Source organism: Sciurus carolinensis, chromosome 1, assembly GCF_902686445.1.
Source record: "Sciurus carolinensis chromosome 1, mSciCar1.2, whole genome shotgun sequence".
In the NCBI taxonomy this organism is placed as follows: domain Eukaryota; kingdom Metazoa; phylum Chordata; class Mammalia; order Rodentia; family Sciuridae; genus Sciurus; species Sciurus carolinensis.
The window spans coordinates 83167143-84320575 of NC_062213.1; the positions used below are offsets into that span (position 1 = coordinate 83167143).

General features: G+C 34.2%; 1 protein-coding gene, 1 non-coding gene and 2 pseudogenes across 2 annotated transcripts; all 4 read right to left on the bottom strand.

Moving 5' to 3' along the window:
- Positions 1–58433: 58433 nt before the first annotated feature.
- Positions 58434–921864, bottom strand: Sntg1 (syntrophin gamma 1). Its single transcript, XM_047561867.1, is given in 20 exon segments — positions 58434–58967; positions 58970–58979; positions 102293–102403; positions 141404–141496; positions 145888–146040; positions 178142–178213; positions 179800–179916; positions 266777–266815; positions 296203–296332; positions 306879–307009; positions 312904–312986; positions 315739–315841; positions 358609–358650; positions 358744–358787; positions 359504–359561; positions 370104–370160; positions 406928–407062; positions 419654–419707; positions 647624–647697; positions 921637–921864. Coding segments are annotated over 18 exon segments (1551 nt in total). The 5' UTR covers positions 419681–419707; positions 647624–647697; positions 921637–921864; the 3' UTR covers positions 58434–58821.
- Positions 93052–93159, bottom strand: LOC124968389 (U6 spliceosomal RNA). The gene has a single exon (XR_007105700.1). It is a non-coding gene; the product is annotated as a U6 spliceosomal RNA (small nuclear RNA).
- Positions 695477–695795, bottom strand: LOC124984749 (type III endosome membrane protein TEMP-like; annotated as a pseudogene).
- A 159835-nt stretch (positions 921865–1081699) lies between the features above and the next one.
- On the bottom strand, positions 1081700–1082175 carry LOC124967033 (60S ribosomal protein L21-like; annotated as a pseudogene).
- Between the last annotated feature and the right edge of the window lie 71258 nt (positions 1082176–1153433).

The window sequence follows — 1153433 nt, forward strand, 5'->3', positions numbered from 1 at the left end:
TTGCAATATTAAGATAGTGTTGTTCTTATACCTGATTGTTATTGTTTTGATGTGCGGTATCCCTCAAAAGCTCATGTGGGAGACAATGAAAAAACCCTTGGAGGTGAAATTATTAGATTATCAAAACTTTAACCTTGTTAGTAGATTAATCCACTGAGATGGTTAACTGGGTGGTAACTGTAGTCAGGTGGGTTGTTCCTGGAGGTGATGAATCACTGGGGGTGTGACTTTGGCGTTTATATTTTGTTTCTAGTTAGCAGAACTCTTTGCTTCCTTGTTGTCATAGCCTGAGCTGCTTTCTTGTCATACCTTTCTGCCATGATGTACTGACTCACCTTGGGCCTAGAAATATAGGCTGAGACCTCTGAAACTGTAAACCAAAAGGAACTTTTCCTCCTCTACATTTTTTTGGGGGGTGGGGGATGATCAGGTCTTTCAGTCACAGTGATACAATCTGGCTAAAACAATGACACTGCACAATAGACAAAAGTTTTCCTACACCAATTTATTTCCATTAGAAAAAAAAGTATTTTGAACCATATCAAGGGATGGATGTAAGGAAATTTTAATGATACACAAAGTGTCAAATAATGAAAAGATAATTATGTATTTTGACCAAAATCTAGGAATGGAAGTGAACAAGTTGAATATTATACAGAATTTAATTATCCTTGAATTACATAATTTAATAACTATTTTTTTCTATGGAAAATTTCATGAGTTCCAAAAGTTAAAACTAGTCTATGAATCAGAGTGCGTTAAAAAGATGGATATTATGTTTATGTACAATCATTAGAATGCTAAGGGTAATAATTTCTCAGCAACAGTGTTGAGAGTAGTTTCTTTTTCCATTGATAACACTAAAAGTGGTTATTTTGAGCACTCTATTCACTACTAATTCAAGATTACTCTCCTAGACTGAACAATTTCATAACAGTTTACTTAGGGGTTCCATTCCCACTATTCAATGGATTTTATGTATTCCTGACAGGCTCTTTACTCATTAGTTTACCTAGCTTTGAAGGATTATTTACTGTCACCTTGGTTAGCCAACATTTCATTACATGATTTGTTGACAAGACCTGGATTTTCTGCAAGTGCTTCATTAATTTTAGTTACTTTTTCTGAGAAAGGAGAATAGAATTCACTGGCAGCTTTCAAACTAGGTGTTAGGAAAAGAGGAAATACCTGGAGCTTACATAAAAGTGAAGAGAGGTCATATCAAGAGACCAGAGAGAAGTTTGTCAAACACAGCAGTGAGTGACAGTTACTCCTTTCAAGTAGATGGTGGCACTCATTCTTAAAAAAACTAAAATCAGTAAAACAAAGGCAAAGACTACAAGTATGATAATTATATGGAATCAATAAAATAATATGAAATATCTTTGGAGAAAAAACACAATTTTTTTCTTTTTCATTTAAAAGGAAGAAATGCCCTTCTTGTTTTGAAGGTAATCCTATAAAACAACTTTATATGAATTGATATTTATAACTTTGTATGGCTCAATCTCTTTTCAAAGTCTGGAAAGTAGTGAGGAGGTAATTTTATCATTCCAACCATGAAATCAAAGTGGAAGAAACGGATCTTTCTTTTCTTGCTCTTACAGTGATTCTCTCTCTTTCAATACTTTTCGTTGTCCATTCTTTTTTTTTTTTTTTCTCTTTACTTTCCCCAGAAGGATAAAACTTAATGATTAAGGAAGGATTTTCAGAGTATCAGAGTAATGACCTCTGACAATCCAATCCTCTGTAAAAATAAAGAAAGTACTGGCAAAAGTTATCAAAATAAACTTCTTTAGAGCATTGGAAGCTAAGTGGTTTTCAAGGAAAAAAATGAAAGAATCATGGTGAAAACAGCCCTGAGAATTTGATGTTATTATATACTCATTTCTATAGTAGACATGAAAACCAACAGCCTTTTAACTTTGGTAAATAGAAAAACCAGCAGCCTCAGAGGTACTTGAATGGGGAAATGAGCTTAGAATGCCACAAATGACAGCTTCTATCTGCAGAGAATTGTAACTATTTGACCTGTCTAGCTGCTCACTGATACAGTCTATCATTTATTGGCGCTGCCAGAGCTCACTACTTTAGAATAGTCATATGCCAATGATTTTTTAAAGTATAATTAATGGTAATACTTTTTAAATGTTGTGGCTGCCAGAGGTGATATTAGTCTTATCTGGAGCTAACAAAAGACTGGCCCAAAACATGTAAGAGAAAAATCTGGGGATTAAGATATCCATAGGAAGCTTTAAAACTCCTAAATAAGACTTGGAATCTAGAAACTGAACAGCATGAACAGAGCAGTTGACATGACCATGAGAGAGTAGAGAGGTCACTAATAGCTCAGGTCTGGATAAACTAGAAGCTCTTTAAAAGAAGAAAGTGAAACCTGAGGCAGAATCATAAACTCTAGAAAAGAGAAGGCATACCACGACTCGCACAGAAACCCTCACAGAGGTCTTTAAGAAATCTCTTCACCATATGCTGTCCAGTAAGCCAAGCAAGGTCAGCATCAGTGGCTGGTGTCATAACAGAAAATACGAACTTCACAGCATTATATAGAGAAGCCACTAAACAAATGAAAATGACAGAATTAACAATAACAGACAGAATAAGGAACACTAGGGAAGGAATAACTGATTTTCCAAGTTGCCTCATCATTAATTTAAAAAGTCCTGTGAAGAAAAATTATAATAAACATAACTCAAGAAAATATGTTGAATGCACAGGAAGAAAAATATGAAATAAAAATCCCGAAGGAAGCCTAGCTGCTGTTCGGAGAGACAATAACTTTAAGAAGGCCATCTAAGAATATTCAAAAAATTAAACAAAACCCTATCTAAATTTGTTAAAGTATGGCAGTATTTCCTTAAGTAATGAATATTAATAAAGATATAAAATATGATAAAAACCAAACAGATATTCCAACCGATATTGTACTTACTTGAAAGTACAATAAGTTAAATAAATAAAAATTCTTGGAAAGTTTAACATTAAATTTGAGCTTTAAGAAGAATCAGTGAACTTGAAGATGGGACAATTGAGATATTCTTGTCTGAGAAGTGGATAAAAAGAATAAAGTTAATTGAACAGAAACTCAAAGAGTTGTAAAACAACATTAAACATTCCATAATAGGAATACCAAGAGGAGAGGGTGGAGAGAGAAAACATACTTGAGGAAATGATCCCTTGTGATACCCAGAATTTAATTAAAACTCTAATTTACAAGCTCAACAAACTTGATATAGGATAAACTCAGAGATCTGTATCCAAATATATCATAGTCAACATCTGAAAGCCATAGACAGAATAGAAGTAGAGTGCAGAAAACATGACTTACCATATACAAGAAATTCTCAGCAAAGAGTCTGTTGACATTAGAAACTATGGAGACTAGGAACAGTCAGATAACCTATTCTAAATCTATCAGCCAATAATTCAGTATTCAGAAAATTTATCCGTAAAACATTAAGGAAAAATTAAGATTTCTCACATAATAAAAACCAGAAACTTCATTGCTAGTAGACATGGCTACCTTATAGAAAATATGAAATGGAGTTTTTCAGCTGAAATTCTCAAAATCTTAGCCTCTTGAGTAAATGAATACACTGTGGTGACCCATAATGGTTTTTGAATGATCTCTTTAAAAGATGTAGGTTATCGGTAACAGTACTTCATATGACTACAGTTATAAAGCACACAATCACTAATCACAATGATAATGCATATACATATTTTGCTTTTTGCCTATTTTTTAATGAATATGAGCTGTCATCTCATTAACTCTTATACCCATGCAATTGTCGTTAGTATACCAGAGGGATTATGCTTATAAAATAAGTTTATTTATTATTGCCTATTTTATTGTGTAAAGTAAAAAGGATTGTCATATTAAAAATGCAAATAAATGACTTACTTTTTTTCCAGAAATAGACTCAGGAGTTTGATTTTTATGGAATCTAGACTTTAAGGATTTTGATCATTTACCTTCTCAACATTCAGGTTTATTGCATTTGGAGTTGCATATTTTGAAATTAAGGCCCAAAACCCAATACAGTATCAAAAACACAGGCAACAAAAGATACCTATCAGACAACTTCAAAAGGCAACATATGGGAGCAAAGCTTTGTAGAAAGTGGAATCTTCATGTTGCTGGTAAGGAACATACAATGGCTCAGACACAATAGAACATAATCTAGTACTCACTAAAAAGTTAAAAAATAAAGTTACTGTCTGATCCAGCAATTGTATTCCTAGGTATCTACCCAAGAGATCTGCAAACATACACACAAGCATTTTATGTGAATATTCTTAGTGTTATTATTTACAAAAGTCAAAAAGAGGAAACAACTCAGATGTCCATCAATTGATGAATAGATAATATTATATACACATAATGCATAAATTTTACAGTAGAAAAAATGAACAACTATTACATGCATAGTATTTTAATCATACTGCACCAAGTCTGTTGTAAAAAGAAGAAAGAAATCTTAATGATATTTAAATAGTATATACGTGTGCAAAATTATGTTAACAATTGCTTAACTAATAGAAACATGACATAACTCCCAGGATGTTGCATCCTTTTATTGGCAATACTGTTTATTGCTTGCCACTAGAAAGTCTGTGCTCCAACATTTATGTTGGTAAGTTAAGAGAACTGTCATATTTTTGTGACACTTTATACACATATAATAAACAGAGATGAAAAATGTACAGAAATGTTGTGTTCAGTTTATGGCAAAATAAAAATAAGTAATACCACTGGATATAGATGTTAAGTTTATTACAAAACTCATAAAATTAGCCCACTACATTCTTGCTTCTTTCACTGGATGGTGTGTGCATGCTGGATATAGTCCCCTTCACACACATATTCATGGGGCACCTGAGCTGGGGGTCTATAGCAACAGAACTGATTTCTTCAAAATTTGAATTATGTTTGGAATTGAAGATGTGATTTTCAAATTTTACATCCAAACCTATTTTATGTCTTATATTAGAATTTTCAGTGATAATGCCAAACAGGACTTTTTCTTTTTACATTGAATTATTTTAGAAAAATTCATGTAGACATTGTCTTTGTGTTTTATGTTTTAAAACAAATTTAAATAACATATTCCATTTCGAGTGCAAAGTTAAATTACATGGAAAATTTATTTAATATCATTTCATAAGTCTTTTAAATGACTATTGAAACAATGAAGTTTTAGGTATATGCTAGCATGATCTTCATAAGTTTGATTTATATAGGAGACTTTCTGTGGTGAAGAAAAGAATCTGTTAACAGTGCACATTTCTGACTTCTTATTGTGCTTCTCTGCCACCTTCAATATATTTACATTTTTCTGGAGTAAATTTTATTCTGGATCTGAAAATTGTTATAGGTAGAATTTAAGTTGTAGTGTAAGTCCTATATGTGCAGAGTCTGTGCCTACCAGCACTGGCATAGCATCAAGTTTGCTCAATAAATATTTATTGGCTAATTAAACAAAATCATAATTGAATGACTTCTGGGTGTCTTGAATGTTACTTTAAAAACTGCATTAGTGTCACAGTACCTACTAGGATCCATGCATTGTACTACTGCTGGTATTTAATCATTGTAAGCAATCTTGTCAGGAAGATTTTACCCTTCTGGTTTTGAAGGTGAAAAGTCAAGGCCAAAGGCATGACCCTGCCCTGTGCCTAGTGTGGGACAGAGCCATGTTGTGAACCCAAGTCATATTGTATTGTCAGCCTGGTTCCTAATGTTGACAATATTAACTGCCTAAAATCAGACAGCTGTACAATTAGAGCTTCTGTTTGTTTTATTTCAAATTTTTGGTTCCTTCTTGAAAAATTCAAATATAATAAACAGAGAGATGTTTTTCTGTTCCACTTAGAGCAGATTTTCTTGCTTTCTAGAGTAATAAGGAGAATGTCTCTCTTTGGAGGAGACCATGGACAGGATATCCAGCCTCCATCATATAAGATGAGTTCCCTGACATTAAGATTTCTCCCATGCATCCCACTCTCATACAACAGTGCAGACAAACAGGCAATCAACTCCAAGAGAGCAAGACCTATTCTCATGCCATGTTAACTAGACTCTTCAGGTTGAAGGAGAAAAGAACAATAAAAGAATAGAATCACACATCGAAATCTACATATATGTGGAAATTAATGTATGATGGAGATAGCAGAATGACATCCAGGGACTTGATAGCCTATTAAAAAATGATGGAAAGACAAGTGGTTATGTTTCCATAAGAAGGTAAATTATCTCAAAGTCATAAATATTAGTCTCCCAAGGTCTTAAAAACAAAGCAAAAAATATATGACATTTTAGAAGAATATGTGCCATAATATCTTTATGATATTAGTGTAAGGTTGAAATTTTAAAAACCAAAATGCATAAAACCTACAAGTAGATATTGATAACTATCTTTACATAAATACAAAAACAAATGTTGTTTAAACAAATATAAAGTTAGAAGTAGCCACAGATAACAAAATCATTTGCATCACACATATGCAACAAGAAATGAATGTCCTCAATATTAAAAACATTCCAATTACAATAAACACAGGTTACTCAAAGACACTTGAAAAAGTCAAAAGAATATAAAAGACTCTTAAAGACAGATGAAAATTAAACAGTTAACAGCATTTAAGCAAAATCATGGATATTCCAATGAAAACCAAATGATTTACCACCACCATCAATCAATCTAGACAAATTTTATAATGACTTTGCGTACTCCACACATACACAGGGATGCATAAAAATGCATGCACAGGTATATCTTAGTGGCATTATAAAAATAGTAAATACTTCGAAACATGAATGTTAATCATTGGGGGATAAAATAACAATCTCATGGAAAAAGGTTTAAGTTGATTAATATGTCTTCTCTGTAAAATTTTGTTCCATTGTAAATTAGACAGGCAAAGGGAGATGTTAACATTTTATTGTCTTAGATAAGTGGAGATTAAATTAATTAATACAAATGAAGTGTTCCACATTGTATCTGGTCATGTGTTAATGACTCATTTGCTTATGTGCATATATACATATATTTTAATAATTCATTTGTGAATAAAAACAGAACCTGCAAGAATCAACATGGGTAAATTTCGAATAATTTAAACATAAATATAAGGTGCAAAATGATATGTACAGTATGATTATACAAAGATGTAAAATGTGTAAATCTATAAAATAGCTTGAGCAAGGGTATTTTTTGTATGAAAAAAAAGAACAGTAAAAGAATTACAAAAATAAATACCAAACTCTGGTTAGTAGTCATCTCAGATAAGGGGGATGCAAGATATGGGGAAAAGTGCAAAACTTTATTGTGGTAAAAATTTATATTTTAGCAGAATAATGGATATGTGGGCATTTGGAATGACTTTATTATATGTTGAACTCTTAAATAATATGTAATTTAGATTAATATTTATGTTTTGGATTGTAGATATTATCTATTATGTCTGAATATTAAAAATAACATTAAAAGCAAAATAATGACAGCACCATGAGGAACAGCAGCAACAGAAATTAGGAAGATCAGTAATTACCAAAACAGAAACTTCAAATGACTCTGATGGGAGGGCATTTACACAATGAAGTATTATTCAGCCATAAAGAAAGGCGAAATAGCTGTCTGAATATTAAAGATTATTCATTTGGAAAAATCTTGCTTTATCCAGGACTTTTCCCTTTTGCACTGCAAGACAGAGGCAGTGCCTTGAATTCAAGATCAGGATTTTGTTGGCTATGCATCTTTTTAAAATTCTTATAAGATGCAATCAGCATTACACCCAGCTTGGATGAATGTTTTTGTGCTCTGCACTTACTGAGCAGCATACCACATCTGCTATCCAGTTATCTGACAAAAGCAAAATCCTCTAGTCACTGCATTTTCTGACTTGTCAACAGCTATGTGTGCTTAAACGGTATAAGGTGGAAATAATAACATTCTACAATATTCCATGGGATAAAGACACAGCTTCAGAAAGATCTGCAGATAAACAATATTACACTGCCACTTTATTTCCTCCTCAGTTCTTCCTTGTCTACACTGAGTTATCTTTCTGAATGAACTCACCTCTTTTTTTAAAAAAAAAAAAATTGTTGCTTCTAGAAGCATGTTTTATTTGCTTGTTTGTCAGTGTCTTTTCTGGGAGAAAGCTGGAATAAATTTTTCTCTCATCTAACTTCTAAAAACAGTAGCAAATTAAAAAAAAAAAAAAAACAATCTGTAGACACTCTCAATAATATTTCCTTTCAGTAACAACTACAATGTTTCCTTACAGTAAAGACTACAAAGTTCATTGCTAATTTCATGAAATAAGAATATGTGAGCATATACTTACATTAAAAATAAACATGGAAAGTCATTTTTTCTTAATGATATAAAAAATGTAATTATTGTGGTTTAGGTATAGAATGTCTCATGAGGAAGCTCATGTGCAACAATAAAATGCAACAATGTTTAGAGGTAAACAGATTGGATCATGAGCATTCTGACCTCTTGTGGATTAAGAACTTGAATGGAATAATGTGTGGTAAATGTAGGCAGATGGGATGTGGCTGGAGGAAGTAGTTCAAGGAGGGCATGGTCTTGAGCATTGTATCTGTCCCCAATCCCTTCCTCTCTTTCGCTCTGTTTCCTGGCTGCCATGAGGTTAACTGCTTTTCTCCACTGTGATCTGCTTCACTCAGTCCCCAAAAAATGAATTTGCTCAACCATGGACTGAGACCTCTGAAATTTTAAGCTAAAATAAACTTTTCCTTCTCTAAATTGTTCTTTTCAGGTGTTTTGGTTATAAGGACAAAAAACTGAGTAACATAGTAGCCTAATTTATAATACATCTTATACTAAATAATTAATGAAACAAAAGAAAAATAAGTAATAAAAGAGTTTTTTTTTAATTCATTGGAGAAGATGAACTATTTTATATATATATATGTTATAGATCTTGTATTTACATATATATGTTATGTATATACATATATATAATATATAACAAGACTAACTTAATGTGAGTAGCTGTACCAATTTTCCCAAAAGAATAGTCTTCTAAAGTAGACATAAAAAATTTCAAAAAGATTTTTCAATTTGTATTCAGTATAATTTTATGAATCAAAATAAACTGACTAGGTTAGGTGAAAAAAGTGAGTTCTAATATTCAGATTGCTAGGTTAGAAGAAATTAAATATTAAACTATCTTCACCAAGAGAAGATATGAGCTAAATCTAAATTATGAAAAGAAATGAAAAGAAGCAATAATTTTACACATATACAAAATAACTCACACCCACAGAATTAAATGGAAATTCTCAAAGTCTTTCACTTATTTTATTTTCATAATAATTTTTAGCAATTCTAAAAAGTTAGATTTGAACTAATAACATGCTTTACAAGTCAATGTCTGAGTAAATGTAGCTATGTGTTCAATCAGTCATTAAAATGAAATATGCATAAATGTGCACTTTTCAAAGTAAAAGCTGGAGTGCTTAATTCATGTAAATGTGCTCTATGGCAGGTGCACCTTTCCTTAGAGAAAAAAAAATGACTGGCATTCACACAGGCAGATTGCATATATCATACAAGAATTACTTTCTTGGCTATGTTCCCAAGAATCACTGGATCCCTAACACAGTACTTAGAAAAGGCATCATGATATACTTCACTGGAATTTTGCTCTCCACGGAAACAAGGAAACATCTGTAAAATTAATAGGCCAGAGGAAACATGTTGCTTAAGTAGAGTTGAACCATGTCCCATATCTTTATAAACTTTTTACATCTTAAAATGCACTCTGGTAGATATGAAGCGTATATCATAAGTTGTTGTCAGTTACTTTTAGCTTGGCTTTCTCTCAGGGCTGATGAAATCAAGTGAGTATGTGAGTGTGAAATATAATTTGTATATTTCATCAATCAAAGCAATCTCAAAGAATGTTCACACTTGCTTGAGGTGATACTGTCTCATTAAATATTTGTTTTCCTTGATAATATTTGATGAATTGCCTGCAGCAGACATTTATGAAGCTTGACATATTTTTAAAAATGTTACTGAGAATTCTTTCTCTGTAGTTTTTATATTTATAATTAAATTGCACTTGGTGATATTTTGATAGCATGTCTAGTCTTAATGAAATCAAGTAATTATTCTTTTTTTCTACATTTTTAAAAATTTTATGATACAAAGGAATTGCAAGTAAAAGTTTCATCATAAATAAATTTTAAAAAGTATTTAAAGAAGAACAATTATCATTCAAGAACCATTATAATGGACAAAGCAATATGAAAGATCCCATATTCTTCTCTCAACCTTTCATTCTCAATATGTAGTTATCATACAGTACTTATTAAAATAGCACGATGCACAGATCATTGTTCTTATGTAGAGGATACACTGATGATAATGAAATAACTCCAGAATCCAAACAACTCATGTATTAGAGTTCTCTAGAGGAACAAAATCAATAGGAAATATGATTATAAAATGGGAATTAATTAGATTAACCTACACAACCAGAAGTTTGCTAGTTCACAATGACCATCTGCAGGCTGGAGAGCTGGAGGTACCAGTCCAAGAGGCTAAAGTCCAAGAGGCTGAACCTCAGAACAAGAGGGATCAATGATGCTACCCCAGTTGAGACTGAGGACTTCTGGAAACTCAGGGAGAATCACCAGGAGAGTCTGCTTTGGGAGAGTAAAGGGATGAAAGTCTGATATCCTCTAGTGATCACAGCAGCAATCAAGAACATGTTCAAGAAGAATCAAGCTTGCATCTGCCATTGCTTCCTTGTTAATGTAGCTTTTATTTTATCCAAGCCACCATCTTCTTGGACTGTGCTGCTCATGTTTAGGGAGAGTCTCCACTTCAGTTCGCTACTGACTGCCATGATGACTCCAGCATGACGTGCCAGTCATTTCCTAGACACACCCATAAACCTCAATCTTTGGTATCTCTTAATCCAATCAAGTTGACAATTCAAATTAACCATTACAGTTCATAATCCCTTTTGTAGATGCTGTATATTCTACCAGCTTCTGCATGCCATTACAGAAATTATTATGGAAATACAAAAGCATGACAAATAAAGGATCTTTTGACAGGTGTAAAACGGTGGGCAGGGTCAAGTTCTAAAGGTACAGAGGAGGACATTCCAGGTAAAGAGAGGCAGGTGAAAACTCAGTATGAAACAGAATATGATAGTGTTTAATAGTTTAGTATCATCAAAATATACACTGTAAAGGGGATGGGAGGATACACTTGGTAACCAGGTCATACATTGTTTTCTGACTGATAAGTAATTGGGCTCAAGACATTGTCTCTGTCTTGCAGTGCAAAAGGGAAAAGTCCACCAGAAAACTTCTAGAATTCAGAAATGAATTCAGTAAAGTAGCAGGATATAAAATCAATGCTCATAAATCTAATGCATTTTTATTCATAAGTGACGAATCCATTCACAATAGCCTCAAAAAAATAAAATAATTGTGAATCAATCTAACAAAAGAGGTGAAAGACCTCTACAATGAGACCCACAGAATACTAAAGAAAGAAATTAAAGAAAACCTTAGAAGATGGAAAGATCTCCCATATTCTTGGATAGACAGAATTAATATTGTCAAAATGGCCATACTATTGTGGAACCAACCTAGATGTCCTTCAATTAATGAATGGATAAAGAAATTGTGGTATATATATACAATGGAATATTACTCAGCCATAAAGAATGATAAAATCATGGCATTTGCAGGCAAATTGATGAAATTGGAGAATATCATGCTAAGTGAGATAAGCCAATCTCAAAAAACCAAAGGACGAATGATATCGCTAATAAGTGGATGATGACACATAATGGGGGGTGGGAGGGGTTAGTGTTAGGGTTAGAGTTAGGGTTAGGGAGGGGAGCAAGAATGGAGGAAGGAAGGACTGTATAGAGGGAAAAGAGGGGTGGGAGGGGTGGGGGGAAGGGAAAAATAACAGAATGAATCAAACAACATTACCCTTCGTAAATGTATGATTATACAAATGGTATGCCTTTACGCCATGTACAAACAGAGAAACAACATGTATCCCATTTGTTTACAATAAAAAAAAATGGCCATACTACCTAAAGTGCTATACAGATTCAATGCAATTCCAATTAAAATCCCAATAAGGTAACTCATAGAAATAAAGCAAGCAATCATGAAATCATTTGGAAGGCTAAGAGACCCAGATTAGCTAAAGCAATTCTTTTACTGTCTTTAACCAACCACAATCGACAAGTGGATGTATCTGAAATCATTCAATATGTAGCCCTTTGACGCTGGCTTCATTCATTTGGCCCTGTGCATCTGAAGTCCTTCCATGTCATTGTGGAGATTGGTTACTTTATTCCTTTCTTCTTTCCTCCCTTTCTTCCTCCACTCCTTCCCTCCTTCCTTCCTTCCTTCCTTCCTTCCTTCTTCCCTGCCTCCCCCAATTTCATCCTTTTTTTTCTTTCATTACATCATTGTATTAATATATCACAGCTTTTCCCAATCTATTCACTTATTTAATGCCATTCTTTGTCACTTTATTGACCATACTTTCTAGGCAACAATATGTAAAAAAGAAATAAACATTTTCATGATGATTTGTTTGTGACATAAATTTTCAAATAATTTGGTAAGTGTCCAGGAGGATGATTATGGAATTGTATGGTAAGGCTTATGTTTAAATCTGTAAGAAATGGACAAACAGTTATCCAAAGTGGCCACACTATTGTCATCCCCATGAACAATTAAAGAGAATTACTTTTGGTTCACACAGATCCTCACCACCATTTGTGCTTGTTGGTATTTCAAATTACAGACATTCTAATGGGCATTTAGTAATATGTCATTGTTGTTTTAATTTGCAATCCCCTGATGACATATTTAGCATCTCTTCTTATGCTGAATTTCCATCTCATCATCTCTTTACTGGTGAGGTATTTCTTCAGATCTTTTGTCCAATTTTTTATTTATTTATTTACTTTTTTGTGGTGCTGGGGATTGAACCCAGGACTTGTGCTTGTGAGACAAGCACTCTAGTAACTAAGCTACATTCCCAACCCTCTTTTGTCCAATTTTAATTGGGTTGATTGTTTTGTTATTTGTTGAGTAAGAATTTTGCAAAGATTTTCCTCTAAACTGTGTCTTGCTTTTTCTTTAAGATTTTTCACAAATCAGAAGTTTTTATTTTCATAAAGTCTAACAGTTTTTTTCTTCCAAGGATTAAATTTTTGTTTTGTTAACAAAAAACAACTTACTGCCAAATTGTTTTTTGTTTTTTTTTTAATTTTTGTAGATTTGCATTGTACATTTGAATGTATGATCCTCTTATAGTATTAGAAAGATGTAATTTCTGTTGTGTGTATCTTTACACCATTTAATTGAATTTGTTTTGTTTATCAAAGATCAACTGACTATATATCTGTGCAGGTCTAATTCTGAGCTCTGCATTTTGCTTCATTAATATCTCTATTCTTTTTCATGCTATATTGATCACTGTGATTTCATATTAAGTATTAAACTTGGTTAATGTGAATCATCTCTCTTTGTGATTCTTTAGTATTGCTTTGATTCTTCTGACATTTTGTCTTTGAAATAAACTGTAGAATTAATCTATAGATATTGCAAAATGTTCAGCTGAGATTTTGATTGAAACTGCTCTGACTTTATAGATCAAGTGTAGATAAATATAAATTTTAACAATATTACCTCTTCCAATTCTTAAACACAGATCATCTCAAATTTTAATAAATTTTTTTAAAGTTAGAGTTTTAAGGTCTTTCACATATAAACTTGGATATATTTTGTTAGATTTATAACAAAGCTTTTCATCTACTTTGTGATATAATAAATACTATTGTCATTTTAATTTCAATTTGCAATTGTTTGTTGATGGCAATGAAATTGACTTTTCAATATTAATTTTTTATTCTGCAATCTTGGTATAACTGTTAGTTCCAGGGGTTTTTGTTAGATTTTGGGATCATGCTGTCTGTGAACCAAGACACAAAGTCTTATCTCCAACTCCATCTGCTTTTTTTTTTTTTAATTTCCCATTTTTTTCTGTCAGGGACTGGGGATTGAACTTAGGGGCACTTTCCCACTGAGCTACATTCCCACCCAGTTTATATTTTATTTTGAAAAGAATCTTGCTAAGTTGCCGAACCTGGCCTTGTACTTGGTATTCTCTTATCAGAACTTTGCTCAGGCATGCACAACTGAGCTTGATATCCAATCTATGTACCTTTAATTTACTTTTCTTATCTCTTTATACAATCTGGAATTTCACTATTATGCTGAATAGACATAAAGAGGGGAGGCATCCTTTTCTTATTCCTGGTTGTAGTTGGAAAATATATTGAGTTTTCACTATTAACTCTGTTGACTGTAGGTTTTTTGCAAATGTTCTTTATCAATTTGAGAAAGTTCCCTTTTAACCCTAACTTTTATTGAGAGTTTTTGTCATGAATGGTGCTCAATTTTTGTCAAATGCTTTTCCTGCTTTTATTGATATGATCATGATTATTCTTTATCCTAGTGATATTGTAGAAGCATTAAACCATCTGCAATAAAGCATGTATCTGCAATAAATCTCACTTTGTGTGGTGTATACTTTTGTTGTTCATTGCTGAATATGATTTGACAGCACTTTATTGAGGATGTATATTTATGAGAAATATTGGTTTTCTTTTCTTCCAACCTCTTATCTCTTTTTAAATTTGTTCCTTTTAGATATAAATGACAATAGAGTATATTTTGACATATTATGCATACACAGAGTGTATCTATTTCAAATTAGGTTCCCATTCTTGTGGTTGCACATGATGTGGAGATTCACTCTGGTGTATTCATATATGAACATAGGAAAATTTGTTTTGCTATTAGAGTGATGATGGTAGACAGAGTGTGTTAGACAATATCCCCTGTTTCCATTACATGGAAAAGAGTGCCAACAATTTAAATTTCTTCCATAAATATTTGATACAATTCACTAGGGAAATCAACTGGCCATGTAATTTTCTTTCTGGATTAATATCTACCAAGTCTTTAAGGTTTTTCCAACATATGTATTATTATATACTTAAATTTCATTTTGCCACCTCCTCCTCTTTGGTTTTAATGAGAGGCTTCTCATGAACTTTTCAGCCTGAACTTTTCAGTATTTTTTAAACTTTTAAGAGTTTGTACTATACATTTATAACTCATCTAATTTTATTTCAGAAAACACTTCACAGCCTCACAGAAAAAGCAGAGTATTCCCAATTTCTTCCTCCCTTGCCTGGCACTTTTATCATTCCCTCCTTCATACATATGCTATAACTCAAACTTTTATTACTCTGATGAAGTTTTCTGGTATATTAAGAACAAGGAAGAAGAACATGAGGCATTAATTTTTCTTTCACTGAAATGCTTTCTTTCCTTGTACCTATCTAGATCTAAATTTCTGGCATACATAAGACCAAAGTGTCATTTTTCACAGGTATTTATATTTCAAGAAGAATAGAACTAAGAACTTGTTAACATTCCTAGGTAGTAAAAACTAAGACTCAGGAGAAGGTACATCTTCAAGAGAGATTTGACTTACATAGCATAGTGCAGAATAAGAAGAGACCCTTTCAGTAGGAAATACCATTTTTCTCTTCCTTTAATAGAAGGGACTGAATAGCCACACAGGACAGGACACCAGCTCTCATCCATCTTCCAAGTGGAAAGAAATAGGGTAACAAGGATAGCCATACTTTGTATTGATGGTAAGGTACATAAAGGGAATTCTGTCTGTGGCCCATAATCAACTAATGTGCATTTAGGATAAAATCAATAAAGATGAATATTAAGACCTGATATTTTCATATGTAATAATATGTCACTGCCAACACAGGTTAAAATATAATATTGTTTCAAATATTGTATAAGTATAGATGATTTTAATCTTGGATATTCATACATTATGAATATGAAAAAAAAAACCTCAAAAGCATGCCTCAGTTTTGCTCTCATAATTATGTCAATAGAGAAAAGAATGAAGTGTTTCTATTGTGTACATAGCATATTTTGAAGTTTAATTATGTGTCAGCAATATGTGAAGAGCAAAACTTGTGTCTCCTTGACAAGACATTTTGTCCCTTGATACCTTATTTTGTTGTGGAAGCGACAAGATGGCACTCGGAAAGTAGGAGAAACCAAGCTTTACTTTACGCTGGTGGGCCCAGAGAAGATTAGCACTCCAAAATTCTGGGCCCTGATCCACCGTTTCTCACAATATTTATAGGTTATTTGATGTCATCTTAGAACCATCCTTTCATTGGGGCTTTTTCCTCTTATTTAAAAAAAAAAAAATCCTCATCTATGTGACTGAAGGCCTTGTGCAAGGTCTCTAATATAAAACATGCTCAAGAACAGATGAGATGAAATGGCGCTTTTCACAGACATCTATTACATTTCAGGAGGGATCAGTCAGACTCTGAAGGCAGTTATTGACAATGCAAAAGTTAGGGATCCATGGTTAATTAGGCTTCCTGGAGAAAGGCTAAGAGAGGGGAGGGGAACTGACCCCTTCCCCAGGCATTGGACTCTTACCAAAACGTTTTTGTAATTTCATTTTATAACCAAGTCTGGTTTTGCCATAACAATTTAACTTATTTATAAAATGGGAATGATAAAACTGTGTGTTAAACAATATTGTGATAATTTTAAAAATTCACATAAAGGGAGTAATTCTTAGTACATTACGTGTTATAAAATCATGACACATAAATAGATATCATGAATGATGATCACCATCAACAAATAAAATATTAAATAAGTATCTCATGAATTATTTTCTACTATTAGAAGTCAACATAAACAGTGAAAAATCAAGTAAAAATTAATATTTTTTATAACTTGAGAGCTTACTAAAGGCATTAATGTGCTACATAGAGACACTACAGTGAAGTCAACCAAGATTCTGCATTACTATTGTTTATGCTTAATCTCAGTAAATGTAAAGCACATGAGTAACACAATTAAAATAAATTATTCATCCCTTAAAAAATCATGATAAAAATAGCTTAGATAATAAAAGACAGCACAAGGTACACATGTTCTCACATACATCTTAACTTCAAACAAAACTGAGCAACATAATGCATTCAGAGACATAAATGTGGTAGAGTGGGGATACTAGGGACTATTCAAATATTTCAAAAATCTAACTAGGATAACAATCTCAGAATTTGCTGATATCCGTATTCAAACAAATGATGCAAAAATGTTTTATTAGGTATAAATGTTCTCTTAAGTGTCACTCAGAAACCAGTGTTCACAAATACTTATGGTGGCACTCCCCATTATGGCTATGATTATTTGGCCATAGCCACACATACGGTAAGGTTATTTCATGGAAATTCAATAACCAGACTAAGGAGTTTTTAAGAAGTTTATAAAAATCCCATAATGTACTGATTATCTTCTAGGTTATTTTCTTGATTCCAGAATTTTTTAAGTATAACAGTTGTAACAGGTTTATCTAGAGAAATAGAACCAATAGAGTGTGTGTGTGTGTGTGTATTTGTGTAAAGGAGAAGATTTATTTTAAGAGATTTATTTTAATTAGGGAAACTAACAGGTCAAAAATCTACAGGATAGGGAAGCAGATTGGCAACTCAGAGAAGACCCAAGATTGCAGTTCAAGTTAAAAAATGGGCAGTTGTCCAAGAATTCCCTCTTTCTTAGTGTGGTGAAAGGGGGTCAGTCTTCAAATGATTGGATTAGATTCATCTACATTATAAAGGAGACTCTACTTTACTCAAAGTCCACTAATCTGTTGTTCTCATCAAAAAACAACCTCAAAGAAACATTCAGAACAATGTTTGACTAAGTAATTGCTTGACCAGTGAAATTGAGCTATAAAATTAACCATTGTACCAGATAAAACAAACTTATTCAAATTACCATAATGTTTTATTAACTATATCCATTATAGAATTTAATTTTATGACTCTTTTTATGTTTTGATGTGTATGATTTGATTGAAAGATCTATACAGATTGTTTGAATCTGAGAGATTTATTCTTTTCAAGTTTGTGTGTAGGCATGGAAAAAAGATTCTTGGGAAAATGGATTTTCTTTGAAATGATGCTTGTTTTAATATAAATATGACTGGGCATGGGGCAAACACCTATAATCCCAGTGATTTAAGAGACCGAAGCAGAAGAATTGCAAGGGGAAGTTCAGCCTCAGCAACTTAGGACAAACGTGTCTCAAAATTAAAAAGGAAAAGAGGGGTTGGAATTGTAATTCCGTGGTAGAGCACCTTGAGTCCATTCCCTAGTACAATAAATAAATAAGTAAACAACAAATAAATAAATACTTATTTGTTTTTAATTCTTAAAAATGGGCATGAATGTATGTAATTAGCAGCAGCAAACAATAAGAAAATAATCACAATAAAAAACAGAAACAACAATAATTGAGAAACAGCTTGTACAATGTATTATTTAAAATGTCTGACTTATTAAAAAAAAATCCTACAAGTCATGCAAAGAAACAAGAAAATATGGCCCACAAACAGTGAAATTGCACTCAATTGAAACATTTTCTGAGGAAATGGAACCACTGGAATTATGCAAAGATTTAAAATCAGGTACTTTCGATATGTTCAAGGAAGTAAAAAAAAAATCATCTCTAAAAAATAGAAAGTATCAGAACATATTGAAACAAATATATTAATAAAAGGATAGAGATTATGAACTGAAAATCGGAAGTTGAAAAATACTACTGTGATGGCAAAACCAGACCTGGTTGTGAAATGAAATTACAAAAACATTATGGTAAGAGTTCAACGCTTGGGAAGGGGTCACCTCCCCTTCCCTCTCTTAATCTTTCTCCAGGAAACCTAATTAACCATGGGTCCCTACCTTTTTCACTGTCAATAACTGTCCCAAGATTCTGACTAATCCCTCCTGAAATGTAATAGATGTCTGTGAAAAGAGCTGTTTCTTCTTATCTTTTCTGTGAGCGTGCTTTATGTTAGAGACCCTGCACAGGCCTTTAACCACATAGATTAGAATTTTTTTAAAAAAAAAAGAGGAAAAAAACCCTAATGATAGGATGGGTCTATGATGATGTCAAATAACTTATAAATATTGTGAGAAACTGTGGATCAGGGCTCAGAATTTTGGAGTGCTAATCTCCTCTAGGCCTGTGGTGTAAAATAGAACTTGATTTCTCCTGCTTTCTGAGTGATATATTGTCGTTTCCAAAATGCTAAAATTAAAAATTTGAAAATGACTAGAGGCACTTTTGAGTGTCTTCTAGGTAGAATTTATATGGCATAAGAGTCAGTGTACTTGCTGACAAGTAAATTGTTTGACTAACTTGAGGAATAGAAGGGGAATTAACTTAAGAAATCAAATCTTGTGATTCGTGTACCATTATCTATACCAAAATATGAGCAATGGAACTTTCAAAAAGATGTGAAAAAAGAAAAGCTTCAGTGTTGCTTCCAGCCCAACTGTTTACTCAGTTTCCCAGAATTGAGCTGAAGAGGGGATTGGAAAAAAGATGAACAAACAGAAATACTGAAAGCTGGACCCGTAGTCCAAGTGACCTCTGATGGAGAACTGACAATGAGTAGGCGCCACACCTTTATTTTAAAGGGTTTTTACATCAAAGGGATTCATTCATTGTGAGAAAGTTACATTAAAACACAACTGAGGTCAAAAGTTTAAAGAGCCCAATTATAGTCATCAGTTATTACTCACAATTCTCCACCCCAGGCAACCGGCACCTGAACCTTAGGTCATGAACTGATAAACTCCATGACAACCACTAAATTTCCCTTTAAACTGGGTATCATGAGACAGCTGGGCAGACTTCTTGGTGCCTTTGCATGGAGAAATTAACAAGGAAAGTGGGCAGTTCAAAGCAATGATTCATTCACTGGTTCTGACAGTTGAGAAAGAACATATGAAGAAAATAGTTAAGAATCTTCCTTGATATGATGAATGATGTTAATATGCACATCTACTTTCCTGTGAAGAACAGTGACTTGGATCACGGATTCTGACTGCCTCATGACTGTGTTTGTGCTAGGAACTTCCTGTGCAAACACGCAGGTCAGGATTGCCCAGTTGCTGTGGTGACACCTGACCTAAAGAGGCTCTATGCAAAGACATGGAGCTATATCATTCTGAACCTTGAGTTCAGGCACCAGCTGCCCAGGATAAAGATTTCTGGGCATAGTAAGATAATCACAATATCTTGCAAGTGACCACGACCTTTAAGTTTGTCTGCTTTATGGAAACTTTTCCACAAATAACATTTGGATGATAAAAACTATGTAATAAAATGTGCTGCACTAGCTCTGGGCCACCTTTCCTCCATCAGAGGATGGTGTCTCATCTCATCCCAGCTTTCTCTCTCTCTATATATATGTTTGTTTCTCTTTCCTAATCCCCCACTGCCCCTCGCTGCTTTCTGAATTAACAGACTTGCAGTTCATGGCACTTTCCAATTTTGAAACCAGAATCAGGTAAAAAATATCTAAAGAAGCAAGAGAGAAAGTATTCATCAAATACAAAAAAAAAAAAAAAATCCACAATAAAATGAATACCTGACATCTCATCAGAAGCTATGGAGGCCAGTAGTGTCATATATTTAAATTTTGGAAAGAGAAAAGAATATTGGCCAAGAATTCTGTATCCATCAAAAACTATCCTTTTAAAAAATTAGGACAACATTAAACTATTTCAAGATAAACAAAAATTGAGAATCTGTCACTAGCAGAACTGCCCTAGAATAAATGTATAGAGATCTTCAGGCTGAGAAGAAAGAACGTTAGACAGGAATTGGAATCCTTATGAAGAGGGCACCACAAAAATGAATACCAGTTACATTTCCTGGAAATGTATATACAAAAAAAAAATCAGTGTTTTGTTTGTAACACATTTTATCTCTTATTTGATTTAAAAAACAAATATACACCACCAAGCACCACAGGGACAAAACCCAATTCCATGGGGGTGGGGGCAAAAGAAGCAGGAATGAGGGGATACCCATGTTACAGACTTTACTAGAATGTCCATGGGAAGGACTAGGCTGTTTAAGATGAGATACTCTGAATGGTTTCAGTGTCCTCTAGGCTATTGGAGTCATTTGTACTTGTTTAGTACGTGGCCCTGGAATGATCAAAGCAGAAGAATATTGTATGTTAGAGTGCAGGGGACTGATAGAGCTGGTCCTACTCTGTATTGGTCACTTGGTACACTGAAGGCATGCTCCTGGCTGAGTCCTTTGCTGTTGCTCAGAAATGGCTTGGCCTGTGAAAGGCAGTTTTTCCCCAGTCAGAGAAGCTTCATTTTAGGAAGTTAAAACATCACAATTCACACACACACCCACACACACACAAAATCTTTCACTTATTCTTGAGTTCATTATATTCTGATACCAAAATCCATATGAAGACTTCAAAATAAAATGAAATCTCATAAACATTTTTGCCTTATGAATATGTTGTAAAAACCATCAACAAAACATAAGCAAATTGAGTCAGCAGAATATTGTTAAAAGGAAAATTTCTAAAACTAATTAAATTTAGTAAAATTCATTTAAGAAAAGCAAAACAAACCTATTCCCCAAATGGCAGCTCCCAGAACCAGCACACATTTAGAGAACTTCAGTTAACATAATGACAGGTTATATAAAAAAGGAAGTGAGGTATAGGGACTACTTAATTGGTTACAATTTAATAAGTTAGCTGTGTTCATTGGTAACAGCATATAAATCGGTTTTTCAGCATAACAAAATACCTAAGAACAATTTAAAGGGAGGAAGAATTGATTTGGGCTCATGATTTCGGATTACACAGGATGTTAGCAAGAGGCAGTCCATGACTGGTTGCTCCATTGTTTCAGCCATTTCATGACAGAATGGTTGTGGCAGAGTGAGTGGTTCACCTCATGGCAAACAGAAAATAGAGAAAAAGAGGAAGAGGTCAAGACAACATTAACCCTTTCAGGGTTAATCTTGTGACTCCAGTGACCCACTTCCTCCAACTAGGCCCCACCTCCCATAGTTTTCCTTACTTTCAAATAATGCCATCAAATTATAAATCTATCAGTGGATTAATTCACTGATGAGGTTAGTGACTGTAGTGAGCATCTTAGAAATAGTAAGTGTTAGACCAGCCTGGTGCTTGACCAGAGCATTCTTACTATCTGCTCCTATGCTGGATACCACGGGTGTGGTTGAATGGGCAGGTCAAAGCTAAGCCCAGCTTATTGTACACACCTAGGACACAAGATGGGTATAACCACAGGATGGAAACTCACACCCAGAACTTATAAGCTGCACTAAAGCCCCAAGCCTTTTGAAGAGGCAGAACCAGAACAGGTCTGGAGGACATCAGAGAGAACAACTGATTCTGAGCTCCCCTGTGATCCCTGCCATGGCCAAAGAGGAACCCAACTACAGCTCTTCCACAAAGACTCATTGTGGTATGTGTTCTCTGGGTTCAGCACTAGAAGAAATAGTTTAGGCTTAGAATAGGTTTGAAGTGATGTGTGCTATCTTCTGTGATGCATAATAAAATGAGTTAAACTTGCCATCCAACTCCTAGTCAACAAGATGCTCATTAGAAATCATCATCTTGAAGGCCCCATCTCTAGAATACTGCAGCATTAGGGACCAAGCCTTCAATACATGAGCCTTTGGGGAACATTCTAGAGCCAAACTATAGCACAGAGCTTCCTGCAGTTGACTAACTATGCAAAGTTAAGAGAACTTGTCATTAGATGTACACTGAAGAAATACAAGATGGGAGCTGAATATGTTGTAGAAAATATGATGTGTACATATTTCTATTTGTACCTTATTTAAAATATAACTGACTACCAAAAATGCAAATAATAAAACTCTTTGAGGGGTTTATGACAAATCTAGAAATATTAACATATTACAATGTAATGGGGTCTTGCAGGAAACAGAACCATAAAGATGTTTGCACAGGATGTTATAGAGAGATTTTTTTTTACAGAATTGTATCTTATGATTTTGGAAGCTGAGGAAAGCACCCAGAAAACACTTTAAAGAGATTTTATTAAGCAGACAGGCAGAGTGTCTGCCCACAGGGTATGTGTGTGTGTGTGTGTGAGAGAGAGAGAGAGAGAGAGAGAGAGAAGGAAAATGAATGGCGGGGGAGCTATTCTTAAGAAGTGGAATTTTGTGGGCTACTACTAACAATCTGAACCAATGACTGACCAGGAAGTTTGTGGGCTAACAATTGAACCCATGAGTGATTAGGAAGTTCGCAGGCTAGCAATCTAGGTCGTAAAATGGTATGGGGGAGGCAGAAAAATGACAGCAGCAAATAGCAGGGGAGAAATGACTGCAACCTCTTTAACCCGTTGTTCCTTCAGCTGACAAGTCCAAAAGTTGAAGGGAAGGCTTGCAAGGAGAATGAGGAAAAAGTGTTAGTCTGAGTCCCAAGGAAAAAATGCAGACAGAATTCCTTCTTGCTTGGGGGAGATCAATCTTTATTGTGTTTGGACAAGACATACACATGTTATGGGGCACAATATACATACTCAAAATATACATGTATAAATGTTAACTTCGTCAAAAAATTCCTTCACAGAAAAATTCAGAATAATGATAGATAAGGTGTTTGTGCACCCATGACACAAAAAAATTAATCATTATGGTATTACTACAAAAGAGAGTATATATGTGTTTATATTATAAAAGTTAAAGAACCACAAGTTTTTAAATGAATGGTTAGTATAGCAAAAGAATGATAGAATGGTATTATTAAAATACTAAATAAAATTAAATGATAAGTTATCAAAAATTTAAATAAGTTCAGAAAGCCAAAAAATAGAAAAAGAAAAGGAAAATTGATATGTAGAAAAGAAATAACTACATGAATCTATTGTTATAATGAATATTTGAAATAGTAAACATACAAAGAGCAGCCCATTTAATTTTGGTACACAACTTAAAGGTTTTTTTCCATAATCAGTCATAATTGTTTTGGCCTATAGGAGTGTGATGAGAAAACTAAAAATACACTTCACTTCATGATCAAAAGGGGGGAAAAAAAGGAAAGGAAAATACGAAGATCACATAATTCCTTTTTAGATCTCCATCTCCATAGAACTGAACACTTCACACCAGACCCTATCTCTTAAAATGTTCTACCACCTTCAAATAATATGAAGTTAGAAGCCAAACCTATAAAAAATGATCCTTTGGGGGCCATTTCAGATCCCCAACTACAGCATTTTTTCCCAATCTCAAACATCCATCTCACAATGAGAAATGACTTTACTCTCTCCCTAAGCAGTCTTACCTATTCCAGTGTTGCTGAACAGTCTAAGTCCTAAGTTTCCTGTGAGACCCAAGGCAATTTCAAGCCCCAGGAAAAATCAAAAGACCAAGTCACATGCTTCCAAGATATAAAAGTGGGGAAAGCACAGGGTAAACATTTCATATTCAAAAGGGAGTAACAGGGGAATAGAAAGGAGGGACTGGTCCAAAACCACACCAAACATAAAATCTTAATGCGTCATGTTAGGCATCTGAGATATACTGTGGTAGAATGTGGGCTCCCAAAGATTTAGGTAGCTCCACCCCTATCGCCTTCCACATGACCTCTCTCTTGGTATTTAAAAACGCCTGAGTTTTTCTCAGTAGGTTGCATGAAACTGACATTTCTACAATCCTGGGTTTTCCACTGTAGCTTCTGCCTCTTTCTCTCAGCTCCACATGTTAACCCGCCAAGGGATTCTTGCAGGGACCCCATGACATGCTCCTAGACTTTCGTTTGAACTCTATAACTATTGCATTCTTTATGCTTGCAAACCAGCACCACTTGCAGAATGCCAAAATCTGCCACCAGCTTAAGCCAAGCCTGCTTGTGTAATAGCTATAGTGGCCTCTGAGTACCTTGCCAGCTGAACATGGAAAAATGATTCCCCAGTCTGTTCTGGGCAGGCAGTGTACCCATGGGCCCTTTACTCAAAAGAATCTGCCGTGGAAGGTCTTTGAAATGAATTTCCATTTTTACATCTCTGAGCTTGTGATGGCTGCAGCCTTGCCATAGATTTCCGAAATGCCTTCCAGGTATCTTTTCTAATGTGCCAGTGCAAAGAACTTTTTTTTTTTTTTAATAGTGGCACTAATCTCTGCATCTTCAATGATTACAACTTTACACATACTCCTTTTCTGGTCAAGTGAAAAATTTCTCAGATCTCTTCACTCTGCAAATTTTTTCATCCCAATTCTGACTGTAAACTTGGCTAAAAGCAGTTGGTAATACTAAGTTGTTACCTGAATGCTGTGCAGCATTGAAATTTTCTCTACCTGATTTAAAATTAGTACATCACCTTTAAGTTCAGCCTAACACAATATCTCAGAGCATAGACAAAATATTACAAACAATATCCAAGAAAATTCTCATTATCATATGTAACTCGTCAGCATAACCTTTTGATTTTTGTCAGTGTTCTAACCTTCTGAATTTCCACCATAATTACATAATTACTTTATTAAGATCTGCTTAGGTTTTTTCTAGATTGCTTCTTCCATAAACCTATTCCAAACACTGTTCACCATTTTCAGTATGGGTAAATATTAAAGACTGCTCCAATTCTGTTACCAATTTTCTGTGTTAATTAGCTTTGTCATACCATAATAAATACCTGAGATTATCAACTTATAAGGAGAAGCAGTTTCTTTTGGCTCACAGTTTTAAAGGTTTTAGTTCTCAGTTTGCCTCACTGCTCTTGGAGTATGGTAGTGCATCATGGTGAGACACTTTGGGAAGAAAATCATTAATGTAGGTCCACAAAGTAAAGAAAAATGAAAGACCACAATTTCCTCTGATGGTATGCTCCTAGTAATCTAAATTCATCCCACGAGGCCCCACCTCTTAAATTTTCCACCTACGTTTCAATAGTACCAAACTGGGGACCAAGCCTTTAACACATAGACCTTTAGGGAATATTCCAGATCCAAACAACAGTAAAAGACACTATCATTTTTGTAAATATAAATAGTCTAAATGGCATAGATCATCCACTTGGATTTTATATATATATATATATACATACAAATATATACATCTTTATATGTATATTTACATATGTATCAGGACAAAATATGTGCTGTCAAAAAAAACTTGATTCAGAAAATATTAGCAACATAAAAACAGGGGAAGCATGTGCATGAAAATATGAATTAAGTGGAAACCTCAAAATCAAAGTAGATATATAGTTGTCTTATGAACTATGAGAGATGACAGATGCATAATCTATCATACTGACAGTCAAATTAATTTCATAACTTGACTGTGGTCAAATTATCCTTTTTTATGTTTTAAATTTATAAAATCCTATGAGTCAATTATGTATCAATAAAGCTAAAGAAAAGAGTGAGCATAATAGTGAAGGAGGAAAAGAAATATACATGAAGAAAACAACTACTAAGCCCATTTTACACTTATTTACATCTGTGAATAATAAAAAAATGAATAATTGAATAATCTATAAAGAGAATAAATCATTTTATCACACAAAACTTTTGCATTATTATAAAGAAGTTAACTTATCAAAAATTTGAATACTAAGTGTACATGCACAAATGAAACTTCAAAATATGCATAGAAAAATGAAAATAAATTAGAAAAAACTATAAATATATTTGGAGACTTTATTACTCTCTGTAACTAATGGGACACAAGAAATCATATGTACACAAGAGAATACAAGTAACATTTTTTACCCCCATGACCTAATTTACTTAAAATGGAGCATTCCACTCACTGGTAGCATAAAAAAACATTTTTCTCAAAAATTTTAAAATTAATCCTGTCCATATGTAAACATGACCTATTCTTTAGAATCTGTGAGCTGAGGATCATCATTATTATTATTTTTATTATTTATTTTAAAGTATCTTAAAAACCAATGAACCAATCAATAAACAAAAACAAAAAAATATGATGCAAAAACTGTTATTGGTCCTCAAACTCTAAAATCTTTACTTCCTCTGGACAAAACAGAAATAGTTTGTTCACCTCTTTTACTATAGTAGATCACAGTTCCAATCTAAATGAATTTGTAAGTTTCAAGATGGTGTGAAATGTGTTATGGTTACAAGATAAACGAATGAGAAATCCACTAAGGGAGATGTATAGAACATGTGCAAGTGTTTAAAAATTAACACACTTCTCACAACTCAGGGGTCAATGGGTAGTACTGCAAGGAAATCACTTGAGAAATGAAAAAAAATGAATGAGAATGAACACATGACAGCAAAATTCATGAGATTTAGTAAAGGAATATGTAGAAGGAAATTTACAGAATTAAAGACTTGGAAATGAAATCATACTTTAATTTCTATTTCTAAAGCAAGGCTAACTAGCTTTTCTGTAAAGAAAAAGACAGTAAAGGGTTTCACCTTCAAGGACCACCTGTTATTCCTATTGTATATTCTTTTTCTTTTGCTTTTATCTTTATATTTAAACATGTAGAAAACATTCTTATATTGAGAAAAATGTTTTTCTGCTACCAGTGTGTGGAATGTTTTCTATGTAAATTAATTCATGTGGATAAAAAATGTTCCTCCTGTGTTCTGTGTACATATGATTTCTTGTGCCCCACCAGTTAAAAGAGTAAATTAAAGACTCCAACTATAATTTCAGGTTTTTCTAATTTTCTTTTTATTTTTCTTTTCATACTTTGAAGTTTTATTTGTGCATATACGTCTTATAAAAACTACCCAAGACGATAGTTTAAATATTCCATTCAATCAATAGTCATATGAAAAATTAAAAGAAAAAAAAAAGATTTAACAGGTGGAAGTCATTCATGAGTTTCTTTTTAATGACTTGACATTTGGGATTAAAGACTTTGTGTCATTTTGTGTCCCTCAAAAAAAGGAAAAGAAAAGAAAAAAAAAGAAAAAAAGAATCATTACTTACATGAAGGCCATGAATTTTTTTCCTGTTTTTTCTAAAAATGTTATTGCTTTAGTTTTTCCAATTTATGTTCATAATCAATTTTGACAATGTTTATATATATTGTGAATTGCTTATCAAGATTAATTTCAAGTTGTTCTATCATCACTTGTTTAAAAAGTTCATCCATCCCTGTTTAAAATACAAAGACAACGCTCCAACATATCAGCTCAGGAAATGACTTCCTTAAAAAGATTCTGAAAGTGCAAGAAGTAAAATTAAAAATTCCATGCTAGTATAATTATATCAAAATAGATTCTGCCGTCATGTATAACTAAAAAGAACCAATAAATAAAATACATCAATAAATGGAAAGGCATCAAATTAGCAAGCTTCTTCATAACAAAGGAAACAATCAAGAAAGTGAAGAGAGTCTACAGAATTGGAGAAAATCTTTACCACCTGCACCTCAGATAGGGTATCGATTTCCGGGATATACAAAGAACTCAAAGAATAATGTAAAGACAAATAACCCAATCAATTAGTGGGTAAAGAAACTAAAGCAACACTTCTTGAAAGAAGCAATACGAACAATCAACAAATATATAAAAGTTCAACATCTCCAGTAATTAGAGCAATGCAAAAATCAAACTACACTGAGATTTCATCTCAATCCAGTCAGAATGGTAATTATCAAGAATACTAGTAACAATAAATGTTGTCGAGGATATGGGGAAAAAGACACACCTGTACATTGTTGGTGGGACTTCAAACTCTTGTATCCACTCTGGTATGGAGATTCCTCAAAAAACTAGGAATGGAAGCATTTTACCTAGTCATCCCACTCCTGTATTTAGCCAAAGGAGTTAAAATCAGCATACTACAGTGACACAGTCACATCAATGTTTAAAGTAGCTCAATTAATCATATCTAAGCTATGCAACCAACCTAGGTTCAAAAGCTGAATGGATAAAGAAAAAATTGTGATATACATATACACAATGGAGTATTATTCAACCATAAAGAAGAATGACTTTATGACAATTGCCAGTAAATTGTTGGATCTGGAGACTATCATGCTCAGTAAAATAAACCAATTCCCCCAAAACAAAGATGGAATGATTTTTTCAGATATGTGGATGGTAACACACAGTAAGGGGGAGGAGGGCAAAAAATTAAAGTTCAGTGGATTAGACAAAAGGGAATGAAGGGAAGGGAGGGGAGATAGAAAAAAGGAAAGACAGTCCAATGAATCTGACATAACTTTCCTATGTACATATATGAATGTATCACAGTAAATCTTACCATTGTGCACATCCACAAGACTGTGGTCCTAATTAGATAAGATAAATTCTATACCTGTGCAATTATATCAAATTGGATTCTACTGTCATGTACAACTAGAAAGAACAAATTAAATAAATGAATAAATAAGATAAATTACAAAGAATCTATATTGGTCAATCCAATATAGATGGACTACAATTACACTGATGGCATATTAGTTTGCAAGGACTGTTACAATAAAGTAGCACATACAGGGTATTTATGCAGCAGACATTTACATTCTTACAATTCTGGAACCTAGTTGTTCAAACTCAAGTTCTCAGCAACTATAGTTTTCCCTGAGGTCTCTCTCTCTCTCTTTATTGCAATATATAAAAGTATTATAATATATATTACCATATTGTATTATGCTACATATTTTGTTATGCAATATACCAAGCATATGTTGAATTTTGTTACTTATAGCATAATTACATAACAGGATGCACTACAAGTAAACTGGGAAACTGCTAATTAGGATGTGAGTATTTTATTTTTCCTAGAAACATATTTTTGGGCATTTGTAGATGCGTTATGCTAGCATTGAAGCATTCCAACGTCACTTAAGAGTTTTAAATCCTTTTCTCAAAAAAAGAGCATGCTTTTCTCTCCAGATGCAGTGACAAGCTGTGCTGACTCAGCTGACATGTCTGGGCTATCCTGTCTCAATCACCGACTTTGATGAATGTACATTCAACTCCATTTTTTCATGTCATTCATAATGGTATTTACTTCTATGATTTGAAGATGTAACTGTGCTTTGTTTTGGAATGCAAATCATACGTTTAGATGCTAGACACATTCCTATTCAAACAAGAATTCAATTTATCATTTATCACAATTACACTGAATCTTATACACTATGTGATCCTTATGTTCATATTTTTTTTTCTTTTATGCATGTATCTTTCAGCCCAAGGATTGGAAAAGGAACTGATAATAAATAAATGGGTAACTTCAATCAAAGAGTTTCATCAAGTTAATTTACTTAATCTCAAAGCAACACTTTGGAGAAAACATTATTATTTCTTTTATACAAACAATGAGAGCAAGGTTTGGAGGAGTTAGATAAATTACACAAACTCAGAATTTTAATATATAGAGAAGCTCACATTTGGATTTAGAATGATGAGAATCACAATTGTTTTTTGGTTTTCCTAATCTTAAAAATATACAAAACCAAGAAATAGAAAGAAATAAATGTGTGTAAAAAGAATACACACTCAAGCTGGACATCTTCTGGCCCTTCATTACTATAGTTGTACATTAAATATTTACTATTTCACATTAACACATGAACATGTATGAATATCTATACATACATATATATGTAATATATTATGATTTTGTGAAAATGGGTTCATATCATGTACACTTTGTTACATATTGAATTGCTTGGTTAAAGATACTTTTGGAAAGTACTCCAATTGGTTGATGCAAAACTAAACTCATCTATATTTTTAACACTGAATAATGTGTCATAATATTAACAAACCTTAGTCTTCCCATTCTTTCTATGTGATTGTGATGGTTAATTGTATGTGTCACCTTGACTCAGCAATGGGATACTAATATACCTGGTTAAACATTATTTCTGGGTGTGTCTGGGGTGGTATTTCTTGGAAGAAATTAGTATAAGAATCAGTGGACTATGTGAGCCAATTGCTTTCCCCACCATAAACAGGCATCTGGAAACCATCAAAGTCCCTAACAGAGGATGAAAGTGTGGAGGAAGGACAAATTTTCTTTGTATATGTCTGCTTGAGTTAAAACCTTTGTTTTTTCCCTTGAACTGAAACTTAAACTAGAGTCGTTCTTGGTTCTCAGACCTTCAAATTTGAACAAGATTGGGCACCACTAGCTCTCCTCTGTCTCCCACTTTCAGGTAATAGGACATGTGGATTCTTTTTTATTTATTTTTAATTGATTTATTTTTTAATTTTTTAGACTGCATTTTGATTCCTTTTACACAAATGGGGTACATCATTTTGTTTCTATGGTCGCACATGATGTAGATTCATACCATTTGTGTAATCATACATGTACATAGGGTAATGATTCCTGTCTCATTCCACCATTTTTCATAACCCCCCTCCCTCTCATTTCCTTCTACATAATATAAAGTTCTCCCATTCTTCTCTCACTCCCCACCCCCCACCCCCATTATAGATCATCATCCACTTATGAGGGAAAACATTCCGGCCTTTGGTTTTTGGGGATTGGCTTATTTCACTTAGCATGATATTCTCCAATTCCATCCATTTATCTGCAAATGCCATAACATTATCCTTCTTTATAACTGAATAATATTCCATTGTGTATATGTACCACAGTTTCTTTATCCATTTATCTATTGAAGGGTATCTAGGTTGGTTCCACAATCTAGCTATTGTGAATTGAGTTGCTATAAACATTGATGTGACTGTGTTACTGTAGTATGCTGATTTTAAGTTCTTTGGGTATAAACCGAGGAGTAGGATAACTGGATCAAAAGGTGGGTTCATTCCAAGTTTTCTGACGCTTCTCCACACTGCTTTCCAGAGTGGCCACACCAATTTGCAACTCCATCAGCGATATAAAAGTGTGCCTTTTTCTCCACATTCACAACAACATCTATTATTGTTTGTGTTCTTGATAGTAGCCATTCTAATTGGAGTAAGATGAAACCTTAGAGTTGTTTTAATTTGCATTTCTCCAATTACTAGAGATGTTGAACACTTTTTCATATATTTATTAATTGCCTGTATGTCTTCTTCTGTAAAGTGTCTGTCAAGTTTCTTGGCCCATTAATCCATTAATTGATTGGGTTCTTTGTATTTTTGTTGTAATGTTTTGTAAGTTCTTTATAAATAAGTGAGTGCTAAATAAATGAGTGCTCTATCTGAAGCACGTGAGGAAAAGATTTTCTCCCACTCTGTAGCATCTCTCTTCACATTCTTGATTGTATCCTTTGCTGAGAAAAAGCTTTTTAGTTTGAGTCCATTCCATTTATTGATTCATGCTTTGATTTCTTGTGCTTTGGGAGTCTTGTTGAGGAGGTCGAATCCAAAGCCAACATGATGATTTGGGCCTACTTTGTCTTCTATTAGGTGCAGAATCTCTGGTCTAATTCCTTCGTCCTTGATCCATTTTGAGTTGAGTTTTGTGCAGGGTGAGAGATAGAGGTTTAATTTCATTTTACTGCATATGCATTTCCAGTTTTACTGGCACCATTTGTTGAAGAGGCTATCTTTTCTGTATGTTTTTGGCTCCTTTGTCTAGTATGAGGTGACTGTATTTATGTGGGTTTGTCTCTGTGTTTTCTATTCTGTACCATTGGTCTGCCTGTCTATTTTGGTGCCAATACCATGCCATTTTTGTTACTATTACTCTGTAGTATATTTTAAGGTCTGGTATTGTGATACCTCCTGCTTCACTTTTTCTACTCAGGATTGTTTTGGCTATTCAAGGTCTCTTGTTCTTCCAGATGAATTTCATGATTGTTTTCTCTATTTTTATGAGGAATGTCATTGGGACTTTTAATTGGAATTGCATTGAATCTTCATAGCACCTTTGGTAGAATGGCCATTTTGACAATGTTAATTCTGCCTATCCAAGAACATGGGAGATCTTTCCATCTTCTAAAGTTTTCTGCAATTTCTTTAATGTTCTGTAGTTTTCATTGTAGAGGTCTTTCACCTCTTTTGTTAGATTAATTCCCAAGTACTTTATTTATTTATTTATTTATTTTTTGAGGCTATTGTGAATGGAGTGGTTTTCCTAATTTCTCTTTCAGAGGATTCATCACTTATGAATAGAAAGGACAGTTGGATTTTTAAATCCCATAAACATGTGAAGCAAATCATACAAAAAACCTCATTCTAAAGTAGATAAATAGATGTGGACAATAGATAGATCGATGTTTGTGTCTTATTTGTTACGTTTCTATGGATTACTCAGAACAAGATGATAATCTTTCATATTTGATTTTTTCGCTTTAGTACTTTTGTGTGATATGGTCATGGTATGTAATATGCTGGTCTTGATTATAGTGTTTATTTTATTAAATGGCCTGGAAAACTAAGTTTTAGGAAAAATGATGTACTATTTAAAAGTTAGATAATATTTCCTAATTATTCTTGGGATCATCATTGTCATTCGTATATTTTTATAGATCATCTATTATCTCTAGATTTATTTTTCATAGTTAATTTTTACACTCATAAGAACTATAATTATGACTTTTTAAATATTTAATCCTGTCTTTCATTTTTTCCTCCTAGATAGGCCCCTGGAGAACCACTGCATCTGGTTGTGTACATTCCTAGATATGCTCAGCTGTCTTGGCTCTTTGGACACTTAGTTACTTGCACAGTGGAAAATATGAGTCATATTCACATTTTGCCTCATCTCCAGACACCTTGGCTATCTTGGAATCACCTGGGTAAATAAAAATCTTAATCATGGCCTCCACTGACACAAGAATGGCTAGAGAAATTTATACTGAGAATAATACTTGAAACCCTAATTCAAATTTTTTTCTTGAAGATTTTTCCTTCCCTGCCATCGGAAAAGTTGAATTCTTTCTGTCATGTAATCAGAATTTGCATATCTTTCTTGCTAAAATTTAATTTGTCATCTTTCCATCAAACTCCAATTTTTATGAAGGCATAAACTTTGTCTATTTTGCCTCCCTTTGTGTACCTACCTCCCGGCATGGTATCAGGAACACAATAGGTGCTCACGGAATGTTGTATTGTTGAATGATTGTAACAAAATGATAACAAAAGGTAGCATTTGTTTAGAATTAAGTAAGTAGGCATTGTTCATGGATTACTCATCTTGTTCTGAGTAATCCATAGAAACATAACCAATAAGACACAAAAGTGACTTTCTATTTTGGTGGCATTATTTCTTCATTTTCCAAAATATTGCTTAGGGGAGTTTCATCTTACATGGAATTGCTAATCATATAAACATAGACTGACAAAATTTAAAAATAAGAGTTAATATTCTTTAAGTTTCTTCTGGTTTTCTTGGGTCTGATACTTCTTGTCTCACTCTATCATTTTGTGTTCTAGAAACTAAATTATCTATTTAGACTGACTTTTCCCAAAAGTGAACATAAAAAACAATAACATCAAAGATAAAAGCATTATAAATTAAGTACTGAAAACATTTAGATATAGAGATACACATAAGATTGAACTTCCTATTCAGAGAAAAACATTCTAAAAGATTAAAATAATCAGAATGACAGCCAGAGGGTAAGGATCTCTACTATCTAGCTATAACCAGCTTTCTTAAGGTTATTCAGAATAAAGAAACTATTTCAATTCTTCTATTTTTGAGTTCATGATTTTATTCAACAAATAAGATAAGATACCAAAGAATGAGAGTCAAATAACCCTGAATATGCTATACCAAAATTTCTAATTGACTTTGAAAGTATGTTAATGGTATTCACAGATCTGATTTGCAATCATTTCCACAAAATTATTGTGTGAAACAAAATTGTATCATTCTTGAAATTAATTGTGTTGCTATAGTCACCTTTGCCAGCATCATCCTAACTAATCTTTTCTTATCTTTGATTGGTATTTCCTTTATAGTCTTTTTTAGTTCTGTGATTGAGTTGCATTCTAAAATTATTGTATATATAACTCATTTTACACCTTTCCATAGAAAGTATTATAAATGATAATCTAGTGTTCTAAGAAAAAAATGTTTTAATATGAAATTCACATGACTATTTTAAAGTGAACAATTCAGGGGTATTTAATGTATTTCGAGGCATTTGGAGTCACCAACTCTATGTAACTCAAAAACATTTGTATCATTTCAATTCACACATCCCTCCCCAGCTCCTGACATATATCAATGTGTATTCTTCCTCTCAGTGGATTTATCAATCAGAAGACTTTCTATAAATGGAACACTTCTATATGTGACTTTTGTGCCTGGCTTCTTTCACTTAGAACAGTGTTTTCAGGGCAGATTGGTGCTGTGGTGTTCTTTATTCCTTTTTATGAAATATGTAGCTGAATAATATTCAACTACATTTGGTTGCACACAAAACACAGTTAATAATTCTGCCAATGAGTTCATAGTGCTGGTGTCATGGGCTCCCAAAAAGTTGAGTGCAGAGAAAACAAACAAGAATTCTAGACCCATGATTGAATTCAAAATAGCCACTAGAAAAGAATTTAAATGATCCAATTTGTCTTCAAAAGCATGTTACCTTTGTTCATGCTCATTGCTATAACCTGCATGCCTTCCATATAGTTTAATGATTTTAGCAGTGTTCAGATGAACTCTTTCAAACCTTCCTCACTTACTGTCTCCTGATATGTGCCAAAATTATATCACCATCTGTTTCATCAAAATGCTTATTCTTTAATTTCCAATAAGTGAAGTGGAAGTGAATAAAGATTAGAAAACTGAGTAAAGTTTTTATTTATTATTTTTTATTTATAATCATACACTGGAGTAGAAGTCAAAAATGTTTGGAGGGATTGGGAATTTGTCCATGTAGATTTCCCTGAGTTCTACTTGGTTGGATTCATAGCATGTCTGGTTATGTCAGAAGTCTCAAACTCATTGAATCACCCCCAGTACATTCACAGTGAAACACGTCAATGTCCATGAGGAGCAGGACCATTGCTTTGGGGGTAGATGCTCTTTATGAGTGGCAAATATAACACCCAGAGGTGTCTTGTTGTGAAAATGTTTAATAATCAAATAACAATAGGCTTTGCAGTGGGCAGGTGCATGACCACAGGCACTCCCAGTGATACTAGTACTGTATCTATGGTCTGTTCCGTGTTCCTGTGTGCCATGTCTCTGTGTCTACTTTGTTCAATCTCTACAGACTTACTTTAGTTCTCAATCGGTATATTCTACTTGCTGCTCAGAACCATTGAACACAAGATGGCCTCCACCTATAAACGTATCCACCAGTCCACATAGGTAGCTTGTGACCACTCTTTGAACTTTTATTTTACTTTTATCAGTGAATTTTTCATTGGTGCATTGTAATTATACATGATAATGGGATTCCTTGGGACATAATCATATATGAACATAACATAATTTGGTCAATATTATTTTCTAGCATCTCTTTTTTCCCTTGAATCCTCCCTCCTTCTGGCTCCCATTTTCTATTCTACTGATCTCCCTTCTAATTTAATGATGTCCCTTAAAGCCTTGTTTTCCTTTTTTCTCTCTCTAGTTTCCACTTATGAAGGAAAATATATAACCCTTGTCTTTCTGAATATGGCTTATTATTAACATATTGCTTTCAAGTTGCATTCATTTTTTTGCTAATGACATTTTTTCCTTCTTTATGACTGAAAAAAATTCCATTGTATATCTACCACCTTATTTTATTAATTCATCCATTGATGAACACTTAGACTGGTTCTCCAACCTGGATGCTGTGAGTTTCACTGCAATATATATGAGTATACATGTATTACAATAATATGCAACTTTCATTCCTTTAGATAAATACCAAGAAGTGGTATTGGCTGGGTCAATTAGTGGTTCTATTCTTAGACATTTAAGGAATCTTTACACATATTTCTATGGCTAGTGTAATAATGTATAATCCCACCAACAGTGTATAAGAGTTTTTTGTTTCCCCACACACTTGCCAGCATTTATTATTATTTGTACTTTGGGTTATTGTTCAGGCTTCATTTCAATTGCCTTCATGCTACTCTTTTCTAACATCATCACTAGGATCTGTGAGTTACAGCTTACTATTTCCTTTTTATATAAAGAAACTTAAAAATGCATACTTTTTTGCATGCAGTTAAATGAAGAGTGAGAAGAATAGAGTTTTCTTATTCACCTCTGTCTTGAGTGAATTGCATCATTAAGGAGGACCACATTTGTGTCTACCACTACACCGCTTTTAGTGGTGGCATTTCACTGAATACTTGCAAGTCACCCAATAGTCATAAATTGGGCAGACCCAAGTTCTTTTATTTCAACCTATATTTCTAATATCTAAGTTATTCAAGTAAAAAAATCACACTTTACAAAATATATACAATAGAAAAACATTAAAAAATAAAAGCAAAGTAAATAAAAATAAAAGTAAGCAATATTATACATATATGCAATATATATTTATATATATTTGTTTTATATAAATAAATATATATACATATATACATTGAACTTTTATTTTATGTATTTATATATATTTGTTTCAGAAAGGCTAAGGAGTTAAAAGGAGTTAAAGTGGCCTCATTGTTATGGGATGTTGAGCCAGGCAAACAGGCAGAAAGAGATATGAAAGCAAAGAAACACCGTAGGTGGTCAGACAAGACTATAAACCAAAGAACTTGTTCAGGGTACAGAGCTATTAGAAGTTATTCTAGATCAAGGTCTGGAGGGATGACAGTTTCATAGTGTCAACTTGAAGTGTCAGCTTGAGATATCAGCTCTGAGTGCGCTGTGTATGATCATCATGGCTAGGAGAAACCATGGTCTTCTAAAGCCCTTGAACATAGATTTGGAAGTTCATCACTGTGATAGTTCTTTTTGGATAAGAGTCTTGAAAAGTGAGCACATGATGGGTTTAGGTTGCTGCCATGTCCAGTCTTGTAATGATCCTTCTTTTCTGGTCCTTGAAATAGAGGGTTGCTTCATTCAGTGGTCTGGTATGTTCAATAAACTCACTGGTGTGGATTTTGATATTTTCATACATTCACGTGTTTCAGATTATTTCAGTAAGTTCAGAAGTGGTCCTTTATATTAGCATGATTAATTTATTTATTAGTTTGTGCCTTATGGTTTTTCCAGACTGATGGTGGCTATTTAGTTTTACAAGCAAGGTATAGAGTCATTTTACCTTAGCTCTTAAACTTAAATGAAGTAGCATATGCCAAACTACTGCTTTATAAAGTGGAATAACAAAGGTTTAGGGCTAACCTGAGAACTACTGTTCTATACCTCATGAGTAATTCAGAGATGAGCACAACCTGCTCTCTACAACTTAATATACCTCAGACCACATAATGAAAATCTCCATGCTAGAAAATCAATGAGCACAAACAAGCAGTAATGAGATATACATCCTGATAGACCATATTATGGGCCATAAAAATCTTCAACAAAATTAGAAGAATTAAGATCATACAGAGAGTGCTTTTTAATTGCATGGGATCAAATAAAAAAATAAGCAATGAAAATAACAAGAAGTGTAAACACTTGGAAACAAAATACATCTACATAATACACAATATTATGTTGCATGAAGGTATTATAATACAATATTATATCCAAAAACACTGATAAAGAAAGAGAGGACCCAAAATGCCACTATGAAGAGTAAAACAAGGGATATCACCGCAGCTCCTATATACATCAAAAGGACAATATGCGATGATTTAACAACTCTAAATACGTATTCTAAGAACTGTTCTGACAAATACTGCTCTTCACTCTATTGAAAATTCTAGCCCTGGGATAAAACAAAAGAGAAGAAATTGAGGCAGAAACATTGCAAAGGAAGAATTAAAATTGTCCCTATTTTCAAATGTCATAATTGTCTACATAGACAATCCATAGAATGTTTAGGGGAAAAAAAACACCTCATAACTAAAAGTGAATTTTTCAAGGTCATAGGATATCAATGAAATTTAAAACACAATACAATTTAAAAATCACCAAAATAAAATATTTAATTATAATACAGCAAAACATGTACAAATGTGTGTTGGCAACCCCAAATTTCTATTGTAACATATCATCTCCATTAATGGAGAATCCCACAGCGTTTTTGAATAGGAAAGCTCGGTAAAGTAAAGTTGTCAATTCATACCATATTAATACATAGCTGCATTAGTCTGCCTGGGTTACTATAATAAACTACCACAGTATGTGAAAGAAAATAATATTTAACTCTTGCCATGTGAAAGAGACACAGAAAAAATGAAATAGACTGTGAGAATATATTTGAAAACCACATAACTGGTGAAGGATTTCAATACAAAATGTAAAAGTAATTTTCTAAACAACAGTAGAAAATCAGTGCAATAAGAAGATGTGTGAAATACTTGAATAGACACAAAGAACATAAGTGGATAGAGACTTTGCACACAAGTAGATGTTTAATATCACAAGCCTTCAGGTGAAGGGGAAAGGGAAAGGTAGAGTACATGTAGCAGCTGAGATGGAATTCTGAAAAGGAATCAAAAGGAAATGTTTAATTTAAGAATACTATAACAGAAATAAAGAATGCCTTGATGGACTCATCTATGTATTGGACACAGACAAGGAATTATCAGTGATAATTCTTAAATGAAACATAAAAGTAGAATGATAAATTAAAACAGACTATCTTGGAACAGTGGAGCCAGAAGTTGTGACATATATATATCATTGGAATTCCCACAGGAGAAGAAAGATAAAACAGCAGAAAAACTATCTGAAGTAAGAATGGAAGGGATTTTCCAAAATTAATGACAGAGCCTAAGCCATGGATCCAGAAAGCTCAGAGAACACCATGCAGGATACATATTCATAAAACTACACTGAGGCATTTCATATTCAAACTGAAAGAAATCAAAGACAAAAATTCTTGACAGTAGCCACAGAGAGAAAATATATTACCTGTAGAGGAATAAGGTAAGAATCCCACTGGACTTCTCTTCAGAAACCATGTAAAAAAAGACTGGAGAAAATCAAATATTGAAATAAAAAGTCTCCCACCAATCTATAGAGATTTAGATTGGTTGTTTTTTTTTTTTTTATATTTTAGAAAGTTAGTGTTGCCCTAGAAACTCACCATACTTTTTAAAATTAATATTAATAAACCTTTAAGTAATATTATACCTCTTTACATGTACCTCTTTTGAGGTACTGTATACCTGTTAAATTATCTTCCAATATAAAGGAAAAATAAATATTTCTTCAGGCAAACAAACAAGTGAAATGATAGAATTTACTGCTGACAGATCTTACTTTGGAAGAAAAGTAGTTTTTCGGGCATAAATAAAATGATATGTCAGAAACTCAGATCTAATGAAGAAACAAAAGGTATAAGAGAAAGAAAAACTGAAGATAAAATAAAATTTTCATATATCCTATTTTTAAATAGTCTAAAATAAAAGTATTTAAAGTAATAATAGCAATGATATACAGGCTGATTATATCATATTTGTGGTTAAAACTAGTGATATAAATCCCATGAGACCTGAGAGAGAAATATTAGAATGTTCTCCTATGAGGCACTTATATTACATGTAAAGAGGTATGGTGTTATTTGAAAATGACCTAAGAAAAATTAAAAATATATATCTGTGCTTCTAGGAAAACCACTAATTTTTAAAGTAAATTATATTTGATATATGCTGTGGTTTGTATCTGAAATATCCTCCAAAGGTCATGAATTAAAGATTGGAAGGTCAGCCTGTGGTGCGACTGGGAGGTGGTGCAACCTTGAGAAGGTTGAACCTAGTGAAAAGAGGTTGTGTCATTGGAGGTGTGTCCCTGAAAGGGTATATTCGACCCCAGCTCCTTCTTATCACACTTTTCTTTCTGGTTGCCTTGAATAAGCAGCTTTGTTCCACTATGCACTGCCTGCCATTACATTCTGCCTCAGCATAGGCCCAAAGCAATGGGTTCAATGGACCATGGACTGATAACTCTGAAACTGTGAACCAATATAAACATTTCTTCCTTATAAGTTGTTTATTGTATTTCATTGCAATGACATAAATATGACTGACATAGCATGCTAAGAATGGAGGTAAAATAGAATCAATAAAATGTTGGTTGGAAATAAGAAAGCAGAAAAACAAGGGAAAATAGATACAAAAAATGCAGTAAGTGGAAAAGTTACAAACATGGTAATATTAATCCAATTCTATCAATAATAACTTTCAATGTAAATGATCTAAATATAATAATTAAATGAACAATTGCCAGAGAGTTCTCAAAACACTGAAATTTTCAGAATGGATTAAAAATATAAAAGCGGACCCAACTCTACTTTTCTACGAAGATACAATTTTAAATAAAATAATAACACAGGTCAAAAATAGATTATACCTAGCATGCAAGACCTCATACCATTCTCTAATAGAAGGAACCAGAACTTTTTGGAAAATGGCAAAATCTAGGATTCAGACAGGAGATATTGAAGATATGTCTGGAGAATTTTATAAAGCCAGAAGGAAACAAAACCTCATGATGAAGGGAATATGTTAAAAAGACACAGGCACCCACTTAATGAACTCCCAGTAGCCCAAACTTGAACCATTTGAATAAAAAAATAAACAATAATTTTGGATTATTATATAAAATATAAAAATAGCTATTTATGCATCCATACTAACATCAATAAATTATTGAATAAACAAATAAATGTAGGAGAAGAGACAAAGTTTCCATGCAAAATAATTCCATATAGTATATGGAATCTGCACTTAAAGAGGTGGAACATAGTCCCACTACTTAGAACTGAGTTGTGAACAGCAACTTCCAAAGAAGAGAATATGGAGAAAGTCGGAGGCATGGGAAGACGGGGAACCTACTAATAGAGACAAACGGCAAGCACTAGCTAGGTAACTAGTGCATTACTTGACATGACTTGATGGAATAGAATTGAACCATAGCTCTCAAAATTGTCAAAAATAACAAGTGTGAGGAACTGTCACAGCCAAGGCATCATAGGAAACATGAAGAGTAAAGCTAATGTTGTACTTAAGGAGGAACTGTGAAACTGAAAACAGATATTAAACAAAAGCTAAGGAAATTGGAATATACTTTGATCTTTGGTTATTAATATTGCTTTAAATTTGTTTTATTAATTATAACAAGAAGCTGCAATAGGATAATTTGGGAGCAGGGTATATGAGAGTACACTGTAGTAAGTTTACATATTTCTATAAATCTAAAACTGTCCTAAAATAAACACCTTACTATAAGTTATATGTTGTATAATTCCATTTATATAGCTTCTTCAAATGGTGAAATTTAAGAGATTTGTGGTGATATGTACAGTATAGAGAAGGGCAGTAGTTTTGACAATACAGGGGATAGCTTTAGGTAGCTCCTCATGGGGCTAATTCTGTATCTTGTTTGCAATAGAGTTTAAACTAATAGACATGATAAAATTTCTTAGAACTAGAGACACTCTCTGTGCCAATATCAATTTGCTAGTTATGAAGTCAAACTATAATTATGTAAGATGTAATAATGGTGGAAGCTTGATGACATTCTGGATAACTCTATATATTATCTTTTTAACTTCCTGCAAAGCTGTCATATATAAAACATCAAAATTAAATCTATATTGAAAGATCATTAAATTAGACTTTATCAAATAAAACCTTATAGTGTATATAAGACCTTTTCAAAAGTATGAAAAGACAATTCCCAGACTGGGAGAATATGCTTAGAAATCACACATCTGACAAAGGATTTCTTTTTTCAGCATATGCAAAGCATTCTTCAAATTCAACAAGTATCAAAACCTCAACAAGAAAATAAGAAAAGACCTTAAACATCTACTCTTACAAAGAAGATGCATGCATGGCCAACAAGCACTTGTTAATATTTTCAACACCATTATCAGTTCCGGAAATGCAATCCAATGTCATGATGAATAAAGGACTGCCTACCCAGTAAAATAATACAATGATAGCATATTGGTACCAGGAAAATAATACCAATGCCAGTAAAATAATACCAATGGTAGAGCAATTGAACAATTCATATGTTGTTAGGGGGAACACACAATGTTATGGCATCTTTGGAAAATACCTTTGCAGCTTCTTAAAGTTAAATTTATCATAAATACAGCATCTGCACAGTTTCTTTGTATTTTGGGGAACCAGAATGGCATTTCTGCACACCTTGCAGCAACAGCTATCTCCTCAAAGCTTCATGCACGTCTTCATGCAAGCAGTTTGAAGCTGGAGTCACACTTATCGCCACGGTAGAAAAGACTAAGAACTTTCCTAGCCCACAGAATTCTAGAATAGTAAAGACAATGACCACTTCCTCCACTCCCAGTGAAATCCAACTGTCCCCCTCTTCACAGGGAACAATGGCTGGGCTGGAAAGCAGTTTTCTCATGACAGTTTGCTAATTTCTAAGCTCCTCAGTCTAACACATACCTCCTGTGTGATCAATACTTAACTCAATCTTCTTTTGCTCCTGTGGGTCTTGAGAGGCAACAGAAAACATGAAATTATGCTATATACTATGCCACAAGAAATACACTTTATAAACCAATTTGGACTCCTTATCTCCTTACCAGACAAATCAATAGAAGTATTGTAAGCAAATCTAGCAGCTGTCATCTACTGATTTTTTGAAACTGTTCAATTCATTGTCATTTATCATATAAATGTTTCTAAAAGTGTTTGCATTATCTTTATTTGTACTAGCCCCAAAGGAGAGACAACTCAAATATCTTAAATGGATGAGGAATAAACTTTAGTATACCATTTAATAAGATATTACTTTGCAATAAAAAGTTACAAATAATTGATTCCATGCAATGACTTGACAAGATCTCAAGGGTGTTATGCTTAGTGAAAAGAGAGTTAAAAACTGAGGCCTATTGCAAGATTCTATGTATCTAAGTAACAATCTGACAAACTGTAAGTGATGGGAAAAGATGATAAGAAACATTGTGGTTCCTAGGGGTTAACATTGGTGAGAGTACGAATCTATAAAGAGGTAACGAGAGGGAATTATTTAGTAATGATGGAAACTTTCTGTATCCTGACTGTGACTGCATGAAATCTCTTCATTTCATAGTATTTCATGGAACCCCACACCCTAATATACATGTGTGCAGAAACTGATGATATCTGAATGAGATTTATACTTTAGTTAACAACTCTACAATAACATCCATGTATTGTTTTTGATAATATAGTTATGTAAGATGTTGTCATTTAGATAAACTGGAGGAAGAATACATGGGAATTCCTCATATATTTTTTTGTAAATTCTTATACATATAATATTTCAAAATAAAAATGGTTTGTTCTATTTTCATTGTTTCATATTTTTGAAGTTTGATGCTGAAAAATGAATAATTCAAAAAACTAATAAAGAGAAATAAAATAATCATTTTAGTGAGAGGAAAAAGAAAATGAATAAAAATTAGATATGTAGGGCTGGGGAGATAGCTCAGTTGGTAGAGTGTTTGTCTCGCAAGCACAAGGCCCTGGGTTCAATCCCCAGCACCACAAAAAAAAAACAAAAAAAATTAGATATGTAGCTGTAATATAATGATGTTAAGAGGTAATCTGTGGGTTAAAAGACAAATTCTAAAGTAAAAACAGGCAATTTTATTTTTTTTTTCCTTTGAAGGAAAAACATTCTAAAATTTCTAGGCACTCTAGACAGAGAATATCTTCAAAAAATTTCCCAAATACTATTTTTAATTGTATATGTGCAATTGAATGTGGTTCTTTCCAGCTAATTGGTTTTAAAAGATTATAGATTTTCTAGCAATTTTGAATGCATTCTTTTTTTTTTTAAATGACCCCAGCGGCACTTAACCACTGAGCCATATCTCCAGCCCTTTTTTTGTTTGTTTTTTTTTAAAGACAGAGTTTTACAGAATTGCTTAGAGCCTTGCTAAGTTGTTGAGGCTGACTTTTAACTCACAATTCTCCTGCTTCAGCCTTCAGAGCTGTTGTGATTATGGGTGTGCGCCACCACACCTGTCATGAATTCATACTTTTAACAGTACAATTTCAAAGTTGAAAGCTGATCTTAGAAAAATATTCATTTTATCTAATGAATTAACTATATTTAAAAATACAGATTCTTTACAAATTATATTATCTTGGGTAAATTAACTAACATAAAATAACATAAACATAAACCACTAAATGTGGTTTGTTATCTGCGGAAGCGATGGTGAAGTAATAGCAGTTTTAAGCTTGCTGAAATATACTCCACATTTTCAGACTAGTTCTCTGATACCTCATCAGGATGCTCTTTAGGTTTGTGTTTTTATCATACTCCAATTTGCATCTACTACTTGTGCATCCAAGTTGTATGATACTGCACAAAAAGTGATTCTTCATTTCTTTTTCCTTTTTGTCAAATTCAATGGGATGATCCTTAAATTTCTTTGCAGCATTAACTTTCTGATTAATTATAAATTCTAATTGGTTTCACCCTGACAGAATTCTTTCAACCATCAAGAATTTAATACTCAGGGAATTCAACAATCAATAAGGTTAATTTGATGCCTTCCACAAGTGTGAAATGCATCAGTATAAATAGGTTGTGCTTCTTTAGACTAAAATTAGTGATTCAAAATTCAAAGTCATTTATTAAGATTCTGATAATCCATATTTTCATAAATACATTTCAGAAGTACCAAACAAGATTTGAACACTATAACAGCACCACCAGGAAAGAACCATCTACATCTGAATATATAAAAAAAATTATTAGAATAAATTGACTTTAATCAGATTTGAAAGCCGGTTAAATAGCTTCTGCAAGTCTATTGTCTGCAACTGGTGCAGAGCAGACAATGAGGAGGGGAAGATGGATGTCAAGTAGAGAACAGGACCGATAAAGTAGAACACCAATGTAGGAGCTAATGTGCTGGGATCCATGAAGATGTCTTAAAAGCAATGTCACCTCACATCTTTCACTTTAATGACATGGTTATTCTTTAGATAAGACAGCCTAAGTGTTCACCTGCCACATGTAAGAAAAGCTGAGGGAGAATTCAGTGTGAAAGTGGCTGTGTTGCAACCTGGCTGCTGCTTCATGACAGTGGGTGAGCCCAAAGACACACAGACAACAACCTGAGTCACAAAAATGACTGGTGTACCTATATTTACCTACCAAGCACAAAAGCAGTACATTTACTGTTCTACAACTGCTTTTCAAATATTGTGCAAAATGTCTCTGGTGAGGACCCTAAGCGAAAGCCATGAGAAAGGGAAATCTGAGAAATTTAAATCAGCACTACACATTGAATACTTAAAAAAGCACTTGAGAGGACAATTATGAGATTATAGAAGGAGGGATATGATTCTTCAAATATTAATTAGTTTACAAAAAATTTTAATAACTGACTCATGTAAAATTTTATTTTAATAATGCAAATGAATATATATTTTTACTCATCAAAATCTATTATACCTGTGTAAGAGTTTCAGGTCATTAAGTACTAGAATGGAACTGGAAATCTACAGGGATTATTTTGATTATGCAAAAATAAATCAATGAGCAATTTGAAGATATAAAAAATATGGGAGATCCAAGATGGTGATCTTGGAGGACATACACAATTTAAACAGATCAATATCAAGCAAAGAAATAGAAGAAGCCATTAAAAATCTACCATCCAAGAAAAGCCCAGGACCAGACGGATTCTCAGCCGAGTTCTACAAGACCTTCAAAGAAAAACTCATTCCAATACTTCTCAATGTATTCCAGGAAATAGAAAAGGAGGGTACCCTACCAAACTCATTCTATGAAGCTAATATCACCCTCATACCCAAACCAGGCAAAGACATATCAAGGAAATAAAATGTTAGACCAATATCCTTGATGAATATAGATGCAAAGACCCTTAACAAAATATTGGCAAACCATATCCAAAAACATATTAAGAAAATTGTGCACCACGATCAAGTGGGATTCATTCCTGGAATGCAAGGATGGTTCAACATTCATAAATCAATAAACGTAATCCATCATGTCAATAGACTTAAGGATAAAAATCATATGGTTATTTCAATTGACACAGAAGAAGCGTTCAACAAAATACAACACCCTTTCATGCTCAAAGCACTAGAAAAAATAGGGATAGTAGGAACATACCTGAACTTTGTAAAGGCTATTTATGCTAAGCCCATGTCCAACATCATTCTTAATGGAGAAAAACTGAAAGCATTCCCTTTAAAAACAGGAACAAGACAGAGATGTCCTCTTTCACCACTTCTATTCAACATTGTCCTCAAAACTCTAGCCAGAGCAATTAGGCAGACTAAAGAAATTAAAAAAATACAAATAGGAAAAGAGGAACTTAAGCTGTCACTATTTCTGGATGACATGATTCTATATGTAGAGGATCCAAAAACCTACTCCAGAAAACTTCTAGACCTCATCAATGAATTCAGCAAAATAGCAGGCTATAAAATTAACACAAATAAATCTAAAGCATTTTTTATACGCAAGCGATGAAACAGCTGAAAGAGAAATGAGGAAAACAACTCCATTTGCAATAGCCTCAAAAAAAAAAAATAAAATACTTGGGAATCAATCTAACCAAAGAGGTAAAAGGTCTCTACAATGAAAACTACAAAACATTGAAGAAAGAAATTAAGGAAGACCTTAGAAGATGGAAAGATCTCCCATGTTCTTGGATAAGCTGAATTAATATTGTTAAAATGGCCATACTACCAAAAGTGCTATACAGATTCAATGCAATTCCAATTAAAATCCCAATGACGTACCTTACAGAAATAGAGCAAGCAATCATGAAATTCATCTGGAAGAATAAGAAACCCAGAATAGCTAAAGCAATCCTTAGCAGGAAGAATGAAACAGGGGGTATTGCAATACCAGAACTTCAACTATACTACAAAGCAATAGTAACAAAAACGGCATGGTATTGGCACCAAAATAGACGGGTAGATCAATGGTACAGAACAGAGGACATGGACACAAACCCAAATAAATATAATTTTCTCATACTAGACAAAGGGGCCAAAAATATGCAATGGAGAAAAGATAGCCTCTTCAACAAATGGTGCTGGGAAAACTGGAAATCCATATGCAACAGAATGAAACTAAACCCCTGTCTCTCACCCTGCACAAAACTCAACTCACAATGGATCAAGGACCTTGAAATAAGACCAGAGACCCTGCATCTTATAGAGGAAAAAGTAGGTCCAAATCTTCAACTTGTTGACTTAGGATCAGAACTTCCTTAACAGGACTCCCATAGCACAAGAAATAAAAGCAAGAATCAACAACTGGGATAGATTCAAACTAAATAGCATTCTCTCAGCAAAGGAAACTATCAGCAATGCGAAGAGAGAGCCTACAGAGTGGGAAGAATATCTTTGCCACTCATACTTCAGATAGAGCACTAATTTCCAGAATATATAAAGAACTCAAAAAACTCTACACCAAGAATACAAATAACCCAATCAACAAATGGGCTAAGGATATGAACTGACACTTCACAGAAGAAGATCTACAAGCAATCAACAAACATATGAAAAAATGTTCACCATCTTTAGTAATAAGAGAAATGCAAATCAAAACTACACTAAGATTCCATCTCACTCCAATTAGAATGTCAATTATCAAGAATACAAGCAACAATAGGTGTTGGAGAGGATGTGGGGAAAAAGGTACACTCATACATTGCTGGTGGGACTGCAAATTAGTGCAGCCACTCTGAAAAGCAGGGTGGAGATTCCTTAGAAAACTTGGAATGGACCTACCATTTGACCCAGCTATCCCACTCCTCAGCCTATACCCAAAGGACTTAAAATCAGCATACTACAGAGATACAGTCACATCAATGTTCATAGGTGTTCAATTCACAATAGCCAGACTATGGAACCAACCTAGATGTCCTTCAATTGATGAATGGATAAAGAAACTGTGGTATACATATATAATGGAATATTACTCAGCTATAAATAATAATAAAATTATGGCATTTTCAGGCAAATGGATGAAATTGGAGAATATCATGTTAAGTGAGATAAGCCAATCTCAAAAATGCAAAAGATGAATGATCTCACTGATAAGCGGATGATGACACGTAATGGGGGGTGGGAGGAGGGCAAGAATGGAGGAAGGAGGGACTGTATAGAGTGAAAAGAGAGGTGGGAGGGGTGGGGGAGAAGGAAAAAAATAATGGAATGAAGCAAACATCATTACTCTATGTAAATGTATGAATATGCAAATGATATGCTGTTACTCCATGTACAAACAGAAACAACACGTATCCCATTTGTTTACAATAAAAATAAATTTTAAAAAATAATATAAAAAATAAAAAATAATAAAATTCTGACAAAACAAAAAAATATGGTTCAAATAGTGACAATGAATTTTCACTTTTAGGTAATATTTTCACCTTTTATACCATCAGATGAGCCATTTGAAGTGATTATCTGCTGTGGTAGTATTTGCCATCTCACCCAATCTACTTGTTAAGTCACACGACACAAACATAATGTGCTTCAAAAGCAGAGTTGTATCTTTGTAGTATCTTATAATTATCTTAGGGATGCATCATTATAAAAGTTGTGATCAATTTAATAGTTCCATCAACATCAGATCTGCTCTTCTATTTTTAAATAGCACAATTTTTTAATTTATTTGTTCAGTGTTGGCAAACAAATCCAAGACCTCACACGTGCTACGCAAGAGCTCTGACAGTGAACTATACCCACAGTCCAATACATTTGCTGTTATTGATATGATTTCCTACATTAAGAAGTTTTTTGATTTTTTCATAGTTATTGATTAATTATATTCTATCAACAGCTATCTCTTACTCATGAAGCATTTCCTTTCCTGTAGGTTGGTTCCCATTATTTTTATTATTAACCTTTTTGAAATTCCATTCATAAGGTACTCTTGTGCATATAGCTTTTTCCATAACATTGAGAATGAACATAAAAGAATATGAATTATGAACATGCACCTTACTTGGCAGTATAGCCAGCTGATCATACACATTTCAACTTCACTAATTTAGGTTCTATGCGAGGATAACATATTTGTGAAAATATTTAGACTATGGTGTGATCTCATTTGGAATTTATTTCCAACTGGACCACACAGTATTACTTTGGAGTCTTCCTTTTTATTCTTTCTAATTAGTTTAGCTTATGAGAGATTAGTTATCATTAGAATATGAACAACAATGGAAAGTTGATTTATTTCTACTTCACCTCAAGTTACAATCTTTCTCCTTTATTTCGATTATATCCTTCATATCCCTGATGAAGATAACTGTTAAAGTAAAACATTATCAATTTTCTTGGCTAAATATTCATTTATCTTCCAAAATACAGTAGACCAAACTTCAAACTCTTTATCACAGTTTAAGTTATTTTCATAACATGTGGTCAAGGTACACTTTCACTTTTGGTTTTAATCACAAGAATACAAGGCAGTTATGTTCTTAGGGGTCCTTATGTGTCTTTATGCTACATATTTACTCAATGCATATCCCTGTTCAATGTAATTTTAAAGAGTTAACTATTCCTATTGTTCTCCTATACTTTTTGCAAAAACAAATCATATTTAATTTTTTTATCTTTGCTTTATCTTAAGTACATTTCAGAAATCCTAAAAAAAAGTCAGGAAAAATAAAATTAAATCAGCAATGAGAAACCCCTACATACCTATAGAAAAAGCTAAAACTTAGGGCAGGTAAGGATATGGATCAACATGAACTAATATTCATAGTCAGTGAGAATGTGAAATGGCACAGCCACTCTGAAAGATGGATTCAGCAATTTCTTATAAAACCAAACAATGCTACTGAATGTCTGTGAATTTCACTCCTTGGTATTTACCCATATATGTTAAATATTTGTGTCTACACAAAACTCAAACAATCCCTTAAATCACCCCAAAGATATTTACTGTAGCATTTTACTTAAATGGAGCTCATATTTTTAGCGTATGTCTCCTTCCTTCTCTCTGTGCTTTGCCATGTTAAATTTCCAGCATAGTGGAAACTGTAGAGGTCTAAGACTTTCATGGTGGATCTTCATTCCTGCTCAACATGGCAGTTGGATGTAGCTCCCATCAGTAAACCATTGGGGAAGGATCAGAAAATCACAAAATGCTTGATTGGTAAGTGATCCTTAGAGTATGTGGGACTTAAACAATATTATCTAATTCATGTCAAAAAAACCTCTTAAACTGTTTGGAGCTATCTCTGTCAGAGGAAGTTGGGCTCCAGGAGACATAGCAAAGATGGCTATAGAACATTTTTGAACACACATCAGGAAGATATTTTGAGAAGTGATCACAAAGAGAAAGGAGAGAATAAATCATAAAGAATTCAAAAGCATGTAAGGTGAATAACATATCATGACCAAGTGAATTTAAACCAATATTAAAAATATGATTCAATATTACAAAATGAACGTGTTATTGAATATGGAAATCATAATATCATTTTAACAATGTAGGAATGATCTATAATAGCATTCACTATTCGTTCATTATAAAGATTCTCCACAAACTTGGAATTAATGGGAACTTGCTTAATCCAATTATAGGGATATAGCAAAAACTCTTAACAATGAAACACTGGAGATAGACTGAATGAAGAGAAGGATGTTTATTCTCACCAATGCTCTTTGGTGTTAAATTAGAATTTCTAACTTTTTTAATATATAAGAAGGTGAAATTAAAATCTCAGAATAGAAATGAAGAAAAACCTGCATTGCAGATGACATAATTGTCTACACAGAAAATATTGAATCTAAAAACCAAATATTAAAATTAATAAATGAATAAAGGAAGTCTTCCGGATACAAGTTCATTCATATTGTATATGTAAGAAACCATTAGCATTTGAAATATTAAGATTACTATCCACAAATCACCAAAATATAATATCAAACCAAAAAATTTTATGTTGTATGTTGAAATTCAAAACACAAATGAAGGCAATGAAAGAAGAGCTAAATTAATGTAGGGATATCCTGTGCTCTTGGATAGGAATATGCAGCATTACTAAAATGTGAATTTACTCCATGCTAATCTGTACTTCAACATAATTATAATCTAAGTCACAAGAAATCTTTGTTGAATTTGACCAGTTGTTTCTAAAGTATATTTTGAAATTCAGAGGAACTAGATTAATCAAAAGAATTTTGAAAAGTAGAGTCAAAGAGAGAGGACTAATTAACGAAACTATGAAGCTTCATTAATTGAGAAAGGTAGCATTTGAGAAAGGTAGACAGATATCAGCCGAGAAGAAAATAGTTGAGAAATAGCCCCATGCATATAAAATCATTACATTTTTGCAAAGGATACAAAGATAATTCATTAGTGAGAAGATACTTTTCACAAACATTGCTGTCATAATCGAATGTCCATCTGCAAAAGATAAAAATTAGATATATAAAAATAATTTAAAGTTGTTAATAAAAATGTATGTAAAAGTGAAGCCTAAAATATAAAACTTGCAGAAATAAGTGTAAGATAAGCATTTGTGGTTAAGAAAATATTTCTAAAATATAAATTTTGTTTGACAACAAAATCAATGCGAGAGAAGTTATAAATTACATTTTATTAAGAGTATCTGTTCTTGAAAGACCTTTCTAAGTTAAACAAGGGTAGAAAATATTTGAGAGAAAATATTTGCAAACCTCCTCTTTCATATAAAGGACTTATACCCAGATTATGAAATTTCTAAATACTCATTTAAAAAAACAATGTAATTCAAGAAAAAAATTGAATGTTTTTCAATGAGTTGAAGAGGTACTAGACTATAAAAAACAATCATTGTGTGACAAATTAGAATGTAAAAAATGCTTTACTGCTGGGATCAGTGGTGCACATCTGTAATCCCAGTGACTTGAGAGGTTGAGGAAAGAAAATCACAGTCTCAAAGCCAGCCTCAATAACTTAGGAAGACCCTGTCTCTAAATAAAATATTTTTAAAAAGGGCTGTGGATGTGACTCTGTTTAATTTCCCCTGGGTTCAATCCTTGGTACAAAAAAAAAAAGGATGCTCAACCTTCAAACTTATTAGTCATAGGGAGATGTAAGTTTATACTACATTGGGATACATACCTCTACTCACATCTAGAATGACTTAAAAGCTGACAATACTAAATGGTGACGAGGATCTGAAGCAATCTATACTTTCCCACATTGCTTCAAGAATATTTTAACAATGGGAAATGGTACAGCTACCTTAGCAGTTTAGTGGATTCTTATAAAGTTAAACAAATACCATAAGGCACAGTAATTCCCTTTCTATTAATTTAGCAATGCAAAATAAACCTCTGAGTTCACAGAAGATCTTGTATGTTATGTAGTATGTAGGGATATCCTGTGCTCTTGGATAGGAATATGCAGTATTACTAAAATGTGAAGATCTTGTATGTATGTTGAAGTCATGTTTCCGATGACTTATTTGTAGTCACCAAAACCTGGAAACAAACCTCAAGCAAAGTACTCCTCAACCAGAGAAAGAAAGGACAAAGTGAAGTACATTCATATAATTCAGTGCTTCCCAGAAATGTAGTGGGAAAAACAGAGGCACAAACACTGTGCCTCCAAAACTTCCATGAAGTGAAACATGCCAATCTCAAAAGATGACAACTGTGTGTACAACTTGGAAAGGGAAAAAGGAAACTATGGGGGAAATGAATGGATCTGTAGTCAACAGTGATTGCTGTAAGAACAGGTATTACCTACAAAGTAACACTGTGTTATTTATTGGTGAGGGTTAACTTTCTAACCTTGGTGGTGAATCACAATCATCCATTGATCAAAATTCACTGAATTGCATTCTAAAGCAGGTGATTTCTTTTATATCCAAAATTTAACTTTTTTACTTACTTTTTTCAAATATTCAGAATATTATCCATATTTTAAATACATATTTTGCTTGTAAGTAGCTATCCTTCAAATAGTATAAATTCTGTTAGCAATATTTTGTAGTCATTACTCAATTAAAATTATATCAAATTTTGTTAATATTGTTGACATATTTTCCTGTTATTTATTTTGAATTATATTTTTATTAGAGTACTTCTTTTTAATTTTTGTGTCCAGCTGGAATTTGAATCTATGGTCTCACACTGGGTTCACTTGTTTGGCAACTGCTCTATACTGGTGGTGAAACGGAATATAATATCTCTCTTTTCTTTTTTCTGTTATTTTTTTTTCTCTCTCTCTCTCCTTTTTTTTTTTTTTTTTTTTTTTGTTGTTGTTATTGTTTTGTTGGTACCAGGGATTGAACACCCAGGGGTGCTTAAGCACTTAGCTACATCCCAGTCCTCTTTAATTTTTATTTTGAGACAGGGTCTTGCTAAGTTGCTTATGGCCCTGCTAAGTTGCTGAGGCTGACCTTGAACTTGCAATCCAGCTGCCTCAGGCTCCTGAGCTCCTAGAATGAAAACTCTCATTTTTAAATTATTTTTAATCATTTACATTATCTAAGATGGACATGTATTCTTTTTTTCAGTGAAGTTTGTTTTTGTTTTTTTTTTTAAAACAAAATACTTAAAATTGAGAGAAGGTTAAAATGTTCATTTAGTAAGAATGATATAGATATCAGAATTGTTCTAAAATGCTTTCTAAGAGCACTATGACACTGCAATGACCTGAAAGACAATTGTGGTCTTGTAGGGTATAAAGTGATGAACTACTTCTCAATTACTAATGACAAGATAATAATGTCCTCTCAGCTCAGTCCCCGAAATATAGATTCAGCTTTTAATGGACCATTATATGGATATCAAAGTTGTCATGCTTTCAAAATTGTTACTCTTAGGTTGTTTAAGTAATTTGGCAAATAGCATCTTTCTTCAATCTTTAGTGTCTTTTAAAGGTCAGATATCAAACCTTCATAAATATTGATGAACCAGAACAGATTATGTTCAAATGGTCTGCATTCTTTGGTAGACAGGTCATCTCTTTTCTCTTTTATTGCAGTTAAACCTCTCAGGATCAGGTGTTAAACATATATCAACTTAACAAACCCAAAGAAGTAAAAGCACAAAAATGTAGTAAAAAATTTGTTTTTTATTTTCTCATATGCTTCATTAAAAAAGGTACAGTTTTATTAGTACATTAATGAACTGAAAGAACCAAGTGACAAGTTTTTGTCACACATATTAATTTACATTTTACAAACATCCACCAAAACAATTAAAAATGAAATAAATATATTTACATTTCATATTTCTGATATTTCCATCACATTTTAATATGTATAAAATATATAACATTTATAATATTTTATTTATCTTTAAAAGTAAATTATAATGTGCAAAGAAGTGACTATGATTTTAAAGTAGTAGGTAATAAGAACAAATCATAAACATCAATTTTAGAGGTATGAATAAAGCGATTCCTTAAGGAGAGCTCTCATGAATACAGCATTATTAATAGTAGCAAAACATTTGTTCTTAATATTGGAACATCAACACTTACCTTAAAAAGTTAAGCACAGGATTGTCCTTGTGCTTTTAAAGCTTCTCCACACTGCTGATTTCTAGCAGTAATTCTAAATTATTATTAGGATTATTACTTTTCCTCAGTAATAAATCAAGCTTCCTTTAAATCCAGCATTCAACATAGGCAAAGTTTATGAACAAGCTTTGTCACTGTAAATGAGGGAAATGTGGATCTCTCAACTGATATACCCAAAAGAAGATTGCTCTGCTTGTATGAAAATGCTCTCTTTGCTTGGTAATATGGACCTGGCATTTATTTCCAAGTAATTGAGTTTTTGTCTTGCTGAATGACAGTTTTATGAATGAAGGTTTTAAAACATTATGTTGGTACATGCCTGAAATTTGGAGAAGAAATAACTAGCTGATTGTTCTCCCTTTAAACTAAGGTTGGATGGAAACAACACTGTGGTAAGTGTTGGGGAATACTTTATATTATCTGTTAAAGTATTTTTGAAATAAATATCTATTGCAATATAACAAATTTAAAATGTACCTGCTTTAATATATTTCAGCTTTAATGATTTGATTTGTTATTTTTCATTAAGCATAAGATATTATTATTTCAGTCAGTAACTTTCAAATTATTTTGAACTCCCTTCTCTGACCTATGCACCTGTAATATTCCCCTTTAAGCTTCACTACATACACTACAAGGAGCCATTTAACGATTATACACGTGTACCACAGGCACACGCCCACACATACATCCATACACATGCGCACACACAAACATACATACATATACCAAGGCACTGGAGGGGTTAACACATAATTAAGCATTCTATTGTTAATATTTGCCCAATGTACAAACCAGGATGTGATGAATGAATCTTGTGCATCTAAGCCTAAATTTCATGAGAAATAGAAATTTGTCTTTTTGTGCAGCTTTCTTATTTAGGTTGTCCAAGTCATAACAAATTATAATAGTCAATCTCACTGTAAAGAAAACATGAAATAATAATTGCCAAATTAATAAAAATCAGAATAGTATCTTCCTATCAGTGGCTATATCACTAATCACATAAATGGCAATTTATATGACAATTTAGGCCTGTTGATTTTCTTATTAATAGTATCAAAACTAACAATAGTGATGTGATAAATTTTAACTCAAATATAAAGTAATTTAAATTATAGTAAGTGAATGTATACTAAACATATTCTTTTAATTTAATTTGTGGTCAACATTTTATCTCATATGCACACATATATGAATATATGTGTGCATGTGTTGTGAATGGTGGACAAAGACAAAACTCTTATGTATTTCATTGTGTACCTTGGCTATCATCATATATATGATCATGGGCTAGAGTTTTATAACACAACAAAAGGATATTTAATTATTTTTGCATTTTAAAATGGAATGTTTTAAAATTTGAAAAGATTTTTACTTATTCTATAAATCATGTAAAGTTTTTCAATTAACTTTTCTTATTTTTCTTTTTAGATGACTAGCCCATTTCCTATGGCATGAATACCTGATCTTCCTGCTGTGGGCACACTGGTGTCACCTCATTATGAGGCATACTGCAATTCTAGTTAGTACCTGAAGTTCTATAAAGAGCCATCTGCCACTGTGTAGAATCTGAAGTTAGACACTTCCCTCTACTTTTCCCAGGCTTCAAATTTTATCATGACTATTGCATTTGATCAATACATGAGCAGAAAATCCAAAGCACTATTCTCATTATGAATATTAATTCAGTTTTATGGTCAAAATAAATTATATTAAAACTTTATTATTATACTTGTCACAATTCTTTTGATAAAGTATCTTATATCTAACTTAATATTTTCTCAGGTTCAATTATTCACCTTCACTTTTTCTTTTCAGTTTATTATATTTAAGAACTATCTGATACAAAGTTAATTAATAAATTTCTAATGACACTGCAAATAGGTTGATGCCTTTTTTTAATTCAATGGATGTTTGTTCTTTAAACGAATAAATTCATCTCTTTCCTGAGTGACATATTTTATCCTATTATAAAAAATAAAATTAAATAATTTTGTTAGATACTTGATCATTGTTTGTCAGGGTGCAGGTGTGTCAATTAAAATGTAGTTTTTAACTATCTAATAAGAAGCTGGTTATTTAAAAGCAGGTGTTAATAAAGCTACAGTGAAGCACAGAGAATGCTTTCCACTTTCCACAACTATGTAAATGATACTGGACTCTGAGTTGTGGGTGTATACCTCCAATGCTTTCAAATTTCCAGCTCTGTACTTTTAACATTCTAAAATAGCCTGTGTAGTTTCATGACATAGTGAGATATGTATTTTAACCTTAATTTTCAAATTTCACCTTATTTTCTCATAAATATTTTCTTGCTCAAATGGAAAAAAAACTACTGTGTAGCTAACATAGGTAATAGCTTTGAGACTGCTTTGTAAGGATATTTCAGTTCATGATTGTAGAGTTAGGGTTATAAATAATTTCTTTTACATTATATTTGTTATTATTAATTTTTCTACAAAAGTCTTAGGGTCACTGAAAATTTATGAAACTTTAATTTGATAATAAATTTCATTAAGTAAAATATAAATCTGTTTAAAATGAAGGAAGGAACAAGAGATTCATGAATGTTTCCACCATACATAATCAAATTAATACATTTGTCATATTTGGCAGACACTGGCAGTTTATAAAACATTTTAATAACAGTGATCCGAGGGAGAAACAGTTCATTTCACATTGTGCCTGTCATAGGTCAATGTAATTATCTTTATGCAGTTCTTGAGAATATTTTACAATAAGATAAACAAAATTGGAGTGCCAGTGCAGAATCATGGAATGAGAATACAAGGATAAATTTACATTAGCAAATTAAAGTGCTTCTTTCTTTGATGATTTTTTTTTTGCATGCTCCTTGCTGTCGTTTTTTTTTTTTTTTTTTTGCCTCCTTACACTCATAGTACAATGATAGGGCATTGGTTCATGATCTAGCCCAATATGTATTTGTCATACAAAATAATCTAAAATACAGAAATAACCATTTAATTGTTATTTTTTTATTTATAGGTAGCTTACAACTTTTTATATTATTTACATATATCTTCATACCATTCATTTCTTTATCTTCACATTTGGTGAAAGCAGTATATGGATACAAATCAACCAAGTGAACACAGGCTGTCCTGTTAATCTAGGATTATTTACAGATGCCTTCCAGAAATGAAATGCATTTAAGATGCCTCATGATCATTTTTTTTTTCTGCTGAAACTTCAATCTGATTCCATTGTTGACTTGGTGATATCATAGTTTCTCCAGGGAGTAAAATGATGAATATGTTTAGTCTGTTTATCTAGTCATGGTAACTGTCAATGCAGAACTAGTATGTCAAGTTGTGTACTTCGCTTTGCTTGTAGAAGCAGAGCTGGCAGCAGCAGAAGCAGTTGCCTGATTGCCTAAAAATAGAGGGTCCAAACAAGCTACTTTGGCAGCAAAGAATGAATGAATGCAGTGAAGAACAGCAAATAGATTGAAAATTCCAGCTCCTGAAAGGGAAAGAGAAATAAAGAGCTTAAAATAAAAATAAAATTCATTAAAAAATGAGACTAATTAGACATTTTTCAATTGTGGTAAACTTCCTAGAATCAATAATATCTAATGCATGAAAGATAATTCCTAATGTAGATACTTTTGGTCAATATGTAAATATCCTGATGTATTCAAAACATTGTGGATAAACATTAGGAAGATTAAGTATTATCACCAGTGTATGTAATTTCAGGATTGATAAATACTGAATAGAAATATACTTCACAAGATTGGGTTTTACTCTTCATAATGTATAAATTAAGAGATTCTTGGGAATATCTTAAAAGTATTAAATGCTATTTTTATTTCTTTTAACACACTTTAAATGATAAACATGTATTAAAATAAGTCAGTAATATCACTCATTGTTCTCTAGAATGAGTTACTTCTTGCCATGGAAAGTTAAATATAAAATGCTGAAAGCAAGGGGATATGAATGTTTATGACATTAGGACTCAAGTGGTTCACTGGCAAAAAATTAATGTATTAATTATGATTGTTATAATTAGGTGTTTAATGGTATATATGTCATATTTACAAAGAAAATAAAAATCAACCACAGACCACTAATTCACTTTGGAACTTTTAGAAATATGTTTCCCATTTAGATACTGAGGGAGATTTGGAGTCCACCTACCAATGGCAACAAAAGTATATCTATCCACATCTACATAGCAATGGAACTCTAAATCAATTAATATATATGTGTGTTATGTATATATAATAAATATGCATATGTAGCAATGAATCTATCCATAACTGAATGAGAGAGCAATGAATATAGAAAAGAGTCCCCTCAAACCATAAAAGATATCCAAGTGTTTGTGAAATCCCAGTATAGATTTTAAAAGATGATATTATATTTTTGTGACAGACCAATATTAATCTCATAAATATATTTTAATTCCAAGAGAATTGAGAGAAAACTAGTACATTTGTATGCTTAATAAAGTTAATATGAAGTACTTATCACAATGAGGATAACTAATGGATAATAAACCAGGAAATTACAGATAAATTTGCTGTTCTTTCATTGTATACTTTTAATAAAGGATGCACAATTACAATCCATTCACCCACACTTAACGTGTTTGTAATTTATAGTACATGGCAGTAGAAAATAATACAAAGTACACAGTCAATTAGGAAACATAATATCTGTTATGTACTATGAATTTATTTAAATAAAACAATTCACCCTGGGAATATTTTTTCAGGTCAAGCAATAGAAGTTCAGTAAAGCATAATATATATTCATAGACCAGCACAACACAGCAGATAGAACTATGCTGTCTTAGTAATTCCCTTCAAACCTTCAGGATTTCTTAGCTATTGCTCTATAGAAAATAATGATTTATTTTAGAAAATAGTCAAGACTACTTATTTAACTATTTAATTGCCTAAAACTCTTCCATCAAAAATCATTTTAGTAAATCCATCATAATTTAGAGCTTTACTTTCAGTAATTCCTCAGGAATACCAATGGCATGTTGTTTGTAACCCATAAGGCTTCCTCTTGCTTTAATCACCCTGAGATCCCTGTACTTACTTGCTCTGTCATTCTTTGTGCAGCCAGATTAACTCCCATACAGATAAATTTTGTCTGTGTCAACCCATTCTAAGTTTACCTTATATGAAAGTGATTGGAAAGTCTTGGGAAGTATAAAATTTTCTTGTGTGTTATTTAAAAAAAAAAATAACAAGAAGAACATGCAATTTGCTCTTGGTGAGGAGGAGAATGTGGTTAAATGTTACAAGTAGGCAAAAGCACTGCAACAAATAACATTTTCTCAAAAGTCATTCTACCCCATCTTTATAAACTGGGAGAATGTACTTTGTTTACCAAAAATCCCAAATATCCAAATGTCAAGGCATTTTTTAAATAAAAATTAAGGTTTCTAATTTTTCTTACCTCTTCAATTATTTATCAATAACTTGGTGTTCATTGAGAATTTAATTTTTTACACCATTTTTTTTTGGGGGGGGATGGTAGGCAAAAACAAGTAATTAGAAGAAAAAGCAGGAGATTTAAATTTGACCTTGGATTCCAGTGTCAACTCATTTTTCCTCTGCCTCAGTGGCCAGCTTTGGCAAGCAAACCCTTACCTAGAACTGCAATGATCACTTCCAGACAAACTCATAAGAGTTAGTTGCTGCTCTTTAACTCATTTCTAATGAGTTTTAGAGCTACATTTCTATCCATCTATGAAACATCCATAGATGGTTTCCACGAAGTTATACACTATAAATTTCGAATTAAGTTTCTCTAATCTTGATCAACTCTATGAATCTCAGTAAAAATCAGCTACAAATTTTAAGTATTCATTCATTCATTCAATACATATTTACAGAGAGCTTCTTATATATTCATTACTTTCTTTTGGTTAAAAAATATACATATATATATGTTACATTCAGTTACATTCAGTGACAGGAGACAAAACATAAGGAAACAAATAAATATAATATAATAATGGATAGATCTGGAGACTATCAGGCCAAGTGAAAATAAGCCAATACCCAAACCCCAAAAGTCAAATGTTTCCAATGATACGTGGAAGCTGAACCACAATAAAGGGGGTGGGAAGGAGAGAAGAAAACAATTTCATTATATTAGAAAAAGGGTAATGGAGGGAAAGGCATTGGGATAGGAATAGGCAAGACAGGAGAATGAATATGATATAATCTTCATAGGAAATATGAAATACCTAAGTGAATTCCACCATGGAGACCACCCACAAGATGGGGTCCTAATTAGAATAAGATATATTCCATGCCTGTATAAATTTTATATTGTCATGTATAACTAAAAAAATAAAATAAATAAATATATCAGAATGTGCTATGTTCTGTCAAGAAAATAAGGCAGGAGACCAAGTAACTATTATGTTAGGGGTGTGGGACAAGAAAATCACAATATCATGTGGGCAAAACTTGAAGGGTAAAGAAAGAATGAAATATTTTGATATTTCTAGGATAATATTCTAGACAGGAGAAGTATGATTTCAAAGACCCTGAGGTAGAGGTATTCTATTCTAGGAGAGTTTGAGGGAAAGGAAGGATTACTATAGGTAGAATGGAGTAGTTAGGGAATAATTTATAGGAATAAAATCAAAGGAAGAAGAAAAGAGAGGAGGAAGAGAAGAATATTTTGACTTGATAATGGATTTATCACAGTATTAAAGAATTTTTGACTTAAAGTGTTTTACTTAATGATGGGTTATTAATTCCAGCATAAACTGGGAAGTATCTATCAGTTTCAATGCTTCTATGGTTTTAGAATATATCTCTCAAGAATAAAGGTAGACTACTGTATACTAATTTCCCAAATCTTTGAGGAACATTCTTGATTCTGCTCTATTTAAGGAAAAAGACTTCTTGAAAGGGATGGCTTCTAACCTCTAGTTCCTTTCCATTCAATCTGTTAAGAACTCATTTGTATGAATATTTCACTTCTACTTCTGCACAAAATTTATATCATAAAGTATAACTTTAAAAAAATTCTGTTAGGAGTTACAACAGGTAAGGCAGGGGATATGTGTGTGATATCTGGAAGATGAATTAATTTGTGATGTGTAAATTTGCTTAAATCTGTTTTCTAAGTAATGTAATAAAAAAGAACATTGGTTGCTAGTGTCTAAATCAGGAAATCCTGAAAATTTGATCAAAATTCTGAATAATTTCTAGTTATTGTTTTAGGCATAATATCTGTAACTTGCTTATTCCTCAGAAACTTCTAATGACTTTCAGAATCTACTGTATACACAACCAACAGTGTCAGTCAATATAACCAATAATTTTGTCACCATCCACATTTTCATACCTTCTTCCCAGTTTCACAGTCATAAAATATTCAGAGGATAATTAAAATATAAATTAATTAAGTCTTCTATAGTGTAAAAACATTAAAATAATTTAAAAATTGGAAGAATACATTTTATCAATTCCTTGTCTAATAACACTATTATTATATTTCCCTTCTGACTATTGGTTCCAAGATTTTATTTTCCCTATCACAAGCTTCTCTTTCATTTCCATTATGATCCTCATTCCTCGTTTGAGGTCTGATTTAACTCCAATATTCTTCATTACCTCACATACACAGACAAAAAAAAAAATTCCATCAACCCCACCCACCACACACAGACACACACAGACACACACACACACATACACACACACACACACACACACACACACACACTGTTTCTTTCTTCTGTATGCCATAAGTCACTGTCAGATTACCTATGCCATTAATGTGTAAGTTAATATGATCCCTATCTTAACAACCCCTTTATGTACCATTTTTTTCCTACAATACCATATGAAGATAAAATTCACATGCTATAAAAGTCACCTATTTGAAACAAAATTCTGTGGGTTTCAGTATATTCACACATTTGCATAAACATCACCATTATCAAATTTTAGAATGTGTATATTGCTGCAAAAATATCTCATTATAAATTATACCCATTTTACCCTGTATCCAGCTCCTCCTGATAACCATACATACTTTTATTTATAGATTGGCCTATTCTGGACATAAGTAATTTCATCCAAATAAGATCTTTGTGATTGCCCAGATTTATTTAACATATTTTTTCCAGGTTCATCTATGTGGTAACAGATATTATTACTTTAATTTTCTTTATTGCTGAACAATATACCCTTATGTAACATAGTTCATTTCCTTCTCCTATTCATCATTTTTTGAATATTTGGCTTGTTTCTAATTTTTGTGTGTTTTAATTTTTCTCAATTATGTTTCTATTCTCTATTTACTTACTATCTAATAGTTATCATTTCTTCTTCCTATTTTATTTTGCCATTAACTTGTTTATTTGTATATTTTAGTTTTCTATTGATAAGGAGAGGTTATTTGAGATTTTCTTTTTGTGGGGAATAGCATTGGCAACTATAAATTGTGCTCTAAGCAAACGATAATTTCATACCATAAGTTTTGGTATTATATGATTTTATTTTCTTTATTCTCTGGTTTTGTAATATTCCTTGTGACCCTTGGTTATTTAGAAATATGTTGTGTCATTGCCTCACATTTGTATATTTTTTAAATAGTCTTTGGTTATCCATTTCTATTGCCTTCCACCATGGTCATATAACACAATTTTAATTCTGCTTACTTTACATTTACTGAGGCTTTTTTATTAACTGAAATACACTTGTTCTGTCCTGAATAATGTTTCATGGATATTTGAGAAAAGTATGATTTCTAATTTAGTTGGGTGAAGAGTTCTAAAATATCTGAACATCTGGTTACTTTATCATGTTTATAGTCTTACCCATGTTTTTAATCTTCTGCCTACTTGTTGAAATAGGGTATTGAAGTCTACAACTCTTCAGTTGTATTTTCTATTTTTTTCTTTCAATTCCATCAGTTTCTTTGTATATTTGGATGCTCTGTTGTTATCACATATGTTATATTTGATACACATCCCTGAAGAATTGCTGAACTTTTCATCATAAAATACCTTTCCTTGTATCTTAATATAATTTCTGTCTTAAAGTCTTTGGTGTGAAATTAGTGTAGCTACTTTGGCAATTTTTTATTGATTTTTGCAAGATATATGGTTTTATACTCTTTCACTTTCAAACTAAATGTTTAATTGGAAAGATGGACTAGACATATTTCCCCTATTTCTCCAACTTAATACTGCTAAAATCTCTGCATTTCTATCTGTAAAACAAATACAAGAGAATTGGAGGTAAACACTAATGAGGCAATCCAATCTCATCCAGTAACAGAGGTTTCAGTGGCAGCTTCCTGGGGTCTGGAACTCCTACTCTTGCATATAGCCATGAGAATTCCACTACTCAACTGTTACTAAAGGGTTGAGTGAGGAGCCTGGAATTCTGCTCCTACCTGGAAAGAACAATGTGGCATCCTCCCTAATGTGATAAAGTACTGCTAATGGAAACTAGACAAAACAGAAGGTTTAAATAAAATACAGAGTCTCTTGACAAAATAATCAAAATTTCTCATTGCAATGGAACATTACTCATTTTACCAAAGACCAGCAAAATCTTAACTGCATAGGAAAACACAATTAATATTTGCCAACATTAAGATGACACTTATTTTGGAATTACATGACTAATATTTAAGAATAGTCATAAAATTTTTCTACTGTGTATTGTCTTCATGCTTAAAATAAATATAAACATAGAAAGTCTGAGAAAGGAAATAGAAATCCTAGAAAAGTAGATAACATAATGAAGAATAAAATGAAAATTTGGGGACTGGAAAAATACAGTAGTGCATTAAATGGAAGGGTCAACAACAACAACAAAAAAATGGAACAGAGGAAAGAATTAATGCCTAAATGATAGACATGAAAATTAGCTACATGAAACAAAGGTCATAAACATATTGAAAAATGAAAAGACCTTCAGTGAACACTGTGAGACTATAACAGGAAATGTGAGATTTATGCCATCTGAGTTCAAAAGAGGCAGAAAAACATTGAACTGAAAAAATATTCAAAGAAAAAAAGGGAGGAATGTGCAGAATTGGCAGAGGACCATCTTTAGATCGAAGAGACTGAGTGAAGAGCTGCAAGAATAAAGTCAAAGAAATCCTTGCCAAGACATGTTAGTCAATGTTCTGAATGATAAAGACAGTTAAACATTTTGAGAGCAGCAAGAGAAAAACAAAACCTTACCTATAGGAGAACACAATGAAATGACAGAGAATTTCTCATCAGAAATCACACAGCCAGAAAGAAGTGGCACAAGATTTTTCAACTGCTGAAAGGAAAGGACTGTCAATCTCGAATCCTATGTCCAGCTAAAATGCTTCAGAAATCAAAGGAAAATCAAGACAGTCTCAGATAAAGGAAGAGGAAGTAAATATATCACCAGAAGACTTAAACTAAAATCATGGCTTGAAGATAATTCAAATAGAAAAAAATAGTAATATAAGATAGCTGGGAACATTGGGAAGAAAAAGGAATACTGCAAGCAGAAATATGCATGTACTTCTGTTCTTGAGTTTTCTGAATTATGCTTGAACACTGAAACAAAAATTATAACGTCTGATATAGTTCTCAATATATGTAAAGAAATTATTTAAATAAAATATCCATATGGTATTTTAAATTATGGTAAAGGAATAGTACATTAATATCTTCCTATACATTTAACTGTGTAGTTACCTTTAATAGTATTCTTGTTTTGAATTGTGGATTTAAGTTATTAATGTCCTTTCATTTTATGTTGAAGGAATCTTTCTTGTAGTACATGTTTAGTAATGGAAAATTTTTCTAAAAAAGAAATGGATTACTTTCTCTTCATTTTTAAAGAAGTTGAATAAAGGACCCTGCTCTCTCTCTCTCCTTTAAGTTTCAGCACTGAAATATGTCATTTTTCCTTCATTACCTTCTGACTTCCATGGTTTTATTGTGAGAAATCAGCTGTTACTCTTATAAATGATCCTTTATGATTTGTTTGCTCTTGCTGTTTTCAAGATTTTATGAGTAGGACTTTTGAAGTTTACTCACGTTTATACCTTTTTGTGCTTACCCTATGTGGAGTTCACTGAAGCCTTTGAATGTGTGGACAAAAAAAAAAAAAAAAAAAAGTTTTTTTTTAATCAAATCTAAGACATTTCCAGCCATTATTTCTTCAAGTATCTTCCTGCCCCTTTCTCTCCCTATTCTCTTGGTACTGCCACTTTCTGTATACTTGCTGGTACATTTGATGTTGTCATACAAATTTGAGTCTGAATTTTCTTCGTTTATTTTACATTATTTTGGTTCACTGGAAAGTCTTAGTTACTCTATTGAGATTGAACTCTGAAAGCTGTTATTATTCTTCCTTCTTAAACTAAGTTGTCCTGTTTCTCTAAAGATCTTTTTCCTTTTTCTTTCTTTCTTTCTTTCTTTTTTTTTTTTTTTTGGTTACAGGGATTGAACACAGGGGCACTTGACCACTGAGCCACATCCCCAGCCCTATTTTGTATATTATTTAAGACAGAGTCTCACTAAGTTGCTTAGCGCCTTGCTTTTTCTGAGCCTGGTTTTGAACTCCAAATCCTCCTGCCTCAACCTCCCAAGCTGCTGGGATTCCAGGAGTGCACCACCATGCCCAGCAAAACATTTCTTTTATAAAAATTCAGCTGTGGCTCTTTTCATTTGCTAACATACTTTGGAAAATAGATTCTCATCCTTCCTGAGTCTATTGTAGTTTGTTATCGTTGTTCTTGCTTGTTTTGTTAGTGATTCCTAGAGTTATCCTATAAAGCCTACAAATCTTTTATGATTTAGCTTAGTATTCTCCCAAATATTTGATGAATAGTTCTGTTAACAACTTGTAGTAAAGTCTTCTAACCTTGAGTTCTTTGTGTGTGTTGTGACACTCCTTCTGTGCTCTGGCAATTTACAACTCTGTGCAATTCTTTGATTCCTTCTTCCAGAGTCTGAAAATGATTCAGATGGGATCCCCTAGTCATGCACACATAGTTGGCCAATCATATGTCTTCTTAGGATCTCGGGCACATATGAGGAATTTTTAAAGTTCATTGTGACATCTCATTTCATAGATCTTCTTACATTATTTACTACTTTCTTGATTGCCTCAAGCGGTTCTGCCAATTCAGGTAGCTGTACTCTTCAACGTTGCTGAGGATTATTTTCAGTAAATATTCAGAATTAAGACCTTTTCCACAGCGCATGCTCTAAGTCATGTCAAATGATGATGAGTCCTATAAAGGGAAATTTCTGAGGAGCTTCAGAAAAAATGAATATGGTTTTCTTTGAATAAGACTTTGTGAGGAACTCCAAGCCTAGTCTGCAACCCTCAGTGCTGAACTTCAGACCTACTATGTATTTTAGAATGTGTTAAGGCAACAGTGGAGAACCTTAGGGAGAGTAATAGGAATAAGTAAGTTAAAATGTTTCAAAACTCTGGGTTCTTATAGAAATTTGCCCATTTGTTTTGTCTTTAATAAATGGTTTACAGTTATTGAAAAACATTGGGCTAATTTACAGAATTCTCACAAAAGTCAATTCTGGTAATTTTGACGATTTTCTTTTTATACTCCCAAAAGAGTAAAATTCCTAAGTCTTCATTGTGCCATTCTGGAACAATTACTAGTGCTAACCCTCATTTACTTCTAATTTCTTAGAAAAGCTTTAAGAGACAGTGATTTACAAATGAATTTGATCAATAAATAATTTTCATTTCACTACAGGTTCCCAAGGATGATAACTGTACCTCCCGGTGATTTGGATTTATAGTTATTATTTGTCTATAGCACCTGACCTCTATTATTTAGGTAGAAAATGACAATAAAAATCTATTAAATTGCCTGTTTATACTAAAATCTTTGCTTCCAATGTGTTTTAGATAATTCTAAGGTCTTGCTATTATAGATTCATATTTCATAATATTTTTCCTAATTACTTTTAAATTAATGTAAGGAAAATAGAGATAGTTCTCTCATCCTGTTTATACATTATTCTCATATTAAATTGTTCAGCAAATGTTAGCCAATGTCTTGAAAACTGGGACCATAAGTTTGAAGGAGAAATTACTGAGGCAGTTAGAAAATTCATCTGGGGCATTGAGAAGCCTAAATTTAAACAGTTAATATTACCACATTGGGCAATGACTCCAAACCAATAATGTTCAGCTTCACTATAAGTCTATCATACATGTTTAATTAATCAAATAATTAATTTTTCAGGTTGAAATTCTCTTTACTTTTTTTCCATTTTAAAATGTTTTCATGATTATTGTAATCTTTGCTAGTATCTCCTTAGTGGCAGAAAATAAACAGTATTTTTTTACTTTGCTCTGTACTTTATTATTTTACCTCTTAGGAAAGTGCTTTCAGGAGTGTCTTCAATCTCAAAATGCTTTGGTTCCAGAAAGAGTCAGAAACTGTGAATAGCAGGATGAACAAGAACCTGATCCTTAATTTATGATGAATAGAGGTCAAAATACCTCCTTTTTGAATATTAAACTGCCTCATTTATAAGATCCAGAGGGTCCAACAAGGATTCATTTAGATTACCAGTCACCCTCTTCTAAAATGCAAACTTCAACACACCATTAATTCTTTAGCAAGGATCTTTGGTACTCATTATAATCATCCAAAAAGTTCCATTCATTGGGTTGTAAATTCAGTGCTTATGTTCAAGTCACAGAATACTTCTTCTCTAGAGGAAACTTTAAGATAGGCACTTTCAAAATTAAAATGAGAAAATGAAGATTAAGTACAGAGATTAGCCAGAAAGCAGAATTACTGGGAGTCAAGCCTCTACTAATACTCTCTATATATGAAAAGCCTCTTAGAGCAACTTAGATTCCCTGAGACCATGTGACTTGGGGCATGAAATCTTTGAAAGGAAGCCTCCAATGATCACCTTCATTTATAAATGGGTCCAAACTCCATGCTTTTCCACTGAATACAAAGTCGATTTGATTTCCTTTTCTTATTGTACTGTTTAAAAGGCACCATTCTGGCTTCCAGCGATCCAATCCAGTACTTTAGGATTAATATGCTCTGTAACCTAGTTTATGAAATATTTTAACAATATTTCCATGGAGGAAATTTCTATGAATAAAGCTAAGTCGATGCTGTTAGAACATAGCCTGTTTTGAAATCAAAGGATTATCTGACCATGTTATATTCAAATATAATTTAAGAAAAAAATACATGTACATACATATCTATGTATGTATGTACATATGTGCATATATTACTAAACTAGTAAACATTGTCTACCTAGAAAATTTACTTATAAAGAACTATGAGAATATATTAATAATCCTAGGTTTGTTGTCTATGTAGACATCAAATATGAATCATCATATTTAAATATCATATATAGAGAACACTCTTTGAGTTCCTAATGACAATAAAATATTTTTTTGTAAACTGTCAAAAAACTATATTTTTCATACTTTCTGTGGGAACCATTACTTTGTATACTAGGAAAGTTCTGAGAAGTTTAATGAAGCTTTAGATAACAGATGGGAAATTTATTAAGCTTCTGAGTAATGAAGTGAGAATTTACGAATTTCTGTTTTCAAAGAAAAAAATTGCATTGTGACATTTGTCTGATATAGCCTCAAAACAACAACAAAAAAACAAAAGAAAAAACAACTTCCCCCAACCTCCTATGTAAAACTTCATAGCTTTCTTATTTCTTAATTCTTATTTTTCACAACCAGAGTTGAACACTAAATATTTAGAATTTTTTTATTCTATAATATATATGGGCAAATAAATAATTGATATCCCTCAAACAAAACACATTCCTTATAAAGTAAGCTCTGATTTTAAAGTATTTACCTTGGGAAAGTATATAAATATAATACATACATATATATATATATATATATATTATACAAAACATGTTTTATTGAATTACCTTCTTAATATCACATGAGGCAAGACCTGAATTTCCTCATTTTCAAAAGGAAAAAACCCATTATGACGAACTTCACTATTAACCAACTTTTTGGCCCATAATTCACTTTGGCTTACCTTTTCTTTTAAACTTTGAGGAGAAAATTTCTTTCAACTTATGACTAATTTATTTCCATGGGGTTTTATCTTCTTACTTAAACAACCACAACCTCAGAAATATAACATAATGTTATGGTTTGTATGTCTCCTCCAGTACATATGTTGAAATTAAATTGCCTCTGTAATGACATTGGGAAGAAGAACACTAAGGAGGTGTTTGGGTCATGAGGGATATACTCTCATGAATGAATTAATGCAGTTACTTCAGTACTAGCTGTGATCTCTTTTTCTGACTTCTCTGTTTTCTATGTGCTCCCTTGCCTTTTCCTGTTTATGACATGGTAAACCATAATGAAAATTCCTCACAGATTTCCAGTGTCATGATTTTGGTTTTCTCAGATTTCAGAACCCTAAGTCAGTATTTTTTTTCGTTATAAATTACTCAGTCTCAGGCATTCTGTTATAACAAGATGAAACAGACTGATACACATACCAAGACTAGTGATTTTAAAAGTTAGCCCTTTATTGTATACATTATGTTCCAAATTTGTTCAAAGATTTGCAAACCATTTCTTGAATTATTGGAAATCTTAAAGGTATAGAGAACATATTGGTGACAGTAAGTATACCCTCTTGATGATCTTCCATTATCAAATTTGGCTATTGTGATATTACTTAAAAGTATTCACTTGCCTCAATACATTTGCAATGATACACATTAAGAACAAGTGGTAATTTACTTGTTTTAGCTAAAATATTGTTTAAAATATATGTAAACATAATTTTACATCCCTTTTTAAATAAATTTAGACTTTGTAATTGGGTCTTAAGTATTCTAATATTCCATATAATACTTTCTGGTGAAAAATTTACATATAAATAATTACTGACATTTTTTATGTACTTTATTTACATTTCTTTGTGTTTACATTTCATATTTATAACTAGATGCAATTTTAAATATTTTTATATGATAGAACGTAAGAATTCAATTCCATTACTTCCTGTAAGTAGGCCAACTATCTTCACAGATCTTATTGCAACCCTGGATAAGGAAGTCTACGATGCTGGAAATCTTACAGATTTGCATTGCTGATTTAGGATTCAGCATATATATTTTTTTCAATATTTTATTCATTTTAGCAGTTTCGTATCTTTCTGAAGTTTTGTGTTCATAATACCATATCCTATTAAGTAATGAAAAATGACTTTTTCTTTTCCAAGTTTCATACTTCATTGGCCACTTTCTTGTGTTATTGCTTTGCCCAGGACCAATGTCCCTCCCTTGCCTGAGACTCAAAGGGGTTCAGAACATGGGACTTCAGTTTTAAAATTTGCTTTTCTAGACCATTCACCTGACTTTCCTGGGATTGGGGAGTTGGCCAAGATATAAGACTTTCAGAGCTAAACTCAGGAAATAAACCTAAGTTGATTTCTCCACCTGTACAAATCACTTGAATAATAGCAGGAAGAATAAGGATCCCTCTTTGTTTGGTGCATTAAAGGTAATGTGGTTAATGTTTTGCATTAAAAAGGTTGTTAACTCTAGTGATCTTTTACTGTTTTTTTCTTAATTTATTTTTATTGTAAACAAATGGAATACATCTTGTTTCTCTGTACATGAAGTAGAGGCATACCATTTGTGTAATCACACATTTACATAGGGTAATAGTTTTTGATTCATTCTGTTACTTTTTTTCCTTCCCCCATCCCTCCCACCCCTCTTTTCCCTCTTTACAGTCCCTCCTTCCTCCACTCATAAGTAAGATAAAACTAAGTAAAATTGGTAGTTTTCACCTATTATTCCCAACCAGTAACAAGAAGCACAAATAATTGATTTCATAAACTACTTAGTAAAACTTCAAAATAGTATGAGAACTGTCTTAGTAACAGTAGTTTTAGATTTTACTCATAGCTACCTATTTTGTTACCTGTATTAAACTTATTGAAGAGGATCAGAGAAAAAAAGTAAATAAAATTGACTTTGATAAATGGATGTTGTTTACTATTTTCAGGATGAAAAATGTTCTATTGGATGGTGACTAATGGAATAAGAGAGGTGGAGACAAACAGTTTCTTATTATACACTTAGTGGCCTCCATCCGAACAAGCTGTTCTGGCTGAATAGTCTCTTTCTCAATAGAATTCATTGCCACTTATAATCCATAAACAATTCAAATGTATTTTATGTTTAACATTTGAGTCTGGAAACATAAGCTGTAAATAGTTAAATAGGGTTAAGTTATTTCAAATCATGCCGGTTTCTCAGCATTATTAATGACATGAAATCTATTCTTAAATGAATCAGACTCAAACTAAACTAAATTGAAACCTAGGAGGTATATTTCATTCTACTTATTGTTTTACAAAATGAAGCTACCTAACTAAGTTCCTACATTGTAAATATTCTTCCTATTAGACACTGGCAATTATAGCAAGGATTTTGCCCATAATTAAATTTTCATTGACCATTTTTATGCTTCCCTCACTGTTTCATTGGGACAATGGAGAGTGAGAAAGCAGGAAACAGACTTATCCAAATAAGTATGTCATGTTTTAGAAGCAGCATTAATGGCAGTTTAAAAGGAAATATTGTTGTGTTTCTGTGATGACATAGTAATGTATTTTTTTTCCTATTCCTCCCTGTGAGTATAATTTAAAACACTATGTAGCATAGGCACATCAAACTTAGTGACATTATGAAAGGGAGAACAAAACAGATGACCAAGGAACTTAGGAACATGATGACGACAAGTCCATTCTCAACTTCTCTTGTTGTGTTGGCTATCCCAAACAAGACAGTAGAGAGACTGGGAACCCAGATTGAATGCAGACAAAAACCCAAGGTAAACCCTATGCTTTCCAGTCACATGAATTAAAATGGAAAGTCTGTCAAGGAAGAAAACTGTTATAAAATATTTGTTCTTTATTAAAATGGTAAAATTCAATCAATCAATCATCACCCTCTATATACCCACTCACACCAGCAAAAATCTAGTAAAATTCCAGGCATCGTTTTTTTCTTACTTTAATGCTTACCATTTGTTTCTCTTGTCTAACTGAAATATTGTATCCTTGACCAATTATTCCCCTCACTTCCTAAACTCTGAAAACCACCAAATTGCTCTCTGCTGGTATTTTAGATTCCATGTATGAATAGATTTTGCAGCATTGAAAATTCTGTGCCAGATATATTTTACTTGGCACCATGAACTCCTAATTCATTACTGTTATCACAATTTACACAATATATTATTTTAAGACTGAATAGCATCTCATTATGAATATGTAAGTTTTCTTTTTATATCCTTTGGTTTATATATACAGGTTGATTCCATGTCTTGGCTAATTTGAATAATATGCAATAAATATGATAATACAGATATCTCTTCAATAGAGTTATTCAAAACCCTTTAATAAATAGCCAGAAGTGGGAAAGACTGGATCATATGATTGTTCTCACTTCAATTTTAAAAGCAGTCTCCATAATGGCTATATTAATTTACACTCCAACCAACAGTATACAAGTTTTCCCTTTTCTCTGCATCCTTGCCAATACTAATCTTTGTTTTGATAACAGACATTCTGACAGTTGTAAAGTGATATTTTGTGGTTTTCATTTTCATTCCATAGTGATTAATGGTGTTGAGTATCATTTTATATAACTGTTAGCCATTTATATGTCACCTCTTAAGAAATATCTATTCCTATCCTTCATCCACTTTTAATGATTATATACTTTTGTGCTATTGAGTTCTTGGTCTTTGATATTTTGAATATTACCCCTTTATCTCATGTGACACTTGCAAATATGTTCTCCCACTATGTAGGTTGCCTTTTCATTCTGTTACTTTCTGCATTATACAGAATTTTATTAGTTTGATGTAATCCCACTTGACTATTTTTACTTTTTGTTGCCTGATTTTGGCCGTCAAAATCCATAACATCATTGCCCAGATGAATGTTCTATAGTTTTCCTCCTATATTTTCTTCAAATAGTTTTATAGTTTCTGGTCTTAATTTTTAATCTTTAATCTACATTGAGTTGATTTTTTTTGTTTGGTGTGAAACAAAGGTGAATTTCATTCTTCTGCAGGTGGATACACAGTTTTTCCAACACTCTTTTTTGAAGAGCCTGCGTTTTTCCCACTACTTAATCTCCGTACCTTTGTGAAAATCAATTGACTATAAATATGTGGGTTCTATCTTGGTTTCTCTACTGCATTGATAAATGGGTCCATTTTTATTCCAGTACCATGCTATTTTAATATATTTACCACAACATATAGTTACATGATTAACCCCTTGATAACACTTTTTTACATAGGTTGCAGGTAAGCTGGTGGGGTACCTCTAGTCTTAATTTGCCTCAAGGTTACCTTAGCTATTTGCTGGTATATCTTGGGGAGATGGGGGTGGGGTTGTATATGTAAGTTTTAGGATGTTTTTATATTCTGTGAATAATATAATTCAAATTTTTATAGAAATTGCATTGCTTGTGAATTTCTTTGGTTATGTGGACATCTTATTATTATTTGTTTCAATCTATGAACATGAACTATATGTCATTTGTTTCTTCAATTTCTCTCCTCAAATTTTGAAATTTTAATGTAAAGAGCTTTCACACCTTGGTTAAATTTATTTCTAAGTGTTTTATTTTATAGTTTTTGTAGATGATTTTTTTGAATTTTGGTAATTTCCTGTTACAAATACAAATATTATTGTTTTTTGTCTGATGAGTTTGTATCCTGCAATTCTACTGTATTTGTTGATTAGTTCTAAGTTATTTTTGTGGATTCTTTAGCATCTTCTTAATATAAGATTATATCATCAGCAAACAGCAACAATTTCATTTCTACCTCTAGTATTTGAATATATTGTATTTCTTTCTCTTGACTAATTGCTGTGGTAAGAATGCCCACCTCAGTATTCAACAGAAGTGGTGGGCATGGGTATCCTTATCTTATTCCTGATTGCAGAAGAAAAGCTGTGAACTTGACACCATTAAATAAGATGTTAGTTGTTGTTTTGTCATAAATGGGTTTGTATTGTGTTGAGGTATATTCCTTCTCTACTTTACCTGTTGAGAGTTTTTGTAATGAAAGGGTGTTGAATTTTGTTAAATACTTTTTCTGCATGTATTGAGATGATCATATGAATTTATTTTTCATTCTGTTATTGTGATGTTTCACATTTATAGATTTACATATGTTGAAGCATCCTTGTATCCCTGAGATAAATCCCACTTCATAACAGTGAATGATTAATTCACACGAATCTGGTTTCCTATCATTTTCTTGAAGATTTGTGCAACTATGTTCATCAGAAATATTGACGTGCAATTTTTTTTCTTGTAATGTCCTTGTATGACTTTAGTATTGAAACAAAAAACCTAGAATCCATATTACTCTTTTCAAGCTATACTAAAGTCATATCTTGAGCCACAAAGGAAATGTCATCAATTTATAAAAATGAAGTCACACAGAGAATGGAAAACTGAATTATATTGAATATATTATCTGACCACACAGGAATCAGATTAAAAATGAATTATAAAAAGTTAAATTCCCAAGGAGGTTGAGGCAGGAGGATCATGGGTTCAAAGTCAGCTCAGCAATATTAAGGACTATACAACTCAGTGAGACCTTGTTTCTAAATAACATACAAAAATATAGGGCTGAGGACGTGGTTCAGTGGTGGAGGGCCACTGAATTCACCCCCAGTAACCCCATAAAATGAAATTCCAAAATAAGTAATTATAAATTAAACATCACATTTCTAAAAATAAATCTGTCAGAGAATTCTCATTGCTACTTTTTTATACATGAACCTGAAATAAAATGTTGGAAAAACTGAGACTATAACAACACTTCTGTCAGAGACATGAAGTCACAAAGCCAAACTCTGTCCCCACAAATTGAATTCAAATAAGAAAAGGGTGACTTCTTGGAGAGAAACCCAAGCACAAGAACCCACAGGACAGTTTATGCTAAAATATGGCATCACACTCTTCTTCACAAGGCTTGACTTCAGGAAAAACTACTGAACCAGAGTCTCACCTGCTACAGGTTTATCAGAGTCTTAGTGACCTGAGAGAAGAGAACTCTCAACCTCAACCCATGGTAGACATCCTGCCCACCAAAGTGGAGAGAACCAAGAAGCATATGTGAAATCACAATAAGAAGCAGAGACTTGCTAAATAAATGAAACTCACTTTCAGAACTACAGAATGTGTTCCTTCCTCTACACTTTCCACTATATTTCTAAATGCCTACTTATAGTTCTTCCTTTCATGCAACACATCACACCTATCTTGAAGAAAAGATTAGAAATCATGATAAAGCAACAACAACACCAACAACACAAAACCCCACACTTTGTAGAGATAAAGCAAGCACAGAACTAGATGCAAATATGGCAGAAATGATGGAATTACCTAATCAGAAGTTTAAATCCACATGATTAATGTGCTAAGAACTTAAGCATATCAAGTACACCAATATAAGAAATGATGTACAATGTTAATCAGAGAGGTAAATTTTTAAAAAACAAACAACAAGTTGGGCATGGTGATATAGACCTGTAATCCCCACAGTTCAGGAGGCTGAAGCAGGATGATCATAAGTTCAAAGTCAACCTCCCCAAAATTGAGACATTAAGCAACTCGGTGAGACCCTGGCTCTAAATAAAATACAAAATAGGGCTAGGTATATGGCTACAGTGCCCCTCAGGTCAATCCCTGATACTCCCCCCAAGAATAAAAATTAAAAATAAATAAACAACAGGAAATGTTAGTAATTTAAAAAGTAACAGAAATGAGGAATTGATGAGCTCTTTGATGAGCTATTTGATACAATGAGTAAAAAAATATAATTCAGGTAGAAATCTCTAAGTTTCCAGAGATCTCAGTAGAACTTCCAAAATTAAAAAGAAAGGAAAAGAAAAAGATTTAAAAAACAAAAGCAGAATAGAATAGCCAAGAATAGGGGAACAACTACCAAAATTAAACTGAGTAAACAATGGGAAACTCAGAACATATACAATGGGAAGGTATAAAATGGGAAGGTATACAACTGGAATACCAAAAGGTAAAATGAAAAACAAAACAAAAGGCACCAAAAAAAATGAGTGTATTAGAAGAAATATTTGAAATGATATTGAAACAATATTGAATTAATACACACACACACACACACACACACACACACACACATTAGGCTTGGTTGAGCTGGTACAGGCAGGCTGCACTGAGCAGCCCAAAGGTAAAAAGTACCAACACCAGAACCAGAACCAGGCTGGGGATGTACCCTGTTGCTGAAGATGGATTTAGCAGTTTCTGGTTCCTGAGGCTCCCTGTAATTACTTACTAAAAGTTTATACATGAATTCAAGAAACTGCAGAACAATATCAACAAGTTTTTCATTTTTCATAAGGTGGAATAGTATACGGATTGGTTCTGAATTGATTGTAGTAATTAGAATTCAGCATCATTTCCCAAAGTGGAACTGATACTGGAATCAACAAAAAAGCAGAAAATGAGTGATTCTATCAATAACTGAATATTCACCCAATCCAGGGCTTATAAGAGAAAGAAGCTCATGAAATGCTTAATAGAAGAAATAATAACCATCCAGGTAGATGGGTAGATATAAAAGCAATATAAAAAGCAAGAGAACAAACTGGTTTAAACAGCCTATAACACTTCAAAAACTGACTCCTTTGACAAAACAGTGGAAGAAATGCCAGAGAAATAATTTAGAAAATTCAGAGTTAAAATACCCAATGAGCTAAAACAAGACATAAGAAGTGAAATTAGAAAGAAAATACAGGAATTCAAAGGTCACTTCCATAAAGAGATAGGTATTCTGAAAAAGAACCAAACAGAAATTCTAGAAATGAAGACTTAACAACAACAAAAAAATCCAATAAAAGTTTTACCAAAAGATTAGACTACTTTGAAGATAGATTTAAGGACTCAAAGACAAATTATATAATCTTGAAAATTAAGTTTACCAGAAAGAAAAGAAGAAACCATGACCAGAATATCCAAGAAATGTAGGATAACATCAAAGACCAATTTTAAGATTATTGGGGTACATAAAGGCTCTGAAACACAATCTAAATGGATGCACACTCTTTTCAATGAAATAATATTAGAAAAATTTCAAAACCTTAGGAATGAGATGGTAATTCAAATAAGAGATATATAGGACTCCAAATATATAAATGTTCAATACTTCTACTCCAAGATACGTTATAATGAAATTGCCTAATACACAGAATAAGAATAGAATTCTAAAATCAGTAAGAGAAAAGTGGTTGGTTACATGTATAGGTAAACCAATATGATTTTAACTGATTTCTCAACCTCTACCACAAAATCCAGGAGGACTTGGAATAATATATTTCAAGCTCTGAAAGAAAAGAGTGCTATCCAAGATACTATACCCCCCAAAAATTAAACTTCAGAATTGTAAATGAAATAAACACCTTCCATGATAAGCAGAAACTAAAATAATTAATAACCACAAAGTCTCTGCTAAAATAAACACACCTACTGAATATTTCATGAAAAGAAATAAAAAATAAAAATGGAAGCCAGCATAGGGATACATTATAGAGGAAGAATAGTTAATTAAAAAAAGAACCAAGTCTAAATTAAACATCAAAAATAAATGAAAACTGGCAGAATGGATTAAAAAGAAAGACCCAACAATATGCTGCCTGCAAATGACTCATCTCATAGAAAAAGACATCCACAGACTAAAGATGAAAGGATGGGAAAAAACCTACCACGCACATGGACTCAGGAAAAAAGCGGGGGTTTCCATCCTTATATCAGATAAAGTGGACTTCAAGCCAAAGGTAGTCAGAAGGGATAAAGAAGGACATTTCATACTGCTTAAGGGAACCATAAATCAGGAAGACATAACAGTAGAAAATATTTATGCCCCAAACAATGGTGCATCCCTGTACATCAAACAAATCCTTCTCAATTATAGGAATCAAATAGACCACAACACAATAATTCTGGGTGACTTTAACACACTGCTGTCACCACTAGATAGATCTTCCAAACTAAATCCAAACAAAGAGACCATAGAACTCAATAACACAATAAATAACCTAGACTTAACAGACATATATAGAATATTCCATTCATCGAGTGAATTCACTTTCTTCTCAGTAGCACATGGAACCTTCTCATAAATAGACCATATGTTATGTCACAAAGCAGCCCTTAGGAAATGCAAAAAAAATAGAGATACTGCTTTGTGCCCTATCAGATCATAACAGACTGAGAGTAGAAATCAATGACAAAATAAAAAACAGAAATTACTCCAACACCTGGAGACTAAATAATATGCTATTGAATGAAACATGGATAACAGAAAACATCAGGGAGGAGATAAAAAAAATTCTTAGAGATCAACGAGAACAATGATACAACATATCAAAATCTCTGGGACACTATGAGAGCAGTACTAAGAGGAAAATTCATCACTTGGAGCACATTCCACAAAGGAATGAAAAGTCAACAACTAAATGACTTAACATTACAGTTCAAAGCCCTAGAAAAAGAAAAACAGAATAACAGCAAAAGTAGTAGAAGACAGGAAATAATTAAAATCACAGCTGAAATCAATGAAATTCAAACAAAAGAAACAATTCATTAAATTGACAAAACAAAAAGTTGGTTCTTTGAGAAAGTAAACAAAATAGACAAATCCTTAGCCACATTGACAAAGACAAGAATAGAGAAAATTCAAATTACTAAAATTCGTGATGAAAAAGGAAATATCATGACAGACAATACTGAGACACAGAACATAATGAGAAGCTACTTTGAAAATCTGTATTCCAACAAATTACAAACTACTGAAGACATTGACAAATTCCTAAAGACATATGCTCCTCCCAAACTAAACCAGGAGGACATACACAATTTGAACAGATCAATATCAAGCAATGAAATAGAAGAAGCCATTAAAAACCTACCATCCAAGAAAAGCCCAGGACCAGACGGATTCTCAGCCGAGTTCTACAAGACCTTCAAAGAAGAACTCATTCCAATACTTCTCAAAGTATTCCAGGAAATAGAAAAGGAGGGTACCCTACAAAACTCATTCTATGAAGCTAATATCATCCTGATACCCAAACCAGGCAAAGACACATCAAAGAAAGAAAATTTTAGACCAATATCCTTGATGAATATAGATGCAAAGATCCTTAACAAAATATTGGCAAACCGTATCCAAAGCATATTAAGAAAATCATGCACCACGATCAAGTGGGGTTCATTCTTGGAATGCAAGGATGGTTTAACATCTGTAAATCAATAAACATAAACCATCATGTCAATAGACTTAAGGATAAGAATCATATGGTTATTTTAATTGACACAGAAAAAGCATTCGACAAAATATAACATCCCTTCATGCTCAAAACACTAGAAAAAAGAGGGATAGTAGGAACATACTACTATAAATATAAAAAATACATAAAATATATTTTATAAAATATATAAAAATATATTTTTATATTTATATTTTTTATATTTTTTTATATACATGAACATTGTAAAGGCTATTTATGCTAAGCCCATCGCCAACATCATTCTTAATGGAGAAAAATTGAAAGTATTGCCTTTAAAAACAGGAACAAGACAGGGATGTCCTCTTTCACCACTTCTATTCAACACTGTTCTCGAAACTCTAGCCAGAGCAATTAGACAGACTAAAGAAATTAAAGGGATACGAATAGGAAAAGAGGAACTCAAACTATCCCTATTTGCTGATGACATGATTCCATATTTAGAGAATCCAAAAACCTCCTCCAGAAAACTTCTTGACCTCATCAATGAATTCAGCAAAATAGCAGGCTATAAAATTAACACAAATAAATCTAAAGCATTTTTATATACAAGCGACGAAACATCTGAAAGGGAAATGAGGAAAAAGACTCCATTTGCAATAGCCTCAAAAAAAAAATAAAATACTTGAGAATCAATCTAAACAAAGAGGTAAAAGATCTCTACAATGAAAAGTACACAACATTGAAGAAAGAAATTAAGGAAGACCTTAGAAGATGGAAAGATCTCCCATGTTCTTGGATAGGCAGAATTAATATTGTCAAAATGACCATACTACCAAAAGTGCTATACAGATTCAGTGCAATTCCAATTAAAATCCCAATGATATACCTTACAGAAATAGAGCAAACAATCATGAAATTCATCTGGAAGAATAAGAAACTCAGAATAGCTAAAGCAATCCTTAGCAGGAAGAATGAAACAAGGGGTATTGCAATACCAGAACTTCAACTATACTACAAAGCAATAGTAACAAAAACGGCATGGTATTGGCACCAAAATAGACCGGTAGATCAATGGTATAGAATAGAGGACACAGACACAAACCCAAATAAATACAAGTTTCTCATACTAGACAAAGGGGCCAAAAATATGCAATGGAGAAAAGAAAGCCTCTTCAACAAATGGTGCTGGGGAAATTGGAAATCCATATGCAACAGAATGAAACTAAACCCCTATCTCTCACCCTACACAAAAATCAACTCACAATAGATCAAGGACCTTGAAATCAGACCAGAGACCCTATATCTTATAGAAGAAAGAGTAGGTCCTAATTTTCAACTTGTTGGCTTAGGATCAGACTTCCTTAACAGGACTCCCATAGCACAAGAAATAAAAGCAAGAATCAATAACTGGGACAGATTCAAACTAAATAGCTTTCTCTCAGCAAAGGAAACTATCAATAATGTGAAGAGAGAGCCTACAGAGTGGGAGAATATCTTTGCCACTCATACTTCAGATAGAGCACTAATTTCCAGAATATATAAAGAATTCAAAAAACTCTACACCAAGAATACAAATAACCCAATCAACAAATGGGCTAAGGATATGAACTGACACTTCACAGAAGAAAATCTACAAGCAATCAACAAACATATGAAAAAATGTTCACCATCTTTAGTAATAAGAGAAATGCAAATCAAAACTACCCTAAGATTCCATCTGACCCCAATTAGAATGTTGATTATCAAGAATACAAGCAACAATGGGTGTTGGAGAGGATGTGGGGGAAAAAGGTACACTCATACATTGCTGGTGGGGTTGCAGATTAGTGCAGCCACTCTGGAAAGTAGTGTGGAGATTCCTTAGAAAGCTTGGAATGAACCCACCATTTGACCCAGCTATCCCACTCCTTGGCCTATACCCATAGGACTTAAATCAGCATACTACAGAGATACAGCCACAACAATGTTCATAGCTGCTCAATTCACAATAGCCAGATTGTGGAATCAACCTAGATGCCCCTCAATTGATGAGTGGATAAAGAAACTATGATATATATATATATATATATATATATATATATATATATATCCCATGGAATATTACTGAGCCATAAAGAATAATAAAATTATGGCATTTGCAGGCAAATGGATGCAGTTGGAGAATATCATGCCGAGTGAGATAAGCCAATCTCAAAAAACCAAAGGACAAATGATCTCACTGATAAGCGGATGATGACACATAATGGGGGGTGAGAGGGGGGCAAGAATGGAGGAAGGAGGGACTGTATAGAGGGAAAAGAAGGGTGGGAGTGGTGGGGGAAAGAAAAAATAACAGAATGAATCAAACACCATTACCCTATGTAAATGTATGATTACACAAATGGTATGCCTTTACTTCATGTACAGAAAAACAACATCTATCCCATTTGTTTACAATAAAAATAAATTAAAAAAATAAATGAAAATGGCAGGAAATAAAAATCATCTGTCTACAATAGCATCTAATGTAAATGGTATAAACTCTTCAGTCATCATATATTGGCAATGTGGATTAAAAAAGAAGACTCAACAAAATATTGCTTGCAACAACCTCACCTCATAGGCAAAGATATCCACAGATTGAAGGTAAAAGGTTGGGAAAAGATATGCCATACAAATGCTACCAGTAAACAAGCAAGGTTAGCTATTCTCATATCAGACAAAGTGACCATCAAGCCAAAATTAATCGGAAGAGTCAAAGAAGGTCACTTCTTATTGGTTCAGTGGATTAACCAACAACAGGATAAAATGATTGTAAATATTTATACCCCAAATAATGGTGCATCTACATACATAAGACAAACTCTTCTCAATATTAAGAATTAAATAGAGCACAATACAATAACATTGAATAACTTCAACACATCTGTCTCATACTAGATAAATCAACTAGATATAAACCAAGTAAACATTTCTTAGATCTAAAAAATGATACCAAATGGACCTAACAGACATCTATAGATTATTTTATCCATCAATGAATAAATTCACTTTTTGTTTAGTAGTAAAGGAAACATTTTCTAAAATAGATAATATTTTAGGTCCCAAAGAAAATCTTAAGAATATGAAAAAATACAGATAATTTCTTAAATTGTATAAGATCATAATGGAGTAAGTTAGAAATCAATGACATGATAAAAAATAGAAAACACTCCAAAACCTAAGACTAAATTTTAATGATGAATACATAACAGAAAAAAACATGGAAGAAAAATATTCTTATAAAACAACTGAGAATAGTGATACAACATATCAAAATCTCTGGAACAGTGTGAAGGCAATTTTAAGAGAAAAATTTATAGCACTGAGTTAATACATTAAAACATGAGAAGGCTATCAAATAACCTAACATTACACTTCAAGGTGCTAGAAAAGAACAAACTAATACTAAAGTCAGTAGAAAACAGAACATAATTATAATCAGAATGAAACAGATAATAAACAAAAAAGTAAAAGATCAGTGAAGCAATAAATTATTTTTACAGTGAAAGGATGAACAAGATCTGATAAATCACTAGCCAACTTGACCAAAATGAAAATAGAGAAGACTCACATAAACAAAATCAGAGATACTAGACCTTTAAAGAAAAATTAAGACCGGCGGGCCAAGATGGCGGACTAGAGAGCGGCTGCATTTCACGCTGCTCCAGGACGCAAGATTCAAAAGAGGAGATAGTGAGAGACTTGGGACCAACTCAAAGCTGCCGGGTGAGTCTCTCCTGTTGGGGAGGCATCCCGGATGGGGCGGTAGCCCCGGAACGCAGGGAATTTGTGAAGTGGAGTTGCTCGGCGAGACGCCCCTCCCCCCACTGAAGCGGTAAACACGGACAACAGGGATCATCGTAGAGGAGGCGGCTCAGCATAGCGCTTGGACTCGAGCAGCCGCTGGGGCTCCGGGCGGCTGCCTGGGGAGGAGCTGCGTGGTGAGCTGTTTGGACCCAGAGTGACCGCTTCCGAACACCGGGGGGTTACCCGGAGGAGGAGGAGAGGCCCGGCGGGTCGCTTGGGTCTAGGAGTGACTGCATCAGAGCCACGGGCGGTTGCCAGAGGAGGAGCTGCGTGGTGAGCTGTTTGAACTCAGAGTGGGCGCTCCTGAGCGCCGGGGGACTGCCCGGAGGAAGAGGAGGAGCGCGGCGGGACACTTGGTCTGGGAATGACTGCATCAGAACCACAGGCGGTTGCCAGAGGAGGAGTTGTGTGGTGAACTGTTTGAACTCAGAGCCAGCGCTCCTGAGTGCCGGGAGGTTGCCCGGAGGAGGAGGAGGAGCGTGGCTTGTTGTTTGACCTGGGAGTGACTGCATCAGAGCTGCGGGCGGTTGCTGAAGGAGGAGCTGCGTGACGAGCTGTTTGAACTCGGAGCAGCTGCTCCAGAACACTGGTGGCCTGCCTGGAGGAGGAGAGCGGTGGGACGCTTAGTCTGTGAGTGACTGCATCAGAACCACAGGCGTTTGCCAGAGGAGGAGGCGAGTGGTGAGTTGATTGGACTAAAAGCAACCGCTCCGGAACACCGGTGGCCTGCCTGGAGAAGGAGCGTGGTGAGTCACCTGGTCTCGGAGCCACCGCTCCTGAACACCCGGGCGGCTACCCCAAGGAGGAGGAGGAGGAACAGGGCGGGTCACTTGGACTTGGAGTGACTGCCTAGGGCTACAGGTGGTTGGTGGGAGGAGGAGACCCAAAGTGAGTTGTTTGGATTCCTAGTGACTGCGTCGGAAACCGGGCGGCTGTCCGGAGGAGGAGGTGTGTGGCGGGTCTCTGTGTCTCGGAGCTATTGTACGGGGCTCCAGGTGGTGGCTCAGGGGAGGGGCTGCATAGCCAGGCGATTGGTGCAGAGCAGGGTCCCAGGAGCTAGGTGGCTTCTTGCTGGAAGAGCCGCACAGAGACACGCCTAGGGGCGGAGCGAAGTTTCCAGGGCGGCGGGCAGACTCTCTGGGAGAGGCAGCCTAAGGAGACTCGCCTGCGAAGGGTGAGGCTCCCAGGCCCAGGACGTAGGTCCGGGCCCCTGGGATCGTTGCAGAAGAAGACAGCCCAGCCCAGGGGGTAGTTGTAGATTGAGGGGAACCTCTAGGAGGGCAACTGACTAGCAAGACGTCCCCACCGAGTGACTCTTCCCGGCCAGGGGAGGTTTTCCCACAGGGACAGTAAAGTCAGAGACATAGGCACAAACAGGCCTTGCCCCAGCCCGCAGCCTACTTCCCCGTTGGATGACCATTGGTCAACAAGTGGAGACACCTCTGCCCACTAGCAGGGAATATACGCCACCTGAGGGTCACCACCCTAGAGAGGCAGCTTCTTCGTGGAGCTCTGCATTATCAACCTCCTCCAAGACTTCAGGCTACTGAAGGATAAGAGGGGATATACTAGCAATCTTCAGGGACATTATAAGTTGATAGAGGAAATCTGCAATATCTTAATGACCCACTGATCCCTGAACAATATGAGAAAACAAGGGAAGAAAATGCCCCAAACAAATCTAGGTGTTACATCAATAAAATCCAACGACAGCATGGCAGAAGAAATGACAGAAAGGGAGTTCAGAATGTACATAATTAAAATGATTAGGGAAGCAAACGATGAGATGAAAGAGCAAATGCAGGCATTGAACGATCGCACCAATCGACAGTTAACAGAGCAAATTCAGGAAGCAAAAGATCATTTCAATAAAGAGTTAGAGATATTGAAAAAAAACCAAACAGAAATCCTTGAAATGAAGGAAACAATAAACCAAATTAAGAACTCCATAGAAAGCACAACCAATAGGATAGAACAGCTGGAAGACAGAACTTCAGATATTGAAGACAAAATATTTAACCTCGAATACAAAGTTGAACAAACAGAGAAGATGGTGAGAAATCATGAACAGAATCTCCAAGAACTATGGGATATCATGAAAAGGCCAAATTTGAGAATTATTGGGATTGAGGAAGGCTTAGAGAAACAAACCAAAGGAATGAACAATCTATTTGAAGAAATAATATCAGAAAATTTCCCAAATCTGAAGAATGAAATGGAAAATCAAGTCCAAGAGGCTTATAGGACTCCAAATACACAAAATTACAACAGACCCACACCAAGGCACATTATAATGAAAATACCGAACATACAAAATAAAGACAGAATTTTAAAGGCTGTGAGAGAAAAGAACCAAATTACATTCAGGGGGAAGCCAATACGAATATCAGCAGATTTTTCAATCCAGACCCTAAAAGCTAGAAGGGCCTGGAACAACATTTTTCAAGCTCTGAAAGAAAATGGATGCCAACCAAGAATCTTATACCCAGCAAAACTTACCTTCAAATTTGACGATGAAATAAGATCATTCCATGATAAACAAAAGCTAAAAGAATTTACAAAAAGAAAGCCAGCATTACAGAACATTCTCAGCAAAATATTCCATGAGGAAGAGATAAAAAACAAAGAAGCAAATCAGCAAAGGGAGGAATTATCCTAAAGGAACTGTCAAATAAAGGAGGAACCAAGATGTGTCAAAAATTTTAAATATGAACCAAATGACTGGGAATACAAATCATATCTCAATAATAACCCTGAATGTTAATGGCCTGAATTCATCAATCAAAAGACATAGACTGGCAGATTGGATTAAAAAGAAAGATCCAACAATATGTTGCCTGCAAGAGACTCACCTCATAGAAAGAGATACCCATAGACTAAAGGTGAAAGGATGGGGAAAAACATACCATGCACATGGGCTCAGCAAAAAAGCTGGAGTATCCATCCTCATTTCAGATAAAGTGGACTTCAAGCCAATGTTAGTTAGAAGGGATAAAGAAGGACATTTCATACTGCTTAAGGGAAGCATAAATCAGCAAGATATAACAATCATAAACATCTATGCCCCAAACAGTGGCTCATCCATATATGTTAAACAAATCCTTCTCAATTTTAGAAACCAAATAGACCATAACACAATAATACTAGGTGATTTTAACACGCCTCTTTCACCACTGGACAGATCTTCCAAACAAAAATTGAACAAAGAAACCATAGATCTCAATAACACAATCAATAATTTAGACTTAACAGACATTTATAGAATATACCATCCAACCAAGAGCGAATACACTTTCTTCTCAGCAGCACATGGATCCTTCTCTAAAATAGACCATATATTATGCCACAAAGCTAATGTCAGCAAATACAAGAAGATAGAGACACTACCTTGTATTCTATCAGATCATAATGGATTGAAGTTACAAATTAATGAAAGAGTAAAAAACAGAAACTACTCCAACACCTGGAGATTAAACAATATGCTACTATATGATGAATGGATAACAGAAGATATTAGGAAGGAAATTAAAAAATTCTTAGAGGTAAACGAGAACAAAGAAACAACATATCAAAATCTCTGGGACACTATGAAAGCGGTACTTAGAGGAAGATTTATTTCATGGAGCGCATTTAATAAAAGAAGTAAAACTCAAAAAATAAATGACCTAACACTACAGCTCAAAGCCCTAGAAAAAGAAGAACAGACCAACACCAAAAGTAGTAGAAGACAGGAAATAGTTAAACTGAGAGCTGAAATCAACGAAATTGAAACAAAAGAAACAATACAAAAAATTGACAAAATAAATAGTTGGTTCTTCGAAAAAATAAACAAAATTGATAAACCTTTAGCCACACTAACAAAGAGAAGACGAGAGAAAACCCAAATCACTAAAATTCGGAATGAACAAGGAAATATCACAACAGACACGACCGAAATACAAAACATAATTAGAAGCTATTTTGAAAATCTATACTCCAACAAAATAGAAAATTTCGAAGAAATCAACAGGTTTCTAGAGACATATGAATTGCCTAAACTGAACGAGGAGGACATACACAATTTAAATAGACCAATTTCAAGTAATGAAATAGAAGAAGTCATCAAAAGCCTTCCAACAAAGAAAAGTCCAGGACCAGATGGGTTCTCAGCCGAGTTCTACAAAACTTTTAAAGAAGAACTCATTCCAATACTTCTCAAAGTATTCCATAAAATAGAAGAGGAGGGAACTCTCCCAAACTCATTCTATGAAGCCAATATTACCCTGATTCCTAAACCAGACAGAGACACATCGAGGAAAGAAAATTTCAGACCAATATCCTTAATGAACATCGACGCAAAAATTCTCAACAAAATTTTAGCAAATCGCATACAAAAACATATTAAAAAGATAGTGCACCATGATCAAGTGGGTTTCATCCCAGGGATGCAAGGTTGGTTCAACATCAGGAAATCAATAAATGTCATTCACCATATCAATAGACTTAAAGTCAAGAACCACATGATTATTTCGATAGATGCAGAAAAAGCATTTGATAAAATACAGCACCCCTTCATGCTCAAAACACTAGAAAAAATAGGGATAGTGGGAACATTCCTTAACATTGTAAAGGCCATCTATGCTAAACCCATGGCTAATATCATTCTTAATGGTGAAAAACTGAAAGCATTCCCTCTAAAAACTGGAACAAGGCAGGGATGCCCTCTTTCACCACTTCTATTCAATATCGTCCTTGAAACTCTAGCCAGAGCAATTAGACAGACCAAAGAAATTAAAGGGATACGAATAGGAAAAGAAGAACTCAAACTATCCCTATTTGCTGATGATATGATTGTATACTTAGAGGAACCAGGAAATTCCACCAGAAAACTTTTAGATCTCATAAGTGAATTCAGTAAAGTAGCGGGATATAAGATCAATGCACATAAATCGAAGGCATTTTTATATATAAGCGATGAATCTTCAGAAAGAGAAATTAGGAAAACTACCCCATTCACAATAGCTTCGAAAAAAATAAAGTATTTGGGAATCAATCTCACAAAAGAGGTGAAAGACCTCTACAATGAGAACTACAGAACACTAAAGAAAGAAATTCAAGAAAACCTTAGAAGATGGAAAGATCTCCCATGTTCTTGGATAGGAAGAATTAATATTGTCAAAATGGCCATACTACCAAAAGTGCTATACAGATTCAATGCAATTCCAATTAAAATCCCAATGATGTACCTTACAGAAATAGAGCAAGCAATTATGAAATTCATCTGGAAGAATAAAAAACCCAGAATAGCTAAAGCAATCCTTGGCAGAAAGAGTGAAGCAGGGGGTATCGCAATACCAGATCTTCAACTCTACTACAAAGCAATAGTAACAAAAACGGCATGGTATTGGTACCAAAATAGAAAGGTGGATCAATGGTACAGAATAGAGGACACGGACACAAACCCAAATAAATACAATTTTCTCATACTAGACAAAGGGGCCAAAAATATGCAATGGAGAAAAGATAGCCTCTTCAACAAATGGTGCTGGGACAATTGGAAATCCATATGCAACAGAATGAAACTAAACCCATATCTCTCACCATGCACAAAACTAAACTCAAAATGGATTAAGGATCTCGGAATCAGACCAGAGACCTTGCATCTTATAGAAGAAAAAGTAGGTCCAGAGCTTCAACATGTCGGCTTAGGACCAGACTTCCTCAACAGGACTCCCATAGCACAAGAAATAAAAGCAAGAATTAATAACTGGGATAGATTCAAACTAAAAAGCTTTCTCTCAGCAAAGGAAACTATCAGCAATGCAAAGAAAGAGCCTACAGAGTGGGAGAAAATCTTTGCCAATCATACTTCAGATAGAGCGCTAATCTCCAGAATCTATAAAGAACTCAAAAAACTCTACACCAAGAATGTAAATAATCCAATTGACAAATGGGCTAAGGAAATGAACAGACACTTCACAGAAGAAGATGTACAAGCAATCAACAAACATATGGAAAAATGTTCAACATCTCTAGTAATAAGAGAAATGCAAATCAAAACCACCCTAAGATTCCATCTCACCCCAATTAGAATGGCAATTATCAAGAATACAACCAACAACAGGTGTTGGCGAGGATGTGGGGAGAAAGGTACACTCTTACATTGCTGGTGGGGCTGCAAATTAGTGCAGCCACTCTGGAAAGCAGTGTGGAGATTCCTTAGAAAACTTGGAATGGAAACACCATTTGACCCAGCTATCCCACTCCTTGGTCTATACCCAAAGGACTTAAAATCAGCATATTACAGAGATACAGCCACATCAATGTTCATAGCTGCTCAGTTCACAATAGCCAGATTGTGGAACCAACCTAGATGTCCTTCAATTGATGAATGGATAAAGAAAATGTGGTATATATATACAATGGAATATTACTCAGCCATAAAGAATGATAAAATTATGGCATTTGCAGGCAAATGGATGAAACTGGAGAATATCATGCTAAGTGAGATAAGCCAATCTCAAAAAACTAAAGGAAGAATGATATCGCTAATAAGTGGATGATGACACATAATGGGGGTGGGAAGGGTTAGTGTTGGGGTTGGAGTTGGGTTTAGGGAGGGGGGCAGGAATGGAGGAAGGAAGGACTGTATAGATGGAGGGGAAGGGTGGGAGGGGAGGGGGGGAAGGGAAAAAATGGCAGAATGAATCAAACAACATTACCCTATGTAAATTTATGATTACACAAATGGTATGCCTTTACGCCATGTACAGACAGAGAAACAACATGTATCCCATTTGTTTACAATAAAAAGAAAAAAAAAAAATAAAAAGCAAAAAAAAAAAAAAAAAAAAAAAGAAAAATTAATACTAATTCTTCTCAAATTATTTCATGAAATATAAAAGGAGGATTACTGCTAAATTCATTCTATGAAACCAGTATCACCTTGATATGAAAATTGGACAAATACACATCAAGGAAAGAAAACTTTAGACCTATATCTTGATGAATATATATGTGAAAATTGTTAATAAAATATTGACAAATGTCATAAAAAACACATTAAAAAGATAGTGTACCACAATCAATGGATTTGATTCCAGGGATTTGAGGATGGTCCAACATACACTAATTGATACATGTAATTCACCACATAAATAGACTTGATGACTAGAATCACATGATTCTCTCAATAGATGAAAAAAAAATATTTGGTAAAGTGCAGCACTCATTCATGTTTAAAACACTAGAGAAACTAGCTGGGTTCAATTATGTACAATTGTAATTCCAGTTGCTTGGGAGTCTGAGACAGGAGGATTGCAAGTTTAAGGCCAGCCTCAGCACCTTGGCAAGGCCCTAAGCAACTTTGTGAAACCCCATCTCAAAATTTACAAAAAAAATTAAAAGAGCAGGCCACTAAGCTCAGTTTTTAAGCACCCTAGTACTACTTCCCCACAAAAATCTAGAGAAACTAGGGATAGATGCAACTTATCTCTTCAACATTGTAAAGGGCATACATGGCAAACCCAAGGCCAACATCATATTGAATAGAGAAAAACTGAAAGCATTGCCTCTAAAATCTGCAATAAAAGAAAAGCTTAACAACTCTCACCACTCCTTTTCAACATAGTCCTCAAAATTCTAGCCGGAGAAATCAGGCAAGAGAAGGATATTAAAGTGATTCAAATAGAAAAAGAAAAGCTCATATCTGTTTGCTGATTACATGATCCTATATTTATGATTCAAAAACCTCCACTAGAAGACACTACAGTTGATAAATGAATTCATCAAAGTAGCAGCATACAAGATCAATATATATAGATCACTTTATTACTTAAATAATCAGCCTACTGAAAAATAAATCAGGAAAACTATTCCATTAATAGTAGTCTCAAAAAATAAAATACTTGTGAATAAATCTTATGAAGGATGCCAAGAATCTTTATAATGAAAATTATAGAACATTGAAGAAAGAAATTGAAGAACACCTTAGAAGATGAAAAGACCTCCCATGTTCTTGGACAGGCAAAATTAATATCAAATGGCCATACTACCAATAGCACTGTACAGATTCAATGAAATTCCCATCAAATTACCAATGATATTATTTTTTCTTTTTGTTATTTGTTCTTTTAGATATACATGACAGTAAAATGTATTTTGACATATTATACATACATGGAATATTACTTATTTTAATTAGGATCCCATTCTTATGGTTGAACATGATGTGGAATTACATTGACCATGTATCTATATTTGAACATAGAAAAGTTATGTACAATTCATCTACTCTCTTTCCTATCCCCATCCCCCACTTTCCTTCATTTCCCTATGTCTAATCTAATGAACTTTTATTCTCCCTCATCATTCCCATTGTGTGTTAGCCTGTGTATATCAGAAAGAACAAAAGTATGGAATGATTCACAAATTTGCATGTCATCCCTGCACAAGGGTCAAGCTCATCTTCTCTGTTATCACTCCAATATTAGTATTTGTGCTGCCAAAGTGAGCACCCAAGGACATTCTTCATAGAAGTAGGAAAAGCAATTCTAAAATTAATTTGGAAAAATAAGATATCCAGAATAACCAAAGTAATTCTAAGCAAAAATAGTAATACTGGAGGCATCACGATAGCAGACCTCAAAATATACTACCGAGTTATAGTAACAAAACAGCATGGTTCTGGCACCAATACAGACATGATAAGCAGTGAAATAAAAGACACAAAGACAAACGCACATAAAAACAATTATCTGATATTAGGCAAAGATGCCAAAAATATTTCTTGGAGAGAATATAGCCTTTGCAAAAAAATGATCCTGGGGAACTGGAAATCCATATGTAGAAAAATAAAACTTGACTTCTATTTCCCTCTGTACAAAAAAGAATCAACTCAAAGTGGATACAAGACCAGAAACTGTGAAACTGCTAGAAGAAAATGTAGGCCCAACACTCCAACATGTTGACACAGGAACTGACTTCCTTAACAAGAATCCTAAAGTGCAAGAAATAAAACCAAAAATGAATAAATGGGATTAAGTCAAATTCAAAAACTTCTGAACCACAAAGAAAGCAATTAAGAGCATGAAGAGAGAACTTTGTGTTGGAAGAAGATCTTAGCAACCTGCTCCTCAGATACAGTATTAATATTCAGAATATACAAAGCACTCAAAAATCAAAAGAACACCTAATGTTATGTATAACTACAAAGAATCAATAAAAATGTCATAAAATATATGTGTGTGTGTGTGTGTATAAGTACATACATATTTTTTTCTGAAACTAGGTAGAGAAAAAGAACCTTAACTCTAATGCAGCAAAGATAAAAATTATATCCATATTATCTGAAACCATCAAGCAATAAAGAAAATATTTCAAGGAAAAATTTCAAATGTTAGAAGGAAAAAAAAGTTACTACATAGAATTCTGCACCCTGTGAAGTCATTCTTCACAACTGAAGGAGAAATAAAGTTTTTTTTCAGACAAGCAAAAATTGAAAGAATTTACTGTCAGTAGACCTGCCTTGTAAGAAATTTTAAAATAAATTATTTGGAAATAAGGAAAATGAAACAGGTCAGATTGGATCAATAGGAAAAATAAAATGAATAACATCAAAAAAGGAATAAATGAAGGTAAATAAGACCTTATATTTCTTTTACTTAATTTATTAAACAGTTAATAGTCATTCAACATTTATCTAAACAATAATAATTGATTCATAATAATACAACTATGTATTACTATTAGTTTATGTACGCTGGTGTGTGTGTGTGTATATATGTATATATATAGTAAGTAAGAAAGAAACAGACAGAAACAAGTATAACTGATATTCTAATAAGGAGAGAAAGTTGAATTGTAAACTGTGTTAAATATGTAAAATGATAAAGAATAAGGGAAAGACTTAAAAGAATAACCCATTAGATATTGTTATCTAATATCTAATTTTCTCCTAATTATATTCATATTCAGTTTGAATATCAGTGGACTAAACGTATCAAATAAAAAATGGAAATTATCATAGTCTATCAAGAAGTCAGAAATAAATTATATCATCTGTAAAAAAATCAACTTTAAATATAAAAATACATGTAGATTAAATGTAAAAGTAGGGAGAAACATATACCATGCTAACAATAATCAAAAGAAAGTGGTAATAGCTTTATTAATTCCAAACAAAACAGACATTTCCAAGAAGTTATTAGGGATAAAGAGGGGTATTACTTGATGATAAATTGGTCAACTCTATCAGATTACACAATAATTCTCAATATTTGTCTTTTTAATAAAAGAATATCAAAGTGTGTTTGCAAAACTGATATAAATGAAAGGAGGATTAGGTGAATCTGATATTATGGTGATAATAAGACTTGTTCATCATTGGAAAGTTAGTTGTTATATTCCATCACATCAACAATCTAAAAAAATATAATCATACCATTAATGTGGAAAAAGTAGATAACATTTGTTCATGACTAATAACTCTCTGTAAACTAAGAATAAAGGGGAATATTTGAATTTGATTAAAAAAGATAATCCACTATAATGCTGCTACCATCATATTTAATGTTGGGAGATTCAAATGTTTCCCATTAAGAGTAGAAAAAGGGCAACAATATTCATTCGCAAGACAGTGTAGTTGTATAAACAAAACTAAGTATGGATAAGTTATATGTGAGTAAAACTATGAAATCTGATGAAATAAATTAAAGAAAAATTAAATAAATGGAGAGAGTCCATGTTTATGCATAGGAAGGCTCTTTATTGTCAAGGTATGATATTTTACCATTTTGACTTATAGGTTAAAAAATTTTAATCAAAATTCCAGAAAATTACTTTGTTGATATAAACAAATTAATTCTAAAGTTTATATGGGAAAGAGAAGGAGGACAGGAGGGAAAAGGCTGAGAGAAAAGGGGAGACCATGAACCAATATTGAATTCCATTCATGTGTGAGTTTGATGGGATGAACTCAACTGCTATGTATAACTATAATGCTCTAATTAAAAAAAAAAGGAAAAGAAAAAAATAAAGTTTGTATGAAGAAGCAAGAGACTCAGAATACCCAACATGATATCAAAAAACAAGAGCGAATTTAGAGGCTTGACAGTTCTCAACTTTAACACATACTCTACAGCTGTAGTACAAGACAGTGTAATATTGTGAAAATAATAGAGAGATAAATTGGTCAGAATAGACAACTCAGAAATGGACTCAAAAAATATAGTGAACACACCTTTGACTAAGGAGCAAAAGCAATACAATGGATAAAATAAAGAATTTTCAACAAATGATACCAGAACACTGTACATCTACTACTAAGGTAAAACAGAACAATAAATCCAGACACAGATCTCACATTACAAAAATTAATTTAAAATGAATCAGAGCCCCAAATATAAAATGCAGTACTATAAAACTGATGGAAATTAGCAAAGGGGAAATTACAGATTAGGTTTGGTAATGAGTTTATATATGCACAAAAGGCACAATCAGTTAAAGAACTGACAAGCAACCTTTCTTCTCTATGAAAAACATGGTAAAGAGAATGAAAAAGCAAGTCACAGACAAGGATAAAATATTTTTAGAAGACAGAAAAGAGACTGCTTCAGATGAAAAAATATTAATCAAAATATACAAAGAACTGTAAAACTCAACAATATATGAAATCAGATGCTGTTTTAAAGTGTTTTGGGGTTGGGGATATGACTCAGAGGCAAAGTACTTGTATAGCATGTGACAGACCCTGGAATCTTTCTGCAGCACTTGGGAAAAGTCATGTCCAAAACATTAACAGAACATCAGCTATACAGAGCAGAATATACAGATGAAAAATAAGCTCATGAAAACATGCTTCACATCATATGTCCTCAGTGAAAAGAGAATCAAACCAATGATATACCATGAAACATCTATTAGATAGATGTTTAAAATTCAAAAAACTGACAAAACCAAATGATGACAAGGTTGTGGAGCAACAGGAACCCTCATTCATTGCTGGTGGGAATGAAAAATTTTCACTTTGGAAGACAAGGTGACAGTTTCTTAAACCAGTCTTACTGTAAGATCTAGCAATAATTGGTATTTATCCAAAATAATAGAAATTTCCTGTACACACAAAAACATAAAAATTGATACTTGGAACAACTTTATTCATACCTCATTGCCAAAACTCAGAAGTAACTAAAACGTCCTTCACTAAGTGAATGGATAAAATAAATGTCATCCATCTAGAAAATAGAATACTGTACTATTCAGCACTGAAAATAAATGTCATTAAAAGACATTTTACCAAGTGAAAACTGTTAACTTGAAAAGACTATCAATTTTTTTTTTTTTTTTTTTTGCGGTGCTGGGGATTGAACCCCGGGCCTTGTGCATGCGAGGCAAAGGGATACAAATTGGAAAAGAAGAACTCAAACTATCCCTGTTCGCTGATGACATGATTATATATTTAGAGGATCCTGGAAATTCCACCAGAAAACTTTTAGAACTCATAAGTGAATTCAGTAAAGTAGCAGGTTACAAGATCAATGCTCATAAATCCAATGCATTTTTATACATTAGTGATGAATCTTCAGAAAGAGAAATTAGGAAAACTACCCCATTCACAATAGCTTCGAAAAAAATAAAATACTTGGGAATCAATCTCACAAAAGAGGTGAAAGACCTCTACAATGAGAACTACAGAATACTAAAGATAGAAATTAAAGAAAACCTTAGAAGATGGAAAGATATCCCATGTTCTTGGATAGGCAGAATTAATATTGTCAAAATGGCCATACTACCTAAAATGCTATACAGATTCAATGCAATTCCAATTAAAATCCCAATGATGTACCTCGCAGAAATAGAGCAAGCAATTATGAAATTCATCTGGAAGAATAAAAAACCCAGAATAGCTAAAGCAATCCTCAGTAGAAAGAGCGAAGCAGGGGGTATCGCAATACCAGATCTTCAACTCTACTACAAAGCAATAGTAACAAAAATGGCATGGTATTGGTACCAAAATAGACAGGTAGATCAATGGTACAGAATAGAGGTCATGGACACAAACCCAAATAAATACAATTTTCTCATACTAGACAAAGGGACCAAAAATATGCAATGGAGAAAAGATAGCCTCTTCAACAAATGGTGCTGGGAAAACTGGAAATCCACATGCAACAGAATGAAATTAAACTCCTATCTCTTACCCTACACAAAAATCAACTCAAAATGGATGAAGGACCTCAGAATCAGACCAGAGACCCTGCATCTTATAGAAGAAAAAAGTAGGTCCAAACCTTCAACTTGTTTGCTTAGGATCAGACTTCCTTAACAGGACTCCCATAGCACAAGAAATAAAAGCAAGAATCAGCAAATGGGATAGATTCAAACTAAAAAGCTTTCTCTCAGCAAAGAAAACTATCAGTAATGTGAAGAGAGAGCCTATGGAGTGGGAGAATATCTTTGCCACTCATACTTCAGATAGAGTGCTAATTTCCAGAATCTATAAAGAACTCAAAAAACTCTACACCAAGAATACAAATAATCCAATCAACGAATGGGCTAAGGAAATGAACAGACACTTCACAGAAGAAGATGTACAAGCAATCAACAGATATATGAAAAAATGTTCAACATCTCTAGTAATAAGAGAAATGCAAATCAAAACTACCCTGAGATTTCATCTCACCCCAATTAGAATGGCGATTATCAAGAACACAAGCAACAATAGGTGTTGGGGAGGATGTGGGGAGAAATGTACACTCATACATTGCTGGTGGGGCTGCAAATTAGTGCAGTCACTCTGGAAAGCGGTATGGAGATTCCTCAGAAAGCTTGGAATGGACCCACCATTTGACCCAGCTATCCCACTCCTTGGCCTATACCCAAAGGACTTAAAATCAGCATACTACAGAGATACAGTCACATCAATGTTCATTGCTGCTCAATTCACCATAGCCAGATTGTGGAACCAACCTAGATGCCCTTCAGTTGATGAATGGATAAAGAAACTGTGGCATATATATATACAATGGAATATTACTCCACAATGAAGAATGATAAAATTATGGCATTTGCAGGCAAATGGATGAAATTGGAGAATATCATGCTAAGTGAGATAAGCCAATCTCAAAAAACTAAAGGACGAATGATCTCACTGATAAGCGGATAAGGACATATAATGGGGGGTGGGAGGGGTTAGTGTTAGGGTTAGGGTTAGGTTTAGGGTTAGGGATAAGGAGGGTGGTAAGAATGGAGGAAGGAAGGACTGTGTAGAGGGAAAAGAAGGGTGGGAGGGGTGGGGGTAAGGGAAAAAAATAATGAATCAAACATCATTGCCCTATGTAAATTTATGATTACACAAATGATATGCCTTGACTCCTTGTACAAATAGAGAAAAACATGTATCCCATTTGTACACAATAATAATAAAAAAAAAGAATATAAAAAAAAGACTATCTACTGTATGATCCAAATATACAAAATTTTTAAAATTTTAAACTAGGGAGACTGTGAAAGATCAGTGGTTGTATGGTTACTGGGAGGTAGGAATGACCCAACAGGGCACAGAGGATCTTCAGACCAGTGACTCTACTTTGTATGTGACATTTGCATTAACTCTTGGTGTTGCACATACTGTAATTTAACCATAAAACAAACAATGGACTGGGAGATATGGATGCATCAATGAAGCATCAATGATTGTAACAAACGTGCTACACCATTGTAGGATGCTGATAGTGGAGGAGGCCCTGCCTGTGTTGGGGAGAGGAGCGAAAGGGAAATTGCTGTACTTCCACTTAATTTTGCTGTATACCTAAAACAGCCTTGGAAGATAGTACTTTAATATTTTTTTTTAATGAAAAAAAGTCCAATTCATTCAAATCCTATATCAAAAGGTAAGATAAAGAAGAGCCATATAAAGCCAAATTAACAGCAGCAGTAAAAAAGCAAGTGAGAAAGCAGAATTCAATAAATTGATTACAGAAAAAAATACAGAAAATATAAAATAATGCTAGTAATTTAAAAAGTCTTTCACATGATTAACAGAAAAATAGCACAAAAATAATCAAACAATACAATTAGAAAATAGACAAAAAATAAAGAGAACAATTTAACAAAGAAAATATTGGATTAGAAAATACATCAAATTGTTTATAATTCGTAGCCATCATCTTAAGACTATGATTAGAAAATCTAAAATTAAAAGGTAGTGACAAAATGCATTACTGGCAGGAATGCAGAGAAACTGATCTCTCATACATTGTTGGTGGGCATATAAAATGGTATAGCCATTCTGGAATATAATTGGACTATTTTGTTTAAAACTAAACAAATGTTGCCCAGCAATTTGCAATTCTGTGCATTTATCCTATATAGTGAAAAGTTATATCCATGCAAAACCATCTACACTACTACTTTTTCTTCTTTTAGGACATTAGTTTCTACTTACAAGTTGCAGTTACACAGGATATAAAAAAGTTAGCAGATGTTTTCATTTTAATTCTTACACAATTTCTCTTATATCAGCAGAGGTGATAATCCGGTGGTCATTGCAAGTATGGCTCAAAAATTCTCTACAACTGACCAGCTTTCTGATTTGTCAGTGCCCTCAGTTGCTAAATGATCTCAATTTTTAATTTGGTATTTTTTTGTGTAACCCATGGGAGTTATATTGCTTATTTTATGGATAGAGATGCTGACTTTAAAGAACTTCATTATCTCACAAAATATTGTAGTCTCTCATTATTTTTAAGACTATTCCACAATTGCTGCCTATAAATTTGAGAATCATATTTAACCAAATATTTTTAAAATTTGAATATAATGAATGAAATTAAAAATAATCCTTATAAATACAAGAATAATGAGATGATTCGTGACTGTCAGGTAACTAGTAAGTAACTAATAAAGTAAGTATAATTAGCTGCATAGCTGCATTATATAATAAACATTATGTTAAAGTAAAATGTAAATAGTGGCCATTTGAATTTGTAGCTTTTTCTTCATGTGCTAAGGGTTTATGAGCTCATTAAAATGTTAGAAATGTAATAAACAAAAATCAAATAAATACTGTACTGCTGTCAGCAACTCAGTCGAAGTTTCCCATTAGCTCGAAGAATACAGAAGTGATATTAACATGAATTCATTGGTATTAGCATATGTACTGTACTTTGAAATATTGAAAACTCTACAAAGAGCTAAAGTAGAAAAAGTGTTTAGAGTTGTAATATAATACAATTTTTGATAGAAGCACTAAGAACTAATTTAAAGAGTGGTAAATTGACCGGTACAAAGTGAATGATCTATATCTGTGTCTGAGGAAGACAAGGGTGGAGGAGTAACAAGAGATAGAAAGATGGCACAGATGGGTCCCTGTTCAGGGAGATGGCCATTTTGGGAACATAGATTTGAATGTTATGAGACAAGTTAAATAAAAGGAGTGGATTAAGTTATCATGGCATTTGTCTAGCCTGATGTGGTACCAATATAAGGCAAGGTCATGGAAACATCAATGCTTTAGAGAAACACAATAGGAAATAATCCAGCTTAAGGGAGTGCATCTACCATTTCCTCTAATCTATGGTCTAGAAAGAAATAGTATAGACAAGTACAAAGACTGATATCAAACAAGAATGAATATTCCCAGAGGGACTCAAAGAAAAGGCTGAGGAGAAAAGTTAAGAGGAAAACATTAGAAGATATATGAAGCAAAGAAGGGGTCATCTTGATAAAAAAAGGAGTGTGTCTGAACTAAATACAGAGCAGACATGCAAAAGACTTTGTCTAGACTATCACATAGGCCAGAACTTGGAAGACTTTGAATGTCAGGCTAAGACTTTACCCTGAATTTAGTAAGTAAAGGAATATAACAGAATTATAGTAATTTAATTCATTGTTGAAAATTATATTGGGCTATCACAACCATAGGTTTAATTTTTCACTTTGGTATTTGTTACTTGTCCATTTTTAGACAAGAGATAATGAGATAATGATTTTATAATTTATTGTAACCAAAACATTGTCATTGTGAATTTCATAGTAGGATAATGCAAATAGTTCAGATATTGAATATTTGAAAATATACATACTCATAAAAATAAAAGTAATAAATCTTTCTAAAGAGTTAAAAGCAGAATAGTTAATATATTCCAGAATAATAAAAATGTGCATGGGGCAAAGGAAAAAGTCATTCATTTAACTCATCTTGCTTAGCACATAAATAACTGGGGAAAGTGCATCTATTTAATAAATCAGTTTCTGTAGGACTTTGTATTCTTGTTTAGGGAGAAAATAAATAATGATAAAATAGAATTCAAATTTTTGTTTTTTAAATTACTTATTTGGAATGTGAAACCACCAAGTGATATATTTAGTTTCCAAAATGTTATTTTAGTGTAACACAAATGCAGTGCATCAGGAATTAAAACTAAGAAATGCAATTAGTTGTGTGTAATTTATTTTAAGCGATGCCTTTCAGTGAACGTTTGTCATTAAAATCTTAAAGTGATTTTATTCTATTGGCCATGAGGGATGTTTCAATGTAAGTGGAGAATGTGTTTTTGCCCCTTTGGTTCTCCTAAATTTTCTCCTGTTTGCTTCTTAATGGCATTAGTATAATTAGTGTTGTGTATGTGATAAATTTATTATGTTTACCTTTGCTTCAATCTGTTTAGTATCTGGATTCTGAAACAAAAATTTGATTTTGCTCTTGCCATCATCTGAAGAACCTTTAAGCTGAGAAAATTTATACCTCCAAAGTACAGCCTAAAAGAAAAAAAGAGAAACATATGCAAGTCATCATAATTAATATCCACATTCAGCCAAGAAATAATTATTTTAAATGGTAAAAAGCACATAAAGTCACTACTATATACTGTTATTCAAATGTAAATTAAAATGCATTTATCAAAGGTTATAATTTAATATTCAATATATTCTTTAATTTTCAAAAATAACTTCTATACCCATAAATAATTACTGCAAAAATAATATAAATTAACTATTTTCAGTATCATGTCATCTTTGAGCAGGAAACAATTTTGACTTTGTTTTATAGCAGTGTAAGTCATGAAGTAATTATGAATTGATGATTCTGGAGCTTTCACTTGACGCTCACAGCAATGATTTATTGCTTCTTCAAAAGGACATATCAGTTTGAATAAATAATTATTATAAAAACTTACATGATGAGCTCATGAGACAAAATAAGAATAAGAATTTTGTAAAGCCTCTCATTGAGTCTATAATGTCTTTAAAAATAAAGCTTCTTTCTGAATTACAGTAATCTACAAATGCAGTTCTCTGTAGCTAAAAGCAAGAAAAATCTGTATCCTTTGCAAGTAGCAAAATGGAGATACATGAAAGTTAAATTGGAAATAAGTGAAAACTGTCCATTGTTATTTCTGATATATTCTACATTATAAATCTTGTTGTCTGAAAATAAATGAAGCATTTGGTTCTTTGTTGTGTACTGCAATTTAAGATACACATGCATGCCCAATGTAAAATACCAATGGTATAAATCACTAAATCGGAAAACCACACAGGTGTGTTAAAACACATCACACACCTGGTAGGCTAAAATTATCTTACCACCTTTGTCTCATTAGTATATGATGCAAAGAAATAATTCAACAAAATATGCTTTTATTAAAAATGATTTCTTGTGGTTTCTAAATAATTCAAAAAAACACATCTATTGTGGTTCGATGATTGAATGTTTTCTTAGGGTAGTTTTGTTATTGCTTTTGATAAAATTGTAAAGAAACAAGATACACTGTACAGAAAAAAAAGCACAAAATATGCATATATGCACACATTAACACATTAATGTTGTAAAAAGTAAGTTACAATTAAGTATATTATGAAAATGCATTTTAGCATACCTTGACCATTTAAACCCATCTTACTCAAAGGCTTAAACTTTTTCAGCAGATTCTCCAATGAGAAAATACTATTTCCTCTACTAGCAAAATTTAAAAAATGATCCCTGTACATGGTCTGTTGTCTAAAATTATCTCACACTGGCAAGGACAAAATAAGATTAATTGCAGTCACAATGGATACATTTAAGGGCAAATGAAAATGGATGAGCAAACATTATCTCCAACCAACAGTTGTACAGTAAATTCATACATGTGAATTTTCTTGATGTTAATATTTTCAGTTAGGCTATTTCAGATTTCTAATCCTGGTCTTCATTTAGAAATATGTCTATAAGTGAAAGGAAGTAACAATGATTGATATTCAGATTATACATTGTCATATTCAATTCAAAAAAGGTGATTGCTTTTTTCTTTTCATTTTGTTACAGGGAATCAATGAAACTTGCTTAATACTTATTTTGTCTCAAGTAATTATATATCTTTGACATTATTAATCAAAGGAGTAATATTGGAATTGGATTAAAATAAAAAATAACAGTGATGATAAGAGTAAAATGATATTCTGCAATTATATAAAGATATGATATAAAATACAGAATTTATGTGATGCATAGTATATAACCAAGTTCATGAGTTCATTCATTTTTATTGAATAAATAAAAAATCACATGAGCTTATAATAATATAGAACCCTAGTCCACATTTACTCTTAAATATCAATAACCATAATTAATATTCTTCACTTTTCTGCATGTGAGTATTCCATTATTTCAGGACTGATTATAAAAAAGACTTACATTCAATTGCATTGCCTTTGGCCCATTTCAAAGATCATTTGACTATATTTATGGGTCTATATCTGTGTTTTCTAATCTATTCCATTGATCTATTTATAATATTTTCACTAGTATCACACTCTATAGATAACTCTACTCTGGCTATGATTTTCTTGGAATGTTTTTTCATCATTATTTCTCTTTCAAACATCTGTGCAGATTTATAGTAAGTCTTGAAGTCATGCCAGTTCTCCAATTTTATTCAAGTTCTTTAATTCCATCAGAATCTTCTGCCTTTTCATGTGTACTTTAGAATCAGTTTGTTGACATTAACAAAATAACTTATTTAGATTGGTCTGTTTGTTTATTCAGTTATTTATGTGGAGGTATCAAACATTGCAACTATTATTATAGAATTTTTTTCTCCCTTCAATTCTGTCACTTTATTCATGCATTTTGGGGATCTAGTACTTAGGGCATGGATGCTATGTTTATTATTGTTGTAACTCGTTGTAAAGATAACCCTTTTTTTCTTTCTATTGTACTAATGAAAATCATTTGTTTTCCAAACATCTGTTTCTTTATATTTAATGTTAGTCTCTTGTGGACAGCATACATAATTTTTAGAAAACTAATATGTGAGATAGGAGGAATGGGCATTTATAGCTTTGTGGTTTCAGAGTTTCTGTATGGGGTGATGAAGATTTTTGGAACAGATTGTGGTGATGGTTGGACAACAATGTGAATCAATTAAGGACAATGAACTGTGCATACAAGAACAGTTGAAATAATAAACACTATAGTATATATATATCTTAGCGAATTAAAAAATAACTGAAAAATTATTCTAGAAACAACATATTTCCAGAACCCATTCTGTGCTTTCTGTTTTATGCTATCATGACTACACATGAAATGGCATTTCAAATTTACTTATAATCTGAGAGATTTAAAACCCTGCAAAGCCAAACTAGAAAGACTAATTAAAATATTTAATCTTAAAAACAGCAAAATCAGAGATCCAAGATGGCAGACTAGAGGGAGGCTGCGTTCCTTGTCGCTCCATAACTCCAGTTTCAAGCAGAGGATATCTGTTTCTTGGTGAGGCAGTTTTTGCTGCTTATCGATCCCCTGCTGTTTACCCCATTTGTCTGCTGTGACGACCTGCAGTCTGCCAGAATATCGACGTGTTTTTTGAGTGCAGATTGCTCACTGTCAGGCGCCTATCATCCGCCATTTGCCTGCCTCTCGCCTGTCCATCGCCTGCCTTATACCTGTCCAACACCCAACGCACAAAGTTCACCTCCCGATTCCCCAACAACAGTCTGCAAACTGATCGCTGACTGCCAGTGGAGCACCAGCTGTCTGCTGTTGCCTGGAAGTTCACTGTTACAGTACCTGCAGGTTTGATTACACATGGCTGCTACCATTTTGAGACAACAGCCAGGCCCCGTAGGACCCCTGACCAGACTGACTGAGCCCCGTCTCCAGGATCCCTCAGCCCTACTGATCACTCCCTGCCTCTGGGGCCCTCACATCGACTGACTACTCCCTGCCGCCAGGATCCACAGACCAACTGACTGCGCCCTGTCACCTGGACCCCAGACCAACTGATTGCAACCAGACTCCAGGATCCCACAACCACACCAAACACACCCAACCTCCAGGACCCCTACCTGACCAACCGCATCCCACCTCCAGGACCTCCTGCTGACCACTACCACACCCTGAGCTGCAGCTCCCCATTTGCCAACACATTTTGAAGCCAGAGCAGCATTCGAGGATAATCCTGGAAGCCATAACTCCAATCTTTAGGTGGGGCAAATCCCATCCTGAGATGCCTGCTGGAAGCTTGAAGCTCATTGTCAGGGCCACTATAAGCCTATAGGGGGAAATCTGCAATACCCCAGATCTGCACTGCTAGAGGGGAAGATACATGAATAACATGAAAAAACAAGGGAAGAAAATGATCCAAACAAATCTACATTCTATATTAATAGAATCCAAAGACAGTATGTTAGAAGAAATGTCAGAAAAGGACTTCAGATTATACATGATTAAGATGACTTGTGAAGCAAGGATGAGATAAGAGAGCAAATGCAGACAATGAATGATAATACCAATAAGCTGAAAGAGCAAGTGCAGGAAGCAAAAGACCATTTCAATAAAGAGATAGAGATTCTCAAAAAAAAAAAAAAAAAAAACAGAAATTCTTGAAATGAAGGAAATAATAAACCAAATAAAAAAACTCAATGGAAAGCATCACCAAAAGACTAGACCACTTGGGAGACTAAACCTCAGACAATGAAGACAAAATATTTAATCTTGAAAATAAAGTTGCCCAAACTGAGAAGATGGCAAGAAATCATGAACAGAATCTCCAAGAACTATGGGACATCATGAAAAGACCAAATTTAAGAATTATTGGAATTGAGGAAGGCACAGAGATACAAACCAAAGGAATGAACAACCTATTCAATGAAATAATATCAGAAAATTTCCCAAACCTGAAGAATGAGATGGAAAATAAAATACAAGAGGCTTACAGAACTCCAAATGCACAAAATCACAACATGTCCACACCAAGGCACATTATAATGAAAATGCCTAACATTCAAAATAAAGATAGGATTTTGAAGGCCGGGAGAAAAGCATCAGATTACATATAGGGGGAGACCAATAGGGATAGCAGCCAACTTCTCAATCAAGACTCTAAAAGGTAGAAGGGCCTGGAACAACATATTTCAAGCTCTGAAAGAACATGGTTGCCAACCAAGAATCCTATGCCCAGCAAAACTAAACTTCAGATTTGAAGATGAAATAAAATCCTTCCATGATAAACAAAAGTTAAAAGAATTTACAAATAGAAAACCTGTGCTACAGAATGTTCTCAACAAAATATTCCATGAGGAGGAAATGAAAAACAACAATGTAGGTGAGCAAAGTGGGGAACTACCTTAGAGGAAAACCATTCAAAGGAGAAACCAAGCCAACTAAAAAACTGAAAATAAGCCAAATGACTGGGAATATAAATCATATCTCAATAATAAACCTGAACATTAATGGCCTAAAGTCATCAATCAAAAGACATAGACTGGCAGAATGGATTAAAAAGAAAGACCCAACTATATGCTGCCTGCAAGAGACTCATCTCATAGAAAAAGACATCCACAGACTAAAGGTGAAAGGATGGGAAAAAACCTACCACGTACATGGACTCAGTAATAAGTGGAGGTTTCCATCCTTATATAAGATAAAATGGACTTCCAGTCCAAGTTAATCAGAAGGGATAAAGAAGGACATTTCATACTGCTTAAGGGAACCATAAATCAGGAAGACATAACGATAGTAAATATTTATGCCCCAAACAATGGTGCATCCCTGTACATCAAACAAATCCTTCTCAATTTGAGGAATCACATAGACCACAACACAATAATTCTGGGTGACTTTAATGCACCGCTGTCACCACTAGATAGATCTTCCCAAAAAAAATCAACCAAAAAAACCCATAGAACTCAATAACACAATAAATAACCTAGATTTAATAGACATATATAGAATACTCCATCTGTCAACGAGTGGATTCACTGTCTTCTCAGCAGCACATGGAACCTTCTCGAAAATAGACCATATGTTATGCCACAATGCAGCCCTTAGGAAATGTAAAAAAATAGAGATACTGCCTTGTGTTCTATCAGATCATAATGTACTGAGAATAGAAATCAATGAAAAATAAAAAACAGAAATTACTCCAACACCTGTACACTAAATAATATGCTATTGAATAAAACATGGATAACAGAAAACATCAGGGAGGAGATAAAAAAATTCTTAGAGGTCAATGAGAATGACAATACAACATATCAAAATTTCTGGGACACTATGAAAGCGGTACTAAGAGGAAAATTCATTGCATGGAGCACATTCCAGAAAAGAATGAAAAGTCAACAACTAAATGACCTAACATTACAGCTCAAAGCACTGGAAAAAGAAGAACAGAATAACAGCAAAAGTAGTAGAAGACAGGACATAATTAAAATCAGAGCTGAAATCAATGAAATTCAAACAAAAGAAACAATTCATAAAATTGACAAAACAAAAAGTTGGTTCTTTGAGAAAGTAAACAAAATAGACAAACCCTTAGCCACACTAACAAAGACAAGGAGGGAGAAAACTCAAATTACTAAAACTCGTGATGAAAAAGAAAATATCACGACAGACACCACTGAGATACAGAACATAATGAGAAGCTACTTTGAAAATCTGTATTCCAACAAAATAGAAACTACCAAAGATGTTGACAAATTTCTAGAGACGTATGCTCCTCCCAAACTGAACCAGGAGGACATACACATTTTAAACAGATCAATATCAAGCAATTAAATAGAAGAAGCCATTAAAAACCTACCATCCAAGAAAAGTCCAGGACCAGACGGATTCGAGTTCTACAAGATCTTCAAAGAAGAACTCATTCCAATACTTCTCAAAGTATTCCAGGAAATAGAAAAGGAGGGTACCCTACAAAACTCATTCTAAGAAGCTAATATCACCCTGATACCCAAACCAGGCAAAGACGCATCAAGGAAAGAAAATTTTAGACCAATATCCTTGATGAATATAGATGCAAAGATCCTTAACAAAATATTGGCAAACCGTATCCAAAAACATATTAAGAAAATCATGCACCACGATCAAGTGGGGTTCATCCTTAGAATGCAAGGATGGTTTAACATCTGTAAATCAATAAACATAAACCATCATGTCAATAGACTTAAGGATAAGAATCATATGGTTATTTTAATTGATGCAGAAAAAGTGTTTGACAAAATGCAACACCCTTCATGCTCAAAACACTAGAAAAAATAGGGATAGTAGGAACATACCTGAACATTGTAAAGGCTATTTATGCTAAGCCCATGGCTAACATCATTCTTAATGGAGAAAAACTGAAAGCATTCCCTTTAAAAACAGGAACAAGACAGGGATGTCCTCTTTCACCACTTCTATTCAACATTGTCCTCAAAACTCTAGCCAGAGCAATTAGACACACTAAAGAAATTAAAGGGATAGGAATAGGAAAAGAGGAACTTAAGTTGTCACTATTTGCTGATGACATGATTCTATATTTAGAGGATCCAAAAACCTTCTCCAGAAAACTTCTAGACCTCATGAATGAATTCAGCAAAATAGCAGGCTATAAAATTAACACGAATAAATCTAAAGCATTTTTAATACACAAGCGACGAAACAGCTGCAAGGGAAATGAGGAAAACAACTCCATTTGCAATAGCCTCAAAAAAAATAAAATAAAATACTTGGGATTCAATCTAACTAAAGGGGTAAAATATCTCTACAATGAAAACTACAAAACATTGAAGAAAGAAATTGAGGAAGACCTTAGAAGATGGAAAGATTTTCCATGTTCTTGGATAGGCAGAATATTGTCAAAATGGCCATACTACCAAAAGTGCTATACAGATTCAATGCAATTCCAATTAAAATCCCAATGATATGCCTTACAGAAATAGAGCAAACAATCATGAAATTCATCTGGAAGAATAAAAAACCCAGAATAGCTAAAGCAGTCCTTAGCTGGAAGAATGAAACAAGGGGTATTGCAATACCAGAACTTCAACTATACTACAAAGCAATAGTAACAAAAATGGCAAGGAATTGGCACCAAAATAGACAGGTAGATCAATGGTATAGAATAGAGGACACGGACACAAACCCAAATAAATACAATTTTCTCATACTAGACAAAGGGGCCAAAAATATGCAATGGAGAAAAGATAGCCTCTTCAACAAATGGTGCTGGGGAAACTGGAAATCCCTATGCAACAGAATGAAACTAAACCCCTATCTCTCACCCTGCACAAAAATCAACTCACAGTGGATCAAGGACCTTGAAATCAGACCAGAGATCCTGCATCTTATTGAAGAAAAAGGAGGTCCTAATCTTCAACTTTTTGCCTTAGGATCAGACATCCTTAACATGACTCCCATAGCACAAGAAATAAAAGCAAGAATCAACAACTGGGATAGATTGAAACTAAACAGCTTTCTCTCAGCAAAGAAAACTATCAGCAATGCGAAGAGAGAGCCTACAGAGTGGGAGAATATCTTTGCCACTTATACTTCAGATAGAGTGCTAATTTCCAGAATATATAAAGAACTCAAAAAACTCTACACCAAGAATACAAATAACCCAATCAACAAATGGGCTAAGGATATGAACAGACACTTCACAGAAGAAGATCTACAAGCAATCAACGAACATATGAAAAAATGTTCACCATCTTTAGTAAGAAGGAAAATGCAAATCAAAACTACCCTAAGATTCCATCTCACCCCAATTAGAATTGCAATTATCAAGAATACAAGCAACAATAGATGATGGAGAGCATGTGGGGAGAAAGTTACACTCATACATTGCTGGTGGGGCTGCAAATTAGTGCAGCCACTCTGGAAAGCAGTGTGAAGTTTCCTTAGAAAACTTGGAATGGAAACACCATTTGACCCAGCTATCCCACTCCTTGGCCTATACCCAAAGGACTTAAAATCAGCATACTACAGAGATACAGCCACAATAATGTTCATAACTGCTCAATTCGCAATAGCCAGACTGAGGAACCAACCTAGATGCCCTTCAATTGATGAATGGTTAAAGAAACTGTGATATATATATATATATATATATATATATATATATATATATACACAATGGAATATTACTCAATTATAAAGAATAATAAAATTATGGAATTTGCAGGCTAATGGATGAAATTGGAGAATATCATGCTAAGTTAGATAAGCCCATCTCAAAAAAACCAAAGGATGAATGATCTCACTTATAAGTGGATGTTGGCACATAATGGGGGGGGGTGGGAAGGGAGCAAGAATGGAGGAAGGAGGGAATGTAGAGGGAAAAGAGGGGCGGGATGTGTGGGGGGGAAGGAAATAATAACAGAATGAATCAGACATCATTACCCTATGTAAAATTATGATTATGCAAATGGTATGCTGTTACTCCATGTACAAATAGAAACAACATGTATCCCATTTATTTACAATAAAAATAAATTAAAAAAACAGCAAAATCATAAAATGTTAAGAGGAATGGGAAAATTATCAAATAATAAATAATTATATTGAAGCAAAAGCAAATTAAATTTATACCAAATATCACTTACTATTTTTTTTTGAGGGAGGGTCGGGACCAGGGATTGAACCTGATGTACTTACTGAACCACATCCCCAGTCCATTTTTAATTTTTATTCTGAGACATGGTCTCACTAAGTTACTTAGGGTCTCACTAAATTGCTGAGACTGGCTTTGAACTTCTGATCCTCCTGCCTCAGCTGCCTGAGCTATTGGGATTACAGGCATGCACCACCACACCTGACTCACTCACTATTTTATTTATAATATTTACATAGTGACTTCTATATACTGAGTATTTTGTTATTTAGACAAGAATTGTCACTATCATGAAGATATTAGTTTCTATTAAATATATTAACTTCTATTAAATATACATTGTTCCTTACTATATGAGACTATGCAATTTATTGTAAAACAATATCCAATGACTGAAATTTATTTTAAATGTTTTCTTTAAATCCACTATTTTACAACACTCCTAAATAATAACATTATCTGTACAATTACCTTTCTGAGAAAAACATTAAAATAGTTAAATTTTCTATCTCAACATCTTCTAAATCAGTAATTTTGTTTTAAAAAGTGGAATAAACATTTCAACTATAGAAAAATTACAAGTGACTATATCAGTTAGTAATTTTTGAGAAGAGGATTCTAGGTTTAGGAGTAATAAATTGCAAACACATTTATATAAATTAATATACGTTAAGGAAAATTAAACAGTAAAGAAATATTCTTATTGCCAGTAGCAGGAAATATTCTAAGGTAGAACAAAAACCTTAAATAACTAATAAAGAAAAACAGTAGAACAGAGCAAAACCAGAGAAATAGAAAACCAATTATTCTTATTAATAATGTTTATTAACTTCCTTAGAAATTTAGATTATGTTAATTTAAAAATATCTGTATTTATACGATCATTAAATTAGTGATGATCATTAAGAATTATATTAACTAAAGCAATCAAAGTTAGGTCAACATAAATATTTCCATAATATTGCTGGTGATAGGATGAAATTTTAGGTACATAATTTAAAACATGCATTTCAATTTCACACTTTAAAATGTTAGTATTATTTGATCCAGAAATATCATTTCTAGAAACTAACTGAAAAGAATCATAATATATGAAAAAATAAAAGAATATGTTAAAGACATTGTTAAATTTTTTTTAAATAATGAAATTTCTAAACATTTTGCATTAAAATAATATTTATGAGAATCATGTAAGTTTATAAAAAATGCAAGTACAATAGTCTCCCGTGCACACCCTGACATTAATCTGGGTAGTGTTGGATAAGAAACTTATTTACTAGTTTGGCTTTGCAGTAAAATTAAGGATTTTAAAACTCTCAGATTATAAGTAAATTTGAAATGCTAGTCCGTGTGTAGTCATGGTAGCATAAAACAGGAATTTGCTATGTCAACTAGATGAATTTTCAGGAATGGACAGATATTAAGTTCTATAATTTTCAATAAAGTGCAACACAGATCCTCTGACAGTAATAATGCATAATAAAAATATGGAAGAGGTTGGGGAATTTTTTTGAATATAGAATATGAATCCATGCCTATGAGTAGGACACCTCAAGGATGAATGGATAATGAATATAATGATTGACAGAAAGATAATGTAATAAGTTAGAAAAAGTTATAAGATCAACATGACACTCAGAAATTCACTAGGGCAAATTTGGATTAACCTGAGTTAAAATTATTGTAAAGGAAAGTAATAAAGATCTGAAAACTATCTTAATTCAAAAACTCTTTGATAACTTTATTATGCCAAAATTTTGTTCTTTGATTCTGATAAGCTTTTTTAAAACCTTTTATCAATATGTTAAGAAAATTTTTGATGAAATAAAATGAATGGACAACACTATATTTTTAATAAAGAGGAATTTATATTGCTCTGAGTGAGCACAAGGTAGATTCCTGGTGGCTGACTCTGAAGTAGACCCAAATAGAATTGTGTTAAGTAAACTGTTAGATATAATGCTGAATGTAATTGTTGCTATTTATACACTTTGATATGTTTGGAAACAAGAGGCTGGTGAAGAAAGACAAGAACAAGTATGTCTTGCCTCAAAACCTTTCTGAATACAAAGTAATCCACCATGTAGTAATAACACATAATCCTGTTATGGCAAAATTTTGTTCTTAAGATTCTGACAAACTTTTTTAAAACCTTGTAGCAAATATGGGAGCCTATGTGAGGCAATGTTTTTGCTCTTTTTTTTTGTAGTATTTTTTTTTCTCTTTTTTTTTTATTGTAAACAAATGGGATACATGTTGTTTCTCTGTTTGTACATGGAATGTTTTTGCTCTTTAACTAGATTTATCTATTTCTCAATTTCATATACTTCAAAACTTCAAGTTATATTTGATGAATACATACACTTTCATCGTACATTTAAAACAAATTATTTAATTAATCAATTTTTAAAAATGAAATAATAAATCTGTCATAAAATGCATGTACAATTTTGTTAGAAAAATTAGTTTTTATGTTGCCATACTGTAACATAGAATTCATAATTGAATTTATCTCTATTTTTCCACCTACTAGAATTCATTTATGCTGATAGAGTCATGAGTTGCCCACATAGAATGAGAACAGAGGATTATAAAGATCACCTACTTTTGTGCCCTCCCTTCCACAGACTGTCCTAAATTCCATTACCAGGAATTTAAGATGTTTTCCCCATTACAATGTATATATCCTAGGATCTTATGCATTTCGGCTGAATATTGAAATAAAACATAAATGCTGATCGTAGAGCCACAAGTTCTGAAATATAACCCAAATTTTATATTCTACTTATAAGTCACATGACTTTCAGAAAAATGCTTAATTCATTATAACCCTAGTATATTCTGCTGTAAATTAGAAGTAATAATACTGGACTATTCTACCTTAAAGGTTACTGTGAAAATGGATGAGGTAATAATGCTCATGAAATTGCTTTGCAGATTGCAAAGATATTTTCCCTCTATTAGTTTAAACTAGTAGAGTTTTTCTGAATAGTAAGCTGATGGTAAATTTGAATGTGAGAAGGCAGTTAGACACAGGTAGTAATGGTGGTGCTTCTGGGATGATAAAGAAATGGAGGCGAGAAGACAAAAATTACCTCCTTCATAATTTAAAGTGGTGGATCATTCTGTAATCTTCTATGAACACAAGTTCTTTGTTTTTGGTTATGAAACTGAAATTTCATTTGATCTTAAATGTAAGTCATCAAACACAATTTGTAAGAAAATATGTCCCAATTAATATCTAAAATGAGCTTAATTATCAAATATATACATATGTGTATGCTTACACAGACAGACTTCAAATATTAACTTCATTGGGTCTGCAAAATATCTTCCCTTGATATTGCTCCTCCCATCTCCTTGTCTTTTCTTTCTTTTCTTTACTACAAAAACCTTTGGGTATATAGTGCCTCTTTTTAAAAAGGGGGAAAGAGGAAGCAGTAGAAATATAGAATAGAAATAGTGGAAACAGGTGGAATTATTTTACAATAAATGACTGTTAGACCCTTTTAAGAGACATGTGCATTCAATAATATATTGGCTTCTTTGAAAGTCTTTTAAATAGCATTATTCTTTTCCATGATCTTGTTCAACTCTGCCCCTCTTGATAAGTATTGCTGTTCTCTCTACAAGTCACACTTGATAGAAAACTGAATGTGTCTTTCCACTGTCCTTCTGTTCTTCCAGATATATGTTTATCTTTAGCCACTTAAATTACCTTTGTCTCAGAAAAATTAGAAGAATGAATCTTTTCCTTTTGAAATTGTAGCTGTACTATGTTCTTAATTGCATTGTTTTTCCTTTCAGTTTCCTCTGAATCAAATCTACACAGCTCACATTTTTAAATTCCAATCATGTCATAGCATCACAGCCTATGTAGTGAGTATAGCAGTGTTCCATCCAGATAAGGGCCAGCACACCCACCTCCCAGATGCTGCAGTATCCCCTGCTTGTGACCCACCTCTGAGCCCAGCACATTGAATTCCTTAGCCAGAGAAACAGTCTTGCAGTGCTGAAATCCTGACTGACGTACACCAATAGAAGGCTCTGGCCCTGCTGCTGCCCTCATGATGTCTGTCGGGCAATTCAAGCTCCAGAGTTTCCCTTAGGTGTGACTAGCTCTAAGGTACATCGCCTGGGAGCAGTTTATTCATTTTCCCCGACCTGTCATTCTCTTTTCATACAGGGGGATCTCCTAAAAGCACCGTGCAACAAACCTATTTTTCTATCTTAGATATTACTCTGTAGAATTCAACCTAAGATAGTTCCTTCAGACATCATCTTCAATTCAGAGCAGAGATGGGATTTTGGAGATGCTTTTAAGCTTTCTGACAACAGAGAACTCATCACTGGTAACCAGTAGAACAGATGACAGCTTGATTATGTTAATTACAATTAACCATTCCCTAGATATTTAAAATGACTGTTCTTAGATTTAAAAAAAAAAAAAAAAAAAAACCCCAAAACCTGTGTGGAATTTATGGCAAATTCTCACAGGAGAATCACAATATAGACCTCCCTAGGTTCTGGACTTAAGCAATACCTTCTCACAAATTTGTATAGCATGTGAGGGGCATCCATTAGCATGATAATAGGTGTGGAGAGTGCTGAAAATTTACATGATGACAGAAGCAAATATTATATTTGAATTCTTTTCACCCCAATAAGTTATGAGTTAGGACAGGCACAATTAAAAAAAAAAAGTTACAGGATATAATGTGTTCATCTATAATCAGGTCAGAGCAGATTCAGAGGGCGTAAGCAAGCTGCCTCAGCTGGTAAGTTAGAGCCCCATCTCATCACCACTGTTGGTCATCCACACTCCATAAATTTGCAAATATACCACATGGGGTACAGTTATTTATGATAGAAGAAAAAGGTCTAAGATTTGTTTACAGTAGACAGACTTAGTATGTTCATACAAGCTAACTATTGAGTGCAGCTTTATAACAATTTCTTTATTAGAGTAGGATCCTAGACTGTGACAGAGAGGAGAAAATACTTCCCACTGCATTGAGCTGAGAATAGTATATCCAGGTATCTATTTTGTTCAAAAGAAGTGACCTGAGATGAAAATATACATGGACTTCTTGTATAGAGGCAAAAGACTTAAACTGTTAGTGAGGGATCTGGAAGGAAACAAACCAGGAAAAATTAGGATGGAGAAGTCACAGACCTGAACAAATCCACATTAACATTTCAGCAGTTTGGTATAAGTCAGTTTCCAGTACTGGCATGTGGACACAAGAACAAATGGGAGCCAGTTATGAACTTAATAAATGGTCTCCATTCCCCAGGATGTTTTCAGTTTCTACTACAGCTTAGTGCCCAGTCTGTCAGTAATGGAAACAATAATGAACACTCAGTATGGCTCCAGAATTCCTTGGTTAAACCAACCAGATATTTGGTGGTGGACTGATGACCTTGGTCTCCAGAAAGACGATGATACAGACAGGAATATACACAGTGTAGGTATGGGTTTGCTTTTCCTACCCATGAGACCTCAACAGTTTAGGACTAACAGTGTTTACAGGAGTTTTCATAATGCATGTCAATGTACTCATTTGACAACAAAGGAATTGCTGGAGTGGGAACAGAGTCACAGGATCTAGTGGTTTTTTGCATTGGTAAAAGTTGTGAGCAGGAGAGAAAAGTTATAATTCCTATAGCTAATGTGTCACCTGGTAAACATACTATGAGAAAAGACAGGAGAGAATGTATACCCTGAATCTCTGACCAGAATATAATTCTGCTTCCCCAGTAAGTGAATCACACAGGTTGGAAAATGAAGAGATTAATTTAGAACTGGTCCAGTTAGCCATAAGGGAAATTTGAGCATCCTGGACTCTTAGCTCTGAACTGTGCAGGTGGAGATTCGAAGCACTGGATGCTTCTGTTCATTTTGTTCACTTTGTGACAGGAAATCATCAGTCAAGGAAAGGAGTTATCATCTGTCAGGGGAAAACTGATCCTACACACAACAGGAGATCTGAGGATGTTGGAGATGTATTTGATCTTTTGTAACTCCATTGAGTATCTCTTTATGCTGTCTTTGCCAGATTTAATGGTAAATGGTCAAAAGCAGCATTCGTGATCAGCAGAAAAGCTACTGGGGATGAGAATCAGGTTACATAAGTGTCTGTTATGGTTTGGTTATGTATTGGTTCATCTTATATGAGACAATGCAGGAGTGTCCAGGGGTGAGATGATTAGACTGTGGGAGCTACAACCTAGTCAGTATGTTAAATCTATTTGATGGATTAATGATTTGAAAGGACAACTGTACTGGGTAGTAGCCAGGTTGGGTGTGGGTATAGGAAGTAGGAATCTGGGGCATGTCCTTGGAGATTAAAAATTGTTCCCTTGACTCTTCCTTCTCTCTATCTTTCTCTCTACTTCCTGGATAACATGAGCTGTGCAACTATTAGAATATTTACATGAATTGAAAATGAAGATAATTATTCAGTGAAAAATAAACAAGTGAATTTTAGTATCCCAAAATGTTGATAATAAATGTGTGATTATACAAACTTTTTCAATGCTTGCCCCTTCACTGTGAGAACCACAATATAACTCATTATGTAAAAGCCCCAAGGCTCAAATTATTAGATGCTTGAACTATTTGTAGTTACTTAAAAAGAAAAATACTGTCTGCCCAAATTGTTTCAATGTATTTAGAGAAGGTATATTTCAAGTCATCCTTTATGTATAACTTTTTACTTAGATCAACTAGTTCTCTTCTGTCATAATGCTCTAACTCATCATGGGCCCAGAAAGCTGGAGTCAGCAGACCATGGACAGAACCAATGAAACCGTGAACTCTTTCTTCTTAATAAGTTTCCCTCATCAGGTAACAGAAATGAAAACCTGACTAACACACTGCCTTAGCCCACTGAGGTGAGGGCCACTGACGGGCCTGCAGGGAAAATCTAGAATGGTGAGTAGAGGAATGGATGATGCTTCTTAGTTAATCCTTCTCTTGTTTCTTACAACGCTAGACAGCAAGCATCCCAAAAAAGCTGTACCTATTACCATAAGAAACAATTAGGATTGAGTGATGTTTGGGGTGGACCTCAGTGGATATTATGACTCCATTCACATCTTTTCAGAGCTGTTATACTTCTAGCTGCTACGAATGACATCTACTAAAGGAACTCTCTAAGAAAACTTTTTCAAGGAATCTAATCTAAGACAGATTTTATGTTTCATAGATATTTTTAAATTAATATATTTGAGGTAAATGTTCATCTTACCCCTTAGCCACCCTCATTTCAGTTCATCTTATGTATTATTAGCCTTTACTTCATCTTCTAAGCAGTAAATCTGGAAATAATAGGTTTTCCATGAGATCCTGTCTCTAATTCTATTAATTCTAATTCCTGCATACCTCATAAATCTCTTATTTCATTACTAATGTCACATACCACTAAATATAGTTTATACCCCAGTTTCTGTCTTGGATAGTCACAGTAACTTCCAATTAAATTTCTTCCCTCTATTCTTGATATCCCACATCCTATATGGCAAGTTCTGTCCCATGTCTTGCTAAAACAATAATTTTATAACTCAAATCATATTTCTGCTGTGTAACACCTTCTAATAGTACAATCACAATCATTAAACTCCTGTCAAGAAGCAAAAAATCCTTGAATATTGTGCTCTTCCTTAAATATCCTATCTCATCTTTTGCTGCTGTCCTTCAAAAATACTCTGCTACAGCTGTACTGTTGTGAGTTATATACTAATCACAGTGCTCTTTATCTTCATTTCCATGTTGTCTGATGTCCATTTTGCCTTAGGGTCTTACTAAGAGTTCATTCCACTTTGGTTGGTTAGTTTCAGCTTCACCCAAATCAAACAGGAAGTCTTTTTAGAAATGAATTACAGGTTGGAATAAGGGCCCTTACTAACTGTTCTATAGCACTTTGTATAATAGAATGATAATATACCACTTTTATAAGAAGTTAATGATAATGAAATTAATTATGTCTTTAGTAAGAGTGATTCAGTGCAATGTAGTGTTTATGGTTAGCAATGATAGTCAGGGTTTAGGAAATTACTTCTTCAAATGTGAATTCACACACAAACATATATACACACATATAATCAGACCTTGAACAAGGATAGAGTGTGAAGACATATTATTGTGTTAAACATGGAGAGGAAAGAGGCTAAGTAGAAGTTTATTTCTGTTTCAAGTGCAGCAGATGGACGAATCCGTCCTGTTAATCCTACAGTCATGTTAATGAAGCACGAATAGACAAGACATACTGTTGTGTTTAAGCATCATCATGCTCTGGGCTTTGTTTTTGGTGGTAGACATTTACATCATGAGAACACTCTCCTGGTCAGCACAAATGGAACATAGGAGGTGCTTGCTGATAAAATTAAGTTCACTTGGATGTACAATGCTACAGACAGTTGGTGTCTGCAGGTCTCTCGTGATGACAGTTGAAGTATTCAACACTTCTGTGTCCCTGAGCCAGTTAGCAGGTCAACCTGCTTGTTGCAACCCATCCCCTGGCATAAATCTATCAGAAAGGGAAGTGGAAATGGGAGGAAATTTGAAATGACATGCATGAAATATGCACATGTACAGGAAGCAGATGGTAAATGGTCATCCTGTAGGGCTTATAGGAATAAATCTAATACACTCCATAGAGATTGTGTTGTGCACTATGGGGTTTCAATAAAAAAATTTTACAGTTTAATAATTAAAAACTTACATTAGAATATTTACATGAATTGAAAATGAAGATAATTATTCAGTGAAAAATAAACAAGTGAATTTTAGTATCCCAAAATGTTGATAATAAATGTGTGATTATACAAACTTTTTCAATGCTTGCCCCTTCACTGTGAGAACCACAATATAACTCATTATGTAAAAGCCCCAAGGCTCAAATTATTAGATGCTTGAACTATTTGTAGTTACTTAAAAAGAAAAATACTGTCTGCCCAAATTGTTTCAATGTATTTAGAGAAGGTATATTTCAAGTCATCCTTTATGTATAACTTTTTACTTAGATCAAATAAATCTCTATCCAAATAAAATTTGTCTATTTTTAATTTCAAGTTTTCATGTTCATGTATCAAAGTGAGTCAATTGACATCTATCTTCATTAGCAGAATTTCAAAAATAATAAATGATGTCAGTTGTCTGTCAATGTTTCAAACAGAAAATCACTTAACTCTAATAACTAGTTTTTCATTCAGTTTATGAAATTAAAGATAGAAATTTAATTCTGTCAATATTAAAAATTTCTATTATTTCCAATGCTATCACAAATTCAGTTAAAACTTCAACATTAACTATGATATTATTTAGCAATAGTAATATGAGTATGTACTATTAATACAACACAGTGCTGTTGCAAAATCAAATTTTCTCCAACTAAGAAACATATGTTGCTAAAATATACTTGATTTTGATGAGTACATTTACAATGCATCTGTGGTACTCTGCTAAAAATTATTAACAAAAAATAATCATCCTTCTAATTAATGATCAATCAATAGAAATGTCTATAAAATGTTTCTCAATGTGCCTACTGTATTTTTATATTTTATCGATAATAGTATTGTTGAAATAACTTTTGACAGAGTTAGTTTACAGAACAACTAATATCAGAAAACCAATTTGTTAACTAATCAATAATTATTTGTCTTCACTTGTGGGATAGTAAACTGCTTGGTGACCTACTTATTAGCCCCAAGGACACCTGATAGTCCCCTTGAACTGTAGGGAACTCAGATGAAAGTAAAACGTTTGAATATGCCTGTGACTTGAATTCCTTTCTGAAACAGAGATCTTATTCTCTCTACTTTGTTATCAAAGACCATAAAAGCACAGTAGCTTTCAATTGGTGCCTCTGTCAGGGTGTAATTATTCCCAGTATATCTGTGTTATCTTTCAAGAAAATAACTCACTCTACTTCTGACATCTAATATAAAATTACAAATTCAAAAATACTAACTGAAATTGTTCAAAGCAAAAAGCAAATGTTAAATATTAAATGCAAATAATACTATAGAACAAGACATTAGATGATGTAAACATGAATCTATTTTCTATCCGTCAATCAGCATTATATTTTTATTTTCTCTCTCTCCCTGGAAAATACATAGTCCTTTCATGCCTCTGGCTTAACACTTCCTGTTCCCCTACTTAGAAAATTCTTCCCTCAAGTGATTTAATAACTGCCCTATTCTTGCTGTCCAAGTCTAAGTGCAAATATCACTGTTTTAGACTGTCTTTTCCAAAAGTCCTTCTCAAATTCTCTCTCTGGACCTCACTCATTTCCTTCACAGATCAAATCATTACCTGTGCTCTTTTTGCTCTGCTTCCTTCACCTTAAGGTGAGGCTTCAGGTTGGTCTGACTGACTTATTGCTGCATCTCTAGATCCTAGTAGAGTAGCTGGTATACAACAGAAATGTGATGAATTTAACCTTTGTTAAAGAAATATATTAAAGCATTAAAAAAAAGAAAAAAAAAGTTGATCCCTTTCCCTTTTATGTGTGGGTGTCATGTTATTGGAGGCAGGTAATTGGGAGAAGTAAGGAAAACATACTGAAATGAGAATTTGTAAATTACTCTGAAATTTCCAACTGTAGAATTCCATGGCATAAAGTAGTTATCTCCTGGATTGCTCAAGCCCAGTAGTCTGTCTTCTCTAGGGAACTTGGACCCAGGAACCCTGGTTTTGGATTGGCCAATTCCTGTCACTAGTTAGAATCTTAATTTGTTAAACTTTGTGGATATTGGATTAAAAGAAGAAAGAAAAAAGAATAATCACAATACATAAAAATTAAGAGCAATATATGGAGAAATTTCTGAATATTTTCAAAATTTGGAATTTGGTCCAAGATTGTCATAAGAGATCATAGACCAGATTTTTATTTCATAGACCTCTGATCCTGTTTACAACTCCAGAATAAGGAAGTCATCTTGTTCAAGTTCATTTGGGCATCTTTCTTAGCACAATGAAATCTGAGAATATTTTCATAAAATAAATTTAATTAATGTTGCTTAACTGGATAATTTTTTCCATGGAATATATTTTGAGAAATTATAAAATATACAGTGTAGAATCAAAATGTTTGATGAATTTATATATGATGATAATGTGTCGGAACATTTTATTGACAGTAAAACTTCTTTGTTTTTTAAAATAAACGTATATTCTTTGAGTAATTATATGGAATGATATATATATATATATATATACACATATATATATATACTTAGGCACTTAGACACATGATTAAAAATTTTATGAGCTTAAAAACTGCAAGTAAAGATGAAAAAAACAATACATGGAATCAGCACTTTCCATATTATAGTTGTAAGAGATTCTTCAAAGACTGCTAAGGGGAAAGCAATGTATATAATAAAAGAAATGTATATAATAAAAGATAATAATTCCCACAACCAAACATCAGAGAACTATATTTTGAGCACAATTATAAATGATCTTTTCCTGAAAATGCCTGCTTCTTTCTGAAAATACAGGAGAGAATCAGAAACTCATTTAGAACAAGACACTAAGCCAAGGAAAGCAATTTACAGATTATTCAAAAAAACCAGTGTGTTTCTGAGTCATCGTCTCTTCTTCATAACAATGCAGCTACTATTTTAAGTCTTTTCTATAAGTAAAAATTATCCCCTTAACCTATTCATTTGAGGAAGATCCACTTTTAGAATTGGCTAAATATTTGAAAATCCCAATGGACTAGATTGCATTAGTATGAAGAGAAAAGGAAAAATTCTGCTCTCTTTATTTTTGCCACTGTAAGACAGATTTGCAAAGCTGGCCACTTCTACGAGCAGAAAAAAAAAAGGGATGCAAAGCTGGCTACAATGAAGGGACTCAGGTTATGGAACAAATTCACTTTTGTATAGCATCAAACATCAAGTATTCTTTACATGCTGACTACTCAATAATACAATCCATTAATAATATATAAAACTGAAGTTGCATGAATATAAATGAAAAACTCATATGTTGAACAAAAACAGACAAAACAGTCTCCAATGCCTTCTTATTGATTTCCCTGATTTCAAGTCTCAGCTTTTCCATGATCCAAAGAAAAAAATCCTCTTGTGGAAAATGGAAAGAACACTCACATATGAAGGTAAATTAAACAAAATGTCAATTCTTTTATGATCAATAAAATAGGATATTTTGCTACACAGGGTAAAAAACTCTTGAAAGAATAATATATGTAGTTTATAGTTTATTGCATAGAACACATTAAAAATTACAATAAAAATGCTTTTAAGGCAGGATCCATGTAAATATCTCCCATATGATGAATCACTGTATTTGACACTTGACTAATGTGTGCCCAGCAATAACCACAAGCATACATCTCCCCCCTTGTTTTGATGGATCTTCTATTTAAACAGTCATACAAACCTTACCATAAAGTCCTATTTCTATTTTACATCATCCTTCTACTTTGACAAGAAGCCAAAGTACACATATCATCTCTTGTTGCTATTTGCCCCTCCCCACAAAATTAACTTATAGCAAATGCTAATATTCTAAATATTGAATCTGTTTCTCTTTTCTTTGTGATGGAGTGAGCTGAAGAGTCACATTTGGTAGAAAGTCATTAGGAAATCATTTTTAAAAGCCATTGTTTTGTATTTATTTTTATGTTTCTCATTTGTTCTCCATTCATAAGAAATTGATCATGATTAAAGCTAGCTTTCTATATCCATGAATCTCACATCAGTAGATTCAACCAATTAAATTGAAAGTATTTTTAAAAATTGCATCTGTACAAACCTTTTTTTCTTATCATTATTTCCTGAGCAATAAAGCATACAAATGATTTACACAGCATCTACATTATAATAATTATTATATGTAATGTAGGAAAGATTTAAAGTATATAGGAAGGTATGTGTATGTGTGTGCAAACTTTGCACCATTTCATACAAGGAACTTAAGTATCTACAGATATGGTAACTGCAGGGATCTGAGATCTAATTCCCTACCAGATACCATGGTACAACTATAGGCCTTTAGATTTACTTAATTATATTTTCACTAAAACAAATGTCCCCTTTGGGAGATACTGCAGCAATCCAAATGAGAAGAGACTGATGTTAGCAACAGTAGGAACCAGAATAAGGAAACACCGTCCATAATTATTTAGGAGTTTCTTTTGAAGATGGAACGGTAAAGTTGAGATGAGGCAAGAGTACAGAACTAAAATCAAAATATTTTCATAAATAAGAGAAATACAAAAGGAGTCAGCTGTACACAATATACTAATAGAAACCATGTTAATTTTATAACTATAAATTTGAATGGTGATAGAAAAATAAAATATCAAAAGATCACAGAACTAGATGAAAGTTTATGTTGTTCAGTCCCTTAGATGATGTTATACTTATCCATATATTTATGACTACTTAACTTGAACTGTACTTGAGTCTGGATCAAGAGGTTAGAGTTCATATCATCAACAGACTAGATTACAATATGTTGTACTTTGCTGGAGGTAGGCCTACCATTCTCTGCACAAAACAAAACAAATCTAAATCAGAATGGTGAGGTGATTCTGCATAAAATTTTGAGACTGAATTCGAGATGGGCACAAGCCATGCATAAAGACATGGAGTGTGGCAAAGCCACCAAATGCTGGGGCAAAGCAGAAGATAATGTTAGACTTCAAACAGAGATCAGAACATTAAGAAACTTCTATCTTAAAGGGATATTGTCTTCCAGGAAGTTGGTCACCATGAATTAGCATAACAAGTTGACTGATGAAAAGACACTATTCACATTTTAGAAGCATCATGATCTGGTGATGATGTGGAAGACAGAACACACAAGTATATTTTCATATACGTTTTCATAATTCTCTGCTTTCTATGACACTGGAAAAAGTACCCAATTCTAGATTTGGAAGATACTTTGGTAATCCAAATGAGAAGAATTGCTCACGTTAGTAATTGTGGGAATCAAAAAGAAGAAACACCCTCCAGAATTATTTAAGAGAAGCTTTTAGAAGACTGAATGGTAAGTTGAGAATGAGGCAAGAATATAGAGCAAAATTTAGTTTCACTAAATAAGATAAATATAAAATGAGTCAGACTGAAATGGACATCAAGCTCTGCACTGAATACTCTCCATTTAAGGCATGGTTATAATGTATCTGTACAGATCAATGTGTATGTCTGGGCTGTAGTTCATAGAACAAAGAAATATTATCATTAGACTGTTTGTATAAATTAAAGTTTTCAGTACTGGGTATCCAATTCTAGTTCTCAAATTTATTTTGAGAAATTTTACAAGTCATCTGAATAATGCAAAAGTAGATAAAATTTATATTGTTGGTATAGTTTTCTTGGAATAAGGTGTTTTTGTCAGGGCCTGGTGCTATAACAAAATACCTGACACTGGATAATTTACCAACAATAGAGATTTATCTCTCAAAATCTAGAAGTTGGGAAGTTAAGACCATGGCACTAGCAGACACTAATTTCTTCCAGAAGTTCACTATCTGCTTTCAGAATGACACCTTTATTGCTGCATCCTCACATGGCAGAAGACAAAAAAGCAACTGAGAAAAGGATGCTCCCCTGAACCTCTTTTATAAGTGTACTTGTCCCTTTCCTAAGAGTGGAGTGCTCATGACTATATCACTCTGCAAAGCCCTCACTTCTTACTATCACACTGAGTGTGAGGTTCCCAATAGTTAAGTGGTTCTGTGTGTGTGTGTGTGTGTGTGTGTGTGTGTGTACTTGAGAATGAACCCAGGGTCATGCAAGTGCTATACCATTGAGTGACATCCCCAGTCCCTAGTATGAAAATTTTGAAGAGACACATGCATTCAAATCATACAAAAGTGTTTTTTATATTTTGTTTTATATACTACTGCTGTTTTTGCAACATAATATAATTCAGTCACACTTATTAATATTATCAGTTCTCTAAAGAAATCAACTCTAGTTATTTCCTTTTAACATTCAAACACAAAATTACTACCTCAATGGATAGTTAGTACTCTCACAGAAAAATAAATGATTTACTGAGATAGCCACATAAGTAGATAGATGTTTGTTCAATCTAAAAAGCAAACATTATATCCATTCTCCTGCAGGTGAGCTGAAGACTGGCCCAACAGAGGAAAAGTATTTATTAAATAACTGACAAAGGAATACATAAGTATGTGAATATCTTCATTTTTGAGGTAGCATTATCCCTTTACATCAAATACAATTTCTAAAATTTAATTATGAACTTATTAGTGTGAATCAATCATATATTGTTTTTATTTCCTTTGAGCATAATTTTAAAATTCAAACAATTTACATTTTTAAAATCGATGGCTTACATTTGACTCAGAGGTAAAAGACATCCTTTGGAAAATGATTGTGCTCATGAAATTACCAACCTATAATGAATTGCCTTGAGATGCATACTTTCTTTGTTGAATTATCTTGATTTAGTTAAAATTTTCATACAATAGTATTATAAGCATTTGAAAAAGAGAGTCTGAATTGCTCAGCGAGGGAATGTGTATGTCTAATGCTTGAACAAATCTATATAGAATGCCTTACATGTGGGAGATCCCAGCTGGAACCTGAATTGTGTTTACCCAAATAATTTGGGGTAATTTCATATCTCACTTGTCCTGGTGAAGAAACATGCCTACCACAAATTTGTTTATAGTAGAAATCAAGTGTGCTGGGACAGAACTCATCCTGATATGAATAGACAATTACATAACCTTGCATACAACAGGGAGAAGCTGTTGGAAGCACACCTCGGTGTTTTATGTCCTTAATATTCCTTGTCTATCTATACTATTTAAATCCTATTGCATATGACATTAAGATGGGGTGTGTTTTTCCAGGAAACTTGTAAAAAAGTAACTAATATAAGATACATAGCATTTATTTCACATTGCAATTAACATGAGAAAACAAACTCATTTTTTACATTGAACATAACAACTATTCAATGACCTCTACACGGTTGCTTTTATGAGAATAATTAAATAGATATGCTGTACATCCACTCCTTCTCTGGTGTATATCTTTTTCTTACACAGTTGCTCAGTTTAGAAACAGCAATATTGTACTTAATCCCATCCTCTATTCTAAGTTCTGTTGTCTGCAAATCCCTATTATTACTCAATTCCTCACTGCTCTGATCTCAAAGCACCTAATGTCGGCCACAAGTCTCCCAATAATCCTTTCCCTAAAGGATGCCAAAGTGATCATAAAGTGGATCATATTACTTTGCATAAAATCTGTTAATGACTTTTAATGGCCTCAGCACTGTGGCTATGTCAGTCACAATTCATTATTGCCTGTCTTCAGTCCCATTGCAATGTGACTCTGAAGTACTCACTCCCAGGGACTGGATGTTCTACCCTTTTGCTTGGCTGTGACCTCTGAACCATGACATGTTTTGATCAGTGAGACTCCACAGTTGTTCCCAAACACAGAAGCCAAAATACAATTGCACATTTGGACTTTTTTGGTTCTGCCTTTGCAATCTACAAAAAATCAAAGAATATGCCTGGGCTAACCTGGTTCTTACAGAAGAACAAGGAGGGAGTGGAGCAGAGCCAACTCCCAGACACTTGAGTGAATCCTCTAAACTTCTGACATACAAATAAGTGCTTCTTGATCAAACATCTGAAAACCACAGAAGTGTGAGATAATGTTAGCACTTATAAAGCAGCAATGTGTTGTTAGCATGTATTACATGGCAAATTTGTTGCCTCAACTAACTGATACTTAGTATTGAATCTAACATGAAGTACAAGACTCCTCATTTTTCTTGCATGATGACTTTACTTCCGTATACACGTCTCTTGCTCTGAAACTCTGTCATGTTTCAGGGCTTTCACATTACAGCTTAAGATTGCTCCACTGTGTGCCTAATTAGCCACTCAGGACATACATATTCCCTGGTGAAATGTAAATTTCTCCAAGCATCACCCAGAACCCCTTAATCTAATTTATGTACTTCTGTGCCATCCTGAATCCCTTTGCTGAGCACCATTAAATTTATCACTTCTTGTTCAGTGTCAATCTTTTCCACTATATGCCAGGAGGACAAAGACCTCTATGAAAACAGAGACCAATAAGGACTATCATGCAGCGGACAATAAATGTACTGATTGATTGATCATGAATTCAAGAGAACACAGTGCCACTTTGACATCGTGAGGACGGTAGTACAGTGCAGGGTGTTGTTAGGGCTCATGACCCACAGTGGTCAGAACAAGCCAGCAGTGTAAGAATGATGTGACTAAAGTACCAAGCTGTTATGAAGGGTTCATCATGTGAAACATGCTGCATGTAAGTTTTATTGTTTAAACTTTCTACAATCCCTTAAGAAAGGTATCATTCACCTATGTACTTAGAGATGAAGAAAATGGAGTTACAGTGTTTTGGGAACTTTCAAAGTTTCTGCAGATATTAAATTTAGGAGGGAAGAAAGAGTTTAGTGTCGTATTCAGGGAAATTTAAAATAGAAAGGGGAAAGCATGACAGATTTTGCTATAGTTTGCAAAAGTCTTTCCCAAAGGCCTCTGGGTTCAAGTCTTGATCTGTAGCCCATGGCAATACTGGGAGATAGTTGAACTTTGAAGAGGGATGTCCAAGTGGGAGGTTGCAGGTCTGGGGAGTCATGTCCTCAAAGCAGATGGTGGCACTCCAAACCCTTCCCATTCTGTTTACTTCCTAGATGTCAGACGCTGAGCAGCTTGCTCTACTACCTACTCCTGCCATGATGTGTTGCCTCAAAACAGATCCAAAGTAATGGGGTCAACAGGCCATGGAATAAAACTTCTTAATCTGTGAGTGAAAATAAACCCTTTCTTTAAAAAGTTCATTATCTCAGGTATTCAGTAACAGCTAGTCAACAGAGATTCTCAAGATAGGTGAAAAGACAAATTTGTCTTTTCAACAACAATTTATAGTGAAATATGACCTGCTTGGTCATATGCTTAAGTATTTCAAAATCTCTATATATTGAATTTTATAGTTTACTATTTTTTTCAATAAGCTATTTTAATATAGAATAATATTTTAAACAGCTATTACTATTCCATTTAATATGTGAAAGATTCACATATTAATACTTTTAATTAATGAAAATAGTCATGAAAACCAAAATCAAAATAATTTGAGGGAAGACAAACTAAAAAAATACAATCAAAAAAGATTTGAGACAGATATAATAATAAAAAATTAACCATGAAAAATTAAAGTGTACCAAAAGTCACAAAATGAAAGTAGAATTGAAAATTTTAAGTAATTAAGGAAGAGAAAATAATATAGAAAGTATATATTAGCAAAGATATTTTTGAGTCTGTGATTTTTTTTTATGTACTTTGAATTGCAATTGCAAATATAGGCAATAAAATGTGGTAATTCTCACATTGCTTTATAATATTATTGTATTACAAGAAATGAATAAAAGCAGGAAATTTTATTATATCTACATAATATACTGCATGAAAACTTGGCTTAACACTTTTGTTGTGGAATGTTTACTTGAGGGCTATATTGAAATGCTCAAGGATTTTTAAATATTACCTGATGGATAGTTTCCCTAAATGCCTGAGTTTGTTTTGCAATAAATGCAATGTTCTTCATTCTCCTAAAAGCAAAAAAAAGAAATTATTTATCTAAAAAAGAATATAAAATTTCGTAGAATAACTGTCTGTTTCTTAACTGTGTATCACCCAATTTGAGAAGAAAAAAGATTAAAAGGTCTCATAAAAAATGCTAATATTTATATAAGTATTGTTATAAGTACATCACAGCATATGCACTATTTTTTCTACTTCTGTGGAAGAGCTGTTCAGAAGGTATTCACTAATATTTTCAAAATGTACTTTTTGATTTTTAATAACTTTTTGATGTGAAATAGTTGAACAAATACAGAATAAATAGCATAAAAAGAATAAACATTTAATTCTTTTTTGAGAGGTTTGATCTATAAAATTTATATTATAACTATGTTATAATTATATACATATGCTAGGAAAAAAATCAAATAAAACCGTAATGAAGTGTGCATGCATGTATGCATGTACATGAGCGAAAGCACACATACAATGAAGGTCATGTACCACTGGGAGAAATAGTAGCTCAGAGGTCCTTAAAATGTCCCATCCATATCAAAGACTATTATAAGTGTATATAATGGCCATAATAATTTCCTTTCAACCTTCACCTTTGAAACATTCTAAAACTCAATGTCAGCTTAAAAATTGAAAGGATTATGTAGATTAAGTTATTTTGTAAATTATGTCTTAACAATTAGTTTAATTCTGAATCACAATTAATTTGCAATAGGATTAAGTCCTCTAATGTTTTAGAAAAGATCTGGAAAATCAGAAGGAATGATTTTAGTTAGGGTTATATTGTCCCTTACTGCACAGAATTCAAGTTGCTAAATCAAAGGTTACCATATGTGTGCATGAGTGCTCCAAATTTCCCCCAGGTAACACATTCAATTTACATTCACTGAAAATCAGTAATGGAAATAAGAAAGGTACTTTTTTAACTTCAAATTTACTATCTTCATACATTTGTTAGTCGATTATAATTTTTTTATTGTAAACAAATGGGATACATGTTGCTTCTCTGTTTGTACATGGAGTAAGGGCATACCATTTGTGTAATCATAAATTTACATATGGTAATGTTGTTTGATTCATTCTGTAATTTTTTTCCTTCCCCGCACCCCTCCCACCTCTCTTTTCCCTCTATACAGTCCTTCCTTCCTCCATGCTTGCCACCCTCCTTAACCCTAACCCTAAACCTAACCCTAACCCTAACTCTAACCCCTCACACCCTCCATTATATGTCATCATCCGCTTATCAGCGAGATCATTCGTCTTTGGTCTTTTGAGATTGGCTTATATCACTTAGCATGATATTCTCCAATTTCATACATTTGCCTATAAATGCCATAATTTTATCATTCTTCATTGTGGAGTAATATTCCATTGTATATATATGCCACGGTTTCTTTATCCATTCATCAATTGAAGGGCATCTAGGTTGGTTCCACAATCTGGCTATGGTGAATTGAGCAGCAATGAACATTGATGTGGCTGTATCTCTGTAGTATGCTGATTTTAAGTCCTTTGGGTATAGGCCAAGGAGTGGGATAGCTGGGTCAAATGGTGGTTCCATTCGAAGCTTTCTGAGGAATCTCCATACTACTTTCAGAGTGGCTGCACTAATTTGCAACCCCACCAGCAATGTATGAGTGTACCTTTTTCCCCACATCCTCACCAACATCAGTTGTTGCTTGTGTTCTTGATAATCGCCATTCTAATTGGGGTGAGATGGAATCTCAGGGTAGTTTTGATTTGCATTTCTCTTATTACTAGATATGTTGAACATTTTTGCATATATCTGTCGATTGCTTGTAAATCTTCTTCTGTGAAGTGTCTGTTCATTTCCTTAGCCCATTTGTTGATTGGATTATTTGTATTCTTGGTGTAGAGTTTTTTGAGTTCTTTATAGATTCTGGAAATTAGCACTCTATCTGAAGTATGAGTGGCAAAGATATTCTGCCACTCTGTAGGCTCTCTCTTCACATTTCTGATAGTTTCCTTTACTGAGAGAAAGCTTTTTAGTTTGAATCTATCCCATTTGTTGATTCTTGCTTTTAATTCTTGTGCTATGGGAGTCCTGTTAAGGAAGTCTGATCCTAAGCCAACAAGTTGAAGATTTGGAACTACTTTTTCTTCTATAAGATGAAGGGTCTCTGGTCTGATTCCGAGGTCCTTGATCCATTTTGAGTTTAGTTTTGTGCAGGGTGAGAGATAGGGGTTTAATTTTATTCTGTTGCATATGGTTTTCCAGTTTTCCCAGCACCATTTGTTGAAGAGGCTATCTTTTCTCCATTGCATATTTTTGGCCCCTTTGTCTAGTATGAGAAAATTGTATTTATTTGAGTTTGTGTCCATGACCTCTATTCTGTACCATTGATCTACCTGTCTATTTTGGTGCCAATACAATGCTGTTTTTGTTACTATTGCTTTGCAGTAGAGTTGAAGATCTGGTATTGCGATATCCCCTGCTTCGCTCTTTCTGCTAAGGATTGCTTTAGATATTCTGGGTTTCTTATTATTCCAGATGAATTTCATAATTGCTTGCTCTATTTCTGTAAGGTATGTCATTGGGATTTTAATTGGAATTGCATTGAATCTGTATAGCCCTTTTGGTAGTATGGCCATTTTGACAATATTAATTCTGCCTATCCAAGAACATGGGAGATCTTTCCATCTTCTAAGGTTTCCTTTAAATTTTTTCTTTAGTGTCCTGTAGTTCTCATTGTAGTCTTTCACCCCTTTTGTGAGATTGATTCCCAAGTATTTTATTTTTTTCGAGGCTATTGTGAATGGGGTAGTTTTCCTAACTTCTCTTTCTGAAGATTCATCACTTATGTATAAAAATGCATTGAATTTATGAGCATTGATCTTGTAACCTGCTACTTTACTGAATTCACTTATGAGTTCTAAAAGTTTTCTGGTAGAATTTCCAGGTTCCTCTAAATATATAATCATGTCATCAGCCAACAGGGATAGTTTGAGTTCTTCTTTTCCAATTCGTATCCCTTTAATTTCTTTGATTTGTCTAATTGCTCTGGCTAGATTTTCAAGGACAATGTTGAATAGAAGTGGTGAAAGAGAGCATCCCTGCCTTGTTCCAGTTTTTAGGAGGAATGCTTTCAGTTTTTTCACCATTTAGAATGATATTGGCCATGGGCTTAGTGTAGATGGCCTGTACAATGTTAAGGAATGTTCCCACTATCCCTATATTTTCTAGTGTTTTGAGCATGAAGAGAAGCTGTATTTCATCGAATACTTTTTCTGCATCTATTGAAATAATCATGTGATTCTTGATTTTCAATCTGTTGATATGGTGAATGACATTTTTTGATTTCTGGATGTTGAAGCAACCTTGCATCCCTGGGATAAAACCCACTTGATCGTGGTGCACTATCTTTTTAATATATTTTTGTAAGCGATTTGCTAAAATTTTGTTGAGAATTTTTGTGTTGATGTTCATTAAGGATATTGGTCTGACATTTTTTTTCCCCCATATGTCTCTGTCTGGTTTAGGTATCAGGGTGATATTGGCTTCATAGAATGAGTTTGGGAAGGTTCCCTCCTCTTCTATTTCATGGAATACTTTGAGGAGTATTGGAATGAGCTCTTCTCTAAAGGTTTTGTAGAACTTGGCTGAGAACCCAGCTGGTCCCGGACTTTTCTTTGTTGGTAGGCTTTTCATGACCTCTTCTATTTCATTGCTTGAAATTGATTTATTTAAGTTGTGTTTGTCCTCCTCGTTCAGTTTAGGTAATTCATATGTCTCTAGAAACTTGTTGATGTCTTCAATGTTTTCTGTTATGTTGGAATATAGATTTTCAAAATAGCTTCTAATTATGTTTTGTATTTGACTCGTGTCTGTTGTGATATTTCCTTGTTCATTTCGAATTTTAGTAATTTGAGTTTTCTCCCTCTTTCTCTTTGTTAGTGTGGCTAAGGGTTTATCAATTTTGCTTATTTTTTCAAAGAATCAACTATTTATTTTGTTATTTTTTCTGATTGTTTCTTTTGTTTCACTTTCTTTTCTTTGAGCTCTGATTTTAACTTTTTCCTGTCTTCTACTACTTGTGATGTTGGTCTGCTCTTCTTTTTCTAGGTCTTTGAGCTGTAGTGTTAAGTCGTTTATTTGTTGATTTTTACTTCTTTTATTGAATGTGCCTCATGAAATAAATCTTCCTCTAAGTACTGCTTTCATAGTGTCCCAGAGATTTTGATATGATGTGTCATTGTTCTCGTTTACTTCTAAGAATTTTTTTATTTCCCTCCTGATGTCTCTGTCATCCATTCATCATATAATAGCATATTATTTAATCTCCAGGTATTGGAGAAGTTTCTGTTTTTTATTCTGTCATTTGTTTTTAATTTCAATCCATTATGATCTGATAGAGTACAAGGTAGTACCTCTATCTTCTTGTATTTGGTAACAGTAGCTTTGTGGCATAAAATATGATCTATTTTAGAGAAGGATCCATGTGCTGCTGAGAAGAAAGTGTATTCACTCTTTGTTGGATGGTATATTGTATAAATGTCTGTTAAGTCTAAATTATTGATTGTGTTATTGAGTTCTATGGTTTCTTTGTTCAATTTTTGTTTTGAAGATCTGTCCAGTGGTGAGAGAGGTGTGTTAAAATCGCCTAGTATTATTGTGTTGTGGTCTATTTGATTTCTGGAATTGAGAAGGATTTGTTTGACGTACGTGGATGAGCCAATGTTCGGGGCATAGATATTTATGATTGTTATGTCTTGCTGATTTATGCTTCCCTTAAGCAGTATGTAATGTCCTTCTTTATCCCTTCTGACTAGTTTTGGGTTGAAGTTCACATTGTCTTAAATGAGGATGGATACTCCAGCTTTTTTGCTGTGTCCATGTGCATGGTATGTTTTTTCCCATCCTTTCACCTTTAGTCCATGGGTATCTCTTTCTATGAGATGAGTCTCTTGCAGGCAGTATATTTTTGGATTTTAATCCAATCTGCCAGTCTGTGTCTTTTGATTGATGAGTTCAGGCCATTAACACTCAGGGTTATTATTGTGATATGATTTGTATTCCCAGTCATTTGACTCATTTTTGTTTTTTGACATGATTTGGTTTCTCCTTTATTTGGCTATTCCTTGAGGCTAGTTCCTTCCATTGCTTATTTGCATTGTTGTTTTTCATCTCTTCCTCATGGAATATTTTGCTGAGAATGTTCTGTAATTTTGGCTTTCCTTTTGTAAATTGTTTTAGCTTTTGTTTATCATGGAAGGATTTTATTTCATGGTCAAATCTGAAAGTAAGTTTTGCTGGGTATAAGATTCTTGGTTGGCATCCATTTTCTTTCAGGGCTAAGTAAATGTTGTTCCAGGCCCTTCTAGCTTTTAGGGTCTGTATTGAAAAATCTGCTGATATTCTTATTGGTTTCCCCCTGAATGTAATTTGATTCTTTTCTCTCGCAGCCTTTAAAATTCTATCTTTATTTTGTATGTCAGTTATTTTCATAATAATGTGCCTTGGTGTGGGTCTGTTGTAATTTTTTATATTTGGAGTCCTATAAGCCTCTTGTACCTGGTTTTCCATTTCATTCTTCAGATCTGGGAAATTTTCTGATATTATTTCATTGAATAGATTGTTCATTCCTTTGGTGTATTTCTCTAAGCCTTCCTCAATCCCTATAATTCTTAAATTTGGCCTTTTCATGATATCCCATAATTCTTATAGATTCTGTTCATGATTTCTTATCATCTTCTCTGTTTGGTCAACTTTGTTTTCAAGATTAAATATTTTGTATTCAATGTCTGAGGTTCTGTCTTCCAGGTGTTCTATCCTATTGGTTATGCTTTCTATGGAGTTCTTAATTTGGTTTATTGTTTCCTTCATTTCAAGGATTTCTGTTTGTTTGTTTTTTTTTCAGTATCTCTAACTCTTTATTGAAATGATCTCTTGCTTCCCATATTTGCTCTTTTAACTGTTGATTGGTGCGATCATTTAATGCCTGCATTTGCTCCTCATCTCCTCCTTTGATGCCTGCATTTGCTCTTTCATCTCCTTGTTTGCTTACCTGATTGTTTTAATTATGTACATTCTGAATTCCCTTTCTGACATTTCTTCTGCTGTGCTGTCATTGGGTTTTATTGATATAGTATCTAGGTTTGTTTGGGACATTTTCTTCCCTTGTTTTCTCATATTGGTCAGATATCAGTGGGACTCTGAGATATTGCAGATTTCCTCTTTGGCTTATAGTGTACCTATAGATTTCCAGTATATCACCTCCCAGCCTTCAGTAGCCTGAAGTCTTGGAGAACTTGATAATGCAGTGCTTCAGAAGAAAGCCGCCCCTAGCCCATTACTATTTCCAGGGCTGGGGACTGGCTCTGTGTGGAAAAACTTTTACTGGTCGGGTCTGCTCCAAGGAGCTGGCTGTAGTTCGCACCTGCTGCTGGAGGGAGCAGGGATGCTTGGGGAAGACTCTAGCTGCCCTGCCCTGCTCCAAGAAGTTGCCCCTGTCCGGGCCTGCTGCCCAGGCCATGCTTCACCTGGTGAGAGAGACTTACACCACGGCTGTGTGTTAGTCCGAGTCTCTCAATGCCTCCCCTTCTTGAATCCTGGGTTCTGGTGCGACTGGAGATGCAGTCTCCCTCTAGTCCGCCATCTTGGATCCGCCTCCAATTATAATTTTTTAAAAAGTATTTTTAATCTGCTATATGTTTGCCCTGGCTCTTAGATATGCTGCAGTAATTAAAAAGGACATTTTAGTTATCGTATCCTAGTATTTCATAATTTCAACTATCAAAACAAAAAACAGCCCTATCAGACTAATTTTGAGCAACCAATGCTCCCAGAAACTACTAGGGATGCAACAATAATATGGGAAAACTGACTTTTATGCAGGATTATGGTATCCTATCCTCATAATGAACATTTGCAGAGAATGAATATTCCTTCTGCTCCAATTACAGCCAATCAAGCCTTTCAGATCTGCAGCAGAAGTGTGACCTATAGTGGGATAGGGGTGAGTGGCAAACTTCAGGTGTGAGATTCTTTGATGCCTTCATCCTCATTTCAATCTGTGGAGTCCAGAGATTATCTGACATAGATAAAATGTTTGGGCCTCTTTTTTGTGTGTAAAGTATATAGTCTGGAAAAAGTCTGGGTCTGTGTATCTAACTCAGTGGTAGATTGCTTGTTTAGCAAACCTGGGTTTGATTCTGGCATCACACACACGGACACACACATACAAACTTCAAAAGTTTTTCCTTCTAAATCACTGAGAGGAAAAATAAATGTCAATTACTTCAGGGTTAGTCCCACCCCATCAATGAAATCTGTTCTTTGGCTAGAGTAACCTTTCACATTATAAATTAGATTTATAGGTCAAACATCTTGATCTTGTAATCCTAATCATTTCTCCAACTTTGTCCTCCTTGAAACTAAACATTTAGTTATACTGAACATTTTATAGTCCTGTGAACCCATTACAATTATTTGTCACTCTCATTTTGTAACAATGCTTTGCTTTGTCATTTTCTTCCATCCACACAGTTTTCTGAAGAACCTCATAGAGCAGAGATACCCACTGGAGGAAAGATTTTTGAGAATTTAGCATCTGAGTTTTACCCAATCATATATTATGCTACTAGTTTTGTGCTTCCAGACACATCTGACATTTTCTTCTCTATGTCTCAAACTTTTCTAGTTGTTTCTCTGTTAAGATCAAATCCAAATTCTTTAGTAAGACCTCTTTCTTAAACTGGCTCTTAGTTATCCACAAATTTGACTTCTCATCTCCTATGCCCTCAAAACTCCATCCTTTGTTTGCAAATATTTTCTGAATAGTTTTACCTTCCTCTTATCATTGAAAAGTGATTTTTTGAAGCCTTGTTTGATCTGCCAAGACTGACATATGTGGTCCTTCTGTTTCTCTTTATAGATAGAAGGTAATCACTAAGTATTAATTTACAAATCATATGAATATTTTGTAGATGTTGAATATTTTGAACACAATAAATTTATCCCTAGATATAAATAATTAATATACAAATACTTATTTAAAAGTATATGATGGCAACTTTTAGCTATGCATCTTATATAAACACTACAACTTTTATTTTTACACAGTAGTATGAAGACCCTTATCTAACACAGAACAGTACACATTTTAACAAGGATGAAGAATACGGAGAGCATTCTGAGCTTCCCAATCAACTTTGTGTGAGGGAATCACTCAGAAACACTAAGGGAAACACAAAAACACACAGTCTTTGATGGGGTGGAAATGTCAACAGAAGTAGAGGTGGCTCTCCTATATTTGGGATGTGTCTGCAGACTCAAGTGGCCATGGGTAGAAAACACATGGGGAAAAAGTACTTGAGTAAAGAATGAGAACAGACTGTTCTTTCTTGTCATTTTCCCCTAAACAATCAGTATAACAACTATTTACAAAAAAATTACATTGTACTGGTCCTAGAACCATTTCCCTGAGGCTGCTCAGAAACCACACTATGAGAGGGTTTTTTAATGCCTCCTGTTACCCTAGGAAATCAAAGAAAGTAATTTTCCCTGAGAACTTTCAAGCACAGTTGGCAAGTAATGAGAATGAGCTTGACATTCCCATGTAGCACTACACCTCCAAACGTTTAGATTTCTAGTGTAATCAAAAATTAGGCAGTTCTCACTCCTACCATAAAAGTCTCTAACTTCATCTTTTTAGTTTTTTTTTAATTATCATTTCTATTTCTTATTTATTTTTAAAAACTTTGTAAGAAATGAAAAATACAGTTGCTATGTAAAAGAAAAAATTAATGCAGCTATTACCCTTTCATTGATGTATTAACAAGGCAGTATCTGCTTTAGATGAAACTGCATTAATGATTCATAAGACAGCCAGTCCTCCCTTTCGTGGACTATATACTTTACTATAGGACCTTTGGTTTGCTTCCTCAGTAAGTTCAGGTTGGAGAAGCAGGTCAAGGTGAAGTGCAGGATAAAACACTCAGCTCAGCAAAGGGGTACGCACAGGACTGTTGCAGTGACTTTAATTCAAATGTTTGGGAAAATCTGCCTATCATAGGCTTAAGGACCTTTTCCATACATGACTATCAAGTAAATAAAATAGCTGTATGTTATTTACTTCATAAACTTTAGAAGAAAATATTTTTAATGTCTACATACCAATTACCTTCTTTTTTGGATTTGAAAATAGCTTCTAGGCTCATTTCATAGAGTGGGGAAACTTCTTGCAGCAAATCTACTAGATGGTTCACTTGCGCAGGACTGAATGCAGTACTGACTTAACTATCAATAATTCTAACTCTCTATGTGCCACAGTCTGAGTGATGAGCACTATTGCCACCTTCATGGTAGTGTTTATGGATTCTTTCTTTTCCTTATCAATTCTCAGATTGCCTTGAGGATCCAGGCTTCCAATGATAGGATTAGAAAATGAAGGCCAGTGATTCTTATTCCTTGTGCATTCTTCCTGCATTTCAGACTTATACTGACCAGATTCACAATTCCTGATAGAAGGTTTCCCTTGGATGACTTCCTAACAATTTGCTTTGTTTCTCTTTACTAATTGCTCATCCCTAGAACACTCTCCACAGAAGTGGATGGGTACATTGGAGAGCATGTTGGTATCATGATTCCCTCCCTTGTTACACAAAGAGCCAACATAACACAGGAAAGGATTTGGATTGTATTAGGCTCAAAAGTAAATTCAAGAAAGTCAGATACCAGAACTGTGTTCAGATGACTTTCGCTTCTCTCTCATTTACCAGTGTTGTTGAGGTTCTTCCACATTAACCTGATAGAGTTTGATGACAATTCTTGTGATAGTATTTCCTTTCTAAAATTAGACCTTACCTTTTGTATAATGTTAAATTTATTATTAGAGTTATTAATTAAATTAATTTAATACTCAAATTGATTAATCATTGAAGTATTTAATTTATAGAATTAACACTTATGGTTCTATCCTGATTTGATGGCAATCTCATTAAGAATCAATCAAATGAGCCCCTTGCATCTGAAATTCCTCTTTTACAGAGGCATTCTTTTGGGCATCATACAAAAGTAACACACTAGATGGCAAAATCTGACCTGTAGAACTGAGCTACTTAATTCCACAGTGTTAAAAAAAATAACTTAGGTAATATAAAGTTGTACCCGGCAATGTCAATTGCTGGATCATGAAACATCACAATTTCTCTGAGCCCTAGATGACATCTTATTTGCTTATGACACACTAGTCCCCACCATTAGACTTCCATCAACCCCAGGATTAGAATACTGCCCACTCGCTCACATCTTTGAGTCACTCTCTTGTTTTGTGGGCAATAGCTTTTGAAAATCGTGTACATATCTTAATTTCTAGATAAAATATATATATGTGTGTTTCCCAGTAACAGATCACTTATTAATCCTTAAAATTGGTTAGAAGAAATGTTTCTATTTATATCTTAAGCCACACTGGGCAAAAGGAGAAAGTGAATTGGATCTTGGGATCAGATGTCCTGATGGCAAGGAAGAGAATGGAAGTCTTCTCTGGGGAAGAGAGTCCCAGTCCAAAACTGTAGCAATGACTGGAAGAGATCAGCAGCTGGATGGGGTCTGTAGAACTCAATGATCACTCCTAATTAAATAATAATGTATAATGCTTTGACTTTGTCATGTATCATTACATAGTCACTATGGTTCATTATTTTTCACACATGAATAGTTGAGAAAGTTTGTCTCTCAACTCAATGTACATTTCTCCCAGATATGCATATTTAGTGAAACAGGCAATTTATCAGATTGCACAAAATCATTATTGAATCAAGTGTTTACAAAGGATATGATCCCATGTTAAAAACTTCAAATCTCAAATTCCACCACTAAAACTCTAACATCACTTATAAAGACTAAAACATGTTTTCCTTAGTTTCATCTTATAGGTATTCATACAGAAAAAAATTTCTTTTTGGGGGAATGAAAACATTCCCTCAGGTATGAAGCCATAGCTTTAGGAACAAAGAAAAAATAATAGGTGTATATCTATTTTTTGTTTATAGTTATATTGAAAGATAGGTTGTCATAGGTTTATTTTAGAACAGACATGTTTATACCACATTTGTTCAACTGCAAACATTTAAATTATTTTTCTGTAAAGAGATGAAAATATAATTTATCTTTTATTAACACAAATGATCTTTAATTTAACATTTATAAACCAATTAAACTGCTGAAAGGACTTAAAAGGTATTTTATTTGTTCTCAAATTAAAATGTAGGCAACATATCTTTTAAAGTCCATCTGAACACATTACCTTTGTTGCAGCATCAAAGCAGATAAATCCTGTGCTAAAGTCAATCGTGAGGCCCATTAGATGACTTTCTAGCACACAGGCATACGTCTTGCACTAGACATAGACAGAATAGATACTGTTAGTTTTCACACAATTGATGGGATATTAAGATGAAGGTATATGTGACAGTTTCCACACCAGGCAGTTTATACAACACTTTAAATCAACAATAATTGCATAAGGAAAAGAGATTTGTCAATATTTCTCAATAAAACAAAAGCAAAGAGTGTTTCTGTGATTTTTCCAGGGGTTCTCAAGGCCAAGTTTCCAATCCTGCTTATCATCATGTCTTTATGTTGTGCAAAATTGTCACTCCTTATTATACTGACAATAAAACTGTGTAAAATTTTAAGTGTACATAAGATCATGTTAAGTCGTTAAATCCTGTAGCCAAATATCACCACATTTTTAAAGATTAAGCTCTTACTTAAATTCTCATTTCATGGACATTATTGAAAAAGAACTCTCAGGCACAAAACACAGATTCAGTAATCAAGGCAAAATAATATTTCTTGACCTTGAAAGTCTCTGTGTGTTGTTCCATATGTTACAAGTTATTACCCAAAGTTCAAAACATTTACTACTTGCCTCTATTTGTTTCTTTGAAAATCAACAATTTTGGGTTGTGGGTGTAGCTCAGTGGTAGAGCTCTTGGCCCAGATAAGACCCTGGGTTTAATACCTGGCATTGAAAATATGTATGAATACACAATTAATGCCTTTTCACACTGAAATCAGAGGATAGTCTAACTTATGTAAATATTTTGGCAGGACAAAGAAATATAAATACAGAAATCTATAAATTATTATACAAATAAAATATGAAATAACTTAGACCTTATGTACAACATGATTCATTGTTGTATCAATTGGCCAATTTTATTTGCATTTAATTTCAAATTATCATGGGATATTCAAATGATGAATTCACATGTAATTCATATATAAGGTGTGTATGAGAGAAACAGAAAACTACCTCAAGTAAATATTCACTATCAATTTATACATCACATTTATTTTTATATTATATCTAAAATATACTAATGATTCACATTGTGAGTGTAATCATGACTAAATACATCAAATTTCCTTTACCGAAAAGGCATATTCCTGTTTTTAAGCCTAATTTGCATAGGAAAATTAAACCTTAGCAAATTATTCATTTGGAGTTAAATTTTTCAGAAAAGTAGATTAGAGGATATAATGAACCTGAAAAGTCCATTTATGGGTATAATTATATTTGCTTAATATAGGGATATCTTGCCTGCTTGCCTCCATCCATTAGTATATTTTATTAAAAGTACTATCAACGTTAAGGAATGTTCAATGCTATATCAGTTCCTACTAATTTAGACTCAATTGTTCGCTATTTTCAAGTAATGTCATTTAAAAAAAAAAAAGAATATTCCAGGTGAAAACACATTTAGTATAATGCATTTAATTTCTCTCATTATGTTTAGTATTACACATTAAATTGCATTGTCTCAATAATCACTAAATTGAAACAAATAGATATGCTTCAATGAGACCCATTGAAATTGAATTCTCTAATGTATAATGTTAATTAAAACATATATCATGATTGTACTTAATATTTTTAATTTAGAAATATTGTGTAATTTTTATGTTTATGTTATGAAAATTGAATTATAAAGAGAAGAGCATTACTAAATAGAATTATTCTTTTCAGGGAAGTTTAAGCAAGAAATATGTTGAGAGAAGTTTTTAGAATTGAATATAGATCACACACATTATAAACTTTGTTTATATATATTTATATGATATATATGCCCTTTTGGATGACAGTTGTCTATAGTCAAGCAAAAAACATACAAGATTAATTTAAATTAATGTCAATTAAGTGAAATAATTTTTAAAGTAATATATTTTCTTTATGTCATAATTTAAAGAGATATATTAATTCAAATTTAATTAGTGTAAAGTTATAGAAATTTCTGCCCTTCACCAGTATTATTTATTTATTCTAGAAAATTATAAAAGCACTGAAAATACTATAAATGAGTTAGGCCTCATACTACTATTTCAACACAAGAGAAATGTAAGATTTTATCTATAGAAATTGCTATCTTCCTGTTCCAATATTCACTGTTTTTCAGATTTTCAAGTATTAATCTAATTGACAATGTGGAAAGTTTTAGAAATATGTGCTTTTCAATGATCAGTTCTTCAAATACATATGTAGATATTTATATCAGTATTAAATACATTAAAGATTAGAAACAGTATGAAAATTGGTAAAGCAATAGAAGACAGAAAATGTTAGTTTGTATTCTTATTAATAAAAATCATTAAAAGGTATAAATGACCTTATTTATTAATTCTTAACCATTAGTAAACATTATTTTTTTCTTTCTACCTATTTTGCAACAAAATATGTTACCTCATTATTTTATTTACCTAATTTTAATGATAGTGAAATATTGGAAAGACAAAAGAAAAACACAGTTCTTCATGTAAATATATTCACACTTTTGAATATTGAAAACGGTACTGCCAACGTGTTCACCCAATCATTACTAACAAAGAGATATGGTAAAATCTCCAGAAAAGTTCGAAGCTTAAAAGATATTAAATATTTGGCTTTTCACTTTTGATATATATCTTAATTTGGCTTTGTGAGCAACAAAAGAAATAGTTCAAAATATTTCAGGCAACATCAGATAAGAGAATATAAAACCCAGAATCAAAACACAGTGTTAAAATACAAAACAAAAGCATATTTTAACCTCTATCTCATTTTTAAACAGCAGGAAATTTATAATGAAATCTTAACTTCAGACTTATGTTCAAAAATTGGCATACAGTTGTTTCCTAGTGAAGTGTACTATTCAAGAGAAATGGTAACTAAAATTTGCCAATTCCTGTTCAACTAAATTATATTTTAATGTTTCAAAATGTCCTTAGATGTTAACACCTAGAATATTAGTCACACACAGTGGAACGTGCTTATAATCCCAGAGACGAGGGCAGCTGAGACAGGGGCATCACACGTTTGAGACCTGCCTTGGCAAATTAACAAGACTCTGTGTCAAAATAAATAAATAAATAAAAAAGGCCTGTGAGATAGCTCAATGGTAGTGTGCCCCTCAGTTCAATCTCCAGTACTGAAAAAGAATTAAATACTGTTTAACATATTTTCATTCTTTCTGATTTTGACATTGAAATATCTATTTTACTGAATTGAGATCTTGTACAGTTAATTACATAACTACTACTTTCAGCTAACTTATCACTGTTTATATATATATATATATGTATATATATATAAAGAAAAAAGCAGAATTATTACAAGATGTCAAATGAACAATTAACTGAAATTTGAGTTTTCTCTTTGTCTTCTCTGAGATTGAAATGTCATGCTGGTGAGACTTGAGGTGGTGATTTAGTCATCAGAGAAATCAGTTTAATGTGTTTAAAAATATTCATACTTATCTCTTACTATGGGTTAATATTCTGGTATATGCAATGTTAAATTGTTATCATTTTTGTTTCCAAAATTAAGTGTTTATATATGTATTTAGGTCCTTGATTTAGGAATCTATTTGCATGGTATAAATACTTTGTAATATTTTTATTTCGCTGCAGATCTGTTAGAGGTCTGGGAACCCATCCTGTTTCATGAGTTCATGAATTGTAGAGGCTGAGAGCTCCTTAAGGTTTAATCTAGATATGACTACACACTGAAGAACTAAAATTTCAGTAAATATCTATTAGATTCGTGAGATGTGCAAAATGCATTAGACTTCAAGGGGCTAGGTGAATAAAATAATCTCAAGTCACTTACAGTTTAGTGTGCGGAACAGCCCTTGTGTCACTCTAATCCAAGACTTAAGAAAGTGATATTGATTTCAAAAGTGGGAAGAAGGAAAGTGGGTAGAAGGAAGAGTTTGCACAAGAGTTGTGGAAGGACTCATGATAAAGAGTGGGCAGGACACACTGGAAGTCAGAGAAATGCTAGTGGGCAATAGGAACTTTGAAAAAAGGTTTTAAGTGCCATGGTATGGTTTTGAAGGGTATAGCAAGGCAAGGCTTTCTAGAAGAGTACCATGTGTGAATGAAGACAACAGGCTGTAATTTAGGTGGTCAGGGTTGGAGAATAGGACATGACCTTGTAAACAATGAACGAAAACCAAAACATTTTCTATATAAGATCCAAAGTAGAACAATGTCTGAATAAATTAGGAATGTGTTTTTCAGGAGTTATAGCAAATAACCTAGAAAGTTAAAGTTGTGGGAAAATTAAAATATTATTCAGAGATGCTTTATTCTTCATTTAACAATAATGGCTAAATATTGAATGTATTTGAGAAGGAGTTCAATACTCACTCAACTATCTTTTTATACTACTGTGAGTTTATATGAGAACACTAGAGTAGTGGTGGTGCAACCCTGGTTATCACGGTCCTACCTTCCACAGACTCTCACCTGTATCCGTTCTACTTCTAGAAAGGTGGCTGTTTGGAAGGCTCTTTCCCACTGGGCAAGGTCACACTCTAACTCCACAGAGAAGTACAGGTCTTCCCCAGACTCAGACTGCACGGTGAAGCAATGTTTCCGCCGGTCCAGCAGGTCACTGTCCTGATGAAAACCTGGAGTTACACAGGCTGGCATCCATCAATTCATACTGCTAACATGGCCATACCTTGCATCAGCCTTGAACGCAAGGTGCAGATGCCACAGTCAAAAAGATAACATTCTGCTGTCACTAAGTCTTCACTAAAATGGTTAAAATTACCGAAACTCTAGGCTTAACGTCTACCAAACACATTATTCCTCTCTGTTTACACTGATGCATGTCCATAAAATGGAAGTTGGGATTTCTTCCTTTAACTCTAACTATAACATAACTACCAAATTATTTAAAACATAAAACTCAATTTATGACTATAGGAAAGGGTGACATATAATCCCATTTCTAACAGAACTGTAAAGACATTGAAATTTAAAAAAATGCTTATGATTGTGAAACACAGATTTTAATGAACTTTACAAGCATGTTAGGTTTTCATTGAGTTGATTTTTAAAACCTTTAAAGGATTATGAAAATATTCTTCTCTATGAGAAGTGAAAGAGAAAATAAATCTAATTTGTGTACAGCAATTATATTGAATTTTTCTTTAAAAAAAACCACATTTTTCTTACTTATGTAACTATATTTCATTGAGTCAAAAAGACTTTGAAATTGACAATTTCTTGGTCTTACCAGAGTTTTCAAATGAAGTGTACACATTTATGTGCATTCCAATTTCAGAGATGTTAAAATGTGAAAAAGATACGGCTAAAAATTTATGAAATAGGCTAACCTAATGCAATTTGTCAGATATAGCATTTGAAATATGTAGACAGTGTACTGAAAATTGCCAAAATGTTAATTATTCATGTCTTTAATCATTCTCTTAGATGGAAGTGTGCAAGTAAATGTATCATCATAAAACACTAAAAATGTTAAAAAGTCTCTGCTTTGACAGTGATTTAAAAATAATAACTATTTTCTTTTCATCTCAGTTGTATTCTTATAATTGCTGGAAGAGAGATAATAAAAGGCAGTTACTTCCAGTGTTGCAGAATTTAGCTCTGACACTTACTGCCAGTAGATTCTCAAAAACTAAAAAAAAAAAAATGTGTTCTTTTTATTTTTATGATATTTCTACTTTGTCTAAATGGAGAAAAAGTGAAAAAATAATGTTCCTTGAGTCCAAAGATAAGCAAATTGTGAAGTACTTTTTAATTTATATCTTTTGTCTAGGGAGTGTGTCACTAACATACTAAATTAAAAAACAAACTAATAAATATGCTAGTACAAATTAATATGTGTCATTATAAAAATAAGAATATTATATTAAATCAGTATAGATTGGTAAACCAGAGAATTTTCCTTTAGGAAGTAAATTTTAAATAGTGGCTCAAATGGCTTGGAAGGCTGAGGCAAGAGGACCACAGGTTCAAAGCCAACCTCAGCAAATTAGTGAGGACCTAAGCAACTTAGCGAGACCCTGTCTCAAAATAAAAATGGAAAGGGCTGATGATGTGACTCGGTAGTTAAGTGTTCCTGGGTTCAATATCTGGTTAAAAACAAAAAAGTGGCTAACAAATGTGTAGGAGATTAATGTTATAAATGGAGAGCAACTGGAAATGTTCCTTTCAGAGAGAAAGGATGGAAGTGGCAGAAGCCTACAGCAAGAGTTAATGGTGCATTCCAGAAATTTGACTAAGTTCACACAAAAGGTGGGAGAGATATTAAGAGTTGAAACAGAGGTGAGAGATGAGAAGATGGGTAAAGTTACGAATTTTGCAGTTGAACATAACTTTAATGATGAGTCATTGCATCAAAATTTTAGTATATCCTCTGTACTGCACATAATTTAACATTTACATTAACTTTTTAAATTAATAATACTGGCACAAAATTATAGCTAAACATTGCAGAATTTTTGCCAATTTTATGGGTTATTATATTGACTTTAAGTTCCCTTGTAATATAAAATGTTAATCAATGTCATTACTAGCCAGACAATTTTGCTATCTTCATTCTCATAAACTATATGTTGCAATAAAGTCTCAAAATGACCTTCATGTATAATTTTTCTATTCTCTTGGCCAAACTAAACTTCATTACTCTTTTCAAACTTGATGTAGCATCTTCTATATATTACTCAAGCACTAAAGCTGTCACAGACAAAGGGTTTTCTCATAGACTCACACTATGTACTGTCTCACAGACAAAGGGTTTTCTCATAGACTCACACTATGCACTGTATGGGCATCAGAGTATTAGGCCTTCATATAGTGAAGAAGAAAACATACAAGAGTGCTATAAAGTTAAAGTGATAAGGAGCAGTACATCATTTTTGAGAAAAAGCAGGAAGGGGAACATTTTTTCCTAGGAGGAGACTGTAGCATCATTAAGGACTTCAAGACTAACGCAAGAACAGTCACAAGCCTAACTGATGCTCGGATGCTGCTGAGTTCACAGGGATGCATTGCTAGAAAAGTCACAAGAGCATTTCAGTTAAGAATCACAGAACCAGCAGCTTGAGACAGAAAGAGGAGGGTGGGAAGTAGGTGAATGTGAGAAGGGAGAAGGCACAAACTGAACAAAAGGCTGAAAATGTGGAATTCTTTTTCAGAAGTTTAGTGAAAAGTGACTATGGCCCAAACTTCACAAAGACTTGCTTTAAAAGTGATCACCTAAAATAAATAGACCCTGAATTCACCCCATTGGAATTTCCTCCTTTATTGTCTGTACCATTTCCAAGAGTTGTGTTGACTTTTCTTGTCCTCAAGTAGCTGCATCCATTTTCAAGTTAATATAAGCAATAGATATTGTTAAGAGAGCAATTAAATAATAACATTTACTAATTAGAGATAGGTGTTGGCTAGAAGAATTCATGGCATAATGAATATTTATGTGCATTTATCTCTAACATTATTAATGAGAGTGCATCTATACTTGTGTGTGTGCATGTGTTTTTATATACATATATATTCATATATTCCTCTCTCCCCCTCTTTCTCTTGCTCTCATGCATTTGCATGTTATAATGAGATGATCACAAATCAGGCTAGCTTCACGTGTCTGGATTCAAACCTTGTCTCTCCCATTTTTTAGTAGGTAATTCTGGGCAAATTGATTATCATATCTAAAGCCTTCTTCACTCATCTGTAAAATGAAAATAATTAATTGATTTGATAAAGATGATTAAATAAGAAATTACATATAATCTTTGCTTAACTTTGTATACATAGTAATTAATGTCAGGTATTTCTGATATCTGAATTGATGTGCAGTATAATGAATATGTCATTCTACTCTCTTTTGACTTGCTGTCTGTATACATCTTTCCCTTGTCAGAGTGTGACTTTTCTCCCAATATAAAAAATCTCCTTAGGAATACTTTTTATGCCTGGTGGAAAGTATAATTTAATAATGGTAATTATTCTAAGAACTAAAAATATTTTGAGCATCATTAGTGCATTTTTCTCACTTGTGTTTCTCCATCAGAGTATTCTCTTATTTATGAAATTTGATCAAAGTTCCATAAATTCTTTCTGCAGTTAATCATCAGCCATGTACCGTACTTCTCAGATCCATGAAGGAATACTAAAAAGAAGTAACGTATTACAAATGTTTGCCCATAATACATATTTTTCTGAAGTATTCAACAACAATGGAATGAATGTAGTTAAAGTTTAGTTTTAACTGAAAGTAAATAAGCAAACAATGTGTTTTAAATTATTATTGAGTTTGTAAATATAACCAACAATAAATTTGCTTTGCTTAAAGCATGTAATCCAAAAATTAGAAAAACCTGCCACATCATCATCACAAAGGTGGAGTTTCTGTGTATGTAGTGTCTTCCACCCTTTGCAGAACAATGGTTCACCCAGTATTTTCCAGTAAGTCAGTACCTCGTTTTAGACTTTTCCAGGTCCATTTATCATTGCCCTATAATAATGATTTTTTTTTTCATTTCCTTCAGATTAATGGCATCTATGAAAGTAAGAATGAACATGAAGAGGGAATGGAATCCCACCCAGAGGAAGAATAAACATATTTGCATTATTGTGTTAAATGTAAATTTCTTCATATACCAAACCATATCACCTAACCAATATGTTTATGAATATTAAACTTGTTACTGCTCTTTTGTATGAACTTGTAGTAAGTTAGGAAATCACTCAGTCATTAAGTGTGAAGTTATTTAAGCCAAAAAATATTGTGATTTTTTTAATGAAAAAAGAGGGACAGACCTAGAAGGATTTTCTAGTTATAAATTCTGATTTTCATTCTTTTACAGCTATATGGTCATCATAAGAGTTGATCAAATCTATCTCAGGTCCAGTAAAGAAAATGGTAATTTTAATGATATAATTAGCACTTTTTTTCCCCATTTTTTCTGAAAACAGAATTCTTGACATTACTGTGTATAATCAAAAATTTTCTATAAATCAAAATATCCTCAGAAATATATGGTATTCCAGAGTCATGGCTAGAAGCAGTCCTACTTGTTGCCCTAAATGTGACCCTTGGAGTGTCACAGACAGTAGAAACAGTGCTGGTTACTTAGTTCTGCCTTGAAGAAATAATCCAAACAGTGCCACGCTTCAGTGTCTTCAAAGAATGGAATTCTAATTCTTTCCTTTTAACATTTGGTATGTAGAGTCTGTTTTTCAATGATCTAGTATTCCTTTTTGAAAACCGTGTCCCTCACATAGCAGTTTATATTATTTTCTTACTCTTTCTTCAGATGTAATTTTTAATAGTACCTTTTTTTTTAACAGAGTTCTTTTATACTCTTGAGAAAATTATCAAATTACCTTTCAGTTTTCTCTTTATAAAATCAGTGAAGTATATTATTGTACCTTTCCTCATAGGTGCTATGTCTTAGCTATTTAATTATCTTTCGATCACACTGCAGCCTATCCAACTTGTTTGAGTCTCCAAAGTTACTGTAAACATAAACTCACAGAATGGACTCACATGGGTCTGACCAACATCACACATAAAGGAAATACTGTCTCTTCTAAAGTTGTACTGCTATTTATATACCTTAGCACACTGTATTGGTGCCCTGCCTGGGGAGATTGTAAAAAATGCTGATCATCGTGGGAAGTGGTATCTGGCAGTAAAGTCTCTCATAAAATTTGTTCAATTAATCCCACACACTTTGTCAGATGAAGGGAGATGTGGGGGCCAACCTATTCAATTAGTACTCATTAATATAGATGATACAATCTTTGGCCTGACTTCAAAATTTTCTTCTAAAATAAGACTCAGGATTAAAGAACACAATTTTTCATCCTAGACCCATGAGATAAAATCTTCACCCTCATTTTCACTTCCTTAAACAATTACAAATAATTTTGAAAACATTTTCAAGCAAAGCTTAAGATTGCATATAGCCATTATTATCTCAGAATTTATATATCCTGGGTGTATCACAATATCTATAGTATTGAATGTAGTTGATATTCAATAGAAAATGTATTGCAGGTCTGCTGTGTGCCAGGCACTGTTCTGGTGCATAGACATATCATTGAGCAAGACGGATGACATCTGTGACTTTTGGAGCTTTGGTTTGAGGGAAAAAGACAAACCACTAAACAAAAACAAAAACAAAATGCTTAATTATAATGTCAGTGACAAAGCTAGTTAAGAGCTTTCGGAAAGTGCTAACCTCAGGAGGCATTGCCATTTATGCAGCATAAGATGCAACATTTGGAGAGAAGCATGAATTAAAAAAAAAAAAAAGTCTAAGATATTTGGGGAAGGAGGTAAGAAGTCCAACAAACCTGAAGCTGGGTGTAATTAAACATGATAGCAGAATTGGGATGAATTTTTGTGCAGGTGGCAGGAGACAAGAACAGACAGAGGAAGGTTGAGGGGCATGCTGTGGTAGAGATATCATACAACATCCAGAAAACTTTGGGTTTTACTTTGAGTCAAATTGGATGCTGGTAAGACTTAGGTCAGGATAGAGGGTAAGAAAGGATTAGATGCAAGTCTGGAGAGAACCCCAGCAGTGATGTGGGATGTATTTTGCTGATGTGCCAGATAAGGAGCATATTAAAAAGAAACTTCTGGGGTGACTCCAAGGATTTAGACATGAGCAACTGAAAAGTTGGAATGGGTGTTAGTTGAGGTGGGTGGTTAGGGTGAGCACATAATTGAGTTTGAAATTTTTATTAGACATCAACTTGAGGACATTCAGAAGGCAATAAATGCATTTGTTTGGAATGCAAGGTAAAGTTCTGAATAAACTCAGAATCATTGGCAGATAAATGGCATTTAATGAAATGAAATTGGAAATATGTTGGGAATATCAAAGGAGAAATTTCCACAAAGTACTATGAGGACAATTCTTAGTAAGTTTGGTTCTCCTCTTTCATTTTCTACAAAACATACAAATATCAAACCTTATTTCAAAACTGAATTATTGTTTACATGCCTAAAATAACATTACTGTCAGTTTTTTTTTCTTTTTGATTAAAAAAATCAGGTTATGTGTTGTATACAAGTGCAGACAAAAATAACTAACCTAAAACTATATAAAATGCTTATGTACATATATCCACCAAGGAAATATGTTTTAATTTGTATAATGTTGTAGGAAAAGTAGAAATTATAAGAATAACTGAGCATAATATAATTTAGGACTATAATTTATACTGAAGTAAAATACTCCCTCCTCTCCTTTTGCATGTAATTCTTTTCCATTCCTGACATCTCAAAAACTATGTGCTAAAATGAACATTGTATTAGTTTATGTTTTAAAATAAATAAAATATGAGCATATACCTTTCTAAATACAAAACATATGGTATTCTTTTGCCAAATAGGTTTATGTCTGCACTCAAATCGATAAACTCTTAAAGTCTGTAATTGATGCAGCATTTATTTTATTAGCACCAAGATTTTCAATTAATAAATATTTGCTATGTCAATTTATCTTTTGTTGTGATGGTTATTACTGTTTATTTGAAAAAAAAAAAAGCATTTATCCAAAAGCAGATATATATATATATATATATATATATATATATATATATATGTATAGACAGGGCAGGAGACAAATCAAACAAAATGAAGTTTAATTAGACTTTACATTTTATTTAAATTGTGTTTATAGGTATTGCCCTCTAATGAGGAAACACCTATTCTGAAGGTCATTCTAATGGAGTGTCAGTGCAACAGAAATTTGTCCTCCCAGGTCTTTTACTGTCTTTTACAATAATTTGTAAGCTGAGCTGAAGCTGTGAACTTGCCTGACTCTGGTATCACCTTTGTTCTTATTTCTATTCTGCAGCTCAGTGTTTCCATGTCGCCAGAACCCTAGCATGCTGCACTTAATGACTGTGGTTCAAATTGGAGCTGATGAACAAAGAGCAACAAAAGAGAGAGGGTGGTTGGGAAGGGCTTTGGCAGAACTGGTTGAAGAGCGATGTCAACTCTGTCCTAGTTTGTAGCACTTGTTCCTTTTATATTACAGTGTGTGCAAGCTTATTGCTCCTCCAGGCAAAAAGAGAATCTAAAAATGATACTTCTTTATCTTATTCAGAGTCCAGTGCAAAAAAAAAAAAAAAAAAAAAAAAAAAAAACTGCATGTATTATTTTTAGTATATTTTGATGATATTCACATCATTTTATACTGAATGAATTGACCAACAGCAGCTTCATTAGTCTCTAAGTCAAGATACTGAAACACATGAAGAGTATTTTGTACAAAGTTTCCTGATGTGTTTTGTAAATTCTGTGTGAGACTATGAAGGGGAGAGAACATTATTTATGAAATTATTTACTGGTAGATAAAAAACTAAAAGTTGTAGATATTAGCAGGTTCTATGAGATTCATTCTTTTTGAATTGTTATGTGAAGCAATTTTTTAAGTGGAATTCACTTCCACTTACAATGCTCTATATTAAGAAGCAATCTGCACTGCATATCTGGTTTCCTCCTCCACTGGTATGCAGGTTCAGCAGATGGACCAGCAATTCTCAGAATGGCAAATGATGGGGTCATTACAATCCTCCAAAGACTTAGAGTTCAGAGTGGTGGACAAAGAGTAGAATAGAGGGAGTGAAGAGCCCATGGTTATAGTCCTGTTTCTATCTACTCTTGACTCCATGCAACAGAAGGTCCAGGGGATGCCTCCTAAGTTCCCCTCTGCTCAAATAGAGACATCCACACATGACGTCCATGTAGTATATAAATCTGACAAAGACCTACAATCTCTGAAAAAGACTTCTCTCTAATCAATAATATACTCTCAATTTCTCTTTCTACACTGTGTGAGGTTGTAATGGAACATACCACAACCAGATAAAAGTGACCTTCAAGAGTTGCAAAGAAAATCAAATGCTAGCTCACCACTAAAGGCATGAAGTTATTCCCTTAATATTGAGCACTGGCTCAAATGACTGTCTTCTGATTCCAAAGATGGAAGAAAAAATTCACTCAAATACTTACTGGCAAAAAGCTAGAACAAATCCAGGTTTTAAGATTTGCTAGAAAGTTATATCACTCAGAAAATGATTGTGATGACTACATTGGATGAAAATAAAGATATTCCTTTGTTGCACGTGATTGATGCTACTTCAAGCCAAACATACATCTCAAGAGTAATTTAGAGTTTGAAATCACTAACATGTATTCGATACTTATTAAGTTTCCCATTTAAGCACGCTTATTATACTTATTAATAGTGCTAGTACTATAATGCAGCTATAATTATGATTCTTGATTTAAAAGTGAGAATACTAAAGTAAAGATAATTAATACCAATAAAATATTGTTGGTAATTATTAAGACCATAAATCAAGCCCAGGCAACTTAATGTTGTTGCATACTATTAACATGCCATTGCTTTTTTTCTCAACTAAATGATCTAGCAATCTGTGTTGATCAAACAAATAAAAATGAAATAATACTGAATACATAATGAATGAATGAAATATAAATACATTCATGGAAATTAAAATTTTATAAAATCATTTCTAGAAATAAAATAATAACCATAAATAAATCTATTTCTAAGAGTTTTGGTTTATACCAAGTCCATTGTTTGTTATTCAGAGGAAACAATACATGATAGGAAGTTAATAGGTTTCCAGTAATGAAGAAGCAATGTTTAATATTATTCCATGTTTTGATAAAAAAATGTTTCAAATTTAGTATTACTTACACAGCAGTACAATTAGTAACTTCATCACACTTATCACACACACACACACACACACACACACACACACACACTTGATCACAACAAATTAGAATTCTATAGTTTTGTCAATTTTGGTTCTTTTTTAAAAAAGTTGTAAACAAAATTAATTTTGATAAGAGCCAACTATGGATGGAAATAATTTTAAAGGTAAAATTCAAATTTCCCTAGCTTCATTATTTAGAAACATGTATGTCAACTGAAAATATTTTAGATCTTTGAGAGCTTGATCAAAGACCCATTTCTACCTATATATGTATAATCTTAAATTTGCCAAGATTAAAAGAGGAAAAATAAACAAACAATGAAACCTAATCAATATTTAAATTTAGTAAATCAGGTTCATGTATTATTTTATAAATCAAACAAAAGATGACTTTCCAAAACACACTTCAAATGGTATAATTAATGTAATTATTTAATTTAATGTAAACATTATGGGCCTGTAAAACCACACATTATGAGTATAACCTGGTAAGGATGGAGCAACATAGTCCAGAAAGTCAGGTCCTTAGTATTCTCCATTCACAGTAGTTACTTTGTGACCATTAATCCCTATCACATCTCAGATCTTCACTTTTTCTTCTTTCGTAAAGAAGTATTTTGAGTTATAGAACTGTTCATTTAGTTCTTTAAAGTACACAAAGAAGTATCAAGAAGTAGGAAATGTTTGATTTATATTGCAGAAATTCTATAAGAAAAGAATGCAATCATATAAGTCAATATCATTCTAAAGAAAATAACAGCAAAAAATAGTAAGCTATACTAATAAAAGGGGAAGTTGGTGGATTGGAGCAAAGGTGCACAATCCAATTGCTCCTCAACTTAAGATTCAAGGAGTAGGAAGATTGCCTCTTAGCAAGGTGGGTAACTGTTATGGTTTGAATGTGTGTGTGTCCCCCAAAAGCTCATGCTTGTGAGACAATGTAAGGAGGTTCAGAGAAGAAATGATTGGGTTATAAGAGTCTTAACCCAATCAGTGCGTTAATCCCTGATGGGATTATTTAAAGTGGTAGTGTGTGGCTGGAAGAGGTGGGGATTGGATCATGTCTATGAGGTATATATTTTGTATCTGGAGAGTGGAGTCTCTCTGGTTCCTGATGATGTGAGCTGCTTCTCTCTGTCATAATCTTCGGCCTTGATGTTCTGTCTCACCTTGAGCCCCAAGGAATGGAGCCAGCCTTCTACGGACTAAAACCTCTGAAACCATGAGTCCTCAAATAAACCTTTTCTCCCCTCCAATTGTGCTGGTCAAATCCTTTTAGTCACAGTGGTGAAAAAGCCGACTAAAACAGTGACTAAGGGAATTCAACTGAAATTCAAAACTGGAACGTCAAATAACCATAGAGACAGTCAGAAACTTTGAGCTCACAATAAAAACTTATAGAGACTCGCCAACTTGGCTGGTGACAGTGGTGGCAGCACTACCAGCCCACTGCAGAGGGAAAAGAGAACCTGTGCAGAGAAAGAAGAAAAGGCACTAAATAAAATTGGCTTGGGGAATAGACCCAGAGACAGTGGGGGAAGTTGATGAATGAAAAGGGATCAAAATATTTCAGCCAATGGTAGAGAGTTGCAATGGGAACCACTTTCAAATGGTCATCCTATGGTACCAAGCAATGTCAGGATACCAAAAGCTCATAAAGGAAATTGCCTGCCTGACCCAGTAGTCATTTATTGTGAACTTTAGCATATGCCTCTTCCAGCATGATAGAAACAAGTGCAGAAAGGACTATGCCTAGGGTGATCAGGCTAGGGAAGCCTAAGTAGAGTCCCCCTTTTGTGCTGGTGAACCATTTGAGAATCTGGGAAGATACCAGTAACTCGTTAGACAGGCATATCTGCACTCTGGGTCTAATTCTTGCTAATTCACATCACTGGAAGTGGAATATGAGAGACCTGCAGTGGTGGAGACCCTTTACTTAAGAGTGGGTTTTTCAGGAGGTCCTGAGACCCAGACATTTAGCAGAGATTGGCATCTGCCTAGGAACAGGGGCTGTGTATCTAATCTCAAATACCCTCCCATAGAGTTCCAAAGAACAGCCAAGACTAAATCACAGTTGTTGAACTTCCAATTTAGAACTCTGCTACAGTGCCACACTGGGAGTTATCATTTGTTTGTACTCCCCAGTCTTTCAAATACCATACTGTGAGATGGGAAGCAGAGAGCTACTTCAAAAAATTTTAGCTCCAGGTCACAAAATTTGGAACTTGGTAAGAAACAAAAAGAAGACAGATTTAACAACCCCTAGCCATTGACCCAAGTGTTACAGAGCCCAAAAATGGCACAATGGCACAGGCATTGAACATCTATTCTTGCCGAAAGTTTTAAACACCTTAGGAAAAATAAGCCCTTTATTTCTCATTAAGAATTTTTTCCTGTTCCTCTGACATGTTTTAAATTTAAATTTAATTTTTCTTTAGTTATTTTATTCTTTGTCTTTAATTTTTCCATTCAACTTGGTTGTGTGTGTATGTGCGTGTGTGAGGGAGAGAGGGAGAGAAAAAGAGAGAGAGAGAGATCTTGCTGCATTGGTATGTTTGAGAATGCATTACTGTATATTAATATATATATTCATATAATTTTTCTTTTATTTAATTGCTTTTTACTTCACCTATTTATAATTTAGTCTTTTTTTCAGTTTGATGGGGTAAACTTTATGTGGGTTTGTTTTGTTTTGCTTGTTATTTATTTTTTTATTCCTTTTTCACTTTCTTCCCCAATAATAGCCCACTTTTCAGGTTTCTTCTTCCTTTATTTTATTTTTATTCCTCCCTTATAACTTTCATGTACTTCCTCTCTCCTGTTTTACCTCCTGTTTATTTTTTTAAATATCTCAAACTTTCTCTTGCCTTTCTACATTATTTTCTCCTCATATAAGTAACTATAATTCACTATCTGATAGAAATATATGACTATGCAATTCCTACCCCATTTATGTTACAATTATTAATTTTTTGGAAAACAGAGTTGACACCTGCTGTTTAATATCTGATCTAGTTTGTGATTGTTTATTCTTAGTGCTAATAATAATGCTGACCCTACCATTGCTCTTCAGGTGGTAATTAGTGTTATAGATGTCAAAGCAGACAATGGATATTTATGTTAAGGTTTTACATTGGTTGCAATAGTATTGATATTATTTGCTGCCCCTTTCTCTTATAGGGGCTGTGACTTAATTGGGAGTGTGCCAAGTTCACAGGGTAGAGATCTTGCTGCTGAACAACACTGAAAACTCAGTCATGTAACAGTAAGACTCACTCCACACACAAAAGAGTCAGCTTGAGCCTCAGCAATACTTCAATATAGAGAATAGGGGAGAGAAAAAACCCAAACCAACAACCAGTCCCCAAGTAGGAACAGGTAGATAGGGACCTCAAGTTCCACTCCTAGACATCTATCATACAGAAAAAACAAAGAAGTCACTACAACAAAAAGAATTGCACACTAAAGGACATACATATAAGAGAAGAAGAAGAATTCATCTCAACAGATGTTCAAGTCCACGATTTCAAAAAACATAAGAAAACAGGTCAAAAAATCTTCCCCTGAAATTCATAATCCCTCAACAAAGGATTTCACAAACATGGAAATTGAGGAAATACCAGAGATAGACTATAAAAACAGATTGTTAAAATATTTGGTTAACTAAACTAAGATCTAAAGAACAAATTAAAAGAGAACATAAATTCAAGAGATAAAAGATCATTTCAGTAAAGAAATAGAGAACAATCATGAAATTCATTTGGAAGAATGAGAGACTGAGAATAGCCAAAGCAATCCTTAGCAGTTAAGGGTGAAGCAGGAGGTATTACAATAACAGACCCTAAACCATACTACAAAACAGTAGCAACAAAAATGGCAAGATATTGGCATCAAAATAGACAAGTAGACCAATGGTACAGAATAGAAGACACAGAGAAAAACAAAAATAAATACAGTTATCTCATACTCATATCTCGAAGGTGTCAAAAACACAATGGGGAAAACAGGAAATCCATATATAGTAAAATGAAATTAAACTTCTATCTCTCACCCTGCAGAAAACTCAACTCAAAATGGATGAAGGACCTAGGAATTAGACCAGAGACCCTGCACCTAATAGAAGAAAAGTAGACCCAAATCTCCATCATGTCAGCTTAGGACATGACTTCTTTAACAAAATTTCCAAAGTGTAAGAAATAAAAGCAAGAATCAATAAAAGGAGTAGATTCAAACTAAAAAGATTTTTCTCAGCAAAGGAAACAATCAATAGTGTGAAGAGAGAACCTACAGAGTGGGAGAAAATCTTTACCACACACACTTCAGATAGAGCACTAATCTCCAGAATTTATAAAGAACTCAAAAGGCTTAACATCAAAAATACAAATAACCCAATCAATAAATGGGCTAAGGAACTGAGCACAGACTTTAAAGAAGAATAAATACAATTGATCAAAAAATATATGAAAAAACGTTCAACATCTCTAGTAATTAGAAAAATGCAAATCAAAACAATCCTAAGGTTTCATCTCACCCCAATTAGAATGGCTATTATCAAGAATAAAAACAGCATTAGATGTTGGCAAGGATGTGGCGAAAAAGGTACACTCATACATTGATGATGGGTTTGAAAATTGATGCAGTCACTCTGCAAAGCAGTATGGAGATTCCTCAGAAAACTTGGAATGGACCCACCTTTTGACCCAGCTATCCCATTCCTTGGTTTATACCCAAAGGACTTAAAATTATCATACTACAGTAATGCAGCCACATCAATGTTTATAGCAGCTTGATTCACAATAGATAGATTGTAGAACCAACTTAGATACCCTTCAATAGACGAATGGATAAAGAAACTGTGGTATATATACACAATGGAATACAGAAGAATAAAAAGTCATAAAGAAGAATAAAATTATGGCATGTGAAGGTAAATAGATGAAGTTAGAGAATATCATGCTAAGTAAAATAAGCCAATCCCAAAAAACAAAAACAGAATGTTTTCTCTGATAAACGGATGCTGATACATAACAGAGAGAAGTGGGGTAAGGGAAGAATGGAGGAATGCTCAATGTTGTAGAGTGAAATGAGGGAAGGGGAAGGGACAGGGAGAAGGATAGATGGTGGAATGAGACAAACATCTTTGTCCTGTGTACACGTATGATTACATGAATGGTGTGACTCTACATAGTGTACAACCAAAGAGATGAAAAGTTGTACTCTATTTGTGTACAATAAATCAAAATGCATTCTCCTGTCACGTATAACTAAATAGAAAAAAAAATTATAAATAAATAAAAAGAAAAAGAATAAAAAGAAATAGAGATACTGAAAAAAATTCATAAGTTTGCAATGAAGAAACAATGAATAAAATTAAAAATTCATTTGAAAGCATTAGCAACATATTAGATTGCAGAGAAAATAGAACTTGTGTCCTTGAAGAGAGAAATTTGGACCTTGAAGATTGGGAATATGAACTTAAATACTCATTATGCAAAAAAGGAGAAAAAGTAAAAGACCACATTCAGACTTCCTGTACATCAAGAAATCAAACTTAAGAGTCATTGAGATAGAAGAGAACATAAAGATAAAGGCTACAGGTATTAAGTAATTCTTCAGTGAGATAATAAGAGAAAAGTTTCCTAACATTGGAAATGACATGGACATCCACATACCCACATACAGGTTTCATGTATAACCCCAAATAGACAAAATCAAAGAGGAACCTCTCCAAAACACATCATAACAAAAATGCCTAACACAGAAAATAATGAAAGATTATTAAAAACTACAAATAAATGTCAAGTCCTATTTATAGGGAAACCAATAAGGCTCATTTCTGACATCTATTTCAATGAAGACTTGGAATGAGCTATTCCAAGCTCTAAAAAAAGAATACTTGCCAAAAAGATTGCTGTATCCAGCAATGCTATCTTTCAGAATTGATGACTAAATAAAAACTTCACATGATAAAGATAAACTGAACTACATAAAATCAAACAAAAAAGAATACTTAAAGATACACTGAACACAGAAGAATTCACTGACACACCCCAAAGTTTCCAGGCAGATGAAGCACTCTACTAGAGCAAATAACTAAATGAAAATCAAAATTGAATTAAATATAGGAGACAAATCAAAATGTCAGGAAATTTCAAACATCTATCCATACCAGCACAAAATGTATTTAGACTCAATCTCTAAACTTAAAGACATAGATCTATAGAATGGATTAGAAAACAACATGCAACACTATACTTTTTGCAAGGGACTTATCTCATAGGCAAAGATACCCATCAGCTGAAAATAAGAGGATGTAAAAATATTCCATGCAAATGGAGTTTAAAAACAATTAGGAATGGCTATTCTCATGTGTTACTAATTAGATTTCAAGAAAAATGAATCAGAAGAGACAATGAAGGCCACTTAGAATAAATATTTATGCCCCAGATGCTGGTGCACTGAATTACATAAAAAATACTTCTTGACATTAAATACCAGAGAGATTCCAATATGATAATATTGGGTGATTTCAACACACCCCTTGAACAATTGGTCATGCATACACGAAATCACTATAGATATTTCTGACCTAAATAATACTATTAATCAAATGGACCTAAGAGACATCTGCAGAATATTTCACTTCAAAATACCTGAATTCACTTTTTTCTCAGCAATTCATTGAATAGTTTCCAAAACAGACCATATTCAAAGTCACAATACTTAAAATTTAGTTTTAGCAAATATGAAAATAAATCAGTATAATCCCATGTATAAGATCATAAAGAACTAAAACTAGAAATCAGCAGGAAGAAAAATTATAGAAATCACACAAACACATGGAGATTGATAAATAGTCTTTTAAATGATGAATGAATTATAGAAGGAATGAAAAAAAATCAAGAAATCTCTGGAAACAAATGAGAAGTGAGATACAATATATGAAAAACAAATAACCCAATCAATAAACGGGCAAATCAGACATTTCTCAAAAGAATAAATACAAATGACCAACAAATATAAACATCTCTGGCAATCAGGGACATTCATAGAAAAACTACATTGAGATTTCATCTAACAAACAGAATAGTATTTGGGTCCTGTTTCAAACTGAAGGGTAATAGATTTCTGAAACATTGAAGTTTTGTAATTATTCATGAACATATTGCCACTGACAGTCACTTAGATGGGGGAAGAATGGACAACAAATAATCACATTTTGGAAAAATCAGATAGGATTTTGGATTATTTTGCATATGTGTGGCTTTCATTCCAAGTATTGAAAAGCATTATTATATACGTTCTTCATATTAACTTCTTACGAAGGTTTAGAGACTGAATCCTTGTATTACCACATCCCATTCCTGAAGATATGCACTTGGCTCACATAAGGACCTTCAGTTGCTTTAGAAGCTTTATTAAAATATTATAATGATAGCAATTTTATAATATAAAGGCCAAACTAACCTTTTGGGAATGATTAGAGAGGTTACAGAAACCATATATAATAAAAAATTCATGTTTTGTTCACACTTGACATAAAAATGCAATGTAAAGAAAAAATAATGATGTGTGAAAGAATATGAACTGTCACTATTTAAGGATATCCTGAAAAGATCATAAATCTCCAATTGGAAGAGAAATTAAAGCAGGAAAAGGGTATTCAACTATGATTCCTTTGAGCTTTCCAGAGCAGAAATAGGCTAAAGAAACCAATTTTGAAAAATGAGATTTAATTAATTAATACCCTGGGGCTTGAAAGATGTCTTTGAAAAATAGAAAGAAGTGCTCTGTAAAACACAGGATAAATTTATGGAACTCATTGTCACAAGACAGTATATGCTAAAATATGAATAAATGGAAGAAACGTTACAAAAATAAAAAATGAAACCGTGTTATTATCAATGACGATTATTTTACTTTCCCAAGACAGGAGGCTGGATTTGAAGTTATTGGAATTGATATTATGGACAGCAGTAATGTCCTCTGTGATGTGTTCTTTCTGGTCTTCAGCAGGCCTCAGAATGACTGAAACCCTCTTTTCACCCAGAGCAACAGCACTACAACTTCATGTTACAGGCTGAATGACCTCTTGTAAATCACCATGGAAAGAGAAGTCATTTATCAGAGGAAAAATAAACATTTTTGAGAAACATGGATTTCATGAAGATGTGAAATATTTTATGGCAGTTTAATTTCAAATTGTTGAATTAAAAAAACTATAAGACACAATTGTTTTAAATGACATTAAAATGTAAAGCATCATTTAAAAAATGGCATCTAATACAAAAATGTGCACAAATGCAGATGCATCCTTTTGACTAGCATCTCTTTTGACTAATTTGTTCTCTTTAAAGATTTACCTTTTTTTCAAAAGTAGTAACTTCAGAATCAAGTCGTCATCTTTCTAATAGTTGTCATTTACACAAAGTTTCACTGTACATAATTCATATATATTAAAATGTTTGGAAAGCATTGTTGTCTATGGTTAACCTTTAGTACATGCCAAATAATATCAATATACTTTGATACCATATATCATCTTTTATCTTGTTTTTGTTATATTGGTATTTATGACTATGTGGTATATTTTTGCATTATTGTATATGGATTATAAAACATTTGCCCTCATTTTGTAGAATCTCTTTTCTTTCAGAATTCCAACAGTGGTGGCAAAGTGAATACTATCAGGTTTCACTCTTCATGCACTAGCACAATTCATAAATTATATAAGAAAAGATATTTGATATCAAAATATGATCATAAAGTTTACTATATTTATGCTTTTAAAATGTGACTATTGCATTATATTTTAATTATATAAACAAAAGTATTTATTTCCATTTATCCTTTTCCTCATTCCACTCTGTGTGCGCTTGGGTGTGTGATGCTGAGGTGGAACCCAGGACCTTGAACCTGCTTGGTAAGCACCCTGCCACTGAGCTATGCCCCCAGCCACTTGCGCTCATTGCTCATAGCCTTCCTTTTTAGCTATTCTTCATTTGAGCAAAGTTTTAATCAACATTGTCCTGGAATGTTTATTACTAGGCTGGTTGCCTTTTAGGAGCATCTATCATGATTTACTATATTGACTCTATACTAAAGGTTTGTTTTTTCTTATGTTTGTTTTGCAGTTCTCGTCATCAACTCCTGTCACGCATTGCTTTTAAACTACACTTTGGCTTACAGAACATTTACACGTGAATTAGAAGATTAATTCCCTGAATGATTTAATAATCATCAATATGATACCTTACCAGCCTCCATTTCCCTACTTCAGCATGCATTTTCCACAAATGAGAACTTTAGGACATTCACCCATATAACTACAATACAACCATCAAAACGAGCAATTTAATTTTATATATTTCCATCTCATCTTTGGCCTTCATCCATACCCACCACTTCAGAATAATCTGTGAGCATGTGGTTTCTCTCTTTGGTTACCTTCAAGGGGGACAGGACCTTGGTCTTTTTCTGCCTTTATGAAGTTGACGCCTTTAAAGACTAAAGGAGATGTTGCAGAATGTGCCTTACCTGATTTTCTCAGACATTTCCTTGTGACTAGCCTAGATTTGGTTGAAACATTTAATTTTTTAGATTACATTAGATTTCCCTTCATTGCATTATATTGGAAGTTTCTTCCTGGATAGATTCAGTCAACACGATTTTAGCAGGTTTGTCACAATCTGCTATTCTTCTAACTGTGATATTCTACTATCACACTACCAGAAAAGCATGATTTGTATTTGTCACATAAATGGTCATAATCTTCTGTTTACTTCAGTGGTACTATCCTCTTTGTCGCCTTTTGTAATAGGTAATTTGTAAGGAGTTTCTTTGAAACTACACAAGAATCCTGCCCCTTACCATGTTTTCCACTTATTTATTTATTTGTATGAGGATAGATTCATGGTTCCTATTTTATTAACAGAATTACAAACCATTGCTACCACAATTATTTAATCCTAGATTTGTTCAGTTGGTCCCAGATTTACCCATAAGTGCCCTCTGAAATTGGTTTCTGTGTCATTTGACATGTCTTCACAATTCTTTGAACACTTCTTTATCTTCTACTACAATAAGAGGGTTTAGCCTCATCTTTTACTTTCTATGCCAGTCACCAAAAACTTCTCTACCAAGTTCTTGTTCTTTGTAGAAACTTAGAATTGGGTGCTTACTCTGTTCCTTGCTGTTGAGTACTCTCTGTTCCCAGGTACTTTTAGGGTACAGAATAAGGTATAGATTGCACATATACAGGCACACATCCATATGTACATGTATTATTCTAGCCAATTGTGTGTGTGTGTGTGTGTGTGTGTGTGTGTGCATAGATGTAAATATGTTGGAAACTGTTGACATGCCAACATTTCTTATTTTAATTCAACACCACAGGGTTTGTTCTAGCATTTTATATTTTATTTTACTATTTTATTTTATTTTATTTTATTTTCAATATTGAAGACACAACCCAGGGACTTATGCATGCTAGGCAAGAGCTTTTACGGGCTATGTCCCGAGTCTGCTAGTCTTTCTTTTGGTATTTATGACTCTCATTGCTGATAGTCAGAAATCAGAATCTTCTTTCACCTTCCTGTAACATCATTTACTTAGTTGAGCAATCCTTCTCTCTTGCTCCCATCTCTCATCAACCCATATCCAAAAGACTTCTTTACTCAGCTTGATAGTTTCCTTCCTGAAGATGATTTAGAGAGCTGGGGTTGTGGTCCAGTGGTAGAGTGCTTGCCTAGCATGTGTGAGGCCCTGGGTCTGATTCTCAGCACCACATATAAATAAAAAATATAAAGGTCCATCAACATCTAAAAAAAGTCTTTTTTTTAAAACAAAAAGATGATTTAGAATATTAATGTGACTACGCTTGTTCACTCTATTTTATCAAATAATTTAAGTAAGAACATGTAATGTGAGTCCAAAAATCAATGTCTTAAAATTTAAAAAAATAATCTTTATAGTCTAAGAGCTTTCTCTAATATGTAATGATAGCTCTGAAAAGATTAGGTTTTAAATATCCACAAACAAAATGGTCTTCCACTTTTGCAGATTTTGCTGTCCACATAATATTAGAAAGTGTATTTCTGTAACAGTAGTGTGCAATTCAGCTACCCTGAATACAGACATTCCATACTCCCCTTCTGTGTTTCTCATTTATGACAGGTTAACAGGAAGTCATATATCCTGGCTTCACCTCATGAAACTAGGACCGTATTCCTCTCACTTGGAGCAACCTGCAATTGGACATATGAATTTAACTACAGAAAAAGGTCAAGATGATACAGGGTTGAAGTAAGCTAAGGACCTTGAGACCCAGTTCTATAGGAGGGAGGTAACCTTGGTCTCCTGACAAAACAGGATACACCTCCATCCTGTAGGCAATGATAGTGCAAAATTATTTACGCAGGAAGAAGTGATTAAGGAATATGTAGGCTCTAAAACATGTATTTTAAAAATAAAATAGACTTTTCATATGTTTTAAATATTTGTGGTTTTTGTAAACTTAGCTCTGATTTTTTTTTCTCACTCTAAATAGAAACTTAACTGAATACCATATTCTTAGTTTAGATTCTTTTAGTTAGGCCCTAAATTTTAGGCCCTAAATTGAATAAGTGACACTTCCTGTAATGGATGGATGCATTGCTCTTGATAGTTACCAGTGAGTCTCTAATGCTGAAGTATACCCAATGCTGTGACTTAAATCATATCTGTGAATTGCCACACATAGTAGATTTGGCACTTTATATATAATATCTGTTGACCATTCTCTCCCTCTTCTCCTAGTTTCTAAAAAATGACCAAGTTCCACTTTTTCTTTTTTCTTTTTTATGTTATCTTCATACTGTTTCAGAATTCTCTCCATTTGCCCATTTCAAGACACACAACATTAGGCATTTGCATTAAACATATCATTAGGCAGACACATACTCATTGGAACACTTTAATTTTAGGGATAAGGTCTGGAAGGACTATGAAGTTAGGAATCCTCAGGAAAGCATTGCTGGTCTCTCTAGGTTGATCAGAGTAGATAGGATGTATTACACAGTGATAGAAGTTGGCCTTAGATAAGAGCAAGAATAGTAAGTTATTAGGACAGGATTGCCAGAAGGTATTTGTAATGCTAAGATATTTTGTAATAGTAAATACAAACCTCCCATAATGGTAAGGAAAAGAAGTAATTCAGCCCTCTAAATACATATTCTTGGGTTCCACATCGGTGGATCCAATCAATCATAGATGGAAAGTATTCAGAAAAAAATTGAATTTGTACACAATATGTGCAGAATTTTTATTGTTATTATTCCCTAAACAACATAGTATATAGTAAATATCTATGTAGTATTTATACTTTAGAAGGCATTATACCTAATTTGAAGATGATTTAAAGTATACAGGAGATGCCTATAAATTAAATACAAATATTATACCAGTTTATATAAAATACTTGAACATCCCTGAATTTGGGTATCTGTGGAGGGTCCTGAAACCAGTCCTCCATAGATATCAAATGTATGAATTTTGAGGAAAAGAAATTTCTGAAATTATAATCTGGATTCTGGTAGATCAGGTGAGTGAAAGGGGTAAGAGAATACAGCAGGACTGCGAAGCAAAATGAAAGATTTTCTTGATGACTTACTAGATCTAAAAGTGTGAAGTGTCTTTCTGCAGCTGTTTTCTGATACACTACTGTGTGGGAGTGAGAACTCAGGGGAACATCTTGCCAAAGGAGTCAGATAAACCATAGTCAAGAACTGGTCTATGCAGGTGTGTGATTGTCATGAACCAATGGGCCATGTGCTGTGATATGATCCTCTGCTTAGTTTCTCTCTTCCTGTTCACTCCTCTCTGACCTTCATGTGGAACTTGTGGTCTATGACCAGAAGAAATCCCCTGAGCCCTCCCACTCATCTCTTCATCTCACATTAGAGTTAGAAGTTAGAAGACTTTATATATAAAGTTTTGTCCCTGGTGTTGGTGATTGAACCCATGGCCCCTTATACTCAGTGCAAGTGCTCTGGTGCTCTATGACCAAGTTCCTTCATCAGACTGAAGACATCAGTCTAAAGACGATTTTTTTTTTTAAAAAAAACAAACTCTGTCCCTGGTTGTGCTGGGAATCCTTCAGTGACTGTACTTTTATTCTTCAAATAAAGTTAATTTGCCTACTGTCTTTTAACAGTTCCCCCATCTAAACATCAGCACAAACCACATACCCAAGCAAATGACAGCTTTGAACTACCATGAACGTTTTTATGTTTAAGTGACACACATCTCTTAGTACTACAGTTGGGCAAGTTTGCATCTTGTCCAGGATGCTACCTCCTCCTTATTCTCATTAAACCCAACTAGATAAAACCCCATCTTGTGAGCCCTTTAGCAACCATTTAGAGTTTAGTTATGGCATTCTCCAAAATGCCTATTCCAAACTCTTTAATCAGATACTATTTTTGTAATCTCAACCCCTCTACAGTTGTATTGATCCCTGATTCCTAAGGGAGTGCTTGGCACATAGATGATATTCAATAAATATTCAGAATATGAATTAATAAGTAAATGTTCACTCACAAATCAATTAAGAAATGACCATTCTTCACAACAGCTCTTGCATGATTTATTAGTCAAAGAAATTTGTTTATAGTGCCCAATATATTTATAAAGGATAATTAGTGTATTTAGCAACAGAATAAACATTTGCTACCCAGGTTTTTTTTTTTTTTTTTTTTTAATTCTGAAACTTTTGCTTTCTCATCATTACCAGGCTAGCTCTCCCTAGCTCTCCTTTTTCTTCCAATTTATCAATGTTTATATGGACAGAGAAAGAGGCAGTGTACTACAGTGTGCAACAGCACAGAATATTGAGACAGTATAAAATTTACATCTTTAGATCTGATGTTTACTAACTCTGAGTTCTTGAATTATTTATTTGATTTTTTCTTTTCCTCAGTTTTCATATCTGAAAAAATGAGAATAATAATTAACTGGTAATGATATTGTAAATATTAAGCTAATTAATATACAAGCACTTGGGCCAATACATGGCACATACTTGTAAGCTTTATATTTGTTATTATTGCTGTAGCTTCATTATCGATACATCTGAAGATGCAGGATTTCCCTGATTAGTAGATCTAGGACAGATGTTCATGTTCAGTGTTTCAGATATTTAAATTCACCTTTAAATTTGCCCCATCTAAGAGATCTGTTTCTGGGTTCAGAAATCTACAATTTATGCCATTACTTTAGCACGGTAACCTCATGGTGATAGATGGTGGGATTACAGCAGATGTCCCTTCTGTATTGATCAAAAGACCCAACTATTTGATTCTGTCCTCCTTTTCAATCTTATCATCCCCCAACCAATGATCCTGACAGAAAAGGAAACTTCAGAATGTGATCTGGTGATTTAGGAAAATAATCCAGTTAGTACTGAGTGTAATGTCCACTCCCCTGATCAAATAGTACATGAAATTTCCCTTTGAGAAGATGAATCCTGAGAGGAGTATTTTGTAATGTTCAATGTAAAACCACAAAATACAGAGCACCAGTGTGGTGCTCATTCATGGTGGAAGAACATTTTTATATATTACAGTGAAGATTAGATTTATATTTTATTTGATACCTGAGGACATTTATCTCCAGTCCTCAATTACCCATGTAAAGATTTTCTCAAAGCAACTAATAGGCCTTAATGATTTGGATCTTTGATATCCCTCGTATACTCATGTCTTAGTGAAGCAATATTCAGAGGTGAAAATACTGGATTTTGAGAACTGTAACCTCATCAGTAGATTAATCCTTTCCAAGCATTAATAATTTGAATGAACTACTAGGAGATAATTATAGAAAAGTGAACATGGTTGTTGGCGGTAGGTCACATTTGGTTATATGTAAATATTCCAGGATTTTCTATATGAATGTGTGCTTAGGAAGCAGATAAATATCTAGCATAGAACACAGGAGACTCAATTCTCCCTGATTACAGAAACAAGAGCAATGATAAGGAATGATTTTATTAAGCATCTTTGTTACACTTCTAGGCCACAGGAAGATATCCAACCAGAAGCTCCTATTTTTTTTTCCATCCCCCCTTCAAAAAACACCAAACAAGAAATGAACACCTATATTTCAACCAAATTACCAAAGGAGAATGAAACAGATGCAGCTGGAATTCTGTAGAGGACAGAGGCAAAGGAATGGCAAAGGAAGAAAGGAAATTCCTCGTCCTTCCACCTCATTGTTTTTCTTGGGGTCAACTTGAAACCACAAGGGTCTTTTCCCTGACAAAGGTAAGCAAGAGGATGCAGACACCCTCTTTTATCTCGGAAGACATTGAAGTCTTCACTACCAGAGACTCATACAGTTCTTATAGGCTCTGAATGTAGTTCAGGTGTTTCCCCAGAGTTCACAGGCCGAGCCACCATTAGAGAAGTTGAAATGTTACCTTCTACCTGGGCCTATACTGCTATTGTGCTGAGCCATTTTGGAATCAGAGCTAGTACTGGAGCATATTCTGCTTCTGGGGCAGGTAGTCACTGTCAACCACCATCCTGAGTGCCAATTCTCCATGATACCCACCCAGTAGCAAACCCCTTCTCAAGCAGACCTGCTGCTATACCTTACACTCTAGGGCAGGACCATCACAAAGCAGATCCATCCCTCATTCCAATTACTGATTGCCCTCCTCTTAGGGTAAAACAGAAGTGGTGCCTTTCCACCTGGGAACCCAGAAATTTAATCACCTGGAGCACTCATATCTCCTGCACCACAGTTGAGGGAGCACTATGCTCCAGGTTACCTTGGACCTCCAGCACAGGGAACACGTGTACTCCAGAGCACATGTAATGTCTCACCTCCTCCCCCAAGGACCTTATGCCTCAGATACAATGGAGATGTTGCTCTTTCATTCCAACCACGTCACTGTCAAGGAAGAACCCCAATTTCTAGTGGCTCTAAGTCTCTGGCACAGAAGTACTTCCACCTCCTAGTACACAAAGCTCCATCCCCAACTATCCAGGTAGTTCCACCTTCTAAGGCTAAACAGATACAAGGAGGCTTGTTTCCCTGGGAATCACAGCTGTGGCTAAGCTGAAACACCACATCCTCCAGGCCACAAATGCATGGCACCAGCCTACCTGGTACTGGACTGGGCACCCACAGTCCAATCTGCTGAGGCACTCCACTCTGGAGAATGTAGTCACTTCTTTCTAAGCTATTGTGGTACTTTGCTATTCCTGGAATTTTGCTGATACCTTACCGAACCTCACAGAGCCTAGTCTACCCTCATGTCCCATCATCCCAAGTTCCAGAATCACCACTGCATGAAACCCTATGTCTTTTTAGTTCTAGGCTCTGAATTACATCTGTAGCCTGTTCCCTGGTTCTGAGCCTCCAGAGGATCCCTTTCTCTCCATACTGTGTCATTGTTATGCCCTGAATCCTAGGGTCAGAACCACAACTTCATACCAGACTCTGGATCTGAGTTGCTGGGTGTGCCTCATAGCAAGACTGTCTTAGTAGGAAAACTGCATTCATTTGTGCTGTGGAGAACAAATATGCACCTCAATCGCAGGTGCTATAATAGTTTTGAAAGTCTCTGAGCCTAACAACCTATTTTCATAACTGTTACAAACACCTGAGTCCTGGATCGCAATGTTGTTATGGATGCCTGTGAGCCCTGTCACACTGAACACCAACACAGTATTCCCCATTGTATTGAATACGAGGATAGAAGGACTACCTAAACCATTACCCTAATAACTTATGCAACCACTGTCACTGCTACCAATTCCTGTAGCCCAGAAGACAGAGGTACCCATGGTAATTACTAACAATGATCAAATGAAGAAGCTCACGGAGATCACATCACTACATTCACATGGAAACCAGGACATCACACTCTGCCCCACCAGCACCATCAAGTGTCAGGTGAAGACATGTAGGTGAAAATCTTCCTCTACAAAGAGCCTCTTTGTAAAATTTGGAATCAGACTCACAGACATCAATTCAGGGACACAAGAAACATGAAAAAGTGATGAAACATGACTCCATCAAAGGAGCACAATAATTCTTCAGTAACAGACACCAAAGAAATGGAAAATTTATGAATTATTTGAAAAGGAATATAAAATAATAAATATGAGGCAACTCAGTGAGATATGAGAAAATGCCCAATTCAATGAAATCAAGAAAACAATTTATGATCTGAATTAGACACTCAACAAAGAGAGAAATACAAAAAATAATTAGGCAGAAATCTTGAGTTGAAGAATTCAGTTAGTGAAATAAAAACACAATTTACGATTTCAATGTCAGAATAGATCAAGCAGAAGAAAGAATCTGCAAACTGTAAGAGTCATTTGAAATGCCTCAATGAGAGGAAATAAGAAAAAGAATTAAAAAGAATGAAGACAGTGTATAGGACACATGGGACATTGCTCAGTGGAAAAGTATTTGCATTCTGGTATTTCTAGAAATGTCAGAATAAAGGATAAAAAGTTCTTTTAATAAAATACTTGCTGAAACATCTCTGGATACTTGATGCTCAAATGTTCCCCAACTGAGATCCTCTCTGAGACACATAGGATCAAGCAGTCAAAATTCAGAGACAAAGTTGATTTTTTTAAAAGAAAAATGTGTCAAGTCATATATAAGAGTCTCCTAGGCCATCAGATTTCTCAGCAGAAAGTTTGCTGGCTCATAGAAAATGGAATGATATATATAAAGAGCTGAAAGAAAAAAAACCCTGCTAGTCAAAAATAATAGATGTAGCAAAGTGGTCCTTCAAAAATGAAGGAGAAATAAAATCTTTTATAGACAAGAAAAATCTGAGGGAATTCATCAATGCCTTTCAATAAATGCTTACAGGATTTCTTCAAGTAGAAATGAAAAGATGATAATTACTATTACAAATGCATATGAAAGTATAAAACTTACTGATAGAAATAAATATACAAATACAGAACAATCCAATAGTGTAATTGAGGTGTGTAAATCATACATTCTCTAGTTTGCAGATTAAAAAGAAGAGTAAAAAAAAGGCTACAATTAGTTATGAAATTCACAATATAAAAATAAAAATTGTGTGTATGGAGTAAGAGTTCAGAGTTTTTATATGCAACAAGTTGTTGTTTTCAGCTTAAAATTGTAGAGTATAACTGAAAGATGTTTTTCATAAGCCTCATGGTAACCACAAAGCAAAAAATAGCACAAAGACACAAATTATAAAGAAAGGGGAATCAATGCTTAGAGATGATGAAAATCATCACCATGACACACAAGAGAGGAAGAAAGAAAAAAGCAGATGCAAAACAAATGGAAAACAAATGACAACATAGCAATAGTAAGTTCTTACCTATAAATAATAATCATAAATGCAAATAAATCTTGTAATTTAAAATGATCTGACTGAATGGATAAAAAATATAAATACAATTATATACAACTATAAAAGACTCAATCTGTAAAGGAATACATAAACTCAAAGTGAAGAAAGTAGAAAATATTTAATGCAAATAGTAACCTAAAGAGAGCAGAAGTAGCTATACATTTATATATGATAAAATGAACTCCAAATTAGAAATTATAAGGAGACAAAGAAGTTCACTATATGTGTGTGTGTGTGTGTGTGTGTGTGTGTGTGTGTGTGCATGTGTGTGTGTGTGCATGCATATAAAGTTTTCAATTCATCAAGTGGACATAGCGATTATTAATGCACCAAATATTGGAGCTTGTGAATACATAAAGCAAATATCTATGGACATGAAGAAAGAGATGGTAATATAATAATACCAGGGATATCCATACCACTTTCAACAATAGACAGATCAACTAGATGGAAAATTAATAAGGAAATACAGTACTCAAATTGTACTTTTGATCAAATGAACTTGATATTTACAGAAGTGTTCATCTAATAGCAACAGAGCACACCTTTTTCTCCCATTCACATGGAATATTCCCCAAGACAAATCATGTCAGTTCATGAAATATGACTTAACAAATTTAAAAGGATTAAAATCATATCTGCAATCATTTCAGATCAAAAGGTTATAAAACCAGATATACTAACAGGACAAATCATGGAAAATTATCCAATATTTGGAAGATACATAACATACGCTAGAACATCCAATTTGCCAAAGAATAAATAAAAATAAAAATATAAAATGATTATTTAGTCATAAACATAAAGAATAATAATATTATGGCATTTGCAGATAAATGGATGGAATTAGAGAATATCATGCTAAGTGAAATAATTCAATCCCATAAAACCAAAGGTCAAATGTTTTCCCTGATAAGTGGATGATGAAACATAACGGGGGTAGCGGGGTAGGGAGTGAGAGAAGAATAGAGGAACTTTAGATTATGTGGAGGGGAATGAGAGTGGGGAGCGGTTGGGGACATGAAAGATGGTGGAATGAGACAGACATCATTACCCTATGTGCATGTATGATTACACAAATGGTATGAATCTACATTATGCACATCCATAGAAATGAAAAGTTGTACCTCATTTATGTACAATGAATCAAAATGCAATCTATAAAAATAAAATAAATAAATAAAATAGAACCAAAAAAGTAGGATGGATTTGGAGAATATCATGCTAAGTGAAATAAGCCAATCCCAAAAAAAACAAAGACCAAATGATTTCTCTGAGAAGTGGATGATGACATATAATGGGAGGGGATGGGGAAGGAGGTAAGGAAAGAATGGAAGAAGGACAGATTTTGTAGAGGGAATTGAGGGGTAGGGAGGGGGTGGGGGGAAGGAAAGATAATAGAATGAGACAAATATCATTATCCTATATACATGTATGATTATGCAAATGATATGAGGACAATAGAGGACAGAAGACCCATAGGAAGAATCAAAACAATTAAGAGTTTTTTTTTTAATTATCAAACTCTCAACTCCTTAATTAGTCTAACTATGAAAAAAGAGAAGATTCAAATAAGTAAACAAAAAAAATGAAAGTAAAGAAATAGACTCCACAAAAATTAAATACATTGAAGAAGGATAAATTAGTGGGAACATGCCCTATACTCATCAATGAGAATTAATATTGTTAAAATGTCCATACTACGCAAGACAACATACAGATACAATGCAATCCTTATCAATTTCCAGTAGCATTCTTCACAGAAAAAGGAAATATAATCTTAACTTCCATATGTAATAATAAAAAACTCCAAATGATCCGAATAATTCCGATAAAGAAAAACCAAGTTAGAGACACAAAACTCCCTGATTTAAAATTACATTACGAAGTTACTGTCATTAAACAGTATGGTACTGGCATGAAAAAACCAATTAGACCAGTGAAACAGCAGTAAGACCAAACACACATTGTCAACTAATTTTTGACAAGGGCACCAAAAGACAAAATGGAAAAAGGATGATTTCCCCAGCAAATGGTGCTAGGAAAATTGGATTCTCACATCAAAATAAATAAATAAATAAATAAATCCTAAATAAAATTGGATGATTTCTTATATCATGCACAGTGCTCAACACAAAAATGGATACAAGATTTAAATATAAGACCAGAAACTCTCACATCTGTAAAAGAGAACATAAGGGGAAGACTTCTGGACATTGACTATGATGATTTTTAAAGATAGCACATCAAAAAATGCAAAGTATAAAAATAAAAATAGATAAAGTGGTCTACATAAACCTTCTCTACAGTAAAGGAAACAACCAACAAAATTAAATGACAAGTGACAGATTGGGAAGGAATATTTATATACCAGATATCTGAGAAGGGGTTAATATGAGACATGTAAAGAAATCATACAAATCAAGTTTACAAAACAAAAGTGAAAATGGGTTAAAGAAGCCACGGTAGATTGCTATATTAAGTGAAATTAGCCAGACACAGGAAGACAAATATCACATATTCTCTCTCACTCATGGAAAATAAAACATCTACCTTAGAGTGAAATGGAACAGTGGTCACTAGAGACTAAGAAGCAAAAACAGAGAGGAATGGAAAATTTTTAATCACGAGGCAGCAAAACACAGTGCTAGAGGAAGAATTACTTTTGGTTTTCTTGCTGCACAGTAGGGCAACTATTAGTTGTAATGGTCTATGATGTATCTCATAAAAATAGTAAAAGCCCCAACATATAAAAACAAATAATGTTTGAAGACATGGAAACGCTTAATACCCTAATTTTACTATTACACATTGTGTACATGCATTGGACTACCATTATGTACCCCATAAAGATGTACAAATAGTATGCATCAATAAAGAAAAATAAAATAGACAAAATGGGCAAAAGACCTGAATAGGTATTTCTACAAAGAGACATAAAGGTAGCTAAAAGTATATTAAATAATGCTCAACATCATTAATGACCAGAGAAATGCAAATCAAAACCACCATGAAAGTCCACTTCATACCTATTAAGATGGCTATCATCAAATAGCCAAAAGATAACAAATAGTGAGGTGTGGAAGAAAGGGAACTCTGTTACACAGCTGGTGGCAACTGAGATAGGTACCAACATTAGGTAAAATAGAATGGGTATCTCAAAAAACAAAAGTAAATATAGAACTACTTCATGACCCCATTAATCCCTACTTTGAGCAAATACCTAAAAGAAATGTAACCACGACCTGATAAAGATACCATCAATCCTATTCTTATTACAGCAATATTCACAGTAGTCAAGATGTGGAAACAAATGGATAAAGAAACTGCCTCATATTTACACTGGAATATTATTCACCCCTGAAAATAATATTCTATATAGTACAACATCAATGAGTTTAAAGGACATTATGCTAAGTGAAAGATGCTCAAAAAGAAAAAAAAAGTTTCATAACCTCACTTTTATGTGAAATTTCAAATAAAAATTCCCAAAACAATAATTTAAATATACAGAAATAGATAACAAGACAGTGTTCACCAGGGGTAGGTAGTGGGCATAAATGGGGTGATACAGGCCAGAGGATTCAAAGTAGCAAATATGTAGAGTGGTCTTGCCACAAAAAAACAAAAATTGGTAATTATGCCACATTAAGGATATAAATTATTTACCTATTTGCATCTCATATTGTCATGTTATAGACTTTAAATAACCCAATAAAATAATTATTAAAAATAAATCAAAATATATTATTCTTCAGTTTATTCCTATTTTAACTTTTTACAAAAGGTTACAGAAACCATTTGGAATTTCATAGAATTTGTAGAGACTTGCTATTGCAATAACCTTGTATATCACATAGAAACTTAATTGACTTATGATAATTGTATTTTTTTTTCAGATTCCCAGAGAGTTAGTGAGATACCAGCATAAAAAATACAAACAAGCTGTGCCTAATGGTTCACACCTATAATCCCAGCTACACGGGAGGGAGCTTAATGTAGCAGAATTGAAAGTTCAAGACCAAACTGGGTAGTTTTCAAGACCCTTTCTCAAAATAAATTTATAAATGAACTAGGAGTGTAGTTCCAGGGGAGAGCACTGGCCTAGCATGTGCAAAGCCCTGGGTTTGATCTCAGCATGTCACACACACACACGCACACACACACACATTTTTTTTCCTATATTTGCTTCATGTTTTCTATATTTTTCTAATTTCAGGTCTTACCTAAATTTTCTCTTGTGTTTTTTTCCCAGGAGAAACAATTACTAACAATTTTTAATTTTTAATTCGACTTTCTACCTTTACCACATGGACGCCTACAAAGCATCCCCCTGTTCCCTCTCCAACTGAGGAAGTACATCTGATTGTGAGTTATTTAAGCCTCTATCTGAATGCCTGTGTGTTTCTCTGCATTCTATATTTTCTTTTACTTTATATAGATACTTTATTTTCTTTGTCTTAATATTGTCTTTCTTTTATATCTATGGATTGCTCATTTTCAGAAAGTAATTATGAGCCCAGAACCACCATTTTCTGAGGAAGCACCATTAAAATAACTACTACTTATTGCTCATACCTTGAGAATCTTGCACATAATCTCATAAACTGAGAATGTTTTCTCTGCTCGAGTCCAGTCCCAGGTAGTCACCTTTAAAATATGAGAAAAAAATGTCATTTATTTTAGAAAGATAGCTCCTATTCCCTCTTATTTGATTTGCATAAAATGGTCTATGATAAGTGAAACTTTCACAGATCTTCCAGTCTACTTGGGAAGTTATTTTCATAACGTTTCCTTGTATAAGTTTGATTTATCACTATTCTCTTCCTTCTTTGGCAAATAATTTATGCTATATGCAACAACTTCCATTTATCCAAAGTTTTTATTTTATAAATACTGTGTATATTCTCTATGTAAAGTATTTATATTACACATATATGATTTCTTCTTGGTTTACCATTAGTCAGACATAGAGGATATGAGATATTAACACCAACTTCGATTTTTAAGACATGATTTATGTTAGGATATTATTCCAAGATGACTCAGGATGCTATGAAAACATCAACACTATAAAGAAATTGATTTGCTTATTTATGTTTGAAATAGATTTGTCTGTCTAAACATAAGATTACTCAGGATTACAGCAAAAGTATAAATCTTTGTGTGTGTACTTCTGCACTTTGAATTTCATGTAGAAACATTCAAAATAGTTGTATGTCAGATTAAAAGCTTACAGATACTCTGTATTATTTGATCTGCAAGTGATTGGACTGGCATTTAGTATTTATATTCAATAAATATTTATTGAATGTCTCTTTTTCTATAAAGTACATGTTTCGAAAAGCAAGACTTTCCATGCAATATGTATTCAAACATATTTAGTACAAATCCCAGAGTATAGAATATAGATTATCAAAAATGCCATATATTTGATTTAGAAATATCAACATGAACAAACTTTGACAGTCATATCTGATAGCTCGCCAGAATGCATTTTGATTTTTACCAAGGATAAAACACTTATTTAAACCTTTAACACTATGGAAGTTTCACTAAGTGGAGATAGACTAAGCGCTGACTAGTAAAATGTGATCATTCTGAGGTTTGCTCACTTTTACTTGTTACTAATAAATTAAATATAAATTGAAGACTTGTTATTAGTAAAAACCTGACTTACCTGCAAAAGAGAGTATTTTCTTCCTAGATGACTTTAACAATGTTTATCTTTTCATTTAACAGGTGCTTATTTGTTTATACCAAGTATATTAAATGGGCTCTTAAAAGTCTCTTTGGGAATATGAGATTAATAATATGAGGGTTGGTTAATATGTAAAGAATCTTTAAAATCACTCCACTTTTATTCATTTTAATACATTAATTTTTAAATCTGTATTTAATAAACAAAATATAGTGAAATCACTTGGAAATATATCTTGAAATCTCCTTTGTGATGTCTTCATAGGATTTTTATTAGTATTAGAATTTAATCCATTATCTATCACATTCAATATCTAAACAAACATCTTTCAAATTTTTCAAGGTTTAGAAAACAAATATTTAAGGCAAGAATACATATACTTAGCAAGCTATTTTGGGAACTTTTGGGTTGGTTTGTATTCTTTTCTTTATCTTATTTTCAAAATATACCAACAGTATTTTACTTGATATCATTCATCATTCGAATGATGTCAACCTGTTGTGACAAGATTGGATTGTTGAATAAAGACACGTACCGGAGGTGCTGGAAACTTATAAAGACATGAGCCCCTCAGGGCTAGAAAAGTTGGAGAGTATACACGGTCTTGGAGGGGATCCTGCTCCCGTGCTTCACACCAGCCCATGTAGACTATCTATAAGGAAATTAAATACAATTGATTGTCCAAAGAGCTCTTTGTGCATTTTATGTACATGTTACATATTTTGTACTATTATAATCTCCTATAAAATTATCAAGTTAATTGATGCAAAATAGTACACTGAAGCAGACTTACCTTCAAAAAGGTGAACCTTTGGTGAGTTTATAATATCATCCCTTATCAAGTGCTTATTTATGTAAGCAAACCTGGCATGAATTTTATTTCCCACTTTTATACCAGTTCCTACTATAAAAAAATATTTATTTGTAAGAGTCCATTGACTCATCCATTAGTTTTGCAATTAGTGTCATTTTATTATACGTGAATGAGTTAACAATACAAAGTAAGTGAGTCAAGGAGAAAAGTCAGGGCTATCACTTGTTAGAATACTGCTAGAAAGAGGCATCACATTTGCCCTGTGGATGGGATTTTAACTTTCTCATTCTATTCTTTGAGTTTAGACAAATATAAAATATGTTAGCATTGTTCTCAAATGGCACTGATATCAAACTTCACCTCTAACTCTTAGACATAGGTAGATCAATTTCCAAGAGAATGTGGTGTGATATGAATCGTTCTTATCTTTCCATTATTTGTCATTAAGATCAAACGCATACCTATGTATTTATTAAATAAATATTACATTACTAACAATACGTTCACATGATATTTTGTCAATCTTACCACAACTCTATGTGGGAAGATATACTTCCCAGCTCATGTTAAATTATATGAGCTTTACTTTGATTTTATCTTGGTAGAGTTCTTCCTTCTTACTAGAATTTCATTTTATGTTATGATACCTGTTATAATCAATGGAATATTATTTGAGAAATGAACAGTTGAACTTAGTGTGGTGTGCTTCTGTCATTAGAATAAAAAAATGCATCCAAAAGATAGAAAACAGTCAATAAGAACAGATCCTAACATGCAGTGTGGAAACATGCCCAGCCAACTCCAGTCTAGATGCTAACATCAAACTATCAGGTATTGTATCCTGCCAAGTTTTAGGGCAGTATGTTATGCAGTATTACTAGTGATAACTGACTTTAAAAAAAAAAGCTGAAATAAAACCTTTGTTTATTCATAGATTGCATCTTCTTTCCATTATATTGTATTTACTCTAAAATGATTGGTTTTTCCAGTTACCTTAGTTTGCATTATAATGAACCTCTGAAGTATAAAATCCCTTACTTTACAAATTAAGGAATTATGATATAAACCAAATAGTTTAACAAAGAAATTAAACTTGTGACAGTTACAATAGGAATTTAATCAAAGTATCTTGCCTTTTAAATGATATTATGGGTTATAATAATGCAAATGCATGCTCTGAAATTTATTTCATAGTGGAGCTATTCATGTGGTTAGTAATAATATAATAAGAACCAGGTATAATATTTATTATGTGTTATTTATACAGTATTTTTCATTACTTGCATAATGTATATTTATCAAATAACATCAAACTTTTTAAAAAGCAAACTTACTAGCTGGACTTCCAATAAAGAATCGCTAAATTAATTAATTAACTAAATTTATATTTAATATGTCAAAGTAACAACGCTAACAAAAGATATGAATAGTTTCCACTTCTGGTAATCGTGCATTAAGCAATTCAGACAACTCACTAGCTAAAATTGCTTTGGAAAATTGGGAAAAATACTTTGCTCAAAATACTAGATATTTTGTAATGCATTAAATAAGGAGGAAAATCCACAGTCATCTGGAAATTGAGAAAGATTGATTAATCATGAATCCACACATGAGGTCAATTTTAGGCACTTTCAATATGGAAATGTCACATGTGAGATGGATCTGCTTTGGTCAACCTCACAAGCTGAAGAAAATGTTAAAATCTATGGTTCTAAAACTTTGCAGGCCTAAGCAAACATACTCTGCTTTAATTTAATATCTAAATACTAGCACTTTTACAAGAATACCAAAGTAGAAGTCATAAACCATTGCAAAGACTAGGGCCCAGGTTCAGGGCATTCAGATAACCTACAATATGTCAAACTTGAATAGGTTTGTGATGATCAGAGTTCCATCCTCCTAACTCCCAAGTAAAGAATTTGAACTCCTCTCAGAATGTTGATAATATATTATGTTTCAATATATTTTCATAAAAACATTCCTGGAATATAACCCCCAAAAAGTCAAGAAAATAAAGAAATAAAATATCACAAAAGTCAGGAGAATATATGAAATAAAAAACCTATCACAGAACTCAACAATTTCAGATATTGGAATTTTCGATCATATACATTAAACTTAATTATGCTTGCTATGTGCAAGAAGATAAGATAGAAATGTGATATTACACAAGAGAATGTAGGAGATAAGAGGTTATAAATGTTATAAATAGAAATCAGGAAAATGTATTATATATTTGGGGGAAAACCAGACAAGATTAACAACAGATTAGAAGCAGTTAAAGAAAGAATTAGTGCATTGAATTATAGTAAAACATTTTTAAAACAATGACATGGAGAGACAAAATTTTGGGGAAAAGACAAGAAAGTAACAGGCAAAAAGTGTTATAGTGAGAAATATGAAATCCTTGTAATTTGAGTCCCAAGAAGACTCAATGGATAGAAGCTATTAGAGATGATGAGTGTTATTAGTTTAAATATTAGTGTCTCCCCAAAGCTCATCTGGGTTGTAATTGTAGTCAGGTAGGTTATGACTTGGGGAGGTGGGGCAATGGAGGCATGTCTTTGGGGTTTATATTTTGTCCTTGCTGAGAAGAGCTCTTCTTATGCTTCTTGTTGACCATCTCCAAACCTGCTTTCCTCCACCACACACTTCCACCATGATGTTTTGCCTTTTCTAGAACCCCAAGGAATGGAGCTGACTGTCTATAGACTGAGACCTCCGAAGTTATGAGTCCCAAAATAAGCTTTTCTTCCTCTGATTTTTCTTGTTTGGTCTTTTGATAACAGCAATGTAAAATCTCACTAAAACAATGAGTAACACATTTCCTAAATATATGAAATAGAGTCAATCCAGTGATAATGTAAACTTGCCCAAGCTCTTCATCATGAATCTTCAGAAAACCAGAAGCAAAGAACACATAAAATGTAACTAGAAGTCAATTCAAAATATTATCTTTAAAGGAGTAACAAATAGATGGATAACTAATTTCTAAAAAAAAAAAAAAAAAAAAAAAAAAAGAATATTACGGAACATAAACTTCAATACATAGAATGAAAATGACAGCTGATTTAGAGTTCTACAAACATCAAAATTATCTTTTAAAATAAAATTCAGACATTTATACTACGCAGACTTAAAGTAATGAAAATCATCATTGAAAGAACAGTATAGTAGTTTCTTTAAAGAGATAAGAAGTTTTAAAATGTAGGAGAGAAGGAAGGACTTAAAGGATTAAAACTTTTGCACAGATTTATTATTGATTTAACAATATCAATTAGGATGAAAATAAAAATAATCAAAGAAGAAGTTTTAGTGAAGCTCATCTTAGTTCCTTATTCTATGTTGGAAGATGATTGAAATATTTAACATTTTAAAGTCAAGGATTCATTTTAAAATCTCTAAAGAAAGTATTTCAATAAAAAGGGTAATTGTTAAAGTAATTTCTTTGTGAAAAATATAAAGAATAAGTCATAGTACTGAAAGATTTTGGCATAAGCACCCCTTAACATTCTTAAAATTTGTGGGGAACTTAAAAAAATTTTAAAACAAAGTGGATGTTTTTAGTGTTTCCCCTATTAAAAAATAAAACTAGTATTTAAATCATATGTTATTCAGTTTTAAAAACAATAAACCCAATTTCTAAATATAGATGAGTTTATAAGAAAAATTCTCAGAATAATTAGGAAGTTACGTGGCATTCTTTACATTAATATTTGCTTCAATAGAAAACAAATAATCTCCAATGTATGTTTGCATGTTAATTGCTGGTGAAAACAAATATCATTAAGGCTCTAGGAAAAAAAAAACACTATACTTCTAAGACAATTCATATGAAAAATGCACACATCATCTGTTTCATGAAAATAATTTTGACATTTCATGGTTCCTAGAAATATCCAAGAACCTCCAATGGTCCCTAAAATACATGCTGGGAATCACTATAAAGTAAAAACTTCAGCCAATATTGTATCTCTAACATAGCTGCTTATTAAACATTATAAAAAGGGAAGTATTTTTGTGAAAAGTATAAGACTTCCAAATGAACAGAGGAAAAACGACCACAAATATTAAACAATAGTAGTCAATCTTAAAGAAAGCCAGGAAGAGGTAAAGAGAAACAGAAATGTTGAAAAAGTAGAAAATGCATACTAGGGTTATAGAATGCAACCTATGTAAAATATTTCTTATATTATAGGAAAATGGAATAAATTTTAAATATTTATTAAAAATAAATAAGTAAATAAAGTACAGCAAAAACATCATGACAAACCTTTATCCTGTCTGTATAAGGAATACCTAAATCATAATAGTACAGAAAGTTGGTAAAAAGAAGAATGGACAAACTCACATCAAAAGAATATAAGCCCCAAATAAACTGGTCTAACAACACTAGCATTAGAATATAGAATTAAGGCAAGAATCATTTCCAGGATAATGGAGAATATTTCTTAAGTATCAAATCTATGAAAAAATAGCAATACTTAGATTTCATGGATCTGACAACATCCATTCATTTTAAACATATAAATTGAAAGTCAACAGAACAACAAAAGAAATAGACAAATGCACAATCATAGAGGGAGTTGAGCACAATTCACTGAATAAGAAAAGTAAAACATACACTGAAGCATGGAAGTGTTTAATGATATAATTAATTAATTCTACCTAGTTTCTTATGCCTAAAACACCAACTGTTCAACAAAAATTGAGTATAAATTATTTTTCAGTACACCGGAAACTATAAGAAAAGATTACAGGTATATAGTCATATTATTATATTTGGATGATAAAGCATATATTGGATAAGTTTTAGCATTCATATGATTTGTGTTCTAAGTAGAATTACTAGTCAACAGTGAAAATCCTAACTAGAAAGCCTCCCCTGCCCAAACAGTTAAAAATTTCAACAACATACATATGATATATAAGTGTTATACAAATATTTATGATGTCACAGGGGAAATCGCAAATGATGTTATAAAATGGTCTTTTAACCAAAAAGATCATGAAATGTGATATCTCGAACTTGAGGGATTCAACAAATTTTTAAAAAAAAATTTTAGCCTATATGCATTCATTCAATATGTCTAAAAAAATTCATAACTTAATGGATCCAAATCAAGAAGTTAAGAGTTGAGGAACAGAGAATGAGGGATAGAAGGAGAACCCAAAACAAAGTTAAAAATAAAAAGAAAGTAAATGAGTAAATAGAAAAGATATACATAATAGGTATTGTACAAAAGCAAAAATAATTATTTAAAGAGACTAATATTACAAATAGTCATGGCAAGAGAGACTGAATTGTTAATATCAAATCTTAAGGATATTTTTAAAATATTTAAATACTATCATAGCATTTTGTGAATTATTTTAAAATTTTTAATAAAGTACATTGTCATAAGAATATCAGAATGCATGGAGGAAGAAAATTTTAAGCAATGAATAGTCTTATAACAAAGTAATTTTGTCTGTAAAACATTAAAAAAGGAGAGTGAAAAGTCAGTGAATCCAACTTCAGTTTTCACTAATTAAAACAATGAGTGTTCAGTCCTCAACTTCATTGTGAGATGAACATAACCTTAACAGCAAAGTTGACAAGGTTCTTCATTATTAAAAGGAAATTTTGCATTTTAATCACTCTTTAAATGAAAAAAGTTCTCAATGTCTTAATAGAATAAATGCAGTGCTCTAAGAATATTTAAAAGTATCTCTATCATTCACAGAGATAAGATATTGAAAAATTATAAACATTATCAAAAGAATTGAAGACAAAGTCTTTGATAAAATTCAGTGTATTTTTTCATAAGGTATTTTGTTATTTTGGAATATAAGAAAACTTATTCTAAGTAGTATTATTTGTATTTTCTAAAAAAATAGACCAACCTACTTACTAAATTGTCGAGTAGTTCTTTCAGTTCAGTAACCATATAGGTACACATACTATCATCACTAGTGATCAATCATAATCTCATTTTCTATCCAACATGGTACAAAGATAAAAGAAAAGTATTAGGTGTAGAAGAAATACAAAATTATTATTTTTTGTTGATAATGAACCTGGCTATAGAAAATATATCAAATAATTAATATTTAGATTAATGCTTTTTGTGTACATTTTTTCAAGAGAAATTATATTACTGAATATCCTAAAAAATAGTAAAATAATAAAAAATTAAAATGAGATAATTAACAATAGTATGACCTATGACAAAGAATCACAAACTAGTAGAAATATGAGTAATAGTATTAAGGAGGCTTATCTTAAAAGTGGTTTGACTATTGGATTTCTAGAAAATATTCATCAAAGTGCTCATCAGTGAGAAGCAATTTGAAAACATCATGCATATTCTTCTTATATCTTTCAATGTTACTACAATTAAAAAGACAGAAACCACCAAGTTCTAGTTAGGAATTGTGGAAATGTAGAAGCTCTTGCACAGATGGTGAGAATTGAAGACTTGGTCTGCAATGTAAACTGAACACGATTGTGTACCCAAGTGCATCAGGGCACACATACAAGAATGTTCTTAGCATCTTTCTGAGTAGTCCCAACTATGCAGTAGTATTTGAAAATAGCAATAAATTGTCTACCCACCAATATATATTCTACGGAGATATATATATAAAATGAACTATGATATAAAAGTATACAAGTGAAATTGTGGAACAACATGCATAACTCCAAAAGAACATCATATTAATTGAAAGAAGCAGACCTGTAATAATACATATTTATGACTTAATTAAAGTGAGCTATGATGATTTTAAATGCATTCTTGGTTGGGAAAAGAAAAAGAAATATAGAAAAGCAAGGCAATTATTTCTTAAATTTTCAGTGTATTGGTTACTTTAGAAGAGAGTAAGACAATTGTACCTGGGGAAAAATGAATGGGGAGAGGACACCTCAGTTAGCAATCTGCTTTGCCTGACCAGGTTGGTAGTGACTAGGGGTTTGGCTATCTAATAATTAAATTGTAGGTCTGTGTTTTAGGAACTTTCTGTACACGTGCACATGTGGATGTTGTTTTTCTCCCAGAAATTTATGTACTGGAAGCTTGGTCCCCAAGGTAGTCACACATATTGAGAGGTGGGGCCTAGTGGGAGATATTTGGTCATGGAGACGCCACCCTCAGAAGGAATCAAGGCACATATTGTGGGAGTGTCTTAAGTTTTATGAAAATGGATTTAAACCTCAGAATTGGGTTATTTAAAAGCAAGTTCTGTCTGGCTTGGTGGTGCATGCCTGTAATCCCAGGGGCTCAGGCAGCTGAGGCAGGAGAATCACAAGTTCAGAGCCAGGCTCAGCAAAAGCGAGGCACTAAGCAACTCAGTGAGACCCTTTCTCTAAATAAAATACAAAATAGGGCTGGGGAAGTGGCTCAGTGGAGTGCCCCTGAGTTCAATCCCTGGTACCCCCACCCCCCACAAAAAAAGCAAGTTTAACTTTCTCAGCTATTCTTTTCTTTCCTCTACTATGATATCATCTGCCATGAGAAGACAGAGAATGAGGCTCTAAACAGAAGCAGTCTCCTGATATTGAACTTCTCACCTGCCAGAACTGGAAGCTAAGTAGACCTCCTTCCTTTGTACATTTCCCAGCCTGGAACATTGTTACAGCAACAAAACATGAACTAAGGCAATATTTATTCTATTTTATAAAATTTTATGTTTAAAATAGCTTATGGCATGTATCACTAATAAATATTTTATAATAGCATTTCCTTAAAATAACACAGTTCTGAGTACGGGAAGAGAACATTCTGACAAATAGTTAGATTGCCCTGACATTCTGGGGTCATTGCAATGGAATGAAATTAGTTATTATGAAATAAATCACATTCATCATAACTTCTCAATTAAGTCACATCTAATTTTAATTCAATTTGATGAAATTTGCAGATTCTCTTGTTATGACTACTCAGTAATGGCAAAAAAAGAAAGAAAGAAAGAAAGAAAAGGTTTGTGTGGTACATAATCTAAGATTTAAGACTCTTAAGAATGACATTTGAATTGTTGTCTTTCAGTCTCTATAATTTGCTATAATTTGCTTCAAGAAGAACTATTAAGGCTCTTGCACAGTTATTATTTAAGAAATATTATCATGAGATATAATTTTGTTATTTTGAGCTGACGGTAGCTTTTTGGAATGAGTTAAAGATATAACTAATAAAAATAGGATTATCAAATCTATAAGGGTCATTTTGTAATACACTCTGAGCCAAAGACTCATTTTTCTATTTACCATTTCCATTTTCATTTCTATGCCAAACAAGAGATAGGGGCTTTTCTCAATTGTGCAGAGATGTCAAAGGTACTTTTCATTTTTCATATTTTTCAAGACCCCGGATGAAATATTTATATTGTTAAAGAGACATAAGACCCTTTAATAAATTCCTCCTAAATTTGTCATAGAATATAACAGTTCTAAAGAAAAAACATATCATATCTTAATGTATAAAAATGATAAATATAGGCATACTAGAAAAGAGATACTTCATGAACAATTTGAATTAAAAGGAAATCATTGGTTAATATTTTTTTAGATAAATACTTGGAAAGTTTGCCTACTTTAATGTATTATATCTTAAAACACACCTGATATGTGAAAACTGTAAAACACAGCAGCAATTTTTTCAATTTCACTTTTTTTTTCCTTTATGTTATTTTTTTTTTTTTTTATAGTGCTAGGGATCTAACCAAGGGCCTGACACATGCTAGGAAAACTCTAACTTTTGAGCTACAACTGTAGCCACAATTTTTAAAATTTAAAAATAGACTTTAGTTTTTAGAGAACTTTTAGACTCACAGTAAAATTGAGTAAATAGTACATTCCCCACATACCTCCTTCTTCCACAAATGTGCAACCTGACCACATTCCCATCTCTTCAAAGAGTGCCATTCTGTCTATTTCCTTTGGTGAGGTGTCTATTCAGGTATTTTGTTAGGACATTTTGTTTTTAGTCAGGATATTTTTTCTTATTATTTCATACCGGTTCTTTGTATTTTTGGACGATAGTCCTTTATCTGATATGTCTTTTGCAAATGTTTTCTCCCAATCTGTAGCATATATTCTCATTCTCCTGACAATGTCTCTCAGAAAAATGAGGTTTTTCTCTCTCCCAGAAGTCCAGTTCATCAATGTATTTCCTTCACGGATCAAGCTTTTGTGTTTTAAGTTATCACCATACCCAGATTCATCTAAATTTGCTACTCTGTTTTCATTTAGGAGCTTTTCAGTTTTGTAATTTACTTTTTAGGTCAATTATACATTTAGAATTACTTTTCGTAAAGGGTATGAGATGTGTGCATAGGTTTGTTTTTTCATGTGAGTGTTTAGTTTTTGTGGTACCATTTGTTAAATAGACTATTTTCTATTGTGTTGCCTTTTTCTTTTCCTTTTTCAAGATTAGTTAACCATATTTGTGTGGATCTTTGGATCTTTGGATCTTTGGAGCTTTCCATTCTTTTCCATCAATCTATTTATCTGTTGCATCACTGATAATGTACTGACTTGATTACCGAGATTAATAGTAACCCTTGAAGTTCGATAGTGTGAGTGTTCCAATTTTGTTCTTTGATATTTTGTTTGCTATTCTGAGTCTCTATACCCTTTCATATGAACTTAGAATAAGTTATCAATATGTACAACATAATTTGCTAGGATTTTGATTGGGATTGGCAACATTTTATAATGATCATTCGTGTATATTTAGTCTCAGTTTTTTGAGGACAAAAGGAAGAAAGGGAGCATGTGAGATGATTTACAAAATAAAATCAATATAGTATGTAACATCATATTCAGAATAAATAACAAAACTGGAATAAATGTAAAGCAAATATTGATTGTGGCAACAAAATTTTTATGACTCACTATGGCCTTTGGTTTTATTAAAACATGTTCAAAAATTTGTCTGTAATTTCTTTTCAGTCAAGGTGAAGACAGACAGTATATTCATTTGATCTTCTTGAGAAAGTGGGACTTCAGTAGCAGCAACCAGTAACTTGCTAGAAATGCAAATTCACAGCTTCTGTCTCAAACCTACTGAATCTCCAAAAGTCCTTTGTGGGGAGGGGTGCTAACTCATAATACTAAACACACTCTCCATATGATGCTGACACTGTCTCTAGATTGGACTGATATTTATCCCCATGAAATTACGTTATATTCCTAGCAGTTGATAAATCTGGGTGTAAATGAAAAGAGTGTTTGTTGCTTAAGACAGAGAAAACCATAATGAGACTCTTCCAGGACTTAAAAAATTATTGATGTGCTCTTCATAACCAGGCTATTTCCAGGTAGAACAATGATGGACCAACTTCTTGTTGATGATAAAAACTTCTAGAGAGTATTACAATGTTACCAAGGCAACAAAAACTTAAGCACCATTCTCTCACTGCAAAGAAAAGCTCAGAGATGAGTCAACTTCACTGTCAAGTTCTTCTGCATTCCTTCATTTTAGGATACATGCTATGAGGCTGAAACACTTAATCCCAGCAGTTTTAAGGGTTAAGAAGAACTTGTCAGATTTCAGAGTTCTCCAAGAAAAACCTCAGAAGAATACATTGTGTAAATATAAGTGAGTTGGTACCAACATGTCATGCCTCATAAAGACTGGAGTCTAGTTCAAAAGCACTCAATCCTGATTGGGATAAGATCAATTGTAATTATGATTTAATTTTTCCAGGAATAAAAGTAAATTCTGGAGGAAGATAACATTATTGAAACACACAAATCATGTCCATATATTTATATACAATATCTATTCATTAACCAGCATTTAAGAACCAAATAAGGAGACAAAAAAACAATTTAGAAAACCAATAAATGAAAAAAACAGTATGGAAAAGTAGCACATGTACATAAGGGATTCAGATTTTGGATGTAAAAGGTATAGACTTAAAAAATATTATTTTTTTAAATTAATTTTTCATTATTGACACAAAATTTATACATTCTTTGGTGTATGCTTAATATATTCAAACATTAGGTGACTAAGTACTACACTTGATAACTGAAAATTACAAAATAATAAAATGAATATCTACAACTGTAAATAGAATAACAAATTATGGGCTCAATTTATGAATTTTTTCAGATAGTTCTACATATTTCGGTGAAGAGTAGGGAAAAGTAGTGAATTTAAGAGTCACTATTTACAAAATTCAAGCAACATACAGTTCGATTTTGATATTGAAATCCAATTTTTTGCTCCTTTTTCACAGAAGGTTAAACTTTAAAACTAAAAGCAGCTGCAAGTAACAGATGTTTTTCCGGGCCACAGTCATTTCAAACGCCTACAGAAAGCAAGAGGATAATAATGTCAGAATCATTTGCCAAGGAGTCCTAATTTGGTGGCACCCTCAATCCACTCTCTACAGAGTCCAAAATTAATCTGAATCCCTGTGAAAAGAAAGGGCAGGTCTGTATCTGAAGTTACTGTCCGCCTTGTTTCACCTGACCTCTTATTTTTCTATGCAGCAACCTCAATCACACAAATTCAGTTGTATATTTTTGATATTGTTTTCAGGAGACTCTTGAAAAAATTGTGCCTATACTGCTAACACTGCATGCCCATTACAACCATTACTGGTGACATCTCTCTGCATCCACTGCAGCTATTCCTGGGCTAGGAGCCCTCGGAGGAGCTCTAGAGTTGAGCCAAGGATTGACTCACCCCAATTTTGTTGTTGTTTGTTTTGCATGCTTCTTTCCTTGTTCACACTCCTAGTTATTGAATTCATTCAGCTCACATATCATGCCAAGACATGTCTTATCACATCTTTTGATGGTATTTGTCATCCAAGTTCACCCTCTGGACCATGAGTTAGCCTACTCTCATCTCTCCAGGGTAAAAATCAAACCCATTACCTCATTCCCTTCCAAGAAATGCCCTCTGTCCCCAACTTCATTTTTATGTTCTGTCAATCACTTTTTCATAGCTATGTTGTCAATTTTATTTTTGCTCATTCCTAAGACTTTTTCTTATATTAATATTTCTTTAAGATGAATATTAATAAAATGAATTTCAAAAAGAGGTTCAAATGGAAAAGAAGTGAGAAAATAAACTAAATATACTCTGAGTGCCCTGGTACACTCAGAACGAAGTAATCTTCACTTTTGGTAGAAGGGCACATGGTTGATTGTGAGTTTACAAATGAACCTATTGTCATTTTTATATCAGCTGTGGAAAACCATCTCCTTTCCCTCCTGCCAGCTGCTTCCCTGAATACCACTGCTGAGCCAGCAATTACTGTAGCAGCACAAAGCCCCTCAAATGGGAGACCATGGCAATTACTCTGATTTGTCACCATAAAGGGTTGGCTATAAAGGCTTCTTTCAAGACACTGAAATTAAGCAGTTTGGGATGATGCCAGGGCTTTTGGAGAGTAGCAATCAGGAAAGGAAGAAGAAAAAAAAAAAGGATTACACCAGTGTCAGCACAAGAAAGCAGGTAGACTTGGCAGCAGGGACGCTGTGTGCTAATAGGAAATAGGATGGCCACTTTCTGGCACCATGTGTCGTTGTCGTTGTTATCTGAAATATATTATTTCTCTCAGGTAGATTTTTCTTTGAGAATTAAAATATTCCTAGCCAGCTTGATTTTGATTCATGATTTAAGTTTGTTTGCTTGGATTTTTCCAAGAGAAATAATAAATATAATAATATCCATGGCTTTTGCATGTAAAAGTAACATTTTCAGATAATTATAACCTGAACAACAACAAGGTGAAGCTGTTCATGCAAGTCTCTGTCATAAACATTGAGGATATAGAAGTGAACTAAATAGGAAATGTCACTGAGATTCCATGTTGAGAGACTGAGAGTGAAAAGAAAAAAGAATCAAGTGCATATTATGTTAAAAAAAATATGAACTCCTAAAGAAAAAAAATGTAAGTAAATCATGGAAGAAAAGATAGAAAGTACTAGAAAGTGGGTGAAATTTTAGTTGAGATTGCTATAAGGCCTCACCAAGCAGACATTAAACACAAACTTTAAAAAATCAAATTACCCAGATGGGTAAGAAGAATGTCATCACAGGGAAGACAAAAAAGGCAAAGGAAGAATGCAAGGAACTCTTTGGGAGATGGTAAGGCCACATGGACTGAGAAAAATGATTTTAATAAGAGAATAGTTGATAAGATAAAATGGAATGTGACTTTGGATATGCACAAACTTGTAGGCTTCTGTAAGAGCTTTGGCTTCTAAAGTGAGTCATTCGGCAAGACACTGAAGGGTATGAACAGAGCAGGGATGGAATTTTGTGTTTGGGAAGGACAACACTACTGAGGAGAAAAGAAGCAAAGAAGCAAAGAGGCCCATTGAAAATGCTCTTGTAGGGCTGGGGAAATAACTCAGCTGGTAGAGTGCTTCCCTCACAAGCACAAGGCTCTGAGTTTGATCCCCAGTACCTCAAAAATAAAAAAAAAAGTGCTCTTGCAGCAAATAAGTTAAGATGTGATCTAGGCTTGACAGATTAGTAGTGAGGGAGTGTTTAGGAAGGCGTTGAACTATGGATATATTTTGAAAACAGAATTTTGACGTGTGGTGAAAGAAAAAAATAGAAGAAAATATAAGTAAAGATTTTGACTTTTGTAACCAGAAGAATGTAGGATATCATTATGAGGCACGAAAGTATGAGTACATCAACTTTGGAAGGAAAATCAGGAATTTACTTTTAGACATTTTAAGATGATGGTGAATTTAGAAACAAAGTGTAAATATAAATAAATTTGAATGACTATTCTACAGTTCAAGGCAGTGATCAAATCTTGTCATGCAGAATCCTAAGTCATTGGTTTAAATACCTGAAACTGGATGAATATGTAAAAAGAGGAAACTGAAAAAGGTCCTGGTAGGTCAAATGTTTGGGGATAGGTGAGAACATAAGAAAACAACAATGCTGCAGGAGGAAACCCAAGCAGTTCTGATGTCCTGAAAAGAAAGTGGTAAAAAAAAAAAAAAAAAGGCGATCAACTGCATTGAATGCCATGGACAGTTAAATACTCTTGAGAACTGAGACCTTGATCACTGGAATAAGCAAAACTGTGCTAGTTCATGTGTGACCTTGGTAAAGGAAATCGCCATAGAGTGCTGAGAGTAAACCATTATTGAATTTGGTTCTAGGGAGAATAAGAGGAAGCTAATCAGAGACAATGAATATAGTCTCTTCCTTTAGTGAGGTTTGCTGTAAAAGAAGTAAAAGAGAGGGGTGGTCATGACAAAGATCAGCAGAAAGGGAAAGGATGAGGGTAATGCAAGGAGGGGGAAGGGAGGGGGCTGAGCAGTCTGCCTGAGTGATTGCACTGGCTCTGAGCACACACAGTTCATTTCCACCCACAGCAGAAACAGAGAGCTGGGCAGATGTGTTCAGTTCTCCCCTTGGTTGCTTCAATTTTCTCAGTGACGCAGGAGGTTAAAATTGTCTTTTGAGACTGGAGATGAGGGCAATGCTATTGAAGGCTTAAGGAAACAGCATAAATACTTTAAAAGAAAGGGAGAAAACAGAGTAGGGGAAGATAGAAAAAGTTACTAGGCTACTTTAGGAGACTAATTGAGTTCTGTGATTATGAATTTAATATGAGACAGGCCACCATGTCTGTCTTTTTAAAGTCATATTTAGATAAATAATGATAGGTAAATAGGAGAAGGAAATTTAGATTTAGTCTGCATTATTTTTCCCAAAGGGAGAACAGGAAGCCAGAGAGCGGAGGATATATGCCAGGGAATGATTATGATTATGGAATTTAAGCTGGGTATGTAGTATACGATGAATGAGATAAAATTAAAAGGATGGACCAAAAGTTGAAGATTCCATGAGAGTAGAGTATTGCAGAGTTTGGGATGCTAGAGGAGATGCTCTGAAGGTATGTTAGTTTCCATTTTCCTGTGACAAACCACCTGAAATATCAACTTCAAGAAGAAATCTATTTTATTTTTGGTTTTATTTTTGCCATTACTTCAGAAGTTTCACTCCATGGTGGCTTGGTTCCATTTCTTTAAGGTCCATGACAAGACCAAATAGCATACTGAGAATACATTTGGGACCAGTTGTTCACCCTATTGTGGCCCAGAAGCAAAGAGAGAAAAGAACTAGACCTGGGTCCAATATTTTCTTCAAAGGCATGCTCATAAAGGCCAGAATTTCTTCCATTAGGCCCAAATGTTTTCCACTAGGCCCCACCTACCTAAAGGTCCCAACACCTCCCAATAGTGCCCAAGTCCAGTGACCAAGACTTTAGCATATAGGCCTTTGTGGTACATTCTGGATTCAAATTATGACAGAATGTTTGAAAGTATCACTCTAGGGCAGAATATTTGAGATTGGGATCACAGTCATATTGTATTTAATCATCATGACAAGGGAAAGATATGACCACAGTAATATGTTGTTAAGGAAAAGTGAAAATAGAGGTGATTAGATAGAAGGAGGTCAAGAAACTGAAAAGTCAGGACACTTCCATATATATTTGCATAAATAAATATATATATGTGAATGTATATATATTACATATATATGTATATATACATGAAATATATCAAAGTTAGAGATATTTATGATTCAGGGACTAAATTTTTATCTGTTGAAAATATATCTGTAGATTTCTAGGACAGTGGATGGTGGAGTTAGATTGCATATATGTGTTTTCATGTATGTATGTGTGTATGTGTGTGTGCGTAATGGATGGATGAGTAAATGACTAAGGAATGGAAATATTTATCCATCTTCAAGTTCAGTAAAAAGAAAACTTAAGGAACAAAATTAGATACCACTTTAGAGATCTGTAGGACAAAACAATTCTCCACAGGAGAGCCAGGTTTCAATTAGTGCAGGAAAGTGGAAAGAAAACAGATTAAAGAACTAAAGGAAAGAAAGGTTTTTCAGATGACTGACCTTGTCTTTATAAATATTTTCACCTCTACTATGTTCAGAACACAAGAGTAGGAAAGAAAAAATGACATCAAACATAAATAGAATTAAGCAAGAAAAACTATCCCTCTTTATAGATAAATGCACAATAAAAGAATTTCTTTTCCCCCTATATTTAAGATTACTTTTCACAGAGTTAAATTTTTCATTAAGAAAATTAATTATTTCGTACTAATTCAATTTTCCTTTTGCATTGCTAAATCAACTTCTCAAGCAGTTTGCCAAATTCATTTTTTGACAGTGGAATTAAAATGTGTTTGAATCAATTAAAATGTGTTTGAATCCACAATAATAGTACCTAAGGAATTCCATGACCAAATAAGGCCTAGAAGCAATGGACATATGGAGATCATGAAGAAACAAGACCAACTATGTCTATTCATTTATAAAGATAAAATTCAGATGGGAAAATCTTTGTCAATATCTATGGAGAAACTCAGAATGATTTGTTAAAAGACCAAAAATCTTACACTGTCATAAAGCAGTGCAAGACATGATTTGTTTATTATCACAGAGTTCAGTTATGTGGTATGGGCATTAACTTGAAACATTATGAGAATACTAAAGTATGTTTTCAAATACATATTACTATAGCAGAAGTGTAATTGAATTTTTCCCTGTTAATAATCTTCCAGTTGGACATTGTAAGCATGATTACAGTTCTTTTGGGAAGAATAATACATGTTTTAGTACCTTAAACAAATAAATGTTTGAAATTTATATGGAAGCAATAAAGTTAAGTCACATTTCTAGCAATTAATTTTAATGTCATTGCTACGTTGGCATTATAGATTTCTTCTGCATAGTTTCAGAGAAGAACAAAAAAAGATGATGTTATATATAAAACATTTCAGAAACCTGTATTAAATAATATGAAGCATAAACAAGGAACCAAATTATTAAAATATGAGCTTAGTGAGGCATTAGACATAATTTCCTATTCTGGTAAAGGGCAATGACTGAAGAAACACTGAAAATGAACAAGTCATTGAAATAGAGCAGTCGGCTTTTTTTTCTAAAAAGTGTTTCTTTCACTAACAGATTATTTTGTAACAAAATAATTAGCTTCCTTTCTACAGAATTTTAAACTTGAATTTCCATTTAATGTATTCTACTTTTGCATGAATAATACATTCTCCTTAATATAAGACTGTAGTTAGCATAAATTCTTAAACAATTAAAATATAAACAGCAATAATTGAATAATTTAAAAGATTAAAACAATAAACAGGATCAGCAATCATGTTTCAGCTTTCTGAGCATACAATTTTTTGATGATTTCATTTAAATAAATTGATGATAAAATTTAGGTCTAGAGAGATGTAATCTACACATGTAGTGACATTCATGTCTTCAAAGACATCTGATATTATTTTGTTGGTGTAGACAAGCTGTTACTATTTTACCTCACTCTATTCTAAACTCCAATATTAATTTTCAAACAAATTTTCAATAAGACAAAGTAGAGTCTAACTTGAGAGGATTTTCTTCTGCTGGAAAGAATGTCTACTGAGACACAAGATGGTTTCCTCCTCTTCTGTTGCATGGGTGTGTACTTATAAAATCTCAAGAATAGCACAAGATCCCAAGAGTAGCTGCTTTTCTTCCTCACATGAATATATCAGCACTTTGAAGGGCATTTTCTCTTAGATCAGTGTGCAATTTTCTCCATCCCAGTCTTATTCCATTTGAGTACTCAGACTTTTAAAAAACTTTCTTGGAACTCCTTGATTTTTCATAAAAAAACAGCAGAAGACCGTGAGGGAAATCAGTATCACTATATAACAGCTTCACTTGTGTGTGTGTGTGTGTGTGTATGTGTGTGTGTGTGTGTGTGTGTGTTGCTAGGGATTAATCGCAGGGACTCACACAAGATAGGCAAGTGCTCTATCATTAAGCCACTTCCATGGCCTCACACAATAGATTAAAATCTACTCTAATTTATAAATAATTACAGATTTTTGTAACTTAAAGTGGTACCTCCCTTCCAGATACCAAAATCTGTATGAGTTTTCTGTTGAGGCTATAAAAGTTTTACCATAACCTTAGTGGTTTAACACAGCACAAATTTATAATATTACAGTTCTGTTGGTCATAAGTCATAAGTCTGAAATAAGCCCTACTGGACTAATATTTAAACATTAGAAGGCTGCATTATTTTCTGGGAACTACAGAGAAGAGTCCATTGTCCATTTCCAGTTTCCTGAGTCTACTTTTGCTCCTTACCTCAAGACCTCTTCCTCCATCTTCAAAGCCAGCAGCATAGCATCTGTGTCCTGTTCTGATTCCTTGGTCACTTTGTGAGTCTCTCTCTCTCTCCCTCTCTCTCTCTCTCTCTCTCCCACTACTCACCACTGCCTTTTTGTCTATCTCTCTTACACACCTTCTCTAACCTCAGTCTAGAAATATTCTCTACCTTTAAGACTTCATGTGATACAACTGAAAAATCGAGGATAATGTCCCCATCTCCTCAACATCCCAATATCCTCAACTATAATTAATCTGTAAATCCCTTTTTCCCTTTTTCCATATAAGTTAAGATTCCTAAGGACAAAGGATTAGGATGTGTATATATATGTCTCTGGGAATCTTTAATCTGCCCATTATAATACTAACAGTCCATTTGTTGAAAAAAACATTGGAAGAGTCAGTATTTTGAGAAAATGTGCTTGAGAAATTTAATTTTAAATGTATCAGTGAGGTTTAAAGGAATGACATGGTTTTATTTTTAATTAATTCTCATATCTTAAACTATTTTGACAACAAAATAATATTTATATAGATAAATTTGAATAATTTTTTGAAAAACTAAATAGAAATATTGATAGGACTAATTTAAATACATTGAGAAAATGTAAATAGATTATTTATATTTATATTGCATATCTTTCCTTCATCCATAAGGCCAGGCATTCAAAAAAAGATAAGGCATCTAACTGTGTTTTGCTTGGATTAATGATAAAATAAGCACAAGCATTTGCTAAATTTTGCATTACAAATTCAAATAAGTACCACTCATTTACCACAGGTTGCACTAAAAGCTCTGGTGTAATAAGATTTAAGACAACGGGATCCTAAGCCTGTTTCTAGAATTTGCTTGCTTTATGAGTCTGTGTAAGCCATTTAATCATGACTATATGTTACACTGCTTACGAATAAAGACTGTTTATTCCTATTTGTCTTAATTAGAAATTAAAGAAGTTATCACACAAAGATAACAGAAATAGATGTTATTGAATTAAATTGATCTTTTGGTTTTTTTTTTTTTCTCTCTAAATGATAAGTGTAAACTCAGGTGTTCCCAAAGTTAAATTTAAAAGTTCATAATTTTAATGAATATAATTGCATAACAAAAAAAAATTTAATGGTCATAATACATCTGAGCCTCTAGTTAGGCAAGGAAAAATACACTAAGATTTGAGATTGTTTTAGAAAATAAAGGTAACAAATATATTTAGATGTTTTAAGGGGCTGCATTTTCCATGGTTCTTTGCAGATAAAGTATGACCATGTGAATAGTTCGTACCAATGGGATGTGAGCTGAAATAATTAGTGCACTTTCAGGCTAGGCTTCTCTATCTTATTCTTAGAATCAGAAGCATTCAGTACCAATACTGTGCCAAATATACACTTATGAGATATATTTCTAAGCCCTAATGTGGCGGGAAGATAGCTAACAATCAGCAACACCCATCTTGGATTGTTAGGTAAGAAAAGAATTAACTTATAAAATGCTGGAGACATTCTACGCCTTGTAGTCTATTTGTTATGACAGTTTTTCCACTTTAATTAATACAATAATTAGATAAATCAGTATTGCTATAATCTATTTTTCTCAGAAGATGAAAGAATTATTATAAATCTTTAAAACTACTTGTATGTTATAATTATGTCCTGGCCTACTTCAGGAATCAACATGAAATATCACTTAAAAGCTTATTGCCTTATTTATGTAAGTAGAGGATATTTATACTAATTTTTACTTAACTTGTTACATCAGCTCTTAATGGGCTGCCTAAACTTGCCAGGAACTGTGCAGTCTGTTGGAAATAAAGTGATTAATTCAGGCAAGGAGAACGCATTGGTCTTGTATATTTTATTAGTACATTATTTAAGTTTATTTTTATTTATACATAGAATATTCATATCCTCCTAAAATCAATATCTTACATTCCATTCCCCAATATGAGAGTAAGTGGTACCTTGGAAGGTGATTAGGTCATGAAGATGGAGCAATTACAAAAGGGATTAGTGCATTGAGAAGAGACCTCAGACAGTTCCCTCATTCCTTCCACACTTAAAATAATCATATGGTCACCTATAACCCAAGATGTGGGACCTTGACAAACACTGAATCTCTAGTTCCCTTAATCCTAGACTTCTCAGTTCCTAGAACTGAAACAAAAGAAATTTGTTATTTATAAGTAATTTGGTGCATAATTGGTTGATAAAGCAATATATTCTTCATGAAGTTTTGACAGAATCCACCAGAATTATTAAGAATTTTTGAAGCATTAATAAGTCTAAGAGGGGGAATAAAAAAGCTGAAATTTTCTAACTTGATGTGTCCATCCTTTGCATAATTCACTCTTCCTCAATGAGTAGTATTATGGTTTGACTATGAGGTGTCCCCGAAAGCTCACGGGTGAGACAGTGCAAGAAGGTTAAAAGGAGAAATGACTGGGTTGTGAGTATTTTAACCCAATCAGTGAATTAATCTCCTGATAGGGATTAACTGATTGGTAACGGAAGTGGTAGGGTATGGCTGGAGGAGATGGGAATTAGGTTGTGTCTTTAGAGTATATATTTGTATCTGGCAAGTGGAGACCTTTCTCTCTGCTTTCTTATCAGCGTGTGAGCTGCTTCCCACTGCCACACTCTTTGGTCATGAGTTCTGCCTCACCTTGAGCCCTGAGGAATGAAACTGACCTTCTGTGGACTAAGACCTCTGAAACTTTGAGTCCCTAAATAAACTTTTCTTCCCTAAAATTGCTCTGGTCAGATCTTTTAGTCACAGCAGCAAAAAAAAAAATTGACCAAAATAAGTAGGAACCAAGGATAGGGAAGATGTCACTTTTGTGAGTATGCAACTTCACAACACTAAGATGAAGATATAAGGCATCTACAATTAAAGTTCCTAAATGGATGACTTCAATTTAATCAAAAAGAATATCATCCTAGAGGAGCTTAATCAGATAAACAATTTAGAGGAGACTGGCAACAACAGGGACATATGCCTAAGGATTGTAAAGAACCAAAATCACATTGTGAAGAGGGCCATGTGTTAGGGAATTGCAGGCAGTCTCTAGGAGCTGAGGGTCTCAGTTCCACAACTTGAGTTGAATCCTTGAAGAAGGATCTAGTCATCAAATGAGATTATAATACTCGCCAAAATTCTGACTGAAGCTTTGTGAGACCCTGAGCTGAATGCCCAGTTGAGCCAGGCCCATAATCTTCATCAATAATCCCTGTGAAAAAATAAATGGTAACTAGTTATGTTGAATTTTGTATTATAAAGGTAATACAGGTATTCATACTGAAAGTAAAATGCCATTTTCACAAATACCTCAAATGTGGGAGCAACTTTGGAAGTGGCATGTGTATGGAGGGTGTAATGACTTTAAAGAGCATAATAAATAAATCCTAAATCCCCTCAGAAATAGATTTAATCAACTTCAACTATTAGGAGAAATCTGAACTACAAGAATCTTATTATGTTGTATAATTTAAATCTGGAATATTCCCCCAGAAGCTCATGTGTTAGGCAATACAGCACTGAATTACAAGGGCTGTAACCTCATCACTGGGCTAATATACTTAATAGATTAATAATGTGAATGAACTATAGGGTGGTAACTATAAGTAGGCAGAGTGTGATTGGAGAAAATAGGTCACTGGTAACACGACTTGAGGACTATATCTGCCCTGACCCCTTCCTGTCTTTCTGTCTTGCTCTCTGTCTTCTTCCTGACTTCCCTGCGGTGAGTAATTTTCTGTTGCCATGCCCTACCACCATGACGTTTGTCCGTTGGAGTCAGCTGATGAAGGACTGAAACCTCTGAAGCCTTGAGTTCAAAATAACCTCTTTCCTCTAAGTTGTTCTTGTCAGGTATTTTGCTGATAACAACAAAAATACTAATATTCTGATATAATTCTTTTATAAAGTATCCCCTCAAGTCTCCCATGTTAATGCCAGAATGTTCAGAAGTGAAATTATTAGACTATGAGAGCTATAATCTAATCAGTTCATCCTAATTTCAGTGAACTAACTGGGCGGTAACTGTAGGCAGGTGGGGTGTGATTGGAGGAAGTGGGTCACTGGGGTGTACCCTGGAAGTGTTCATCTTCCCGGTGGTCCCATCTCCCACTTTCTCTCTCACGGCTTCCTGGCCACAATGAGTAGAATAGTGAACCTCCACCATATCTTTTCACCATGATGTTCTGCCTCAACTTGGGCCAATAGGAATGTAGTTGGACCACCATCAACGAAACCACCAAAACTATGAGCCTGAATACATTTTTCTTCCCTTATTTTGTTCTAGTGGTGTATCTTTGGTCACAGCAACATAAAGCTGGTGATTATACACACTATGAGTGTTCAGAAAGACATTAGAAACATTACTGAAAATTGGAAGAATGTTGGTCTTTAATATAGTGACAGTAAACTTGACAAAATTGTACTCTTTGGATATTTGGGCAACAAAATATTACAAGAATGAACCAGGTTATCCATCTGTGAAGATTCCCAAGCAATATATTGAAGGTGCAACCTGGTTTCTTCTTACTGAAAACAGTAAAATGCAAGAGAAGAGGAAAAGAGAAAGACTTCTAAAGACACTACTAAACACAAGTGACACAGAGCTGGATGACTTTTTGTATTCTTGCTTGTTTAGAAAGCAAAATACACCAAAAGTTGAATGGGTTCTGGATTTAAGCATAGAAAACACCCTGGGTGTGTGACTACAATCTTTTGCTAAAATCTCATAAATATGAAATTTTCTCATGGAGGATACTTTGGCAGAGATTGAGGATATGCTTGAGGAATATTTTAATAAAATTAGAGGGTATCTGAAGATGTTAAAGATATTACCCTTCATTCATGTCAGCAGTACTCCAAGATAGGGAACTAGCTCAAGAATACCCATGACTTCTGTCTAATGGAGTAAATGCTCTTGAAATCAATGACAGATTCATAATTAATTAAGAAACTTGTTTCTACAGAAACTGGCAACTTGAACTATGAGAGGAACATACATAATACAAAATGAGAGGAAACTAATTCTAAATTCTGTTGACAAAAAGCAATCTACTACATCTACATAGCCACAAATACTTGCTACATTTATGAAAAAGGAAAGGGCAATTTAACAATGCGGAATCGAGACCAAGAGGTATAGTCAAATTGAGAATATTATAACCAAGTCTTGAAACCCAAAGAAATCTACTGTTTACTGAATTTCAGAACTGTTATGGACCAGTGAAAACTTTTTCTCTTACATTGCCCACTTTTTGGATCAGAATTTCTATAATTGTCATAATATGGGATGTTTCGCATTGTTGTTTGTGTAGTACTAAAATGCCATTTTAGTTTCAGATGTCCAAAGATGAACAGGACATGAGTCCCAAGTTGTGTTTAATATATTGAGAAGTCTCATCTGTGCATGATATTTTGAACTGTGAAACAATAAGATTTAGAAGAGACTTTGAAGTTTCAGCTGATGGAATGGGATGAGAGTCTTGGAAAAGCATTGAAGGGTTCAATGTATTTTGCATTTGACCTCCCATCAGTCACTGGGGGCTGGAGTACAGATCACGGGAGTTCAACCCTGATAGGTGGAGACTGTGATAGCCAATCTCCGAAGATTGCATAATATATCATTGCATTCTTATAGCACATTTGAAATAATAAAATTTTAGAAATGGAAAACTTTATTGGCTTGGGGGTTTATGGTAGAGTATGGGGATGGAGGTGTATGGCAAAAGGATAATGGAAGAGACCATTGAGGGGATGAATTTCCTAGTATCTTGACTGCTTATTATATGTAGGCTTATATTTTAAAATTGTATGGAACTAATTACATTAACAAGCTTATATAAAATAAAGTAAAACTCAAGAATCTAAACATTATGTGTGGATTGAATGAATGTCAATATCACTTTTATAATATTATGCTACAGTTTTGCAAAATTATGCCATTTGGGGAAACAGGTAAAGGTACACAGGTTTTCTCTTTATTATGTTTGAAAACTTTATGTGAATCAATAATTGTGTCAATAAAAATTTCAGTAAAAACTTGCTTAAAAAGATGAAAAGCTTAGTTAAAAAGCTTGCTTGAAAAGCCTAAAATGAGTTCAAAGACCTACTGCACAAGACAGGGATCAGGGGCCAGCAGAGCCCTGACTTCCAAATGAGTGGCCTAGCCACTGTGATCATAAGCAGTGGTTTCTTCCACAGTTAGTGAAGCCCAAAAGGGATCTTTAATCTTCCAGTTGTAGTTTTCCAAAAGACATATCAAAGAGCTAGGCTACTGGTAAAAGACTGTCAGTATAAAATATAGCATGGTTTATTAAGGGGAGTATTGGGAAGAGCTAGGAGAGCAATCTGAGTCTGCTCACTGAGGGCGATGGTCATGTCTGTGTTGGATTAGCATAGCTGCTTCTGAGACTGAACAGCTGTGGAACCCAGTGGGCACCTTCAGCCAAGGTCAGATACTTAGAGCAACCTCTGTGAATATAGGCCTCCACTAAGCTGGTAGCTTTGTTTCAGGTGATATAACAGAAAATAATGTTTATCCCAAAATGGAAGCTGTCACTATTTCTGGAGCCAGATAGCTTGTATTCTTAAATCTCATTTCCATTTGACAAGTTCAGTCTATTGAATCCTTCCCACCTTGTTAGTCATGGAGTCTAGCTGACCTGCTCCAAAATGGAACTATCAAATCACAGAGTCATAAAATCTACGTGGGTCAGTTCAACAGCAGTGGGCAAAAAGCCACTTTCAAGAGGGTGTGTACCTGGTGCTTGGGTCAGGCAGGCAAAGAGTCCATAACCTCAAAGAGTGCCTCTGAGTAAAGGCAGCCTCTCTTTGTTAGAGATCCTAATCAGAAAAATCAGTTACAGGGACCATAACTCAAAAGGGGTCATGCAGGTTGTGCAGCTACAAAGGCATGGACTCTTCACTACATGTGGCTATTCTCAGTTGAGAGTATCCCCTCTGACACTTATGAGACCCATGAGTGAAAGCTTATAATACATCAATTCCTACTATATATACAGATATAGAAGTAGCAACAAAAGTACACTGAACTGGCCCAAAGGGCTTAAACATTGAAGACTGCAAATGCTTTCTAAATGCTATTCGTTGAATGCAGTCACATCATCTCCCCACAGGAACAGGTATGATGATAGCATGAGTACCTGTATCAATAAAACACTACAATTGTCAGTCCCTTCCCTTTCCAAAGCTCAAAGCACATTTGGATGGTTATGTATTAGCTCCTTGGGAACAAAAAACCTCAGAAATATCCATAGTCATAATATTTCCCATTGGGGAAACTGGGATCTAGGGAGAGAGCTGAAGAGAACTTAGAGCACAAGAAAGAAAGATGTTCTATGCTAGAAATAAGGGACATTTACTTTCCTTTCTGAGCACAGTTCTTGCCATTTCATGCCATTCTGTTATCCCTCAAGTGAGTCAGGTAATTTCTTACTTTTCTTTACTGTCTTTGTCCAAGGTAGGCATGAATTTATCTTGTGTAATGTCCATTGCTGGGGCATATCATAACTGTTATTTGAAAAGAGTCAGAAATGTCTGCCATACCAGAATAAAATTTGAATTTTATTCAGAATTTGAGGGTGATGGACTAATAGTTTGTTCAGGCATCCCCTTCAAAAGCAATCAGAAACATGCAGTGAAACATGAAGGAAGATGTTTTTGAACTTAACTCCCAGTATTTTGTCTGTGACTTCTTCTCGAACTAGTCCTCATTGGCAGGCAATAAGAGAGGAGAACTTTATAGCCTGGGTGATCAATTTCAAGCAATTTCATCAATATATTTGCTATTGATACCCATGGACTTCTCTCAAATATAATTAATCATTCACAAAATGTTCATCCTCCTTCTAAGGGCCACATCTTTGTTATTGTCTCAGTTTCCCTGTCAAAGTATTATGGATCAGGAAGTGTCACAGATTTAACACAAGAATAAGTTAACTTATCACAGAATTTGTATATTGGAAGGAGATGTGAATATTCTGGAATGAGAGACAAAGGACTTTATTAATCAAGACATGGTAAACAACTTGAACATCAGCATGTTGTGTTTGACATGTCTGCATACAGTGGGTTGCATTGAAGGAAAGGAGGATTGATGAGCTTAGGAGACCCAAATAGTTTTGAAGAGGCTATAAGCATGCTTCCTCACTGCTCTTGTGTAAGGAATTATCTCTGTCTATGAAAGAAAACACTCTATTTTCCAATGGTATTTTCTACGCAAACATTATTGTAGATAATCTGGAGCAAAGAGTTTCTGCTAATAAAAAATTTAGATATGCAAAAGAGCACTAAAATGTTTTCTAGCTATTGATTTTCATTTAAAAAATGAAGTCTGTGTTGCTTCCATTAGAGCAAAATTTCTTGTCTTTACTAATTTATCCAACCACATGCAGATGTTCTTACTTCCAATGTCTTTTGGAAGACATTTGTAGATTTAAAGCAGCGCACACCACAGTTTGACCTTATAACTGTCTTCTTTAATATCCCCTTACTTGATTTACTCCACTAAGACCTTGCTGATTATCTTAGCCTGTTTTCTGTCATTATGACAGAAATACCCAAGACTTAGTAATTTGTAAAGCAAAGATGGGCATTTTGGCTGTGCTTCTGAAAGCAGGCACATCTAAAAGCATGTCACTGGCCTCTGCTCCACTTCTGAGTAGGGTCTTATGTTTCTCAACTCATTGCAGAAAGTAAAAATGTAAGCCATGCTTTGCAAAGAGCCAAAACACAAGGGGATGACTCACTTTTACAACAACCCCTCTTAAGTAACTAATCCATTTTAATGAGAGTGAGAATTCACTCCCACAAAGTGACATTAGTCCCTTTGAGGATCCTCATGACTCAACATTCTCTTAAGATTCCGTCATGCCACAATACCCTCATATTGGGGACCAATTCCCTTCATGAGGTTTTGGGAGATAAGTCATATTCAAACTATAGTACAGTCCCAAATGGAATTAACAATCCTCACTTTACTTTTTGCATTTATTTTCCAGCATTATTTCTCACTACAGAGTTTTCCCTTTCTTAGTTCTGATATCCCAGGTAAATGCCCACCTGGTTCTAATGCGCTCATATCCCTTCCATTTAGGGGCTGTGCTTAGTAAGAATATACTGACCAACCACATTCTGGATCTACAAATGAAAACTAATAGCCTTAACCTTCCCTTTCCATATACCCACATGTTCTTTATGAATATGCACATATGACAGTCTTTTTCAGATTTCTGTAGGTGAGTTTACTTATATTTTGCTGGTTTCATAATTTTTAACTCACAGTCATATATGATTTAGCATTTTTGATTATTTATATTTTTCCATAATAGAAATAACACACAATATATAATACTCTTATGCATATAAAAGTAAAAATAAACCATATAATTTGATATTTATTTTATCATTCCTCCAGTTCCTGACCTTATACTGAACTTTAACTGAGTTTAACTATAAGCAAAGTTTATCAGTACTTGTATTTTTTGATTTGCTTTATTCTTCAGCTAAAACAGCATATTTCAAATTTGCAGAAAATTAGTCAATGTGGAAAAATATGCTTCCTAAACTACATGGAATGTCTATTTCAAGTGACTTGAGTTTAAAATATTTCTTAATGGTAAATCACTTAACATATTAGTTCATAGTTAGTCTGAGTTATATATTAATGCTTCAAATAACAGCAAAAATCCTAGACTAGTGAAATATAGAGGATATGAAAATTGTTTTATTGTCTGGATCATCAAAAACTGGCAGAAAGATAATTGTGACAGTAAAAAGATTCTACACTGTAGGCAATATGGTGTCTATCCATTAAACCCCAAATGAAATGAACTGGTCTCTTAGGCCAACGTCCCTACTATGCTTTTCTCTAGTACTAATCACTTACATTTCCCTTTATGTATCAAGGGAGATGGATTACACAATTTGGCCAATTAAATCTCACTTAAAAAGTGATAAAGGAAGCAGAATATAGCAGTTGTCTTATCTGCACATTACTTTAAAACATAAATGTTTTCACCGGTGGGGCTGTCTTCCCCTTTTCTAATTTGCCTGTATAAATGTAATTATTCCCTTGAATAAACCTTTCAGTTATGGGACTCAGAGTTCCACATTGTTAATTTGCTGAGGTCAATGAAATGTTATAAACTGTTGCAAAGTGTGGAAAGAATGTTGCTCAGGCAAGCATACACAATGAGTTCTGGTTAAACTAGATTCATATCCCTACAGTGAAACACAGTCAGGATCACTGCTGATGCTTATGAAGAAACACTGTTCAAGAAAATGTCGTTATTTGCCCTTTGAATACTTGTGCCTATTTGCAGTACTGTGAAGAAATAAAACTTCTCTCCATTCCTGAGTGCTCTCATATAAAACTCCAGTCTCGTGAGACAGAAAAAGGTAAGAATGTTTGCTTTTAACTTCTATAGAAATAGGTTTCTTTTCATATACCATGAGAATGAAATATGTAGCTATTTTTTTTATTAGCAACTCTGAACTGGGAAGAAGAGATTATAAAACTCCCCTTAACTCCATGGGAGGGTCAGACAGTTACAGCCCAAACTAAGTCTCCAGACTTAGTCCTGAAGGTGCTTGGAAAACTAGGGTGCCTTTTCCCTGGATATACGTTTTTTTTTTAAAGAAAGAAAAGTGCGTGTGAGCTCAACTGTGGAGGTTCAATCCACAGTTGTTCATCCCCATAGCTCTGGGCCCCAGGTGAGACAGAAACATCATGGTGGAAGGGTATAACAGAAATACACAGCTCAGGACATGATAGCAGGAAGCAGAGAGTGACTTCTGCTCACCAGGGACAAAAAATATACTCCAAAGGCATGCCCAGTGACCCACCTTCCCCAGACACATCCTACTACCTAGTTAATCCATATCAATTCACTGAGTAGGTTTCATCTTTTATGATCTAATCATTTCATCTATGAACATTCTTGCATTGTCTCACACATGAACACTTGGTGGACACATCATATCTAAACCATAACAAGGTTGGATATACAATTTAAGCAGGAGAAACCCCAGAGCTTGAAGACATCTTGAGGACATAAACCAGAGATATCTGGGGTTTATCAGTCTCTTGGAAAGACATTTATTTAACAAAAGTTTAGGCAGAGTGTCAGAATACTTTCCATCCTGTCTCCAAATGACCACCTGTCTATATCTCCTTTAAGGAACATAGTGTGATAGTTATCTTTTGTCTGTATATAAGCAAAGGAAATTTAGGTTGTTCTTCTGACTCTCAAATAGATAAATTCCTTGAACTCTCATACTAGCTGAAGATCTAGGGGTGAGTGACTTGTTGACTGGTATTGATGTTACTTTGACCACAGATCTGGTTGTCTCAACAAAGAACTTCTTTCCATGACCCAGATGCCTCATGTTTCTTCACTATCTGTCTCAAGATCTTGTAAATAATTAACATCTAGACATTTGCAATTTCTTGACAACACTGATATATTTATTATGTGTGAAACAATTCTGTGCTACCTATATTTATTGAATCTCATTCTGCTTTAAAACAATCCCTTTTATAGGTAAGCCAACCCGTGATAAGTGAAAGGAAGAGAAACTCGTTTAGCATAACTCCCAAATGCTCAGTGCAACTAATATGCGGCCTTTATCATGCAGGGTATTGGTGAGCATTTAGGAGTTCAGAGCAAATAATTTCTGCATTCTATTCTCTTAAAAATTCAAACTAAGGTAACCTTAACACACTCTCTGTTTTCTTCAAGCAAAATTATTATATGATATTTTTCCTTAAAACTCAACAATAGTTAAATTAAGATTTAGGCATACATTAATATATTCAGTTTCATCCTATACTTCAATCATCTTGTAAAATATGCAGATTAAAATAAATGTTAAACCTGTCACAAATCTCTGCTTAGCTTTTGTCACCTTCATGTGACATCAACAACATGCCTAATAGAAATTAAAACTGAGAAGTAATTGTACAATTTTTAGATAGTAAAGAAAATCAACTGATTGGTCAATTGCAACCAATATCAAATACCTACTAGGCATAGGCTCTGGGAGACTGGAGAATATTAGTACAATTATTACAATTAGTACAATCTGGAGAATATTAGTACAATATTAGTACAAAATGTTTGTTTGTTTGACAGAATAGCTAATTCCATCAGGCAGTGTATCTTCGCTTCCCTATATTTTTGAATTGTGAGTGGTAGCAGTTAAAGTAAGTAGAGCATTTTACAAAGCAGAGAAAATAAGGATGTATGATATACATGAGCAGAAATAGTGCCCAACCAACATGGCTCTGAACTTGCCAAAATAAAGTGCTCTGTATAAACCTTACACAAGTATCAGCAGAGTGGAGATGTGCTTTGTAGACAGACTCTACATATAATGTCAAGGATATGAGCATTCTCTCAGCTTCCAACAATGGTCAATATCATTGGGGATATGTTTAAATAACTTCCAGTTGAAATATGCTAACATCTGGACATAAATTCCTTAAATAGAAAGGTGCTTATCTTGTGCTCAAAAGGTGTCTTCTGAATCCAGGCAAGGAGAGTTTGAATCTGACTTTTCAAGAATGCCCACGAGTAGGAGAAGCCACTCTTTTAGGTATGAACAATTGAGATTACATGTTCAAACTCTACTTGGAGAACATGATTGCTCTCCATTCCAGAAATGAAACCTGAAACCTTAGAACTGTGTATACCTTCAGAAAAGACACCAAAAATTCCCCATCTCTCTAATCAATAAGAATTTTTTCCCAACAGCCTTTTCTTATACATTTCCACAACACCAACAATTCTGGGAGGCAGATTTGAGCTTTTATTTATTTATTTATTTATTTATTTATTTATTTGGTGCAGGGGATCGAACCCAGGGCCTTGTGCTTACAAGGCAAGTACTCTACCGACAGAGCTATCTCCCCAGCCCCAATTTGAACTTTTAAAAAAAGAAAATCTCAAATCAAATATCCTTGACAGTCTTCAATCCATAAAAAGTTTTTTCCTTAAAAAACAAAACAAAACAAAACAAAAACCCCACAGCCATAGTATGGATTCCTATGTGTTTTGGTAATGAGTCTTTGCACTGTATCTGTCATATAAACATATAATATTGGCAAAAATTATTTATCTTACCTCAGTTTTCTTAATTATCTCAGTATGATTGGTAAGGATTTATTAGACACAACAATTCATTAAACTATTTCAGGAAATTTATCACAATCTAACTAGAGTTGACTCCTCCTTTACAGCTTTGACCAAGAAAATCTGTTTGAGGAAACAAGTATAGTGATATTTCTGTAAACACACTATAACACAAAGGATAGGATTACCAGAAAATGTTACCTTGAAACAATGAATACCCAACAAACAATATTGCAATAAAATTTAAATTATAAAAATTATATGACTTAAAAAATTAGGGAAAATCCCTCTCCCCTAGAGAATAAGAAATCAGAATAGATCTAGAGACCCCCAAATACATAAGGTGGTATTTATAAACTATATCCCAAAGCTGTACATTAAACCTCAGAATTTACCCATCTTATAACTGAAAAGTGTGTACTATTTGACCAAGATCTCTCCATTTTTTCCATCCCTCCCTGACTCCTAATAACCACGATTCTACTCTCCGCTTCTAAGATTTTGACTGTTTTAGATTCTACATACAAATAAGATCATGCTTATTTGTCATTCTGTAGGGGAACAAATCAGATCAGAGATTACTACTAAGTGTGGGAAGATTTGAAGCCATCTAATGGGATAAATTGCCCTTTGCAAACTTGCTTTTTGTTCTCTTTACTGAACATTTTAAACTTTAAAGAAAAGCTGCACCTAAACGATTCACTTCCAGTGTCAGTTATTCCAGGAAAAAGGAACAAAAGAAACAATGGTTATACGATCTCCTAATTAGTAATCTTACTTTGAATTCATAAAAACAGTAATCTGGTAACCTATAAATAACATCAGAATGTACATTCAAAAAATGAACCATTGCAGAATTAATGATTACTCTGGTGCTCACCTATTTGTGGTAAAAATACACTTCTTACATTTCCTGTATAATAACTTTGCTTCTGATTGTAGGCTAAGATCGTCTTTAGGATGTCAGTTCAACCATTTTTTGATCAACTGGTGCTCTGCTATAAAGCTCATCCTTTGCCATTGCCTTGCTTCTTGACTAATTGGCTTCCTTCATGAAGGGAGCAGACAAAGGTTTTACAGGGCAAAAGATTGATTAGGAAAGGATGAGGAAGAAACTTTCTGGGGAACTGGTAATATTCTATATCTTGATAGAGGTTTTTTTTTTTTTGTTTTTTGTTTTTTTGTTTTTTTTCAGTGCTGGGGTTTGAACCCAGGGACCTTATGTCTGCAAGGCAAGCACTCTACCCACTGAGCTATATCCCCAGCCCCTTGATAGAGTTTTGTGTTCCACAAACACATGGATTTGCCAAAACTCAGAAAACACACTCTAAATTAAAGCATTTATTTGTAACTTTTACTTCCAATTCAAACTCCATAAACAAAAGGAACATATATGGTCCCATGCTATGCTTGGGTTAATACTACCATTTAATTAGTAACACTTACAAGACAGGTATGCCTCTTAGATATTCAGATTTGTGTTTGTTAGTTATCTTTAGTTAATGCTTGATACTGAGAATTGCTAAGGATTTGCAGCCAACCCTAAAAATCTCACAGGTTGAGGAAAAGTATAAGGGAATGCCTTAGGAGAGAAGAAGGGGGTCAGGGGACAGGAGGAGAAGAGGGCAAAGGCATATACTGGAGAGTGAAATTAATCAAAGTACATTATATGCATGTTTGAGTGTCCCACAATGAAACTCACTATTACATATAATTAATTTGCACAAATAAAAATTATATAGAAAGAAACATACCAGTTAAGTGAACATATCTTCTTCCAGGAATAATTGAACAAGAATAGCCAATCTTAAGACCTGAATCAATCTTAATATCAGTAAAAAAAAAAAAAAAATAAAGTAGTAAAGAATTTTTTTATCAGAAAAGCCAATAGAGAAAATCTATATAAGCAAATTTTAAAATATCAATGTAACCAGTTACCTATATTGCAAAATTTGACATGAGAAGATAGTAATGTTCTGAAAGAATGTATGAACTTTATTGCAATATTTCACAATAATATTGTGAAATGTGAACTTGAACTTTGTTATACTTTTCAGCAAAATTTTTTCTTAACATCCTAGGAATCTTGGAGGATAAAAGTGTCTTTTATGCACTAATGAGATGACAAGTGACTGGGAGCCCTAGATAGTTTCCTAATGGGAACTGTTTCCCTGAAAGAGGAAGTCATGATTACAGGGTTGGGACTTTGAGGTTTCTCTAGGAATAAAGTGAGGTTAATGGGCTTATTTATTATCAATGTCCTATAATGTAATGAAACTCCTATAAAAGTCCAAAATGACAGATTTGGATTAGCTTCTCATAGTCGAACACATTGAAAGTTGCATAGCCAGAAATGACATTCAAGCTCCCAAACCTTCTCTCAAACTTACCACTGACCCTCTGTCATCTGGATGTTCATGTGTGTCCTTTTTAATATCTTTAATAATGAACTGGAAAATATAAGTAAAGTGTTTCCCTGAATTCTCTGAGCCTTTCTAGAAAATTAAGTGAAACTGGGTGTGGTGGCACATGCCTATAATCCCCGCAGTTTGGTAGGCTGAGGCAGGAGGATCCAGAGTTTAAAGGTAGTCTCAGCGATTTAGTGAACCCTTAAGCAACTCAGTGAGACTCAGTCTCTAAATAAAATACAAAAATGGCAGGGGATGTGACTCAGTGGTTAAGCGCCCCTGGGTTCAATTCCCAGTACCAGAAAGAAAGAAAGAAAGAGAGAGAGAGAGAGAGAGAGAGAGAGAGAGAGAGAGAGAGAGGAAGGAAGGAAGGAAAGAAGGAAAGAAAGAAAGAGAGAAAGGGAGAGAGAGAGAAAGAAGGAAAGAAAATTAAGTGAAACTGGAAAAGTCAGGGGAAAACCAGTATTTTACTCAGCTTCTTGTTGTTGTGACCAAACAACTTGACAAGAGCGACTTAGAGGAGTGTTATGGTTTAGTTATGAAGTGTCCCAAAAAACCCTCATGTGTGAGAGAATGCAAGAAGATAATAGGTTAATTGATTTGGTTGTGAGAGTCTTGACTCAATCAGTGAATTAATTCCTTAATAGACATTAACTGAGTAATAACTGAAAGCAAGTAAGGTGTGGCTGAAGGAGATAGGTCATTGGGAGCATGCCTTTGGGGTTTGTATTTTGTCATGCTGAGGAGAGCTTTCTCTTTCTGCTTTCCAGTGCAATGCTTCCAGATGCTTTCTTCTGTCACACTTTCACCATGAGGTTTGCCTCACCTTGGGCCCCCCAAAATAGCGTCAGCCATCTGTTGACTGTGAGCCTTCAATTAAGCTTTTTGTCCTATGGTAGTTATTTTCGGGTCCTTTGGTCACAGCAGCAAAAATGCTGAATAAAACAAGGAGGAAACATTTATTTTAGGTCACAGTTACAGAAGACTAGTCTATTGGCAGATGACTCCACAGCTTGGGGCACAAGGTGAGGCAGAACATCAAGGCAGAAGGGCATGTTGGAGGAAAACTGCTCAGTTCATGATTACCAGAAAGCAGAGAGAGCTCTGTTCATCAGGGACAAAATAAAAATCTTAAAGGCATGCTACAAGTGACCTATCTACTCCAGTCATGCCCTACCTGCCTACAATCACCGCCTGAATTTTATACTGCCTTAAAATTTCTTCCACTGGATTAATTAGACCATCACTTTTAAATTCAACCTTATAGAAAGTCTCAGGACATAGGCAAATGTAGGCCACTTCTTTGCCATAATTTAACATGAATCTCCTATAAAAGAGATTCCAAAAGAGTCCCAATTTCTCTCTGGTACATCAGTCTTTACTATTTTCAGTCCTGTTGGCATTCTGAGCTTCCACAAAAAGTCATCTATTAAGTTCTTCTTACAACATTCTAAGGCTTCTCCATTCTTCATCTAAACTTTTCCAACTCTTCCTGCAAACCAGTTCTAAGTACCTCTGAACAACATGGTCAGGTTAGTCACAGAAATCACATTAACACCTAGTATCAATTTCTGTTTCATTGAACTTCTTGTCACTGTGTCCAAATAATCTGACAAGAGAACTTAGAAAAGAATAAGTTTATTTAAGATCACAATTTCAGAGGTTCAGTCCATGATCAATTGACTCCACAACTAAGGTCTGAGGGAAGGCCAGATAACATGATGGAAAAGCATGGTGGAGGAAATCTACTCAGTTTATGACAGGCAGAAAGCAGAGAGAGCTGTGCTAACAGGGAGAATATATAAACACCAAAACCATGCCCTCAATGATCTATCTCCTTCAGTCATGCTATACCTACCTATAGTTACTACCTATTAATTCATTCAAATCATTAATTGATCAAATGAATTAATCCATGGGTTAGATTAGAGTTCTCATATTCTAATCAGTGTACCTCTGAACAGTCCTGCACTGTACCACACATGAACTTCTAGGAGATACATTATATAAAAACCATAACAACACAGTTGATAACTAGTTAGTGAGAAGTATAGATATACCTCTTTATTAGACCTCGCTTTATTGCATTTTTGCATGTAATGCAATTTTACAGATTGAGGATTTGTGGAAACCCTGTCTCAAGCAAAATAATTAATACCATTTTTCCAACAGCATATGCTCACCTTTTCTCTCTATCTCTATGTCATAGTTTAGAAATTCTAATAAGATTTCAAACTTTTTCTCTACATTTGTTCTTTTTTGTTTGGTTGGTTGGTTTGTTTTGGTTCGGTTCTAGAGATTGAATCCCAGGACACTCTACCACTGAGAGATATCCCGAGCCTCTTCATTTTTAATTTTGAGACATGGTTTCACTAGGTTACTAAGGGTCTTGCTAATTTGCTGAGACTGGCCTCAAACCTGCCATTCTCCTGCCTCAGCCTCCCACGTTGGGAACAAATACATGTGCTACTCTGCCCAGCTCATTATTATATTTCTATTTTGTTAGTCTGTGATAGATGATTTTTTATGTTACTATTACAATTGTTTTAAGGTGTCCTCAGCAATACCAATGTCAGAATGCAGAGTTAATCAATAAATAGGTATGTTATGACTGATTCATTGACCAGGTGTTCTTCTGTCTCTTTTCCTCTCCTTGGATTTCTCTTTCCTTGTGACACAACAATATTGATTAGGACAAATAAAACCCTATAGTGACCTCTTTGTTTCCAAATAAAAGGAACGTTTAATGTCTCTCACATTCAATAAAAAACTAGAAATAATCATCATAGCGAGCTTGTGGAAAGCTGACATAGGTCAAAAGTTAGTTCAAGTTTCCCAAACACTGAGTCAAGTTGTGAATATAAAGCCAACATTCTTGAAGGAAATTAAAAGTGCTACTCTTGTGAACACATAAATGATAAAAGAGTAATAAATATGTTGCTAATATGGAGAAAGTTTTAGTGATCTGGATGTATCAAACTAGCTACAATATTCATTTAAAGTAAAGCCCAATCCAGAGTAGGGCTTTGTGATTAATTCTATAAAGGTTGAATGAATTAAGGAAGCTACAGAATAAATCTTTGAAGCTATAAGTGTTTGACTTACATGTCTTAAGGAAAGACACCATCAACATAACATGAAAGTTCAAGGTGAAGCAGCAAGTGATGTTGTAGAAGCTCTATCAAGTTGTCCACAAGATCAGCTTAAATCATTGATGAAGATGTCTACATTAGGTGCTATATTTTCAACACTCTTCCTCTGTAAGAAGATGTAATCTTGGACTTCCATAGCTGGAGAGAAGTCAATGCCTGCCTTCAAAGTTCTGAAGGATAAGTTGACTTTCCTTTTAGATGCTAATGCAGCTATGACTAAATTGAAGCCAATACCAATTTACTATTCCAAAAATCCTATCACCCTTAAGAGTTATAAAAAGTACAGTTTTTATGGTGCTCTATAAATGGAAACAACATGGCCTGAATGATAACACATTTGTTTACCATATGATTTACTGAATATTTTATCCAATTATTGAGATGTACTGCTCAGAAAACAAGATTATCTCCAAATATTATTGTTCATTAACAATGTAGTTGGTAACACACAAGCTCTGATGGAGATGTACAATAAAATTAATGTTGTTATCATTCCTTGCAACACAGCGTTAATTCTGTGAACAAATATGTAATTTCAACTTTCAGGTCATGTTATTTAAGACATATATTTCAGAATAATATTGATGCTTAGTAAGTATTCTGAAGGATCTTTGAAAAGTCAATTGAAAACTTTTTGTATGTATTCACCATTCTAGATGTCAGTAAGACGTAAGTCATAGGAGAAAGTCAACACTCTTCTCCTGTAAGAAGAACATTAATAGGAGTTTGGAAGAAGTTGAATATAAAATTCAAAGATAAATGGGAAGGTTCAAGACCTCATTGGAGGACGTAACTTAATATATGGTAAAAATAGGAAGAAAGCTATAACTAGAAGCGGAGCCCACTGATATGACCAAATTACTGCACTACCATTATGAAATTTTAATGGATGAAGAGTTGCTTCTTATGGATTAGCAAAACAGAGAAAGTGGTTTATTGAGATGAAGTCTATTCCTGCTAATGAGGAAGTGTACATTGTTGAAAAGATAACAAATGATTTAGAATATTATGTAAACTTAGTTAATAAAGAAGCAGGAAGTTTTGGCAGGATTGACTCTGATTTGAAAGAAGTTTGGCTATGGTTAAAGGACTATCAAATAGCATTATATGCCATCAAAGAAATCCTTCATGAAAGCATGAGTCAATAGAAGTAGTAAACCTATTGTCTTATTTTAAGATAGTGCAACAGCAATCCCAGCCTTCATCAACTACCTTGATCCATCTCCTTTGAAGCAGGATGGTTACAACTCACTGAATTTCAAATAATCATCAGCATTGTTAGCAATAAACATTCTTAGTTACCTCACTTTTTGGACAAAATTCTACTGCACATGTTCTAACAGACTGTAGAATAGTGTAAGCCTAACTTTTGTACATGTGGAATCCGCATATTGTTGTGACTCACATTATTGGAATATTCACATTAATATATTGGTCTGGAACCCAACCACAAAACCCTGAGGTATACATGTGTAGATGATGTCTTAGTTCATTTTGTGCAACTAGAACTGAACAGTTTATTAAAAACAGAAATGTATTGCCTCACAGTTTTGATATCTGGTAAGTCTCAGAGCAGGGCACCAGTAGATAAAGGCCTCTGTTTCCAAGATGGTGCCTTGAGATTGGATCATTCAGAGGGTTGGAAATATTGAATCCTCACACAGCAGAAGAAAATTAGGAAAAAAAAAAAAAAAGCAGAAAGAGAGAGAATTTACTCCTTCAAGTACTCTTTTTGGGGGATGGGGATTGAACCCAGGGCCTTGCACTTATTAGGCATGCACTTTACTACTGAGCTACATCTCCAGCTTTCCAGTCATTTTTATAGTGGCAATAAATCTGTTCAAGAGGTCAAAGCTCTCTTGACCTAAACATTAGTACCTATTTCTGAACACTGTTGCTTTGGAGATAAAGTTTCCAACAGTTGAGTTTTGGAAGGAATAAAAATGTTCAAACCGTAGTGATAATTTACTATCTGCAATTGGAACCTAAAGTGGGAGAGGCAGTCTTATGTTATGCCTTAATTATCTACAGGTAGATAGAGTCTGCTTTGATTTTAATTAGAGGACATCTAGCTGTATCTACTTGAAAACTCTTTTCATAAAACCCACAAGTGTTTCCTCAGTGGAGGGTAGAGGCCATAAAACACTTTGTCATTTATTTTTCTAATGTCTTATAAACATTAATGTACAATTAAATTGTAAAATACACAGTTTAAAATTATATGCAAGTAAATATAAATACAAAATTGTTTTCATGAGTGCTTAAAAAATGCAGGTGGCTAAAGTTTTGTCCACCAGAGAAAAAAGAGAAGGACAATTCCAGAGGTTTGGTCCATGATCAGCTGACTCCACAACTAAGGTCTGAGGGGAGGCCAAATAACATGATGGAAGATGGAGAAGATACTTTATTCTTTTTGTTACCCTTTTGTTTTGAAACTGACAAAATAATTAGATGTATTCATATTGTACAATATGATGTTTTGATATACACATGGAAAGATACATGACTAAATCAAACTAATTAACATGTCCATTACCTTAGTTTAATATCACCCTAAGAAGTGGTTATGGTACCTTTAACAATCATCATTAAATATATATTTACAAAAAAGAGTGTAACACACCCTTTGTAATCTATATTCGTCTGATACATTAGGAGAAATGCATGTAACGTTGTTGAAGACACATTGTTTAGGGTCCAGAATCTAATCCTGTCAGTAACTAGTTATGTGGTTCAGCTCTTATTTCACCTTCTTGTGCTGTAGGATTCCCGTTTATAATGTGGAATGGCATGGGATAATATGGTTAATGAATTTAGGAAAGGCATGTGGTTATTATGATTATACTGGAGAAATTTATAATTTTTAACAGAGAAATTGTCCGATTAATGTATGAATAGTGACAAGAAACAAAAGTGTTGAACAATCTATAAAGTAAATGCCAAAGAACATAAGTAAAGTAATTGAGTCACAAAAGAGAATTATACACAGTGAGAAGAATTTCTTTGATTCCCTGAATGAGAGAAAAACGTTTCTTTTGAATTTCTCACTGAACACCACAGCACCATTGGATAGATATTGCCAGGAAAATGATGTTATGTCATTTTAAGAGTGTTTTTAAACAATAATTGTTCTCATAAATTGAAAGAACTGACTTAAAAATATTTAGTTTCTATAAAAATGTAATGAATAAACTAAGTACTGTCAGTTTAAAAGATGGTGATGTTTGGCAATGGAAGCTAGGTAACAAAGCACTCATAGAATGTGACAAGATTAGAACCTTGTAGTACAATGAAGAGGTATCTGTCTCAAAAGAGTCCTGTTTTCTAATAGTAATACTACCATGGTAATTTTTTAAGCTAGCCCTTGTTTCATTCTTTGTGATGATTTCAAGAATCACATTCCATCTTTGCTTCCTCTGACTTAAAATGACCTCCAGGGCCATTTTGGTCATCCTTGAAATGTTGAACACAGCTGATAAATGCCCAGACAATAAACAGAAGTTCTTGATATTTGAGAAGATAAAACACTCCTTTAGAACTGCCAGATAAAGTTATAAAAGTTACTTTCTGTTATTGGTCAACAAAAGTGTCTTTTCTACCAGAGGTCAACAGCTAAATCATCTCACAAAAGGAGATTAAATACTTGAATTCTAGAGTGAGGAACTGGAATGAAAATGGCTTTAGTGGTTACTCTAACATGGCTTTAAAAAGAAATTTTTTACAGCATTAGTTTAAGGCATCTTGGTGGTACATGCGTTTCTTTATTAGCATAGCCAAGAAAATCATTTCAGACTCAGTAATTCTTAGGGATATTTCTAGGGAAAGTATCAGAAATTCATATAAATAAATATAGACAAGGCTATTCATTGAGTTAGTATTTGTGTGGAAGAATACTACACAAAAAGTTAATTTACATTAATAAAAGATTTGTTGTATATAGCTTTACAAACAACTACAAATTAAGTTTCAAAAGAATAGAGGAAAAACTCCCAATGGAATAACCAAGTCTAATTTGAAAAATCTTTATAGTAAAAGTAGGATATCAAGTAAAAAATTACATAGCATTGACAAAGAAAAAATTCAAGGATTAAAATTTTATGAATTTAAAAATTATTCTGTCTGTACATTATGATTATGAGACTCATGTTTCTTTTTTCTCTTTGGATCCATTTTTCAATATTTCATAGTAAATAAACTTACTTTAAAATCAGTATGTTAAAATAAAATTGCTTAAAATATTTCATTATTTATTTATTTATTTATTTATTTATTTATTTATTTATTTATTTTGCAGTGCTGGGGATTGAACCCAGGGCCTTGTGCTTACAAGGCAATTATTCTACCAACTGAGCTATATCCCCAGCCCTTATTTCATTTATTTTAAAGGAAAAAATATTTGAAAATCCATGATATATTTGTGTTAAATGTGGTATGAGGAATGACTATGAAAATTTTAAAAATATTTGTGTGAAGTGGAAAATAATTAAACAGGAAACTGTAATTTGGAAATTACATTTCTCAATCATTGAATTTTTTTCTTTCTAATCTATAATTTAAGCTTAGGAATGAAAATGTATTTTTGCTTGTGCAAATCTGAATTACCAGATAACTTCATTAAATTAGCCAAGAACCAACAAAAACCTTTAAATGTTAAATTTAACAATTCCAAGGATTATTGAAATGTAAATTTGTATTATAAATGTTTTTAGAATAAATTATATCTTTGAGAATTTTTAAATTTGTTGTAGAAAAGTTTTGTTTCACTTAGAATTGCATATGCAACTTACAATTTATTTAGTGCCTTCTTAAATCTCATACACTGACTACAACCTCAGTGTTTAATTTTATGGAATTCATAAAGTAAGAATTACACTAAAATTGCTTTTAAAATTATGAATATAATTAAATGAACTGCATCTTAGAAAAACCCATATTCTACAACATATATTAAAACTTAAACTTTTCTCTAATTCCAGCAAAAGTTAATTGAAACTCACAACATTTAGTGCAGCTAGGGAGGAAGATACCTAGTTTTCATTTCCTTACCTGGAGTATAAAGAAAAGTTAGAAATTGATTTCAATATTCTGGCAATATCCCCTAGAACTGGTTTCTGTCTTGTTGTGGGAATTATGGCATAGTTTGGATTTCAGGTTGGAAATTGCTGAAGGCTTAGGCAGAAGCCATGCATGTTGACTATAGAATTGTGGTTCTTAAGATCAAGGAATTACAATCAGAGCAATATAATAGGAAATCTAAGACTTGAGAAGAAGCAGGAAGCAAGTGTGAAACTTACAGGAATTAAGATATTTAGAAGAAACCATGAATAGGCGGAATTAAGGAAAAATCACATGCACAGGCCTAGGGAAGAAGCACCCCTAAAATATCCTTAAGTCTTCATGCCAAGGTGATTAAGTAAAGACTTTCCCCTACTTTCCCCTAGAGAAGTCTAATATACGAAGACTCAGATGGGTGTTTTTGTTGTTTTTGCTTTTTTTTTTTCTATTCTAATGTCTAAAATTTAACAGTTCATAAGACATAAAAACAAAGAAGGAAATGTGCTCCATTAAGAGGAAAAATAATCTCCGAGAGGAGACTTACAGAAATTCAAGCTCCAGATTTAATAGAGAAAAACTTTAAAAGTAACTATCTTACATAAAACCAAAGACTTAAGGAAAAACATAAAAAACTTAAAAAATCATAACACAAAATAATATATGAACATAAATCATAATATCAAAAGTGAGTAATTATTAAAAAATGAATTATGGAGCTTAAAATTTAAATCAATGAACTGAAAAAATCACAAGAAGGTTTTCAACAGTAACCATTAGTAGGAATAATAAAAACTATAATCAAGACAAAATATTTAAAATTTTTGAATCTGAGAAGAAAAAGAAAAGAATAGTGAGAAATAAACAGATACTAATGAATTATGGGATAATATCAATCATACTAGCGTACATTATAGATGCTGTAAAAGGAAGAGAGAGGCATGAATTAGAGTTGACTTAAAGAAATAATGAATGAAAACTTCTCCAAATTGAGGATATACTTGCATAAACAAATAATGAGTAAAACCATATGTCTGCATTAAAACATTATAATCAAATTGTCTAAGATTAAAATAAATAAAGGCAATCTTGAAGGTAGCAAGAGAAATTCCATTAGGTACAAGTGATCCTCAATAAGAGTATCAGCAAGTTTTGCAGCAACAATAGAAAATTTCAACTATTTGGGCCTGAAAGACATAACAGAACATTCTACCCTCAAATATAAAATATAAAATTTTCTCAAATACACATGGAAAAATCTTATGGATAGATCATGTATGGTCAAAAACAAGTCAATACATATAAAATGATTGAAATCATGAAAGTATCTTTTCTGATCACAATAAAATACAATTCAAAACAAATATGAGGGGATTTAAAAACCTACAAATATGTTGGAATTGAACAACACACGCTTAAATAATCAATGAGTAAAAGAAGAAATTGCAAGGAAAATTAGGACATATATTGAGGCATTTTGAAAATTAAAACAGGCTATCAAAACTTAGTAGATGCAGCAAACATGAGAAAATATATAGTTGTAAATGCTGACATTAAAATTAAGAAAGAAAAAGAAGGCAGAGTAGAAAAAGGATGAAATTTCCTATTGTTTCCTGGGCTATGATTCAAGCAGTAGAGATACTGCTTTCTAGTGAGGTAGGTGATACAGAGAATACACCGAAAGTCAAAATCAGTATCATAGAGATTCAGAAACTCAGGAGCATTGAACATAGTACAGGAAAAAAAAATACCACAGGCATCCAACTAATACTGCCATTATTCTGGTTCATCATGAGGTGGGTAGCAATTCAGGCAAAAAAAAAACAAAAAACAAAAAACAAAAAACAACAACAAAAAAAAAAAAAAAAAAAAAAAAACGTATCTCTAAAAAAATAAGTTGACCCAGGGGAACCTGTGGAACAGAGAGGCAGCCTGTACTTGAGTGTCCTAGTGGATGCTTGGCAAGCTGGCATGTGAGGGGTATTCAGTGCTACTAGGCTGGAAAGCAAACAGCTAATTCAGGACACCATTTTGGGGTGGCTGTATGGATGTTTTCTATTGTGGTCTTCTGCTGCAGTTTCTGCTGTGGGGGCCCAGGAGAAGCATTAACTAACTGCCCCTGCATCTACCTACCATGAGATCTAGAATGTGTCAGGCAAAATTATACACAGAAGGTATTACACTTGAGAGTACTCAGGCCAGGGTTATGAAACAGAGTACCATTCACTTTGTACCATTTCCAGTTTGTTTTGACAGCTTGTGGGATTAGTCAAAGAGAACCCAAAAGCTGCATAGGTGGGCAGATTGACACTCAGGGTCTGATCCTGGGAAGACCGCATTTATGGGTGGTGGAGTTCAAGACCAGTGAAGAGTTAATTGACTTACCCTTAGACTAGAGTTCTTGGGAGACCCTGAAAGTCAGATCCCCAGCAAAGATTAGCATTCGCCTGGCAATGGAGTAGGTGGAGCTATTCTCCAGAATGTAGATATCTCATAGCAGAGTGTAAATTGTTGATCAGAACTAAATGTCAGCTACCTGAATTCCGCATTCGAAACATTGCATCTGTCCTGACCTCGAAGGAAGTTCATATATACCTAGGTTGCATGGGAAAACTTCAGTTTTTACTACTTCCCATTCTATCCTAACTTAAACTGGTGAGAAGCAAAGCTGGGACCTACTATAACCAACTCAGGTTGCAGGCTATTTCAGTTGACAGCTTAGTGAGCAACTCAAAGAAAGCAGGATGAGCAACCTCCAGCCCTTGCTATCTTAAAGATCAAGGTATAAAAGATGTACACAACACTACACAAGAAAAACACATAGAAGATAGAGTCTCAACTTTCCAGTTAAAAGATGTGGACTGGCAGAACAGATTAAAAAATGAAACTGAAATATTTGCTGTTGGGACTCATCTTAAGGGAAAAGATATTCACAGGACGAAAGTCAAAGGATGGGAAAAATACTCCATGTGAATGGTGCCCAAGAATAAGAAGTAGTTATTTTCTTAGTTAACAAAGTAGATTTCAAGAAAAAATTAATCAGGAGAAAGAAGAATTTCAACTACATACTATTAAAGGGAATCATACTACAGGAAAATAAAATGATAATACATATTTATATTTCAAATAGTAGCACCCCTAATTACATAAAACAAACACTTCTTATCTTTAAGTTACAAATAGGTCCCAGTGCAGTAATACTTGATGATTTAAATATATCCCTCTTAACAACAGACAGGTCATACAGTCATAAAATGAATAAACATAATTCTGACTTAAATGATGCTATAAATCAAATGTACCTAACAGACAACCAATACAGATGAATACACTTTTTTCTCAACAACTCTTAAATTTTTTTTCAAAATAGACCATGTTTTAGGACATGAAACAAGTCTTAGCAAAAAAAAAAAAAAAAAAAAATTACCCTGTGCATTTTATCAGATACTATTGGATTGAAGCTAGAAATAAATACCAAGTAAACAAACAGAAACCGTACAAACACGTGGAGATTGAACAATATTTTCTTAATGAAGAATTGATTATAGAAAAAATAAGAGGAGATTTTTTTTTTAATTCCTAGAATAAAATAAGAACAGTGATAAAATATACTAAAATCTCTGGAACACTGAAGATTTTGGTTCTGAAGAGGAAGTTTTATAGCATTTAAGAGGAAGGTTTATAGCATTAAGTACTCACATTAAAACAACAGAAAAATTTCAGATAAGCAGTCTAAAGCCACATTGCAAGGTACTAGTAAAACAGGAAAAATTAATTTTAAAACCAGTATAAGACAAAAAAGGATTAAGATCGAAGCTGAAATTAATAAAATAGAGAATAAAAGTGCAATACAACTGTATTGGTCAGGGTTCTTTAGAGGAAAAGAATCAAGAGGAGGTATCATTATAAAAAGGGGATTTTATTAGATTGGTTTGCCCAACAAGAATCTGGATAGTTCACAATGGTGGTCTGCAGGTTGAAGAGTTGGAGAAACCAGTAGCTGAGGAGTAGAAGATGCTGAAGCCTCAGAACAAGAGGGATCAATGATGCTACCCCAGTTCAAGACCTAAGAGTTCATGAAACTCCCTGGAGTATCTCTGGCAGAGTCTACTTCAGAAGAGTGAAGGAGTTAGAGTCCTCTGGCAATTGCAGCAGCAATCAAGAATCCATTCAATGGAGGAACTTGGAATGGGCAGGAGAGAGTGAGGGGAGGGGGTTGGGGGTGGGAAGGATGGTGCAATGAGACAAACATTATTACCCTATGTACGTGTACCATTGTACGACTGGTATAACTGCATCATGTCCAATCAGAGGAATGAGAAGATGTGCTTCACTAGGGTACAATGTTTCAAAATGCATTCTACTGTCATGTATAATTAATTATAACAGATAAAACAAATAATAAAAATAGTTTCTTCCTCAAAAAAAAAAAAAGAAGCCCATTCAAGAAGAATCAAGCTTTCATCTGCTGATGCTTCCTTGCTCTTCCAACTTCTATTCCATCCAAGACTCCAGAGAGATGAAATATATGTTGTATAGCATGAAAAATATGACATGATCACACTTTATTGTCTATATCTATTTAGTCCTAACATTAAATTTTAAAGGTCAAATTTTGACAAAAAACTAAGAAAATTCCATATTATATTCATAAGATATATTAAATCTACAAAGAAATCCCACTGTATACCTACTAGTTTAGCAAAACTCCAGAACATTGATAATGCCAAATGCTAGTGAGGATGTGGAACAGGGGCAAATTTCAATCCCATTGTGAGAGTGTAAAATGATACAGCCATTTTTGAAGACAGTTTGGCAATTTCTTTTACTCTTACCATACATTCCAGTAATCATGCTCTTTGTAATTTTTCCAAGGGATTGAAAAAGCATGTTTGCATGAAAACCTGCCCACAAATATTTAAAGCAGCTTTATTCATAATTGACAAGTCTTGGAAGCAACTAAGATATCCTTCAACAGGCTAATGTATAGATTATGGTACATTCAAAAAATGGAATATTATTCCATGCCAAAAACTACTAAACCACAAAAGATAAAGTTTAAACGCATTTAGTCAAGTAAAAGAAAATAATATGCAATTTACATAGTCTATGATTCAAACTATATGACATTTTAGAACAGGATAAACTACAAAGATGATAAAACATCCAGTCATTTTCAGAGATTGGGGTGTATCAGAGGAAGAGGTATCTAGGGGGAACACAGAGAATCTTCAAGGCAGTGAAACTAGACTGTGTGATACTATAATGGTGAATTAATGTCATTATACATTTTTTTTTCAAACTGGTGAAATATACAAAATCAAGATTGAATGCTAATGGGATCTATGGAGTTTGGGTAGTAATGATGTTTCAATGTAGGTTCATCCATTGGAACAAAAGTTCCACTCTTACGGAGGGTATTTGTGATGGGGCAGATTGTGCATGTGTTTAGGTAAAATATATGTGAATTATTGCTACATTTCTCTCAATTTTGTCCTAACTCTAGAATTTATTTTAAAATGTTTAATAATTTTTAAAAGAAGAAATATATGAACAACCTAAGTAAATTGAAAGCCAGTTGGAGGAATGACATAAAAATTAGAGAAATTAAAGCACAGAACAGAAAAATAATAATAAATAAACCAAAAGTCATTTCTTTAAAAAAGATCAATCACAATGGGCATTTTTCAGGTAAAAATAAGAAAAGTTTTGTATAACTAAAATCAGAATTTAAAGATGGTTCATTAATTGATTATACATAAATTAAAAGAATTGTAAAAGAATGCCATAAGCAATTATATACCAAAACATTGGCATAAAACTAGGTAAAATGGGCAAATTCCTAGAAATATGCAACCTACCTCTTCTGATCATGATGGAATAAAAATTTCAACTAGTAAGGAAATTAAAGCTATAATTAAAAATGTCCCAATTGAGAAAAATCCAGGACCAAATGACTGCAGTGGTGAATTCTTCAAACTAAAGAGTTAAGATGAATACTACTCAAATTGTTCCAAAAGAGTGAAATGAAGGGAACTTGCAAACCATTATACCAAAACCAGAGTCCTTCCAAGAAAATAAAACCAAAAATCAATATCCATGATGAATATAGGTTCAAAAAGCAATTAAATACTGGTAAACAGATTCAACAGTGCATTAAAAGATTGTGCACAATATCTGTCATATTTATTATATAATTTAAGGATGATTCAAATATATAAATTAATAAAAATTAAATGTATTAACAGAATGAAGGTATAATTATATCAATGGATGCAGGGGGGAAAAATTCAGCCAAATTGTTCTATTTCCTGATAAAAACACTCAACAAACTGGCAATAGAAAAAGAAAAAAAAAAAGAGGAAATTTTCTCAACAACAGAAGGCCATTTATAAAAGGTCATATATAAAAATCTGACAGCTAAAATCCATTCACTGGTGAAAAACTGAAAACCTTTCCTCTCAGATCAGCAACAAGACCAAAAGTGCCCATTTTCATCACCTCTATTCAACATCTGACTGTTAATTTTTATCAGAATAATTAATCAATGGAAAGAAACAAAGTGCCTTCAAACTATAAAGGATGGAGGAAAACAGCATTATCCTGTGTGCAGAAAACTCTGAATATTCTACATAGAAATGATGATAATAAGATTAGTGTGACAGACTGACAGATATGGCTCCATGGAAATGTTACAGGCCAGGCTATGTGGACAATGACTAAACAGACTCCATTTTGCTCTGAGACTCCATGTTATGTAGGAAATGCTTCTCCTACGGGAATGCCCTGCCTGTGTACCCATCAACAATTGCTTAGCTTTTCCCATGGGAACACCCCACCTCTGTTGCCATCATCAGTTACTTAGCATGACATGTTTAGCAATATAAAATGACAATTCTTATGTGATGAAAAATTGTTCTCTTTTAATTTCTATTTCTCCTAAACAATGCACCATGTGAATGGTGATGTCAACAATGATTGTGTGGATGTTAGTAACCATTCTTTAGTGTGTACCTAGGTAAGGCTCATTTTGATCCACTGCCCCCTCTGCTGATGATCTCATGATGTTAGTTTGTAATTTCGAATCATAGCAACAGACACTTATGATTGATGTGATTTTTGGTCTAAGAACCCCTGCAACCATATGGTGGGGGCTGTTCTCCCAATAGCCATTTTTTGGAGCATTATGTGAGACAGTAAGCCGGACGGCTCAATAAATACTCTCAAATTTGTACTTCTCAATGGTGATAGGTCTGTTCTTAAGTTGTGCCCCAGAACAGTTAGAACTAATAAATGAATTTAGTGCCAGTTCAGAATAACAAAATTAACATGCAAAAATCAGTTTCACTTTTATATAACAAGGAACAATCCAGAAAGAAAAAAAATCCCCACTTAAAAGTAGAATTTCAGAAAACACTTTCATAAATATCATTTCTAGTTGATTTTGAATAATTAATTCTGAGGAGGCATATTTAGTTATAAGTAATTCTAGGATCAGAATTACTATCATGTTTTTAAGAAATTAATTTTAGTCTACTTCAAAAGTTTTCAAAATAACAAGAAAGCAATAATTCTACCACAATTTTTTCTATTATTTTGGTCTCATTTATAATAAATTATTATCAATTTTTTTGTAATTATTCATAATATGATATTTGCTGATATATTTTATTGATTATAGTTAGAATCACAATTTTAATAGGAATATGTTATTGATAAAGTATAATTTTTAAGTATAAAGTGATAATTATATAAATAATAAAAATTTCTGGCCAGTCATGGTGGCACATTCCTGTAATCCCAGTGGCCTAGGTGAGGCAGGAGGGTCTCAAGTTCAAGTCCAGCCTAAGTAGCTTAGTAAGACTCTGTTGTAAAAATAAAAATAAAATAAAAAATAAAAAGAGCAGGTGATGCAGTTCAGTGGTTAAGCACCACTGGATTCCATCCCTGGTACAAAAACAAAACAAAACAAAAACTAATTCATTCTCAAATAACTAAATGAAAGCATAAACTATGATGGTGAGATTGTGAAGAAACAAAGTACAAATCATGTATACAAATACTAAAGCACACTTTTTTCTAAATTATCTGTAACAATAAATTAAGGAAAAAAATCAGAAAATCAGATAATTCCCCAGATATGCTATTAAAACTTCATTAACTCTTCCTATACAAGTTGTGGTTTTTGGATGGAAACAATATAAAGGTCAACATAATTTAAGGATGATGATTTTTTAATTTATCAAATCTTTACTAACTGCTGATTATTTTTGAAGCACTATTTTATCTACCTAAGATTCACTGGTAAAACAAATTGCCAAACATTCTTCCATTGGCAGTTTCTAATATTCTAGAGGAAGGATGAAGTAGACAGTACATAAGAAAAGGTGGCTGCAGGTAAATTAAGCAGAGAAATCGGGGTTGGCAAAATTACAAGACCATATATGAGCATACACCTGAGGCAGAGTAGAGAATTAAAATGAAGATATCAAACAGAAAAACATTGCCAGCATTCAACAGATCATGCAAAGACTCAGAAAATGAGAGCCTTCTGCACATTTGAGGGACAGCCAACATTTCAGCAATGCTGGAACAGAGGGAAGCAAGCCAGAAAGCATCTGGTTATGAGATCAGAGAGATGTAATTCTTCATTTAATGCAAATTTGTTTTTTTTTCCTCTCATTATCCCTAAGAATTTTACATAATTGAAATAAATTTCATAATCATAAATTTAAATAATATTAAAATTCTTGTCCAATGTTGTACATGTATACTCATTTACTTACTATTTAGTCACCTATAGTTGTGTCAGGATAATTAATTACATTAAATTTTAAAGTTTTTCTTTTTCTATATCAGGTTGCATAATTTCAAAACAATGGTTTTTGTGATCAATTCTTAGGTTTATATTGGTGCATAATTATACTGTTTATATCATCTATTATCTAAATATTGGAAAGCAATCAATAGAACATTTTGCTTTTTTGTTTTTTGTGCTAAATAAGTTATTTATTTTCTTTTAATATACTAAATAATTGTATGCATTAAATGAGATTTAGTGTAATATTTTTATATATGCAAACATCATGCATTGATAATATCCAACCACTCTTCTTCCATTCCCACCTCCTCACCTGCAACCTTTCCGTGCCTTAATAATCGCTACTCTAAGGCCAATATATTTTTGGTTTCTGCATATAAGAATCTGTATTTTATGATACTTGGCACTTGATATGATACTTTCCTTACTGTATCTAGTTCCATTGAGAGAGAGACAGAGAGAGAGAAAGAGGGAATGTGTGTGTATGTGTGTGTATGTGTGTTTGTGTGTGTGTGCTTGTGCATGTGTGTGCACATATTTTCTTTATCCAGTCATCTTTTGATGGGCACCTAGGCTTCTTCCATATCAACTACTGTGGAATAGTGCCCCAATAAACATGGGTATGTAGGTATCAGTTTTGTAAGCTGATGATATTTCCTTGGATATATGCACAGTTTTTTTGAGGAAACGACATTGAATGGGTTCATTAATTTCTTACCACTAACAGAATGTGAGATTCTTTTCTCCATATCCTCACTGGAGTTTGTCATTTATTGTTGTTTGCTTGTTTGTTTTCTGATAATAGTTTTTTCTAACTGGGATAAGAAAGTATCTCACAATAGTTGTGGTGTGCATTTCCATGATGGTTAATGATATTGAGCATCTTTTCATATGTGTGATTGACATTTGTGGTTCTCCTTCTGAGAAGTATCTATGGATATCATTTGCCCATTTTTCAGTTGGATTACTATTTTGTTAAGATTTTTGAGTTCTCTGTATATCCTGGATATTAACCCTCTGTAAATATTTTTTCCCAGACTCTAGGTTGTCTCTTCATTCTGTTGGTTAATTCCTTTGCTGTACAGAATCTTTTCAGTTTGATGCAATTATTTTTCTTCCAGTAGTTTCACAGTTTCAGATTTTATATTAAGGTCTTTGATCCATTTGAGGTTGGTTTTTGTACAGGGTGAGAGAGAAGGACAAGTTTCAATTTCTTATTTAAGGATTTCACTGTTCCCAGCATCAGTTGCTGGTGAGATGCCCCTTTCTCAAATGTATGTTGTAAGCCCTTTGACAAAATCAGATAACTATAAATGTTGGTATCACATCTTCTATTTTGCTGCTTCCATTATTCTGCCTCCCCCAAACCACTCTACAACCCAAATTGTTAACCCTCGAACGTCCTAGCCACTAATTGGTCCAGTTTGTTAGCCCAAGAACCTCCTCACCAACCATTGGTCTGTTGTTACTAGCCCACAAAATTCCACTACTTAATAGATCCCCTGCCATTTTTTCACTCTCTCCTCCTGGTTTTCACTCTCCCTCTCGTTCTCTCTCTCTTTCTCACCATGCAGGTAGACACTCTGCCTGTCCGCTTAATAAAATCTCTTGCATGAATTCCCATGTCTGGAGTGGTTTCTGGGTGCTTTCATTGGTGCCCTGACTCGGACGGGCTCTTCTACCACCACTTAGGCGAGTGGAATCCCATCTGTCACCCCAGACCCCGAGACGCTGGCCTCACCTTCCATTCACCTGGACACTCGGTTTCACTTCCACCACCGGCTTCAGATTGGTGAGTTTCCCCTAGGTCGACTTAAACATTCCTCTGCTGACCTGAGACTTGACAGTTCATCATCCGGTGACCTCAAGGCACTTGAGGAGTGGGGTTCCCCCAGCCATGACTTTTACAGTTATGGCTGGCCCCCTTAGTTGACCTTATCTGATGGGTGGGTCCCTGATCTTTATGGTGGAGATTCTCTCTCAGGGTTGAGGCTTCTCTTTAATTGCTCTCAGAAGTCCTGACGTCATGTCCTCAACTTTCTTGGCTGATGTTTGGGTGATGACCCATCACTGGGCTGCCTTCTCAGCTCCAGCCAACTAGTCTATGACCTCAGGATGCCCTGGACACAGGCTCAGCTATATCAGTCTCCACCATGGGATCTTAGTCCTCATTCTGGCAGATTCACCTCTGGGGTGTCTACTAGACAATCTTACCTGATCCCCAGCCTAGATAATCAACCAAAAATGGTCACATAATGGCACACAACTTCTGTGAGTGAGCAGGTAGATGGAAAGGGATTCCTTATCTTCAAGTCTTTTCTTTCTTTCACTTCGTTGCTTTTCCTGCAAATTTGAACACCTCTTTTTGGCTTCTTCTCCCCCTCTTAATCCCTCCTCCTCCAACTTTGACTCAGCAAACAAACCACCCCCATACCAGTCCACTGCAGCAGAGGCCCCACCTGTCCCTTCTCCTCCATCTCCTTTGCCCCATTCTGTTTCTGCTTCCATTCCCCTGCCCAGCCCGCCCAGTCCTCCTGCCACGAGGTCCTGTGCAGACATTCTAGCCCTCTATGAGAGGTGACCGGTGTGGAGGAAGTAACCCTAACCAGCCCAACAGCCAGTGGCGTGTAGCAGTAAGGAGTGTGATATAGCAGCCCCATTCCTCAAAAGTAGTGGGAGATAATGTTTCATAATTTTCTGCATCCAAACCTGACCTGATTACCAACCAGGAAAAAGGGTTAAAAAGTCCTAGGCAATTTCCCCTGCCTAACCTTGCTGAAGCCTGCATTGAAATGTAGACTGCAGCAGGCTCAGCGAGCGACCAACCTGAGACTGAAGAAAAAAAAGTGTCCATTTAAAACTTCTCCTGGGCTGCAACACCGAACTCTCTCTCTCTTTCTCTCTCTCTCTCTTTCTCTCTCTCTCTCACCCCCTCTCCCTGCCTTTCTCCCTAATGTTACAATTAATGACCATTATCACTTTTTCTTCTAGAAATCTTGTTTTGTTTTTCTTAAATGCTATATTTTTCAAGTTCACAATTTTGATCCTACATACCTAGGTTAATAATTTTTGATCAGTTCTATTTTTATTCAACTCTAGAATTATTTTTGAACATCTGTTTTACTGTAGTGAGATAAAAGCTACAAGGCCTTTGCTTTTGTGTTATGTGTACATCCTGTTGTCTGATATCATGTTATCTGTCTATTTATGTACATCCAAATATAAAGCTCATAAAATTAAAATTTAAAAAATGGATCCAGATAACTTTAATTCACATTATTTAAAAAAGATTCAATTTAAATTGGGTAAACTAATGAAAGTAAAATGTCTTTAAAATTAACTCACAAGTCTCTAGGTAGTCAAATTAATAAAATGTTGCTGTTTATAAAATGCCTAATATCAATTGTTTCTAGGACATTTCTTCAATAGGAAAGAGACAGCAAATACTGTTCAGTACCCTTGTCTAATGTCTTGTTTTTTATAGAAGAATAAGTGAATTACATTTGACATGATGGAATTACTCAAATGTGTTTGTTAGAGGCATCTGATTAATTTACAAAGTTGAAATGCTTACTGTTAAATAACATTAAATACTCTCAACTCTTTAAATTCCATGCTTAACATTAAGCTTAACATGCTTAAACATTATTGGTGTTTTCATAAATTGGTGAATAAAAAGAGTTTAAAATAGCTTTGTGTCATCACTAAAAATAAGGTAACTAAAAGTTAAGTTCTAACAGGTACAATTCTGTACACAAAGGATTCCAAAAATTTCAACTATGTTTCAATTAGAGTACTGCACATAACATAAAGTATTTCATATTATTAAAATTGATTAATTTATCTAAATTCAGAAATTTTGTATAAGAGTTGTTTCAAAATGTGAACAAAAGGGGTCAACAGATAAGAAAGAGAAAATGTTCTAGGTATGGAAATATATTTAGTAGAAGGGAAAAGAAAATGTTTCTAGGTAAGAAAGTGCATGTGTGATGAAATACATGAGGGTCTAAGTAAATGCTAAGAAAGTCTGTGTGTAAGTAAAGGGCAATTTCAACAAGTTTGCATGTAACTAAGTTGGTTATATGTATGTGAGACAATCAGTTAAAGCTCATTAAGGTTTTTACCTAAGGTCAAATATTAATGGGCTGATAGAAACCAAAGTTTAATCTATATGTTAAAATGACAAGGATTTCTTTAAAAACACTAGTTTACTCTTAACATTGTGTCTGTTAAGTTTTATTTTTTAGAGCAATTAGTCTTAAAAATTGGGGTTTATACAATTATGGTTAAACAACAACTGTTAGAGTATTATACTACATTGCAGAGACTAAATTTTTCTTTAGAAACTAAAGTTGTTTAATATAAAGGTGTCAAGGTAATTGTGGAATGGTCATTCTTTATATATTAAATGTGTTCATACTTTCCAGGCATACAAGCCTTTAAAGCAGAAAATTTATTAAGCTGCTATTCTTCAAACTAAACTTGTCTGTAATAGTAATTTTAAACTTACAAGAAGAGTAATTTTATTGGGGGTTTATTTCTATCATTTAAGATTCTATTATAGGACCTGTTATCAATAGGGCATATATAAAGTTTGTTACTTTTTACACTGAGATAAAAAATTTTAAATGTAACTGTATTTGTAAAAGTTAGTGAGAGCTTGATTTGTTTAAAGGTCAATATTGTGAAGCACAACAACAATTAGCCACTTTGTTACATGAAAGGAAAGTTAAAAGTTCTCTCAGCCTTTCTTTGATTCATGTTTTAGATATAATGTTAAATTCTGTTTAACATTAAATGTTCACATAGACTCAGGGAATTTAAATATATGTAAACTTCTTAAAATGACATTTAAGAAAGAGGCAAAGATCAGCATCAGAATTTGAACACTTTACCAAAGATTTGTGAAGAGTCCTTCCTTTCCTGAGATAAGGCTCTTCCTCTTACCCTGCTGCATGTCAGAATGGCTCCAAGATAAGCCAGACTTCAGCTTATTTAAAATTATATTCAAAAGATTGTTTTATGTTGTAAAATTACTGTGATCTCAAACAGGAAATATAATGTATAGCTCAGCAAAAATTCAAGACAGCTGTTACACAAACTAAATATTTTACTGTTGTTAATTCCATTTTGTATTTTCCTTGTAAACTCCAATAAAGCACAGTACTCTTACTTTATGACTGGTGAGACTGGCTTGCTGGATGTTTAAGATCAAACTTAGATTAAAATACAGGGGCCAAGAAAACCATTATTTGACTCTTGCCCTCTATGTCAGAAGAACCCAGGGAATGGGAGAGTTTCTCTAAAGAGCTTTGCAACTCTGGGCCACATGACCTCCCGATCAGGGAGATTAATGAGACCACTAGAGGATGAAAAGCCAACCAGTGCGCCTGCTGCAAAAAGGAGGGTCATTGAAAAAGGGAGACATCCCTGATGCTTCCAAAGGAAGTCACCTCATCAAGGAGCAAATAGCACTAAAGGAGCTAAGAAGCTGCTCTCAATTCTCCACCAGTAATCCATGTGGGCATTCAGCTGACTGTTAACAACAGATTAAGAACAAGATCAATTTGACAAGCTTGATCTTGAACGCTTAGCAAAACATTTGAAACCAAAACATAGCCATTCCTGAGCATTTAAAAGAAGAAACAATAGTTAAACATAGCTTAAGATGTAAACTTATGTTAGCTTCAAGAATAAGTAAGACTGGAGGCTACTAAAGAGATTCTTAGGCAGGAGTGCCTAAAAACCATCAAGAGAAACTGTCAGAGTCAGAAATTTTTGTCATTTTAACATCTACAGATCTTCCTAAACAGGACCATGCCTGCTAAATTGCCTACAGAAGTTCCTACAAGATCAGATACACAAGTTCCAGAGCTGGAGGACACACACAACTTCACCAACCACCCACTTCTCCAAGACTACCATCCCCTGACACCCAAAACCGAGACCTGTGATTCACTAGTGACACCTCTGGCTCCAAAAATTCTGCTCCCACCTAAAGCCCTCCCTAATCCTCTTTTTTACAGGAATGCGACTTTTCACCCCTAACCAGCAGGAAGAAACTACAGAAGAAAGACCATCATCCCATCTCCAGTATCTATAAAAACAAACAGGGAGGAATGTTGGCATCACATCTGCTATTTTGCTGCTGCCATTATTTTGCCTCCCCCACACCACTTTACAACCCAAATTGTTAGCCCACAAACTTCCTAGCCAGTAATTGGTCTAGATTGTTAGCCCGAGAACCTCCTCACCAACCATTGGTCCATTGGTCCATTGTTATTAGCCTGCAAAATTCCACTACTTAATAGCTCTCCCGCCATTTTTTCACTCTCTCCTCCTGGCTTACACTCTCTCTCTTGTACGAGCTCTCTCTCTCTCTTACCCTGCAGGTAGACACTCTGCCTGTCCGCTTAATAAAATCTGTTGCATGAGTTCCCATGTCCAGAGTGGTTTCTGGGTGCTCTCAATAAAAGCATGGGTTTTGTTCTGAGTTCATGGTTCAGTTCCATTGATCATTTTATCTGCTTACATGCTGATAGCATGCTGCATTGGTTCTAGTGTTAAAATCAGGTATTGTGACACTTCTGGATTTGCTCTTTTGCTCAAAATGGCTTTGGATATTCAGGGAACTTTGAAATTTCATATGAATTTTAGAAATATTTTCTAGTTCTGTGAGGAACTATATTGGTATGCTGATTTTAATTGCAGTGAACATGTAGGCTGCATTGATAGTGTGAACATTTTAGCAATGTGGATTCTAACAATCCATGAACAGGGAGGTCTTTTCATTTTTTATGTCTTCTTCAATTTCTTTCACCAGTGTTTTGTAATTTTCATTGTAGCAAATCTTTCAATTCTTTCATTGTAGCAAAAATATTCCTAGGTTATTTTCTGTGGCAATTGTAAACGGGTTTAGTTTCATGATTTCTTTGTTGGCAAATTTGTTTCTGCTATATGAAAAAGCTAATGATTGTTGTATGTTGATTTTGTATCCTGCGAATTTACTGCATCTGTTTATCAGTTCTAATAGTCTTTTGATGGTATGTGTAGGTTTTACTATGTATTATATCATATCATCTGCAAACAGGGGTAATTTTTCTTCCTCTAGTCCCATTAGTATGTCTTTTATTTTCTTCTTTTGCTTAATGACTCTGGTAAAAACTCATAGTGCTATGCTTAATTAGATTAATGAGAGTGGATACCTTTGTCTTATTCTTGATATTAGACTTGATGATTTCAATTTTTCCTACTCATTACAAAGGCTATGGGTTTGTCACATGTTGTCTTTATTATTTGAATTATTATCCTTTGGTACCTAATTTTTACAGGGCATTTATGATGAAGGAATGTTTACTTTTATCAAATGATTTTTTTCTGCATTTATTGAGATCATCATGTTATTCTTATCCTTTTTTGTTTATGTTATATATTATGCTTATTGATTTGTGTATTTTGAAACATCTTTGAATACCTGGAATAAAACCAAATTGATTATGGTGTATTATGTTTTTGATGTATTGTTGAACTTAATTTGCAATTATTTTGTTGAGGAAGTTTGCATCTATGTTTTATGTTTGTTTGTTTTGATAGAAGGATAATGCTGGATTCAAAGAATGAATTTTGAAGGGTCCCTATCCTTTAAATGCCACAGAATAGTTTAATAAGAATTAACATTTGTTTTTTTTAAGAAGTTTGGTAAAATTCAGCAAAAAAGTTATCCAGTTTTGTTCTTTACTTTTTGTTAGTCTTTTCACTACTGATTTAATCTTATCAGATGATATTAGTTTACTCAGATTTTTATATCCTCTTGCCTCCTTATTTTTTTTAATAGGTCATATTTGTTGAGAAATTTCTTCTAGATTTTCCAATCTGTTAACATTTATTTTTTCAAGATAATCCCCAATGATCTTTTGTATTTCTATGGTATCAGTTATAATGTGTCCTTTTTCATCTCTTATTTTATTGATTATAATTTTCCTTTTATCTTGGTTAATCTAGGCAATGATGTCGATTGTGTTATCTTTTCAAAGAACAATGTATTTTTCTTTGATCTTTTGTATTGTTTTCAAATCTCCATTTCATTTATTTCTGCTGTAACATTATTTTTTTCCTTCTACAAATGTTATGTGCCATTCTTTTCGAAGTCCTTAAGATGCAACATTAAACTGTTTATTTGAAATCCTACTCCTTCTCCTTCTCCTTCTCCTCCTTTTTTAATGTACTCATTTTGATACATTTCAATAAAGTACTGCTTTTGCTGCATTCTACAGGATATGGTATGTTGTAATTCCATTTAATTGCCTTTCAAGAGATTTTAAAAATTCCCTCTGACTTCCTCAATGACCAAATCTTCTTTCTAAAGTATGCCATTTTACCTCCATATATTTGTATAATTTCTAAACATTCTCTTGTCAACTTCTAATTTCATTCTATTGTTATCAGAAAAGTCACAGGACATGATTTTTTTGTTTTTAAAAAATTGCTAAGAATTGTTTTGTGTTTTATAATATATAGTCTATTCTAGAAACAGTTTTGTGTGCTCATGAAAAAAATGTATATTATGTGACTGTTGTATAGAGTGTTCTAAATGTCTTTTAAATCCACTTGATCTCTAGTATTGTTTAAATCTGATTTTTCTTTATTTGGATTTTATTTTTTGGTCTGGATGATCTAGTTTTCTGCTGTTATTTTATTGAGTATGTTTTCTATGCCCTTAACCTTTATCTCCCCACCTTCAGTGATGCAATGGTATGAATATTGTTTGTTTAATGTGGCAAAGATTATAATGCTCTCTTGATTATTTAGTTTTTTTAAATTTATTTTTGGTTGAATAAGATATTTCAAAAAAACCCTGCCCACAAATTCAGATGTTCTTTATTTGCTCGATATAAATTCCTCATTGGGTATTAGACCAAATATTTTATTTGATTCAGTATGCATTTTGTTTAAAATATTTCTGTTTCATTCTTTTTCAAAACCTCCATCTCTTTGTTAAATTTCTTTTTCATACCTTGCATAGTCTCCCAAATTTCATTTAACCATGTGTATTCTCTTAGATCTCTTGAGCTTTCTAAGTCTTTCTTCTGGATTCTGGTTTATTCATTTTGTCCATTTTGAATTGTTATAATCTGTTACCAGAGAGTTTGAATCTTTTGAAGGTGTAATTTTCCCTTGTTTCTTAAATATTTCTTGTTTTACTACATTGGGATCACACATTTGGTTCATCACAAATCTGTGTCACTTCTATCAGATGGCCTTCTTAGTCATCAACTCCTGAACACGTGTCCTGGGCGATTAGCTTGCTAAGCGATGTTGCCTTTATTTTCAGCCGGGCATACATTATCCCCGAAGTTTCTGCCACTATATTAATAAGTCTGGGCACCAGGTATACCTCGTCAAAGTCAGAGACACCCACGTTTTTTCTAGATAATGTAATAGTGAAAATATTCTAGCAATTCAGGCAGACATGATATAAACAACAGAGTGTGGGGGTTCACACTGCATCCACTCCTACAATGGGAGGGGTGAGCCCTATTGGTAGATGGAGGTTTCCTTAGGCACAGATGGTGTTGCTTCTGTTAAGTGTAAGGATCCTATTACTGAGTGTGTCAGTGGTGATGAGGAGTCTGATGTACTTTTCCTATGATCAAACAGTGGTATGAACCCAGGTACTTCACACAGGGAGAACCAGTGGCAAGAATCACCTCTGAGGCACTCACACCCAATCCTGACAATGGTGCAGGGATGGTTGTTGGTGGAAACCCACAGATGCAGTGGCAGCTGGTAGTGTTCCTCTTAACTGCTACTGTGTGAGTGAGACTTCAGGAGCCCCTGTCCATGCACACCTGGAACTGAAGTGATGACAGGGCTTTTCTTCTCCCGATTTTTCAGCTGTAGTGCCTAACAGAATGAAGAAGAGTGGTTTATGTTCAAAGTCAGGAAAAGTTTCTCTTTGAACCTCCTGAAGCAACGCATCCTGGGTGAAGGGATGCTCAAACCTCTTTAGCGTGTCCTTGTGGGTAGGTCAGTAGTGGAATCACAGAGCTCTTTCCCAACCTTCAGTGACAGGCACCAGTGCATGCACTCAGAGAAGGACTGGCAGGAACCATATATGTGTCTGCCTTTGTTTGCTAGTTTTGAATCTGCATGTGATTTACCATACTTCCAGAGTCAACACCTGATCAATTGTTTCTTGAGAGCACTGTTCTATGTTCCCCTCAATTTTGTTACACTCATCGCCTACAGTTCAAGGAACTCAGAGGGTTTGAGTTAGAATCACTTTGCTGGATCAAGTTTGGCTCACAAAGCAACAGTTGCACTGGAATGTCTGTGAATTCCGAGAGGTGGAAATGTGCACAGGTTTCTGACCCCTGGCCTAGTCCAAATTCAGAGAATAGGTTCCTTCTTAAGATGGCTTCTGGTTATGTCAACCTGAGTGTTGACTGGGCATTTTCTTTCAAAGGAAGGCTGTTGTGAAGATTTCAGGTTACTTATCCAAGTAGAGTATAAGCTGTGAGGATTGTAAAACTTTCCAGTAGTTATGATTGCCAGCGTTAATATTGAGTTTGCTGGAACTCTTTTTCACCTTTACCCATGCAGAGGGGAAATTTCTCCTGTTATAGTTGTGGAACTGGAACAGCAATTGCTAGAATACTGTTTTTTTGTTTTGTTTTGTTTTGTTTTTGTTTTTGTTTTTTTTTTTTTTGTACTTATGTCCCAGGTCTCTGAGTGGCACAAGGTTTGAGTTTCTATTTTGCTCAGTTCTGATCATTGATTTTGTTTTCACTTCAAAATGCAGCTATATATATGCTGCTTTGGTTCTTCTCTGTGGAGCAGTAGGTGAGGGCCAGGTGACTCTGTTTAGATATGTTGAAATTCCTCTTGTTTTAATCATAGCTAAGAGTGGCTAAAGTTACATTAGCAAAGTCTGTTTAAATTTGTTGGAACTGAATGTTTAAAGTGAAAAAAAATCAACAAAATACATGAATTTAAACAAAATGTTAGACCAAATGAACTCAACAGATGTTTCCAGAACATTCCATCCAATAGCTAAGAATACTCATTCTTCTCAACTACATATAGAACTTTTTTTTATGACAGAGCAAATGTTAGCACACAAAATGTTTTTAAAAAATCAAAATACCAAAATAATATCAAGTACCTATTCTGATAATAGTGTAATGAAACTTGAAATCAACAAAATTAGGAACTAAGGAAAGAGAAGAAATAAGTGGAAATTAAACAATATACTACAGAAAAAGTAGATCATTGAAGATATTCAAAGACAAATTAAAATGTTTCTTGAGATAAATTAAAATAGACAAAGAACATGCCAAGATTTGTAGGATATAGCAAAAGCAATTTTAAAATATAAGCTCATAGCAATAAATGCCTACATCATAAAATAGAAAGTTCTCAAGTAGGTAATTTTAAAACACATCTTAAGGAACTAAAGAAGTGAGAAACAAGTTAATTCTAAAATAAGTAGGAAAAATAAATAATAAATATCAGAGTAGAAATAAATAAGACCAGAAACATTAAAAGTCAATAAAGTTTTACAAAATAATAAACCATTAGTTAGACTAAGAGAGAAAGACAAAATAAAATAAAATCAGATGAAAAAGGAGACATTACAACAAATACCACAGAAACACAAAGGATCATTAGAAATTATTATTAACAATTATGTGCCAACAGATTATAAACCATAGAGATGAATAAATTATTGTACATATACATGCTACCAACATTCAGTCATGAAGAAATACAAATCCTGAACAAATAAGTAACAAATGATGAGTTTGAATCAGCAAAAAATCTTTAATCAGAAAACAAACAAACAAGCCAAAGGAGAAGCAGCAGCCCACGATCTGATGACTTCACAAAATAACTTAAAAATGAGTACGAATTCTTTTAAAACTATTGAAAAATATGGAAGAGGAGGGAATCCTTAAAAGCTCCTTCTATGAAGCCTGCATTTTCCTGACACTAAAACCATATGTATATACAACATAAAAAATACTACAGACCATTATCCCTGATGAATATAAATGCAAAAATCCTCAATAAAATAGCATTATGATTTCAACAGCATATTACAAAGATCATTCACTATGGTCTAGTGGGAATCACCCTAGAGATACAAGAATAATTGTTCAATATTTACAACAAAATAAACATGACAAACCGTATGAAAAGAATCAAGCATAAAAATCATTATAATCATTTCAATAGATGCTGAAAAAGCAATTGATAAAATTCAACCTCCCTTCATGATAAATACTCTTGACAAACTAGTTGTAGAAGAAATATATCTCAATAAAGTCCATGTATGACAAACACATCACTAATATCATACCACATGGGGAAAACTTAATCTTTTTTCTAAGATCTGGAACAAGATAAGGACATTCACATTACTTTTCTTTCTTTTTTTCTTTCTTTTTCTTTTTTCTTGCTTTTTTTTTTTTTTTTTTAACCCCAGGACTGGAGATCAAACGCAGGACCTTACATATGCTAGGCAAATGCTCAACCACTTAACTACATTCCCAACCCCTAAAGTTGCTTGATTTATAACTTTTATTTAGCCTAGCATTGAAAGTCCTAGCCAGTCTAATTAAGCAGGATAAATAAATAAAGCTATGGAACTGATCTAGGTGCCCTTCAACAAATGAATAGATAAGGAAAACATATGTGAACACAATGGCATATTACTCAGTCTTGAAGAAGAATGACCTTATGACATTTTCCAGGAAATGTGTGGATCTGGAGACTATCATGCTAAGTGAACTAAGCCAGTTCCCCCAAAACCAAAGATCAAATGTTTTTTCTGATATGTGGAAGCTAACCCACAATAAGGGGGCAGGGGAGGGGAAGAATAGAAGTGCAGTAGATTAAAAATGGGGAATGGAGGAAAGGGAGGGGGGATAGGAAAAGTAAAGATGGTGGAATGTATTTGTCATCATTTTCCCATGTACATATAGAAAAACAACTCAGTGAATCCCACCATCATTCACATCCATAGGAATAATATTCTAACTAGAGTAAGTCATGTATATCTGAAAATAACCAATAAAGAAAAAAAGGAAAGACATCTAATTTGAAAAGAGAGAGGTCAAAGTGATTTTGTTTGCAGATGATATGAGCTTGTATATAGAAAAATCCTAAAGACTCCATTAAAACCTGTTAAAAACAATAATCAAATTCAGTAAAATAGCTGGATACAAACAAAACACATAATTCAGTACTATTTCTATATTTTAATTATGAGCTACCTGAATAGAAGTCAAGAGAACAATTCCACTGACTACAAATGGGCACATATGTATATACACACACACACACACACACACACACACACACACACACACACACATAAACATGCACCCATAGGAATAATTTAACCAAAAAGGTGAATATCTACAGAGAAAACTGAAAGATATTGAGAAAGGAAATATAATAGGATGGAAGTTAATGGAGAAATATCCAGTGTTCACAGATGGGATGTATTAATATTGTAAAAAGTGTCTATAGTACTCAAAGCAATCTACAGGTACAATGCAATTCCATCAAAATACTAATGTCACTCCTCACAGAATTAGAAAAAAAAAAAGCACTCAAAATGTGTATGGAAGTACAAATGAGCTTATGTAACAGAGGTCATCCTGAAGATAAAGGAGACAGGCATGGAATATAATTAGCCTCTATAGTACTGGAATTTCCCTCAGCTGAATACCAGCAAGGCAATGGGGACCTCAGTCCTATAACCACTGGAGCAACATTCTGCCTAGCTCCTGAATGAACATGGAAGCAAATTCTCCTTTATGACCTCCTAAAGGGAGCACATCTCTGATGACACCTTATTGTAGTCTGATGAGCCCATACGAGACTTCTAATCTACAGAAAGTTAAGATGATAAATATGTTCTGTTTAAGCTACTAGGTTTGGGCAAATTTGTTATACCTACAATAGAAACCTAATGAAAATATGTTACCACAAACATGTCTGAAAGAGAAGATGGAGATTAAAAGCCACTGCATTTCAAGTATAAAAGGTTAAATTAGAACATCATAAAGAGAAAAATCAAAGTATTAATAGAATGGGAAAGAGGCTCAAATGGATCAAATCCTATGAACCATGGCATTTATACTGACCCACAGTTAATGAACATTTGGAACAAATATCTGAAAATAAAACAAATAACACAATACTGACTAAAAACAGATTAATGGATATGTGCTGTATGTGCTCTGTAAACTAGTGTAAATGTTCTTTCTGGAATCAAATTTTTCTATTTATATCAAAAAATTTAATATAGTAATTGTATTTTAAATAAAATCCACTTCTAGAATGAATCTCAATTTAATATCTGAAATATTGAACATTAACATGTGTTAATATTAACATATTCAGCAAAAAGACTCTGAAGCTTCATCATAGAGTCAAACACTCACAAAATATAAAGTTTAAATTAATATGATAAAACATTGCTATAAATAATGGTTAACAAAAACAAACAAACAAAGGTAATAGCCATTTGTATAGAATATATTGGGGAAAATCTACCAACATGTTTTTACTGTTTGTCCTTGGGAAGCGATATCATTTTGATCACTTACATATAAACATGTGTGTGTGTGTGTGTGTGTGTGTGTGTGTGTGTATGTTTCTATCCTGCTAAGATGTTCTAAAATGAATATCCTGCTGACCTTAAAGAGGCAAAAGTTCATGTAGTCAATTCCCTATAAAGAGAACCCATGACAAAGAATTATGGGTGGTCTTTAGGTTTTGAGATCTCCACTAAGAAGCTGGGTCAGTAGAATAAGTTATGCATCCACAAGGAACTGAATTCTGCCAACAATATAATAAACAAAGAAGTGAATTTTTCAAACTTTGTATGAGAACATAGCGTGACCAAACTTTTGATTGCAGCCTCATGAGATCATGAGCATAGGAACAACAAGTTAAACTAAAGAGTAGTACGGAGCTACAAAACTGTGAGCTTATGCATTATCTGCTGCCTTGTGGTAGTTTAGTATCACAGTACAGTAAGAGAAGACTAATAAAGGATTCTAGCTAGATAATTTTTAAAAAATAGACAATTTACCATAGGAAAAAATATTGTAGGAATATTATATAAAATTCATGTAGATATTAAAATAGAAATCATGAATATAAAGTAAAAAATGCCTAAGAGATGAAATGAATACAAAGAAAGTAAAATTTTTGGTGTAATAAAATATACTGGAAAAAAGAAAAGTATTAGGAGAGAACAAAGCACCCACTGCAGACGTAATTAGGTGTTTAACTATTGTCATTGCTGTTGTGTCATGGTAATTTTTTCTCTTTTGATTATTTTCCATTCTTTCATAGTTTTTATAATTTTATAATAGCAACCACAAATTATATACAGTTTAATATAAACACCATAAAAACTTAGGCACAGGTAAATATAGATTTTAATATTCACTTATCTTAATTCAATTAATTACTGATTAAGAAATTGTTGTCTGCCAGACTTTCTTCCAGGTACTAGGAGTACAGTGATAAAGAAGCTACATAATTCTGGTTTTTACCAAAAAAAAAAAAAAAAAAAAAAAAAAGTAGTGTATCTTAATTTGTTCAGTAGAGCACATTTTCATTCTTTTTTGTTTCTGTCTTTTGTGTGAAATTCTTACTTTATTTTACTAGTGCAATCACAATGACACTTTCATGAAGGGAAAGATTAAATTGATTGTTGAACATATTAATGGAGATTTCAAAAAAATTCCAAGTGCCATTCTAGATGTAGGATAAAGATCCATGAATATAGGAGAAAAAGTCCCTACCCTTTCATACTTGCTTTCCTGCCATCAAAGTAATAAAGAAGTAAATAAATGTATGGTGTGGCTTCCAGTGATACGTGCTCTGCAGAAAAATTAAGTAGGATGAGTGTGGAATCGAAAATCACAAGACAAAAGAGACACTATAATAGATTCAACATTCTAGAAAGTTATAGAATAATGATATTTGTTGAGACCCAAATGATGAGTAATTTGAATGCTTATCTGATAGAAAAGATCTATAAGCACAGGCAACAACAACCACCAAGTTCACGAGTTGGAAATGTACTTGGAATTTTAGATGAGTAGCAAGTAGACCAGTGTAACTGGAGTTGGAGTTGCATGAATGAGGAAAAAATAGTTATGGGTTAATTTTGTGTGGTATCGAAAAGGCAGACTGTATAAACCTTATGGATTAAACCAGAAATCTGCTTGTTCTGGTGTGGATAAGAAATGTCTCTCAAAGATTCAGGAATATTTGGAAGTGAAATGATTGGATGGTGAGAGCTGTAATATAATTAGTTCATCCTGTTTGAATGGACTAAATGGGTGATCATTGTAGGCAGGCAGGCACGGCTGGAGGAGGTGGGTCAGTAGGAGCATGCCCTGAACGAATGCATCTTCCCTACTGTCCCTTACCACTCTATCTCTTCTTCCCAACACCACCATGAACTGAATATTTTTCCTCCACTGGTCCCTTTCCCCATTATGTGCTGCCTCACCTTGGGTCCAATGCCATGAAGTTGGTGTCTGAGGCTTCGGAAACCATGAGCCCCAAATAAACTTTTTTCCCCTCTAGTTCCTATCAGGTTCTTTGGTCACTATGATACAAAAGCTGACTAAATCACCTGCCTCAGGGAAATGTCAATTGTGGTCGATAGGCAGCAGGTCCATCCTGACATTCTACACCGGAAACACTGGTCCACTGCACGAACACCTTGATTTGTTCTGGTTTGTGCAAGGGAGCGACTCAGGAGGAATGTTGTAAAGGAACAGATCACACTTTCTTATTTGTTTCCTTCCACATTCCTCTTTGCTGACCCTGGACTTCCTGCCAGCTTGTGCTTCCTGTGAATGTTACCTCAGACTTTTTCAACTTAGCAGCAGAAACTGAGTACAGTTCAGTTTTTTTTTTTTTTCCTTCTTCAACATTTTCAGGACATGATTCATGGTGTACCTTCCTCAGAGGGATTCATCAATGTCTTTTTCCATAGGTCTATGGTACCATTTCCTAAGACTCCTTTCCTGAGCTCAAAGACTTCAACAGGAACCAAAGATTGGTTTCTCCTCTTCAGAATTCTTGATCTCATTTCTTTTTGATATCTCACTTAAGTTTTTATTCTTTCTTATTTTATTTTTTATTCTTTTCTTATCTGTGATGGTTATTCTTATGTGTCAACTGAGCTAGGCCATGGTGTCCAGTGGTTTGTCTAATACCAACCTAGATGTTTCCGTGAAGTTATTTTGTATATGCGATTAACACTTAAAATAAGTTAACCTAAAGTAAAACAAGGTACCTACATAATACAAGCATAAAGAATAAAACTCGGACTTCCAAGAAATTTTATCTCAAGACTAACATAGAAATTTTGCTTCTGTTTCTTGTCCACTGTCTTCTCCTACAAATTTTAGACTTGCCATCTTAGTATTCACATGAGTCAATTCCTTAAAGTCTCTCTAGATAGATAGAGACATAGATAAGATATATATATATATATATATATATATATATATATATATGACAAATAAGTACCTAAAAAGGTAAAAAAAAAATTGCTAGGGTTTCATAAAAATAGTAGCTACAGGAAGAGCAATCACACTTAACACTCAAGGAAGAAGGGAAAGAAGCAATCTATCAGTCAGGGCTCCTAGAGATATATCCTAAAATTCTTTATACTAAATTTTTGCTGTTCAAATAAGTGATTCTCTCTCTCTCTCTCTCTCTCTCTCTCTCTCTCTCTCTCTCTCTCTCTCTTTCTCTCTCTCCCTTTCTCTCCCACCTAAATATCCATCAACAGAAAAATGGATAAGAAAAATGTGGTATATATGCACAATGTCATATTATTATTCATAAAATTCATGAAATGCTATGAATTTTGAGAACATGGATGGACCTGAAAACCATTAAATGAAATATTAAGCAAAGAAAGACAAACACTTAGTGATCTCACTTGTACTTGGAATATAAAAAAATAATGAACCTCAAAGAAATTGAGAGTAAAAGAGTAGTTATCAGAGTCTGTAGAGATGTGGGAGAAGTGGAGATTGGAGGGATCAATGGAAAAATATCACAGGAGGAATAAGTACTGATGTTCTATGGTATGGCAGGGTGAATATAATTCCAACAAATGCAATATGTATCTCAAAATATTTAGAAGAGAGAATTTTGAATTATGCACTGTATACAAATGTACAAACTGATAAATTGCAAGGTAATGGGTATGCTAATTAACCTGAGTTGATAATTACCCAATTATGCATGAATGAAAACATTATATTAAACTTCATAAATATATAAAATAATATATATCAATAAAAAATAATATTAAAGTTGGATGTAGTGACATATCTGAATCCCAATGACTCAGGAGGAAGATCATAAATTTGAAGCCAGCCTGGGAAGCTTAATGAGAACTTCTCTCAAAATAAAATTCAAAAAAATGAAGGGACTGAGGACGTAGTTCAGTGTTTGAGCACCCCTGAGTTCAGTTTCCAGTAGTTAAAAAAAAACAAAATTATAAAATAATTTAATTATTTCTGTCTCTTGACTGGACAGTGATACTTTCTATAGTGTTTATAGATATTATTCACGTGAAAACTTTGAAGAGGTCTTGCACAATGACAATCTCTCTTCACCCTACCTCTAACAAGCAGTCTAGTACCAGTAAGAACACAGTGTCTGTTGTCCATGCCCTTTGGTAGGATTCCTCCTCCATCTTTTTTTTTTTTTTTTAATGGCCTCTATAAAATATTTGTCAGAATAGTTTTCTTCACAGGGAAAGCCTCAGATGCTTTAATTGAATTAAACATCAAAATTAGCTGACAACAAGAAGATGACTTACTCCTGTTTTTCATTCTTCCAGTCATGGTTCCATTCTGCTATTTTTTAAAATTATCATTATCAAATATTGAATATTCAATATTCAGTAACTTCTAAATATATCATTTTTTCTAGAGGAAAAACTGCTCTTTAATAGATTATCTATTTATTTTGTTTGTTTTGTTGTTTTGTTTTGTTTTTTGGTGCTGGGGATGGAACCCAGGGCCTGTGCTTGACAGGTAAGCATTCTACCAACTGAGTTATGCCCCCAGCCCAACAGATTATCTTTAAACAAGTTTTCAGATGTAGATAAGCTCACTTATTAAGTAAAAATGCAATTTTATTATATTTTACATATTATTTGGCATTCATGATTTGTTCATGGAATAAAATACACTTTTAGTGTTAGAAATTCAAATAAATTTTATTTTTAAAATTTCAGTTTCTATCATTAAAACAAATACATTTTAAGCATATTCAGTTTAGTAATTTTCCTAAAGCTGCCTGTTGTTCAAACTGTGATTAAAATTCACTTATGCCTCAGTGGATAGGATTATATAATTAAAATGCAAATTTCCACAGAGATCATTGCTCATTGAATTGTTAAAAATAACTACAAATGTTATCATGACATCTATATATCAATTTGTCAAAATATATTTTGAGCCTTGAAAATTTAATTCTTCCACTAGATATCTGATTTCCTTTTGGAGAATAAAGTAAAAATTATAAAAATAACTTGAATCTCTTCACATTTAATGAAAGAAAATAAGCTATTGATTCATTAGAGCTATAAAATACATGATTTTTCTGCACTCTAACCTAACAGCAGGTATTCTAAACTAGAAAGAAGTAATCTGTTACCAGTTCAATATATAAATGGAGTTTCTCTATATTTCAGAAATATGTTCATATGTTTAAAATATAATTACGAGTTAAATTTTACTTGAAACTTTGATAATTATAATATCCCCAAAAACCATATATTGCATCTAGATTTTTTTTATTTCTGTCTAATAAATCATATGTAATACATTATTGTTTGTCTCATTTTCCATTGTTGTTATTACATAACACGTAAGTGAACATTTATTTAAAAATAAGTCAAACAAAGCAAAAGTATATCAAATAAAATATAGAAGTTTGATCCTCACTATCCCCCAGCACTGGTGTCTCATAGATATCATCCTAAAATGTGAAAAGATATCTATGCATATAGGCCTAAGAAAACTTAACAATTCGAATCATTTCTTGTAAGTTAAGAACTTAATTTAGAAATTAATTTTTCCAATTACAGATCTATTCAAGCATGGTGATTTTATAATCCATGTGCTGACTGTAACAAATTTATGTAACCAGTCAAATATTGATATGCTAATTATGTGGTATTTACTTATCTGTTATATACCTTCATTATTAACTATTTTTTTAAAAAAGAATATCAGGTATGCAATGTAAATTTTGATACTTAATATAAAATTGCCATGATGATTAATCTGGATTGTCAACCTGATTAGATTAATAGATGTCCTGAAAATGACTAGGATATTTCTATGAGGGTGTTTCCAGAGATGATTGGCATGTGGAACAGCAAATTGAGGAAGAATTGTACTGAAAGTGGGTGGCACTGTCCCACATGCTGAGGGCCCAGATGGAACAAAAGTAGAAGAAGGAAGAAGCCACAGAAAATGCAAACTCATTTCTTCCTGAACAGGTTCATCTTTTTTTATGGCCAGGGCCCAAAGACACCAGACTTGATCTCTTCAGTCTTCCAGTAAGAACTCTTGCAAGTCTCCGGGGAGCTTCCTAGTTTCAGTGTAGGACTAAGACTATATCACTGGTCCTTTCTGTCTTTAATTTCCAGCTTCTTTGAGCATCTACTGATTCCCGTAGCTCTCCAGTTTGTAGATGGCTGTTATGGGGACTATCCAGCTTCTGACCATGTAAACCAATCTAATAAATCCCCTTGTATAATTACACATATATAAGATCCTGTCTATTTTCTTCCTTTAGACAATGCTGGCTAATATAGAAAACTGATACCCAAAAATGAGTTCATTGCTTGTGACTAGAGCTACATGGATCAGAAGCCTTTGTAACTTATTTGTGGAAAGAATTTTTGAAAAGTTTGGAGATAGAAGCAAGAGAAGCCCTAGACTATTATAAGCAGATCTTAATGTAAATTTCTGGTTTGAGTTTAGGAAGAAGACAAAGATACTGATAAAAATGTGTGCAACAAAGACTGTATTCATGAGGTTTCATGTGGGAATGATCACTCTACTGGGAATTGGAGTAGAGGCCATTCATGTTACATTTTGGCAAAGAACTTGTCTACATTTTGTCGATGTCATGAAATCTTGTGTGAGACTGAACTAAAAGTTGACAGACTAATCTGGCAGAGAAAATTATAAGGCAATGCATCAAAGAATGGCATGAATAATGCTATTGACTTTTAGACTAGTGTACAGTGAGAATTGACAGCAGGAAGCAGGGCAGAAAGATTTGAATAATTGCAATTTAGTCAGAAAATTGCATGAAAATCAGTGCCATGTAAGGTGTTGCTGCTGATGAGACCATTGCCATTAAAAAGAAACAAACTAATTTGTGGGGAGATAATAAGAAAGATAACTTGAGGGCACCTCAGGAATCAGAAATATCCCATCAATCTCAGACTCAATGGTATAAAAGGGTGTAAAAATGAAAACTCCATCTGAAAAACTTTGCTTTGAGTAGAGTTTCTGGGTACCCTGCTCCTACAGGGAGTTGCTTCCCCAGGATTTGTTTCACTGTACTTAGCTACCCAAACCCCAAGGTTACTATAGCCTGGTATAAGTAGGCCCTGCCAGTACTCTCACTGGCAATAGACTTAATATCATCCACATGGTGCCTGTTTGGCATTCATGAAAATAAAAGTGATGCAGTTATAGAGGTTAACACTATGGTTTTAAAGAAAGATTTTGGAGGCTTGACTTTATATAATAGTCCCTGAAAGGAAAGTGAAGCTTATGCTGCAATTGAGACCCCAGGAAATTAGATTCTGGGAACTTGAATTATCTTTAAGGAAACACCATATGCAGCAAACAAATCCAACCCAAGAGAGAGGCCATCTGGGCTGCAACTGGGAAGACTGTTAAGATGGAACTGCCTACACCCTTTAGAGCTCAAAGCTTACCACCATGTGTGCTGTAATCTGGACATGGAGTCATGGGATTTAATGATTGCCTTGCTAGGTTTCAGTCTTTCTTTGGTCTCATTTCTCCTTTCAGTGACACCATTCTTCCCTTCTGGAATGGAAATATGTACCCTATAACTATCCCTCCATTGTGTGTTCTAAGTATCGAATTGTTTGCTTGTTGTTGTTATTTTTATATTTTTGGTTTATTTTGTTTGGTTTTGCTTTTACTTTTATAGGAACTCACACTAAAAGTTTGCTTTGCATCTCAGAGTGAGACTTTGGACTTGGACTGTTAAGAAATGCTGAAAAGTTAGGAATTTAGAGATACTTGGATGTAGACTAAATGCATTTTAAATTGTGAAATGGTCATGAGTCTTTGAGAGCTAGGCACAAAAAAATTAAGGCTTGTTTCTTCAATGTACCAAGAAAGCTTGTGTTTTGAAGACTTTGTTCCCAAGTGCAGCAGTGTTCACAGGTGGAACTTTTGGTAAGTAATTGGATTATGAGGGCTCTGACCTAATCAGTGGATTAATCCATTGATGGATTAGTAGTTTGATGGCATTATAGGGAGGTGATGGGAACTGTAAATGACAGGGCCTACTTGAAGTAGTATGTCCCTGGAGCCATGTCCTGGAAGGGCATATATTGTTATGGCCTCTTTCTCTCTCTCTTTCTCTCTCTCTCTCTTTCCACTTCCCCAGTTGCCATGAGAGAAATAGTGTTTCTTCTCCACATCCTTCTGCTGATGTCCATCCTCACCTTGGTCCAAAGCAATGCAATCAGTCAACTATGGACTGAATCTCTGAAACTATGAGCCACAACAAAATTCTCCTCATCTAAGTTGTTTATGTCATGTATTTTTCTCACAGTGATGAAAAACTGGCTAACACAGCTGTCTTCCCCAAATTGTATAAGTCGGACTCACCATTAATTGATAATATATTTGCTCAAAAATATCTGTATTTATCAATTCTTTGAAGTATAAGTAAATGTAGGAAAATGCATGTAGTCTTCTTACTTCTTTCATTTGACCACAATACAATCCTAATTCATAGCACTTCTTTTGTATTTGAAAATACATTATTCAAACATATTTCTCACTATAAGGTACACATTATTGGAATACATGAGTTCCAGATGACATTCATTAGATTGCAAAAGAGACCACTTCCACATGTCCCAAATCTCAAAGTAAAAGAATTTTAAACTCAGAAATTTGTGAGACAATTCTAGTCTTACCACAACAGGCTTTAACTTCACCCACATCTTTGATGTGCAGTCAGTATATAGAAAGTGTGGATTTGAATTGCAACTTAAGAAAAATAAAGTTCATCATAAATTTTGTAATTTCTCTAAAATGGGATTCTAATCTTCAAGTTGGGTTTTAGCAAATTCTTTTCTCTTCTATTCCAGATTTATAAGTAGAGTTCTCTCATTTTACATGCTTAAGGAGAGACTTGCTAACATTAGAAATTGTGCCTACTGTTTTCTTCCTCTATACTAAGCTTTTACCATAGTGTCAGTTGCTTTACCCTCCCTAAGAACTGAATTCTGAACCTAAATTGTTGCTCCCATTTCTATACCAGATCTGCTCCAGATATTCACATCTTCCTGAGCAACTGCTAGTGAGTGAGACAAATCTTGCACGCATACATGAGAAGCCAGATACTAAATGTGTGCTTGGAATTGTTCTTCATGACTATGCTGCTCTGATATTATGGAAAATTTGCTCATTTTTTACATTCTTCTAATGATAGATTATAAATCTTGACTTTGTTCCCAAGTTAATGTAAAAGACAGGTCATATTTACATAATAAAGTCTATATACTAAAACATGTTCAATATCATAAGCATAGAGCATGACCATGATTCTGATTTGGATTTTGTAACTTCTTATCCTCTGTATACTTCCTTTATTATATTAGTTTCATATACAGAACTGAAGACAGATCAGTGTTTTCTAATACATATTCTAACATAGTACAGAATTAAAGGAAAATGATAAGAAAATACCTAAATTTTCCTTATCAGTTGAAATTTAATGTCTTCTAAAAATAAATTGAGTTTTAATAAATTATATATTTCATAATACACAAGATAGTGTATAATTGAGAAATAATATGTTATTCAAATAGTTTAGTAAATCTACAGACCTGTTTAAACTAAATATTTGTCCATGAGGTAAGAATGCATAATATATAGCTTACTATGTGGAAATGATCTATCAACTTCTATTAAGAGATAACATTTATTAAGAGATAAATGTTCTCAGAAATAATTAAAAGATATAAAGGTTTACATAATGGCATGAAAACACATTAGTTAATTATTTTCATTGAAAATTTACCACAATGTGCATTATGCCATCATTTTTCACTTAAGATTTTGAAGGTGGCTATTTACTATAAAGTAAATTTTAATACTGCATGATATACAATAAATATAATAGCTATTTAATTTGTGCTTTTCTTCTGAAGCAAATTCCAACAAAATATTATGCGACAGGGTAACCAAACTTCCAGAGGGTGCTGTAACTCTACAGTACTCGCCCACACACTTGCTAGATGTAATTTTTATCCTCTGTTTTGTTTGAGGGATACCAATTTGCACGTACTTGATGAAACAAATCCTTTGAATTTTTGCTTCCTGGTGGTCACTCTATAAAAAACTAGTCAGGGAAAAGCATAAGAAGAGAGTGAGATGATGATATTTATTTTGTAACTCTGTCTCTGATAGGTTTATAGAGGTTAAATGACACCTGTTGTAAAATGATACATTTTCTGTTGAACTTCTTTGTGCTCCAAATTATTCTTAAGTAATATTATAATAGTTCCTTCATTTTTCCCCTTTAGGACTACAGATTGCCTCTCCAGTGATTTTATAATCTTTATGTATTTACAACAACATTCCTCTGGTTTTTAAATAGTTTTTACTCTTTATATATGAGGAAAATATGAGAGAATATTGTGCATAAATGCAGGGCAACAATTTAGATAAGTGAAATTATTCATATGAATTCCTAGAAAGACACAATTACTGAAGTTTACTTGAAGATTAACTAGATGACCTGAATTGTACAGGAATTTTAGGAGAATATAAATTTTAGTTGAAAATTTGTATGTAAAACTCCAATTTTACATAGATTTACTGGAATATTTTTAACGAATACTTAATGAATAAATGACAACAATGCTACATGAACTCTTCCAGAAAATTTAAAAAGGGAGAATACTTCCCAACTCAATCTATAAAGCCATAATTAGTCTAATATTGCACCATATGAATCTTCATTTTATTTGGAAATTAAATAACATTTCTTTTTTTTTATTGTAAACAAATGGGATACATGTTGTTTCTCTGTCTGTACATGGCGTAAAGGCATACCATTTGTGTAATCATAAATTTACATACAGTAATGTTGTTTGATTCATTCTTCCATTTTTCCCTTTCCCCCCACCCCTCCAACCCCTCCCCTCCATCTATACAGTCCTTCCTTCCTCCATTCCTGCCCCCCTCCCTAAACCCAGCTCCAACCCCAACACTAACCCTTCCCACCCCCCATTATGTGTCATCATCCACTTATTAGCAATATCATTATTCCTTTGGTTTTTTGAGATTGGCTTATCTCACTTAGCATGATATTCTCCAGTTTCATCCATTTGCCTGCAAATGCCATAATTTTATCATTCTTTATGGCTGAGTAATATTCCATTGTATATATATACCACAGTTTCTTTATCCATTCATCAATTGAAGGACATCTAGGTTGGTTCCACAATCTGGCTATTGTGAACTGAGCAGCTATGAACATTGATGTGGCTGTATCTCTGTAATATGCTGATTTTAAGTCCTTTGGGTATAGGCCAAGGAGTGGGATAGCTGGGTCAAATGGTGGTTCCATTCCAAGTTTTCTAAGGAATCTCCACACTGCTTTCCAGAGTGGCTGCACTAATTTGCAGCCCCACCAGCAATGTAAGAGTGTACCTTTCTCCCGACATCCTCTCCAACACCTATTGTTGCTTGTATTCTTGATAATCGCCATTCTAATTGGGGTGAGATGGAATCTTAGGGTGGTTTTGATTTGCATTTCTCTTATTACTAGAGATGTTGAACATTTTTCCATATGTTTGTTGATTGCTTGTAGATCTTCTTCTGTGAAGTGTCTATTCATTTCTTTAGCCCATTTGTCGATTGGATTATTTACATTCTTGGTGTAGAGTTTTTTGAGTTCTTTATAGATTCTGGAGATTAGTGCTCTATCTGAAGTATGATTGGCAAAGATTTTCTCCCACTCTGTAGGCTCTTTCTTCGCATTGCTGATAATTTCCTTTGCTGAGAGAAAGCTTTTTAGTTTGAATCTATCCCAGTTATTAATTCTTGCTTTTATTTCTTGTGCTATGGGAGTCCTGTTGAGGAAGTCTGGTCCTAAGCCGACATGTTGAAGCTCTGGACCTACTTTTTCTTCTATAAGATGCAAGGTCTCTGGTCTGATTCCGAGATCCTTAATCCATTTTGAGTTTAGTTTCGTGCATGGTGAGAGATATGGGTTTAGTTTCATTCTGTTGCATATGGATTTCCAATTCTCCCAGCACCATTTGTTGAAGAGGCTATCTTTTCTCCATTGCATATTTTTGGCACCTTTTTCTAGTATGAGAAAATTGTATTTATTTGGGTTTGTGTCCGTGTCCTCTATTCTGTACCATTGATCCACCTTTCTATTTTGGTACCAATACCATGCCGTTTTTGTTACTATTGCTTTGTAGTAGAGTTGAAGATCTGGTATTGCGATACCCCCTGCTTCACTCTTTCTGCCAAGGATTGCTTTAGCTATTCTGGGTTTTTTATTCTTCCAGATGAATTTCATAATTGCTTGCTCTATTTCTGTAAGGTACATCATTGGGATTTTAATTGGAATTGCATTGAATCTGTATAGCACTTTTGGTAGTATGGCCATTTTGACAATATTAATTCTTCCTATCCAAGAACATGGGAGATCTTTCCATCTTCTAAGGTTTTCTTTAATTTCTTTCTTTAGTGTTCTGTAGTTCTAATTGTAGAGGTCTTTCACCTCTTTTGTGAGATTGATTCCCAAATACTTTATTTTTTTCGAAGCTATTGTGAATGGGGTAGTTTTCCTAATTTCTTTTTCTGAAGATTCATCGCTTATGTATAAAAATGCCTTAGATTTATGTGCATTGATCTTATATCCTGCTACTTTACTGAATTCACTTATGAGATCTAAAAGTTTTCTGGTGGAATTTCCTGGTTCCTCTAAGTATACGATCATATCATCAGCAAATAGGGATAGTTTGAGTTCTTCTTTTCCTATTCGTATCCCTTTAATTTCTTTGGTCTGTCTAATTGCTCTGGCTAGAGTTTCAAGGACGATATTGAATAGAAGTGGTGAAAGAGGGCATCCCTGCCTTGTTCCAGTATTTAGAGGGAATGCTTTCAGTTTTTCACCATTTAGAATGATATTAGCCATGGGTCTAAATACTCATGTGTAAAATTTAAACATCCCAAATAAGTTAAAAATTATCTCAAAGAGAATGCTAATGAAAATGCACTGTATAAATTTTAATAAAAGACTTAAAAGTGCGTGCTTTCATCTTTCAGAAACAGAGAAGAAAAAATTATCAGCAATATTTTAGTAAGCTGAATTCAACAATAAATAAAAAGATCAAGATATGATCAACTGCAGTATATTCTAAAGAAATACAAGTTTGGTTTAACATTTGAAGGTAAATTAATAAATATTTGTATTGATAGAATAAATGCTGAAACAAAAATTATTTTGATAGAAACAAAAAATATTTTGTAAAGTTTAGTTTTTAATAAAAATTATCTCAACAACTAAAAATAGAGAGAAGCTTTTCAACATGATAAAGGGCACCTGTGAAAACATCCATTTAATATCATGTTTTATATTGAAACAGTACTCTCCCCCTAAGTTCTGAAACAAGGTATGAATGTACATTTTCACCAACTAGATTCTATATTGTACTAGATGATGTCATTATGACATAAACTATTTAAAAGAAAAATATGTGTCCATAATGGAAGCAAGAATTAAAATAAAATTACTCTTATTCTATTAATAACATAATCATATGTAGTTCCTAGGACTTGGAAGTGATTTCTAAGGATGCAGTTCACAAAAGCAATACATGAAAATCATTTATTTTTTCTATATCCTATAATGAGTGCAAATTTAAGAAACATCATTCATATTAGCATCAAGAAAATATAAATTACTAAGTTATATTTGTTATAAAAGATGCACAATATTTACACCCTCAATGCTGCAAACAATTTCTGAGAGAATTTAAGGGAAGCTTAAAATCCTTGGAGAGATATAACATGTTCATGGATGTGAAGACTCAAATATGATCACATTAACTTTTTCCAGAGTTAGTCATAGATTCAATGTGATCCCAATAATAATCTGATATTTCTTAAAAATTTATAAATTATTGATTTGGATTTAAATTTCATGTAGAAATACCAAGGTACCAGAGTATTAGTTTGAATAAGAATTACAAAGCTACAGTATTCAACACTGTGCAGTATTTATGTCAAGATATACAAACAGACCAACACAACAACATTGAGAATCCAAAAACAGACCCACACATCCATGATAAATGTATTTTTTGATGAGTATTGATAATTCAGTAGACAAAGAATATCATTTTTAATAAATGTGCTAGAACAACTGGCTATCCCTTTAACATATCTTTGATTTTTCTCACTCTTAAAATAAGTATTAATTCAAAAATGTATCATGGGTGTATTATGAAAGTAGTACTATTAAAAATCCAGGAAATAAAATTGTGCTACTCTGAACATGTATAAGTATGTAACCACATATTCCACTATTAAGTATAATTATTCTGCACCAAAAAAATTGTCATGTACTTGGCACAGATTTCTTAAATGCAAAGCAGGGTGTTTCTTTAAATATGATAAATTCGACTTCATAAAAATTAAAAAAATTTTACTCTTGGACAACATATTCAATCATGCACTTCACAAAAGAAGATATATATATATATATATATATATATATATATATATATATATAATATGCCCATAAAATGATGCTCAACGTTGTTAGTCATTGGGGAATATACAAATTAAAATTATAAGGGGTGATAACAAAATATCTATTAGAATGTATGAAACATAAAAGGCTGTCCAAATTAAGAATGCTCTTTGCATTGCTGGTATGAATGTGGCTATATTTTAGGTAACATAATTCGGAAAATTGTTTTGTAATTTCTTAAAACATTTACTACACTTATCCATATTATCCAACTCTTTCACCACAGGATATTACCCAAAAGAAATAAAATCATATGTCAATACAAAGACTTGCTCATAAATATTTATGGCAGTTTATATGTAAGGCACAGAAACTTATAATAAATGTACATTAATCGTGTATTGATTAACAAATGATGGTGTAATATCAATGAGTTACTACTCAGCAGTAAAAGGGAATGATGCCCACAATCTCTTGAACCAAACAAAAAATAGTTACACAGTCTACAAGAAGTCAGGAAAAATCTTACATGCTATATGATTCCATTTTTATGAAATTCTGGAAAATGCAAACTGATCTTTAGTAACTTGGGGAAAGGGGTAAGGAAGTGACAGAGGGAGAATAAAGATTCTGTAACTGCTTTGTACAGCCCATCTGATCTCAGACGAGGTTTCACACCTCTCATATTGGAATATGCAAGGACTTAAATATCATTACATGCCTGGAGAGGTCATGTCTGAAAGTAAGTACTAATGAGATTTCTTTGTGATCATTTCCTCATAAGGCAAGTACTGCAGGGGAAGTGGCTGCTTTTGCTGGCAAGAAATTTCATTGGAAATTTGATCTTTAATTTTCAGCCTTAGCTGTATCTGCATGAATATTCCCATTACATATAGCAATATTTCATTTCTTCCTTTTACTTTAATATTGAAGATCCTGCACTATATTGATAATTTTTTAAACTGTCCATTTAAACTTTCTCTATAGCCTGTCTATTCTTCCACCATTTATCTGTTTATCTCTCTACTAATTAAAAAATTAGTGTATCAATCTTTATGTCTGTCTGTCTTTGCATAGTAGTAAAGAAGACAGTTTTATTGAAGATGTTTCTCCTACTCTCAGAATTTAAAAATTTTACTATTTAGTAAAAAAGGCAAATAAGAACTAAGACAGTTTTTCTAACAACATATATATGTATTATATTCACAAATATATATTATGTATTATATATATTATATGCATAAATACATAAATGTATTTATATACATAAATACAAAACACACACCTCATCCAGTCACATACACAGCTTTCCATCATTTAAATAACCTTCTTCCAAGTCTTCTAAAATGTAGTACATTTTATGTTGATTGTAATAAATAGTTTTTGCCATTAATTGTGACCTTTAGTTCAATTGTAAAATAATATTTATATCTCTTTTCCTATTAAATTTCTGCCACTATTTTTATCAATGATGTATAAGCAATTTGCTTTTCCAAGAGTTTATTTATATTGAAAAATTGCTTTAATGAAGATCCCCTTTTAAATCATAAAATGTCAACATATTTTATCACCAAGCATTACAAAATAGACCTGAATAAGAGGGGTATTATCCATCAATTATGTAACTTTATGACTTATTGTTAACATTTATACCTTCATTGTATGAAGAAGTAAAAAAGTTTTTTTTTTCCTCAAGTTAAAAAAATTTGTCTCAGTAATAGGGTATGTTGCATAAACACACATGTATGCATATGCAAATTTTTGATAAAACTAAAATTAAATGAAGCATATAAGTATCTATTAGCTTTATTAGATATTTATTATTACATAATATCTGGTATAAGAGCTCTTTAGATTGATATTTAATGATTAATTACTTAGAAGTTAATTATAAAATTCAATTTTTGAAAGGTAGATTTCAGGCTAAAGGGACTTTAATGATAATGAGTGAAAAGGATAAATGAAATAAAATATGATAAATTATGGTTCATACCATATATGATACAAATCTGATTGTCTAGACCAAATATGCATTGATCTCTGAAGCTTTGAGAAAACTATCATATATAATTTTATGGTCATGGACTATCACTGCTTAATTTAACAGCAAGATCACTATCTCCCCTTGCATTCTTTTCAATAAACAGTTATCAGTGGAAGCTGAATTTCTGTGTGTTCACTGTGTAAATGAACTTGATCAAAATCTTAATAGAGAAAACAGATGATATATCCCAGATGCAGAAAGGAACTTTTTAAAATGCCAAAAAAGTGAACTGGGAGATACACTACAGGGATTTCAAGTGGACATGTAATTAAACTTATTCAATTGGTTAATGGATATTAAATTTTTTATTACTTTTTATTTATCTTTTAATTTTTACAGACTACATTTTGATTCATTGTACACAAATGGGGTACATCATTTTGTTTCCATGGTTGTACAACAATGTAGATTCATACCTTCAATGGATATTAATTTAAATGACTTTTTTTCATTTTTGAACTTTTTCATGGTTCTTTCGCATGGTTCTTTTGGAACCCATGTTCTATTCTACTCTTAAAGTTTGTTTTCCTTTATTTAAGAAACATAATAGCAAAAAATTTTTTTTACCTCTCTGATATGTAGACGTTAACACACAACTACTGGGGAGGGAAGAACAGAAGTTCAGTAGATTGGACAAAGGGGAATGAAGGGAAAGGAATGGGGACAGAAAATATGAAATAAAATGGAATGAATCTGGCTTAACTTTCCTATGTACATAAATATCCCACAGTGAATCTCCACATAATGTACCATCACAAGACTGTGATCCTAATTAGAATAAGATATACTCCAGGTATGTATAAATATGTCAAAATATACTCAACTGTCATGTATAACTAAAAAAAAGGAATAAAAATTTTTTGGATTGTTCTTTAATCTCTACATGGCACCTTTCCTTGTCATGAATTATTTCCTCAGATGATTTATAAATTTGGATACAGACTTGTTGTTCCATGAGAGTAGTTTCACAGGAAGCTCATGTATTCTGGCCTGGGGGAGAGTCCGCACAGACCTGGTCCTCAGCCCTAGTGTTTAAAAATGGACAGCAGTGACTTTGTTTAGTTCCTCTTATGTTTTGTTTTTATTTTAACTTCTCAGGTTTGAGTAAAGATCACCTGCAGAGCATATATTCAAATCAAATCTCATAAAAATCACACATCTTACATTATTTTTTCCTTATTTTGTATTAGAATCTCAGGAATGTAAAGGGGCTTTTCTTTGCATATCTTTCTATATAACAATTGTTTTAACATTTTGTATTATTTAATCAAAAGCTTATATATAGGCATATACACATGTTGTGGTTTGGATGCAAAATGTCCCGAAGAGTTCACTAGTGAGACAATGCAGGAAGGTTCAGACAAAAAATGATTAGATTGTAAGTCTTAACCCAATCAGTGACTTAATTCCCTGATAGGGATTAATTGAGTGGTAAATGAAGTGGTAGGGTGTGAATGAAGGAGGTGGGAACTGGTGTGTGGCTTTGGGAATATACTTGTATCTGGCAAGAGGAGTCTCTCACTCTGCTTCCTGATCACCATGTAAGCTACTTTCCTCTGCCACATTTTAGCACCATGATGTTCTGCCTCACCTCAAGCCCTGAGGAATGGAGCCAGCCTTCTATTGACTAAGACCTCTGAAACTGTGAGCCCTAAAATAAATGTTTCCTCCTCGAAAATTGTTCTGATCAGATCCTTTAGTCACAGCAGGGAAAAAGCTGAATAAAACATACACACATATATGCATATTTACATATACTCTAACTTTCAGAAATTCATGTGAAAATTGTTAGGAAAAAGTTTGTGATGAAAGCAACTCAACATGGTTAATTCCAAGGCCAAGGTTATGTTCAAAGACTAAATCTGGATCAGAAATAAAGTTTATATACTTTTTAACCCAATTCTTTAAAACAGTTCACATTTTATTAAGCAAGGAATATACCCCACTCTCCTAATGCATTGTTATCATATTTTGTAGGTGAATTTTTCCTATCTTGCATATATATGAATGTTGAACTATAAACTAGTTCTATTTCCTGAAATTCTTCATTTATATAGTGGAAAGTAGTGAAGGAAAAATCCGCTTAACTATTCTTTGGGTTTTTTGAAATGTTAGGAAGAATTCATTATGATTTTCAAAATTGTGAGATGCTAAGGTTAAACAAAATTTCTCTATAATTAATAATATCAAAATAAAAATAAACCTCATTAATTCTACTCTGACTTAGATATAAGTATGTCCATAAAGGGTTCATCAATGGAGAACTTAATTCTCAGTGCGGTGATTCTGGAAGATGATTTGGATCTTTTAAGAAGTGGGACCTAGGGGAACTGCTGTCTTCTGAAGGAATTAATATAGTACCTTTTGGACTCTGGTTAATTCTCATAAGAATATCATAAGCAAGCTGACCCCTGAATCTTTCTCTGGCTTCACGTCTTGCCATGGGCTCTCTCTCCCCCAGAACTTTTTCCTCCTGTGATATCATCTACCATAGTGTCATGTGACCAAGGACCTCAGAACTGACTGAAATCAATGGAGTTATAGTCATGGACTTTCAGCTCTCAAGCTGTGAGCTAACTGAAACTAAAATCTTAGGTATTTTGTTACAGTAATGGAAAATAAACTAATACACATACTAATACACATCTGTGATTATTATATATAAATATTTGTTAGAATATTATATATGTATATGGGTGTTAGAATATTAAACAGCTTTTGTTATTTATTCTATAAACAGTTTGCATTCAGATTCTCATTCAGATTTTCATTTAGTTCACTCAGTATTATGCTAAATCTGATTAAAATCTGAAATAGCAGGAATTGTTACCAGACAGTGAGTTAACTATACAGTGTTGAAATAAAATGACTAGTAACTGAATAATCCCTCAGTAGAAGAGCACTCAGGTCTCTTAAGTGACCTCAACCTTGCTTGATGTGCAAACATAAATCAAACAATTTGATCCGTTTCTTATAAATGTCAATACTGAAGAAAAAATAAATTTAAGTTCAACCAATTTTAACTAGCCTTAAAGACTCACGTAACTAGCAACTTTCCAAAACAATAGATCTAATAAGGCAGTGTTATCACTGTAACCAATCAAATCATTTATTTTCCTACTGCATTTTTGGTCATAAAGACTTGCTCCTGAAACTTCGTCATGACAACACTAAACGTCTTTCAATTTAATATTTCCCAATTCATGAATTGCTTCTTAGTCAAATAAACCCTTTAAAAATTTTATTGTGCCTTAGTAAGAAGTGTTAAAATGTGGTTGTCATTGTACATGAAGAATAGCTGTGGGTTTACCAGAGCTATAAAACACTCACAGTAAAATAAATCACACCCATTATTAATATTTCACATGTCAAGGTTAAAAAGAGCAAAGAAAGGTGATAGCATAGATCTTAGAGTCATTCTTAAATCAAAGAAACATCCATCATTTCTATTTTTTGCAAGAATTCACTAAACCCACAGATTTTCATTTTTATATATCTGACTATAAAACAGTTGTGTCATCTGATGTGCATTACAATCTTTTCCCATGGCTGATGCTTCCTTTTATTTGAATAATTTTGCTTTAGTGGTATTGGCCCTCTATTGGAGTCCTGTGACATCATTAGACTGTGGTTCTCAAGATGTCACTTGTGCACCACCTGCATCAGAGTGACCTGGAACATGACCATAGCTACACAGAGGGTTTTCTGGGTATCTTCACTGATAAGTCAGAAGCTCTGACTAGAGCTTTGGTTTCTACACTGTAAATAAGCTCCTTGAATACAATCAGAGTTGGTATTCAGTGATGAGATATATATCCCTCCAACATTGCACCTATCCAAAATACTAACTAAGCTCAGGTATTGGATCCCCAAAATTGGAAGTATAGAATATCCCAGATGAAAAACTGAAGTTTGGAGTCCTGGAGACACAATCCTTTTTCCAAAGCTAAGCTGATCTCATAGCATTTCAGTTACACAAGTTTTGGGACCTAGCCTAAGCTAGCTAGCAATAGTAATAGTAGCATAATTTTATAAGGCATAAATTCTGTATACCAAAGAGCAAATTTAGAAATTAGAAAACACTAATGATAATAGTAGCATGTATCGATAACTTAAATGTGTTTATCATTTAATCCTTAAAATAAATTTGAAAGATTACCCATGCAAATATCACAGAGAATGGAACTGAAATTTAGATAAGAACTTTACTTTTTAGAAATTGAAGAATATTTAAAAATTTCACCATTAAAATTGATTCGTGATTGATAAATTACAAATGGACATTAATTAATCTTACCATGTTAGAATAGCTATCTTGGATATTGTCAAATCAAAGTTGATGTCAAGAATAAGTTTGTAAAGCTTTGATCAATCAGACATTATTTTAAATTGAATTAATTTTTATTCATTTGAAATACTGTCAACAATTTGTGAAAATCCTTTGAACTTTGAGATCAAGTATGTTTTCCAAAAATAAAGATGTTCTAAAACTATTTTTTGGAAACAGTACTCCAGTTTTCTCAACAATGTAGATAGATAAATATCATTATTTTTCTAAAAAATAATTTTCCTTAGTTTATGTACATATAAGTTTTTAAACATACTTGTTAATGTGATTAGAGAAACACATATGTATTTCATCAAATAAGTGTTCTAAGTTTACATATTTCCCTGAAAATAGAAATTATGTTACTAATTATTTTGTCTAAAAATCAAATGGCATTAAGGTTATCTTGCATGAATGATACAATTAAAGAAATATATGATTTAATTTTCCAAATATTGCTCCATCTTACCTGCTGGTTTACAGGAAAATTTCTGTTGATTTTTTTAATCTGAAATGATAAATAAATAAATAAATAAATAAATAAAACAAAGGTAATGTAAGATCCCCAAATTTTATGAGGATTTATATTTAGTACATTAATTATACTAATATTCTATCTAAATGTACTTAAATTGTTGCATATGAAACACCAATTTTAATTGGCTATCGTAATTACCCCAAATTTCATCCATAAGTATGTTGAAAAATATTTCTATTTAATAGTGCTTTTTATCTAAGAGAAATCAAAAGCCTGTTTCCAAACCATGTTAAATGATTGTCTATCAAAGATGTAGAGAAATTTTCAGCATTATATATTTCCTGCTTTAAAATCATATACTATTCAATTTGCTTTAGTAGTGAAGAGAATAGAAAAAATGGAATATTCAACACTGAACAATAAAGTATATTGTGAAATATTTCCAAACAGGATCTTAACTACAGCACAACATTTACTTTAAGACAATTTAATGAATGATGTTTTATAAGAAGTTAAAATAAATCTTCAGAGGAAGCATTTCTTCTTGTGCTATCTATTGGAAATAAACTGAAAACAAAATAAAATGAACATCACATTTGGTTAAATGAAGATTATGACACAAAGTCTTTGTTCAAACATGCTTTTGCTGATTGAAACCAATTGTCACTTTCCATTGGATTTACAGAGAAACAAGTCTAAATCTAAAGGGTCTATACTCACATTGAACCAAGTACAGACTATTTTCATTTACTTTTTTGTTGTTATTGACTACTTTCCCCTGCCTTTTTATTTCCCTTTTGTCTTCCTGAGGCAATTTAGTAGAAATAGAACACAAATTGGGCAATCATCAAATGTCCTATCTATAATTACAGGCCAATTGGCAAGATATTTATTATTTAAAATGTTTAAAAAACCAAAGATTGAAAATGTCCTAGTTTTATGTAGGATTATGTACAGAAGCCCTTTTTTGCTACATTGCGATCATCGTTTCAAAGTCCCTACCCCTCTTCCCATGATGAATGTGCTAAAAATCTCTAAGACTTCTATCACCTTGAGCTAAAATCAGGAGTTTGGAAATATAAACGAAAGAACTGACTTAAAATAGATTATAGGGAATGCTAGTGGAACCATATTTTTTGCTAGTTCTTATAGCTTATTATAAAGATTTATAAAGTTCAATTAATATTTTATGTGAACCCTTGAGTGTACTGTTCTGCTTTTAAATTTTGATTTTTTTAAACCTGAAAAATAGTCTGAATAATCGTTTTTGGAGTTGGGCAGAGTGGTGCACACCTGCAATCCCAGCAACTCCAAAGGCTGAGGTAAGAGGATCACATGTTCAAAGCCAGCCTCAGCAACTTATCAAGGCCCTAAGCAATGTAACAAACCCTAAGGAAGACCCTGTCTAAAAAAATAAAAATAAAAATGTACCAGGAATGTGATTCAGTGGTTAAGCGCCCCTGAGTTCAATCCCTGGCACCATAAAAATAGTCATCCTTTTAGGAAATTTGAAAATTGGTAACATAGGCATTGCTTGGCAGATGGCATGGGTAAATGAAATTTGTTGACTACAGGAGTCTCATTCTACTAGGTCACCCTCAGCAGAGTTCCTGCTATTGAGATGTATTCCCCAGCAGTGGTCTCTGCCTCTTCCCCACAGAGTAGGTCCTAAACCATTTATTTACCTGTATAGAGCAGTTATTTTGTACTTGTTATTGCTGCTTTTGTTTTTGTTGTTTTTCTTTAGCATAGGAGATTGTAACATAGGAACCTTACTATCTTTATCCTTACATAGTTTACTGCATTGGTATTGTATACCATCACTATTACTAAGAAAATAAAATATATATTTTCTAACACTTTTTGCATATGAGCCAAATATGTAGGAGTAATTGAGATGGACGAAATGCAAAATACAAGGAATGTTAAAAGAAAGAACATACTAACGGCTAGATAGGTAGAATGAATAAACAGTGAAATATGCCAACAACTAGAATAGTCTCAAAAATAACAATAACTAATACATAAAATATGTTTGGAAAAATAACATAATAATTAAATAACATAATAATAACATAATAATTAAAATAATTTCGCAAGAAATTATTGCTAGATTTTTTCTAATATGTTGAAAGTATAATGAGGTAAAAATGTAACAAAGCATTAATGATAGTCAATTAAAGAGCTGACATGATTAAAATTGAAAATACTAATAAATTGTATTCCTCTTATTCAAATGATAACATCATAACCTTTCAGCTTCACATACTGTTTCATTTTACTCATTTGCTTGTTTACTTATTTTAAGATGAGTTCTTTTTGTGTTGCCTGTGGTGCCCATTCTGGCCTCAAACTCTTGAATCTCCTGCCTCTGCCTCTTGAGTAGCTGAGATTAAAGGCCTGCACCACTGCACCCACTTGTGGACAACCTCTTTATAACTGCTTAATGTCACAATTTATAGTATACCAGGAATCTGAGTAAGTAAAAAGATATTCAGAGATAATGAGGTAATACTTTTAAACTATTACCTGTGTATTAATAAATGTAATTGAAATGGAAGGATTTTGCTTTAAATTTTTTTTCCAGTTTTAAGTATATATTGGAATAAAATAATCTATTCATCCTTACTCATGTATTAATGAAAATATAAATTTAAATAACAAACTCTCAGAGAAATGGAAGATGGTAATGACATTATGGTTCATGATACCATGGCACAGGGCAGTTTTTCCTGTGGCCCTCATTTTGGCAGCAAGAAAAATGAATACATTCTATTCTGAATTTTCTTGTAGAATAGTAGATACAAAAATAACTATTTGATAAGATTTTAAATCCATACACAACCAAATAAATTTTAAAGATAATTCTAGTTTTTTTCTATAGCAAGTGGAGTGAAATTGTATAAAATATTCTATTTTCTAGTTCCTACTAACATTTTAAAATAAAAGTGCAATTAAATATAAGAAAAGATTGAAAATCTCACATCTCAAAAGTTTTAAGAGCTGGTTTTCAATGTTCTTTTTTATTTTTATTTTTTCTTTATAGATATTAATGGCAGTAGAGTGTATTTTAACATATTACACATACATGGAGTATAACTGATTTTAACAGAATGAATCAGACATAAATTTCCTGTGTTCATATGTGAAGATACCACCAGTGTAACTCCACATCATTTGCAACCACAAGAATAAGATCCCAATTAGTTTTCAACATCCTAACATTTTTATATACACACTCATTAAAAATTGGGTAATGATTACATAGAGTTTAGTTATTAAAATTACTGTATTACATATAGTGAAATATACTAAATAATAATATGTACAAAATAGAATACTGTGTGTTCATTACAGATGTTTATGGTGTTATTTATTAGTAAGAAATGATGCTTAAAATGTTCTCATATTAAAATAGGATTTACTTTTAAAATTGTGTGTGCATTTATACATATGTGTGTGCATACACACTGATATGTTATATATATTCCTACTTTATACATTTAGATTAACTTCTGTGTGAACAAAAATTTATTTTTGTATGTGAAATACACATATGTAAACAAATTTGTATATAAAACAAAGGTTTTGAGAGATTTTTGATTGTTGTGCTGAGGATTGAACCGGAGACCTACACAGACTAGGAAAGTAGTCTAACACTACGCTACATCTACGACGCTTTTTGAAATTTGATTATAAAACAGGGTCTCACTCAATTACCCAGACTGTACTCAAACTTGCAATTCTTCTGTCTCAGACTCCCAAATTGCTGAGATTTCAGGCATGTACCACTGCACCTGGCTATTTGATAGTTTAAAAAAAAATTGACACTCTTAGTTTTGATTTGGGGATTACAGTATTTTTCTTCTTTTGCAGCTTTGCATTTCCTAATTTAAAAAATACACATACTGCATGTATATTTTTAAGAAATAATAAAACAAGCATTATTCTTATTTTCTAAAAAGAGCTGTGCCAGCATATAACATTTTGAAGATCAAAAAGGTCATCAGAACAAACCATTTTTCACAGAAATATTTTGTTTTTCTTCTCTCTACTTGAATTTCTAAATCATTCATGACATTTTAAATCTTGTAATAACTTCAAGCTTCAGTAGTGTGTGTGTGCATGCATCACAGATGCTTCTCCAATTGCAATGGGATTATATCCCTATGAATTCACTGTAAACCAAAAATGCATTTGATATACCTAACCTGCTGATCATGACAACTCAGCCAAATAGTACACTGCAGATTATCACACCCATATTATTAGCTCAGGAAAATATCAAAAATCAAAATTTGAAGGTATTTTCTACTAAATGCATATTACCATGTGCCTGTGAAAAGTTGAAAATCCTAAATCAAATAATTGTAAGTGGTGACATATACCTAATGTTCATTGACTGAATGATATACCTTCTTTTACATTTATAATCCCAAATTATAGATGAACTCAATATAGAAAATACTAGCAATAAGTTTTTAAAAAACACCTATTATTATAATCATAACAATTAATATCAATAGTACAACTTAATCAATAAAATAATAATATTGAAAATATTTGATTTCAATTTCATTTTTAAAATATCATTATTCATATTATTGAGATAGTATTGAATTAATTACATAGTAAAATATATACATAATAGATTCTTAAAATAAAATTAATTCATAAAACAAAGTTTTAAAATTACTATTTTTGGAAACAACTTAGTCTAAATCATGGAATTTCTAAATCATCTGCATCATTTTAAGATTGCTCTTCAAATATGAAAAATGAAAGTTTTCTCAACATTTTTCATATTAAATTTCTTGGCAACTCATGGTAATTATGAGTTATCTAGAACTAAAAAGTATGTTACGAATCATTAAAAATTTAACATAATCTCAAGTAAAATAAAGATAGTGTCTGAATATGAACATTTGTAGAAAAGAAAGGACAAAATTACGGTTCATACCATAAAACCAACTGCTTATAGAACATGATTATTTAAGCTATTAATTTCAAGCTTTAAAAGCTGCAAAATGGTTTATACTGAGATTACCTAACATGTCATTCTATACAAAAGAAAGCAATATAAACTTCTACTCAGTTCAATGCATTTAGATGAACGAAAACCATGTTAATTCAGAGTGTTAGTCCAAAACAGAAGCCAATAAATTGCATATTCACCTCTTCTTGATTTCTTGGATGACCAACCTCACTTACTACCAGTTTATACACATTTTTTTGTCACAGATAGTAGACAAAGACTCCGTCTATGCAAATTCCATATCTGTGACCTTAAATTCACGCCTGCCTAATGAAACTCTTCTTTCCCAAACACAAGTTTCACAGTTTGCACTGGGTGAGAACATTTCCATTTCCAAGCACACTAGGATATCTAGAAAGGTCAGAGGTGGGCTCATAGGTGGACTAGCACCCATTAAGGTAATGTCTGTCTAGCACAACACAATAGAGGACCACCCTAAGGGGACAATCACATCACTTTAGACTTCAGAACTGAGGTAGGTTCCAGTTCACAATAAAAATAATGTGTTCTTTAACATGCATTCTAATGCATTAGCTTTCTATTACCAAAACCTATCACAGCAATTTCCTAACAATGTCTACACTAAATCCTACAGGGCCATCATTGTTCAATTGTGTGCTGGGGCATTGCTGGGACAGCAATGTTTTTCTGTTTTCTTCTCTCAACAGTCACCTTGAGTAAGAGGGTCATATCTCAGAACTTTTATTTTGAGGCATACACATTTCAATGGTTACTATCGAATTTTACTCTGGAGATTGTCTCTTTCTTCTCTCTTTAGTTTATTATTTATAGCAATAGTAATTACTTTGACATTTCCATGGCTTTTTTATGTAAACTCATTGAAGATGGAGCCTATCTTCTTGTTACTCAGAATTTCTTATTTCCTTGGTGTCCACAATTCCTTTGTAAACACAGTTACATGAAGTAATAATTTATGTATCATGAATTTATATATTATTTGTGAATAATTTATATATTATGCACTACTTTGGGAAATTTTTCTCATATATGGATCATTCCCTTAAAAGAAGAAAATTCCCTCTTTTTACTACATATACAGATTTTAATTATATGTTATCAAAACATACTGGATACTCTGAATAGTGCTGATTTAAGCTAAAACTATAGGACACAATTAATGCCCATGTAGAGATATAAGAAAACATAATTTATATTTCTTAATTTTTCAGGAAGACGTCTCCACCTTTTAATAAAAAATAATAAAATATCCTTGAATCCATACTAATGAGTAAAGAATTAAATACAGAAGTCAGTAAGGGAAAATAGACAAATAATTCAGCCATATAGACATTCCACCCACAATCAGGAGTTTAGAATTAGAATTTCTTTTGTTACTTTAACCGAACACATTTATTTCAAAAACAAAGACATGTTTAACTTCTTTAAATTATAGACCTCTTCACAAATCTATGGAAACTTCTCTGACCTCTGAGCAGGAAAAAAAAAAAAAAAAAAATGCTCAGCATTTTGCTTTTAGTTCCAAGGGATTTTTAGACACTTTAAAACATTATAGAGACTTTCAGAAAGAAGAAAGGTAATACCGTGGCACAAGAAACAAATCTAATTTGATCTTCTTGCATCAGGAAGTAAAATAAGTGGTGACAATCCTCCTTGGATAGAGTATGGCAGCATAAAAGAACTGAGGCTGAGAGGGTGTGTCCACAGCCAGAGTGCTCTCCATCTCCAAGAAGTTTTAATGCCAGCATTATGTACAAACCTCAGGAATGAGTTCCATGACTTATGTACACTTTGAAAGAAGATACCTAGATTCAGGATGGTGTGACTTACATAAAAGAAACACAATCTAAGTATTGATAAGTTCTAATTTTATTGAGTTATTATTCTATTTATATATACATATGTACTGAAAATAAAATATCTTAAAAGCAAATATGAACTTATTTAGTTTTATGTTCCTATTGTGCTAAGTCAACGCTTTACTCATTGGACATTCTCAGAATTATCTATGATTCCTTAGGACACCATAGGTCCTTTGACACTGGAAATTCTGTTGCTTCTATCTTTTAATCCTAAAACACACATTTTATTTCTGTGAAAAACATCAAACATCAAGAATAAAGTTTAAAAGGACACCTTTGTGTAATATTTGCTTAAATGACATTCATTAAAAAATCTCCCTACAAAATATTAATTTTATTTCATAATATTTACTTAATAAGGCCTCCAGACTTGTTGAAAGTAAAAATATAAAATGCTTTAATTTTTTCTTTTTCAATAATAGTGAAACATTTCCTTCTAAATGGGAAATGGCTGTACCTCTGGTATATTGGACAAGCAGATACTTTCAAATATATAAAACACAGTACACATTCACACAGACCCCCACCTACCCCCATGAAACATTATATTATGTATTTACAATGCTAACAATTTATGGATATCCGCAAAGATTCCATGATCAATTTAGACTTATTTATTCTCATATGGAAAAAAAAATTGAGTTATTTTACATTAAAATTAACCCAAACAGAGTAATTTTAGCAAAATAGGATAAACAAAAGAAAACAAATTCATCCTTTAAACATCACAGTATAAAAAAGGAACTTAGAAAGAAAATTGATAGTTCTTCTCAACAACCTAGACTTTGAGGAAGTATGATGAAACTGAATTAGTGCTCCACTGGTCTTTCCCTGAGATTTTCCTCTAGATCACTTAGCATCATCTAACACTGTTTATTTTAATTTTTCCTTTTGCAATTTATTTACTTAAACATATATACATGAGGTCACAGATTTCTATTTGTTTCATTCAATTTATCACCATTTGCACCAAGAAAAGTGCCTATGTCTCAGTGAATGCACAATCAATATTTGTTGAACAAATTAAAAGGGAGAACAATTCAGTTAGAACAAACTCTGCAATTAAGATCTAACTTTGTCTCGAAAAAGTCACTTAAAAAGAAAAATAAATAAAATTTTAGGTTTGAATGTCTTCAGAACTTCTGATAGTTTCAAAACTTAGAGGTTATATCTCTAAGAACTGACTGGAATGCCTCATGATTACAAGCAAATTCTCATCTCACAAGACTTGTTTCTAGACAGAGACAAAAAGTGAAGACAGACAGAGATATTTGTGTTTCAACTACCTGGCAAGTAGAACAACTCCTGAATGAGAAGAAATAAAACCCACCGAATTTGAGAGAGATTAGGTGATGGGACCTTGAATTTTCTTTCTCTGGTGCTCATGAAATTCTCATGCCAAGTATGGTTTCAAAATGATAGAACAGATATAACTAGGCAAAAGGTTTCAGCAAAAATGTGAGCATCCAAAAGTTTTCATGCCTTCAGAAACAGTGAGTAAATGGCCAGGAGTGAAGGAAGACAAGCTCCATGAAATCTGAACTGGAGATACTGATGGGATTATATGCATCAGCAAGTGCTCACCACAGTCAAATGCTGGCACTCAGATCAGGTGGAAAGAACGTCACTGAAGAGTTCACAAAGACCCTTGATGCTTGATGTATGCAGGGAGAAAGAAAGAAAAAGAGGAAGAAAAGTAGAATTTTGTTTTTACTCCACACAGCTGAATTTAAAATGAGAAATGATTGAAGCATTGAGCATTACTAATATTTCAGTATTAGTAGAAATGCCAAGTTAAATGCAAAAGAATTTAATTGTGTTTTTGTTTTAAAAGAGACATTCTTTTGAAACACTAGCATAGGGTTCATGCAGTAAAAGATTAAATATAACTTTCTTGGTAGGATATCTTTTTATCTGCCCTTCATGATTTCTGTGAATGACCTACATCACCCAATTACAGATGAGATTTGGGGAATTTAGTTATCCCACTATAGTTTAACATAAAAGTACATCATAAATAAAGTTATACATTCCTGTGACTTTATGTGCTCTTAATAAATTGTACCTACATTTTACAAATAGTATTTCAGGTTAGTCTGTACACCTGCACATCTTGCTTCTAGGCTAACATTTTTAAAAAGAAAAATCTGAAATCAATCAACCCACATTAACAGAATGAGGGGGAAATAAACACATGTCAATTGAGGAAGTAAGGAATTTGACAAGACTTAACATCCTAAAACCACTCAGCAAACTAGGAATAAAAGGACATAACCTCAATATAAGGAAAATCATTATGGGATAAACCCTTAATGTGCACCATACTCAATGGTAGAAGACTGAACACTTTTCCTATATAAACAGGGACAAGACAAGGATGCTTGCTTTCACAACTACTATTCAACATGGTACCGAAGGGCTGGGGATACAGCTCAGTCAATAGAGTGCTTACCTTGCAAGCACAAGGCCCTGGATTCGATCCCCAGCACCGCAAAAAAAAAAAAAACAAAAAAAAACATGCTACCGAGAGTCCTAACAAAAACAATTAGGTAAGAAAAAAAAAAATTCAAGTTGGAATAAAAAACTAAAATTATGAATGTTCACAGATAGTAAAAATCCTGTGTGCAGAAAATTTTAAAGTTTCCATCGAAAACTACTGTTAGACTTGTTTACTAATATAAAACTGGATCCAAAGTCAAAACATAAAATAAATTGCATTTCTATACACTAAGATTGAATAATCTGAAAAAAAAATTACCAATTTCATGTATAATATCAAAATAAGTAAAATACTTAGAGTAACTTAAACCTAAAGGTGAAAAATTTTTACAATGTAGAAAATAAAATGTCACCAAATGAAATTAAGAGACAAATAAATGGGAAACCATTACATGTTCATTCATTGTAAGACTTAATATTATTAAGATATTAAAACCTCTCAAAGCAATGTATTTGAATATTCAATGAGATATCTATAAAAATCTCAATGAGGGGCTGGGGAAATAGCTCAGCTGGTAGAGTGCTTGCCTCACAAGCACAAGGCCCTGAGTTCGATCCCCAGTACCTCAAAAAAAAAAATCTCAATGAGTATTCTTACAGAAAGAGATCAACCCGTCCTAAAATTTATATGGAATCTCTAGTAACTCTCAGGTTGCCAAATAATCTCAAAAGAGAAGAACAATACTGGAGGACTCATATTTTTTTTTAATTTCAAATTTACTACTCTAGTTAATCAAACCATCTGGTATGGGTCTAAAGATAGGCATATAGTCCTATATAATAGTAGCCAATAAACAACCCTCACTTATATAGTAAAATGGTTTTCAGCAAGTGTATTGAGATCATTCAGTTGGAAAAAGCATTTTCAGTAATGGTTCTGAGAAACTGGATATAAACATACCAAAAAATAAATTTGAGCCCTTTTCTCACACTATATACAAAAACTAACCCAAGATAATTTCATGTCCTAAAAACAAACCCTAAACTAACAGGGTTTTAGGATACTTGTAATTGATATCTTATGAAAAATCAGAGAAGAAATGGAATAACATGAAATTGCTGATAATTTCCCGAATAGATGAAGTTGTCTACCTAGAGATTCAATACTTTTACATTTGGTGTTCTCCTTATAAAACCACAAAAACTAAAAGCACAAGGACTTAAAAAAATAAGATTGAAAGATGACTCATGGAAGAAAATATACATGAAAATTTATGAATAAAGACATACATAAATTTATGTGGAGCCTTATTTAGAAATATTTTACACAAGTTTTAAAAATGAACAATCTAGGTTCAGAGCTGAAGGACTGGTTCATGTTTGAGGAAGGTAGAAAAGGAGATCGAGACTCTCTTTCGGTTTGTTTCATGATGGTTCACATTATTCCATTGCCAACCCTACTTACTGGAAATACAGAACATGTGCATATGACCAAGGATACAGGAATAGACGCAGCAGTCTCACAGAAAAGCATCCAAACTTCAATCTTCAGACACCTGCAAGGTATGAGCACCCCACATGCATAACAGCCAAGTAAGAAACTTGAGCTTGCCACATTTATATGGTAGACTTTGGGCTATGGAGGAGGGTTGGAGTATGATTTGGTATGCAAGTGTTATCATTCAAGTGCCCACCCACAGATGTCTGGTGTATGAAGGCTCTTGTAGGAAGGCTATGTCAATTCTTATCCTCACATTGTATTATCTTCTTCATCAAGAGGCATGTTTTAGAAATAGGTGCATTTGACCTCGTCACGGACTAATCAAATGTAAAGAAGAACATGTCAACAGAAACATTAATACATATGCTATATAAAAATAAACATGAAAAAGTGGAATATTAAAGGAGCCCCAACAAAGGAGTTTTTAATGAGAGAAATATTTTAAGTGGGTTAATATTTTCACTATATAGTAAGCTTTTAAAAAAATATTTGCTTTCTTGCAGATGCCTTGCTGCAGTATTGTGCATTCTGATCCGACATAATTATAGAGCCAAACTCAGTTCCTGGGGCACAGGGCACCAAACAAAACAAAACAGCAGAGGTACTTAAAATAAAATTCATAAAAATGTGCAAATGTGAACTTTCACTATTATGTTACATATTATATATGATTGAAGATGAGTACATTAAAATGATAATGTGATACCAATCATAGAACAGTATATTAAATATCTAATTAAGCACATTAATACATTTAACATTTTTATCACTTAAGAAATTAATCTAGCTTTATAAGAATAAAGAATTGTTCATATTCTTGATTTTTTAGATACTTTGAGTAAGAAGTAGTTGTCAATGCTTCCACTTATTAATAGACCAAAAAATCTGTAGTTATCATTATATAAATGACAAATTTTAAATGACTTATATGTTTAATATTAATCCCAAAATAAATTATATACAAACAGCAAAGCATCTATTAATCCATTAAAATTGGGTAATCTCAATTGCTGCTGTAAGGAAAGGTCTACGATTAAATGTTAACTGAACAAAGAATAATTCCACATGCACATGACGATAGTAATTTTGTTCTAGATTTGTGAACAAAAATATGTATTTTAAATGTATGTGTAATGTATATGTTCATAAATGTACTAGCAAGGAACATAACACTATTATTGCTACATATTTCGTTTTTATATTCTTCTGTACTTTATTACATTTCTAAAAAGAGTACAAGGGAGGTATATATTTAAAAATCTTTCCCTATGGAGGAAGTCAACAGGGGACAAGATGGGGAGGGATTCTGAGATCTCAGGTTTGAGCAGTGGTCTGGGACCTGGGAGTGTTCTGTGGGAAACTGCAGTTGTACAGGAGCATCTTACTTAACCTAAGCATGATGGAAGTGTGGGGACCCCGCTTGATGGACGGGGACAGGTTTCACAGAAATCTCAGTGCCATTCAGAATGGCCTACCCAACAGGAGGAGTCCTCCATTCTGATGAGGATAGGAGCCTCTCAAAGAGGGCTGATTGCCTGAGTGGCGGAGTTCCTAAAGAAAACAGGCTTGGGGGAAAGGGTTCCTAGTTTTCTGTTTCTACATTTGAAAGCAGGAGTTCATTGGGCCTACACATAATTCAGCTTTAATAAATAAAGTGTGTTTAAAGAAAATATTTCACTAACTACCATTAAATGGGGTTTCATGTTTTACTTTCTACAAAACAATATGCTCAAAGGATATAAAAGTCCAATAAGGACATATAGATAAATTCTTACAAAAAGTGAAGTTTAAGTAATATTTTAAGGGAAAGAATAAACCAAATACCCAACATGATATGAATATTCATATTTTGGATGAAAATGGAATTTATAGAAATTAATTTTTAAGGTTTTATACTGTGTTATTGAAAATAGTACTACTGCACATGATGGAGATATTAGTTAGGAGTAATATTATCCTATTTTATTAAGCATTTTCACTATTCTTGCTTTTAATTTTATTCTATTACATTAGTGATATTTTAATAGGAATTGCTGATACGGGTGGAAGTTTTGTATATATGAAACATTTAAAAACTATTAGATTCAAGAGATATATTTCTATATTGTTAAAATTTTAAGTTAAATTCAATAGGAACTTTTCCATTACAGAAATTTCACTGCAACTTTGAATTTAAATTTCAAGTAATCTGGCTGAACACAATTGTGCACACCTGTAATCCCAGCCTCTTGGGAGGCTGAGGGAAGAGGATCCCAAATTCAAGACCAGCCTCAGCAACTCAGTGAGGCCCTAAGCAGCTTTGTGAGATCCTGTCTTAAAATTAAAATAATAATAATAATGATAATAATAATAATAATCATAATAATGACTGGGAATGTGCTTAAACGCCTCTGGGTTCAACCCCAGTACAAAAAAAAAAAAAAAAAAAAAGAATCGAATAGTCTGTTTCAAAAGCATGGGGACAGATACAAAGTTATGGAAAATTTACATTACAAAAAACTTTTAATAAATCTTTCAGTTAAGAACTGAACATATGATAAGTTTACTGTTTTGCAAATTACTCATTATTCACATATTATATTGATGCCAAAATTAAACATCTGCTTAGATATTCTAAATAATATTCGCTTTGGCAATATCTGGGGGGAAAGATAAACATTTGTCCTATTTTGTCTCTTAAACTCATTTCATTAAATGTTAGTAAGGAAAACCTCTTAAAGAAAGTTTAATTATTATAGATCCATGAAATTAGGATAATTGTACTACTAGATCTAATAAAAATTTGTTTCAAATTAATTTATTAAAAACACATTTTGGAAAGTGATGTCTATGTTTATTTAAATATTGCCCTATATCTTTAAATCCTGATTATTTTGGTATTTTAACACTTAGTAGCATCAATTTTATTCAGAAACTTAAACATGATCTAGATCTCTTTAGATTCTCAGAGAAGTACATTAGGATATTCAAATATTTCTTTTAAAAATTGCCCTTTTTCTAATTTAAATTCCTTTAGGGATTTTTTTTTTTTCTCAATTAACTGTTGCAATTCTAGGTCTGGTGGTACAAGCTATAATCCCAGCAGCAGTTTAAAAGACTGAGATAGGAAGATCACAAGTTCAGTGCCAGCCTTAGCAACTTGGCAAGGACCTAAGTAACTTAGTAAGACTGTCTCAAAATGAAAAGTAAAAAGGGCTGGAGATGTGGCTCAGTGTAAAATTGTCCCTGTGTTAAATCCTCAGTCAGTACTCAAAAAAAAAAAAAAAATATTGGCAGTTAAGTGGAGATCTTATATATTAAAAATTTATTTTAACTCTGTTAACCTTTTAATTTAAAATTTTATATACAAGTCAATTTGATGACTAGAGTCATATGCTCTCCAAATGGATGACATTGACCCTGAATAACAAAGCATATTTTCCCATGAAAATCAATTTTGAAGATTCAACCAAGAAAATCATTCTTAGAGAAGCAAGAAGCATGCCTGCAATTTCTGTAGAGATGTATGGCCACTACTTTTTAACAGATATGTGAGGACCTGGAGAGATCAATACTCTACAGACATAAATTTATCCAATGATGAATGATATCAGTGTGTGGGCACATCATGACAATATATCCATCCTGCAGCTTCTGATAACACTCAGCATTTCCACTTAAAGGGAAGACTCAAAATTGTTTTTTGCTTCAAGAACTCCCATATCAACTCATATTTTTCATCCATTCCTTTCTTAACACCCTTTACCCTTGTTATTTTCTATGACTGGATGCAAAAATGTAAAAGTATGCCACATTTATTATAAAAACACATCCACTAACAATAAATCAGTTTTTCAAGATTATTATATATCTGAATGAACTTTCTTAAATTTTATTTTTCCTAGCACAATCATTTTTCAATTGTAAGTCATCATTAAGATTAGTACACACATATACACAAATACACACACTATTGTAAGCAGTTTGCAACCATGCACAAATATCTAAGTTTATATGTTCAGTACTGAATTACTCATCTGTTATGAATTCTCCACACATCAGAAGCTGTTATAAGCTGGACATGTACTCTCTATCCTCAAGAAGACTTTGGTAACATTGGTAAAACAAAATACAACAAATAGTGTTAAGTCTTTATGATGAGTCTTATAGTAGTACACTATAGAATTGAAAAAGAAAAAAAATTAACTGCAGGATTGGGTGTAGTTGCAGAGAACCATTACCATGGGTCTCAGAAAATGATAAAAATAGCTTAAATCTGTCAGTATTAGTCAGTCAAAGGTGAAGAAAATAGTTCTATCATTGCTAAGTTATTATTCCGTATTCTAAATAAAGCAAATTCAGTCCTTTTAGATAAAAACACAGGATAGACCTTCAGGTGCAATGTGTGTGACCACCTTACTCCCTGCTCAGGTATTTAGATTTGAAGCTCCATTATATAATTAAAGGGATCTAAAATTCCCTCAATTCAGCAACTGCAGTCTCAAAATTATTTCCTGCTTAAGTTCCTTGCAGCTCTTCATCTGTCTTAGTGCCATTCATTTACACTTCCTCTTAAATACTATGCCACAAAAAAAAAAAAAAAAATACTATGCCACATAGTGAGAATCTCCCAACTATGGAACACTCAGTATCCTGTAATGAACATATAGAAGTAAATGGTACTTCCCTAGTTTTACTTCCTTACAGTGAAATATCAGGGAAAGTCACATATGTTAAAAATGTATTGAGGGAAGGTGTTCAGTCCCAAGGAAGAAAAAGTAAAAGGTAAAGAGAAGCAAGGCAGGCCAATAAGAAGCAAACAAGTTCAAGAGAGAACTGAGTCACCAAGCTGGCCTCAGCTGCTCCATAAGACACTTGGTTGTTCAGTCAAGTGTGACATGTCTACAGGGTTCAGGTCACTGCTGCATTTCCAAATCAAGAGTTTTGCTGTTGAGCAAAACTGAACAATGTGCTATCTGGCTTCTTCTCACTCACTTTTGGTCTTTAATTGGACAGTATTTATTTTCTGGGGATTCTCCCACATCTTGCTGCATTATTTTGAGAATGGGGCAGTGGTAGGTCCAGTGAGGTCGGCTCCTGGCACTGTGGCATGATGAAGGCCATGATGAAGTCTAGCCTCAGATGCTGGGGAAAGCAGGTGGGGTGGCATGTTTGGGTGAGGTCCCTGTGCAGTACCCATAGCTGTGAGAATACTGGAATATGAAGAACTTGGGATGCTATGGCCAGGAAGAAAGGCAAAGGAATGAGGAAGATGATACTATGTCTGCATTTTTCAGTTAACATCAAAGCAGATGGTTTGAGCTGGAGCAAATATAAATTGCCTGATAATATTCCTTATCAAAATTTGTTAAAAATATTTATCTTCTACCAAGTACGTTTCCAAGAGACAAACTCATCTATTCTATTAAAATTCTCTTGATATAATTTGCCAGAATAACCTCTAATCATAAGAAAGTAAAAATATGATTGTCAAAAATCTTCATAAAATACTATACCTAACTCTTCTTTGCTTTTGTTCTGATTTAAGTGACTGTCTCCACAGTTCTTTAATTTCACTCACTGTAACCCATTTTTTGATGACACTTGCGTGTCACATTTTGTACAAAGAAAAATGATGCAGAGAACAACAACACACTACTGCTAAAAAGTACATCTAAGGATTCAGACATGTCAGTGGCAATAAAAAGTAAAAAAGGGTCTACTTAAGTGACACCCATGCCTGTCAGAACCGTACTCCACAACCTCTGATCACAGCTTTTATTTCATTTTCAGTAAATCTCCTTTCTGCTAGTCTTTATTCTGTCATGACTTTCAGTTCACCTACAAGCTTTGTTGAGTCTTTTCAATGTGGCAGATGCAATAGAAGTTTTTTATTTTTTTATCCCCGTTAGCTTTTCATAACCAACATCTTTATGAAAAACATATTTGATTTTTTCAACTTGTGTTTGCTATCTAATATAGTAGATCTCTATGGATTAATGATTAGGTAAGTGCATAAAGTATTGGAAGATGAGTAAAATACCTGTTGAGTAAATTCAAATATCTGATTAAATTCCTCCTCTCTCATCCTGTGTGTGTGTGTGTGTGTGTGTTTAAGAGAGAGAGAGAAAGAATCCTAAAGGGTTGTGCTCATCTCACAGAGAATACTGATTATTGATGAATTTTCTTTAGGACTTATACATTTTCAGTATTAAGCAATGTGGTAGGTATTTTGATTGATCTGAAGCTATTTATAATCTTCTCTATCACATCCCACATTAGGGTAGCTGTGTACAAAACAATCTCACCCCTCTTTCCCTAATCATCAAAGGTTGCCATGGAACTGAATTCAGGGGAAAGGAATGTGAGCAACAGTCCAATGAACGGTTCATGGGAAATTTTCTCTTACCTTGGTAACAGGGGACAAATATGCCTGGCTCCACTCACTCCTTTTCAATTTCTTTCTTGTCCTGAACACTAAAGTGATGTTTGGAACTGTTGTAGCACTAGCATGACCATGAAGTTATAAACATAAGGCAAAATCCAACACCATAAAGATGGTGGAGGGAAATAATGTGGATAGACAGGAGATGGGTTCCTGGTGGCATCTTCGAACCTCTGAAACAGAGCATATTCTGCTGTCTCCAGAATTCTTGCCAGGTGGGAAAAAAGAACAATAAATATTTTCTCAATCAATATACAAGGTTCCTCTTGTTTAAGAATAGTATCATTTAATACATTCATTTCACATATGCACATATATATGTATATTTATATATACACACATACACATACATATACACGCTTCATCTATTTAAAAGTGACACATTTTATTAGCATAAATATGGTACACATGGAAGAATCCAGACTAAAAGAGGAGATTCTCTTACTTTTTCTAGCAGGCGAGTTAATAAAAATTTCAGGTGAAATTCTTCCTATTTATGAAAAGAGGTCAATTTTACTATTATAGAAGGAAAACAATGAGTGGGAGACATTCATTGAAGAATTTTCAGGTGAAGGACAGATTTTCATTTATTTGCTTCTTCTCTCTTTTGCATTTGAGGGAATTGAGGAGGAGAGTTTGGACCACTTAATGGTTTAATCACTGCTGGATATTTATTTTAAATCATTATGTCCAGTTTTGTCCTTGTACTGCAAACTAGAAAACTATCTTTCAGAATCTCAAATGACTGTTCCACAAAAAAAGACATGTAAACTCACAAGAAGCAGACACTATAATTTATTGATGTCTCATGAATTAAATAATTTAACTTAGAATGCACTGGAAAGAAGGAAAATTACAGATGTTTTAGCACTATTTAAGAGGCAGAATATTGAAAGAATTTTTAAATATTTAATCTTCACAGTAACATAAGATTACTTAACACCTATTTATGAGAAAATTGAAGAGTAAGCACATGACTACTAAGTGGAGAAGTTGCAAGTTTATACCAAGTTTGATGATGCCAAAGTTCAAGCTTTGTCCACAACACAGAAATAATTAAAAAGCAGCAACCTCAGTTTGCTTTGACTAATAAAGAATGTTTTGAAATTACATTTCTTTCTACTTTCAGTTTTAGCCGGTTTGCATACACTTTAATGCTAGTTGATTATAGTACTTAATGCAATTACATAGATCTCAGTCTTTTCTACTGTCTGAACTTTTAATAAATACTTCTTTGTATAGTTTTATTATTTGATCAATGAATATCAAATATATTTTATAGTTATAGGAAATCAGTCTTGGATGAACTTTTGGAGTTGATCTTTAGTGATTTTCTGAATTCTGACCTATTCTTAATGTTTTTTATTCTGTCAATGACATTATAATTTCTTCCCACTTTGATATTCAGTTGCCTGGCTTTAACAATCTCAGTTTTCATTTATTTTATGTATAATTCATACCTTCACAATTCTTTCCAATCCTATTTGGAAAGGTTATATTTCAATTATTTGAAGATGTACATTTCTTGGAGCACTAAAACTTTAATAGTAATGGCATAAGGCAAAATTTATTTTATTAACTTAGAATAGTAACTAAAACAAAATTTACCTATGATTACTATTATTTCATAAGATATTTAACATTACAATTAAGGCAAAACCTACATCATATAAAAGATCTGCCTTTAAAGAATAAATTGAATTTATGAAAAAACACACTTATGTTAACCAAAACATTTCACTTTATCTCAGACCAGTGAAAATTTTGCATATTTAATGATATTCATTGCTATAATTCAGTTTTTTCTTTTCTGTGAATCCAGGCCTTTACTTGTCTTAAAATTCCTTCACCTATAAAATCACTTATTTTACTCTTATGCATGATTCATTCAACTTTAGGAAAATTTAAACTGCATCTCTTCAAAACAGATTCCATCTCTCTCAGCACATCTTCATGTTATCTATGGAAGATGAAATTTCACATTTACTTTAAACTTATTTGAATACCATTTACCTTTCCCATTGCACTGTTTATTTCTTGAAGGTAGAGCTGTCCATTTCTGCTCAATACTATAGTCACTGTCTAATAAATCATGTGATGGGTCTTCAAAAAATATTGTTGAATGAATAAATGGATGAATAAAATCAGGGAACTGACAATCATGTCAAATGTTAACATCTGGAATTTGTATATATGTATTTATTTAAATGAACATTTATTTTAGAATAGTTTCAGATTTACAAAAAAATTACAAGTATAAATTAGAATTTCTATATACCACATAACCATCTTAGCATAGCTAAGATGTTGCTACAAAAGTTCCTATATACCACATAGTTATCATTACCATCTTGTATTCATTACTATAGTCCATTTGTTAGAATTAATGAATCAATATTAATACATGATTTTTAAACAAAGTCCAAGATTTATTTATATTTTTGTAGATTTTACCAAATATCCTTTTTCTGTTCCAGGATCTCAACCATGTAATATGTTGTATCATGTCGCCTTAATCTCTCTTGGTTAGGTCAGTTTTTTAAACTTTCCTTGTTTTCAAAGTTTTGGTCATTAGGAGTTGCTGGTTCAGTATTTTGTAGAATATTCAGCACTTGTGATTTGTCTGATGTTTTTCTCATATTGAGACTGGGGTTGTAGATTAGGAGAAAAGACCACAGAAGCACAATACCATATTTTCATCACACTGTATTGGGGGTATATCTTTCAACATAACTGAAATTGCTTTGTTGTTTCTTCACTACAAAGTCATACATTTTCCTCTTTATACTCTGCACACTAAAAAATGATTCCTATGCTCATTAAGAAACGAAAGTATAAAAGAAAATATATTTTGACATTTGTATATTTTTATTAGATATATTAACATCCACAAAAATATATTTGGATTCCTCATTATATATCATTCTTCCCACAGATGTAGGACAAATATTAGCTTTCTATTAATGATTAATAGATTGTTGATGTATAAAAGTAATACTTTATAGCCTATGATATTGAGCAATTGCATAAAATATCTTATTTTAATTTATTTTAACCTACCAAAGTAGGCAAAAATGATAAAATCTCACTCTTGAAACTAAAGACAATGAGGATCTAATATTTTGTTCAAGCTCTTTATTATGGTTGGTTTGTATTTCTTTGAATATTTTATAATTGGTTCAATCAGTACAAGAACCAGGTTTTTAAACTTATAGTCTTGTTTGCATATAAAATACATACTTAAAATTCAAATCTTATTCACTGATGCTTCTATGACATATAATATGAGTTATTTTGAAAACATGACCCTTGATTAATCATCATAATAAAATATAATATTATTGAGAATTTTTAGCATATGATTTTATGGGGAAAATACAAAATCAGTAAACATGTATCAAGACAATAATGAATCTTAAAGCTAATTGACCTCATGGTAATACCAATAGCAGAAACTCAAACATTTTATTAATATCATTTTTATTCTAAAGAGTTTCTATATCCAGAAACAGTGAGCAGAACTGGAAAAGTCTCAAACGATATGACAAAGTGGAGTAGGAAGGAGCGAGTGATATTTCTATCAAAAAAAAAAAAGCAAAATGCAGCATATGATACTTGCCTCTATATATTTGAGTAACTGCCAAGTGTAAGAGGAAGTTAAATTATAGTGTCTTTCCCAAGGCAGAACTAGTACAAATGGATGAAAGATACAAGACAGAGATTTTTATTCACTATAAGGAAGTATTGCCTAATATTGAGCTGTCAAAGATTCAATTGCTGCATTGTGAAGCAGTGGTTTCCTTGTCATTGAAAGATTTCCAGCAGAGAGCTATCTGAAAGGATCTTTGCTGGAGGTATTTCTTAATTGGGTGGGAGATGACGTAGATAATCTCCTCAACCCTCTCCAACAAAAAGGTTTTAAGAAGTATTCATATGTTCTTGACATAATGAAAGTTGGGTACATTATTAATGTGCTCAAAAGTATTTGCTATCAGATAGATGTATCACAATCCATTTATTTCTGATCTCTCTGGCAGATTGTATTTTTCTATCCTTGTCCCTTAACTCAGTGAATTATATGAAGAAGGTTTATTTCAAAAACAGACTTGTTTTTCAGACACTTCATTATGAGAGGTAGATTATGAGGGACCAAATCAAATACACCCGGATAATACCAGGGACATCTACCATGGACAGCACTTCCACTTTATCCTGTCCATAGATGCTCTAAAATGAGATGCCAACTCACAGGTTGTAACAACTTAATAGGTGATATCTATGAACTGCAGTGTGTATGGGAGCTCCATGAATCTTTCTCTCACTCCTCTTTTTTACCTTCACTTTCAGCAATTTTTCCTTCAGCTGTTGATTGAGAGACTGACTCATTCATTCAATTCATTGCTTGTTCAATATGAACTGCTAAGTATCAAAAATACAAGGACATAGGACATACTTGGTGGCCAAGTGTGATCAGAGTCAAGCCACATGTGACCCACTGCTCCTAGATCTAGCGACTGCTGCTCTCACTCCCCAAGCCAACAAGCAGTTCCAGCATCATATCTGTATAGCAGCTTTTCTCAGTGGTGATCTCCTGACAACTCGGCCAGTCAGCCTGAGTTTTAGATGGCAGCATTTCTTCCTGGGCCTCTTATAGCACTTCTTCTTCATCATTTTCTGTGGAAGCTTCTATCCATACTTACAATCCAAGCACTGAGAATAACAGATATTTTTTTTCCAACCAATATGAGTGAACTGGACAATAAAATATTTTTTCTTGTAATGTCAGTTAGTTACTTACAAAAGATCTAGGAACTCTAGTGATTATTATAAACTATTTTACACTTGATTAATCAATTAATCAATGTAGATTACTTTGTAATTTAAATAAATGAATTGAATCATAGTTGCCATGGAAGCAGAGACAACATAGATCAATGTTAGATTTGGATATAAGATGTCCCCCCAAAGCTCTTGTATTAATACAGGGATGTTTGAAGGTGGAATTGATTCCAGTGTGAGAGCCATAACCTAATCAGTCTGTCTTAGTTTGAATGGACTCAGTCTATCTTAGTTTGAATGGACTGACTGGGTGGTAACTGTAGGCAGGTAGGATGAGGCTAAGGATGGAATCGTCTTCCATGTAGCTCTTTCTCTCTCTCTCTCTGTCCCCCTCCTGGCTGCCATAAATGAAGGAACACTCCTTCACCATGCTTTTCCTCTATGATATTTGCCTCTCTTTGAGTCCAGAGCAGTGGAGTCAGTCATTTATGGACAGAAACCATGAACCAAAATAAACTTTCCCTCTTCCAAGTTCTTCTTTTTGGGTATTTCATCACAGCAATGCAAAGCTGACTCACAGAAATTAGTACTAAACAGAGAGGTCATTGCTATTGCTACCTTGACCATGTGGTTTAGAGGCTTTTATAAATGGTTTATGGGATGAATTTGGAAAAGTGTCAAGAAGTAGGTTGTAGAAGACAAAATCCTGTAGTAAAACTTAATGGGTAATTCTAGTGGAAGCTCAGAAGACCATATGCTGCTAAGAATGTGGACTGTGCCCATGAGGTTTCAGGGGGAAATTAGAACTCTACTGGGAATTTGAGGAGAGGCCCCTCATGTTATATTCTGGCAAAGAACTTGTCTACATTTTGCTCATATCCTTGAGACTTTGTTTAGGGTTGAACTTAAAGGTGATGTGCTAATTAATCTGGTGGAGGAAATTTTAAGGCGACATAGCATTCAGTCAGTGCCGTGGATATTGATGGCAGCTTTCAGCTGAGTTTACTCTTAAGAATCAGAAGCAAAAAGCAGGGTTGAAAGATTTTATAAACTTTGATTGGATTGTGAGAGTTGTGACCTAATCAGTTCATCTGACTTTGAATGGACTAACTGACTGGTAAATATAGACAGCTGGGATATGGCTGGAGGAAGTAGGTCACTGGGAGGCATGCCCTGGAAAGGTTCATCTTTCCTGCTGGTCCATTTCCCCTTCTCCCTTTCTCTGCTTCCTGACTGTCATTAATAGAGCAGTGCTCCTCTATTACATCTTTCCCCCTGTTGCGCTACCTCATCTTGGGCTTAGAGCAATGCAGTCAGACCATAGGTACTGAAATCTCTGAACCTATGAGCCAAAATAAAACCTTCCTCCAGTAAGTTGTCTTGCCAAGTGTTTTGGTCACAGCAATTAAAATTTGACTAACACAGGAAGCTAGAAGCTATGAGAAAAAATCTACCCCTCGCTTCATGAAAAGGAACTTGAAAATAGGTCCTTATTGCATGAAGGATCCCGATTAATTTCTTTCACGCTTTTTTTTGTTGTTGTTGCTTTGGTCTGAACAGGGGCCCAGTTATGAGGAAATATCCAACTACACAGTAGGCTAAAGTGAGAGATAAACCCTATGTTTCTGGAAAGACGATGAAAAACAGCAATGTGGGGATCCAGAGAATACAAGGGAATCCCCCCAAGAGGGAGAGCATAAAGGGGATACTCCAGTTCTATGTGTGAACTGAGAAAAATTCTGCACTCGCCTCAAGCAGAACACATGCGGGAAACTCCAAAAAGAGCAAATGCTTTGAAAACTGAACAAATATTGGAAATACCCCATGGAAAATGAGACAAAATTTAAAGACTTGAATCTAGTTATGTTTGCTCATTTGCTTCCATGGTAAGTCAAAAGTGACCTTTCCAAAAGATATCTAGGTGAAATACCTGGAACTTGTGAATGTTTTCTTATTTGATTAAAAAAAAAAAAATTGAGGGATTCTTGCAGACACATTTAAGTAAAGGCTCTTGAGGTGAGAGGTCACACCAGATTATCTGGGTAAGCCCTAAGACCTAGTACGATTGGTCACATAAGAGACATCCACAGGAGAAGGCAATGTGACCACAGAAGCAAAGACTGAAATAATGTGACTAAGAGTCAAGAAGTGCTGAGAGTCATCTGAAGCAAGAAGCATTCTCCACTCGAGTGTCCAGAGATGAGGTAGCTGGCTGAAACCTTGATTTCAGAATTGAGAGTGAGTTTCCATTATTTCAAACCATTAAGTTTGTGGTAATTAGTTATAGCAGATGAAGGAAACAAATACCACTCCAAAATACTATGTAACATAACTATTCAAAACTTAGTGACTTAGCAAAACTTTATTATCCCACAGTTCCTGTGTCTCAGGAGTCCAGATATGGCTTATCTGAGTTTTCTTTTCCTAGGTGTTTCAGAAGATTGTAAACAAGATTCAACTGAAATCCGAAGTCTTGACCAGTGAGGTATCCAGACTTACCATGCATCTCACATCTAAGGGAAGGGGATTATTTAAGGGTGGGAATACCAGGATCATTGAGGATCATCTTATGAGTCTGCCTATCAAAAATTGCCATCTTCCCCCATTTATTCAAATCCCTTCAACATGAAAAATGGATTTACTCCTTTCCAAGGTTCCTGAAAGTTTAATGTCCTTACAATTTTGGCAAATTGTAAAATTATTTAACGTGAGATGACCTCAGAAATAAAATTAATAGCTTTCTATCTGGCTAAATAATGAAAAGCAGAAAAAAATTTAAAAAATAATTAACTTGAAGCAAGGAGGTACTGTTTCAAATACTGTTCCTTTACCTTTCTTTCTTTCTTTTTTTTTTTTTTTTGATATTAGGAATAGAACCCACGGTCTGGCATATTTCAGGCAATCACTCTGCCACTGATATACACCTCAGCCTCTTTTTAAAATTTTATTTGGAGATACAGTCTTGCTAAATTGCCCATGCTGTCCTCTAACTAATGATTGTCCTGCCTCAGTCATCTGAGTAGTTGAGATTATTATAATCATGCACTAGCATGCCCACAAGTACTCTAAGAGTTATGAATTTTATCTTTAAGAATCAATTTGAGTCTACTTTAGTCCAAGTAATATGAAATGCCTAGTGGTAGCTGGTGGAGACATTAGTTATACTCCACAACACCACAGCCTCTGCTGTTCTTCCCCTTCTAATGTATAAGCTTTTAAATTGAGTTGGTATATGTGCAGCACAGCTTCAAGACAAGTCTCTGAGGGATCTTTTTCTACTACATACTGTTTACTAAACATATTGTGAATACTTTGGAGCCACCCTGATTAATGTTAAATTTTAATTTTCAATTATATTTACTAAATATTTTGCCATTATATTCAAGGATCTTCTAGAAAACGAATTTATTCAGAGAGCAACTGTAATTACATGGAATTTCCACATAAATTTAGCATAAAAATCCCCATTTAAAAATCATCACTGCTAGAAATTAGTGAACAAAAGGGGAAGAAAATAATTAGACTATTATTCCAATCATTCTAACACAGGGTTTGTTTGTTGGTCTGTTTTCGTTCTTTTATTCTTCTCCTCTGTCTATACTCCAACTGCCTTTATACAAAAATATAATCATTAAAAATTTCTGTAATGTTATGGTTTTAACATTTCTTCCTTCAAATCATTATATGTTTAATTATTTATTCATTCTGATGGCACAGGGGATTGAATACAGGGTCACTCTATTACTGAGTTACATATCTCCAGTTCTTTATATTTCTTATTTTGAGACAGGGTCTTACTAAGTTGCTGAGGCTAGACTTAAACTTGGGACTCTCTAGCTCTAGCCTCCCAAGTCACTAGAATTATAGTCATGTGTCTCCATGCCCAGCTTGTAAGCATATTTTATATCTTTTCAAAAGTGTGTTTTGCTAATACTTTCAAACTTATTATTTTATATGCATTTTCATTTCTCAAATGTATTGGTGTTTGATAATCTCATTGGTGGACTTTCTCAGATATTTACCCCAAATTTACCCTTTGTTGCACTGATTAATAGCAGATACACCATTCATGCATAAATTATATAAGCCTTCACTATTTCATAATATTGGCAAGGATAGAAAAAAATTAGTTCGTCAAGGTAGTGGTTCTAGTATCATTTTAGTATAAAAATTAAGAGAACTCAAACTGTCATCTTAATCAGAACTTTTCTAAATAGTCTCAGTCTAACTTCTTTCTTCCTACTATATATCAATCATTTCATCAATGTTATCATTATGCCTCTTCTGTAGCTATTGTGATTTTCACATTGTTTTCTCTTATGCCTAATATCTTTTCAACACATATAACGAACTTTGCATACTGGAGTGCATTGTAATCAAAAGTACTTTTTAACTGAAAACTGAGTAAAGAACAAAAAGACATTTATTAGAATGTAATGAAGGAGAGGTGAAAGAGCAAATAGATAGCATATAAATAAGCATATGGATCTCCCAGGAGTTAAAACAGTGTTGGGTAAGGGTGTTATCCGCTTTTCTAAGTTTCATGGCAAGCATTTGTTGCAAGGATGGAAAATAAACAGTAAAATTTGGCTTATCTTTCTTTAGACTTATAGAGCTTAATAATATTTACATCTTTGTTCTTTGTTTTTTTAACTCAAGCATTTGCGATTTCAAATGCTTGTCAGTTGGTTCACGTCATTCTAAGTGAGCATACATTCCAAAGAAGCTGTTTTTATGAGAGTTTCCTAGGATTTTAGACCAATGAAAATTTGGAGCTAGGTGAGAAGGGTTAAGAAGAAAAAAATTTCAATTTATTTCTTAACATTCTGTTCTTTTTAAAGTATTTTTTCTCATGTACCCTATAGGACATGGGCTATTTTTAAGGCATTATAACCAGTGCTATAATGAAATACAGAGTTAATACTCACCCAAGGTAGTTTTACTTGTCTTTATCCCTAAAAACATCTACATAATACAAGGGGGAGAGGAACACAATCCTCAGAGAAATACTGTACTTCTTTTCTTTTTACTTTCTTTCTTTGGTCAGTACCTTAACTTTAATATGACATCATCAGATAGCAAAGACTGGGTTAGAAGTTGGGCATCAGTCTTTTTGTTCATATATATATATATATATATGAACAAATATATATATATATATATATATATATATATATATATATATATTTTGATACTATGAATTGAACCCAGGGGTGCTTTACCACTGAGCCACAACTTCTCCAGCTCTTTTTAAATTTTTTAAATTTTATTTAGGGAGGGTCTCACTGAGCTGCCTAGGGTCTCACTAAGTTGCTGATGCTGGCTTTGAACTCTTTATCCTCCTGTCTCAGTCCCTCAAGGTGCTGAAATCACAAGTGTGCACCATGGCACCCAGTTGGTTGGCATCGGTCTTACCCAAGTCTGACATGCCCAAGTCAGGCCTCCTCATGAGTTCATGCCTATAAGCAGGGTTCAGTGTATTTATACCTATTCAGCTACCTCAAAAAAATCCATCTATCTTTATTCACAGCTCAGTGAGACACAACTTCACATCTACCAAATAAACGAATTATAAAGGCAATACAACACCAAGGATTGAGAAGGTTCTACAAAGACATGTCACCCACTGAAACTAAAAAGGTAAATTGTTAGCCATTTAAAATAATTGGCATTACCTGGAAAATGTACATATACAATGACTATCAATACCAATCACAGAGCATCCCATTGCCATGTGCATGAGCATTGTGATGGCATTGCTTGAATTAGCCACAACTGAAAACAAGACAGTTGGCTTTAATGACTGCTGGTCCCTTTATTTTTAAGAAAGACATATTTGCCAGAATACTTTCCCATATTTCAAAGCAAAATATGTACAGTGTTACTGAGGTACAGAAGGTCGCTTTCATAAGAAAATCTTTGTATGATCTTGAGTTGGTGGAGGTACATATTTCTTCTTAACCATTTATATATTAGACTTCTGAATTTTCCTTAGGAAATCTTAAGTGCTTCAACATGGCATGGGATAGTTTTGGACAGAGGAGAAAAGTAACACAAGAGCATGGATAATGTCAAGTACTTGATTATCTAAAACAAATAACTGTAATGATAAAACATCAATATTCAAGGAAGTTTATAGTTTTGTTTATTTTGTTTAGACTACACACATCTCCTGAAAATACGCACACGCGCAAAAGACAGAGAGAGAGAGAGAGAGAGAGAGAGAGAGAGAGAGAGAAATGAGAAGAAGAAGATAGTCCCAGCTATCCAACTCCTTGGCCTATACCCAAAGGACTTAAAATCAGCATACTACAGTGGCGCAGCCACATTAATGTTTATCGCAGCCCAAATCACAATAGCTACATTGTGGAACCAACCTAGATGCCTTTCAGTAGATAAATGGATAAAGAAACTGTGGTGTATATATATATATACACCATTGTAGTATATATACAGTCATAAAGAAGAATAAAATTAAGGCATTCACAGATAAATGGATGGAGTTGGAGAATATCATGCTAAGTGAAATAAGTCAATCCCAGAAAACCAAAGGCTAAATGATTTCTCTGATAAGTGGATGATGATACATAACAGGGCAGGGGGAGAGGGGGTAAGGAAAGAATGGAGGAAGGATGGATTGTGCAGAGGAAAATGAGGGGTCGGGAGGGGACAGGGGGAAGGAAAGAGAATGAGACAAACATCATTACCCTTTGTGTACAACCAGAGAAATTAAAGTTGTATCCCATTTGTGTACAAAGAATCAAAAAATTAAAAAAAAAAATAGTGACAATAAACAGACATAGAATGGGAAGAGAGGAAATGTTTGAAGTAGAAAGATAAATAAAGTGAAGAGAAGCTAATTCCTATCAATCTAGACCTGACTCTGATGAGCAAGTTTCTAGATCCCACAGTGATATTTTCTTACTATTCTTGTGCCAGAAGAGTTCCACACAAGACTTCAGTCTCCATGTTAGCTCTTCTCACTGTATTATCCTATTCCTTTAAAAAATTCCTAGTTGCAGTCCCAAGATCACTGAAAGTAAATTAATAGACTTTGTTGAAATTCAGTAATATATTAGCCCAGAAAGTTTTTACTTAAACATATTTAATTTTTAATGCAAAATACAAATTTTGGTTTACTGAATGAAAACAGATCCTTTTGATTTTTGCAATGGAACCCTATGTACATGACCATTCTTGAACTGATAAATTGTACTAGGACTCTCAGGGTAAAGTGATTTTCTTCTAATAAGTGTTTCAGAAGAGTTTTCACCCTGAATATGAAGTGACTCATTCTTGGAAAGACACCAAGCAGTTGATGCAAAGTCAAATATATATTGAAGAATTTTATGAAGGCTGAGAAACTCCCTGAACAATGTCTCTTGGATCACTACTTACATTGTGCTTTGTGAGGTTTGAAATATTCATTGCTATTGCTTGTAGCCAGTCAACAGATTCCTCGGCAGAGAGGCACTGAATGATTCCACTGCAGACCCCATCCACAGCAATGACTTGAAAGGCATTCTGCCTGCAAATATGTTAGAACAAATCAGATCAAGGATGCAAAACGTATAACATGTAAATACGAAGGTATCTAAGAAATTTCAAAAGCATTTTTTTCTGAGTTGGCAATAAAATTATGCACTCTTATTATTTTAGCTGCTATCATCTCCTCTTGATATTTATAGTGTGTTTTCTTACAAATAGAGCACAAATGCAAATAAATATCATACAAAACATAAAAATCACTTGACTTTCCTAAGCTGCAGTACTTAGTCATTTGTTCTTCACACTTGATCTCTGTTTATCTATCTTCTCAAATGTGGTTGGAAACACAAGGTCACATCTCCTTTCTGGTTCTAAATGCTTACATTCTTCATTTGTGTTGGTGTTGAGAATTTCTGTAACATCAAACTTTTTCATAAAATGCAGTGACCTGTCTTACTATCTGTATGGTCTTTTATTGATTTTTGTTGTTGCTAAAGAAAAGTCAATGATGGCTTCCTGAAAATTGTTTACAAAGTACTATAGAACTTAAAGCTGCCCCCTAAAACTTCAATATTCAAAGATTTTTCTTTCTTTCTTTCTTTTTTTTTTTTGTTCCACATCTAGTTCTTCAAATGCTTAGACATAAGCTTAACAGACAGGAAGAGACAGAATCCTGAAATGAATGGAAGCTAGCCAAATACCTTAGCCTTCAAAATTACCCTGTTGTATAATACAATACACTTTAGAAAAAGTACAAACTATATTTAAATCCTCGTCAATTGTGAAGTGATAGGAAACTTTTGCAACTCATTCTTTGAAATGCTAAGTGAATTTCAATAAATTACATATTTTCTTTAAAATTATATATTCCTTGCCCTTTTAGGTTTTACACTGTAATTGTGTGTATAAAACATTATTTACTTCCACAATGGAAAATCCAGAGAACATATATCTGGCTCACAATTAATTCATGTCCCTCTCTTTTCTTTTTAGAACATTTCGTGTCTTAGAACTGAACACATGATTAAGCCTTTGACATCCAAAGAACTCTGCGTTCAAATTATTAATATTTTTATAGAAAGTAGTCCTCATATACTTGACACAGCATTTTTTACTGAAAACAGGGACATGTTCAAATATCTTTTTTTTCTTTTAAAAAATACAAAATCCCTGTAGGAATACAACTGTTATCTGTTTTTTTGAAATAAAGTTCTTTTAAATTTTTGGCAAGAAAAAAAATGCATAGCAAGAAAAGAATATTAAAAATGGTACACGTACATTTTTAGCTTTAATACTAATGTTCAACAGTGAGTAAGACATTTACAATATTCAGACAGAAGCTCAACCATCCATGGAAAATGAGAACTAATTTGAGTTTAGTAATATGCATTTCTTTCTGCTCTCTAATTAGCATAACTGTTGCTTCGTGTGCTGCAAATTAAAGCATGCCTTGAAAATATTCATCCTCTTCTTTAAGTGAATCATGGTAGCTAGATATTTTTAGTTGATTAAAGTCAACACACTCATATTAAATCATATATGTGACATAGTTGCTAGGTAGAGTAATTCTGAGGGACTAATCTTTTATAAACCTAGACCCATACATTGACATAAAACAGCCTTTACATCCTGTGTCAACTCTTTTAAATAAATGGAAACTAATCCCTTCCTGAAGCACTTGAACAGATTCTTTGATTATGTATCACCTCTTAAAAAAATAGTCTGATCATAAAGACTGGAACAATAATCTACTTTACTTCTGTCTAACACTGAATAAAGGAGAGTACAGGCATATTATCCACCTAGTTGAGTTTCAATTTTCCCAAATTAAAGACAAGAGAGATACACGTTACAGATTTAACCTGCATTTGCTGAGAAATTGGTAGGATCCAAATATTTCACATATCATTGAAGTTCTATGAATAATGTCCCTTTGAATAATCCATTAACATGTGTTGCTTGGTGACAATGTCACCATATAGACTTGTCATTTCATTTAACTCTTAGTAACAATAGCAGTGCTTTTGTTTTTTTATTTGTAGCTTTAGAAGACATAATTCTTTGACATGATATAAACAATAAGAGTCAATCTTTTATGCTTCATCTTATTTATTGGTACACTTTCTGAAATCAAAGGATTTCATTACTCATTAATTTAGTATTGTGATACATTAAAATTTAGAAATGGTAATCGTAGACTTGAGTATACCCAGACCAAATTATGATTCTTAGTTTAATGTATGTATGCTAATAAAATGTTGCTTAACTAAAGAGGTGAATCATCTGAAGTCTTGAGTTCAGATTGATTTTTCCACTCAACATTTTTAAGGATTCTAACGATTCTTGATCATTGCTCTGACATTAAAAATTATTCTCCAATGTTGCTGAATTACAAATTAGTTTTATTCATTTAAAATACAAATTTGGTCTTCCTTGTATGAAAAATACACCACTTCCAAAAGGAATCCATAAGTATATTTCAATCTATCATATGCATATATATGAATATGCAAACACTTCTAATTAATGCAATTAATTCATGTTTTGATTCATTCTTGATTTTATACAATTGAAGGCATATGTAGGAAGATATTAATTTTATGGGAGTGGTGAATAGGAAATAACTGAGAGAAGGGCTTTCGTGCACCAGGAAAAAGCGTTGCAGGGATGAAAATACACTAGTTGAAGAGGCTGGTTTGCCACATCCTTGAATGAGTATCCTGGGAGATTAATGTAGAAAAGCCAGCTCAGAGTGAGGAGGGCTTCATACATCATTCAGGAAGGTATACAATGTACAAAGGGCATGGCTGAATTATCAAGGAGGGTTGGATTTGTGTGGTGTAGGGGTCCTGTTAGACAAGTGAGGAGATTGTTTTAACTGGTAAAATATGAGATGATATGGAATTGAAATGATGTATTAGACTAAAAAGAAAACAATTAGTTCAAGGGATTTTTAAGGATATTGAAAATTATTTGATTGAATATTTTTTAATGGATTATAAAGGAGAGGACAGGCTCAAAATTACTCCAGGATTTTAGACCTAAACTGTGAAACAGCTGAACTGGGTTAAGCAAGGGAAAGCATAAACTCTAAACAGGGGATAATTAATCCAAAGACAAATATCAGAAGTCTGAGAAACATATTGAGAGATACATATTGCTTAATGTATCTCAATGTGTATATGATGTTGGTGATAAAGCAAGAGCTTTCCAAATTATGCTAGGACATTTCTACCACTCCCTGAAAGTGAGAGAGAGCTGGTGTAATGGTCAAGCATTGGAATGAAAAGGTAGCTTCTTTAGAAAGATTTCTCTGACTTTCTAGGTCGAGACAAGTGAGAAGGGTATTCTTGCAATATGCACATGAACAATGATAATAATCTCTCTCAAGAGAGTGACTTTATGCATGTCAAAGAGAGGATTGACCCAAATGTACTCAAAATATGTCATTTTCTTTATTTTTATAATTACTTAGTTGTGAGGTATGTTGAAGGAAAGAGAAAAAGAAAAAGATGATTCTTTGGTTAGTGATTTCAGCAGTGCACTCTATTCTTCCTGAGTTCCATTCACATGCAGCAGGCCCAGAGTTTTTTTTGCTTTGTATATGCTACCTTGGTTCACTGTCTCAGCATTTCTTCTGTGTTTTAAGGGTCAAATATAAAGCTGTTTAGTGAAGTCCAACATTCCTTCCAAACTAGTTTTGCTACCTATTTCACAAAACTTAAATCCACCAATCCCTTTCATGATTTGAAACTAGATAAATTATCATTCCCTAAATACACCCAGCACTCTTCTGCAACTGTATAGTTTCCTGCAGTATTCCACTTGAAATGCCCTTCTTTCCCACCACTCCACTGATGATCTGTGAGTCACTGCTAGTCAATTAACATTCTCTAACTATGAGTCTGCAAAACCCATTAGTTTTTAAGGTGTAAATTGAAGAAGGCAACACGTATCCTGCTTAACTCATATTTTGAATACTTGGGACTGGGTTTCTTAAAACCTGATAATCTGCTAAAAATGTGAATTATATTATATCTACCAGTCATACCAATCAAAATCTAATTCACCTTTTAAGAATTTAACTAAGATACAACCTATATATATATATATATATATATATATATATATATATACACACACACACATATATGTATAATATATGTATATGTGGTTTATATATATGTATATATTCCTTTTTCTTTTGACTTGTGGGGATTGAACTTTGGGCTTTGCACATGCTAGTACTGCACTCTACCACTGAGCTACATTCCAGCCCTTTTAATATTTTTCTTAAATTGATTCAGAATCTCAACAAGTTGCCAGGTTTGGCCTCAAACTTGCAATCCTTCTACCCTGGCCTCCCCAGTAGCTATGATTATAGGTATGCACCACCTCACCTGGTTTCCTTGATGTTTTTTATAACTCTTCTGTTTGTAATTAATCTCTCCCACTTGAATGCTCCTAGATGTCCCAGTTTTTTGATTGCAGTAATTGTCCTTCCTGGCATTCAACCTATTTGTTTACCTCTACATACCATTCTTTCTTACTAGGCTATAAGCTCCTTGAAGAAGGGCCACTTACATGACTTCACATTGCTCACAGTGTTAGCATAGTGATCATAGTCTTTAAACTGTAACTGCACAAAATTCCATTTTCAGTTTATTTTAGCAATGCCCTTTAGCTAACTTGTGTACTGGTGCCACTCCAGGCAGTTCCACTATCAAGTTTGCATTCTGATGCTTCTGTTTTTTAACTACAACCTCTTCCTTTCCATCACAACCAACTTAACCTATTCTTTCCCCTTTCTAATTTCTGTAGTCCATACATCTGTTCAGGATATGTCTGTATTCTTCCCCTAAACTGGGTTTCCTGTTCATCCACATAAGTTACGAGGGGTTTCTTTTCCACTCCAGTATTTTGTGTCACTTTGACCTTTAGCTTTCCCTATCTGAATGATTTGCAGCTCGGAATAACACAAATTTAATTACATTTTCCTCCTAATGTCCAATGTGCCTTGTAAAAATTAACAAATTGTGCAAAAAATGTTCCAATACAATTGGTGCCTGGGAATCCTCAATCCTTCTTATCTACTCTAACTTTCTATCCTGACAGAGGTCAGCATTACATGTAGTGGAGTGATTTTATTCATTCTTGCTGGATAACTTTATTTCCCATAATAGTTTTTCTATGGTATCTATCCTGATTCAAATTGTGGATCCTGCCTACCTCTAACTCATTCTGAGCAAAGAGCCTTGCTTTCCAAATTTTGAATGTCTAGTATTCAGTCAGAGGAAGCACACAGCACTGCACATCTTTATCCTATTTATTTTGTATAAATTATCAGTTTTAGAAATATATGTCCTAATACTTGATCAACCAGAATTATTTTATCTTAGTGTAAAGCTTTCTGGAATATACTTCTTCAAAAGTAATTTTTTAAAATTCCTTTTTGTTTTTCAGTTTTCCATGGATTCTCAAGTTCCTTAGTACACTCTTCTTCTCTGGCTTTGGAAAATATAAATGTAGATGACAAATTTTTACTCTTAAATAGGTGTCTTACAAACTTAAGAAATACAACAAATATGAAAACTTTGACACAATAATTTCTCCATTTCGAAAGAACTGAACTAAGTTGGTATAGAGTTGTCTAAAGTATGATTTTTCCAGAGACAGACACTGATTCAGTCAGGCTTCCATCTGTGGGTTTACCTCCAGAAGTCAACCAAACAGGGATGGTAAGTACTGGGGAAAAAATTGGTGTCTGTAATAAACAGACACAGACATCTTTTTCTTGTCAATATTCCCTGAATAATGCAGTATAATAACTGTCTACAGAGCATTTACATTGCATTAGGTATTATAAGCATCCTAGAAATTATTTAATGTGTAAGGGAGAATAAAAGTAGTTTACATAAAAATATTACATCATTTTGCAGAAGGAAAAGTTTGGTGTCCATGGTCATTCTTGGGATCAATGCCCCAGAGATACCTACAGACAAGTGTATTTATATCAAAGAGGTGCTGGTTGGTGCTTCTTTCATTAACCACATAGAGCAATGTTTAATAACAAGTGAAAAGGTGGAGTGTACATGAAGATTGTGCTTCACAAAGGGATACAGGAATGGCTCGTGGCGTATATGAACTCATGTAAAATCTTAATGTTATTTACTTGAATATTTTTGAAAACTATTGACTATCCCTTACTACATAAAGCCTAGTTCTTCTCCTGCTGGCTGATCTGTGAAAATGGAGCATGATTGGTTCTGGATCACCTTGTGCAGGACCACATGAACCACTAGTGATGAAAACCTACAGGTGGCCCCACACAGGAACATGGTGCCATATCTCACTGTTAGCAACTTTCCAACTGATGTCTTCTTCTCAATAAATAACCATGAATGCTCTGAAATTTCCTTTTATTTCCTTCACCACATTTTTTTAATCCAACTTGCTCCTATGATTATTCTCTCCATCATCACAAAAATTAATTGGTTTCTCAAACCTCCCAATGTATCTTAAGATAATCAATCACTTTTTGCTATTTCGAGTTCCAATTGCAATAGCTTCTATGTATTACAGTATCATAGAGCGTTCTTTCTTTTTCTATTTACTTCTTTTCTGCTTTATGTACTCACTGATTCTGTATCCTTCTTAGAGCCCCCAAAGTCCACCCCTAAAATCAATGAATTGAGTACGTTTTATGAACCTGCCTTATATCTTGGTTCCATTAGTAGCCTCAATTCTTGGATTATGGAAAAACACATTCTCATAGGCACCATAATTGCCAACTGTTCAGATACTAAACTTCATCCATGGGTCCCCAGTATGGCACCACCTCAAATACCCTCTCCTCAGGATAATCAAGGTATATTCATGGAAGGAAGTAGAAATTTTGTTGTCACGTGGAATTTTCTAAATGTCTGAATACAAAGCATCGGGCTTCATTTCAAGATTTTTGTTTTTCATAATGTTGAAGAGACACACAGTAGGTGGTGCTTCAGCCAAAGAACAAAGAGATGGAATTCTTTGTCATTAGATGGTAGAATGAGACAGACATCATTACCCTATGTACATGTATGATTACACGAATGGTGTGAATCTACATCATGTACAACCATAGAAACAAAAAGTTGTTCCCCATTTGTGCACAATGAATCAAAAAAAGAAAAAAATTTATTCAATAAATATTTAGTGAGTTCTTTTGAGGAGTAAAGTATGCTAAATAAAGAAACAAATACTATGTTTTCCAAATTAAAATGTACTCACACACACACACACACACACACACACACATAAACATTTTTATGTACTCATTTTTCACATAAAGAAAATAAAGCCCAAAGACAGTAAAACCTACCAATGTTCCCATAAGGTCTACTTTCTATTTTAATACCTTTGACATTGCAATATTATGCAATATTATGACCTGCTTTAACATTTATTTATGAATCAGGGCCACTGATATGAAATAAATATAAAATTTTCATCACTGATAAACTAACACAATATTGACACAATATTCTATGACAGTAGCCTAACTTAGATGCAAGTAATTATGAGAGATATTACATCATCTACGTCAAAATTATAGCCTTTGGCAAAAATCAACAAGGAAATAATACCTTAAATTTTGAGGGTAAATAATTTGCTATATTTGTCATCATGGGCTTGTATTTGTCCTCCCCACCCCAACACACACAGGATGAATCCTCTGCCATTAGTCTATGTGCATCTTCAAAGAAAGGACCAAACACAATTCCTCCCACTTACAAACATTAAATCAATCTTTATAGAGTAAGTAAGTGAATAATAAAGTAGCTCTTGAATTTGAATTACTGTGGAAGCCATTCTGAATAGTACTATGTCTGTAACTGCTTATGACTGTAATATTTATTAAGTGTAATTATGTAAGTTGCTAAAAACTGTTGCTGTGTTGAAGCATCACAAAAATAAAAATGTAAACAGTCATCTGGACTCATCCAAATAATTCCTTTTTTCCTGGAAATTAATTTAACTAAATTCCTTTACATAATGTTACTGGACATTCTTTTTAAAGTAAAAACTAAAGAAAAATACACACAATAAAAACAGCATTAGTGTAAATACTAAGAGAATTCTTAAAGCAGAATCTAAATAGAACCAAAATGAGGGAATGAAGAAAAGCAGAAAGATTAATAGCAGGATATATTTGAATAAATAAGTATGGACAAGAATAATATATTTTGAACCATCTAAAACATATGTATCAATGAAACATTCTCAAATATAGGAAAAGGATGAATAGAACAAAGTGTTCTAAATTTCTAGAATTTTCTGAGAAAAAAGAAAAATTAATAAATTATACTAAACTAATAAGTCACGGTTTAGTATATAACATACATGGTTTAATATTTAGGCTAAATTAAAACAACAATATTTTGAGACAAAGAACTTTATCCGTAAATATATATAAGATTGTCACAGATTACTAAGAATAAACTATTTCTTACAAAACTTGCAAAAGACATTAACAGATATTCAACAAAGGGGATACACTCAAGATAAGTATATGGACAAAAATATTAGGAATGTTGAAATCAGGGTCACAATGACATATCACTGCACATGTATCAGACAGGTAAAATAAAGATGGTGACAACACCAAATGCTGGCAGAGACGTTGAGAGGCTGGATCACTCATACATTTCTGGTGGCAATGTAAAATTATGTAATCACCCTAGAAAACAATTTGTTTTTTTAAAGACTAAACATGCTTTATAATACGACTCGGTAACCATACTCTTGAGTGTTTAACACAAGAAATGAAACTGTATATCCATACAAAAATGTCTACACCAGTATTCACAACATCTTGATTTGGAACAACCCCAAACCTGATATCTTTCAAATTGTCAATATTTAAAATGTGGTGTGTCTACACCATGAAATACTACTATGAAGAACAAAAGGAATGAAAAGTTGAAAAATGCAAATACTTGGAAGAATCTCAAGGGAATTTTGCTGAGAAAAAATACAATCCAACCAAGTTACATAGTATTCTTTAAAGTACAAAATAGAGATAAGGAATAAAAGAGAAGTCACAGCTAGGAACATGGAAAGGCAGATGCCAGCATAGTCTGAGAAGGACTAGAGGTAGATTCTTATGGTAATAGAGCTGGTTTTTAGCTGAGTGTTGGTAAATATGGGAACATACATCTGTGATGAACTTTTGTAGAACTGAACACACACATTAATTCATGCACACTCAGAGGTAAAATCTTAACAATCTGTGGGTTTTATCAATGCCAACTTCCTACCATGATGTTGTACTATGCTTTTGCAAGATGTTACCACTCGGAAAAATAGACAAAGTTATATAGAATATATATGTAGTAGTTCTTATAACTGCATGCGAACCCACAATTATATCAAAATAAAACATTCAATTACAACAAGCTAGGGTTTTAACTAGAAAATATTTTAGGATGGTAGATGCAATCCCAAATAGATCAGTAAATTACATTTAAAAGCAACTGAACTAAGTAATCTAATTAAAAACTACGATTGTTATTTTGGATTAAAAATGAAAAGGAAGGGGAAAATCCAAATATATACAGATCTCAAGAGACATTTTTAAAAGAATTGAGTTGAAAAAAATTTATAAATTTATAAATTGTATAGATCAATACATAATATGATTAGTATTTATTATAATACAGATAAAACATATTTGAAGGCAAAGATGTTTTCAGAGACATAGGATGTTTCATAAAGATAAAGGGTTACATATCAGGAACTTTATAATAATTCTAAATCTTCTTGTATACACTAATATAAAATTAAATATATACACTGAACACTGACACCCTAAAAGGAGAAATACACAAATCTATCATACAAACGGGAGACTTTAATATATCCCTCTCGACACTGTACCATAAAAGACAAAAATATCATTAATAACACTGAAGCTCAGAATGACTCAAAACCTCTTATGACTTAGTTGAAATATGTGTGACATTGTACTAAAAATGACAATATTCATCCTTTCTAAAGGCATATGGAAATTTCTTCCCAATTCTTCATCTGTTGGGTAAAATCAAGCCTCAACAAATATCAAAGGATTGAAATCATCCAGCATGAAATTATACTAGGAAGCAATAACAAAAGTGATAATTAGAAAAATCCCAAATTCATTTAAAAATGTGCAATACACTTTAAATAGTCCAGGGGTCAAAGAGGTAACAAGAAGTAGTAGATATCATTAAATAAATAAAAAGAAGACAAAAATATCCATACTAGTGGAATTTCCAGTACTGGTCACTCTAAGGAGGTGCTTCCTAAGCATTTAAAGGATCTTGAACCGCAACAAATCGTAGAGAAGACCCTATTAAGTGAGTAGTAAGGTCGGTTTCCTAGGAACCTTGGGCTTGAGGAGTGACCAGATGGACCAGTCCCCTGGATTTTCTTATTGCCCTTATATATCCTAGCCTGGGCCCTCTAGAAACATGCTAAAAAATTAGAATGAGAAGGCATACTATGTTAAACTTGATTACAGGTCTTTTCTTTTCAATCAAGAAGATACAGAGCCCATATTGACTCACCGACTCAAATCTGTGCCGGGAACATATTGGGACAAGCGTGAATGAAGCAGGGGGATCAGTCTGAGGTCACACCATCGCTTCTCCCATCTTAAGCCTGGAGATGTTGGCCATGAGGAACATGATAAGGTGTCCTGAAAAGAAAACAAACATTCTAACACTCATATCTTTTTTCTTCCATGCTTTGGGTTTCTGTGCCACAAACCCATTTCATTTGTAGCTTACTGTTTTGTTTTGTTTTTTTCCTTCATAATGTTCAAATATTTTTAAAGACTTATTTCTTCATGAGAAGAAATTCAAACTGATTTACACTAAAATTGTATTTGTAAACCTTGCTATTGATGAAATTCTACATGAAGGTGTGGAAGGATTCATTAGGATGAAAAATGCTAGCGAAAATACATGGGAATAATGGAGTGGGATTGAGGAAAGAAAGAACCAAACTGTGGCAGAACTGAATTCATTGAGAAATGGGAGAGATGAAGTGAAGCTGTAACTGCAGTGAAGCAAAATGTGGCAAAAATAAAAATAAGCAGTGATTCATTCAATTAGACAAGATATTCTGAGTACCTGCTAAGTGCTAAGCAAGCATCATTGTAAGTGCATATAATTTATCATTTACTTGCAAATATTTTTTAATAAATAAGTTCCTTCTATAAAACAGCTTTTAAAACATTGCTCATGGAAGTTTTTGCTCATTGTTTGAACGTCATGTTTATAAAAGCCTTATATTTTCTTACATTGTTTTAATGTCATACCAAGGCAATTATTGCTGATTTGAAATTATGTGCAATATAATTCTTACTGGGAAATATTTTTTTCTCTTTAATTTTTAAGAAGACATCAAAACATTTGAGAATTTCCACTTTGTTTTATTCCAGAGTCACTGTTAATTTTTTTCTTTAAACCAGCAGTTGACAAAGACTTTAAATGTGTCATGGTTCAGTTTGACCGGGAACTGCTAACTTGTCATGTGTATTTGCTAATTTTTGAGTGATGGTGTTAGAAGATTTTATTTTAGTCTAGATTCAAAATCGTATTAACTAAATATTTTTGAGCATTACCTTCAAGAATTAACTTCTTTAAATGAATTTGAAAAGAATAACATTATGTTCAGAATGTACTATCTTTGGAGTAGCTTAAAATACTCAGAAAGTTGAACTAAGTTCACCCAATGAGAGAAAGGGCTCCTGTTGGTGACTCACTGAACTACTCAGCCTCTAAAACACATGTCTGTTGGTTAAAACAAAATTGCTTATAATGATTAACTGTTGATTGTGAAGACAAAATCCAAAGTTTCATATTATGTCAGGAGAGATCAGCACATGATATGTGGTCAGTTCTTCATGACGGATATGATAGATGGTCAGCATGGGCCATGGGGTCAGTTAGAGACAATTCAACAAGGGTGGTGAGGGCTCAATTGCCAAATCAGAACCAGACCACCCAGGTTTTAATACCAATTTTCCAACTGATTAGTGCATTAGTCTAAGGTCAAGTTATTTAAAGTCTCTGTGTCTTACTGTGCCTATTTTCAAAGTAGGGATAATAAGAGTAACAACTGGTAAGATTATAGTCAGGAATAAATGAGGAAGTGCTTAGACTATAACCCAGCACTGAACTTCATGCTAATTTCAGTATCTTTAAGAGGCTAATGGAATTTTGACCTTCACTGATAACAACAGGCTGATTAGAGGCATCATTCAGTGGCAGTTAGTAAATAATGGAAAGTGAGTGTTTTCAAAAGAAATGATCTTGGATAATGGACAGACCTATTTCTATACATGAGGTTTCCTGAAGACATCATTGCTAGTTCTAATAATAGTATTACTACTGTTGTTTATAATCTTTATAAGTGTTTTTTTAACTTCTTGAATACTTTGGAACATCTTTGCAAGATAAAGATATTACAATGCTCATCTTGCAGAGGAAAAACCAGAGGCTATTTATTTTAGAAGCAATGAGTTACTACTTGTCACCTTTTCTAGGAGAGAGTACATGGGGAAGCAATAATGCTATGAGCCAGACTTGGGCAAATAGACTAGTTTCTGTGGTTAGTCCAGTACTGTCCAGGGTTTTAAATCAGTCTTTCTACTGGTCTCCCATCATATGTAATGAGTGTCAGTCCATACAGTAGGTCGGTTCTTCACGTAAGGTGTTATGGGTGGTCAGCATGGGATGTGGAGTATTTTTGTTAATTTGGTTGTTATAAGGTGGTCAGCACGTGACAAGTCCTATAGCACAGTCTAGGTCAGCCCACAGGTGAAACCCACTCCCAGGCCCCTGTACACATGACTGAGAAATTCTACAGCAAACAATTCACCAGGGCATCCAGCCAGTCAATAACGGCTCCAGGATTCACTCAAACCCAAACCTCTCTAATTTTAAAGAGAAATTACAGCACAGCATTTACATTCATAATCAGAGGGGCAAATGGAAAGAATAATTCAGATTTTTCAGTTAGTTACTTTATATTTTCTTACATAATTTAGGCAACTGTTATGGTTTGAATGTGAGGTGTCCCCCAAAAGCTCACATATGAGACAATGCCGGAAGGTTCAGAGAAGTGATTGGGTTATAAGAATCTTAACCCAATCAGTGAATTAATCCCAAATGGGATTAATTGAAGTGGTAGGGAGTAACTGGAGGAGGTTGGAATTGGGTGTGACTTTGGGGTATATATTTTGTATCTGGACAGTTAGAGACTCTCTCTCTCTCTCTCTGCTTCCTGATAATGGGAGCTGCTTCCCTCTGTCATGTTGTTCCACCATGATGTTCTACCTCACCTTTTGCCACAAGGAATGAAACCAGCCTTCTATGGACTAAGACCTCTAAAACTGTGAGCCCTCAAATAAACCTTTCCTCCTCTATAATTGTGCTGGTCAGACAATTAAGTCACAGCAGCGAAAAAGATGACTAAAACAGAAATTTATTTAAAAATGAATTAAGTTATGAATAAATAAGATAGAAAATATAAAAGAACATAAAAATATAGGCAATGAAACATGGAGGACAATAATAATCATGGAAAGATGAGCATGAGGTTTTAGAAAAAAATATTGATAGGTACCACAAATTGGCAGATATGAAAATGCATGTGTTCTTTGGTACTCCTTTAGAATATTGATTTCATATTTTACATATTAATGATTTAAATAAGTCACTTTCTGTTAGTCTTGCTAAATTGAATGTTCCTGTGTGAACAACAGAGCATACATTTGGTTTGTAATCTGTAAACATCTTAAATTCAACTAAGCCAGGTGTTCAAAATCTCCTTAGCTCTTGCCTGCTATTACAACACTAATAAATATTGTTCTTTAGCTGCTTATGATAAAGTTATTTCATGGATTTGTCTGTAGCTGTGATTTTTATAATTTTGGGATAAGGAGTCATAATTAATAGCTTCCCTAAATACCTAGAAAAGTGTTTCCACAAGTAGATTCTCAGTAAGATTTTTAAAATCTTACACATTGAGATTATCTTCTTTGAGTGTTATTTATCTGAATTTACTTGTGTCTTGATTCATATCCTCTAAAACATTATAAGCACCTTTAAATTCCTTATAATGAAACTTCCTTGGCATTGTCAAAGGACAGTTCAATTGTAATGCTAAAAATGAAAATAAAATATGCCTCTTCGAAATGGGAAGAAATAGCTCCAATTTGAAAAAAAATGTGGCTGGCAAATGATATTTTGAATTTTATACAAGTGGATTTGTTCGTAATATCCATGCTATAGAATTACTGAGTAATTTTCTTCCTATAATTATAACTTTCTAAATCATGACATTATTCCATGGTTGTTTTTGTGTACAACAATAAAATGAGTTAAAAACAAACCAGAATAATTCCTTCCCTTAGACCTTTTGTTCTGACTTCTCTGTTTCTCATTATCATAGAGGAGTTAAAGGACATCAGACAAGAGTAAGAGCCACCTTACAAACAGCTTTCTCCTATTTTGAAGTAAATCACTCATTTTAAATTTATACACACATATAAAATCTTAGGAATTATATATATGTATATATAAAATCTTAGGAATAGAGCTGACATGGAGAGGGAGAGCCTTGTGAGAATGACACAGGGAAAATTCTCAGAAGAAACCCGTGAGGACTGAAGGAAGCAAGGATGAAGTGGTAACACTCTGGTCAGAGATGAGGCTCCCTGAAGGAGGAGCATCACCTCATCTGCTGAGGATCTGAAGGTCACCTGCATTTGTCTTCCCAACACCGGGGTCCTCTGACTCAGGCACAGGGCCTACTTATGAGCCGAGTAAGCTGTGGAAAGGGGCAGCCCACACTGCAGCTCGGGGCAGGTGCACCAGCATGTAGGAGGAAGTGGAAGGACCCTGAAAGTATCAAAGGAATCTCACTGGAGGGGGAAAAAAGTGAGTGAGCAAAGAAGTTCTGAAAGTTAAAAGGATAAAAGAACTGAGGCTAGGGTTGTAGCTCAATGGTGGAGCACTTGTCTACCATGTACATGGTTCAACTCCAGCACCCCAGAAAAACAGGAAAAACAAATAAAGAAAAAACTGTGGTTGGAGAATTTTTTAAAAAATCCATAGACTTGAGAAAGGAACTGAAGGGAACACAGAAAAAAAAATGTATAGTTTGCATATTAGGACACCAAATTTTTAAATCACTCAGATCTTTCTGTTCTCAGATTAGCAGTGCTTTAAATATTATCAACTATGAGAACTTTTCTGACAAAATATCAGATAAATATAACCATATATGGTTGGTTTTATAAAATATCTTTCCAATTATAGCAATAAACATTTGTCTTGCCAAATAATCCTTTCTATAAAGAAAAAGAAAAATGAAAAATTGGTGACCTAAGACACTCAGTTAAGGAATAATTATGGTGTAATAGGGTACAATTAAGGCCTTTGGATTTGAACATACAAAAGCTGAAAACAAAAAAATTTGAAATAAAATGCCACAATTTAGTAAATTGAGGATGAATCATGCAAGTCAGAAGGGGAAGCTAGAGGCTTTGTATATTTTAACGCAGGGAACAGAAAATTAAAATTCTACTTAAGATCGACTTGCTATTCTTCATAAATGTGAACACAGGGGATATTTGTTAGACCTACATATAACCAGAGAGAATTGTTTTATCTTTGAAATATGTTTTGAAAGTTGAAATACAAGAAATTTCAAAATATACTTGAGAAATGAAAAAGTACAAGTGGAAATAAACACTAAAAATCTATTTTTTAAAGATTAGTAATGTTTATTATATATCTATTTTTTCAAGATATCACAACTTAGTAATGATTAGAGTCAGATTACAATACTTATTTCTTGACTTCTGATTTTTTGTTTTTTCTAAAACATTATTTTGTGGTTCCTAATATTTAAAAATATGATCTATTAATGTCAATCACTCCTAATCATTATTTGAAATATATTCAAATATCACACATCATAGGTAGGTAGCATCTCTATCATAATCCATGAAACAATTATGTTAATTTTATATGCATTTTAACGTAATGTGTAGGTTGGATTTTTGTCACTTTGCTATAATTCTCTGATATACATAAAGATTTATAAGACATTGAACACTTGATAAATAATTACTTTTAGCTAAATAATTAAAAGAGAAAATGATAAAATTATGTCAAATAATATATAGCATGGACTTACATATAATATAAAATGTTCCATAATGATTGCATGATGTTATTTGTGATCTCCCCAAATTAAAAGCTTCCATAACAGGATACTTAATACATACAAATCTGAGACGAGAAAAATCTTAAAGAAAAATAAATAAATAGCTGAACTATTTATTTTTCTTCCTGGCTTATATTACATAAGTGATGAGGGAAGAAAGAATTTAATATCTATGAAATAAATGATATTTAGTAATCATTTGTCTATGAAAATATGTGTAAGCATATATATGTATGTGTATATATGGGTGTGGATATGTTTGTGTGTGTGTTTATGTACACATATTCTTAGGGACTGTGCATGTGTGTTATCTCTTTATCAGTATAAACTATGCCTAGGACATCTTACTGTATTATTTGGATGGTAGTTGAGATGCAAGCCACTGTCACAAAGAGGAGAGGAGGTACCACTGCTCTGGTCACTTGGAGCACCTGCAAGAGAAAAAATTGTAATATCCTGCTAGTTAGGATGCCATGCTGTTCTGGTTACTGAAGTCCACATTAAACTTTGATTAATTCTCAATAATGACAAGTAAATCAGGTTCTTAAATAAAATCACATGTTCTTTATACCCAAGAGTTTTGCAAGGTATTGGAGTACTAACAGAGACCTCAAATAATTATATTTCATTTTAGAACCATTTAAACTTTATTAAGGAAAATACATCACCTTACAAGATGAATTATTTTGTTTTGTTACCTGAAGTAGACTATACTTTAAGTCATACTTACAATAGTGCAAGATTTTGTTTCCCTACAAAGTTTCATTTTATGTTATGTTTCAACCTACTAGCAAATTTTATCCTTAGAAACTATTTTTCCAAGTTGCAAATATTTTTATATGTACTATGTCTTTAAAGGTGCCCTTGGTGTGTATTCTAATACCTTCACTGAACCTGTCTAATTTTGTGAAATTTTAATGAAAAACTTTATATTAGATCCTCATAAGGAAATTGATAATATCTATTTTTTAAAGATTAGTAATGTTTATCTTAAAGATTTCTATTTTTTCAAGATATCACACCTTAGTAATGATTAGAGTCAGATTACAATACTTATTTTTTGACTTCTGATTTTTTGTTTTTTCTAAAACATTATTTTGTGGTTGCTAATACTTAAAAATATGACCTATTAATGTCAATCACTCCTAATCATTATTTGAAATATATTCAAATGTCACACATCATAGGTAGGTAACATCTCTATCATAATCCATTTGTTTAAAATATAGAAGATTTTTTTATTTATTACTATATAATGGTCTTTTTTACTATTACATTGAAAATAGTCCCTGAATAAAGATACAGAATTATCAACCGTGATCTCAACACAATTGTTATGTTATTGTTATGTGTGTGTATCACAAATACTTTCTTCCATTCTTTGGAAAACTTGTAGAAACATAGCTGAAAGTGATGCTGCACACCTGTAGTCTCAGGAACTCTGCAGGCTGAAGCAGGAGAGTCACAAGTTTGAGGCTAGCCTCAGCAACTTAGTAAGACCCTCAGCAACTGTTAACAAGATGCTGTCCCAAAGTTTAAAATATAAAAAGATCTTGGGATATAACTCATTGGTAAAGTGCCCAGATTCAACCCCAATACTGAAAGGGAAGGGAAGGGAAAGGAAGGAAAGGCAAAGAAATGATATATGTAACCCACTCATACTGAATAATGAAGAAATAAAAATTCTGAATAGACTTAAAATCAGTATGGAGATCAAATCATAAATTTAAAACTACTTTAAAAAAGCAACCCAGGATCAGATTATTTCACTGGAGAACTCTACCAAACATTTAAAGAAGAATTAACAATAAAAAACAAAATGAAGAGGACAGACTGTTTCCAAACTTAAGGCAAGCATTATTCTGATACCAAAATCAGATAAAGATACTATAAAAATGAAAACCATAGGCCTATCAGGGGTTGAGGTGGGGGAAATGAGAGGCTGCTGTTTAAGGTATACAAAGTTTCAGTTTTGCAAGAAATTTCTGGAGATTTACTGCATAACAGTGTGCATATACTTAACACTACTGTACTGTACATTTAAAATGCTTACACAATCATAAGTCTTATGTATATTTAGTACAATGAAGATATACCCACTTTGGATATATATTTGGCAATTTATTAACAAGTTAATTATTCATTCATCCTGTCACTCAACGATTACTAGGTATTTATTGTAATAAGATAAAATCATGAAGTTGCCCAAACCTTATAAAAAATCATTTATAGTAGTTTTATTTATAATAGCAAAGTATTGAAAAAAGATGTGGTATTTTCAACAGAAGACTACGTTAATAAACCTAAAAGTATTCATGCAATGGGATATTACACAGCAATCTGAATGAACAAACTACTGAAATGTATAGCTTAGGTGAATCTAAAATAAATTATTCATAATAAAAGAATCCAGAAATTAAAAATAAAAACTAAACACGGTATGATTCCATTCCAAAATGTTCTAGAAAGGCAAAACGGTGGTGAGAAATTATTTCAGTGCTTGTTTCTGTGACTTGTGCTTATTGGGAAGAGTTATTGAGGATGTGTAATGTGATTGAAAGGAATGTGAATTAAGCAGAAGTTTTCTCTTTTAGAACTGAATCAACTGTGCATTTACAATCTTTGAATTTCATTGAATGTAGATTATTACTCAGGTAAAAAATATTTATCAATTTTGAGAAAAAGAAGATATGCATTTCGTTTCAGCAAAAAAAACGAGAAAAGAAACTGATAGGAACTTTTTAAAGTAACTCTTGTTTAAATTATTACATTTCCACAAAGGGAAATTCTTCCTTCAAACTTTCTACTTTTCTCAGGACAAACAAGTGTAAATTCCTGTTTAACCAAGAATATCATTTTCCAGCTAAAGAAAATATATTTACCAAATACTATGAACAAAATTCAATAGAAATACAAAATGCAAAATGATGTGTATTATGATTTTGAAACAAATCATGTTTGTCCAATTACAGATTGGAAAAGAACTGTAATGTGGTAAATACATTCTAAAATAAAATAACATGCTCTTAGTAAGCCTTAGTAGAACACCTAGTGATATAAAATGTCAATATTCAGGTAGTCATCCTAATATTCAAGAAACTGCCAATTACTGGTCAGAAAATAATGTTTTATAAAATGAATACAATGAAATGAATATCTTATCCATTCTTTATAAATGCTTACATGCACAGTCTTCATTCAATGGAAGTTTAAGGAAGGCAGGTGCTCTTTTTAAAAATGAAACAGTTAGAGTCACTTCTTCTCCAGCATTTCGAAGAACCTGAACCTAAAAATAAAAAGAGTTAAAACTAATTTATCATTATTTTTATAATTTTATATGATAACAAAACATTGAAATTATCGATCATCTATTCTACCTCCTACCTCTCTTTAGTGGTCAGAAACATTTATTTGAAATGAGAGGGAGTAAATGAATTTACATTGTAATAATAAAACCATTGATGTTCATCCTCATTTTTTTCCCCTGTGGTCTCCTTTTAATATATAATGTGCCCTTTCTATTCATATTTATTGAGACCTTCTTGGGTTTCTGGTCTAAATTAGGCAATATGAGATGTTATGAAGTCTACAGAAAGACAGATAAAATGTTTAAGCCACTGTTTATTAATTTAGTAAATATTTATTGGGCACTGATTATGCAACTGAAAATCAGCTAAGTTTTGCAAATATAATTTAAAAAATGATGCTGAATATATTGACCAAAGCACTAATTCAAATTAAATAAAATTGCACCAATTCAGTTAAACTGTTTTGAAAAAAGTAAATAGGTATTACATCATTAAACCTGTTCTTTTCCCGTAAACCTGGAGAATTTTTTAAATTGTAAAATGAAAAGTTCTGGTTATACCAGTTAAAAGAATGCCAATTTCTCCCAATATGAAAGCACATAAAATGTTATTAATGTAAAATTTAAAATTCAAAGAACAATAAGACACTGGGGAGTTATTTGTAGCAACATACCTAAAAATATATATAATTGTAATTTTAAATGCTCACGTAAACTAAGGGGAGGATTAAGAATCATGAGTGAAGGCTGGACAAAGGTGACAGACACCTGTAGTCCAAGGGACTCAGGAGGTTGAGGCAGGAGGATTATGAGTTCAAAGCCAGCCTCCGCAAAAGTGAGTCAAGCAACTCAGTGAGACACTGTCTCTAAATAAAATACAAAATAAGGCTGGGGATGTGACTCAGTGGTTGAGTGCCCCTGATTTCAATCCCCATCCCCCCCAAAAAAAAATAATTAGTGAAGAGTCAGTTAATAAACATGTAAATATAGCTTGTTATGAAACATTCAGAAAACTCCTTCCTACTTGGAACTTCCTACTTGGTCAGAAAATACTTCCCTACTCAGAGGCATTGCCAGGAATACTGGCAAGTTTCTTAACACAGTGTGCAGTGAGGGAAACTACATTTTCCCCCTCACATAGGGATCCCATATTGGTGGAGAGAGTCTAGGAGAGAAACCACCAGTTAATGCCCCTGCCCCTCTACCTCACTGGCAAGGGGTAACCCACCACAATAGGCACTGACATAGAAATGTTCTTGATCACCACTAAGAAAGCATCCCTTTGCCTAATTAGTGGTACCAAGGCACCCAATCTGGAAAACTCTTTCCACCTCCTTGGATAACACCAATAGGGAACTTCAGTCATAGAAGTAGCATTGACCATGTTTTAGAATACTTATTGTAGGTCTGGGAGTGTGACTTGGTGGTAGAGCACTTGCCTAGTATGTGCAAGACTCTGGGTTCAATACCCAGCACCACAAAAACAAAATATACATTGGAAATGGAACCACAGAGCGCAAAGCTCTGTGTGAAGCAGTGAATTCTTACTCAAAAAGAAAACCATTAAGACAGAGTTGGCTATCATAATAAACAAATTGGCAAAGATGCAATAAAATCATGTATCAGGAATATCACTCTGAAAATGTCAATTTGAAAGAGAAAAGATAATCAACTAACAACAATGAGATAAATCACATGTTGGAATTTTCTGATGAAAAAAATTTTTTCATTATGACTGTTATGTGAATTTAATTTATTTAACATTAATAACTGCTGTATCAGAAATACTAAAATGGGAGACTTTTTCTTTTAAGTACTACAAAATAATCTGCGATATCTAATTCTAGATTTTTTTCTTGGCAATTTTGACATGAAAACTGTTTATATAACTAAGACTTTCTTCTACTTCAAAGACAGTAATTCAGATGAAAACTTACCACAATCAAACCCAAATATATACACAATATATGGAGCAGTTGGATATTTGTTTAAAAATACAAATGATATGATCTTCATATGAAGTTTGGGAATGAACGGTAATTCTAAGAAGTGAGAGAAAATTGAAAAACCTGTGGAAATACCATTTGTTTCTCCAACTGCAAGTGAGATTGAAATTCAATGGATGCCTACATACACTGTAGAATTTAAAGTTGATGAAAGACTTATCTTCTAAATTGCAATGACAGCAGAGTATTCAAAATTCTCTGTATCTTTAGTCTTAGTCACATTTTGAGACTAGTTTCCTAGTTAAGAGAGAATGGCAGGTGTAGTCTCACCTGCATGCCCACCTTAATGAATTGGGGCAAAGGAACATATGTTATAAATACCCAGGGAGACCAAAATGTAAATCTCACGTACACTTCTGACAAAGATTGTAATGCAATCCTAATAAAAATGTTTCGAAGACATCAACAGGTTTCTAGAGACATATGAATTGCCTAAACTGAACGAGGAGGACATACACAATTTAAATAGACCAATTTCAAGTAATGAAATAGAAGAAGTCATCAAAAGCCTTCCAACAAAGAAAAGTCCAGGACCAGATGGGTTCTCAGCCGAGTTTTACAAACTTTTAAAGAAGAACTCATTCCAATACTTCTCAAAGTATTCCAGAAAATAGAAGAGGAGGGAACTCTCCCAAACTCATTCTATGAAGCCAATATTACCCTGATTCCTAAACCAGACAGAGACACATCGAGGAAAGAAAATTTCAGACCAATATCCTTAATGAACATCGACGCAAAAATTCTCAACAAAATTTTAGCAAATCGCATACAAAAACATATTAAAAAGATAGTGCACCATGATCAAGTGGGTTTCATCCCAGGGATGCAAGGTTGGTTCAACATCAGGAAATCAATAAATGTCATTCACCATATCAATAGACTTAAAGTCAAGAATCACATGATTATTTCGATAGATGCAGAAAAAGCATTTGATAAAATACAGCATCCCTTCATGCTCAAAACACTAGAAAAAATAGGGATAGTGGGAACATTCCTTAACATTGTAAAGGCCATCTATGCTAAACCCATGGCTAATATCATTCTTAATGGTGAAAAACTGAAAGCATTCCCTCTAAAAACTGGAACAAGGCAGGGATGCCCTCTTTCACCACTTCTATTCAATATCGTCCTTGAAACTCTAGCCAGAGCAATTAGACAGACCAAAGAAATTAAAGGGATACGAATAGGAAAAGAAGAACTCAAACTATCCCTATTTGCTGATGATATGATTGTATACTTAGAGGAACCAGGAAATTCCACCAGAAAACTTTTAGATCTCATAAGTGAATTCAGTAAAGTAGCGGGATATAAGATCAATGCACATAAATCGAAGGCATTTTTATATATAAGCGATGAATCTTCAGAAAGAGAAATTAGGAAAACTACCCCATTCACAATAGCTTCGAAAAAAATAAAGTATTTGGGAATCAATCTCACAAAAGAGGTGAAAGACCTCTACAATGAGAACTACAGAACACTAAAGAAAGAAATTCAAGAAAACCTTAGAAGATGGAAAGATCTCCCATGTTCTTGGATAGGAAGAATTAATATTGTCAAAATGGCCATACTACCAAAAGTGCTATACAGATTCAATGCAATTCCAATTAAAATCCCAATGATGTACCTTACAGAAATAGAGCAAGCAATTATGAAATTCATCTGGAAGAATAAAAAACCCAGAATAGCTAAAGCAATCCTTGGCAGAAAGAGTGAAGCAGGGGGTATCGCAATACCAGATCTTCAACTCTACTACAAAGCAATAGTAACAAAAACGGCATGGTATTGGTACCAAAATAGAAAGGTGGATCAATGGTACAGAATAGAGGACACGGACACAAACCCAAATAAATACAATTTTCTCATACTAGACAAAGGGGCCAAAAATATGCAATGGAGAAAAGATAGCCTCTTCAACAAATGGTGCTGGGACAATTGGAAATCCATATGCAACAGAATGAAACTAAACCCATATCTCTCACCATGCACAAAACTAAACTCAAAATGGATTAAGGATCTCGGAATCAGACCAGAGACCTTGCATCTTATAGAAGAAAAAGTAGGTCCAGAGCTTCAACATGTCGGCTTAGGACCAGACTTCCTCAACAGGACTCCCATAGCACAAGAAATAAAAGCAAGAATTAATAACTGGGATAGATTCAAACTAAAAAGCTTTCTCTCAGCAAAGGAAACTATCAGCAATGCAAAGAAAGAGCCTACAGAGTGGGAGAAAATCTTTGCCAATCATACTTCAGATAGAGCGCTAATCTCCAGAATCTATAAAGAACTCAAAAAACTCTACACCAAGAATGTAAATAATCCAATTGACAAATGGGCTAAGGAAATGAACAGACACTTCACAGAAGAAGATGTACAAGCAATCAACAAACATATGGAAAAATGTTCAACATCTCTAGTAATAAGAGAAATGCAAATCAAAACCACCCTAAGATTCCATCTCAGCCCAATTAGAATGGCAATTATCAAGAATACAAGCAACAACAGGTGTTGGCGAGGATGTGGGGAGAAAGGTCCACTCATACATTGCTGGTGGGGCTGCAAATTAGTGCAGCCACTCTGGAAAGCAGTGTGGAGATTCCTTAGAAAACTTGGAATGGAACTACCATTTGACCCAGCTATCCCACTCCTTGGCCTATACCCAAAGGACTTAAAATCAGCATATTACAGAGATACAGCCACATCAATGTTCATAGCTGCTCAGTTCACAATAGCCAGATTGTGGAACCAACCTAGATGTCCTTCAATTGATGAATGGATAAAGAAAATGTGGTATATATATACAATGGAATATTACTCAGCCATAAAGAATGATAAAATTATGGCATTTGCAGGCAAATGGATGAAACTGGAGAATATCATGCTAAGTGAGATAAGCCAATCTCAAAAAACCAAAGGAAGAATGAAATCGCTAATAAGTGGATGATGACACATAATGGGGATGGGAAGGGTTAGTGTTGGGGTTGGAGTTGGGTTTAGGGAGGGGGGCAGGAATGGAGGAAGGAAGGACTGTATAGATGGAGGGGAAGGGTGGGAGGGGAGGGGGGGAAGGGAAAAAATGGCAGAATGAATCAAACAACATTACCCTATGTAAATTTATGATTACACAAATGGTATGCCTTTACGCCATGTACAAATAGAGAAACAACATGTATCCCATTTGTTTACAATAAAAAGAAAAAAAAATAAAATAAAATAAAATAAAATTAACACCCATAAAAAAAAAAATGTTTCAAGGAGGAAATACAAATCTTTTGAATGATTTTTGAATGAAAAATTACAAAATCCTCAGCAAAGAAATTTCAAGTTATAAAAAAGATCAAAATGCAAATTATAGAACTGAAACAGAAAAACAAAATAAACATGGCATAATGAAACAATTTCTGTATTAGCTAGAAGAAAAGAGAGTATAGATGAGGAAAGATGGATTTTATGAAGATGAGGATAGAACAATAAGAACTCACCCAAACTGAACAGCAGAGATGATATAGATAAGGAACAATAGATTCAGTAACCCACACAATAACAGCAAAATATATAATGTTTATATCGAAAGGGAGATGAGAAAGAAGAGTAAGACTGTAAAAAAATGTAAACAATGACTAGAAAAATTATCAAATTTGGTCATAAACATGAGGTGACAGCTTTAAGAAGTTTAAGTTATCCAAAAGTATATAGCTAAAGAAATCAACACCAAGACACATTATTATTAAAACTCTTCAAACTAAATAAGGATACATAAATACTCTTAAAACAGACCAAGGATAAGTGACATATGAAAACATTCTTAATATTTTTAACAAATCATATCTACAAATATATTAAAATATAGTGTCTTGATCAAATAAAATTTAATCCAGGAATACAAGGTTGATTTAGCATTAGAAAATAAATCACTGTAATTAACCATACAGAAAAATTAAGCTAAGAAAAAATTTGATAAAATCTGAAATCAATTTCTAATAAACACTTTGAAAAAATGATACTAGAAAACTTTCTCAAATTGACAAAGGGAATCTATATTAAAAAAAAAAAAAACAGATAATATCATCCTACATCATGAAAGACTGAAAACCTTAAAGTCCCAGGTTAAGATAAAATAAAAGAATATTCATTGTAATCACAATTAGTCTAAATTTTAATTGATTGCTATTCTGGGATAAGGAGGGGGGACAAGCATCCAGATTCAAAAATAAGAAACAAAAATGTTTATCTCCAGATGATATGATAATTTATATTGACAATTCAGGAAGTAATAGTACTAGAAATAGTAAGTGATAGTAGTTATTTTTAGCAATACTGCAGGGTATGGGCTAAATATATGAATAATATTTCTCTGGGTACTAGCTATCAGAATTTCTTACTTAAAAATAGTATCATTTACAAAAGGAACAAAACATGAAATATTTATGTATTAATATAGCAAAAGTTATGAGGTTCTGTACATGTAAATATCTAAAACATTTCTAAGAGAAATTTTAAAATTTGCAAATAAGTGCATCAGAGAAATTAATACTGGTGAGATGAGGGCAATTCCAATGGTAATGCAGAATTTCATATAGAAATTGACAAACACATTGTAAAATTCATGTAAATATTCAAGAAATATAGAATGTACCATCTCTGAAAAGTTTTGTTCCTAACAAAATCATTAACATTACTTGATTTCAGAGATTATACAAAGTATTAAGTCATGTGGAATTGTCAAAAAGGAGAGACAGATGAGATTTAAAGAGTGTCCAGAAACAGATACAAACAGAAATGAAAATCAATTATCAACAAAGATCAAAGAACAATCTTTCCAATAAATAGTGCTGGGATGATTGGATGTCCTCTTTAAAAAAAAAAAAAAAAAGAAAGAAAGAAAAAAAATATTTCAATCTATACCTCAAAACTACATACCCACTGCATTAAAGTGAATGAGAGATGTAAATGTAAAACCTAAAATGATAGAATTTCTAGAAGTAAACTTTGAAGAAAATCTTTGTGACAGTGCAGTAGGAAAAGATTTCTTAGTTATTACACATAAACAAGAACCACAAAAGAAGAAATGGTTAAGCTGGAAGTCATAAAATCTTAACCATTCTGTTGTATGCAAGACACTCTCAAGAGTGCTATAAGCTGTGAGGAAATAGAACAGACCTTTATCTGATAAATTATATAAAGAATTCTCAAAAATCAATAATAAAGCAAATGATCCAATAAGACATGGGCAAAATTCTTAAGCATAATGGTCCCTAAGGAATTTATATTGATAGCAAATCATTACATAAAATATGATTGACACAATTAGAAATTAGGAGATTGCAAATTGAAACAATTGATACCACTGTAATTCTTCTGAAATGTCTAAATTGTAAGTACCTAAGATACTAGGCTGGGCAAGGTTGTAGAGGAACTGGAACTCTCAGATGTTGCTCATGGAAGTATAAAATGCTCAACTTTACAAAAGACCTTGGCAGTTTCAAAACCTTGAAATGTAAACCTACCATAGGATTCAGTACATTTATTTTCAGAAATTTGCCAAGTAAAATGAAGGCTTAAATCTTTGCAAATACTTTTTCATTAATTTTCACTAATGCTCATAGTAGCTGCATTTGCAAACCTCAGAAAATGGAGACATCACAAATTTCCATCAAAAAGTTAATGGGTAAACAAACTGAGGCGTATTTTTACAACATAATATGATTCAACAATAAGAAGAAATGAAGGATATATTACTGAGACATCTACAAACTGAAAGAATAAGAAAGAGTACAAAATAATATACTGAGTAAAAGGAGCCAGGCAAAATATTCCCTGTAATGTGATTTTATTTATATAAAATGGTAGAAAATGCACACTAACTTATAGTGTTACAAAGCATATTAGTTATCTCTGGAAAGGGAAGAAGGGAAGAGGTGGAAGGATTATAAAATGGCAAAATAAAATGGTAGGGTAAATGAAAATTGGTCTGTACTCTACCGTTGACTTTTACCTAATGAACTAAGAAAAAAATCCTAGTAAATCTTTATATGTAAGTGATAATGCACACACATATGAAGCACACATATATACACATACATATGTATATAACCACATATATGTACATGTATACCAAAATATATCAAACTGTACACTTTAAGTATATACAGTTTATTGATTGTAAATTACATCCCAATATAAGTGGTTATTACAAACAAAATATATATATATATATCTATATATTTATATATATATATTTTTGTCATTGTCGTTTTGGGCACTGGGGCATTGAACCCAGGGGCGCTCTACCACTGAGCTATATCCCCAGCCCTATTTTGTATTTTATTTAGAGACAGGGTCTCACTGAATTGCTTAGCACCTCACTTTTGCTATGTTTGGCTTTGAACTCATAATCCTCCTGCCTCAGTCTCCTGAGCTGCTAGGATTACAGGCATGCACCACCATGCCCAGCTAACACAAAATATTTTTAAATAATGCAAAAAATAAAAGAATTTAACCATATTAAAAGTAGAAATAAAATGTAGAAAATGATGCGATAATTCTCATAGGTGTAAAAGAAAATTGATAAAACCTACTAGAAAACTCAGTATACACACTGTTGTCCATCATATTAAAAGGATATGTACAAAAAAACTTAAATCATTGTTAATAGTGAATTATTAAATTATTTCTGAGATCACAAATGAGGTAAAAATGTCCATTATCCCTTCTTTTCCTACTACTATCTCGATTTTCTAGTCTTCATGCAATAAAAAAGAAAGGAAATAATATGTAATAGAATTGGAATAAAAAGGAAATTGTAATGATGCTAAGATAACAGTATTTTAATATTTGAGAACTTATAGACATTATTATATGGATATAATTAAGTGGGTCACTAAGGGAGCTCAGTGTAGAATAGCATATACAAAATCGATATGCAAAATCATAGAATTTTGTTTAATATTAATAAACAAATTTAACATGCATAGTTAAATCAGTAGAGGGATATTTTATTTCATGGATTGGTATATACAATAACAATATTAATTTTTCTCTATTTTTATAGAGATTCAAAACAATCCCCACTGAAAGTTCAATTCTGATTTTGTTTTTGGCTGAGTCTGGCCTTTTTAATTTGCTTTATGGATTAGCACTGACATTACAGTATAAACACAGTATTGATATCAATATTATGTAACTGACTAGATAATTTGTGATGAAGTGAAATATCAAGGCAGTGAAATGAAGCAGCTGAATGCTCATATTCAAAGTGCACAATAAATAATATGTAGGGTTAAAAATAAATGCAAATGTAACATGTTTAAGTTCATGTGGGTACCTAAGAAATAGATAATGGACAACTGTTCTAAGTCTTTACATTTGTGCTTCAACCTTGAAGTTCTGTTCAAGTATAACTGAGAAACTTAACTTTAAAAATCTATAAAATCTCACTATGAACAGATTTTGCTTTGAAATAAAAGGCCACATACATACAGGTATTTGTTTCCAGCCTTTGATGTTTAGGCATTTCTTAATTAATGTAGTGATATTAATCTTTTCAGCAAAGAGAAGATAGTGGGTATTAAATTTTTTCAGGTATCCACCTATGCTTTGAAGGCACTTTTAATCAGTCTGACACTGTTGGTTTGGAAAATGCAGGTTCTATAACATAAATTCATCCTTCAGTAGATGAATGGAAAAAGAAAGTGTGGTATATACACACACACACATACACACAATGGAATATTACTCAGCTTTCAAGAAGAATGAAATTATGAATTTGCTGGTAAATGAATGGGGTTGGAAAATATCATGTTAAACGAAATAAGTCAAACCCAAAAAACCAAAGGTCAGATGTTTTCTCTGATACTCAGATGCTAATTCACAATGACTGGGGTGGGGTTGGGGGGTGCTAGGGAAGAATAGAATTACTTTGGATTAGGCAGAGGAGAGTTAATAGAGGGGAAGTGAATAGACATATTGTGACACACATCAGTACACACACACATCTTCTGAGTCAGTAAGGTAGTGAGACAGGGTAGGAAAGATAGAGTGAAACAGACATTATTACCTCATGTACATATATAGTGCATGACTGATGTCATCCTACAATATGTACAATCAGAAAAATTAGAAATTATACTCCATTTATGTATGATTTATCAAAATGCATTCTAATATCATGTATAACTAATTAGAACAAATAAAACATTTTAAAAAGAATAGATATTTCCTGTAAAATCAGAACTCTGTACCAACAAATCCAGTTATCTTTTTTGTCTTTATTCACATTTTATGATTCCAATTAAATGTGAATTTTAATCAGATTAATATAAGCATAGTTATGCTCTTAAATTGCCTGAGGTTTCGTACCTGAGCAAAGAAATAAAGGTTGGTAAATGATAGCTGTCAATTAAAATGGAAAAGGGAAGTGGAATTAAGTGATATTTATGGTTTTAATCTTAAATTCATTACAAATCTATAATGACTCCGTTCATGAACTAGGTGCTCTTATGCTCTATTTGCTGGTTAAAAGGAACATTTCAAAAAACCTTTTGTTGTTCTTCACTCTCTTTTCTCTTTCCTTGGAGGCCATTCCATTTCTATAAGCTTTCAGAGAGGAATTTTGATACCAGTCACTGTTCATGGGTATGATGACAAGGGGGCCAGAGCTAGGATTGCTTGTACTTGTTGAAAAGAGAGTACCACTGCTTTGCTTGGATGTATTGTGAGCACACATCAGGACATACACATCTTCTGAGATGGTAGGGTAGTGAGACAGGGTTGTAAGGATGTTCATTACACCTCACATGATATCAGGACAAATAAGAGAAGAATATTAAGTATTGCTTTTCACTGATGACATTAAGGGAAATGGTCAACTAACATTTTGCCTTAACATGGGGCTCAGTTCATTATTTTCTTAAAATCATGGATTCTGGCTGAAAATGATATTAAACATGACATTGAGGACTGACTTTGACAGGTTGTTTTACACACATACTAAATAGGGTAGCCTAGAAACTATAACATCCTTTATTTATTTATTTACCTCAAAATAACCATCACATGTGTACATCAAGTAAATGGATCATTTTTATGCATTGCTTTATAAATAGGTGGAAAGTAATGATGTTTTATAAATGTGTGTGTACATATATATACATATGCACATATACACACACATATATTATAAAAACAGTATAAGTATTTACGGTCCAGCAAATGAAAAAAGACATTGTGTTATGATTAAGTCATTTTATTTTTAAACAGGAAACATAAAAAAAATCAGAAAATTATTGTCAATATAATTTCAAAAATTATCATCAGTATTTCATCAACAAATTAAATGCATATATTTCCACTAGCTATTTAAAATACTTTTGAAGGACATTTTGTCAAATTGAGCAATAATTTCTAATAAAACTGCTAAGGAAATAAGAATATAAGAAACCCACTGGCGCACTCCCCACTTAGGGCTGTCCCTGAGCTCAGCACACTCTTTAAGTACCTGAATGGATATTGTTCTCAACTTCCTCTATTCTTTGCTCAGAAATCCCAACAGTAAGTTCTATCCTCACTATCCTAATTAATATAGCTCTCCATACACCTCTTTCTTTGCTTGCCTGCTTTATCTGTCATTTTCCTTGTGGGTAAGCATCTCCCAACCTACCCCATCCTGTGCTTACATACAATTTGCTTACATGCTAACATAACCTCTACTCTGTTTTTGTCTATCCTGCCCTTGAAATATGTGCTATACAATGGCAGTAAGCTCTATCTAGTCCAGAGATATATTTAAATAGCCTAGCATGGCACCTGGTTCATACAGAGTCCTTGTTACATAAGTTTAATAAGGTTGATTTCAAATAAAAACTGCCCTGGATGTTAAAATGATAAAACCATGCTGACTAAAATCAGATATTAGATAAAGATGCCCTCTATCCCCATGATTTTTCAACAATCTTTGATGAGTTCTGAACAAAAAAAAGGCAGTGAAATAAAAACAAAAAATCACTTTTATAGCCATTGAGAATTTAACATAATCTCTTTATTAAAAATACCACTGAATGACTTTAAAAAAAAAACCCAATACTCTCCACTAAATAATAGTTGAATTAAGTAGGTACTGTGTTGAGATTGCTTCATTCAATACTGAACCGGGGTTGTGGCTCAGTGGTACAGTGTTCATCCTGCTTGTCAGTGCCCTGATATCAAACCCCAAAATAGCAAAAACAAACAACACTACCTTTCCCTTCGCCAACAATAAATAGTAGAAGAAATATGAAAAAATCTAGAAAATAAACCCTACAAAATCCTTAGGGATTTAACTAATAGGCATAGATTGCTTTGAAGTAAATTTAAAATTATTATTAAAGAACAGAAAACAAAATTTCTTCCTTACCCAGATAGGCCACATGCTTAGTGACATTTTCTATAAAGACAAATTAAGTGAATAAAGAAGTTTTAAAACATTTCTCCCCAAACACAAGAAAAATTTGAAAAAAAGAACAGAAGTAGGGGCTGGAAGGAGTTGAACTGTCAATATCTGAGCATGCTATGAAGTCACATAATGAAATCAAAACCCTATTGATAATGGAGAAGACAAATAACTGGTAATGAGCAAAACTCCAATAAATCTTAACGTTCTTGAAATACTTGAAAATACATGATAGGAGTTTGTTTGTTTTTTTAATTTTAAATCTAGTGTTTAAAGGACTGATTATAATAGTGCCAGCATATCTGATTATTCTTACAAGAGAAAATAAAGCAGCACACTATTTTATGCAATGTGCTTACAATAAATCCCAGTACATTCAAGTTTTGTAAGTAAGTAATACCACAGGAATAATCTTGTAAATAACTATAGAGGATAACTCAAAGAGAGAAGTATTAAACTGAACTACAAACCCAGAACCTAGAAGAGAGATCTACATCATTGTTACATTTGTAAAGCTACATAGGTAAATGGAAATGTTATAAGTTTTGCTTGTTTACCTTCCACTGAGCTACTGACTTCTTTCTAAGAGATGAATAAAATGGTTTTCTGTTTGTGTTTAGGTCTCAATTTTCTTCTTTCTTTTGGCTGGGGGAGCCGGTATTAGGGATTGAACCCAAAGATTTTTTATCATTGAACTACATCTCCAACCCTTTTTATTTTGAAACAGGGTCTCACTATGTTGTTTAGGGTCTTGCCAAATAACTCAGGTGGACCTAGAACTTGTGATTCTCCTGACTCAGCCTCTGGAGCAGCTGGGATTATGGGCATGTGCCACTAGGCCCACTTTCTATAGGCAAATCCTATCTAGTCACTGTTAACTCTTGACCTGTTTTTTTTTTTTTTTTTTTTTTTTTTTTCTTTTATGAACTTTTAGTTGAAGATGGACACAATATGTTTATTTTACTTGCTTATATGGTGTCACTGAGCCACAACCCTGGTCCCACCTCATGCTTTTGAATGATATCAAAAGAAAATTTTTGTGGTTTGAAGATCTCCTGAAGTTTAAAAAAAAAACAAACAAGGAAGAAGATCATATTTACTATGTTACTCTTGCCTGGACAAAAACAATGAAAAATCAGCTTGATTCTTGAATTACTTTTTTTGGGGTGGCAGGGTGGAGGATACTGGAGATTGAAGTCAGGGACACTCAATCACTGAGCCACATCCCCGGCCTTGTTTTATATTTAATTTAGAGACAGGGTCTCACTGAGTTGCTTACTACCTGGCATTGCTGAGGCTGGCTTTGACCTTATGATCCTCCTGCCTCAGCCTCCTAAACCACTGGGATTACAGTCATGCACCACCATGCCCAGCTCTTGCATCACTTTTGATAAAGTTTATAGAAACCAAACTATACCAACATGCAAATTGTATGTTTCATGATAGCAAAACTCCAATTCATCTCTCTTGCACATTGCTGTCATCTTTAATGAACTGAAATATGCATCAGTGGGTTCCTAAATAGTACATTTTCAGAGATGATAATGACTCATATGCAACATTGTTGAAATATTCAAGACTTTGTATTGAGTTATGCTTGATAATTTAATACAACAATATTTTCTCTACTGATAATTGGACCATACTATCTAACTAATAAGTTCTTTTGATTTGTTAATTTGTTTTAATGAAAAGTCTTATGATCAATTGAATGGTTGATCATTCACATTTGTTCAAATGAATAAGAGCACAATGTACTAATTATCATAAAAAATAAGAGCTTGTAGAGTCACTATAAGTGCTCAAATACAATAAAGCCTTAGTTTTATAAAATAAAGCCAGTGAAGCAAATTAAAATTATATTTCATTTTACAAATGAGTACTTGAAAACACTGTAAAGCTAAGTGACTTGTTCCAGTATAGCAGATAATGCATGATAGAGTAGACAAAACATACATGTGCAAGTTAGTTCTCCCCTCCTACTTTGAAGAAAGATCAATGAGACATCTGTGTTCCTACCTAACTGTAACTTAGTACTCATTGATCAATGCTTTCCCATTGCCCTCCTCCATTTCCCACTGCCCTCCTTCCCTCCCCTCCCCAGCTTCTGGAAATCACCATCCCACTCTCAATTTCTATAAAATCAACTTTTGATAGTATAGGAGTGAGATTATGCTGCACCTATCTTCCTGTGCCTGGTTTGTTTCACTTAACAGGGTTCTATAGGAATAAGAGGGTCTAGTGGGTTATAGTCCTGTAGAACGACTACAGATAACAAATATGTACTATGTATTTTTAAAAGCAAAAGGAAAGGGTAATGGTATTACTATGAATGACACCATAGTGATTCAAAGGGAATGTTTTCATTATGAAGAAATGATAGATGTTTCAGAAGATAAACATGCTCAGCATGATTTTAAATGTATTTATATACATTACAAGGTATGCAGGAACTTTAGATTACATAGAGGGAAATGAGAAGGAGGAGGGGGTGGGGTATGAAAAGTGGTGGAATGAGACAGACATCATTACCCTATGTACATGTAGGATTACATGAATGGTATGAATCTACATCGTGCACAACCATAGAAATGAAAAGATGTACCCCATTTGTGTATAGTGAATTAAAATGCAGTCTGTAAAAATAAAAAATAATTTTAAAAAAGGTATACATATATCAAAACATTAAGTGATACCCTGTTAATATAGACAAGTTTATGTTTCTATATCAGTTAAATTTTTAAATAAAATTCATTTAATTAAGTCAGAAGAAAATCTCACATAGTTTCTTAAAAAACATAGTTTATTCTAATAGCAATTTCAAGATTATAATCAGTACATATCAACATCCACATTTCCTTATCTATACAGAATAAAGAAAACCAGGAGAACATCTCCATAAGAAATCCAGTGTGTTGAAATAAACTCATACAATTGATGCTATTTGATACAACTGTATCAAATGCAAATAACTTAGCACATATTTATCCTGAATTCAAAATAGTAAATCCATAGCTATATAAATGCCTATTTTGTAGTTTGGGTACCAGAGTTAAGTAGAATTGTTGAAGGAAGAGAGAAATCAACAGTTTTCCTTATTTATTAAAATTCTGTATAAGATTATCTCAAGCATAATGAATTGTCAAGATGTGAAAAACAAAGCTAAACACTATCATACCCACATTTGATTTGCAGTTGCAGAATATGGTTGTTAAATATTTGTTTATGCATATTATCACAAAATGTTTACACAACATAGAACTAAGAAGTAAATATTTTAGAACTGCTTGCATTGCTCCCTGTCATATAATGTCATTTCAGTCTATTGCATGAGTCATTTAAATATGTTATTCTGAATTTTAAATGCCATCCCCTGTGATGCACATTGAGAAAGTATAAATAATCTGATACCATTAGCAGCATTGTGGGGACACCGTGGAGTGGGCTGTGCCAGCACTTCCTATTAAAGTGAAATCTTCCCAGGGAAACACAGCTGTACCACCATGGGAAAGCAGTGTTTTATTGGGAACTCCATAATTTAAAAACATTTAAAAATATCTGCATATGTCCTCAATATATTGTGTTAAATAAAAAGCAAAAAAATAGTCTGTCTTATATGTTGCTAAATACATAAAGAAAAAAATCCATTCTATTAATGATTAAATTTCAGTCTTCCAAATCTGTCATGCACAAAAATGTCAAACATATAATAATTATAAAATCCATTAAGACATTTATCAAGTTGTACAAGATGCATGGACTTCATGTGATTCTTCAAAATTTAATATGTATTTGGAAGTCAGGTATGCCTCCCTCTTTATTTGGAAATTAGTGAGGATAGTTAAGGGTGACCTTTAGCAAATTAAAAATTTTTTGCCTTTCTATGTTGTAACTTCAGATTTTTTTTTAGTTCGCTTTTCTACTTTAAGCCCTACTTTTTTATCCAACAGAGTCGAATAAGACACTTCCATCATTAGTACCTAAATGACAAAAATAAACAAACCCTTTAGGAACTCTCACATTTAATACTTTGGGTTTTAGGTTCAGATTTCATGCTCATTCCCATTCCTCTTCAAACCAAATCAATCATCATCTCATTCCAAGGAATTTCCAAAAGCAGAGTACACATATCAATGACACTATGTTAAACATAGTTTGTTGCAAGTAATATGAGACTGTTCAAGTCTTATGATTACATTGTATCAGAGGCCTCTGCAATTTACACATCTTGTGTGATGTCCCAGCAATGGTGTAGTAACAAGGAATTTAAGTTACATCTCATTAACTGAATTGAAGTAAATGATTACCAATTTCAGAAGACTTGAAGTTATGCATTTGAGACATAAGATTGAGACAGTTTACATACAGCTAGACATTTTAGAAGAAGGAGTGTTGAGAATGTATGAATTCACAAGTAATACTTTCAAATAAAACAGCATTTCAAGAAACAACTGTTTGCAATTCTCACAAACATTGCCTTTAAAAAGCAGGTGGTAAGTAGGTGGAAGTAGGGGGAGCTGGGTTCCCAGTCCATATGGAGTACTGAAGACCCGAGACTCACATGTCTTCAAAATTCCCTTATTCTTACTCCACCTGCCTTAGTTATATCTGAAGTCTTGACTAGGATTAGGGTTCAGTTTGTTACTAATAAGAGAAGGAAAAGGAGCTGCTTTTACTTCTATATCTATTATTACTCTGGTCTCCATAGCAACATGGGGCAGCAAGAGCCCCCAGACAGAGCTATTTCACAAACACAACCTGGTGAGAGGAAAGAGGAAATATGAGAAAGACATCTTGACAGCTTGATTGGGGCAACAATTTGTCAGATCACTGGACTGGGAAATCACTACAACTCTGCTGACTCTGTTCCTATCTCAGCTTCATAAACCAGGGACTGAATAAATACATCCATAACACGTTACATGCAGGGTTGAAAATCTAGGACCTACACTGTTTCCATTCACTGCTGGCATTGACTGTCTCACTTCCATTTCTGTGCAGAAACTACAAAACCAATTAATAGCAACAAATATTGCATTTTACAGGAAACAATTAAGAGCAACAAAGCATGCCTTCTCTTTGATACTGTTTTGTGAAAGAACCAGGAATGCAATTCTTAGACATTTTCAACACTACTCCTTGAAACTTTCCTTGATGTAAGCAGGAGGTACATACATAATCCTGTTCCAGCAACTGATGTGGAAAAATCTCAGATCAATATAGTGATTTCTTTCATTTATTCAAGAGTAATACAAAACCATTCATCTGTTGAAGGTTACCTAGGTTGGTTCCATAACTTTAGCTATTGTGAATTGAGCTGCTATAAACATTGATGTGGTGGCATCACTGTAGTATGCTGAATTTAAGTCCTTTGGGTATATTACTGAGTAGTGGGATTACTAGTTTTTTGAGGAATTTCCATACTGCTTTCCAGAGTGGTTGCACCAATTTTTAGTCTCACCAACAATGAATGAGTGTACACTTTCCCCACATCCTCATCAACATTTATTGTTACTTGTATTCTTAATAATTGCCATTCTGACTAGAGTGAGGCCATGGAGAGATATCCTACAGAATGGGAGAAAATCTTTGCCACCTGCACCTCAGATAAGGGGATTGATTTCCAGGATATACAAAGAATTCAAAAAACTTAACACACACACACACACATACACACACACAAAACAACAACAATAAAAAAACAAATAGCCCAATCAACAAATGGGCAAAGCAACTGAACAGACACTTCTCAAAAGAAAAACTATGAATGATCAAGAAGTATATGAAAAAATGTTCAACATCTCTAGCAATTAGAGAAATGTAAATTAAAACAACATTGAGATTTCAAAACATAATTTTGTAAAGAATATAAAGCTGTGTTTGACAAATCTTTGCCACCAGGCCAATGTGAGAGGAAAACTTTAAAGATCATTAATGTTGTACATTCTTTTTGTTGTTAACATATTCATGCCAGGAGATTGTATCTTACCTAATTATTTTAATGCTAACTGCTAATTCGTTTCCATATATTTTCTTGATTCATGTATGGTGTTACATGTTAGAAATTTGTTAAATTGTCCCAGCTTATGTCACACTCAATAAATGGTAAATAAATTTCAGTAGGCCAATCACTACAGCTCCAACTGTTGCAATGGGTTTTGACAATTATCTCCCTTGTATATTTTTGTGGTATATCAGTCAATGAACTTAAAGTGGCCCCACCCATTACAAAGTTGACTGCACATCTGATCATAGGCCAACCCTCAAATTAAATTTTCTCATGTTGGAACATTCTTCAGGAGGAAAAAGATGATAGCACCTCCCAAAGCTTACATTTAGCTGTTAAAATCAGAATAAACATAAAATCATGTGGACTGAAGGAGATCAGGGGTGGGAGTGAATTACTAAACAATGCTATATCAAAGGATGTACAATGTCTTATAAGTTAAAAAATAAAATATAAGTATTATATTTCAAGAGATTTAATATGTGATTCTACCCAGTAGTGCTTTATCATCAGGTAAGGTCTTTCTATTGCATAAACTCTACATTTAATAATGGGTATATTTTTATATTGTTTCCTCATCTAATTTATTTTCCTAATCAACTAACACTTGCTAAACATTGAAAAATGCAGTAGCAATCATTAAGAGCCCAGGAAAACTTGAAATACAGGTAAATATTTGTAATTGTCTGAATCTACTCAATAGAAACCAGTTCAGGAATTTGAAATGATATAATTTTATCCAGCTGTCTTAAACAGGGGAATGTGAGGCAATATGTAGATTTGCAACAGCAGAAACCCACCACCAGCTGATATGGAGGATAGTTGAGGAATGGGATGTTCACTGGGCCCAGGATGTATACTGGTGCTGGATCCAGGACAGGAGTCTCTCACTGGAGAAGTGTGGAAGTGTGAATGAGAGGGAAAAAAGAAGCCAAGAATTTCCCCACAGTGGGAAAAAGGCAAAAGACAGGCACCGAGAAAACCCATTCTAAATTCAGCAGGAGAGAAAGCATTTTTCTATTAACACAAAACACACTGCATGTTTGGAACACTTAAAACTACTGTCAGACACTTGCATTAGAAAGGATTCACATTCAGGGCAGGAAACCAGATGATCACAAGAGTCCCTCAGCAGCCAGGCTCTATTACATCCTGAAGAAAAATATAAAAGCCAAGAACTTTATCTCCCATTATATTTTCAATAGAAAGATTATTTTAACAAAATCATCCCCAATCTATTAACTGTAAATGGCATGTACTTGTTAAAATTTGGACTCTGAAGCTAAATTTCATTAGTTTGAATTCTATTTCCACAATTTGCCATCTGTATCACCCTGAGCAATTGATTTAATGTCTCTGAAATACATTTTCTCAGCACTGAAATAATAGTAATTGTAAAATCTACCTAACAGGTTTATAAAAGCTTGGTGCTTGATTACTATCAAAATACTTAAAGAGCTTGATATTTTATATTTACTTAATAAATGTTAGCTCCCATTACTCAAAAAGAATTAGTTTCATCAAAATAAGAGGATTTTCATACAAAGTATTTTGTAATGAAGTGTCTGTCTTCCTACAATGAAAATATTTTATTCACTGGAGCTATTCAGTAAATACATATAACCCCAATGAAATAAACATGGAAATATCTGATCCATATATGCACCCATTCAATTTCTCATTATAAAAACTACCAAACACCAGGAAGTTCTCAATATTTAAATAGCATAGCTGTTTGAAATTGTAGGCATTCCTAAAAGGGGTTGGGAGAAAGCAGTCTCAGTCATACAGGCATACTAAGAAACTCAGAGAAAAAGAAGGGAGGCAAAATTTGAGAATATACTCTCAATGGGATAGAGTTTACAATTAGAAGGAAAGATGAGTTTCTCCAGAAATCCTCAAATTCAAGATAGGAAAAGGAGCTGGGCACAATTACGCACGCCTAGAATCCCAGTGGCTCAGGAGGCAGAGACAGGAGGATCAAAAGTTCAAAGTCAGCCTCCACAATTTAGAGAGGCTCTAAGCCACTTAGTGAGAACTTGTCTCTAAATAAAATACAAAAAGGGCCTGGGAATGTGGCTCAATGGTTAAGTGCCCCTGGATTCAATCCCTGTTATCAAAAAAAAAAAAAAAAAAAATTGGAAAGACAGTGGAAAGAATTTGACATAGTTTTCCCATGTACACATATGAAAACAATAGTGAATCCCACCATCATGTACATCCATAGGAATATGATCTTTAACTAGAATAATATATATTCCATACGTGTATGATTATATCAAAATGAATTTTGCTATTATGTATAACTAAAAAGAACCAATAAAATAAATTTAAAACAAGAAAATCAAAACTGGTGTTAGGAAGTTGCTTCAGTGGTTAGAAGAGTAAATTGGCTGACAACCGGGGAATTTTAGGAACAGAGAACTTTAAATTTCATCTTACTAAATTTTATATCTCATTCAGAAATCTACCATTGGAAAGAAATAAATATATAAGCAAGAATCCCAAATCTGTACTTAAAAAATGACATGAGATTAATCCTAAAGCAATTAAGTATAGAAATATATTAAGAATAACACATAATGTGAAGAATTTCTCAAATGGGGGCAGTTTTGAGTGAGATGTAGAAATCCAGATACTGTTGATCCTTCTGAAATCTCATGCCTCTTTGTGGAAAAAGCAAATTTGTTTTCTAAAATCTATAGACTGAAGTCTGATGTGTGTAGACTCCTAAAATGATGGAAGAGCTATTTTGTCAGTTGAATGTAAAAAATGTGGGAATGATTTGGGAACAGTGAGAAAAGAAGAAAAATAGGAGAGGAGGAAAACTATTTCTTAGACTAACAGGTCTGTGTAGATGGAAGTGGAGAGGGAGTTTCAATATTTCATTCACTGTATATTTATTGATCAGTAGTATTGTGTAAATCTACAATGCTTTGAAAAAGGGAATGACTTTTCAGTCTCCAAGGGGCTGACATTCTGTAGAAAGAGAAAAATAGAAGTAAACAACAAAAAAAAAATTATAGTAAGTGCCCATTTTTTCAGTTTGTAAAAAATAGAAATTTTAATGCTAGAACAGTTTAAGACATACAGAACATTGAAAAGATAATATACAGAGACCCCATATATTCCACATCCACTTTCACGTATTATTAACATCTTACACATTATAGTATATTGGGGCAAATTTGCCACAGTTATGAATGTGTTAGCCAGCTTTCCACCACTGGAAAAAATACCTGAGGAAATTAGTTTAAAAGGAGGAAAGTTTTGTTTGGACTCACACTTTTAGAGGTTTCAGTTTGTGATTGGTTGACCCATTGCTTTTGGTCCTATGATGGTACATACTATATATCAGAACAGGAGAACATAGAAGAGGAGCCTGTATACCTTTTGGCACTGGGGAAACAAACAGTGAAAAGAAGGGGTTGGGGTCCCAATATCTGTTTCTAGGACATGTCCCAAATCACCTATCTTCCTTTCACTAGGTCCTACATCTTAAAGGTTCCACCAGACCGGGCGTGGTGGCACACACCTGTAATCCCAGCAGCTCAGGAGGCCTACCTAGGCAGGTGGATCACAAGTTCAAAGCCAGCCTCAGCAAAAGTGAGGCACTAAACAAATCAGGGAGACCCTGTCTCTAAATAAAATACAAAATAGGGCCGGGGATGTGGTTCAGTGGTCCAGTTTCCCTGAGTTTAATCCCTGGTACCCCCTGCCCAAAATAAATAAATAAATAAAAGGTTCCACCATCTCCCAGTTGCACCACAGGCTGATAATCAAGATTTTAGACATGAGTCACTGGGGGACACCTCAGATTCAAGCTATAGCAATGAACCAGTATTGATGTTTCTTATTAACTTGAATTTGTAGTCAGTTCAGATTGCCTTGATTTTCTCCTAATGTCTTTTTCAGTTCCAGAATCTCATCCAGGATATCCTATAACATTTATTAGGTTCCTCTTGGCTTTGCCAGAGTGTACAAATTTTCTGGTTTTCTGTTATCTTAACAGTTTTGAGGAGTACTGGTCAGTTATTTTTACTTTCCTGAATTAGAATTTTTCTGGTCTTTTTCTCAGAATTAAAATTGTTTTGTTTGATTTTAGAAATAAGACCGAGAAGTAAAGTGTCATTTTGCTCATGTCATATCAAGGGTGCATATGATTGCCATGACTCTTACTGTTGTTATTGACTTTGATCAGGTGGCTAACGTACCATTTTAAGGTTTCTATGCTCTAAAGTTGTCCCTGCCACCACATGTTCATACTATATTCTTTGGGAAACAGTTGTATATAGGCTAAAACAGCCCAGATTTAAGCAGTGCCAAGTCATACTTCACCTAATTGAGTACAGTTTTTCTAAATAAATTGTTTGAAATTGTTTTTCATAGATTGGTCTATTCCTCCCCATTTAGATATTCAGACATTTATATCAGTGAGGATTCATGGATACGAAAATGTATTTTATACACAGAATTAAAATCCATTATTATTCTATTCCTTTATATAAATGGTCCTAGATTTGGCCCTTGGAGTCTCCTTTATTTAGCTTATTTTTCCCCTTGATATGTTTACATCATTGGTGTATTTTTGTGGCACATGTGTTTGTGTGTATTTGACAGTATAAAATGATCCAGGCTCATCTTGAACATGTCCTGCTCAAATCCTTAAAGCAACAAAATTTCCAAGCAGTACTATTTTCATGTATTAGAGAATAGTACTAGAAACAAGTGACTGCGGGGCACAGGGGTGCACAACTGTAATCCCAGCAGCTTGGGATGCTGAGGCAAGAGGATCATAGGTTCACAACTTGGTGAGGTCCTGAGCAACCTAGAGAGACTCTGCCTCAAAATAAAATTTAAAAAATAAGTAAATAAAAAGGGCTGGGAATGTTGTTCAGGTAAGAAGGGCCCTTGGGTTCAATTGCTGGTACCAAACAAAAAACAAAAAAACAAAAAAATAAGAATTGACTACTAGATATGCCCATGCCCATTGCAAATGGAGTGACATTTGCAGTTGGCAGAGCAAGAAAAGTTACATATTTTAATGAATTTCTCTTTACAGTAATCTTTCCTTCATGTTTCACTTTTCATTGTTTCTGTTACCCACAATCAACCATGGTCCAAAAATATTAAATAGAAATTCCCATATTATTCAACCACAAACACCAATGAGATACTGCCATTTGCAGTAAAATGAATGGAAATGGATCACATAATGTCAAATGAAATAAGCCAGATACAGTTTTTTAGTCAGCTTTTTGCTGCTGTTACTAAAACACCTGACAAGAACAACTTGAAGAGGAGAAGTTTATTTAGGGGCTCACAATTTAAGAAGTCTCAGTTCACAGATAGCCATCTCCATTTCTCAGGGCTAAAGGTGAGGCAGAACAACTTGGCAGAAGGGTGTGATGGAGGGAAGTGATTCACATGATGATCAGTAAGCAGAGAGAGACTCCACTTACTAGACACAGAATATATACTCTAAAGGCGACCCCCTACGCCCACCTCCTGCAGTCACAATCTACATGGTTTTGGTTACCAAATAATCCCCATCGAGGGATTAGTTCACTGATTGGGTTAAGGATCTTATAACTCAATCATTTCACTTTCTGAATGTTCTTGCATTATCTCACACATGAGCTTTTGGGGGACACATCACATCCAAACCATAACACACAGAAAGATAAGTAACATGTGTTCACTTTCATATGTGGACCTGAATGTAGAATAGTGATTACTAAAGGTCAGGAAAGGTGTGTGTGATAGAGGAAGGATAGGTAAAGGGAGGGTGAAAGATTTGACAAGGCATACTGTATGCATGTATGCAAATATCACAATTGAATTCATTAATTTGTACATTAGTACATGTTAATAAAAATAAAATAAAAAACTGATAAATGAACAACCTTGTTTTAAATAACTTTTTATATGGTATCTATTCTGTTCTATTAATTATTGTTAATCTCTTACCTAATTTATTTATTTATTTATTTTTGTTTTTATAGACTGCATTTTGATTCATTGTACACAAATGGGGTACAACTTTTTGTTTCTGTGGTTGTGTGTGATGTAGATTCATTCTATTCGTGTAATCATACATGTATATAGGTTAATGATATCTGTCTCATTCTATCATCTTTCATACCCCTGCCTCTCCCCACCTCATTTCCCTCTACATAAACCAAAGTTCCTCCATTCTTCTCTTACCCCCCATTCTCCTCATTATGTATCATCATCCACTTATCAGAGAAAACATTCGGTCTTTGGTTTTTGGGGATTGGCTTATTTCACTTAGCATGATATTCTGCAATTCCATCCATTTACCTGTAAATGCCATAATTTTTTATTCTTTATGACTGAATAATATTCCATTGTGTTTACATACCACAGTTTCCTTATCCATTCATCTACTTACCTAATTTATAAATTAAACTTTATCATAGGCATATTTGTGTAGAAAATATAATTAGATTTTTACTTGCAGTTTCAATCACCTCCTGGGTGTCTTTGAAAGTATTTCCATGAATAAACAGAGGTCTTCTCTATTCATATCTATATAAATGCTAATGATGCTATGAACCATATCTGTATTAGCTAAATAGGAGTTCTTACTGATGTCTTCAAATGTTATCCAATACCACATGAACCATTCAGAACTCTTTCCCTCACTTATCTTTAACCTTCTACACCAACAGTGAAAAACCTGACTCTGCCATTCACCAACTTTTACTTAATATTCAATTATGCTATATGTGTATGTAGTTTCAGATCTTTTAACTCATACTCCATGGAAAACATTTTTATTAAAATGAAAATGGTGCTTATGTTGAATTTCTTTGTCTTTAGTCTTACAGACTTTACTCACTTCCAAAGAAAGTCAGCACATTTTGACTAATCTGACTCAAATGCATTTAGAATATGAGGTCATATTTTTATTTCATTATGAGATGTCCCAGAATACTAAAATGATTTTTAAAGTTCTTTTTATTAAAGAAACACTTTAGCTACCATTTTTTACCAGTATTTTTTTCTGGGAAGGTGGGTTACAAGGTATAAAAGATAGTATTTTTGTCAATATGTTTTCACAGATTAATTTGGAGGTGGGTAATCAGATATCAATAGTATGGTTAAAGACTGAGCATGGTGGCACCTGCCTGTAATCCCAGCAGCTCTGGAGGCTGAGGCAGGAAGATCACAAGTTCAAAGCCAGCCTAAGAATTAGGAAGGCCCAGAGTAACTCAGTGAGACCTTGTCTCTAAATAAAATACAAAAGGAGGGTGGGAGTAGGAATGTGGTTCAGTGGTTAAGTGCCCCTGGATTCATTCTCCAGTACAAAAACAAAACAAACCACAACAACAACAACAACAAAATGGTATGTTTGAAGTTTCCTACGTTCTATCATAGGATTTAAATGTGCACAAAGAAGTGCTTCTCTCGGGTTTTTTTACATTCCAGGGTTGCTATTCAAGTGTGTACTGAAGCCTAACGGGTAAATGGGCAAAGGAAGGTATCTGAAAACCATACAAAGGAAGAATATATAAGCCTACAGTTGCCAGAATTACTGAATTTTTTTGGTACATATCTGAACTTTTATGGGATCTGTCATAATATTTTAAATTTATTTGTATTAAAATAAACAATATAAAATTTATCATCTGAACCATTTTTAAGGATGCACTTCAAAAGAGTTAAACAGAATAAAATTAATTTGCAACAGGTTGCCACAACATTTTATGTTTCAAAATGTAAACTCTATTTACCTGTAAAAAAAAAAAATTATATTTAACTATTCCCCCAGTCTGTCTTAAACACCAACCTACTTTCTAGTTTTTTCTTTTTTTGTTAATGTTAATACTATAGATGTCTCATGTAAGTAGAATCATATGATTTATATTTTAATAAATTCTTTCACTTCGTAAAATATCTTCATTGTTTATTCATATGGTAGCATGATAACGGATTACCTTTATGAGACTGAATATATGTATATACATATACATATATATATACATGTATATATACATATATATTCACACTCACACACATATACACACACACATTTACATATAAAGGGATGTATGTAATTTCACATATTCATCCTCTTAAGGAATATTTGAATTCCTTCTTCTTGGCTATTTTGAATAACAATACAGTGAACATGGACATGTAAATAGCTCAGTGGTAGGGTATGTGCTTAGCATGTGCAGGGCCCTCAGGTTAATCTCCAGCAGTAAGGTAAGTAAAAAAGGAAATAAAAATGAAGTAAAGGTAAATATCAAATTATTTTTAAAATTATATAAAACCGAACAACATTGTGTAAGGATAAAAATCACCTGAGAAAATGAATGTAAAATTTAGAATAATGGTTTCATTTGGAGGTCAATGATTAAGGTAGATATCAGAGTGGGGCTGCTGGATAGTATGTCAAATTCTGTTTTCTGGTATGGTAATGATTGAAAAGTTATTTGCCTTACCATAATTTATCAAGCTATAGATATATTTTTAAAAGATTCATGTATTTTCCTTTTATTTTATCACAAAAATTTGAATGGAATTAAATCAAAATAACATTTGAAACATACTCAAAGAATTCAAGGATTTGCTACTTTTTACATTGCATCTTTATTGATAAAGCCTTCATAAACCATGCACTTCACCTATGTAAGGTATACAACTTAGTATTTCGTTTGTATATTCAGAGTTGTGTACTTACTATTGTCTAGTTTAGAACTACATTATAATCCCTCAAAAAATCCATAAACCATTAAGTCAGTTTCTATATCCCCCTTCCCTCTGTCTTTGGTAACCATTTCTGGACCTCAATAAATTTTCCTTGTTTAATATTTTGTATAAATGCAGTAATGCAATACGTGGTCTTTTATTATTGGCTTCTTTTACTTAATACCATGGTTGAATATAATATTCTGAAGCAAACACTAATTATTGTTGAAGCATAATTGATACCACAAAATAAGAAACATAGTAGACTTAATAAAATGCTTATAAGCCTAGGATGTTTAAAAAAAAAAGCATGGAGAAAAAGAAAATAAAGAACAGATACAAGAAAGAGAAAAATATAAATATGGTTTATGTTAACTTAGCTGTATCAATAATCATATTTCAATCGTCAAAAATCAATTAAAGTCAAATATTGTCAAGGGTACATAATTCTAAACTATAATAAACACATTTTAAATGAAGACTTTAGTAGGTTTAAGTTAAGGGACAGTGAAACATATACATTGCAAAAACTAATCAAAGCTGCTGCAAGAGATGTTAGTTATAGACAAATAAGATCAGGGAAGGAGAATTATCAGAATTTCCATTAAATAATGCTTAAGTGGAGAATTAAATAATGAAGGGGTAGAATTTTTAAGAAGACATAGCAATATTAAACAGTTAAGAAACAGAATACCAAAATACATGTGTAAATACTATTGGAACTGAAAGAATAAATAAGCATATCTATTATAATTGCAGCCTTTAGCAGCACTCTCAAAAATTGATAGTTCAACCAGGCAGCAATTCAACAAAGATATTATCGAACTGAGCAACACTATTATTAAATTGTTATACTTTCATAGAATACTCGTTCTAAACATGGCAAATTTTCCCAAACTTATGTAGAAAAATTCACAAAGATACTTTGTAAAAAACAAATTTTGACAAATTTAAAGAAAGAGTAACATACAAAGTATGTTTCCAGTCAATAAGAATTTTAAACCAAAAATTGATTATAGAAAGGTATCTGGAAAACCCCCAAATATTTGAAAATTAAATAAAGCCCTGCTTTAACATACTACTCTAAATTTAGAAGAAAAATTTCAAAATATTTTGAGATAAGTAAAAATTAAAGAAAAATTCATCAAAATATGTGGAATGCAAAGAAAGCAGTGCTGAGGTACAAATACCACTAAGTATATATATTAGCAATGAAGACTAAAAATTGATCACTATAGGAAATTAGAAAAAGCAGAGTAATTGAACCTAAAGGAAAAGTTAAACAGATAATGAAAATTGCAGAGGAAATCAATAAAATGGGAAAAATATATCTAAATGTTTGTTTTTTTTAAGTGATCAGTAAAATTGATAAAACTCTGGGGTACTCAAAAGAAATAAAGAAGGTATATATAACAAATATCAAAAATGAAAGAGGGATTATTCTTAATGATTTTGTGAACATGAAAATGTTAATAAAGGAATTCTGTGTACAACTCTATGCCCACAATTTTGATAAATTACTTGATATAGGTCAATTCCCAAAACTCACATGAGAAACAGAAGTTTTGAAATGGTCTATTAAAAAATTGAACCAATAAATAATAACATTAAAATAAGAAAGCACTAAGCCAAGCAGTTTTTCCTGGGGAATTCTGTCACACATTTAATAAAGAAGTGATAATTCTCCATAGTTTTGTCTGGAAAAGAGAAGCAGAAGTAGCACTTTTTATCTCATTCTAGAATAGCATTAATCGAATATCCAAAAATACTTTTTAAATGGATTAAAGAAAATAATTAAGACCAATAGTTTTCATGAACATAGGTACAAGAATTATCAAAAATATACTACAAAATCAAACTCCAGAATATATGAAATACCATATCAAATGAAATTTATTACAGTTTGGCAAGGATGACTCACCATTTTTAATTTAACCAGTATAATCAATCACATCAAAAAGCTATAGAAGAAAAAGCATATGGTCATATCAATCAACACAAAAAAGATATTTGAAAGAATTTAATGCACAGCCATATAAAAAGGTGTACAAACTAGTGATAAAAGTTTGATTTCCTAACCTGATAAAGAACATTCACAAAGAAACTTTAACTTCATGGCCAATGGTGTCAAACTAGACACCTGCCCATTAGCAGCAGGAAAAAGGTAGGGACCTTGCTCACTATGCCATTCAAAGTTTACTAGAAGTCCTGGTTAATTCAGTACAACAACAAAAATAAGTGCAAATAAGTTATATAGATGTAACAAGTAAACAAAAGCTATCCTTTTCAAAGATGACATGATTAGAAAAATCCCACTGAATCTCCCAAAACAAAAACAAAAGCAAAATCTTGCAAGACTATAGGACAGACAATTAATATAAAAAAGTGTCTTTTATTCTTACAAACAACAATTGGAATTGAATTTAGGAAATAATACCTTTCACAATAACACCGAAGAATTGAAATATGTAGATCTACATCCAACAAAATATTTACAAAAGTATAAGTGAAACCTACCCAGTCCATAGAGATAGCACACAATTTAAATGAACAGATGCTATGTGTCTCTGAACTGAGAGTACAATGTTGTTTGGCTGTTGCCTTTCCTAAATTGACCAATCAATTGAATGAAATTTCCATCAAAATCCCAACAATTATTTTGTAAATATTTAAAAGCAATTCTAAAGTTTATATGGGAAGGCAAAAAATTTAAAATAGCCCACAGAATGCTGAGAATGAAGAATAGATGAGGACATATTCTTCCAGATTTGAGAATTTACAGTAAAACTATAATAATAAAGGTAGCACAGTATTGTCAAAAAAAAAAAAAAAAAAGACACAATGATTAATAGAAAGAAGGAAAAAGACCAGAAAGTGTCTCACAAAAATATAGTCAACTGATCTTCAAAGGAGCAATGGCAATCAATGGAAAATAACCTTTTTTGAGAAAATTGCGAAAACTATTGTAAAGTTACATGCAAGAAAAAAAAAAAAAACTTAGAAACAGGTCTTACCTGATTCACAAAAATTAATTCAGAATTATTCATAGAACTACATTTAAAATGTAAACTATAAAAAAAATTTTAAAAATTAGAGGATCCAATGAAAACAAGTTTTTAAATGAAACAGCAAAAGATAATTGATAAAAGTTGATGATCTAGAATTTATTAAAATTAAATATTTTGTTCTACAAAAGATACTTTTAAGAGAACAAATATAATAAGGTATGGTGTTGCAGACCTGTAATTCTAGCTACTAGGGAGGAACCAGATGGAACAAAAATCCAAGGACAGCTTGGGCAACTTAACAAGACATGACTCAGTAAAAAAAAGGGTAGAGGATGTAGCTCAGTGGTTGATATCCACGTGCTCACTCCCCAGTACTTTAAAAATATGAATAAATAAAATAAAATAAAAACAGTGAAAAAGAAGCACACATGCAACAGATAAAATATTTATAAAGCGTATTTCTGATAAAGTAATTATATTCACTATATACAAAAAATTCAACATTCTCAACTAAAAGAAAGCAAACAATCCAATTAAAAATGGGCCAAATAACTAAACAGACATATAAGAAAAGATGCTGAACATCCTCTGTCATTAAGGAATTGTAAGTTAAAACAAATGAGGTACCACTGCACACTTACTAACATGGCTCAAATCTAACAAGGATGTGGAGCAAACATGGATTCTCACTCCTTGTTGGTAGTATGCACTGCTACTTCTGAAGACAATCTGGTAAGTGTCTTACAAAGGTAAAAATAGTCTTACCATATAATGAAGCAATTGACCTCCTAGGTTATATCCAATTGATTTCAAAACACACATCCACACAAAACCTGAATGTAAATATTTACAGCAGCTTCATGATCATCAAATACTGGAAGCAATTTGATGTCCTTCAATAGGTGAATAGGCACTCAAACTACAATTCACTCATAAAATGAAATATTGTTTTTTGTTTTTTGAATCAGCTTTTTAAGTCAGGAAAAAACAGTCACAAATTTGAAATGCACTTTACTAAGTGAAAGAAGTCATTCCAAAAAGCTACCTTCTCTAAAATACAATTATATGGCATTCTGGTAAAGGCAATGTTATAGAGACAACAAAATAGTCAACGACTTTCAGAAGATCATTGATTGGGAGGCTGGATAAAACAGACAAATTTTTAAGATAGTGAAACTATTCAGTTTGATATTGTAAAGATGGATTTGTGATATTGATATGTAGCAGACAGACATGAGCAATGGGTTCATTAGTTAAAGGGTTAATTCTATAGACAGATCCCACTGTGCTGACCCCCACATGCTTTCTTTTAAAAAGCAATTTATCTAAGGCTACTCTGGTCCTTTCCTGCCTTATGTCAACAGGACATGCTACATTCCTCCCCAACACTTTGTTATTTGCAGGAGAAATGCAGGCCCTAAGGCTCAGTCACCCTGTTGATAAGACTACAGTCACCCTGAAGTGGGTGGGATAATTTTGTGACTTTTATATAGTCCAGATTCCAGGACTCAGGAAGATAGGATAATTAAAAGCAAAGAACCTCCCCCACCCCCATCCTTGCAACCATAAAATCTTTAGGAACAAGTTCCAAAAAGAATTGTCAGTGAGGTCCGAGGAAGTCAGAGTTACCTTAAATCTTCAGCATGTTGTAATAGTAAAATCTCTCTTTTATGGGGTAAAATCATTCACAATGGGAAACTTGAAAGTCTGATGCAATCCTGCTGTCAATCAAAAGCCCAAAGGTGAACCTCCTCAGGACCCTCTGCAAATTCTTTTGAACTTCTGATAAGATTGGAGGACAGGAGGGGTGCATGGTCCCTCTGCTCTGAGAGGACCCACTCTCCCTTTCTCTCTTGCAAGTGTACTTTTTCCTTTCCCTTCTAATAAACTCCTGCCTGCAAATATGTGCAACTGAATTGAAATTCTTCAGGTAAGATTTTAAGAACATGTAGTCACAGATCCCCATAGTAATTTCAGCTCTGTAGGCAGATCTTACCCTGTAACAGTGCTATGCCATTTTCAAATTCTATTGAATTTAACCTGAAGTTAAAATGTGCAAATCTTTTAAAAAATAAAAACTTTTATATGATTGAGAGATATCATTAGGAAATGCAGAATGTGACAAGAGAACCTAAGTGTATCTTAGAAGCAGCCTTTCTTTGGGGAGGAGGAATAGCAGCACTAACCTGGGAATGTAACGCTGGGAATGGTGTATGATAATGGATTGGGTTGGAGAATCAGTATAACTCCTGTTTAACTTAAATTAGAAACAATTACCTATAAAAATGTGTACAAAGAGATATGTGCATACGAATAGCTTTGTATACACATGAATATTTTCTTATTCTGTCACCCAAGAGAGTACAGAAGGCATTGCCATTCCAATTGCAATGGATATAACTAGTACACAGAATTTTTTAGTTTTATGATATGATAAAATACATATTTGGTCTTTATCCCTATTTCCTGACAGGATTTTTAAAATCCTTGGAATCTCTGAAGTGATCCTATCTTTTTATAGGCTAATGAGTTACCTGATGGTTGGCAGCCCCAAGGTAGTTTTAGGGTGGGGACTAATTACCAGAAAGACCTAGATAGCATAGGTGGATTAGGACTTTCAGAACAACCCCCAGTTCCTGAGAGGGAAAAGAGGATAAAGGTTAAGTTGGTCACTAATGGTCAATGATGTGGTCAACCAGGCTTTTGCAAAGAAGTTTGGATAACTGGACTTGTAGAGATTCCTTGAGGGTGGTCCACCTGGAGAGGTCATGAACCCCTTTCCTTATTCCTTGCCCTATTCATCTTTTTAAATTGTATCTTTTTTCAAATTTTTAAAAATTTATTCTAATTAATTATACATGACAGTAGAGTGCATTTATACATTTTGATAAATCATATATAAATGAAGTATAATTTCTCATATTTCTGATTGTACATATTGTAGGATCACAATAGTCATGCAGTCATATATGTACATGAGGTAATAATATCTCTTTCCCTCTACTATCCTTCTTACCCCCATACACCTTCCTCTCCATTCATTCCCCTCTACCTAATCTAGAGTAACTTTATTCTTTCCTAGCACTTCCCACACCATTGTGAATTAGCATCCACATATCAGAGAAACATTTAGCCTTTGGTTTTCTGGGTTTGGTTTATTTTGCTTAACATCATATTCTTCAACTCCATCCATTCATCAGAAAATGCCATAATTTCATTCTTCTTTAAAGCTGAGTAATATTCCATCTTATACATATACTACATTTTCTTTATCTGTTCATCTGTTGAAGGACACTTGGGTTGGTTCCATAGGTTAGCTATTGTGAGTTGAGCTGCTATAAACCCTGATGTGGCTGCTTCACTGTATAGTATGGCTGGTTTTAAATCCTTTGGATATAAACAAAAGAATGGGATATCTGGGTCAATTAAAAGAATGGGATATCTGGGTCAATTGGTGGTTTTCTGAGGAATGTCCATACTGCTTTCCATAATGGTTACACCAATTTACATTCCCACCAACAATGTATGAGTGTACCTTTTTCCCCACATCCTCACCAACATTTATTGTTGCTTGTATTCTTGATGTTTGCCATTCTGATTGGACTGAGATGAAATCTTAGAGTAGTTTTGATTTGCATTTCTCTAATTGCTAGAGATTTTGAATACATTTTTATATATTTATTGATAGACTGTGTATCTTCTTCTGTGAAGTGTCTGTTCAGTTCCTTAACCAATTTATTGATAGGGTAATTTGTTTTTTTGGTGTTAAGTTTTTTGAGTTCTTTATATATCCTAGAGATTAACACTTTATCTGAGGTGCATGTGGTAAAGATTTTCTCCTGCTCTGTAGACTTTCTCTTCATATTGCTTCTTTTGCTGAGAAGAAGCTTTTTAGTTTGGATCCATCCCATTTATTGAGTCTTAATTTTACTTCTTGTGCTTTAGGGGTCTTATTAAGGAAGACAGATCCTAGGCCAGCATGGTGAGGATTTGGGCCTACTTTTTCTTCTAGTAGTCACAGGGTCTCTGTTCTACCTGTCTTTGATCCACTCTGAGTTGAGTTTTGTGCAGGGTGAGAGATAAATGTTTAATTTCATTTTGTTACATGTGACTTTCCATTTTTCCCAGCACCATTTGTTGAATAGACTATCTTTTCTCCAGTGAAAGTTTTTGGCACCTTTGTCTACATGAGATAACTGTATTTATGTGGATTTGTCTCTGTGTCTTCTATTCTGTACCATTGGTCCACATGTCTGTTTTGGTGCCAATACCATGCTGTTTTTATTACTATAGCTATGTTGTATAGTTTGAGGTCTTTTGAGGTATCCTTTATAATAAACCAGTAAATGTTTTTCCCTGAGAACCATGAGCTACCATTGCAAATTAATTAAGCCTGAGGAGAGGGTTGTAGGAATCCCAATTTATCTGCATTTGGTCAGAAGAACAGATAAAACAACCTGGGGCTTGCTGGTCTCTAAGGGGTAGGGGACCATCTTGGGAACTGAACCCTTAACCTGTGGGATCTGATGCAGTCTTTAGTGGGTACCATCAGAGCTGAATTCCAATTGAGGACACCCATCTGGTGTCTGCAACTGAACTGCAGGCTTGTTTGCTGGTGGAGAGAAAACCCAACACCTTCCGAAGTCACAGAAATTTTCTGTGTGGATCTTAGAATAAAATATAGCAGGACATTTTCATGGTCTGAGATTAAGAAAAGATATATGAAATAAGATACCACAGACAATAAAACTAAAATATTAAAAACTTGAACTTCATGACAATGGAAAACTTTGAGTTTCAAATGACACTATAAAGGAATTGAAAAGACAATTCCCAGGCTGGGAAAATGTATTTACAAACAGTATATTTGACTTATAGTCAGGCTATATAACAAACTCTTTAAACCAATAAGAACTTAACCCATTTAATAATAATAATAAAAAACCAGGAATATCTCATAAATACAAGAAAGGATATTTTCTCTTATTAGGGAAATACAAATTAAACTCAAACTGTGATACAACCTCATAGGAGGCATTGATAGGTAGACTTGCTTTTTTAATATTTTCATTTTATTTGCTTTTTGTCTATATTTGAATGTATATATGTTAATTCTGGATACTTTTCTTGTATCATTTCTTTGAAAATTGTAGCTCCCTTTGTTTCATTTTCTTTTCTTAATTCTACTGATCTGATATAAAAATTACTTAATTAAATATCCTTTTTTATATTGTCTATTTATTTGGCATTTTATTTCATTTTGGAGGATTGTCAGTTCGTTTTATAATATTTTCACATTTTACATTTCTTTCAATATTGCTGTCAAGGTTTTAATATTCCAGAGTTCTTTTTTCTCTAGATGTTCCTTTTATATATAATGTTGGAATTATTTCACTTACAAAATAATTTCTGCCATCTCTCTAAATTAATTATGATATAACTCCTTTTTTGATGAATCTTATTTTCTCAATTACTGGGCTCTTCTCTGGTATTATTAGTGAGAATCAAACTTGCATTTAGAAAGCCTGAATGGATTACTGTTGGTTATTTCTCATAGGTCAATTATACTCAAGAAGAATCTTCCAATATCTTCTCTTAGTGAAAAAAAAGAAAGGATAGAAATGTGGTTGCCAGAGTTCTGAAGTTCAATGAAGGCAGAGGCAGGACAACTCACTGTCCAAAATGTACATCTCACTTTAGTTTAGTGCCGAGTCTCAGCCATGCCCTCTGCGGTGCCTCAGGGACTCCCCCTGAATTCCATCCAATATCCTGCTCTTGCTAATCCCTTCTCAACTCTCCCTTTTAATGAGCCTGCTATCTCAAATCCTATTGAGTACTATCTGATTGAGTACTGTAGTGAGAATTGCTGATTCTGACAATTCCCACTAATCTACTAACTTTCTATTTTCAAAAACAAAATTAAAAACCCGTGCCTACTGCATTCTTTTCTTTTTGCTCTCTTATCTTTACTATTATTACCTTAAAAGGATCACTTATTGCCGTGTTAATATTTTAGGAGGGAAAAGACATAAAAACATTTCATTTAACCCCAAATCTCTGCACTGAGTTTCTTAAAGATTGTACATTTATAACTTGAGAAGGCCTTAAAATTGTCCTTTTGACATACAATTCTGAAAGGATTAGGTATGTTTTTTCTATACTAAAATTATATCCAAAACCAGGAATTCAAGAGATATTTTTTCCAAGCTTATTTCCATGCACATTGTCACATACACATAACTGGTATTATTACTTCCACATCACATTATATATACATTCTTACATACAGAGATGTGGTCATTTCTATCACACACTTCCCTGAAGACTCCCACACATTCTCAAAATAAGAACATAGGATGTATAACAGATATCTTTCTGCCTGAAGCCATCCAAAATTCCATGTACTATGTGGGTGACCACAGATGTATGGGTATTTAACATCTTGGGCTTTTTTTCTCCTTTCTGATTCTCTATCTCCAATCCAGAAATCATCTGTTACCCAAATAATCTTCAGTAGTAATTTAGACCACCCCAAGATACCTCAGAACTACTTCAGAACATACAATCTAAAAGCCTCTTAGTAAAACTTCTGATAGAGTCTAGGGTTAGATGTAAATTCTAGAAGTCTTCACACCACCTTGGGTCCATAGTGAAGTTCCTATAATGTGGAGGAGTCATGATATTTTCTTTCATTCATAGAGTCTCAAAGACAGTCTCTGAGAGTGAAAGATGAATGCATAACCCTCTTCTGATTTACTTTTTCCACATTCACTAAAATCGCATGGTCTCAACCTGCAAAAAAGTCATCTTTCTGCCAGTGTTTCTGGATGCGTTCATGTGCTTAGCAACCAGGCTTGCTGTTCATCTGCTGCTTTTTCTTCTCTGAATTTTCTTGTTGTGGCTGTTTTTGACCAGCATTACTACTCCCTTTGGGCATTGTGGCTGCTTTTGTTGGGTTTCACTTATTTCACTCTGTACCACAGTGGCAATAAAATGGTTCTGAATGGAGTTTTCTTGAGGGTAGCAATGTGTTACTCATTGCATCATGATACTTTAAAGATTTATTTCCTCCTAAAACATTTTTTCTACAGTTTTATAATTGTTTTTGTTTTTTTCCTAATGAGCTCTCTCCTAGAGACCCAAACATAAATCCATAGAATTCAGGTGCCTGAAAGTAGAAAAACTAATATAAGCAATTATGACAGTTCTCCATATCACTTCTACAATTTCATGACTTTTGAATACACTTTTTGTTTGTTAAGTACCATCGTTTTGGTATATTCAGAGTTTTTTCTCTTTTTAATATATTGCATTACTGTGGTATATTTGTTATAACTGAAGGAATTTTATTGACACATCACTATTAATTTTGCTCTATAATTAAGTCTATAAGAGTTGTCATGTTGTACAGGTTCATGGGCTTTTTGCAAATTTTCATGTTCTTTTAAAATAAAAGAATTGAGCATTGTGGCTATAAATTCATTAGGCATTAATCTACTTTAAATTCTCCATCTTTTGGATGAGAAGATGAAGGCCAGAGAGATTTAGGTTCTTTGTCAATATGACATAGCTGGAAGGCATCTGACAGTTTTAACTTTAGACTTTAAGTTCTTTTTTCTTGCTTTTCAGATTGATCTCAAGATCATTTAAACTGTGTAAAAATTATATAATTTTATAACACACATTCCCCCTCCTTGTTCCAATCTCTGGAGCAGGGGAGTGACTAAGAGAGTTTGCTGAAAGTAAGATTAGAAAATACTATGGTGGTATCTACCTAGGAGTCTCTGTCTTCTCAGTATGACATGGTCTGGATGGGCCTGTGCTCTGGATTCCTCTGGGCAGAAATTGGCTGAGGTCCTACCAAGTCAAAGGTTATAAGAACTGATTTTGTCCCTTTCTTGGGGGGCGGGCAGCAAGATCATGTCTTTGAACTATGCTATCTTTGTTCAAAACAGTAAAACTATGAATAAGGATTTGATGATCAGCAGCAGTCAAGAGATTAACGCACCCATGTCATTAAAGAGTAATCTGGGCCTTCTTGACTCATAACCTAATTTGGGTACAGACATAAATCCAAAGAAATGCAACTGTTAAGGATACCACTGCAAATCTAAGGATTTAAATAGGGCACGTTCTGGACATTTCTTTTCAAAATCAGACACAAGTATGGACAGTATTTCAGATTTTTTTTTGTCTTTGCACTTAACATTTCCCAAATCACTAGGAAATATTAAAAGTTAAATGATTTCATAGTTGACTTTCCTTTTTGGGAGTTAATTCAAAGAAAAAAGAGTCAAATAAATTTTGAATTGTCAATAAAGTATTAATCAACGAGAGATCAAAATCATTTTCTGTATCATGAACAATGTAGTTAGCAGTTAGATAAAGCACAATATGTAACTCAATCACCTTTTAATCTTTTCTCCAAGGTCTAAAATGATTTGTGTGCTGAAATCACATCCTAAGTATATTCCTCACTGATGCATAAAACCACCTAAACTGTTTCTATATATAAATGAGAGCCTCATTTTCAGATGATTTGCCATAACCCTTATAATGTTTTTTTTTTTTCTGATTGAAACTGAAAAAGAACATGTTCTTTCTATTCCAATGGGAAAGTCTGCATTAAGTAAAGCATATATTGTGATAGTTACAATGCTATGCATCAGCATTTTACATTGGTTTTTGTCAGCATTTATCTCATTTTATGAATGTGTCATTTCAATTTATATAATTTTAACTACTTATTCTGTTCTTGGACAATGAAGCCTTTTTAGAGTATCATTCAAAATCATGAATTCAGGATTGGGATGTTAATTATTTACATTTCAAATTACCTAATATTTTCTAATTGTGAGAACCATAGAAACAAAAAAGGAAATGTACCTCTTTTGTGGGGACCCATAAATCTTCAACCTGACACCAGAAAAGTTTCTTTAAAAGGAAACTTCTGGAATCATCTATCCATTCATCTTGCTTTGCCTAATGATGATCTACTCTATTTTAAAAATCTCATTACATAGAAACGTGTTATATTGATTTTTTTTTTTAAATCTCGGTGCTTTTAATTCAACAAACACTTTTATGCAATGGCTAACTCTTATTTCCTATCACCTTTAGTGTTTATAAGTAGATCACCATTTTTGCATTTTACACTTCATTGTAAATCAATAGTTTTCATATTGTTCTCTCCTAATAATTTCCCCCAAGTTTTATGCTTTTATAATTATCAAATTCTAAAAACCCATGGTCTATATTCCAATAAGGTTAGAACTGCTATAAATTTAGTTTATAGTCTTATTATACAAAAGATTCAGTTGCAGTGTGTTTCACATAGTGTCACTCAGAAGTCTTCTTATATGTGATCAGTTTTTGTTAATCAAATGAAGAATATGCAGTGCTTGATATAGATTGCAATCAGTTTAATATGTTCAGGGTATGGGGGTAAGGAAAGTGGTATCAATTTTAAACAACGAGGGGAAGTAGATCCATTTCTCCTTAAAAAAACATTGGTAGAGTAGGGACTTTTCATGTCTTAGATGTAACTCATTCATGGACTACATAACATGTTCACATCAAACTTAAAAAAGAAAGAAAAAAGAAAAGAAATGCCCTATTTGGTGAAAGCTGGACCCTCATTTTCCAAAGGACTGTACACTCTCTCCTGGATGCCTACTTTAGTTCCTGCCTAAAATTGGTGGATAGTGTTCGGGATGTTGAGCAGCAGCTTCAGTAGCTCTGTGGCTGTAGAGACCTCCCATGGATCAGTATGGGTGATATTATGGTTTGGACATGAGGTGTCCACCAAAAGCTCACATGTGAGTTAATGCAAGAAGGTTCAGAGAAGAAAAGATTGGGTTATCAGTGAATTAATTCCATGATGGATAAGTGAAGGAATTTGGGTGTGCCTGGAAGATGTGGGACATTGGGGGTGTGGCTTTGGTGTATGTATTTGCATCTGGTGAGTGGAGACCTCTCTGTTTCCTGACCACCATCTTAAGCTATTTCCTTAGCCACACTCTTCTGCCAGGTTGTTGTGCCTCACCTCAAGAAGAAATGGATCCTGCTGTCTATGGACTGAGACCTCTGAAACCATGATCTCTCAAATAAACTCATCCTCCTTTACAATTGTGATGGTTAGGTCCTTTAGTCACAGTAGTGCAAAAGCTGACTAAAACAGGTGGTACAGAGACACTGAAACAGCAGTGCCCATCAAGAAATGTACCATGTGACTGGCATGATGGCACATGCCTGTAATCCCAGTGGCTCAGGAGGCTGAGGCAGGAGGATCACGAGTTCAAAACCAGCCTCAGCAATAGTGAGGCACTAAGCAACTCAGTGAGACCCTGTCTCTCAATAAAAATACAAAATAGGGCTGGGGATGTGGCTCAGTGGTTGAGTGCCTCTGAGTTCAATCCCTGGTACCCCTCTCCACAAAAAAAGAAATCTGCCATGTGATCCTAGTGAACAATGTGGGATCCCCCTTCCATATAGATCAGAGTTTATAACTTCTATCTAGAAGTGAAAGCGAAACTATTGAAGTCTTCTTAAAAGCGAAACTAATCCGGGCTGAATGTAGAATTTCTAACAGTGTCAATAAATAGAGTAAATGAGTGAAAGAAAATCAACATGTCATATCTGCCCAATTTGTTTTGGAATTTGAAACTCTATAAGGAATATGGTACAACAGCATGCTGTTTCAAAACTACTTACCTCTGTTGAGCTTCTGTGCTTTTTAAAGCCCATATCAGTTAATCTTTAAACATTTAATTAATACATTGATCCCACTGAGATATAGGTTCATTCACTTAGGTAATAAGCAGTGAAGACAAAGGCATCTATTCATTTGCTCTTGGAAAGTCAAAGATTAGAAACAAGTAAGAACATTAGTACCTATATCCCAGAGCTTGAAGGGTTAAGGTTCTAAAAAATTAATTTATTATAAAGAACTATATAAAATTTGCAATACAATCTTGTATTTTCTTTCTTTGAATCGAAATGAACATCATCTGAAGTGGCACCTAATGCATTCTAATCTCTCATTCCACACTAATCTATTTAATCAAAGTTCTATCACAGTTTGTTTAAGCACACTGCCTGCCTCTGAAGAGCAAATTGCAAGCTTGATTCCAACTAACAGTATGTGGTTTTCAAAGGGAATGCACTTTGTGTTTATTTCTTCGAAAATGAGTTTAAAATCATTTTGTACTTAAAATTAAAAACTAAAGTTGGAAGTATCTTTGCTTCAATGGCTATATTTAAAAATTACCTGGGATGCTTCAGAACAGAGAGCTCTGAGCTATGCTGTTCTCTCATTTGTTCAAAAATTTCTTCTACAATGCTTCTTTCCTCTGTGCATATTTGTAGAAAATTTGGGGCTTGAAATACATGTTTTACATTATTTTCAGCACACAGCGGCAATCAGATGGCCCAAATAAGCTTTTGAGAAGACGAAGTCAGGTGGTGAATAGTAACAAAAATTCAGTTACTTATGCCATGTGCTCATAATCAAGAAGCCTTCATAATATCACTACTTGTGAAACTATGGTTTTCTCAGGCACTTGAGTCTGCCACTCTGACATTTGATATATGTTAATATGGGAGAATGGTTTCCTCCAAATAACTTTTAACAGAGGAGCAATGTATCCAAAACCCAAACACACTAGAGCTGTGAGAAGAAAAAGGAATATAGTGTTTTTTTATTTTGTTTGATCCTGTAGTATAAACTTTTAATTATAATTTCTCCTCTACACCTTCCCAGATGAGCTGAAACCCCAATTCAGTGAAGGATCTATGAATACTAATTAACCATGACATACATTCTCCAAATGCCTGATGGTCCTTTCTTTTCCTTTCAGTATCATTTTTTTAAAGTCATTTCACTAGACCCAACAGAAGTTCTTCAACCTCTCTGTCAAAGTAAGTTTAAAAGTCACCTACAATGGACCCAAATCCAATTTCCTGGACCCATCCAAACTTGCTAAATTAGAATATCTAAATCTAGGACCTCAGAATTGCATAATCAGAAACATTCAAGAAAATGCCACAGTAAAAATGAATGTCAACTCAATGCTAAACCGGTCCACCTTGAGATTAAATCTCTCTCTTCTCCACTCCTTGCACTAGAATGCCAATGGGTACACACACACACACACACACACACACACACACACAGTCTTTATATGCTCTTCAATGTGTCCCTACTTACTACACTGTACAAAATTTTACAGAAATAAATTCATTGTTTATAAACTTTTAAATATTTGCAAGGATTGAGAAATATATTTCATCTATAGATAAACTGGATGGACAGCTACTGGAAAAGATTCATGGAAAAACAGGGGAAACATAGCAAATGACCATCCTAAAATATTTTTTTGAAATACATTTCACCCTGGATAGTACTCAGTGATTCATTTCCAGGAAGAAAACATATTAAGTAGAAGAGCACTTGAAAGTTTGATAGCACACTGGATGAATTTTATATCTTCCTAATAAATGAAATGAGAGTTTTTACCACTGCACTAAATTCTCATTTGCACATGCAGAAAAAATATGACATCAGGAAAATGTAAACTTACCACTTCTTCATGTCTGCATTTTCTTACGTTAATTCCATTTATCTGCAATGAAAAGAAAGCATAGCTTCACATAGCATATTGTAAACTGGCTTAATTTTTTGGTTGCACATAAAGTAATAATGATAAAATATATACCTGTAGAATCGCATCCCCAATAAAGAGTAGTCCTGAAAGTTCCGCTATGAATGAAAAAAAAAATTGATTATATACTGACTATTTTCATCTGAAAAATAAGTTGTTTTATTACCATTAATGTAGATTAATGAAACAAAAACTATATGCTTTATGTTACTATCATCTTAAAAGATCCACAAAAATGGAAATTGAAAATAATAATATGATTCAACTCATTTTAATTACTGAAACACAAGCAGAGATATTTCTATATAGTTCCATCATTTCAGATCTTACAGTTGCAAAATACCAATGACTCATCTGGAAGGGTGGCCTAATTTTTTCATGCACTTATACTCATGATGTCTCTGTGAAAAATGTTTGAGAAAAAAATGGAAATAGCTCCAAGTTTATTCATAAACACTACATTGTTTAACTAGTTTCAGTCAATACCACATTTGCTTTATATCTTCTTGTTTTTCCTAGATGCAGTTTCAGAGAAACTAAAAGAAATTATCTGGAATTGACTTTGTTACATATGACTTATCATTCGTTTTATTTGTGGTTTAATGAGATGATTGAAAAACTATACCTAATACAAACATGACTATGTGATTTATTAATGCTCATCCTTGTTCCCATTCTGTGAAGGTATCCCCCAAATCCACTACTTACTGCCTGATCATTGGTATTGTAGATCTCACCAGTCATATACCAATTGTTGAATCACTCTCAACAGCAGTTACAAAGAAATGGCTGCTAGAAAATTATGAAAACTTACCTCTTTGCTCCTTGGAGATTTTTGAAATGACAACTGGAATGTTATGCTCTGCTCCTCCCTAGAAATAGAAAATCATATACTGTATTTTTTAATGTCAAAAGAAAAAAAGAAAGAAACAGAAAAAGAAATCTAGCTAGCTTTCAGTCAAGAAACTACAGGCTTTGATGAGCATGTTCTGTGGACACCAGGCAGAAGTAGGTAGCATTTCCATGTAACTTTAGTAGTTTGGAATTATGCTCATATATCCAATAATTCATAGCAATTAACTTGGGAAGTATTTTTATTTCTCAAACAAGACTAATAATATCATTAAATGCACATGGACTTTGATGTCTTTTGTAGGAATACTATCCATTATAGGAATTATCATTTATGATTCCAAAAATTGGATGATTACATATTTTCATTCTCTGGCTAAGTTATTCTATGCTGGTAACCAAGCATTCTTAGTAGTGCAGAAACCTTCTTGAGTATGAAGTGACCAGAGAGACCTTACTTGCATAAATGTATAACCAAAGTCAGGATGTGCATATGCACAATGGAAACAGACTTATCTGCATTTTCTTAATTTGTATTAGATTCCTGTTTGTGTGAAAACACATATTAAACAAATTACACAATAAAATATACTGCCAAGAATTCTGCAGTAGTGTTTTGTTGTCTGATCAAATGAGATAGGAAAAAGATAATTAAATTCATATAAAGAAAAAGAAAATAAATGCTTAAAATAACTGCATAAATATCCTGTTTCATCATTGTGATAAGGTTGAAAGAAACACCTGAAATATCAAATAAATATAAAAGTATACAGAATAAAATGTTGTATAGAAAGTAAACCTATCACTTTAACAAAAGGCAGTTGAAAAAACAATCTAAATTCCATTAGGGTTGTTCTATTTTTAGAATATGTAACCCTCCTGAGCATTTCTTTTCAGGGACAAAAAAATTATTTTAGGACATGTTTTTTCCCCATGAAAGTTCATTTTTAACACTGAGTATACTTAAATAGAAGACAATTATTTTTGGAAAAAGCAGTAGTGTTCAACTTTTTCTTGACAAGTAAAATCCTTTCCACTGCTGAACTATTAAAAACAAACATGAGATGATATAAATTGTCATGCTCAGTTTGAAATTAGAGCTCCCTGCTCAACACTAATTTTTTTTCTCTCTCTCTTACTATTTCCCACCAACCCAATATGAATTCACCCTAACCTCACTGTGAAGAAAGTCACTAGCATAGGTTATAATGGTTTCTAATTCTAGTCCTACCTTTTGGTCAGTATGGCTTTATAAGCTCTAATCCTATCTCAGATGATCCTAAAATGGACCTGTCTCTCATCGGCCCAGAGTGAGAATGATTTGTGGCTGACAGTATGATAGAAATGAAATTTTTTTTAAGTATACAGTAAACACGAACTAAAGGGTAGCTCCGGCTTAAAGGCAGACTTATTAAGATTTATTAGTGAAATCACATGCATTAAAATGAGATTAGAATAATCCATTTTAAGACCTTTAATATTTATTAGTCAGAGCTGCATTTCGAATCCTCTGTACTCATTTTATTTTTTCCCATTATATGTATCAACTTCTAACTTGCTATAATTTTAATCCATTTCCTACATTTATTACTTATCTTCTTTCTCCTTCCCCTACCTCTAACAAGAAGTTAGCTGCACAAAGGCATTAAAGTTTTTTGGTACTTTGTTTTGTGCATTGATACAATCCCAATGCATAAAATAATGTCTATTAAAAAATCCTGGAAATAAATATTTTCTAACTCACAAGAATGGGTCCTAATTAGAACAAGATAAATAGAATATATATCTTATTCTATACTTACATAATTTTATCAGAATGGATTCTACTACTGTCATGTATAACTAAGAAGAACCAATTAAAATGAGAGAGAAAGAGAGAGAGAGAGAGAGAAAGAGGAAAAAATGCTTTCCCAGTCCTAGTCTATAGTTACTGGTAATTTCTAGAGATACTTGGAAATTGAAAAGAACACGTAAGATGCTCTGCAAGTTCTTAGAAGAAAAATCTGATTAATTCAAATTAATCACCAACTTACTTAAGTTTTAGATAGTAGGATAAGATAAAATAATCAACCAATGGCTGATTAAATAGGTTAAATATATTTGGGGACAGAAACAACATTGTTAATGCCAGTTTTGTCTGTATGGCCTCTTCCCTTAATCTGTTTTTACATTTTGCACTTTTCTCTCAATTCACTATCAAATCAAGAATTTTCTTAATGGTTAGATTTTTTTTTTAAAGAAGTTACAATGGAAGGACAGAAGGATGCTGATTCTTGAGGTCCTTCTAGGGACCAGGCAGCAGGGATAGTGATTTCTGAGGTTTACTCAATACCAACTGTCCCTCAACATTCAGGTTTATAGCTATCTTTTGATGACAAGATGTAACTAATCCCTATTTTGTCAGCATTTCTCTATTCTATGCAAACTTTCTCCTGAAATTAGAGTGGCTTGAGTCCAAGCATGGTTTTGTTCTTTTGTTTTGTTTTGTTTTGTGCTTTTAAATCAGGCATTTGGAGCTCTGAAAGAATTCTTAAACTAATCTCAGAAAATGACTATTGATTAGATAGCAAATTTTAAAACAAAACTCAGAAGATAGAATTCAAACTTTAAATGACTGTGCCTTCATTCATTGGATGAAATGTGAAGGGCAGCCCAGCTCTATTAAAGTTAATTAGATTTAGTTCAGGAGCTAAATGGGGAAATTTAAGGTTTTCCAGGTAAGAGTCAAATAATGTGGCTTGCACTCTTTAAAATAGGTAATAAGCTTCCCATTGCACTTAGAATAAAAATCAAAAGGCTTAACGGCCCTTTGTTGTGTGGCCTCAGCCTTCCTACAGCACAAATCTACACCTCTATCATTCTGAACACTAAAAGATGCCAATATTTACTGTCCTCTCTGCTTGGCATGTTTTTTTCTTCCTTATTTAACCTGGTAAAGTCCTGACCATATTTAAAATTAGGCTAAAAATGTTCCCTCCTCCAGTGTTTCTTTGCCTAAAATAAATTCACTTAGGTAGCATTGAATCATGACTGTGATTTTCATTTATTTACATAATAATTTGATCAGTCTCCTTTCCCACTGGAAAGTAAATGACCCAAGATGAAGACAGGGCTCCCTTTACCCTCTTTTTCCCAAGACATTCCTGGCCCAGGGCTTATAACATGGTTTAGAGAAAGTCTGAATAACCTAAGTACTATTATTCCCAAGTGTAGTAGGATCCAAGACTGGGGAAAGTGATGTAATGTTCCAAACTGCAACCCAGATAACAAAAAATGCATATTTCAATTTTGTAATGTTATTTTTACAAAGCATAACTGATGCTACAGTTGTCTCTATATGAACACTATACAGATTTTGTCTAAAACATTTGAAGGACTCTACGATATGATTTTGCCAACAGAACTGTGAAATACCACCAAATCAAACTTTGAATATGTTTAGAGGATTGAGAATCTTGTCAAATAAGTCTTTTCAGGTCAATATTTTCATTATTCTGATCTATAAGTTAAACAAGCAAGCAAACATATTCTGGGCTCTGGTAAAAAAAGGATGTGTAGACCCACCACTATTCTTCCATTAAGAATAAAGAGAATTCTTGTAAGTGTACAGCAATAGGATAATTAGAGTTAAGAGATGAAGTGAATAGGTATGGGAAAGGCATCTAAAAATATCCTCTGAAAGAATATGGGCAGTACCATTTATCCATTCGGATGCCACCATTGTCTGCCAAATAAATTTGTTTTGGTAAAAATTAATGACCTTTCCAACGTGTAGTATGTTTTCCTTCATATGAAAATCCAAAATAGGAAAATCCGTGGCGACATAAAATGGATTAGTGGTTGCTCAGGGCTGAGGTGGGGTGTGGGGGACTCAAGGATTCATAGCTAAATGATATGGGGTTTCTTCTTAAGGTGATGAAATGTTTTGAAATTGAATGTACTGATGGTTGCTTATATCCACAAGTACACTAAGAATGATTGAATTGCATACTTTAAATCAGTAAATTTATGGTATGTTAATTTTATCTGAGTAAGGCTGTTTAATAAAAAAATATGGTTTTTCAAGTGAAGTGTTCCTATGGTTTTAACTGACTTTTGGGACTAGTCCTTCATCCTGTATTAAAATTGGTTATGTGAATGTTATTTCCCTATTTTTATGTTGCAAAGATACATATTCACTTTGTCTATCATAGAAACTAGTGATCTCTTACTCAAGTAAGAGAACTGGGGGACGGAATATGTATGTCTACTTATATCAACAATTGTTATTTATAGATTTGCTCAGAAATCACTTATGAGTTAAAAACCATAAATTTATTATATCTAGCATGAAGGTACATTTTCATTTGTTAAATTTGATGCTATTAATGGCTAACTGTCAATATAGGAAATTACTTGCTTAATCTTGGTTACTTTTATCCATTTAATTCAGTTTTTAAAAATCCATAATGTGAAAAACATAGAGGAAACATGACTTGTGTCCCCAAGTGTAGAGTTTAGGGATAATTTAGTCCAGGTTTTACAAATATAGGGCATACTTTTTAAGAGTAAGGACTTTGTTAAGAGACTGAATCCCAGGTTTGCTACTTATAAGGATGGATAAATTACTGAACCTCTTAATTTTCAATCTCATTGTCTCTAGAAGGGATAATAATAGAAATATACTTTGCTGAATAATAAAAGTCACATTAAGCAGAATATAAAATATTCAGCTCAGAATCTGACTCAATGAATAGGTCATAAATATCAGCAATTGTTTATAAATAATAAAATGATTAATGGTAATAATTTTTGGTACCGGGATTGAACGCAGAGGCATTCTACCATTCAACCATATGCCCAGCCCATTTATTTATTTATTTATTTACTTATTTATTTATTTATTTATTTATTTATTTATTTATTTATTTATTTATTTGAGACTGGATCTCACTAAGTTGCTTAGGGCCTTGCTAAACTGTTGAGGCTGACCTTGAACTTGAGATCCTCATACTTTAGCCTCCTGTGTTGCTGGAATGGAAGGTATGTACCACCACTAATTATATTTTGGATGCTGCAGAATTAATGTTTCCAAATAGAAATCATTTCTGAGCACATACACTTAGTGGATATAAATCACTTATTGTTTACTTAGGAAAAGTTATATTTGTTGGAAAATACTGTATAAAATATTTCCTAGTAATATTTAAACTATTCTTTCCCTGGAAATAACCAGAGGTATAATTTGCAGATAAGTGGTGCTGTATTTTAAAAAAAATGGGAAATAAATAGCTCTCAAAAGGGCAAGAGAATGACTTGTTTACAATGACTGTCCTCACTGTAATTCTGCTAAGACTGAGCAAAAAGGCCAGGTATTGAATCCTGTATATGATGAAAAATCTTGGGGGTATCTTTGGATGTAGCTGTGAAGACTGATGAGCTATTTATAGAAATTATAATTCCCATGGTCCAGACAAGAGAGATGAACACTAAAGGAAGAGTCAGAAGGACCACAAAGATAGGAGACAAGCCCACCTCTCTGGGAAGAATCAGACAATACCAGTAGGAATTCTGCTGCAGTCATGGAAAACTGGTCAGGTCCAGAGCCCATATGCAAGACCAGCAGGATGCAGAAGGCTTGTAGGAAAATGTAGATGATACCCTAGTTAGTTTGATTAATCTGATATGTTCAAAGGAAGTATTTTCATTCTGAGAACAAAGAGAAAAATATGCAATTAGGAGGACAAGTTTAGTGGGTTTTTTGCCCAGTTATTGCAGAAATTCAGGTATGGATTTTGTGGAAATTGGGAAATATGTAAATAGAAAAGCTTGATCTTCTACTGAGATGCAAATAAAAACAAAACCTCATACAAGGGGTGAGAAAAAAGTCCCACAGGTTGTTGAATTGTGAGAGAGATTTTAAACAAGGAAGAATGAATAATGAAAATGGTCAGGAGTTCATAGTCAAAGGTGAACCTAGGTTATAACAGGTATGAGAATGTCTCCAAAAAGCAACACCACAGTAAAAATAGCAAAAATCAATAAAACTTCCTGGAGAACTGGGAGCAGAAGTTAGAATGTGCAAAAAGCACTTGGAGGGGAAGGAAAACAACTCCACATTGAGGTTTTGGAGTAGGGACCTGCAGATAAAAGATGGTCATTAAAGATACTTAAAGGTCACTTAAAAATAGTAATGGGCCAGGTATTAATATGTAAGACATACTTTCAAACTTCATCTCCTTACATTTAGTTTTCTAATAGATATTTTGTTTGTTTATTTTTTTGGTACGGGATTGAACTCAAGGGTGCTTTACCACTGAGCTATAGTTCTTCAGCACTTTTTTATCTTGAGATGGAATCTCACTAAGTTGCTGAGACGTTTTGCAAAGTTGGTGAGACTGGCCTGGAAATTGTGATCCTCCTGTCTAAACTTCCTGAATGACCGGGATTATAGGCATGCACCAATGCACCTAGCTAAAAACTTATAAGACTTCTTAAATAGCAATGACAAAATAACTATAATAAGGAACAAGAAGGCAGAGAAAAGAACATGATTCTGGTGTAGGCATACCTCTCACAGACAAGAGAATTCCTTTATTTAGAAACTGAGGACGAACTTTACGCCAGGCACTGGGAAGACAGGAGGGAGGGCCAGTCTCATGTGGAACCTCCTAGGTCAAGATATCCTCCACTAACTGCATCAGGGGTGCAAGTCTTCCTTTGAGCTCAAGTCACTGTTTGTGGTTGTTTTGCCTTTATTTTCAATGGACATGGATACATAGATAATTTTGGTCTTTCCTTTTCTTTTTTTATACTAAGGATTGAAGAAGTAGTGCTTAACCACTGAGCCACATCCCCAGCCCTTTATATCTATTTATTTTATTTTGAGACAGGGCTTCACTAAGTTGCTTAGGGCCTTCCTAAGTTGCTGAGGCTGGCATTGAACTTGTGATCCTCCTGCCTCAGCCTCTTGAGCCACTGGGATCACAGGCATGCACCAGCACACCCAGCAGTCTTTACATTTTCATGGTAAAACAAATTTATTACCAAATGTTGAGATGTTATGTATCTAAGGAATAAATTTATCTATGAAGATAAATGAGTGATTACAACATTAACCTCAATGAAATTGATGCTCCAACTGCTTCTGGATGGCTGTGTTCCTCAATGAGTATCTAACACTTTTGAACATTATTTAATAAGTATTTTAAAATAATTTGACAATTATAATTTATAAATAATAATACTTATGACTTTCAAAGAAAAGTCTCATATTTTGTAAGAAATTCTTAAAATGTAAAACAAAAAGTTTCTCAAAGTTAAAAATAATATGAAGAAGGGCAGTATATAATAATTTAAAAGAAAATGATTCGAAACTTACTTAAAATCATATTTTAAAAATTAATGATTTTAAAGATTTAAATTCAATACAGATTCATTTTTTCTGAACTTATTTTTCTTTGTATTCCTTGGGATTTCAGGAAGTTTTGAGAAGACAGCTATCCTCCATATGTTCTGGGTCTCATTCTGACGTTAGCCTTCAAGGAAAGATGTCAAAGTTCTGTAATTAAACTGAATCGACAAACAATGGTCTCAACATTAAACCACCTGCACATTTTTTTTTTTTTGAGAAGTTTCAAAATTGTCTTATACAAAGTGGAGATAAAGGCTGATTTATATCATCTCCAACTACACCCATACAGTGGATTCTGACTGGAGTGGAGACTTAGGAGAGAATAGTCCCATGGGCAGGGATATCAAGAATTTATGGACAGAAGCTTCAGGAATGGCATGTTACCTAAAACCTAAAGACACTGAGGCATGTCTATTAAAAAAAAAAAAAAAAAAAAAAAAAAGGCATATGAGAAAAAAAAAACTGTCACATGAGAATCTTCTTTGCACAGTTGCCTATTGACTTTTTAAGCTCTGATTGCAATGCGGGAGAGATGAGGGATTATCGTCAGGAACAGTGGAAACTGTCAAAGAAAGTCCCAGGAGCTGAGATTTGTCAGGAGCACGGAGCACGGCCAGCTGACCGCTCTAACAGTGTGTGTTAGAGAACCTTAGTGCTTTTGACCAAAAAGAATATTTTGTTACTCCTCAGTCAAGTTTTTTTATTTTTTATTTTTTATTTTATTTATTTATTTTTTAATTGTAAACAAATGGGGTACAACTTGTTTCTCTGGTTATACATGAAGTGAGGCATATCATTTGTGTAATCATACATTTACATAGGGTAATGATGTTTGATTCATTCTGTTATCTTTTTTGGTACCAGGAATCAAACCCAGGGACACTTTACAACTGAGTCATACCCAGCCCTATTTTATATTTTATTTAGAGACAGGGTCTCACTGAGTTGCTCAGGATCTTGTTAAGTTTCTGGGGAGGCTGACTAGTGATCCTCCTACTTTGGCCTCTTGAGTCACTGGGATTATAGGTATGTGATATCATGCCCAGTTTGAAAAAACTTTTTGAAAGGTAAAAACCAAGGTACTCTGTGTTCTGAGTTAAGTGCAATTTTTTTGAAGACCAGTAGGAATCAGAACTATTTTTGTAAATGCCCTTTCAATTATCCACACTATCTTCCTTTGGCTAACTGTAGTGGAGACATTAAAACTTTAATTAATAATTCTCACTATAAAATCTCCAGTGTGAGCTAGCCAACAGTGATTCCTAAGCTGAAGAAAATAAAGACAAAATAATGTATATACATAATTACATTATTGGCTCAGAATTACTCCTGACAGCCATAAATGATTCAACATAAATTCTGCTTCCATTTAGAATGTTTTGTAAAGTTTGTTACATGAAATTTTTAAATTCTTAGATCTAAAGAAAATAGTGTTAATAAATAAGCACAGTAGTTCATCCAATTCACATATAACAAAGAAGATATTTATATCATAGTCTTGCTATTTAAAGTAAAAAAATCATATTTTGATATGCATTAATATAATGAAACATATTTACAAAAAGAAAAAAGAGAAACTCAAACAAGAAATTCAAAATGAAAAGCCATAAAAGCAATCTCATTGGGATGAATGAATACCATTCTAAATAAAATTATTAATGTTTGTTTTCTTTGTTAATGTGTATATAAGAAGTTTGAAATAATTTCCTTTTTTTGTTAAGTGTCCTAGTTATATGACACTGCTCATAGTTCAGTTTTTATTTTTGTGGCTACTATTTTTAATGATAAATTCACACATTTACTTCAGAAAATTATTGTATTATGTGATTGGGTTGAATTAATGAGTATATACACTGAAAAGTTTTATTTAGGAAAATTATTGATGCTAAAAACTGTCTAAGTTAAAGTTTGTTATTTTAGTCAAAATAAAGAGCATTGTGTTATTGGGTTCAAAACTAAATAGCAAAGAGTTTCTGAGTGCACGGCTAAAATAAAGTTAGTGACAAGATCAGGAAAAATGTGTAACTCAAATGAAATCAGCTTCCACTATTGGATTTTGTTCATGGAATTTCTAGTATCTTCAGTGGTACCTATAAATTCTTCATAGTAATCTAAATAAACGTCTTGGCAGGAAAAAAAATCAAAACCAAAAAGTTCTTATCTGTTGATTATGGAATCCCCACAGCAGAGTTTCCACATCCTGCAATTTGTTCTGCATGCTTCCCTGGTCTTGACTGGAATATGAAATAGGCTTTAAAACTAACATTTTATATAGCAATGTTCTCATCACTGACACTATCATGCTTTTGCAAATTGATCTTTTCTCTTGGTTATTTTCACAAAATTGACCAGAACTTATATTCACAAAGTTCAGAGTCCTACTTTCCAGGCATATATAACTTGAACTATGTTAAAATTTCATGAAAGGTGTACCTGAGAATTATAAATGATTTTCAACTCACATAAGTAAATATCTAAGTCAAAAATCAATATAAACTTAAATTTTATTTATCTATGCAGAAGGTAGTATTGGTAGAGGCATTTAAGTTGTTGAATTGACCTCAATATTTACATAATCTTCATTCCTTTCATAATTTCTCTTTTGCTTAAATGATGTTAAATTGCAGATGTGGTACAGCTCTAATAGTCAATAATATCCAGGAATAAAGACCCTAAAAACTTTATAATAAAAAATTGGGGTGCATTATTAAATGAGATACAGTGATTTCTTTAATAAAATTTCCAGTTGAAGGAAAAGAGAACAGAATACAACTAATCCTTCGTATGCTATCAGGTCTTTTATTAGTATGAAATTTATACTTGCTCCATTCACTGCAGTTCAGTATTCCCTACTCTGGAGGGTTAGAGGAAGACATGTATATGTAGCATCATATTTAATGTACAAGAAGAAACCAGATAAGAAAGTTAATACGTTATATTCCATGTCAGCTAAAGTAAAATTCCCAAGACTTTTTCTCAAATGTCTAAATCAAAAGATAATGAGTGGACAAAGTTCAATGAGAACCTACTTAATTGACACTCCAATCTAAATCTTAAGAAGCTTGCTATAGCTAATATTTTCTAATTATTAACTGGCAAACATTAAAATACACAAAAGTTCAGTCCTTACACTTGACCTGTGTAAGGATAGACTGGAAAGATGGGCTACCTTTATGCTTAATCCAAATCCTCCCACTGTTTGTCTTCTGATGGTCACCGTCCTTTCCTGAAAGACAGGATTTTTAAGACTGGTTAGTGCTTCCTAATATTAGACTTTCATACATTTTACTCCTCTGGGTTTTGTTTTTGCTTTAAAAGTATTTTTCAACATCATAGAAACTCCAAATCTGTACCTAATAGAGCATTTTGTGATTTTTAAATTGCAGGTCAATAACTTGTCAAAATAATATTGTTATTAAACTATGGGAAAATTATGTTATTTTCCATGATATTTTAGGTCATAGTCTGAATCTTAATTTTTAGACTTCTTAGTTTTGCACTCTATATTCTTGTCTAAGAAATGGCAAGCTTTTGATATGTAACAGTAACTCAATTTCAGTGGTAAATATTCATTAGCCAAGGCCTTATCTCTGCCACCATCAAGTCATAATGTTTGATTTGAGAGCCGAGCAGAGAAGCTGCCATGCCCCAGCACATGAATGATTTATGTGATGTCTAAGATTAAATCTGTGAATAAGCAAGGTTCAAAATCATTAATTGCCTGTTTGGAAAAAGAATGAATTGCATGCCTAAGTAATAATGATAATGAAATTATCAATTTTTGAAATCAGTTTCCCTTATCCTTTTACAATGGAAACAATAATTCCATCACTAGCTTATGAAATTTAAAGAAAAAAAATCACAGGAACAATAATATGAGCACAGTGTCATATTTGAACAAATTCTGTAATTTTCAATTAAAAAATCAATACTGCTCTGTTTCAAGGCTATCATCTCTACGTAATGCATGCTCTGGAGGAATGCTGAAAGGTGAAATCTTTTAACCTGATCTATTCACATCAGTCTTCTTGAACCTGCCCCACTGCATAGCCATTTCATGAATCTATCCTTCTCCTTCAGCATTTAGGATAGATTTTTTTTTTTTTTAATCTGAACCCTATATTTCCACAAATGCCCAGTTTACTTGGCTACATTTTATATTTCAAATATAAACTTTGTTTTCTTTCTTATGGATGAATTCTTTCCCTCACTCTCTTATTCTGTGGGGGCTATGCAAACCACATATTATTGAAAAAGAATTAAAAGAAAATTTTTGAAAATAGTGTGCTTCCAGTGGTTCTTGCTAAACATTTTTAGATAGGATGAAAACTCATCATTGGGGTGCAAAGCTACTTTCTTTATTTTTTTCAAATATTTAGTTTTTATAAATAAAACATAAGCACACTTAAAGAACAAGATCACTATATCATAAATTAAGAAATATTATCATATTATTTATTTTGAATTAAAAATGGAATCTTTTAGTGGAGATTAGTATAAATTTATTAAAAATTATAAGTGCACATGAGTAGCACTCAGTAATATAAATTTTATTCCTTTGGGCAAAGTGCTAAGTAATTTAATTAATTTTTAAAATATTTATTTTACTCAATTTTACGACTCTTGTAAGGACATTAAAATTTTTCAAATGAACATTAAAATTTTATGCATACTGATAAGTTACATGTGTATTACAATTTATGTGAACTTGAAATAAAAAATATAGTATTCATATTAAATGATACTACAGACTCTATTTTTTTAAATTTAAAAGCCTGCTGCTACATTACTCACCACCAGTGTCACCTCATATATGAGAAACTGAAGTGTTTTAGAATTTACATTGCAAAGCCTATGTATATAAAGATGTCTGCATGTACCAATGCAAAACAGAAGTAATTACATGTAACATACATACATAAAACCTAATTTGAACTGAGAATTTATTAGTAATGTGTGCCCTTTAGTTGAGCAGGAAAAATCTGTTAAAATTGATTAATTTTTTATTATTTTCCATTAAAAGATTTATTAAAGGGATATTGAACAAAGCAAACAACATTAAAATTGAAATCAGAACCTATTAATGACTCACATATCCACAATTTAACATGTTTAGCAAATTACTTCAGTTCTGTGAGCCATTGTTTCCAAATCTGCAAACTGCTAATAAATAAAGAATAACAACTTTAAGGATTAATATTTGTGATGTAACATTGTAGCTAGTAGAAATTTAATGAATATTAAGATGTACACACCAAATCTGTTATTCTAAACAGGAATAGTCACTTAAATATAAAATTAATATTTATTCACCTTACAGCATAGAATAGCTCAAACACTGGAGGACTCAGATAAAAATAGGTAATTAAACAGTGATATTTATACTTATAAAACAAGCAAACTGCCTTCACAAAACTGCCCATCAAGCCGAACTAAAGTTCATGATGTCACAAACAATATCCTTAATCATTTTCTAAACTTAATTCTTATCTATACTTGATTCCCTAAAATATTTGCAAAACCAACTGAGGCAGTCAGAGGGGACAACCTATGTCAATTGTCTTAAAACTGCTGTCAGATAAAAGATATTTTAATCAGCAAACTCCATCAACTAAAATTTCTAGGAATCTTGCAAAGTAGTCTCAGCCACGAGAGCAACTTGGACAGTAATCTTGGTTCAGTTGCTCAGTGTGCATCGAAATGCTCTTTTCCTTTGGTAGAAGCAACAAACACATTGCGATTTTCAAAGGTCTCTGGAATGTCTTTACTCATTCTCTCCAAGTCTGCCTTCCAATCTTTGGTGGTGAATATTTAGAACAAGTTCCAAATCAAATACAAAATTGCTGATGTGGAGAGGAGTTCCCACAGTCAGCAGAAACTGCCCAAAAACCTCAGTAACAGCATTATTTTCATGATGTTAAACACCCGCATACACGCGCACGTGCACTCCAGTCTGCACTGCTGAGGGTTGCTTCAGCAGCTATTTTTAAGAAATTTGGATACATTGGACCAAACACATTACCTTCTGTGGGTTGTTTTGTTTTGTTTGGTACAGGAGATCCAACCCAGGGGCGCTTAACCACCAAATTACATCCTTGGCTCATTTTTTTTTTTTAAGATAGGACCTCCCTAAATTTCTGAGGCTGGCTTTGAACTGGTGATCCCTCTGCCTCAGCCACCCCAGCCACTGGGATTACAGGCGTGCACTAGGGCACCTGGCCAAATTACCTTGTGTTTTAAAAGCAAATTTTTAAATTGGTCACTGCAGGCAGCAGGAAGCATCAGAAGGGAAATAACTCCTCAATTTGGCTCCTTGCTGATATTGCCAGTTGTTTATATTTGTGTCAGCCCTGTCACTCTCTTTCCACCTCTCCATATGGGGTTCTTCCCTCCTGTCCCCCAAAAGATTTAAAAACAGAAATAGGCAATGTTAATGAATTGTGTCAACAATACATTCATGATTTATTCTCATGAATCAGAGAATACCAGAAACTGGCATGAAGTGTTTTTAGTCACATCTTGAGTGTCCTAAATATCATTGCCTGGTGAGAAAGAACTGATACTGTTATTTTATTTTATTTTATTTTTTAAAACACAAAAATCCAAACTGGTGCTCCTATGAAATCACATACATAAAATACCTTCTTAAATTTATCTTCCTATTCCTTACAAGGAAGTAAAGAATAATAATATGGGGTTTTAAGACTTACTGCATACACAATTAATTAGCATCAGTGTGCTAAGAAAGTTTGTTTTAAATACATAATGTGCTTTATAGAGAAAATTATCACACCTGCTTTAAGGAATATTATGTTTCACACAACATAATACATGTGCACACACAAATAGACTGTATGAACCATCTGAAATGAAAAATATACATTCTACAAAACAAATGCCATCAAATATCACAGGTTCAGAAATCCTTGAGATAAGGATTTGAGAAGGTTAGGAAGAAGTGGAAATGCAATACTAGCAAGAATATCAATTAGAAAATTGTATTGATGTTGTGTGAAAGAAACAAGGAAGTTATAGCTTAAGAGATAGGAAATGCTTTTAGCTCCCTTGACAACAAAGGAAGAATGGATAAATTTGTAAAAGAAAAAGCAATAAAGACAATAGTTTCTAATTAGTAAATACCTACACATGTAACTATAGCTCTCATAGCACTCGCAATTATTTATTTTAAAAGATATATATTTATATATGTATATAAATTTTTTTCCACTGTAGGTTTCTTTTTTTCCCATATTTTTTATTGGTGCATTATAGTTATATATAATGATGGGATTTGTCATAACATACAAGTACATGCACACACTATAACAATAGAATTTGGCCAATATCACTCCCCAGCACTTCCTTCCTCCCACTCTCTGGTCACTTTCCTCTACTAATCTCCTTTTAATTTTCTTGAGATCTGTCCCCACCTTTCTTTTCCTTTTCCCTCTCTAATTTCCACATGAGTGAAAACATGACTCTTGACCTGAGTTTGACTTAACATATATTATGTTTCACTTAACATAATGGTCTCTATTTCCATCCATTTATGTGCAAATTACATAATTTTATTTTTCTTTATGACTGAATAAAACATTGTGTTTATCCATTCAACTGTTGATGGAAACCTAGGCTGGTTCCACAGTTTGGCTACTGTGAATTGTATTGTTATAAACATAGGTATGCATGCATCACTGGAGTATGATGGCTTTAATTCTTAAGGATAAATACCGAGGAGTGGTGTAACTGGGTTATAAGTGGTTCCATGCCTAGTCTTTCGAAGAACCTCCATACTGATTCCCATAGTGGTTATACTAATTTACAATCCCACCAACCATGTTAAAGTATTCCTTTTTCTCCACATCCTCTCCAGCATCCACTACAGGTTTCTAAGGGAGGAATCTGTGTCCTTCTTAACTTTCTATCCAGAGCCTTTACCACAGGGTCTAAATCAAAGTTAAATAATCTTATATTAAATGAAAAAAGAGATAGCCAAACATTTTTCCAGAGTTCGAGAGTTTCTTCCAGAGCCAAACCTAGTTTTATATGATCCAAGAATTGTAGTCTTACTTACCCAACTGACTTGAAAATGTGTTTACAATAAAAATCCCTGCAAATATTTATAGCAGTTGTATTCATTATAGACAAAAGTCATGAGTGACCAACTAAGATGTTCTTCGATAGTGAATGGACAAATAAACTGTGGAATAACTGTATAATGAAATATTATACAACAGTTTGTTTTATTAACACAGAAATGCCTTTTATATTGGTAGCTGCTAAAAAGCATGGATATAATGTGTCAATGTAGGTTTGTAAATTGTAAAAAATGTATCACTCTAATGAGGAATGGTGGTTATTGGAGTCTGCTCTGGAAGCTGTGAAAAGAGAAAGAAACCTCAAATGCATATGGCTCAGAGAAAGAAGACAGTTTGAAAAGACCACGTACTCAGATTCCTTTTATGTGATATTCTGAAAACTGGAGACTATGAAAGGACAGGTGGTTCAGGGGAAGGAGGAAAGGTTGAGTAGGTGAGACATAGGAGATATGTACAGCAATGGAACTGTTCTATGTGATACCATGATATAGGCACCTGAATTTGTTAAAAGCTATAGAACTTTAGAGCACAAAGAGTAAATCTTAATGTATTTTTTAAATCATTTAGGAAGTTGAGGGATCCAAACAAGGAATGTAGACTGCAACTAAATTATCTAAATGCATTACAAATATTTATTTCTATTATGCATTACAAATATTTATTTCTATTTTCATGGAACTCTAAGTACATGATACTATGTTTAAGGTGATAAAGGTGTGTCACATCAAGGTTTTGGTTAGTCATTTTAATATTACTGTACATGTGTAATGAAATGAGTCAATTTGGTAAATGAATGATGTGAGGGAAATTGTATTTCTCAGTGATGGAATGAGTTTATTGATAAGCAAGGATAGGAAGCTAGATGGGGTAAAGGAAGATAGAGACATCTATATAAACTCATGTTTTACTTAATATAAATATGGATGGTTACTTACAGAAATGTTTATACATATGTGAATATATACAGCTTTTTTTCTTTCCTAAAACTGCTTTTTTGAGATATAATGTGCATGTCATGAAATTTGTCGTTTAAAGTGTATAATACAATGGCTTCTAGTATAGTTACAGAAATACACATTCATCACAAGTAATTTGAAGATTTTGTATCATTCCTCTACAAATAGCCAGATACCCCTCAATTCCCATTCCTTATCCCAGACTTAGGCATCAACTAATTAAATTTCTATCTCTCTAGATTTGCATACTGTGGACATTTACATAAATGGAATCATACAATTTGTGGTCCTTATTGTCTGACTTTTTATCACAATGTTTTAAAGATCATCCATATGGTAGCCTGTGTAAATACTTCATTGTTTTTCAATTGCAAAATAACACTCAACTGCATAGGTAAATCATAGTTTATATATCCATTACTCCAATGATACACAGTTTAGTTGTGTATTTGGTTATTATAAACAATGCTGCTGTAAACATCTATGTGCAAGTTTTTGTATGAAGATATGTGTTGGTTTCTCTTTGACATTTAACAAGTAGGATTGGAAACTGCCAGCCTGTTTTCCAAAGCAGTGACGCCATTACTATTTCCTACCAGCAAAATGGGAACCGATTTGAACACAACCTCAGTAATGCATGTTATTATCTGGCTTTTTGATTATAGCCATTTTAATGGTGATAAAATAAAATCTCATTGTGGTTTTGACTTGCATTTCATTTCCTTGGTGGCATTTTTCATTTGCTCACTGGATATATATATTTTCTTAAAGAACTTTCTATTCATTTGGCCATTTTTTTTTGACCCATTTTATTACTGAGTTGCAAGAGTTTGTTACATATACTAGGTAACCATTTTGTTTCCCATATTTTCACTTTATTGAGTATCCTTTGAAGATAAAGAGTTTTTTATTCCCGGGGAGAAGTATAGTTCAAATAATTTTTCTTTCTTGCACTTTTGGTGTAACATTTGTAAAACAATCATCTAATCCATTGTCATGGTGTTTTATATCTGTGTTTTCTTCAAAGACTTTTGTAGTTTTAGCTTTTATGTTTAAATAGTTATTTCAGTTTGAATTGATTTCTGTATATGGTATGAAGAAGATATTTGAATTCATTATTTTGCATGTGGATATCCAGTTGTCCCAGCACCATTTTCTAAGAAGATTATTTCCCTTTTGGTCTTGGCAGTCTTGCTAAACTCAACTTACTGTAAATAAGAGTTTATTTCTGGACTCTCAAATCTATTTCATAAACCTATATGCCTATTCTTTTGTCCATAGTTATGTCTAGATTACTGTATATTCATAAAGTTTTGAAATCAGAAAGTGTTAACCCTCCAATCTTTTCTACTTTTTAAAGATCGTTTTGGCTATTAAAAAATTCCTTGCATTTCCATATGAATCTTAGGATCAGGTTTTCTATTCCTCTGAACAAGTTTGCACTCTATTCTCTTTTGTTTCCTTCCTTCCTTCTTTTTTCAGTACTAGGGATTGAACTGAGTAGTGATTTACCAATGAGCTACATCCCAGTTGAAGGACACAGTTACCTACCTGTCTTCCCACCCCAACCTAAATGATCCTGCCACCAAAACTCTCGCATGATCTGGCCCTGCCTCCTGCCCACCAAAAGGGTTCACCAAAAGTCACTAACTGCACCCATGGCCTGGCTCTGCAAAAACTGTAAATAAAGTCCAGAAACTCCTGGTCAGCAGCCATTTTACCCCCAAAATGAGCCATATCAGGTGTTTGTCCAACTGACCCTGCTACCGAATAAAGAAAAACTTGCTGATCCCAGATCTGTCCCTACCTCTGTCATTTGTGTGCTCATGTGCTTACATTTTTGGTTCCCTGACTGGGAAATGGGATGTTTTGGGGGTTCCTTTTACCCCTCTTGGTTACAATGAACTGCCAGTATATTTTCTCTTTCTCCATGAGACCTCTGAATCAGAGGCCACCTTCTGCCTACAGATGCCACAGGGAAATAGGTCTTCTCCAACCTTCACCTCCTTCCTCCTCAGCTTGCCTCCTCCCCAAAAGGCCCTGGTTACAACCACAGTCACATAGCTCAGGCTGCTCTGATCATCTCCACCACCCACACACAAGCCCACCTCAAAGGGATAGGGCTCATACCATGGGAAGAAGCACATACACAAGACTGCACCCCAGGATTCATACCATCATTGTGACTCATGAGGCAATACAGCATCATCCGCCATCTTGCATCAAAAAAGGTGGATCAGATTCCTGCTTCACCCAGGTGTTGGGAATGTCTGCCCTGACTTGCTGTCATTTCTTTTCTGTGGGAGAACTCTGGCAATTTATTTTATATTAATCTCATTTCAGTACTCATGTCTTTTTGTTTCTCTCAGGAGCACCCACCCCCAGATGACTTTACAACCTGTTTTCTCCCAACTAGGCTTCTGCTCAAAGCAGCAGGCGAATGTTTCCCTTCTGAAAAAAAACTTTTAAAGGCACAATTAGCCGGAAAAATTCAGTTTAACTTCTCCCTGGCTGCAACACAGGGAGAAAAATGATTTCGGGGCTCTCTTTCTTTCTCACTCTCTCATGCTGCTTTAGTGAAATGATTATCGACCATATCATTTTTCCTAGGACTTTTTTTTTTTTTTTTAATTCTCTCTCTCTTTTTTTTAACTCATGATTTTGAACTGGCTCACCTAGGTTAATATGTTTTCCTGATCAGACCTATTTTATACAACTGTAGTTGTTTTACACTCTGCTTGTTAGCTCTCAATCTAATAGGTTTTAAATGTTATAAGGTTTTCCTTTCTTTGTTCTCTGTATATGGAGACTGGTGTATTGTCCTATCTACATGTGTGTGTGTATCAAAATTGTCATATAAATGAATGAGCTCATAAATTAAAACTTCAAAAATATGGATCCAAGTACCTTTAATTCACATGGTTTAAAAGGTTCAGTTTACATGGCATACACAAATGAAAATGTAAATGTATATATACATTGTTTCTAGGATTTTTCCTCAACAAGGAAGAGGTAAATACTGTTTAATATCCTTGTCTGATATGGAATTAATCATAAATGTATTTGTTAGAGACATCTGATTGGTTTACACAGTTTCTGTCTCCCCACAAAGTTAAATGACTCATGAGGCCTGGAAATGACTGTTGAACATCTGGAACTTCCATTGCTTTCTGAAAGTTGGGGGTCCCCCCAGCCACCAAATGAGCTCCAACTGAATCCCCAAACTGACTGTTTCCCCACCCTGTAGAACTGTAGGTCCTTCATGCCCTCTGCTGTCCACTTTAGCTAAGATGTCATGTGGACCCTTAAAGGATTTGTACCGAACCCCTTGTTGGCATTGAAGGAGTCCTATTTCTACTTCCTCTCCTCCCAACCTTCCCTTCCCCAACACACCCAGGAAAACTTCATGGATCAGGGACTTCCTTGCCATTTTGTTTCTGCACCCACTACTGGCCTCATCTCTGGAGAGGTAAGACTCCATTCGTCCATCTGGTCTCCAGCGGAACCCACCCTTTAGTCAGTCAGGAACCCCGGAGTCCCCCATCACTGAGATTGGGGTAAAGACGTTTCCCCAATCCCCAGTGGGAAATGTCTAGTCCACTGATTGGCACACTTGTGGTGAGTGAGCCTACAAGATGCTCTGTTCTCAAATCGTCACTTCCGTCTCCGTCTGTCTGGTCTCCAGCAGATAGGTACCTATCCATCCCTCTGGTCTCTAGAAGACAGGTACCTGCCTTTGACTAGCTGGGACCCAGGGTCCCCAACCATTGAGATTGGGGTAAAGACATTTCCCTAGTACTCTGTGGGAAAAGTTTAGTCCAGTGACTGGCATACCTGTAACTTAAGAGTGCAGAGGACACTTTGCTCTCAGCTGTCATTTCCATCAAGCCTGAGCCTCTTCAAATATGGGAGTTACCCAGTCAGAATCCAGAGACATCCCCTTGGGCTGTCTCTTTACCAATTTTAAGACCCTCTACTCCCCAATTGACTTCAAAATTAAATGCCTCATTAGGCTCAGCACTCAAATTTGGCCACAATATAATTAGATAGCTAGCACCCATGGTCCAAATATGGAACTCTTGGTAAAGAAATTATCCAGACTTTGGAAAAATACCTAACACAAAATGGCAAGTGGTTGGAACTTCACTAACTCCAGGCCTTCTTTTTTCTTTGTTCAAACCCTTCTCAATGCCAACATTGTTCCGCTTTGCAATTACTAATTATGAACTCACAACTTTCTTCCTCATTTACAGTCCCAGAAATGGCAAATGAACCCCTCCTTACAAATCCCAGGATCCCAAGGCCCCATATCAGACCCCCTCTCCCCAGAATTATACTGCTCCCCCATCCAGTTTCCTTCCACATAATCTCACTGCTCCCATACCTGACTCCTCCCCACAGAGTCCACTGCCCCCCTACCAGATCCCCCTCCTCAGATCCCACACACGAGTTCCCCCTCTCCCCTTCTATCCCTTCCACACAAACAGTCAAAAACACTGCCAGTAAAATATGTGTTTCCTCTCAGCGAGGTGGCAGGAGCTGAAGGGAACCTCTGAGTTCATATCCATTTCTCCATGACATATGTCCCAAATAGAAGACAGACAAGGCTCATTTTTTTTAAAATCCTGCCAAATATAGGAAGGAGTTTACTCATCTGACTCAGGTGTATCACCTCACTTGGGCAAACAGATATTATACACTAACTTCCACCCTAATGATGAACCTACCCAGGTACCTGATGAAAATCCCACCCTATTTTTGGCCTGACTTATTGAGGCCATCACCTTACAAATTCAGATGTCAACAGTCCTGATGGCAATCACTTTCTTCATTTTAACTTCAGTGGGTCTGCACCTGACATCCACAAGAAACTCAGACAGTTAAAGAAGGGTCTTAAGTCTCCTCAGCAGTTATTTTTAGATACAGCTTTCAAAGTTTTTAACAACTGGGAAGATGAGACCACAAAGGAGAAAGAGCAATACCTTAAAGTTAAATATCAGCTCCTGGCCTTTGCCATCCAAAGCCCAAGGAAATCACCCAGGACTCATGTCCCCACCCGACCCTGTAATGTAACTCCTGGGTCCTGCTTCCAATGAGGGCAAAATGGACACTGGGTAAAAGACTGCCCTACTCTGAGGTCCCCCTTCAAGCCTTGTCCCAACTGCGAACAATGGGGACACTGGAAGACGAATTGTCCCCAGGAAAAGACACCCCTCTCCCCAGTAAAGCCACCCAATTCCTAAGTCCCATTCACCCAGATGTTGGAATGAGGGGGCCCAGGCTCCATTACCCTACCACCTCTGGTGGCACATCCAAGGAGCCCCTGGTTATAGGGATGGATGGTGGACAGTCAAGCAGTTTCATTTGTGGTCGACAGAGGAACAGTTCTTTCGCTTTTGACTAAATGGCATGTATATACTTTTAAATCAAATACCCCAATTATGGGAGTCTTGGGGGCCGCAACATATCCACTGCAGATACCCGCCCCTTTTGGCACATTTGGATCCCTTTCATTATCCCATTTCTTTATAGTTATACCAAAATGCCCCATCCCCTTATTGGGGCAAGATCTCCACAAATTAAAAGGTTCCATTATCATTTCCCCTTCAAAGTCCACTACCATATTTTTAATTCATTCTAGTCTGGACTTGGTTCCATATCCCTTAAGCCTCCTGATTATCCTTTGCTTGCTAGGATTAACCCCACAGTCTGGGATACTTCTCAACTTAAAATAGCAAGACACCATTCCCCGGTTCATATTCAACTAAGAGACCCCCATCCGGTATGCAACCCTTCCCCAATATCCTTTAACCCTCTTAACCCTCAAAGGTTTAAAGCCCATTAAGTCCCATTTATTAGAGGCCCAACTCCTCATACCAACCCACTTGCCTCAACTCCCCCATTCTCTGAGTAAAGAAATTCAATGGCCGATTCAGACCAGTACAGGACCTCAGAAAACTCAACGAGGCAGTTGTTTCCACACACCCTATATCTTGTATCCCAGCCTCTACCACACATTTCTCAGCTATAGGCCTGAAAGACACCTTCTTTTCTATTCCTCCTGCCTCTCATCCACTTTTTGCCTTTACCTGGACGGACCCAGACACTAACTACTCACAGCAGTTCATCTGGACTGTTCTCCACAAGGCTTTCCAGGTAGCACCCACTACTTTAGCCAGACTCTCCAAAGCAACCTGGCTACCCTAAATTTATCCCCTAGTCACCTTATACAGTATGTAGATGACCTCCTACTCTATAGCCCTTTACCAGGATATCCCACATGTCTCACTACCACCCTCCTTAACTCCCTGGCCTTCTCAATCAAAGGCCCACCTCTGCTACCCTCAGGTATAATATTTAGGTATCCTGTTAACCCCCACTTCCCATGCCATCCTCCCAGAGAGACTCTAGTCTTTAAAGGACATTCCCCTAACATCCACCAAAAGGGACATGCTGTCCCTCTTAGGCCTTTTTAACTATTTTTGTATCTGGATACCAAAATTCTCCCTCATGGCCAAATCTCTCTATGAGGCCTCCAAAAGGAATCTTTTTCAAATTCCCTTCCATCTCCCCATTCCTTTTCCTCTACCATTTCTACCCTTCAGAATTATCTCCTAAAATCTTCAACTCTTTGTTTATCAATCCCTAATAAGTCCTTTTTTCCTGTCACTCCACTCAGATCATGGACAAGCCTTGGGAGTTCTTTCCCAGAAGTCAGGGGATACCCCCACCCCATTGCATTCCTATCTAAACAATTAGACTTAATTTATCAAGGCTGGCCCCAATGCCTCAAAGTTTTAGTGTCAGCAGCACTCCTTATTCCCTGAAGCCAGAAAATCTGCACTATATCAGCCCATTACCCCCATTACCATTCTTATAACACACTCTCTCTCTCAGATCTTCTCAATCATTCATTTCTCTCCCTTCCCCCAACCAGAGTCTAATTATTGCATCCATAACTCCTGAATTCCCTAACTACCTTCCAGCAAGACTCTTCATTAAACCCTGTAACTCTTCTCCCAACAAAAACAACAAAAAAATGTCCTCTGCCCCTGTAATTTCTCACTCTTGTCCTGACATCCTGACATCCTGGACTTTTTGATGACTCCATTTTCTCAACAGATCAGCAATTACCTGACTCCCCTGACTCCATAGATGGGAGTTCCCAGAAACAGTCCCCTTACCTTGCAGGTTATGCTATAATTCAAGGAAAAGCTACAGCAGATTCTCCTTTCATCCTTACCCAGATAATAGAGTAATCCCCCTTCACCTTTCTCCTCCTCAAACACTAGACCTAGATTGGAATTTCTAGCTTCAAGGGACATTCATTGAACAGACCCACACCCAAATATCTTTCTTCTCTATGTTTCCTACATATCATCTTTAACAGCAACACTGGACCTGAAAACAAGAAGGCAAGAACCGCCTGATTCCTGGTGGTCCTCCTGGTTATTCCCCTTTAATATTCATCCTTCACACAATTGTTTTTCTTCCCTGTATTTTTAATATTATTTAGTATTATTTATCTTCTTAGTAAAGTGACCCAGTTAGCCCAAACCCACTCCCAGGAACATCTCAAAGCCATTCTCCTGCATTCACAGAGTTGCTGAAACCACGATGAGGAAAGATTGCCTGTGGTTACCCCGAAGCTCCTTCCATATATACCCCTCTTCAGTTCCAACCACCGAAATCCCTGTGTCCTCTCCCAGAATTCTCAAAGGGGGTTCCCCTACTTTGTCCCTTCTCAGCATTAAACAACCAGATGTGATATTGATCCAATTCATTATAACCCTTTTAGAGTCTGGAATAAAGGGACGTGGCTACCTACATGTCTTCCTGCCCCACCCTAAATGATCCTGCCACCAAAATTCTCCCATGACCTTGCCCTGCCCCCTGCCCACCAAAAGTAACTAACTCCACCCATGACCTGACTCTGTAAAAGCTGTGTATAAAACCCAGAATCTCCTGGTCAGAGCCATTTTACCTCTGAAAATGAACCACATCAGGTGTTTGTTCAGTTGATCCTGCAGCTAAATAAAGAGAAACTTGATGATCTGCTCCCTGCCTCCATCATTTTTGCACTCATGTGCTTACACCAGTACTTTTTATTTTTTATTTTGAGACAATGTCTTGAAAAGTAATAAGACTGACCTCAAACTTATATATAGGTTCTCTTAGAGATCATATTTAGAGTACTTCTAATGTATCTTGCATCACTTCCTTTGGGCTTTTCCTTGGTAGGCTTATTGTGGTCTTTCTTTTCTTCTACAGTTATAGTAAAAAGAAATGGCACCAAAATTTCTTAAAAGCTCCAGGAAAGTATAGTTTGTAGCAGATCCTTTGCATCAGATTTAAAGGTGATTGACAGTGAGAACTGTTTCAAACATAAAAATTGTCTGTCTAGCTTTGTAGAGAATTGGAAATTGTATAATTTCATTTTTATTTTCCCTGCCATTAGAAAAAAAAATACTAAAGTCTTTATAGTTTTATTCTTGCAAATGAGCATCCATAAAGTAAACAGAGTCACAGTGATAAAAAAATAACCTAACCAAGGTCAATTCGTAGCAAATTCTCTGGTTTGAAACCTAGACAAGGGAGCAACGTTAGACCTAGTTGTTTCCTAATTTTTGACACTAAGATAGTAATGGTACTATCATTTCTTTTTGTTTAATCTATCTTTTGACTAACCGAAAACTCTGCCAGGGGACTTCTAATTGATTCAGAAAACAGCTATCCCAAAGGCTGTGTGAAACAAAAACTCAATAAATTTGATTATCTAATCAATCATGTTTGAAAATGTTGTCTCAACAAGGCCTCGTGGCATATTATAGAAAGAACATTTGAGTAAATTTTTTTGTCTTAGAATATTGTTCAAATTAGGGGGTAAAATATATTTGAATATTTTTATTAGTGTCTATTATTTCCTTTACTAATGTCACCATAATTTTCAAAAAAGATTAATATCACAGATCAATATTAATATTAATAATAAAACAAAATTATCTTTGCATTTCTGAAATCACTAATATTTTATTTACTGAAATTACTAAATGTTCACCTTTGTTATAATGCTGATTTACAGGAGAATTATTGTAATATTAATCATTAAATTCCTTTTTATTGAAATTGTTATTATAGGTAGGAGATATGCATATATATACATATATACACATACATATATAAATACATATATATATATATATATACATACACACACACATTTTAGGTATGAGAATATATATATATATATATATATATATATATATATATATATATGGAAAGCCATTCATATCTAGCAGAATCGGATTCGGTTGAGCCATGGGATACAGAGATCTGACACCCAGGAACTGGCAGCCATAATAGACTGCTCCAGATAGTCTAGGAAGTAGTTGACCCTGTGTGGGAGTGACCTAGGTTCTGATTGATATGCTACTTCCCTAAACAAATGGCTTCCCTAACTCCACCCCATCCTGTTCCTCATGAACAGAAGTCCCTCCTGGTCTGGGCTCCTTTACCTGTGTGACTATAAATAAAGGAGACATGGGCTACTCCTTGTTGTTAGAGGCCAGATCTGGTACAGCTCAATCCGTCACATCTCCCCCCACCCATTTGAAAAGAGTATTGACTCTTGTGTGTTATTAATTAGATAAGTTTATTGCCAATTAATTGATTGATTGCCATCTTCCAGCAATTAACCCTTCCCCCATCCACGCAGGACATGGCTGAAACCCCCACATATGTGTGTGTGTGTGTGTGTGTGTGTGTATACTGTTTCAACTGAGTGATACTAAAAATTTGATACCCATAACATAGGTGATTAAATTAAATACCCTCTTGATGTCATGGCTAGAGGCTGGTCAATTCCCTTTCTTGACAATTGATTAAATCCACAACCCAACCACCTAGCTTACATTCTAGGATGCTAGTCATCTGCTCTAATCACTTCAGGGCCAGGCATTAGGCAACCACAGAAAGTCTCTATACCATGGAGTTACACAGTAATAATTCACACTAGCTAATCCTATTTGGCTTGCCTATTCCATTCCTTCCCATGGAAATAAGAATAAAAGCTCTTGGTCACAGGTTCCCCTCTGCCTCCACCTGGTAGCTGGCTCTGGTGCTTCCTCTGAGTGGTCTTGCTGTATAAAATGATGCAAGCACATCACAGGTAATACTCAGCTCACAAACACCAGAGTTCTTGATTTCTAATATAACTTTACAATCAAATGAATTAGAGCTCCCAGGAAAAGCAGCTGATGTTAGAACTAGGAAAGAAAATGTACTAGATAAGTCTGAAGCATTTTTTAGGGATCAAGATGTGAGGAAGAAATTAAAAAAAAAAAAATAGAGGTCAATGTCAAAGGGTCACAGAAGCTAACTGAAATAGCAACCACTGGCAATTGAAAAACATAATTAGTAAAGTTGTATTCAATTTTAATTCCATGTATAAATATCTGTGAGTTCTCATTGATGTACAGAATGGTTTGGATAAATAAGTGACAGAAAATAGAAACTCCTGTGGCAGAAGAATTCCAAATAGTTCTGCAGATACTCTGTCTTAAGGAGGTGAGGTGTCACTCCCAGTCCTTAAATGTGGTCTGTACACAGTGGTTTCTCTCCAGAACACAGTGTACATAGGGTAGGGCAAGGCAAGAAGAAAGACTTCACAGAGGAGAAGCCTCACAAACTGTCTGAGCCAGATGATCAAGGGCAGTGTCAACAGTCTCACAGATCATAGTTAACCTGGAACTACTATCAAAATATACAAAACTACCCTATGTTTCTGTGGGATATTGTTTTCATATACTCTGAATACAAGTGAATACTTTGGCAATTATATGACCCTGCTGCCCCAAATATATATTCTCTCTTATATTGAAAAAAAATCAGAAAAACAACTCAACAGGGAAATGGCCTACAAATACTTGACCAACACTTCTCAAAACTGTTAATATCATAAAAAAGAAATATTTTTAAAACTGTCACAACTAAGATGTTTATAATTAAAAATTTTTAGTGAGTTAAAATTTTATATTTACACAATTATTACTTTGAAATATTATTCACCCATGAAATAATGACTATAATTACATCTCCATCTTGTACAATCTTTAGCATTTCCTATAGTTTTACAAATACATTTTAAAATTTTCCCAATATTCTATATACATATCATGAAATTCATTCCCTACATTGGCAAAGCTAATAAGACTCATTTAAATTAAACACTGAATAATGTTTTTAATATGATTACACGATCTTTCATTTTCTTTTTGATCTGACAATATCCCTCCTGAATTCAAGCATCCTCCTGTTTCAATATGAATTAACTGAGATTTAACATGTTACTCAGTTATCACCCTGCAATTTTTATACTTCCCTTTCCTAGGAATTTGTATGACATCTTTGCTGTTTAGATTCTGTTTCCTTGCTTCATAGTTGCTGTTTCTTAATCGTTCCTTCCCTTTGTTTACTAGTGATTTTTCCTTCATCATTTATGTGTGGCAAAAAAATGAAGTGTGCTGAGATGAGCTTGACCAAGCTCTTGGTTCTGATGAAGGGTGAAGGGGGATTAGAAAAATAAAGACTCACAAACACAGATTTTGAAAATTAAGTTGGGATCAGGTGGGGCTCTGCTTTGTGATGGAGATGCAGATCTGAAGAGTTATACCAGTGATCTTTATTTATATATGTCTCATTATCAGGTTAAAGACTATGCAAGCATTATTCTTTGTATTTAGGAAAGTTACAGAAACTAGGACTTCTATGTAGCTTTACTGTACTTGCAATCCACAGTTGCAAAGTGCAATGATAAGAGCTTTGTGTAGCTCTCAGGAAAGTCCATTGTTAAAAGTTACTGTAAAGCAGGTAGGAACAGAAGAGGAGCTGGTAAACATTGTGGTTGTCTAGCATAAGAATTCCTCTATTCTCAGGAGTCCTGTGCCTGAGACCAAGGTCAGAGCAGATAGGACTCTTGTACAGAGCCTCCTTATTCAGGACATTGCCACAACAGCTAAGCTTGTGTAACCTTGCACGGACACATTTCCAGGCACCAGACATGCCAACGCAATGAGGTCATCAGAGACCCCCCAATCTCAGTCACTGCTCTCCCGTCCTCTGTCACTGCCTGTCACCGCTCTCCACAAACGAATCTATGTATACATAATCAGACTTCAATTGGTAACACTGTAATGATGTGACTGAGTGGTCTGAGGAACTTCCAAATTTTGGTATCTATAGGGATTTTCGGTTGAGATTATTATTATTTTTTTATTTCCAAAGGAATCTTTCATTGAAGTCCTGGATATTCTGGGAGGAAAATGAACATCAGGGAGGTTAATGTTCACTCAACATTTTAATGCCTTGATTTTCTGTACAATGTATCACAACAACCTGAACTGGGCCTCTGATTCACTCATTCCAAAAGCAAATATCATGAATATTTTCTGTTAAGATTGAAATCTGTGAAAGGAGATGTGGGCTGTAGCAGGATATCCAGTTAGAGGTTTCAGAATAAGTTCCTAATTTTCGTGAGTGTCTAGTTCTTGAACATTTTCAACCACTGAAATTAAGGACTTGATCATTTCAAGTTGGTTCCCCCGCCAACCCTTCTTTAGGCATTGCAATTTTAATTTTCTCTGACTGCTATGTTGAAAATCTCATTTCATCATTTGTTTTTATTTCCACGGGTTTTTTTGTATCTCTTGATTTTTTTCCTCCCTAGTGGAAAATTTTATTCAACTTATAATTTTCCACCCAACTAAACCATAAATTTGAAGGAATATGCAGGTTTTTTCATAAGTCCTATTTGCTATATGCTTTTCTTAGACTTTATGTATAAATTTTTCTGAAACTATGATGCTTCACTTGATGTACTGAGTCTTAATTAACAGATTTCTATGAAGGACACTTTCTTCAGCTAGCTGGAATTATTGCCTAAGTGTATACATTTATCCTATCTTTCTTTGAGAAAGTATTTTTCTGCTCTGGTCCTCAGATGGATAGTTTTCAACACCCTTTAGCAAGAACTTGAGGGAAAAGAATATACATGTGAATTCAAAATTAAAATTAAAGATTTTATAGTTTTGTTAAGGACAAAATAATTGAGTGAGTTAAGGAGAATTGGAGAAGAGACAATTGAAGAATAACAGTTAATAGAGCTTAAATACAGAAATCAAAGCCAGAAGAAATGAGCGATTGCTTTTTCATTCTACTTTTGAAATGTTAACTGTTTTAGATAGTTGTAAAGTGGTTCCTATATTCTACATGCTGTTTTATTAGAGTAGATAAAATGGAACAAAACAGGTAGAAAGGAAAAATATGTGCCTGCTAGGTGTTCACAGTCTAGTAGGAGAGTATAATAGCAGAAACTATCTAAACAAAAGTAATGCCAGAGAGAAGAACTGGGTAGCAAAAAAATGGGGATAAAAGAAGGCATTTTGAAATAGCATTTGAGCACAATCTGAATTGTGAGGAGAAATAGTAATCTCTGTGTACAGCTGGATAAACAGTATTAAAGGAGATAGTACCATTATGTGCAAAGGCCTGAGGTGAAATTTGCTTAAGATGCTCAGGAACTGAGAAAGTCACTCTTGCTCAAACCCAATAAGGATGGAAAAATTGGTAGGTGAGGTCACAGAGGGAAGAACAAAACCAGTGCCAAACTATGTCTTGACAGCAAGTTCTTAGGTATTCTGTGGGACATAGAACACCGGGACATAATTTTGGACACATAATTATCTTGGTTTAAAATGGCTAATTTGATCTCCATGTGGAGAGGAGACTTTTGGAAATCAGTGGGAGGTGGCAGTGCTGAGATTGGAGGAATCAATTTGGAGGTTATGTTATTCACCAAAGTAAGAGGTGATGGTGGCTTGGGGAAGGAAATTAGCAGTGGAAATGAAGAGAGATGGTTAGATATGGAGGTGTGTTAAAGTAGACAATTACATTGTACATTTTAATTTTTTGTCTTCAGCTCTTTATGCCTTTTTATTTCCATAACTTATTTATTTCACTGGCTAATACCCCCAAAATCATGTAGAATAACAGGGGAAGGAAAAGACCTCCTTGCTTGAATTTAGGGGGCAAACATTCAGTCCTTCAGTAGTAAGTACTTTTTGAGCTGTAGATAATATCAGGGCTCTATAAAAATAGGTAGAAGTTTTTATTACTAGTTTTCTGAAAGTTTTTTAGTTTTTCATTATGAACTAATTTCATTGATTTAAATAAAAATCATACTTATATCTTTGGAATAAAATAAAAACACTCATGGTGTACAATTATTTTTATGTTTTGCTGAATTCTGTTTTCTAATATTTCATTAAGAATTTTTTTGCCTATATTTATTATTGGTATCGGGTTGTAGTTTTCACTATTTTAAAAAATTTGTTCTTTATAGTTATACATGGCAGTATATTTTGACATGTTTATACAAACAGGGAGTATATCTTATTCTAATTAGGATTCCAATATTGTAGTTGTACATTATGTACAGATTCACTGTGGTGTATTCACACATGTAAATAGGAAAGTTATGTTAGATTCATTCCACCCTCTTTCCTATTTCTGTCCCCCTCCCTTCCCTTTCTTTCCCTCTGTCTAATCCACTGAACCTCTATTCTTCCCCTCCCTCACTTTGTGTGTTAGCATCCACATATCTTTGTCTGGTTTTAGTATTAGAATAATATAAAGTTGAAAACTGAAATATGATATGCTCCTTTTGCATCAATTTTCTGGAAAAGAATCTACAGGATTGACATCTAGTGAAGCCACATGGGTCTGGAAATTTTCTTTCTTTTTTCAAAGTTCTTTCATTACAAATTCAGTTTCCTTAACAGTTATAGGGGAAATCAAAGAACTGATTTTACACTGGGTGAGTTGTATTTGTTTGTGCTAAGGAATTAGTTTATTTTAAACAATTTGTTAAACCTATCTAAGAAGCACTGCTCACAGTATTTATTTTCTTTTAGATGTTTATAGGTCCTATAGTGATATCTTTTGTTTCATTTCTAATATTAGTGATATAGTCTTTTTTATTTTTCATTCTTAATAGAGTCTCATCAACTTTTTTCATTTTAACAAAAAAATGGGATTTTCCCCCTTGATTTTATCTACCTTTTTTCTCTTTTCATTTTACCAAGGTATATTTGTACTCATTATTTTCATCATTCTTTTTACTTTGTGTTTGTTAGTTCTTTTTATTTAATTCCTTCAGGTGAAATTTTAGATTATTTGAGATGTCTCTTTTTATTTTCTCATATATCCATCTAATATTACTTCTCTCTGAATCCTACTTTACCTGCATCCCACAAATATTGATGTTAGAGTTATCATTCTCCCTTAGTTCAGTGTATAATTTGTTTGTAGAGTTTAAGCACCAGTTCTCACTCAAAAGATCAATAAATCCTTAAAGATAAAAGAACCAAATTGAGTTTAAAACTCTTTATTTGTGCAATAAAGGTAATGATACACACACACTTCCAAAATATTGATATAATGTAAAACTAAAATAATTCATGTAGGTTATCCCATAAATTATGTAGTGCTAAGCATAAATAAATGTAAGATACCATAACATTTGAATTCCACCAAACTTAGATAACCTCAAATTCATATATTAGTAATGGTATTGAAAGTCATAAAGGAAGTTAAATAAATCATTCATTTTGCTTAAGCCACACATCACAGTTCATATCCTTAAGAATACTAAGAAACTCTCCCTCAGAATCTTTCTTATTCACCCAGAACTTGAACATGTTGAATCCAAACCTACTACATATTGGCCACAGAAAAGTAATGGAATTGCCAGCATTTTAGAATGGGATGAAGCATAGGAAGCAATAAACCCCTCCACACACGCACACACACACACACTCACACACATGCACAGCAATATACCACATCTCAATGGCACTTCAGGAATATTCAGTATGAGAGCAAACTACCTCACAAAATACAGATTACCACTGAATCAATGTGCAGGGCAAAAGCAATGTCCATTACAATCACTGCAAGAAGTATTAAATGTATTTGAGTATCACAATTGTGGAAGCACAGTTCAATCTGAAATAAATAAACATTTAAAAAGATTACCATCATAGATAGAGGTGGAAATATTAATCTGCCAAGAGAAGTTGATGATATTATGTGCCTCACTATTTAAGCTCTGAAGACAGCTAGCACTTTACTCTCCTTATAAGCAATATACTTATCAGTTAATATTAAGCACAATCACATGGACTGAATACAGAAATGGTTTAAGTTTTGTTATATACCAACTTGGAAAGGAAAAAATGTACTGTTTTGTAATTAAAATTTTCTATCTCTGGTCCAAGACAAATGATGAAGTTGCTCCATGAAAAGAAATCAGATAAATGTGATTAGCAAAAATGAGTAATTTTGACCAAATGTTTTACTCATTGGTCTACTTACATGTTTCCATAATTTATTTACATAAATTACATTGACCTTATTTTCACATTCTCTATTACTATTTCATTTCCCTTTGTAGAGTGAATTGATCACTTCTAGAAAATACGTGTTATAACCTATCAATTCCTATTTAGTATCATTTAAATATAATGAATTCAATTAAAATGATATTCTACAAATACAATGTAAAACTTCCCTAAGTTTTATTACACCACTATCATATTTAGAAAACTTTCATTCATATGTGATGAACTATCTCCTTTGCATACAAAAAGCACTTATTCAGTCATGGAAGATTACTTAGAGGCAAGAAGTTTTGTTTTCTAATTTTATACAGAAGGATTATTTAACCAGCTCAAATTGTACATCCAGGATAATCCTTCAAATATTTAGGCAAAATGATATAGAATGAGGAACAAATGTCCAGATCAGTTCATTCATTTGTTTCCTCAGCAGACATTTATGACCTTAGATGAGGTTGTGGAACCAAAAGACACACACAATCATTTTTAAAAAGCAGAAAAGAAGAGATGAAACTTTTTTGTTTCCCTTTAGGAATTACCTAAGCAATACAATCTCATTTAATTTTGTCATAGTGAATTATGTAAAATAGGGACTGTTCTTCACTCACAAGAACCAGAGAAGGCAATTAACTCACATAGGGTCACAAAGCTAGCAAGTAGAGGGCTAAGAGTAGAAACCAGGCCAGCCTCACTTCAGAATTGATCATTTTTCCTTCCAACAAACAGAAAAACAAAGCAAACAGTCAAACAAAATACCCCAGCATTCACCCACAAATTAACCTTGGGTCTGATATGATTTTCAATAATAAAATAGATAAAATATACTTTCTAAGACAGTATGCAATAAAATGAAGGATAAAATAAATAAACAAGAATAAAGTAAAATGTGTAGCTAGCATAATAAGAAGAAAAATGTCTCCATTGTCAGGAATGATGACGAAGTACAAAATCTACAGGCAAGTAGTGTTCACATACCAAGCAGCTTGTGTTGACCCACCCAGGGCCACCACTCAAAGGACTCACTCCAGGTAAGGAGCTACATTGTAGTTACCTGCATATACATGCATACTTTATTCAGTATGTATGAAAAATTAGTCCTTCTGATCAAATTCTTATTGTAGAAAAATTGCTCATTTCAAACTCAACTCTGCATGAAAAACTTAAAAACCAGTTTACCCAAGAGTTTGTAAACATAAATTGGCTCACAGGTGGTTTGGGGATGTAATTGATTCTACTTGTTTCCTGAAATCCTCAATGGAGAATTTAGTGTAAAAACTATCTGGGTTGCTCGCATCCCCAGGCACCTGGTAGAAACAAATGCAAATTTCCTTATAAAACATTTAGAGAGTCAAATTGCCAAAGAATTTCCCCAGAGAGAGCTGAGAAACATAAGTTCACAATGAAACATCACAGGAGGAAATAGAACCCAATGAGTGAGGCAGCAGAAAAACAAAAAGGGACAAATGACAGATCTACAAAACTGGCAGATCCTGGAACCCAGATATACCAAATAAATGGGATTGTTTAATATGGCTGATAGGAAAAGATATCAAGTACATGACAGTGAAATAAAATGTGATGAGACAAATAGATAGATTAGAACTTCTAGAACTGTAAAATATAATGGTCAAAAGGAGAAATTCATTAAACACTTCAAATAATAGGTTCAGTTCAACCAAAGAGAGCTAAAGGGGACCTGAAGGAGTTTCCTTTAGTATTCCATAAAGAGAACAACATGCGCAACCTCTGAGAAAAAAGTAAGAGAATGAAGAATCAACAAAGCTGACCCACGAAATGGCATTGAGGAAAGGAATAGAGAGAATGCAAGATAGGCAGGATTTTAGTATATGGCTGAGAATTCCCTAAAATTGAAGAAATACTTAAACCCTGACATTCAAGTCATATGACCCCTAAGCAGCAAAAAACCTTATTATAGATGCATCAGTGTGAAAATGCAGATCACCACAGAGCAGGGTGGGGTGGACAGAGGAGGAGCATGGATTCTTAAATCCCCAAAGAACTCAGCAGGAAAAGACATCCCCTGCAAAAAAAAAAAAAAAAAAAAAAAAATAGCTACATGGCCAACTTTCCCAAATTCCAAAATTCAACATAGGGAATGAGTGATCAAAACATAATAAAATAAAGTACATTTTCAAACTTTTGTAAAGTGAAGGGGGAAAAAAACAACTAAAAAAACAACTATCACCTATCTATTATCCATTTTCATCTACCTATCTATCTATACATTTCTATCTGTTTATTTACAGTAAACACACATGCATGTCGGTAGTGAGTATATCGCTTGGGAACAAACATGTAATTTATATGTAATGAACAGACAAAGGTAATTAACTACAAACTTAAATGAAAACCAGCTTCTCTTTGTGGAAGCAAGATAAATAATGAGGGATTTCTGAGGACCTACCTGGAATGTAGGGATATGGTTGATTGTATCCTTCTTGATTTTTATACTCAAATTGTATAGTATGAAAATTCATTTGTGTAAATACAATGTAGATTTGTATGTACAACTTAGCTATAAAATTGTAAAACTAAGAAATATAACTCATAAGTAAATGTAACCCAAGATTGTCTATTTAAAAAAAAAACTTCAGTTCTTATTGATGCCCAGACCATGACAAAAAATTTCTGGTGTGTAATGAAGGAAAAATAATTTTAAAAAATATTCTAAGCTTTTTGGGGAGTAGATTTGAAGATCTATCATTATTAGTTTAATTTTGAAAGTTCCAAACTCTACTTTTATAGGTTAAAATGATACTAGATAGTTATTTTTCCAGTTTGTATTTTGAAAAAATTAAAAATATAAGAATGGTTAAATGTGCAACCTTATAATCTTAATTTAAAATTAACAAAACGCTTGTATTTGCTACACTCATTTTTTTTCTGTCCCTCTGTCCAGATATCAATGGATTGTTTTTACCAAGCCATTTCTGAGACAAAGATCATTACACTTGACCCCTAAACAGTCCAGTCTATTTCTTTTAAGACAAAGTGCTTTTCCAATGCTATTATTTCCCATCATCACTCTAAATTATTTTGATTGCCATAATAATCTAACGTGTAGTGCATATTCATGCATCTGCAATTGATTAATGATATCCTCTATAAGTACTCTTCCCAATGTGAAATCAAATAGATATACAGTTAGCTCTCCATATCCACAGGTTCTGCATCAAAAAATTCAACCAACCATGGATAGAAAATATCTGAAAAGAAGTTACATTTCTACTGAACATATATATTCTTTTTGTCATTATTCTTTAAACAATGATGAATTATAACAATTTACATATCCCTTATAGTGCATTTGGTATGATAAATAAAATAGAGATTATTCAAGCATATAGAAGAATGTTTTATTCAACTTTGTAGGGCTGTAATCAAAAGACTGACGAGAAAAATTTTGGAGGAAAGGTTTGTTTTGGCTCACAATTTCAGAGGCTTAGCACAGGATTGGCTGCTTGCCTCCATAGCTATGACTCCCGGGTGAGACTGAACATCGTATCAGAAGAATGTGGAGGAGGAAAGCAGCCTGGCACCTGAGTAGACAGGAAGAAGAGAGCTCCACTTACTGGGAACAAAATATAACCCCCAGAGGAATACCCCTAGCTAGCCATGCTCTATCTTCTTAGAGTTACTGACAATTCAAGTGGACCAATCTACTGATTAGGTTATGGCTCTCATAATCTGTTTCACCCCTGAATACTCTTGCATTGTCTCACACATGAGCTTTTGGTGAAACACCTAAACCATAAGAGAAGATGAGTGTAGGTACGTGCAAATACAGAATCTCCTAGAGCCTAATGGGAGTTATGTTCTGACAAACCCACAATTAATTTGAAAGTACACAATATACATGACCTGGTTTAATAGCACAGTACATTGCAGGGTATTGCACTTAATATACATAGCATAGTTTAACCAGCACAGTACATTGTAGGGTATCAGACATTGACCCTGGTAATTACTTGACTAATGGAAGCTATGGCTCACTGCTGCTACCCAGCAATAAGACAGATCATCCAGTAGCATTTTGCTTATCAGTGAAGGATCCAAATTCAAAACTACAGTTTCTAGTAAATTCAAATTTTGGAGAATGGTTTCTACTTAATGCTTATTACTTCAGGTCTGTCTGTACTGTGCCATTTAATATAAGGAACTTTAGCATATGCAGATTTTGATATTCATGGGAGTCCTGGAATCTACTCCTTTGCAGACACTCAGGGATGACTACGTTATATACTTCCTATGTTCCTAGTGTTCTTCATCTTGAAATTTGATGCTGCTTCACCTAAAGCCCTGAGATGAATTCTACATATTATTGTTGCCGTACAATGCTCAGAGAAGGGGTGTTCTCCTGCTAGAATAAGAAGTTGTAATTTTTGTGTAATTATTCCTAAGTTTAATTAATTCTTAAATGAAGCTTTGTTCTATTGTACCATTTATCTTCACAGGCCTTCTTCCACTGGTTGCTTCTTGGTCAACTTATATGCTCAATGACAGTGAAAAAACTACAGAAAAAAAGGGAAAAAATAAAAGCTTCTTCAGGCTTCTTTATGTTTTCTCTATATGCACACCTTTGTATCATTCTCCTTATCTTGATGAGCTACTATCAACATTTCTTCATGTTTCCTGTACTGTTCAAACTAGTCTGATCTGGCTTCAGGCTGTTCTACACCCCTGAATCAGTCATAAATGGAATGAGCTGAGACCAGATTACAGTAGTGGGAACACAATGGTTCCTCTATAGTTCACCCCCTTCAATCAATTAGCTTTCTCTCTTTCCAGTTTAAAACCTTCCCCTCACTATAAATTCCATCACATGCTATTCAAAGGTACGTGCTATGTAAGTACAGAGGCTACTGCAATGATTAATGCACAACCACACTCTCCAGAGTCTCATGGTCTTTTGGAGGAAGGAAACATGTCAACAGAGAAGAGCAATAAATGCTATCATAGGCTTAGAGAGAAAAATGTGAACAGGTTCAGTGGAAACTCCAATTACCTCCAAGTCTGTGAAGCCAATACTGGTTTGCTCATTTATTTTGAGTTCCATATCCATCTATCATTCTCTAAGGTTTGTCCTGATGGAGTTCTTATGAGCACCACTAGCTGAACATGTCTCAATTCAACTTTTAACTTACTGTGCACTGAAATCTCATCTTCCTTCTCAGATTCTTGCTTTAATCAATTACACCACAGTCCACCAATCCACTTTGTTCCCTACTGACATCCTAACCCACTGTATCATATAACCAATTTGTCCCTTAACTCACAATCCTTAATTACCATATGTACTTTCATCACTTGGTAATTGCATACACGATTTCCCATCTGAATAGTATGTCTGCTACCCTCAAGTATCCTACCAATTTTACCTATTTAAGAAATGGTACCTAAATAACCCGTCCTTTGGAAGCAGCCCCTGATATTGACCTTTCTATTCTGTGTCATTAACATGTGTATACATACCCATCGTGTTTCATGTGAATAAAGATATTTGTTGAACTCTTACTATTTGCTTGTTTTACATGCATTAACTCATTTAATCTTTATAATTACCCAATGAGTTAGACTATAATGTGGTTTACCAGTAAAGAAACAAAGAAAATATCACTTTCATTTACTTAGAAGGAAGCTGGGAAACTAGGAATGTCATCATTCCTAGTAGTGATTGTTGACTCTTAACAATGAAACAGCACTTAAGGTATGTGAGAGAGTTTTCCAGCATTGTTTTGTAAACTTAGCAATCTCTGTAATGATAAAAGGAAAAGACAGTCCAGGTTTCAAGATTAGTTCAAGATTAAATTTCTATATTTAGGACTGATCAAATTTTATAGAATGTAGTCCAAGGGTCTACAAATGGATGCATAGATAGATAAACAAGTGTGATATATATATATATATCCACAACAGAATATTATTCAGCCATAAATGAAGGAAATTCTGCCATTTTTGACAGCACAGATAGACATAGGGAATATTATAAGTGAAATAAGTCAAGCATTCTGCATGATCTCATTTACATGTGAATTCAAAAAATGAACATTTCATAGAAACAGAGAGTAGAAGAGTGGTTTCCATGAACGGGAAAATGGAGGAAATGGGAAAAGGCCAATCAAAAAGTACAGATGAACTTTTCAGCTATAAAATGAACAAGATCTTGAGATTTAATGTACAGCCTGGGTACAAGTCATTACACAATGCATTATGCATCAATCATCAGAGTGTACATCTTGAATACAGTCATGTGCCATGTAATGTTTCAGTCAGTGCCAGATTGTATACACAGAGGTCCCATAAGATTATATAGCTCAGTGAAGAAGTACAGAACAAATCTTGTTCTTGTGTGATGTGCCCACAAGAACATTACCTAGAATAGTTCCTAATGTTAAGCAGCATGATTTTATATATGACCTTTATTGTCAATTAAATTTTTTAAGTCTCAAAACATTTTAAAAGTCAATCATTGTCACAAGAGCACTTTTTAACAGTTTGCAAATACATAAATTATATATATATATATATATAGGCATTTGATTAGTTGACATTTGTATGTCATGCATATGTGCATGCACGAATTTTGATCTGTGGATGAACTCCAGTGAATGACTCTATGATGTGGGAAAAAAGAAAAAAATCATTCTGTGGGGGAGCTAGCATGACTCCCAGGTTAAATGACAGTATGCTCTTCTAAATTTACCTTCAAGGAAATTGTGTTCTCACTAGTGGGATTACTAATTATGTGTATTCTCCCACAAGAAAAACCGGAGGGAGTTGTCATGTTGATTTGTAAGTCTAACCATGCCAGTGAGAATGCTGTTGAGGATTAACTATACAGATGCTGTGTACCTGGCAATTCTGCCATATTTGTAATTTAATCTCCAAGATATTCTTATCTTTTATTAGCGACACCTTTAAAACTGGTATCACTGTGGTGAAATACTCAGTAATCTTGAATTGATATTACTTCTATTGTCCTTCTAAAACTATTCTTGTTAATATTTAAAACTAACAAAGTTTAAATTTAATCATTTTTCAGAGCACATCGAAGGGGATAATAACATGAGGGCAGTCAGTGACATCTCTGATTAAGCATAGTAAATGGTTCACAAGGACAATAGGAGTTGGATGTTTGATTTCTGAGCATTGGGGAGATGATGGACTTCTTTTATGTTTAGCTGATGCTTTAACATATCTATCTGACAACTGCTATGTATCGTTCTGATCATCAGTCACTGTACTCTTTGTACCTAAAGATTTTGAATCATTGCTGTCTACATTCTGTTACTGCTTTCTAATTATCACAGATGGTACAGATTTTATCTGATGTGGACTCAAGGCTAAAACATCAATCATATAATCTCTGAACAAATCACAGAATCTTCTTGTAACAGCTAATGGAAATCATGGAGGTAAAAGCAGAACCTTTCTTTGCTGACAGAAGTCAAAGTAAATTCATGAGATCACTCAGTTTTAACTCTCTGGCTAACTCTGGTAAATGAAAATGTTTACATGTTTTTCTCAATGATCAGTAGTTTACAGAATTTTCTGCATATAATTTTCTGCAATAAAAGTGTCAGATATGTTAAATGTTCTAGGTTATCTATCCTCTACCCCATCTCTGCATGCCCCTTGCACTGTCTCTGCGAGCTACAGCAAACTCCCAGATGCCCCATGGAGGGAGTGACAAGCAGGGTTCATCTCCTGTCTGAGGCAGGTTAATGTTAAGTCACCTTCATTATGAACTCACTCTTATGGAGTCCCCAGAGTTCAGTTCCACATCATTTGCTAATACAGTTCATCAGGCTGCAGTGTTTCTGTGCTGCTCCCTGCACTCATCACAGTCCTATGTGATGAGACTCAGAACCCAGTTCATGAGGTATATTCTCTTCCCAGAGATCCCTTCACCCTCTCCTCCCTTTCCATAAATCCTTGTTCATACATCTATCATGAATTTTCTATCTGAATTCCTGCAACTGTGCTCAGTCCTTGCAGATGTCAAGGATTTCAGAGCAATGAGTCAACAGGATCACTCAGCCTGGATGCCTGGGGGTTGTCCAGTCTCTAGTAACGATTGAACTACAGACACTAACATTTTGCCTGATTATAATCCTCCAGTTTCTCAGTTTTGTGCATTGCCCTCTAAAAACCTTTTGCCTAGGCTCCTATGTCAGTGTTTATCTTCGATGGTCTTTAGGTCATTGTCAGGAGTATACTGCCATCTCTGGTTCTGATGTGGACATTTTGTCTGGTCTACCACTTCACAGCCCAGTAATGTCCCACTGCCACACATGAATCTTAATGTCTAGGGACTTTGTCTTAGCCTGAGTTGGGCATACTAGAAGTTTCAGGTAATAAGAAATCTATAAGCAGCCTTCAGATCATGAAATGGATCTGGAAACATAAATATCTACTTCCTCCATATTGTAGAAGAATAGGAAAACTGAGGGACCTTCTATTTCTTTAGGTGGTTTCAGCATGATGAAGCCTAATTTTCTCTCTAACAAACTCCTAATGACAGTCTTATCATTGCCCTCCAGACCATTCCTGCCTTATTTTCCCATTCTCCAGCTAGAGCTTCCTAACATTGCTCCCAAATGATATACTAGCATTATTTCCTGACATCTCCAACCTACCATCTACCTTATACTTAGAACTGTCTCCTAACCTTTCCAGTGCCTTGAACAGAAAATATCAAGACTATATTTTGTCACTATGTTCAATATGATTTTCTGCTCTAAGAAACTGAATGATTATCACTGCCTTAATTCCCTACCCTCTCAAACTCTTACAATTTAATGACAAGTGAAGCCATCTATGTAGAAAGAGCATATTGAAAATGCATTGTGGAAATACAAGAATACATATGGTCAAATTCAAATGAATTTTCAACGTGGAGGTGTCTGAAATTTTAAAAATCACATGCAGAGTACTCCCAGAAAACACCTGGCAAGCCAGGAATGCAGTGTCTTCCATTCCCTTTTATAAGTTGGTTCCCCTCAGCAAAGACACAGAAGGTAGAATTTGTATGGTAGGAGGTCCTGTGAAGCACTTGCAGTTAAGAAATTGTGAATGGTTGTAGAAATAGAAAAGGCACACATGAATATCTCCATTGATAGAGAAAAAGCATCTGACAAAGTTTAACACCCACTGATTATAAAATTCAACACCACGTCAATGCTTAATGATCTAGAATAGAATGAAACACCTTACCATAATAAAGACCATAAATGAAAAATATAATATTCAAAGCTGAAAGACTGAAATATGAATATAAATATTTTCATAGACAATGAGATCAGTAATAAAGTAAGAATGCCCATATTAATTGTTTCTGTTCACCATATTACTGAAAGACCAAGCCAGAATAATTATGCTAGAAAAAGAAATAAAAGGCATTCATATTGGAAGAGAGAAAGTAAATTTATCTCTATTTAGAGATGACAAGATCTTGCACATAGGAAACCCTAAATATTCTGCAAAAACTAATAAAACTTATTAACAAATTTAGTAAAATATCATGATAGAAAAATTACCATGCAAAAATCAAATTTCTAAAAATGAACAATCTATAAAGAAATTTAAGAACACAATTTTCTAACAATATAATCGAACAGACCAAAAGACTAAACAAAAAGTGAAAGACTTGCACACCAAAAACAGCAAAACAGTACTACAAACACATAACTAAGTGAAAGATGTTCCATACTCATGGATCAGAAAGTTAAAAATGTTTTAAACATTTGTAATATTCAAAGTAATCTACAGATTCAATACAATTCCTACCAAAATTGCATTTTATTTTCTCTATTTATAGAAAAATCTACTCTGAATTTCAGATGAACTGCAAATATTCAAATGATTTGGAAAATGAACAAAGTTGGATGCAACATACTTTTTAATTTTAAATTTCTTTTTTTTAAACTTTGATTCATTGTATATAAATGGGGTACAACTATCATTTCTTTGGTTGTACATGAAGTAGAGACACACCATTTGTGTAATTATATATGGACATAGGGTAATGATGTTTGTCTCATTCTATTATTTTTCCTTCCCCCCATCTCTCCCCATCCCTCATTTTCCTCTATACAATCCATCCTTCTCCCATTCTTGTCTCACTCCCACCCCCCATTATATATCGTCATCCACTTATCAGAGATGGTTTTTTGAGATTGACTTATTTCACTTAGCATGATATTTCTCAACTCCATCCATTTACTTGCAAATGCCATAATTTTATTCTTGTTATGACTGAATAGTATTCCATTGTGTATATATACCAGTTTCTTTATCCATTCATCTATTGAAGGGCATCCTGGTTGGTTCCACAACCTAGCTATTGTGAATTGAACTGGTATAAACATTGTAGCTGTGTCACTGTAGTATGCTGATTTTAAGTCCTTTGGGTATAGGCCAAGTAGGATAGCTGGGTCAAATGGTGGTTCCATTCCAAGTTTTCTAAGGAATCTCCACACTGCTTTCCAGAGTGGCTGCACTAATTTGCACCACCAGCAATGTAGGACTGTACCTTTTCCCCCACATCCTCACCAACACCTATTGTTGCTTGTATTCTTGATAATAGCCATTCTAATTGGGGTGAGATGGAATCTTAGGGTAATGTTGATTTTCATTTCTCTTATTACTAGAGATGTTGAACATTTTTTCATACATCTGTTGATTGCTTATAGATCTTATTCTGTGACGTCTGTGCATTACCTTAGCCCATTTGTTGATTGGGTTATTTGTATTCTTGGTGTAAAGATTTTGAGATCTTTATAGATTCTGGAGATTAGTACTCTATCTGAGTGTGTGTGGAAAAGATTTCTCCCATTCTGTATGCACTCTCTTCACATTGTTGATGGTTTTCTTTTCTGAGGAGAAGTTTTTAAGTTTGAATCTATCCCAATTATTGATTCCTGCTTTTATTTCTTATGCTTTTTGAGTCATGTTAAGGAAGTCTGGTCCTAAGCTGACATGATGAAGATTTGGACCTAATTTTTCTTCTATAGGTGCAGGGTTCCTAGGTCCTTGATTCATTTTGAATTGAATTTTGTGCAGAATGAGAGATAGGTATTTAGTTTCATTTTGCTACATATGGATTTCCAGTTTTCCCAGTACCATTTGTTGAAGAGACTATCTTTTCTCCATTGTATGTTTTTGGCACCTTTGTCTAGTATGAGATAACTATATTTATGTGGGATTGTCTCTGTCCTCTATTCTGTACCATTGGTCTACCTGTCTATTTTGGTGCCAATACCATGCTATTTTTGTTGCTATTGCTCTGTAGTATAGTTGAAGTTATGGTATTGTGATACCACTTGCTTCATTTTTCCTGCTAAGGATTGCTCTAGCTATTCTGAGTCTCTTATTCTTCCAGATGAATTTCATGATTCCTTTCTATTTCTATGAGGTATGACATTGGGATTTTAATTGAAATTACACTTGAATAAAAATAATAAAGATATAGTAAAAAGTGACAGTTTGGAGTAGAATGTGGAGAAATTAGAAGCCTTATGTATTTCTTGTTGGAACAGAAAAGAGTGCAGTTACTATGGAAAATAGTGTGGTGGTTCCTGAAGAAATTAAACAAAGAACTACTGTTTTATCTAACTATTCACTTTTAGATATATACACAAAATAATTGTGTATTGGGACTCAAAGAGTTATTTGCATATCTGTGCAGAATTTTAAGAAATATCCAAAAGGTCAAAGCAACCTAGTAGTCCATTGTTGAATGAATAAACATAAAGCAGTATATAAATACAATAAAAATTGATGTCTTAAAAGGAAGTAAAATTGAAAACATTATGATGAATTATTTGGGATATATGAATGTTAAAAACATTATACTAAGTGAGATAAGAAAGATGCAGAGGGTCAAATATTGCATGATTTTGCTTATTTGAATTACCTAGAATATCAATAGATGGAGGGACAAAAACTATTACAGAGATTACTAGGAATAAAGCAACTAATTAGTAGGTACAGAGTTTCAGTATGGTGTGACAAATATTTTGGAAATTGATAGTGTGGTGCTTGTGACAACAATGAAAATATACTCTGTCACCAATCTGCACATCTTAAAATTGCTAAAATGATAAATTTTATATTATGTGTATTTTTATTATGTGTATTTATCATAACATTTTAAAATTTCAGCTGATCAGATACATGTGGTTCTATTTCTGAACTATACATAATGTCCCACAAATTCATGTGCCTGTATTTATGACAATATCACATTGTGCTTATTTTAAAAATTTTACAGTAAGTTCTGAGATCAGGATATCTAAGTATTCCACCATTTTTCTCCTTATCCAAAATTATTTTGACTATTAAAAGTCTTGTATTTCTATGAAAATTTTATAATCAACATGTAGAGTTACAAAAATATGTTGGCGTTTTTATCTAGTTTTGGATATTTAAGAAGGTATGCTTGTCAATATTTAGTCTTCAATTCACGATCATGGTTTATTTATCCATTTACTTCCTCATTTCATTTAAATTTCTTTATTATGGTTTTGTAGTTTCAGGGTACACCCCACATACATCTGTGGCTGAATTTATTTCCAAATATATTATAATTTGACATGTCATAAATTGCATTTTTTATTTTTTCCATTGCCTGTTACAAGCTATAGATGCACAATTAACTTGAATTATTGTCATTATTTCTAACAACCTTGCCAAATTTTTGTTATTCTACTTTTTGTAGATTTCTTTGGAATTTCTCTGTTTTACATTATGAAATTAACAAATAACACAATTTTACCTCTTTCCTTAAAATTATTATTCTGTATATCTATTTTCTTACTTTCTGTACCAGCTAGAACATACAGCATATTGGGTAGAAGTCAGGCAAGCATCAATCCCCAGCTTGTTTCAGCCTTGCAGATAAAACTCTGTGTTAACTATAAAGTTAGTGAAAAATGTACATTACATGCCCATTAGCTGATAAACATTATTCATATTTTCCTGAAAGTCCTTCTTATAAATAGGTGCTGAATTTCATCACTTTTTTTATATTTGTTGACATTAGGATTAAAAGTTTCCCCTTAATTGTATTTGAATTCTTCCCAGAATTCTAAGCTTTATTTATATGCACAATTTATCTTCAAAAAGGAGAACAGGTCTATGTGTATTAGCTTCTTGACTACAAAATTAAAATCAATACATTATTTCAGTGAAAATACTGAGTTTTACCCATTGCATTTAACTGATCCAGGAACTGTGTGATTTATTTATTCCAGAGAGTTATGTGAATATACCTCTTCTCATAAAAAAAAAAAGAAGAAGAAAGAAAAAAATCGACCACTCTTCTGTTATTAACCAAGAGGAGGAAAGGGCATCCCCATGGGAACAGTTTAATCAGCCTTGACATCCAAGTCCATGATTCAGGATGATTTAAATGGTCTGTGACAAAAGAATAGTTAACAGTCTGCAAAATGTCCATTATCTTTAGTTAGCAAAGGCCTATTGATTTAGGACCTTGTGTGACTCCCATCGGGTGTGAGTAAGAAGTGATGTGAAAACTCCAATTCAGCATTATTCACCACCAGCAAAACACTTGAAGGTAAGTCTGTTAGTAAGGTACAAATTAAATCTTCATGCTAAATAGTTGCAGATGTCTCGGGAAATCAGGGAGCAGAGTATTTGATACTTTCTATAATTTTCTTCTGAGATCACATATGACAACCCTGTTAAAATAATGTTTTTAATGATGTTACACAATGAATGATAAACTCTAGAAGTTGTCCTGTTTTATGATGAAATCTTTTTAGTAAATAAAATCTAATCTCACCTAAGGATGTCTTTCACAGTTGTACCTCCTTGCTAGAAAATACACCTATCTATTTTGTGTAGTAATTTATGACTCTTTCTGAAGCACAGCTTGATACATCAATAAGGTAGAGAAATGGAGAGAACTGCCTAACCCTTAGGCATAATTCTATCATGGAGGTTCACAGAATCCCTTGGGTAAAATCTGAGGGTCAAGCATTCACCATTAGCTCAATGACTGCTACCTAAGCCTCCTGCTTCACTGATCCTAGGAGAAGGGCTCTACCTTAGCATCACCTCCAACAATTCAAAGTGGTTCAAGATAAAACAAATGCATGGGATACAGTCTTGCATGGTTCTCAATTAGTCCTTGAGTGAGAAAGTAGGATATACTCTCCATGATCAGAAAATGCAAGTGCAAGTCACTCAAATGAAAACTGAAAGTCCTTATGATGACAACCAGGAACCCATAGTCACCAAGCTGCAGATGGTGTTTGTGGATCCAGCAAGCTCCTCAGACAGGGGCATGGTTTATCTAGCCTTATGAACAACAATTGCATATAAGACAATTGACTAGGCTCTGAATGTACAAGAAGAATATACATAGAGTTTTCTATAAATAAATATTTTTTAACAAAAGAAAAAATTAAAAACTTAACAAAAGGAAGAGCTACTTACACCAGAATAGAAAGGCTCACCAGACACACAAATCACATCCTGCTCCTGGATGATCAGAATATCTTTGGCTAGGTGCAGCCGAACTTTGAAAGGCTCTTGATTACCATCCTGCAGCAAACAAATCCCTGTCTTTGTCTTCAGAGAAAAGAAAAGAAGAGAAAAGAAAAGAAAAAAGTTTAGTTGGTTTATAGGTTAAATTTTATGACCTATTTACACAAAACACATTAAATAATATTTCAGAGCTGGGGAATATGTACTCTGATGAGTCTGATATTTATTACTTAATATATGTGCAAAGAAATGGAATAATAATTTCAAACAAATTAGATCCATGGATTAAGGATCTTATGTCAGAAATTCCACATAAAGTTTTGGAAACTAAGATTATAGCAAAAGTACTGTACTACATTTGAAAAATAATAAAAGTTTGTATGAATACTTATAATTTGAATATAAAAAATAATGGTTTTATTGAGATATAATTAACATTTCATAAACCTTAATCTTTTTAAAGTACACAATTCATTTTTTTGTAATATTCAGATGTACAACCATCAAAATGAACAATTTTAGGACATTTTTATCATTCCTGAAAAATTACTGCATACCCCTGTCTCTCCTTCCCTAAGCCTCAAAAAACATTAATCTACTTTCTGTATTCATTAAAAATTTGACAGCTAGAGACATACCTAGTTAACACTTACTGTAACTATACTAGCAATCCTAGTTGTCACACAATTTGTACTTTAGATGGAACAAGAAAAAGAGGTAAGTGAATTATCTAAATTAACGATCTAAAACAAATCCTAATTTAAATTTCCAAAATTTTTATTCCTAAGCTAATGATTTTGCTTCACATATTTCTGGAAATTGTGAAAAAGACTGTGAGGACTTCTGAATTTTGTACTACAGAGCTCTAAATCAGAACTTTCATAATCACTGAAGAAGATTGTGAATCTTGTCAGCCTCGAAAATCTTTGATTTTATAATATTCACCCAGATCAATATATTCTCCCTAGCAAGTGCATTTAACATTTCTATTTGTCACTGATACGAACAAAAATTCTTGTCAAATAAAATATAATCTCTGATTCTATTTATGAACTAGAAAGTCAACAGGAGCAATGACTACTTTAGAAATGACATTTCTGTTCAATCAATTACTGAATCATTCTTGACTGAATGGATAATACGTAAGGAAGCATATTCATCCTTAGTATTTCAGAAGTGTATTACCCCAGATAAACAATACCAGGTTTTCTTGGATAATATAATTTTTCCATCGGGATTCTTGGGAGTTCTTTCTTTGGAAGAATTTCCCAGAATGTGGACAGGAATATTTTTAGATACTGCAGCTTCCAAAGTTAGCACTTTCTGCAAACTGATTTATCACATGTACTGAGGTATACATTTTTACCCCCATAACATACAATCGTACACAAGCCTGTAAGAATTTTAAAGAATGTATGCCTTTTTTAGGAAGTACAAAACCTTTTTTAAGAACAAGGGTGACATTCTTTTCTCATTTCTGGCAGCAGCACTCAGCAGATGCTCACTAAAGCATGCCGATTAATCTTTTCTCCAGTGTCTTTCAAATGGATATGTCCAGAGGACAAAAAAATTTCAGAACAAGCATATTATACTTTCTTTAGTATAAAACAGTTTTTCAGCATTTTCTCATGAACAAGTCTTTCATGCTTCCAGTGTGATCTTGACCAGGGACCAACCTGGAGACACTCTAAGGGACACAGGGAGAAGTGAGGGTATAAAATAATACATCAAAGTCAAGTGATCATAATTGAGCAACTTTGGACAATTTTTCAATGTGTGGTAGACTCTGGGTCAATTTTTTCCCCAGACAAATAATGGAATAGCTGGTAATCACAAATAATGCTGTTTCAACTTCAGAATGAGAAAGAGAATTTTCCCTAAGAGCTCAGAAAAACCTTATTGTTACACATCAAAGAAATGTAAAAGATCATCAGGGGAAAGACTGGGGAACTCCAACACAGGCAGGAGGGTTCTTTCATCTCATTTCTGATGTGGCCAAAGTTAGCATTGCTCAAGGAATGTGACAAATGTCCCCTAATTATTAAATAACTTTCTGGAAAGCAGAATATAGACTTTGAGTTCACTATTTTGTCCTCAGGCAGTTTTTCATTAGAAGAAACCCCCCCCAACATAAAAAGTGTGTTCTGCTTATTCTCAGAAAGCTAAGGACAAATTGACATTAAAATATGTAATCTATGAAAATTCAGATGGTACATGTGAAAACACACTTAAAATCTAACATATGCATTACTTTTGCAAATATTGAATTACATTTGCAGAGAATCAGACATGAATTAGACATAGTCTTTGATTTCAGCATATTCTTACTTATTACAGTAGTATATTGTTGGGTGTGGTAGTGTACAACTGTTATCCCAGCTACTTGGGAGACTGAGGCGGGGGGACCAAGAGTTCAAGGCTATCATGCTAACTGAAGTAAGCCAATACTAAAAATCTGAAGGCCGAATGTTCTTTCTGATATGTGGATGCTAACATACAATAAGGATAGTGGAGACTAGAAGTTCACTGGAGAAGACAGAGGAGAAGGAAGGGAAAGGAAAAAGGATAGGAATAGGCAAGACAGTAGAGTGAATCAGACAGAACTTTCCTGTGTGCACATATGGGATCCTAATTACAGTAAGTTGTACTCCATGTATGTACAATATGTTAAAATATAATGTCATATATTTGTAAAAAAGACCAATTTTTTAAAAAGTGAAGTTTAAGGACTGCCTGTCTTAAAATAGACAAACAAACAAATAAATAAATAAAAAGAACCAGGGATGTGTGGGAATGTAGTTCAGTGGTAGGGCAGCACTGGGTTCAATCCACAGTACCAAAAAAATATGTATATAAATATGACGAGACATGATACATGAGATGGCAGCACTGTAGAGAGAAGAGTGAGATATTTTTGATTGAAGGAGGTTTCAAGGAGGACTAATAGAAAACATGTGTAGTTTGAAAACTAAATTGAGGAAGCAATTATTAAGAGTCAAAGGTATTTCAATCAATGGGAAAATTGAGTATGCATAACTCATGTGATGCAAGAAGAAGGAAGCAAAAGGCAGTTTCAGTGTTGGTCCCGTGAGAAGTGGGAGAAGTACAAGTCCAGGTCTCTGGGAGTTTGAAGGTAATGGAGATACCCTACTAAAATGCCAGTGGTAAAATAATATGTTCATATTTATGTGTTCTAACTAATGTCTTGCAGCAGTGTAGAAGATGGAGAGGAAATGGGAAACTGAAAATACATAACGGTTATATGAAGCATACACTTTGGGCAGGGGTGTTAGGGACTGGTAAACAGCTGCACTTAGAGTTCCTTTAGAACATTAAAATAGTAGGGGAAATCAATTGCCCAGCACTCTCCTAAGGAAGAGCAGAGTAGTTTCACTGAGATCCTCACTAAAGAAATATGGTCACATATTTCATTTATTTTTTGTTAATAAGTACTTAGATATGTTTATTATATGCAAAGAAATAGTTATTTGCTTTGCTTTTCAACAACACAGGGCAATTGCTGTCCCAGACAGGACAGGACCAGAGATGAAGCCATAGGGCAGGATTAAAGACAGGCTGCTGAAACCAGGTTCTGTGTTCTATACTGATTGCTTTGGAGAGATTATTTAGGGATATCTCCCCATATGATATGCATATGATAGTATGTTCCTTTGCATCTTTCACAGGATAGAATGTTGGTTATTAAAATCTCCCAATGGAGCTGAGGTTGTAGCTCAGTGGTAGAGCATTTATGGGGCATGCTTGAGGTCCTGAATTCTAAACCCAGCACAAAACAAAACAAACAAAAATAAAATTAAAAAAGAATAACAAATGAAAAATTCAAACAACAAAAATAACAAAAACAGAAACTTATCTTTACATGCAGTGTAAATAATTCTGAAAAGGACAATATTATCTTATACTAGCTGTTCATCATGTGTCAAAGCCATGACCATTGGAGATAAAAGACCGCTTGGGAGATAATAGATAATTATTCTCTAAAGCCATGCTACTGGGGGCATAGGACACTATCTGAAGTGAGGAAAGGTTTTATCTCCACTGCACTATGATTTCTTCAGAGGATAAGCATTAGAGACAAGAAAGTGAGAGTGACTGCTAGTACTGTCCAACCTAAAACAAATCACAGCTGCAAACTCTTCAGAGATCCAATGACACAAACTGTTTAAAAATTAGAATTCAAGCCCACAGCTGCTGACCAAGACTTCCCCACCAGGGAGGTAGGCCCGACCAGCCCACAGCTGCCAGGGCAAGACTTCCCTCCTGGGGAAGTAGGCCCAGAGACCTGGGACCAGACCAGCCAGGCCCCAGCCCACAGGCTAGTGCCCCTGCAGCTGACCATCTGTCAACACGTGGAGGTGCCTCTGCCCACTAGCAGGGAATATACCCCACCTGGAGTCCACCATCCCTAGAAGGGTAGCATACTTTCTGGGTCACTGCATTATCAAGTTCCTCCAAGACTTCAGGCTACTGAAGACTAGGAGAGGGGAAGATACATGAACAATATGAGAAAACAAGGGAAAAAAGTGTCCCAAACAAACCTAGATGCTACATCAATAAAATCTAATGACAGCATGCAGAAGAACTGTCTGAAAGGGAGTTCAGAGTGTACATAATTAAAATGATCAGAGAAGCAAATGATGAGATAACAAAGCAAATGCAGGCATTGAATGATCGCACCAATCAACAGTTAAAAGAGCAAATGCAGGAAGCAAAGGATCATTTCAATAAAGAGAGATTCTGAAAATAAATAAACAAACAAACAAAAATTCTTGAAAGGAAGGAAACAATAAACCAAATTAAAAACTCCATAGAAAGCATAACCAATAGGATAGAACACCTGGAAGACAGAACCTCAGACATTGAAGATAAAATATTTAATCTTGAAAACAAAGTTGACCAAACAGAGAAGATGGTAAGAAATCATGAACAGAATCTACAATAATTATGGGATATCATGAAAAGACCAAATTTAAGAATTATTGGGATTAAGGAAGGCACAGAGAAACAAACCAAAGGAATGAACAATCTATTCAATGAAATAATATCAGAAAATTTCCCAAATCTAAAGAATGAAATGGAAAATCAAATACAGGAGCCTTATAGGACACCAAATATACAAAATTACAACAGACCCACAACAAGTCATATTATAATGAAAATACCTAACATACATAATAAAGACAGAATTTTAAAGGCTGAGAGAGAAAAAAAATCAAATTACATTCAGGGGGAAACCAATATGGATATGAACAGATTTCCCAACTCAGATCCTAAAAGCTAGAAGGGCCTGAAACAACATATTTCAAGCTCTGAAAGAAAATGGATGCCAACCAAGAATCTTATACCCAGTCAAACTTACATTCAGATTTGATGACAAAATAAAATCCTTCTATGATAAACAAAAGCTAAAAGAATTCACAAATAGAAAGCTGGCACTACAGAACATTCTCAGCAAAATATTCCATGAGAAAGAAATGAAAAACAATGATGTAAGTCAGCAAAGAGAGAAACTACCCTAAAGGAATAACCAAAAAAAGAGAAATCAAGTCAAGTTAAAAACCAAAATTAAGCCAAAATGACCAGGAATACAAATCACATCTCGATAATAACCTTAAATATTAATAGCCTGAACTCATCAATCAAAAGACACAGACTGGTAGATAGGATTAAAAAGAAAGACACAACAATATGTTGCCTTTAAGAGACTCAACTTATAGAAAGAGATACCCACAGACTAAAGGTGAAAGAATGGGAAAAATATACCATGCACATGGACTCAGCAAAAAAGCAGGGGTTTTCATCCTCATTTCAGATAATGTGGACTTCGAACCAAAGGTAGTCAGAAGGGATAAAGAAGGATCTTTCATACTGCTTAAGGGAAACATAAATCAGCAAGACATAACAATCATAAATATTTATGCCCCAAGCAATGGCTCATTCATGTACATCAAACAAATCCTTCTGAATTCTGGGAACCGAATAGATCACAACACAATAATACTAGGTGACTTTAACTACCTCTCTCACCACTGGACAGATCTTTCAAACAAAAATTGAACAAGGAAACCATAGATCTCAATAACATAATCGATAATTTAAACTTAACAGACATATATAGAATATTCCATCCATCAATAAGCAAATACACTTTCTTCTCAGCAGCACATGGATCCTTCTCTAAAATAGACCATATGTTATGCCACAAAGTTACTCTTAGCAAATACAAAAAGATAGAGATACTACCTTGTATTCTATCAGATCTTAATGGAATAAAATTAGAAATCAATGACAAAATAAAAAACAGTAACTACTCCAACACCTAGAGATTAAATAATATGCTATTGAATGATGCATGGATAATAGAAGACATCAGGGGAAATTAAAAAGTTCTTAGAGGTAAACAAGAACAAAGATACAACATATCAAAATCTCTGGGACACTATGAAAGTAGTACTAAGAGGAAAATTAATTTCACAGAGCACAATCAATAAAAGAAGAAAAAGTCAACAAATAAACAACCTAACACTACATACAGCTCAAAGCCCTAGAAAAAAGAAAAGATCAACACCAAAAGTAGTAGAAGACAGGAAATAGTTAAAATCAGAGCCAAAATCAATAAAATTGAAACAAAAGAAACAATAAAAAAATCGACAAAATAAAAAGTTGGTTCTTTGAAAAACATAAACAAAATTGATAAACCCTTATCCACACTAACAAAGAGAAGGAGAGAGAAAACTCAAATTACTAAAATTTGGGATGAAAAAGAAAATATCACAACAGACACGATTGAAATACAAAACATAATTAGAAACTATTTTGAAAATCTATACTCCAACAAAATAGAATATCTCAAAGACATCAACAGGTTTCTAGAGACATATGATCTACCCAAACTGAATCAGGAGAACATACACAATTTAAATAGATCAATTTCAAGCAATGAAATAGAAAAAGTCATCAAAACCCTACCAACAAAGAAAACCCTGGGACCAGATGGGTTCTCAGCCAAGTTCTACAAGACCTTCAGAGAAGAGCTCATTATAATACTCCTCAAAGTATTCCATGAAATAGAAGAGGAAGGAACCCTTCCAAACTCATTTTATGAAGCTAATATCACCCTGATATCAAAACCAGACAGAGACACATTGAGGAAAGAAAATGTCAGACCAATAACCCTAATGAACATAGATACAAAAATTCTCAACAAAATCTTAGCAAATCACATACAAAAACATATTAAAAAGATAGTACATCACGATCAAGTGGGTTTTATCCCAGGGATGCAAGTTTGGTTCAACATCCAGAAATCAATAAATGTAATTCACCATATCAACAGACTTAAAGTTAAGAATCACATGATTATTTTGATAGATGCAGAAAAAGCATTTGATAAAATACAGCACCCCTTCATGCTCAAAACACTAGGAAAAATAGGGATGGTAGGAACATTCCTCAACACTGTAAAGGCTATCTATGCTAAGCCTATGGTCAATATCCTTCTAAATGGAAAAAAACTGGAACAAGGCAGGGATGCCCCCTTTCACCACTTCTATTCAAACATCATCCTTGAAATTCTAGCCAGAGCAATTAGACGGACCAAAGAAATTAAAGGGATATGAATAGGAAAAGAAGAACTCAAACTCTCCCTATTTGCCAATGACATGATTCTATATTTAAAGGAGACGAATAATTCCACCAGAAAACTTCGAGAACTCATAAATGAATTCAGTAAAGTAGCAGGATATAAAATCAATGCTCATAAATCTAATGCATTTTTATTCATAAGTGATGAATCCTCTGAAAGAGACTTTAGGAAAACTACTCCATTCACAATAGCCTCAAAAAAATAATTGGGAATTAATCTAACAAAGAGGTGAAAGACCTCTACAATAAGAACTACAGAACACTAAAGAAAGAAATTAAAGTAAACCTCAGAAGATGGAAAAACCTCCCATGCTCTTGGTAAGCAGAATTAATATTGTCAAAATGACCATACTACCAAAAGTTCTATACAAATTCAATGCAATTCCAATTAAAATCCCAATGACATACCTCACAGAAATAGAGCAAGCAATCATAAAATTAATCTGCAAGAATAAGAAACCTAGAATAGATAAAGCAATCTTTAGCAGGAAGAGTGAAGCAGGTGGTATCACAATACCAGAACTCCAACTATACTACAGAGGAATAGTAACGAAAATGACATGGTATTGGCATCAAAATAGACAGGTAGAACAATTGTACAGAGTGGAGAACACAGAGACAAACCCATGTAAAAACAGTTTTCTCATACTAGACAAAGGGGCCAAAAACATACAATGGAGAAAAGATAGTCTTTTAACAAATGTTGCTGGAAAACTGGAAATCCATATGTAGCAGAATTAAACTAAGCCACTATCTCTCACACTGCACAAAACTCAACTCAAAATGGATCAATGACCTTGGAGTCAGACCAGAGACCCTGCATCTTATAGAAGAAAAAGTAGTTCCAAATCTTCATCATGTCGGCTTAGGATCAGATTTCCTCAACATGACTCCCAAAGCACAAGAAATAAAAGCAGGAATCAGTAATTGGGATAGATTCAAACTAAAAAGTTTTCTCTCAGCAAAGGAAACTATCAGCAATGTGAAGAGAGAGCCTACAGAGTGGGAAAAAAATCTTTGCCACACATACTTCAGATAGAGCACTAATCTCCAGAATCTATAAAGAACTCAAAAAACTTTACACCAAGAATACAAATAACCCAATCAACAAATGGGTTAGGGAAATGAACGGACACTTCACAGATTGATTGTAGAAGCAATCAGCAGATATATGAAAAAATGTTCAACATCTCTAGCAATAAGATAATTGCAAATCAAAACTATCCTAAGATTCCATCTCACCCCAATTAGAATGGATGGCGATTATTAAGAATACAAGCAACAATAGGTGTTGGCGAACATGTGGGGAAAAAGGTCCCCTCATACGTTGCTCGTAGGGTTGCAAATTAGTGCAGTCACTCTGGAAAGCAGTATGGAGATTCCTTAAAAAACTTAGAATGGAACCACCATTTGACCCAGCTATCCCACTCCTTGGCCTATACCCAAAGGACATAAAATCAGCATATTACAGTGACGCAGCCCTATCAATGTTAATACAGCTCAATTCACAATAGCTAGATTGTGGAACCAACCTAGATGCCCTTCGATAGATGAATGGATAAAGAAACTGTGGTATATAGACACAATAGAATATTACTCAGCCATAAAGAAGAATAAAATTATGGCATTTGTAGGCAAATGGGATGAAGTTCGAGAATATCATGCTAAGTGAAATAAGCCAATCCCAAAACACCAGAGGCCAAATGATCTCTCTGATAAGCAGATGATGATACATAATGGGGGGTGGGAGGGAGGCAAGAATGGAGGAAGGATGAATTGTATAGAGGAAAGAGGGGTGTGAGGGGTGGACGGAAAGGAAAAATAATAGATTGAGACAAAAACATTACCTTATGTACATGTATGATTACACAAATGGTATGACTCTTCTTCATGTACAATCAGAGAAATAAGTTTTACCCCATTTGTTTACAATGAATCAAAATAAATAAATTAAAAAAAATTAGAAATCATCTAAGTAATTATTGGTCTTCATTATTAGTATACTTAAAACATAAATCATCTTCCTTTTTCCTCATTAACATGAAATTAACAATATCTCCAATATTAGTATCAATTTAAGACACACACCATCTTCCTTTTTCTTTGTTATCATGTTAATTGCTTCATGTTAATAAAGGAAAAGGAAGATGGTATATGTCTTAAGTTGATACTAATATTGGAGTTGATTATGAAGACACTAGTTGAAATAGTCTTTTGTCAGAGAGTAAAATGCCATTATTCAGTGCAAGACTATATATGTTAAAATAAATATGTACTTTCACAATCATAATCAATATAAAGGTGTAGATCATATTTTAATAAAGCTAAATGTGAAAAATGAAACATGAGGAAAAAAAAACATTGACTTGAACACATGCACTTATTCTGATGAAAGTTTTTAAAAACTTTTTTAAAAGCAGAAATAACCATAATCAGTTTCTGGCTATATATATATATATATATATATATATATATATATATATATATATAAACACTTAACTACTGTCTGGTTATATGTATATTTTTCTTCTAATTTGTATATTTTATATTTTTCCATAAAGCATTTTCTGAAAGCTTCTACCTTCATTTTTGCTTCTCACTAGACTTCTAAATTCCATTTTTTTAAAAGATATTGCAACATTTTGTTTTCAAGAGCAGAAATTTCTTAATAAATAAATCATTTTTAGGAGGATTTATATTAGATACTTAACGTACTTTTAAAAGGAAATCATGTGGTCAGACTTCTTTATTTCTTTATGAAAGGAAACCTCCTGGCATCCACATTGCAATAGTTTGCCTTGATCTAATGGGCATTGATATCAAATTTTCATTTTTATTCCTTATTAATAGTCAAGAGGAAACAAAGGTATATATACCCCATTTGTTTACAATGAATCAAAATAAATAAATTTTAAAAAATTAGAAATCATCTAAGTAATTATTGGTCTTCATTATTAGTATCAACTTAAAACATAAATCATCTTCCTTTTTCCTCATTAACATGAAACAATATCTCCAATATTAGTATCAATTTAAGACACACACCATCTTCCTTTTTCTTTGTTAACATGTTAATTGATTCATGTTAATAAAGGAAAAGGAAGATGGTATATGTCTTAAGTTGATACTAATATTGGAGTTGATTATGAAGATACATATATATCATGTATCTTGGACTCTAACATAATTTCCAGCAATGAATTACCCTAAAGAGAGCTTTAAACTTATTATTAGGAGTTCCAAGCTACACATTAATAGCTTCAATATTAATCAATTAATTATATAGAACTTTATATTTCATAGAATGTCTAGATTTCCTCATAGGCAAAGTGACATTTACATCCAGAGCATCCTTGTTCCTGCCAATCTTGCCTGTATGCAGAAGACACGTAGATACTGTACTGAGCAGTTTAGGAACTCTACTCCCAAAGGGGGACAGAGTCTAAAGCAGTAGAGATTCACCGAGAGCTCATTGCAAGAGAAAGAGAACCTACCGCCATGGAAACAAGGGTACAATGTTCACAAAAGGATCTGATATGTGTCCCAAATCAATATATCAAAGCAATGTTATTTAAAAGGAGATCCAGGAAATCTTATGTCAGTCTCTGAAGCACAACATATATAATTTGTCATAACAGTATTATCTACTATCCATCTCTACCTTATAAATTTTGTATGGGTCCCACGTGTGTCTTATTCACACAAATATCCATTCAGATTAAATGAGGGCTTTGCTACTCAAAAGGAGATACTATTGATGAAAATAGAATATTTTCTACATTAAAAAATTGAGTATGCAATTAAAATTTAAGCTTATATTACCCACAAAACCTCTAAAATATTAATTAAATAAGAAAAATTTGTGAACTGATAGGTGCTGAGTTTAAGACACCAATAAGTTATTATATATTTTGATCTTAATAGTATTTGGTGTAGCACATGAAAGATTTGTAAACAAATAACTATAATTTAATTTAAAAAGTGCTAGCATAGACATATTTAAAAAGCATACTTAAATGTTTAAAAATGAAAGAAGCATAAAAAGTGAAAGATAAAAGTAATTTACTTCTTCTCTAAAATTTGTACTTACATTCTAAAATCAGCATGAATCCTGACAAATTTTTAAATAGATTTTTCACAAATACTTTAGGAATTGTTTATCTCAAATTCATGAGAGAAATTTAAATACGTGACATTTCACTAAAATGAAAATCTTCACAAATGTTAAGAACTGAAGTTTGAGATTTCTTTGGTTTGATTTTAAAACTGTAATATGTAATCTAGTTACGGCTGTTTTTTGTTGAGTTACACACAAAAAATTTTTAAATTTGAAAGCAAAACACAATAATTTTTCTTATGATTATTTTAATTTTTTCTGAAGACTGAAAATACAAACAACCAACAAACAATTCTTTGACTCATGCTTAGTGAAAAAAGATAGCCTTTCTTCCTAAGACAGAAGGGTTATGTTCCCTGGGGCTGCCATCCAAACACTACTGAACTGTACACTTCAGTGGTCTTTAATAGCCTTGAAAGAGTAATGCATCACTTTAACTTATACCAGAGTGTGATGACAGCTTTGCAGAGAAACTGAATTATTATACACTAATACTTCAATAATACTGAAATACTTAAATAACATGAGAATCAACACTTGTAGAACTTTGGTGCCCCCCCCCCCAAATAAATCCCTTATGTCTTCCAATTTATAACCATGCATGTGAAAAAAATTTCTTCTGGTAGTTCCTCTCACCATATAGTATTTAGTTAATGGAAAGGAGCAATTCAATTATATGCTCCAATCTTCTTAAAGAGTTAAAATCCAGGGCTTCCCCGGGCATACTTGGGTTTTCTAACTTTACAGAAAAAAAATGTACTCTGGAAGTGAAAGGAGCCTATCACTCATCCTCTGACGAAAGCAGTGTTCCACCCACAAAAAGTGGGGCCAAGTGTGTCCTGCTTATGTAATGTGTTTTCCTTATGCAAAAGACAGAATGCTATTTTACCTACCTCCTCACAGGCGGTTCTGAAATCCATGTGCTATGGCACCGCAAAGGATGTGGTCTGAAAAGAGAAAAATTGTAAGCCATTAAGCACATCATTTAGTGTAAGAGAGGAGAATATTGGTAAAGTGTAAGAAATGGTGAAGCAGATCCCATGGGAAAACTGCATTTGCAAACACCTATAAGGAATAAGTACTGCAAGAATGTACAGTAGAGAGGGAAAGAAGGTGTTGAAAAAAGTCTTAATGCCCAGCTTTTGTGAAGTATGAATACCCTGAAACTGTTTATGTGATGGAGAATGTGTATTCCCATGCATCTCTACACCCTGCCAGGCATTTTGACATGATCTACTATGGGACTAACCTCTTTTCTCAGGGATTAACTCATTTTCTCCATTCATTTTGAAACCTGAGTTTGCAGGTGGGAAAGAACCTTCAAAAAGGAGTAATTAAGAGTTGCTTTTCATCTGGTTATCTCTCAAAAAAAGGTTGACTGATCTTTCTCTTTTTAATTAAAAAACTACATGCATGAATAATTCTCTCAGGAACTTAAAATTTTATTCATAAACAGTATGATTCAAGGAAGCTCTGCATCAGGGTGAATAATATTAAGATAAATCCATGTATGAAATATACAATACAGATTTTCATTAAGGGTTAATGTAATACCTAAATAATGGATGTAGATTTAAATCTTATGAGGGTTTTTTAAAAGTTCTTTTAAAGAGTTTTGTTTCATTTGATGATATAAAAAAGAAAAAAGTAAGAGATGTCATGCAACATTGATAACCACCTACTATAAAATGAAATAATGCAGAGTCAAACTCTATTCATTAAGAGTAAGTAAATGAGACTTCAAAGTACAACCTATGGCTAATTTCAAGATACCACCCAAAATTACTCTCAGTCTTTGAAACAGTAAACCATTTTATCTTTCTTCATTATTTTTTGTTGTTTTTGGATAAGTTTGATGAATGTCAATTGAGTTAGTTGGGGTAAAATAGGGAACTGTCACCCACTCTGGCACTGAACTAATGGATAATTGTCTTTGAAAGAAAAGATTGGCCATATTCAGAAGAAACCAAACATGTCATTTAATTAATGAAGTATTTTCCCTGGATAAATCTTGTGGATTGTGAGACTGACTTTATTTTACAGAAATGTAAAAGGTGACTGATTAAAACAAAGTTAGATAACAACAAATCACTTGCAAATAAAAAGGCAATTTTATGACAAAATTAATCATTTGATGATACAAATTACTTAATATTTTAGTATTCATATGTATTTTGTTATTATTTAACATTCTTCAAATGCATTCTTGAAGACTGCTTTTGATGCACCCATAAGTATCTTCCTATTTATAACCTAGACAAAAAGTTATCTTTACTATAAAACCAGAAAAACATTAGTATTTATTCATTATATAGAATTAGGAAGTGTTTACAATCAATTTCCTGATACCACAATCAACCACAGAAATAGATTTAAGAATATTAGCCAATTACCTAAACTTGACCTCATAATTATTTTCATATGCCAAATTTTATTTAAGTACATACATTTTTAAGATGTCATTAATTCTTAATAATATGACATATTTAAGCAGAGGATGTTATCTTTCCCTTTAGCCTATTTTCCTATTTTTAAATTCTAATTTCCCATCCTCTTTCAACAAAACATTAGATAATATCAGTTGTTTATTCAGAAAAGGGGTTAATAAGGAATTTAAAATATTTTAATTACTGGGTAACAACATTTTATAGCACTTACAAAACTATTTCTAGCAAATATAAATTTTAAAATGAGTATAATATGTTGAAGCATGCATAAAAATTTGCATATCTTTTTGCATAAACATTTATGCTACAATGGTTTTAGATTTACCAAAAAAAAAAAAAAAAAAAAAATGTGAAAGTAACAAGGTCCTGTAAGGCCCACAACCATTTTTCTCTAGTGTTGATATTTATAATATTATGACTTATGCTTTGCAATCAATGAAACATTATTGATACATTATTACTGTCTAAAGGCTAAAGTTCCTTCATAGTTCTTTTTCTGCCCCAATGTTCTTTTTCTGCTCTTAGGTCCCACATAAGGAATCAGGTTGTATATAGTTAACCTGTCTTCTTAGGATCCTCTTGGCATATGGAGCAAAAGTTCTTTAGATTTCCCACAAGAATTCAGGGTAGAACAGAACCACCCTTGCATCCCTAACTTGAACAGAGATGCCATAGTCAAACTGCAGTTCCCTGGATAAAAGATGCTTAATATTTGTGGTGATTACCTTTCTATGCCAACTTGGCTGGGCTATGGTGTCCAGTGATTTAATCAAGCACTGATCTAGTTGGTACTGTGAGAATACTTTAGACATTACAGTCTTCATTAAGCTTACCTTATTTAAAGGAGATTATTCTCAATAAGGTGGATAGGCCTTATTGAATTCATTAAAAAGACTTAGTAGTAAACAGAGGTTTCTCTCAGAAGAAATTCTGTCTCAAGACTTCACCATCATCTTCTGCCTAAGAATTTCCAGCTTTCTGATTTGATGAGAGATTTTGAAATTGCTAGCTCTGATAATCATGTTATCCACATACACACTAGTTCAGTTTCTCTGAAGACCTCTAGAGAAATAGATAAAGACTGATACAGATTTTGCTACCAAGAGTGGTTTTAAAGAAACAGAATCCTAAGGATTATGAATTGGTTTGGGGGGTTTCCAGAATTGATTCTCTAATCTGATTAGATTTAAAGGCACTAAAGTATCTAATTCCAAATTAATGAGAACATCGGCAGTTCATGACATGAAGAGACAACAGAGATGCTCAGCATATCACTACTGGATGCTCTTAATCAAACACCTAAACATGCAAGGCAAGGTTCTTGGTGACCATAACTCAGAACATTTTTGTCAGACAGGATAATGAGTTTGGCTGCCTACTCTTAATTATCCTTACGAGAGGAACAAGGGTGAGCTAGGGATTTAAAATCCAAACTTAAACTCTGCATCTATAACATGAACATTTCTATGCCTGTTCTAAATAAACCCTATCTCCTGGAGCTACCAGACTGGGATTTCTGAACATTAAACACAGACTGTCATCCTTCTAGGCTATATTGCATCACAAATAAATCCTCAAACTCATAGGGTGTCTTCTGTTAGAGTAAGTCATTAATTAGGAACAAACAGATGCAAAACATCAGAATGGAGACATGTGAAGACTGTGATAAACTTAGGACCAGGGAACCTGTAAATTCCTCTGGGTCTTCCTTGTCAGTAGAGTTAAGGCCTCCATTGAGGTAGTTATTCACAAAGACAATGCTCATTGTCGTAAAGATCCAACCACACCATCCGTCTTTGTTTCTATACCTGAAAATAGAGTCAAGTCCCAACAGGTCTCAAAAGGTTAAGTATGAAGTGTGCCCCACAAGAAAGTGTACTAAACTCCGAAAGAATTGCATAATTTTTTAATATGTATAGATAAAATTCTAGGGAGTATGCATGAGAATGAATGTCAATGATGTAGGAAAATGGAGGAAGGAAAACACATTTGGATCAGGTCATATTTTTAGATATAGTTCCACTAAGTAGAAATTCAGGATTTAATATTGTGGTATTAGAAAGAGATTTCATGGTTCACTTAGTTGTTTGGCTTAAAAATAGACCAAAAAATGACCTCTACTAAATGATACAAAAATGTCAAAATTGTCTTGAAATGATACAGAAGAAGAAATACAAAGACTAAAGAGTACTGAAATATGAGGACATAAATCTGTTCACTTATTTCGAAAAGGTACAGAAAATTCACCTCCTAATATGACTGTGAGGAATGAATTGATAAAGGGAGCCCAGCACTGTTGAGGACCTCTGTGGTCACTCTTTGTAGGGCAGAAATGAGTGGGAATCGGTGCCACCAAAGTGGGATCTTTAAAGAAAATGGTTAGTAATTGAACCCTGGAATGCCAGGGACCAAGTGGCAAAACTTAGTCACCAAAGAAAAAGAAGGTAGGGTTATAATTATGCATGGCAGGGATAGAGCAGTAATCACAATAGTCTGTTTCTGGGAGAACTAAAGTTTTGATAGGCTGATCATTTGTCTTTAGGCATGAACTACTTGATCTTCATTTAAAAAAAAAAATAAAAGTTCTAGGTCAAGTGAACGCAGTTCTAATATGAATCATTAGAGAGTCTCAGTCCTTCGACAAATTCCAGACTTGAACAAGTTTATAGTCTAGGACCCTCTTAAGTAATGGGCAACCTGGGTCCCTTTAAAGGAGGACACAGGTAATCTGCCCAAAGTTTACACTGTTAATCTTTCTCCCATCTTTCCCCAAGGGGACCTATGATCTTTGACCAGGATAAAAGTACATGGGAGAAAATTAAACCAGACCTTTTGATAAATTCTGGACACTGGCTCTGAAGTCAAAATTATTCTAGTAAACACAAAATGTCACTATGGCCCACTAATCAGAATAAGGGCTTTTAGAGGTCATATGACCATTTCAATTTTAGCTCAAGTTCAATTCACAGTAGGAATAGTGGGTTCCTGAATCTATCCTGTGGTTATTTCCCCAGTTTCCTAATGCCTAATTGGAACAGAGATGCTCAGGAAATGACTGAATCCCTATGCTGGTTCCCTGACTTCTGGAATGAGAAATATTATGGTAGAAAATGCCAACTGGAGGGTATTAGAGCTGCCCTTACCTAGAAAAAATATGACTGTGTTAGTCAGCTTTTCATTGTTTTGACAAAAATGCCTGACAAGAGAAACATAGAGAAGGAAAAGTGGGGGTTTTGGTTTGGTTGGTTTTTTTGTTTGTTTGTTTTTGTTTTTGCTTGTGGTTCTGGAAGTTTAGTCCCTAGTTGACTGAGTCCATTGTTCAAGGTGAGGCAGAACATCATGGCAGAAAGGAGTAGTGAAGGAGTTTTGCTCAGCTCATGGCAGTCAGAGAGAAGAGAGGAAGGGAATAAGTTGCCTCAGGGAAGATGAACCCTTCTGGCACATGCCCCTAGTGACCTTCCTACTCCAGTCTTACTCTACCTGCGTAGTTACTGCCCAGTTTGTCTGTTCAAACTATGATGGACAAATTAGGTGATTAGGCTACAGCTCTCACAAGTCAATCATTTCAACTCTGAACATTTCTGCATTAACACAGAAGCTTTTGGAAAACACCTCATATTCAAATCATAACAACAACCAAAAGCAATTCTTCATTCTGGGAGTGATTGAAGAGATTATTGCTACTATTAAGGACATGAAAACTCTAGGAGTGGTAATTCCTATCACATCCCCATTTAACTCATCTATGTGGGCTGCACAGAAGGCAAATGAATCTTGTTCAATGACAGTGGATTACTATAAACTTAACGAAATAATGACTGTAGTTTGGACACCTTATGTACCATATGGTTTTATTGATTGAGAAAATTAACAGTGAAATTTCTAGGAGTTCAATGATTTGAGGCTGGTCAAGATATTCCTTCTAAGATCCTATGAAGAATCAGTTACTGCAGCTGGCCCCTTATACAACTAAAAATGAAGGATAAAATCTGCAGGGTCTGTTGGGATTTTGCTGGTAATAGCACACTCATTTAGGTGTGTGACTCCAAAAGCAGCTGGTTTTCCCAGGTGTCCAGAACAAGAGAAGGGTTTGCAACAAGACTTAGTCTGTTGTATAAGCTCTTTTGCTTCTTAAAGCATGTGATTGAGCAGATTCAAGAATAACTGAGGTGGCAATGGGGACCTGTAATGGAGTCCTAGCTCAAGATTTAGAATGTTGGAGCACAGTCTTGCTGTACTATGTTAAACTATTTATTTTTTGAACAAAATTATTGGTTGGCTAGTGGGCATTAGTGCAGACTGAGTGCTTGACCATGACCCACAAGTTATATGACCTAAGATTTCCATAATGACTGGGTATTATCTAGTCCACCTGGCTATAAAGTTGTGGATGCCTGAAGTTCTCCATCATCAAATGGGAAGTGGCATATGTGAGACTGCACTCAAGCAAGCTTGAAGACATGAATACTTTACATGAGAAAGGTTCAGGTGCTCATGGTCTCCATTCTTGTTACTTTAAATTTTCCATCTCAGTTTAACCCTATAGTCTCAGGAAGATTTATCTAAAATCAGATGAGTGAGAAAAAGTTGACTCCAGTTTACAGAAGCACAGCATGTAGACATGATATAAACATGGCTGTTGCTAATACTACATCCTTTTCTGGGCATTCCTGAAGTGTAGTGGTGAAGGGAACCTTCCTCTAAATTGGGAAGTCTTTCAAATACTTCACTTGGTTGTTCACTTTACTTAGGAGAAGAAACAGTATTTGTCTTATTTAACCCACATAGCTCGTCCCCTTTAACTACTGTTTTATATTGTGTCTCTGTATATTTGATTTTTAATTTTTTTAGATTCCACACAGCATATGAGTCTGCAATATTTTTGTTCCATGCCTTGCTTATTTCACATAACATATTGTCCCTGAGGTTCATTACTATTACAACAAATGGTAAGAGCCCCTCCTTTTTAAGGCACAATAATATTCTATTGTGTGTATTGTATTTTGCATATATGTATACATAGTTAATTCATTCATACCTTGATAGATGCTCAGATCAATTCCATATTTTGGTCATTGTGAATAATACTTCAATGAATGTGAACATGTTTATCATCTACATGTGTGTTATAATATCATGTTATGTCCCCTAGATTTACACAGCTTTAATTTTTAAAAATTACAGGTTTCTGGTCTTTAAAAAAAAGGAGGAAGAAGACAGAAATGGACAGAGCTACTACTGTATATGTATTCATGAGCTGTGGCCCATAATTTAGCTAGATGGTTAGGAACTTTGAAGAAACATGCTAACTGGCGGCAGGTTGACTATATTAAACCACTTTATGCAAAGGCCCAAAATATTTTGCCTCCAATAATAGACATTTTATCTGGGTATGAATTTTTCTTCCTTGTGCACAATAATGTTGCTAAAACACCATTACAGAATGCCTGCTCACCCTCGTGGTATTCCACACAGCATTATTTCTGATCATGGAACTCACTCCACAGAAAAAAAAGTGCAGATATGGGCCAAAAACTAATGGAATTTATTGGTCTTACCATGTCACCCTCTATTCTGAAGCAGTTGTCTTGATAATTGTGGGAAGGCTTTTTGAAGATGTAGTTACCTCACAATTATGTGGTTTCTCCAGAAACTGTGTATTCTAAATCCACATTCAATACATGGTGCTCTTCTTACCAGAGCCAGGAGGTATAGGTAGAGGAAATGGGGGTGGTGTCACTCATTATCACTCCAAGACACTCACTGGCGAACAAGAATTTGATCTTCATCCAAAGAGAAGAATGCTTCCATCAAGAAACACAATGATTCTATTGAACTGGAAACTAAAATATTACCCAACCACTTTGAGCTCCATATATCTCTGAATCAATGTACAAAGAAAATATTCACACTACTGGTTGAGATGATTTATATTAACTTTGCTTATATATGTATTTATATTTACATATACATATAATATCCTTGATTTCTTCCTTATTTAATCTTTACCATCTAACATAAGATTTATTAATGAGTTGACTTTACGACATCATAGTTATAAGTTATGGGATTTTTGTAAAAATAAACATTGTCCAAGGAATTTGCATTCCCTTGTAGGGAAAGTTTTTGTGTGTTTTTGATTGTATGAAGGATACATGTACTATATTAATTCAAGGTATGACTTTGTTGTTTTTCATTTAAAAGTCAAATAGAGTTAAGGATATATGCATTGTATATAAGATGTCATGCTGACAAAAGATGGACTTGGCATGTAAAAGATGGTTACTTTTACATGTCAACTTGTCTAGGCTGAAGTATCCAGTTATTCACTAAAATACTAATTGAAAACAGACATGGTAGTACATGCCTGTAGTCCCAGCTACTCAACAGTTTGAGACAGGAAGATTCCTTGAATCCAGAAAGTCCAGTCTGGATAACATAGTGAGATTCCATTTCGGAAACAAAACAAATGAACAAACAAACAAAACCATTATTCACAGTGTTGCTGTGGAGGAATTTTGTAAATATCATTTATAAAAAAAGAAATTCTGCCTTAAGGCTGCAGCACCAACTCCTACCCAAGAGAATCCAGATTGCCAGCCTACCTGGTATATATTAGAAAGTTTCCACATTTGCTTCAACCAGTTTATTGAAATGAATCTCTAAAAATATACATGCATCTATACAGATATTCTATTGGTTCTGTTTATGTGGAGAATCTTGACTTACACAGTTATGCATGCCACTGAGATACTTTTAGGTTTGATTATACAACATGATTGTAATAATAACTGAAAATACTTTAAACAAGGTAAACAAGCACCAGCAATTCCAATAACATCATAAGCTTCAAGATATATTATACAGTCAGTGTAGTCATGCACCAAATAATGACCATGATGGACTGTGTGTATGATAATGGCACCACAAAAGTAAGTCACCTAGTGATGTCATGGCAGTCTTAGCTCACATAAGTATATTCTATGATGTTTGCATAATGGTGATATCACCTAATGATGCATTTTAGGCTGTATTCCTATTGTTAAGCAGCACACAACTGTATTTCTAAATTTTATAACAAAAACTATAAGGAAAACACTTCATTTTGCTGCTGGTTCCATTAGCAACATGATTTAACTAGTACCTTCTGCGTAGTTTGGATCTTGAATGGCCCCCAAAGCCCATGTGAAGTACTGGAGTTTGTCTCCAGTCTGAAGTACTCCTGGGATGTGGTGAAACCTTCAGGAGGTGAGATCCATTGAGAAGAAGTTAGTCCTTTGAAGATGTGCCCTTGAAGGGGACATGTGGGCCCAACCCTTCCCCTTCTATGTCTCTCTCTGCTTCCCAGACTCTATAAGGTGAGCAGTTTTGTTCTACCATGTGCTCCCTGCCATGATATGTTGCTTTGGCACAGGCCCAAAAAACAACAGCACCAACTGACAATCAACTGAAATTGCAGAAACCAAGATCCAAAATAACCCTTGTCCACCTTTTAATTTTTTTTATATCAGGTATTTTACCACTGTGACAGAAAGCTGATTAACACATCATTGAAAATTTGAATTTTAACTTGTTCCCATAAAACAAAAGCATTCTTCTTATCCTTTGCTTACCTGCCCCCTAGAGGCACATTCTTCTACATATTATCTTTTTCCTATTCACATCTGAAATTGTTGCAGATACCTCTCTGTGACTATTTTTAAGTGTTTGGTCTATTTTAAAATATGCAGCAGAAATACAGAATTCTCACTTTTGTCTATATTCAAAGATAAAGAACAAAAACAGATTATGGTTGGTGGGGTGGCAGGATAGAGCACTTGTCTAGCATGAATGAGGTCCAGTACTGCAAAAACAAAAAGGAAGAAACAACAAAAATACCTTTTCCAAACTTCCAGTCCACATTTTAAAGAAGAAAAGTTTATTGTTTTCTTGTTATGTACTATTCTCTAGCATAAATTTTACTAGGGGAAAAGATAAAGCCCTTATGGAAATATTATTTTTTATTTTTACTGGAAAAGATCATCACTTAAAATATGGAGATGAGAATAGCAATACATAAGCATCTTTGGTGAATAATATAATAAAATTATCTTTAATGCTTACAGAATCACAATGTGAATCTAAAAGTGTGACCTTCTTCATCCTTGATCCAGTTAGAACCCCTGTGGCTAGCTTAGGGAAAAGCCACACAGCATGGAAAAGCAGTAGTCTCAGGAAACCTGTTTCTCTTCCTATTATATAAGTGACCCAGCAAAGAGTGGTGACAGCTTGGTTCCTGCCCAAGAAAAGTGAACTTAGAGCTGAACATTTTTTGAGTGCTGAGTGCTCTGTTTATAAGGCCTGGATCATCAGACCTGGTCTCTGTCCAGAGGTCTTGCCTCTTGTGATTAAATCTAATACTCGGAAATTAGCAAGAACTATTGTCATCAATTATACTGAGAAAAGCACCAATTGCTGTTGATTAAACCTCATCTTTGTAACCAAAATACAGTAAACAAAATTAGACAAACACAGCCAAATTCATACATGCTGAATACAAAATACTACAATGTCCTCTCAAATGTTTAATTTACCAGGCAGCTGATAAAATAATAATATACCTCTACAACTGCACAAATGTAAAAAAAAAATGTTTGTGAACTGATTCAGTAACTATATAAGGCAAAGTAGAAAGTTTTGGAACATTACTCCAATTTAAATGAAAATGAGTATGAAAAAAAACAAGAAGAAATTATTGATGCAAAAACTTTTGGATTAAAATGATTTAGGTAATTTCTAGAATGCTTTACATGCTGAGTGCCAAAAAAAGTCTCTAAAATACTCAGCTGACTCTGACAGTTAGCTTTATTGAAAAAAAAAAAATTCTTATCTATTTATAGAATTTTCCCTAGGCAAAATTATAAAGTATGCAAAATTTATCTTGTATCTCTTTGTGTATCCTAAAACCAAATAAAGTATGTACCCTCTTCAATCTGAAGATGCATTCCTATCTTCATATTGGGGCTTGACCACTTGAAAAGAGATAAATTGAACTCCCCCTTGCCCTCCCCCCAAAATTGGTTAAAATACTAGGATTCAAAATTATAGTTAAAATCACGTGGGTTTGTGTGTGTGTGTGTGTGTGTGTGTGTGAACTTTCTGTTCATTTTGTAATGTGTACCTTGGAAAGAGCTATTTATACATCTTTAGTCTTTCTATACTGACTAGGATACTTACCAGTTTCTTTTTTGCAAATGTCAACGAAAGAGTACTTTAAACAAAATAGAAGTTTGTTTCTCTGTCCTATAGGAGACCACACTTAACAGTTAAGAAGTGGTTTCAAAGTGTTTAGAAACATCTCCTTCCACTTCACTTCTCTACCATGCTCTGCAAATTTCTGTATTCAAGTCCAAACTCCTGGCAGGGCAGAAAATGGGTGTTGGACATATCCAGTCCATCCATAGTCCATCTTTTCATTTGCTCTAAGAACAAATCTAGCCACAGTGAAACTGAGAAATGTCGTGGGGGCAGTCCCACTGAAATGCATGCCACAGAGAAGAGGACTGATCACCAGTCCTGGTCATGGGGATGTGCTTTTCTAACTCTTGCCACTTTAGACTTTTGCCTTTGTTCTTTAAGAAACAGGGGCAGCTCTTGGTTTTCTAAGTGTACCTTATTTCACTTAATATGTTCTTAAGTTCTATCCACTTTCCTGTAAATAATATAATTTTGTTTTTTTTCATGGCTTATATTTGTTTTTAACCAATCAAGAGATTCGTGACACAGTTGAGTAAATATTTTTAATTGTGCAATTTTGTTAATTCACTATGAAAAAGAAGGTTCTTTATTTTAATTTGATGCATCAATTAGAAGCAAAGAAATTCTGGAAATTCATGAATATATTGCCTGTCTAAAAGCACTTTAGGCTTACCAAATTAGAAGTAAAACAAAATAGATGTTGAATGAGACCTATGTGTTTAAAGGAGCCTCTGCCAAAAGATGAAGAATGCTTTATTTTCCAAAAACGATCTCCTCCAAATATAGAAGATGGATGCAATATCTGAAATATATATATATAGTTTTAAAACTTTTGTGTATCAAGAAACAAGCCAACAATAGGCATGCAAATCAGTAGGCATATTCATGTTGCTATGCAATTTTTTTCCTTTTACTTCCCCCAAAGTTTTATTGATGAAGGTCAGAGTTACTCATTGACTAGATTTTAGCATTTAAACATCTCAGCCAAGCTACTCACACCAAATTACCATCTCATTGCTCCTCAGCCTCCCAAAATAAACACCTCCCAAATTCAAAAGATCTAGCTCCTTTTGTTCAGATAACTCAGGAGGTTAGCTAGCTGTTTGAGGCACTTGCCTTGGTGTGATCTTGAGTTTGTGGTTGTCAGCAGAATGGGAGCCTTCAGTGTCCCTTACTAGTTATTTTGTTGAAAAAGTAGCTAGCTCATGTCTGCAGGGAGGATTAGGGCATCCTGCTCTCTCCAGGCTCAAGATCTTAACACCAGCATGGCATTTCTGATGGTGAGAATTTCAAGGTACCATGTTATATCCATTTTAAAGTCATTTATTTTGTTACTTGAAATACTTTCTTCTGCCTGCAGACATTTGGCCAATACACCCTGTGACAAACTTTATTCTCCTTTTCAGCAATTCTGGAGAGAAGTTTTGGCTTTCAGGCATGAAGTTAAAGAAAGTAAATTGCAAATGCAGTACAAATAAAGAGAACAGGACAAATGATCAATGTGTGTAACTTACAAGAAAAGGGAAAGTTGGGGCTGGGGATATAGTTCAATTGGTAGAGTGCCTGCCTTGCAAGCACAAGGTGCTGGGTTCAATCCCCAGCAACACAAAGAAAAAAGAAAAAAAAAAAAAAAAAAAAAAAAAAGAAAGAAAGAAAAGGGGAAGATAAAAGAGAGTTGTAGAGGGAAAGGTAATAATATTTTCAAACCCTTTGGAAAACATTATTTTCATCAAGTATTTGTGAAGTCAATTAAAATGAAGCTCTGGGATTGGTAGAGGTGTGGACAAACACATGTAGGACTGATGAAGACTCAGCCAGAACACAGGTATAACATAGAAAATGCTGAGCTGCAAGTCTGGAAGCTGTCCTGTCTTGGCCAGGTTGTTTATGTGCTGAATTGTATACTGGAATCAGCCTCAGTGCCTTTTCTATCCAATAAGGACAATTGTTACTGACCTTTCTCTCAAAGAGATATGAGGTTCAAATGGGGTACAACGTGAAAAAGTATTTCAAAAGGACATATAAATTGTTATAAATATGGAAGCGAAGAATGTCATTACTGCAAGGAAAACTCGATACAGGGATTTAGAGAAATATTTTATCCATTCCGGGACATATAAACCCTCAATTCTCAAGAACAAGAATGAGGCTCAATTTTTAGCAATTTTCAATTTTGTCATAAATATCAAGTGGATGATGTGTATGACCTATGTAGTTACAGTTGAGGGAGACCAGAATATGCTTCCACAGAATATGAAAGATGGTTGAGCTAAAGGCAATTAAAAAGCAGTAGATGTAGGAAAGCTCTCTGCCTTACCTTTTTTTCTTTTGTTATTTTTTCCTAAAAGCAGGACGTACATTCACAAAAGGCATCCTGTCTCTTTCTCTTTCTATCAGGGAGAATGGAGGTTAACCACTGCAGAAGACTTTATAGACTCATCACCCTGAAGATTATTATTATTTTTTTTTTTTGGTACTGGAGATTGAATCCAGAGGCACTCAACCACTGAGCCACATCTCCAGCCCTTTAAAAAATATTTTATTTAGAGACAGTATCTCTCGAAGTTGCTTAGAGCCTCACTAAGCTGCTGAGGCTGACTTTGAACTCATGATCTGGAATTACAGGCATACACCACCATGTCCAGCCTGAAGATACTTCTTGAAGAAACTACATGAACAATCTTTAACCACTCTATAACTATCATTTGTGTGCCTCCCCTCTAACTCAGTGAATCAAAGCCCTTTCCCTTTGTCTTGCCACTTCTCTGAAGAGATACTGTTCTTTGTTGAAGATGTCATATAAACTAGAACTCAAAGCCATCTCTTTGAGATCTACTTATTGCCTGCATAGTTTCCCTGTATATATGAAATACACATGTTAATGAACTTCACTATATTTTTCTTTTGTAAATCTGTCTTTTATTACTGGGGTCCATTTCAACTAAGAAACTATGGGAGGAACTGTTTATCCCAGACCACAGTAATCTAAAATTTCCGATTGTTGATTGCACTGGGAGAGGATTATTATTATTATTATTATTATTATTATTATTATTATTTTGGTATCTGGGGACTGAACCCAGGGGTGCTTAACTACTGAGCAACATCCCCAGCCCTTTTTATATTTTTATTTTGCGACAGGGTCTCACTCGGGTGCTTAAGGTCTCGCTAAGTTACTGAGGCCGACTTTGAACTTGTGTCTTTCTGTCTTAACCTCCCAAGTCACTGGTATTACACATGTGTGCCACCATGCACAACACTGGGAGGGAATTTTGAAGACACATTTTAACTTGGCCCTTTTTAAAAGGGAATGTTACTCTAAAATTAGCAGATAAGATTGATTGTACAGACGACATCATTCCTGGTGATGAAGTGATTCAACCCAAACATCTCCCATTGCCTTGATTACCTGCTATCAAAGTTTATCATGATCATGATTACAATTATTCAGCACCCCTTCCATATAAGCTGCCTTCCATGTTGTTCTCTGCCTTAGTCTCTATTAAGCATTTTTCCCTCTACTTGGCTCCCCTACACATTGTAATTGTGTTTCACACAAATGCTTGATAATCTCTAAAGTTCTGAGGTTCATCACCAGAACTTCCTGTCACTTTACCACGGCCAGAGCACAGGAGATACCTGCCTTTTGGTCCATTTCATCCATCTATGCCTGCCTGAACAGTTCTGTCAACATTAGGGTAAAGAGTCAAAGGTCTTAATCCACAGAAGTACATCATAGCACAAGCACACATTTCAGAAATGATCTTCGTTCACAATACATCATTTTCATGTTTTAATAAGAGATCCCCAGTAACAAACCCAGAGCCAACTCTGGCCTGCTGATAATTGTTTTCATGTTAAATTTTCATTCTGGTGGAGGATTCACTTTTTTTTTTTTTAATTTTATTTTTGGTGTTGAAGATTGTTCTACCAATGAGAACTCAAAGTTCTACCACTGAGCTACATTCCCAACCCTTCTAATCTTTTATTTATTTATTTTTTTCTTTTTTGAGGTAGGGTCTCACTAAGTTGCCAAGTCTGACCTCAAATTTGCTGTCTTCCTGCCTCAGTCTCCTGAGTAACTGCGATTGTAGGCATGTACCACCACACTCAGTGGATAGCCAGTCTTCAATGAGTTTATCACAAGTTTTTCTATCCAGGTATCACTACACCTTTGTTTATTTTCCTTTCAATGTTTAAGGCCTCTGACCTTTGTTCTTTACCATGAAAACATTTGCATTCACGTGAACACTAATTTCCAATCTAAAAACAATACTTCATCCATTTTCTTTATGAAAGATCAAATCATCTAGAAAATTTTATTTTTTTAGGCACGGAAATACTTTGTTTCATCTAAAGACTGTATAGAAGTTCGATATGAAAAACAAATGTCTGTCCATAGATATATATGCCACTTTTTTTTTCATCCATTCATCTGTTGAAACCAAAGCCTGAATGTTGTCTTTGATATGTAGATGCTAACACACAATAAGGAAGAGGGAGGGAAGAATAGAAGTTCATTGGATTAGACAAAGAGGAATGAAGGAAAGGGAGGGGTGATGTGAATAGGAAAGACAGTAGAATGAATTGGTCATAACTTTCCAGTGTTCATGTATGAATACACAACCAGTATAACTCCATGTCATGTATAATCACAAGAATGAGAAGTTATGCTCCATGTATGTATAATATGTCCTAATATACTCTACTGTCATATATAACTAAAAAGAACAAATTAAAAAAAGAAAAATACATTAACCTTGAATAATTTCTATTGACATGGCATGAAAGAAGGCTCAGGTTGCTTTGTCTTGCCTTTTGTCCCACTGCAAATTAACCCATTCTTCTTAAAAATTGAAGTTCTGCAAAACAGAGTATAAAGACCACTATTCTAAATAATCACTATGTCCCAATCACATCTGTAACCTGGGTCCCTGACCTGGGGTGAAATTTTGACATAAAGAGACAAAAAAGTTGGGACCCATTCCACTCTTAATCACTGTTTGTATGATTGTGACCAATATAATTGACAACAACGACTCAAAGGAGTAAATTTTTTTAAAAAACAGTTTCAAAGATTCAGTCCATATTTGGCCAACTCATACCCCTGGACTCAATCTGAGGCAGAACATCATGGTGGAAGGTCATAGCAGAGAAAAACAGCTCAGAACATGACAATCAGGGTGCAGAAAGAAAGCTCACTGATGAGGGGTTTAAAATATAAATCACAAAGACATGCCCCCAGCATCCTACTTCCTCCAGCTATATCCCACCTTCCTATAGTTACCACACAATCTATAAGTGGATAAATTCATAGACTAGGTTAAAGCTCTCATCATCACTTATTTCACTTCTGAACATTCTTGCATTGTGGGAGATACCTCACATCTAAAGCACAGAACTTACTGTAGTTGAACTATCTATATAGAAATGTACCATATTTGACAATCTAGATGAAAGATAATTCAGTGTACTGCATAAAATAGTGTCAATACTGATGTCCATGAAAAATAGTGATTAAATTTGAAAATGTTGATATGATTTTCTTAGAAAGAATTTACTTATGAGCTTTTTTCCATGTTCCAAAAGAAATAACAATACTGATATTTTAACTAATTGAATGTTTATATATTATAGAAACAAAAACTGATTTCACTATTTCCAAAATATTACCAAATTCTTCTATGGTATGAATGATAGTTTTTTATCATGGTGCTTACACCCAACCTTTTGGTTTAAAATAGTGACTTTTAAAAAATAGGTATTTGATTTATATTTTCTCTTTTATTGAAAAAATTTTCAATTATGAATTTAAAGAAGAAAATGCATTAGAGAAATGTAATAATATGAGTGGGTTTCATGGAAAAGCCATGGGATGACATTAATTGGAAAAATGTTCTATGATTAAAAAAAATGGAAAAACTTTCAAAGAAATAAGATCTTCATCCATAAAGTGATTTCACTCATTTTAATCAACTCTTTTCCTTATAGTATTGGAGAAAGGCCAGAAAAGTATATAATTTTCTAAAACGTTCTCAGTAATATGTCCAAATTTAAAACAAAAATTAGTATTTTTAAAACTGAGGTGAACTATTCTGCTCATTGTAGTTAAGATGTTTATTGAGAAGATGTTTTGCTAAAAGCACAGTGCTAGATGTGGTGTAAAACAGGAAAAGAGAGATTATAGTACCAACTGGGAAGACAAAGTATAAACTTAATACTAGAAAGGAAATTCTATCCAGGATGAAAGCTAGACCTCTGTTACTATCCATAAGTAACTGGAAAATCTAGCATTAGTTTTCTTACCTATAATCTCAGGGTAACCATTTGTACCTCCAAAGGTAAATGGCGGCATTTCTGTTCGACAGTACATATAAAGAGCTGCCTGTATGTGTAGACATTCCATGGTAGTTGTGAGAAGGATATATGTTTTATATAGTAATAAACTCAAATAAAAATATGTTGTACTTCTGCACAACATTAACTCTAAAATGACATAAAATAGAAAATATCACTGTGGATTGGAGTGTCCTGAGGGAATTTGTGAAATAAAGTCAGGTTACTGTACTTTGAATATAAAAAAAAGTTTTAGCCACGGTCCTTTAAGTCTTACCACAAAAAAACAGAGACTGATTCAAGAGCTCAAATGAAGGGAGTTTATTTTGGGAGGTTGTGCCAGGGAAAAAATTATGGGAAAAGGGATGGAAAGGAAAGAAGGAGATGGAAAAAAAAGATTGGCAGGAGGTGAGAATATATGCCCACCACTGAGGTCAGCTGTGCTCTGCCTCAGGACCAGTAAAGAGGCAGTTAAAGGTTTAACAGGGGAGGCCAAGGTTATCCATTATCTGGTTATCACGAACCAGATCCGTGATCTGGTCTATTGAGCAAGAGCTCATGACTGATGTGGTAAATCCTTGACCTCTGAATAGAGAGCTGATGTCATTGAACCAGTATTTCCTCTTCAGAAACCATTTCCTCCAAGATTGTTGGAGTAAAAGGTAAACTGAAAGAATGTGAGGCCAAGAGAGGGGTCTGATACAAATACCACTACCATTACTGCTATTCTTATTACTACGCCATCACTCTAATACCAGTGGTAACTACTAGTAAGTAGTCTTGCTGTATATTAGCTATCTGTCATTTACAAACAGTCTTTTGTTCAGTGCTCACACCAGCTTCATGGATTAGACACCACTGACGTCTTCAATATGTGATGAGCACTCTAAATCACAGAGGAGCTCAACTATATAACTGAGTTCAAACAGTTAGGACTTAAGCCCAAGTTCTTTGATAATACAACTGTATTCACTGTATTAATGACTTAAATGTAGTAAAAGTTAGAAAGGGAAGAGAGTATCCTCTGAGAAAGAAGTGAAGTGAGTTAAGGTATGAGTAGAATGAAGGGGCTATTGAATTAGCAAGTTGTTGGAGAGAGAAAGAGGCTGCAAGAGAAAATCACATTATTAAGGCAGACAGGAACCACATTTGGAGAAGTTTAGAGGTTTTTATTTGTTGCTCAGAATAGAATTTAACAATACTACACAGGGATGATTCGTGATAAGCATATGCAAAATTTTTTAAAACATTGGCCATTTTGCCTCGCTTTGTTCTTGGTAGAGACAATAATAAAACTCATTTATGAGAAGAACATGCAAATGTTGAGTTTCTTTCTTCAGTGAGTAAAATGCACTAATATACATGCTGATGGTTAAATGTTTATATTTAAATATACTGCCTGGATAGATGGAGAGACATAGAGTCTTTTCCAATGCAACACTGATAACTTATAAACCAGTTGCATTGTTTACCAACTGTCTTTTAAGAACTCTTCATGTTCGTCATATATTTTTCATACTATCCTATTGATATAGTAAGAGATATATCTGACAGTATGTCAGATATATTTTGGAATACCCAGAGTTTTTCATTGAACTTGTCACATAGTGGACATTTGATAAAAGTGCACACAGTTGAATTATGACCATCTCTGGCTTTGTGACACATTCATAATAGGAAATAATAATTTAAAGAAAAAACATTTTTCATAAAAATGAGGCAAAGGAGTGACATCAGCAAGCTGGAAGAACTGAAAACCTTGGACCTCCCTCTGACACAGAAAACTTAATAATAAATGATACATAAGTGCAGAGGACAGGAAGAAGAGACATAAAGGGGTCCTTCCTTCCTTCCTTTCTTCCTTTCTTTTTTGGTACCGAGGATTGAATCCAGGGATACTTTCCCACTGAGTTATATCCTCAGTGCTTTTTTTTTTCTTTTGGGGGTATGAGGGATTGAACTCAGGGACACTGAGCCCCAGACCAGCCCTATTTTATATTTTATTTAGAGACAAGGTCTCACTGGGTTGCTTAGTGCCTGGCTTTTGCTGAGGCTGGCTTTGAACTCACTATCCTCTTGCCTCAACCTCCAGAGCTGTTGGGATTACAGGTGTGTGCCATGTGCCTAGTACATCCTCAGTTTTTTAATCTTTTATTTTGAGACAGGGTCTCACTAAGTTTCCCAGGCTGGCCTCTGATTTGGGATCCTCCTACCTCACTCTTCAGAGTAGCTGGCATGTACACCCATCTTTGTGTAATACAAAGCTGCCCCCATCCCTTTCTGTTGCATCACAACCTAGCTTGTCAGTCTGAAAGCTGCTCTCCCCGCCCTTTCCGCTGCATCCATTTCCCCACCTCCCAACTACTTGTCAGTCTATGAACATCCTAGCTAGCTATTGTTTCATCAGTGAGCTTGCAAGTATCCTTCTCTGTTATTGGTCCCCTATTGCACAGCAGAATTCAACTGCTTAGGGATAACACCCCCGCCATCTTTTCTCTTGCTTTCTCTCTCCTCTTCGCTTTTCCACTCTCTCTAACGTGCCCTTTCTCTTTTCCTCTCATTTTCTCTCTTACCCTGCAGGGAGATACTTTGTTTGCTTAATAAACTCCCTTATGTGATTTCCCATGTCCGTCGTGGTTTTCATGGGTTTTCTTACACTTCGTAGTTTGGGGGATGAGAAAATACCCAATTTATAATGGGCAACTTAGGTCACATGATAAGTTTGTGGTTGAAGCACCTAGTCTCTACTAAGATTCAACAGGAAGTCAAGACCTATTTCTGAGAAGGAAATTGGTTATCCATTGTGGACAACTGAACTTTGCTCCTAAGTCCTGAGGTCCTTATGGTGTGATTCATCTACAGAAGCCTGCCAAAGGCAGGTTCAGTATTTTTAATTTTGTTAGAAACTTTGGGTTTCTTTTTGGTTCAGATGCTAGTCAACTTTCTTAGCACTCTAGAAGGATCTTTGCTCGGTGAGCATTTATCAGTAAGTTCAGTAATATTGGATCTGACATTACATTCCTTCCAAATTTAACAGATCATTAGTATCCTTCCCCACCCATATTCCTTGAAATTATCTTTGTATAAATTAAAAACACAAGTACTGAAGCCAGAATTAAGGACAGGTAGTTAGTGTAGAAATAGGAAATCGGGTCAATTCGAGGAAACGAAGCCATGAAGCCATCTGCCTTTGGAAGTTGGAGACTGCCCCTGGAAGAATGGAATGTCAAGGATCTCCAGAGCCCATTGATTACCAAATTTACCTGCCTTTATCAAGGACTGCAAGCAAGGAGCTGCTAATTAATGCCCCCTGGGCCCTTACCTGCCTGAATCACCTTGGCCCTCCCCCTGCCCATGGTTTCTCAGTAATGCAAAACCAGGCCTAGTCACATAGGCAGGAAGGAGAGAGATAAGGGGGGAGAGAACTGGAGAACAAAAGAGACTTTAACCTATAAAAGATGTAGAGTGCACTCACTTCTTGGGACTTTAGAACATCAGCCATGGCCCCCTTCTTCCTGCCGGGAGAAGTCTGTATTATTACCTTTAAATAAAACCCGCTTAATATGCTTGCCTTGGCGTGCTTCTCTAGTGTTCAATCTTCAACATTAGAAGGAGCAGAACTCGTCACCGGTAAACGGCGGTTTCAGTACTTCTCATTTGTCATTATCTCACCTTTTGGGATCTCCTGGGACTTAAGTCTACTTTCAGGTATAGAAGCAAAAAGGGGTGATAGAGTTGAATTGTAAGAAGAAATAGTAGCCTTGCATAGTAGGTATCTCAAGGCAGGCTACTAATTAAAGTTAATACCCTCAGACAGACATTTAGAAGATAGATAGACCACTACTAGTTTTACAGGCGAAGCCAGAATTGGGGACAGGCAGTTAGTGTAGAATAGGGGATTGGATCAGGTCAAGGAAATGGAGGCCATGAAAGCCATCTGCCTCTGGAAGTTGGAGACCACCCTGGGAGAATGGGATGTCAAGGACCTGCAGAGCCCATTGATAACCAAATTTATCTGCTCTTGTCAGGGGCTACAGGCAAGGAGTTGCTAATTAATGCCCCCTGGGCCCTTACCTGCTTGAATCACCTTGGTCCTCTCTCTGTCCATGCTTCTCACTTTATGCAAAACCAGGCCTAGTCACTTAGGAAGGAAGGAAAGATAAGGGGAGAGAACTGGAGAACAAGAGACCATAACCTATAAAAGATGCAGTGTGCGCTCACTTCTTGGGACTTTAGAACATCAGCCATGGCCTCCTTCTCCCTCTCAGGAGAAATCTGTATTATTACTTCTTTTAAATAAAACCTGCTTAATATGCTTGCCTTGGTGTGCTTCTCTAGTGTTCAAACTTCAACATTAGAGGGAGCAGAGCTTGTCACCATAAACGGCGGTATCACTGGTATGAGGATAGTTTCATGGTAGGTGGAGAGAACTTTCCACTGAGGGGGGGGGGGGGAATCCAAAGAACAAAACAAAACAAAAAAATCCAGATTCATCAAAATTTAGTTGTTCAATGTTCCCAGCTGCAACAGAGTCCAACCACAGGGTCTTTTACACTCCAACTTTCAGAATCACATTTCTTACTAATTAATGCCCTTATTTTAACAGGTAGATACCCTGAAAGGCTGGCAGTTCAGTTGGTATTCTAATTCAGCCAGTTGCAGGATCTTATTCTGCCTTTCTTTTTTAGCAATCCTAACCTGTAATGAGATAAGCATCTCTCTCATAGCACATCCAGAAACTTTCAGGTATATTTTAAAGCACTTGAACGGGGAATTTGAATCCCTGAGCTTATTCTTTTCTTTCTTCACTAAGCACTGAGCCAATGTCTTTATATTCATTAGTTTGCAAATAATGTTCAAAAGTTACATATAGAAAGTACTTAGATCCTTGCTTCTTTTAAGTAGTTGAATCAGAATATGCAGTGGTTGTATTTTACATATCTGTATTTGTAGTTCACACGATAGGCTAAAAATACTACTGGAAATAGAGTCATCAACATCTTTAAATCAGATCAGATTAGATATTAAATTCCAGAAAAAAAATTCTGAAAATTCATATTTAAAATTATCTTTCTGTAGAATGACTCTTGGCATTACAGTCAGTTTTAATCTCCTTTGATAACTTAATGGGTAATACAGATTGGATGAATGCAACAATAGAGATGCATTTCTCACAGTTCTGGAGTCTGAAACCCCAGGGTTGAAGTGCAGTTTTGATTTCTCACAAGATCTCTCTTCCTGGGTTGCAGATGGCTTCCTTCTTACTGTGCTTCACATGGTAGAAAAGGAAATAGCACTGATTAATCTTCCTCTTCTTATAAGATACTCTTATTATCATACTAAGGTGCCACTCTTATGACCTCATTTCATCTAAAGACCTACAGAATATCCTATTGTTAGATATAGTCATATTTGAGAGTTTCAAATTCAACACATGAATTTTAGATATACATAATAGAGTCTTTATCATTTTTCCCTGGGCCCCCAAGTTTAAATTCTTATCACATGGAAAATATGTTTATCCCATCCAAATAGCCTCCAAATTTCTAACTTATTCCAGAATCAACTCTAAAGTTCAATGTGCATGAGAATCAAGGTGTTTGTCATGAGGCAAAATTTTTCTGTGTGAACCTATGAAACCAGACAAATTATGTGCTTCTGAAATATAAGGGTGCAACAGGTCTCAGGTAGACAATCCCATTCTTAAGGAAAGAAACAGGAAAGAAGGAAGGTAAATGGTTCCAAGCAAGCAGAAAACCTAGGAGGGAAATTTTCATATCTTTCTAAAATTTTTAAATTTATTCTAATTAGTTATACACGACAGTAGAGTGCATTTATGCATTTTATAAATCATACATAAATGGTGTATAACATCTCATTTTTCTGATTGTATATTTGGTAGGATCATATCAGTCATGCAGTCATTGATGTACATGAGGTAATAATGTCTGTTTCACTCTACTATCCTTCCTACCTCCATGCCCCTTTCCCTCCTTTCACTCCCCTCTACCTAAAGTAAATCTTAAAGCTTGAGTATCATCTTCTTTGGCAAGGTGTGCTGCCAGAGAGGGTGACTACGCCACCCACAGTTCTCTGTGAGGTGCTTGCCTTCCGCAGCCAAAGGAGAAATGAACAGCATTGCTCCTGGGCCTGTGGTAGGAATGGCAGCATTGATGACCTCTGAATCATATTTGAGGTTGTCCTTCCCTTTCCTTGAAGAAAAATGCAGTCAAATCACTCTCTGGCCCTTCAGAATCTAAGAAGTCTGAAAGATTTCCTTCATTCTTTCCATTTTTGCTATTTTCTTTAGTTAAAGCTGGCAGTATCTTTTCCAGTATATTCCATTTCTCATTTCTGACTTCTGTTGAGTTGTCTGGTCAAGCCCGATTATCATACCCATTATTTCTTTATCGAAATGTTATTCAGCCAAACCTCAATGTTCTCTTCAGAACAAATTTACTTCCTCAGTTATTACAAGATGAACAGATGGAGAATTTTTCAAATTCCAAATTCTGGGTGCTTTTTGTTTAATAATTGTATCTTTTATTCGTCTCTCTTCCCTTGCAATTTGCTGTAAGGAGAAAGAAAGACCCAAACCACATGTTCAATGCTTTGCTTAGAAATTGCCTCTGCTATATATCCAATTTCATCACTTCCAAGTACTTCCTTCCCCATAGCAGTAGAATATGATTCCCCCATGTATTTTACCACTTTATAACAAAGATCATGTTTTCTCCAGTTTCCAGTAATGTTTCTCATTTTCACCTGAGATGACACTAGAATATCATTTACCATTCACATTTTTGTTTTAAAAAACCTTCTGTTTGTGATTATTTTGGAGAAGAGGCAAGCTCCTCTTCTTCTGGTTCCCACAAGAATTGCCTTTAGTGTCCACTTTTCCATCAACAGTCCCTCAGTCCCTTCACAGCATTTCAGACTTTTTCTAGTGTGCCTTTCAAAACTCATCCAACCTTTACCAATTACCCAATTCCCATGCTCCCTCCATATTTTAGGTATCGTTATGACAGTACCTCACTTCTGGATAAAGAAATGTGTATTGATCAGGGTTTTCTAGAAAAACAGAACCAATAGAAGCAATAGCATACACACACACACATATATGTTCACATATACACATATATATATATATTCAATAGTATATATATATATATTTATACATGCACAAACACATGTTTGACTAACATGGGCTCTTCATGGACATAGTGTTGATATTTTAAATTAATGATCACAGGTGTTTACTATATAGTATCTCTCACTACAGTTTCATGTTGGAATCCATTAATATTTTTAGCAAACTCTGATAGATAACAATTACTAAATGACGCTATCTTAATACAGATCATTTTTTAAATGTGTAAACTTTTCTGTGCTTTTAATTGAGTCATTATCAAAAGCTGTAATATTTTGAAAGCCCAAACAAGTAAACACATATTTCTTTCATTGGTACAAACAAGATAATAAAAATAAATTTTATATTCAGGGATAATATACAATTTATTATATCTAACTATTAGCTACAACTCAACATTTTAATATAATGGTAAATAAAATTAATAAATTAATAACTATGAGAATTTAATGAATTTCATAGTTGTGTCCATTCTAACATGGTTAACTAGAAAACATCATAGACGTTGGTAGACTTCCTAGTGGTCAAGAGAGTAAAACCAAAGTCTCAACTTTGTATCTTTTTAAAAAATATTCCTAGGAAATCACCAGGTACAGTGGCACATGCCCATAATCCCAACAGCTAGGGAGTCTGAGGTAGGAGGATTTTGAGTTGAAAGCCAGCCTCAGCAACTTAGCAGGGCCCTACGCAACTTAGCAAGATCCCATCTTTAAATTAAAAAAAAAAAAGAACTATTGTTTAAAAAAATTTCCCTAATACACTATGTAAATAAAAAGGCACCCTGTCCAAAAAGGAATGTTTTCCAAATACGACAGTCTGTCAGAATCACTTGTGCTCACCCCAGAATAAATGACATCATTTTACTGTTATTGAAAATCTTTCTAAGTTATTTTGATGTAATTAGTCTTACCAACAATGTAGACAAAAGCTGTCAATTGTTAAAATCTATATGTTACTCCATACTATTCTGTTTCCTCCAGGCTTGTATTATTATTGTGATCATCATTTTAAATCAATATGCAGATGAATCAAATATATTAGTCTTGTTAATATTTTAGATCCCTAACACCCATTCCCAGATCTTCCACTGATTTAGTGGATTTAGAGAAAGGACTATGAATTTTCAACAAGCATTCAAATCATTTCTGGTGTCTGTGGTTAAGTACGACACTTTAAAAAGTACTGAATTAAACATAAATGTATCATGTGACAGGAAAGTTGTTGGGTCAGTATAATACTGATCCACTCTGTGATCTTGGGCACAATCAGGTAGAATCTCTTGATCTTGGTTTGATCATCTCCAAGTACAAATATTGAGGTAGGTCCTATAGACATGAGTAGCATTGTTAAAGTTGTGTATGATCCTCATCATATCTCAACTCATGAGGCTTCATGAAAGTAGAAATACATTTCAGAATGTTCTCATCCATGAATGGGCTCTAATTCTCCTTCTCTAATTGTTCACCGGAAATTCTTAACATGCAGTAACAAAAGTTCTATATTCCTCAAATGCGCTGGTTATAAATGGTCTGTAACCAACCAATAGCCCTACCAATTAATTTAGCTGTTTGAAATATAGTCGATTGGTTAGTTATTTTAGCAAAGGAGGAAATACTCAGGAAATAGCTTTCATGTCAGTTACCCAGAATCATATTTGGATTTAAACTGTTTTCCAATAAAGGAAGAAAAAATAAATTCAAAGGAATTTTTGTTAGCAATTAGAAACTAATAAACTTTTGAAATATTTTATTCAATTTAAAATGAATAAACAATAACCAATTGTGTTTTACCATTCATAATTCATTACTGTAAGAGTTCCTAATCAAGTCATAATAAGGTACCATAAAACAATCAGGTTATTGAAATAAATAATAATATAATGAACTATTAAAGGAATTGGTCAAAATTACTGAGTTTCAATTTTCTGTATCTGTTCTTCTACATCCAAAGCCTTTATGTGTTTAAATCAAAAGTTTTTATTCACTTATCTCTGAAAGATTTTTTTCTTTATATCAGATTTGGCAGAAGTTTTCCTATTGTTTAGATAGCAAATCTCAAAAAAATTCATTAGCATGTATATTCAATGTAAATATATCCAAATTTAAAAGATATATGTGTGTAATATAATGCTTAAAAGTATAAAATAACAAATATAAAAGTAAATTTATCTAAAGCATCTATTCTCTCTACATTTGGTTCTGTTAGGCCTTAGAGTTCTCTCTAAATAATTTTCTCACCATGTTTATTTGTAAAAACTATAATTAACAACATTAAAAGTTTCAAAGAATGTACAAAAACTAAGTCAATGGATAAAATTTAGAAATATAGTTACAAAGATATTTTGATCTCCAGTTTTTCTACTTGGACATTTTCCTGACCATCATGCAAATGCAAAAAGTATCAATGAAAATTAACTGACCCTTATTTGAAGTCCAAGTTCTTAACCATATAGGTTTATAGTAATTGTAAAGTACTTAGCACAAGGCCTAGGAAAAATAAGTACTTAATAATTAGAAATTATGAGAATGGATAGTGGTAGCAATTATAACAGTAGTCATCATAAAAAGAAACTATGTAATGATTTTATAAAATGTGTTCAATGGCTGGGTGCAGGTGGTGCATGTCTATAATCCCAGAGTCTGAGGCAGGAGGATCACCTGTTCAAAGCCAGTATCAGCAAAAGTGAGACAGTAAGCAACTCAGTGAGGCCTTGTCTCTAAATAAAGTACAAAATAGGGCTGAGGATGTGGCTCAGTAATTGAGTGTCCTGTAGTTCAATCCCATAGTATCCCCACAAAGAAAAACCTCCAATGATTTTTTTACTATTTAAAAAATTATTCATTATTTCGAACTCAGTTTTCTCTAAAATGCTTTTTTTGTGTGATTTGCAAAATTCAGCAAACTAACTTTGATGCTAACTCTAAGCTAAAATGAATAAATATTGGTGTGCTGACCTACAAATACTGAGTATGATGGAAATGAATATATGTATTTTTAACTGTCTTCATCAAAGTTCAATGAACATGGGAAAGGGAATATAGGTATAGGTCCTGAATTTGAATGAATCACTCATTATTAACCTTTTTGCAGCCAATATAATAATGAGAGGTACAGTAATGAATGCAGTGGCATTGTGTGTTGAAGAAAATGCATTAATGAACCTGTGATAGATGTGTGAAATAAAGTTCTCTGTAGAAGCTGCATCAGTATTAAAAGTTCTGCAGAATGACTGTCATTGGCTGATTAGAACATAAAATTGTGGAGAGTTGAACCGTCCTAATCAAAAGTCAAACTATCTTAGACCCTTTATTTTTTATTTTTTTTTATTTTTTAAAAATATTTTTATTTGTAGATGAACATAATACCTTTATTTTACTTATTTATTTTTATGTGGTGCTGAGGCTCAAACCCAGTGCTTCACAAGTGCTAGGCAAGCATCCAACTATTGAACTACAACCCCAACCCTCTTAGGCCCTTTAATAGCTATGTTCCTCAACTTTTGCATCTGGTCTAACATTCTCATGATAGAAGTATCACTGAGCTTAGTGAACCTCTAGCCTCCACCAGCCTTAAAGTTTGAAACGCACAACATCTGAAGTCTATAGGACAGATTTCCCTGCCTTGCTGTAACCCCCTGCCTTATGCTCCCACCAATAGAATTTGTAAACATATTGATTTATGTCTTTGTTTATCTTTCTTTTTTTCTGTGATGATTAAAGTTAATGTAACCTCTCCCAACATAGGAACATCATTCAGGACAACTTGAATCCATGTTTGCAGGCCATGATCAAGCATATTTAGCTCAAAACAAACAATTTTCTTATTTTCTTTGAAGCAGAGTCATTGTTTGATATCAACCGATATGCAATCATATAGAAAAACACTTATTAGCCTAAAGTTGATTTTGTCAGCTTTTCTGGTTACTTTCAAAACATGTATGCATCATCATTAAAAAAAAAGATAAAAAGAAATGACTACAACAAAACTAAGATTTTGTGATATAAAAATATATACATTTTGCCTTGGTATCAAGTTCCTGAGTTGAGTGCCTAAAGCACTTGTAATTTTCTAAGTGATAAGAGTGATAAAGATGTAACAAACATTTTTTTGTTATTCATAGCAAGCTTTTTTCCATTACTCCTGCATTTATGATGATGTAGTGGTTTTAGAAAGCCTCTACGCTTGGGGATTTGTTACCAGAGGAATTAACAACATGATTAGAAGGCTGAAATTTTCAATCCTATCTCTTTTACTAACACGAGGAAATAATTATAGGGGATTTAAATGGTTACCAGTGGCCTCTGATTTCATCAATCGTGCCTATGTAATGGAGACTCCAACAAAACAAAACAAAACAAAACAAAACAAAACAAAACAAAACAAAACCTGAACAAGGGGATTGAGAGGGCTTCCTGAGCTAACCCACAATATATGTGAAAATGGGAATAATAGATATTCAGTAGATTAGACAAAGGAGAATGAAAGGAAGGGAGGGGAAATAGGAAAAAGAAAGACAATGGAATAAATTTGACATAATTTTCCTATATACATATATGAATATACCATAGTGAATTCCACTGTCATGTACATCCACAAGAATGGGATCCTAATTAGAATAAGACATAATCCTTGCTTGTATAATTCTATCAGAATGAATTCTATTGTCATGTATAACTAAATGAACCAATTACAAAAAAAGAAAGGATAAAAAAGGGACTTCCTGGATAGTGATCATGTGAAGTTGATGGCAGAGTAGCAGGGAACTCTACTCTCCTTTCCCCCACTCCTTGCCCTATGCATCTCTTCCATCTGGCTATTTCTGGTTATATCCCTTTATAATAAACCAGAAACCTGGCAAGTTAAGTGCTTTCCTGAGTTCTGTGAGCTGTTCTAACAAATTATCAAATACAAGGAAGGATTTGTGGAAACCTCTGATTTATAGCCAGGTGATTAGAAGCACAAGTGAGAACCTGGATTTCTACACAGTGTGTGAAGTAGGTGTATATGTGTGTATATGGGTGGTGGGTTTTGTGAAACTGAGCCCTTAATTTGTGCAGTTAAAAACTAACCCAAAGTAGTATCAGATTGAATTGAATTACAGGACCCCCACCTGTGTTCACAGAGATTTAGAGAATTACTTGACATGGAAAAGGCATCCACATATCTAACAGCAGAAGAGAAATATTGAGAATAGCAAGAAAGAGGAAGTGGTATTTGAGAGGTAACAGATACTATCAAGTATGTGGTAATTTGTTTTACTCTACAATCAGTTTCGAATTATGGCATGACACCATCGGTATCTTAAGACAAGGATTTCAGAGAGATCTTGGTCCTTGGGTTAAAACACCTATGAGAGTCTCCCCAGGTCCCTCTTTCAAATGAAACTGTGTCTAGAAATTGTCAAGTTCTTTCATACCTGCAAAAGTTATTCTTGAACACCTACATCTCTTTGGATTTTTAATATCATGTGACTTGGAGATCATCTTATAGAAAAAACAAATGTGTTTGATTCAATCTAATAAAAATAAATGTTACGTGCTTAATATTTTTTCAAAAAAATAACAAACTAGCCTGGCTTATAGTTTCCTGAATTTCTTATTTCTTCACCAGTCAAATCCTGAATATCTAGAGAGTTATTTACTATATATATATATACACACACAAACACACAACAAAATGGTTTTCCTTAGGCACATGCTTCAGGGATAAAGTCTGTTTTTGAAAGTCTACTATTTGATGGCAACTACAAGCAATCACATAGATCCTTCTGTGGGCTCAAAATGCTTACACTCCACCTCCTGCACACTGACCACCACCCTCAACTCCCAGGAGGACCAGGTGTGCAAACAGAAACACAGAAAATTGTGTAAATTCAGATAGGATAGGCGCCACACCTATTTATTTTTCAGCTCCTAGAATAAGGAATTAAGCATCTCTGTCTCCTGCTTTATAGAAGGACCATTATCTTTCTTATACTGGACATTAAGTGTGCTTACTCTTTGCACTGGAGGGAGAGGCTGTATTTTTCTTTTAAGGCTATTTTCTATTCAACTATCCTTGAAAAGAAATCTCAAACAAGGAAGAGCAGTACGCACAATTGGGGTGTATATAAAACAAAAGTTATTATATAAATGTATTAGAAGAAAAAAATTGATGCTAAGCCATTAACATTTTTGGGCTCTCGCATGAATACCACAATGCAAGATTAATACGTATATATCTCTAAGACATAAAAATGCTAAAAACAAAAGAAAACAAAGGCAAACAAACAGAAAAGAAAACTTGGTCTGCCAGATGTTGATAGAAAACTGGATTATCAAATAGATGCTGATCACTCCATGTGAATAAAAGTATTAGATTACGGATATTTTAGAACTAACAATGGGTTGCCTAGTGTATGTTTATCACTGCTAAATTGGTTGTTCAATTTAGTTTGGTTAGAGGACATACTCCAAGTGATTTGAAGAAATAACCATCCATTTGATCTTGCTTGGGTATGGGTATGATATTTGTTTTAATAGTTATATGAGTTAAGAATTTTTGAATATTATCTGCTTTAAAATAAAAAAAATGAGTCAGTCGTTAATTCATACAAACTCATCTATGAAAAGGTTTAAATTTCTAGGAAAATTATCTTCTTTTGAACATTACTATTTCAGGGAGTTAATTGGTATTAATGGAGTCAGAAAAAACCTATAATAGAGGAAAGAAAGGTGTCATCATAGAAAGGACAAAATAAGACAATGAAAAGTTAGAGGTTTAAATTTAGAATGAGGGTTGGAAGACGTAATAGGAAGGAAAGAAAGAGCTGAAAGTTACTTTGAAGAGTATTTTTTAATCTTTAATCTTAAAGCTTTCTACTTTAGAATATACTTAAATCCAGCTGAAAGATGTTTTTTAAAAAACTGAGGTGGGAGAAGTTGATAGACCACTAGAATTTCTTTCACACATTTAATTTAGCATTCATTTATTTTTACTAGCAAGACAGTAGCATATTCTAGACAGATTTGCAAAATCATTTTGAGATGGAAAAACATTAGTGCTATCATCTCTGCAAGACTAGCTCAAAGCAAAAATTTTTTAACAAGATTATCACATTGGGAACAACAAGGAAAACAGAGATGCAAAAATTGGAGATAAGCCAGGGTTATATTGTGCTATAAAGTGCAAAGCAAGCAAATTCATGATCACTTAAATGCTAGCAGTTTACAAGGTGCAGACCCAGAAGGTGGATTACACAGAGCGATGCACAATCTAGCCTCAGTCCACATGTCAAATATATCCTGGCGAATGAAGCAGGGTGCAGAGTGGAGCCTGTGACCTGAGGAGTGTGGAGAGTATAACTGTTGGAAAATGAGATCTTGTTGAGTGAGAAGAAATTTCATGGATGAAAGCAGTGAACTCATATGAAGACTGAGCATAGGGCAAAATAAAAGGCATGCCTATTTTAAGAAATTTTGATGTTCATGTACCCAAGGAAAGAACTGGCTGACAACTTTGACTATGACAGAGAAGGCAAAGTGAAAACAGAAGGACAGTCTGCAAATGGAAGGCAGAAAAGTTCCTGTTCACCTGCGACTGCAGCACAGTTTGGTGATGTGTCTATAGACCTCAGCAGGGCCATTCCTGAGGTCACAGAAAGCTATTATGCATAACTCTAAGAATACTGAGTGATAAGAATAGCAAACGGAGTGTGAACTTAATCAACAAGAAGAAATACATATGTCAGGCAAGAAAGTGCTTATTGTCACTCTTTATGACTTGAACCTGAATAGTTTATCAAGGTTTGAAAAACATCTTCATATCTGAATAGAAGGCAGTCATTTTCATTAGTGCAAGATTCTAATTTATCAATAGAATTTGAAATCTGTGAAAAAAAATAATTCTAATGCTGCTAATTTATTTCAAAATTTTCATAAAAATAATTTGGAGATTTATAGTTATGTAAATTATTCAAATAATTATTATGGAATAACTTCTTAAGAGAACAAAGTTGTTATGAAAGTTGAACAAAGTGTTACTGAGTCAAGGTTATCTAAGGTCTAAATCATTGCAAACTTTATCAGAAATCTTGAAATATGAATTGGGTTCCTAAAACTAATGATCTTCAAGATAGTCTGTCCTTATTTATTTGATTCACCTTTTCAGAGTATCACTGGCAGACAGGGAAATGTTCCTTCATGCTGTCCTTCAGTATTTCTTGAGGATACATGTGACTACATGGTCCTGGCCTTTGCTTTTATCCTCCATTAGATAATTAAATTGACAAAGAAAAAAAAAAAAAAAACTTACTGTAATGAACTGAGCCAATAAGAGTTTGAAAATTATTCTGAACAAATTGGAATAACTTCAGAATATAATTTGTATGAAAAAACAATTTACTGTTTCTTTTATTGTCCCATACTCCTATAAATTTCAAGATGATCATGAAAATAATTCATGGGCTCCCCTAAAATTTTCTCCCGGCTGAACATAGCATTCCTACCATCAGCTTGGAGCCTGACAACCAGTAGAACACAATAAATATTTGAAAGATATCTCACATTTTGTAAAAGTTGTTGGAAAGGCTTTTATGGATAATCTATGGCTCAGATTTTCAAAGAGTAAAAGGAAAGTGCTAAAAATTTAAAAGTGAAAACACAACATCTAATTCTCAATGCAGAACCAACCACGTTGTCTGGGTATTGAAGGGTAATGGTAGCTATGGTATTCCAGGAATTGTTGAAGTTGTGGAGTTCAACATATGATTTTTTTTTCTTATAAATCCTATTTCATCATTTTAAAGTAAATTAAGATAAAAACTTCTCTGTATTCCTTAAACATAGAACACTAAGTAGTTATCAACGTACTAGAAAATATTTTAGGACACAAGAGAGAAAATCAGTCTAGGAATACAAATAAGAATGAATATATTGACAAGAATAATCAAGAAATGACAACATTAAATCTGTCTCAATACCAAAGCTAGTCGATTTCCTTTCAAGTCCAGTCTCATTGCCCAGAAAATGATGTTAACATATTATAAAATCTATTCATCTTGGTCATGAGAAGAGTAGTAATAATTCCTAAATGCCAAGGACATTGATATTGATTTTAGAATGTAATTCTGAACTTACTTTGGAACATGACTGTGCCTGATGCTCTGAGAATTCTTACTACTTCAAGGTAATAATAAAGTCAAAATACAAAGCATGTCTCAGAAACAATGTGTATACTTACTCATTCCTTTCAATTCAGTTTAACTGGGCATTTGATGACTGACTTCTACTGTCAGGATCCTACCCAGCATGGGACTACAGAGATTTAGGGGATTAGATTGCTGCCCTCCAAGAACTCTGGCTGAGGAGAACAAAGAGCTAAGCATAGTCACTGAAACCTGGAGGCTGAAGGGAGGGAGCAGCTTATTGGCTGGAGAGTATGGATAACATGGAAATGGGTATGAGAAAGTCACATTGAGAAGGTGACACCAAATTTTGATGGGAGCCCAAATGTCCAGGCAGACTGCAGAGGAAAGCTGTACAAAGGAGAAAGAGCATATGCCAGAGTCCACAGGGTGATTTTAGATATGACACAGAATGAAGCTCATCCAGTGATTTTTCATTATGATTGGGAAAGTCAAACCTGGGACGAGCTCACAGGAGACTATAAGTTATGCTGCAATCATTGGATTTTGGGGGACCCACAAAGAGTCCATCAAGGTACAAACACTATCTTAATGAATTACACTGAATCATGTTTACATTAGCAAGACAAGGAAAGAGATTCAGAGTGTTGTGGTTTGAATGTGTCCCCTCCAAAATTTGGATTTTGAAAAGTTATGGCCAATGAAGAGGTAAGGTCCTTAAAAGGTGATGAGGTGATAAGGTCCCCTCCCTCGTGAATGAGATTAGGTACCCCTAGAAAAGGGCTCTAGTAGAGGAAGTTCTTTCCTTTTTGCCCTTTCACCTTCAACCATATGACGACACAGCAAGGCCTTCACTCAACAGTGGATGCCAGTGTCTTATTCTTGGGCTTCCTAGCCTCCAGAACTGTGAGAAATACATTTCTGTTATTTATAAGTTACACAGTCTCAGATATTTTATTACAGCAACACAAATAGACTGAATAGAATAGAACATTTGCCCAATATAATAATACCATTTAATTATTTAATTTTATGGTGAAATTGAACATTTCCTTTAACCTTGGTCCTATTCATGATAGCATTGTGATACCACTCAAATTCTTCCCCATTAGCAAAGCCTCAGACAAACACAGACCTGTATTTCTGTGCTTTTCATACTTTTCCTGGGAAACCCAATGAGAAGTTTGTATTAAAATAGTTTGAGGAAGTTCCTGTCAAGATGGTCAACTGTGCAAGCATTTGACTTCTACCCTCTATGGAACCCCCTAACACACATTTATGGAAGAAATAAACCCACGAATGAAGGTAGTGTGTGAATGAACAATCAGCAAAACAAGAGTCATTCCAAATCTCCTGGAAGATGAAAAAAAAAAAAAAAAGGAAGAGGAAGAAGGATTTGGGGGGCAGCAGAACAAGCCAGAGCTCAATATAAACTATGAAAAGTTTGCATGGAGTGTTGTGAATTGAATCCCCTCCAAATGGAAAGGTCTCAGAGCTCAGAACAAATCATTATACCCAATGTCTAGAAGGCAGTCAGTCTAAATGCCATGGTAAACTCCAGGCAAATTATCAAACATTTATTCAATGAACAGATCATATTTACTTGGGATACTTGAGGCTAAAACTGAGGCTGTTGCCATTCTATAATAAATCTTTTTTTAATTTTTATAGCAAAAGAGTCCCACAGACTTAAATCAGACCTCAAAATTGATTCTTTTTTAAAATTTTCTTTCTGTGTGTGTGTGTACGTGTGTGTGTGTGTGTGTGAGGGATTGAATCCAGGTGCACTTAACCACTGAACCACATCCCACCTGATTTTATTTTTTTATTTTGAGACAGGATCTCAATAAGTTGCTCAGGACCTTGTTAAGTTGCTGAGGCTGGCTTTGAACTTGCAATTCTCCTGTCTCAGCCTCTGCAGCCACTGGGATTATAGACATGCTCCACCATTCCCGGCCCACAATTGATTTTTACATGAAACATTTGGGCACCAAATTTCTCATCAGCAGTAATTGATGCTAAAAGATATTGAAGCAACATTTTCCAAGTTCTGGGAACAAATGTTTCTCAGCCAGTTATTCAAACAGTAAGGCAGAAATAAAACATTTGTGGGGAGGCTGAAAAGATTCACAGGTTTTACCATTCATGTACCTTTTCTATAATAAAGCAAGTGTGTATGTAAATAAGTCTAAAACTTAAGAGGAATCATTTAATACAAAATACACTGCTATAATTATCAAATTTGGACCGAGGTGGTAGGGCAGCACAAGGAGATAATATAAATGAGCTCAAATATCTTCTTCCAGTGTATGAGATTTAATCATTATCCATCATGAATTAGAGATGCGAGCTCTCACTTAGGTTGGAGTTGGTAATCTCATTAGTAAGAAAATCAGTAAATAACTCTGAGAAGATCTAAGTTCTTCAATTCCCAAATCTTCTACTACATAGTTCGTTGGCTTAAATTGTTACCAATTTCTTCATTTATCAAATGAAATATTTGAGCTGAATTTCTCTATAAAGCACATGATTTAAGGCAAATAAGAAGGCGTTGAGAGTAAACAGCTTTGCATTTATCATCTCCTTTTACAACTTAAGAATCTCAAGTGTACAGGTTTGAAATAATGTACTTTCAAGAATGGCAGGCTTTTTGTTGTTGTTAAAAGACATTTGAATTTCATGTCTGAGTATATTTTCCTATGTCCTGTAGTCTTCAGGAAGCTTACTTAGTAGCATCGAAGTTGCATTCCTGTTTTAGACAAGATGACAGACATTTCTGCATGCCTACTTCACATTTAATTTTATTACTTTACATCAGCAAGAAAATGAGACACCTCAGTCGCACAAGTGAAAGAAACTGAATTCTTCCTGGAGTCAAGTGAGATTTGATGAAGTCCCTGATCTCAGCCTTAAGAGACCCAGCTGAGCTGTCCCTTGATTCCTGATAAACATGAATTATGGATAATAATTCAGGCTTTTTTAAGCCATTGGGTTTGTGATTATCTATTATACAACAATAGAAAACTGGTATGTAAGAAAAGATAGTAGTGTCAACTCTCAGATACAAGATTTTCCTACAGTAACCAGGGCAAGGTAAAATAATATATATGTATGGTTAATTCCTTTTTTTAACTATCACTTGCAAGACTCAGTATTGACACATAAAGAAAGCAAGATAGTATTGACAAAGAAATATGATCATGGAGCAAAATCAAGTCAAAAATCTATATAAAATCTATATAAAATAAGAGAAAAAATGTTACTAATGTTCTATAGAGTATTTCAGACAAGATGTGTTGCTATTATAAAGATTTTCAATGGAATTTAATTTAAAGGGAGCTTGGCCACTCTTTAGTTTGCAGTGAGTCGATAACTCCTTTTAATAAAAAAGTAGATCTTTGACTGTTTTGCGCCAGACACAAAGAATGATCTGTAACTTTTAAACCTTTGTGGGGGAAAGTCAAGTCTTTCTTTAGTAATAGCTAATAATGGACAACTGGGGTTTGCATCAGCAGGAATGCAGAGAGAGCTGGCAGACTGAGTTTTCTGGATCCACACCAGAAGGCACACAGCTCTCTCAAATGGAGAGCCTTGCTTTGGCAAAAATCCAGTGAATAGTTCTCCTTCACTCTGCCCTTTTTGGATAGTCACACTCCCTGCTGAGGCTCTCAGACTTCCTCACCTGGAAGCCAGGAACACACTATCAATTAGTTCTTCTGAAGCTCCATAGTTTTCTTTTGAGACCAGTTCAAATACTGAACACTAGAAGCTCGTGATTTGGAGTTGAACAAAAGTCCTTCAGTCTTGCCTTCCCGAATGGCACCCAGTCTTCATTTACCAATTCTCTACCTGGTCACATTTCTATTAAAGCATCATTCCTGTTACTATTCTTAGTGTAGCTTTTGTGGTTGAACTTGACCTTGTACGATTAAAGAGTAATAGTTTGTGACCAGAATACATTATTAAGCCAAAGGATAAAAGGACATAAGATATCTGTGAGGGCACACACACACACACATACACACACACGTGATTATACATTTAAAATAGATTTTTATTCTTCATGTGACTTGTGAATCATACCATGCAAAACCCAAACTAGCTCGTCATAACTTATGAAAATGGAGTAATGAGTTGAATTACTTTGACAAGTAACACTCTAGTTTTCATGACATGGGTGAATTCTGCTTTCCTGAAATACTAAAACAAAACAAAACAAACAGAAAACAAACAAACAATAAACCCTGAAATTTTTCTGCCTATTTGTATGTTACTACTTACGTGAGGAGGGTAATACTAAATGGACACTTTACCAAATGTATTTGAGAACTCTAAATATTATGAGACTAGACAGGAGAATTTCAACTCCTGAAAAATCTGTTTAATAGCTGTCTTAATTTGTAGAAAGGCTGTTTGCCTGACTAGAAAGGATACAAGCAATTGGAAGAATTAGACTGTTTTAATATCTGTGATCCAGGCCAGGTGCCTCTGTGGGGGTCCTGAGAGTACAAAGAATGCAGTAAAAGTTCCCTACCTGGGGATTCAATTAAACAGGGACACATTAGTCCAAATAAGTTTTCAAAATTACTTTCCAGTCTTAATCCATTTATCTAATTTTATTTACTCTTAATGATTCATTTGGATAAGTTTATCTTTCAGAGTCTCAGTTTTGCAATATCTAAGATGATATGGTTAGAAATAAGATCTTTAAAATCTAATGCAGATAAAAATTCTCTGTGTACTGATTCAATCCTACTTATAAAAGCAATGGGAGAGAAAGTCAACTGCTTTCAACAGTGAGAACAGGGAAAATACAACAATAAGAAAAGTTGTCATGTCTCTCTTTGTCTTTCTTGTTGAAAACACATCAAATGAGAACAGAATTCATAGAAAGGCTTAGAAAAATGTCCAATGTCTTCCTTACTTTGTACCAAAAAACAGAAAGAGGCAAATAAAAATCACTAGAGGATGTAAGTTTTCCACAGGATAAGTAATATCTTAGCAAGAAACCAAATCTTAAAATGGTTTCAACATAAAGTGAAAAAGAACCCTTAGAAACTCAGTAGTATAGACAGAACTCTGAATCCACAGGTTCTGTATGTCTGAATTCACCAATGGTAGATCAAAAAACAAAATAACTTTACCTGTTTTAAACATGTGTGCACTTTTTCCTTGTCATTATTCCCTTAAAAAATGCAGTACATAAAATAACAATGTACATCTCATTTATATTTTATTAAGTATTGTCAGTTATCTAGAGATGATTTAAAGTACACAATTATATGTGCAAAGTTAAATGCAAATAGTATATCATTTTGTATAAGGGACTTGAGCTTTCACAGATTTTGGCATTTGTAGGGCCAGCAGGGTCCTAGAACCAGTGCCTCTTGGACTTCAAGGAATAATGGTGTATAAGTACCATGAGAAAAACAGGCTTTAGGGAAGTGTGAATATCCTAAATTTGGCTACTATGATGTACCAAAGGTTATAGTCACATATTTTGAGAAGTTTAATTATTAGTCTTTTGAAGGTTACAAAGTGCAATGATTACAATTAGAACAGCGACCCAATTATAGGATATAAGACTTTGTATTGGGTGTTCCATTCGAAGTAATGCTTCAGAGGTGAACACTTTGTTTACCCATTGAGAAAACAGAAAATCCTACAGATATTTGGACTTAACCATACATTTATCATTCAACTGTATAATAAATGACTTTGTTCTGAAGTGCTAAGATATGCTCTTTCTAATAGCCATCCAAATTGTAAGCACTAAAATTTGCTCAGTTTAGGGACACATTCTTTCTCTCTCCTGCAGGGACATGAACATTCTCAGTATTTATTTTTAACACGTAGAAAGCATTTTTTTTTTCAAGTTCACCAGGGATTCAGTGGCATTTCCTCATGACCAAAGATCAGTAAGCAACTACCTGCCCACTTCAGCAGATACAACCATAGCTACTAATTTTTAAGAAAACTCATTAATCAGTCAATCATGTCATAGTTTATTTCCTAGTTTTATTCAGGTCAGGGATATCCTGATATTAAAAAAAAGAACTTCCAGGTCTTTTCAACCCTTCATATCTTTTAAAATTAGATGGTAATTTAGTTTTGACACTATTGAATTTTTTTTTCATTTGCTTTCACTATTTCCCCTCACTTTTCTACTCCAGTGTCGGTGTTTCACTATGCTATTTCTAGGTTTAGACCTTTGAATATCAAGGAGAGTTCATTGAATGCTTTTGAATTAGACCTCTATTAAATAATATCTGAACAAAGGCCTTATTTTCACCAGTTCCCCATTATTAGTGGTAGATATGTTCTAAGACCCTCAGTTGATACCTGAAATTGTGGATAGTAGAAAACCATATGTTGTATTACACATTTAAGTAATCTAGAGATTATTTAAAGTGTACAATCATTTGTGCAAATTTAAATGCAAATACTGTTCTATTTTATATATGGGACTTGCACATCTACAGATTTTGGATCATTTATGTATATATATATATTCTGTTATATAATACATATAAATGTTATATATAATATATATAAATTTATTATATACATATATAATGGAGTTGAATTCATAAATTAGATACATTAAGAGATTAACAGCAATAAAATAAAATAGTTGCAACAATATACTCTAATGAAAGATATCTGAATGTGGTATGTCTGTCTGCCTTTCTGAAAATATTTTATTTTTATCTTTTCACATAAAGGAAGCACTTTACAGATTCTCTTCATCATATTCAAATTGACAGCATAACTACTCTTGTGCTTTAGGACCACTATTAAGTAAAATAAGGGTTACTTAAGCACAAGACTTGTGATATGCATATGATCTGATAACTGATAACAATTGAGATGGCTAGTGACTAATAGGAAAGTAATACATACAGCATGGATACTCTGGAGTAAGAGACAACTCATGTCCTGGTAGGAACAGAGCAGAATGGTGTGAGATTTCATCACCATACTCAGAATAGAACGCAATTGAAAATTTGTGAATTGTTTATTTCTGGAACTTTCTATTTAATATATTTGGAATGGAATTGACCATGGGTAACTAAATCCATGAAAAGTGAACTCATAGATTGGGCAGGACTAGAATAAAAATGAATGGAAAGCATATTAGTCAACTAAGATAAACATAAAGTTTTTAAAGTTTAATTCTTGAGAAACATTGAAGTGTAGCATTCCTCTTTTATATAAAAAAAGTTTGTCTTTTCTGTCTCTGTAAAAACTGTATTTCTATCTAGCAAAGTGATGAGAGGAAGAACATTCTTTATGCAGAAGTTTGTCTCTAAGTAACACATTTGTCCCAGTTTCCTGGGACTTTGTCAATTTTGCATTGAATGTGCACACCTTGGGAAGGTCAGAAATCCTAATTGTAGCTAATATAAGAAAACGACTGACAAAGAGCAGAATATATGTCAGAAAGTTAAAATAGCATCATCCAAAATGAGCAATGAACCTATGTAAACATCACAAAAAGGCACAAGGGAACATGATGTTCCTTCTGAAAGACTCTTTGTGTGACATCTTAACATAAAACCAAGAGCCCACTAAACCTGAATCTCACTAAGCTCTAAAGCTAAACACCCCACTACAAGATGTATAAAGGTACATGAACATGTAAAGGAATAGCATAGAGCTGTAATTAAAAAAAATACAGATGAAGAAACACCAGAAGAGGTTTGTTTTTATCAACAAATTAATTTAACAATGTATAAATAGAGATAGGGGAAGAAAAACTACAAATTAAAATATTATATTTTGAAAATTTGTCACAGTAGACTATGGAATCAACTTCATTAAAATTTACTAGATAAGCAAGGCATGATGGAGCATGCCTATAATTCCAGTGGCTCAGGAGGCTGAGACCCAGTCTTCAAATAAAACATAAAAATGGCTGGGGATGTGGTTCAGTGGCTAAGTACCCCTGGGTTCAATCCCTGACCAAAAACTAACAAACAAACAAAACAACCAAATAAAACACAAGAGAGGTTGAGAATATCCAAAATGATAAACGAAACATCATTATTTTGGACCAAGAAAATTTAGACTTGCTTAGATAAAATTGTACAGCAGTCTAACACTGAAATTCTGAAAAGTAAATTTGCATGAAACAACAACAAAGTCATTGCAGATTTTGACTTTTTTCTGACCTTGATAAGTCAATTAGAAAATAAAAACAATATAGTAGAACTGGACCTAATTAAAGCAGTTGATTTAATATACACACAATACACCGATTCTCTATAAATCAAGAATATATGTGTTAGCTATTTAGGTAAAACACATTGGAAATTTGAATCAGAGTGCAAAGCCAATAATTCAGAGGTTATGAGTGTGTAAGACAAAGCCAGGGTCCTAGAGGGCAGAGGGGAGCGTCATGGAAGCATAATACAGAACCATGTATTTAGAGGGCAGAGTCAGGGGCAATGTAGTTCACACCCACTCACTGGAACTGTGTTCTAATCAAAGATAAGACATGTACCTTGCCGGATCTCATAAGTTTCATGGATCAGTTACTGCTGTATATTTCTAGCATACCCTCCTCCAGAACAGAAGAGTTTATGTGATTATTGGATTCCTTTCCCACCAACATATAATGGGTGTGGAGGAGAAGAAGCCAATATCTCTTTAACTTGAGTCTGCATCAATATGGTAGGGTATTATAATAAATCAGCATAAACCAGGAGGCTTAAGGAACAGACATTTATCATACTAGAATTCTGGAGGCTGGAAGTCTGATTCCAAGGCATCAGTAGGTCTAGTTTCTTTGGAGGTCTCTCTCTTGGCCTTGCAGATGACTGTCTTCTTCCTGTGACTTCACTTGTCCTTTCCTATGTGTTTGTGTGTGTGTGTGTATGTGCACACACACAAACATGGGCTTGATATTGCTCTGTGTGCCCAAATCTCTTTCTCAAGAGGATATTAGTCAGGCTGAGTCATGGCCCATTCTAATGGCCTCTTTAAACTTAATAACCTATTTTCAAGACCTGTCTCCAAATAGTCACATTCTGAGGAACTAGGGGTTAGGGATTCTCTGTATGTCTTTTGGTGGAACATGATTCAGTCCCTTACCATCTTTGAGAATGACAGTGGCTATACTAAAGGAGTCAAATGTGAAAAGACTTACCCATACCTGGACTTGAGCTATATGATTAAATTTTGACCATGAGCAATAATGAGATAAAGTTTGGAGAAGGAGCAAATATGTTTTACATGTAAACAAGATACTGTGAATGATATCAGCCTGAGGGCAGAATGTAATAAATTCCATTATCTTCAAATGCACAATAATATTGTTCTTCCCACATATTCTTCCAGCACTTTTCATTCCCATCAAGAGGTAGAATCTATTTCTGTATATATCCTTAATACTGGTGTATGTGACATTCTTAAATTACACTGTATTTCAACACATAATCAGCCCAGATTTTATGCCACTTTTTTTTTTTTGCAAAAAAGTGGGGTGCAATAATTATGTAAAGTTTTTAAAAAGTAAAATTTCTGGTATTAACTAAAAATTGTTTATTACTATACTATCTTTGGTGCAAACTAGGATGCACAAAATACTTAATATACACTGAACATGAAGAGTGCTAATTGTCACACATTTCTTCAAGACAGTGGAGTGAATACTTTTCTGGTCTGAAAAAAAGTTATCACTTTGTTATTGACTTGTTCATTATGGTCGAATAAGAGAAAATTTACTTGAGAAAATTTACTAGTGTTGTGAAGTATAGATTTGTAACATTGAATTTGTGTATGAAGATTCTGAGTTGCTGTCACAGGTTTCCTCATTTGAACTGCATTCCTCAGCCCCACCCATATAAGATGTGTTTACTGTTGGTACTACAGCATTCTGAACAGACCACCAAGGTGGCTTCAGAAATGTACAAAGTGCACATTTGGAGAATCCTAAGTAGCAGTGAAGGAGAACACAAAAACACATCCACCTTCCTCTGGTGAGTACATTATTGCTCTTTGTAATTTTTCAGTGGCATGAAGAACAAAATTTTATCATACAATAATTATACCATGAAAGGTTATAAACCAATTTTTGGACTGAGAAAACAGGATGTGACAATTATTCAGTGGTGAAAAGGAAGTGGCGAAATAAGATAGAATGAGGCAGAAGTGATGCTGAGCACATTCCACCACCAGACACCATTTGAGCGTGCTCTTGCCTCCTAGGTAAGCACTTGTTGGTATTCCAGTCAATAGCCTGAGGTGGTTCTCAGACGGACCCATGAGGGAGGCAACCTTCGCCAGTCTCAGTTAAGTTCAGGCTCTGGTCTTCAATCTACACCAATGAACTAGAAATTAACTATTCTCAGTGAGCCCTGCTCAAGTTGATGATCTCTGAGAAAATACGTTTTGTGACTGTTTTAAGTCACTACTTTTTGTGTAATTATTCACAGAATTGTGGTAAATGGAACATTCAGTTTGTTTTGTTCTGTTTTAGAAATAATATATGTAAGTATCATAGATAAGAACAAAATAAACTGAGTGTAATGCAATCTAATAATACACTCTTAATGAATGATATCCCTAAAGAGGAGCCTCTGAGAGAGAAAGTGAAGTGTTTGCCACGTTCATCTCCACACTGTTTTTCAGAGGATTGTCATTGGAGGCTTTCACATTCTTTCAGAAAAAGGAAAAATAAATGCAGGACTGAGTTACCATCTCTTCAGGTTGCTAACACCAGTCACTCTTATCTATTTTTTTTTTTTGATTGATATCTTATTTCTGATCTTGATACCCTGGGAAGTATGTACATTAATCAATTCTGTGCTAGTCTTAAGAGCCAACATTTCAATTCTATTAAACCAGGAACATAACCTGCAAAAAATGTCAGTCTCATATATACTGAGTTGTTGCTATTTATTTAAAGAAATCAATAGATCATTGCTTTGATTTTCTGTCTGATAATCTCACTGTTAGATGATCCTTGATAATCAATCACATAAGAATCACCAATATATAACCAATGATAAAAGTAATTCTGAAACTACATATAAAATTCAATGCAAGAAATACATTTAGAAAATCTTATAGTTTGCTATTTAAATTTCATTTTAAGAATTCAGTGCATCATTAGTAATATTAAACATAACTTGCTTAACTTTGTTTTGTTTGCACTTTGTGATACTTTAAAGTTTGTTTTATAATTAAAATAAATGAAGAGTTAAGTACTCTCAAGCATGCTAATATTTATTCTAAGGGATTTTTAAAATTTAAGTTTTATGGTTATGCATAATAGTTGGTTTCACCCCAACAAACTCAGACATTCATGGAAATTGATTTCAGTTTGTGATCCCCACATTTTCTCCCCCTTTTCTCTTCCTGCCCTCCTCTCCCTATTTACTTCTTCTTCCTCTATTCTACTTGACTTCTTTTCACTTGTATATTAATTTATATTTGATTGGTTCTTTATGTAATCTTATCCTTTCCTCCTCTTTTCTTTATTTTACTCTAGCTTCTGCATATGAGAGAAAACATTTGACCTTTGAGTTTCTGAGTTTGGCTTATTTCACTTAGCCTGATTTTCTCCGTTTCCACCCGTTTACCAGCAAATGCCATAATTTCATTCTATTTAATGGCTGAGTAGAACTCCGTTGTATATATGTATATATATACACACCAAAATTTCTTAATCCTCTCATCTATTGCTGGGCATCTGGGTTGATTTCATAATTTAGTTATTGTGAATTGTGCCACTATAAACATTGAGGTGCTGTGACTCTATAGTATGCCAATTTTATATCTTTGGGGAAAATACCCAGGAGTGGAAAGCTGGGCAATAAGGTGATTTCATCCCTAGTTTTTGCAGGATTCTCCAATATCCTTTTCAGAGTGGTTGTACTAGTCTTCAGTTCCACAATGTACAAATGTTCATTTTTCCCCACTGGACACTGGAATGAAATGAAATCTTAGTTTAGTTGTGATTTGCATTTTCCTGATTGCTAGAGTTGTTGAACATTTTTCATATATTTATTGACCATTTGTATTTCTGCTATTAAGAAGTTTCTGTTTAGTTCTTTTGTCCATTTATTAATTTTTTATGCTAAGGTTGTTATCTCACTTTACTAGTTCAGTCTCAAAAGAGTTTCACAAACTCAGGTGAAGGCTTTGTCATAGATATCACTAGAAAATATAAATATCTTCCATTTAGTATTTAGCTCATAAACTACTTTCTAGTTAATGCCATGTAATTTGTTTAATGAGTGCTGATGATCAACCTTATCTATCTTTGCCACTTTCTATTGTAAATTTGAAAGATATTTACTCACTGGGAAGTTAAGGCTTTTTAAGTTTGACAGAATGCAATTGCTGCTGATGGAAATTAGTAGAAATTAGTGTTGAATAAACAACAAGGAAGCAAACAATTCAATGACAAAATTTTATTTTATTGTTTGTTTGTTTCCTGATTTTGATTTAAGATTTGTTTTTTGAAAATAAAATTCTAGATAGTTTTCCTTATGAGCAGTTATCTGAGTTATTATATTGGTGCATTTGTCAGAGAGCTCCAGGCAGATTGCTCCACTTCTCTGGAACTCACTTGCTTCAGCTATGAAAATGAAGAATTAGACCAAATGATAGCTCTTTTCTTTTTCAATTTCAAAAGACTAGGGCTCCTAAATGTCCAGATTCTCAGGACACACATTTGGATTTGTGAACAAGGTTGGCAAAGCAAATCAAAATAATTAAATTTAAATTTATAAACACTATTTTTTTCTTTCAAACTTACTTTTATCTTTTATGTGGAGTAGTTTCTAAGTTTCTATCCTAACCACCCTGGCTTCAATTTTGTTTGGGCAGTGTGGGGGACAGACAACCTCAAATATAGTGTGACTGTGCCACTATAGGCTAAAACAATAGATGTAATTTAAATATATGGTGCCAAAACTTATCATTCGGAATATATTTCTGTTTTTGTTAAGCATTTCTATTTAGCCAGGCATTTTTTTCCTATTGATTTATGTGTAGAGAACTATTTCTAAAATGCATAGAATATAATTAGCCTGAGGTTAACAATGAAAATATCTTGTATTTAAATAGTAGCACAGAAATAAATAGTCAATTTATTGTTCAAATAGAAAGCATATCGATTTCTTCTGTTGAATTTGCATACATCTGTGTACATTCAGAGTTGGAAAGTGCCTGTTTTCTCCTTAGGTGTTTATTAGATCCTCCAGGAGGTGGCAGTCTATAATGTTAAAAGGGTACATGGTGTTATTTTGGAAGCTTTTAAACCATGTCATTCAGAAGGAAAATGAAGAAAAAATTACCCTCTATAGCTATCTATTTATTCTTTGGAGCAAAAACAAGTTATGTATTTATTGTTGTTCTGCAAGTAATGACAAAAATCACTACTATACAAATAGTGATTATACCATTTTTATAGTTATCCAGACTATAAGAGTTGTTTGGATAAAGTGAGGTGGAAAAGCACAATATTTGGAATAGTAAATTGATTCTGAGGCTATGGAAATAGGAAATCTTGCCAAAATTAGTTTTTGAAAATGGTTGACTATTTTCTAATACAGATGAAAATAAATAAGAAAGATAATTTCACTTGCATTTAACTGTTTTTTTCCAAGGATAGTTATCTTGTCATGTACCAAGGTTTATTCAGACTTTCCATTTCAACAACCTTAATAAGGCAAAGATAACTATTGTCAACTCCAAACTGGCACCATTCATGATTCCTCTTAAACCTACTAGTGTTAGTCGTCCTGCTGAAATTCCATTTCCTCTGGGACATAGAATTCAATGATTAAGTTGCTTTGCTACAATGTTTTCTCTCCAGTAAGACAATTTCTTCTTTCCTTCTAGTCAAGATTTATTCTTAGCTGCATCTCTTATTTCTCATGACAATCCTCACCTAGTTTCTTTTCCTGAATCTATTATCCTGAAGGATTCCAAGGTAGTAGTCCAAGCAAACAGTACCATACTGTTCTAAGTATTTGTTGGATAGGTTTATAGAAACGTTTGTTGAATAAATTATATGTTGGGTTGGTTCAATAATACTCACAGAAATGACTATGGCAAAGATTCATTGAGTGTGAAATTTGGTTATACACACAAAAAAAGTTCTATTTATGCAACAGAGAAAAATATTAAAAATTATCCCTCCAACACTTATTTGTCCCTTGTTTGAACTCTTGTACATTAACTGCCTTATAGGCCTTCTTTGAACTCTTGTACATTAACTGCCTTATAGTATTGATCACATCTCAGTGTTCCAAGTGGAGCCCTTAAATATTTCTATAGTTAAAAATAATACAGAGGATAATCTTTCTGCAAAGGTTTAGGACTAAATCTCTATTTAATGCTGCATTGTATAGTTAGCCAAACTGTTACATAGCCAGAAAAATACAAACAACCAATAAAAGCAGCTGAAGTAACAAAATTCAAACAATCTTAATCTTCTTGCTCTCTTATGTAACTGTCTCATATTTGAAAGTTGATTTTAGATTTGAAAGTTGAAAAATATTCCTTTATGAACTGTAATTTCTGCCTTATGTTGAATTCTGTACTCTAAATAATCAAATTATTCAAAAACCTGATCACCTGTTTTGAAGGGGAAAGGTTTGTCATTGTTGTTATTTTAACATTTTAGAAATAATGTAGAAATAAAAACAAAGTCCTGGACTTACATAGTATATCATGGTAATATTCTTTTAAGCAATGGATTACTGAGGTATATCAACTCAATCAATGGCAAAATTCTTGGTAAAATCTTTTTTTTTAAATTTAATACAGAAAAGAGAGGGTGATTTGGCTCTAAGTCACAAGCTATGATTTATAACAAGCAAATTTGTTCTAATATGTTTCACATAAATAATATTTTAATTGTGAAATCTAAAACAATCAAAGGTGACCTCTCACACTGAGGGCAGAATACTGCACTCACTTAACACTAAACGCAAAAGCAATAAAAGAGACACAAAAGTAAGTGCTGCTTGAAAATACTCAGATATTTTGTAAAAATACAATTTTTTTTTTTTTTCTGACCTGGGGATTGAATCCAGGTCCTTGTGCTTGCAAGGCAAGCACTCTACCAACTGAGCTATATCCCCAGCCCAAAATACAGTATTTTAAAGTACCATTGTTCATAAATGTTTCATTAGTATTTTCCTTGTGTGCTAGATAGTAACAATAAAGCAATCACAATCTTTAATACATGACTTAGTGTCATTCTACAAGAATTTTTAACTTTTTTAAGGTAAAATAATTTGAGTCAGAAAGATCTGGTTGAAAATTATTATAAATGTATGCATCTTCTCTTTAAAAAATGACTTCATTTTGTATAGAATTTTTAGGTTTACAGAAAAATTAAGCAGACAGCACAGACTGATCCTAGGTACACCCTGATATACACCCCCTCCAACATACACAGTTTTCCCTATATTTAATGTCCAGTGTAGTGTAATATAATTTTCCCAATTGATGAAGTGATTTTTATACATAATTATTAACTAAAGTCCTGAATTTACATGAAGCTTTTATGTTCATATAATATATATCAATAAGTTTTAACAACCCCATTATGCCATGTATTCATCATTAGGATATGAATGCTTGTTCAAAGCTCTAGAGTATTGTAGTTTTCCTGTACAGATCCTCTACCTATCTTCATACATTTGTACCAAAATATCTCTTTTGTCTTAGCTCCTTTTATTTTCAATCTATTTATGTCTCTGTGTCCTAATGTTTAACGTTAGGTTTCTTATACAGAACATGCAGTTGAGTCTTATTTATTTTTATCTATTCTCTTTCTTTTAATTGGTTTATTTAAATTATTCAAATTTGAAGTTGTTGATGCAGTTGGTTTCATAAGTATCATAGGAGAACTCATTTCCCACTGGTTGAACTTCTTTATTATTTTCTCCTCCCTTTCTCTCTTCTCAATTTTAGTTGAACTTTTTTTTATTCCTTTATTTCTTATCTCTTACCATATCAGCTTAGTTTATTTAGAATTTTATTTTAGTTGGTGATTTCCCTAGTGTTTACAGTATACTTTTATAACTAATGTAAGTGTACTTTCAAATAAAACTATATCAGCTCATGGATATTGCAGCTATCTTCTGATAGATTAGCCATAACTCCTCATTCCTACCCTTTGTAACATGCTATCCCTCAATTCATGCATCTATCATCCATAATCCCAAATTATATCATAGTTATTATTATTTTTATACAAAGAGTATTTAGGTAAATTAAATATAAATATAATAAATGATCTATGTTACTTTCATCTATTCCTGATTTAACACTCATTCTGTACTTATGTACATACAAGTTCCTGATATATATTGATGTTCTCTCTGAAAAGCTTCTCCTACATTTCCAGTAAGGTAAGCTTAGTGGCATCAAATTCCCTTAATCTTTGCTTGACCAAGAAAGTCTTTATTTATTCTTAACTTTGGTAGGATAATTCCACTACATTCAAATTCAAGTTTGGTGATTTTAGTTTCTTAAAAACAATTGGGACACTTCAAATATTTCACTCCACTTTCTACTTGTTTGCATGATTTCTGAAAAAAAGTCTAATGTAATTCTTATAATTGTTCCTTCATAAGGTAATGTTTTAGTTCTAATTCTAAATTTCCTCTTTAATTTTCTGCAGTTTATAGATAAAAGGTCTTAGGTGTGTTTTATTTTATTTTGTTTAATGTTCTCTGAAATTATCAGATCTGTAGTTTGATGTTTGTCATTAGTTTTAGAAAATACTTAGCCATTGTCAATTCAGATCTTTCTTTTTTTCCCCTTCCCTGCTTCTTCTTCTTTTGGTATTCCCATTCCATTTATGCTATATCTTTTGAAATTGTATCATAGTTCTTTGATATATGGTCCCAAATTTTTTCATAATTTTTTTCTCTAAATGATTTCATTTTGCAAAGTATCTATTGATATAATTTTAAGCTTGGATATATGTAGTTTGATGATAGGCCATAAATAGGAATTTTTAAAAAATTTACACTATAATATTTTTTCACTTTTAGCTCGTGTGTGTGTGTGTGTGTGTGTGCGTGTGTGTGTGTACTGCTGGGGATAGACTTCAGGGTCTTGTTCATGCTAGGCAAACACTCTGCCTCTGAACTATACCCCTAACCCTGGCAATTTCTTTTGATTCTTTCTTCTAGTTTCCATCTCTCTGCTTATATTACTTATCTGTACTTGCATATTATCATTTTTTCATCACATTTCTTAGTATATTATAGTTAATCTACAGTGCCAATCTGATAATTTCCAAATCCCTGACATATCTGATTCTGATTATATCACTTCTACCTCTTCACACTGTATTAGTGACATTCTACCATTCTTTCTGGGTTTTTGTTGAGAGTCATACATGACATACTGGGCAAAAGGAACTGAGATAGTGTCTACTTTGTTTTATTTGAATTTACCTGGAAATTCCTTCTGAAATAGAGTTTGCCTCTTGCGATTTTTCTCAGCTATATTTCACTGTGACTACACTGAAGAGCTATTGATATGGTTGTACGATGTGAGGAAAGAAATATACAATTTTCTGATTAAGTCTGTCTTTTAGTAAGCTTATGTCCTTGGGCTAAGAATTTCACAGGTTCATGTTAGCTTTCCTTTTTTTCCTTTTTCCTTTTCCTTCTAGATCAGACAGGAAAGTATATGGGATCTAGTGGTGCTTGTTTTCATCTTGATTAGGCTCTAATAAATTAATTTTTCTTGAGGAGGAGATATTTGTGAAATAGAACAGAATGTTATAGGCATATTTTGAAAGGGTTGCCTTTCTCTTTCCACTGCAAGAAGCAGGTAGAACATTCCTCTGATGATTATTCTGATAACTTGAGTCTAATGGAGGTTAAACTCCTGAAAGATTAAGTATATCCCTCCAGACTTGATCTCCATAAGGTCTATCTCCCAAGATAGTGTACATTGCACATCTAGCAATTTGTCCTTTGCAGTGATGCTTCCAGTTTTGGGGAGCAGTAGTTCCATCTGTGTCTTAGTTTGTCAGTATCAACTGGTTTGTCAGTATCAACTGTGACTCTAGTTTTGGGGTGGCAGTTTGTTCCACGACCACACTATTCTATTAGGTCTAACATGACTTGTTGATTTGCATTTTTTTCACTTTTTCTTGCTATGAGGAAGGGAGTGATAACTGCCAAACCCTTTTCATGTCAGAGCAGCAATAGTACCATGAATACTTAATTTTCTAATCTGAGGAAATTCAGGGAAACAAAGTACCAGCAATAATTTTTACCTAGTAAACTTGTAAAGTTTAAAAAGAGCTAGCATTCCTAAAGCAATATTATAATTTCTTATGTATAATATATACACATAAAATAGTATTTTGTTTAATCATGATGATATTGAGATATTAAGCAGTGAAAATTACAAACCCATTAGCCAGAATATATGAGTTCAAAGACACCTCATCTCTCCTTAAATCATGATGTTAAGGAGTTATGTTACTGGTTAGTGCCTTAGTTTTCTTCCATCAGAATAATTATGCCTGGCATATTTTAAGGTTAAGATAAACATGAACAATCATGATTATGAAATATAAATCCAATACACTTACCTAATATTTATTAAGTCATTTACTTATGTATTTTTCCTTCATTCAAACAATCAAATATAGTGTGGGTTTACAACATGCATGGAAATTTGTTAAGGCTGGGTGTCCATATTTATGATCTCTTTACTGAGGAATCTTCCACATTCTGAGGATGCACAGTATAACCATGGTTCTTTTGATACATAATAATTTGAAACAGTAAATAATTTACAGTGAAAATGTGAGAAAGAAAATGACTACTTTTGGCTTAGGCAATCTAGAAGAACCTCCAAAGCTTCCACCAATGATGTAAAAGGGCTGACAATGATCAATGAATGACAGCTTTCCATGCACATAAATGAGAATAGAACATTCAGGGAAGAGGAAACAGTGGGTAATGCACAGAATCACTGAGAATGGGATAATATATTGAAGGAAAATCTCTGAATACAGCTCAGATTATGGTGGGTGCTGTAGATTGAATATGGTTTAATTTTGCCCATTCAAAGGTTCATATATTAAATGTCAGGAGGATGGCAGTGTTGGAAGGTGAAGATAGTAGTTTAAGGGTGGAGTCTTGTGTGAGATCATTAGGTCATTTGGGTGTAAGACAGTTCTTTTGTGATAACTCAGTAAGTCTTGAGAAACAGTTGGTAGTTCTCAGGAGAGGGAGGTTATAAAAGGAGCAGGTGTGGCCCCTCCAGCCTCTCTACTCCCAGTTCTAGATAGGCTTGCTCCCGTTTGCATTCCTGGCATTGCTATGAGCACCATGAACTAATACAGCTAAGTGGTGCTTCCCACCACAGACCCCATACTATGCCATTTTGACTTTGAACCTCCAAAATTGGGAGTTAAATAAACCTTTTCTTCTTCATAAGTAGTTGATGTCAGGTATTTCATTACAATGATAGAAAAGCTGACTAATAGTGTGAGGAATGTCTCAGAAAACTTTACAACTAGGAAGGAAATACAGTGAAAACAATGCTTTGTGTTCAACAAATCCTTTTAATTTTTCTCTGAAACATTGAGGAAGATTATATTGCCTAGCCCACTCTGCAGTTTGCTTCAGAACATGGCCTCACTTTTTTCCATTGGAATGTAGGCAAAACTGATGTTCCCAATGCTATACCCAACACATAAAATCCTTAAGCAATTCTTCATTCATCCTTTCCATTCTGAAAGTTTGAGAACACAGTGAAGATGATGATTTCAAAAGACAAAGACTAGCATATTTTGTTATTTGTCATCTTATCATCACTTAGTTTGATTCATACAGAAATGTTTTCCCAGAAGTATTGTAATATCATAAGAAAAAAATAAAATAAAATGTAGAAATGTAGTATTGGCATGGCAGTTTGGCAGTTATGTTGGAAGTTAGAAAGATAGTGACTTGGTATGCAGTGGTGGAGACTGTGGTGGAGATTATCCTGGATCAATCTAATCAGCCAAATCAAATCAGAGGAGCCCTTAAAAACAGGAACTGTCTCCACCCGGAGTTAGAGGGATAAGATAAAATAGAAGTTTGAACAGTTTCCAAGTGTGAGAAGGATCGGATACAACCATACTGGTTTTGAGATGTAGGGTCCATGAACACAAAACAAAAGAGATGTCCAAGAAACCAGCCAGGCAGCCTGGTCAACAGCCAGCAGGAAACAAAGACCGCAGTCCCACCGGCACACACAACTGAATCTGCCAACAACTTGATTGAACTTGGAAGCAGTTACTTCTTGAGAGCTTCCAAAAGAGAGCACAGACTTGCTGACACATGATTTTGATCTTGTGAGACACAAAACACAAAAACTCTGTTGAACCACGTTGCAGAACCAAAATTCTGACCAATAGAGCCATGAGATGGTAAGTGGGTGTTTTCAAGTCACCAGGTGTGTGATAATTTGTTGTGACTGTAATAGGAAAAGAACATGAAGGGTAACCGTGTGGAATTAGAAGGAACAAAGAAGAACTCAAAATGGGGCCCTCTGAAACTGAGATGCAGTGTCAAGTACAGAACAAAATTAGCATGTTTTGAACATTGCATTCACTCATTTAACAGCTCTCTTAGCACCACTTAATATTTTCTAGGCACTGCACTGTGCACTAGGGTATTACAGTGAGAGAAATGGTTTCCTTTATGTCAGTTACAACCCATCAAAAGACTCAATTCTCACAATTAACTGCTTATTCACAAGCTAAATGCAAGGAAGAGAGGTTCATGGAGGAGCACGGCCTAGAAGATGTTGATGTCAGAAAGACACCCTTGAATCAGTGACACTGAAGATATTTTGAAGGATATTTTTGAGTTTATTATTTCATTGAATCCACCTAATCTTACGAGGAAAGCTCACTTTTCTTTATTGTTTTACAACAAAACAATTAAATTTTTCCATGTAACATAGCAATTGGCATTTCTGGATTTTGAACATGAATTTTTCTTCCTACATATTCTCCCTGGGTAATCTTCAAGCACTGCAGAAATCAGATAAGATAAACAATGAAAAACCATCATTTTCTGTGTTTTTCAGCAATGAGGGTAAGCATTTTTCACTGTAAGCTGGGTAGAAATGAAAAGCAAATCTCAGAGAATGAGGGATTGGACAATGGAACAGAAAAAGATTAATCAGAGAGGTAAAGGAAATAAGCTGTTTTTTGTCATATTTTGTATTAGTTTTGCATTACTGTCATAACAAATCACCACATGCTCAGTGGCTTAGGACAACTGCACTTTATTAGTTTATAATGCCCAAAGTAAGAACTCCAGCACAGAATTGGTGGGTTCTTGGCTCAGAGTCTCAGAGGCAAATGCTTCCAGGTGCATTTTTGTCTTAAGAATAAACTAAGGAAAAATCTGCTTATACCTCACACAAGATGGTAGCATCCATTTACTTGTGACTGGAGTCTCTGTCTCTTGGCTGCCTCTCAGGCAGAACCCCTCCCCTGTATTTGGTTGTCTCTTGCCATTGTCCTCACATGGTGTTCACAGCAGGGCAGTGCTGGGGTCCTGCAAGGTTCATGACAGAATCTCTCTCACAGGACTCCCCTATAATTTCAAGTTTTCCTAACTTCTTTGATAGAGCTAATGTGATTTGATCAAACTTATCTGAATAATCTTTTTTCCATGTAATGTAGCATATCATGGGAAGATGTTCGATCATACTCTCGAATTCATCCAAATTCTCAACCAGGAGGCCATCAGGCAAGAAGGAGGGTTCTAGAATTTAGTCTTAAAATTCTGACTGCCATAGGGTTGATTACAGTGTTTATTTTAATGATGAGATAGGATGTGGAACATCTGCAGTATAAAATGAAATTGCCCATGGGAAGACACTGAGGACACAGAGGAAAGGTTAAAATCACTATAAAAAAAATGGGTCACAGTCTCTAGAACTGTCATTTTAGGTGTCATTTCCTAAGACATAAATCCTGGCCTTCAGAATATCAAGTATTCAATATATTATTCTTTTTGACAAAGATATAAATTATGTACATTATCTAAACAGATTATATGCATTCATGTGACACCTTTAATAAAGATGAGAGCTTACTTGATATCTAGTTGCCCCAATAATTATGTTTCCTTTCTTAATTCTTCTTTAATTTTATTTGATTCTCTTATATTTGATTCCTTGGTTGGTTATCTTGATCCATCAAGGGAAAGTTAAGAAACATGTAGAAGCTATGTTGGTCTCATAAACATTTTATTTCTGTACATGTCTAACAATATCATGACAAGAATACAGCATGATTTTGGAGCTACCATCTCAACAATAGTATGTTTGCTCCCTTTACATGGAAAATGTTTTCCTATTGTCTACAATGTTGTTTTCAATCATAATAAATGGTAATATGTATTCAGAAAAAATGGCAAGAGCTAGTTTCTACAAGAAAGGTTAAGGTGAAGTATTGTACAGATCATAGCAATTATTCAGCTAGTAATGCAGACCATCAAATTATAAATAATAAATAAGATAAGCAGATATACAAAAGTTTGGGGGTCATGTGAAATACAGCATGTTAAGAAATATGTCAGGAAAATACTTACAAAGCAAACATTTTAAATAGCATTTAATATGTATCAGACACTATTATGTAGACTTGAGAAATGTTAATTCATTTAATCTCCATGGCAACATTATGAGGTAGGCACTTTTACAGTCCCCACTTTATAATTTATGAAGCATTGGCACTCAGAGGTTAAGTTGTTGCACTTATGTCCCAGGGCTGTGAGTTGGTAGTGCTGGGACCCAAGTCTTCTAGTCTGACTCTAGAGCTTACCCCTTAACCATTATTTAAAATGTACCTAGAAGTACAGAGCATTAGCCATTATTTAAAATATACCATACACCCAAACTAAATAATTAAGCACTAAGTCCTGGGAAAATTTTGTTCCTGTAAACTGCAAATTATGAATTAGCAAAAAGGTTGGAAGATTCTCTACAGCATTAAAAATACATTAAGTTTTCACAAAGGTAGCAGTGACTTTCATAAAAGGGTTTTATTTTTTGTCTTTCTTTTTCTGTTGTTCTTTTTCTTCTCAATATTTTCTTATTCGTAAGCTTACATTCCCTTACCAATATTTTAGTTTATTTAAGAGATGATATCCTTATGATATATGAAGGCACATCAAACTACTGTTAGTTGATTCCAAATTATTAGATTTTGTCACATTTGTATTAGGTTACACATTGATACACATTTACAACCTGCAGACAGAGAAGAAATGGACTTGCTCAAATGATTACATTGGTTCTGAGAACAAAGTAATTATACTTCAGAAGAAAGCAGCTGCTCCAACTGAGCTATTCTGTGACTGAGCTCTTTCCTCGTGACATTGTAATCATTTAGCACTGAGTGCCTCAAACGCTCTGACATGAAAGGAGCTACTGCTAACTTCCTTGCACTCAAGGGACTGGTGTATAATCTATTCCAATGACAGTGGATATGAACTGCTGGCAAAGCTTTCATTTTAATGATTTTAGAGACAGACAACCACCTCAGTGGCCAGGTCTTAATAACAGATGACATGGGGTCTTGATATAATAACTGATTCCTTCAAGGGAATTGTGACAATGTTATGCAACTTTGTACATACTTGTTTATATATTTTAACATTGTATTTGTGAAATAAGCTTGAATCATGTCTCACTGAAATTTACTGTATGATTAATTTTTAAGAGAGTGTATGCACTTCATTCTAAACCAAGTCTTAGAGTCTTATTTTCTTCTGCAGATTTCATTCTTTCTAACCTGGTGAGGGTCATGGAAGGGCTACAGAGGAGTTTGCAGAAAAAGATTATAGGAACAAGGACTTCACTCTGTTTTTAATTCTCTGGAACACAGTTTTCTCTTCTGAGACTAATCATAACAACCATCTGCAAGATTTGGGTAAGAATTAGAAATAGAGTGTGTATAATAAACAGATTACATGTTACTTATAACATGGTAGCGCATTAGAATGGATTTGATGATTAAGAGAATTTTTCGGATTTCATAAAACCATGTGCCTGTCTGGTTCCACAGTTCAAATTAAGGATATATATTTGGGAGTCAAAAAAGCCTAGGATTAAATCATAGATCTACAACTATTTATCAGTGTGGCCTCAAAATTCCATATTTTCCACTTCCTCCTCTGTAATTTCATTTGCTGCTGATATGTGTGTGTGTGTGTGTGTGTGTACATGTATTTTAAGTTAATCATCTATTTCAGCCTCTTCAGCTCAGCCATGACTTAATTCTGACAGAATTTAAATTTAAAACATTTTCACTGAATTTGCTTTCTATCGTCTTTACTTCAGATTATGGTACCTCTATCTACTTAACACAGTTCTCACCATTAGCTTCTACATGAAGAAACTGAGAAATCATCCCTATTACCTACCACATGGAATTTACCAGCGAGTCTAACAATCGTACTTTTAAACTATATCTTGAACCAGTCTTCTCTCTCTTAGTAGGCACCATGGGATTCACACCTCTGCTATGTCTCACTTGGTTCTCCTTTTAACCATGCCTTCAATCAATTCTCAACCAAGAACTCACATAATGCGTTGAAGTGCACAAGCCTGTACTGTTCAGATGCTGCCGTTGGCTTTCCTATAAATTTAGAATGCAGTGGGAAAATGCTTTCCAGGAATTCTGCATCATCTAATTCCAGATTATAGCATTCCTCTCTTTATTTTCTCATGCTGTCTTCACTGGCCTTTAATTTCATAAAGTGTCACAGTCTCCCCTCATGTAAAAGCTACTTATTCAGCTTAGAGCAGGTATAAGGGATTCTTTTGATCTCAAGTTAATGCAAGTTTATCAGAAACTCCTCCTCTGACTCCCTTAAACAAAATCAGACTCCCTGTCACCCTTCACTTTGCTGTGGACTCCACAAGGCTTAGTGCCACAGTCACCTGCTTACTCAGCATTCACAGAGCAGTTATTAAAGAAAGAAGAAGAAGAAAGATGTATGAATGGATGAACTTGGGAATAGTACTTTCTCAGGGCCTCAGTCTTTTCTGTAAAATGGGATAGATAATATGTACTTGACAGAAAAATCTTAAAGATTGTTAAATAGTGTATGTAAATCACTTAAAAATAATTAACATGCGGTACCTTTTACATTTATTTTTCTTATCTAGAATTTCTCATGAACCTATTCAGTTCTAGAAAAGATTGGGAAAAAAATGTTGTTGAAATATGTGAATCAGATCAGTTCAAATTCTTTTTCATAAACTGTTAAGAAATCATCCAAAAACTGTGTAAAACACATTTATAGCAATACACTTAGAGTAAATATAGATACATGATATATTATACAATAATACAAATAATATAAATGAAGTAAATATACATATATGTATTTATGAATTCTTTTTTTTAGTGTTCAAAGAGAAAAAATATTTGATAAAAGATGTAGTTTCCTGGGAATTTGTACTAGTCATGAAAATTAGTGCATTTATGAATTCTTATGCAATTGATGAAAATATTCTTCATTGAACAAATGGATTATCATAATGTGATAGTTTTATAATTCTACAAGTCTAAAACTTATTAAGACATACATTTCAAGTTCAGCCTCTTGCTAACATATTTCATTAAATTAAATTTATAATAAAAATTTAATTTAGTGTAAGAAAAGTAGTATTATTCCAGATGTGTGTGTGTGTGTGTGTGTGTGTGTGTGTGTGTGTGTGTGTACATATATATACATATTTTTTTTTCCTTAGTACCTAGAATTGAACCCAGGGTGCTTAAGCACTGAGCCATATCCCCAGTTCCTTTTATTTTATTTTAAAACAAGGTCTTGCTATGTTGCTTTGGGCCTCCTTAAATTATTGAGGTTGGCTTTGAGCTTGCCATCCTTCAACCTCAGCCCCCTGAGCTGCTGAGATTATAGTCATTGTCACTGTACCTGGCTTGATTTATATATATTAAAATTTTGTCTTACAAATACATAGAAATATTATGGAATTTCAATTGTATATATCATCTTAAAGTAAAATTTAGTACCCAAAGGATAGACATATGATTACTATAGAAAATTTTCAATAAATTTTTATCTTAACTTGATACTTGAATCCTAATAAATATATATGTATATGTCCATATGTATGTGTGCATATATAATGTCTATGTAATATGTATACATACATATATATACAGAGAAAAACTATATATGTGTCTTTTTATGTCTATCCATCTATTATTTTTATGCTTGGATACTTGTAAACATATTTTTCAGAAATATTTTCAGGGTAAATATGTATTCTATATCTTCTACTCTTGACATTATAATCACCTTTTGCAAAAAGAAGAAAACAAAGTGAAAAATGTGTCCCTTCAGAATATGAAATTACATTATAAGAGGTTTCATTTCATTATTTCTGATTCCATATTAAAACAGTTAATCTTCCTGCAACATATACTTTGGGTTTTCTTGTTTTTCTTCTTAAACCTGGGAAAAGATGAACCAAGAAGTAGTTTAACGTTTCCCTTTTCTTTGAATTCCCATGAAATAGTCATTTAGTAAGACTAAATATACAGGAAGTGTGTTCAGTTCATGGAAAAAAAAAAAAAAAAACCTTTTCACCGTTACACAAATCATGAGTTTATGTGAAGCTTTATTTTTGATGGAAGTGGGAGAGGGCCAGGCAAATGCTCGCACTGTGCTGGCTCTAAAATATCTCACACTCTGTCCAACAGTCGTGGCCCAATGTAACTTGCCAGTATTTGCACATGATAGTCATGTTTGACTCTAATGTTTTCTCTTATCTCAACAAGATACTTGACAGTCTTCTCCTGAGAAATGGAGCAACAGAAATGTGAAATTGTTAAACGAGGTCTTCAAGAGATTTGGGTGTCATCTAAGAATGATCAGATGAATACTCAGCAAAAGATAATATTTATGGAACAGGCTAACAAAGAGATAGTTTTCTTTCTCTTAATTTATGGAAATATGTATTAGAGGGTCTATATTGATTTTTATCAATGAAATTAATGTCTTATTCTTTTTAGAAGTAATAGTTTTGAGTTTCATCAATAAAATGTGAGACATTAATATGTGTAATTAAAATGTCAATTGGCCCTTACAACGAAATGAGAAATCAATAGATAAAATTTATTCCATATTATGTATTTCATTACATGGTTCTGGACATTAAAATAAATAAGTAAATAGATAAAATGCCCCTCTTCACCTAGTGATTATACTTCTGTGAATACATGTATTTTAAAATAATTGCATAGTTCAATATACATACTTTCTATTTATATATAAATTTTTTTTTTCATATAAATCTTGTACAGACTTTTTGCTAAATGATTTAGATACTACATTTGGTACTACAAAGAATTCTACCAACCGGGTATGGTGGCATAAGCCTGTAATCTCAGCAGTTTGGGAGACTGAGGAAAGAGGACTGTGAGTTCAATGCCAGCCTCAGCAACTTAGCAAACCCTAAGCAACTTAGCACGACCATTTTCAAAATCTCAAAATAAATAATAAAAAATAAAAATGGTTGGGGATGTGTTTCAGTGGTTAAGAGCTTCCAGGTTCAATCACACACACACACACACACACAAAATTTAGCAACTTTCCTTTTTTTTTTTTCCCAGCAAAAGTGCAATGTGTTTAAAAGTGTATTACATACTTGTTTCTAACTATTCACACATTATAGTACAAAGTCATTATAAAGACTCTGTATCATGCTGGGATAAGATGTTATTATCATACTGTACACTTAAAAGTAACATAAAAATTTCTTCTCTATATTTGAAAATAAGTCTCTTAAAATATTCTACCTTTCTACTCTTAAGTTTTTACATGGATCAAAAGTATTTTCTATAACAATTTCCAAGTAGAAATTATAAAATATCACAAAGATTATCAAGTAATATTTATGACAAAATACTGAAATAGATCATTAATACATAAAATAAGTGTTTTTAGAATGAAATTAACATCCATACTCATGGTGTTATGAATCATAAGATAAAGGAGAGAATTCATTCACAGGTTTGGCAGTTAGTAGGGTGAATACCAAGGGTTAAGGCATCAGAATACTGTCTATGCCTACAGAATTTACTATGGTAAAAGGCCTTTGTAAGACATGTGAAAGAAAACAAAGCAATAAACAATTAGCATAAATAATAAGCTAATAAATGTAACTCAAAACTCAAAATGCAGTTTTTATCACATTTTGCTTACAGAGATTCCTTCCACATTTTACTTCAAAACCCACCTATGTTTACATTGTTTATAGAATAAAACAAGAATCACTCTACGAGTCTGCCAACTTTCTGCTGATATTTTCATTTATACCAGACAATGATTTCCTTGAAAATTATGTAGCATGTGCACATGTCATGCACACTCACACACACATCCACAGATTTTTCTTCAAGTTTTTCCAGTTGGATAAATGATTATTTGAAAGAAATTCTGATAAACTATTTGTAATGGTGAAAATTGTCACAGTCACTTCGTAACATAAGTGGAAATATATATTCTGTGACCCAAAAGTGGCAGTACTTACTAAGCTATATGGCTTAAAGATAGTTCCACCCATGTGTCAAAATGACATGCATAAGAGTGTTTAGAGCATACAAATAACCCAGATGTCCAACAAACAGATAATATACAAATTTCACTACCTATAAAGAATTTTGATATAACAGCTAAGATGATTGAACTAGATTTTATCTATCAATAAGGAGAAATCTCAGAAGCATAAAATTGAGTAAGAATAACAATAATGAGTTTACTTCATAAAAGCTGATATATCATGTAACATTTATCTAACAAATACTGAATAATTAATGCACATATGCAGTAGAGAAACAACTGACCAGACCATACTGAAAATTAATCTGAAAGAAATGAATTCATATCTTTATTTTTCCACACTTAATAGTGCATTATAGTTGTACTTAATGATGAGATTTATTGTTAACATATTCACATATGCACACTATATAACAATATATTTTGGCCAATATCTCTCCCAAGCACTTCCCCTCCCTCTCTACCCCTCACCCCTGGTCCCTCTACTGATTTCACTTTAATTTTCATGAGATCCTTGTCCCCACCTTTCTTCTCTTTTTCCTCACTAGCTTCACCTATGAGAGAAAACATTTGACCCTTGACCTTCTGAGTTTTGCTTTTTTCACTTAACATAATGGTCTCAGGGTCCATCTATTTTCCTGCAAATTACATAATTTCATTTTTCTTCATAACTGAATGAAACTGCATTGTACATGTATACCACATTTTCTTTATCCATTCATCTATTTATGGACACCTAAGTTGATTTCATAGTATGGCTATTGTGAATTGTGCTGCTATAAACATGGGTATGCATGTATTACTGTAGTATTATGACTTTTAATTCCTCAAGATAAATACTGAGGAGTGGTATAGCTGGGTTCTATTGTGGTTACCTTCCTAGTCTTTTGAGGAACCTCTATACTGATTTCAATAGTAGTTGTACTAAATTACAATTAGCAACCCTACTAACAGTGTAAAAGTAGTCCTTTGCCTCCACATTCTCTCCAGCATCAACTTCAGGTTTCTAAGAGTTGAACCCCGTGTCTTTCTCAAAGTTTATTGGCTATTTTTATTTCTTCTTTTGAGAATTTTCTGTTTGATTCATTTGCTCATTTACTTAATTTTTTGGTGTGAAATTTTGAGCTGTATATATTCTAGACATTAATCCTCTGTCAGAAGAGTAGGTAGCAAAGATTTTTATACCACTACGTGGGTTCTTTCTTCACATTCTTAATTGTTTCCTTTGCTGTGAAGAGGTTTTTTTAAATTTGATTCCATCCCATTTATTAACTCTTGGCATTATTTCCTGAGTCATAAGATTTTGGATTCATAACTTTAGAACAACAGTGACTGCCATCATTATATTTGATGAAAAAGGCTCTATAAACCATTAAATATAGATATATATATGCACACTCATATATACATACATACAAATATATGTGTAATTTTGAGTTCAATTATATCACAAGCCATATAATTTATACTGGTATTTACAAATGTCTGAATGAATCATTTCTTTCATGGATGAAACAAAAACATACTAAATGAAAAATTTTGAGATCTTATGGTTAGCTTACTTTGTGTATACAAAGAAAGATAAATGTTGTTTTTTAAAACACTTTCCTGTACTCTAGCTTTCTTAGCTATTGCATAAATAGGACTAAAAATAAAAAGAATTCTCCACACCCACCTACATCTGCAAGAGCAATCTGTTCAACCCCATGCATTATCAGTGAATCAAAATTTATGCAAAAGTTTTGACTTTTAAGATCTAACATTTTCTTAAAAAGACAATGGATAGAAAAGAGTTAACAAGCATGGTAGATCCAAATGTATTAATAACTACTACATACACAAAGAGTCTAAACACATCAAATAAAAGACAGTCTATCCAAGTAGATTTTAAAAAGCAACACCAAAGCATATGCTTTAGTTGAGGAAACTCAATTAAAGAAAAAGACAAAAATATTTAAAGTAAAGGATAGTGAAAGATATACCATGCTAACAATAATCAAAAGAAATTGAAATGATTTTCAGTTTTTGCTCTTCCATGTAAATAGCTTGGAAGTCTGCACCGTTCCTAAACAAAAAGTAAAAAATCTGAATACACTAAAAAATAAGCATTTCTTTATAGATCTGTCAGTGAATTGAGGTTACAGGCAAACTGATGACACCCTCCAACTGCCCTGCAAATTAGATACAGTTAAGCATATACAAACAATTACAATTTATCAAAAACCGAAATAATTTACCCCAGGTAGAAACCTCCATAAAAATAAGTGCCAGAGTAGGTAGGAAATCTTGAACTGTAATTGACAAGTTTCTGGAGGCTCAGTGTGGTCATGTCTGAGAGTAAAAATCTTCACTTGGTGCCAGTTATATGAGAGTCACAGTACTTTTTGAATTTTACCTCTGGGAATCACAGAAGGTTCTCCTAATCAAAAATTGAAGAAAAATCCCTCCATGTTTCTGGTTGGAAGAGAAAGAATCTATCCATTTAAGGTTATATCAGAATGTTTTCCTTTCCTTAACAAGGTCTGACCTTTCAAGAGACTATTTAACCAGTTTAAACTTTGGGTTTTTTTTTTGAAGTTCCAACAACTGAAGTGAAAGGGTTTATCATCCAGTTCCAGGCCCCTTTAAGCATCTTCTTCCAACTAAGGGGGCAGGGGCTGGGAAGCACGGTGGAGTTTATCGTCCAGGGACAGAGTTTCACGAAAAGACTATGATGAAATCATAAACTATGTAATTTTCTGCTCTTCCATACCTAGCCAACACACTGATATACACCTATTCACTACAGTTCCCTTTGGTCAATACATCGTGTCCAACTTACACCAAAAAAATAACTAAATGTTTAAATAGACTGATAACATAGTTTAAAAAGATAGAGAAAGCATCAAAACTAGTCATATATTATGAAAGAAATATTAGAATGATCAGATTAAGAATATGAAATATTAATTGACACTCTAAAGTTTCTAATGAATAAAGTAGACAGCAAGTAGGAACACATGCGTAGTGAAGAAATGGAAATTATAAGAATGAAAGCAAAGATATAAATTTTTAAAAACACAACAACAGAAATGAAAATGCCTTAGTTAGGTTCATTATTAGACTGTACTCAGCTTAGGAAAGAAATTAAATAAATAAATAAATAAATAAATAAATAAGTAATCAAATAAATAAATAAAAAGACCAGTCTTAGCAATTTCGGGAGGCCCTAAGCAACTTAGCAAGACCCTGTCTCAAAATCATGTAATAAAAAGGGTTAGGGATGCTGCTGAGTGGTTAAGCATTCCTAGGTTTGATCACCAGCCAAAAAAAAAAAAAAAGGAATTTTACTCAAGAGTTTCTACGATAAATTCTCAAAGACTATTTACTAAAACAGTATCATTTTTATGTTTTCTTCTTACAGGAAAATAATACATATTCATCATAGGAAATATGGCAGATACAGGTAGTCACAAGGATTGTGATAAAATTTTGGTGTACACCTTTCAAATTTTTCTTTAATATGTATAACTATAATAAGAATGTACACTTTATTTTAAAATGAAGTCCCATTTAAAATATGTTTTATTAAACAGATTTTCCCACTCAAAAAATAAAAAAAACTGAATGGTAAATAAAGGTCATCTCAGTCAATTAGAAATTGAGAGACTGCATTGGAAAAGGTTTGTCTTGTAAGAAATGTAAATAGAAGATCTGAAATAGAAGGAAAATTATATAGGCCAGTCCTCAAATCTACATTAACAAGGGAAAAACATTAGAGAAGGAATAAGTAATAGTACAATAAAACTTTTATTTTTATTATTACTAAATGCTTTGACTTTTATTCAGAATAACATTTTTTTGTATTAATAAATGGTGATAAATACATGAGGAATGAGATGAAGTAATTAGAAATATTTTGTTATTATGATACTTGCACAATATGTGAAGAGAAATAGAGTTATTTGGAGTATACCAAAATTAAACTTCTAGGACAAAAATTGAAATAAGTGAAAAAGAAGTAACTGATATCTAATATAGAGAAAATTAAAACATAAAATGTACAACTGAAAATGAAAATTCAGAAAGGGATCGGAACACAGAGATGAAACAAAAATCAAAACAATGAATAGAAATAAAAACAATTATGGTAGAATTTAGTCCAAATAATAAATGACTAATAAAATGTCAGTGACAGAAATATACCCATTAACAGGCAGAGATAGAGTGGATCAAAGTGTAAGAATTAATTATATGTTGACTATAAGAAGCTCACTTCAAATACGAAAGACACAATTAATACCAAAGGAATGAAGAAAGACATATGATGCTAGGACAATTTTTAAAAAAGCTGGATTAGATAGACCAATTTTAAACAAGGAACACTTGAGAGTATGTGAAATTCTGAGAAAAACATACTACTCAATAATCATGTCATTCTTTCTTAGAAGACACAATAATCTTTAATATGCATCTTACAACAAAATATCAGATTATTATGAGACAACACTAGATAGATATGTAGGGAGAAATGGATAAATACATTATGGTAGTTAAAACATCAACACCCCTCTATCAGAAAGGGACAGATCCATCAGGCAAAAAAGCAGTAAGGATATAATTGAACTCATCAACACGATCATCAGTAGGATCTAATTGACATTTACAGAACACTTCACCCAAATACAGCAGAATACATATTCTTTTCAAGCTCATATGTGATATTCACCAAAATAGACCACACCATAGACCATGAAAAAACACCTTAAGAAATGTAAAATGAATGAAAATAAAACAAAGTATTTTCTTAGAATATTTAGAATTATTTCTTAATTCTAAGAAATATTTTTATTAATTATTAATTCTAAATAATTCTTAGAATTAAGTGGAAATCAGTAATATAATGATAGTTGGATATTCTAAAATGTTTGAAAATTAAACAATGCATTTCTAAATGATACATGTGTAAAAGAAGAAATTTCAACAGATATTTAAAATATTTAAAAGGAAATGGAAATGAAAATGCAACTTTTCAAAATTTGTTGAATGTAGAAAAAGCAGTGCTTAGGGGAAAATTTATTGCATACATATAAAGAAAGCTCAAAATCTTCAATCTAAGCTTACACCTAAGGGAATCAGAGAAACAAGAGTAAATAAAATCTAACATATGCCATAAAAAGAAATAAAATTAAAGCATAAACTTATAAAAATAGAAGCAAAATATTTATAGAGAAATCAAACAAAACCAAAATCAGTTCTGTGAAAAGAGCATTGAAATTAGTAAACAGAAAGGAGATACCGCTACAGAGCCCAGGACAATAAAGGAATAATAAATTAATGCTGTGAAAAATTGTATTCAGAGAATTGACAGGATAACTTCTAGAGTTAATAAACATCAAAATTGTATTATATAAGGTTAATATACAGAAGTCATATGCTTTCTATTATACTGACAACAAACAAGGATAAATTGAAATTAAAAGTATACTACCATTAAGAGCAGCATCATCCATACTTAAATATGTAGGTCTAAATCTGAAAAAAAATATACAAGTATATATTATGAAAACTATAAAATTCTGAAGAAGAAAAATTAAAAATAATTAAATAATGGAGTATATAAATATCCATTGATAGGTAGACTCTAGATTGTCAAGATATAATTCTTCACAATTTTATTTGTAAATTTAACATCATGACAATCAATATCCCAGATTATAGACATCAATGCACTGATTCTTAAGCTGAGATGAGAGAAGCAAAAAACATAATAGTTAACTATATAGTGAAAAATAAAACAATATTGGGAGACTGGTACTTCTTGACTGCAAGACTTACTAGAAAATTATAGTAATCAAGACACTGTCATTGGAGACAGCAAAGAAAGAGAAGAAGAAGAAAGAGGAGGAGGAGGAAAGGGAGGAGGGGGGAGGGAGAGGAAAGGAGAGGAAGATCAACTGAATGGAACAGAGAGCTCAGAAATAGTCTCCCAAAATTATCAACTTGTCTGTGAATAAGAAGCAAAGACATTCCATGAAGAAAAGGTCGTCTTTTTAATAAATGGGACTAGAAAAATTGGACATTCATATGAGGTAGAAACCAAACATACAAATAAAGAGGTGAAGAATCTAGACAAAGGTTTTACTTCTTTCATGAAAATTGACTTAGAATGAATCAAATACCAAGCTGTAAGACATAAGAAAATAAATCTCCTAAAATAACACAGAAGAAAATCTGGGTTACTTTGAATTTGGTGATGAGTTTTTAGACACATCACCAAACACATGATTCCTGAAAGAAATAATCCATAACCTGGATTGCAGTTAATTTTAAACTTCTGTTTTGTGATAGGCATGCTTAAGGAAATGAGAAGAAAAGCCATAGACTGCAGGAAAATATTTACAAAAAACATAAATTTAAATCAGTATTATTCAACATATACAAAGAACTTAATGCCACATATTAATAGGGAATTGACAATAAAACAATGAGATGCCACTATACAGCTATCAGAATGGTAAAATTCTTGATGTTGACAAAATATGCAGGCAAGAATGTGCAGCTTCAGGGACTCCCATTCATTGCAGTGCAAATGCAAAATGGTGCAGCCACTTTGGAAAATGTTTTGGCAGTTTCTTACAAAGCTAAGCATACTTTTACCATATGATCCAGCAAGCATATTTCTAGGTATTTACCCAAATGAACAAAAATGTATGTCCACACAAAAACCTGCACATGAATGTTTATAGCAGCTGTAGTTTTAATTGCCAAAACTGGGAAGAAACCAATATGTCTTTCAATAGGGGAAAGAATAAACAAATGGCAGTACATTTATTCAGCAATAAATAAAAATGAGCTATCGTGACAGTTAAGGAAGACTAGCATGGTGGCAAATGTCTATAATCCCAGCTATTCAAGAGGATGAGGCAGGAGAATCAAAAGTTTGAGGACAGCCTGAGAAACTTAGTGAGACCCTGTCTCAAAGTAAGGAATAAATAGGGGTAGGGATATTGCTCAGTGGTAGAGTCCTTCTGGATTCAATTCCTACTACAGAAAAGATAAAACAAAGCAAAACAAAACAAAGACATTTAAGGAGAAACTCAAATGCATACAATCACATGAATGAAACCAGTGTGAAATGGCTACATAGTATAAAATTCTAAATATATTACATTCTGGGAAGGCAAAACTCCACAGTCTGGTAGCAAGATCCCTGATGCCAGTGGTTCGGGGAGACTAGCAATGGTTAAGCAGACAAAGTATACAGAATTTCTAGGACAATGAAATTATTTTATGTGATATTGTAATTGTTGATATATGACATCATACTGTTATTACCAATTAACTGTGCAACCCAGAATCAAACTTAAAGTAAATTATGGAATGTACCTAATAAAAAAATTAGTATTTGTAATGCATTATCCTCCAAAGTCTCATGTATGAAGCAATGCAAAAAAATTCAGATGTAAAATGATTGGGTTATGAAAGCCTTGATCTAATTAGTTAATTTGTTAATATGGATTAACTGAGTGGTGAGGTATAGGCAGATAGGGTGTGGGTGGAGGAGTTGGGTCACTGTGAGTGTAACTTTGGGGTTTATATTTTGTCCCTGGTGAGGGGCATCACTCTGCTTTCTGATTGTTATGTTCTGAGCTACTTTCCTCTGTCACACCCTTCTGCCTTGATGTCCTGCCTCACCTTGGGCCAGAGCAATATGAGTCCCAAATAAACTTTTCCTCCTCTAAAATTGTTTTGTAAGATCTTTTGGTCACAGCAGCAAAAAAGTTGATTAAAACAGCATGATAACAATTTTAATAAAAATACCACACTAATGAATACTAGAAACAAAATGCCTATATTGATTGGAGGTAATAGGAGGTATCTGAAATTCAATGCACTTTTTCTTCAATCATTCTGCCAACCTAAAACTGCTCTAAGAATTAAACTTTATAAACTAAAAAAAATCGGTTTTTCAAAACAAAAATATGCAAACAATGTAGATAATTTTGTATTTAATGCATTAAATATGACCTACAATTTATAAGTATCTGTAAGATTTATTCTTTTCTTGGTCAAAATAGGAACAGGGTAAGTAAAAGCATGAGAGCCACTGTGGTTAGCTTGCTTTCTCCATGTGAGAAAAATACATGTTTTTAAACTGATTTTTTACAGTCCAAATTTCTAAGCTATTGCACAAATATCCTAGATTAAATATAAAGAAGATTCCCAACCCACCTAGGTCTGTAGGAATAATCTGTTTGCAGTCACTGAATTACCTATGATTCAGGATTTATACCAAATTTTGTTTTGTGGGAATTTGTCATGATTGAAAATATTTCCTTAAGTTTTATTAAGTATATAAAATATGTATTTGAAACTATAAATACCCTATTCAGAAGACAGGAAAGGAAATAGCATTTTAGAGAGAGTTACTTCAGGCCATTTTGTTAGCATGGTAGTAAGTGGATATTTGATACTATTTCCTGTACTGTTTCTCATGCATGAAATTGTAATATAACAACAGATAAGAAGAGGTAAAAATCTATAATCTATAACTAAAAGCAAAATAAACTCAGTAAATATAAAATAATTTTCAAAACTATGGTTAATATACTCTAATGTATAATACATCTATAAGACAAATCCACAAAAATGCAAAGTTAAAGTGAAAACAAAATAAAAACAAATTTTAAAAGGAAAAAATGCTGTTCTCAAAATAGAAGATAGCTGGGTACGCCAGCACACGCCTCTAATTCCATCAACTCCAGAGCCTGAGGTAGGAGGATTGTAAGTTCAAGGTCAGTCCGGGCAATTTAGCACATCACTAAGCAACTTACTGAAATCCTGTCTCAAAATATTAAAATTTTTTTAAATTTTTAAAAAGGTGTGAGGCTGTAGCTCAGTGGCAAAGTTCTCCTGGGTTCAGTCCCCAGTATGAAAATAATAAACTAAAAGGAGAAGAAAATGTTCTCTAGGATCCAAGAGGAAAAAAATCATCATTTACATAAAAAGATAGTAAGACTAAAATCCCATTTCTAAATAATGACTTTCAGGCTAAAGCAGTTGTGTGACATATTTAACATAGTCAAATTTTTTTTCTAAATTAAGTTGCTCAGGAATAGTTCTTATTGCATGGTGGTAACTACTAGTGCCCATAATTTGTGAAACTTCACACACGCACACACACAAAAAAAAGAAAAAAGAATTCTTCGGATTACACAGGACTAGAGATACTTTGTTATAAGAACTTAAAATAAGTAATAATCAAAGAATTATTGATAGTGTTATAGTTTGGATGTGAGGTGTCTCCCAAAAGTTCACATGTGAGACAATGAAAGAAGGTTCAAAGGAGAAATGATTGGGTTTTAAGTCTTAACCCAACAGTGAATTAATCCAAGATGGGATTAATTTAAGTGGTAGGGTGTGGTTAGAGGAGGTGGGAATTGGGGCATGACTGTGAAGTACATATTTTGTATCTGGAGATGGGAGTCTCTCTCTGTCTCCTCCCTCTCTGCTTCTTGATCACCATGATGTAAACTGCTTCCCTCGGCCACCTCTCCTGCCATGATGTTCATCCATATCTAGAGCCCTGAGGAATAGAGCTGGCCTCCTATGGACTAAGACCTCTGAAACCATAAGCCCTCAAATAAACCTTTCCTCCTTTACAGTTGTGCTGGTCAAGTCATTTAGTCACAGCAACATAAAAGCTAACTAAAACAGATAGTAATAAAGGAAAACTTTTCATGATTACAGACTCTGAAAATAGAGATATATTGTAATTATCAAAAAAGTAATAGTCAAAATGTATGTCTAAAAAGATATGTCTAAAAAGGACAAATTGAATGTGGTATAAATGTAAAATGGAATAAAGTCATAGAAAAGAATGTACTGAAGCGTGTAATGTGGATGAAACTGAAAATTATTATGCCAAGTATAAGTAACTCACACAAGTCACATAAAACCTGATTCCTTTTATCTGAAATGTCCATAATGATTACATCCCTAGACACAGAAAACAGTTTATGATTGCCAGAAAGGAAGAGGGAGTACTGACTACTCCACGGGCACAGGTGTTTTGGAGTGATGAAGTTGGTTTAGAATTACATTGAACCAGTGGTCGCACAACACTGTGAATGTGCTCATTGTTACTGAGTTGTCCACCTTTAAGGAATTCATTTTATATTGTATGAATGAAACAAAAAGTCAAGAAAACTGGAGAGTATGGAAAAGAATAAAGAACAGTATTTATCTTACATAGGATAAGATAAAAGGAAATAAGATTACAAGCCGATTTCACTGTTGTTGAATTATTATTGAATTAATAAGAAAAATCTAATACAAACCAAACCAAATCAAAAGTATAGGTCACTGGCAATAATATATAAAGTTATCAATGTAAAGGTAAACATTTGAAGCAAAATATAAGTCATTCTAAATAAAAAAAAAATGTGTGAGAAAAAAGGAACATCTTATATAAAACAGATTTCAAAGCAAAATGTTTTAAATGGAAGGATAAATCACAAAATTAAAATCTAAACATTAGAGGAGATAGAATAGTGAGAAATTGGCAGTGATAGAAGTATACTCTTAATTAGACTATGCTTTGTACATTTGCTTTGGAATCTTGTATTTATTATGCAATAAGAAAGAAAAAGTCTGAAATTTTGAATTCCTAGAATTGAAAATTAAATGGACAAAAATAAATGTCACATATAATATAGTTGTGGCATAATCACTCAGAAAAATCATGTAACATAAAATTTAACCCTGCATATGTGGAAGGATATACCATAAAATTTAAAAAGGATAAAAAATACAAATTGTTTCAGTTATTATATAGTTAATGCTGTTAATGTTACTATTCAAATACTGTTGTTTGTATTGCAGTATGAAATTACTAATAGCTGGGAAATACTCCAAATTTGCCATCTTAGGTATCCTATAGAAAAAGGATTCTTTCATAGAGAACAAGTCAATAAAATAGAGGAGTTTAAATAAAAGTCCTTCATACTAACTGTAAAGTACTAATATGAACTAATTCTGGATTTTATGTATTAAATTATAGCATTTTAAAAATTATTTCAATGAATTCAAGTTTGAAAATATTTTAGGCTTAAAAGATGAACAAAAGAATAGAAATTAGATGTCCTAGATTACAAACTGGTGTCCCACATATCACAACTTCTCTCTCAAGGATGTTATTTGGAGAAATGGCTGATTTTGGATTGTGGCAAGAACTACTTGTTATGTCTGAAACATTGGGCTAACTATTGAACAAGTTGTGAAGTACCGCTAAGTGTAATAATTACAAAGGAGCTACATAACCAAACAAGTAAAATGTTAAGTCACAATAATTTAATAACAGATTAATTAATAGAAATGATGCAGGAGCAATATAAACAGGTCCTCAGAAAAGACTATTCGAGCTGGGAGCAATGGCACATGCTTGTAATCTCAGGGATTTGAGAGATTGAGGCAGGTGGATAGTAAGTTCAAGGCCAGCCTTTAACAAGTTAAGAAGGCCCTAAGCAGCTTAGTGAGACCCTGCTTCAAAATAAAAAATAAAAAGGGCTGGGGTTGTGGTCCAGTGGTAAAACACCTCAGGGTTCAATCCCTAGTACTAGAAGAAATGAAAAGACAAATTGAGTATCACTATGAATAATAACTCTTGCTACCAAATCACGTAGAAGATAATTGTACTCATGTGGTGTGTGTGTATGTGTGTCTGTACGTGTATGGAGAGATGTATGTGAATCACTCTCTCTCTCTCTCTCTCTCTCTCTCTCTCTCGTGTGTGTGTGTGTGTGTGTGTGTGTGTGTGTGTTTATGTGGGTATATGGATATGTTGGCACATCTATGTGTACCCATGAGTGCATGTGTGTACACACATTTGTGCCTGTTTGCATGATTAGCCACCACTATATGATGCTAGAGAATGAAATCACTTTTAAAAATTACATTATAATTTGTACTATAGAAGTCCTCAGAGAATAGCTTGCTTTATTTTAGCATGTTCATGTATCTGTGCAGCAATACCTATATGGGAAAACAGAAATCTTCCTACACTCTTGAGATTCCTTCAGCCACTTCTACCAATGTCTGTCCTAATAGTGGCTACTAATTTCACTTGTATTACGAGGGATTCGTTTTACCTCTTATTAACTTAACTAAAATTGAACAACAAAATGAATACCATAGTCTGACTCCCTTAACTCAACATTATGTATGTGAGTTTTTTCCATACTACTGTGTGTATTGCTAGTTAAGGCACTTGAATTACTTGTAATACTTCATTGCATGGATATAGCAAAATTCATTTAATTATTCTATTGACAAGCATTTGACTTTTTTCTAGTTCTTGGCTATTGTGAGCCAGACTACTATGACAATTTTTTAATAGACATAAGAATGTATTTCTACTGGAAATATGAAAATTATTTAACAAAGGAAAGAATCAAGCTGTAATACTAGGTAAACAAATAGTAGAAGACAGGAAGGTTTTTTTTGTAATTTGATATATAAGTATTCTAGCTCATAAACCAGGTAGCAGTGATAGAATTAGAATAGGAAATATATGCAATAGATTTTTTTTAAAGACCTAAGATATAAGTGGGTTAAAATTAAAAGCTGATGACTGGATGCTGGCATGCATATGAGTTTTCATATAAATACATTATTGTGGTGCATATATATATATATATGCATAGAACATATATTTTGGTATTTGGGAACTTAAATTCATAACTAAATTACTATGGCCAGCACAATTGAAGTATTGACAAGAAAGGATTAACGTTTCTTAAATCTACTTAAGAACATTTTCCCAACAGTATTGGGAGCAGAGCTCTCAGCCCCCAGTTCAGATCTTTTTGAAATAAATGGTACAGAGTATTATTGTGGGAGTCACAAGGTGCCATTTATATTATGTGTAATTGAGAGATTAGTTTTTGCTGCAAAATGATGGAGGGCAACGAATCAGGCATTCTTTTCCTTTCTATAGGGAAAATGAGTAAAAAGATTGAACAGATGGAGCTCCAGGGAGGCGAACAAGATCTAGGCCACAAGGAGTGTACCAGTATGTGTTCTCAAGTTAAAGAAAGACTGATGCCCTTCATGCAGATAAGCATTGTATCCAGTGGCTTCACAATAGCATAATTATATACTTACCCTCAAACATGCCTTTATCTGTACTCATAAGTTGCCCAACATACACCGAGAACAATTCTAAGAAGGAAATAAATAAAAGGGAAAAGGGATGATGCCAGCCTTCAAGGCCAGGAAGGAGGGCAAACAAGCCCATCCTAATTACAACTGAGGCAGTTATGGACTTGATCTAAGTAAACAAAGAATATCACAGGGACACAAGCAGAAAAGCAAAGGAAAGCAAGTGTCCGAGCTTTTTTTCTGGAGGAGGCATGCAAGAGGCGAACTTCTTTCTATGGGAAGCACATCTTTTAATTCCAAGCCTCATTTCTGCTTATGTTGATCCCATTTCCTCCACATCTGTCTCAACATTCCTGTTTCCTTCCTGACAGTATTACACATAGTTGCCATTATCTTTAAGGAAAGGTAAGTGAATTACTCTCTCACTTGACGACTTCTGCTGCCTTCCCATTGCTAATAGGCTAATATGCAAAGTTCTTTTTCATTATCTAACCTTTTCTGTATAGAGAATATTCTTGCACTTTATCTTCAAACCAGGGCAACTTAATCATGACTCCATAAATAGGCCTAAATCAGGACTATTCTATACAAACTATGTCACATGGTCACCAAGGGAATCTTCTACAAATCACCATCAACAACTTTTCCTTCTCTTTGCCACATATCATCTGTTTTAGTGACAGTTACCCACTATTTTCTAAATCTCAATGAGGCTTAGATCTTCATAATCACTGCTTCTTCAACAAAGAGTATCTTTATTGTCTCTCCATTTAGCAATTACATTTTGCTTTCATAATGTTGCTTAAGTACTATCTCCATGCAATATTTTTTAATGTATGCTACCAGCAAGAATACCCTGTTATTAGTGAAAATTTAGAATAAGGGATTTTCAGCACAATGCTTAGATACATTGCTTATGGACTCTCTGTTTTATTTACATTTCTTTGCTTACTGTTTTTGGTGCTGGTGATCCAACCCAGAACCTCGAGCATGCTAGGTTTATGCTCTACTACCAAGCAACAGCCCAGCTGTTTACACTTCTTTTTTTAATCATTGATGCATATTTTTAAAAAATCAACTATACACTTCTCCAGGTTAGAAGAATTCTGTCCTAATATGTTGATTCCTACTTAATACTAACAAGACTGTCTTCAACATATTTGTTTCAAAATATCTACTGGGTAAGTGAAAATATTCTTTGCCATAATGCCTGCCCATCATACTTTGCTATCTGCAGAAGGTAAAATATTTAAAAATCCCTTTATAAATTCTATCATTTTCAAAGATTTGCTGTACAAGATAATGACCAATAAAGAAGTGATATGAAAAACATTTCAATAGCTTCCGTTGTTTTAAATTATGTTTTGTGATTTTCTAAATAGTAACATTAGTAAAGGCACTAAATCCTCCTTTGACAAAATGATTTAAAGTATAACTGAACATGCAAAATGAATCCAAAATTAATTCAATATACATGGTCATGGTTACATGGTACATTCATTACAGGAAACAGGGCTTTATACATAATTTCCAATGCTCAGAAGTTACATTTTCTAACCTTAGTAAGTATATTCTGACATCATCATATATTCCACCATGTTTAGCAAATTCTACAAGCTAGGAGAATCTGTATACATTTATTATGTTTTATTTAGAGAAGTTAAACCTCTCAAATTGATCACTGCAGTGATAGGACTCAGATTAAACATAATGAAAAGAACAATAACAAGCTAAGGTAAGGTAAACTCTGGCACCTAAAGTCAAAGGAAAATGTAGGATTTAAAACTATTTCTTTCCAATCAACTCCATAAATGGAAAAATTGAGGAAAACATTTAAGTAACTTTTTTTGAATGTTATCTTCTCACATTTAGTTTCCTCTTTCTGAATTTCCAAGTAGTATTTACTCAATGAAAATTAAAAAGTAGAAATGTGCTTGTCATCAGCACATTTTTTTCAGCTCACACCTGTGAGTTGTTGAGCTTAATTGCAGTGCAGATGCTCATGGTGGGAACAAAGTAGAGGAGAGCTTGTATGATTTGCACCTTTAGTATTATTGTTCTTTTTCTTTCTTTTCATTGGTTTTGAATGAAAGATAGTTAAGAAGACATAACTATGTTCACTGTGAGTCCAGGAGGAAAAAAAAAATCTTGGAATGATACATATCACAGTTTTAACTATTCCACATTTTAGTTCAACACTACAGGTTTTCTGCTTTGTTTCCTGAAGTAGTCTGCAGTCTGTAATTTTCCATTCAGTATTCAATAACTGTGAAATAATTTTTACTAGCTGAAATGTTATTTTATTTTATCTTTCATGTTATTTTTATCTTCCTTTAAATACTTCTCAATAATGTCACATAATATAATCATTTCATTTTTTTTCAATTTACCATGTACTATCAATTTGTGGAAAATGTCAATAAAATACATACAGAGTTTGAACTCTGGAGATTTTATAAAGTGAATTTAGAAATAATTATTCATTTTGACATCTAATTTATCTCCTATTAGCTCCAGGGAAGCAATGATACTGTTCTTTTTCTATAGGTCACCCATGGAAAATGGTATTGAGTTGCAATGAACACTGCATCACAGAAAAAACAGACCAAAGTAAAAATGACATTACTCAGAGACTACCAGAGCCCTATTCTTTGATCTTGCATTTTAGAAATTGTAAATAATGTACACAAAAGAGCTTTAAAATAAGGTTAAACTTGAATCTCTTAAATTCATTTTTTAAAATAAGGTAAACCATTTAAAACTCTTAATGACTTTTAATTAATGAATCATTTAATAAAACTGCATAATTGATAAGTTCATATCTATCTGTCAAAAGTTGTGGGTAGAATTGTTACCATCAGGGGTACAAAAATATAATGCACCATCTTGTTTTCCAACTAATGACCTCTAGGAAACAGAAAAGTTCACCAGTATTTAAATAGAATATAAGTTAAAAGTACTCAGGAAAAGTGTAAGCCAGATGCAGAGTCAAAGGAGATCATATTTAATTGGAGAGATTACAACAATCTTTGTGTAACAAGTGACACTTAAAATTGTCCTGTAATTATCATTTCTCTTTTGACGTGGGGTGAGGGAAGAGGTGATAAAAATCATTCCAGTTTTATGAAATAGTATAGGAAAAATCATGACTTTAGAAATTATGAATCATTTTGAGGAAATGGCAAGATGTTTGAAACTTTTTCATGAGATTCAGGTCTCCACCTGTACCTCCCTTCCTTCAAGTAGACAATGGTTTGTCACTTGATATGCACATGACTAATAAGACTGTTAATGTCTTCTCCTTCTGGCATTGCAGTCTTTTGATACTCACCAGTGTCATTTCACCGTCTCTTGATATAATCTTCTAAAACCAAAGGAAATTGAGTTACACGGAACCTAAATCCCAATTACACTTGTGTTGATTCTTTCATTTTCATAACAATTATGCCATCTTAACTTAAGAAATTGCATGATAAACATGATTAATTGACATGGTGGGTAATCCAGAGGGAGATTTGCAGACTCTCTGACATAGGAGGCAGAACTAAGTCTGGAAAGACTCCAAAACTCAAGTTTGCAGTTTGATGTACTGAGGAAGGAAAGTCTGCACAAGGAGAGAACACAAGGAGTTTGTAACAGGTCTCCTGGAAGGTTCAGCTGATTACCAATCCTATGGCTATGAGAGAAAATTATCCAAGAACAGAAAAAGGAACATTAAAAAACATTACATGAAATAGTAGCCTGTCCTCACCCAGACCAAAAACAATGCCTGTGCCCTCAGCCAGAGTAATAGTTGGAGCCCTGAGGAAACTCCTTCAAAAATTTCCTGGCTCAGTGACCTACAATTACCTTGAATTGAACACTGCTGTACTCCAGTCTAAAATCCTTAAAGAAATATCTTTCAGGATCAATTCTAAGTAACCTAACTATATGCTATAACAAAGTTGAGTAACATCTACAGGAAAACAAGCATTATATAGAATAAAATATGGTAGAGTACATAATTTTTGACATTTGATTTGAAAAATGACTAGGGATACAAAGAATCAGGGTAGTACAACCTCTTATAGTTAGGAAATTAATCAAAATTGACTCAGAACTAACACAGATTTAGAGTAAACACAGAAGTACATTAGAAAAGAATTATAACTAGATTCCACATACTCAAAGTGCTAAATAGAGATATGAAGACAGGAAAGATCCCAAATCTGATGTCTATATTGATAGTGAAATATAAGATGTTACACACACAAAGTGATTGACAGCAATTGAATATTAGAGAAAAAATAGTAAACATGAAGACATAGTAATAGAAATAACAAAATGGGACATAGAGAAAAAAGAATCATTAAAGAATAAACATCATTACAGTTGGCCAAATAAATAAAGAAACAGGAAATATTTTCAATTAAAATTGTTCAAGGTGATGAAAATATAATCCCACACATCTAGCAATCTCAGCAGAAACCAAGCACAATAAATATAAGGAAAACTACACCAAAGCATGTCACAATGAAGATATTGAAAACAAATGAAAGAGGACAATTTTAAATGGTACTAAGAGTAAAAGGGCCAAGATTTTCAATGTTAGGAAATAAAGATGAAAGTGTCTTCTCATAAAATTAAGAAACACAACTACCACATTTGAATGAGAATGCTTACTTCAGTTTTAACAAATAACTCTATCCACTGAAGAGGTTTAGAAGTAATTTCCAGATGATCTAGTAGTAATCAACATCCCTGACAATGTAAATGCCCATTTGTCCTAAATTAGAGAAATTAGCGTTCAATGAAAGAACATAGGGAAACTTAAAAATACATAAAAATTGATTGCTTTCTAAAATACTGATAAATGTTTTCTCAATCATTTTTTCAAGTGTAGTAATAGAAAGCTAGTTATGTAGAAAAAGAAAGTCTTTGAATCTTAGCAATGAATATTGAAGTATTTAAGGTGGAAATGAGAACAACTCAACATTTAAATGTTTTGGAAAAAAGTTATAGTCAAGAGAAATGAAAAAAGCTATTGATCACTGTTCATTACACTGTACTTTCATGTCTGTTCACTTATGTTTTTTTCCATAATAAAAATATTTTGAAGCAGCTATGAGCTAAAGATATGTTTTTAAATCACCAGGTATTTTTTAAACATGTTCTATATAATTTTGGCATCATAAAATAAGTTCAAAATGTATATTTTGACAATTTTAATTTATTGTTCTAAATAATATGTTCCTCCACTTAACAAAATAGCTAGTGAGCCACATGCAAAAAAAAAAAAAAATGCTTTCTGTTAATGAAAACTTCTTACAGAGAAACCAATGTAACAGAGAATGTAGCAATTCAAACAAGGAAATTGCATCTGATGTTAAAAGGCAGGTTTTAAATTTTCATGTGCCTTTCCACTGTTCTAAATGATTCTATTCATGTAGGACAAAATTGTGAAAGAAATGAGTTTTTCCATAATCAAAAACAGCATGTAACTAAGACTATCTGCTGTAGAGGATATATCAATTAAGAGACCTTTCAACTGAAATACCTGCAAGTAGACTGCAGTTTTAAACATTGATTTTTAGATGCATGTACATATCTTGGTGAATAGGATGAAGCTTTCTGAAGTGGTTGTTCCAGCAATTTCTAACTGAATAGGCTCTCACTGAGACATCTCTACTAATGTAGGTACTGGAATCCATATTGATAAACATCAGATAAACTGCATATGTTATGTCAGTTTAGAAAACCATTTTGGAAATTGAGAGCATCATTTCTGCCACCTTACTGCAGCTTCAGCATCATTGTATTCTAAAATAAATTGGTTAGTGCTATTCCATTAATGTCTCAACACTTAGAAGTAATGATGCATAACCAAACTGTATTATAGAAGGTTGAATCTCTGCAGATCTGAATTTGAACATTATGCAGCATTGTTTGGTCCAAAATACCCTTATTTTCACCAGTCTATGATTAGCTAGGTGTACTGACAATATTCAGAAAATCCCTGAAATTCTTGTTTAATGTTTAACCCCATAGACCAAGAGGAAGAAATCAAAATGCACAAGGACAAACACATAGGCGCAAACATGCAGACACATGCATGTACAAGAGTACAATAATGATACTTTTGAATTTGAAAGGTGATAATGTGAAAATTTCCATTAAATAAAGAAAATGTCAAGCATTAAGGGAATGTTCTTAGAAGAAAAGATAGCACAATGAATGAGAACAAACGATCAATGACAGGAAGTAAACATAAACATGATAAACTATTATATAATTTCACTTTTTTCTTTCTTATGGAGCAAGGGAAGAAATGCCTTCACAACTGAGAAAGATCATAAATGAAGGAAAGAATAAGTTAATGTGCTAAAATAAAGTATACTACACACAGGTAAAATATACTGCAAAAATTTGAGCTTCATCAACAAAGTGGAGAATATGACCATTGACCCAGGAGAGAACAGGGAAAGACGAAAAAAAGATAAACCAGATTTCTATTAATTTATGTGAAAAAATATATGACAGAATGCAAAAGTGTGCAGTCCTCTAGTTTTCACATAATCAAATCAATGGTTGAACCAAATGTCATTGCATCAATACAGATTAAGTAGGAAGCAGAATAGAAATTAATATGTGACAGAAATGGCCTATACTAGAGAAGAAATACCTAAGCACAACAAATAAGAATTTACAATATTATTATTATTCATAATCCAAGTGCTTTTTAACCCAAACACTTAGCAAGTAAAAGTTTCCTTCTATTTCCACATTCTCTTCCCTCTATGAGTTAGTTGAAATGTTGGTCTCTAGCTATGGCTCTATTTCCAATAATACTTTGGCATTCATCTTACTTATTTAAAATGTTTTCCTTGAAATGAAATGGCATCACATTTAATACAGAATATTTAGACATATAATAAACATTTTATATTTTTAGATTATTTAATTTTTTACCTGCATAAACAACAGCAGAAAGAATTTAATCAAAATTATTGGAGAAATAAACCATGTAGGTTAGTTAGACTACCTACTGAAATTGTATCAAGACAATCACTGAATTACCCTTTGGGGAAAAGGACTAGGGAAGAATTAATCGGAAAAAATAGAAGAGAACTGAAAAGAATTTGTTTGCTTAACTGTGTACAATATTTCTTAAATCCAAGATTGTCTTCACCCTAATAACTTTGAAATTTATGCTGAATCACAGTTCTACATTTTTTAAGGTAAGAATAACAAAGCCTGATTTAAACCAAAACAGAATTGAGTAACTTTTCCATTCTTGTGCAATTAGATTATTGTCTATTTTAAAGATTTAGAAAGATAGACTTTTTTTAAAAAACTATGCTCCAAAAGCAATGTTATTATGAGGAATTTATTCTTTTAGTTGTCACCTTTAGTGTGGATAATTAAGACTTCATGGTGATCCCAGGAGGACAGATAATGCACACGTCAAAACTAAGAACTAGAGAAATCAAGTTCAATGACTAGTACTTGGTTACCCTGGCAACTTATTTAATTGAACAAATTACTCTAGGGTGAGTCCAAAACTATTCAAAATGGTTTCCATGTATTTTCTACTGAATAATTAAAAGAATAATCTCAAGCTACATTATTTTCCAATTCTTATCTACCTTTTAAAGTGTTTTCGTTTTAGGGTCCATTAGAAATAGACACATAGAAATAATCAACCCCTTTGTATATGTAAGAGATTAAGATTGTGCAATGCATTGTTAGAATTTCAAGGTACCTGAACCTGAATTTCCAGTCACATTTTGCATATCAAAAAGATATGTTTTAGAAACAAGACATTAATGCATAAAAGGTTATTTGTTATTCTAGACTCACAACCTACTCAATATAATCACTTCAAGACCCCCTGTTAATAAAAGGTTAATTTTGCTTTTAGTCAAACACTGCATGTATACATATACCCTATCAAAATGTAATTATAAAAGCACTTGGCCTTTGCATTTGGAATGTGAAGCTGGAGGTTAATCAACACACATATTGCTGTCGACAGTGGAGCATAACCTTTACTAAGTGATTCAGCTTACAGGTTTCTGCAGTCCTGATAATAAATGCTGATGGTGGGAATCAGTTGCCAAGATATTCTGCAGTCATAGGCCCCTTAACTATGTAAAGACAGAGCAGAACATTCAAACCTTAGTAATCCATTTACAAAATCAGAGAAGCACATTTTCAAAAATAAAATTTAAATGGCAATAATTGTGAGTTCATGGAAAGTTTCATTTAGAAAATAATTATTACATATTTACATAAATAATGAATCAGAAGTTAGAATATAATTTTGGCTCTGGCATTAAGTAACTATGATATTAGGGAAAATAGTTTCATTTTTGTCTAAAAGCAGGAAATGGCAAATGAGAGGTAAAGTAAATGATCTATAGCACCCTATTTTGGTGGGACATTCCCTGATTCAATTATCACACACACACATACACACACACACACACACACACACACACACACATACACATTGAATACTTGCAATGGTCTAGGCAAAACTCCCTCCCAGGACACAGTCCTAAAATGAGGAAAATCCTCTACAAACTTATTCTTTAGTAAAAGGATGAGGAAAATCATGAAAAGGAAGAGTAAAGTGGAGAGCAGAGCAGATCTAGATATCTAAGAACATAGGACACAAACCTTTTAAACAATTCATAATACAACAGAAGGAGCTCTGGTATCACAGAGCAGAAAAAGTAATCCTGAGACATTCTCCTTTCTAAAAGTTCAGACTAAATATGCAAGAATGAAGAACAGAAAAAATTATACCTGAATGACATAAACAGCTTTTACAAGAAAGACAATGAGAAACAGAATGATGTACTTTCAGACAGTTGTAGCATAAAACATACCCTAAATAGAAAATGAAAATTATGACCTAATAATCCTGAATGAGCTCAAATAAATTAAGAACATGATGAGAGAGAAAATAAAGTCATAAATCAGATTCAGAAATTCAGAATTTGAGTGATATAATACAGAAAAATTTTACAAAAAATACTGTATGTCTTCCCAGAAATAAAGATTAACTGCAAAGAAACTCACAAAATTCCTTAAGAGAAATTAGAAGACAAAAGGGAGGAAAATTCTTTAAAATGAAAAATAAATGGAGAATATACAAATTTAAACTGTAATGCAGAACCACTACATAAATTCCAGAAGATCTAAATATGAATTTTTTAAAAATATATATAATCACAATCATTTGTGTTGAATAATGATTAAGTATCTCATGTACATAGTGGGTACAATCACTTTGGAAAGCTGTCAGTCCCAAACATTGAGCATATTCATACACCGACATCTTGGAGTTCATTCTTAGCTACATGTACAAGAGACAGGCATGTTAACAGTCTTAGTAAAACTATTAGTATACCTGAAAGCTACAAAAAGCCCAAATTTCAATTAGCAGTACAATAAATATTGAAATCATGATATATTAATTCAATAGAATACCATATGTAAATGAAAATGAATGAACAAATAAAAGAACAACATGAATGATCAAGAATATGATATTTTCTGAATGAGGTTGGTCTCAAAAGTGTATGCATTCTAAATATACCTCTGACAAAACTTACAACCTTTCACAATATGATTGCAAAAGTCATGCTATCTTTTAATGGCATTAGTGATTGAATAGATGGATGGATGGATGGATGGATGGATGGATGGATGGATGGATGGATGAATGGACAGATGGATGGGTGGATGGAGCATCTACTAGAGTTCTAAAACTCTAATTCTTAATCTAGATAGTTTTTATTTGCATACGTTCAATATTGAACTACAAATTTTTTATGCAATTTTATATGTTATACTTCAAAAATATTTTAATCAGATAAAACAAATAGGAAGATATTAGAAAGAATGTGACGGATATCAAAAACAAACAAAAACTCTACACAGTGTTTGATTCTACACAGGAGAAAATCAAAGCAATGGAATGGAACAAATACACACTTACATGTTCACATACAACCAAACACAAACAAAAACTGTACATTGAGAGTACTCTCCAAGAGTTAAAAATAAATAAAACTTGAAATAGTATATTTAAATAACACATAAAACAGAGAAAATCAAATCCCAATGACCAACATAAAGATATATTCTAATAAAAATACTAGACTTTAAAGAAAAGAAAGTTTAAAAATCATTTCAGTGCTCAATGAAGAAATGAGACGGTAAATCATAAGCAAAAGAAAATAAGATTGTCCTTAGAGTTTTTTCAATAGCTACATTTTGTGCCAAAAGGAAATGTAATAATATATTCATGGTACTCTTGAAAAGATGTTAGCTAAGAAATTGACTTCAAAGTACAAAAGCCATGACTGACTTCCATCAACATAGTCTTCTTGAAGAATCTATTAGAAAAATGCTCTTCAGATAACAAAAACAACAGGGACAAAGACATAAGAAATGGAGGTTGACACACATGTTAGCTACTGAAGGATCAAAAAGAATCAATGGCTAAAAGGGCCAGAGTGTGATATGAAATAGCTATATTCTCAAAGGACCAAGAGATGGGTCAACTATAATAAATGTGTGCGAGCAAATTAATACAACTGTTATTATTCTTTTCCTAAATACTTTTTTGCTCTGAAATATATCATGTGAAGTATTGAGTTTTGACCTGTTTGCCCTCTCTTTGTATTTGTCTGACATGTTGTTTCTATATTTTTAACTTTTTTGTCTTAATGTTGCAAAGCAAGTTGATTTCACTGTATTGAAAATCAATTGATACAATGTACAGCATTGTAGCTAATTCAAAGAATTATCTCATTCAAAAGAAGTTGTAATGTCATGGCAGAGATGGGACCAATTTGAGTTTTTAAAGCAAAAAGCCAGCATATCTGTTTTGGTATAATTATGGTATGACTCATAATACCCTACTAAATGTAACTAAATTGGAGGAAGGCAACTTGGACATTTAAAATGATTATTTTTAAAAGTAAAAGAATAGGAAAAATATCAAATTGAGTTTTTACTTTTGAAATTGCAACTTTTGTCTCTGAATGACTCTATTTACTATGCCCATTAAACAGATGAACATGTTCTAGGGCCTGCAGTCAGACACCAAACAAATTGTACAAGTCAAAACTATTAGTTATTACAAGTATTTTATATGTTTAATAATAAATACAAATGAAAAGACACTTTAGAGGACCAAAACATGTAGATTCTAAATATACTTATTATTTTAATATACCATAAACACATATTTATCATTTCTAGGAGACTTATTCTATGCAGTTCATAGAGGTTAAGCACTCTGATATTTCTATGAATCTTTATTTTTTTATATTTTGGTACTGGAGATTGAACCCAGAGGCACTTAATCACTAAGTCACTCCCCAGCACTTTTTATTTTTTATTTTGGGGTAGGTCCTTGCTAAATTGCTGAGGTCCTCACCAAGTTGCTGAGGCTGATTTGGAACTTGAGATCCTCTCACCTCAGCTCCTGAGACATTGGGATTACAGGCATGTGACACCACATCCAGCTTCTATGAATCTTAATACAAAATAATTTTAGGCCTAGCCTTAAATTCCATATTATTTTTAAGCATAAATCATTATATATGTATTAACTATTCCTGAATATGTCACAAATATTATATTTTGTCTGGTATATAACATTGAAACATATCTTAATAAATCGAGAGATTTTTACATATAAATTTTGTTAAGTGTGCTGGGAACATGCCAAAGTTGTAATTTAGAAAGCCCCTCACCCTCAGAAAGTAATTTAACTTTATATTTAAAAGTAAGTACTTGGAATGTAATTTTTATAAATTCAAGGGCTATTTGGGTTAAGGGTGTTAATCTCTAAAGTAACTAACTCAAGTATTTGAGAATTCACCTTGATTAAAATAATAATTTCTCATTGTGAAGAGCATAGAAATACTACTAAAATAATTTGATTTTAAGAGTAGTAAAATAAATGTGTTTAGTTGTTCATCATAAAATTATTTTAATTTAAACACTCTTTGAATGAGGCATTTTAAAACATAAGGTGTGATATAAGTGCATTTAATAATCATTTTATTTGTCAAAAATTTATTCATTATTTTGCAAATGCTAAGTGAGGATCTCAGCAAATATTTTCCAAAAGAGCAATGATAAAACTGAACAAAATTATCAAATGTAATTATATTGACAAAGAGTGTCCCATCAATTCAAAGGCATTTATTCAAGAATATGTTGTGAACCTCATTAAATACATGGAATTCATCGTCCTTTGCTGTAGTTTCCAACCAAGTCCTATGACAGGGAAGTTCTACTGGGGCAGGTTGTAAGCACTGAAGACTCACTACAGGAGTGGTGGTCTGAATCAAATATTGAATTCTGAATCAAGTATTGTAAAATCAAAATAAAAGCCCTATGACTAGAGGTATTGTCAAAAACTATAGTGATTCTGGTGGCCATTAAGGAAGGACAAAATAAAAACTAGTATGAGGTCATAATATTGACCAATGGAAAAGTGCATATGGAGATCTGGGTAATGAACCAACCACAGTGGACCCTAGGTTTGATCCCCAGCACTGCAAATTATGGAGAGAGAGAGAGAGAGAGAGAGAGAGAGAGAGAGAGAGAGAGAGAGAGAGAGAGAGAGAGAGAGAGAAGAGGAGGGAAAGAAAGGAGAAAGCAGTAAGTAACTGAGAGTTCTTGGCAGATCAGGATGGCTCGTACATGCAGAAATAAAAATTAGTAAGCTACCCCTACATTTAGGGTGCTCTGCAACTCACTCATGGTTCAGTGGTAAGGAGCCACTCAATATATGATTAAAAACAACCTCTGATAAATCAGTGGTTGACTCCTAAGCAAAGATGACCTACAGGTAATACCTACAGAACCAGGCTAAAAACCTAAAATTTGAATAAGACAGCAGAGGCATCAATGAACACATGCTTCAGTGGAGCTAAACTCTACCAGATTAGTATAGGTAAGTCATTAAAAAGAAATATCCATAAAGAAAAAGAAAGAATGATGAAACTAAAACACAGTAATTCCAGAGGACATGGGAATACAAAGTTTTGATAATATATTATATAAAATGGTTTATGAAATGTCCATGATGACAGGTTCCTATAGCACAGCTACTTGGGAAACTAAGACAAGAGGACCTCCTGAACCTGGGAGTCCAAAAGAGAAATACACTGTTTCAAAAACAAAACAAAACCCCCAAGCACATTGTCTACAAAGAAAAAGAGATAAAATATGCATTAAAGTACGTGTGAAAATTTTTTAAAAAGGAAATTAAATCAGTTAATATACAAAGTTCCTGAGAATTTACAGCTGTTGGACTTACTAGACAAAGACTTCAAGTCATCTATTTGTTTACAAGAACTAAAGGAAATCACTTTGAGGAATTAAATCAAACTCTGATGAAAATGACTTATCAAATGCAGAAAATCAATAATGAGACATTATTTTAAAAAGAACCAAGTCATAATGCTGGAGTATTAATAATAATAATTTTTAATAATATAAGTATTTAATAATACTTATATTAAAAATAACCTGAAATTATATTTAAGATTTATTGAGTTAAATTATAACTACTATTAAAATTAATTTCTTCTATGTCTTTTACTTTTTCAGTGTGACTAATAGAAAATTTAATATCTATAGTTCACATATTTCTATGTGACACTAAGCCGTTTTCGTGTTAGCCTATGATGTCTTTTAATCTGTCCACCAAAATATTTGAAAACTTTTTAAGATTTCAAAGAGACTATTTAAATGCATATCTCATGACACGTGGCCAATAAAAGATAAGTATCTCCTTTTTAAATAAAATAACAACAAAAACAATCATAAGGAAAAAATGAATTCCCTATTTTTAATGTTAAACCATATGCCCTAAGCCTAGAGAAACCAATGCTACCAACCTATGGGAACCAACATAAAAACTTAAGAAAGTTGTTAATCTCACTTAGAAAAAAAAAAAAATTAGCTGTATCCCAAAAATACTTGGGCTTTATAATTACAAATAAGGAATTTGGAAAACTTTTAATATTTCTCTCTACCATAATACCTTTAAATCTTATACCTTTGTATTAAAACTGTCAGAATGAGAAGTGGTGTGTCAGGGAAGAGATAACTTAATTTTCATATTAGCAATTACTTTGGTATTACTTCTTTGTCTCCATACGAATTTTGAGTATTCAATTTCTGGGTATATGCTATTTTACTTTCAAAAAATGTAACTAAAACAAGCAGGACTCCATTATTTTCTTACAAAATAAAATTTTCCTATCAGTTCTTTTGGTTTACACTGATGTTATAAGATCAACTTTTTTTAAACACAAAAATACTAAGCAAAGAATAAAGACTTTGTGGGGAAATAAAACTCCACTGGAATTCTCAGAGCTTATGTAACTCCTAGTCTTCTGAGACCCAGAAATCTATATAGCATCAAAAGAGGAAATATTTACCTTCGCTTTCCCTGGAAATATTTTACTCTTCAACTATCATGAAAATTAGATCTATAGCCATTTGTCCAGCTTATTTCTCTGATGCAAGAGTATAGTCAAACTTTTTAACTCTCAGAGAAGAAGAAAAGTTCACAGTTCAGACTAGGCTCCAGGTTATGCCCAAACCACCAGGAAAACTAGAGTGACTGTTTTCCTAGGTATTGCCACTCCAGGGAGGAATATCTAGAAATCTGGAAACATCTCTAGATTAGAAAGGTTCAAATACATGGGGCCTGAAGAGGTGCTATTTATATTCCAAATGAGTTAAAGTTAGAACTAAGGTCCATTATGTTTTCCAGGAGACTCTTTCCTGAGGGGAGGCAGCAGCTGCCTAATTCCCCTGTACAAGCAGAGAAATCTCATTTTCTTCTTCAAACTTTGCCTCTGCTGTGTCCAGCTACTCATGCTGGAAAATTTCCCTTCGGCTCTCATGGCTTGAGATAAGGCTTAAGGCATAGTGGGCTGACATGCTTATTATTTACTTTGAAATACAGTGACCTCTTCTTATCAGTGGGATTGCTTTCTGTGGCTTCAGTTCAACCACAGTCCAAAAATATTAAATGGAAAAATCCAGAATTAATTCAGAAGTTTTAAATATTTTCATTACAGTATACTATTATAATAGTTTTATTTTATTATTAGGTATCATTTGTCTTTCAATTTATAAATTAAACATTATCATTAATATGTATGATAGTCGAAAACAACTGCTATGTGTATTTCTCAGTACAGTCTGGGATTTAATCATCACTAGGGACTTGGAGTGTATCTCTCATAGATAAGGGGTGACAATGCTTCATGTATACAGTTAAGACAAATTTAACAAAAATTAAAATTAGAAGCCCAAGAATCTTCAAATCATTTTTCTTCAGTCTCAGCAAATTCTGTCAATCAATTGACATCAGACTCACAATTCTATTTGTTTGTTTATTCATTATTGCAACACTGGGGAATGAACTCAGGACCTTCAGTATGCTATGCAAGCACTTCTATCACTGAGTTGCATCCTCAGCCCTCTGCTGATTTTTATTGGCCATGTAATCCTTTAGTTAGGTAAACTGACATATTTTTGTATATTTTATGAATTATTGACTACTCAACTTCATTAAACAATTATTAAAAGTGATTGCATGCTAAATGAAACATAAAAACACAAAGGAGAAACATGAAAATCCACACTGTTAAAGCTGGCAAGCTGTTCCTACAGTTCTGTTTCTTTTCCATTGTTTTATTGAATTATTTCATTTAGAGCTTTCCAAAGTCATGTGCTATTATAAATCTTGGTCTTTCAAGTCTTCATCTTCATGCTTTTGTTCATGAAGATTTATTTGAACTACCTTCCTACTCCATTGTTCAGTCTTATAATGGATTCTCATAAGTTCATTACTCACATCTACATGAAGACATGACTCAGAGCAACTCAGTGCAGGAACTATATTATCTCCATTTTACAGACAAAGAAACTGAAATTTATAAAGTTTTCTTGCAAATGTTGCTCAGTGAAATGACAAACCTAGTCAATGAAATTCTGGAGACAAATTTTCAAACTACTATCTCATTAAGGAAGACTTGATAAGGCTTAGTCTCCTCTAGAGAGCCTTTCCTAACCTCCCAACCCAATGGAAATGCCTTTCTTTTGCATTTTCAGTTCCATCTCCATCCTACCCTCCTTGTCACATGTTCTGATGGTGGTCTAGGCATAGCAATCATGTAGGAAGGAACAAAACTAAGTTGATCTCTTATTTTCCAGAATTTATGATTCAATAGTTATATAATACTTATTTACTGAATGACTTAAGGTTTTAAGGTTGATCTGACAGGAGTCAACATGATAAGAACCACCTGGGGAAGGAGCTTCAGAGGCCAAATGGGTTAGCATGGTACTTACAAGAAGCACTTGGAGGGGGAAATATCTTCTTTTAGAAGCATCCTAAGGAATATAATTTTAGATGAGACATGAAAAAAAAGAAAACCTTTGCACAGAAACCATAGATGTGTCCCACTAAGGAGGGATGAGGGATTCATGTGGAGAATGCTTTAGACAGAAAGAACATAAAGAAAAACCTGAGACAAAAGAAAAAAAATGGCCAAGGTATCAGGAGCACATTTAGTAAGGAACGAAGATACAGGGACAGCCAGAAGGCTGGTTAATGATGCATTCATCTCTTGCTATGTATTTTTTAGGTTCTGCACATTATAGAAGCTTAAAAACTTGTGTCTTCTTGCCTCCCTACTGCTTTAGATCACAAATGTGATACTTTTGGTTTTTTTTTTTTTTTTTTTTTTTTTCCTCTTTGCCTAGTAGAGTGTCCTTGCCTAATAGGCACAAACTGTTATTTAATTGAGTGTTGTCAAAAAAGTCATATATTTTAAGCAAATCTTCCTATCACACATCAGTCTTCTTGCTACCAAAGTACTGTCATGTGCAATAAACACATTAACCAAAAGTTTTCTTTTCTAAAAATTCTCTATAGTTAATTTAACAAAATATTTGCAAACATGAAATTTAAGTCCATAAACATGTATGTATTAGGACTTCCATATGTTCTAAAGTGTGCCCAGCACTAACAATTTAGGAATGGAAAAAAGTTGGACACTGTTCTTCAGGAATCTAGAGTCTGGCTGATGAATGATAACCTCCAAATGGATCTATGAGATACACGGGACACATAGGGAGTGTCTCTTGCGTTCACTACTTAATATACAGGATTGCTTGCTGAGAAAATATGGCATAAAAAACTATGGAATGAAGATTTGAGGTTTTTTTTCTTTTTTCATTTGTGGGTTGTAACCTATCTTTTCCAATGCTACTATTTTCTCCTTTAGTTAAGATATAGAGCATAGTGTTTTGTTTGGGAAGCAGATCAAAAAAACGGAATCTTAACTCCAAATCTTAAAGTCATCTTAAACACTTTAACATATTCTCCCAGTCTAGGATCTATCTATAAAAAAGTCAAAGATGGAATTTCACTCAATAGGGAAGTATTTTTTCCAAAGATATCTTTGACTTTTTGTTGTTGTTTTTTTTAACATAGGGTATGTAGGGACTTGTAATTTCTAAAGTTTCTTTAAATTGTCACTTATGTGGGCAAGTACTGCTGGTGGTAGCAGTTAAAAATAATTTACAATAATGAGAATAACTGACCTTCTGAAATATTGTTTGTACCAATGTTCATTGGTCATAATGGCTTTCTCCTTTTGACCTATCATATAAAAGAAGAAATTATGACTTGACAATTTAGGTGACTCAGATCAATATATCTTGACAGCAGTGGAAAGTCACTTAAAACAACCACAAATACATTCACTGACACACTAGTTTATTCAGAATTTTTTATTTCAAATTTCAAATGACTCATTCACCTATTCTATTAAAAGTAAAACCTCTTTCAGGTAAACTACAAAAATTATCAATGATGTATATTGAGTTTTTTCCTGAAATAATTTGCATTACAGAAATTTAATGAGTGTTTGAAATGAAGGGTGGCTTCCCAAATCATTTACTCTACTCAACTATTTATTAATGTTGGCATTATTGGTACTTTTATGTATTTACAGTGGGCTGAATTATCAGTATTAGGAAATGTGTTTATTTCTTTGTATTTAAAATGATGTCTTTAAAAATGCATTCTATTCCTCATTTATTTTTTTCTGGGGGTATACCAGGGATTGGACTCAGTGGCAATTGACCACTGAGCCATATACCCCAGCCCTATTTTGTATTTTATTTAGAGACAAGGTCTCACTGAGTTGCTTACCGCCTCGCTTTTGCTAAGGCTGGCTTTAAACTTGCAATCCTTCTGTCTCAGCCTCCCAAACTGCTGGCATTACACCAGCAGTGTGCTCTACCACACCCAGCCTCAGTTTTATTTTAATGACCATATTTTTCCCCTCTAAATTTTCAAAATGCCATGGGGGTAGGAGTTCTCTGTTTCTTTTTCAGACTGCTTCATCCATGGGCATATGCCACATACAAAATTATTTGTATGAGCAATAGTTGACTATTATCTGGTGATAGGGGAGAGATGTTATACTTTATTGGCAAAGTGATTTAGTGCTGTTTGTCCACATCTAAGGGACTCTTGATAGGACAGTATCTCCCTACCCCCACTGACCTTCTGATTGATTCATGCTGCTGAATAATAATAATCTACCCAATAAGCAAGGTAGATTGCTATAATGATTAATTTGGTGTGTCAATTTGACTTACCATGATACCCATATTTTCAGTGTAATTTCAGATGTTTTTGTGATGATAGTATTTGTTTGATATTAATATGAAATTGATGGGCTTTGAATAAAGCAGATTGCCCTCCGTATAATGGATGGGTCTCATCCAGTTGGTTGAAAGTCTGAATAGAACTAGAGTCCTAACACCCCACCCCACACACATATCAAAAAGTTATTTTCCTAACATCAAGCATGTGGACTTGAACTACAATACAACTTTTTCCTGGGTCTCTAGTCTGATGAACTTTGAATTTAAACTGCAGATTGGAGGTTTATTGGACATTTTAACTACATGAACAAATTCCCTAAAATTCATCTCTCTATATATAACACATATCCTATTGGTTCTGTTTCTTTGCTGTAGGCTGCCCCACTGGAATAATGAGATCACGTCTGAGCACTTTTGGTTTCTTAGAGCTATTGAGTATGGATTAGTATTACACATCTCAGATTAAGTTATTGCAAAGGCTCTCAGTCATTTACCTAATATCTTCACCTATTTCAGGAATTACTCAATTTTAATTGAAATAATGTTCTATTGACTTGACTTTTTATTCTATTGATTCATCTCACTATTTTTTTGTTACCATTTGGATAAGAACTATTTCCCAAAGATTCATATCTTGAAGGTCTGGTCTCCAATGCAGCAGCATTCAGAGGTAGGGATTGGGAAGCTATTGGGTCATAAGGACTCTAATATCATCAGTTGATTAATCTACTGACAGCTAAAATACACAGAGGAATTAAAACTATAGGTAGGTGGGGCATGGTTGAAGAAAGTGGGTCACTAGGGACCTCATCCCACCCCTACTTCTTGGCTGCCATGAGCTGAGAATCTTTCCTCTACCACACCCTTCTGCTATGATTTTCTGCCTCACTCAATCACAAAGCAATGGATCCACTTGACCATGGACTGAAATTTCTGAAAGAGTGAGACAAAACAAATCATTCATTGTTTAAGTAGTTTATATCAGGTATTTTGGTCACTTCGATGAAAAACTGACCAACACATTTTTCTTATGTTATTTGATACATTTTTTAATCAAAGAGAGAGTAGATACACATCTATTCAGAGAACTGGATCCAAGCTGGATGTGGTAGTTGATGCCTATAATTCTAAAATCTGGGTAACCTGAGGCAGGAGGATCACAAGTGTGAGGTCAGCCTCAGCAACTTAGAGAGTCCCTCAGTATCCTAGTTTGACTCTTTCTCAAAATAAAGAACTGTGGATATAGCTCAGTGGTAAAGTACCCCTGAGTTCAATCCTCAGTGCCAAAAGATGAACTGGACCCAGTCTTCCATACTTCTAGTAATAGATTTGTGTGCTGTTTGCAGGAGGTGTTAATATTGGTTGACACCACAAAAATAATCAATATCGTTTAGTGACATAAATTTTCTTGATCTGATATCCTTTTCAATAATTTGAAGTCATACAACTTTGCTATTTTTAAGAAAAAATAATTTATACAAATTATTTTCAAACTATTATATTTTCAAATTATATATTCAAATTATTATACAAATTTGTATGAATTATTTTTCTTAAAAATAGCAAAGTTGTATGATTTCCAAAATTTTCTTGCTTTAAAGTCATATTTTCTGCAAATGTAGGATTTAGGTCATCTGACTATTGTGGGTTGAATTTTGTTTCCCCCAAATTTATGTGCTGAAATTGTAACCCCCTGTACCACAAAAGAGTACAAGATTCTCAAATTCTTAAAAATCCATTTAAGATATGATGAATTATGTCTTGTGTCTTTATAAGAAGAGAAAATTAGGACACAGGTACATATATTGGGAAGTCCATGTGAAGATGTGGGGAGAAGATGGTCATCTATAAACCAAGAAGAGAAGTATAAGGGCTAACCACTTTGTGAAAACATTGGTCTTAGACATCTAGCCTCCAGAATCAAGAGAAAAATAACCTTATTTTATATAAACCACTCTGTCCCTGTTACTTAGCTACAATAGTCCTAGAAAATTAACATACTGAGAAAACAACCTGATTGTCCCGACTGTACAATCCATTTCAAAGGTTGTAGAATAAGTGCACATACAAGAAGTTTTAAGAAGCCTGTTCATATGGGAAAAATTCTGAGACTTTATTAGAGGCCCTGCATGGGTTCCTTGTGCTCGGCCTTTCCCTTGGTCAGAATCCCCTGGGTTTTGTCTCAGGTCCCTAGCTGCTCTTACTCCATCTCCTTTGCTCTGATCTCTCTTAAACCTGATAAATACTGTTTTTCCTCACATTCTTTCTGGGTCTCCTCATCTTATGCATGTGCAGAGTGAGCTCATTCACTCCTTTGGCTTTAATTGACTTCTGTAGGCTGGCGATGACTAAAAAAATCAAAATATACATCCCAGTTCTGCCCCCACATATCAAAACACCCATTTGATAAAGAGTACATCAAAGTCATGAAGCCTTTTCCATCTGTTGCTATTCTCTGTCTCAATCGATATTAGCACCTCCTCCAAGCACACAAGCTAGAATCTTGATCTGTGACTTCTAATTTTGAATGACTTATCTAGTCCTTTTTCACAATTGACTTCAAGGCACAAGATGTGATATTCTCTTTACAACATTCCTGGAAGCCTCTTTTCTTTCAATCTCTGAACCAATCTTCACACTTCAATTAGAGGTGTTTTTGAAAGAGTAATTGTGCATGTTACTAATTTTACAGTTGAAAATTCTTCATTCCCCAGTACCCTTAACATGACTTGGCCAGCCCCACCCTAATTTAGCACCTGCTCTCTCCTCTGCTCATGTCATGTCATACACCATAATCCTTCTTTCACCCAGAGGAGTCTGTCCTAGGTTCAAATAGATCATTCTCTCAGCTTCAACTGCAGTATATTAGGCAAATATAGAATGCTTCCTGCACCTCTCTAATCTGCAACCACTCACCCGGATCCTCCATTCTACTTCTGCCATCATAACTCTGGGGTGAAGTCAGCCAGCCCCTCAATTTTAAATGCTGTCTATCTACGTGGATGGCCATAGCATTTGTATCCCTAGGATAAGTACTCTTTTGAGGGTCATACTCCAACCTACTGCCTATTTCATGTCACATAGATGTGTCTTAAGCATTTCTAAGAGAAAATTAAAAAAACAAAACCAAAAACAAGAACTTCCTTTTTCTACACTGTACCATAAACTTTTCTCCATTTCTATAAATGTATCTGCCATTGGCCAGAAGACAAAGGGGTGTCTTTTTTTAAAAAAAATTTTAAATGTTTTTTTAAATGTTTAGTTATATATGACAGTAGAATGTATTTTGACATATTATACATACATGGAATATAATTTCCCAGTTTTGGAGTTGTACATGATGTGAAGTTACACTGGTCACATGTTCATATAAGAACATAAGAAAGCTATGTCCAATTCATTCTACTGTCTTTCCTAATCTCATCCTCCCTTCCCTCCCTTCATTCCCCTTTGTCTAATCTAGTGAACTTCTACTCTTCCCTACTTCACCCCCTGCTTATTTTAAGTTAGAATTTGCATATCAGATTGAGAAAATTTGACCTTTGGTTTTTGAGGATTGGCTTATTTCACTTAGCATGATAATCTCCAATTCCATTCATTTACTGGCAAATACCATAATTTCAGTCTTCTTTATGGATGACTAACATTTCATTGTGTATATGTATCACATTTTCTTTATCTACTCATCTGTCGAAGGGCACATAGGTTGGTTCCAAAGCTCAGCTATTGTGAATTGAGCTGCTATAAACACTGATGTGGCTGTTTCACTGTAGTATGCTGATTTTAAGTCCTTTCGGTATATGCCAAGAAGTGAGGTAACTGAGTCAAATAGTGGTTCCATTCCAGGTATTCTGAGAAATTTCCAAACTGTTTTCCAGAATGGTTGCACCAACTTGCAGTTCACCAGCAATGTACGAGCGTACTTTTTTATCCATACTCTCACCAACAATTTTTGTTCTTTGTATTCTTGATAATTGTCATTCTCACTGGAGGGAAATAAAATGTCAGTGTAGTTTTAATTTGAGTTTCTCTAATTGCTAGAGATGTTGAACCTTTTTTCATATATTTGTTGACTGGTTGTATTTCATCTTCTGTGAAGTGTCTATTCAGTGCCTTTGCTCATTTATTGATTGGGTTATTTGTTATTTTGATGTTAAGTGTTTTGAGTTATTTTTATATCCTGGATATTAATACTTTTCTGAGGTACAGGTAGCAAAGATTTTCTCCCATTCTTTAGGCTATCTCTTCACATTCTTGATTATTTCTTTTGCTGTGAAGAAGCTTTTTAGCTTGATACCATACCATTCATTGATTCTTGTTTTTACTGCTTATGCTTTAGGAGTCTTGTTGAGGAATTCGGTTCCTAAGCCAACATGATGGAGATTTGGGACTACTTTTATTCTGTGAGATACAGGGTCTCTGGTCTAATATCTAGGTCCTGATTCACTTTGAGTTGAGTTTTGTGCAAGATGAGAGGTAGAGTTTAATTTCATTTTTGCTACATATGAATTTCCAGGTTTCCCAGCACCATTTGTTAAGGAGTTTATCTTATCTCCAATTTATGTTTATGTCATGCTTATCTACTATGAGATAACTGTATTTATGTGGGTTTTTCTCTGTGTCTCCTATTTTGAACCATTGGTCTTCATGTCTGCTTTGGTGCCAATACCATGCTATTTTTGTTACTATAGCTCTGTAGTATAATTCAAGGTCTGGTATTGTGATGCCTCCTGCTTCACTTTTCTTGCTGAAGATTGCTTTGGCTATTCTGGGACTCTTATTTTTCCAAGTGAATTTCATGACTGCTTTTTATATTTCTATGCAGAATGCCATTGGGATTTTAATAGGAATTTCATTAAATCTATATAGCATTTTGGTAGTATGACCATTTTGATAATATTAATTCTGCCTATCCAAGAACATGAGAGTTCTTTCCATCTTCTGAGGTCTTCAATTTCTTTCTTTAGTGTTCTGTAGTTTTCACTGTAGAGGTCTTTCATCTCATTTGTTAGATTGATTCACTAGGGGACATCTTGATACCTCTCTTGTGCTTACATCTCAGATGAAATCTATCAGCATATCCTCTCTTCTTTATGTTCAAAACGTATTGTTGTCTTCTACTTAGCTTTAGTACTGGTACCTGTTCAGTACATAAGCAATCTCACCTGGATTATTCTCATTCCTCTAACTGATCTCTCTGTTTCTATTGTTACTTTCTTAGAAGCATATTCACCACTCAGCAGACACAGTAATATCATTTTACACACACACACACACACAGTAATATCATGTTACTACTTTTTCAAAACATGCATTGGCTTGCCATTACACAAATAATGAATTCTCAAATCTTTGCACATCAGAAATAGACTTCCACAGCCTATCCCTGCATCTTCTTCAATGATACTTTCTGCCACTGTCTTTCATTTTTCCTCTGTTTAGTCCTCAGCATACTACACAAGTTCCCATTACATGACACAGGCACAACTTTTTCATTCACCTAGAAATGTTTATTTCTTTTCGCAATAGTGACGTGATTTTTTTCCCTTTATGGTTTAGCTCTCTGCTTAAATAATACTCTTCAGAGAAGTCCTCCCTGACCAACATTTTGAAACTACCACCCCAGATTCTACCCCTCTATTCTTGTTTCTCTGAAATAGTCTTTTTCATTACCTTTTTCATTTTCTGGCAACTTACTCTGCATTTCTATTTCTCTCTCTAAGAGGATAAACATATAAGAAAAGACTTTGTGGGTTGGGGATATAGCTCAGTTGATAGAGTATTTGCCTTGCATGCACAAGGCCCTGGGTTCAATCTCCAGCACTGCCAAAAAAAAAAAAAAAAAAAAGTAGAGAGACTTTGTACTTCTGTTCTCTGCTAAAGCTTCAGGCCCAAGAAAACTGTGTTGCAAACGCCTAATAATTATGATTTGGATGAAATGCACAAATTCAAGAATGAAAGAATGAACAAATGGATTTATAAATATGAATGACTAATGGTATTATTCATTCCTCAAGAAGAATGAATAAGAAAAAGCAAATGTGAGACATGAGGGAGTTAGTTTAGTGGCAAAGTACTTGCCTCAAGGACCTGGGTTTGCTCTCCAGCACCAAAATAAATTTTAAAAAGTTTTAAGTAAATGTTTAAGAAAAAATGAGCACTAAGATAATAAATGTGCTATAGTATGGCTTTGTCTAGGAATTCTAGATATTAGAATTTCAATAAACTCTACAAATTTTTGGAAACTGCCTTCTGAAAGGTTTTAGATTTTTATAAATGATTCCATTTTCCTAAAGTCCCAGAAATCCAAAAAATGACATTTATCTGCAAAGACCCCCACTACAGAGAAGATAAAGCACTGGAAAATGGTATAATTAACTACATAGTTCTTGATATTAAAACAAAGAATTCTCTTTCAAGAACGTTTTGGGCATTTCAGACAGTATTCTAAAATCAGAGGGCATTTTCAATAGAATTGTGTCATAGCTCTTATCAAAGATAAATAATGTAATAATTTTCATAGATGGTTTATTAGAGTAGCTCCTAATACCTAAATTAAGTAGGAGATGGAGAAACCTTGGAGCGGGAGAGGTGTGAGGAACACAGGTTTGACAGAATGTGTCTGCAGTCCTTGCTCCTATGTGAATAGCTGCCCTTTAGGCAGGTTGAGGTATGTATCAGGCATTCAGGGATCTTGTTAAACCTGAGAAACTAAAGAATCCTTCAGGTTGGAAGGGAACCAATTTTCCTGAATACACTCTGCAGGAATTCCCCATATTTTCTGGATAGATCATCACCACAATCTGTGACTGTGTTCTGAAAACTCCAAAACTTCCTCTGTGGATGTATTATGTATTCCGTTGTCTATAAGGGACTAAATGTAAATATCCTAAAAGGAGATATAGGACCTTCAACCAACTCCATCAGTTTCTCCTGTTACCAATCCAGACGGTAACCTCCAGTCAACAGCTGATTTGTCTTCTCATTCATTATTCAATCAACATTCATGTTGAGCATAAATGGAAACATCATTATTTATTTATCTAATTTTAGTCAATCTCTATTCTAGATACCAGAAATACAATAAAGAATATAGTTTCTTGTTCAGTGTAGTTTAGATTCTGGGTTCTATACACATACGAATATCTCAGAATTTTGTTTTTTCTTTAGATTCTAAGAATTAAATATTTAAGAAATTTGATGGTGTCAGTGAATGATGCATACATTAGTTTCAATAGTGTTTGGGAACTATTTAATGGCACTTAGTAATGCTTCAATATGTCTAAAGTACATGCAAGAGAAAATACATCACTCCGTGTGGTGGTGCAGGCCTATAATCCCAGTCACTTGAGAGGCTGGGGCAGGAGGATCTCAAGTTTGAGGCCAGCCTGAGCAACTTAGTGAGACCTGTCTCAAAACAAAAAAGATAAATAAAAATGAAAACGACTAAGGATGTAGGTCTGTGGATGTAGGTCTGTGGTAAAGCACACCTGAGTTCAATCATAAGCACTGAAAAAAAAAAAAAAAGAAAGAAAAGAAGAAACACTCTAAACCCACATGTGCAGTTTCTGAGGATGTTGTATTTCATTGTACTATAGAAAAATCATGGTAGTCATGAATTGGAGATTTCTAACATATCTATGCATCCTATCCCATGATAACTTAGTAGATTATGTCATAAGATTTTGCAAACTATTTCTGTTATCCAGCTAAGACACAATTTTATCTGGATTCCCATAAATACATCAGATAACACACGAGTGGATTTTATGTTGCTTTATTTTCCACATCACACAGAACAAAGAATTGTGATATTTATATAATAATTTTCTAGCTAGGCTTATAGTATTCTAATTATCATGAAAGCATGATAATTAGAAATTATCATTTTATTCTTCTAAAAAGAACCTTCAAAGAAAAATTTAAAACAGTTCCAGAATCAGATTCCACTTGGTCAAATTGTTCATACTTTAGAATTATATGTTATATTTTTTTCTAATAATATTTTTAATCTTAGGACACAGCCCTGCTCTGTCAACAAGAAAAAGATAAGTTTGTTGTGTTTAATTTAAAGAAAAGAAACATTGTAAATTAATGTTAGCAACATACAATATATAATACTTGGACAACAATTAAAAGGTAAATCACCCACTTTGGAGTAAGAATAAAGTATTAAATATTAAGAATAAAATGTAATTATCTGAAATGACAAAAATAGTCTCATATTTCAATGTTACTTAATTGTAAACCTAGAAATCTTTTGGATTATCTTAAAAATCTTACTCCTTATCTTTTGGCTGATTTTAAATACCACATTTCATAACTCTAGACACAAAACTGATCCTTTGAAATTTTCAGTGTTTCTGGGTCTGCAAATACCCAGAATGTTAAGTTGTGATGAAATGAGCAGTTTAATCCATTGACCATGTAATGTGGGCAAAAGAAAGTGTCAGTTTTGTTAGTAGATTAAGAAATGACAAGCAAGGACTGTCTCCACTTTCAAAAGCAGTATAAAAAAATAGTTTCCTAATATAGGGAATTTCTTGAACTTACGGGAAAATAAATGATTTATATTATTTATTCTCTAAAATAAATAAATTACACCAAAAAAATCAATGACCCAGTAATTAAAAACATTGGAAATATTTTTGGTATGTGAATAAGTTAGAGTTCTCTTTTTTTCTCTTTTTCTGAACAAATGAAAAATATGGTGGAAATATGCAAAATATGGTTAGAATTCAAAGTTATTACACATCTAAGTGTGCATATTCATAATCCTTTTGAGAATCCCAAATTGTTATTCATTGAAAAACACTATTTAATTAGAACTAATATTTACTTCATCCATCAATATCATCCTACCTTACTTATGGTATGACCAGCACTTCTAGATACTAGAAATAAAATAAGAAGAAATGAGTACATTCTGTTATCTTCCTAAACAAACTTATAGTTCTTGCAGTTTCACAATACAAGTGCCATAACTAGAGAAATGCAAAGGAGAACATAGTGAATGATAGTGAAAGTATTCATAGATATGATACCTGGAAAATAAAAAAAGGATACCCGGATGGACACAGAGTGATCAAAAGAGCACAGTAGACCGACTTCCATTATCACAAGGAACTTGTATGAAATATATGCATTTTTTAATTTGGTGTAGAATGTTGTCACTAGAAACCAGCACCAGGAGATTAAGGTGGAAGAGAAGAAATAAGGCTAGGTTAAAAGGAGACAAACAGGGAAGGAATGAGCAACTATGGCTTAAAGCTAAAACTCCATGAATGCCCTCAACTTCATCCCTAGGCCTGTTCTCCTCCAGGCCTGCATTCTGAAAAGTTCCAATAAATCACAGAGTCCAGTAAATTGTTGAAAGTCTAGTTAATTAGTTTCTATATCAATTGCTAGTTCACAGGATGTATTTTTAGTTTAATTAAAAGAAGTCTAGAAATAAATATTTTTAAAGACCCATGATATGTATCAGATATGGAAAATGAAAAGCCCCCAAGATAATGTGGACTGGGAAAAGGGAGTGAAAAAGAAGTCCATGCACTGACAGCCTTCATCTCCCGAGACAAAGATTAAAGTGACAGTCTCTAAAAAGCAGTAATACCCTTCAAAAAGAGATCCTCTCAGATGCTATCTACAGACTCTCGACCCAGAAGGTTAAATTCCTAAGCCCTCAAACTGACACTTTCACTGATTAACAGAACAGACCCCCAAATCCTGAGTGCTCAAGAAAAACTGATATGTTCACTATACCATCCCCCAAAATAATCTATATAAACCCAGATCCTTTCTTTGTTCAGTGGATCATTTTCCACCAGGAAAGTGGGTCCACCAGCTCTATTTAATCCCTGCATCCCCTGTTCTGGTGCAAAATTTATTCCTGAGTAAATAGCTAAAATGATTTGTGAGGTTTGCATCCTGCCCAATCTTTTTGTGCTAATAATGTGGGCATAGTCTGAGTGTTACCTATTAACTGGATAATGTCAACCTGAAGATTTTGATAAGAACCGGACCACTTTGACCTACTCTGCGCTCCAGAATCAAAGGAATTGAGCTCATTAGCCTGATGCCATCCCTTGCGCTTCTTCCATTTACCATTTACAAGTTTTTCTTTAAAGAAAAGCAGCCTGAGGCCTCCAGTGCAAGTTTCACTCTTGATTCTTTGTACTCCTTCTTCATTTGAGTGCATGTCCTGCTCTATTGTTTGCTCACCTGAATAAATCTTGCTTTCAAACATCAATCTCTACTTGCTCCTTCTTTGATGCATCCTGAAATTAATTTCTGTGATGTAAGTCAAGATCCTGCCAGGCCTGAACTGAGATCCACTTCTCCCTCTGGGGACCGATTGAGCCTCATCTGGTAACAAGATGAGGAATGAATTAATTTGGGGCTCTACATGGACTGATGGGAAGTTTATAACTTATGTTACAGTGGTGGGATGGTAGTTAATGCTCAGGCAGGTAAAAAAAATGTTTTTAGTAATATATATTGAAAAACTTGTGCAGAAAACATGGGAGATGTATCACAAAATAGTAATTCTGAAAGCAGAAAGACAACGGGGGTGTAAAAGAGCTCCTAAACTATAACTGAGACTGAAAGGAGGTAAAGACCACAGGCCTGTAATCAATGTTATTGTAAATGATTTGTGCATTGTTTTGTATGTGAAGAATTTGTGCATTGATTTGGATATGCTGCTAGACCTTAGGATATCTCTGTGCTTGTTAGGATGAGTGAACTTGGGCCAGTCCCCTGACCTGGTGTTCTTTTGAGTCAGTGACTTGCATATGTGTACATGGGGCTGAAGGCAAGATGGCAATGAGCTTGACCTTCAAAGTATTCTGCTCATGAAGACCAGGAAAAGAGCAAAGTAATGCTAGTAGGAAAAAAATACAATAACTGTAACTTTGGATATTGTTTTAGTAAGCTTTATCACTGCTTCATCCTGATAAGAACAATTAGAAGGGAAAAAGTTCATTTGGGGGCTCACAGTTTCAGAGGTCTCAGGCCATAGATGCTGACTTTTATCAATCTGGACCTGAGGTAAGGTAGTACATCATGATGAAGGAGCTGATATAAGAAAGCTGCTCAGAACATTGCACCAGGAAGCAGAGAGAAAGCCTCTATAAACAAGGACAAACTACATGCCTCAAAGGTATACTCCCAATGACCCATCTCTTCCAGGTGCAACCTACTTACCAATAGTTACCATCCAGTTAATCCTTATCAGGGGATGAACATAATGATTAGATTAAGGTTCTCTTAATGCACTCATTTCACCTCCAAGCTTTCCTGAATTTTCTTACACATGAGTTTATTGGGGATACCTAATATCTAAACCACGACAGACATAGATAGTGTCTCATGAGAATGTGCTCAGTGGGTCTAAACTTTGAGAGAGAGCTTAACCAGACATGTGTTTGGGGTAGTAAGTAGAAAGGTTAATATCGGAAACATGCAAATCAGGGTGATTACTTAGGGAGGGAAAGAGAATCAGGAAAAGAGTGGGACTCCAGGGGAAAATCAGTATTCTTTAGGAGTCAGAGGAAGAAACAGTCTGAAATAGTCAAGTGAGGTCACCACATAGTAAAGAGAGAATAAGCAGTTGAAGAGAAAAGAGATTTTTAGACAGAAAAGGGAATTAATCTTGTTAGATGTTAGAGCACAGTAAGTAAAAACTGGGTTTCCAACAGCTCTCAATCAGAGCTGTTTCAATTGAGAGATTATGAAAAAGCTAAAATGTATAGCTTAAAAATATACCACATTCTCCCTATTAAAATAAAGGGTTAAAACTGTGTTGCAAAACATCTTCAATTATGTAATTAAAAATAAATTACAAACAGAGCAACAATTCTCAACCTCCACTCAGACACCAGAATTTTAATGGTGCAAATAGCATCTTAAACTAACTGGCAAGTTGGATGTGGGGCAATATTTTGGGAACTTCCATCTTTCTCCAAAATTCTGAAGTTAAAGAAATTGTTGCTACATTGCCTTATATTACAAAGTTCAAGAAAAGCACATTGGTGGTTGTGATCAAATTCTCCTATTTTGATGAGATAAGAGGGGGTGACTGGTGGAGAGAAATGGGTGTGTCACTAATACTAAATAGCACAAATAACTGTAGAATTGAACACTCTAACAACATTCAGTGATTTCAGGCAGAGAAAAACAACTTAAAACACAAGTGTTTTGTCACATTGGAAGAGACATCCACCCCATGTGAATTGAAAAGGACAGTCATAGAGAGAACCTTAAATATACAAAATTATAAGGAAAGTAGATGTCTAGGAAAGAAGATATGATTTTCCTTGGACTCCTCAGATTATCTCCTACCACTATTCTCTGCACTCTACTGCTCTCCACCCCAAACATCTATTGAAGGCACATAAAAATAGAAAGGAAATAAAACAAAATAGATATATGAGGGAAAAGTTATATGTCTGAAATATTAAAAGACCCAAGAAATCCTTCATACTAGGTTCGAAAAAAGGAAGTCATTCAATAATTGAGTTGAAGCACGAGTTAAAGACAATGATGGAAGGAAGAAAGCATAATATTAAAGAAGAAAAAGAGGTAAAACAAATATTATTGATGGGACAAATGAATGCAAACACTATAACTCAAGGTACTGAGGGAAATCTTTTATACTTGTTTATGTTGTCATAATTATTTTATTCATTATCAGGTTAATAAGCACTGTAACTCAATAAATATAATAAGAACAAAAAGTAAGAAAATAACAAGGTAGAATGAAATAAAAAGAGAATTTTCCAGTCTAAAAGAAGGCATTGAGGTTCAAAAATCTCATCTCAAAGCAAACAAATAAAATTAAAAAGTCAAAAACATAATAAACACAAAGAAAATATTCATATATTTTATAAAAGAAAGTCTAGAGAAAATAGAAGTGAAGGTAGTATGAAAATATGAAGCACTTAGTTCAGGAAAGAAAAATAAAAATTTTAATATGAAGATAATTATGACTGAGCAAAGAACTCCCAAATTGAGAGATACTGAAGTATATAAGAAAATGGTCCTGTGAGATATATACAGGCATGTTTAATACATTTATAATCATGTAAAAAAAGATAACATATAATTTCACAGAAAATTATAATAAAGGAAATCAACAGTGGGAAGTAATAGGCAACTGAATTGAAAGAATAAAGGATTTTGCAATGCAAACTGTTGTCAGTCATGTACATAATCAAAAACAACACCCAAAGACAATGGAGAATGAGTTGTAGAATTCTGAGTTAAAAAACCACATAGCAAAAAAAATAGCAAATCAAATTCAACAATTCTGTTAAATAATAATAAACCATCACTCACTTAACCAAGTGAGATCTAGTCCAGGTATAAAGGTTTGTTTCAATACTGAAAATGAATTGGTCGTATCAATAGGCTAAAGAAAAATATATGATCATACCAAAAAATTTTCAGAAATAAACAATGGACAAATATAGCACTCATTTATGGCAAAAATTCTCAGCTAACTAGGAATAAATAAGAAATTCATGAACATGATTTTTAAAAATCTGTAAAAATCCAAGATTTCCAGAATCATTTGTTAAACATTCCACCTTTCTCTGTTGAATTGTTTTCACTCCTTTTCAACAATCTATTGACGATTTATGTGGGTCTGTTTCTGGATTCTCTTTTCTGCTCCATTGACCCAGGTAGATATTCTCTCAACGTCACACAGTCCTCATAACTGGCACTCATAGAAGTCCTAAAGTCAAGTAATTTAAATTCTCCAACTTGGTTCTTTAGTATTACTTTGGCTATTTTGGGTCATTTTCTTTCTGTATACTCTTCAGGACCAGTTTATCAATGTCCTTAAAATTGCTTTTGGGAAATTTGGGATTCCATTGAAACAAAAGATCATGTTGATGGGACATGGTATCTTAATAATACTGTTTTCTTTTTCATAAATGTAATTTAAGTTTCTAAAAACATATTTCTTCAGATTTTTGCATTTTCCATCATGTTGATCATGTACTTATTTTGTTGGATTCCTACCTAAGTATTTCTTTGTGTGTGTGTACTGATGTAAATGATATTGCAGTTTTAATACCAAAATCTTTTTATATTTTTCTACTATATTACAAAGTAACTGCATTTTCATTTTAACCTTATATCCCATGACTGTGCTATTATTTATTAATTCTAAGAAATTATATTATTATTTGTAATTGTTGGATCAGTGGAAATTTCTACAAACATTCATGCTATCTACAAACAGGTACTTTTATTCATTTCATGCAAACAAACAAACAAAAAAGGAATTAGAGACAGGCTTTACACTTCACAGAAATTACCTCAAATGAATTATAGAGCTAAACATAAAATGCAAAGCTTTATAACTTTTAAAAGAAAATGTTGGAGATTATCTAACTCATCTTGAATTTAACAATGTGTTAAAGCAAAAATCCAAAAGCAAAAATCCATTAACAAATAAACGGATGAGTTGAGCATTTTTAAAACTCAAAAAAAGGAAAAATTTCTGACGAATAAAATACACTGTTAAGGGAATGAAATGATAAGTCATTTATTGGGAGAGAAATTGATAAAAAAACATATGCAATAAGAGAATTGTATCCAAAATACATATATCTCTTCTATTTTAACAATGAGAAAATTAACAACCAAATTGCAGTTTAGGCAAAAGATCTGAACACACTTTACTGAAAATGAATTATTGATGGAAAATATGTACATGCAAATGTGTTCAACATTTGCCATTATGTAATTACAAATTAAAATAATATATATAATAATACATACCACTACACATCTATTAGAATGACAAAAATACATTTTATAAAAGGCTGACAGGACAATTTACAATCATTTTACTACGACTAATATAGTATTAATACATGGTCCAACATTTACATAATTGAGTTGCAAACAAACACACACATAAGTATGTATAAGAGCTTTCTTCATAATTGTCAAAGCCTGAAAATAACAAGTAACCCTTCAATAGGAAATTAGATAAAAAATGCGATATGTTCTTAGGATGGAACATCATACAACAATGAAAAAAAACTTTATCTGATTAAACACAGAAAGACATGGAGGAAACTTAAAAGCATATTGCCAAGTGAAGGAACCATTCTGGAAAGCATACACACTGTATAATTCAACTTTATGACATTCTAGAAAGAAAAATTCATCTGCAGAAAGAACAAGATAATCAGAGATTTCCAGAGATCTACTAATAGAAGCAAATAATCAATAGGTGTATCATAGGGACATTTTAGGGCAATAAAATTATTCAGAATGACACTTTGATGGATACATGACAGTATATATCCACCAAGACTCATAGAAGTGTGTTCACAATTCTGAGCAGTACAGACTGTAAGGTTCATAGCCCAGGTTTACAGCCTGCTAAATCTGCCCAGGTCTTTTGACTACCAACCACAAGGCACAATTATTTTGCGATTTTTATAAATATTCAATAATTAGGAATTAGTTCATTGAATGAAGATTCTTTTAAATCATACCTGATACACAGGTAACTAAAGTGCAGAGTTTGTATGGAGAAACTTCATCCTCTTTTTCTGGAAAAATGAACATGAATGGCAAATTTCTAGATTTCTCCATGTGCCAGAGGGATATACTTCTGGAAGCCCACTGCATGGATGTGCTGCTGAATGCTGATGGTGCAAGATGGGCTCATTGCTTCTTCTTGCCACCCTTCTTCATGGGAGCCATTCTACAGCTCAAGTTAGAAAGGAAGAGCACAAATGGGATTTTCGACTCTTACTTCTGACATCTATTACAGGTTTGGGGGTTTCCAAAGCACATGTAATTTAGGAAATTGCTAGGAAAATTTACATAACTCATTACAGCCTATTATACTCATGACTATGTTTATTATAGGAGGAAGGTAGATTAAATTAATTGAAGACAAGAGTCTCATAGGGCACAGTCATGGAATGTTCCATACATAAAGCATGCATTGTCTTTGGGACATGTTCCCAATTTTTATGGGTAGCATACAGTGTGAAGTACTGCTACCCAAGGTATCTCTCCCATGATTTAGTGTCCAGGGGTTTCGTTACATGGTGGATAGATTAATTGTCCATAAGGTTGAACTAGGTTTCCAGACTGATACCATCTTACCCAAAGCCTCACACTAGAACATACTATTGGTCTTTCATTTATGTCTATCTCCCACCTAAGACCATTAAGTATTGCATCTTAACCTGAGTCATCTCATTAGTATAAACTATCACATATGGTCATGAGGGTCCAACATGACAGAGAAAGACATTTCTATCACTCAGGAAAACCAAAGGAACCTGAACCAAGGCCACACCTCTCTTTGGATGTAGCTTTGTTACACAAGCCCAAAAAGCAGGTCTTGATGCATGAAAATGTGGTTTAATATCATTTAAGAAATTAGAAGAAACATAATGGAATATAAAATGTGACAATAACCTTACTGAAGGTGGTGAAGGAGCAGCTGCTGACCTCAAGGAACTTTAGAAGTGAGTATAGTTCTGTAGACTAAAAGTTTAAGAGGAAAAAGAACCCATATGATAAACACTGCCATTTACTTGTTCATGGACACATGGAATACTGTTTAACAATTCTGAAAATGCTGTAAATGTGTAGAAATTGAGTAGTTGTGAAAATGGATGGACAATGGTTGTTGTCAGATCTCACTTACCGTGTGGGAATTTACATATAAGCAGGAAAGTATGCAGTAATAGAATATTGTTGAACTATCAGTGAGACATCTTGTTTAGCTCACATACACATGCTGGTTGTATGTATGACCATACATGAGTTATACCATATATACATAGGTTAGTACAGACACTGTTTCAACTGAGAGGATCAAAATGAAATGGCACCTAGCAGCAAATAATCAGCAACCTCAATCTTGTTTTCTTATATAATTTTTCTAATAAAATAAGCTAGGGTTTCTTGGAGAAAAGACTGATTCCAGACTAGAAGACAAAATATACAAGATATTGGAGCACCCTGTAGATCCAGAAAGCACAGATGTGCTCAAAAAAAACAATAATAACAATAGTGACAATAAATATAAAACCCCAAATCTTTAACAGGGAGTGAAAGGACATAGTATGCATCTGAAATCTCTCAAGTGCCTAAACCTGAGCAACTTGAATGAAAAAATAACAACGTAGTAATGAATAGCACCTCTAAACAGTCATGCTGATATTATGTGATAGTATTAGACTTCAAGGTTTTTTTAGAAAGGGGAGTGAGGGCAAGTGTTGAGGTTTTGCACAGCTAGAGGTTTTTTTCTCAAAACAGGTGATATGGATCAGTTATCTCTCTGTTATCATCTCAGGTCAGGTGGAGTAGTTTGGGATAAGAAAGCTGCTGTTGCCTGTAGGGTATCTTTAGACTCATAGCAAGATCAGTCAGACCTTGTTCCTAGAATCCAATATGACTCAGAGCAAAGGAAACGGATGCAAAATAGAAGCAAAGATGCTAATCCCGTTTTTAGCCACCAATGGAACATTTGCAGGCAAGAGTCTTAAGTTCTTGTTACAGCAGAAATGATGTAATGAAAAGAGAAATATTTTTAAATAATTTTCTCAAAGTCATTTCCATATGTTTTATTATTTTTTTGAGTTTTTTGTTTGACTTTATTTATATTCTCACTACTTTTATCAAATACCTATGCATCATAAATAAAATCAACTAATCTTCTCAATTCCATTGTAAGGCATGATTGCTTTTACCAGTAAACTTTAAATAAAGTATGTCAATAGATTGCATAAAGAATAGATCTGAGAAAGCATTTGAAAGTATTCTCGCATATCCTGAACTCTCTTTGAATTATAAAGAGATGTTAGACTTTTTTGTTTTTAACTTTGTAACAATGACAAGAATGATCATTAAAAGAACTTCAATGATATTGCAAATATTCCTGAAACTTGTACATCAGAACATGATAGTTAATAACTTTAAACTATGTCAGAGATTAAAAACATTTTTAAAAATCAGTTTAAGAGTACAAATTTACTTTATCAGAAATACAGTGGCTAGTGGAGAAGTGCTTGATTTTTGTTCTCCTAGATATGAAACTTTATATTTTAATTTAATTACAGGTTTAAAAAATTTTACATTTTCAACTCATTGTTTTTCTTCATTATTTTTTCCTATAGACTCTTTTATCTCATGTAGGAAATTTTTGATTTAGAGTCCATTACTATTTTCTCAGAACATTTATATAATTGAAAGAATACTAAAAGGGGGCAGTTTATTTGACAAATAACCAACCCACAATAGTCTAAGCATTTAAGTATGAATCAATATGCAAAGTTTGGTATATCTAAAGGAGTTGTTGTTTATGATTCACACTAAATTAAATCACAGGGTGTTCTGAAGAGATTTCCATTTCAATTAGACAGGCTTCATTATCATACTTTTAGTGAGGCATAAAGAACACTACAAGGTTAAAGCCAACAGAAAGATATATAACTGCAAAACCAGTAGAAAAAATTCTCTACAGTTTCAAGGAGTGAAAAGTTAGAAATAATGAAGTAGCTCCTTGTCTTTGGGAAATAGTGTATTCATTGATGAGAAAAAAACCTCACTTTTTTTCTTTAAACTTAGGAAAAATTAATTTATAGGGTAAATTTTTATTAATCGATGTATATTCTGATTAGGCATGTTCCATAATCATTAATCAGATTATAATAAGATAATAGTCAATGAATAAAAATAATAAAATGTTATTTTGTACAGATTCAGCTTTGCATCTTCCAAGATTTGAAACTTCCTTTAGTCTGTTTTTTTTTCCTTCCCCCATTCTTGTCCCCCTCCCTAACCCTCACTCTAACCCTAAAACTAACCCCTCCCACGCCCCATTATGTATCATCATCCACTTATCAGTGAGATCATTCTTCCTTTGGTTTTTTGAGATTGGCTTATCTCACTTAGCATGATATTCTCCAATTTTGTCCATTTGCCTGCAAATGCCATTATTTTATCATTCTTTATGGCTGAGTAATATTCCATTGTATATATATGCCACAGTTTCTTTATCCATTCATCAACTGAAGGGCATCTAGGTTGGTTCCACAATCTGACGATGGTGAATTGAGCAGCAATGAACATTGATGTGGCTGTATCTCTGTAATATGCTGATTTTAAGTCCTTTGGGTATAGGCCAAGGAGTGGGATAGCTGGGTCAAATGGTAGTTCCATTCCAAGCTTTCTAAGGAATCTCCACACTGCCTTCCAGAGTGGCTGCACTAATTTGCAACCCCACCAGCAATGTATGAGTGTACCTTTTTCCCCACATCCTCGCCAACACCTGTTGTTGCTTGTATTCTTGATAATCGCAATTCTGATTGGGGTGAGATGGAATCTTAGGGTGGTTTTGATTTGCATTTCTCTTATTACTAGAGATGTTGAACATTTTTCCATATGTTTGTTGATTGTTTGAGGTCTTCTTCTGTGAAGTGTCTGTTCATTTCCTTAGCCCATTTGTCGATTGGGTTTCTTGTAATCTTGGTGTTGAGTTTTTTGAGTTCTTTATAGATTCTGGAGATTAGTGCTCTATCTGAAGTATGATTGGCAAAGATTTTCTCCCACTCTGTAGGCTCTTTCTTCGCATTGCTGATAGTTTCCTTTGCTGAGAGAAAGCTTTTTAGTTTGAATCTATCCCAGTTGTTGATTCTTGCTTTTATTTCTTGTGCTATGGGAGTCCTGTTGAGGAAGTCTGGTCCTAAGCTGACATGTTGAAGATCTGGACCTACTTTTTCTTCTATAAGATGCAAGGTCTCTGGTCTGATTCCTGTCAGGAGCGGGTTCTGAGGGCCCCAGAGCCGCACCGTGGCCTGATCTCTAAGATGGCACCTGGCAGCTTGCCAGACATAGCTGCACTCATATACAAGTTTTAGGAAGTAACTCTGGTTGGCTGTTGTACATGAGGCAATCCTGGTATCTGCCTGGAGACTGTTCCTTGATAGGCTGACTTTCCTGGTAGTCTACTCTCTGATAGGCTAATGTTCTCAATATAAGTCTGAGACTTGCAGAATAAACCCCTTTTTTGGTTCCTGTGATCAAGAAGAGTGTACGCGTTGTGATTGTCCCCGCGGGCGGTGGGCGATCATAGATTCCGAGGTCCTTAATCCATTTTGAGTTTAGTTTTGTGCACGGTGAGAGATATGGGTTTAGTTTCATTTTGTTGCATATGGTTTTCCAGTTTTCCCAGCACCACTTGTTGAAGAGGCTATCTTTTCTCCATTGCATATTTTGGCCCCTTTGTCTAGTATGAGAAAATTATATTTATTTGGGTTTGTGTCTGTGTCCTCTATTCTGTACCATTGATCTACCTGTCTATTTTGGTACCAATACCATGCCGTTTTTGTTACTATTGCTTTGTAGTACAGTTGAAGTTCAGGTATTGCAATACCCCCTGCTTCATTTTTCCTGCGAAGGATTGCTTTAGCAATTCTGGGTTTCTTATTCTTCCAGATGAATTTCATGATTGCTTGTTCTACTTCTGTAAGGTACATCGTTGGGATTTTAATTAGAATTGCATTGAATCTGTATAGCACTTTTGGTAGTATGGCCATTTTGACAATATTAATTCTGCCTATCCAGGAACATGGGAGATCTTTCCATCTTCTAAGGTGTTCTTTAATTTCTTTCTTTAGTGTTCTGTAGTTTTCATTGTACAGGTCTTTCACCTCTTTTGTGAGATTGATTCCCAAGTATTTTATTTTTTTCGAGGTTATTGTGAATGGGGTAGTTTTCCTAATTTCTCTTTCTGAAGATTCATCACTTATGTATAAAAATGCATTAGATTTATGAGCATTGATCTTATATCCCGCTACTTTACTAAATTCATTTATGAGTTCTAAGAGTTTTCTGGTGGAATTTCCTGGTTCCTCTAAGTATATAATCATATCATCAGCAAATAGGGATAATTTGAGTTCTTCTTTTCCAATTCGTATCCCTTTAATTTCTTTGGTTTGTCTAATTGCTCTGGCTAGAGTTTTAAGGACGATATTGAATAGGAGTGGTGAGAGAGGGCATCCCTGCCTTGTTCCAGATTTTAGGGGGAATGCTTTCAGTTTTTCACCATTAAGAATGATATTAGCCATGGGCTTAGCATAGATGGCCTTTACAATGTTAAGGAACGTTCTCACTATCCCTATTTTTTCTAGTGTTTTGAGCATGAAGGGGTGCTGTATTTTATCAAATGCTTTTTCTGCATCTATTGAAATAATCATGTTATTCTTGACTTTAAGTCTGTTGATATGGTGAATTACATTTATTGATTTCCTGATGTTGAACCAACCTTGCATCCCTGGGATGAAACCCACTTGATCGTGGTGCACTCTCTTTTTAATATGTTTTTGTATGCGATTTGCTAAAATTTTGTTGAGAATTTTTGCGTCGATGTTCATTAAGGATATTGGTCTGAAATTTTCTTTCCTCGATGTGTCTCTGTCTGGTTTAGGTATCAGGGTGATATTGGCTTCATAGAATGAGTTTAAGAGGGTTCCCTCCTCTTCTATTTCATGGAATACTTTGAAAAGTATTGGAATGAGCTCTTCTTTAAAGGTTTTGTAGAACTCGGCTGAGAAACCATCAGGTCCTGGACTTTTCTTTGTTGGTAGGCTTTTGAGGACTTCTTCTATTTCATTACTTGAAATTGGTCTATTTAAATTGTGTATGTCCTCCTCGTTTAGTTTAGGCAATTCATAGGTCTCTAGAAACTTGTTGATATCTTCGAAATTTTCTATTTTGTTGGAGTATAGATGTTCAAAATAGCTTCTAATTATGTTTTGTATTTCAATCGTGTCTGTTGTGATATTTCCTTGTTCATTCCGAATTTTGGTGATTTGGGTTTTCTCTCGTCTTCTCTTTGTTAGTGTGGCTAAACGTTTATCAATTTTGTTTATTTTTTCGAAGAACCAACTATTTATTTTGTCGATTTTTTGTATTGTTTCTTTTGTTTCAATTTCGTTGATTTCAGCTCTGAGTTTAACTATTTCCTCTCTTCTACTACTTTTGGTGTTGGTCTGTTCTTCTTTTTCTAGGGCTTTGAGCTGTAGTGTTAGGTTGTTTATTTGTTGAGTTTTGCTTCTTTTATTGAATGCGCTCCATGAAATAAATTTTCCTCTAAGTACTGTTTTCATAGTGTCCCAGAGATTTTGATATGATGTTTCTTTGTTCTCATTTACCTCTAAGAATTTTTTAATTTCCTTCCTAATATCTTCTGTTATCCATTCATCATATAATAGCATATTGTTTAATCTCCAGGTGTTGGAGTAATTTCTGTTTTTTACTCTTTCATTTATTTCTCATTTCAATCCATTATGATCTGATAAAATACAAGGAAGTGTCTCTATCTTCTTGTATTTGCTAACATTAGCTTTGTGGCATAATATATGGTTTATTTTAGAGAAGGATCCATGTGCTGCTGAGAAGAAAGTGTATTCACTCTTCATTGGATGGTATATTCTATAAATGTCTGTTAAGTCTAAATTATTGATTGTGTTATTGAGATCTATGGTTTCTTTGTTCAATTTTTGTTTGGAAGATCTGTCCAGTGGTGAGAGAGGCGTGTTAAAATCACCTAGTATTATTGTATTGTGGTCTATTTGGTTTCTGAGATTGAGAAGGATTTGTTTGACATACATGGGTGAGCCACTGTTTGGGGCATAGATATTTATGATTGTTATGTCTTGCTGATTTATGGTTCCCTTAAGCAGTATGAAGTGTCCTTCTTTATCCCTTCTGATTAACTTTAGTTGAAGTCCACTTTATCTGAAATGAGGATGGATACCCCAGCTTTTTTGCTGGGTCCATGTGCATGGTAAGTTTTTTCCCATCCTTTCACCTTTAGTCTTTGGATATCTCTTTCTAAGAGATGAGTCTCTTGCAGGCAACCTATTGTTGGATCTTTCTTTTTTATCCAATCTGCCAGTCTATGTCTTTTGATTGATGAATTCAGGCCATTAATATTCAGGGTTATTATTGAGATATGATTTGTATTCCCGGACATTTGACTCATTTTATTCATTTATTTGTTTATTTTTGACACGACTTGGTTCTTCTTTATTTGAGAGTTCCTTTAGGATATCTCCTCCCTTTGCTGATTTTCTTCTTTGTTTTTCATCTCTTCCTCATGGAATATTTTGCTGAGAATGTTCTGTAATGCTGGCTTTCTTTTTGTATATTCTTTTAGCTTTTGTTTATCATGGAAGGATTTTATTTCGTCATCAAATCTGAAGGTAAGTTTTGCTGGGCAAAGATTCTTGGTTGGCACCCATATTCTTTCAGGGCTTGAAAAATGTTATTTCAGGCCCTTCTAGCTTTTAAGGTCTGGATTGAAAAATCTGCTGATATCCATCTTGGTTTCCCCCTGAATGTAATTTGGTTCTTTTCTCTCACAGCCTTTAAGATTCTGTCTTTATTTTGTATGTTAGGTATTTTCATTATAATGTGCCTTGGTGTGGGTCTGTTGTAATTTTGTGTATTTGGAGTCCTATAAGCCTCTTGAACTTGATTTTCCATTTCATTCTTCAGATTTGGGAAATTTTCTGAAATTATCTCATTGAATAGGTTGTTCATTCCTTTGGTTTGTTTCTCTAAGCCTTCCTCAATCCCAATAATTCTCAAATTTGGCCTTTTCATGATATCCCATAGTTCTTGGAGATTCTGTTCATGATTTCTTACCATCTTCTCTGTTTGTTCGACTTTGTTTTCAAGGTTAAATATTTTGTCTTCAATATCTGAGGTTCTGTCTTCCAGGTGTTCTATCCTATTGGTTGTGCTTTCTATGGAGTTCTTAATTTGGTTTATTGTTTCCTTCATTTCAAGGATTTCTGTTTGGTTTTTTTTCAATATCTCTAACTCTTTATTGAAATGGTCTTTTGCTTCCTGTATTTGCTCTTTTAACTGTCGATTGGTGCGTTCATTCAATGCCTGCATTTGCTCTTTCGTTTCATCGTTTGCTTCCCTTATCATGTTGATTATGTACATTCTGAACTCCCTTTCTGACATTTCTTCTGCCATGCTGTCGTTGGATTTTATTGATATAACATCCAGATTTGTTTGAGGCATTTTCTTCCCTTGTTTTCTCATGTCGTTCAGGTATCAGTGGACTGCAGAGATGTTGCAGATTTCCTCTATTGACTTATAATGTCCCTGAAGATTGCTAGTGTATCCCCTCTTATCCTTCAGTAGCCTGAAGTCTTAGAGGAAGTTGATACTGCGGTGCTCCCCAAGGAAGCTGCCTCTCTAGGGGTGGTGGTCTTCAGGTGGGGTATATTCCCTGCTAGTGGGCAGAGGTGCCTCTACTTGTTGACCAATGGTCATCCAAAGGGGAACTAGACTGCGGGCTGAGGCAAGGCCTGTTTGGGCCTGTGTCTCTGGTTTTACCGTCCTTGTGGGAAAACCTCACCTGGCAGGGAAGACTCACCCGGTGGGGAGGTCTCGCTGGTCAGTTCCCCTCCTAGAGGTTCCCCTCAGTCCACAACTACTGCCTGGGCAGGGCAGCCTTCCCAGGCAACGTTCCCAGGGGCCTGGACCTACCTCCTGGGCCTGGGAGCCCTGCCCTTCGCAGACGAGTCTCTTTAGGTAGCCCCTCCTCAGAGAAGCTGCCCGCAGTCCTGGAACCTTCACTCTGCCCCTCAGCTTGTCTCTGTGTAGCTCTTTCAAGAAAAGGTGTCTAGGTCCCCAGACCGGACCGTGCTTTGCACCTAGTCGCCTGGCTATGCGACCCCTCCTCTGGGCAGTCACTTGGAGCCTCGTACATATGCTCCAAGCCCCAGTGACCCGCCGCTCGTCTCTTCCTCCAGGCAGCCACCCGGTGTTCTGTGTGGGCGCTTGGAGACCAAGCAACTCACTGCGCACCTCCACCTCCTCAGGACAGCCCCCTCCCCGTTGTTCAGGTGGTTGCTGAGTCCAAATAGCTCGCCGCCCAACTCTTTCTCTGGCAGCCGCCGGAGCCCCAGCAGATTGCTCCAAAACCAAGTGCTGTGCTGCGCGGCCTCCTCTGCAAAGTTCCCAGCTTTCCGAGTTCACTGCTCCAGCGGGGGGAGGGGTGTCTTGCCGCCTGGGCAAGGCAGCCTTCCCAGGCAACGTTCCCAGGGGCCCGGACCTACCTCCTGGGCCTGGGAGCCTCACCCTTCGCAGACGAGTCTTCTTAGGTTGTCCCTCCTTAGAGAAGCTGCCCGCAGTCCTGGAACCTTCGTTCCACCGTTTTTTCGCTCGGTTTTTTCGCTCCGCTTCGCTGTCCGTGTTTACTACTCCAGCGGGGGGAGGGGTGTCTCGCCAAGCCACTCTACTTCACAAAGTTCTCTGCATTCCGGGGCTACCGCCCCATCCGGGACGCCTCCCCAATGGGAGAAACTCACCCGGCGGCTTTGAGTTGGTCCCAAGTCACTCACTATCTCCTCTTTTGAATCTTGAGTCCTGGAGCAACATGAAATGCAGCCGCCCTCTAGTCCGCCATCTTGAAAAAACCCCTTTAGTCTTATAAATAAGACTTAGAAGAGGATCACATATCAGAAACCGTTAGGATTTTCTTGTTGTATTGAATAATACCACTTGGAAATAGGACTTGGGAGAAGTTTTTAGAGTACCTAAATCCCAGACACAAGGAAAAAAAAATGTTTATACCAGTATACGATCATATCGTATCATTTTTAAATGGTATTTTGTATTCCATTTTGTTACATCTCTAAGCTCCATAGTCTTATTTGCAATTCTGCTCAAAACAGATTGAAATCAACTGCATCTGACATCTTTAGATAATTAATTCATTTAGTGATTTACCTCAGAAGTTTAAAATATACAATTCTTCTGTGTATAAAAAAATGTCTACGATGAAATGGAACCACAGCAATTTATTGAGTATAAAAGAATATTAGACCCAAATTTAATTTACTCATTATAGTAATATAATTTATTTCTAACTTAGATATCCTACGAAAGTCCTCTTTCTATCAAAGACAAGTGTTTTCTTATTTACAATTTGCACATCGTAAAGCTTTGTGTGCAAAATATTATTATTGATATTGGGTAATTCCTTCATATAGGGAAGAAGCTTAATATACAAATGTGTGACACGCTGTTTTCCATTACACTAAAATATAAAATCTCAGTTTAGAATTCAGATTTATATATTAGATCAGTGTTTCATTTGATTTTTCCTGGCACTTTTAATTATGAAAAATGAAGAAGAAAAGCAAATGCCAGTTTTCTTGCAGAATGTTTAAATCATTGCCTTCTTCGTAAAGTATACAAGGAAATGTTAATTGAGTTTTAAGTCATGTAAGACTAAATGAATTAAATGAAGATTTTGCTTAGTTAATTAACATACCATATCACACATACATATGCAAAAATCTATGTTGAACCATACTTATGAATCAGAATAAGTCACAACATAATTTTTTCATTCATTTGAATTCATTCTCTCTCCTACTCAAGGAGCTACCTCACCAACGTGAAAACCAATGCTTTTTATTGAAGTAGGAATTGTGGTCACAATGGGCAACCTGTCACCAATAAACCTGAAGAGAGCCAAGGGCATTACACCTAAGAGCAGTTTATCAAAATAGTAATCACTGGAGTCAACTTTATCAATGACTGAGGGCTGAAAGTGGTGACACTTAGTGTTAAAATGCTTGGGACCCAATGAGGGATCCACAATTTCTTGGGTTCTACCACCAAGACATCTACTCAGACCTAATGTTGAAGAATAGAGAAAAATCACCACATGTTTGGATCATAAGAGGTAGGAAAGTACTATTTTGAAATATGTACAAAGTAAAAATAATTGGTTTTCAACATTCCCCGATTATTCTGCATGAAAAGGACTTGTCCTTCAAGGGACACTATCTTATCAGAATTAGGGACCTTACAGAAAGGTAATTAGCCAAGTCTGACCTCCTCTAGCCTTCATGTTCCAAAAGAGAAAAGCAAGGTTAAAAATATTGTTTCTAAAGGTCAAAGTCATGCACTCAGGCCCATTAAAACCATATTTAACCATGTGATTTTAGAGCATCTCCCTCCCAGATGCGTTATGACCACATCAACAAGGATTTCATGTAGTGTCAGTGGGTTGCTGCTGAAGAGCTGCAAGGCACAACCTCTATTTAAGGAGAGAGAGAGAGAGAGAGAGAGAGAGACAGAGAGACAGAGAGACAGAGAGACAGAGAAAGAGAGAGAGTTTTCAGGGAAATTCAGAAATAAAAGGGTGGGGTTTGGGGAGATACACACAAAAAGGAGGTTAAGGGAAACTGAAGCCTCTAAGACCTGTTCAGTTAATAATATACATTTCAACTCCTGGTCAGAAAAGCAGAAACAGACTACAAACCTTCAATGCATCAGTTCCTATTTCCCCATATATAATATTTGATTTTCAACAACAAAAAATACTATATGGGGTTGTTAAGCATCAAGAAAAGAAAAAGTCAAGAGAGAAAAAGCAAACATGAGAACTAAACAGCTATGACAGATATGACATGGATTTTGGAGTTTAAGATACTGTGATTAAGATGAAATCTTAGAGTTGCTTTAATTTGCATTTCTTTAATTACTAGAGATGTTGAACACTTTTTCATATATTTATTAATACCCTGTGTGTCTTCTTCTGTAAAGTGTCTGTCCAGTTCCTTGGTCATTTATTGATTGGGTTCTTTATATTTTTGGCATAAAATTGTGTTAGTTCTTTATAAAATTTGGAGATAAGTGCTCTATCTGAAGTGAGTGTGGAAAAGATTTTCTCCCACTCAGTAGGCTCTCTTTTCACATTATTGATTGTATCCTTTGCTAGAAAAAGCTTTCTTGTTTGAATCCATCCCATTTATTGATTCTTGCTTTGCTTTCTTGTGCTTTGGGAGTCTTGTTAAGTCTTCTATTTCATGCAGGGTTTCTGGTCTAATTCCTAAGTTCTTGATTCATATTGAGTTGAGTTTTGTGCAGGGTGAGAGATAGAGGTTTAATTTCATTTTACTGTACATGTATTTCCAGTTTTCCCAGCACCATTTGTTGAAGAGGCTATCTTTTCTCCATTGTAGGTTTTTGGCTCCTTTGTCTAGTATGAGGTGACCGTATTTATGTGGGTTCATCTCTGTGTCTTCTATTCTGTACCATTGGTCTATCTGTCTATTTTGGTGCCAATACCATGCTGTTTTTGTTACTATTGCTCTGTAGAACACAAACAATAACAGATGTTGGCATGGATGTGGGGAAAAAGGCACACTTTTACATTGCTGGTGGAGTTGCAAATCCGTGCAGCCACTCTGGAAAGCAGTGTGGAGAATCCTCAGAAAAGTTGGAATGGACCCACCTCTTTGGTTTATACCCAAAGAACTTAAACTTAACATACTACAGTAATGCAGCCACATTAATGTTTATAGCAGCTCAATTCAAATCAATAGCTAGATTGTGGAACCAACCTAGATGCCCTTCAACAGAGGAATGGATAAAGAAACTGTGGTATATATACACAATGGAATATTATTCAGCCATAAAGAAGAATAATGTTATGGCATTTGCAGGGAAATAAATGGAGTTGGAGAATATCATACTAAGTGAAAAAAGCCAATCCCCAAAAACCAAAGGCTAAATATTTTCTGTGATAAGTAGATGATGATATATAATGGAGGGAGGGTGGGGAGTGAGAGAAGAATGGAACATCTTTATGTAGAAGGAAATGAGAGGGAGGTAGGGTATGAAAAATCATGGAATGAGACAGATATTATTACCCTATGTGCAAGTATGATTACAGGAATGGTATGAATCTACATCATGTACAACCATATAAATGAAATTATGTACCCCATTGGTGTACAATGAATCAAATTGCAGCATGTAAAAAATTTTAAAAATTAAAAAATAATTTTAAAAAATACTGTGATTAATATGTTAAGGATACTAATAAACATTTAGCATGAAAGAATGAGTAAGTAATATAAGCAGAGAGATGAAAAGAATGAAAACTATCAAATCAAATCTGAGCAAGAATAGAAGGTAGCACTGTAACTGCAAGGTGGAATGTCCTTAATGGTCTCAGAAGGTCAAACACGACTCAGAACAAAAGAAAATAAAAATCAGACAGTTGTAGATACAACATTGAAAACAGAGAAAAAAACATGAAAAAACAAAATAACAAATAAAAAATCCACACTGAAAGATCTAAAAATTGCAGAAACAGTAAAACTGGTGTTGTGTACAATTTAAATATGAGAAGTAAAATAGAGGACAGAGCAAAAAATTATTTGAAATAATAAAGTTTGAGAATTTTTAAGTTGCAAATACCAAATCAAATGCAATAAGCACAAAGCAAGATAAATAGTAGAGTCCACATCTATCGTGTCATATTCAAAGTGCTGACAATCATTAACAGATAATCTTTTAAATGACATGGGGAAAAAGAGACCTCACTGAAAGAGAAATGAGCTTATGAATTATATTGGACATACACAATGAAGAAAAAGATAAATGGAGTGAAATTGTTAAAGAGTTTTAAAAAACAATAGGAACACACGACACATCAGTGAAACTGTCCTTCAAAAGTTAAGGAGGAATAAGGATGTTCTGATAGAGATGAATATAACTGGGGGAATTTGTCTCTAGTAGACTTTTTCTGCAAGAAATACTAAAAGAAATCCTCCAGAGACAGGAAGGATATTTTAATTAAAACTTTGATCTATATAAAATAATAACATCAGAGAGATAAAAAGATAAGATAAAGTATATCATTTTTCATGCTCCTAATCAATGTAATAGATAACCTTTTGTGCAAAGTAATAATAGCAACAATGTATTAGGTGGTTATGGCATGGTCATAAGTGAAATGAAGGAAAGTGATATCCTAATGAAGGACTAGGAACTGTGAATACTTCTAGGTGGGGTATAAGGTGCCCGCAGTAAAAGTGTTAGTTTAAAGTGGACTTAGATTACTTGTCAATGTTTATTGATCTGGGACAACCACTAAATTTATTTTTAAGATTTTAGTTAATATCCTAGGAGAGGAGGAGAAATGAAATGGGCTAAAACTTAAAAGCAGAAAAGTCAGAAATACAAAGGAAGATTTGAAAAATAATGAATAAAGTATAAACAAATAGGAAAAGTATTATGTTAAGTAATTTTTAGACATGAGTGCACTAAATACATATTAAAAGACAAGTATTATTAAAGTAGACAGAGACAAATTATATGTTGTCCACAAAAAGTTCACTTTAAATATGAAACAGAAATATTAAAAGGATGGAAAAATATACTTTGCTAACATTAATCAAAACAAAGTGGGAGCAACTATAATAATTTCAGATAAAGTTGACTTTGGACTAGAAAATATCCTCAGTGATAAAGATGAGAACTACACAATGATAAAGTAATTGATTTTTTCCAAAAAGGCATAGCAAACTTTGATGTATATGCACATAACAACAGAGCATTAAAATAGGTAAGGCCAAAAACTGATAGAATCACAAGGAAATACAGATAAATCTATGACAACATTTGAAAACTTCAACATCCCTGTCACAAAGAGGCCTGATAAGCAGAAAAATCACAAGAAGATGAACTGAACAGACCTAAATCAAATAGATCTAATAGCATTTAGACTTATCTACCTATAGATAATTGAACACATATTCTTAAGCTCACATGGAACATTCTTCCCAATAGACCACATTCTGAGTCACAGAACACAATTTAAAAAATTTTGAAGGATAGGAATCATATAATGTATATTCAATAAAATCAAAATTGCAATCAAAAAGAGAAAGATAGCCTATAAATTCTAAAATAATTGAGATTCAATGACATACTTCTAAACAATATATGAGTCAAAAAATAAGCCTCAAGGGAAACTTAAACACATTCTCAACTAAATGAAGTTGAAGATTCAAGTGACTGGAATTTATTAGATAGAGTAAAATCATTGTTCATATCAAAATTTGTAACATATAAAGCATGTCATAAAAGAAGAAAGATCTAAAATCAATAATCTGACATCCAATTTTAAGAAACTAGAGAAAGAAGCCAATGAACATTGTGCAAGCTGAATAAAATAAAACATAAATAATCAGAGCAAAATTCAGTGGAATTGTAAATAGGAAATCAGTAGAGAAAATCAAAACCAAAAAAATGGGGGCTTTAAAAAAAACATCATTAGCTGAGGGCAGTGGTCTATGCCCGTAATCCCATTGACTTGGGAGGCTGAGGCAGGAGGATCACAAGTTCAAAGTCAGCCTCAGCAAAACAAGACACTAAGGAACTCAGTGAAAACTTGTCTTTAAATAAAATACAAAATAGGGCTAGGGATGTGACTCAGTGATTGAGTGCCTCTAGGCCGATCCCTGGTACCAAAAAAAGAAAGAAGAAAAAAAAGTCATTAAAATTTCAAAATGTACATTTGTGAAAAAAGTAAAATAAAAGAGAATAAAATAGAACAAAAACTAAACAGAGAAACACAACAAAAACTAACATCAGAAAAAAAAAAAAAAGGGTCACCACTACTGATCCCATGGTGTTAAAAGAATAACAAAAAATCCTATGAAAAATTCTATGTTCACAAATTTCATAAGTTAATTTAAAAGAACCAATTACTAAAGACAAAAACTACAAAAACTCATACAAAAAAATTAGATGATGTGAGTAAAACATATATCTACTTAAGAAAAAGAACAAATAAGAAATAACCTTCAAAAATAAAAACAGTCCTAGGATCAAATGGGATGAGAATTATACTTCACTAATGTTTTAGGAAGAAATCTCACTAATTCTATATAATCCCTTCCAAATGTTGAAGGATAATGAATTCTAGAATACTAGTATTCTCTTAATATCAAAAATAGATAAAGAATTAAAAGAAGGGAAAACCACAACCTAATATCTTTTAGGAAAATAGATTAAAAACCCTCAAAAAATATTAGAAAATCAAATCAACCATAAATCAAAAAAATTACACAGTGCAATCAAGTGGAATTTATTCTACGTATGCAGTGCTGGTTCAAAGTTGGAAAATCAGTCACACAATCCATTACATCAATACATTTAAGATAAAAATCATATGTCAATATACGCAGAAAGGTTATTGACAAAATAAATACCCATTTATGAGAAATCTGTCAGCAAATTAGAGCAGAAATTTCCTCAACTTTCTAAAGAACATTAAAAAAAATGTTACCTGCTGTTAACACACTTAATGGTGGGACCTGAAAAACTTTTCGCCTAAAATGAAGAAAAGCAAGAATGCTTTTTTTTCTCTACTCCTATTCTTGTTTATACTGAAAATCTGATCTAATGCAAGAAGGCAAGAATTGGAAATTAGATATACATAGATTGGTAAAAAATGTAAAAATTGCTTATTTTCTTTACAGACAACATGAACTTATCTGCAAAAAAAATTTTTAAAAAACACAGAAAACTTCTAATAATTAATTATAAGAAGGTTTTGGGATACAAGGTTGATGAACACAATTGAAATTGCATTCCTAAGTACCAATGGTGAACAATAAGGAATCTGAAAAATTAAAACACAGTACCAACCAAACACTGAAATGATGAGGTAAACTCTAACAAAGTAAGAGTGCAGTCTATGTGTAGATAGCTATAAAATTTTAAGGTAAAGAATCAAAATATCTAAATAAAGGGTGAGATTTTCCATGTTCATGGATTTAAATACTCAAACCTTTTAAATTCTAAATAAATTGAAAGATACTCCATTTTCATGGATTTAAATACTCAAACCTGATCTGTACACTGAATAAATCAAAATTTTTAAAAAGTCACAGAATGTGTAGCTATTGACACATGAATTCTGGTACACAGGAGTACAAAAGACAGATTAGTCAAAGTGATATTGGAAAACAATGAAGTTGGACAGAATAAACTACCTTAATTCATGACTTACTGTAAAGCTTTGCTATTATATAAGAACAAGACAGATAGATTAGTGGACTAGAATAAAGGATGAAGAAATGGGGGAATGTAAATTAAAAGTCCAATGAGATTCTATTACATTGCTGGTGGGAATGCATAATGGTATAGTCACTTTGGAAGACAATTTGACAGTTTCTTACTAATAAAAAAATAACATATGATCCTGCCATTGTGATACCTTTTGCCCAATAAATTTTAAAACATATGTATATACAAAACATGTATAGCAACGTTTATTGCAGCTTCATTCATAATCACCACAAACTGGAAACATCCAAGATGTCTTTCATATAAATTGTGGTATATTCATATAATGGAGTATTATTCAATGATACAATGAAATGAGCTATCAAGTTATAAAAAGACATGGAAGAACATTATGTGCATATTATATGAGAAAATAGCCAGTCTTAAAACACCATATACCCCAGCCCCATTGCCTACTATATTATTTTACAACAAGCATCATAGTATATTTTACTTCCACCTTATGTGTTTATTATCCATCTCTTCCCACTGGAACCTAACCTCCCAACCACAGAGTCTTTTCCTATCAATGTTGATTTATGAGTGAAAGAAAATTTCCTGGATAAATTTTTGTTTAGGAGGAGAGTAGAGAGAGAATGATAGAAAGATACTAAGAAGTCTGATCCCATGAGATAGATGTGTACTAAGAAAGCATTACTATAATGCATAGAGATACCTTCCCACTTGTAATAAATATGTTCTTGAAGAATTATGTTTAATCAACTAAAACACCTGATATGTTAGGACTTTTGAATTCCTCAAATTGCACTTTCAAATATATGATGCCTCACCACTGATTTGTAAATCTAGATATTCCTGTTTTTACTTGGCTTATCATGTCAGTTACCAACAGTTACTATATTGTTCCATGGAACAATGATTTAATGAATTACTAACCACTGTTACTTGCATATTTTAAGAACTATTTACTCAAAAAATTAAAGACTTTCCGGATTAAGGAATATATATATCAAGGAGTTCTCAGAGTCTCTATGTACTCTCATTTTCTAAGAAGGAGCTATATATGCAGAATTTTACAACTTATTAATAACCTTTAATATTCTATCCTACTGTTATTGGAATGTAATTAGAATATCTAATAGAATTTCTATTTGAACCTATCAAAATAAGCACCTGAGTTCACTCCTTATGTTGGGAGACAGCAACTTTATCCTTCTGATTCTCAAGGCTAATGCTCTGAATTATTCACAACTTCTCAATCAACTTCACATCTAATCTGTCAAGAAATGCTACTATTTCTACTTTTAAAATACATCTATAGACTAATTGCTTCTTCCCACCACCTCCTCTGCTACACTGATGGTTAGAAGTTATCACCACGTGTCGGGGTTTCCGGGACCCCCAGCCTTGGGCATGGTCAAGATGGCGCCTGACGCTGAGCCAAAAGCGGCCAGCTATACAGTAAACAACCAGCGAATTCCAATGATTGGCTAGTTAACGATGTGATTAGAGCATGCCCCCCTCGTGTACCTATCCTATGCTTGCAGCTGTCCGCGTTTACCTCGTGTACTCTCCCCTGATTGGTTGAAGTGTATATAAGCCTGGTGGGTGGGAAAGTAGAGGGGCGAAGGCTGAAGCTGAGCTGGAAGCTGGAAGTGCATGGAAGCTGGGAGTAAGAAGAAGCCGAGAGAAGAGAAGCTGGAAGTGCGCGGAAGCTGGGAGTAAGAAGAAGCTGAGAGAAGAGAAGCTGGGAGTGCGCGGAAGCTGGGAGTAAGAGAAGTGTAGGAGAGGGACTGTGCATAATAAACTCCCAAAGCTTCAGACATTTGTCGTGTCTCTCTCTGCGGCCAGAGGGAGCGCGATAACCATGCTCATTTGGTTCTTTTAATGAGTAGGCTTTACCCCACTAAAATCAGTTCCTCGTGTAGCAGCCAGAATGAACTTCTGAAAATGTTTTTGTCTGAACATTTCAGTGTTCTATTGAAACCCAGCAATGGCTTCCAACCCATTCTAATAAAATCCAAAGCTCAGTGAGAAGATGCCCACATCCCTAAGATGATCTCCAGGTCCTTGTGCCTTTTCAGAACCTTCCCCATTGAATTCTGACTTCCTCTCTCATTCTTCCTTTCTGGTTTCCAACCATACTGGCTTCCTTGCATGATTCAAATGTTATAGTCATGAATACATTTTAGGGCCTTGGAATGACTGTACCTGGAATAGAAGATATGCTTCACCAGTGTTGTTATGATTTGGATATGTGGTCTCTCACACACTCACATGTTAATGTAGGAATGTTCAGAGGTGCCATGGTTGTCTTATAAGAACTGTAACCTAATCAGTGGATTAATGCATTTGACAGATTAATAATTTCAGTGGACTAACTGGGTGATAACATGTAGGCATGGCAGGAGGAATTAGGTCACTGGAGATGTCTTTGGGACCTATATTTTGTCCCTTGCTCTGTATTCTCTTTATGCCTCCTGGCTACCTGAACTGAGCAATTTTTTCTACTATGCCTTTCTCTCATGACTATCTACCTCATCTTGGTTCCCAAGCAATGGAGCCAACTGATCACAAATTGAACCTTTGAAATTGTGATCTGAAATGAACTTTTCCTCTTCTATGTTGTTCTTGTCAGGTATTTTAACCACAGCAATAAAAAACTGACTAACACAAGCATTATTTATTTTCTTATCATTCCCTTTAAATCCTGAGATGCCTATGCTGAATCATTTGTGTGAAATTATACCATGCACATGCTCCATTCTGTACTTCCAATCCTTCCAATCTCCACAGTGCCAATCAACTTCCAATTTTAAGTATAAAACTAAACATTATTTGACATAGCATACACAATTTTATTTTTATTATTTGTTTTCTGTCTTCTCTAAGAATTAGTTCAAAAGGGAAGAAGTTTTTTTTTTATTTAATTGGGGCATTAATATAACTTATTTCCTAACTCTGTATATGGCAAAATGTAAATTAAGATAAGATCTGGTGTTTTGTAAAACTTCTATTAGAACTTGTACACTTCAGAAACCATTTTCACTATGTTAAATTCAGTATTTGCATCTTTCTCTCAGTATGAAACTATACAATTGTATTCTGAAAGCTTATTTCTCTAGAAATCCTTATAATATGACCACCTAAGTATTATTCTTTTTAAATGACCTAAAACCATTCTTATCTTTATCACACTACCTTCAATGTTGATTCAAATTCTTCATTCTAAGAGGAATTTGAGATAATAATGTCTTATTTTACAGTATGAGAAAATTCAAATAACCCTCACATTTAAATACATAGAAATATTAGTTATGTGATATAAATGACAAATGGTAAATATAATCTCTGCACCCATCAATATTCAAGGCTTTTGTCATTGCATCTGATACTGGAGCTTAATCTGCATAGGTCAGGCAGTTGGGGTGTGGGGTGATGTGGCAGAAAGCAAGGGAGATCAAAGATTTGCAATCCATAAGAAGAACTGATACCAGTATCAATTCTTGTTATATTTGAGGCGGATGGTATGGAGTCTTACAGAGCCTTTTTGTTTTATGGGTTTTTTTTTTTTTTTTTTTCTTTTTCTTTTCTTTTTTTTTTTTTTTTTTTTTTTTTTTTTTTTTTTTTTTTTGTTGTTGTTGTTTTGTTATTGATCTAAATATATTCACCTAACCTGGGAATCAAAGAAGTTGGTAAGAGTTCAGAGAGACATGGGCAGTTACAGGCTCAAAAGCAAATATGTGTCTGAGTTACTTCTCTCCTACTCTTCAAATCTCCCACAATAATAGCTCTTGTGCTCATCGGCAACACATAGAAGGGAGAATTTGGAGATATAAAATACATCTTGTCAAATGAACATTTAGGAAAGCCTCATTAGTTTGCAATTATGGTATTATAATTATCTGTTTGTTTGCACTACTATAACAAAATAGTAGACTCAGAGTGCATAGCTTATAAACAAGAGAAACATATCTCACAGTCCTGGATGCTGGAAGTTGAAGTTCAAGGTCCCAGCAGATTCTGTGTCTTGTGAAGTTAGCTTTCTGGTTCATGGATGGTGCCTCTAGTTGTATCTTCACCTGGTGGAAGAAGCAAGAGAGCTCCCTGTGGTCTCTTTTATGAGGGAACTCATCCTGCTCATGATGACTCTGTCACCATGAGCTAATCACCTCCTCAAAGGCCCCATCTCCTTATACCTTAATCTTTGGGGTTAGGATATCAAAACAAATGTTGGTGGAACACAAACATACAGACACTAAGCATGACACTTATATATTAACTTAAACACAGAAAGTTCCCCAAGGAATCTTATTTACAGAATTCCAGGAGTCAAAATGTTTAGGAAGTAACCCATCATGTAAATATATTGGCTAACCCCCAAGGTACTCCAGTGGAATAATCCTGATGAAAGAAGACTGAACTATGTCTTATATTTAAGTCTGCTTAGTTCTTAGAAAGCAAATTGTTTTAAGACATCTGTTCAGTTATAGCAATCCTTGTGAACCTGATCCGCAATAAAAACAGCTCAAAAATCTAGCCTGATTAAGATTGTTATTGCCAATTTATTGTCAAAAAGTCTTATAAACCACCGATTTTATGCAGATGCCAAAAGAAAATATTCTTTCATTATTTCACAAAGAAATAGGAAGAAAACCACTTGAATTTGAATATAAACATAAGACCTTTCCGAGTTCTGGATAAACATGAGAAATATAGAATATTAAAATGGAAAGTTATACTGTGTGTAGTTCCTCAGTAAATGTCACTATCATTATTCTTACAGTGTTTGTTGGCATAATAATGGATCTTCAGAAAGGGTTAGGGATGAAATACCAAAAGCTGACATATTTTTAATAATACTTTCCATTTCTCAGACGCTTCTATAATCTTTTTTCTTAATCATGTTTGCCAGGGATGTTGTTATTCCATTTAATCATCCAACCTCAAAGCACTGGTTGTTGATTTGAATTTGGTACATAGTATCTCATGTTCTCCCTCAGAAAAAATTACCAGGTTCATCTATTTCTCTGACTCTGACTGAGTGTTTCTAAATGGCAATAACAGAGGCAGCAAGAGCATATTTAGAGTAACTTTCATCATATTCTAAATACACCCAAAGGCACCACAAACAGCTGAGCAGTGATTGGCTCATAACTCACCCGGCATGGCTATGACTGCCCTGATTCTTTTATTCATTTCTTCCCTCACCAGACACCAGGGATTGAACAGTTCTGTTTTAGGTCTTCTCTTTCTCCTTAGCACCCCAACTCAACATTTGCTAAGTCTACTGATTCTGTCTCATATATGTATGTATTCATAACTCATTCAAAATATATATCCATCTGTCATGTTCCAAATGTCATGCAAAATACTGAGGATAGAGGCCTGGACAGAAAAGTATGGTTCCTTCCTTCTACAGCTGAGCTTGCAAAATGAAAGAGTTCTCGAAATCTTCTCTTCAACCCAGTTCTTTCAAAGATCACACAGATCTCTACTCCTCTGTCCTGGAATATTGACAGTCTAATTATGGAACACCTCTCTAGACCCCAATCAGGACAGGCTTTTATTATTTATGCAATTATTTATTAATTTTGTACTGGGGATCGAACCCAGAGGTGCCACTGAGTTACATCCCCAATCCTTTTCATCTTGAGACAGGGTGGTAAGAGTCTTCCTAAATTGCCCAGTCAGGATTCAAATTTATAATCCTTCTGCCTCAGTCACCTGAGTTTCTGGCATTACAACTTTCATCACAGAACACTGTGCTTTGTGGGTTTTTTTTTTTTTTTAATTCATAAACTTTTGGAAGATTCATCATGAATGATGAATTATTTGTAATTATTTGCTCTAGTTAGAAAACTGCCTCCGTTGTAGCTTTCTCTTTCCCTGTCTTCCTCTTTCTCTTTTTTAAAAATCTAGAATAAAACTAAGAGTTCTACATGGACATTTTCATTGATTTGAAGATTTAGTTTCTGTGTGGCCCCACTAAAGCATGTTTAATAACTTTTTACAACCTATAGGGAAAATATAAAATTCTTAACCTGCCATTCAGAGACTTATTTTTCTTTGTGGTGTTGATTCTTGTGCTTGGTAGATAAACGTTCTACCAGAGAGCTGGTTTAGCACTTCAAACCTTCTAAATATGGCTTTTACTCATGTTTGACAACACATCACATATTGATCTCATTTAAGAAGAAGTGTGTTGATTGTATTTTGCCATCTCAAGTTTTCTACTTTGATATTCTTGTTCATCCTGTTTGTGTCACCCTGAATTTATCACTACTACTACTTTATATAGATATACTATATACTACTACTATATATAGATATAAAAAAAAGGTCCTTAAAGATTCCCACAAAAGACATGTGTTTCATCAACTTTTCTAAAAAAAATTATCTCTCTCTCCTAAGTTTATATAGTAAATATGTATATGTTCTTATAATTTTACACTTACAGCCTTGTACTATAAGCATTTGCAGGTCTTATTTTCTCACTACATTAAGAGAATCCTTGAAGCAAAAGTTGTGCTTTTTTTTCTTTTTTCCTCTTTGCAATTATGTTTTGCTGTATGCATGTTGTTACACATGGTCAAGAATTAAACATTTTCACATACATATTACATACTTAGAGTATAAGGTTGTGAGCATAAAAATGATCAGTTTCATGTTTTAATATCACCATGGAGATGTTCAAGTGTAATTCTCCCTGTATACTCTACAATTTCCCCTAATGGTAAGACCTTGAAAAGTAGTATAATATCATGAATGGAATTTTGATATTAATAAAATCCACCAATTTTGTTCAAATTTCCTTGACTATTACCACACCAATTCTACTCACCGCATCTGTGGGCTACATGTTTAGTAATAAACAACATTATCTCATGTGTACATTCATGTTAAAGATACAAAGGAGGTCCACTGTTGCTTCCTGTTGCCCTTCCCTAACCACACCAATCTCCCTTACACCTACCTACTACCCTTAGCTCACAGTTGACAAGTGTTAATATTCTCCATTTCTATCATTTGTCAATTCAAGGAGGTTATCTAAAGGTTACAAGCAGTATGTGACTTTTTGAGATAGACTTGTCACTCAACATAATTCTCTTGAGATTTATCCATTTCATCGTGAGCTTCCTTTCTTTTCTTTCTTACAGTATAGAGGAGTGAGCCCAGACATGCCCTACTACTTACTTTGTTTCATTCCCAGTCCTTTTAAATGTTTATTTTGGGGCAGGGTCTTGCTAAGATACCCAGGCTGACTTCAGACTTGTAATCCTCCTGCCTCAGCCTCTGGATGAGCTGGGATAACAGGCCTTTGCCACCTGGCTCATTGTGAGCTTCCTATTGCTAACCAGGATTCCACCATCTGGAGGCAATATGCTTCACACCTTCACTCTTTGAAGGATATCTAGGTTGTTTCCAGTTTGGAGGTGTTACAAATAAAGAGAGCTGCTATGTATGTTTTTGTATAGCTTTTTGTAGGACCATAAGTTTTCATTTCTCTGGGATAAATTTCTAAGTGTGTGAATTTTAGTTTCTATGATTGTATTTAAAAGTTTAGCTTTATAATTTTGCAACAATGAATATATAATTTTACATTGAAATGTATGAATAATCTGCCTTCTTCTGCATCTCCACCAGCATTTGATATTTTACTGTTTTTATCCTTGCCTTTCTGAAAGGTAGGTAGAGATATGTCATAGTATCAATTTGCATACCTCTAAAGGCTAATTACATTGAAGATCTTTACATGTTCTGGCCTATCGTCTGTAAACTCCCTTTGATGAAGTGTCTTTTCATATTTTTACCCATTTTGCAATTGTGTTTAATTTTAAGCTTAAAATTTCTTAATATATATTCTAGCTATCATATTACTTTTTTTGCAAATATTAGTTTCCACCATATAGTTTATCCTTTCAGGCCTCTCTTCTTTTTTGAGGTGGACTTTCACTGTGTTTTCCAGGCTGACCTCAAGTTTACGAGCTCAAGCAAATCCCACCTTTAATCTCCCCAGTGCTATTTAACAGGTGCACGTAACTTCTTTTCAAACATTTATTTTTCATGGTAAATATTTTTAATTTGAAAACGGTCCAACTCATTGCTTTTTCCTTTTAGGGATCAGATTTTAAAATTAGGAATTCCTAGCCCAATTCTAGATCCCAAAAACATTCCTCTTTCTTTTAAGTTTAATAGATTTACATGTTTTTGTTTGTTTGTTTAAATCTGTGATTCATTTTGAGTTCATTTTTGCTGAAGTCTGAAGTTTAGATCAATGTTTGCTTTTTCCTACGGATGTGCAATTACTAAAATATCATTTAATAATCTGGTTATCCTAATTCCTATATATGGCTTTTGAAACTTTAAATTTAGGTGAGCATATTTTTGTGTATTTATTAATGGGTTCTCTATTGTACTATGTTCCATTGGTTTGTGAATCTCTCCTTCCATTAATACCACATTGCCTGGTTTACTGTTTTCATGTATTAAGCTTCAATTGTGGGTAGAGTAATTCTTTCCCCTTCACTCTTTTTTTTATTTTAAATTCAAGATTGTTTTTTATTATTCTGGGGCCAGGACCATAATACATACATTTTATAATAATATCTTTAATATTTATTTAGAATACTTGATGAATATGGACAGATTTTTACATTAAACATATAGATTAATTTCGAAGACAATCCGCATCTTTACTATGTTGAGTCTGTCATGACTCAAGGATCTCTGAATTCATGAACATATCTATTTAAAAATATTATTTGCTTTTATTTCAGCATCCTTTTGTGGTTTTTGACATACAGAAACTTTACATGTTTTGTTAAATTTTTATCAAAGTATTTTCTTATCTTTGGAGAGATTTTAAATGATATTATGCTCTAATTTTTGTTTCCTTGTATTTGCAAATTGGAATGAAATTCCATATATATATCTTGTATCTTGTAACCTTGCTGAACTCACATATATATCAAGGAGTTTCCAGCAATATTTTGTTAGTATTTGCAAATTGGAATGAAATTCCATATATATCTTGTATCTTGTAACCTTGCTGAACTCACATATATATCAAGGAGTTTCCAGCAGATTTATCAGGATCCTCTAGGCAATCATGACATTAATGAATATGGATAATTTTATTTCTTTTTTCCACTATGTATGGTTTACCTTCTAGTACGTTGTTGAATAAAAAGTGAAACTGGAACCCTTACCTTGTTCAGCACTTCTGGGAAAAGCATTCACTTAATCACTGAATATGTCGGCAGTATGTTTTTTGAAGGTGCCATCAACTTTTAAATTGTTGAGTGGTGTATCATGAATGACTGTTGAATTTCACTAAATAAGTTTTCTGCACCAAATAATTTGACTATTTTTTCTTTAGCTTATTAGTATGAAATGGTATCATAAATTAATTTTCAAATGTTAAATAAGTTGATGTTTTCATGTGAGAACTTGATGTTAGCATTTTGAAGAACTGTAAAATTGTTTTTCCATAAAAAGCAGAAAATGGCTGCAGTATTTTACCTTCCTAAGAGTAGTATATGAGTATTCCAATTTCTTCACAGTTTCACCAAACCTAACTATTTTCTGTTATTTGATTATAGCCATACTGAGGAGTGTGAAGTATATCTCATTGTGGTTTGACTTGAATTTCTCTAATTCTCTGTGATTTTCAACACCTTTAAATATGCTTATTTTTTGGATGTATACCATCTTTGGGAAGATATCTTTTCAAATGCTTCACTCATTTTTTAATTCAGTTATTTATCTTTCCTTATTGAGACATATTTTTTTATGCATTCTGAATACAAGCCCCTTATGGGACAAATGGTTTGAAGTATTTTCTCTCACTCTGTGTGTTTTGTCTTTCACTTTTAACATTTACCACCAACATTATTAGTTCCTTATTTAATCTATTTTCAAAACACTTATCACACATATTCCTGTTTTCATATCATAAGAAACCATTTCCTGGTCAAATTTCTGGAATATTCATAGTTATTGTCTCTTAAGATTTTTCTAGTTTTCACATGGTTTCACTTTTTGCCATTTGAGTTAGTCACATTTAACTTTGGTCTAAAAATATTAAATGAAAAATTATGCTAATAAACTATTTCCATATTTTAATTGCACACTCTTCTGAGTTGCATCATTAAATCTCATGCTGTCACACTTGGTCCCATCCAAAATGTGAACGATCTCTTTGTCCAGCATATCCACACTGGATATACTACCTGTGCATTAGTCACTAGTAGCTGCTTTATTTATCAGATTGACCATTGCTGCATCTCAGTGGTTGTGTTCATTAAGCCTTATTTTATATAGAAGAATTTACTAGTAATTTTATTTGATACTGGGACTTTTAATTCAAAAGATTTTGAATTCTTAATTGAACTCATTATTATTTATGTATCTAGTTCAATCTCACAACTATCAATGAGTTTGGTATTTTTTTCCTTTCTAGGAATTTGTTCACTTCATCTAAGTTATTATGTACTTCATCTAATTTTTATGTACTATATAAATATGTATATGTATGTGTGTTACATAAAATGAAAAACTACATAGAGGATATATATACATATGCATATATATTGCATTTCTGACATCTCCCTTAATTTCTAAGTTGAATCATTTTAGTCTTTTCTCATTTTTACATAATTTTGTAGATCTTAATATTATCAACTTTTAATTTTAATTGCTTTTAAAATCATTTTTGTCTTTTGTACTCTTAGTTATTTCCATTTTATGATTTCCTTCCTTCCTTTTGCTTTAGGTTTAGTTTGCTTTCTTTTGCTGATTTCTTCAAGTGGAAGTCAGGCTATTAATTTGAGATATTTCTTTTTTTTAAATATAGACATTTATAATTATAATTTTCTTATAAACACTACTTTACCCAGATCTCTTAAGTTTTGCTGTATTTTCTTTTAATTTAATTCATCCCCATATATTTTCTAATTTCTGTTGTGATTTCTATTTTGATATCTTGCTTATTATGGAATGTGGAACATACAATTTTCACATATTTGATATATGCAAATTTTCTTTGTTATTGATTTGCAATTTTTTTCATTATGTTCAGAGAAATTAATTTACATTATTTCAATCTTCCTAAATTTATTGAAACTTGCTTTATAGCATAATGTATGATCTGTCCTGCAGATGCTCCATATGTGCTTCAGCGTGTATTCTGCAATCACTGAGTGGCATTTTATACAAACATCTGTTAGTGTTAGTTGATTTGTAGTGTTCAAGTGTTCTATATCTTTGTGTTATGCAGTACTGAAAATGGATTAAAACTTCAACTATGTTTGTTGAGCTATATATTTATCTCATTCAAACTTGTCAGTAAATTTTGCTTCATGTTTTTCATGAAATGTCTATATATATCTTAATTATTATTCTTTCTTAATTACTTATAAGTTCATTAAAAATGACTTTTGTTTATAATTAAATATTTTAACTATGAAATTTATTTTGTATTATATCACTATAGCCATTCCAGGTATCTTAAGATTCTATGATATGTCTTTTTCTGGCTTTTGTTTTCAACTTACATGTGTCTTTTCAATTTACATGAATCTAAGATGTGTCTTTTGTAGATTGAATATGTTCAATCTTACATTAAAATCCAATCTCACTGCCTCCTCTTTTTGATTATATTAATCTGTTCTCGTTAAGTATTACCAATATGGTTAGATTTACATCTGCTATGCTATTTTGCTTTTCTCTACATATGCCTCAGTTTCTCTATATGCCTCCATTTCTTATCAACAGGATATATTCTGAGAAATATGCTGTTTCCCTGTTTTATTGTGTAAACATTATGAAATGTACTTGCACACACTTAGATAGTGTGGCCTGCTAAATGCCTGGGCTTTGTGGGCTACACACACACACACACACACACACACACACACACATACACACACACACACACACACATATATATATATATTAGGGATTATATATATAATATATATAATATAATATAATTATATATATAATATATATATATTAATATATATATATATATATATATATATATATTAGGGATTATTGCTCCTGGGGGCATGATGAATTAAAGAACATGAGGCTAAATCAAACAGCAGAAAATGATGTAATCAAGAGACATAGTAAACATGGTATGCATGAGGCTACTGCTAACATAACACAGCACAATATTTAATAAAAAATTATAAGTATGAATATACTCTAAAATAATAATAAAAGCATATAAACCATTAGCACAGGCATGTATTTTCATTATCAAGTATTACATATTGCACACAGCTGTATGTGATATGCTTTTACATGACTGAAGGCACCGTGGGATTGTTAACACCAACATCACTGCAAGTGTGAGTAACACACTGCACTCTGATTTCATGATGCCTTCAGAGTTACTAGGTGATAGCAATGTATTATAATCTTATGGGCCCACATTCTATGTGTGGTCACTTGTTGACAAAAATATCAGTATATGGGATGTAATTGTGGTCCATCATTTTTGTCATCTCTTGTTTTATTACATTTCTTTATATTAAACTCATATTTTAAAGGTACTTGAAATATTTGAGCAATTTTGGTTCATAGAAAAATTCAGAGGAAGATATAGAGATATTCCAGACCCCAACACATACATTGCCTCCTTCATTATTAATATCACCCACCAAACTTACACCTTTGTTACCATCAATTAATGTATGCTAACACATTGTTATCATCCAATGTCATATTTTACATCAGAGTTTACTTCTACTACTATTAGTTGTGCATATTATGAGTTTGGAAAAATGTGTAGTGATGTGAATCCCCTATTTCAGTATCAGAGTACTTTCACTGCACTAAAAATTTCCTGTACTTACCTATTCATTGCTCTCTTTTTCTTATCCAGCGAAACCTATGACTGTTTTATTATCCTCATGGTTTTGTTTTCTTCCAGAATTTTATATAGCACTATCCAGTTTTTTTTAGGTTACCTTCTTTGATTTAGTAATGTTTATTTAAGATTCTATCCCATCAATTTAGGGTTTGATGGCTCATTTACTGTTAGTGATAAATAATATTCCATCATCCAGATGCGTCATAGTTTATCTATCCACTCAAAAAACATCTTGATTATTTCCAAATTTGACAATATATATAAAATTTCCAAAAAAAAATCTGTGTGATTTTTGTGAGAATATAAATTTTTGGTTCTTTTGGATAAATGCCACATTAGAAAGTACTAGTACTATGACAATATTGAGGCTTCTTTCATAAATACAGGACATCTCTCTATTTATTTATTTTTTACAACAGAATTTTGGAGTTTTCCCATAGAGATCTTGTACATGTATTATTAGATTTAGAATTTTTATTTCATTTGAGTGGGTATTCTAATTTGTGTGTGTGTGTGTGTGTGTGAATTTATTTGATATTTATTAGTTATACATGACAGTAGAATCCATTCTGACATAATTATGCAAGCATGTAATATATTTTATTCTAATTCAGACTCTCCTTCCCTTCCTTTTCCTTTCCCCCTGATCTCTTCCCTCTATTGATCTTTATACTAATGTTGATGGTATTACTTTTAAATTTTAAATTGCAATTGAGTATTTTATATAGGAAATTGATTGTTATATTCACCTTGTATCCTATAAACTTGTTATAATTTTTCATTAATTCCAGGAAGTTTTTTTTCTTACTATTTTTCAAAATTTCCTTATTTTCTCCATAATCTGTCATATTTAAATACATTTTGTTTCATTTCTTTCTTGCCAATCAGTATACCTTTTTATTTTTTAAATTTTACTGATTTTCTTTCTTTCTTTCTCTTTCTCTTTCCTTCTTTCTCCCTCTCTTCCTTCCTTCCTTCCTTCTTTCCTTCCTTCCTTCCTTCCTTCCTTCCTTCTTTTCTTCCTTCCCTTCCCTTCCCTTCCCTTTAAGAGTGAATGTATGTTATCACTCTGCTTAGTAGTCCTAGTACTATGTTAAAAAAAAGTGATGAAGGAACATCTTTGCTATGTTCCTGGTCACAGCAGAAAAGTTTCTAGCTTCTTACCATTAAGTAGAACACTAGAAGCAAGTTGTCATGAATGTACCTAAGCTCAGAAAGTTTCTTTCTATTCCTAATATACTGAAAATATTATGAAAAATGTTAAACTTTGTCAAGGGGTTTTTGTACATTTACTGATGTGATCACATATCTTACTTCATCATGATTCATAATTATTTGTATTCATTTTGGATTTGATTTTGCTAATGTTGTGTAAAGATTTTTTTCTGCATCCATATTCACAAAAGTTATTGGTTTGTAGTTTTCTTTTCTTGCTATGGTTTCATCTGGTTTTTGTATTAGGACAATGTTGACCTGAGGTAATTAGTTAGGAAGTGTTCACTTTGTTTCTATATTTTAAAAGAGATTGTAGAGAATGTTGATGTTAATAATTTTTATCTTTTCTCTTTTTTATTAAATTGAGTAGAATTTTACAAATTTTGATGATCTTTTCAAAAAGAGATTTTGGTTTGCCAATTTCCTCTATTGGTTCACCATTTATAATATTATTGACTACTGTTACAACTTTTGCGACTTATTTTCTTCTCCTTACTTTGAAATTAATTTTCTCTTTTAAAAATTTTTTTAGTTGTCAATGGATATATTATTTTATTTTATTTAGTTATATGTGGTGCTGAGTATCAAACCCAGGGTCTTACACATGCCAGGCAAGCACTCTACTACTGAGTCATATCTCCAGCCTAAAAATTAATTTGCTTTTATTTTTATATTTATCTATGGGGGAAGCTTAGATTGTGGATTTGATTTTTCTTTTGATCTAATATGTGAATTCCGTGGTACAGTTATCTAAGCAATGTTTTGGGTGCATTCCATGAAATTTGATATGCTATATTTTTATTTTTAACTTACTTCAAAATACTTTTAATAACTCTTGAGATTTTTTTCTTTGACTTATGCTTTACATAGAAGTAAATTGTTTAATTTTCCAGTATTTAGGAATTTTCTATCCTTCCTTTTTATTTTTATCAGCATATATTAATTGTACCTGTTAATGAGAGTTAGTGTATTTCCTCCATACATGATAGCAGTGAGCATAATATCGTATCTAATAAACTCTTCTTCTACCCTCAACCCATTCAACTCTTGCACCTTCCCAATCCACAGAATCACTATTCTAATTTCAAGTCAATTATTTTAGTTTCCACATACAAGGGATAACATGCAGTACTTGTCTTTCTGTGTCTGTATTATTTTCCTTAAAACATGATGTTCTCCATTTTCACCCACTTTACTGTAAATGAAAAGATTTCATTTTTTTCTTTATGCTGAATAATACCCCATTGTGTATGAAAAACACACCTTCTTTATCCATTTGTCTGTTGATAGACACTCAGTTGGTTTCCCATCTTAGCTATTGTGAATAGTTCCACAATAAATATGGGCATGCAGTTATCTCTTTTGTATTCTGATTTTATTTCCTTTAGACATAAACCCAGTAGTGCACAGCTATCTTTCTGTTATTGCAGTTTTTCAGTTTAACTGTTTTGAGTCCAAATTTGCACAATGTATGATTTTGATTCTTGTACATGGTTTAAATCATGCTGTGGGGTCCAGGATATGAATTATTTGATGAACTTCTGTGCAAGTTTAAGAATACTATTTTTGATGGAGGTGTTCTATAATGTCAATTATAAATAATTGATTGATGATGCTTTTGAGTTTAACTCTGTTCCTAATGATTTTCTGCCTGATGGATATGTCCATTACTGATAGATGGATGTTGAAGTTTCCAGCTATAATAGTGAATTTGTCTAAGTCTACTTGTGATTTTGTCAGTTTTTGTTTCACATATTTTCACATCTTCTGTTAGGCTGCATATTATGAATTATATGTCTACGATAATGGGCCTGGATATAAGTAAGAATCCTTTCTTTTTTGTTGTTTTTATTCCCCTTATTTGGAGTTTGCTGAGTTTCTTCGATGTATAGATTAATGATTTTAATCAGATTTAGAACAATTTCAGGTATTATTTGTTTAAATAATACTTTGCTTCATTCTCCTCTCTTTCTGGAATTTTATTCACATTGTTTGAGCATGTTCTCAACCCAGCAGGGCTCTTACTAGCTATGTCTTTCCTGTATGTCTCTCTTAAAATATATATTTGGGTCTACCATCTTAGCCCCTCTTAATTGCTCATTAATGAAATCTATAATGTTTACAAAAGGCTTAAAAATTAGTTCCAAACAAAACCAGTCCTCTTAGGGAAAGCTGGAAAGTTATTTGCTCTTTTATCCTACCTTTCATACTTGGCAGCAATTCTACAGTACAGCACCAGGAATGAAGATATGGACCATGTCCTGTTTTTCCTAGAAGAACTCCCCTAGTCTGTGAGCAGTTAACTGCTGGTCTTTTCTGTGTTTTCTTTCTGTTATGGAAACTATACTCCATAAGTTGGATGGATTGGGGGCAATAGGGCCTGGTATTCTCTGTTTGCCTTGTCTTGGATACAGTTTCTTTTAACTGATGTGTATTAGGATAATGTTATATTAGGATACTGAAGTTTCTTGAGAGAAAGAGAGCGAAATTCAGCCTTTCAAGTCCCAAATAGAATCCCTGCTACAAAGCTGCCTTTGCAGAGGATTGGAGGGGCATTGATTAGAGATGCTAGTGAGCATACCCTGGTTGAACTTAAACTGTTTCCCAACTAGGAAGCTGGGGAGAAAGGAAGGCCTGTGTTTTTAGCATCATTCACCCACACTAGGCCATCTAATACACAGTTGGAAGAGGGAAGGAGAGCTGGTGTGGCTCACCTGCCATGGACCTTTGCTGTTGAGACTTATTTTTCACTTTTTCATGAGATAAAATTTCTTCACTTGGTCACTTGGTGTATACTCTTGGGAGAATTTTTAGGAATCACACACAAAGATATACATGCATATGCAGCTAAATTTCTACCATGTAAATAGTTGAATAAAGTCTCACTATTGATCTCTCCACGGTGCCATTCAGCAAGTCAGAATGATACTATTTTTTTTTTAAGTTTTAAAATTTTCTCTTTTTTTTTCTCAGAATGTTTATTGAAAACACATTAAAGGAGAGATTTAGAGAAGAAAAAAATAAAAATAAAATAAAAGCACGAAACTCAACTCAAAATGGATCAAAGACTTAGACGATAGAACAGAGAGAGACTCTGCAACTCATAGAAGAAAAAGTAAGCCCAAATCTTCACCATGTCAGCCTAGGATCTAACTTCCTTAACAAGACCCCTAGAGCACAAGAAGTAAAATCAAGAATCAATAAATGAGATGAATTCAAATGAAAATCTTCTCAGCAAAAAAAATATAAATAAATAAAAAAAATAATGTGAAGAGAGAGCCCACAGACTGGGAGAAAATCTTTACCATATGCACCTCAGATAAAGCATTAACCTCTGGGATATATATAAAGAACTCAAAGAACTTAACACCAAGTAAACAAATAACCCAATCAATAAATGAGTGAAGGAACTGAACAGACACTTCACAGAAGAGGATATACGATTGATCAACAAATATATGAAAAAATGTTCAACATCTCCAGCAATTGGAGAAATGCAAATCAAAACTACTCTAAGTTTTCATCTCACTCCAGTCAGAATGGTAAATATCAAGAATACAAGCAATAATAAAAGTTGGTGAGGATTTGGGGAACAAGGTCCACTCATACATTGCTGGTAGGAAAACAAATTGGTGTAACCATTATGGAAAGCAATATGGAGATACCTCATAAAACTTGGAATGAAGTCACCATTTGACCCAGCTATCCCACTCCTCAATCTAAACTCAAAGGCTTAAAATAAGTATTCTACAGTGACAGAGCCACATCAATGTTTATAGCAGCTCAATTCACAATAGCTAAACTATGGAACAAACCTAGGTGTCCTTCAACAGATGAATGGATAAAAAATATATGTATATATATATGTATATATGATTCAATATTACTCAGCTTTAAAGAAGAATGAAATGGCATGAGCAGGTAAATTCATGGAGTTGGAGAATATCATGCTAAGTGAAATATATGCACATAAATGACTGCATGACCAATATAATTCCTACAACATGTGCAATCAGAAAATGAGAAATTATACTCTGTTTATGTATGATTTATCAAAATGCATAAATGCATTCTATCATGTATAATTAATTAGAACAAATTTAAAGATTAAAAAAAGAAAACACATTAAACATGATTTTTTTTGCAAACAAAATATGTTGTAGGAATTTATTTTCCTTTAACCTATTGAAGGAGTTAAGGATATGCCAATTTGATAATTGATTATTTCAAGATGAAAACATTGGAGAAATTAATGGCAGAAAGGGCTATCAGATCTGCATTCTCATTCATGTAGCAGAACATAAGTTTCCTTGGGAAGGGTTACTTTCCCTGTATCAGGGTGAGAGAATAATCCTTATCTTCAAAGACTGAGGGTTAATTCTGCAGACGTGAATAAATAAGTTCACCAAAGTAACCCTTATTTTTCATGAGCTTGATACCCCTCATTTACCCTCCTGTTGCTTCCTATTGATTTCTGTGGAATTCGCCCTCTCATATTCTCACAGGTTTATTATTCATTGTCCACAGAGTAAAAAAGCACTTTGATTTGGCCATTTTTTGGCATTCTCTTCTAAGTGTCCCTACATACATATAAAAAATTAGTAAAACTTTCAGGTTTTATTCTTTTTAATCTGTCTTATGTGAATTGTTTCCTTAATCTGATCAAAGTCCCTGCATGCAGACCAAGCAAGGGGCGTGGGTAGAGGTGATCTCTGCCTATCCTACACTATTTCCTTATATTTTGGTTATCTCCTTTGCAAACATTTTAAAGATATAGTCTATTCATATATTCTATTCATAGATTCTGGTGCATATTTGTTGAAAAATAACTAAATAAATGAGTGATATGGTCAATAAAACATTAGACTTAAAATATCTTAACTCTTTTAATACTGAATATCTTAAAATTTTAAATTTACTTTTAATTTTTAAACAAATATTTTATTTCAGATCACAAACCTCATTGATTAATCAATAAAATGATTAGTGTTTCACTTATTCATTAATAATTTATTATTCTTCTTTAAACCAAAACAGTGTACTTTTTCCTATTACATTGTAAACATCTTATTGCAACCAGTGGATGCTTCGTATATTCATAATTTAATAGAATAGATGGGAGCATGTAAACAAAGAAAGAAAAGACACATGGACCATATACTGAAACAGTTTTGTGATCAAGCAACTGTACAGATTATTGAAGGAAAAGTCATGATTCTAACAACCAGCAGAGAAAATGAACAGCCACAGGGAAGTGGTAGAATGGAGGTAGCAGTGAATAGATCAGTCCCTGGAAGCAGTGGAAGCAGTAGTTCACAATACTGTTTAGAGGGATATTGTGACAGGTCTTAAAGTCAAGGTACTGTTTACTTTGTCCTGTAGGGTAATGGGAGAACATTAATGGCTTTGTGATTAATACTATGATATAATATTATTTTCTCTTATGTATTAGTATTATGATATAATATTATGAGTTGTATTGCATCCCCCTGAAATTCATATGTTGAAGTTCTTGCTTCAAACATTTCAGCTGTGACTGTTTTGAGGAAAAGAGTCTTTGCAGATCTAATTATTTAAGTTGAGTTCTTGCAGAAGTAAGACTGGCCAATGATCCAATATGACTGAAGTCTTAAAAAAGGAAAAATTTAAACAGAGACAGGGAGAACTGAAGAGAAAAGCGGAGATCAGAGCAATGCTTTTCTTGGTCAGGAACACCAGAGTTTACCAGCAAGCCAACAGAAGCTGCGGGAGAGGCATGGAACAAAATTTTCCTCATGACCTCAGCAGGAACTAAGGCTAACAACTTGATTTCTAGCTTCTAGTCTCCAGAAATGTGGGGAAATAATTGTGTGTTGTTCAAACCACCCAATCTGTGCCACTTTGTTATGGTAGCCCTAGAAATCTAGTGAGCTAATACATAGGATGACCCTGAAAGCTGGAAAGTGTAATGCCATTCTTTAGAATTCAGTTTAAAACATTAAAAATATGACAAAAATTATAAAAGAAATTAGAAGAGAACTGGACATAAAGAAATCTGTTAAGTGATAAAAATAATAATCATGACCAAACATGCCAAATGCTTATGCTGTATTCTAAAAGTCTGACATTATAATTAAAATGACCCCAATAAGAAAGAAAAATAGGAGTTTCTGAAGAGTAATTTGGGATGCAGAGATGGCTCTCTGCTCTATGATGAGCTCAGATCTAAAAAGGTCAATTAAAAATGACAGAAGGTACATTGAATAAGCTAATGCAAATAAAATAATAAAGATGAATAATATTAAAAAGGCTACAATTCAAACTGAAGTGGGTTTAATGAAAATTACTAGAGGGTGAAAAAAATAATATTTGAAGAAAAAAAAAAAAAAAGGATGGGAATGAAAGAGATTACTAAACTGCCAGCAGTCAAAGTCTTGCAGTATAGAAACAATCAGCTCGTCCTTTGTTCTCCAACAGTTCTTTTTAGTCTTGTCATCACTAAGAGGACCCTAAGATTCAGGTAAGAGAAGAAATGCTAAGAGGTTACCTAGGAGTTTCTAGGTTCCAAAGGAAACTTGAGGATGGAATTTCACAGCTCCTTAAAGCAATCTTTGAATTTCCAGGAAAGGTATGAAGATGAAGGCAAGTTCTACAAAATAATTTCACCATCTGACACAAACATATTGCATGGATTATATGTTTTGCAAGTTAGAATTTTGTGTTGGTTGAGAATATAATCTTTTATGTTCATTTTTATCATTTCAATCGTCATACCCTTTCAATAAACAGATAATTGAACAGCTTTTTAACCAAACAATGCCATAATTTATTTGTAAAGTGAAAATAGAATTTGTAAAACAATTAACACATACCTGATATATGGTAAGTTCCAATAAACATTAAGTATTACTAATATCACAATCAGATTTATTACCACATTCTTGTCCATCTTCTTTATTCTTTTATTCTTTTCTTTTTTGCTTTGTTAATCTCTATTGAGTGGTTACAGTATTTTGTGTACCTTCAACAGGGTATTTGGATACAGAGACAGATAAATGTCAATGGTGATGTGAAGACACAAGGAAACAATGGATATTCATAAGCCAGAGAGACTGGTCTGAAACAAATCTTGCCCTCACAATCCTCAGAAGTAATCAGCTATGTAGGCACCTTGATCTCACATTTCTAGGCTCCCAAAATGTGAGATAGCGAATATCTGCTCTCTAAACAAATTTGTGATACACTGTTACTCCAGACCTAACAAAGGAATACCTAGAACGAAGGATAAGAATGTTGTATTTCTGTCTTAACTTTAAATTAGATAATACCTCCTTATGCATTATTAATAGTTTCATATTGAAATCACCCAATGGCAGGTCTATGTTGTTTCTAGGCATGAATGATTTTAATGTATTTTAATAAGGAATATTTAGAGATTTTTCACTATCTTTATTTAATTACACAATTGTAAGGAATTCAACAGGCTACCTTTAGAGACAGCCAGTTTTAATGTTTCCCTCATTCTGAGGAAAAATAACAGCCACTGATCTAATATTTATTATTTACACTTTTTGCAGTTTGAAAAGTTCATGCACTTATATATCATTGCACATAATGCTGATCACAAAGCAGGTGGTATGCTTATCTCTGTAGTATTGCTCCTTCTGACATAAGGAACCTCAGTTCTTAGGAACCTCTGAACAACCCAAGGTCACAGTGAGGAATGAGGAATTTACCTATATTCTTGTCTCTATACCAGATTACCTCCATTAACTTAACTATGAAGTTTAATAGAGCAACAGTAGAGTTAGCCAATCAGGGATGTAGCTTAGTAGCAGAGCACTTACCTAGCAGTGCAAGTCCTTGGGTTTGGTTCTTAGCTCTTGAAAAATGAGAGAGAGGTGGGGACTAGAGAGTCTAGTGTCTGACTGTTTTATCCAAAAATCATACAATTGTGAGTCAGTGCAAACTGCAGATCTGTGTGTACTTAGGAATATGAGAAACCCCAGGCAGGATTCTCAAGTCATTCCTTTGCAATATTTACTACTTAAGCCATTTAGGAGAAGGAGAACTATCTGATTAACACAAGGAATGAAACATATTTATTGCTCCATATGTATGCACTGAAACTATTCCTATACACTTTGTGAGTTGTAATTGCTCTGATCCAACCAAAAAGACAAAATAAAACCTTGGTTAGAAAGATGATAATGGCAAAGAAATGGAAAAGCATTACTTGTTCATATTAACCTAAACCATATTTTCCATATTGCAGAATCAATTTCTTTCCAAAGGAAAATAAGTCCTAGCCTTGGAAAATGTCCATTTTTATCCTTTTCTCTCAGTAGATTAGGCTTATGTTTAAATACAGTAGAAATAACTCTCCACTGTTTATTCTATGATCTCAGAGCACATCCGAGACTGCAAACTTTTCTTAACCAACATGTCAAGACTGAGCCCGCCACTTTGTAATACTGGATTGGCAAAAGGTTTGTCAATGTTCATTTTTGTGGATGGTGTAGATGTACAGGATATAGCTCGAGAATATCTATTAGGCTAATAGAGATCTTAATGTTCACAGAGTTTGAATTTCATATTGAAATTGAAAGTTCTTGTAAATAGTCCTGAAGAAAACAGAAGGTTAAACATGTTCAATCTAAATTTTTTTTTTTTTTTTGTGGTGCTGGGGATTGAATCCAGGGCCTTGTGCTTGCAAGGCAAGTGCTCTACCAACTGAGCTATATCCCCAGTCTGATCTAAAATTTTCAAAAACTATACTTGAAAGGGGTACATTCACAGATGTTTGAAATTAGATGAACCTAGTTTTTAAAGTCTATGACTATAATATTTTAATGTAAGAATATCATGGAACACTAATGATAATTACAAGGGTTTCAAAGGGTACATTTTCATAGTCCTGTCTCAACACCAAGTAATCTGTTTACACAGTGAAAAAGAATAGAATGTGGATATGAGTTAACTGCATCAGAACAAGAATCCTCCCACTTGCCAAAAGGCTTTCTGTTTCACCAAACACCATGCCATTTTCTCTGTTTTCTGAGGTCCCTTCAAGTTTATCTCAGTGTGGAAAAAGGAGGAATCAGAGAACACATACATTTCTTATGTCCTCTATTATGTGTAAATTTTTACATGCTATACTTGTTTTTCATAAAGTAAAAATGGAAACCCACCAGAGTTTCAGTACCTAATGTTCTAAAAGTTGTAATCTGAGCTATGTCCATGGTATATTAGAAAGAAACCTAGAGAGGGGGATCTTAGATCTAGGACAAAGATAATTGTCATAAAATGTCTTGCCTTTGCTCCTAGAGTAGGTCTGAGCAGCATCATATTTAAAATGGTGAAGGCTCAGTCCCTGAAGATGGTCAATGGTGGCAAATCAGAGATGTAATAGAAAGAGCATTTTGTACTGGTTTCCAAAATGGTTGTGCAATTCTGCATTTCTGTGAGTGATGAATGTCAGCTCCAGGTGCTCCACATTTTCAATAACACTTTGCATTGTGTGTTTTAAATGTTGGTCATTTTAATGGGTACATACAAGTAGCCTATTATGATTTTAATTTGTATTTACTGATGACTAATGATGGTGTCTAAGTTCTCAGGTACTTACTGGTCATTCAAACATTTTTTTCATGAAGAATCTGTCAAAAATTTTGCCCATTATTAAAAGTAAGTTGTCTAACATTTTGTTTGAAGCATCAGATGAACATTTACATTTTAAATCCCTTTAAATCCTGAGAGACTTGATTTTTAAGAAGAGTGCAGTAGAGGTAGAAAAAAAGTTATTGATAGGAGAGTATAAAAAGAAAACTCAAATCAAGTTAAGTATATTATACTAAAATGTGGAGCAGTTAAACCATAAGTAAAGAACTCAAAAAATTATCAGTAAAAACTCACGAAAACTGTATGTATTTGGGGGGCTCATATCAATACACTTATTGATAGAAAAAGATTACAGAACAAATAGGATACATTTACCTAGAATATCAGAGTAAATATTTAGAAAAGACATTTTATTTTATTGTTTTTAATTTTTTATTTTTACAGACTGTGTTTGATTCATTGTACACAAATGAGGTATAACTTTTCGTTTCTATGGTTGTGCACAATGTAGATTCATACCATTCAAGGAATCATACATGTACATAGGGTAATGATGTCTGTCTCATTCTACCCTCTTTCATGCCCCCATTCCCTCCCCCTCTTATTTCCCTCTATGTGATCCAGTGTTCCTCCATTCTTCTCCTATGCCCCACACCTATCATCATCCACGTATCAGGGAAAACATTTGGCCTTTGATTTTTTTATTGTAAACAAACAGGATACATGTTGTTTCTCTGTTTGTACATGGAGTAAAGGCATACCATTTGTGTAATCATAAATTTACATAGGGTAATGTTGTTTGATTCATTCTGTTATTTTTTCCCTTCCCCCACCCCTCCCACCCCTCTTTTCCCTCTATACAGTCCTTCCTTCCTCCATTCTTGCCCGCCTCCCTAACCCTAAACCTAACCCTAACCCTAACACTAACCCCTTCCAACCCCCATTATGTGTCATCATCACTTATCAGTGAGATCATTTGTCCTTTGATTTTTTGTGATTGGTTTTTCACTTAGAATGATATTCTCCATTTACCTGCACATGCCATAATTTTATTCGTCTTTATGACTGAATAATATTCCATTATGTATATATATCACAGATTCTTTATCCATTCATCAATTGAAGGGCATCTCGGTTGGTTCCACAATCTATCTATTATGAATTGAGCTGCTATAAATATTAACATGGCTGCATTACTGTAGTATGCTGATTTTAAGTCCTTTGGGTATAAACTGAGGAGTGGGATAGCTAGGTCAAATAGAGGTTCCATTCCAACTTTTCTGAGGAATATCCAAAGTGCTTTCCAGAGTGGCTGCACCAATTTGCAACTCCATCAGCAATGTATAAGTGTACCTTTTCCCCCACATCCTTCGCCAACACCTATTATTGTTTGTGTTCTTGATAATAGCCATTCTAACTGGAGAAAGATGAAATCTTAGGGTCGTTTATTTTGCGTTTCTCTTATTACCAGAGATGTTGAACACTTTTTCATATGTTTGTTAATTGCCTATATATCTTCTGTAAAGTGTCTATCCAGTTCCTTGACCCATTTATTGATTGGATTCTTTGTATTTTTGGTGTAAAGTTTTTTAAGTTTTTATGAATTTTGAAGATTAGTGCTCTATCTGAAATGGGTGTGGAAAAGATTTTCTCCCACTCTGTAGGCTCTCTCTTCACATTATTGATTATATCCTTTGCTGAGAAAAATCTTTTTAGTTTGAATCCATCCTATTTATTGATCTTTGCTTTTATTTCTTGAGCTTTAGAAGTCTTGTTAAGGAAGTCTGGTCCTAAGCCCACATGATGAAAATTTAGGCCTACTTTTTCTTCTATTAGATGCAGGGTCTCTGGTCTAATTCCTAGGTCCTTGATCCATTTTGAGTTAAGTTTTGTGCAGGGTGAGGGATAGAGATTTAATTTCATTTTACTATGTATGGATTTCCAGTTTTCCAGCACTATTTGTTGAACAGGCTACATTTTCTGCATTGTATGTTTTTGGCTCCTTTGTCTAGTATGAGGTGACTGTATTTATGTGGGTCTGTCTCTGTGTCTTCTATTCTGTACCATTAGTCTACCTATTTGGCACCAATACTATGCTGTTTTGTTACTATTGCTCTGTAGTATAGTTTAAGTTCTGGTATTGTGATACCTCCTGCTTCACTTTTACTGCTCAGGATTGTTTTGGCTATTTGAGGTCTCTTATTCTTCCAGATGAATTTCATGATTGCTTTTTCCATTTCTATAAGGAACATCATTGGGATTTTAATTGGAATTGCATTGAATTTGTATAGCACCTTTGGTAGTATGGCCATTTTGACAATATTAATTCTGCCTATCCAAGAACATGGGAGATCTTTCCATCTTCTAAGATTTTCTTTAATTTCTTTCTTTAGTTTTCTGTAGTTCCCATTGTAGAGGTCTTTCACCATTTTTGTTAGATTAATTCCCACATAGTTTTTTTTGAGACTCTTGTGTACAGAGTGATTTTCCTAATTTCTCTTTCAGAGTATTCATCACTTATGAATTGAAATGCATTAGATTTATGTGTATTAATTTTGTATCTTGCTACTTTATGAATTCATTTATTAGTTCTAGAAGTTTTCTGGTGGAGTTTTTTGGATCCTCTAAATATAGAATCATGTTGTTGGCAAATAGTGATAGAGTTCTTTTCCTATTCATATCCTTTTAATTTCTTTGGTCTGTCTGATTGCTCTGGCATATGATTTTCCAAAACTGAATCAGGAAGACATACACAATTTAAACAGATCAATTTGAAGAACTGAAATATAAGATGCCATCAAACATCTACCAATCGATAAAACCCAGGGACCAGATGGATCCTCAGTCAAGTTCTACAAGACCTTTAGGGAAGAACTAATACCAATACTCCTCAAAGTATTCCATGAAATAGAAAAGGAGGGAACTTTTCCAAACTCATAGTGTAGCTAGTTTCACCCTGATATCAAAACCAGATAAAGATGCATCAAGGAAAGAAAACTTTAGACCAATATTGCTTATGAACATAGACAAAAATCCTTTTAAAAATTCCAGTAAATTGCATACAAAAACATTTTAAAAAGGTAGTACACCTTGATCCAGTGGGGTTTATCCCAGGGATATCAGGTTGGTTCAACATCCGGAAATCAATAAACGTAATTCATCACATCAAAAGACTTAAAGTTAAGAGTCATGAGTATTTCAATAGATGCTGAGAAAGCATTTGATCAAATATATCATCCCTTCATGCTTAAAACCCTAGAAAAAGTAAGGATAGTAGGAATATACCTCAACATTGTAATGGCTATTTATGTTAAGCCCACAGCCAACATCATTCTAAATGGAGAAAAACTGAAAGCATTCCCTCTAAAAACTGGAACAAGGCAGGGATGCCCTCTTTCACCACTTTCATTCAACATTGTCCTTGAAAGACATTTTATTTATGACAAAGCAAATATACATATTAATAAAACAGAACATGCAAAAGCATCACATTTTAAACTAACTTCTAAGCCAGGTATCATGGTGCATGCCTGAAATCCAGCTACTCAGGAGACTGAGGCAAGAAGATCTCAAGTTCAAGATCACCCTAGGCAATATTGTGAGACCCTAACTCAACAATAAAAATGAAAATGAAAAGGACTAGGATGTGACTCAGTGGCAGAGTGTCCATCAGTTCAAGTCCCAGTGCCATAAGAAAAAAAAAAAGATAGAAAGAAAAACCAAATTAAAAAATAGATATTTCCAGATGCATCTTTAAATAACTCAGAGTATATTCATTCACTTTATTCTTACTTTAAGGTTATTTCTGTGGAAAATCTAAAAAAAACTACCTTACAATTTCACTTTGCAAACTCAGCAACTTTAGCTTCTAATTCTCAAACTCAAATTCTCTTTGTCTCTGTAAGTTTTATTAAATTAAGGATGTGAACTGACTCGTATGTTATACTTTATTTAACTGTAACATTTCTTTTAAGAGAGAAGAACTTAGGTTAGAAAATTAATGTGTCCTTCTACATAGTAAATATGGTAGCTTTACTTCTACCGAGTGTGAATTCTCTGGGGATTTATCAAGCAACCTATACACAGTCAATGACATTTAAATCTCCAGATTTACAAATTTGCAGACATTACACTAAGAAAATTGTGTATTTTCTCCTTAACTTTATCCTAAAATAGAATTTTTAACAACCAGAGGATGGAATATTTCTTGGTTTTAAGTCTCTCTCTCTCTCTCTCTCTCTCTCTCTGACACACACACACACACACACACACACACACACACACACACACAAACTCAACTCTTTGGATGTTTCCTCTTCAAAATCCAGGCATTTCTGATGTAATGGTATTGGTATTAAGGCGATGGGAACTTTAAGAGTGAATTTGTCTGTGAAGGCTCCTCCCTTATGGATGGGACAGCTTTTGACAGCTTGTCCTTCCACTTGATACCATGTGAGATTACAGTGTTCCTCCCCTCTGGAAGATTCAGCTCTATCCCAATAGTTGAACCTGCTGGTGCTTCAATCTTGGACCTGCCACAACTGTGAGAAAATAAATTTCTGTTCTTTGTGAATTACCCAGACTCAGGTATTTTGTTATAGGTGACCAAAACAGATTCAGACAATATATACACAGGAAAAAATGGAAGTGTGCATCATATCAGACTTTTCAGTATTCTTCTTTCTTTAGAAAGATTGGTATTGTGATTCTTAAATAGTTGCCTGCACTGTGAGATAAAGTAAATTATTATCTGTATGTAAGGAGCCAGGATTTTTCAGTGTGGAAGGAAGAAGATATGAATGAAAAGTCAAATTGTTTAAGTAATGGCTCCACAGTTTCAATCAAAATTACAAATATGATCTCATTATGTGTCTCCTCTTGAAAAAAAGTTGTGTTTTTCTCCTAAAAGGTTCAGAAATCATGACTGTCTGAATATCAATGAGTAACTATAGTGCTCAGAATTCCATCTCTATCATTTTTTGAAAGAAATAGCTAATTTTAGGGCAGGTAATATATGACCCTAAAAATCATATTATAACCAGGGACAAAATTCCATCACATGCTATTAATATATAATGTGTGGACTCAGGAGACAATTTGAAGAATTTCCTATTGGTCAAAATTGGAATTATTTCAGCTTCAATAAGAATATTTACAGGCATAGGTTAAATATGCTTAAACTATAATTTTATAGAGACACAAAACAGTTCCCTTTTTCCCCTATAATGAAGAATGAAATAGGAGGAAAAATAGTTATTTTAAAAAACAGCAAGTAACGAAAAATAATGACGCGTTTGTCCTGTTTTTCTATATTGGCTATTCCTTTACTTCCCTAAATAGTTCATAAAAAGAAATTTTAAAACATTAAACATATTTTAGGTGATAAATGAAGACTATTTTCAAATGCAAATGAAATAACGCATCATGTCAATAATTAATAGTGATGGCTAACTTCATAAAGAGAGAGAAAATTAGAAAATTAGTTTCTGATGGATGTACATAACATCACCAATGAAATAATCTTGCCAAAAATAATGGGACCAGAATGGATCCACCCCAGAGCTCTAATAATGAGAAATAGAGAAGGAAGAGGAGGGACGTGTTATATTACTTGGTAGTGAAGCAACTGGGAAAAAAATCCTGAATCTGAGAAACACTGTTGGACAAAGATCCTGGTCCTTTCAAGAAATAAACTGGAAAGAAACAAAGGAAGGAAGGAAGGAAGGAAGGAAGGAAGGAAGGAAGGAAGGAAGGAAGGAAGGAAGGAAGGGAGGGAGGGAGAGAGAAAGAAAGAGAGAAAGAAAGAGAGAGAGAGAAAGAGAAAGAAAGAAAGAAAGAAAGAAAGAAAGACAGAAAGAAAGAAAAAAAGGAAGAAAGAAAGAAAAAAAGGAAGAAAGAAAGAAAGAAAGAAAGAGAAAGAAAGAAAGGAAGGAAGGAAGAGGGGGAAGGAGGGAGGGAGGGAGGAAGAAATAAAATAAGGGAGAAAATTGAGATTTAATGTATGATCCTTAATTTATGATTTTTATTATTAAAAAGTATTTAAATCAGCTCCTGATTTAAATAAAGTATTATAAAATATTATGAAACAGTTGGGATATCAAAATGCTAAATTTTTATATTCAAGCATTATTTATGCAAATGCTATTAAGATGCAAATCATGAAAGTTTTCTTTCTTTTTCCTGTTTTTTTTTTTTTTTGATACATACACTGAACTATCTATAAAGGAAGTTTTCTGATTTCCAGAACTTGCTTTAAAATAATCAGAGTGGAAGGAAGTACAGAGTATAGAATAAACAAAATAAATATATTGACATTTGTAGCTGTGCAAGGTTTACCACTCAATTCATTATGTTACTATCTGTATATATTTGATAATTTCCAAAGTTTTATGCATAAAATTCTGAACATATAGAGTTTTATTCCCTATAAAATTAAAACACATAAAAGGCTAACACACCTGAATATTATGCATGGGAAAGAGAAAGCTCATGAAGGACTGTTATGTTTTAGATGTAAGGTGTTCTCCCAAAGTTCACATGTGAGATAATTCAAGAAAGTTTGGAAGAGAAAAGATTGAGTTACATCCTTAACTTAATCAGCAAAGTAATCCCTGATGGAATAAACTGAGTTAACTGGAAGCAATTGGGGTGTGGCTGGAGGAAGTGGTTCATTGGGGGCATTGCTATGGGGTATATATTTTGTATATGGAGAATGGAGTCTCTGCTTTCTGATCAACTTGTGAGTTGCTTCCTGCTGCCGCACTCTTCTGCCATGAGCCCTAAGGAATGGAGTCTGTTGTCTATGGATGGAGACTTCTGAAACCTTGTGCCTCCTAATAAACTTTTCTACCATCTAGTTGTTCTGATCGGGTCCTTTAGTTGTAGTGGTGAAAAAGTTGACCATACAAGGACTTAGTCACAAGTTACAAAGAAATAATCTGGAATGTCTATGTATAAATACTCTATCATATGATTTTTTTTTTTCTTTTTAACTTCTGGCTTCAATATACCTGAGCTATGTAGCATGTGATAATAAAGGACAGTGGCTGTCTTTGTTAGAATAGACAAAGGACATTTGTGTGATTGAAAACACCATCCAGGTATGATTTTCTTTCCTCAAAATGACATCCTCTCCTTACCACTCACAATGCCCTTCAAAAGTCTCTCACATAAAGAGACAGAGACAGGGACTCAGCTCTTTTAGAGGTAAAGGCCTTTAGACTTCTTCCAGCATTGTTTATAAATTTTTCAGGAATGGATTATTTGCTTTGCATTTCTTTCTGGTAGGATACGATCTACTTTACATTAGAATCCCATTGGTTCATTTTCTTGCTAAGAATTGGTTTGGCTATTCTGGGTCTCTTATATTTCCAAATGAATTTCATAATTGCTTTATCTATTTCTGTGAGGAAAGATGTTGGGATTTTAATTGGATTTTCAATGAATCTGTATAATGCTTTTGGTAGTATGGTCATTGTGACAATATTAATTCTGCCTATCCAAGAACATGGGAGATCTTTCCATCTTCTAAGATCTTCTTTAATGTCTTTCTTTAGTGTTCTGTAGTTTTCATTGTAGAAGTCTTTAATCAGAGTAGACAAAATAATTCTTAGCAAGAAAAGTTAAGCAGGAGGCATCACAATACCAGACCTGAAACTATATTACAGAGCTATAGCAACAAAAAAATGTATGGTATTGGCACCAAAATAGACAGGTAGACTAATACTACAGAATAGAAGACACAGAGACAAACTCACATAAATACTGTTATTTCATACTAGACAAGGTACCAAAAACATACATTGGAGAAAAGAGAGCCTCTTCATCAAATTGTGCTGGGAAAACTGGAACTCCATATTCAGCAAAATGAAATTAAACTCCTATCTTTCACCCTACACAAAACTCAACATAAAGTGGATCAAGGCCTAGGAATTAGACTAGAGACCTTCTGCCTGACAGAAGGAAAAGTAGGCCCAAATCATTTATCATGTCAGCTTAGGACTTCCTTAACAAGACTTCTAAAACACAAGAAATAAAATCAAGAATCAATAGATGGGATGAATTCAAACTAAAAACCTTCTTTTCAGCAAAGAAAACAATAAATAACATGAAAAGGGAGCCTACAGAGTGGGAGAAAATCTTACCACATGCACATCAGATAGTGTACTCATCTCCAGGATATATAAGGAACTCAAAAAACTTAAAACCAAATAAGCAAATAACCCTATCAATAAATGAACTAAGGAGCTGCATAGACACTTTACAGAAGAGGAAATACAATCAATTAACAAATATGTGAAAAAAATGTTCAACATTTTTAGTAATTAGAGAAATGCAAATCAGAACTACTCCAAGATTTCATCTCACTCCAGTCAGAATGGCAAGTATCAAGAACACAAGCAATAATAAATGTTGGAAAGGATGTGGGGAAAAATATACACTCATATTTTGCTGGTGGGACTGCAAATTGGTACAACCACTCTGGAAAGCAATATGGATATTCCTTAGAAAACTTGGAATGGAGCCACCATCTGACCCAGCTACCCCTCTCTTTAGTCTACACCCAAAGGACTTAAAATCAGCATACTACAGTGACATAGCTACATTGATGTTTATAGCAGTTCAATTCACAATAGCTAAACTATGGAACCAACCTAGAGGCCCTTCAATAGATGAATGGATAAAGAAACCATGACATATACCAACGGAATATTACTCAGATTAAAGGAGAATAAAATCATGGCTTGTACAGGTAAAGGGATGGAGTTAGAGAATATCATGCTAAGGAAAATAAGCCAATTCCAAAAAATCAAAGGCCAAATGTTTTCTCTGATATGTGGAAAGTGATCCTAAAGTGGGGTGGGCCAGGGAAGAATGGAGGAACTTTGAATTGGGCAGAGGGAATGGAGAGTAAGGGAGGGGCTTGGGGGTGGGAAAGAGGTGGAATGAGATGGACATCATTACCCTAGGTACATATATGATCCCACAAATGGAATGATCATACATCATTTCCATTCATGTTCAATGAATCAAAATGCATTTTGCTATCATGTACAACTAATTAGAACAATTTTTTTTTTTTTTTTTTTTTTAGGAAAAGAATCTCACTGGAAACCATTTTTTTTAAAAATTGTCTTAGGGAAAGAATGTCAGACATTTGACTCAGAGAAAAATGAGAAAACTGAAGTAAATTTATTTTAAACACTTTTGCAGGGATGTTCTCCCATACATTTAAAGAAAGAAAAATCTGTGTAGTATATCAGGGATGAAAAAAAATGGCTGTTAATCTTTGTGATCCCCTACCTTCTTCTTGCCTAATGAACTGTTTCTCCACTCATAACCCACTAGCCATTACATTTCCCATAAAGCACCAGTTTGCATAGAAGTAGAAGTATCACTGTCCTTAATATTTATTATTTCTCTTTGATACAATTTTTTTTCTACTCAGTAGCTGAACATTCTATATCCTCATATTATTCACAAAAATGTTATTTAATTACTATAATCAATCAAACCTTGATTCTCTTTTAACTTTTTGCTGAAATTCAAATGCACTTGTAACTTACATTACTTTTATTTTTAATTTCCTAGGTCAATTTGAGACAATCCTATCAGTCTTCTACACTTAATAATAATAGCTTATACCTTGTAACTATTTTCTTCCTTTTCTTATTGTAGCCCAAAGGTGCAGGTGTGAGCCACCAGAAAAATACACCCAGAGTAGCATTTTAAAAATTGGAGTGATTGTCCTTTCTACTTGCTTTGTGATTTAATAATCTGAAGTTGCCTCCATTTGTTTTTGTGCTATTTAGGAATATGCTATATTAGTAATATTTAGGCTATGGCTTTAGAAATTAAATGTAATTTTTAGTTTCTATTTTGAAATTTTTATAGATTTGTAGGAAGTTTCAAAGACAATACAGAGAGAAAGCTTGAACCCATCAGCCAATCTCCCACTGATTATAACTTAAAGTAACTATATTAAAATATCAATGCAGGAGTGTGTGTAATGCAATATCATTGCATCACATTTTTAAGATTCTGGTAACCCACACCCAAATTAAGACAGAGAACTATTCCAAAGAACTATTCTACTGCCCCATTTCCTATTACCCCTTTATAAGCAAACATATCCTTAGCCCTTGCAATCCACTAACATGCTTTGGATTTTTATAATTTTGTAATTTCAATAATTTTACATAAGTGGAATCACACAGTATGGAACATTTTAATGCTGCCTTTTTTCATAAGCATAATGTTTTTCAGACCCATTTGAGTTATTATGTATATTACCAGTTCATTCTTTTTAATTGCTGAGTAGTGTACCATGTTATGAATGTGTGAGCATTTGTTTGATCACTCACCTATTTAGGGACATTTCATTGTTTCCAATCTATTCTTTACTATTACAAGTAAAATTGGTGAGAATATGAATGCCTAGAAGTGAAATTAATGGGTCATATGGTCAGTTTGTTTTTAGTTTAATAAGACATTTCCAAATATTTTCCACAAAGATGTACCATTTTATATTCTTACCAGAAATGCACAAGAGATCTGATTTCTCTTCCTCCTCAAAGCATTTGGACTTGTCCATAATTTTAATTTTAGCAGTCCTAATAGTGTTAGATATAATATTTTGGCAATTATTTTCATTTTCCAACAGTTTAGAAATGTCAAACATGCCTTCATATGCTTATGTGCCAACCATTTATCCTCATCACTAAGTTGTCTTCACTTTTTTTCTATTTTTTGTTATTAGTAGAGTTTTGAAAATTCTTCATGCATTCTATATATGAACCCTTTGCAGGATGTGTGATTTGCAAATTTTTTCCAGTCTGTGATTTGTCTTTTCATCTCATTAAAAAGAAATTTCACAGATCGATTGTTTTAATTTTGATGAAGTCTAACTTGACTTAATGTAACATTCTTTTTTGGGTGTCATTTGTAAGAAGTCATCAAGCCCTCGGTCCTAATATTTTCTTCTAAAAGTTTTATTAATTTACAGTTTCCACAAATCTATAATACATGTTGGGTCATTATTGTCTTTAAATAAGAAGTAATGTTTAAATCAACATTTACTCTTACCTGTGGGTAGCCAGTTATTACAAAACCAGTTTTTAAAAACCCTATACTTCCTCCATTCAATGGTCACTGCACATTTGTCAAACATCACTTGATATTATTTTTGTTTTTTTCACTTATGGAGAATGTATTCTGATCATTGATCTATGTGTATATCCCTCACTAATTCCACCTAGTTTGATTATCGTAGTCCTATAATAAATATTGAAATTGTGTCCAGTGATTCATTCCAATTTTTTCTTTCTTTACCAAATTATTTTTGCTGTTAGAATTTTTTGGCTTATCTATATAAATTCTAGAATAATCATGTCTATATCCCCAAAATATTTTGTTGAAAGTTTGACAAGAATTTCCTCAATAAAGACTTTTTAATACATGGTACCCAAATCAGGATCTATTCTATAATTCAAGAAAAATTATCAACAAGTTAGATTTCATCAAAATTAAAAGCTGATCTAGGAAATTTCTTTTTAACAAGATCAAAAGACAAGCCTATTTAATACTTTAAGGATTGGTATCTTCTCTGTTTTGAGTGTTGTATAAATATAATATGTCTCCCAACTTACTTAGCTCTTCCTTGACTTCTTTAACCAGAATTTTTGAGTTTTTACTATAGAAGTTCTGCAGATTATTTATTTTGTATTTTATCACTTTTGTACAATTGTAAATTGTACCATATTTTAATGTTCAGGCACCATGTGTTTGTTGATAGTCTATAGAAATGCAAAGTGATTCTTGCTGAGCTCACTTTTTTTGAGTGTGATGGACTTTCTTTACAGATAATCATGCCATCTACAAATAGGAACAATATTATTTCTTCCCTTAGGTTAGATGCAATTTCCCTCATCTTAATGCACTGACTAAGAATACCAGAACTATGTTCAGTAATAATGGGGGGAGCAAACATCTTGCTTTTTGTTCTGACACTTAATGAAATTGATTAAGACCTCCACCACTCTAGGCTGGCTGAATTTTTCCCTAAATGCTGTTTATCAAGTTGAGGAAGTTTCTTTCTACTCTGAACTTTTGGAAAGGATCTATCATGAATGTATATTGAATCTTCTCACATACTTCTTTGAGTGATTTTTCTTTTTATCTTATTAATATATGTATTGTATTGATTGTTTTTAACATGTATCATCCTGAATGAAATTTGTTAGTCACAGTGTATTATTGTTAAATATGTTACTGAATTCTACTTCCTACTATTTCTACAAAACAGTCTTGCATCCAGGGATTTGCTCTTTCTTTCCTTGCTTTCTTCAACCCTCTCTCCTTCCCTACCCTATCCTCCCTTCTTTCTCTCCTCCCTTCTTTTAATTCCTTTATTTATTTTTGATTCTCTCTTTGTATATATTAGAATGGGATGTTTGTACCTTCATTAAAGAATTGGGAAGTGTTTTCTTCTATCCTATTTTCTGGCAATGATTGTGTGAAATTGGTATTCTTTTTTTTTTAATGTTTGATAGATTCAAAAGTGTAATGACTTAACCTGTAGATTTCATTTTGGGGCTATGTTACGACTTTTATTCTCTTAGTAGTTATAAAGCAACTAAAATTATCTCTTTGTTACTGGACAAGTTGCAACACTTTGTTCTTTTTAAGGAATTGATCTATATTATCTTATTTGTTAATTTATATGTAGTTATATGTTATTCCTTTAATACACATTAGATTCTGCTTATTACTTATTATTTGATAATGCTGTAAATAACCCTCTAAGCATTGTTGTTGTTTTTTTTTTTTGCAATAGCTCACATTTTGTTAAGATACATTTTCACTTTAAATTAACTGAAAACCTTGTTTTTTAAATTACTTTTAGGGACTCTTGGACACATGGGTTATTTAGCAGGCATGTACCTTTGGAAGACATTTCAGATCCAAACAATAACAACCTATTACAAAATTCATTATATCTTTAAGGAATTTGCATTACAAAATTTTGCCTAATCTAAGTCCATATTTAAATTAAAATATACCATTTCCCTTGCTGTGTAGGTACTTAGAAAATTCCTAAATCCCTCTCCCTATCTCTTATGACATTGATATCATTTTCTTATATATATATATATATATATATGTGTGATAAAATCACCTTATGAATTTTTACAGTTAACAAATAATAATATTTTAACCAATGAAGAATAAAAAAAATAAAATGAATCCTCATTATTTCTTCTTCTGTGATCTTCCTTTGCATATGTGGATCTGAGTTTCTGAGTTATATTATTTTTCATTCTACCTAAAGAATTTCTTTTTGCAATATGTGTCTATTAATGATGAGTTTCCTCAGTTCTTATTAATCTGAGAAAAATCTTTATTTTTTTTTTCACTTTTGAGAATAGTTTATTGTGTATAGAATGCTAAGTCACTGGAAATTTTCTCCTTAAAAATTTAAAATGTTTTATTTCATTCACTTCACAGTTGTAGTTTTTCTGATGAGAAATCTGTAATTCTTATCCTTAATCCTCTATGTGTAAGATGCTTATTCCTCTGGCTTATTTTGATATTTCTCTTTGCCTTTGACTTTGTACAGTTTAAATATCATATTCCTAGCAGTAGGTAGTATTTGTCATGGTTGGTATTTTCTGTTCATCCTGGATCTATTATTTGGTGCCTTTCATTAATTTTGGAAGGACCTCATCTATTAGTATGTCAAATCTTCCTACATCCTTCTTCTCTTTCCTTCCTTCCTTTTGAACTTCTAGCACCTTCTTGGATATTTTGCTGCTTTTTAAAATTCTGTTTTCTTTGTGCATTTAAGTTTTACAATATTTTTTCTTTAACTTTATTAAATCTACTGATTAAACAGCAAAGGGATACCTTTTTTTTTTTTTTTTTAGTGTTATAATTCTCTACATTTTTCTTTGAATTCTTAGTGATTCCCTCTGCTTTAATCACACATCTGGTCTATGTTGTCTAACTTTTATTTTATACAACTTTATTTATTAAAGAGTTTTTTTTTTTTTTTTTTTTAATTCTGCCTCTGACAAATCTCTAATCTTCATTGCATCTGATTCTTGTTGTAATGCCTGGCTTATCTCTTCAGAGTGTTTTGCTTGTAATGATGACCCCTCACTATCATTCTACCCTTGCTTTAAGTAGTTAAATCAATTTAGGTAGACTTGATATATTTTCTATTAATGAGACACATCACTCGGTTTAGTTTTTATGTAGTACACTTTATTCAACTTATATTTTCACATGGAGGTCTGATAGATATTATTGTTATGAGTATCACATTTATATACTTTGAAGATTTTTTAAAATTAATTTTTATTTAGATAATCACTACAGTAATTTGATTTATATCTGGCAATTTTCTAAAGACTCATTGATTCTAATAATTTGGGATTGATTAAGGTATCTCTTGAAAACAATTACATACAAAGAATGACATAATAAAAGAAGAAAAGTTAAAAAAAAAGACAGTATTTTATTCTTTCCATTCATTTTTCTTTGTTTTTGATTACTACTTTTTGTTTGCTTAATATATCAGGGCTATATTCAAAAGAAGTGTTGAAATTACATATTTTTGTTGTTTCTATTTCTGAACTTACAGAAATCCCTTTTTATTATTATTTTTCTCTCCATTGAGTATACTATCTGCTGTAGCTCTTTGGAAAACATTCTTTTTCAAAAAATTTTGATTCATTGCATACAAATGGGGTACAACTGTTGTTTCTCTGGTTGTACATGAAGTAGAGTTGCATCATTTGTGTAATCATATGTGTACATTGAGTAATGATGTTTGTCTTATTCTGCTATTTTTTCTTTCCCCTACCCACTCCTACCCCTCTTTTTCTTCCATACAATCCATCCTTCCTCCATTCTTGCCTCTTTCCCATTCCCCAATATGTATCGTTATCCACTTGTCAGAGAAATCATTTGGTCTTTGGTGTTTTGGGATTGACTTATTTCACTTAGTATGATATTCTCCAATTCCATCCTTTTATCTGCAAATGTCATAATTTTATTCTTCTTTACGGCTGAATAACATTCCATTGTGTATATGTGCTATGGTTTCTTTATTCATTCATCTGTTGAAGGGCCTCAAGGTTGGTTCCACAATCTAGCTATTATGAATTGAGCAGCTATGAACATTGATGTGGCTGTATCTCTGTAATATGCTGATTTTAAGTCCTTTGGGTATAGGCCAAGGAGTGGGAGAGCTGGGTCAAATGGTGGTTCCATTCCAAATTTTCTCAGGAATCTCCACACTGCCTTCCAGAGTGGCTGCGCTAATTTGCAACCTCACCAGCAATGTATGAGTGTACCTTTTTCCCCACATCCTCGCCAACACCTATTGTTGCTTGTATTCTTGATAATTGCCATGAATCTTGGGGTAGTTTTGATTTGCATTTCTCTTATTACTGGAGATGTTGAACATTTTTTTAAATGTATCTGTTGATTGCTTGTATATCTTCTTCTGTGAAGTGTCTATTCATTTCCTTAGCCCATCTGTTGATTGGGTTATTTTGTATTCTATGTATAAAGTTTCTCCAGTTCTTTATAGATTCTGGAGATTAGTGCTCTATCTGAAGTGTGTTTGGAAAAGATCATCTCCCACTCTGTAGGCTCTCTCTTCACATTGTTGATTGTTTCCTTTGCAGAGAGAAAGCTTTTTAGTCTATCCCAATTACTGATTTCTGCTTTTATTTCTTGTGCTTTGGGAGTCATGTTAAGGAAGTCTTGTCCTAAGCTGACATGATGAAGATTTGGAACTACTTTTTCTTCTATAAGGTGCAGGGTCTCTGGTCTAATTCCTAGGTGCTTGATCCATTTTGAGTTGAATTTTGGGCAGGGTGAGAGATAGGGGTTTAGTTTAATTTTGCTTCATATGGATTTCCAATTTTCCCAGCATCATTTGTTGAACAGGTTACCTTTTCTCCATTGTATATTTTTGGCACCTTTATCTACTATGAGAAAACTATATTTATGTGGGTTTGTCTCTGTGTCCTCTATTCTGTACCATTGATCTACCTGTCTATTTTGGTGCCATTATCATGCCAATACTATTGCTCTGTAGTATAGTTGAAGGTCTGGTATCGTGATACCCACTACTTCACTCTTCCTGCTAAAGATTGCTCTAGTTATTCTGGGTTTCATATTCTTCCAAATGAATTTCATGATTACTTGCTCTATTTCTATGAGGTGCATCATTGGGATTTTAATTAGAATTGCATTGAATTTGTATAGCATTTTGGTAGTATGACCGTTTTGACCATATTAATTCTGCCTATCCAAGAACATGGGAGATCTTTCCATCTTCTCAGGTTTCCTTTAATTTCTTCCTTTAGTGTTCTGTGGTTCCCATTGTAGAGGTCTTTCACCTCTTTGGTTAGATTGATTCCCAAATATTTTAATTTTTTTTGATGCTATTGTGAATGGGGTAGCTTCCCTAATTTCTCTTTCAGAAGATTCATCACTTATTTAAAAAAATGCATTATATTTATGAGCATTGATTTTATATCCTGCTACCTTACTGAATTCATTTATGAGTTCTAGAAGTTTTTTAGTGGAGTTTTTCAGATCCTCTAAATATAGAATCATGTTATTGGCAAATAGGAATAATTTAAGTTCTTCTTTTTCTATTCATATTCCTTTAATTACTTTGGTCTAATTGCTAGAGTTTCAAGGATGATATTGAATAGAAGTAGTAAAAGAGGGCATCCCTGCCTTACTCTAGTTTTTATGGGGAATGCTTTCAGTTTTTCTCTATTTAGATCAGATGGTGGAAGTTCCCTTTCATGTACAGACTAAATTCTGAAAAATTGTTTTATGTATTTGACTTTTTTATTTTTTCATCTTTTACATAAATAGCAATTGCATTTCATTAGATTTTTATCTTTTTCATTTGAAATCATAGTTATTCTCCTTAAATTTCCCAGGAGGTAAATTTTTTTTAAATAGATTGTCTGATGTTGAACATACCTTCCTTTTCTATAACAAACCCACTAAGGTCATTATTATTTTTACCCATCTCTGGATTCCATTTACTAATTTTTATTTAATTCTTTCACATCTGTGTGAGTAAAACTGCTTATTTATATTCTTTTTGACAGGCTCCTCTTTTGGTTTTCCTATCAATTATACTGGCCTAAAGAATAAATATACTGAATTAAACAGTCATCTCTCCTTTTTGTTTCCTGTACACTTCAGGGTAAAATAGAAATTATCTTTTTCCTCAGTACTTAACAGAACTTACATGCTAAATCATTCTTCCTATGCAGAAATGTTTAATATTTCTTTGCTTATAAAATAAACAATTGAGTGTTTTAAATGTATTCATTAGGTGCCAGTATCTAATTATAGGAAATTTTTGTCACCTCAAAAAAGACCCATATCTATCAGCAGTCATTTCTTTTCCTCCACCAATATCTCCTTTAACATTTTAATATTTAGGTTATGTGTGTTATATTCAGTTGGCCCCAAAAATAGGTCCTAAGGATATTTTTAAAATTTTATTTAATTTAAAAAATGTATTGCTATTGAATTTTTCCAGGTTTTTCTGATAACTTCAATTTTGGCAGCTCCTACTGGCTTATTTCTATAGAATATTTATTGTTTTTACTTATTTCCATGCATGCTTTCCTGTCCTCTGCTCCCAGGAGTGATTCATTTTATTGTAGGTGGAACATTGTATTTGAAAAGAATGTTGCAGACATAATTTAAAGTCTAGTATGATGTTATCTCCTCCAGAGAGGATTCACATTTGCTCCTGTCTGCACCTGCAGCCACTAGCACTCCAGGACCACTTAAACTAATTTAGACCATTTGAGACCATTTGAGGATGTGCAGTATTCCCTGGGGGTGGGGGTGGGTCTGTCTACAGCAGGTTTATTCTTACTCTTAGTATGTGGCTTTTCAGGGTCCTAGTACTTGGCAAGCCCTAGCTGCAAATTACTGCCCCCAAAGTGCCACAAAACTGTCAGATTCCTCCCAAATTAGAAAATACAGAGGAAAATGGGCCAAGCATACAGTCTACATTGCTGTACTGAATTCTGAGAACCCCCACCTGATTTTCCAGTATTATTAGCTCTCCCTTCATGCCTTGCAGTGTTTGTACAATTGGTTGGTCTTTTCTATAGTGACTGTGGGTGTGCACATGAGTTTGCATATAAAGACGTAGTTGAAGTGGGAGTCTTTGTTTTAAGCTATTCATACTTTTTCCACAATTTTATTAATGTTTTGCTTTTGTGAACTTTTTTTAACACTTTAGCTTTGATGAAACCCTATTGTGCATGTAATTGCCATTGTAATGATCATTTTTATTTCCCCCTCCATTGTACATTTTTTAACACTCCAATTAAGTTTTAATCTTTATGTTTCCCCAAGTTCATCAAAGGTTCTATATTCCTCTGTCTTCATTTTGATATTTAATATTTTCTATATTACCATATTATACAATATACAATAAATTCATATACAATTCCATTATGATGTCTTTGTTGAATTTTGAGTTACTTAGAAGATTTACTTTATTTTGTAAATGTCTGGGATTTTCATAATGTTCTTTGTTGCTGACTCTTATTTGCTTTGTAGTGGGAAAATATAACCTAAGTACTAAAAGCACATTTTTATCAACTGGATTGAAAAGGAAGAAATTCTCTCTGATTGCCCAGTGCAGTTTCTATACAGAGTTGTTCCTCAACTTAACTATGTGTTTACATTCGTGTGAGTGGAAAATGCTCTGAATCTGCCTAACTACCAAACCTCACAGCTTAGCAACACAGAGCACTGTATAGGGCTCATTGTCTACCTCATGATCATGTGCTAGACTAGGAGTAGTGGGTGACTGTCAATGCCCAGGAGCACAGGAAGAGGGTCTTATCAAAATTCAACATTCAAAATTTGAAGTATGATTTGAAACCAAGGCAAAACTTAAATAAACCCTCTAGTTTCACTTGCTTTTAGTTACTTGCTTTTAGCACACTTTAAAAATCATTGATTTTGGAGGTCTTGCTGCTGAGGCACACACTATTAGTTTCTGATGGGTTTTCTGTAGATAACACTTCAGTGGGCTCTGATGATAATAGTTGCCTAGGTTAATTTTCAAGGACTCGAAGGTCAATTTTGTCCAAAACACCAACTGTTCATTTGCACCTGCAAAGTGTCTGATGGGTGACCTTGGAATGTCAGGAAGCTGAAAATTCTACCTTCAGATCATTCTCATGCTATCGTTTTAAGAACACGTCCCATGAAGAGCCATACGGATTGATTACCACTGATTACATTTCACCACATCTGAAATTACCCTGCTACTCTATCCCATGAATGCCTCTAAGTCTTATCCTCAGGAAGGTAGCTTTGAGACTTGGATCTCTCCTGCCTGGCAAATAACTAATAATAATAATGATAATGATAAATAATAATAAATAATAATAATAATAATTCTTCCTCTTCTTCTTCTTTTGTAAAGCTCATTGGTTCAGTGATTGACATACATTGTGATGGGCAAATGGGGTGTGGTTCAGTAACATACCAAGTATGTTGTGTTCACACTACCATAAAGCATAAAGTTAGAAGTCTTATGATAACCCACTATTGAGAACTGTGTTTACAGACTATTCTGCTACATCATGTTTTCCTGTCTAGCAAATTCATTCGCATGTAATTTCTTGGTAGAGGACTTCATTTAGAATAGAGTCAAAATAGTATTGGTCCCTCAACAATATGTCCTAGACAAGAGGATCACAGTACAAAATTACAATCTTCATTGGGTAACGGCAGACTTCAGTATTGACGCTGTTCCAGCAGGAAAAACATTGAATTAAAAGCAGGAACAAGTACACAGGGTTCCATCCCAGAGAGGCAGGCACAACCTGTGGTCACCTGTTGTGGTGGGTGGGCGGGTCCTCCTTCATTGTTCAGCCTCCAATGACCACCTAAGAGGAGCATACTGACTCATGGTCCCTCCCATCTGCCTGGCTCAGTACCTACCAAAAAGCACTCCAAAACAAGTTGGTCATTGTTTTCCCTCCATTGTTTCCATACATTTTTAGTAAGTAATGTGACAGCATCTGTTCTCACTGACTGCTCTGCCAGGGTAACAAATTATCCCCTGGAGTCTCAATTACTCTTCTCTGATGCTCTTTTACAAAGCACCATACTTTTGTATTATCCTCCTCAACTCTTAATTACTACTACCTTCATCCATATCTTTAAGGGTGAACAGAGTGGTTTAGAAGAGAAATTTCTGTATGTTCTTCAGTTTTTCTTATAATTTGTGTCTAATTTTCCATACACTTACAAAGGCAGGTTCATCAAAATCTCCCAAAACACCTGTAGATATGTCAATTTCTCTTTGAAGACTTTTCATTTTTATTTTAAATATTTAAATGTATGTTACTAGTAATGTTTAGGTAAATTCAGATTTGTTGGGGCTGGCAAGGTAGCCCAGTGGTAGAGCACTGGCCTAGTATTCATAAGACCCTGAGTTTGATCCCCAGCAACCTCCACCAAACAATTAGAATAGCTTTTTCTTCCTGGTGAATTGAACTTCGATGATTAATCTCTAGAAACACTCTTGGTCTTAAGGTTATTTTGTCTTATTTAATATAATCCACTACAGTTCTACCACCTACTTTCCTAATCTGATTAGTCTGTCTGGGAATCTTGACTATCTTCTTACTAGTGTTTGTTGATTCTTCTTAAAATGCTCAAGATTCTTGAACCTTCCTGTTTTAGGTGATTTTGATGATTACAATGCTTTCTCAGTACAGTTCTATCTATGACTTTTTTTGTGGTTTTGATTTAGGGTGGATTCTTTTTATTCTTTCCCCCAAGTACCTAGGAAGAGTCACCAACGAGAGCTTATTAAATTCCGGACTTAGGTTTTTGGGGGACTTTAGTGTAAAAGAAACATTATAGTAAGCATGTAACTGGAAATTCTTTGTTATAGCCATTTTCCTCCTTCCATATAAGGGCCCAAACATAATTGCTTCCCTGCTTTATTCTTTGGGTATTTCCTTCTTTTTAGTTTGTCCTTTCCTTGAGAAAATCTCCTTTTGGAGTTCTTGTGAGATTCTCCTAATGATTTCTCACACTGTCAAGACCTATGGACTTTCTCCTTTATTAAAACGGGTAGATTCTGGCCATGGGGGCGATCACAAATGCCCCTGTGGCAACCCTCAACTCTCTACTGTAGCGCCCTTTTGATTTGTTGTTTCTGCAGCTCAGGATTTTTGTCATATTCTTACCCGCTCATCTCTGCACATAAAGAGAATATTTATATCTAATTTTTAAAAATGTGTTGTATTACAAAAGTTACTCAGACAATTGGTCCATCATCTTGATGGAATGTGAGGTCTAATTGTAGCTACTCTTTGCACTTTTCTGTGTCCTTATAGTTTTTGAAATGTACAAAAATGAGACACATTATTATCACAAGAAAGCATTATTTTAAATATCATAGCACTTGCTTAATACAAACTTTCACTCCTAAGCCCATAAACTGAAATAAAAATATAGACACAATGTATTCATGATTGTTGAGTATTTTATGAGTTTTAATGCTTGTAAGACAAATAACTCTTTTTATTCTTCTGGAAATGTAGAATGCAAGTGCTTATGTGTTAAATATGAATATACAACACTCACATAATGAGTATTTTTATACACTGGACTCTAACACAGTTGAATGTGAATGAATCCTTTCTCTGTGAATTTTTATATATGATTTGTCTTTAAATAACAGGAATAGTTGAAGGGTGGTTAGAAGCAAAGCATAACCACAACACTAAATGTCCCTTCAAGTCTGTAATCTTATAATTTTCTACAAACATCCTTAATCTCTTTATATTCCATAGGGAGGGTTGGTTAGTCTATTTCTGATGTTGGTGAACAGAAACTTTTGCTTTTATTTTTTAAAAGACCATTTACATTAGGAATATGGATTTTAACTGAAATTATGAGTATCAAGGAAAGGTATATGAACCCCAAACTTCATGGAAGAGAATCAGTGTGTGCTGAAATAATGTTGTAGCACTTTCAAACATGTAAAAATTCCCATGTCAGTATCAGAAGTGATTTGGAGATTTTGTTGTATTCACTGTTATTCATAGAGCAACAGTTAATGAGAACAAGATAATAACATTAGCTGAAAGAACCAAAGACCCCCAAACTGATTTGAGGAATCTTTATTATTATTATTACTATTATTATTATTATGAAAAACTGAGAATGAATTCAATCTTGTCATTTCCCTATCATCCTCACATCCACTGGCTCATATTTTTGCTTAATGGCATAGTCACAACTCAAAGTTGGAGATCAGGGTTTGGATAGCATCTCCTTTACTCTCTGAGTCACTGAAAAATCAAGTAAATTTATTACTCTTGGAATTTCTGGAGCTCTCATAATAAGTATATTTTTACTAAATGTGAAAGCAGTGTTGTATAGAATAGAAAGGTACATTTAATGCAAGTAATGCTTTAATAGCATGTCTATTTTATATCCTGTAATTCAATCATAAATAAAGTTGGTCTTATATACAGTCACTCTATTTTTTTCTACTAAGTCTACATTTCTCCTGTATTCAATATATGGACTTGAGATGAGCACATCATTACATAGTCACCACCTGTTGGGAAGGTGCTGAATAGCTGTACAATTGAGTAATAGGATTTTATTGCAAAGATAAGGAAGTAGCATTTTTAAAATCCATTCTGACATATATTAGACATAAAATCTCTCATCCCTTTGAGTCACATTCGTACTGATTGAAAATAATACTTCATTTATAAATACTACTCTCATCACAGGTTGATAGGATTTCATTAGTCTTTTCCTATATGTGATTTTATATCAACAATATGAAACAAGTGATAGTATACGTCAATATGCCAATCATACTTGAATTAATATTTAAATATGCAAACACTTATATCATGATATGGTTTTACTTTTATTAAATAAATATATCTGTGCTCAATTCAATCACAGCCTGAAAATACAACTTCCTTTTGGTGTCAGCACATTTATTCCATTAATGTTCAGTACTAGTAAATGTTGAATGCTAGGTAAATGATAAAAAAGTAATAGGCTTGTATTTAATAAGACAAAATAACCTTTACATCAGTGTGTGTGCATGTGTGTTTATTTCCAACATTTTTCCCTGCATTGTTTTTCCCCAAAACTCAAAAAATAAGTTTTCTTCTACTATTAAATATGAACATGTGACCATTTAGTGTGTTGACCAATCTGACCCAACAAACCTTGTAGTTATGACTCTCCAAATGCTATACTGGCAGGTATTTGGGAGTAAATATATGAAATATTCTCTAAAGTTACTCACTAATGCATTTTTGGTCAATGTTTGATATACAATTTTAGCAACTTTTCTTAGCATATTAAAAAGAATCTTATGAAATTAGGAGTTTTATTTTCTAATTTGACACTCCAATATCATGACACATGCATGGACAAATTTTCTTAATTGTCAAAAGGAAAAGTTTCATTTATCACATTTTAAACCTAGAGAAAACATGGACCATCTGGTCTAGTACCCCCTACTTTACATACAGTGTGAAGCAAGTTGGTCGAAGTAATTTAAAACTAACAGATGTGATGGATTGTGGCAATCACTGTATTCCATTGTCCAGTACTATGCTTAATATTGTGAATTATTAATTTTATGGTTTTTTTGTTTTCACCAGGTTTTTATCAGAAGCCAGTATATTATTATTGACAAAAGAAATGGCAAAAAACTTTACTTCAGTAATGTATTATCTTCGGAAAGATAAGGGGTCCATATCTGAAAATATGTTGAGAAAAAAGTAATATGTAAACAAAGAGCTAATAAATATTGAACTCAACATAGCAGCTGCTGAGAAAGGTTAAAATAAAAAGTACAAAAAATCAATAATTTCTAAGGTGGTAGTTTCAAATTGTTCTTGTACCTTTGCCGATGTGCAAATCACTTAATGTAGGAAGAGAGAAGACCATCAATTGAGCTAACCAAATCAACCATTTCAGGAGTCAGTAAGATAACAGGTGTCTTGGCTATTGATTGGTTAGCTAAGGACCACTTATGGAAAAGGAAGACATAGCTTAGTTATGTTCTCGAATGAGATGAAACTCTCCCATTTAATATGGAAAAAAATCATTGATTTTCAAATTAGTAGAAATCAATGTGTGCTGCAACATATTTTTGGTATCAAAAACCTATCCTTTAAAAAAAAAAACTCAGCAGCAATACAACTTTGCAATTAAACAGGATATTAACTCATAGCATTTTTTTCCCACTGATACTTATTACTCATATGGCAAACATCATGTGAACAGTTGCCTTGGATCAGATTTAATTAAACTCATGATCTCATTTCAAATATTTTCTAGAACTTTTGAACAATACTAGGCTATAAGCCTTAGAAGATATGTCTCTGCCTATCAACTCTAGAATGAAGAGAACTTGGATTCAATCAATTATGTAGATTTCAGAATTATTCTGGATTGATAATACTTTTTCAACATTTTTAAAAATAAGCTACAGTCAAGCCCAGGCCCCCTCTCTGATGTTCATGAGGATCAGATTTCTTGGTCATTCAGGAGCTGGAAGATCTATAGGGAGAAGGCTTGGCATCATGAAAGTCAGAAAATGAAATGAGGAAGTAAGACCAGGAAAGATGGTAAATTAGAGGAAGGGTGCACTCCCCAGCAGTTCCTCAGCTCAAGATTTAAAAAGCAGGATGACTGTTCCTCTGTGAGGTGGGTGACTATGGAAATTCATTGAAATTCAACATTGGAGAGCAAAATGATCATAGAAACAGAGAAAGTTGGAAACTTTGAACATAATTTAGGAAAAAAAAAACATGATAGAGATGTGCCAGCTTGGCTGGCAGTAGCATCATCACCACCAGCTTGCTGATGAGGGGAGGTTTAGCAGAGGCAGGGAGAGTGGAGAACATGATGAATAAAATTGACTTGTGAGAACTGGTGGAAGGGAGAGGGAGGCTGATCTTAGCTACCCCAGAGAAAATAGGGGAAGATGTTGAGTGAAAAGCAATTAAAATCACTGCTCTGTGGGATGAAAATCTGGCAGGAATCAAAGTTGAGATGGCAGAAAACATTTTTGAATGGTAGCATGGAAGTGAGAAGAGGGTCGAGATCGGGGACTCAGAAAGGAAGTTACCAGCCTGACCCATCAGTCACCTATTTTGGGGTGCCAGGACCAGTGTGATTGAAGCACATACAGAAAGGATTGTGCCTAGGATGATATGGGCTCGTCATCCTGAAGAGATAGAGCCCCCTTTGGTGCTGGCATCCCATATGAGCATCTGGAAAGATGCCAGTAACAGTTCAGAGAGGTGCTTCTGCACTCCAGTTCTGATCCTGTGTTACTCACATTCATGGAGGTAGAATATGTCAAGGTTTAGACTCCTTACACTAACACGGAAATTTTCAGGAGGCCCAAGAGACCCAGATACCCAAGAGAGATTGATATGTCCCAAGTAAGAGGGAATGTGGATCAAACCTCAAATATCCACCAGCAGAGTTCTAAAGTTCCTAAAGATTAACCAAGTTCAAAACCCAGTAACTGGAACTTTCAACTTAGAATTACACACCAGCCCTATTATGGGAGTATACCACTCGTCACTCCCCCGTCTGTCCCATTCTATACTGGGAGATGGGAAGCTGAGAGCTAATATAACCAGCTTTAATGCTACATTAGCTGGCCACGATAGCTGGCAGCTTGATGAGGAACACAGAGATATGGGTCATAACAAACCTTGGCCCTTGATCCAATAGTAACTTAGCCCAAAAATAAAAAGAATGCCACTAGAATATGAGCAATGAACACCCATCCTTGCCAAAAATTTTGACCACCTCATTAGAAACAATGATCATTTTTCCTATTTCCTTCTTTTTCCTCTTTTTATTTCAATTTTATTATTTTTAAATTTTCTTCTATTTTTAATTTTTTAAAGTTTTGTTACTTTTACTTTTTTCTGCTCTGTATAACTGAGTACATGTGTGACTCTGTATGTGTGTGTTTACTCTCATTGCCTAGAGATCTATATATAACTTTTCTTTAATTTTAATTTTTGTTCACCCTTTTATTATTTAACCTTAGTTTGACTTGGGTGGGGTAAAATTTACAGTTTTTATTTATTCTAATTCTAATTTGTTTGGACCTTCATTTCTGTTCCTCTTATTATCCTTCTTCACTCTTTTCCTCCACTAGTAGTCAATTTTTTTTTTGTTTCCTCTTCCCTTCTTTCTTTCTCATATTACTTTCAGTTATTTTTATTACTACTCCATCTTTATAGCCATCATCTGCTACCTATTTTCTGCTTTTTCTATATTACTTATTAAATATTTAAACTTTTTCTTGGTTTCTTACCATATTTTCTCTTCACATGAGGAACTGTAATTAACTCTCTGATAGAATTAGATGGTTTATGTAATTCCTGCCCAAATCATGTTGTTGTGATTATTAATACAGTGAATGATGTAACAGATACCTGCTGTTTAATGTTTAAGGTGAGCTAGTTCACTGCTGCATATTGTTGGTGCTGATATTAAATGCCGACCCCCACCATTCCTCAACAGGAGATAGTTAGTGCTATAGATGTCAAAGTAGACAATGGACATTTATTTCACTGGTTACTAATGCTATTACTATTTTTTGCTCCCCCTTTCTCTAAAAGGGACTGGGAATAATTGGGGCTCTTCAAGTTCACAGAGATTCTACTGCTGAGAAACACAATTCAACCAAGTAATGGCAAAACAAACTCTGCACATGAACCAGCCTCACTCATGCCTTAACAGTACTTCAACACATAGTAGAGAGAAGACAAAAATCCTAAGCCAATAATCAAGTCCCAAGTAGGAGCAACTACAGGGGGGTGCCTCAGGTCTCACTCCTGGACATTTACTCATGTGGCAGAAACAGAGAAGTCTCTAGAACAAAAAAGATAACTACAAACAAGGGTACACATTTAAAGATGAACAATTCATCTCAACTGATGTGCAAGAAGAAAACCTTTGAAAACATGAGGAAACAGGCAAACAAATCCCACCTGCAAATGCACAATACCCTAACAAAGGAACTCACAGATATGAAAGTGGGTAAAATTCCAGAGGAAAACTGTAAAAAACTTAGTATTAAAATGTTCAGTGAACTAAAAGAGGATCTAAGAAATAAGTTAGGAGAGCAAATACAAGAGGTAAAAGACCATGTCAATAAAGAAATAAAGATAATGAAAAGAAACCAATCAGAAGTTTTGGAAATGAAAGACACAATGGCAGTTTAAAAACTTGCTTGAATGTATCAGTGACAGAATAGATTGCATAGGCAATAGAACTTCAGGCCTTGAAGACAAGGTTTATTATCTTAATATGTTGTATAAAATAAAGGAAAACAAAAAACCTTCAACAGGAAGAGATTCAAGGTGATGAATTAGAGGAAGGCTGCATTCCTAGTTGCTCTATGGCTCAGGATTCAAGCAGTGGGAGGAGTGCTTCTCAGAGAAATGGATGAAAGAGGGATTTTACTAAAATTTACTATTTGACAGTCAGAGTGTCTTAGAGTTGTAGAAATTTGGATGTACTAAACAAAGAAGAAAAAAAGAAAGAGTACTTTAGAACCAAGCGGCTTGTGGCAGTGGTAGTGGCACTAGATCACACAAGAGTGAAGAACAACAGACAAATTTAGTATGGCAAAATCTGTAGATTATAAAAGCAGCCTGAACTTAACTGATCCAGAGACTGCACTGCAATATGGTGTTTAAAAGTGCTCTGTATTTTTCAGCTGGTATATGGAGAGCTTAGGTGGGAGCCATCTTGAGGAGGTCACACTAGAGCTTGCTGCTGTGGGAACCTGGGAGATCATAGCGAACATTGTCATACTGCCCTGGCAAGCACCTACCATGTGGCCTAAAGTTTTTCTAGCAGAACATGAGAGAAGATTGTGCTCAGAGACTTTGAAGTCAGAAAAACTAACTTGCTTTTTCTTTGCCTCTGGGAGCCCATATGACCAGTTGAAGACAGTGGGGAATCTGAATAGGTAGGTGGGAGCAAGATTGGGAAGTTTATGACTGTGATGGACTGACAGATCTGGCTCCATGAGAATGTTATAGGCCAGACTCTAAGGAAAATGACTAAACAGACTCCATTTTGCTCTGAGACTCCATGTTATGTAGGAAATAAGTTTCTCCCATGGGAACACCCTGCCTCTGTGCTCATCATCAGTTACTTAGTGTGACATGTTTAATAATATGCAATGGCAACTCCTATGTAGTGAAGAATTGCTCTCTTTTGATTCCAATTGCTCCTAAACAATGTACCATGTGAACAGTGATTGTGTGGATGTTAGTAACCATTCTTTAGTTTGTACCTAGGTAAGGGTCATTTTGACCCACTTCCCCCTCTGTCGATGATCTCATGATGTTAATGTGTAATTTGGAATCATAGCAACAGACACTTATGATTAATGTGATTTTTGGTATAAGAACCCCTATAACCCTGTGGTCAGGGCTGTTCTCCCAATAGCTATTTTTTGGGGCATTGTGTGAGACAGTCAACTGGCCAGCTTAATAAAGACTCTCAAATTTGGACTTCTCAGTGGTGATCTGTCTGTTCTTAAGTTGCACCCCATAACAATGACTATGGGCAATAAAGTGTGTGGAGAATTGGTCTAACTGCCTCATGAGTAGAATTCTTGAGAGACTGGATTTCCAGCAGAAATCAGCATCTGCTAGGTAAAGGGTATGCTAAGCCAATCTCTCCAAAGCAAATACCATCCCAGAAAGTCTCTAAAATTTGATTAGACCAACCCCAGCAGCTGAAATTCCCTTCATAGAATTCTGCAGCAGCTCCAACCTGGAAGTGCATTGATCTGGTCTGTGCAGACAAAACTACAGTCCACAGTACTTTCCATTCCATCCTACCTTATACTGGTAAGAAGGGAAGCTAAGAACTATTTCAACTAGCTTCAGTCTCAGGCTGTTCCAACAGGCAACTAGGTGAAAAACACAAAAAGAAGAAGTTAACAACTTTCAGTCCTTGCTCTCTCTCTTTCTTTCAGTACTTAGCCAGAGAAGAAATGGAAAGAAGGACAGTTGGGCACAGACAGTGACCAACCATTCTCTTCACTATTTTGACAACTTCAGTGGAGACAATTCTTTCATTTTTCATTAAGAATATTTTTTCTATTTTTTTTGGTGTTATTTCTGTCCTGATTGGTTCACATATACATATACATGGTTATTTCTTTTTTCTTCTTTTTAGCATTTTTAATATAGTTATTTTTTCTTGCCTTATCTTTCAAGGTTTAGGGTTTTGGGCTTGTTCATTTTGATTTGGTTTTGTTTTCTTTTGTTTGTTTCTCTTTTTTTTCTTTATTTCCTTTCTTCTAACATTAATAACCAAATACTCCTATTCTCCTTCTCCCTTAACTTTCTTTTTCCTGATTTTTTCCTTTTTCCTTATAACCACCACTCTTCTACAATCTCTTTGTCCACATTTTGAACATTGTAAATTTTCTTCTATATTTCTATCACATTTCATTTATTCCTATTGAATTATACTTGCACCATCTTTTAAAACTGATTGGCTGATATAACTCTTCCATTCAACATTCATGTTGTTGCAATTGTTACTGGTATGGATGACACACTTGATACCTGCTGTTTATTTTAATGCCAGATTTAATTCATAGCTATTTATTATTTTGTGTTGTAGGTGTCATAGTAGGAACCACATATTTATTTTAATTGTGGATGTTGATTGCATCAGTTGTTGTTATTGTTTCCCCTCTTTCTATGAGGTGTTGGGAACCTATAGGGACACTACAAACTGATAGAATATAGACTGCAGCTGAACTAAACTCAGCCACAAGAAAATGTACCTTGCTCCACTAACAAATAAATGACACTCAAATTTCAACAGTATTTTAATACAAAGAAGGGACAAAAACACAAATTGATGAACAGGACCCAAATAGGAAAGTCTAGGGTTGGTCCCTCAGGTTCCATTTACAGACATTTACTGCTACAGCAAAAACAGAAAGAATTAACACAAAGGTTATGGGTACCATACTTATGAGGGCATCTCAATCTAGATTACTCTAGGACACTTTAGCAAGAGAAGGCTGTGCATTAAAGAGGCCCAAAGGAAAGACTGGAATAAAACTCAATCCCAACTGACACATAAACCCCAACACAAATTTTTTTTTTTTAAATGTGAGAAAACAAGATAATACGATGCATTCTAAAGTTCATAATTGACCAGAAACTGACCCCAAAGATATTGAAGTGGATAAAATATCAGATAAAGAATTCAATAGAAAAATCATAAAAGTGATCAATAAATTCCAACAAAACACAGAAGAATCACTGAATAAATTAAGGAAGTCAGTACAGAAAATGAATAGGAATTCAATAAGGAGATAGAGATACTAAAAAGGAACCAAACAGAATTCCTGAAAATAAAAGACATAATAAATCAAATAAAGTATTCGGCTGAAAGTTCCTCTAATAGAGTAGACCATACTTAAGACAGTTTCTCAGAGCTGGAAGACAAAGTGACCAACTTTGAGCATTCAGACTTTATTAAGGAAGACAAAAGAAAGAACCATGATCAGAATGTGTAAGAGCTATTGGATAACATTAAGAGATCAAATTTAAGAATCAGTGGAATTCAGGAGGGTTGTAAAATTCTTCAGGGAAATTAGAGAAAAATTTCCATAACTTGAGAATGAGATAGACATCCAGATACAGGAAACATTCAGAACTCCAAAGAGATAAGATCAAAAAAGAAGCTCTCCGTGACACATTATAATTAAAATGCATAATACAAAACAAGAATAGAATTTTATAAGCCTTGAGAGGAAACTATCAGGAAATATTTAGAGGTAAGTCAGTCAGAATTACATCCAATTTCTCAGCAGTAACACTAAAAGCCAGGTAATAACCGACAAGCAAGATTGTTATATCCAGAAAAGCAATCCTTCAAAACCTAAGGGAAAATAAAAATGTTCCAAAATATGCAGAAATTAAAATGATTCTTTTAATTTCATGTGAGTGGAGCCTGACAACAAGAAGAAGTAGCTACTCTCTTATCTAACAAGGCAGACTTCAAGTGAAAATCAATCAGAAGAGGAAAAGAAGGTGACTTCATACTGATAAAGGGAATACTCCAACAAGAATATATAATTATAGTATGTATTTTTAGCCCAAATGTGGGTGAAATTAATTACATAATCAGACTCCTCGAATCAAATCCTCAGACTTCAGTACAATAATTTTGTGTGATTTCAACACACCTCTCTCACCAAAAGATAGATCATTCAGAAAAAAACTGAGTAAAGACTCTTTGGGCCCAAAAGAAATATTATAAATAAAATGGAATTAATAGATGTCTATAGAATAAATATTTTGACAGCAGCTGAATACACTTTCTTTTCAGCAGTTTATGGAACCATCTCCAAAATAGACTATATTTTAGGCCACAGAACAACTCTTAGCAAATCAAAAAAAAAAAAAAAATGGATATACTTTTTTTGCATCTTATTGGATCATAATGGAATGAAATTAGATGTCAACACCAAAAAATCCTATAGAAATTATATAAACTCATGAATAATGCATATCTGAATAATGAACGAGTGATAGAAAAAAATCAGGGGAGAAATTTTTTAAAATTAGACATGAAAATATTGATACAACATACTAGAACCTCTGGGACTCTGTGAAAACACTGGAAAGAAGAAAGTTTATAAGTATGTACCTACATAAGAAAATTTAAAAGATTCCAAACAAATAACCTAATGATGCATCTCAAGACTCCTGATATCTTAGCCAGCTATTTTTCTGCTGAAACTAAAGTACCCAACAAGAACAATTGTAGGGGAGGAAAAGTTTATTTTAGAGCTCTTGGTTTCAGCTCATAGAAGTCTGGCTCCATTCCTTGGGGCTTGAGATGAGGCAGAACATCATGGTAGAGTGTGGCAGAGGGATGCAATTTACATGATAAGCAGGAAGCAGAGAGAGACTCCAGTCACCAGGTACAAATCTATGCCCAAAGTCACACCCCAGTTACCACCTCCTCCAGCCACACTCTACACTTCAGTTACCACTCAGTTAATCCCTCTCAAGGGATTAAATCACTTACTGGGTTAAGACTCTTATAACCCAATTGTTTCTCTTCTGAAACTTCTTGCATTATTTCATACATGAGCTTTTGGGAGGACACTTTGCATTCAAACCATAACTAGAAGAACAAATTAATTCTAAAACTAGACAGAAGGAAATAATTAAGATCAGAATTTAAATCAATGAAATCAAGAATAAAAAAATTAAAAAGAATCAATGAAACAAAGAGTTGATTCTTTAAAAAGATAAAACAGATTGATAAGCCATTAGTCAAATGAACCAAAAGAAAAACAGAGGACCCAAATTAATAAAATTAGAGATGAAAAAGGATAAATCACCATAGACATAACAGAAATCCAGAGAATCAATAGACTATTTTGAAAATTCATATTCCAATTAGCTTAAAAAAACCTAGAAAAAATGAATACATTTCTAGACACATATGACCTACCAAAGTTGAGTCAAGATGACATAGAAAATCTAAACAGATCAATAACTTGTAATGATATAGAAGCAGTAATAAAAAGCCTTTCAACAAAGAAAAGCTCAGGATCAGATGACTTCTCTACAAAATTCTACTAGACATTTAAAGAAAAAACTATTTCTAATGCTACTCAAATTATTCCATGAAATAGGAAGGGATGGAACATTTCCAAATCCATTCTATGAAGTCAGTATTATACCAAAACCATATTAGGACACATAAAGGAAAGAAAAATTATAAACCTATAGCCTGATGAACTTAGATAAAAATCCTTAAAAAAATTAACAAATCATATTTAACAGCATATTAAGAAGGTTGTACATAATGATCAAGAGGATTTTATCCCACAGATGCAAGGTTAGATTAACATACATAAAGCAATAAATGTAATCATCATATAACTAGAATTAAGAACAAAAATTACTTATTCATCAATATATGCAGAAAAGGCCTTCATTAAAATTCAGCACTCAGTTATGATAAAAAAAAACACTGAATAAATTAGGAGTAGAAGGAACCTACTTCAATATTGTAAAGGTTATATACAAAATAAGCAAAGATAACTTCATAGAGAATGGGGAAATATGAAGGCATTTTCTTTAAAATTTAGAAAAAGAGAAGAATGTTAACTCTCATCACTACCATTTAACATAGTACTAGAAATTCTAGCTAGGGATGTTGGGCAAGAGAAGGGGAAAAGGGGTATAAAAATAGGAAAGAAAGAAATCAGATTATTATTGTGTGAAGAGGATATGATCCTATTCTTAGAAGTTCAAAATATTCTACTGAAATACTGCTAGAGTTACTCAACAAATTCATCAAGGTAGCAGATTACAAAATCAAGATATAACAATCATTAGCTATCCTATATACCCCAAATGAATTCACCAAGAAAAAAAGAAGGAAAACAATTCCTTTCACAATAGCATTAATAAAAACACCTCAGAATAAATCTAACCAAGGACACAGTGAAAACTATGGAATATGGAAGACAGGAATTGAGGATCTCAGAAGATGTAAAGAACTCTGGTATTCACGGATAAGCAGAATTAATACTGATAAAATAGCCATCCTATAAAAAGCAATATATATAGTCAATGCAATCTTCATCAGAATATCAATGGCATTCTTCATAGAACAAAACAAAAGAGTCCTAAAACTCACTTGGGAGAATAAAAGTTTCAGAATAGCTGAAGAAATTTTTAACCAAAAAAACAATGCAGGAGGCATCAGAATACCTGACTTCAAGTCATATTACAGAATTATAAGGACAAAAACTGCATGATTCTCGAATACCAACAGACACATTAGACCAATGGTACAGAATAGAAAACAGAAACAAAAGCACTCAGATATAGTCATCTGATCCTTGTCAAACTTGCCAAAAACATACATTGTGAAAAAACAGTCTTTATTAAGAAATGATGCTGGGAAAAGTTGTTATCCATATGTAGAAGAAAGATACTATATTTTTATCTGTCATAATGAACAAAAATAAACTACAAATTGTTCAAAGACTTAGGAGTTAGAACAGAAACTCTGCCAACCCTAGAAGAAAATGTAGGGTCAATACTCCAGCACACAGGCACAGGCAATGACTTTCTCAATAGGACCTCTAAAATTCAGGAAATAATGCCAAGAGTTAATATATGTGATGAAATAAAATTTAAAAATCATCATAACAAAAGAAACAAGAATGTGAAGAATGAATACACAAAATGGGAGAAACTCTTTGCTATCTACTCTTCTGACACAGGATTAGTATTTAGAATATACAAATAACTAAAAAGCTTAATACCAAAAACCAAATAGCCTAATCAATAAATGAGCACAAAAAAATGAATAAATAGACACTTCTCAAAGAAGAAACAGAATGAGTCAACGAATACTTGAAAAAATGTTCAATCTCTCTAGCAATCAGAATCAAAACTATACTGAGATTGCATCTCACTCCAGTTCAAATAGAGGTTATCAAGAATACAAATAATGCTAAATGATGGTGAAGATGTGGGAGAAAAGGTACACTCATACATTATGGGACTGCAAATTCATATAACCACTCTGGAAAGGAATATGGAGATTATTCAAATGTCTAAAAATGAAACTACTATATCACCCAGTTATTCCACTCCTTATGCAAATGAATTAAAGTCTGCATACTATATTGATATAGCCACACCAATGTTTATAGCAGCATAACTCAGAATAGCCAAGATACAGAACCAGTCCAGGTGCCTTCCAATAGATGAATGGATCAAGAAAATGTGTATAAACACATTGAAGTTTTACTGAGCCATAAGGGAGAATGAAATTATGGCATTTGCCAGTAAATGAATGAAAGTGGTGAACATCATGTCAAGTGATAGAACATTTTCTCTCCTAAGGAGAAACTAGAACAAACAAAGGGAAAGAAAATGTGGTGTGTGTCAGATATCATAAATATTAGAGGGAAGGTCAGTGAAGTAAAAGAAACAGATTAAAGGGGGAAAGGGGAGGAAAAGCAGAATGAATTTGACATTCTGCTATGTGCACATATGAATTATGTTATGTGCACATATAAATATATCACAGTGTATTACACCTTTATATATCTATAAAGCATCTATTAAAAATAAATAAATAAATAAGTGGAAAACAGGCAAGTAGAATAGAAGGAGGGGAATATGAAGAGGGAGAAGGTGAGGGAATAGGGAGCACTGAGAACTGAATTGGAGTAAATGAAATTACATGTATGTATGATTATTTTAAAATAAATCCAACTATTATATGCATCTAAACAATAATGCACTAATAAAAGCAAAAATAAAAAATGTTCCACAGCTTATTCCATTTATTATGATCCTTGTCATTTCTACTTTAAGTATTAATTCTAATAAAGTTTTGAAATGTTGTCTTATTATAGCAATAAATTCAGGAAGTAATATAATTGTAACAACCCTATATAGGTATCATAATAAGACAATGAATTTCCACAAATAAAATTCTTCATTCTTATTATTTTTTAGATTTTGAATTTAATTATTTTTGTTCTAAAGCATTAATAAAGGCAAACAAACAGTAAAAACTTGTTCAATTCAAAGGCAACACAGCATTTATTTAGTGGTATAGCTATCACTGGCAGCATTTAGCCAGGTTTACTGGAGAGAGAAAAAAAAGGAGAGAAAAGCAGAGCTGATTTTAAAAACTTCGAGTTTGGCCAGAAATGTGACTGTAAAACTGGAACCATGAAAGGTGTGTTTTATGAAGTCATCATAACTCCTAAAGAAATGTGAAGTACTTTACACAGAGGCAATAGGAAAGATGCCCCAAGCCCATCTCAGGAATTTGCAAGTCCACAACCATTGCAGGCTTCAGGGTATAGAAGAGAAAATGCCTTTCAGAAGAGATCATGGCTGCTTCCTGCTTGCCCAGGGTGACCTAGGAAATTGTTTCATTATGTTTAGTATCACAGGTCACTGCAGGCATTTCAGGAAACCCAGTCATTGAACAAGCTGGCAGAAAATTGTGGTATCATGCATATGGTTCTTGTTCAGCAACAATAGAGAAAATTAAATGGTAGGATGCATGGAGGTTTCTATTGAGATTCCAAAGGAAGGTCCATGTCACCAGGCCAAATGTAGCAGGGTTAGAGTCCTTATGGGCTGCCTCTGAGAGAGCTATATATAAAGTTGTGAGGGTATAACCAAAGGTGGAATGGAGATCCCAGGAATTAAAGATGCCATTAATGTTAACTGTCTGCTGAGAGAAGCTGCTGGCTGTGGAGAGAACCAGGCTAAAAGAGTCCACATGCATGGCAACTAATAAGGATAAAGTGGTGGGAGTGCCCAAGTTCTTTAAAAATAACATCTGGCTGCCAAGTGTCCTAAATGCTTTACCAGGATTTATGAGTTAAGTAATGGGACCTGATTGACCAGCTGGGTTTTAGTTGTGTTTTATTATCACCCCTTCTTTCTATCTTCCTATTCCCCCCATTTAGTATGGTAAAGTTGATTCTGTGACATTTTGATTTTGACAACTTGCTTTTGATTCTTGTATGGGCTTGCAGTAATGAGTTTGCCTTGAATCTCAAGTGAGACTTTGAACTTGGACTTTTGGGCAATGCTGGAACTATTAAAACTATGGGACTCTTAGAGATAAACCGAATTACATTTTTCATTGTAGATGGACTTGAACTTTTGGGGATCAGGAGAAAATGTTATGGTTTGGATATGACATATCCCCAGAATCTCCTGAGTTAATCCTGGTAGGTTCTGAGGTAAAATTATTGATTTGTGAATGCTGTAAATTAATCAGTCCATCCTAGTTTGAAAATACTAACTGGGTAGTGATTATTGGCAGGTAAGGCATGGCTGGAAAAGATGGATCACTGGGGGTGAATCCAGGAAGGGTTCACCTACCCTACTACCCATTCCCCATCCCCTCTGCTTCCTGACCCCATTATGAGCTGAGCAAATTTTATCCACTGGGCCATTCCCTCATCATATGCTGCCTCCTATCAAGCCCACAGCAATGGAGTTGGCTATGTATGAACTGAGAACTCTATAACTATGAGCCCCAATAAACCCTTCCTCCTCTAAGTTATTCTGGTCATAAAACAGGTAACATACTTTGATATAGTGAATTTGCTAGGTTTCTATTTTACTCGTAGCTGTGAAAAAAAACATATAAAGAAAAGAAAAATTTATTTTTCTTCATGGCACTTAATGATCTTCATTGTGAAGTATTAAATAGTAAAATGTTTGATGTGTCCTTCCACAAACAACTTTCCCCATATTGATACACATAAAATATGTGTAATATAAGTAAATATGGTTTTATCTTTTACAGATCTTTTTAAAGTATCCTGTACTATTTCTTTGTTCATTTTAATAAAAGATTAAAATGTTGATTTATTTGTACTATGAATTAATATTTGAAAAGTGTATAAACAGAATAATTTACAAAATGTATTTATCAAGAAAGAGCAACATGCATTATCAAGTGCCATACCTATTAATTGTTTTTAAGCAAAAAAGTGGATAAATACTTTAATTTTTACATTAAAAGAAGAGTATTATCTTCCTAAATTCCCATCTTATTTCATTTTTCTATTCGTATTACTTATATTTTAATTAGGAGAAATCCATGTGCCCTGAAGTATATGCACCCATGCACACCAGGCAATGACCATCTAGGAATTGGTGCATATGGAGATATTTGGTTCTCAGCCTTACTCAGAGAGATGAGGAGTTACCTCTGCCTATAGACATATCAGAACAAACCAAGTACCTCTTTCTGATTTCCATAACTGGAAGATGGACCCAGATATTTTTTTCCTTGTAGCTTCAAAGCCGTCAAAATGCCACTAGTAAACAAAATCTGAGACAAGGAGGTGGACGTGTGGGCAAAGACAGATTCATTGTCTTCCAGGGTCTCATATTTCTATTACTTCCTATGTTAATCTACTGTTACTATCACAAAAAAATATGAGATAATCAACTTAGAAAAAAATACAAGTTTATTTCGGTTCAGTGTAGAGGTTTCAATCCATGGTTGGTTGGCTTTCTTGCGTTTGCCCTCGTGGTGAGACAATATATCATGGCTGGAGTGCTTAGTGGAGAAAAGTGCTCAAATCATTGCAGCCAGAAATCAAAAAGAAGTGATGAAGGGACCTGATTCCAATATCCCCTCATGTTCACACTCAAATGATCTAACTTCCCTCCACTACACCTCACCTCTTAAAGATTCTGCTGCATGCCAGTGACTCCATGCATTTGGGACCAAGGCTGTTACATAGGGCCTTTAGAGACATTTATTGTCAAAACCATAGCACTTACTCAGTTCTTTCAGGGCACTAGGGATGAGCCCACCTATCTCATAATTTGTTTACTTAGTTATGATCTATTTGCCAGGTCTGTCTCACTTTTTATTTTTAGTGTCAAAGAATAGGGCAGAAAAATGAAGGGACTTTGCCAGATGGTAATTGAATATATTATTAGATACATAGGGTTAGTATTGAGTTAAGTCAGAACAATTTTATTTTCCAAGTAATGCTGAGAAAATTTTCAAGAACGGAAAATAGGAAATGGTAGAACAGTGCAAAAAGGATACTCTCTGGACTTGGAATTCCTAGTATCTAAAATACACAAAAACCATGTGTCCTTATATTCATGAATTGTGTAGCAGTCCAAAATAATTTCTTGTTTATAGATCCATATGAAAATAAATAAAACATAGAAATTGTATTTTTCTAATGTTATAATTGAAAATAAGTTGTGCAGTTTATTTTTTTGAAGTTTGATGACAAAATACTTGAAGTTATTTCTAAAACAACTCATAGAAACTTGTATGTTATGGAAAAAAATCCCCCCCCCAAAATTAGCATGTGATATGCTCTGGCCTACCTTTTGAAAGATTGTTTCAATACTATTATCATTCCCTTTGTGTTTGCTTTTACCATTCAATAATTAATCATAAGAACATAACTCTTACTGATAAGACCTTTGGAAAGAAATTCTGGAATAGAATAGGTCATTAAGAAGTTGATGTTAAATGTTAAGATATTACAATCTACACACATACATGAGGGTTTATTTTCTTCTTGAAATGTCTACTGAATGACTACTCCACACTTAGTGCTATTGAAGATGTATAGATGTGTATACTTTGGCCAAGAAGGTGATGTATATGTGTAAAACAAAAACACAAAGGAATGTCTGACAGGTGCCACATAATCAGTACAGGCAATGAATTACATGTAGTTTGGAGGCAGAAGAAAAGTTTTCAAAAGGTTATCAGGAGAAGCATCATTAAAATGCTGTTCACCATAACAAAGGCAGACCCAAATTGCTCTATAGCTACATCCACACATCCTGACAGACAATTCTGAGAACATTCCAGCCAAAACTTCTATTCAAATTGGTCAGTCTGATCTTACAACACAGCTGCTCAAAGGGAGTGAATGGTGCTTTTGAATTCCTGCCAGTCGTGCTGCCTCATGGACAAACTGTAAGATCTGTTCCATGCAACAACACTTTCGGAATTCGAATTTTTCTGCCACAGAGTATATATAGAGACGTAGTCTTGGTGAATAGACTAGAGATGTGAATTAACTATCTCATACCATTATGATCTGTTGAAATAGATAAACACAATACTTATGATTTTCTTATAAGGAAGTAATATCAGCTATTTTTTTCTCCTCATTTCTCTTATTAAACCATGAATTCTTGGAGAGCATGGGGTTGTTTGTATGTATTTCTCTGAGCTTTCCACATTGTCTGAGTACTCAGAGAATACTTGCCAAAGGAATGCTCAGTAAGGATGGAGTGATTATCTTACTCTGCTCACATATTCCCATATCTCAACACTGTCCTACGTTATTCTATGGAGAGAGATTTCTACTATAGGGATTTTCAATACTCAAATTTGACAGAATCCCTATCATTCATTAGGGAATATAATCTACAAGTCTTTTTAAGTGGATAAAATGGGCCCCTATCTGTAACTGTATGAATATAGCAAAGAAATGTGTTACCCAGGCAACAGAGCAGCTTGGTTTGAATGACTTTCCTGATTATCACAGTGGAAGTTAAAATGGAAAATGTTCAGAAAAGTGCTGAGTTTGTACTAAGTCTGTTGATCAATAGGGGAACAACTATGACTTTTGAGTGAAAGAGGTAAAGTTACTGAATTGTTTTTAATGTCAGACTATGTATAGAAGACATATTCATTAAAATTTGTTTAAATTTCTGAAGAAATATTGGGGTTTACTGCAGAGCACAAGAGCATTTTGTCATTTGTTTTTATTTGTTTCTTATCTATTTGTTTTTAGAAAACATAAAAATCTTAAGAAGCTTATTGATTGTGTTCCAGGTTGCATATTAAGATACCAGAAATTCAAAAGACAGAAAATAATGGGAAAGTATGTGGCAGGCGAGACCCGGGGCCCAGGGTTACGCCACATGCATCCAAGATGGCGACTGGCAGAGAGCCAAAGGGTGTGCTGCATGCGCCTTGAGAAAAATAGGAAGCATTTACCATTGACTGTATGATAATTAGTTCAGCCGCCTAGCGTGGACAGATATATCTTACATGTATGCTTGAGCTCGTGATTGCTCAACCTTTAATAGGATTGGATGGACATATCTGATTACAATTGCTTATGCATGAGACTGCTTATATATTGAGGGTGTTATCTGAATAAAGCGGAAGCTGCTTCATGAACTTCTGAAGAATACGTGTTGTTTGTCCCGCTGGTGGGTGGCAAGCGGCAAAAGTACATTCGAAATGGGTTATCAGATATTCTTGTGTATAAATGATTTTATCTCTTTCAAACAAAATTATCTTGTTTGTAATTTTAACATTTCTCATGAAAATAAAGTACTTTATAAATATGTGGTATTCCTTCTTTTAAAAGAATAAGAGGCAGCATGTTATAGCTAATTTCATTGATAATTCTTCCATTTTTCTTAGAAATATCTTAACTAAGACACAGCAATACATTGCAATTCTTACTCGAGTTTAGAGGCGTGGGATGTCCACTCTGTCACTAATAGCTTTGTCATCCTATTGATGAAAAGGAGGTAAAGATCTTTACCATACATTCTTGCTATCCGAAGTAAAAGAGATAATACTTTATAAGAGTGAGCACAACACATGGCAGAAGCTAAGCATGTAATGTTGGTCATTATTATTAACTGAAGATAATTATATGGGGAAAACAAAACATAATTTTTTTCTGAAAACAAAGATCTTATCAAAATCATTTCCAATGCCAGTAAACAACTTTTGTTTTCCTAGGTAGAGTAAAAATGCATTCTCTGAACATTTTCTTATTAAGACACACAGATCTCTCACACCCTCTCCATGGGGCAAATAATAAATACCCAGTTTCTTTACAGTAAGTATTGAATTTGTTCTGAATATCACCTTGTCTTAATAAAATAATCCAATTTGATAAACATCAATGTATTTCGTTATGATTACGTAACATTACATATTTTTGTTCAGATTTTTACAATGCCATGTTTTCTCACTATTTTAAACACTGATTCTAAAATAATTAGATTTAAAAGGAGTGCTTGCAAAGTATCAACCATGAATCGCTTCATGGCAGGATTGTTTTACTAATAATATCTAGAAAGGTACATGACTTAGCTAAGAGCAAACTTAATTGACTACTGTGTACAATTGAGCTTACCATCTAATCTGGTTCCTTTTTCACCCTGTTATTTCTAATAATTAAAATACCATAAAAAATCTAGTTTTTAAAGTGTGTTGATAATACTGCAATACTCCTTTGAAATATTTAAAGAAATCCTTCAGTTTCACAAACTCAGTGATGGGAAACTTTCTATTATTTGATCATAGTCTAATACTCATTCTAATGTTACCATTAAAATACTTCTATTTGACTTTAGGATGGTGTAATTTATTTTCACCAGATTTATTTTTACATTTATGCAATTCCTAGGTTAATATTTTATAGAAATGCAATTGCAGTTTTCCTTGGATAGTATCTAGTCCAGGCACACTTATCTGGTAAGGAACAGACAGACTGGCAAGGGAGAGACAGAAAGATGCTGCCGGATAATTCATCCTGAGCAAAGTTCACTTGTAGTGTTGACTTTAATTCATTTCAGTGCTTCATTCATTGGACAACAAGAGCTAACATTATATATCAAGTACAGACTTTGGTAGTGTGGAGATAACATGAAATAGAAAAATAATTAAAGTATTTTCACTTGAAACAAATAAACCTCATATCCAGATATATGTACAAGATGGGAAGACAGCTGCCCTGATTTAAGAGAATCAAACATTCCTCTTCCCTGTTTTAATGCATTTGTAAATTGCTAAATTTAGATTAAATCCTATGACTGTACAAAAAAAAGGTATCAACTACATTTTTTCCAGGGAATAATATTATGTATTTTCCATAACCTTTTAAAACTGAAAGGTCATGAAGGCAGGGCTGCCCTTTAGAAAGCTCATCAATAACAACAAAATTATTAGGTTGAAAAATTATAAATTTTCTACAAAAATCACCCTGACACTGTCTAGTTCTTTGTAGTCATATCACATACCTTCTATAACTTATTTTTTAAACTAAAAGTGTTACATTACTTTTGTATGCAATATAACAATATTCTATTACATATATGTATATACATAATATAATATATATGTTTGCAACAAATAAAAGTGTGTATATGTATGTGTTCTGTTTAAATCTACCAAATAGCATAGCAAGCAAAGAACAATGATCGAACTTTTGTATTAGTTCTATGCTGAGCCTCCATCTCTTGTTCCAAGAATCCTTAAAAATAAACAGTTAAAACATACACATTTCAGATTTGAACCACTTGGTTTCCTTCACAGAGAGTAAAACCCTAAAACTAACTAACAAACAAAAAGGACCTCCCTCCAATGCTACCTGCTGTGTTTTAAAACACACACACACACACACACACACACACACACACACCACACACCACACAGAATAGGTTTCTTGTTTTAGTTATGATGTACAAAAACTTAGAAATAGTTATTTCCATTCATACAACAAAAAAATAATTTAACAGTCAAAGTCAGTGACTTCTATCATACCCATCAGAGAACTAAGATCTCAGGGTTAACTGCCTCCCTGAAATCTGGAAAGACTGGTAAATGTAGAGAAAAGCTGAGATCAGCTCACTTGGAGGAGAGGCAGCTGAATCATAAGTTGGTCTTTTCTGGAGAAAGTGGACAGCATAGAAGAACAGATGGATAATGTAAATACAGAAATAGAAACTTTGAGGAAGTATCAATGAAAATGCTAGCACCAAAAACACTGTGTCAGAAATATGCCTGTGATGGACTAAGGAACCTAGAAATAGGAAGCCAGAGAATAAGTGAGTTTGAAAATACATTGATAGAAAGTTTTTTAACTCCAACATAAGATTAAAAAATATATAGGGAGGAGGAGAAGGAAAACTACTCAAAAACTACAGGATAATTTCAAAGGTGTAATGTATGTGTAATGGAAATACTCAAAGAAAAGGGAGAAAGGATTGAGAAGTGTTTAAAGTAATAGTGGTTAGGAATTTTCCAAAATTAAAGATACAGTAAACTATGAACACAGATCCACAAAAGACACAGAGCAAAAATATTTTATTTAAGCATATAGTTTTCAAACTTCAGGAAGGCAAAACTAAGATTAAATCTTGAAAGAAATCATGAATGGAAAGTAGGGGAATACCTTTGCTGTATAAAAAAGACAGTAAAGAATTACATTGATTTTCTCATTGAAGACCATGAAAGCAAAAGGGCATAGGGTAAAATAGTTTGTAAAGGAAAACATATTCAAAAACTTATAATTGCATATCAAGCAAAATTGTACTTTAAAACTAAGATGTGTTTCCAGAAAAGGAAAAAAATGAATTCAACGCTAGCATATCTTAAGACTAAAGTAAGCAAAAGAAAATAAATAATAAAAATTAGAACAAAAATCAATGAATCATTTAAAAGGAAAATAATAGATAAAATCACCAACATGAATATTGGATTCTTTGAAAGATAAAGAAACTAATGATCCTTTAGCCAAGCTAACCAAGTGAAAAGAAGAAATTACAATATCAGTAATAAAAAAGATATGCCATTTCTGATCCCAGGGACAAAGGGGATAGTAAGTAAATACTAAGAATGATCATGTACCCACAGAGTTGAAAATTTAGATGAGATTGATTAATTATTTAAAAAATTCCCATATAAAATTTCCATCAATAAAATATCTACCATGAAGATGACAGAAACATAGACACAACATAGACAAAAATAGAATTGTAAAAGTAATAACCTTCCAAAACAAGAAATATCAGGCCCAGATGGTTTCACTGGGGAATTCTAATAAATGATAAGAAAACAAGGAGAGATCCAAGATGGCAGAATAGAGGGAGGCTGCGTTCCTTGTCGCTCTGTAACTCTGGTTTCAAGCACAGGATATCTGTTTCTTGTTAAGGCAGTTTTGCTACTTATCGATTCCCTGCTGTTTACCCCATGTGTCTACTGTGATCACCTGCAGTCTGCCAGCATATCGACGCCTTTTTTGAGTGCAGATTGCTCACGGTCAGGCACCTGTCATCCACCATTTGCCTGCCTCTCGCCTGTCCATCGCCTACCTTACACCTATCCATCACCCAGTGCATGAGGTTCACCTCCCGATCGTTCAACACCAGTCAGCAAACTGATTGCCGACCACCAGTGGAGCATCAGCTGCCTGCTGTTGCCTGGAAGTTCACTGTTACAGTACCTGCAGGTTTGATTACACGTGGCTGCCACCATTTTGAGACAACAACCAGGCCCCGTAGGACCCCTGGCCAGACTGACTGAGCACCATCTCCAAGATCCCTCAGCCCTACTGATCACTCCCTGCCTCTGGGACCCTCACATCGACTGACTGCTCCCTGCCCCCAGGACCCCCAGACCAACTGACTGCGCCCTATCACTGGGACCCCAGACAAACTGATTGTAACCGGCCTCCAGGATCCCACAACCACACCAAACACACTCGACCTCCAGGACTCCTACCTGACCAATCGCATACCACCTCCAGGACCTCCTGCTGACAACTGCCACACCCTGAGCTGCAGCTCCCATTTGTCAACACACTTGGAAGCCAGAGCAGCCATCTTAAATAATCCTGGAAGCAATAGCTCTGATCTTTAGGTGGGGCAAATCCCATCCTGAGACGCTTGCTGGAGGCTTGAAGCTCATTGTCAGATACCTCTCATACATCAGGCTACTGAATTCTGGGCGGTTTCATTACTATATGACTGTTATACTGTAGATTTTCTTTTTTCTCCTTATTGAAAAAATTTAAGTTTTTATTTCTTTACTTTTCTTGCTCTCTTTTCCTTTTGTTTACCTGTTCCCTCAGAGTCTTTTTCTCCCTTTTTTTGCATGCTAACATCTAATTTCTTTTGATTACACTCTCACCCTTTCTATTATCTAGAACTTCTGTATATTCGTTTCTTATCCCATTAACAGCCACATTCTACATCCCTCTGCATCCTCTTGGTCCTCCATTAGAATCTGCAGACCTTATTGCAAATCTGTTTGTTTTACTGAAGATAATATTTGAACTCATTCTGTTTATTATGACAATTTTGTTATTGTCCTCATAGGGGCTATTTGGTGTAGGATTGCATAGTGTCTGAATTGGGCACTGCTAATATTGATCTCCCCTTAAAGAAAGGGTTTTGGAAACCTATAGGGTCACTATAAGCTAATAGGGGAAAATCTGCAATATCCTAGATCTGCACTGCTAGAGGGGAAGATACATGAACAACATGAAAAAACAAGGGAAGAAAATGATCCAAACAAATCTATGTTCTATAGTAATAGAATCCAATGACAGTATGGTAGAAGAAATGTCAGAAAAGGACTTCAGATTATACATGATTAAGATGATTCGCAAAACAAAGGATGAGATAAGAGAGCAAATGCAGGCAATGAATGATAATACCAATAAGCTGAAAGAGCACCTGCAGGAAGCAAAAGATCATTTCAACAAAGAGATAGAGATTCTCAAAAAAAAAAAAAAAAAAAAAAAAAAAAAAAAAACAAATGGAAATCCTTGAAATGAAGGAAACAATAAACCAAATTAAAAACTCAATGGAAAGCATCACCAAAAGACTAGACCACTTGGAAGACAGAACCTCAGACAATGAAGACAAAATATTTAATCTTGAAAATAAAGTTGCCCAAACAGAGAAAATGGTAAGAAATCATGAACAGAATCTCCAAGAACTATGGGACATCATGAAAAGACCAAATTTAAGAATTATTGGAATTGAGGAAGGCACAGAGATACAAACCAAAGGAATGAACAACCTATTCAATGAAATAATATCAGAAAATTTCCCAAACCTGAAAAATGAAATGGAAAATCAAATACAAGAGGCTTACAGAACACCAAGTGCGCAAAATCACAACAGATCCACACCAAGGCACATTATAATGAAAATGCCTAACATTCAAAATAAAGATAGGATTTTGAAGGCCGTGAGAGAAAAGCATCAGATTACATATAGAGGGAGACCAATACAGATAGCAGCTGACTTCTCAACCCAGACTCTAAAAGCTAGAAGGGCCTGGAACAACTTATTTCAAGCTCTGAAAGAACATGGTTGCCAACCAAGAATCCTATACCCAGCAAAACTAACCTTCAGATTTGAAGATGAAATAAAATCTTTCCATGATAAACAAAAGTTAAAAGAATTTACAAATAGAAAGCCTACACTACAGAATGTTCTCAACAAAATATTCCATGAGGAGGAAATGAAAAACAACAATGGAGGTCAGCAAAGGGAGGAACTACCTTAGAGAAAAACCACTCAAAGGAGAAACCAAGCCAACTTAAAAACCAAAAATAAGCCAAATGACTGGGAATACAAATCATATCTCAATAATAACCCTGAACATTAATGGCCTAAACTCATCAATCAAAAGACATAGAGTGGCAGAATGGATTAAAAAGAAAGACCCAACAGTACGCTGCCTGCAAGAGACTCATCTCATAGAAAAAGGCATCCTCAGACTAAAGGTAAAAGGATGGGAAAAACTCTACCACGCACATGGACTCAGTAAAAAAGCGGGGGTTTCCATCCTTATATCAGATAAAGTGGACTTCAAGCCAAAGTTAGTCAGAAGGGATAAAGAAGGACATTTCATACTGCTTAAGGGAACCATAAATCAGGAAGACATAACGATAGTAAATATTTATGCCCCATACAATGGTGCATCCCTGTACATCAAACAAATCCTTCTCAATTTCAGGAATCACATAGACCACAGCACAATAATTCTGGGTGACTTTAATGCACCGTTGTCACCACTAGATAGATCTTCAAAACAAAAACCAACCAAAGAAACCATAGAACTCTATAACACAATCAATAACCTAGACTTAACAGACATATATAGAATATTCCATCCACCAACGAGTGGATTCATTTTCTTCTCAGCAGCACATGGAACCATCTCAAAAATAGACCATATGTTATGCCACAAAGCAGCTCTTAGGAAATGCAAAAAAATAGACATACTGCCTTGTGTTCTATCAGATCATAATGGACTGAGGATAGAAATCAATGACAAAATAAAAAACAGAAATTACTCCAACACCTGGAGACTAAATAATATGCTATTTTTTTTCCATAAAAAAATTAAAATATTTTTAATCTTCATAGGGTTTTAAAAGGCACTATTTTCCAATATGTGGCATGTCAACTTTGCTAGCGATTCCCCAGGTAGCATTGTAGCAGTTAATTACAGTCAAATTACAGTCAAGGGTAAAAGCCACTTCTTTCTTTTAATCACCAAGGTTCAGTCCCTGGTACCAAAAAAATGTATATAACCTGTGACCTAGTACTTCCACTTCCAAATTTATGCATTAAGAAGCCCCTACTTGTGCGTACAAAGATACACATACACACATACAGATGTTTATTGCACCATTTTTCGTGATAGGGAGAAATGAAAAAAATTCAAAGTTCATAAATAGAATGCATAAATAAAATTAGGTGTATTTCTATACTGCAACATCATATACGAGTTAAATTGACTTAAATCTCTAGATATCAATAAAATTATATCTTTTAAAGTTGATTGAGAAAAAAAATTGTAAAATAATATGATATAATACCACTTGAGTAAATTTTCAAATCACAATGCTGTTTTACATATGAAGTAAAAATGACAGAAATGTTAATGCACATAATTATGTGATCTATTATTTCTTGAACTTTTTCTGTATTTTGAAAACATATTTTTTTTTTTTGCAGTGCTGGGGATTGAACCCAGGGCCCTGTGCTTGTAAGGCAAGCACTTTACCAACTGAGCTATCTCCCCAGCCCCTTGAAAACATTTTTGAAGTGAATGAGAGAGAAGAGATTCAGGTCCACCAAGAAGGTTAGTGATTTGCTTAAAATCATACTTCCTATTACTGGTACAGTTATGAACACATTTTAAAACCCCCTCTTACTTTCAAATTATTTTTAACAATGTATTTCTTCCACTTCTTGGGAGGGCAGACAGCTTTGTTAAGATAGGAAAGAGCTTTGCTTTGTCAAACTCTACCTGAGTCTGTCAAACAACCTAGAAGTGCAAAGGACCCATGGGTAGAAAGAGGGATTCAACTGAAACACAAGGCCTGAAAAAAGAGCAGGAGAAGGTGAGCCTCAGCTGATGGTCCACAGCAACACTGGCAGTTTTGCCAAAACTGATCTTTCAGTAAAAACTAGAAATCTTGACTTAAAAAAAAAAAGAAAAGAAAAGAAAACTAGAAGAGTTATTTGATAAGTCATATTCTATTCCCTGAGAATTCCTGCACCTTAATAAATATTTCAAAGTAGACATTCCTTGGTATTAATGGTGATTTGGGTCCAGAATCCCACTGCATGGATACCAAAACCTAAGGATGCTCAAGTCTCTTATAAAAAAGTTGATTAAAAAGAAGCTAGAATTCCCAAAACAGTTGTAGTATTTGCATGTGACATACACATAATTTCCTATGTAATTTAAATCATCTCTAAATTGTTTATACTTAATACAATATCAACACTGTTACATAGTTAGATTACATTGTTTAGGGAATAATGACAAGAAAAAGTCTGTATGTATTCAATATGGACATAATTTTTTTTCTTTTTTGCATTGCTGGGGATTGAACCCAGGGCCTTGTGCTTCCAAGGGCTGGAGATATAGCTCAGTTGGTAGAGTGCTTGCCTTGGAAGCACAAGGCCCTGGGTTCAATAATATGCTATTGAATGAAACATGGATAACAAAAAACATCAGGGAGGAGATAAAGAAATTCTTAAGAGGTCAATGAGAATGAGGATACAACATATCAAAATCTCTGGGACACTCTGAAAGCGGTACTAAGAGGAAAATTCATTGCAAGGAGCACATTCCAGAAAAGAATGAAAAGTCAACAACTAAATGACCTAACATTACAGCTCAAAGCCCTAGAAAAAGAAGAACAGAATAACAGCAAAAGTAGTAGAAGACAGGAAATAATTAAAATCAGAGCTGAAATCAATGAAATTGAAACAAAAGAAACAATTCAAAAAATTGACAAAACAAAAAGTTGGCTCTTTGAGGAAGTGAACAAAATAGACAAACCCTTAGCCACACTAACAAAGAGAAGGAGAGAGAAGACTCAAATTACTAAAATTCGTGATGAAAAAGAAGTCATTCTTGATAACAGTAACTTGCATTTTAGTATGTAGCATACAAGAGCCAGTATTATCTCACTTGATCCTTACAACCTCCCTGTGAGGAAAACTAAGAAGTATTATCCCCATATTACAGATGGGAATCAAGATTCAAGGCTATACAACAAAGGATAAAATGCAGATCCTCTGATCATAGTCCCTTGTTCCTCTCATTAAATCATACTACCTAATCAAATTCTACACAAACTTCTCCCCAAAGACACAGAAAGTTACAGAACGCATGAGAAATTATTTAGGGATTCATCAGAGAGAACACATGGAAAAAGCTTCCTTTCATCTACATGAGACCACAGCAGGATTATGGAGTTTAGTGATTCAAGAACAAATGTGCCCTTCAGAACAAGCCATGGTAAAGCTGACCCACCTGACTGTAAGTTCTAGTGACCTCAACACACAAAAAAGGAAATTCCATGTCACTTCAATAGCATATATCTGAACTTAAAACTGCAACTTAACCTTCAAACACAGCCTCTTTAACCTTCAAAAATAGATTCTTAACTCATCCAACAAAGTCCTTTATGCATTCTCTTACAATTCTTAAGAAACTTAGGAGATAATCATCAAGAAAGGCTTTTGGGAATAACTCTCTTTTATTTTTGTGTGTTCTCCATTTTCTTTTACACTTCTTTCAAGAGAATGCAATAAAGTGAATAATGAACTTAGCATGACCAGAATAATGGGTCTGTAGGAAACAAACATATCTGCTAAGTTTGCATATAACCAAATATTATAGGTATAAAAGTTTGGATACAAAATATTAGAAAACACACAGTAAATAATTTTTATTGAATCAGCAGAGACTTTATCATAGTTTATAACCCCTTTAAAGAGTTCTTTTGGATGTTTACTGAAGCAATATCTATGCCAAAATTTGTCTCTCATGGTGTTTACATAGTAGCAATATCTTGCCAATGAGGAGCTTTGAAATGCTGAGAGTACAAACTTACCTCACACCCAAATATATTTGAACAACTATTTAATGATAATACATGAGGGAGTTCATATTATATACAGGTATATGCTTATTATGTATTTTAAAAGCAATAAATCTTAAAACAATTTTGTATTTTATGAAAACAAAAAAAAAGAAGACAAAAAATACCAATTATCTACTGACTCTGGAAATGATTTTTTTAAATACCAAATATTTCAGGAAAAGAAAACCAGAGATCAATAGAACATATAGATGCACACATACTACACATGTCAATAAATAGAATTCACATATATAAAATAAATTATATACCACAACAAAATAGAAATTATTCACTACACAATGAAAAAGTGATATAATATTCAAAAACAAATTAATAAAACCCACTACGTCATCAGACTAAAATTAGAAAAAATCATTTGCTCATAACAATAAATGGATAGAAAGAAAGTGACAAAATTTAACACCTGTTGATTATGAAAGTTCTCTGAAACTGGTACTAGAGGGGGAATTTCTCATTTGCTAAAGAATATCTACAAGAAATATGAGAAATTGGACCTTCTCCAATCAGATCGGGAACAAAGTAACACTGTTCTCTTCTACTACCACTTTTTAACGACCTAATGGAAGTGTTAGGTAAGTAAGACGAGAAAATCAAATGTATAGAACAAAACATAAATAAAATTGTTTTTGCTTGCTTTTGATGTGATTATATAGCAACATCCAAGGAAATTATTAAAAACAACAACAACATCAAAATCATACATAATCAAAAAGTGGGTAGGGCAAAATCTCAGAACACAAGGTTAACATACAAAATTCAATTGCTTTTTTAGGTAATAGAAATTGTCAAATGAAACTTGAAATGTATCATTTAAAAGAGTGCTGAAAAATAAATAGATGATGAAGTATATGTCAATCTGAATACAAGAAACTAAAACACTGTGATGGAATTAAAATGTACCTAAATAAAGTGAGAGAGATTTTTTCTTCATGTATTGGAAGTCTCAATATTGCTAAGATGCCAGTTTTTCTACAGAGTCAACACAATCCTATTGAAAAATCTCAGCTGCTATTGTGTAAATAGTTACAAACTGATTCTAAAGTTTGTGTGGAAAGGTGAAAGATCTATGATAACTACCAAAATACAGAGAAGTGGTGGAAAATGAAGAGGAAGATTTACACTTGGAAATATGAACTCAATACTAAGCCCCAGTGATAGGGAAAACATTGCATTGGCAAAAAAGACTCATAGGTGGATGGAACAAAAAAGAGTGCACAGAAATAGATTCACACAAATGTAGTTGACTGACCTCTAAAAAAGGATGAAGGGTAAGTCCATGGAGAAAGCACAGTACTTCCTACAATTGACACTGACCTGAAACTAGTATATATTGCACAGAAATTAACTAAAAGTGAACATAAACCTATATGTACAATGCAAAAGTATGCAATTACAACCAGAAGATGTATGAAACAATCTGTACCACCTGGGATTTGGTGATAAGGTTTTAGAGGTAACACCAAAACACAAACATAAAATTTCAAAAAAAATTGATAAGTTGAACTTTTATATTCAAATCAATACTTTTGTACTAAACAAGACACTATTAATAAATGAAAACTTGAGCTATAATCTGGGCAAAAAATTGAAAGTCCCTATGTAATGAAGGACTTGGTTTACAATAAAAAAAAAAAAAAGACTGGTTAAAATGAAACAATGAGTAAATAAACAACCTAAATTAAAAAAAAAAAAATGGGCAAAGAATCTATACAGGCACCTCATAAAGGAAACTGTACAGATGGCTAATAAGCATATTAAAAGTTGCTCAACATAATTTGTCAGTAAGGAATTATAAATTAAAACAACATTGAGATATCATTCCACACCTATTAGGATGGATCAGTTCCCAAAAACTCACAATGCCAATTGTTGGCAAGGATGCAGAGCAATAAAAAAACTATTTGTATTTCTGATATGAATGCAATAGATACAGACACTTCAGAAGATAGTTTGGCAGTTTCTTCTAAAGCTAGAGATAGCTTCCCTTTGTGACCTACCTATTGTACTCCCACATATTTACCCATTTAATTTGAAAACTTATTTCCACAGATAATGCTGCACAAAGATGTTTGTATCAAAATATTTGTTGTTGCCAAGAAGTGGAATCAATCAAGATGTCCTTCAATATAATGAATGAAACTTTTCAGTTCATTTGTACAATAAAATAGCATAGCATTCAGTGATAAAAAGAAATGTGTTCTTATTACAAATGCCTTGGAAAATCATGGTATTTTGCTAAGTGAAAGAAGCCAGTCTGAAAAGGCTGCACACTGTCCACTTCCCTTTATGTCACATACTGGAAAAGCAAAGATATAGAGGTGATGGAAAGATCAGTAATTTAGATGATGGAAAGATCAGTAATTTTTGGGAAAGAGAGGAAGACAGAGGGAAGAAGGGAGAGAAGAAGGGAAGAAGCAATGAAGCCTAAGAGATCATTTAGATTATTCAAACTTTTCTGTGAAGTATTGTAATCGTAGATCCATGACTCTACCCGTGTGCCAAAAAACACCGAACTTACAGAACACAGAGCAAAGCAATGCATAGACATCTTTGTGTGTGTGTGTATATATATATATATATATATATATATATATATATAAAAATACTATACATTATACAATATTACATGCTATAGAATATGTATAATATATGTGTTCTTTGGAGTAAAATAAGTATATATAAATATATATTTAATATAATATTTCATACTGTATATACATATATTACATATATACATGTATATGTAATATACTATGTATAATATAATATATAAGTTGATGAAGTAGCAGGAGAGTGGTATTATGGTTTGGATGTGATGTATTCCCCAAAAGTTCACTGTGAGACACTGCAAGAAGGTTTGAAGGGGAAATGTTCGGGTCATAGCTTTAACATAGTGAGTGAATTAAACCCTGATGGGATTAACTGAGTGGTAACTGGAGGCAGGTGGGATGTGACTGGAGGAAGTGGTTCATTGGGGGGCATGGCTATGGAGTATACATTTTATATCTGGAGAGTGCAGTCTCCGCTTCTGATCATCATGTGAGCTGCATCCCCTGCCATACTCTTCTGCCATGTTGTTCTGCCTCACTTTGAGCCCCAAGGAATGGAGCTTGCTGTCCATGAACTGAGATCTCTGAAACTGTGAGACCCCCAAATAAATTTTTCCTCCTCTATAATTGTTCTGGTTGGATCTTTAAGTCACAGCAGGAAAAAAGTTGACTATACAGGTGGGGAAACTTAGGAAGGAAGTTAGACTGAAAGGAGAATCACACTGTATTAGAAATGTGTGAAACAGCTTCCTGATAGACTTGTAGAGAAGTCTGATGATGTTTCCAAAGTTAGGAAATGAGCAGAACCTATGAGACTAACAGCAAAAGGATCTCAGGTAAGGACTATACTCTACCTGATAAAGTTTTCTATGGCATACAGGTTAACAATCCTGATGTAACCAATGATGTTCTAGAACAGAATATTTCAGTCAATGGATGCCTCATGGTAGGAGCCAAGTTTCCGACTACAGGAGTGAAAATTTACAGAAAACAATCTGGTAATAGATGAGAGTTGGAGTCCTTAGTATCAACTTTGACTTAGTTGACTTTAAATCCAAATGGATACACAAAGAAGCATTTATAGATATTTGCTTAAAAGCAGGTCAGTATATACATATTTTTCTTTTTCTGTCATATGAAAGAACCTAAAAGAAAAGATACCCAGAGTACCAAGGGAACAGGGCACTAATACCATTATTTAAAAGGTGGAACTGGTTCCTTGGAGAGATGACTGATTTAGTCAGCAAAAGTTCAAGAAAATCCTGAAGTATCTGGAAATGCTAGAAAGAGTGTGCTTCAAAAATTATTAAATAAATTTTAAGAATTTACTGTGATAGGGGTGTGTCAAAGAAGTAGAGGAGTTATTTGAACAGAGCTGCCAATGGGCAAAGTAGAACTATTTGAGCTACAGTGATATTGGATTAAAGCCTAAAGTATAAAATAAATACTTATAAGTCTATACAAATGTAAAGCAATGATTGAATAAATTAACGAGTAGGAGTGACAGATCTGTAGTTCATCATAATTCCAAAATTTTTAAATTACTCTATCTTAAATAAAACAGCATAACTGCCCTCTCCTTAAACATGGGCTGCATGTAGCAATTTCCTTCTGAAGAGCATAATATCAAATAAGTTAGGGAACGCCTTCACTGTGGAGAAACAACTTTTGCCAGGAAATCGTTCCAATAACAAGCATAAGTCACGTGTAAGGTATGTGCTCTTCGTCTGATTTGATGAGTTAACATTTGTTATCTTCCTTCCAACATCCTAGTCTAACTGTGAAACATCATAGAAATAATCCAAATAGAGGGGCATTCTATAACATAATGAATTTGTGCCCCTCAAAAATATCCATGCCGTCAATAAACAAGGAAAATTTGAAAACTATCATAGTTCGGAGTAGACGACAGATACATAACAAGTAAAATAAGTGCCCTTGTGGAGATCATGGAATATAGAAAGGGCACCAGATATAAACTATGAAATTCTGAATAAACTATAGGCTTTAATTATTAATAATGAATTCATATTGGTTTGCTAATTGCAACAAATGTACCATATTATTATATGATTTTAATAATACAGGAAACTTTGTTGGGGGCAGGTAGAACATGGAAACTCCTTGTACTATCTTCCAAATTCTTCTGAAAATCTAAAACTGTAGTAAATATCAAATTATTTAAAAACTACAGAAAAAGGGATGAGGTAGACGTGGACCTGTTTTCCTGTTTTCTTTTGAACAGTGGTACCTTTCTTATGTGCACGAATGAAAATGAATTCAGATATTAACCTCAATTCTTTAGATGTTCTTTAGAGTCCTTTGGAGCTGGAGTAAATTATTTGATCCAATTACTCAAAATTCTAGTATTAGAAAATGTACAAAAAAATACCATAACATGAGCAGTACTCAATTTTTCCTCTAATCCACACACATAAATTTAAAGCAATCAAAGTTCAATTTCCTAGTACAATTCAATGTATTTTCAATTTTCTTGGGAGAAAGAGAAAGTTCCACCTAGTTAATGTAAAAAAAATTACATACATTCCTAGGACAGACACAGAAATGTGCGAACTTTAAACTCCATTATTTATTGTCTGATACTGGACATGGAGCCTTAAGGCATGTGTTAACCGTTTTATCCTCTAGTTACTTGAGAAGGAGTTCCTAAATCATGGTTTTTCTAAAAACATAATGACTAAAGATTTGAGAAAGGTGTCCCTGGTTTAGAGAACATATCATTCAAGTGACAGCTGAGTATTACAGCTACATCTCCCTCTGTTAGAAGGAGAATTTCTCCTTGCTACATTTTCCAAGTGTTAGCCCAAGTATGTAGACTGAGTTTCATCATTATTGTCATAATTAAAGGAGTCAAAGTGCATTTCTCTGATCATAGGTTTTCTCTATACTACAATTCATTATGGCCTCTGATTTTCTGGTGTCATAATCTTCAGGCATTTTCATTGGTTTAGCGACAATTTACCAATGTAGTGGTTAACTGAAGAGACTTCAATACTAAAGTGAGTCAAAAATCTGTTTCTTAACACTAATTCAATCTTGTTTTCCTTGGATAAATTATTTTCATTTTGGTGACTTGGTTCTTTTGTTATAAGTGGAGATACAAATGAAATTTAATTCACAAGTTTTATGAAATACTTGGAGAACCAATGTAGGTTATGATCTTAGTACAATATCTGAAATACAGTAAGTATGATGAAAAGATTTGTTATTTTGTCCCACACACTTTCCTAATAAAACAATGGAAGCAAGTGAAGGTAAGTATTTGAAATTCTCAGATTCAGAGAAGAAAAATAATTATTTGATGGAAGAGTAGTAAACCACCACAAAAGGTAGTTGTATTAATTACCCCTTAACCTATCCATAGCCAAATACCTCTTACTAAAACCCACATCAACAGTACAGATTCCCTAGCCTTTAATTCAGTTCTGAATCCATCATTATTTCCACAAATGCAAGTCTCTCATGAGATTTAAATCACATGTAATCAGTGTGGGGACTCTAGCTTTATGCCCTGTTCTGTAAAAGAAGGTACACTGGGAGAGAGCTGGACTGGATGCTGATGGAGCAGCTTCCATATCCATCCCAGTTTCTAGAACAGTTTATAAGAATACCTGCTCTCCAGCAGAGCATCCGGGGCATGCATTCAGCACTGAACAGCTTCCCACAATCTGTAGAACAAATGAGTCTAGTCATATTGGACTCATATCTCCCAAGGCTGCTCCATTGGAATTTTGGGCTCCGCTCCTCATTGGTGAACTTGCTTTCCTATGAGCATTAAGAAGTTGGATTCTAATATGCTGTGGTTCAACAGTTTTATCTACCTAAATAAAGCAAAGAAATCTTCTTTTAACCACTAAAAAGGGGAAAAAACCCTTCACTGAATAGATGGAAGTGTCTTCTACCTTATTTATACAAAAGACTGTATTTCAAACCTAAGCATGATTACACTTCTTTTGATCCAGAAATCTTAGGTGAGATTATCCTAGCAATGTTCAATAAGAAATCTTTCTATTAGCACATTATATGTAATTTCCATCAAAAATGAAAATAATTTATTCAGAGTCACATTGAATGAGTGCTAGAAATAAGAATCTAACTTAGACTTTTTAGCTTTGAAGTCCCTTTTGTTAATCTTAATATTATATCTGATCCTATTATAAGATTTGAGCCTCCTTATAATATATCACCAAAAAAATCCTAGATCATAATTGCTTGACTGTAGAGAAAATAAATTATTTCGGGGGAAAAAACAATCTTGGATTTCTTGAATTGCAGCATTTACTGTCTTTTGGGTACCTAAAGTAAAGTTCTACAGGCATCGAAAGTTAGTTAAAAGTAAATATGGCACATAAAAGAAGTGAGCATTCTCCTGTGTTTTGTTGATGCTGATAGTGAGTGGCTATAAATCTGCCTTCTTTTCTATCACAAACACTTCATTGATGTATGACATTGTCATACATGTCCTGCAGGACCTCTATAGAGTCAAGGTGCAGATATCTCAAGACTGCATTAAGGATGGAAAAAATCTAATTCAGGTTTTCCTTGCCCTGTGTTGTAACAATCTTGCCCATCTGATATACAGAGAAATAATCAACAGCAGCTTAGATAAAGGATGTGGTGAAAAACCAAGGTATAAAAATCAACTGCTGGCAGAAGGAGTTGCCAAAGTGCATTTACTTATACCCCACCTCTAGAGGATTAAAGTAGGAGTCTACTTTCTTCCCACTGTCTCCTTCTGAGAGTAAAGTGAGTTTCTCTGCTCTGGGACTTGCCTGCTGGAAGGATGCTGTTTACCACCTCTGTTGTGTGACATGTATTGCTCTCTGATGTAGAATGCAATCTAGAAAAAGAGTGAATATGCAGATACTGAAATACATAGAAATAAATATAATTATATTGATAAGAAAGTAGAAACCTACGGAGTGCAACAGATATTTAATACAGGCTAATTCACAAGTGGCAACTGAAAATACATAAGCATGCCACTAAAATAAATCTACTTTAAAAAAAGAAGTATATATATATATATATCTTTTATATATATATATGTATACATATATATATATCTATATATATGTATAAATATATATATCTTTTATATAAGATATATATCTTTTATATGATATATATCTTTTATATATATCTTTTATATAAGATATATATCTTTTATATATATTTGTATACATATATATATAAAAGATATATATAAGATATATATATCTTAGCAGATAGTATTAGGAAATATTTTAATATTAGGGAAAATATTAAGATGTATCCAGACGTAACACCATGTTCAAAGTTTGAAATCAGATACATCAGATGTGGAAAGTAAAACAATAAATACAATAGAAGATAATGAACAATACCTTTATTGTTCACAGTGAAAGTTTAAGTCACCATTCTTGGGGGTAATCTGGCAATACAAAAATGGAGTAAGTATGTGCAAAGCTTAGGAAGCAGGATCACAGATAAATATTTTAAAGGCATTCTCAAACAAGGAAAAAGTATGTAAGTATATCCATCCTAAGTCTTATCCTGTAATGACAAAATGCTAAAGTGTTGGAACTTCAATCTCTGGAGAGTAACATAGAGAAATTTATAAATATAGAAAGTTTTGTTATGGTTCAAATGTGTTCCCCAAATTTTATGTGTTGGAAACTTAGTGCCCAAATTTATATGTTGATGGGAACCTGTGAGAGGTGATTAAGAGGAAACAAAGTCATGAGAGTGTGGCCTCAATGAGGGCATAAGTGGCTTCATAAGAAAAGAAGAGAGACTGGAGCTCTAACACTGGCTTGGTCTTTCCAACTAGTGCCCTGCACCATGTGATGATCCAGCAAGAGGGCCCTCACCAGATGCCAATGCCAGGCTCTTGAGTTCATCAGCATCCAAAGTCAAGAAATAGATTTCTTTTCCTCATAAATTATTCAATATCAGGTATTCAGATATAGCAACTGAAAACAGATTTTGATAGCATACATATTAATAAGATAATCTTAAAAAGTATATGACAGAGTAAAAATACAAATAATCTGAGCATAATATTTAATCTAAAATATATGCAAACAACAAACAAAATATTTCTTACAAGAGTACTTTTGTGCTAGTCAGGTTTCTATAACAAACACCTGAGATAATCAACTTACAAAAATTAAAAGTTTACTTTGGCTCTCAGTTTTGAAGGTTTCAGTCCATGAGTGGTTGACCCTGTTGTTTTGGGCCTCTGGTGACAGCACATCACAGATGAAGGACGTGGCAAGGGAAAGTCATTCACCTCATGTCCAGGGAGCAAGAGTGGAAAGGAAGCCAGGTTCCCCTATTTCTTTCAAGGGTACACTCACGTGACCTGAACATGTCCCAGCATGCCCCACCTCTTCAGGCTTCCACCACTTCCCTGTGGTGCCCCACACTGCCACCAAGTCTTTAGAACATGGACCATTTGAGGATACTAAAGATTCAAACCATCGCAGCATGTGGATATGTACCTTTGTGCAAGTATTTCATATACATACATACATACATACATATAAATGCTTAATCAAGGGGTAATTGATTAGACCAATGATGATTTGCTTCACAGACCAAGTAATATAATTAATCCAAATGTTTACAATGAAGAATATTAAGAAAAAAATAGATATTTTAATAAATAATGATCCTTTTGCTGAAGTAGACTCTGCCAATTTCTAGTGTTCAACAAAAGTAGTAGTACCATAATTTTGTCTTAGAAGAAACACTCCCATTCCCACTTTTGTTTCTCCCCTATTTATTCATGCATCATATATCTACCTGCCAGTTTTCACTAAAAAACGGAAAAACTTTCCTCCTTTCTGTTTGCTCTCATTTACATAAGTATGAAATTTAAAACTAAATCAGAAATCAGAAGGCATTTTTATCCAAATAATCTAAAACAGATAAGGGTTAGATTCCTTAACCTGCCAGACATGAAGTAAAAAAAAAAAGGAAAAGATAGATTGAAGGTAGTGTCTAGAATGTCCTTAATAATCACAATGATTCATTCTTTAACATTTGTGCTTTTCAGTTCTTATATGTTGTATCATTAGAGTTTCATAGAATCTCATGTCCACCTTGATTCTAAGACAGTTGCCTAGATAACCTGATACCAATTGTTAGCTCTAAAATGTCAATCAAGGTGTTCTGACTATGTTGACACTAACTAGGTCTAAACTAGGTCTAAAACTCTTGAAGATATTGGTCATCCCAGGTAAGAAGTCTTGAGATGTTATACAACTGTGGTTTCCTGAACAAATCCATCTGTAGCAATGTGGAATGCTAAGGACATTATTAAAAAGGAGAACATTCATATTGAGTTCCAGGAACTCCTGAAATCAACTCCAGTTGTACCTTCCTATACTCAGATAGAAAGATCTGCAAGCAAATTGTTGATATTAAAATCTCATCTCTAGATGTAAGTGGATTAATTTTTCCATTAAAATTAATGTTTTAATAAGTATTTTTGTTGGTGAATCCTGAGTATTCATGAAAAATCTACTCACATTTCCTCTACATATGCTTTTGGCTAAACTTATGTTTATTTTCTGATTTACATCTTTTCATTACACCTTCACTATTATGAGGTCCTAAAATTTAATAAGGGACTAATTTAAAATCTTCAGGAAGGTTGTAGATAACAGCTCTTTATTCAGTGGAACCATGAGAGGCAAATGGGAGCTATAAGAGGTATTTTTTTTTTTGTCCAAGCACCAGTTTGACATCATACATTTTTTTTTCTTTTGAGAAATGCAAATCGCTTTACTAAATTACTTTTCTGTCTCTTAAAATATCATGAGAAAAATGTGGCTGGTAGATACTATCATTCAATGTATTTCAAATTGAGATTCAGAGGGTTTCCATCATTTAGAAAAGTGTAGATGTTTGTTCAATAATACATATGCATAGAACCTGTAATGTGACTCACAGACCAAGTTAAAAAAATTCTCAAATTCCAAAAGTTTTTATCCCTTTCTTTGTGTTTCATTTGTATTCTTTTTAGTTTATTCATGTTCCCATTGCAATATACTGATGTGCTGAGAGGACAAACATTGAATGACAATCAGTTTCATTGGTCTCATATCAAACCAAGAGTTAGTTTCCCTTTATAATTCTGTATCAAAGTATGTGCTTCTAACATAATTTACAGTTGATTAACCAAAGACAGCAGGGTAGATGATTTGCCTAACTACTTCAAATTGTGCTCTTGTGAATGAGTGAGATAATAGTCATTCACCTGGCATATTGGTATGACCTATGCAAATAACCCAGTGTTTTAAAATTAGTATTCATTTGCCAAGCATTGTTCTCTTTTGTCCTACAATGTTGCTTCTGATGAACCAAAATGAGAATACAGATTACCTTTTAAATAAAATCTGAGTTCCCTCGCCATTTCTAAATGAATGCATATAGTGCATAGAGTTTGAGGTCAGGGAGATTTTTGTCCCTGGAAAAAGCTCAGCCAATACACCTATGAACTTTAAAGAAATGAATGTTTATGATATATGGCAAGACAGATGAAAACAGAAAAATACTGAAATAGTAAAATGTAAAGAGAAGAGCAGCAAAAGAAAAAAATAACTAAGTGCTCATCCAGAAAATACTCTAACCCAGCATTGCTTATTGGCAATGAAAGGCAAGCTGTTGGTAGTGTAATTGCACCATTGCATCTAAGCCCAATTTGCTCTTATTATCTTGTCATTTCCACTCTTTCCTTCCTGTTCTCTAGACACTTTGCTTCATGTCCAAAGAGTGAACAGGTGGTTGCTTCTTCTCTGGAAGCCAGTTGTACTACTTGCTCCAAATGACTAAGCAGGCTACTTTTGTGATGTGTATAGGATCATGCTGTGTTTGTCAACAGGAAGTGGTAAAATGGCTCACAGACCCTCTGCAGAAGTGTGTCAGAAGCTTTATTGAAAGAATTTACTTCTGGAACTCACCAGCTAATGTTTTAAGGAAAAAAAATAAAGAGCACTTTCTGCTACTATTCTGTTCTTAGGTTTTAGAGCGAAAAATAACACTAGAGTGATTATAACATGCTAATTAGTTGTTGCTAATTCATTTCTTCCTCTTCTTCTTTCCCCGCCCCCTCTCTTCCAAAGAGAAACAATTTGAATAAAGTGGAGCTATGAATTTCTAATTGATTGCATCCAGGTGCAGTGGCACTTGCCTATAATCTCAGTGACTCTGGAGGAAGGGAGATAGCAAGTTCTAGACTAGTTTGAGCAATTTAATGACATTCTGCCTCAAAATAAAATTAAAAATGTAGCTTTGTGGTAGACCTACAAAAAATAATTGATTGTAGAGTCATACAATTACTGATGTTACTGATGTTATCAATATCAAGAGCAGACTTAAACACACACACAGAGAAAAAGCATAAATCTAAAATGTAATTGTGAGAGAAGGAAAGAGGGAATTTATATTTTACTACATTTTATTTTAACTAACCCCCTTGATCAAGGTTGCTAATGATTATAAGGTTGGGTTAATGGATGATTTTTGTACTAGATATAACATTTTATTAAAATAAATATAGAATTATTCTAGGAAGAATGAAAATCAGAGAACTGACCTTCTTCTCTGAAGACAATTCTAAACATGTGAGCTTCTTAAAGACATTCAATTATTAAGTATTCATTTTTTGAACCCAGCGGCTAATAGAGTAGATATGCAGTAGATATTTAGCAATAATTGTTGAATAAATTAATGAATAAATGCCAAGTAACTGTTAATGGTAATTTAATTTTCAATGGAAAAATAAGAATTATCTACAACATAAATACCTTCTCCTTGTTCACAAAATAACCTTCACTGAAACATGCTTTGGAGTGGATTTAACTTAGGAAAACAGAATCTAACTTATTTAGCACAAAGTTTCGAAGAAATTTAATTTTTAAATCTGCTACTGAAAGCAATCTTTTAATTCATGCTTTTTTTTGGAAAGGTACTATTTTGGTGTTTAAAATATTCAGTATTCATGTTTTAATAAAATTTTCACCTCTTCTCCAATACAATAAATGTTCTGCTCTGCTGTGTAAATGCCACACAGTCTTAAATGCAAGGAAGAATTGACAGAAGTTCTGGTGTGGTCCTACTATATTCCTGGGTCCCTGGAGTTTGAATATTGTTGACTTCCTTTGGCTCAGGTGGCAATCCCTTAACCACAAAACAAATTCAGAAACAAAACAGAAGTGATCAACCACACTGTAGTCCACATATCACTTGCTTTCTGATATAAACCATTCATTTCAGTCCCTACCTAATGTGTTCTCACAGTGTGTCCCCAGGTTCAGCAGCACAAAGGAGTTTACTAGAATTGCAATGTCTTGAGCTCCATTTCACACCTACTGAATCAGACACTCTGGACTTAAGGCCCTGAAATCTGGGTTTCAACAAGATCTCTAGGTAATTCAGTTGTGTGCTCAATTTTGAGAACTACTGGTCTATGATATCTAAGAATACTCAAACAGCATAATAAAGATATGAGGATAGGAGTGCATGGTTCTAGTGACTTGGGAGGCTGAGGTGAGAGGATCACAAGTTCAAAGGCATCCTCATCAAATAGTGAGGTCTGGAAAAAAACCAAGGGAGACCCCGTCTTTAAGTAAAATACAAAAAAAGAAAAAAAGAAAAAAAAAAAAAGGGCTGAAGATGTAGGCCAGTGATTAAGTGTCCCTGGGTTCAATCCCTAGTACAAAAAAAAAAAAAAAAAAAAAAAAAAAAAAATTAGTACATGGGTATTTCCATTTTGTTAATTTCATCCACAAAGTCATACTATCTCTGTTGACTTACTTGTTTCTCCTAAATTTTCTCTGAGTAGTGGTCTAGAGATTGTGAAAATATCCTTCTAAGGTAAAACATAGCTGCTTCTGGATATTCGTCCTGCTCCTATTGGGTCTCTTTGATTTTGGAAGAAGCATATACCTCATTGGGGTGTGCTACTTGAGCTCATTTTCCAAGTGATACATTTTCCAAAAATTTATGAATCTCAGCTGAGGCCTAGAATGTACGAAGACACTGCACCAGGTCCAGGCTTCTGTGTAGGCTTCTCTGCTTCTTGGGTTACAGGCCCCAACAGATCTAAGGGTGCTTAAAGTGTCAGTGGCAAATAAGGATGCTCTTTGGAGCTCTGAAAGCCCCCTAAATGTAAGTCATAGAAAAGGCGTCAATGAATATTCACTCTCTTTTTGAGAAACATATTTTGGCCTGCTGTAGAGGCACAGTAGAGATGAAATATTTGACCCAGGCCACCTAGTTGCTCTGTAACTTGAGTACCCATTATGAATTCTGCATTCCAAAGCCGTAAAGTTGGGCCAGCACAACAGCATTCCCTTGTCAAATGGGAGCAGTGTATATCAGTTGAACTCAAGCAGACCTTGAAAACACAAACTAAGTTACATGAAGAAGTAATTCAAATGCCCAAGATCACCAGTGCTGCTTCACTGCCTTCTCCCTCCCAGTCGGTTCTTTTAGTCTTATGAATATTTCTTTATAACCAAGTGAGGATAAAAACTCATTCTTATTTTGTTGGTGGAACTGCATGACATATAAGTAACATCAAAGAGAGAACAGCTGCAATGCTGTAATGCCAGACCCAGATAGTCCTGAATATAATTATGAAGAAAAAGTCTCCTAGTGGACAGAACTCCATGTGCATTTTTTCCAAGAAGGACAGATGACCGAAAGTGGAAGACTGTATAATTCTCAAGTTGAGGCTGACGATTTGGCTTTATGGTTAAGAATCTGAAGGAACATACCTGGTATCAAGGAGGTCTAAGAGAAAGATACATGGATGGACCTCTCTGAATGAGCATAGAACATAAGGATATTTGTGTCCTATGTGAAGAATTGCCAACAAGTGCCAATGTCAGCATAGAAATATGCTTATAATGAGCATTGGACAGCTTATTCTGTTAATATCAGCCATTCTCTTCCCCACCCACTAGTATCACATTCCATGGCCTGGTCCAATGTAGCAAACCAGATGGCAGCAGAAAAGAAGGCTATCTATAGTCGGAGCAATATAGACTTCCACTCACTCAGGCTTATCTGGATGTAGGCACTGCTAACATGATAGCATTTCCTGGGTGGATTTGCCTGGTTAATTACATTGAACCACTTCCATGATGAAAGGGGCAGCACTATGTTTTTAGTGGAATGAGATACTATAACACATATAGATACTGATCTGCCTTCCCTGATTACAGTGTTTCTGTCAAAATGGTCATCCATATGTTTCTAAAATGTCCTGTCAAACATGATGGCATTATATAAAGGATTGCATCCAAACACTGAGCTCATTTCTTAGTAAAACAAGTGTAACCATCAGTCCATGCTCATGAATTCTCTGAAATAATCATATACTGATTTTATAGACCTTTTTACAATCTGATATAACTTATTTTTAAAATTATATCAGCTACAAAATGAGTCTAAGAATGTCATCTACTTAACAAAACTACTCAAAAATTGAAAAACACTTTACGTATGTTTTTCAAAAATCTTTATGAACTTCAATGTAAAAATTGACAGTTTTTGTAAATCCATTCACAAATATTATTTACTTATTATTTGATAATCATTACATTAAAGCACTTTGTACAGTCCATTTATTCTTTCCATTGCATTATGATTTATGTAGAACTTAAGACTCAGAGAGTTTAAGAAACTGTCAAATGGACTGGGGATATAGCTCTTTGGTAGTTTACTTGCCTAGCAAGCACAAAGCCCTGGATTTGATCCCAGCATTGCCAAAAGTAAAAAAAAAAAAAAAAGTAAAAAAGTCACAAGTAGTGAACAGTAGCATGAGGTTTTTGCCTCAACAGTGTATTGTTAAAGTCATAGCTTGTAACCTACATATATTTTCTGAACATACTATAGAATTTCATCACCTTATGAAGCACTTCTCATTCTTAAAGAGATCAGCGTCACAAAGTGTCACCCCATTCTTTATTTTGCTAAAGATGAACATGTATGATTTCAAAATGTCACAAAACAGAAATTTTATGGAAATCAGTAATTGTAATTTGAAAAGTCACTCATACCTAAATTTTACAAAAAGAATATTAAAATCTGAACTGAAGACAATTATATACATTTTATGCTGAAAAGATACATCATTACATTTTAACATTTGGAGCTCCAATGTATAGTGCTAAAACAACAATATGAATGATATCAAATGAAAGGAGCACAAAACAGAAGGTACTGTAATTTAGGAGTAAAGTGTTTGAGACATTAGATTTCCACTGATTACCTTAGTAATAATGATTACTGAAGAGTGGTAGGTGAAAATACATTTGTAACAATTTTGAGAAGAAATGAAAGGTGAAGATCTGGAAATGTGGAGTATTTACAAGCACACTGAAGAACTTGATGTTGCAGAAAACTGAAAATTCAGGTTGAAGCTAGTGAGATGAGTAAGTAATATATTTTATTTTAATTTTAAGACATAACTATGTGTTGTGATAGAACTAAAGTAGAACAAGACAAATTAGTAATGATAGGAAAACTAAGATATAATTTCAGGAGCAAGGTGCTCAGGTTACTGAAGGAACATGGAATCAAGTTCACAAGTGAAGAATATTTGATTAAGATGGGAGCATACACATTTCATTCACAGCACCTGAAGGAAAACAGTATACATGCAAGTAGTTGGGCAGATTTTTTGATTAATAGATAAGGAATATTCTTTTTATTGTTTCAATTGTTTAAGTAAAGTAAAACAGGATAACCAGATGTGACAATAAGGGAGGAGATTTAGTGAAAGTTTGGGGACAATGCAGATAGAAATAGTCAAATCGGGCAAATATAATTACTGACAAGTAAGTTAGGACTGCTTTGGAGCCATAAATTAGAGGTGCTGTCATCAATTTGTTGCTTTCCTGTAGACAAATTCTGCCATGGGGGTAAACTGATATAAATATGACTTAACCTTGTTAAGTTTATTCTAGGTAAGTGGCAAGGAGATAAAGTCACAAACATTGAAAATGTGTATAAACTAGTCATTATGTTGATGTATGATGAAATCTAAGTTAGAAAAGGATAGTATGAAGGATTGATGGTTTATAAATCCTTAACAAACTCTGGAGTAACAATTAAAGTAAATGAATTATAAAGACACAGAGTTACAAAACTGAGATTCTGGAAGTGATAGTTATAGACAATAATAGAACTTAGGAATGACTGTGGGAATGAGAGCCTGGGAACAAATGGAGAAAGAGCTAAAAGGAAAGTAGTGAAGAACTGGAAATCGCCATGTGAAACTACTGAAGCATAGGAACTACCAACCAGTGTAGGGACACATGGTTAGTTACGTGCTAAATTCTTTAGTCAAGGAGCAAGAATGAACAGATGTTCAGCAGATGATGTCAAATATGTCAATGAACAAAAATAAATCTGAAGAAATGCAAAGCAAAGGAGGAGTAGTTTATGAGGAAAGAAAAAGATTAGACTTCACACAGAAAAGCAAGGTAAATACATGTTGACCCTCAGGTCTAGAGGTTCCTGATCTACAAAAGAGACAATCATCATTTGAGAAGACTCAAGATGAAACATTGTTTCTAATGGATGTCTGGGGGTGAATTAGGGTGAGACAGTAAAGGAACTTTAGGGAACGGAGATGATTTTGATTGATGTCAAAATATAAGTCAGAATAGTTTGAGGGGTTAGAAGATTAGGAAATGGTTGGAGGATGAGTCAGATTGGGGTTATAGTCATCTGGGGTAACCAATGCAAAGTTGTAACTGGTCACATTTAGTATTAAGCACCGTGATAGTTCAGTTTCAGGAACATTCAGGAACATTCTTCTGAGGAAACAGAAGAATTCATCTATTTGCTCTAGTTTCCCAGTTGACAGACATTTACCCTAGAGAACATTAATTTCATAGAGTTTCTGGTTTCCTTTGTCACTTCAATTGAAAATTTCCAGGGAGGAGAAAAATGATGACCGATATGGGATGCAGGTATACACTGAGGGAGAAGTGGTTTGTGCAACATGCATTATTTTGAAGTCTAGGTGGATTTGACAATGCAGAAGTAACTGAAACTGGAAGAAATGGGAGAAATGGGAGAAACCAAGAAAATCAGAGCACTTTTAAAGAAGTGTTTAGTATTCAAATATGCATGTATGTACACATACATGACCACACACATAACAAAGTTTTTCCTTTTTCTTGAAAATACTCCTTGCTAATGTTAGAACAACTTTTATTATTAAAATGTTGGGCTATTCCCATACAAAAATAAAATGAATTTGATTTAATGATATCAACACATGTTTTATATATTTCTCTCTTCTCATTCATTAATAATGAAAGATTCATTTTTTGTAGTCTTCTAAGTCTACAATATTAAAATTGTTTAGTATCATGCAATGAAAATGTTTGGGATTAGTTGACCAAGATCCAAGGAGACAGATCTGCCAGCATCTCAGCATATAACCTTGGAAAATGAAATTGGCAATTATAGAAACAGCCATATATTTATCATTACTGAATGTTCACTAAGATGAAGAGAAGGAGGAAGAGCAATAGGAGGAGGAGAAAACATAAACTAGTATTTGCAATCCTCTGTGTCTTCAGCACATAAGAATTTAGTCTGGGATTCTCACTTTGTAAATGACACCTCTAAAACACAAGTTTCTTCTTTTTGATTTCATTTTAATAAATAGTTCCATATTATCATTCAGATACCACCACTTGCTCCATTGAATTCTGACATTATATACTGAAATACACAAGTATGTAGAATAATTTTGAAATTCTGGGTTGACTTTGTAATAGTATAACAATTCTTACATTGTGTTATCACATTCATTTCAAGGGAACAATGTCCATTTGATCAAACTGGCTTCTTTTCAAAATTATTGATTTTCCTCCAGTGAAAGAAATATGTAGGAAAGATATGTAGAACATTTTAATATCTAAAAGATAAAATTACATTTTAAAAGTATATTACTTTTATATGTTACTACCACTGAGTAATCTAATGGATGACATTTTGTATCATTTTCTCATATTCAATCATTTTATATAAACACAACCATCAATAGTTAAAAATCAAAATGAATATCCGTTAGTTACTATTCATTGTATTAGAGTTATTTTCTTCCTCAAAAATTCCAAATGATAACTTGTTGAAACAATGGATATTCTACATACCATTTTAATACAATTAAGTTTTAAAAATAATAAGGATATACAGCATTCAGATGGCATTTCACAAAATCTGCTGATCCCCTTTTCCACCTATCTGTGGAGGTAGGAACAATGAAAATACCAGCCAAAACTTTTTCCAGGGAATTTAATTTATGCAAAGGAAGGAGGTTGAATGAGATCAATAATATTAAGTGAGTTCAAGATCAAGTTTATGTAAAAGTCCTTCAGGAAAAGTCAAACACAACATCAAGTCCAAAAAACCAGATGCGGTATCTGAAAACAAGGTACAGAGACATAAGTTTGAAAATGGGGGATATGTAAGGACAAGAATCTGAACCAGGATGAATTATTTAAAAACGATGAGCAGTATAATCAACAATAATGGCATTAGCCTGAAGAACACAGTTCTGACAGGCTGGATTAATGATAAGTTTACACAAGTGTGAATAGTTACAGAATTAACAGTAAATTCAAGCCCTTTTCTTCCAGAGTTCACCATCTGTAGGGAAAAGTTTATGGTTTGAATCTTCACTCTCCTCTAAAGTTCCATGTGTTAAAGGCGGCTTTGTCTCCAAGATGGCAGTCTTGGAAGATGCTTTTCTCCTTTTGCTTCCTTGCCATGAGGTGAGTACTCCTGCCATGATCGACTGTTTCACCACAGGCCCAAAGCAACAGGTCAATCAATCATGGGCTGAAACCTCCCAAACTCTGAGCCAAAACAATATTTTTATCTTTATAAGTTAATTATATCAGGTAGTTTGTTATAGTAACTAAAAGTTGATGAATACAGCAAACAAACAAAATAATTTAAAATGCTATCATGTAAGAGTATAGAATTGAGACTCTCAAAAAATTTGACAAAGGTGATAGAATTTATGTTTGAGTGTTGTACAGTAGGTAGTCTGCTCCTGCCTTTTCATATATAATTATATATTATTTAATGGGGTAAAATTCACATGGCCATCTTTAAAGGATATAATTTAATGGTACTTAGTAAATTCATATTATTCTAAATACCACCTCAGTTAGTTGCAAGTTATCTTCTTACATTTTTGTGTGATAAGAGCAGATAAAATCTATCAGCAAAGTTTCAGTCACTAAAGTAATCTTACATAACTGCAAGCTTATACCATCTTTCCATTACCTCCCTTTCCTCACACCTGACAGTCATTTCTCTATTTCTATATATTTGACTTTTTAATACCCTGCATATAAATTAGATCAGACAATATTTGTCTTTGTGTCTATTTCATTTAATATAATGTCCACCAGGTTTGTTACAACTGTTGCAAATATCAAAATATCCTTATTTTTTAATGCTAAATAATATTCCATTGTCTATACATAGTACATTTTTTATCCATTCATCCATCAAAGGATACTTTCCCTATCTTGGCTATTGTAAATAATACTGCAATGAATGTGGAAGCAGTGATATCTCTACATGTTACTGATTTTATTTCCTTTGGATATGTATGTACCAGAGGACTTTTCAATTATGTGGTAGTGCTATTCTTAAATTTTGGAGATGCCTCATACTCTTTTATCAGTAGCAATTTCCATTCCCAATAGCATTACACAAGGGTTTTTGTCTCTATACCCTTGTTGACATTTGTTATCTCTTGTCTTTGAGAAAATATCCATTCTAACAATTGTAAGGTGATATTTCATTGTGTATGTTGCTCATTTTTACAGGGGACCTATATGCAGAACAAAGGGTCACATAGGTTGCATGATCTGGGGGAGCCAGGTGTGCTCTCACTCTAGTGACATACACACTTCTGGGGTTCACTTTTCCTTCTGGTTCCTTACTTCTGCCTGAAGAATGCCCTGGTCATGCCTTCAAGGAATATATCCTGAAAACTCTCCTCTTTTTTCTCTTGAGAATGTCTTTGTTTTCACGTTCCTGAATGGTCTTCACAAAGACAGACTTCGGAGGGTTTCTCCAACTTTGCAATAATTTCTTAAATGTTTTTCTTTCTGACATGGAGTGTTATTATACAAGGTGTTAGAGTCGGTATCTGATAACTCCAGAGTGTGGGTTGTCTTCAGGTTGACCTCTGTTCCTTTCTTTTTTTTTTTTTTTCAGCATAAAATCAGCAGTTTTTTTTTTTTATTGTAAACAAATGGGATACATGTTGTTTCTCTGTCTGTACATGGCATAAAGGCATACCATTTGTGTAATCATAAATTTACATAGGGTAATGTTGTTTGATTCATTCTGTTATCTGTTATTTTTTCCCTTCCCCCCCACCCCTCCCACCCCTCTTTTCCCTCTTTTCCTTCCTTCCTCCATTCTTGCCCCCCTCCCTCACCCTAACTCTAACCCTAACACTAACCCCTCCCTCCCCCCATTATGTGTCATCATCCACTTATTAGCGATATCATTCGTCCTTTGGTTTTTTGAGATTGGCTTATCTCACTTAGCATGATAGTCTCCAATTTCATCCATTTGCCTGCAAATGCCATAATTTTATCATTCTTTATGGCTGAGTAATATTCCATTGTGTATATATATATATATATATATATATATATATATATACATACCACAGTTTCTTTATCCATTCATCAGTTGAAGGACATCTAGGTTGGTTCCACAATCTGGTTATTGTGAATTGAGCAGCTATGAACATTGCTGTGACTGTATCTCTGTAATATGCTGATTTTAAGTCCTTTGGGTATAGGCCAAGGAGTGGGATAGCTGGGTCAAATGCTGGTTCCATTCCAAGTTTTCTAAGGAGTCTCCACACTGCTTTCCAGAGTGGCTGCACTAATTTGCAGCCCCACCATGGCATTTTTTCACAGAAGTAGAAATAGAAATTCTCAATTTCATATGAAATCACAAAAGACCTGATGAGCCAAAGTAATCTCAAGAAGAAAAGGGTGAAGGCATCACATTTCCTGAATACGAATAATATTACCAAGTTATAAGATTAAAAACAATATGGAACTGGCATGAAAATAGACATATAGATCAAGACATAAACCCAAGCATGTATGGTCAAATAATTTATGACAAGGAAACTAAGTCATAATGAGGGAGGGATAGTTTCTTCAATAAATGGTATTGGGAAAACTGAATGAAAATAAAAAAAAAAAAAACTGAACTCTTATCTTTTACCACATGCAGAAATCTGTTCCACATGAATTATAAACCTAATGTGAGACTTAAAACAATATAATTTCTAGAAGAAATTCTAGGAGGAAGCTCATCGACATTAGTTTTAACAATGATTTTTTGGATGTCATGCCAGAAGCTCATGGAACAAAAGCAAAAATAGATAAGTGGAAAAACATAAATATAAGAAGTCTTTTAATGAGGGAAAGAGACACTTTGAAAGATTGTCACAGAATGACAACAGTATGGAGGAAAAATGATATTTAAGGATGAAACGAAGATACAGCTAGATGTGATGAAAACAAGAATAATGATCTGAAATTGGATGGGAATGCTGAAAGAGTAGATACTTGCAGAGTTTAAGGACAATTAAAGTTTCAAGAAGAAAGGACTGGTCATCCATGAGATTGCATTTTACATAAAAAGGGAAGATGATAATGAAGTCATCAGTCCCTACTAACCTCTCTCAGCAAACAGGGGCCTCTGTGTATGACTGGGTGGACCCAGTGCTCTAGGGGCTCTGATTCCTCCTCAGTGGGAATGCCTGAGGCTGTGCTGAAGAATGGCATCTGTATCCAGTGAGGGGCAGTAAGGGATATTTGGAAATGGGACCCTGGCTGCAGCTGAAGCTTTATAATCACGAGGTTAGTTTGCACCATCAGCAGGAATATTCCAACTGAATGCTAGGGAAGCATCTAGGGAAAAGTGGTTGAGAAAAGTCATATGATCTCAGTCCACACTCTCAGGGAAGGACTGTATTCTTCTATCAGTTTGGATGCTATACTTCAGGATTCCTCTAACTCTGTTCTACAGGTTTGTTATAGTAATCACCATTCAACATGAAGATATTTATAAAAATACTTTTCAAGAACTTGTTGTTGTTTTCTTCTATAGCCAAAGATGGTGACCTATATATTTTCTTGTGAATCTTCTTCACGGTTAGACACAAATTCAGGGTTGAATTTTTAGTCCTAAGAGGTTTCCAATGGTCTTTACTTGGGCAAATTATTCAACTTTCTCTTGACTGAAATAACAAGCACAAGCCTAAGTCAATCTGCTCTAAAAGAAAAGCAATAGCAAAAGCTTCCAGAAAGTCCACTTCTGCTAATGAGGAGATAGAAAGGAGAACTATCAGAGGGATTTTTCTTTTAAGTAAAGCCACTCTTTGCTCAACTGTGGAAGAAAGTCTATGAAAGACACAGAATGCAACTACAGAAATGTTCTCATCAGTTGATCAATTTATTTGAAATGTTTATGAGGGACCCTATATATTTTTTCATAATAGTAAATCCTGGGGTCAAAATGAGAAACTATAGTTTACTTTCTCAAACTTGCATAGAAATGGAAAATAAAGAACCCAAACACAAGTCAGCAACTTTGATTTTAGTCCCAGGGAATACATCACTATTGGCACCCTGACCAGGAGCTGCACCTGCTTTCCCTATAGAAAGCTGATTTGGTCTCAACCGGTAATCAAGGAAGATGGGCAGTAGTTCAGTCAAACAGATTATGACAGGTGTCTAGAATATGAAGTCAGTGCAGGGCTCAAGGCTGAGCTTGGTCACATTTAATCATTGCTTTATTTTATTCATGGTGAACAACACCATCAGCAAAACTAGGAAAGGAAATGTTTTACCAGGGAAGTCAATGATTCTATAAAATCACAAACATGCCTGATATGACTGGGAATTTGAACAACAATTCTGATGATAAGTGGGCCAATAGAAACTGTACCCTATGAATAATTATAGTCACGCACACAAAAGGAGACAGACCAGAGAAAGGCCCATTAAAGTACAACAGAGATGCCTCAAAGGTCCCTGAAGCACACACAAAATTAGCAAGAGCATAAATATCTACCCACTAAAATATTAAGTATTTAAATGACACTAATCTTGCTTTAGTCATAAGAAAATGCTCAAGAAGTCTGAGATCTCCTCTAGCAAAGCAGAGAAGGCAGAAAGTGCACAGCAAGGGCAGGCAGTCCAGCTGAGATGGCTGCTGACACCCTGGTCACACAGGCTGCTTATATTCATAAGGACTACTTTCTTGGTAAGGATAAAAAAAATCTAGATTTTAATGTGAGCAAATATGAACAGGAATACAACATGGGGAGGCAAAGATATGTTTTCAAGAGAAAGATGGTTAAATGCACTTGGAGCTATTAATAAAATAATAAAATAACTAATTTTTGTGATTGTCACAAGAAGGTATTTTTGGATGGTAAAAGTCACTTTCAAGTGACTGTTCCTTACTGCCCTTATAACTGACCTTATCCTTTGCTTCATGTATAACATGTTCAGTTGTCCTCTCTTATCCTTGGGGAATATGTTGTAAGACACTTAGTGGATTCCTAAAACTATGGCTAGTATGAAATCCTATAAATACTATTTTTCTTACACATACATACCTATGGTAAAGTTGAATTTATGAATTAGCTATAGTAAGAGATTAACAATAACTAATGATAGAAAAATTATAACAATGCTCTGTAACAAATTTAACAGCAGTATCACTACTCTTATGCTTTGTGGACATTAGTAAATGAAATAGGGTTAAACACAAGCACTGTGATATTGCAACAGTCAGCCTGATAATCAAGACGGCTAAGTTGCTAAAGGGCTGTAATGTTTACAAAGTGGTATTCTGGACAAAGGATGATTAATGCCCCAGGTGGGACCATGAGGGATGGTTCAAAATTTCACCATGCTATTCAGAACAGCATGCAATTTATAACGTAAGCATTGTTAATTTCTGGAAATTTCTATTTAATATTTTTGAACCACAGTTGATTACAGGCACCTAAAACTATGGAAAGTAAAATATGAAACATGAAAATACAGATAAGGGACAGCTACTCTACTTTATTGGGATTCATTTGGAATTTAAAATGTATGAGGCTTTGAGTCTAGGTAGAGTAGGATTTGCCTGGGAATAAGGTGCAAGCAAATAGAGCAATATCTGATGCTGGGAAATTCCTCAGTGATTACAGAGCAATAACTTTGCTACTAATGTCTAGCACAACATAATTTTGGAAGTCCCACTTCTATCATTTGCTCTCCATATTCTTCAGTTAATTTTTCTACATGGGTCCCCATATGGCCTGAGAAACCAAGTAAAAAACAGGGATCAAAGAAATAATACTGTGCATTTAGCCTGGTTGCTTTGGAAGATTAAGGAATGGAATTTGGCAAGGAGGCCAAGTTCTAGATCACTCACTCCTATTTCAACGAAAATGTTTTGTTTTGTTTGTCCTCTTTTATCTATTGGGATCTCTATGAAATTTCATTCAAAGAAAATATCTAAATATAGAAAAAGGTCTAGGTATGAAAAATCATTTGGAAACTTTGGATATAATCTAACATTTACGTACACTAGAAATGATTCTTTCTGTTTCCTAGGAAACTCTCTCAGAAATTATTGAATTAACTTGATGAAAACATAATGTTTAAGAATGAAGAAAAGTATATCTGAGATTCAGTTAATTAGGGATCACATATGAATGGAAAAAAAGAAGAATCAATCTATTAGCTTCCCATCTCAGTCTGGATTTTACTATGAGAAGTACAGCATAGTAGAGCTTCCATGTCTAACAGAATACTCAGTTGGCAGAATAACCCTGAGGCCTGATTGAGTGTATAACTCCAAGTGCCTCTAAACTTTGCCATGGTTCTTGGGAACCCACTCTGAGGGCTCCTTTGAAGAGAATTTTGTCAGGATGCAACCAGTAGTAAACTCTATGTTTTTTCAATAACACAGAGACATCTACTTAAGGATTCTTGGTATTTTTATATTACATCGAAATGTCATTGGCTACATCAATGTATATGTAAATAATACAGCTTTCAGTATTAATTTTCCTTGAAATATAACAGAATGAGTTTTCTGATTCTCACCAAAGCACCACTGTAAGTCATTATGCTGCCAGGATATAAGAACTCAAAAACACCGTGACAATGTATTAACAAAATATTCCAGCTTTGGAAGTCACATTCTGTCTCTTTAACAAATATCATGTGATTCCTCCCCAAAGTGACACTTGTCCTTGGCACAATGTCAGGGATTACACTGATCTTCCACCTGCTTCAACTGTGCTGACTCATATGCCCTTTCGGAAGATATATTTGGTTCACTTTTCTAATATCAAACTTATTCACCCATTGTTCTTAACAAACAAAAGAGAATGTGACAGTTCCCTGGTCTCTGGTGCTGTGAAGCGTTTTAGGAAACACCTCTGCCAAGCCCTCCCTTGAACTGTCATGTATCTCCCTTTCTCCAGGATGCCACAGCTCACTGCAGCATCTTACTCCAGCTTCCAACTTAATGTGGAGTCTCTGACCCTGTCCCTAAAAAAGTAGGCTTTTAAGAAAGTAATTGATATTTCTCATTCCTTTGAATGATGCTTCTTAAAGGAACAGTATGCATTCAAATCAGTTCTTAAAATGCACATTGTGAAAAATTCATTCACATAGAGTCTTAGCATGAATAAAGGTCAGGTTATGTTCTGTGTTGCTATCCTTTTCATACTGGAATATTGAAAGAGAAAATTGCTATTTTTCCAAAAGAGAAATTGAGGCTTCAAAATGCTTAATACCAAAGAAAAGAATTATTTTATAGAAATATAGAAAAACTGTTAATTTATCAATAATTCACCCAATATACTTTATTGTAAAGTAAGTAATGGTCTTACCTGAATTTATGGAGATCAATATTTTCCTTTGTTGTGGTCACTTCTTTGGCAATCTCAACATTCTGGAGAACAGTCTAGAGGCAGAAATAATAAAAGAAAAAGAGAAAATCCTATGAGCATTCCAAATAGAAGAAATGAAATTTATTCACTTCACCCATGAGGCAGACATGCATTACATTTACACTTACTAGGATCATGCTGAATTTTCCCACATCTCCTTGTCAATTTCTAGGAATAGCTTAAATCCCTATGAATCATCAAGATCAGAAATAAGATAATATTTTCCAAATAGCTAATGTCATGGATTAATTTCTTTTGAACACACTGTAGGAAATTGGCTTTCAGGGAAATACAAGAGAATATTTGGTAATTTGCCCAAAATTTCATTTGCCAATAGTTGGCACTTGGATCTAAACTGCCAATACTGAGGTCTTTAGAATGAGACTCCAAGTTTAAATTAGCAATAATATTTAAAAGCTTTTAATGTGCAGAATAGTCTACTGATTCGAGGCCAAGTTGTGATGACTTTTTTATGAGACTTAGCTATTAACTCAGTTCTATGTTGGGAGAGAGAGTTGACCCTTTCAGAGGTAATGAAGTTCAAGGCCTGAGCAGCAGATTGCTCATTCTAGGGGCTAGGATGATGTTTCTGACTTTGTCACTTAATTTTTAATGATCCCATTTATGTTACATGTCTTTTCATGGACTTAATTTTAGTGTTGAAAAAACTCTAATACTTTCATAAAATGTTAGCTAGATGACATATCTGTCTTTAATAGAACAATGGTTAGCAGAAATTCCAGTGCTGTGGGGTTGGATGCACAGAAGTCACTTTTGCAACTTACTTGAAAACTATACAAAAGGTTGGGGAGATGATTCTGAGTTTAAATCTGATTCAGATTCACAGATTCCTATGCAAATACATTTTTTAAAAGATCCCCAGAAAAATCTGAAGCATAGCCCAGTTGAGAACCCTAAATTAGGAGGAACAGCATATTCTAAGGTGTGGTAGAAATGATTCTGGGATAACTGCTGAGGATCCTATACCCTGGTATAGTCCTTGATTCTGGACTACGTTTGTGACAATGATGAACTTCCCTTCTGTGATGAGGTTCCATTAGATGGCAAAGGTGAGGGGATTTTGCAACTGTAATATTCCAAAATACGAATTTTCATTTAACCAATTTGAAAGAAGATTATCCTGGGTGAACTCACTTGATCAAATGGGAATTCTTACATTGGGTAAGAGAATCAGATTGGGACAGATTCTCCTGCTGGCTTGGAAGAAGTAAGCAGCAAGTGCTGGGACAAGGCTACATGCTTATGTTTTCTACAAGGTGGCTGCTAGGATCTCAGAGCAACCCTGGACTGGCACATCACAAGAAAGGAGAGACTTCAGTCCTTCAAATACAGAGAACTAGATTCTGTTGAAAAACAAGTTCAGGAAAAGACCTTGGGATCCAGATAAGAACAAAAACCTACTTTGCAGTCTTGTGAGATCCTGAGCAAGGAATCCAGTTGTGTTTGCTCTTCTGATCCATGGAGACTGTGAGATAACAAATGAGTGCTGTTTTAACTACTAAGGTTGCAGCTTCTTATGTGGAAGTAGATAATCAATGTACAAGTTTTAGGCCTCACTCTCTTATTCATGTGTCCCTATCTCTTAGCACATCCATATATGAAGGCATGCACCATGAGTGTGATTCAGTATTTTTTTTAATTTACAAGTTGAGGAATTCAGAATTATATAATATGTGAAAATATAAATTACACTACAGTTATCATTATCATAACTTCTAATATAAGTTTTTTGTCCTTTTCCATACTTATTTTTACATGAACTAATATCTTTAATTGCATCCCTTTTTCTTCATTTATATTTTCTATATGATTATGGGTTTTATTTCTGAAATAGTAAACATACACCAAACTTCTTTGATAAAAAAATAAATAAAAACAAACTGTGTCCCTGCATCTCAGACCAAGGTTGAAATGTAAATGTTGTTCCCTAAAAAATAGCATGTTACTCTAAGGCATGTTCACATGTGGTTTCTATGGGTACACAGGAATATAGATATCAAAACTGGTTATAAGATGGCCAAAGTGAGCATTCTCACATATCCAGATAGAAAGACTACCAAGTGTGAAAAGACCAACACGGAGGAAATCTCAGTGCCTGGATGTCTCAGCTTATGTCTTCTGTTCACATATTTCCCTGCCTCAATTCCATAATTATCCACTTATTTTCATTTAAGCAAGTAATGGGAGCTCTGCAAAGGCTTGAATTTAACTCTGAATAAAATGAGGAAACCCAATATAACTACAAACCAAAGTCACAGATAGTATAAAGAAATGTTCATTTTAGCTAAAGAAATATTTTTTTAAAAAAACCTAAGAAAGCAGATTTATTGATTTATAGAAAATAGAAGAAAGGACAAATTCAAAGTTTCTATCTAATCAGAATACATGAAGCCAAAAAGAAATCCCAGAGCTCACCACCATGTCCTTCCTCATGTCTGAGTTCCCCGAGGTTCAGCTGTCTTTATCTATGCTTTTCTGGGCCTCTTATTATTATTATTACTTTATTTATTATTTTACTATATTTTATACTGGAGATTGAACAACTGGGTGCTCCACCACTAAGCTACATTACCAGCCCTTATTATTTTATTTCATTTTTCTTTGGTACCAGGGATTGAATTCAGGGAAGTTAAGCCACTGAGCCACATCCCCAGCCTTTTTTTTTTTTTTTTTTTTGAGACAGGGTCTCACTAAGTTGCTTCAGGCCTCACTAAGTTGCCGAGGTTGACTTGGAACTTGTGATCCTCTTGCCTCAGTTTCCTGAGTTACTGGGTTATAGGTATATCCCACTGCACCCTGTCCTTGTTATTTTGAAATATAAGACAGGATCTTGCTAAATTGCTAAGACTGCCTGTCCAGGTATTTATATGTTTTTCTGTATATGCTATCCAGAATTTTAAGTTGTACATAAGTAGGAGAAGGAGGTAGAATGATTTCTACTACAGTTTGCTCAGCACCAAAAGTTGGTTTCCATATGTGATCTAAATACTTAACTAGAAAAAGTAAATGTACAATTTAAGAGCATATATGTGATTTTTAAAATACATTGCTAATTTCAGTTATTCAAGGTGTGATGTCAATACAGCATACATTCAGTACATCCATACTATCTGTGTACCCTATAATTTTTTTAGAATATAAACTTTTGTTATTTTAATCACTGAAAACTTAAAATATAAATATCACTAAAAAAAAAAAAAAAAAAAACCAAATTCAGCCATAAGTGACAAACACAAAAGTTAAGAGAAAATAAAATCAATGATATTTAGAGTATTTTGGAATGCTTATTATGTGCATGAAAATTTAAGAGTCACTTTGTTGGTGTATTATTTAATGAGGTTAGCCTTTATCAAAATACTACTTGTGATTTAAAATAGTGTTTCATCATAGACTTTATAAAACAAAATCACCACTCTTCAACTACAGAGGGAATTTTGATATATTTTCAAAGCTAATTTTTTCTATGTTATGAACAATAAGAATTTCACAAATTTGGACTCTTTTTAAATAGAATGTCACTCTTTGAAAAACCATCATTAGTTTCAACATTACAAAAACAACAAGATACAATCACAAGAACTACAATGCTTTCTTCCCTAAACTCACTTCAGCACTCTGGTGTAGTAAAAAAAAAAAAAAAAAAAGTGTATACATACACACACACACTCACACACACATATATACTTGTATATATTTTTATATCCTACGATTATCAGTCTTTTTGTTACAAGATGAAATGTCTTGTAACTGGTGACAACCTCAAATTAAATTTCTCATTAATGACTATAAACATGTATAGCAGAGTGTGATGTACACACATGAGTCAGGATTTGTGAGAAGGGGGGGTTGTATACTAAAAAAACATTTCTTACTAAGGATGATTTATAAATATTATTCATGTTTTTTTAAGACATTTTCTTAAAAAGTATAACAATGATTTTATATTATTCATAAAATAGTAATGAGCTGTTCAGTGATATTTTATTGACTTTCTTTTATGTATTTTGTAAGATTATTTTGTCATGGCAATGAACTGACTTGTCAGAATCAACTTAGAATGACATTTAGATAGGGAGAAATCACATATTTCAAAACCACTGAAGAGATTATAAGAGCAGTCATAAACACATGCCTTCACTTCATCCAGATCCCGTTGTAATGTTATCTCTTACAAATATGGTCCAGCTGCACATCACTTACGTCAGTGCTGGGCTTGGTCAGCGTAGCAGCAGTGAAGGTATGACAATATTGCAATTGGGACTCAAGAAGCTTTGCAAATATCCAAGACCTCTTTGAGCCTTTCCAGGGGTCATTTAAGAACCCTGTAGTAAGTTACTCTGACAAAAGACCACCAGTTGACCCATGGGCATTTGAGTCCCCAGTTAAGGCCACCAAAGATGCTTACCTGACTCACAGCCAACCACTGAGGTAAGCCAGAGTAAAGACAAGAATTTCTCACTGACCCACAGGCATGAGCAATAATAAGTGACTGAAACTTGGGGGACCTTGTCATGCAGTGAACATTAAATGATGCAGACATAGAACTAAAATAATTATGTATGCAATTATATAATTAAAAGACAAGTTCGTGAATCTCATACTTATCTAAGTCACTTATATTAAAATCCTTAAGCAATGATTATGTATTTATACATCCCCTTATTATGTTCAGAGAACATCATTTGCAGACTTCTACAGAGAATCAGTCTATGAAGGTTTGGATATCCTTCTGCCTTGTGCGTCTATCAGTGTCATGACAAAATATACTCGAACACAGTTAGTACAAAAACCAAAAGCCACAGTTGATGTCCTTCAGTACAGCCATATTAATTCATTTCCTATTCGCTGAATTTAATGCAGCAATTTGGAAAAGAGTTTGGTAGTTCATCAAAATGTGAAATGAGGGTTTAAGAGGCATAAAGGTTTTCACCTGAGAACAATGCTGCACAAAAGGAGCTTGTTTCAGTCTTCAAAATAAAATATTAAATAGAGATTGATTCCCTAAAAATGCTGTATTTTGTAATACCATTTTTATAAGGTTAAAGTGCAAGTGTAAGAACAATATGGATATGATGAGTATCATTTTATTAAGACATTAATCATTTTCAAAAATCAAAAGAAGGGGTTGATAATTTTAAGCTACATAGGGTAGACTTTTCCTTGATTCTTCTCTTTACATAAAATTAAATAACTCAAAAAATAATCATAACATGATCCTAGAAGATAAAAAATACATTGTTAAATTCTTAGGAATCTAAGATTTTAGGAATAACGTTACAGTGAGTCACCTGAAATTTTTTTTTTCCTTCCAACATATCCCAACTGAGTCCTAAACAGCCCTGTAACACATGACTGCCAACAAGTGAAAGATAAAACAATAATAGCAAATTTACAAATGGATCACACTAAAAACTGTTATTGCCTTGGGGACCAAAAAAGGGTTGGTGCAGCAAAGATCTCACAGACAGATACACCCCATTCTATATGTGTGGAAGCACCATGGTTTCCTGCTCTTCATACAAATCAGTAATGACCTGGTCTCTGGCAATGACATCAATGTGATCCTGAACCAGTCCCTGCCAAGCAATAGCTACATTCATAAAAGCCATAGAATCAGTGAGGCCTGACAAATGATCCATTTCCTATTGCACACCTGAAACTGCAGTGGTCTGATCTACCACTATAATCAGAGGTGTCCCCGCCTGGCACTTGGAACAGTAGTATTCTGGTTTGCAGTATTAGAACCACCAGGGTCTAGCCAATATACTATGCACTGCCAAATCTATGGAGCAGCAGTAACACAATCTGCTGTTCTAGCAGCTTTAATAGGGTATCTATTCAGAAATAAGGACAGCAGCAGATCCAGTCTGCTGCAAGGACAGGGTGGGTGAGACAAATTGACCTGCTAAAGCACCCCCATGCAGGCAACTGAGGCAGTGGCAGACACAATTCACTACAGTGCTAGTGATCATGATCACCCTATCCTGAAACTCTCAACCAAAAGCTACCAGTAGCCCAGGCAGCATGCACAGGGCTCTAAGTGCTCTGAAGAGAGTCCAATTGAGCAAGGAGAATCAAAAAAACGTAAGTTTTCAGGGCCCTGGAAATGAAATTATCATTGACTCCACAACTCACAAATATGGACCAGGTATTACATACTAAAGTTGAGTAGGAGGATTACATGATGAAAAGGAAGATATAAGCAGCATCAACACTCCCCTAACATAATATATAAAATGTTTACCATATAAATTAAAATAACTCATCATGACAATAATCCTTATGAAATGGAATTCAAATTAGCAAAGACAAGCAATTGACACTGCACAGATTGATCAAATGGTAAAATAATGAAATGTATTTTAAAAGTTTCAATATTTATAAATTCTCTTGAAAACAATTTACAAATGAAAATGTTAGCAAAAAAAAAAAAAGAAGGTATAAAATAGAACTAACTGGAAATTATGCAATTTAAAATAGAACTAAAACTAAAAATGAAAAGCAGATGAGCTTAATATTAGATAGGAAATAAGAGAATATAATGAGTAAACTTTAAGACAGAGGAATAGAACTTAATCTGAACAACATAAATAAAATAGACTGACAAAAAACAAGTCACAGACTTACAGGACAAAAACAAAAGAACTAAATTGGGTATCATTTTAAGTTCCATATGGGGAGGAAAGAGTATGAAACTGAAAAGGAAATTAAAGAAATAATGTTTGAATACTTCCTATAATTGGAAAAAGACATTAGCTTACCAAATTCAATAAGTTTTAGCAAACCAAAGAGGATGTCAAAAGAAATCCACATAAAAATTTACTAAAATTAAAATTTTCAAACAAAAGACAAAAAAAATTTCAGAAGAGCATGAGAGAGGGAGCATTATCTCCAGAGTAACATACAATCAAATAACATGAGATTTCTCATCTGATACCATGGAAGCCAGACAAGAAGCACACATTTTAAATGACACAAAGAAAAAGGGAGTCACATGCCAAATCTATATCTGCAGAAGTTCTCCTTCAGAGATGAAGGAGAAATAATAACAATTTTAAGTTAAGAAAAGCTAAGGAAAAAAATGAGAAAAATACAAGGAAAACTGGGATAATTTATTGATAGTTGAATGACTATTAAAGAAAGGCTACAGCAGGTTCTGCAAACAGAAGGGAACTAGAAAGAGAAAAAAATGCATGTATGTGTGCATGTGTATATATATAAACTTAAATTTATATATATATATATGTACAGACATATATACACATATATACACACATATAAATTTAAATAGGTAAATGAAATATAAATTAAATTTAAACAGGTAAATGACAATAGGATTTTAATACTTTACTAGAAGTGATAATATCAGTAGTTATATTAAAATAAATATAAACATTGTAGTACTAGAATAACCACTAACAAACACTAAAGAGCAACATATTTAAAGATTACAAATAAAATGGAATTCTTAAAAGTTAAGAATGAAGGCAAGACTAAAATAAACACAAAAGTGGAAAATAGGAAGAAAACAATAAAACAAAAAATGTCAGACTTGAGGGCTAACTTATCAAAAGTCACTTTCAATGTAAATTATCAGAAAATGCCAATGCAGAGACAGGTGTTAGCAGAATGGACTTAAAATGCAACCCAAAATCACCTCAAATATAAACAGGGTCTTGCTGAGTTTCTTAGGATCTCACTAAGTTGCTGACTGGCTTTGAACTTGTAATCTTCTTGACTCAGCCTCCTGAGATGCTGGGATTACAAAGTGTGCATTACCTAGCCTGGCCTGGTTGAAATTAATGCTGACAGAAAGATATAATGTAAATAATTAAAGGACAGGAGCAGTTATATTATCAGATGAAGTAGACTTCAGAGCAAAAAATATATCCTATATATAAACCATATATATAATATATATAGTATATATAACTTTATATAATAATAAGTGGATTGATTGGTGAAGAATATATAGCAATCCTAAAGTGTTTATGCTTCAAACAACAATGCAAATGCCAATAGAGTTAATAGGAGAAATAAACTAAAGTTTTAGTTCAGGACGTAAGCACCTCACTCTCAACAATTAATGTCAGATAAAATTTTGCAAGGTACAGAATTGAATAACACCATCAATCAAAAATATCTAGTAGACTTTCAATTACACATCATCAAAATCAGAGTACATAATAATACACATGTATTGCAAATATCCATGGAACAAGTACTAAGGTAGCCCATATCTTGGATCATTAAAGAAACAGTAACAAATTTAAAATAACTGAAATGATAGAGGAGATGTTTCCCAGCCACAGTAGAATTCCACGTAATAAACAAGAGGGAAATCTTCAAAATACAGAAATTAAACAAAAGCCATGGTGCCAAGAAGAAGTGTCAAGGGAAATTTTAGAAAAACTTTAAAACTGAATGAAAAGGAAAACACAAATCAAAATATACTGATGTATCCAAAATAGCCCTGAGAGAGAAAATTCAGCACTAAATGCTTATGTTAGAAAAAAATTAAACATCTCAAATCAAAACCTATGTTCCCACCTCAAGAAACTGGAAAAATCAACATAAATTTAGAGCAAGCAAAAGTAAGCAAAAGATATGAACATATAGATGTCAATGAATCTGAAAAGTCATAACTCTATTGAGAAAAATCAATGACAAAATACTCAATAATTGAAAAACATTTAGGAAGACTAACAAATATACAAAAATAAGAGTACACACATCAAAATTGTATAGTACAAAATAAAAAATACCATGGCAGGTCCTGCAGTCACTAAAGGGGCATATAAAAATACTATGAAAAACTACTTATATATTTAACAAATTTTAAAAAGTGGAATAACTTTTTAAAACCTTAAGGCACCAAATTTAGCTAAGTAGATAAATCAACTGGTTTGGCAACCATTAAATGTTTTGTTTGCAATTTAAAATTAAAAATTAATTTCTAGCCCTATATGTTTTTTTCTTCAGTCTTGCCAAATATTTTTTAAATTACCATAAATTTTATATAACCATCTTGAAGAAATTGCAATAAATCATTTTTAAACTTATTTTATGAAGCTATTACCTTAATGCCCAAACCAGACAAAAACAACACATAAAAACACAGAAAAGACTAAAAAACAATCATTCTTATATATTTAAAGGGAATAAAACCCCTCAAAAATAAATTAAGTAAATAAGTCTAATAATCTATAAAAACAATTACATGAGTCACTGGTCCCAGCATGACCAATCTGGTATACAAGAGTAAATCAATATTAAGTGAAATTAACCAAATTATATTGTTCTATTGTGTGTATGTACAAATATGTAACAACAAATCCCACTATTAGGTATAATTATGATGCAGCAATAAAAGTAAAGCAAAGTAAACAAAATAAACAACAATATAAAGAAAACTAAATTAAAAAAGAAAAAATTCTACATTTTCTGCATATTAACAAGCTAAAGAAGAAAAATCACATGATCATATCAATAGATACAGAAAATTATTTGACAAAATTTAATACTTATTCAAGATAAAATCACTTAACAACTAGGAATAGAGAGGAACTTAGAAAAAAATTCCAAATCTGAAATAAATTAAAAATACATATATATAGCTTACCTCACACAATATTGAACAAGAATACTTTCCCTGCAATATCAAGAAGGCAATAAACTCTACTCTCAGTGCCCTAATTTGACACAGTAGTTTTAAATTCTAGCCAGTGCAATAAGGGAAAGAGAAGGAAAAAGACATGTAAGGATTGGAAAGGAAGAAAAAAAAACTAGTTGTTCATGTCACATAATTTTCTACATAGGAAATCTCAAATTTAACAAAAACTCTCCTATAACAAAAAACTACATGTAGTAAACTCACAGGACACAGGCTAAACATACAAAAATAAATCACATTCATATATAATAACATCAAACAAACAGAAACCAAAATAATGATGTAGTATTATTTAATATAACCCAAAGAAAAAGAAATGTTTGAATAGGAACAGAACAAACACAAGCAGGACCTGCATAATGAGAATTATAAAATGCTAATGAAATAATTTAAAGAGGTCCTAAATAAGTGGAGGTCATAGGTTGATAGATTCATGATAGTAAACATGTCAACTCTCTCCAAATTAATCTATAGGTATAATGAAATGCCAGTCAAAATCTTAGCAAGCTATTTTGCAGACATAACTAAGTTTGTTAAAAATTTATTTGGAAAATGGTTGCCCTATACTGGCAAGATTAGGAAGTAAAGAAATTCTCCTTTAGTTGATGGTATACTACATAGCTCTAGTAATCAAGACAGTGTAGTACTGACAGAGAAATGAATACAGATTGAAGAACCCAGAAAGAAAACTGTACAAATACAGTCAATTCTTGGGTAAAAAATCTAAAGTCATTCAGGAGGAAAGAATAGCTTTTTCAACAAATGTTCTATTCATTGGACATCCATAATCCTACATCTAGGAAAACAATGATTAGACTTAACTCTAAAAGCATGATCCACAAGGTAAAAAACCTAATGAACTAGATCTAATCAAAATAAAGGACTTTTCCTCTGTCAAAAGCTCTATTAAAAGAATGACAAAACAAATTACATATTTTGAGAAAATATTTGCAAATCACATATCCTAAAATTTACTTGTATCTATAATACATAAAGAATTCTCAAGACTCAACATTATGAAAAAAAAAACCTAATAATAAAATTAGAAAATGACTCAAATACACAGATATTTCACTGAAGAGAATATACAAATGGTAAATAAACATATGGAAATATTTTCAAAATTGTTAGCTATTACAGTACTGTTACTTATAATCTCAGCGTGATGCTACTGCACACCTGTTAGAACGGCCAGGGAAAAAAGTAAAATAAATGCCGGTGAGGATTTAGATAAACTGGATACTCATATTGCTGACATGCAAAATTGATACAACCACTCTGAAAAATGGTCTGGCAGTTTCTTTTAAAACTAAAAATAATCTTTCAATATGACCTAGCAGTTGCACTCCTGGGCATTCATCCCACAGAAAGGAAAACTTATTTTCAGTCAGAAACTTGTGCATGAATGTTTATAGCAGCTTTATTTTTGATACTCAAAACTGCAAACAACCAAAGTTCCCTTCAAAGGGTGAATGATTAAACAAACTGTGATACGTACATACTATGGAATAGTACCAAGAATAAAAAGGAACAAATGATTGATACACAGAGCAACTTGGAAAAAACTCAAAAGAATTAAGCTGAGTGAAAATGTTAATCTTAAAGCACACACACAATATGATTTAATTTACATGACATTCATGGAGTGAGGCAATTATAGAAAGGGAGAACAGGTTAGTAGTTGCAAGATGGCAGAGTTGCGGTGGAAACATGGGTGCGACCAAAAATGGATAGAAAGATGGGAACTCGGATACAGCACAGTTAAAAATTGTGGTTTTGGTGAAAACAACAGAAATATATCCATGTGATAAAATGACACATATACATAGATAAATATGTGCATGTATAACTGAATAAGTGTTGTGGATTGTACCAGTGTCAATCTCTTCGGTTTTCTATCAATATAGTTATAAAGATATTGAATTTGGTGAAACTGACTGAAGAGTATATAGGATTTCCTTGTAAATTTCTTTACATCTTTCTGGAAATACATAGCTATTTTGAAATTTTAATTAATGAAGAAAGAACAATGAACCGAAGCTTCAGTTATTGTTACTACTTGAAGGGAAATAGAATATGTTATGCTATAGTTTGTATCTTAATTGTCCCCAAATGCCCACATGTTGAAGGCTTGTTCCCCAGTGGCATCATTGAGAGGTGGTGGCACCTGTAAGAGGTGGGACCTTGTAAGAGATATCCTACTCATTGGGATGTGCCTTGAAGGGGATAGTGGGATCCTGGCCCTTTCCCTTCTCTTTTTCTGCACCTGCCATAATGTAAACAGGCTTCCTCTGGCACAGGATCTCATGACCTGCTGTGACAGGCCCTTTAAAGCAATAGGGCCAACAATCCCAGACTGATTTCTCCAAAACCATGAGCCAAAATAAATTTTATCTCTTTCTAAGTTAATTATCTCAGGTAATTGTTATTGTAATAGAAAGCTAATGCAGTTTACAAGAGTGGCAAAATGTTATGTATAGGATTACTTTTAGTTTTTCAGTTGTTACACTGAGTAAGCAGACTCACAGACACTTATGTGTGAACCTATAAACCATTAATATACTATATAATAAATACATATATATACATATGCATATATGTATATATATGCACACATGGATGCTATTTAAGCTTTTGTCTATGTCAGATTTTATAGTGAAATAATTAAAACACAAGCCAAATATGTGCTTTATACTGTGTGTCTGTATTTGCATTTCCTCAAATTGGGATGCAAATGTTCTGTCCTTTACTATTAGAGAAAGGACTAAGTTGTCTTTTAAAGTGCAGCAATTTTTCTGGACATGGTGGCGCACACCTGTAATCTCAGAAGCTCAGGAAGCTAAGGCAAGAAGATCACAAGATCAAAGCCAGCCTTAGTAATTTAGTGAGGTCCTAAGTATCTTAGTGAGACCCTGTCTAAAAAAAAAATAATAATAATTAAAAAGGGCTTGGCGTGTGGCTCAGTGGCTAAGCCCTCCTGAATTCAATCCCTGGTAGCATAAAATAAAATAAAATGAAATAAATGACAGCAACTTAAAGGATGAAATGAATTTACTTTTTAACTCTAAATCTATAATTTTGTGTTCTTATCTATATTTAATTTTATATTCACAATGTAAAAAATGTTTTTTGCTTGTGTAAATTACTAATATAATTAATAGGTGGGGATTTCATATGTTACATACAAATATTATATATATACATATATATATATTTAAAAATCTAGTCCTTTCTAAAAGGTTTTCAATTTGAGAAACTGAGAAATATTAACCATTCTAGGAAAGATTGATAAATGTTTTAACTTTTCTAAATTTTATGATTATTGATTTAAAATGTATCCATTTGTGGTTTACGTAAAATCCTAACTACTTTTAAATGTTTTGATTTCATAGAACTAAACTATAATATCAGTGAAGTACCAAAGAAGTATTTAAGAAAAAAAATAAGTGTTTACATTTCAATAAGTATAAGAAATAAAGAACAAAAATTAGCCCCAGAGTATCAAATTATAACTTAAATAATCTGTTCTTTTATTAAGCACTCCACTTTTTTATATTTATTCTAAAGTGTTTTTTGTGAATTACTGGGTTAAACCATAATTGATATGAAAATAATTAATGGCTTTTTTCAATCCTTTAAACTAAAATAATAACTGAAATATCAGGACTATTACATATGCTCACTATTCAACAAATGCTGTGTTTAGAAAAAATTTGATATCAAAGTTCTATGTACACAGGATTGGATATCTGACTGGCATATAGAAGAAGTTCAGAATCAAACTTTTATTACTGAATTTCAAAGATATTTTATTTAGCATAACTGAATGACTTCAAATTACAATGTGTCTTTCACTTCAACTAACAGTGTTTATTGCTTATATGACAAATATACATTTGGCCACACATGTTGGTAGTTTTGGAATTCCTGCTACAATCTTAAAATCATAGCTGTAAGCAACTGAAGAAGGAACAGAAAAATGGCACAGAGATAATGGAAGCAATTTCCAAGCAGATAATATGCAAAGCATGGTGGATGAGTGTCCCTGACTGGGGATGAAAACTATCCTGTAAGCTTATGGCTTCCCATTGTTAAATTAAGCAATACTAAGTCAAAGTGACCCATTTCCAGAATTAAAATCTAACTGGTACAAGGTCTCAACCTTACATCTTGGTACAAGGTAACTCAATAGTGAACCTCAGTAGAGAAAGCACAGAAAGTCTTCGTATGCATTTTTATAAACATCCTTTCCTGGTCCTTGTTTGAATAATCACCACCTGCAGAATTGTTTTCTGTACTTCAGCACATCAATTTGCCAAAGCCTCAGTCCTGTCATTGACCACACTATCATATAGAAAGCTATTGTTCCCATGTAGACAGTTTGCTAGCATGAGGCAAATGGGATTCCTTGGCTGGGGACAAAAACTAATCTTTAAGTTAAATCAGCTCTACTTAATTAAATTGAGCAATATTAAGCCAATTATACTGGTCTCATAAACAAAGCTATATGTGTGAAGCTCTCCATTGAAGCAGAACATAACACTGGTCATTGCTAAACATTATAAACCACTGACAATGAAGTTCAAGACATTTTTAAAAATGAGAAAAATATTATTTCTCCTGGTGGGAGGAGAGAAGAATAGAGTCTATGGGTAAGAAAGTCACTATTTTCTTAATTAATAATACATATGAGATTTACTAAAGGCAAATTTTAAAATCTGTATATAAGAGATGACTCATTATTTGCCCAGAATTTTAAAGTAATATTCAGAAGAATGAACTTTTCCCCTAATGTTGTATAGCCATATATTTAATTTAGCTAAGAAACCAAGTATGAAGAAGTTAGCCATACATTTAATAGTTGAAGATTATATTTTTTTTCCAGTTTCTAAGTCATTGACCTAAGAGATACACACTTTGAAGAGCTATTTCTACTTATACATTTACCACATTTGAATGCCTACTAAGAACCTAGTACTGCTCTAAAGACTGTAAATGCAGGACAAAAAGAAAACAGACAACAAACAAATTAAAAAATGAAATGCATATTAAAGTATGCAATATGTTATATTCACTAAAGAAAATTGGAGTCAAAAATTTCCTGGTAAATTAAAATGGGTCCATTTGTGGTTTGCTAATCCTATTGACCCTTCAATGTCTCTTGATTTCGGAGACCTTAACTATGTCTCAGTGAGAATGTATGATGATTATGACCTTAACCTGACAATTACCAGTAAAAGGGGTTTGCTATGTCATCTATGGTGCACACCTGTCATTTGAGACTTATGTGCTCTCTGCTAAAAAGCAATCTTAGAATTGGATACTTGGATAGGCATGCTCATGACCAAGTGTTTCATAACTCTACATCTCGTATCATTTATGGCAAAGTATCTGAATAGCAGTAGGGTGATATTTTATTCTCCTAACCCTTTTAGGCACGAATGTGCAAAAGCAGCTTTCTGTACATTTTTACTTATGACCATTTTTTAAAACCTAGTCAGCAAGTCCATGGTGATATATGGCACAAAAAACAATCTGTATCTTTCTATCAAGGTCTCAGAGAGATCAATGGGAACATAAAAATAGAAGGGAAAAAGGAGAAAAACAAGCATAAGAGGCAGATCAAACCCACAGATTTAAATCTGTCAGTTCAATAATTTGTAGTGCTAAATGCTGCAATTGTAAAAATATGGTAATCATCTTGACAAGGTGGAATCCAACAAATTGATATTTTTGAATTGTTAAATTTGTCATTTTCTACCTTTGATTTTAAAATACAATTACAATAACTCACTATTATAAAAGCTAATTTTATTTTTAAAATCTCTGAAGAGAAACATGCAATACTTATTTTTTCTGTAAGAAACTTGTAGTTTTAACAGGAAAACCCAAATTTCTGAAAGAAATTTTTATTTCATAATACTGATTAGCAACCGTGAAAGGGACACAGAGACAGTCCTGTAATCAATATACTATAATTCATGGTTGCGTATACATTTGTCAAAAGTTAAAAATAGCCCACTGGGCAAGGCTCCTAGGCCCAGGCAGCAGGACTGGACCGCAGGCAGCTTCTCGGAGGAGGGCCACCCAGCGACATACTCACTCGGAGGGCGAGGCTACCCAGTCCAGGAGGTAGGTCCGGACCACAAGGAACATCGCAGAGGAGGGCTGCCCAGCGAGAGACTTCCTCCAAGGGCAAGGCTCCCCAGCCCAGGCGGTAGTTCTGGACTAAAGGGAACTTCTTGGAGGAGAGCTGCCCAAGGAGACTTCCCCACCAGGTGAGTCATCCCACCAGGTGAGGCTTTCCCACGGGGGCAGAAGAACCAGAGACCCAGGCCCAGACCAGCCATGCCCCAGATGGCAGTCTAGTCCCCCTTTGGCTGACCATTGGACAACAAGTGGAGGCACCTCTATCCACTAGTAGGGAATATACCCCACCTGAAGTCCACCACCCCTAGAGGGTCAGATTCCTTGTGAATCACTGCATTATCAAGTTCCTCCAAGACTTCAGATTACTGAAGACTAGGAGGTGAGTTATTGGAAATCTACAGGGACACCATAAGTCAATAGGGGACATCTGCAATTGCAGATTTTCACTACTAGAGTGGAAGATACCTGAGCATTATGAGAAAACAAGGGAAGAAAATGTCCCAATGAAACCTAGATGCTACATCAATAAAATCCAATGACAGCATGGCAGAAGAAATGTCAGAAAGGGAGATCAGAATGTACATAATTAAAATGATCAGAGAAGCAAATGATGAGATGAAAGAGCAAATGCAGGCTTTGAATGATCACACCAATCAACATTTAAAAGATCAAATGTGGGAAGCAAAAGATCATTTCAATAAAGAGTTAGAGATACTGAAAAAAAAAAAACAAACAAATCCTTGAAATGAAGGAAACAATAAACCAAATTAAAAAATCCATAGAAAGCATAACCAATAGGATAGAACACCTGGAAGACAGAACCTCAGACAGTGAAGAAGAAATATTTAATCTTGAAAACAAAGTTGAACAAACAGAGAAGATGGTAAGAAATCATGAACAGAATCTCCAAGAATTATGGGATATCATGAAAAGGCCAAATTTAAGAATTTTTGGGATTGAGGAAGGCCCAGAGAAACAAACCAAAGGAATGAATAATATATTCAATGAAATGATATCAGAAAATGTCCCAAATCTGAAGAATGAAATGGAAAATCAAGTACAAGAGGCTTATAGGACTCCAAATGTACAAAATTACAACAGACCCACAACAAGGCACATTATAATGAAAATACCTAACATACAAAATAAAGACAGAATTTTAAAGACTGTGAGAGAAAAAAATCAAATTATATTCAGGGGGAAACCAATATGGATATCAGCAGATTTTTCAACCCAGACCCGAAAAGCTAGAAGAGTCTGGAACAACATATTTCAAGCTCTGAAAGAAAACGGATGCCAACCAAGAATCTTATACCCAGCAAAACTTACTTTCAGATTTGATGATGAAATAAAATCCTTCCATTATAAACAAAAGCTAAAAGAAAGCCGGCACTACAGAACATTCTCAGCAAAATATTCCACAAGGAAGAGATGAAATACAACAATGTAAATCAGCAAAGAGAGGAACTACTCTAAAGGAATAGCCAAATAAAGGAGAAACCAAGTCGTGTCAAAAAACAAAAATGAGCCAAATGACCAGGAATACAAATCATATCTCAATAAAAACCCTGAATGTTAATGGCCTGAACTCATCAATCAAAAGACATAGACTGGCAGATTGGATTAAAAAGAAAGATCCAACAATATGCTGCCTGCAAGAGACTCATCTCATAGAAAGAGATACCCACAGACTAAAGGTGAAAGAGTGGGAAAAAAACCTACCATGCACATGGACTCTACAAAAAAGCTGGAGTATCCATCCTCAGATAAGATAATGTGTACTTCAAGCCAAAGGTAGTCAGAAGGGATAAAGGACATTTCATACTGCTTAAGGGAAGCATCAATCAGACATAACAATCATAAATATCTATGCTCCAAACAGTGGCTCATCCATGTACATCGAACAAATCCTTCTCAATTCCAGGAATCAAATAGACCACAACACAATAATACTAGGTGACTTTAACACACCTCTCTTACCACTGGACAGATCTTCCAAACAAAAATTGAAGAAAGAAACCATAGATCTTGGTAACACAATCAATAATTTAGACTTAATGGACATATATAGAATATAACATCCAACAAAGAGCGAATACACATTCTTCTCAGCAGCACATGGATCCCTCTCTAAAGTAGACCATATATTATGCCACAAAGCTGCTGTTAGCAAATGCAAGAAGATGGAGATACTACCTTGTATTTTGTCAGATCATAATGGATTGAAATTAGAAATAAATGACAGAATAAAAAACAGAAACTACTCCAACACCTGGAGATTAAAAAATACACTATTGAATGATGAATGGATAACAGAAGACATCAGGGGGGAAAATAAAAGATTCTTAGAGGTAAACATAAACAAAGACACATCATATCAAAATCTCTGGGATACTATTAAAGCAGTTCTTAGAGGAAGATTTATTTTATGGAGTGCATTCAATAAAATAAGAAAAAATTCAGCAATTAAATGACCTAACACTACAGCTCAAAGCCCTAGAAAAAAAAGAACAGAGCAACACCAAAAGTAGTAGAAGACAGGAAATAGTTAAAAATCAGAGCTGAAATCAATGAAATTGAAATAAAAGAAACAATTGGAAAAAATTGACAAAATAAATAGTTGGTTCTTTGAAAAAATAAACAAAATTGATAAACTCTTAGCCACACTAACAAAGAGAAGGAGAGAGAAACTCAAATTACTAAAATTCAGAATGAACAAGGAAATATCACAACAGACACAATTGAAATACAAAACATAATTAGAAGCTATTTTAAAAATCTATACACCAACAAAATAGAAAATATCAAAGACATCAACATGTTTCTAGAGACATATGAATTACCTAAACTGAACCAGGAGGACATACACAATTTAAATAGATCTATTTCAAGTAATGAAATAGAAGAAGTCATCAAAAGCCCTACTAACAAAAAAAAGTTCAGGACCAGATGGGTACTCAGTTGAGTTCTACAAAACCTTTAAAGAAGAGCTCATTTCAATACTCCTCAAAGTATTCCATGAAGTAGAAGAGGAGGGAACCCTTCCAAACTTATTCTATGAAGCCAATATCACACTGATACCTATACCAGACAGAGACACATCGAGGAAAGAAAATTTCAGACCAATATCCTTAATGAACATCGATGCAAAAATTCTCAACAAAATTTTAGCAAATTGCATACAAAAATATATTAAAAAGATAGTGCACCACAATCAAGTGGGTTTTATCCCAGGGATGCGAGGTTGGTTCAACATCCGGAAATCAATAAATGTAATTCACCATATCAACAGAATTAAGTCAAGAATCACATGATTATTTTGATAGATGCAGAAAAAGCATTTGATAAAATATAGCATCCCTTCATGCTCAAAACACTAGAAAAAATAGGAATAGTGGGAACATTCCTTAACATTCTAAAAGCCATCTATGCTAAGCCCATGGCCAATATCATTCTAAATGGTGAAAAACTGAAAGCATTCCCCCTAAAAACTGGAACAAGGCAGGGATGCCCTCTTTCACCACTTCTGTTCAACATCGTCCTTGAGACTCTAGCCAGAGCAATTAGACAGACCAAAGAAATTAAAGGGATAGGAATAGGAAAAGAGGAACTTAAGCTGTCACTATTTGCTGTTGACATGATTATATATTTAGAGGAACCTGGAAATTCCACCAGAAAACTTTTAGAACTCATAAGTGAATTCAGTAAAGTAGCAGGATATAGGATCAATGCTCATAAATCTACTGCATTTTTATACATAAGCAAAGAACCCTCAGAAAGAGAATTTAGGAAAACTACTCCATTCATAATAGCCTTGAAAAAAATAAAATACTTGGGAATCAATCTAACAAAACAGGTGAAAGACCTCTATGATGAGAACTACAGAACACTAAAGAAAGAAATTAAAGAAAACCTTAGAAGATGGAAAGATCTCCCATGTTCTAGGATAGGTAGAATTAATATTGTCAAAATGGTCATACTACCAAAAGTGCTATACAGATTCAATGCAATTCCATGTAAAATCCCAATGAGGTACCTTACAAAAATAGAGCAAGCGATCATGAAATTCATCTGGAAGAATAAGAAACCCAGAATAGCTAAACCAATCCTTAGCAGGAAGAGTGAAGAAGGGGTATCTCAATACCAGAACTTCAACTATACTATAAAGAAATAGTAACAAAAACAGCATTTTATTGGCACCAAAATAGACAGGTGACCAATGTTACAGAATAGAGGACACGAACATAAACCCAAATAAATACAATTTTCTTATACTAGAGAAAGGTGCCAAAAATATGCAATGGAGAAATGATAGCCTCTTCAAGAAATGGTGCTGAGAAAACTGGAAATCCATATGCAACAGAATGAAACTAAACCCCTATCTCTCACCCTGCACAAAACTCAAATCAAAATGGATCAAGGACCTTGGAATTAGAACAGAGACCCTGCATCTTATAGAAGAAAAATTAGGTCCAAATCTTCAACATGTCAGCTTAGGAGCAGACTTTCTTAACAGGACTCCCACAGCACAAGAAATAAAACAAAAATCAATAACTGGGATAGATTCAAAGTAAAAATCTTTCTCTCAGCAAAGGAAACTATCAGGAATGTGAAGAGAGAGCCTACAGAGTGGGAGAAAATCTTTGCCACTCATACTTCAGATAGAGCACTAATTTCCAGAATCTATAAAGAACTCAAAAAACTTTACACCAAGAATACAAATAACCCAATCAACAAAGGGGCTAAGGAAATGAACAGACACTTCACAGAAGATCTACAAGCATTCAACAGATATATGAAAAAATGTTCAACATCTCCGGTAATAAGAGAAATGCAAATCAAAACTACCCTAAGATTCCATATCATCCCAATAATAATGGCGATTATCAAGAATATAAGCAACAACAGGTGTTGGCGAGGATGTGGGGGAAAAGGTACACTCTTACATTGCTGATGGGGTTGCCAATTAGTGCAGTCACTCTGGAAAGCAGTGTAGAGTTCCTTAGAAAAATTGGAATGGAACCACCATTTGTCCCAGCTATCCCACTCCTTGGCCTATACCCAAAGGACCTAAAATCAGCATGCTACAGTGATGCAACCACATCAGTGTTCATAGCTGCTCAATTCACTATAGTCATATTGTGGAACCAACTTAGATGCCTGTCAATTGTTGAATGGATAAAGAAACTGTGATATATATATACAATGGAATATTACTGAGCCATAAAGAATGATAAAATTATGGCATTTGCAGGCAAATGGATGAGATTGGAGAATATCATGCTAAGTGAGATACACCAATCTCAAAATACCATAGGATGAATGATCTCGCTGATAAGTGGATGATGACACATAATGGGGGGTGGGAGGGAGGCAAGAATGGAGGAAGGAGGGACTGTATAGAGGGAAAAGAGTGATGGGAGGGGTTGGGGTGAGGAAAAATTAACATAATGAATCAAACACCATTACCCTGTGTAAATGTATGATTACACAAATGGTATCCCTCTACTGCATGTACAACCAGAGCAACAAATTGCACTCCATTTTTTTACAATAAAAAATAAATAAATAAAAATAAAAATTTAAATACCTGAAAAAAAAGTTAAAAATAGGTCCTAATGCTTATAGATACTGTGTCTCTTTAATGAAAGGGAGGTGAAATAACTGGTTGAGTTGAAGATAGATGCTTTCTTCCCTGTTGGCATGGCCTGCAAAGAATTTAAAAATGAGGAAGGGCTTTACTGGGTCCAGACGGAAGAGGGGTCTCTTCTGAAAAGGCCCACAGACCTGGGCAGTGGGGAATCTGGGCAGGTGAATCTGGGAGCAGGTGGTTAGTAACATCATGAAGATACACTAAAACGATGAAATCTAAAATCAGACAAGTTACACTCATGTAACCCCCTTCTATGTAACCTCAGCTATGGGAAATATCAACCCACAAGTTTCAAGGTGTTCTTAGCTATGCTTGCAATCCGTGTGAGACAAAGTATCTCTGTCCAAGCTCTCAACAGGCAATAAAAGCAGCATCAACTAAAGCTGGCATGTGGGGAATCTCTGGGGTAGTTGGAAAATTAGTGGGCAATGTTGGCAGGAACACAATAATGAGGCAGTGAATGGTCCTAGCTAATTTACATCAGATCAGAATGATTTGGCTTCACCTCTGTGCCATAAATGCCCCTTCCTATCCTAGGTTCCTAGATAAGATAGAGTCTTGAGGGAAGTTTGGAAGCCTGAGGAGTGGTTGGTGATGGGAGATGAAGTCCTACCAGCAGTTACGTGGTTCTGATAGCCAGCAACTTCAGGGTCAACTTTTGTACACCACTGTTTTCCCACTGGTTATCTTGACCTCAGGTTTTTCGCAGAGCTACACAGACCAGAACTAAGCTGACTAGTTCTCTGAATAAATACAACACCCCTCAAAACACTGTTTCGTCCTCCCAAATAAGCTGTGGACAAGCCAAGCTCTTTACCTCCATCTACTACTGCAGTGATTCATTTCAATAACCACAGCAGTCTTTTGCTCTCTCACTTTTCCTCTTCCCTCTCTTCTCTCACTCCTTCCATTCATTTTCATCCCTCTTTCCTTTATTCTTGTAAAAGCAGGCTAGATGAAGGAGGAATTTGAGTGCTGGCTAAGATGATATGCTTTAAAATGCACATGGGTTTTGTAAAAGATGATTCCCTCTTGATCTGATTTGTGATCTTTCCTCCTGCCCCTTAAATATTATTGCTACCCAGGCTCTTTATAGTGATTCAGTTTTTCTGATCCTTCTATACTATTCCTCCGAGAACTCTCCCCTTACTATACTAGTATTTCAGTTCTATAGTCTGTCTTACCTCATCCACTCAAGGATCAATCACTGGTTTATATCTCGAGGTCAGAGCTTTCTTTCAACTCCAGATACAGATATAAAACATGCTACCAAACACAGTCTCTGAAAAGTCCTCGGAATCAAGACATCAAGACTGGAAGTTGAGATTTCTCCATCCAAAATGTGGGTCATTCCATATACCCTGTTTCTGTCAATGGTAACATCATATGCCCATAGTCCAAGTCATGAACCGAGCTTTACAATTGATCTATTCCTTCATATGTCCTCATATACAGTGGGACATCAAGTTCTATTAAAATGTCCTCAATAACCTCTCATGTTTATATATTCTGTATGCCATTCTACCTTCTTTGGTCACTATTTGAACTTGTTCTATTTTCATTTCTTGCATAGATTTCCAAAATCACAGAATACTGATCACATCTCTCAGTCATCCTATACTTTTTGAGTTACAAACATATAAACTTTCAAAATACAAATGTCATGTGATTATATGACTCTCCAGCTTCAAGTCCTTGTATGGATCCCCATCATTTTCAGAACACAGTCTTAGAATAGCGTTCATTGCCCCTAGTCATCTATATCTATAAACCCTAACTCTATAATTTCATCTTCTGAAGTCAATGCCTTTCTCAAAATGAGATATCTTCCACATCAGTTTTCCTCTTCATTGGTTGTTACCAGAGGGAGTTCTTTTTAATTTTTTTTTTTTTTAGTTGTTGCTGGACATGTACCTTTATTTTATTTATTCATTTGTTTGTTTATTTTTATGTGGTGCTGAGGATTGAACCCAGTGCCTCACGTGGGCTAGGCAAGTGCTCTACCACTGAGCCACAAACCCAGCTCCTGAAGGGAGTCTGAACTCCCCTTTCCTTGTACCTCTCAGACTCCTATGCTTTTGGCAGGCTTATTCTCCTTCTTTTACTTTTCCAGAAACTATTCACTGTTATTGCTCATGCCCAAATCCTAGATTCCTAAAGTACTAGAGCCAGTCTGGGTTTCTACAAGTACCAAGTAAGTAAACACAGTGTGTTCTCAAATTTAGAATGCATAAGACAATTTTCCAGTTACCTTTTCATCTCTCTGACCAAAACACCTGACAAGAACAACTTAGAGAAAAAATTTTTTGGCTCACTGTATCAGAGTTCTCAGAAGCTGACTCCATCTGGGCCCAACATGAAGCAGAACATCATCGGAAATGGTGTGGTAGAGGGAATTTGCTCCCCTCATGGCTTCACGGAAGTAGAGGCAGGAGAAAAGGAACCTCAGAGTAGATGCTCCTTCCAGGGCACACCCTCAGTGAGGGTACCTTACAAGCCCCACCCCATCTGCTACTGTTACCACCCATTTAGTTCACTCAAACTAGGATGGACTGATTAGGTTATGGCTCCACCATTTTACCCACAGACATTTCTGCATTAACACAGGAGCTTTTGGGGGATACCTCATATCCAAACCATAACAGATAACTTATAATTATAAACTACACATATTGGTCCTCAGGAAGATTTTGTACTCAGGCTGTTTATCACAGAAATCTCATGCCATTTTATTTTTCAGGAAAATTTGATAAGATACTGTATTATTTTATTTATACTTCTCTCACAGGAAATATAAAATTTAACATTCTTCTTTGAGATTAAACAAAGTACAACAAGGGAAAAACAGCTGAGCTTTCAAGTGACAAGGCTAATCTTGGATAATCCTTATGACCCTTTAGGAAAACTGGAAGATTTGCTTCTTGGAAAGAGGTAATTATTTCAGAGTAATAGCATTTTCTCTGAAATTCACCTCAGAAATCAACAAGAGGTTACCAGGTCCTATTAGAGTAGATATTGTTTATATCAGTATTTCACACAAAATTTTCAGATATTATTAAAAGTCAATTTGCTGAAACTGTGCTCATGTGTCAGAAATTCAGTCCCATGAGGCTCCAGGTGAATATTATCTAGAAACAATTCTCCCAACCCTAAAGATTAATAATTTTTCTTGAAAGACCTGGAGCAAACTGCATAGAAAATTAAGTGCAATGCCCAAGAGCATGTCTTCCTTTTATTAGAAAAACCAGCAAACACATTGCTCAATATGTTGTGCTGCATAAATGTCAAACATGCAGTTTTCTACTTTTTTTTGTTCTGAACTAAAATTGCTCCCAGCTGACTTCTCATTTAAAGTCTATCAGGTAAGTTCTTATTTGAGGAAAATTGTGCACACATTTCAGTAAGAGAGGAAGCTGCAGGTGGATTCTGAAGAACTTGGTCTAATTCCTTAGTCTACCTGACTAGCAGTACCACAGGTCAAGATAATTAAGATGTCTGCACTGTGGTCTCCTCTCTTATATCATGGGACTAGTAACACTGATGAGGAGGATGAGTTTGAATGAAGGATGGGAGAATGTCTTTGAGAGGCACCAGTATCAGCTACTCAGTAAAACTGGCCAATGAAATCAGATCCTCACCTGTACAATGACTTTTAGTTTTGTTAAAGCTTCAAAAATAATAACAAATATTTTATTTGCTTTCTTGACCCACATGCCAAATAATAAAAATCTGAAAATCAATAAGAAAAAATCAAGTAAACCAATAGAAAAAAATGGGCCCATCACTTGAACAGGTATTTGAGGGAAGCAGAAAACAAGTAGGTAGTATTCATATCAAAGACTCATATGCTCACAGGTAATCAGGCAAAGAAAAATCATCTACACAGCACAAAATGATTCACAACCATCAAACTGGAAAAGATTCAGATTATAAATGTTTGTGACTAAGAGCCAGCAACTTATTTTTACACTATAGAAGGAATATAAAATGACAAAATCCCTTTGGAAAAATTTTGACATTATTTATTAAAGTTAAAAATGTCAATATCTGACGTTCAGTAATTCGATTGCCAGATATGTGCCCTTTAAAAAAGGAAATAACAAAAAACCCTTCAGCACCTCTTCTCTAGAGAGATAATTTAATGCTGATTTATCAAAGATTTTTTTAATAATAGTAAAGAACTGAAGAATGAAAAAGTTGTGTCTATGGAATAGAAAATAGAAAAAAAAGTGTTGTGTGATATTACTGTGAAGGGAAGTTGGTCACTAGTGAAAATGAATGAACTCAGCTATGCAAATCAGGAAAATTTAATAAGGCACTGTATTATTTTATTTACACTTCACTCACAGGAAATGTAAAATTTAACGCTCTTCTTTGAGATAAACAAAGTACAACAAGGAAAAAAACAGCTGAGCCTGTTTTTGGAATAATTTGGAAAATGTCCTCAGGTATTCAATTTCAGGGTTGAAAAATTAGCATTAACCAGCACTTAGCAAATTACTAGAATGTTAGAAATGTAATATAGGTCAAAAGTTGGCTAATTTTTGATAAATCAGTATTAGCATAGTATCATTCGTTTATTCATTCACTTGTTCATCAGAATTCTTTGTGACTTTCAATTTTGACTATGATGCAAAAATCTGCTGTGAGCATTGTTCTAGTCTTTTCATGAATATTTGCTTTTATTTCTTTTGGAAAGGTACTATTTGCACCCTTCAAACTACATTAGAGTTCAGTTGCTGTACATCTTTGATAAGATTTGGTATTGTGAGAATTTTCCATTTTAAAAAGTCATTCTCATGGGTAAGAAGTACATCTCAAGATGGTTCAGTTTCCATTTACTGAATTCACAAGAATAATCAGTATCTTTTCATGTACTTATTTACAATTTATACATCTCATTTAGTGACATGCCCAAAGTGCTTGATCAGCACTCTTGTCAATTTTTCATTGGGTTGTTTTTTTCTACTAATGATTTTTATTATTCTGATGCATGTATTACATATATATAACAATGCATATACATAACCATATACATGCATGTTTACATATATGAATATATATGTATGTATATATATAAGAATATGTTGATGTTTTATGTTGAAGCAACCTCAGATTTCTGAACCAAGTCTATTTGGTCATGGAGTGTCATTATATTTTGTACTGCTGGATAAGGTCTGACAGTATTTTATAAAATCTTTTAGCATGCATGCTCATAAGTAATATACATCAATAATTTTAATACTTTTTCGCTGTGCTCTTGTGCTTATAAAGTGTGGGATTCAGGACTATTCTGGTCTCATAAACAAATTGGGACTGTTCCCTCTCCATCTATTTTCTGAAAGAGTTTATGTGAGTTTTGTATAATTGCTTTCTTATTTTTAAATAGACTTGACCAATAAAGAATACTGGACCCAGGGATATTTTTTTGTAGAGGGCATAGAGAGAAGTTTTGAATCTCAATTTCATTTATTTAAGAAATATAGTCGTATTATGATTTTCTCTGCTTGTATTATTTTAACAGGCAGTGTTTCTCAATAAAACTTGCATTTCATGTGATTTGTCATTTTTTTGTTTTCTTCCTTTTCTCCTTTTGCTTTTTTTAAATTTATTTTTATTGTAAACAAATGGAATACATCTTGTTTCTCTGTTTGTACATGAAGTAGATGACATGATTATATATTTAGAGGAACCGAAAAATTCCACCAGAAAACTTTTAGATCCTTTTGCTTTTGTCTGTTACTTCATCTCTTCCTCCCTCCCTTCCTTTTTTCCTTCCTTCCTTTTTTTCTTCCTTCCTCCCTTCCTTCCTTCCTTCTTTCTTTCCTTTTTGGCTTACTGGTATTTACATTATTCCTATATTGTGCTTTGATATCTCCAGATTATATAGAGATCCTTCTTCTATTATTAATATCATTCACATGATTAACTTGTGTTTTTTCCATTTTCATTCACAATTCTAGCTAGAGATTTATTGAATTTATTACTCTTTTCAAGGGTTCAAATTTAATCTTTATTATTTCTGTCTTTTATCTGTTTTCTGTCACTGATATTTTTCCTCCAACTTTCTTTGAATGTTATTAAATCTTCTTCCATATAGCTTTATAAGGTGAAAACTGAGATCTTTATGAAAAATCTTTCCTTTTTCCTCATATAAAAATTAAAGACTAGGCACTTTCTTCAAGCAGCTATATCTCACATATTTTCATTATTTTAAAATTATCTTTAGTTTGCAATTTTTCTTATGATTTCTTGTGCATGATAATTTATAAATACTTGAGGAAATTCTATATATCAGCATTATTTATTACTATTTGAATTCTATGGTTCCATTGCTTACAATTTTTTTGCCTAACTCAAAGTCACAAATATTTTATCCTATATTTTGTTCTATAAATATTTTGGTTTTAGATGTCTGATATATTTTGAATTAATTTTTGGATATGATTAGTTGTGTAGACTGAGGTTCATTCTGTTTATTTGAGAAATCTAATTGTGCCATTATCATTTGTTAAAACGATAACACTTTCCTCATTGAACAGCCTTTGAAACTTTGAAAGCAAAGTTCACAAGAGTGTGGGTCTAATTTTTATGCAAATCTGTTCCACTGATCTATTTGTGAATCTTTCCACCAGTACCACACTGCCTTCATTACCACAGCTTTATTTTAAGCATCAAAATGGGGCAGTACCATGACTTTTTTTCAAATGGAATGATAAATCTGGTTTCAGATAATTCATCTTGCCTGAAAGGAAAATCTAGCTCCCTTTACAAAACACTTTCAAATTATTTTTAACTGTTTTGTTTTGGAAAAATTTTAGATCTCAAGAAACGTTTCAAAAATTCCTCTATAATCTGTGCCCAGTTTTCCTTCAGATTAACACACTATGAAATAACATAAGAAGTCAACCTCACTACATTATTATAAACTAAACCACACACTGTATTCAAACCTCACCTTTAGTTTTCCAAGATCCCTTCCAGAACACTTCTTGTCTCCTGAGCCTCCTCCAATCTGTGGTATTTTTTCAGGCTACTTTCCTTTCATGACCTTGACAGTTTTGATCAATATAGGTCAGGTAGTTCTATCCTGCCACATTCTACAATGTTTCTTGATTTGAGTTAGAAATCATGCTTCCTCATGATTATATTGGGTTTATGGATTTTTGTGAAAAATACTATAGAGGTGAACACATTTCTGATTTCATTATATCAGGAGGTGTACTATTATCAACATGACTTATTTTTGGTCATATTCATCAAGATCACTTGGTTAAGGTGGTATCCACAAGACTTCTGTATTTAAGTTACTATGTCTCCTTTGATATACTTTATTTTTTTGAAAGTGAATCTCCAAGAACAGTCCAAACATAAAAGAAGGGAAAGCAGGCTCCACTTCCAAAAGGAAATTTATCTATACATATTTGAAATTCTCCTGCCAGAAAGATTTCCCCTCCTTGTTATATATTTATTTTCTCATTTATTTTTGTACCAGTATGAATTCATGTCTGTTTACTTTATACTTTAGGTTATAATACAGTTTTGTGTATTTTCTTTCTTAACTTGTTCCAGCAACCCCAATATCCCCTAACATCCTGCTTGATTTTTCTCTTAATGGCCTATTTTCTAGTTCACTACTTATATAGTTTTATAGATTTTTGGCATGCAGAGTGATGTATGTATTATCCAAATACTACACAGAACAATTCTGTCATCTTATATTTGTGTTCAACCACGTCTCACTTTGGGTTTAGATAGAACATTGACAATGTATGCAAATGAGAAAAGGAAAAACTGGACTTAAAAAAATAGAAACCATTTTTTTCTGTGAAATATGCTGGTAAGAGAATAAGAAAACAACCTATGTTAAGAGACAATATTTGAAAATTACCTATCTTGTTAAACAAACAAGTAAATTCATATCCACAATGTCTAAAGCAACCTTTAACTCAACAAAGAAAATAAAGAAAAACACCCTGAAAAGATCTGAAAAGGCATTTAATATAGAACACATATGGATGGTGAGACAGATATCATTACCCTATGTATATGTATGATTATACAAATGGTATGAATCTACATAGTGCACAACCATAGAAATGAAAAGATATACCCCATTTGTGTACAATGAATCAAAATGCAGTCTGTAAAAATAAAAAAAAAATTAAAAAATAAAATAAGAAAAAAGTAAGCCTTCCCTCCTTTAAAAAAAAAAAAAAAAAGAATATAGGGGACTCTAAATTTAGGCCACACTGAAAAGCCACTATACAATTTTAGAAAATCTAAAATTAAAACAAAATTCTTACACTATCAAATGTTGGTGAGAATGGGAACACTAACACTTTGACAGTGAGGTGCAAAATGTACAGTAGTTTTGGATGGCAGTTTGGCAGTTTCTTGTATCAGCAAACGTGCTTCACCATATAACTCAGCAGTCTTATTCTTAAACATTTACACAAGCAAGTTGAAAATTTATGTTCTCATACCCCAAAAAAGAATTCTTTGATTAGAAGTGTTTTTTCTTCTCATATATAAAATAAATTTGTATTCATTTTCTTTTCATTCCAAAGTGGTTTAGTAAGTTCAACTAAATCGTATGTGTGTGTGTGTGTGTGTGTGTGTGTGTGTGTGTGTGTGTTATGGCTATGTTTCTTCAAATTTCCCATAACATTTTATATAAATATATAAAGTTCTTTATCTATATATTTTATTACAATTTAAATAAGCATATTTTAATTTATCCTTTAAATACATTTACATTTTATTATTCATATAAATATATACCATTGTTCAAAAGTGAAAGTAGATTATTAAATTATTTACATGACTAAACTTCTTTGCAACTTTAAAAAATATATAAAAATATAAAGTGAATTTGATAATGAGGAGATGTGTTATTCTGAAGCAGTCAGTTCTGTTTACCTTTGACTAAATTTCACTAGATATGTGATAATAATATTTCAGTTTATATTTCCATACCTTAAAGTAGATTTATATTAGCATTGCCTTCTCAACACAGTCCTACAGCTGTGCTTTCTCTATTTTTTAAGCAATCCAACATTCTGGATCCATTCCTAGGTATTCAATTTCAGTAAATCTGTAACCTGGCCCCACAATTTACATGGGTTTCTTGTTTGACTTTAATCAACCACCAGAATTAAGAAACAACCCCATAGTGTCAGTGTCTACTTATTTGCATAATAAATGACTATGTTTGAATTATTTTCAAGGTAAAATTTTAAAACATTAACAATATAGAGAGTTCTTTTCTACACAGACAAAAGAACAATAAATAGAACTAAAATTAAAAATTTCACCTAAGCTGATGTGTATGTTCCATGTTTATCAGCTTAATGGAGATTTGCCTACACCATTTTCACGTGCTCTTCCTGAAGTCTCTCTTCAGTGCATCCTAGTAAGTTTTCTGGTATATCTCATTGTCCCCTAACTCTACTCCTTTGTAGGCTACCAGGGTTCTTCATGTTATGATACCTGAATGCACACATGAATGGCCCTCATGAAGGCTGATGTCCTCTTCATTCCTGGAAAATGTCTATTCTCTCAGCTGTGGGTAACCATGATAGGTTTTCTTCCTGCCTCACTTGATTCTTCTCTTCCTTTCCTTCTGTTCCTGCCAGCAGGATCTCTAAAACCTAGATCACTGGGTGTTTCTGGCACAAATCCTCTAATTGCTGTCTAGATTCTTCATGCATTCTCCTGCAGTCTCATGGTTTTCAGCACGACTTGGATGTTAATAACTCCCAAGTCTATTCTCATTCCTGAGCTCTGTGTAAGATCACCAGGGTTGCCAAACTGACAACACTATTCGAGTATTTCACAATTACCTCAAATCTAGAAAAATAGAAATATCCATTCTTTCCCTTTAAAAAATCACAAAATAAATCTCTTCTTGCTCCTAGTAGGAGATATATATATATATATATATATATATATATACACACACACACATACACATACCACCCTCCACCCAGTATACCACCCTACCCCCAGTTACTCAAGTCCCAGCCTACAATCTTTTTTCCTATCACACCTTAACCACAATCTACTCATTCTTAGTTTGGCTTCTATAGTATAACTTGGAAATCCATGATTCCTTCCTTCACCATTACTTCCACTACATTGCTTCCATACAACTCTCTATCATTTCTCAAAATTTCTGAAATCCAGGGGCATGATCTCCCTGATTTATTTTTGACCTCTCAAGTTCATCCAATAAAACATAAGTCATGTGTTGACACTTCCAACCTTAAAATTCTCCAATGCCATCTTATGGAATTAGCGATAAAGTTTTTACCTTCTACATAAATGCCCAAAAAGACCTTTAGCCACTATGCTTAAACCATTGGTCTTTATCTCTTTATACCCTCTGCTTTACTAAGTGCTATCTTTTTCTAAATGCTATTAGTTTGTTCTTACTTCAGAGTGTTTTATTAACTGCTTCCTATTGCATAAAATATTCTTAAAAATGCATGCATAATGGACTCCTTGTCATACCTCAGCTCAAATACCTCCTGCTCAGAGAACCACTGCCCTCGCTGACCTAACCTTTGCATTCCTGACCTCTCAGTGCTGTCATTTCTCTCAATTTTATTTTTTCCTTATAAAAATTGCTAATATCTGGAATTATTGTCTTCATTTATACATTTCCGAATTCCTTGATTTCTCCCTTTGCTTTCACTCTGTACTTCCAATATACAATAAATCCTAAACATTTTTTTAAAATGAGTAATTTCATCAGTGACTGACTAGCATTTTAAATTAAAAATTATACATGGCTTGCACAGCATACCTTGAGGTATTTTTGAAAGTTATGTTCAAAGTAACATTTTATTCAATTTGTCAAAGTTTTCTAGACTAATATTTCTAGACAGTTAGAAATTGTCAAGTATGACCATGTCTCTTGCTTGCCAATGCTGCTCATTAGTTGGTTTTCTGAGGTTTACTGGTTCGAATCCACACAGAGGAGAAAGAGCAGTTTTCAGTGCCATGTTCCTGTTAGATGTCTAAGTTCCCTCATGCAAAAGAAATTTCAGTTTTAATACTGGTAAAGGTATTCACTGACAATTAGCAGCATAGAATAGCTGTATCCCAAGTCTTACTTTAAGACTTCAGTCTTGAACCTTACTCCCCAATTTCAACAAAACAAAAACTTTTTAAAATTTTGTATTCATTCTGATTAGTTGTACATGACAGTAGAATGTGTTTATACATTTTGATAGATCATACATAAATGGAGTATAATCTCTCATTTTTCTGATTGTACTTGTAGGATCACATAGGTCATGTAGTCATATATGTACATGAGGTAATAATGTGTTTCACTCTACTCTCCTTCCTACCCCCATATCCCTTCCCCTTCCTTCACTTCCCTCTACCAAATATAAGGTAATTATATTCTTCCCTAGCCACCCCCTCCATTGTGAATTAGCATCTGCATATCAGAGAAAACTTTTGACCTTTGTTTTATGGGATTTGGCTTATTTCACTTAGCATAATATTCTTCAACTCCATCCATTTACCAACAAATGCCACAATTTCATTCTTCTAAAGTTGAGTAATATTCCATATATATATATATATATATATATATATATATATATATATCACACTTTTTTTTTTCCTTTATCCATTCATCTGTTGAAGGGTACCCAGGTTGGTTCCATAGTTTAGCTATTGTGAGTTGAGCTGCTATAAACATTAATGTGACTGTGTCACTGTAGTATGCTGATTTTAAGTCCTGTGGGTATAAACCAAGGAGTGGGATAGCTGGGTCAAATGGAAGTGCCATTCTAACTTTTCTTAGGAATCTCCATACTGGTTGCACCATTTTGCATTCCCACCAGCAATGAATTACCTTTTGCCCCACATCATCGCCAACTTTATTGTTGCTTGTATTCTTGACCATTGCCATTCTGATTGGAGTGAAATGAAATCTTAGTTTTGACATCTCTAACAATTAGAGAAATGCAAATCAAAACTATTTTTAATGCAGGTTTTACTCAGGATTATGTTACAGAGTTACTCCTTTAGCTGTACTAATATATACACTGAAAGTAAACCAAGTGTTGAGCATCCAAATCCTTTGGTTTTCCCTAGATCACTTTTACGTATTGTCTACTAAATAATTTGTATCTCCTTGTATTTAAGCAAATGTATACATATGAATGTTTAAAAATAGGAGAATATCTAATACAATATGGTGAAATAAAGTGTCCATAAACATGTTTTTAAAGTGCTATTTCTAATGTGAATAAATTTTTGGTGCATAGAATCATTTTCTGCTATATCACCAACTGGTTATCACCTTGCTTGGTAACTGGTCTCTACAGTCACCAATTCCATTTCTAAAATTTTCTGTTTCTCTAGTCAGCATGTAAGTGTAAAAGGAAGAAAATTAATAATCACAACTTCTTTTTTAATAAATAATGAAATAGCAAGGTCAAATCAGAGAACTAGTCAGGAAATTTTGCCTCTGACAGAATACAATGTTATAATTAAGGGTATTGGATGTCAGAAGCACATAAACAATTTTCCTATCAAATGAAATATTCTCCCAGGTAGAAGGAACATGGTTATGATGATATTGGTCTAGGTAATGGAAGGCACCATGATTTAATTTTTAGCATGTCTTATTTTTTAAAATATTCAGTGAAAAATTTTGTGAAGATAAAATAATACCTTTTTAGCCTGTATTTATATATTTATCACACTTTTGTGAAATAAAAGTGCAAGCCCTTAAATATTTTACTTCATTTACCATCAACTTCATTAACAAAACATAGTTTTTCTCAAGTAAATATAAACACAATATTATAGACCTTCATTTTTTTCTGTTAAGTGAAACTTCTTTTACTTAACAAATCAATTAACTCATTCAACTTAAATATTCAAAGAAGTGGCAGGTTGATATTTATAAAAAAGAAAATTTTTGTTTTGCTGTGACCATTGTGAATCTTTTGTATTATAAATCATATTTTATCCTTCATCTTCACTATGGCCTGGGTTTCTGTAGAAGAGAAACAGTAAATTTCATTATTGTAATACCTTTTCCAGATAAATAAATTTTAAAATGCTTAAATGATAGTATTACAGTCACACTATGGCATATTATAAAGTTATAAAACAAAAACATAAATATACAATCATTACTATGGTGACCCACAGAAAAGTTATAACATGTAAAATGAAACAAGTTAAGTTATAGAACAATAAATGTAGTTTGAGGTAATTTTGCAATACTAAGTTTTAATATAAAAAATGTATGTGTAAGTATAATATATATATCATTATATAAGACCAGATATAATAAAATATAGGACTTTATGTTTTATTTTCAATATAACTTAATTATAAAAATAGATAATTATGCACTATAAAAACTTAACAGAATCTTACTAGTCAGATATGTTTCTAGCTCCTTGTGCTCCCCTGATCTACTATCAAGTTTAACTTTAATGTAACATGTAATTCATTTGTTTATCATACATTTCACCCTCTATTAAGCTATGAATTCTCTTAGGGAATATTTTATGACATTTGCTTTTGTTGTTGTATACCTTAATGATCACACAATCCATGATATTTTATGTACCCAAAATGTTCAGCTTTAAATGGATAAATCATCACATTCAAATGACCAACCTTCCTAATACATGCTTCATTCTGCATATTTCCCTATCTCATACGGAGAGCATTCAGTAGGTTTGATCCATTGGCAGACAAAATTTTAGTTCATTAATCACTGGAAGAATTCAGATTAAAACCAGATGTGATACTACTACATTCTTTCTGAAATTGCTACAATTGAAAACAAAAACAAATGAAAAAAATCACGAAATAAGTACACAGAAGTTGAGTTGAAACTTAGTTGTTGCTAATAGAGATGCAGAAGTATCTTACAAAGTTAAATGTACCCTTATCATAAAAGCCAGCAATTCCAGTCTTCTGTAGTTAAATATGAAAAATAAAATATATATCCTGTGAAAGATATATAGCAAGTTAATTCATAATCCCCTGACTAGTGGCATTTCAACTGCCATGTAGGTCTCCATTGCAGCTACAACTTCACTCTCACAGCTTCATGCATCACCCACTCAAGGACAAACTGAGGGATTTTGACACTACTACATTTTGTTTCGCCTTCTAGATCTTCCTTTGAATTCTCTGTAGAAACCTTCATAACTCCAGAATCTGCAGTCCTACAGAATCAGCATCTTGTAGACAACTCCGGGTTCTGCTGCCAGTTCAAGTACTATTCAACTTTCTGGGATCATGACTCTAGCAATCTCTGAGTTCCTGGGTGCCTGGGCACAGTGAAACAAATCCTGGGGAAACAATTTTATAGGTACCTTATGTGAGCAGGTACCTCCATGATTTATTCTCAAACAAGTTTTCACTTTTACACCCTTGAGCTTTTGATGGGTATGAATTTGCTGATTCTTGCAAAGTCATCTTCTCTATTGTCTTGGTGCAGAGTACTACCTTTTTCAAATTTTTTCTTGAGTTGAGGAAGAGTATCATGGAAAAAGGGCATGACATAGTAAAGCCACTCAACTATGGCAACCAGGAAGCTGGGACAGAAAGAGAAAGAGAGAGAAAGAGAGAGAGAGAGAGAGAGAGAGAGAGAGAGAGAGAATAGCCATAGACATATTTAGTCCAAAGCAACACTCCCAGTGACCCACCTCCTCTACTCTTACCTTACCTGCCTACAGTTACTTCTCAGGTAGTCTGTTCAGCTGTGAATGGATCAGTTCCAAAAATGAATTAACCCACTGTTGATTCCAGAGTCTTAATCTCTGAACAAAAACCTCATCTTGTAACCTTCTAGCATTAAGGATCATTCTTTAACACATGAGCTTTTGGGAGGACAGTTACAGACCAAAACCATAATAACTAGTCAACAGAGAAAGCATTTTCATACATCTAAATATAGTTTATGTTTCTGTGGGGCTGGAGTAGACCCCATCAGTAGAATTCTAACAAATCCTTAGGTGATGTTAAAAGTGCTTATTTGGAAAAGAGACACTGAATATTACTGATTTAAAATATAATTAGCAAAAAGCTTAAGTGATCACTCTCCTGACCTGTTTTTTGACAATGTCACTTGTGTGTACAGTATCCTAAAATGATGTTTAAGATAAAAGCAATATCCCTGCTTTCAACACAACAATGTTTTGAGGATGAAATAAATATAAAGAAGGGGTTATGATGGAGGTATTAAAATATAAACTTAATTCTTTCAATATTTAACATGAAAGATGAGTACGGTTTTCTCAGACTAAGATGGTATTTTTATTACATGTGTAAGTGCAAATAACTTATACACATTCAAACATAACACACACATACCATATGCTCATATATCCACACAATGTCAGATATATGAACATAAATACATATAATACATATTTATACACACTCACATCCACACATACACAAATGCTTACAAATGTACACATGAAGCACACAAAGACACACACTCACACACATGTCTAAGATGAACAGGCAAACCAGAGAAGGAAATCTAACTGAGGAAAGGAAAATAATGTGTCCTATTTTTTAGTCAGAACACTGTGAGCATGGATACAACTGGGAATAATGCAAACCTGTGTGTGAAAATTTTAGGTCCCTGCAAGTTCCCTTTTTCCAAACTGCCATAGCCCCAGTTGAATTAGCTAGGGCATCTTTCTTAAAAGGTTGGAGACCTGATTCTCACTTCCTTAGGACTCCCAGCACTGCAAAGACAAAGATTTGCCTCACTAAGGCTTATTAGTTGGTTGGTGATTTCTGATTAAGTGCACTGGGAACTTACAGAACACTATATTAATGACATCATGAATTATGTGACATTTTACTCTGTGACTATCGGAATTTTTGAATTGCTTCCTTCACAATATTAAATAAAAACATAAAGCTTTCCTGTGACATGTTTGAAGATTCAGGCAACAACTGAATCAAGGGACTCTCATCCAAATCAAAGTATATTACTGAACTATTTGAGTTTACTCATCACTAAGAATCACTGATTTTTCTGCAAAATGTTTCATCCCCTTTAAATTCTAGTGACTCACTCTTGATTTGGGGGCTTTTCGGTTTTGCCAGGTATTTGGGGAATGTACACAGTGGGCACATCAAGGATAATTAGCTGTTTCTTCAAATAGCACCATTGTGGCATCCATTAAGATAATTCCAGAATCCTGTAAATGGAGAGGGCTTGTTCTTCTTTCCCTTGCTGGACTCTTCAAGAGCAGTCTATACCATGACACAGCTAATGAATCTGTTCTAGTCTATTAGGTTGTCACTAATGGACTACTAAGAAAATAGCTGGAGCCATTTTAGCATATATTTGGGGAATTTACGGAGTCACACATAGGCAGATGTGACAGAGGCACTCTGTTTTCCACACTGAAGACATCTTCTCACATATTGTAACCTTTCTGGGACAGTTATTCAACATGTGTTAAAGTCTAAAATGTTTAAACCCTTTTATTAAGTCAGTCCTCATTTAGGAGTTACTTCAAGGTGATAAGTCATATATAGATATTGGGCATATAAATGACCACAGCAATGTTTTAGTAAAAATTAAAAACAAATTACACATACACATAAAATGATTTGTTAAATAAATTGTAATATAAATATTCACTGTACTATTTTTCTCTGCTTCTGGGTATATATATGCAAAAGAATTAAAATCAGTATGTTAAAGAAACATCTGCTCTGATGTCTGTTACAGAACTATTCACAACAGTCAAGACATGGAATCAGTTGAGGTATCCAACAATGAATGCATGGATATAAAAAATGTGGCATATACATATACAATAGAATTCTATTCAGTCATAAAAGAGTGAAATTATGTCATTTGCACCAACATGGATGGAACTAGAGGATATCATACAAGGGAAATACATCAGGCACAGGAAAACAAATACCACATGTTTACTTTCTAATGTGGAAGCTACAAAGTTGATCTAAAAGAATTATAGATAGAATAGTATTCCCAGAGTCTGGGAAGGATGTGGGGAAGGAGGAATCGAGACAGAATTATGAACAAGTGCAGATGTAGAGTTGGGTAAAAGGATTTAGTCTTAATGTTCTATAGCACACTAAGATAACAATGATTGATGACAATAGAAGATGTCAAAATAGATAGTAGAGAGTTTCAGGGTTCCCAACACAAAGAAATAATACATGTTGAAGGTAATAGGTAAACCAAGGACCCCCCATCTTGTATATATATTATATATATGATTTGAAATATCAGACTGTATCATAAATATGTGAAATTTTTGTGTCAGTGAAAATATTTTGCTGCCAACATAAACTGTTTACATTTTTATGACATAATTGTCCCATGATTTTTGTCCAAAGTAGTTTACAAAATAAAATGTTTATTATCACTACAATTTTGTCACCTCAAAATAGGAATGTAAATGCCCACAGATCAATGCAAATATACACAATCATATAGAAATTTTCTAGAATGTATACTTCCAAATAGCAACAATCTGTATGCATAGCATTTTTACAAGTGACATTTATTTTATTTTTCACTATTTTTCTGTCATTTCTATTTTTTCCTTTATATTTTGCTTCAATAATAATATTATGGGCATAATTTTTAAAATTTAAAAAGTCAGTATTATACATTATCATTATGTATCAGTCAAACATAGTGCACAATTTAATTGTTTGTTGTTCTTCAATAACACTACTCATTTGTGAATCCCAACAACTTAAATCATGAATAGTTACAATCAGTACCCACTGGCAAACATTCAGTATGTGAACTCCAAAGCAAAAATGGTGTGGGACAGTCAAGGCTAGTATACTTTTATTGGCATCATGTTAATTTACTTCAACAATAGGCTATCGGAATAATTTCAATGCTTTCTTCATCAGCGGTGAGATATATATGAAAATTATGTGTGTGTGCACACACATAGGTGATTATTCCAAGAATGTCTTGTGCCCTGAAAGTTCATAAGGTAGTTGTTATATCAATGCCATTTTCAAGGTTAGTAAAAAGTCACAGAGTGTGTGTGTGTGGCACATATATATAATAATATAATAATAATAATATAATAATATTATAATATATATTTTATATATTAATATATATTATATATTAATTATTCCTCCATTAGTTAACATTATTTAGATTTAGACAATAGAAGAAAACTTAAACAGAAAAATGTATTGATTAGGAGAATTATTGGCTTGATCTCATAAACAAGAGTCGGACAATCAGACTCAGAAAATAGACTATAGCTGGGCCCAGTGGTGCATGCCTGTAATTCCAGAGGTTTGGGTGGCTGACGCAGGTAGATTGTGGGTTCAAAGCCTACCTCAGCAACCTAGTGAGCCCCTAAACAACTCAGTGAGACCCTGTCTCTAAATAAAATACAAAAAAGGACTGGGGATGTGGCTCAGTGGTTAAATGACCTTGGGTTCAATCTCTAGTATAAAAGACAAACAAACAATAAAGCAAAAACAAAATCAGAAAATACACTATAGCCTAAGAAGTGACATGTGGTTGATATGTTAGCACAAGAGCACTGTCTTGAAGAGGCATCCTTCAGTGGGATCACTATTAGCCCCTTGTAGCCCAGGCTGCTAAGTACACCAGCACTCCTGGTTATTGGGTGTTGTGTAGCCACACATCTCTGCCTTAGTATTATTCTCATCTCTGCCTTAGTATTATTTAACAATGTTGCCTCTGGTGGCACTTTTTTCATTTATTCCAGATGTAAGATCCTAGGAAAAACTATCTGCTGCGTAGAACTTAGGACATGTTGGGATGCTGTGGCACTCCCTCCAGCAGCTCCAGCAGAGGGAGAGGGAGACCTTTGTGCACTTCTTGAGTTCTGTAACTGGAGAGAGTACCCTGGCTCCCCTCTGCCACAGATTCCCCCAGAGAAGAGTTTGAATGGTAGAAAGTTGGATGGCAGAGGTCAGTCACATCACAAGTGGAATTAGGAAAAAAACAAAAACTAATTACAAAGAAATTTGCTAAGATTATCTCCTTTTTTTCAGTCTTTTGTAATTAAAGACAGATGTGTCAAGTTTTCTAAAACAATGTTAGGAAAAAAAAATTTTTACATATTGTACATATTCATAACCTTGATTAAATATATCTTTGAAACATGATATATTAAAAACTTCAAATTTGATCAATTCAAATAAAGAAGAGTGGTAACTACAAAATTATGTAAATGAATATGTATGGTTATAGTATGTAATATAAAATATATTTTTATATTTACATATAAAGGATAAAATTTTATGAAATAAATAATTTGGAGCTTTCACTTAAAGGGTGTTCTTCATGAAAAGAAATATTAATGTACTATACTCTAATCAATGAATATTCAATTAAGAGCCCATTTGCTGTCAACATTTGTGATTAGTTTTAATAATTTACAAATATCTGTTAGAAAAGGTTTCTATCAAATGGAGCCTGCACTATTTAGACATACTAAAAAATCATTAAGAGCCACTGAGGAATGTGATATAAGTGTTTTATTTAGATATAATAATATGTACTCCAACATAAAAGGTGCATGTCTTTTTACTATGTATTATGAATAGATTGTTAAAACCTTTCAAATATTTTTGAATCAATGAAAAAATTTACCTAAGCATGGCATACAACAGGAATAAACACAAATGAGTAGTGTTGCCTATGTGAACACTGGCAGGTTTCATCAAGAAAGTGATATTTAAACTGAACACTGAGAGATTAAATAGTAAATTTCCAAGAAGAAAGAAAGAAAAGAGAACTAGGGGGAAAAGCAAAAGCAGGTAGATGCAGAGGCACTAGGTACATTCATGGAATGGTGAGGGGTCACTCCTGCCTGGCAAATAGGACATCACATAATGAATTGTGAAGGGAAGAGAGAGAGAGACTGAAAGGGAGAATGCTGCATCTGTAAGAAAATGGAGGGTGTCAGAAAAGCTTCTATGAAGTCCAAGCTAACCTTTATTCAAATAGCCCCCAACTGAACAGCAACATGTGTCTTCTGGCATGTAATCAGATAAAGAAATTTTAGTAGATCATCCAATGAAATACTGCTTAGTACCAAGGAGGGGAAACTTATTGATAACACTAAGATACAAAAATCAAAAATACTGTGCTAAGTAAAAGAATCCAGACACTAAAGATCATCTGTTGCATAGATTCCATTTACATGAAATGCCCAAGAAAGGTGATTCAGTAGAAATAGAGAACTCACTGGCTGCCGTGGGTGGGCAATGAGAGTGGAGAGCAAATGAAAACAAATAAGAAGGAATATTTAGGGTAATCCAACTGGAATGTGGTGATGGTCATGCAACACTATAATTATGCAAAAAAAATTATCAAATTGTATACATATGACTTTCTTAGATGTAAATTATACTTTAATAAAGTTTCTTTTGGAATACATTTTAAAAGAATTAGATCATTGTTCTCATGGAAATGGGTAGATTTTAAAGGTGTTAAAGCAAAGACAAGATGATCAGATTTTTGTTGTTTTGTGCAATAATTCTTATTCTCCTCCTTCTCCTCTTCCTCCTCCTCCTCCTCCTGCTCCTCCTCCTCCTCCTGCTCCTCCTCCTCTTACTCCTCCTCCTCCTTCTTCTTCTTTTTTAACAGAGAATGGAACCCATGAGCACTTAATCACTGAGCTACATTCCCAGCCCTTTTTAATATTTTATTTAGAAATAGGGTCTCACTGAGTTACTTAGTGCCTTACTGAATTTCTGTGGCTGGCTTTGAACTTGCGATCCAGGCATGTGCCACTGCTTTGGCTGCAATACTTCTTATCCATTCTCTTTTGAACAACGGTTCTAATTTGTGAAACAGTCTAACTCATGTCAATATAACTTCTTCATTGATAAATTCAAACATCCATTCTCAATCTTCATATTATCTGTCCCATCAGTAGTGTTAGACATATTTGTTGAACAGCCTAGCAGGTGATCTCCCCTGATACCCACCTTCTGGCATTAAGGTCTTTGTGCGATTACCTCCTTCAAGAGCTGGTGGGATTTATGAGTTTCTTCTAAGCAACATAACTTCACAGATGTGGTGCTCTATCCATGACTGTGTTGCCTTTTATAAGTAGTTTTAAAATTCCAGCCTCACAACTCGGCAACATTTAGCCTGTGCCCAGACTGCTGACTCAGATACGGAGATAGTAAATATAAACTGTATAAAGCACGAAGTTCTGATAATTCCACTGGCAGCATTGGAAAAACTATTACAGCGTAATGGATCATTCCCTGTCTCTCTCTTTTTAAAATCGTTTTTATCATATTTTCAACAAAAATGAATATCTTAAAAGAAACCTTCAATATAATGGCCAAAATGGTGTCTTCCTAATTTTTGTGTTAATATTCATTTGTTTACTCAGTAGAGATTAGGTGTTTTCATTCCCTTTCTCTTTGGGAAATATGGTCTGTGCCTGACTGTCAAGAACACACATTTCTCTTTCCCCACTTCTGATAAGTTTTGGTTCTTATTTTAGTTTTCGTTCATCACTTCAATCTATAAGTTTCAGAAGGCACAGAGGGTTAGTCCTCAGAACACTTGTTTTCATTTCCAGAGTAACTTGTCCAACCTGAGTGTTGAATGCAATTTTTTAGGTTGGGGATAACTCCATACAGGAATATGATTTATATTTAGGGTTTTCCTGAGACCTTTTTCAACAGACCCTCATGGTTTGCTTATTGCCATTCTCTCCGTGTCATGATCAGCTCTGATGTTCACATGATGGCCTCTCTGATCATTCCTTATAAAAGAGCACACTGTCACTCTTTATTGTCCTCATATATCCATTCTCAACAACACTAATTGCCTCCTAACACAGTATCTATTTACATGCTTACTAAATTTGTGACTGCCCTCCTCAACTGGGAGATAAATTCCTGAAGCATGGAGTTTTTGTTTTACATAATACCACGTTACCACACCTACACCAGGGCCTAGAACACAGCACACACAATGTAAATAATTGTTGAATGAATGTGGCAGATGTAATTATAGGGAGCCAGAGTTGTAAGGCTGTGACATCAATCCAATGATCATAAAGACTCAGACCTGAAACCTGTCATTGCAAGAGAATGAAGACAAATGGGCAGATTTAAAAGTTTTATGTTAGGTACCCCTCTTTAATTTCTTCATTGTTCTTATTATTTTGTTTGAAACAAAATAATTATATTTGTAGGGTATGATGTGATGTTCTGACACATGTATACATGGTAGACCTTGAGGCAAACACTATGCTAAAATTGATATCATTCTGTGTCAATCAACTTTTTTGTTACTGTAACAAGACACCTGAGATGCTCAACTTAAAATAGGAGAGGTTTATTTTGGCTCAGACTTTATAAGGCCCATGATTGGTTGACTCCATTGTTTTGGGGCCTCTGATAAGGCAGCACATCATGGTCAGGAGTGTGAGGTGTAGTCATTCACCTCATGGCCTTGTGAAAAGGGGAAAGAGAAAAAGAATAGCATCCCACATCTCTTTTCAGATCATACCCCCAAAGGCTTAGAGCCTCCCACTAGGCTCCACCTCTTAAAGGATCCCCCACGTCCTAAAAGCACCACATTGGAGACCAAGTCTTAACACATAGGTGTTTGAGGATATTCCAGATCCAAACTATGGAATGCCCTAAAGCAGTTTCCCACTCCCCAAATGTTTTTAGTTTTTAGAGTGCTCTCTACATATCCCTTTCCAAAGAGCAGTGTTGAGTCCCTAATGCTTTGTCTTTTGCTGCTTGGAAAACCTACTGTCATTCAATACAGAGTTAAAATGTGGTTTGTTCTAAAGGTTTTCCCTATCTCCTCTTTTTTTGGTAGCACTTCCTTGTGCCCCAACCTTGCACCTTGTATGTTCCCCTGTCAGAGGCCTAAGTAGTCACCATGGCCCTACTGCCTTGAAGGTCTATTCAACACAATATTCTTGGGCACAGGGTAAGCCATAGTTTTCTCTGTACCACTGGCAACTCAGATCTAATAACATTTGGCACATATAAAACCAGTGATCCAGGAAGGAAGTGAAATTTTGGGATGGGTTATAAAAGAGATAGGTAGGAGAAAGAGGGAAATAAGAAAAAAAGGAGGGAGATTAGTTGAAATTATGAAATAATTGTGGAATAATCTTCCCAGAAAATATAAATCATAAGGAAGGAGTTTCAAGTACCTTCAAGGAGTAGTTCTGACCATGTCAATATAGGTAAAGAAAGAGTTGCTGCATGTGTGTGATTAAGAAAAATAAATTAGAAACTTAGGAAAGAAAGATTGATCAATGTGGTAGAATCTATGGTAAGGGATTAGTTTTTAAAGAAAGACTTGAAATAAAAATCTATTTCTATAATTGAAAAATCTGGAAATAAGGTCTTGAAATTTGTAATTTAAAGGTAATTAGTGATATTGTTATAGTTTCACTTTTAAAAGAGAATTTACAAATGTTCTACATTATTTTATATTTTTATTTTGTCTGAGCAAACAATAAAGAAAGAAATTAAAAAAGAATTCTGAAATATTGTGGAAAATTTATCTAATGGGATTAAACATCATTTTCCCATAAATGACTATTACTAATAACAAAATATTTCTTGATCCCCATTTACCATCTGCTATATCTTAATGGTAGCTTTAAATAAATTTTTCTGTTGATAAATACACAAAACTAAATGTGACTTAAATAATGGCAAAAGTCTATAAACCATAGTTCAGTTACATTCTTTTGTGTGATGCTACATTTTTTACTCATTTACTGAGGAACACATGATGGAATGCTATTTAAAACATTTTAGGATTTTGATTTAGAATCAGATTCAAATATTGATGTATATAGGACAGAATGGAACACAACTTCATTCAGAACACTTTGAGAACTGAGTCGTGGCAAGGGGATGAATAACCATGAATAGATCAAGTCACTTTTGATCTTTTTTCCTTGTTGACAGGGATAAGACTTTGAAAGAGCTCAGCTCTTCTCATCCTGCACATGCAGCAGACAGGAGAAAGCTGAGCCTCACAGAAATGTTCATTACCAGGATGACTCCTGGGGTGACGTAATTGAACCTGTGGAGCTATTTCTCACTGAGATCACAGAAAACAACCAATTCAGGATGAGATCTATGCTTTTTTTTCTTTTCATTGTAAATAACTTGAAAGAGGACTGAAAATTACTCTTTAAACCATTGAAATAATATCATCAAAGCCGTACCTTTTTTCATAAGGATCATTCTAATCTGTCCCCAGCAAATCCTTCCATCTGTGCTCTAAGTCCTGAATTCTTCCAGGAACCACATTACATCAGTTATTCAAGCATGTCCCCTCTTCTGTTACCTTTAACATTTCCACTGCTTTTTTTTTTACCTTAAATATGTACTCATACCTCATTGTCTCACATTAAAAAAATAAATAAACTTCATCAGTCATACATTTCGCCTATCATTCTCTCTCTGCTTTTACCCATAGCAAAGATTATTAAAATTGTTACTTACACTTGCTGATTACATTCCCCACAAATTCCATGAAACAGATTTTTGCTTAGTTAGGAAAGCCCACTTACGGAACCTAATGAAAATCCTTCATTAGAATGTTCTTCCCTAAAATAATACACTTGACATCACAATCCACTATCATTAGCGTTTCTTCTTCAAATTTGTGTTTTTGGTTTTTTCTGTTCGGTGTTATTGCACAAAATTTTGACTTCCAATTTAATTTTTTTAAATATATTTACTGTTTGTGTTTGATATTCTATTTGTGTTTGATATTTTATATGTGATCATTCAAACATCTGAAATTCTTGGTAGACAGTATTACTTTGTATTTAAGTTTTATTCTGATTTCACTAAGAGCAATTTCTTTCCTGCTCTATTTATCATTGCTGGTTTTGAGCTATGAAATCATGCTTGGTTGTTCTTAACCATAAGTATCCCAAATATGTGGGTTGAGGATGGTTTCTTTACAAAATAATAGCAGAAACTTCTAAGCCTTAACCATTTCTCCTCAGAGTATTATAGATGTAGGCCTAAGTACCCTATAAGGGCAAGTCCATGGGTAAAATTATGGCAAGCAGTGTCTTATGCCCCACTCAGAGCCTTGGCCAGGAAAGTCAGAACTCCATGTTCCCAATTTTTCAGAAAAGATATATATATATATATATTTTTTTTTTAAACCATATATATATGGTTTAAATATATATTTTGCTCTTTTGAATCTTGACTTTAGACTAGTTTTGATTAAATTTTTATGATCTAGCCTTCTGCCTTCAAATAGGACAATTAAAGAGCCAGGGTTTCCATAAAGAAGAATGAAATCACATATTTGCAGAAAGATGGATGGAACTGGAGACCATCACATTAAGAAAAATAGGCCAGACACAGAAGATAAGCATCGGATGATTTCTTGAACATGTATAAACTTTAAAAAAAAAATGAAAGTAGAAGAAGAACTATTACTCTTCTTAAGGGAAGGATTCCTGGGGAAAGAAGGAGAGAGATAAGGAAAAGCATATGGATATGTTTGCAATTGTGGAGAAGATGATATGATTAAAATATAATATAGGACATGTCACAATTTGGTGCTAAGATATACCAAAGAACAAAAACAAAAAACAAACAAAAAAAGAAAAAGAAAAAACAAGGCCAGTCTTTCTTCTTTTTTAAAAGATTAATTTGAAATGAAAATAGAAAAGAAAATAAAAAAATAGAAAAGAAAATAGATTTAATTCCTGTGGAAAACTAATATATTACAAACAGCTCACCTACTTTATTGAAAAGAAAGATATTCACTAAGAAACTGTTTTCACTGGCTTGAATGCACTTTTCAGGGTTTGAAATGCTGACAGGTAGGTAGGCAGGCCACAGGGGGCCTTCACAGGATTTTCATCATTGTCAGAGGGGAGTTAGAGAAGGGTAGAGCAGCCTAAGCTGAGAACAACCTAAGCAAAAAGGGCATCTAATTAAGTAGGCAGTAGGGGAAGGCAAAAGAAGAAACCAAGAGGTCCATGGAGGCCAGTCACAGAGGGCCTTTTCTCTATACTTACATGGTTGTTAGACTTTTCCACAAACAGCAGGGAACCATTTAGAGTTATTGAGCAAGAGAAGGTCATTGTCACTTGGTGCTAGTGTTAGGAGGAGGAGGATTGCACTACTTCTGGTCAGCTTTTAAGTCCTTGCCCGCCCTGTCCTGAGGCTTGAGGCTCCCATTTAGCATCTACTCTCTTTAAAACAGGCATGGAGGGAAGAGAGAGTATCCAAAGATCATGGCTCAAAGGGAAAAGTGTTCCCTGCTCCACTCAGTCTCCAGTTCAACAGCCCCAGGTTGCATGTAATTATCTGTCATCCTCATCTTCACCACCTCTGGGTGGTTCCTATTTCCTGTTTTGGGTAGTGGGCAGCAGAGTTGGAATTTGGCAGCAAGTGCAAGGAGCTCAGAGAAGACCACAGCCCCCAGCGCAACCCCTACCAGCATAGGCCATGCCTGGCCCCCAAGTGCCTGGTCCAGGAGTCATGGCTGATACTGTAGGGAATTCTGAGGGCCCCACCTGGGTTTAGTTTGCCTTATTTATGAAAGGGACTGATGACATCAGTGAGCCTGAACCTCTGCCAGAGGCCTACACCTCTGTCCACACCACTTGTCCACAGAAGGGAACAACCTGAGTACACTGAAACTGGAGGTATATTCCTAAGGGCATAAACATTCTATATAAGTAGAAAAGGTTGCTGAGATCCAGAAACTAACTTAATTAAAGCTCTAGGATTTGAATCCTGGTGTCTCACACTATAGTTCAGTCTGCTATACTGTTTAGCTAAGGATGAGACATGGAGGCAGAAGCTGGTCCTGACTCAAAGTTGGACAAGAGCAGAAGTTTGGGCTACCTAGACAGAGGGCAAACCATATGAGAAGGATGCAAGTGTCCCTCCAGGTTAGGGGCCCCAGACACAGCCAGGGAAACCCTGCATCTCTACTGTGGAATTGGGAGCCACTGCTACAACATCACTACCCTCCCCAGACTTTCTTCTGCTGTTATGGAGATCCTTGAAACAGGAATAATCTCTCTTTTACCTTACAGTGCAATGTTTCGTGCTCTGAATGGTCTAGCATCCTATATTTTAAATAAATTATATTAAGTGTAAGTAGTAAGGTAGTGCATTAGTCAGGTTTTGTTGCTTTGATCAAAATACCTGACAAGAAAAAAAAATACCTGACAAGAAAATTTAGAGAAGAAAAGATTTATTTTGGCTCACAGTCTCAAAGGATTCAGTCCACAGTTCAGCTCCAAGTCAGAAACCTCACTGCAGAAATCATGGCAGTATGGCATGGCAAAGGAAAGCTGTGCAGCTCCTGGCAGATGGGAAGGAGAGAGAAGAAGAAGAGGAAGAGGAAGAAGAGGATGGAAAAGGAGGGAAGGAAGGAAGGAAAGGAGGGAGGGGGAAAGAAAGGAAGGGAAGAAGAAAGGGAAGGAAGCCAGGGACAGACAGTCTTCAAGACCATACTCTCATTGACCTACTTCCTCCAGCCATGCCCCACTGGTCTGTAAATTTTACCATTTCCCTGTAAGTCCATTCTCAAATGAATTAATCCAATGAGATGTCAGAGCCCTCATGATGCAATAATTTCACTTTTGAACATTCCTGCATGAAGGACCATGCTTTCAACACAAGAGTTTTTTGCAGGACATTCTAGATGCAAACCATAACCCAAGGGATTTTTTGTTTATTCATTTTGTGTCCTTATTTCTTAGTGGAGAATTTGGTACAGAGTAGGTGTTGATAAATAGTTATTGCATAAATAAATCTAATGTAATAAGATATATGAGATTTCAGAGAATTAAGTTGTCATCAATTTTACCTCTATCATATTAATTATCAAGTGATATTTTGACTTCTAATACTGTTCATGCCAATTCTTAGTCACATTGTATCTCTAAGTAATTTCATTATCTTTCTGACTGAGGTAATGATGCATGAGAATTAAATAGTTGCAATTTATTAAAATGACTTGAATGCAACAAGCATTTGCAAATTATGAGTGTATAATGATTTAATGATAAAATAATTCAGAAATGAACATATAGGTAGTTTGGAAAAAATTCTATTTAAATATGTTAGTAATTATGATTAAAACTTTCTTATATTGGACTAACTACAAGCTGAGCATTGCACTAAGAATTTACTCTTCAGCATGCCTTGAGGTCAGTTCAATTATTTCCTCCTCTGTATTGAAGCAGTAACAAAAAACTTGTCAGGAGCTATATACCTCCATTAAGTCAAAATAAATTCTTAGGATCAAGAACTGAGAACAATATGCATTTGATTTATTTCTATGGACATTTGGACATCTTTGAAAGAATAAAAGTTCTTATTATTGCTTTTACATTCTGTGAACTTCTGATACCTTTGTCACAGGCATGAATGTCTTCACAAGTGTTTTTATTGTATAAAGTAAAATTGCATTTAAATTTCTACCACCTCTTTCTACAGTCTGATATCTAAAGACAATATATCTTGTTACTAAGAATACATTAAAAAACAGCAAGGAGTTTTCTTGATATCCCTCAGTCAAAAGCATCATTTAATCTGTTTTGTGGTGGGTGCATATCAGTGTCTCCATTCCCTTTCACTGTCAGTGGTGGAAAGAGACAAAACTAAAGTATGTGTACGGATTCTGAGATAATCAAGTAGTTTCTCTTTGCAGAAAACACACACACACACACATACACACACACATGGATATTGATTTCTCAATAGAGAGTAATTAGAGTTCCACATTAAAAACTTAATATGCAGTGCTATCCAGTTTAAATGATTTAAAATTTGATTTCTCCCATTTGTTTGCAATATAAGACATTTTTGTTAGGTCCTTTTCCCAATCTAATGACTAGTTTAGCATGGTAATGATGCATATAAATTTAAAAGCTACCTATTCAGGACAGAAGCTGTATTAGAATGTGTGTTTAGATGCAATGGTGTGTGGCCATACTTGGGAAGTTGTAGTCAGAAAAGCAAAACAATTGGACTTACAGAACATATTTAAAGGTAATCCAATAAAAATAAATGAAGATAACATTTGCTTTACTGAAGAGAAGATGTCCTAATGGTTATTAGGTTTGGGTATTCTGGGATGAAGTGTTATTCAAACTAACCAAAATACCATTAACAGTGATAAAAACTCATTTTTTGGTATTGAATTTTTACAATTGTGCAAACCCAGGTCTAGACCAAGGCTTCTCTGCACACATCAGAGGAAAATTGCCAGACCCTGAGATAGTTAGTTGCTTGGATTTGTGCAGATTTAATCACAGGGCATTTTCAGAACTTAAAACCACTGCTTTCTTTATGGAATAATGTAGGTAAGTGCTCTCGCTGAATATTCCTGCTTTCTATTACTGCTCTTTCACAACCCTTTCTTTGGTGTATGGCCAGTCAGGTGAAATGACCCAACCAGGTTGCTGCAGACCAGCACATTGTTCACAAAACAATATTCAAATATGGCAGCAAAGAGTCATGTGAATAGCCAGCAACAGCTTTTTTTTTTTATGATTCTTTATTCTTTATCAATGTTTTGTTGACTGGAATTGAACTGCATGATTTTTTTGATGACCAATTATTAGTACAGATAATTATATCATATGTTAAAGGTTGGTCACTAGACCAGGCACTGTTGGGAGCCAGTAGAACCTTGAAGAGGTAGGGTATAGTTGGAGGTGCTGAGGTCTCTGGGAGTAGTCTATCAGAGGGGCAGCTGGATCTTAGCCTCTTTCTCCTCCTCTCTTCACTTCCTGGCCATAAGGTGAGTGGTTTTGCTCCACCATGATTGCTGCCTTACAGCAATGGGTTCTAACAAACATTGACTTAAAGCTCTAAAACTGTAAACTAAAACAAACCTTTTCTTTTTAGAAGTTAGTTATTTCATGTATTTATTATAATAAAGGAAAGCTGACTAAAACACTTTCCAATTCTCTCCTATGCCCTCTGCATGCTAAAAATTAACATTAGAAATAGTGTCAAAATATTCCATGCCCTTCCATGACATTATTTTGTCCTCTACCTGTCTACCTTCATATAAAGATATAACTCAGAGATATTCCAGGTTTTCTTCCAGACAAAGAAAATATCACAATAAAGTGAGTCACATAATGTTTTTGGTTTCCTAGTGCCGATAAAAGTTATGTTTATACTATACTATAGACTACTCAGTGTGCAATAGTATGATCTCTTTAAACATCTCTATTAAAATCTTTATTAATACCCTAATTAAAACATACTTCACTGCTAGTAATACTAATAACTTTAAAAACAATTTTTAGTTGTATGTGGACACAATTTCTTTCTTTATTTAATTTTATATGGTGCTGAGGATCAAATCCAGTGCTTCACACATGCGAGGCAAGCACTCTACCACTGAGCTATATAGCCCCAACCCCACTAATAACCTTTCGAGCCTTTAGTGAGTTATCATTGTCTTGCCTGGATGTTGATGGCTGCTGACTGATCAGGGTGATGTTACTGAAGGGTAGAGTGGCAGCACTAGTTTCTTAAAATAAATGATGATTAAGTTTTCCACATCTATTGGTTGTTCATTACATGGAATATTTTCCTAGCCTGAGAGACTGTCTGATAGCATTTTACTAATGGTGCAATTTCATTCAAAATTGGAATTAATCCTCTCAAAACTTGACACGACTTTATCAAACGAATTTATGTAGTACTCTCAATTCTTTGTTTTCATTTTAGTATTGTTCACAGCATCTTCACCAGGAGCAGATCACATATCAGGAAACCACTTTCTTTGCTCATCCATAAGCAGTAACCCTTCACACTTTAAAGTTAAGAAGATTGCAGGCAATTCAGTCACATCTTCAGGCTTCACTTCTAACTCTTGTTCTCTTGCTGTTTCTACCACATCTCCAGTTATTTTTCTCCACTCAAATCCTGAAGACCTCAAAGTCATCCACATAAATTAGAATCAATTCTTTTCCAAAGTTGTATTAATGCTATTTTGAACACAAGCCATGCACATTCATGGAGACATGTAGAATGGTGACACTTTCCATGAGCATTTGATTAACTTTGCCCAGATTAATCAGAGGAATCCCTATCTATGGCAGAAAATCCTTATAAAATGCATTTCCTAAATAAATCAAAATTACTCCCTCTTGATTGATGGGGTACAGAATTAATGTTGTGTTAGCAGGCATAAAACAGTCCTAATCTCCCTGTACATCTCCATCAGAGGTCTGGGGTGATGGGGTACATTGTCAATGAGCAGTAATATTTTAAAAAGAATCTTGTTTTCTGAGCATTATGTGTCAACAGTGGACTTAAAATATTCAATAAACTATTGTAAACTGATGTGCTGCCATTCAGAATTTGTTGTTTCATTTATAAATCATAGACAAGAGTAGATTTTGTCTGATTCTTAACATCTCTAGGATTTTCAGAATGGCAAATAAGCACAGACTGTATGCAACTTGAAGTCACCAGTTACATTAATCCCTAATAAGTAAGGAAGTCAGCAAATCCTTTGATACCTTGGTGAGTCATTGACTATTCTTATCTATTTATGAAAGTCCTGTATGGCCTCTTCTAACAGAAGGCTGTTTCATGTTTCATCTACTTTGAAATTCTCTTGTTTGGTGTGGACACCTTCCTCAATAATATTAGTTTGATCTTCTGTATAATTTGCTGAAGCTTCTGTATAAACACTTACTGCTTCCTCTTGCACTTTTAAATTAGGATTCTTAAGCCTCATGAAATAATCTCTGCTAACTGTAGAGTTTCCTTCCCCTGCTTCCTCCCTTCTCTTAGCCTTTATAGAATTGAAGAGTTAGGGTCTTTCTCTGGAATAGCTTTTACCTTAAGGGAATGATGTAGTTGATTTGATCTTCTAGCCAGTTCACTGAAACTTTCTCCACACTGGCAATAAGGCTGTTTCATTTCCTTATCTTCAGAGTGTTCACTGGAATAGCAATTCTAATTTACTTCAAGAACTTTTCCTTTGCATTTACAACTTATCTAACAGTTCGAAGCCAGATTTCTAACATTTGGCTTACCTCACTATGCTTATTTATTTCTACCTTTTTGTTTTGTAGTTCTTGTTTTAAATTGAGAGACACGTAACTTTTCCTTTCACTTAAACACTTGTACGTCACTGAAAGATCATTAGTAGACCTAATTTTATATTATTCTATGTCTGAGAACATAGAGGTCTGAGGAAAGGGAGAGAGATGTGGGAATAGTTGGTTGGTGGAGCAGAATGCCTACAACAAATTTATCTATTATGTTTCCTACAGTTTTATATGGGCATGATTCTTGACACTGCAAACAAGTATATTAGCAACATCAAGAGCATCAAGAACACTAATTACACATCACCATAACAGACAGAATCATAATGAAAACATTTGAAATGTTCTGAGAATTGAGTCAAGATGGTCACAAACCTTCAATGTGTAAAAAAGATGCAATGTCTGCAAAATGCAACAAAGTGAAGCACAATAAAACAAGGCATACCTGTGTTTCCAAATATTTCTGGAAGAAAAAATAAGGGTGATGTCTTTTTATTGTTGACCATGGACATTTACTATAAATCAAAAGTAACAAATACAAACATATATTGATGTAATATGTGAATAATGTTACAGGCATTTTTACATTAATGGACTCATTTAATATAAACTCTAAGAATTTAAACTGCTGTATTTCAAGTATGCATAGGAAATTGCTCTGTACGCAGATTTGCAAAATCTGTCCAAGGTTGCGTTGTAGGTAGTAGATTTGTGTTAAAAAAATCACTAACACTAGAATTATACTTTGAGTATTTCACATATGGCATCTCATTTCATTCTTAAAACTGGAAATTTGGTAGTATAACACTCATTTTTAAATCACAAAATGGTGGTTTAGAGTTATTAAATAATTAACCAACTTTAGAGCTGTTAAATTAGCTGAGATTCAACCTAGGTGTGTCTGACATGACAGCCTATGCCTCTAATTTATTGTTTAATGGACCGCTAAAATATTACTGCTTTTGAAACATTTCTTAAGTCTCATGACAGTAATGTGCCTCTTACCCTCTGTTGACCCCTATACATAGTACTACATACAAGGGCCCACAGCAGAGTACAGGGTGGATGCTGAGCACACCATAGGACGAGTACTTAGGATACTATTAGACCAGCACTTACACAATATCTGATCATTTGGAATAGTGTATATGAACATTTAGCACATCATATGGTAGGCCATATGCCATAAATAGCCTACCATATGATGGACGCTTAATGCACCATACTAAAGTACTTAGCATGCCATATGATTAGCATCTTGTGCAACATAATGGCACTCAGTACATCTTATCATAAGCATGTAATACATCATTCAATGAGCCCTAAGCATACAGTACACCAAACAATTAGTAGACCTGACTTGAGCTCTGTGACAGCAAGTTTGCAACATATCTTTCTAACCATAGAGATTACATATTTCTTAATATAGTGAATTCAATAGTAGAGTACTTATTACTACAGTTGTCTTAATAAAGTTAAATTGATATTTAAATACTTTTCACTGAAAATGCATGTTCTAATGCTGCATATTTAAACTTACTAGTCATTAATTAAGTACATATTTGAGTGATTACTATGTAACACACTCACAAGCAAAGAAAATCTGATGCTATTTTTAAAAAAATCAGCAAACATTGTCTAGGACCAAATTAACCTTCTTCTTGAATTTAAATAATGCATTTTGAAACTAATGATTATTAAGTGATCCTGAAACTGCAGGATGGATAAAACAAGATGTGGTCATACCTATATTTAGAATTTCACAGGTAATATCTTTAAATGATGGCTTGTATTCTCAGCCAGGACTTAATTTTCCATTTAGAGGAAGAAATTGATTACTGAGTTCCTGACGCTAAAAATATGTTCACTCCCTAGTCCACCTACCATCAAGTGAAACCTTACAATTTGCTTTTTATCCTCATGAACTCTTTTAGGAACTCTAAGCCAAAAATGATATATACCCTTCAAGAATAACAGATGGACTCCTTAATTGAATAGTAACTGCAGCAATCTGAGTACTTTCAGGTATGACTGTGTCTGTAGATAAATAATTGTCCTATAGTATCACTGATGAGATAGTATGCCACAAAAATAAGATTTGTATTTAATATTCAGTGAAAGCAACTACGCACCAGAAGAAGAATTTGCAATCCATTTACAAACCCTTTAACAAAGATAGTACTTGGAAAACTCCATGGGGTATTTTATCCTGTTCTCATACATTCTCCAATTTTAGCAGTCAGCTAGGATGACTGGGGCCAATTTCTTTGGAAATTTGGCAACAATTTTCTTCATTATTGTCTAGCACAAATGGAAAGAAGGAAAGCCTTTCGGAGGTAATTTGGCAAGTTAATACGACAATTTTCTGCTTTATTCACCAATAATCTGAAACTATATCAATAATTTATAATCAGATGATTAAAAATACAGTTTTAGTGTCTATTTCAGTGCTATAGTTAGGGCTATATTACTTTCAACATCTTATGTTTAGATGTCAGTTCTATTAATACAGACAATTTTTAAAATAATTCATGTTAGAAGCACCAGACAAATGCTATTTTACACAGTGTATAAAAAATTTCCCAACTATTATTTGTCACGTCCATGTTTAGGCAGAAATGATATTCACAAAGTAAGATGTTATTTTAGTTTATGATAGATGCCATAGCAAACTAGCACAGATGAGTTGGCATAAACAATAGAAATTTCCTTTTTCACAATTCTGAAAACTAGAACTATAAGCAAAATGTCAGTAGGGTTGCTTTCTCTTGAAATCATTCTCTTCTTTCCTTGGTTTATAGACAGCTACCTCTTCCTCTGTCTTAATATGGTCTTCCCTCTGCATGTGTCTCTCCTGATCCCTTCTTCTAATAAATACAAGTCATACTGTATGAGTATGGCATTAGTGCCATACTCATTTTAGTTTAGTTTCCTTTTCAGAGAACCTGTCTCCAAGTGTATTAACATTCTTGGACACTGAGAATTAGAGTTTCAACACATAAATGTGAGGTAATAATTCAGTTTATTTTAAAGTTTTGTCACTGTTGTTTTAATACTAAGAGAAAGACATTGAAAACACTGCACTATATCTATTCATATTCAATTGTGTTTATAAGAAAATGGCTTTTGGAATTGGGATATCTCTGTTTGAATCCAGGCTGTGGTATTTACTCTCAGTGTGACCTTGAACATATCACTTATGAAAAAAATGATTCTGTGACCCTTGAGCATTATTAACAGTTACTTATGGATTATGTAGCCTTTTGTGATATAGGATTTCTTATGAGTCATTACTTCATAAAAGGCTGTACTTCCCAGCCACAGTGATTCAAGTTGTGCAGGATGTTAACCCCAGATTCCTTCCTCAGGTCCCTTCCCAGAGGATTTTTACTTCAACAGTCTCAGAAAGACCTGGGAAATGGAGTCTAAAACATGTGCTTGTGTTTCTGAACAGGAAAGCCAAAAATACCAAACATACCCCTCCAGGCATTGTTGTTAATTAGCTTTCCAAAGTGTCCCATTTCCTGTTTTTTTAAGTGTGATGCAATAAGGGTCAGTAAATGTTAAAAACAACTATTATGATCAATGTTATGAATCTTAAATAATTGACAGTATTTCCTTGAAAGAGACTTTTCCTTTGGTTTCCACAATACTAACATTTCCCAGTAGGAAAAAACAAAAAAATAACTAGCGCTTTGGACTTACAGGCTAATTGTATTCTGGCAGGAAGCTTTTGTTTAAAAGTTATGAGAATATATGAATTAATGAGAGATTATAATAGGAATCCCTTAGCGATCTGAAATTACATCATTTTTAAAACGCAAAAAAACATTAAACTTTTGCTTTCTTAATATAGATATTCTTAAATACCTGCTTACTTTCTATGTCTTGCAGCAGTGAATAAAACTAGAGACTTTGCTCAGTTGAACTATATCATCTTCTTGCTATTGTACAAATGGTTTCTCTGCTTATCATTAAGAATTCTTATAAGACCTGTCCAAAAATCTCATAGTTCCTACTTTTATGAACACTGAAGTCAGAAAACATATTTATTTACTCACATTAACTGTATGGACACTGAAATATCTGTGCTTCTATAGAGCAAGGCAGTTATGGTTGAAGCACTGAGCAATGTGATGATTACCCTCAGCTAACATTCTTTATTCATATAAACCTCTCCAATGTCTAGATAAAAAATGGCGGGGCCCCGCCCACACAGCCAGCTTCTCCAGGTTCTCGGAACGGAACTGGCCCGCTAGTGAGAGCCTTTCTGAACAGAGCAGGCTCCGAGTCCCGGAGCCGCTGCAGCGCAGTGTACTCCTGCAAAGAACCAGCGGAGAGCCTCGATCTGCAAGCAGCCTCAGGGATAAGGGCAGGGCAGCCGGAGACCTCTTCAGGCGGCTCTGCCCACTCCGGCTGCGGGCTCTCTTCACGGAGCGATCCAAGATGGCGGCCTAGAGGGAGACTGCACCCCCAGTCGCTCCAGAACCCAGGAGTTAAGAAGAGGAGGCATTGAGAGACTCGGACTGAAGTGGAGCCATGGGTGAGTCTGCCCACTGGGTAAAGCTCGGCCCGGGTGGCAGGCCCAGATAGAGGTGGCTTAGCGGAGCCAGGCAGGGCAGCTAGAGTCATCCACAGGCAGCCCTGCGCACTCCGACGGTGGGCCCTGCCCACACAGCCAGCTTCTCCAGGTTCTCAGAACGGAACTGGCCCGCTAGTGAGAGCCTTTCTGAACAGAGCAGGCTCCGAGTCCCGGAGCCGCTGCAGCGCAGTGTACTCCTGCAAAGAACCAGCGGAGAGCCTCGATCTGCAAGCAGCCTCAGGGATAAGGGCAGGGCAGCCGGAGACCTCTTCAGGCGGCTCTGCCCACTCCGGCTGCGGGCTCTCTTCACGGGGAGATCCAAGATGGCGGCCTAGAGGGAGACTGCACCCCCGTTCGCTCCAGAACCCAGGAGCTAAGAGGGGGAGGCATAGAGAGACTCGGACTGAAGTGGAGCCACGGGTGAGTCTGCCCACTGGGTAAAGCTCAGCCCGGGTGGCAGGCCCAGATAGAGGTGGCTTAGCGGAGCCAGGCAGGGCAGCTAGAGTCTTCCCAAGGTAGTCTTCCACACTCCGGCAGTGGGCTCTTCCCACACGGCCAGCTGCACAGTGCAGGCCCACAGTGAGACCATTTCAGCACAGAGCCAGTTCCAAAACGTGGAACCAGTAGGGGGCTAGGGGCAGTATTCTTTGAATGAGCTGCTTTATCAGATTCCTCCAAGACATCAGGCTACTGAAGGCTGGGAGGTGATACACTGGAAATCTACTGGGACACTATAAGCCAATAGTGGAAAACTGCAATATCTCAGGGTCCCACTGACAACTGACCATTATGAGAAAACAAGGGAAGAAAATGTCCCAAACAAACCTAGATACTACATCAATAAAACCCAATGACAGCAGAGCAGAAGAAATGTCAGAAAGGGAGTTCAGAATGTACGTAATTAAAACGATCAGGGAAGCTAATGAGGAGATGAAAGAGCAAATGCAGGCATTGAAGGAGGAGATGAAAGAGCAAATGCAGGCATTAAATGATCGCACCAATCAACAGTTAAAAGACCAAATACGGGAAGCAAGAGATCATTTCAATAAAGAGTTAGAGATACTGAAAAAAAACCAAACTGAAATCCTTGAAATGAAGGAAACAATAAACCAAGTTAAAAACTCCATAGAAAGCATAACCAATAGGATAGAACACCTGGAAGACAGAACCTCAGACATTGAAGACAAAATATTTAACCTTGAAAACAAAGTTGAACAAACAGAGAAGATGGTAAGAAATCATGAACAGAATCTCCAAGAACTATGGGATATCATGAAAAGGCCAAATTGGAGAATTATTGGGATTGAGGAAGGCTTAGAGAAACAAACCAAAGGAATGAACAATCTATTCAATGAAATAATAACAGAAAATTTCCCAAATCTGAAGAATGAAATGGAAAACCAAGTACAAGAGGCTTATAAAACTCCAAACATACAAAATTACAACAGACCCACACCAAGGCACATTATTATGAAAATACCTAACATACAAAATAAAGACAGAATTTTAAAGGCCGCAAGAGAAAAGAATCAAATTACATTCAGAGGGAAACCAATAAGAATATCAGCAGATTTTTCAATCCAGACCCTAAAAGCTAGAAGGGCCTGGAACAACATATACCAAGCCCTGAAAGAAAATGGATGCCAACCAAGAATCTTATACCCAGCAAAACTTACCTTCAAATTGGACGATGAAATAAGATCCTTCCATGATAAACAAAAGCTAAAGGAATTTACAAAAAGAAAGCCAGCATTACAGAACATTCTCAGCAAAATATTCCATGAGGAAGAGATGAAAAACAACGATGCAAATCAGCAACAGGAGGCGCTAGCCTAAAGGAATAGCCAAATAAAGGAGAAACCAAATCATGTCAAAAACAAATATGAGTCAATTGACTGGGAATACAAATCATATCACAATAATAACCCTGAATGTTAATGGCCTGAACTCATCAATCAAAAGACATAGGCTGGCAGATTGGATTAAAAAGAAAAATCCAACAATATGCTGCCTGCAAGAGACTCATCTCATAGAAAGAGACATCCATAGACTAAAGGTGAAAGGATGGGGAAAAACATACCATGCACACGGACACAGCAAAAAAGCTGGAGTATCCATCCTCATCTCAGATAATGTGGACTTCAAACCAAAACTAGTCAGAAGGGATAAAGAAGGACATTACATGCTGCTTAAGGGAAGCAAAAATCAGTAAGACATAACAATCATAAATATCTATGCCCCGAACATTGGCTCATCCACGTACGTCAAACAAATCCTTCTCAATTCCAGAAATCAAATAGACCACAACACAATAATACTAGGCGATTTTAACACACCTCTCTCACCACTGGATAGATCGTCCAAACAAAAATTGAATAAAGAAACTATAGATCTCAACAACACAATCGACGATTTAGACTTAACGGACATATATAGAATATACCATCCAACAAAGAATGAATACACTTTCTTCTCAGCAGCACATGGATCCTTCTCTAAAATAGACCATATTTTATGCCACAAAGCTACTGTTAGTAAATACAAGAAGATAGAGATACTACCTTGTACTCTATCAGATCATAATGGATTGAAATTAGAAATAAATGACAGAATAAAAAACAGAAAATTCTCCAATACCTGGAGACTAAATAATACACTATTATATGATGAATGGATAACAGAAGACATCAGGAGGGAAATAAAAAAATTCTTAGAAGTAAACGAGAACAAAGACACATCATATCAAAATCTCTGGGACACTATGAAAGCAGTACTTAGAGGAAGATTTATTTCATGGGGTGCATTCAAAAAAAGAAGTAGAAATCAACAAATAAACGACTTAACACTACAGCTCAAAGCACTAGAAAAAGAAGAGCAGACCAATACCAAATGTAGTAGAAGACAGGAAATAGTTAAAATCAGAGCCGAAATCAACGAAATCGAAACAAAAGAAACAATCGGAAAAATTAACAAAATAAATAGTTGGATCTTTGAAAAAATAAATAAAATTGATAAACCCTTAGCCACACTAACAAAGAGAAAGAGGGAGAAAACTCAAATTACTAAAATTCGGAATGAACAAGGAAACATCACAACAGACACGAGTGAAATACAAAACATAATTAGAAGCTATTTCGAAAATCTATACTCCAACAAAACAGAAAACCTCGAAGACATCAACAAATTTCTAGAGACATATGAACTACCTAAACTGAACGAGGAGGACATACACAACTTAAATAAACCAATTTCAAGCAATGAAATAGAAGAGGTCATCAAAAGCCTACCAACAAAGAAAACTCCAGGACCAGATGGGTTCTCAGCCGATTTCTACAAAACCTTTAAAGAAGAGCTCATTCCAATACTCCTCAAACTATTCCATGAAATAGAAGAGGAGGGAACACTACCAAACTCGTTCTATGAAGCCAATATCACCCTGATACCTAAACCAGACAGAGACACATCAAGGAAAGAAAATTTCAGACCAATATCCTTAATGAACATCGATGCAAAAATTCTCAACAAAATTTTAGCAAATCGCATACAAATATATATTAAAAAGATAGTGCACCACAATCAAGTGGGTTTTATCCCAGGGATGCAAGGTTGGTTCAACATTCGGAAATCAATAAATGTCATTCACCATATCAACAGACTTAAAGTTAAGAATCACATGATTATTTCAATAGATGCAGAAAAAGCATTTGATAAAATACAGCATCCCTTCATGCTCAAAACACTAGAAAAAATTGGGGTAGTGGGAACATTCCTAAACATTATAAAGGCCATCTACGCTAAGCCCATGGCTAATATCATTCTAAATGGTGAAAAACTGAAAGCGTTCCCCCTAAAAACTGGAACAAGGCAGGGATGCCCTCTTTCACCGCTTCTATTCAACATCGTCCTTGAGACTCTAGCCAGAGCAATCAGACAAACCAAAGAAATTAAAGGGATACGAATAGGAAAAGAAGAACTCAAACTATCCCTGTTCGCTGATGACATGATTATATATTTAGAGGAACCTGGAAATTCCACCAGAAAACTTTTAGAACTCATATGTGAATTCAGTAAAGTAGCTGGTTACAAGATCAATGCTCATAAATCCAATGCATTTTTATACATAAGTGATGAATCTTCAGAAAGAGAAATTAGGAAAACTACCCCATTCACAATAGCATCGAAAAAAATAAAATACTTGGGAATCAATCTCACAAAAGAGGTGAAAGACCTCTACAATGAGAACTACAGAACACTAAAGAAAGAAATTCAAGAAAACCTTAGAAGATGGAAAGATCTCCCATGTTCCTGGATAGGCAGAATTAATATCGTCAAAATGGCTATACTACCTAAAGTGCTATACAGATTCAATGCAATTCCAATTAAAATCCCAATGATGTACCTTGCAGAAATAGAGCAAGTAATTATGAAATTCATCTGGAAGAATAAAAAACCTAGAATAGCTAAAGCAATCCTCAGTAGCAAGAGCGAAGCAGGGGGTATTGCAATACCAGATCTTCAACTCTACTACAAAGCAATAGTAACAAAAACGGCATGGTATTGGCACCAAAATATGCAGGAAGATCAATGGTACAGAATAGAGGACATGGACACAAACCCAAATAAATACAATTTTCTCATACTAGACAAAGGTTCCAACAATATGCAATGGAGAAAAGATAGCCTCTTCAACAAATGGTGCTGGGAAAACTGGAAAACTATATGCAATAGAATGAAATTAAACCCCTATCTCTCACCCTACACAAAACTCAACTCAAAATGGATCAAGGACCTCGGAATCAGACCAGAGACCCTGCATCTTATAGAAGAAAAAGTAGGTCCAAATCTTCAACTTGTTGGCTTAGGATCAGATTTCCTTAACAGGACTCCCATAGCACAAGAAATAAAAGCAAGAATCAACAACTGGGATAGATTCAAACTAAAAAGCTTTCTCTCAGCAAAGGAAACTATCAGAAATGTGAAGAGAGAGCCTACAGAGTGGGAGAATATCTTTGCCAACCATACCTCAGATAGAGCGCTAATTTCCAGAATCTATAAAGAACTCAAAAAACTCTACACGAAGAATACAAATAATCCAATCAACAAATGGGCTAAGGAAATGAACAGACACTTCACAGAAGAAGATGTACAAGTAATCACCAGATATATGAAAAAATGTTCAACATCCCTAGTAATAAGGGAAATGCAAATCAAAACTACCCTAAGATTTCATCTCACCCCAATTAGAATGGCGATTATCAAGAATACAAGCAACAATAGGTGTTGGCGAGGATGTGGTGAAAAAGGAACACTCATACATTGCTGGTGGGGTTGCAAATTAGTGCAGCCACTCTGGAAAGCAGTGTGGAGATTCCTCAGAAAGCTTGGAATGGAAACACCATTTGACCCAGCTATCCCACTCCTTGGCCTATACCCAAAGGACTTAAAATCAGCATACTACAGAGATACAGCCACATCAATGTTCATTGCTGCTCAATTCACCATAGCCAGATTGTGGAACCAACCTAGATGCCCTTCAGTTGATGAATGGATAAAGAAACTGTGGCATATTTATACAATGGAATATTACTCCGCAATGAAGAATGATAAAATTATGGCATTTGTAGGCAAATGGTCGAAATTGGAGAATATCATGCTAAGTGAGATAAGCCAATCTCAAAAAACTAAAGGACGAATGATCTCGCTGATAAGCGGATGAGGACATATAATGGGGGGTGGGACGGGCTAGCATTAGGTTTAGGGTTAGGTTTAGAGTTAGGCTAAGGAGAGCGGTAAGAATGAAGGAAAGAAGGACTGTGTAGAGGGAAAAGAGGGGTGGGAGGGGTGGGAGGGGTTGGAGGGGTGGGAGGGGTGGGGGGGAGGGGAAAAATAAAATAAACATCATTACCCTATGTAAACGTAAAAAAATAAAAAAATAAAAAAAAATGGCAAGTCAGGATTTAAAGAGTCACATGACTTCTTAGAGGATGAAGCTACCATCCAAATGCATCTAAGGTTTTCACTAGTGACCTAACTTTTACATGCAATATTGATGACCCTATCTTGCTACATGCTTCCATTTAGCTTTTCCATTTTTGCAATTCTGGAAGTTATAAGCCCCATGTATTCATCAATATTTCTGTTTGGTATATAATAGATAATAAATATCTGTTTAAATCAATGCACAGCTATCCCCATGTTTTAAACAAATAATACAGACTCTATTCTCTATCCATTCTTCATGAGGGATCTTGTACTATTCAATTTCCTGAGAACTTATATTTTCCTGATATTATATTTTACTGATATTATATTTTCCTGATATTATATTTTACCTGATATATCTCTCTGGAATTTATTCTCTTTACTACTTCTACCTCAACTTGACAGCAATTCTTTCAAAAGCATCTTTTTGTCACCATTAACAAAGCCCCCCTCCACCCCCCACCCCCGACCCAGACCACTGTGCCCTTGACTGTCAACACTGTCAGCATTTATCGTGAGTTTCATCCAAAAACCCCACCTTATTTAGTTCTTGACATTGTAGCCCAAATGATCTCTCTAAAATATAAATCTAAAGAGTCACCCATCCTTTTCTCAAAAGCCTTCAAGCTCTGCTGGTTGTCTTGAGGATGAAGTACAGACAGCTTAGCACTGTTACAAAGTGTTTGCATCTACTCCTGCAGGGCCCAGTCTGGCTCTCTGCACATCCAACTATTCACCTGACCTTACAGACCTGCTTTAACTCCTCTTTCTTTACCTCTTCCATCCCTACCCTTCTCCAAATGTGCAGGCATACTGAAATTTCTGTCTGGAGAAAAACCAGAAAATGTTTACCCATCTTACTATTTCATTTGCAAAATGAGTAAAAATCAAGGGTATGTAGGATGCACATTAGCAAGGTATCTTGAATATTTTACAATTCTCTAAAAGAAGCATGAGTTAAAGAGATTTGGAAACACTTGCCTACATCTGCATGGACAAAATCTGCAGGGGTGTGTGTCTGAGTGGCAGATGAGTAAGTCAGATTTTCATTGCTATGACCAAAATACCCAGCAACAACAACTTAGAGGAGGAAAAGTTTATTTTGACTCACAGTTTCAGAGGTTTAGTGCATAATAGGATTATTCCATTGCCCTAGGCCCAAGATGAGGCAGAACATCATGGCAGAAGGGTGTAGTGATGAAGCACTTCTCTACACAGGGAAGACAGGAAGCAGAGAGAGAAAGGGGGAGAGTCCACAGGAAAGATGAAACCTTCCAGAACACATTGCTCTTGACCCACCTTCTCCAGTCATTCTATACTTGCCTACAGTTACCACCCAGGTATTTTATTCAAACTAGGATGGGCTGATTAGGTTACAGCTCTCACAATCCAAACATTTCACTTCTGAACACTCCAGCATTAACACAGGAAATTTTTGGATATGCCTCATATCCAATGCATAACAATAGAGCATCCCTAAGGAAGGGCAATATGCACTGAAAGCTCCATGTTATCATGGAGGTGAAGCCAACATAGACATATCAGCCTTCCTAACGACTTCACTGAGGCTTAGTCCCTATTTCAAGATTTTGACCACCTAAATGCATAATTATTACCAGGCTTCCATTTAAGGCTTAACTTAAATGTTAAGTTCCTTGAACTTAACATTTAGATTTAAGATACACATTCTTACCTTATTACATTTGTTCTCTTCTCCTATTTAATTCTAAGCTCAAACACTGCATTACTTTCATGATTTAAAATTAATTCTTTTTTTTTTTTTTTGGTCTAGTCATAATGTCTCAATTTAAATTCTGGACAAATTTGTACATTCACATTACTTGTTTTTCAACTTATAATTGTTCAAACAAACTCTTCACAATACAAGTAAATAATTTATGTCATTTAATTTGGTTGTATCATGTTATTCCTCTCGCCTACCTAAGAGCCTCATTACTCTCTGAAGCACATAAACATAATAACTATCAGGTAATTCTTATCTCTTTTCGTATGTAAAATATTTTGTATGGGCTGAAAAGCAAAGCTACATATTGTAGATGGTATTTGGTTTCTGGGTATTAACATATGAAGAACTTTGAACATCAGAACTTCAGGGGGCCTTAGAACTATACAGATAAAATATTTCATTGTATAAATAAGTAGAACAAGACTCAGAGTTTGTAATCTAAGTTCACAAAAGCAATAATTGACATTCAAGTTAGAAGCATTGGGCTTCAAATACCCAGGATAATGCATTTTTACTCTAATAAAATGCTATTATATTCAAATGAAAAATAATAGTACTAGAAGGCTATTTTTATGCTTGCTGTAAATGTGTGTTCTTTGACAAAAGAACTGGAAGACATTCTAATATTCTTACATAACAATAAGCCTAACATGTAAATATTTTCCTCTCATTATCTAGTAGTCTGATGGATTCATGGAATGCAGGCAGAAAGAAAATGACATAATGGGGAACAAAAGAGCATCTCAGTATTTCCTGGTGGTCAAATCCTCCGCACTGTTTCCATAGTCACAACCAGCTGCCCTGTATGTACAGCCAGTTGTCAGCTGCACACATTCCTGACTACATTTTTGTTCCTCTAATGTAGTCAACACCAATTCTTTATCAGTTTAGTACAGTCTAAGACATTGATATGCAACTTGTAGATGAAAGGAAATGCAGGGAAGAAAAATTAAAAATATGGACATGAAATGGTGATTAATAGAGTGGGTTCTGAAGAGAATTCCTTAATTAGTGGTGATGGTGGTGGTAATAGTTGCTGCAACTATTGCTATAAGGTGGTAGAGTAAGTGGTAATAGCAATGATAGATGCAGTGATAATAGTAGTACTAGTAGTGGTAGTGATAGTCACAGTACGAACAGTTGTGGTAGTGGTAGTAATCATGGTAGGACCATGGTGATGTTAGTAGCAATGGTGTCAGTAGTGGAGATGGTACTAGTAGTGGCAGGGGTAATGGCAATAGTGGTGATGGTAGTTGTAATGATCTGAGTAGTGTTAGTAGTGGTAGAAGTAGTGGTATGGTAGTCATTAATATCCCACTTTCAGATGAGAAACTGTGCCATGGAAAAATTAAACAAAAGTTCTAATCTAATAAATTTGGCAGCCAGAATATTTACATGCTCAAAAATATTGATCCTTTAATAATATGAGCTCAAAATATAATAATCTTGAATAAACAACATTAAATCATACTGCATCAGTGGTGTAGTAGACATACCAGTGGTGGTAATGGTAGTGGTGATGGTAATTATCATGGTCACAGTAGTAGTGGTGTCAATAATGATACCATAAGGAACAGTGGTGGCAGTTCTTTCCTGAGAATTTACTAAGGGTCAGACTCATTCAAATACTTGCAAGTACTGATAAATTTGTTTTCCCTCAAAATAACCCTGAAAGGTAGGTACTGATACAATTACTTTTTGACAAGAAAGTAAAGCACAACACCCAATTCTGAGCAGCATGTCCAAGGCTTCACATTTGGTATATGGCAAAGCCACAACCTGAACCCAGTAGTATGGATGCAGAGTCCATGCTCCTTGCTATTGTGTCTCTCAAGGCAAAGTACTGATCATCCACAAGAGTGACGATGAGTAATTGTTAATGAAGAAAGAAGAGTATTTTCATAATCATAGGAATTCTGAATCCTATTTGTAGAAGTATATAATATGTATCCTATCCAAGCATGTTTTTAATAATATTAAATTTTTAGCTCATATTATTAAAAGATCAGTATTTTTGAGCATACAAATATTCTAGCTGCTAAACTTATTGGAGTTGGATTTTTATGCAGTTTGTTTAACTTCCCCATGCCTCAGTTTCTTATCTGAATGGGAGATATTATCTGTACTCACATCATAAGCTTGTTTTATGAACTGATTTGATTCAAGGGCTTTGATTTAAAAAAAAAATTAGGGCTATTTATCCAAGTGGCAGCTATTAGTATGTGTTCACATGTTAATTTATTTTACAACATTTATGATGAATCAATAAATGTGAAGGGGATTCAGTAAGTAAATTGATAAAGTCACTCATGTAGTAATTAGTGGAACAGGGATTTGAATCACTATTTCTTTAGCTCTTAAATTCCATGTTCTTGCCATGGCATGACATTCTTTCTTATTGGATTACTACAAAGCTTTCCTCAGGTCTAATATGTCCCATGCCATCCCACTCACCAATAGGATCCCTGGGAGCCAGCCTCATCTCTAGGGCTCCTCTGAGCACAACAGGGTGTCTGACAAAACTTGATTAATCCAGGGAGGACATTCCCCAGCAATGTCAAACTGAGAGCCTTCCTGAAATTTTTCAAATTGCAGCAGAAAAAAGAGAATCAGTCTTCTCTGTGTGGTGGCAGTGAGAAAATATAAAATTGGATACTTTCACTAGCTATATTTTTACAACAAGTAGAAAAAAATCAGTGAAGGGGGGGCGTGGAAAAGCCAATTCAGAAAGAAAATCAGGAATCAGGAATGAAAAATGACTTCTGGAAGGTTCGTTTTTTTCCATTCATTTTTCTGAGACTCAGCTGTGTGCTTCCACTCTCAGCAGTTTGAGAGTTTAACCTTTCATTAGTTTCTGTGAGTCATTATACACAACACTATTTTCATGAGCCAACTAGAGGTTGAATTCTGTTACTCAGGCAGAACACAGAAATCTCTAATTCAACACACAGTTCTAGATTGCATTGTTCCTCCTCCAAATCTTTTAATTTAAAGAGATTAATTTTTGTTAATTGATCTAAAAACAAAATGAGCATAGTTTTAATATTAACCTATTTTTGATGCTTAGAATGATAATATAAAGTTGATATATTTTGTCATTTGAAGTACAAGCAACAGTAAAATTTAAAACTGAATATCAATTTTTTGAACTGAAAAGAAAAAAATGAAAGAAAGCAACATTTGTTTTTAAATCACTGACTTTTGATTTTTCATTCAAGCCTCCCAGGGTTCTCTGGAGACCAAATGTGAACAGGAGGAGGATCAGAGTACCTCAGTCAACTTCTAGCATTCACACTTTAATAATTCATTAGCTGTGTGGATATGAGTAAATAACTGAATTCCTTTTTGCTTCTACTTCATTATAAACAGGGTGCAAATAATGATATTATCTACCTCATTCTGATATTGTATTGATTATATGAATCTATGCATAGAAAATATATTAAAACACTGAGTATAGCATTCGACGCAATAAATCTTTACTCATGTATTATCATTTCCTAAGTATACTTGAAATAATATATTGATGTAATTTCTAAAACCCCAAAGAAATAGACACTTGTTTCCTGGAATTGTATTAATTTCTGGTGTCACTGAAGCAGGTTTCTATGTTTTAGGTCAGAGTGAATTGGACTCCCAGTGGTTCAAACACCTCAAATGAGAAGTAGGAAATCCTAACTTGATCAACTAATCATACAAAGTTGTGGATATGCAGTCTTACTCTGTATTAGCAGTTGGATAAGTTGGTTTTGTTGTTGTTGTTGTTTTGCTGTGCTGGGGTTTGGATCCAAGGCCTCCTATGCTAGGCAAGTGCATTACCATTGAACCACACTTCAGTTCTCAAATGGATAGTTCTTAAATCATAAATTTGCTACACAAAGAAGCTAGGAGTTGTTTCCTGCAGAATGTGAACTTTAATGCAGTGTGTTCAATCTTCTGGAGTAGCCAGGTCTTTCCCTTCTCTAACTAGTACCCACATTCACTGGCTCTTACCAAGGCACAGCATATTTTATGCCCCAGCTTTGCTAGTTATACATCTAACCAGTACTAATCAGACGGTGAAAAGAAACCAAAACAACCTGATTTCAGTCCTGATACTAAAATAGAGGATAAAATTCAGTTATTGGTAAATGTTCACTCTTGTGGGCTACCAGAACAGGAGAGAAAAAACATCTAAACCTCATGACCTAGGAGAACAATTATAATACTCACTATAAATTCAATGAGAACTAATTCTATGATGCTAATTAAAATTTTGGGGAAAATTATTCTAAAATAAATAAATTTTATGATTCATACAGAATTCCAAGGAAGAAGGTTTTGCTGAGAGGTATGAGTACTGCAGTATGACCTACTCTCCCCATCTGTATCCATTTGCCAGGTTGCCCTAAGACATTACTGTCTTCATCTATGTGAGTTAAATACCTTACATTTTATATTCTCTGTAAAATAGTAGAAAATTATATGATATACTCATGTAATGAGTTGGCCTTAAAAGAGAATTAATCCTTCCTGTTTTATCCTTTCAGAGGGTCCTGTAAATACTAAAGAATCACACACACACTTTGATCCTATAGTATAAGTAAGCTTAGCCTGTTTATCATGTGCTAGAATATAATGTTAGACTCAAAAGTTATAATAAAAATTTACATCTGCTCTTAGGTTAAACTTTGTTATACTATGACAAACCCAAGTTGTTTGCATACCCTTTGGAAATAATGTCCTAAGAGGTATTTGAATGTTTACGTGCATATGTGAAACTGAGAAACAATTTATTCATCTGAGTGAATTAGAAAGACGAGAATATGTTGGTTCCAGCATTTATGAAAATTGTTTTACAATACAAACCTTGATGATAAAATGGTTAAATATAACCATTCATAGTGTTCCATGCCTAATTTTCCACTGGGAAAATGACTCCAAGCAAAAAAACAAACAAACAAAAAAAAACTTTGCAAATATTCAGAAGCTCCAGTCTTCTGTAAGTGAAATATAAACTTTTATATTCAATAGGAAATAAAATTTTATCTAACAAAGCTAAAATAGTTGATAAGTCCATCTTTCATGGTTTTGTAGGTTATTCCACTAAGAGTATCAACTAAAGTCATATTTAAAGTTTCAGAAAAAACAGATTAGAATTCAGAAAGTTATTGAAATATGACTTCTTCATCAGGAGAGAAATTGGAGCAGCAATCACAGTAAGCCTCTGACTAAATGTTCATAGAAAGGGGGTTTAAAATAAAACATTTCTGGTGTAATAAGAACCTGTATAACCAACAAGATAAAGGGAGAGACCACAATTTAAATAGAAAGCTTCACATAGGCATGCATCCAACAGGCATGCTATCTACATACAATGAGATTACACATTCAAAATTCTTACCATTTTTCAAATTTGAATTAAATGGGTAAAGACTGAGAATGGAGATGTGATTAAGAATTTCATCCTGTGGGAATATAAAGTTCTTTCCAATATAAAGTCATTAATTTGTAACGACTTCAGGCAAAGTAAACCAAAGGACAAATAAGTATAACAGAAATACAAGAAATATAAGGACCAAGAGTGGAGGTGGGGAAAAGGCAGAACCAATGAGAAGAGAGGAAGAAAGATTGATTTTATGCTAAAAGTGATTTTGGAATAAAATCCTATTCCACAGAGTCATGGGAAGATTACATTTTTAAAAAGTCACTTGCAAAGTGTAAAATGCTAGATGGTGTTGTTTATAATGGTTCAGAATATAGGACCTGGAAGCTGATATTCTGAATTTGACCAGTTTAACTATTGGAAGTCACTGTTGTCCACCTGCATTCTATTTCCTGTAATGTGAAATAGGGATAAAATAGAAAGATATAAAAGCAATTAAAAGACTGCCATGTACATACTATATAGACTCAGTTACCTATTCTGTTTTTGAATGCTGCCCTATGACTGTTTTACATCATCTCAAGATTGGGCTAGAATGATTGACACTTGATTCTCTGTGGTATCAAAATTCTTCCCCATGGAGGGAAAAGAGATGTTTTTTTTTAATGAATAGTGCTGATCAGCTGAATATTGATAGGCAATAAAACCAAATAAAATAAGTCTTGATCTAATTTTCATACTTTGCAAAATATTTCTCTACATGGCAATGGACTGAAGTATAAAATATAAAACCATAAAAAAATTTTTTATAGGAGTAAATATCTAAGATAAAGGAGAGGCAGAATTCTTAGAATTATAGTCCACAGAAGAAAAATTAAAACTTTTGCTTTGCAAAGAGGGTGAAAAAGAAGCTACAAACTGAGAAAAAAAGTCTCTTATTTACACACACACACACACACACACACACTTTTGATTCTCTCAATTCTCATGGGTTATAACTTCTTAACTGTTATTTGCTGTGATAATTTTCCTGAAAAGGCCTTTAAGATTTCTTGCTCAACTTGTAAAACCACACCCTTGGAAGAATCAACTAGGATTTCCTCAAAATTATATCTGACCACCTCAGTTTAATAAGAAAATATCAGATATTAACAGACTGATTTCACTTCCAACACAAGTGCTCAAACACAAACTTCTGTTATAGGTCCAATACATTTCCAGTAGTATTTATAACTATTCTTTCATGTTAGACTATTTTTTTTTTTAATTTTAAAGTGTGTATTTGACAAAATGTATATTTTTTAAATTCATTTTTATTGTAAACAAATGGGATATATCTTGTTTCTCTGTACATGAAGTGGAGGCATACCATTTGTGTAATCATATATTTACCTAGGATAATAGTTTTTGATTCATTCTGTTATCTTCCCCCCCCCCCCACCTCTCCCACCCCTCTTATCCTTCTATACAGTCTTGGGAATCAATCTAACAAAAGAGGTGAAAGACCTCTACAATGAGAACTACAGAACACTAAAGAAATTAAAGAAAACCTTAGAAGATTGAAAGATCTCCCATGTTCTTGGATAGGCAGAATTAATATTGTCAAAATGATCATACTACCAAAAGTGCTATACAGATTCAGTGCAATTCTGATTAAAATCCCAATGATGTATCTCACAGAAATAGAGCAAGCAATCATGAAATTCGTTTGGAAGAATAAGAAACCCAGAACAGCTAAAGCAATCCTTAGCAGGAAGAGTGAAGCAGGGGGTATCGCAATACCAGACTTTCAACTATACTACAAAGAAATAGTAACAAAAACTTCATAGTATTGGCACCAAAATAGAAAGGTAGATCAATGGTGCAGAATAGAGGACATGGACACAAACCCAAATAAATACAATTTTCTGATACTAGACAAAGGGGCCAACAATATGCAATGGAGAAATGATAGCCTCTTCAACAAATGGTGCTGGGAAAACTGGAAATCCATATGTAACAGAGTGAAACTAAACCCCTATCTCTCACCCTGCACAAAACTCAACTCACAATGGATCAAGGACCTTGGAATCAGACCAGAGACCCTGCATCTTCTAGAAGAAAGAGTAGGTCCAAATCTTCAAAATGTATATATTGAAGCTGTGTAACTTGATGATTGTAAGTATTGCCTAATGATTATCACATTCAAATTAACACAACTCTCTACACACCAGCTATACATTAGATATGCAAATACTTTTCTCCTCAGAACTGAAACTTTGAACCTTTTGACCAACATTTCCCCATTTCTTCTTCCTCCCATCTCCTGGCAACCACTGTTATTACTCTTTCTAGGAGTTCAGTTTCTTCAGATTCTATGCATAAGTGAAATTATGTAGCATTTGTCTTTTTGTGTCCTGTTTATTTTACTTAGCATAACGTCCTCCAGGTTTCAATGTTGTCACAAAAGCCAGGAGTGCCTCCCTTTTAACTAGTTTTAGCATGTTTGTCACTTGTGAGAATGACACACTTTCTTTTGTTTTACTTAATGTAAAGATCTAATAGTTTTCACTATTTTTTTAGATATTTATATTATCAAATTATCTATATCATCAAAATAAAGTTCTTGATTTTCTAGGTGTTCAGTAATGTAAAAGAAAATAAGTAATCACATCTCTTATCCAAGGTGGTATTGTTTGAATTTTTCATGAGTATTACTGTTAAATGTCCTTCAGAAGCTCATGTTGAAGGCTTCGTTGAAGGGGACAGTGCTCAGAAGTGTGGCTTTAGGGATGTGATTGAATCGTGAGAGATCTGACCTGACTAATGGATTAATCCATTCACAGATTCATTCAATAATGGATTTGGGGAAAGGGCCTTTGTTACAAAAGCAATCTCAATCTTTCTGTCACTCTCTGTATCTATCTCTGTCTCTACTTCTTACCTGCCATGAGTTGAACAGCTTTGCTCTACAGCATTCACATGCTCCCCACCATGATGCAGACAAGTGGTGAGGCCAAGTGACCTTGAACAGAAAACTTGGAAACTGAAATAAAATAAATCTTTCCTCTTTTAAGCTGATTGATCTCAAGTATTTTGTCATAACAATGGAAAGATAACTAAAACAAAGGATGACCATTATACTCTCCAAACTAATTCATCTGGAACACTTTAATATATAGCATGTTTGTTATTCATTTAGAAAAATGATAATTATAATGTCTAAGTACTCTCAATCTATTCCAAATTTGTCTTTAAAAGAAATGATTGCATAATGTCAAATGCAATTTTGTTAGATGTTTATGATAAGTTATGTAAAGTTGAACCATGCATGATTACTTAGAATTAAATATTTGACCTCACTGCATGGTTATTTTAGTAAATCTTTTGATTTTACTGATTAGCTTTTTTAATTAAGATTTTTACACTTGCATTCTTAGATCCAACTGGTCTGGTCTACTACTTCATTTTATGCTATCTTACTAGATTTCCAGTTTGGGATTTATAGTAACTCTTTTGCCTCTATTTTAACATGTTAACAGTTAAATAATCTACATATGCTTCAAAACAGACTTTCTTGGTTAACTATGTTATTCTTCTGATGTAACTTCACATTTAATTTACTAACATTACAATTATAATGATTACATATATATGTGCATGTGTATATATATATATATATATATATATATATTCCTATATCAAGTTTAATTTTAGTTATATCTTTATAATGTCCTGGCATGACATATGTGCCAACTGTCTTTTCTGCAATTTCAGATTCTTTGGACATTGACCTAATCATGTGTTCTTTAAAGGTTAATACTTGTGTGTTATATTTGACCTTTTCCCAATATTATTGAATTACTCAGATTTTCTGCCTCTTTTGCAACATAATTTGATAAATGACAATTTTCTTAAATAATCCATCTTCCTTCTCAAATTTGTTGCTATAGGGTTTCTTATATTTGGACTATATTGCTTTGTTCTAAGGAATTTTTTTTTTATGTCTTATGTGAGGTCTTTCCTAAGCACTGAATTTTTTTTCCTTTTTCTTTTTCCTTTTTTACTTTCTATTTTTATTGCTATTGCTATTATTTCATTGTGGAGCTATCCCTATGTCCTACTTGTCATTCACAATTTCCAGTTACTGGGAACTTTGCTTAAAACTCTGAATTATATCCTCTACCATACCCTACTAATGCAGTTTCACCTGTGTTTTTTTTTTTTTTTTCCTCTCTTTATTAAAAATTCAATGGGCCAAATGTGTCAACCTGCTTGGGTTTCTAATATCAAAATAGCAAGGGCAGTGTAGCTTAAACAACAAAAAATGATTTTTCCATAGTTCTGGATGATGGAAGTCCAAAATCAGGTACCAGGAGGAATGATTTCTGATGATCTCATCTTGGCTTTGGCTTATGACTTATGAACTGCTACTTTCTCAATGTGACTATATATATATATATATATATATATATATACACACACACACACACACACACACAGGCTGTGATCATATAAATATATATATATTATATATATTCATATTATATGTATTGTTTCTTTTGAAGATAAAGGAGAAAGAGAAATAGAAGTATGAGATGGAAAGACAAAAGAGAGAGACAGAGACCTGTAAAGCCTCTTATAAAAAGATACTATTTGTATTTCATTGGATCCCCATTCCTAATACCACATTTAATCTTAAGTTCACATTCTCTGTGACCCCATCTCCAAATTCAGTTATGTTGGGCATTAGTACTTTAATATATGAGTTTTAGGGAGAGACATTTCAGTCTATACCAGGAAGGTGCAATAGTTTACTTGGTAAGTGATACTAAGGAGCAAATGTCAGGGAGAATAAGACACAAAAAATACACATATGCATTTAATGCATTTATTGGCATGGGTGATATAAATAATAGAGGTATAATTTCTATGAGTCCAGAGAATCATCCTTTCCTCCCAAAAAATTCTTTCTAAAAGAAGAAGTTTTCAAGCTACATCCTGCAGGTAGGGTTAACGGCTAAAATACAAGATGCCTAGTTATGTTTGGATTTTATAAAAACGACAAGTACTTGTTTAAGACATACTTATATTTAAAATTTTCATCACTTATGGAGAATTGGAATTTGAGTATGTATCCTGCATTTTTATAGTACAAATTTGAAGACAAATCATTTTTGTTGGTGATTTATTTAAGCATAAGTCTATGTTTTGTGGGTTCTTTTCCTTCATAGACCTTTCAATAGAAATGGATCTTGTGTTTTATATCATGTTTATAGCATTGAAAATCCTTTTTTCACATTTTCCTTCAATACTGTTCTTTACATAATATCAAATTCCATCCCATGTTCTGTGTGAAATTATTACATACAATAGTAAATATTATTCTTCCTACTATATCATTTTTAGACCTGTGCTCTGAAATACCACAACATAACCTGTACTATATTTTATGGAACTTTTTATTCTCCTGAAGCAATCTGATTTTCCTTAGTATGTCAACTCAATTAGATAATAGTGCCCTGTACATTGGTTTTTTGTTTTGCTGTTTTGAAAAAAATTTTAAATGCTGTAGTTTTCTTCAGTGCTTCTTTAGGGGAGTTCAATTGAGTTAGGAAATGCCCACTCATTTGGGGACAGAAAACTATCTAAGGCAGAATTTGGGAATGCTGTTAGAAGCTAGCTTCACTATCTGCAATCCTACCTGTTTATGACCTTAGCAGTTAGGATTTGATCCATGGAATGGACAGTGACTCACCATTTGTAGTATGACTTTGGGGAGTGCCCATGGAAACAAATATTTATCACTGGAAATTATTTACAGGATGACAATACTATATGTTGATCATATATAAATATAAATTTTCATGTTTCTTGTAACAATGATTTATTCTTATGAAAATCATGATTCCTAATTTATGTTACATTAGCTTTATTTAAAAATAAAAATTTCATATTTCTGTTACTTTCTACTTTTTTATTTTTAAAATAATCTTTGAGATGACTTACTCCTAAACTTTAAAGTGTGTACCTTAATTGTAGAGATGTTAAAGATGACACAACCAATAAGAAGTATATAGAAATATTTTATGTTATAAAAATTGGCCTTTAACTAACCTCTGTATGTGACTCAATCTATAAATCAATTAGCTCTCTATGGTGCAAATATTCCATCTAGAATCCTAATAAAGAATATGGGTAGGGTGGGTCTATCTTTCCCTTTTATTTGGTCATTATACTTTTCTTTTAGCAACTTATGGTAGTCTTAATAATTTAATACATGGTGATAGATAGCCTCTTCAACAAGTGGTACTGGGAAAACTGGAAATTTATATGCAGCAAAATGAAATTAAATCCCTCTCTCTCTCACTGCACAAAACTCAATTCAAAGTTGATCAAGAACTTAAGCATTAAAACAGAGATCCTGTGCCTAACAAGAAAAATTAGGCCCAAATCAACATCACGTTGACTTAGGAACTGGCTTCTTTAACAAGACTCCTAAAGAGCAAGAACTAAAATCAACAATCAACAAATTGAATGGAATCAAACTAAAAAACTTCTTTACAGCAAAGGAAAAAATCAAGAACATAAAAAGAGAGCCTAAAGAATGGGAGAAAATCTTTGCTATCTGTACCTCAGATAGAGCATTAATATTCAAGATACATAAAGAACTCAAAAAACTTATCACCAAAAACCTAAATAACCCAATCAATAAATGGGCAAAGGAACTGACCAGATACTTCACAGAAGAAATACAATCATTCAACAAATATATATAAAAAAATGTTTACCATCTCTAGAAGTTAGAGAAATGCAAATTAAAACTACACTGATATGTCATCTCACTCTAATCAGAATGGCAATTATCAAGAACACAGGTAAGAATAAATGTGGGCCAGGATGTGGGGGAAAAGGCACAACCATACATTGCTGCTGGGACTGCAAATTGGTTCAACTACTCTGGAAAGCAATATAGAGAGTCCTCAGAAAACTTGGAGTGGAACCACCATTTGACTGAGGAGTTATTTTACTCCTCAGTTTATACCCAAAGGACTTAAAATCAGCATACTATAATGACACAGTCCCATCAATGTTTATAGCAGCTCAATTCACATTAGCTAAACTATGGAACCAACCTAGGTGCCCTTCAACAGATGAATAGAAAACAAATATGTGGTGTATAAAGAATATGTGGTGTATATGGAATACTACTCATCCATAAAGAAGAATGAAAATATGGCATTTGCTGAAAATATGGATGGAACTGGAGAATATCATACTAATTGAAATAAATCAATCCCAAAAAACAAAGGCCAGATATTTTCTCTGATATTCAGAGGCTAACTGACAATAAAGGGGTGTAGGAAAGAGTAGAAGTTCTGTGGATTAGACAAAGTGGAATGAAGGGAAGAAAAGGGGAATGGAATGAATTGGACATTACTATCCTATGTGCCTGTATGATTACATGACCAATGTTATTCTACATCATGTTCAAACAGAATAATGAGAAGTCGTACTCCATGTATGCATATGTCAAAATACATTCTTCTATCATGTAAAAATAAATAAATAATATATGTTGACAATATTTAGAAGATGAAAATGTACAATTCATCTAAGGAAATTTATTTCAATGGACATTAATAACATTATTTTCACATAGTAAAATTTTAAGTTTTAAAGTTGCCTAATTTTATTGAAAGCCACCTTTGGAGTCCTGAGTGCTTTCTGTCAGGAGTTTACAAAAAACTTATGCACTTTGGCTCCTGTCAGTCACAAAACTTTCATTTAGATGCCCAGAAATAATCAGCCGTGTTTGTCTCCACATTTGTTTGAGCAATAACTTGTTATTGTGATTACACAGTGTAATATTTTAGAAACATACATAATTTGTTTAAATAACCATAGGAAAATGTAGAATTGGGTTTACATATTTTATGAATATTTATATAACTGAGGTGAATTGTCAAGCAAAGATGTTGTCTGTTATGGTTTAGATGTGATGTCCCCCCAAAGCTTACATGTAAGACAATGCAAGAAGGTTTGAAGGAGAAACGACTAAGCTATAGCCTTAACCTAATCAGTGGATTGATCTCTGATGGGATTAACTGAGTGGTAACTGGAAGCAAATGGAGTATGGCTGGAAGAAGTGATTAATTGGGGGTGTGACTATGGGGTATATATTTGTATCTGTCCAGAGGAGTTTCTCTATCTCTGCTTTCTGATCACCATGTGAGCTGCTTCCCTTTGCCACACTCTTCCACCATGATATCCTGCCTCACCTGGACCCCTGAGGAATGAAGCCAGCCTTCTATGGACTAAGACCACTGAAACCATAAGCCCTTAAGTAAACATTTCCTCCCCATACAATTATGCTGGTTAGGTCCTTTAGTCACAGCAGCAAAACATTATCAAAATAAAATAAGAAAATAAGTTAGAGAAATGCAAATTAAAACAACTCTAAGATTTCATCTTACTTCAATTAGAATGGCTTTTATCAAGAACACAAACAATAATAGATGTTGTTGTGGATGTGGGGAAAAAGGCACACGTTTACATTGCTGGTGGAATTGCAAATTGGTACAGCCACTCTGGAAAGTAGTGTAGAGAATCCTAAGAAAACTTGGAATGGACCCACCTTTTGACCCAGTTATCCCACTCCTCGGTTTATACCCAAAGGACCTAAAATCAGCAAACTACAGTAACACAACCACATCAATGTTTCTAGCAGCTCAGTTCACAATAGCTAGATTGTGGAACCAACCTAGATGCCCTTCAACAGATGAATGGATAAAGAAACTCTGATATATATATGCTATGGAATACTATTCAGTCATAAAGAAGAATAATATTATGGCATTTGCAAATAAATGGATGGAATTGAATAATATCATGCTAAGTGAAATAAGCCAAACCCAAAAAACCAAGGGTCGAATGTTTTCCCTGATAAGTGGAGGATGATATATAATGGGGGTGGGGGTGAGGAATGGGAGAATAATAGGGGAACTTTAGAATATGTAGAAGAAAATGAGAGGGAAGGGGGTATGAAAAAATGGTGGAATGAGACAGACATAATTGCCCTATGTACATGTATGATTACATGATGGTATGAATCTTCACTGTGTACAACCATAGGAACGAAATTATGTACCCCATTTGTGTACAATGAATCAAAATTCAGTCTGTAAAAAATTAAAAGCTAAATAAAAATAAAAGAAGAAATCCATGAAAATGTATTCAGATTGCTTTTTAAGAACCTAAGTATCATTGTACTTAACAACCCCCAAAATGGAAATATTATATTGTAAATGCAAACAGCTACAACTTTTTGGAAAAAAAATCAAGACTAATCATCAAGGTTGTTAAAAGAAAAAAAAAACAACTTATCCTTACTTAAGAAAATTGGCAGGTATTTACAGTTTGTGTCATTTTCAAAGATTCTCCCTTCAACCAATGATCTGAGTTATTTAGCAATTTTGTTTCCTGTGTTATATTTTGTGTGTGTGTGTGTGTGTGTGTGTGTGTTTAAGAAAAAACAGTATTTAAAATTTAAAGAGTGTCTGGGTTTCATTTAGAAAATAAGAAAAATACTTAAATTCTCAAAGAACAGCAGAAGAAAAATCTACTCATATAGTGAAGAATATCATTTAGAATAGGAATCTACCTGTTCCTAAACATCTCCCCTATGAAGGTAACAGAGTCTGAAATTCTACCATTAGAGACATATTACTTTTATACGTTTTAACTCAGTATAACATGTCTCCAGTCCCAGAGCACCTTCTATAACCTCAGAAGGTTGTGGCCCCTCATTCCACAGGTAAATGGTACACTGTGCATTCCTTGAAGAACACTAGGGTGATTTGTACACTATTTTATGTCAAGCTATAGTACATACCCACATACATTGTTAGATCATGAATCCTGTGTGAAATGAACTTTTGTTCCACAGAAGTTCCAAAACCTAGTGCATGGTTTAGGAATGTAAATGTGTATATTCGTGTTAATGTTAATGCCTTCCCCAAATTGTATAACTATAAATAAGAACTTGTGCATTATCATATATTAAGTAGATTTCATGATAAATGAGCTTATCTAAGTCTAAATCCCACACTTTCTCAGGGTATCACATAGGATTATAGTACTCACTCTTGAAATGCAATACTTATGGGAAGAATATTTTGTTCACTAAATGATCTGATGTAAATTCGTTGGGCAGATGGCCTCTTTTTGACCAGGAGTAATATTCTGACCTCATCATCAGAAAGAGGCTGAAACCATTTAATAAACATTATTGGCAGATAATGAAAGTCAACCTACCTGCATCCCATTTGCTTGGTATAAAAGCTCTATTTTAATCTGAAATTCTTACTCCTGTGGTGTTAATGACAATAATTGTTGGAGAAGTAGGAAAAAAAAAAGAATCCAGTATCTTTTCATACAGCAAAAGTAAATATTTACAAATTTCCAAATATTCACATCCAAAAAGTTGTATACAAGTTTAAGTATGCCAAGTATAATAATTGAAAAAAAAAACTGAGGCTTATAAAAGTCTGAACCTCAGACAGTATATTTAATAACAAACATCTTTCATAAAATTTCTTTTGACTCTGCTAACTGCAAAAATTATGACAAGTACAAATTCTAATATTTTTTATTTCAATCAGAATTAACAAATGTATTGTTTTCCTTATATTCTGAAAAGTATGTGCAAATATACACTCTATTTCTAACTCTCCCTGGCTTCACAATCAGCTGAGGAAAGAAAGGGTATTCCAACTCATTAAGTCATAGTTTCTGTTTGGAACTAAAAAGTCCTAGAAAGAAGAAATTTTGTGAGTATGGCACACATTTCACTAAAGACAATCAGAAAGTTTTGCTCTTTAAATTTCCATAATGCCAGATCCATCTAAGGCTATTAGGTCCTAGCAGAAAATAATTCTTCAACATGCAATATAGCAAATTTATAATTATCTCTATATGTAATTTTAGTTGAATATTATATAAATAATTCAGGTAAGTTCCAGTAAGAATTCCTTATTTCATATTTTACAGAAGTGATTTGCTTGCCACTCTTTTTAGCAGCACTACTATTATTTCTTTCATATTCTACCTAAGTACATGGAGAATTTTTTCATTCATTTATAGCCTGAATGGCTACTTGAATACAGTTATAGGCCCTGGCATAAAAGTCAATATGAGCTATTCATAACATTTGTGGACCATCTTGCCAAACATTCTTCCATTCCTCATGTACTGTTCTACTAAAAAACAAAAACAAAAAAACTTAAAGTTGGCTTTATATTTGGAAAGAAAAATTTCCATATAAAAATAAACATCTTATATTCTAGTTCATAAATGATATCATGCCTTGCTGTATTTCTGTACATATTTTGTGATTTTTCACAGTGAGAAATAATATATATAGAGAAATACAAACTATTTATTCACTAGAAACATGTCATTTATAATTCAGTTTTTAGTAAGATTTCAACAAGGATTTTAGAAACTCAGGGAAAGCCTTTATTTAAGGCTGGAATCATTGAGGTCTTAATATCTACAATGACAAATCCCCACATCACCTCCTTCACAATTGTACTCACCTCCTCTATTCTATAAATTTCTTCTGTTTTGCAGAAGCTCAATGATTTCCAGAATTACACATTGGTAAAAATATTCAATGGAACAAACCTGAACTATTAAAATTTTAAAACTTTGCTGAAATCTTTCATGATTGTTACTTTTTCTGTTCCATTTAATCTAACCCTCAGATTCAATATTTTAGAGGTGTTGTCAGTAAAAATGTGTATTGACATAGACAGTTGGGTTCTGTTCATTTCCAGTCATCTGATTTTGGAGAGGAAGCACAATTAAATTATATTTCAGTGTTAAGATTTAAAATGATAAAAGAAATTACAGTGAAATTTCCATGTTTAACACTTACTTTACTGGGTTTTTTTAATCTTGTTTTTGTCATTAAAAAATGCCTATGCACCCCCATCTGGAGCTGTGCCTGAGGGACTCCTTTGGAAACCTGAATAAAGAGTGGCGGTTTCACTTTGCTGGCATCAGGTCCAGGCACATGCTGACCATGCTGTCAAGAAGAACAGTTTTTTCTGAGAACTACCTTAGCATCAGTCCTGGAAATTTCACTGGAGCAACTGTTAATTTGGTTGCTATTAGAGATTTAGTGTTTTCCCCTTCTTATCAGAGACTTCAGTGTTGACTTCCAGGGGAAACCACTGGGTCTCACCAGGGCTTCCTGCTTTAAAAACATCACATGCCCCTGACTGCCTCTCCTTCACCTGACTTTTAGTCACCGTGACCACCTTTGCATTTCTGTTCTGTACATCATTTTATATGGTTTTTGTTGTATCTTTGTCACATAGAAACGAGGTATCGATTTTACAGTTTAAACACTGTGGGTACATTTTTTTTTTTTTTTTTGCACAATTTTAAAATTGATAACTCCCAAAGAGAATGTTGAGGTTCATTTAGTAAGAGGTAAAATGTTCCACATTTTTCTTGACTTGTGTGCTGTTCATAGATGTCTGAGTCACCACCGTTTTTATGATCAAAATCCTATTTAGAAAATAAAACTGTTTCTTAACTGTTTATCTCTGTTCTTAGCATTAAATAAAAAAAAATCTGTGTTCTTAGAATTAAATGAACAACTTGTTTGACTGCTTAAAAATAATGCCTGTCATGCATGGAATTATTACTTCAATTTAGGTAATTGTAATTATAATAACAATTTGCTGTGCTATATTAATTTTTACATTTTAAAATAACTTACATATATTATACCTTTTTATCATCACAAGTCTGAGATAAGCTCATGCTAATTTTGTAGAGATTGAAAAATAGTACCAATTAAGAAAAACTGACCAACAGAGGAAAGATACTAAAAAACAAAATATGTGATATAAATCTCCATTCAGAGATTTTTCTGCTTTTTCTTTACCTTTATTTAAAGACACCTGATAGAAATAAATAAAACCAACAAGAAAAAAAAAAACTTATATCCAACTACATCATATCAGATCATCTTCTGGTTTTTCTTTTTCTTTTGTTTGTGGGTAGACACTGGGGATTGAACTCAGGTATACTTTACCACTGAGCTGAATCTTTTTATTATCTTTTGTTTTTTTAGGCAGGATCTTTCTAAGTAGCTGAGGGTCTCTCTAAGTTTCTGAGGTTTTCCTAGAAGTTGGGTTCTCCTGCTTCAGTCTCCGTAGTTGCTTGTTATCACACAACATGGAACTTTGTATGTGTGCATTTACTTTACTTCGCTGCCGTAGGTTAAAACCATTTTTTACCTAATCCCTGATTTGTGAACCAACTTCATCTCTGTCCACAATGACTTCTTCCGATCATATCCATGAAAAAGCTTTCAGTTCTTACATTACTAAAGTTCTATGCAACATTTATACCGAGTAATCCCTCCTCTTAACCCCTTTTTTTCCTCTAACCTAATCTGACGGTTCAGTTCCATGATCATTTTCCCTAGTTCACTAATCTTTCATTTTAAATTTCCCTTATACACTTTTCTGTCTCTGATCCTGCTTAGATGTTGATGTGACTTCAGTGCTGCTGTGTTGTTTATCTCCTATTTTACCACCTCTGCAATATCAAACCCACTCGTGATTTCAGCAAACATCTAGACAAGACTTGGAAATAAGTATATTCAAACCATCTCTTTCACTAAACTTTGACTCCATATAAAATATATAAATAAATTAAAATAAAGCACATACCCAGAAAGTGTTTCTTTTCCTTGATCCTCTCCAAAGTAAAATATACATTATCCTCCTAAGACATGCAAGCTATAATCTTGAATTTTATTTAAGGTTTTTATTTCTCCTACATCTTTCATCTTAATCCTCACAAAATTATATTCATTTTTTATCTGCTTTTCTTCTAACTTTTCTACCTAAGTGTAAATGAACTATTTGGAGCCTTAACAATTATTGATTGATTAATGAAAACCCCTCTGATTGGTCCGCTTATAATCATTCTGAAATGATGTGGCTGTTCTACGATGGCTACTAATCATACCTCCCTGCAGCTCCACTTTGTTTGATGGCCCTCTGCCACCCTCAGGTAAAAGTCCAAACCCTTAAACATGGCACAGGTTTTCCAAGATTTGTTCACTGTCTACTTCTTCATCAGCACTTCTACACTTTTCTCCAGAATTGTGTTAAATATCTGATAGATTCTTTGAGGGAATATATTCTTTCACGTCTGTTTTATTTTAGATCTGAAATATTTCCAAAAAGCTCATGTGTTGAAAACTGGGTCCCCAGTGCAATAGCATTCAGAGGTGAGGCTTTGGGAAGTGATTGGATCATAAGGGTTCTGACCACATCAGTGGTTTAATCGATGATTAGGTAAATGGACTACTGTGAGGTTGTGGAAACTATAGCCAGATGGGTTATGGCTAGAGGAAGTATGTCACTGGAGACATTCTCCTGGGGACTATATCTTGTCCTGGACCTTACTCTGTCTCTCTATATCTGCTGCCTGGCTGCCATGATGTGCAAAGCTCTCCTCCACCATGAGCTTCTACTGTGAGGTGCTGCCTCACCTCAGCTCCACAACAGAGCCCTCAGATCATAGACCAAAACTTCTGCAACCATATGCCCAAATAAATCTTTCCTTCTCTAATTTGTTCCTGTCAGATATTTTGTTTGCAGTGACGAAAAGCTAACACAACATCATAACAGTTCCAGGGGTTTATAATCAAATCCTGGAGATTTCTTCTCATTCTTCATGACTCAATCCATTTCACCTCCTATAAACGAACTTCCCTAGGCTTCTTGTGTATCATCTTCTTCTTCATTCACCTACCTCTCAGTGAAGTTTAAATGAAAGGATCTCAGGCAAAACTGAAGTTCTACTCCTGCCATGAAGTCAGATCCATGTGGAACTTTGGTTATTACTTCACTGACCTCACAGAAACCCCCTCAAGAGTGAACTGCTGTTCTTTGCCCAGTTACTGGTAAGGCTTCCACACCATTGCCACCTTGATATTAAAAATATTAAAAACATGACTTGTTTGATAAATATTTTCTAACATTAGACAAAGCTGATGATTGTGGAAAAGTGAATGTTCTAAAAACACAGAATTGTAAAGTTTAAAGAGTGCATTTTCTACTATGTCAACTATAGCTCAGCAAAATTGTTATTGAAAAAATATATGATGGCAGGCTTTATCCCAAAACTACTGATCTTTTAATGAGAATTCCAGGTTTTTGTATAATATTAAAGTTTGGGAAGAACTATATAAAGGGTGGTAGAGATTTGCAAGTCTCTTACTTATGTGGACTATTACTTAAGTGGACTGTCTACCCATATATGACCCCAGGAAAATACCTGTGTGAGAAAATGAAGAGGAGGCCCAAGATAGCTGGAAGACCTTTAAGCCAGTGAAGAAGAGAATGAAGATAGGGTGCAAGTGTCCTGAATAACCATGTGAGTTGAAGAAGTTCATCAATGATTTCAGGGAATCCTCAAACCAAAGTCAGCTCTGAGAAAAATCCCATGTTTTCCAGAGCTGAATCTTCCCACTAACACTCCTTCAACACTTAGTCAATGCCTGGGAGTAGCCTTTGGGATCCAGACCACAGCAGATGGGGCCTTACATTAATTATGCTCCTTAAGTAGGAGATCTGAAAAGCATTTCCATAGTTGTCACAGAGATTTTGGTAGGATGTTTCATAATACTACCAAGTACTAATCATTTAGATTTATTATAACATGCTCATGGACTTCAGTCGGCATCTTGTTTATGTCCTTATGTTTCTCTTCACTGACGTAGATTCCCAAGCATTATTGAAGTGCCTGCCTGTTCCCATGCCAGGGACAGTGCTGAGCTAGGTCCGCAGGGTCTCTGTCATTGAAGTTTAAAGGACATAGAACAACTAACTCATGCAAGCTATTTGCCAATTAAAATTTCACTGAGTGTCACAATAAAAGAAACCATTTTGTGATATTTTCTTCAGAGTAGGAAAGGGAGATAGAAAAGTCATTGAGGTTTTCCATTTGCTTAATTTTTCTTTTAGACTAGGAGTTCCTAGGTGACATTTTATGTTTTGTTATTGCTCTTTGACACTAAGTAGAAGTCCTATAATACTGTGTATTTTATTAAAGTTGAACTTTGCATTTTAATTAAATTTTAAGAGAGACTTCCAGAGACTCAAATAGCAGAAACAATTTTAATTTAAAAAGGAAGTCAGTTGTTGGTTTGTTATCCTGCTAATGGATTGCCTACAGCTTGACTTCCCTTCAACCATTATTGAGGGATACCATCAGCCAGAGTAACTTCAAACAGATAGACACATTACCTTAAGTGAAACATACTCAATAAGAACATAGCGGCAATATGTATATACACAGATGATCTACAAAATCAAGCCATAGAATATTAGTTATTCTTTAAAAAAAGAAATCCTGTCTTTTGGGACAACATGGGTGGAACTGGAAGACATTTTGATTATGCTGAGTGAAATAAGTCAGACACAGAAAGACAAATTCTTCATGATCCTATTTATATATCCATTCACTGCTAGCTGGAAACAAAATAGTATAATGGTTGTTACCAGAGACATGAAGATACAGAAAACAAAGAACAGATGCACAAAGGGTACAAAGATGTAAATAAATCCAAAGATCCAATGCACAGCCTGACGACTATAGTTAGTAATACCATATTGTGTGTTGTATATTGGAAATTTGCTAGAAGAGTAGATTTCAGGTCTCTCACCACAAAACAAGAAAGAAGAAATTTAAAGAGTAAGATAAATTACCTGAGTAGAGAGCTATGATAATTTTCTTGAGTTGTAATATATGCCTATGTACACCAAAACACCATATTGCACACCTCAAATATATACAGTTAAAATAAGAAATATATATGTTCTACTTATTTTCTACCTCCATATTAAGAAAAAAATATTTTTATTATCAAATCTTCATTATCTATGCCACTATCCTCATTCATCTCATGAAATCTCAATTATTTTGTGAACATATTTGAAATAATTATACTAATCTGAATATTTCTTCTTGAATAGCCTTGAGGGTACTTTTTAAAATTAATCCTTCAAATAAAAATTTTAAGGAGGGATTCATGTGTGATCTTAACTGCATGGAAGTTATTTTCTATTCTTTCATTTCCTTCCCTGTATTCAATGTACTTCATTCATGTATTTTTGCATCATTGCACTTGAGGGTCTAACCAATGCAATGAGTGCAGTGATAAAATAGTTCTTCTTAATTATTGTTAATTACTGCCACAATATCCATCTGCTCTTCTTTGTAATTCTATTCAATATAATCTGAAAGGAAAGGGAGCAATGGATTCAAAGTTGGTGCACAGGATGGAATTTGTTCATTATCTTTCTCTGTCCATGTTAATAATTTAAAGAGGAAGAACGTGTCCCAGGCTGGTGATTGCAAATTGAAAGTCAGAATTTCTTTTCTTACTCTGAAAGTAGCAGCTTGGATAAGGGTCTATATTTTCAAATGATTAGAAAGAACAGGGAAACACAATGAATTATTATGAGCTGGGGACATAGCTCAGTAGTAGAGCATTTACCTAGTACGCAAAGGTTCTGGGTTCAATCCCAAGCACTGAAAAAAAAAAAAAAAAAATGAAACTTTCTGGAAATGATTCTTTCTAAACCTGCTCTTAGATTTGTGAGAAAGTAGTACAGAAGACATCTGATCCCCATAAGGGGCCTGTCTCAAATGCAAGTCAATCCAGAAAGAAGATGAGAAACAAAGAAAAATGGACTGGATCCAGTGATGTCTTTTGAGGACCCCATGTAAAATGAGTCTGCAGTCAATGCCATCCTTATATCCGTCCTTAAAAGTTACAAGCCAATTAGTTTTTCTTTTGTTTAAGCCCATTTATTTCTATGTTTATTTTTTGCATTAGTAAGCTTTTTGTATAATCTAATTTTTAAAATAAACCTTTTGCTTTTAATGAGAACATCATAATTGTACATATTTATGGGGCACAACATGACATCCAATACATGTATACAATGTATAATGCTCTCATCAGGATAACTTGGCATGTCTATTACCTCAGATATCCCTCTTCATGTTCAAAAGATTCAATATCCTATTACCCATTTTGAAATATTCAGTTAATTGTTGTCAACCATAGTTATTGCATTGTACTACAGATTTAGGAGTTATTCCTCTTATCCAACTTTCAATCATCCTGTCTTCATCTCCTCCCCCAACATCTTCCCCAGGCTCTGGTAACCACTGTTCTATTCACTACTTCTATGAGATCAATTTGTGTGGGTATGTGTGAAAGTCAATTTAGAACTGGTTTTTATCAATTTCAACTGAAACAGTCTGAGTAATAGGCATGGTTAATGAAATTAAAATCCTGGCTCAAAAATCTTACAATATGAGCATAGGAAAGTTATGTCCAATTCATTCTACACAACTCTCCTATGCTCATATATGAATACATGGTCAGTATAACTCCACATCATGTTCAACCACAAAAATGGTATCAAAATTGTAATGGGCTGCACCCCGGGTATGTATGTCAAAATACACCCTATTGTCATGTATATCTAAAAACAAGAAAAAAATTTAAAAAGATCTTACAATATTTGTCAAGAAACAGTAATTTTCACTATTGGCAAAGAACTGTTAGAGGAGTCACAGAATGGTCTGGTAAGCAACATAAGGAACAAGCAGTAGATGCATTCTGGAAGACTAGTAATACTTCTCAAAGGAAATGGCATTTCTGTTGGCTTTTACAATATGAATAAGAATTTCATTGGGAGGAAATCTGAATGAAGCCATTATTGGTAGTGGAAGACATGCTAAATATAGAGCAAAAATGACATTCTGTTCCTATTCCTTTATTTCACAGATTGTAGAAAATGATGTCCTGTGTGATAATTTTAAGCATATTTTTATGAGTTTGCTGACTAAACTTCCTATCAATTACTATTCACCAGTCATGCAGAGGAAGCAGAGAAATGCAAATAATTAGTCAATGTTTATCCAATTTATTTGGCACTAGAATTCTGTGTTTAATTTTCACTTATTACCTGAAAAACAATATCTAATGGTTCTGGGAATAATGTTATAGAATTTCTCTCTCTGAAAAGACCTTCTAATTATCTTTTAAGTCAACTAAATTTTCCATGATTGTCTTTTGATCATTTGGATTTAAAACAATGAATATTATTCTTGAGAATTTTCAATAGGGAAAACTTACCAAGTTTATACTTTGATCAAATATAATCACAAACTTAATTAGAATATACTCATAGACTATTCTTTCCCACAAAATGACTTAAAATATTTTAGAGGCAAGAAACAGGAAATGATAGGCAAGAAAAGGTAGAATTTTTATATTATTTTGATACCATGTAAACATGTTGGAGGTTTATTGAAGCAAAAAAACTACATATGATAGTAAAAAGCTAAATGTCATGACTAAGAATTTCAGACCATCTGCAACAGTGAAAATGCTCATTTAAGACACCTAAGCTCAAGGATACTCAAGCAGCACTCTTGTTTCAATCAAAGACCAATTTGACCCTTTCAGAGGAAGCTCTAATCCCCAGGAGATCACAACTGAGAGAAATATTAAATCTACAAAAGAAGTATCTGAAAATGAGCCAAGTATTTTTGAGTCTTTCTAATACATGTCTTGTTCACAGAAGTTCAATCACAAAGGGCATTAAAAAAAAATGTCAATTTCTCACTTCACAAAAACTACCCAGAACACAATGGTATAGTAACACAAGCTAAGGTTACTCTTAATCTTGACAAGACCTTAAAGAGCTAACTGTGCAGAACAAATAAAAGAACAATGACCCTGCCTTAGAATTGTGAACAAACAGAGCATACCTGTTAAAGGGAAAGTCCTAAATCCATTGCCCATTTTTGACCTTATGGTGTCATCATTCCACTGAAACATTACCTAAAAGGCTATCATCATTGCTTTTTAAACCTGTGTCACCTTCCCTGACTCTTCATACAACATGTACTATTCCTGTTTTCCTATAGGCTTATATTTAATGAAGTGGAATCATTTGTATGTTTGTTTTTTTCCATTGCTTTCAACTAGTACCAGAATTTCAACCACATCTACAAACATCACAGAGATCCTTCTTTATTTTCTCGAACACCCTCAGTTTATGTTCAAGATTGCCAACCACTTGGATCTGGGCCTTGTCCCCTAGAATAACTTGAGTACTATAAATACAACCTTTAACAATGTCTTCCAATCTGGTCCTTCTGCTGGTATTTCCTATCTCCACAAATGACACAGATATTCTTCTGACCTTTGAAGCAGAAAACTGACTCCCACACTATGAATTTTCTCTTCATCATGCACAACACTAATTATGTCATCTGACAGTTTTCCTACCTTTCCCTTCAACTATAGTCTTGCTCCAAATCTTTTTCAAGTCAATGATTTCAGTGCATAATTTTCCTAACAAAAACTACACATATCCTCCCAATGGTATCCCTGCCTCAGTTCCTTCCCCACATCCATGACTGTCTCCATGCTGACAACAGAGGGAAGGATTGTCACTCAAGGTCTGATCATGCCACACATTTACCTGGAAAGTTTCTATCAATTCTTTAAGACTCAGCTCAAACATCAGAGGTAGTGGTCAAGGGTCTCTCCCTCTGCAATGTCATACATGTCATTTTCTTAATCCTCAAGAAAATTTTGAAGAATTGTCTAGACATGATTGTTTGATATTCAACTCAATCCTTCCTTTTGCAGGGAATCACAATAATTGATATATTCACCCAGAATTATATTTTAAAAAGGTGTATCCTCATTATACTATTCCAGAAGATGTCGGGTCTTTTTAAATATAGAGGTTTTAAAAATATAATTTCCAAGGTCCTAGCATCAGAGGTTCTGATTTCTTTGGCCCTGGATGGGACTTGAACATCAGTGTGTTTTATATGCTTTTCCAAATTCTCTCATGAATGAGAAACTGTGTGAATCAATGGGCATGTGGGATTCCCCATACATTTATTTTTCCTGGAGAGTGCATGACTGAATAAGCAACTCAGAAGAAAAGGAATGATTGATATTCCCAAGCTCAGGGTCAGGTTTGCTTCATTCCCTGCTGAATATAAGCAGGAGGCATGTAGTACACACAGCAGCACAACCTGTGACAGTGAGGAGACCAGCCAAAGAATGCATTAAACACCAAAAGAGGTAGAGAAGAAGAATGGAATGAAACCAAGGATTTGAGGCTATTATTGAGATACTGATTATGCTGTGCACAAAACCTTGTCACTGATGTTTCTTCTCTTGACTGTCCCAGAGGAATGTCATCTAAATGAGAACGATATTTTGCTTGAATTCTTCAGCATTCCTTTCCATGCCCATAGGAGTGATCAGTATTTTGGTACCCAATGTAGAATATGGAAGGAAGGAAAAAGGGAAGGAGTTCAGTCTTGTGAATTGTTAAATTTAAAAAAGATGTGGCAGCTATTGAGTTGTTCTGTCACTAATAATCTTCCATAAAGGAGTGTTCAGCAGGGTGTAGTGGCACACATCTGTAGTCAAACGAAGTCGAAAACCTGAGGCAAGACAGGTGTAGTGGCTCAGGCCTGTAATTCCAGCTGTTCAGGAGGCTGAGGCAGGAGGATCAAAGCCAGCTTAAGCAAAAGCCTGGTGCTAAGCAACTCAGTGAGACCCTGTCTCTAAATAAAATACAAAAAAGGGTTGGGAATGTGGCTCAGTTGTGGAGTGCCTCTGAGTTCAATCCCTGGGAACCAAAACAATAAAAAGAAAAAAGAAAATTCAGAGCCTAGAAATTTGAAACCGGTTTAAGCAACATAGCAGGACTTCATCTGAAAGAACACAAAAACACACAAAAGGAAATGAAGGTATGGGGACATAGACCCTGGCTTTAATACCCAGCACTGACAAAGGAAAAAATAAAAAAGAAAAAAGTAAAAATAAAGAAAATGGAGTACTCTAGTATATGTTCTTAATATTTTAAAGTTCTCATATGTAATTTTAATAATGGAATAACAACTTATTTTTAAAACAAATAAAATTTTTTGTACTTTCTTCCATAATTTCTAACATGGACAGTGGGATTTCCAGAAGATGATCTTAACTAATAAATTCCTGCTCTCACTTCATATAATTTGAGTGTTTACTTCTCCTGAAATATTACAATTACAAACATGTTCACAATTAGAGTGTCAAACATGTAATATATTACAATTATAAATATTCATAATTAATATTTTTAAGTATTAATTATAGCATAATAGCTCACTTTCATTTGTCTAAAATAATTGAAATAAGGAGTTAAAAATGACTTATTTAAGGTCATGCAGATTTTGATCATCCAGATTTGACAAAAACAATTTAAACAGTTTACTTAATGATTTTGTACTACTACACGATATTTTGAACATCATTTTGTTCAAATAGGCCATTTAGTACCAGGGTTACATTTGAGAGGTGATCAGAGTATATATTCAACTTAGAATGGGTATATCAATAAAATAACATGTGTGGTTAAGGTTACAGGAATGAGATGCTTGGAGTTTAAAAAAGTTCTGGATAAAAATCACAATACCAAATTAAGAATGGCTAAGAAAGCATTAAATTAGCATAGTACATTTTTTCTAATTATTGTAGAATAAGAAAATCATACAATATTATTTGTACCACTGAAGATTCATAACCCTGAATAATAATCAGATATTACCAAATTACTGACTGGGCAGTTAGACTGCAAATGAATTGAGCAAATGAGAACAAGTTAATGTTTTCTGAAAAACAAATATTTTCTGACACAGATTTATATCTGTTAGGACAACTAAATATTAATATGCCAATAAAATGAATTATTGTAGTAGTTGTTTAAATAATATGATAGCTTACCTGTTTTATGCATTATTTTTGATGAGGAGAATCTGTTAGTAAAAGGATTATTGATTTATATTAAATTTACAACTTTAAGGTGCAAATGTGTACATTGACAATAAAGTCAGCTCAGGTTTCCAGGTGCCTTATTCTACCTTTATTATCAGTCCTTCCTCTCATTAAAAGGTTTGAATTATGTTTCTTGTAGCCATCACAAGATAATTAGTGAGTACAAAACTGACTTCAATTATTGAACAATGAATTTAAAAAGAAAAAGTGTCTAAATGACTTTAACATTTTGTATAAGCACTTGATATTAACATGTTGTTTTGACTTTAGGCATAAAGAATTTTAACATATCATCCTCTTAAAAACCAATGCAAAAACTGGTAAGGATCAAAATCAGCTATTTTAGAGTCCTAAAGTTTGACTAAAGTTGTACAACCAATAACAGTGAGAATCTTGCCCAACATTCTGTGACAGTTTTGTCCCTGGTCGTCCCAAAGCACCCTCAGCGCTGTTTGTTGGTTGTATGGTTTTCCCTGCATGGGGAAGCCACCCAAACCAGCAAGCAGCTTCACAGCTATTTTGGGAAAGAAGTCACTGCATGCTAATCATTGTCAGTCAGTTTGGCAATGTTGGTGTCACCTAAAAAGAGAGCTCAATAACTCTGCCAGCCTGTGTTGAGGTTCTATTTAAAACAATCTCTAGACTGCAGGGGTCTCACAGATTTAACAAAGAACTAGAGAAGTTGAGAAAGTCACAGACTTAGAGGACTTGATAGGCTATCCAAACAAACCTGGTGCACGCACAGTGAAGATTAGAAGGACTGAAACACCCAAAAATTCTTGTCAAAGAGATCCTGAGTACACATGCCTGAAATGTCCATGGGAAGTAAAAGCCGCAGAAGCTTTAAGGAGAACTGACATTTGAAATCTCTTGCCAGGCCCTAGATTCAGGAACAGAAAAAAACAAACAAACAAACAAACAAAAAAAAAACCTTCCTGGCTTAAGATCTTTAAGCAAATCCTTAGGCCACTCTTAATATGAATCGTAAGCTATTCAAACACAGTAGATTGCCAGACCAAAGGGGAAAAAAAAAAAAAAAGGCAAGGGGAGGAAGAAAAGTGGATGAGGGCAGAAATATCCAGGTGCATATTACAGAAAAGAGAGTCTTTATGCATTTTATCCAGGCAGGCCATGAAGCAAACAAAAAACAAACAAAACAACTCTCAGTGGAGAAAGTCAGAACATAGAATTCATTAATTAGAATCAATCAGTGGACTCCATGAATATATGCAAGTCATTCAAATCTTCATTGTTATCCAAAAATAAAAAGAAATGGTAAATTTGGGCCAACATTTAAGGAAAAAGTTCTAGATCCTATTGCTTCAGGTTTCATGAGAGCTTTTATAAATATTTTCAAACAACCAAAAGAAATCATGTCTAAAACACTAAATGATATGTAATGACTTTGACTCAGGGAATAGTGAATCTCAATAAGCACAGAGACTTTTTTTTTTTAAGGAAATGAATAAAATTTTTGAAGTTAAAAATAGAGTGGCAAAAAATCTCATGTCTCAGAAGGAAGAAGACAAAGGAAAGGAAAAGCACATTAAAAATAATAATTAAAAACATTTTAAATATTATGGAAAAATTCAATGTGTAAATGTGGGGCTCAGTAGGTCCCAAGTAGATGAAAGACAAAGAAGTAACAAGAAGTAACATATCTATACACAATAGTATAAGTGCTGAAAGCCAAAGAACAAAAGAAACACCTCATCGAAGAGATAGATGACCAATCATACACAACTTGATTAATGCCTGACTCCTCAGAAATAACAAGCCAAAAAGTAATGTGTTGCTGCATTCAAATTTACAGCAGAAATGATTTGTCAGTCAAGAATTTTATAACCAACAAAAGTAGTCACCGAAGATAAAGGGTAAGTAAAGGCAATTCTCAAAAGAAGACTGCGAGACTGTCGTGCCCTGACTTACAAGAAATGATAAGGAAAATTCTCAGACTGAAAGATTCTACTTCAAATTGAAAGAAATTAAAAGTGGTATAAATGATAAATATGTGGATATACATAAAAATTGTATGATATAGTTTCTTTTGTTTAATTATTTAAGACAGAAATTAATGTAAATTAATAATTGTGATACCATATTTTTGAGTTTAAAAATTTATATATAATAAATATAGCTTAAACTCAAACCTATATATAAAACAATATAATATATTTATATATAAACAATATTAACAATATTTATATATATAACAATATTAGCCAAAAAGAGATGGCAGATAAAAGAAGATATGTTGAAATATAATTTGTATGTTTTATCAGAATTAAACTATTGTAATTCTGCAATAGATTGTGACAGTTTAGTATATACAACATAATCCCTAGAACTTGAGTAGACAAGATGTGGTCCTTAGAAAAACCAGAACTTTCAACTATTTCTTTTTAATTTTAGGGAGGGATTATGATGAAATATCAAGAAATAATATTAACAAAAGAAATCAAAACCTGTACACAAAAATCTACAAAACATTATAAGATGTATTATAGAAGACCAAAATAAATAAGGCAATAGAATATAGTCAAGGAATATTGTTAATACAGCAATTCCCTACAAAGGTGTCTATATATTCAACATAGTTTCCATCCAAATCCTAGAAAGCAATTATAGAAACTGACAAGATGACAAGATGAACTTAAAACTCATGTGAAAATACAACAAATGAGAGTACCTAAAGAAATTTTGAAAAGAACAAAGGTGGAAGATGTACACTTCCTAGATTTTAAACTAACTGTAATGGTATAGAAACCAAGATAGTGGTATCATGTAAAGAAATCATAAATCAAAAGAATTGTTTATTCAGCAGTGTCTTTACATTTATTTTCAAATGGATTTTGACAAATAAGTTATGACAATTCAATGGGGAAAAGAAATTCCCCTTAACAATTAGATATTCATATACACATATTTACAAATAAATATTAATATTTATGTAAGCATATATTTAGAAATATGCAAGAATTGCATAATTAAATAAAAATCATTTATAACCTTTTTTCATACTATGAAAAATAATCCAAAATAGATCAATGACAAAGGCAAAACACATACACACATACACACAGAAGAAAATTGTGACATTTAATTAAACAAAGATTCTTGTACATACATGGAAAGGTCTGATTTTGAGCATATTTATCTAAAATTTCACTGTAATTATGATTACACAGCAATATAAATTTACTAAAATTTCTGAATTGTCCATTACAATGAGTGAATTTGATCTTATATCAATTATAGCCTGAAAGTGTTAAAATTGGTTGTTAGAATGAATGTTGAAAATATGCATCTCATAATGTTCTATGGAATAATGCCTAACAACCATAATATGAGCAATCATGTTCTAGAAAACAAAGCTGATTAGAAATGATTATTGTCTTCAAAGAGAGAAATGGGTAAAATGAATATTCAGTGTTACTTTCAACAAGATAGTGGATTGGACTTTTATCAGCATTGTGTATAGCAGTACTAGAAAATTATGAAGAAGTAATATGATCTATTAACCTGTGTGCTAGCACATTTTAGTTCTGAAATCCAGCCCTATGGTCAAAATATATGTCAATCAGCTCTGGGATGAATAATGAGAAAATGTAAGAATAATTCTACACAGAGTTGTCAAACTGATTATTAGATTAATTATTTCTGTGCTTTACATTTTTGAAGCCAAAATATGTGGTTGGATGTTTTGCTGTGCATTTGCAATCTGTCAATCAGTAAAGCCAGCAACACATGAGGAGGCAAGTTACAGAAGGTGAAGCCAGATTGAGAAGAAATGGTCACTTCATTTTGGTTAAATTTCATTACTTGGACAAATGATACCAGTGTACTGAAATTCAAAAGTTTGTGTCACTGAAACCAAATTACCTAATTCACACTTTCCTGTTTAAAACTTCCTTAAATAGTCATAATTTTAATTTAAATATACTTAAATATTTTAACAAAAACAGGGAACATTTAGTTCCAGAGATCTCCTGAGTTATCAGTAATTTAAATTTTAAATAAAGTATATATTATAAGTGATGGAGCTGAATAATTTATGGTGATTATTGCAAGAAACCCTAAATATGACAGCCAGGTCCCCTGTAGGACCCATGGCCGGACTGACTGAGCCCTGTATCCAGGATCCCTCAGCCCGACCGATCACTCCCTGCCTCTGGGGCCCTCACATCGACTGACTGCTCCCTGCCCCCAGGACCCCCAGACCAACTGACTGCGCCCTATCACCGGGACCCCAAACAGACTGCAACCGGCCTCCAGGATCCCGCAACCACACCAAACACCCAAACTCCAGGACCCTTGCCTGACAAACCACATCCCACCTCCAGGACCTCCAGTCGACGACGTCCACACCCTGAGCAGCGGATCCCCATTTGCCAACACATTTGGAAGCCAGAGCAGCCATCTTGGATAATCCTGGAAGCCATAGCTCTGATCTTTAGGTGGGGCAAATCCCATCCTGAGATGCCTGCTAGAGACTTGAAGCTCATTGTCAGGTACCTCTCATGCATCAGGCTACTGAACTCTGGGAGGTTTCATTACTATATGACTGTTATACTGTAAATTTTCTTTTTTCTCCTTATTGAAAAAATTTAAGTTTTTATTTCTTTACTTTTCTTGCTCTCTTTTCCTTTTGTTTACCTATTCCCTCAGAGTCTCTTTCTCCCTTTTTTTGCATGCTAGCATCCAATTTCTTTTCACTACACTCTCACACTTTCTATTATCTAGAACTTCTGTATATTCTTTTCTTATCCCATTAACAGCCCATTAACATTCTACATCCCTCTGCATCCTCTTGGTCCTCCATTAGAAACTGCAGACCTTATTGCAAATCTGTTTGTTTTACTGAAGATAATATTTGAACTCATTCTGTTTATTATGACAATTTTGTTATTGTCCTCATAGGGGCTATTTGATCTAGGATTGCATAGTGTCTGAATTGGGCACTGCTAATATTGATCTCCCCTTAAAGAAAGGGTTTTGGAAACCTATAGGGCCACTATAAGCCGATAGGGGGAAATCTGCAAACCCCAGATCTGCACTGCTAGAGGGGAAGATACATGAACAACATGAAAAAAACAAGGGAAGAAAATGATCCAAACAAATCTAGATTCTATATTAATAGAATCCAATGACAGTATGGTAGAAGAAATGTCAGAAAAGGACTTCAGATTATACATGATTAAGATGATTCACGAAGCAAAGGATGAGATAAGAGAGCAAATGCAGGCAATAAATGATAATACCAATAAGCTGAAAGAGCACCTGCAGGAAGCAAAAGATCGTTTCAACAAAGAGATAGAGATTCTCAAAAAAAACCAAATGGAAATCCTTGAAATGAAGGAAACAATAAACCAAATAAAAAACTCAATGGAAAGCATCACCAAAAGACTAGACCACTTGGAAGACAGACCCTCAGACAATGAAGACAAAATATTTAATCTTGAAAATAAAGTTGCCCAAACAGAGAAGATGGTAAGAAATCATGAACAGAATCTCCAAGAACTATGGGACATCATGAAGAGACCAAATTTAAGAATTATTGGGATTGAGGAAGGCACAGAGATACAAACCAAAGGAATGAACAACCTATTCAATGAAATAATATCAGAAAATTTCCCAAACCTGAAAAATGAAATGGAAAATCAAATACAAGAGGTTTACAGAACACCAAATGCATAAAATCACAACAGGTCCACACCAAGGCACATTATAATGAAAATGCCTAACATTCAAAATAAAGATAGGATTTTGAAGGTGGAGAGAGAAAAGTATCAGATTACATATAGGGGGAGACCAATACAGATAGCAGCTGACTTCTCCACCCAGATTCTAAAAGCTGGAAAGGCCTGGAACAACATATTTCAAGCTCTGAAAGAACATGGTTGCCAACCAAGAAACCTATACCCAGCAAAACTAACCTTCAGATTTGAAGATGAAATAAAATCTTTCCATGATAAACAAAAGTTAAAAGAATTTACAAATAGAAAGCCTGTGCTACAGAATGTTCTCAACAAAATATTCCATGAGGAGGAAATGAAAAACAACAATGGAGGTCAGCAAAGGGAGGAACTACCTTAGAGAAAAACCACTCAAAGGAGAAACCAAGCCAACTTAAAAACCAAAAATAAGCCAAATGACTGGGAATACAAATCATATCTCAATATGAACCCTGAACATTAATGGCCTAAACTCATCAATCAAAAGACATAGAGTGGCAGAATGGATTAAAAAGAAAGACCCAACAGTACACTGCCTGCAAGAGACTCATCTCATAGAAAAAGACATCCACAGACTAAAGGTAAAAGGATGGGAAAAACCCTACCACACACATGGACTCGGTTAAAAAAGCGGGGGTTTCCATCCTTATATCAGATAAAGTGGACTTCAAGCCAAAGTTAGTCAGAAGGGATAAAGAAGGATATTTCATACCGCTTAAGGGAACCATAAATCAGGAAGATATAATGATAATAAATATTTATGCCCCATACAATGGTGCATCCCTGTACATCAAAAAATCCTTTTCAATTTCAGGAATCACATAGACCACAACACAATAATTCTGGGTGACTTTAACACACCGCTGTCACTACTACATAGATATTCCAAACAAAAACCAACCAAAGAAACTATAGAACTCAATAACACAATCAATACCTAGACTTAATAGCCATATATAGAATATTCCATCCATCAATGAGCGTATTCACTTTCTTCTCAGCAGCACATGGAACCTTCTCGAAAACAGACCATATGTTATGCCACAAAGCAGCCCTTAGGAAATGCAAAAAAATAGAGATAATGCCTTGTGTTCTATCAGATAATAATGTACTGAGAGTACAAATCAATTACAAAATAAAAAAACACAAATTACTCCAACACCTGGAGACTAAATAATGTGCTATTGAATGAAACATGGATAACAAAAAACATCAGGGAGGAGATAAAAAAATTCTTAGAGGTCAATGAGAATGAGGATACAACATATCAAAATCTCTTGGACACTATGAAAAGTGGTTCTAAGAGGAAAATTCATTGCATGGAGCACATTCCAGTAAAGAATGAAAAGTCAACAACTAAATGACCTAACATTACAGCTCAAAGCCCTAGAAAAAGAAGAACAGAATAACAGCAAAAGTAGTAGAAGACAGGAAATAATTAAAATCAGAGCTGAAATCAACAAAATTGAAACAAAGGAAACAATTCAAAAAATTGACAAAACAAGAAGTTGGTTCTTTGAGAAAGTGAACAAAATAGACAAACCTTTAGCCACACTAACAAAGAGAAGGAGAGAGAAAACTCAAATTACTAAAATTTGTGAAGAAAAAGGAAATATCACAACAGACACCACTGAGATACAGAACATAATGAAAGCTACTTTGAAAATCTGTATTCCAACTAAATAGAAAAACTACCGAAGACATTGACAAATTTCTAGAGACATATACTCCTCACAAACTGAACCAGGAGGACATACACAATTTAAAAAGATCAATATCAAGCAATGAAATAGAAGAAGCCATTAAAAATCTACCATCCAAGAAAAACCCAGGAGCAGATGGATTCTTAGCCGAGATCTACAAACCTTCAAAGAAGAACTCATTCTAATACTTCTCAAAGTATTCTAGGAAATAGAAAAGGAGGGTACCCTACCAAACTCATTCTATGAAGCCAATATCACCCTCATACCCAAACCAGGAAAAGACACATCAAGGAAAGAAAATTTTAGACCAATATCCTTGATGAATATAGATGCAAAGATCCTTAACAAAATATTGGCAAACCGTATCCAAAAACATATTAAGAAAATTGTGCACCATGATCAAGTGGGGTTCATCCCTGGAATTCAAGGATGGTTTAATATTTGTAAATCAATAAATGTAATCCATCATGTCAATAGACTTAAGGATAAGAATCATATGGTTATTTCAATTGACACAGAAAAAGCGTTTAACAAAATACAACACCCCTTCATGCTCAAAACACTAGAAAAAATAGAGATAGTAGGAACATACCTGAACATTGTAAAGGCTATTTATGCTAAGCCCATGAGCAACATCATTCTCAATGGAGAAAAACTGAAACCATTCCCTTTAAAAACAGGAACAAGACAGGAATGTCCTCTTTCACCACTTCTATTCAACATTGTCCTCAAAACTAGCCAGAGCAATTAGGCAGACTAAAGAAATTAAAGTGATATGAATAGGAAAAGAGGAACTTAAGCTGTCACTATATGCTGATGACATGATTCTATGTTTAGAGGACCCAAAAACCTCCTCCAGAAAACTTCTAGATCGCATTAATGAATTCAGCAAAATAGCAGGCTATAAAATCAACACTCATAAATCTAAAGCATTTTTATACGCAAGTGGTGAAACAGCTGAAAGGGAAATGAAAAAACAACTCCACTTGCAATAGCCTCAAAAAATATAAAATACTTGGGAATCCATCTAACCAAAGAGGTAAAAGATCTCTACAATGAAAACTACACAACATTGAAGAAAGAAATTGAGGAAGACCTTAGAGATGGAAAGCTCTCCCATGTTCTTGGACAGGCAGAATTAATATTGTCAAAATGGCCATATTACCAAAAGTGCTATACAGATTCAATGCAATTCCAATTAAAATTCTAATGATGTACCTTACTGTAATAGAGCAAGCAATCATGAAATTCATCTGGAAGAATAAGAAACCCAGAATAGCTAAAGCAATCCTTAGCAGGAAGAGTGAAACAGGGGGCATCGCAATACCAGAACTTCAACTATACTACAAAGCAATAGTAACAAAAACGGCATGGTATTGGCACCAAAATATGCAGGAAGATCAATGGTACAGAATAGAGGACATGGACACAAACCCAAATAAATACAATTTTCTCATACTACACAAAGGTTCCAAAAATATGCAATGGAGAAAAATAGCCTCTTCAACAAATGGTGTTGGGAAAACTGGAAATCCATATGCAACAGAATGAAACTAAACCCCTATCTCTCACCCTGCACAAAAATCAACTCACAATGGATCAAGGTCCTTGAAATCAGACCAGAGACCCTGCATCTTATAGAAGAAAAAGTAGGTCCAAATCTTCAACTTGTTGGCTTAGGATCAGACTTCCTTAACAGAACTCCCATAGCACAAGAAATAAAAGTAAGAATCAATAACTGGGATAGATTCAAACTAAATAGCTTTCTTTCAGCAAAGGAAATATCAGCAATGGGAAGAGAGAGCCTACAGAGTGGGAGAATATGTTTGCCACTCATACTTCAGATACAGCACTAATTTCCAGAATATATAAAGATCTCAAAAAACTCTACACCAAGAATACAAATAACCCAATCAACAAATGGGCTAAGGATATGAACAGACACTTCACAGAAGAAGAACTACAAGCAATCAACAAACATATGAAAAAATGTTCACCATCTTTAGTAATAAGAGAAATGCAAACCAAAACTACACTAAGATTCCATCTCACCCCAATTAGAATGGTGATTATCAAGAATACAAGCAACAATAGGTGTTGGCAAGGATGTGGGGAAAAAGGTACACTCATACATTGCTGGTGGGGTTGCAAATTAGCGCAGCCACTCTGGAAAGCAGTGTGGAGATTCCTTAGAAAACTTGGAATGGATTCACCATTCGACCCAGCTCTCCCACTCCTTGGCCTATACCCAGAGGACTTAAAATCAGCATACTACAGAGATACAGCTACATCAATGTTCATAGCTGCTCAATTCACAATAGCCAGATTGTGGAACCAAACTAGATGTCCTTCAGTTGATGAATGGATAAAGAAACTGTGGCATATATATACAATGGAATATTACTCAGCTATAAAGAATAATAAAATTATGGCATTTGCGGCAAATGGATCAAATTGGAGAATATCATGCTAAGTGAGATAAGCCAATCTCAAAAAACCAAAGGACAAATGATCTCGGTGATAAGCAGATGATGACACATAATGGGGGGTTGGAGAGGGGCAAGAATGGAGGAAGGAGGGACTGTATAGAGGGAAAAGAGGGTGGAAGCAGTGGGTGTGAAGGAAAAAATAATAGAATGAATCAAACATCGTTACCCTATGTAAATGTATGATTACACAAATGTTATGCTGTTACTCCATGTACAAACAGAAAAACCATGTATCCCATTTGTTTACAATAAAAATAAATTAAAATAAAAATATATATATATATATATAAATGACTTTGAAATGTCAAAAAAGAAAAGAAACCCTAAATATGCCTCAGTAGTAAATGAAAATGAATTAGTGTAATTTTGTTAAGATAATTAAGCCTATAAATACAGATTAAAAACTCAGAGAATAACCTGAAAGGTTTATGGTTACTTACAAAACACCTAAGAATTTTAACGTTTTATGTCATATAATATCTAAGTCTAAATATATGTCAACTTTTATTCCTGATTTTTATTTACCTGTGGTAATTTTTCATTTTGGTTTAATGGCATTCAATATGTTTGTGGATCCATTTTATAATCCATTCAAAGTTATTATGAAAAAAATAGCTTTATTCCTGACCTTTCCATAGCATTGGCAGTCAATGTTTTTGTTGATTCCACTTTTCAAAATTGAACGCTAATTATATATTGATGTATTATTAATATTTGCAAATCAACTTTCAAAATAATTCTGGAATTTTGTTTTTTCTTTTAGTTATGTTACTTAAGGCATAATCATTATCAGATGATATAACTGATAAAAAAGCTTTTCCCTCCCCTGAATTGACCTATGGTGCTTGCCAGCGCATGTTTACTTTGGTTATAGCTTCTTCACCTGCTAGAAAAATTTCTGTTTCATTCATCACATTTACAGGGTCCTAGAAGCCCTTACAGATCATTATTTATTGAGTAGATAGGCAGTTAGCTGGACAATTTTAGCATTTTAAAGTTTCTTTAACAGTGTGCAGAAGAGAGACCCTTTTTTAAACAGTACTCTCCAAGTACCTAGCCAATTAAAGTAGAGAATTTAAGGCTTTGATATTCAGCCTATTTGGATGTAGTCTGTAAAGGAAAATCCAGAAAAAGCTATATTGAAGTCCTAATCATTAGTATTTATAAACTTCTTGGAAATAGTGTCTTGTAGATGGAATCAAATTCAGATGAGAAACATGTCCTAATGCAATATGACTAAGTGTCCCTTTGAGAAGATCAAAATGCCATATGAAGATAGAGACACATGGGAGAACACTCTGTAATCACAGTCACAGACACTAGAGTATTGCAAATGCAAGCCAAGGAACACTTGGGCATCCAGAGACTAGAAAAAAAAACATCAAAAATTATTGCTTAGATGACTTGGATGGAGTATAACCCAGTAAACTCCTTGACTTGAGGTTTCTAGATTAAGAACTTTTGAGATTCAGTTTCTGTTGTTTGTAAGCCCAAGGTTGTGGGTAGTTTGTATTGGCAGCCCTGGAAGATAAATATATACTAAGATGTCAGCAGGTGGGTATTCCTACAATAAATACCTACAGATATGGAGACTTGTTTTTCTTTTCTCCTTATACTAAATGCAAGAAAAAGTGATAAATTGAGGAAGGAACCACTAAAAAGAAATCACCATTGATGAATTGGAAAATTCTCAGCATAGCCAGAAATTCTCAGCATGCCCTGAAACTGTTCCAAGTCTGCAGCAGGAACATTACTTTTTAAAGAAATTAGATGTGTTTTTCTTGACTCTAACTGACTATCTTATCAGAAGTCAGGACATAGATACAATTTTCTATAGAAGACTCACTCTTGTTTGATGGTTCCCCATCATGAATTGCTCAGTTCACCCCATTTATGTGTGATCTATCAAAATGTAAAAATGCATTCTACTGTCATATACAGCAATTTAGAACAAATTAAAAATTTTTTAAAAAAGGTTTAATCAACTTATTTATTGATTGATAAGCAAAAGCATTGACCTGGATTAGAATTTATGGAGATGGCAAGAAATGAAGGAAAAATAATTGTATTTGAAATTACCTGGGTCAACAAGACCTCCTTGTGGTCAAGAAGGCAGGGCCACCCATGCAATGGGCCAAGAGGATGGAGTGCTGCCCCTGTGGGCCAAGGGGATAGGGCTGTTGCACCAGTAGGCATAAATGACAAAGATTTAAAACAGGGATAACTTTTCTTAGGTCTTAAAATTTAATGAAATTTTCCCTTCTAGATCTTAGACTTGTTTGGGATTCATGACTTGTTTTGTTCTTCTAATTTCTTCCTTACAGAATTGAAATGTCTAGCATGTGCCAGTTATACTATACCATTTTAGAAGCAGATACCTTCTCCAGTTTCACAAGTTCACTTGATAGAAGGGAGTTTTTCCAGGCTAAATCATATTTCAAGTATTACTCATAATTAATTCAGTGATGATTTAGAAAATAAGATTTTATACTTTTGAATTGATTATATTTAGGTGAGATCTCAGAATTAATACTGGATTTGGCTAAGTCTTTGGGGAATATCGGGATGGGGTGGATATGTTTTGTAAAAAATGAATATTGAAGAACAAGAGGGTGGACTCTTATGGGTTGTTCTTGAATACTATAGGTTAAAATTCTGAACCCCAGAATGTGTGAATGCAACCTTATTTTTAAATAAGATAGTACAGATAAAGTAATTTTTTGATAATATCTTTAGGTATGCACTGTGAGAAATAGAAAATCTGGTGATCCATTTTCAGAATATAATATTCACTCTTAATTGTATCCAATTATGGTCACTATAGCCCTTCCATTTGCCCACCCTAATTTTAAAATTAGCCAATTACACAGACTGTACCCCTGAGTCCTTCAATCAAGACAAAGAGCAGCACTGCATTAGAGATACAAACAGGCATATTGCCCATCAGGGCATACTTGCTCCCAAGTTCCCTAGCATGCCAGTCTAACAGAAGTAAAGTTTGCTTTGCCCACCCACTTTTGTGGCATCTCAATATTTCTAACATGCACTAATTCAATGTTTTTGATATTTATTTAAGATGAAAGCAATGTTCTGCGAAGATAGAAATACACAGAGAAACAGCACATAATAGTAGACACAAAACTTGACTCCACAAGCCAAGTAACATCAAGGACTGATGGCCATCACCAGAGGATGGGAAGAGTCAAGGACAGATTTTACCCACATGCTTAAAGGGGATTCAGCCTGCTGAAACCTTGATTTTGAACTTCAAACATTCATAACTTTGAGAAAATGAGTCCTATTATTTCAAGTCACCCAATTTTTCTACTTTATTAGAGCAACTCTATGCATTTATTCAGTTAACTAATAAAAATGAAGGATGACTGCATTGTTAATTTTTCTCTTATCTAAAAGATTAAGTCTGAGAAAAGTATTAACTATATGAACCAGGATTTAGAATTGTACACATCTCTGTAGTCTCTTCCTCTTGTAATATTAAAAATGCAATGAAATGTCTCCTACGATTTATAAAAATAATGTTATTTATTAATTGACCATATGGCTCAGAATTATGCAAAGAAATTTCATACATATTTTCATTTAATAATCAATAAATGTCTATGGTAGTTACTATTATTTCTGTCAAGTGTCACAGAACATCATAAGGGCTAAATTATTAGATCAAAGGAAATACATCCATGTCTGTTCAAATCCAGAACTCAACCTCCTAGCCACAAAGTTTAATTGTAATCTGCTGTTTAATATTATAATATCTGACTTTCAAAAATACATTTTAAAATTAGTTGGTATAAATAACACTTGAGGACCTACTTTGCTATATATTTGATGATTTTATGTTTCTAGGATCCACATAAAAATAGGAAGGAAATAATATGTTCTTTAGCAGAGAAAACAATACATCAGCTCTTATCATTTTTGTTTTATTATGACACTTATTCCTATTGGAGTGTCCAAATTTTGATCAACTGAAATTTTTTATTGCAGAATAATTATTCTTCACTCTGTGTGTGTGTGTGTGTGTGTGTATGTGTGTGTGTGTTTGTGTGTGTGTATGTACTAGAATGTTCTCCTGAAAAAATTTCAAAATTTCATTATATCTTATTACAAGTTTGTACATATGTGGTGAATGAAAGATGGCCACACATTTCCTCATGTTCTCCCCTCAAGCATTGGAAACTAGTCCCTTCCATTTGATTTTGAGAAATCTCTCTGACCACTTGACTGATTGGGTAAAAATTAAGTAAATTTTACCCAGATTTAATACAGCTATGGCTTCTCCTCCTTTCTCATGGAGTCTCCCTTAGAGCCATGATGTTCCCTGCAAGAAATACAACCACCTATCTAAAGACCAGTATGGAAAGTCTGAGTCTCTTTAAAGACAGTGAGGGAGAGAGTTCAGCTTTCATCCATCCCCAACATGACAACGAACACCAGAGTAGAGCTGTTTTTGACTTTTTAATCCAGCTGACAAAAGATAGGGTGGTAGAATTACCTAACCAATGCTCTGCCTGAATTCTTGGCCCACAGTTTCATTAGATAATAATAAAATTGTGTGCAAACCATTAACTTTAGTGCATCCTTCATTATGCAGCAATACATAACCTGATCAGGATATTCAATTGCATTTTACATAATGAAGTTGAAGCCATTTTCATTCTTTTTTTTTTTTTTGTTTTCTATCCCAAATCTCTGACCTGGAGATTCTGTCCAGCCTGGTTTTCTGAAATTTGGCTGATGAGAGTAGTCATTTGGCTTGACCAGTAATTTGCAGGTGCTGCATGGATTTGTATGTTTTCTGATTTCATGATTTTATTTTTAATAGGAAAAAAAAAAACTGATTAAATTTATGGTTGCATCCTTTTACAAGAAGATCACAGAATGTTTTTAGGATTTGGTGCATGATAAATTTTCAATGCAGTCTCCAAAACTTAAAAAAAGTTGGGATAATAAAAGAAAAGCTATTTTGTTGTTGTTGTTGTTGTTGATGGGAGCAAGAATATAAGAATAACTTATTTCTCAGCTTAATTTCTATATAGAGGAAAAAGAAAGGATTTCTACAAATGGCTTTTTAAATATTTCCCCTTATTTGAATAATGCCTTTAAACTAATATCTGTTTGATATTCCTTAGTAAACGTACATAATTTTCTTTCTGTGATTTAAGAAAAGATTGACTTGCATGAAATATTAACTATTGCAATGATTACACTTTTTGCTATTATATCCATTGATTCTTCACTATTTTGCAAACATCTATTGAATGTTCTCTGTATTTGGGGTATTTTATTGAAATTATAGTCCCAGGAGAAGAGACAGACAAGTAAAAAACACCTGCCTCCTAGACAAGTGTACTCTCAGAGAAGCAGCCAGGTAGTACAGAAGCAGCCTCAGGGTTGGGGGCAGGGCCCTGGGTCTGCTCAGTGCAGACTTGTAGAAGAAGAGGACTTAGCCCACCTTGAATGGAAGAGTCAGGAGTACTCTGAACAAGAGGTGTGGAGCATCATGCACCAAGTGGAGCACAGAGCCAACAGCAGGGCCAGGATAAACCTGGACAGTCACACCAGGGAGTCATTGTGAGTACCCTGGGGAAAAGTCAGGAGGAGGGAGAAAGCAGAATGGGCTTGAAATATGAACGGTTCTCTGATTATGAAACTGTATATTTCTGCTGCAATGAAAAAATAATACTCCTAAGTCCATTGCTCAGAGATAACTACTAATAACCATAGTAAGTATTTGTTTTTAAGATGTTTTCAATACACAGTTTTTAACAATTAACAATTTCATATAGCATTTTGTTTTAAAAAATGGGCAACTTGCCAATCTCTGTGAAAAATTTCTTTATGATCAATGAATTATTTTTACTGGTGTTTTGGTAAATGCTGAATTAAAGGTTTTACAACAACCATTTGGGGGAAAAAAGTCCTGATTTGTGGTACTTGGGATTTTTGCCACGTAAACACTTCCACACTGGCTAGTTTCAAACACAAAAGGCTGCTGAACACACAGCGGGGAAGACAAGTCACACTCAGCTCTCCTGAGTGGTGCAAGCCACTTGAGCACATTTTTTAGTTTATTTTTGGTGCTATAGGAAGGCTTAACTTTATCTCACTTTTTCTGTTATTGATTTCCATAAACTTCCTTTTATAAAAATATCTGACTATTACCCTGACATGTAGTCCTGAGAGGAAGGTGCTGGTTAAAATTTTACAAGTATTTCTGATAATTATCTTCTGCCTGGAGAAAACAGATAAATTGTATATCATAAGTAAATACAACTTTGGGTAATTTTTAAATTTTGTCCATAATCATATACTGCAATGAAGAGATTAGACATGATGGTTTTATAAAATCTACAATTAATAACACTAAAGTTATAAATAATAGTAGTTGTAAATATATTTAGGAAAGACAAAGGGGGAGATGACTGACAAGATAGGGGCAGAGGGGAGGGGAAGTCTGCACCATCAGGGCAAGGGCTAAATAACTGGCAATTCAACAACAGCAAATATTGGGCACCACTGTATATCACGGACAGTTTTCACCACTGCAGATATTGTAGTGAACCAGTGGGGAGGGGATTACCATAACTGAGCATTCATTCTGTTGGAGGAGGCAGATAATAAACAAGAGAAGTCAATAGCATAGAATGTTAGAAAGTGCACAGTGCTATTTTTTCTTTATTCTGATAAAGGGGGTGGGGGTGGGATAGGATTTGTTCAGGCTGTAGCTCACTGAGCATTTGGAGCACTTGAAAGGTGACTACATCCTCAGGACCTCTTTGTATGTCAAATACCTTGGAAATACTTGAAAATGATGTTTGCTCAGGAATGTGATTGTTATGGTCTGGCTTCAAAGCAGTGACGAAGAGAAGAAGTTGCAAGTAAAGTGGCAAGAAAGACCGCAACTGGAGGTGATACCACAGCAGTTCACAGAAGATAATTGATTCCTGATGGATGTAAAGGGCAGCCCTTTCACAGCTTCTCTCTGCTCCACCCACTTGCCTCCCTGACACTGTAATGAGAATTTCATCAAACCTGAAACTTGGAAAGTCAGAAATATTCTTAGGTAGACAATTTACCCAGGAACATGGCTGAACATTGCATTTTTGATTTCCTTCAGCAGAGTTTTTTTTTTTTTTTTTTTTTTTTTTTTTTTTTCATCAATGAAACCCTCAGATTTATTTTATACATTTTGTATTTTGTCTGACTTTTGTTGTGTCTGGAATTCTTGATGTGCTTTGGTATAATTTGTGGTAAGTTGTTATGATATTCCTAAAGGGATCTCTAGGAAAGAATCAGAATCCTTTGTGCAGTAACTGAGTTTGCAGCATTATCCAAGGTCATCTTTGGTAAGTCAGTGAGCCAGGGAAGCAATGAGGAACATTTTCTACAAGACTACATACTGAAGACATTGGGCTAAAGAAATGAAATTCAGGATGTGAATTCTCAAACTCTGGCAAAAAGAGAAAGTTGGTCAGCTGTGGATTTTCACTACAGATAATATAAGAGTAAAGATTAAGAAAGTATTTTTTGAAAATAAGTAAAATGAAAACAAATTGTTAAAGGGAAGATTGAGAAGGATTAACAAAATGTAAGAGCTGGAAGGGCACTTCAAGAAACTAAACAAATAGCATAGTGAGCTAAGTAAACAAGCCCATTTGAAATAAAATTCTACGTTAGAAATGGAGAGACCTGAAACAACCATATGGCCTGCAATTGTATTTCAACTAATCTTATTTTCTTAATGGCTTAAAGGTAAATTTAAAGTTAAATTAGGTTCAGAATGCAATTGGAAGTTAAATGGTGTGTAAGTTAATAGTTCAATTTTTAAAGTAATGGTATTAGTTTGGATTTTGAAATAAACTGGTGAAAAAAAACACATGTGCGAAATAAGAATGTTTTAAACTTCGTAAAACTTCATGGGAATTGCTTGCACTGAAACATAACAGGTTGACTAATGAAAGAAGCAGCAATAATAAGTGAAAAATAAGGCAGTTCTTTGATGTCTTTTGTGAGAAGGCACATTTTAAGTCAAGAGATGAAGGTCATTGATAACAGAGAGGCTTCCTGTGCCTTTTAAAGAAAAGAAGTAGAAAAGGACTGATGACTTATTAATGGTTAAAGATATTCAGTGTATACATTTATTACTATAGTCAAATTAATTGCTTATTCCAATGAAGTTTTTCATGAAAGTCTATCCTTTTCTTTATCATTTTTGTACTCTACATGAACATTTTTCAATGACTTAATTATTAGGTGACAGAAACCACTGGGGAACAGGTAGTTTGATAGGTATAACAGCACTGTGTCAGAGTATAATGGGGACCATCTGTCCATATAAACAAAGACCATGCAAGTAGAGTACTTTCATTAAATCCTTTATTATTTGAAAAATGAAGTTAAAGGCAATTTCTATTTATCCTTCACTGTGGTTTTATAGCATAAAGAAATAGAATTAAAAACTCGTTTGTATTTGTTTCAGGGTCTACATTCATTAGTATATCTGAAAATCTTTTCCTTGCTATAGCATGGATTTAAGAAATCAAAGCTGGAGGAGGAAGAAAAGGCAAGGAATTTAATCAATTATTTTTAAAGTTGTCATTGAGTTGTTATTTTAAGTATTATTTAAGTTTATTATTAACCTTATTTCTTGCAAAGTTTTTACTCAAGTTATGACCAACAAAAACAATAATTAAATAAAATTTAAGTGAGGTGATGGGTGAGTTAATTGGGTGGATGGTGGTAATAATTTTACAATGTAATTATACTTCAAAATATCATATTGTATGACTTAAATATACACAATATTTATTCATCAAATGTGCCTTAGTAAGGTTGGGGGAGGAACAAGGATCCATTATGATGCGTAATTATTTTAAGCTGAGAAAGTAACACCATAAAGGGTTTCTATAGACCTATTCTTCTTCTGGTCAGAGTATCCAAGGAAGCCAGCTTGTAACTTGAACATATTGATGATGAACATATATATTTCAGCTGGTCAAATGTCTTCCCTTGTTTTATAGTACTTTTCAGATGGGTCAAACAGCATGTTTAAACATGTCAACTCATGTATTATTTATAAACTACCAGGGCACTTATAACAAAATGAGTAATAGTCTATTTACTCAAAGGCCATACTTTCTGCAATTGTACTAAATATGTCCACAGTATTCCCAAAATAAATTTATTAATAAGAATTTTATAGTAGTCTACTAAATGCAATGAAAGACTGACATGATAGAATCACACACATTTCTTAAGTATTATATATAATTAGAACCTGTTATGTTTTATAGTTTATAGCTAATGAAATCCCTCTGAACTCAATGCTAGTGAATTAGGTTTACTATTGAAATGCCATTGTATTTATTCAATTTATTTATTCATCTTTTTATTTGTTCATTTGTTTACCTCTGGATTTTTGTCAATTAAAATTATAACTTTTTATTCTGCAAACAGTTAAACAAAAATAAGATTATAAATGGGACACTTTACCTCAACTTCTTGCTGGCATAGTGAAAGACATTTTTTAATTTCAGAAAATCCAATTTCAATTTATCACATTTTATTAGATATGAAACACAGTCCAATTCTTTTATTAGAAAATCACCTGCCAATTTCCAAGATTGATTACTTTACTGAATCATGATATTTTAATAAATATTAAAAGATTAATAAACTAAAACCTAAGTCTTGCAGAATATTCTAAAACATTTAATTACTTTATTGCTTTATGCTTCTTCTTAAAATTAATATATAATATAAACTTTCATTGAATTACTGTGTATGAGACATTGTCCTGAGCATTTAAGGTTAGTGGCTAGACCATATTCTAATATGCTAGGATCAGAGGAAAATGAATAATAAATATAAGATACTACATGAAATGTGTAACACCTCTAAAGACCACAAAACATAGTGGTGTCGGTGAGAGTATCTAGGGCTGTAAAGTATTTTAGACATGGTGGTCAGTCACCTCCCCATGAAGTTGAAAAGTGAGCTGAAGCCAGAATGATTTAAGGAAGTTGACATGTAAGAGCCTGGTCAGTGTTACAGACAGAAGAACTAGAGTAATCAGTGGTCCTGAGTTTGGATTGGGCTGGACCACGCCAGAGTCAGGAATATGTACACACAGGAAGAGGCAAGGTCAGAAGTATAGCATAGGAATGCCTGTTCATGACAGGGCTTTGCAGTGATAAGTCACTGAGGTTGAGAGCACACTTCTGGATATAACAGATGACTTTTCTAACTTGTGGATGGAGCATTGTGGGGTGGTAGAAAGGACAAAACCTAAGAAGTGCAAGAAGGAAAGTCAATGAGGGGATGCATGCAGAAGTTCATGCACAGGACAATGGTTCAGGATAATTGGCAGCCCTGGAGGCAAGAAGATGAAGATGGGTTTATTATACTTTAGAAAGAGAGAAGAAAGAATTTCCAGATGGAGAGGAGGAAGGGAATGAGGGAAATTGACATTAGTTATAATGACTAAGTTTTGATGTCATTTTCAGAGACTTCTGTTTTAGTCATGTTGCATTTGGTAATGCTGAGAAATTCATGAGTAGATACTATCTATTGAGTGAACAATTTGTGCCAAGCGCTGTCTAAATTTCTTTATGTATATTGTTAAATTTAATCTTTATAACAAATCTATGAATAGTAGATATCATTTTAATGACATGAAGATAGTTATAGAAAGGTTACTAATTTGCCCAAGTTTATATAATCAGCAAATTGCTGTAGTGGAATTTGACTTAATTCCCCTGTCAAGATAGGTAAATTTACAGGATACATTTTAGTGTATACACTAGTATTCAATCCCAGGAGGAAATTAGAGATTTTTGCTTCTCTAGGAAAAAGATTGTCAGATTGTTTTCTAAGACATATCAAGGTATGGAACCCATTAAGGGTTTGAATACATCAAAATCTGGAGTCAGTACCTCAGATCTACAATCTCAAATACCTGGTTTCATCATCAGATTAATTTTTAGAGGTTGGCTACAATGGATAAGCTTGAGACATGGATGCATAAAAGCAGCAAATGAAATACTGAGAATTTCCAAAGCATCCATTATGTTTGCATGGTGCTATGATTTGGATATGCTATGTCCCCTAAAACTCCTGTGTTAATGGAGGAATGTTCAAAAGATATTGATTGAATTATGAGAGCTGTAACATAGTCAGTTCATTCTAGTTTAAATGGACCAGGTGTTACCCATTACTGGATAATGGTAAAGCGGGGAATAACTAGAGGAAGTGGGGCAAGGGAGGGCTCATCTTCCCTGTGGCTCTTTCCCCCCTCCCTCTCTCTGCTTACTGTACACCCCCTTCCATGAATTAGCAGCACTTCATCACACTGTTCTATCATGAGGTTTTTTTGTCACCTTGAATCCAGAGCAATAGTCAGTCATCTATAGACTGAGAAATCTGATACTGTAAGCCCCAAATAAACTTTTCCTTTTCTAAGTTGCTCCTGACAGATATTTTGGTTACAGAAATGCAAACCTGACTAAAACACATGGGCATGCATTTGTATTTTTAATATGAGAAGTCATTATTTTGTGCCTTAGAAGACAAATGATTAGAATTCATGAAGATCAGAAAACAGCTGAGTGAATTAGATGACTCAAGTATTAAATGTCATCAGACCACACAGTGAGGACAGTGTTGTCAAGCAGGATCAGGGTACTCTGATCATCTGGTCAGTGACCACTGAAATCGAAGATGTTGGCTAACCTCTCCTTAGAGGACACTGCACTTTTTATTAATGTCTTTCCCTGTGATTCCACATTTATGAGAAAATTCCTTCTAATATAAGTATTCTTTTTATGTAGAAATAGTTCTTATCAGATCACATTATAGTTGTACAGCCATTCTGAGAATAATTGTTTCTCTTTCTTTTAACTTTCAATGTGTAATGACATAATAGTTTAACACTAACAAGAATTAAGTGTGAAGTTCATTGTAGATTCAAAACGCTGACAGTATATGCCAAATTTGCTTTCAATACCAGTGACTTCCACTTTTACATATCTCAGGCCTACTCTTCTTGATGAGTCTATTTTATTGCACAGGGATCAAGAACACAAACTCCAGTAGACTATTTGAATTCACCGTCCAGAGAGAGCCTCCAAATCCTACTGGCAACAGTTCACATTTTGTGACCTGACCTGATGACATTTAACACTTGAGTTATCTAATTCATTCCCTTGTTTTCTTCTTTTCAGGAGTTCTTATTATCATTTGTCTTCTGATATAAGACATAAAACAGTGACCTCTCACTGTTAAAATATAAATGCATGGTTATGCAAACATAAATATTCTATTTACTTTGGAAATATTCAATGTTTCCATTTGCTGCTTTTATGCTTCCATCTCACAAGTTTGTCTGCTCTGGCCAAGTCCTAAAAAGTATATCTACTCTCATTTTATAATAAAATTAGGTATCTGAAATTATGAAGCTGAGGCTTTGACTATAAACTTTGATGTATTTACAGCCATATTGATATTTGAACTCTTGGAAAACAGCCTGACAATCTTCTCCCAAGCAAGATGTCACCATGGGGCTATATGCCAGTGCATCTATTTTAAAACACCTTATAACTTTACCTACATTGACAGAGGGATTAAGTCTAAGTCTTCAGTTATTAAGTCATTAATATATTGGTGGTTAAGTATCTATTTTCACTATTTAATAACCAGTTTCCTTAGATTGAACTGAATGCATCATATAATTAGGTTCACCATGGTGCAAACATATATAAATCACACATGCAAACCAAATAAGTAACATAAAGCAAAATATGTGCAGACTTCATTAACATTTATGATATGTAAATTTATGCATTAAGCCATTGTTTGTGAACAAATCACCTGTGTTCCTAAAATTTAATGCTGAACAAGAAAAAAAAATCTACTAAGTAAATCTAATTTTGCTGACTATGAAAAACTAATTTCAAATTCAAAGGCACATGCAGACTGAAAGTGAAAGAACAGAAAAAGATTGAGTTTGTAATAAGTAAAATAAAGCAGGAGTGGCAGTTTTCATATTAGATAAAATAAATTTCAGAACAAAGAAACTTTTTAGAGGCAAAATGGGCATTATATAATGATAAAAAGATCAACCCAGCAGATTGACTTATAAATCTTAAATGCATATGCACCAAAGAGCAGAACCATAAAATAAATGAAGCAAAAACTGACAGAGTTGAAAAAGTCAAAATAGACAAATACATGAATGGAGCTGGAAATTTTATCAAATAATCTCTGATAATGATCCCTTAACAGAAAATCAGCAAGAATAGAAACAATGAGAACTCAATCAATCAACCAGATCTAGTTAGCATATGTAACATACCCTACCCAATAACCCAATAACATCAACATAAACATTTTTTAATGCATGAAATATTCACCAAGAGACCACATCCAGGGTCATGAAACCGATCTCAAAAAATTAAATGAAATGAAATCTTCTAACACTAGTGAAATCAAAGCAAATACAAGGCCACAAGAAAATCTCTGAAAGTTAAATGATATATTACAAAATAATGCATGGTGATAAAGGAAATCTGACAGGAAATAACAATTACATGAAATTGAATTAATATGATTACATAAAGCATATTATAGTATATGGGATGAGTCTAGGGTAGCATTGAAAGGACAATTAATATCCTCAAACACTTATACTGAAAATATAGGAAGACCTCAACTCGATAATTGAAGTTCTTTCCTTGAAAACTAGTGGAGGGGAGAAGAACTAAATCAAGCAAAATAAATAACAGGAGCAAAAATAAATGAAATTTGAAACAGGAAACCTAATCAATAACACAAAAAAATTCATTTGCTAATGGAGTCAATTAAATTAATAAACCAATGGCATAGCTGAAAATAAAGAGAAGACACAAATGATCATCATTAGAAGTGAAACAAGGTTTATCTCTACAGATCTTGACATTAACAAAAAGGGTACTAATGAAAGAATATAAACAATTTTGTGCTCAGAAATTTGACAAATGAAATGAAATTGGCCAATTCTTTGAAAATTACAAACTGTAAAAGCCAACCAAGGTAGAGAGTTAGTTGAAATAGCTTTATAATCATTAAATAAATTAAAATAATAGTTTAAAATCTACCCTTCATGAAGTATTTAGGCCAATTGGTTTTCTGTAGAAAATGATTAACAACAATTTTACACAATTCTTAATATAAAAAGAATACTCAGTAATTTTAAAGACCATCATTACCTGAATAGCAAAATCCACAAAGACAGAACAAAGATAAGAATGGCATTCAAATATTTCTCTTGAACTTACACAAAGTTTCAACAAAACCTTATTCATTGGTATATAAAGAGAATTATGTGCTTCTTAATGGATTTATTCTAGTTTTGCATGACTTGTTTAACTTGCAAAAATCAGTCAGTGTAATTTAATCTATCAACAGGCTACAGAAGAAAAATCACATGATCTTATCAATTGATGAAAAAGTGCATTAGGTAAATCTCATCCATGGATGGGCAGAGGTAAAGTGGGAAGTTCTCAGCAAAAATTAACCTAGAGAAAAAAATCTCAAGTATGGAAAGAGTATTTACAAAAACATGCAACTAACAATATACATAAAGGTAAAAGACATAATGCAGCTGCATAAGGTTAGGAATGGGTAAGATTAGGAATTGGTAATATATGCTTTTACCATTTTTATTCAACATAGAGCTGGGAATTCTAAGTTCAAGTCTTTGTGATAAGAAAAATAAGGCAAGAAATTCCAACCTCACACCATCTAAAAATTTTAACTCAAAACAGATCAAAGAAGCCGGGCACAATGGTGCATGCCTGTAATCCCAGCAGTTTGGGAGGATGAGGCAGGAGAATCACGAGTTCAAAGCTAGCCTCAGCAAAAGCAAGGCACTAAGCAACTCAGTGAGACCCTGTCTCTAAATAAAAAAATACAAAAAAGGGCTGGGGATGTGACTTAGTGGTTGAGTGCCCCTGAGCTCAATCCCTGGTACCCTCCCCCCACCCTGAAATAGGCCAAAGACTAAACGTGATTGCTCAAATAATGAAATTCCTAGCAGAAAATATTGGTCAAAATCTTTGTGACCTTGAATAAGACAATGGTTTCTTATATATGATACAAAATGAACAAGCAAAGACAAAACAAACTGAACATTATAAAAGTGAAAAACTGGCAGTTTTAAGGACATCTCCCAGAGTGAAAAGATAATGTACAAAATGAGAAAAAATCTCTTGTACGTATTTTTCTGATAGGCATTTTTATCTAGAATATATTAAAAATTACTATTCAGAAATAAATGACCCAATTTTTCAAAAAGAAAAAGATCTGAACATATATTCCTTCAAATAATTTGTGTAAATGGCCAACAAGCACATGATATGTACAATATTGTTTAACAAAGGGTAAATGAAAAATCAAAAACACGATGTGGCAGGCACAGTGGCACATGCCTGTAATCCCAGTGACTTGGGAGGCTAAGGAAGAAGATCAGAAGTTTGAGGCCAGCTTCAGCAACTTAGTGAGGCTCTAAGCAATTTAGTTAGACCCTGTCTCAAAATTTTAAAAAGATAAAATAAAAAGGACTGGGGATGTGTCTCAGTGGTTAAGCACCCTTGGGTTCAACCCCTGGTACAAAGACAACAATAACAACAACAACAACAAAAACACTATTCTATTGGAAACATGCTAGTGTTTTTATTTCTGTTGTTACTTTACTCAGATGGTGTACAACGTTTCATTTCTCTGGTTGTATACCATGTAGAGTCACACCGTTTATGTAATCATACATGTACATAGGATAAGGACGTTTGTCTCATTCGACCATCTTTCCTTCCTCCTGCTCCCTCCTCCCTCATTTCCCTCTACACAATCCAGCATTCTTCCATCTTCCTTTCTCTCCTCCCCCACCTTATGTATCAGCATCCACTTATCAGAGAAAACATTCGGCCTTTGGATTTTTCGGATTGGCTTATTTTACTTAACATGGTATTCTCCAACTCCATCCATTTACCTGCAAATGCCATAATTTTATTCTTCTTTATGACTGAGTAATATTTCATAGTATACATATATACCACTTAGGATGGTAATCCCAATCATGCAAATATGAGTTTATATGATACTTTTTGAAATGGCAGTTGAGATGGAGAACAATTTATCGCTTGTCAAGTATTAAGGATGGCAGGTATTGGGAAGAAATAGGTATAAATATGAAAGCACAACCACAGGGATCTTTGTGGTGATGAAGCTGCTCTGACTCAGGTGATTGCTATGGTCTGGATTTCAAATGTCTCCCAAAGGCCCTGTGTTTAAGGCTTGGTACCCAGGGTATTACTATTGGGATATGGTGGAACTCTTGAGAGGTGAGGCCTCGTGGGAGGTTTTCTAGTTGCTGGGGACATATCCTCAAAGAGACTGGGTGACCCAAGACTCCTCTTTTCATTGACCAGAAAGTGGACAGTTTTGCTCTGCCAGCTTCACCAGGGCCACCCACTGGTTGGCCATGGACCCAAAGTAATCAACCAAACATCTACTGACAGGAGCCTCCAAAATAAACCTTCTCTTTATAAGTTAATTATCTCAGGTACTTGTTGTGCCGATGGACATCTCACTGTACAGAAGAACGTAGATGTGTACCAGACACACACACACACACACACACACACACACATAAGGCAAACTGTAGATCTGATTATATCCGTGTCAAACGTGGACGTTTTATTGTACTACAATTTGAAAATGTTAGGTAAGGAGGGAAACTGGGCAAAGGGCATCCAGGATCATTAAATATTATTTTACAGCTGTATGTAAACCTATAATTGTCTCAGAATTTAAAGCTTAATTTAAAAAGTCAAGGGAGTTGTAGAAATAACCTTAGGGTGTGCATGAGGACAGGTTTACTGAAATCTGCTCTGCCATTTATTTATCTGTGCTACCTCAAATTCACTTTACCATCCAAGCCTTCCCTCATAGGAAATGAAGGAATTTAGGTAAAATGTGAAATTTCCAGTCTATTGGGTAGTAAATAATTATATCACATAGTAAAACATTTTATAGCTGCTTCTCCCCACAAGCAACCACTTTATGAGTTTATTTAGAAACCACTAATGGAGATTTTTACATCAAAAAACTGTGTGTTTCTCCTTTTATTAATCACCTAAACCTTTGTAAACTTGAGAAAGTATAGTATTTAGTGAAAATATTATTTGTCTAGCCCATAGATCATGCTTATAGACTGTGTGGGTCCACATGTCCATTGTTATCTGTAATTCCTCAACTTCCAGGGTCCACACTTTATGGTTTGCAAATTTAATAAGATAGGATAAAAAAAAATCTCAAATGTCTCTTTCAGACCTAGAATTTCAAGGAGAAGCTTCAGATTTTTTAACCATAAAATGCTTAATAGTTTTTGACTTACCACTAATCACAAAATTTGCATATGAATCATATTTTCCAATATTCAAGAGTGCATTATCAAATTACATGCAAATCACATCTAATAGGTTATAAAGCACAAATAGACTGCTGCCACTATCTTAAAGACATATCATCAGTCAAATGTTTTCCGCCTATTAGTTTCTAAATTGAAACAATATTGAGTCCTGGAATCTTGCAGTGGGATCCCAGGATCCTGAAATAGGGTCCTGAGATCTGATCATTTCTACAAACAATACCCATGAAGGGAAGGGATGCAGACAAGTTACTGAGCACCAAGTAGTGATATGTGCATCATCTCAGTTCACAACGTCCTGTAGAGTCTAAAGACAGAAGGTGACTAAGCTCACGTTTACATCTTATCCTATGCACATAGTAGTGTAAACATTAGTATGTGCCTTATGTATTAAATCCTCAAAGCAACCTTCATAACTAGACATCACCTTGGTTAGACAGATGCTGATGCTGATGCTGGGGAGGTTATACAATCTGCCCAGGTAAGTACCAGATCCTGGACTTAACCTTAGCTCTCTCCTGATATAAAGCCCACACACTTTCTGCTGCACTGTGGCATTTCATGTAGTTAGAAAAAATTAGAGACAAAAACAAAACAAAGAAAAAACAGAAGCTCTGAAAAGGAGAAAAAAAGAAAATAAAAAGAGCAGACTCAGCTAAGGCACTCCTTCCCACCAGACCTAATCACCCATTCTGTCTTCACCCATCCTGGTCGGTGTCCATGAGCTGGGCTTGTCTGTAACAGCTGCTGTTCCACTCAGCATGGTCCTCCAACAAGTATGAAAAAAGACAGATGCCTATGACAAACAGACCCTTCCCCTGGCTAGGAGAACACCACATTCTAAGCAAGTCAATTATTCCTCCCATAAAGAAGGGAAAATGAGAGGGAGGAAGACAGGGAGAGAAAGAGAGACTTCAAAAAATCAGCATACTACAGAGATACAGCCACATCAATGTTCATTGCTGCTCAATTCACCATAGCCAGATTGTGGAACCAACCTAGATGTCCTTCAGTTGATGAATGGATAAAGAAACTGTGGCATATATATACAATGGAATATTACTCCACCATAAAGAATGATAAAATTATGACATTTGCAGGCAAATGGATGAAATTGGAGAATATCATGCTAAGTGAGATAAGCCAATCTCAAAAAACCAAACGACGAATGATCTCGCTGATAAGCGGATGATGACACATAATGGGGGGTGGGAGGGGTTAGCGTTAGGGTTAGGGTTAGGTTTTAGGGTTAGGGTTAAGGAGGGTGGCAAGCATGGAGGAAGGAAGGACTGTATAGAGGGAAAAGAGGGGTGGAGGGTGGGGGGGAAGGGAGAGAAATGGCAGAATGAATCAAACAACACTGCCCTGTGTAAATTTATGATTACACGAATGGTATGCCTTTACTCCACGTACAGAGAATCAAAATGAATCCCATTTGTTTACAAAAAAAAAATCTAAGCAATCTAATTTTTAATAAGAATCACAATTCTAAATGACCTATAAATTGTGTGTCACTGTATCTCTACAGAAATGCATGATAAAATATGACTTACTATCTTAACTCTTGCGAGAGTTGCATTATATATAATAAATTATAGGTTGAACCTGAAAATGTTGGTAGATAATGTGGTTGCTCTCTATAAACCTAAGTCTGGAGGCTCAACTAGGATTTGTTTGCTTGCTCATTTATCTTAAAATAGAGCATGTCTGTCCTTGTTCCTAACATATATACGGTATAAGGTACTGCTATTCCAACAATCTCCAATTGCCTCCATTGGGACCCATTCATTGATTTTTCCTATTTGACATTGGTGGAAGGTGAAACCCATTAACGGTAGCTAATACAAATTGTGACTTTTTAGCAGGCAATGTTCTGAAACACTTTACATACAGTAAAACATACAACATCTTAGGAAGAAAGGCTTGTTGGTACCATTCCTATTTACTAATGATGTATCCACTTGCACAGAATGGTTAAGAAACTGCCTGTGTGGTTTCCAAATAAGATTTGAGCACAAGAAGATGGACTCCAGAACCTGACAGTGAGTGATTTGCCTGAGTATCTTGAAATATGGTCCCCAACTCTTGATGTCTATTCACCACAGCATTTCCGCTGTGTCATATAGCTGGCCCAGATGCTTAAAAAATAAAGGAGAGTGAAGTTTCCATAGTAATAGGAAATGTAGCCTCAAGTAAATTGCAGGTTTTTCTCTTTCAGAGAAAGTGCCTAAGGCTAGTCCTAGCTCCAAAATCTCTGTGCCTGCTCAGTTTTGACCTTTATGGTTGAACTTGATATTGTATATGTAAAACACATTTGTTAGGACACACAATCTTTCATTATTTTGTTTTAACTTGACCATTCTTCAAGCCCAAGGACATAGAATCCTTAGACTAAAGCAGGAGTTCTGGGTGAACCAAAAGGATCATGAGGATGATAGAAATCCATGGTTTAGCTATTGTGAAGTCAAACAATATAAGGCTATTTCCAAATCCAATTTGACAATCCAAAATACATGTACGGGAAGGCGATGATTCATTTTCCCTTCCCTTTGGAACTTCTTCCAAGCCCTTGAAAATAGAAAGGATAGAAAAATGGGGTCAAACAGAATTGTCTGGCATGGTACATTATTCATTGTTTTCAATAAAAAAAATAGGAAAATATATTTTCTAAAGAAAATAGGGACTATTAAATATATAAAATAAAACCAAAAAATTTAAAATAACAGAATACATTGATGTGTTCACTTCTCTACCTTTTGCTTAGAAATAGTACAGATAACTTGTTTTTATAAGAAAGAATAAAAGATAAGTTATGAGTTAAAGACATGCTTCAGAAATACACTTTCTCAGGATTGACTGGGGAGGAAAGGATTAGAGAGAGAAATACTGACTCCTAAATTAACATGCTCCATGCTATATTCCTTTTCATCCTCAAAAAGACCTCTGGTGTCACAGACACCTTCTGCAGATCAGGAAATCAAGACTCAGTACATAGTAACAAACTTGCTCACAAAGGGGGAAAAAAAAATCTGTGTTATCCCCTGCTCCATATTTTGGAGCACTATAGAACTGTCTGACATGGGTTTCTTTACTGTAAGACAGGAAGCAGCAGAGGAATAAGAACATTAATATGCTCTTCAAAGTTTTTGAAATCCTGGGAAGCATCTTTAAGACAGTATTCCATTTAATCCTACAAAATTATTTAATGAGCACTAAATTACTTTGAAAAGTAAACCATCATGAAATAAAGGTGATTCCTGCTCTCTCAGAGCTGATATCATATAGAGGACAGAGAAAATTAAAAATATATTTACTATAAAATCTTAGGGGGCGCATAGCAAGAACACTGAACTGAGTTAAGGGAAGTCCAGGAAAGATGTCTATAAGGAGTATAAGCTTAAATAACTCTGAATATTCAGTTAATACTGGCTTCCTGGGACCAAGAAAACAGTTAAAGTGAATATGGGAAAGAGTAAATAAGAATGATGGAAATGCTGGAATATTCAGAGGGAAGTCTGCAGTCCATTTAATGAATTTCAGAAATGGCCATGTGATTCAATCCTAGAGAAGTTAAAATAACTGAGATTGCAACAGTAGCCTGGGATTGGGGAGGACAAGGTTTTCCAGTTACTAAGGTATGAAATGTGAACATTACGCTGCTCAGTGGGAGCCTCTGATCAATGCTTGATGACTTGGAATGTTTTGGCAATAGTATGAAAGGTGACAGTATGGAATTGGACAAGGGTGGCTGCAGTGAATAAAGAGATAATTGGAAAATGCAAATGTCTTTAGAAAGTGACATATGCATAACTTGGTGATTGACTTGCTGTAGAATATAAATGAGAAAGAGCAGTCAAAACAATGTCCAGGTTTCTGGATTGAAAAACTGAACAAACATAGCATCATTCACTGAAAAGGCAGCAAAGTGGGAAGGAAAGCAGTGAATCATGTTGTCTCCAAGTGGAGTCCACTAAATAATTATCTTTACCTCAGCAGAAGGGCTGAAGCAGAAAATTTAGAGTTGGGGCCATCCACATAAAGGTAACAATAGCATTGCTTTCTTTAATGGATAGTCAATTTTACAGGAAGGTTAGAGGATCAAAACAAGAATGAAAACAGCATTTCCTAGAAGCAGGTATATGGGTATATCAGTATTTCTGGGATACTTAAGATGTCTGATACAAATCCCCAGCAGTGACAAGGATTCCTACAGCCTCTCATCCTTCAAACAATGAGAACCCAATAGTTTTGGTGCTTTAAAGGTTGCTTGGAAAAGATGGTATGAAGTTAGAATTAGGGCAGTCATCAGAAAAATTAAGTTCAGCTAACACTGTGCATTGTGTGTTGGGGTTATAGTGTTGTAGAGAAAGAAATGGTTGACGAGGTAACAAATGGATCAATGAATCAGTTCATGTTACATGTGTTTGGAACTCATGGAAGTTTAAAGACAACTATAAATATGTGAATATATGAATATATACACACACTTACACGCACGTACATATCACATATATCTGTAATTTTAAAAATAGCTCTAATAGGATATAATTTGTATAATTTAAGAATAAATAACATCTTTGGAAGTCTGCAATTTTTTGATAGTAGTATATTCCCATGTCTATGAAACTACCCTCACTCTCTAATTTCAAAATATTTTCATCACAAAAGTTCTGTACTCATTAGCAGTTGGTCTCCATTCACTCCTGTCCCTAGCACCTGGAAACCACAAAATTATTTATGTCTATAAGGATTAGCCTGTTCTGCACATTTATATAAATGAAATCATGAAATATGTGGTCCTTTGTGCCTGACTACTTTCATTTAGCTTAATGACTTCCAGGTTTATCCTTGTTAAAACACTTGTTATTCATACTTCATTCCTTTGTTGTTTTCGGGGAATATTCTATATATAAGGTTATATATAATGATAAGGTCATATCTTTTTTTTTGTGTATCTATTCATTAGTTAACAGTCATTTGGATTGGTTCCACTCTATAATCATTACATACCTATGAACCTGTTGTCAAAGTATTTTTGTGGATATTTGCCTTGGATAAATATGGGATATATCTTCAATTTTCATAGAAGTGGAATTACTGGCTCATATGAGAGCTATACAATGGAAGTTTTAGTTTTTCTAAAATGGCTGCATCATTTTCCATTGCCCCCAGCAATGTATGAAGGATCAAATGTCTCTCTGCATCTGGATCTGGACCAACATTTATTATCATCTCTTGTTTGTGTTGGTTTTAATTTTTTTTTTTTTTTTTTTTTTTTGGTGGTTGAACCTAGGGGTGCTTAACCACTGAGTTACATCCCCCCAGATCATTTTTATTGTTTTGTATTTTATTTAGAGACAGAGACTCACTGAGTCACTAAATGCCTTACTAAGTTCCTGAAACTGGCTTTGAACTTTCCATCTTCCTGCCTCAGTCACCTGAGTCACTGCGATAACAGGCGTGTGCCACCAGCACCTAGCTCAATGTGGTTTTGATTCTCCTTTCATCATGATTAATGATGTTAGGTACTTTTTTGTGTGTTGTTATGACTCATATTATCATTTGGGGGGAGAAATGTCTATTAAGTTTCCTGTATCTTTCAAGTTAAATTTTCTTTTCATGTGAAAATTAAAGTTCCTTTATACATCAGGGGTATTACTCCATTATAAGAAATATAATTGACAAATATTTTCTGTAATTTTTTTAAATTTTAATGAAATCCTGCTTATGATTTGGAAGTCACAGCTAATAATTATCTAACTTAAGGGCACAAAGATTGACTCTCATTTTTCCTCTAAAAAACTTTATAAATTTAGCTCTTCCATTTAGGCTCACACACCATTTTGAGATCATTTTTTATATGATCTACAGTAGAAAGCCAACTTAATTCTTTTTTGTGTGAATATACACTTTTCCTAGCACCATTTAATGGGAATTCTATTATATATTGAATCTGTTGGTCAACACTGATGACAATCAGTTGAATTTATATGTAGAAGTAGATTTCTAAGCTCTCAATTATACTCCACCGATCTACATATGTCTGTGTTACTATCACACTATCTAATCATGGAAGCTTTTAATGACTTTTGAAATTGTGAATTATGAGTCATCCATGTTTTTTTTTTTTCCTTTTTTTTTTTTTTAGGATTGCTTCAGCTCTTCTAGGTTTCTTACATTATCAACTACCTGTCACTTTCTGAAAAAGATAATGAACCAAAAAAAAGAAATCTGTTGAATTTGTGAAAAAGATGGCCTTGTTTCTTCAGAGAAACTTGGGAATTATATACATGTTAATAATATCAAATATTAAAATCCAACACCATGGAATAATTTTACTTTTACTTAGTTCTTCTTTAATTTTGTTTTAAAATAAGTGATTTTCAAATCACATCTGTTGAAGGGCACTTATGTTGGTTCCGTAGTTGAGGTATTGCGAGTTGAGCTGTGTCAACTGTAATATGCTGATTTTAAGTCCTTTAGGTATAAACGGAGGAGTGGGATAACTGGGCCAAATGGTGATCCTGGGTGTGTGTTTTGTGGTATATATTTTATTCCTGGTGAGTGGAGACTCTCTTCCTAGTGCCATATTCTAAGCTACTTTTCTCCACCACACTCTTACCATGATGTTCTGCCTTGTCTCAGGTTCCAAGGAATGTCGTCAGTTGTCTGTTCACAGAGATTCTGCAACTGTGAACCCCAAAATAAACTTTTGCTCCTTAAAATTGTTCTTGTCCTGTCTTTTGGTTGCAGCAGGAAGAAAGCTGTCTAAAACACAAATTGGTACTGAGTAGTGGGTTCATTGCTTTGACTAGCCTGATCATGAGTTTAGAAGCATTTACAGCTTTTTGGAATTTTGGGGAACAAATCTGAAAAGTTTAGTGGTACAAGCTGGAAAAGTTTTAGATTGTGGCTTAATGGACAATTCTGGTGGGAGCTCAGAAGATCAGAATGCTGATGGTCCTGTGGGCAGTGAAGATGGAGCTCATGAGGTTTCAAAAGAGGAGGACTCTATTAGAAATAGCTCTAGAGGTTATTTGTGTTATGTTCTGGCTAAGAAGTCATCTGCATTTTTGCCCATGTCATGTTCTGTGAGCCTGAATTTAAAGGTGATGAACTTCTTAATCTGGTGGAAAAAATTCTAGACAGCATAAAATCTAGGTGGTAGCATGGATATCACTGGCAGTTTTAGCCTAGTTTATTGTGATAATCCAAAGCAGAAAACAGAACTGAAAGATTTGAAAAATTACTATTTGACCAGAGAACTGTGAGTAAAATTAAAGGGTGGTTGTTAAAGGATTATGACCACTAAAAAAACACAAAATACTTCATCTAGAGACAATATGAAAGATAGCTTGAAGGCATCTCAGGAATTGATAAGATCACACCTATCTCAGGCTTAAGAATGTAAAAGTAAAAATTCTTTCCAGAAGACCAGTGGGGCACCCTGCTTGCACAGCAAGGCCTAGTAAGTGGCTTCTCCATGCCTCAGCCACTGAGGCACTCAGAAGCTGCTGCATGATAGAGCGGCAGGCTTTGGTGTCAACCACATGGTGCTGGTTCTGCAGGAATGCAGAATGTGGGAGTCAGGGGGTCATAGAGGCTTCCAGGAGGTCAGGCAATGTAAAGTAGTGCTAGAGTCCTTGTAAGCAGCCCCTAAGGCAATGCATAGGGATGTGAGAAGGAAGCCAAAGCTGCAGTGGAGACCTCTGAAATTAAGAAATGCCAGCAACATGGGATGTCTGCTGAGGAAAGTTGCAGGAATTGAGTAGACAAGCCAACTCAGAGGCCGTGTGGACTGTCACTTGGAAAGCCATAGGGACAGAGCTACACAAACAGACCCTCTAGAGAGAACATCCAATGCCATGTGTTCCAGATGTCAGATATAGAACTATGGTACTAGTTGACCCATCTGGATTTCAGTCTTGCTTTGGTCCTATCCTTTCTTTCTATGATCCTATTTCTTCTTTTTGGAATGAAAATATTTTCTATGTGCATTTACATGTTGGATACATGTAACTTGATTTTTATTTTTACAAGAGATCATGCTGGGATTTTGCCTTGTGTCTCAGAGACTTTAAATTAGGAATTTGGGGCAATCTTGGATGTATTGAGACTATGGGGACTCTTAAAAATGGACTAAATGTATTTTACATTGTAAGATTGAAATGAGCTTTTTTAAGGGTCAGGGATGGAATGTTATGGTTTAGATATTAGGTGTCCCCCAGAAAGCTCATGTGTGAGACATTGCAAGAAGGTTTAGAGTTGAAATGATTGCATTATGATAAGTGTAACCCAATCAGTGAATTAATCCTTTGACAGGGATTAATGGTAACTGAAGGCAGAGTGTGAGTGAAGGAGGTGGGTCAATGGGGGTGTGTCTTTGTGGTGAGTGGAGTCTCTTTTTGCTTCCTGGTGCCATGTCCTGAGCTGCTTTCCTCCACCACCCTCTTCCACAATGATGTTCTGCCTCACCACATGCCCTGAGAAATGGAGTCAGCTGTCTGTGGACTGAGACCTCTGAAACCATGAGCCCCCAAATAAACTTTTCTTCCTTAAATTGTTCTCATCAGGACTTTTCATTCAGCATTGAAAAAGCTGAATCAAATAAGTAGTAAAGATCCATTAAATATAATAGTGAATTCATTTATTTCTTCTTACTATCCTATCAGTTTTTCACACATATTCTGATGTTCTGCTTTTAGGAATATACATATTAAGGATTATTATGTCCTTGGGTTAAATGAGCCCTTTATTATGGCATAAAATCCTCTTCATCTCTGATTAATTTTCTGGCCTTGAAATATGCTTTGTCTGAAATTAATATAGCTACTTCAGCTTTCTTTTGATTGGTGTGAGCACAGCTTGCTTTCTCCCTGTCCAGTTATACTGGATTTACTTGAGTATGGTTTACAATTTCATTTTTTATCCTCTTAGAATATCAATTTTACTATGATACTTTCAAACTCTTTTTAATTATTTAGAATACTGAAACTCTGCATCTTAGTTTGTGTTGCTAAAATGTAATCCCACAGATCAGGTAATTTATAAGGAAAATAAATTTATGTCATAATTCTGGAGGTTGGGAAATCAAATATCAAGGTATTGACATCTAGCAAGAACCTTCTTGCTACATCATAACATGGTGGAGGGCATCTCATGGCAACAGAATGAAAAAGCATACAAACTCAGGTCTTTCTTCCTATTCTTAAAGAGCCATTAATTCCATCATTCTCATGATCTCATCAACCTTAATTATTTTCTGAAAGCCCCTCTTGAAAATACCATCAACATATGAATTTTGGAATTTAATTTTCAACACATGAATTTTGGGGGAGAAGATCAAACCATCAGAGTTCTTACCTTCAAGATATCTAAATAATGATGATGTGCTGTCTGAATTAGACACCAAACTACAGTATAAAGAATAATGAAATTGAAATGCAAATAAATTCCATTAAAGAAATACAGTTGGCAATTATCATTTATAATGATTCTAAACAGAAAAAGAATGTGAAAAGTTAAACACAAAAAAGGTGTGTTATGTTTCCAGTGTTTACCTAATGAATGATGACAGATATAACCCAAATGGCACAAAAATAAAGTTAACAGATTAACAGAAACAATTTTTTGCATCATTTTCATTTAATAACATATGTTTTGTTTACTAGCAGATAGCTTTTTTGTTTATTATGTTAAATGTGCTGGAAAAGTAAAATCTAAATATTTAACAAGTTTTTTACAAGAAGAAAACACAATAAGCAGTACTAAAATGAATGAGCACATCTGTAGGTGAGACAGGTAAATCTGGTGCAGGTGACAATGCACACAGATATGGTAGATTCCCTGGTGCTCTTTACATGGTCATTAGCAGAGGACAGAAAGCTGAGATGCCTGTGTTTTGTTTCAGGTATTCAACCATTGAACTATAAATCTTAGGCATGTAACTTTTTAAATTTGTTCTAATGGGTTTACATGACAGTAGAATGCATTTTGAAACATTGTACATAATGTAATTTTTAAAAAAAAATTGTCTTTTAGTCTAGTCGTCTTCAAGGTTTCAAATATTTCTAAACTCCATATATTTTTTAATTATTTTGTCCCTTAGTTTTATGAAGGATAAATTAAAATTCAGACAAATTAACAAATTTTTCTAATACTTATTAACTGATTGTGTAGGTGAAATTCTACTTAATTAATAAAATACATGTCTGCAATGTCCTTTCCTATGAAAGTTAAAATTAAAGTAGTTTTATTTATATTTTATTATACTTATTAGGATCATTTTGTGATTGTTTACTCTACATTGGGTTCTGAAGTAAATCCATTACATGTGCTCTTTCATTTAATCCTGTACCTTGAAATGGGCTTTATTATTCCAGTTTTAAAGCGGAAGAAATGAAGACTCTAATCTTTAATTTATTGCTACTAAAATGGAGTTTCTAATATTTGTCTAATTAAAAATAGATCATACATACATACTTGCTAAAACACAAACTCCTTGGTACATCTCCGTGTGGAACCTTCAAAACTTGTAGAAAGTCTAACTTAACCTGTTCTCAAAGGTTCTCAAGGGTGAAGAGTTCAGAAAACATTAGATGAGCTTTGCTGCCCCTACTACTTTTGAGGAAGGAGAGTGAAAGGAAATTTCATATTTGACCTACTAGATGCATTTAAAAAAATAATGGTTACTTGGTTAAAATCAGAGGACTAAAATGTTTGCTAAAGTGGTAATGATTTCTACTATAAATTTGTGACAGAATGTATTCTAGGCTAACTAGTCAGGACTAGTTTTTTAAGATTACCAAATATTCTTTAATTTTGACTTCTTTGGATCTAACTTTGAACTCTCATATAGTACAAAGTCGTTTTGTTACATATTATTCTATATCTCATAATTTAAAAATAATTCCATTTATAAGTAAATGATTATGACTTTTATTTTGAACTCAGTTTTTAGCCTTTTGTCATGTATTCTAAGAAAATTTAATACTCAATAAAGCTAGAATAAGAGTAAGCAGACTAGAAATTATAACACTAAAAGAAAATCTCTTAATAACATAAATGACACTTCAAATTTCTTTGGAACATCTGACTAGGAAAAAACTAATATGGATAAACAATTCTAAACTTTAATATTATATTGTAAACTTTAAACTTATAATTTGGCTATAAAATGTATCAGTCTATAATAGGTAAAAGTAAAAGCAGAATAAACCTAGCTACATCAAAATAATCAGATGCATGGGAAAATTTGAAATTGAAACTAACACAGCAATGGGACATCATTCCTTTTTACATAAAAAAGCACAAACAAAAACAAAAAAATGCTGAGAATACTGAACTTTGCTATCTGGTTTGCTTTACTTTAAGTTTATACAATTGAATTCAGTTTAATGAATAATTACTCTTGGCCCAAGACTTAGTTATGCTTATACTCACTTTAGAATGAGTTTTACTAGAAATATGGATCTCAGAATACTATTTTGAAAGGAAAACAATTTACTAGTTATTTGATGAAGGATGGGAAGTTAAATGGAGGAAGAACTATACTTCTTTGTAACTGTCCTTCAAAAACTAAGAGCTTACAACTATCAGGTAATTTTCAGGAAAAATACTGTAGAGATATGTAAAACTGCAGGCTTGGATATGAGAATTAAAAAAAAAAAAATCAAAGAGGAATAGTCATAACAACAGAATCAAGAAATATAGGGGTTCTTGGAAATAACCTAATTTGGAGTTCAACAAAAAACATCCCCCAAAACAAATCCATTCTGCTACCTACTACTTATGGTCTACAAGATAAGAATTATTTTTATATTTTAAAATTTGAAAAAAGTTAAAAGATGAATACAATTTAGTAATAAGTAGATACTGTATAAAATTTAAAGTTCAGTTTCCATTGATACAGCTTATGGATCACAGAAAATTGTGCGCAGCAGAACTAGAATCAGAGCCCAGATGAACTGATTACCTGGGGAACCTTTCCATTGTGCCCCTGCATCTCTTTTTTTCTAATATAATCACAAGTCTATAGAATTCAGTACTAGAAGGGAGTATGAAAGTTTATAAATCACTAAAAATTTTCCCGACTATGTGCATTCATTTTTAATGTACGTCATTTATCTATTTTCATTATTTCCACTTTAGAAAAAAAGAAACTGACCTTCTAAAAGCAAAGGAAACCCTAAGCTAGCTAAGGTGATTGGCTAGGATGTTAACACAAGTCCTTTAATTTCCAATATCTCTGCTTTGTCCCTGTAACCAACTATCTCCTGACAGCTATTCCTTGCACAAAGGCCTAGGAAGAGGGACCACATCACAAAGACTTGCTACCTTAGGTTCACTCTGTTACCCAGTTATCTATCTGTCATCAATCTATAATTTATCATCTTTCTCAAACAACATTGTTGAACACAGTGTATAACAATGCTTTACATTTATCTTATTGAATCCACTGAGAAATTGAAAAATGTATTATACTCATAAAATCAGTTCTTATGTCCTTATATCCAGAAGTTCTTGAAGAATCAATTATTTTTCAGCTCTTCTCAATGTCCTTGTCAATTACTTTTCAATAATTAAATTGTTAAAATGATTTGTTGATTACATTAAAAAATTTTAGACATGCAAGTTTGTGGATATGATTTTTTTTTTTTAAGAATGCAAGAAAATAGGTGATCCAAGATGGCGGCCTAGAGGGTGACTGCACCCCCAGTCGCTCCAGAACCCAGGAGTTAAGAAGGGGAGGCATTGAGAGACTCGGACTGAAATAGAGCCACAGGTGAGTCTGCCCACTGGGTAAAGCTCAGCCCGGGTGGCAGGCCCAGATAGAGGTGGCTTATCGGAGCCGGGCAGGGCAGCTAGAGTCTTCCACAGGCAGCCCTGCGCACTCTGGCGGTGGGACCCGCCCACACAGTCAGCTTCTCCAGGTTCTCTGAGCAGGCCCCCTAGTGAGAGCCTTTCTGACCAGAACAAGCTCCAAGTCCCGGAGCCAGTGCAGCGCAGCATACTCCGGCACGCAAACAGCTTCAGGGACCAGGATAGGGCAGCCAGAGACTTCCCCAAGTAGCCTGGACCCCTGCAGTGGGAGGTGCCTTTCAAGGCTAGCTTCTCAGACCAGACTGTCCAGTGAGAGGCTTTCTACATAGAACCAGCCATGAGTCTCCGAGCCAACAGAGAGCTTCGATCCGCAAGTAGCCTCTGGGATCAGGGCAGGGCAGCCAGAGACCTCTTCAGGCGGCTCTGCCCACTCCGGTCGCAGGCTCTTTCCATGGGCCAATCCAAGATGGCGGCCTAGAGGGTGACTGCATCCCCAGTCGCTCCAGAACCCAGGAGTTAAGAAGGGGAGGCATTGAGAGACTCGGACTGAAATAGAGCCATAGGTGAGTCTGCCCACTGGGTAAAGCTCGGCCCGGGTGGCAGACACAGATAGGGGTGGCTTATCAGAGCAGGGCAGGGCAGCTAGAGTCTTCCCCAGGTAGCCCTGCGCACTCCGGCAGTGGGCTCCTCCCACATGGCCAGCTGCACGGTGCAGGCCCACAGTGAGAGCCTTTCTGCACAGAGCCAGCTCCAAATCGTGGAACCAGTAGGGGGCTAGGGGCAGCTTTCTTTGGATGCACTGCATTATCAAATTCCTCCAAGACATCAGGCTACTAAAGGCTGGGAGGTGATACACTGGAAATCTACCGGGACACTATAAGCCAATAGCGGAAATCTGCAATATCTCAGGGTCCCACTGACAGCTGACCAATATGAGAAAACAAGGGAGGAAAATGTCCCAAACAAACCTAGATACTACATCAATAAAACCCAATGACAGCACAGCAGAAGAAATGTCACAAAGGGAGTTCAGAATGTACGTAATTAAAACGATTAGGGAAGCAAATGAGGAGATGAAAGAGCAAATGCAGGCATTGAAGGAGGAGATGAAAGAGCAAATGCAGGCATTGAAGGAGGAGATGAAAGAGCAAACGCAAGCATTAAATGATCTCACCAATCAACAGTTAAAAGAGCAAATACGGGAAGCAAGAGATCATTTTGATAAAGAGTTAGAGATACTGAAAAAAAAACAAACTGAAATACTTGAAATGAAGGAAACAATAAACCAAGTTAAAAACTCCATAGAAAGCATAACCAATAGGATAGAACACCTGGAAGACAGAATCTCAGTCATTGAAGACAAATTATTTAATCTTGAAAACAAAGTTGGCCAAACAAAGAAGATGGTAAGAAATCATGAACAGAATCTACAAGAATTATGGGATATCATGAAAAGGCCAAATTTAAAAATTATTGGGATTGAGGAAGGCTTAGAGAAACAAACCAAAGGAATGAACAATCTATTCAATGAAATAATATTAGAAAATTTCCCAAATCTGAAGAATGAAATGGAAAACCAAGTACAAGAGGCTTATAGAACTCCAAACATACAAAATTACAACAGACCCACACCAAGGCACATTATTATGAAAATACCTAACATACAAAATAAAGACAGAATTTCAAAGGCCGCGAGAGAAAAGAATCAAATTACATTCAGAGGGAAACCAATAAGAATATCAGCAGATTTTTCAATCCAGACCCTAAAAGCTAGAAGGGCTTGGAACAACATATACCAAGCCCTGAAAGAAAACGGATGCCAACCAAGAATCTTATACCCAGCAAAACTTACCTTCAAATTAGACGATGAAATAAGATCCTTCCATGATAAACAAAAGCTAAAGGAATTTACAAAAAGAAAGTCAGCATTACACAACATTCTCAGCAAAATATTCCATGAGGAAGAGATGAAAAACAACGATACAAATCAGCAACAGGAGGCGCTAGCCTAAAGGAATAGCCAAATAAAGGAGAAACGAAATCATGTCAAAAACAAATATGAGTCAATTGACTGGGAATACAAATCATATCACAATAATAACCCTGAATGTTAATGGCCTGAACTCATCAATCAAAAGACATAGGCTGGCAGATTGGATTAAAAAGAAAAATCCAACAATATGCTGCCTGCAAGAGACTCATCTCATAGAAAGAGACACCCACAGACTAAAGGTGAAAGGATGAGGAAAAACATACCATGCACACGGACACAGAAAAAAGCTGGAGTATCCATCCTCATTTCAGATAATGTGGACTTCAAACCAAAACTAGTCAGAAGGGATAAAGAAGGACATTACATGCTGCTTAATGGAAGCATAAATCAGCAAGACTTAACAATAATAAATATCTATGCCCCAAACATTGGCTCATCCACATACATCAAACAAATCCTTCTCAATTCCAGAAATCAAATAGACCACAACACAATAATACTAGGTGATTTTAACACACCTCTCTCACCACTGGATAGATCGTCCAAACAAAAATTGAATAAAGAAACTGTAGATCTCAACAACACAATCAACGATATAGACTTAATGGACATATATAGAATATACCATCCAACAAAGAGCGAATACACTTTCTTCTCAGCAGCACATGGATCCTTCTCTAAAATAGACCATATTTTATGCCACAAAGCTACTGTTAGCAAATACAAGAAGATAGAGATACTACCTGTACTCTATCAGATCATAATGGATTGAAATTAGAAATAAATGACAAATAAAAAACAAAAACTTCTCCAACACCTGGAGATTAAATAATACACTATTATATGATGAATGGATAACAGAAGACATCAGGAGTGAAATAAAAAAATTCTTAGAAGTAAACGAGAACAAAGACATATCATATCAATATCTCTGGGACACTATGAAAGCAGCACTTAGAGGAAGATTTATTTCATGGGGCGCATTCCAAAAAAGAAGTAGAAATCAACAAATAAACGACTTAACACTACAGTTCAAAGCACTAGAAAAAGAAGAGCAGACCAATACCAAAAGTAGTAGAAGACAGGAAATAGTTAAAATCAGAGCCGAAATCAACGAAATCGAAACAAAAGAAACAATCAGAAAAATTAACAAAATAAATAGTTGGTTCTTTGAAAAAATAAACAAAATTGATAAACCCTTAGCCACACTAACAAAGAGAAAGAGGGAGAAAACTCAAATTACTAAAATTTGGAATGAACAAGGAAACATCACAACAGACACGACTGAAATACAAAACATAATTAGAAGCTATTTTGAAAATCTATACTCCAACAAAACAGAAAACCTCGAAGATATCAACAAATTTCTAGAGACATATGAATTACCTAAACTGAACGAGGAGGACATACACAACTTAAATAAAAGAATTTCAAGCAATGAAATAGAAGAAGTCATCAAAAGCCTACCAACAAAGAAAAGTCCAGGACCAGATGGGTTCTCAGCCGAGTTCTACAAAACCTTTAAAGAAGAGCTCATTCCAATACTCCTCAAACTATTCCATGAAATAGAAGAGGAGGGAACCCTCCCAAATTCGTTCTATGAAGCCAATATCACCCTGATACCTAAACCAAACAGAGACACATCGAGGAAAGAAAATTTCAGACCAATATCCTTAATGAACATCGATGCAAAAATTCTCAACAAAATTTTAGCAAATCGCATACAAATATATATTAAAAAGATAGTGCACCATGATCAAGTGGGTTTTATCCCAGGGATACAAGGTTGGTTCAACATTCGGAAATCAATAAATGTCATTCACCATATCAACAGACTTAAAGTTAAGAATCACATGATTATTTCAATAGATGCAGAAAAAGCATTCGATAAAATACAGCATCCCTTCATGCTCAAAACACTAGAAAAAATTGGGGTAGTGGGAACATTCCTTAACATTATAAAGGCCATCTATGCTAAGCCCATGGCTAATATCATTCTAAATGGTGAAAAACTGAAAGCGTTCCCCCTAAAAACTGGAACAAGGCAGGGATGCCCTCTTTCACCACTTCTATTCAACATCGTCCTTGAGACTCTAGCCAGAGCAATCAGACAAACCAAAGAAATTAAAGGGATATGAATAGGAAAAGAAGAACTCAAACTATCCCTGTTCGCTGATGACATGATTATATATTTAGAGGAACCAGGAAATTCCACCAGAAAACTTTTAGAACTCATAAGTGAATTCAGTAAAGTAGCAGGTTACAAGATCAATGCTCATAAATCCAATGCATTTTTATACATAAGTGATGAATCTTCAGAAAGAGAAATTAGGAAAACTACCCCATTCACAATAGCATCAAAAAAAATAAAATACTTGGGAATCAATCTCACAAAAGAGGTGAAAGACCTCTACAATGAGAACTACAGAACACTAAAGAAAGAAATTCAAGAAAACCTTAGAAGATGGAAAAATCTCCCATGTTCCTGGATAGGCAGAATTAATATTGTCAAAATGGCTATACTACCTAAAGTGCTATACAGATTCAATGCAATTCCAATTAAAATCCCAATGATGTACCTTGTCGAAATAGAGCAAGCAATTATGAAATTCATCTGGAAGAATAAGAAACCTAGAATAGCTAAAGCAATCCTCAGTAGCAAGAGCGAAGCAGGGGGTTTTGCAATACCAGATCTTCAACTCTACTACAAAGCAATAGTAACAAAAACGGCATGGTATTGGTACCAAAATAGACAGGTAGATCAATGGTACAGAATAGAGGACATGGACACAAACCTAAATAAATACAGTTTTCTCATACTAGAAAAAGGTTCCAAAAATATGCAATAGAGAAAAGATAGCCTCTTCAACAAATGGTGCTGGGAAAACTGGAAAACCATATGCAATAGAATGAAATTAAACCCCTATCTCTCACCCTACACAAAACTCAACTCAAAATGGATCAAGGACCTCGGAATCAGACCAGAGACCCTGCATCTTATAGAAGAAAAAGTAGGTCCAAATCTTCAACTTGTTGGCTTAGGATCAGACTTCCTTAACAGGACTCCCATAGCACAAGAAATAAATGTAAGAATCAACAACTGGGATAGATTCAAACTAAAAAGCTTTCTCTCAGCAAAGGAAACTATCAGAAATGTGAAGAGAGAGCCTACAGAGTGGGAGAATATCTTTGCCAACCATACTTCAGATAGAGCGCTAATTTCCAGAATCTATAAAGAACTCAAAAAACTCTATACCAAGAATACAAATAATCCAATCAACAAATGGGCTAAGGAAATGAACAGACACTTCACAGAAGAAGATGTACAAGTAATCAACAGATTTATGAAAAAAGTAATAAGGGAAATGCAAATCAAAACTACCCTAAGATTCCATTTCACCCCAATTAGAATGGCGATTATGAAGAATACAAGCAACAATAGGTGATGGCGAGGATGTGGTGAAAAAGGAGCACTCATACATTGCTGGTGGGGATGCATATTAGTGCAGCCACTCTGGAAAGCAGTGTGGAGATTCCTCAGAAAGCTTGGAATGGAAACACCATTTGACCCAGCTATCCCACTCCTTGGCCTATACCCAAAGGACTTAAAATCAGCATACTACAGAGATACAGCCACATCAATGTTCATTGCTGCTCAATTCACCATAGCCAGATTGTGGAACCAACCTGGATGCCCTTCAGTTGATGAATGGATAAAGAAACTGTGGCATATATATACAATGGAATATTACTCTGCAATGAAGAATGATAAAATTATGGCATTTGTAGGCAAATGGATGAAATTGGAGAATATCATGCTAAGTGAGATAAGCCAATCTCAAAAAACTAAAGGACGAATGATCTCGCTGATAAGTGGATGAAGACATATAATGGGGATTGGGAGGGGTTAGCATTAGGTTTAAGGTTAGGTGTAGGGTAAGGAGAGCAGTAAGAATGAAGGAAAGAAGGACTGTATAGAGGGAAAAGAGGGGTGGGAGGGGTGGGGGGGAAGGAAAAAAAAATCAAACGTCATTGCCCTATGTAAACATATGATTACATAAATGGTATGCCTTGACTCTATGTACAAATAGAGAAACAACATGTATCCCATTTGTATACAATAAAAAAAAAAAAAAGAATGCAAGAAAACATCCCAAAGACATTTACATAAACCTGTGTTTCTTAACCAAGAATGAGTTTTGGTTAACTTCAAAGTTATTGAGGAAGACAAGTTCTGGGCTCTCTGCCACAGCTCCTGAATCATAAGGGTAATCCTGGGTGAGGTCTGGAAATGCTATATTTAAAGCAACAGTGAAACTCACAAGCCCCAGTTGAGAAGCATCAAACTAAATCTAGTTGTTAGTTAATTCCATGGAGGATATGGGTATAATTTTATTTTTAAATGCTTTCTTTAAATTAGGTTTAAGTTTGGAAAACAAGGACCATATTAAACAGACTTAGGATTTTTAATTGGTATATCTAACAAGCAGAAATTATGTTTAGCTCTAAAAATATACCAGGGGAAAAACTGCCTCCATTTTTAGATAAAAATGTTGATAATCTCATGACTTATCTGATAATTCTTGGTTAAAAGATTTTATAACCACTTTAACATTTTCAATTTAATGATTACACATATCTGATACTATACTGTATTCAAAGCTCAGGAATTGATTTAATCTCGTCCATTCTTTATTTCCTAATGGTGAACTCTTGTGAGCTGACCTCTAGAGAAGAGGTAACATGATCCTTTTGTTCTCTGCCCTACCTCAAGGACACAAAATGGGATTTTAAAAAATTATATATATTTGTGTTATTTGAAGTAGTAGAGTATAGGAAAGGAGTATCAGAAGGACAATCAAGTTAATATGTGATTGATATTATCATACATAATATCTCTTAACTCTAGATCTGGGAGTTGTTTAAAGTCTTTTGATGATTGTTCAAAGATCCTCACTAAGAACATTCCTTGGACTTAAGAGAATATGGGTAATCCATTTTCCTTAAGATGACAGCTACCCGCTTCAGTTCATGTTGCTTTTTGATGTGTGTATTTGTGTATGTAGACATGTGTATGCTTACCTCACTATGTTGTCATCTTTTTAGTATACTTCTTGACAAAGGAGGAATATAGTTTGAGCCTAAGCAATCTTAATTCCTCTGAAGCACAAACCATTGGATGCCTTCATTTCTAGATTGTGTAAGCATGACTCAAACATTAGTCTCCGGGGTGCCTTAGTTGCAGATCTGGAAATGGTTCTGTCCAGACCACCCACAGTAGTTTAGGGTAAAGGAACTCAATTCACTTTAGAAGTTTTGTCCAATGCTCTCCTTTGGAAATCAGTTTACTAATCAGAATGTTTTTATAAACTCCATGTGAGTAACATAGAAGGAATTGTATGAAAGTTTCAGTTATTTCTTTCTAAATTTTGATCTTGAACATGCTGCTATGCCACATATAGTATACATTTGTGTTTAGTCAAAAACTCTAATTCACCTTTGTTCTGTGAAAGAAGTGATTCTAGAAGCCTTGGGGGCTCTGTAAATGGACACTATGTATGAAGATCATTTACCATACTTTAAAAACATCAGATTTAGTATCAGGTTTGCTAATATAGACTCTACTGATAATGCAAAATGTTTACCTTAACAAGGTCTTCCTAAATAATTGCATTTTGCATATTAAAATTTGATAAAGTGAAAAATTATGCTATCTTCATTCTTTTAAAGCAGTGAGAAGAAGGAACAAAAGAGAGGAAAGTAAATTTGGATAAAGCTGATAAGTATCATAATTTTTAGACGCCAAAATATTGGTTATTCTTCTATAAATCAATGGACGACATGTACAAACACAAGCCAAGGTGTTTACATGGTCTTAATTGCTGAAGAGAAAATTATTGTTGAAATAATAAATGAAATTTTATATGCATATTCAAATCTCAGAAAGTATACATTTACAAAGATAAATGATAATATCTGGAAACAAAATTATTTGTTATTTCTAAATATATATTTTTTTTAGTCTATTCACTGCTTAGGTACCAGAAAATGAGGAGTAAAATTAATAGCAACATTTAAAATAGAGACAAAAACATTATGGTATATTAGAACTGCAGAAGAGAGATTTAGCATATTCTTTGAATTGCATCAAATTAACAAAGTCCTAAAAGTTTAAGTGCAAAATCATTAATAACACCCTTTCAATGAGTTTTCAGATGAGCACATATTACATGTCGTCATTCTATTCTTTTGTTTTAATTTATCCCTAAATTTTCGTAATTGGGATATGAAGTGAAAACATATCTACCTAAAAGTAGAAGTAATCGTTATCGAATTACTTAGTTCTGATATATTCATCTTTGGCTCCTTTTCAATATAAAGAATGACCACACAAAAAATACTGAAAAATTAAATTATCATTATAAACTCTGTACAAAATAAAGTTTTAATTTTTTTTATTCCATGGACTTCAATCATTATTTGAAATCACATGGGTCTTCCTCCAAGTGATGAAATATCACATATAAGAAAAATTTTATTTTATCACAAGGAGTCTTGGACTAACACAAGAAATAATAGCTTTCAGATAAGAAGTATAATCACATTCTAGAGTTTTCATTTCTTTAAAAAAATATAAAATATATATTTTTAAAATTCAGGCATTTAGTCATTTGGCAGATTAACTTTTTCTGACAAAGCTTTAAATAATTTTTAATAGTTTGATAAATGTAAATCTCTTACAGTTCTCCAACATTAATCCCAAATTCTGTGGTATTGTCACCCAGAGACTGATTCCAATGAGATTCTAATCTACTCCAATGCAATAATTAATTATGGCATCACATGAAACATGTAACTGATACCATAGTAAAAGGACCAGCATCCTGTGGGAACACACACAAGAAAAATTCTACTCATTTTTAGGAATAAGGAGAACTTTCCTGATAAAGTCTGATTTAACCTGAGGTTTGAAGGATAAGTAAAGAGATGATGGAAAGAATATGATACAAAGGAACATGCAAATGTACAGAAACCTAGAAGAACCTGACACTTTGAAAATATCAGAATTAGAATTGGAGCCTAGAAAGTAAGAAAAAAAATGACAAGAGAAAAAGTTGAAAAGGTAATTGGTCAAAATATGGAAGACCAGGTATGGGCATTCACGCTTGAACACAAGGAAAATAGGCTCCAGTGAAGACTGTAGGTCAAGAGAAATGTGATCAGGTTCTCGGGGTGATCCAAGATGGCGGTCTAGAGGGAGACTGCACCCCCTGTCGCTCCAGAACCCAGGAGTTAAGAAGGGGAGGCATTGAGAGACTCGGACTGAAATAGAGCCACGGGTGAGTCTGCCCACTGGGTAAAGCTCAGCCCGGGGGGCAGGCCCAGATAGAGGTGGCTTATCGGAGCCGGGCAGGGCAGCTAGAGTCATCCACAGGCAGCCCTGCGCACTCTGGCGGTGGGCCCCGCACACACAGCCAGCTTCTCCAGGTTCTCGGAACGGAACTGGCCCGCTAGTGAGAGCCTTTCTGACCAGAACAAGCTCCGAGTCCCGGAGCCAGTGCAGCTCAGCGTACTCTGGCACGCAAGCAGATTCAGGGTCCAGACAGGGCAGCCAGAGACTTCCCCAAGTAGTCTGGACCCCTGCGGTGGGAGGTGCCTTTCAAGGCTAGCTTCTCAGACCAGACTGTCCAGTGAGAGGCTTTCTACATAGAACCAGCCATGAGTCTCCGAGCCAACAGAGAGCTTCGATCCGCAAGTAGCCTCTGGGATCAGGGCAGGGCAGCCAGAGACCTCTTCAGGCGGCTCTGCCCACTCCGGCTGCAGGCTCTCTTCTCGGGGCGATCCAAGATGGCGGCCTAGAGGGAGACTGCACCCCCTGTCGCTCCAGAACCCAGGAGTTAAGAAGGGGAGGCATTGAGAGACTCGGACTGAAATAGAGCCACGGGTGAGTCTGCCCACTGGGTAAAGCTCAGCCCGGGGGGCAGGCCCAGATAGAGGTGGCTTATCGGAGCCGGGCAGGGCAGCTAGAGTCTTCTCAAGGTAGCCTTCCACACTCCGGCAGTGAACTCCTCCCACACGGCCAGCTGCACAGTGCAGGCCCACAGTGAGAGCATTTCAGCACAGAGCCAGTTCCAAATCGTGGAACCAGTAGGGGGCTAGGGGCAGTTTTCTTCGGATACGCTGCTTTATCAGATTCCTCCAAGACATCAGGCTACTGAAGGCTGGGAGGTGATACACTGGAAATCTACTGGGACACTATAAGCCAATAGCGGAAAACTGCAATATCTCAGGGTCCCACTGACAACTGACCAATATGAGAAAACAAGGGAAGAAAATGTTCCAAACAAACCTAGATACTACATCAATAAAACCCAATGACAGCACAGCAGAAGAAATGTCACAAAGGGAGTTCAGAATGTACGTAATTAAAACGATTAGGGAAGCTAATGAGGAGATGAAAGAGCAAATGCAGGCATTGAAGGAGGAGATGAAAGAGCAAATGCAGGCATTAAATGATCTCACCAATCAACAGTTAAAAGAGCAAATACGGGAAGCAAGAGATCATTTCAATAAAGAGTTAGAGATACTGAAAAAAAAACAAACTGAAATACTTGAAATGAAGGAAACAATAAACCAAGTTAAAAACTCCATAGAAAGCATAACCAATAGAATGGAGAACCTGGAAGACAGAACCTCAGACATTGAAGACAAATTATTTAATCTTGAAAGCAAAGTTGGCCAAACAGAAAAGATGGTAAGAAATCATGAACAGAATCTACAAGAATTATGGGATATCATGAAAAGGCCAAATTTAAGAATTATTGGGATTGAGGAAGGCTTAGAGAAACAAACCAAAGGAATGAACAATCTATTCAATGAAATAATATTAGAAAATTTCCCAAATCTGAAGAATGAAATGGAAAACCAAATACAAGAGGCTTATAGAACTCCAAACATACAAAATTACAACAGACCCACACCAAGGCACATTATTATGAAAATACCTAACATACAAAATAAAGACAGAATTTCAAAGGCCGCGAGAGAAAAGAATCAAATTACATTCAGAGGGAAACCAATAAGAATATCAGCAGATTTTTCAATCCAGATCCTAAAAGCCAGAAGGGCCTGGAACAACATTTACCAAGCCCTGAAAGAAAACGGATTCTAACCAAGAATCTTACACCCAGCAAAACTTACCTTCAAATTTGACGATGAAATAAGATCCTTCCATGATAAACAAAAGCTAAAGGAATTTACAAAAAGAAAGCCAGCATTACAGAACATTCTCAGCAAAATATTCCATGAGGAAGAGATGAAAAACAACGATGCAAATCAGCAACAGGAGGTGCTAGCCTAAAGGAATAGCCAAATAAAGGAGAAACGAAATCATGTCAAAAACAAATATGAGTCAATTGACTGGGAATACAAATCATATCACAATAATAACCCTGAATGTTAATGGCCTGAATTCATCAATCAAAAGACATAGACTGGCAGATTGGATTAAAAAGAAAAATCCAACAATATGCTGCCTGCAAGAGACTCATCTCATAGAAAGAGACACCCATAGACTAAAGGTGAAAGGATGGGGAAAAACATACCATGCACACGGACACAGCAAAAAAGCTGGAGTATCCATCCTCATCTCAGATAATGTGGACTTCAAACCAAAACTAGTCAGAAGGGATAAAGAAGGACATTACATGCTGCTTAAGGGAAGCATAAATCAGCAAGACTTAACAATCATAAATATCTATGCCCCAAACATTGGCTCATCCACGTACGTCAAACAAATCCTTCTCAATTCCAGAAATCAAATAGACCACAACACAATCATACTAGGCGATTTTAACACACCTCTCTCACCACTGGATAGATCGTCCAAACAAAAATTGAATAAAGAAACTATAGATCTCAACAACACAATCAGCAATTTAGACTTAACAGACATATATAGAATATACCATCCAACAAAGAACGAATACACTTTCTTCTCAGCAGCACATGGATCCTTCTCTAAAATAGACCATATTTTATGCCACAAAGCTACTGTTAGCAAATACAAGAAGATAGAGATACTACCTTGTACTCTATCAGATCATAATGGATTGAAATTAGAAATAAATGACAGAATAAAAAACAGAAACTTCTCCAATACTTGGAGATTAAATAATACACTATTATATGATGAATGGATAACAGAAGACATCAGGAGGGAAATAAAAAAATTCTTAGAAGTAAACGAGAACAAAGACACATCATATCAAAATCTCTGGGACACTATGAAAGCAGTACTTAGAGGAAGATTTATTTCATGGGGTGCATTCAAAAAAAGAAGTAGAAATCAACAAATAAACGACTTAACATTACAGCTCAAAGCACTAGAAAAAGAAGAGCAGACCAATACCAAAAGTAGTAGAAGACAGGAAATAGTTAAAATCAGAGCCGAAATCAACGAAATCGAAACAAAAGAAACAATCAGAAAAATTAACAAAATAAATAGTTGGTTCTTTGAAAAAATAAATAAAATTGATAAACCCTTAGCCACACTAACAAAGAGAAAGAGGGAGAAAACTCAAATTACTAAAATTCGGAATGAACAAGGAAACATCACAACAGACACGACTGAAATACAAAACATAATTAGAAGCTATTTCGAAAATCTATACTCCAACAAAACAGAAAACCTCGAAGATATCAACAAATTTCTAGAGACATATGAATTACCTAAACTGAACGAGGAGGACATACACAACTTAAATAAAAGAATTTCAAGCAATGAAATAGAAGAAGTCATCAAAAGCCTACCAACAAAGAAAAGTCCAGGACCAGATGGGTTCTCAGCCGAGTTCTACAAAACCTTTAAAGAAGAGCTCATTCCAATACTCCTCAAACTATTCCATGAAATAGAAGAGGAGGGAACCCTCCCAAACTCGTTCTATGAAGCCAATATCACCCTGATACCTAAACCAGACAGAGACACATCGAGGAAAGAAAATTTCAGACCAATATCCTTAATGAACATCGACGCAAAAATTCTCAACAAAATTTTAGTAAATCGCATACAAATATATATTAAAAAGATAGTGCACCACGATCAAGTGGGTTTTATCCCAGGGATACAAGGTTGGTTCAACATTCATAAATCAATAAATGTCATTCACCATATCAACAGACTTAAAGTTAAGAATCACATGATTATTTCAATAGATGCAGAAAAAGCATTCGATAAAATACAGCATCCCTTCATGCTCAAAACACTAGAAAAAATTGGGGTAGTGGGAACATTCCTAAACATTATAAAGGCAATCTACTCTAAGCCCATGGCTAATATCATTCTAAATGGTGAAAAACTGAAAGCGTTCCCCCTAAAAACTGGAACAAGGCAGGGATGCCCTCTTTCACCACTTCTATTCAACATCGTCCTTGAGACTCTAGCCAGAGCAATCAGACAAACCAAAGAAATTAAAGGGATATGAATAGGAAAAGAAGAACTCAAACTATCCCTGTTCGCTGATGACATGATTATATATTTAGAGGAACCAGGAAATTCCACCAGAAAACTTTTAGAACTCATAAGTGAATTCAGTAAAGTAGCAGGTTACAAGATCAATGCTCATAAATCCAATGCATTTTTATACATAAGTGATGAATCTTCAGAAAGAGAAATTAGGAAAACTACCCCATTCACAATAGCATCAAAAAAAATAAAATACTTGGGAATCAATCTCACAAAAGAAGTGAAAGACCTCTACAATGAGAACTACAGAACACTAAAGAAAGAAATTCAAGAAAACCTTAGAAGATGGAAAGATCTCCCATGTTCCTGGATAGGCAGAATTGATATCGTCAAAATGGCTATACTACCTAAAGTGCTATACAGATTCAATGCAATTCCAATTAAAATCCCAATGATGTACCTTGCAGAAATAGAGCAAGCAATTATGAAATTCATCTGGAAGAATAAAAAACCTAGAATAGCTAAAGCAATCCTCAGTAGCAAGAGCGAAGCAGGGGGTATTGCAATACCAGATCTTCAACTCTACTACAAAGCAATAGTAACAAAAACGGCATGGTATTGGCACCAAAATATGCAGGAAGATCAATGGTACAGAATAGAGGACATGGACACAAACCCAAATAAATACAATTTTCTCATACTAGTCAAAGTTTCCAACAATATGCAATGGAGAAAAGATAGCCTCTTCAACAAATGGTGCTGGGAAAACTGGAAAACCATATGCAATAGAATGAAATTAAACCCCTATCTCTCACCCTACACAAAACTCAACTCAAAATGGATCAAGGACCTCGGAATCAGACCAGAGACCCTGCATCTTATAGAAGAAAAAGTAGGTCCAAATCTTCAACTTGTTGGCTCAGGATCAGATTTCCTTAACAGGACTCCCATAGCACAAGAAATAAAAGCAAGAATCAACAACTGGGATAGATTCAAACTTAAAAGCTTTCTCTCAGCAAAGGAAACTATCAGAAACGTGAAGAGAGAGCCTACAGAGTGGGAGAATATCTTTGCCAACCATACCTCAGATAGAGCGCTAATTTCCAGAATCTATAAAGAACTCAAAAAACTCTACACGAAGAATACAAATAATCCAATCAACAAATGGGCTAAGGAAATGAACAGACACTTCACAGAAGAAGATGTACAAGTAATCACCAGATATATGAAAAAATGTTCAACATCCCTAGTAATAAGGGAAATGCAAATCAAAACTACCCTAAGATTTCATCTCACCCCAATTAGAATGGCGATTATCAAGAATACAAGCAACAATAGGTGTTGGCGAGGATGTGGTGAAAAAGGAACACTCATACATTGCTGGTGGGGTTGCAAATTAGTGCAGCCACTCTGGAAAGCAGTGTGGAGATTCCTCAGAAAGCTTGGAATGGAAACACCATTTGACCCAGCTATCCCACTCCTTGGCCTATACCCAAAGGACTTAAAATCAACATACTACAGAGATACAGCCACATCAATGTTCATTGCTGCTCAATTCACCATAGCCAGATTGTGGAACCAACCTGGATGCCCTTCAGTTGATGAATGGATAAAGAAACTGTGGCATATTTATACAATGGAATATTACTCCGCAATGAAGAATGATAAAATTATGGCATTTGTAGGCAAATGGTCGAAATTGGAGAATATCATGCTAAGTGAGATAAGCCAATCTCAAAAAACTAAAGGACGAATGATCTCGCTGATAAGCGGATGAGGACATTTAATTTGGGTTGGAGGGGTTAGCATTAGGTTTAGGGTTAGGTTTAGAGTTAGGCTAAGGAGAGCGGTAAGAATGAAGGAAAGAAGGACTGTATAAAGGGAAAAGTGTGGGAGGGGTGGGGGGGAAGGGAAAAAAAATAAACATCATTACCCTGTGTAAACGTAAAAAAATAAATAAATAAAAAAAAGAAACATGAAAAAAAAAAAAAGAAATGTGATCAGAATTGCATTTTTCAAAGTCTTTTCAACTTCTCTGGGGAGAATAGTTTACAAGTAAGATTCTCAAAGCACTAGCTGTCACCCAGCAGAGACATAGAGCAAAGGAGATAGGAGAGGTTGCCCTAGGAATGAAGAGATGAACAGATCCTAGAGAGTGCTACGTGGTCAATTTAATTGTTTTACACAAAAGAAAAAGAAAAACTGACAAACGAGGAGGTTATTTTATGTATAAAGATGGATTACAAATACTAGAAGAAAACGCTGGGAATATAGGACAAGCGTCTGAAGTATGGTGGGAAGGAAGTTAAGCAGAGTTATGAATTTGACGGCCACTTCTGCTAGGAGAAAATCACTCCCCCACCAGCCTAGAAATGAATGGAGACTGATAATTTTATTTTTCACTTAGCCAAATTCTTTAGGAAGAGAGATCAATATGTATTACCACACAAGAAAGGTCATAAAATACTAAATCTAGAAGCTCAGAATCTCATTCCATAGAAGACTGGCAGGAATGAAAAGGGGAGGCTATGGTCCCTCGAGGAGCACAAATATGATTCCCTAGTCCCTTGGTAACTTTCCTGAGGCTACTATGCCTGAATAAAGAAAGCATAGGATACAAAAGATGTATGAATTTTTAATGCCACACTCAGAGTGATTGGAAAAAATTATCTTGGCAATTAAAGCTCATCTCAGTCCCTTTTAACCCCAGATCTTCTATTTTTAACACAGACTTCAACTCACATTTTTGTCCTTATCACTGCAGCTTCACAGTGACACACTGCTTTATTTACTTTCACCAGAAAACTAATTGTTTTTAAAGTCATAACTTGTCATTAATCTTCTAATAGTAAATGCTTAAAGACATTAGTAATATTGTTGTTGTTAATTTACTATATATACATATCCATTTATTGTTAAAATTTTCCAAAAATTCATAGAGGGTGTACAGACCTTGCCTGTACCCACTCTTCCTCTCATAGCAATCAGCACTTTGTCATTTGGTCTATCATCTCCTTCCTTTTCTCTTTATTGTTTGTTGAATTTTAAAGCAATTCAGTGATACTCTTATTTAAATTAGAAATCTCTCTTTGCCCAAGTCTAGCAGGAAAGGTCATTTATAAACGACAACAATATCATGAAATTCACAATAAATTAGTTACAAATGCTTCATACCATCAACTACTCAATTAATTATGTAATAATTTCCTAAAAGTCTCATTTTTTTATCCTTGTTTAAATCAAGTCTGAACAAAGTCCACATATTGTGTTTCTTTGCAATGTCACAAAAATGTCCTCTGTCTATAATCATCTCCTTTCCTTTTTCTCTTATGCCAATTATTAGTTGAATAAAGAAGATTGCTTGTCCTGCAGAACAGCTGACAATGTAAATTTACTTGAAATATTTACTAATCTCTGCATTAGCTTAATCATGTCACTTTTCTCTCCCAAGTTTTTAATTTTGTAAGCTGAAAGCATTCCAAGTGGCCACTAACAAATTAAAACCCATAGTGCTATTTAAATCTCTTTAATTTATACCAGTTATAAATATGTAAACTATAAATGTTTAGTGAGAAGGGTAAATGATACATGCTCAATAACAGGACTGAGAAAAGTATGCTATGATAAGTTTCACAGCAAAATAAGAAGTGATATTTGACAAATAATATTCTGCCATAACCAAAACTATGGTATCACATACAATGGGCTTTATTGTTTAGCATAAATGGCCACAGCCAATCTCCACCTGAAGTGAAAGGTGGTACCTTCTTGATCTTCTGGAGAAGGTGAAATATCAGCATTGACACTCAGTGACCACAAGGAGTAGCATAAGTAGACTGCAGTGAAAATTCAGAAGTGTTCAAAGAACACTTCCTGATCTTAGTTTTCCTTTCTGCTCCTCTGATTTATAGTCTGCATAAGTCCTTGACACAACATGACTCATCATAGTTCTTATTTCAAAACCAGAATTTCAATATGGCTCCCAACCCACAGGGTACTCTGCCCCTGGATGTCTTCCCTGTAGGCGTGCAGAGTCTACCCTCAAGTGCACTGTGGCTCCAGTCCCTGCAGGATACCAGAGAATTCCACCTCCACTCAGACACTCACTTTTCAGTTAACAAAAAGCAAGTTTAGTGTCTTTGAATCATGAGTTATGGATTATGGTTTAAATTTATGCTGTCTAAATTGCTAGAAAATATGCAACACAAATATGACTGATTTGACATTAAGCAAAAACACAGAAACTAGAAATTTGTATCCATCAAATTGCCTAGAGGAATCTAATAACAATCATTGACTTGGATAATAGAGATTATATCCAATAATTCACCAATTATTAATTAAATAAATGAATGAGGAAAGATTAAGGAAGATATTCTGTACTATGATTTAAATGTGTTCCCTCATTTTCATATGTTAGAAAATAAAGTAACAAAATTCATATATTAATGCAATTATTGGTATATTACAGGTGGGACACAATTACCAGATTGGGTGATGAAAGTTCTGCCCTCAGGAGTAGGTTAATTCATTCATAAATTTACAGATTAATGGATTATTTTAGAATGCTTTGTGATAGAGGAATGTTATCTGGCATGTGCCCCCTTCCTATTGAGAAGCCTTGCACCCACCAGCAAGGAGGCCCTCACCAGCTGTGATCTCCAGTATCTGACTTCCATTTCCATAACTGTAAGTTATAAATATCTTTTCCATATAAATTACCCAGTCTCAGCTATTCTGTTATAGCAACAGAAATGGAGTAAGACAATGTGCTAATTTGATTAAATCTGAAAAAAAAAGGACTGACTAACATGTTCTAATTAAAATAACTTGCCTTTGTAAATTCCCACTTTAGATAAGGAAATGACCTGGTAATTAAGCTACATTTTCACTCTAGAAGTTATCAAATAAAATGAACATATCCAAGTAGAGAGTAAGCCAAATGCAGGAAACTGCTATAGTGATTTAAAGCAAATGACACCCCTTGTTATTAATTTGACACTGTATTCTTTATACCAATAGCAACTGTACTCCATGATGCAAAGTGAAGCACATTCCAATGTCCCAACTGAGTGCCCTGAGGGACTTGCACCAAGCCCCACATAATCTTCTATATGATCTGAAAGATTATGATCAGCCAATTGATCAAGCAGGAGACTAATACTTAAATAACAAAAAATAGTGTTCAGAAAGCACTCTTGCCTGGTGAGTACTGGATAAGTAAAACTCACAGTGCCATCACAAGAGGGCATCCATAGAGTGACTGGTACTGTCTTTATAAACATTTATGTATAGCCCATTCACATACAGCAGTTACTTCTTCCTCCTGGTTTTAGCTCACCCTGTTTGGATGCTACCCTCCTGACTGATCCTCTTAGACCTTGGGTTTTTCTTAGTTATGAATTCTTAAATATCAAAAACAAAATTTTCATTAGATCTTTGTGACCATATGAAACAAAACTACCACCAATAATGTTGTCAGATTATTGACGAGTATTGTAGGACACATTCATAATATTTATATGCATGTTAAGACAATGTATTTTAATCTCTATACCCAATTACTAAAAGAAGGAATAGAAAACAAGAAAGTATTATATAGATAATCACAAAAAGTAAGTGGAATTAGTGTGTGGGGCCTAGTGGAAGGAACTTAGATCATTGGGGGCATGCTCGAGAAAGATATTGGAATTTAGTCCCTTCCTCTCTTTCCATTTGCTTCCTGGCCACCATAAGGTGAACAAACCTACTCTGTCATGTGCTCTTTGCTTTAATGTTCTGCCTTGCCACAGGCCCATGGTATGATGAAGACAAGTAACCATCAACTGAATCCTCTGAAACTGTAAGTCAAATAAAACTTTTCCTCCTTTTTAAATTAATTTATCTCATATATATTGTCACAGTGATGGAAAGATCAGCATAATTTATGTAACCAACACTTATTGCTATCTTTTTCAAATTTACCAATTTTCCTCAAAACAACTCCCAGATAAGGAAGTTAAGGTCTAGAAACTAGCTCAATGTTTGTAACTTGACAAGATAATTAATGATTTTACCCAAGGACAACCAGCCACTAAAAGGGCAAACCAGAAGTTAAATCTAGAAAATTTGGCTTTAAAATTTCCTATAACCTCTTCTTTTAAAATGCACAGTGAATAGTAGAGAAGCAGGATAAATTTAATTCATGTCATCAAAAATAACCTAAAGCAATGACATTCTAACTGTTCATATATTTTCTATTAGCAAGCTTACTATTGATTACACTTTGGAATTATGAACCAGAAAAGAACTTCTGTTTCAAGGCCCCATCCTCAGCCTGGCATTCTGGGCTTTGATTAGAAATTCAGAATCTGAGGCTCCACCCTAGACCTGCAAAATTGTCAGATGGTTCGTGTGAGACAAAGGTTGGGAAGCACTGGTTTATTACACACTCAGTAAAAAAAAAACATGAAAATAGCCTACATTAAAATAATAACTTCGTAAAAGTAATTTTAAAAACCAGCCAACTGATTAAATTGTAGAAATATGAACAATGCTGATTATTTCCTAAGCTTAAAATATAAACTGGCTGACTATGCAACTCAGTTATCACATGAACTTAATTGAGAAAGACATCCAGACCCCTAATGCTAAGAAACAAGAATTATGAAAGTTTTACTTCGGTGGTACAAATGAAGAAGTTGCAAGTGTCCAGTTAATAGATGGACATTTATCACTGAAATCTACATAGTTTTCAAGTCTCAAATCTGCAGGTTACATAATCATCACTTTCTTTTTCTTAGATAAATTTGTCTGTATTTCCTAAGCTTTTAGTCCCAGAATAACCTGTCAGCTAACGAACAATACCTATTGTTAGAACACAGTTTTAGTCAAAATAAAAAGTGATATCATACTTCTGAGGGAATGAAACTCATAGCAAATTCCTGCTTTGATTGAGGAAGAGCTTGGTTTTAGACTGTCTACACATAAAAAATAAATACACATATTTACACATACTAAATCATCATCTCTGCTACATGATCAATTTTATCATCAACCCATGGTGGTCTAGGCACAGTGCTGGGAGTCAGGGACACCTTAACAAACAGGACATTCTCCCCACCCACAGGGAGGTTTAGTCTAGCAAGGAGAAGGAAAAGGAAACATGTCATGATGATGGAGTCTAGAACATGTGTTGGCCAGGGAAGAATTTCTGAGAATAACTTATCCCAGACCATGAAAGCATCGCAGAGGGAAAAAAAAAAATCTATGGTGAAGTTTAACAAATGAGTAAGCATGAGTCAGGGCAGAAAAGAAGGTTTTCAGGAAGGGAAAAAAGAACAATCCAAAGAATTGAAGGTGACACTGGGTTCAGCACAATGGAAGCACTGAAAAGATTGTGCAAAAACTGAATGAAGATATCAAAGTCATTTTTTCCTAGGAATACAATGGTCTTGATTTATCAGGTCATTCTTTGAGTGTTCAAAAATACTCAAAAAGACATTTTTTAGTGTTTGGGAAAAACATTTTGTGAAATGCAATACCTTTATATTGCACATTCAAATGTAATAATTTTAATTAATTATCATTCATATAACTCTATTTTCCTTCATTTTCCACCATTTTAAATCATCCTGGGTGTATTTGTTATAAAGAAAAAAGTTGTGCATAAAGATATCAAATTTTCCAAATTGTGTGATGCTGATTCTTTATAATCTATCTTTTCCCTTACTTCTTTCCCCACAGGGTCTCAGAAAGGAACCTAAAATTGGCCTTCACCAAGTTGACCTTTAGTTCAGTTACAGCAGGTGCAGGCCAGACTTGTACATCTGGCCTCTCAGTTAACCCAGATCTTTTTCAAGAAAACTCCATCTGGTACTTCTTACTGTCAGGTTCACACTGAGCCCAGTGACGAATATATTCTTCAATTTCACTGGTTCCTTAACCAGGCTTGTTTGGAACTTTTTGAGACTGTACATTGGACAGTAATCTCTGAGGGTCTATGATCTCTAAAAGTCTATGATTCTGGGGGGGCATCAAAATCATTTTTAACCCAAATTTAAAATCCCAACAGTCAAATGGTATTGAATGTTGATTTGAGCAAGGGGACACACTGACTTTTCCTAGAGGTACAGTTCTCATTTCTATGTGAAGAAGACAACCAATTCTGAAAATCCTCAAAATATTAGATTTGAATCTCCCTAAGAATGTCCATTTTATGCCATCTCCATGGAAAAGGACCCAGGAAAGAAACTTACCTGTGCCCAAACCTATACTTCCTGAAATGAAGGAAAGCAGGATTCATGACCCGAGCAGGAAGAGGTAAGTAGCTTCATTTTGGATCAGATGTGAGAATTTTGAGAAGAAATGGAGATCACAGAAGTGGGAGAGATAGGACGGGGCAATATGACTCACTTATCCAACAAATAAATCAACTCTGAAAGAGGAACTGTATTCCCATGAGGAAACATTGCAGAAAACTCAGCATTCCTTAGAAGAGTAAATGAGGCTTTGCTCAAGGGCAGTTCAGGAAGACCTTTGGTGTGATTCACCAAGTGGCAACTTGGAGGGCAGGACATTCATCATTCTGCACATGGAAACCTCCCTCATCCCACCACTGGAAACTGGGATGAGCGGTGCTGGCATGCTGGGGGCAATCCATCCCAATTTGTACCATGGAAACCCAAGACATACAAATATTGATTTCAGAAAATGCTGTTCATTTCTAGAAATCTAGACTATCCAATATGGTATAAAATACCAGGTATGGGGCAGAGACTCCCACCCAGCAGAAACTGAGATATTAACTCTACCCATGTGACTAATCTCTGTTCTTAATGCTGTAGGAATTTCAAATAAAAGAATTGTTTGATGTTAAGATGCAGTCATTAGCCTTGTTTTTATATTTCTTAAATGGTGAAAATAGCATTTCTAGGGGTATAGAAAATCTTGTATGTTTTCTAAGTATACTAAGTAAAAAGTCTAAGTTTCATCAATATTTCATCGTATCTTTTGCTTCCAATTAAATAATATAGGAGTTGGATTTTTATTACTCCTGTGTTTGCTTTAAAACTTTCTTCTCATGTTTTAAAAGCATTCTGGCAACACATCTGATAGTGCAATTGCTGAATTTATTTGGATTGAGAAGGAAAAAATTCTAATTTCCTCCAAAGTCCATATGCTTAGGGAGATGAGATTGGATTGTTACAGAATGTTATGCTATTTATCAGCTAACATCTTTAGTTCTTGCCACTCTCTTCTTCCTTGGGTTATGACTTCCATGGTGAAAGAAGGCAATTGATTAATAATGAATAATCTTTTCTTCAAAATCTAGAATGGTTGCTGAAAATGCAATTTCACTACTTACTATTTACCTAGTTTTTCCGTCCTGGCTTTTAACAAATCAGTTGGTGAGACTGTAAAGCCCCCTCTACATTCTAAATAATATGAGGGAAATTATAGACTGAGTTATGCTCCCTCCAAATTTATTAGTTAAAGTCCTGACTGCCATTGCCACAGAATATGGCTGCATTTGGAGATGTGGCCTTTAAAGAGGTGAGTGAATTAAAATTAGGCCATAGGTATGGACCCTGTTCCAACCTAACCAGTGTCCTTATTACAAGGAGATAAGGACACACAGCGACACCAGGATGTGTGTATACAGAGAAAAGATCATGTAAGGAAACAGCATGAAGATGCCTACCTCCAAGTCAAGGAGAAAACCAACCTGATTGGCATCTTTATCTTGACTTCCATCCAACATGACTGTGAGAAAATACATTTCTTTCATTGTGCCACCCAGCTTATGGACACTTTGTTATGGCAGCCCCTAACAAACTATTATAAGAAACACTGAGTATGTACCAGGTATTATTATTATTATTTATAAATTACTTTTGCAATGCAGCACAATTTTTGAAGCAGTATCATCTGGAACATTTTATTTTATTTGCTAAAACAAACCCACAACTTAAGCAAATGGAAGAGGAAAACAGGTCCAGTAAAATATCTGTCAAGGGAATTTTGAATAGTTATCTAAAGAAGACAGGACAATTCTGATTCAGGTTTGTTTGGGCCAGATTATTGGTGACTTTAAATACCAGGTCAATAAATGTTCATTATATCTTATTATTGGGGGGTGAATCCTGGAGTTTCTAGTGGGTGAGCAGAATGAAAAATTCAATGTTAAAAGATTAATCAAAAGTCAATATCTGCTTGTTATGTAAAATAGATGTACTTTCCCTTTTGCTCATCACAGTGCAACTAAAAATTTGAGATCTTGTGTGTGTGTGTGTGTGTGTGTGTGTGTGTGTGAATGCAAAGATTCTGCAAGTTGAAGAGAAGACAGTAGATTGCCTAGAGACTTGAAAATGACTATTTACTGAAGTCAGTGACTTGAAAATACCCAGGGATGCAGACAGCAACAACAAAAAGCCCCACAGGAAACCTGCTGTCTCTAAGGACCACAAAAGGAACATCCTGGTGAGACAGAATACTTTTAGACCAAGTCTACTGTTCTCCATTCAAACCCAACAGGCAAAAACAACAATAGTCTCCCACCCTATTCATGCCAGTCACAGCTGGATGGAGGTGTAGAGGCATATCCCTTCCAGATTGCTAGGGGGTAACTGACACTCCACAGGAATTCAATTCTCACCAGCAGTTAAAGAATTTCATCTCACCCATTGCTCAGTACTACTGAAGACCACATGGGCAGCCTGAACTTCCATGAGGTTCTTCTCTCCTTTCTGCTGAGTGGTCCAGAGCAGGCCTAGTAGGAAACGTGGACTTCCATCATCTCTATCAGCAAGACCATCATTCCATGGTGTCAAAGGAGGCCACAAGGGCACAGTCATTAAGCATCCATGCTCTTTTTCCAGACAGAATATCAGGGGAGTCCTTTGTGGAAAGAAGCCTGAACCTCTACCCCATCAACATTAGCAAGAAGCCCTTTCCACCTAGGGGCCAAGAATATAAAACCTGTTCTTGCACCCTGCAAGGCAGCCATAAGCCAGTGCCCCCTTCTTTTAGAAAAAAAGTGTTTGAGAAGGACTACCAAAACATAAGTTTCAATAAGATTCAGAGTCCTATGTCACTTACCTTAGTCTACTCTGGCTGCTATAACAAAATATATTAGACTGGGCAATTTATAAATAATAGGAAATTCCTTAGAGTTCTAGAGGTTGGGAAGTATAAGATAAAGTGCCAGCAGAATTGGTGTCTTGTGAAGGTGTGCACTCTGTGTCATGGATGTCACCACTAAGTGCATCCTTACATGTCAGAAAGGATGCTCTGTCATGTGAGGATGCTCCATTCAATGTGCTTTATAAAAATATTAACATGAATTATAAGGGGAAAGCCCACATGGTTTAACCACCTCCTAAAGGTACCACTTCTTACTATTATTATCTTGGAGATTAAATTCCTACATATGAACTTGGAGGCAATGCCAATATTCAAAACATAGCTATATCCCAAATATTCAGATTTCATATGAATTCACTTGAATATGAGAAAAACCCTCAAAGATCATAAACTGAATCAAAATATAAAACAAGTCAAAATGAAAGTACATAGATGTTAAAATTGTCTGAAAAAAATTAGAACAGTCATTTTAAAATATTACAAGCAAGGCAATTTTGAACATGTTTGAACTATTGGAATAAAAATTTCAAAAAGATCAATGAAGTAATAGAAAGACTAGCAAAGTAACTGAACATATAAAGAAACAACAAATGGAATGTTAAGATGTAAAAAGAACACAAAATAGAAATATTAATGGATAAGCTCAACAACAGAAAAAACAAGATGAAAGACAGATCGATGAATTCATAGGTATAGTAAGAGAAATCGCTTCACCCAAAAAGAAGAAAACAGACCATAAATAGAGTCCCTAGGACCTCTAGGACTGTTACAAAAGATCTAATATTCCTGCAATTAGAGTTACAGAGGGAGAGCAAAGGGGTTGAGGCTGGAAAAATATTCAAAACAATGACTATAAATGCCAAATTTGGCGGCAAAACATACACAAATTTAAGAAGTTGAATGAACCCCAAATAGGATAAATGAACAAAAAAAGAAAAAGAAAAAGAAAGAAAAGCATCAATTTCACATTCAAATTTAGAAAATGAAAGATGAAGAAAAATGCCTTGAAAGCAGCCAGAAGCAATGCATTAACTACAAGGAGAAAAACAAGTCAAATGGCAGTGAAAGTCTTATCAGAATACATCTAAGTGAGAAAGAAATGGCAAAACACATTTCGAGTGCTGAAGGGAAACAGTTATCGGTCTGATATTTTATATATGGTGAAAATATCTTTTAGCAATGAATGCAGAATCAAGACATTTTCAGATTAAGAAAAAATATATTAAAAACTAGTAGCATTTGTCACTCATACAGTTAATCTACAATAATAACTACAGAAAATTCCCCCAAAGAAAGGAACATTAAAAAAAAAAATTCCAGATATTGGGAAGGGACAGAGAATATGCAAAGAACATAATTGTGATGAAGTAAAACACAAATTTATTTTCAGTGTTCCAAATTCAATTTGTGGTTTACAGCAATAATTATCATAATTATAATAGTATTCAATATATGTAAAGAAAATAAGACAATTAAAATGACAATTTCAAGAACTATAAAAGGTGGTACTGTTTCTAAGTCTCATGTGAACTGGTAAAACAGTAACATAGTGAAATAGTTGTGTGTAGTAATTACAACAGCAACCATTAAAAATGAGGTGGAAAAAAGGATGCACTCAAAAACAATATAGACGGGGCTGGGGATGTAGCTCGTTGGTAGAGTGCTTGCCTCACAAGCACAAGGCCCTGGGTTCAATCCCCAGCACTGCAAAACAAAAAACCAAAAAAAAAAAACAATATAGACAATTTAAAAATGGAACTCAAATTGTTCAATAGCCAAATAATGCAGGGAAAGGTAGAGACAAACCAAGAGAAAATTAAAACTAAAATTAAATGGCAGATGTAAGCTATAAAATAACAATAATGATATTAAATGTAAATGTCTACTAATTTAAAAAAAAACTATAAGTAAACAGCTGAAAGATCAGTAGGGTAGAGGGAAGGGAACAGAGAAGAGAGGAAGAGAAGAAAAAGGAAGTGCTGGGGGACTGAATTAGAACAAATTATGTCATTCTTTTATAATTATGTCAAAATGAATACTAATGTTAGGTATAACTTAAAAGAACCAACAAATTTTTTTTTGTAAAAAACTAGAATTCTACTAAAAATAAATAAAAAATAAAAACTCTTCCATCTATATTGATACATTTTGCTTTATTAATTAAATAGCATTGGAATGAAAAAAATGTAAATGTCTGACACACCAATTAGAAGACACAGTTTAGCAGTGTTGATTAATAATAGTTATAAAGTTAATCAATATATATTTTCTACAAGTGTCACTCCAAATATAATAATATACATAGAAAATGAAAATGATATTCCATAAAACAGTAATCGAAAGAAAGCAGAAATATACAAATTAATAACAAGTAAAACAGACTTCAGAATAAAGACAATTATCAATGAGAGATGGTTAGACAATAAAGATAGTCAAGAAAACAGAAATCATAATTGCATGTCCACCAACAAAAGAGCTCTAAAATATATGAAGCAATAACTGATAGAACTAATATATCTTAAATTGTGTTTGAAGACTACAAAGCAACTTTTCAGCAAATTATTGAAATGGAAAAAGAAGAAACCATCAAAACCATTACATGAAAATATTAAGCCAAGATTACAGAAGAATCCATTCAATCACTTCATAATGCAGATTCCTTTTAAGAGCCTGTGAAACATACCAAAATTACCATGTTAGAACTTTTAAAAAGCACAAAAACTTAATAATTTTACATCATAAGCAATATGTTTTCTGACCAGAATGGACTCAAAGAAGAAATCAAGAACAGTAAGATAGTAGAAAATCCAAACATTCGAAAACTAAACACATACTTGTAAATAAATCCACTGATAAAACTGAATAAAAACTTACACAATCATAAAATCTGTGAGACATAATTAAGAAAGTGCTGAGAAGGAAATTTATAGCACTAAATATTTGCATTTTAAAAGAAGAAAATATCTTACTTTAATAGTCTATGCTGCTAACTCAAGCAAGTAGAAAAAGCATAAGTAAAATATACTCCAAGTAGGCATAAAAGAAATAAATAATAGTGAACACAAAACAATGAACTTTAAACATGAAAATAAATAGAAATAAACAGAAAATAAATAAAATAAAAGTTGGATCACTGAAATATCAATAAAATTGTACACCTGTTGAAAGACTGACAAAAGAAAACAAACAACAACTGAAAACACACAAATGGAGATGAGGATACAAGTTACTAAAAAGAATGAAACAAGATACATCATTATAATCACAGTTATCATCAAAGGAATAAAATATGATTATTTTAAACAACTTCTGGGACATGAATTCACATAAATTTTACAAATTAGATAAAATGGACAACTTCCTAGAAAAGTACATGAGTAGAATTCAACCAAGATAAACATAATTTTGATAACCCAGTAAGTATTAAGGAAATTTAACTTATGATTTTAAATTTCCGAAAAATGAAATATATAGGTTCAGTAGTTTCGTTAGCATTTGAAATAAACTTGAGAAGATTGATATAAATTCTGTATATTCTTTTCCAGAAAATGGAAGTCAATACTTTTGTACTCATTGGGTGAAGCCATAGTTTCTCCTATCAATAACAGACAAAACAAGAATGAAGAGACCGCACAACCATGTCATTCACAGATATAAATGGAAAAATTCCTAAAATATCGGTGAATACAGAACTAATTGATATATAAAATAATGAACACCATGACTATTGGGGTTTATTCTAGTGATAAAAGTTTAGTTCAGCATGTGAAAATAAATTCATTTAAATCCACGTGATAATCCATGTAAGTTTATATTTGAAAATAAAACACCAGTGAAAGAAGAAAAATCAAATAATATTGATAATAACATTGATAATAATTAATAATCATCATCATAGTATTTATAATAATAATACTGAGACAGAAAAAGCACTTGTAAAATGCAGCATCAGGAATAACTTTCTCAACACAATAAAGGACACTTTCAAAAATATACAGTTAATATGGTAACACTAAGGGTTTTCCCCCTAAGGTTGGGACCAAGACAAGATCATCCAGATTCATTCCTACTCTTCACATAATACTAGAAGCTCTGGCCAATGAGATGAGGCAAGCAATGTAAACAAAAGGCAAACAGATATGAAAAGATGATATAAAATGGTACTTATTTTCACATGGCATGATGATTTATATAGAGAACTCTGAGAATTCCAAACCCAGTGGTAGAACACTTGCTTGCCATGTGTGAGGCACTGGGTTTGATCCTCAGCACCACGTATAAATAAATAAATGAAATAAAGGTTCATCAACAACTAAAAACAAGATCAACACACAAACATGACCATCAATTTTACTTTATATCGTAATGAATACATGGAAATAAACTTTTAAAATCTAATGCCATTTACAGTTTCTAAAAGAATATTTAAGAGTAAGTTTAAAAGCTTATCCAAGAATTGTATGTTGAAACCATATAGGATATTTTGGGGAAAATCATTAGGAATATCTAAGCTAATAAAGCACAATGGCTATGAACTGGAAGACTCAATATACTAAAGATGTCAATTTTCCAACACAATTCTCACCTAAAATTTCCTTTGATTTTTGGTAGACATTAAAAATTATAAAATATATATGAAAACACAAAGAAACATTACAAACTAAAACAATTTTACAAAGAACAACACAACAGGAGAAAACACCATACTCAATTTCAAAAAAGACTGTGATGTTGGTGGTTGGATTGACACAGATGAATATGACAAAAAGAGAGAATTCATAGGTGATGTTTGACAAAAGAGCAAAAATAATTCAATGGAAGTAGCATAGTCTATTAAGTAAATAGTGTTGGAAAAATTAATTGGACATTCTTAACCAAAAAATATGAACCTGTAACTAAACCTGATATTATATTAAAAATCACTCAATGAATCACAAAAAATGTGAAATTTTCAACTATAAGCTTTTTAAAGCAAAACTGGATATAAAAATAAGGACATATGGCTAGATTAAAAACTTTTAGATATAAAACCAAAAGCACAATCCAAGAAAAATAAATCAAAAAGTGGACCTCATCAAAATTTAATCTTTTTACCAAATCAAAAAACAAAACTGTTTGAGAGGATAAAAATACATACTGGAAGAAACTACTTTTGAATCACATATCTACCTTTAAAGCACTTTGATCCACAACACAGGAAGAACTACTAAAGTTCAACATCTTTATAAAATCATCACTATTAGAAAATGAAAATAAGACATGGACAGACACTTCATTGAATAATATATACAAATAGTAAGCCCATAAAAGATGAAAAGATCTTCAACATCCCTAGCCATTAGGTAAATGTAAATTATGAAAGCAAAGAAATATCATGGCAAACCTATTAAAATAGCTGAACATTTTAAAAAGTAATGGAGATATCAAACTCTGTCAAGAACTTGGAGAAATGGAATCTCCTAAACATTGATGATGGAAATGTAAACAGGTACAGTCAGTCTGGAAAATAGTCAGTTTCTCATTAAAATAGAAAAACAAAAATACTAGACCTACAAATGCCATAGTACCTAGCAATGAAATAATAGATTTATTTGTAAAAGCCCCAAACTAGAAACAAACCAATATCTTTGGGAAAAAAAAAAAAAAAAAAGAAATGGTTGAGTAACTGTGGTACATATATACCATGTGCTATGGTTTGGATGTTATCTGTCTCTCAAAGGTGCATGAGCTAGAAGCGTAGTCCTTAGTGTAGTTGAGAGGAGGTAGGTCCTTTAAGAGACAGGTCTTACTAAAAGATAATTAGTTCACTGGAGGCACTGAATTTAGCAAAGAGACTCTCAGTTAGTTCCCCTGAGAGGAGTTTTATAAAAGAGAGAGCCTGACCCCTCCCATACTCTGGCTACCTGTATCACCATGTGTTCTCTTCCTGATATACATACTCCTGCCATTTTGATGTTGTCCAACATGAAGACTTCACCAGAGTGGAGGTAATGCCAGCTTCATGCCCTTAAACTTCCAAAACAGTAAACTAAAGAAATCTATTTTATTTATAAAGTACTCATGGTTCCAGTATTTTTTATAGTAGCTCCAAACTATTAATGACATACACTATAGAATACTACTCAAGAATAAAAACTATTAATATACAACTAGTTTGGTGATTTTAAGACCATTCTGATGAATATAGAAAGCCAACCTCTTGGCAGAGATAATTAATGTCATGGACTCTGATTTGTAAGATTTACAAAAGAAAGGTTATGTTTGTGTGTTTTTTCTTTCTTTCTTTCTTTCTTTCTTTCTCTTTCTTTCATTCTTTCTTTCATTCTTTCTTCCTTTTCTTTTTTTATCTTTTTTTTTTTTTTTTAAGTTCTCTAAACTTGGTTTTGAGTATCAAAATTCTGGATTCAAAGCAAAACCCTAAAGGAATCTTGGAATAAAGGTTAAGCCACAATATATCTGCTACAGAGAAACTGATGAAAAGTCAGATTATTTTGTCTTTAAGACTGAAGTTTTTTAAAATAACAGAAAAAAATACCAGAGGAATAATTATTTAATTCCAGGGAGTTGCAGAGTGGATGAAGTTGGATTGATCAGGAACTGAAGGGTTGGTGATTGTTGAAACTGGGTTCATTATGGTGGTCTCTGTACTTTTGTGATCTTTTTCTGTTGAAAATATTCATAATTCGGATTTTCTCCCTTTTTCTTTTGGTTAGTTTGGCTAAGGGCTTATCAATCTTGTTTATATCTTTTCAAATAATCAACTTTTTTTTCATTCATCCTTTGTATTGTTTTCTTACTCTCAAGTTCATTGATTTTGGCTCTGATCTTAATTGTTTCCTTCCTTCTACAGGTTTTAGAATCGATTTGTTCTTCCTTTTCAAGGACCTTGAGATACATCATTAGGTTGTTTATTTGGGATCTTTCTGATTTTCTTATGTAGGCACTCATAGCTATAAACTTTCCTCTTAGAACTGCTTTCATAGTATCTGGGAGGTTCTAGTATTTCTATCACTCTTCTCATTTGAGACAAAGAATTTTTAAATTTCTTCCTTGATTTCTTCTACCAACCATTCATCATTCAACAGAGTATTGTTCAATCTCCATGTGTTTATATAGTTTCCATAAGGTTTTTTGGTGTGGGTTTCTAATTTCATTCCATTATGATCTGATGAGATGCAAGGAATTATGTACTTTTTTTTTTTTTTTTCTAAGAGTTGATTTGTGGCCTAAAATATGGTTGGTCTATTTTGGAGAAGGTTCCATGAGTTACTGAGAAGAAATTGTATTCAGCTGCTCTTGGATAATAAAAGTTTCATTGTTAAAAAACTTAAGAAAATTAACCTCAAAGATGGCTTCCCATATAATTTCATTTATGTTACATCATTGGAAGAAAAAAATACTATACACATGGAGCACAGACTGGTGACTGCCAGAGGTATGAGGTAGGGTATGACAATAAATATAATTTTTGTTCATAATGGATTAGTTCTGTATCTTAATTTTAGGAACCACAATGTTCCAATGTCAATTTTCCACTTTCTTTTTTCTAAGATGTAATCATTAGAGAAAACTCAGTGAAGTTACCCTGGAATTCTCCATAATATCTTTGTAATTTCCTGTAAATTTATATTTATTCCAAAATAAAAATTTTTAAAAATGATGAATCATTTAAGAGATGGGAATTGAGAGACTAAGGAATAGGGAAAAACTTATTAATTGTATAGTCTGAGAAGTTGCTATATGTAATGAATTGTGTTGTATGACATATTAATGTCTAGTGCTACTGTAACAAAGTCCACCAACTGTGAGACTTAAAATGAAAAAGTTATTCTCCCTGTATTAGTCCATTTGTCCACTGTCAATAACACAATTCTAAAGACTGACTACATTTATTAAACAAGATTTATTTACTTATGGTTCTGGAGATCCAAGATCCAGGGTTGCATCTTCTGCCATTAGATCTCGAGGCAGCACAGAGCAGCACATGTAAGAGACAGGGCCTCATGTATATATGTGTGTCTGTGACCTTGTCTTTCTCTCACTTAATAGAAAGCCACCAGAATTCAATAATGGGACCTTCACATTGATGATCTTATCTAATCCTAATTACTTCTGAAAGGCCTCACCTCTAAACATCATAGATTAAGTGTCCACACCCCTGCTACCTCACAAAGGGGATTAAATTCAAACACATGAAGTCTTGGGGGACTCACTCAAATCACACCACTCCTACAGTTATGGAGGCTAATATTCTGGAATTGTTGTCAGCAGGGTCACTAGGGAAAAGTTTTTTCTTGCCTTTTCCCAGCAGTTGGTGGTAGCCTGCAATCTTGAACATTCCTTGGCTTGCAGATTGCTGACTCCAATCTGTGCCTCATGTCACATGTCACATGTTCTCTTTCTTCTATGTGTTTGTCTTTATATGTCCTTCATAGGGTCCACCTTAATTAGTATGATCTCATCTTAATTAATTATAACTGTAAAGATCTCACATTCAAGTAGGGTCAAGTCTGAAATTCTGGGTGTACAGGGATTTTCTGGAGGACACTATTCAACATAATATAGATGGACACCAAAAAGCACAGGATGTATCCGAATATTGGTGGCTCAATTCCTGGTTGTTACCAACTCAAGAGAGAATGAGGAAGCCATGCTCAGAGAAATATGATGACAAAACCCTGAACATAGAGAGAGGAGCAGAAAGCATGATGGTCTGAAAGACAAGCCTACACGCTGCTGTAAAACTGACTTTTATTGTTCCCTTCCACCATTAAAGAACCCTCTTCTATTACCATTTTTGTTTGATGGTTTATTTTAAACATATAAATGACACGATTAGTAATAATTGATGATCAGTCTCTTACTAATGTGTAGGAGGAACTCAAAAGAGAAGAGACTTGCAGAAGTGGGTAGTCAGCAAGGAGAATGAAGCAATCCTGTAGTTGAGAAACACTGAGACCTTGAGCAATGGGAATGGAGGGGAAGTAGAGGGGAAGAAAAATCCGTTGTCAAGCAAATTCACTGCTTGTCCATTTACTGATTTGCACATTCATTGTAATATCCTTTTACCATGGACATTGCAAACAGGCTTTATCTTCGTAGCAAAAAAATATGAGTTTTTAAACAATGTGAAAGTATATATGCTACAAACATTTTTAAAATTTATCTCTTTTCAATATTTCATGCAGAATTTATTCTTTTCAAGTGAGGGCAAGATCATTGTTTTAGACACATATGTGATATTACCTAATTTTCAAATAAAGATATGAATTCACTCCTATCTGGAGCTTCAGAATTTGTGTGAATTTTCTGTTTGTGGTTAACTTTCCATTTCCACTGAATCATCATTAAGGTGGTGAATTTTACCCAAGTGCAACACTTTGCATTTGAGATGCAGTAGTTCCAGGCACAAGAGTTTGGAAAACTCGTAGGAAGTTAATTGGTCAATAGGGAATTGGAACCTTCAGCCTTCATCTCCTTATCAAGCCCCATTGAACCAAACAAGTTAACTTGTCCAACAAGGGTATTATAATTAGAGCAGGAAAAATGCTTTAGATTGTTTTGTATATATACATAACAGGGAGTCCAAGACAATATAGAATTCAAATTAAAAAAATCATTTTCCAGAAAAAGACCTGAACTGAATAGCCACTATCATCTGCACATATCTAAAGACAGTATTTAAAAATCATATGAAGAAACAAAAATCACTCTGATAAGATAAAAATAATGTAGAAGTGGACTTGGGAGCAATATAATATAGCTTTGATATTATATCACAAAAGAATGCATGTTGATTGAAAGTGGCACACAAGGGGTCAAGAAAATCTTCATAAACATTTGAACTTTCCAGCATGGAACAATTTTAGATAATTTATGTTCTTCTGAAACTCATTTGTATTCTACTCTAAATATATAGCAGCCTAAAGTTTGAGAAAATCTGGGCCGAAGACCTAAATACAGAGCTCCAAGGAGGATTGCTGGCTGCATCCAAGCTGTTATGTAAGCACTAGTCTAGCATTTTATCAATGTGAGAAAGAGAGTTATTTGTTTCACTATAGCCAGTAAGATGTGCTCTCTATACAAACATGTAACCATAACAGGAAAAATTGCAATGTATTGATGAGGAAGTTATTTCTTAAAGCAACAACAAAATGAAAGAAGAGTTTAAAGATGGTTCTAGTATTTTTACCATGCTGAGATTGCCACGAAATATTTCAAAATGGAAAACTAGCAAAAATATAGAACTTTCCTTAATATCTGAAAACTTCAATTGCTGTCAAAAGGATTAAAAAATACCACTATAGATCTTTGTGACTATAGGAGTTACCAAAGGCATTTCTTTTCCCACCTACCTTCTTCTAATGTTCTGATTGAATAGCACTTGTTTTTTTTTTAATTTATTATATGTCTCTGAGTATCATTATAAAAATAAAATACAATTCTTGTACTGTGGATATCACCTTGTATCATAGAATTAGACTACTCACCTTCCATTAATTTTTAGAAGGGCATAGTTAACATTCTAAGCTAACTAATTAATAACTTGATGGGCATAGGTGAATGCATGATAAAGTCAGCAGAGAAAACACATACTTAATACATAGAATTTCTGATGAATTAGGATTAAGATTAATGATAAATGGCTTTTTATAGATGAATAAAATTAATAAACAATACACATTATTAATGAGAAACAGTACTCTACTTTGTACTAGAGAAGCTCTAGGGTAAATGCACTTTTATATTTAAAATGGTCATCAAAAGCTGTCACTTCTTGATCTTTTAATATTTTTCAAAATGTTTGCTGTAAAGAAACATTACCAAAAAATTATGTGTAAAGATTACATTTTAGTATATTACTAACATAGTGTAGTATTGAGTTTTAGACAGAAAATAAGGTAAAGAGTAATGGGGTGAGACTAACAGGGAGTAAGTTATTTTTATTTGGTTAAAAATAAGATTTCCTAAAAGAAATCTAGTACACATGACTCTACAAGTTAACTTTAGTGAAGTGACTAATGCCATTTTGCTTTATATTACATAATCATTTCTTTTCCTAGATCTGGATTCTGTTTGCCTGGAAATGTGCCTCTTAAACTTTACTTTCATCATAATTACCTGGTCAGTCATTAAAATAAAGAGCATTAGATTATGTCAGAGTTTCTGATTCATTATTCAGGTGGTAACAGATTTTTAATTTCTTTTTTTTTCTTTTTCTGAAATACTGGGGATAGAATCCAGGATAACTACCAATATACTATATCAAAGTCCTTTTTGTTTTTATTTTGATACGGACCACCTTTAGTTGCCCAGATTGTCCTTAAACTTCCGATTCTCCTGCCTCAGCCTCCCAAGTGACTGAGATTTCTGTGTACCACCAAACTTGGCCCAAAATTTTAATTAATAATGATAATGCAGTTGGTTTCAGGACCACACAGAACATAAGTGGTGACAAATGTAAGAATGGCCTCTATTTTTAGCCACTGCTTAAACTACCTTAAGACATAAAAGAAACTATATCAGAACCAACTTAGAATTTAGGAGCATTCTTTGATGTCTTAATTGAATGAGTCCTAGAGTCTGAAACCCAGTGGATCTGAGGCTACCAATCCTGAGAACCAACACTGGAGCTCCTGGTGAGTGGTCAGGAGGCAGCTGGTCATAAAAATCCCTCAGTGGAATCTCTTGATTACATGAATATCATGGAAATATAAGCAACTATATTATATCCATTATTATTGCTGTTGAAATTGTTATGTGTTGTTGCTAATCATTCTTTTATTTTATGAACAATTGACTTATCAAAGATACTGCACATAAGGGAAATTGCATTTTTTGTGCTCTGAGGCAGCAAGAATGTTTGAAGAAACAGAAGATGCTGAAAGAGGTTCCAAAGTAAGTTTTATGGTCAAAACGCTTAGGAAATCATCTTTAGAAACCCTGTTAAAATTTCATGGATGAAATCACATCTTCTGAAACTTGTATTTGTATACTTGCATAAACGTTTTTTGGCAAAATATAAAACAGACTTCAAGCTGTGCCCCTGAAGCTCATACTGAAGTTTTACTGCTTGTCAAAGTTGTCATCCATAAAATAGTGCCCTCTTGGTGCACCTGACATCTTTTTAAATTTATGAATCTATCATTTCTGATGAAGATATAAAATTATTCCCTCCTTTATCTTTTCATATTGTAATCCATTGTTCTGAGTCTCCCTTTGCTCAGACTATCAAACTGGAGTACAGTTCTGGAGAAAATGAGTAGCTAATGGAGTGTTGACTCAACTCAATCCTAATTACTAATGCTACTGCTATAACTCATAAGATTCATTACTACCCTCTCATCTTTTCCATCTGTTTCTTTCCTCAGGCATCTTCCCAATGGATACCAACCAAATTGAGTTCTTCCCAAGCTCAAAAACAACTTTTACTTCATTCTCCTTCCAGTGTTAATTACGTTGTTCTTCCACAGACAGCCAGAATTCTTAGACTGGTGCTGAGGCAGGTTCTCTACCATATGTTTACAGAAAACATTACCTATTTGATTTCTTTGTATGCTTCTGGTTTTTGTGTTCATTTTTCCACTGCTGTGACAAAATATTTGGTATAATCAGTTTACAAGGAGAAAAGTTTTATTTTGGTTCAGTTTCTGAAGTTTCAGTCCATGATTGTCTCACCGTGGTGAGGCAGTGGGAGAACATGGAGGAGGAAACCAGGAAGCATAGAGAAAGAGAGGAAGGAGCCAGAGTCCCACCATGCCTAACTTCCTCACTCTGTGTCCTGCTTCTTAAAGTTTCTACCATCTCCTAATAGTGCCACAGGCTGGTAAACAAGCTTTTAATATATTATCTTTAGGGGATGTTTAAGAGCCAAAACTAAACTATTTTTTCCCCACTCTAATTGCTCCACTTATATAATTAACTCCTATTTGGACAATTCTAAAATAAATTACCTTATCACGGTGATCTGGAATTCAGAGATCAAAAGAAATCTAAAATCTGGAATATATAATTTAGATCCATGCTAGTTTTGAGAAAGGGATGACAAAGTAAAAGAGAATGAAAATGACAGAATATAAATGAAGTCAACAAGGTAGAATTAAGGAAGTCAATAGGAAGAGCATTCTTGAATTGGAAGATTACAACCCTGTCCTCTGAAAATCAATTCTAGAATCATGGAGATTTTCCAGAAGGTAATCTTATTTTTTTCCAGTATATTTAGTTATGATGAAAGCATATAGAAAGACTTTAGAATTACTCAGGATTTCATGAACATTATACCTAGAACTGTGTACCAGTTGCAGCCCCCCTCTACAGCCCCTAGCCAAAAGATTCACGCAGTAGAGATTCAGGTGGCTTCTTGTCATATTCATTGCTGAAGGGCATTCCATTGTAGCCAGGCAAGAGGCCACAATGTGAGAAACTCTGGGTTTTTGCCAAATCTAAGATTTTAGATTAGACAAAGAATCCAGTGATAGTAGAGGTTATCTATTTCCCATTAAAATTCTTGGAAACAAGGGGACTATAACAACACAAGTAAATTCCTTTTTGCCTATATAGAGAAGAAACTAAAGTCAACTTCCCAAGTATATTGACTAGCCCATTAACAACCTGAGAAATAAAAGCATTTTCACTCTTGTCCCTAGCTGACCATTTCAGAATATAATTGATCAACCTGTACAGGGATTTCATCTCAGCATTTTCACTATCTACTTTCCAGTGAACAAGTTCCTTTGTATAAGGATTTATAGATCCAAACATAACAAACAAAACAAAATAAATGAAGACAAATAACACAGCTTACTATTGTGTCCAAATCAATTATACAATAATTATTATAGGAAAATATCATCCTAAATAAAATACATTTCAAAGTGAATGCAATTGAAAGTGTATTTACTTCTTAAATGATTGTATTGTACATAGTATGTTTATTATCTGCACAGGTAATTAATAAACTCAGTTTGACTGTGTTTGCATTAAACCCAATAATTAAAAGCGAAATGAATTGCAGGATAGCAGCTGCGTGGGAAGCCTTGTTCCTGTCTTTTTCCCAAGGAAACCTAGTATAAATATGTCAAAATAAACTCGAAGAAAGTGGAGGTGTTCTATTTATTCACTCTGTATTGTGAGAAACTTTACCTTTTCTAATTAGATGGGAAAAAAAGAAGTAAAACTACAGCTTTTCCATCAATGCAAAGTATTTTGCTTTTAGATTTTAAATTTACCAATGAACAGCAAGAAATAGCCATTCTAGGGCCATTTAAAAATTAATAGTGAAGGGAATTCCCATGTTGAATGATGGAGTACAATAGCACAACAGGTCTGACTGGCTTCCCATCTTATCTAAACGTCAACCATGTAAGAGATCATGGATTTTGCTATAAAACTGACATCTGTTTTAATATCTCAATCACTTTTGGAAAAGTATTATTTTCATAGCATCTCAATTTGACAAGTGCAGCAAAAATCACATCCATGTTTAGAGAAACTCTTTTCTCTTTCTTGACATACATGGCAGCACTGTTTATAATGCTTTCAATACAGTGGGACCCCAACCTAGATAAAAAGTCATTCAAATATCAGTTAGTTCAACTGTATTCCATGCCCCATAATCATTACTTCATTATCTTATTGCTCCCTATTTTTAACATATTCCTGGTATTTGTAATGCTTTTTGGTTTTGTTTATGTATTATTGAGAGTACAAGTTCATTTTTTTTCAGGGTTCCTCCTTTGAATTAACAGGTTCATCAAACCTATGAACTGGAATCCATGATGTATAAATGAATTCATTGTAATATAAATGTATAATAAAGGAATGAGTGAAAGTTCCAGTTAAAATTTTCACAGACATTGAAAGCAATATAAACTGGAGGACTTTGATTTCTTGGGATTTCACTCAACAAATGCACATCTTACCACACATTTCACACACCTCTGCACATGGATTTGTATTTACTGTATATATGACTTCCAAGACAACTGCTCTCTGAAGACTGAAACAAGAGAACTTACAAAATCATCTTTGGAAATGTCGGAGAGATAACAGAAAATTGTTCTACAACTTTATTAATAAATATTTAACATTCTATTGAATTTACCCATTATAGTGTTTACTTGAGTCTTTGTACTAAATTTTCAGGGTTGTGCAACCATTATCACACTCTAACGATAGGATTTATAAGCAACCCACAAAGAAACTCCATACATATTAGCAATCATTCTTTCCTGCTTGTCCCTCAACCTTTTCCCAGAACCAGAATTGTAACCACTAATCTACTTTCTGAGTATTGACAGTTCCGTATATTTAAAACAGAGTATTGTTCAATATGGGCTCTGATATGATGGCCTTCCTTCAGTGAGCATGAAGTTTTCAAGGGTCTTGCATGTAATAGTATGTGTTATAACTTCATTTCTTTATATTGCAAATACTATTCCATCACATGAAAATGCCATTATGGATTTTGTTTACTACTTGTCAGATAATCAACCTTTAGGACATATCTATTTTGGGACCCTTATAAATAATGCCACTTTGGACTTCCACATGCAGCTTTGTGCATGGACTTATGTTTTTCTTTTACCTAGATATGTACCCAGGAGTAGAATTCCTAATGTAGTAATTCTATGTTCCTTTTTTGAGGAGAGATCAAACTGTTTTCCTCAATGGGTTGCAACAATTTACATTTTCAACAGCAATACATGAGGAACAGCTTCACATCCTGGGAAACACTTGTTATTTTCTCTCTCTTATTATATCCATCCTAAATAGGTATGAAATGGCATCTTATTCTGACTTTAATTCACATTTATCTCATGTACTTATTGGTCATTTATGAATCTTCTTTGGAGAAGTTTCAAGTAAAATATTTTGCCCATTTAAAAATTTTGGGTGGTTGTCTTTTTGCTGTTGAGTTGTTAGCGTTCATAACTCTCTAAGTATTACATCCTTAGGTACAGGATTTTAAAATGTTCTTTCATCCTGTACATGGTTTTTAAAATTCATGGTATTCTTTGACTTGTAGACTTTTTACTTTGATGGAATCCAATTTATGTGTATTTCTTTTTATCTTTTCTTTTTTTTTTAATTGGTGTAATAGATTAAAAAAGAAAGAAAATTCCTAATACACTGTGAAGGTTTATCATTCTGCTTTCTTAAAGGAGTTTTATAGTTGTAGCTCCTACTTTTAGATCGGTCATCCATTTTGGGTTGACTTTTGAGTAAGGTGAGAGATGGATATCCAAACTCATTCTTTGCATATTGATATCCAGCTGTCCCAAGAATATTTATTAAGACTTTTCTCTTCATACTGAATGATCTTGGTGCTATTGTCAAAAATCAAATGAGAGTCAATGTGAAGATTTACTTTTGGAGACTCAATTATATTGCAGTGATCTATATGTCTATCCTTATGCCGAGCTGTTTCTTTATTACAGTTTCTTTGCAATAAGAAATCAGAAAAGGTGAGTCCTCCAACAATGTTCTTTCTTAAGATCATTTTGACCGGTCTGAGTGATTGCCATTCTATATAAATTTTATAATTGAAATAAACATTTCTTAAAAACAACTTGCTAGGATTTTTATGAGGACTATGTAAAATTTGTGGATTAATGTAAAGTACATTGCCATCTCAATAATGTTGATTCTTATGAATGATGAATATGTGTTTTCTGTCCATTGATTTAGAAATCTTTTAAAATCTTTCAAAAACTTTTCTGTTTTGCAGTGCTCCATGTTCACTTGAGAAAAATACATATTCTACTATAGTTAAGTGTTGGGTTTGATAAATATCTTTTAGGCTTACTTGTTTTCTACTGCTGTTTCTCTTCTATTTTCTTGTTTACCTTCTGCCTAGTTTTTCTATCCATTATCGAAAGCACATATTGAATCTTCAAATAAACTGCTTATCTATATCTCTAATTCTGCCAGTTTTGCTTGATTATATATGAGACCTTTCTCTAGATCCATGATTACAATCACAATTGATTATAATCATGTGTTTATAGTCATACACTTTCTGATTAATTGATACTCTTATTATAAACTTTTTGCCTATAGTAACATTTGTCTTAAAGTCTATTTGCATAATATTGGTTTCACTATACCATCCCCAAAATGATTCAACTTTGCATTGGATATCTTTCTATTTTTTTATTTTCAACTTATTTGTGTATTTCAGTGTGCAGTTTATCTCCTATGAACAGCATATTTCTGAATCACATTTATTTTTATTCATTTCTCCAATATCTGCCTTTCAATTGGGATATTTAATCATCCAGGTTTAATGTATTTACAGATAATATTTGCTACTTGTTTCCTATATATTGCATGCCTTTTACATTTTTTTGTTCATCATTTATATCTTTTAGGTTTGTTAAATAGATATTTTCAAACATGCTTTTTAAATTATCTTGCTTATTCTAATGTGTTTTTTCAAGGCATCAAACATTTTTATAATTATTCTTTATGCAGTTGTTTATAAACAATTACTATAAGAAATAAGTAATAAAAACACACTTTTATAGCCTTTCTTTATCCCAGTACATGTAGCCTTACACAAACATTTATCCTTTTGTCTTCCCAGGAATATATTAGTGTTTTGGGGTATTCTTTGACATTGTGTAGTTCTAGGGATTCCCTTTTGTTCCCAAACCAAGTTCTTGTCTTCTTCAACTGAAATTCCAGCTTTTGGAGGCTAAGATGTTTCCAGCAGTTTTCTATTTCTCCTCAGTAAATGGGGTTAGACTTTTTTTAAATCTGTCCTCACTGAGTTAAACTCTGGGTGCAATCAAATAGCTGCCACACTCTACAATTTGCTAGGGGGTTACAAATTTGGACAAAATATTGACTGTGCTCTGGGTGTAGTGTTTTTAATGGTGCTTTGAAAATGGTCACATTTCTCCCTTGATTGCAAAGTCTATGGCCTTTGTACATGCAGGGTTAATAAAGCAACACAGAGACTATGGTTATAGTGCAATTGAGTTTTTTCTCTTAGATGGTCTTCCTTCTGTTGCCTTGCTTAATTTCCGGAGAGCAGAAATGGGATATTTTAGATGCTTCATTGTATTTTTGTTGTTTTAAGTGAAATGGGGCTAACCAAGATGTTTTCTCTGCCGTTCCGAAATTTTTCTCCAATGTAAACTTTTCAGGATCTAAGTCATCCATGTATAAAATTCCTGGGCTCATAATTATTTCTTCATTTTATAATTTTTCACAAGGAAATATATCAAATATATATAATGTTTTATGGAATTTCATAAAAGCACCAATAAAATAAACACAATATTTTTACCTGATGTTTATCTTGAGAATTACTTTCATTTAAGATTCTATTGATAAATTATGTATATATTCAGTTGCACTCTGAGGTTGTAGTTTTAATAAAACAAAATTTTTATGAAGCAAAAAAGAAATCAATAAATTAACAGAAGTTGACAGGCAAATCTTCCACAGAGCTTTTGATTTGAGAATTCATATTGCAAATAGAAATCTATGCCAAGTCTCTTTTGCTATGTTTCCCATTTCAAGAAAAATTTTTCCTAATCTTTGCAGTCTTCTACACATTGAATGAGCTCTTTATCACTCTGTTAAAGAACAGTAGTATTTCTTTCCACCAAGATTACGAACACTTCTAAGATTACAGTATGGTGACTTGTAAATTGGTTATTAATTCATTCATCCAACAAATATTTATTGAGCAGAGTACTTGGGCCTGTATCAAGTATGTTTTTTTTCCTGATGTTTTGACATCTGGGGCTTTGTTGATACTGAAGGGACTGTACATCTTCTCCAAGAGTTCAAAAACTTCTAAAGAACATAGATAATTTACCTGCCAGTGGGCCACCTTCCACTTGCAAACCAATCCAGAATCAACAAGCAACCACCTCCTTTATTGGGCTTTCACATTCTGGGACACTATTTACCTGTCCTAATTATCCCAGAGTCCCATTCCAGAAAACTAGGGACAGCCCTTATACACAGTGCCCATGAAAATTATTGAAAATGGTCGATCTTCAGACTCCTAACTCGTCCTTGCCTTTCCCTTCATGCAGAAACCACAGTAAAAACTCCTGCCCACAGTGGACTCCATCCACATCTCTGCCTCCTGACCAACCTCAGTGCTTCCCTTAGTGGCCCCCAGTGGGATAATAGCCTCTTCTTAAGAACCTCGAGTCACAATGTATATTTTCAATGACAGTCATATCCTATCTATTGGCCTTACCTAAGCTGAAAATCACAAAATTATGTTTTAAAATAGAGCCTAACATTACAGTGAATTTAATAACCTGATTCTCCAACCTCAGCATCATTGTGATAAGACAGAATGATAACCAATGTTCAACCTATCTGAAATTTTAAAATTTGTACAAAAGTATTAGGTATCATATTTCAAAAACCTATCCCTCCCAGTATTTTCCCAGTTCACTCATTTTGCAGTTGCAAAGGTCAGAGACGATATCTACTTTATTTCTGCAGGATCCCATTTCAATCTAGAAATTATAACAATCCACTCTCAACTTCCACACTCCACTAAAACACAAGTGGGAAAAATAAAATAAAATACCCTTGGTTGCACTCCCCTTCATGAAGATACCATCAGAAAACTGGAGACAAAACTTTGGCAAAAACCACAGGAGACAACCAATGTCCTTAAGAGGTGTAAGTAATTAAAAAAAAAAAAAAAAGAAAGAAATAAAAAACATTCGTTTTTAGGTGAAATAAAAATGTGTGTAAATTACAACTCCTATTTGGCCAACTTTATTTACTATTTTGCCACAGGTGTATTTAATCTTGATCTTAAATGGTTAGCACCCTGGATTTGCTATAACCAAACAGCCACATGAGGAATGTTTTGTGAGCCATGACATGTCCTGGAAAGTGAGAAAGTAAAGATGACAAAGTGTTTACAGCTCTGGTCTTTGTCCATAAAAGGAAAGACTAAAATTCACTGACATTCAAGTAAGTATTCACTACTTCCATGAGAAGTAAGGTCTGCTGTTTTGATGTTCTCTGTGTTGTCTCAGCATCTGGCACTGCACTCAGCAACATATTCATCTTTCCATGTCAGAAAAAACGTCTGAGTTCACAAAGCATGTTCCTCCTCACCAACATTAAGCAATTTGCAATATCTGGCCAAAATTGAAATTATAGTGTAATTCCTGAAAGAAAGAAGAGTGTAGGAATTCTCAGAAATTCTTTCTTTGCTTTGGAACAATGGTCTGGGACTACAAAATAATAATAACAACAATAATATATAACAATAAACTTAAATTTAGCTTCATTGCATTACCACCCATTAATTTAACTGTTTACTGGCAATAAAGGAATACTATTAAAAAGTAAATACACTATTGAAAGTTAAATAACTTCATCAAAGTCCCCCAAAATTCTGAGTGTCATTCATCTTTGGAGAAAACTAGAAATATGTGTGCTTTAAAATATTGAAGAATATATATCACATTCTTGTATTATATTAACAATAAGTCTTATGTACTAAAAGTTTGTTTTTTAAATTGTTATTTTTTTCCCCTTCCAAACTCTTTAACCTGGTACAAGATTTGCTAACTTCTTTAAGGTAGAAAGCTAATAAATATCAGAATTTATAATAATGTCTGCCACGTTCTAGTTCTCCAAATCATCTCTCAGTGAGATGATGAGGCAAATTCAATCACACTCAGTATTTATTGCAAAGCACGTTTCATTTCAAAACAGTGTGGTATGCAGTTCCAGGCACATGCTGGATTTTACATTGAGTGGAAAAACTAGATATGTGACAGAAATCATTTAAATTTGTCTCTATTTTATTCATACTCAATAAGTCAAAGTGGCACATGTATTTTAAATTTAGTGAAAATATTTCAGTATTATTAAGATGAATGAGCAAGAGTGTGACAATAGGAAGCCATAAAGTATATACAAAATAATAGAACTCTGTTTTTGTTGAGGTAAGGAAAAGAATCTGAAACAACACAAATATTTAAACTTCTCTTTATAGACATTCCTCCCACGCACACACAAAAGTAAATAAAAGAATTGTTTGAGAGACTTGTCTCTGCAGATACTGCAATGAACCAGTTCATACACATCTGGCATCTTCCTCTTACTCCCCACTAGGAAACTTAAAACCAAACACCATAAATTATTTCATACCTGAAAAAGAACAGCCTATGGGAAGCTATGGTTGATAACAATGTGAACTGAGGCTTCTAAGTAACAGGATTCTCAAAATCTGTACAGGGAAGTTTTCAGTAAGGGTAGTTTTTTCTAAAAATTTGCCAGTGAAAAGAGTTCCTCAGAATTCAAGATATTAATTTGACTTCATTATATTCAACTAGTGAATTTGTCATTCTTTACGACACAAAAAAACTACATTCTTTATTAATATGACCTCTTGAGTATATGCACTAATAATCATATAATCAGATTTTGTATTATAAGTAGTCAGAATTGTATGTGTTTATCACTCTAAACATTAACCAAATACATACAACTTAATTGCATCAAATTGGTTAAAATTACTAAAAGGACCAAGAACATCCCTCTCTAACTTGTGGCCACACCCACAAGCTCTTACAGCTTTCTGTACTCTTTTCCTAAATTATAAAATAAAGAAAAGGTTCTGTGGGAGCTTGGAAGGATTGAGTGAGTCATTCTAAGGCGTGCACTTTGAATAGTGTCTGGCACAGTGGAACACAATTGTTACCATACATTGGTGTTGATTAGATTTAATTCCATTCTAGTACAAGGAAGCCCATAGTAAAACCTTTAATTTTGTATGCACTGGAAAGTTTCTTTTAAAAAAGAAAATAAAATATGTAAGCTTAATTAAGAAGGGTTGATGAAAAACAAAGAGCAGGGTCAAGAGAGAAATAAAATGATAGCATGTAAGAATTGTACATATCCTTACATGATACATAATGATTAACACATTGCAATATGTATTTATTATTAAGCTCAAATTAAACTTTTGTTGGTTTTGGACTATTGGCAACAACCCCACCCCCCCAAAAAAAAGTTCAGGTAATGTTTTCTAGATGAATATAGATAAAATAACTATGGCAAGAATTGGTTCTCATGCCCTAGAACATAAAGATACAAACTAGTGGCACAAAACCCCCAGACAAAATTTCTTAGCCTAATGCTCAGGTTATAGAACTTTCTTAAGGTAATATTTATGTAAAAGGTAACAGATCTATGCCAAATTACATCCCCATGCCTTTTGGTCTCAGGAAAACTAGTTCAATTCTACCAAAACAAATCCAATGGCTAGAGCAGTAGTTACATTGGAATATATAAAAGATACAGAATGTGAACATAGAACATTCTCTGTTTATTCCCAATGTTAAAATTAAGAAAAGCATGGCAACTAAAACTAAATGATACATGTCAAGTGAGAGCTACATACCAGTTAAGAAGCAGTCCCCAGCTAACAGGTATGCAAACTGTACAGATTCAGGTATAGAAATAATATGACAGTCAAGTACTTCTCAAATAATCATTCATAAAATTCTTACAAATAAGCATGTGAAGTTTAAGATATGATTAAAATGAATTCTAATAATAAATAATTACAGTTGGAAATTGATTCTCCACAAGAGGTAAACTGTGGAATTAAAGAATGAAACTAAAATTGCCTGAAAATTATTCAAAATAACTACTTATGTGTTGGGAGAAAATGTCATGGTGCTCTTTAATACACTGATTTAATTTTGCAACTATGGACAAGCACCTAATTAACAACAGTAGCTACATATAGCATGCATTTAAGTAATGCATCTACATAAATCTTAGTGTAATCATTTTAAAATCTTATGAGAAATCAAATTCACTTGTTCTAACAATTCAGCAATATGGCAAAACAGGTGGTTGACACATAATTTGATTTACTAAGACAAGTTGTAGGCAGAATTAAACGAGCGTAACATTTTCTAGTATTATCTACTATGCAGCTGATGGAATATTTTATTATTTCTCCATCCGTCCATTTATTCATTGATCCGTCTTCCCACTTAGCATATCAGAGATTATTAAAAATAAAGAAACATAATAATAATGAACTTCCTTTCAGAAGGAAGACAGGACCTGATTTCAAAGGAAAGTATTATGTCCTGGGGATATGTCTAATAAGAGAATATAATAGTCATCAGAGGTATATCCAGATTCTACATTAAGAAATGTGCACATATTAGGATATTTAATCCTCAAAGCAGCTCTTGTCGCAGGTATAAATTTGAACTCATTTTTTTATAAGTAAGCTGCGGCACAGAGGTTCAGTAAGTTACTTGATGTCACTTAGTTACTGGGAAAAGAGTAATATTTCAATCCAAAAATATTTACTGCAGAGCTTGTGCTATAAATCAGTATTATTTTCTACATAGATATGTATTATCTTTTCATAAACAAAATCTTTGAAATTCTTTTCTGTTACTCTAAAGTTTTTACAAGGAAAGCTGAGATCCCCTGCAAAAATCATTTCACTCTCTCTAGCTCACTGTGATTTTTCTCTTCCTTGAGATTCTACAAAACCTATCATTATTCAGAAACCAGTCATAGCCTGCCACATGGCATATCTGAAACCAGTTCTTAAAGCTATCCATATCCATTGTATGGTTTTTGCTTTTCTCATCTTTTAAATTTTTCTAATCAACTCACAGTCTGTTGAGTCTCTAAATCTTCCTAATGTGTTATCTTCTCTAGGAAATGCAGTGTCACTGAAGGGTAAGGGAAATAGCTGTGTTGTAAAATGAATTAGAGTTTGTCAGTCCCCATAATATGGTGACAACTGTATCTCCCTGCTCCTCCCCAAAAGTTCAACTGTATACCCTGGGGAAATGTGGAACAAGGGAATGAGAACTCTGAAAAGTAGAAGCTGGGAGGGAGAAAGGGATGCAGAACTGGAAGAACAACTCAGAAATGGGGTACTATATCCCCTCAACCAACACAGGGAGGATTCCCAAGCCAATATCCTTTGCATAAGGTACAGAACAGACCAGAGGCTCAGATCACTTCTGAATGGAAGCAGAAACCCACCACACGAGGCAATTTGAGAATTACCAGTAAAGAGGACTGATCCAAAACTTGTCAGAATAAGTTACAACTAGAGAGGCTCTTTTTCGTTGGCCTGGGACTTCTCTCACACTCTTTTTCAGGGACATCAGCAGGGACAACTGCCATAAAAAATGCCCATACCTGAAAGGCACTTAGTCCCCAGGACCTGAGTCTCCCCTCCCCTACCCAAGGACATCAAACTCTAAGGAAATACCTTGAGGAGTAATCCTGCCCCAAGGACCAGCTCTCTGAGAGGTGTCCTCATGGTCCTGCTTCCTCCATAGGCAGGGGTATCCTTGCACAGCACAGACCAGCAAATGCTCTTAGTCACCACTGGATAGGCAACCCTTCCCCAGTGAGAGGCAAAAGGCACCTGACTTGGGGAGTTCTTTCTGTGACCTCAAGCACACAAGCAGGACCATTGGAAACCCTGGTGGTGCAAGCTAAACCATCTATACCAAATTAGCACAATACACACTCAAGAAGTTAGACTGTCCCCAAAACCAGAAAACCAGTACACAAAACTAATTCAGCACTGTATCAAGACAAGATGAATGCCTGCTTACATACGTGTGTGGTATGTATGACATAAATGCATGTAAATATGTGTTATATATGTATCATATAGTATATGTATAATATATATGTGGGATATATATGTATATATATGAGCGTGAGTTTTGTAATATAATAAGCAAAAAGAAAGGGTGCAATAAACATTTCATTGAGAAGCAGGAAGATCAGAATTTGAAAGATAAAAGGCAATCATCTAATGCCTACAATTAGATGAATCACATGCAATGATTGACAGAAATTTTTAAAAGCAAATATCATGAATGACCATGGAACAATGAAATAGACATTATTTATATGAGCAAGTATATCACATGGGATATTTTGAATCAGAATTTCAAACATTCATCAGATAATATCCGACCTGAGGATCTGTACATCTGCATCAACACTTCATTATAATTCAAAAATGATGCAGTAAGCAAAACAAAATACATATTTGAATCTAGATGATAATCCTTATTGCACATTTTAAGTTTATTTTGAGTAAAAATCCATTTTAATTTTATTTAACAATATGTGTTGTATGGAAATATACAATTGAATGATCAACAATTTTCCACTTTTCCAACAATATTTTTAAACTATGTATTAAAATAATCTCTATTGTTTTTTATTGCAGGAAGAGAAACATAAGAGAAAAAAACATACTTCAATTTCCTTAGGGAGCATACATGTCATTAAGGTAACATGTATGTGACAGCAAAAATCTCACTAAAGATTGTCTTGTTTGATTTTTACCAAATCTTAGCTGTATTATTTCTTCTCTATTTCATATATTTCTGCTCCTACTCTATTTTTCCTTCCTACTACACAATATAAAAATAATTTGATTGTTATTCTAGCTTCTTTCTGATACAAGTATTTCAAGTTACAAATGTTTTTCTAAGTACTATTGGATCCCAGAGATCCTGATATTTTAAGCTTTTATTTTCACTTAGTTCAAAGCACTTTTTATTTACTTTTATTGTGCTTTCTTCCTTGACCTCTGAAATATTTATGTGTGCCATTTAATTTTGAAATAGTTGACATGCGGGGGTGAGGTTCTATATATATTAAGGTAATTGATTTCTAATGTAATAAATCATGCAGGAACACAGTCTACGTGATTTCAAATTTTTAAAAAGTAGTGGAAAAGCTTTTTATATTAATTGTATTGGTTACCTACATGTCAAAACCAAAGTATTTCAAATATGAAGTTACTTCGAATATGTGCATTTTATTGTACTTCAATTTTACACAAATAAAGCTAAGGAACAAAAAAGATCTTTGTTTTATACCCAGGAGGGATCACTGCATTTTGCAAAATAAAATCACAATTTATTTTTATTCCTTAAATACTCATAATGATTGGTATGGTTGTACTCTATATTTTCACTTTCCCCAGTTCAGAATGTAAAATTTGCGGTTTTGTTCTACCATATATTTTACCTATCATTAGTAGTATTAAGAAACAGATTTTTGAATTTTACTAGACTACACCTAAGTATTAGTATCAGAAGCAAGAACAAAACATACATAGTTTTACCTGGTATTTCAGTATATTTTCTGTTGTAAGAAACAAAATAAAGCATAATTTGATCTGGCCCATGCTGTTAAGGAATTTATCACCTCAAATAATGGAAAGCCACTGGGCACGGCAGTAAGATGCAGTTTAATTTAGAAGTGCAATAATGTCACAAAGACTTCAATTTTTTTCATTTCCGTTGCTTTGCTTTGAGTGATGCTCATTCTAATGCTGTTTCCCATTTAGTTCTTAGTAGCCATAGGGCTACTTCATGTACTTTGAAGGATAGAGGATTTCTTCTGGCAGTTATTTCAAGAGACTGAGGGAATTTGATAATTGTTTTCTCCAAAGACCCAGAAATCTCTACATAGCAATGATTGGATCACATTGGTTCATATGCCCATCACTTTAATAATAAATTTTGCCAGTGGCTGAAATGTTAGGCCTGAGCAATTTGCCCTGTGCTAACAGTGCAGTTGAAATCAGCTTTATCAAAACGATGTAAATTGGCAAAAGAAGTATGGGTGGATTTAAAGTGACTGTTTCCAAAATTAACTAGGAAACCCAAATACACATTTTTGTGTCACTGATGATCCCAATTTAAGTGAAATGAGTTGACCTGTGATAGAGAAAAATCCATATGGCAGAAGAAGGGATAGAATTTAAGTAGTTGTTTCAGAATACTTAAGTTTTTTTTATCATACAAAATCCATACAAATCATTATTAGTAGTTTTATTTACTCTGAAAGATTGTAAATTTAGACTCAAGGACATTAAATAAGGTCCCTATAATTACATAGGCATTATGTCTTCCAATCCCAATATATTGTTACTCATCATAATATTCTGTTTATACTTTTGCAACTCTTTTGAGATCAAACAGGAGTAAAAGTCAATTTGGATCCTTGACAAATTCTTAACTAGAGCAATAACCTTAGGTCAACCACAGTGAAACTTACCTCCTCCAGATTGTTCTGGATCAGAACCAGACTCCAGGGAACAGGATAGAGACACCTGGAAGCATGACTTAATTATCAATGATAATGCCAAGTGAGCAAACAATTTTCATTTGGGTGTTTTCCAGAAAGAAAATGACCAGATCATTTTTTTCCCTGTGGAGGCATTAGCACAATGTTCTAATATATGCAAGGACAGCTCTTGGAAAAAAAAAGTAAAATATCCAGTAATTAAAACAGTAAAAATGACTGTCTCTAAATACTGTTTTCTCCTAAGACATTCTTTAGGGAAAAAGTAAATTTCACACTATAATCTAGTTTTTTAATTAAAGTGAAACAATTCTCATTAAAGTAAAACAAAAAAGAGATCTTCCCATAATCACATCAATATTTGAGATGCATTGTTTCATCCTTAAATTTAAATTTAACTTCAAATTAAATAAAGTACATGTGTTTAGTTTAGCAAATTAATTAAAGCAATAATTGCTAGAATCCAGGAAGCTCTTCCTAAACCATCTGTTTTTCCCAAAAGATCAATGTAATTGTTTGGAGAAAAGCACTGATATTTATTTTTCACTTATATTTTAAATAATAAGAAATACAATAATTACCTTGTCCTTTATTTTAAACAAATATAAAGTGCTTGTATCTTTTTCTGCAAAAGTTCTGTTGAAATACAAGTCAAATACCATTAAATTTATACTTTAAAAATGTAAAATTGCTAGAATTTTCATGAAGTTGTGCCCACAATCTAATTCTAAAACATTTTCATCACTCTGAAAGAAAACCTTTAACCCTAAGAAAGTAAAGTTCCTTTATAACCTTCTAGAAGAAGGAGAGACCTTAAAGACTTGGGCTAGTAACATACAAAGTAAGATGAGAGATTAATCACAGCATGGGAATGCAAAGGAATTAGCGATGGAAGGAGAGTAGACAATAGAAAAGAAGGGAGCAAGAGAAAGGAGAAATGAGCAGCTAAGGAACCTGGTGAATTTTAGTTATTTGCATTGACACAATGTAAAGCCTCCTTTTATTTTAGTCTATTTCACAGATGAAGAATTGCATGAGAAGAACATGACTGAGATCTTCATTTAGGTCAACCCCAGACTCAATTAGAGGAATAGCTGTAAGACTCAGTGGAGAGCCTGGATTCAAGGAAAGCATACAGGAGCCAGTGACCATCAGGAGCAGATAAGCCTTGTGGGATTTCATAGAATGCACCTCAGGTGCACATGAATTCTCCTTCAGGCAAAGAAAAGGGGTTCATGACAATCTCTTTCTAACCTTGAAGTATAGGAGACCACAACAGCATCTGGATGGGTGTAGATATGCTTTTCATAACTTTCTGAAAGTTTCCTAAAATGTTAACAGCTGTCCTTTCTGAATAATAGAATAAGTGGCCCCCACTTTCTTTATACTTTCCCATGTTTGAATTTTCTGCAATATACTTATTTTTTTAATCAATTTTTTAAAAAAAGTCACTCCCCATTCTCACATTCTACTAGCTCATTACACCCACTAACCTACATTCTGTGTCTATGGATTTGTCTATCATTGGCATTTATTGTAAGGGGACCCATAAAATATGTAATCCTTTGAATCTTGCTTCTTCACTTAACATAATGTTAAGTTTTATTTGTGTTGTAGCATGTGTATCAACTCCATCCCCTTTCATGACTGTATAATACTCCATTTAATGGACATGACATACTGTTTGTACATCTGTTCAATAAAAATCATTGGCTTGTTCCCATCCTTGACTATTATAAGTTATGCTGTGATAAATATTTTTGTACATGGTTTTGTGTGAACATAGTTGTTAAAATTTCTTTTGGGTATATACTCAGGAGTGGAATTACTAGGTTATATGGTAACTTTCATACTGTTATTTGACAAACAATCTCAAATCTACCTAATTTGAAAGAAGTCTTGTCATATCAATATTTATAGCAGCTCAATTCACCATAGCTAAAATATGGAATCAATCTAGGTGCCCTTCAACAAACAGATGAATGGATAAAGAAATTATAGTATATATATTATATATATGTATATATATATATGATAGAATATTACTCAGCTTTAAAGAAGAATAAAATTATGGCATTTCCTGGTGAATGCATGGAGTTGGAGAATATCATGCTAAGCCAAATAGCCAGTTTTCTCTGATATGCAGATGCTAATTCACAATAAGGCATAGGAGGGGTTAAGAAAGAATAGAGTTACTTTCTATTAGGGAGAGGGGAGTGAAGGGAGGGGAAGGGGTATGGGATAGGAAGGATAGTAGAGTGAAACATATTATTAGCTCATGTACATATATGACTACATGACTGATGTGATCCTACAATATGTATAATCAGAAAAATGAAGATAACACTCCATTTATGTAAGAGCTATCAAAATGTATGAATGTATTCTACAACAAATTAGAAGGAATAAAAAATTTTTTTAAATTTATAAAAAGATTATATGTATATTGCTGAACCTATTTTAATAACCCCAGAGAGAGTCACTACTAAATATTTAAGTCATTCATTCTCTTTTTTTCTTTTATTCTTTAATAATTCAAAGTTTTTGTTTATATGTACTCTTCACATACATTAAAATTTCTGGTTGTGTGTTACTCTGTCTAACCCATCAACAGACGAATCTCTTTTAATCACGTTCTAAAGTATAAAAATTTACAGGTGTGTGTGTGTGTGTGTGTGTGTGTGTGTGTGTGTGTGTGTATGTGTTTAGAGGACCTTGAAATAAACATATACTTCATTATTAATGATTTAACTTGCATTGCACCATAAACCAAGTTTAACAAATAGCACTACATACAAAGAGATTTAGCCCACATCTTTCAGTATACCACAAAATAGGTGGGGAGACAACATGGATAAAGAAGTAAAAGAAAAAAAAATCAGAACAGATGATTGGAATGGCTAATCAGAAATGACATTGTGGTCCTGTACATAGAGGAGAGAGAAACATCTGAAGTTAGGCCTTTTAAGAAATATCTATTCTGTGGCACTCTCCTACTATTATTAAATCTCATTACTTCAATTTGCCCCATGTTTTCCCATATTTCCAGAGATATTATTCAGCAGTACAATCTTTAAATATATTAAATTATATCTGTTGATGGAGGCACCAAACTCATGTCAAGCGTGATAAGATATGATGGTCAGGTTTGAAATAGAATTGGCCTAGGAGTCTCCAAACCTCCACTCCCAGCCTGATTCTTCCATTTTATTGCCTGCGTCACCTCTGGCAGGCACTTACTTATTTCCTCTGAGCTCAGTGTTCTTATCTGCAAAACAGTTTAGTTCCCTTCCTTCACCTCAAGGAGTTTGTATAAATCAAACAAACTGATACTTGTGAAATTACTTTATAAACCATAAGTTTTGCTGCAAGCAGATATTTAACCTTGAATGAGCCTCATGGTTGCTAGGAGTACATCCCATGGGTTTCCATAGAGTGCTACTTCCTGGCATGGAGAGGGAAAGCTGTTACCACACTTCAACAAACAATAATGGATATGCAGAAGTTTAGAATGTCAAGAGAAATTCACACTTCAGTTCTACAACTCTGTAACTTGTTGTATTCAGTCTGGAGCATGCGATGGGAGGACTGTCCTGTGTACACAGAGGAGTTGTCAAAAATGACACAAAACTCAAGGTGACTGGTGCCTCAGCAGTAACTGCAAATTGAAGTTCTCAACTGTATTCAGTGACACAAGAGATACTCCTTTCTTGACCAAACTCTAGCTGAACTACTTTGAACCCTTATTAACCAGGCCCCACCTTGGCCTATCATAACACAAACTAAACTAGTAATAGATTCTAATAGATAATGGGGGTATTCTTAGGATGACTCTAGAATTTTTTCAAGTACATGCCTGAGGAAACTCAAATCTACTAAAAAATCTAGCTTGTTCCAGTTAAAGCCTGAAGACAGGCTTCTTATCTCTGAGTCTCTGAATAAATTTCCAGTTTGTGATGGACTGACAGGTTTGGCTCCATGGAAATGGTATAGGCCAGGCTACATGGGCAATGACTAAACAGATTCCATTTTTGCTCTGAGACTCCATGTTATTTAGGAAATGAGCTTCTCCCATGGGAACGCCCCACCTCTGTACCCATCATCAGTTACTTAGCATGACATGTTTAGCAATACAAAATGACAACTCTTATGTGATGAAAAATTGTTCTCTTTTGATTCCTATTTCTCCTAAACAATGTACCATGTGACCGATGATGTCAATAAAGATTGTGTGGATGTTAGTAACCATTCTTTAGTTTGTACCTAGGTAAGGGTCATTTTGAACCACTTCCCCTCTGCTGATTCATGATGTTAGTTTGTAATTTTGAATCATAGCAACAGACAATTATGACTGATATGATTTTTGGTATAAGAACCCCCACAACTCTGTGGTAGGGGCTATTCTCCCAATAGTCATTTTTTGGGGCATTGTGTGAGACAGACAATCAGCCAGCTTAATAAAGACTATCAAATTTGAACTTCTCAGCGGTGATTGGTCTGTTCTTAAGTTGCACCCCATGACAAGTTAGCAAATCTAGATGGATTTCCCATTCTATTATTTTTTTTATATATAATTTTTCACTTTCCTGCTGCTACAGTTTCAAATAAGGATATCCACAAAAGGCCCATGTGTTGAAGACTTGATCCTGTGTTACTACTGGGAGAACCTTTAGGAAGTAGGGCCTAATGGGTGAAAATTAGGTCACTCAGAGTGTGTTCTTGAAGGGGATATTGGAATCCTGAACCCCTTTCTCTTTCTCTCTGTTTCCTGGCCACCATGACGTGTCTAGCCATCCTCACCACATGCTCCTACCATGATATATTGTGCTGCCACAGGCTCAAAGCAATAGAGTCAAATGACCTGGATTCAAACCTCAAACTGTAAACCAAATAAATCTTTCCTGCTTTTAAGTGATTATCTCAAGTCTTCATTACAGCAATAGAAACCAACTAACAAAACTGACTTTATCAAGTTGCACTCATTTCCCTCCCACCTTCTTTATTCTCCATTTAAAATGTCCCATCACCTCTGCAAACTGTTGAGTTCAGTATTGCAATAATAAATCACCAGTCACATCTGTCCATAACACTTAATAAGTAAGCTGCTTTGCTTATCTTCAACATGATTTTTCTGGGAAGAAAATGGAAAGCTAAAAGCAAAGCTTTGACAATGTATGTCTTGGTAAGGTGCTCTGAGGCTTTCAAAAGGCTGAAAGTATGGATGTGGTGAAATGGTTTCGCTCAGTCACCTGAAACAAACAAATTTTCCTGCCACTGACCTGAAAGATAACCCCATGTCCAAATCTATAGGACACTAACGAGAATGGAATGAAGTGCATTAAATAACTAGCAGGAAGCAGTTGCTTCCAACTGTGTTTATAAAGCCCAATCTCTGGTCTTTCATACATTATGTGACATTTAGGGGCAGAAAAAAAATCAAAGCTCAGTTTATTGGAGCCAAGGAAAATATTTGCTATTGCTTATGAGAAGTAGAATGGAGGCTGTAATATTTGCATGATGGGTTAACTTTTCTCAGATCAGATGCTACATGAAAATTTATCTCTTCTTATCAAAAGTAGAGGCTTTCTTTGCCCTCATGCTGTCCTGGCATAGCTGAAAGGAACTTATAGGGACATAATGATAGGCAGAGTGAAAGCACATGACAAAGAAACCATAGCAGGGTCACAGGGAAGTGAAGGCATTTGCAAGGTACACACAGATGTTTCCAGCATTTCGGTGATTCAGAGGAAGCAGAATTGATAAATTTTTGAAATATAGGTGTGGACACTTGTGATTAAAATCTGAACTAGGAATGATGTCAGTGAGGAAAACACTGAAAACACTTTCCTGTGGATATTAAAACCAGGATATAAGTAATCAATCATTCCAACACATAAGGCAAGAAGCAAGAACAGAAACAGCTCATGGAACTTGAAATATGAAAAGATGACATCTGGACCCACTTGGCACATGCTAGCTATTATGGTCAGAACTAAATGAAAAACATGTTAAATCAATGAACAGATTCTCTTCTGGCCATGCCAGAATAAGGTCTTACTTTTTTTTTTTTTTTTGTAGTGGGGAATGATTAGAAATTCATATGACTATAATTATTCAATTCAACAATACTTATTAAGCCAGAACTAATCTAGATCATAGGGATATAAAAGGGAACAAAATACAATTGCCCCCCCTTCATAACCAGAGTTATATCCACAACTTCAATCAACAACAGAGTAAACTACTTGGAAAAATTTGAGTTCTTATTGAATACACAATTAATTGTATTAAGCATTACTTAATAAACATTACAGCACAACAACTATTTCCATAGCATTAATATAGTATTAGGTATTGTAAGTAAACTAGAGATGATTTGAAATACACAAGATGATATGCATAGTTTATATACAAATATTACCTCATTTTCTATAGGGTCCTTGAACATAAGCAGATTTTGGTATCTGCAGGGGTTCTGGTATCAAAGATACTAAGGAGTGACTGTAAAGAAAGATGTCATTATGGGTCTTTTGAAACTTTCATTCTAGGTGGGGGGTGGTACAAAAACAAAATTAAGCAAAACATTTAGTACTGTTAGTTTGCCAGGTAATGACGAGTGCTATAGAAGAAACAAAGTGAAAAAATGGAAACAGGATGCACGACATGTTAGGAAAATCAAATGTTGTTCTCAACAAAGGTAGCCTGGCATGTATGGCTGTGAAGGTGGCCTGAAACCACTTCAGCTGTGAATAAAAGGCAGAGACCATGCAGAGATCTGAACGAAGGGTGGCCTGGTCCAAAGTAGAGAGGCCCGTGTGGCTCTACAGAAGAAAGTTAACAGGCTTCAAAGCACTCTTACAAAAAGATTGGGGTGAGTGGTCAGACTCACCATAGGTCACAGAAGGAGCTTCAGCTTTCATGAGAGATATTGTTTAGACTGTACTTGGTTGAACGAGATCACCCTGGCTGTAGGAATAAGAACTACCTGGGGCAGATGGGCAAGAATAGGGACAAAAACATCATTGCCATCAATCAGAAGTCTCTAGAAATAGTACAAACCAAAGACAATATTATCTTGGATGAGGTAGTATAGCAAAGGTACTGAGGTTGTGTGCATCTTGACATATTTGAGGGATGAGTTATTCTCTAAATGAAGTAAATGAAGAGGGAAAGAGAAGAAACATTTAGACTTTGGCATCTGGGAAAATGGACACAAGAAAATGCAAATGAGAAGGTTTGAGATGGAAAGAATGAAGAATTGGGTTGAGACATCTTAATTTTTCATTCTTTTTGGACTTCTAAGGAGCAATGTCTAGCTACACATATATATAAATCTGAACCCCAGGTAAGAAGTCTTGATGATGATTAAATACAAAATTTTTACAATCAGCATAGTTTTTTTCTTTTTTTTAAATTATTTTTATTTTTTTGTTTTTTTTGTACTGGGAATCAAATCTAGTGTGTACTTTGCCACTGGGCTATGTCCCAGAACGACCCCTCTCCCACCATTTTTTTTTTAAGGTTATCTCACTAAATTGGCTGGTTTTCAACTTGTGATCCTCCTTCCTCAGTCTTCCAAATTGCCAGAATTACAGATGTGCTCCAGCACATCTTGCCAGTGTAGTTTTAAGGTATAAAATGGACGAAATAACTAATCTGTAGGATTAAGCCCTGAGACACCAAAAGTGCCCCAAGATCAAGGTTCTGTTGTAAGAAGGCAATAATAACACCAAGAAAATCTAAGAAAGAGTATCCACTAAAACTGAATGAAAACAAGATACTATTTATTTACATTTATATTTATATATAGAAATTATTTATACGTATATATAATTTAAGTGATGAAATATTTCCAGGAGCAGGGTATGATCAATTGTGACAAACATGCTTGTTGTTAACTCCCTTTTACTAAAGTAAGTCCTAAGAATTGATTATTACTTGAGCAACATAAATCTCAAGGGTGACCTTGAAAATTCCAGTGATCAGGCAAGGTATAAATGTGATTTACCATGATGTGGGGACAGGGAGGAATTAGAGATAGAAAGTGGAAACCCCCACAGAGCACAGAGGAAGACACATAAGGTGACAGGTACGGAAATTTCTAGCTTTTTAAATGTAAAATATATTGATAGTTTATTTACATACAGTGATAATCTATTAAGCCATGGGGATGAAGGACATGATATAAGGAGGAACAATTTCTGGAGAGTAAAGACTTTGAATAGGCCAGATGAGATGAAGTACAACATAAAGGTGGATGGTGTGCCTGCTAGGCACGGTGCTAGGCAAGGTGGTACACACCTATGATCCAAGCAGCGCAGGAGACTGAGGGAGGAGGATCTTAAGTTCAAGTTCAGCCACAGCTTTGTGAGACACTTTCTCAGGGTGGGGAGGGGTAGAAACTGGAGATGTAGCTCAGTGGTAGAGCATCCCTGAGTGTAATCCCCAGTAAAAATAAATTTAAACAAAATTTTAAAAGAATGAAAGTGAATGACCTACATTTAAATTGATCCAAACCCATTATTGTATACAATTACACTAAAATAAAACACACAAAGGTCTCCTTTTACGTGTTACTATAGATAAAAAAAAACTTCATGGAGTCATATAGTTGCTTAGCCTAAGTAGAGCCAACTTAGATTTTATATTCTCCAAGGACAAGTTAATAAGTAAGTCACAGAGGGACTTATTAAAAAGTTGATTAAATTGTAGGTGTTTCATTCATTAAAAAATAAAAATGCATTAAATAAAATAATTCCAGCATTACTATAATCTAAAAGGTATCTAATTCATCTTCAAATTTAGAACAGAAAGCATGAAACTCTATTAGGTGCCCACTAATACCAAGGGGCTGTGAAATTATAGTTATTAGAACAATGACTCCTGATAGCACTAAGTGAAGGATATTTGTGTTTGATTTATCTAGTTTCTGGAAAGCAAATCTTAATAACTATTTTGAGTATCATTTGGTAATTTCTTAAAATAAAATTCTTTTTAAATTGGTTAGTATATCAATACTTTCAGAATGTTTATTGTACATTTTAAACTTATTTCGAAGATTCATAATGATTCTCTCCAATATGCAATGTGAGAATCTTAAGATATAATCAGATAAAGGATAAAAGAAGTATAAGGATGTGAAAAATGAAGTGCTCTTTCTTTGAAGAATACTTCAACAAACATGGTAAGGAATAGAAAAAGCATTTGTCCTTAACATTTAGAGTTGGACACATTTCCCCTCTAGATCTTCTCCGTGGTTGTCAGCATGAATCTGAAGAATCATTGAATCACAGCCAATATTATATTTAAAACTATGAACATTTAGACCTTAACAATTGACTTTTTAGGGTATAGGAGTATCTTGACTGTCAGCTAATAAAAACCTGAAAAAAAAAAAGGAATACAACAGGAAAGTGGGGATCTATTGACCAAGCAGTGAACATTGCCTTAGCGCAGGGTATGGACGGTGAGCAGAAGGAACTGCAGAGACTTAATTCTTCATTCTTCCTCTATTGGGTGTAGATTACAAATATATGTCACTAATATCATGAACATTTTTGCTGCAATATTCTTCCTTTAGACTTTCCTGGTACCGTGTGTGTGTGTGTATGTTGGAGTGGGAAGAAAACTCATCTGATTAAAATTGATTTACTTTCAGTTATTCACAAAAACTGAAGTGCTGCTACTGCTGCTGGATAAAAATTCAACTATGCACTTTGTTGCCACCACTATTTTGTCATGTTCAAACTCAAGAGAGTTCTCTACTTTGTTCACCAAATATTCTATGTCCATATTTTCTCTGGTTCTCCACAGTAGATCTATTTTCTAATTTCTCAATTCTTCACAAACTAATGACATCAAGGTTGCCCAATTTATTTTCAGCCAATAAACGTATTTGTAATTTTTGGTTTAAAATGTCCTTTGAATATAACACCATCAATGGTTTCACCAAATTCAACAATATCTTTACAACTGCATACATCCTTGTTTTTTTCTTGTTTCCCACATATTAAGTATTTCTTTCTAGCTAAAATTTGAGATTTTCTTCAGAATTTGAGACCTCATTCACTCCAGAAACTTCAGTCAATTGATTATTTCTTCTTCTTTTATTTTATTAATACCTATTCTTTAACTGGTCTTTCTCAATTTCTGGACTCCCACATTAAAGTAAAAGCCAAGTTTGAATCATTACTATTCAACTTCAATATTTTCATTTAAATTATGAGGTAATATGACTAGGCAATTATTGCATTTTTTGTAACACATTCTGTTAATTATTAGACCCATGGGGTCATTGAGATAATAAAGTGTCCTTTACTGCATTTTAAGATCTGGAATGGTTCTCAATGAAATATTTCAAAGTAATCTTTATTATCTTTATTACTCTACTTTTAAGGTTCCCTCTCAAGGATTCATTGTCATATCTTCCTGACTTTTTCATCATAAAATGTCATCTTTTTCTTGTTACATCAGATTGTTTCCTAAATTCAGAGAAAAAAGCTAGAAGTAATATTCAACAGTCAGGATATTGTATTAGATATGTTTTAACAGTTCTTTTAGCTATGAAAGAATCATATTTCACTGAGTCACACACAAAACCCAGATAAAAGTCTTATTTCATCATCAAGGTGAAAAGATCCTCATATCATTCCACCTGGTCTTATTAAAGATATAATAATTGTAAGTAAATACATGTACACATGTAAACATGCATGCAATGACTAGTGTTTTCCTCATAATAGCAGACATTTGGATCATAAATATTTCATAGAGACTATACATTTCTGTAAAAATAATACACCATTTTCAACTCTCCAATGTCTATATGTATTTAAGCTCTAAACAGGAAAGTGAATGAATGCAAAATTGTAATATAAATACCGTTTCTGTTCATGAAAAGCTGATTATAGTATTTCTGTGGGCATTTTATTTATTAAGAACATAATTTTAGCATTATAACTTGAATTATGTCTCTAAATTAATACCTAAAGCACTACATAGACACTAATTTTTCTCAAGAGGTTCATTAATAGATGAGACCCACTTTTAACCCTGTAGGAATGGTAAAGTATTTTCTCAGGAGAAAAGTACTACTTAGAATTCCACCTTTCTGCTGATGGTAGACACTACCATGAAAAGCAATTTATGTTTCTTCTAACACTACTCATTTGTCAGTGCAGATGTGTGGGAGTTTGTTTCCAGTTAACAAGGTTTCTGAGGCTCTCTGGATGCACTTGAGCCATTTATTTGCCAAAATTTACTTAAGTATGAAGTGCTGGAGTAATCTAAGAGTTAACATGCTTTGAATCAAGTGTCATATAAATTCATGTAGAAAACCTTATGTAAGACAATAATGGCTTTCAAAAGACATTTTAAATAGAAAATTTTCCCAACTTAAATACTTTAATCTTAATAGATAAAATTAAATCCTAATATGTAAAATTACTAAAAGTCAACATATTGTGGATGACTTGCTGAAACTAACTCTAGAGTCACTGTAGTCTTTTCTCACTTTTTAACCATCTTGCCACTTCCACTCACACATCCTGGTCTATTCAACATTATAGTAACATTTCTGGAATTTTCTTATTTTCCTGCATTCTTAATGTGAAAATCACTAAAACAATGTAATACAAAATTTTTCTTCTTTGACCATGTGGAATTCTATAATATATAACTCCAAGTATATAGACTATATGTGTGTGTCAGAGTGTTCAAATTCATTTGCTGTACAAGAGAGTGGGAGAAACATGTTATATATAAGATTATTATGGTAGCATAGGGGTACAGAAAAAGGAATTAATTCTCCTTTCAAACCTTCTTCATTTCTTAACAGTGTTAATGAAATAGAAAATGTGCACCACAATTTACATCAATTTAAAAGTTTTAATTCATTTATAACATTTATAGAGTTGTGCAAATATCACCACTGTATAATTGTAGAATGTTTTATCATGCCAAAAGGAAACACAGTACCCATTACCAAACATTTTTTTTACCATATTTCAACCACCATTAATGACATTTCAGTATCTATGGATTTGTCAATTTTGGACATTACATGTAAATGCAATCACAAAATATATGTTATCTTACTGACTGAATTATTTCTCTTAGAATAATGCTGCCTAAGTTCACCCATGTTATGTAGTACGTATCGTCACTTCCTTTCTTTCATTATGGGGATGTAATTTTTTTTTGTTTGACCCTTCCCCAGTTTATATTTGGGTTGTTTCTATCCTTTGACTATTATAAATAATGCTGCTAAAAAAAAAGTCGCACACAAAGTTTTATGTGTACATATGTTCTTCCCTTCAGTATGTTCCTAAAAGGAGAATTGGGTTGTGTGGTAACTGTTTAACATACAGAGGAACTGCCAAGATTATTTTTTGCAAATGATTGCACCATTTTACAGTCCATGAGCAGTGTATGAAAGGTTTGAATTTTCCTGTAACTTTATCGGCATGTTATTACTTTTCTTTTTGAATCACATCCACTCTAGTAAGTGTGAAGTTGTGTCTAACTGTAGTTTGTTTGCAATTGGCAAATGGGAAAGGATGAGCAGTATCTTTTCACATGCCTGTTATCCATTTGGTATTTTCTCTGAAGCAAAGTGTATTTAGATTTTTTGTCCATTTTGAAATTGAATTATTATAATTGTTATTGATTTGTAAGAGTTCTTAAACATAGAAGTCTATTATCAGATATATGAATTGACATTGCTTTTTCCAACTGTCTTTTGAGCGTATTAATGATGTTCCATGAAAAACACATTTTAATTTTAATAGATGTTTAGACAGCTTTTTCACTGCTGTAGTTGAAAGACTTGACCAGAAAAATTGTAGAGGAGGAAAAGTTTATTTGAGGGCTCATAGTTTCAGAGGTTTTAGTCCATTAAGGCTGGTGATCAGGAAGCAGAAACTCCACTCTCCAGATACAAAATATATACCCATAACTACACCCCCAATGAACCACTTTCTCCAACCACAACACACCTGCCTCCAGCTACACTCAGTTAAACACATCAGAGATTAATTCACTGATTAGAGTAAGACTATAACCCAATCATTTCTCCTCCAAACCTTCTTGCATTGTCTCTTGTGTGAGATTTTGGGGGACACCTCACATCCCAACTCTATCAATAGAGTCTAATTTATCTTTTTATGTTGTTGAAGTTTTTTTGTCATTTTTAAGAAGGCTTAATACAAGTCACGATCATAAAGAACTTCTAAAATATTTATAGTTGTAGATCTTATATTAAGGTCTCAGATACATATGGAGTTCAGTTTTGTATATGGTGTGAGGAAAATGTCAAACTTGATTGTTTCCATGTGGATAGTCAGCTGTCCACCTCTGTTGGCAAGATTCTTTCTCCATTAAATTCCTTGGCATAAATTGAAAATGAATGGATCATAAATGTTTATATGAATTTGTGGAATCTAAATTCTATTTCAATAACCTATGTGTCTATCATTTGGCCACACATCATTTCGATTATTGTAATTTTATAATTACTTAGGAAATGAGAAATTGTGAGGCCTTCAACTTTGTTCTTTTTCAAAATCTTGACTATTCTGGGTGCTTAGTATTTAATCAAGGATTACTGAGTCTATTCATAAATTTAGAGGTCTGTACCTTTCTTGTAATGTTATTGCTTACTTTTATATCACGATGATACTGGCCTCATAGAATGAGGTGGGAGTTCTTTCCTCCTTATGTTTGTAGAAGACATTTGCTAAAAATTGATATTAATTCTTCACATGTTCAACATAAATTCAAAAGTTAAGTAAAATTGAGTAAAACCTTGTGCTTTAATTTTTGGAAAAATGTTAAACTAATAATTTATAGTATTTACACAAATTTTCTACTTCTCCTTGAGTTAAATTCTCTAGTTTTATCATTTTTTAGGAGTTTATCCATTATCTCTAAGTTATCTAATTTATTTATAGGCAATATTACTTTTTTCTTATAAAGTCAGTATTAATGTCCTTTCATTCTTGATTTTAATGATTTAAAAATTCTTTCTTCTAATTTTTATAGTTAAAGGTTTGTCCAATTTTTAAAAATATTTTCAGAAAACTAACATTTAGTTTCATGAATTGTTTTCTTCCTTCAATTTAATATTTTCTTCTCTCATTTGTATTCCTTTTCTTTTGTGCGTGTCCCTTAATTTTGAATACTGAATGTTTTAGATGATGTTAATAACCAAAAACCCCTGGATTCCAGTTTCTATAATCATTACCTCAAGCCTTTTTGTTGTTACTGCTTATTTATTGTTTGTCTAGTTTCTTGGCTAGACTATTTCACCTGTGGTCTCTGCCCAGCTGCTTGCAGTATCTGATGTCCCTCTCCACAAGTCAGAGCCCTGGCCTGTGCATAGTTGCTCCTGGTTAACACCAATTTCCTAGAGTTCTTTGACTATCTCTTTCCTTGATCTGTTTGTCAAACTGTCTTTGAATCTGCTTATGTTGAGTCTAGCTGTTAGTTTCCATGAATTCCCACTTTATCTTTCTATTGTATTCTAAATGCCTTGATCATTAATCAAATCCAATTAAATTTGGGACCCACTACACAGTTAAATTTTGAGGAAAGATTTCAAGATTTTTCTGATCTCAGGACGAAGATTACTTATTATTCTTTTTCTTTCTCTCTCTCTCTCTCTCTCTCTCTCTCTCTCTCTCTCTCTCTCTTCGGCTGTGTCTTTCTTGGTCCTCTGTATTAAAATTTTAGATGAGCTAGGGTTTAGCTTGTTGCTGTCAGAATTACTAGTCTCATCTTATGCTTACAACCAAAATCTCCACAGTTTCAATAGCACTTTTGGGTGTAAACTTCTTATACTCTTTATCATGCAAAGTAATATACCTTGAGATATCTTAGGAACACCCTGTCTTAAGACTTAACTTTCCTCCTGGGAAAAACTCACATGCCACTGATCCAAAATTCAGGTCAGGGACAGCAGTCCACTTCAGGATACAGTTGTGTAGTGGGGACCTACATACAGGCAGGGGACTCTGACCCTAGCTTGCCACTACTGCATGGAACTTTTAACCCATAAGCAGACTGAGACTGGGACCATTAGGGTCCCAGTCTTTGGGACCAACAATATCTTAGGTCAAGTTTCTAACCCACAAGAAGTGCGTGGCTAGAGGAAGAAAACCCCAGACCTGCAGTTACTCTTGACTGGAAGGGAACTTTTATAGCACAGAGCTGAGAAAGATGAGAAACAGAGATGGTTGCCACTCCAGGGAACAATATACAACCATAGCCTGGGAGCTGGGAGGAGATGGGAGTCCTGTGTTCATAGTTCCACCTGGTCAAGATAGAGCACTTACTATGATGACCTGAGTAGAGGAGGTGGGTGGAATCCAATTGCAGACTCAATATTTTTAACTAAGATATGCTAAACTTGTTGGGTAAATATTTCTTCATTTGTCATATGATGAGACAGTTTTCAAAAGCTTTAAACCATTGTTTATGTTTTGTTAGTACATTTGTTTTTATAATTTTAACTAGCAGGATGGTTTCACTCTGCCATTCTAGAAGTCATTTTCCTAAATCATTCTTATTCTCATATTGTTATACATATTCTTAAATCTTCATGCATCTCATGTGATTATGTTTGATCCTTTTCTGTTTTATTTTCTCTATATTCACCATCTGCATAGAGATAACTCAGTTTCTCTTGGTTCCAATATGGAACAGAAACTCAACTGTATCTGCTCATGGACACCAACAAGGTATTCAAACTCAATATTCCCTAAATAATTTGTCATATTTTCTCAAATATACCCAATTTCTTATTCCCCAGCATAATTGAAGAGAAAATGGAATTGCTTTATTTTAGCTTGAAATTTTGGACAATTCTTGAATTTAATTCCGAAATTCATCACAGCAATAGTTTCTTCTCCATTCCCAGTATCCACATGGTCACCATTTAATCTGAAATGCATTGCCAGGTGCAGAGATGGTGCATGCCTGTAATCCCAGTAGCTCAGGAGGCTGAGGCAGGAGGATCACAAGTTCAAAGCAAGCCTCAGTAACTTAGTGAAGCCCTGAGCATCTTAGCAAGACCCTGTCTTAAAATATAAAATCAAAAGGACTGGAGATGTGACTCAATGGTTAAACATCCCTGGTTTCAATTCCTGGACCCCGAAATAAATAAATAAATAAAAATAATCTGAGATACATTGCCTCTGCACCATACTCATGACTCTGTTCTGATGAAAGCCTCAATACAGGAAATCATAAAAACGATTGATTTTAGACATTCCAACAGTTTGTTCCATGTGATACACCCCGCTTATCCATAGCTTATCTAAACACAAATCAAGATCTTCCTCAAATTCAAGTTAAGCATATGAGAAAATATTTTTGCTAATTTAAATTTATTTTAAGTGAAACATAAAAATACAAAAATGTTTATTTATTTATGGAGTACCATGTGATTTTGATACATGCATACATTGAATACTGCATAAATCAGGTTATAGTCTATCTGTATCTGTCTACTCATACAGATATTTCTTCATGTGAAAACATTCAAAATTCTTTTGTCTGTATTTTTGAAACATATGGTCATGATTATGTATAGTCACCCTACTGTGCAATAGTACTCCAGAACTTCTTGCACCTAACTATAGCTTAATATCCATTCATTAACATTTTCCCTGGCCTCTCTCCCTTCCTATGGAGAGCTCTCCTTGCACTGCAGATCTCTGTTTGTTATCTGAAGACCAGTGACCAATTGGATCCTTTCTCAGGAAAATGGGAGTAAAATATGCAATGTACTGCTTGGCATAAGAGATTTATATTCTTGATTTGATGACCAATTTCCACTTATACACTGCACTATTGCCAGAAAATTATGTCTATAAATCTGATCAGTTGAACTATTGCTTATAAACTTTCAGGGATGTTTTATGACATAAAAATATGGTACACCTGATACCAAAATATTGCTCACTTCAATAAACACAAATGACCCTGATTTTATTTTTTTATTTACTTATTTCTTTTTTGTGGTACTGGGTATGCCACCATGGATTCTGTACTACTGAGGGCCTTGAGAGACATTCTGACCCACTTGGTTGCCCAGGCTGGCAATTTGTGATCCTCCTGCATTAACCTCTTGTGTAAATGGAATTATGGGCATTCAGTACTACATCTGGCTCTCATTCACTTATTTATAATAATATAACAGTTCTGTATGGAGAAGTTGTTATTACAAATGAATGGTTCTTTATTTTTACAATGGGATTTGAATTTTAATGTCAAATTTTATGATTCTTTAAAGACACAAGAATATCTCTTTATAAAATATAGTGTATCAGATTTACCAGGACAAATAACATTATGATCTGAGAAATGGAGCTGGCTATAAAATCAGTTGTATAAAACAATTAAGTAAAGGTTGTAACAACCTATGGTGACAGAGCATGCCACCAGGAGCTGAAGAATAGGTATCCTATATGTTTAATTATTGAAAATAGTTAACTTAATTATCAATACTTACATTGGTGGTGTCTGAATATAAATTTTATTTAATTATATGAAATATTTAGTCATTTACTTGACTTTTAAGTGTAAGGAAAAACATTTTTATTTTCAGTTCAAATGAAAAGCCTAACTGACATAAAGGAAATTCTTATGGCAGCTTAATAACATTTATATCTCTGGGAAGATAACAGAAATTGTCATTTCAGTGTTTACTTTAACAGACTGAAAGCCTTATGATTGCCTCCACTTTCACAACATGTTCAGTATATTTCAGTCATCAATTTGTGCCTTTGTAATTGTATTCTAAATTTATTATTATGAAGTTTTCCTTCTTTTGGAATCCAATCTTGGGCACTAGAGTGAAAGTTGATTAATTAGAATTCAATCAAAAATACATTTGAGACAACTATCCTTCTGGAAATTGATAAAGCAGGGATTAGAAAATGTGCTTCAATAGAAGACCATGTTGTTTACTACAGATGCTTACTGAGTTTGATATTATAGAGGCAACTTACCTTTCATGACATACCTCCAACCAAATACTTTTAATGGTATTGTGTTGGAAGTGTGCCATTTCATTAATGAAATCAGTTAGGCAGAAATTCCTGAAAGCTGCACTATACTTAGAATGGTAATCTCTTGTACGAAGTATCAATTCTACAATTTACTTTCCATAGAATATAGTGATGATTTTGAAAAAAGAGAGAGAGAGAGAGAGCACAAAACATTACAGTAATTGAGTAATATAAGTTATACTTCTAGGCCTAAGACATTAAGGAAAATATTATATCTCAAGTCATTCATTTGATGTTATTGGAAATAATTTATATTTGATCTCCCTCAAATCCATGAGAAAGACACTGTTTTGAAATAATAAAAACAAGAAATGATCACAGCATGAATTGCATTTTTATATGTTTGTACTTTAGTTCAAGTCAGATTTTTAATCTATTATTGGAAAGATAAAATACCACCAAAGGAAACTAATGGCCTGAGAATAAGAAACAAGGTGGCTATAGAAGTCATTGTGCTTCACAGTAAAAGACTGAATTTGCACATTCCCCATTCCCCAGAGCCGCAGAGTTAACTCCTTACCAGTGCCACAGGGCAATCATCCTACGCCTTCATTTCACTATAATAAAATTGTCTTAGGAATGAAATTGAAAATTAAGATATAAATGTTTAGCAGGGAATATATATGTATATTTTGTATCAGGAATTAAACTCAGGGTTGCTCAACCACTGTGCCTCAACCACTGAACCATATCCTTAGTCCTAAGTTTTTTGTTTTGTTTTTTTTAATTTTGAGACTGGGTCTTGCTTAGTTGTTTAGGGCCTTGCTTAATTGCTGAGGCTGGCTTTGAACCTCATGCCTCAGCCTCTTGAGCTGCTGGGATTTCAGGTATGTGCCACTACATAGCTAGTTGGAAATATTCTTTGAATACTTTAGGGAGGATTCAAAGAAATGGGAGAATAGTAATTCTGTCTCTTTTCTAATGATCTCTGCAAACCATTTAAATCATTAAGACAACTAAACAGAGAATATAATTCAAGCCATGCCTTTGGACACTGCTGCCTGCTGTGACTTAATGGGAGCAGGGGCTGAGGGGAGGGGCGAGGCTTAGGGTTGCTTTTCTATTGTCTTATTGTGTTAATCTTCATCAGGTAAGTTAGGGACAGAGAGAGCAAGAACCGTGACTTATTGGATGGTTAGGCACTAAATGCTCTTACACATGTTATCCCATTTGGTTACTTAAGTTCATGTATCTCATAAAAGTCTTAAAAATAAAAGGCAAATAAGATAATTTATAAGGCAAGTATATATTCAAGAGAAAAAGCAAAATGATTCTTCAAATATATAAAATTCACATTCATTATAGTAAAGACTGAATTTGAACTTTTAAAACTCAGAATAAATGGTATCAACTGTGAGAAGTCACAGTAAATGTATAATTTTATAAAGAGGATATTTGAATTTTGAAAAAGGTAAAAAAAATATTTTTTTTCAAATTATCTGAAATTTACTTGATGTAAGGGATAGATAACTATCCCTTAACAAAGATTAATCAGAAAGTTCCTAAGTTAAATTTATTCCCTTGTCTGTTATACTTGAGTTCCCATAAAATATAATTATCCATCAAAGACAAGTTGCCAAGCCTCAAAGTGAGGACAGAATTGTGAAGACACTTGAGGTTTTATGGTCCGTGAAACCAATATGGTATAAATCCTCCTCTTCCAGCATCATCCCTTGGTTAAACAGAGAGGAACCTGTATTTATAAAGCAACAGTGGACTAACTTCAGACAGCATTATGGCCTTTGAAAAACTACATTAAAAGTACACACTATGCATACAGTTTAATGCTTTCTTAAATAAGTACCTTTCTGACTCTACTGAATGGAATTACATTAATTAAACTGTATTTTCCTTCTCTTATGAATTAACAATAACTGTAAAGTATTCTGTGAATATTTTCTGTGAATAATTATAGGAAATATGTAGACATAAGCATTACCTCAACAAGAACCATTTGAACATTTTTATAAAGATAAAATTAGGAATTATCTAAACTAGACTAGATTAAACCATCTAATTCTTTAAGAAACTGAAACAACCAGGACAAAGTGCACATAATTTCTTATCTAGAAACACACACTGTGTAGGAGAAATATAGAGATATAGAGAGAGTATTTTGCACTCTATGTTGTATGTGTCTGTATTTATACTTTCAACATTTTTCAGCTATCAGAATTTCTTGTATATTTTTCTGATTCCCAGAGCTTCATACAGTGCCTAGCAAATGGCAAGTATGCAATAAATATTTTCTGAATGAACGAAAGTCACTTGAACTCCCCAAATATTTCAAACTCTCAAAATGAAAGAAACAAATACCACCATGTTAAGCAGTTGAATGCCAATGAGGACTTGAGTATTTTTTTTCCTGCTTATACATATTATAACTGATCAAAACTTGTCATTTTGATTGTATACCTTTCCAGAACTTAAATGTAGTTTTTCTGTTAGATATCATGTGGAACTGAAAGGATCATATTCAAAGAAGACATAAGACATTGATTGGACCAAAGTGTTTTCAGACCCATACTTTCTTTAAAGACTTCTATTTTAAAGCTATTGTTTTCTCTGTCAATGATATTATCTATTAGTTATTTAGTTTAACAAAAACCTGTAGTGAAAATATTAATGCTATCCCCAATGAAAAAGACACAATTAAGATAAAGATATTCTGAAGATTTCCAATTTCCAATATTTTTATTTCACTATACTGATTGACTATGATGATTTTTTAAGGAACTTATATATTTTGAATCCCAAAGAGTCAAAGAGTGTTAAATTTATTTAATTTCCTCCTTGGAAACAAAATATTTTCATTCAGTTTTAAGGAAAATGGAAACATTTTATGTACATAAAGCTATTACTTCAATTATTACTGATAACCTCAAAATAGTGAACCCATTGAGTTAAATTCATTTACTATAATGGGATGTAGTTATGAAGTAACTGCATTCTCTATTCCTAGATTCCATTTAACATAGTTGGTGACAGACATGTAACAGCAACCATAATGTAGTACAGACTTAAATAAATGAATTTGGTCCATCTTTTTACTCTATTCTAATCAAGAATGCCCTTAAAAATAATAGTGTGACACTATACCAGACTAGTCATAGCATTCAGACTCTTCATCATTCCAATCTAGCCTGCCTCCAAGATAAACACAATGACTTTCATGGTCTAGCAAAGTAATGGGTGAAGTTTCTGAGCCTGAAGTCCTCTGAAAATCAGGTTCTGTATTTGCACTTGTGTTATTTGGTTCCTTTAATTACACAGTTTCTACTAAGGTCTCTGGGGCTAGTTTACTTGTTCCTCCTTTTCTTTCCTTTATGGTTATTATTACTAAGTTTGCTTCCAATACTATTTTGGTTATAACCTACTTCCTCTTTTAACTCACAAGTCTTTCTTCTCAACAGATTAATCCCTAGCTTTCAGGAGACTCAATTCAATATTTACCAGAAACCTAGCAACACTGGCAATTATTTAGCTCCCTACAGACCACAGCATTGCTCTTAACTATATTCTGTGTGCATGAAGCTCAGGACAGACATAGGAGAATGGGAATTCATTCTTTTTACTGGAAAAACAGTTCTGTAAAAGATTTTATTTTCTGGGTTTCTTATTTTTCCAAATGAATTTCAAGATTGCTTTTCCTATTTCTATGAATAATGAGATTAGGATTTTACTAGAAATTGCATTAAATCTGTATAACACTTTTGGTAGTATGGCCATTTTGACAATATTAATTCTGCCTATCTGAGAACATGGGAGAAGTTTCTTTCCTTCTTCTAAGGTCTTCTTCAATTTCTTTCTATAGTGTTTTGTAGTTTTCATTGAAGAGATCTTTCACCTCTTATTACATTTATTCCCAAATATTTTACTTTTTGTGAGTTTATTGTGCATAGGGTTAGTTTTCCTAATTTCCCTTTCAGAGAATTCATCACTGATGCATAAAAATGCGTTTGATTTATGGGTGTTGATATATCCTGCTACTTTTCTGAATTCATTTACTAGCTCTAGAAGTTTCTGGTGGAATTTTTGGATCTTCAATATAGTTTATGTCATTGGCAAATACTGATAGTTTGAGTTCTTCTTTTCCTATTTGTATCCCTTTAATTTTTTGTTTGTTTAATTGCTGTGGCAAAAGTTTCTAGGACTATGTGGAAAAGAAATGGTGAAAGAGGGCATCCCTGTCTTGTTCCAGTATTTAGAGGGAATGCTTTCAATTTTTTATCCATTTATAATGATGTTGGCATTGGGATTAGCATAGATAACTTTTACAAAGTTAAGGTATATTCCTATTATCCCTAGGTTTTCTAGTGTTTTGAACATGAAGGGGTGCTGTATTTTGTCAAAGACTTTTTCTGCATCTATTAGGTGATCATATGATTCTTATCTTTAAGTCTATTGATGTGATGAATTACTTTTATTGATTTCCATATGTTGAACAAATCTTGCATCCCTGAACTGAACCCCACTTGATCATTTTGCAGTATTTTTAAAATATGTTTAGTCCTTAGCAAGAAGAATGAATCAAGAGGGATCACAATACCAGATCTTAAACTATTACAGAACTATAGTAACAAAAATGGCATGGTATTGACATCAAAATAGATATGTAGATAGACCAATGGTACAGAACAGAAAACACAGAGACAAACCCACATAAATACGGTTATCTCAACTAGACAAAGCCACCAAAAATATACATCAAAGAAAAGACCACCTTTCAACAAATGGTGCTGGGAAACTGGAAATCCATATGTAGCAAAATGAAATCAAATGCCTATCTCTCACCCTGCACAAAACTCAACTCAAAGTGGATAATGGACCTAGGAATTAGACCAGAGATCCTGTGACTTTTAGAAGAAGTAGGTCCAAATAATCATGTTGGTTTTGGACTGGACTTCCTTAACATGACTCCTAAAGCACAAGAAATAAACAAGAATCAATAAATGGGATGGATTCAAACTAAAAATCTTCTTCTCAGCAAAGGAAATAATAATGTGAAGAGAGAGCCTACAGAATGGGAGAAAATCTTTACCACACACACATTAAATAGAGCACTCATCTCCAGGATATATAATGAACTCAAAAAATTTAATGCCAAAATAAATAACCTAATCAATAATAGAACTGAATAGACACTTTTCAGAAGAAGATATCAATCAACAAATATATGAAAAAATGTTCAACATCTCTAGCAATAAGAGAAATTCAAGTCAAAACTATTCTAAGATTTCATCTCATTCCAGTCAGAATGGCAATTATGAAGAATACAGGCAACAATAAGTGTTGGTAAGGATGTGGGGGAAAAGGTACACTCATACATTGCTGGTGGAACTGCGAATTTGTGCAACCACTATGGAAAGCAATGTAGTGATTCATTAGAAAACTTGGAATGGAACCACTCCTCAGTCTATACCCAAAGGACTTCAAATCAGCATACTATAGTGGCACAGTCACATAAATGTGTATAGCAGCTCAATTCACAATAGCTAAACTATGGAACCAATCTAGATGCCTTTCAACAGATGAATGGATAAAGAAAATGTGGTTGATATACACAATGGAATATTACTCAGCCTTCAAGAAGAATGAAGTTATAGCATTTGCAGGTACATGAAGTTGGATAATATCATGCTAAGAGAAATCAGCCATTCCCCCCCAAAAAAAGTCAAATGGTTTCTCTGATATGTGGATGTTGATCCATAGTGGGGGGGGGTTGGAAGGAATGGAGGAATTTTGGATTGGGCAGAGAAGTGAGGGGAGGGGAGGGGGTATAGGGGTGGAAAGGATGGTAGAATGAGATGGACATTATCACCCTGTGTACATGTATGATTGCATGAACATTGTGACTCTGCATCATGTACAGTCAGAGAAATGAGAAGCTGTGCTCCACTTGATAACATTGAGTTGAAATGCATTCTGCTCTTGTGTATAACTAATTAGAACAAATAAAAAAAAGATTTTATTTTCAAATAAGAATGAGATAAAAACATCCACAGAAATAATAAGAGTTTATAGTTTGTGACTAAATCTTTGCCAAAAGTTAAACATAATGTATGTAAATGTTTAGGAACACATTTTGCTAAAGAATGCTTTTTTATTATTTATAATTTCTCAGAACAAACTATAGAGGCACATTATGCAAAAGTTCCTAAAATTAACTTTTATTTCAACCATCCTGAGGTATAATTAATAGCGTCTGAACATAAATTATAATACCCCAGTATAATTTATAATTTTTTGGAAATATTTCAGAGTGCATGCTGTGCTGCATTGAGTCCACACTGCTGGGCAAGAGAAAGGGAGAAAAACCATGGACCAGGAACTCAAGTGGAGAGAAGGACAGCATGGAGCCCTGGGGGCGGGATGATGGAAGAATTACTGAAGATAGAAGTTGAGGGGTTCAGTCTTTTAAGCCTGAACACATGTTTAAATCAGAAAAGCAAAGGACTCCGTCTGCAGGAGCTTTAGCAATAAAGAGCATTTCAGAACGACTGGAATATGGATGTGCACAGAACAGTTGCTGGCCCAAAGAATGTTAGGAAGTTTAATTAATACAAAGATGTATCAAAAGGAAAAAAAATTCCATAGAGTCAGAGAATAGAATTGCCAGGAGCTTGCTCGGGAAGGGTGCAGGGAATGTTATTTAATGGATGCCGTTTTACAAGATAAAAAGGTCCTGGAGTTTTATCACACGATATGAATATACTTAACACTACTAAAATGAACATTTAAGTATACTTAAAATATTTAAGATGGTTTATTCTATGTTATGCTATTTTATCACAATTAAAAATAAAAATAAGTCAGGTATGGTAGTTCATGCCTGCAATCCCAGTGATTCAGGAGGCTGAGATAGGAGAATCACAAATCGGAGGCCAACCTCAGCAACTTTGTTAGACTCTCAGAAACTCAATGACATCCTGTCTCAAAATTAAATTAAATTAAATTAAATATTAAAGATCTGGGAAAGTAGCAAGTAGTAAGGCAGCCCTGGGTTCAATCCCTAGTACCACAAAAAATAAATAAATAAATAAATAAATAAATAAATAAATAAATAAATAACTGGCATTTTTTAGATGTGACATGGTGCTCACAGATCAACAGCAAAGAAAAATACAAATTTATGATAATTAGAAAATATAGATCCAAAATACATTCGTCTAAACAACTGGAAGAAAAAATCAAAAGAAGTCCTTATTTTGTATGTGTTTTTCCCCTTTGCTTGCTCTACTCTTATTCTTGCATTTTGAAGAGACTCATGTATAGCCTCCTTTTTACCCTGACAAGGAGAAATATGCCTGCCCAAAATATTCGGTGAATGTGATGACTTCTATATGGGCACAGTGATTGTTTTCAATAGCATTTTACCAGGATAGAATTTTCCCCCACAGAAATAATCTGAAGATATAAATAACCGTGTGCATCTGCCTGGCTGTCTCTCTTCAGGCACACACACACTAACAGAGAGAGAGAAAGCTATAAATAACTCACTCATATCCTACTTGAACACTCCTAAGGTATGAATAGCAAAGCTGCACAGCTCCTCCCATTGACTGCCAACATGCACTGAGCAGCCTCCATGGGCACCCAACAAAGAGCGTACAGTCTTGAGAGACTGGCCATTACCCCACAATGCAATAGCCATGGAACACCAGGATAAGTAAAATGCCGAGTCTCCAACCAGACCAAGTCAGGAACTAGAGAATGAGGAAGTCTGAGATGGCAGGTGCACAGATGGAAGGAGGGGCAGGTTGGGAGAACAAAAGTTAGGTAGGAGGGGCAAGATATGAAAGCACCTTTGACCAAATGAAAGTCCTACATAAAAGACAGCACTTAGCCCTGCACAGTGGCCCACACTTGTAATCTCAGCAACTCAGGAAGCTGAGGCAGTAGGATCACAATTTTGAAGTCAGTCTTAACAACTTAGTAAGACCCTATCTCAAAGTGAAAAAATTAGAAATGACGGGAGATGTAGCTCAGTGGTAAAGCACCTTGGGTTCAATTCCCAGTACTAATTTAAAAAAAAAAAAAGAGGATGAGTGTTATGGTTTGGATATGAGGTATCCCCCAAAAGCTCCCGTCAATGCAGGAACATTCAGAGGTAAAATTATTGCGTTTTGAGAACTGTAACCTAGTAAATCCATCTTAGTTTAAATGGGCTGACTGGATGGTACCTGTAAGCAGGTGGGGAGTGGCTGGAGAAGGGGGGTATGCCCTGGGTGGGTGCAGCTTCCCTGCAGCCCCTTCCCTCTTTCTCTCACTCTTGCTTCCTGCCCTGCCCTGAAATGAGCAGCTTTTCCCTGAGTGCCCTTCTTCCATGATTTTCTGTCTCAACTTGGACCCAGATCCATGAAATCAGTCATCTATGGGCTGAGACCTCTGACACTGTTAGCCCCAAATAAGCTTTTCCTCCTCTAAGTTGTTCTTGTCAGGTATTTTGGTCACAATGATGGAAAGCTGACTAAAACAAGACTTTGGGGATAGAGGTGACTCAGGCATTCCTAAGAGTTTCTTTGTAACTGCAGGAGAGACTCATCTCTACACAAACACAGGTACGAAACCAAAGAGCCAGTTGTTTTAAGTTCTCTTCTTATCCTAGCATTTTTTCACCTTGCAAAAAGAGGAAGAGATTTGAAGAAATGATTGAGGTACATACAAAGAACATAGGCATTTGCTGAAGTGGTCTGGCAGGCACTGTACAGAGCATCTTACAAATATTAACATAAATGATCCTCCAGCATCTGTGTGACGTTGTGTATTATTGTGTCCCATTGTGAAGATACAGAAATTAAGCCTGCCTGGCAGGAGTTCACCTGTATGAGGTCACAACACTTGTAAGAAAATTTAGGACCTACTAACTCCAAAGCAGAGTTCTTTTCATTCTGCCTCTCTGTCAGAGGCTATATTTATTTTCTTGTCTTCTAACATTATCTTTTAATAGACCTTGCTATGAATTCTTCATCTTTCATTCTTGTACCTATGACATAATCACAGTGGGAAAGAAAAGCATAATTCAGGGTTAAATTTGGAAGGATTAGTGTCACAGGGAGTCTTCATAGGTGTGATCTCAACAGTCACATATTGGGACACTCTTCTGCCTTTATGAGAACTCTGGTCTGTAAGAAATTGACCATCCTTTAGGGAAAACAACTGGAAGAGAAGCACATTCACCCATAAGCCATGCACTGCACAGACAAACAACGTATCTAATTATGCTCCAAGAGAAGTCTCAACAGCTGGGGATGAAAGGAACAGTGAGATGTCAGGAGCCATATAGGTTATGTATGAAAGTCACCCAAAGGAGAGAGTGACAGAGAAACGGCTGTGGTGGAGATAGAGACAATAGTGAAGATAAAAATCCACCAGGCTTCGCATATTCTTTTGTCTTTCTTTGAGGAAAGGTAATGAATCCCTAACAGGATCCTCATGAGTATATTTACTATCAGGGAGACTTTCCCAGACCATGAAAGTTCTGTTGTCCTTGTTGATTTCCTATTTAACTTCTCTTTGGAAAAAAAAATCTAATTTAAAACTATCAAGATTATCATTGAATATAAAAAGATGAGATCTAACTAGTAAGAGCACTCCTCAGGGTATCAGAAACATTGTATTCTATTTTGCTTGTGCACTGTTGGCTACGTGACCTTGAACATGTCCCATAAGCTCTCTGATCTTGCAAACTCTAAGGAGGATTGGATTAAATGAACTTAAAGAAACTTCCTGGCTTCAAATGATGGGTTCTATATCTTTTTCCTTTTTCCTGTCCTGTCCACGAGGTAAACTGTTTTGTGACCTGCTGCATGCCACGATATGCCTCCTCATCAGAGGCCCAAAATCAAAAGAACCAATTTATCATGGATTCAAACCTCCAGAATTGTGAGCCAGATAATCTTTCCTTTATAAGACTGACTATCTCAGGTATCTGTTACAGTAACAGAAAGTCGACTAACACAGGAAGGAGTAATCTATATTAAAAGTGATAATGATAAAACACACAGTCCATACATTTCTTAATTGCCTTGTTTGATTTTTTTCATTTAGGAACAAAAGAATCTAAATTATTTATGATTATATACAAGGACTTAAACATTTTATATTATTATGCCCATTTGTGCTTTTTTTTATTCTGATTATAGTCGCTAAGAGGATGTGGAGTTCATCCTTACTTTATCTTCTAGAGCACATGGCTAACCTGTCTACTTCTCACCTACCTTCCCCATGAGGTCTTTCTGCTCTTTGAATGGAGTAGGTTGGAATGACTGTGCCTTTGCACACTTCATTATTAAATCAAGTAATCAAACTCCAAATGCATCCACTTTTCTTTAGTAGTACTTCCTGCTGCCAATATCTGTCTCATGGTCACTGGGACAAACCCAATACACTCTGAGTTTCCTTCCTCTATCTATAATCCTTTTTGTACAAAATAGCTAGACAGAGCTCTTAAGAACAAAAGAAATCATGCCATTTAATCTTGCTTAAAATTTACTTCTTAGACAAAATTTAAGTACAATTTCTTTCCTTGGCTTTAATTCTTCCTAGCACAGTCAGGATCCAGCAGGGCTTTCTCCTCTCAGGACCTCTCAACCACAGACTCTCTCCCACCATAGCACCTCTTCTCTGCTTGTGGAATCCTCTTCCTAATTCTCAGAAGTTGACTTTGTTCTGTCAATTTCATCTCAGTTTACAATTTACGTTCTCAGAGAGAGCATCCATGGACAAATTTAAGCCATTTTTCCTGACATTTTAATATTCTCCATATAACATTCATGAGTCTATTTTTCTGTTTATTTCCTGTTCCTCCAATCTACCAAACACACACATACACACAGATCTAAGATTTATAAGAAACTGTCTGATTTACTCATTCCCCTGACCTAGCACATATATATATGGTAGATAAATATAAAAATGCAAAAACGCAGAGACTAAGTGGTTGTGACCCAATCTTACCTGACTGTATCAGGGTTACTTAACTAAAATAATTTTATATAAACATCACCATAAAAGGAAAAAAAAAAAAAACTTCTCTTCCAATTTCTGTCTATTTTCTACATAAATACTCACACACTGAGTGTTCAAAGAAGACCTTGCTTTTCTCAATATAAAGACATAAAACCTAATTAAATTTGCCACTGATTGCAAGGTACATTTGGATGAATCATTGCTCTGTAGTAAATTAGGATGTGCATCTTGAAAATTAATAATAGCTGTCAAGGATAGTAGGTTTCCTTTCCAATTCTATCTTTAATCTAATTTTTGAAATAGAAATAAGAATGAAAATCTCAGGGAGAAATGATAGATTATAAAAAAGCTGTTAATTGAAAAATAAATGAAACTCAGGCCCATGTATCATCATCAACATGAACTAGAATAAATAAGTACAAAAGAAGAAATGCTAAAAGAAAGCCAATATACTACAAATTCTCAACACTATATATTTATCACAAAGACAAAAACTATTCAAATTGTATGTCAACCAATGGAGACTTTACTCATATTAATAGGCTCTTGTAAGTATTGCAGGCATGAAGCCATGTTTTAAAACAGAGCTTGCCTCAAACTGAAAGTAATGGGTCCCTTCTGGTAGACTACCTGTGATTTATGTGCATAGAAAAGCTGTCTGTTATGGTTATTGGAGGGCTATCTTGCAAGGCCTGTGAACGCCAAACGCATTCAGATCTGCCTCAACAACTCTCATCCTGAAAACAGTAATAAGAAAATCCATTTTCAGAGATTGTGGAGACATGTGCCAACTCTACAACCCAACACAGTTAGAAAGATCTCGAAGGCAAATGTCGCTGTGCATTTCTTTGACTTTACTTTTCTTCTTATCTTTTATTGGTGGGAAGAGAATTGAATCCAAGGACTCTCACACATGTTAACGCAAGGGCTCTACCACATCCCCAGACCTTTGGTGTGCATTTTATGACTGTTAATTGAGATCCATCCTCCCTGAAGAGTTTGGGAGATTTAATTAAATACCTTTATATATAATGTTAACATAACACAAGCATATGTAAGAACTAAGTTGGGAAATTTTTTTTCTTTGTTTTCTGGTTCTAGGGATTTGAACTCAGGGGAGCACTAACAGTGAATTATATCCCTACCCTTTATTATTATTATTATTATTATTATTATATCATTATTATTTTGGTGGTGGGGATTGAGCCAAGGGCCCTGTGCTTGTAAGGCAAGCACTCTACCAATGAATCTATATCTCAACACCTCACCCTTTTTATTATTTGAGGCAAGGTCTTGCTGTATTTTTGCTTAGGCTCACCTCAAACTTGCAGTCATCCTGCCTTATTCTCCCACCTAATCCTCCCAAGTAACTGAAATTACAGGCGGTGAACTACCATGTTCAGTTAATTTGAGGAATCTTAATTTGAAATTCCAAGATATTTCATAAATCCTTTTATCCAACACTACCCATAAGTAAAGAAGAATTAAAATATCTCTGAATATTATTGAAAAGTCTCAACAGTTGAGGTGACTATGAATTAAGATATTCTAAAGATTGTGTTTGCAGCTATAGTTAGCAGAAGAATCTTTCAATTTTATTTCACCAAGTATGTCTTTAAATGCACAGCCCTTGAAAATCTCAAAATCAACTGTGGAGGGGACAGGCTTTCTGACTCAGAAGAGTGCATAATGCTTGTCTTCTGGCTGTGACAGGTGTTCCAAGGAGTTTTGTCAGAACACTATGTGTTGTATCTGCTCATTTTTTTAGTTTCTCCCTGCATTTAGCATGCCAAAGTCACTGAGAAGGCCTACTATCAAGAGATGTAGGTCTAATTGTGTTTAGCATACATTTTTCTAAATTAAATGTTTACAAAATTTTATGTCGTAATATATATCAACATACATGGAACTCTCATTTCCAGAATACGTTCTGGATAACTTCCTCAAAAATGTATTATTACTGATGTACTTTTTCCTTAAAATATCTTACATTATTTTCAAGAGAAACATGGCATTTTATAGGCAAAAGTCCTTAAAATGATCTAGTTCAGAGTCTTCATTTACAGTTTATAAAAGGAACCATAAGGTTATGCCGCTTAAAAATTGCTGTTCTGACACAAAAAGAATGTGTTCTCTGAATTTTCAGGCCAGGCTTATCTTTTAAGCCAAATAAACAACAAGGACAACAACAACAAAATTACTTATGTACTCATCCTGAGAAGTGGTTGAAAGAGCAAGGAATTTAAGATCAAAACACTTGAGGATAATTTTGCTACTTGTTAACAATATGTAGCTATGGAATGAAGTTATTTTAATCATGCCTTACCTGCTGCATCTCAAAGAATTTCAGAAATCCAAAGAAGGTAGTAAAATACAACAAAAATATTCAGTATATCACGGAGAGTTAGGTCACTGTTTGTGCTCTTTAATCGTTACATTTGAGGCTATTATTACATGAACTTACATTTTTCAAAGATCAAAAATCTAAGGTGGTTTTTGGTAATTAAATTATCAATCTATAGATTTTATGACTTGTTAATGGAATCTTCTGTACTAGTGAATAACAGAAAAAGACAGCAGGATGATTTGAAAATTTGAAGGTTACATTCATTTGTTTTGGAAAAACAAAAAACTTAGTATAAAAATAAAGCAAGTATAAAAAATCTAAAGTAGTGCATAATCAATTAATTTAAAGCAAAAAAAAATGTCTAACAACAGGAAAATCAGGGTTTATAGTAAAATGTTAACATGATTCCCTCTTAAAAGGTAAGATTCTCTTATTTATTTAAGATAAACATAGAGGCTGGGTGCAGTGGTGCACTGCAATCCCAGTAGTTCAACAAGCTGAGGCAAGAGGATCGCGTGTGAGACCCTGTCTCTGAATAAAATGCACTCCTCGGTTTATAACCAAAGGACTTAAAATCAGCATACTACAGTGACACAGCCACATCAATGTTCATAGCAGCTCAGTTCACAATAGCTACACTATGGAACCAACCTAGGTGTCCTTCAACAGAAAAATGGATAAAGAAAATGTGGTATATGTACACAATGGAATATTACTCAATCATAAGAAGAATGAAATTCTGGTATTTGCTGGTAAATGGATGGGAGAGGAAAACATCATGCTAAGTGAAATAAGCCAATCCCAAAACAGTAAAGCCCAAATTTTTCCTCTGATAAGTGGATGCTGATCTACAGTGTGAGGTATATAGGGAAGAATAAAGGAACTTTGGATTATGCAGAGGGGAGTGAGGGGAAGAGTTGGGTGGCGGGAATGGGAAAGATGGTAGAATGAGACAGACATTATTACCTTATATACATGTATGAAAAAAAATTTAAAAAGATATTTATCGCTGTCAAAAAAGTTAATTAAAACCTTTTCAATACCACATATTACTTCACTAAAATTACTCTGAAATGTTCACATTTTTCCGGTTCCTAAATGAAATTGATGTGTACGTACTAAGAATAAATAAATAATAAAAAAATAAATAAAATGCAAGACAGGACTGGGGATGTGGCTCAGTGGTTGAGTGCCCCCAAGTTCAATCCTTGGTACCCAAAAGAAAACATAGACCCTACTGCAGTGCTACCATAACTGTAGAATTATTGTTTTGCTGAAATGAAATTTTATGTAGGTTATCAAATGGGGTCAGAATTTTCATTGTTGTTTGTATTTTTATTTTCTCCAGTTATTTCTTTTCTTGACCTCTGCATCTCTAATTTTACTCTTCAGTTTAAGTTCAACTGATTTGATCTAGGCTCAATAATTTGTCTCTAATATATACTTCTTTTTATACATTTCTATATCTTGTTCAAATCATTTTCAATTCTTTAAGCTGCATTGGCATATATTTTATGAAAGCCAAGACTCACCAAATTGAAGTAAGGAATTTCATTTCATCTGGAACACAGCCAGACTCTTCTTTATCTGAACCCAGCTGAAGCTGAGTCCGTGATGCATTCAGAGTACCACGGGTTATCCCAGATTCCCTGTACCTTTAAGTCAACTTTGCTTAGACCTGGCATCACTTCCAAACCACAGCTGCCAACTGTTCAAGGTGGAAGAAAGGAGTCTCTAGTATTTAAAAATAAGCTGTTTGCCAGTCTCACTAGCTGCAGAATCTAGGGCAGCAGAATGTTCTCAAGAGACATGGGAGTTAGAACTACATAAGTTATAACTTTCTATGACCCTCAACTCAGGCAGGGATCTTATGGAATAAAGGGAAAAAAGATAGAATCTAATTATTTGACTTCCACAGGAGTCAAGGTTTATTTTTTCTAATGAAATGGTTTATTTGCTATTAATTATTTGGGAAGCTTCATGGGAGAAATGCTCATTCAGCACTGTATGTTTCCTGAGAATGGTGGACACTGCTCAGTCACTGAGTGCTGGATGAATGAATCAGAAAAAGTGTCACAAAGACATACACGCTTTTCTGAAAGGATGCAATATAACCCAACATATTCCAGTACATGTCTCTCTGGCACAAGGCCACTGGGCTAAGTGGTTGCTGAAGTGGTTTATTGGTGCCAACATTTGCCTGGTGATGGGTGATGGTGCAGAGCCTCTTACTTTCCATGCAGGCTCTGGGAGCACTTGCAAGAAAGTGAGATGCAGCAATGTTATTGGAGTTGTCAAATCACTGAAATCCTCTCATAGTCAGATGTCATCCAAATTAGAAGTTGCATCCTTCAATCCATTTCTGCTCTCTAATCATTCTAGCACTGGTCCAAGTGTTCCTTTGAATACGTATGTGGAATAGCAATTTGACAAAATAAATAATAAAGTAGAAGATGGTCTTGTCCCAGAAAGATTTAAAATACAAATTGCTCTATATACACCATCAAGAGTATCATGTCTCAGTAGGCATGCATACATCCATAGCAGCATTTAGAGCGTGGATGAGGAGAGATGGCAAAGTAACAACTGCTTTTCAATATCTCTAAACTTGGAATTTGCAACACTATGTTGGTTGTTTTGATAATATAGCTATTTCTCTCCCCATCCTAAGTACTATCATAACAGATGCAATTTCAAAAGTCAAATAAACTAAAATAAATTTGCTTTGGAAAATTTTCCTTAATTGTACAATACCCCATTAAATAATTTATGGTATCCATAGTGAAACAAATGCAAATTTACTTCTTTTAGTGCTTGTCACAAAGTTAAGGCTCATAGTCTATTAAAAGAAGAAAATTTTTAAAGTGGACTGAGTCTGTTGAAAAATTAGTTCATCATCTCATTAAAAACAAAAATAATCAGTATGGAAGACTTTAATTCCAATACATTATTTAACCTTAATGTGGACACACTGTCACCTGATTTGTTCACCATTCTGCACCAAATTCATTTCACACACAATTTTAACATCCATTTTCCAAAGCTCAGAAGTGTTCTTTCCTTCATTAAATTCCTCAACCCTCTTGAGTTAGCATTCAAGTCCTTCGAGTTTCGCACAAAGTCTGGATTTTGCTCTTCTGCTTCAGTACTGCCTATATATATATATATATATATATATTACATCACAATAAAATTTTTTTAACATTTTTTTTTATTTGTTGTTTTTAGATATGCATGATAGTAAGGTGTTTTGACATATTACACATACATGGAGTGCAAACCATTACAATTTTGATCCCATTTTTTGTGGTTGTGTTGTAGAGTTACTCTGGTCATGTATTCATGTTAGCAGAGGAAAGTTATGTCACTCATTCTACTGTTTCCTATTTCTATCTCCCTCCCTTTCCTTCACTCCCTTTTATTTAATCCAATGAACTTCTATACTTCCCCTCTCTACTCTTCCTTGTTATGGGTTAGCATCCACGTATCAGAGAGAACTTTAGGCTTTTGTTTTTTGAGACTGGCTTATTTCACTTAGCATGATAGTCTCTAGCTTCATCCATTTACTGATAAATGCCATAGTTTCATTCCTCTTTATGACTGAGTAATAGTCCACTGTGTATTTATATACCTCATTTTCTTTATCCGTTCTTCTGTTAAAGGGCACCTAGATTGGTTCCATAGCTTGGACATTGTGAATTTTGCTGTTGTGAATATTGATGTGGCTGCATCAGTATAGTAAGCTGATTTTAAGTCCTTTGGGTATAAGCCAAGGAGTGGGATAACAGGGTCAAATTGCGGTTCCATTCCAAGTTTTCTAAGGAATTTCCTACTGCTTTCCAGAGTAGTTGTACCAATTTGCAGTCTCACCAGCAATATATGTGAATATTTTTCCTCACATCCTCACCAACATTTACTGTTACTTGTATTCTTGATAATTGACACTCTGACTGGAATGAGATTGAATCTCAGTGTAGTTTCATTTCAGTAGAATAAAAACCAATTCAATGAAAAGTACACCACTTCCAGTATCCTGAATGCTCTTGTCTTACAGTTTTCTAGAACACTGAAACATAGCACATATGAATAATCATAATTGAATTAGAGGAATTATATGCTCTCTTAACTGTCTGAGAGCCTCTCTATTTAGCGGGGAAAACTTCCTTGTTCTTCCAGATCTGGATCAGTGTTATCTGAATCATGAAATTGTATCTGAGCCTCCACACTAGTTATTATCTTCTCCAAGAAGATACCTTCTGCTCATAATAACACAGGAATTTTATTATAAGTGCCCTCAGAGCAGGAATCATGTCTTATTTTCATATCCTTTTAGTCTTTCATCTAATAATTGGAATTTTTCCATTTTAGATCTTTTGAAAATTTGGCAACTAAACAATTAATAAGTTGCCCTATGCTGACTTACTGGGGTTGTGTGAATACTTTTGATTGTGTTCTGTATTGATACCTTTTGAGTCACAAGCAACAACAAAAAGAAACAAAAAATAAAATTAAAATTCTATTCTTGAGACAAAATATAGCATGACTTGGGAGAGGGACAGAATACTGAAATCCCAGAAGCCAACATATGATATTTTGTTAAAAGTCAAAGTCGTGGAATAATGTCAAATTGTCAATTTCAATGACGTATGTAGACAATGACTTTGGAAAAAGAAAAAACATAAAAGCAGAAAATTATTCATACTTTTCAGGTAAAAATCTTTGCTCCCATATGAAATGGTATGTGGAGACAAAAATATATACTGAGTAGTCACTACTGTATTTCTTTGCAGAGTAAACAAAAAATGTGCACCAGGGATAGAGGGGGCATTCTTGGACTTGAAGATAAATAGCACTCTTTGTTGTGTCACAGGATACACACAGGATAAAGACAAAGAGGAAGGAAATGCCCTCAATCTGTACATGCCTGGACAGTGCACACTCACTTCCTATGACTGGGGAGAAGGGTGTTGCAAAGACAGGTTATTTGATAATCATTATCTTAAACTACAAAGGTCAATAGTAAGATGAAATAAGACGTTCATCTTATTATTTGCTTAAAACCTTATGATTGCATGCCAACCTATAGGTTCTTTCTTCTTAATGGAACTTTTCACTACTTTAATCTCACTTTCAGTGGTAATTAACTCCTACCCGTCCTTACTACAAATATAAGACATGTTTCTGAGTAAGGGCTGTGCTCAGAACACCTGGCCATGTCTTGGTGTTGCTAGATTGAGAAAGGGTTAAAGATTACATTTACCAAACTATTCCACCCTACATTAACTTATTAGAACTTAAGTGAAATTCTACATGATATGATAAATTAACAAAAAATGAGAACAAAGAAATTGATGAAATCTTAAAATTTCCTCAGTTGAAAAATTTACATCACCACATGTATGCAATAAGCAATACTGTGTACCAAATAAGAAAGTGCAGATAGAGAAAACTTTATTCATTCACATCAAATAAACCAGTAAGACAAAACAAATGACTTATGTTGCATGGTCAAAAATCCCACAGTGCAAATGAATTGTCAGCTACCTGCATACACAGACTCTGCCTTTTGGGGGAAGTATAGAATAATCATTGAAGGCACAAAATCCAAAGCCAGATAGGCATTCTTCAAGTCCCTACTGTACAACCGCACTGAGACTTTGGGAAAGTTATTCAACCTCTCTCTATCTCTGTTTATTTGTGAGTGAAGTAAAAATCAGAAAAGGTCCAGCTTCTAGTAGTTGTCATGAGGATTTATAATTTGTTTAAGTACTTGGAACAATGTGTGGCCAAGAATGAGTGAGGAAGAATTAGCTATTATTATTATTGTTAATGATATTTCTAGATATTACTCTCCACAAATAAACAAGGCCCAGTAAATTTATTGACATTGTTTGCAGAAAGATTGAAATTTTTCTTGCTGGCAAATTTATGATGTTACACTAAATTTACATAAATCATAACACATCTATTCCATTGTAGTATAGTCATAAAATAATTATTTGTTGACCATTTAGTGTGGACTAGTCATGCCCACATAAGAAGCATGCCTAAATAGCAAAGAAAGCAACTGCATAACTCATCATTCTCTTTGTTTACCAAAAATTAATTGCCACTGGAATAATATGTATTGTCACTCAGCTGGATAAATATCAAAATGCTGATTCAAAAGACAAAATAATAAGATAAAAACATTGAGAAAAAGCCGGAATCCCCCTCTGTTTTAACAGCCATCCCTGAAAGAGTCAAAGGAATAATACACACTTTTCCCACCTGGTAAGAGGGAAGGAAGAAGCAAAGCAGCCATAACTAGGAATCTGTCAGAGTTCTCCAGAGAAGCAGAAAAACAGAATGCTTATACATATTTCTCTATCTACAATATAAATGTATATATGTATCTATATACATTTGTATACATGTATGCATATATGTATCTATTACCCATCCACCCATCTACTCAACTATCTGTATATAGAGATTGAGAGTGATTCTAAGGAATTGGTGTATGCAATTATAGATTTGGAGAATTCTAAAATCTTCAGGACAAGCTAGGGTGCGGGTGACACAAAGAAGTGATGCCACAGTTTGGGTCCAAAGGCATTCTGCTGCCAAAATTCCCTCCTCTTTGGGAGAAGTCAATTTTCTACTAATACTGTCCACTGATTAGAAAATCAGTGCCAATCTGCTTTATTCAAAGTCCACTAATTTAAATATTAATCTAATCTAAAAAGTTCATTCAAAGAAATGTAATATTTAACCAAGTATCCACATGCTATGGTTTAACCAAGTTGACACCTACTGCCTACTATGGACAAGGTATTGCATTTAACTTGGGTTGAGTCAAAAATAAATTCTGGGAATTTCACGGACTTGATTGAAGCCTTTTTTTATCATTTCAAATTCCAGAAATATGTTTTAAAAATCAGACATTACTGGGGAACCAAAGGAAAAACATCTTTCTATAATGAAAAGATTTATAAAGACATATTTGTCACATTGGTTATGAAAAACAGAAGAAAATGAATTCTTTGTGAGGTCCTATTTTAAAACGTTTTAGAACTAACTGAAAGAAACTGGGATCTATTCATAGCATTGCTACGTGCTTTTGACATGCTTAAATAGACATCCAAAGGAGTAATACAAAGAAGAGTGACTTATAGCAAAGGAAATCCCAATTTGCAAGCACTGGACCTGGATTCCATTGAGGTGACAGAGACAAGGGATATAGGCAATGCCTGTTTCATCAGAAAAGTTCCTCAAAAGGTAAAGAAGATGTATTGATGACCATTTAAAAAAATTTTTTGTAAAACACAATACAAAAAAAGAAACTCTATTGCATTGACATAAACCAAGTCTTTCAAACTATGACTCAAAAAATTAATAATATAGTGAAACAGCAGTATAAAAATGAACACTGAAAAGCTCAAGACATGAACCAAAGCAAAATTAACTCTGCCAAGATAAGAAATGGGCAAAGTGCCAAAAGGCACTTTCAAGTTTTAGTCTCCAATCTTATTTATTTGATTCCTGGCAGTGTTTGTAGTGAAATGCACATTCAGCATGTGCTGTGGGCAGAAGTATTGAGTTTTTGCTTCCTGGGGAAAAGAAAGCCAGGGAGATAAAAATGGTTAAGAATAAAGAGGGCTTCTTAATTTGAGGTTGGGTCATTTATTCATCCGTTTATCTTTTATTCACCCTTCACCCATTAATTCTTTTATCTATTTAGGTTTAATTTGCTAAAACTTTGGTAGGCACTGTCATGAAACTGGGAACACCATAGATCCTTGGATGTGCTTCCTTTTCTGGCCTAGACAGCCCCTACCCAGGGTCCCAGGAGCTCTGAATATACCCTTGTTCCTACCTGGATGTGCCTTTCTCTGCCATCACACACAGCCCAATTGGGCTGCCATTAGAGCCACTCCCTCAGCTCCTGAGAACCCCAGAATTTTCTACTTTCATCTAATTATTAAACATATCCTGTTCAGACATAGTCACAAGTGCCATCCTTACCCTGAAGTTCTCCCCTGCAGCAGCACTCCCATGGAGTTTATACCTTGACTGCAGCTTGCTAACCAGAGCCACAGGAACCAGAGGGAAAGTCAGTGAGTGGTTGCCTACTTTCCATCAGCATCTCTTTTCTTGTCATTTTCAAACTCACTAGTATACTATGGTAGAACCAATAGAAATGATGCTAGTTTTCCTGCAGTTGATACAAAATTAAGAGGTGACCTGATACTACTTAATCATGATATTCAAACAAATCATTGAATCATCCCAATTTTCTGTGTCCTCTTCCACTGAAAGGAGATGAGAAGCATTCCAGGCTCAGGAGTTGAATATGAGCCATGTGATGCTGTACAGAGGAGGCACTGCAACAGTTAGATAACTCAGCAGACACAATCAATGTGAACTGTCATTGTTCTCTTTCAAGTAGATTGATAATTTATAACAGAAAACCTGTTCCAAGGAATCCTGATAAAATATCATCATTATAACAGGTACAGTGATGGATGTCTTTAATCCCAGAGACTTGAGAGGCTGAGGAGGCTGAGGCAGGAGGATCACAAATTCTAGGCCAACCTCAGCAACTTAGCAAGGTACTCAATAACTGTCTCAAATAAAAAGGCTGGGGATGTGACTCAATGGGAAAGCACCTCTGGGTTTAATTCCTGGAAAAATTAATAGCAAAGATATAGGTATTTGACTGCAGGTTTTTCACTTAAAAAGATAACAATTACAAACACTTTCAACAACAACAGCAAAAAGAATAATATTGAAGAAATTATTCAGGATGGAAGAACTCTTATTTTTAAGGAATGATAACTAACCACAACAGGGATACATGTTTCTGCAGGTTAGAAAATATTGGCCATTCTGTTTCCCATAACTAAAACTTTCCCATTCACAGTGGAACCTGGGCCTTTGGAGGATAGGAGGATATGGACTTCAAACTGGGAGAAATATTTGTCTTTTTTTATTGTTGCTAAGATTGTTATATCTTAAATAATACAATATTTATATTAGTATAGCTTCAAACTGTTGCTGCCTGGCAAACAATGAGTACAAATTCCTTTAAAAAAACAACTCTAAAGGGGCAAAAAAAAAAAAAAAAAAAAAAAAAAGAGGCCAGCTGTGATTTTGAAGTACAGTCTGCAGAAAACAGTACCAGTACAGCCCTGCATAAATTAGCTTCACTCAAAACAGTAGGTCACTTCCTATTTCTCCAATTGTTCTATTCTTATCCAAACTAGCAGCTTACTGTCATTTCTGAGAAATGACAGTCCTGCTAAATGGAAAAATAATTTCCAATATAGTCTTCTAATAAAACTATATTCTTATACAAATAAAAGTCTCTCCTCTTCTGATAATTCCATTCCTGTAAAGGGTCCTGGCCATGTTCAGACTAGGGATTCCTCTACATTTCCTTAGTGGATGGAAAATTTCTGCTACTGCACTCAAGAGTGAAATAGGAAGGGGGGACACATGTGTTGCCTTTAATGGAGGGAAATGCAGTCCCTGAAAATCACAGAAGCCCTAAGTGGCAGAGCAGAGCTAGAACAAGACTTGGTTCTTTCTGAAGTTCTTTTCACATTGTGACTCTGTCTTTCCTACTCACATAAACATTGATATAGGTGAGCATCTTTCTGACAACAAGTGTCATTATTTATATGTGTATTCACCAAAGAACCTTGTGTTTTTTTCAATCATAGCACTTTATGGTTCAAAGGGTCTCTTGATGTGAATATATCCAGTGCTTCAAAGATAACATAACTTATGCTCTAAGGAAAAGATTGAATTTTTTTTCAAATCATATTTCTAATTGGATAAAAATATGATCCAGATCTATTTCAGAGTCAAATTTGTATATTATACTATAATGGCTAAAAAAGTGCAACTTAAGCTATGAAATTTAACCACCATCCACTTACTTGTTCGTTAATATTGTATTGTCTTGACTCCCTCATGAGTGTAGTTTCTTTTTCATTGCAAAATACACAAATTCAATCCATTATATATGTTACACTTAAACTTTACTAATTGAAATTAACAAAAGTCAACAAAATGTAAGTCATATTTGTTTTGGGACAATACTTGTAGGGAATGGCATCATTAACATGTACATATGAATATCGACTTCTAATATCTAACACACTGCAAACCCACACTTTTATTTTTCAGGATCAAATATCGTGCTTAAAAGTACAATTTTATGTAGGGACAGTTTAGAAAATAAATTAGTTCTCGAAAGAGGAATAATCATAAAAATTAAGTTCCTAGTTGTTCTGGTTCGAATATGAGGTGTCCCCCTAAAAGCTCCTGTTAATGCAGAAATATTCAGAAGTAAACTATTAGAGTATAAAAGCTATACCCTCATCAGTTCATCCTAGTTTGAATGAACTGACTGAGTGGTAACTGTAGGCAGGTGGGGCGTAACTGGAGAAGATGGGTCACTGGGGACATGCCCGGAAGGAAGGGTATGTCTTCCTTGTGGCTCCTCCCTCCCTCCCTCCCTTATTTCCTTCCTTCCTTCCCCACCTCTTTCTCTCCTTCCTGACCCCACCATGAGCTGAGTAGCTTTCCAACACAGTGCCATTTCCCCATGACGTGCTGCCTTACTGTTGGCCCAGAGTCACATAGTTGACCTTCTATAGACAAAGAGCTCTGATATTGGGAACCCTAATAAATTTTTCCTCCTCTAAGTTGTTCTTGTCAGGTATTTTGGACATAGTGATGCAAAATTGACTAAAATGCCAGGCAACTCATTAATCCCAGTTCAGTTCAAAGTGCACCAATGTATTTCTATAATGCACACAATGAATAACACACAACCTATTTCTCAATCAGGTTTTAACTGGTATCATAACTTTAAGCACCTGCAAGACATTACATAATTAACTACCTTTATGGGTTCTGGTTTTCTTATATAAAGCAATGAGGTTAAACATACTCATCCACTTAAACTGTTTAAGGATTCTTTTCTTAATTATTTTTTAAATTTTTACAGACTGCATTTTGATTCATTGTACACAAATGGGGTACATCTTTTCTTTAATTGAAGATGTACTTGCACTTTTATGAAGGCTGTAATCTGCTTGGGAGACCCACATGGAGAAATACTTCCCTAATTATGAGAATCATCTTTTTATACCATGACTAGTATTGGTTCACTTGTTACTGTATGCTGCACTGTTTTCACCTAAGGATTCACTTAAGAAGGTTTCAGAGTAGTAACTTTTTGGAGACTAAAGAAATGTTAACCAGCAAATTACCTATGTCAATCAATGTTGATCAATGTCATTTCACTCTCCATTCAGTCCCAAAGGATATCTTCCATGTCTCATTCCATTAGCAGATATGGGCCTCCATTCTGGAACTGGTTTTTTGTTTTGTTCCACAAAGGAATTAAAGTCTTAGTGTGTGATCCGTAGGCAGGGCCTCGTGTGCTCTGCAGATCACTGAAACCTGACCTGGAACCCTAGTGACTGGTTTCTGTCTCACCTCCCCATCTTTCAGAGTTGCCTCATGTATTTGAATCACTGACCTCTTACTAACACTAGAGAGTTAAATCTTCATGGAAAATCAGTTACTAAACATTAATCAGAACAAATTTTTCTTTCTAAGAGCAAGACTTCTAGTGTCATGTGCCACAGGTCCATGTTGTCTCCATAATCTTAAAATCATTTTCTCTTTCTGTCAAAGCTCCAAAATTCAACAAAGGTGCCAGAAGAACGTAATCAGTCAAGTAAGTAACCCTAGCCCAAACTTATGGGTGTTCTGAGTTTTATTTTATCTGCTGTCTTCTAGAACAAGTAATATGGACCAGAAAGCAGGGTTACTTTTGCCCTCTGGAAAACAATTTCTTTCCTGCTGACCTATCCTTCCTAAGCATTCTGCTAGCCTGTGACTCTCTGCAGTGTGTAGACACCAAAATCATGACACACTCACTCTTCTTCATGTAGTTAAGCCAACTCCAACTGCTCAAGGCTACTCTGAATAAAACATAGATGTAATGAAGAGAAAGAACATAAAGATAAATAGCAACCATAGTCAGTCACATTCACATTTTAAAAATGAATCGATCTCATTCTAAGAAAAAAATATACTACAGTTAGGACAGCCATAAGTAAAATCAGTTCAAGAAAACGGTATTTGTGATTTTGTTGTTCCCCATTCTTATTGCAAAACCTGTCTTCTAGAAATGCTAGAGGAGATACCCACACAGGTTTTCACAAGGCCCAAAGGATACACCACAGAGGGATGCAGAAGTGTCTTCTACTGGGATAAATTATTAACTAGTCTTTCAGGCTTAGCGTGTGCTGCCTTAAAGGTACTGAATTAATTTACTGACCCTGGCAACCACCTTCTGCTTTCTCTTTCTATAGGTACAGATTCCACATGTAAGAGTGAACCTGAAGTATATGACTTTCTATATCTGACCTAATAAAGCTGGGGAGCAGGGGATAAAATAAATTCTAAGAGAAAGAGAGAGAATGAATTAGCTGCGGCTTACCTAAATTAAGATCTATTTATACTACTTTTTGAGGTGCCATTTTGAATGCAATTATGGAGACAAATGTGTTTCTTATCAGAGTTACAGAGCTGCCCTGCACCCTGCACTGCTTGATTTTGTATGGACCATTTCATTTTTCTGCCACATCAAACTGAGCACCAACATTACTTTTAACAAATGTGGATAAGCTATGCTAAAACCCTATTTATAAAGTAGCAAAACAAAGTTGAAAATATAAGTTATTTGGAAAAAATCCATTTTCTCAGTAAGAATAGTTCAATCAAAGGACACTCGTTTAGGTTGTTGGTTTAGGCTTTGCCTGAATTGCACAAAATTGGCTCCACAGGGTTCTTAAACTCACTACTTGTACAATGTGTTTTGCTCAAGCTCCTAAATGATGGCTTTTGCAGAACCTAACATTACTGTACTTGAAAGAATAAGTAAAATTTCTATCTGCAAAATGTAAAATAAACCAGTGACAACTTTAACCTCAATATGTTCTTTGTACCAATGACTCCTGCTAAATAAATAGCAATTGATACATGTAACACTGCAGGAGTGTTCTTTGATGAGAAAATCCATCCAGCTGGAGAAAAGACAAATTTGGCACAGAAAAGAAACATATGTCAATCAAAGGAAAGCAGAAGAAAAATGGCTTCGAAAATGAGATGACATATGTGGGTCTTACACTCTTTTTGCAAAGGTTTGCGAATCAAAACTAAGGGATTCTCAGAGCTTACTGGCCATACAGTAGATAGTTCTGAGAAGCTTATCAATGACATTGATCTCATGATGCAAGAATGATGAATTATGGAAACTTGACACATGTGGCAATGTTTTCAGCAGGTTGGTAACCACAGTGGTTTTGCAGTGCCTAACAAGATGTTGAACACCAATTTATCTTGGCCTTTCACTGAAGAGAGTAGTGCCAATGGAAATATTGGGAACTCGCCTCTTTCTTGTGAGGTTAACAGCATTTGTAAGCAGAAAGTCCATTAAAATCAAAGGAATACACTAAGTGCCTGGTAAGAGTTAGTCACATTAATTCATTTCCTATTAGAGATAAGTAAGTGATGAAAGGCTACCGGGTATGTCTTTGCCAGTTAATTTGTAATTGTTAAGAGCTTTACTTCTCGCCTGTGCATTTGACATGCACAAGTGGCATAAAGCACTGAGCTTGCTGTGAGCATACAGCCATCAACTCACCTGCCTGTACATCATGACAATGTTAAACACCAGGCTTACATTAAGCAGACCTGCCCTTGAACTAGTAAGATCGGGGCTCTGCTGGAAGAGAGTATCACTTTCCTGCATGATTACATTCTAATGAGACCATTTTAGGTTTGAAATTCTTTTTGCTAGCTAAAAGAGAAAAAAACAAACGTTTTCTCTGATCAGTACCCACAACAGGTTTAGGAATTCATTGAATATACATTAAATACATTATACAAATTCTGTGTGCCAAATATTCTGGCTAAGAGTATTCTTGTCCACACTATATGTGGATTATGAACTGAAAGAACACCTAAGCATAATTCTTCATTGGATGTTCATGAAAACCCTTCAACATTTTTGACATTTTTAGAGTCATTAATAACACTACCAATTAAAGACATTCGGATTAAGCAATTTTGCCTAATGGAATATCGGAAAAATAAAGCTCAAATGTGTGGATTTCATCTGACTGAAACTATTACAACTTTCAGATTCCTTGGCACAAAATAATAATTCATATCAGCAAGTAAAAAAATTGTATTTTTAAGGAATTAGGAAATATTATTAGTGGAAATATGTTGACCTTCTTTGCAAAAATCACTCTAAACTTAATAATAAAAATAAGCTTTACCACCTCCCACTGTTATGAGAAGGAGAGTTACAGACCTACCTAAGAGGTATGTTATGTAAAGTTTCAAGGAAATAGCAAATGTTTTTGAATCACAATTAAAGGCAGAGTAGAAAGAGAAATATACATTCTATTATTTCAAGTTTTACTTTGGGTTCCATATTTCACTGTGAAAAATTAACACAAAAATAAGAAACAATAAAATGTTCACCTTTCTCCTTCTTAATAGCAACATTTATAAACTGGCTTTAACTTACAGTACTTATTAGATGTTACAGTCTGAAATAATTCTATTAAGAGAGCTGTTGGTGATTTTTATGTTTGATACATAGTTAATAATTAAGTATGTGAGCCACTTAGCTATTTGACATCTCTCTGAATGTGGTCTGCTAATTTAATTACTTTATACTTTAAGACAATAGTCTTCATTAAATTTTACTTTCTTGCCATGTAGGATTCTCTTTCTGGCTGCTTTTTGTTTGTTTGTTTGTTTTTTGTTTTTTAATGACCCAGTTAGTTATCAATTATTAGGAAGATAAAGATTAAGTAAATAGTTTTTTTTTATTATTATAATTCTTCTAATGTGGATCTTTTAGCATTTCTAGCATTATCTTCTACCTATAAATTTTGATTGGCAACAGAACACATGGCAGATGCTTCCCAAGCCTTGATTTTTTTTTCACTAAAGAAATATAGAAAAAGTATGTTATAAGACTTCATTTCCATCCTTTTTTGGAATCACAGATATGTTGTTTGAATATAATGGAAGTGTCTATGAAGAAACGGAGATATAAAGACAAGCAGCAAGTGAAGCAACTATATAAAACAATTTCACAACTTGCTTACTCAGTGCTGAGATGATCCTGTTTATCAGAGAAGCGATTTTCTGATAAATGAACTGTCTCTATAAAACTAGACTTATTTTTCTGAGATAGGCAGTATTTTCCTTCACTCTGTGGGTGCCCTGACCTCAGCAACAACAACACTAACACAGTAGAGGAGTGTAAACTTTTCAAGGCAATTTCCAGTTTCAAGTAATTTAATCCTCATTATACCCTGGTGAGATAACAAAATAGGCATCTTCTATATTTCTTTTGTATTTATAAACTATTAGAAATAAGAAAAGAGTATATTTTCCATGATTTTGATGTAAAATAACCTTCTCTCTGCACCAGGTATCTTTGTGGGGTTTTTGTTTGTTTGTTTGTTTTTTGTTTTTTTTGTTTTTGACAACTCTCCACCTTCTCTAATCTTTTTATTACCCTAGAACCTGGCTTGAAAGATTGTACAAACAAGTTCTCAGAATCTCAAGCCTCAAGCCTGCAGTGGAATCTGGCCAGTGACCTGCATCAAGAGAGGACTTTAGAATGGAATAAAGAATGTGGTGAGGGCATTTATCTTCTGGTTCCTTCCAGGGCCCCCTCAGACTGGCTAGATGTCTAGAAAGTAAATTGTACTGTCTGCTAGCTGGTCAGTAGTTAGCCAAGTCAAACTGAGGAGTTCCCACTTTATTCTTTATTTGTCATCACTCAACAAATCAAATCAATAAATAAGACCTGTATGCTGAACTCAAGCAGAACATTTGTTAGTGTTTGACAGGAGGTATCCATGGGAAGCTCATGTATAAGACAATGAATGAATATTCACAGGTGATATGAGTAGATTCTGAGAGCTATAAATGAATTAATGCATTAATCTTTCTGAGGTATTAATAATTTGAAAGGACTACTGCACTAGTGATGACTATAAGCAAATAGGCAAATGGGGTGTGGCTGAAGGAAGTTGGTCTCTGGGGGTGTGCCTTCAGGGCATAACTTTTGTCCCTAAGGAGAGTGGGCTCTCTCTCTCTTTTGGCTGTCATAAACCAAGCACCTTTCCTCTGCCACACCCTTCTGCAAGAATGTTTTGCTTCTCTCAGACCCTGAATGTGGACTGAATTTATGAAATAATGAATGAGCCAAAATAAACTTTTCCACCTCTAATTATTTTTCTGCTTTTTTTTTTTTTTTTTTTTTTGTCACACTAGTTACAGGTTGACTAAATAGAAATTGGTATTACGAAGTGGATTCATTGCTATTAACTATCATGACCAAGTAGTTCAGAGGCATTGGGTATTTGGAACTGGTTTGTGGGAGGAAGTTGGAAGAGTTTGGAGATGCAGGCTATATAAACCTTAGAATGTTATCAGCAGAGATTAATGGGAGATTCTGGTAGGAACTCAGAAATCCAGAATGATGAAAGGACTCAGGAGAGTAAGGATTGGGCCCATGGGGGTTCACAGGGGAATGAAGAATCTATTGATAATCAGATAAGAGACCACTCATGTTACACTCAGGTAAAGAAGTTGTCTACATTTTCCCCAAGTCCTAAGACTTTCTGTGAGTTCTTATTTAAAGGTGATGCACTAATTAATCTGGCAAAGAAAATTTCAAGTCAGCACAGCATTGAATCCGTGAAAGGAATATTGCTGTTGGCTTTTAGCAAAGTTTACTTTGACAATCAGGAGTAGAAAACAGAGCACAAAGTTTTGAAAATTTTACAGTTCGTCCAGAAAAGTGCATGTAAAACTGGGTCTAATGAAGTCATAGTGGTTGAAAAGATTATAGCCACTAAAAAAAATGAAAAACATTTCACAAAGAGAAAATAGGAAAGATGGCTTGAGGGCATCTCAAGAATTGGGAAGAGCATACCCAAGGGTTAAGTTTAAGGGTATAAAAGTAAAAACTCCTTTGAGAAGAGATCAAAGGGGCACCCTGCTTGCAGAGAGAGGACCAAGTTTCACCATGTTCAGTTGTGTCAGTACTCAAAGTCTGCTGCAGTTATGGTCCAAAGAGGCCTGACTATTGCTTTTGATGGGGCAGATCTTGATGTCATCCATATAGTGATAGTTCTGCAGGAGTGAAGGATGCTAGAGTTAGGGGATCATGGAGGCTTCAACCAAGATTTCAGTGCCTGGGAGACCATCCAAAGTGCAGCATGGGAGGCAGAGGAAGATGCAGCATACAGAAGATTACTTTTCAAACTGCTTCATGGTGTAAGACCAGGAAAGCAGATAAATAGCTTCTCAGAGAGCTGGGTTAAAAGAGGGATTTTACTCTAAGATCAGCTTGGGGACAAAGAAAGTTGGATGAAATAAAAGATAAGAAGAAAACCTACTAATCCAACACAGGCAAGTTGGGGAGGGGGACTAAGAGAACCCACACATCAGTTGACGTTGTGTCCTGTCTATGTGCAGAAAAATCAGAAATCAAGGACACTGCCAGACTGATTCAGAGGGTGAACTACACTATATCCTTGTGCAGAAAAGATGCAATGCATCTTCCAATTGTCCCTTGAAAGCCAAGGTAGATGCCATAGTCCCAATGGACTACAGTGGTTTGTGGCTGTGGGACCTAGCCAAGGAGCCCAGACCTCTGTAATCTGAGTTTGATCCAAAAAGCAGACCAGGTAGAGGCCCACCACGAAACTCAGTGTGCCAAAAAGAGACAGGAGAAATGCAAGTGCAGAGAGTGTTTTAGCCAGGGGAATATGCCAGGACCCTGTCAGTCTTTCGGTCTAGTAGAATACTTTTAGTGCTCATAAATGAATTCAGCAGAGTAACAGGATACAAAATTAACACCCATAAATCAATTACTTTCCTATACACCAATGATGACTAAGCTAAAAGAGAAAGTAGGAAAACTATCCCATTCACAATAGCCTAAAAAAAATTAAAAATGGGGAACCCAATCTAACAAGAGAGATGAAAGACCTCTCCAATAAAACTACAAAACATTAAAGAAATAAAATGAATAAGATCTGAGAGAATAGAAAGATCTCCCATATTCTTGGCTAGGCAGAATAAATGTTGTGAAAACACTCATACTACCAAAATGATTTACAAATACAGATTTAATCCAATTACTATTAAAATTTCAATGACATTCTTCATTGAAATATAAAAGGCAGTCATGAAATTCATTTGGAAAAATAAGAGGCCCAGAATAGCCTAAGAAATCCTTAGCAAGAAAAATGAAGCAGAAAGCATCAAGATTTCCAATTCCAGATCTTAAATTATACTATAAAGCTATAGTAACAAAAGCAGCAGAATATCGGCATCAAAACAGGTATGAAGATCAATGCAATACACTAGGAGACACAGAGGTGAACCCATATAAATATGGTGATCTCATACTACACAAAAGATGCCAAAAACATACATTAGAGAAAAGATACCCTCTTCAACAAATGTTGCTGGGAAAACTGGAAATCCATACATAGTAGAATGAAATTTAATCCCTATCTTTCATGCTGCACAAACTTAACTAAAAGTAGATCAAAGACCTAGATATTAGACTAGAAACCTTGCACCTACTGGAAGAAAATATATACCCAACACTTCAGTATGTCAGCCTAGGAACTGACTTCATCAACAAGAGTCCTGAACCACAAGAAGTAACATTTAAAAATCAACAAATGATATGGTATCAAACTAAAAAGCTTCTTCACAGCAAAGGAAACAATCAAAAGCATAAAGAGAGATCCTGAAGAATGGGAGAAAATCTTTGCTATGCACACCTCAGATGAGGTGTTAATTTCCAGGGTGTACAAATAATTCAAAAAGCTTACCACAAAAGAACAACCTCATCAATAACCACGTCAATAAACCATCAAAGGAACTAAACACTGCACAGAAGAAATACGAATGGTCAATAGATATATGAAAAAAGTTCAAAATCTCTAGCAATTAGAGAAATGCAAATTAAAGCTACACTGAGATTTCATCTCGCTCCAGTTAGAATGGCAATTATCAATAATAAAAATAACACTAAATGTTGGCAAGGATGTGTGGAAAAGGAAACACTCACATATTGCTGGTTGGACTGCAAATTGGTTCAACCACTTTGGAGAGCAGAATGTTGATTCCTCAAAAAACTTGGTATTGAACACCATTTGACCCAGTTATACCACTTCCTGGTATATATATCCAAAGAAGTTAAAATCAGCATACTACAGTGACACAGTCACATCAGTGTTTATAGCAACACAATTCACAATAGCTAACAATGGAACCAACCTATATGCCTGTCAACTGATAAATGGATTAAATAAAATATGATTTACATACATGATGGAATATTACTTAACCATAAAGAAGAATGACTTTTATGACTTTTGCCAGTAAATGGATGGATTTGGAGTGTATGATGCTAAATGAACTAAGCCAATCTCAAAAAACAAAGGTCGAATGTTCCCTGTGATAAATGGATATTAAACCACAACAACGCAGGGAGGTGAAGAATAGAAGTTCAGTGGCTTAGACAAAGGTGTATGAAGAGAAAGGGGGGGATAGGAAAAGGAAATGCAGTAGAATTAGTCTGACATAGTTTTCCTTTGTACTATATGACTACATCACAGTGAATCTCACTATCATATAAATGCACGAGACTGGGATCCTAATTAGTATGTGATATACTCCATGTTTGTGAAAATACATCACAATAGACTACTATCATGTATAACTAAAAAGAATAAATAAGAATTTAAAAAGAAAATCATGGTGTAGCAGGGTTGATATCCTCTTCAAGCAGACCCTAAGAAAGTGATTCACGAAAATGTGAGACGTAATCCAAAGTTGCAGTGTAGACCCCAGAGATTAAAAAATGTCAGTAACATGAAATATCTGCCAAGGAAAGGTGTAGGAATCAAGCAGAGACAAGTCAAGAGACAGAAATGTAGGCAACAACCAGCAAGGTCATATGCATGCACCTACACAAGTACTTTGGAGAATATCTCAGTATTATGTGCTGCGCCTCAGATGCTGAATGTGGAACTACAGGATATGTTTACACAGTTGGATTTTGGTCTTGCTTTGGTTCCATCCCTACTTTCTATGTCCCTATTTCTCCCTTTTGATATGGACCGTGTCATTATATATTGAACATATATAACTTACTTTTGATCTTTACAGGGACTTACAGTCAAGAGTTTGCCTTGATATCACATGACTTGGACTTGGACTTTTGGACAATGCTGGAACTGTTAAGGCTATGGACTTTCTTGGAAATGGACTAAATATATTTTGAAATGTGGAATGGGCATGAACTTTCAGGGTCAGGGGCATAATGTTAGTGGTTGGATATGAGGTAGTCACTAAAATCTCACATATGACACAATGCAGGAATATTCAGAGGTAATATGATTAAACAGAGCTGTAACCTAGTTAACCGATTAATCCTCCACTGAGCCCTTCTGACATGATTTTCTGCCTCACCTCAAGTCCAGAGCTATGACCATGGAGTTGGCTGACCATGGACTGAACCTCTGAAACCAGGAGTTTATTTTATGAACTTTTCCTCCTCTAAGTTTTCTTGTCAGGTCTTTTGGTCACAGCAACTAAAAGCTGACAAAAACAACATTCTAGGTTTAAGTTTATTCTAAGTTTATCTAAGTTTATGTGCCATGATCCTAGTCTAAGATACCATGACATAAATCTCAGACACATCAAACAGTATACGAATCCATCACTTCGCTCTGCCAGGTTAGGCAACTTTTAGCAACCATTGGTGAAAACGGCAATCATAAAGGATGAGTCACATTACTTATCTGCTAAAACCTATCAGGCTTCTGCCTATCTTTCTTAACTTATTATAAAGTATTATTCCTTTGTTCCTATGCTTCTGCCATAGCTGCCTCAAATTTGTTGGTCATGCCAAGCTCTTTCTCATTTACACAACTGTGCTTCTTCTATATACTTTGTCTATCCTACGGTTTTTTGCAGGACTATTTTCTTCTCATTCATTCTCACTCTCAAAGGGAAGTCTTTCCTCTCCATGTTCTCATCAGGCTTTTTCATTAGTTCATATGACAGAACCAAAATCTGCACTGCAATTTCCATGATCTGATTATTGTCTTTCCTGAGCAGCTCTCTGAGGACAGAAGCCATGTCAACTCCATGTACTATTTCATTTTCATGGCATAATACAGTGTATTGCACTTGGTGGCTGAATAAAGACAAACTGGAAAAGTGTTTTACTATAAGAAAGCCTGTACATTATAAAGGCATTTAAGTCTAAAATAATACTTCTGAAAGAAAGTTAAATCTAGATTCTAAAGTCTTAAGATCAATCTAGTTCAAGCTATTCTTATAACACAACAAGCAAAGGAACAGTTCTAAGTGATACATTAACTTGTAATTAACTACCCTTCCCATTCCCTATGTTCACAAATTGTCTAAAGAAGTTAAATAGATACCACTGAGGATTAGCACTTTTCAGTAACAGTATGACCTCTTCCTAATTATGTGGCCACAACCAGGTTATGTGACTATGACTATATGCTCTCTGTGCCTCAGAATTTTCAACAGTGGACTAATTACATTTCCCAGTAAGTTTTTTAAATTCATTTAGCTATTGTAATTAAAAATTGGATGTAGTAAGCATTCAACCAATAATGCTATTATTACTTTCATTTCTTAGTTCACTGATTATTTATTTTTCCTTTCATGGATAAAAATCTCACTTCACTGTCTTCACCTTTGAAGTACTTGCTGTAGTATAATAGTATGATGAATACTATGTGAGCAAACCTAATTTCTAGTCTTAGACAACTAATTATCTGTGTGAAATTAGAATAAAAATATAATCTTTCTTAGTCTCGCTTTTACTATCCCCAAAATGCAAATGTGAGAGTGAATGAACTTAACATTCCCTGTCAATCCTAAAATTAAAAGGGTTTGGTGAACAAATAATTATAAAAAGTGTTTGGTTGCCTAGGCAGTAGATTTCTAGCATTTAAAAAATTTTTAAAAAGTGCTATGATCTCCTTGCAAGTAAAGAAATGCACAATTTCAAAACAGTGACACTATTTTCTGGGATTCCAGGAAGAATTCACACTTCTCAGAGATTTGAGAAGTGGAAGAGAGTCTGGGGAGCATTTGGTATAGCCCACAATTGGCAGATGGTGAGGTGAGAATTGATAGCTTTCCTATATGCCACATCAAAACCACATGCCCAGACTTTACGCATGATCAGGTATATCACTTTGAGAAAGCAAAATGCATTCTCCTCATGAAAAAGTACCAAGACATCAATAAGGTACCTCTTACTTGATTAGCAAAGAATAAACATTTACACTGAATTCCAGTTCCATTTGAAAAGAAAAAATAATTAATTCTAATATATACAAATAGAAACTAATAGAATGCTAAGAGCATGCAAAATGCTAAAAGCACTCGTTCAAGACCTTGAAAGATATAATTAGATGGGAAATAGATTGTTTTATTTTATCAATTTTGTGTCATTGGACACTTGAGAAGGTAGATGATATATTTATCTTTAGTTTTAATAGAAGTTAAACTATTAACATTTAAGATTTACCTAGAAAAGAAGAGTCTGTGAAGAATGAAAATGGTTGTCCTTTGTGCTCTCACTAATAGTGATTGAAACAGGTTTGAGAATTTCAGTCATTAATAGTTACATCCATGAAGACTGCGGTAGAATGGAGAGCTCACTGCAACCAAGCTCCTGCATTGACGAGTGTTGACAAGTACTCTTCTGCTTTTAGAATTATGGTGTTTTCAGGCAAGGCAAGCTATCTGTGGGTACATGGAATTATATCTATCCCTCATCACAATAGAAAAATATAAAAATCAAAGACACCCGTGAGTTCACCTGTCAAGTAACGTTCTTTCTTTCTTTTTTTTTTTTTTTAACCAAGAACTACATGGAGACCCAAGGCTAATAAAGTGTACTCCAAAAAATTTCACATGCACTTATGCAATTCAAAGTAACTAAAAAATAGCAATTAATGTACCATGAAGTGAGCTTTGTGCACATAAGAAAAGAGTACAGTCTTCTTAATAAGGTCTGTGAGTTACAGATTAAGCATGTGTTGAGATACATTTAGACCAACGTAAGGACTGAGTGTTCAATTCTTGTTTTCAGTTATACTGTAAATTGTTCCTTTTTTGAGGGGAGGGGGATATAGTAGTTGGAAAATACTTTTTCCCCTGTGATGACATTAGTTTTATGCCTATGCTCATATGAATTCACACAGCTTTTTCAAATGACTCATTAGCAAGCCTTTGCTGTTAGATAACTTTCCAAATGAGCTCCCCACCAACCACAATTCCACAACCATCCTCCATTCTAAGACAAGAACTTCTGGAACCATCAGGTCTGGGTGAGGCCAGCATGACTTTAAACAGTACAGAGCGTGGACTGAGGACAATCATAGGAATTTCCTATTGGGCCTGAGAAACCTTTGAGTCCAGGGCTGAAAGTCAATGGAGGAGGATCTATGTATGCATCTATAAGGTGGACAGTGTTATTCTCACTGAAGTCCTTAAGGGAAGGGAAGTATGGTCTAAACCAGGAAGGACCTACTGGAAAAGATGAAATGAAGAAATTGGGCTTCTCTATGTCCTGAGCCCAAGGGCTCTGCATAATATATAGTTAAGGTAATCAGGAAGAGAACAGATTATTTCTTTCTAATGTTTCAGCAAAAGATCGACAAGCTTCTGACCCACAGAAACGGAGTTGCTCCATTATTTTTATTGATTTTGCTTAATAACCAGAATTTTAGGGATCAACAGAAAGAGCTTTAAGTGTCAATTATGAATAGCAAAGGAAACTAAGCTTGTGGAGAGAGGAAAACTAAATACAATATCGAAATATAGGATACAGAAGCTGCTCTGAAACAAAAAATAATGATGAGTACTTGAAGATTCAAGCCACTGTACACTCAAAGAAGGAAATAAAGAATTTAATTTTCAAATTCATCTATTCAGTCGATGATTGAAGATGAAGTTAGTGATTGTTAGATGACTTAAAAGTTCAAGTTGAAAAAATATCTCAAATAATACAGTAAAAAATGTGCAAGCAATAATCATGAGTGAAAAGGTGAAACGTTATCAGATTTGGAGAAGACATTCATTTTACCACAATATAATTCTCACACTGACATCAAAATACCTTTAATGTTCAACTTTCTCCCTACAAATATATCATTTGGTAATTAATAAATAATAAAATAATACACTTAAAACAGCTTTTGGAGACCCAGTTTAGAGTCTTATTAAATATTAGATCTTGAAAATAACTAAAGTTCATGCAAATGGACAGATATCCATGCAAAACTTAACTTGCAGAGAGAGATTATGAGAGAGAATAATTAAAATATTCAGAGACGTTTACCTTGCAATTGTATCACCAAATCTCTCCCAAATTTTGGTTTTAAGGTGATTTATTTTAATGTTAACAAACAATTTTGATAGAGCCAAAATATATTTATTTGAAGAATGGTTAAACATCATTGAGCATTTTCTTCTAAAATTCTAAGCTTGTGTCACTTGGTCTCCTGAGAAATTAGAAACTGGTCATTTCAAGTACATAAAATCACTTCTGAGTTAGTTCTTAATGGAATTAAAACTCCTTTAGCAATATATATCTTGTTAGCAATCTTCACAGCTTGTTAGAAAACAAAAATATGTTCACTGATATACCCAACCTCCATGAGAAACTGGAATATCTTCAAGTATTAAGAAGGAAAAGCCTTCCTGGAAAATGTCATGTATAATGTACATGTGTTTATCAGTGAAAATGTGGAGCAAACCTAAGCTTGGGGACGACCCTGAAGAAGATGATAAGAACAATGCATATGAGGCCTTTGCCAGGGTAGTCCTTTAGAATGTGCAGTGTGGAACCACCTGCTTTACCTCACCTGAAATTTACCAAAGCATTATATGACAATGATCAAAAATATAATTCTATAACACAGATGAAGAGATTTTTTTACCAAAGGACAAAATACATCATAAAGGTCATGTGCCTATTAAATTTCTCATCTAGGTTTAGGAATGAGGTGTCAAACTATTCTTTTAAGCTTTTTATAAAATTTTTTAAGTTCTATTTCTTTATGAAATTATCTATATGTACAGCTAATAAATTTTTCTTGAAATTTGCTTCTTATTGTCAGTAATCATTTTAGAATTCTGAGAAGCCCTTCTATAATATCAAAAATATTTTAAAAGGGAAGAGTGAATATTTTAGAATATTTGTTCTTATTTTTCTAACAATTTTGCAAATTTGTAATAAAATCAAATGGTTTTATTTATGGATGGTTCTGTGATTTATGTAATTTCTATAAAATTCTAAAAGTTTAGTATTGTTATTATTATTTTTTTAATGAACTCAATGAGAACAGCAAATTGCCCAAGGTCAAGCAGACACTGATTCAAGCCTGGGTACACTTTACAATTCTTGTTTTATATAGCAGTTTTATCTGCAGCTCCATTCCTCATATCACTGAGAAAAATTTCTGTGTACATGGAGGACAGAAATCACTATTATTTACTCTCTTTTGTACTTCTTGTAAAACTTAAAGAATACTTAATTTGTAGTCAGTACAATAAACATAAATTCTGAATGTGTTAATGTAAAATAAAAAATATGAGCACTTAAGACCATATTCATTTTAAGAAGAAAGAATATGGCATGCAACTGAAATTAAATCTGAATCTAACTACAGGTTACATCTCCTGAGGATTATTTCACAGAAATATAAGTTTAAACTTTTCATATCCAGAAAAAAGGAACAAATATGTTATGTAATGGTTGAGTCTCATGAGATTGACCAGATTTAGATTATATCCAAAGGCACAATTTAACTACAAAAATAATATTTTGAAACTTAATTTAATATGAAGTCACTTTCTCCATGCTTTTGCAAATAGCAAGGAATTTTCAGTTTTCTATTTCCTGAGTAAAGAAATTCTTTTGCTGAACAAAAATAAAAAATAGAAAATTCTGAAATCACTTCCCTTTTGATTGTATAACATAAGAGCTACCACTAAATACTTTAAAGCAAGTACTTTTTAAATATTTAAAATTTTCAAGAACCCATGAAAATTTAGAGAGGTTTGAAGTTCTTGATAAATGTGTATATTTTAATACCTCCCAGAGGTTCTATGATTTTAGTCACAGAATCTCACTATATCCTAAATTGGACAGACTATTTATTGAACTAGTCATATTATGAAGTTATTTTAAATGATCCAGTTGTAGTAATAGACTTTAATGTGCTCAAGTATATGAAATAACTTTGACTTTAGTAAACCAAAGAATCACATTTACATAAAAAAATAAATAAATAAATGCTGACGGCAACTGAGAAGACGAGTCAAGTTGGAAAAGACAAAGTTTTAAGAATGTATTTCCAGCATGTATAGATAGATGAAATGGATGGATACATAAGTAAGTGCTACAGAGATACAAAGATAAGATAGGAAGATTAGAGGGAGAAAGAGAAAGAGAGAGAGAGATTAGAATAGAGAGAGCCTTTGGAAACAAAGGACTTTGTAGTTAATTAAATCTAAGTTTGCTTTCTGAGGTTTCTAATTACTGTGACCCAGAGCAAGATATTTATTTTTTCTGATTGCCAGTTGATTTATTTGTAAGAAGCAAATAAATTACGATGCCCAGTTTTCATGCAGAGATGAAGTTTAAGAGAAATGGTATTGTGAATTATTGTCTGACAGTTATTTCCTCCCTCCTGGTCCCACAGTGAGTAAATCTCTCATTCCTGCTCCTTTCATGCTGGGTTTGGCCCTAGGGTATGCTTTGACAAGTGGACCATTAATTAATTGATACAAACAGAGACTTTAAAGCTGCCTGTGTGTTTTGGCTCTCCTGACATGTTCCATCCATTCTGTATAAGAACTTAACACTCATAATAACTGTCCCTTTAGACTGGGACTGGCAGGCATGAGTGTGAAACAGTTAGGGACCCAACCTGAACTTTTATCACCACTATGTCCAGTGTACAGCATTCAAACATGGTTTATCTGCTGGCTCATGAAGGTAAAAATAAAGTCTTATAGCTTGTTATTCAGAACACAGCATTGATGAGAGAGAGTGCCTATCAATATAAGAACAGCAAAAAATGTTAAATGGAAGCAGATATTTATTTTGTAATATTTGGAGATGCTCAACATTGGAAACGAACATTTTTAAAATAAAATGTTTCTATTTATCTGAGGTACTCCATCAGAAGTTAGAACCCCAGTGTTCCAGGGTTACTGCTTCAGGGATTTCCAGTTTGGAAGGAGAAGCCTGTAACCATAGATTACATATCAATTTATATGAAAGAAAGAGAGACTATGTGTATATCTTTGAGTACCAAAATTAACTTATCAGACTTTAACACTTTAGCATTTTATTCAAAGACAGAATAAGTGGATGAAATTTGAAGTAAGGTCCTAAGTCAATAATTATTAGATATCTACTAAGAACACGGATCACATCCTATGAACAAATTACATGGTACCAAATATTTTAGTGGAGGAACTTTATGATAAACACAACAACAGAAAAAATTCGGATTTAATAATTAAGAAAATGCTATAACTTTAACAAAATGTGTTCACTTCAAATATTTATTTCTAATACAACATATACTCATTTCTAAAGGTTGTAGCAAATTCCATTAGTCCTTCATGTCAAATTCTAGACTCATAACATACGAAGAGCTTTGTAAAGTCAAACCTGATATAGTGTTCAACCTTCCCAGGAGCTGTTACTTTTCTAGTGAATCACTGTGAGTTGTGTGTTACAAATGGGACACTGCAAAGATTTGGCACTAGGATAATATCAGACAAGAACCTGGAGATGTACAAAATAAGATTCAGTAACATTGAAATCAATAAGAACGGGACATTTGGAAAGATAATTTTTAATTATTATATCACAAATACCAAAATGGTAACCTAGGCAGATAAAGTACCATAATTTTGCATTTGTATTGTAACTATTTTATTTGCTTTAGAACCATCATGATATTAAATTTTCCTACTTTAATTTTAAAGGCTTTAAAAAATTAATAAATGCATTAGCCAAATTAATCTGATTACAAAAAGTAAGCATTTAAGCTTAAGTGGTTGCCAAAGTATATTTATTGAACTAAAATTAATAAAATTCAAATGTAATACATGAAGAGATACAAAAGTACGTTTTCTACAAAAGACCCATATTTATAGAAGAGGAAATGAAATGTAATTTGGAAGAACTGGAAGCATAAAAGTGTTTCCAACCAAATAAGTCTTACATTTAATGTAGGGCTTACAATGAAATTTTTATAACATGGATTATAGGACCATAGGGGCAAGGATTACAATTCTGCAAGTTGGGCAAGAGAAGTCATTGGAAAATATAGTGAAATCCTCTCAGAATTACAGGAAGATCACTCAACATTCTACTCAACATTCTAGTAGTTTTTTTTGTTTGTTTTTTGTTTGTTTGTTTGTTTGTTTGTTTGTTTGTTTTTTATCTTAAGTCCATTTTCTACTACTGGTATTCTCACAATAAATATTCTGTATCCCTTTGCTATATATTTCAAGAAAAGTAAAACTAGTGTCCAAAGTCTAAAGACATTAATATTATCTTGAAATACCAGCATATATAATTGGTGCTTAATATTTATTGAATAATATAGTTACTAGAACATATATTTTATGTCTTCATCTTACAAGCACCTGCTCTGCAATTTTTCCTTAATTGATCAATTTCCCCACTGGCTTGGAGGCTCCTCTCATTGAGCAATGAGTACTGTCTTTGAGTACTCTTGGATATGTGTTCTTTGTTAAGTCACTTAAGGAAACTGAGCCATCCCCTTCCTCCTACTGAAGCCAGAATTAAAGACAGGCTATTAGTGTAGAATAAATGGAGGTTGATCTGAGTCTGGGAAGTTGGAAACCGCCCCTGGGAGATTGGAATGTTCTTGTCTCCAGAGGCCTTTGATACCACCCCACCCAAAGAGGCTGTTAATGAAGCAATTCCTGAAAAGACAGAGAGTTATTAATCAATGCCCCCTGGGCTGCAGCTCCCCTCCTGCCTAGCACTCCACCCTGGCCCTTCCAGTCCAGCTGCTCACCCACTGACCATCACACTGCATCTACTGGGCCTAGTCAGGTAGGCAGGAAGAAGAAAGACAAGGTGGGGAGAGAGCAGAACAAAGGAAACTTCAGTCTATAAAAGGGGGAGGGTGCTCTCACTTCTTAGGATACTGGAACAGCAGCCATGGTCCCCTTCTCCCTCCAGAGAGAAGTCTGTGTTACTAGCTTTAAATAAAACCTGTTCTATATGCTTGCCTTGACTTGCTTCTCTAATGTTCAAACTTCAACATTTGAGGAAGCAGAACTCGTCACCGATAACCGGTGGTATCACTACTTTCTGTTTTAACAGGGCAGATTGAACCTTAAACACTTTTTTTTATAAAGAAACTTACTGAGCAATAAAATAAAGTAGTATTGTATTATAACTTAAATTATAAAATATGTATTCATGTGTCCAGGCATACTATTAGTGATTAAACAAATAAACAAATGGGAAAGAAGGGATGAATCTCTTGTAAAAAGCTATTACAAATATTTTTGTAGATAAAACACATTCAGGAAAGTGGAACCTATATCTCCATAGTGACTATAATCCAAAGAGCTCTGAATAGAAAGGTGGGGGGTAACTTCACAGCAGAGAAAGCTGACAACCACTACCTTTGCCAGGTGACCAAGTTGCGATGGTTTGGATATGAGCTGTCCTCTGAAGAGTTCATGTTAAGCAAGGCAGTAATGTTCAGAGGTGAAACAATGTGAACATGAGAACTATAACCTAATTAGGGGGCCACGCCACTAGATGGATTAATAATTTGAATAGATTACCTGGTGGTAACTTCAGGCAGGTTGAGTGTGGCTGCAGGAAGTAGATCACCAGGGAGGTGCCCTTGGGAACTATATTTTGTCACTGGTTCTGTCTCCCTCTCTCTCTCTCTGCTTCCTGACTGCCATGAGCTGAGTAGCTTGTCTCTGCCATGTCCTTCTGCATGATATTCTGCTCACCTCAGGCCCAGAACAATGAATTTGGTTCACAATGCACTAAATCTCTGAAACTGTGAGTCCAAATAAACTTTCCCCGCTAAGTTTTTCTTGTATGGTATTTTGGTCACAGCATGGAAAATTTGATTAACGCACAAGGTCAATATCCACATTAAGTCACATTGATAGTGAGCATCCTTCATAGAATGTGATGAGAATAACATTTTACTTGTGTGATCTCCCTACCCAAAACTCATGACCCCAGTCTAATCTAGATAAAAACATGAATTATATCCCAAAAGAGGGGCAGCCAATAGTATATCTGATCCATGAGTTTCCCAACTACCAAGGTCATAAAAAAAAAAAAAAATTATAGAAACTGTCATAGCCAAGAGCGGTTTAGAAAGAATAGGCAAATAAATGTAATGTGACATTCTAGGTGGGATCCTAGAAAAGAAAAAGGAATTTCATATATATATTGCATATGTTTCCATAAAAACCTGAAAAAACTGACTTCAGTGAAAAATAATGCATCAATAGCAGTCTATTCATTATCAGAAATCTACCATAATAATGTGAAATGTTAGTAGTAGGGAAAACCGGGCATGGATGATATGAAAACTCTGTACTATTTCTGAAATTTTTTACTTATGTTTAAAATTCTGCTAAAAATAAAATTTATTCAAAAGAAAGAAATAAGTTGTGTGTAAAAGAGCTTGCCAAATGGAAAGTGATATGCAAATGGCAGTTGTGATCATTTAGTTAATTTTTGTTGTCTCCAATCCAGTCAGACTCACTCATGGCAAATAAAGCATCTATTCAGAAAGCTTCTTTCCAGATTATTTGGCTAAGGCTCTGAGTATCTCTTTTACTCTATTATACCAGCTTTCCAGTTGATAGATATGGCCTAAACTATTTTACATATACTTCCTGATTATTTTATTTTTGTTCTATATTTACTAATAATTATTTGTGCAAATTCTCATATACACCACTAGATTATAAATCTTTTGATGTGAAGCAACACCAACATCTCTAAACATTTATGATAATTTTACCTTAGCACTGTGCTTTCAGTAGATTTTCCACACTAATAAAAATCTATTATCAGAAATACAAGAAAACAAATATAAAGCAGTAAAGCAAGAGATAATTGTCTTTGGAGGAAAAGGACTATTTCTGTAATTTTAGGCAGATTAAAATAGATTGGAATGACCAATACAACCTCTATCCAGAAAGCTTTCCACCTTTCCATTATAGACTCCATCACAGAGTTGGTGGCATCTGCTAGTGAAGCCTAACACAGGCTCCCACCTGGGAAAGTCAGCCAGACTGTGAGGTGAACAGGTATCTGCAGCCCAAAGGAACTAACTCAGAATGCCAGTTGTTCTCCTCATGAATATTAAGCAAGGGCAAAGAGCTCCAGGATTAGTTTAGGAGCCACTTTTTAAAAACATATAAATATGTTTAGTGTTTTAATTTAAATACATTTTATTTAAATGTTTTCATGATAACATCAGTTGCAAATGAGTGACCATTTGGAGCTTATTGAAGGTGTAAAAGAGTCATAATAACAACTTTCTGTGGGAAGAAGGAGTTCATCTTCATTTCTCTTGGTTGGAAAAATGGGTAAAAGATCAAACAGAAAGCATCCTAGGAAACCAAGGAAAGTCACCTTTTTGACTTGTGTTTTATCAGAGGTTAAATACAAAATAGTTTGGGCCTGAAGAGGTTGTTTTGGAGAGACGGTTGTCACTCATATATACCTTACAAGGAACATTTTATTAATGAATTCATTCTAGTCCATGGTCTAGTCTCTAAATGGCAGGGTGCTTTCAAAAGTACATTAAACATTACTGCATTAAAAATGCCTTGGTTTTTATCAATAAAAGTTTATTGTACTCAGAAGATTCATTCAAAGATCACTTCCATGAGGCAGCCATTCCAGACTAGCAAATTCATAGAGTCAGCATCCTTCTCCATGTTTTATATTTTCCCTTGTACATATATGTTTAATATTTGTCTTCACTGCTAAACAGTTTCATGAGAGCAAGGCAATTAGTATTTTTCATCTTCTGTTGTTATCACAATATTTGGCACATGTTAGTTCCTCTATAAATATTTTTATAAAAGACCATCTGATGAAAGAGTATCTACAGAGATATCTTCTATTTGGACACATTATCTCCCTTGAGAACACCTGAAAGGAGGTTAAATGTTAGAAAAGTTTGTTTGGCAATGATGGAGTTGTCTTTTCTTTTTTTTTTTTTTTTAAGTACTGGGTATTTCACATGTGTCATTCTGACATAATTTCTGAGACTGAGTAATTTATAAAGAAAATCAATTTATTTCCTCACTGTTCTGCAGACTGATAAGTCTAAGGTTGAAAGGTTGGCATCTATTGAAGACCTTCCTGCTGTGCAATTCCACTGAAGAAGGTAAAGGTAAAAGAAGGTGACAGAGGGTGAGACATTGAACTCAGAGTGTCAAGCCCATATATAGTCCGCATTAATCTAGTAATGAAAGTGGAGCCTTCATGACCTAAATCACTTACAAATAATGTCAATTTCCAATACTACTGCAAGGGGGATCTAGTTTCTGACACATGCAAGAAGCATTTGAAAAACTGTGGAACTGTGACATGACCACAGGCTATGTAGGTTTTTTTTTTTTTTTTTCCTTCAACCCAAGGTGCTTTACCACTAAGCTGTATCTCTAACCCTCATTATTACATCTTTTTCTTTTTTTTTTTTTTTTTTGGGGTGGGGACAGAGTTGCTTAGGGCCTCATTAAGTTGCTGTGGGTGGTGTGGAACTTGGGATCCTTCTGTCTTAGCTCCCCAAGTTGCTAGGATTATAGCCATGTGCCACCATGCAGAGCCAGGATTCTTTTATTCAATTAAACCTCTTATTGACAACTAAGTATAACTAAGCAATTTACATATGAGACATATGGTGAAAAATGTAAAGGAATTCTTATACTTACTACTAATAAGAGATATGTAAATACATTTTCCAGCATATTAATTTGCATTCATCAGAATGTCAAATTAAAGAGTATATTATGCTGTAGTTTAGAATGTGAAAAAAATGGAAATCTTCACAAACCAGTGTTGAGCATACACATTCAAATGTCATTCTGGAAAACAGTCTGCAGTACTAATCAAAATTAACAATGTGAAAACCTTCTGATCCAGTAGTCATAGGTCAGTAGGAAACACACATAAAGAATTTATTCTACTACTATGTTTAGTAGCTTGTAACTGAAAGCAATCTAGGGGTCCTTCTTTAGGAGATTGGCAGGAGAAATGCGATAGGTCACCAATATAGAATACCATACAGTACTTAAGTACACAAACAATACAACCAGGTCTTAATAAATATATCAGTGAAGGAAACAAGTGATAGAACAAGATTTATAACAAAGTACCATTCATATAAATTTATAACACCTGTGAAAAATATTCTATTATATAAAGATACCTTCATATTGAAAAATTTTTTTCCTCATGAAGTCCAATAAATAATTAAAAGAAAGGGAGAAACAGAAAAACTATGTTAGTAAAGAGGGAGGGATGAATTTTACTGAATGAACCTGAGTTACCAGCACAATAGTGCAGTAGTTAATTTGAATCTGACTGTGGTCATGATTTTCATCTTGAGCATCAAATTTAATAAATTATGCAGCATGTTTCTTCATTTATGAAAGAGGGATCATAATTGTTATCTAATTCCTATTATTCTTGTTCAAATTGAATTTACTATGACATTCAAAGTGCTTAGCTCATGCTGAGCTGCTCTTGTTATTTTTGGTACAACATAAGAAATGAACATATATGAGATCAGAACAGCTTGCAGTTACCCCAAAACATTACCCTGTCAGTTGTGGGAAACCAATGGAGATTAATAGGCAAGAGCAAGGAAAGACTAAGATTTGTGTTTTAGCAGATAAAACTGATAGTGGTATAGATTTGAAAAGATTTAGGAACTGATGCTGAGGCTGCTAGTAGAGCTCTGGAGAGAAAAAGCTGGACTGAAAGAAAGTACAGGCAGAATTCAAGGAAGATTATTGATAAGGCATGGGAAAGGAGGTGGCAACAAGCAATGACTATGCCAAAATTATTGGCTTGTAGATCTGGTTAGAGTAACATTTCACCAAGACAAAATCCTGAAAAAAAGAAGGGAGGGAGGCAACAAAGAAGAGCAGAAAGGAGAGAGAAAGAATACACTGTCTTCAAGAGAACTGAAGAAGTCTAAAAAGAAAGGTGAAAGTAAATTTTAAAAATATAATACACTGCATAGTGTTGCTATTTTTCATATGCCCTATTTTTATCTGCAGTTTTACTTGCCATTACTTGTTGCAAAAGCATGGTCATTTGCCCTACATTTCACATTCTGGTTATACCTGAAGGAATCCCAGTGGTGGTAGTGATCATATTTCATTGTCCCGCATATTTCCTGTAAACTATTCTTAGCTCTAGCTCATTATTCTCCAGTAGAAATGGAATGTCAGTCACACAGGTAATTTTAAGTATTTTTAGGAGTCACCTTTAAAAAGCACAAAGAAACAGGCCAAATTAACTTTATAACATATTTTATTTGAGGACACTTGACACACAACAAACAGGACATATTTATAGCATACAGATTGGAACCATCACTAAAATCAAGATGTTAAATATATATATTATCCTTAAAAGTTTCTTCATGACCCTTTGGAATTTCTTTCCCCACCATTCCTGTTTTCTCCAGTCCAAGGGATATAGTTCTGGTTACCATAATTTAACTTGCACTTTCTAGAGTTTTATGTAATTTGATACACATACTTTGGCGGGGACATGTGCTGGGAATTGAGCCCAGAGCCTTATGAATTCTAGGCAAGACTTCTACCACCAGCTACATCCTCAGCCCTGAAACATACACTTTTTTGTCTGACTTAATTTGCTCAGCATAATTATTTTGAAGTTCACTGAGGATGACACATGTATCAGTAGCCAGATTAATAGTTAATTGTTTTTTATTGCTTGAAATTATTCCATTACATAAATGTCCATTCACCTCTTGCTAAACTAGACAAAGGTGGTATGAATATTTATGTACAAAAATAAAAGGAAAAAGAGAGTAAAAACTAAGTAAAGGGAAGATTTTACATGTTTGTTGCATATTTTCATCAAAGCAAATAAAACAGACCATGTTATTAAAAAAAAAATGAATCATGCCAAAGTGAATATTATAGAAGAAACCATTGTTTATGTTTCATTCTCAAGAGCATTTATATTTTTATTACTTTACTTGGACCACCTTGGTAATTTGTATTTTAATTATCAAACATGTCAATGATACTTCTACAACAATTCTCTAAAGGTATAATTTGTATAATGATTCTTAAAAGAATATTGAGTTTATTAGAAAATCAACTCATACTAATAAACAGGGAAATAGCAATAAAAAAGAGCTTTGATACCTTCAGCAGATCACTAAATTTTCAAGGAAAATAATTAAAGGAATCTATATAAAAAATAAAGTGGTGTTTTGATCTAAATCAAATTTTAAATTTATTTCTAAAAGGCATTAATTTAACTGACATAATTTTGGTGTACTCTGCTAATGAACCTTATTCCTGTTATGTCATTTAATTCATATCCATTAGTTTGCAATGACCCTTAGGTCTTTGCATTTTTGAAACTCAACCATTGCCAAGTCTATATGATAATTCCAATTAGAATTCTTTTCAGTATTCATAAACTTTTTAAACAAATTTCAACATTAATTAGTTTTAATTGAATCCACTTAAAATTTCAAGTGCCAAAGTTCCTTGCTACCTCTATAAGTTGAAAGATCACAGATCTTATAACAGGGCATTTAACAACCAGAAAGGCACAATCACACTTCATAGGCCAATAGAAAAATTAAAGGAGAATTGAAATTAGAATAGGAATTCGAAGGACCATAAATGAGTACATCTGCTAGGCTCTTAAGTGAATTGCAGTGGTTTAGCAGTTGCCAAGAGCTGGGGGACTCAGTCTCATATCCCTGGACCTGAGTTGCAGGCAGAGAACCAAGGATTATGACAAGATCACAAAAGGAAAGCCACAACTGAGGGGCACATCCTCTTACTCAGTCTTAACCAGGGCTGAAAAGGTGAAAAACAACATGCATTTGAGATGCATGATTTTTTTCTTGTCTCAGCTCTCCTTCTCTTGAACCCATTTTTCCCAGTGAAAAAACATTTTCCAAACATAAAATTCCTCCTAAGCATCTCTACTGTCAACATAGATGTCTGTTGAATGACAAAAATAAATTATGGCCGTGGAGGTCTAAATGAAAGAAATAATATATGTGTCATTTAAAATGTACTCCAAAGTCACCATTTCATTAGAATTTTCTCCAAGCATTTCTTCTCAGATCAGATCATCCAAACATTTCTTCTCAGATCACATCAGAACATCGAGGACACACACACACACACACACAAACACTTCCTTCTGCTCAGTTGTTCTCTCATTACATAAATAAGATTTAGCAAGTCTGAAATAGAATCTTGAATCCATATTTTAAAAGTCTCCCACAATTGCAAGGCAAGTTTTATTAATTGATAATCTAGAAAACTACTTTGTTTACATCTTCAAACTTTTTGATATTGAAAGGTTTAAAATTATTAATGCTCAAAAAGTATTGATATTTATTTTATCATGATTTCTCAACCTAATAAATAATAGTTTCTTTTAAAAATGTGCTTAAGACTTTCCGTCTTTTTTTTATTTTGCAAAAGTTTCAAGAGAAATAATTCCTCCATTTCTGCATATTTTCCTAGGTTCCTTATAACCCCTGCCAGAGATAATTTGTGTTACACAAACATAATTCACATTTTAAAAAAGATTAGATGTTAAATTTATCTTTAACCTGTTCTAACTGGATACTGTTGTCACATGCATATACAGATATGTTGCTGTTATCTGTACATGTACTTTTGATGAAATATCATGTAAGCTAGACATAATCATGGCAGTGACAATTACTATGCTTATTAATTGAATTTATTTCACTTTGCAGAAGAATCACTCTCATTAGACACATATCCTTCAGGAGGATGTTTTCCAGTGAATAATTCAGTTCCACTTTCTCCCCGAGGTCTCTCACTTTTAGATTAAACTTTGCTTTCTCTATCAAAACATTTCCTCCTTAAATCAGTAATTTAATATTCAAGTGGAATTTGGCTCACATCTTCCTAATTTTCAAATACTATTCCATCATGCTTTTCCTGAGAGTAGGTCTATAGTATAAGAAAGAAAGTAAGTATAAATATCAGAAAAGATTTTTGCCCAAGAAAAGGTACATATAATCATGAAAGATATTCTTGTTGAAGGAAGGTATACCTGAAAAGAACTAGAGAATAACAAAGTTTAATTTAGTTTGATATGTTAAGTAGCAGCTCAGGGTTCCTCAATAGATAAGAGGCTTGCTCCCACACATTGACCTCATAGATGGTAAATTATTTTTCTCTGTCAGCATATTTGATTTCTGTTACAAACTAATTGGGTCACAGGAATAAATAAATATCTTGAATATAAATTCTTATGTTCACTTGTTCTTTTCTCTTTGCCAAATAGTTTGTAACCTAAGCAGAGACTATATATACATTGGTTTCCCCACCAAACTCACAAGACTAAAATCAGGTGGTTACCAATAAATATACATCACATGAATTAATGAGCATCAAATATGATGGAATATAAGTGAATAGGCTCACATTGACCCATTTCAAAACTTACTAGGTATGATAATAAGATTGCCTGGTACTGGGATGAGAATAGACATCTAGATTAATGAAGTAAAACTGAGCATTCAAAAATAAGTCCTTACTTGTATGGCCATTTGATTTCCAATAAGGGTGCCAAAATCATTCAATGAGAAAAGAATAGTCTTTACAACAAATGGTCAAATGATGTTAAGACAACTGGATTTTCCCCTTCCAAAAAATATCATACCTGTATCCACCTTTCTACCTACCTATTCGTATTTGTGCCTATCTAAATATATGTAATGGCTGATCCCCATGTGTGGCTTACTTAACATGGATTAAAAATCTATATATAAAGGCTAAATATATGAAACTCTTAGGAGGAAATTTAGTCATAAATGTTAAGTTGCTGGATTAACATTAAGTTTTTAGACGTGACACGAAAATCACAGGCAACAATAAAGATAAATTTGGCATCATCAAAATGAAATCTTTTATGCTTTTTTTGCTGTTAATTCCTAGTGTCCATCTTTACTTTGGTTTTTCTTTTATTTTTTAATTTTTTTTATTCATTGTACACAAATGGGATACAACTTTTCATTTCTCTGGTTGTACATGATGTAGAGTCTCACAGTTCATGTAACCATACATGTACATAGGGTAATGATGTTTGTCTCATCACATTATCTTTCCTTCCCATGGTCCCCTCCCCACCCCTCATTTCTCTCTACACAATCCAATGTTTCTTTCATGCTTAAAAGGACTTTATAAACAAAGTGAAAAGACAACAGAATGGGAGAAAATATTTACAAATCATGTATTGGCTAAGGGTGTAGTACCTGGAATGTTAAAAAAAAAAAATCTAACAACAAAAAGACTAGCAACTTTCTTAATAAAATGGGCAAAAGATGAATAGACAATACCCAAAGAAGATGTACATATTGTCAAAAAACACATGAAAAAATGCTTAGTCCTTAGGTAAAAGCAAATCAAAAGCATAATGAGATACTACTTTATACCTCTCAGGATTTTATAATAAAAAATATTGGTGAGGATGTCAAAAATTTGGAACATCTGTGCATTGTTGGTTGGAATGTAAAATACTACAGCTGCTTTCAAAAACAGTGTTGTCCTTTCTCAAAACCTTAATCAAATAGTTAATGTATATGACCTAGCAACTGAACTTCTGAATAAATACCCAAGAAAATTGAAAACACATATTCACATAAAAACTTGTAATGTTAAAAATCATTGAACATGATGGTTGTATTTATAATAGTTAAAAAGTAGAAACTGGGAGTGTAGCTCAGTGGTATAGCACCAAAGCCCTGGTTTTAATCTCTAGCACCACACACACACACACACACACACACACACAAACACAAATACACACAAACTTTATACTTTAAAGGGGTAAACATATGTTAAAGGAATTATACCTCAATTTATCTTTAAAAAATTATACAGAGAAGAGAAATTATCAGTAAATATAAAGATGTTCTGACAGTAGTAGTAGTAAGGACTACTTTGAGATGGTAAAAACAATGTGTGCCTTCAAACAACACTGAGCATCAACCACAAAAGACAGAGATGTTAATAAATAGTAAATCTATGAGGATTCTGTGGGTGTGCATTTGACTGCTCTTTCAAATTTTTTGTTAAGGTTGAAATTTTTCAAATAAAATATTAGAAGAAAAGTAAATGGGATCTCATTAAAGTAAAATAGTAGAGCAAAATTATGTATGTATTGCTATTTATTAAACTAGCAGACATTCATTTATTGAACAAGATGTTTGAGTTCTTACTATCAAGTAGTTAAAGTATGAGGAGTTAAACAGAAACTGTGTAAGTAAGCTCCTGTACTTAAGGTCAAATTTGCCCCTCATGGTCTATGTCTCTCCCATGACATGGATTTGGAGCTTCATGAAATGCAGAAGGTTGAAGTAAAATGCCTTCCACCTAATTGATGTTTTCAACTATATTAACTTATTTTTACTCTAATGTTAAAAAATAGAAGTGCACAAATTATGTAAAATATATGTGTATGCTTTAACATGTTTTCAAAACTATTAACTAGAAGTGACTACCCAAATTAAGATACTAAAGATCATCAGACTCTTAGAAACCTCCCTCATTCCTCCAAAACCCATCCCATTCTAAAGAGGGAACCAGTGCATTACTCATTCATCCAAAAACAATATGGTTTTCTCAGTTCAGGAAATTTTAATTTGGATGGTATCATAATGTGTCTTGTTTTTTCTTTTGTATTTTGTTGCTCTCACTTAGTATTATGATGATGAGATTAACTTATACTGAGCATATAAGACTCATTCTTTCATTTCTATTGAATAATAATATTCTAATGCATGAATACATGCTAATATATACTGCTAATTGTTACACTTTTTAATTTATTTATATATTTATTGGTTATGTTTATTTTTTATGAAATATGTGGGTATATGTGTAAAAGTGTTTTTCAGAGTAAATTTCCTGGATTTTTTTATGAGTTATTAAGCATCTGTCACTAAAATAGTACCTGAAATACATAGTTTGGATCTGGAATGCCCTCACAGACTGATGTGTTGAAGGCTTGGTTCCCAGCTAGTGGTGCTATTGGGAGGTGGTGAAAACTTTAAAAGGTTGGGCCAAGTCTTAAGGGTGGTGTCTTTAAAGCGGCCAGTGAAATATGGACGAAAACTTTGAAACCACAATCCAAAATAAACCTTTTATCTTCTAAGTTAGTTTTCTCAGGTATTTTATCACAGCAGCAGAAAGTTGACTAACACAAATAATCAAATTAGAAAGAGAAAAGATTTATTTGGGCTCACAGTTTGGGAGTTTTCAGTCCATGACTGAGTGGCCCTGTTGCTTTTGGGCCTGTGGTGAGGGAGAAAAATGGGTTAGGGACTGTGTGTGATGGAGTAAGACCACTTGCCTCATGACAAGCAAGGCAAAGACAGGAAGAAGAAGATAACAGAAGTCCCCATAATCCCCTTCAAGTTCATACCCTAATGACCTAAAACTGCCACTAGGCCCCACTTCCTAAAAGTCCACCACCTCCCAATAAGAGCACCATGAGCTGAGGACTATCCTGTATTCCATTGGCCTTTGGAGCACATTCCATATTCAAACTGTAGCAGTGGAAATTCAAATAATAAATGAAGCCAAACTGTTACCAAAATGTAAGCCAATTTACACTCCCACCTGTAACCTGAAAGCCTGTTGTTCTACAACTTCATCAAAGCATGCTGCATTTAGTACTTTGTCTTATCTCTTTGATTTTGTGATTCTTTTTTGCATTACCACGATTTATTAATAAGTTTGAGCATCTTTCCATTTGAGCCAAGTTTTTGTGATGAGTATTATAAAACATTTAACTTCTTTTTCTGTTGGCTTATTGTTTTACTTAAAGGTTTATTAAAATTTACTTTTTAATCATTGATATTTGTTATGTAATAGTAAAATGTATACAGTGATATGTGTCACTTTCTATTGATAGGTTACTGTATTTATTACTGTCATCTAAGAATAAAATTATTTTCTAATATCCACATTGCGTCTAGCATTTTTGCTGAGTTTTCGCATTAGGTTTAGTATCTTTTAGACTTGGGAAACTTTTTTCTACATGCAAACATTGGAGAGGAATGATAGTGGTTTTGTATATTTTTCTAACCATAAAAATTCTGTTGATTGTTATGGCTTGTTATCAGTTTACTGTATTGGAAAAGACCCTCAATAGAATGTTAAAGAATGTTAAGAATAGAATGGGAATGTTAATATTTAGTGTCATTATTTTGACTCTGATCTAAAAATGGAAAATTTTCAAAATATAAAAATTAAGAATAATGACTTGTGTAATATATGTGTAGCTTCCATACATACGATATATAAATGTACAATTGGCTCATATATCATATATATGATGGTATATAATGCAAAGTATATATTTACATGTTACATATTATATGTACATGTACACACATACACTCAAGATTTAGGAATTTCAGCCTGCATCAAGCTCCCCTAATAATGCTGATGACACAAGTAATTAGGAGACACAATGGGGAGAGGTGGTCATCCCAGGATGGCTGCCCAGGCACCTCGTTTCTGCCTCAGTCTCTTACATCCCAGTGTAAAAGACGACTCTAATTAGGTACACAGATGGACTTTTTCAAAACACTTCCATTCTGTCTCTGAGAAAGTTGAATAACATCTGTAACATTCTTCAAAGAGCCAAACATCCCGATCTATGAATTCCAAAGTGTTTGCTGCCCTCAGTTCTCAATCAGGAAAGCGCTGCACAGATATTCCACAGATGACTCTCCTCCTAGCAAGTACCATCTATCAGGATGCTAGCTATGTGCACATTTATGAAGAGATTACAGTGAGTCACAGGCCTTTATTTTGTCCCCAGGAAAGGAATGATTCACATATTCAATGCTCTCTTCCCCAGTGAATTATATTTTTCTACAAATTTATACATTGCAAATAACCCTTCCAATATATTGACATAAAGTGGTTCATAATATACTATGAGGTTTTTAATGAATTTTGTCTTCAGTAGAAATTGACTTACTTGTTCTCCTATTATCACTCCCTTTTCCTCAGTGTCACAACATAGATTGCTCACTTGTAATTCTGTTGAAGAACCAGTATTTTCTTTGTCAATTTTTCTATACTATGGGTGCTTTTATTTTCATTATTTACCTTCTTATATTAATTATAGTCCTCATTTCATTTCCATTGTGATTAAATTTATATTCTTTTAAAATTTTATATAATGCTAGTATAGTTATTTTCATCCTTTGTTCCTTTCTAAAACTATATTTAAAGCTAGAGAATTATGTTTATGTTGTCTAAATATCCTACAAATGTGAATGTGTAGTATTTATTATTGCTGTTTAAAGTATTTTATAATACCCCTTAAAACTAGTTTTTTGACTTTTATATTGTGGGGAAAATGTTTCTTAATTTACAAATGTGTGGAATTTTCTAGATTAAAAAAAAACATTAAATACATTTTAACAGCAGTTATAGGTTCACAAAAATATTAAGTAGTTTCCATATACCTCCTGTCCCCCACCCACACACTAACAATACCTCATCATAAACATCACCCACCAGAGGGGCACATTTGTTACAATTGATGAACCTCCCCTCACACACCATTATCTCTCAAAGTTCACAGTTTCCTTTAGGGTTCACTGTTGGTGTTGTACATTCTATGGATTTGAAAAAAAGTGCACAGTGACATGTGTCTACCATTACAGGATCATACACAAAAGTTTCACTGCCCACAAAATCCCCTGTGTTTTGTCTATTCCATCCCTGCTTCTCTCAAACCCCTGGCAACCTCTCATATTTTTGCTGTCTCCATAGTTTTTCCCCATCCAGAATATCAGAGAGTTACAATTATTCATTAAGTAGTCTTTCCAGATTGGCTTCTTTCTCTAAGTAAGGTAGACCTGAGGATCCTCTGCTTCTTCAGTTCAATAGCTCATTTTTTTCTTATTTCCTAGTACTAAATAGTATTACTTTGAATGTGACATAGTTTATCCACTCAACTACTGAAAGATATCTTGAATGCTTCCAAATTTGGCAGTTATAAATAAAACTGCAATAAATGTCCCTGTGCAAGTTTGTATGTGCATAAGTTTTCAACTTATTTGGATTGACGAGTTGTATGATTGCCAGATCTTATGGTAAAAGTTTAATTAGACTTAGAAGAAACTGCCAAACCGTCTTCTAAGAGATTCTGTCATTTTGCATTCCCTTAACCAACAAATAATAGTTCCTACTTTTCCACATCCTCTTAAGCGTTTGGTTTTGTTAGAATTTTGGATTTGGGACATTCTACTTTCTTAATTTTGGGAGGGGGGATGATTGTATTGTCATTTCATTGTTTTAATTTGCAATTCTAATTGTTTTTTCTAATTATATATGGTGCTGAAAACTTTATATGCTTATATGTCATTTGTATATCTTCTAAGGGTGTTTGAACTTTTATATAAATTTCAATTGAGCTATTCCTTATTATTACATATTAGGTTTTCTTTTATGTTTTGAATGATAGTCCTTTATCAGTTATCTTTTGCAAATACTTCCTCCCATACTGTAGTCTCTTTTATTCTCTTGATATTGTCTTTTTAAAAAATTGTGTCTTTAATGTTTTATCTAAAAGTCATTGCTGTTTCCAAGGTCATGTGAATATTCTCTTGTGTTATTTTCAAGGAGTTTGATAGTTTTGAATTTTATATCTAGTTTGATGTTCCATTGTATATAAGTCTGTTTAAATTATTTTTATATTTTGCATGTGACTGCCTGTTTGTTCTAGAAAATACACTAGTTATTTTTTGCTAATTCATTTTTTTTATTGTAAACAAATGGGATACATGTTGTTTCTCTGTACATGGTGTAAAGGCATACCATTCGTGTAATCATAAATTTACATAAGGTAATGTTGTTTGATTCATTCTGTTATTTTTTCCCTTCCCCCCACCCCTCCCACCCCTCTTTTCCCTCTATACAGTCCTTCCTTCCTCCATTCTTGCCCCCCTCCCTAACCCTAACTCTAACCCTAACACTAACCCCTCCACCCCCCATTATGAGGGCATGAAGCCCTGGGTTCAATCTTCAGCACGAAAAAAAAAAAAAAATCATTCTCTTAGAATTTTAGTCATATGAAATTTTGAAGTTCATATTATTGCACAATATATAGTTCAATTTTTATGTTGGTTTTGTGAATTTCTTAAAAATTTTAAAATAAAATAAATTTTTAAAAAATAATTTCTAAAATATTTTTTCTAAAATTTTTAATAAATAATCTATATTTGTACAGAGATTTTAAAACATTTTTCCAAACTCATTTTCACATTTTTTTGTCTGTAAACAGGGGAGATTATAAATTTGACAAATATATCACAGTTAACTAGAATATCTTCTTAGAAAATTAGTATTTTTATGGGGACTTTATTAAAACATTTAAATTTTTCATTCATTCCTAGAAAAATGTTAGTTTTTATGCTATTACATATCAGAAACTAATGTTTAGAGAACACAAGAAACCAGTATAAGAGCATCATTTGTCAATAGGAAATTAGTATTTAAAATTTAGTACAATATGACTAACCAAAATCTTATGCTGTTTCTAGTATATGACCTGCCTTTTCAGCACACATTGTTGATATATCCTTTAAATGATTAATAGAACTTAAAGGGAGTTATTTTTTATATTGATTACTATGTAACAAACTACACATGGATATACATAGTACCTAATGCTACTTTTGCCTCAAACTAGAAGCAAACTGTTGAAATCAACCAGTGAATGGGCAAACAAACTCATGTATCCACATCATGAAAACCATTCAGCATTTAAAAGTAATAAAGTACTTATATGGGTAAAAACTTGGGTGGTTCTCAAGATATTACTTGGGTAAATTGTAAAAGAGTTGATATCAAATCCTAGACACTATACCATCCCCTTTGTATAATATTCTCATAATTATAAAATCACAGCAATGGACAACAGATTAGAGATTTCCAGGAAGTGGGGAGTAAGACACACTGTAAAGGTAGAAGAAGGAAGTTCTTTTCTGATGACAATACAGTGTGTATCTTTATTGTAGTGGTCGGTGTGCAAATTCATACATGGGACAAATTACACAAGGTACACACAGACACACACATACACATACACACATGTTCAATTGAGTATGGGTAAAAATAGGTGAAAGCTAAAGATAGCTATAGTCTATTTGATTAGTACTGCAGCAATTTCAGTTCCCTACCATTGTGGGGAGCAAGATGAAGTTTCAGGAGAAATTCTACAACTTCCTTTGAGTCTATAACTATTTCAAAACAAAAAGTTTAAAATGAAGTGATTGAATATAGCATTGCCATATTTAGATGCACCATGACAGTAGTCCAACTGTGCCTGCTTGAGACTTCAGGAAACTTATATCTCACCCCTTCTCTAGTTTCTCAATGTCCTCAGTTGCTCATTTATCCTGAACTATGCTAGGGTTTCATAAAGAGATACCTATTAAATATTACTCAAAATTCCTTTACCATTCTTGGAGTTTTCATCATTAATTAAGTGATTCTATTTCAACTCAGCCATGAACTAAATTTAAACTTATAATGAATTGCAGACATTTTCTGGGTTTGCCTTCCTAAGGTTATAATCTGTTAAAAACGTTTCCAATTTTATTTTGCAATAACACCATAATTCCATGATAGCACTGCTTTTCTCCATTAGACTCTTTTCTTCTTGAATTTGGTCATAACAAATTTAAATAAAATCTATACTGTAATATTCTACATGCTGTGGTGCCCTAAAAATACCTGTACAAACAGGAACTGGTGAGTTATGAGCTGTGTTCACCTCTTCATCAGTATTCTGGCCACTTGGCATTGAATTTTAGAGTCTTGGCAGTATCAACAATACAAGTGTTGAACAGAGATTTTTCTAATAAACTTTTCCCCTATAAAGTATATTCATCTTTCATAATGAAAGACTAAATAATCAAAAATGACTGAACTATTATGTTTTCGATTATTACCTGTAAATCTTATTTCATAATTCTGTATATTATTGAAATTTAGGGGTGCTCCAGGTTTATTACTTCATCAGTTATATATCTTAAATTTTACTGGTTTAGCAGACCTATTTCTTGTACTAATCTTATTCACTAAAAATTAATCTGCTTTGAAATTTTCTTCAAAATACTCTAGAAAATTACAAAATCACTGGTATTATAGGAACACATGTACTGCTTTAACAATTCAATTTATAGAACTAATGATGTTCTATAATGTCTTGATTATCATCTGCTAGACATTTATTGCTAATTCACTTTATAACACACTTTATTAAAAGTCATTAAAACCTGCAGCTGCATCCCGTAATCATTTCCTAAATATAAAGACAGCATTTATAAATGATCTCCTTGTTCAAAATGCTGCCATACAGCTCACAAACTCTTTGTTGGAAGCCAGAAAGCTTTTATTCTTACAAAAAGAAACGCTAAGTAATTCATCAGATGCCAAAACTATTCCCCCTCTTTGGGCACATATTTGTCTTGGTCCAAGTTTCAAATTCCACGTTCTTTAGGAAGACTTATTAGGCAGTTTTAGATTAATACTCAAAATTTTTATCTGAGTGTCATATTGCCCCTACAATTCAATCTCTTAATATGTACCCATGAAAAACTTGCAAAGGGTAAGTAACTTGGCTTAGCTGAGAACACTGAAGTGAAGCGTTTATGCAAATATTCTGGAACTACACATTGAAGGAAGACACTGTATTTCACTTTCAATGTTGTTAATTATGTTCAGGAGTAAATAGCCGATTGAAGGCTTTATAAGCTTGTAAAAATAATGTAAATAATTTCTAGGTTTCATTTAATTTGTTATTCTATAATAATAAATTTATCCATATTATCTCTAAAAAGACTTATAAAGTTCGGTAAGAGTGAAATAAATTTCATTTTTGAAAAAAAAAACGTTTTATTTCTGTGTAATGCAAATTCTTATTTCTCAAAACAATTTCATCCATTCACATGCATGACTGCTACATCTCAGTATTTGTCAAGATTTTTAATAGTATTCCCTTAAATACAATGTGAAATACCTGTGATTTATGCAATTGAGTAGTATAAAACATGAAAAAGGGTTATCACCAAAAAAAAGTTACATTCAGTACAATCATTTACATTTAAGTATTTATTATTTTTTATTTGAGAGGGAACAAAGTAGTCCATTTCAGAAAAAAGCCTGAATAAAAATAGAAAAATAAAGGAGATGAATATTTCTGAAAGAACACCATCATGCAAATCTATAAGCAGATAGTTTCTTGTGATCATGAGTGGCTAATTTGCCTGTTATTGTCACATATAGAGAACATATAGAAATGATGTATAGGGTTTCCTTCCAGACAATGGCTGACAGAAGTATCTTCATTTTCAAGGATGAGAGCATTTCAACTGTAGTTCTCCTCTTTTGCTCACCCTCCTCCATCATGATAAACACCTTCCCACTCCCTATGGTTTAGCCTCATAGACAATGACTCAATGTTTCACAGTAACTCTTTGCAAAAGCTCCCATTATCGCTTTAAACTGTCTGATCCCATCAGCAAGAAGGGAATAGATTGTCCACCGTTTGGTGGTACATTAACTCCTTTGGGTTACTGGGGAGCCCTTTAGTACACTGAAAAGGTAATTTGCTAAATGGCACACTGATGTTTTAGAAAACTTAATTGGTCTCCAGAAAATAGGTAATTTACTCCTGCACTATCAAGATAAAGTCAGGCAATTATCTGGAGAATTTGATGGTTTGAGAAAATAATTTGAATATTGCATAAAAGCAAATTTATGTTTGCCTGAACTTTTTGGGGGAATTACAGTTGTCCCAATGGAACTGACTTGTCTCTGTAGGTCTTCTAGGTCACTCAGTCTCTGTTAAAGATAAAAAAGCACTAAGGAGATTTAGATAGGTCTCCAGATCTTATGTACTCATTCTTCATATTTAGAAATTGAATTCAGAAAAATGTGAAGATTTTTACAACATCGAAGGCAGAGAGGACTAATAGTGTAGATAAGAATATAGAAGAAGGATATAATAAAGAAAGACATCATTATTTGAGACTCTTTCAACCCTTTGGGTCAAATCAATATGACATTAAATAATACTAGGGAATGAAAGTCAATTTTTCCAGTGGCTAAAACAAATGAGTAATTATTGAACACAGTGTGTATATTTCATAGGATCACTTAAAATGAACATACAACTGAGAGAAATCAAACCTTTAAACAACCCTTTCTCAAATAATTTATCTGTCTTTTATGTTGACTATATAGTAAATTGTAATTTCTCTCTTCAGACCAAATCATCACAGACAGAACCAATTTAATGTAACAAAGTATTCACATTTTCAGACATTCCATGTCACCAAATATAAAGGAGAGTGACTACACCCTGGAAATGAAGGGTGGACAGCACAGAGGACTATAATAGTCCTGCAGCACTTTTCTCCACATATTTTTTCTCTGGTCATTCCATTATCTCACCATTGGTTTGATTTTGAGGAGCTCAGTGTCTGAAGATCATTCCAACAATTCCTCAGAAATTGTTGCCTCCATGATGCTCAATGATTCACCTTTAAGCAAACCCAAGGGCCTCAATTCTTCATTCCTTTGATCTCCCATCAACCCTGTTAACTACCTATATGTTTTTAGAATTTCATGTGTTTTACTTTCTCTTTATACTTTTATAAGTACTTTTTCTAAACTTCACTTCCCCTATTCTTTTTTCCATCTGAAATATATTTATGTGCATAAACAATTGTTTTTCTTCTTTTTCTCAAAAAGCTACTACATTTTCCATAGCTCTCCCAATAACCTACATTTCAATAATTCTGAGCTGGATTGATCTGGTTGCTGAAATTCATTGTTCCTCTATTTGCCATCTGGCTTTTGTATCCTTTCATTGTCTATTTTGACAAGTCCAAAGTCCAAGGTCACACCTTTCCTTCAAAGACTATTTTACATTGAGAGGACACTTTAATATTTACCTAGCAAATGTATAACTTACAAAGTATTTCACTTGGACTCCCTCACTTGATTCTTCTTTTGTTCTTATTGGCATCACTAGCATCTAAGCTTCCATTTTTTAAAAGCTTTTTTTTTTTTTTTTAACCACAGTCTGTGGAAATGAAGTGTGTAATGGGTAGAATTATAAGAGAGACAGGTTTATTCATCTCCCCAAAATACTTATAAAGAGATAAAACTATGAAATATTGACACGAAGTCTTAATTTAGACTTAATAATTAGAAAAATCATTTAACTTTTCTGGATCACAGTAATATCATTTGCAAAATATGAGGAATAAAAAAGTTAGCTTCCTAGTCTTGCTATGAGAATCACATAATATACCCAAAGTAGGACTCTAAAAATCATTAATATAATGCCAGATGGCAGGGAATAATACTGTGGATGGAAACCAAATGAGGATGTTAAGTTTCTTGGAATGTATTTACTATGTTGTATGAAGAGTTTTTACAGCAATGAAATTTTTTAACTTTAGCTATAAGCGACTTCCCAGAAACTTGTTCTCATGGAATGAAAACACAAAATGGAAAACAAAAATAAATTGATTAGATGGATAATAAGTAAAACTTATGTTTCTGTAATCAAAAAAATTCTTGAGTGGAGAGTGCGTTTGGAGAGCAAAATGAATAGACTACATGTTGTGAAATTAATTAATTAGATAAGTATAATTTACTTATTCTATCTTTAAATGTAACCTACTGTATTGTTTCTTGGTTCTATTATCTATACTCGGTGTTAAATAAAGTCAATTAAATTAGTTTTATTTTTAGGAGCTCCTCTTCTTTTAAGTTAAAACGAGACCAAGAAATCAAAAGGTAGATATTCTATCTAAACTTGAAAAAACTTGCCATGTAATAAATTAGGAAATATTATTTGGAATTAATGAAAAAAAAAAAAACAAAAATAGAATAAAACCCTATGCAGGAAAAAGTGCTTTTGTCCTACTGGACATTTTATTCCATTTGGGTGTCTTGCTAATATTATTCTTTTTTATGGGGGGTGGGTAACCAGGGATTGAACTCAGAGGCACTCAGTCACTAAACCACATCCCCAGACCTATTTTGTATTTTATTTAGAGACAGGGTCTCACTGGCTTAGCACCTCACAATTGCAGAGGCTAGCTTTGAACTTTTGATCCTCCTGTCTCAGCCTCCCAAGCCACTGGGAATATTATTCACTTTAAAATAATAAAACAAAAGGACACCCTTGAAACTTGAGTATACTGGTAACATTGATAGTCACAGGATGGACATTTTAAGATTATTTTTTCCTTAGAAACGAGAGATCTCTGAGAGACAATAAGGCAGTGACCTTTTCTTGCTGAGTTTTCCATCAACAGTAGATAAATTAAATGACTTTGAAATCTTTGGTAGATTCTTCAACAATATTGTAGTGTCAGTTCTTTCCTAGCCTATATATAGTTCACCTTCTGCTGAAATGTACACCCAGATAGCAATTTAAGGATCACCTGCATCCCTCAATCAATGTAGTTTGCATTGAATCTGTCTTAATTTAAACTCCAGTCTTAGTGTGTAACATTCCCTTGGCCAATCCTCGAACATGTAATGGAACTATTGAGAAAGAGGAGTGGATATGAAAAATAAATGCTTATCTAGAATGAGTGAGGACATGTGAAAGGAAAAGAGAGAGAGAGCGATAAGACAGACAAATGGGAAAATGACAAAGAGAGGCAGACAGAGGCAAATTGATCATATAGACAAATCCTGATTAAAAATGAAGACAGCATAATCTATTTTGATATTTTTATACAAGGGTGGGGAAAAATTTGAAATGTCTACCATCAAACAAACAAATGGTCACTATTAATAAAAGTCATTTAATAAATAAAAATAAATAAGTGTTCTTCTGGAGAAAAAATGAAGACAGCACTGAGGAATGCACACATTACTTGAACACCTGAACCCAGCCATGCCTACTGATATTTACTATTAACTTAAAAACTAGTTCTTAATTCCCAACTACTTTCCACCAGGAAAATATGAGAACATAAGAGACATGTCATGAGAAAAATGGAAGGAAAGTTCAACTAAACCTATGAGTTTTTGGTTGATTCCTAATGGACACAGTAAAGATTTACCTATAGGTCCAAGAAAATAAATGAATTATTAAAATGTTGGTATGATTTCTAAAAGATACTTGTTTTCTGTTAATTTGTTTTATTTACCAAATGAGCATTTTTCCTTTAAAATATTAAATCTTCAGTTAAAATTCTGAAAAAATAGTAATATGTTTGCTAAATACAAATGCAGTTTTAACTACTTCAAAAATTTTATTTTTTAAAAGTGCATGCATTATGTACATTAATTTTGATGAAGTGATAATTAGCAAGTATTCGAATGAATTGATTCAAAGATTTGTTTTTGGTTTGGCAAATAAACACCATAACATTAGCTTGCTGACAAGTTGAAGACCAAATTTATGAAAACTAAAATGATCTCCTGACACTCTGCATGTGTACACAGTGCTGCACAAGCTTCACAATGATAATTCAAAGATGACGTTCTCAGTCTCAAGAAATCAAGAAATTATTTCCATGATTTCTCTCAGTATATAATCTCTTCCATGGCTCTTTATCTGCAGTTACTTTTTAAAAATAAACAAAGACAAACAATAAAACCCAAATTAAAAAAAAAAGTATTACTATGTATTATATAATTTTTATCTCTAGCATAGTCAAATATTTTAACCACAATTGACTGAGGCAACAATCATTTATATTTCTTAAACATACCATCAGCATATTTTTACTGATAGTCCAGAAAACTATATCAAGAAAATGTTAGTAAATCAACTTGAAAAATCATCATAGTTAATTCTAAAGTTCCATCTGATGAATGAGATGTAACTCCAATTTCCAGAGGAGACATGTGAATAGAACCCAGGGTTTGTGCTAAATCAATACTATATCTTTAAAAAGTTTCCAATTTATTCCCATAAAATCAACACCCACAGCGTACATATTTTACTCCATCCCCACTAGTTGGAAACCAAATCAAAAATGCTTTCTGGATGTTTCCAGAGAGTGTGTTTAAAATTTTATTAAGTCCTATGAGCTTTCTTGTCAGTATCATTTATGATAAGTATTAATCCTCTTTCATAGACTAGAAAATTATGACACAAAAACAGTGATGAATTCTTCACAGGTCACAATTAAAGTTGTTAAAATGAACTTGGGCCATAGTGACCTAGGTTTGACTAATTGGTATAGAACATCATGTCAATTTTAAGTAATAAATATTTTAGACCACATTGTGCCTCTCTTGACAAGTTATAGCATTAAAAGATGTAAAGAAAATTACTGAAGAATTATTAGGAATGTATTATTTTCTCTACACTGAGAGTTCTTAAGAATAAGAGGTGTGCCTGTCATAGAGTAACTAGGAGGGAATTTTCCCCTGAATGAATAAATGCTAAAGGAGATTTCTTGTAATAACTCACAGATTGGCACTTATGTTTCCAAAACACTGTCAAAAGCAGCATATTTAGACTTCCTGATAGTCCACAAAGTAGGTATCATTCATTCATTTCATAAATAAGTTCATCTGTATGTGAAGTAGGCTGGGAAAGTTTCCACATTTCAGGTTAAAAAAAAATTATTTCACTAGGTGGAGTGACTTGTATGAGGTCTGATAGCCAGTACATAGAGATTCCTAATCTTCCTCCCTCTTCCTCCTCCTCCTCTTCATCTTCATCTTTGTCTTTGTCTTCTTTTGTACCAGGAATTGAACTCAGGTGTGCTCAACCACATCTCCAGTCCTTTCTATTTTTATTTTGAGATGGGGCCTCACTAAGTTGCTGCAATTGACTTTGAACTGGCAATCCTCCTGCCTCAGCCTCTTGAACTGCTAGGATTATGGGGGGGGGGGAGCTGCCATCACACATAGAGAGATTCCTGATCTTTTGACTTTCAAGTAGTATGTGTCTTCTACATCATGATTCATAACATGTTTTTTACTGCAGTAAGTTGTTTCCCTCGATGCATGCCAGATATAATTCAATTTTTAAGCTAAATGGAGAAAATATCAAATAAGGGGTGTTTCTTCATTTCAGTCCTATTCTACGAATCATTGTAGAGGTTTCTAAGTAGTTAGATCACTATATAAGTCATTTCTGCCTTATAATTTTCTTCATTAGTGACTCTTGCCATACTTGATAGAATGGAATAAATGAACAGATTAGTTGCCTGGAATTTGCACCTTTTGAAAAGTGGGAAAGGTCAATTACCAAAGGACTTTCTTCAATCTCAGTAATAATCATGTCCTGCTGTTACATTTTTTGATAAATTTTGAAACTGGTTCAAACCCAAGTAAATAACTCTGAAGACAACCTATAGGCATTCAAATCCAAGATCATCTATGATTATCAATAATTACATTAGAATATTCAGTTAATATTTATAATTTAAAGATTCCAGCTAGGATGCCCTCTCTCCTCTTCATATTCCATTTCTTGTTGAAGGAAGAAAGGTAACTCAATTGAGTCCAGAGCTCATTTTAATTATCTTCTGCTCCTCTAAATACTTCACATTTTTCCAGTCACATAATCCTATTTCCCTTTACGCTTTAGAGTTTCATATGAAAGCAACACTCAACAACATTTACCCTTACCCATCAAAAGTTTTTTTGAGGGGTGGTACAGAATGGGATTTTGAATTATTAATTATTGTGTCTGGTGCTCCTAAAACCTCATGCATCCTCTTTAAGTACCAAGACAAAATAATCATCGAGGCAAAGGGATTGCTTTAATGAATTAGATGCAGATGTTCCCAAAAAGAGTGCTGATCTCACTTTAGACACAAGTGAAATCAAAATGAAGATTAGTTTCCACTCCCCTCACTCCTTTATTTATTTATTTTTACAATTAGAGATTAGCATTTAGGTGGGCATTAAGTTGTCTTATAAAAGTCTATCTCAATGCAAGAGCATTTTTCCAGAGATAAGGAGTGACAGGCTTCTATACATGTTCATGAGTTAGGAAGAGTGAATTAGAGTTATTTATTTCAGTGAATAAATCTCCAAAGGGATTAGGAAAATGTAACTTTTACTTTGCACAGTTTCAGCTACACATAGAGAAAGTCTGCCCCCTCAACAACTAAGAAAGGAACTGCGTCCATATACCCACAGGCATGCATTCTGGAACACATTCCCTGATTTCATTTTATGGTCCACTGACCAGGGAAGTCTGACTCTGATAATTAATTGACAACCAAAATGATAGTCTAACCACATACTATAACTCTTCTAGAAACGTGATTAAGTCTTCCATGTGGTAATTTCACTTCCACATCTCTCAGACTGAAAAAAAAATTGAATTGGGTTAGGAGCACATTGTAGAAATCTGAATCAATGATACATCTTTCAGCTCCTCAGATAATCATTTCTGACCTATCTAGGGCAAAAGAGCCCCCAAGGATCTCAGTGACATAAATGCCTCTGCTCCCTTTCTGCTAAGCAAGCAGGTTCATGGTAAGTGGTAAGTGACAGTCAAGAATGATTTTTCCTCAGAGTATAATTGTTAATCTAAGCCAATGCAAAACAAGAGGCTATCAGTCCACCCACAAATATCATTGTAACTTAGAGGATATTGTGTCTTAGAGGATATTTATGTTAAAACTGAGAAAGAGAATAAGTATATGAATGCATTTGAAGTATTTTATTATCAGTCTTATAGGCCTATAAAATTAAAAGAAAAACCTTCATAACTCCTGTAGTTTTTCAAAGGGGTAAACTCTTTTCACACACTTGGTTATGCATATACTGTTCCATGTATTTATATGATTGTAAAAGTTCATCCTTGTAAGTCAACTCTGGGCACTGAACTGAACATGCTCATTGGAATTAATCGAGTTCTTTCTGAAATGTCAGGCATGGGCTATAAATTTGTATAACTGCTTTTACCCAGTGAGCCCTTTTTATTAAAGCAGAATGCTTATCAAGGTCACTGTAAAAGATTGTCATTTTAAAGCTCCAAAGGAAGATTCTAGAAATAAGAATCAAGAAAAAACAGATTTACTTAGCATTCTAAAGTTTATGGTTTGTTAATAACCTATTGACCTCTCTCATTTTCTGGATTTCAGTGACAAATGTATTTTGTAGAACTAAAAAGTCAGAATGCTGTCAAAACCCAGCTCTTATAAAGAGACACAATAAAGGTTTTCATTTTCTGCTTTCTATTGGGTCTGGTTTGAGCAATCAGTTTTGAGATTTTAAAGACTGGAGAGGATGCTGAGCAAATATATGTGTGTTTCCTTAGGTAAAATTCTACAGGTGTAGGTGTGCTTGTGGTTTGGATACAGAGAGGAATCAGAGGCTTCTGTATACATGTTTTTGTGATTGTAAATAGTTTGGCAAATTATGACCATATAAAATATATTAGAAGGTAGTTAAAATATCTCTACTTCAACTTTTTGAGTCTTGCACACTATGTAACACAGGCAGAATCACTTTTAAGTGCATACATAAAACCAGAAACACTCTCTTGCAAGACACCAGTTTACAATAGTGTTGAAGAAAAAAATGAGTAAAATATTCACAGATCCAAGCAGGTATTAGATAAGAAATATGAAAGTGTCCAACTAAAAGTTTACTTCAATAATGTTAGCCAACTATATAATATTTTTACTATTGTTGCCACATGAGATACTTCAAAGAGGTAAAATATCTGACTATTATTTTAAGCAAGAGATTTTCTAACATCACGCTCTAGGAATAATAACATAGAACAGAATTATTTATCTTTTCCTTAATTCACAAGAAGAAAAGGATGTTTACGTACTTTCTGTTAAACCTTGGGGAAAGTCATTACAGTAGTAAAAAGCCATAAATAATAGTATTACCACTTACCAGCTAAGTAGAGAAAATAGATGCCTTTTCAGTTTCTCTAACGCGGGGTTTTGAGTAGAGCTCCAACCTCCTCTCACAAAGCTATTTCCAAAAGAGTTACAATCCACTCAGGAACATTCTGCTTATTTCATGAACTGTGGGCCTTTGACTATTTCAACCCCTACTGCAGCGCCCATGATTTCTCAGTGCTTCTAAGAACTTCAACTTCACTCTTCAGCCTGCATCTCTTCTAGCTCCCCTATAGAAAAATTATTCTTGAAGTTGCTGCTGAGAGTTTAACTGTGGAGCAAGAGTACTCCTTAGAGTCCTGTCTCTAGGTGTAGCAGTAAAGTAGGGAGGGTTATTTTTCGTCCATCAAGGAGGGGACACAGAGGCAAGGGGTATGAGGAGGCACCGCCTTTTAGCTGCGAGGAGCAGGGTGCTCAGCTGCCCGTGGCGACGACAGTGGCGGCAAGGACAGCAGCGGCGGCGGCGACAGCAGCGCAGTTCTGTCCCTGTGGCTGCAGCCCAGTCCGGAGATGCTGTCCATCCCCTCCGGTGCTGAAGTAAGGGACTGGAACCCCCCAGCGTGACCCCAGATCGCACTTTCCTCCACCAACGAACCCAAGCTGCTTCCGTCTTCCAGCCTCGCCTTTTCTCCTCTGGTGCTTTATTTTTTGGTACGGGAGTAATTGTTTCTCCAAAATTATACCTTCATACTTATTTGATGGCAGCGTTTCTGGAAAGGCAGGAATCCATGGGAAATAAGATCTAAGCCTCTCCTGACTTTTCAGTGGCCCTGAACGAGTTTCCTAATGGTAGAAATGAAAGAGAACGCACGAACACGCGCGCGCACACACACGCGCACGAGAGAGAGAGAGAGAGAGAGAGAGAGAGAGAGAGAGAGAGAGAGAGAGAGAGGGAGAATGTGTACTGTGGAAAATCCAGAGCTTCTTTGGAAACCTCGTGGGTCTTTAATTACATAAGATGAAAAGGGTTATTTTGGAAGACTCTGAAATCTTGCTTACCAATTTAGGGCGAGGGGGGATACATTTAAAATTTGGGAAGCCTATTTGAAATTCTTAGGTTGTGTACAGTAAAGATTCTTAGATCCTACACAGAGAAACGACAGGTTATTGTTAGAAAATTAAAAAAAAAAACAGAGGACGAAAGAATGAAAAAGAAAGGCTTCTCGGTTTTGCTAACCTTTTTAAAACGCTGCCAGATTGGTTCAGAATCGTGGTAGAGCAGCTAAGAAGATCCTGCGGAAGAGGTTCCTGTGAGTGTCAGCGCTGGGTTTGGCGAGCGAGCGGGAAGCCTCCGGAGGCTGCATTCCCAGGGCAGTGCTAGCAGCCGCCCACAGCCCAGGCTCCTGCAGGGGGGCGGAAGCGGCTTATTGCACAAAGGATGGGATAAGAGGAATGCATAAAATCAGCAGGAGGGCTAGACTGTCCCTACCTTTTTAAAACCAGAAAAAAATGCCCAACACACTGGGCCCTTTGCCGAGGTTTTCAGCCCATTTCCCTTATTTTCCTCACACTGCCCTTTTTTTTTTTTTTTTGCCTCTCCACTCGGGAGTCTGAGCTCTGCTCAATCCTCACAGGCTCTTCTCTCCTGCTCCGCACAGACCCCCACTTCTGCCCGCTCGCCTTGCTCTTGGCAACCAGTTGACACTGAGCATATAGACAGGTTTGGGTGGGTTGCCCCGAAGGCGAAGGCGATCTCTTAGGGCTCTGCCACCCACATTTGGCAAAGGGTGCATACACGAGTGAAGTGAGATAGGATATTGAAATTCACGACATTGAAACTGTCGGAAAACTGTTCAAAATCACGTCCACGCAGACCCTCAGAACTATGCATGATAAAGAGGGAAGACTAGAAAGGAAGGGAAGTCCAGCCCACTTCTTCAGATACAGAACTTGTGCAGTGCTGGTTTCTGCACCAGAAGGTTGTTAATAGAAGACAGGAAATCGGGAAAGACTGACTAAGGGGCAAGTAAGTGGGTGGGTAAAGGAAGTGACACGGATGTTTCTTGGGCAGTAGGATGAGGCTAATGTCTGCTCCTGTCCTCCCTCCGCAAGCAATGTCTTAGGTTCTTCTTCCTCCGACCCTGACAGTGGAGGGGAAGTGGTAGATGCTGTGCTTTCCTCCCACGTTTCCATCAAAGATTAGAGCGTGCTCGGACTGATCTGGAACTGTCCATTCTGAGTGGGCTGATCTTTGCCTCTTGGAGGCAGTGCCCTCTCCAAGGTGCCTGCGGAGCAAGAGAGGGCTGAGGGGAACAGTGGAAGTCCGCAGCAGCCAGGGGAGTTCAAGGTGGTTCTTTTGAGAAGAAACGTGATTAAGTTGGAATTCATTCAAAAAGGAAAACCAGATCGGCAGCTTTACGTACTCCCAGGAAGAATCCATGTTTTTGATGAACTTTGAGCTAGTTCCTGCACCAACAAAGTCTTTGTTTCCCTGGGATGGTCACTGCTCATTCCCAGGCTCTGACTGGAAGAGGCCATAGACAGTGTTGGACTCATTTCAGGCTGCAGACGCTGTGTGGAGCTGCACACGCAGGAAATGTTCACAATAAAAGGAAGCCCCTGATTAACTTTCTTCAACAGTCCTTTTGAACAGGGACACTATTATAAGACATAACTGAGTCTCTAAAATCACATCTAGTGAAGACGTATGACCTCACTGAGATACACAAACCAAAAACAGACTATTTGTTATTGGAGGCTGATTTTGAAGGGTATGTTTTGTTTTCCACTTCATGTGAAAAGAAATTTTCCAAGATTAAGGAAAATAAAATTTCCCTTTTCCTTGCACAAATTCAGACAAATTTGTTGTATCTCCATGAACAAGTATGTGTTATCTGTACAGATAAGTTTCAGGCAGTACCCAGTTTTTGTTGGAGAAGGAAAACAAACCTGCTTGATTGAGAATTAAACTCTTATGGTGCCATTATTCCCTGTCAGCAAAGAGATTTTGCTCTAACATATTTAATTCTATGGTTATTTCAGTTTGATATAATTGATTGTTTAAATTATTTTCTCTGGACATGTAGGAACAGGAATAATCACAGAAAATTAACACACCAAATAAAAGAAATTCATTTAAATGAAGCACAGAGTACAAAGATATTGCTAATTAAAAACATATGCACTTGATTTTCAAACCTGGAGGAACAGATTTTTCCTTCTTTCTGAGCACTGATTGACACTAATGCAGCCTCTCTCTCTCTCTCTCTCCCTCTTTCTCACCCTCCATCTCTCCTGCCAGGAAAAGAAAAAAAGAAACAGTTGATTAATTTGAGCTGTCAGAACTAACAGATTATGTTAGTTTGATATCTTTTCTTGAAGAAGCAAATTCACTCCATATTTTTCCTCATCAAGTTGTATAACCAGTTATGGAAATTAAGATGATGAACATCAAATGCAGTCTAACATCTGATGTTACAAATGAATATAAATGAGGTATAACAAAACAAGGGGACAGAAAAACTGAAATGAATTTAAGAACTATTTTAAGAATTTTTACCCTTGGATCAGATTTGTAAAAATTCATCTAAAATGTGATTTTATACTTGTTACCATGGTTTAAAAATATGAAAAATATGTAAGCATAGTAAATGAATATGAATCATCAAAGCAATATATGAATCATTATATTCACAAGAAACTGTAGTAACCTGTGAGTCCAAATCAGATCTTTCAGTCCCTCTTGGTTTATAAAATTAGAATAGACTCATTGCCCAGTCCACCCTTGACAGTGCAAGAATCCTAGAAAACATAATTCTGTAGCACATTTTGAAACAATTTGAAGTATTTTGGGGGAGGGAGTTCTCAGTGCAGAGAAAACCAGGATACTGACTGTAAAACTTCCATAAACCTCCTAACTAGTTAAAGTCATCTTGTTACTATATATAAAATAGTGATAATGTGATGGGAGCAGTGGCACACACCTGTAATCCCAGCAGCTCAAGAGGCTGAGGCACAAGTATCTCAAGTTCAAAGCAAGCCTCAGCAAGAGCAAGGCACTAAGCAACTCAATGAGACCTTGTCTCTAAATAAAATACAAAATAGGGTTGGGGATGTGGCTCAGTGGTTGAGTGCCCCTGAGTTCAATCACCGGTACATTCCCCCCCACAAAAAATAGTGATAATATAATTTCAACCTCAAGGAATTGTCATATGCGAGAAAAAATATCTCACAAAATTGTCATGTGAGAAAAAAATTTGTAAAATGTAATATAAAATGTTTCTACAAAAATTGATATTACCATCTATAAAACAGTAGCCTTTGTGTTCATGACAAAGGTAATTTAGGGGTTTATTTTTTGATTAATATATTTCTAATCATCTCTGTGCTTCATTTCATCTTTCATATTTAAAAACAGAACTATACAATCCGTATCTGAATCATTTTCAATTAATGGGTTCAATATCTTCAGAATAGTTTTAAGCTAATGTTTCCCCTTGTGATCAAGTACAAGTAAATATTGCTTGTCTGTTAGCAATTATTTCTGTTTTGGAATAGTCAGAAATATTGGAAAATATCTTTCTGTGGGTTTTCTAATAAGTTATTGAGTTGTATATTCTTTTGCTCCTTTCATATGTAAGAAGCCTTAATCTCATATTATTCTGCTAAGGTTGTAAATTTGCTGAATCATCACCATATAATTCTAGAAGACTTCACGTGTGTTTGTTATGTGTCAGTTGAGTTCAGTTGACTAGTTACAGTTAAAGGTGGATGGAAACAGAACTCCATTGTACTAACTGAAGTACAAAAATCCATCAGTTAGATTTGTTTGTTTCTTCCCTTAGGATGGAGGATGACAAGTAGCAGTCAGACAAATTTAGGAAATTGTTCATGTTTAACTACAAATGCCTATTAGGAATATTTCATTTTAGACAATGACTCCCTGAATACTTTCTTTTCAAATTATTTCCTCTATTGAGAAAAACTCAAGTTGAGGACTTACTTACTGAAAAAAAGGGCTATTTTCTGCCACTTGGATAAATTTCTTAAACTTTGAGTCTATTTCTTCATTTTAAAATGAAAAAATAAAAAAAGCAACCTACTACTTAATTATAGTACCTGGATGCAGACCTTACACATAGGCTGTTCCACATAGGATAAAAGGCTCCTGTGGCATCTCTCCAATCCTCTCTAACAGGACAGTGTCTCAGAGAATGTCTTGTGTTCACTAACAGTGTGCAGGAAATACTGGCTTATTCAAAAAACAGCAATGTGAAGAATAGAGTTTGTGTACAAAGTGTGTAGTAATTTCACATACAAGAAAAAATTATTGGTCTGTGATTTTTCTCATTATTTGTCCTCTCCTTCTATAATATGGACTGCACAAAAGGTAATTACCTTGTGTAACTTGACGTCTCCTGCACTAATACAATGCCCCAGCCTATAACAGATACCTAGGAAATTGTTGGTAATCAAAAAATTATATGTGAATTTCTGTGATACTTGCTGAGAGTAACAAACTGAACAAAATATTGTCTTTGCTCTTCAAACCCAGGAAATGTTTGTTATTTATAGGCAAAAGTCTTAATAGCATGGTTACTTCCTGTAATAATGGCCTTTTAAAAATATACTCATCCACTTTGGAACAATCAAAGGTGTATTTTCAATTTTGCAATAAAGGATTTATTTTTAGATTCACCTCATATGCCTTCATAATTATAATCTTTTCGTATAATTAACTAGATGGATATTCATGTGCAAAATTGTTAAAATTATTCATACTCTGGCAAAAATGAAAGGAGGGCATAGACAGATTTTACTGTAAATGCCTTCCATAAACTCTGATCTCTGTTTCTTGCCCTTTACTTTATTCTGTAGAAAGAATAATATATTTTGTTTTTTAATAAATTAATTTTCTACATAAAAATACAATGATGGTTACAAAAAATGTAATGGAAAGAAGAAAATAATCTGATACATCCTTACCAGTAACATCAAAATTTCATATTTTCTTTCAAACCTTTTTACATGTACCCATTCATTATCACAGTACACTCACTTTTTTAGTTGGTTCTTTTTAGTTATACATAACAGTAGAATCCATTTGGATAGAATTATATAAGCATAGACTATGTTTTACTAAATCTTTTTAAATTTATTCTCTGTGTAAGATTTTTCTGTTTTATATAGTATTTAAAATCATGTTTAAAAGGGAAATATAAGAACTGAGATGTAGTTCAGGATAAGAGTGCTTGCCTAGAATGCACAAAACCCTCGGTGTAATCTCCAGTACTGGAAAAGAAAAAAATGTAAAAGTGACAGAGGTAACATATGCCATTCTTTACTTACTTTATAATATTTATTCTATTTTCAGTTTCTGATATTATGCGAAAACCTTCATGGATAAACCCTTCTCTCATTTCTATTATTTTGGGGGATTGGGGGAGAAAGAGTCAATTGATATTGTGGAATATCAATTTAAAGTAGCACTTATTTATGGTGTATAATATGTGAGATGTAAGTATAAAAGTTATGGGGTTCAGGGAGGGCTAGAAGAAGGATAAGGGGAAGAAAGAGGTCCTAAAGAAAAAGGAATTTCTTTTATTGGTATGTATTAGTTTTACATAATATTGGGTTTCATTGTGACATAATCATATATGCATAAATTTGATCAATTTCACTCCTCAATACTTCCTCTTACACCTACTGATCCCCTTCCCTTACCCTAATGGCATCCTTTCTATTTTCATGATGCTCTTTTCCTTTTTTTGCTCTTCAGCTTCTTCATGTGAGGGAAAACACAAGATACTTGTCTTTTTTTGGGGTCAGGGTTCATATGATACTTTCCAGTTCCATCCATTTTCCTGCAGATGTCATAATTTCATTCCTCTTTGTATGTATATATTCATCTGTTGACTGATGTCTGGACTGATTCCATAACTTACCTATTGTGAATTATGCTGTGATAGACATAGGAATCCACATGGCATTAAAACATGCTGACTTTGTTTCAGATAAATACCAAGGAGTGATACAGATGGATCATATGTAGTACTCTTTTTAGATTTTTGAGGAACTGCCACACAGATTTTCATAGTGGCTTTATCAATTTACATTCCCACAGTGTATAAGAGTTGTTTTTCCTGCATCCTCACCAGCATTTATTGCTATATGTATTCTTAGTGATTGCCATTTTGACCAGCATGAGAAAGTATCTCACTGTAGTTTTGAGTTGACTTTCCTTGGTGGTTAATAATGTTCAACATTTAAAAATATATTTGTTGGTCATTTGTACTTCTTTTGATAAGTGAATGTTCAGTTCATCTACACATTTATTGATTAGTTAGGGTTTTTGGTGGGGATGTTGAGTTTTTAGTTCTTTATATATTTTGAATATTAATCCTCTGTAAAGTAATTGACAGATTTTGTTCTATTATGCAGTCTGTCTTCTCACATTGTTGTTTGTTTTGCTGTGCAGGAGATTTTAATTTGTTGCTGTTCCATCTGTTGACTCTAGTTATAATCTTGAGCTATAGTAGTACCATTCTAGAAACCATTGCTTGTGTCTATATCTTGAAGTATTTTCCCTATATTTTCTTCAAGCAGTTGTGGTTTCTGTTCTTTTATCTGATTCTTTGATCAATTTTTGAGTTGACATTTATAAGGTGAAAGATAGGGGGTCTAGTTTCATTTTTCTACACATGGATAGCTAGTTGTCCCAACACCCTTTGTTGAAGAGGATAGTTTTCTCCAGTATATATTTTTAGGAATCTTGTCAAAATCAGATGTCTGTAGCTGTGTGGTTTGTCTCTGCCTTCTATTCTACTCTCTTAATACTAAAGGATATGTCTGTTTTTAGGCTGGTATCATGCTGTTTTTGTTACTATGACTTTATAATATAATTTGAAATTGGGTATTGTGATGCTTCTAGTGTAGCTGTTTTTGTTTATGATTGCTTTGTCTACACTGGGTCTTTTGCCCTTCAATATAAATTTTAAGAATTTTTTTTCATTTCTGTGAAACGTGTCATTGGATAATTTTAATGGGGATTGTGTTGAATCTGTTGATCACTTTTGGTAACATGGCCATTTTAACAATAGTATTTCTGCCTATCCGTGAACATTGGAGATCTTTCCATTTAGTGTCTTCAATTTCTTTCTTCAATCGTACGTAACTTTGATTGGAAAGATATTCCTTCTGGATTATGTTTATTCCTAGTTTTGCTTTAGTTTTTCTTTGAAACTAGCATGTACAAAATAGTTGTTCTGATTTCTCTCTCAGTGAGATCATTATTCATCTATATAAAAACCATTTTTTGCTGATGTTGTACTTTCTACATTGCTGAATTTATTTATCAGCTTTTGAAGTCTTCTATAGAGACTCTAGGGTCTTCTCAATAAGATCGTATCATCTGCAAAGAGGGACACTTACTTCTTTCTTTCCTATTTGTATATCTTTTATTTCTCTCTTACTTAATTGCTCGAACTAAAATTTCAAGTGCAATATTGAATATGAGTGGTGACAATTGACATCCTTAACTCATTCTTGATTTTAGAAGGAATGCTTTCAATTTTTCCCCACTCAGTATGATGTGGGCTTTTGTCATGTATGCCTTTAATATACTGAGGTAAATTTATTCTATTTTAAGTTTCTTTAAGAGTTTTTATCATGAAGTAATGTTGAATTTTGTAAAAGTCTTTTTCTGCATCTATTGAGATAATCATGGTTTTTTTGTCCTTCATTCTATTTGTGTGATATATTACATTTATTGATGAGTGATATTGGACCATCCTTGTGTCCCTGGAATGAGACCAATTTCTCTTCACAGTGCCTGATCTTTGAATGTGGTGTTAAATTTTTTTTTGCAAGTATTGTATTAAATGTTTGCATTTATGTTCATAAAATTTATTTATCTTTATTATCTTTTCTTAATGTCTTCTCCAGTTTTGTAGTCATGGTGATACTGGCTTGAAATAATGACCTTGGAAGGCTTCCTTCCCTTTCTCTTTCTTGGAACAATATAAGAGCACTGCTTTTAGAACTTTAAGTGTCTTATAATATTCAGCTTTGAATCCATTTGGTTTTTATTAGGAGAATTTTATTATTTTTTAATATCATTGCTTAGAAATCTGTTTAGGTTTTCTATATCATCTTGGTTCAATTTTGATAAGTCAGATGTATCTAGGAATTTCTTCTAGATTTTCTATTCATTGAAATAAAAGTTTTAAAACAGTCCCTGGTTTTCCTCTGTATTTCAGTGATGCCTGTTGAAATACCACTTTTTAATCTCTAAAGCTTCTCTTTCTTTCGGTTAGTTTGGCTAAGTGGTTATCAGTCTTGTCTATCTTTTCAAAGAATCTGTTATTTCTTTTTGCTTATTTTATTCATTATTTCATTAAATTTGACTCTGGTCTTCATTATTTCCTTTTTTTCCCCACTAGGTTTGGAATTGGTTTGTCCTTGTTTTTCTAAGACCTTTAATCATTTGGTTGTTTATTTGAGATTTATCTGATGTTTTTAATGTAGGTATTCATAGCTATAAACTTTCTTCTTAGAACTGCTTTTGCGGTTCTACTCCATGCAAAGTAACAGATTTTGGGATGTTGTGTTTCTATTCTCACTTGATTCTAATTGTTTTATTTACTTATTATTTTTTTAAAAATTTTTTATTGTAAACAAATGGGATTCATCTTGTTTCTCTGTACATGAAGTAGAGGCATACTACTATGTTTAATCATACATTTATAGAGTAACAGTTTTTGATTCATTCTGTTATTTTTTTCTTCCCCCCACCCCTGACCCCTCTTTTCCCTCTATGCAGTCCCTCCTTCCTCCATTCTCGCACCCCTCCCACCCCCATTATGTGTCATCATCTGCTTATCAGCGAGATCATTCATCCTTTGGTTTTTTGAGATTGGCTTATCTCACTTAGCATGATATTCTCCAATTTCATCCATTTACCTGCAAATGCCATAATTTTATTCTTCTTTATGGCTGAGTAATATTCTTTTTTAATTATTTTTATTTGGCTTTTAATCTTTTATAGACTGCATTTTGATTCATTGTACACAAATGGGGTATATAATTTCGTTTCTATGGTTGTACACGTGCAGATTCATACCATTCGTGTAGTCATACATGTACATAGGTCAATGATGTTTGTCTCATTCCACCATTTTTCATATCCCTTCCCTCTCATTTTCTTCTACATATTCTAAGTTCCCCGATTATTCTCTCATTCCCCATCCCTAGCCCCATTATATATCATCCTCCACTTATCAAGGAAAACATTCAGCCTTCAGTTTTATGGACTTGGCTTATTTCACTTAGCATGATATTCTCCAATTCCATCCATTTATTTGCAAATGCCATAATATTATTCTTCTTTAAGGCTGAATAGTATTCCATTGTGTATATATACCAGAGTTTCTTTATCCATTCATCTGTTGAAGGGCATCTAGGTTGGTTCCACAATCTGCCTATTGTGATGTGAGCAGCTATGAACATTGATGTGGCTGTATCTCTGTAGTATGCTGATTTTAAGTCCTTTGGGTATAGGCCAAGGAGTGGGAGAGCTGGATCAAATAGTGGTCCCATACCAAGTACTCTAAGGAATCTCCACACTGCTTTCCACTGTGGCTGCGCTAATTTGCAACCCCACCAGCAATGTATGAATGTACCTTTCTCCCCACATTCTCACCAACACCTATTGTTGTTTGTATTCTTGATAATCGCCATTCTAATTGGGGTGAGATGAAATCTTAGGGTAGTTTTGATTTGCATTTCTCTTATTACTAAAGATGTTGAACATTTTTTCATATATCTGTTGATTGCTTGTAGATCTTCTTCTGTCAAGTGTCTGTTCATTTCCTTAGCCCATTAGTTAATTGGGTTATTTGTATTCTTGTTGTAGAGCTTTTTGAATTCTTTGTTTATTCTGGAAATTAGTGCTGTATCTGAAGTATGTGTGGCAAAGACTTTCTCCCACTCTGTAGGCTCTCTCTTCACATTGATGATAATTTCCATGGCTGAGAGAAAGCTTTTTAGCTTGAATCAATCCCAGTTATTGATTCTTGCTTTTACTTCTTGTGCAACAGGAGTCATGTTAAGGAAGATCCTAAGAAGACATGTTGAAGATTTGGACCTACTTTTTCTTCTATAAGATGCAGGTCTCTGGATTCCAAGGTCTTTGATCCATTTTAAGTTGAGTTTTGTGCAGGGTGAGAGGTAGGGATTTAGTTTCATTCAGCTCCATATGAATTTCCAGTTTTCCCAGCACCATTTGTTGAAGAAGTTATCTTTTCTCCATTGCATATTTTTGGCACCTTTGTCTGGTATGAGAAAATTGTATTTATTTGGGTTGTGTCCATGTCCTCTATTCTATACCATTTATCTACCTGTCTATTTTGGTACCAATACCATGCCGTTTTTGTTATTATTGCTTTGTAGTATAGTTGAAGTTCTGGTATTGTAATACCCCCTGCTTCATGCTTCCTGCTAAGGATTGCTTTAGCTATTCTGGGTTTTTTATTCTTCCAGATGAATTTCATGATTGCTTGCTCTATTTCTGTAATGTACATCATTGGGATTTTAATTGGAATTGCATTGAATCTGCATAGCACTTTTGGTAGTATGGCCGTTTTGACAATATTAATTCTGCCTATTCAAGAACATGGGTGATTTTTCTAAAATTTTCTTTAATTTCTTTCTTTAGTGTTCTGTAGTTCTCACTGTAGAGGTCTTTCACCTCTTTTGTGAGATTGATTCCCAAGTATTTCATTTTTTTCAATGCTATTGTGAATGGGGTAGTTTTCCTAATTTCTCTTTCTGAAGATTCATCACTTATGTATAAAAATGCATTAGATTTATGAGCATTGCTCTTATATCCTGCTACTTTACTGAATTCACTTATGGTTTCTAAAAGCTTTCTGGTGGAATTTCCTGGTTCCTCTAAATATATAATCATGTCATCAGCAAATAGGGATAGTTTGAGTTCTTCTTTCCCTATTCATATCCCTTTAATTTCTTTGGTCTGCCTACTTGCTCTGGCTCAAGTTTCAAGGAAAATGTTGAATAGAAGTGGTGAAAGAGGGCATCCCTGCCTTGTTCCTGTTTTTAGGGGGAATGCTTTCAGTTTTTCACCATTTAGAATGATATTGGCCATGGGCTTGGCATAGATGGCTTTTACAATGTTAAGGAATGTTCCCACTATTCCTATTTTTCCTAGTGTTTTGAGCATGAAGGGAAACTATATTTTATCAAATGCTTTTTCTGTATCTATCAAAATAATCACGTGATTCTTGACTTTAAATCTGTTGATATGGTGAATGACATTTATTGATTTCCAGATGTTGAACCAACCTTGCATCCCTGGGATAAAACCCACTTGATCGTGGTGCACTATCTTTTTAATATATATTTGTATGCGATTTGCTAAAATTTTGTTGAGAATTTTTGCATCAATGTTCATTAAGGATATTGGTCTGAAATTTTCTTTCCTCGATGTGTCTCTGTCTGGTTTAGGTATCAGGGTGATATTGGCTTCATAGAATGATTTGGGAGGGTTCCCTCCTCTTCTATTTCATGGAATACCTTGAGGAGTATTGGAATGAGCTCTTCTTTAAAGGTTTTGTAGAACTTGGCTGAGAACCCATCTGGTCCTGGACTTTTCTTTGTTGGTAGGCTTTTGATGACTTCTTCTATTTCATTACTTGAAATTGATCTATTTAAATTGTGTATGTCCTCCTGGTTCAGTTTAGGTACATATATCTCTAGAAACCTGTTGATGTCTTCAAAATTTTCTATTTTGTTGGAGTATAGATTTTTAAAATACCTTCTAATTATGTTTTCTATTTCACTTGTGTCTGTTGTGATATTTCCTTGTCCATTCCGAATTTTAGTAATTTGAGTTTTCTCTCTCCTTCTCTTTGTTAGTGTGGGTAAGGGTTTATCAATTTTGTTTATTTTTTGAAAGAAGCAACTTTTTATTTGTCATTTTTTTCGATTGTTTCTTTTGTTTCATTTTCATTGATTTCAGCTCTGATTTTAACTATTTCCTGTCTTCTACTACTTTTGGTGTTGCTCTGTTCTTCTTTTTCTAGGACTTTGAGCTGTAGTGTTAGGTTGTTTATTTGTTGATTTTCTCTTCTTTTATTGAATGTGCTCCATAAAATAAATTTTCTCTAAGTACTGCTTTCATAGTGTCCCATAGATTTTGATCTGATGCATCTTTGTTCTTGTTTACCTCTAAGAATTTTTTAATTTCCTTCCTAATATCTTCTGTTATGCATTCTTCTTATAATAGCATATTATTTAATCTCCAGGTGTTGGAGTAGTTTGTGTTTTTTATTCTGTCATTTATTTCTTATTTCAATCCACTATGATCTGATAGAATACAAGGTAATATCTCTGTCTTCTTATATTTGCTAACAGTAGCTTTGTGGCATAGAATATGGTCTATTTTAGAGAAGGATCCATGTGCTGCTGAGAAGAAAGTGTATTCGCTCTTGGTTGGATGGTATATTCTAAATATGTCCGTTAAGTCTAAATTATTGATTGTGTTATTGAGATCTATGGTTTCTATGTTCAACTTTTGTTTGGAAGATCTGTCCAGTGGTGAGAGAGGTGTGTTAAAATCACCTAGTATTATTGTGTTGTGGTCTATTTGATTTCTGGAATTGAGAAGGATTTGTTTGAGGTACATGGATGAGCCACTGTTTGGGGCATAGATATTTATGATTGTTATGTCTTGTTGATTTATGCTTCCTTTAAGTAGTATGAAATGTCCTCTTTATACCTTCTGACTAACTTTGGCTTAAAGTCAACATTATCTGATATGAGGATGTATACTCCGACTTTTTTGCTGAGTCCATGTGCATGGTATGTTTTTTCCCATCCTTTCACCTTTGGTCTGTGGGTATCTCTTTCTATGAGATGAGTCTCTTGCAGACAGCATATTGTTGGATCTTTCTTTTTAATCCAATCTGTCAGTCTATGTTTTTTGATTGATAATTTCAGGCCATTAACATTTAGGGTTATTATTGAGATATGATTTGTATTCCTGGTCATTTGATTCATTTTTGTTTTTCGACATGAGTTGGTTTCTCCCCTATTTGACTATTTCTTTAGGGTAGTTCCTCTCTTTGCTGATTTACATCGTTGTATTTCATCTCTTCCTCATGGAATATTTTGCTGAGAATGTTCTGTCATGCCAACTTTCTTTTTGTAAATTCTTTTAGCTTTTGTTTATCATAGAAGGGTTTTATTTTGTCATGAAATCTGAAGGTAAGTTTTGCTGGGTATAAGATTCTTGGTTGGCATCCGTTTTCCTTCAGAGTTTGAAAAATGTTCTTCTAGGCCCTTCTATCTTTTAGGGTCTGGGTTGAAAAATCTGCTGATATCCGTATTGGTTTCCCCCTGAATGTAATTTGATTCTTTTCTCTCACAGCCTTTAAAATTCTGTCTTTGTTTTGTATGTTAGGTATTTTCATTAAAATGTGCCTTGGTGTGGGTCTATTGCAATTTTGTATATTTGGAGTCCTATAAGCCTCTTGTATGTGATTTTCCATTTCATTCAGATGTGGGAAATTTTCTGATATTATTTTATTGAATAGATTGTTCATTCCTTTGGTTTATTTCTCTAAGCCTTCCTCAATCCCAATAATTCTTAAATTTGACCTTTTCATGATATCCCATAATTCTTGTAGATTCTGTTCATGATTTCTTACCATCTTCTCTGTTTGGTTAAATTTGTTTTCAAGGTTAAATATTGTTTTCTCAATGTCTGAGATTGTCTTCCAGGTGTTCTATCCTATTGGTCATGTTTTCTATGGAGTTTTTAATTTGGTTTATTGTTTCCTTCATTTCAAGGATTTCTGTCTTTTTTTTTTTTTCTGTATCTCTAACTCTTTATTGAAGTGATCTTTTGCTTCCCACCTTTGCTCTTTTATGTGTTGAGTGGTGTGATCCTTCAAAGTCTGCATTTACTCTTTCATCTCATTGTTTGCTTCTCTGATCATTTTAATTATGTACATTTTGAACTCCCTTTCTGACATTTCTTCTGCCATGCTGTCATTGAATTCCATTGGTGTAGCATCTAGGTTTGTTTGGGACATTTTCCTCCCTTGTTTTTTTTATATTGGTCAGGTAGCTACTCCTCTAGTAGTGAAACTCTATTGACTTATAGTGTCCCTGTAGATTTCCAATAACTCTCCTTATAGCCTTCAGTAGTCTTAAGTCTTGGAGAATCTTGATAATGCAGTGATACACAAGGTAGCTGCCCCTCTAGGCGTGGTGGCCTTCAGGTGGGGTATATTTCCTGCTGCTGGGAAGAGGCGCCTCCACTTGTTGACCAATGGTCAGTCAAAAGGGGGCTACACTGGGGGTTGGGGCATGGCTGGTCTGGTCCTGTGTCTCTGGTGGGAAAGCCCTGCCTGGCAAGGAAGACTCACCCAGTGGGAATGTCTTGCTGGATAGCTGGCAGCTTTCCTCCGAGAAGTTCCCTTCAGTCCAGAACTACCACCTGGGCTGGGAAGCCCTCCTCTGCGATGTTCCCAGAGGTCTGGACCTACCTCCTGGGCCAGGGAGCCTCACCCTGTGATTGAGACTCTTGCTGGTCAGCCTTCCTCTGTGAAGTTCCCTGGGGCCCAGATCTACTACTTGGTCTGGGGGGCCTTGCCCTGCAAGGGACTCTCTGAGCGACCCTCCTCTATGACATTCCCTGGGGACTGGACCTACTGCCCAGGCCTGGAATTCTCACTTTGTTCCGAAGCCTGTTGCTGAGTAGTCCTCCTCTAAATGCTCCCAGTTTCACAGCTCCAGTGGGGAAGTCTCAATGGGCAACTCTACTCCATGAAGTTCCCTGCATTTCAGGACTACTGATGCGTCCAGGGAGCCTGGCCCAGTGGGAGACTCACCTTGCTGCTTTGAGTTGGCCTGAGTCTCTCAATACCTCCTCTTCTTGAATCCTGAGTCCTGTCAAAGGGCCTGTAGGTGTCTCAGCCCTGCCAATGATGATGGCCACGCCCTCAGGAATAATTCAAAATGCCTGCACCAGCCTCCAAAGAAGCTGGGGTCCCCCAGTGAGGGTGTGCTGAGTCAGCACAGAGGCAAATGCAGTGTCCCTCAGCAGTAGGGGGCAGGCAGTCAGGCTCAGCGATGGCGTCCAACCTCAGCGTGGGGGTCAGGCGGGCTGGCTAGCTCTGCTCGATCTTGTTTTATTTTTAGTTTATCCCAGCTTTCACAAAGGCCTGCTCATCATCCAAAAGAGTGTTATTCAATCTCCGTGTGTTTGTATGGTTTCTGTAGTTTTACTCACTGTTGATCGATAAAATGTTATGATTTGATAAAATGCAGATGTTATTCTTTTTTTGTATATTTACTAAGCAAATACATGATCTACTTTGATGAAAGTTCCATGAGCAACTTAAAGAATGGATTTCAAATGTTGAGAGGTAAAACATCCTGCGGAGTTTGATATCCATTTTACCTAACATATGGTTTAACTCTAATATCGTTGTAGAATTTTTTTTGTCTGGTTGAATTATTAGCGATACTGTTGTACTGAATTTACCCTCTATTATTGTTTGAGGGCCTGCTTTTCCCTTTTTGTTGAATAGTGTTTGTTTTATGAAATTGGGTTCACCAATGTTGATGCATAAATATTCACAATCACTTTATCTTCTTGTTGTACTGTGCCATTTAGCAACATGTAATGACCTTCTTTGTCTCTTCTGACTAAATTTGATTTGAAGTCTGCTTTATTCAATAAAAGGATAGCTACTCCATGAAAAGGCAATATAATTTCCCATTCTTTCACTTTTAGTCTGTGTATATCTTTGTCATTGAGCTCTTTTTCTTATAGACAACAGATAGTAAAGTCCTTGTTTTTGATCCAATGTTCTAGTTTATTTCTTTTAATTTGAGATTAAGACCATATACATTCAGTGGTATTATAGAGACATATATTACTTCTTGTCATTTTGTTTTATTTCTAATATTTGATTAATTCCTAATTCCAATTTGCTCATCTACTTTTCTAATGAGTGTCTTTTTTTTTTTTTCTTGTGCTCTCATGCCTATTCTTATCTTCCTCTGTGCATATGCTTCCTTTAAGTATTTTTTATAATGCTTGCCTAGTGGTCATGAATTCTGTCAGCTTATGCTCTTCTTAAAAGGTTTTTATCCATCCTTCAAGATTTTCTGGATATAGTAATCAAGTTTGGCAGTTATTTTCTTTCAGGACCTGAAATACATTATTCCATGACCTACCCGCCTTTGGAGTTTTTGCAGAGACCTCTGCTCTTTTTCTGATCAGCTTGCCTTTATAGGTGACTTGTCACTTTTGCAAATTTTACATTTGCTTTGTTCTAAATTTTTGGTACTTTTAACAATAAAATGTCATGGTGAGGTTCTATTCTGGCCATATCTACTTGGAGTTCAAAACAACTCCAGTACCTGCATATCCAACCCACTCCCAAAATTAGAGAAATTTTCTGTTTCACTAAGCAAGTTTTCTATACCATTGACCTATGTCTACACTCCTTCCCCAAGATCTATGAGACTTCAATTTGCCCTTTTAATGTTGTCCTAATATTAATGCATATTCTGTTCACAGTTTCCTATTTCTTTATTACTGGCTGAATGTTCTAACATTGTCTTTGAGCCCTGATATTTTTGTTTCTACTTGATCTACTCTGTTAGTGAAAATCTCCACTGAATTTTTTATTTGACTTCTTATTTTTTTCATTTCCAAAATTTCTGTTCGATTCATTTTTAGTGTTTCTCTTAAATGAAACACTCTCTCATATCCTATACTGTCTTTCTTAACTCATTCCCTAGTTTTTCTTTTAATTCATTGACCATTTTAGCAACCAACTTTCAGAATTCTGTGCATGGCATTTTTTTCACTTCAGTATCTTTGGATTCAGTTAAGTGGGGAGCTATAAAATTTGGAGGTGTTTTTTCATGTTTCCTATATTTCTATATTGAGATGCATGTATCTTTTTGGATGAATATCTCTTCCACTGTTATGCGGGCATATTTTCAATGAGTTACTTTCTCTTTATAATGATTCTGAGAATAGGAGCACATCTCTGCATCAATATACCCATGATACATTTTCAAAGTGCTATGGTGAGTCCCCAGAACCACCTTGAGAGGAGAAAATAACCACCAGTAACAGTGACAACTTGAAAGCAGTTTACTAACATAGTTAAAACTTTTTGAAAATTTTCTCTGCAACCTTACTTACCAAAGAGAAGGGAATGCATTGAGGTGTGTTGCTTGTACATTATTGGTCTATAATTTTATTGAATAGATTGAATGAATAGGCAATGAAGAAAGTTACATTATTTTGAAACTATATCAAACAAATAGAAAAGAGAGAAAAAAAAGAAAAATTGAAGGGAAAGAGAGACAGAAAGATAACAAATAATAAGAGAAAGGCAAAATAAAAGAGGATAATAGAAAAATTAAAGAGAAAAGAGAATAAAACCATTTAACGTTGAGAAATAAATTTATGAAATTGTATAAACTATTCAATAACAAATAAGGGTAATTTAAATAAATAATACAGAAAACAATAGAAGTAAATTCAAAAACTAACATTAAAAGATGAAAAATTCCTCCTTGTTGAGGTATTTAAGGTAGAGAGAATTTTCTTGGAAATTTCCAAACTCAGAATTTATCAGGAATTGAGGGCATGGCACATGTTCAAGTCTGAGCAGGGTATTCTCAGAATGTCCCTGGGCATGGAGGCTGTGACTAAATCAATGGTATTGTATGGTGTTTTGTATTATTTTTTCCACATCTAGATCAGCATACTGCCTCAAAGCACTGTGCAGAACTTACATTATGGAACCTATCTATATGGTATTCACCTTGCCCAGCTCTAGTGCTACCAAGGTAACTCTGGAAGCTCTGCTGTCAATATAGGTACCTCAAACCACCAACTTCAAAAGAACGTTCTCTCACCTTCCTCTTCTCAGCAGAGCAGCAGTCAGCATCTCCCACTATCTAGAGCTTTCAAAGGATTCATGTATAAACTCTTTCCTGGACCCAGACTTTGTCCCTGGGTGGTAACTGCCAACTCAGGGAATGAGAATAAGGAGAAGGAGGAGAAAGATGATGAGGATGAGGATGAGGATGAAGTATGAGGATGAGCGTTGAGGAAAAGGAAGAGAAGAAGACAAGGAAAGTGCAGGCAAACTGCTGCAACTGCGGTAGATCCTCCAATTGCAGATTGTCTCTGGGTGTGGGAGAGATAGCTAGGCCTCAAGGGATCTGTGTTGAAGAGGGCACATGTGCTGTAAGCTTTTCAGGGAACCCAACTAAAGCACTCCCAACCCAGCTGCATCATAAATGCTCATACAACTGAACTAGCTTCCTGTCACTCCAACCACTAATTCTATTTGTGAATGTCCTCCACTTCTCTTTGAGACTGTAGACTGGCAGTACAGCAGATCTGTTACCTAGAGTTTTCAATGGGTTTATGTTACCTGAAACCATGTTGATGGCGTGGACAGCTACTGGTCTTGTGAAAAGAAGAGTGGCTGTTGGGTTCTGGAAATTTAAAACAATGCCTGGGTTTAGGATCTTCTGCTCAGTAAGCTCAGACAATGTAGTTCCTCTTAAGATGACTTCTAGTCTTGCCATTGTCTGAATCTGCATGAAAATGCAGGGAAACTGTTCTCTGGCATAGGTACCCTGCATAAAATCCAAATCTGCTCTCTGCTCAGACTGTATATTTCTAAGACAGTAGAGTCTACATTTCTTGAGATTGCTGCTATTCTCTCTTTCAGACAGCAGAAGGGGCGTTTCCCCTCCCCTACTGAGCCTTCGCACCATGTGCTGGTGTGATCTTTTTCTTTTATTAATTCTTTTATCATTCAAAATCCAATATTTCTGGGTTTCTCCTGGTTACTGACTCTCTTGACTTTCATTCCAGTGCTTTCTTACTGCCTCATCATGCAGCCACATGCCTGTTGATTTGATTCAGTATTGGGGAGCAGCTGGTCCATGCTGAATGCCTCTAGTCCACAATTTTCCAGTCATCCCAGAGAGGAAATTAATTGGACCATCCTGCTAAGGAGAACCAGGAACCAATTATCACTTATACATAGTAGGTGGGTGCTATTCTAGTTCTACTGTGATTTTCTCCAGGATGCATTGAACAGTTAGCCTGATTTCAAATTAATATGTACAATGTTTTCCTTGTGACTCTCCCTATGGGCTTATATTTACAACTCCTATTCATCATTTACTTTTTCACAGTTTCTTAACATATGGGGCAATATCATATTCTTTTGGTAATGTTAGATTTTCAGCCTCTCAAGAGGTTGAATATCTGCTTTTCAGAATACCACAAGACTTGTAATTTTGTCAAACCACCTAAAAAATGCCATTCAAGTGTGGTCAAAATACATTCGCACTCAAACTTTTTGGGGCAAGAATCACTCATTATCTTTGACATTCTCTCCAGGGTCATTCTGTGTAAATTTCAGATAACACATGTACTTTAATGTAAGGTCATCCCAAACAAATTTATTCAGGTTTTAATAAGAGACACATATTTTAAAAATTAAACAAATTTTTCATTTCTTGGTTTTTATACTTATATATATTTTTTTTTCCAAAATACTGGAACCAAACATGTTCCAAAAGGGAATGTATGAAAATTTAAAATGATAACCATAGATTACACATAGCACAAATACTGCTTTTTTTTGTACCAGCGATTGAACCCAGGGTACTTAACAACTGAGCCACATCCCAGCCCTTTCTTATTTTTTTATTTTGAGACGGGGTCACACTAAATTGCTTAGGACCTTGCTAAATTGTTGAGGCTGGCTTTGAATTTATGATCCCCCTATCTAATGCCCCCAAGTCATTGGGATTACAGGCATGTGCCACCATACCCAGCAAAATATTGCTGTTTTAATACTGATTTATAAACTCCTAGGTGAAAAACCCCTGGCAGGGATATAACTATATGCTGTTATAATCTATCTATATGATAAATCAATAACAGTTTGTTATTCAGATACACACACATGTGAAAATCTATCTATATACCTACCTAATTAATGGACTAATTAAAATAATAAATTGAATTAATAACCTGACTCTCTACATTCTGAAATGATACTTTGCGGTTTCCATACAGTTGCTATCTACCTCTCCACCTCTTGACACAGAATAGCCTTTAGGTTTGCCTTTACTAATCAACATGGCAAGTGATGTTGTCTTGATTCCAAGACAGTAGATCAAGATTCTTTGAATGGTTAGCTCTCATGTGGGCCTCTTATTCCTACCCAGACAGCTAGAGGATGAGAAATGATAAAGAGCAGAGCTGAATTCTTTCACCTGACACTCTATAAGCCTGGCTATTACTCAGTCATCTCAGTTTACCACAGACACATGTGGATGCCCTCCTGAGATCAAATGACTGAAAATCATGTGTTTGGGGGAGTTAGTTTCAAGGTGGTACCTCACTGTTCTGATAGATCTTATTTAGACTTCAAATGCCATAATTTCCCATGAATGCTTTTACAAATAACATGCTTGAGTTAGACATATTCTATTCTCTGATCTTACATTATTTGATAACTCCTTCTTTCCTTCCTTCCTTCCTAACTTCCTTTCTTCCTTCCTTCCTTCTTTGCACTATATTAAAATCAAATGGGGCCAGGGATATAGCTCAGTTGGTAGAGTGCTTGATCCACTTGCACAAGGCCCTATGTTCAATCCCCAGCACCACACCACACACACACACACACACACACACACACACACACATCAAATGGAATAAAGGGGAAGGTGGAACTAATCCCAAAATATGGATCTATTGCATGTTTCACACCAAATCATAATTCCTTTAGTTATCATTTTGACATTTTAAAAATAAAACAGTGTAATGTATTCATGCTTTAAAATGGGAATCCCAGAAAGTAGATTTAGGAATCTTTAGATATCAGAACTTCAACCTATAGTAGTGACATTGCCACTATTTTTATCCTGCCCTTCTATGAGTTAGCTAATCATCGCAAATGTTTAATGGAAAAGAAAAATGGACTTATAGCTCCTTATTTCAATTATTCAATGTATTGTGCAAAACATTAATTGTTCATATATCTGACTCACTAAGAAGTGAATGATAAAAGGACAAGACTACAATCTAACGATCTTTGTACCTCAAGTAGTGAACACATGGACTCAACAAAAGTGAAAGCATGAATCCATCTCTTTATGGCTATTCCCCTGAAACAGCCCCATGCTTAATAACTTTCAACTCCATCTAAATCACAAATGTAACCAACTTTCAGATCTGAAGACTTCATGTTGCTTCTAGCTAACCTTAGTGTTCTCCCCTCCTTTTCCTCACTAGGATATATAAAATATATACTCTTACCTACAAAGAAACTCCTATCGTACAAAGAAATGGAGCAATTACCTCTAGAAGCAGTTTCTTGCACTGAAGAACTTCACAAATGAAGACCAGATGTGTGTTTTAATGTTGCAGTAACACTTACTTTACAGTGTGTGAATTAAATATTATAGTTTCTATATACCAACAATATACATAGACATAACATATGCATATATGGAATCATGGAGAAATATTTTACTCTAAAGCAATTATGACTCTTTAAGTGAGTCTTTAAGTAATTTTTCATATTTCTATAGTCCTGAATTTCTAGAATTAGATGAAGAAAGCTGTATGAAATCCCTGACCATGTTTAGTTATATTTGTAATACCCGAAATTTACTCTTTAATCTTATTTTTTCTTCCCTCTTCCATTTCTACTTCTAAGTCTTCTCCTACTTTTCTTCCTTATGCTTTGATAATGGTTATTACTTCTTTTTCCTCTTTTTTCATTCTCTGCTCTACTTTTTAACTTATTACCTATATGGGGAAAATGTAGAAATATGTAAATGAAATAAAAATATTTCTCCCTAAAACATTAAACATTATTTTTGGGCTAGGGATGTAGTACTTGCCTAGCACGTGCAAAATCTGAATTTGGTCCCTAGCACTACAAAAAGAAAAAAAAGAAGGGTGTTTTGCTAAAAACAGTTAAAAATGCAAAGAGACCTCCTCTGTTTCTCTCAGTTTGCCTGATGACAGGACAGAGATACATGGAGAGGAACCATCTTTGTATGCCCCTCTACTTCCTGCTAAAGTCAGAGATGTAAATCCTATAAGCCAGAGACAGCTGCTTATCAGCTTGGAGTCTTCGCCAGCAGGGCAAAGGAGTCTGAGAACAGACTTTACCACTTTCCCTCTGAAACATGGAACTTCTTGCTTCTTTGTCTTGTCATTTTGGGATTTATTATTCTTTTTTAAACCACTTTTTAAGACTGAGTTCCAAGCCATTGCTTTGAGAGAGTTATTTTCCAGAGAGAATTGCTTCTCTCTCCAGTGATAGACATGCATGTGTTATTAAAATTGCTTATTTTTCTTTGCTAATCTGTCTTTTGTTAATAGTAATCTGTCCCAGTTAATAACCCATTAGAGTTGAAAAGAGAAATTATATTTTCTTCCTTTCATTGGCAACCCAAAGATTTTGTAACCATTGGAAATGTATACTTGCACAACAAAATTATTCTGTGACTTCTAATGTTCTCTGAAGTTGTGATAATAGCAACCTATGTTCAAAGGTCTTTACAACTAAGCTTAGTTTGTATTATGGGTGGTCTATTTTATTGAAATTGCCTCAGTATCATTTGAAGCTCTATTTGAGAAAATGCTGTGTGACAATCAATTATTTTATTCCTTCAACCTTTTATTCAATACTTATTTAGTGATTGTTTTGGGATAGCTACTTGCAATGAAACAAAGCTCAAAGTTAAGTAACATGGATTTAAGGTGCTTAAATTGGAGTTGGGAGGCCATTGCTAGTCCACACCTGACCTTGTGAACTGAACTGCAGAATGTGCCTTGCATGCAAGTTGACCTTTGAAACATTAATCTCTGCTGACCTTCTGTACAATGAATGGATCCCTTCTCCAAACTGCCCAGAGCTTTAGACTACTCTCAATTCTTTTCTTGCAAAGCCAAAAACCAGCACCAATAATAATTCCTGACTAGAGCATGATGTAATTTCCAAAACCATTGTAGTTTAAAGCTATAAATATAGTTGTCATTTTGGAGAGCCTCAGAGAACATTTTCAAAGTGATTTGAATCTGTGTTTTCCCAGGATTATAATCCTTATTAGCCCCAGGACAATCTTTATTTAGGCCAAAATACTACTTGCAGACCATCTAGCTAGGCACATTGGGAAAGACTTCTTGGTAGGCACTTAGTGAGACTGCACAGGAAAAAATGTGTCCCCGCCCTAGTGAACCTCCATGCAGTAATAACAGGCACACAGTCCTGGGGCTTTGAACAACATCACACCTCAGTGAGTTCCAATGGGGTTGACCTGTGAAATATATCCAGGAGCAGGAGAGTAAGAGGAGATGTACATTTGTGGATAAACAGGATAAATAAATATTTCAGTTATAGAAGAAAATCGACATTAGTAATGTTATATCACTTTTATGAGATCCCCTCCTATAATGGATATAGAATACAAAAAACTTAGAGAACAAACTTAATGAACCAATGTGATAGAATGAGTCTGATTTCTGTTCCTCAAGTGGAACTCTGAGAACCCACTATTTGCATGAAGTTTTAAATCTACATGGGCAAGGAAGAAGATCCTGGGACATCTTCATTTCTTTGCTAATGGGGCAAAAGTTGAACAGGTTTGCTTGAAGCCTCTCTACAAAATTGAGGATTTTTTTAAACTCAGTGTAATTCAGTGGTGATACAAATGCACTATGTATACATCATCAGCCTCAGTCTACTTCTACTGACCCCGAGTCACTTAGAGGACATGAGAAATGGATTCAAGCTTAAAACTCATTCTGTTCACTGTTTTGTGAGTAGTAATGTCCTTTGTCTCTGAACCTTAATTCTTGTACCTTATACCAATGTGCATTAAACTGTGGTGGGATAACTTGCAGATTTCTAAGTAGGGCAAAATTTCTACCCTGTCACAGTTCCTGACATCAGAGACAAGAGAAGATGCTGAAGAAGCACAACTGTGAGACCTGGGAGGATGGAATCTTACTTGGGTGATGAAGTTGAAATAGGTAGGGCTGTTTTTGCACATGCTTAGCTGTCAATTTATTTCAACCCCAGTGAGGGGTGAAAATAAACATTAACAGTTACTGTTTTAGAACCCATCCCGGAAAATAATTTAGGAATCAAACTTTCATTTGTTTTTTACACATATTAGGACAAATTGCAGAAGAAAGTCAGTGGAGTTGTTAGTTAATTAATGATTACTTAGAGTTTTCAACCATCTGACTTTAGTCAGTTAAGTTCTTACCTGCAAAGCTATTGAAAGTTTAGCTGAATTAATCACTACTCAATGATTCTTAAATGCATCAGTGAAATCTTTAAATATGAAGACACCAAGGAGGATTAAAATAACACAGCTATATGAATTGACTAGATTAATGGATTTTGAGTTATGATGCAGTTAACACAAATTTATTTCATCTTTGTCTAAAGGAAAAATATATCTAGCCATCTCAGTATCTTGTCTTTCACAGATTTTTATATTATGTTTACATACATCATAGGAAAAATATTTTGATAAAGTATTCTCTTGTCTAATCTGGTTATTTAAATAAGCATTTTTAAAATAATTAAGAAATTTTACACTATAAACCTGCATTTTAACATTTCAAATTACAGATCTAAATAAACTAGACTGCACATTTTGCTTTAGAAATGATTTATTTAAAACATTATTATGTGGATAAGCTTGAGAAATAAAGTGAGTTCCCATTTAAACAGATCCAACACTGCTGCAATCTAACATATATTCTAAATTTACACTGAGGAAAGGATCTTATCTTCCAAAGACTAAGCAAACAGTCATGTATACAGATATCGGCACTTTGTTGTTATTGGTGAAAGAAAGGAAAATCATGAAGAGAAAAGAAAGGAGGGGAAATAGAATTTGTTTTATTTAACAGAGAAAGTTTCATGTTGGGATAATTAGAAATTTCTGGAGACAGTAATGATTGTCACACAACAAGATGAATATAATTAATACCACTGAAAAGTATATTTAAAAATTGTTTGGATGGTAGATTTCATCATATGTACATTTTACCAAAATAGAAAAAAGCAAAACATTCAATTAAAAAAATATTGCTTTTTCTCTACTTGGTCTCTTACTACATAATTTTCATAAACTTCCATGTTTTCTGTGTCCCACACTTTGTAAGTTATTCTTCTTGTTGTATGGTCCCTTTACATAAACTTTAGAGAGAAAGATAAACTATTTTTATCATTTTCAACATTTTATTTGCATATGCTCCAGCCCAAGTTATCTTTCTTTCCCCTAATACATACTCATGTCATTGCATTATTTTTTTTTTAATTTCCTATTGCTTTTATCCATCAGCAACTTTGGCTAAAACTTTATATTTTTAAATTGTGTCTTTTCAAGGAATGAAACAAATGTTAAGTATCAGAAAATGAAGAAAATAGGTAGCAGGAAAAGATACAGAATTTTAAGGCCTGAAATTTTCAAGGAAAACTGTAACTACTACTATGTAGATGTGTACTGTGTAGCTACTCACAAATGATGTGCAATTTTATCTTTTCAGGAACTTATGATACTCTCCTCTGGTCTACTCTCAGGGCAGTTGCAATTACGTTTCTAATTTCAACATTAAGCTAAGCAAGTGGTCAAGGGATGATTATTTAGTACCCTGAAGTAAGAGGTTAACCTGTGCCTTCCATTTTGTGTAGTTATTCCCTTTGATGGAAAGACTGCCAAGCAAATATCAACATTATTCTTAATTTGGTCAGTTTTCATTAAATTAAGTATTGGCATATATATATGCTATACACAAAATATAGACCAGTTAGGTTTTTGAATCATTTGGACTTTGGAAGTCCTATGAACCATGTGACCTGAATGCTGAATTGCTGGATAAAATGTATGCATTTTGTGTGTGTGTGTGTGTGTGTGTGTGTGTGTGTGTAAAAATGTCCACAGTTCATATGAGTTGCTAAAGTACTCATACCACTAAGGGAATGAAATATGTTGTTCAGCTTGAAATATGTTTTTCAGGAAGCCTGTATTCTAAGAATGGCCATTAAGTACATCCAGTAAGTTATTTAGAATATGGAAGTAGGCGATTTTCCTAAGTGTACAAGATTGGAATATTATGTGGACATGCTATCTCTTCTCTGTTGTTTTCATTTATAGACCAATGATTTCTAGGAAACAATAAAAGAGCCATTTATGATACCCCCAATACATACACTGAACCTCTTTTCTAAATAGCTTTTTGATCAACAGATTTTTGCCTTTCACAATGTTATTGTGTGTAAAAGCACCTCCATTAAGAAGGACTTTTCTGAGAAGAAAGGGAGACAACCTAAAAGGCTAAGCAATCTTGATCCAGCTCTTCAACAGTGCTTTCCAGTGCAGTGCAATGGCCCACACCTGGAATCCTCAGGAGGCTGAGGTAGGAGGATCACTAGTTAGAAGTAAATCCTAGCAACTTAGTGCAACCCTGTCTCAAAACAAAGGGGGAGGGCAGGGACTGGTGATGTAGGTCAGTGGTAAATTACCCCTGGATTCAATCCCCAATACCAAAAAAACAAAAAAGTGCTTCCCATAGCTCAGGTAGGGTCTTGTCAAAACAGTGTCTTGTGATGCTGAGGAAGGAGGCTTGCACATCCTGTGGGGCTGTGAATGGACTTCTATCTGAGAACACATGAATGCCATCTGTTTACCAAGAGCCTAATGCCTGCTAGTGAACATGTTACTATAAAAGACAGGAAGAGAGGATGACTTAGAGAAAGGCATAGAAAGGGAAGGAAAGAGGCACACAGAGACTTGAGACAAACTACCTCAGGATTTTCAAACTTCAAAGAGCCATAGGAGGATACCATGTTGTCTCTTTGCAGCTTGCTGATATGCAAGTTAATATAGCGTAAATTACTTAGGGAAGGAGAAACTACTTCATCCATATTTAAAGACTTTTAATTATCTTTTAGGCAGCATGTCTCGTAAAAAGTACACTGTGTAGTAATTTAACTGACATTGAAATTCAGTGAATTGAAAACGTTTATTGCTTTTCAGATGTGTGTTTATTCTCTTTAGCATTATGCTCAGTACCTTTATTGGATTGGCATACCTGAATTTATTTAGCTCTGAGAGAAGCAGTCTATATTTCTGATATATGAAAAAAAATTTTTTTTTTTTGAGGCATAGGTTACCTGGAAATGTCTAAATTGCTTTAAACTTTCCTGATATGAAACATTCCCACTTTCTTAGTCCTTGGGCACAAAGTTGACAATAATGATAATAAAAATCGCAATAATAATAATAATAATAATAGTCAACATCTGTTGGTGTTTCCCAAGTTCTATTATTCCCCTTTTACTTATGCCAAAACTGATGTTCAAAAGGGGAAATTTAACTTACTTGCCAAAGATCATGCAGCTAGCAAGTAGTCATTATTCAAATATAAGTTGTTGAACAGGATAGTCCAGACACAGCAGGACATACAAGTATTGATACCTTTCTTCGAGTAATTCCCTCCTATAAAGTCTCCCATAAAACAAAATTTTCCTCAAGACCTAGTCTATTTTAATGGCAATATCAAACTAAAGATTTTGACTTATACTACTTTTATTCTGAAATAAGTATATTCTTTGACTAATATCTGATAGGTGCCACTTTTTAAAGTTGATCTCAAACACACATCTAGAAAACATCTGAAAAATACTAATCTTGAGTAAATAATAAATTTTTAATGGCTAAAATCATGTTCTATTTTCACATGAGTCATGCTCTTTCTACGACTACAAATATGAGGATACCTGAATGAAAGTAACTCGGGTGGATATGAGAAAGCATTATTTAAAAAATTTCTAGACATAAAAAAGTAATCTGGGTCATTATGAAAATACTTAATTACCTCACCTACTACTGTGTGGAGAAAGACATAAATGTAAAAGCTAAGTCTTTGTCTTAAAAAATAAGGTCTTGGGTAAATTTATTAATATTTTAGATAATTTATAAGCTTTTAATTAAATATACTTTAATCAGTTTATTTCAAATCTTTCTGAACGCTTAGTCTACATTAGTCACTGGAGATATAAAGGTAAATTTACTTTCTTGGCATAAAGTAAGTAGTAATTTTGATAGGCTATGATAAGTGCAATCCTAGAGACACAGGTGAGAAGAAATTTGCAGGGATAGCAATTAGCCTCGCTGAAAATGGAACAGGAATGCATTAGAAAATGATTCCTGTATCTATTGATCTTTGAGATTTCAGGGATGAGGAGTTGACCCCTCAAGGAAGGTGGCATGGTTAATCCAGGCACCGATAAATGAGTTCATTAATTAATGTGCAAAGACAAGGAGATGAGCACCCTCATGACATTTTAGAATGAAGTAATTAGTCTAGCACAAAGCTTCAACTATTCATTTAAAATATTGTAATTTAACACTGGGTATATAGCATCTTGCAAATATCTGTGAAAAAGGTGAAAATGGTGAAAACGGGCTTTTGCTAACAGTTTGAAATCTAGTTGAAGAAACAGTATGCACAGAAAAGTTAAAAAATTTTGATTATAGTAATATAAAGAGCGATTTCATAAATCCTTGTATGCCTCTTATTCAATGCCAGGCATTGTGCTTTTAGGTCAGAGGCAAGTACGGAAAGAAGATTCAATTCCTTCCCTCAGGGAGTTTTTAGCCAATGTTAGAGACAAATGTGTCAACAGGAACTTTTAATATAAACTAGTAGAGGCTAAATAAAGCAACACACAAAATAGCTTGGAAACAGGAAGGACATCTGTCCTAGGCTGGATGTGTCAAGGAAGCAATCAGAGAAGTTGATACTGAAGAACAGATAGAATAACCAGACCAGAAGCAAGGAGAAAAGGGCAGAAGTTACTTCTAACAATAATGGATAAAGTCAAGAAGTAGAAAATCCTCACCCCCCTGCCAAATCCATAAGGAAAGAAATAAATATACAAAGGGACAAAATTGTTACAAACCACCTTATCTTTTCCAGACTCCAGAAATTGGCCAAAGATAAACAACCAATAAAGAAACATTTAATCATGCGAAGTCCCTGAGATTTGAATGACAGCAGCATAAGCCTGCTGTGTCTTCTTGTGAAGCGGCTCTTACCACTGCCCCTCCCCTTCCCTGACAAGCTCAGTAGCATTAACAAGGACACTAACCATGAAAATAAGCAGCTTTGCTGACAAAAGGTACTAACCTGATATGGAACAGAGGAGATAAATTCATGCCCACTGCTATTATCATTAGTACTAGCAATCTTGTTAGTAAATAAAAAGGAAGAGCCTTTAATCATGGAAAGTCATGGAAGGAGTACATGCCTTCACATTTGTCTTTGGCTGACCAGGAGCTTTTATGCTTACTTGGGAGGAGAGACTTGAAGTGGTCAAGCACTCTGCATACCCACACCTGCTCCTGAAAGAACAGGTAGAAAGTAAAAGCTAAAGCAGTCTTGGAACCTTCCACAACATTGAATGTTCTTCCCAAATCACACACAGATTTATCAAGCCCAGGTGGAAATCTCACTTTATGGAGCCATCTGAACCCAGTCTCTGACTTACCACTTGACTTATCACTGACCTGTGTGGAATAAGGATTGATTCCTAAAAAAGCAAATTAAAAAACTAGAAAATAAAAAGAGGCATTAGGGGGCTAGGGTTTTAGTTCAGTAGTAGAGCCCTTGCCTTGCACATGTGAGGAACTGGGTTTGATCCTCAGCACCACATAAAAAAATAAAGTAAAATAAAGATATTGTGTCCATCTACACCTAAAAAACAAAATTTAAAAAAAGAGACATTAGATGCTACCCAACACTATGCAGAGAGATTTCTCACACTAAGTAAAAGTTAGATATTAAAAAGTAAAAACCAAACAAACAAAACCCCCAAGAAACAGACAAATAATTATATAGTCTAAAATTTAAAAAATCCCAGAAACAACCAGGTGTGTCTGTAGTACCAGCAACTCAGGAGATGGAGGTACAAGCCAGTCTCATCAATTTAGCAAGGTTCTAAGTGTCTTAGCAAGATGCTCTCTCTCAAAATAAATAAATAAATAAGTAAATAAATAAATACATAATTTAAAAGGTTGGAGATATGGTTAAGCACCCCTGCATTCGATCAACAGTACAAAACAAACAAAACAAAAAAACACAAAATCCCAGAAAAATCAGCATACAGGGGAAAAAATCAAAACCGAGTTGTTACCATAAAATATATAAAATTTTCAGTTTTTAGTTTTCATTTTTCAGCAAAGAGCTATGAAAACATATAATGAAACAGGAAATTGTGAACCATATCCAAAAATAAAAACAATGTTGTTGCCTATGAGTAAACCTACAGATTAGATGCATACAATACAGACTAAAATTTCTATAGTAAGTTTCGTAAAAGAATTTTTAAACATAAATATGCAAAAAATTAAAATGGCAGGATGTCAGCAAAAATGGCAGAGTAAGGACATCCTAAAACTTTCTTTCTCACAAGAACAATGAGAAAATTGTCAATAAAAATGTTATAATGAAACATTTTAAAAACTCTAGGAATTAACTGATTGCTTGCAGCAATCAGGGAGGAGGAGTTCAAGAAAAAAATGTTGAAACTCAGAATAAACTTTTGTTATTCTTTAACATAATGTCATCCTATTCCCCACTCCCAATTCCAGAATAGCTTTGAAATTAACCTGTACCCACAGCTGAAACCACTATCTTGGCAGCTAGAGAGAGTAAAGCAGGATTGGAATTCTTTCAAAGACTCCTCCAGAAGAATTTGCTACATTTGACCTGGTCTTTCCATGGAAGATCTTGCTTGCCACATGATTAATATTTGAGTTTATTTGAACTATTATCAGAGTAAAATGTCTTTTTTTTCAAAGGCAATTATTAAAAACTATTATAAAAAATTGTTTAACTTTGTGAGTGCCTGAAAGTGTGAATAACAGGGTAAATAACAGGGAGAAACAATAAACTAAAAGTTGAAAAGAAAAGCTAGACAATGAGAAGTCCACTGGGTCTTTGGAAAGAGATTCTTTCTGGAAACCTTTGAGGATGTACGCACACAAGAGTGTGTGCATGCCAAGGGCTGTGCACTCACTTAGGAATTGATGAGAGAAAGGATGTGACCTGGTGGTTCCACACAGCAGGATGTGAAGGGTAAGGCAGAGTTTTCAACTGTTTCTGTGTTAAAAATATATCTCAAGACACACAGAGCCACTTTGTTAAAGAAAAAAAAAGGCTCCAGGAATTTTTAAATACATATGTTTAAATATTAGTGACTATTAAATGAGTTAGCCAGGAAGAGACTTCAGTGACCATAAAAAAAAGATTATAGACTTTGCAGAATCACTACAGAAAAGCGACTCCACAACTTAACATACAAAACAAAAACATAACGAACATTAACAATAACCTGCCCTAAGTAGGAAATTGTATCAGATTTCCCAGGTGTATTCTCTGACACTTACTGTCCTCCAATATGTATTCAATTCTGACACCAACTTATTCAGAGTTAGCAGACTTTACATGCAAATGCAAACATCCTTCACAAGACACTCCTCACTTCAAATGACATTCACAAAATTCAGGGACAACCTGTACTTCTGAACCACCAGCTATAAATTTAAGGGGTTCCAAAATTTATATCATTAGGTTTAATAATTCACTAGAATGACTCAAATTACTAACTTAAAATGCTATATTTATTATTATAGTTTTATCTGCAATCACAAGCACAAGAAGAAACAAATAAGAGAGACACATAGGGTAAGTTCTAGAAGAGTCTCAGATGCAGAACGACCATGACCTTTCTACACCAATCAGGACACATCACCCACCTTACGTATCAGTGTATTCACCAACCAAGAGGTTTCACAGAGCTCTTGTTACTTGAGTTTTTATTGGAGATTCATTGTGTGGGCATGATCAATGTCCATCTTTAAACTTAACATTCAGACATGCTCCCCACCTCTTCTGAGAGGTTGGGCTAGTTATCTATTGACGTGATTAGTGTCTCTGATGACCAGCCAAAATCTCTGAAGGGTCTCACTCTGAATTACCTCATTAGTGTAACAAATTATGCTAATATTTATGACAAAATAATTTCTTGTCACTCCAGAAATTCTAAACTTTGAAGTTCTTTTCCAGGAACTCAGGATGAAGACCAAATATTTATCCTCCATTATCACCCACAGAGTTATCAATTATTATTTAAAGTGCCCTAGTTTTAACATAAAAATATGAGACATGCAAAGGATAAGAAAGATTAGCCCATACATAGGAAAATAAAACCATAGTAGCTGTTCCTGAGGAAGCCCATAAATGAGAAGTAGTAAATGTAAATTTTAAATCATACATTTGAAAATTGTTCAAAGAGCTAAAAAGAACCATATTTGATGAACTGAAAGAAAATATGACTACAATGTTTTACTAAATAGGGAACATCAGCAAAAAGGCAAAAATCATAAGAATCAAATATAATTCCTGGAGTTGAAAATACAACAATTAAAATGAAAATTTCACTGGAGAAATCATTAGTATATGTGAGCATACAGAAGAAAGAATTTGTGAACTTAAAGACAGATAAATTGATATTAGCCATTTTGAGTAACAGAAAAAACAATGAAGTTTTTCCAAATGATCTGGACCTCATAGCCTATTAGATATCTTCAAACACACCAACATGCATATCATGAACATACCAGAAGGAGAGGAGAGAGAGAATGCAGAATTTTATGATTGACTTCTTTCAGTTACAGTAATATTTTTGAGGTTCATTCATGATTTATAAATCATTACTCTTTATGACTGAGTAATAATCTGTTGTATAAATATTCACTCAACTATTGGTAAACATTTGAGTTGCTTTCACTTTTGAACTGTTATGGAAAATGCTTCTGTGAACATTACTGTTCAATCTGTTTATGCTGCATGTTCTCATTATAGTTCATTTCTCCCTCCACTCATGCATATTGTCCCATTGTCCCAGATGTGGAACATCTATAGGAACATTAATATAATACATAATATATAAGAGCATAACATAAAGAAATTATATAATAATATATATTTTTAAATACTATTAATATCAAAATAGTACATAAGTTCTAATTATTATTTTCAACCTGTTTTAACACACCTTCATCTATTTTGTTGAAATAGTCACAGAATGAAAAACTTGAGACTTAAGGAATTAAATCATAAACAGATTAAAATAGTTAATTCACTAGAAACTCTTCATTTCTGTTCCTTGCATTTGCAATAAAACCAGAGCCCTGTACTCTGACCTTATAACCCTTCAGAATCTCATCCTAGCCTTAGTTTTCAACTTTGGCAAACTGCTTTCATCATTATTCCATTCCATTCTCAGGGAACTTATTGCCCCTTGAACACACTTAGCTATACTCCATCAGTGCCTTTAACTTATTTTCTAGAAAAGCTTAATGATAATTTTTGCAAAATATTTGTCTAAATTTTATAAATTTTATAATTTACCTTTTTAATATTTTTAAATTTAATATTTGTTTGCCATGATTACATTCTCAATATTGTGCAACTGTTGGTACTACCAAATTTCTGTAATATTTTCATTATCCGTAGGTTTCATGACGCTGTCAACTTCTCTTTCCAAATTATATTATTTAAATTTCTTCTCACTTACTTGTTTGACTAGAACCACCATTACAAAGTTAAATAGCAGTAGGGAAACAGATATCCTTGTCCTTTTCCTGGCTTTCTTGTCTTTCTAGGGATATGTGCTTTTCATCGAAAATGTCTTTTTTTGGGTATAAAATTTTTCAAAATATTCTTCTATAATCCTTTTGATTTCTATAAGTTCAATAACAGTGTTCCCACACTGATTTCTGATGTTACTATTTTATTGTCTTCTATTGTTTGTCATTTTCTTCAACACTTTTCAAAGATTTTTTTTAAAAACTGGATACTGAATTCTAGCCTTTTGTTTTTTCCTTCAGCATTTTAAATATCTCATTGCACTGTCTTCTTATTTGAACGATTTCTAAAGGGAAATTTGTTGTTATTTATATACTTGTTCTCTATTGGTGAAAATTTTATTTACCCCTCCAACACCTTTCAAAATTCTCTGTGTTTAGTCTTTCCTTTAATTTATGATAGTTTGAATATGATATGCTCAAGGGTATTTGTTTTGTATTTATCCTGCTCTGCATTCTCCGAGTTCCTTCATTTGACTTCCATCATTAATGTGGGGAACTCTCAATCATCATTGCTTCAGACATGTCTTTTCTTCTTTTATTTTCTTTTTGATATTCCCATTATGCATATTTGTCTTTTTAATGGTTTCACAATTTTTAGATGTTCTGTTCTTTTTCATTTGTTTTCTCTTTGCATTTCAGCTTTAGAAGTTTTATATTGGCATTTCCTTAAGCAAGGAACCCTTCCAATGCATTCTTAATTTCTATTAAAATATTTCCGATTTCTAGCCAGTTGTTTTATTTTCTCGAGTTTCTATCCCTTTGCTTATATTACAAGTCTGTTCTTCCATTTCTCCCATCTTTGCATTAGAGCTCTTACCATATTAATCATAGACACTGTAAGATCTCAGTGTGATAATTAAAAAATCTCTGGCATAGATGAGTCTACTTCAGATGTTTATTCTGTATGATTAAACTTTTGTGTATGTGTTTGACTTTCATTATACTTGTAATTTTCTGCCTTTATGTTAGTTTTATCTGATGGACCCTGACTTATGTTAGTTTTATCTGATGGACCCCCTACCTGATTCTTGCAGTGAAGATTAAAAAAAATAATCCAAGTAACAACAAAAACTCTGTTTCTAGCTGGGAGAAGGAAAGATTAGTCATTTGAACTATATAATATTCTCTTATTCAAAATAAGGTGTTCTCTAACATGAAAATATTTTACCATAGGCTTAGAATAATCCTCAAAGAGCATTACCAACTGTGATTTTAAACATCATTTTAAACACAACACAACAGACCTTGGATGAAAAGAAATACCCACCTCTAGCCTTCCAGGACAGGGAATGGAAGTACCACTGCTGTCTTGTGTAAGAGGTGGGGAAACAGCACAGCTCTTGATCACCTGTGGTCTCTGAACAGAGGTTCACATTCATAGGAGAGTAGAATACTACCTATGGAGAGAAGAGACTTGGATCATGGTCTTTGCCTTGGAGCTATGGCTGTGTTTTGCCCTGGGAACATTCTGTGCAAAGGTGTAGGATGAGATTACCCAGGAACTATGGTAAAGCCATAGTCCTGAGGAAGTTCTGTGCAAAGGTACGGAACAATAAGTCTTGACCTTGAGCCCAGATACCAACCACTGGGGATATAGAATTCTGCACATGACAAGATAACCACAATATCTTGCAAGTGCTGCAAACTTCAAGCTTGCCTGCTTTGCAGAAACTCAGGACAATGGGCTTCCTGGGTACAGTAGGATAATAACAGGATGTTCCTAGCACTGCAACAGTAGAATGGCTACAAAAATTGTTCCTAGTTCTGTAACTTTTTAGTTGACAAACAACAGTGTGCACTAACTTCCTGATTGTGAGACCCTATATAATAAACATGCTGAGCTAGCTCTGGGTCACTTCCTCCATCAGAGGTCGGATTCCAACCTGGTCCCAGCTTTCTCTCCGTAAGCATTTGTGTTTCTTTCTTGATTCCCCCATCAACCTTTGTGGGTTTCTAGGGTTGGGTTATTCAGGTCATGGCAGCCACTGCCACACCCACTACCATTATATAAACAAGGTTCCTGTATAATAACAGGAGATCAAAATTGCACATCTCAGATCTTATGTAAGAAGTACCTAGGGAATTTCCCAAATAATAGCAAAGATAAAACTAAAGCAAGACAGAAGGAGAAAATAAGAATTGAGATCATCCAACCAGTTTTTTCTGAACACAATGGAAAAAGAATTAGAATAAATAACAGAAAAATTTGCAAGTATATGCTTATTCATTCAGATACTCTTTAATAACCAGGAGTTAAAGATGAAATTCCAAAGAAATTTACAAAATAATCTGAGGGAAAAAATAAAAGGTGTTGTATCCAAATAAATGAGAAAAAACTAAAGCAGGGCTTAGAAAGAAATTTGACAGTGAACTTTTATATTTAGAGGTAGGAAGGCATTAAATAAATAATCTCAATTTCTACCTTAAAACTGGAGATATGACAGCAAACGAGAATCAAGCAAACTGAAGAAAGAAGGGATGAATGTTAAACTAGAAGTAAGAGAAAATGGACAGTGAAAAGAATAGCATGTAAACCAAAGTAATTTCTTGGAGACAGTGAATAGAAAACAAACTCCCAGCTAGATTTATTTAGAAAAAAGTAGAACACTCCATTACTGAAATTATGAATGCAGAAAGTACTTAAGTAGTGACCTTATAAAAAGAAAAAGAATTTTAAGAGAATACAATAAGCAGTTGTATGCTAACATATAAGAGAGCCTAGATGACATAAAGAATACATCCCAGAGAAATATAAACTAGGGGGAAATATAAAATGCAAATGGGTTTGGCACAATGACACACACCTGTAACCCCACCTACTCAGGAGGCTGAGACATGTGAATCACAAATTCAAGGACAGCATGAGTAACTTAGCAAGATTTTGTTTCCAAAAAAAAAAGAAGCAAGTGGGCCCATAACAAGTGTAAAGAACTCATTATTCAAAGATTGATTAAAAAAAAAAAGCACAGAAACAGATAAGTTCATTGTTCAATACAATCAAAAGTTTAAAATATTGGTGCCCATTTTCTCACAATCTTCCAAAATAGAGAAGCAAGTCCTTCAAAACTCCTACTGTGAGGCCAGAATTAGCAAAGACAAAGATATTATATAAAAAGAAAACTTCAGACAAACACCCTTTATCAATATAAGTACAAATTATCTCAAAAACTAGTAAAGAAACTCATTTAGCAACATGCAAAAAATTATATATCATGACACAGTGAAATTCATTACAAGAATAAACTAGGATTATCATATGAAAATCAATCAATACAAAGAGCCACATCTCTATAATAAAAGCTAAAAAAGCACATGATCAATAAACAAACACAGGAAAGGAAACTTCTTCATCTGATAAAGGGCATCTATGAAAAACTCACAGATAACGTGATAGTTAATGGTTAAAATATTAAATGTTCCCTCCCAGCATCAAGAAGAAAGAGGACATCCATGTTGTTTCCTATATTTGCAGTAAACTACACAAAAAAAATTTTAAAAAATTCAGATCAAAAAGCAGCAACACTTTCCATTAGCAATTGTGTATTTAAAAATATTCTAAGAGATCAAGAAAAACAAAACTACTAGAGCTAGATATATTGCAGGATATAAAACCAATATAAACCAGATAAGTTTTGTAATGAACAATCCAAAAATTAAATTAAGAAAACCAATTCTAACAGAAGCAGAAAAATAATAAAATATTTTATTGTAATAAATTTAAAAACAAAGGCCAGTTTATACACCGATAACCACACAAAACATGAAATAAATTAAGGAGGACTTAAGTAAGTAGAAAGACCTCTCACATTCATAGGTTGGAAAACTTAATATTGTTAAGATGGCAATAACCTGAACATTTTTCCACAGACTCAATAAAATCCATGTTAAAAATCCAGGAGCATTTTAAAAGAAATTTTCCAGCTTATCCTAAAATGTATGTGAAAAGGTAAAGATGCTAGCATAACCAAAATAATCTTACATAGATGAACACAGTTTGAAAATTTATATATCTCAATTTGAAAACTTAATATTAAGCTGCCTTGCATGGTAATAGCACAAGGATAAGCACATAAATCTATGAAATGGAATTTAAAAACTAGAAATAAACCCACACATTTATGGTCAATTGATTTTTAACAAGTCTGCCAAGACTATCCTATACAGAAATAAGTCTCTTCAACAAATGTTCCTAGAATGAGTATGTGCCTCTACCTCATACCACATACAAAAATTAACTAACTCAAAATGGAAAAAAAGACCTAAGAAGGAGAGGTAAACCTATAAATGTGTAGAAGAAAATATACGTATGAATCTGCAGTAGCTTGGATTAGGTGATGATTTCTTAAAATATGACACCAAAAGCATTTATAAAAAGAAAATTAATCAGTCTTCATCAAACTGTAGAACTTTGTGTATCAAAAGACACACCAAAGGAAGTGAAAAGACAAACCCACAGAATGGGAGAAAATTTGCAAATCAAATACCTGATAAAGTTCTAGGACCCAGAACACATATTAATGGAACTTGCAAGTCAACAACAAGTAGTACTATTTTGAAAATAACAGGTAATATGAATATGCACTTTCCTAAAGAAAATATATAGAGTCAATAAAATAAAAACATGCTCAACATGATTAGTTATTAGGTAAATGCAAATAAAAACCACAATAAGATGTCTCTTTATGTTCATTAGGATGGCTATAATAATGAGAGATGGTTACAAGTGCTGGCCATCATGGAACCCTAATACATTTGCACTGGGAATTAAAATGATACCGTCACTTTGGGAAACAGTGCAGCAGTTCTAAAAACTGTCAAATATAGAGTTTGTATAAGATTCAGCAATTCCACCCTTTAGGCATATACCCAAAAGTTCTGAAAATATTTTTACATAAACTTGACCATGAATATTTGTAGCGACATTATTCCTAATAGCCCAAAAGTAAAAACAACACTAATGTTCCATGTACTAGTGAACAGATAAAAGACATTAAATATATCCATAATAAAATAGTATTTAGTGCAGGGCGCAGTGGTGCATGCCTGTAATCCCACTGTCTCAGGAGGCAAGGCAGGAGGATAGAGACTTCAAAGTCAGCCTCAGCAAAAGCGAGGCACTAAGCAACTCAGTGAGAACCTGTCTCTCCATAAAATACAAAACAGGTCTGAGAACATGACTCAGTGGCTGAATGCCCCTGAGTTCAATCTCCAGTATCATCCCCCAGAATAGTATTTAGGCATAAAAAATACTGAGACACTGCCGTATATTATGACATCCATGAACTTTGAAAATATTATGCTTTTGGAAAGAAGTAGACACAAAAACCCATCATTTATGATGGTTTTCATATAATTATATTAAATGTTCAGACTAGGCAAATATATAGCTATGAAAAATAGATTAGCGGTTGAATAAGCAATTTCTGCTAGTGTATAAGGTTCATATTAAGGTGATGAAATGCTAAAATTACATAGTAATGTTTGTTGTAAAATTCTCAATGTAATAAACTGCTAAATTTTGCCTTCTAGAGGAATGTACTTCATGGCAAGAATACATTATGTTTTACCCATTATAAAAAATTATAGTAAAATATGATGAAAAGATTGCAAAGGATCCTAAGAAAGGAATACAAAATATAAATTGAATGAAATGAATATTCTAGAGGAAAAAAAAACTCTACAAAATAATTCACAGAATATGTTCACTACTACATTTGAGATACTAGAAGAGAAAATATCAGTTATAGCAATAAAAACTATAAAATATGAGGGACAGAAAGGAAAAGAATAAAGAAAAATAAAGTCTCAGCGTTCTGTGGGAAATAATAATTATACAAACATGTATGTGATGACCATTCAAGAAGAGAGAGGACAAGGGAAAGAAAAAATGTAAAGAAATAATGGTAGAAAGATTTCAAATTTTATGAAAAATGTGAACATGTAGATCCAAATGGTTGATCTAAATTAACCCCAGTATGTAAACTTAATAATTCAACTCCTAGATGAACCATCATCAAATTATTTAATGTCAGAAAAAAAGAGAATCTTAAAAGGAACAAAAGAAAAATGATTTGTGTAGGAAAACAGTAATATAATTGACACTCAACTGCTTATGAAAGAAGACAGAGGAAGGATATTCAAAGTATTGAAAGAAAAGAGAAAAAAGAAGAGAAGCCTGTCAAAATGAGTATCTAACAAGATATACTTTGGAAATAAAGGCAAAATAATGACATTTCAAGAGAAGTGAAAAGTGAGAAAAATGTACTGCTAGTCTGCTTTGTAGGAATACCATCAGAACCCTGTCCGGACAAAATGAACACAAGACAGCAAATTCATAGGAAGAAATTCAGAACTCTGGAAATGTGGGTTAAAATGTATTTAAATATATTGTTTCTACTTTTATTGGTATTACAACTTATATAAGTGTGATAGATATGACTTTAACAGCACAAATGTGGAGGGGAAGACGGAACTATATTTGAACAAAGCTGCTGCTTTTTACAAAATTATGTCAGTATTTACCAGAAATAGATTTTCATAAGGTTAAGTTGTACATTTAATTCTCAAAACAACTACTAAGAAATAGTTTAAAAATAAAGTTAAGACATCAACAGAAAAATTAAACTTGTTCACCAAAAATGTTCATTTAATACAAAAGAAAAAGTAAGGGGGAACGGAAAAACAAAAATGAGATTCAGTGGTAAGACTGAATAAAAAATATAAAATAATTAAATGAAAACCATGATTCTACCTCATACCATCTACAAATTTTAAAATACACATAAATTAAAAATAAAAGTATGGTAAAAGATACATGTGGCAAACCATAATCAGATGGAACTGAAGAGACAATATTAATACAAGCTCAAAAGTACTTGAAAGAAAGAAATACTTCTAGACTGAAAGAAGAACATTGCAAAATAATACAATTACTTCATCATGAAGGTACAAGTAAAGTATAATAATTATAAATTTATAATTACAACCTAATAGCAAAATCCCACTGTGCATGCAGGTAAATATGACATAATTAATAGTATAAACAGACAAATCACTAATTATAGTTAAAGAGAGGGTGGAGAGAGGAAGAATAGAAGTTCATTAGATTAGACAAAGGGGAATGAAGGGAAGGGAGAGGGAATGCAAATAGAAAAGGCAGTAAAATGAATCGGATCTAATTTTCCTATGCTCATATATGAATACACAACCAGTGTAACTCCACATCATGTACAACCACAAGAATGGAATTCTAACTGGAATGGGTTGTACTCCATGTATGTACAAAATGTCAAAACATACCCTACTGTCATGTATATCCTAAAAACAACAAATAAACAAATAATGCCTCTTTTCAATGGTTGTTCAATGGTATGTTAGAAAATTAGCAGGTCTATGGAAGACTTGAGTACTATTGAACAACTCAGTTGGAGTTGGTATTATGGAATAGTTTATCCAATAACAGCAAAACACACATCACATTTATTGAAGTTCACAGTCACATTCTCTACAATAGTGTACAATATACCATAAACCACACCTCACAAAATGTAAAGGATTAAAATCATTCATTCTGGCTAGGCATAGTGGTACATGCCTGTGATACCAGCATCTAGGGTTCCAATTTCAAAGCCAGACACAGCAAGCTGTTCAGCAAGGGCCTAAGCAACTCAGTGAGACCCTGTCTTAAAATAAAAATAAAAATGGCTGGGGATATAGCTCAGTGATTAAATACCCCTGTTACCGCGATAAAAAATAAATAATTCAGTCATTTCTCTGACAAAAAAAAATTGAATTAGAAAACAACAACAGAAATACGTTCAGGAAACTTTCAAAATTAATCCTTATACTTAGACACACACTAAAATGGAAACTAGAAATGAATCACATTTAAACGCAAAGCAAACCTAAGCAAGCGAATGAAATATATTACATCTATAGAAATAAAATTGAAAGTACAAATATGAAATAGAAACTAAAAGTTAAATTTTGAAAATACCAAAATACAATTGATAAATCCTTAGCCATACTGACCCTAAGAAACTATGGAAGACACAAACTACCAAAATCTGGAAGGATGAACATAATTATTGACTCTTGAGAAATTAAGAGGAGTAGCAGAAAATTTTTAACAGCCATTACTTTGCCAGCAAATTAGGGAACTTAAATTTAAGAAGGACATAATTTATTAAAACTGACTAAAAATTTTTAAAAAATCGAATAGCTCTGTAACAGATAAAGAAATTAGTAATTGAGAGTCTGGAAGGGAGATCCAGGTCTGGGATGCTTCACTTTGAATTCTGCAAAAATGTTAAAAAATAATATGAGCATTCCACAGATTTTTCTAGGAAATAGAGAAAAATCCCTTCCCAACTCATTCCCTCAGGCCAGCATCATTCTGAAACAGAAGCCACATGGACACAACAAGAAAACTGCAACTAACATTCTCTAAGAATATTGATGCAATAATCCTTACTGATTTATTAGCAAATAAAATTCTTGCCAGGTGTTAAAATACTATATGACATAACCAAAAGACAAATGCAAAACTGATGTAAACTCAAAGGTTATTTAATGTATTACAGCATACAAACAAAATAAGGAGCAGAAACCCAATAATGATCGCAACAGTTATAGAGAACACATTTGATGAACTCAATACTGATCCATCATGAAAACTCACACTAAATATGAATATGAGAAAGCGTCTTCTGTAAGATGAGTGATATTTAGTAGAACTTATGGCAACTTCATAATAAATGGTGACACAGTCCTATCCCTGTTAAAATTGGGGACCAGGCAAAACAGTCTTGTCATTGCTATTTGGCATTGAAATGGATGTTTGAACAGAGTAATAAAGCACAGAAATAAAAGTGAAGGCAAATAGTTGAGAAAGAAGATGGATAAGTATCCTAGTTCTCAGAAAATATAATTTGATATGGATAGAATTTTAAGTCATTTTAATATAAGAATTAAAAATTAATATATAAAAATCAGTTGTCTTTCAAAGAATAATCATAAAATTAATTTTAGGGAAAATTTCTATTCACATAATTATAAACAAAAATTAACTACACAGAAATAGTTTTAAAAGAAATGTAGTAATTGAACACCAAAAATTATAAAACATTAAAAGAATTTAAAGAATATCTAAAATAAATAGGACATTTGATATTCATGGATTAGAAGATGATATTAAGATGACCATTATCACCTAATTGACTCAGGGCAATCTGTATCAAAATTTCAGAAAGATTGTAGAAGCTGACAAACTAATCCTAAAAGTTATATACAAATGCAAAGCACCCAAAACAGTCAAACAATTCTGAAAAAGAATAAAGTGGGAGAAATAAAACTAGGTGATTTCAAGTTTCCTAATACTAGCAAATCAGTCAATTCAAGTTTGAATAAAAAGAGGTATATAGATCAATGGAGCAGAATAGGAAGACCAAAAATAAATCCTTAATCCTGGTTTATTTGTTTTCTTCTTTCTTCAGGGCATTATACTTCATCCACTGGAAGGAATTCCTACATTTCAGGATAATGACAGTTTTAGAGCAATATATTGTGATATACTTGCTTTTCCAAATGAGATTTTCCTTGGTTAATGTGGTTCATCATTGTTTTTTACAGTTGTGGGTCTAGATAAATGTTTTGCACTTATAGGTCACTAGGTCATGAGACATCTTTGAAGGGCAGAATACCAGTTAAGTGTCATAGACATCAGCTGGATACCGTAACTGTTTGGGGTTGAGATCCTGATCCTTGTGTTCATGAGTTGACTCTAGTGTGGCAAAAGGGGATGCATTCAAGTCCAGTAGTCATATGGTATTATTCCAGTGGACACTGATGGCTGTCTACCCAAACACATTCCCCATTCTGCTGGGTTGGAATGATGGCCGGGTGCACAGCACATTTCATATACTTACTTTCTTCATTGAAGACAAGTGGAAACTACATATGAGTCATACTGACTGGCATCATAAGTCAGTAGACATGTCTCTTGGATGAGTTTTTTTCCTCCTTTTTGGAACCACATAAAAAGTGCCTACAATCTGTCCTCCAATACATAAATAAAACTATATGCCAAAGATGAACAACAAGCCAGGTGGAAGGGAAATGCTTCATCCCCCTAGCACACAGGGCATATGCCGACTGATCCACATGTTCATTTTGGAAAGTTCTCAGAAATGTAAATACAAAGAATATATGCCATAGACTTGTTTTTCAAATTCTGGTTAATACAATATGCCCTAATATTCATCTAAAATGAAGTTAAGTGTGCCAAGGGTATGGGGAATAGAAATTCATCTCAAAAAGTGATCTTGAGAAAGGTGTATATAACCATGCAAAAGGATGAAGCTTAAGCCATACAAAAAGTCAATTCAAGTTGGGTGCAGTCACACATGCCTATAATTTTAGCAGCTCGGGAAAATGAGGCAGAAGGATCACAAGTTCAAAGTCAGCCTCAGCAACTTGACAAGGTACTAAGCAATTTATCCAGACTAAGTAACTTGGCCAAACTCTGTCTCAAAAAAAAAAATTAAGTTAAACAGGTCAAAGATTTAACCACAAAAGCTAAAACAGTGAAACTCTTATAGGAGAATATAGGGCAAAATCTCATGACATTGAACTTAGCAGTGGTATCATACTATTGCATAGGAAGCACAGGCAACAAAAGAAAAAAAAATACATAAATTGGACTACATAAAATTAAAATCTTTTTTGTATCAAAGGACACTTTCTCTTTTGAAGTTTTTATTAATGCCTTATACATAATTTGGGGGTTCATTTTAAAATAATCATAGATGCATGCAATATAATTTGCTCCATTTTAGTACCCAATTCTTCTTTTCCTCCCCTTGTCCCTCCCCCTGTTTCCATTCATCTATTCTGATGGTCTGCCTTTTATTTATTTACATTTTTTAAAAAAATTTAGTGCTCTTTGAATATACATAAAAGTGAAATTTGTTGTGGCATACTTATGTGTGTATATAGCATAATTTTGTCAATATCATTCCACTGTTCCATCATTTTCCATTCCCTTCCCCTCCCCCTCAATCCCCTTACTCTCCTCCACTGATCTCCCTTCTATTTTCATTGGATACTCACCCAATTTCTTTTCCCTATTTTAGTCTAGTTTCCATGTATGAGAGAAAAAAATTGTCTTCAAAGGGCACTTTCAATAGAATGGAAGTTAATCCAGAGAATGGGGAAAATATTTGCAAATATATGTGATCAGGGGCTAATATCAAGAACATATAAAGAATGTCTCCAACTCAATAACAACAACAAAAACAAACTACTTGATCAAAAAGTCTGCAATGGATTTGAATACATATGTTTCCAAATAATATGTACAAATTTCTCATGAATAATAAAGAATATAAAGCTGTTCAACATCACTAACCTTTTATGAATACAAACCAAAACCACATTCACATTCTGTGTCCAGCCTCTGGTAACCATTCTTCTGTTCTGTGCTTTTATGAGATCACCTTCTACAGATTATAAACATAATTGAGATTATATGGTATTTGTCTTTCTGTGTCTGGTTCTTTTCACTTAACATAATGCCTTCCAGGATCATCTGTGTTTCTATAAATGATAGAATTTCAATGATTTTATAGCTGACCAGAATTTCATTGTGTATATATACCACATTTTCTTTATCCATTTGTCCACTGATGGAAAATTCTACTGATTCCATTTCTTGGCTATTGCCAATAGTGCTACAATCAAAGTGGGAGTACAGATACCCCTTTGAAACACTGATTTTATTTCCTTTGGGTACATAATCAACAGTGTGATTGCTGGACATATGGTACATAGATATTTGTTTTAATTTTTGAGGAACTTCCATATTATTTTCTATAACAATGAAAAGTGTTTCCAACACAACAACAATGTATAAGTGTTTCCATTTTTCTACATTCATATCAGCACTTTTTTGCCTTTTTGATCATAACCAAATTAAATAAAGTGATGCTTCCTTGTGGTTTTGATTTATTTTTCACTGATGATGTAGTGATGCTAAAATGTTTTCATATACCTGTTGGGGGCTGTGCCATGTGGGCTGCGCCGGGATGGCACCTGGCGGCCAGCCGGAGGTTGTTTTGATCACATCAGCGGTGAGGAGGTTGATTAATATAAGCACACCCAGGTGATTTATCATTGGCCATATTCAATTAAGTCCATGCACACAATGCGTGCACAGGTGTTCCCGAGTGCTCCTGCTTGGGCCTGCTTGTTTTAACCTTTGCCGTGATAGGGCAGCTGGCTCCTCACCTGATCTCAACTGGCATGGTCCTGCCCTCCACCTCCTGGAGGGAATATAAGCGGGCAGTAGGTAGAAGGCTAGAAGAAGCAGCTAAAAGAAGCAGCAGCTAGCAGAGAAAAGAAGCAGCTAGCAGAGAGAAGCAGCAGCTAGCAGAGAAAAGAAGCAGCTAGCAGAGAGAAGAAGCAGCTAGCAGAGAGAAGAAGCAGCAAGCAGTAAGAAACAGGCAGTGGCAGAAGGCAGAGCATAGAGTGGAGAACTGAGAACACACCTCTAGGTCATAGATCACAGATCGCAGTATGCGGGACGCACCACTAAGAAGCACCTCAAATAGATAGCACCTAGTTCACAGGATGCGGGACCTACCACTAAGAAGAAGAAGCAGAACTCTAAGAAGAAATAGATCTCTGATAAGTGTAGAAGCCTGTCTTTCTCTAAAACGTCCTAAAAGCAAAGTCTCTTCCTTTAAGCAAAGTCTCTCTTCCTCTAAGCAAAGTCTCTCTTCCTCTCAAAGAAGCCTCTCTTCCTCTAAAAAAGCAAGCAAGCAAGGAAGCAGCACAGAAATAGAAGTAGTTTATTTCCAGTCCACCTCCGATAAATACCTGTGCAATTGGTGCTATAGGCGGTAACAAATATCCGCGGGATTGTTGCCAAGGGCAGCAACATATACCCATTGATGTTTTTCTTTTAATAATTTGATCTGCAACTGGTTGAATTTGTAGATATGAAAAGTATGTATATACATGTATTTATAGAAACTGAATTGCTAGGTCAGATCCTATGCACATCTGAAAGCTTTTGGGCATATTGCACAATAAAGAGCATGACTTTAAAGATACTGTTGTCACCAACCAGTACTTGTACAAATTATATAATATGGGTGGCATTTTAATGAATGAAAGTCTATTCATAATCTTATGAAATTTAACAGGACACTTAAAAATTATAGAGTGAACTGGTTTTATCAGGTTATTACTCCAATGATTTACCTTAAGTGAATTATCCATATTTTTTGAAAAAATATTTTGATTTAAGCACTCTAAGTCTAATAAAGAAAAATATATATTGCTCTATGATATTGAAAGTCATCACTTGCCTTTAAGGAAATTGTTGCTATTGAAAATAGAATATAGTTCGCAAATAAACAGCTTTTAATAGTTTCTTATGAAAAAAAAAGGAGCCCTATACTGTAGACTACAACAAGGTAACTAAATATTGCAACACCAGAAAGACAGCAGATGGCTTCACTTAACCTCCCCAGGATGCACATGGTTTTATAGAGTTGGTGAAATTCTGAGACAAAATCAACCTGAAGTAAGTTGCTCATAGACAGAATGAGGTTCATGTTACCAAACCACCAGTGAGTGTAAAATATAAAAATCAAAGTGACAGCTGGTACAAAAAGAAATATTAAACACTGACACCCAAAACTGAAGCAACATCCAATTTTAAGTAAAGGAAAACAGAAAAATTCTGGATGGTGGCCTTATTTTAAAAAGTAATGAATGTACACAGACTTTTCTTGTCATTTCCTAAACATGTAACTATTATTTTCATTATATTAGGTCTCATAAGTAATCAAGAGATGATGTAACATATGTAGAAGAAAAATAGGTTATATACAAATACTACTTCATTTTACATAAGGTGTTTGAGAATCTTGGACTTTGGTATCTAAAGGTGTCCTGGAAACAATCCCCCTCATATACTGAGGAATGACTGTATATCATAAGAATAGAGTTTATTGTATTAATGTAAACTTTGGAGACAATATAAATATCCAAGGGTTTGATGTGGATGCCCATGGGATGTGCTATCAGCTGCAGGGTGGAGGAGTCCCCTGGGCAACCAAGTGTCTACACTCAACCATTTCAGCTGCTAAAGGTTGAAAGCAGCTTGCTGACACCAGGAAGGGTCACTGGTCTGGGGTGATTTGCACCACCTCCCTGGCCTTGTTCTCTCCCCTGGAAGCACTGGACAGTTTCTCAAGTCTGCTGGTTCTGAGGGACCTAGGGCTCATCCTTCAATGACTCTGAAGGACTCCCTCTGTTTCAGTGTTGTTCTTTTCAGCATGGCGTGGGGGTACAGAGTGCTGGCAGCTCTGGTTTATTCCTCTTCTGCTATCTGAATCTAAAAGTGGTTCCTTGGTAAGGATTTGGCCTTTTGAGAACTACAAAAACTCCCAGCAGGACGAATCTACCCAACCTGAACATTCAGAGACTTATTTATGTAGCTCCTAAGGGTAGTGGTGTTTATGGGACTACCCCTCTCCCTTATGTTCAAGGATGTATAAAGAATTTACTATTGCTTTGTAGTATAGTTGAAGGTCTGGTATTGCGATAACCCCTGCTTCACTCTTCCTGCTAAGGATTCCTTTAGCTATTCTGGGTTTCTTATTCTTCCAGATGAATTTCATGATCGCTTGCTCTATTTCTGTAAGGTACGTCATTGGGATTTTAATTGGAATTGCATTGAATCTGTATAGAACTTTTGGTAGTATGGCCATTTTGACAATATTAGTTCTGCCTATCCAAGAACATGGGAGACCTTTCCAACTTCTAGGGTTTTCTTTAATTTCTTTCTTTAGTGTTCTGTAGTTCTCATTGTAGAGATCTTTCACCTCTTTTCTTAGATTGATTCCCAAGTATTTTATTTTTTTCAAAGTTATTGTGAATGGGGTATTTTTCGTAACTTCTCTTTCCAAAGATTCATCACTTATGTATAAAAATGCATTGTATTGATGAGCATTGATCTTACATCCTACTACTTTACTGAATTCACTTATAAGTTCTAAAAGTTATCTGGTGGAATTTCCTGGTTCCTCTAAATATATAATCATGTCATCAGCAAATAGGGATAGTTTGAGTTCTTCTTTTCCTATTCGTATCCCTTTAATTTCCTTCGTCTGTCTAATAGACAGGTGGATCAAGGGTACAGAATAGAGGACACGGACACAAACCCAAATAAATACAGTTTTCTCATACTAGACAAAGGGGCTAAAAATACGCAGTGGAGAAGATAGCCTCTTCAACAAATGGTGCTGGGGAAACTGGAAATCCATATGCAACAGAATGACACTAAACCCCTATCTCTCACCCTGCACAAAAATAAACTCAAAATGGATTAAGGACCTTGAAATCAGACCAGAGCCCCTGCATCTTATAGAGGAAAAAGTAGGTCCAAATCGTAAACATGTTGGCTTAGGATCAGGGTTCCTTAACAGGACTCCCATAGTACAAGAAATAAAACCAAGAATCAATAACTGGGATAGATTCAAACTAAATGGTTTTCTCTCAGCAAAGGAAACTCTCAGCAATGCGAAGAGAGAGCCTACAGAGTGGGAGAAAATCTTTGCCACGCATACTTCAGATACAGCACTAATTTCCAGAATATATAAAGAACTCAAAAAACTCTACACCAAGAATACAAGTAACCCAATCAACAAATGGGCTAAGGAAATGAACAGACACTTCACAGAAGAAGATCTACAAGCAATCAACAAACATATGGAAAAATGTTCAACATCTTTAGTAATAAGAGAAATGAAAATCAAAACTACCCTAAGATTCCATCTCACCCCAATTAGAATGGCGATTATCAAGAATACAAGCAACAATAGGTGTTGATGAGGATGTGGGGGAAAAGTACACTCATACATTGCTGGTGGGGATGCAAATTAGTGCAGCCAATCTGGAAAGCAGTGTGGAGATTCCTTAGAAAACTTGGAATGGAAACACCATTTGACCCAGCTATCCCACTCCTTGGCCTATACCCAAAGGACTTAAAATCAGCATACTATAGAAATACAGCCACAACAATGTTCATTGCTGCTCAATTCACAATAGCCAGATTGTGGAACCAACCTAGATGCCCTTTGATTGATGAATGGATAAAGAAACTTGGTATATATGTACAATGGAATATTACTCAGCCACAAAGAATAATAAAATTATGGTATTTGCAGGCAAATGGATGAAATTGGAGAATATCATGCTAAGTGAGATAAGCCAATCTCAAAAAACTAAAGGATAAATGATCTCGCTGATAAGCGGATGATGACACATAATGGGGGGTGAGAGGAGGGCAAAAATGGAGGAAGGAAGAACTGTATAGAGGGATAAGAGGGGTGGGAGGGGTGGGGGTAGAAAAAAAATAGCAGAATGATTCAAAAACTATTACCCTAGGTAAATCTATGATTACAAAAATGGTATGCCTCTACTTCATGTACAAACAGAGAAACAAGATGTATCCCATTTATTTACAATAAAAATGAATTAAAAAGAAGAATTTACTGGTTGTGGTAGTCAAAATGTATGATAGGTTCCTGTCTTTCCCTTTTTCAGAGACTTACTTAAGAAAACTTAAATTATAAATAATTTCTCTGTCCTTTTGAAATGTACATGCATCTTCTACAACATAGATCTTTTGAATGTGGGGACATTCATTTGAAATGTAATCAAGAAGGCGAGGTTTCTGAGTCCCAGTCTCTGGGGATCTGTAGGAGCCTAAGGCCCAAGAGGGTTTGCTGATAGACACAGATGGCCTGTTTACATCCCTAACCTGCCTTAATCTAGTCCTGTGTCACATTCCAGGATTTAATCCCCTCCAGGCTGGCTTTTGTTTTGGCCAATGGAGCTTAGTCACACCAGGTCTCTCACAACAGCAGAACTGAATAAAACTGCCTTTAACTATGTCAGAGTCTCTTTCTCTTTGACAATGGGGACTTGTCTTAGGAGTTTGAGCCCCACCCTAAAACATCTGCAACCTCCTTTGACATGGGGACTTGTCTTAGGAGTTTGAGCCCCACCCTAAAACATCTGCAACCTCCTTCCTGCCAAAGCTGCTTCTCTCTACTGTGCAGGAACACAAACCAGAGGACCTTTCTATCTCAAGGATATTCAATGTTTAATTTAGTATAATGACTAAGAAGCTAGTATGATGTGACTGAGGGGTGCCTGTGCTCCTGAGTGGTCAAACCTCAATCTGAAGTCATTATGTGGCCTAGGTGACCCCCACTGCTGTGTAAGACTGCTTACCAGACCAGCTTCCATACGATTTATGTCATTCCCTGGGAGTCTGTGTGACCATGGTGGGGACAGCACAATTATTGTGTCTGTTTTCAGTATCTTAGCTGGGGAAAAAGTGGACAAGCTCTAGGCTTATGCTCACAGGTCTGTGCAGGCTGACATCTGCTCCACTGCCTGCCTCCTTTTCATACTGAATGTAGTGACACATATATGTATACATGTATCTATGGTATATGAATATGAGGTATGTGTGTGTATAAAGTTGACAGTTTCACTGATAGGCAGTTTGAAATGGTTTCTAATGAGAAGAGAAATCGTAACAAAATAAATCTGAAGATTATAATATCAGGAAAACACTAAATCACTTCCCTTACACTCCGACTATGCAAATGATTTTGTAGAATTGGTGAAATTCTGAGATAAAAACCAATAAGTTGCCCAAAGACAAAATGGAATTTGTATCACAGTGACAACAAAAAGTGACAACAAAAAGAAGCACTAAACATCAACACCCCAAAGGGAATATACACCTACAATTAGAGGAAAACAGAAAAATTCCAGATGTTGGGACCATTGATCAGCAACTTATATGTATGTTTATATGTTTATACACATATAAATATACTCATGTTATAGACTATATAGAATATTCTAAATATGCATATATACATATATCAATTTATGTGTGTATATGTATGCACATTTATATATCTGCATATACATATACAAGCACACACATATAGATGTATAGATATAAAACACACACACACACACACACACACACATTTGCCTATCTTTAGGTCCCATTTTAACCCTTCAACACTCCTAGAAAATTCAGCAAAGAAGGAAGAAGAGCTGTCATGTAGGAACAGCCTGCTCTTTTCTGGAAGTAAATGTGCAGATGTGATGGAAGTTGATATCCCAGTAGTCTCTCAGGACTTCACTAGTTCACCCTGTTTCTCATTTTAATTTCCGAAATATGTCAGAGATGACATTGCGTTTGACAAAAACAATGTGATAATTATGTGAGGCGTCCCTGTAGGTCATAATTTCCAGAAAAGGTAAAGGTGACTCTTTGCTATATTTAAATCTATTGTGATGAATGATAACACTGCTCCATCTGCATTTTAATGATCACATCATTTTCATATAAATCACTGTGTTCACAGGGAACACAGTTCTTTGTTGCGCCCACCCACTGCGAGAATGAGATTTTTAAAAAGTGAAGTTTCAATTGTGCCACAAGTGTTGTTCCTCAGAGCTCTGAAGTGGGTCATTCTAGACCTGAAAAGGAACTTTTTGCCAAGAGTTCTCCATGGACCTGTCTACACTAAGCTGTTAATAGCCTCCATATGTCTTAGATGAAGTCCTTTTTAAGTAAGAGGTAGGAATTACAAGTGGAAAGTATGCAAAATGGGAAAAATTAATGACACTCTAAAACACCGTTTGAAAATATGCTTCTATGTCTTGTCATTGATCAGGTTGTGGAGGCACATTGGGATTTTAGAATAGCTTTAGACAGGAGAGGTATTCTTGCAAAACCTCACGCAACTAGGACAGAGAAAGCTGGTAAATAAAGCACATGTTGATATAGGAGTCAGGAGTGTGTAATGAGCAGTTTTTTTTCTGTTGAATTTACACTAGACATATTTTTAAGTTTGATTTAGAATTGAAAGCAAAAAGAAATTGATACAAACATGAACTTCTGAAGTCACAGAGAGCAGGGATGTCAGCAAGCAAATTGCCAAAAAACAAGGCAAGTGTTTGTGTTAATGGATATTACTGTACTTCAAAAGAATCTGTGAGGGAAACCAGGTCAGCCAGTCACACAGAGGCCAATGAAAGGGTCCTATTTTGCTTTAGATATCACATTCTTAGAATTATTACTAAATGTTGCATCCAATAAATAAAACAGAATAATTTTTTAAATGGTGCTTGTTTGAGTTTTATTTTGTGTTATGTTTGGTTGACTATGTTTAAAATACTATACAAAAATTTTTGTGTATTTACCCACAAGTGACAGACTGTCAAGAAGTCGTTCCATTACAGAGCTGGTGATGGAAGGAAAGAAGGCAAAGCAATAAGGAGCCCTGAGGTGATAGCATGGTATGTGGTCCCTGATATTTAAATCACAACTTTAAAAATTATAATTCCAATACTACTTCAGATCTGTAAACATGGGCTGATTTTAGCACTATTAAAATGGCATGAAACAGAGCCATTATAAGGTTTCAGAGAATATTGCTTCTTACTAAAAGCCTAGTGACCCAGTGTTGGTGAGCTGCACAGTGATTGTCAGGGTTGGGGAAGTCAATTAGGAAAAGCATTGCAGAAGGATGGCTCTGGCAACTCCCTGACCTGGACTTGCCAGGGTCTGATGAATCATAACCACCATCTTTGAACTCAGGAAGCTTTGAACTCAGGTTGGTGCCATTGTTCATTCCTGCTCTTGTAAGGTTCATGCAGTAACATTATCTTGGGTAAGATAATTGTAGGCTAAGAAATATACTGAAAATGCAGAAATGTTTACATGATCAACTTAGGTATTTTTTGAAAATTATTATGAATGTGTTTATAGTAACTAAGGTTTAGATAGTAATTTATAATTTGTCAAGGTATTTACCATGTATTTTCATGTCTTCTCTTAATAAATACAATCAATAGGGTATTTTTCAGGTCACAATTAATTTGTCCTAGTTATTTCAATAAATATGAAGAAATAAATTATGTATTTTTGGAAGAAATGGATTACACATTTGACCAATCAACCCCAAACTAGCAAGTGATTCTTAAAACTCCACATAGACAATGCTTCCATTGTCTTTTTTTCCCCTTCCAATGTCTTGGATCTTTTTACATCTTCCATTCTTTTCTTTCCCTTCTGCTCTGATCTTCTCTTCTAGTATTTTCTTAATATCAACATTGTATATGCCGACTCTGAGACCTTCATCTAACATTTAAGAAATATTTGACAATGCCCTACAACATAAGGAATGTTAAAATAGAACAGAGTCAATTTTCATCAACTTTGACAAGAAGACATTTGTATTTAACTAAGAATCTTCAGATTTGTTTGACTATAAGGCATATGTGTCTAAGCAATTATAAAATCAGATCTAAGAATGTGGCAGTGCATATGAACTGGATCTTCACTTCAGAAGCTAGGTAGACTTTGGACAATTTTTAATTGCTACAACATAACTGTAACATAAATGCAAATACAGAGCACAATGAATAATTGTGTGGGAAATACTGAATTAGCCCATGACCCAATAAGAAACAGATATTACCAGGGCTCTAGAAACCCTCTGTGTTCTTTCTCTACACTATATATAACCTCTCTTAACTTTTGTCATAATTAACTCTTTGTATTTATAGTATTTCCTGTAATTCAAATATTTTAAAAATTCTGTTACTTTTCCTCTTTAGCATCTTACAGATCACAAACTTTAATCATTCTTTAATGTCCTATTCCTTCTACTCTACAATGTGTCTACAAGAACTATTCCTATGTTGTTGCTATTCCTATGTTGTTGTTGAATTGAAAGCAAAAAGAAGAAATTGATACAAACATGAACTTCTGAAGTCACAAAGAGCAGGGATGTCAGCATGCAAATTGCCAAAAAACAAGGCAAGTATTTGTGTTAATGGATATTACTGTACTTCAAAAGAATCTATGAGGGAAACCAGGTCACACAGAGGCCAATGAAAGGGTTCTATTTTGCTTTAGATATCACATTCTTAGAATTATTACTTATTATTCATCTTCATCACTGAATACTATTCCAATATAGAATATACCAAGATTATTTATCCTTCCTAAAATTTGTGAAAAATTGTTCTTTCCAATTTAGGACTATTATAAACAATGAGGATTAAAAAATATATATATGTATATGGCCTGAAATGCATGGTCTAATCTCAAATAATGCCTTCATACCCTTGTGTACTCTCAGGTCACTTCTCACTCACCTTCCATCAAAGTTGATCTCCCTGGCTATGATCAGATAACTCAAGAGAGAAAATGGTACTTCAAAGAATAGATTATAAGGGTCTGCATATCTGCCTTGGGTGCTGACTTGCTAGCTCATCTGCTCTGCATCTCTCTCCTCCCTCTCTTTATCAGATCTCTTACTCTAGAGGAAGCCAGCATCCGTGTTGTAAGCAAACCTATGAAGAAGCCCATGTGTCAGGGAACTCAGGCTTCTGACCAATAGCCAGTGAGGAAGGGAGACAGCTCCCAAATAAATACAAGAATGGGTTCAAAAGTGGATTTTCCTGTTGAGTCTTAAGATAGCTGCAATTCTACCCTGAAAGATGGATTGTAACCTCGTAGGAGATCCTAAATCAGAAGAATACAGCTAAATTTATGCCAGATTCCCAACCATGAGAAACTCTGTGTAATAACATTTGTTCTTCTACCTTGTGGGGTAAGTTTTATGCTACAATATCTAACAAACACAGCATTCGTTTCTCTCTGACTGGAATCCAGGATTGAAATTGTTAGGTCATCTATTTTGTGTATTTTAATCTTATTAGATTATAAAATTTTGTTTTCAAATTTTTATTAATGAACATTTTTTTGGGGGATGCTGGGGAACGAACCCAGGTCCTTGTACTTACAAGGCAAGCACTCTACCGACTGAGCTATCTCCCCAGCCCCTCAAATTCTTTATACCACCAGTCTTATTGAACATTAGTATTGTTAGAACTGGGTTTTATTGACAATCTAGTACCTATAGGATCATGTCTTAGTATAGTTTTAATGTTCATTTTTCTGATTATTAATGAAATACTGTCCTTTTTGTAATCATCAATTCCCATTTGGATCATTCTTTTGTTAAGTAATTCTTCAAGTCCTTTATCTGTTGGGATATAAAAAATATTCTTCCATATTAATTTTAACTTTTGGATTGTCACATTTAGGTCTTCTTATGCAAATAATTTTCTTAATATGATAAAAAGTATGAATTGTTTTTATGCATGCAGATACATATTTGTTGAAAAGTTGTCTGTTCTGATTTTTTTGTTTGTTTTGTTTTGTTTAGCAAATGCCCTCAGGGGAAAAGCAGTTTTGAATGCCTGTCTTTAAGGAATTTGTCCTTACCATGGTTTTTGGCTTTATAATTTCTTACCAGCTAGTTAGCTTTGGGGAAACCTTAAGAAGCAGTTGATAAGGTTATGTCTGTGAAATTCATGTAGCATTTTTCATTGTCTTTAGTGAAAGGATAGGTCTGAATTATTTAATCACCCATAGCTAGAATAAATTTCTACTCAACCATCTCAAGATTTAGAGTAGTTTTTAAATTAGATATTATCTGGTCTAGTTTTAGGCTCTGTTAACTTCAGTGTTCTGTCCTGTATTATTGAATAGTAAAAAAGGTCTTTCAAAAAGTCAGCTTCTCTGATCTTGAAAAATCATTAAAAATACATGATAGAAACATACATTTAATGGACATCAAAAACAAAATTATTGTGCATGCTTTCTTATACATTTTATTATATACACAATAATTTTGATGAACTAGCACATAAGTGTGTCTTACAATGATATTTATTCATGTTCATGTGTCTGTAGATGAGGCACTAGGCCTGCCTCTGAGTTTCGGTTGGATCTGGAAAGCTCTCTGTGTCTTCGTCCTCCAAGGACCCACAAGATCACTGGGATAGTGGATTGAGTTAGTCTCCTGGCAGTAGCAGAACATTCTGGGAGCATTTCAAGCTTTTGCTCATGTTATTCTGCCACAGCAACATCTATCTATTCATAGAGATTCTCGAGGAGTTGGGGAAAATCTTATATCTTTACTGAAAAGAATCGCAAAAGTGGATACAAAAGGGCCTATACTTAATGTGGAAAGGAACCAGGCCAATGACTCAATCTGACAATCATATATTCTCCATTTAAAATATACAGATTCAATTGAGAAATGAGGTTGTCCCGAGCACACAAACATGGTCTAAGGAATACATGGTCGCCTTTCAAAAGTTGTTTAATTTGGTTATTAAAATTCAATTTATGATATTTTTCTTTTTCTGTGAAGAATATTTGAAATTGGATAAACATGATTCTTGAAACTCTCTATAATACCATGAAAGTATAACAAACTTTAAGTGTATGTCAAATCTCATGAAAAATCACTTGACAACTATGTTGTTTTAGACATGATGGGCCCTTATCAATGACACCAAATGCTGTTTAAATTATAATCAAAGAGAACTTCAGATGTTTCCATATGTAATACATTAATCTATATTTTTTCTTGTGTGAATCTTTTAGAGAGCCCATACATTCCAATAAGTGAATATATCCATGCAAACAATGTTATAACAACGTTGTATTACTCCCTCCCTTTTTCCTTTTCCCTCTCTTCCTTTTGAGTAAATATTGAGGCATTGCTTCTAAATTAGAACACAAATGCATAGAATCCAAATATTAACCCTCCAAAATTCTAAATTGAAGAACTTCAGATCCAAACATCCAGAGTAAGTTGGCAAAGCTGATCTTTTACCTTTTGCTTCTAAAGGTAACTAAAAACTTCAGACCACAACCAGTGGCATGACTATTTATAATATTGAGATTTTTCTGACAAAACTTTGACTTCAGTTAGCTTTAGGCCTCATGAAATACAGCAATTTAAACCAGATTAAGTGGTACTAGAGAATCATAGGATGACTTAATTCACAGACCCAGAAAGTTAACAAAAATATATGAAAATGAAAATTACTTAAAATTCATGTAAATATTTATAATATTATCTTGAATATTAAAACCTAAACAATGGGGCCATGGTTCCAGCAACAAGAAGGAAGATTCCTCTTACAAACATAGAGCCGTGTTGAGAAGGTGCATGATGTAGTACAAAGAGGTCTTCCCCAGAGGTAGAAGTGGAAAAGGTTTCTCCAGCAGCTGGAACTGAAGACAGAGTTGAGGGCTGGAGCAGGGAGTACAAAAGTCTGGGATGCAGGTGGATGGTGCTGCCTGACTTTCATTTTCTAGAATTCGATTTTGTTACTCGAAGACAATCTTATGAGATAAGGTCTGAGGCTGGAGGAAAGTGGGAAATTGGAATTCAAGATCTTTCATTAAGCAGCAATCTCAAAAGGGACTAAATATTTTTAGTCGGTGACCCAGGAGGACAACAAAGCAGTTTGTATCTTCTGGAAAATACATGGAGAAAGTTCTCACATAAAAATCTAATTCTCTGGCTTGGTATTGGTGGTATAAATATTTGCCATGACTATGGTATATGAGAAATTCAAGTTTAAGAAAACCTGATGCCATGTCTGTCAATGATACCTTTGGGGATCTTCATAGAAAAATACCCCCACATGCCCTTTTAAGAGGAGTTTGCATTTAAACATTGCAAATACAAGAGGGAAACAATCCACCTGAATGAGCAAGTGGAACAAGTAGAGAATTAGCATTGCATGGACACTGACTGCTTAAACAATAGTATGAATGCAAAGATAAAATAAATGTTTATAGTGGCTAAGAAAATGTAATTAAGCAGTCTTTTAAAGGAAGAGATTATTAGAACATATAAGGAGAATTTATAAAGAATAAACCATAACTTCCTGAAATGAAAAATGGTCATTCAAATATAAGACCCATTAGGTGGGCTATAAGAGGGCAGATACATATGAAGAGAGAATCATTGAACTGGAAGAAAGTCTTAAGAAAATCCACCTCAAGGATATGGCATAGTGAGAAAAGCTCATAGGCTTTGATTCATTTCATCCTCACCTTAAGTCTATGAGAATACTAATATAATCCCCATTTCACATATGAAAGAAAACTTTCTTTTGAGGCAAAGAAAGTTCAAAAACCTTGTCTTTCCTCATCAAACCGGATAGGTATAAGAGGATTAGAATCTGAGCCCAGGTTTTAACCACCTAGTACAGGATGTACATTTAGTCCCTTAATGGTTACATTTGGATTTTACATAAACTATGTACTGTTTCTAAACAAGTTGCAGACTGAAAGCAATCTGTCTTCCTGTAGAATATGTGAAACTGAAAGTGATTTAACAGTCTATTTAAAGGATTCATTAGGTTCTAAGTCTTCACATCTTAATATTACTTGGAAAAAATGTTTTAAGTTTACAATTTTAACATAAATTATTGTACCTTTTGTAGAGTAAATGTATCTTGACATTTTAACTCTACCTGAACTGCTAATAGCTTCTTTTCTCTCATATCTTTCCTCTGGATTGCCTTCCTTTTACAGGGCATATTGCTATTTAGTAACTGAGGATGATGGAATATCTTTGCCAATATTTCTAACTACTCTTGATTTGCCCTCCCTCTTGTGTGATGGTTTATTTGTTGTAAAGTTCTAGATTTATTGATTTTTCTCAGCAATCTTGTGAAACAGTAATCCTTTGCATTTCGGCATACATATACCTGGTAAATAACCAACGTGTCGTCTTTTAGATCCTAAATGTATAGAGTACACATTAAAAATTGCTGACCTTCCACTCTTGTGTTCCTAAGCATGGACTTATATTTATCTTTATTGGAAATCAGACAGCTTTTTTTTTTTATTTGGAAGACATCTTTGAGTCTAGGAAATCTTAGCTATGTCTCTCCTTTTCTCCATTTACTTCACATGGTAATCAGAGTAGACACAAACTCAAACATCTCAGTCTATTTTCTGTATTTCTTAACTTTGCTTAAATTCATTTTATGTCTACATTTCTTTGTTTCATTCTGGGTGAATGCCTCATGTTTATGTTATAATACTAAAAATTCTTTCACTAAACCCAGAACAAAATGTTGGCTAATATACCAGCTCTTTTTTTTTTTTTTAAATCATGACTATATTTTTTTCATTTCAAGTATACCTGGTTATTTGTTTTAAAGTTGTATTTTGATGGTTCCATTTCTACTATTTTTTTAAGGTGAGAATTCCTTGTGTAGTTTTGATAGGTATTATTCATAAATTTTTCTCTTTGACATGTTGTTAGCCATATTTAGTTTAAATCATTCTTAGACTACTCCATTGAACAATTTTATGTTTCTGATATTTATTTTGTCAACTACATTTTTTGTCAAGAGATTTAAATTTTATTGATTTGGAATTGTGTATTTAGACTCAAACTGAAAGAGTGGTACTTTTCTTTATTTTAATTTTGTTGATGGACCTTTATTTTATTATTTATATGCAGTGCTGAGAATCGAGCCTAGTGCCTCACACATACTAGGCAAGTGCTCAACCACTGAGCCACAACCCCAATGAGAGTGGTGTTTTTCTTTGTGCATTTACTGTGTTTATACATACCTCTCTAGTAGCTTTCTGTTTGATTTTCCTTGAGAGTTGATTCCTAGAGTGATGGTTTTGGTCTCCTGGCCCACGGGGATAACAAAAATAAGTAACATTTACTATGTGCTTCCAATAAATTATTTATCTGTATTAACCCACTTTGTTTTTCAATTTAACTCTCTGATGTAAGCACCAATTTTATTCCCACTTCACAAATGAGCAATGGAAAATTTAAATAATATTCTAAAGGTCATAAGATCATAAATGTTAGAGTTAGGATTTGAACACAGACACACTTGCCCAAGTGTGTCTGCTTTAGCATTCTGTGAAACCTGAAGTTTGGGGAAAGGAGTGACCCAATCACTATGATTGGTTCAGCTCCTCCCTCCCCTAGAGGCAGGGCTGTGTCTTTGGCATCCAGCTTCCTGGTTCACAGTAGTGTTAATCTCATGCCATCCTCATATTCTCAGCTCAGGAGCCAGGCAAATCTGCAGAAAACTGGCTCCAATCTGCATGGATAGATTCCATCTAGACTTCCATGTGGAGCACCTTTTTCTTTCCTAGATTTCCTCAGTACCCACAGTCAGCTCTCTAACCCAGTATCTTGCAGCTTTATCTGCATTTAGTATTTGGTACTTTGATTTAATTTCTGCTGAACGAAATTGTTTGTAAACCTTGTTTTTTGTTGAAGCATAAGCTCATTGTGCTATTTGGACTGAAGTAGTCAAGATATCTGTCTCCTAGGTCTTTTCTTCACCACCAGGAAATCAGTATTTGGAGAACTTCCAGTGTCTTTCATTACAGATGTGCTAGTTACACAATTGCAGCAATATTTTAAGAAACAGCAAAAGGAAAATTTTTTCAATGCCTCAAAAAAAAAAAAAAAAAAAGAAAAAAGAAAAGAAATGACAGAATGGAATTCTCTCTATAAGTTTTTGTCCTGGGGACAGATGAAACCAGGGATTTTGTAATAACTGAGCTGGGAGACTTCCCAGAGATGAACCACCATGACCTCTTTTTTCAGATTTTGCTTATAGCTTCTCTGTTGTCAATTTGGGTATAAGGAACAACAAGCTTTCTAGAGGCAGCTTGTCAACTGGGTAGAATTTGGATAAACTTCCTCATTCTCCCTATCCCTCTCTATGACATTATCCACCTAATCACATTTTATTTCTATATACTATAGAATTGTCCTCTCATGTACGCCTCACAGGTAACCAAGTAACAATTGGTGCCACATATCAGCTGGAACTTCTGCCATGATAATCCACCCCCAAATATTTACTATTTTCAGTTAAATTCTTTCCCCTTCCAATCTTAAACTAAAAGCATTAGTTTAGTAATAGATGTGATCTGAATTCCATAACTCTGCCTTCTTCTGGTTGAGCTGTTTCTTTTAGATTTAGCTATTAATTTTGATATTTCACAAGAAATAACCTTATAATACTCCTTCAGTTCCTTCTAATCTACTGCCAGACTCTTCATTTGATCCACTAAACCTATAAATGCTCTTAATAGTTACAGGTTCAGTATTCTTATTCCAAAATGCTTGGGTGAATAAATGTTTCAGATTTTTCTTTATTTTTTTTTCAGATTTTTGAATATTTGCACATATATAAAGAAACATTTTGGGAATGGGACCCAAGTGTAAGCAAGTGTTTCATATCTGACTTATACACAAAGTGTGAAGATAATTTATACAATGATTTTTAGAGTGCCTGTATTTATTTTGAGACCCTTCAGATGAAGTCAGGTGTAGAAATTTCCATTTGTAGAAGTTTTTCCACATTCAACATTTTCTGATTTTGAAGTATTTCAAATTTTATATTTTTGTATTAGTAATCCTCCAGTACTTACAAGAATGATCTGTGTATCAAAACATCTTTCTTGTTGTGGTCTGTGAGTAGTTCCACCCATCAGGGCAATGTTCCTGCATATCTTTAGTGTTTAAATAACATGTACTGCCAGAAACACATTTCCCACTAATTTCTTCATCTGGTTCTAAAATTAAGGTTGGCATAAATGAGACTGAAAGAAAATCTCATTTGAGATGCACAGGATAGCTCATGGAGGCTTCCCCCAAACATGACCCCACCCTTCCAGTCATCCTTAGAGATTGTGAATTTTCCTTCAACAGCTTCACAAATAGTCATGCTTTTCAGATTCTCTGCATCCCCACTATGGTCTTATTCATTGGAGGAGGAGTACCTCTTATACTGAATAGGCTATTATTTGATTCAAACCCAGAAGGTTATTGGACTTTGATAATCAAAGGAACTTAGGAGCCTTGTAACTTTTGGAAAATCTGAAATTCTCCTGATTCCTACTTGGCTAAGGCCTTTCCTTGTAGTGATGGGAGTTATAAGCTATCCAAACACCTATTCAGAAGGCACAGTATCCATTTTTCTTGAATTAGCTTTCATGATCTAATCCTATTCACTTTTACTAGCCAAGTAGTAATTTGATGAAAATTTGATAAGGACAGCAAATATTTCTTATAGGAATCATGCTTTCTTGCTTCCTGTTCCTAATATCTCATTGCCTCACAAATCTTATTACTTATATCTTATGCCCAGAAGAAAGTTTGAAGTCTGGACAGTGGAAACTACAAGGACCAAAGATATTTGGTTTAAAAATAAAAATGTTGATCCCCACATGCTATACATCCAACAAAATAACTACATTATTGGAAATGCTTCTAACAAAACAACTGCATTATTGGAAATATTTCTTTACCTCCCCAATTACTTATTTTAAAGAACAACTCCTCCCCTTTGGAATAAAAATTATCTATGGGTATGTCACTACCAGTGTCAATAATAGTTGTTCCAAAATAAAACCAAATCTTTCATAAAGAATTATCAGTGGGCATTCTCCTACTTTATAGAAGGTGCCTGTGGTACATCTGTTGTTAAGCTATCAAAGTAGATGTGTTAATATTCAATCAGAGAAAATATAAATATGTCTACAAGTTGCTGATACTTTATCATTTGTTTAATTTTACTTTTTCATTTCTTTTCTTTTCTTTTCTTTTTTTTTTTTTTTTTTTGTTACAAGTGATTGAACATAGGGGTTCCATTACCATGGAACCACATCCCCATCCCTTTTTCTTTTTAGTTTGGAACGTCTCAGAAAGTTGCTTAAGGCTTTGCTAAATTGCTAAGGTTGGCTATCCTCCTGTCTTAGCCTCAAGCTACCAGGATTACAGGCATTTACCACCACACTTGGCTTTTAAATGCATTTAAACAGAGCTTGATAAAACTAAGGTTGGGATGCTACATTGTAAAACCACTTTCAATTGCATTCAGAATCTCAAGGATAACTGTGAATGTAAGGTATTTTAATTGAACAATTGGCAAATTATCGTGGTTTAAAAGCTTTGAGAAAATATATTGAAATGCAATAGATTTATTGGCATTTTAAACTAATTTTAATACTTTCATTGGTTTTGCTTGCCAATAATTTATTCCTCCAATGTATCACAAAAAAGTATGCAAATCCTCTGGCTAACTCCATGCTGCTAGGTCTGTCACAGATTCAACCCCTTTTAGAAACCATTCTCTTTCTGTCCTGCATAGCCATACTCCTTTTCTAGATTTGCTGTCAGTTGTCTGAGGTGAGGCCACCACAATCAGACCAGCCAGGTACATAAGGAGGCTGTAATGCTACTTTAATAGAGCTGCTGTCGTTGTTCCCACAGTAGTGAGAAATTGGGTTCCTGTGCTCAACTGAAAATACACTTGAAATACCTACTTAATCCTATCACTGCTAGTTCGCTTCAGCATTAATATTTTCTATTTTATTAATACAATAAAAACAACTCCACAGTTAGAAAAACTAATGTGAATGCCAAAGGTTTCTGCTTCTGATTCCTATCTTGATTAAGGAGAGGTCACCATTCCAAACTGGCACTAACGATGAAAGAATTGTTAGGTTCAATTTTCTGCATAAGCGCTCTGACTGGCCAGTCCCCACCTTTGCCTGACCTCACCTCTCAAGTACAGCAGTCATTGGTCTCTGATCTCTGTCAATACCTGGGCTATTCCAACAGCCCTCACAGTGGTAAAGTCCTATGAAGGTGATGAGGGTTGTGGTTATCCTTTTATGATGAATGACTGGATTTCATGAATGACCTTCAATTCTCTTTGTTTCTTGAATTTTAAAAAAGTTTTAAGAGAGCTATTGTGGTGAAAATTACTGTCATGAACTATTTTCTCAGTCTGTGATCTTCCTCCCATTTGTAAATCACATGCCTCTCAACTTCAATTTTTGTCAAGGGACAGCCTTAACCCTACCTCCTCAAGTAGCCTAGCACCTAAGAAGTCCCTTCTTGAACTGGCATAATCATTCTTACATAATTATATTATCTAATGACAATAGCTATTCCAAATAACCCGTATGCTTCAGGGTATTCTCTTGTCTGACATACCTCACAATGCCCTAACAGATCAGATCCCAGGCTTTGGAATAAGGTGTCCTGCATCAGAACACTGGCCCCATCATGTCTGAGCTATGTGGCCTTGGACCTCAATTCTTCTGTTGAATAGATAAAAAATATAAAATCTGCATTATAGAATTTCTACTATCATTAAAATAACTTTGGCATATAACATACCTTGAATAGTACTAGCACATATTAAGATCTCAAAAGCATTTATTTTCATTCTTATCATTTGTGTTTCTTGAAAGGTGGTGAGTCCTTTGGTTACCCTCCTAGTCTCTCAAACTACAGAGGGAATTCTATGCTTTTCCTCTAATCTTTCTTCTTCAAAGGTATCTGACAATACCTTAAATATGTGACTAAAATCAAATCCAGGATCCTCTGAATTTAAGTATTTAATGAAAAATAGCCTCAAGCTAACTGTATTATGTCTGGGAATAAACACGTATCCTAATTTTCCACATTAACTATCCAGGCTCATAAGTACTCTAACTCAGAGTATAGAGATAATAATTAATTTCCCTAAGCAGAGTCTTTTATTCTCTGATTCCAGGAAGAATGATTATCCTGAAAATTTCCTACAATATATGGGAAGCTTTGGACTCTAAGTGATGTTATTCCCTTTTCATATAATGTCACCTCTTCATTATCAGAGGGATAATTCTCCTGCAAAATGTAGTTCCCCTATTGAGCATCTTGTTATTTTTTTGTATCTTACGGAACCACTGAAATCTAAGCTCTCTGGCCATGGCTTTCATTCTCATGCTTAGGGAGGCTGATGCAGACTTTGGTGGTAGTGACTGGGATAGAACTTCTTTCTGGTACTGTTGGAACTATCTAGTCCAGCATCTAACAGAGCATAAGTGGATGAATTATACAGTTATGTTAGTCAGTTTTACATTGCTAATACAAAATACCTAAGAAAAATCAATATAAAGGGGAAAAACTTTCATTTTGGCTCTTCTCATGGTTTTAGAGGTTTCAGTTCAGTGGTCAGTTATCCACACTGCTTTGGGCCTGTGCCATGGCAAAGAATCATGACAGGAGTACATAGTAGAGAAGTTTGTTTACATCATGGCAGTTGTGAAGCAAAAAGAGAGAGGAAGAGACTGGGTTCCAATATTCCCCTCAAAGACACAATCCTAATGAACCAATTTACCCTAGTAGCCCTACCTCTTAAAGGTTCCACAGATTCCCAATAGCACCATAACTAGGGACCAAGCCTTCAACACATGACCTTTAGAGAACATTTGAGATCCAAACCATAAGAGTATGGTTTCTTGTTTTGTCAATAAGTGAGGTTGGTTGTGCCATGGAGAAGGGGCCAGAGTAGCTATAGGCATAAAGTCTAATGCTGTCTGTGTACTAACAGGCTGACACCTGCAGCCTGGCAGGGTTCATGTGTCTCCGTGCCTCTTTCTGTTCTTTCCACAGACAGAATTTCCTTTGCGTATGCTTCACACGAAATTGGCAATAATACAAGGGGATTGCAAGAACTGCATTAGCTCATCCTACTGCTATTCAGCAGAAACATTTCATGACCTGGATTCATTTATATGAAAAGCTTTCAGTCTCTTCACATGTATGTCTCCATAGGATTCTCATCAGTCACAGTTATTCTACAAACAGTAGCAATACTACCTGATTTAAACAGAAAAGGGACTTATTAAAGAATACTTTGTCGCTTAGATAATCTTTGAAAGGTCCTGAGGATCAAATTTAGTAGATATTCTGTGAAGAACACCCTATAGATGTTGTCCAGTTGGTTCCATTGACCAGCAAGCCTTTGACAGATAATGAGAAATATTTTCTAGAAACTGCAGACCTACATTTGACACTAAAAGATATCTATTATTATGTTTCTTTATAGTCTCAGATCTCTGCTTTTTCAATAGTACTAATGATATCAATGGAGAATTTGGAGAGTTTTCATGCCCTATAAGACTGACCAACTGTAATTACTCCTGGTTTTTGAGCTCTGAGCAAAACTTGTGATATTTTCTTCCTTCTCTGCACAATATTCTAATTAACTTCTTAACTTGCTTTCTATTTGAAATTTCTTATCTGATCATAACCTAAAAACCACCTCTTATCAAAAACCCAGTTTAATCCAGGTGGTGGCACGTTTTGGAATTGCAGCAATTTGGGAGGCGAAGGCAGTAGGGTCAAAGTTCGAGACCAGCTTCAGCAACTTAGTAAGGCCCTAAGTCACTTGGTGAGACCCTGTCTCAAAATATAAAGGGCTGGGGATGTGGCTCAGTGGTATAGCACCCCTGGGTTCAGTTTCCAGTAACATCCCCCCTATAAAAAACATATCACAATCGAAATTTTATCAATTTTACCTCTCAAACCAGCTATATACTAACAGGAGTCATGTAATATAAGCAATTTGTCTGGCTCATCTCAGTCTGACAACATTATTATAGAGTGTTAAGAGTTCTCCCCTCTGATGTTCTAGGATGATTTTTCTCCTGACATGATTTTGAATGACAAAGCCAATTAAAGATCTAGGTGAAGGGGAAATATCAGAGTACGAAGATTTCAAGGATACAATAAGAAATCATCATGGTATGTGCTGTATGAATTATGATTGATAATAATGATGACAAAGTGACAATGATGGTGGTAGAGATGATGTAGCCCAGATCTGAGGGATGGAACACATTTTACAAGCTTTACCTGGATAGGTTGTTTATACATGCCATATAGAAATGCATAATTTTCATCAAGTGTTAGGTTCGTGACACAAGTATTATATAGTAAGGAGATTTTTCAATGTAAACTGGCCCTTAGAGATTTTTTAAAATGATAATACTTGGCAAAGAAATACAGTTTTGCAGAATTACTAGAGACAGGAAGATGACATTTTTAACAAATCACAGAAACAGGAAGATGACATTTTTAACAAATCACAGAAAGAATTATGACATTTGAAATGAAATTGAAGTTCATTTAAATTACTTTATTTTCCATAAAACAGAGTAATGTCTCCCTAGTTAGTTTTATAACCATGTTATAAAGTATGTTCTTCATTATGATTGCATAAATTATGTTATGTAAATGCAGCTGCAATCATGCTATGTAAACACATTCTTGGGAGACATTATTATTTTTGCGAAGACTCTTCTATTAAAATTTATGGTTCCAGTGTTTTACTCATCTACTTGATATATTAGTTCTGATGTGATACAACAAGATAAGGTTGCATTTATTACATTTCTAATTATTTTCCAAAATCTTTTAATTTAGAGGTAATCCCAGAAGGTTTGCAAGTATCTGGTTTCTGACATTTCTACAACATTAAACTGAAATCCATTGAGTAAAATTTTCCAGTGTTTTTTTCTCACAATTATTATTCTTCCTGTGAAACTGTACTTCTAATAAATTAGTAAAATTTATCTCTGCCACCCATCTCTCATAATATTGGAAGAAGAAAATAACTTTATCACATTGTGCCTATTACTGTTTACTTTGCCCCATCTGTATGTATTACTCTATGGTTAGAGATGGTGTTACAATTTACTGTTAAATAAATGCACAGGTCTGCATATGTATTTTCAAGGACAGCATGAAAGTTCCAGAATCATATTGTGATATCTTTAAAGATAGGACTATGATTTCTTTTCTTTCCATTTCAGGGAATAACTGAAATTATGTTAGGTATCTAAAGAAAATCTTTCATTCTTTTGGCCATCATTTATTTGTTCTCTGTTTAATTGAACAAGCCTTTAATCCAAATTTTCTGGTTTTATAGATAAGGTGATTGAGATTCCAAAAACTGAAACAATTTGTTTAAAGTTTTATGACAAGTTGGCCAGTATTAATGATGTGAATATTCTAAAAGCTTCTGAGCCTACTCCATCATGAAAAAGTCCTAAAAGGTGAAAATATGTTCTCCCATCATTAGCACAAAAGGGAACATAAATATAAAAGTATATATATTTTACTCATGTACTATATTATCAGTAAAATATGCCAATAACAAAACATCCACAGAAATACAAATTTAAGGAATTATATACAATTATTAAACATATAATTAATTTCACCTAACACATAACCATTTTGTGTATCTTTGGGATATGTATCCCTAAGATATTATTTTACATTGCATGGTATTGATCTAGAATGGGCATCTCAAACTTATAGTATAGTGTATTAACAAAGAATAATATTTTATTGAACACATTTTTATCAATTCTATACCTATCCCTCAAAGATTAAGTATTCCTAATTATATTCAAAAGATAAATGCTAATTTGACAGAGTTTACAAGAATCATAGGAGTCTCAGAAAAGAAAATCAACCTTAAGAGTCATCATACTTATCTCTCATTATTCTAATTTTGAAATGATGAGTCAGACCTACGTAAACAAAATTATGAAGGAGAATAATAATGAAAAGGAAATAGATTTTGTCATATTTAATGATATTGTCAGTTTCTTAAAATCTCTTCTGAAATAAATTTGTTTACTGACTTTTTTCATAAATTTGGAATATAAAATTATTCAGTGCTACCTAATTGTTTTAGAAAACAAATGAGCAAAATTATAATAAAAGTTGGCAACACACATTATTATAAAAAACATTCAACCTCCTTACTTCGTACTTGGGTTCCAGTGATTTCAGTTTGAACATCTGACAGGGTACATGATTTCTTCTTCCAACTAAGTCCTGCCACAGGCTTTGCTGACTCTCCCAGTAAGCATGCCACCATCTGCATAGCTAATGAAGCCAAAACCTCAGTCCTAGCTTTGTTTCCTCTTTTTCTTTAAATCTGGAACAAATATATGTCCTGCTTTACTAAGGAGAGCCTGATTTACACCTCTAATCTTGGCTTAATAATAATCACCTCATTTTATCTTAAAAGTGTCATGGTTTAGAGGGTAAATGATACAGTTACTCCAGTCTCTCTTAAATTGATTTTCCAGCAAGCCCTGTGAAAGCGACCTACAAAATGTATCTCTTAATTGTATACTTTTCCCTCCTCATTTGTCACCAACATGGCTCAAGCTTCTGTCCCCTTGAGCTTGGACTACTGCCATCTACCATGCACTCTGCATCCAATCTTGTTTCCTAGTCACCCATTCTGAAAGCAGCTTCCAAAGTGATCTTTATCAAATGTAATATTCTCTCCAAAAACATCCTCTTGCACCGAAGAAAACCAAACTCCTTTGCTGTGGTCCTTCTCCACTCACTTTATTCTTATCCAGTAAGATCGGGAATGCATTTCTTTATACTCCCAACACAACCACACTAACTCCCAGGAATGTCTGCATTCTGGAGTCTTTGTTCCAGCTTCAGTGTGATTTATCTCCTCCATATCAATGTGTTGGAACACAAGCCAAATCCTCAGAAAACCTTTCCTCACCACCTGACAAAAATAGTCCTCACCACTCACCAATCTCATTACCATAAACCTACATCATCTCCCTCCAGATGATAGCAGTTGTAATCAGTTAAAGTTGTGATCATTCACCTCACTCTCTTCCTCTGTTAGAAAATAAAATCAGATCTAGCACCTATGCCTTTTGCCCATAACTGCAGCTTTGCTTCTTCAATGTCCCAGACATTCTATAGTAGACATCTTATTAATTTTTATAAATGAAATATGAACACTGATAGCATTCATACCATCATATTTAAAAGTCATTAGTATTATTTATGTCTTCTTTTGGTGTGAAATAGTCTACAAGAAATACCTTAAAAAGAGACCACAATTTCCTAAGTACTTTACAAAATTTAAACCTCACCATTTTCTCTAAAATTCAGTTCTTGAAATAACATTCATTATACTTCACAAAATAATAATAAAAAAATGTTGATTGTATAATAAAATAATAATCAATGTGGCTAATTCTTCACAAACTTCAGTGTAGAAGAAATGCTTGCTTATTTTATTTGCCTAAAACTGTCAGACTTCATGCTAATATTTTGCTGCGATTGCAGTAAATCGAGTTACCATTATCTTATAATTACCTGTCCCTCATCAAGTCTCAACAATTCTCAGTGTAAGGAGGTAAGGGTTTTTGCAGTGCCCCGGAAAACAAGGATGTGTGCTCCTACCCATCATTGTCATCATTGACGTCATTAAAGACCAAGTCCTCATAGTTATTTGAAGTAAAGGGTTCCACCAACCCATGTCCAGCTGGATTAGTTGTCTGTACATATTTTGAGAGAATCAATGCTGGGGCACTATCTTCCTGTAGGAACCATATGAGCCAGAGCAGTCAGAGAGCCTGCACACCTGCTCGAGGACGCCACTAATAACATGTGGTCCCTGCTTGGTGCATTCAATTCGCACATTCGGTTTCCATCTTCATTTCCTTTTCTTTAGTATAATAACCAAATAGGAGCCAGGGTTTCACAAAACTAAAATAGGAAGGAGGCTGCCCTCCACCAATCTACAACTTCTGCCCTGACATTTAAAATGTTGCTGTAGCAAAACTTATTAAACTTGTACTGTTCTCTTTTGGCAGCCTGCATCCATGGATCCTTTTTTTGGAAGTAATTAAAATATATTTAATCACAAAAGCAATAAAATATATTGAAGATAATTTTTAAAATGTGTTCATTAGCTACATTAAACAAGATCTAACAGTGGTACTAATAAAGCCTATGATTTAATAAGTACTACTTAATTTAATAAATACCATTATTGTGATGAAAAGTGAAATAATATTTTGTGATATTTGTAATAACTATATACATGCATATATATGTGTGTATACATATACTAAAGTATTTAAAATTTCTGAGATTTATTGGTATACTGAAACTTACTATGTTTTTATTATTTATAGTTTTAAAAAGTGCTAAATTTTAATTAGAAGTTAATAAGACTGAAATATATATACAATATATACATTATCCAAATTCACAAACTTCCTGCTTAAGAGTATAATTTACTAAGTTCTAATCATGACATTTGCACTGTATAATATGTAAGATGAGGTACAGTGATATTATCTGAATGACTGAATAAATAAATAAGAACTTAGTAACAAAAAGGAAAAGAATAAAAAGAAAGAGCAAAGAAAAGGGGAAAAAAACAACAACAATCTTGATTGAGTCTCAAAGACCTTGAGTTTGGTACAGCAAAAAAGAACTTCAGTCTTCAGATGTATATATTCTTGTCACATACACATCACTGCAGAACCCCACCTTCCCTCTTAACCTAACTAATAAACTTGATCTCCACCACTGGTACTGGAAATCCCACCATTTCTTCTACTTTGATTGTGAGAACACTCCTAATTACCAATATGCAAGAATATGAGCTGTCTTCTCCATGTTGATCCAATTGTTAGAAACTGTGAGTATAGGAAATACTTAAATAAAAGAGTCCAAAGGCATTTTGATATGATCACATTCTTGTAAGCTAAGTAAGACCTGGGTGTTGCCCTTGGATGTGTGAGTAAGATGTGGCGCAGTGATATTGTCTGAGTGTATGAATGTCCCAGGACCCCAGAAGGTCAGCTGGAGTCTCAGCTCTGTAGGTCAGTTCTGGGCTTTGCTTCATTTTTCCTTTTTGCTAAGCTTTTACAAATGCTACAAAGCATATGCTCTGAAGGAAATTGTCAAACTTAAGAAATGTATATATTCCATTCAGTACAAGGGGAATATTCCTTTCTCTTTAGTATTCTGCTTTCTTCACATATTTCTAAATGGAGATGTGTCATGAATTGAATTAGACACAAGTACATTTGTGTAAAATTTATTTAAAAGAAGAGTCAACATCTTATCTTTCATTTTTCTGAGCACTTCATCTTTCATACTATTATTAACACACCTTATTACCAGTTAATACCTCATTTTAAAGTTTGATTCTTATCTAATTTTAGAATTTTACAGTCATGAAAGTGTCTGTATTTTTGCATAAAATATTCTGTAACAGGTAAAACTGAATCAATTATCATAAAAGGTTAGATGTTCAACCACATTCTAAATTAAATAGTAGATAATAGAGTTTAACTTGGTATCTCCACTATAACATTTGACAATATACATACTACTTTGGAGTGGTACTTTTTGAGCCAGAGGTGTCATTTTCAATATAAAATAATTTATATATTAATTTTTCTAAACAGAGAACTCATTAATGCTTGCTACTAAATGTATAAATCATATATATTCCACTGGGTTTCCTTCTTACATTAGTAATACTCCTCCATCATGCTGCTATATACGCACATACATATTCTTTTAATTCTGAAAGGGTATAAGCAAGCAAATTACAAAAAGGAAAGCTGCATTTAATTATACATAATTAACAATTTCAAGCTTAGTATAGGTGATCTATCTTGTCAACAACAGCACAAACAATTTTGCCAAATACTCTGAGTGTGCTTTAGTTGTACTGATTGATAAACAACACGCATGTCATCAATAAAATACAGGAAACAATTAGCAGCCTCAGCCCTGAGGTGTTGCAGGATTGCAGGTTGTGTCCTGTCCTCAATGGTTGTCAATGATTTGTGAAGGTTGACAAAAAGTTACCCATCATATTTCATAGTGTTAGTGAAACAAAAATAAAACTACTGTATATCAGGTAGAAAAATCAGTCTTTAAACATCTAATAATTTGATTTAGCCATTATTATTTAACTCCATAAAAAGCTAACGAGATATGCATTTTCCATGGGTAGGCTGAGAATGAAATCCACTGGGAACTGAATTAGAACAAATTATATCCTGTGAATTTATAATTATGTCAAAATGAATCCTAGTGTTATATATAACTAAAATAAAATAATAAAATAAATTTTAAAAATCAAATTAACTCTGGCACAGGTGGTAATGTTACAGAGTAACAAAAAAAAAAGTACATACAGAATTCAGTACTGTTGAAGGTTTCAGACATTCTCTGTGGGTCATGGGATAGATCCTCCATAAATCTTGAAGTTAAGATAACTGACTCAGAATGAACATTACTTACTATTTACTCATTATTTGTTTAGCAAGTAGTTTTTAATTCAGTTTGTGAATTTAAGAATGGAGTTTCTGGCCTGGTGCGGTGGTGCAAGACTGTAATCCCAGTAGCTCGGGAGACTGAGGCAGGAGAATCAAAGCCAGTCTCAGAAAAAGTGAGGTGCTACACAACTCAGTGAGACCCTGTCTCTAAATAAAGTACAAAATAGGGCTAGGGATGTGGCTCAGTGGTTGAGTATCCCTGAGTTCAATCCCCGGCACCAAAAAACAAAAAAAATGGAGTTTCCAGATGCATATGATTGAGGGAATAAGCAGACTCAATGCTTGTGATGTCTTCGTGACAGACACCTGATCCCAACATTCAGTATCTCAGCGGACCCCTGAGTCTGGACCCCTCAGTTCATTGTCATAGCCCTTCATGGATCAGAAAAACCCAAAGGGGCAGCAAGAAGTCTCTTCATCCAAGCATGTGTAGCAGTCACCAGTCCCTTCAGGAGACTTGTCTACTCTTCTGTCTTTGCAAATATCTCAGTCTCCTTTCCTATTAGGGTGCAGGCAAAGGTGATAAAAAGAGGATAGTTACCCATTTTTGTGTAGATTGCATACTTCTAAATGCCCAACAGTTAGCAGGTTGTTCTGTAGGGGAGGAAGGAGACAGTGTGTGCTAAGTCTATAGGGATGCTACAAAACTCTGTGTTCAGATGTGGTTTCTGAACCCAGTCAGAGAGACTCAACAAATGCTTTTTTCTGCAGCATATTAATAGAGGAAGGTATTGATTCACCTAAAATAAGAGTGCTCCTCAATGCATTGCTATCGTCACAAGACTTTCAAAATCCTGGCAGAAGAATATAGAATCTTTATAATTGGGGAATTCAAGAGTGGAAGTGAAAACCTCCTGTGCTCCTCAGACCTATCAGAAGGGAGAGAGGAAAAGAAAGGCCACATTTCAGGAAAATTTTTAATGCTGTGGTCATCAGGTTAGTTCCAATCTTTGGAAAACTATGTTCTGAACTGAAAGGAATCTTTACAATCTGAACACTATGGAATTACCTTTTCTGAAACTGTAATAGTCCCCTCTTATCTGTGGTTTCACTTTTTGCAGTTTCAGTTACTTATAGCCAATTAAACCTAAAAATACTAAATGGAAATTTCTAGAAATGAACAATTTATACTTTTAAAATTATGTGTTGTTCAGAGTAATGTAATGAAATCTCATGTTTTGTCCTGCTTGGGATGTGAATCATCCCTTTGTCCAGTGCATCCACCTTAAGCACACTACCTGTCCGTGAGTCACTTAGCAACTTCTCAGTTATCAGATCAACTGTCATGGTATTGCAGGGCTTCTGTTCAAGTGACTCCTATTTTACTCAATAATGGACTCAGAACGCAAAAGCAAGATGCAAAGAAAGCACAGAACATAAAACATGAAGGGACAAGTTAACTCTTGTACTAGGTGGCAATGTTACAGGATATACTGGGAAAAAAAAAACAGTATACATAGGGTTCAGTACTATCTGTGGTTTTAGGCATTCTCTGTAGGTCAAGAGACAGATCCTCCATGAATAAGTTAGGGCTAGATGTTCAAGATGAACCTATAACATATTGTAGATCCAGAAAGTAAGAAATTGCTCACACACACTCACACAAAGATCAAAGATGAAGGTATGTAAAAGAGACATGGGAAACAATCAAAAGACCTCTCCAGGACAAACTTGCTAGAATTTCAGAAAAAATATAAATACATTAGATTACAACTAAAGTATCTGTGAGTCCATATTGATATAAATAATGATTAAATAAATAAATAGGTGGGAAGAAATCTCCAATGCAAAAGATTCTAAATAATGTATGTAGATATTCCACCCTGAGAAGGTAGAATCCAACTTTCCCTCCTTCACTATGGACTGTACATAGTGACCTCCTTTCAAAGAGCCAAAATGTTAAAAAAAGAGAAAACAGAGAGCTTTGCAGTGGTGCAATCTGAGAAAGATGATCTCAGATATATACTCAAGATCAGCATCAGCAGTAGTAAGTCATATTGGCACTGTGTACCTTGATATGAGGAGATGAAGATGGCACATTTTCTCTGTGGTTTTCCATTCCAAACTGCATAATCTCCATCTAACAATGGGAAAAACAGATAAATCCCAGTAGAGATACCTGACCAAGGTGCCTCAAAAATGTCAAGGTCACTAAAAACAAGGGAGTATGAGAATTTAGTACTACCAAGAACAGCCTAGGGAGACATGATGACTAAATGTAGTATTGCATCCTGCATTAAATTCTGTATCAATAAAAGAATAATAGGTAAGAACTAAGGAAATCTGGTTGAATTATGGTCTTTATTTAGTCATTTATCAATATTGGTTTAAATGTGAGATATATAAAAATTTTTATAAGCAGCATCTCAAATTTTCTGTAAATCAAAAAGCATACCTTATGGACATATATCACTGCATGACTGATGTGATCCTACAACATGTACAATCAGAAATATGAAAAAGTACATGCATTTATGTATGATTTATCAAAATGCATAAATGCATTCTACTATCATGTATAACTAATTAGAACAAATAAAAAGTTAATTTAAAGAAAGCAATATAAAACTAAAAGTTTATGAACAGTTACTGAATTCATTACTCATATGGAAAAAGATAACTCCCAATAGGAATCATATCAAAGGGAGAATATGGGAATTTTTAAATTAAATCTGGGTTTTTCATTTAGTTGAATATTGTACAACATTTATGAATAGGTTCAGAAATCTAAAAAAATAGGAAATGATTATGACAAGACATTGTGTATAAAGATAATAAATTTTATACATATTGATCATATTGGCATCAAATTACTACCACAAATCAAGCTTCTTCCTAAATTAAAATTAAAAGAAACAAAAAAAAGTTGAAAGATATATATAAAAAAAATACTTAGTGGTGTACACCTTAAATATTCAATTGGGCTTTTGCACTTTGAATATAAAATACTTTTCTTGGTGTCAATTTTCCTTTTTCTTTTTTCTTTTTCAATCTTGTTCTGTACAAATTACCATGGGTTTGTCTCATAAGGAAAAAGATAATAAATTTTTTTCTGAAATTACTATATATTATACTTTTAGATTATGGATAGAATTAAAAACAAGGGATCTCTTTAAAAAAAAAGTAGCCACATAATGAGTACCATGAACCAATGGTAAAATAAGACAGCCCTGGGTTTACATGTAATTTACAAAACTTAATAACTCTTGTAACTTTAAAAAATTACTTAACATGTAGATCTTGATTTCTTCATGAGGAAAATAGGAATAATAATACATACTTTACCACTGAATCACCATTAACACTAAATAAATGCTATAATAAATATATTGCTAGAAGAAAATTCTTAAATAGTTTGAACTGAATTTTACACAAGAAGGAATGGAAGAATTGGAAAAATTCTGAGAAATTAATGGAGAGCATTAACTTACACCAGTTTTCCCTGAATCCAAGCCCCTAAAGACAGATCATAGGAAGACAGGAACATTATTCATGATAATGGGAAAAGCAAGGTAATACGAGTCCAAAGGTGAAAGAATAAATTCTAAGGAAAGCCTAAAGCAAATAAATAAATCAATACAAACCTAGGGCCAACTCAGCAAAAATCAGAGCACGTGATGATGAAATGTAGGAACAAATAAGGCTAGAGGAAGGATGTTCATAAAAGGGCATGGGGAGAAACACTTCAAATGCTTTTGGAAATAAATTTAGTATGGAACTCAAAATGCAAAAAAGATTTTTGGGAACATCTTACACCAGCCTAGGGAAGTTTAGTTCATTGGTGATTCATATCAGTCAGCTTTTCATCACTGTAACCAAAATACCTTACAGGAGTGACTTAGGAGGAAGAGTTTATTTGGGGCTCACAGTTTCAGAGGTTCAGTCCATGGTCAATGGACTCCCATTGGTCTGGGTCCAAGGAGAGGCAGAACATCATGGCAGAAGGGTAAGGTGAATGAAGGCTGTTCTGTTTATGACAGCCAGGAAGTAGAAATTGAGAAGGAGAGAAAGAAAGAGAGAGAAAAAAAACAGAGACAAAATATAATTTCCTAAGGGTGTGCGCTCAAGAGCCTACTTCCTCTAGCCTAGTCCCACCTGCCTGTAGTTACCACCTGGCAATACATGTAAATTATTAATCCATCAAAGGGTAAAATCCACTAATCAGGTTACATTTCTCATAATCTAATCATTTCATCTCTGAAAATTCCTGCATTGTCTAACACATGATTTTTTTCAGGGACACCTCTTATCCAAACCATAATGCTTTTTTTGTTTGATTTGGTGCTGACAATTGACCCTAAAGCCCTTGCATGCTAGGTAAGTGCTCTGCCACTGAACTACACACCCCAACTCCTATGGGGAGGTTTAGAGTCATAAAATGCTTCAACAAACATTGAAGATGAAAATTAGATATGGAATTTGGAATGTATTTAGGATTCTCTGTACTAAACTTGGTGTTATTGTTGTGATTTTGGGTGGCTGATAGAGGCAAAGACCAAGCCAAGACACAATGAACAGAGCATGTCCTAGATGATGGGCAGTGTGATTGCCCTGGGACTCTTCAGGAGAAAGTAAAGCTAATCCACACATGAACCTGTGCAAGTCTGAGCTACAGAAGCATCAGGGATATTGATCCAATTTCTGGGGTTTCTGTAACACAGACTTAAACAAGAATGTGTTGTCTGATAGTTCTGAAGTCTCAAAGTCCAAGATCAAGTTTTTGGCAGGGTTAGCTTCTTCTGAGGCTCTTCTTGGCTTGGAGATGGCCTCTACTTTGTTTTCTCATGATCTTCCTTCTGTGTATAACTATGTCCTAATTTTCTTTTCATATAAGGGCACCAATCACATTGGATTAGGGCCCAACGCAGTGATTTTATTTCAGGTTAATCACCTACTTAAAAATCTCTCTCTAAATGTAGTCAAATTGAATCCAAATGGTTAACACCTCAGGATATGAATTTTGTGTGGATACATTAAGTTCATAACAGATTCTATTAAATTTCTGTTTGGTATAATAACAAGGACAACCAGATTCATGATCTCAAGGCAATTCTATATATACAGGAAGTCATCTTTAATGTCACTTATAATTAATGCTTTTAAGTAACATCCCAGGATTTAGAAGTGTGGGTTTGTGATGTCATTTTTCCAGTAGCTGGGGGAGATGTGCTTCCTCATAATTCATATGTTCTTGACCATCATCATAATATACAGATGTCTTTATGTAAGATGGTAAATTTCTGAAACATTAAAAATAATGCTTGGAGCTAGGTGTGGTGGCACACACCTGTAATCCCAGTGACTTGGTAAGCTGAGACAAGAGGATCACAAGTTCAAAGCCAGTCTCAACAATTTAGCATAGCCCTAAGCAATTTAGCAAGATCCTGTCTCAACATAAAAAAATGAAAAGGGCTGGGGATGTGACTCAATGGCTAAGTGCCCCTGGGATCAATCCTCGATGCCAGAAAAAAAAAAAAAAAAAGAAAGAAAGAAAAAAATGTGTGATAAGAAGTGAAATATTTATGCAATATGAAGAGAAACCAGAGCATAAAGAATTGTCAGAGGTACAGAATTGCAATTAGATAAGAGGAATACATTTTGAATTTTGAATTTTCTTACCACAAAGGTACGATAAATTTTTGAGATGATGGGTGTGCTAAATACACTGATTTGATCATAATACTATATATATATATATATATATATATACATATATATGCATACATGTATCCAAACATGACACTGTATCTATAAAATATAAAATTATTGTATTAATTAACATCAAAATGAAATGTTTAAAATGCTTGCAATGAAGACTTGTTATTTCAGAAGAGACAACTCCTAAAATAGTGGCAATTTTCAAGGTAACACAAATCTCAAGGGGTTGATCAGATCAGTTGACTAAGAAGAGAGTAAGTATCATGATAAGAGACAAAGTGATGAGGCAGTGAGAAGATCACTAGGAATTTTTTATAATAATTTAGTTCTACAAGGGACACAGTTTTGAGATTATATCATAATGGAAAAAGTAGAATTAAATGCCACCATGATGAGAGGATGCCAATGAGAAGCTCAGTAGGGGAGGAAGAAAGAGTCTCCATGAGGTTTCTCTGGAGGGCCCTCAAAACAAGGGCTATTACAATTACTTTAATTATTGTTTTATATTCATGTTTCTTTGCCAATAAAAATCTTCAGGGTTCAACAGCATCAAATGTACTGATTGGAACTTGTCATATTGCAATTACAGCAAAAGTCATTGAGATATGTTCATGAGAACACTTCAACCAGAATTGATGCAAAGGAAATTAATTTTTGAAACTGAAGTGACTAGTTTAGAGAACTTGGGAGGTTCTGAAATCACTTAAGAGTTTTGATATACCAGGGCATAATAAATGTGAATAAAAACTAATAGCTTTCAAACACCTTTACCCAAGCAAATATTTACAATGGTTTTAAATGATTAGTTTATCCTTTTTCATTGTTTTAAGTACATCTGATACACAATTTTTTTTCTCAATCGTATCATTTTCTGCTAAAATTATCGGTCTAAGTATTTATTTATAAATAACTTTGATGGAGCCACTAATCTCAATTATAATCATCTCCTGTTAAAAATGAATTGTTTTTAGTACCATGCTCTGGGGAGAGTAAAATCTGAGTCTGACTCTGTTAATACACAGAGACAAACACATACATGCACACACTCATGCATGCATGTGCACACAGAGAGGAACAGAGCTTGAATTAAAACAGTTTAATTCAGATAAAAATAAATCATTTGGAAAATGATGAATTAAAAACCAATCATTTGATTTCTACTCCATAAAAATAAGGACAGAAACAAAGTCAATTCTGTGCATCCTGTCTCCAAAGGAGATAAAGTAGACATCTTTCATACTATTTTCCAGAAGAGGGCAAAAATGAACAGGTTAACTTAGCAAAATAACATTACAGAATAAGTGGAGGCAACAGAGATGAATGGGGTGAAGAAGAGGAGAGAAGCCTGTCAGTCAATGAGAAGAGAGTGACAGAGAAAAGGTAAGGAAAGCAGGTGTGCCCCTTGCACTTTTGAAGCCCAGCTGCTACCCACCACTCAAGGTCTGCTGCAGGACACACTAGGCTATAAGGTGTTCTTAATTTATGAATAAGGGCATCTTTGTCCATCTCATTCAGGAACTGGGGGTTCTGTGACTGGTTTCCTATCTCATTATAATATATTTCCACTTAGCATGCCAAATTTTGGAGGTTAGAATATGCCTCCTGAAAATATGCACTTGGAGTAAGGTATTTTGAACCAAAGGCAATTGAAAATTAAAAAAAAAAAAAAAAACCCACCAGAAAAGAAAGAAAATTTCTCTGTCCTCCCCTATATTTTACCTAATTTGCAGGATGAAAACTTGTAAATATCTCACTCTTCCTGCTACCAAGAAGGGGCAATAGTTAAATACCAGAATCAATTTTAGACCCTTGTCAGACCCAAAATGGCACCAATGCCGATGAAATCTATACAGCATATCTTGTAAAAATCTCTTATCTTCCATTTCTTTCTCTGTATATTTTGCCTTCCCTCAATTTGCCATCCCTAGAATTTGGAAGTCTTTTTTCTTCGTCTTTTCATTTCTCTAAAACTTCACTAAATCATTCCTTGCTAAGTTGCTGTTCAAGTCCAAGATCTAACCACTACTTCTAGTTAATCCTTTCTGAGGACTATCATGTGCGTGCTCTATAAACTTGTTAATACACCTCCGTTTCTTTCTTTCTTGTTAACTATCTTTTGTCAGACTTATTTGCAAGGCCCCAGCCAAAGAATGTAAGATGGACAGTGAATAGTAGGAAAGTTTTTATTTTTTCCTCCTTTATAGTCTGCAGTAAATTTAATGAAGAGTCAACTCAGATAAAAGAAGAAACATTAGAGACCTGTATGGGAAAATAAAGTCATTCAATTCCCTTTCTTAGTCATACTGATTAAGGAAGATAGATCAGCCAACATAGGCAGTGAGCCTCCACATGCTCTTTCACGTGGGATATTTATTGAATGCAAGTCATGCTCCAGCTATTGTGCTAGCACAGCATATATAACAGTGAATAGGGCAGGCAAGGTTCCTGCTTTCAAAAGGAGAATTCTATATTGGAGTGACAGAGACTGAACAAGATAGTTTTAGAGAGTGATCCATGCTTTGAAGAAATAAAACAGGATAATGCAATAGAAAATGATGTGGAAGGCACATGAATGATGTTTGATGGGTAATTTAAGTTGAGAGGACTGACAAATTCTCACTGAGAAAACCAAAAAACTGAACTGAGATTTGAAGGTGAAAATGGAGACAACCCTGTGAAAATCAGAGGGCAAAGCATTATAAACTATGTAGCCACACATTCAAAGTTTCTTCCTGGAGCTCAGGGGAGAGAGGGAGACTAAGAAAGAGGGAATCAGGGCACCAGATTTTAGTTCACAGGCAAGGAGAAGCCCTTAGAGACATGAAGTAGGGTGGTGATTAAATCTTGTTGATAGTTAAAAATTATTTGGTATTGGCGGTATTACTTCAAGGACTCGATGATGCATTTGATGTGAAGTCTCAAAAAGAGAGTTTGCCCTAGCCTCAGGGAAAGTTCTGCTTTGCTTCTGAGCATATCAAATGCTTCTTAAGAAATTGGCAATGTATTGGTGGAAAGTGATACCAAATGGCATTTCTGTTTTCTTCTTCTCTTGGATCTTGACTTCACAATAGTTAATTTTCCTATACCTCACTGATGTGCTCTATTTTAAAAAAAATTTTTTCCATTTTCCTTATTTATTCTCAGCAGAAGCATTGGTCCCTATCTACTACTTTGTCAATTATATTCACAATCATACAAAAACACAAGGAACAAATATGTGTAAAATAAGCTAAAGCTATAGATCAGTGACAAAAGTAAATAATCATGCTACCCAACTTGTCCTGATTCTGCCTCAGGTTCATGTTTGACTTTTTATACTTAAACAGTACAATGTTTTAGCTACAAATTAAAATGTTAGGTTGAAACACGATGGTGTTAACTGAGTCAGATAAGGTGATATAGAAATTATATGAAAAGTGTGTGTATGAAATTCAAAATTTCAAAGATTAGTGACTTTTAAAGTTGTTTCCCTTTATTAATCAACTCACCAAATGCTTACAAGTATCCATTCACCTATTAGTTCTTGCTGTTAGTAATACAACTTGTAAAGGATATTTATTGCCTTCTAAGAATTTGCAGTGGAAACCTGCTGGGTTTGTGTTAATTTAATTTAACTAAATATATAATTAATTGTATTCTACTCAATGTTTGTAACAAAAAAGCGAAATGAACTTGGAACAATGTAAAACGTTTTTGAAATAATGGTGAGTTTTCTCCTGTAATTCAAGAGAAAGATTAGATACTCAGAATGAGGAAGAAACAAAGATCCTGATGCAAAATCATAATTACTCACACCAAAGATATACATGATATTGGGATGGTTGCAGTGATTTAAAAATAATAATATAAATAAGGCAAAGGCCATGAAAAATCAAGACACTACTGTAGAATTAGGAGGGCTGTTGAGAGAATTAGTACTATCAGATAGCAAAATTTATCATAAAACAGAATTGATAAGAAAAATCAGTATAAACACAAAAAATTGCCAACATAACTGAATGGTCAAAGCAATTATATGATACATATAACCTTAACTATGACAAAGGAGTTACCAATGATTGGCCCTGGGAATGTTTAGAACATAGCATAGAAGAGTATGCTTTGTCTTCAAGTTAGATAGTAGATTATCAATGACATACAAACAAGAAAGGAAACATTGAATGTGTTAGACTTCATTAAGACTAATAACTGCTTTTCTTAGAAACAGAGCATGAAGAAAATGAAAAGATAAGCCAAAAAACAGAAGAGCTTTTGGAAATTATATAACTGATGGAGGATTAGTATCCCTTACATTATGAGACATTAATAAATAATAATGATAATAATCCATCAGAAAAAATGAGCAAAGAATGCAAATAGCATTTCATAAAAGAGCAAACAAATGGCTTGAAATTACATGAAGATATACACATCATTAGTAGTCATAGAAATGCAAATTAAAACCAAAATGAGATACCTTTACAAATCTACATAATTAGAAAAAAGATAAGTCAGGTTTAACCAAGTGTTTATTATTATGTGAGGCAATCACACACCAAGACTGATAAAAGTATTAATAACAATCACTATTTTGGAAAAAAATGACATTAACTATTAAATTTTGAATGTACAAATTTTTCTATTGGAGCACATTAATTATACAGAACAGTAGGTTCTATTGTGGCATATTTGTACATGCATATAACATAATTTGATCAGTGTCACTCCCCAGTAGCTCTATTTGCCCTTCCCTCCTCTTACCTTCTAATTAAATTTCTCTACACCAATGCTTTCCCTTCTACTTTCATGAGATCTCTTTTTTTTGTCTGTGTTTTCTATTTTCCTTCTAGTTTCCACATGTAAGAGAAAACATATTACACTTGCTTTTCTGAGCCAGGCTTCTTCATTTAACATGATGCTTGCAGTTCCATTGGTTTTCCTCCAAATGATATAGTTTCATTCTTCTTTATGGTTGAATAAAATGCAATTGTGTATGTGTGTATGTACACACACACACACACGCATATATATGTATATGCACATATATTTCCCATCTTCTTTATCCACTCATCTGTTGACAGACAAGTAAACTGATTCCACAACTTGGCTACTGTGAATTGTGCTGCAATGAATATTTTTCCTAGTAATTTTGCCCTTAGATATATGTCTTTAAAAACCTTTTCTCTCTGTAGAATTAGAAGGCAAATTATAGAATTTTATATAGAAATGTTAAAGAGAATAAAAGAAGAAACTATCCAAATATTGATAAGGATATCCATAGCTTCTGATATCCATATTTCCTGGTACATCCATAGCATACAGCCTCAGGAATGGGTATGGAGAGGTCAGGACAAAAGTGACCTCATCGGAGAATCAGGTTCATCTCTGGCAACTGTGTCTGGTTGTAAGATTCCACATGCCACTTTAATGGTTTCCTCTCTTTAGACTGGTAATCTCTGCAGGACCAACCAACCATGGTATGGCATATTGAATCCAACTATTATGTATAATTATAATGCACCAATAAACAAACAGGTTTACATAGGGGCAATCTAAGCAGTTATGACTCAAGTTAATTGTTGTCTAATGAAGCTAAATCCATACAAAGTCAAAGAAGAAAAATTAGAAAGAGAAGAGGAATTAAAAGCATCAAAAGTAAATTATGTGCTCTACAGAAGTACATCTATTGAAAGTATGTGGTGGGCAAGACCCAGGGCCCAGGGTTACGCCACATGCATCCAAAGATGGCGACTGGCAGACAGCCAAAGGGTGTGTTGAATGCTCCTTGAGGAAAACAGGAAGCGTTTACCATTCGTTGTATGATAATTAGTTCAGCTGCTTAGCGCATGGACAGATATATCTTACATGTATGCTTGAGTTCGTGATCGCTTGACCTTCAATAGGATTGGATGGACATATCTAGTTACAATTGCATATGTATGAGACTGCTTATATATTGAGGGTGTTATCCGAATAAAGTGGAAGCTGCTTCATGAACTTCTGAAGAGTACGTGTCATTTGTCCCACTGGTTGGCGGCAAGCGGCAAGCGGCAGCAAGTGGCAAAAGTAGAACTATTTTTTGAAATAGAATTATTTTTAAAGAAAGGTTGTCACAATTTCCAATTCAGGAAACTGATTACTCCTGGGAGGAGTAAAGGAAGGTGTGATTGCTGAGGTAGCACAGAGAATCAAGATGCTGATATTGTGCTGTTTCTTGACCTGGGCAGTAGGGACACTGATGTTACTATTCTCTAAGTAATTGGTTCTCATTTTATACAATTTGGTAGATATGATATATCACACAGAGAACAATCAAAAGCTCCAAAAACCATAACTAGGCATATTGCACTTCTTTTGTAAGCAAAAAAAGTTTATTATATACTTATATTTCAATTTTTATAAAAAATTAGTTTTTTCCATATATTTACCAGCAATTTATTTTCCCATAAAGTAACTTTTCATAAATTTTGTCCAATTGTCAACAATTAGAACATTTCTCAAATTTTAAATTAATCATTCTTTATCTTATGGTATTCAAGTATGTTTAAGGTTTGTACTTTAGTTTGATTTTACTGATTGTTTATAATCTACAGATTTTGAAATCATTATGTAATTATTTCTATTGATTTGTTTCTTTTTATTTTCACCTTATGTACATAAAAATAGCTTCTCCCTTAAATGTGCTTTCTTGTATAATTTAACTTTTATATGAAAATATTTCTACTTATCAAAAAAATCAAACTCAAATGAATGTACAAATGCATTTTACATTTGCATTTGTGCATTTATTTTTTATTGGTTCTTTTAAGTTATACATGTCCGTAGAATTCATTTTGATAAATTAAATAAGCATAAAATATATCTTATTCTAATTAGGACCCTATTCTTTTGGTTGTACATGATGTTGGGATTCACTATGGTACATTCATATATGTACATAGAAAAATTATGTCAGATTTATTCCACTATCTTTCCTTTTCTTATACCCTTTCCTTCATTCCCCTTCGTATAATCTACTGACTTTCTCTTCTTCCCCTCCACCCCTTATTGCAGGTTAGTTTCCACATATTAGCTAAAAAGCTAAAACATTCAACCTTTGGCTTTGGGGGACTGATGTTTCACTTAGTATGATAGTTTCCAGATCCATCCATTTACTGGAAAATGTCATTCTTCTTAATGGCTGAGTAATAATCCATTGTGTATTTATACCACATTTTCTTCATTCATTCATCTACTAAAAGGTACCTAGGTTGGCCCAATAGCTTGGTTATTGTCATTTATGCTGCTATAAACATTGATATGGCTGCTTCATTGTAGTCTGATTTTAAATCCTTTGGACATCTACTGAGGAATGGGACAGCTGGGTCAAAAGAGAGTTCCATTCCTAGTTTTTTGAGAAATTTCCGTACTGCTTTCCAGAGGGGTTGAACCAATTTGAAGTCCCACCAGCAATGTAGGAATGTAACTTTCCTCCTACATCCTTGCCAACACTTATTGTTACTTGTATTCTTAACAATTGCCATTCTGACAGGAGTGAGATGAAATCTCCGTGTAGTTTTAATTTGCATTTCTCTAATTGCTAGAGATGTTGAGCTTTTTTTCATATATTTGCTGAACATTCCAATTTCTTTTTCTGCGAAGTGCCTGTTTATTTCTTTTGCTTATTTATTGATTGAGTTATTTGTTGTTTTTGTTTTGTTTTGTTTTGTTTTTTGGTGTTAAGTATTTCAAGTTCTTTGTATATGCTGGAAATGAACACAATTGAAATTTATGTTGGTGACATTCGCTAAGAACCCAGTTATAATTTTTTCAAATAATTAGCTAGTTGCTCCAAAGCACATTTTCTGAATAATCAATTTTTCCAAGTTAATACGAACAATACCTTTTTTATGTAGGAAAATATTACATAAAGTTAAGTGCATTTTGTAAATGCTTGTGGTTGAAAATCAAATACTGAGAATATATAATGTATGTAGCAATCCTCTAACTCTTCATGCCCCTCCTGTTTCTTAGAAATTACAACCATGGTATCTCTAAAATGCAATCCTTGCTCAATAGGAAGTAAATGGGAACACACCAGAATAAATGAATTACTTCTCTGGGGGTGGAAATAAATTTTGTGACCAAATGGTAATGAATTACATGGTTTAAAACTAAATTATCTCTTTCTAATAAAAATTGAATTGAAAATTCCACTTGTACCAAAAATAAACAATAAAATGTCATTTGTTTGATACTTTGGAAGTCTGACCACCAAGACTCTGTAGAGTTTTCTCTCATCTATCCTTATCTAAACAGGAAGTGATGCTTCATCTCGGGATAGGCCTATTCATATTCATGTGCCAAATATGTCTTATGATCACATTAAAATCCATTCTGTACTTTCCACTCCATTAGTGACATTAAATAATATCCTCACATTACTTCAGTTTATGTATAAAAAATGACTGGATTTGAAAATATGTATCTGGAGGAGAGAAAGACTGTGGAGACAGACTGCTTTATTTCCTCAGCCAACAAAGCTCACTTGTAAAAGACATAAAAAGCCGAGAGCATGAAGTTTAAAATAATTCCATATTCTATTGCTTTTGAAAGCAGAGCTTTTTTTAGCTATCAAGGGGACTAAGAAAACACAATGTGTCAAAACACTATGGAAACAAAGAAATAGGAAGGAGAAACCAGAATACTAAAGAAGTTCCCTTTGCTGCTAAGAAGGTCTTTTAACATGAAAGAAAAGGGGACCTTCAGGAATAATAGCACATTTCATAAAATATTATAAGTATTCTGCTTTTACAAAAGTGTGATTTAATAGATTAAAAACAGAGTTATCAAACCTTATCCATCCCAATTCAATTTCAGAAATGAAACAGAGGAGAAAACAAGAAATCATCCAAGGATTTATATAGGTACTCAATATTTTATTTTAAAAATTTAAGCATCAACTAGAAAAAAAAACTCATTTCAAATAATAAATACCTGTACATTCCCATAGTTAGACATGTGTTTGGATCAGTTCTGTTACTAAATAACAATTATTACATTTTCTCTGGGTGGTAGTAAAAATATCTACATAATTTCTAAAATACTTTAATATGTACAAAATAAAAGTTCAAAAACTAAAAGATAAAATCAAGCTATTAATATGTTAACTACTATGGTATTGTTCTAGGAGCACGTCTTTGCAAATTATAGAAAGTTTTCAGAATTATTTTTTATTAGAGTTTTTTTATTATTTTTACATTAATTTTTTTACATTGGGCATATTAATAGAATAGACATTTTGTATTATAGGAATTAGTCATATTATAAAAGTTTGTAATATTAACAAGAATTTTAGTATGAATGTTGTCATTGATCAAAAGTTGTTACTTTGCTTTGTTATGTCTGTTCTGGTTCAAAATTTAATGGAAAATAATGAAGTTATGAAGAAAAATAAAGAGGAAGGGGAGAGTGGAACAAGTATGTGGGAGGATGCTAAGGGTGAGTTACCAAGGGGTCAAGGGAAAGTATGCAAGGTGATGCGAAGAATGGGAATCAGGGATTGTAAGAAGAGGACCCTTTGGAAATCTGTGTGCCAGGCCAAGGAGCCTTGTTGCCCATTTGCTACCTGAGGATCTCTTCATTCTGAATAGCTGCCCTTGGTATACAGTCACTAGGCACACTAGCACAGCTGGCTTAGCAGTTTTTGTTTTCCCATTCCTTTTAATATTACAGTCTTTATATCTTTCCTTTTATTTGAAAGTTCTCTGTGGTTGATGCTTGATAAATTAGGATTCAGTTGGCAACAGGTGGAATTTACTCAATAGGGACAGGTAAACACAGAAGTGACATCAGTATAGAGTTATGCACTGAGGTTCGCACAGTTCTGCAGAACATGCTAAAGTTTTGAAGTAGAGAGAAGGAAGCTGTCATACTACTAAGAAAGTGCAGTAGCAATATATGCAGATCTTTTAAACAGACCCTGAAGAGCTGGCAAATGTCTCCCTTTGGTGTCAGAATGTCTGATGTAGTGTTTTCGGGAACGTCTTCATCTTTCACTGTTTAAGCTCTACACAGAATCGATAAGTGCAGATAAAGAGGCTGCAAAGACACTGCACCATGCATTAATAACAGTGACAAATGGAGGAGGTTTGGCACACAATTTTCAGTTTGATAAAATGGCTTTAATTAATAGAGAATTTCTTCAAAGACCTGTGTTTTTAAGGAGAAAACATGAGTCCCCAAAAGGCATTGGAAAGCTAGGAAACTGTGAATCTAAGTGCAATTGCCATTGCTGTATAACTGTGTTAATATTTTTATTAAGATTGTTATTATTTCATGGGGTTTCCATAAGGGGTTTTACTGTTTTCTTCACTCCTATATTTAATCAAACTGATTATTTTTAATGTGTGATTTTTGTAGAATGCTTGAAATTTTCAGGATTATATATACAGAATAAAAGTAGAAATTCTTGAATTTTTTTAAACTTTTTTTGTTTGTTGTTTTTAGATATACATGAAAGTAGAGTGTACTTTGGCATATTATACATACATGGAGTACAACCCATTTCCAATTAGGGTCTCATTCTTGTGGTTGTACATAATGTGAAATTACACTGGTCATGTATTTATTTATGAGCAAAGGAAAATTATGTCTGATTCATTCTACCATCTTACCTTAATAGACCCACCCCTCCTCCATCACTTCATTCCCCTTTGTCTAATCCAATGAAATCCTATTCTTTGCCTCCTACTCTCCCTTGTTTTGGGTTGGCTTGGCCTTTGTTATTTTGGTACTGGCTTATTTTGCCTAGCATGATATTTGCTGGTTCCATCTATTTACCTGCAAATGTCATAATTTTATTTTTCATTATGGCTAAGGAATATTACATTCTGTATATATACAACATTTTGTTTGTCCATTCATCTGTTGAAGGGCACCTAGGTTAGCTCCATAGCTTGGCTATTGTGAATTGAGCTGCTATAAACATTGATGTGGCTACATCACTGTAGTGTGCTGATTTTAATTCATTTGGCTATAAACTAAGAAATGGGAAAACTGGGTCAAATAGTGGTTCTAGTCCAAGTTTTCTAACAAATCTCCATAATGCTTTCTATAGTGGTTGCACCAATTTGCAGTCCCACTAGCAATGTATAAGTGGACCTTTTCCCCCATATCCTTGCCAACATTTATTGTTCCTTGTATTCTTAATAATTGCCATTTTGACTGGAGTGTGGTGGAATCTCAGTGTAGTTTTAATTTGCATTTCTCTAACAGCTAGAGATGTTGAATGTTTTTTCTTATATTTGTTGACCCTTTGTATTGCTTCTTCTGTGAAGTGCCTGTTCATTTCGTTTGCCAATTTATTAATCGGGTTTTTTGCGGGGGCGGCAGGGGAGGTGTTAAGTTTTTTTCAGTTGTTTATATGTCTTGGAGATTAATGCTTTATCTGAGGTGCAGGTGGCAAAGATTTTCTCCCATTCTCTAGGCTCTCTCTTCATGTTCTTGATTGTTTCCTTTGTTGTGAAGAAGCTTTTGAGTTTGATACTACCCCATTTATTGATTCTTGATTTTATTTCTTGCACTTTAGGAGTATTACTGAGGATATTGGATCCTGAGCCAACATGATGGAGAACTGGGCCTATATTTTCTTCCAATAGGTGCAGGATCTCTAGTCTAATGCCGAAGTTCTTGATCCACTCTGAGTTGAGTTTTACACAGGGTGAGAGATAGGAGTTCAGTTTCATTCTACTATGTATGGATTTTCAATTTTCACAGCATCATTTGTTCAAGAGGCTATCTTTTCTCCAATGTATGTTTCTTTCTACTTTCCAAGGTCTTCTCCAATTTCTTTCTTTAGTGATCTGTAGTTTTCATTGTAGAAGTCTTTCACCTCTTTTGTGAGATCAATTACCAGGTATTTTATTTTATTTTTTGAGGCTGTTGTGAATGGGATAGTTTTCCTGATTTCTCTTTCAGCTGATTCATCACTAATATATAGGAATGTAATTGATTTATGGGTGTTAATTTTATATCCTGATAATTTTCTGAATTTGTTTATGAGCTCAAGAAGCTTTCTGGTAGAGTTTTTTGGATCTTCTAAATAAGAATCATATCTTTGGCCAATAGAGATAGCTTGAATTCTTCTTTTCCTATTCATATCTCTTAAATTTATTTCTTTTGTTTAAATGTTTATTCGACAAGAGAAGAAACAAGACTCTCAGTACCATCAGTAGGAAGGGGAAAATCCTGAAGATGAAAAAATAAAGTTGGAGGTTGATTTTTTCAAAGGGGTAAAATTAGTTACCCAAAAGCTGTACTTAGGCTGAGTTCAGCATGTGCAAGGTCCTAGGCTCAGTCCATAGCACCAGAAAAACAAACAGACAAAGTCCCCCAAACTTTATCTACCCCTTGTAAATGGCAGTAGCACGGAAGTTATTATATCTGGGGATGGGAATGTACCCTGGTTCTGATGAGAAATGTTGTAGCAATTCTAGAAGAGGATCATGCTGAAGGGAAAAAAAAATCCCAAAGTACTAAACATCTATTTCGATGGTTTATAAGACAATATTTTATTTTCCAGTCTGATAAGGAAAGAAAATTCCTCTTCCTTTACCTTTGGCTCCAAATTTTCTTGAAATAAGTAAATTGGATTTTTGAAAACTTATGTTCTGTGTATTAAAGTGAATATATATTTAGGATAGGTTGATTAGAAACAAATAACATATTGCTTAACAATTGTTTGATCTCCTATATGCTTGCATGCAGACAAAAAGAATGTGTGTGTGTGTGTGTGTGTGTGTGTGTGTGTGTCTTGTCTGTTCATGGTTTCTAGAACCAACAGATACCGCTCAATGGAAAATGCGTATATTTTCAAACTTTACAGCTAAGTAACTAGATTTATAAAACAAGGACTAATTTCTATTCTCTATATGTTCAGCACTATTTTTATTGTATCCATACTTAAATGTTTCCATTAAAATTCATTAGAATCTGGTCACGCGGAATCTACACACAACATTCTGCTCCCCATTGGCAATCACTTAAGTCAGGGTAATGTGAAGTTAATGATGGCACACAGACTTGATTTTCAGCATGGAGTTGAAATTTGTTGCTTATTTCCATCATCAACTGAGAATTTCACATCTTATTGAAAACAAGTGAAAGCAAAAAAATAAAAGTAAAAAACTAAGGAAAAAAATTTCAACAGCAAAAAAGATGCAGAAAACAGCTATAAAAACTTCATCACATTGAAGAAAATGAAACCAGATGAATGTGTTCACTTACAAAAAAATGTTAGAAGTAGAAATTTGTAGGTGAATGCAATTTGTCCATTGTTTTAAAGATTTATCTGAAAGATAAATGATCAAAACAAAAATTAGTAACTATGTTGTGGTATTAATAAAAATGATTGCAGAAAAATATATATATGAAAATCATACTATAATGGAAGAGGTAAATGAAAACATACTGTTGAAAGTTTCCTATATGTGAAGTGTCATGATATGATTTGATAGTTATGAGATGTTACAGATCCATATGATAAATCCTGGAACAACCAGCAATAAACCAGAAATGTCTTCTGAATAATTTAAACTAGAGATCAAATGCAACACTAAAAATATTTAATCAAACATGACAGAAAAATATAAACAAAGATGAAACAAAGGATAAATGGGGCAAATCAAAAAAAAACAAGTTATAAATGGTAAACTGAAGCACAACTTTATTTATAATTATGATCAGTAAATAATCTAAAATTTCCAATTAAAAGCCAGAGATTATCAAATAAAAAAATCAAGATCCAGACATATCCTATCAAACCAATGCTCTTTCAGCATAATGACACAAGTAGGTCAAAATAAAAGCACAGAAAAACTTACCATGATACACTAATAATAGAGTTCAAGTGACTACATTAACATTCATAAAAATAAACTTTAAAACAAGAAATACTATGAAGAAAAGTATTTTTTATAATATTGTATATTTTATAATAATGAAATAAAATGTTAATTTAGAAAACGTAACAATCATATGCATATGATACTTATTAAATTTCCAATTAACAGGAACTCAAAGCAAAAAACTCATAAAACTGAAAGAAGAAATAGACATATCAAAAAATTAGTTGGAGATTTTAAAACTCTTCTTTCAGTAATTGATAAAGTAATTACAAATAAAGACAGAAAATAAGAATAACTAGAAAAATAGAACAATATTTTAATAAATGAGTTAATTGGCAATGATAAAGCAATCAACAAAACTCAGGAGAGTCCATATCCACTTTAACTGTAATGGAAGATGCACCAATATTTACTCTAGTAAGCTACCATTCTCAAGGCCGGCTCAGTGGCATGAGTGAGTCTGTTGTTCCAGCACTTGAAAGGCTTGGAAGACTTACTTAAGCCCTAGATTTCAAGATCAGTCTGTGAAATATGGCTAGACATCGTCTTACAATAAATAAATATAGCATAAAATGGTGTCAAATATTACTCATTTAAGAGGTAAAGGGTGACATTTTAATACACATGTATGATGTGCAGTGATCAGATCAGGGTATCACTATTTGTTCTGGTAGGAACACAGAAGATATGTATTAAATATAATTGTACCTTTAAAATGGGCCCATTTAATTTCTTGAAAATTATATCTCAATAAAGATGATTTTTAAAACCTCAGCAGAAATAACTACCTTGTTCATTCATATGATACAAGGTACACAGTTAGTAGATTAGTGGAGTTGGGGAAATACCAAAAATGCTATCCTTTCTTCTTTTTCACCCATTGAACTGGAATGAGAATGGAAAATATTTTGATATGCTGCCTGGACAGTCAGAAGGGAAGATGCTCAATTGAGTTATTTGAAAACTTTTTAAACTTTAAAACTAATATTTTCCTTTAGTGTTCCATGAGATTTCTAAATAAATTGAACATTTTGACTGGAAAAACTATATATATACACACACAGAAAATAGAAAAAAAGCAGAGATACAAATAGCTGATCACATGACTTTATTCTGGGCATAGAATCTGCTTTTCTGTCACAACTTTCTGTTTCAAGGAATATAGAAGACTGAATAAGAACCACATTCACTAAATCATATGCCTATTCCTTTGTTTTCTTTCTGAAGCCATTTATGCAGAAAAATCATCTCATTCATGCTTACTACATTGCTCTTTCAAAAGTTGATATCTGCCCTTTTTGTCCCTAGTTCAGTAAAAGTCCATTGTTTCTTCAAATGAAAGTGTATTTCATTCATGCTGGGGAAACTTTGAACTGCAGCAATTCATCCATCCATTCTTTTAACTGATGCAATATTGAATGCTTATTATGTACCAGTTGCTATGTGTTTGAAAGCATATTTTTGACCTCACATGTCACACATGTCAGATGATTATAATACATGCAGTAATGTAATCACAAGGCTCCAAATACCATGTTGGTGCTGAAGAAGGGCCCTTTGTTCAGTACAACAGGGAAGGGTTACAGCAATGTGACTTTGTATGGGGACTATCACTGAGATAGTAATGAAGCACAAGTTGTATAAAACTGTAAAGAAAATAAAGGACACTTGTGCAAAGCATCTATACTTTGCTAGGATTGACAAATGATGCACCAACCACTCCAGGCTTCTTATATAGGTCTGCTCCATGATTCATGGAAATTTTTGAACTGTGAGGTCTACTTCCCTGAGTGTTTTAAAATACTGAAAACTGAACCCTAATATCAGGAGAGCCTGATGAGCTTGACATCCTGGAAACTCATTGCAATCTTGGTAAAGTTCTTGTAAGTTAAAACATCTATTTTACTTTGACAAAAAACATTCTTAAAATAGCATACCTTCATAGGGGATTCTAATGGGCCATTTGTGGGGAAAAAATCAGATTAATCTCATAAAAATAAAGGCATTAACTCATATAATTTCCATTTTTTTTCCATTTTTTAAAAGGTTGCATTGCAAAGAATAGAGTAGAACATAAAACTTATTTAAGGTCTGCATTTGCTTTATTCAAATGTAGCCGCTGCTTTTAGGTGCTGTGGAACTCTTCAGTCTGAAATAAGATTAGTCGATGTACTCTATTGTTCTCATTCCACACTAAACATCCATTCTTTTTTTATTTGCTAGCTTTCAAACAATTTCAAGGTGATTATATTGTCTAGTTTTATGTACTGTAGAGAAAAGAGATACGCGAATTAAAATTTCTCAGGTTGGTAATCAGCACAATCACCACTCTTTTTAGAAGACATTTATATTCTGCATGGTAAACCCATGGCACTTATCTACAAGACAGTGAAAACATTATTTGACATGAGTGGACATAATTTATTAACAATTCCACCACCACATAAGTTTAACCTTTTCATAAATACCTAAATACATCATATTATAAGAGTATGAAGAGAAAATGGTAGTACAATAAAAATCAAAAGGATTCAGGAACAGACTGCATAACACTCACATAGATTATATCAACACACTTTAACTTGGGGAATTTTGCCCCTTACCACACTCTCCTCTTTTACAGCTCTGTGGTGTCAAGCATCTGTGCTGTGCTTGGATTGCCAAGTGATGTACCAATTACTTGAGCTTCTAATGCAGGTCTTCTTTATGATTCAGGGATAATAATAAGTAATGAAGTACATTTCCCCATGTTCTCTGTGCATTCCATGGCAGCTGATCTTAAAACCCAAAACAATACTGACTAAAAGGAAATAGTTCCCTGGGTTCAACTCCCAGCACCACAAGAAAATTTTTTTTCTATTTCTTATCCTTATTAGTAAATAACAAATAATGTTTATTTAAAATGCAAATGATTCAGTAAGTGTGGAAAATTTTAAATTAAATCACAAGTTGAAAAGAAAAAAAAAAAAAAAAGAAAGAAATAGTTATCCATTGACCAAAGATGACTCTCAGTTTCTGTGTAATGTGTTTCTAATTCAGCTGTGTCGCTCTGGAAGCAATGTCTGTCTGTGCTGTAATAGTTGAATCCTAAAAAGGAAAGCTAGTATACAGTGAGCTGTGGAATCATTATTTGATTTGGATAAGAAAAGACTTTTTAAAGCCAACTCCAATTCTATTGCAATAGCCTCCTCTAAATCACATGAAAAACACTTCTTCAACTCTTTCCAAGAATGGCATGGTGATATAAATTTCTGGAAAATCCTTATCATTGATATCCAATATTCATTTCTCCTGAGATAGAAATGATTTTAACTGAAATAAATAGTTTCTGTCTCATCTGTGTCACATACTCAACAAAATTGGAGGAAAAGATCAAATGGATAAATATAAACATTAGTCTAAATTATGTCAGAAGCCTCTTAATAAGATTCCTTGAATGCCTCACTATGTGTTAGGTACCTAATAACACTGAAAAGAAAATGAGGTTTATAGAAATAGTCATATGTATACATATAGTGATATGTATACATATGTGTATATATATATATATATATATAAGCTCAGTAATATTATTAATAATAGTTCTTATTTATCTCACTTAATTAATATTCATTTGGAGAATATTCATTTGGAAGACCTTGTCTCTTATTTTTCTTCCTATTAGTATTTGATGTATCTCAAATGTCTTCTTTATTTGGAAGGACCAAGTCACAAGACACCAAGTCCCTACCTTATGTTAGGTAGCAATGGGACCAAATAGATAGAATAAAATTTTAAAAGCTGATTTGGTTCACTGCAAACCCTTATTAGGAATAAAAGTGACAATAAATGCAAGTTGTAATCAACACATATAATTAACATTATGACTTCTTTAGTAAAAAGAACTTAGGAGACATATAGAAAAAAATGACTTGCTATTAACATATATTTGTCATTTTATAATTATTAGAATCATAATAATTACTATTTAAAGTAGAAAAGATGTGGTATAACATGTAATAATAATAATAAGATCAATGCTATATAATTACAGAAAGTATTGGACATTGCAGGTAACGTAAACATGATTAGAGCTAGATATAGATAACCAGGAAATCCAAATTGAATTATAACTAACAGGTAATGATCACTTCTTAAACACCTTTCACATAATGGTATGTTTTGGATAAGTGTCTCCCAAAGGTCCATGTATTAAGGCCTTGATCCCAGCCTGATGCACTATTGGAAGATGGTGGAACATTTATGTGGGTCCAAATAGGGAGACTTCTGACTTTCGAGAGCAAAACTTTGAAAGAGATGTTAGGACCCCAGACCCTTCTTCTCCCTCTCTTTTGTTTCTGGCTATGAAGTGAGGACTTCCTCTGCCACACATTTCTGCCATGATGTGCTGCCCTGCCACAGTTCCATGAGCACAGGGCCAAACCACCATGGACTAAAACCTCCAAAACTGTGAGCCAAAATAAGCATTTTCTCTGAAAAAAGTTGGCCACCTCAGCTATTTGTTATGGTAAAGGGAAGCTAACATGTATAGTAACTCCTTAAATTATTAGCAATTATATACCATAAATAACATCATTCCCATTTTAAAGATGAAGAAAATGAGGCACAAAATTGCACAGGACCGAGCCATGATCATCCTTCTTCTAAGTCTTAGATTCCTGTCCAGGGCAACCTCTGTGACATCTGGAGATGTTTCTCTCTTGGGAAAGTATTGGACATAGCAGGTAACCGTTATTTTATTAGTTGTGTAATAAATGTGATTGCTAGAAGCAATAAGATCTTCTAAAAAGTTAATTGGTCATATAGGGTAATGGATATAGATTTCCTCTGTGATACTCAAGGACAAAGGCCATCATATTCTTAGCTTAATTAAATTTGGTTTTATTTCCATCCACCAGATTGATGTGAAATCTGCCTTGCTTCATCAAACTGTCTGTTGAGGTTGCATTCAGGTAGAATTTAAATCAGGAACTGATACTAATTCTACCACATAACCTGGGGCAAGGCAGCTCAAAATTCTAAAGACTCTAGTTATTTGGAGGAAAAATCTTTCCAATTCCTTTCATCTATTTTTGCATAGACAACAAGAAAGGATTTGTACCTGAACAAGTTCTTTACCTATGTAAGTTTAAATTGCCAGGGGACTAGAAAAAACTAGCGTGGAAAAAAAATGAATATGAGGCAAGCTAAAATAAAGGACAAGTTTTGGTGATGGATTGTATTTTGAAAACATCTTCCTCTTCCCTCCCTTCCTGCCTTCAGAATACTGACAATAATCTGTGTCCAACATTGTTAAAGACCCAGGTTAGATTAGATAGCAAATAAAACAAGATCTTTACTATCACGTGCTTTTATATTGCCATTAGCACAAAGACATTAAGTAGTAAAAATATTAACACAAAGAAATAATAATAACTGGAGTGAGTAGAAAGGTGCAGTTCTTCAGATAACAGGCAGGAAAGGCCTCTGAGAAAGTGCCACTTCAGAATAGACTGGTAAATCCCAAGTGAAAAGGTATCAGAAAGAAAGAAACAATACTAGCAAGAGTCCTGTGGTTGAACAAGAACATGGATAAAAACCATGGCATGTGGAATATGATGGAGGAAGGGAAAAGAGGAATGGAATGAGATTTAAGAGAAAGGAAGGAACCAGAGTATGTGGAGCATCCTGACGATGGTAAGCTCTTCTCTTCTGCATATGCTTCAATTGAGTTGCCTATTCAGTACTGACACAGAAATACCAAGCATGCTGTGGATGAGTCTAAACCAAGGGAGGAAGTTGGTTTGTACTTAGGTGCCCAAGGTGGAGCCATAAATCAAGGCTTGCTGAATTAGCATCTCTGGCCAACATGCACCCATTTAGAACAGGTTTCCTATGGGATCCTTATGGTATTAAATTTATTAAAGTCAAAATTAGGGAAAGTGTCGAAGTTCTCCTGAGAGAGAATGGGTATTGAAAAATTAGAGTCACCAAATGTACTGCTTGGGGAGGTGTAGAGTGTGGCACCACAGCAGATAGGGACTGGGGATCTGAGCTGACGTCTGCAGGTGACCTGGAAGAGCCTATTATAGTGAAAGCCTGGTCAGCATGGCTATGTGGAGCCAGGAGGCCAATGTGAGGACAATAGAACAGCACTGTGTTTGACATCTACAGCATTCAAGAGGAAACAGGTATTACATCTTTGGGAGGAAAATTAACATAGAAATAGCTTAGAGATAGGTTATCAACACACTGTGAATATTATTTATTTATGCATAGTTAGCTGCATCGTTATTTCATATTTTAGAAAGTTTCTTAAAATTTATATTTTTCCTTAAAATAAAAATTATTTGATACATTAAACTTTATTTTCTTTTATTTACTTATGAATATACTTCCTGTAATTTACTGATCTGTTATTTGTTTCAAATGACAGACTGCATGGCATAAATGGAACAATGGTTAACTTTCAGTAAAGATTAAATATAAAAATGTTCTATTTGGTTCATTGACTCTATAAAATAAATGCAAGAATTAGACTCTGTTGTGTTTTGATTTTTTACTGAAGACAATAAATTTACATTATAAAGAACAAATTTTCCATCATGGTAAATTGCCTATTCACTATGAATGGACTATCCCATGTTTATGTACACTTTTCAGAGGATCTGTCTGATGGTTTAAGCTCCATGGCTAAAATGGTATAATGCATAATTATGAGCAGCCACATGATAAATTTTATTTGATTGAATTATACATTTAGGTGTATGCATTTATAAATTTTTGTATATCACATACACATACACGTATATATATTCACAAAAACATATACTTACTTGCATATCTAAATACAGATGCATATATAATTACATATGAATGCATGCACATTTGTTGACATGCAGAAAATTTATAGATTTTTGCTTGTGACGAAGTTTTGGTAGTAAATGCGGAATATGAAAACTAAATTTCTCTGTGCCCAATCCCCCCCAAAAAAAGAGGTATAAAAATATGTCTGTGCCAAGAAATCCATCAAGTTCAAGTTCATTGCAAGGCACTGCTGAAACTGTCTGAATTGTTATAGAATTTATACAAAGATGTATTATACTTTCAGAAAGTATTCCTGAATCCTTATCACTGATTGTGATAGTTAATATTTGTTAGCTTCCACCATGAAGTGATTAAAGAAAATCTGACTTGCTTTGGCCCATGAACTCTTGAAAATGAGTTCAAGGTACTGAGACACCAAATATGAAAACACATAAGGACCAGATCATGTTCTATAACAGAGATCTGACCCATAATCTTTGCTGCAGCTGATCCAGGGAGCCCAACCACAACATCTGCCATAGTAAGCCTAGAGGGTCAGAAAATTGGTCAATTTCTCTAGTGTTACCTTTTTCAACTTAGCATAAAACAGAGAAAGCCAATTGCTCCCCTAGCCAGTCACTTAGGACATAGTGCTGTACTGAGGCAGATCCTGTTTCTCAGCTCTCATCAGTGGCACCTGCAGCTGCCGCTTTTTTCCAGTATAAAAGTGTCCCACTCCTCTGCTTATCAGTGAGTGTGATTAAGGAGAACTGCCTCCCTTGCTGAGCACATTTTGAAAAACTTTGTTTTTTTTCCTTTGGGTGGCCCTTGTTTATTCACTCTGTTTTACTTACCCATAAAATAGTATATAGCTGATACAAAAGATTGTGAAGATTGAGTTATAATGAGTGTTCAGGTGCTTGGAATTTATCTGATGACCCAAATAGCAAACTGTAGATCTCAGAGACTTGCTTATCAATATTCTAGTAGTTCCATACTTTCCTAGGCTGTTGCAGTTAGGCCTGAGTCTGAAGAATTGTTCCATAGCTTGCTAAATCCCTCTGCTTTCTGCCACAGTGATCAGTGGTGTATCAGGAGAACAAAGCTCTGTTAGTCACGCAAATAAGTTGAGTGAGACACATACCCCCAATTTTAACAAATTGGATTATTTTCCAAATGCTATGAGTGCAATACATCCAAGACTCTCTTGTATGATGCATTAACAATGAACAAATACATAATGACCTAAAAAGAGCCAACATGTTTTAAAAATGTGTTATCTTTCATAGGAAATTCAGTTACTTTGACTAATAAAAATAGTCTTTGAATATTTTTTTCATACTGGGATTAGGTGTTCTATTCTACTGCTTTTCATTAGCTCAATTAAAAATTTCCAATCAAGTAACACAAACACAGTTGGACTTGGTGGCATACAGCTGTAATCCTAGATACTCAAAGACTGAGGCAAGAAGATCACAAGTTCAAGGCCAGACTCAGCAACTTAGACCCTGTCACAGAGTAAAAAAAATAAAAAATGAATGGGGATGAGGCTCAGAAATTCATTGCCCATGAATTCAATCCCCAGTATGGTAAAATAAAAAATAATGGAGACATGGATCCAGGTAGTGACTGTGAAACAGTGAAAGATAGTTACATAAGACTTTAGGACCTAATTTAGAGTCCTCAGAATCCTCTGCAGTGTTTGAAGATGTTTAAGGTAAGTTACAAATGTTTTGAGTGCTTCTATCTCACTGTATCAGATGTTTGTCTTCTTATCAGTTTTGATATCCGTATGTATAAAATCGTAGACACATAGGATCATAATTGAGGTTGTGACAGAAATACTGCAGTGAAGTATTTGTCTATAAATGAGGAAGTGAGAAATATTAAGACACTATTGTTCCAGAAAGTTCAAAGTTTTCATATAAATGAGCAAAATCTGAGTTACAAATGATTATCAGTAAACTAGTTACTACACAAGGTATATATACTATTGTAAAAGCAAAATGTTTCACTGATTCATAAAATATAAGAGAAACTAGTACATCTGGAAAAGAATCAAAAGTTTATATCTAAGACAATTGCACCCAACAGATCAAACTGTTTTTGCATTCTTATACTCTGTGAATGCAGTTTATATATAATATATATATAAAACCAATTATTGAAGCCAATAATAGTTCACATATTAATTGTTCTAAGGATTGTGTTATAAGAATCATTTTTATTTTGTAATTTCAAAACAACTGGAATTGTCATTGTGGACATGTATTCATTTGCTATTGAGACTACTGAAACCTAGGAGAGAAAAAGACAACCCTTAAGAGAGTGTCATGTGAATGAGAGCCACTCAATTCAAACACAACAGAGTTAATAAAGAAACATTAAGAAAATGTGCTTAGGATATGCAATATATTAAAATGAGTCTATTGAGTCTTTAATCCAACATATGTATCTTTAGAGGTGCAGATTTAAATCACATAGATAATATTTGGACATCTTTTATAACATATTTAGTTTCCTTTGGCTTGTAGTCTTGACTATTTTTCCTGATATTTGAATCCTAAGACTTATGTCATAATTTTGGTTTTCCTAAAAAAAATGAATTGAAAGGAAAAGACAAAAAAATTGATGTTTTATTGGAATATCATGAATCAGGCTAAATTGAAGTATATGGATTCATAAAATATATCAATCAGATCTAAATTCTTTTGGTTCAATGAAGTAAATAAATAAACCCATACTACAATTTATAGCTTAGGTTATCCTTGTATATTTTGGCTGGATATGAATATTCACTAAAAATTTTGAAGAATTTCCTGTGAATCAAAATGTCTTAAAGGTCAAGAGATTAGAAAAAGTACACATTTACAACTGTATTTAGTGTCATTTAAAAGAAATCTTTGACAATCTTAAAGATACTTAATGATATGCACAATTTATCATTTTATTCCCTTATATATTTCAGTGTAATAAATTTGGTGATATTAATACTTTTGCTTTTATAGGAAAAAAGACTTATTTTAAAGTTTGTAAAGGAATAAAAGGTTTCCAAACACAAATTAATGAGAAAGTTCACCATTCTGTCTTATTAATTATTACAACCATTTTAAATGCAATAATTTATTTTTTAAAAACCCAAGGAAGTAATTCACTATCATACATAAAAACCTTACAAAATACTGGTTTTGACAGTGCAGCTACACTTTTATAGTTTTGTCAATTTCCCACAGATTTCATCAAATTGACATACTATTACTTGAGTACTAGTGATTTATTTTTAGTTTGTTTTTGTAAAAATATGTCTTTCATCTTAAGCCATAATATAGAGAAAGGTGTTTCTTTTAAGAATAAAGGAAGGTACTATGCCTCCCTAACATACAAACATAATTTATAATGTTGTATATCCTGCTATGGAACCATTTGAACAGAGGTGGATATTGTACACATTTTGTTTTCCTTGCATGTTCATTGAGCTCTTATTTTTTAAACCTTACATTGATTCACATAGTAATTAAGACTAGAAATTAAATAGAATGAATTGGTAAGGTTCTAATATGTATATATCAAATTACAAAGTGTTCCACCACTCATGCAAATGTCTTTCCTTAAGTTCTGATGTTACCTATCAAATAAATAGAACACATACGAAGAAAGCCATATAATGAATATTCATTTAATTTGTATCTGAAATATACAGACTATAAATATAATTTCTAAGACTGGATATTATTTAAATATATATATATATATATATACACATATATATATACATATATATATATATATATATGAGCATATGTGAACTAAAGTTCGACAAGTATATTTGTATTTCCAAACACTTTGCATTCTGTCTCTGCAAAACCTAGCTCCAAGAAAAGAGGCAGGCATTGCTAAAAACCACCATCAATGATTTCTTTACCATGTAAGTATCCTTTGTAAGAGTCATTCAATATGGGTCTTAGTTAATTTCTTTGCTAATTATCCTTTCTCCGCTGCAAACGTTAACCTGGTTTAAATCTTTAGCACTAAAAAAAAGAAAGGTAAATATTTGTAGTAAAATATCTTGCTAAAAACAAAAAAGAATCACAAAGGAGTCTTACAATATTTATTCCCAAATATTAATAAAGCTCTATTTTTAGGTGCACCTTCACATTTACTATACCCAATGCAAAAATTGTCACATAACCATGTAACTAGTGCACTACATCTTAGACTTTCACTGTAAATTTAAGAAAAAAAAAAATTGCACTTACTTTACTGCTAGATTGTCATGAGTCACACCCTTTTGACACATCTTTATTTTGTTCGGTTATCCATGCAAATGAATTGCACTTCTTTTCCATAGATGCTAAAGATTTTTAGGCATGATGATAGACATTGAACCTCATCAGCCAATTGATAATTGGTTTCTCAAAATATTAATATTATTTGTAACCCTTTTCCAAATCACATGATAGGGTCTAGATTCAAGAAAATTTAGGGGATTAGGTGAAGGCTTATCCACAATTACTCCTATATGTATAAAGTTTTCAAAGAAAGAAATGTAATTAAATAACATTTATTACATATTTAAACTAAGCTACAATACTAGAAATTTTATAAGAGTATTTAATTTTTATAGCACTTATTATAAGGGAGCATTTTTGTCACAATTTTATGGTGGAAGAGATTGAGTTTCAGCAACAATGACTAATTTCTCAAGACTAAATAGTCAATTAGTTGTCTAACCCTGATTTGAATCAAAGTCTATTTATAGGCCCCAAATTGGACTGATTGTCCCCAAATGAATTACAAAACAAAATGCATTTATTTCAGTTGTAGAAGATAATATAACTGGGTAGTATTGCTGCTTTGGAGTGGCAGTTTGAGATTACAAATCTGGACACAAATGAGTTTAGTATCTACTGTCTTTCATCATAGCACCCCTCTCCTCTAACATTGCAAATCAGCAACAATATTCAGCTACCATCTTCAAAATCTTTCTAGGATGTTTTACTCTCATGAATTTTCCTGAATTGAAAACCTGTTATTTTTCTCTCTAGATCTTACATTCTTTTAGGACCCAACTCATATCTACTGGACTTTTTTTTTTCCCCAAAAAAATTTTTTATGGGCATATCTCCTGCTCTTGTGAAACTTTAAAGCCTATTTTCATGCTGGCAATAGTGACCATGGGCCCATCAGGCCATAGATTCAGGCAGTGGTGGGTAGGTACTATGATATGAAATGAGATGTTCCACTGAAAATGAGGCTGAAGTCTTCAACAGGATGAGAGCTGAGGCAGGGGAGTATACATGGTTTCCATGTGGAGAAGAAAGACTGTCACTAGGCTTCTGGAAACAATCAAGAAATAAGGGGAGAGAAGAGAAGAGGAACTCAGGGCTTGTGTCCAACCCTAGAAGGAATAGTCCAGATCAGTTTCCAAGACTTGACTACGTTAGATTCCTCCCATAGGTACAATGATGCATTTATACCTTTTGTGTCTGGCTTATTTCACTTAGCCAAACATTCTCAGGTTTCATTTCTGTTGTCTCAAATAGCAGGATTTCCTTGCCCTTTCAAGGCTGAATAAGATTCTATTCTATGTATCCACATTTCCTTTAGCCATTTGTCTTTTCAATAATGCTGAAGTTGCATTCAATTACTAGTTATTATGAATAATGCTACAATAAAAGTTGATATGCAAATATTCTATATGGTTTTTAAAGTTATTTTGAATATATACTCAAAAGTGGGATTACTGGATCATTTAGTAGTTCAATTTGCAATTCTTTGAGGAACCTTCATCCTGTTATCTATAGTGCCTGAAACCATTTTACATTCTTATTTACACAGTAGGGCAGGGTTCTAATTTCTCCATATCCTTGTCAACACCTGGCATTTTTTATTTTTGGAAACTGGCCATCTTAATGTGTATGAGGTGACATCTTCTTGTGTATTCAATCTGTAATTCCCTGATGATTACTGATATATCTTTTAATATGTTATTGGACATAATAAATTTTTTTGGAGAAACATTTATTCAATTCTGCATTTTTTAAACATTTTGTTGTTGCTAATTATAGGAGTTCATGGCATGTTCTGGACATTAACTTATTAATATATTATCTCTGTCTGTTCACTCTGCTGAGTATTTGTATATTGCAAGGATGATTTCAAATTTGATATAGTGACTTTCATCTATTTTTACTTTTCTTAACTACTTTTGGTGTCATGGCTAATAAACCATTGCAATATGAGACATAAAATGTCATCTATGCTTTTCTTCTTGTTTTCATCTAGTGTTTTATAATTTCAGTCTTATATTTAGACCATAATGAATGTTCAGTTAACTTCTAAATTATATTATATAAGGCAAAAGTCCAACTACCTTCTTTTGTATGTACATGTCCAATTTTCCCAACACTGTTGGAGATGCTTAGATTCCCCCATGTGTAATTTTGGCACCTTCTAAGATTATTTGACATGTACGGGAAGATGTATTTCTGGACTTTATATTGTGTTCCACTGGGCTATATATATAATATATATATATATATATTATATATATATATTATATATATTTATTTATGCCAGAACCACATTGATTACCATAGCTTTGTATTATGTTTTAAAATCAAGTATAAGACCTCTGGCTTTGTTTTTCTTTCTCAAGATTATTTTTGCAGTTTTGGGTCCTTTGGCATTCCATAGGAATTTTAGGATTTTTTTTTCTATTTTTGCAACTTAGATCTTAACAGGGACTGCACTGAATATGTAAATTAACTGCACGATGTGAACAATATTGCCTTCCAATTCATGAAAATGAGAGGTATTTCCTTTCCTTTTTCATCTGTAATTTCTTTCATTTATATTTTATAGTAATCCATATACAATATTTTGCTTCTCTGAATTTTTTCTCTAAGTATTTTCTTATTTCAGATGATATTATAAGCAGGATATTTCCCTTAATTTAGGATTTCCTTCATTTTAGGATTGTTGATTGTTGATGTATAGAAGTGCATCTGATTTTTGCATGTTGATTTTTGCATACTACTGTGTAGCTAAATTATTAGTTCTAACAAGTTGTTTTTGGGTAGGTGCATGCATCTTTAGTGTTTTCTACATATAAGGCCAGGTCATAGGCAAACAGTGAAACTTTGGTTACTTCAGATATCATTTCTTTCTTTCTCTTGATTAATTTTTCTGGCTAGGACTTTCAGTACCATGTTGAATAGAAATAGTGAGAGTGGAATCTTTGCTCATTTCTGATTTTATAATAATAAATTTTAGCAATTTACCTTTAAATAGGATGCTAACTTTGGACTTTTCATGTATGCCCTTTATTATTTTAATCTATTCATAGTCTGTTCAGTGTTTTACTCATGAAAGGTGTTAAAATTTGTCAAGTGCCTTTTTACATCAATAAGATGATAATGTGATTTTTGTCTTCCTTTCTCTTACTGTGATATATGATATTAATTTTCATATATTGAATCATCCTTACATTCTAGGAATAAATCATACTTGGTCATGGTGTATTATCCTTTTAACATGTTGAATTTTTTTTGCTAGTATTTTGTTCAGGATATTTACATCAGTATTCATCAGTAATATTGGTCTACAGGTTTACATGCAACATATTTGTACAGTTTTAGTATAAGGGTAATGTTGTTCTCATAGAATGAGTTTTGGAAGAATTTGAGAAGGGTTGGTATTAGTTCTTCTGTAAATGTTTATAGAATTTCCTCGGGAAGCCATTTGGTCCTGGACTTTTCATCATTGGGATGTTTTTGATTATTGAATCAATGTCATGTGTAATTCAATCTTGATACATTGTATGTTTCCAGAAATGTGTCCATTTCTTCTGTTATCTAAAATAATTGGCATATGATAGTTTACATTTACCATCAGTTCCAATATCTCCTCTTCTATCTATCTATCTATCTATCTATCTATCTATTATCTATCATCTGTCTATCTATCTAATTGTTGTTATTTGAATGTTTTGCTTTCCTATGTCAGTTTGGCTAAGAGTTTGTCAATTTCATTGATCTTACAAAAGCAATTCAGGTTTTGTTTTGTTTTGTTTTGTTTTGTTTTTGTTAATGTTTGCATTAATTTTTAAGTTTTCCATTTCATTTTTCTGATACATTCCTTATTATTACCTTTCTTCTACTACAGCAGGTTCAATTTTATTTTTTTCATTCCATGAGTTATGAAGTTAGGTTGTTAATTTGAGGTATTTATTTTTTATAAATTTTCCTCTTAGTAATATTTTTTTGCTTCATCCATAGACTTTGGTATGTTGTGTTTGAATTATCATGTGTCTCCACATAATTTCCAGTTTCCCTTTTAATTTCTTATTTGATGCATATGTGGTTCAATACTGTGTCAATGTATATGTGTGTATGATTTTCCTTTCTATTTTTTTCCATGTATTGACAATTTTATTCCACTGTGGTCAGAAAGGATACTTGGCCTGATTTCCACCTTCTCAAATTTGTGAAGACTTATTTTCTGCTCTAAAATGTGATATATTCTTGAGATTGTTTTGTGTGCTCTTAAGAAGAATGTTCACTGTGCTATCATTGGTGAAGTTCTCTGAATGTGTCTGGTTTAATTGGTCTACCATGCTGCCGATATCTCATTTCCTTATTGGTTACAGTTTGATCCACCCATTACTTAAACTGGGCTATGAAAATATATTATGTGTTAAAATTTTTCCCTTCAAATCTTCAGGTATTCATTTCATATACCTAGATGTGCCAATGCTGGGTACACATATTTCACAATTATAATATCTTCATGATGAATTGACACTTTTATCATTGTATACTATTCTTCTTCACCTTTTTGACAGTTTTGCATAACATGTATTTTGTGTGATATGAGTATGGTCTCCTCTATTCTATTTCAATTAGTATTTTCGTGAAGTAAGCTTTTATATTCTTTCACTTTCAGCTTATATTTATGTTTAAATATAAAAGGAGTATATTTTGTATATAACATATATAGGATCTTTTTCTAATCCATTCATTTACTCTATCTTTTTTGAAAAGTAGAATAATCTACTTGTACTTGGTAGGGAAGGAGTAATAGAGGAGTAATTATCAATTTAAAATATTTTCTACTTTTTTTTCCTCTCTCTTCTCTCACTGCCTTTGTGTTTCACTGACTTTTTGTATTGACATGCTCTGAGTCTTTTCTCTTTCTTTTACATATCTTCTATAGGCATTTTCTGTGTGGTTCCTAGGGCAACTACAAAAAAACATCTTTTAGGTATAAAAATCTATTTTAACTTGATAACTTTAATTACATATAAAAATTCTACTCTTTTACATCTCCCACACCCAATTTTATTATAAATTACATCTTTTTATAGTTTGTATTAATTTACTCTCATTTTATACTTATAATTATTTCATGCTTTTATCTTTTTTCATTCTGCACCAGAATTAAAACTAATTTATAGACAACCATTCCAGTATTACAAGGTCATGTTTTTCTATATATTTACTTAAATCAGTGACCATTATATTTTCATAAGCTTTCTTATGTTATTGTCTAGTGTACTTTCATTTCAACTTAATGGCTTCCCTTAGTATTTCTTGTAAGGAAAGACTGAGAGTGATGAATTTTCTCAAGTTTCATCTGGCAAGGTCTTTATTCTCCATCATATTTTATTCATATATATAAATCATATAGGATATGAGCTTCATTGTGGTATATTTATATATACATAAAATCTATTTTGATCATTTCTAGCCCTGCTTTCACCCTTACTCTCCCCTTCCCCATTGATCCCCTTAATCTTTTCAAATAACCTTCCTTCTGATTTCATGTCAGCTTTCTCTTTTTAAATTACATATATGAGAAAATATGAAATACTTGTCTTTCTGAGTCTAGCTTATTTCACTTAATATGATAATCTCTATTTCCATCTGTTTTTCTTGCTAATGACATGATTTTGTTCTTTACTCATTCATCAACAAATGAGCCCTAGGCTAATTCCACTACTTGGTTTTTGTGAATTGTGCTGTAAGAAACATGGAATGCAGGTCTCTTCATAGTATGCTAACTTTAATTCCTTAAAGTGTGTACCCAGGACGACATTGCTGAATCATACAGTAGTTCTGTTTTGAGATTTTTGATGTACCAGCATACTGACTTTCATAGTGATTATGCTAATTAACAATTCCAACAACGCATAAAGTTTCTTTTCACCCCACATCCTCACCAACATTTTTTTTTTTTTTTTGTATTCTTGATTGCTATTCTGAATGGGTTAAAATCAAATCTCAATGTAGTTTTGATTTGCTTTTCTCTGGTGGCTAAAAATGTTGAACAGTTTTTAATATGATGATTGACCATTTACCCTTCTTCTTTTGAGAAGTACCTATTCAATCATTTACCCACTTCTTGATTGAACTATTTGGTTTTTCACTGTCAAGTTTTGCAAGTTCCTTATATATTCTGAATATTAATCCTCTGTTGGAGGAATAGTTGGCAAAGATTTTTTCGTATTCTTTAGGATATTTCTTCTCTCTTAATCACTCCCTTTGTCCTGCTGAGGCTGTTTTATGAAAAGTGATCCCATTTGTCAATTTCTGATGTTGTTTCCTGAGTTATTATGTTATGGGCTGATTTGAAAATTAGCCCAAACTTACCCCATTTTGTTCAGACACCTCACCCTGTGTGAAATTGGTCCCCATTCCACATGAGTCCACCCACATAGAAGCTAACACCTCCACCCCAACCCACTTGCACCTTGACCATAATACCCTTGCTCTGTTGGACTAATGCCAAATTATTTTATTGAGAATGTAATTTCTGAGAATATGACTATATGACTCTTTTTTGTAATTTTCCATTTGTATGAAATGCACCTTATAAATATGATTGCTTCCCTTGATCCCCCTTTTTTATGGTTTTAGGCCTTATAAGCATACTCCTATCCCTAATCAGCATCGAGGGTTGCAGAACTGCTTGGTTCTCTGCACACTTGCTCCAGCTGGAAATAAAACTTTTGTCTTTACTTTCAAAGGACCCAGAGAATTATATGGAAATTTGGAAATAGCACCTTAACAATTAGACACCTATTCAGGAAGTCATTCCCTGTGACTTTCTAGAACTCTTCCCTATTTGCTCCTAGTAGTTTCAAAGTTTCATATCTTATGCTTAGTTCTTTGATCCATTTTCAATCACTTTTTGTACAGAGTGATAGATAGGAATCTAGTTTCATTTTTCTCCATATGGATATCCAGTTTTCCCTTCACCATTACTTGAAGAGGCTGCCTTTTCTCCAATATGTGTTTTTGGCACTTTTGTCAAGAATCAGATGTCTGTAGCTGGTGAGTTTGCTTCTGTGCCTTCTATTATTTTATTTCACCGGTTTGTGTATAGTATATTTTCATGCCAGTACCATGCTGTTTTTAAGAGGAAGTTTTGTTCTATATAGTATTCTTGCTGGAATTTTTTTTTTTTTTTTTTTTTTTTTTTGGTAAGTGGGGGATCAAACTTACCCCTTGTAAGTGGGGGTGCCTTGTACATGCTAGAAAAGTGCTCTGCTACTGAGCTACACCTTCAGACCTTCAGTGCTTTTTATCATTCCTCTCTTTACTGGTCTGTAATGTTTCTGCAGAGAAACATAGTGGTTTCTTTTTACATAACATGTTGTATTTTTTTAGCCACATTTAAGGTTCTTTGTGTCTCAATATAAATCTCTTTGTGTTCTACCTCTTTGGGGACTTTTGGATGTCTTGAATGTAGCTATTTAACTCCCTAGATTTAGGAGACATTCAACCATTGTGGTTTTAAATAAGTTCTCTGCCTGCTTTTCTCTCTATTCTCATTCTGAGACTCCATTAATCTACATATTACTCTTTTTGATGATATTCCATAATTCCCTAAGGTCATTTTTTACTTTTCATCACTTTTTTTTTTCTTTTTTTTCCTCTCAGTGAATTCAAATAACCTGCCTTCATGTTTACTGATTCTTTCTCCTGCTTGAACAAGTCTGCTTTGGAACCCCTTTAAATCTTTTTAAGTAATTTTTCTATGGAGCTGTTGTATTCTTCAGCTCAGGAATTGTTGTGGTTCTCTTTTATAGTTTGTTTCTCTTCAATGATTTGTTGTTTTGTGCCTATTATTTTTCTCTGATTTTATTTGGTGTCTCTATATATTTGTTACAAAATCCTGGTCCTATCCCCCATGCTAATCCAATAAGGAGAAAAAGGAAAAAGAAATTTTATTGCTTTACTAGCAAAGGAGAAACACAGGGGACTCCTGTGCTTGAGGCTGTGATTCTCCCCATCAGGGATAACAGGGGTTTTTAAAGAGGTGAATCAAAGGCTACATTTTATGTGCTCTCTGTCAAGAGTCATAATTCACTTGTTAATTTGGAACATAATTGTTTCTTAGATCTTTTGATGACATCCCCAAGTCTGAATTACTTCCTTCCTGTGGTGAATGTGTGCTCCAGGACAGATAACTCTGCCCAGAATGGGTAAGAAAGGTAATCCTGTTCTCCCTGAGATTGGGGGCAGGGGTGGGAATTGGGGAGGAGGAGGAAGAAAGAAAAAATATATATATATATCCATTTTAAAAATAAGTCCTGAAAAGGGAGCTAAACCGCAGCCATGACAGGCTGCATTTAGGGCATGAAAGATTTCAGGCCTAGATAGCCGATTCCAGGAAGGCTACTAGATTAGGACTGGCCTTTGGCAAACAACCAATCCGGAGCTAACAAGCCAATGCCTAGCATTCCATACCATATATGTCAAAATGTTAAGACATGGATACCCTAAGCCAATGGAAACATGCCAAACCACACATGTTGGAAGATCAGCCAACTGTGTACTTTGCTTTGTTCAAATTTCCCACTCTACTGTTGAACTCATAAAAATCCCACTGAATCCAGACTCGGGACTCTCAGCCAGTACCTGCTGTGTCAGTGAATGCTGTGAGTCCAAGCTGGAGCTTGCAATAAAGACCCTTTTGCTTTTGCATCGGAGACGGCTCCCTGTTGGTCTTTGGGGATTCGCGATCTGGGCACAACAGTTGGAGGCTCGTCCAGGATCCCCCAAGACCCCCGGGACTCCCGAACCAGAGGTGTCGATCACCAGCTGGTAAGTGTGTCTGTCTTTGTGTGTGTGGCGCCTTTTCCCCTGAAGAACTTAAAACTGGTCAGGTTCCTGTAGAGGTCTTTTGTATTAGAGTTGGCAGAGGACCTAGGCGGACGCGCTGGAGGGTCGCCAACGGAGGGTCTTGGAAGACGTTCCAGGCCCTCCTGAAGGGAATGTAAGTCCCCCTGAAGAACTTGAAATTGGTCAAGTTCCTGTAGGATTTGAAACTGGTCGTGGGTCGCTCCTGCGTTAAGGCGTGAGGCCGTGGGTTTACTTTTGGTTCTGTTTTAGGTCAACCTCTGGCATTTTTCTGTTCTTCTTTTGTCTGTTTGTTTTCTTAAGTCTTTTGTTTGTGACTCTTTTTTGACTGACAACATGGGACAAACTCAGACGACTCCCTTGACTCTGGTGACTGATCATTTTAAGGATGCGTGCGCTCGCGCTTATAACCTCAGTGTGGACATAAAGAAAGGAAAACTAAGGATTCTTTGCAGATCCGAATGGCCCACTTTTGGAGTAGGTTGGCCGCCTGAGGGAACCTTTGATGTTTGGAAGATCAGAAGTGTAAAAGCAAGGGTCTTTCTCAGAGGACCCAAAGGGCACCCAGAACAAATCCCCTAGGTTTTGGTCTGGGAGGATCTTGTCAAAAATCCCCCTCCCTGGTTAAAACCATTTATTCCAGCAGGAAAGATTCTGGCACTAAAGACACAATCTGCGGAGGAAGATCGCCCCAAACCTAAACCCTCTGCTCCCGCGCATTCTTCGTGCTGTAGTTTTCAGGGAGGCACGGAGGAAGAAGTCATCTTTCCTCCCCCATATCAACTCAGGGTTCCGGCACTCCCTGAAAACCAGCCCCACTGGGCTGGCGCAGCTGCGGCCACCCAACAGGTCGCAGGACCAGCAGCCGGTACCCGAGCAAGGAGCCACTGGGCAGGCTCCCCTACTGCTCAAGGACCAGCAGATTCAACGGTCCTTCCCCTCAGGGCCATGGGGCCCCCTGATGAGGAGGGAAACCAGCAGTACCATTATTGGCCCTTTGCCACCTGTGATCTCTATAATTGGAGGTCCCAAAATGCCCGATTTTCTGACAATCCTAAAGATTTAGTCTTTTAGATACCGTCTAGTTCACCCATCAGCCGACCTGGGACGACTGTCAGCAACTCCTCCAGGTCCTTTTCACAACAGAGGAAAGGGAGCGTATCCAGATGGAAGCCGGGAAATTGGTTCCAGGAGACAATGGGCAAGCGACCACCAACCTAGACACCATCAATGCTGCTTTTCCTCTGTCTCGTCCCGCCTGGGACTTCAATACAACCGAAGGTAAGGAGAGGCTCCGGGTCTACCACCAGACTCTAATGGCGAGTCTCAAGGAGGCTTCACGAAAGCCCACCAATTTGGCCAAGGTAGGTGATGTGCAGCAAGGTAGAGAAGAGAGTCCAGCCGCCTTCTTAGAAAGACTTATGGAGGCTTTTAGGCAATACACTCCTATGAACCCAGAAGCCCCTGAAATGAGGGCTGCGGTGATCATGGCATTCATTAACCAGGCAGCCCCAGATATCAAAAGGAAACTGCAGAAGATTGACAGGCTAGGAGAAAAGAGTATACAGGACTTGATGGCAGTGGCAGAGAGAGTTTACAATAACCGTGAGACACCGGAGGAAAGACAGACTCGGATGATAGCGGAAGAAAGAAAAGTTAGGGTAACTGAAAACGCCAGGCAGGCCTACAACATGGCTAAAATCTTATTTGCGGCTACTGCAGAATCTCCCGGAGAAAAGAGGAAACAACTAAGGCAGTTAGCAGCTGGGCAAGACAAGGACCAATTCAGGCCTAGAGTGCAGAAAGACCAATGTGCCTACCGCAAGAAGATAGGACATTGGGCACGGGAATGTCCCAGTAAGGCAGGGAGAAAAACCCAAGATCTTGAAGGTAGACACAGGTGCTGGTGACGGAATCTGGGGACATCAGCGACTAGGGGGGACAGGGTTCGGTTCCCCTCCCCGAACCCAGGGTAACCCTTAAAGTGGAGGGGACCCCCATCAACTTCCTGGTGGACACAGGGGCCCAAAACTCAGTATTATTACAACCTCAAGGCAAATTGTCCACCAAGACTTCTTGGGTACAAGGGACCACTGGGATGAACAAATACTCATGGACTAGCCGAAGAACAGTGGACTTAGGCATGGACCAGGTATCCCACTTGTTCATGGTAATCCCAGAATGCCCATACCCACTCCTAGGGCGAGACCTGCTCACCAAGATGGGGGCCCAAATTAGTTTTGGGCCTGAGGGAACATCAGTCTTAGATTCATCTGGACAATCCATCCGGGTGCTTGTGATTAGAGGATGAGTACCGGTTGCATCAGGTCCCGGAGCCACCCAGTGATAACATGGACTATTGGCTCAGAGCCATTCCTCAAGCTTGGGGGGAACAGGTCTGGCAGATCATCGCCCACCCCTCTATATTGAATTGAAACCGGGAGCTGAACCTGCCTGAGTCCGCCAATATCCAATGACAAGGGAAGCCAAACTGGGAATCACACCTCACATCAGGCGCCTGCTGGAGGCGGGAATCCTGAGACCATGTCAGTCAGCCTGGAACACCCACCTGTTGCCCGTCCGCAAGCCCCATTCAAATGATTACAGACCAGTACAGGACGTGAGGGAAGTTAACAAGAGAGTAATGGATGTGCACCCGACAGTCCCCAACCCGTACACCCTCCTCAGCTCCCTCCCTCCTAACCAACAATGGTATACAGTGCTAGATCTTAAAGATGCCTTTTTCAGCCTACCATTGGCTCCCAAAAGCCAAGACATCTTTGCCTTTGAATGGAGTGACCCTGACAAGGGAATCAGTGGACAATTGACCTGGACCCGACTGCCACAAGGCTTCAAAAACTCTCCCACCATCTTTGACAAGGCACTTCATGAGGATCTTGGTGAGTTCCACACCAACCACCCTCAGATCACTCTTCTGCAGTACGTGGATGACCTCCTCATAGCTGCAGAGGACTGCGAGACTTGTATGCAGGGCACACGAGATCTACTCCAGACGTTGGGGAGTCTTGGTTACCAAGCATCAGCTAAAAAGGCGCAAATCTGCAGACAGGAAGTGAGTTACTTAGGCTATATGTTAAGGGATGGTCAGAGATGGCTGACAAATGCCAGAAAGGAGACAGTTCTCAAGATCCCCAGACCACAAACTGTCCAACAGGTTCATGAATTCCTGGGGTCTGCTGGGTTCTGTAGGCTGTGGATCCCCGGGTTTGCGGAGCTAGCCAAACCCCTCTATGAGGCCACTAGAAATCAGGATCTCTCTTGGTCAGAAGAGATGGAGGCTGCCTTCACAAAAATTAAGGCTGCCCTCCTTTCGGCTCCAGCCCTTGGGCTCCCAGATGTGACCAAACTCTTCCACTTGTATGTGGATGAGTGGAAAGGAATAGCTAAAGGATTTTGACCCAATACTTGGGGCCTTGGCGAAGACCAGTGGCATATCTATCAAAGAAACCAGATCCCGTGGCGGCCGGTTGGCCACCTTGCCTACGCATGATAGCGGCCACTGCACAGATAGTCAAAGATGCCGATAAATTATCGATGGGGCAGGAACTTTCTGTGACCACCCCCCACGCCATCGACAGGGTACTCAGACAGCCGCCTGATCGGTGGATCAGCAACGCCCGCCTGACTCATTATTAGAGCTTATTGTTGAACCCCTCTAGGATTAAGTTCCAGATACCCTCGGCACTGAACCCCGCTACCCTGCTGCCAGACCCTGACCTCTACGCCCCCCTTCATGATTACATGGAGATCTTGGCTCAAGTCCACCGGTGTCGCGTGGACTTGAAGGACCATCCACTGGCAGACGTTGAGGACACCTGGTACACCTGATGAGGATGATGAGGACACCTGGTACACCTGGGAGCAGCTTCGTACAGAACAGACAGAGGTATGTGGGGGCAGCAGTGGTGTCCGAGACAGAGGTGATTTGGGCTGAGCCCTTGCCAGCAGGGACTTCCACCCAGTGCGCCAAACTAATCGCATTGACCAAAGCCCTGACTATGGCAAAAGGGCGAATGTTAACAGTCTACACAGATAACCGCTCTGCGTTTGCTAAGGCACATGTTCACGGGACATATACAAAGAGAGAGGACTACTAACAGCTGAAGGAAAAGCAATTAAAAACAAAAAAAAAAATCCTTGCTCTATTGGCTGCCCTATGGCTGCCTAAAAAGCTGGCCATAGTACACTGCCCTGGTCAACAAAGAGACACCACCCCGGTAGCCAGGGGCAATAATCTGGCAGACCGGATGGCTAGGCAGGTGCCTCTGCCAACAAGTCAAGCCCTCAGTGTTGCCCTGGTGGATCCTGGGCCAGCCAGCCTACCAAAAACTCCCCGATACACCAAAGAGGACTTAGAGTGGATCAGACAGCAGCCCACTACTCAATGCACAGACGGGTGGTGGAAGGCCGTGGACCGCAGCGTAATCCTCCCTGAAGACATGGGGAACAAAGTTTTAATCAGGATGCATCGGACCACACACATGGGCACCAGAAAAATACAAGACCTGATTAGGCATGCAAAGATCCGAATCAAGGATGCCAATGCCAAGATTGAGAACATGGTGGCGGACTGTAAGGCCTGTCAACTGACAAATGCGACCAAGACCTCTGAAAACCCAGGATCCCGATTATGAGGGAGCAAACCAGGAGCATACTGGGAGGTAGACTTTACTGAGGTAAAGCTGGGCCACTACGGGTATAAGTACCTATTAGTTTTTATAGACACCTTTTCAGGATGGGCCTAAGCATTCCCTACCAAGCACGAAACAGCTCAGATAGTGGCAAAAAAAACTGTTGGAGGAGACTATGCCAAGGTATGGCTTTCCCACTATGATTGGATCTGACAATGGGCCTACCCTTGTATCCAAGGTAGTACAGGGTTTAGCATTAGTTATTGGGGATAATTGGAAATTACATTGTACGTACAGACCCCAGAGTTCAGGACAGGTAGAGAGAATGAATAGAACTCTAAAAGAGACCCTAACTAAATTGACCATGGAGACTGGTGGGGACTGGGTGGCTCTCCTTCCTTATGCCCTTTATAGGGTCCGTAACTCCCCTTGTAAGCTGGGCCTGACCCCCTTTGGAATCATGTTTGGAATACCCCCTCCCTTTGTACCACAACTCCAGGCAGAATTAATAACTGAAATTAATGATCATGAACTTTTGTCTTCCCTCTGCGGTCTCCAGCAGGCCCACCAAGAAGTTTGAGGGCCTTATATGAGACAGGGCCCCCACCTGAACCCCACCGCTATCAACCAGGTGACTGGGTCTATGTACGGCGCCACCAGCAGGGGACTCTCAAACCTCGCTGGGAGGGACCATATGTGACCATCTTAACCACGCCAACTGCCCTCAAGGTAGACAGGATCGCCACCTGGGTCCATTATACACACGTGAGACCAGCAGACCCATTCACTGCCAAGGACGACTTCCTGTCAACATGGAAAGTAACCCGCCACAAGGACAACCCTCTCACACTAAAGTTGCAACGAGCAGGGGGTCAATGATTTTTCTCCTAATCCTACTCCAAGCTCGCAGATGCGCAGACAACTCCCACCATCCCTTTAACCTTACCTGGCAAGTGGTTAATGCAGCTACACAAGAGGTATTAACTTCCACCTCACATGTGGCACCTCTTGGGACCTGGTTTCCAGACTTAACCTTCGATCTGGGGGAACTGCTTTAATTGACTTGGAACGATGCCTTCATCCAACACCATCATTTCTATGTTTGCCCTGGACATTGGACAGGAAAAATGACTTGGAAAGAATGCGGGGGAGGGTAAGATTTTTATTGTGCTTCCTGGTCTTGTGTTTCGACGGGGACACATTTGGTGGAACCCCCCCCTATACTGGGGACTTGATCACCCTGTCCCGGTGCCCGGGGTCCCAACACCTACCATGCAATAAGGCAAAGCTACCTGATGAAACTACTGAAGGTAAATGTAACCCTGTGACACTCAAATTCATGGCCAAGGGTAAGCAGGATTCCAGGTGGATGGGGGGACTAACATGGGGTGTCTGCCTTTATGGAAAGACAAGATTAGGAGCTAAAGATCCAGGAGCCCTTTTCACTGTGCGGCTCAGAAAAGAACAATTCCTGGCTAGAGCAATAGGACCCAACCAAGAGATAAGACCTAGACCTGTTCAGCCACCAGCAACAAATACAGTAACCGCACCCCATCCTCCCAGTACTAGTTCAGAGCCGCCCACTCCGGTTCCTAGCTCATTGCCTCTGATCTTGGAGGAACCTCTGTGGGACCTAATGATCAAGACCTATCAGGTTTTAAATGCGACCAAACCTGATCTCACTGAATCCTGCTGGCTTTGCTATGATATTAGGCCCCCCTACTACGAAGGCATAGCCATGGTTGCTAATTACACCACTGGTTCAAGGGCTGAAGAGTGCAGATGGCAATATAGAGGCTCAACCAGACTGACTCTACAGTCAGTATCAGGGCAAGGACTGTGCGTTGGGCAAGTGCCTCCCACCCATCGGCATCTATGTAACAAAACTATCCAGCTGCCATCCTCCAATTACATACTGCCCCCTGACAATGGATGATGGGCGTGTTCCACTGGGCTCACTCCCTGCATTCATGGTGGGATCTTAAACTCCACTGGGGGTTACTGTGTGTTGGTACAACTCTTCCCCCGAGTACTGTATCATGATGGGGACCAAGTATACCCAACATTGACAAGAAACCCATCACCCTGGGTTAAGAAGGAACCCATAACAACCATTACCCTCATGACCCTGTTTGGACTTGGATTAGCAGGTATAGGGACAGGAATCTCCTCCCTTGCACTCCAGGGCCAACACTACAGCACCTTAAGGGCAGCCATAGATGAGGATATTGCTAGGATTGAGACTTCCATCACCCATCTTCAGGACTCACTGACATTCCTGTCAGAGGTTGTCTTGCAGAATAGAAGAGGACTAGCCCTAGTGTTTCTGCAACAAAGAGGTTTATGTGCCGCCCTTGGGGAAGAATATTGTTTTTACGCAGACCACTCAGGGGTAGTTAAAGAATCCATGGCTAAAATCAGAGAGGGATTGGCAAAATGAAAACGAGAGAGGGAACAGCGAGAGGGATGGTTTGAGTCATGGTTTAACTCATCTCCTTGTCTAATTACCTTAGTTTCAACGCTTCTGGGCCCTTTGATTATTTCACTAATGTTGCTTACCTTCAGTCCCTGTATCCTTAATAGATTGGTCAATTTCATGAAGGACCGCTTAAATACAATTCAACTTATGGTGCTTAGAACTCAATATGGGCCAATACAGGAGACAGAAACTGAACTTTCAACCCAGGATCCATGATTGGCTCTCCTAGGTACAAGAGAAAGGGCGAAATGAAAAGGGAGCTAAACCGCAACCATGACAGGCTGCATTTAGGGCATGAAAGATTTCAGGCCTAGATAGCCGATTCCAGGAAGGCTACTAGATTAGGACTGGCCTTTGGCAAACAACCCATTGGGAGCTAACAAGCCAATGCCTAGCATTCCAAACCATATATGTCAATATGTTAAGACCTGGGTACCCTAAGCCAATGGAAACATGCCAAACCACACATGTTGGAAGATCAGCCAACTGTGTACTTTGCTTTGTTCAAATTTCCCACTCTACTGTGGAACTCATAAAAATCCCACTGAATCCAGACTCGGGACTCTCAGCCAGTACCTCGAGCTTGCAAATAAAGACCCTTTTGCTTTTGCATCTGAGACGGCTCCCTGGTGGTCTTTGGGGATTTGCGATCTGGGCACAACAGTCCCAGTGAAAGAGCAGCAAAAAGCATGAAGTAGACCACTGTTACACATTCTCTTGTAGCTCATTGAGCATCTTGGAAATAGTTATTTTAAATTCTTTTCACGTAATTAATTTATCTCCATTTTAAGGTCAATTTTTAGTATTATTTTTTTTCCTCTGACTAGGCTATCTTTTCTTCTTTCTTCTTATGCTTTATTTTGGTTGGGATTTTGGTATTTGAAAACACAGCTTTTCTCCTAGTCCTTACTGACTATATTTATACAGAGGAAGACCTTCAACAGTGAATCTTGCAAGAGATTCTGGTGGTCTCTCAAACTTTTTGTAGGATTCATCCCCTCTGGGTTCGTATTTGTAATTTCCTAATTAGAGAGGCTTGACAGTTTCTTTTCTATAGCTTGTAATGTCTCAACTTCTCCAGTATCTGTCTATAGTATTTTGATTCTCTAGTGCTATAAAAAGCCACTGAGTTTGTAACAGTGGTCCACTTTATGCTTTTCTGCCACTGCAAATTATATTTAAAATGGACCTGTTTCTTTCTCTTCCTCTCTCCCCACTCCTCCCTAATCTTTGCACCACCACCACTGCCTCCTGCAAGCCCCCATTCTCAGGGAAAACAGGATTACCTTTCTTTCTCATCCTAGGCAGAATTACCTGCCCCTGAGTACACACCCACCATAGGAACAAAGTAATCCAGAGTTTGGGGATGGTACCAGAAGATCTCAGAAATGACTATCTTGATCCTGAGACTCCTGCTGGAGTCTGGAAGCTCATTTTCAGAAAAGGTTTTGGAAACCTATAGGGTCACTATAAGCCTATAGCAGGGAAACTGCAATACCTCAGATCTGCACTGCTAGAGGGGAAGATACATGAACAACATGAAAAAACAAGGGAAGAAAATGATCCAAACAAATCTGTATTCTATGTTAATAGAATCCAGTGATAGTATGGTAGAAGAAATGTCAGAAAAGGATTTCAGATAATACATGATTAAGATGATTCGTGAAGCAAAGGATGAGATAAGAGAGCAAATGCAGGCAATGAATGATCATACCAATAAGCAGTTGAAAGAGCAACTGCAGGAAGCAAAAGATCATTTCAACAAAGAGACAGAGTCTCAAAAAAAAAAAAAAAAGGAAATCCTTGAAATGAAGGAAACAATAAGCCAAATAAAAAATTCAGTGGAAAGCATCACCAACAGAAATGACTATCTCCCAAATTAACAAGTGAATTACAACTCCAACAGAGAACACATGGAATGTAGCCTTTGAATCCCCTCTTTAAATGCCCCCTGTTTCTGCTAATAGGCAGAATCACGGCCTTTGGGACAGGTGTCCCCTGTGTTTCTTCTTTGCTAGCAAGCAATAGACCTTTTTCCTTTTTCTCAAAACTCTGTCCTCATTATTGGATTGGCATCAGGGACAAAGACTGAGTTTTCGGCAACAAGCGCCCCTTTGATTTCAGTGCCTGAAGATAGTCAGAATACCCTGGTTCCCCATCAGCACTCCAATTTAGGCAAGGGGGAAACTTGTACTTTGAATGTAGCTGAATAAATACACGTTATGTAAAAAGGAGCCACTGTAAGATTATAAGTGGATTTCTCTACAGAAAAACTAGAATGCTAGGTGTTCATTAAACTCATCTCTTTCACACCTGAGGAAAGAGTTGGAGGTTGAGAGCCTTTTACTGATTACACCTTTAATATAATGCTGCTCCCCCACCCTTTCTGCTGTATTCATTTCCCCGCCACCCAACTACTTGTCAGTCTGTGAACATCCTAGCTAGCTATTGGTTCATCAGTTAGCTTGCAAGTATCCTTCTCCATTATTGGTCCCCTGTTAGCCCAGAGGAATTCAACTGCTTAAGGATAGCTTCCCCACCATCTTTTCTCATGCTTTCTTTCTCCTACTCACTTTCTTTCTCTCTCCTGTTCACTTTTCACACTCTGTCTCCCGCGCGCCCTTTCTCTCTTCCTCTCATTTTCTCTCTTACCCTGCAGGGAGACACTGTTTGCTTTAAAAACCCTCATATGTCAATTCCCGTGTCCAGTGTGGTTTTCTGGGTTCTTACAACACCTAGTTTTACTGATTTAAGGGAGGGTCTGACATATGTGAAATTCAACAGTGCATTTTTTCCCCATTTTAATGCATCTGTTCCACTTTGCACTTGCCTGGGGTAGTATCAAATTTAACAGTTTTCTGAAATTTCCTGAATATTGTACCATATATTATTGTTTCTCTTTAGGGAAGCATTCTATTCTACCATTTGGCTAAATATTAATCAATTAGTACATCTTTCTTGCAGATTTGCAGTAATACTTAAGACAAGATAGTCTCTCCAGCTCCCAAGACTTAAATAGCATCTGTCTATATAGGTGAGCTCCTCAGTTTACACCAACACCAACTTTTACTCAAAGTGATACCACCATTTACCGGTGACGAGTTCTGTTCCCTCTAATATTGATGTTTGAACACTAGAGAAGCACACCAAGGCAAGCATATTAAGTAGTTTTATTTAAAAAACGTAATAATACAGACTTCTCCCAGGAGGCAGAAGGGGACCATGGCTGGTATTCTAGAATCCCAATAAGTGAGCATTGTAATGTATAAAGCTGCTCTCCCACCCATCAGGTGCAGTAATTTTCCCCGCCTCCCAACCACTTGTCAATCTGTGAACATCCTGGCTAGCTATTGGTTCATCAGTCAGCTTGCAAGTATCCTTCTCCGATACTGGTCCCCTGTTAGCCTGGCGGAATTCAACTGTTTACTATAGCTTCCCCACCATCTTTTTCCATTCTTCTATCTGTCCTACACACTTTTCTTTATCCTCCTGGCTTTCCACTCTCTCTAGCGCATGCCCTTTCTTTTCCTTTCTCTTTTCCTCTCATTTTCTCTCTTACCCTGCAGGGAGACACTGTTTGCTTAATAAATTCCCTTATGTGATTTCCCGTGTCCGGCGTGGTTTCCTGGAAATTCCCTTACAGTGGTTCCATAATGAGATGGGATCTTCCACTGTCTCTTAAGAGAGTGGAACCCCATCTGACACCCCAGTGCCCCTGGACACGTCTCCACCTTCCATTCTTCCCAGTTGCTCTGCTCTGCATTTATCACCGGACTTCAGGTTGGTGAGTAGGCCGGTTCCCCTAGGACAATTTATAATTATGGCAGGTCCCTATAATCGGTCTTATCTGCCGGGTGGATTCCTGATTTTATGGTGGCGATCTCTCTCAGGGTTGAGGCTCATCTTGTATTCACACTCGAAAACCCTGATATCAGATCCTCAACTCTTCTCGACTTTTGCCTGGCCCCACATTGATGTTCGTGTGACGACACAATCAATGTGCTGCCCCTCATCTCCAGCCCAGTAGTCTGGCCTCAGGACACCCTGGCCACAGACTCGGCTTTATCAGTCCCCACCATGGAATCTGGGTCCTTCAATTTGGCAGATTCCACCCTGGGAACACTTCACCCAACCCCCGGTACTTAAAGCCATCAAAATCCGTTTGTGTAATGGCACACAGCTTCCGTGAGCAAGTGGGCAAGTGGAAAGGGATTCCTTATCTTCAAGTCTCTTCTTTCTTGTTTCTTGGCTCTTCCTGCAGGCTCAAGTGCCTCCAGACCCTGCTTCTCTGTCTTCCCCTGCATCCCCATTATAATATAAGCAGCCCCATTCCCCACAAGTAGTGGGAGATCATTATTTGACAATTTTCTGAGGTCCAAACCTAAATTAAAAAAGGACCTAAGCATCAAGTTTCTGCTAGAACATTTTAGTCCCTTTCAGATTCAGATCTCAGTCAAGGCTTACACTGAAATGTAAATGGAGGGAAGGGGGGTAATGGGGGGTGGGAGAGCGAGCTGCGGGGGCGGTCCCGGTCGGGAGGTGCCCCGGTCGTGGAGGGGGCTGCAACGCCTCGTCCAGCCGCTGTGCACACCCAGCCCCACTTTGCACCCCAGCCCAACTGACCCAGCCCTTACAGCCAATTCTTATCCCGAAGTTACGGATCCGACTTGCCAACTTCCCTTACCTACTGGAGGAAGCACAGTGGGAGAACAGTTTCAAACCCAAGTGGGGAAAAAAGTGTCCATTTTAAATTTCTCCTGGGCTACAACTCAGAATAATTTTCTACCTTTCACCTTTTCTCTCCTCATTTTCTCATGCTATAATTAATGACCATTATCATTTTTCTTCTAGGACTTTTGTTTTTCTTAAATGCTGTATTTTTGAGCTCACAATTTTGATCCTACATACCTAGGTTAATAATTTTTGATCAGTTCTTTTTATCTAACTCTAGAGTTATTTTTGAACATCTGTTACATTGCAATGGAGATAAATACTACAAGGCCTTTACTTTTGTGTTAAATATAAGCACGCATAAAAATTAAAATTTTAAAAATGGATCCAAATATTTTTAATTCACGTGATTTAAAGAGGTTCAATTTAAATTGGGTAAACTAATGGAAGTAAAATGTCTTTAAAATTAACTCACAAGTCTCTAAGTGGTCACACTAAAAAATTATTAATGTTTATAAAATGTCTAACATCAATTTTTCTAGGACTTTTCTTCCACAGGAAAGAGATGGCAAATACTGTTGGTACACTTGTCTAATATCTTGGTTTTTCCACAATAAGATGAGTGAATTAGAGTTGACATATATGGGATTACTCAAATGTGTTTGTTAGAGACATCTAATTAATTTACAAAAGTTATTCCATGGGGTAACATACTTAAAAGCATTATTCTTTGTATATTAAATGTGTTCATATTTTCCAGGTATACAAGCCTTTAAAGCAGAAAATTTATCAATCTGCTATTCTCCAAATTAAACTTGTCTGTAATGGTAAACCTATCATTTAATGTTCTATTATAGGACCTGTCATAAATAGGGTATATGTAAAATTTGTTTAATGCATTTCTAAAAGTTATTGAGAGGACAGTTGAAAGCTCTCTCAACTTTTCTTTAATGCTTACATACATATATAAACATTGCCAACATAACTCTTTAGATCTGCATTTCCATCAGAGAACAGAGTTCCACCTGATCTCAGCTTAATCTTCAAAATCTGTGTTTATAAACCTTTATTTTCTAATATTCCTTTGCCCCTCACTTAAATTGAGAATTTGGTCATGCTGGTCATAGCAAAAGAGGAAAAATTAGCTTTAGGAAAAGCCCCACCTTACCTGAGATAAGGTTCTGCCTCACAATTCTGCTGCACATCAGAATGGCTCCAAAGTAAGCCAGACTTTAACTCATTTAAAGTTGTGTTCAACAGTCTGATGTTTGTTGTAAAGATTACTATGATCTCAAACGGGAATTCAGCCAAAATTCAAGATAGCTATTGCACAAACTGAATGTTTTACTGTTGATGATTCCATTTTGTATTTTCCTTATAAACTCTAATTGTTGCCTGATCAATATTTTGCAGAAGTACTGCTTCAAGAGTGAACACCATAAATTAACTTGGAATAGTAAGCCATCAGCTATAGGACAGATAATGTAAACCCCAATTATATAAAAGGGGGTAAATAACTGTAAAGTCATAGGCATTGAAATTAAAGCCCAGTACTCTTGCTTTATGACTGGTGAGACTGACTTGCTTGATGGTTAAGATCAAACTTAGAGATTGAGATTAAATACAGAGGTCAAGAAAAGTTCATATTTGAGTCTTGCCCTCAAAGTCAGCCTGAATCCAGGGAACAAGAGGACTTCTCCAAGGAGCTTTACAACTCTGGGTCACACAACCTCCTGACCAAGGAGATTGATGAGGCCACTAGAGGAAAAGCCACTCAGTGCACCTGCTGCAGAGGAGGGTCATGGAAAAAGGGAGACACCCCTAATGCTTCCAAGAGGAGCCACCTCATTGAGAAGACCCTGCCTAACCAATGGCACTAATGGAGCTAAGAAGCTTCTCTTAAGTTTTCTATGAGTGACCCTTGTGGGAACTCAGGTGACTCTTTAAGAGACAGGAACAGGTCACTTTGACCAGCTTGATCTTAAACACCTAACAAAACAGTTAAAACCAAAATATAGCCATTCTTGGGCATTTAAAAGAAATAATACTTAAATGTAACTTAAGATGTACACTTGTGTTAGCCCACTAGAATAATGACTAAAAGCTACAAAAGAGAGATTCTTAGGCAAATGTGCCTAATAACTATCAAGAGAAACTGCCAGAGTCAGAAGTTTTTAGTCAGTTTAAGGCCTACAGACACAAGTAGGCTTAATCTATGTTTGCTAGTATCTCTACTAAATGTTGTGTTTCCATTCCTGATAATCTAGACAATGTTAAATTTTCCAAATAAAGGCCTTATCCTCTCCAGCCTTTGCTAGGCCTTGTTATGGGAACAACTTCTCAGTTCTTCCACCCCCTGGTGAGGAATTATTCACTTCTGTCGTCTTTATGATATGCATTGGCATGTTCCAGATTCTGCAACATTTATATTGTACCAATCTCATTTCAGTACTCATGTTTTTTGTTCTCTCATAGAAGCACCCATCCCCAGATGCCTTTACAACCTGCTCTTCCCCAACCGGTCTTCTACCTTGGACCCCTTAATTGACCCGATTTCTAAAAAGGGAACTCCAAACTTCTTGCCCCATGCTGCCCCCTTTCAGCTCGAAGAAGCCAGAGTGGTCATCGATCCCCTTTCCCTACAGCAATGGATTTCCTAGAATTAGAGGGGTGAATGAAGTCAGAATTGGGGACAGGCAGTTAGTGTAGAAATAGGGATCAGTGAAATTGAGGAAATGAAGTCCATGAAAAACATCTGCCTTTGGAAGTCTGGAAGGAGAGTGGACTTTTTACATCTCACCTGCAAAACCAGTCCCAGTCACTTAGGCAGGAAGGAGAGAGAAGGCTTCAGGAAGAACTGGAAAGCAAAAGATTTTCTTATAAAAACAGATACGGGGGGAATGTAATGTACAAAGCTGCTCCCCCGCCCACCAGGTGCAGTAATTTTCCCCACCTCCCAACCACTTGTCAATCTGTGAACATCCTGCCTAGCTATTGGTTCATCAGTCAGCTTGCAAGTATCCTTCTCCGATGTTGGTCCCCTGTTAGCCTGGCAGAATCCAACTGTTTACTGTAGCTTCCCCACCATCTTTTCCCATTCTTCTATCTGTCCTACACACTTTTCTTTATCCTCCTGGCTTTCCACTCTCTCTAGCACACTAGAGACACTGTTTGCTTAATAAATTCCCTTATGTGATTTCCGTGTCCAGCGTGGTTTCGTGGAAATTCCCTTACAAGCATGCCCTACATCTTTTATAGGTTAAGGTCTCTTTTGTTCTCCAGTTCTCTCTCTCCTTATCTCTCCTTCCTGTCTACATGACTAGACCTGGTTTTGCAGGTGAGATGGGCAGGAGGAGGGCCAAAGTGATTCAGTCAGGTAAGAGCCCAGGGGGCATTAATTAGCAGCTCCTTGCCTGCTGTCCTTGATAAGGGCAGGTAAATTTGGTAACCAATGGGCTTCAGAGATCCTTGACATTCTATTCTTGCAGCTGGAGGCAGTGTGGGAGTCTCCAACTTCCAGAGGCAGATGTCTCTCATGGCCTCCATTTCCTCGATTTGATCTGATCCCCTATTTCTACACTAACTGTCTGTCCCCAATTCTGGCTTCAAAAGCATGATATACCAAACAATCACTTGAACCTACAGGTGACTAAAGGAAAAGTAGACTTCATTGGGGTCTTTATGCCATATTCTTGTCACATGTGAGTTTTTTTCATCTACAAAATGGAAACAATAATGAAGACTTACCACTAAATTTCTAAAATATGCTAACAAAATATAAAATCTCATGTTGTTGTGTAAACCAATATGCCACCAAAGTGTCTTCCTTTAAAATGACGCAGCAATTTAATTCCCAAAACAAGATAGAATTCGTTACGCAAGCCTTTAAGAGATCAGAGAATTAATTAAAGTTACATAAGAAAAAAAAGGACAAAAACAATTTCACAAATAATTTACCATAATCAATCACATCATTAAATACAGGTACTTGCAGTGTAAATCACATTCTTTAATGTTAATTCATTTTAGAAAAAAAATATAGATTAGTGATGTTCATCTTAACATAGAAATTTTTAAAAAAACATTTAGAATTAATATTTCATCCTACTGGTATTATTATTTAGCTTACCATCAAGAGTAAAATAAAATCATTCAGAGAACCATAAGCAGGAGAAATATTTGTTACACACACCACTTTTTTCTAACCACCGAGAAAATTACAGTCTTTCATGGAGAACATTTTTATAATATTCCAATAACTATCTCCACAGGGAGCTACTTGAAACATTTGAAAAAGTTTAGCAGCTCCCCAAAAGGGTAAGGTTCTCCCTCTGCTCCTTGTTTTTCAAGGAACTACAATAGCTAAACTTTTGAGTGTTAATACTCATAGTAATTGCCAAGTGTACTGAGTGCAAATTTGATTATTGACCTTGTATCATGTGAAGAACCTACTCTTAAAGTTTTTATAAAATAATGACAACTATTTTTTATTAAATAGATGGCTGAACTCTAGAATACTTTTAAAGAGTACTTTTATATGCTTTTGCTTAAATAGCATTGCACCTGAGAACAGAAAAATCTCGCTTAGGCATTAGATCTTGGAGAAACAGTATTCATTCCTCAGTATTATAGAGTTAACCCTGCCTGGGTAAACTTACTGAATTTTCAAGTTTTAATAAGTGACAATATTGCCAGACTCGTGATTATAAGTGTAATCCCAAGTACTCAGGAGGCTGAGACAGGAGGATCACAAGTTTGAGGCCAACCTCACCCAGTTAGGGAGACCCTCTTGAGACCCTGTCTGAAAATAAAATAAAAAGCCTGGGGGTGTAACTGAGTGGTAAAGTGCCCCTAGATTAGATCCCCAGTATCAAAAAATTTAAAAATAAATACATAAATAAATAAATAGCAAGATTATTATGACTTTAAGATCCTTACACGGCCCTTAGACTAGATGTAAGAACTTCCTGAACATCTACACTTGGATGTTTTGCATGCTCTTTAAGTACCTCTATTTTTTGTCCCTATTCCCACTTCCAGAAACCTGAGTGGAGGGCTTTTTACACACTCATATTTATTGATTATTAAAATAAAAAAGAAAGCAAAGCCTTTGCAAATCCTGATGATTCCATCTCCCACCTACAAAAATTCTGAAATTTCACTTTCACTGCTCAGGTAAGTTTCAGTCTCCAGATCTTTTATCAGGGTAATGATAGTACATTATCACTAGTGTCTCTGCCTTGTTTTACTATCCTTCTTTCACCTACTGAGAATAAATAACATGTAACCTTCATCTGGTCACAGAACTCCCATGAACAAGAGTATTCTCTGCTCTTTACCTAGAACTTACTCTTTGATGACTATTCTAGTGTAGTCCTCAGACAAGACTTTGGATTTTATTCTTCAATGATGTCAACTGTTTGATGATCCAAAACACTTTCAGCTTTTTAAACCCTTCTGCATCTGTTTTACATAGTACCTCTCCCACCTTTAAACTTTGTTCCCTCATCTTGAAAACACGTTCTCAGTGCCCATCCAGTCCCTACTCCCCACATTGATATAGGGATTTAGGATAAAAATAAATACTGAATCTTAAAGATAATGCCCACTAGTCATTGAGATGCAGAAAGCATGGGTTTATGCAACATACCTTTGACCTATGCTCCTGACCCATGCCTGCCTCTGTAAAATGAGGGAAATACAAAAGTGCAGGGAAAATTGGCAAGAAATTGTGTAGTTCTACCCTGGATCCACATTCTGTCCAACCTCTGATACAGCTCTTCTCTAAATATTGGAGTCCCAGTCTACGTCAGGGCTTCTCACTCTCTAGATAACCCATGTTGTCCCTTGAATGTGTATCCATCTTCCAAAATAAACCTCTATCTGTGCCTTTGTCTGGCTTGTGCTAAAATTCTTTTCCACTGGATGTGCCAAGATCCCACTGGGTCTGAGTTGGTTTCCCCTTCTCCTCTGGGAACTATTCTGACCTTTATCCAGAGGCATCTCTTCTCCTGTGACAACAGCTTCTCCCCATTTTCACAGAAGACCTCAGAAGTTTTCCATGTGGCTTCTGTTTTGAGTAACATACTCCACCCTTATTCTAATATAAACACTATGAATTGCTATCACAGCCCTTTTTTTCATACCTTATTGCAATTATCTTGTTATATTTGATATTGGTAGAAGTTCTATTTCTTTTTTAACACTTGAGACATAGAATAACATGTGAAGAAATTGTCCAAGTTTCTGAATATTTTCTCTTTCTTTTTCTTTCTTTCTTTTTGGTTGTACTTGGGATGGATTTCAGGGCCCTGCACATACTAGAAAAATACTCTGTCATTGAGTCATCTCTCCAGTCTAATAATGATCTTATCAGTGATTTTCAATTTAAGAACAGTTTTTTTTTTTTTTTTTTTTTTAATTGCTGAGTGTAATAGGATGGGAAAAAAGTAACTAGACTTAAGAATAGAATGCTTCCTAGTCATCAAGGGAAATATTCATGACACAGAATTGGGTCAGCGTTATTAACATTTTGGAAAGAAAGTGAACATAACAATTGAGTAGAGAAGAATGTAGGATATATTCTAATATTTCTCTAGTCATGAAACAGTACTGAACGCAATTTTATTGTTGTTTTCACTATAAATTTCTATTGTTGTTTCCCCAACTGATTGAGCCAAAGTATTGATAAAGAGAAACTCACTATGGGAAACAGGGAGGACAGATCATTATTTTTCCTTAGACATCACAAATGCCATGCTTGGTGCCCTCTAACTACAAACGTATATATATACACACACACAATGGAATATTACTCAGCCATAAAAAATAATAAAATTATGGCATTTGCAGGCAAATGGATGAAATTGGAGAAAATCATGCTAAGGGAGATAAGCCATTCTCAAAAAATCAAAGGGCGAATAATCTCACTGATAGCGGATGATGATACATAAAGCGGGGTGGGAGGGAGGCAAGAATGGAGGAAGGAGGAACTGTATAAAGGGAAAAGAGGGGTGGGAGGGGTGGGAGAACAGGAAAAAAATAACAGAATAAATCAAACAGCATTGCCCTATGTAAATGTATGATTACACAAATGGTACACCTCTACTTCATGTACAACCAGAGAAACAAGTTGTACCTCATTTGTTTACAATAAAAAAAAAGTATTTACAGAGAAAGTCATAACAAATATGTTCATTAAAGTTTTATGTCATGAGAGACTTCAGAAATGAAGACCCAAAGACAAGAAAACTGTATATTTATATAAAAAGCCAGAAGAAAGAAGTGAATCACTGTGGATAAGCATAATTGGACAAGAAAGGCATGATCTAATGATAATAAACAGGAGGAGAGGGATTTGGGCAGTTCAAGTAACTTTTTGTGTTGCTGTGAAATTTCTTCTTCCCACATTGGGGGGCAGAATACTTGACACAAGATGAACTTCAGGTAGAAGGAAAATAAGTCAGACACCGTGCTATAGGAGATAGAATTCTGATTTTTATGACTTCTTGGGTAGAAAAAGGAGTGGAGAAATAGGATAGAAGAAGGTCACAAAAGACCTTCTGAAACCAACAAATCTCTTTAAACTCAAAGTACTAAGCATTCCAAACTGTCATATTTCTGGGTACCATGTTCTGAGCCCCAACATTTTCCAAGGCATCTTGAATCAACCAAGACTCCCTAGAACTCAGTGTCTTGGAATTGGCCAGCTGCCTGGAGTTATTAGCCCATGATGTCCAAAGGATCAAGGTTTTATGCAAGACTGAGATATAACTGTGTGTTCTTTTTCTTAGAATTCATGTTTCTTAAAAGAATGCAGACTTTACTGGTGTTATATTTTATTTCCTACTCTAATAATCAACAAGAAAACATCTTATTAAAATTTACAACATACAGCTCAAAGCTAGTAGAAATAAATAACACACTAACTCATATTTGATAAACTGATGTGCTAAGAAAGAATATATTTAAATTAAAAGTCATGTTATCTACTGCTCACTCATGAATAATATTTTTACTGATTAAATATTAGTAGGTAAACAGGCATTTCCAATTTATTGTAAGAGAAACATTTAAGATTATATAAGCATTTGCCTGGAACAAACAATGCATTTTATGCCAGGAATACATGTTATCTAATTGAATAGTTCCCAAACCTTATAGAGGCTTAGAGTAAGTAGCTGTCAAAAGGTAATTTTCAGGAATAGGTAAAATCAATGACTTTCATAAAGATATGAAAATGAGCATTAAAGAATGTACTTATTCATATGATATGGGGAACCATGCAGATACTATAACATTTTCAAGAGAAAAGTAAAACATTACATATTTATGTGAAATAAAAAAAAAAAATTCTGGGACAAATTGAAAATAGAATAAGATTGGTTTTCCCCAATAAGATTGGTTTTTCCTAAGTGGAGGAAGTCAATTAAAATCTTAATCAGTGAAAACATAATTTGCATATCTATCAGTAATCTGCAATTTGTAAAGCATCCTAAAATCACTCAAGGCTCTGGCTAGGACTGGAATCTGATAAACCTGAAGTATGTGCTATATATAATGAATTTTTCCATTTGTCACTGGCTTAGTGGTTCTTTTACATTCATTCAGGATAGAAATAACAGCGACTTAAGAGAGGTTAGTAAGAATTGTTTATTGCATTGATTCCCATAAGAACATGGCTATCACCTAGGCAGAGCAGCCAGGAGGCAAAGTGACTACTCCATAGACAGAGAGGCAAGGATGTTAACAACATCTATACAGTAGTGGATAGACAATTTGCATATTTATAGGTTATGTAGGAATAATAATGATTAACTTGCAATCTCTTAGTGTGCCTTTCCCATTTTGCCAATTGTCAAAAATGTGTCTAAAATTGTGCTAGTCTCCCATGATTGTATCTTTTTATATGAAAATACATTTAAATTAAGGTATTGGTTACTCTTGTTCAAGGAGTTGTGGTCAGACCTGTTTGCACTGGTTTTATTTATTTATTTTTTTTCTTTTTTATCTTGAACAATGAATGTAAATGGGTAAGTCTTTGTACCATGACTTTAAGCATAAAGTATGTAGTGCTTTTTAAACCATCTCCAGCTTAAAACTTGATCCCTATATTCCTGTCCCCATCATTTATCTTTAGCATAAAACATGTAGTGCCTTTCTGATAACTGAGACCAATATTTAACCCCATAATTTTGCTTCACATTGAAAGACAACACTTCTTTCTATACAACTAATTAAGGATTTTATAGCAAGTACCTGGTTGAAATAGGAGGAATCTAAATTGAATTTCATTCTTATTAACCCAAATTATTCCGTCACTTTGGTGCCTCAAGTTATACTGAAATATTGCCATGTGTATTTGTTTTGTTTTGTTTTGTTTTTCCTTTTTGATAAACCAATAAACCATTAAAAGCCTACCAACAAAGAAAAGTCCAGGACCAGATGGATTCTCAGCTAAATTCTACCAGACTTTCAAAGAAGAACTTATACCAATACTCCTCAAATTATTCCATTAAATAGAAAAGGAGGGAACCCTTCTAAATTCATTCTATGAGACTCGTATCACCCTGATACCAAAACCAGACAAAGACAATTCAAGGAGAGAAAACTTCAGACCAACATTCCTCATAAACATAGATTCAAAACTCCTTGATAAAATCCTGGCAAATCACATACAAAATGTATGAAAAAGATACTGCACCATGATCAAGAGAGGTTCAGTCCAGGGATACAAGGTTGGTTCAACATACAGAAACCAATAAATGTGATTCATCACATCAATAAACTTAAAGATAAGAACCACATACCCCAACAGATGCAGATAAAGCATTTGACAAAATTCAACATCCATTCATGTTTAAAATACTAGAAAACTAGGGATTGTAGGACCATATCTGAACATTGTAAAAGCCATATCGGCTAAACCCAAGATCAACATCATTCTGAATGGAGAAAACTGAAAGCATTCCTTCTAAAAATTGGAACAAGAGAGGGAGGGTTGCCCTCTTTCACCACTTCTGTTTAACATAGTCCTTGAAGTGCTAGCCAGAGCAATTAGAAGAAATTAAAATGATACAAATAGGAAAAAAGAGCTCAAACTATCCCTATTTGCCAATGACATGATTTTATATTTAGCAAAGACTCAAAAAACTCCTCCACAAACCATCTTTTTTTAATTTAATTTTTTAAATTTGTTCTAATTAGTTGTAGAATGCACTTTATATTTTGATAGATCATACATAAATGGAGTATAATTTCTTATTTTTTGATTGTACATATTGTAAGATCATATTAGTAATGCAGGCATAAGTATACATGAGGTAATAATGTCTGTTTCACTCTACTATCCTTCCTACCCCTTGCCACTTCCCCTCCCTTCACTCCTCTCTACTTAATATAAAGTAACTCCGTTCTTCCTTATGCCCCTCTCTTATTGTGAATTAGCATTCACATATCTTGTTGAACTCATAAATGAATTCAGCAAAATAGCCCTCATAGATTCAGAATAAAATTCAGATAACCTGGTAAGGTATGTTGTAAACAATGAGTCACCCACTTTTTTCCCTTATATAGTCATATAAACAAACTTTAAATTAAATCCTTTTTATTGGTTAAAATGAAAATGCTCTTAACTGTATTTTTGTGTTTTTTTAAAACATGAATTTATACTCAACTTTTTACCATCAAGTCTCAAATGTGAATCCTAGCAGCTCCAGAGGCTGAGGCAGGAAGATTGTGAGTTCAAAGCCAGCCTCAGCAATGGTGAGGCCCTAAGCAACTCCGTGAGACCTTGTCTCTAAACAAAATACAATATAGGGCTGAGGATGTGACTCAGTGGGTTGAGTGCCCCTTAGTTCCATCCCCACCTAGTACCAAAAAAAAAAAAAAAGTCTCAAATATGTTTGAAATTTGTACTCTGCCCATTTTCAATCCATCAATAGAAATTAGTCAAAAAGGTGATTTCTTGAAAAGAGAATGAGGTCTGTCTGTGTTGACATACTGACTCCATGATTTCAAATATGTAACCCTGTACAAATTACTTAGATTTTTAGTGTAAGTTTTCTCACATATAATATGGAAATTATGTCAATGATCTTTAAGAGATAGGTGAGTTTGCCTGAATGGTTAACATGAAAAAGTTTAACTTGTGTTGAAAACAGGGGAGGACTGAGGTAGAGGAGATGAGAGGGAACAGGGGAAAGAAATATAGGGAGGAAGGAAGATTACTTAAAGATTAATGGTTTTAAGGAGCAGAAACTAAATTTAAAATGAAATGTATTGATGTTAAATAAAGAAGAATAAAGAAAATAATGTAATTATCAAAGTTAAGCATACTCAAAGGTAAGAATAATAACAATAAAGGTGAGAATAATCAAGAGTAGGAATACAGATATTAAATGGTGTAAGACCAGGAGTGAGTGACCCTATGCCTTTAGACTCTCAACTCAAAGCTGAGTGAAGTCTATTCCATGTAGGCTTAGAACTTCAACTCACTCTCAGAATGCAATGGAAGTGCACAGAGCAAATGATAGAACTGGGTTAGACCAAAATTCCCAAGGTACAAAACTATTTCATTAAAAGATTTTAACAAAAGGGAAGAGATCTTGAAGCAGATTTTGAAATACAAGGTGTCTATTGACAAAGCTGAAAACATGGTGTGCCTAACACTGCTTGAGGATGACTTGCATAGGACATCTAGACCTTGAACTATGAGCACCTTGCCCAGGATGTTCTATCTCCTCCACTTGGGCTTTGAACCATGAGTCCTAAGGAAAACATGTCTCTGAATAATTTAGGCCTATTAGTCTGAAGGCAGCAGTATTGGGGATTGGATATGAATTAACTGAAAGCAGAGAGTTTTACAGGAGAAAAGTCAAGGTTTACTTACATGTGCATAAGGGAGTATTTAGCAATGAGGAACTCATTGAACAGGCAGTGGTTAAAAGTTTATATACCAACTCAACAAAAGAGGGGAGAGACTTAGAACTTCCAGAGAAAGAATGGAAGGTTCTATTGAGATTTTTTTTTTTTTTTTATGTTAAAACGTAGCTGAATTTGCACTTCCCAGTGGTAAATATTTTTCTTCTCCCAATCAGGAACTCCTGTAGATCATTTCCAGGTATGTCTTTGAGCCACCCTAATTTGATATTTCTTTCTGCAACTGCTATTTATTCATGATTTTCAATTTAAATTATTTTTAATACCACTTTAGTGGACTGTAACTCCCTCATTTTCCCCACTTAAAAACTCTCAAGAAGTTTCCAAAAGGATTTGTGTTGGTATGGAGAAAAGATTAAGTTAGAAGTTGAGAGGTAACAGATCTGCACAAAGAAAGAACATACATTAGATCAAAGATAAAAAAAAAAAAAAAAAAACAGGAAAGAACACTAAACACATGGTTCCTGTTATGGTTTAGATATGAGTTATCAACCAAAAGCCCATGTTTGAGAAAATGCAAGAATTTTCTGAGGTGAAATCATTGGATTATGAAAGGTGTCACCTAATTAATGGGTTAATACACAGATGTGGATCAACTAGGTGGTAACTATAGGAAGATAGGGTATGGATGGAGTAAGTACATCACTGGGGTTGTGATTTGGGAGTTTATATTTTGTCCTTGATATATGGAACTCTCTGCTCCCTGGTTGATATATTCTGAGCTGACTTCCTCTGCCATGCTCTTCTGTCATGATGTCCTGCCTTATCTTGGGCCCAGAGCTATAAAAGCAGCAACCATGGACTGTAACTCAGAAACCAAGAGCCAATATAAACTTGCCCTCCTCTCCTTTATTCTTATTAGCTCTTTTGATTAAGCAAAGAAAAATCTGACTAATACAGTTCCATATTCTACAAAGCCAATTACCAGTCCTGGGCAGATAAGATATTTGCTGATTGGGGTAAGTGATCAGAAATCTAATAAGGGACATTTCTATGGGGAAAAAAAAAAAGAAAAAGAAAGACTAATGGTTAAATCAGATTATAAACCCAGTTTTTGAATCCCCACAGCAGCCAGTCAAGATTCTTAAATATTTGATTTAAAATATTTTTAGATTAAGAGTAAATAGCAATGACCATATGAAGGATTTTCCAGCTTGAAGTTTTACTATTTTTGATCATGATCTAGATTTCATTCTCATAATCATTGTTACTTCTTGAGGCATTAGAAGATACAATTAATTCAGTGAAAGTTCTCAGTGGCCCAAATTGTTGTGGAGAGGAATATTTTGAAGTTTATATCAACTTGTCCTGCTTTAGCTTGTAAGACTTTGGGAAAATGACAGCTACCTTACAACCTAGAGTTTCTGTTACAATTTGGACATTTAGATATTAGTTTAACTGATTCAAGTCAGAAAGGTGAGAGAAACATTGGATTGTTCAAAAAGCCTGATATGGAAGGAAAGTGGAAGAATTGAGAAAATGGTAAGGATTGACAACATTACAAGATAGCAGGGTTCAGTCCTGTTTATAGATATATAATGAAACCTCAAAACAAGAGAGAGTATGCCATTGAAATACACATTTTCTTTCTATAATCACCCCCATGTGATTTCTTTCTACAATAATCCCCCAAAGATAATCAAAGTAAGATGATTATAATTTGAAAATAATCTATCCTCATCAAATTTGACCTTAGTGTTTGCATAAGTACATCCAGAATAGTAATTGACCACACAGATATTTTAACTTTACTTTGCCATAACTTTTATGATAAATCTCAGATTGGACTTTTAAAAGTCCCTAGAGGATAGGATGCCAAGCCAAGAGCCTGTCACCAAACTCCAGGTGCAGCATAATGTGATTTGTTCCCTTTTTGGTTCACAAATTACACTGAGTATCTTGGGCATGTCACTAAATGACCCTATTTGCTCAGTATAAGACTGAGAAAACTATAAGTCAGTAGTAGTCCCATTTTTCCACAAGGGCTTTAACAGCATTTGTTACACAAAGTCAAACTTACTTCTTTAAATGTATCTGACTATTGCCAAAAGTTTGGTCCTTGTCCCCATGCCAGTCCAATAATAAACACAGAATTTTTTTAAAAAAGAAGATTTATTGCTTTGCTAGCAAAGGAGAAACACAGGAAACTCCTATCCCAAAAGACTGTGATTCTGCCCACCATGAGAAACAGGGGTGTTTTAAGAGGTGATTCAGAGAAAATGAGATTAGGGAGGAGAGATCAGAAAGGAGAAGATCACGGAAGAGAATGTTAGGGAAAAGAAGATCATGGAGGAAAAGTTTAGAGAAAAGACCAGGGAGAAGGTCAGGGAAAAGAGTGGGAAAAAGAAAAAAAATTTAAGTTTCAAAGCAGCAAGGAATATAGTCAAACCATCAAGTGAACCCCTGTTACATTTCCCCACTGTCAATTTATAGATTCATTTCAATGGAAAGTGGGTGATGACATCTCCAAGCTACTTCCTACTGAAAGGGGATAAAGTTGGGAGAAATAACCTGAAGTCCTCATTTTCTATCAGGTAGAACTTGAACAGATAAGGGTGTTCAGCATCAGAGCAGTTCAGAGGTCCACACCAGCAGATGCAGGTAATTGGACAAGGCATACATAGGACAGGGATCATGCTAAGACAACAATAAACAAGACAGCAAAGCATTACTTTTTTTGTAAATAATTAGCACAAAAACAATTAGTATTTCAGTCAGTATCTGAAAACCATGAGAACAGTAACTTATAATCTTATTGGTGAAAAACAGATCAAGGTCATCAATGTAGGAGGTTAGGAAGATTTATAGATCTATAAAATCAGACTCAAATTAACTCAGGATAAATTTGTGACTTGTCATTATTATTAGGCACTCTCACATTAAGAACACTTCTGTTATTGCCTCCAGCTTTACTTACTTTTGGTAGAGCTGACACAAGTCTACATCTTAAGCTACATTAAAAGTCATTGTTTTTCCTTTTAAATGTCCATGTAGGACTGTGTTCTGGCTATACTCTCCTTCCAGGTGTTTAAAAGACCAAGTTGGTCAAAACTAACCTTGTTTCTATCTACTCTTAAGAGTCAGCCAAGATTCCTCAGAGGTGATTCTTGGGGACATGTGTGAAGATCCCTAGCTCCTCTTGCCAGGATGGATTGGGATCTGGCTGACCATATGTGGCTTCTCTTGGAAGCATCAGGGACATTTCCATCTCCAGTAACCTTCCTTTTTGCAGAATGTGCACAGGTTGGCTTCATGTTCTCTGGGGTCCTCTCCATCTCACTCATCAGCAGATTGGGTGACTCACCAGAGTTGCAGGGCACTGAGGGGGTCCCATCATTCTTTGCATCCTGGCTGACCCTAGAGGGCAAGGACCAAAACGTTGGCTGCTTTTTCCTTGGCCATTTTACTTCCTTGAATTAAGTTTTTGGATTTTAACACACAGCAAGCCAGTTTTGCCAATCTTAAAAAGGGAGTAACAGGTTATGACTTCAATATCTATAATTTACAGATATCCCTTTCCTTTAATTGGAGTTAGTATTAGTACTGGAAGTAAGCATTACATAATATTTGTCCTGTAGGTGATGGCTTATTATCTCAAATTAAACAAGTTTAGGGTTTTTTTTTGGTTGTTGTTTGTTTTTAGAAGCTGCACCTCTGCCAAACATTAACAGTTATAAAGTTCACAAGGAAAATGCAAAAGGAAACTAAAAGAGCAAAAAAAAAATATTCAGTTTGTGTAGCAGCTATGAACCAAGAAAAATGACTTTTGCAATCTTGAACCTTTACTTAGTTATATATTATAATACCTGTTTGAGATCACAGTAATCATTACAACAAAATCAAACTTCACCACAACATTAAATGAGCTGAAGGCTAGCCTATTTTGGAGTCATTCTAAAATGGAGTAAGGTGGGTGGCAGAGGCTTATCTCAGGTAAGGTGGGGCTCTTCACAACTAACATGATACAATATTACATCTGAAATATGAATCAAAGACAGGTTAAGGAACTTTTAACTTTCTTTTGTGGAAAAAGAGACAGAATGGTTCCTTGTTTCATGATATAATCTTCAAAGAGATCAGATTTTCCTTAATACCTTCCAAAAATATATTTAAATCGCAATTTCAGTGTGAAGATTAACACAACATTGTTTATATAACTTATTTTTTTATTGTAAACAAATGGGATACATCTTGTTTCTCTGTTTGTACATGCAGTAAAGGCATACCATTTGTGTAATCATAAATATATAGGGTAAGGTGGCTTGATTGATTCTGGTTTTTTTCCCTTCCCTCCACACATCCCAACCCTCTTTTCCATCTATAAAGTCCTTCCTTCCTCCATTCTTGCCCCCCTCACACCCCCCATTATGTGTCATCATCCGCTTATCAACAAGATCATTCCTCCTTTGGTTTTCTGAAATTGGCTATGTCACTTAGCATGATATTCTCCAATTTCATCCATTTGCCTGCAAATGCCATAATTTTATTATTCTTTATATGTGAGAGTAATATTCCATTGTATATATATACCACAGTTTCTTTATTCATTCATCAGATGAAGAGCATCTAGGTTGCTTCCACAATCTGGCTATTGTGAATTGAGCAGCTGTGAACATTGATGTGGCTGTATCTCTGTAGTATGCTGATTTTAAGTCCTTTGGGTATAGGCCAAGGAGTGGAATAGCTGGGTAAAATGGTGGTTCTATTCCAAGCTTTCTCAGGAATCACCATACTGCTTTCCAGAGTGGCTGCACTAATTTGCAACCCCACCAGCAATGTATGAGTGTACCTTTCTCCCCACATCCTCTCCAACACCTATTGTTACTAGTATTCTTGATAATCACCATTCTAATTGGGGTGAGATGGAATCTTAGGGTAGTTTTGATTTGCATTTCTCTTATTACTAGAGATGTTGAACATTTTTCTATATGTTTTTTGATTGCTTGTAGAACTTCTGTAAAGTGTCTGTTCATTAGCCCATTTGTTGATTGGATTATTTGTATTCTTGGTGTAGAGATTTTTGAGTTCTTTATATATTCTGGACATCAGTGCTCTATCTGAAGTATGAGTGGCAAAGATATTCTCCCACTCTGTAGGCTCTCTCTTAACATTACTGATAGTTTCCTTTGCTGAGAGAAAGCTATTTTAGTTTGAATCTATCCCAGTTATTGATTCTTCCTTTTAATCCTTATGCTATGGGAGTCCTGTTAAGGAAGTCTCATCCTAGGCCGACATGTTGAAGATTTGGACTTACTTTTTCTTCTGTAAAATGAAGGGTCTGTGGTCTGATTCCAAGATCCTTGATCCATTTTGAGTTGAGTTTTGTGCAGGGTGAGAGATAGGGGTTTGGATTCATACTATCGCGTATGGATTTCCAGTTTTCCCAGCACTATTTGTTGAAGAATCTATCTTTTCTCCATTGCATATTTTTGGCCCCTTTGTCTAGTATGAGAAACTAGTATTTATTTGGGTTTGTGTCCATGTCCTCCATTCTGCACCATTGATCTACCTGTCTATTTTGGTACCAATACCATGCCATTTTTATTACTATTGCTTTGTAGTATAGTTGAAGGTCTGGTATTATGATACTTCCTGCTTCACTCTTCCTGCTAAGGATTGCTTTAGTTATTCTGGGTTTCTTATTCTTCCAGATGAATTTCATGATTTCTTGCTCTATTTCTGTAAGGTATATCATGGGGATTTTAATTGAAATTGCATTGAATCTGTATAGCACTTTTGATAGTATGGCCATTTTGACAATATTAATTCTGCCTATCCAAAAACATGGGAGATCTTTCCATCTTTTAAGACTTTCTTTAATTTCTTTCTTTAGTGTTCTGTAGTTCTCACTGTAGAGGTCTTTCACCTCTTTTGTGAGATCAATTCCCATCTATTTTATTTTTTTGAGGCTATTGTGAATGGGGTAGTTTTCCTAACTTCTCTTTCTGAAGAGTCATCACTGCTGTATAAAAATGCATTAGATTTATGAGTATTGATCTTGTAACCTGCTACTTTACTGAATTCACTTATGAGTTCTAAAAGTTTTCTGGTGGAATTTCCAGGTTCCTCTAAATATATAGTCATGTCATCAGCGAAAAGGGATAGTTTGAGTTCTTCTTTTCCTATTCATATCCATTAATTTCTTTGGTTTGCCTAATTGCTCTGGCTAGAGTTTCAAGGACAATGTTGGAATAGAAGTGGTGAAAGAGGGCATCCCTGCCTTGTTCCAGTTTTTAGGGGGAATGCTTTCAGTTTTTCACCATTTAGAATGATATTGGTCATGGGCTTAGTGTAGATTGCCTTTACAATGTTAAGGAATGTTCCCACTATTCCTATTTTTTCTAGTGTTTTGAGCATGAAGGGATGCTGTATTTTATTGAATGCTTTTTCTTCATCTATTGAAATAATCATGTGATTCCTAACTTTAAGTCTGTTGATATGGTGAATGATATTTATTGATTTCTGAATGTTGAACCAAACTTGCATCCCTGGGATAAAACCCATTTGATCGTGGTGCACTATCATTTTAATATATTTTTGGATGCGATTTGCTAAAATTTCTTGAGAATTTTTGCGTCGATGTTCATTAAGGATATTGGTCTGAAATTTTCTTTCCTCGATGTGTCTCTGTCTGGTTTAGTTATCAGGGTGATATTGGCTTCACAGAATGAGTTTGGGAGGGTTCACTCCTCTTCTATTTCATAAAATACTTTGATAAGAATTGGAATGAGCTCTTTTTTAAAGGTTTTGTAGAACTGGGCTGAGAACGTATCTGGTCCCAGACTTTTCTTTGTTGGTAGGCTTTTGATGACTTCTTCTTTCATTACTTGAAATTGATTTATTTAAGTTGTTTATGTCCTCCTTGTTCAGTTTAGGTAATTCATATGTCTCTAGAAACTTGTTGATGTCTTCGAGATTTTCTATTTTGTTGGAGTATAGATTTTTAAAATAGCTTCTAATTATGTTTTCTATTTCACTTGTGTCTGTTGTGATATTTCCTTGTTCATTACGAATTTTAGTAATTTGAGTTTTCTCCCTCTTTCTCTTTGTTAGTGTGGCTAAGGGTTTATCAATTTTTTTTTTTTCCCAAGAACTAACTATTTATTTTGTTAATTTTTTCTATTGTTTCTTTTGTTTCAATTTCACTGATTTCAGCTCTGATTTTAAATATTTACTGTCTTCTACTACTTTTGGTGTTGGTCTGTTCTTTTTTTTCTAGGGCTTTGAGCTGTAGTGTTAAGTCGTTTATTTGTTGATTTTTTCTTCTTTTGTTGAATGCGCTCCAGGAAATAAACCTTCCTCTAAGTACTTCTCTCATAGTGTCCCAGAGATTTTGATATGATATGTCTTTGTTCTCGTTTACTTCTAAGAATTTTTTTATTTCCCTCCTCATGTCTTCTGTTGTCCAGTCATCATATAATAGCATATTATTTAATCTCCAGGTGTTGGAGAAGTTTCTGTTTTTTATTCTGTCCTTTATTTGTAATTTCAATTCATTATGATCTGATAGAGTACAAGGTAGTATCTCTATCTTCTTGTATTTGCTAACAGTAGCTTCGTGGCATAAAATATGGTCTATTTTAGGGAAGGATCCATGTGCTGCTGAAAAGAAAGTGTATTCACTCTTTGTTGAATGGTGAATTCTAAATAGTTGATTGTTTTATTGAGATCTATGGTTTCTTTATTCAATTGTTGTTTGGAAGATCTGTCCAGTGGTGAGAGAGTTGTGTTAAAATAGCCTAGTATTATTGTATTGTAGTCTCCTTGATTTCTGGAAATGAGAAGGATTTGTTTGACGTACATGGATGATCCAATGTTCGGGGCATAGATATTTATGATTGTTATTTCTTGCTGATTTATGCTTCCCTTAAGCAGTATGTAATGTCCTTCTTTATCCCTTTTGAGTAACTTTGTCTTGAAGTCCACATTATCTGATATGAGGATGGATATTCCGGCTTTTTTGCTGAGTCCATGTGCATGGTATGTTTTTTCCCATCCTTTCACCTTTAGTCTGTGGGTATCTCTTTCTATGAGATGAGTCTCTTGCAGGCAGCATATTGTTGGATTTTTCTTTTTAATCCAATCTGTCAGTCTAAGTCTTTTGATTGATGATTTCAGGCATTAACATTCAGGGTTATTATTGTGATACGATATGTATTCCCAGTCATTTGACTCAATTTTGTTTTTTGACATGACTTGGTTTCTCCTTTATTTGGCTATTCCTTCAGTCTAGTTCCTCCCTTTGCTGATTTGCATCATTTTTTTTCATCTCTTCCTCATGGAATATTTTGCTGAGAATGTTCTGTAATGCCGGCTCTCTTTTTGTAAATTCTTTTAGCTTTTGTTTATCATGGAAGGATTTTATTTCGTCGTCAAATCTGAAGGTATGTTTTTCTGGGTATAAGATTCTTGGTTGGAATCCATTTTCTTTCAGGGCTTGGTAAATGTTGTTCCAGGCCCTTCTAACTTTTAGGGTCTGGATTGAAAAATCTGCTGATATTCTTATTGGTTTCCCCCTGAATGTAATTTGATTCTTTTCTCTCGCAGCCTTTAAAATTCTATCTTTATTTTGTATGTTAGGTATTTTCAAAATATTGTGCCTTCATGTGGGTCTGTTGTAATTTTGTGTATTTGGAATCCTATAAGACTCTTGTACTTGATTTTCTTTTTTTTTTATTTATTTATTTATTTTTTTTTAATTGTATACAAATGGGATACATGTTGTTTCTCTATTTGTACATAGAGTCAAGGCATACCATTTGTGTAATCATACGTTTACATAGGGCAATGATGTTTATTTTTTTTTCCCTTCCCCCCCACCCCTCCCACCCCTCCCACCCCTCTTTTCTATACAGTCCTTCTTTCCTTCATTCTTACCGCTCTCCTTATCCCTAACCCTAAACCTAACCCTAAACCTAATGCTAACCCCTCCCACCCCCCATTATATGTCCTCATCCGCTTATCAGCAAGATCATTTGTCCTTTAGTTTTTTGAGATTGGCTTATCTCACTTAGCATGATATTCTCCAATTTTGTCCATTTGCCTACAAATGCCATAATTTTATCATTCTTCATTGTGGAGTAATATTCCATTGTATAAATATGCCACAGTTTCTTTATCCATTCATCAACTGAAGGGCATCTAGGTTGGTTCCACAATCTGGCTATGGTGAATTGAGCAGCAATGAACATTGATGTGGCTGTATCTCTGTAGTATGCTGATTTTAAGTCCTTTGGGTATAGGCCAAGGAGTGGGATAGCTGGGTCAAATGGTGTTTCCATTCCAAGCTTTCTGAGGAATCTCCACACTGCTTTCCAGAGTGGCTGCACTAATTTGCAACCCCACCAGCAATGTATGAGTGTTCCTTTTTCACCACATCCTCGCCAACACCTATTGTTGCTTGTATTCTTGATAATCGCCATTCTAATTGGGGTGAGATGAAATCTTAGGGTAGTTTTGATTTGCATTTCCCTTATTACTAGGGATTTGTACTTGATTTTCCATTTCATTCTTCAGATGTGGGGAATTTTCTGATATTATTACATTGAATAGATCATCCATTCCTTTGGTTTGTTTCTCTAAGCCTTCCTCAATCCCAATAAGTCTTAAATTTGGCCTTTTCATGATATCCCACAATTCTTGTAGATTCTGTTAATGATTTCTTACCATCTTCTCTGTTTGGTCAACTTTGATTTCAAGATTAAATGTTTTGTCTTCAATATTTGAGGTCCTGTCTTCCAGGTGTTCTATCCTATTGGTTATGCTTTCTATGGAGTTTTTAATTTGGTTTATTGTTTCCTTCATTTCAAGGATTTCTGTTTGTTTTTTTTTTTCAATATCTCTAACTCTTTATTGAAATGATCTCGTGCTTCCTGTATTTGCTATTTTAACTGTCGATTAGGTGTGCTCACTTAATGCCTGCATTTGCTATTTTATCTCCTCATTTGCTTCCCTGATCATTTTAATTATGTACATTCTGACCTCCCTTTCTGACATTTTTTCTGCCATGCTGTCATTGGGTTTTATTGATATAGCATCTAGGTTTTTTGGGGACATTTTCTTCCCTTGTTTTCTCATATTGGCCAGATATCAGTGGGACTCCGAGATATTGCAGATTTCCCCTATTGGCTTATAGTGTCCCTGTAGATTTCCAGTATATCACCTCCCAACTTTCAGTAGCCTGAAGTCTTGGAGAAACGTGACAATGCAGTGCTTCCGAAGAAAGTGTTGAGAACAGAGTGATATCTATGCAGTTAACTGTCTTAATCACGAGGATGCAGGCAGTTGCGACTGCACCCTCAAGAGCCAAATACAGCACAAACAGGACTGCTGGGCCCCTGTGCTTATCAAGGTTGTTAAGAGGTATTTGAGGAATGTGCAGCTGCCTGGAAATTTTATCTATCAAGGACAGGGGGACCTAGCCCCGACTCATCTCCTGCATATTTCACCCCTTCCCTCCTCCCTTCTTCCTGTAGGACCGTTCAGTTCTGGTGGGACCCAATGAGAATCAAATAGATTGGCAGAACCCAACCAGAGGAGAACTAATGTTTAACTGTTCAAATGTTAACCAAAAATGTACAGGTCTTTGTGTGTGAATGCTTGGAAATCTCTTAAATAGAGATGGGGCCGCTCCCCACTTAGCCATTGCAATGGTCTGAGAGGCTGGTTGCGATCCAGGCTCGAGTTTGCAATAAAACTTCGTTGTGTGTGTTGCATTACCATGTGTGCTCTTTGACTCTCTTGGGATCAGTCGATATCGGGGACCAGTCGATATCGGACCCTAACAAAAGGTGCCCCTAGCCCGCTGCTGGGTCCAGAGCTGGGGGTTGACTCTGTGTGGAAAAGCTCTCACAGGGCAGGCCTGCTCCGAGAAGCTGGTTATGGACCGGGCCTGCCGCCAGAGGGAGCAGGGCTGCTCGGGAAATCCTCTCACTGTCCTGCCCTAGTCTGAGAATCTGCCTGTGCTCCGGGGCCGCCACTGGTCCAGGACTAGGCACTAGCTCTGCACGGTGACAACCTCTCACTGGGTGGGCCTGCTCTGAGAAGCTGGCTATGGACCGGACCTGCCACCAGAGGGAGCAGGGCTGCTTGGGAAATCCTCTTGTTGTCCTGCCCTGGTCCGAGAAACTGCTTGTGGGCCAGGGCCCGCCGCTGGGTCCAAGGCTGGGGGCTAGCTCTGTGCGGAAAACCTCTCAGTAGAAGGGCCTGCTCCGAGAAGCTGGCTGTGAACTGGGCCTGCTGCGGGATGGAGCCTGGCTGCTCAGGAAAGCCTCTCACTGTCCTGCCCTGGTCGGAGAAGCTGCCTGAGGGCAGTGGCCCACAGCTGTGTCCAGGGCTGGGGGTTGACTCTATGCAGAAAAGCTCTCACTGAGTGGGCCTGCTCCGAGAAGCTGGTTGTGGACAGGACCTGCCGCTGGAGGGAACTGGGCTGCTCGGGAAAGTCACTCGCTGCACTACCCTGCTCCAAGAAGCTGCCCACTGTCCTGGCCTGCCACCCGGGCAGAGCTTCACCCAGTGGGAGAGACTCACCCAGTGGCTCTGTGTTGGTCAGAGTCTCTCAATACCTCCCCTTCTTGAATCCTGAGTTCTGGAGTGATGGGAGATGCAGTCCCCTCTAGTCCGCCATCTTGGATTTCTATCTATATAACTTACTGACTACAGATTACTTTATCCAGCTAGAAAACATGAAATAAACGAATAAATACCAATCTAATTTTTTAATTCCATACAAACCAAGACTTATGCTGCACCTAATTTTAGTGTGGAGAACACCAATTTGGCAAAGTGTTCTCTAAATCTTAACATTTAACTAAGTTTAACTTTTAAAGTACAATTTAGAATTCAGAGTGTAGGGTAACAAAAATCACAGGTCTGCATGTGTTAACAAAAATCAAAGGATAGCCTTAAATCTATTATACATTTAGAAAACAGTGTTAATGATCAGAAATTGACTTAGTCAAAGCAAACAGATGTAAGATAGGTCTTCAAATGACAGTGTGGTCCTTCCATGTCAGATACAATGTATAAAAGAAAGCACTTATTGGTAATCTATCAGTAAACTTACATAAACTTTCATTTTATAAACTTTTACAGAACACTCAGACAAGGCTTAGAGAAATAGAGTTCTCACATGCATACATGCACCTAGTCACATCTATTTAGGTTGTCAACTATATTGTTATAACCTAAGTAAGTGTTTTTTTGTTTAACTAGCTACAAAGTAATTATTTAAGACTTTAAAACAGGTAGAAACTCTAATTCCTTTCAAATTTAGTTCCCCCAAGTAATAAACCTGAACAAATACAAGAAAATTATCTCAATAGATAGGAAAAGATCAACATTTCAGACTTCAATTCATAGCAGTACATTAAAGTTAAAATAACTTTATGCTAACTAGAGCCGATTTAATCACAAACACAAACTTTTGAGATTTTCCTTCTGTGACATTCTTAAACATTCACAACTTCTTTACATCCTTAATTTTGTCCTCTTTCATCTTGAACTTTAGCCCAAGAGTATTACTTTACCAGACAAAATGCTTTCTCATCCAGAAACATTTCTTTCATCTCTAACTTTCTGTACTAAAATATATTTCCAGACCAATAACTTTTTCTATCTTTTCTAACTTTGAATCCTTTCTTAAATTCGTATTCTGAAACAGAATTTATGAATGTTATCTGTCCAGTTAATTCATATAAAAATTTTTATCCCAGGAGAGGTTTGTACAATCCAGCATATACAAAAAAAAAAAAAAAGAAAGAAAGAAAAAAAAAAAGTGCCTTAATTTTTTCTCCCATTTTGCATTCAAGGGGTTGGAACACAGAATATTTATTAGTCTGACCTGTCTCTGTTATCATTATCACAATGCTATCACCTTTGAATTCTCCACTGTCAATTGTACCTAGAGGCTCCTTTTGGGCCTTTTTCTTATACTAGATATATTGATATCAATGGAGAATGTTCTTTCCATCCTTTTCTTTAGGCTTCCTTGAAGATCCTTTGCAGAGGTTGCCTGCAAAACACAGTTTCGCCTTAGTTTCAGTCTTTTTCTTTTCTGAGTGCAGTTATTTATTCTTCCAGTCTCCCCAGGCATTTAATTGGATGGGATATTGTTACAGCAAGAATTGCTTTGCCCCAGTGATGAATATCAGATAGTTATATGTGGCCTTCTGTCCTCAGGTCATAAACTGACAGTGCTGGAACCTGCTGCCACATCCTTTGTGGCCAGCAGACTCCACCCTCCATGGAAGTCAGGGCAGAGAACAGGTTCTCTTTGGCCATTTTTCTACAGCCCAGGCAGATTTTCTGGGATTTCTTTTTCCAGTTTAGGACTGGTATCCTTGATAACAGTGAGATGACCTGTGATTGCTGAGGCCCGGCTAAGAAACAGCACTGGGAGTGCCAGCACGGGGTTTAAAAAATTTAAATCTTTTTAACCCTTTCTTCTGGTGTTCTGCTATCCTTGAACACCAAAGGCAGTGACTTTTGGCACCTTCAATTTAGTTCCTGATGGTTCAGACCCCTTATTTTGCAACTGCATAAGTGCCTGTACATACAGAATCTGTTTCATATACTTTAGCCCTGACAGACCAACTCCAACATCAAGATTGTATGACAATCCAGAAGAAACATTTAAAGACCAGATCGTGTTACAGCAAGCCCTCTTTTTCTTAGTCAGGCTTATCCCTATAGGTGGCCCATGCAGCCAAGATTTCCTTGCTCAAGAAACTAACAGTAATAATAGTGCAGCATGGCCCATGTCTTAAAGGGCCAGTAACAGACCAAAAAAAAAGAAAGAAAGACAAGAGAGAATCACCAAAACCTGAGCTCACACGTTGAAATATTTAAAACATTTAAAACAGACAGACTTGCACATACAAATTTCTTCCACTTACTTTACCTTTGATAGACCAACTCCAACTGTAAGATTGTGCAATAATCTAGAGAGCTATTTTAAAAACCAAATCATTACAGTAAAACATGATCTTAGAGAGACTTATTGGTGGCCATTTCTTCAACTCACTTTATCTCTGACAGACAAACTCCAAATGTAAGATTGTATACAAAAGAAACACAGAGAGAGACAACCAGAGAGGAGCCACAAAATCATGACTAACAGATAGAAACCTTTAAATTGACCAGCCAAGATCTTTCCCAAGAGACTACCTATAGAATCAATGCAGTACTGGCCATGTCTTAAAAGAAAGCAGACAACCAGAGGGAATTCGCAAGCCCATCTCCCACAAACAGATGAGAATTTAAAATAGATTGGAAGGGAGTACATATATCCCTAGGTTCTCGAGTCCCACTTAACTGTGATTCCTACACCACTGGCACCACAGATGTCCCCAAAAAAGAGGGAACAGATGTTCCCACAAAGAGGACCTGAGTGTATGGAATCAAGGGTTTGGTATTCACACAGGGGGACTTACCAAATGGCCAAGGGTGTCATGACTTTCCTGAATTCAGTTTCCTTTTTCTCAAAGTAGAGCAACTGATGGAGCAACTTGCATAGTTCAGGAAGAGAAGGTGGGGTTTCCCAAAATCAAAAAGTACTTCCTCAGATGCTGGGATGGTCTCTCCATCCTTCCCTTTACTCACAGAAACAGTTCCTTTGGTGAAATCTGAAGAAAACTCACACTGTCCCCCAATTTCTCCAGTGGTCAGCTCTCAACAAAATTACCAGCCACCTTGTATCCTCAGCATGGAAGTGGGGATTTTCTTGGAATGCCAGATCTGCCCAAGAAAGCTGGAGTAGGGGCTGCTCTGAGGTCCCTTTGTGGTTGTCAAATTTGTAATCAAAAGTTTTGTCCTCGTCCCTGATGCCAATCCAATAATGAGGTCATGATTTTGAGAAAAAAAGAGAAAGATAATTTATTGCTTCATTAGCAAAGGAGAAACATGGAGGTAACTCCTATCCCAAAGGCTGTGACTCTGCCCATCATGGGGAACAGGGTTTTTAAAGAGGTGATTCAGAGAAAATGAGATCAGGAAGGAGAATATCAGGGGAAAGAAGATCAGGGAGGAGAAGTCTAGGGAAAAAAATATCAGGAAGGATAAGTTTAAAGAAAAGATAATCAGGGATTAGTTCAGGGAAAAAGTTGGGAAAAAGAAAAAAACATTTAAGTTTCAAAGCAACAAGGGATATCCATGAAAGCATCAAGTGAACCCCTGTTACAGTCTTAGCCAATAGTACCTGGCACAATCCCTTTTACAGATCTCCAAGGTAGCTCCCTTTGCTGCAGATAAGAACTCTGGCCCACTGTTCATTGCAAGAGGTTTAAGAAAGCATAAAATTAAAACACCATCAGGAAAGTTTGGTCATTCAGGGATGTTCATACACAAACTATTACCAGTGGTCTACTCCTGGCCCCCTGACCGGATCCTGGCTAACTGGATTTGGTCAACCACCAGCATAAGAAATAGCAAAAAGGAAAAGAAAAAGTTAAGTTTATGCAGTTCAATTAAACTGGGAATAAGTAGCTAGAGTCCCCTCCCTGCTGAAGCAGTTACAATTTATAGAAATAAAAACCAGATGATATACATATTTAGTTGGACTGAAGAGGAAACAAAATGGGACAAAATGCAGAAAATACACTGATCAGATTTAGTTAGCCTGTGCTAGACATACCAAAGCAAGGGGGTGTCTCCATTTTCAGCTTCTTTGGCACCTGCCAGGCCATGAGGCAACCTCTCTCAGAATGAGAAAGTTGCTCTTAGTTTCAGGAGTGCAGGGCAAATTCACAGGTAGGAGAGAAGGAATAAGAAACAGAAAATGGAGTTATAAAGGAAAATAAAGGAAGAAAATTTTGATTTAGAAATTATGCATATTTTCCCAGTCACTTGTGTAGCCAGTTTCTTTTCCAGGTTTATTATTTTCAAATTGCAGGAAAATTTTTAAATCGACCTGTGTACTATGAATTAGCCCCACAAATAATTCAATTAAGCAAGGGAGATACAATATCTTGAGGAATCTATTATTTAGGAGACTTTTAAGCACTATTTATTGATTAGAAAATGGAGACCACATCAGTCAAAATATTCTGAGACTGACTAAATCACCAGAAGCTGTCTTGACATTATAGGACTGAAAACATTCTAACATAACTTTCCAGCCACTCCTTACCAAGTTTTGTTTAAAAGAAGAACTGGAAGCCCCCAAAATGTATCTCTAACTCTTAAGATGGACCACATTTTCCCTGAGTGCATATTTCTCACTTTACCCCCAAAGACATCTCTCTCTTGAGATTGCCTGAAATCCTCCCCCAACCCCTACTGTGTATCTACTTTCTTAAATAAACTTCTACCCATGCCTCTGATTGGCATGTGCTGAAATATTTTTCCATCATATATGCCATGAACCCCAGTGGTCCTAAGTTAAGTCCCTCTTATTTCTGGAAATTCCTATGACTCTTCTTCAGAGATACCACTTCTCCTGAGACAAAACCATTGACCATAATTCACAAACAGGCATGGAAATGCATGTTTGACCATTTCTCTATCCAAACAAAGTCCTGAGCTACTTAGATGATTTTCCCATTGGCAGAATTTCCCTTCATTACAATCGTTTAGAGATGTTCCAGAAAGGAGTTATTGGGCTGCAACTAAATACTTTTTGTGGTGCCTGCACATCATGAAGGACCATTTGGAAGAAAGACTCTTGTAGTCTCTTCCTTGGTTTACTGATTGTAGGGATTTATTCATGAGGCCACAGATGCAGAATGAAAGAGAAAAGGCATGGTAGAAGGAGTGGGCAATGTTGGGGCTACTTCTATGTCTTCAGGGCCTGCTCAGGTCCAATCACATATATTTCACTTCCATCTGATGTTGGAGTGATGCTGTTCATTCTCAAATCTACGTTTTGATGGGTCAGATAACATTGAGTTCGTGATGCAAAAGCCAATTTGCATGGGGACCTTTCCCATGAATAAGCATGTAGTCGCTAAGGTCCAGTAGGCAGCCAAAAGCTTTTTCTCAAAAGAATAGTAGAGGACGGCAAGTCCTTGTTTCAAAATCCTGAGGACCAGTCCTGTGACTTATCTATAGCAGATTGCAAAGTGATAAAACAAGTATCTCTGTGACACTGAAACTTTAAGCCCATTGGATATACTACATCATATGGCTTAAGTAAAAGAGTAGCTTGTACAGAATCCTGGACATATTGGAAAACTTTCTGCTATTTTTGGTATCACTCAAAATTAGTAGTCTTTTGAGAAACTCAGTAAATGGGATGGAGTAACACTTTGAAAAATGGGAATATGTTGCCTCCAAAATCCAAATAGGCCCTGTAGATATTGTGCATCTCTTTTGGTATGTGAAGGACCAGATAAAGTAACATATCTTTCACCCTGTAGGGAATATATTGATATGTCATACATACTGGAACCCTAAAAGCTTCACTGAGCTATATAGCCTCTGAATTTTATAAGAATTCAATTCCTACCTATTCTCTGACATACAAGTGACTCACCAATAATTATAGAATAGATTGCCACTTTTTGCTTATTAAGTCCAATTAGCATGTTATTAATATAATGGATCAATATTATATCTGATAGAAGTAAAAGATAATCATGATCCCTAAGAACTACATTGTAACCTAGAGTTGGGAAACTGATACATCCCTGAAGTAGGACAGTTAAAAGTTTGTTGCTGAACTTTCCAGCTGAAAACAAACTACCTTTGTTGGTCCTTATTGACAGGAAAGGAGAAAAAAGTACCTGCCAATTCACTGGCTGTATACTTGGTACCAGAGATTTTGTAAATCTGCCCAAGGCATACAACTATATCTGAGACAAAAACTGCAATTAGAGTCACCACTTGAATAAGCTTATGATAATCCACTATTATTCACCAAGATATGTCTATCTTCTACCTGAACCAAATAGGAAAGTTTTATGGGGATGTGTTGAGAACCACAGACTTTGTACCTTTCAGGTCCTTCATGGTGGCACTAATCTCTATAATTCCTCTAGGAATAAGATATTGCTTTAGGTTTAGTATTTTCCTATGTAGGAACAAGTATAGTGACTCCCATTTACCTTTGCTTCCATAACACATTTTACCCCACAGGTCATAAAACCAATATGGGGATTCTGCCAGGAGCTGAGTTGGTATATTTCAATTATGCATTCTCAAACTAAGGAAATAACCATAGGAAGGGGTCAAGTACTGCGAGGGCTCACTGTGAGATGGATATGGACTAAAATTCTATTGAACATCTGACCTCCATAAGGCCTTAAGCTGATATTTTGGGTCTCCTGGATATAGTGTCCTTTCAAAGCCAGTGTGCATTAGTCCCCCCTCAAGATCTGTTTATTTCCTTTCTCCTAATGTGCACTGACCCTGGTAAAAGGTTGTAAGTCTATGTACAGAAGGCTGCCAGAAACACTAACCTTATGAATTTTTGGTAGTATACTGGGATTTTTCCTCAGGGTCCCAGGCTCCTTTTTGTTCAATGGGTTCTGGGTCTATAATATGGGTCAAGTTTGGCAATTAATTAAGAACGTATGGCAATTAATATAAGAACCTTCTACATTTGTTTTTATTTGAGTTTTAGTTATGAGTACTGTAGAAATGCATAAACTTTTGGGGGATAAATATTTAACTTAAAACCATATTAAAACTATGTATGTAAACAAAATATAAAATATACACATACAACACTCACACAATATTGTGCATAAAAATGAAGCAAATATGTATTACTCATCACTACATTCTCAATTATTAATAAAGTCATTTAAAATTCCTGATTAAGTATTCTAATATTGAAACTAAGAGCCTAATTAAGAGAAAAATGTTAATAAACTCCACATTGAAAGACTCTCAAGAAAAAAAAAGTGAGCCTATGACTGTGTTTTTATGATTAAGGCTACACTTTTGCTGATGTAGATGGAGTAATAGTTTAGTAAGTTGCCTTCCTGTCTATTTCACTTCTGGGATAACCATAATGAGAGAGCCATCTCCATATGTCTGTGAAAGTCAGAAAATTCAGATTGTTTTTGACTTGCTGGCCTTTGACATAACTTCCTCTGTTCTGTCCTTTGAGCCCTGCCACTTACCCATGCAACCTTGAGTCCTATTTACCCCACATTGTATTTAGAATATCACTTTGTGACCCACAAATGTCCTCATTGTAAGGTCTTGCCTACAGAGAATTCTGGGACCTCTTACAAGTTTTTCTCACAGTTATGGCTCGATGTTAGTCTCAGTCTTATGGTCATCCCAGCGTGGGTGAGTAGGTCTTAAGATACAAACCAATTCAACATTTCAGTCTCACTAAAGCTTTTAATAATTTCCTCTGCGTTCAGCCAAGGCAGATCTAACATTTTCAACTTGTTCTCGGTAGGTCACCTTTTGGCTCATATTTCAGTCAAGCAACTCAAATTTTAGAGTTCTTTCAAACTCCTTTAACTGCAATAATAAATTCAAAATCCCTGCTTTGTTAGTTCATATCAATAAGTTGCTTCTGATCTAACTTCTTCATTTCAGTATTGTTATAGCTCCATAAGATTTATTTCCACTTGTCTTCCCTGAATTTATTTGTGTAAATTAGATTTAGATTTACATCAATTTCTTCACTTAACCAATTAGTTTAAATGTAAATGAATCCAAATTAACTATCAATTAATTATTACAAATTAATTGTTATGTCATGATATAATTACATTCCCATTCTTCTTACATGTCATATATTATATAATTATACTATTATAGAATTTATATATTATACAATTATATTATTTTATATAATATATAAATATAAAGTCTTCATGCATATCATATATTATGTATTTAGGTTTTTATATGTGTTCCACATCTAGGGTTATAGGACAAAATGGTTTAAAAATAGCTATCACTTTAGGCTTTTAAGTAGTTTAAGAAGAATCTAAAAAAGACAAATTTACAATCCTATGATCACTTTTCAAGTTAGTGCTTTTAGATTTTCAGAATGCTTTTGTCGTTTCTATAAGTAATTACATGTTTAAAACTTTATCTTAAAATATATGCAAAAATACTTATATTTTAAAAGTACTGTGAATTCCTACAAAGAAAAATTCCTTGAAAATTCTCAACTTTACTACTTACTATCAAATGGAAAACTTTTTCTTTTGTCTATTTTTCTGTTTCAAATAAGTACACAAGTAATATAAATAAATTACTCCTGTGATGAGCTGACAGATCTGACTCCATGAGAATGTTATAGGCCAGATGCTAAGGGAAATGACTAAACAGACTCCATTTTGCTCTGAGACTCCAAGTTATGTAGGAAATAAGCTTCTCCCATGGGAACACCCCGCCTCTGTGCCCATCATCAGTTACTTAGTGTGACGTGTTTAACAATACAGAATGACAATTCCTATGTAAAGAAATATTTCTCTCTTTTGATTCCTATTGCTCCTAAACAACGTACCATGTAAATGATGATTGTGTGGATGTTAGCAACCACTCTTTAGTTTGTACCTAGGAAAGGGTCACTTTGACCCACTTCCCCCTCTGTTGATGATCTCATGATGTTAGTTTGTAATTTCTAATCATAGCAACAGATACTTATGATTGATGTGATTTTTGGTATAAAAACATCTACAACCCTATGGTTGGGGCTGTTCTCCCAATAGCCACTTTTTGGAGCATTGTGTGAGACAGTCAGCCAGCCAGCTTAATAAAGACTCTCAAATTTGGACTTCTCAGTGTTGATGGGTCTGTTCTTAAGTTGCACCCCATAATACTACCAAATTTAAACAATTAATTATCCATGAAGAGCTTCATTTGGGATGGGAAAAGAAAGGAATTGTGAAATGAAATTGACAAAATTATGCTATGTACCTATATGAATATAACACGATGATTCCATTTGTTATGTGTGTCTATAAAGTACCCATTAAATGATAACAAACACGTAGAAGGAAGACCAATAGTGCACAGGAAGGAGAAAAAGGAGAGGTAATAAAGAAGTAAAAGAAAAAGTTCTGGGGACTAAATTGAGTAAATTATAGTCCATGCATTTATGATCACATCAAAATGAACTCTACTATTACATATAATAATAATGCACTAATGAAAAACATTTTATAAAAGGTTATTTGACCTATAATGAGGTTATCTTTCAAGATTTTGGTGTATTCTTATAGAATAATCTTAATTTATGTATAGAGAACAGATAGAACATCCAGGGAATTAGGGTTGTATATCTTTTGCAATATATTTATTTTCATCTTTATTTCAGGCAGATATTTGTAAAGATATATTTAGAAATTTTCAGTTGATTTTTAAATAAAAAATATTACTGTTTTGTCTTTTGTTAAACTTGAATAATGTTTATATTAATTATTCCAATCTTACCAATGTGAATGATACATATGTGTTTATATTTTCTAGTAATAGTATTTAATTTTCACATAGACACTAAGGCTTGAATTTTTTAGTTATATCTAGACTTAGTACTTTGTACACTCCTTGTTAAACTTTAACAAAATCTACAAGTTTGTTTTCATCTCTTCTAAACAACTTGATGTCCAATATTATCATAAGTATATGTTATTATTCCTTGTTAAGCAATATTATTCATTCATAATAAGAAGCTGAATAGTGCAATTGGGAGAACATCCACTGAGAAAAATCTCAAAGAATGGAAAGATATCTTTGGTTTTACAAAGGTCAATAGAGAAAAGAGTTGTAATGAGAGATGGAGACAAGACTTATCTGGGAATCTACTCATGAAAAATGGTCCTTTGTGGTTAACCACTTCTTTGAACATGAAATTCATGTGAATTCTTTACCATTACTATTTTTCAGGAGCATAAGTGTCAGATAAAGTTCAACATTGTCTGTTGGGAAGGTAACTCTAAGGTTGAATTTATTAGTTTTATTATACTTCAAACTTTGAAGATAATCTGTAGCGTGTTTTTGCATTCAGTGAACCTTCTGTTTCCTTGCATGCAATCCATTTAAAACTACAAAACTCATTTTGGTCCCTACAACTTGATAATACAAAGTGTGATTTAAAATGGAGAAAGAATCTTTTTTTTTTTTTTTTTTTTTTTTAAGTTCACAGGCTTTTTTTTTTTTTTTTTTTTTTTTTTTTTTTTACATTTATTATGCCATAAATTCATAGGGAATAGGTTCTAGCAGCTCAGTCTCCTTTTCATTTGTTCTCACAAAATGTGCTTCTCTGGGTGGAGCAGGCTGGCGTTTCAGCTGAACCCAGGTACCTTTCTCTTTGGCTTCCTTCTTTTTCTGATCATTTTCCTACACACATTTCAGGAAACTGTCTCAGTTCTTAGAGTGCTTAATATGCTCAATATGCACATTAATTCTCTTGACAAGAATCTTGCCCTTGCTTATTCACAACAATGCCAACAGCATGCTGGGTAACATTGTAGACTCCCAGTTTTGCCATGATGACATTTATGGGGCATTCCTTTTTGAACAGTACCCATTCCCTTAATGTCTACAATATCACCTTTCTTGTAGATTCGCATATATGTGGCCAAAGGAACAACTCCATGTTTTCTAAAAGGCCTAGAGAACATATATCAGGTTCCTCTCTTCTTTCCCTTTGTGTTCATCATTTTGGCGAATTACTGGTAGATTGACAGTTCCAGGCGAAAGGCAAGAAAGAATCTTAATAGTAAAAGATATACGAATAGCCAGAAAGCACATGAAAATGTACTTAATATCATTATTTATTGGGAAAATGCAAACTGAAACCATTTAAAATACTACTTTACACTCACTGGGGTACTCTAAAAATCTCAGATAATAAATAGCAATTATTGGGGAGGATGTGACGTATACCTTTTTGGGAAACCTGGCAATTTCTCAAATAGTTAGGCATGGAATTAACATATGACCCAGCAGTTCCTCTTCTAGATATATAACTAAGAAAATGTAAACATTTCTCCCAAAATACTTGCGTGTAAATGTTCATGACAGAATTATTTAGAATAAGCAAAAAGTGGAACCATCCCAAAAGTCTAACAACTGATAAACAGGTAAATAAAATGTGTATTTATATCCATACAAAAATATTATATAACCATAAAAACAAATGAAGTACTGATAAGTGTTGCAACATGGATGAACCTTGAAACATTGCACCAAGCAAAAAGGACTCAGTTCATTTGTATGAAATATCCAAAAGAAACAAATCAATAGAAACAAAATAGATTTGTGGTTATCTGTGACTGATGAGGTTGGAAAAAATTAATGACTTCTAATGGGTATGAGATTTCTTGGGATAATGAAAAAGAATTGCAATGATAATTACACAAATCTGTGAATATATTAAAAACATTAAATTGGACATACTAAATGGTTGAATTGTATATTATTTAAATTATTTCTCAATAAATCTGTAGCAAAAATTGTATGAAACTACGAAGTAACATTGAAAGTTAAAAAAAATTCTGATACCATTTTTCTTCCAAATGATTTTAAAATTTAAAATTTATATTTTACATTATTTAACATGTGTTTCTTAGACTTCATTTTTCTTTAATTTTGATAAATTCTGATTTTTTTAAAAATATTTTTTATATTCTTCATTCACTTTGTTCCTCTATTCTGGAGGTTCTATTGTGAATTTTGAACATTCATACCTCTTAATATTTCTCCAACATATATATTTCTTTATTGTTCTGACATAATGGAAAATTTATTTGATAATCAAATCTGCTAATTTGTTCTTTAGCTATTCATTCTCAAATACTGAGACTTTTGTTTTATTACTTTATATTAATTGTAAAATTTAATGGTTTTATGCAAATGTTCTCTTTTCATTTATGCAAAATCATCCAAAGTCATTTTTTTAATGATATAGGTTCCAATACTATTTTATTGTTACTTTTATTTTTATTTTTATATTTAATTATTTTAATGCTCTTTTTAGTACATCATAATTATACATAATAGGTGGGTTAATTTTGACATAATAATCCATGCAAGGAATTTAATTTACTCCAATTTAGTATTTGTTCGAATTCAATATTTAACTTGCTATAAATATCAATGTGATTGACACTACAGTATGTTGATTTTAGTTATTTTGGATACATACCAAGGAGTGAGATAGCTAGGTTATATGGTTCCATTTCTTTTCTTTTTTAAAAATTTGTTCTAATTAGTTACACATGACAGCAGAATGCATTTTGACTCATTGTACAAAAATGGAGCATGAATTTTCATTTCTGTGGTTGTACACTATGCAGTCACACCATTTATGCAATCATATATATACATAGGGTAATAACGTCCACTCATTCCACCATCTTTCTCAACCCTATACTCCCCTATCTCCTCCCCTCACTCCCCTCTGTCCAATGTAAAGTTTCTCCATCCTTCTGGTCCCCCATTATGGATCAGCATCCACATATCAAAGAAAACATTTGGCCTTTGGTTTTTTGGGGATTGGCTTATTTTCCTTAGCATGATACTCTCCAACTCCATCTCTTTACCAGAGAATGCCATAATTTCATTCTTCTTTAAGAAGAGTAATATTCCATTGTGTATATATATCATAGTTTCTTTATCCATTCATCTGTTGAAGGCACCTAGGTTGGTTCCACAGTTTAGCTATTGTGAATTGAGCTACTATAAACATTGATGTGGCTGTATCACTGTAGTATGCTGATTTTAAGTCCTTTGGGTATAGACTGAGGAGTGGGATAGCTGTGTCAAATGGTGGTCCCATTCCAAGTTTTCTTAGGAATCTCCATACTGCCTTCCATAGTGGTTGCACCAATTTGCAGTTCCACCAGCAATGTATGTATCTTTTCTCCCACATCCTCACCAACATTTATTGTTGTTTGTATTCTTGATAATTACCAGACAGACTGGAGTGGAATGAAATCTTAAGAGTAGCAAGATTTGCTTTTCTCTAATTGCTAAAAATGTTAAACATTTTTTCATTTATTTTTTGATGAATTAAATATTGATCAAAATTTCAGTTCCTCAGCCCATTTATTGATTGGGTTATTTATTTATTTATCTTTTTGGTGTTAAATTTTTTGAGTTTTTTCTATAACCTGGAGATTAATTCTTTATCTGATTTGCATGTGATAAAGATTTTTTCCCATTCTGTAGGCTCTCTCTTCATGTTATTGATTGTTTCCTTTGCTGAGAAGAAGCTTTTTAGTTTGAATTCATTCCATTTATTGATTCCTGATTTTATCTCTTGTGTTTTAGAAGTCTTGCTAAGGATGTCAGGTCCTAAGTCGACATGATGAACATTTGGGCCTACTTTTTTTTCTATTAGGTGTGGGGTCTCTGGTCTAATTCCTAGGTCTGTGATCCACTTGGAGTTGATTTTTGTGCAGGGTGAGAGATAGAGGCTTAATTTCATTTTGCCACATACAGATTTCCAGTTTTCCTAAAACCAATTGTTGAATAGGCTAATAGGCTATTTTTTCTCCAGTGAATTTTTTTTTTGGTGCTTTTGTCTAGTATGAGATAACTGTATTTATGTGGATTCATCTCTGTGTCTTCTATTCTATACCATTGGTCTACATGTCTATTTTGGTGCCAATATCAGGCCATTTTTGTTACTGTAGATCTGTGGTATAGTTTAAGGTCTGCTATTGCTATGCCTACTGCTTGAGTCTTTTTGCAAAGGATTTCTTTGACTATTCTTGGTCTCTTATTTTTCCAAATGAAATTCGTGATTGCTTTTTCTCACTCTATGAAGAATGTCATTGAGATTTTAATAGGAGTCACAATAAGTCTTTATAACAATTTTTGTAGTATTACCATTTAGACAATATTAACTGCCTATCCAAAAAAAAAAAAAAAAAAATGGAAGAGCATTCCATTTTCTATGATCTTCTTTAATTTCTTTGTTTAGAGTTCTGTAGTTTTCATTGCAGAGGTCTTTCACCTCTTTTGTTAGATTGATGTCCAAGTATTTTAACTTTTTTGAGGCTATTGTAAATGGGGTAGTTTTCCTAATTCCTCTTTGAAAGGATTCATCACTGATGTATAGAAATGCATTTGATTATGGGTGTTGATTATATATCCTGCTACTTTGCTGACTTTATTTATTAGTACTAGATGTTTTCTGGGGGGATTTTTTGGATCTTCTAAATATAGAATCATGTCATCAGCAAATAATGATAGTTCAAGTTCTTCTTTTCCTGTTCATATTACTTTAATTTCTTTCATCTGTCCAATTGCTCTGGCTAGAGTTTCAAGGATTATGTTAAAAGGAAGTGGTAAAAGAGGGCATCCCTGTCTCGTTCCAGTTTTGGGAATTTTTCTCCACTTAGAATGATGCTGGTCTTGGACTTAGCATAGACAGCTTTTACAAAATTTAGGAATATTCCTACTAACCCTACTTTTTCTAGTGTTTCAAACATGAAAGGGTGCTGTATTTTGTCGAATGCTTTTTTCTGCATCTATTGAGATGATCATATGCTTTTTATTAATATGATGAATTTTGTTTATTGATTTCCATATGTTGAACCAACCTCGCACACCTGGGATGAAACACATTTGATTCTGGTGCACTATCTTTTTAAAGTTATTTTTGTATGTGATTTGTCAGGATTTTATTAAGAATTTTTGAATTTATGTTCATCAGGGATACCGGTCTGAAGTTTTCTTTCCTTGATGTGTTTTTGTCTGGTTTTGGTATCAGGGTGATACAAGCCTCACAGAATGAATTTGGAAGGCTTCCCTCCTTTTCTATTTTATGAATAATTTCAGGAATATTGGTATTAATTCTTCTTTGAATTTTTTTGTAGATGTGGACTGAGAACCTGTCTGGTCCTGGGCTTTTCTTGGTAGTAAGTTCTTGATGGCTTCTTCTATTTCAGTGCTTAAAATTGATCTGTTTAAATTGAGTCAGTTGGGTAGATCATATGTCTCTAGAAATTTGTTGATATCTTTGTGATTTTCTATTTTATGGGAGATTAATTTTCAAAATAGCTTCTAATTATTTTCTGTATTTCAATCGTGTCCATCATGATATTTCTTTTTTCCTCATAAATTTTAGTAATTTGAGTTTTCTCTCTCCTCTTTGTTAGTGTGGCTAAGGGCTTATCAATTTTACTTATCTTTTCAAAGAACCAACTTTTTGTTTTGTCAATTTTTCCAATTGTTTCTTTTGTTTCAATTTCATTGATTTCAGCTCTGATTTTAATTATTTCCTGTCTTTTACTACTTTTGGTGTTGATTTGTTCTTCTTTTTCTAGGGTTTTGAGATATAATGTTAGGTCATTTATTTGTTAACTTTTTATTCTTTGAATCAATGGCTCAATGCAATGAACTTTCCTCTTACCTCTGCCTTCATAGTATCCCAGAGATTTTGATATGTTATATTGGAGTTCTCGTTTACTTCTAAGTATTTTTTAAAATTTTCTCCCTGATATCTTCTACTATTCATTCATCATTTAATAGCATATTATTTATTCTCCAGGAATTGGAGAAGCTTTTGTTTTTTAATTTTACCATTGATTTCTAATTTCATTCCATTATGATCTAATAGAATGCAGAGTAATATCTCTATTTTTTTGTATATGCTAAGTGTTGCTTTGTGGCATAACATATGGTCTATTTTAGAGAAGTATTCATACGCTGCTGAGAAAAAAGTGTATGTGCTTGTTGATGGATTAAATATTTTCTATATGTCTGTTAAGTCTAAATTATTGATTGTATTATTGAGTTCTATAGTTTCTTTGTTTAGTTTTTGTTTGGGAGATCTATCCACTGGTGAGAGAGATGTGTTAAAGTTACCCAGACTTATTGTGGTCTATTCAATTTTCAAAATTGAGAAGGGTTTATTTGATATACATAGATGTTCCATTGTTTGGGGCATAAACATTTACAGTTGTTATGTCTTGTTGGTGTATGATTCCCTTAAGCAATACAAAATGTCTTTCTTTATCCCTTCTGACTAACTTTGGCTTGAAGTCCACTTTATCAGAATGAGCATTGAGACCCCTGCTTGTTTACACAGTCCATGTGAGTGATATGTTTTTTCCCAACCTTTCACCTTCATTCTGTGCCTCTTGAAGGCAGCATATTATTGGGTCTTTTTTTTTTTTTTTTTTTTTTTAATCAAATCTGCCAGTCTATGACTTTTGATTGATGAGTTGAGGCCATTAACATTCAGGGTTATTATTGAGGCATGTTTTGTATTCCCGGTCATTTTGGTTTATTTTTGGTTTATAACTTGACTTAGTTTCTTCTTTGATTGGCTTTTCTTTTAGTGTAGTTCTTTCCTTTGCTGATTTTCATTATTGTTTTTCATTTCCTTCTAAAGGAATATTTTGCTGAGAATGTTCTGTTGAAAACTTTCTAGTTGTAAATTCTTTTAACTTTTGCTTAATCAAATGTGAAGCTTAATTTTGCAGGATATAAAATTCTTGGTTGGCATTCATTTTCTTTCAGAGCTTGAAATATGTTGTTCCAGGACTGCCTAGCTTTTAGACTCTGGGTTGAGGAATCTGCTAAAATCTGAATTGATTTCCCCCTGTATGTAACCTGAAATTTCCTCCTGTGGTCTTTAAAATTCCATACTTATTCTGTATGTAAGGCATTTTCATTATAATATGCTTTGGTGTGGATCTGTTGTAATTTTGTGTATTTAGTGTCCTATCAGCCTCTTGTATTTGATTTTCCATTTCATTCTTCAGTTTTGGGAAATTTTCTGATATTACTTCATTGAAAAGATTGTGCATTTCTTTGGTTTGGTTTGCATCTCTGTGCCTTCCTCTATCCCAATAAATCTTAAATTTGGTCTTTTCATGTAATCTCATAATTCTTGGAGGTTCTGGTCATGATTTCTTACCATCTTCACTGTGTGGTCAATTTTATTTTCAAGATTAAATATTTTGTCTTCATTGCCTAAGGCTGTATTCCAAGTGATCTAGTCTGTTGGTGATGCTTTCTATTGAATTTTTATTTGGCTTATTTTTCCCTTCATTTCAAGGATTTCTGTTGTTGTTTTTTTTTTTTTTTTTTTCAGAATCTCTATTTAACTAATTTTTTACTACCTGCATTTGCCCTGTTATTTCTTTAATGAAGTGATCTTTTGCTACGTGCAATTGCTCTTTTATATCATCGTTTTTCTCACAGATCATTTTAACTATGTACATTCTGAACTCCTTCTCTGACATTTCTTCTACTCTGTTGTCAGTTAATTCTATTATCATAGCACCTTGGTTTGTTTGGGGCACTTTCTTCACTTGTTTTTTTCATATTGTGTGTCCTCCCCTCTAGTAGTACAGATCTGAAGTAAAACAGTTTTTACCCTGTAGACTTATACTCTCTGTGGATTTCTGATACCTAACCTTTGAGGGGAGATCAATATTAACAGCACCCAACGCAAACAATATGCAGCCTTAAATCAACCAGCCTCTATTAAGATGTTTACAGTTTTGTCACAAAAAAACCCAGGAATGATATGTTCAATTATTATCTACAATATAAACAATATGTTTGCAAAAGAGTCTACATTTTCTAATGGTGGACAAAGAGAGAATGGGAGTGCGTGTAGGATTTGATGTTTGTGAGGTAGGAGGTGAGAATATAGAGGTATTAGATCATAGGAAGAGTGAAAGAGGAATCAAAAGAAGTTGACTGTTCGCAGGAGAAAAGAGAAAAAGGGACTTTGGAAATACAGATTTGTGAGAGGAAACTATAGAGACTAATAAAGAGAAAGAAAGAAAGAAAGAAAGAAAGAAAGAAAGAAAGAAAGAAAGAAAGAAAGAAAGAAAGAAGAGAAAAAAATATAAAAAATTAAAAGATATACAACAAAGCTGTAGTATATCATTCATACATCACAGTCCTCAGTAGCCTGATACACGAAAAGTACTTGATTTCAAAAATATTGGGGATGCCAGAGCAGGAAAAGATAAAATATCTCAAAGGAAAATTGAACAATTGTTTCTGTTGGAGTTCAGTGTCTTCTCTGTTTCTCTGCTCACTGGTAGGTGGGGTTGTCCGGAGTTTGCTGGTATCTCCACCCTCAGGATGGTGAAGGTTACTATGGTGAGAGTATTAGTCTTGGAGGTGGAACTCCTGGAGGTGGGGTTCAGCAATATCTAGTCCCCTTTGGAAGACTGTACCCCAGGAATCTCCTTTGGGGTCCACTCATTTGATGTAGGAGCCTGGTCTTAGCTATATCACCCGTGGACCCACAATGCCTGGTGTCTAATTTAGTCTTTAAGCTGTATCTTTCCCACCCCTGCCCTTTTGACTTCCCCATCAGGAAACTCTCTCCAGAGGTCCTGAGTGCTCAGTGCCAGGACCTGTGCACCTTTCATGGAGAGCTGTTCTGTATTGGACAGATCAGGACCAGGCACTGAGAGCTGTAGACTGGCAATGTATTCACAAGCACTAGGCCATGTTGGTGACTGTAAGGAGAGTTCAGAGACTGGGGATTGGGGATCCAGAGGACCCTGTTGATTGCAAAACTGGCAGGACCAGGTGATTGGTGGATGCTGGATGGAGGGGGGAGTTGGGGAATGGGGTGGTGTCAGGTCACAGCAAGTGCCACCTGATTTGGCCCTAGAATGTGTCCACAGATGTCGAGGTTTTATATGCCTGCTTTATGTGGATGTCTATATCACTTCTAAGGTTGGGAAATTTTTCTTCTTTTCCTTCACTAAAAAGCTTCTTTGTGCTTTATGCTTTTATTTTCTATGTTCATGTTCTCTGCTATCTCAATGAGTCTCAGGTGGTTTGGTCTCTTGATACTGTCTCAGAGTTCTTGTATATTCTGATTATGGTCTTTTTTTTTTTTTTTCTTTGTTGGATACTGAATATTCAAGTTCATATATTATGTGTTCAAGGTCTAAAGTTCGTCATTGAGTACTAATGTTTTATTTTCCAGACAATCTAAGACATTGGTGATGATTTCAAATGAATTTTTAATTTGATTCATTGTCTTTTATTTTCAGGCATTCTGATTTGTTTCCATTCAATATCCCTATTTCTTTGTTAAAATTGTCTTTAACCTCCTATATTTGCTCTCTTAATTCATTTCTTCATTTCTGATATCTTAAGTTATCCAAACATTTTAATAATTGCTTTTATATAGTCTTTAGATTTTCATCCAATTGCACATCTGTGGGTTCTTTAGTTTGGAGATTGTGGATTTTGGAGGGAGATTTATTTGCTTGTTTCATCATGTTCTCAGATCTTAGACTTGAATAACAGGTGAGATGGATTTCTCTCTCTCTCCATGTTTTTTTTTTTTTTTTTTTTTTTGAGAAAGATTCTCACTAAGTTTCTGAGAATGGCTTTGAACTTATAACCCTCCTGCCTCAGCCTCCAAGTCACTGGGATTATAGATGTGCACCACCACACGTAGACCTCTTTCTTTTTAAATACATTTTCCCTTTGGTGTTTAGTTATTATAATAATAAAATTATAATTTTGTTCTAGGGACTTTCCTCTGTTTTTACTCTATGAATAGGTGTATGGGAGTGGAATATGAGGTCTTCCTCCAGTTGTTATTACTTGGAGCCTGGTTGTTGGTTTGGAGTTTTTGACTCCCCCATTCTGTCTGTTGAAGTATTATTGAGGCTTGAATAGGGCTAGATTGTGTGTGAAGAAAAGTTCACAATTACTTGACTAAATTTTGAGTATTATTTGGTAACAGGATCTCTATTTGTGAACTTTAAGTTCACTTTCTGGCCCCTCTTAGAGAAAGCAGGGAACCAAGAATAAGAATAATGTTAGTAACCATTGTAAAGTCTTAAAATAAATGTCTTTTGTCTATTTTGACATACATAACACTAATTATCACCTATATAGGAATGGTGGGGCTAGCATTTAATATCAGCACCTAAAATAAATGAACATGAACTAGATCAGACACTAAACAGCTAGTGTCTACTTTATTTTCCACTGTTTTAATAACAACAAGAACAGGATAGGAATTACATAAACTATATAATTCTGAGTGGTAGTGAAATTACAGTTCCTTAAGTGAAGAGAAAATAGGGTAGGGAGGCAAGAGAAAGATTGAAATATTTAAAAAGAGAACAGAGGACAAGCAGGAGAGAGGTAGCAGATGATAGCTATAAAGAAGGAAGAGTTAAAAAATAAATAAAATAATAAAAGAAAGAAAAAAGAGGAAGAGGGAACAGGAAAATTTAGCTGTTAGTAGGGTGATAGAATGAGGAAAGGGCAGTAAGAGGGGGGAAAAACAAGGTAGAAACAAACAAATATAAGATAAAAACAAATAAAACTCATAAAAATCTACTCTACCAAAGACAAACCAAGGTAAAATAATAAATGGGTGAAAAAGTCAAGAATACACACACAGACATGTAAAAGGAAATAAGTGTAAAAATTTAAATTTAAATTAAAATGGAAATATGGGGAAATAGGAAAATAATTCTTAATGAAAAATAAATTGTTGTTTCACTGAAGTGTTCAAGTTCCCTGTTTTATACTGTTGTGCCATTCTGTATTTGAGGGGGAGGTAGACTCCTTAATCCTTGAGTCAATGACTGAGATCTTAATTCTTTGTGTTTCTCACCATACAGTTAGTAGCTCTAATCTTCCTGTCTCACAGTGTAGGATGGGATAGACTAGGGAATGCTGTCAATTGATTTACTCCCACAGTGGGACTGAAGCAGAGTTCTAAATTGGAAGTTCCATTCACTCAACTTTAGTCTTGGCTTCGGAACTCTGTGGCCATCTGAGATTTGATTCACACCTCCTGTTGCTGCACAAATGCTGATGTCTGCTAGATATCTGGGTTTCAGGGACCACCCTTAAATCCCACTTCTAAGGTAAAGAGTCTAAACATTTCTAGGCCTCACTTATTCCACTGCCAATGATGTAAAATACACAGGATTAGGCCTGGAGTGTAGATTCACCTATCTGACTGGTTACTGTTGTCTTCTCAATTGCTCATTTGGGATGCCAGCAACAAAGCAGGTATGTTTTCCTTGGTATCCTCAGCTTGGATTGCCCTAGCCATAGTCCTTGTTCCACCTATTTTATTCACACTGATCCAGGCACATGCTAAACACCCCAAGAAGTGAGTGCTGGCCCAGGTTGTCAGTTGATATTTTTGTGTTTCCAATCTCCTGCTTCTGCTCACTGCAAGGCAAACACTTGAAAATGGTTCTTCCTATGATGCTCTGGTTGCCACTGAACTCTGCCTGTTGACCTAGTAATTTTGACCACTTTCCATTCAACAACTCTCCCATCATCCCTGGGTCAGTTAATATCAGCCTCCCTCTCTATTCCATTTGTTCCCTCAAGACCATTTTATTTGCCAAACTTTCCTCTCCCTTTGTTTCACTCCCTCTTCCCTTCTGCTGTCAGTGGGCAGCCCTGATGCCCTTGTCAGCCAAGCTGGCCCATCTCTAATTTAATTTTTACTCCTCCCATTTCTTATTTAATACTCAAAGTTTCCCAACAGTCTGTGTTTCTATAATTATTTTATTGTCCAATGTTGGAATTTCAGCTACTTCCCACAATCACCCATCTCACTGTGTGGCAATATTCCCACTGTTTAAATCTTGAGCTGAGAAATTGATATGTTGTTCACCCTTCCTCTAATTAGTCATCTTCCCTCCAGATTCTACTTTTTGATGAGATATATTGAGGTACAAACCACAAATAAGAGTCACTTGGTGGTTTCCCTACCAGGAGATTCTATGTATGATTAGGCCAACTTCTTTATTCCCAGTGACCTGAATCTGCAGGTAATCTGGCCCTGAAGTTTTTCCTTCAATCAATATTTCTTGCTTTCATTTTTGCAGACAGTTATTATTGTTTCAATTCTTCCAAAATTTATTTTCTTGCTTTTAAGCACAGTATAAGTAGATACTTATTATGTCTTCAATTAATTTCTTATCATTTTCTAGGGTTCGTTGATAAACATGTCTCTAGCACATTCATACATTCATCTTAATAATAGCCCAGATTAACATTTTAGATAACTTGAAGTTAAGAGAGCAAAAACAATAGAAGTAACACAATTTTTAAAATGTATTAAAGATAACAAAATTTAATCCATGATAAAAGGATTTAGAAATTAGAGAAACTGGACTGGGGCTATAGCTCAGTGGCAGAGCACTTGCCTAGCATATGTGAGGCACTGGGTTCAATTCTAAGCACCACATAAAATAAACAAATAAAATAAAGACTTTGTGTCCATCTACAACTACAAAAAGAAAGTTTTTAAAAAAGAAAAGAAATTAAAGAAACTATGATTTAATTACCAAATTTCAGAAGACTTCTTGAATATAAAAGATAATCTTCTAGGGTTAAGGAAAAAATAACTAGAAATTTTGGATCTATTTTGGTCTATTTTTAGAAGTAAAAATAAATATTATGAATAATGATCTACATGTGAAAAGTTTTCTTATCTCATAATTTATAAGAGTAAATGAAAACAATGGAGATTTCATAATGGTGGACTCAACCTTTCATTGAATATAGCCTATTCAAGTTTAACAGGTATCAGAGTAGAGATAATACTGTATTGAGGTCTGCATGTTTATAGGATTAAATATGGAAATAATTTGGACTACTTACATTTTTTTCTTGATCATGTGACTAAACATAAAAATTTTATGATTAAAGGAGAAAACAAGTAATCTAAATTTGCTGATATTTTTGTAATTACAAATGGACTTTAAAACTATTCCATATAGCAATCACTAAAAACAATTAACCACATCAGATCAGTCTTTTCAAGGTACAAGTGACATCTTAGCATTGAGAAAATTACCCTTTAAAAAAGAAAATCATGATATGGAGAAACATTTTAATTATAGGCGTCCAGAATAGATTCTATCATTATGTGTCTTTTATAATCAATGCATTTCACTCAAAAAAAGTTCTAAATATCTACAAAAGTACAAAAATTGTAAATGAAAACTTTTAACTTATTTAGACTCTTTTATAAATGAGGGCTTCATTCAGATTGAACACATCTGTTAAACGTGTAAATGTGTAATAGTTTCCTATTCATTTTCAAATACAACTGATTAATTCATTTCAAATACAACTAATTTAGCTCAGGGAAATGAAAATTAATAAGTTGAGTGTCAACAACAATTTTCATATTAATTGACAGATGGAAATGAACCATGGGCATCATGATATAGTATTCATAGTCACAATCCATTTTGGATTCTTTTGTATTATGACAAATCTTTTTTTCAACTCTAAGAATTATCCATACCAAATACTAAAATATATTAAAGTTAGTACTATACTTTTAAAATATTCTATTACAAAGGGTTCAGAAATTTTTAACAAAATAATAAAGCATTTTCTATCAAGTGCTAGAATGTACCACTTTCAGCAAGACATATTCAATGCTACATTTTTATTTATATGATTTATAAGAATTTTACAATAAAAATATAGTAGATAAATATATAAAGATGTAGTAAATAAACTAATGTATATGGTTAATGGTTTTTAAAAAGTATATAATCAGAATATGTTAAAAATCAAACCTATTCTACTATCTTAATATTAAACATAAGGCATGTACAATATTAGACATTTTTTCAAGTGATGAGCTTCCTGAAGCCCTTAACTTAGTTTCAATATTAGTTTTTGAATTCTAATAGAATATTATTTCTGCTCACTCCAAATATGTCTGTAAAATGCAAACCAAAAGAAAAAATTCAAAATTCATTTATGGGTATTGTAATAATTTATCCAATATATTAAAATCTCTTACTTCCTATAATGTTGGTTGCCAGGAACTGAAGGGAGCAGAAAACAGGGAGCTAATATTTAATAGAACAGAGTTTCAATTTTATAAGATGGGAAGAGTTACAAAAACAGATGACAGACATGGTTGCAGAAGAAAATAATTGTATTTAACACTAGTGAACCAAACCATTAAAATGCTTAACGTAAAAGTCAGCATGGTGGCAGTAGTCTGAGCATCGGATTGCAAGTTCAAGGTCAGCCTGGATGACTTAGTGAGATCCTGTGCCCTAATGAAAATTAAAATGTCTGCTGGTGTAGCTCAGTGATAAAGCATCACTGGGTTTAATACCCAAGAAAGCACACACACACACACACACACACACACACACACACACACACAGATTTGCATGATGAACTTTGTGTATTTTATCATGATTTAAAAAGATAAAACAAAATTTAAAAATGGCTACTTCTTTGTGGTGAGATCAAGAGAAATTTGTCATGTTCTCTTCATTTTTCTGCAGTAAATATGTTTTACTTTTATAAACAGAAAAATATAAATATTATAAAGTAACATAATTTTATCATTAAAATTTATTATGGAGGTTTTTAATATATCATAAAGGAGTTTATTCAAAGGAATTCAAGCAATTACTGCAATAAAATATCAAGAAGCAGAGAGATATTTTCTCATTTTGAAATGAGCCCATGAGTGTTTAGACAAGAGGGGAACTATCTGAGTGGCCCATTGGGTCACAGGTTTTGTTCATCTTTAGGGATGAAAGGATAGGAGCATATGAAAATATTGTCAGTCTGACATGAACAAATTTGGTAGGAGATGGATGGGAGGATATAATGGCCAGGAGAGTGCTCAACATTATTTTCGACATTTGCAGATATATGTTTCAATTCGTTTTTCTCATGCCAAGACTTGCCTCTGGTTTAACTATTAGTTATTTCTGTTTTTCTGCATTTATCAGTCTTTACAGGACTTTCACCACCTTGCCCATTCCCAGTCTCCTTTGCACTTCATTTATAATTTTCGTAGAGTAGGAATATGAGAAAGTAAAATTGACCTCTTTGGCATACAGTTGATCTTTACTCTTCAAGGATGTCCTATATGTGGATTCATGTACTGGCCAAAAATTTGGGGATTAATTGTAATCCCCAAATCAGCACCCAATGGCACTTCCATGGACATTTATGAGCAAGTGTGGAGTAGTGAAAGGATTGAGACACTTGTGCACCTTCTTAGCTAAAACTCAACAAAGGCAATGTCTCTGCCTTCTTGTTTACACTCTCATGCTACAAACAAGTGTCCTTTTCAAGGTTGATTAAGTGCCATGTCTTTCTCACTTCTGTGGTTTTCATAGGCAATTTCACTGTTGAAAATTATATTCAAGCACAGCAATGAAGTGCTATTTAATGTTCCCAAATGCAAGAACACTGTGAAGTGCTTATGGAGAAATTATGCTACTAGATAACCTTCATTCAGACATGAGTGACAGTGCTGTTCATGAATTCAGAAACATATATGAAACAAGTTTTGCATTGCTCAATTGAGAAAAATTTTACCAGAAGCTCACAGGAACCTAATCCTATGTTTATCCCAGGAACAATAGTTCAGTATGAACTGATTCAGTTTCATGGTGATTTTATAAAACATAAATTCTATGCATAATGAGAGTCAACTATTCTTCTAAGTAATTCATAATCATGTTAGTTTGGGCAGCCAAATCAGATTGCTGTCTTCATATTTAGCTTGCATATACTAAAAGACTGTATATTTTTTATATATGGTATTCTGCTTTTAGATTTGGAAAATATATATGTTTATATATATTTTATTTAAATATACTTTTATACATAAATATACATATTTATATATTTATACATACAGATATACATATATACATACACATGTATATACCTATAAATATATACCAGTATAAAAATAGTAATTATATGTAGTATATCTACTATGTTAGTTTATATATATATATTTACTATTTATACTGAATATATACTTAGTGTGTATGCATATATCTTTTTGTCAATGTTGCTAGCTTTAAAAATTTTTGTATACTTGTTTTGTTATACAATTTATTAATTTTTCCTTTTTCACAAAGTTGATGAAATATATCTTCCCTTAGGTATTGTGGTAGTTTTCTAACACTATTAAAAATAAGTAAGATCGCTAGGCATGGTGGTACATGCCTGTAATCCCAGCAGCTTAGGAGGCTGAGGTGGGAGAATTGTGAGTTCAAAGCCAGTAACTTGCGAGGTCCTAAGCAACTCAGTGAGAACCTGTCTCTAAATAAAATATAATAAAGGGCTGGGGATGTGGCTCAGTGCCCCTGAGTTCAATTCCTGGTACCAAAAATAAATAAATAAATAAGTGAGATCATCAAATTATAAATAGAAATGGTTTATTTTGGCTCATACTCATGGAGGTTTTAGTACATGATTGCTTAACCTCATTGCTACAAACTTTGGGAAGGCAGCACATCATGGAAAGAGTGCATATTGGAACCAAATTTGCTCACTTATGGCCAGCAAACCAAAGAAGTGAGAAGGGCATGGTGTTATCACATGATTCCCTTCAAAGTCCTACTCGCAATGACCTAAGGATCTCCTACTACCCACTTTATGAAGGTTCTATCACTTAAGAATAGTGCCAACCTATGAACAAAGATTTTTACAAAAAGATCTTTGAGTGATATTTAAGATCCAAACCATAGCAAATTGTTAATGCAACTTGATAAAGATATGGTCAAGGATGGTGTCTCCTGTTTCATTACTAGGAAGGCCTCTCCACAATGCCATACAGTTCTTGTCCATTAAGTATATGGACATGTGATTATTTTGACATTCACTCCATCTTGAGTCTTCTTGCAGAGATCATTACTGACATGTTTTTAGTGAAATGATACTGAATCAAATGATTCCAGGTCATCACATTCATATTGCTTAGAGCATTCACCTTGGAAATATAACCAAGATAAGTGCCACATTCAGGATCAATTCTTTATAGAACTGCCCATTTTCTTTATGAAAAGTTCAAATAAACCTTTTCCAGTTATTTTTGCTTCCTTGAGCAATCAAATATTAAACCTAGAAACTTAACTCAAAAAACATATTCAGCGAGGATACATTACATATTAAATGATATATAGTATGTTATCATATGTGATATATATGACCTAAGAATCCCCACAACCCACTTTTTAAATTAAAGAAAATATATAGGTCTTAGATAGGTAATCAGACCTCTTGAATTTTAAGCAAACTTTCACATAAATTTCTTCAAGTAATTAGAATGTTCCCCCTTCCCCCAAGATGATCTAACTGATTCAATAATTAGTTAAACTGCAGAGTAAAACATGTTCTGTTCCATCTCAGTTTGAGCCTGCCACTGTTCCTCTCCTCACTGGAGAGGCCAGTGTTTATTTAATGCAATGGTGCCAGAATACAGTCTATCCTCTAAAGTGCTAAACGTGTTTTTCTCTTTGATGTTCCTATGGTTTGAGTGTGGACTGAACATCCTCCAAGAGTACATTGTAATTAAAGGCCTGGTCCTCAAGGTGGCACAATTGAGAGGGGAAATCTTTAAGAGGTGGGGCCAGGCAAGAGGTCCTTAGTTCATGGTTGTTGGTGACTTCCCTCAGAATGTAGTTCACTTTGGACTCCTTGGCAGTCCAGAAAAGGGCTGTTATAAGAGCCTGAGATTGGTTGTGGAAGCACAGGCCCATAATCTAATCATTGGGGAGGCTGAGGCAGGAGGATTTCAAGTTTGAAGCCTGTATCAACAGTTTATAGAGACCCTGTCTCCAAAAATAATAATATTAAGAGCCTGAGTTCGCACCCTACACCTCAAGGCTTCTAATTCCAGATAAAATCACTTAATTTCTCCTGCATTTGATCCCACAATTAGCTACCTGCTATGATATAACATAGCTAAGAACTGATTGTTAGTGTCATGCCCTTGGACCTCCCAAGACTGAGATGGGGTACCTGTGTCAGGTATTTTTTGTAGTGAGAAAAAGTTGACTGGTACAAACATGTGATGCATATGATGATATAACATACATTGGTTTAAAAAATGATGGATGACAGCTCTATTTCAAGACTGATTCCACCATTGAATTTCATAGGGTATTAGATAGTGCTACAGAAAGTCTTTGTTATTTTTTCTACATACCTATCTATGTCCTAAATTCAGTCTATATTTTGTGTAAGAATTGAACACATAACATATTGGTCATCTTTCTTGAGTCTTTGATAGTGTCCTTTACTTTAAACTCTTTTATATTATAGCTATAAAATAGCTACGGTGTACTTTGCCATATAAAATATGATATAAATCAAAGTGAATTTGCTTAGATGTGAATGTCAGAGATTCAGTTAGAAAATAAAGAGTCATTAATTTTCTTATCTAGTCGGAGAAAGTTGGAAGTCTTTTCAACTTTCATTTTTATGCAGATAAAATTCAAGAGTAAATTGAGGAACGCTTTTGCAGATAAAGTTTGAGTATACTCTGGATATAATGAAAAAGAAAATGAACAAAGGAATCTGCACACTCAGCATGTCTAATTATTTTCCTGGTAAGTTGCATTAAATAATGATCGTTAATTAAAGAAAAGAAAATTAATTTGAAATCAAGACAGAACTGATACAGGAAAGGCTTGTCTCTCTGACACACAATGAAATGATTCATAGGTAAATGTCATGTTCTAAATTAAAACAAAGATAAAGTCAATACTTGTTTGCAGCTATCTCAATACTTACTCCTCAACCCAATTTATACATATCCAAACCTACCAACACCAATACCTCAGCCTGCTGTTAGATAAAACTTTCCACCTGGAGTATATGGTCACATACCATGTTTGAGTATTTGCTCACATGCAATACTTTTCAATATGAATTTATTTATCCCAAGCAGATTCTTGAAGTTTCCTAAGTTTCTAGCTTTCAAGATCCTCCTTTCAGCACTCTGGGCCAGGTGTGGAAGTGCATTCTTGTAAATCCCATCAGTTTGGGAGGCTGAGGTAGGAGGAACACAAGTTTGAGGTCAGCCTCTTAATGAGAGGCAACTTAATGAGACCTTTATCAACACAGGTAGACCCTGTCTCAAAAAGAAAAATAAAAAGCGTTGGGGATGTAGCTCAGTGGTAAAGTGCCCCTGTGGTTTAATCTCTGGCGAATAAACACACACACACACACACACACACACACACACACACACAAAGAAGCACCTTTGTTATTGCTGCAGATAGAACTAGGAGTGTGTGTGTGTGTATGTGTGTGTGTTAAATATGTGTGTGTTGTGTACATATGTGTGTATATATGGTTTCTATGTGCCTTTATTGATGTTTCCCAAAACTTCATAACAATAAATATATAAATAGAGGGAATAATAATAGGAATAGCTGTGGCTATAGACCTAGTACTTTCAATTAAAGATAAGTTATTATTGTTCCTGATATTTGCGAGTTGATGAAGAGAAGATGAAAGCAGTGAGAGAAATTTTTATTTCTTAACTTTATTGCTCTTTCTTCTAATAAGAAAAGAAGAAATAAAACTTGTCCTAAAAAAATTCTCTAACTTAAACATTTGACTAAAAGAATAAAATTAAACCCTCCAGGTAACTGAGAAATAAATATTTTCTCTAAGATTTATAGCATAGAATTAGACTTCATTGGTCTCCAAATTTACCCCTGCATCTAAAACATTGTGGCTGAGAGGAAAAGAGGGACTCAAAATTGTGATTTTTCTTGAAACTGAATTACAGAAAATAAAGTGATAAAAATCTATACTTTTGTCAGAGATAATCATCAGTTTCAATAGCATATTGACTTTTTCTTAATTGAGAAATACAGTGGTTTTACATATTAGATGATGCAGTTGTTAATGTTACTTATCTTAAAAAATACAACTGGGCAGCTGGGCTTGTTGGTATATGTCTGGAATCCCAGGGACTAGGAAAGCTGAGACAGAAGGATTGTAAGTTTGAGAGCAGCTTTAGCAACTTAGCAAGACCCTGACATAAAATAAAAAATAAAAAGGGCTGGGAATGGAGCTCAGTGATAAAGCACCTCTGGATTCAGTCCCTGGTGACAATAAACAAACACACACACACACACACACACACACACACACAACTGGACAGAGATGCATATAACCTAAATTCTGTTTCATAATAAAGAAAAATAATTTATAGATTAAAAAATAAGGTGGTAACTTTTAACATTTTGGAGACAATAAAGGGAAGAAACCACTGTGGGGAATGAAGGATGAAGGAAGATTTCTTTCTTCCTTTAAAAATGACTAGAGATTATTTTCTTCTTTCTCTTTTGAGTGTTGTCCTTGCTCCAACCTTTGGAATAAAGATAAATCTTTACTGAGATTAAGCTCAGTCTCCAGTTTTTAAATTATAAAGATATTGTGAAAGTCTCAGACTGAATAACCTTCAGATATGCTAAAATGTAACTCTAGAGCCAACTTAAGCTAGAGTGTGTCTCAGAAGTGTAGGATACATGCACAAGAAAACAACTTCAAGCCCTTGCTCTTTCTTTTGCTTTGCCTATCAACTGAGTAAGGTTTTGTTCTAAATTCACATTTATTTCCTGCTACCTTTTATTCATCTAAATCTGAAAATGATTTCCCAATAATAAATTGTGTCCTCTTTCTTCTTTATTGCTACAGAGGAGACTTTTTGTTGACATCTTTCTTTTATTTCCCTAACATGGTGAAATGAAGCTTTTCAATATATTAAATATTTTAACTTATTACATACTTCATAATCAGTCAATATGAATCCTTTCTGAAAGTAAGCAGTGTCTAAATTAGAATATATCAATTTTCTTCAAAAACAGGACTAAATGTGTATTAATTGTTCTGAATATTTCAAAATTGCTTTCAATAAATAATATAGAATCATTGAATAATTGATTGTCATTGCAATCATTATTTGTAATAGTACTGTTGCGGAGTTAAAGGGATTGTAAAATAATTCAACACCTTCATGTGAATGATTAGGCACCTGGGTCTCCAGTGAGATTTATCAACTCATTCAAATTCAGCCTGCAGAGATGTAGAGTCAGAACTGGATTCATGGTTGTGATCCCAGCTAACATCTTTTACTGCCATCTCTTTGTATATGAATACCAACACATTAGGAGTCAAGATGACGTTGATTGCCAAGCCATTTTTCCAAAAAGACACTTTCGGACCTCCAGAACTCCTTTAGTCAATTCAGTCTATCTGATAAAAATAAATCAGAAGCAGAAACCCCAGGAAATGTACAGGTGGTGTACACCCAGGAAATAGCTATCACATATGCTTACTATTTAATTTATTAGCTTTGATGGCTTTAACCAAATTTGGGAAGTTTGCCACATTGCTCCTGGGGCTTTTATAATCAGGGGTACTGTAAAATCTGATTTGAAAATGTTTCATCCTATGATCTGTTTCCTGTTAGAGAGACAAGGCTACAAACAGAATAAATAATGACTTTTACTGACTCCCATTGACAGTTTATTTGATAGACTGGTGTACTTCTTGGTATCACAGGCCCTTTAAAAAATTCTAAATCAATCTTATTACATTTTTTCACATTTACTGTACTCAGTCAAAATTTTTTTAGTCAAATTGACTAATGTTCTTTGGGGCTAAAGCTTACACGAGAGTCAATTTCTCTGTTAAGAAACTTCCTGTGATATAACTTATGTTTTAGTTTATGCTAGTAAATAAAATTAATAATATGACTTAACAATTAATAGTATTTGAGTTTGATTTAACATTTTGAGCCACAGTGGGCATGAGACTGGAGAATAATGGGGGAATGCAAATATGAGGCTTTTCCTCAAGGCCATCTAGGGTACAGGCCATTTCAGTGTTGGTTAGAGTGGTGAAGCACAGCTGAGATACTGAGGGGATGGATGCTTTGTGAGGGGAACAGGTGACATAAATTGAAGTCCCCTATCTAGTCCTACTTATGTTATCATAGCCAGAGATATATCCAGGTGAATTCTGCCATGATTGATGGGGAGAACAGTCAAGAACTTTATAAAACTATGCCAGGTGTGGTGGTGTACACCTGTTATCCCTGTGAATCAGGAGGTTGAGCAGGAGGATTACAAGTTGGAGGTCAGTCTAGGCACCTTCTTGAGATGTTGTCTCCAAATAAAAAATAAAAAGGGCTATGATTATAGCTCCATGGTAGAGCACCCCTTGGTTCAATTGCTAGTACCAAAAAAAAAAAAAAAAAAAAAAAAAATATATATATATATATATATGTTGAAACATTCAATTTCTTATAGACTAAAAATTGCTCTACTTGGTAAAATAAAAATTAGTCTTATTGTAAGGGAAGTGGTTTTTAAAAAAATCAATAGTCTTTTTATTAGCAAAAAAATGAAAATGAAAGTTTTGATAGTTTAATATAGAATGTTTACATTCTGTCAACATTCGGATCAGTACTAATCATAATTTCAAACTCTTATAGAAGATAATGGTCTAAATTGAGAAAAGAACCAAAGGAGAAAGACTAGAAGACAGGAAGATAAAATGAGAAGTAATATACATAGTGTGTATCTTTATTGATAATTTAGTTAAATAGTTAACTTCTTTCACTTACTCTAATTGTCTTCTCTGACAATGATCAAAGTGCTTTCCAGTTTCATTAAAGAAACAAAGGGTCACTTGCCAAAAATATGTGTAAAACAATTTTCTGTTTCTCTACCTATTATCACTATCATCTGTGCCCTACACTTGCTGCAATCCAGCATGTTTTCTTTACAAACTTCGGTTAATTATGAACCCATCACAGTTTAATTCATGAAGTGACACATAATTCTGACACCTACCTGGATAAGGTACTGAGAGAAAATTAATTAGTGTTTGTGAAATGTTTTGAAGATTTGAAAGAATCTTAAGTGCAATACACACCATTACCATTCCCCAAGTGAATGATTTTTTATTAAATAGATGTGCCATTCTCTGATAGCCATAGGCATTTATAGATCACTATTATGAATCGTTTTATCCATAAGAGATTCAACACTCACGGTCTTTGTTTTCTCCTTTGAAAAGTAAACATCCTGCATCCACACACATATACTTCTAAACACCTTGTGAATTAGAATAACTTACACTGTGTTCTGTGAACTCCAGGTGCTAGAGTCTGTGCTGTGTCACACACAACCCATTAGATAACATGAAGTGATACAAAATAAAACATTCTGGTACCCAGCCTTTAACAAGTCTACATCATAGTATGAAAGGATAGGAATATATTTACTTATGAAGTATCATCACATTATTAACCACATAGACATAACATAATACAAGATATTTAGAAGCAAGAGAAGGCATTCAACCAAGACCAGAGAGTCCTGCATATAAAATGTGAAAGGTTTAGACAAATGGAGATGTGACTGGAAAAGGATAGGACAAGACATTGAAGTGAAGACAACACAAGAAGTCAGAGAGAATGGAGACAGAGAAGAGCCTTGGTTTATATAGAGGAACTAAATGTGGCAGAAATAACTTTTTAGTAGAAAAATGTTCCATATGCTCATGATTACTAACAGTTTAGAAACTTAGCCTGAAGAGCTATATGAAATGAGTAGGAGAAGGGAGAGATTAGAGATGGAGAAATAGGTTAGAGAGTTATTCAATCATTTATTCAATTGTTAATTATTTCATATCTCATTATATTTGTTAATATTTATTGTATGCCCACTATGAACCAAGTCATCTGAAAGAGTTTATGGAAAGAGAGATTAAAAAGCATGACATGAGAACATGAAACATTGAGTAGTCACAGGGTATGATGATCCATGCTATATGGTAGATGTAAAATAGAACATCACAGAATATGCAAGATGTGTATTTACAGAGATAGTTATAATGATGTGTGAGGGAATGTGATCAGAAAGCTACCTAGAAAAGCTAGCCTCTGAGTGGAATTCAAGCTTGAATAAACCTTTTCAGTTGGAAAAAAGTCGAGGATTTTCTAGAAACAAAAATGCACTATCGAAAATAGTGCACAGAATTCAAGAAAAAGAAAAGAACCTACAATCACTTTAATAAAGCAGAATATAGACTTTGAGAGGAGTGATGTAGAGGAGTATGTAATTGTAGACAGAGACCAATTCATGGAGAGTTTCTACCTGAAAAGCAAAAGGGAATAACCAAAGGAGGACACACATGAAGCCAGCAAGATGCGATTCCCATGTTAGATTTCCTGGGTGACAGAATGGGCAGTTAGACAGGAAGGATTTTTTAAAATTATTATTTATTTAAATATAGAGCTATAAATTTTTTCGTGTACAGGTACAAAGGAAATCTCAATGCATACCATTTTTGACATTTTACGTACATACTAACGCATCAGCCATTCAGTTTGAGATGCAGCTATTCTCCAGTCCTTAGCGGTTCTCCAGCCCTGTACACTTTATATCTGATATGAAAGTAGTATAAATGTAAGATTCCAGTATGTATTATTTGATGTCTAGCTTCCTTTGTTGCATATTGTTTGTGAGATTCATCCATCCTATTACATAGTAGTTCTCTCTGTTGTATAGAATTTAATTGTATACCATAATTTTCAGTCCATTTTTCTGTTGATGGAAAGTTTTATTATTTGCATCTTGGAACTATTATCAATAAATCTGCAATAAACATTTTCATGTACATCTTTGGATGTACATATACATGCATTTATCTTGGGCATAAACCTAGGTATACAATTACTAGGTTATAGCTAACTTTGGTAAATATGGCCAACAAGTTTTCTAAAAGCATTTGATCAATTTATAAAACACCAGCCATGACTGAAAATTCAGCATTCTTGTCAACATGTAGTATCGACAATGTTATGAGCCTTAAAGTTGTGGTTGGTATGTAGCAGTATCTCATTTCTCGTCAGGGTTTTGTTTGCATTTCCCTGGTGAGTGCCCATCACCTTTTCTTGTACATACTGCACAATTTGATATCACCTTCTTTTGTACAGTGCCTATTCAAATCTTTCCTCAACTTAAAAATAATTGGCTATTTATCTTTTTATTGATTTTGAGATCACCTGAGTCCAATTGTTGGGGATATATTACAAATACATCCTCTAAGACAGTGCCTATTCAAAACTTTAAAAAATGTTTGTCTTTTTCTTATTGATTTTGAGATATGGTCTGGGTATAATTGCTTGGGGACATGTTGCAAATATATGCTCTCAGGCTATTATTTGCTTTTTCTTACTCTCAATGGTATCTTTTAAAAATCTCAGCTTCTTAATTTTAATGGGGTGTATTGTAAAGTGTTCTTTTTAGTCTGATTTAAAACCAGGTGAATCATGAAAATCACTTCTTTTGCTTTTCCTAAAAGAAACATTGTTTTACTTTTCACATTTAAGTCTATGGTCCATCTTGGATGAATTACTAATTCATTTATTATCGAGCAAGGCATGAAGACAGGTTAAGTTTCACATTTTCCTATGGAAAACTCATTTTCCTTAGTGATGCTCATGCAAAAGACACCATTGTATTTTTTTGCGTGCATTTGACAATCTAGGAAGGAGATTTTAGGACCTGAATTACAAAAATGGAATATGGTTAATCAGTTAAGGAGAAACAATTTATCATACTTTAGTAGTGATTTGGTGGCTGTTTTGGGGGAGAAGACTGGAAAATGGCAAAGGGTTTTTGACTCAGGCATTTCCCTGGATGTGTCAACTATGAAGAGGGAAAGCACTGGAGGGTTGGTCTGGGCAGGGAAAGATGTGGCAGAGCAGAGAGGACAACAGTTGGAGCAAATTTGTGGGAGTGGGGGTACATAGTTAAGCAGGTTTAACAGTTTAGGGGGCATTCATCCAAACTAGGGACAAAAGTTCCAGAATTGGTTTAAAGGACATTGGTATGGGGAACATGGATTTCATGCCCAGTGAACTTACCAACATTTTAGATATTCAAGACTAGCACATGAGGAAGAAAAAATAATACTTTTCTAAGGTTATACAATAATAAACTCACACAAATTACACTTCATGTAAATTGCTACCCAAAGAGTGCGTTTAACAACATTTAATAAGATGTGGGAAAATGTGTTAACCATGGTAATACACAAGCACACAAAATATGGTAAGAATGAGCCATGTGAAATAAGGTTGCAAAACAGAACTCACTGTTGCAGTGGGCAGCCTGCGGAAAGGCAGGTACAGCCTCTCCTGCTTCTCAGTATGGCAAATGCACACTCTCCCATACATGGTTCTCTCCAGTGCACACCTTTCACATTCATGTCTGCTCTGAGCTGGGATTACTCTTGCTATCAGCAAGTCTCTGATTGCACAGGTTCCACAGGAACTCACACTAGAGGGAACTCCAGTAGTCACTGGAGGTCTGATAGAAGTGATGAAAATTAATACACCAAGGTCTGGAAGATTGAATGCATAGGAACCTGTAATTCTAAGAAAACAGCATCGTGTTCAGGGATTGTGCTTTTAAATTTTTTTCAAACACAAATTCAAGTCTCGCTGCCTCAATAAATAGTTTTTAATCACTTCTTGACTTTTTAATAATTACTTTCTATTTACGTGTGTTCCATTTCTATAGCGTTGTAATTAAAGCTGATTTACAGAGAGGTTTGCTTTATCTTTTCAATAAATAATCATATAAATGTGACATAAAATATAAATTAAATGATGACTTCTATTAAAGAAAAACGTATTCAATGACATTTGCTAAAGTTGATAAGGCAGAATTAATTCAAGGGAAGGCCATCACAATAGGTGTAGAGACAGGAGCAATGGAGTGTTACAGTGGAAAGAGATCGGTCTGAACATGAGAACAAGTGGGCATTAACTCATGACCTGACAGCCATTAAAGGACAACATACTTGTTTTTTTTCTCTGCTCTCTCACCTTAACTCATAGCTTGTTAGTATTTAAAGCTTGATATATACCTTGCCTACCCCACTTAAACAACCTCATCAGCTTCAGAGACCAGCTGCTTCTTTAGGGCCAGGATGCTCTTGTCTTGATACTCAGAGGACAAACAACATGAAGGGTAGAAGCTATTGAAGAGCCATCAAAGCAGCAAATTTCCAGGGCCCTTAACCTGTTACTTGGCATGATTTGTATTCTCTGAACATTTCCTTACCTATGTGTTCTCTTAACAACTACAGCAACTCATCCCTATCACAAGGTAGAAATGTCTATACAGGATGCAGCATCGATATGAATAACTGACACTGGGTTCCAGGATGACTGACTCTTCCTTCTGTAGAGTTAAAAGTACCCTTACGGGAAAAGAAGACACCTTTGGAAGACACCTAAATCAATTAACATTCCAAAACCTTCATTCCCCTTTCACATGAATAGAACTCTCCCCTTTTATTGTAGAAGCCAGCCCGACATTGTCAGTGCTGCATCATCCTTCTCTTAGGAGAGGCCCTACTGAGAAACCTTGCCTGTAAGTTTTATCACTAGACTTGTTTTTGTTTCTACCATTACCAAGTCAAAGTTTGCCTGTATGGCATCAATGATGCTTTTTAAAAATGATAAGACAAGCAGGGCGTGGTGTCTCATGCTTGTAATCCCAGCAGTTTAGGAAGCTGAAGCAGAAGGATCAAAAGTCCAAAGCCAGCCTCAGCAATTGAGCGAGGCCCTAAGCAATTTAGCAAAACCTTGTTTCAAAGTAAAGTAAAACGAGCTGAAGATCTGGAGATGTTGCTCGGTGTTTAAGCAGCCCTAGGTTCAATCCCTAGTACAAAAAAAAAAAAAAAAAAAAGATAAGACAGACTTTCTTAAAGGGACCATTACAATGGGATATGCCCTGGAGGAGAGAGTTCAGTTCTCCACATAAGGACAAATGGGAATTTGTAGCAAAGGACAGAGTGGTACTCAGTGAATGAAAAATGTCTAAGGAAAACACCAGGGTAGATCAGGGTAGGAGAATTTTTCCTATATTAAGTCTATTGAACTCTGGCTGAAGGGAAGACAAGGTGGTTAGATACCAAGTGTGGGCTATTTTTGTAAATGCATTTAGCAGGGTTCTTGCTCACACTGGCCTCAACAGGGACAGAAAGGAATGCCCAAGATCAAGACTAATTAGAAAAGACTTGGAGGAATCAGAATCAAATTTGGTCAAAGGAGAGAACCTGTCACTTTCTGGTTTTCCACAGAAGGACTGTGAAATATTCTATCCAAAAAGAAAATAATTAAATGACTTCCATTTATTTTGCTTATAGAAATATTTTTATAGCCATAGCTCCTTATATTCTTACATATAAAATGTGTTTTCATAGACTAAAGAATATAATCTTGGTTAAAAAAATTAACTCATGCAAAGGGAATGACATGAGTGATATGCCCACATATTGGCCTCTGAGCAGACTTGCCAGTTGGTTGGCTATCTGCTCTCTAAGGCGCATGATCATTCTTGGATTATTGAAAAGCTCTAAATTTAATCATCTCTTTAAATTTTTATATATTTTTATTTCTAGAGAATTCTTCTTTTGCACTGATATGTGCTGTTCTGCCAACCAGTGAAACAATTATTTATCCTAACACTTTTTTTAAAAAAATTTATTTATTTATTTTTATTTTTTACAGACTGAATTTTGATTCATTGTATACAAATGGGGTGCATCATTTTGTTTCTATCATTGTACATGATGTAGATTCATACCTAAAGCTTTTGACATAAGTTAAATTTTTCCAAACTTCATTATTTCAGTATTTAAAACTTTTTCTTAGTAATACAGCAGAGAAGAGGAATGCTAATTGAAATGCTTAAAAACAATGACTAATATCCGCAACAGCCCATGTACTTGGCAGGAAATCAAGGTGGTATGTTTTCTCAATAGGGCAAATTAGAGTTGGTTCATTTAGAAGATAGCTTCTCCCCCTCTGACAGAGTACGACCTAATTGAAAGAATAATTTACATTATGTTATGGTTTGGATATGTGATGTCCCTTAAAAACCTCTGATTATATATTTTTTAAATTTATTTTTATTGTAAACAAATGGGATACATCTTGTTTGTTTGTACATGAAGTAGAGTCATACCATTTGTGTAATCATACATTTACATAGGGTAATCGTGTTTGATTCATTCTGTTATTTTTTCCTTCCCCCCCACCCCTCCCACTCCTCTTTTCTCTCTATACAGTCCCTCCTTCCTCCATTCTTCCCCCGCTCCCACCCCCCATTATGTGTCATCATCCACTTATCAGTGAGATCATTCTTCCTTTGGTTTTTTGAGATTGGCTTATCTCATTTAGCATGGTATTCTCCAATTTCATCCATTTGCCTGCAAATGCCATAATTTGATTATTTTTTATGGCCGAGTAATATTCCATTGTATATATATATAACACAGTTTCTTTATCCATTCATCAATTAAAGGGCATCTAGGTTGGTTCCACAATCTGGCTATTGTGAATTAAGGAGCTATGAACATTGATGTGGCTGTATCTCTGTAATATGCTGATTTTAAGTCCTTTGGGTATAGGCCAAGGAGTGGGATAGCTGGGTCAAATGGTGATTCCTGTTGGCGTGGATGTGGGGAAAAAGGTACACTCTGATTATATTTTGAGAGCTGTAATCTAATCAGTGGATTAATCCATTTGATGGGTTAATAATTTAAATGTATTATTGGGTGATAACTGTAGGCAGGTGAGGCATGACTAGACGAGGTGGGTAATTGGGGGCATGATTTTGAAATATATCTTGTATCTGGTTTCTTAGGTAGCACCTCTCTCTTTCTCTCTCCCTCTGCTTCTCAGCTGCCATGAGCTAATCCATTTTCCTCTACCATACCCTTCTGCCATCGTGTTCTGCCTTACCATGGGGTCCAGAGCAATGAAGAGGGGCTGACCATGGACTAAACCTCTGAAATCATGAGCTCCAAATAAAGTTTACCTCCTCTAAATTATTCTTGCCAGTTATTTTGGTCACTGTGGTGAAAAGCTGATTTCTACATAGGAAACTTTGTGATCAAAGCCTAATATTTCTCGCATAATAGTATTGATACCACCGTTTACTGGGGATGAGTTCTGCTCCCTCTAATGTTGAAGTTTGAACACTAGAGAAGCACGCCAAGGCAAGCAGATTAAGCAGGTTTTATTTAAAGGTAATAGTACAGACTTCTCCCAGGAGGGAGAAGGGGGCCATAGCTAATGTTCTAAAGTCCCAAGAAGTGAGCGTACCTACATCTTTTATACATTAAGGTCTCTTTTGTTCTCCAGTCCTCTCCCCCCTTATCTGTCCTTCCTGCCTAACTAGGCCTGGTTTTGCAGGTGAGATGTAAAAAGTGAGAAGGGGATGGTGGTGGGGAGTAAAGTGATTCAGCCAGGCAAGGGCCCAGGGGGCATTAATTAGCAGTTCCTTTCTTGCAGTCCTTGATAAGGGCAGGTAAATTTGGTAATCAATGAGCTCTGAGATCCTTAACATTCCATTCTCCCAGGGGCAGTCTCCAACTTCCAGAGGCAGATATCTGGCTTTCATGGTCTTCATTTCCTCAATTTGACCCGATCCCCTATTTCTACACTAATTGGCTGTCCCCAATTCTGGCTTCAGTATTTACTGTTTTAGCCAACTTTTTAGTTTCTGTGACTAAAGGACCCAATCAGAACAATTGTAGGGGAGAAAAAGTTTATTGAAGGACTCACAGTTTCAGAGGTCTTAGTCCATAGAAGGCTGGCTCCATTCCTCCGGGCACCAGATGAGGCAGAACATCATGGCAGAAGAGTGTGGCAGAGGGAAACAGCTCACATGTTGATCGGGAAGCAGGGAGAGACTCCACTTACCAGATACAAATGTATACCTCATAGCCATGCCCCCAGTGAAACACTTCCTCCAGCCACATCCACCTGCCTCCAGTTACGACTCAGTTAATTCCATCAGGGATTAATTCACTGAATAGGTCAAAGCTGTAACCCAATTATTTCTCCTAAGTGAATGATACTTTATCTTTTAAACATTTTTAAATTATGGTAAATAATTTAAAATAAGATACAATTTCATATTTTAACTAATTTTTAAGTATATAGTCTGGTGGCCTTAAGCACAATCACTTTGTTGGGCAAAAAATCACCACAGTTCATCTCTGGCTTGGTTGTGCATGCCTATAGCCAGCAAAGTGGGAGGCTGAGACAGGAGGATTGCCAAGTTCAAGGACTTTCTCAAAGATTATGCCAGACCCTCTTTCAAAATAGGAAAAAAAAAGGGGGGCGCGGCTGAGGATGTATCTCTGAGGCAGAGCCCCCCTCAGTTCAATCCCTGATAATACAGAAAAAGTATTTTCCCATCTTCCCACACATAAACTGTACCCATTAAACATTGTTGCCATTTCTTTCCCCCAGTCCTCTGGTAACCACTGTTCTACTTTTATATCTAAGAATTTGACTACCCTAAGTTCCTCATGTAAGTGGACTCACACAATATTTGCTCTTCTGTGACCATCTTATTTTATTTAGTGTAATGTCTTCAAGGTCCATTCATACTATAGCAGGTGATAGAATTTCTCTATAATTTTTAAAAGACATATAAGCATTATGAAAGTAAGCCAAAATAACCAAGCATAAATACAGACTGATATACAGCTGTAAGGAAATGCTTAGAAATGATAAATTTTTTAAAAAATGAGTTTATATATCTGCAAAAGAGAGATTTTTGAAATTTACATTATCAGCAAGTAGATGAAAAATAAAGTTTTTTTTTTTTGAGGCGGTGGAACATAAACTATGTAGATGAAAAGGAAACAAAGTAAGGGAGTGAAGTCAAGAAAGGATAGAGAAATTGGAAAATAGCATCCAGCTGCTCTCAAGAACGAAACACAATACTGATAAATCCTCATTCATTAAGCATCTCTGTTCATTTGTTTATTTACTGACACATAATTTTACGTATTTGTAGAGATCAATGTAATGTTTCAATACATGTATATATTATGTAATGTTCATGGAGTATTTCAGTGTATTTATTATCTCCTACACTTATTATGTGATTGTGGTGATAATTCAAATTTATAGTACATTATTGTTACCCAAACAGCCCTTTCAGGAAGATCTTCAAAGTTGTGCTCCCTTTCATACTTTCCAGGCAGCAAGTGGTGGTTGTCTAAGGTGCATAGATGCTAACAGTGAGGATCACAATTAACCTGTAAATCATTACAGCGAATTTCTGGGACATTTTTTTTTTTTTTTTAAATTTTGAGTAATAAGAAAATGACTTTGAAAGATAAAAAAGTAATTTTCACAAAATTAAGAATTTGAAAACTATTTTCAACTAGAATTAAGAACATATTATTTAATATTAAGCACCTTAGAAAGAAAACTGTAATTACTAGTTCCTTCCTTGGATTTTAATGATTTTTGGTTTCAGATAAAGAAGCTTTCTAACATTTTCAAGAAGTCTCCAAAGATTATATGAGCTGCTTTGGAATTAGTGACTTCCTGCTTCTGGAGATAATCCGCAAGGGTGCATTGTCCTGCAGATAATCAGGATTGGAGGGACACAGTGCCCTGAGAATTTTGTGATATCCTCGTCCAGCAACTCTCAAATATGAGCACACACCAGAACTGCCTGGATGGTGGCTTGTCCTACCTGGATGGCTTGTAAAAACACACATTGTCAGGCTTAGCAATTTTCTAATATTGTTGGTTTACCTTGGGACCTGAGATTTGACTATCCAAAGATAGTCCAGAATAAGGGACCAACTTTGAGAAGTTCTGCTTCATCTTGTAATACACTATGCTCAATAATCATTGAATAGTAAAAATGAGAGGAGTGAAAAATAGTGACAAAAATTGTACTGCAATATACTTTTTTATTTTTTACTTCATTAATGATGTCTAGACAAAAATTTGGAATTTTGCTTTGCTACTGACATAATAGTCTAAAAAGACTTTGAAGTAATCTTGAATTTAATGAAAAGACAATAATGTACTTGATAACAGGAAACATGACCAATACATTTTAATAAAAAAGCCTAACTTAAATCTTAATGGTAGGTCTTGAGACATTTTTATTTAGACAGGCAGTCTCATTGCTATCAGCTTACACATTTCAACTTCAGGTATGCTAGTGACAGAGGTAGGCTGCTGACAGTTTTCAGTATTTTGGCCCTTAGACATTGTGAACAAAACTGTAAGATTAAAGCATCTTAAAAGTTACTAAGCCAGTGACATTTCCAAAGGTCAGTCTGTCTTTTGAATTCCCCTTTTGGATAATATTAAATGTTGTGTTACGGTCATAGTTCATTCACGTCAGCCATCAGAAGAAGAATATCATCTAGATGTGAAGGGGCTATATGCTCGGGGAAGACTCTGTGGTTTGTGAAATCACAGAGATTTTATATTAAAACTTAAGTTTTCACATACTTAATATAAAGTTCTCATGTTCTCTAATTTATGGTTATTTTGTTCTTATCATGCCCTAATAACATTAACCCTTAAAATATTCAGAGGTACGATGTTTATTGAATATTGCTTTATTTTATCCAACTCTTCTTGTTGTCATGGCAGCTGGGTAAGCCCATGCTGCTGGAGAGAAAGCAAAAGGCAGTTTCTGAGGTTATAAAATTTTATGATGTTTGACAGTTGGCAGAGATGCATGGATGCACTCTTCTCTCTCCTGGTCTAATCAGTATGGGGTTGAGGTCACCCAAAAGTTGGCCAAAATCAGCAAATACAATTCTAATAATAAGATTTGAATTCCTTAGGGAATTTCTTAGAGATTTTCTTTTACTAAAACAAACAATGCCTTTGAATTCCTCTCCAATTATTAAATATAAAATCTGAAAATCTGTTTATGAAATATATATTGATGAAAACAAATCATGAGCAATCTTAACCATTTGAGTTCTAACTATTTCCCAACCACTGGAATGTGGGTGCCTCTGGAAAGAATTTCTATCTATTCTTTATTGGACTCCTTAATGAAGGCCCAAGATGAAACCAGTGAAGAGTTATCATTAGATACTTGTTAAACTAAGTCACCAAATGTATTATACCTTTTAATTCTTAAATGATGAAATATGAGCTTACTAAACATGATTCCATAAACTTATATTATTTAACCATCATAGTATTTTTAAAAGTTTACTTAGGTGCTATGGTTTTATTAGTCCAGTCATGACATTTCTGATGTAGTGATAATTTCAAGTATATGTAGAGCTATCTTTGCTTTGATATGCATAGCTGAGTTTTAGCTAACATTTTTTCAAATGCTATGAGTCTAACCTGAAAATGTCATGTTTTCTTTTGAAGTTCTGAGTTTCCAAGATTCTTAATTTGGAACATATCAGGATTAACTCGGGATTTTAATAAAATATACAAAAGAAATGTGCTTTTTTTTTTAATTGACAGTCAACTCCAACCATAAGCAGCACATATTGTATGCAATAATGTGAATGGGAAAATGTCATTTAAATTGAAATATTCCTTTTAATCCTCAGCATATTTTTAAAGATTGAATTTTATTAATTATTATACACTCATAAAGCCAGAAATTATGTTCGTTTGAATTTTTTTTTTTTTTTTTTTGGTATTGGGGATTGAACTCAGGAGCACTCAATCACCGTAACATCCCCAGCCCTATTTTGTATTTTTATTTGGAAACAGGGTATCACTGAGTTGCTTAGCCCCTCGCCATTGCTGAGACTGGCTTTGTACTCATGATTTTCCTGTCTCAGCCTCCCTAGCTGCTGAGGTTATAGGTATGTGCCACTGCACCTGGCTTGAATTTTTAATATTATGCATTCTTAAATATTGATTGTATGTAAGTTTAAATTCAAGGATAGGCGTTTTCCTGAGAAAATAAAGATGATGGTCTAATATTTTCCCTCAAACTAGGAAGTTTATGTAGTTTTTATGTCTTCTGTAATAAGTTTTAAGAATGTAAATCCCATGTAACTTTCTGTGTGTACATATGTATAAGCTTTGAAAAGGGTTCATGTTTTTATTGCAAGAAATTAGCAAAGATTTTTGTGAAGATTCTTTTGAAAGATCATTTTAAAATAGTCCTAGGTAGCACATAGCATTCTTCTTTCACTCATTCTCTTTTTCAGTAAAAAACTCAGTTAAAAGTTTGGATATGAGGTGGGTGTCCACTACAAAACTCTCCTTAATGCAAGAGTACTCACAAGTGAAATGATTAGATTTTCTGTGAGCTGTAAGCTAATCAATCCATGCTAGTTTTAATGGACTGACTGCATAGTAACTGTAGGCAGGTGGAATGGCTGGAGGAGGTGGGTCACAGGGGGCATGCCCTAGAAGGGTGCATCTTAACCGCATCCCACCACCCTGTTTCCTGACCCCACCATAAACTGAGCAGCTTTCCTCCACAGGGACATTTTGCCATGATGTTCCACCTCACCTTGTTCCCTGTGCTATAGAGTCAGCCATCTCTTCACTAAGATCTCTAAAATTATAAGTCCCAAATGAATTTTGCTTCTTTAAGTTGTTCTTGCTGGATATTTTGGTCACAGTGATGCCAAAGCAAAGTAAAACAAACTCCTTATTTCCTTATTTGATTGATATAATTTGCATCATAAATCTCAAAGACTCTAAGAATTGCTGTAAACTTGAAAGAACTCCATGGTGTATGTGATGTTATACATTAGCCTTTGTCTTTACCACCTGGTATTGGATACAAGGGAGTCCTCCTTGAGTCCTATTTTCTCAAAAATTAAAGGGAAGCACTTCAGAATTAGCATTAATAAATGTACCATTATATAGAAATCATGATACACTTAATTCAGACAATAAAAATACAAATATTTGAAATAAGAGATTAGCTTTCTGTAAAGTTATACATGGAATCAATATCCAGATGTGTAAAATGGAGAATAAATATCCAGATGTGTAAAAAGGATGAAATTGGCAAACTAAATATAATTAACCAAAAGTGAAGCATGGACACACAATCCAGTTGTAATGATTTTACCAAATTCTGGACTAGACCTGTCCAGAGAAATTTCTGTGCTGTTGCAAATATTCTCCACTTGCACTCTATTGGATGACAAAAGTTAGCCACATGGGGCTGTTGAATGCTTAACATGTAGCTATAGCAATTCAGGAGCTGAGTTTAAGATTTTATTTACTTTTAGTTAGTTACTTTTAAATTGCATACCTGCATGAGGCTAGCATCTACTATATTGGACACTGAAACATTGGACACAAAAAGAACTTTTGAATTCATTGAAAAATATAAAACCCACTATTTCTATAACTACTAAAACTTTACTGCTAGGATAAACCTATACTGATATAATTTACTAGCACCATCATAATCAAGACAAAACATGTGCTTCCCACCAAATGTTCCCTTATGCCTCTTTGAATCAATCCACTCTTCACCCCCAGCAATCACTGATCTGTTTTCTGTCTCTACAGATTTGTTTTGCCTATTCTAGAACTTGTATACATGAAATCATATTTCATAGTATTTTGTATCTAATTTCTTTTACTGCACATTCAGTTTTGAATGGCCATGATAAACTTTGAGTCTCATCCGTGTGTACATATGTCATCCATGTGTTCATTCCCATTTATCAGTGGGTAATATTTATTAATTTTTGACCATAAATCACTTATATTTTCATCTATTGACAGTAGTGTTGTTTCCACTTCTGGGTTATTATGCATGTCACTTCTGTGAATAATCATTTACTAGTAGTGTGTTCCTCTAAATAAGCATGCACACACACACACACACACACACACACATGCACACACACACGATCACCTTTGTTTTCATTTCTCTTGTGCTAATACCTGATAGTAGAATTTCTGCATCACATGGTAAAATATCTTTTATTTTGGCTATTGTGTCAATAAATTGGGAAATTTCTGCTTATTACGGAGATAATTTAATGTCTTGTCCAATAACCCTTAATATAGCCATTTAAAAATATTTCTTATTCTCATTAAAGTATTTTATATATATTCTATTATGGTGATATTCTATGGTCATAGTTTATTTTACCTATGCTTTTCAATGGACTTTAGAGATGGTCTATATAAAAAAATGAAATTGAGACCAAAGCTCAAGCCTTGTGCCATTTACAGCTATTGATCCTTTCCACTAATATGGGAAATAACTTTTAATTTCAGTGTGCGTTGAAGAAATTTTAAAGAATAAATCATAGTTGATGAAGCATTTTCACAGATATGTAATTTTACTGTCATTTAATGGTACCTTATTTATTTTCTTATATCAACTTCTAGAACTACTGGTAAATTTCTCAAGAAAGTATAATAGTGATGATCAGTTCTATGCCTTTTATTAATATGATTTTGACAGAAAGCTTAACATTTTTTTCTACAGAGATCATACACAAGGTTACTTTGGCAGTATAAGTTGTCTTTTCCCCCTTTTGACACAGAAGTCATAGATGGCTGCCCTGGATAGAGGGTAATCCCAAGAGATTCAGGAAAGATGATTAAAGAATTTATTGAGAAGTTTCCAGACTGTGCAATTGACAGCAATCTCAGTTGTTTATTGCAAAATTCCCTACTTCCTGGCAGCTGGCTAATTTTTATCCCAAAGATGCCTATTTTATCTTGGCTCCCATCTTTAAATGACATCATATTCAAATGCTTGGGATTAGAAGCAAGAAACAGAAGCTTCAGCTGCCAAACATTTAAACACATTTCAAAAGCAAACATTCTGTACAAACTATCAAGTAAACAAATTTGCTTGTCCTTCTGGACAATCAGCACCACTTCCATCAACTGCCTTCCTGAATTCATTTTAACCTGTGCATGTACAATTGTGGTCACTTCCTTCATCCAATGCTTCCTTTCTTTTGTTTTCATCTGGGACTCAGTGAAGAAAGAAGACAAATTGACTTGTCATTCAAATTTACACACCAGGCTTTTTGTACAAAGTGGATTTTGAAGGTTGAAAGTTACTAATGTTAAAAAGTGCAGACTTCCAATTATCTTGCAAAGGTTGAAGGAACATGAATGAATCCTGAAACTTTATGTTGCACAAGCACCTTGTCCTGAAATATGTAGAATAAGACTGAATAAGTGTTATTTTCCTTTTTTCATCTAAGTATCTTCATCTCATTATTATTACTTGTGAAAGCTAGGTTTGTAAAAAGCATTCAGACAAGCAGCAGAATAACATGCCTGAAAGCTAGCTTTTGAGGCAGTACAGAACAAAAGGACCTTTGAAGGTCTTGAACTCTCTTCTTAACTCTTGGAAGTCTCATCCCCATGACACCAAATTATTTAAACTCATGCTATCTCACATTCAGTTATAATTTATATGGTGCTATTCAGGAGTTGAGTTAAGAGTTGACTGGTTGACAAGATGAAATAGCATGTAAATATTTAATTAAATATGTATTCACTCTTTATTTATTTGCTGCTATCCATTTGTATGCCTGTTTTTCTCTTTTCCTAGGATCTTAACAAAATGTATCAGGCTGAAGGTGCAACTCAGTGGGAGTAGCGTACTTGACTAGCATATGTGAGACCCTGGGTTCCATCCCAGGTCCTGAAAAAAAACAAGATAGCCATAGTAGACACTGTACTAGCAAAATCTAATGAAGAAACAAACTCTCACAAAGAATGCCAGGAATAAAAGGGATTTAGATGCACATTCATTTGATCTGCCTGAAGGTTTTAGATAGTGATGACTCCATCTTTCTTACTTCATTCCCAGGTATTACTTTCCCCAGTATCTTAAACAATCAGTTCTTGTTCTTTCTTTCCCTTCCACCCTCTCTTGTTCTTCCTTCTGCCCTTTTCTTTCTTCATTTCTTTCTTTTGAAGAAAATGTTTTATAGTGATAAAATACACATAACATAAAGTATACCATCATAACCAATTAAAGTGTACAGTTCAATGGTATTAAGTATATGCTATTGTGCAACTATCCTGTATATCCACCTCCAGGACCCTCTTCACCTTGCAAAATTTAAACTCCATGCTTCTTAAATAAAAAAGTATTCTTTATGTAAGTAGAATTATATATCTTTCTGTGATGGGGTTATTTAGTTCATTTAGTATTTTTTCCTCAAGATTCACACATATTGTGGTGTCAGAATTTCCTTTCCTTTTAAAACTGAATAATATTCCATTGTTTGAATATAGCGTACTTTGCTTATCCATTCATCTGTTGATGAACACTTGACTTGCCTCCATGAATAATGTAATAATGAATAATGCTGAAGTGTTTGGAGCCTATAAATTTTTCCCTTAGTACCTGTTTTAGTCAGCTTTTTTGTGGCTGTGACCAAAAGACCCAAAAAGAAAATTTTAGAGGAGAAAAAGTTTATTTGCACTCACAGTTTCAGAGGTCTCAGTACATAGATGACTGATTCCATTACTCTGGGCTAAAGGTAGGGCAGGAAATTATGGCAGAATGATGTGGTAGAGGAAAGCAGCCCAGGACATGGTACCAAAAAGTAGAGAGAAAGAGTCAACCCTCACCAGGGACAAAATATATACCCAAAAGTACACCTCCAAACACCCACCTCCTCCAGCCACACCCTGTTTACCTACAGTTACCACCCAGTAATACATTAATGCATTAATTAGGATAAACCTCTTATAATCCAATCATTTATCTCTAAATTTTCTTGCATTCATTGTCTCACATATGAGCTTTTGGTGGATGCCTTATATCTAAACCACAACAGCATTACTGCTGCTGTGTTGCATAAATTCTGATATTTTATTTTCACTTTTATTAAACCCTAAGAACTTTCTAGCATCTCTTGTGATTTCTTCTTTGAGATCTTGTTTAAGATTGTGTTGCTCAATTCCCACAAATTTGTGAATCTTCCAATTTTTCTCATTATTTATTTCTAACTTCATCCTGTTTTGGTCAGAATAAACATTTTGTATGATATCTACCTTTTAAAATCTATTAAGATTTAATTTGTGTTCTATAAAATGGTGTATCCTGAAAAATGTCCCATTTGCCCTTGATAAAATTGTGCATATTTTTTTCTATCAGGTAGAACATTATGTATATTATACCTACTAGATCTAGTTGTTTTACTATGTGGTTCAATGACTCAGTTGCCTTCTTCATGTAACGACTGGTTGTTTTATCTATTATTGATAGTGGGGTATTAAAGTCATTGGAGACTACTTTGGTAGATCTATTCCTCCCTTCAATTCTATAAATGTTTGCTTCATATGTTTTAATAGTCTGTCATTAGGTGCATATATGCTTGTAATTGTTATAACTTTTTTGCTATACTGAAACTGTTATTAATACATAATGTTTTCCTTGTCTTTTTCAAACTTCTGTGATTTAAAGTTTATTTCATCTGATATTAGTTTAGCCACACTTGTTCTCTTTTAGTTTCTAATTTCATGAAATATTTTTTTTTTTTTTGGTTCTTTCATCTTTGACCTATTTGTGTCCTTGGATCTAAAGTGAGTGTCTTATGGACCGCAAATGGTTAGATCACATTGTTGACATTCTTTAAATTCATTCTGCCACTTTGTCTTCTGGAGGGTTTAATTTAATTATATTTCAAGTAATTACTGATGGAGAGGAATTTGTGTCTTTTTCTACTTGTTTCCTATAATTACTGATTTGTTTTGCATTTGGTTTATTTGATTATTTATTTACTTATTTATTTAGCAGTACTGGAAATTGCATCCAGCAGTGCTCTGCCTCTTAAGGATACCCCAGCCCTTTTTTTTTTTTTTTTTTTTTTTTTGTTATTTTGAAGGTGAAGTCCTTATGGTGGGACTAATGCTTTCATCAAGTGAGAAAGATCCAGAAGACTAACCTCTCTTTCCACAGCAAGACTTTGCTCCATTGCACACCAGCAAAAACAAATCCTCACCAAGCTGTCTCCATTATGGAACCCTCATGGATATCCAGCCTCCAGAACTGTAATAAATAAATGTTTGTCGTTTAAGTCAATCATTATGTGGTATTTTATTATAGTGGCCTCAAAAGACTAGCGCATAATGCTTTGCGTTTTTTATTGTTGTTGATAAATATTAAACATTTGAATTAAATAAACTCCAGAAATTAGATTTTTCTCCTCCTTCTTGGTTTGCTGGCTTTTGTTTCTGTTTCTTGATTGTGTTAGGCTGTTTCTGTGCCCCACATTCGCTAGACATGTAAACTTAAGGCCTTCTCAGCTTTCTTCTGAGGCTGTACCTTTCCTCAGTCATGTATAGTGACTTCTTAAATTATTTTGTATACATGGTTGTTTTTAAATGATCTACTCTTTAATGTATGGCTCCTAAAACAAGAATAAAAAGGGAAAAATGAAGTGTGGATAAAAATAGAGAAATAATAAAAGAAAACTTAGATGACTGTTTTAAATTGTTTGGAAGTCATTTCGGTTCTATGAGGAGGGTCTTAAAGAATAGACTGTCTGCCTCTTGATCTATACCTTATGGTTAAAAGCAGCAGTGGGAACACAGATCCCTGGTATTTGGAGCAGAGGGTCTTCACTGCCCAGTCTGCATCCTTCATGTTGTGTATCACGTGCTTCAGGAACATGGGCATGGCTGTCTGGCAAGGGACTGGGGCTTGAGGGATGGAAGGTTGCTACTGCACTAGGGGCTAGAATGGACCAAAAGTGACTACATGTCCCTGCCTAAGTCTTTCACTGGAATCTGAAAACCTTGAATTCGACTGGAGAATTTCAAAATAGCTACATTAGAATTGCAACTGCAATTATTGTCTAGGTGAGAAGATAGATTCTTGATACTTTTATCCTTTGCCATCATCCTAGAATCTTTCCATTGTGCATGCTTTTCGAGGCATCTTGATTTGGTTTTCAATTCCCGGTCTAGTGCTGAATACTCATTACATGCTCCATTTGCTTGGTGTGTGTTTGGGACTGGGTGCTGATTCTGATTATCTTACCATAGTGAATCAATGAGAGTGAATAAATACTTTCTGTCATACAGATGATGAAGATGGATTAGCTTTCCCAGTGTCTTATTACTTTTGTATTACTTTTGTTTTTGTGTAGACAGATTTCTGGTATGTCTTTTATGCAGTATATAAAATAAAAGAAGACTCACATAGTTATTCCTCAATCTAGCCTCCAAGCAAACCTATATGAAATTTGGGAGAAGCAGATGTAGCAGCAGAACAAATAAAAAGTAAGCTGAGAATCAAGATAACTACTAAAGTACTTGGAGTAATTTAAGTCTTGTTTCTTCAAACTACTTTCTTTTAATACACTGTATCTTCTTTATGTATTTTCCTGCAGTATACCAAGAGAGTTGCTCTCTGCTAAGAATATAACAACGTCTTAAAGATTATAGTAGTAAGGGCTCTCCAGAGAAAAAGTACCTGTAGGATGTGTGTGGGGTGGGGAGGGAGAAAGAAATCAATTTTAAGCAATCAACTTATGCTGGAGCTGTCGAGTTCACGTTCTATAGAGCAGGCTGTCAGACTGAAGATTCAGGTAACAGTTGATATTACAGTTTTGAATATTAACTTAGCAGGACAGCAAGCTGGAAAAATCAGGCAGGACTTCCAGATTGCATGAGAATTTCTTCTTCTTGGGGTAATCTCAGTCTTTGTTTATAAAATCTTCACTTGATTAGGTGAGGCCCACTCACATAACAAAGGGTAATCTGCTTTAATTAAAGTAATTGAATCCATAACTACTGATTGAAATGCAAAGCATGGCTAAAAATAAACAGTCATAGCAACATTTAGATTGGTGTTTACCAAATAACTGAAAAACTTGTTCAAGGCCAGTTGACATAAAAAACTAACCATCTCAAAGATCAAAAGAAAAAAATTCACAGAGGTTATTTTAAGGGAGTTGAACTGATATTAAGATACATATGAGAAGATAAAGCAAATAATGCAGAATGTTTATAATTTGTGTTTCTAAATAAAGTTCGTATGAATTTTCACTGTGTTATTCTTAGGACATTTTCTACATAAATTTGAAATTTGCTAAACACATTTTTAGGGAAAAGAGGCATTATAAGCAAATACATTCAAGAAAGTTTTATTTGTAAAAATAATACATGTGGACCTGCACATAGACAGACTAGTGCATTATATTGGAGGTGGAAACAAGGATATGGAAACAAGTCCTTCTAGAAGAACTGGGTCTTACAGAGCAAATATTTGATCATTGGGCTGGTAAAAGGGGGTGTCAGAAAGGAATGGAAAAGGGCTTGTCTTATGATCATATTGAGTAATGGTATAGAAGCCTGATGATCCCTGTCTGTGAAGAAAAAGGGACTAATAATCTGTGACATTCAAAATGGAACCATTGCTTGTTAAACATGTGTTCTCCTCATATATTGTATTCTCAGTGAAAAGTTGATGTGTTAGCTTTTCTTCTCTGTGATAAAATACCTGAGATATTGAACTTTTAAAAAAGAAAATTTTGACTCATGATTTCAGAGGTTTTAGTCCATGGTCATCTGGCACTGGTGCTTTGTCTCTGTGGCAAGGCAGACCATCGTGATGGTGAAGCACACGGTAGAGGAAGTTTGTTCACCTCATAGCAGCTGTGAAGCAAGGAGAAAGAAGGGAAGGGACCAAGGGGGGAGGCAAAATCCACCCCCACAGGCACACTTCTGACAACCTAACTTCCTTCGACTAGGTCCGACCTTCTAATGGTTCCTCCCCCTCCCTGTAGTGCCACAGGCCTTTAACAAGCCATTTACACATGGGCCTTTGCAGAATACTTGTGATCCAAACCATAACACTAGGATACCCTTTGTACATATCAGGATGTAAAAATACAGGGACATTGAATAATAGCCTATTACTTGACTTGCCTACAAGATCAGGTAAAACTAAAGCTGAAAGAAGATTAAATAATAGAATTATAATCTTTTTCTGGAAGACTACACAGTAGGAAGGGTCAAGAAAGATGGGAGGAATGTGAAGAGTCTCTTGAAAGACACTTACTTTCTTTAAAATTCTTTAACGTTTTAACTTTAAAGTTTTACCTTTAACCAAATGACAGAAACAAATTCTCTCACACAGAGAAACCTCAGGAGTATGGAGACTCTGCACCATAGGCACCTTCACACAAAGGTTGTGTTTTTTTTTTTCTATTATTATTGTATACAAATGGGATACATGTTGTTTCTCTATTTGTACATGGAGTCAAGGCATACCATTTGTGTAATCATACGTTTACATAGGGCAATGATGTTTAAATGGATCAAGGACCTCGGAATCAGACCAGAGACACTGCATCTTATAGAAGAAAAAGTAGGTCCAAATCTTCAAATTGTTGGCTTAGGATCAGACTTCCTTAACAGGATTCCCATAGCACAAGAAATAAAAGCAAGAATCAACAACTGGGATAGATTCAAACTAAAAAGCTTTCTCTCAGCAAAAGGTTGTGTTTTAAAACATAAAACAACAAGGGTTCTATTAACGGAGTTCAGTCTAATGTCCCTGTGTGAGTCTAAAAACATATTTTGTTTGCTCTATACATCACATTTATAGTATTTGTTATCAAACATTAAGAATTTCCTTAAGACTGAGACTCATTGAATTGGCAACAGTAATAATAGAATCTCAAGAGTTTGAAAAACAAAATGTCTAATCTAGTCCAAAAGTTTTAGGAAGTTAAAACTAGTTAAGGTTTCTACAAATATCCTAATACCACAAAAAGTCATATTTGAAATGCTTTATTTAGTAAAGTTATTTATTGACTATAGAGTTAAAATCTTCTTAGAATGAAGACTAATTGGAAAACAATTTGAAATATCTATTAAATCAATAGCAGAAATAAAGTATTAATATCTGTTCTAAAGGGGAAAGCTATATTGCAAGGAGAGAGGTTTTCCTGTCCAGGTTGTTAGAGTTTGTTAAGATGCCCTCATTGGAAATCTGATTTGAAAAAGAAAACCACATAGATAAAAAAATGTGAAAGTCTCAAAAGTGTATTTAAAAAATACACAATTCAATCATTTTCTCAACTAACAAGCAGATCTGTTCTGGAAAAATATCGAACCTTAAACTAAATTTAGTAATGATAATATATTTTGTTTATACAAAAATTGTTTTTACAGTTTCTAGAGGACTAGATTTTACTTTCACACCTCTCAACATTTTTATTAAAAATTATTCTTTTGCCTCATAGTGACTATAACTGTTATTTTCTGTCATTGTGTTCCAGATTTCTCCTGCTAAAATGTCTTCTTTTATTAAGCCACGAAAGACCCTTCATTAAAAAAAAAAAAAAAAAAAAAACTCATTTATAAATGGTTTGCATTCTTTACTTGCCTGCAGTAACTTTCTGTTTTAGAACTCTATTTGACATTTTAGCAACAGTCCATCATTTCCCATGTGCCATTGCCAATTAATTTGTAGCTTCAGGGTTGGGTCACCTGAGCACACCTTGAGGAAAGCTTTTGTTTGATGATATATCAGAGTAAATGCCCTCCGCCCTGGTGGACAACTCCCCTCCAAATTGGAGAGATTCTTATTAAAGATATACACCCCAGTCAATGAAGTCTTCTTATAACAGAATTTTAAAATATCATGCTACTTAAATTATTGTGTTCTCATTTTAATTCTTAATTTTTTTTTTTTTTTTTTTTTTTTTTTGCATATACTTACTTTCCCTAGTACTGTTTCACTTATGAGTAAATCTTATAGGAAAGAATCTTATGCTACATCCACGAATTTTACCTTAGGCTACCAAGCAGCTGTTTATAAGCTGTTCTTTCCAAGCTTCTTTGAATGTTTGAATGTTGTCAGATATCAAATTCATTGTTAGTCATTTCCTGTTTACAACAAAACTAAAATGTGGCTATAAAGCCTAAAGACAAAGTTTCTTAAATATAAAGTGAATGGAATCAAAATGTATTTTACTCTAAATAGCAAAAGTATTTTCATGAAGAAAAAAATGAAAATTCAAGGATTAGACAGAATAAAAAGGGTTGTATATTAGAGAGAGCATAGGATAGGGATTAGGAATACACACTTCAGGGTCAGATAGAATAGGTTCAAATACTGATCTATTGTCTGATTTTTTTGATCTTGGGCAACTTATAAAACCTCCCTGAGACTTTGGGGATGCTGATAGCAACTACATCATTGAGTTGTCAAAAGGAATCATTTATTTATAAATTATAAATCCTTGAAGATCACTTCACCATATAACTAAGACATTTTATGCTCACTTTTTTAAAAAATAAGACTTTATAATTTTAGTGTAGTTTTAGTTTACAGAAAGTTTTCAAGTACACTACAAAGAGTTCCTGTATACCCTACACCCAGTCGCCATTTTGTACAAACATCTTATATTACAATGGTGCATTTATCATAACTGAGAAACTAATAATGATGTATTATTTTAAACTAAAGTTCACATTTTATTTAGAATCCATTGGGTTTTACCTCTTTGCTTTTTCTCTTCTGGAATCTCACTCAAAATACCCTGTATTTTGCCAGGCCCAGTGACTTGGGAGGCTGAAGTAGAGGATTGCAAGTTCAAGGACAGCCTCAGTATCTTAGTGAGACCCTCTCAAAATAAAATAAAATAAAATTCAAAGGGCTGGGATGTAGTTCAGTGGTAAGGGACCTGGGTTCAATCTCCTGTACCCCCCGGCTTCAAAAAATATATTATATTTTACTTATTCGTCTTTTCTAGTTAAGCTCTCTAAACTGAACAGTCTCTCAGACTTTCTTTTTATGTATATATAATATTGACAGTGACAGTTTTGAGGGGTATTGGTAAGGTATTTTCTAGAAAATCCTTCAAATATGATGTGTCTTATGTTTTTCTCATGGTTAGATTTCAGTTAAGGGTCCTTGGGAGGAAAACCATAGAGTTGAAAATCCTTCTCATGATACCATATCAAGGGTTCACACCATACATGTGACTTGTCATTGTCGATATTTTCCTTGGTCACCTGACTGAGGTAGTGTCTGTCAGATTTCTTTGCTGTGAAGTTGATTTCTCCTACCCTCTACTTTTCTATACCATACCCACAGAACAAAGTCATTATGCTCAGACCACACTTCAGGGATGGGGTTTCTACTCTTCTTTGAAAGTGGAACATCTGCTGTAAAGACGTAAAATTCTCTAATATGGGAGATTTTTCTCTTCTCTCTCAAATACTTATTTACTCAGTCTTTTATTAAGATCAGTGCATATTCACAGATGGATGTTTATTTTATTCTTTTGGTTACTATTTTTTTTATTTCATCATTTTATCTTTTCCCAGTTTTCAGATGGCCACAGTCTCTTTGATATAATACCATCCTTTTCTTTCTTTTTATTTTAAACACTTTTTTGCTTTCTGTCATGACAAAATGACTCATTGTCCAAATGTGGGCATAATGAAGTATTTTGCTACTGGCACTTTGGATGCAACTGGATATTCTTTACTCTGAGGTATAGTTTCCTCAGAGGGAAAGAAAAGTCATATGAAAACTTGAGAACTTTGGAATTCTTAAGGGTAGGACTCAAATACTTTCCTGATTACTGCTTATGTGATCATGAGAAAATTATGACTTTTCTCTTAATCTCAATTAGATCAAATGCCCTTTAACAATTTGGGACGTGAACAGAAGTAACTCTGATATGATTTCAAATTCAATGTTTGAATAAATGTCTTCTCAAAAATTTCCATTAAAAATTAAAATAAAAGACATTTATAAATTTTTAATGATTGAAATACAATGAGAGCTAAACTTATACTTCTTTATAGAGAAATGTGAACCACAACTTCTCTTTGAAATGATTTTAAAATTTTGATTAAATCCAAATAAATGATTGATTCAAGCTATATGTTAGATTAGATAGCATATTTGAAAGCACACAAATAAAAATAAAATATTGATATCTAAGATCCACGGTATAAATGGATGGGCACATGCTGTTAAAATGATGTGTCAATTCAGAGAAGAGAAGTTGGGATATCCTACTCTAAGTTTAACCATAAATTTTTACTTGACCTTGGCCTTATTGTTTCTAGTTTCTCTTTTAATTTACCCAACTGTAAAACAACAATGATATATCATTAACTGACATTTCTTTGAATGGGAATTCACCACTATTTATGACCTAATGATTTAATATAATATGAATTGCCAAGATGAAGTAATTTCAGAAATGATAGCACTTCTTGTTCTTATTATAAGTAAGGGAAAAATTGTAATATTTTCTTCCATTTAACTGAGTTCAATACAAATATTACTTTTATTTACATGGCATGCTGCTTCTTAAACTCTCCCACTACCACAAATTGAATAAAGGTCTAATTTTTTTTTAATTATTTATTTCCAATTCTGAAAGTCAAAACACAATTGTCACATTTTTTTAGTATCCTTTTTAATATAATAATTTTCTTAATTTAGAGATTTTTTTACTGTAATAATATAATATTTCACTTCCCTGTGTAATTAAGGTTTGTACAGAGAAACCAACAATCAGCCAATATTACATTAGTTGAAGACTTATTTATTCAGATCTACTAAATATCTGGCACTGTTTTAAATTCTTAGCACATTGTAGTGAAGGAAGATGAAAAAAAGAACCTGCATTAGTGTAATTACATTGTTAGAGAAAACAAATAAAAAGCATGTATATGAATTTATATGATAATAGATGTGGAGTGTAGGAAGAAAAAAAGTAGGATAAGAAGAAAGTGTTGGTGTATGGGTTGACTGGTTTTTGAAAGAGGTCTAAAGGGAAGTCTCAGACTTCCATTCAGATAGATATTTAGGGGAATTGCATTCCCAGCAAGAATGCCTAGGGCAGAGGCTGAGGTGGGAAGGTGGTACACAGGTATAAGGAAACTATTCTCAGCCTACTGTGGTGTAATGTCATTTATGTAGACAAAACATGTTTGTGTCTTTTTACATTATCAGAAATTTTGAATAACAGTAAATTTATAGGCTACCTCACTTTTGTCAGAGGCAGTTCACTAAATACTTGTGGGTCACCTTATAGTCATAAGCAGGGAAATCATGTTTCTTATTTCAATCTTAACCGGAATACACACACACACACACACACACACACACACGCACACACACATATTCCTCTCCCTATATATATAAGTGTATAAGTGTATATATACTTGATAGTGTGGTTGAGTGATCATCTAAGGTGCTATATATATATATAAATAAACATATACTTTTATATATATAAACATATATATATACTTTTATGTATGTTCCTATATATATAAATGTACACATACATGTATGTATATATATAAGTAAATATATTATGTATGTATGTGTGTATATATCTACATATCTATATCTACATATCTATCCATATATTTACATTAGAGAAAGGCTAAGAAAAGGTTAAGGCAGCCACAAGGGTTCAGGAGGCTAAACTGAGAACAAAAGCAAACAGCAGATATGAATCTAAAGAGTCACTGTAGGTGGTCAGATAAAATTACAAACCAGCCAAATAAGTTGTTCCTGGCACAGAGCTGTCAAAATGCAAGAAGTTAATCTAGGCCAATGTTTGAAGGGATGGCAGTTTCAGAGTGTCAGCTGGAGTGTCAGCTTGAGATTTCAGCTTTGAGTGGTACTTGCATTGTCATCAGGGGCAGGAGAAATTGAACTTCGCTAAAGACAGAGGAAAAACATCCAGAGCTTCTTTGCTGAGGCAATTTTTCTGGGCAAGTCTCCTAACAAATGACCAGGTGATGGGGTCAAGTTTGCCATGGTGTCTCAGGGTGCTCCTCCTTTTATGGGTCTTGAGTGAAGGAGTGCTCTGTCTGATGTGTTTGATTAGTTTGTAGGCCTATTTTTCTGATATGAGTTTAACACATCCATGCATCTATGTGCTTCTGATTAATTTGATAAGTTCACAGGTGATCATTATTCACCACCCCCACTTAGGTGCCAACATGACACTGGCGGAGCTTCTCTTCCTGGTTTTATTCCTCATAACTTCTTCCCGCTGCACCCAATCGGTGCTTGACACCCCACCCAGACTCCTAGCAACAAGGCTCACCCAATCAACTATTGCCCCACCCCCCAGCAACAAGGCTCTCCCAATCAACTCTCACCTCCTTTCATGCCCCAACCAATCAGCCTCTTCCTGGTCCTATATAAGTGTGTGCATTTTTAAAATAAAACGGGACTTCTATGGTGATTAGCTTTGGACTGTGGCTCCATGCACTTCTTTCAATTATTTTTAACATGATTAACTTATTTATCGGTTTATGCCTTATGGTTGTGCCAGGCTGATGGTGGTTGTTTACTTGCACAAAAAAGGGGCCAAGTCATTCTGCCTCAGCACTTAGACTCAAAATGGAGGAGTTTATGGAAACTACTGTTTTACAAAATGAAGTAACAAAGTTTTAGACACGCCTGAAAACTGCTGTTCCATATATCATGGAGTAACTCAGAGCAAAGTTACTGCTGAGTTACTCAGCAGAGTTATAGCCTGCTCTCCATAAAACCCCACAAATATCATTGAGAGATAAATGCATTGTGCTATATTTAACAATGAAACAGTTTTGCAGACAGTCCTAAATATACCTACAAAACAACAGCATGCATGAATAGTCTAAACATAATGTTGAACAAAAAGAATAGATGCTGTATGTTTCCCTTCATATCAGTTTCAAATACAGGAAAATCATTTTTCTTTTACATTAGCAGACTATTATCTTGGGTTAGAATAACAGGGAAAGAGTAAGGAAGAAATTTTTTAGCCAGATATTAAATTGCAGTTATTTCTATTTCTGTATCATATCTAAAGTGTTCTATAACTCCTCAAACCTGATTTAGTTAGTACATAGTGTGTTATTTAGTGATACTTATTTCTCGCTAAATAGCATGCCCTGACAAAGGATAAATTTCATTCATATAGAATTGTAGAAAAAGAAGGACAATAATTGAGAACAGAGTTTCAAGATTTAGGAAGAAAAAAGAAGTGACAAATTCTGAATTTAAAAGATCATTATCAGCTGGGCACTGTGATCCCAGCAGCTCAGGAGTCTGAGGCAGGAGTATAGCAAATTCAAAGTCAGCCTCAGCAAAAGCAAGGCACTAAGCAACTCAGTGAGACTCTGTCTCTAAATAAAATACAAAATAGGACTGAGGATTAAAAAAAAAAAATCATTATCAATGATTAGAAAGGGCTGAAAAATTTAGTGATGTAATATAGATGAAAGACAGTGTAATTACTTGAAAATAAATGAGATAAAATACAAGGCTGAATGAAACTGAATCATAGTTTTTAGGGTGGTTCAAGGTGGCTGGATGGGGCAGGGCATCAAGCAGTTTGTGAATATGCAGAGAAACAATGTAACCTGTGCATGACTAAAGGAGCAACAAATCAGGTGCTGACAAACAACCACAGGCAATCCCAGGAGGAAAGGAGTCCTCAAGCTTCCCCTCCCCCACTCAGGGTTATAAAAAAATGGCCACCCCATCTGGGGCCACCTGTGACTTCTCTTGTCCAGCACCCTGGTAGACTGGTGAACCTTGCCCGAGAGCTGTCTCAATAAAGTTTTTCTTTTTGATTCACATTTGGCCTATCTGTTCTCTGGTTACCATCTGATCAGGTTACCCAGTCTGATCTTACAATAGTTTAAAAGAAAGTTAAAGTTGAGAAAAATATATGTATGTATTTATGAAACTTTTATAATAACATGTATATAACATGTGTGTGTTATAAATTTTATAAAGTTAGCACACCAGAAAAAGAAAACTTTCATTAGCACATCAAAAATCTTTCCTTTGATAATATCCATTCTAACTGGAGTAAGAAGAAATCTTAGAGTTGTTTTAATTTGCATTTCTCTAATTACTAGAGATGTTGAACACTTTTTCATGTACTTATTTATCACCTGTATATCTTCTTCTGTAAATTGTCCAGTTCCTTGGCCCATTTATTGATTGGGTTCTTTGTATTTTTGGTGTAAAGATTTTTAAGCTCTTTAGAAATTTTGGAGATTAGTGCTCTATCTGAAGTGCATGTGGAAAAGATTTTCTCCCACTCTGTAGATACTCTTTTCGCATTGTTGATGATATCCTTTGCTTTTTAGTTTGAATCCATCACACTTATTGATTCTTGCTTTGATCTTTTATGCTTTGGGAGTCTTGTTGAGGAAGTCTGATTTTAAGCCAACATGATAAAGATTTGGGCCTACTTTTTCTTCTACTTGGTACAGGGTCTCTGGTTTAATTCCTAGGTCCTTGGTCCATTTGGGGTTGAGTTTTGTGCAGGGTGAGAGATAGAGGTTTAATTTCATTTTACTGCATATGAATTTCCAGTTTTGCCAGCACCATTTGTTGAACAGGTTATCTTTTCTAAAGTTGTGCCCCATTTGTGCACAATGAATCAAATTGCAGACTGTAAAAATAAAAGAAATAATTTTAAAAATTCTTCCTTGTGGTCTCTCCTAATCAACACCTATTTCAAGGTAAGTCTTCTAAAGTCAAAAATCAGAGAGGATTTTCCTGTGTTTGAAACTCATGTGAAGGAAAACATGCAGTGTGCGTTCTTTTGTACAATGTTTTGTTTAGAATATCCATGCTTCCTGTACTGTATAATTATAATTAGGGCTTGTCTGTAAAATAGTGTTCCATTGGTGAATGTAACACAATGTATCTACTGCAGATCCTGAGGTATTTGGCTTGTTTTCTGTGTGGAGTGATAGTGGATACAACTACAGTAAACATCCATGTAGCTGTGTGTTGGGCATAAGCATAGGAGGGAATTTATTGGATTATGAAATCAGCATGCATGCAACATTAGCAGATACTGCCAGCATATTTTCTAAAATTATTGCATCAATTTCTAGTTTCTCTGTGAACTTATTAGTCTTTCAGATGGGCATGTAGAGTGATAAATTTATTATAGTCTTTCAGATGTGCATGTAGTAGCCTGTTTCTTTTAGTAGAAAAAAAAGGTGACTTTTATTGTTCTTTTTTTTGGCACTGGGCATTTAAGCAATAAGTACTCTACCTGTTAGTTACATCCCCAGTCCCTTTATTTTTTTATTTTATTTTGAGACACAGTCTCACCCAGTTGCAGAGATTGGCCTTCAACTTGTATTCCTCCTGCCCAAGTTACAATGATGTCAGATGTGTGCACCTAGCCAAATCTGTTTTAATTTTTCACCTTTTATTTTGAAAGTATTATAACTCTCTTTTTATGCCTTTGTCAGTTGTATGATATGGAAGACAAAATGTCAGTTCTACTGCTGCTGACTGCTAATGTTGACTTTGATTTCTTTGGTAAGGGTATGTCTACCCGTTTTCTCCACTACAAAGTAAAAACTTTTTTTTTTTTTTATAATTAGTAAGTGTATTATGGGGTGAGATTTTGAAATTATGTAAATATCCTATTTGGTTTTTTTAAATTATTATTATTGTGGTGTTGGGGTCAAAACCCAGGGATGCATGCATGCTCTACCACTGAACTGCACTGCCAACCTTACAAATACTGTGAATATTCTTTTGTCCACTCATTTTATTATTCATTAACAATTCTTCCTTGCAACAATTATTTCTGAGGCATTTGCAAAATACTGATCTTTATACTTATTTTATTCATCTTTACTAATTGGAATTCTACCATAAGACAGAATTGTCCCTCCTTCCACATAAATTGATTACAGATTTTTATCAGAATGGATTCTTGAGTATCTGTGTTATTTTATACATTATAATCTATTTATCATCATTTATTTTGTTTTTCAAGTTCAAGTTCATACTAGGCCACTAGAAACTCAAGTAGGCTCTTATATGACTTTTACAGATTCTCATATTTCTGAGGACTTCTTTGGTTTTTAAAACTCCCAAACTTTTTAGGCTTATCTGGTACCTCCATATACCTGCTATGGAATCAAATATTTCTTTAAGGATTTCTGGTTTCTTTTACTGAAGAATATAATTAATTAGCAGTGAGTTCTGATGCATAAGTCTGCTCATTACTACTGGATTGTAATTTTTTTTGCATATATATATATATATATATATATATATCACTTATCTGTCACCTATCTATCTATTCATCTATCATCTATCTTTCCATTTATCTATGTGTGGGGTCTGGTTCTAAATGCATAGTGAGACTACTAGAGACTAGAGTAGGAAAAAATTTATTTTAAGGAAAGATAAGAAACAGCCTGCTGCATCAGGACTATAGATCCAGAACAGTTTGGGAGAGCAGTAGTAACAAGTGAGTTTAGCAGGCTGGTTTCAAAAGTGAAAACAACAAAAATTTTGGTAGGTTTACATTAGGGTCATTAAGCATTTTCCAAGAAAAGCAAATGGCAAGCTTCAGTTTATCTAATCAGGCTGCATCTGGCAGGTTAACAGGGTGGGTTAGTCTGGGGAGCTAAACTATTCATATCTGAAACTGGCAGATTCTCGGACCTCCGGAGGGATGGGTTGCTTCACGGAAGTGGTCACAATGACCTTAACTCATGGTCACATTATTTTTTCTAGGGTATTTCTATCCTTATTTACCACAGTCAGCACAACTCAAAGATTTTATTTGCACCCATTTTGTTACGGTCAATCTTAACTAGATATATTTGTTTTGTATCAGAGGGTCTCTACCTTTTTTCTTTTTTCTTTTTCTACTCTTTTACACATGTATCATTTATTTTAATTCAATGCAGTCCTTTCTTTTTTGATAGTTAGAAACCGGTTTTCATTAATTACTCTATGTGAATGTTTTTACTCAACTGCAGAATATAAATTAAGTAATTTTAGAATTGCTCAACTCACACTATTCTTTAAGAAAATTGACTAATTTTCTTAAAGCTTAAAATATACAGACAAAATACTGTTTGTAAAGTTACTGAGGTTGGTTGTTTTCTTGTCCATTCCTTGCAGGATTATGTTTTTCTTTGGAATCTGTTAAATTTATTTGATGTCATTTGTATTAAATTTGGGGTTTATATTACAAACAGTTGGCATTATGGCTTTGTACGTTTCGTATGCTTTTCTCCGAACACTAATAAAATTGAGCACATAATTTAATTGGTATTTCCTTTGTTTTAAAATGGTTTGTGTGAATCCTTTGTATATTCCAAACATATGTATTTTATTTGATAAATGTATCATAAATATTTGATCCCATACTCTGAACCACAATTTTTCTCATTTTTCTCTTCTGATAAACCAAAATTCTTACTTTTACTATAGTCTAATTTACCTTTTAAAACTTTTTAAAATGATAATAATATGCTGTTGAAAATATTTTTTCTATGAAACTCATGTAGGCATTTTTAATTTTCTTATAAAACCAGTTAATTTTTCACTTAGATCAACAAGCCATTTCTAACAGATTTTTTATAGTGAAAGAGAGAAGTCAAGATTTATTTTTCCACTATAACTGAAAGGTCTTTGATCCAGTGTCTTTTATTATTAAATAACCCTTATTATTTTATTTTTTTCAACTCTACTGAATGTTATATTTGTTATAAGTCAAGTGGCCAAAAATAAATGGACTGTTGCTACACTCTAGTTTTTTTTTTTTTTTTTCTTGTTTGTATTTTTCATTTATGTATTTTGTCTGTCTTGGCACTACTGATACCTGAGATAAGCACTTCTGACCCAATGGTAATAGAAATGAAATCATGCCAAAGAGTAAGAGCATATTTGGGAGACTTAACCTCAAGGAGAGTGGGGCAGCACTGACAGTCAAGTCAGGCTGCTCCTCAAAGAAAAGAGCCAGTTTTATTTGTCGCCCTCAGCGGGACATAAAGACACGTACACCTCAGATTGTCAGGAAGCAGACCTCAGATTGTCATGAAGCAGCTTCTTCTTTATTCGGATCCCAACAACAACAACCCCAAAAAGCAGTCTCACCTTCAATATATAAGCAGTCTCATGCATAAGCAATTTTGATCAGATATGTCCACCCAATCCTGTTAAAGGTCAAGCAATCAGGAGCTCATGCATACATGTAGCCAATTGTAACAGCTTCCTGTTTTTCTCCAGGCATACCAAGCACGCCCTTTGGCCCCCTGCCAGCCCCGTTTGTTTATAAAAAGACTGTGCCTGTCTTAGGCAACATCCTTACCCGTCATCGGAAAATGAAGCTTATATCTTCATTCCCTGTCTTAGGTTGGTATGAGCTCTTCAGGAATCTTACCGGTCTCTGACTACCAATCTAGCATAGTCAAACTTGCGGGGAGGTTCCCACATAACCTGCTAAGCTGAAGGAGCCATTTGGGAAGGGTGCTAAGTCAGGAGAAAAGGGTACAGTAGGTAACCCTAATGTGGAATTAGTGGTAATAATAGGAGGATATAGATTGGAAGAGTTAGTAAGGGGCAAAGGGCAAGACCACACCTTTACTATCCCCCATAGGTGACGCACGGCTCCTCCGTTAACATGGTGAGGGATCATCAACAACAGCAGTTGGAGGAACTTCCACATCTTCTTGTTGTTCTTGGTTTTCTATTGAGGAAGCCTTGACCAATCTTTCAGGCACCCAAATTGGCGATTGTGAGTCCTGCGGGAAAACACAAACAGATCCTCGGGTCCAGATTAATACCGGATCCGGGCCTTTCCATTGTCCCGACAGAATATCCTTCCAGAGCACTAGAGGTAGATGTTTTTTATTAGGCTCTGAAGGATGGTCAGCAGCTGATTGGCCCTCAGAATCGAGATTTTAAAAATTTAAAATGAACAAGGCAACAGATAATTTGTCTTTTGGGGATCTGTATGATACCCCTATTCCCCCATTTTGTTTATAAAGCATGTTTTTAAGTGTTAAGTGGGCACACTCAACAATGCTTTGTCCAGTAGGATTATTTTCCCATGACATGTGGAATACCAAAGGTGGAACAAAATTGTTTAAAGGCCTGGGATGTATATCCAGGACCATTATCTGTTTTAATTTGTTTGGGGAACCCTAGGATGGAGAAAGAATGTAATCAGTGTGTTATTACATCTTTGGTTTTTTCTCCAGTGTGAGCAGAGGCCATAATAAATCCTGAAAAGGTATCTATTGACACATGGATGAATTGTAGTTTTCCAAATTCTGAATAATGAGTTACATCCATTTGCCAAATATGATTGGGCTGAAGCCTTTTTGGATTTACTCCTAATAAGGGGTTAGGAATAAGGGTAGCACATTTAGCACAAGACTTGACTATGTCCCGAGCTATTGCCTTAGTAATCTGATAGCGTAAACGTAGAGTAGAAGCATTTATGTGAAATTTGGAGTGAAAATTTTTTGCATTTTCAAGTGCATCAAAGATATGTGGGTCTCTGGTGGCTGTGTCTGTTAAATCATTGTGTAAACTTGGAGGACCTGGAAGGCCAGTATGAGCCCGAACATGCCCAGTAAAATAAGGGCTTTTTCTATCCCAAATAAGTTTTTGTAAAGATTGTAAATACTTAGTGATGGTGGAAGTGAGGGAGAGCAGACCAGTTAATTCTAAATTTTGAATAGCATTAACAACATATTTGCTATCAGAGAATAGGTTAAAGGATTCATGGTGGGTTTTGAATACTTCTATAGCTACTAATAGTTCTGTTTGTTGTGCAGATAGAGTATTAAACAGCAATGTTTCTGTAACATTATTTACAGTAATAGCACCCGTACCATTTTTTGATCCATCAGTAAATATAAAAGTAGCTCCTATAATAGGTTCTTTTCAGGTGACTTTGGGGAAAATTATAGGATGTTGACTCCAAAATTGGAGAAGAGGATCAGATGGCAAATGATTGTCAAACACAGCAGAAGTACTAGTAAAGACTATAGCCCATGAATTTGAATTATTAATAAGATATTGTATCTGATCAGTCGTATAAGGAGTAGTTATTGTCGAGGGATGTGACCCAAAGGTGGAAAGGGATACTTTTAACTCCCTAAGGATTGATTCTGCCACAGATTCAGTAAACAAGGATAAGACCTTGTTAGTGGCATAATTCATGTGAACCCATAGAATAGGATTCTTTTGCCAAAACAGTCCTATGGGTAACTTATTTGTGGCCAAGACAATGAATGATAAAGGCTTAGCTAGGTCAATATGATCAAGATGAACCTTTTCCATAGCTGTTTCAACAAGCTTGAGAGCTGTTCGAGCCTTAGGGGTAAGCACCCGCTTAGAAAGGGGATCAGAATCACCTTTAAGAGTGTCAAACAAGGGACCCAAACTTGAGGTGGGTAAGTGAAGGTAAGGTCTAATCCAGTTAATGTCACCTAATACTGCTCTGGTAGAGGCACAGAGGTCCAATCCTGTGCTTCCTCTTGTTTGTCTAATTGGGGAGTCAAGGGGTAATGGGTCTGAGGTACAGACTGGATAGCCCCGTATATTTGTGGGCCCCGAGGCCGGAGGGCCCTGATTCCTGTTTTTTGGAGGTAAAGGGTTACCATCTTTGTCTCTAGTTGATTTACAGTCACTTGCCCAGTGTTTCCCTTTTTTACATCGGGGACATAATTTTGGCACAGAACCCTGGGGGCAGTCCTTTTTTATGTGTCCATATTGTTTACACTGATAACACTGTTGGCCTGGGCAGGAGTTGGCATTGCCTCTAAGACCCTGTGCAAGAGCTGCAGCCATCACCTGACCTTGAATAAAAGTCTCATTAATATCCCTATAAGCCTTTAAATAGGCTCCAAGGTCTTTGTTTTTCCAAGCTCTTATTGCTTCTTTACACCATTTATTTGCTTGCTCATTTGCAAGCTGTTTGACTAAAGGCATAGCCTGGTCTACATCTCCAAATATACGTCCTGCTGTTTGAATCAATCTGTCTACAAAATCGGCATAGGGTTCATTGTTGCCTTGAATAACCTTAAATAACTGTCCTTGAAGATCGCCAGCACCTGAAAGCATTTTCGAAGCTTTAGTGGCAGGAGCACTAATTTGTTGATAGACACCAGGATGGAAATTAATCTGATTGCCTAGTCCTTCATATGGTCCTTGGCCTGTCAGCATGTCTAGATTCCATTGAGGATTGCCCGCAACTGCATTACGTCGGGCAGTATCAGAACATAACTCCTCGTTGGCCACCTTCCACATAAGATATTGTCCCCCAGATAAACATGCTTTTGCTAAATTACCCCAATCAGTCAGAGTAAGATTTTGACTTGCAACATTCTCTAATAAATAAATGGTAAATGCAGCTTGTACTCCATAGGACATAACTGCCTCTTTTAACTGTTTCACTAATTTTATATCTAATATTTGATGATATCTCTGATTGTTTTGATCTTCAAATACCAGGAATATTAGGAACACTGATCGAGATTCTACATCAGCCCACTGTCTGGGGGCCGCCCCTGTGCAGCAAGTACATGCGCTCCTACAACTTGGAAAAGAGTGATGACCTGGATTATACGCTGGAGGGCGCGGCGTGGAAGGGGCTAAATGCCACTGAGAGAACTTCTTTTCTAGCTCTGTCTCAGATAGTTCCTGTTCTTCAGAGTCACATCCCTGTTCTGAGTCTGAACATCTACTTTCTCTTTCAGAAGCTCGACTTGATTGTTCTTCTTTTACAGTTTCTAATATCTCTTCCCCTTCTCTTAGCTGTTCTTGGAATTTTGGTTTTTTGGAAGTCAGACAGAAATGAACTAATGTCCATATAGGCAAAGTACCAAGAGGGAGAGGCGTTAAGAGAGCTTCCATGCAAATCTGTGAAATTTAAACAGAAACCAAACAAGAAAAAGTAACAAAAATATTAACACAACTAACACCTTACACACATTCATTTACTACAGGACGTCCTTTGCTGTCTCTTGGGACAGCCTTCAGTTAAGTTCCCTCACTAGGGGAGCCTTCCATTAGTACCTTAAGGCCACTGTTTCCTCGAATAGGGAAACCTGCTAGTTGACTGCTAGTTGTCTGTGCTAGTGAAAAATTTTCTCCTTTATTACTTACCTGAGCGCTCATCGTTCCCCGTACGGGCCACCAAATGTCACCGTCCAGCGGGACATAAAGACACATACACCTCAGATTGTCATGAAGCAGTTTCTTCTTTATTCGGATCCCAACAACAACAACAACTCCAAAAAGCAGTCTCACCCTCAATATATAAGCAGTCTCATGCATAAGCAATTTCGATCAGATATGTCCACCCAACCCTGTTAAAGGTCAAGCAATCACGAGCTCAAGCATACATGTAGCCAATTGTAACACCTTCCTGTTTTTCTCCAGTCATACCAAGCACGCCCTTTGGCTCCCTGCCAGCCCACATTTATTCATGTGTAATGGTATGTGGGCAGGACGGGGTAGGGGTGGTCTAGAGCTTAGGAATTTTAATTGGCTTTGGGTATATTTCCAGGGTGTTTTCTTTTCCTGTGGAAGCACTTCAGTCTTGAGGCAGGGTGGAAGGTCAGTCTGTCCAGAGCCACATATCACATCTTTCCCATTGATGCCCAGTCCTGTGTATTGATCTCTGCCCTGTGATAAGATCAGTCCCTGTGGCTGTTGGGATGTGGGAGAAAGCACGAATGGAAGGAATAACAGGTTTAGGCCCCAGGAAGACTGTTCATAGCCTTTGTGGACATCCCCCAACAGACCACGCTCTTATCCAGTTTATCTTTGGAGACATTAAGACCAGGCATCCTTGCCTTAGTGATACACCTGCTTTGTGAGACTAATAAAATCATTTGGGAGTGAAGGGTAAGAAGAACACACACCATATTTCTTCATGGGTTAACAGGCTATAGGTTAATTGTTGGAGAGCAGGAAAACACATCCATCATTCTTTTAGTGGCTTTCAGGCTGGCAGTTAAGGTCTCTGGAGCCCTGACAGTCTCAGACTACCTCGGAGTTTTTATTTCCCTCATTTTAAGGGGTACTGTTTTTCATGGGGGTGCCTGACCATTTCACCTTTGCCTCAACTACTGTTAATACTGTAAATACTATTTATTATTCATTCCCCCCTCTCAATCAATATTATTTAATTAGTTGTTGTTATATTATTAATATTATATTATTATATTGTTTTATAATAATATTGATGTTTTAGTCGGCTTTTTCCCTACTGTGATTAAATGACCCAACCGACACAATTGTAGAGAAGGAAGAGTTTATTTAAGGGCTCACAGTTTCAGAGGTTCACAGTAGGAAGGCAGACTCCATTCCTTTGGGGTCAAGGTGAGGCAGAACATCAGGACAGAACAGTGTGGCAGACAGAAGCAGCTTACATGGTGATCAGGAAGCAGACAGAGAGACTCCACTGGACAAATACAAATATATATACCCTATAGCCATGCCATAATTCCCACCTCCTCCGGGCACACCCTACCACTTCAGTTAATCCCATCAAGGATAAATTCACTGATTAGGGTGAGTCCATAACCCAATCAATTCTCTTCTGAATCTTCTTGCATTATCTCACATGTGAGCTTTTGTTGAACACCTCACATGCAAACCATAACAATTGGTCTCTGGCATCAGAGACCTATTATTTGTGGACCTTTTACAAAAACTTTTTATTTTGACCCTTTCATTTCTGTGTAAGATTTAGAATTAACTTATCAATCTTCACTTAAAAAACAAAAGTCTTGGGCTTCTGAATGAGATTGCATCAGTATGGGGACATCTTTCTAATTTAAGTGCTATTGATGTGTATGTATATTGCATGACTAAATTACAAAATAATATATTTAAAATTTTGTTTTAGGGTTTTACATATTTTTATTTTTTCTTCAAAAATATTTGATGTTTTATGACTACTGTAATTTTTATAATTTCATTTTCTATTTGGTTTTGCTGGTTTGAGAAGTACAACTGACTATTCTATTAGTATTTAATATTACTACTGATAAAGTTGGAGTTATTTCTGCAATTTCAGTTCTTGTTTTCCTGTGTCTTTTATATGCTCCTCATCTGTATTTTCTCCTCAAGCTCCCCAACTCTCTGTTCTCACTCTTCTCCTTTTCCTTCTACCCCTTTTCTCCTCCTCCTCCTTCTTCTTCTTTTGTTACTAGGTATTACATCCAGGATGCTTTACCACTGAGCTACATCTACAGCTATTATTTTTTTTTAATTTCTATTTTGAGACAGGTTCTTGCTAAGTTGCCAAGTTTGCCTCCAACTTGTGATCCTCCTGCCTCAGCCTCCCAAGTATCTGAGATTATAGGCACGTAACACCAAGCACCATATTTTTGTTATTGTTTTTGTTTACATTTCTTTTCTCTTTTTAAAGAGGTTTTTTGCCTTGTATTTGGTCCTATCCCTGCACTCATGATCAAACTTAGGGCCTGTGCATACCTATGAACTACACTCCTAGCCCAAACTTTAGCATTTTCACTATAATGTGTGATATTCCCATTTTCAATTCTAATTTAACAACTCGAATCTTCTCTGTCATCTTTTTTTGTCACAAACTAGCTAAAATTTGTTGATTGTGTCTCTCATAAAGAAGCAGCATTTGGTCTTATTATGTTCTGCTTTTGTTTTTCCATTTCTTATTCATTACATTCTGCTTTAATATTTCCTGCTTTGCCTTAGGTATAGTTTGATCTCCTCTCTCCAGTATTTTAAGATTGGAAGTTAGCTTATTGATTTGAGATTGTTCATCTTTCTTAATGTAGGTATTTGTGGCTATAAATTTGCCTCAAAGTATGTCTTTAGCTTATTACGTAACTTGTGTCTTCATTCACATTTATCTCAATGTACTTTTCAATTTCTCCCTTCATTTGCTCCTTTGGTCTATTTCTAATTCAGGAGTGTGGCTCAGTGTCAAGTGCCCCTGAGTTCAATTGCTGGTACTCAAAAACAAAAAAACAAAAACAAACAAACAAACAAAAAAGAAATTAGACCATTCTATTATGTTTAATTTGTTGAAGTTTTAAATTTATTTTCTAGCATATATTCTATCATGGAGAAAATTCTATATACACTTGTCTTTTTTCTTGATCTATTTTTGTACTGCCTTTTCTACATTTTTCAGCAGTTTGCCTCCACTAACTTTAAGTTTATTATTTCATTGTCTTCTGTAATTTTCTAGAGCATACATCCCATCACAATCTGATACAGCTGAATTTGAACCTTTGATAGATAATATTTGAAGTCATTCTTGAGTGTCTAATTCAATGCCAGGAGGCATCTTCTTAGCTATCTATATTTTATAGGTCTCTCTGCTAATTTTCTATCTAGTTTATGATATAATTTGTTGCTTTCATGGCATTTCTAGTCTCCTCTTGATTGTTAAATGCTGTAATCTCTAGTGTTTCAAGAGAACTTTACTACAACTTCCCCACCTTCTCTTCCAAAAAAAAGCTGTTCACTTGAGAGCACAGGAGGGCTCCTTATCTTTGTCTTGCCTCTTCTCCTACGTGGAACTTCTGCATCACTGATCCAGAATGGGAGACAGGGGTGATGGCTCATTTCTCAACTTGTGCTGGGAAGTCTGTCTCTTGCTTTTCCTGTCAGGATTATCTGCCCTTCAAATAAGCTGGGACAAGGGGTTCTGGGATCTCTTTTTCTTGGTCTGCTGTACTTGTGGTTATCCTCAGACCCTGGATTGATGGAGGGGAGAAAGGAATCCCCAAGCCTCATGCTTTCTAGGTGCTCTCACATAGGCAGAGTCCCTTCAACACAATTTGGTAGGGTAGGAAATTCTTTGGAAATTGTCAGGAAACTGAAGCCCTGTGTTCTCTGGGGCTGTTAAATCCTCATTGAAGATTCAGTAATGCTGGGCTGGGTGTGGAGAAGGATGGAGCAGTTCTTGGATCAAATGTCACAAACTTACATAATTCTTCTGAGTAGATTTTCTTCAATAAATTTTTTTTTAATGTCCTCAGGGCAATCATTAGAGCTTGTGAGTAGATGGTTCATATTTATACCTACATTCATACTTATACCCTTATCTACCATCTAATTATTTAAACTTTGTTTGGCTAGAGAGAGGGTCAATAGAATAACTCAGGTTTCCACTTCAGAATATGAGGGGGTGACTAGCACCCTGACAGAGCAGATTCCTGCACAGGAGGTATAAGTTGCCTTGGAAAATAAAAAGTCTGAAATAATCAGTAAGAAATAAGACAAAACCGAAGATTAGATTTAAAAACTGGAGCACCTGATGGGTCTTCCAGTACTGATAGAAACTGGAACTGAACAACTGAAAAAGGCCCCACTTTTTCATTTAGGGTGAAATATATAAAAGTCAGGGATAAGGTTTCAGTGGGAGGAGTTTTTTTTTTTTTTTTTTTTTTTTTTTGGTGCTTGTTTCTCAGTGTGACAGAGGGGTCTTGCAGTACACAGGTGGACTGGCATGTGGCAGCTACACCCATCTCCAGGTTGCTGTACTTGAACTTGAGCAGTAAGCTAGGACAGGGCAACATGTGATTCAGGTGTTCTGAAACCAGTGGATTCTGACTAGGAGTTCCCCAAACCAGGTTTCCCTGCCTAACTCAGTTCCCACACAGGCTCCTGGATGGCTTTCTACATCAGAAGTCTCTTTTTTTTTTTATATCATATATTCTTAATTTAATTTAGATGGATACAGACCATTGATTTTCATTGATTTTCTCAACTACTTTTGTGATGCAAAGCCATTTTTCTTTTTCACTTATTTTTTTTGAGTAAACATGACAGTAGAGTATATTTTGACATATTATACATGCATGGAGCGTAACTTCCCATTCTTGTGGTCATACACGATGTGGAGTTTCACTGGTCAGGTACTGACATATAAGCACAGAAAGGTTATTTCAATACATTCCACTGTCTTTCCTATTCCCATCTGCCCTCCCTTCCCTTCACTTCCCTTCGTCTAATCCAATAAAATCTATTCTTCCCTCCACCACGCTTGTTGTGTGTTAGTATCTGCATATCAGAAGGAATATTTGACCTTTGGTTTTGGGGATTGTCTTATTTCACTTAGCATGATAGCCTCCAGTTCTACTCATTTACTGGCAAATGCCATAATTTCATTCTTCTTTATGTCTTTGTAATATTCCATTCTGTATATATACCACATTTTCTTTATCCATTCATCTGTTGAAGGGCACCTGGGTTGGTTTCATAGCTTAGCTACTGTTAATTGAGCTGCTATAAACACCGAAGTGGCTCTGTAGCTATAGTATGTTGATTTTAAGTCCTTTTGGTATATGCCAAGGACTGGTTCAAATGGTGGATCCATTCCAAGTTTTCTCAGGAATCTCCATACTGCCTTCCAGAGTGTTTGCACAAATTTTCGGTCCCACCAGCAATGTATATATAGCAATTAGAAAAATGCAAATTAAAATTACAGTGAGATTCTGTCACACTCCAGTCAAAATGGCAATTTTCAAGAATACAAACAATAATAAATGTTGGTGTAAAAACATTACACTCATACATTGAGTTGAGTTTTATGCAGGGAGAGATAGGGTTTTAATTTCATTTTACTGCATATGAATTTCCAATTTTTTCCAATTTTTCCAGCACCATTTGTTGAAGACGCTATCTTTTCTCCATTGTATGTTTTTGGCACCCTTGTCTAGTATGAGGTAACTGTATTTATGTGGATTTGTCTCTGTGTCTTCTGTTCTGCACCATTGGTCTATTTTGGTGCTAATACCATACTGTTTTTGTTACTATAGCTCTGTAGTATAGTTTAAAATCTAGTATTGTGATACCTCCTGCATCACTCTTCTTGCTAAGGATTACCTTGACTATTCTGGGTTTCTTTTTCTTCCAAATGAATTTCATGATTTCTTTCTCTATTTTTATGAGGTACATCATTGGGATTTTAATTAGAATTGCATTGTTTCTAAAGTTTTTTTTTCCCACTAACTTTTAAAACTATGCTATTGAATACATTCCCACATGTAATTCTTTTAATTTCTTGTTGTCTGGATCAGTATAAAATTCCTCTTTACTTTGCTTTAAGTTTATCTGATTTAAGTTTACATTTTCTGATATTTTGTAGCTGTTCTATTATCATTTGATACAATATATTTACTCTTTATCTTTGAACATTTCTACAACCTTTCCTTTAAGAAGCATATAATTTTTATTTCTTTTTAAAAGAATATTTTATTTATTTCATTGACATTTTATATGACTACCTATATATTTGGGTTTATATCCACCCTCTATTTATGTTTCAAGTCTAACAGAAATAGTACAGCTTCTCCAGCACTGTTAGGTCTCAGTACCCTCCAATTACATTTATTCACTCTTGTTTTTTGCATTTTATTTCTCAAATTAGTTTTAAACTTAGTTTACATTTAGCTTTAAATATTTTTAAAGCCTTTTGAGAACAGTTTTGTTTTTGCTAGTTAATGTTTACTGACATATCTATGTTTATTTTTTTTTTGATAATTTATGTTTGAATGTCTATGTTTCAGCAGAGAATTATCTGTTTATATATCCATGATAAATTCTTAGTTTTCATTTCTCTCTACATATATGTATTTTAAGGAGATTTTTAAAGTATATGCAGTCATGTCCTTTCAGTACCTTAAGAGAATCCTCTGATTTCCACTAGTTTAATTGAAAAGCCTGCTTTCACTCTTAATGTTGCTGTTTTGAAAGTAAAACATCTTTTTCTACTTTGGATAATGTTTATATATTTTTTCATTGTTCTTCATTCTTAGTATTTTGCTGTGAAATGCCAAGGTCATATTTTCTTTGAATTTAACATGTGCATTATTTGATTTGCATTATTTGATATAAATAATATTTATTATAGTACAGAGGTATATTTAAATATAAAATGTACCCACTTATTTGATAAAAATGATTAAGTATTTACTTTTTATCATATTTTGGAGCATTTGATTTGTTTGATAGCTTTGATTTTGGTTAGGGGAATGTAATAGAACTAAGGTCTATGAAGATTTTAACATAGCTTATGTTTAATTTTAAATGAACTTTTAGGATGGGTTTTTTTCCCCAGTGTTTCAAATTTCTTTGTGTTATTTGCACTTTATGACAATTCTAGTTTTGAAAAAGACGTGATTTCTTCCTGTTCTACACCCAGGCTCCAAACTTAATATGTAGAATGGAGTGTCACAACTGGGAAGCAAAGACCAGAGCACTTTTCTTGTGGCTGGAGTACATCTGCTGGCCTCAGAAAGGGCTGATACTCAGAGGACTTATCCCCACCCTGTGCTGGAGCAAAGTGATGTGCCTTGCTGTCATCAGGGCCACTGTCTATCAATTACAAATAAGTATATAAACCTTGATTTAGTTTCAGTTAATTAATTGACACACTGATACATTTTATAACAATTCTAATAAGTCATTTACCCATTTTGAGTTGGGGGCTAATATGTTTTTTTAATAACAAATATGGGTCTTTGAGGTCTCCTAGGACCTATGAACTATGTCTTTGGTGCTCCTATATAGATATGTTTATATGATAGCTTCTCTGACTTGCCCACAGAAAGTCCATTGTGCTGTGGGTAGCAGAGTCTTATTCTTCTTCTTCTTTTTTTTTTTTTTTTTTTGTGGTAATGGGGATTGAACCCAGGAGAACTTTATCACTGTGATATATTGCTATATCCCCAGCCCTATTTATCTTATATTTTGAGATAAGAACCTAAGTTGCTGAGCCTAGCCTTGAACTTGTGAACTTCCTGCCTTAGCTTCCTGAGTTCCTGAGATTATAGGCGCACCACTGCACTCAATTTAGAAGTCATGCTTTACATTTTTTAAAAAAAATTATTTTTTTTATTTTTTACAGACTGCATTTTGATTCATCGTACACAAATGGGGTACATCATTTCTTTTCTATGGTTGTTCTCTATGCAGATTCATACCATTGGCTTGAAACATGCCATATATATGCTTTAAATTTTAGGTTTTCTTTTTCTTATGTTCCTTCCAAGTTTCTGTATTTGCACTCATGAGATGAGATCTTTGTGATTCAATTCACTAGTATAAACCTTACCTCAGTTTCCAACTCACATTAATTCTTTTACCAACTAACCTTACCATAAACAAACGGAAATGGTCATAGAGCTTGCACAATTTTAACTGACAATATCTTCCTTTCTCACTATAAATAGCTATATTTCTAAAAAGCATACTGTTTCACTTTAACTAGAATATTTGTTCCTCCCAGTGTCAGTCCCCCACTACTTTACTGATAGATTTACAATCAACCTTCTACCCCTATCCATCCTTCTGCCCCTATATTTGAGAATATTCACAAATGGACTGTTATCAAGGTAATCAAAAACATTTTTGGGGAAAGATATTATTCAATATTCAAAGGTAATTAATCTCACTAGCTCTTAGGGGATATCATCCTCTCCCACAGACCTCCTTGTTTCACCTTCCTCTTATTTGAATCTTTGTCTTCAGAGTAAAAACTTGCTCAGTTCTCCAATATTTAAGTGTATTTTTAAATTTACTAATAATATTTTCTTTCCTGCCTCAGACATTAAGTAAGGGCTGGAAAAAATAATCTGTCAGAACTCATTTCTCAACATCTCATACTCCAGTACTTAGGAATACACTCATGGTAGATGTGGTGGTACATAATCTGCAATACCAAAGACTAACTCTGAAGACTGAGGCAGGAGAATTGCAAGTTGGAGGCCAATCTCAGCAATTGAGTGAGAACTTGTCTCAAAACACTTTTAGAAAGGACTAGGGTCATTGCTCAGTGGTAGAGCACTGCTGGATTCAATTCCCAGTATCACAGGGTGGAAACAAAAAGGAATGAGCTCATGATTAAAGCTTCAAGCTCCACTTCTGACAACTCCTCAAGGAAACTTCTATTCTGTTACTTAATCCTTTGTAACTGTTGGTTTCATCTGTTGCCATAGCAACCCATGGTAACTTCAAATGCACCCATTATTGTTGTTTTTGTATTTTTGCTCCCATTGTAGTTTTCTCAGATCAGTGATGTCTTCTGTATTCCCAGTACCTCAAGGTATATGTGTAAATTGAAAGTAAAAAAGATTCATAGTATATATGTACATGTTTAAATTTAAGCTTGAATTTGGTGTAAAGTATGCTTAAATTTAGTACAGACACTTGGATGTACACATACACATGAATTTACACACATTGTCTAACCTAATCACTTAAATGTAGTGTATTTGAGTGTGTAAGCTTCCTTCTGATTAGACACATTTCCCCTATATCCAAACAACTGTTATTTTTAAGGTCTCATTTAGGAAGTCTTACATTGCTTTTCTCCCCCAAATTTCCTACTTCATGAAGTTTTCCTGTATTATGCATTTGTCTGAATGGTATCAAAGAATGTGCATTTTGAATCTACCCTGAGAGGTCATCTAGTAAAAGTTCTTTATATGTATTTGCTGTGTAGAACATGTATGCTCTGCATAGACGTGTCTCCATTGTTCTTGTTTTGTTTCACAAATTGTTGTTCCTTGCTTCATTTAGCTCTTTAAATCTTAGTTTTAGCATGTATGTATGTATTTTTATGGTACTGCGGATTCAACCCAGGACCTGTGTATGTGATTTTAATATTTAAAATATTTTCTTCTTATTCAGCATTTTATGGTTATTTGGCCAAAAAGATTTGCAGGCTGGTTTCTCCAGAAACAGATGCTAAGATAGAATTGAAGGTAGAAGATGTCTATGAGGTATCAAACATGAGGAAAGGGAAAGAAAGGAGAACTGAAAAAAGACAATCTGCAGTGCAGGGCCAAGGGCCCCCACCAACTGTGTAAAACAATCTACAATTAGTGGTGTCCATCATAATTCCTATATTGGACTGAAACAACTAGACCTTTATACTCTGTCTTGCTTGGTCACCTGAGGCAGGACTTGGGAGCAGCTCTTCACAGCTGAAGAAGACCCATAAATAGCTGAGAGTTGGAGGCTCAATGCACTGCCCACCTAGGTACATGTGCAGCACATCTATCTCTGTGTCTATACTGTGTAGTCACATATGGACATGCATGTGCAGACACAGGAGGTTAACAGTTCCACAAAGCTAGAAGAAAAAGGGTGGTGCTTTTTGGTCCAGTGAATGAAATGTTTTCAAAATTTTCTGAGCTGTGCTTGGAAACTGAATGAGCATCCATGTCATCTTGCAACACTCTCTTTCTCTTAGTCCTTAATTAGTTATGTCAGTGCCTTTGGAAGCTCTCAGATGACTTACTGTGGTTTTTAACATTAAAATAAAAAGTGCAATCCAGAACTCACAGTTTTGCTGCTGGCAACTGATGTCACTGCAAATCAGAACTAGCTTTGTGTTTCAGGCATATGTGTGAAGGATCAATATTGTTGATGCTCTCGAAGGAAAGTAAGTGACTTGTTTTTAGAAGTAAATATACTGTTTCAAGAAAAATAGTTTAACTTTATTTTTCAAGGTTATCCTTTGTATGTGGAGAGAAAAACTTTCCAGAAAGTAACTGTTGTATTGATGTTTTGAGTGTTATTAACCCTTTTTGTTTCCTTCAAGTCTTGGGCCTAGATGTTAATGACACTTGTGGAAATTAATTCCCTTCTTAGAGATCATGGATACCTTTCCTTAGCACTCATGAGCATGTACGATATTAAATGAGTCATGTCTAAAGTTGATGGCACTTGGATATCTATAGAAAAATATATATTCTTGGAGTAGTACATTTATAATCTCTTGGGGAGGAGTATCGAAAACTATTTGCTCCATTGTTGTCACTATTAATTATAATAGACTCAATAAGTCTGACATGATATTTTATCAATATGTCAACTATGACACAATGAAAACATAAGCTCTTATTTTCAGGATCAGTGAAGAGAGGAATTCTAAGCAATTGGATTTCTTTTTTAAGCATAGTTAATAGAGATAGAATGATCACTTGCTAGAAGGCAAAATTAATAACCAGGAACTGTACTGTGAATTAAATTTTCATAATTCCATATACTGACATGTACCTCTACTGTGTGTTTGGAATATATAAAGTTTTTCTTCAATAGTAGTCTAAAGAATTGGCATAAGGTTATTTTAGCAGCCCTATCATCCTGTTGTTTTCTCATCAAAATGTAACCAGTGGTGAGTAATTCGAGCGAGTATATTCCCTGTAGTAGTAGAAATAGCAAAAATAACACCTTGTGTTTGGATAGTAGTTCCATACTCCTCTGGAAAAGTGAATTCCATAAGAAATGATAACTAAGTGTCTTTGATATGATCACATAGCAGCTGTCGTGTTGATTTCCATTCAGTTGAAATATCAACAGAAGGTTATGCAAATTGTAACAAAAAGCTTCTTAGCTAAAACAGTTATGGAATAATGATACACTTCATACTCAAGTTTCTGACTACTACATGGAGGAAATTTTACGACCTGTAAAGGCATAGAATAGTGGAGGGTTGTCATTAAGTTAAACTAGGTAGTGTAGACTCGATGTGTAATGAACCAAACCCAGTTTCCTAATATAATCTCCTTGAAACATCCTCTCATCTTCCAACATTCTGATTTTTTTTTTTTTCGCACACATTAGCCATCATGGTTATTTTATGGCTACGTCTCTTAAATTCTACACCACATCTAATGAATTCATAATAATTCAACCATTAAAATATATCTCAAGTTAATCCTCCCTCACTATTTTAGCACCCTGTTATTTACTGTATTTATTTTTATAGCAACAGTATATAGAGTTTCTTGTTTCTGTTTCATTTTTGACCGCTTTGTGAAACAACCAGTCCAGGTTGCAAGTCATCCGATGGTACTTTCATTGCCTGTCTAATTCTATTTCCAGGTTGTTATATTTGAATTGTGTCCCTACAAAGTTCAGATGTTGAAGTAAGAAAACTTTAAATACCTCAGAATGTGACTATATTTGAAGATACAGTCTTTGAAGAGATAAAATAGGGTCATTGAACTGGGCTTAATTCAAGATGATCAGTGTCCTTGTGTGAAGAGGACATAAGACACACACACACACACACACACACACACACACACACACACACAGGGATGATCATATGAAAACACAAGGAGAAGATAACCATTCATAAGCCATAGAGAGAGATTTCAGGAAAAGTCCAATTTTGCCTAGAAATTGATCTTGGGCTTCTTGCTTCTAGAATCACAGGAAATTAAACTGCTGTTATTTGAACCATGCTGTGTGTGGTAATTTTATTATGGTAGCCCTATCAAAGCAGTACACAAGCTAAACTCCAAACTCTAGCATATGAGACTCCTCTTGGTCAGCTGTCTTGGTCTCCTCCCTACCAATCATCACATTTGTCTGCTTTTCATACTGTTTTTCTCTTCTTTTCCCCATCTCTCTGCTTTCAAAGTGTGAATTGATTTTAATGTCTTTCAATCCAGAAGAAGCATTGCCATTTATTTTTTATATAGCAAAATTTAGCCTTAGGCAAACATTTGTGCATCTCCTCATGGCTGTTTCATGGCATTTATGTCACTCTTCCT